Source organism: Mustela putorius, unplaced genomic scaffold (genome assembly GCF_011764305.1).
Source record: "Mustela putorius furo isolate JIRA1106 unplaced genomic scaffold, ASM1176430v1.1 tig00003987_pilon_pilon_pilon, whole genome shotgun sequence".
In the NCBI taxonomy this organism is placed as follows: Eukaryota; Metazoa; Chordata; class Mammalia; order Carnivora; family Mustelidae; genus Mustela; species Mustela putorius.
The window spans coordinates 3,219,761-4,303,294 of NW_025422126.1; the positions used below are offsets into that span (position 1 = coordinate 3,219,761).

Consider the following 1,083,534-nt stretch of genomic DNA (forward strand, 5'->3'; position numbering starts at 1 on the left):
TGTTTGTTTGGGCGCATACACTGAATTATGTATGACTTCTATAGAAATCATTGAGTCCCTGCTATATTCCAGGCTCTGCTAGAAGCTGGGACTAAATCTAGAACACGGTCCCTGCCCCCATAGACCTCACAGTCCAGTGGAGAAGCCAGACTCTGCAGACCCACCACGGACTCACTGGTTTCTTAAGATTGCTTGTCCAGTTTGCGTTCGTCTGAGTGACTGACTAGTCAGCCTCAGGGCACTGCTTTGGGGGAAGTCAGCTGCCCTAATACCTTAGTGGTTAATTTCGTCATCTCTCCCAGTCCTATGCTGATTCTTCTGTTACAGTAACCTCTGACTCAGCCTCCCCTTCAGAGCTCTTGCCTTCTTGTAAACCGGCAATCCATCAATTCCAACCCCCATTAAGCTCCATCACTCACCAGCCTCGTCAAGGACTAGCAGTCATCCACAATTCCACTCCTGGCCACACCCAACGTGTGAACTTTAACAAGTCCCTTTTTCTCCCAACCTAGACTCAGTTTACTCTTCAACCAGTCTCATAAACTGCAGTCTTCCTCCTATCCTGGACAGATGTGAGGATTTGATGAAATTACATGTTTAAGTGGTAAAGTACTGTGTATATTAACATTACTTTTCCAACCAGCTCTAGTTGTTATAAAGGTTTTCTTCTCTTTAAAAATATTTTATTTTTATTTGAGAGAGAGAGAGAGAGAGAGCACAAGCGGGAAGGAAGGAGAGAAGCAGACTCCCAGCTGAGCAGGGAGCCAGATGTGGTCCTCCATCCCATCATGACCTAAGCCCAAGGCAGACACTTAACCGACTGAGCCATCCAGGCGCCCATAAAGTTGTGTTTTGTTTTGTTTTTAAAAAATTTTTTTTTCATTCCTTTTCCTTCTTTCTTTCTTTTTTTTTTTTTAATTTGACAGAGAGAGAGACAGCCAGAGAGGGAACACAAGCGGGGGTGGGGGTGGGGGGGTGGGACAGGGAGAAGCAGGCCTCCTGCCAAGCAGGAAACCCCATGCTGGGCCCAAACCCAGGGTCTCGGGACCATGACCTGAGCCGAAGGCAGACGCTTAATGACTGAGCCACCCATGTGCCCTGCCCATAAAGTTTTTCATTAAAGAGTAAAATTTGCCGGGATGCCTGGGTGGCTCAGTCAGTTAAGCCGCTGCCCTCAGCTCAGGTCATGATCCCAGCATCCTGGGATCCTGAGATCAGGACATCTTAGCATCATCGGCAACAAGTGCGCGGAGGTCCGGGTTCGAACTCGTAATAAACGACCCTTGCTGTTTGGCTTTGACTCTGGACTCTGGTGGTCGTCTTTGGGGGTCTCAGAATTTGGGCACAACAGCAGCTTCCACTCTAATGGGAGAGATAAACAATAAAGAAGATAGATAAACAAAATGTATAGTTTTAAGACTGCAGTAGATACCAAGGAGAAAAAATAAATCTGAGAAGCGGGGAGGGAAGAGGTTTTATTTTACCTAGGAGGGGCAAGGAAAACCTTTCTAGGAATGTGATTTGAGTAAAGGTCTGAAGCAAAAGATTGGGTGGTGGGGCACTATTCTGATATTTAGGGAAGAGCATTTCAGAGAGGGAGCAAATGCAAAGGGTCTAGAATGGCTGGAGCTTAGTGTACTGTAGTGAGAGCAGGAGGTGAGGACAGAGAGGTAGCCGGAGCCAGACAGTACAGCCTTGCAAGTCATAATAATGACTTTAGCTCTTACTTCATGTTGAGAATCCTGTAAAGAGTTTTGAGGAGAGGATCCACACAATCTGATTTACATTTTAACATAGTTACTCTGACTGTTGGACAAAGAACAAATTCAGGAGGGGGAGTGGCAGAAGCAGGGAGACCAACTGGGAGCCTGTTACAATAATCCAGAGATGGGGGATAAGAAGTGGTTGAATTCTGGGGGTGCCAGGGTGGCTCAGTGGGTTAAGCCTTTGCCTTCAGCTCAGGTCATGATCTCAGGGTTCTGGGATTGAGCCCCGCATGGGGCTCTTGCTCAGCGGGGAGCCTGCCCATCTCTCTCTGCCTGCCTCTCTGCCTACTTGTGATCTCTCTCTCTGTCAAATAAATAAATAAAATCTTTTTTTTTAAAAAAAGAAGTGGTTGAATTCTGAATATATTTAAAGGGTAGGGACAAGAGAGCTTGCTGACAGATTGGATGCAGAGTATCAGAGGAAGAAAGGAGCCAACTTTTGGACTGAACAACTGGAAGACCAGTGTTGCCATTTCTTGAGATGGGAAAGACAAGGGAGATGTTGTTTTGTGGAGGGAACTATCTGGAGCTCATTTTTGGATGTGTGGAGTTTAAAATGTTCATTGGAGTACAGATGGTGAGAGGGCAGGAGGAGGAAGAGGCAGGGGGTCTGAGGTCAGGGGAGAGATCTAGACTAGAGATATCAATTTGGGAGTTATCAGCACATGGATGGCATTTAAAGCCATGAAACTAGATGAGATCATCAAAGGAGTGAGTGTAGATGGAAAATAGTTTCTTCAACACTGAGCATTTAAGGAAACTAGGAGAAGCAGCAAATGAGAAGGAACAAACGGGGAAGGCCAAAAATATAAGTAGAAAAGCAGGCAAGCTGGGTGATATCCTGTAAGCCAAGTAAAGCAGGGGTATCAGGAAGGAGGCCTACTCTACTACAGCCTCATTTGTCTCTATTTGTTTCCTTAGCCCACTAGGATTTCTTGAGGGCACATAATTGGGTGGTTTCTATGTCCCCAGGACTCAGTCTGATGTCTCCCTTCTCCTGGATCCCTTATCTGTTCTTCCTGTGACCTATTAGTCTCTCCTCCTGCTGCTTCTCCTTAAAGACTCCCTACCTCCAATACCCTTTGCCTCCCATGCTTCCTTTCCATTAGCTCTGGCCTAATGGAAATTTCCCTGTAACCCAGAGTTTGTTTCTTTTTTTTTTTTTTAAAGATTTATTTATTTATTTGACAGACAGAGATCACAAGTAGGCAGAGAGGCAGGCAGAGAGAGAGAGGAGGAAGCAGGCTCCCTGCTGAGCAGAGAGCCCGATGCGGGACTCGATCCCAGGACCCTGAGATCATGACCTGAGCCGAAGGCAGCGGCTTAACCCACTGAGCCACCTAGGTGCCCTAACCCAGAGTTTCTTAACAAGGTCTTCAGCCTGGTTCAACAAGCCATGGTGACTGGTTAGCTGCAGGGAGGGGAAAAAATGGGAGAAGTGGAAATTTTGTGTGATTCCCTATTTTTGGCTTGGGCAACTTAGTCAATGATGGTGACATTTGTTTTACATTCATTATCCATCATTTAATGTTGCTGAGTGTTTAACTTGCTTTCATTTCAAGGATATTAAAACTAGGACTGAGAGGTTAAGACATTTGCTTCGTATTCCTTCATTTATTCCACTGTTGGTCAACATTTACTGAGTGCCAAGCCAATGCCAGACACCATGCGAGGCCCTAGGGAAAGAAGCAAAAATAATCCCTGTCCTAGAGAAAAATATAGCCCAGTGAGGACTAAAACCAGCTATAGACAATTATAGGAGAGGGTAGTCAATGTTAAAATTGATGTATGTGGAGATGATCATGAGAGCACAGAGGAAGGAGAGATGAATGGGTTCTGGAGAAACTGAGTTTAGACTTTTGTTCCAGGGAAGGGAACATTTGAGAGGGCCTTGAGGGATGAGTAGGAGTTTACCTGAGGGACAGGTGAGAGAAGGCGATATACAAAGGCATTATACCTTCAAGGACATAGAGTTGAAAGATGATGATGATGTGTTTGGAGAATAGTGAAAATCCTTTCGGGCAGAAGTAGATATCTGGGGGGGCGCCTGGGTGGCTCAGTGGTTTAGGCCGCTGCCTTCGGCTCAGGTCACGATCTCAGGGTCCTGGGATCAAGTCCCATATCGGGCTCTCTGCTCAGCAGGGAGCCTGCTTCCCTCTCTCTCTCTCTGCCTGCCTCTCTCTCCATCTACTTGTCATCTCTCTCTGTCAAATAAATAAATAAAATCTTAAAAAAAAAAAGTTTTAAAAAATTAAAAAAAAAAAAGAAGTAGATATCTGGGGACAGAGAAAGAGAGATGAGAAAAAACATTAGGGGGACTCAGATGGGAAGGGCTTTGGTGACCCTGAGATGGAGTGGACACGGTGGGAGTTAGGCATCCTGGTCCTTACCTTAGCCCTACTGCTGACTTTCTCGGGACCAGGTAGATTTAACTCATCTCCCAGCTTCTGTTTTCTCTAATGTAACATTCCAAACATGTCTCCAGCTCTAATGGGAGTCCCTGGAAGATGCTCCTCAGACCTACCCCTTCTGTCCTCAGATACTACTTGCTCCTTCATTGTGTATTACACAAGTCAGCCCTGGGCCAAAAGCACGAGGTAGGATGGGAATTTCTCAACAGTCAGAAGTAAGTCCAGAGCCCATAGGCTGGAGAGGGAAATCCATGCCTCTCCATGCAGAGAATTCTCCAGGAACCAAGAAGGGCAAGAGCTGAGCAATGCTGAGTACATTCCTGCTTTGGAGTCTTTGGGCTTATGGTTCCCTCTGCTTGGAACACATCCCTCCATGCATGTAAACTGACTTTTCATTTCTTTTCTTTTTTGTAAGGTCGGTGCCTGACTTAAGCTTTGAATACCAAGGCATCCAATCCATAGCTGTCTCTAATAATCCAAGATCCACACCCTTTCCCCTCTACTGAGGCTCCTTTGTTTTGGGGATCTTTGGTGATTTTGATTACTGATCATTTGGGTCACTTGTCTGTTCTTTTCCCTCAGTTTACTTATTTAAGATTTTATTTATTTATTTGAGAGAGCAAGAGCAAGAGCACAAGCAGAGGAAGCAGCAGACGGAAAGGGTAAAGCAGGCTCCCCAAAGAGCAGGGAATTTGAAATCACAGGGCTCTATCCCAGGACTCCAGGATATGACCTGAACCAAAGGCAGGCACTTAACCAACTGAGCCACTCAGGTGCCCCTCTTCCTTCACTTTAAAACCTCGCTCTTTTTTTTTTTTAAAATATTTTATTTATTTAAGACAAAGTCAGAGAGAGGAGAGAGAGAGAGAGAGAGAGAGAAGGAACAGAAGGAGAGGGACAAGCAGACTCCGTACCAAGCATGAGCCTGACACAGGGCCCCATCTCAGCACCGCGAGATCATAAGCAGAGCTGAAATCATGTGTCAGATGTTCAACTAACTGGTCTACTCAGGTACCCCTAAATTCTCACTGATAAAGACTGAGCCCTCAAAACACCAGGCCCCACACCATGGATTTCAGTAAAAGCAGAACCCCAGGCCCCAATGCTTTCTCTACTGGTACCCTCTCTAGGTGGCCCCAGGCCTGCTGTATAATGTCCAGGTTCTGTAGGTAATAAACCTTTCCTTCAAAGTTTCCCAATTGTTACCACTGAAGGGCATCCAAAAAGAAGAACCACCAAAGCCAGTCTGACCTTGACATTGTTATTGATAGGCTGAGGCTGGCACAAAACAGTTGGCGTGGCTGGTAGCAGAGCATGATGTCTGTGCACTTTCCTGAGGGGAATGCCCTTATTCACCTGTAACTTGCTGACTAACCACTTCCCTCAGATGGGTAACCCTGTCTGAGAAAGAGTGATCACTTGTGGGGTCTCGCATATTGCTCTGTGCTTTTCAATATCGTTCTGTGCTGTGTGGCCTGTGATGTCCAACAGGCCACAGCTACCATAATAATCTGGTGATCTCCCCAGAGCACCATGATCAAGCCCATATGGCCTAATGAGATGATCAGACTACTAATTATAAAGGCCTTAATTGACCATTAAGGTGTGAAAGGATCATCCACCCCTCGTGGCCTAGGAGAGCTGAGGATGGTAGACTGGATCACAAGGGTGTTGTCACTGTCCAAGGAGAGGCTCTGGGCGAAAGACACAAGGAAAAGAGGACAGGAGACCTCCACCTGCCACCACTGAATCAGTGGGTGGTGCCTGGACTACATGTCCTAATCCCGAAGAGTGAAATAGCTTTGCTACCAGAAATCAATGGCACCTCCAGAGGGACCATACAACAGGCACCTGGAGTCTCTGTGATACCACTTCTGATAGCCACTGCTGTTGTTCCTCTCCCCATGACCTGATGGGATACTACCAATCCCTGGTGTGATGTTACTAAAAAAAAATTAATGGACAAATATACATGTCCTGAATATCTGGTGCCAGTGCCTCCCAAGAACCCTGAGGAGGTACACCAACTTCTTGATAAATGCAAAACCCCATGGCACTTCCTGGGTGTTAGTTGAAGCCATGCATACCAACACGCCAAGACTCTGGTATTATGCTCAGAGGGTTTAGGGCCTTTTCCTAAAGACACTGTTGTATATCATGCTAGTGGAGGGAAACCCCAATCCAGAAAGGTCTCTTGGGACACGCTGGAAAGGAAAACAGCCACCTAGCAAGAGGGTGTACAGTGATGTCATCTAAAATTTTTGGTAATAATATATAAGATGAAGGTAACAGGATAAAGACAAAAAGTAAAAACTGAGATCAAAAACTAAAATTTATGCAAGCCTTCCTTAGAAGTTTTATGCAGCCAAAGGAGAGAGGGGAGCTAACAGGCTATTGAGAGTTTTCTTGTTTGTTTGGAATGGGCTCTGAATTATGACTCACAGCTGCCAAAATGCATCAACCCACCAGTATCTCTAAAGACCATAAAACCCATAGCTTCCTTAAAGATCCATCCAGGCTATGTGTTTGTTTCCACCAAGATCCCACAGATCCTGAACCCCTCAACTTTCCCCTGAATGGGCAGAACTAAAAGCATGCTTCTAGAGGTATTCTGCCACCGAGGGGAAAGCTGACAGGGTTATTAAGACCTCCAGTGAGGAGGAAGAGGGAAATGGAAAGGCAAAGGTCCCTAGAGCCCCCGATATTCATACCAGGACCCTTCCTGTCCTCACTTGGATACTTCCTGCTTGGCTCCATGCCCATCCTTCCATCGCAGTGGTCACTGCTAAGCCTCACAGTGACTGGAAAACACTAAGATGAGGCCCATCTCCTGCTGCACAAAATCAGCATGATCCAATGAGTTTATAATTTTCATGACCATAATGACCCACATGACTTCCTCTTCATCTCCATTCCCGAAGAGGTTCCATTTGACCTTGAGTCCAGACAATTATTTTTACAGGGTGCTCCCCTAGTTATAGGTCAATGCTACTGTATTTTATGCGGACCATCAAACCATCCAAAAGGCACTAAAACTCCAAGGAGAAAACTTACATTTCTTTCTCTGTCCCTTGAAGATGTAAAATCTTACCATGTCTTTGAAATGTAAACACCCAAGGAAGTCATTTAAGTCTACTCATCAAGGACAAATCTTAAAATCTTAAAAAATCTTCACAAACGTTAGTAAAAACCTTTAGCCACTGGAGCAGGCAACCCATAACACATTCCATTTGCCAATTTGGATTCAATTGTTATTTATAAATCAGTTTTATATTAATGTACTTGATTCATGGCTAAAATTTTGGAACAGAAGCTATAGGGTCTTTGTTTGTATATCTCTGCATGTTTATAAGTGTCTATGGATATATGATATGTACATGTGGTCTTTTTTTTTCCTGTCACTCTACCAAGATGATATTGACAAAATTAGTAGGTAAAAGACCTCTATTTAATTGGCTTAAAAATGAGCACTTTTGAAGTAAGTATTCCTAAAACTCAGAAATAAAGAAACCACCCAAATGTTTTTTTAAGTTCATGTGATCTGGGATAATTTTGGTAAATAAAAGCTATTTTAAGTTTGGATTAATTAAAATTGGTATGTCTTTAGAGTTATCAACATTAAATATAATACAGACATAGAACTTGTATTCTACATTTATTAGTCAAATCATGTTATCTCTAATACACATTTGTCAGGAAGCAAAGTAGCTTAGGAGGATGACTGACTTTATCTAATGTCTTTATGACTTTATGAAGTTTTTTTGGGTAATCTAAAAATAGTTGTTGGGAGCAAGTGCTTTTGTTAGAGGTAAGTGGGAGAAGAGATTTTAGGTGAAGTTTTTGGCAATAATTATGTCTTGTAGCATGTCTACTTAAAAAGAATTTCACGGGGCACCTGGCTGGCTCAGTTGGTGGAACATGGGACTCCTGATCTTGGGATTGTGGGTTTGAACCCCACATTCGGTCTAGAGGTTACTTAAAAAAAGTAAAATCTTAAAAATAAAAAGTTTCACAAATATTTGGTAAATATCACCATTAGAATTTTGCTAACTTAAAAAAAAAAGAATTCTGCTAAGTTATGTTAAATGGTGGGAATTCACTGAATGTCTAGATTATTTCCAAATAAGATGAAATGCTAAAACACTAATTGTTAAACAAGTCTAAGTTTATCTACTTTTGACCTCTCATTACAGGGCACTCAAGATATTGGGTCTATTAGTAAAAACTTCTTGTGCCACATTGAAAAATTGTGCTATGGGGAAATGTATGTGACTAGAAACTATTAAATTCATTCATAAATCTACCCATCTAAAGAACGTTGCTGGGGCACCTCAGTGGCTCAGTGGGTTAAGGCCTCTGCCTTCGGCTCAGGTTTTGATCCCAGGGTCCTGGAATGGAGCCCCTCATCAGGCTCTCTGCTTAGCAGGGAGCCTGCTTACCCCCTCTTTCTGCCTGCTGCTCTACCTACTTGTGATCTCTGTCTGTCAAATAAATAAATAAAATCTTTAAGAAAAAAAAAAGAACGCTGCTGTAATAGTTCACAACTGCTTGTCTTTTAGTTTTCACTAGATATTAAGGTTTCTAAGAAACCTTATCTAAGAATATGATTCTAATTTAGATATGTAATTAAACTTACTAGAACTAATAAAGGAAAAGACTCTGTATGCAAAGAAAGTAGGATATGTTTTTGGCTAAGAGAAGGCTTGAGGTATGAAGATACATGTTTGTTAAGGAAAAAGAAAGTAAATTTTTCCTAACATTAAAAAAAATCCAAAACACCCTGATTATTTCATAATGGGAAAGAGGAAAATAAAGGACAAAAATCAAACTTCCCCAAATAAAATTCTAAATTAAAATTTTTAAATTTGGAAGTACCTTTGGGATTTTCTAAAGGGCACCTGGAACATCTCAGATTTTTTTTCTCTCTCTGTAAAAAAAAAGACATTCAGCGAATTGGGCTTATTTGATGTGTTAAAACAGGGGAAGCATTGCCAAGTAAAAAATAATGCTAAACCTCCTTTATGGATATCCTTGTATGTATATATTAGTAATATAAGGGCTATAGAAATTATATGAAATTCCTAAAAGTCCAATATGTAACTTTATCAGTCATAATTCCAGTTACCATCTTAAAATGTTGGGTATCACAGAAACAACCAAATTTCCTTGTCAATTTCATTAAATGGACCTCTCGTCAGCCTTTTTGTTTTGTTTTGTTTTTTAAAGATTTCATTTATTTATTTGATGGAGAGAGATCACAAGGAGGCAGAGAAGCCAGCAGAGAGAGAAGGGGGAAAGCAGGCTCCCTGCTGAGCAGAGAGCCCGACGAGGGACTCGATCCCAGGACCCTGAGATCATGACCTGAGCTGAAGACAGAGGCTTAACCCACTGAGCCACCCAGGCGCCCTCATCAGACTTTTAACTATGGACATTTTTCAGTCTTTTTTCATTTACCGGCCATTACTATTTTACTCTGATTATTTTGCAAAAGTAATTCCTCTTCAGGGAGATTCATAGAAAGGACTCTGACTAGTATAGGTGTCTGATAACTTTCAGATCCTATCACTGAACTGGGTAAGAATTTATAAACTCTTATGAAAAGCTGGATTCATAAAAGTCCTAATAAAAGATCAAGATCAAGAATTAATTACACAGGACTGAAAAAATGACAATGATTGTATTTTTTTTGTTCAAAATGTTGCTGGTTCTTTAATCTTTTGTTTTCCAGATCTGAATAAGTTTTTTCTCTTAAACTAGCCACGACAACAATTTGGTAAAGTAAATCTTCCTGAACAAAGATGAAACAGTTACTTTTTCTTCCTACCTGATCTCTCCAGAATTTGCTAAGTCTCTCTTATTTTCATGGCAATATAGTTATTTGCATAAGTTCAATAAGGATCTATCTTCCTTATAACTGGACACAGTTCGGAAAAATTGATTATCTTACCAAGGCTTTGTTGGAACGTCATATTTTAGAGAGATATACATAGGCTCAAATATGATACCAGATTTAAGGAACTACAGTTGACTTTATGCCAATAAAGCCCCTTGGAAAAGTCAGCCTAGCACCTTGCTTACAGGGTTTCAGCAGCCTTACGAGGTGCATAAGGAAGGTCATTTCTTGGCAGTCCCAGGAACCTCAGGATATTTTGGGGAACCTCAAGAGGAGAGGAACTCATCCAAATCTATAGGTATTGGAGAAATCTGGCTTGGCTTCTTAGCCTCCAGAGACTTCTAAAAGTTGTCTGAGATTCCTTACGAAAAGTTTCAGCAAAGCAAACATAAAAGAACCTATATGGTCAATCACTGTTCTTTCTGCATTTATGTAAGTCATCAGGCCAAATTTAATGCGATACTAGATTTATTATGCAGTCAAATCAGTCTCTTTGATTATTTCTGATAGAAACAGGTGACTGTAGAGAGAAAAAAAAATGTTTCAATGGAAAGCTATAGTATACCCTTGTAAATATCAGATTCTAGACCTGCTGTCTTTGAAGTTTTGTTTTCTACTTGTAGACTGGACTGGACACTGATTCTTATTTCTATCAGTATCTGGCCACAACTCTCCAATCTAATGTTTCCAATCCTTCTCCTACCCTGGTAACTTGGAATGACTGAGAACTAAAACTGCCTTCTTCCTAAAACCATGTAAGCTAAAGTGGGATGACTTGATATAAACTTCAGGGAAATCACTGTAGCTGCCATGTATGGGCAATGTCTAGGCCTGCTGCTGTGTGGTTCACTCAGAAAGATCACCAGCAACATTCAAACTGCAAACCAGGAAAACCTATCAGACTGCCACCGCTCCATGTGAAGATGCTTCAAGCCCAGCATTTAGAAATCTCAACTGGCTACCTTCAGAACTTAGAAACTGTGATGATGATCTGCTCTAATCATTAACATTGTTTTATTTTTCTTTGTTGCCCTGGAAATGTCTCTCATTAAATACCCAGTGCAAATACTTATACCACATTAGGCCTAACTTGGAGAACCAACCTTCATTACCACTTCCTAAAATAAGAATTCTTTTTTTTTTTTAAAGATTTTATTTATTTATTTGACACAGAGAGATCACAAGTAGGCAGAGAGGCAGGCAGAGAGAGAGAGAGAGGGAAGCAGGCTCCCCGCTGAGCAGAGAGCCCGATGCGGGACTTGATCCCAGGACCCTGAGCTGAAGGCAGAGGCTTAACCCACTGAGCCACCCAGGCGCCCCTAAAATAAGAATTGTTTCTTTTTTTTTTTAAGATTTTATTTATTTATTTGTTAGAGAGAGAGCGAGCAAGAGCGAGCACAGGCAGACCGAGTGGAAGGCAGAGTCAGAGGGAGAAGCAGGCTCCCCATGGAGCAAGGAGCCCGATGTGGGACTCGATCCCAGGACGCTGGGATCATGACCTGAGCCTAAGGCAGCTGCTTAACCAACTGAGCCACCCAGGCGTCCCTAAAATAAGAATTCTTGAACTGAATTGACTTATTCTCAATATTAAGAGACTAGTTTGATGAGATATGGAGAAATCCACCAACTCAGGAAGGGTTCAAAACTACTTATCCTGGGGCGCCTGGGTGGTTCAGTGGGTTAAGCCTCTGCCTTCGGCTCGGGTCATGGTCTCAGGATCCTGGGATCAAGCCCCGCATCAGGCTCTCTGCTCAGCGGGGAGCCTGCTTCCCCCCTCTCTATCTGCCTGCCTCTCTGCCTACTTGTGATCTCTCTTTCTCTGTCAAATAAATAAATTAAAAAAAAAAAAAAACTACTTATCCCAGATCACCCGAGGCATTAAAATATTCTGCAACATTACCCAAATCCTTGAGCAGGTTGCTAAGCCCCTGAGATCACTGACCTGTTTTCACGGCTGGACCTTTCAAGTTTGGGACAATGGCTATGGACTAGGTTTCAGACTATTGCCTATATAATTATTATAGCATTTGCTACTATAGTCCTATGGAGATGTGTGATTTCTGGGTTACAAGGGGCCCTACCCCTGACTTTTAGTTTATTGGCTACCCTGCCAGTTAATCTCCTCACCATTGGCTCTGATACCTAAGCACTGATGTAGGAATGACATTAGGGTTCGAAGCCCAGGTCCAAGAAAGAATTCTTTTTTTTTTTCCTCCGCTTGCTCCCCCAAGAAAGAATTCTTGAGATGTCTTGGTGCAAAAAGGTGATTTTATTCAAGCATGGGGACAGGACCCCTGGGCAGAAAGAGGTGCACTAGGGTCACGAGGAATGGCCCATTATATACTTTCAAGTTGGGAGGAGGTTAGGGAAAGTCTAATTCTCTAGGGAATTTTGGAAACAAAGTTTCCACGAACTTGAGAGGGCTAGCTACTGTTGGGAAAAGGTCATTTATTACCATCTAATAAAACCTTAGTCATGAGACCTTTCAGATGTATATCGGTGGGCCATATGCTTGGGGGATGAGTGCCAACGCGTATCTTGGGGGGTTTAGAGATGAAGGAAATTTCCAATGGAATTCTTATATGCTAAAATAGACTTACAGGATCCTGGCCAGGAGGGGGATTGGGCTAGGATTGCCTTTTGCCTTTAGCAAAGTGTTAACATTGAGGCAGTTGAGTCCTCAGAGGAATGTCACTCTGCCTGTTTCAAGGAATTGTCAAAGGGGTGTAGGTAGTAAGGAAATTAAATAATTTTTCTTCTGCCTTTGTTTCCCACATCAGGCATCACAAGGTAGATTAGAGTGCAAATCTTGACAGCGGTTGTTCTTTTCTGAAAAGCCTGACCTAAGCTTTGATTACGGAGACATCCACTTCAAGGACAGCCATCTCCAATAAACACACTGCAGCCACATGGGCTAGATAAAGAGCAAGGCCACATCCACCTCCAACTGAGGCTCTTTTGTTTTAGAGATCTTGGCTGATTTCCACTGACCATTTGGGTCACTTTTTTTTTCCCTCTTCTCACACTCTTATTCCCACTCTTTTTTTTTTTTTTTTAATTTTAAGTAGGCTTTATACCCAACATGGGGCTTGAACTCACAAGCCTGAGATTAAGAGTCACATGCTCTACTGACTGAGCCAGACAGGCACCCCTGCTCTTATGTTTTAAATTCACCAATAGGGATGCCGTGGTGGCTCAGTTGGCTCTTGTCCACTAAGGTCTACAAGGCAAGTCCCCCATCAGGCTCCTTGCTCAGCGGGGAGTCTGCTTCTCTCTCAGCCTGCCACTCCCCCTGCTTGTGCTTGCTCAATCTATCAAATAAATAAATAAAATCTTAAAAAAATAAAAATAAATTCACCAATAAAGAATAAGACTGTGGTCTCTCTCTCTCTCAAGTAAATAATAAAATCTTTTAAAATAAACAAACAAACAGATAAATAAAAGGGGTACCTGTGTGGCTCAGTCAGTTAAGCGGTTGCCTTTAGCTCAGGTCATGATCTCAGTGTCCTAGGATAGAGCCCTATGTCAGGCTCCCTGCTCAGCCGGAGTCTGCTTCTCCCACTCCCTCTGTTTCTGTCTTTCTTCATGCTCTCTTTCTCTCAAATAAAATCTTAAAATACACACATACATACATATAAGAGTGAGCCTGTGAAACCCTAGGCCCCCACTCTTGACCCCAATAAAAGCAGAACCCCAGGCCACTGTGCTCTCTCTCCCAGTGCCCTCGCTGTGTAATTCCCAGGTTCTGTAAGTCATAAATCTTTTTATTTTTTCAAAGCTCCCTGAAGGAGATTGCTGAAAGGTGTCTTACACTCATAATAAGAACCACAAGAACCAGGGCCAGTCCAAGCACAACATTGTTTATGGATAGGCTGAGACCAGTACAAAACACCCCTCCATATCCATAGGGATCCTTTCCTTACTTTACTGTGGCCTCTGCCCAAATATCACCTTGTAAACCTTTCCTATATCAAATAGACCCTCCTCAGGGAGCCTGGGTGGTTCAATCAGTTAAAGCATCTGCCTTCCGCTCAGGTCGTGATCCCTGGTTCCGAGGATGGAAGATCGAGCCCCATGTCAGGGTCCCTGCTGGGCAGGGAGTCTGCCTCTGTTTGTCCCTCTCCCTGTCTCTCTCTCTCTGCTCCTCCCCCAAACTTGTGCTCCTGCTCTCTCTCAAATAAATAAATAAATAAATAAATCTTTAAAAAAAAAAAAGCCCCATCACTTTTCGGCCTTTTGGCTAAGATCAAGTGTAAAACAACAACAACAACAACAACAACAGAAAACACAGCCCTTCTCTATTACCTTACCCTGCTTTAATTTCTCCAGAGGACTATCACCATATACCTCTCCATTTTTTTCCTCCCACCTCCCTGGAATGCCAGCTTCATGAGAGCAGGGACTTGGTCTAGTTCCCTGTTGTAGCCTTAGCACCTAGAACAGTCTAGCACATAGCAGGCACTCAGCGGGTCTCACATTGGTATACTGACCGAATCCCTCCTCCACCCTGCTGGTGCAAGCTGCCATCATCCCAGTCTGGGACTCCTGAAGTCTCCCAGACCCACCCACCCTGCCCACACCCAGTCCCTTCTGCACACAGGATCCAGGAGATCTTCCAAAACCGCCAATGGAATCAGGTCACTCCCTGGATTAAAACTCTTCAATGATCAAATAATTCGATTGTCCCCTGCAGGGACGAGGAATTCTGTGGAAATAGTTTATGAAATCTGTAGAATTAAGTGTTATGTGGCTATGTTAAGGTGATAAGCCAAGTCGTTTCTCAGAGCCTGAAAAGGGCTATAGCGACTGTCGTGTTAGGAGCAGTTAGCGCTGGCCACGTCCCCTGGCTTTGTGCTTTACTGGTGCAGACAAGATTGGATGTTAAAATCAGTGGATGACCGTGCAATGAGGAAAAGGGCATTGTGCCAAAGTATCTTCCCACAAAATACTGACTGCTCACAAAGGGAGACCTAGTATATGGTGAGAAACCACCTTACTCAATGATGGCCAGCAGTAAGACATTTGCACGGCACATACCCCGTGATGTGATAAGCTCTGAAAGGGTCATCACTCCTCTGATCTTCTGGCTCAGATACGCTTTGGTTATGTGAGATGTCAACATCTGGAGAGCATGGATGCAAAGAACATAGGAACTCTCTTCACTACTTTTGCAATTTTTCTGTTAAGTCAAAGGTTATGCCAAAATGCACAGTTAAAAAAAAATCCGACAGACGTAGTAGCTTACTGGCTATCTTATTAAGCTTCAAGACTGTTTGAGTCTGGAATTGGGGCAAGACCCTGCTGGACAATCCTTCTGCTTCACGGGGCAGTGACTACGGTCACTTAGTAATGTTCAGCCTATGTCAGGGATGCTCTTGAACATCCAAGATGGTTTTACTCACAGGCTTGGGTCTTCAGCAGGGGTTGCTGGAAGGCTGGCTTTAGCTAGGCCTCCTCTTCTCCGTGTAGTCCGTGGGCGTCTCAATGCCTCTCTAGCGGGACAGTTAGTCCTCTCACATGGTTGCTCATGGGTCTAAGAGACAATATTCCAAGAAATAGAAAGTAGAAGCTGCGGTCAGTTTTGGCTGCTGTAACAGAAGAGCATAGAGACAGAGTGTTTATTTTTTATTTATTTTTAGAAGATTTTTTTATTATTTGACAGAGAGAGACAGCGAGAGAGGGAACACAAGCAGGGGACGGGGGTGGGAGAGGGAGAAGCAGGCTTCCCACTGAGCAGGGACCCCAATGCTGGGCTTGATCCCAGGACCCTTGGATCATGACCCGAGCTGAAGGCAGATGTTTAACAACTGAGTCACTCAGGAACCCTAGTCAGAGTGTTTAAACAACAGAAGTTTATTCCTCACAGTTCTGAAGCCTGAAAGTCCAAAATCAGGGAGTTGGCATGGTGAGTTCTGGGGACGCCCCAGGTTGCAGACTGCCCATTCCTTGCTGTATTCTCACATGGTGGAGAGCAGAGAGGGGAAACAAGCTCTCTCATGACCCTTATAAGGCCACTAACCCCATCTAATCCTAATCACTTCTCAGAGGGCCCCACCTCCTCATATCATCACATGGTGGGGGACAGGAATGTTCAACATAGGAATGGTGGAGAGAGGCAAACATTCAGTTCATCATTGTCCCTTAAGGCCTGGAGCCAGAAACTGGCAAAGCATCGGTTTTACCATATTCTACTGGTCAGAGCAGTCACGGAGCCTGTCCACGTTCAAGTGGACGTGACACAGTGCTCACTTCTCAATAGTCCAAGATTTTGTTCCATTCTTTAACCCTCACATGGGAAAGTGCTCCCCCTACCCCCGCCTCCATTGCACAGGATGAGATTAATCATAACCCTTGGTTCTGGGCATGCTCTCAGCATTGCTTCAGGTGTGACTGCCTTTATAGAATTATTTGTGTCTTTGCTTAACTCTTCTCAAAAAAGCAATGAAAATCCTATGTTTTCCCTTTTTGCATCATTTATGATTTGTAGACCTGATTCATCACAAAGCTAGGAAGAACTTCTGATGAAAAATCTAAGCTTGTCTCTGGTTGGAATGGGGTAGCATGATCCTCTTATTTCTAAAATATTATATTTCCTTTTTTTGCATTATTTGGCAAAACACAGCAGAACTGGAAAAAAAAACTGTACTGTCTAAAGGGATTCTGGGGAGAAAAGCTCTGAAGGCTGGTCTCAAAAGTAAACATAGGATGTGGTTTCTTGGCTAAATTTCCTAGAGGTAAGGCAAGAAAATGAGACCATGTATTTGAAGATAGCAAGATAGAGGAAAAAGCAGCACTTTGCAGTTAAATCAGCTTGGGTTAAATCCTGACTCCTCCACTTTTTGCTGTTTGGGAATTCACCTAACTCCCAAGGCCTTGGTTTCCTCATCTGTATGTTGGGAATAATAATGTCAACATTGTAGTGACTTGTGAGAGTTACAAGACATGACAATGTAAGTAACACATCCATTATTCTAATTGGTATAGTGTGGTTCTCAATATATGACTAGTGTGATTATGTAATTAATGTTTACTAGGCTACAAAATACTTTCATATACACCTTCAAACTACTCCTAAAGAAGGCAAACAGATGCATGTCCCAAGTTTGGGAATGAAGATATTATGACCAGCAGCACAGTGGAGATCCCACGCTGGTTCAGTAGGAGGGCAGAGTGCTGTTGGCTGTGTGTGGTCTGGCGGTGATGGGGCCCTATGCAGGCAGACAGGCAAGATGGGGCAAGGTGAGCACCTCCTACCCAGACTCTGACCTTGTCCCCCTTAGCTGTACCTGCGGCAGGACCCTGGGCTGAGAACAGATAGAAACCACAGACCTTGCCCTCGGGAGAGGCATTCTACTAGTTGAGTAAGTGATGACAGGATTTGGAGGTTTTCCCAAAATCATAATGGGAAGCCATCAATATACATTATTAAAAAAAAACAAAAACAAAAACAGGAGCAATACCATCTATCTTCTTAGACTAAGAGCAACTTTACCGTCTGCAATAATGTCTGAAAAATACTGTACGGATCAAGCGCTTCTAACTTGAAAAAAATGAACTTTTCCTCCTTAACTTTTTTTTTTTTAAGATTTGCATTCATTTATTTGATAGAAAGAGACCACAAGTAGGCAGAGAGGCAGGCAGAGAGAGAGGGCGAAGCAGGCTCCCTGCTGAGCAGAGAGCCCGATGCGGGGCTCAATCCCAGGACCCTGGGAGCATGACCTGAGCTGAGGGCAGACGCTTAACCCACTGAGCCACCCAAGCGCCCCCTTAACTTTTTTTTTTAATATTTTATTTTTAAGTAATCTCTACACCCAAAGTGGGGGCTTGAGTTTACAGCGCCCCCATCAATATCAAGAGTTGCATGCTCCTTCCACTGAGCCAGCCGAAAAAGTTAACCCTTTCTTAACTTGGTTAAGATGGTTATGAAAGGGTTATAATGGTTATTGAAAATGGTTGATGAAAGTGTTTTTGCCATAGAAAGCATTTTAATTCACTTCAGACCATACAAGGCATAAAGTGACTGAAAGTTTAGGCCATCAGATGTGTGTAACTTGGCTTCATGAGGTTTTTGTTTGTTTTGTCAGAAGCATAAATATATAGTGAAACTAGCCCCTCAAAGGGAAAAGTGTAGAACTCTTTGCTATCACTTGTGCACAAAAATGGAATATACAGTTGACCTTGAACAATGCAAGGGTGAGTGGTGCTGACACTCTCCCCAGACTGCACAGTTGAAAATCTGCAGTCTCCCCCAAATCCTAACCACTAAGAGCCTGCTGTTGACTGGGAGCCTTACCAGTAACATAAACAGTAGATCAATACATATTTTGTATATTATGTGTATTGTATAATGAATTTTTAAAACTTTTATTTATTTATTTTAGTGAGAATTTAGAGACAGAGAGTGAGCAAGAGGAGGGGCAGGAGAGGGAGAGAAACAGACTCCCTGCTGAGCATGGAGCCAGTCTGGGGTGAGGGGAGTCGATCCTAGGACCCTGATATCATGACCTGAGCCAAAACCAATAAAATAAAGTAAGCTAGAGAAAAGAAAATGTTATTAAGAAAATACATTTACAGTATTGTACTACATTTATCAAAAAAAAATCTGTGTATATGTGGACTTATGAGGTTAAATCAGCTTGGGTTAAATCCTGACTCCTCCACTTTTTGCTGTTTGGGAATTCACCTAACTCCCAAGGCCTTGGTTTCCTCATCTGTATGTTGGGAATAATAATGTCAACATTGTAGTGACTTGTGAGAGTTATAAGACATGACAATGTAAGTAACACATCCATTATTCTAATTGGTATAGTGTGGTTCTCAATATATGACTAGTGTGATTATGTAATTAATGTTGTTCAAGGGTCAACTGTATACAACACAAAGGCACAGACTTTCTCTGGCAGTATACTTAAGGACCTAAGACTACCACTGGCGTGGTGTTCCTATTTCTGCAAATACTTCTATTGTAGCCATAACTAATATGTAGCATTATTTTATGAATATCCTTGTTATTGAAATTTACATAATGGTATCAAATCAGTTGCATCATTCTATATCTTATTTCTCCATTCAACATTTTGTATATTTATATTCAAATACATACAAACCTGTATGTTATATTTAAATAAGGTATACAGTCACGTGGTTCAAAAAATCAAAACAACATAAAAAGTATATAGAAGAAAGTCTTGGGACACCTGGCTGGTTCGGTTGGAAAAGCATGTGACTCTTGATCTTGGGGTCATGAATTCAAGACCCAAGTTGGGTACTGAGATTACTGGAAAAAAAAAAACAACTTAAAAAAAATTAAAATTAAAAAAATAGAAGAAAGTTGCATCCCTAATCTTGTATCCTCCCAGCAAGGGAGGCTATGTAAAAAAAATTTTGTACTTTCCAGAATTTTCTTTTCTTTTAAGATTTTATTTCTTTATTTTCGAGAGAGAGACTGCAATTATATACACAGGGAGCAAGCGGGGTGGGGTGGGGTGGGGGGTTGCGGTGGGGAGCAGAGGGAAAGAGAGAATCTCAAGCAGACTCCCTACTGAGTGCAGAGCCCAATGAGGGGTTCAAACTCACAACCTCCGAGATCATGACTTGAGCCAAAACCAAGAGTCAGATGCTTAACCAACTGAACCACCCAGGTGCCCCTCAGAATTTTCTTATGCGAAGACATACATTCGCCCTCCTCCTTGTTTACACACAAAAATTCTATGGACACGTTTCTGCACCCTTCCTCTTTCACTTAACAATATACTTGAATGTTTTTCCACATTTGTATACCAAGAGCTTTCTCATTCTTTTATACCAGGTTAAATCCCATTGGGTGAACCCTCATTTATTTAACTGGTCTCTCACTGAAAGACAATTGGAGTTGTTTCCTAGACAAAGCCTGTCCACCTTCCCCTGGTAGATTTATAAAAGGAGTGGGGTGGAGGAGGGAGACACTGTACTTCCCAGGGGGGCTGAGGGTGAGGCCAGGGCAGGTCTTGAGGGAAAGTGGGGAGGGAGGTGGGAGGAAAGGTGAAGTCTTACCCAGTTCTCCCGGGGTCTGGTTTTTCTGCTGGATTTTCCTCCTGCTGCTCCCACCACCCAATGTGCGCTCCCTCCTCCGAGTGCATCATGATGCGCCTTCCTGTCTTCCCATAGCTCTAGGCCTCACTCTGCCAGGGTAACTTCCCAAGACCCTTTTGTGTGTGTGGGGGGGGGGCGGGGTTGTTGAGGTGTGAGAAACTGGGGTCTGGCTCTCTGGGACTGCACCCTCACTGGCTCTCCACATTGTGCCCCCAATGGCACCTCCCGTGCACTCCCAAGGCACCCAGTCTAGGACCATGAGTGGTAACTGCAGGGCTCAGTGGCCTTCAGCTGGTCCCGGGTCAGGATCCCCCATCTTCCCTACACTGGGTTGGTGGGGGATGGGCTGAGGCTGGCAGGTTCTTCTTCTCTCACTCCCTCCCCTCATCAGCAGACCACATCCCATGGTTCCTGTTACGCAGATCTGAGAGGGCTTGCAGAACTGGCAGGGCCCTCAAACTATGGACGAAGTACCACTGGTGAAGTCTAGAAGGACACGTCCAGGGAGGGGTGGTGGCTCCCACCAAGGTCACAGAGCAACTTGGGATGGGGTGAATGGATCTTGCCTTCTGGCCCAGACCTCTACACTTGCCTTTGGCGTGGCTTGGGGGCCCTCATGGATAAGCGGGGTGAGGAGCGGGGAAGATCCGGGCTTGGTAGGGAGATGAGAAACCGTGCGGAGTGTCTCGTGGCTGCTGCCTCCCTCTCAGGCTGATTCCACCTCTGATCGTGGCTTTCTGGCAGGAATAGATGGATAGGGTCTGGCCCATGATACAGCTGCTGCTTCCAGCTTTGGTGGCTGCTGCGTGGGGTGCCCAGCCTAGAACTCCGTGGGCCAGGACAGACCTGCTCAACATCTGGATGCCAAGCACCATAAGACGAAGCCAGGCCCCGAAGACAAGCTGCATGGCCAGGTGAGAAGGGAGTGGAGTCATGGGTTGGAGAGAGAGGTGACCCTAGAAATGGAAGAAAGCAGAGAAGTGGAAGATCAGCTTTGGGGAGCAATGGAGTCAGGAGGGTGGCCGAGGGGATCCCCAGGGGGACACCAAATCTATAGCGGGTAGGTGGATAGTAGTCTCTACTTAGATGGGTGAGGAAATAGGAAACGAGGCCCACAGTGGGCACGGGTACAATGTGTGTGTGTGTGTGTGTGTGTGTGTGTGTGTGTGTGTGTGCACATCCATGCATACACATAGCGTGGGAACTGAGAGGCTAAACATGAGCAGGGGCTAGGACAGAGTTGGGCAGTGCCTTTTCCAGCCTTAAGTATGCCCCAGCCCATGGAGCTCAAGGACAGGGCTCAGGGGACACAGGTCCTTCAAGGTCACCATGCAGCTAATACAGAGCAACAGTTCAGGTCCTCCACCCCCACTAGGTCCTGAAGAGACAGTGACAAATCAGATAACGCTGGGAAGACTTCCCAGGACAGGTGCCATCAGCCTTGGCCTTGGGGAATGAGTAAGAGTTTTCCAGGAAGACAAAGCAGGAAAGGGCAGCCTGGCAGAGAACAACTTGTACCCGGGTGGGAAGGGGATGGCAGAGGCAGTGACGAGCTTAGTGTGACCAGAGCCAAGGATGCTGCTGTCCACAGAGAAGGGGAGAACAGGGGAGCCGCTGAAGGAGCTCGGAACCCAGGGGCTAGAAGTGAAGAGTGGGAAGCCCAGAGCCCTATGACTTCTGAGTCATCTCCCATTTTTCGTTTGCATCGTGCATGTGTGTGTGCGCGCGTGCATACACACACACACATACACACACGTCCGCTAAAATATACCTAATATAAAAGTTGTTATTTTAAGCATTTCTAAATGTCGGGTTCAATGGCCATTCATACTGTTGTCCCCACCACTATCCATCTCCAGAACTTTTTCTCTTCCAAAACTGAAAGACTATTTCATTTTCAGAACTTATAGAGTTCTAGATGGTGCTTCTAAGACCCCTCGGGAACACTTCCTCTTTGCCAAGAAACGACATGCAGACTTTTGAGGAGCCTTTTGATTGTAATTCTGAGGCACAGGGGTTTTATGGGGAGTGCTTCTCTGTGTCGAGCCCCTACTAGAGGCCAGCAAGTGCCTGTCAGTATAATCGCCCTCTCCCGGAGGCAGGAACTGCTGACACTGGTTGGCAGGCCAGGGACGAGGTGCACCAGGGTCCTGCAGAATCCCCAGGAGTTGGGGCATCTGAGGAGGGGTACGTGTGAACTCAGGGAGGCCTGGAAGCATGTTCGATGTTAGCTGTGCTGGGGGTGGGCTAGGCTGTTGGACTGGGGTAGGTTTGGTTCCACCCTCTTGGATTTTCCTTGTTTCTCCTGAGTGCCCAGACCTGTCCCATGTCCCTGTTGCTTGGCCCTGGGTGCTATAGTTCAGAGCAGAGATTTTAAGCGACTGGCTTGTAATCACTCAGCACTGGAGTCCCAGCTTGGAATTATTTCTACAGAGAAACCTTCACACTTCCACTGTCTTTCCTGCTTTGAATTACCTCTCTGGGATGGCCTCCCATATGGAGTCAGGTCCAAACCGGGATTCATGTGCAGGCCATTATACCCTCTGTCCCCCTCCACTTTCTGGACCTATCTGGAGTCCCCTAGCTTGGGGGTCCAGACCTTAGGAGAGCCAGATCAGTGCCCTTCCTCTCTGCTCTTACCACAGCTTGGGGCCGGGCTCTTCTCCTACCTGCCCTGAGTTAAAATCTTGATCCCACCATTTACCAGGGGTACAGCTTACGTAAACTCTGTAACGGTTGAATGAATGATGTTTTTACTAGAGTGCTGAGGGCAGAAAGTGCAAAACCCTCAGGGACTTTGCACTTGCTGTTTTCTGTGCCTACCATGTTCTGTGTCTTCCCCCTGCCCCTGACTAAAGCCATAAACTCCATAAAGGCATAGATTTTTTTTTTAAAGATTTTATTTATTGGACAGAGAGAAACACATCGAGAGAGGGAACACAAGCAGAAGGAATGGGAGAAGGAGAAGCAGGCCTCCCACCAAGCAGGTAGCCCGATGTGGGGCTTGAACCCAGGATCATAGGATCATGACTTGAGCCGAAGGCAGATGCTTAAAGACTGAGCCACCCAGGCATCCCAAGGCAGAGATTTTATCTGTTTTGTTCACAGCTGTATTCTCAGCCCCCAGCATGATGCGGGATTGATCAAAAGTACTTAGTTAATATTGGCTGGAGGCAAAATGAGTAATATAAATAACGCAAATCACGTGAAATAATTTAGAGGCATGAAAATAATTGCTCCCCCAGACAGTGGTTCCCAGGCCTCCCACATCCCCTGTTTTACTCTCTGTTAAAAAACTGTTACAACTGCCTTAACCCCAAGAGCCAACCATCGTGACGCCCTCCCCAGCAAGTGTTCCTCTGGATGCCCCACCTGGGGCAGACGGAGGAGACCGCTGTGGGGCGGGTGGGCACTTAGTCGGTGTCTTCCCCAAGCAGTGCACTCCCTGGAAGGAGGAGGCCTGCTGCTCAGGCAGCACCTTGGGCAGCCAGGAGCTGCACAAGGACACCTCCCTCCTGTACAACTTCACCTGGAAGCACTGCGGCAAGATGGAGCCCGCCTGCAAGCGCCATTTTATCCAGGACAACTGTCTCTATGAGTGCTCCCCCAACCTGGGGCCCTGGATCTGGGAGCTATCGGACCCTGCCTCTCCCCACCCCACCCCTGCAGCTGCCATCCAGCTCCATCAGGGCTGTGGCATGAGATGACCCATCCCATCTGCCTGTCCCATCCGCTGAGCTGAGCACTCAGTGAGCCCTCCCTCCTCACCTCCCACCAGGTGAACCAGAGCTGGCGCTTCCTGCACATGCCCCTGTGCAAAGAGGACTGCCAGCAATGGTGGGAGGACTGTCGCACCTCCTACACCTGCAAGAGCAACTGGCAGCGAGGCTGGGACTGGACCTCAGGTGAGGGGGGTGGCGGGTGGGGACAAAGGTGGGGTTTGAGGATCTGGGGTGGCCATAAACCAGCTTCGGGGCCAGGGGTTGAATGTCTGCGTCCACTCTCTCTGCGCCTATAGGAATTAACAAGTGTCCAGCTGGGACCACCTGCCGCACCTTTGAGATCTACTTTCCCACCCGTAGCCCTGTGTGAGGGCCTCTGGAGTCAGTCCTACCAGGCCAGCAACTACAGCTGAAGGAGTGGCCGCTGCATCCAGATGTGGTTCGACCCAGCCCAGGGCAACCCCAATGAGGAGGTGGCAAGGTTCTATGCCACGGCCATGAGTGCTGGGGCCCTGCCCTGAGGGGTGGAGCCTCTTTCTCAGCCTGAGCTCCTGGGCTGAGCCCCTGCCACTGCAGACACCTGCCCATCTCCCTTGTCCGCACCCAGCCTGGGTGACCTGGCCTTGGCCCAGCTCAGCACTCTCTGATGGGGGTACCTCACAATGCCCTAGTTATTGGTTCTTGATCCAAGATGAGTCATATGGGGTTCCTCTAATGGCCTATTTTCATAGATCCGTGTGTATCTTGTGTCTTGTACGTAATTTGGGGATGAGTGGGTTGGAGGGACAGCCTCACTGCTTTATCATTCCTCCTGAGAGGCCCAAGGAGGGACTGGGACTAGCTGGAAGTTTACCAGCAAGTAGGAGGTAGAAGCTGACCCCTTAGTCTGAAGCTCTTCTTCACCAGGCTTCCCTCCATGCATGTTCATCAGTCCCACACCACAAGGGGCTAAGGGGATGGGTGGAGAGAAGGTGAGCAGAGATGACAGATAAGTTCTAAGGCTCCTGGTGATAAGAAAGTCTCTTTCCCTTTCCTTCCCTTACTAGATGTGGACTAGGGTATAGATACTGGTGGTGGTAGTGGGTAAGGAGGCCCAGTGATGAACAATTATATTGCTTCCCTTTTTTAAAGGGATAATTGCTGGGCAGAGGGAGAGGGAGAGAAAGTCTCAAGCAGACTCCACACTGAGTACATAGCCTGATGTGGGGCTCAATCCCAGGACCCTGAGATCATGACCTCAGCAGAAAGCAAGAGTTGGATGCCCAAGCGACTGAGCCACCCAAGTGCCCCCGCAGTGGATAATCTTATGCATGGTAGAATGTTACACATGAATTCCAGAAAAGGTGTTTCTAGGTCAAGAAGTAGATGGAGTTATAATTTTGAGTTACAACTCTACAACTGTATCAGTGAGCCTCCCCTCCCCCAACTAGGGATAAGAGTGCCTGCTTCCCACCGCCTTGCCAACACAGGATGGAATCAAACTTCTGATTTCCTACCAAGCTGACTTTTGTTTTGTCAAACTGATAGATACAAAAAGACCATCTTGGTGTGGCTTTCATGCACCATGTGGCCTTTTTTTTTTTTTAAATACTTTATTTATTTATTTAACAGACAGAGATCACAAGTAGGCAGAGAGGCAGGCAGAAAGAGAGCGAGGGGGAAGCTCCTTGCTGAACAGAGAGCCCGATGTGGGGCTCGATCCCAAGAACCAGGGACCATGACCTGAGCCGCAGGCAGAGGCTTTAACCCACTAAGCCACCGAGGCGCCCCCATGCACCATGTGTCTTATCATGAGAACACAGTTTCTGAGATCTTCCTTATTGATCTACTGAGATTTGGCCCATTCTTTTCCACTGCAGGGCAATATCCCAGCCTATGTAGTATATGTCACATCTAACTCAGTCTCCTACTGATGCGTATTTGAAGGAGAGGGGTTCTTTGAGAACCTTGACATTTTTGAAAAGCACAGGCCAATTCCATTATAGAATATCCCTCATTTGGGGCTTATGGGTTTCTTCCTTATTAGATCAAGGTCATACATTTTTGGCATGTATAGCCCCAAGGCAACACTGGGTGCTTCTCAGTGCATCATAACAGAAGGCATATGGGGGTGAGCTCACTCACTCCCGAGGGTGAGATTGGGTCTGTCAGGTTTCCCCACTATTTCTTCCCCCTTTGTAATATGTAAGTATGATACAAGCAGATACTTGAGAACTGAAGATATCCTATTCGCCACCATACTGGCACCCACAAATTTTGCCATCTGATGGACATTTTTTAAAAAGTAAAATAAAAACCAAAAATGTCTTATGCAGCAACCCCTCGCCAACCCTTTAACCCATGGTATCTGTTGGAGTGACCAGACTTCCATGGCATAGAGAGCCTTGCCCCGCCCTGCCCCCCACCGACTGACTGAGACTGACCTAGAGCTCATTTCCATCCTTCTGTTTCACACCCCATAGGTGAGCTCCATTCACGCTTCTCACACACTTTTGTGCCAGCAATTCTCTTTCTGCGGTCCTTGAACGTTCCTTTGTTCTCTGTGGGCTAGCTCCTCGTAGTCACTTAGATTTCAACCTACAATTCCCCGCTAACAAGACTTTTGACCACCAACCAAACAAGGTCATCCAGGCACTTTCTTATCACATCGGTCTCCTGCCTTTGTACGGATACCTATCATCTGCTATGTTTATCATCTGCTCTTCCCCAACAAAACAGACACTCACGAGGAGTCTGTGGGAGCCCAGGGAGGTTAGAGAAGGCTTCCAGGGGAGTAATGTCTGTCAAACAGAAAATAGCAGGAGGACCAGCACTTGGCTCGGCAAGGACAAAGGCTTGGTAGGATGGAAGTGGAAGGAGAAGTTTCTAGGAGGCTGAAATAAAGGTTAAGAAGGCAAGGGCGGGAACTGAGGCCAGAGGAGAAACACTGTATTTGTGCAATCCTTAGGTTGATGCCCTGAGGGCCTCTCACAGAGCTTTCCTTTCTCCCTTCGTGGAAGAACCTGGTTTGGAATGGGACTCAGGTCTGAACTGTAGCCTCTCTTGGCTGCCTGGGAACTGCAGTTTCCACAGATGAGAAAACGCGGCTTGGGCTAGCAGCAGGCAGGACAAGCTCCAGTTTGACCCACCCCGACTCCACGCAGGCCAGGCCTCCACCTGCGCTGGCCAAACACCCTCCTGTTATCCTTGGTCACAGCACAGCCTACAGATTGGGGGCTACAGGATGCCCATAGCTCACCTGGCTGATAGCATAAACTTCTGGTCCAGGCTCAAAGGTGGCCACTTCGCCCTGTTCCTCCCCGCAGGTCACACAGCCCCGGCACTCTCATCCCAGATTCAGAGGAGGGTGACTCCCCACAGGGCAGGACTCCACGCCCATCTCCCCTCCCCTTAGCTGGTGACTTATGAAGCCCTCAGGGCCCAGGTCCTTCTCCTAGTGGAGAGGCCACAAAGCCCAGTTAATGATCAGTCCCTAGGTCAGGGGTGGAGGATGCCTGGTAGGGGCAAGTCCCGTCTAGATGAGTTCCCTCCTTCAGGCATTCCTAGATCTCTGGTCATTCTTCTCCAATCAGCAGAAGGTCGCCTGGTCTTATAAAGCCAGGAGAGAGGTCTGAAGGGTCCGAGGGCCCTTCACCTGCTGAGGTTTTCCAAGGCCTTAACCCTCCCTGCTCTTCACAGGATTCAGGTAAGGCTCGCTTTGAGGGAGAGGTAAAGCAGGGCTGGGGGGGTGGGGGTGAGGGTGGGAGTGGGGGTCTCCTGGGAGTCCATTTCATTACAGGCCCTTCAGGGCTCAGCTGCTTTCCCAGCAAGCCCATTCCCCTCCTGTCCCAAATGGCCTTCCCCATGGTACCGAGGCCCCATTTTCCTTAAACTTCTATTACTGTCCCTAGGCCGATGGCTGCCACATCTGTATCCAACCTGTACCCCTCCCCAGGGCTTTCGCCTCTATGACCACTTCTCCCTGGGTTGCACACAGGCACTGCAACACAATGGAGCTCGGCTTCTTGCCCAAATCTGCTCCTCTCCTTTTCCCTTTCCCCAGCAGTGGTGCCATCATGGCAAAAGGAAGACTTCGGTCCTTGGGTGGGGTGGCCGCAGTGGGAAGGGCCTACAGGAGACCTGACTCTCAGATGCTGGAGAAGGGACACCTGTGTGGTTGGGTACAGGGGCAAAGAGAGGGGGGCCGCAGCCTAGGAGCAACTGAGGCTCTGGGCTGCTTAATGTCTGATTTTGCTGCTGGCGACCCTGGGACTGATGAGGTTGGAGGAGTTGGCGGATCTCTACTTTGGGGACTAGGTAGCTCTTTACTCTCTACAGCTGGCTGGGAGCTTGGAAGCTTGCACTCCAGCCCTTGCCCTACAATTGGTTCTGTCCTGATTTTCTGGATCTCATTCTCATCTATATGAGAAGGACAGGGGTGAGAAGAGGACCAGATTATTTTAAAGGATCCCAGCATCTCAGGCTGCAAGGTTTTATCAGCCCTGAGTTTGGGGGAGAAAATGGGGTAAGTGGGACTTGGGGACTGGCCTTAGGCCTGCACTAAGAATCCACCCCCTCCCACCCACCCACCTCCCATGGAGGCCTGGCTAGTGCCTGATATAGGAAAGATGTTAGGGTTCAAAGCCAACGGCCAAGAACGAATTCTTGAGATGTCTTTGGTGCAAAAAGGTGATTTTATTCAAGCACGGGGATAGGACCTGTGGGCAGAAAGAGCTGCACCGGGGTCATGAGGAGTGGTCCACTATATACTTTCAAGTTGTGAGGGAGTTAGAGATAGCATAAGTCTCTAAGGAATTGGAGGCACGTTTTCCAGGAAGTTGAGGGAGCTCGCTCTTGTTGGGAAAAGGTCATTTATTATCACCTAATAAAACCTTAGTCGTGAGACCCTTCAGATGTATATGGGGGGGGGCATATGCTTGGGGGATGATTGTCAACATGTATCTTGGTCAGGGTTAGAGATAAAAGAAGTTTCTAAAGAATATTTATATGCTAAAGTAGACTTACAGGATCCTGGAGGGATGATGGAGGGGTGGGAGGTTAGGAATGCCTTTTGCCCTTAGCAAAGTATTAACATGGAGACAGTTGAATCCCTAGAGGAATGTCACTTTGCCTGTTTCAGGGACTTATCAATGGGGTGTAGGTAGTAAGGAAATTAAATAATTTTTCTTCTGCCTTTGTTTCCCACATCAGTGCCCACAATAATTAGCGTGCAATAATTAACTGGTGAGTGGCCTTCGCCCGATCCCAGGCCCCACTCCTGGGCCACATTCCCCGCTGCCTGCCCTAATGCCCGTCTCCTAGGCCACTAAACCTCGGCTGTGTTCCAGAGTAGGGCAAGGGGGACTGCAGAGCCGAGCAGAAGCCTGAGCAGGACCAGGAACCCTTCCTCTCCCAGGTACGCCACTCCCCACCCCTTCAGTAGAGGCAACACACCCCACAGAGCTCCCAGCAGGTGTTAAAGAATTTGCCAAAGAGGGAGGATCCATTTTTGCCTAAATCCCAGAGAATTCAAAGGTGGAGGCTGAGGGCCCAGAGCAGAGCAGGGGCCTGCCCAAGGTTAAAACGTAAGTTAGTGTCCACCCCTGAACTAGAACTGATGGGCTCCTGCCTCTTAGCACACTGCCCGTTCATAACGCGCTTCAAGTTTGGGGCCCTGGAGTGGGGTTGGGGGGTAATGTGTTCAGGGTGATGAGGGCGATGGTGGCTATTGGGGGACGAGGGGAGAGTTGTATCGAGGTCTGAAGCAGGGACTAGGAATGTGGGAAGTGGCTTCCAGAGTGATGGAGGCTGCATGGAGAAGAGAGCTCTGGCTCTAGAAAACCAACCAGAGCAAGCAGAACCGCTGACCGACCAGGTGGGGCCCGAGGAGCCCGGGGCAGGGCTTTCTGAGTCTCCGCCCCAGGCCCTTCTGGGAACCTGGGTGCAGGGAAGGTGCAGGGGACAAAGCTGAAGGAGCTCTGGACTCGAGAGGGGCCTGAATCAGACTTGGGTGGTCCCTGCTCCGTGAGGTGGGCACATCCCTCAACCTGGGCCAACAATTGCACAATCCATGCCCAGCGGACTGTCATTTAGTGGGGGTTTCTCCCCTACATTTAATCCTCAGAGGAGGACACTAAACCCAAGAAAATCTGAGTTCTTTTGCCCCACAATAAAGCAGGAGGTGGCGTGTTAGGGCTGAGATCGCCGACAGGCTGATCCTATGCTCTAAATTAGCTGCTAGACTGTATTTCTCCAAAGAGTCACCTGGTTCTCCAGAGAGTACAGATTTGTCCTGCACCCTTGCAGGTCAGTGAGTGATTGGGCCATGAGAAGAGTGATTGGGTCCTGGAACGAATGAATTAGCAGGGGAGAGAATGAACACTGGAATAAACAGAGTAGCAGAATCTTGGATGGTGGAAAGGTGAGGGGGGAGTTGGGGAGTGAGACAGGGGTTCATTTCCAGGTTCCATTTCCAGGTTCCAGCCTGGAGGCGGCCGGCTCAGGCCCCCTCCAGGAGGCCCAGGAAGAAGCCTAAGTTCTCCAGGACACGGGCACTGTGGAGACAAGGCACCTTTAAGCAGAGGGGCGCATATGCTTTTGGAAACTGTGGGAAATAAATGCCAAATTTTAGGAGAGCCCAGGTACCAGGTGCCTGGTGACTGGTGTTGCCTCCCAAGGTTCAGGTTCTGAGCTCAGAGGGCTGAGGTGCTGTGAGGGTGGAAGGGAGGCCAGCTCTGTGGCCAGGGGATGGGAACCTACCAAGGCCTGGAGGCTGTCCAGCTGTCTGCCCAAGCCGGCCCCCAGCCCTCCAGTGCCCTGTGACAATGACCCATGTCACAGGACCTCTGGGAGAAACCAGATCATGAGGCTGGGGGTTGGTTGTTTCTGTTTTTGTTTTTTAGAGAGGGAGAGAGGGAGGGAAGGGGCAGAGGGAGGGGAAGAAAGAGAATCCCAAGCAGGCTCCACTCCACAGAGCCCAACATGGGCCTCCATCTCATGTCCCTGAGATCACAACCTGAGCCGAAATCAGAGTCAGATGTTTAATGGACTGAGCCTCCCAGGAGCCCCTTTGTTTGTTTGTTTGTTTCTAAATATAGATCTGCAGCTTATCTGGAGTTCCAAATCTAAGATTATTGTCAAGGTTTGCAAAAAGTGATTTGGTGTCAAAATCTGACTTGAAAATCAATGTGAGGTTATTAGAGTTTTTATGTAACCCACCAGTGTAATGATTTTACTACGGAACGTGTGCTTGATTGTTGAGTGCATGTAAATCATATTACCTTTTACCAAATCCTAAATATTTTAAGTTCTGAAATATTTGCCTCCAAAGATTTCAAGCAAGGGACTGTGGACCTATGGCAATCTCTTGGCTGTTTCTGCATTTTGCCCAAACTCCATCTCTTAGTTTTATCACTTGACTCCTTCCACCTGGAGAAGTCAGTAACTTGTGTGACCCCAGCAAGGACTGTCCTGGGGTGGTGGCTGAGTCCATTCCTCCCTGAGGCTGGGAAGACTAAGGGGTAGGGGTGGGGCAGGATGGCTCCAGGTTTCATGGAGACTCCACCTACCTGGGGCTGTTTCCACGCACCGGGAGGCCCCACCTCTACCTTTCTTGGTGCCACTGACCACAGCTCTTCCTTCAGAGGCTGACATGGCCCGACGGGTGACAACACAGCTGCTGCTCCTTCTGGTGGGGGTGGCCGCAGTATGGGCGACCCGGTCCAGGACTGAGCTTCTCAATGTCTGTATGGACGCCAAGCACCACAAGGAAAAGCCAAGCCCGGAGGACGAGCTACATAAGCAGGTGGGCCGAGGGCCAGTCTGGCGTGGGGAGGAGCTGATTCAGGAAGAAGAAGGGGAGAATAGAGCTTCTGAGCGCTTCCATGGTAGAGGCAGGAAGACCACCTGAAAGGCCTTGAGAGTCTGTACTATGGTGGGCAATCATCTGTTTACCACATGCTCTGTGCCCCATGTTGTCTGTGTGATGCCAAGAGCTCAGTGTCTTGGCTGTTGCATTTCCATGTCGCACAAACCCGGATCCTCTAGAGAGGAGCCTGGGAAATAACCCTGGAGAGACTCAGCCCAGTGGCTGATGTTGATTTCAGATTTTGGACTGGAACTCACCCCTTTTAAGAGTCTTGAGAGGAAGAAGTACCCAGAGCACACAGTGGCTTCTTTCCTGCCAGCCCCAAGCAGCTCGAGAAAAGTGGATTTTTCATAGGCACGTGGCTGGGTGTGAGGTGTCTTGATTCATGCACCTAGCAAACATTTCCCCTGGGGCTCTTGACCTTTTTAGTGGACCTGAGGTCTCCTTTCTATGGCAATTGTTTTACCACAACCCCTTTCATATCCTGAACCTGTCTACATGTTAAGAAAAATGCATATGATGCCATAACTGTAAAGAAAACACAAAAAGGAAGCTGCTTGCAAAATGCATTCCAGTATGTCGGCATTCATTTTGACCTCATTAGGAGACAGTGACCACATTGCTTTGAATCACTAAGTCTACAGGTGAGCGATGGTGTAACTTGGATACTTGGAGCAGCCTTGACTTTAACTTCTTCAGCCTATATATTGTTTGTTTGTTTGTTTTTTAAGATTTTATTCATTTATTTGACAGAGAGAGAGAGATCACAAGTAGGCAGAGAGGCAGACAGAGAGAGAGAGGGAAGCAGGCCCCCCACTGAGCAGAGACCACGATGTGGGACTCAATCCCAGGACGCTGGGATCACAACCCGAGCTGAAGGCAAGGCCCAACCCACCGAGCCACCCAGGTGCCCTATTGTTTTTAAAGTGCACATTTTAGGGGTGTTTGGGTGGCTCAGTCGGTTGAGGCTCTGATTCTTGATTTCAGGTCAGGTCATGATGTTGGAGTCATGCGATCCAGCACGCCCCCCCAATGTCGGGCTCCCCTCTGAGTGGGATTCTCTCTCTCCTCCTCCCTCTGCCCCCTACCTGGCCTCCACACCCCCTTTCATGCATGTATGTGCGCATGTTCCCACTCTAAAAATAAATAAAGTGCATGTTTTAATATTTTGCTTTTATACTGAATTCTAAGCTATGGGTTTCCATTCATTCAGTGTTTTGAGTATTTCTGTAATTAGATCTGTTCTGAGGTTCCAATCTATTTGACTTGCTTCCTCACCTTCAGGTCTTTTGTGACCTTCTCTGTGAGGCATCTCTGACCCTTCTAGAAAAGTGCAATTCCCCATCCCTCTCTCCTGCTTAATCTCTTTCCAAAGCAGGTATCCTGTGAGAAGTGTTCATTGTCACGTCTCTGCTCTCTGGGTTCGAGGAAGTAGGAGCTCAATAAAGGTTTGAATTAGTGAATTTCGTAATGCCTGCACTGCTCCGGAAGAGGGCCCTCTCGTGGCAAGCATTGCCCTGGAAGGCTGACTGCTTTGGGGGATCAAAGACTAAAAGGGGTGAGGCTGCACGTGGGAATATTGTGGCTGTGCTGGGCATGGGAGTTAGTGCCTGTGTCTTCCCCACCCAGTGCAGCCCCTGGAAGAAGAATTCCTGTTGCTCCACCAACACCAGCCAGGAAGCCCATAAGGATATCTCCTACCTGTACAGATTCAACTGGAACCACTGCGGACAAATGACACCTGCCTGCAAGCGCCACTTCATCCAGGACACCTGCCTATATGAGTGCTCCCCTAACCTGGGGCCCTGGATCCAGGAGGTATGAATGTCCTCCCTGGACCCCCATATTTAAAGAGGGACTGAGCAGCTTAGAATCATGAACCTGAGCCCCTTTTCACTACCGACCTTTCCCAGGTGAACCAGAGCTGGCGCAAGGAGCGCATCCTTGACGTGCCCCTGTGCAAGGAGGACTGCCAGCAATGGTGGGAGGACTGTCGCACCTCCTACACCTGCAAAAGCAACTGGCACCAGGGCTGGGACTGGACCTCAGGTGAGGGTCTGGGGGCGGCAGGGAGGGAGAGATATAGGGGTGGTGGTGTCGGGGGTAGGGCTGGCATAGGAATGTTTGGGGCCATGGGCTTGGTGGAAGCGAAGCTAGTTCTGGGCCCAGTGGCTGAAGGTCTCCATCCCGTCTTCCCTACAGGCTATAACCGGTGCCCAGCAGGAGCTGCCTGCCTTCCCTTCCATTTCTACTTCCCCACACCTGCTGCTCTGTGCAGTGAAATCTGGACTCATTCCTACCAGGCCAGCAACTACAGCCGAGGGAGTGGCCGTTGCATCCAGATGTGGTTTGACCCAGCCCAGGGCAACCCCAATGAGGAGGTGGCGAGGTTCTATGCCATGGCCATGAGTGCTGGGGCCCTGTCCCGAGGGGTGGAGCCTCTTCTGCTCAGCCTGGCCCTGATGCTGCAGCTCGGGCTCCTGGGTTGAGCTTCTTTTACCCTCTGATACCTGCACAGCCCTGCCCGGTTGAGCCCCAAAGCTCCTAGCCATCCACCTCCTATTCCTTGGCCAGGGATGGGGCTTTGACTGACAGTTTGAATAAACCAGACACCCACCAGGTATTACGTGAATTATTTGGGTATGAGTGGGAATGTGACTTTTGCTTCCCAGTTCCCATTAATTGAAGCCAGTAAGACTTAGTCAGTTCCCAGTTCTGATGCGTACTAGAGCTTTTTAGATGTTGAACTGTTTTTGTAACCTAGGACATATTCATAGCTCTCAATTGCATTTTGTGTGTGTGTGTGTGCGCGTGTGTGTTAAGATTTTATTTATTTATTTATTTTATTTGGGGGGGGTGTAAGCTGGAGGGATAGGGAGAGAGAATTTGAAGCAGACTATGTGCCGAGCACAGGGCCTGAGGTTGGGTCTAATCTAAGGACCCTGAGATCATACCCTGAGCCAAACCCAAGAGTTGGATGCTTAACTGACTGAGCCACCCAGGTGCTCCTCAATTTCATTTTTTACTAAGCTTTAATCTAGAACCAGGCCCAGAAGTTTTGGCATTTGAATTGGACCCAAGCCTGCTGGATTGACTGTTCTGTCCAATGCTCAGCTCTCTGATAGAAGAGAGGGAACTGGTGGTGCCCAGACTGCTCAGGGTGGGTGGCTGGGCAGAGGTGAAGAGGGCCAGCAAGAGCCGTTTCTCACAGAACGGCTACCACCCACAAAGCACTATCTGCCAGGCACTGCCCTAAATGCTTTATATGTATCCCTATAGGGCACAGATCTTTTTTTTTTTTTTTTTTTTTAAGATTTTATTTGACAGAGAGAGATCACAAGTAGACAGAGAGGCAGGCAGAGAGAGAGAGAGGGAAGCAGGCTCCTCATTGAGCAAAGAGCCCGATGCGGGCCTCGATCCCAGGACCCTGAGATCATGACCTGAGCCGAAGGCAGCGGCTTAACCCACTGAGCCACCCAGGCGCCCAGGGCACAGATTCTATTGTCTGCATTGTACACATGTGGAAACAGCCACATAAGTTAAGAAACTTGGCTAAGACTGCCCCCTGCATAAAAGCTGGGATTCCATCACAGGCAATCTGGCTCTTGAGAGTGGGTGCCCTGTGGAGTGGGTAAATACACGTCTCTTGAAGGGATCATGGACCTCATGGTTGGCCAGAGAACCTGGACTTGAGCCGGTCTGGCAGAGTCAGGAGTAGAACCCAAACCTAGACTTTTAGAGCCCATTACAAACCAACAATCTAACAGATTTTTAGGCAGTGTTTTCACATTAAGTGTCATTTGTAGCAGTTATTAGAAGCTAGGTTATGTTACAGTAGCATACCAGATATTTCCAGGACAGCTAACGTTTCTTACACATGCTGTAGTGCTTACACCCGGCATGTCACTCAGGGACTGAGGCTGTGGGAGGCTCCATCTCGTTGCACACTTCTATGAGACAGGAATAGGAATGCTGGTAAATTCCATACGGGCTTTTAAAAGTTCCACCCAACACTAATCCTGATGGCCAAATCAAGTCATGACCACAACTAACTTCAAGGAGGCCAGGAAAATTGAACGCTAATAAGTTCTTGAAAGGAGAGGTCAATTAGAATGCTTGTCAGAAGACCTAATCACCACTACAAAGACCCTGTTACATTATTGTCAGTTTATATTTCTGGCATGGTTGTGGTTACAGATTTAATTTTTTAGGTAGATTCAGGTAAGAAAGGGAACCAGCCCTTTGAACCTCTGGAAAGAGGTGAAAAGTGGAGCAGTCCATTGGGCACCATCCCAGGTAGTCTTGCAAACAAGGCTGACTGATGTATATTACATGTTCTACAGAACTAGTGATACAATTTACAATTGTGACCTGCTTACAGATGTGTTACAGTTAATGATACTTAAAATTACTATCACCTTGGGCCTGGGTGGCTCAGTTGGTTGAGTGCTCAACTCTCGGTTTCTGCCGTGGTCATGAGAGTGAGCCTCATATCAGGCCCTGGCTCAGCCCAGCATCTGCTTGATATTTTCTCCCTCTCCCTCTGCCCCTGCCCCTGCCCCTCCTCTCTCGCTTTCAAATAAATAAATAAAATCTTGTCTTAAAAAAATTAGTATCAACTCAAGCCTAAGTAATACCTAATTAAAGACCTATTGTGTTGTTTCTGAACCGTTTATGAGAATACTAGCCTGAGTCCCACTTTCTGGAATTGGTCATCCTCAAATTCTGAGGAGTCATTAGCTTGCAGAATGTATTAATAATTTTCCATATTAATATCTCCTCAGCAGTAGTACTGGTATAAGGACAGACATAGAGATTAATGGATCAGAATTGAGTCCAGAAATAAGTCCCTATAGTTAGAGTTAATTGATTTTTTTGACAAAGGGGGCAAAGGCAATTCACTGGGGGAAAGAATAGTCTGTACAACCAATGTGCTGGGACAACTGATTATCCACATACAAAAAGATGAATTTAGACCTTCACCTCACAGAAAATTAAAGGATCATGGACCTCAATATAACAGCTAAAACAACAAAATTTCTAGAAGAAAACAGAATACCTTCCAGACCTTGTGTTAGGTAAAGATTTCTTAGATTATTCTGCCTGTTATACAGATGGACTCTGTTCTGTTGGACCAAAACCAGTCTATCACTGAGAAAAATGGGTAAGTTGGATGGCATCAAAATGCAAAACTTGTGCACTTCAAAATATACCATTAAGAAAATTCAGACATGGGCACCTGGGTGGCTCAGTGGGTTGGGCCTCTGCCTTCGGCTCGGGTCATGATCTCAGGGTCCTGGGATCGAGGCCTGCGTCGGGCTCTCTGCTTGGCAGGGAGCCTGCTTCCACTGCCCCCCACCTGCCTCTCTGCCTACTTATGATCTCTGTCTGTCAAATAAATAAACAAAATCTTTTAAAAAAATATTCAAACACAAGTTACAGACTGGAGGAATATCTGGAAAACATACCTGATCAAGGATTTGTATCCATAATATACAAAGAATGCTTACAACTCAATAAGTAAGAAAACAACTCAATCAAAGAGTGGGCAAAAGAAATGAACAGACATTTCATCAAAGAAGTTACACAAATGGCTAATAAGAATGTGAAAAGATGCTTAACACCGTTAGTCATTAGGAGAATGCAAATTAAAACCACAATAAGATAACCATTTCACACCCAGTAGAATGCCTTTAGTAAATAAGGTAGGCAATAACAAATGTTGGCGAGGCTGTTGGGAAATTGGAACCCTGATACACTGCTGACAGAAATGTAAAATGGTACCACCCTTTGGAAAACTGGCAGCTGCAAGAAAAAGCTAAATGTATAACTGCCTTACAACCCAGCAATCCCACTTCTAAGCATCTACTCAAGAGAAATGAAAATGTATATCCACATAGAGACTTGTATGTAAATGTTCACAGACGCAGTGTTCAGAACAGCTCAAGATCTGAAAACCCCTGTCAATCAACTGGGAAATGGAGAGACAAAATGTGTTGTATCCATACAGTGGAGTATTAGTCAGCAAGAAAAAGTAACAAACACTGAAATAAGCTAATGTTCTGGATGAGCCTTAAAAACACCATACTAAGTAAAAGTCTATTTTTATGAAAATTCCAGGAAAGGCAGATTTATATAGACAGAGTAGATTAGTGGTTGCCTGGGGCTGGCTTGGGGAACCAAGATTAATTATAATTAGGCATGAGGGGCATGGAAATGTTCTGAGCTCATTTATGGTGAGGTTGTACCACCTGGCAAGATATTTTTTATAAAGATTTTATTTAGTTATATGACAGATAGCACAAGCAGGGGGAGCAGGAGCGGGAGAAGCAGGCTCCCTGCTAAGCTGGGAGCCTAATGTGGGGCTTGATCCCAGGACCCAAGGACCATGACCTGAGCTGAAGGCAGACACAAATTGACTGAGCTACCCAGGTACCCTCACTTGGCAAAATATTTGTAAACTTTAAATGGGTAAATCTTATGATATGTAAAATGAATATGAATGAATACCTGTATGATGCTCTTCCTTGCAATGGTAGCACAAGGAGAATCTCATTGACTCTAAATTTCTGTGGAGTATGTTCATGAGGGGACATATTCTAAGGAATTCAGCATCTGGCTCCATAAAAATCTATTATCTGAACCAAACTCTCTCCCATCATAAATTCTGAGAGATTAGTTAGAACAATGTAGCAATCAAGGAGGGAGCATGTGCTTGGTGCAATATGGACAATACCAGATGTATTGTAGAGATGTTTAGGAGAGTGGCCCATTGGCCAAGGATTTTTTTTAGAGAGAGTGTTTATTCCAGTTGGCACAGTATGGTTTACTAAATTGAGGGTTAGAAACCAGAGCCAGGAGAAAGAAAAAGGGCTACATCATATGACTACTCAAAAAAAAGATCATGAAGCTCATTACCAAAAATACCCTCATAATAACCACAACCATGTCTCCATCAACTTCACTAACTCCTTTAAAATTATTCCTATTAACCTGTTTGTGGGTTAGCATCTCCCGCCATAGAAGTCTCCCATTTTAGGGCTGGAATGTTTCTGGAAATCTCAAGTCTCAGAGCTCTGATAGGTTGAATCACCCAAGGGTTAGTTATGGTGTTGATGTCTGACCCATGAGTCTGTTCTATCAATTATGTCAGGATTTTAGCAAAATAGGAGAGAATAGGAACTCCTTGTTGACCAGACCAAATGGTCTAGAAACCTATTAATGTCCAATATCAGAGTGAAAGAGAGAGTGTCACTGAGGTATAATGCAACACGGCACAGACCCGACAACTGGTGACTGCTACGTTTCATGAGGTCTCAGTTGATGTTTACTCTATTTACATACTTTATTTTTTTTAAAGATTTTATTTATTTATTTGACAGACAGAGATTACAAGCAGTCAGAGAGGCAGGCAGTGGGTGGGGGGAATCAGGTTCTCCACTGAGCAGAGAACCTGATATGGGGCTCGATCCCAGGACCCTGGGATTATGACCCGAGCTGAAAGCAGAGGCTTTAAGCCACTGAGCCACCCAGGTGCCCCAACATACTTTATTTTTTTTTAAAAAATATTTTACTTTGTTTATTTGAGACAGAAAGAGGAAGAGAGCATGAGCAGGGAGAGGGGCAGAGAGAGAAGCAGACACTCCGCTGAGCAGGCAGCCTGATGTGGGGCTCAATACTGGAACCCTGGGATCTTAACCTGAGCCAAAAGGCAGATGCTTAACTGACTGAGCCACCCAGGGGCCCCTGACGGTTACTTTAAAGAGGACATATTATTAGAACCTGGGGAAGGAGAGCTAGTCTTCCTAACCCACTTATTTTTGGTAATTCTATTTGTCATCTCTCAACATCTTGAGCTCTGGGTGATATGGACAGTGGATATATTTAGAAATCATGAAGGCCTTAGAGTCTATTTTGTAAGATGTGCACCAAAATTACTGTCAATAATAAAAAGTTATTTTTTTAAGATTTTTTTTTTTTTTTTTTAATAAAGAGGGCACAGGGTTTGGGGTAGAGCAAGAGGGAGACAGTCTCAAACAGACTCATGATAAGCACAGAGCCAGACTCGGGGGGCTCCATCTCAAGGACCCTGAGATCATGACCTGAGCCAAAATCAAGAGTCGACACTTAACCAACTGAGTCACCCAGGTGCCCCTAAAAAACTATTTTATACTAAGCCACAAAATTATCTTAGAAATATATTTGTTAACAGTGATCATGCAAGCCATGGCCTGTGAAGATGAGTATGCTTTTACCCATCTGGGAAGGTTTGTAACCGTGGAACTTTCAGTCACAATGAAAGTATGAAAGTCATCTAGAGGAACGCCTGGGTCTCAGTTAAGCATCTGCCGTCGGCTCAGGTCATGATCTTGGGGTCTTGGGATTGAGCCCTGCATGGGGCTCCCTGCTCAGTGGGAGCCTCTTTCTCCCTTTCCCTCTGCCCCTCACCCTATTCATGCTCTCTCCCTTTCTCTCTGAAAAATAAATAAATAAAATCATTTAAAAAAATCCTCTAGAAAGGATGAGCTCCTCTCTTTGCTTTGACATCTTTTTCTACATTATGGATGCCATGAACAGGGCATTCTTTCTAACACTGTTATGCTAACTTTTAAAAACATGGAGCATACCCACTATACCCAGTTATTTTTAGCATTGCTAGTCTATTTCTCCACTTATGAGAGCCATGCAGTGAGAGAGCAAGGTTTTTGTGTATTCTCACAGCTGTTTGGGAAGTGCCAAGATGATTTTGGTGTAAAAGATGCCTCAATAGGGTGCCTGGGTGGCTCAGTGGGTTAAGCCTCTGTCTTTGGCTCAGGTCATGATCTCAGGGTCCTGGGATCGAGTATCGCATTGGGCTCTCTGCTCAGCAGGAAGCCTGCTTCCTCCTCCTCTCTCTCTCTGCTTGCCTCTCTGCCTATTTGTGATCTCTCTGTCAAATAAATAAATAAAATCTTAAAAAAAAAAAAAAAGATGCCTCGATAGTTTTGTTACTCTGAATGTACGGCCTGATCTTGAGAGAAGGGAAACAGAAAAAAAATGTTGTCTGGAAATCACCTTAGGCTTGGTTATGTTATTAATAAGAAAACTATATTTTATAATAACTCTGTCATTAAAATTTTTAACTTCTCTAGAAGAGAAGAACCCTATTGTTTTATGTTATATCTTGACCCAAGAGGATGACATGAGCCAGCACAAAAGCCCAGATCAACAGGCTTACTAGGAAGTGAAAGTTCACATTCAGGTTATGTAAGGACCTAACATCTGCTATAAGGGGAAAACACCCAGGAAGCCAAAATAACTTTTATTTCTTCACGTTAAGGGTAGACTGTAGGCTCAAAGATCATTTTTCTTATGAGTGACCATAGTATTTAAAGCTTTGTACTTCTTAAAATAGAAGTCTGAAGAAGCACTTCTGGAATGGAGGAGGAAGGACATCTGAAAATCTGCTCCTCCATAAAAGCAATAGCACAGGCAAAAATGGTAAAACATCAACTGTTTAGAAGTCCGGGGCGCCTGGGTGGCTCAGTCGTTAAGCATCTGCCTTCCACTCAGTTCATGATCCCAGGATCCTGGGATCAAGCCCTGCATTGGGCTAACTACTCTTTGGGAAGCCTGCTTCTCCCTCTCGCACTCCCCCTGCTTGTGTTCCCTTTCTCACTGTGTTTGTCAAATAAATAAATAAAATCTTAAAATAAAACAAAACAAAAAAAGAAGTCCGGAAACCAAAGCTTTCAACACTCAAAGGAGAATTGGTTCAAGAAAAATGGTCAAATGCCAGGAGGAACAGTGAGTTTGGTGACGTTGGACCCACTTTTCCCCCCATCTTCCACTCAAAGCAGCAGCCTCACACCTACAGTAGCTTTGCAAACCCGGTGGCCTAGCGGCCACTAGAGGGGGCAGCATAGGTGTGTAACTCCCAAACAGCCCTCTCCCTAGAGAACTGTCCCTCTCTGGTCTGTCTGGAAGCTCCCCTTAAGGGTCCCATTCATAGAGCTAGTCTTTATTTGACCTGATTCAGAGCTCACATAGTGAGAAACTCTTATTTGTCTGAACACTTTGCAGCAAATTATTTGACATCCCAGCTGCCTGAGGCAGGAACACCAGCTGAGGCAAACGAGGCTGGCTTAACTACTTCAAAGGAAGAGGGGGAATGAACTGTCAACAGAAGACTATGAAAATCTCTGATGTTCCTTGGGGCTCTAGAAATCCACATGTGTTTACAGAACTGTGAGTACATTCAGTAAATACCTGAGAAGGTCCCAATCCCTCAACTCTGGTGAACTGGAGGTCTTGCTCAAGCAGGAAGTGAGGGTTAAGGCAGAGTAAACTGCCAGAATACTGAAGGCTTGCCTGAACCCTTGGCAAAAAGCAAGAGATCATGAAGCAAACTGGGCAGAAACTTTGGTGACCACATACGACAAAGAAAATAAGGCTCAACAGAATTAGTCCATGAAAGTCGATAAACAAATAAGCAGCAATAACAAGAAGCCATGGTTGGAGAGATCAGATTGCCAGAGTTGCCACATTAAATTATTTAAAATACCCAGTTTTGGGGGCACTTGGGTAGCTCAGTTGGTGGAGCATCCAGTTCTTGATTTCAGCTCAGGTCATGATCGGAGGGTCCTGGGACTGAGCCTCATACTGGGCTCCATGCTCAGCAGGGAGTCTGCTTAGGGATTCTCTCTCTCCCTTTCTCTCCACCCTTTCCCCCACTCATGCTCCCACTCTCTCTCTAAACAACAAAAATAAATAAATTTCTTTTTTAAAGATTTTATTTATTTATGAGAGAGAGAGGGGGTAGGGGGAGAAACAGAGGGAGAAGGACAAACAGACTCCATGCTGAGCATGGAGCCTGATGTAGGGCTTGACCTCAAGACCCTGAGATCATGAGCTGAGCCAAAATCAAGATTCAGACAGTTAACTAACTGAGCTACTCAGGTACCCCAACAATAAATCTTTAAAAAAATACCCAGTTTTGTGGGCACCTGGCTGTTCCAGTCAGTGGGGCATGCAACTCTTGATCTTGGGGTTGTGAGTTTGAACCCCACAATAGGTGTAGAGACTACTTAAAAATAAAATCTTTTTAAAAATAACCCAGTTTTGGGGGCGCCTGGGTGGCTCAGTGGGTTAAAGCCTCTGCCTTTGGCTCAGGTCATGATCCCAGGGTCCTGGGATCGAGCCCCGCATCGGGCTCTCTGCTAAGCGGGAAGCCTGCTTCCTCTCTCTCTCTCTCTGCCTACTTGTGATTTCTGTCTGTCAAATAAATAAATAAAATCTTTAAAAAAAAAAAATAAAAATAAAAATAACCCAGTTTGTCAACAAAAAAATATGAGACATGCAAAGAAACAGGAAAGTGTGAGCCATACACAGGGGGGAAATAGCAGTCAATAAATTAGCCCCTGAGCAAGCCCAGATGTTGAACTTATTAGACAAAGACTTTAAATCAGCTCTTATAAATAAGAAATAGGGGAAGCTGGCTGGCTCAGTCAGTAGAACATACAACTCTTGATCTTGGGGTCATCAAGAATGAGAGGAAACTATGTCTAAAGAATTCAAGGAAATATGAAAATGATGTCTCACCATATAAAGAATACCAATAAAGAAATAAAAATTATTTTCAAAATGATATAGAAATCAGGGGTGGAGGAGCACCTGGGTGGCTTAGTAGGTTAAGCATCTGACTCAGTTTCAGCTCAGGTCATGATTTCAGGGGCCTGGGATGTTGGGCTCTGCACTCAGTGGGGAGTCTGCTTGAGGATTCTTTCTCTCCTTCTCCCTCTGCCTCTCCCCCCAACTCTCTCTCTCTCTTTCAAATGAATAATATTTTTAAAAAAGAAATCAGGGATTGCACAGTACAATAAACTGAAATGAAAAATTTACGAGAACCTGCTCAACTTGATAAAGATTATTTACCAAGAAACCTAGAGCTAACATACTTAATGGTGAAAAACTCAAAGCTTTCCCACTAAGATCAGGTACAAGGCAAAGATGTCTCCTCTCACCACTTCTCAATATTGTACTGAAAGTTATAAGTAATGCATCAGGACAAGAAAAGGAAATAAAAGATACAGATTGGGAAGGAAGAAATAAAAGTGTCAAAAAAAAAACAAAAAAGAAAGAAAAGTGTCTTTGTTCATAGATGACATGTTAGTCTATAGAGAAAATCTGAAGAAATGACAAAAAAAAAAAAAAATTCCTGGCACTAGTAAGTGATTATAGCAAGGTTGAAGGATAAAAGGTAAATATATGGAAATCAACTGCCTTCCTACATACTAGCAATGAAAAAGTGGAATTTGAAATAAAAAATATAGAGCATTTATAATAGCATCCATAAAAATGAAATACTTATGTATAAGTCTAACAAACTAAAAAATGCTATGTATAACATCTATGTGAGGATAACTACAAAATTGATAAACAAAACCAAGGAACTAAATAAATAGAGAGATAGTCCATGTTTATGGATAGGAAGCCTCAATATAGTCAAGGTGTCAGGTTGTTCCAAATTTGACCTATAGACCCAATGCCATCCCAATCAAAACCCCAGAAAGTTATTTGGTAGATACTGACAAAATTGTTCTCAAGTTTACATGGAGAGGCAAAAGATCCAGAATAACCAACACAAAATTGAGTTAGATGAATGATAATACCTGATTTCTAGACTTACTACAAAGCTACAGTAATCAGGACAAAGTGGTATTGGCAAAAAGATAAACAAATTGGGGGGTTCTGGGTGGCTCAGTGGGTTAAGCCTCTGCCTTCGGCTCAGGCCATGATCTCTGGGTCCTGGGATTGAGCCCAACATTGGGCTCTGCTCAGTGGGGAGCCTACTCCCCCCCCGCCCCCGCCTGCCACTCTGCCTGCTTGTGATCTCTCTCTCTGTCAAATAAATTTAAAAAATCTTAAAAAAAAGAGAATAAACAAATTGATCAATGGAACAGAAAAGAGTTCACACATATTCTCACAAAACAATAGTCGACTAATATTTGGCAAAGGGGCAGTGGCAATAGGATGGAACAGAGTCTTTTCAACAAATGTAGTTGGAACAAGTGGCCATCACACACAAAATGATAAATCTACACACACTTCACACATTTTGTGAAGGCACAAAAAAGTAACTTAAAGTGGATCACAGACTTGAATAGATCACAGATGCAAAACTATAAAACTCCTAGAAGATAATGTAGAAGAAAATCTAGGTGATCTTGGGTTTGGTGATGACTTTTAAGATATAAAACCAAGCAAGATCCATGAAAGAAAGAACTGACAAGCTAGTCTTAATTAAAATTACACTTTTCAGCTCTGTAAAAGATATTACGAGAATGAAAAAACAAGCCACATACTGGGACAAAATATTTAAAAAGACATATCCATAAAGGACTGTTTTCTAAAATATAGAAAGAACTCCTAAAACTCAACAGTAAGAAAATAAACAAACTGATTTAAAAATAAGCCAAAGACCTTAATTAGCAGACACATCAGCAAAGAGGACATGAAGACGGCAAATGAACACATGCAAAGATGCTCTACATCATACATCATCAGGGTAATGCAAATTAAAACAGCAATGAGATACCACTCTGCACCTGTCAGAATGGCCAGAATCTGGAACACTGACAATAGCAAATGCTGGTGAGGGTGTGGAGCAGCAAGAACTCTCATTTATTGCTGGTGAAAATGCAGAATGATACAGCAATTTTGAAAGACAATTTGGTGGTTGCTTAACAAAACTGAACATATTCTCACCATACAATCTGATATTTCCCCAAAGGAGTTGAAAACTTATGTCCACATAAAAAATCTATACATGGGGGTGCACCCGGGTGGCTTAGTTGGTTAAAGCCTCTGCCTTCGGCTCAGGTCATGATCCCAGGGTCCTGGGATAGAGCCCCACATCAGGTTCTTTGCTCAGCAGGGAGCCTGCTTTCCCCTTTCTCTCTCTGCCTGCCTCTCTGCCACTTTGTGATCTCTGTCAAATAAATAAATAAAATCTTTTTAAAAAATCTATGAATGGGGGCACCTGGGTGGCTCCGTGGGTTAAAGCCTCTGCCTTCGGCTCAGGTCATGATCCCAGCGTTCTGGGATCGAGCCCCGCATCGGGCTCTCTGCTCTGCAGAAAGCCTGCTTCCTCCTCTCTCTGCCTGCCTCCCTGCCTGCTTGTGATATCTCTCTCTATCTCTGTCAAATAAATAAATAAATAAATCTTAAAAAAATAAAAATTTATAAATGGATATTTATAGCAGCTTTACTCATAATTGCCAAATGTTGAAGCAACCAAGATGTCCTTTAGTAAGTGAATGGATAAATGAGCTGTGGTACATTGAGACTATGGGATATTATTTAGCACTAAAAAGAAATGACCCATTAAACCATAAAAAGAGATGGAGGAATTTTTTTTTTTTAAGATTTTATTTATTGACTTGAGAGAGAGAGCGTGAGCTGGAGAGTGAGGGAGAGAGAATCTGAAGCAGACTCTGTGCTCTTGAAAGAATTAGTCCATGTCCAATGTCCCAAACATGAAATCAAGACCTGAGGCAAAACCAAGAATTGGCCACATAAGCGATTGAGCCACCCAGGTGCCCCAAGATATTGAGGAACCTTAAATGCATGTTATTAAGTGAAAAAAGCCAACGTGGGAAGACTAGATACTCATATGAGTTCGGGTATAGGAATTTCTGGAAAAGATAAAAACTATGGAGACATTATAAAGATAAGTGGCTCCTGGGGGCTGGGGAAAAGGAGGGATAGATATGCATAGCAGAGAGTATCTTTTTTTTTTAAAGATTTTTTAAAATTTTACTTTTTAAAGATTTTATTTACTTATTTGACAGATAGAGATCACAAGTAGTCAGAGAGGCAGACAGAGAGAGAGAGAGAGAGAGAGAGAGGAAGCAGGCTCCCTGGCGAGCAGAGAGCCCGATGCAGGGCTTGATCCCAGGACCCTGGGGCCATGACCCGAGTCGAAGGCAGAGGCTTTAACCCACTGAGCCACCAGATGCCCCCAAAGATTTTATTTTATTATTATTATTTTAAAAAATATTTTATTTATTTATTTGAGAGAGACACAGTGAGAGAGAGTATGAGCAAGGAGAAGGTCAGAGAGAGAAGCAGACTCCCCGTGGAGCTGGGAGCCCAATGTGGGACTCGATTCCGGGACTCCAGGATCATGACCTGAGCTGAAAGCAATCGCTTAACCAACTGAGCCAACCAGGCACCCAAGATTTTATTTTATTTTTTTTTTTTTAAATAATTTTGATGCTCAACATGGGTCTCAAACTTAAAACTGTGAGGTCAAGAGTCCCAAGCTCTACTAACTGAGTCAACCAGGTACCCCAGAGCAGGGAGTATTTTTAGGGTAGTGAAAATACTCTATATGACAATATCATGTGTCATACATTTGTCCAAACCCAAAGAATGTGCAACAAAGAGTGAACTATAATGTAAACTATGGACTTCAGGTGATTAAGATGTGTCAGCTTAGGTTTATCAACTGTAACAAATGTACTACTCTGGATTGGGGTGTTATAATGGAGGAAGCCATGCATGCTTGGGGGCAGGGCGTACATGGGAAATCCCTATACCTTCCCCCCAACTTTGCTGGGAACTATAAGCGGCTTTTTAAAGAAAAATATAAAGTCTGAGTTTGAACATATTTTACTAGAGGTGCTTAGCAGCAGACCTGAAGTGACAGAAGAAAGAATCTACAAACTTGAAAGTAGAAATTGTCCATTCTTAAGAACAAACAATAAACGGGCATCTGGCTGGCTCAGGTAGTGGAACATGAGACTTTTAATCTCAGGGTTGTGAGTTTGAGACCCACACTGGGTACAGAGATTACTTAAGAAAACAGCATCTTGGGGCGCCTGGGTGGCTCAGAGGGTTGAAGCCTCTGCCTTTGGCTGGGTCATGATCTCAGGGTCCTGGGATCAAGCCCCGCATCAGGCTCTCTGCTCAGCAGGGAGCCTGCTTCCCTCTCTCTCTCTGCCTGCCTCTCTGCCTGCTTGTGATCTCTGTCTGTCAAATAAATAAATAAAATCTAAAAAAAAAAAAAAAAGAAAGAAAGAAAATAGAATCTTAAAAAAAGAAAGAAAGAAAAAAGAACAAACTTAAAAAAGAAAAATGAAGGGAAACACAGGAACCTGTAAGAATACCTTTAAGTTTATGAAAATATTAATAATGAGCATCCTAGAAGGAGCAGAGAGAAGATAAAAGCATAAATAATATTTGGATAAATTGAGGCCAAAAACTTGATTTCAAGGACAAATTTCATACAAAAAATTAATCTACACATCTAAGTTTCAATGACCTCCAAGTAAGAGAAACTCAAAAGAATTCACACTTAGGGTGCCTTTGTAGTTCAGTTGTTTAAGCATCTGCCTCTGGCTCAGGTTCTGGGACTGAGTCCCACATCAGGTCCTCCCTCAGTAGGGAGTCTGCTTCTCCCTCTCCCTCTGCTGCTTCCCCTGCTTATGCTCTCTCTCTCATTCCCATTCTCTCAAATGAATAATGAATAAATAAAATCTTTTTAAAAATTCACACTTAAACACATTTGAGTCAACTATTGAAATATGAACAGAAATCTTGAAAGCAGTAATAGAAAAATAACTCATCATTTACAAAGGATCCTTAGTAAGATCAATTGTTAATGTCTCATTAGAAAAACTACGAAGTCCAGGGATGCCTGGGTGGTTCGGTTGGTTGGGCGTCTGCCTTTGGCTTGGGTCATGATCAAGTCCCAATGTAGGGCTACTTGCTTGGTGAGGAGCCTGCTTCTCCCGCTGCCTGCTGCTCCCCCCCACTGTCTGCTGCTCCCCCTACTTGCACTCTCTCTCTGGCAAATGGATAGATAAAATCTTTAAAAGAAGAGGAAGGAAGGAAGGAAGGAAGGAAGGAAGGAAGGAAGGAAGGAAGGAAGGGAGGGAGGATGGCTACGAAGTCCAAAAGGAATTCAGATGACATATTCTAAGTAATGAAAGGAAAAGACTGTCAACCCAGAATTTTGTAACCAAAAATCTATTCTTCAAATTGAAGGAGAAATTAAGACATATACCCAAATAAAGCAAAGCTGAGAGAATCTGTCACTAGCAAACTTTTCCTAAAAGAAATACTAAAGGTTGTCCTTCAGGTCGAAATGAAAGAACATCTTGAATCCACATGAAGAAATAAAGAGCACCAGTAAAAGTTACTACATAGAGAAATATAAAATATGGTATAAATGTTTTTTTTAAAAAATTTTTAAGATTATTTATTTATTTATTTGAGAGAGAGACAGTGAGAGAGATCATGAGTGAGGAGAACGTCAGAGAGAGAAGCAGACTCCCTGTGGAGCTGGGAGCCCGATGTGGGACTCGATCCCTGGGACTCCAAGATCATGACCTGAGCCGAAGGCAGTCGTCCAACCAACTGAGCCACCCAGGCGTCCCATGGTATAAATGTTTTTATGTTGTAATTCTTTTCTTATCCTATTTAATGGGAAAAGACAGCTTCATGAAATAGTAACTATAAAACAGTATTGATATGTTTATAATGTATAAAGATGAAATTTGCATGACAATAATACCAAAGTACAAAGAAGTAGGGGAAGGAATGTAGCTATATTGGAGTAAGGTTTGAACACTATTGAAACTCAGTATTAATCTGAAATAAATTATTAAAAATTATGATTTAATTATAACGGCAGAGCAACTATTTTTTAAAAGATTTTATTTGTGTATTTGACAGGCAGAGATCACAAGTAGGTAGAGAGGCAGGTAGAGAGAGAGAGGGGAAGTAGGCTCCCCGCTGAGTAGAGCACCCAATGCAGGGCTCAATCCCAGGACCCCAAAATGGTGACCAGAGATCACAAGTAGGTCCCCACTTAGCAGAAAGCCTGATGCAGGGCTCAATCCCCGGACCCTAAGATCATGACCTGAGCTGAAGGCAGAGGCTTAACTCATTGAGCCACCCAGGTGCCCCATGCCAGAGCAACTATTCAGAAAAAATTATAAAAATATAGTAAAGGAAACAACAAAGGAATTAAAATGGTACACTTGAAAATATATATTAGACACAAAAGAAGAAAGTGATGGAGAAATAGAGGAACTAAAAACCAAAAAATACATATTAGGGGCAGCTATGAGGCTCAGTCAGTGGAGCATGTGACTCTTGATCTAGGGGTTGTAAGTTCAAGTTTAACGTTGGGTATAGATTACTTAAAAATAAAATCTTTAAAAAAATATATAAAACAAATAAAATTGCAGCTGTAAAACTTACATCATTAGTAATTACATTATACATAAATGGACTGAATTCCCCAATAAAATACAGAGATTGGCAGATAAAAAATCATTGACCAACTATACACTCTCTACATGACTCAAAAAGGATAGAAAAATATATATCGTGCAAAAAATGAGTAAAGGCTAGCTGGAGTGACTATAATGATATCAGATGGGGTGTCTGGGTGCCTCAGTTGTTTAAGCGACTGCCTTCAGCTCAGGTCATAATCCTGGAGTCCCAGAATCAAGTTCCCCTTTGGGCTCCCTGCTCTCTCTCCCTCTCTCAAATAAATAATCTTAAACAAAAGTATATAATGTTCTCAAACAAAAAGAATTTAAGACAAAACTTGTTAAGAGGCAAAAATAGGCATTTTGTAATTATAAAAGGTTAATCCATCAGGAACACATAACAATTATAAACAAAAATGTACCTAATAACATAATCCCAAAATACAGGCAGTAAAAACTAACAGAGTAGGATAGATAAATACACAGTTCAAAAATAGTAGTTGAGAGGGCTACATGGCTGGCTCAGTCAGTAGAGCATACAACTCTCGATCTTGCAAAGGATCATGAGTTTGAGCCCCATGGACAGAGAGATTACTTAAAAAAACAAATAAACCAGCAGTTAGAAATTTCAATAAACCCTACCAATCATGAATAGAATAATTAGGCAGAAGATCAACAGGGAAGCGGACTTGGACAACACTAGCAACCCCATTAGATCTAGCAGAGATCTATAGAACATGCCAGCAAACAACAGAATATACATTCTTCTTTTCCTTTTTTTTTTAAAAGATTTTTTTAAAAAACTTATTTATTTGTTAGAGAGAGAGCAAGCACAGGCAGACAGAATGGTAGGCAGAGGCAGAGGGAGAAGCAGACTCCCTGCTGAGCAAGGAGCCCGATGTGGGACTTGATCCCATGACACTGGGGTCATAACTTGAGCCAAAGGCAGCCGCTTAACCAACTAAGCCACCCAGGCATCCCAAGAATATACATTCTTCTTAAGTGCATATGGGATATCCAATGTTAGGCCATAAAAAAGGCACCAATACATTTAAAAGAACTGAAATACAAAGTATATTTTCTGACCACAAGGGAATGAAATTAAAAATTAATAAAAGAAAGTATTAGAAAGTTCACAAATAATGTATAAATTAAACACACTCCTAAATAATGAATGAAATATTAGAAAGTTAGAAGAGATATTAGAAAATACAATGAATGAACTGAAAATGAAAATAGTAAAATTTATGGATGCAACTAAGCACTGTTTTGAAGGAAATTTAGAGCTATCAAGGGTTGTATCAAAAAGGAAGAAAGATTTTAAGTGAATAACCTACCTACTTCCTTAAAAAACAAAAAAGAGCAAAATAAAACCAAAATGAACAAAAGGGAATTAATAATTAGGAGGAAAACAAAAATAAATGGAATAGAGAAGGGCGCCTGGATGGCTCAGTTGGCTGAGCGTCTACCTTCGGCTCAGATCATGATCCAAGGGTCCTGGAATCAAGCCCCGGGTCAGGCTCCCTGCTCAGTGGGAAGCCTGCTTCTCCCTCTCCCCCTGCTTCTGTTCCCTCTGTCGCTCTCTTTCTGTCAGATAAATAAATTAAAAATCTTTTTTAAAAAAATATAAAAAATGGAATAGAGGATAGAAAAACAATAGAGAAAATCCATGAAACCAGAAGCCGGTTCTTTGGTTTTATTTATTTATTTAAAAATAGGCTCTACACCCAACATGGGGTTTGAACTCACGATCCCAAGATCAAGAGTTACATGTTCCACCGACTGAGCCAGCCCGGCACCCCCAAAAGTTAGTTCTTTGAGAAGATCAACAAAACTGATAAACTGTTATCTAGATTGATCAAGAAAAAAAGAGAGAAGAATCGAATTACTAATATCAGCAATAAAAGAGGAGACAACACTACTGCCCTTACATAAATAAAAGGCATTGTAAGAGAATAACCTGAACAATTGCATGCCAATTCATTAGATGTCATAAATGAAATGGCCAAATTCCTAGAAAGACAAAAACTGCCAAAGATGACTCAAGAAGTAAAAAATCTATACCTGTGGGACGCCTGGGTGGCTCAGTTGGTTAAGCAGCTGCCTTCGGCTCAGGTCATGATCCCAGCGTCCTGGGATCGAGTCCCACATCGGGCTCCTTGCTCCGCAGGGAGCCTGCTTCTCCCTCTGACTCTGCCTTCCACTTTGTCTGCCAAAGCTCAAAGACAAATTAATGAAAAAAAAAAAAAAAAAAAAATCTATACCTGTAACAAGCAAAAAGATTGAATTCATAATCTTGAAACTTCCCACAAACAAAAGTTCAAGCTCCCACTACCTCAGTGGTGCATTCTACCAACCGTTTAAAGAATAATTAATACCATTTTATCACAAACTCTCTCAAAAAAGAAGAGGAAACACTTTCAACCCATTTTATGAGATCAATAATCCTCTGATACAAAATACATACAAAGACATCACAGGAAAACTACAGACCAATATCCCTTATGGATAAAGAAGTAAATCTTCTCAACAAAATATTAGCAAACTGAATCCAGCCACATATAAAAAGGATTATACATCATGACCAAGTAGGATTAATCCTAGAGTGCAAGTTGGTTTAACATCCAAATATCGATTGATTAGAAATATCATAGTACTAATATAGAGGACAAAACCCACATGATTGCCTCAGCTGAAACATCATTTGATGAAATCGAAAATCCTTTTATCATTCAAAACCAAACCAAACCAAACATGGAACAAGCTAGGAATAAAAGTGAATTCCCACAACCTGATAAAGGTATGAAAAGCTCATAGATAACATCATAGTCAATGCCAAAAGTCTTTTCCATTAGTGCCAATAATAAGCAAGTATGTCCATGCTTATCATGTCTATTCAACTTTGTACAAAAGTTGTAGCTAGGGGGCGCTTGGCTGGGTGAGTCAGTGGAGCTAACAACTCTTGATCTCATGGTGCTGAGTTCAAACCCCACTTTGGGTACAGAGATTACTTTAAAAAAAGTTGCAGCTAAGACTATTAGTCCACAAAAAACGGGCCGCCTGGGTGGCTCAGTAGGTTGGGCCTCTGCCTTCCACTGGGGTCATGATCTCAGGGTCCTGGGACTGTACCCCACATGGGGCTCTCTGCTCAGAGGGGAGCCTGCTTCCGCCCCCACCACCTCTCTGCCTACTTGTGATCTCTGTCAAATAAATAAATAAAATCTTTTTTTAAAAAAATCAGTTGTTTTTCTATACACGAGCAGTGAGTAATAGAAAAATGAATTTAAGAATATAACTATTCACAATAGCATAAAATAGAACAAAAGACATAGAAGTGAATTTAACAAAATAAAAGACTTGTCTACTGAAAACTATATAGAACATTGTTGAAATAACTTTTTTTAAAGATTTTATTTATTTATTTGACAGAGAGAGAGACACAGCGAGAGAGGGAACACAAGCAGGGGGAGAGGCAGGCAGAGGGAGAAGCAGGCTTCCCACTGAGCAGGAAGCCTCATGTGGGCCTGGCTACCCCAGGACCCCAGGATCATGACCTGAGCCAAAGGCAGACGCTTAATGACTGAGCCACCCAGGCGCCCCTGTTGAAAGAAATTTAAGACCTAAATAAATGGAAAGATATCCCATGTTCATCACCAGGAGACTTAATACTGTTAAGAGGTTATTACTCCCAAAACTGATCTACAGATTCAACTCAATTCTTATCTAAATCCCTACTGGCGGGGCGCCTGGGTGGCTCGGTGGGTTGAAGCCTCTGCCTTCAGCTCAGGTCATGATCTCAGGGTCCTGCGATCCAGCCCCACATTGGGCTCTCTGCTCAGCAGGGAGCCTGCTTCCTCCTCTCTCTCCCTGCCTGCCTCTTTGCATACTTGTGATCTCTGTCTGTCAAATAAATAAATAAAAATCTTTAAACATTAAAATAAATAAATAAATAAATAAATCCCTACTGGCTTTTTTGGAGAAATCGACAATCTGATCCTAAAATCCATATGGACACGCAAGAGACCTATAACAGCCAAAACAATCATGAAAAAAATTTAGACAACTAACACTTTTTGGTTTCAAAACATACTACAAAGTGACAATGATCAAGACAGGGTGACAGTAGCATAAAGGTAGATATGTAGGTCAATGAAATAGAATTGAGAGTTCAGATTTTGACAAACTGAATTGTGCCAAGACAATTCAATGGGTGAAAGAATAGTCTTTACAATATACAGTGCTGGGATCCAACAGGATATTCACATGCAAAAAAATAAAGTTGGACCCTTGTTTTATACCTTATATAAAAATTAACTCACAATGGATCAAAGACCTAAATGTAGGAGCTGAAACTATAGAATTTCTTTAAAAAACAGGGGAAGAGTTTCATGTCATTGTATGAGGCAATGATTTCTTGGATATGACAGCCAAACCAAGGCAACAAAAGGAAAAAAATCAATAAACTGGACTGCATCAAAATGGAAACTGGGCACCCAAGGACAGTTAAGAGAGTGAAGAGGCAGCTTACAGAATGGGAGAAAAGATTTGCAACTTACACATCTGATAAGGGGTTAATCCAGAAAATAGAACTAGAGAGCTCCCACAAAATAGAAAGATGTGTAATACAATTAAAAAATGGGCAAACAACTTGGGTAGACATTTCTCCCAAGAAGGTGTACAAATGATCAACAAGCCTATGAACAGATACTCAACATCACTCATCATCAGGGAAATGCAAATCAAAACCACAATGAGATATCACCTCACACCCACTAGGATGGCTTTTATTAAGACACAAAAAGTCAACAGGAAATAACAAGTGTTGGTGGGGATGTGGAGAAATCGGAACCCTTGTATACTATTGGTGGGAATGTAAAGCTGTACAATTGTTACAGCAAATTTTATGGCAGTTCCTCAACAATGGAATTACCATGTAATCCCACTATCCCACATCTGAATATATACTCAAAAGAATTAAAAGCAGGGTCCTCGAAAGATAATTGTACACCAGCCATCACAATAGCTTTCTTTACAATAGCCAAGAGGTGGAAGCAACCCAGAACTGATCAGTGGGTGAATGGATAAACAAAATGTAGCAGATACAGACAAGGAAGTATTATTCAGTTATTAAAAAGAAATGAAATTCTGACACAGGGATGAACCTTGAGGACATTATGCAAAATGAAATAAGCCAGTGACAAGAAGACAAATACTGTGTGATTCCCACTTACATGAAATATCCAGGGTAGTCCATTCATAGAGACAGAAAGTTGAATGATGGTTGCCAGGGACTGGGGAGAGGAGGAAATGGGGTGTTGTTGCTTAATGAGAATGAGGTTTCAGTTTTACAAGATGCAAAGGGGTTCTGGAGATCAGTTGTACAATAAATACCCTTAACATTACTGAATCATACCCTTAAAAAGAATTAAGATGGTGAGTTTTATATAACAAATGTTTTTCCACAATTTTTTAAAAGGCTATAAAAATGCTTAATTATGTTTACAGAAATGCTAGGTGGTGAGCTATTATATTACATCACTTATCAGATCTGAGACAATTTTTCTCTGTTAAACTGGACTTCGGTACTTCAACCTCTAACTGTGTTTATCTCGTTACTCAAAAATTAACCCAATAGCTATCATTTAAGCCTACTCATGTTGTGCCAGGCTTTTTCATATGTAATTCTCAACAATCCTCTGGTGAGCAAATTAAGGCTCCAAAAGTCTCACTGATATTTCCCAAGGTTGTATGAGGGAGGGAGCTGTCCCTGGAACCCATGGCCTAACCCTAAAGCCTGGGTTCTTCCCTACTGTGCCTCATGTCCCTCAAGCTAGTTTCATCCTAACAACTATTTGGGGTACCTCAAAAATTCAGATCCCACTTAGAGATGAGCTTCTCTAAGTTTTGATGAATGTTGAGTGTGTGAATCCTATAGCGAATAAATTAACAAAGAGATTAATGAAAACAGGAGTGATACACTGCCAGGCTAACGAGCCTTGCATGGGTGGGGCCTAGAAAAGAGGGAAGGAATGAAGACTTGAGAGCGGAAAGGGGAAGTCACATTCCGAGGTGATCAGAGAGCTCTTAGAGTCAGTGTATCCTGGCTGAGGTCAGAGACCACTGTGGAAAGTCCAGGGGCCTGGAGCCATCCCCAGCCTGAAAAGAGGTCAGTCAAGACACAGCTGTGTGGACTCCCAGCAGCAAAGGAGACTCAGGCAAGATGGCCTAAGGAGGAAAGGAAGACATGGACACTGGGCGGTGGGGGGGTATGGGGGGTGGGGTGTAGTGTCTGAGTGGCTCAGAGGGTTAAGCATCTGCATTTGGCTCAGGTCATGATTCCAGGGTGAAGAGATGGAGTTCTGTGTTGTTTCATTTCCCTGCTCAGCCGGGAGCCTACTTCTCTCCCTCCCTCTGCCTCCCACATATCACCCTCCCCAACCCGCCCTGCCCGATCTTGCTCCTTTGCAGAGTTCTCCCTCTCCTGAATAAATAAAATCTTAAAAAGACAGACAGAAAGAAAGATCCCTTGGGCTCCTGTGGGGAAGGTGCCTTTAGAGGAAGAAATGGGAGGAGGGAAGACCTGACCCCAAGACAAGGGAAGTGAATTCCAGAAAAGTTTTTGGAAGGACCCTTGGCCAGGGCTTTGTGTGGATGTGAGAGGGTGAGAGAGAGGAAGCAGTCTCTGTTGTCAACCCAAAGGAACAGATCTTTAACAGTTGGGAGTGGGGGGGGGTGAGGGTCAGTCAGGAAAAGGGAAGTGGGGGGCACTTGTGCTGAGTGACTTCCAGGACTCTTAGCACTTGTCTAGTTGGCTGCTCCAACATGGGATACTTTTATTTTAATCAATTAACTAACTAACTAACTAATTAATTAATTAATTTTGGGGTGAGGAGGAGAGAGAGAGACGCGGGAGATGGGATATGTGGAAGAACAAAGGGAGAGGGTGAGAATTTGAAGCAGGCTCCATGAGATCATGACCTAAGCCGAAATCAAGAGTTAGATGCTTAACCAATTGAGTTACCTAGGTGTCCCCATGGGGTATTTTATATTGTCCCTCTGGTTCACGGATCTCTGCACTTGTTTTCTGAAGGGTAAGGTAGGAATGTGGTGCATTAGCCTAGAGATTGCCGAGGAGACCAGTGTTATTATGGAGTGGAGGAAGGAAATGGCTTTCAGAGAACAGGGAAGGGAAAAGTATGAGGAAGTAAAAATTAGAAACCCCCAATCTTTCCATATCTGTGTTATTTGACCAAATAGCACCCTGTGTGCTACCATCCGTGACTTCAGTGCTGATTGGGAGGACTTAGCAGAGCTGGGGCACTGCCTTTTACAGGCTAGTGGATTTCTGAGCTGGTGTGGGGACCCAGGTGATCCAGGGTATGCTGGAGAGCACGCGCTTGCTGGACATGGCTTGAGGGCACTCTGTGTCCCTGGCCCTTTTCAGGGGAGCAGGGCATGGGTCTGAACTATTTAATTACTTTTCCTAAGTAAAGTTGAGAGAAGAGTGGGCACAAAGACATCATCTCCAACTGAGGAAGACTCTCCCAGGGCTGATCCACTAATCCCAGATCCTCATTGAGCCCCAATCCTGGGATGAGGGAGCCCCTTTGCCAACCTTCTCTACTTCAGCTTCAGGGAGCCTCAGGACCCCAGGCTGAAGGAAGAGGGTCTGACCCCATCCTTCACTGTGGAGATAGGGAGACTGACATGGGGGACACGGGGGGCCTTATACGAGGGTCTCTCCCCTCGGGCATGGGCCTCCCTAACCAAAGCTATGTCTGCAGGGACAAAAAGACATGGTCTGGAGACCGATTCCACTTCTGCTGCTATTAGCCTGGACAGCGTCCATGTGCAGTGCCCGAGCCAGGACGGACCTGCTCAATGTCTGCATGGACGCCAAGCACCACAAGGCAAAGCCAGGCCCCGAGGACAAGCTGCACGGCCAGGTGAGGAGGAAGTGTGGCTCCAGTTGGGGAGGGGACTGGTTCTAACAGGGAAGACTAAGTCAGGGGGTGAGGAGAAAGTTCAACTGGCAGATGCCCCCACAACTTGGGTTATTGCTGTCTGGAAAGATGATGGTAAGGTGATGGTAAGATGTTGGGGGTGGCCTCCTCGGAGAATACCATGTCAGCAAGATACAATATAATCATTTGTCGAGCACTTACCCGGTGTCGTGTTGACTGCCCATGATTTCATACCCTCAGCGGTCCTTTGATGTAGGAGTTCATGTTCTTCCCCACATAACGCAAATGAGGAAAATGAGGCCCAGAGAAGCACAAGGACACACAGAGCACTCAGACATAAGCAGCCCTTGTGGTGGTGTAGGGACAGGTTTGGAGTGTGAGGGATTTTAGCGAGGATGGTTCTTCCTACCTTCCCTATATGCCAGTCTGTGGAGTGTCAAGGGTGGAGAAGATGGTGGTTGCTTCTGGCTGTGAAACAGGCAACAGGTGCTGTATGTTCACTCATTCTGTAGAAATGGATGCCATTCAGTTGTAACTCCACTGAGACTCCATGTCTCCTTTTTATAATAAAAACTCTTTATTTTTAAAATGATTTTATTTATTTATTTATCAGAGAGAGTAAGAGAGAGCACAAGCAGGGGGAGCGGCAGACAGAGGGAGAAGCAGGTCCCCTCACCGCTTAGCAGGGACCCTGGGATCATGACCTGAGCAAAGGCAGACACTTAACTGACTGAGCCACGCTGGCACCCCAGTAAATACTCTTTAGACTATTTTTCTATCCTGGAATAAAATTCAAAGCCAATAGAACCTATCTGTACATTTAAGTTAAAAAAATATCAACATGACTATCTGTACTACAAAGGAGAAGCCAAAGCCTCTGCCTTTGGCTTAGGTCATGATCTCAGGGTCCTGGGATTGAGCCCCTCACTGGGCTCTCTGTCAGCAGGGAGCCTGCTTCCCTTCCTCTCTCTCTGCCTACTTGTGTTCTCTGTCTGTCAAATAAATAAATAAAGTCTTAAACAACAACAACAACAACAACACAAAAACAAAGGAGAAGCACAAAGAAAGTAACTTAAAATAAAATAAAGTATATTTCAGCATGTCAATTCCCGGGCATGACTTCATCAGAAAATCACTGTCAAACAGCATATTTGCTTCTCATCACCAAATCACTATGAATGGGGCAGCTACAGATGAAGATCGATACAGGTGCCTTCTGCTGGCAACTTAAATGCTATAGGGTACTCTAAGCTGTGTTGACATTGATGACATAATTTTCTAAAACAGTGAATAACTCTGGTAAAACAAAGCACAGAGCATGGCCCTCCTTTTCACAATATTTGCAGTCCTGAAAAAGCTGGTCTACATTAAAAACTTGCTCGGATATGGTGTGTCCATATGTAAGATGGAGTTCGGTTTAGATTTAGGAAATCATAGAGAGGTCTTTTATTGACTTTTTTCAGCAAATATTTTTTTGGGGGGCTGCCACATTTCTGGCACCGGCCTCACCGCTGGGGACAGAGACCTCAACACTTGCTGAGAAGAAAGTTATTCAACACAAATTACTACATAGGTTGTGTCCTTCTTCCTTTGCTCAAAATGTCACCCTCCAAAAAAAAAAAAAAAAAAGTCATCCTCCGGTGAGACTTTTCACAATCACCTTATTTAAAATTTCAAGTTATCCCATTCCCTACTTTCGCAATCCCTGCTGTAATCTTCTCCATATAATTGATCAGATCCTGACACCATATTTTTCTCTTTTAGTTTCTTACTGTCTGTCCCCACTGATCAAGATGTAAGTTCCATGAACACATATTTCTGTCTGTTTTGTTCTCTATCATATTCTCAGCATCTAGAACAGTGACTGGAATAGAAATAGGTACTCAGTAATTATTTTTTAATGAATATTTCAAAGAACTTTCTATGAAGTGTGAAGGGCTGCATCAGTGATGGCTATTGTCCCCCAACATGGGGTTTCTCTCCGGCTCCCATGACCCCTGATCAACCCTATTGTGACTGAATCTCCCTCAGGATGAGCGTTTCGGAGGTCAAGGACAAAAGGGTCCTCACAGTAAACTTTTCTAAGACAACCTACCTGAGGCAGGAGATCAAGAACCAAATGGGGAGAGGCTGGAGGTGGCAGAAGATTGTGTCTGTGTGTGTGGGGGGGTGGGCAGCAGTTAGTCGTGTCTTCCCCACGCAGTGCACTCCCTGGAAGGAGAAGGCCTGCTGCTCAGTCAGCACCAGCCAGGAGCTGCACAAGGACACCTCCCTCCTGTACAACTTCACCTGGGAGCACTGTGGCAAGATGAAGCCCGACTGCAAGCGCCACTTTATCCAGGACAACTGTCTCTATGAGTGCTCCCCCAATCTGGGGCCCTGGATCCAGGAGGTATGGGACCCTGCCTCTCCCCACACCACCCCTGCAGCTGCCATCCAGCTCCATCAGGGCTGTGGCAGGAGATGTCCCATCCCCAGCTGAGCACTCAGTGAGCCCTTCCTCCTCACCTCCCACCAGGTGAACCAAAGCTGGCGCAAGGAGCGCTTCTTGCATGTGCCTCTGTGCAAAGAGGACTGCCAGCAATGGTGGGAGGACTGTCGCACCTCCTACACCTGCAAGAGCAACTGGCAGCGGGGCTGGAACTGGACCTCAGGTGAGGGGGGTTGGTGGGTGGGACAAAGGTGGGGTTTGAGGATCTGGGGTGGCCAGAAACCAGCTTCGGGCCCAGGCGTTGAATGTCTGCGTCCATCCTCTCTGCCTGCAGGAATTAACAAGTGTCCAGCCGGAACCACCTGCCGCACATTTGAGACCTACTTTCCCACACCCGCAGCCCTGTGTGAGGGCCTCTGGAGCAAGTCCTACCAGGCCAGCAACTACAGCCGAGGGAGTGGCCGCTGCATCCAGATGTGGTTCGACCCAGCCCAGGGCAACCCCAATGAGGAGGTGGCGAGGTTCTATGCCATGGCCATGAGTGCTGGGGCCCTGCCCCGAGTGGTGGAGCCTCTTCTGCTCAGCCTGGCCCTGATGCTGCAGTTTGGGCTCTTGGGCTGAGTCTAGCCCTACCCAGACATCATGTCTGCGTGTCCCGAGTTTCGATGACCAAGCTGGGCTCACAAATGGAGGAACCCTAAGTGTGCTTCCATCCATTATCCATCCTTCAGTCATCCCATTCCTGCTCCAGGTGGGCCTTGGGGTTTATTTGGCAGTCAGCTCAAATAAAAAGACTGACACATCCGTGTCAGATGAATTATTTTTGTTCGAGTGGGTAGATGACAGATTCCACAGTTTCTGGATTCCTTTATATCAGAGAAATGAGACTTGGGTATGAATCCCAGCTCTGCTACTGACTATGCCAAAGTGAAGCAGTTGCCTGTCTAGGCTAACGCTTAGTTTCCTCCTCAATAAAATGGGGATATCCGTCCTTTCCCTCTGGGTTGTGAAACACAAAAAAGCTGTTGCCCGGAGAGCACGTGACAGCATGTGAGCGCAGTGTCTCACTTCAGTAGCCCTCGGGACTCTTGTAGCCTCAAAGAAGAGCGGGGTCCAAGACTTTGTTACTTATATTAGTCCCCAAATATCCCCCCTTTCTCCCAGGCCCTGTCTGCCTGGCTCTGTGCTCAGCCCTGCAATGGGAAAGCTGGGGATGGGAGTCCATGGAAGGCTCTGGATTCCCAGTGGGGGGTGAAAAAAGTTCACCCATGATGTGGATTGAAGGGACAGAGTTGAGGCTTGGACCCTCGGAGGAGGAAGACAGAAGACCGTCTGGGAGGTTCCTGGAAGAGGAAATGCTCAAGAGCCTTCAATTGGTTTAGCTTGGATGGAAAAAGGTTGGAAACTCTCAGGGGCTTCCTAGGGGCAGGAACCTGGCCTCTCCTCTGGCAACTTTGTCCCCTCCAGGGATTGCCAAATAAGCCTATCCTGTCTTTGCCCAGCTCCCAGGAACTGGTCCTGAGTTGATCTCTAGGTCTCCCTCTTGCCCTTTTCCCCTGGCGAAGTTTTGTCTCTACACCCCCCTCACAGTTATCCTCAGAGAGGTGCAGGTCCGAGTCTGAGAACACCAGGCAGCCCCAGAACCCTGGAGTGAAGACTCCTAATCCAGGCCTCTCCCCTGCCCGTGGCAGGAGGGTGCGTGTGCCTTTCATGGCACTCACCTTCCCTCATATCTAGAGCTGAGTGACGGGGAAGTCGGGCCGTTTGTGCAGGATGGTTTACGGAGTTCCTGGATGGGTCTGGAGACACTGGGATGTACGGGGCTGTCTGTTAGCTACTATATTTACCTAGTCTGGAAGGCCCCCACAGACCCCATTCTGTGTCCCAGGCTTTGTCCCAGCTGGGTTAAGCCAACGCATATTTGAAATAGAGGAAGGAGCTTGTCGGGACTGACCAAAACACAGGTTAACTCGAGCAAAGTGAAAGTTCTCTCCCAGGTTAAAAGAGATCTGCTGACCGCGGCCCTGCAGCTGGCCGCGGCGGGAGTCGGGCTGGAAGCCTGCGCCTTTAAGGAGCCAAGGCGCGGAGGGGCGGGGCAGGAAGCGGACTCCCGGGAGACGCTGCCACCGGCCAGGTCTTTTTTGGGGGGAAGGGGCGGGCCAGACCCTCTGTGGGTCCGCCCCCTTTCCGGCGACCGGGTACCCCTCCCTCCCTGGGCGCCCGGGGGCGTCCGAGCTTACAGGCTCTGGGGAGCTCCCGGGTCGGCGTCCCGCCCACAAAGGCGCAAGTTTGTCGTCTTGGGCGGGGGCGGGTGCTAATAATACCCGTTCGTTCTGGCGCCGCGCTTTACAGTTTACACAGCTGTCACCTTCGATACTCCTTAATTAATAATAAAAATAGCCGCTGTTCTGGAGGTTTACTGGATGCCAGGCCCTGTGCCGAGAGCTTTACAAGCACGGTCCCATTAAGTCGGCCCCCTCATAACATTGCTCCCACTTTGCAGAGCGGGAAGACGAGGCGCGTAGGGGTGCCGTGACTTGCCCGAGGTCACTCGGCGGGTCAGCGGCCCCGGGATCAAGACGCGGGGTCGGTGAAGGCGAGGCGCGGGTGCTACCCTCGGCTCCGCGGAGAGCCGCGGGGGCGGAGCGGCGGGCGGGGCGGAAGGCGAGGGGGGGGTGCGGCGGCAGAGGATGGCCATCTTAAGTGGCCGCTGAGAGTCAAGGGCCGCTTCCCCCGGGAAGGGGGCATCGGAGCGGCCCAGGAGGTGGGGGTCTGCGCGCGGGCGGCTGCGGCTCTGGGGAGAAGTCAGGAGCCCAGGGGTTTGAGGGAACTTTCTTCTAGAAGGGCAGTGGCGGAGGGGGACGCCTGATCTCGGGCTGCTGAACCCCTTAAGGCCCGGGCCTGCGGGTATGGGGGATGGTGCCAGGGAACTTGGCCGGGAGGGGGGAAGGGCTCTTCCCCGGCTGCGAGGGGCTGCCAGGGACAGTGTGTGGGGATTCGGGGACACTGGACCTTGTCTGAGGGTTTGTGAGAAATCAGGTTTCTATGGAGGGGATTCCTCCCCGCGGGATTTGTCAGGGGCTGGACCCAGTGGAGTCTGGGGGTGCGGGTCTAAGAGGGGCCTGGGTTTCATGGGAGTTGAGAGTCTGGGCCGGCCGGATAATGAGGATAGGGAAGAGGTTCATCTTGGATACCTCGCGGGTTTTGAGACTCGAACCGACTCTGAGGCTGCAAGGGAGGTGAATGGAAAAGATCTGCGGTGGAATTAGACGTTTATGGGAATTGGGGATCATATCGTTGAGATTGTTGGAGGGAACTAACTCTCTGGACTGGGGTTCGGGGTCCCAAAATGTCTAGGAGAAGGCTGGGGGGAACTTGACCTTCGTTGTTGGTGGTGGGGCGGGTGACGATTGGATCTCCTAGAGGTGGTGATGGCGGGGCAGAATCATTGTGGGTTTGGGGGGTCCCGCGTCCGGCGCGAACGCGGGGCCCATCATCCCCACTGGGAAGAGAGTGGGGGTAGGGACGGTGGGGCCGTGGGCCGAGCAGAGGGGGAGGGGGCCGGCCGCCCGGCTCTGCGCGGCGCTCCTGCCCCTCCCCCGCCGCCGCTGAACAAACTTTTCTTTCTCTTCAAGTTGAGGCCGGCGCTGCAGGCGGCAGCGGCGGCGGCGGTGCGGCGAAAGAGGTGGCCTGCGCGGCGGAGCGCGGAGACTCCGACCCCCGGCCTGGTCCGGTCCGTGGATCGTCAGACTCTGGCCCCGGGCCCGGCCCCAGCCTCGGCCCCGAGCTTCCCGGGGCGGATGGCGCGGGGCGGTGGGCGCCGGCGGCGCTGAGCCCTGCGCGCGCTATGGCCTCGGCATGCGGGGCGCCAGGCCCGGGGGGTGCGGGGCCGGGGGGCGCGCTGGGCAGCCCGGCCCCCGCCTGGTACCACCGCGACCTGAGCCGCGCTGCCGCCGAGGAGCTGCTGGCCCGGGCAGGCCGCGATGGCAGCTTCCTGGTCCGAGACAGCGAGAGCGTGGCGGGAGCCTTCGCGCTCTGCGTCCTGTGAGTAGGGCTGGGGCTCCCGGCGGGAGGGGGCGCGGCCCCAGGTTCCTTGCCTGTGTGCGGAGGGCCTGGGACAGTGGGATGCCAGCGCCCCCAACAGTGGGGGCTTTGGCTTTAAGCCGGGGCTGAGGAAGGATGCAGGGGGCACTTCCTTCCTGCTGTGTGTCTGGGGACACTTTCTGGGGCGTGGAGGGCTGGGTATGTGGGGTCCCGCTAGCCAGGGTGGCTGTAATGGGGGAAAATCTGAGGAGTTCCTGGCAGACCCTCTCAGGCACCCTTCGGGCAGAAGGGGCGGGAGGGGTGAGGATGTGTGGATGTGCATTCCAGGGTTGTGTGTAGTTCTGTTTATACAGGGATTGGGTGTCTGAGTAGTAGTCATTAGAGGTTGCAGGGCCAGAAAAACCAATGGGTGTGTGAGGATGCCCAACAGCTTCCTTAGGGGTCCTTTCTATGCCCCCAAGCCTGAGGTTGGGACTGAGGAGTAGATGCCTGGGGCTGTGGAGGCAGAGTGGTGTTGAGAAGCAGAGGTGGGGGGGGGGGAGCGAAGCTATATAGGGCCATGCCATTATTTCATAAATCAATGAGCATGGGCATGTGCCCTGGTCCTGGGTATCCTGGCCACCTTGGCCCTGAGCTATGAGTGCTGGTTGTGGGGCTAGACTTGGCAGCTCTCTGACTGAGTCTGGTCCTGTGCCTGTACCCATCAGTGGTTCTGGGTGAGTTTGGTGGGATTGGAGTCCTCTCCCTGAGCTGTCTCCTGTCCCCCATTGTCTGATACTGTGTGGACTCCTGTGGGCCTTAGGCCCTGATTACATTCCCCCTGAGCCCTGTGAACCCTCCCAAATCCCTTATGCTTCTGTTCTCGTCACTTCTTTGTGGGTGTATTGGTCTAGGTCAGTAGTTCTCATTCGGGGTTGATTTTACCCATCAGGGACATTGGGCAGTGTTTGGAGACATTTTTGGTTGTCACACTGGGGTAGTGCTGCTGGCATCAAGTAGGTGAAAGCCAGTAGCGATGCTTCGCAGCATCTCACAGTGCATGGGACAGGCTTCACAGAACAATGCAGGCCAGAATGTGAGCACTGCTGGGGTCGAGAAGCTTGAAGAGGTATGGGTCCCCTGAGTCTCAGCTTGTGCCCCAAGTCTGACACCCAGGAGAGACTACCAAAGGACTATATCCTAGAGTCCCAGCCCCCTCAGGGCATACCCCCGATGGGGCGGGGGAGGCAGGTGCTGGGTCAGCTGTTGAGTAGGAGGGGGACAGCTGGGCCTGTGTCTGGGGAGGAACATTATTGTCCCAGGAGGGGAGAGTCCTGGCTCCACTGCCAGGGGAGGAGATGGGTGGAGTGAGGGTCTTTTTGTGTCGGGGGCTTCAGCTTTGCCAGCTGACTTTGGCTACTCCTTGAATCTCAAGAGCCCAGGGATGGGTGCAGGGCGGGCGGAGTCAGAATTGGGATAAAAACCTGGGGGAAGGTGATAAGAAACATACTTGCTTACCTGTGTACATACCCACACGTCCATGGGAGGCATTTCAGGACACACCCCTGCTCTCACAGGCACTGGCCTCTGCCAGTGGCTTTAAGTCCCAGCTCTGCCTTTTACTTACTCTGTGACAGTAGTCAAATTGCTTTTCCTCTCTGAGCCTATTTCCTCCTCTGGAGAGTGGGGAGGGCACGAATATCAGTATCAAAAGGGAGGATTAAGTGAGATCACATCTGTAGGGTGTCCTATAGGCATGGCTCAGTTAATGGGATGTTATTATTCTTATAAATACAGTCCATAAAGCAGTACCCACGCAGACACCTGCAGAAAACGGGGGGCCCATCAGCATCCACAAGAGCTCCGGGAGGGGACTTAGTTGAGTGGAGAGGATGGACTGTGGCCAAGGTGTAGGGTCCCTTCAAATGGGCATTTGGTCCTCTCTGGTGCCCAGCACACACATGGGCCCCAGGGGACACCCTTGAGCATGCTGACCTGATGTATGGCTGCAGACGGAGTCTTCCGTTCCCCACTGAGTGTGGCCCACGCTGCCCAGGCCTAGCAGCTGTCACCTGCTCAGCTGTTGCTGCCATCTGTCAGCACCCCTCTTGCCCCTCCTCAGTTTGGGGCTCTTAGAGTCCTGGGTCTCCCATAGGGGGCCCCCTTGGGGCACCCCAGTTTCCTGGCATCTGGGGCAGCGGGGAGAAAGCTGGAATATCTGCATACTTCCTAGCCAAAAGGCCCCCGCCACCCCCAGCTCCAGCAGAGCCAGACACCAGCGTAAACACAGACAGCAGGCACACACGTGTGTGAGCACATCTCCTGTGTGTGCAAACAGAGGTGAACCAGGCTTCTGAGGACTCGTACTCTGGCGGGGGGCCAGAGCTGGTACCACAGCCCAGAGGGGCTGTTTAGACAGCTGTGGAGGCCACAAAGGAGCTGCCTGTTGCTTCCCGGGCCCTGTGGTGGGTGTGGAGCCTATGTAGGTCTGGGTGGCGAAGTGGCTGGGGGTGGCGCGGAGAGGGGAGTGGAGGGGGGAGGCTGGTCATTCCTGCTCTTGTTGGCAGCATTAACAGGATAGACTTGGACAGGCCTCCTCATTAACCCTGTGCAGCCTGAGCAAAGGGTTTTAGGAAGACCAAGCTGAGGGAGCTGAGGGCTGAGCCCAGTACCCAGAGGAAGGCATGCCTTGGGGCTCAGACCCCACCCAGGGGGGGCGACAGATTCTGACCCTTGCTTTGCCATCAGGTATCAGAAGCACGTGCATACATATCGAATTCTACCTGATGGAGAAGACTTCCTGGCTGTGCAGGTAGGAGCCTGGACCCTGAGCCCGACCTTGATTCCCTCTTGTGACTTGGGATCAGCTGACTGAGCCTTCTCCCACTCTTGCTGGTTCTCAGACCTCGCAGGGTGTGCCCGTGCGCCGTTTCCAGACCCTGGGTGAGCTCATCGGCCTGTACGCCCAGCCCAATCAGGGCCTCGTGTGTGCCCTGCTGCTGCCTGTGGAACGGGAGCGAGAACCAGACCCACCTGACGACCGTGATGTTTCAGGTGCTGCCCGCTTTGCTGTGTGCAGATGCCTTCCCTGCCCCTTCCCTGGACACCACCTGCTATTTCCCCTCCTGTCTTCTCAACCTGTGTCCCCCGAAGTCCCCTGCTCCTAACCATGATGCCAGGGCCCTTTACCCCACTTTCCAGGGAAGTATCTGAGAGCCGCAGCATCCCCCCATACTTCCCTGAGGAAGGGAGGCCCACTGACTCCTGTCCACAGATGGCGAGGATGAGAAGCCCCCGCTGCCCCCGCGTTCTGGCTCCACCAGTATGTCTGCCTCTGTGGGGCCTGGCAGCCCACCAGCAGCTTCTGAGACTCCCACAACTGCAGCTGCTGAGAGGTAAGACCACAGCCTCCTACATGGAGCAGGACTCCCCTTTCTCCTCTGAGAGTGGTGTCCTCATCAAAGGGGGAGAGACCTGAGCCCCCACTCCACCCCTGGGGATCTTCAGCCCATCTCAGCCTGAGAGGCAGACACCCCGATCCATGGGGCTCGGATCACTACCAGCACCATCTCCTCTGGGGATCAGGCTGGAGTGCTGGGATGCAGTCAGCAGGTTCTTCACTGACTTCTTAACCCCTCCCTGAAGTGCTCCCAATGGGCTGAGCACTGTTTCGCACGAGTACCTGAAGGGTAGCTACGGACTGGACCTGGAGGCTGTGCGAGGCGGAGCCAGCAACCTGCCCCACCTTACCCGCACCCTTGCCACCTCCTGCCGGAGGCTGCACAGGTACCCCTCCCGCAACAAGCACACGGCCTTTCCTCTGACTTGTCCTCCCCTCCCCCCCGGTTGCACAAATGTCCTGACCTCTGATCTGTGGCCCTGAACAGGGATCCAGCTGTTGTTTCCTGACTTTTCCTCACCCGAACCCTTGTATCCTCGTGGTGGAGGCTGGAGCGACACACTCAGCCCCCTTTCCCCATACTTGGTTGGGGTGGCGACTTCTGACCAGTTGTCTCCCTTAGTGAGGTGGACAAGGTCCTGTCGGGCCTGGAGATCCTATCCAAGGTGTTTGACCAGCAGAGCTCTCCCATGGTGACCCGCCTTTTGCAGCAGCAGGTGGGAGTATGGGGAGGCCTGTGAGGAAGGGCTTCACATCTGGGTCTGGGCGGAGGACCTCTTGCTTGCTGGCCTCATGTACAAGCCTCATTCTTTCTCTGTGCAGAACCCGCCGCAGACTGGGGAGCAAGAACTCGAGAGCCTGGTGCTGAAGCTGTCAGTGTTAAAGGACTTCCTGTCAGGCATCCAGAAGAAGGTAGCCTGACTCCTGACCTCTGACCTGAACTACCAGTCCCTGACTGTGTGCACTGGCCTAACTGATCTCAGCCCTGAATCTGTGGTTTCGCCCTGATCCCGTCTGCTGTTTCCCTCATGGCCCCTGCTCTCTGCATGTCCCCTGACCTTGGCTGCCCTTCTCTGCTCCAGGCCCTGAAGGCCCTGCAGGACATGAGCTCCACGGCCCCACCAGCTCCACTGCAGCCATCCATACGTAAGGCCAAGACCATCCCTGTGCAGGCCTTTGAGGTACAGAGGGGTATTCGGGAGAGGTCTTGTGGGGCACAGGGCTGTTGGAGGTGAAGGGGGCATCCCCCCTCCAAGGTCTTTTCAGCAGCCCCCCACCTCATGACCTGCAGGTGAAGCTGGACGTGACCCTGGGCGACCTGACCAAGATTGGGAAGTCGCAGAAGTTCACGCTGAGCGTGGATGTGGAGGGCGGGCGGCTAGTGCTGCTGCGGAGACAGCGGGATTCGCAGGAGGACTGGACCACCTTCACACATGACCGCAGTGAGCCAGGGCCTGACCTGGGGTGGTGGGTGGGGCAGCCTCCCAGCCTCTGTGCCCGGGCCAGTGAGACCATCCTCCGTTCCCTAGTCCGCCAGCTCATTAAGTCCCAGCGCGTCCAGAACAAGCTGGGTGTCGTGTTTGAGAAGGAGAAGGATCGGACACAGCGCAAGGACTTCATCTTTGTCAGTGCCCGGGTGAGCAGCAAGCTGGGTGAGGCCCCAGGGGCTGCAGGGGTCACTGGGGGATGGGAAGAGAAGAGACATGTGATGTAGGTGGGTCACCCATCCTGGCAGGGGTGGTGGTGGGGGGCGTCTGACAGGGCAGAGAGCATCTTTGTTGAGAATGGGTGGCCTGAGGGTGGAGTCAAAGGTCCATTCAGTGAATGTGGATTGAGCACCTGTGATAGGCTTGAGTCCTGGGCCAGACAGGCATGACCCTCTTCTCGTGGGACCTGCCACCTACCAGGGACCTCTCCTCACTGGCTGTTGTCCCCCCAGAAGCGGGAGGCCTTCTGCCAGCTACTACAGCTCATGAAGAACAAACACTCCAAGCAAGATGAGCCTGACATGATCTCTGTCTTCATCGGCACCTGGAACATGGGTCAGGCCCGGGTTGGGGCTGGGGGTGGGGGAGAAGACCAGCCCCAGGGCAGAGGCCTGATCCCCCCCCACTCCCTGCCATCACCTCCAGGAAGCGTGCCACCTCCAAAGAATGTGACGTCTTGGTTCACATCGAAGGGTCTGGGGAAGACCCTGGATGAGGTCACAGTGACCATACCCCATGACATCTATGTCTTTGGGACCCAGGAAAACTCAGTGGGTGACCGCGAGTGGCTGGACCTGCTACGCGGGGGCCTCAAGGAGCTCACAGATCTGGATTACCGCCCGGTGAGGGGGGGTCATCTTGTCCAGTTCCCCCTTAGGCCCCCCCAGACCATCCTGCTTGACCTTATGGGCAACCCTGGGGAGCACTATTTGACTGGCTTTCCCTCTGGTCCCTGGACAAATCCTTTAGGAGATCTAACAAGTCCTTCGTGCTATGGGAACATAGCACTGTTTCTCTCTGGCCCCTCAGGGAAAAAGGATAACAGACCTTTCTGTCCTGTGACTAACAGTACAGTCTATAGTACAGGCAGGGGTGGTGGGGGAGTGTGGACAGTGCCCCCGTCTAGGACAGGGGTGACCCTGAACCCTTTACCCAGATTGCTATGCAGTCACTGTGGAACATCAAGGTAGCCGTTCTGGTCAAGCCAGAGCACGAGAACCGAATCAGCCACGTCAGTACGTCTAGCGTGAAGACTGGCATTGCCAACACCCTGGGTGAGTAGGGTGGGCAGGGTCTCTCTGTCCACACCTCCTACTATGATCTCCAGGGGCTGTGATCACACGTGCGGAGACTTGGGCTGTCCAGGTGGACTGCGTGTGCCCTGTGTGGCCCCCTGGGGATGGGGGTTGCATTGAGAGGCCTGCCTGCCTCATAGCCTGGGGGACAGGGGAAGTGGGAGTGGGAGGATCCTCCCACCACCCCTTTGAGGGGCAGAGGGGAGAGTTGGGAGCTTTCCAAAGGTGACGCAGGCCTTCCTCTCTTGCTTGCCCTGACAGGAAACAAGGGAGCTGTGGGAGTCTCCTTCATGTTCAATGGCACCTCATTTGGCTTTGTGAATTGCCACCTCACCTCGGGAAATGAGAAAACCGCCCGGTGAGGGGACACCTTTCCAAGTCTTTACCCTCACTCCCTATTCCTGAGCCTTCTACCCTCTCCCATATCCTAGTCCATTACCCTCCTACATCCCTGTCCCCAGAGACCACCTTCTCCCTTGTCCTGACTCGACTCCTCTACTTCGATCTTGTTCCCAGCTCTTTCCTCTGTCCCCAGGGACTCTGATCCAAACCCCATCCCTGATGCCAGAGACTTCTGACCCTGTTTCTGTCTCCTGACCCTGCCCCCACACCCCCATAGGCGGAACCAGAACTACCTGGACATCCTGCGGCTGCTCTCGCTGGGCGACCGGCAGCTCAGTGCCTTTGACATCTCTCTACGTTTCACTCACCTCTTCTGGTTTGGGGACCTCAACTACCGCCTGGACATGGATATCCAGGTGCGAACGGGGTTGCTGGGTGGCTGGGAGGGAAGCTGAGCTGGGGGCCAGTGGGGCTTCCACCTCTGGCTCTGGTTCGGGCTCAAGAGGGAGTATTCGCCTTTGTGTCTTCACCGCAGGAGATCCTGAACTACATCAGCAGGAGAGAGTTTGAGCCCCTGCTCAGGGTGGACCAGCTTAACTTGGAACGCGAGAAGCACAAGGTCTTCCTTCGATTCAGTGAGTGTGGGCCGATCAGGTCTCCAGGGCTGGGACCTTTATGATACCCCTGCGTCTGCAGGGCCCTGACCCCCACTTGTTCCCCGCCTTTCCTAGGTGAGGAAGAGATCTCCTTTCCACCCACCTACCGCTATGAGCGGGGCTCCCGGGACACGTATGCCTGGCACAAGCAGAAGCCAACTGGGGTGAGCGGAGGGAACGGGCAGCGGGGCCCTTGGGAGAGCCCTCTGGGCTGCAGTGAATCAAGAGTGCGTGTCTGGTCAAGGTCTGGGCAGTTACTACTCCAGCTTCAGTGGCCCCTCTAAGGCCTTGGGGGGTGGGTGATCCTGGGTGTTGTGAGGACCCTGGAAGGGAGGCGGGTACCAGGGCCTGGGGTGGTGGGAGTGCTGGGCCTTCCCAGCATTCAGCTCTGTGGCAGGGCTCATGAGAGGCAGCCCCGGCTGTTGGCCCTGACCGTGCTGACATCCCCTGCCCCAGGTCCGGACCAATGTGCCTTCGTGGTGTGACCGGATTCTCTGGAAGTCCTACCCTGAGACCCACATCATCTGCAATTCCTACGGTCAGAGTCTCCGGGGCAGGGTGATGGGCAGTCCTGGGTGGTCAGTCCTGATTCTGCCCTAGCTTTGGGATATGGTAGCAGAGAGTAAAGAGCTTGCCCCTGAGCTCCCATTCCTATCCCAGGTTGCACTGATGACATCGTCACCAGTGACCACTCCCCCGTGTTTGGGACATTTGAGGTTGGAGTTACCTCTCAGTTCATCTCCAAGAAAGGTGACTGTTCTGGATGTGCTTGGGGGGAAGGGGGGGACATGGGGTGGCTTGGGGATGTGCCGAGGTTTGACTGTATCTGTGTGTGCATGTTTGGGTGTTTACACGTATGTGCAAGACTTTCTGAATAAGTGCTGTGTGAGACTGTGTGTGTGCCTGGGGTACCGTGAAAGGTATGTGCTTATATATATATATATATCTGTGTGTATATATATATATATATATACATATATATGTATATATATATGTATATATATATATATATGTGTGTGTATATATCTGGGAATATAAGCACACACACATACTGGTATTTGGTTGGAGCCAAGTGTGTACCCCTGAGTGTGCCTGGTAGTGTGGGGGGTTGTTGGCCGGCAATCCCTGCAGGCATTCTGGTCCCCTAACCCCCTTGTTAGATGGTCTCTCATCCTTGGGTTGTCTGTTTGCCTGGTCCAGGGCCTGGACTTTGGGGTCTCTGCATTGGTTGCTTGGGATTGGGGAGGTCCCTCCTGGATGTCCCTCCTCCCCTGCCAGGGCCCCTGATTTCCTGTTCCAGGGCTCAGTGTCTGTCCTGTTCCTCCTGCCACCCTCTCAGCCCTCCTGACTCCCTGCCTCCCTTTGGTCCTCAGGGCTCTCAAAGACTTCGGACCAGGCCTACATTGAGTTTGAGAGCATCGAGGCCATTGTGAAGACAGCTAGCCGTACCAAGTTCTTCATTGAGTTCTACTCTACCTGCCTGGAGGGTCAGAGGCAGGCCCAGGGCCGGGTGTGGCCAGGAGGGATGGGGAGCCCAAGGTGCCCAGAGTGGTCAGCCCCCTGCATAGGGGGAAAGGAAGCTAGGTGGTGGCACTCAGTTGGGTATCCCCCACCCTCTCCCCAGAGTACAAGAAGAGCTTTGAGAATGATGCCCAGAGCAGTGACAACATCAACTTTCTCAAGGTGCAGTGGTCTTCGCGCCAGCTGCCCACGGTGAGGCTTTTGGCAGGGCCTGAGCCTACAAGTTGAGGGCATGGGGAGAGGTGGGCCGAGTGCATATGGTTCATGCGTGTGCAAGTGTGTGTGTGTGTGTGTGTGTGTGTGTGTGTGTGGTGGGGCTGGGCATGAGTAAGGGAGAAGGCCTTTGCTTTATTGGGGGGGGCGGGTGGGACCAAGTTGCAGGTTCATTCATCTATTCATAAATACTTTTTGAGCCTTTGCTAAATGTCAGATCCTCTCTTGGCCACTGAGGATGTAGAAAATGAATGACAATGCTGTTAATTGTTATGAGAGGCCCATGTGGGGCCATGTCTTCTATGTTAAGGATTTGGGATCTTAAGTGAGAGTAAGCATGGACCAGTCTGAGAGTAGGAGTGAGTGGTGTCAGGAAAAGGAGGGGGTGGTTGAGGCTTTGTTCCTCACCGGGCCTCTCTGCTCCCCAGCTCAAGCCAATTCTGGCTGATATTGAGTACCTGCAGGACCAGCACCTCCTGCTCACGGTCAAGTCCATGGATGGCTACGAATCCTATGGTGAGGGCAGGGAGGGGTGCCAAGGGACACAGAAAGCCAAGCAGAGCTCCAGAAAGGTTTGGCAATCTGCTGGTATGCCCCATCTTCCCTCCAGGGGAGTGTGTGGTGGCACTCAAGTCCATGATTGGCAGCACAGCCCAGCAGTTCCTGACCTTCCTGTCCCACCGCGGCGAGGAGACAGGCAACATCCGTGGTTCCATGAAGGTGCGGGTGCCCACAGAGCGCCTGGGCACCCGTGAGCGACTCTACGGTGGGGTCCCCATTGGGAGGGATATGGGGCATAAGATGGGGTGGGCACGTCTAGGAGGGGTGGACCAGGGGTGTGGGCAGGACTTGTTAGAACCCCTGGAATATCTGGAAGTTATGCAGCCATGGCTGGAGGTGGGCCTGCACTGAGAGTAGCTGGAAGCGGCCTACAGTCCAGGACCCCAGGTCCCCTCTGAGTCTTCTTTCTCTTCCTCCCCCAGAGTGGATCAGCATTGATAAGGATGAGGCAGGAGCAAAGAGCAAAGTCCCTTCTGTGTCTCGAGGCAGCCAGGATCCCAGGTGAGCTGGGACTGTGCTGGGTGTCCCTTGAAGGGGTGCCTGGGGCCTTTGGGTCAACCTCGAACTCATCTCACCCCTGTACACCCCTGGCAGGTCAGGGAACCGCAAGCCAGCCCCTTCAGAGGCCTCCTGCCCACTTTCCAAGTTATTTGAAGAACCAGAGAAACCCCCACCAACTGGGAGGCCCCCAGCCCCACCTCGAGCTGCCCCCCGGGAGGAGCCCTTGACCTCCAGGTGAGAGAAGGAACCTGTTACCCCCCACTTCATCTGTTGCTATGCTTGGCTCTCAGGGCCAGGCTGGGGACCATTTGTTGCCTGAGTGATCTGATGCCCCTACACTTACAGCCACTGTGGCCAGCCAGGCCTCCCTGAGGTGTGGCTCTCTGAGCCCATAGGAGCACAGTCATTCTTTAAAAAATAGAATTAGAAGGTGTTTTCTGCAACAGTTCCCTCCACATAAACAGATTTAGCTTGAACTTTCTGTTTGGCCTCAGCATGGGTTTTCCGTTGGTGCATTCTATGGAACACTGTCCTACAAGGTGCCCCACTGGAAATGCGTTTGTGGTCAAATGAGTTTGGGAAATTGTTCTGGCTGGATTCTTTTCTTAGACAGTCCCAGTGCACATTAGTATTCGCAAAAGCTCTGAGCATGTGGACAGGAAGGAAACCCTTTTTCAACTCTGTTGAATATAGTTTCCCAAACTTAATGGGCCAGGAAACTTCTTTTCCACACAGTAACTATTAATACCCTGGGGAACTAGCATTCTGTGGATCAAACTTGGGGAAAGTGAGGCTTACTTTCCAATTATATCCGAGTGTCGCTTGAACTTCAATAAAAGCTCCTAGCTGCGGTTCGGTGCTTTTTCACTCACCTTTACCTGTTACCAGTCACCTTGGTTTTATCTTCAGGCTTGAGTAAAACGAACCTGAATGCCTGGGTGAGACTCCTCCGTAGATTGGCCTTAGGTGCCTCCAGAGGCTTTCAAGATCTGGCCGGTCATGCATTAAAGTATTTATTGCCCTGCCTCCCACACCTGTTTTCCCTGATTTTAAACTCAGGTTTCACGAAGTCACGAAAGATCTGAGAATCTTAGCGAGTCAGGCAAGGAAGTTCAGGGATTATCTATTCAAAGATCGTGTCTCCTGGATTTTAGAGGTGAAGACACCAAGGGCCAGCACAGGAAAGTGATGTGTTCAAGGTCACACGCAGTTCTAAGAACCGGGGCCCCACAGTCCTGACTCCTAGTCCAGTTCTCTCTCCGCGGCACACATTGCCTTCACTTTGGTATCTGGGTCCTGACTTCATTATCCTGCTCCCAAACCCAGGTTGAAGGCAGAGGGGGCTCCAGAGCCGGAAGGGGTGGCAGCCCCCCCACCCAAGAACAGCTTCAATAACCCTGCCTACTACGTCCTTGAAGGGGTCCCCCACCAGCTGCTGCCCCCGGAGCCACCCTCGCCGGCCAGGGCCCCTGTCCCATCGGCCACCAAGAACAAAGTGGCCATCACAGTGCCTGCTCCACAGCTTGGGCGCCACCGGCACCCCCGTGTGGGAGAGGGGAGCTCATCAGATGAGGAGTCTGGAGGCACACTGCCCCCTCCAGACTTTCCACCCCCACCACTGCCAGACTCGGCCATCTTCCTGCCCCCCAGCCTGGATCCTCTGCCAGGGCCAGTGGTCCGGGGCCGCAGCGGGGGTGAGGCCCGTGGCCCACCACCTCCCAAGGCCCATCCAAGACCCCCACTGCCCCCAGGCCCCTCACCTACCAGCACTTTCCTGGGGGAGGTAGCCAGTGGGGACGATCGCTCCTGCTCCGTGCTGCAGATGGCCAAGACGCTGAGTGAGGTGGACTATGCTCCTGCTGGGCCTGGCCGCTCAGTGCTTCTGCCAGGCCCCCTGGAGCTGCAGCCGCCCCGGGGACTGCCCTCAGACTATGGCCGGCCTCTCAGCTTCCCTCCACCTCGCATCCGAGAGAGCATCCAGGAAGACCTGGCGGAGGAGGTGTGTGGACCAGGGGTGGCTGTCTGTGTGTACCTGAGGTTTGTGCTTGCCCATGGACAGTGGTGTCCTTTTACTTCACCATTCAGCACCATTCAGTGGTGTCCCTTTTGCCCTCAGCTGGGGGGGACACATAAATAAGCCCCAGTCCTTGGCTCTTCCCCTGAAGCATGTAGTAGAATGTGGTTGTCTGCGGGGCTTCTCTGCAGTGGGTACCCTCGGTATTCCCCCTGATACGTCCTATTCTCTCAGGCTCCATGCCCGCAGGGCGGGCGGGCCGGCGGACTGGGCGAGGCAGGCATGGGCGCCTGGCTGCGGGCCATCGGTTTGGAGCGCTATGAAGAGGGCCTGGTGCACAATGGCTGGGACGACCTGGAGTTTCTCAGGTGGGGGCGGGGCTGGAAGTGGATGGGGTGGGGCTGGCCCCGGGGCGGAGCTACGGACCCTCTAGAGCACTTCGCCCATCTCCCAGCTTCTCTTACCCCCACAGCGACATCACCGAGGAGGACCTGGAGGAGGCTGGGGTGCAGGACCCGGCTCACAAGCGCCTCCTTTTGGACACCCTGCAGCTCAGCAAGTGATAGCAGTGGCATTGCGAGCCTGCGAACTCGGCACCCCTACCCCTCCACTAAGGCCCAGCCACAGCCCTGAAGTTGAAAAGTTAGGAGGGGTGGGGCAGTACCTCTCTGCCTATTTATTGGGGATCTGCGTTCCCCACTGCCCAATCATTTGGAATGCCCTAATTAGGACATTCTGCCCTTCACCTGCCCCAGGTCTCCAGAGGTCAGTCACCCCGATTACCAAGGACTTGGGTTATTTGATTACCAAGGACTTGGGTTATTCGGGTGCTGACCTCCCTTTCTGGACTCCTTCTCCCAGTCCCAGGGGTGCCCGTTACAGTCCATTTTGGTATGCCTGGGCCCTCACTTTCACCACTGTTTCTGCTGCCCTCCACCTGGCCTGAACCACGGGGGGGGGAGGAGCTCAGCCAGAACCTCTCCCAACCCCCCCACCCCTCCCCTACCCCCCCATCCCTCGCTCTGGGGGTGTCTGTCCGGAAATGAAGGAATAGCCCAAGGACTGGGCTGGGGTTTATTTAAGCTTTTCTGTGTGGGTTTTGGGAGGGCGGGCACTTTAATATTATTGGGGCTGGTTGGGGGTGGGGAGAAGAATCTGGGCCATAAAGTGCTAGTTTGCTTAGTTCTCACTGTCTCCTGGTCTATACCACCTTGAGTTGTGGATGTGGGGCTACAGTGGGTTCCTTGCTGGTTGCAAGAGGGTGGGACTCCTGTACACAGCCTATCCCCATCCTGGGTACTCAGAAGGGTTGCCAGCATGATGTCTTCAATAAATTAAGTTTTATTTGGATTGAGCCAAACTCACCTCAATAAATTACAAGTTTTTCAAAGGAAAAGAACAACACAACCAAAAAAAGGGGGTGGGGGAGGAAACCCCTCTGTCCTGATGCCCGGCAGCCAGTCCCCCTGCTCTAAACAGGCCTACCTCTGCGCCAGACTGGTTGGGAATGGGAGGGGATGAATTGGCAATGGGACCCTTCTGGCAGCTTATTATCCCAACCACGATTAGTGCGGGTGGACCAGGGGGCTGGGGCAGCAGGCTGGTCGCTAAGGTGAGGAGTGACCCAGCCGGCTGCAGAGCCAGGGGAGGGAGCCAGGCTGTTACTCTACTTGAGGACCCTCAGTTTCCAGCACAGTTATTTGATCCCGTTTCCAAAGAAAGCCAAGCTGGAAGGGATAGGGGTGGGGGTGGGGGAATCCCAGTGAAAAGCACCCTATTCTGCTGGGTGGGGAAGGTGAGGAGGAGAGACCCTGACTTGGTCTCCAGAGCTGGGGAGGGCACACACCTAGGGGTCAGACACGGTAGGGGGTGGGGACAGCTGGGCACTTCCAGGCGGGCGCTCAAATGGGGAGGGACTCTGTCAGGTCCTGGAGGGGCAGGGGCTCTCTCCGGGGCAGGCCCGGAGCCTCCAGAGTCCGGAGGCTAGAAGAGATTGGTCTTCAGGGCTGGGCCAGGCTTCCGGTGGAAGGAGGACAGAACCCCGGAGAAGGGCCCGGGCCCGGGCTCGGTAGGCTGCCAGGCCTTAAGCAGCTCCGCTGCGCCTGCGCCCGGCCCCCCGCCCCCGCCGCCCGCCACGCCGGCCCACAATGGACCCTTGAGCGGCTGTGGCCCGGGGCCAGGGCCGGGCCCGGAGCCCAGGGCAGCAGGCAGCGGGCTGGGGCTCAGACGCGGGCTGGCCAGGCCGGGGGCGGGCGGCGGCGGCAGCGACGCGGTGCTGTCGGGCGTGGGGCTGCACGTGGACTCCTTGGAGTCGTCGTCCTCGGACGAACAGCGCGCCTCGCCCTTTTTGGCGCCCGCCGCGCCCGCCGCACCCTTGGCGCTGGCCGCACGCTCCTGTTTGCGGAACTTGGCCCGGCGGTTCTGGAACCAGACCTGCGGGCACAGGGGCCGGTCAGGCCGAGGCCGCAAGACGCGGGTGAACCCTCAGACCGCAAGGGGCCGGATCAGGATTATTACAGCGAGCGTCGGCCCCTCGGCCCTCCACCACTTGGTTCGTGGCCCCCCTCACCTCTCCGCTCATCTCTTCTCCTCCACCTGCCTCTTCCTCCAGGTCTTCCCCTTGGGATCTGCTCACCCGCGCACCCGCACCCTGCTGCTTCCAGTGTTCTTGGGTATCCTAGAGGGGACTCTGCCTTTGCTCCCTCATCACTCAAAGCCCTGCCCCCAATTCCTTCCTTCCAGGAGTTTGCACCAGGAGTGTCCCACAGCGGTGGAGAACGGGTTTTGGGCACGAGGGGAAATCTTTTGTTCAGGGTCTCCAGTAAAGGCGACCAGCTGAACATCTGTACTTGGATTTGTAAGACAGACAACAGAGTCCACCTGGGCGGGTCCTCCTGAGACCGGAGTCGGCCCAGAGCCCTGTGTTTCCTGATTCAGAGATTTCACAGCTGCAGAGCTGGGGAGGGGACATGGTAGCACTCACTGGCTTTCCCGGATTCGTCTGCCTCGCTTGGCACAGAGGCCGCCTGGGGTTCCCACTCTACTACCCACTCGGCCTCTTTCCACGCTTCCCAAGCCTTCCCCTACATGCCTGGCCCTACTAAGGAGACCCATGGGAAATCGTGGGGCTGAAGAACTCAGTTTTCCTCCAGGGTCTCCCGAGGACCTCAGGTCTACCAAGTCTTGGCCCCATCCCCTCCCACAGCTGTCCATCCTTTCCTGCCCAACCACCCCCAGACTGCACGCTGGCCCCTGGTCCCAGGTCTCCGCCTCCAGGCTGCACCTGCCTGTCACCTGAGCGAGGCCCCTTTGTCCAGTGGCCCCCAAGTGTCAGGCACTAGCCTCCCACCTTCCTCCACGCGCACACTCCCACACACACGCAAACACGCACCTGCACGCGAGCCTCAGTGAGGTCGATCTTGAGCGCCAGCTCCTCGCGCGTGTAAATGTCGGGGTAGTGAGTCTCTGCGAAGACGCGCTCCAGCTCCTTGAGCTGCGCGCTGGTGAACGTGGTGCGGATGCGCCGCTGCTTGCGCTTCTCGTGCAGGCCCGACGGCTCCGGGAAGAACTTGTAGGGCACTAGGGGTGTGTGCAGGAGGGGGTAGCAACGAGGGTGGGGGCGTGAGGGCCCGAGCTCAGCCCGCAGTGTCCTGCCCTGAGATCGCTCGCGGTCTCCCGCCCCTGAGCCGGCCCCTCGGCTTCCTCCCCTCAGTCCCCGCTTCCTCCCCTCAGCCCCTAATTGAGCATCTTCCCTATTGCTCAGTGGAGCCGGCAGGAGTGAAGGGGGACAGGGCGCAGGGAGACCTGGGGCCCAAGAGCAGCAGCAAGGGAATCCGGATGTGATCCTCAGGTCAAGACTCCTCCCCATGTTTCCTCACTCCCTCCAGTCCACCTGCTCCTCTGACTTCCCCTTTGGTGTGCTTCTACCTTGGTCAGTCTGCCCACTTGGTTTCAGGTCCTGGTCTGTCCACCCTAGCCTTGGTTGCCAGGTCTCATCAGCATCCCGAGTCTTCCCCTTAACCAGCTGTGGGCGGAGGCTGGGTGACTGAAACTCCCTGGCCTGGGCCCACTGTGAGCCCTGCCTCATACTTTCTGTCATGCAGGGACTTGGCCCCATCTACCCTGCCATCTCTCTCCTTCCAGGCCTCATTTCCTCCATTCTTCTGGAGAACTTCTTCCATTCATCCCATTCTTCTTCATGTGTCCTCTCCTCTTCCTTATCTTTCTCCATCCACATCTCTCTTCAGCTTTCTCCTTTCAGACCATTCTTTTCTTTGTGCCCGTTGAAAAGGGTCCTTATTTTTCCCCCACCCAGGTTCCTTCGCCTTCTCTTTGCCCTTCTTCTTCCTCCCAGGCACCTCTCTCTGTGATGCAACTCCCCCACAGCCAGCCCTACCACTCTCCCTCATTCTTGTCCCATCCGTGTTCTCTTTTACCCCATCCAAGTCACCCTGCCCCACAGACAGTGTTTCGGACAGTATCTCCTCATTCCTCTCACCAACCCCTGCTTAGGTCTCCATATTCTTCAGGAGCCCCCAGTATTCTTCATCTTTGTCCTACAGCCTTAGTTCTCTATCTCCCCCTAATCCTTGTCTCCAACACTCCATTCCTAGCCCCATCTTCCTCATGTCTGTTGCTCATCTTCTTTAGTCCCCATCTCCCATATTTCCTGTCCCCATCACCTAGTTCTTGTCTCCATCTCCCCAGCCCTGGGTCCCCATTTCTCCCAGGGCCCCCAGTCTTCCCATCTTTGCTCACACCTATCTCCCCATCTCAGAACTCCATCTCTGGGGGACCCATATCCTCATTTCCTCACCCTACCTCCCCAATCCCCATCCTCATCTGGCCAAGAGTACCCAATCTCCCCATCCTTGTTTCAGTTTTTGGCTCCATCTTGCTCGTTCTCATTTCTCTAAATCCAGGTCCTTATCTCACCATCCCTTCCCACCCCCTCAGGCCCCAATATTCTGTTTGGGTCCCAGTGGTCTTCCCAGGAAGGAAGGAGATAAGGAGATTGGGTGGGGCAGCCGGGACTTTAACCGGAGAGATGGGGATGGCTGAGAGGGTCCATGAGTTTGAGGGTTCAGACTGGGACTTGGATCGAGAGGCTTGGAGGTGTTGGGAGCTCATTCTGGGTTCTGCAGGACTCTAGCTGGGAGAGTCTCCAGGGGGAAAGGGAGAATGAAAGTGGCTTAGTGACCTGGACACTCTTTTCTTCCAGCAAGGGAGGGGTTTTCATTGGTGCAAGAGGGTCTGAGCACAGGCAGGATGGGTCCAAACCGGGCAGGAGGGGCTTGATGGTGCTGGGGCTCTAGGAAGGCTTCCATCTGGGCAGCTCAGCTGCTGCAGGAGCCCTTGCTGGGGGTCAGAAATGAAGTGGGGTGGGGATAAGGATGGGGATCTGATTGGACTGAGCCGGGGGCATCTTCCAGGGATATGGGATGGAGAGGTTTGGTGGTCAGTTTTTGCAGGTGGGGAGGGGAGGACCTGGTGAGTGGCCTGGGGCTGGGCCAGGGATCTATTTCCCTGACCCTAAAAGCACAAGAAGGGGAAGGATGAGAGGGTGGGGCTCAACTCTGCCTACAGGAAGCCCGTCTTACAGGGAGGCTGAGGATCCCGCGGGTGTTGGAGGGCAAGGATGGTGGCGGCTGTGGGGGAGAGTCGCAATCACTTGCCAAATAGGGTAGGGGCTGGGGTTTCCGCAGGATTTGGAGGGAGGATTGGGCCGGGTCTGGGCTCACCTGCCGAGTAAGGCGCGGGCTGGTGGTCCCGTAGAGCGCCGAGCGCGCAGTTGGAGGAGCCGAGCGCGGGGCAGGGCGGACCAGCCGCGGGAAAGGCGGGTCGCAGGGGGCTGTATTGGAAGCCGCCGGGCTGGCTGCAGGCGCCGAAGTCGCCGTAGGCGGACGCCTCCATGGCCGCCACGCACGAGTCGTACGAATTGAGGTAGGAGTAGTCCATCGGCCCGGGGGTCGGGGTCGGGGTCCGGGCCGGGCCGGGTCGGGTCGGGGTCGGGGTCCCCGGCCGGATGGGGGTCGGGATGAGGGTTCGAGCGCCTAGCGCCGAGGACCCGAGGCCGGCTCTGAGCGCCCGCGAGTCCGCCCGCCCCGTCGCGGCAGCACTTCACCCGGGTGCAAAGCAAGTGCAGCCCGGCCGGGCCCGCGCGCCTTTTAACGCTCAGGACCCCGCGGAGGGGGCGGGGCGGGCAAGCTCCGAGGGGCGGGGCCTGAGCGGCCCAGGCCCCACCCCCAGCTACCCCAGACCCCCACTCCAAAGGGTCCCCGCCACCCTCCTTGGGCTCCCGAGGTGCAGGGCGGGGCAGTGTTGGGCCCCTTGCCTAGAGTCCCCATCCCGCCCCAATCCCTACCAGACCTTCGCTCTGTACGCGCACAGTGCCAGGCTGGAGGGTCCCAACCCCTTCCCTCGGCCTCCCCACCTGCGGCCCCGCAGAAGGGAGGGGAGACAGGCCTGGCGGCGCTCCGGTGAAGAAGTTAATTCAATTCGTCCAGATAACCGAGTTATTCTGATCCAGCCCCTCGGTCCCGCCCCCAGCGAGGTCCCTTCCCGCCGGGGACCACGGAGGCGGTTCAGGAGGGGGATGGAGACATGGACAAGGAAGAGACGGAGCCTGGGATGGGGACGCGGATGAAGCGAGGACACAGGGAGAGAAAGGGACAGAAACAGTGGTGGAGAAAGAGACAAGAAAGATACAGGTACACAGATGAAGACAAGGATGAGACATGGAGGAGAGAGAGATTGGAGACAGGGGCAATGATCTCTACAGAGATGGAGACAAAGCTGAAGCGCGTGCAAGAGAAAAACAGGGATGGAGATGGGGACAAGGCAGAGACAGAGGAAACAAGGATAAGAAAGAGACAGAGCAGAGAATGGAGAAAGAGAGTGAGGCAGGCGTAGAGACCGAAAAGGCCCGGGGGTGAGACAGGGATCGAAACAAGGATTGAGATGGAGATCAGGAAAGAGGTGAGACAAAACAGGGCAGGGACAAGGAGACACATACACGGACACATACACATACACATACACATACACATACACAGACACAGGGCGGTCTCAGAGTGACAAGGACAGGGACAGACGGAGGAGGAACAGAGCTGAGAGAAAAAGCCTTTGGAGAGCTGAGCCCCACAGTGGGAGTGCCCAGGGGGCGGTAGGATTGTGGTGGAGACCAGGCCAGGCTGCTGAGGGGGAGGGTCTCTGCAGCCCAGATCCTTCTGTCCTGACTTGGCCACACAACACTGCCCACACCTTCAGGGCCCAGCCTGCCTCTCCCCTCCCCCAGTTCCCCAGCTTTGTCTCCCTGCCCACCATCCCCCAATGTGACCCTTTATTTGGTCCCCAGCACCCTTGGCACAGAGTGTGTGTATGTGATGAATGTCAGGATCAGAAGATCGGGAGGAACCAAGTGACCTCCACACTCTCTTTCAGCCTCACCACCCCAGCACCTCTCTTTTTCTTCACCAGGAAAACTACCTAGCCTCAATCTGGACCTGGCCACAGGTCTGCTGAGGCCTGACCCTCAGCAGATTCAGCCTCTGGCCTTCACATGGTGAGAAAACCAACACAGGATCCTTTCTAGAACAGAAAAGAGAAGTTTCTGCCCTTGCAGCTCACCTGAGGTGGATTGGACAGCTCTCCCATCCAGTCCCCAGCTTCCTCACCCAAATCTTGGTAGGTCCTACAGATGGGAGAGTGAAGACCCAGAAGCCAGGGGAGGGTGGCCCCTTACTACCAAAGCCTCTGCAGGATGAGAGAAGGTCTCTGGGAATACCCTTCCCCAATTCCCCACTATAGGGAACATGCCCACCCTCAGGTCATCCACTTCAAGGGCCACTAGCTCTTTTCTTCACACAGGGATCACCTATCCCCATCTTCTGTAACTACTCCATGCCAGGGGGGTTCTTTGAAGTGTTTTTTTCTCATTACTTTTTAGGTATAGACTTCTAAAACTGGCAGCAAAACTGCTTCAAAAATTCTCCCCACGGGTGTGTGAAGTGTACCTCTCGCCTTTGACACATTGTCTGCAGGGAGCCCAAAAAGGGATCTCAGAATCGAGAACTCGGAAGTGCTCTCCTCAGAACTGTTATGGCTCTCCATTGTCCTCAGGATCAAATCCCAGCCCTCATTCTGGTCACAATGTCCTCTTGTGCCAGTGCTCTGGCCTGCCTCCCCCTCCCCCTCACTGTGGCTTTCTTTGAAGCCCTCACACATTGATTGGTCTTGTAGTCCCGTCCTTTCTGGCTGGAATGTTCATTCCACTCCCCACCCCACTCCACTGCCCCCCTACCTCCCTCAAACCCCCAAACCTGGATGACTCTTGTTTACCCACCTGGTCTCAACATGGACTTTATTGCTTTCTGGAAGCCTTCCCTTATGCCCCTAGACTCTGTTGAGGGTCCCATAATAATAATACCTCCCTCTCTTCTGGTGACCCTGGTCACCGATATTTGCAAAAAAGTGCAAGGTTTCAGGACAGCCTTGTTACTTCCCAGCCCCACCACAGTGTCTAGTCCTTCCTTCTGCACACCACAGGTCTTCCCACATTTGCTTGTTGAGTTAATGAAAGCTAAGCCGGGTGCTGGGGAATACCTGCCCTTGTTTCTGGGGACGGAATCCTCATCCTCTCATTCCTACTCTCCACTCCCTGGAAAGGGATCATCCTCCCATCTTCATTCCCTCATTCCCCAGGGATAGGAAACTTCCTTCCTCTGAGCCAACCTTCTGGGTGGAAGAAAGTCCTCCTTCATCTAAGGAATTTGTTGGGGGCCTTATCCCTTCTCCAGTGATAAAACTGAAGGAAAGGAGCAAATGAAGCTTGTAGTCAGGGCCAAGCAGAGATATGAGGGGAGGCAAAGAGGCCTTGGTTCCAGCGGTCTCTGAGACCATGATCCATCCCTCTTATTTCTACGGTTTCGTCATTAAACCAAAAAATTCCCCTGTCTGTCTAAACTACTTTAAGTTTGGGCTTCTGACTCTTGCAACTAAAAGTTCTGACTAATATGTAATCTGTGAATGCTTGACACAGTTGCAGGTAGTCAAATTATGGTAGTGGTGATTAGAAATGTTGCTTTTACATGCATGTTACAGGGTTAGCAGGGCACCAACTGACCTTCCCATGGCTCAGGGTTGTGGAGCTGGAGGTTCCTTTCTCTGCAGGCGGCCATTTGCATCTGCTGATTGGCATAGAAACAGACACCGCCCAGAAAAATGCTTTGAACCTTGTCTACTACTGGGTTCAGGTCTTCCAGATGGTGGAAGTGGGGGGACTTTGGAAGGCACGCTGCAGTGTGTGTGTGTGTGTGTGTGTTTAGTGTGTGTGTGTATGAGAGAGAGATCAGGGCAGGAAAGAGGGCTCCCTGAGAACTCACCATAAAAGAAGAAGGAAACAGAGTGGGCTACACTTTGCAAGGACCTCACACTCAAGAGGCCAGTGGTTGAGACCTGATGTGGGGAGCTCATCCTAACTGAAACTCTCTCCCACAAATGCGTGCACTTCTGGGGGAACAAAAGATGCTCTAGCACAAAACACTGTCCAGCAATCTTGCTGTGACATGTCTGTGTTGAGCATGATGTCTTCACTTCCACAAGGGATGACAGATTCTGGATCCTGGTTGCTGGGTTTCAACTCTGCCACATACAGGCTTATGACTTAGAGTAAGTCGTTCAGCCTCTCTCTACCTCAGTTTTCTCACCTTAAACGGGTTTATTTTAATGATTAGATGAATTAAAGTACATAAGTGTTTGAGCAGTACCTGGCACATAGTAAGCATTAAATAAATGGTTTTTTATTATACCGCTTGTGCACCACCACCGTCACACCCACATACCCCCTTCTCCATCTCACCAGCTGACTGAGCCCTGGGTGACTCACAGACCCAGACCACACTCTGGTCAGGCTTCTCTGATTTGTTACACCTGATACCTGGATAAAGGCTCTGGACATAAACCCCTATCTTTGCACCACACCATCCACCTCTACCCTCAAGATTTCAGAGGCTATCAGGGCCTAGCAGAATTACCCAGCCTGACCTCTTAATTTTTGCAGAGGAAGAGGCTGAGGCCCAAGGAATGGTTCTGTAGAAAGAGTTAAACTAAAAACAGTGGAAGTGTGTCAAAGCGGGAGGATTCCCCCCCCCCCACCCCCGCCCCAGTCCCCCAGAGGGAGCAGCATACCAAAAGGAACCTGAGGAGGGTATTTTTCCTTCTGCTCTGACACTAACTTACTCTGAGCCTAGATGGTGGAATTGCCATGAGAATGGGTGAGGAAGGACCCATGTTTTAGAGAACTTTTTCTGCCTGTGGTCACTTGGAGAATGGTAGCCTGGGAATTCCAAGGTACTACCACCTTATTCCCACTTCTACAAGTACTCTCTGACCTTAGCCTCCCCTCCGAACTCTGAGTAAGGCTTACCTAGGCTCAGTAAGTGTCCTCATGCTAATTTATTAAGCCAGTGCTCTCCTTGTCAGCCCTTCTCTGGCATGGGGAAGTGGCAGGAGCAGTGGCTACTCCTTACCATGGAGACTCATCTTCTCACCCTCTGAAGCCATATCCTCATGTCATATATTACGTAACCATGACTGAATGCCAACTGTGATCACACATTCATGTCTAACTTCTTTATTTTTTTAAAAGATTTAATTTTTTAATTTATTTGTCAGAGAGAGAGAGAGAAAGAGCACAAGCAGGCAGAGTGGCAGACAGGGGCAGAGAGAGAAGCAGGTTCCCTGCTGAGCAAGGAGCCCAATGTGGGACTCGATCCCAGGACCCTGGGATCATGATCTGAGCCAAAGGCAGTGGCTTAACCGACTGAGCCACCCAGTCATCCCCATGTCTAACTTCTAATAAGGAAGGGACTTTATCTATCAGTAGAAAGTTAATGCATTGTCAGGTCCTGCTTGAGGACTTTTGAACTCCCCTCCACCCTATTTATCTACCAACTCCACAAGCATCCTTCTTCCAAATCCCTCTTCTTTCCTGCCATGTCTCTGTGCTCCAGAGAGAGTTAGAGGCAAACACATCAACTGTATATCCTCCCAACTTGTCTATCAGAACTAATCTCTTGTTCATCTCCCTGTTGTGGGGACAACTCTTTGGACCATTCTTTGCTTTTCTTCCCACCAGTACCTTGGGCTACCCAGTGTACTACCAATTTCTATTTTTGTTTTTAGCTTTTAGCATTAGTGCTTTTCAGGTACCCAAATGCTCAACCATCAAGGATCTCTGAAGAATGAAGGAGGGTCTTAATCCAGTTCTAGAAATATTTTTTGAGTGTCTGATCTATGGTAGAACTTCATGAGGCACTAGACACATGGTAATAAATTAATTCTAGATGCTTCCTTTAATAATCTCTTAGTCTGGGATGCCTTTGGCTCAAGCAATGATCCCAGGGTCCTGGGATTGAGTCCCACATCCGGCTCCTTGCTCAAGCGGGGAGCCTGCTTCTCCCTCTGCCAGCTCTGCCTGCTACTCCCCCCTGCTTGTGCTCTCTCTCTCTCTCTCTCATAAATATATAAATAAAATTTTTATAAAACAAAAACAAAGACAAAAGAATCTCCTACTCTGATGGGCACATGGATACTTGTCTATGCGGGAAGTAATCCCTGGAACGTTTCAGTTGTCTGGACAAGAGAATGACACTTAGATGGTGAGGTGAGTTGACTCTTCTTTTAAAAAGGGAAGAAGAAAGGGGCACCTGGATGGCTCAGTGGGTTAAGCCTCTGCCTTCAGCTCAGGTCATGATCTCAGGGTCCTGGGATCGAGCCCCTCGTCAGGCTATCTGCTCAGTAGGGAGCCTGCTTCCCCCCTCTCTCAGCCTGCTGCTCTGCCTACTTGTGATCTCTCTCTCTGTGTCAAATAAATAAATAAAATCTTTTTAAAAAGGAGGGTGGAGAAGGAAAAAAGGCTTGATCCAACCATGCCATACATTGGCAAACTTATCCAAGTTTTTGTGTGTGGGAAGGGACCTGCCTAAGGGCCGCCATAGTGGATATCTATGGTGTGGTCAGCCCAGCACAACTCTTCTCTTGGGAACTGTCTCCTCCATCCACATGGCTACCCAGGGAATCATTGCTCTTACATAATCCTACCCTCAGCCATAATTGGTTCAGATATAGGTACTTGTCCAAAGATGGGTCAACAAACATTTCCTCATCATTACTTCTTTTCTTCTTCTTTTTTTTTTTCTTTTTTTAAGATTTTACTTATTTAGGGCGCCTGGGTGGCTCAGTGGGTTAAAGCCTCTGCCTTTGGCTCAGGTCATGATCCCAGGGTGCTGGGATCGAGTCCCACATCAGGCTCTCTGCTCAGCAGGGAGCCTGCTTCCTCCTCTCTCTGCCAACTTCTCTGCCTTCTCGTGATCTCTGTCTGTCAAATAAATAAATAAAATCTAAAAAAAAAAAAAAGATTTACTTATTTATTTGACAAAGAGAGAGAATGGGAGAGGGAGAAGCAAGCCTCCACTGATCCCAGTGACCTGAGCCCAAGGCAGAAACTTAATGACTGAGCCATCCAGGTGTCCCTCATCATTACTTCCTAACTGGGAAATGAATCATTCTCTTTTGAATGATTAAAGCTATAAAGATAAATCTTAGGAAATGTTTGTAGCCCTTGGTCTGCAGTGAAGAAAGAATAAATAAAAAGCTGAAGCAAAAGAGTCTCATGTTAGAATTTAGGAGCCTAGTTCCAGTGATTCCTAAGACATCCTTACTCTTTTTGCAAATTAGTTGTTCAGTCCTTCAATGGATTTTTTTTTTTTATTCAATACATTCTTCTTTGTGTTTAATTTGGTTCAAATTGGATTTCTGCCACTTCCAAATAAAGATATTCAAATAAAAAATTGGTATAAGGTATGGAATGATGCAAAGAGCAGTTCTTAAAATATGGAACTGGCCCTGTTGATGTAGGATAGGAGGCAGTAAGGCTGTCTCAGTCCTGAGCCTGGAAATGATATGATCTTGTTAGGTGATAATAAAGTAGCTGGAAAAACTATTGCATGTGTCTCTTAGAACTTGATGTCAATTTTTTCCCTTGCCCTGTGATTGCAACATCATAGGGTTAAGTAGAAAAAGGTAAAATATTGGTGTGTACTGTCTACATTTTCCACCTCAGGAAGGTGCGTCAAGAGGGAACAGGTAGATGAGGGACAGCATGACAATTTGTAACTCTGGTAAAGAAACATCTGCCTGTGGCCAGCAATCGGAGGCTGCAGCAAGAGGATAATCATGTGCTTGGCAGGTTGTCTATAGTCAAGTTTTCTGCCACCCCTTAAAGTGAATGTATTGATTAGGAATCAGTGAATGTCTTGTAGCTCAAATGGAGATATTTGGGAAGATCCAGAGAAATTAGGAAAGTGTGATTCTCCTAGTCCTTCTTGGCACTCTTGGCACTCTGTCCTGACAGCAGGAAAGAGTTGAAATTCATTATTCTTTTTTTGGCATCTGGCATCTGAAACCACTTTCTAAGTTAGGGGAATTCCCATATAACAGATGCCAGACACTTGCTTTCTAAACTTCCCTTACAACCAAGATGCAGACATTTGACCTAGACTCAGCCAATCATGTACACTCATCACAGACTAAACTAAGGAATCTGTAGTAGTGAGGACTCATGGACCACAAGAATTCTCTACAGGGGCAAAATTTTGCAGCAAGATCTAGTTCTAGGACAGCAGGCCCCTACAGTGCTTGTTCTTGGCAGCAGTGAGGGTTCAGTGCCAACCACATCAGATATGCAAGGGGCAGAGGTGGCAAGGCTGTGTACATGGAGAAAACAAAGCAGCTTAACTTAGGGCAGTATTTCTAGTTCTGTGGCTCTATATTTGGTTTTCCAGTCATTCCAGTAATTCTCTGAGATATCTAATATCTTTTATAAATGTAATACCTAATAAATGTATTTTTTGTTTAAATAAGATGGAGTTAGTCTCTGTTGCTTGTAACTATGACTCTAATATAGAAATTGGTATTAGATTGGCTGAGAGTATCAGACTATCAGAACTGTTGGAATCCTCGAATAATTGTGCTGCCTGGTCGGGACCAAAGGCAGTAAAAAGTCGGAGACGGAGTATTATTGAATGGCAAAATAGTTCATCAACTTATTACCAGTGGGCACCTGGAATTAAGTAGCCATAAAAAGCATAGACTTGGGGGACTGTCAGGGATTGGTATAAAGGCAATGAGGAATTCAAGGATTGTGAGGAGTTGTGAGTTGTGGAAAGCTTAGAGAGAGAATGAAAGAGGGTAAAAATCAAACTCAACCTTTGCTACTGTGTGAGAGTTAGAGTTGGTTTAGGAGAGGGACATGCTAGCATGGGAATCATGATTAAAGGATTTGGAGATTTGGATGGCTAAGAGAAACCTAAGCTCTCTATAAGTTAGGGCTAGGTTGGGTGCGCATAAGGGAAAATCCAAAATAACAACAACGTAAGCAAAATAATTGATTATTTCTTCTTCACTTAAGGTAAGTAAGGAATCCAGTGCTTGTGTAGCTGCTCCACGGGCATTAAGGACTCTCATTCTTTCTTTTTTTTTTTTTTTTTTTAAATTTCCTAGAGTGTGGTTTCTAACTTAGGTTCTTATGTCCTAGATAGCTGCTGGAGATCCAGCCATCACATCCATGTTTTAGGCAGCAAGAATGAGGAAAAAGGAAAAGAAAAAGTACATCTCTCAGTGAGACATCTCCCTATAAGGAACCTTCTGGAAGTTCCATACAACACTTCCACTTACTTCTTTGCCTGAGCTTAGTCATTTAGTCACATCAAACTTAATGGGGGACTAGGAGGGCAATATTTTAACTGAACACATTAGTATTCCCCTGTCCCTAGTAGAGTCTTTGTTGCTGAGGAGAGAAGGCAGTTGTATTGTTATCTACTGCTACATAACAAACTACCCCCAAATTTATTAGCTTAAAACAACACACGTTTATTATCTCATAATATCTGTGGATCATGAATCTAGATGTGACTTACCTGAACATTCTGCTTCAGGGCTTCTCATAAGGTTGCAGTCAAGAGGTCAAATCTTCAGTCTCAAATGAAACCTTGACCAGGGAAAGATTGCTTCCAAGCTCACTCACATGGTTGTTACCAGGACTCAGTTCCTCCAAAACTGCTGGACTGAAGGGGTCAGTCCTTACCAGATGTTGGCCAGAGGTTGCCCTCTGTTCCTTGCCATATGGGCCTCTCCAAAAAGGAAAGCATATAAGAAGAGCTAGACAAAATGCCAGCAAGGGAGAAGTCAGTCTTTCATAAACTAACCTTGGAAATGGCATCACTTCACTTTTGCCGTATTCTATTCCTTAGAAGAAGTTATTAGGTCCTTCCCACACTCAAGGAGAGGGGATTATACAAGGACATGAGAATCAGAAGACAAGGATCACTGAGAGCCATGTCAGAAGCTATCTAAACAAGCAGGCAACTAACTAATGATCTCTGTCACAATCCCAACCTCCCAGTAAAAGTAGCCAGCTACTACAGGAATCCCTTCCTGTCTAATGGGATAACTTTTCTCTTGTTTGAAGACCATGTAAAGATGTCCCCCTGGGAATCATCTGGTAAGAGGAAACTAAGTTTCTTTATGCCCAATCACACTGACTTCACTATCTCCGTATGTACAACCAGAATCAGACCCCAACATGCTAATGGTCAAATAGGAAGTCAAATTCACAAGGCCTTCCCACTAAAAGAATTAAGAGATTTCTCAAATTATATCAATAAAATCTGGCAAATACATGTGGGAATGGATTTTGAGGGTGCTGGACCAGGGAGGAGGAAGATTTAATTTAATTTTTTAAGATTTAATTTAATTTAACTTAAAATTAGGCTGAATAGATCTATATGAGTGCACATACCAGAGAGCCTGGATCCCATGAGTTAGTTCTAACATCTGGGAACTTTTTTTTTTTAAAGATTTTATTTATTTGAGACACACAGAGAGCATGAGTCGGGTGAAGTGCAGAGGGAGAAGGAGAGGGAGAATCAAACTCCTCTCTGAGCAGAAAGCCCGATGCAGGGCTCAATCCCAGGACCTGGGATTATGACCTGAGCCAAAGGCAGATGCTTAACGGACAGAGCCACCCAAGTGTCCCATAACTGGGAGTTCTAATTTGCCCATTTTTTTTTAAAGATAAGCATTTTTTTCCTAGAGTTTATTATAACATCTTAGTATATTCACTTTACCTTTTGTCCACCCATTCTTCTATCCATCTCTCAATCTGTTTTATTTTTTCATAGATTCACAGTAAGTTGCAGACATCCATACACTTGGTTCCTAACACTTCCGTGTATCATTAAGTAGAGAAAAATATTATTTCTTAATTTTTCAGGTAAAAATTTCATATAGTGAAATGCATAAATCTTAATTGCATCCACCCACCATGCAATGAGTTTGACACACACATACACTTGTGTAACCCAACCCCTTATTACCACCCCAGAGAGTTTCTTCATGCCTCTTCCCAATCAATCCCAACTCCCACTCCCTCACGGGGAGTAATCACTCTTCTGATTCTTTTTCCACTATAGATTTATCTTGTCCGTTTTTAACTCCTTTGAGTATTTTTTGAAAGCCTTCTTTTGCTCTAAAGCAAAAATTTTTTGAGATTCACTTATGTTGTGTGTATCAAGAATTTATTACTTTTTTTTGTTGGTGAGTAGTTTTTCATTGAATGAATATACTTGTGTAGGCAGAATTCTAAGATGTCTCCCCAAATTCCTACCTCTTGGTGTACATGCCCTATGTAATTCCCAGTACTATAAATATGATGAGATAGCACTTCCATAGTTAGGTTATATCATATGACACTATTGACTATTAAAAAGGGGAATTATCTGGGTGGATCGGACCTAATGACATTGAACCCTTTATATTTGGATTGAGAGGTCAGAAAACAGTGAAGTCAGAGAGATTTGAAGCATCACTCAACAGGAGGAGGATTCTTCATAGCCAAATGGTGGGGCCACATGGCAAAGAATGTGGGTGACCTCTGGGAGCTGAGTGTGACTTCCAGCTGACAGCCAGTAAGAGGACAGGACCTCAGTCCTACAACTACAAGGAATTGAATTATGCTAGAAATCTGAATAAACTTGGGAGTGGAGTTTTCCTCAGAGCCTCAAAAATAAATAAAAAATAAATAAATAAATAAATAAATAAATGCAACCTGGCTGACATCCAGAGATCCTGAGCAGATGAGAACTGTGCCCTACTCTGAACTATGAGCTAACGAGTCAATTGTAAGCTACAAAATTGTGAGCTAATGAATGAATGGTGTTTTAAGCTGCTCAGTTTTGGGTTACTTGCCACACAGTAATGTAAAACTAATTTAATACAGTTTGTTTAGCCATTTCTCTTTTGATAGACATATGGACTATTTCTAGTTTTGTTCTAGTACAAATAGTGCTGCTATGAATATCCATGTGCAAATTTTTTTTTTTTTTTTTGTGGATATATGTTCTCATTTTTCTTTTTTTTTTCTTTTTTTTTTTTTTGTTCTCATTTTTCTTGAAATGGAATTGTTGGGTCATAGAGGAGATGTATATTCAGTTTTTTAAGACACTGCTAGAATTTTTCCTGAAGTTGTTGTGCCATTTTACACTCCCATTAATATGAATGTGAATTCCAGTTGCTCCACATTCTCTTTAATGTCAAATAGTCAGTCTTTTAAATTTTATCCACTCTTGTGGGTGTATAGTGGATCTAATTGCTTTTTACCAGCTGACTGACTGAAACCTGGATTCACTGATTAAGTTAAATGAAGAAGCCTTTGGTATAATGTAGCAGAAAGAATCCAAACACTTATGGAGATGGGCATGTTGGTTTATAAAACTTTCCTTCTAGGAAGGTGTGATTCATTCACAATCATCTTCATTCCTTGAGAGGGTCCAGATGACATTCTCTTCACTAAGCCATTGAGAAACATATTTATGAGAGAGTAATGACATCTTTCGAAAGTGTGTAGTAACTGGTTTCTGTAGGTCAGGGATGTTGGGGGAAGACACTGCAGATGGGACTAAAGAATGTGGGCATTTCATTAAGATCCTAACTGATTCATAAAACCAAGAATCCTCTGGAATGGGTGAACAGAAGGCCAACTTAAAGCAAGATAAAGAGTTATGGTCTCTCACCCAATTTCCAGGCCTGGGTTGGTTCCTTGAATGAAGTGAAGTTAGATACACTTAAGGAAGATGTATAAATATCTGTCTCTATATTCCTAATAGGCTTCCCCAATAGGACCTATAGTCATGTCCCGGGATAACTGTTGTGTTTGAATTGTGTCCTCCAAAAAGATATGTTGAAACCCTTTCCTTAGGTACCTGTGCAATAGGTGATCTTATTTGGAAATGGGCTCCTTGCAGATGTAACCAAGCTAAAATGAGGCCATATGGGATTAGTGTGTGTCCTAAACCAATGACTGATATCGTAATAAAAAGACATTTGGACCTAGAGACAAACACCAAGAACATCAAGTGAGGATGGAGGCAGAGGTTGGAGTGAAACTCTACAAGCCAGGAATGCCAAGGATTACTGGAAAGCACTAGAGGCTACGAGAGAGGCATGGAACAGATTCTCTCTCAGATCCTCCAGAAACAACCAACTTTGCCAACACCTTGACTTTGGACTTTTGTCTTCCAGAACCATGAGAGAATACATTTCTGTTGTTTTAAGTCACCCAGTCTTTGGTACTTGTTATGGCAGCCCTAGAAAACAAAGAGAATAACTGTGCCCTTGGGAATTGCTGACTCTGGCCTAATGCTAATTGCAGCTGTAGTTGGCACAGTGATCCACCACTCACAGTGGAGGCTTACGGAGTCAAGTGCAAAACTAACTTTTGAGGGGTGCCAGGGTGGCTCAGTGGGTTAAAGCCTCTGCCTTCAGCTCCAGTCGTGATCCCAGGGACCTGGGATTGAGACCAGCATTGGGCTCTCTGCTCAGCAGAGAGCCTGCTTCCCTTCCTCTCTCTGCCTACTTGTGATCTCTGTCTGTCAAGGATATAAATAAAAATCTAAAAAAAAAAAAACAAAAAAAAAAAAACAAAACCAAAAAACTAACTTTTGATTCTAATCTACCTCACTGCCAGTCCTGTTCTGAAGCCCATTTTTAAACCCATGATTTTTCTAGTTACATAGTATAAAGTTAGTCATATTCAGCAAGAGGAGGCAGAATAGGTCTCTCCAATCCATGGAATATGACTGTCATGGTTGAAAGGGCTAAGTGGAAGCCCTACAGCCTCCTTCCTATCAAAATTATAAACAAAAACCAATACAGCATTGTTGGGGGAAATGTAAGACGAGGGGACCCATCAAAGACCTCGAAATTCAGAGGTGGCGATTGGTATTATTTACCCTCTCAACTCACCTGTCCAGCGCACGCAGAAATCAGAAGGTGCTTGGAGAATGGCAGTGGATTATTGAAGGTTAAGACAGCTGAGGACTCCAATTGTTCTGTGTTCTGGATAGGGTTTCTTTACTAGAGCAAAACAACAGAGCTTCTGCCACATGGAGTAAAGTTATTAACTTGCAAATGTTTTTTTCTCAATTTCAATGAGCAAAGAAAACCAAAGGCAGTTTTGTTTAATCTGGCAAGGGCAGAAATATACCTTCATCGTTTTGCTTCATGACCATGTTAACTCTCGGCCTTTGTGCCACAATTTAGTCCACAGGGACTTTGATCATCTTAGCATCACATAAGGCATCACAAAACTCCACTCTAATTTTGACAGAATGCTTGTAAAACCTAAGTAGCCGGAAGTATCAGGTACTCCAGATGTCTTAGTGAGTTGGTGTTTTCAGTTTTATTTTTAAAATAAATTTATTTTTAAAATATTTTATTTATTTATTTTTGAGAGAGAGAGAGAGAGAGACAGCATGAGTAGGGTGGGGGCAGAGGGAGAAGCAGGCTCTCTGTTGAGCAGGGAGCCCAACCTGGGGGTCGATCTGGGGACTCAGGGATCATGACCTAAGCCTAAGGCAGACGCTTAATGACTGAGATACCCAGGCGCCCCATTAATTATTTTTTAGAAGATTTTATTTATTTGAGAGAGAGAGAGAGTGAGCAAGAGAGAAAACATGAGCAGGGGCAGAGGAATCTGCTGAGCAAGGAGTCCGACACTGGGCCAGGACCCTGGGATCATAACCTGGGTCAAAGGCAGATGCTTAACCAACTGAACCACCTAGATGCCCCAGTGTTCTTGGTTTTAGTCATTCTAGGACATGTGTAGTGGTATCCCATTGTTGTTTTAGTTTATAATTCCTCATTCACCACATGAAAAATATTTGTTTTTGTTAAGACACTGAGATTTTGAGGTTTTCCTTTATTACATAGAAAAAAACTGACTAAGTGCCTTCCACCTTCCTATGCAAATATGGACTGGTTGTTGCTCAGCAGAACTATTGCCCTGCGATGCTCCTTTGCGTACTTGTTAGACTACATACCCCATTTACTGACTTCTGTGACCTCCTTTTTCTTGGTTTAATGGAACATACATATCTCTAAGTAGCTTCCTGAGAATGGGGGCATAAAAGACACATTCTTGAGACCCCTCATATTGCCTGGGCCATCACATTTCATTAATAATTCAGCCAGGTATGGATTTCCAGGTTGAAAATAATTTTCTATCAGAATCTGAAAGTGTCTCACCATTGTCTTTCAGCTTCCTACATTGTTTTTGAGGGATGTAATTATAATTCCCTATTCTTTATATGTGGGTTATTTATTTTTCCTTTGGAAGCTTTTAGAATCTATGTTCTAAGAATTCTGGGATATTTCATGATGATATGCCTGGGCCACTAGGTATTTGTGGGCCCTTTCAGTCTGAAAACTCAAGTCCTTTAGTGATGGAAAAAATTTTTTAACAGGAAAATTTTTTTTAAATGCTATTTATCTGATAATATATTCTTTCATTTAATCTCTTCTTTCTTTTTGGAACTCCTAATTTTATTTGTCCCCTCACATTTTCCATATCTTTTTGTTCTAACTCTTTGAGATTTTCTTGTTTATCTTCCAATTATTTATGGATTAAAAAATTAGTTAACATATCTCAAAATTCTGAAAGTTATCTCTGTTCCATTATTTTTACTTTTAAAAAAAGAATCTTATTTCTGTTTCATGGTTATTTTCTCTTTTTTTTTTTTTTTTGATTTTTTTCTTCTTTAGATTTTTGGGTGAGTTTTCTTCTGTTGTTTTCTGTATTGTTTCTGCTTCCTTCTAGTTTTGTTCTTGATTATATTTTTGGCTTTTGTGCTCAAGCTTTCCTTACATGCCTGGTGACTCTTATTTCCTTTCATATTTAGGTGTGAGGTATTAAAAAGTTTGTTGGGGGCTCTCTCTCTGTGTCCAGAGCTTGTGAAATGTGGTTTCACTGCATAGTGATTGGGTTAAGGACTCAGGGTTTTTTGCTTTTTTTTTTTAAATGCAAAATGTTGCTTCTACAGTTCTTTTCTCCAGGGTCATTTAGTACCTCTAGAGACAAATTTTTCAAGGTTCTGCCCAAGAAGGAAATGTGCTTGGCTGCTATTGCTCTTGAAGCTACATGGCAGAAGCGGCTGGGGTGTGTTTTGGGCAAAGCTCTTATTCTTCAGTGTTACTGTTCATGGTGGTCCTGACCCTGAAGGCTCTCTGGTTGGCTTCTTTACATGCTAACACTTCAGTCTTCTGTATCTTCAGGAAAGGGGTAATTGGCTGACCGGGATGGAAGAGACCTAGAAGTCTTACTGCATTTTAAAAATAAGTTATATTTATAATTCTAAGCTTTTCTGGGCTTCTGTGGTAGGAACTTGATTCTTTTCTTCTCCTTCCTTCCTTCCTTCCTTCCTTTTTCTTTTCTTTTTTTTTTTTTTTTTTTTTTTTTTTTTTGCCATCCACTCTATGGCTATTGTGTGTTTAGTTTTCTTAGTTCTGCTATTCATTTTTCTCAGTTCTGGTTTCTCTATTCAGTTTTCATTTGTAATAGAGTACAGGCATGGATTAAGAGAAAGAAGTTTATAATTTCACTAACTTGAAATAAAAATACATGTATTAGGCCAGATGATTCAATAAAGTAAAAAATTGAAAGTAAAATATAAAAATGTCTTCCTCATTTCTTTCCCGAGTCCTCTCAAAACATTGTGAATGTTTTGATTTCTCCTAGAAATTAAAACAAAACAAAACAAAACAAGTGTGTGTGTGTGTGTGAAATTGTATATATACAAAGGGGATAAAACCAGATAATATATGGAGATTTTTTCCCATAATATTCCTGGAAATATTTCACTATTGGCACATGCAGATTCATTTTGTTCTTTATAATTTATTGTGACAGCCACACTGTTTTTTAAAAAAAATTTATTTATTTAAATTAAAAAAAATTTTTTTATAAACATATATTTTTATCCCCAGGGGTACAGGTCTATGAATCTCCAGGTTTACACACTTCACAGCATTCACCATAGCACATACCCTCCCCAATGTCTATAACTCCACCCCCCCTTCTCTAACCTCCCTCCCCCCAGCCACACTGGTTTTGAAACAATATTTCTAGAGCACTATGCAAACTATAAAGGATGTTTTGTAGAGTAAACAACTATTTCAGGGTAATTAATACTTGTCTATTAATTTATCAGGTATGTATAATTGTATTTTTTTTACATTTATTTACATAAGTAATCTTTACACATGCTCCTCTAAGCTGCCAGGAGCCCCTGTATACTTGTATTTTAATACATCAACCTTTCTTAAAGTGATCCCACCTGGTGACAACAGACTACTACATATATAGTTACAACGGTTTCAGGTGAAATGTTCAGAGAGGCAAAGAGCACAATTATTGGGAATCTTTTGGTTGCAAGAAACAGAAATTCCACCTGCATCTCCAGCTAAGGGGGAATCTCCAGCTAAAGGGAAAAAGAGAGAGTCTCAGGGATACTCTGTAGTCTTATAGGACCTAAAAACAGGTGGGCTTCATGGAAAACTGGGACCAGAGACCCAGACACCATCACAGCTATCTCTGATCCTTAGTTCTGCTCTTCTTTGCACTCTGTTTTTTAAGCAATTTCATTTCTTCAACTATCCTGGTCCTCAGAATAAATAACTTGTCAATGGACAGTTTCAGAGTTGTACATATTAGGTAATCTATTCTGGTTTTAAAATTTCTGGGGGAGAGAGGAATCTGATTGGTCCTGCTTGGGTCACATTAGGTTCCTACCTTAGGACAAGTAAAATGTATCCAGATGTACCCAGAGAGCAATGGATAGCAGTAAATGGACCAATATGACAACAACCTTGAAAAACATTTGGATGGTACAAAGGGTAGGGGAGAGCGTTGCTATCAGAAGGGAATGCTGAGTTGCCCAGGGGTCTGCCATTACTGAATCTTCTAATTCTTTGATGGAGACTTCCTGAAAGGGTAAAATTTTTTTTTCTTTTTTAAAAGATCTCACTTTTATGACAGAGAGAAAGACAGTGAGAGAAGGAACACAAGCAGGGGGAATGGGAAAGGGAGAGGGAGAAGCAGGCTTTCTACTGAGCAGAAGCCTGATGTTGGGCTTGATCCCAGGACCCTGGGATCGTAACCTGAGCCAAAGGCAGATGCTTAATGACTGAGCCACCAGGCACACCAAGATTTTTTTTAATGATTTATTTTGCGAGAGAGACAGAGAGCAAGTGTGTATGAGTAGGGGGAGGAGCAGAGGGAGAGAGAATCTCAAGCAGACTCCTCAATGAGCATGGAGCCTAACACATAGGGCTCAATCTTACAACCCCTGACTCCATGACTGGAGCTGAAATCAAGAGTCAGAGACTTTTTGTTTTGTTTTGTTTTATTTATTTGACAGAGAGAGGGAGAGAGAGAGAGACAGCGAGAGAGGGAACACAAGCAGGGAATGGGAAAGGGAGAGGGAGAAGCAGGCTTCCCACTGAGCAGGGAGCCTGATGGGGGGGGGGTTCGATCCTAGGACCCTGGGATCATGACCGAGCCAAAGGCAGATGCTTAATGACTGAGCCACCCAGGTGTGCCAAGAGTCGGATTCTTAACCAGCTGAGCCAGCCAGGTCCCCTGGATTTTAAAAAAGATTTTATTTATTTAGAGGAACTCTACACCTAACATAGGGCCACCAACTGAGCCAGCCAGTTGCCACTAGAAGGGGTGAGATTTCAGTGATGCCTTCGTTTGAAGAAAATCCAAGCCCTTGGTGAAGGTTCCAAAGATTTCCTAGGTCACAGAGAAGACTCTACCAAAAGATGTCTTTATCAGTTTGGAGCCCACCAACACACCCTTTTCTGGGCCTCCAAAACTCTGTGATCCTTTCAAGTAGAAAGCAGAAGGCATTATTGTTAAAACAAGGCTTGATTCAGAGTCTTCATTTTAACCATTTATGGAGATCTACACTTCTTTATGTAGATCAAAGTTTCTCTTTGATATCACATTTCATATTACTGAAAAACTTCCTTTAACATTTCTTATAATGCAGGTGTGATGGTAATAAATTCTTTCAGCTTTTATTTGTCTGAAAAAGTGTTTCACTTTCAATTTTGAAATATGTTCACTGGGTATGGAATGCTGAGTTGACAGTTTCTTCCTTCAGCACTTTAAAGATGTTACTCTTTAAAGATGCCTCACTCAAGTTACTGGCAACCACTGATGTTTTTTACCATCTCTATAGCTTTGCCTTTTCCAGATTGTCATATAGTTGGGATCATACAGTGTGTAGCCTTTTTGCACTGGCTTCTTTCATTAGTAACATGAATTTATGGTTTCTCCATGTCTTTTTGAGGCTTGATAACTCATTTCTTTTTAGCACTGAATTATATTCCATTATATAGATGTAGCATAGCTTGCTTATCCAATTGCCTACTAAAGAATATCTTCTGGCTTGCAGAGTTTCTGGTGAGAGGTGTGCTTTGTTCCTCCATATAATGTGTCTTTTTTCCTTGGCTGTTTTCAAGATCTTCTCTTTACTTTAGTTTTTGGAATTTTGAATATATGATGTGTCCAGGCACGTGTAGTGGTTGAAAAAAATGTATACAAATTCTTTGCTTTAAAAAGTGGAGTTTAATTCTCTTAAGTTTGAGATGGACTTAGAGACTTCCTGCTCTCCCAGGTATTTTATTATTTTTAAAAAGATTTATTTACTGAGGTACCTGAGTGGCTCAGTCAGTTAAACATCTGCCTTTGACTCAGGTCATGATCCTGGGATCCTGGGATTGAGCCCTCCATCAGACCCCCTGTTCAGTGGGGAGCCTGATTCATTCTCTCTCTCTCTCTCACTCTCTCCCCCTCCTTCTGCTGCTCTCCCTGCTGGTGCTCTCTAAATAAATAAACTCTTTTATTTTTTAAAAAAGATTTTATTTATTTATTTGACACAGAGAGAGAGATCACAAGTAGGCAGAGAGGCAGGCAGAGAGAGAGAGAGGAGGAAGCAGGCTCCCTGCTGAGCAGAGAGCCCGATGCGGGGCTCGATTCCAGGTCCCCGGGATCATGACCTGAGCCGAAGGCAGAGGCTTAACCCACTGAGCCACCCAGGCACCCCAAATAAACTCTTTTAAAAAATAAAAGATTTATTTATTTATTTGAGAGAGAGCAAGTGGGGGAAGGGCAGAGGGAGAGGGACTGAATTCCAAGGAGACTCCCCACTGAGTCTCAGTCTCACCAACCTGAGATCATGACCAGAGCTGAAATCAAGAGTCAGACGCTTAACTGACGGAGCCATTTCATGGGTTTTGACAAATGTCTAATGACATGCACTCAACATTATCTATTATACAAAATAGTTTCATTGTCTTAAAAACCTCTGTGCTCCACTTCTCTGCCCCACTCAAGTTACTGGCAACCACTGATGTTTTTTTTTACCATCTCTATAGCTTTGCCTTTTCCAGAATGTCATATAGTTGGGATCATACAGTATGTAGCCTTTTTGCACTGGCTTCTTTCACTAGTAACATGAATTTATGGTTTCTCCATGTCTTTTTGAGGCTTGATAACTCATTTCTTTTTAGCACTGAATTATATTCTATTATAAATGTAGCATAGCTTGTTTATCCAATTGCCTACTAAAGAATATCTTGGTTAGGGATGCCTGGATGGTGCAGTTGGTTAAGCCTCTTTTAGTTTTGGCTCAGATCATGATCTCAGGCTTGTGTGATTGAGCCATGTATTGGGTTCCATGCTCAGCATGGAGTCAGCCTGGATTTTCTCTCTCTCTGCCCACCCCACACACTGTGTGCACTCTCTCTCTCAAAAATAAAACAATCTTTAAAAAGGATATGTTTCTTTTTCAAGTTTTGGCAATTATAAATAAAGCTGCTATAAATTTTATGTGTAGGTTTTGTGTGGATTTAAGTTTTAGCACATGTGGATAAATACCCAAGAAGCATGACTGCAGGATCCCATGGTAAAAGTATGTTTAGTTTTGCAAGAAACAAAACTGTTCCAAAGTGGCTGTACCATTTTGCATTCTTACCAGCAATAAATGAGAGGTCCTTTTGCTCCACATCCTCACCAGTATTGGTGCTGTCAGTGTTATGGATTTCAGCTTTTCTAATGTGCATGTAGTGGTATCTCATTATTGTTTTAATATGCAATTCGTTAATGATGTATGATGTTGAACATCTTTTCACATTGCTTATTTGCCCTCCATGCCTTTTTTTAGAGAGGTGTCTGCTCAGATCTTTGCCCATTTTGTAATCTGGTTGTTCATTTTCTTACTGTTGAGTTCTAAGAGTTCTTTGTATGTTTTGGACACCAGTCTTTAATCAGATTATGTAATATGCAAATATTTTCTTCTAGTCTGTGGTTTGTCCTCTCATTCTCTTGACATTTAACTTTGATGTGTTTTTTAAAATGTTATTTTCTAAAGAATTTTTCTTTAAATTGAGGTATACTTTTTTGATATTAAAAAACTAAGGGGTACCTAGGTGACTGGGTTGAATGTCTGGTTCTTGATTTCTTTTCTTTTTAAAATATTTAATTTATTTATTTGACAGAGAGAGAAACATCACAAGTAGGCAGAGAGGCAGGCAGAGAGAGGGGGAAGCAAGCTCCCCGCTGAGCAGAAAGCCTGATGCAGGGCTTGATCCCAGGACCCTGAGATCACAACCTGGGCCAAAGGCAGAGGCCTCACCCACTGAGCCACCCAGGCACCCCTGATTCTTGATTTTGGCTCAGGTCATGATCTCACAGTTGTGACATCGAGCCCCACATTGGGCTCTATGCTCAGTGCAGAGTCTGCTTGAGTCTCATTCATTCTCCCCCTGCCCCTCCCCCTGCTAGTGTGTTCTCTCTCTCAAATAAATAAAATTTTAAAAAAGAAAAAATGTAAGATAACCTACGTCATAAAAATCCATCCTCTAAAGCATAAATCCACTGGTTTGGACAAAGTTGTGCAACCATCACTATTATGCAATTACAAAAAATTTTCATCATTCCAAAGAGAACACTATGATCAGTCATTCCCATTCCTCTCTCTCTCCTTGGCAACCACTAACCTGCTTTGTCTCTACAGATTTATCTATCTGACATTTTCATGTAAATGAAATCAGAATATGTATGTACAGAAATGTAATGGATTTTATTTATTTGACACAGAGAGAGACAGCAAGAGAGGGAACACAAGCAGGGGGAGTGGGAGAGGGAGAGCAGACTCCCCACTGAGTAGGGAGCCTGATGTGGGGACTTGATCCCAGGTCGCTGAGATCATGACCTAATCCAAAGGCAGACGCTTAATGACTGAACCACCCAGGCGCCCCTCCATAACATTTTCTTAAAAATATCTTTTAATAAAAAAAAAATACCTTTCAATAAAGAAAGAGAGAGAGAAAACATGGAACAGGGGAGGGCCAGAGAGACAAGCAGACTCCTCAATGAGCACAGGACTTTACCTGGGGCTCAACATGGGGCTCTACCCCAGGACCCCGAGATCATGACCTGAAGTCAGATGCTTATCCAACTGACACCCAGGCATCCTTGGATTCCATCACATTTAACACGTTTTCAAGGTTCATCTCCATGTTGTCACACAAATCAGTACTTCATTCTTCTTTCGCTGAATATTCCATTGTACAGATATACCATATCTTATCTATTCATCAGTTTGATGGTCATTTGGTTTCCACTTCTTTGCTTTTTAACATTCAAGTAACCAGTTTTTGTGTGGGTGTGTTTTATGTCTCTTAGGTATATATTTGGAATGTAATTGCTGGGACTATAGAAACTCTGTTTAATCTTTCGAGGGATTGTTAGGCTTACAAAGTGGTTGCATAATTTCCCATTCCCAATTCTTCACATCTTCATCAACACTTGTTACTGTCTATGTTTGATTATAGCCATTCTGGTGGATGTGCAATGGTATCTCATTGCAGTTTCGATTTGCATTTTTCCCCGATGGTTAAATGACGTTTTGCTTATTGCCCATTTGTACATCCTCTTCAGAGAAATGTCTATTCAGACCCTTTTCCCATTTTACAATTAGGTTATTTCTTATTGTTGAGTTGTAAAAGTTCTTTACTCTTGATACTAGACTGGCCAGAGAAGAATGAGCGTTTAGAAGGAAGTGCAGTTACTATTGATAATATTTAGCATGTGACCATGACATATGTGACTGAAGTGGGTGAGGGCAGAAAAAGACCATTAAATATAAGGAAAGCAGGGTGTTAGATAAGTCATTCATGGGAAGTTAAAGCCACCAAGAATCATTGGACTTGTTTTTCCATAGGTTCCTTTGTGAAAAGTTGGTTACGGGACTATCCTTACATAACAGTTTTGTTTGCTTCACTGGCCCAGGGCCAGTTTTTTGTCAGTTTTTCATTGTGACATCCCAGAAACATTTGGGTATTGTGAATTTGGACCACAATTGCCCAGACAGCAAATGTTATTACTTTCTGTCTAGGTGATTCTTTCTCCTTGTATCCCTGAGTTATGGTAGATTTTCTTTTATTTCTGTACTGATTACCAGATCAATGATGGTGTTTTTCTAGTTTTTATTTCACAAGGAAGTGGTCCTTTGAGACTCCTGTCTTTGTTGAAGCCCTAGCACTCTGCTATTAGGCCTCTATCTTGGTCCCAAGTCTGTACAAAAACTCCTTAACTTCCACTTCACACATCTTTGACTTTTGGGTTCCTATTCATTTCTGCACCCTGGGATCTCCCATTTTTAGTTTCAAGCCCAGTTGAAAAAGTTGAACTTTTTGTTGTTGTTACATATTATTTCCATGTTTGAGGTTGGGAAGGGGGTTTGCCTGGAACTACTCCATCTGTTACATATTGGTTAGAAGTCACCCCAAAACAAAGAATCTTTTGAAAACACAAATATGGTCATTTCATTCTCTTAGAATGGCATTCAGGGTACTATGAAAGCAGGAAACTTGCCTTTCTAGTTTCATTTTCCACCGCTTTCTTCTCTTCTCCACACCCAGACAGTCACAGACGACAACTCTTCTCTTTCCTTTCTCTTGTACTTAGGGTGTGTGTTGATGGGAGTGAAACTGACTTATCCTCTAGTTTGTATACTATTTAAGTAGTTACTGACAGTAATAGTAGCTTGTATCTCCTAAGAGCCTAGATCCAGAAAACAGTAACTCCATGTAGTTTTACCTCTGGATACTGTAGTGTGACATGAGTTTAGTTAACTTTAATAAATTAAAAATGCTGTTGAGTCTGGTTTAATTTTTAATAAATTAAAAATGCTGTTGAGTCTGGTTTGCTCTGAATTATATATTCAGTCATCCATTTCAAGAACTTGGTATGTCTTTCCATTTGCCAGATCTTATTTTATATTCTTCAATAGGATTTTCTTAAGTTTATTCTTAAGTATTTTATAATCTTGAATAGATTTTATATAATTTACTTTTAAACAGGTAACATACTAATATGGTTCAAAATTCAATTTAAAGGTATGAAAATGAATATAGTGAATCTTCCTTTTCCATTGCTATCCCCTTTATCTCCCCAATCCCTTTTTCAGAGGTATTTTTTTTGTATATATGAGCAAATACATATACTTATTTGTTGCAGCTGTGAATGAAATGCTTTTCCTTTGTTATTATTTTCTAGCTGACAGTTGTTAGAGTAGAAAAAAGCTATTCATTTTTATACATTTATTTTCTATTCACATGCTTACCAAATTTCCTTATTAATACTACTATGTTTTAGTATATTCTCTTGGATTTCTTAAATACACAGTCATATTTCATCAAAAAAGATACATTATTTTCCAGTATTTCTATCAATTATTTAGTTTTCTTGCCTCATGGCTTTCAGCTGAATTTTCAAAGCATGGTTGAATCCTGTCTTATTTCAGACTTTAATAAAAATAGCTTTAGTATTTACTATTAGGAATGTCTGCTACTGGGGTACCTGGGTGGCTCAGTCGGTTAAGCATCTGCCTGCCTTTGACTTAGGTCATGGTTCTAGGATCCTGGGATAGAGCCCCGCATGGGGCTTTCTACTCAGCAGGTAAAAAAGAAATGTTTGCTGTTATTTTTTTGATAAATAATCTTTTTTTTTACTTAGAGCTTTATTGTATTTTATTTTAAATAAAATATATTTTTTTAAAGCAACCTCTTTGCCCAGTCTGGGCTCAAACTCATGACCTTGAGATCAAGAGTTATATGCTCTACCCACTGAGGCAGCCAGGTACCCCTAGAGCTTTATTTTTATCAAATCATAATTACAACTGAAACAACTTATCCAATGCTTTTTTTTAAAAGCATATACTGATATAAAATGTTTTATTACCTTCAATTTAGAAAATTTTATTTTAAAGTATTTTTAGACTTAGACATAAGTTGCAAAAACAATATAAAGAATTCCTGTATACCCTTACTCAGATCTCCCAAATGTTGATACTTAACTTTTACCACTGTGAGTGTGTATGTATATATGTGTGTGTGTGTGTCTGTGGGTATATATATATGGGCCTATGCATCTGTGTGTATAAAGTTTCCAAGCTGTTAAGCATCTCCCTTCAGCTCAGGATCATGATCTCGGAGTCCTGGGATGGTCCTATACTGGGCTCCCTGCTCAGCGGGGAACCTGTTTCTCCCTCTCCCTGCTATTCCCCCTGCTTGTGCTTGCCAGTGCTCTCTCTGACAAATAAATAAATGAAATCTTAAAAAAAAGTTTCTAGATACATTTGCAAATTCCCTTTACCTTTAACCTCTAAATACTTCAATGTATATTTTATAAAAACAAGGACATTCTCTTAATCATATATTATCAAAATAAGAAAATTAGTATTAATCTTATAGACATTTAAATAATTTTCAAAAAAAATTTTTTTTAAAGTAAGCTCTACACCCAGTGAGGGTCTTCAACGTAAGATCAAGAGTCTTATGCTTGGGGCACCTGGGTGGCTCAGTCAGTAAGCATCTGCCTTCAGCTCAGGTCATGATCCTAGAGTTCTGGGATTGAGTCCTGTGTCGGGCTCCCTGCCCAGTGGGAGGTCTGCTTCTCTCTCTCCCATTCCCCTTGCTTGTGTTCCCTCTCTCCCTGTCTCTGTCAAATCAATCAGTCAATCAATCTTAAAAAAAAAAAGAAGTCATATGCTCTACCGACTGAGCCAGCCAGGTGCCCCTCTTCAATTTCTTGATGTAGTGTATTATATTAATAAATTTCCTGATACTGAGGCTTGTATCACTGAAATAAACCTAATGTGATCACAGTGTATAATTCAACTTTATTTTATTTGATATTTCTTATCTACAGTCATAGGTTAGATAGGCTAGGACTATCAGGTTTGAGTATTAATCTTATGCTGGCCTTTAAAACTCAACTGAACATCTTTCCATCTTATCCCAAGGTCTGAAGCAGCTTATACAGTAATTAAAAATTATAACTCATCTATTTGTTGGGCTGGATTTGACAGCTACAAGTAGTGTTCACCTTGTGACCATTCAGTGGAACTGTATACATGTGATCTGCACATTTTTCCATGTATATTTTAATAAAAGTAGTTTAAATAAAACAACATGATTTTTCAGGGGCACCGGGGTGGCTCGGTTGGTTAAGCCTCTTCCTTTGGCTCAGGTCATGATCCCAGGGTTCTGGGATCGAATCCTGCATCTGGCGCCCTGCTTTGTGCAGGGCCTGCTTCTCCCTCTCTGCCTGCCATTCCCCCTGCTTGTGCTTTCTCTGTCAAATAAATAAAATCTTTAGAATAAAAAAGAACATGATTTTTCAGAAGGATAAACGTTTAATCAGCTTTCCAATTTCTTCTTTGGTAATTAATTGGTATGTTTTAGGAGTCTGCTGGAAAATTACTATTTGCTGTTTCCAAATTTGTTGCCATAGAATTCTCCTGAAATTATTTAAAGAATTTCCATATCTATGTGATTTCTCATTCCTAATCTTGTACTTTTCCCCCTCTTTTCTACATATCAGGCTGAGGCTTATGGCTTAGGTGTGTTTTTTTCCCCTAAATCTTTTTGGTTTTTTTTTTGATGGGGGGGGGCGACAGGGGGAGAGGGGCAGAGAAGAATCTTAAGCAGGCTCCGTGCCCAGCATGGAGCCCAACATGGGGCTCAATCTCACAACACTGAGATCATGACCTGAGCCAAAATCAAGAGCTGGATGCTTAACCAACTGAACTACCCAGGTGCCCCTTCCCTAAATTTCTAAAACAATCACTACGCATCTCTGAGTTTTTCTTTTTGAATAACAAAGGTGTTATATTTTTCATTTTCAAGCCCTGTCTCATGCATTCCAGGATACTCAATACGGGTTCTGGGTCTTTGCCCTGTTTGCTCAAGGTCCAATGCTGGCAGATCCTACTGGCTGGCCACAAGAACATGACGAATGAATGCGTGCTCAGTGGATAAATGATACTGTCCTGTCCTGGGACTCACTGTGAAGATCTGCGCTTGCTGCAGGGCCCACCCAACCATCCGAATACCTGGAACATCTGTCATTGTGTCACATCCTGTGAGCAAGCCAGTGAGCTGGACAACTGAGTGTTTGCCCTCTGGGTGCTTACCGTGCTTTCTAGTAACAAAGACAGACAGGTAATGCAAGGGAGCTGAATTTTGCCCAGTATGTTATGGAGGCTAAAGCTAGGGGCCAACATCACTTAGGAGGTGTAGTTGAGAATCTGTAGAAGTAATACTTAAGTTCCTCAAAATCTGAGGGTTTTCCCTATCTCCTACTCTCCTCTCTGGAAGGTGGCCTTTGGGTTTTCTAATACAAAAGTTATCTGGTCTTGAGTTATATGCCGGGTGCTCCTAGCCACAGCTGACTGAACGAAAGACCGACAACCAGGCATAAGAACTTTATCTAATAGGAATGTTCCATATATGATGGTCACTGACTGATTGCATTAGAACCTTTAAGGAAAATCTGAACACCAAACAGAGTGAAAGGGGAAGAAAAGGAGATGGCAGCAGAAGAGAAAAAGAACAGTAAAGTATAACAACAGCAGTCACAAATCCTATGGTATTCGATTGGAACTGTAGGTATTAGTGCGAACTCATGATTTTTAATAACATACATACAGCTATAACAATTAATTCAGATGTGTGTGTTAACATGAATACACCTATTTCCTAGCTCTGTATGCCCAAAGGGCCTAGAAGTAATGACACTCCAGTAGTAATGAATACACCTAGTGTCCGTTCTTGAGGGCAAGGAATCATGAGCTATCTGGGAAAACAGCTGATGCAGGGCTGGAACAGGAAAAATATGAGTGAGCTTGGAACATCTTATGGTGCTAGAGAGAAAGAAGGGCTAAAAAATGATGGGGGCAATACCACAACAATACAGAAGCCAACCTGAAAGAATTCTCAATGGCTAAAACTGGGCCAGTATGAGCAACAAATAAACTACTGAAGTATGAGATTATAACCTACAGAATAAGACAAATATCCATTAGTTTATACTGATATAAATAAATTGTTGAAATAAATACATGGGAGAAAAGAGGGAGCTCTCGCCTATAGCAGAATACCAATTAATAAGTACAGATAAAATGAGTAAACAGAAAGTCAACATTAGGCCAACACAACATTAATTCTTGTAAGCAAAAAACACTGATGGATGCTAAAATTAGCAGGCAAAAGTTTAAGGATAAGTAAGGTTTTTACACAGCTTCAAAGTACCTCCTCACAAGATTCTTATTAATTTTAAAGGGGGGATTAGTTATTTTACAGTAGAGAAACCTGACCCACACCACCAGAGTCACGTGATCCAAGTTAATATCACTCCTTGCTAGAAGGCACTAGAAGGGCACATCATCACTTCTGGGGTAGCTCTGCCAAAACTGCAGACCCTCAATCTAATCATGTGAAAACAGAGGACAAACCCAAATTGAGGAGCATCCTATAAAATAACTGGTCTGGATATTTCAGAAGTGTCAAGGTCATGAAAGGCAAAGAAAGATAGAGGAACTACCAAGGGCTGAAGGAGACAAAGGAAACACGACAACAAAATATAACACGGGATCCTGGATTGGACCCTGGACCAGATAAAGGACACCAGTGGGAAAAATGGCAAAATCTGAATGTCTACCGATTAATTAGTACAGTGTCAATGTTAATGTCCTGCTTTTAATAATTATACTATAGTTTTGTAAGATGTTAGTATTAGGAGAAATGAGGTGAAGGATATATGAAAATGACTATTTTTGCAACTTTTCGTAAGTCTAAAATGATTTCAAAACAAGTAGGAGTGGTGGTAGTAGTAGTAGTAGTAAAAAGAACAGCAGTCACTGAGGTAGGGAGCAGCAGACAGCTCCTTGACATACTGGACGGTGATTGCTGGAGCATCTGCTGGAGCCCATGTCCTGACTTCTGACTGCCTCCTACCCACCACATGCTCATGGCATTCTTCCATCACCGAAGGGACTTTAATTCCTGTCTCTATTTTCTGCTTCCTGAAAGAGAGTAGCTAACACCAAGGGAGGGATCCAAAACCGTCCTGCAGGAGATGGGGCGGTCATCAATGATGGCTAGTATCGATGGTGCCCAAAGATGCACCAGGCCTCGCTGTGTCCTAAGCCAGGGTTGACACGTGCCTGGTTTATGGTATGCCCTTGGGGGATGGTGGGTGCGCAGACCCTCTGCTTAGTGACTAACATGCAGACTGCATGGGCGAGTGGTTTATTCCAGGCTAACTCAGCTGGGACAGCAGTATAGACAGAGCTGATGCAGACTCCTTGGCCACCTGGGCACAGCCTGATTTCATTATCACTCTTCCTACAGTTCCCCGATGTCTGTGTTGGTCTCCTGAAGGAGGCCCCATAGAGCTGAGCTTGCTTGGTCATTTGGTACTGTTGCCCAGTCCCGGAGCAAAGCAGGGTAGTGACCCACTCAGCCTTCCTCCTAGAGGTGCCTTACACTGGCTTGGTTCCAAAGCTGGAGAAACATGGTCTGGCCTGACACCAGAATGTGCAATGAGTAGGAACAGCTACCATAAGGCAGTGGAGTGGGGAAGAGTTCTATGGGTCCCTTCTCCTTGGAATTCTAGGGTATGGAAAGGAGGTAGCTACAGTCTACACTGCACAATCTCTGCCTGGGCCTCTGCACTCTTTTTCCACAATCTGTGCAGACATTCTGGGCACTCAGTTGCATGAAGGCCAGCAGAGGGTGGCAGGTCACAGCCTGGTACCTGTCTTTGCCCAGGCAGATCTGTTCTTAGCTGCCAAACTTCTGAGCTTTCTGTGATCATGATAAAGTTCCAGAGACTATAGGCCATGGGGATCATGCTGAAGGATAAAGATAAGGGGACTCCTCCTCCTCCCTGCCTTGAAGGGGGCGGGGAGGCAGTTCCTCTATTGGAGACCTGTTATCAAGTTTTTGGGCCCATAACAAAGGATCCAAGGGAGGGCAAAATCCCTATCTTTGACTTTGAGGTTGAGGAGGGGTCTACTAGGGATAAACAGGTATCAGGCTGGGTGGAGAGGAGGGTAAGATAGGTCAGTTGCCATGCCACAGCCGAGGGGCCTTTATTGGATGTTGAGGGCATGTAAAGGCAGGTAGGTAGAAGCTAGAGGTTGTGGCACACCTTCTCAGGGTGTAGTGGTGCCCGAATGTCCAGTTTGCGGGTCTTACTGTCCTTGTCAATGATCTCTAGCCGCAGCTTGGGTGGGCGCTTCTCAGCCTGGGGGGAGGGCAGCTCGGGGCTCTTGAGCAGCTGTTTGTCTGAGTCCTCCACAGTGATGCGCAGAGTGCAGCCGCCCGGCAGCAGGTCCTGCTCATAGGCAGCTGCCAGCTGGTTCACCACACGGCGTTCGACCTGCAGGTGATGGGCAAAGAGGTCAGCACTGCTAATGCCTGTGGCCTGTAGCCTAGACTCTTTCACTTACTACTACTAGGGCAAGTCAGAAACCTGAGCTTCAGCTTCCCCCTCTGCAAAGTGGAGCTAACAACACACAGCTTGCAGGACTAGGCTAAGAACTCAACAACGCCAGTTTCTGAAGTTCCCAACTTGTTCCTCATTCCTGGCTGGGGTTCACATGGCTTATCCTCCAGGACTCGGGGTTTTACTTGATCATCTTCTGGTTTGGGTTTTGAAGGGGCATCTGCTCTAGGTATGGGGCTATTCCAGGCTGAGAACCCAGGGTGGGAGGTATGGAGGTGCCTTACTTCTCTCAGGCTCCTGCGCTTACCTCATGCTTGATGGAGCGAGCACCATAGTGCACATTGTAGCCGTCAACCAACACATCTGCCACCTCACGGTCCCAGAGCAGCGTGATGTTGTGCCTTTGCTTGGCCTGAGATAGGTCAGATAAGAGCATGCCTGCTTGTGGCCCAGTGCTTTCCATCTCTCACCACTCTGGCCTGAGGCCTGGGACTGTGAGTGACTGTATCCCCCAGGGCCACTGGCCCATACCAACGTGCTCCATGCCCCTAGGGGGGTCGCTTCCAACCCAATGTTCCCTGATTTCCAAAGGGCAGATGACCCAACCCCACCCATGGGCAGTTCCTGCTCTTACTCTCTTGGCCCAGAAGTTCAGTTCCTTGTTGACAAGTTGGATGAGCTCCGAGTGGCAGAAGGGGAGGAAGTAGACAATCTCGTTGATTCTTCCAAGAAACTCATCCCTCCGAAAGTGAGCCTGCAGGGCCAGGTTAGGGGTAGGTGAGCTCTGTGACCCAGAAGGGGTAAAGGGAAATACTGGACCCTGGTGGGGAAGACTAAGGATGGCTAAGGGGATCTTCCCACTGGAGACTCTAGTAGGAAGGAGAAAGACCTCTTACTTTCAGGATAGGGCGTATCACATTCTCCTTGAAGTTCTTTGAGATGGTTATCTTGTCATTAATCTGGACATCCCCTGTGGAAAAAGAATCATAAACTGCCTACTCCCCAGATTTAGGGAGCTCTTGCTCCCATTTACAAAAACAGCTCTGGTCCTGCCCCTGATGGGTCTGTGTGATCCTGGTCAGGGTCTCAGGCTCTTTAGGCCTCAGCCTGGTCTCCACTTGAAAGAGAGGACTGGACTGGGCACTTCCTGAGGCCCCTCCAGTTCTATGTGCTACAAATACAAAGCAAGGGGTTCCTTAGTGTAGGAGTTGTGTGAGGGAGGGAAGGAGGGGGACAAGAGTCAGGACCAAGACTTGAGTTCTGACTTGGAAGAAGGGTTGGAAGGTTCATTTGCAAATAGAAAGGCGACAGATGTGGCCTCCTGGATGATCTCATCCTTGCCCCAGGAGATGTGCTGGTGGTCTGGGTACTTGCCCACCTGCCCAGACGGCTCAGGCTGTGTGCCATACCAAGGTTTTCCGCGATACGGTTACGGCTCATCTCCAAAGCTTCCTGTCTCAGCTGCAGTGCATGCTGTGCGATCTCGTCGCTGGCCACATTGGAGGTCATGATGAAGATGGCGTCCTTACAGTCAATGGTCTTCCCTTTTCCATCTGTCAGCCGGCCCTGGGAAAGAACAGTGACTGCACAGTCAGGAAGTGCTAAGCTTAGGCACCTCTTCCAGGAGGTCTCTTCAGAACCCCAAGCTGCTCACTCCTGCTGGTTCTCACTGTCCTGGGCTACAACCATTCCACCTGCTGATACTGTCTCCAATCAAGACTGAAGCTCTCTTTGTCATCCATCAGGTCCCCTGATTCATCTCTGGCACCCCAAAAGTTAGCTCGATTAAACATGCATCCATGCAATACACTTTTTTAGAGGCCTAATCTGGGCCGGGCTCTATACTGGGCACTGGGGCCTCACTGAACCTTTGACATGTTTCTTGTTAAAAAAAAGAAAAAAGACACTCAAGAAACCAGCAATGACAATTCAGTGAGTTAAGTATTATAAGGGGGAAGCCCAGTGAGTTAAGTAGTATAAGGAGTCATGTAGGAGCTCAGAGGAGGGTATTTTATGTGGCCATTGTGAAGACTAATATGGTCATGTTGGTGAAAAATCCTTGGTTAGCCAAGTTGTGCAAGTGCTCTGAACTGTTATTAGCCAGCAGACATGTAATATACTACCTATTTGTTGGTATTTGTTGTATTAAAATGAATGAGACGAATGAAACAGGTATAATCTCTACAACTTAAAGCCATCCTTTGGCCTGGCAGAGAGGGACAGAAAATAAGGCTCCTCCTTTAACCAATGTGGGATGAGGCCTTGGAATCTTTAGCTCTTTCTAGAAAGGACACAGATGAAAGAAACCATCTGTACTAGAGACAGATGCACTGAGGAAAGAGAAGAGACAGAATGACAGAAGTATAGCTATCTGGGGCCACAGAGTTCAAGGGCAAGAAGCTCCCACCAACTCAGCAAATAATGCTGTATCACTGTACCACAGTACTTTACAGTTATTTATGATGCAAGTAGCAGTCAGGGCCTCGGTGAGTGGAACCTCTGGGGGAATAACAGTGGACACCGGCAGGGCACTTCTTGCACCATAGGTGCTATGCTTTGTGTTCTCTGTACCCCACTGCACTCTCCCACCAAGCACAGGACCTGACAGGCCAGAGAACATGGCCCTGGCGACACGTCACTGACCCCAACCTGTCGGCTCTTGCCTGCCCTGGCCTCAGGTGGTAGGTAGTCCTCCAAGCATTTCCCTTTCCCTGGTGGTATGGACCTCACTCAGGCTCAGTCCTTGCTTCTAAAGCCAAAGCAGTGGCAGACCAGCCCTGGCCTTCAGAAGCAAAAAAGGAAGGATGTGCATTAACTCAGTACCTAATCCACGCTGGGCATGGTACCTGCTTTTTAGCCTTGCTTTACACTGGCCCTTGGCATAGGCTTCTTAGATTTATTTGTTCAATTTGAGAGAGAGTGCAAGTGGATGTTCTTGAGCTGTTGCCACTGGCTTCCCTGATCATGAGTAACAGAGCAACAGATCCACCAAGGGCAATTCTAGTTCTAGGGACCTGGTCACGGTATGTGTGTGTGCGTGTGTGTTTGTGTGTCTGTGTGATGTGTCCAAATGTATGCATAAGGCACTTGGCAGAGCTCATCCCCGAGGATGGAGTACACACACTGCTATACTGACCAGAACAGTAACCAGTGGCAATTTCATCCTAGGATCAAAGTCCTGCTTTTTTTTTTTTTTTTCCTAAACTGGGACGGGGATGGGTCTCAGGTGGGTCAGGGTAGCAGACATGGTGTATGAAGACCCAAAGGGTGATTTTCACAGTGTATGTGTCTCTTCCTCCTCCTCAGAGACTTTGGCAATAAGGACTGCCAAAGAGTCCTCTCTAAAAAGGGAGCTGTCACTGTCCCATCCCAGCAATGACTGGGTGTGAATGCTACCCCAGGGTTATAGGGGCTGTTTTCCCACTGTTTCTGTCCTTGAGGGAGGAGCAGAAGCAGGCTCTGCAGGGGCAGTGTCCTCCTGAGACTTCTGCCCTGCATGGCAGGCTCTGGGGTCATTAGTTCCACTTGGTGTTTTGCTGAAAGCATCAGGGCTCCTGACCAGACTTGGGAGAACTGAGCTGGGCGGGAATGAGGGGCTTCCTTCACGCCCCCAGACTGGAGCAGGAGCCCTTACAACTCCCAGCACTTGCCACTTATCCTAGTACAGCACGTATGAAGGTGGGGTGAAATGCTTTTTGCTATTAGTCTTCCCAACTCTTTCATGAACACCGAGGCAGAGACCATGTATTGTGTGTCCCATCCACTCTACACTGAACCACATTCCCTCTCTGACTTTCCTGATAGGTCACAGACTCTGTTATTAGCCCTCCCTTCTATGCATACCATATACCCCCTAGCTGAGAGAGCTCATCCTTTCCTGGGGCTTCTCTTACTCTACCTGTGCTGACATTCCTCAATCTCTGCTTCCAGTCCAGATCTGTCCTATGCTCTAGACTTCTCCAACTGATGACCAGCCTCTTGGGCACCTCCACCTGGTCGTCCCTCAAGTATCTCATTTTTAGCAATTTCAAACCTCAACTCCTCATCTTCCTCGCCTATCTGCTGCTTGTCCTCATGGGTTCCCTGCCTCAGCTGAAGGCAGCAGTAGCTGTCCAGCCACCCAGGCCAGAGTCCTGGAGTTGACCACCCCTGGCTCCTCTGTCTCCCCTCACATTCAATCCCTGAGTCCTGCACAGTCGGCCTTCTGGGAGTTCTGGCCAGCCCACTTCCCTGCTTCAGAGCAGGCATCCCCACATCTAGCCTGGATGCTTCACCAGCCTCCTCGCTGCTCCCCCTCTTCTTTCCGGTCCATTCTATCACAGTTACCAATAGGATCTTTATAAAGTGAGAATGTGTTCTTACTTAAAGCTTTTAAAGGCTCCTTTTTTTTTTTTTTTGTGATTCCTAGATTTTATTTAAAAATTATACTAAATATCCCAAACACAGGACTTCTAATCCTCGTCGTCCTCCTCCTCCTCGTCCTGGTTGATCTGGAAGTAGCATAGCTCGTAGCTCTCCTTGCTGTTGGCCAGCACATGCAGCCAGTCATGGAGGTTATTCTTCTTCAAGCACTTTTTGGTCAGATATTTCAAATACCTTTTGGAAAAAGGCACCTTGGAAGTTACAGTAATCTTGCTTTTGCTCCTTTCAATGGTTACCACCCCTCCACCGAGATTTCCAGCTTTTCCATTCACTTTGATTCTCTCCTGAAGAAACTTCTCAAAATTGGCTGCATCCATGATTCCATCTTCTACAGGGTGGGTGCAATCAAGGGTAAACTTCAGAACTTGCTTCTTTTTTTTGCCCCCCTTCGCCACCAGCTTTTTCACGGGCACCATGGTGGCTGCGGAGGCAGAAAGAGAGGTGGGCGGACTACCTTAAAGGCTCCTTTCAATCTAAAATCCACATTCCTTCGCCTGGGACCATAATTGGTCCCTGCCAACGTTACCCACTCACCTCTACTGTTCTGCTCTCACTTTCATTTTGCAGTCTAGTGGTGCTGAGCAGCTAGAGTTTCCTGGACAGACCAGGATGCCTCATGCCCCTGTGCTTCTGCTTAATAGGTGTCCGCTGTCAGCCCTTCTCCACTGTTCACCTAGAACCTCCTTAGTTATCCTGGAAGGTATGCTGAATTACTGTTGAATTAAGTTACTCAGCAGAGCATTTCCCTTGACTCTGTGGGCTCTGGGAGTGGCTGGAGTGAGTAAGACAAGATCCTTGTCCACAAGACGCCTATAAGCATAAATCTAAGTAATCTTGAATGGCAGCTTTGGTCAATGGAACCAAGGGCATAAACTTCAGAGATGGTAGTAGGCTGCCAGAGGCCACAGGAAGGAATTATTATCAACTCCCAGAAAGTAGTCAGTGGAGAAACAGCAGGGGAGGGGTACAGGGCTTACATATGGAGGTGGTAACAACCTGGAGGCAGCACTTGTTGCATCTCAGTCAGTAGCTGCCTCCCCTCTTCTGGGCCAAGAAGGCCATCAGAGGTAACTCTACAGAGATGTCAGAAGCTGCAGTGCCCATGCTCTCTGAGCTGGGCCCTCCCTTCCCGTGAAGGCTTCCCTGCAGATCTACCTCTCTCTTCTGACCCTGGCTGAATGGTAGTTATTACTGAAGCTGCAGGCTCTCAACTGGACTACCTGGGCTCCCATCCTGGACTCCCTCTTCCCAGCTGCATGCCCATAGGCCAATCACTTCTCTCACTTTACTTCAGTAATTACAGAGGCAATAATAATAACCACCTTCACAGGGATGGTGGGAGGACTAGATGAATTGATATAAGTAAATGTTTTAGAACAGTGTTTGGCACATAAAGTAAAAAATATCAACTATTATTATGTCTCCTTTCTAACCATCTACTATGCAGGGAGCTCCTAGAGACCAGGACTGGGCCTGGTCCATAGCTGTGTACTTGAATCCCATCAAGAGAATGGAACGAGGTGGGAGGTCTCAGAGCACAGGTATGAGTAACTGAATATGTAACCTTGGAAGCACCGGCCTCCATTCCTCAGCGGCTGGTCGGGGGACAGGGTAGACCTGGGGAGCTAGGAAGATAGCAGTAAAACTGGGGCAGGGACAAGGATGCTGGGCCAGGTTGGGAAGGTGATGGGCAGCTGTGAGTATATCTGGATCTGGGTCTTCCTGGCTTGGCACCTGGTGTGCTATTTGGTCCAGAAGTCCCTTCCTGCCTTTTGAGTACACTTGCAACATGGGAAGCAAAACACATTCCTGTTGTCCCCGGGCTATAGGGGGCTAAGTGGAAAGGCAGGCTGGACTCCCTCTGGACACGTGTTGGCTAATATAGAAGAGAAGCCTCATGCCCAGTTCCACAGGGCCCCTAAAGGAGGTCAACCCTTCCTCTGTTCGTAAGTCTCTCTTCTCTGCTTGAGGTTAAGGAGTGGTACAGAGAGGGAGAACTGAGACTCCAGAATCAAACGTATCTGTGGCCCAAACATGGTTCCTCTGCACAGTGGCTCCATGCCATAGGCATGACATTTATAACCTCTCTGAACCTTAGTTTCTTCTGTAAAAAGAGTTTCTACTCTGCCTGCTGCTATGATGGTTAGCAATAACATCTTTAGCCTAGTACACAGAATATGCTGAAAGAAAAGAGAGTTTTTCTCATTTAGAGCTCACCTTACCAGTAGGAGGCTGTCTAGTTTGTGACAAGCCTGAAAAGGGCTTGTGACAAGAAAAGGGCTCCATGAGCCAGGAAGTTCTTGGAGATTATCTTGGATTCAGCCTGTTTGTCACATGAGGCCCCTGATGCTTAGAGATGGAGAAGAGTTGAAACTAAAACTTCAGGTCTGTCCTGGCACTTCCACTCTGTGTCTCTCTAGAAGGCAGCCTGGGTAGCTACAGAATTTCAATTCTTGGGTAGTGCTGGTTTATCCTAAAGTGCCCAGCATGGGCCCTGGTCCAGAAAGGGGGCAAAGCCACATCTGCTAGGTGACTGAATGTACACATGTGGAAGTGGCAAATGAAGGAAGGGTCAGACAGGCCTCTGGGTCCTTGATTCTTATTGTTCATAGGTCCCCGAAGTGACCCCTACTCCATCCCAGCCCAAAGTGACTTTCACCTCGTCAAACAGCTGCAGCATGATGGTGAGCACATCTGGATGGGCCTTGTCCACCTCATCGAAGAGCACCACAGCATTGGGACACTGCTTCAGCTTCTTGGTCAGCTGGCCGCCCTCCTCGTGGCCAATGTAGCCTGGTGGGGACCCGATAAACTTGGCTACCTGGAGGAAGGAAGGAAACACACTGGAAAGGTCTTACTATACTTTTAGTTTCTGATGTGGACATGCACAGGAAAATGGCTTCATTCATTATTAACACTGCCTATCTCAATAAGGACAGTCAGACTTTCTTCTGGGGTAGTAGGAATCCTGCCACAATAAAAGAGTCTACAGATCTTCTCTAGGTTTCTTTTTCAGAGCAAGTCCTATGCAAAACAGATCGGTGACCCTCTTGCACATATATGCCCCCAAAGGATGAATCCCAATGCTGCTGGAGTTATCTCAGGTCCAAATGACAAGTCCCAACAAAATACCCACGCAGAGTGATGTTGATTCACAGGCCCTCCATACCATACTTCAGCGAGGACTCTCACTTACCTCATGCCGCTCTTGGAACTCAGACATGTCCAGCCTGATGAAGCCCTGTGTGGAAACAAGCAGGAGTCCATTTGGAGTCAGGAAGTTAGAGGGAGAGGGTTAAGGAGGAGAGCATCTCAAATATCCCCTAGGCTTTCAGTCCACACCAGTGCAAGATCTTCTATCCCATTCTATTTTTTTGGCTCCTTGCCTCCTTTTCTGTCCACTCCTCTCCCCCATGATTCCCTCATTCCCTACCTTAATAAACCCAAGTCATGTCCCGGCCTTTCTAAATCTGGCTCAGAATGTCTCTTTTTAGGCTTCTACTGGTCTTATTACCACATCAGCCATCCCATATTTCCTGAGGGCATTCTGTGTGTGCTAAAGCTACATCAGCGAACAAGTCTTGGTCTCCATCCTTGAGAAGAAGCCGTCAAGTGGGCAGGTAGACATGGGTAGAGTCAGCTACAGTCTGTGTGGGCCATGTGGAGAAGGAAGGGTGCAGCAAGTACCCAGCCAGCTCCATGGTGCCCTCAACGTTGCAGCTTTTGTGGGCACATGCCTCTTTGTTTTATATCACTTCTCTTTTGTGCTAAGAAATCTTTTAATTTATTTACATTTCTTCATTTCACTTAAAAGCTATACATAAGGCAGCTTGTAGCCCATCCCTCTCCACCACTGGGCCTAGGAGTGATCTGCTGGGAACTGGCCCTCTGGGGTGAGGTTCAACCACGATTAGCCCCAGGGAAAGGGTATGTGTATGTGTATGCGGTGGGAAGTTCGCGAGTTAATGCAGGCAGCGTTCACTCTTTTTCATGATGAATTTAGGGACTTATAGTTACACGTGCCCTGTCCCTCCACCCGAACCAGGGTTCCCCAGGCTCCTTTCCCACTGGCACACGTTTCCACCTCAGAAAGAGCACTCACTGAATACACTTCATCCAACAGCTGGGGATGACAGGGCACCAAGACCCTAGAGGGAGGTAGCTATCTACGTCTGATATCTAGGCCACATGCTGCTGGTCAGAACTGTAGTTTTTCTCGCATCCTGTCACTCTGTACCCGCAGTACAGGGCAGCAGAAGTGCTCTGGCAGGGACATGGCTTCCAGTCCTAGGTTGGCCACTGTCTCTGTGGCGCTGGGCATGCTGCCTCTTCTTTTGGAGCTGTAGTTCCTTTCTGTGGAACACAGGCTCCTGTTTCCTCTCCCTGCCTCACCAAGGGCCTGAGAGCACCTAATCCAAGAGATATATAAGGGTTTGGAGAACTATTAAGGCTACATGGAGGTGATCACTGCTCTTAGAGAACATGGGACATCAGCCAGCAAGCATTTCCAGAGGGTCCTAGGTAGCTTAGCCAAGGCTTGCGGAAGAAGGGGAGGATGGACATGAGGAAGCTCAAGTGCTTCCCAGAGGGAGCAATGCACTGAAAGCCATGAGATGGGTTCCTAATGGTAACAGTTGACAGTTCTGGATGCTTCTTTAAGTGCCTGGCAATGATCTAAACAAACTCAGGGCTCAGAACATGTACAAGTCTATGAGCTAAATATTATTATCATTTCTACCCTCCAGATGAGAAAACTGAGTCACAGATTAAAGTAACATGCCCAAGGTCAATCAGGTATGACAATTTAGCTCCAAGTCTGTGCTCTTAGCCACTAAACTCTACTGCCTCATATTTCCTGCTCTGTCAATCAGCGCTTGGCAGTCTTCATTTCTAAGTTCTGAGCTTTGTGTCTGGATGTCAAATGTCCCAGGATACCAGAAGTAAACACTCTAATGATCACTTAGGTCAAGTGTTGTGGGTTCTTGTCCTACTTCTACTGATTTGCTGAGTAACTCCAAACAAGTTTCCGGGTTGATTTGCTTGCCTGAATTATTTTTGGTTTCACATGGTCTTAGCTTAGGGTTATCTAGAAGTGAAGCAACAATTATGATAGTAATATCCAATATATACCAATCACTTACTATGTGCTAATGGTGTTTAGCTGTTTACATGGTCTCATTTAACCTTCATAATAATCCAATGAGATAGGCGCCATAACTGAACCCATTTTACAGATGAGAAAAAAGATGGGAACACAGATCCCAGCCAACTCCGGAACAGTTGAGAGTTGGTATTTGAAGCCAGGCAGGGGACTCAGACCTTTGTCACAGTGCCATGCTAACTGCCATCTTCCGGGCACTACTATCCTACCTCAGAAGGCCACAGAGCCCCTAAGCACTAGGGTGCTTTTGCAAGGATTTTTAACTAATAATGGAAGCTAACAAAATTGCTCAAATTTGGGACAAAGAGCAGAAGTTAATGAGAGAAAAAAATAAGCCAAAGATCTGAAAAAGAAATTATACAAATGTCCAAACAAGACCTTGTGAGGCAGCCAGGTCTAGAGGCATTCGTAACTTTTTAAAAATGAGGCCACTAAGGATCAGAAAGCCAGAACTTAAAACCAAGTCGAGTGTCCAGCTAGTGTACATGTCACTGAGCCGGCCCTACTGCCCAGGTCCTCTCCAGCTCCTGTGACATGGCCCTTCCTGTATATCTTTCCTTGGGTCCTGCTGTCATCAGGTACAGTCCAGGACTCTCAGGTTTTGAAGGCAGGTTTCATGCCTGCCTGTTACATGGCCAGAAAATGCCTGTGCTAAACACAGACTCTGAATGGAGTTGGTACAAGAGGGTTTTATAGAGGCACCACCTAGGATTTAAATATTAAATACACAGACGGTTATACTGGGTTTCCCATGCCTCACATCTCCCTATTTGACACAAGACTGACAAGTTTACAATCTAGCTGCCTACTACAACTAGGAACAATGGCACTGAAAGGAGAGTTGAGAGACTTGGATTCTGATTTTATCTCTTCCCCTTGCAACTGACACTGGACAGGCCCCTACATGCTATAGGGTCTGGGCCTTCCCATCTGAAAAGTGGCTCTAATTCAGCATCTATGTTATCTTCCTCATGGGGTTGAACAAGAGGTCGATGGGGTGGTACCGTGGAAAATATGAGGTGATGAATAAACATGAGATCAGGGCTCAGGCACTGATTAGTGTGCTAGAGCCTGAGCTCACTGTGACTCAGTATCTCGCTTTGGGGAGGGGTCAAGCAACCTGCCTAAGGCCAGTAGAAAGGAGAACTGGAGCCTGTGCTGAGGCATGGGCAGCTCCAGGGACACTCCTTGAGTGCCCAGCCCACCGCCTCTGAGGGATGATGGTATACTGTAGGACACTATCCCCATGCTTTCAGAAGTCCCTGCCCTGGTGTCAGTCGGCCCCTCGTTCAGATGCGCTGACTGAAAACGACCTGCATCATCAGTCTCTTAGCAAGCCCATCTCCTTTCTACACCAGCAAGTCAGCCGATGCTTCCCTTCTTCTTCCACTGTGTATGAAGACATATTAAGACAGCTTGGATAAGGAGATTATAATTTGTAATTAAATATTAACCTTTCTGACAGTATTAAAATTAAACCACTCAGAATTCTTCATCCCTAATCAGGTGGTTCCTGCCCGTAACTGTATCTTCCCTAATAGTCTTGCTAGTTTATGGCTCTTTCCAGAGTGCTAATTGTTTCAATCGCTGCCAACCTGATGAATTGTCTTAAAAATGCTATTTCAGTTGCAGCATGCTAATATGCTGTTCTTGCTTACTGCCTGTCAGGAAGGTCTGCTCTGGGCTTGGTTGAGGCAGAGCACAGCTACGGGCAGAGCCAGGGAGGCTTCGGAGCCTTTAGCCAGTTATTAGGCAGAAGGGGCTGGGGATGTTGCCATGGCTGCCAGGCCCTCAGGGAGGAGGCAAAGGGGCAGTGAGGCCGGAAGCAGGACGGAAGGTGGCTAGGACTCTGCTGTTAGTGCAATTTTGGCTGACAGTGGCCTGAGCAATTTCTCAATGCCTCAGCTGGGGAGGCCTTCCACAGAAATTAGGCAAGGGCATCTGGGGTCACAGGCAACCTCAGGTGGTAAGCAGGGGTACCTTAGCCTCCACACCAGAAGGCTGGGAGAAGAATGTCGGGCTTTAGTTGAAATGTTTCTGCAATCTCCAAGGATGGCTCTGACATCTCTCTCTGCAGGAAAACGTTTCCATTCAGCCGACAAAGTCAAACTAAGAAGGCCTTGAGGGCCCGAGTCTGAAAAAATATAGGGACAGTCTTCTCTTTCGGCGAGGTCCAAAGGCTCTGAAGTCATGGGGAAAAGGGTCTATGACCACCCCACAGCTTAGGGCTGTGGGAAATGTGGGAAATGTTTAAAAGTTCATATACAATGGAGAGAAGCAATATGGTTATCTTCTCATTCCAACTTGTTTTCTTCTATAGGCCCAAGACTCTCTCTAGCATGGCCTTGATGTACTAGAGAGTAATAATATCTTTCTAAACCTATTTCCCTCTCTAGCCCAAGTTCCTCAGAGCAGGGAGTATGTCCTAAATGCTGAGTTATCAGGATCTATACAATACCTGGCCAGAGCAGATGCCTGAAAATGCATTGATGAATCTCATTGGGTTCTCCTAAATGTCCTAGCAGTCAGGTAAGGCAAGGATTATTTTTACTGTTTCACAGATGAATAAACTGAGATACAAGGAGGTTGGATAACTTACCCAAATTCCTGGAACAACTGGTGGCCAAGTTGGGGTCAGACTGAGGCCTGCTTTCTGGGCCAGGGTCCATCTTTTTGATTCACTATTGCCAGATTCAGGGAGCTTAGAATTTTGGGGGCTAGCAGTAGTGGTGAGGTCTCCATGGCCTGCACATCAGGCCGACATCCCAGCCCTTACCTTTTTGGCATCTTTGTGCATGTATTTGGCTGTCTGCTTGGCCAGCTCTGTCTTTCCTAATAAGAAGGAAGGGAGAGGTGTTGGGTTAGGATTAAATGACTTGTCTTTTGGAATGAAAGAATATTAGAAATGGATGGACATTGGAAATAATGTTTTATGGATGGGCTCATGGAGGGTTGGTGACTCTCCCAGTCACTGGAGGGAGAATTAAAGGTGGAGTTGGAATCAGAATCAAAGTATATACTGCATCTTGATTTTTCTGTGGATAGAGATTGAGACTTTTTTTCTACAGCAGCATCCTAAGAATGGGGGGTGGACTTTTATAATCTAGAGCCAATTTGTCCTTTGAAGCCCAATGCAAACCTTGCCTCTGACACAGGAGCATTCTGATTCCTGGTCACTGTACTAAATCTCTTTAGACACTCACAGTCTTGCCATTCAGCCAGGACCCAGAGCTAAAGGCTGAACTGAGGCTGGGGGGCAGCGAGGGGTGGGGAGGATAAAGACTACTTCTTCTTGGCCTCATAGTCTTTCTTTGTAACATAAAGAAGAAATGACAATACCAAGTGGTGGCTCTGAAGGGCCTTTTGGTATGATGGCCAAATCTTCAGAACTCACTGCCTAGCAAAGGAAATCAAGTTCTACAGTATCATGGTGAGGTGGGGGAGTGCTAGGTCCTTGAAGATGCTAAGAGGGAAAGAAGAGACAACAAATGCATGAAAACTTGCCATCAGGACAATGATGGGAGGAGGTGGTACAGGTGGGGGGGCTCTGTGAGGGTGGAGAGTGAAGATGTGAGAATACCTCAGATAATCCAGCCCAACTGGCCAGAAAAATACCCAACCCATTTGACTAAAACCAATTTTGCAATGCACCCCACACTGTGTTGGCGACATCAAGGGTTTTCTTTAGCTTCCTAGAAGGTCATGCCCCAAGCTGTACTAAATAAGGTTGGTGTGCTGGGCAGTGGAGGTGGTTTAACTGTTCCCAAAGGGCAGTGTTGGGGATGCAGAGTGGCCGGACCAGAGCTATCAGACCCCAAAAGGCCAGGTGACTTAGGCCCTACACCACAGCTTCGAGTGAGAGGGACGTGATTCCAGCTGTTCCTAACCTAATGTGACAGATGATCCTCTTGCTGACTCTGTAATGTGGAAGTGGTATTTTCAGAGCTGGAGTTGTACAGAAGTGGACTGTGTGACTCTGGCCCATAGCAGCTAGGGTTCCCCCAGCTCTCCTCCCCCACTTTCCAATCTGCTCTCAGTTACCTATTCCAGATGATCCCAAAAAGAGGAAGACCAGAGGGTGTTCTTCGTCGTACCAGCCATTCTCCTTCCTCCGGATTGCTAGGGCCAAACACACAAGATTTGGGGGGGGGGGGGGGGGGGGAGGCAGATAAATCAATGACACAAAAGGCAGGATAATTATCACTAAGTATACAATATGTTTTACTGCTCTGCGCCCACTCAAAGTCCTCACTACCATTAGTGCTGCCTAATCTGATTAGCTGGCAAGGCCCCTAGAGACACCTAATCAGGTTAGCATGGATTTGGAAAGCTGCCCAGAGCAGATTTCGGATAAAGTTTTCCAGGATGAGCACTCAGCGTTGCCAGGGAAACTGAAAGGCGGGTGGACGGTGAATGGAGGGGTAGGGGGCTGGTGAAGGAGAATTCGAGAGGAACTTTAGCTCTTAGATGGCTGGTTACCCATCTACTCACCACTGATGAGAGACTGAGCCTGCCTCCTAGGCAAATGGAAGAGACAGAAGCCCATGACAGGCCCTGAGGGATCCGGGGTGTGAGCTCTGGACTCTTCCCCATTTGGGGAAACCAAGATCTAGTCTGCTGTTTAAGAGTATAGCCAAATGTACTTTCTGGAATCCAGTCAAGGGTAGTGTAGAGCTCAGGGCACAGACGGGTGAGCCACTTGGTTAGCACTGCCATTAACCATGGCCTCCAGTGAGGAGCAGTGGCTGGGGAGTGAGACAGACATGTACTAGGTTCCCTAAAGAGTTCAGCTCTGCTCGAGACAGAGCTGACCACTCCTCTTCAGGAGGAAGTATATAACCAAGGGCTGTGCATTCAAGGTGAGGAAATTAAGTGTCTAACGACAGAGTGGGAGAATCGGGCTCCAAGGCATCACTCAAGTGGAAAAGCAGGGGGAGGAAGGAGGCAGAACCACTAGAAGAAAAACCATTTATTGAACATGCTATCTGCTGCACACAACTGGAAAAACTGTCAACAGTTTTTAGTACCTGAGACCCACACAAACACCCTGAGAGCAAAAGTCTTATTTTCAATTCTATTCTACTAAACAGGAAACTGAGGCAAGAGATAAAGAGACTTGCCCCAGTCATACAACTAGTAGATTACTAGTTGAGAGTAGAGTCTCTTCTCTCTCTAAACATTTCTTCTTTTTGCTCATATAGGGTTGCTTTAAACATGAATGGGAACATGGCAATCAGAGGCAAGAAGGGGATAGAGCACTGTGTAATGTCAGGCTGGTCTGGTTCTCAAGTGTCAGGGGGAGATTAACAAAGGGATATATGCCAGAAGACAAGACCTGGAAAACAAGTCAACTGAGAAAGAGCTGATGGTCTTGGGGGAAAGTATTGGCCAGTCCTAAGGTACAAAGATCATAAATGCTATACTGTGTGCTATGATCTATATGGCTGGGTTCCAGAGAAGTAGCTGCGGAGGTCAGGAAAGGCTTTTTGGAAGAAGTGGGACTGATGAGGGATTGTGGAGGCTGGGAAGGATCTGGAGAGCCAAAAGTGGCCAGCATGACACAAATGGGGAGACAGGAATGAACATGAGTATTTGTGAGTGGGGTCAGATTATGGTCTCAAATACCTGCCTTTGTGGCCTTTCTTACCTCAAACTCATATGCTGCTACCTGAAGACCTTTCCAGTTCTGGCCTCAGCAGAAACAGATGGAAGTGCAACCTCTTGGGAGACATCCCCTGAGAATCCCGAGAGGGGCTTAAGAAAATACTCCCTTGGGCAAAGTTCCAGACCATCTTTACACTGGCTGACCTAGTCCTATGGAAGGCTTGGCTCTCAGAGGAACCCACCAGCTTCACAGGTACCTGAAGGCTGGGGATGATAAGGGGTACTCCAACCCTGGCTGAGATGGGAGTCCCCAATGCCCCTGAGAGAAACAAGAAACCTGTGCATGGCGTTTTTGGGGAGGCAGAGATATAAATGGCTAAGGCTAGACTTCTGTGGACACGATGTGTAGGTGTGTATTGGGGCAGGGGTGAGAGAGGGACATCTGAAAGGAGTCATATTCTTCCAAAAGTTGGGTAAACTAAGAATGTAGGTTGGCAAAGAAGCTGAGCATGAACTGGGTTCAGGCTTCATAGGGTATCTGGGGGAGGCAGAAGTGGCCAGGCATCACCCAGACAGGTGGCCTGGGGGAAGTGTATTTCCCCAGGTGTCAGGTACCTGAGGTTCTGATCCTGATCTCTCTTTCAAAAAAGCTTCCCAGCTACTGTGAGCTACACACTGCTGGGCTATGCAGTTCAAAAACACCACGGAGAAGGAGGAATTGGATTATGCCTGTGGCCATCTTTCCCCCTTCTTTTCTAATAATGCACCTGGGAGAGAGCCCTTTATAATGCCAGGCAGACTCCACTGCACAGCTGTCCCTGGCCAATTCTGCCAGACCCGGGGCACAAGTCTGGGGTGGGCTTGATCTGGCCCCCTGTGAAACAGGCGAAATGCCAACCATTAAACAATTACAACTCTGGATATTTCTAATAATATCTGAAGAGAAAAACGACCAAGCAGATGGAGTCCGACAGAATGAAAAATGGAAGCAGCTAGGAAGGACTGAGGAAGGCGGGCCCCCAGGGTGTGTGGCTGGCAGGGCGGCTGATGACCACGGCTGTGAGCCCTGAGGGTTCTGTCAGGCTGGGGCAGAGACTCTGAAGGGCTGCTGGAGACGTGGCCATAGGTGCTGATGTTCTCTCCGTGGACCAGCAAATGCAACAACTTCTTCTGCCAGTACTTTTCAGTCTATCAAAAACTTCCATAGACATAACTTCATTTGAGCCTCATTATGAATCTACAAAGCAGGCAGGGCAGAGAATTTTATCCCCCCCTTTTATTAAGTTTATTTTTTAGTAATCTCAACACCCAACGTGGGTCTTGAACTCATGATGCTGAGATCAAGACCTGTGTGCTCTTCGGATTGAGCCAGCCATGTGTTCCTTGATTCCCTTCTTATAGATGAGGAAATATGTGCAGAGAAGTTAGATAACCTGCTCACGGTTATACAGGTAAATAAATGAAGGCCCTGGGCTTTACCCACAGTTCTGGCTAACTCTCGAGCCTGAACTCATGCTTCAGGAGTTTCAAGAAAGGAGTCAGCCTTCCTGGCCACAGCACCTCCTCACAACTGAGCCTCAGCCAGAAAACTTGTCTTTCTGTAGCCTTCCAGTCTGGCTACAGATACATGGCCTCAGGAGCCCCTGTACTCCAACTGTCTCCTGACCACAGCTCTCTGGGTTTGAGATGGTATCAGGGTCTCCTGAGCAGGCAGCTCAGCCCCTTCCTTGGCCCGTCCCATCTCTGCAAGCTTGCACAGGCCTGGCTGCCCCTCCACAGACTGGGCCAGCACCAGTGCCTCCTTTCTATGTTCTTCCCCTTAGGAGAATGCCTTCTCCTGGCTGTGCCTACCACTACGGGACCACCTTCAAACTCACAGGCAGCGAACTTCTTGATTAACTCCATGACCCCACCTCTACTGCATTAACTCCCGGGGTCTGGGAGTTGAGCATCTACTCAGTAGGTTGAGCATCTGCCTTCGGCTTGGATCTTGATCTCAGGGTCCTGGGATGGAGCCCCATGTCGGATTCCCTGCTCAGTGGGGGTCTGTCCCTCCCCTTGGCTTTTGCTCTCTCTCTCTCTCAAATTGAATGAATAAAATCTTAAAACAAAAACAAAACCAAAACCTCCTGGGGTCTTTATTCTCTGGCCCATGTCACCTACAGGGTATTACAGTAGACAGGGTAGGAGTTACAGGATCAAATGTAGAGTCCTGGCTCTGCCACTTTCCAGCTGAGTGGCTTTGAATAAAATATGGACTCCTGTAGAGCCTTGGTTTCTTTAGTTTTAAAATAGGAATAGTCAGACACACACCAAGCCACACACATGTAGATGAAATGAGTCCAGGGTTATGAAGGCACTCTGCATAAGCAGGATAATCAGGAAAGTACAAACCACAGTAGTCCCAGTAGCAGTGGCAGCTGTAGTGGTATGGGACAGATATTTCTTTCATCCTCGTGCTAGTCCTGAGCAGTAGGTACTAGTTCCATTTTACATAGAAGACTAGGGCTCAGTGAGGGGCAGTGCAAGGGGTTTCATTCACCGGTGCCTTTGTGTTCTGGAGGGTGTGCCCAGGCATGCCCATAGGGTGTAATCTATGGCAGCAGGTGCTAGGAGCTCCATTTCCTGAGGAACCCTTGGGACTAGCCCAGAGGTGGTATAATGCTCGCTGATTGAATCAATTAATTGTTGGTTTTTCTGGGATCACAAGGAGGAAACAACAAATACTTCGATTTCCATTTTACAGAGAAGAAAAGGGAGGCCTGGATCTGAGTCTCTTAATGCTTCCAGTGGTCACTATGACCCATAGTGAAGAAGGCTTCCTCTCTCTTCTTAACCCCTCTCCAGGGAGCCTTCTCCTTCGGAGCCAGGTGCTGTGCTAATGTAAGGTCTGTGCCATTTAAGTGAGCGCTGCTGTGCAAACTGTGGCTTCCAAATGGGATGGGAGCCCCGGGAGAGGTGTGGGAAGAGCCATTCGTGTCCGACTGACATCCTTGCCAGGACGATGGGGGGGTACTGCCAGGCAGTGTGGGCATGATGGGACATTCCAGACAGAAAGACCCACCATATGCAAATCCAAAGCAAGAGGAGACACCTGCCTCTTCCTTCTCCCATCCCAGGCCGCTACCTCCATCCAGCTCCACGTTCTGAGGCTATCTGCGACGGCCAACTCCTCCTTCTTGAAAAGTTCTAGTGATCTAGTGTGAGAGGTGTTTTTTAACCTAACCTGGAACATGTCTGTACCATACTTGTGGCAGTTCAGGGGAACCAGTCCTTCAGAGGAATTCTTGTGGCTGAGTCACCTGAACATCTTTAGCAATCTCCTGTCTATAGCTTGTAGGTTCGGGGAACACAGCTCAAGAAGTGCTTGCTGGCAAAATGGGTACTGACTGGGGCCTTAGGTTGGGAGGATGAGAGAAGAGTTCTCTTCTTAGTCTCTAAGGATTAGTGTTTCTGAAGGCTTACTATTGCTACTGAGTGGTTAACATGATTAACATAAAAAACGCAAATAGCTTTTGCTGAACATCCCCACCCCAGGGGTGTGTGTGTGTGTGTGTGTGTGTGTGCACACTTCGTAGGAATCACTGGAAGGAAGAGTGCCACCCTTCCAGAAAGAGGCTGGGATGAGAATCTGTCGAAGAGAGGCTGAATGTCAAGATGGGCTCAGGCTTCATGCACTTGAGTTCAGCAATATTTACAGACCTGTGTGCCTAACCCCAGGGAAATGCTGAAAGAAGGTAGTTCCTGACCTTTGGAGAGAGACATTCAAAAAGATGTCCTGTGGTAGGTACAGTGATAAAAGGTGTCCACGGAAAGCCCCAAGAATGGGCCCTGTGTCCTGGAGGAGGGCTAAGAAAGGCTTTCTGGAAAAGGCCTGGGTCCTGAGTTTCTCGACAGGCCAGGGAAGGGCCAGGGTGGTCTGGACAACAAGAACATCTGAAGTGGTATGAGGTGGAATGGGACTGCATGCAGTTTTCAAAATTAATCACAACCACACCATGACTCAGGAATGGCCTGGACTTATTTCTCAGCTCAGAAATAGGACTCTAAGGGGGGTGGCCCAGAAAGGTGCAGGGCTTAGGCAATTACAGTTTTAGATGGTCAAAAAGGGAAGCAAAGCACAAGATAGCCCACTGTGTGCCACATGGCTGATGCTGAGATTCTGAATTCAGCCAGAGCTGGGTACGAAGATCAGTTGTGATGGCAGAGCTTCCTGAGGGAATTCATGGGCTTCAGAGTCAAGTGGGAGCAGGTGCAATGGGTGTTGGTGATAAGCCCCTGGTTAGAGGGAGCGTCAGGGAAGCTTCCAGGTGGGCAGCCTAACCCAGAGTAGGACTGGGGAATGGCCTATCCACAAGGGTCAAAGGTCAAGTAGTGTGTGAGCTGTTATTAACTATTTCAATACACTCGTGCTCCTAGTATGCTTGTGAGCTACTAGAGGACAGGCTTACAGCTAGCTGCTCCTCTTTCCTCAGAGCAAAGAGATGGACAAGAGGCCCAACCAAATTGCTCCAGCGAACTGCACTACACATCTACTTCAAGCAGAGTGTTGTGCCAGGAACTGGAAAAACAAAATGATTCGGTCATGGTCTCTGCTCTCGGGAGTCTACAATCTATTGCTCCTGGACTGAGTTAGGTTAAGTAAAAACCAGCCAGAGTGTGGGAGATGGGCAGGGCAGGGGTACAGTTGGGAAAGGACCAGAAAAATTGGAATTCCAAGCAGAGGGTGGCAGGGCAGCGTCAAACACAAGCAAATCAACACAGCATGTCCACTGTGGTAGCGGTCAGGTGTACACTCGCTCAGGGAAGGAAGATGGGGTGGCAGCAGCAGGAGTGGGCCTTGTATAATGGGCCATGGCACCAAGAGCCACTCAAAGATTTTGAACGGGGCAATCTTCATATTTTACAAAGCTCACTCCAGTTGGGGAGGAGGTGTGATTACAGGGGAAGGAAAGGAGATAGGGAGACCAGGGAGGAGGCCACTACATGGTTCAAATGGGAGATTCTGAGGTCCTGAGCAAGGGCAGTGGTATTAGGAAAGGAGGGGAGAGGCCAAATTTGAGACCCATTTAAGAAGCAGAATGCTAGGACCTAATATGTGATGGGCTATAAGGGGTGAGGGAGAGGGAAAAGCTAAGGAATTGTCCAAGTTTTTATTGAGGAGACCAGTGAATGCCAATGCCTTTACTGAGACAGAGGAGAGGTGGGCCCGTCAGAGAAGGGGGTGGAGTCTAGCCCTGCATGTGCTAATGAGACAGCTGGTTGCTTTTCTGAGGAGAATGGTGGGCACAGAGGCTCTGAGCTCCCAGGAGGTTGGCCCAATGGGCTAGGCATCCTCCCCCTACCATGACTAGGAGTAACTCTGGATTTTGAAAGGAGAGACTCACTTTCAGTGCCAAGGCTCTGGCCTGTGGTATGTAGGCTAGCCTTGCTTTGGCTCCAGTGACCCTAGAAGACCAGAGAGGCCATGGGGTCCTAAGTTAAGGGGTTGGTACTTTATCTCCTCCATTTGTAAGGCGGTAACTGCGCGCCAGCCTTGCTAGAAGCCCTGCAGCTGGGGATCACACTGATAAATTCACTGTATTACTTTGCACAAATCAATATCCCAGCACTTACCAGGGGTTGATGTGACCGAAATTGGTTTCAGCCAATTCGTGTGGGTAATAAATGGCCATTTATCAAATCAATTCATTCTGCGGCACTTCTCTGGCTGCCCATCCTCATGGTACCCCTGGGGTGCCAGACTCCACCCAGCCAGTCCCTAGCACATAGCTGATGCTGCCTAGAGGATCTATAGAGACCCGGCCTACCCCTGTGGATCCGCCTCTCTCTCCTGCACCTGCTTTAGTCTGGAGACGTTGGGCCACTGGCTGCTGCTTGCCCACCACAGATTCTGACCCAGAGAGTACCTCATGCTTCACCTGGTAAGGGAATATTACCTGATCACCATCAGTGTGATCACCAGCCACAGGCCTCTCAGTTGGTGGGCATACAGTTACTACCATACAAATGGAGGAGAGATGCCAACCGCACAGCTCAGGCCCCAATACCTGTTTGTCTTTTCTAGGGTCCCTGAGAGAGCAGGGTCAACCTACCTAATACAGGACAAGGCATAGGGCCTTCCTGATATGAGGCAGAGCTGGGGTAACAAAATGGAGCTCTGAATAGAGGGAAGCTCTCAGGGCAGACATTCCGACAGCTCCTCTGAGGTGGGCAGCTGGATCATTCACTCCTGCTCTGGGCCAACGACAAGGAGAGACAAGGTGGGTGGTACTTTAGAGGTCAGTGTAGGATCAGAGGAAGAGGCCAGCCTGGGGCTGGGACTACGGATCAGTCCTGGCGTGAAGGAAACAACTGTGGGCCTGATCTAAAGAACATGCCCAACCCTGGATGATAGACATCCTGAGGACAGAAACTAGAAAGAGCACGTGCTGTATTGTGAGACAGTCGTGTACTTGGTTCCCCAGCTCAAAGTTGAGGAAACTGATGCTCAGAAAGGACGAGTGAGTAGCCCGAGTTGCATGGCTGATAAATGGCAGGGCTGCTATCGGACCCAGTTTGGTCTAATGCTCTCCATTCAACATCCTCCTCTCCGCTCCCTCCAACTTCTGGGAGCTTTACATCTTATGGGCTTGAGGAGCCAGGGAGAGGCAGGAGGTCACAGACACAGCCTGCTGGTAAAGGACTGTGTAAGAAGCAGAGGGAAGACACTACGATAGCAGTGGCAGTGCTAGCCCCTGTGGACAGGAAACTCCAACAGGAGGTGCTTTCTGAGCTCTCTGCCCAGGTAATCTCTCTCCCATGAGCAACTCCTCTCTTCAACCCCCAAGGGCTCCCAGGGTCTCTTCTCCCTCCACCTCAGCCACAGCCTTGGCAAAGAAGTAGGGGGTTGCCACCTGCAAGGCAGAGGCTGAGAGTGGATGTATTCAGACACAAAAGGGTAGCCTGGTGTGGTTTGGGTAGTGTACTGGCACCTGTGTGTTCAGAAAAGCTTTCCTCAGCTCCTATGTGTGGCTGCAGACAGCCTTCTGACCTCTAGCTGGTGAGGCAGCTCTAGTCTGTGGGCTCCTTTTATCTGCTGCTGAGGTCAGGCCCCTGATGAAGGGTTCATGACCACTGCATGAATCTCAATGATGTTTGAGGAGGATGGAGATCAGGCTGGGCTTGCTGTGTCGCAGGGGTGGCTGCCTTCATTTTTCAATTACTACTCTAATTGGTGTCTTAGGGCTGAAATGCCGCTCCAGGATGTCCCAGAGGAACACCACAGTACAGCCTGATGTCTTCTTTTATCAGTGAGCTTCTATTAGGTGCTGTTTTTGGCAGTACCGGACCGCATCTGGTGGGACCAAATAACTTGGGAGAGAAGGGGTAAGCAACACAAATGGTACCAAGACACTGTAGGGCAGAGGTTTTTAAACTTAAGCTGAGCATCACAATTACCTGCAGGGCCTGTTATAACACAGACTACTGGGCCCTACCCCACAGTTTCTGATTCCACAGGTTTGGAGGAGACCTGAGATCTGTAATTCCAATGAGGTCCCAAAGGATACTGATGTTGCTGAGACCATTATTTGAGAAACAATGCCTTGGGGATATCTTGTTTAAGCTGGACACAGGTTACTCTGCCCTTGCCTCATGGGAGGTCACCTTCAGAAAGTCATGCACCTGAGTCACAGACTAGAGGTGAGGCCACCACCTTGAGCAGCACCCTAGTTTTATATTCTTTCTAATGGGGTCTGCATGGGCAGGAAGACAATTAGAGTAGGGGTTATACCAGAGAGCAATCTGGCTCCTAGTGTGGGGCATAAGAGCTTCTAGGGTTGAGAAGAAGACACTTAAGACTTGTTCAGGGTGGGGGGCGCCTGGGTGGCTCAGTGGGTTAAAGCCTCTGCCTTCGGCTCAGGTCATGATCCCCGGGTCCTGGGACCGAGTCCCGCATCAGGCTGTCCGCTCCGCGGAAAGCCTGCTTCCTCCTCTCTCTCTCTCTGCATCTCTCTCTCTCTCTGCCTACTTCTGATCTCTGTCTGTCAAATAAATAAATAACATCTTAAAAAAAAAAAAAAGACTTGTTCAGGGTGTTTTTCCTAAAATCAAGTCAGCTGCTGACAAACTATACTGAAGAGAGACAGAATTCCAGGCTGGGAGACAAAAGACAGAAGTTCTAGTTCTGGCTGAGTTGCAACATTACAAGTGATGGATAAGCTCCTGTTCTCTGGGTCTCAGTCTGCCCACCTGAAAAGTGGGTGTTGGGGACAGTGGACCAGATGAAGATCAGAGTTAGAGCACAAGAAAGCAGCCTTGAGCAATTATTATAAGTGCTCTATATCTCAGCCTCCTCCTCTGCAATGTGGGGATTTGGGGCACCTGGGTGGATCAGCTGGTCTGCCTTTGGCTCAGGTCATGATCTCAGAGTCTTGGGCTGGAGCCCCATGTTGGGCTCCCTGCTCAGTGGGGAGTCTGCTTCTCCCTCTCCCTCTGCCCCCAACTCGTGCTCTCTCTTCCAAATAAATAAGTAAATAAATAAATAACTTTAAAAAAAAGCGGGGGGGGGGGTTTAATGGTACCATGCGGTTGCTGTAAGGATTAAATGAAAATGTATGTGCCAAGCTTAACCCAATGCCTGGCACACAGGAAGTACAATGAATGTTAAGTTGTAACAGCCCCCTCCGCACGGTATGGTGACAGTATACACCTCACTGCAGACCACAAGCCACCCACCCTTTTGTGGTGCTGGCTGGCCCCCCTGCTACTCACCAGCACCCACTGTGGCGATGGCACTCTCCTGGCCAATGATGTGCTCCTTCAGCCGCTGCTCCAGGGGAAAGCGGCGCCGCTCCTCAGCCTCACGCTTCCGTTGCTTCTCCTGATACTGTGGGGAGAAAGGGAAGCAGACTCAGGGGTGCCGGGCCTGGCAGGATCATTTCATTCTACGCTATAACCCAGGGGCAAAGAACACAGGTCTGGGGCTCCAGGGGTCTGGATGCACACTCAGGCTCCTGGCCACTGGAGGCTGCCCCAGTCCTTCCCACTGTCCCCTTGTCCGAGTCCTCACCTCAGGTGGACATGGCTCAAGAGTCCTGGTTCACCCTGCTAATAAAATAAAGTACTGCAAGTAGATTAACCCTTGACTCTGGAGTCTGACAAAAGGCCTGGGTTTGAATCCCAGCTTTATCACTTACAAGATGTGCTAATTATTTGGAGCAAGTTACTGCCCCTCAGTTTTCTCATTTGTAAACTAGTGATTAAATATGATGATATGCACAATGAGCTGGCATGCAGTGTAAATGCTTAACGGAGGTTCTTTCCTTTCACTTACCCTCTTGAAAATCTTTTTGGTTTTTACTCTCTCTCTCTTTCTTTAAACATTAAATTCTATGCCCAATGTGGGGCTTGAACTCATGACCCCATGATCAAGAGTCACACACTCTGCTGACTAAGCCAGCCAGGTGCCCCCAAAATCTTTTTGCCTTTTAAACCAGAGCTATGAACACCCTCCACTTCAATGATATTGCATTTCAATTAAACACAATTAGTTGGCAATTGCCATGTGTCTGGCCCTGTTTATGCCATGATGGAAATGGTAGGTTGGGGAGGAGGAGGAGGACTGGGACCTAGGGGGCTCTAGCTGCTGCTGAGTGTCTGGTGTGTGTCTTGCCCTTGGCTTGTTGGTCCACTTTAGAAAAGGCAGAAGGAAGGAGGCCTGGGTGTGATCACACTGTAAGAAAAGAGAGGAGAGCTAGGTCTGCCCTCAGGGAGCTCTAAGTTGGACAGGGAGGTGAGGCGGGGCTCCTACACAAATACTTCTTAGGCAGGATCAGCCATTTTCCTCCAAAGTATGCATGCCTATTTCTAGCTTGTACCTATCACTAAAAAACAAACAAACAAACAAATAAAAACCTCCCACTATTGAAAACAAATTTGTTGGGGCGCCTAAGCGGCTCAGTCGGTTAAATGTTTGAGTCTTGACTTCAGCTCAGGTCTAATCTCAGAGTCCTGAGTTCAAGCCCCACACTGGACTCCATGTTAGTGTGGAGCTTGCTTAAAAACAAAAACCAAATTTGTTCCATGTTTGTGCATCTGTCCTCTAAGTTGATTATGAGTTGCCTGAGGGCAGGCACTGTCTTTTACTCACTGCTCAAGTCCTGGCACAGTAAAAGGCAGCTGGTGAGTGTCTGCAAAATAAATTTGGTTACAGGTAAGAAGAGGAGAGAATTAACAGCTAACCTGGGTGACAAAGGAGTCCAGAGAAGGGAAAGATACACACAGCCTAGAACACTGTGGGGAGGCTTCTGGGTGACTGGAGGCTTGAAGAAGTTGGACTACTGGGTTAGGCCGGAGATGCGGGACTGTCTCCAGGCAGGGTGCGTGAGTATGCAGGTCAGATCAGAAAGTGCTCATGGAACCAGGCAGATGGGGGAAGGAAGCAGGCCTTGGAGTGGGACAGAAAGATCTGGATCTTGAAGAGGCTCCTTTCCCCTAAGACCCCGTAACACTGACAGCTTTCTAGAAAGAGAGCTGCCAAGGTAAGGCCCTGTCACAAAAGTTGTGGCTGCAGATTGCTCTTGCAGGCAGAGTGGATGAAAAATACCTGCTGCTTGGGCAGTGTTTTCCTGTTACGGTAGTGACCTTGACAGAAGTTAAAAAAAATAAATAGCAAACAATCCAATTTTGGCTGTTGCTATCAGTCTGTAACTGAAAGCTCCCATCAGTCCTGGGTTTCATATGGAGCAATAATTCGGAGCCAATCCCAGTGGAGCGACGCTTGCCGGTTGGAATCCGGAGTGTCACTGCACAGCTCCCTCAGGCACCACATACATCACCTGGCTCTGAAGACTCCGCCATATATCTGCCTCCTCCTCCTCCCTGCCCACCCAGCCCCTCTCAGCACTTGGGTCCACTGGGCTGGGAGGCTCTGATGGAGAGGTGCACACACACACCGCCTGGTCCCGCACTGGCTAGCGGCCTGGCCGGCTTGGAGGCAGCTTGAAGAAATGGGAGCTGGCTGCTGAGGGCTTACTGGGTCTGCTTCCTTATCTGCCCTCAGTGACAGTCTCAGAGTCTTCCTGCCTCTGTGCCTTTGCTCATACTGCTCCCTCACCAAAGAAGTCTCCTCTGTTCCCACCAACCTCTGAGTGGCCTGGTGATCTCAACTTGAATACTGCATTGTTTAAATAGCTTGGCGTAAGGCTTCATGCCTGGCACCTCCAGAGTACATGTTTAACTGCCTGTTTGTCTCTCCCTAATCAGCCATGAGATCCTCGGTGACAACGGCCACGTCTTACTCAGCTCCATGGCTCTGTCACATAGCACAGGGCTTGGCTCCCAGAAGGCATCAGTGTGCGCTGCCAACTGAATGAGGTTAAGTCCCGGCTGTGGAACAGCTTGCTGAGCCAGGCGCTGCACTTCACGTACAGTGTCTCCTTCAGTCCTCACAGCTGTCCCTATCGGAAGCTTGGCTCCTCTTTTGGCTCACAGCGGGACACGCTGTATGGGAGAAATAGGCGGCTTTGCTCCGGAGAGATCGGAATTCAAACCTCACCTCTTCACTCACCGGCAAGCTGACCTTGGGGAAGTTAACCAGCCTCCCGGAATTTTTGCTTCCTCATGTCTAAAACGGAGACAGTAACTCACACCACCTTGCAGGGTCCTGGTGGAATACTGGTGAGGATCAGGTGAGATAATCTACACAAAGAACGTTGCAGAGACTCTGGCATAGAGCAAATGTACAGGCAGGAATGTTGGTGGAGGGACACAAGTGCAGAGCACAGTAACTGGCCCTGGGCAGACTTCTGGTAAATGTTACTTCTCTTTTCCTTCACTGCATGTTGGTAACTACCTAGCCCAGTGCTTTTCTAGGGGATGAGGTAGGGGCACTGGAATCCTTTTAACTATCTTATGCTGTGTGGGCTCCAGAAATGAAGAACTGCTCTGGCTCAAGTAGAATCTAGAAGCCTAGTCCACTTAGATGCCCCCATTGCCCCAGAAATGGCTCCTTCCTCAAGAAGCCTAAGTTTGAGGGTACCATCTCCATACAAACTGGGTTCTGGGGATACCTCAACTGCACAAAGCAGCTCATCTCTGCCTGTCAGTTTTCCTTACTGTGGTAGAGAATTCTGCCTCTGGGTGCTTTCCATGCATTCATCTGTAGGGCCTCTTAGAATATATCTTTTTCCTTTGTCACAGGCAAACACGACTTCTTGCCACTCTGTTGGTTTGGGTATAGATATTGTAGTCTCCGTAAGTCTTCTCCAGGGAAACATTTTTATCTTCTATAACTCTTCTGTGTCATGATTTTAGGTGGTTTTAATATTCTTGTTATTTTCTTGGCCAAGGAGAAATGGTCCTTGACTTCTATGGGGGTGGATATGGGGGAAAGGTTATACTGTGAACTGCCTGGTTTCTTCTGTTCTCTTTTTCCTTCTTTTCTTTTCTTTTTTAAGATTTTATTTATTTATTTGAGAGAGAGAGAGAAGTGTCATGAGCAGGGGGCAAGGGTGGAGGGAAAAGCAGACTCTCTTGTTGAGCAGGGAGCCCGATTCCAGACTTGATCCCAAGACCCTGGGATCATGACCTGAGCTCAAGGCAGACACTTAGCTGACTGAGTCACCCAGGTGCCCTCTTCTTTCTTTCTTTCTTTTTTTTTTTAATTTAAAGATTTATTTTCTTATTCTAGGTGGGGGTGGGGAGCCATGTGCAGGGAGAGGGGCGGAGGGAGAGGGGAAGCAGACTCCCTGCGGAGCATGGAGCATGAACCAGCCCCATCCTGAGGCCTCGAGATCCTGACCTGAACTGAAATCAAGAGTCGGAAGCCCAACAAACTACTCAGGCATCCCTAGCTTGTTTCTTAGGAGGTTTCTAGATGGTCCTGGGAAAGACCCAACCTGTGGCCTAAATCTAGGCACATCCTGATTCTTTCCAACCTGGAACCCTAAATATCTATTAAGAAAAACTTCTGAAAATGGATCAGACTTTTTGATTAAAAATGAATAGGATGCTGGAATCAAACCAGGTTAAAGTTTCCTGCTTTATGGTCTTTTCCTAGTGCTCAGCACAGAGTCTGTATTTTAAAAAAATGTGTTGAGGGGCACTTGGGTGGCTCAGTGGGTTAAGCCTCTGCCTTCAGCTCAGGTCATGATCTCAGGGTCCTGGGATTGAGCCCCACATCCAGCTCTCTGCTCAGCAGGGAGCCTGCTTCCCCCTTTCTCTCTGCCTGCCCCTCTGCCTACTTGTGGTCTCTGTCCATCAAATAAATAAATAAAAATCTTTATTAAAAAATGTGTTGAATGAACTGCTTCTTAAGGCATTAGCTAGGAGCCCAGGATTGTGAAAAATTAGTTTGTGAAAAACCAGCTAGTGGAAGAACCAAGGAAAGAAAAATACTTGGTGTATATATATTCTATGTGGGGGAGGAGAGAAAGATGGGAGAAGGCACTTGGTAAGGGTTCCATAAATGTAGGCTACTACTGTTCCTGGCTTTTTGAGGCTTTTTGAGGAAGCCTACAGAGACTAAGCAAGGCCCTATTTTGACAGGATTCCAAGGAGAAAAAGATAGGGCAGGTGACCCAACCTGTAGAAGCAGAGGGTACTGGGCTGAGAAGCACTAGGAAGAAGCCACCCAGGAGAACAGGAGTGGGGGAGTGATCATCTTAATAAAAGCCACATGCAATTAGCTTCAGAAGCCCTCACCTGGAGCCGGCAGCAACCAGCTCCCCATGCTGCATCTTGGCTGGATAATCGTGGCCACTGGTTTCCATCATTCTTGATTTAATATGGCACCCCTCCTGGCTGTGAGTGCATTTACAGGAAAGGGCTGGGAGGCTGGGGTGAAGCCTAGCTAGGCTCTCTCAGAGGTGGGTGGCTGGGATGAGTGGTTCTTTGGGGAGGGTTAGAGAGGGAAGGGGTATGTCAGGCAATCCTATTATTGAGTATTCCTCAGGGAACAGGTCTGACAATGAACCTGGCAGTGTGTTCACCAAAAGGGCAGCTGAGGCAGTGGTGGGAGTGGTGAGTAGGCAGAATGAGACCCTGGGTAGGAATGTAGTAGGAATGGAGGAGGGAAGAGAAGAAAGGCCAAGCTACAATTTGCCTCTCATGGAAGGTCAGGGCCACAGAGCCTACTGGCTGCTCTCAGATACACTCAGATATGCCACATCCTCCTGACTCTAACCTCAACTCACATCACCAGGCTTCTGTCATGCGCTGAAGCTAGAATGACAGAGAGGACTGGGTAGGGAGATCACCAAAGGGACAAGGGGCAATAGATGAGACTGGGATCAGGGGATGATGGGAAGAAACCCTGAGTGGGGGGGATGATGGTAAGAGCAGCCCAGGAGGTCCAATAAAGAAGCCTGTGGATGAGAGTGGCACCCAAGGGACTTGAAAATCTCCTGAACTAGCTCATAAAGCACACATCCCTGGAGAGGAAGTCAGGAACAGGGCAGGTGTCAGTTCTATCACACTTGGTGACTGTTATGTCGGCACCCCAGATTCCATTCTCCTCTCCTCTCTTGCAGCCCCATCCTCCTTGCTACCAGAGTGATGTTTTAATACGCAAATCAGATCATGTCACTATGCAAATAGCCAGGCTGATCCAAAGACTGGTGAGAGAAGGCTAAAAGGGGGCAAAGACTGGCTCAAGTAAGAAAATGAGTTGTGTTCTCAGTGGCATGGGATGTTTATAATCCTACAACTGGTGACATTAACTTTGAACACTTGGTTAAGGTGGTCTGTGCCAGGTTTCCCCCACTTTGTAATTAATAAGTATCCTGAGGGATGAAGAGCTGAGCCTATGTAAATAATCCCGTTACTCCTCAAACTCCCACTCACTAGTTTTAGCATCCACTGTGAAGTCTCACCTGATGGGGAGCAGCTGTTCTAATCCTCATGGCCCTAAGAAGTTCAGAGTATCTCCTCTGTACAGAGATGAGATAAATTAAAACACAGTTCCTCTAGTAGCAAGTAACAGAGACAGAATACTAACCCTTGCAATCTGGCTTCAGAACTTTGTACTTGCCACCTTGCAGGTAAGAAAAGACCTGTTCCCTGCCTCAGGGAGTTTAGGGTCTGTTTAGGGAGATCAGAGTTAAAACACAAATCTCTTATTCCTACTTTTAGCATGAGGCTACCTAATGATTTTACTAAAAATAAACACCAGAAATGCATAACCTGAATTTGATCATAAGGAAACATTAGACAAATCCAAATTGAGGGACACTTTACAAAATAACCTGCTTGTACTCATTAAATGTCAAGGTCATGAAAGACAAGAAAAAACTGAGGAACCATTCTAGATGAAAGGAGACTACTAAAGAGACATGAAACTAAATCCAACTTGGAACCCAGAATTCTCTTTTCTTGTAAAGATAATCATTGGGACAACTGGTGAAATGTGAATAACATCTACAAATTAGTTAATATCAATATTAATGTTCTGCTTCTGATGACTGTACCAAGGTTAGAAAATGTCCTTGTTTTTTTAGGAAACACAAATATTTAGGGGTAGAGGAGCATCATGTATATAACTTACTTTTAAATAGTTCAGAAAAAATTATGCATATCTCTATAATATTTATATACGTCATAAAACAAATGTGATAAATGTTAACAGGTAATATGGGTGAAGGGTTTACAGAATTCACTGCACTATTTGTGAAATTATGTAAAAATAAAATATATCAAGATAATGCTTCTCCTTGGGGGATGGGTAGTGACTGGAAGAAGTATAAGGTGGGTTTCTGAGTGAATGGTCTATTTCTTTTATATTTATTTATTTATTTATTTGACAGACAGAGATCACAAGTAGGCAGAGAGGCAGGTAGAGAGAGAGGAAGGGAAGCAGGCTCCCCGCTGAGCAGAGAGCCCGACTCAGGGCTCGATCCCAGGACCCCGGGATCATGATCTGGGCCGAAGGCAGAGGCTCAACCCACTGAGCCACCCAGGTGCCCCGAATGGTCTATTTCTTGATCAAATGTATTTAATTTGTGAAAATTCAGTGAGCTCTATACTTGTGATATGTACACCTTATAAGAGTACATTTCAACAAAAAGTTTTCAAAAAGTTAAAAACAAAAGAGAGAGCAAAAGCTTGTCTCCATAAAGCACCTAAGTCTGTGCCTGGCCCACAGTAAGCCTACAGTGAAGGTCAGATGGTATTGCCACCCCCGTAGCGCCAAGCACAGGGCTAGGTGCGCACCTGTTGGCAACTGAGACGTGGCAGGGAGCAGGCTGGGCAAAATGGGGAAGGGGCATCACTTCTCCCTAAGACAGGAGTAAGAGAACCCCCTTACCCTCCTGTGTACCTCACCCCTTCTCTCCTAGAGGGCTTTCCACAGCTCTGATGGGAGCACCCAGCCTTATAGCCCAGAATGCAGGCCCAGGGGAGCGCTGCATCCCCAGCTACCCCTGAAGCAAATGAAAAAAATGCAGATATAGGAAATGTGCTTGTGATTCTGTCACTGGGATATGCAAATAAAATATATATGATAGGCCTATCTGCCTAATATTCCTGCCAATTCATTCTCTGGGTGTGATTAAAATGAGCAATAAATTCCTCGTGAGTCTCGGTGGAATGAGGATCCGGGAGTGGAGATGCAGGCTGGTACCAGCACGTCCCCCTCAGCTGAATATTCATCATGGAATAACTCCCCATATTTTTGTTTTATCTGCCATCGTGTGCACAGAGATATATTTCTACCTCTCTCTTTCATCTCTTAGTTAAAACATGAAAATGGTCTAAGCTCTAAGTATTAAACTCTCCATGTAGTAAAATCCTTCAAACTGAGATCACAAGCTACCTTCTCTATGAAGCCTGCCCTGCTCATTCTGCCTGGATGTGATCCATGCTTTCTTGGATCACAAACTCTCTGCAGGCCCCTTCTAATGTACAAGTCAGTCTGTGGGTATCAGAGATAAGAGAGCCTGCCTCTCCCCCATACTCCTTTTCTAGACGGCCAGCTCAGAGGTCAGGGGCTAGGCTTCATCTACCTCTGAATCTTCTTAGGAGGCCCAAGGAAGGTTCTGCACAGAGAATGCTGAGAAACTGAGCAACCTGGCAGTAAGGAGAAAATCATTCAGGCCCCTTAAGGTGACAGAGATTCTTAGATAAGTGACACATTTTAAAAGGCAGAATGAAATTAAAAGTTAGGCTTATGGATAACTTGAAAATGGGAAAATTATAAAGAAATAATATATTTTAAAAAGATTTTATTTATTTATTTATTTGACAAGAGAGAGGTCACAAATACACAGAGAGGCAGCCAGAAAGAGAGGGGGAAGCAGGCTCCCCGCTGAGCAGAGAGCCCAATGCAGGGCTTGATCCCAGGTCCCTGGGACCTGAGCCAAAGGCAGAGGCTTAACCCACTGAACCATCCAGGCACCCCAAGAAATAGTATTAAGTTGAGCACCTGGCTGGATCAGTTGGAAGAATGTGCAACTCTTGATCTCAGAGTCATGAGTTCAAGCCCCCACACTGAGTGCAGAGATTACTAAAAAAAAAAAAGTAACTAAAAAGAAAGAAAGGAAGGAAGGAAGGAAGGAAGAAGGAAGGAAGGAAGGAAGGAAGAAAGAAAATTAAGTGGAAACCCTCTTCCCCCATGGAACTAGGATCATAATTCACTTTCAGGGTCAAGTAGGAAATACAAATGTCTGATAGGCCGGCACATAATATAATAGGGAGTTGAGCCGCCTATGCCTGGAGAATCTACATTCCCAAACCCTAAGGGGTCACATTTTTTATAAATTCTTGGTTTAGCAAAATAAAATATGGTTGCCATTTGAGACTCCTGTATATACAGTAGGCTGTATATATTAATCAGGTTAAAAAAAGAGGTCATTTATATATAGATAGATAAGGTCCAGAACAGGCAAATATAATGTCATAGAAGGAAATCCTCTCATTCATATCCAATAGCTTCCTGTAAGTCATCTGCTTTCTTTCTCTCAACTTCAGTTTTCCCATCTGTAAAATGGAGGCAGTAAGAGCTGCTTCAAGGATTGTTATAGGATTAGAAAAAATACAGGAGAGCACCTGGCACAGTACCTATTATTCACTATTATTCACTAAGGCACTAGCCTTGTACTAACATGACAAACATTAAGCCACTTCTAAGGCAGCCAAATTTAGTTAAGGGTCCCTTAGCAGCCCTAACCCCTCCACCTATGCCGGCACTAAGAGGCCTGCTCTGTGTCATACCACTGAACACACCACAGACTCTCTTGGCCAAGTCCAGGGACAACCCATGATGATGGAAAGAGCCTGAGAGGGATGACAGGACTGCAGTCCCTAAGGTTATCTGAAACATTTTCAGGGATTTCCTTAAGACACCTGAGGAAACTGACCTGGCCTCTAGGGCTGCTCCTTGGGATGGAAAATTTGAACAGAGAGGAAGAAGTGCTTGCTCTCTAGGAACTTTCACTCTTGCTGGTCCCAAGCACTCCTCAGGATGTGCTGTGAAAACCCATCTCCCTTCCTACCCTCCAACCCCTTCTCTGGAGGGAACTACTGCAAGACAGTTACTCAGGATTCCAGGGAGACAAACTGTATGTCTCATGCTGGTTGCCAAATATTTCCAGTTCTCCCCCTTCTGGGAACATGGGAGGGTTACTCTTCTTGGCCTCTTGTGATTGTGAGTGGAAGTAGAGGGTTGATTTCTAGACTAAGTATTTAACTATAGATGCAAGACCCTCCAGAGCATTCCTTTCCCTCTGGCCAGCGACATGCAACATCCCAGATTGTGGCTGTAATGCCAGTCTGGTCTCTGAGGGCCTCTGACAAACACAGGTCCCACCACTGACCCATCATGGACAGGCTGCATGAAGCCAAAAATAAATTTTCATTATTCTACACCACTAAAATTCTGGGTTGTTACAACATAATCTGGTTTATTCTGATGAATACACAGATAATTATATACTGAATGGAACCTTAGAAACCATTTTGTGCAATGTCTTCATTTCACAGAGGTAAACTGAGCTTCGGTGAAGGGAAATGCTAGTCCCACGTCACCAAGTCAGTGAGTGGCAGAGTTGGGATCACAACCGTCTGTCTCGGTCCAGTGACCTAAGTGCTCTTACTCAAGACACAGAGAATATTTGCTACCAGGTGGGACTTGTCACACTAAATCATCTCAAGGCACTTCAGCCACTGTGCCAAGAGACTCCACAATGATGGAAAGAACACATAACTGAGAGTCAGAAATCAAGTCTTCTGCTCTTTCATAAAGATGGCACTGAAAGTGAAGAAGGAAGCCCCTGTCCCTCCCAAAGACAAAACCAAAGCCAAAGCTGAAGCTTTCAAGTCCAAGAAAGCAGTGCTGAAAGGCATCCACAGTCACAAAGAAAAGAAGATCTGCATGTCACCTACATTCCCACCGCCCAAGACAATGGGTCTCTGAAGGCAGTCCAAATATCCTCCAAAGAGCACCCCCAGGAGAAACAAACTTGACCACTGTGCCATCATCAAGATCCCTCTGACTATCGAGTCAGCCATGAAGAAAACAGAAGACAACAGCACACTTGTGTTCACTGTGGATTGCAAGGCCACCAACCACCAGGTCAAATAGGCTGTGAAGAAGCTCTAAGACATGATGTGGCCAGGGTCAACACCCTGATCAGGCCCAACAGAGAAAAAAAGGCGTATGTTCAACTGGCTCCTGAGTATGATGCTTTGGATGTTGCCAACAAAACTGGGATCATCTAAACTGAGTCCAGCTGCTAAATCTAAAATTTTTCACCATAAAAAGAAAAAACAAACAAAGAAACTAAGGCTTTCAGTTCTAGTTCTACCACTGAACCTACTACACGACCTTGCATTCAAGTCTATTAGTTTCTGTTTTGACACCAATGCACTCTGGGACCAAAGGCAAGCTATGTCACATCCCCAGGAACCCTGTTTCCCCAAAAGTAAAATGAGTCCATTGATTTAGGCTTCAGGTATTTAAAACATGTGCCTCACAGAAGAACGTCCATAGAGGCTGCCCAGGAGAGAAGGGCTAGGCCAGGTAGGTGTGGCTCTGATCCACCTCTCCTTCAACCAGAACAGCTTTATTTTCCTCTGACTTATTTGCTTAGGCTTCGGTAAGATTTCCCACCACTGGACTTAATGATTTCTGAGGTCCCTGACAGCTCCGAGATTTGTGATTCTAGTTCTTGGATTCTGCCCAGTAGTTTCTGAGAGATAGCTTGGTGGCTGGAAGAGCAGAAGGCAACCGGCATTTAGGGAGTTCAAAAGTTTGGTTGAGAAGAGCAAATTATGATAGCAATTTTTTTGGCCCAGACTGTCCCAGGCTCTTTGAAGTATGTGTGGAGGGGAAGGGTCAGAGAATGGTTCTGGAAGGAGTGATGATGGGAAAGGATTGCTTGCTGAGGTTATAGAATATGTGAGGTGAGGTAATAGTACTTGGGCTAAAGATTTTGTCTAACTATCCCTGGCCCTATGAAAAGGAGCTAGAAGGCCCATTACCCCAAAAACTGAATCTGAAGCTTAGTCCTCAGAAGTCAGAAGTGGCTCAGGCCTCTGCCTGGTCATGACAGGGGCAGCTACTTATTCTTGATGAAACTGGGGGCTGGACTTGTATTTAAACAGACAATAATCCCTAAGGAGAAGTGGCTTGGTATGGAGCCAGACATAATTTAATGAGTGAAAGATTAAATGCAGTAGGGAGTGCCCAGAGGCCTTCTCCTTTTTTTGAGACTTACCTTCACCTCGGAAGTCCTCAGAAGCTTCATCACCTCTCCTTCTCGGGCATAATCCAAGGGTGTGTGTCCCATTTCATTCCTCTGCAGAGGGTTGGCTCCTGGCAGGAAGAGAAGTAGTCAAAGGCTCTATGAGTGATCATAGTGAGGCCTCAGCCTTCTCTCAGAGGTAACCTGGGCCCTGACTTCAGAGAAGGAATTTCCTTCGAAGTAGGGAGCAACAAACCCTAAGAGATTGTAGAATGGTGAGAAAAACATGTCAAGGTACTCTGAGAGGACAGTCCTTAGTTCTAACACTGAGGTCAGGGTATCAGGGTTCATAAACATATACGCACTCATGTGCAAAAACATTACCCATACTACCATGTATACAAAGATGTGTTATATGTACACATAGGTGTGTTGTACACAAATACACACACAGTTACCCTCCCAAATACACACAGCTGAACATGCTAATATACCAAACACATAGATTAATATATCCTACCACCAACGCATCAGTCATTAAAATACCCGTATGATTAAGGTCATTTGCATATAGATGAATATTCATTAATAAAATCATATAAAAGGGGTTCCTTCCTAAAGCAAAGAATATAAAAAAAAGTAAAACAGCCCCCTTTTTCCCTGCTCTCTGCTCCTCTCTCTCTCTCTCTCTCCTTTAATGCCCTTTTACCTTGGTATTTCCTGTCTACCAGAGTTAGTAGAGTCTTCTGGGAGGAGGCATCACTAGGAAGCTGGTTATGGCAGCCTCCAGGTTTGATGCCCTTGTCAGTGCCTAACTGTTGGTGAATGTGTGTGTGTAGGCAGGCGTTTCTTCCAATCATTAGTTGCTGTGATTTGAGGACAAAGAACTTGAAGTATGATAAAAAGAAGGGGCTTGCCCAGGCCATCTATCTACCTTCTTTCTCTTTTAAACGGGTAACTGACAAGCCTGTTTAAACTGGGACTACTTGGTGCAATGTCTTGGAAGATATGGAGGAAGGGCTCCCCTGACCTCCACATTGCTAGAATCTCCTTCCCAAGGCCAGGTCTGAACACCTCACTCTCCTCTTCAAAAAGTGTCCATACCATTCAGTTTGGCAAACCTTGAATGTGTGGGGCTTGAGACACAGAAGAATCAGATCTGGCCTGGCCCCCAAAGCACTTCTCTCAAACCACAGAAAGCTGTGCCTTGAAAAGAGCAGATGCTCAAGAACTATGTATTAAATAGAACATTTCCTTGATCTTCTTTCTTGCTAAGGAAGTACTATCTAGAAGTAAAGAAGGGTTAAGACTCCACCCCTGTCATAAGGATATAGTGAGCTGGTTGGGAGCACTGTACATGCAGGCAAATGCACATCAGCATACGGCCTGGCTCAAGGTAGGTATCTAGCTATGGTTTGCTGATGGACTACAAAACCCAGCATTTCTCAGTCCTACGCTGTGGAAACATCTGTTCCAGGATATAAAACTACTCCTACTGAAGCTCTCAACTTCTTAAAGGTCTATAAATTTTCAACAATTATAAGCATTTATTAAGCATTTACATGTGGCTGTCTGCCTGGACTACAGAGGAACAGGTGTGGGAGGAAGAGGGGGTGGGGCAGAGAGCAAGAAGTACGATCCAGGCCAAGGACACTTATCAATGAGAAAAATTAATACTTTTATACATAATCCTATTTTCTAACAGCAATTTGAAATATTTATGTTCTTTTTTATTGAGATATAATTCACACACCATAAAATTCAACCTTTTAAAGTATAAAATTCACTGGTTTTAAATATACTTACAGGGTTGTACAACCACTCTAGATATATACAACTGATTATACATAGATACCACTGATTCTAGATCATCTTCATAATCTTGACAAGGAAACCCCATAACCATTATCAGATACCTCTATTCCCCCTAAACCCAACAACCGTTAGTCTACTTTCTGTTTCTATAGATCTGTCTATACTTGACATTTCATATAAAAGGAAACATACAATATATGGCCTTTTCCGTCTGGCTTCTTTCAGTCAGCATGTTCTCAAGGTTCACTGATGTTGTAGTAGCTGTCATTCATGCTGCAACATGAAAGCAGGAATGCAGCATTCCTTTTCATGGATGTGTAAAGCTCCATTCTGTGGATAGGCCACATTTTGCTTAACCATGCATCAGTTGATGGACATTTGGGTTGTTTCTCCCTTAGGCTATTGTGAACAATGCTGCTCTGAATGTATGCGTACAAGTCTTTGAGTCTCTCTTGGCTATAAACCTAGTAGGAGTGGTGGTCACGGGGGCTACGGGTATTTGCTGAGCACAAACTATGTGCTGGACACTGAACTCTGCACTTCATGTACACCGTATCACTTAACCCTGGCAACCAGAGCTGAGAGAAGAAATTAAAATCCCCATGCCACAGACATGAGAACTGGGGCCCAGAAAATTGAACCAACTAGGCCAAGGTCACAAAGCTAATTATCTGCTTGGACCAGGAGTCCAACTCATTGCCAGGTGTTCTCAATTCCAATTCTCCACGCTCCCATGGGGCGGCTCTGACACAGCCCTGCTGAAATAACCTTCCCCGGCTTTTCACCACTTACAGGACCAAGTCGTACCTCCCTGTAAGGAGGGTGTCTGTGCTCTTCCTAATTAGTAGCCAAGTCCTTAGGGGCTCCATTGGAGCCTCCTTCTTTCAGTTCTACTGGTGGTGACTGGGGGCTTTGTATTTGAAGGGCTCTGGATGCAGGATGATGGGAGACTGGCAAAGCCAAGGAATAGTCTTCTCTTTTGTTATTTCCTGACCACTTTGAAGCAAGTGATATCTTGGCCATTTTCCTTTGATTTCTATAAAACTTTTTTTTTTTTTTTTTTTAGATTTTCCTCACACCCCTGTGGCTATCTCTTGTGCAGACTCCTCTTCCTGTCTTTACGATTAGACGCTACCTACAGTGTGCATGAAGGCACAATCCCAGCTTTCCAGAAGCTAATGGGGATGAGAGATGACTGAACAACCACAACTCAGGCTGAATGTCAGTGTGCGCTTAAGGAAAGATAGACAGTACTGGGTGGGGGGAGGGGCGGCGGAAAGGAATGGAGTACTAAGGTGCTTGTTCACCTAGTCTGGCCTTAACAGCCCAACCCAGCATCCCCCTGGTGCTCAACACTGAGGGGTCCACAAGGCTGAGGGCCACTGGCAGATGGCATCCTCCCCTCCCCCCAAGTTCCTAGGTCATGGCTAGGGCCAAAAGGGAGCTACAATTCAGCAGGGGAAAGGCCTCCATTTTAGGTAGCCTTGAGGGGAACTCAGTCACTAGATATGGGCTGGAGAAAAGAGGAATCTATAAGGAGAGACCTATAGAAGGGAAAGACAAGAGGAGCGAAGGGGAGAAGAGAAATGAAAGAGAAGGAGAGGGAGGCAAGGAAGGAAAAGTGGGAGAGGAAGACAGTGGGAGAAAGAACAGAGGATGAGATTAGCTGCGTCAAACAAGTGTTGTCAGTGATCTATATTTGCTTACAGAATGAAAAATGTGTGCCATAAACACTGGCCACTGAGTAATTTCTAGTAGGAGTCATGTCACTTCTCATAAATGATAGGATGGGGACAGGTAGGACATCTCTGCACCTGGGCCAGCGAGCACAGGGATGGCTTTTAAAACAGTATTGGGCCAATCTCTAGCTCAGGAGGCTCTCAGTCAATCCCCACCCAGCCACTCTGAAGGGGGAAGCCAGCCAGTTTCTCCAAGGTTCTGGAGCCTCAGGGCAGCACTTCTGCTCCCACTTTAGGAAGGCTGAAGTGGGGGCACCATGGAAAATGTCCATCTAATATTAGTCCCCCAGCCCCCCACACCCTTGCTCTGACTTGACTAATTGCTGTAATAATTGATAGAACCTGACTTTTACAACTGATCGATTTCACCTCCACGACCAACGGCCACAAACCATTATACTCCAATAAATAACCACACTGGGTGTCACCCGTCTGCCCTCTCCGGGGGCATCAGGATGGCCCGTGCCCTGGCCTGACCTCCCCTTGTCTCCTACCCAGGGCCCCTCCGGGCCAAGCAGCTGGTCTAGAGGGTCAGGCCTCTGGGAGTAAGTGAGAGGGCCGAATGGAGGTGGGGAGTGCTAATCGCAGGCCATCCGTCACCTCCCACTGGCTGTCTGGGGCTGGGGCCAACACCTGGAGCACCCCAGGCAGTATAGAGCAGGACCCCTCCTCTCCTCTCCCTGCGCCAGATTAGTGTGTCCCAGCTTATAATATTTGATAAATAGCAGAATGACTTCCTGGCAGCACTGCTGCGGCTGTGCCTGCCCGCTACAGCTGTGGAAGGTCACTCATTGGGGAAATATGTTTCTGTCAGTGGTATTGAAAAAAGTTTAGTGGAGTGACAGGCCTCAATTTTTCAAATTTTATTAACTCCATCCTCTTAACCATTTGTCTTGAATTCCTTCAGATTCTGGGGGATCTGTCAATAGGGCTTGGGTCAGCAAAGTAAGGTGTATATGTGGGGGGTGGTATGGGCTGGTCCTGGCTGGTACTAGTGCTGGCTTGGGTCTTATCATGTAAAGCAGTAGAAATGGTGTTGGTAGGACAGAAGTCTGGCCAACTGGGACCCAGGGAACCCCCTGCTCTTTTCTGGCATAGTGGCTGTCTTTGGTTTGACACAATCATAGATTTTCTGAGTAGAAAAACACCTTAATGGTGAGCTCTTCCAAGTCCCTAAGAAAAGATTCCCCTCCACTATATCAGAAACAGGTGGGCTCACCCTGGCTTGCCTGACTACGCCCAGAGCCTAGCCCCGAGCTCATGGTTCTAAGGGGTCCCCCACTAAACCGAGGACAGAACTCAGTTTCATATGAGCCCCAACTTCTCCCTCCAAACCCACTCCCACCTTAGTCTTCCAGCAAACACTTGGTCATATTTAAAGACCTGGTTCAGGCTTCTCCAAGAAACCTTCCTGGTTTCCCTCCCATCCCAGGTTTGGTATCACCATTTGTGTTCCCACGGGCCCTTCTGCTTCTACCTTACTGATCATTCTGCATGGAAACAGTATGTCACTGAGAGCTCTTTGAAGTCAGGGATCATGTCTGATCCACTGCTGTATCCTTGCTACGCAGCACAGGGCCTGGCACAGAACAAGTTTCACTAAGATTAACCAAATGAATGGATTTCTTTCCAGGGACTATCTTCTGAGATCACACAAAACATGGCTGCTCTTCCGGCCTCAGAAGAGCCCTCTGACAGCAAGTGTATGACTGTTACTGACTCCTGTAGGCCAAAGCTCCTAGTCTCTTTCCTGGTCCCAAGAAATCTCTCTGGAAAATTAGGTCAGGTCAGGCCCAACACCCTCTAGGCCCTGTGGGGGGAAGTGGGCAGGAAGAGGTAGGACAGACTGGCTCACCTGCCCTTCCTTGGGAAAGGGATGAAATTAGGGTGGGGGAGGGGGCTTGTTACTCCCTCTACCCCTGTCACTACTTGTTCTGGCCCTCTGCCTGCTTCTGTGAATATCAACGAAGATAATGTTAGTATAAGAAGGCTTTAAAAAAAAACACACAGTGTACAAATGTGTTAAGCTGTATTATTAATAACATTGACATGCTCATATACTCCCCACTGACACCGACCCCTGTGGTTCTATCAGCCATTTTGACCTTCTAGTGATCCAGGTCTACCACCCACGAGTTTCCCTGACTAACCCCATCCCCTGCATGTAGCTGGCTCCCAGCTCTCTAAAAAAGCAAGAAGCAGGGTGGTGGTGGTGGGGGGGGGGTGGGAGGAGGGTTGGCGGAGCTTGCATGGGTGGGGGCTACCACTTCCCTGCTGTGTGATCCAGGACACTTTCTTCACTTCTCTGGTGGTAACAACTGCTCCCTTGCCTACCTCTAGGGGTTTTGTTTGGACCAAGTAAAACAAAAAGCTTGAAAATGATTGGGGGGAAAAAGACGGTACAATGTTCTTTGTAATAATGTTTATATTCACTCTTCCTTCCATTTTTACTGCTAGCTCCTTTACCATCTTCATCTTGATTTTCACTATTTCAACAGTTTGTTTACCCCCAATTAGAGGTTTTTTTTGTTGAATATAAGGGAAAATTCCCCTATAATCAGAGATGTCAGTGTGGAAGGATCTGCTCTTTCTGGATGTGAGTTCCCCACCAAGGAAGCATTCCTAGAAAGACAGAATGACCATGTCAGAAAAACCACAAGTCTTCCCTGTCTCCACCCTGTTGTTTGAACCACTCTTCACACCTGGAACCCTGCTCCTTATTTCCCTGACTACCCCTTCTTCAAGGTCCCTCCCTATGGGTAGCCTCTACCACCCTCCAGCTCTCAGTGCTCTCTTGTCTGTCCATGGGATCCTGTTGTCTTTCCAACACCCTCCCTTTCCTGGGGGCCCATCCCCATTTAGTCCTCACAGTTAGTATGCCTTTAGCTCCTCAGGTCAGAGAGAGAAGAGATCTGTCCAGAATGCTGTCAGAATGAGTGGAACCAGGAAGAGCCCCAATTCCCTGACATCTTGTCCCGAGCTATTTCCATAAATCACACCAGTAAGCACTCTCAAGATATATACACACACATACCTGTGCACCTCTAGATCTGCCTCCCTTGTGACCAACAAGCTTTACCAGCACTCACTACATGCCATACCCTGTGCTGAATCCTTCCATGTATTTCATTCTTAACAATCTGAAGAAAGCAGAAGAGGTATTATTTTCCCCATTTTCCAGGCGATTTAATGGAGTCTGGCAGAAGAGCAAGATGAAAAGAGGTAAGCTAACATTTGTTGGGTATAAGGCCTTTGTACATAGTGTCTGAATTATTCATCATACAAAGACTCAGAGAAAACAGGCTCAGCGAGCTGAAATAATTTGCCCATGGTCACTCAGCAGACAAACAGTAGAGCTGGAATTTAAAGCACAGATTTATTACACTATTCTTTCTTTTGTACACAATTTTACATAATCAGTTTTTTTGTTGTTTTTTAAAGAAGCCAGGTCTGCTTTTCCACCACATAGTGCTATCTTCCAAAGACCTGACGACTCAAAAACAGGGGAAAAAAAATCATCTCTCTTTTTCCTTTCCAGTGTGCTGAGATGCTCCAAAACCAGGATACAGGAGATTTCTAGAGGTAGCTTTGAGATTGACAGCTTTGTAGGGTACGAGATGCCGTTTCCTTTTCCTTTCATTTGGGGCTTCCCCAACTGGGGACCAGGTGAATAGTGACCCACATTAACTGACATTCTAAAAGATTATCTGTAACTCCTAACTCTCCAACAGACACAGTCAGTTGAGACCCCTTGCCTGCAGAGAGGGGGATATCTAAAGTTCATGGAATAGAGAGCTACTGCCTCATGACTAGACCCAGCCATTCTATTAAAACCCACTGAAAACTGACACTAGGCCAAGTGCTGGGTACACAGTAGGGTCAGACCGGTTCTTGCCTTTGGACAGAACCCAGACTGATGGGAGACAGGAACGGAAACAGTGACAATGCAGTGTGGTGAGGGCAGACAAGGGGATGAGGATGACAACTCCCCTCCCCACATTACAAGAGAGCTACATACTATGTAGTTGGAGAGACAGGAAAGCACAGCACCAGCTGGGGAAGAGCAGAGGTGTTACACTGAGTCAGCACTAAGGAAAAAAACACTGGAGACATCTGGAAAAAGGAAGGTTGGAGCCTTCCAGTCTAGGGTTCTTTCCACCTGCCCACAGTCCTGGGTTCCACCCCCAGACTTTCAATTCCAAGTGACCAGGAGGACTAGACCACACAGAGGTGTCACTATTCTCTTCAGTGGTGGCCAACTCCCCTTTGCTAACCACCCAGAGTCCTCCTTTGAATCCCTAAAATACCTAACTGATCACATACTTTTTTTTTTTTTTAAAGATTTTATTTATTTATTTGACGGAGAGAGATCACAAGCAGGCAGAGTGGCAGGCAGAGAGAGAGGAGGAAGCAGGATCCCTGCCAAGCAGAGAGCCCGATGCGGGACTCGATCCCAGGACCCTGAGATCATGACCTGAGCAGAAGGCAGCAGCCTAACCCACTGAGCCACCCAGGTGCCCCGATCACATACTTTTTATACACACACGCCTCATCTCCAAAATCAGATGTATCACTAAAAGGATGCCCTGTGATTACCTAGAAAAGGAAATGGTGATGGTTACCAGGCAATGAGGATGGGGTCACAGAAACCCAAGTCATGCCAGACTAACCTCAGTTCCTTTCTTCATTGGGATTATCTGTGCTCAATAGATGTAGTCAGGGCAAATGTGGACTTCATCAGACATTTGATGGGGTATCTCAGGATAACCTGAAGACATGATGGAGAATTGTGGGCTGGGTGCCAGTACAGTATGGAAGGTTAGTAGTGACTGGTGGACTAACCAGACCCAAGGGGAATGATCACAGATGACCTGGAAGGAAGTTCTGAGTGGCAGCAAATAGGGCTGGTCCTGTTTAGTATGTTTATCCTTGACAAAAAATATCACAGGAAGGTCTGTTCATCAAACCTGTAGGCATCAGATTATGGTGAGAAGAGCCAGATACACCTGGTGGAAGGCTGACATTAAGAGCTGAAACAAATGATATGAAAAGTAATGGAAATAAATGGGAAGTCACGGGTTTTAGAAGAGAGGCAAAGTAGAGATGGTTTGAGAAGTGTGATCAAAATAGGAAAGGGTTGGGTGCCTGGCTGGCTCAACTGGAAGAGCACGTGACTCTTGATCTCTGGGTTGTGAGTTCAAGCCTTATGATGGGTGTAGAAATTACTAAAAAAATAAGTAAAATACTTTTTAAAAAGTAGAAAAAGTTTGGGAAGCCACATGAGAATAATGGGTTAAGGAACTGGAGGTGCAGGCTGGAGAAAAGATAGCTCAGAAGAATATGCCTGCATCTTCAGGTATTGGAAGGGCCAGCAGTGGAACAAGGATTAGATTCATTCTACATAAGCCCCGCAGTAAAGTTAAGGCCCTTGGAAGCAGATTCTGGTTGAATATAAGAAATTTCTAATCATTATCCAAAGATAGATTCTGGCAGCCTCAGGAACAAATGAGTTCCCCAGCACTAGAACGGTTCAAGCACTGAGTGGATGACTATAGTAGATCTATTAATTATGGAGTTTTTTTTTCCCCAAGACTAATTGTTAATTTATGTCTGTTCATTCAGAGATACTTTTTGAGAACCTTTTATGTGTCTGGAATCAAGCTGAGTGCTAGGAATTCAAAAGTGAATAAGAAAACACTGTCCCAGGGTACCTGGGTGGCTCAGTGGCTTAAGCCTCTGCCTTCAGCTCAGGTCATGATCTCAGGGGCCTGGGATTGAGCCCCACATCGGGCTCTCTCCTCTGCAGGGGGCCTGCTTCCCCCTCTCTCTTTGCCTGCCTCTTTGCCTCACTGGGACTACCCCCCACCATCAAATAAATAAATAAAATCTTCAAAAAAAAAAAAAAAAAAAAGAAAGAAAACACTGTCCCAGCTCTTAAAGAGTTCCTGGTCCTGCTGGGAGAAGATGGGTAAGTTTATTTCAAGAATATCTTGTGCCTCGATTACAGACCTCAGCACAGAGAAGGTTGGCTTCAGCTTAGATTAAACCAAAGAGATCCTGTAGAAATGCAAACACATATTTGATTATTAAAGGCCATACCTTAATCAAGCCAAATCACTTGCTTAAACCAACTACTGGCTGTGGGAACAGAAGTGTACACTGAAAACACAATTCATGAATTCCGTGCATGGTATTTTGCTCTTAGAGCCTGAGATCTGATCTTTGGCGGGGACTTGTTTATGTACCTACAGATTGTCTTACAAGTGGCTGTGATGTCAGGGTGAAGTGATTTAGCCAGCAGGGCTACCCAACTCTCCATTTCTTACCCACCCTATGGGGACTTCTTCAGCACAGACATAAACATGCTCCTGCCGTTACCTTATTGCACTCGTCACATGGGGAGGCTAGAAGCCTTGATTCAGGGATATGATTGGATTTTAAATCCCAGTCTCACAGGATTTTAATTACTGGTCTGGGGCAGCAGGGATAGGCGCTGGCTGCCTTTGGATGGAGGAGGTCGATACGCCACTCCACAACATATTGAGCCACAATGCCTGCAGACTCTATTGCTCTATTTAATCATCTTTTGCAAAATTTACAGTGGAACAGGAGGGATCAATACAGAATTTATCACATTCTCTTGTAAATATGAGCCAGGAAAGAGTTCCAGGCAGTTTGTTACTGAGTGGGAGGGAACATGTCTGTGTACAGCTGGGTATTAGGAGAGGAGACAAAATCCATACTTCTTGGCATAAGCTACAAATGCTCAGCCAGTCCCTCTTTAAGCCTGAAAGCAAGTTCAATGGGAAGAACATGGATTCATTCATTCATTCAACCAACCAACATTCCAGAGCACCTATTTTATGCCAGACCCTGTAGAGGCTCTGGGGATACAGACTGGTAATTCTGCTCATGATATCACAAGCAGAGATAGACCACAATGGCACAATGGCTGTGCTACTTGCTAGTGAGTGGTGGAACTTGGCCAAGTTATTTAACAGTGCCATTGTTTCTATACATGGAATATGTAGATAATAAGAGTATCAAATTCAGTTATTTTAATTATTAAGAGAGGGGAAAAAAAAGCCATAGTATAGAGTTTAGTACACAGTAAGGACTCAATAAATGATAGCTATTGCTATTTTTTTTTCTTTAAAGATTTTATTTATTTATTTGAGAGAGAGACAGGGAGAGAGAGCATGAGTGAGGAGAAGGGCAGAGAGAGAAGCAGACTCCCCGTGGAGCTGGGAGCCGGATGCAGGACTCGATCCCGCGACTCCAAGATCATGACCTGAGCCGAAGGCAGTTGTCCAACCAACTGAGCCACCCAGGCGTCCCTCTATTGCTATTTTTAGTACAATTACCATTATTAGGCATTCCTTCCTACAATGCATCTCACCAATGGTCTATTGCAGAGATCGCATACTGAACGCGAAGCTCCCCACCCCATCTCTTTAGCAGACAAAAGGGAGAGAAAATTCTAAGACAGTCATGCTTGATAAAAAGTGAGAGTGAAGTCATCAGACTTACAATACTTTCTTGTTTGGTGACCAATAATTGTTGCTTCCAGTCACCAAATAATGAATATGGGGGAGTCTGTGGAAGGTTGGGTTTAGATACACTGAATATGAGAGTCTACAGAATATTAAGCATCAGCAGAGGTATTGGAGACATGAAAATGCTTGGCCTATTGTAAGGCAAATATGTAGGCTAGTCTGGTTAGAAAAGAGGTAGTACAATAGCATGTAAATAAGTGTTCAAACATAATTCATATATAGAGTTAGGTAGGAAATAGGGTTTGCCTTATTCCTGCCAAGGATTTCTGTTCAATGCAACCTAAGGTAGGGGTTTTCTAGATGAGAGATGTTTCCGAATAGCATGCGGCATAAGCACTAGGAGTACAGGGATCCTCAGCTCATTTCCATTTGGGGCAAGTTTCCTGGAGTTGTGGACTCTTAGGAGACCAGCCCACTTCTCTCTCTCTCCCCACAATCCAGCACAGACTACCCTCAGAAGTGGCATCAGGTTCTGTGCCCAGAAAGCAGCTGGGAGCAACTGTCATGGAAGTGAATGACTCGGGATAAAGCAGAGTTCAAAGTGCACATAATAAGAGCCTGGGTCCCTGGGCTTCTGCATTCCCCCACCCCCGCCCACAAATGACAGCTGAGACCAAGGCAGCCAAGCCTGGGGTCTGGGCTGAATTTAGCAGTCAACAATTATACTGTTGACGTCTGGGGCAGAGCCACGTCTCTGCAGAAGGCAGCAGCTTTTGTTCATGCACTGAAAACACATAATCTTCAAACATGCTAATCGCATGTCTGCTTCTGTCTAACAACATTGAAGGGAGGCTGAGGAGAGGGCACACAATGCCCACACATCTGGCTAATTCAGTTATGAGGCCAATCAATCTTGATGGGTTGTCTATAAAACATCAACCACCCCAAAGGACTGACCTGACCAGATGTTTAAGCTTCTGCTGACCAATCCCAGCCTAATGTCCACAGCAGAGAAGAGGGTTTACCAAGAGATGGCTTACACTGCCACTTACATGTTTATTCCCAAAGCTAAGTAAAGCCTTCTGCTTGTATGAGAGCAATTGGTACATTAAAGTGGTGGTTGAGCCAGGCTTACTGCAATGAAGCCCAGGTGACCCATGAACAACACAGATTTGAGCTGTGCGGGTCACTTACACATGGATTTATTTTGAAAAATAGTACTATACATCTATTTTCTCCTCCTTATGATTTTTTTAAATGACACCTTTGCTCTAGCTTACATTATTACAAGAATATGGTATATAATACCTATAATATACAAAATGTATGTTAATCAACCATTTATATTATTGGTCAGACTTTTTTGATCTGCAGTAGGCTATTAATCATTGAATCTCGGGGGAGTCGAAAGTTACAAGCAGATTTTTGCCTGCATAGCGCCCCTAACCACTGCATTGTTCAAGAGCCAACTGTATACTAAAATATACAAACTTTCACTCTGACCTTCAGGAAAGCAGGAGGCCTTCTTTATAGGCAGCTTCGAGAACACTTGGAAAAACAGAAACCAATGAAATATTTTTGCTAACTAATTTTTGCTAACTATACTTCCTAGTAGGGAGAGAATCAGGAGTGTGGAGGTGGGCATCTTTATGATATTAAATGCTACAGGCTCCAGTCCTGGGTGCAGGAACCATTCATCTGCTGATGTCTGCTTTTCAACCCCCCCATCAAGGCTGAAGGAATTACTCATCTCCCTCATAAAATTGTGGCTTTAAAAAAAAAAAAAAAACAAAACAGAACCACTGCCAACAAAGACTCTCTCAGTTTATGCTCCTTCCTTTCTGGCCAACTCTGGTCACTAGGCAACAGTCACCAAAAATAAAAGTGGAAGGGCAGTGGGAAGATTAGGAGGAAGGAGAGGGCAGGGAATAGACTTGCAGGCTAGGAGGGCCATTTTTGATTCAGAGCTTCTAACTGGTGCTAATGATTCCATTCCCCTCAAAAGGATTTTTCTCTAATTAATTCTAAGGACTTTACCAAGTTTGTCTCAGTTGAGGCTGCATGACAAACCAGATGGATGGACTTGGAAAAAGAAACTTTTCAGAAAGAGAAACACATTTTTTTTTAAAAGATTTTATTTATTTATTTGACAGAGAGAGGTCACAAGTAGGCAGAGAGGCAGGCAGAGAGAGAGGAAGGGAAGCAGGCCCCCTGCTGAGCAGAGAGCCCGACGAGGGACTTGATCCCAGGACCCTGAGATCATGACCTGAGCCGAAGGCAGCGGCTTAACCCACTGAGCCACCCAGGTGCCCCGAGAATCACACATTTAAAGTGAGGTCTTGTGACAGACTGTGGCTAGAATAGTAGCTGGCACACAGTAGGAGCTTAATAAATATTTACTAACTGAGTAATTATGCTTCAGTTATGATGCAGCTGGGCTATGTTCCTTCAATTTCTATTTGTTAGGTGAGACCTCCTATAGCCCAGTCCCTGGAAATACTGCTAGATGAAAACAAAGAGATCAGGAGAGTATTTTCTCAGCCTGAACAAGCGGGGATGAAGCAGTGTTGGAAGGCAGAGGTATGGACCTCATTAGCATACCCAACAACTCTTTCTTCTTCCTCATGGCTACAGTAATCAGTGCTGCTGACCAATCCTTCCTCCTTTCGATTCTTTTCCACTTTGATTTTTATGATACCTAACACCCATGACTTTATCTCCTACGCAGGTTCCTGTTCATTCTTCTGTCTCAGGTTATGGGTAACATCCAAGGCTGAGTCCTCAGCTCATGATCCTTTCTCTGTATGTACTCTCCTTTAAGAAACTGTTCCAGTTGGGTGCCTGGGTGGCTCAGTGGGTTAAGCTGCTGCCTTCGGCTCAGGTCATGATCTCAGGGTCCTGGGATCGAGTCCTGCATCTGGGCCTCTCTGCTCAGCAGGGGGCCTGCTTCCCTTCCTCTCTCTCTGCCTGCCTCTCTGCCTACTTGTGATCTCTGTCAAATAAATAAATAAAATCTTAAAAAAAAAAAAAAGAAAGAAACTGTTCCAGTTGGCACAGTTTAAACTATTCCAGTGGTTTGCAATCCTGGCTGTGTATCAAAATTATATGCGAAGTATTAAAAACATATCAGTCCAAGGTAGGAGAAAATATTTGCAATATAGATCACAGATAAAAGGCTGCATCTTTAACATAGAAAGAAATTTCAAAAATTAAGAAAAAGACCAAAAGTCCTATAGAAAAACAGGCAAAAGACATGAAAAAGACAATTCACAGGAGATACGAAATGGCTCTTAACTTTAATCATAACAGGAGAATCAAACTAAAACTATGCTAAGACACTATGTCTCACCTACCAGACTGGCAAAAATCTTAAAGCTTGACAATACACTCGGTTGGGAGAGGTGAGAAAAACAGGCACTTTCATATAACATTGTTAGTGGGAATGCAAAAATGGTACAACTTCTGTGGAGGAGAAATTCACAATATCTAACTAAAGGAATATATATCTACCCCTTGACCCAGCAATACCACTTCTAGGACTTAACTATAAAGACACACCTCCAACAATCCCAAATATACGTGTAAGAGGTTATTCACTGTACCATTATTGGTAACTAAAAGAATACTGGAAAACTCAATGTCTAAGCATAGGAAATACAATACAAACACACAGGGGAATACTATGCAGCTATAAAAAAGAATAAGGAAGACCTCTGTGAACTGCTATCATGTGATTTCCAGGAAATATGGTTATGTTAAAAAACCAGACTGCAGAAGAGCATATATCGTGTGCTACCTCTTGTGTAGGAAAAAAGGGTATATTTAAAAATACATATAATTTACCTATACAAAGAAACATGGGGTCAGGGCTCACTGAGGGGAGCAGAAAAAGGGTAGAAAGGGATACAGGAGAGAGTTTTACTTTTCTGAATATATCTTTCTATATAGTTCAAACAACAAAATTAAAACAAAAACAGGTAAGAGAGAAAAGCCTGAAAACTACAAGTGAATTGAAAAATTAACCCAACCGTATTTCAAATGATTAAGACTCACAATGAAGGGGAAAAAATACCACCCAAGTAACATTTGACTCTATACTCTTAGCCTTGGATGGAGTAGGCATGAGAACTGTAAACAAACCCTGATCTGAACTTCATTTAGTAGGTCTGTTTTCTAGAGTGGAACAGGTGAGGCAAGGATGAAGCCTTCTTAGATGTATTATAGGAGTAAGAAAATGAGCAAATGTATCAGTGCTGTTTGGAGCCAGCATTCTCCCTACAAGAAGAAGGGGCATATAAAGAAGAAATGTGTGAAGACAAAGAAGAACCCAGTGGGGATGGACTGGAATGGGAGGTAGTGGTATTCAGGATTTCAAAAATATGTACATGCAATATGCATATGTGTATAAATATGTATATGCACATACGTGTATGCACATGTGTATATAACCATATATATTTCCTGGTCCTGTCAACAGAAAGGGTAATAAGCAAACATGGTACTCAGGTTTCAGCATATAATAAAATTGCTCATTAAAAAGTCTTAGGGTGGGGCACCTGGGTGGCTCAGTGGGTTAAGCCTCTGCCTTCCGCTTGGGTCATGGTCTCAGGGTCCTGGGATTGAGCCCCACATTGGGTTCTCTCCTCAGCGGGGAGCCTGTTTCCCCCCCCCCTCTCTCTCTGCCTGCTTGTGATCTCTCTCTCTGTGACAAATAAATAAATAAATAAATAAATGGGCGCCCGAGTGGCTCAGTGGGTTAAGCCGCTGCCTTCGGCTCAAGTCATGATCCCAGGGTCCTGGGATCAAGTCCCGCATCGGGCTCTCTGCTCAGCAGGGAGCCTGCTTCCTCCTCTCTCTCTCTCTCTCTGCCTGCCTCTCTGCCTTACTTGTGATCTCTCTCTGTCAAATAAATAAATAAAATCTTTAAAAAAAAAAAAAGTCTTAGGGCTCCTGAGAGAAATGGCTGATTCCAGGGCAGCAGCAAGGTGGACACAAGAGGGGAACATCTTTTTCTCCCAGGAAATACGGAAATGCTAAAAGAAAAAAAAAAGGGGGGGGTATGCCACACCGGTCAAATCTGAGACAGTTTTAGCATTTTAGCACAAAATAACAAAGAACAGTAATGAGTTACAGAACAATTAAAGCAATAGTAGCCATGAGCACATTTTCACAACAGATAAATAAATGTGGAAGAAAAGGACTCTTGTTTACTAAAGGATGACAGGTGCTGAGTGGTCAATGTGGAGTGAGTGCTGGAGTTGGGAAAGTTGTAAAATATTCATTTTGCAACCACTGTATAAAAGACTGGTTCAGGAAAGACTCATCAATGGGGAAAAAAAAAGAATCATCAATAGAAGCTAAGTCCAGAGGGAAATTTTGATGAGGAGCAGGATAGCTGCATAGTCTTAAACTGTCTCCCCACAGACTGCTTATTAATTTCAAGGGAAAAAGTAATAAAGAGGGACTCCTAGGTGCCTCAGTGGGTTAAATGTCTGCCTTCAGCTCAGGTCATGATCCTAGGGTCTTGGCACTGAGTCCCACATCGGGTTCCTTGCTCAGCGGGGAGACTGCTTCTCCCTCTGCCTGCCAGACCCCCTGCTTGTGCTTACATGTACACACCCTCCGCCTCTGACAAATAAATAAATAAAATCTTTTTAAAAAGAAGTCATAAAAATACAGTGGAGAAACCACTTGGGTTTGTGACGGGGTGGGAGTGAGACTGTTAACTGAAAACTTTTGAATTTTGTACTGTGTACTAGTATTAACTATTCAAAACAGGAAGAAAAATAAAACATAAAATATCTCTGAAAGTCTAGTAGGCAGAATAATGGCCTCCCCCATGATATCCACATTCTAATCCTTAGAGCCTGTGATTGTGCTAAATCACCTGGCAAAGGGGAATTAAGGTTGTAGATAGAATTAAGGTTGTTGGGCTGCCTGGGTGGCTCAGTGGGTTAAACCTTTGCCTTCAGCGCAGGTCATGATCTCAGGGTCCTGGAATCGAGTCCTGCATCGGGCTCTCTGCTAGGCGGGGAGCCTGCTTCCTCCTCCCCCTCCCCCTCCATCTCTCTCTCTACTTGTGATCTGTCAAATAAATAAAATCTTAAAAAAAAAAAAAAGAATAAAGGTTGTTAATCAGCTAACTCTGAGAAGGGAAGATTACCCTGGATTATTCAGGTGGGCACAATGTAATTGTAAGGGTCCTTAAAAGTGAAAAAGGGAGGCAGAAGACTCAATGTCAGAATGATAAAGGAGAAAGACCAACTGACCACTGCCAGTTTGAAGACATAAAGGGACTATGAGACAAGGAATGTGGGCGGGCTCTAGAAACTAGAGAAGGCAAGAAAAGAGATTCTCTCTGTGTCTCCAAAAAGTAATGTACTCCTGACACCTTGCTCTTAGTCCACTGAGATCCATTCTAGACTCATTTCCAGAATTTTAAGATAATAAACTTGAGTTGTTTTAAGCCACTAAGTTTTTGCTCATTTGTTCACAGCAGCAATAGGAAGGATATGTAAGAAAAGTTACAACGGTTGCTTCTGAGGAGGAGGACCAGGGACTCTGTAAGGGAGACTTCTTTTTCACTATATATATTCTGGTACCGCTTGAAATTTTTACCTTGTACATTTTTTAAAGTAAAAATCACTGTTGGGGCACCCGGGTGGTTCAGTCAGTTCAGTGTCTGACTCGGTTCCAGCTCGGGTCATGATCTCAGGGTGTAAGACTGAGCCCTGAGTCTGTCAGGTTCTGTGTTCAGCAGAAGTCTGCTTCCCCCTCTCCTTTTCCTCCGCTCCTCCCTCCACCCTCAAGCGCGCGTGCTTGCACTCTCTAAAATACATTTAAAAAAATAAAATTTTGAAAGTAAAAATCACTAGTCACTAAACAAACGTCAGTCACCTCAGAAGCACTATTAATTTCGAAGTGGAGTTTAAGTCCTCTGCTCATCCCCAAGGCTCTTCACACTCCCTACCCATAATCCAGCAGGGGGCCCGCTTCTTCCTTCTCTCTAACATGCAAATCTTATTTCTGTTACTGATGCACCTGAAAAGCTTTCCTCCTTCCCTCTACTTGTTTGAACTCTACCTGTCCTACGGGAATGGCCTCCAGTCCCCCTCCTCCACGAAGCTTCTACAACACCAACACTGATCTTTCCCTCCTCATTCATTACATGCTTTTTATTCTGCCCTTGGAGTAAGTTTATTTCAGAGTCCTGAACTGTCATGCACTGTTCTCAGTGAGCTTTGCTGATGAGCCTCTGCACCAAACTGGGGTACAGCCTGAAGGAAGGGCCTGCCTCTTTCTCTTTTTTATTTCCTGTAACGTCCAGTGCCCATTATAAATACATTTATTCAACAAATGTTTACTGAGTACCCTTCATGTGCTAAGGATACTGCAGGATGCTGGGAATATAAACACTGCAGATCCAGACCTTCTACCTTCAGGAAACACATTAATATAACAAAGGAGAGATCTAGTGATCAAATAACTGTATGACTACATGTTGTGGTAAGTTTAAGAAAGAAATTATTCAGGACGCTTTAAGAGCATAGGTTCAGAGGAACCTAGAAAAGGGATACTGGCGGTCAGCTGCAGGAAAATATTTAACAGTTGCTGAATTAAGTATTAGATTAATTCTTAGATTTGCAATTAGATAAATCAGAAGGCGTTCATTGAAAGTCACAAAATATGAAAACAGAAGGAAGCTTTGAGATTGAAAGCCAATGATCTAGTTTTAGATCATTAGAGGCTCAGTGAGGCGGAGGGTCTCCTCAAGGTTGCACAGCAAGGCTGAATTAGTGCCAGATAACCTAAACCTGACATAGCACTTCCAACCAAATAGCATTCATTACTTCAAAGGGAGTTTCTGAAGGATTCCTGAAGTGGCAAGCTCCTTCTGCCACATTTAAAAGAATTCATTTCTAAAACCATGTTTGGGAAGGAGTCTATGGTATAAGCCTATAGAGAGCATCTCTGCTGTGCTCCTTCTGTGACACTGCCAGGCCTCTGTGTAGAGGAAGAGAAAGCATGAATGCTAGAAGCACAACTCCTTTTGGGTAGGGAAACTTGGTCCTGGGCAAATCCCCAGTCTGACTCTAGGATGGGAACTTTGCTACTATTCTGCAGCCCTTGATCTTCAGATTGACATCCCTTCTTAAAGCTGCAGTGCTGCCCTTTTTCTGTGCACTCTGTCCACAAGCATATTCACTGAAGGAGCAAGACTGGGCCAGCAAAGGGCAGATGGCCTTGCTTCAGGAAATCTGAATTCTACTCAGCTCTGTTTCCAGGCCCAGTGCAGGTGGAGGAGAATACTGGACAGAGAACAGACCTGCCCCAGCTAAGGCTGACCTCTCCTTCACCCAGGGGAGACTTGGCCTCCAGCTGCCTCTGTTGGCGGTGATGAGGTCATGCCGGATACCAGCCAGGCTCATGCAAGGACTGCTTGGAGCCCATTACAGTCTTGATGAAATGAGGGTGCCTGGATGGCAGGCGGCTCTGAAGAGCTTGGGCTCTGGTGGCCAGGCACTGATCTGTAACTCAACCATGCAGTGACTCCTCTACATCCACAGGATCTGAGATACAGAAATATCTTTCCCTGGGGGTTAGCAAGGACAGTTCTTTACTCTGCACTGGGTGAGGGGCTGAATAGGCCAAGGACAGAGGAAGGACTCAGGGCCACTGAGGACCCCTGTTGACCTTTACTTACCATGTGGACTGAAATTATACCACCACAGAACCCCTCCATTCCCACATGTCCCTGACGGGAGTACTGGGTCCCTCTGGATGCTTCTCCATAGGACTTTCTCAAGTTAAGTGATGAACTGAGATCTACACTTCAGGTCTCAAAACATTTACTCAGGGAAGACTTCTCTTGCTTCAGACCAGATCAGGTCCCTGTTATGCTCTCATAGAACCCTCTATTCTTCCTTAATAATACTTATCTCAGTGACAATTAGCTAATAATTCTGTAATAATTTGCCTAATGTCTATATTCTGCCAGAGTCTAAGCTTCACAAGGATAGGGAGATGCCATAAATGTTGTTTAATAAAAGGAAATAAGTGAAAAGACGAGTTTCACAACAAAAACAAAATTTTACAGATAAGTTTTGAATAGTACTCTTTTTAAAATATTTTATTTACTTATTTGACAGAGAGAGACACAGTGAGAGAGGGAACACAGTAGAGGGAGTGGGAGAGGGAGAAGGAGGCCCCCCGAGAGCAGGGAGCCCAATGTGGGGCTTGATTCCAGGACCCTGGGATCATGACCTGAGCCGATGGCAGATGCGTAACAACTGAGCCACCCAGGCGCCCTTGAATAGTACTCTTTAAAAGAAAACTTTCATATACACAAGAGTAGCTCCTCTTAAACACCACCTTAGCTATGGGGCCTGTTGGGTCCTCCTGGCTTTCTGGCCTGCAACCACTCACGCACACAAGCCAATCATTTCTGGTTCTTTTTTTTTTTTTTTAAATTACAGAGAGAGAGAAAGAGAGCAGGAGCATTTGCGGGTAGGGGTGAGGTGGGCGATGGGGTGGGGGTGGGGGGGTAGAGCAGGGAGCCCAACGCAGGCTTGATCCCAGGACTCTGGGATCATGACCTGAGCTGAAGGCAGACGCTTAACCAACTAAGCCAGCCGGGCATCCCCACCCATTCCTGATTTTGAGTGGCATGGAGGATTTTCTATCTTTCTAAGAGCTCTATTGAGATATAACTTATATACTATAAAGCTCACCCATTAAAATATATATTTAATGTTTTTTAGTATATTTACAGAGTTGTACAACCATTATCATAATCTAATTTTAAAATATTTTTACCAGCTTTGTGTAGTGGCAGTATCGTAGCCAATGAGGTTTATCCAAGGTGCAATTATGGCTAATTGAAAATATTTTTACCAGGCCCCAAAGAAATCTTGTACCCATAAACAATCACTCCCCATCCCTCCCACAGACACTTATTGGCATGCAGAGTTTTTAGCTCCATATCCAAACAACATGAGGAACCTTCAGCTTCCAATGATCTGACATGATCTCTTCATCATACAGATGAAAAAAAGTGATGGCAGAGATGCCACAAGTCCTACAGAGGTGAGACGGTGGCAAGCTGGGTGCCTGCATCATAATGGCAGTGCTCTGATCTCTCTGCTACATAGTCTGACTGTGTGTCCCAAATGTTTTAGCCCAATGGACTTCAAGCTACTTGAGGGCAGAGGCTATATTCTGCTCATCTGTCTTCCCTTCTTGGCCAGGTGTACCATCAGGGCGGTGATATCTCAGGTGTGGTCCATATACTGGCACAGGTCTGTGAGCCCTGATACCAGTTCTTGATGAGGTAACTACAGTGGAATGTCTGGAAACTTTTATAGCAACTTAGGATAATTTTATATCTGTTGAACCTAATGACATATTCAAGCCTCTATTTTGTATGCCTTATTAAAATATAATTTTTCCAGTAATTTATTTTTATTGTTTTTTACAGAAGTATTGGTTCATGACAGATTGACAATTCAAACAACAACAAAAAGAAACAGATCTTTCATAGATTGTTTGAACAAAGTGCTGCCTTAAAGCAACCCATTCTCCATTCCTGTTCCCCTTTTCCCCCTCAGTTTCCTTATATCTCTTGCACTTGCTCTTCCCATGCTCACATCTGAAATGAAGGTTCTTTCAGTTGTGTCCTCGGGTATCTTTAGCTCTACAGCTCTCCATGGGCAACTCACAGACTTCCACCGCCCCCAAGAAATGAACAGCTCTGAAATTTTCATGCCCAACTTAGCAGTCTTTTCTTCTTGAGCCTCAGACCCATTTACCCAACTGTCTGCTACACACCTCTCCGAGAGTGTCCCCCAGGTTCCTTGATTGGTCAACAGCTATTTATTAATCACCTACCATAAGCCAGCTGTGAGTGTTTTTTTTATTTCCTAGGAGATATGAATATAGCAGCAAATTAAAGAGACATGGCTTACATTTTAGTGGGGAAGAGAGAGATGATGAACCAATAAACACGATCATTTGAGGGACTGATAAATGGCAGAAAGAAGGAAAAACGGGATAATATGAGAGAAAGTGACTGGGGGAACTATTTTACTAGAGTGCCCAGGGAAGGCCTCTCTGAGGAGGGGGACATGTGAGTTGAGACCTGAATTCCCAAGGGGGATATGATCCCAATAACTGGGAGAGGTAGGTACAGAGGCCCTGCCAAGGAAAGGAGTTCAGTGCATCTGAGGGGTAAGAGTAGGCCAGTATGTAACTGAAGAACTATGAACAAGGGTGGGAAGTGGCTAGAGATGAGGTCACATAGGCAGGCAGGGTCTGGGTTCTTTGGGGCCTTACAGGATCTGGTAAGGAGTTTGGATTTCATTTTGGTGTGGGTTGATACCAATGGAAGGTTTTAAGTAGAACAATGACAAGACTGATTGATTGACTGACTGATTAAGATTTATGTTTTAAAAAGATCTCCTTGGCTATAATTTGGAGGATGGACCTAGGAAGACAAAAATGGAAATGTGGGACTAGCCAAGAAGCTGTGCTGGTCATCACCTTGGGACTAGAGCTGCACTAATGGAAATGGGAAAGTAGGAATGGGTTCAAGATGTGCTTTAGAGTTACAACTGACAGGACTTACTGAAGGACTTGACAGGGAATGTAAGGAAAAAAGAGAATTCAAGGATGATGTCAAGATTTGGGGCCTGAAAACTATGTAGATGATGATATCATTTATTGATATGTGGAAGATCTGGCAGATGCCAATTTTGGAAGAAAAGCAGACGCATGCATATTTTGGCCAAGTTGACACTAAGATGGAGGGAAAAACAGGAGCTGGGGGAGTGGATTAAGTGAATAGCGATCATTTTTTTTTTTTTAAAGATTTTATTTATTTATTTGACAGAGAGAAATCACAAGTAGACGGAGAGGCAGGCAGAGAGAGAGGAAGGGAAGCAGGCTCTCTGCCGAGCAGAGAGCCCGATGCAGGACTCGATCCCAGGACCCTGAGATCATGACCTGAGCCGAAGGCAGCGGCTTAACCCACTGAGCCACCCAGGTGCCCCAATAGCGATCATTCTTTTTCAGGACTTTGCCATGAAGGGATGGACAGAAATGAGGTGGCAGTTGCATGGAGATATAAGGCTCAGAAAATTTTTAGTTAGCTTTCTTGTTTAAGATGGGTGATTGTAGAGCATATTTTTATGCTGACTGGAATCAGCCAGCAGAGAGGGTAACAAAGATAATGCAGGAGAGATCAGGGATAATAACTGGAAGGGCAAAGTCCTTGAGAAGCAGAGGAAACAGGAGCCTGAGCTTAAATGCAGGTTTGGTCTTAGGAACTGCAGAGGAAGGAGGGTGGCACTCAAGTACATATGGGGGTAGGCCAATGGAAGCAGTGGGAAGATGAGGTAGTTCCCTTCTGACTACAATATATTTTCTGTAGGAAGTGTGAGGTGGGGTCATTGGCTTGGTAGCTGGAGGAGAGGATAGGAGGTCTGAGGAAATTGAAGGTATAAAAAAGGCTCTAGAATAAGATGGTGACTGTACTCACAAGTACGATGGGGTGGATGACAGTGAGATTTATGGTTGTAAATGTGAAGTGAGTCCACTTAGCATGGTTGTGTGATTTTTTTTCTCCAGCAATATTCAGTTCTCCTGATATAGACATGAAGTAAAAAGAAACTGGGTTTAACCAGGGTTAGTCAGTGTTTCATCAGATGAGTGCAAAGAAGGGAAAAAGCAGCAAGGGAATCATCAGAACACTGGGCCATGGAATCTGAAAAGTGGGAGAGGAGAAAATGTTCAAAACAGTCATACCCCTGTACCTCTAATCCTGTATTTCCTATCTCTGCCCAAGTACATGCCTTCTACTCAGTCATCCAACCCGGAACCAGGACCTAATCCTGACTCCTCTCTCATGGTCTGATCCTATGGATTCTACTCCTGACTCTTTGTGGGATCAGTCTTCTCTCCCTTCCCACTTCAACAGCCTTGGCTTAGGCCTCACTTAGACAACTGCAAAGCTTTTAAATGAAATATTTTCCCTTTCTCCAACCATGCCCCTTCCTATCCATGTTTTTTTCCATTTTCTACCTTTGATTCAAGTATAACATATACAGAAAAGTACAAAGAATAAAGATGGGCATAGCTCAAAGAATTCTCATCAAGGTAGATACAGCTGCACAACCAGGATCTAGATAAATAAATAGACTACTACTCATCCCAGAAGCCTCTTGGTATCCTCTCCCAGTCACTACCTGCCCACTTGAGGGTAACCACTAAGCTGACTTCTTATAGCACTGGTTAGTTTTGTCTATTCTGAACTCTCTATGTAAATGGCAGTCATACAGTAAGTACTCTACATGTCTGGCTTGTGTCCAGAATGCTTGTGTCCAGAGATTCATTCGTGTCATTCATTCAATTGATTATTCCACTGTGTGAACATTCCATAATTTACCCATTCAATTACTGATAAACATTTTTGAAACTCCTAAACCATTTTTCACATTAACATAAATCCAATCTTTCCCTCCCCTAAATTTTAATCCTCTCCCCCTGCACAATAAAGTCCCATTTCCTGAGCAGGGCTTGGTAGAGGCCTCCATTATTGGCTCCTGCTTTCCATTCTTGCCTTCTGAGCCTTGCATCCATACTCTATAAACCCAGTTCTTCTGAACCACCCCACCTGCAATGTATTGAATGCATTGAAGTATGCTGCTTCATACTCCATGCCTCTGGAGATGCTGGTCCCTCTGCGTTTCTCCCTCATCCGCCTGGTAAACTTGTATTCATCCTGTAAGACTTAGTGCACACACCATCCCCTACACCATGCTTTCCCTGCTCTCCCCTGGGACTGCAAGTTCTTTTCTCTATGATCCCTCAGCACCTCCTATACATCTCCATTAATATACCTGATAGCAAGTCTTTGTTAAAATGTCTGATTTCCTCTCTGAACTATGAGTTCCTTAAGGGCAAAGACCATGTCTGGATCGTCTTTATTTCCCAGGTGCCTAGGGTAGGACCTATGACAGGAGAGGTACTCAGTAAGTGTTTGAAAAATGAATGAAAAGACTTGCCTAGGGGTTACATAGCATGCTAGCACTGGAAGGGGTCCATGGGATCAGCTACTCTAACTTACCTATTTTAGAGAAGAAAGGATTTGCCTACAGAAGAAAGGATTTGCCTAAAGGAGAAAGGATTTGCTGGTAGCAGGGCCAGAACAGCTGATCTTCAGCCCAGTGCTCATTCCCCTTCTTTGCACGGCTGGCAAGAATCAGAGGGTGAAGTTTCCAAAGGACAGCCAGAGGCAAAGCCAACTCCCTCAGCATCTGGCAGTACAGCCAGATGGACAGACAGTGCAGTGGAACAATGAAAGGAGCTTTAAGTTTCCAGCCCCCAAAACAAACTAACAGGCTGTTCAAGGGAAGATGTCAGCACTGGGAAGGCTTTTAGCCTTAGGCAGAGATGGTGGGGAATCTGACTCATTTGATGACGGCTGGTTAACACTGAGGACTCAGTCATGCCCTTGGGAGAGAAGGGCAAGGAAGAGCCAAGAAAGTAAGTAGAAGGAAAGTGGCTAAGGGAAGCCCTGGGGAAAGTGCTGTAGGTTTCACAAAGGCCAAGTGTTTTGGAGGTGATAAGCACTGAAAAGGCAGTGGTACTGTAACTACAAAGATAGGTGTAAAGAGGTGGCTTGTGTGTAGAGCTCTAAGACACCAGATACAATCTGACATGAAGATCGAGTGGGCCAGGAAACAAGGGTGCCACATCTCCCAATGGAAAATCTACAGTGGCCTTAGAGATTTACCAGTGCACCCCATCACATACTAAACTGTGTGCAGAGCACCGTGACAAAGGAGGCAGGGGCAAATCAGACACTGTCTTCACCCTCAATCTACCTCAGTCTAGTAGCAGGGACTGGACCCAAATCCCAGGGTCCAGGAGCAGGGAAGAGTTCAGAAGGGAAGTGGCACTGAAGATGTGGACTGACTGGCAGAAAAACCTGCATGAGTAAAGGCACCAAGGTAGGAACTCTGGGGCGACATTACTGTACAGCTGATTAGGGTAGCAGTGGGAAAAAAGTTAGGTGAGGGTCAGACTAGAATGTCTCCAAAATCAGGTTAAAAAGTTAGGATGAGTAGGATTCTTTTTATATTGTATATATATATGTGTGTGTGCATGTGTGTATGTATATATGTATGTATTTATTTTAGACTTTTATTTTAAGTAATCTATACACCCAACACGCGGCTCCAACCCCAAGATCAAGAGTCGCATGCTCTAGAGACTCAGCCAGCCAGGAGCCCCTATTTTTTTTTTTTTAAGATTTTATTTATTTATTTGACAGACAGAGATCACAAGTAGGCAGAGAGGCAGGCAGAGAGAGAGGAGGAAGCAGGCTCCCTGCTGAGCAGAGATCATGACCTAAGCCAAAGGCAGAGGCTTAACCCTCTGAGCCACCCCCGGCGCCCCGAGGAGCCCCTATTTTGTATTTATTTTTTTAACAAGTAAGCACTGACTGTTTTTGAAGTTATTAAGTATTATCCATAAAGTGCCTCCCCTGTAGAACATACACATGCCCTACTCCTGACATGACAGAGTAGGTGGCACACTTCCATTTCCAGATGAGGAAAGAGAACCTCAGAGCAGTCTGTAGTTGGTCCAAGACCACAGGCAGTGGCAGGGCTGGCATTCAGATCCTGACTCCATAGTTCATGCCCTTGACTTGCAGCTTTCCTCAACTGGGCTTCTCCTCTGAACCACACACAGGAAACTGAGTAACGATTTTTTCAGTTCTCCCAAGAATGGTGCATAACTTGTACCATTTTAGATGCCTGGGAGAGGAGTTATTCCATGTGTACAGTGGCTGCCTTACAGCATTAGGGCTCAATGCTCTGGAGGAACCCTGGTTGAGAAAGGCTGCCAAGATTGGAAGTATGTCTCAGGAAGATGGATCTAGCAGGGGATCACATCCCTGGGAGGAAACAGCTGCGAAAGCCCCTGAAGAGCCCTAGAAATACAGGTAGACAACTCTAGGGGCTTAAGGGAAGCAACTCCCCACCCTCCTGATTATTCCTCTTCCTCTTCCTAGTCATCCTCTCTCTCCTACCCTACCTCCCTCCAACCTTCTCTTGTACTTGGCAGTCAAGTGCTGAGGCAGAGCTTTTTAGTTCATTAGCCAACAACACAGGCAGAAGCAGCACAGTCACAGAATGAGAACCACAAAGGCGTCCACTTCTTTGTGGAGCTCAGGAGTAGAAAACTGGTCCTCATGAATTCAGAACTCAGAACCCAACCACATAAAACTGGCAAACTCCCATTATCCTTCCTTTTTTTTTTTTTTTAATTGTGTTATGTTAGTCACCATACAGGACATCAGTTTTTGATGTACTGTTCCACGATTCACTGTCTGCATATAACACCCAGTGCTCCATGCAATCCACGCCCTCCTTAATACCCATCACTGGGCTCACCCATTCTCCCATTCTCCCCCCCTTGTAAAACCCTCAGTTTTCTTCCCAGAGTCCATAGTCTCTCATGGTTCATCTCCCACTCCCTTTTCTCCCCCTTCATTTTTCCCTGCCTTCTTCTAAAGTCCTCCATGCTATTCTTTATGCCTCCCATTAACTCTTCCTAGTAAGGTTTAAGCACGCACATGCGCGCGCGCGCGCGCGCGCACACACACACACACACACACACACCCCTGCCCCCTAGCCTCAGGCTTTCTATAACTGACTCCACATCTTTACTCACTAGGATACTTCCTCCTTTATGTTCCCAGAGCCCCTGTCCAGTCCCCCACCAGAAACCCACCCACCTGTCACTGCCTGTTTCCATATCTATCTCCTCTACCAGTCTGAGAATCTCTCACGGTCAGGGTCAATTTGCCTGATCATCTTAGGATGCCCTGAAGTCTATGGGTTCAGAAATGACAACTACCTAGCCCACAGTGACAATGCAGAACTAAAGTAAACCCAGGTCTGTCAGACTCCCAAGCTTGTGTTCTTTCCACTATGTTACAGGACCTCCTAAAGATGAAGAAATGACCTGTGCTAAGCATTCAGCCTAACAATGCAAGAACTCAGAGGTGGTGCTATGAGACTGGACCAGAGCACCAAGAGAAGCTTCCTGAGAGAGGGATCTAGATGAGAAGAGAGGGAACACGATGGTTGTTTTAGGCAGGATGGAGAAGTTGTGGCTGAAAGAGAATGAAGAAGTCTTTAGGCAGGAGCACAGGTTTTACATAGGAGGAAATAGGAGACTTATACCTGTCAGGAGGAGAGCTTGACATCTTTACACAATCATGGTGCACTTACCACATATCTGGGCATATACAGGCATTATCACTACTCCCCATGTTACCCCTGTGATACTTCCAGGTGTTATCTGACAGATAAGAAACTGAGGCCTAGAAAGTTAAGGCAACATATCCAAGGCAAAACAGCTAGTAGGTGGGGGAGGTAGGATTTAAACCCAGGTTGGCCTGACTTTGAGGTCCTCAGTGTCCCTTCTATTACTCCACGCTGCCTCTGAAGGGATCGGAGAACTGCCCACGTTAATAGACTGATGCAGCTGCCTGGACCTCCTCCCAGCTCTCATACGGGGTAACTAAAGCCCTGTGGACACTCAGCAATTTCAAAGACAAGGGTTCTGTGTGGACCTCGTGAGCACAGGCTGCCCCTGTGCCTAGGCCTGCCTTGGATCTCCCAGAAAGTATCCCTCTAAAGTTGCTGCAGCAAAGCCAGTGGCAAATATAGGTTGAGAAAATTCATTGGGCAGGAAGGCAGCCCTTCTGCCTTCCCTGAAACCCTCGGGAGGAGGTCAGCTGAGGTCACAAGACCTTGGAAATGTGACTGGCAATAGCCCCTAGGACAAGAGAGCAGGATCTTGCCTCTCGGTTGGCTGGTCACACACACAGGCAGACCAAGAGAGGTCAAGGGGGGTGAGGGGGGATAGAAGTTGGCAGGCCTGCAGGCCCTGAGTGACGGCCACTTGTTCAGGTCGGGGAAAGGAGAAATAAGTGGGTTAATGGTTTTGGCCCTTGAGGCTGGGAGATTAAGGCAGGGGGTGTAAATAGATGCTGGGTAAAAAGGCAGGTGGGCGAACTGTAAAGTTGGGGGCTAAGGGCATCTGTTCCAAGCCAACAGGCAGGAACCATGCCCCTGGAATGGCTCAAAGGACCAGCCTTGGCCTGGGGGGGTGAGGGTGGGGGATGGTTCATAAAAGGCCTGCACATCTTCATTTCAAAGGTGTTCGATCTGGAAGGCTGGGTGAGGGTCTCTCTTTAGAGTGAATTCCCTGTTTGGGGGCTGACGGGAAGCAGGGAATGTAAACCACTGGACAATGGCTTCGAGTACTGACTGATTTTAAGGCTCAGCAGAAACAAGCCCTATGGTGAATGCTCCCATTCTTAGCTGCAAATATCTTGCCTGAAATCTTTCCAAAGGACAAAGTCAGCAGCACCTTGCTTGGAGACAAGTTTTCTAAGTCTCCATTTCTGAAAGCAGTGAGCTCTTGCTCTGAAAGCATCAGTCACCCCAGGCAATGTCACCACATCCATGAGAAGTCCTACACCTCACAGCATTCATGCCCCAGAGCCAGCCACACCCTGCTGCTCTGAGGCAGATCGCCTAGGCAGGGGGTATGGGCCAGGCCTAAATTTTAAGCCAGTGTGGCTGTGGCTGACAGAAGGTGGCGGGACTTGGGGATTACTGAGAAACCCCTCCAGCCTAATCACATGACAAGGACTAGAACATTATCTGGGAATGTTAGGCTGTGAAGGAAGGGCTCTGGGACTGAAAGAACTTTCTTTGAATACTGGATTTTGAAAAAGTGATTAGGTTGCAGAGGACAGTTGGCAGAAATGACAGAGAAGAAAATCACAGTGTATTTAAAAAAGATGTTTTAAGCAGTTAGAGAAGAATTAAAATGGAATGGACTCCTGGGGAAGAAACACGGTTCCCTCAGTCATTGCTAGGGTCCAAGGAAATGCCAGCCTGGCAGCTGTTGAAGGTTCCTGCCAGGAGGAGGGGGAGCATAATCAGGGTTACTCAGAGGACTTCTGAGGCCGCTTCTGGCTCCCAGGCTCTATGAAGAATGACCACCAACAAGGAGGCCCTTGGTATCCAGGCCCAAGAGAAAGTCCCTAGGCCCTCAAGAAGTGGCAGCAAGGGCATAAAGAGATAGTCATGTGCCATACTCAGAGGCCTGGGCCTTACACCTAGGTAAGATGCTTCTCTCCCTACCCCAAAGAGAGGCCAGAATGGGATAAGAGGAAGTGGGAGGGAAAGTGAGAGCTTGGGAAATATCTGACAGGTGGGAGGTAACTCTGTACCAGCCCAAACTGGGGGATGGCACATACTGTCCCTCCAATTAAACCAACACTCTCCAAAGGGAGGGTATTCAATCAATGAAAGATTTATTGAGTGCTTACTTTATGCCAAGTACTAAACTAGGTGCTAGGGACAAATCAGTGGCCTTTAGGGAGTGAGTCAAGTTAGGGAGAAGGCTACTGAACATATGAAAATAATTCCAGATTGTGACAAGAGTGATGATGGGAAAGAATAGCGTGCCATGATCCAGAGTAATGAAAGGGGGCTAATTTAGACTGTGGTTGGGGCATGGGATCAAGGAGAATGTCTTTGAGACCTGCACTGGTACAGAGTTGAAGGGCTTCCCTCCTTGTTCCACTAGCCCTGCTCTGGAGGTCACAGGGGAGAAAAGAGGATATTTCTGGAGAGAGGCACAATAAAAAAAACTCAGAGCATATGCAGACAGGCAGCATGGTGTGGTGTGTGACACACACACAGGCAAAGAACACATTCCAGCCACATGAAGGCAAATCACACATCTCAGAGCCACTCTCATGAGGTGGAGCCACCCTCTGGGCATTTCCCACTCTGCGAGGGGAACAGAGCTCTGCAGAAGCATGGATTTTCCAGAGTGGAGAGGTTGCCAAATACTCTTTCTCTGCCAACCTCCAACTGCATTCCCTCATGCACTCACCTCCATCAAGCAGCTCCTTGACAGTGCGGTAGTCATCAGCAAGGACAGCGTAGTGCAGGGCTGTGCAGCCCTTGAAGCTGGCACGGTTGTTTAGTCGGTTGTTGAAGTCATCCTCTCGGGTTACCAGGACTGGGGGGACAGCAACACAAACCCTCCCATTAGCAACAAATGCCAGGAGTCACCAATATCACCTTGGTGTTTTCTTTCCCTCCCTCAATCATCTACACGGCTTACTAAACATATAATGCACCTACTATGTGCTGGGCCATCGGTGAGGGGTGAGAGGAGGTACAACAAGGCCAGTTAGTTCACAAATGTTTACTGACATCTGTTATGTGTTAGGATTCATTTGGAGACACAGAAATGAATCAGATATGGTCCCTGAATCAATCTGATGAAGAAAGCGACAAAAATAGGTATATAAAGTGCTATCTGAGATAAATGCTATGTTAGAGTTATAACAGGGTGATACAGAAGGCAGAGGGGAGCTTAGCTCAGTTTGGGCATGAAGAGAGCATCCCAAAAGATAAGAGTCTTGAAGGGGCTAGGGATGTTATCCAGGTGAAGAAAGGAGGCTGGGGGTTCGCTAGGGGATGGTAAGCAGGTGAGAGAAAAAGGCGTTCCTAGCAGAACAGTAACATACCTCTCTATTTTAAAGATGTTTATAAACTAGTGAGCATTTAGTACTATTTTGTAAAGAACTTTTTTAATTTTTAAAAGTTATTACACATTTGAAATCACAAAATAGTACAAAGTAGAAAAGGTATCATCAGCTCAACAACTCAGGAAACTACATTTAATATTGTTATATGTCTCTCTCTCTCCTTAAACATATATACATACTAGCATGAATGTATATCCTACACACAATCCTACAAAGCACATATATATCTCTTATGCATACCTGTTCTTCAAAATTAGAGCTTACTATATTGCAATTTTGTATTTTTTTAACCTTTAATAATCTGCTGTGAACATTTTTTTTTTTTTTTGAAGGTAAGAACAACAAGCATTTCATCCCAGATGAAATCCTTGCAACTGTCCTCAGACAGTGGTGCTATAATTCTACTTACAGACAGGAACTAAGGGTTATAGAAGAGTTTTTGATTCAAGAGTGCAAAGCTAGTCAGTGGCAGAAATGCAGGTTTGTCTGACCCAAGAATATATGACTTTAGGCAATCTCTATACTATCTCCCTTTTACAGAGCCATTGGAGAGTGAGTTCAAGATGTAAGGAGGAGGCAATGAATGTAGCAAGTGTCTGCTGGTCCTCCCAGAGATTGGTTGATAAAAGAAAGACAGACACCAAATGGTTCGTAGAGAATAACTGTAGGTGAGATGATTTTCTAAAGGCTATATGAGACCTGAGCATGTTTATAGTATTAGGGAAAGATTCTAAAAGGAAGGGGATAAGTACAAAGAGAAAGACTTTCATTGATTGATGACCTCAAGGCTATGGAAGAAAAGAGGGGTTCAAAGGCACATGTAGTTGTACTTGCTCTTGAATCTCAGTTTTCTCAACTGAAAAAATATGGACAATAAGCCCACCACTTAAAAAGAGTTGTATTAAGGAGGGCATGTGATGTGATGAGCACTGGGTATTGTTATATGCAACTGACAAATTATTGAACACTATAGCTGAAACTAATGATGTACTCTATATGTTGGCTAATTGACTTTAAGTAAAAAAAATAGAGTTATATAGATTAAATGGGAAAAAAGAATAAGCATTTCATATGGTCAAAGAACCAAAACCCCCCAGTTCACTCTAGTGCTAATATTCATGACTCTCCAATTTAATACAGAAGAACCTAAAACTAGTTCCATCAATTTTATAGGACCCTCTGGGCTGGGTGACCACATATGTCCCAGTTTCACCCTGGATGGGTCTGGTTTATGCCTACTACACTGGACAGTCCCAGTTTGGACAATAAATTGGGTGGTTACCCTACCTCTGGGGCCCTGACTTAGAGATGAGAACCCATAGAACAATATTTATCCTGTATAGACAGGGTTTCTTTCTGCCTCATGTAGAAATTATTGAAATTACTGTCTTATATTCCCTCCTGAGCTGAGTTTGTTGAGGGCAAAATTTGGGTCCTATGTACCTGTACTCCCCTCCCACTAGCCCATGGCACAGAGTTTGAAAAGGCAGATTTCTCTTACCTCCCACTGGATAAAGGGTATAATTTAGTCAAGAGGTAACCTTGCCTAGGTAGTTAAAAGTTCCATACTATTTCTTTCTTTCTTTCTTTTAAAGATTTTATTTATTCGTTTTACAGAGAAAGAGCACAAGCAGGGGGAGCAACAGGGAGAGGGCGAGGGAGAAGCAGGCTCAGGCAGCCTGATGCGGGGCTCAATCCTAGGACCCTGGGACTGTGACCTGAGCCTAAAGCAGACACTTAACTGACTGAGGCACCCACGTGCCCCACACCATACCAGTTCTAAATCATTCTTTTCTAAGTGATAATGGAATGGAGTCTATGCATTTCCCTCCTGAGAAACTGGACTTCCTATTTACAAGTTTCCCCAAACAAGAAGACTATAACGTCTCTTCCTAATACTAACAGATGTCACCTAATGACCTTTTTCTACTCGATGCCTGGCACGGTCACTCCACACAATCTATTTAATTCTTCTAACCACCTGATACAGTAGGTATTATAATTCCCATTGTACAGATGAGGAAATAGAGGTACAGAGGTCACCTAGTGAGTGAGTGGTTGAGTGAGGATTAGAACCCAGATCTAATCCGAATGCTTTTTGTTTACATCATATCATGTTGTCACTCTACTTTTGCAAATGAGGGAATCAGAGCCCAGAGCCCAGATATTCTGGTCTCAGCCTTGGTTCCTACTCACTCTTCTCTGCTCAAATGAAGATACAACACACTCTTGGTGGAACTTGCCTTTATAGAGATTGGCCTGAGCTTTGTAGCTAGCCTCTGGATAAGCTAGCTTAGGTGGAAGCATTTCAAGTGTTTAGCCAAAATGAAGTTGGTGGAATGTGTAGCTGAAGAATAGACACTGCTGTAGTTTAGCCACACAAAGGTAGAACAGCTCTTCTCCACCATGCAGAGGCTCTCCAGACTGAACACCTCCTCCAAACCCTGAGTGTAATCTGACTTCTCCTGAGCAGGGAGAACAGGAAGAAGCTCTGAGTAGCTAACATACAAGCCCCATGTGCATCTGCATTTCAGCAGCACAAGGGCTCTTCAGGGCCTAACTCAGAGATTACTAACTCTTAGTCACAAACAGTCTTATCAAATCATGGTAAATGATCTTATTTCCAGCCCACTGCAGATTAGGAGAAACAAACAAGGCTGGGGAGGAGGCTTCAGAATCCAGCAAATTGATTATAATCAAGTCCTGGCTAGGCAGGAAGGGAAAAGAACAGCACCACAAAAAGCTGAAAGAGGAAGTCAAGAATACAGCACCCCAAAATCCCCTAAGGGCACCACTGAACTCCACATAGGACATTAACTGCTGGATATAATGATGCACCTGAGGAAAAGTGATAGTTGGCTCACGAAAGCAGGAAGGATATAATCCATTTTACAAAGAAAACACATCATTCATTCAACAAACAACATTTACTGAGCATCACTGCATAGTGATAGCTTCTGGAGACGTACTAATGAAGAAGACAGGGTTCTTGACTTTAAGAAGTTAACAGTCTAATGCAACAATCAGGAACAGACAAATTATAAGACTGTTTCGTAAACACAATGACAGAGCTGTACACTGGGTGCTTACCATAAAAAGCACATGAACTTAAGGAATACGGCTAGACTTATTCAGTTCAGGGACAAATGTCAGCAGAGTGCCAACGTCATAGCCCAGCTAATAAGGAATGTATCTGAAGAGGGTTCCTGCACACCTCTGAGGTCTCATCTCTCACTATTCCCTCCCTTCCTAATGTGCTTTCTTGCCTCTGAGGTTTTGCAAATACTATTCTACTACCTGGAACGTTTTCCCCTCTCCCATGCCTTTGGTTGACTAATTCCAATTCACTTTAGTCCCTTCCTGCAGTGATTCTCCCTCAGTCTGAGGCAGTTGTTCCTCCCAAGAGCTCCCCTAGCACCTTAGACATCTCCCAATTACGGTATTGACTCTATTCTGTTGTAATCATCTGTTTACTTGACTATGTTCCCTACCAGACCAAATGCTCACTGAGGGCAGAAAGTGTGACTGTCTTTAGAGTTGTATCCCCAGTGGCCAGTACGTGTCTAGACATAAATATGGGCTTCATAAATACTTGTTGAATTAGCTAATAAGATACATAACACATAAATAAGTTCCTAGGATTACCCGTTTTAGAGTGTGGCTGTTATATAAATGATCTCAGGAGCCAGAGCCTGGTGTTTGGATCCCAGTTCTGAATTTACTCACTGTAATCTTGGGTAAATCACCTAACCTCTCTATGCCAAGTTTCTTTATCGGTAAATGGAGATAACAGTAGCCTCTTATGGGATGTTGTAAGGATTAGACAAGACATTGTGAGTAAAGGGGCTCGGAACAGTGCCTGGCATACAATACCTCTCAGTAAATGTCAGCTATTACCCTTCCTATCTAGTCTTGTGCTTCCAAAAGTGCATTCTCTCTGTGAAAAGTGGCTGCATTTGGGGAATCCTTCATATACTTTTCTTTTTGAAAGGCACAGTGCTGAGTAAGAACCAGCTGTTTAATTTGGTGTTAGTCAGCAGCTTCCTGTTCGGCAGCCTCTTTCTACCTTGTCCTTGTTAAAAACCTGCAGTATTAGTGTTCCCCAGAACATTCTTTGGGACTGAGTAGTGCATTACAATCACCTGTAAAAGAGCATTTTGCTTTCCTTATTTATTTTAGATTAACCCTGTGATGTAGAAGTTATTGTCATGTTACAGATGAGAAAACTGAAGTTAAGAAAGGTACTGTAATCAGTTAGCATGGGAGCTACGACCTAGTCAAAGTCAGCTAGGCCCATTTGGTGCTCTTAGCAATAAGCTCATTTCCTCACATCACCCAGTTTGAGAAGCCTGTCCCATAAGATCTTGCTGAAGCCCCCAGATCATTCGAGGTCATATTATTCTCTATCCAAAAAAAGTAGCTAAAGGCGGAAAGGAGGTGTGGGGAGAGGTGCAGCACGCACCATCACCCACTCTCCCTGAGGAAAAGGAAATAAATCCATGGAAGCTAAAATGACTCACCCAAGACTGGTTCACCAGCTGTCCACCAAGGTGGTCTTTTGAGGCCCCGTGTTTACGGGTGATCCTCAGCCAGTGAACTGACCCCTTCCCAACTAAGCCATTTACCAGCCTGTCTCTAGCACAGGGTAAGATGAGCTCAGGTTCCTGTTTCTCCTCTAAGCCAGCTATTCACGTCTCTCCGCTCCTCTGACCACAGGGAGAAGGCCAACACATTGCACTGTCATCCTCCTGCTTCCACCTCTGCCTTTCGACGTTGCAAAGTCTATGCCTTGGGTGCTGTCGCAAACACATGTGCCCGATGTGCTCTTTGCAGGATTCCCTTGGACTCAGCAGGGCCAAGGAGTCAGCAGAGGTGAAAGTAGTCCCTGAAGCCTGTCACACAGCCCTGGCCACTTGCCAGCACTGCTGAAACTGCAAAAAAAAGCAACTGTCTTCCCCAGTGAGAAAGACTGATTTAAGGTAAAGGGGGTCTTACAGTCCTGAATCTAAGCTCTGCCACTAAGTTCTTCTATCTGTAAAATGGGTATGATAAGAAATAATTTGAGCAATACTAAATATTTAAATATTATGAGAATCAAATCTGATAATAGGGTTTTTTTTTTTTTTTTTTTTGATAAGAGGTATTTTTTAAACATCACCACATTGACTAATGCTGCTCTCTCTCTTGGGTTAAGCACTGGGGGCACGGACATGAATCAGACATGGCACTTTCCACATATGCAAAGTCTATTGGGGGAGACTTTGAAAAAAGGTATAGGAGTCAAGATGGGTGGTCTCTGGGTAACAAAAGCTTTATTACTGCTGCCTTATGCAGAAGAAAGACAACCCTAATTACGAGTGACACTCCCAGGAACTTGTGCTGTCTAATGTCACGGAGGGTCCAGCAGCGCCTTTTGCCTTTAAAGATGTGAGCATGTCCCCATGAGAGAGAACCTCTACAACTACTCTGACAAGGGCGAGAACAGCCCCTTCCATCTGTGCAACATCAGCGCGATTGTTTCCTCACCCTGTGACAACTTAGGACAGATACCATTCTCTCTGTTCAACAGATTAGAAGACAGAGGTAAAAAGGCTGGGTGGCCTGCCCAACCTGCACTGCTAATTGGTAGTGGAGAGAACCAGATCCAGAGGCTCCCTGGCTCATGCTTCTATGCTTCTCCATGCCCAGCTTCTATCAGTGCCTGTAGACTCAAGCCTCACATAAACCAGGGTTGGCTGACCTTGCTTGAAGCTCAGGATCTGGGTTAAATTTTTATAAAGAGTCTTAGGGAAGAAGCCTCTGGGCTCTGCTTCCTCCAGGCTATTCTGTATCTACTACCTCTTTAAATCCTCACTACCTGAGACAGCCCCCTCCTGCCAGCAGGGATGGAACCACCGCCACCTCAGCCTCTATGGGCGCTGTCAGCTCTGCCTCTTGTGTTTGTCTTTGGGCAGAGGATGGAGCGAGAGGGAGACGCCCTGTGAGGAGTCACATGAGACCAATCCCAGGGAAGACAAGGCCCTTCATTTCCTTCCACAGCCTGGAAACCCCTCTTTCTCTTTTCAAATCCTACCTGTTCTTTAAAGCCCTGTCCAAGGCTCCTCTTCCAGAAAGTCCTTTCCTCCCAGCTCTGCCCTGGATGCCTGCTGTGTTGATTATGTGTACCCATTTACCAGTTAATTCTTTACTAACAACATCTCTTATAATAGTTTCTTGCGTTAAAATTTCCCTCTGACTCCCCAATTACATCCTAGGCTCTTCGTGGATGACAGTAACTAGTTGATAACATTTTCTGTATGTATTTCATACAGTATCACGTATTTTACACAGCTTCAGCGATGAACATACGAGAGCCTTTACCCACCTGCCTGCTCATGAACATACCACAAGTGAGCAGCTCAGAACAGCAGGCGCTATGAGAGTCACACATTCACAGTCTGATGGCAGCAGAAACAGGGCACACACATTACCTCAAGATATAAACTGTCTTGAGGATGAGGGGGATCTTGCCAGGTAGAGAGGGGAAGAAGGACGTTCTAGGAAAGAAAGTGGTGTTTGCAAAGGCCAGGGGTAAAGACTGCACTACCTGTACATTCAAGAAACTGAGTCTCTCAGTGAACCTAGGATGCTGTGAGCAGAGAGGAGGTTGCCCATGGAGGCAGAGGGCCGACTCTCAGAGGGATTTGGATTCTATCCTGAAAGCTATGGGCACACAATAGTTTTTTGTTAAGGAATTAAGCAACATGGTGAACAGCAAAAACAACAGATCAGGAGATGAGAGACCTGGACTAAAAAATAACTCATTCAACTACCTTGGAATGCATTTCAAGCCCTCTGTGTCCCAGACTCCCTATTTTTCAAGTTGAAGAGTTTTTCTACACCAATGGTTCTCAAACTTTAGTGGGAACAAAATCACCTGGGTAACTTGTAAAAACTGTTGATTCTTGGGTCCCCATCTCAGCAATGTTCAGTAGGCAGTGCTTGGGAATGTACCAGAATGCACCAAACTGGATGGTCTCTGAGTGTCCTTCCTCTAATGTTCTTGTGCTAAAAACAAGAAAGATGCAAGGCTGATTAAACCATTCCACCTCTACCTGCCTTGTCTTGCTCCCGGGAAGCCAAGGATGTCTGGGCATCAGAACACTCTTCCCAAGCCTCATGTTTAGAAGCTTAGAGCAAAGCCCCCAGGACACTAAGCCTTGGGATGAGACCTCCAATATCTCACTTAAACATCCTTCTGCCCCACAGAATCCCCGTTGGAATTAGGTCCTTTTTCACCATACACTCAAGGTCTATCTCCTCATTCATCCACCAACCATTAATTAAGTACTTTCCATGGGCTGGGCCATGGCCTCAAGAGCTTGTAAATGCTTCAAATAATGCTGAAAAAAATCTATCTTTTATAAAATATCTCTGGCAGGAAAGAGTTCAGAATTTTGAGTTGGAGAGAACCAAATTCTAATCCTGATGACTCTGGAAAATTACTTCATCCCTCCAGGCCTCAAATTCATCATTGGTAAAATGGAAACATTAATATCTATGAACTGGTTTACTGTGAAAATCAAAGATGATGTGGTATAGTCAGGGGCACAGGAAATGGCCAGCCCCCTAGGAAATGGCCATTTTTCCAGTCCTGGAGCTGTAATACATCCATATTCCTCTGTTTGAGTTTCAGAGGCTTTTCCTACCTAGTCCTAGTTAATGTCTCCAAATAGACTTTCAACTCCTCTCTTCCTGCTGTCAAAACCCCCATAAGAGGACCCTGGTGATCCTACCATGAGTCCTCAGGAGGCAGCACTGCGATTTAGAAAGAAAAGAGTTTGGAGTCAATCAGACTGGGAAGCAAAAGTCGCTGTGCAACATTGATCAAAACACTTAACATCTCTGAGAATGTTTCCTCATCTGCAAATCTCACCTACCTCGCAAGACTCAATGGCAAACCCAATTAAAAAATAGACCAGGCTGGGGCACCTGGGTGGCTCAGTGGGTTAAAGCCGCTGCCTTCGGCTCAGGTCATGATCCCAGGGTCCTGGGATTGAGCCCTGCGTCGGACTCTCTGCTCGGCGGGGAGCCTGCTTCCTCTTCTCTCTCTCTCTCTCTGCCTGCCTCTCTGCCTACTTCTGATCTCTGACTGTCAAATAAATAAATAACATCTTTAAAAAAATATAGACCTGGGATTTGAGTAGATGGATGTACAAATGGCCAAAAGGCACATGAAAAGATGGTCAAAATCATTAGCCATCAGGGAAACACAAATTTAAACCATAGCATGAAACGACTTCATAACCACCACAATGGCCAAAGTAAAAAAGACAGGCAGTAGCAAGAGCTGGTTAAGGATGCAGAAAAACTGGACCCCTTACACATGGCTAGTGGGAATGTAAAATAATGGTGCAGCTTCTTTGGAAAACAGTCTAGCAGTTCCTCGAAAGGTTAATAGAGAGTTATCCTATGGCCAAACAATTCCACTGCTAGGTATAAAGTCAAGAAAACTGAAATCATTATATCCACACCAAAACTTGTACACAAACATTCACAGGAGTATTATTCATAATAGAATAGAACAGAAACAACTCAAATATCCCTCAACTGATGGAGATGTGAAATTTGGTAGATCCATTAATGAACTATTATTCAGCTATGAAAAAGGAATGAAGTACTAGTAGGTGTTACAACATGAATGAACCTTGAAAACATGCTAAGTGAAAGCAGTCAGTCCAAAAGATCATCTATTGTAACTCCATTTATATGAAATGCCCAAAATATGCAAATTTAAAGAAACAAAGGTCAGTGGCTGTCTAAAGTTAGGGGGAGTTGAGAGGAAATGGGGAATGGGGTTTCTTTAGGGACTGATAAAAATGTTCTAAAACTGATTGTGGTGATGGATGCACAACCCTTGTGAATATACTATAAACCAGTGACATACACTTTTTAAAAACAGATTTATTTATTTGAGAAAGAAAGCACACATGTGTGCATGCACACATGAGTATGAGTGGGGGGAGAGGGAGAGAGAGAATCAAGCAAACTCCCAGCGGAGCATGGAGCCGGACGCAGGGCTCGAACTCAGGATCCTGAGATTACAACCTGAGCCAAAATCAAGAGTCAGATACTCTGATTGAGTATCTGACTGAGCCACTGAGATACTCAGTGAGTATCTCAGCGATACTGAGTACTCTGACTGAGCCACCCAGCCCCAACTTACACACTTTAAATGACTGAACTATGTGAATTAAATCTCAACAAAGCTATTATATTAAAAAAATGTACATAAGGAGGTGAGCACACTGCCTGGCATGCAGTAGGTACTCAATAATGGTAAAACATTTATTATTGTGCCCTTTCCTCTTCCTGAGGCGACACTCACACTCTGGCCAGGATCTTCTCACACTAGCCTAGAAACTACGTCAGGCTCATTGCAGGGAGCCCATTTCATCCTCAGTGGAAGGTAATAGGGGTCTTGATGCCTAATATCCTAGGACTAAGAGTCTTTCTCCAATACTTGGATTAATAAGTATATAACTCTTAGAGAAGTAAGAAAATAATAGCCTCCATTTATTGAGCACTTACTATGTGCTAGGTTCTGTGCTGGGAACTTTACAACTGTTTTCCTCCCAAGAATCATACTAGGTTATTATTTTTATTGTTATTACTATTCCTACTTAATTAATGAAGAAACCATGACCTACAGAAGTATGTAGCTTGTTTCAGGACACTGATACTCAATGACCGAGCTGCTCGGTTTAACTCCAAGGACTGTACTCATTTCCTTATGTGATTACATGACTTCATTATTCCTTTTATCTACAAGTTACCTATTCTTTATAACTCAAGCAGTTTGATTTTCACTGATCTCCCTTTCCTCTATGCATTCAAGTAATATCTAGTTAACATCAAATTAGTTAACATTCTCTTAAGTCTTATGGGTTTGCAGATTGCCTCATGTGTATGTTCCTAAACATGGCAGGTGCTCAATAAATACTTCTTAGTGAGTAGATGGTAAGCTTGTCTCCCCAAGAAGAAGATGGGTTCCTGAAGGATAGATCCTGTGTCTTAGAAATCTTTTTATCCTTCCTACAAGAAAGGCACTCATGGCCATCTAGGCTGGCCTATGGAGGGAAGAAGACCCCACTTGCAGATGGTTCTCACAGACACCACGTTCTTTGCCCATGGACTGGAAAATTTCTCCTTAAGAACAGAACTCTGTTTATCTCTTTATTAGCTTCTAGTAGGAGCTCAGAAAAGGTATGAAGAATTAAAGGGAAGACTGGGTCAGCACTTACTCTACTGAAGTCACATAAAGGGCAGCCTTCCCCTAAGAACCCCAAACTCATCTTCTCTCATCCCCATGAAAGGGAAGGGGGAGAGTGGGAAGGTTGGAGCTTTAAGAAGACATGTTGTTGACCATGCCTGTGATGCTAGACAGTGTGGCATCCTTTCTGGCTCAGGACCCTCCCCCCACCCCTTTTTAAAAAATGTTTTATTTTAGGTAATCTCTACATCTAAAGTGAGGCTCAAACTACAACCCTGAGATTAAGAGCTGCATGCTCCACCAACTGAGCCAGGCAGGTGCCCCTTCATGGACCACAGACTCAGGTGGAGGTTTCCAAAGCCCACATGTCACCTTCACACCATCAAATTCAAAGAGTGGAACAACCTCTTAAGAAAGTGTTACTCTGCTATCTGCAGGCCCAGCAACACTGTTTGATTGTCCGCTTCTTCCCATCTCTTCTAACTCTCACAGCAGTAACATGTCATAGCTATTTAGAGCCCCTCTGAGGTGACCTATTGTTACTCTGAGCTTAACTTCCCCACTGCCCCTGTTGTGCCCCTGTCCCAACCAAAACATCCCATCTTTAAGCGCCAGGGATCCTCCAGGTAGGGCTGGCGACAAGAGGAGCCTGCCCTCTCTGCCTTTCAGCCAGTTATGCTTCCTGGTTGGCCAAACTCAGTCCCTCTGTGCTCCCCATCTCTACACCTGCTTGCCTCTCCTCTGTCTTTTCTTCAAAATGTTAAAAACTTGCAATAAAAAACAAATACAAAATGCTGTAATTAATAGCCAATTCCAAGCCAACCCAGCATCTCTACTAATAAACCTCAACACTTGCAAAAAGAACAATAAATTCTGCCTCTCTCTGTTCTGAGGTGGTCTCTTATATCCAGTCTGTGTGTGTGTATGTATGTGGGTAAGTGTGTCTACATATATATTTATTTTCCTTTATTTCCCATCCAGGGAGGGGCAGAATAATGAACTGCGTGCGTCAGGGAAGATGAATCTGAGATACTAGGGAGCAGTGCAGTAAAAAGATTAAAGTGTTATTATTGTTGTTTTTTTTTCCCCCATGGTCCATTGTGACAGCTCGACCGTCATCTGTAAAAAATGTCTCAGCGAGAGATAATCATCGGAAACTCAATAAAGCGTCAGGGGGAGCCTCAGCCCCCATCAATCACTGGGTGCCTGGAAAATTTCAGCCCTCTGTCTCCCTTCCTGCTATCCATATAAATGTCTCTAATATATTTTGTGTGGTGTGTGGGACCCATCCCTGATTTGGAACTTTTGATGAAAAAATATTTATACACAAAATATGTAAATCAGTTAAAAATCAAAGGACTAGTTCTTCACCACCCCATCCTACTTTTCTTTATTTTTATAAATGTATCAAATTTATTCTTTTTAATAAAACATGTCAACTAGTCTATCTCCTTCTCCTAGTCAAACATATATAAACATATATATATGGGCTTAGAAAGCTAAAAAGAGAGAAACAATTAACCTAACTGGCTGATACACTTCACCTTGAAGTTGGTTAACAGGCATGATGGATTGACAGTGTACTGTCCATCTTGGTGACTACAGCAGCTGGCACTGCTGAGAAATGAGACATAGAACCACTGGCCCTGGAGGTGCAACAAGGCTGTGACAATGATGAGGAAGACGCAGAGACATTAAAAGTAATAACTTGCCCCAACAACTTTTGGCTTGGCCGATTCCCAAGCCTTCTAAGACTCTGGACGAGCAGAGATCCTGGTACATACAGAGTGCCACGGTTGCTGGGTTCTGCATAAGAGCAGAGGATAGCTCTGCTGGCATTTGGCTACATCTCTCTGCCTCAGTTTCCTTGAGTGCCTGCATCACAGGGTGCTGTGGCACACCGTTATCAGTCCATGTTACCTGCTGCTGCACTGGTCTTATCATCGCCATTCTGTGACCACCTCTCCTGCTTCTCCACCCTGGAAAGGATCTGTTCCTGCAGTGCCCTCTTCTCTAGAACCTTCAAAGCCCCTCTCTGTCTAAAGGACAAAGTCCCAACATCTTGATCTGGCCCTAGTGCACGAACTCAGCATCTTTACTGTTCACTACTTCTCAAAATAAATCTGCTCTGTAGAAGCTTCATTTTAACAAGTTCACTTTGCAGCCTGACACACATTTCTCTGTTTCCCAGTGTTTGGGATATAACACACCCCTTTATGCCCAACTGTACCCACTTTCAGGCCCTCCATAAAACTTTTTATTCTGAGGCTCAGATACCATTTTATTTCCTTGACTGCTTCAACCAGAGATTCTCTTCTCTGAGCTCTTGATAGTCCTCTGTTATCTGTACCTCTGACTGAACACTTGTCAAGTACTGTCTTGGTCAAGTCTTCAATCTTTGTTATTACTATTAATGACTTTTCTTGCTAGTACCTTACACATTTCGTGATGGCTTATATTTTCTCAAGTGTTTTCATAAGTACTTTAATCTGATCTTTCTAATAAGCCAATGGTGGAGGAAATATTCTTCCCTACAGATGAGAAAAATCAAGTCTCAGAGAAATAAAGAGAAATGCCCAAAGTCACATGGTTCGGTGACAGCTAAGCCACTCCTCAGACTCTTAATAATGTTTGGCTCTCTAGAGACAACAGTTTGCTACCCCTGAAAAGCATTTGGAAGGCTATGTTGAAGAGTTTGGGTAAAGTTCTATGAGAGTACAGAAAACCAGAAATTTACATTAGTGGGATTCCTTCTGTGTTCTAGGTTTTAGGTTAGGGACAAATATGCTATCTCTAACTCTTCTGATAACCTTTATTTATTTATTTATTTGCTTATATTATTATGTTCAGTTAGTTCCAGGAAACAAACTGGTAACCTTTATTTTATAAATAAGGAGACAGGACCGCTGAAAGGTACAGAAAGTTGCTGCAGGTGTTATAGTTATTATGTGTCCTGTAATACCCATAGTACCGTGGCATAAGCACTCAGCCTCACTAGGAGTGAAATTAAAGTGGCAAAATAAGGTCTCTTCCAGGGAAAAGGCCCAGATGAGTTTTTAAAAAGCAGTTCAAGCCCAAAGCCAGAACTAACATCTGCGGTCTAGATCATGCTACTCAAACAATGGAGAGCTGTGAGAAATGCAAAATCTCAGTTCCCACCCCAGAGTCACTGAATCAGAATCTCTGGGGGTGGGACCCAGGACTCCGTGTTTTAACAAGCTCTCTAGGTGATTCTTATGTCATTGGGTGCATAATTACTTCCACTTAAATTTATGCTCTCTGAGGGCATACATTTTCTCTGCTCTCCCTAGGTAGGGCTGGGCACATGGTGGGTGCTGGGTGGTTAACTTCTACTAAAGAGATGAACCAGGATGAGACCACTCCCTGGCATGTCCTGGGGAAGGGGAGAAATATTAGAGAGCTGTTGCATTACCGCCAGTGGGGACTCCTAGCCATCTCCTGAACTCCAGGGCACTTGTCCACTGGTTTGTGATGCGCCAGCTTGCACCGTCCTGTCCCCCATCTGAAGACACAGAGATGGGGAGGTCAGCTACAGCAGGCCAGAACCTGCAGCCCATGGAGCTGTGGGCAGGGGACCACCCAGACTGTTGGGGTTGGCCTTGGGAGGTAGAGCCTGGCAAGTCAGACCCTCTAGCCCCAGAAGGGTCCTACGCCAACCCAGCTTCTACACGACTCATCTTTATTCAGCCACCATTTGAAGCTGAGAAGAGAAGCTGATTTATATCCTGTTCTGACCATTTTTCTGCCGTGTTTTATTGTTTTAATTGTACATATAAGAGGCGCTCAGAGTGCTCGCTTGCATTTCTGACAGCCTGAGACACCCAATGTTTATAACAGTTACTTACAAGCACCCTGCGGCATCTCTGGCTGGATGACTTGTTTACTGTTACCATTAATTTACTGTCTCCTCCACCTGAGGATTGGGACCCACCACCCATCTGCCAGCCACAAGTGGAACTCTCCTGGAGTGGGCATGGATGGGGATCAAGGCACTGAATGGAATGTGGTCAATATCAGGGAGTGAGTTGGTAGAGAAGCAGCAGTGATCTCCATGCTCCCCTTTCCACATATGTCCCCTCTATGTGCCTTTGCTCAAGCTGTGTTCCCTGCTTAGAACAGCTTTTCTTTTCCCACTTTCTTTCTGCTCTCCAAAGCTCAGCTCAAATCCCACTTATAAGTACATCACTTGTTCTGATGGTGAGCCTAGAGCTTCTAGACCTTAGAAATCGCACGGCTGATAGGGTCCTTTAGAAGCCATATTACCCAAAGACCCAGGGCAAGAATCCCCTGTACACAATCCCTGATGGGCAGACAGCCAACCTCTGTCAATGCCCCTGGAGTAATGAGTTGCTCAGTACCTCCAAGGCAGCTTTACACGGAGTCAAACCCACCTCTGTAGAGAAGTTCTTCATCAAATATCATCCTTCACATGATGCTTTACTTATCTCTAGTCATCCTAACAACCCTGTAAGATGGGTATTGTTATCCCTATGTTATAGAGGAGAAAACGGAAATTCTAAAACCTTAACTACTGGCTCAAGAACACATAGCTAGTAAGTTACAGAACTTAGGCAAAGAGAGCTTAGATAACTGCCTAGCACTAAAGCCTGACCTCTCTCCAGGACACCATCATACCTCTGAAGATGCCACTCTTAATGGCTGAAGAGAATGGACAGAACAGTCAGGCCAACCTGGTTTCTATGCAGGGCACTCTCGCATCACTTGCATTAGCAGACCTGCCCTCTGCCCAGAAACACCCACCTTGATGAGGGTGGGGAATATTGTAATATGCCTAGCAGAGCAGTCTTCTTGCTAAGGAGCAATGGCCATATATAAAATAGAAGGGTTTTGCTAGGAACGGGGCAACCAATGACAAAGTCTCAAAAAGGGGGTTGCAGAAGTTTCTTTCCTTTCTAGACTGTGCCTGTTCTAAGCAGGTAAAACAGAAAGAACCTCTCTGAAAGAAAACAAGGCAATTTCTCCAATGCTTTTGGCACTCCTGTTTGGATCCTCTTTCTTCTTCACACCTTAGATGCTGTACCCTGAGTGAGGAGATTGTCCCCTCACCTCTTACCTTCACTCTTTTCCTTGGACAATTTTAGTCACATCCACTGTAGTCACTACCAAGCAAACGCTGGTGACTCCTAGATCCCTATCTCCTGCCAGACTTCTCCTTTGAACTCCAGACCCACACATCCAACTGTTCACCCAAATCAGAAATCGGGATGTCACCATGGATGCCTCCTTTTCCATCAATTCCTACATTCAGCTAAGAATTCAACCTCTTAATATTTTTTTTAAACATCTACTTTCTCCGTTTCCAAATATCACTTTTAGGAATCCCCAGAAATTTTAAGTACATTTTGGGGGAGAGGAGCATAGCTTCTCATCCAATTCTCAAAGGAGGCCATCATCCCCTAAAGGTCAAAGAGCCACTGCTAATCTCTCTCCTCCAATTTCATCCCTCACCCCATCCAAATGATTCATTTAAATTGCAAATGTAAACCAAGCATCTCCTTTCTTAAAATCCTTCAAGGACCTTCGGAAAACAGTGTGAGCACCCTACAACTGTCCTACAATGTCCTTCTCACGCAGAACCCTGCTTCCCTCTCTAGTCTCGCTTCTTGCTATTCTCAACACTGAGGCAGATGAGTCCTTGCTGTCACCCACCCATCCCACGTCTCTTCATGTGTTGTCCCTTCTACCCAGAAGATCCATATCTCTTAGTCTGCCAGGCAATCTCCCACTCTTCCTTAAGACCCTATTCAAAGTCATTCACACTATGCCCCTTCCCAGACAGCAGTCTGCCCTCAGGTAGCGCTTATCATTGCCTATGCCAGTGCTATCTCCATTCATTGTACATCTACCTTTGCATTATCACTCTGTACTGTGATGCCTTGTTCATAGGTCTGTCTTCTCACTTAACTGGGAACACTGTTGAGGGCCTAGATCATGTATATTCATTTCTACATTCCCAGCATCTGGCAGTGTGCCTGACACTCAGTAAATGCATGCTGAATTATAAAGAAATAAAACTAATAAGCAATTACAACTGCAGAGCACTTTACAATTCACACATCATATGCTTTATCTCTTGATGTTCACAATACTGATAAGGTAGAAAAGGGATGTATTACTGGGGTTTAGAGGTCCTGGCAAGGTCACAAACAACAACTTACCACTTCCTTTCAGTACTTAGCACAGTACAAAGGGCCACAGAAATATCTACTAGAAATTTAGTAAATTTGATGGACTCTGCTGCAATAGTGAAGGACTGTCCAACTAAGCCTGTGACTTTCCTTTGAATTTGCCTAGACACACTCTGGGCAAAAGGCTAGCACTCTTGCTCTTTTCTACTCTCCTCACACATCCTATAAGTCAGGTAACCTCCTGTGAGAAAGTCTGTCCCATCTAAAGAATCACAAGGTTCTTTTGTTCCTGTCTACTTCACCAATGAGAATGACCCAGAAATAGATAGAGTAGGTAACAGATACAGGTTGAATGCATAAAAGAACGAGGTATCTTTAAATAAAAGAAAGAAAGGAAAAAAGGAAGAAAGAAAGGAAGATCGATCAATCGATCGATCTGGTTAAGAAGGAGCTAAAGGCTTAGTAAGGAGAGAAGAGATCCCTGGGATGATTCTAAAGAACGGTTACTTTTCAGGGCCTAGAGCATATGAAGTTGGGAGGGCACAGAAAATCCAAACTGATATGCCAGGTAAAATTAGATAAGCTGCCAGAAACTGTGGCAGGCAGTGCAGTCTGGAATTTAACAAAACAAAAACAAAAACAAAAAAACCCTTAGAACAACAACAAAAAGATGCAGAGCCAGGCATATCCTGCAAGCTAAAGAGTGAGTTCATCAATGATTCTGATAAAATTCTAGAATGTGGTTTTTTTTTTTAATGGTTCTTAAACACTTAGGTAATTACTGGGTATCAGTATGGGCTCGCTAAGGACAAGACAAGACCATGTCAGAATAACTTAGTGTCTTTGGGCGAAAGGGTTATTGGGCAAAAAAAATTACAACAAATGCTAAACACATTTTTATTTTAGCAAGAAATCTAAGAAAATCTCTTAAAATTCTGTGGACAACATGAGAAATGGAGGATAGAAAAAAGTGAAGTTTGGTGGACACAGTTGTGAATGTTGAGTAATGCTTCAAAATTGTCATGATTACATGCTCCAAGGCTCCATACTGAACTGAGTCCTTACAAACATTTAAACCAAAGACTACATCTGAAGGTCCTCAGTCTCATAAACCAAAGACTAACACATAAAGCGCATGATGGCAGGGATCTTGCCTGTCTAACTCACCAATGCCTAGAACAGTGTCTGCTAGGTAGGAATGTCATCAGTAAATATACGAATCCACAGAAAGCTTACTCACTAAATTCATAGATCATACAAAATAAGAAGAGATACTTAATATTTTTATCTTATTTCATAAGGAATATAATAGCCTTTTCCAATATTTTTGTTGTCTATCTACCTACCTATCTAGAATATAGGCTAGCTAGTTTAAGAGTTAAAATAAAGTTAAGAGGAGGTTGACAGAAAAGAAGGGGGAAAAAAGGATGGAAAGAAGGAAGAAAGAAAAAAGAAAATACCTACAACAGGGTCAGCAAATACAGCCTACGGGCCAAATCCAACCTGCTGCCTGTTTTTGCAAATTAAAAAGTTTTACTGGTCCATACCCACGTACATGTGTTGTGTGTCTATAGCTGCATCGGCACTACAGCGGCCAAGCTGAGCACTCACAATTCAGACCAGGTGGCTCACCAAGCTTAAAAGCCACTAAGCAGCTTTTTCCAGAAAAAGTTTGCTGACTACTGATCTAGAATGTTGAATATGAGCATCAATCTGGAGAGAACAAAGATATAAAACTTAGGTGCAGGGGTAGGAACTGGTGTGACAGCAAAGGTTGGCCTCCATGGCTTCACAGCCCTGGGATTCTATGAAATCAAAAATAGTGTCTGAGCCCTGCTGGGATCCTGAGAGCAGATGATAAGGCACTCAAATAATCCCTTCCCTTCCACCTGGCTCTGCCCCCTCAAAAAACACTCCCCTTTGCTTTTTTGTGAGAGCACCTAGACACAAGACCAAGCTGAGGACAGTAATGCTGGGTTGTTCGAGTGAGGAGAGAATAGCCAAGAGGTGTCTCCACACAGGGCAAGTTTCACTCATGAAATCTTCCTCTGAAACATAAAGTGAACATAATTCCTCCAGCTCAGTGGGGAATCCAAGGAAGCATAGGTCATGGCCTGCACGTGGAGCTGTCAGCTGAGGAGGAAAGGAAAGACATATGGGCAGATGAAAGCTCAAATAACCATATAAAAGGCCAAGATTTAGAGAACATTCAAAAGAGCAGCTGAGGGCAGGTTGCAATTATTGCCAAGGACAGTAAAGGCTTCGTGGAGGATCCAGATACAGAAGTGGAGCTTGACAGAAGGAGCAGTTTTAGAGAAGTAGAGAGGTAGGGGGAGGGCTACTCCACACTTCCCCCGAGCAGCAACGCTCTGACGCTCTTGACACCGCCTTCGTGCTGCTGATCTGAGAACCTCACTGGGGCAGCAATGACAGCTTTGCCCTGGGCTACCACAGCTACGTCAGTCTGGCAGCCTCACTGACCGCTCTGGGGACCAAGCGCACTGCTCGCCTCACCAAACCTCCCTTCAGTGTTCTGACCGTTAGGCAGTCGGCATGACTGTCTGCCCTCTGGGCATCACTGCCAACCCTAGAGCAGTACTTCTCAGCTACCCTATTGATGGAAACAGGGGTATCTCAGCTTCTGTGAGTGACACAGGATAATGGACAGGCAGAGGGGTCAGCATGAATCAGCAAAAGCTCAAAAGTAAAATAAATATTCATTGCTGTTTATAGCCAAAGCAACCTATCCTCTTCTACACCTCACTTCTGAAGAACTACTCCCCAGAAGAAGTAACAAAGACCGATTGCCTGAGTATGCTCCGACAGACACGTGACTGAACCCTGATACAGGTGCACACCGCCTCTTTCTTCTGAAGTCCAAACAACCCACATTAACACCCTCAGGAGTCACAGATGCCCACCCTATTTTATAAGCATAAACCTCAAGGCACAGAGAAGGTTCACTTTTTGTCCTGGGTCATAATGGTAAATCGAGGGGCCGGTCCCAGAGATAGGATTGCATTCTGCATACAGAAGGGGGAAAAAGCAGTATTCAGAGTGGTATTGAGGGACCTCTTAGGCAGAGGAAACCAGTGAGGCTGCTTTCTAGTTCTGGGACAGGGATGGGATAGGTTAAGTCTGCAGGAAGTAGAAGAGGAACAAAGCCACATTCCATGCAGTTGCCTTAATTATTTTATGGAAACCTGCTCCAATATCCACTCACCTGAGACTCTGTGGGGTGAAGTACTATCAGGAGAACACCAAGTGAAAGGTATCCCCCACTCCCTGCTCTGGTCATGAAGTCAGGCCTCTATCTTATTCCCTAAGACTCCAGAAGGGACATAAATCATAGAGCCAGAGGGGACTGTGAAGGGCATGTGTTCTAAGCTTTCTGCGTTATCCATGAGTTCCCAGAGGATGAGGGACTGGAGGCTCTCACTCTGAGCTGCTGGGAGAGCGGGCACAAGAGCAAGGCTGCCTAGAAGCCAAAGGGAAGAGAGTGCTCAAAACAGCAGGGAATTCTGTGCTTACCTTCCAAAGAATGGATTCCCTGCTCCTTGGCAGTCTTATAAACACTGCTGAAATCATCCCCAAGGTTTGGGTCAGCACCAGCAGCAAGCAGGATCTGCACCACACTGGAAGAAATCAGAAAGACAGAAAGTGTCAAAAGCTGGAAAGGCAAAGGAAGTCGAGACTCAGATTCTGAAGCATGTTTGGGGATTGGAGCTGCTTCTGCTCATGTGAGTGGTACAGGGGAAAGAAGGTAAACTCTGCCAGTGTAAAAGACAAGGAAAGCTCTGAAACTGACTAGCTGAGTGACTCTGATCAAGTTATCTAACACCTCTCTTAAGGCTAGGTTTCCACAACCACAAAATACAGAATTACTTATTCCGCAATTACTTATTAAATTCTTACAACAGTGTTGTAATCACTGTTCTACTGTGCAATGGTCTGCAACCTCATAGAACTTATGGTCTTCTGGGAATATCAAGAATAAGCATGAAATTATAGTAATGTGTGGTAAAGGCTATGATGGAGGAAGTACTGGGGCAGCTGGGTGGCTCGGTTGGTTAAGCATCTGCCTTCAGCTCAGGTCATGAACCCAGGGTCCTGGGATGAAGCCCCGCATCAGGCTCCCTGCTCAGTGGGGAGCCTGCTTTTCCCTCTCCCTGCCACTCCCCCGGCTTGAACACACATGCTCTGTCAAATAAATAAATAAATAACCCTAATCAAAAGAGAAGAAGAAAAACAACAACAACCATGTACAGTGGGAAACCAAGGGAGGAGATCAGGAAAGGCCTCCCGGAGGATGTGGTATTTAAGGATCCTAAGACTTGGAAGGATGCATAGCCAGATCTGGGTGGTGAAGTGGGAGGACTCAATGTATTCACAAATCCTAGAGGCAAAGGGGCACAGAGCTTCACCTGAAGAAAGTAGCACTGGAGCTGAGAGTGTAAGGGGAAGAACTGTTGGGAGAGAAGGTAGGCCACTGAAGGGCTTAAAGGGGAAGTGACTTGACAACATATGCTTTTCCTCCCCACTTCAAAATATACAGACTTAGAAAAATGCATACTACATTGCAATATTAAATTAAAGAATGAAAGTCTTCCTTATATCTACCTCCTCAATCTAAATTCCAAGAGTAACCACTATTTATAGTTTGGTGGATTTCCTGCCAAAGCTTTGCTATTCGAACAGTCACTCTAGTGGCTGTGAGAATGGATCAAAGGGAGTGGGACCAGAGGTAGAAGCCTCTACAGACTTGTTATAAGGTTAAATTAGGTAAATTTACAGAGCACTGAGCCTAGTGTGCTTGACCCAGGAAGGGCTACATATATATGTTCACTTCCCTCCTATTGTGGCATGTTTCTGCTAATGCTTTTTCTCCTTAAGGAGAAAAAAAAAAAAGCTCTGTTCACCATAAAAAATTCAGAAACTATAAATAATTAAAAAGAAAATGTTTTTAGAATATATAAACAACCTTCCAGTTTTTTCAATGTATGTGTATTTTTATTTACAAAAATAAGACCATAATAAATTCTCTCAAAACACAAACATACACACCTCCACTTTTTTTTTTTTTTTTTAATTTATTTGACAGAGAGATAGAGAGCACAAGTAAGCAGAGTGGCAGGCCTGGGGAGAGAGAGAAGCAGGCTCTCTGCTGAACCAAGGGAGCTCGATGTGGGGCTCGATCCCAGGACCCTGCAATGATAACCTGAGCCAAAGGCAGACGCTTAACCAACTGAGCCACCCAGGCACCCCACATTTCCACTTTTTAATAAAGATTTTATTTATGAGAAAGAGCACACAAATGCAAACATGTGAATGGGAAAAGGGGCAAAGGGTGAGGAAGAGGGAAAGTGAGAGAATCTTAAACAGACACCAAACTAAGCACAATGCAGGGCTGGATCTCACAACCCTGAGATCATGACCTGAGCCAAAACCGAGAGTCAGATGCTTAACTGAATGAACCACCCAGGAGCCCCAATATTTCAAGGTTTTAAGTATTTTGTCTACCACGCTGTTTTCAATAGCTGCACAGTGTTCTACTATTGTATACTTCATTTAACCAATCTCCTATTCTAAGACATTAGATTATTTTAAATATTTCAATAACACAGTCTGATTATTTCCTTTGGCTAAATTCCTAGGAGATGAAGTTCTGGATCAAAAGTGTAAGGTTTTTGTGTTTTGTTTTGTTTTTAAGCTTTCTAAATTTATTTGAAAGAGAGAGAATGAGCTAAGGGGAGGAGCAGAGGGAGAGGGAGAAGCAGACTCCTTGCTGAGCAGAGAGTTAGATGAGATCATGATCTGAGCCAAAGGCAGATGCTTAACCAACAGAGCCACCCAGGCACCCTAAAAGTGTAAGCCTTTTTAAGTGTTTTGATAAATATTGAACTGAATTTCACAAAGAGTGTACCAGTTTTTCTTTTTAACTAGCAAAGGAAGAAGGATGAGAGTAAATTGTGCTTTCCTTTCACCAAAATAGGGTATTTATTTTTCTTTATCACGTGTCAATCTGGTAAGCAGAAATGGAATCACACTACAAACTCCACTTGCACTTCTTGGATTACTAAGGAGATTGGACTTAAAAATATATATGTTTAGTAGTCAGTTGTGTTTCTTTTTCATGAATCATGATAGCTGACTATTTTCATAATGTCCTTTGACCATTTTTCTCTTAGCATGTTAATCTTTTGCTTACTGGCCTTCAGAACTGTTAATGCTTTTAGGGCACCTGGCTGGCTCAGTGGGTTAAAGCCTCTGCCTTCAGCTCAGGTCATGATCCCAGGGTCCTGGGATTGAGCCCCACATCGGGCTCTTTGCTCAGCGGGGAGCCTGCTTCCCTTCCTCTCTCTCTGCCTGCCTCTCTGCCTGCTTGTGATCTCTGTCAAATAAATAAATAAAATCTTTGAAAAAAAAAAAAAAGAACTGTTAATGCTTTTGAGAGTATAATGGTGAGCATTTCTAAAAATTACTCTATCATAACTATTAAAAAGTCAAATTGTAGGGATGCCTGGGTGGCTCAATTGGTTAAGCATCTGCCTTCGGCTCAGGTCATGATCCCAGGTTCCTGGGATCGAGTCCCATATCAGGCAACCTGCTTCCCTCTCTTCTTGCCTTTCCCTGTGCTTGTATTCTCTGTCTCTCTCTGACAAATAAATAAATAAAATCTTTAATTAAGTCAAATTATAGTTTTAGCTTATCTCTTTGTTAGTTTTTCAATATCTGTAAGCAGCAGTGTTCATAGTTTTCCCTGTGCCAATTGGCTTGAATTTCATTCAAATAGGCATAGAACCTGGTTCAATTATTTACTGCATGGATGGATGAATTTTTAAAATGATTTCTTAAACTTGGGCGCCTGGGTGGCTCAGTGGGTTAAGCGGCTGCCTTCGGCTCAGGTCATGATCTCGGGGTCCTGGGATCGAGTCCCGCATCGGGCTCTCTGCTCAGCAGGGAACCTGCTTCCTCCTCTCTCTCTGCCTGCCTCTCTGCCTACTTGTGATCTCTGTCTGTCAAATAAATAAAAAAAATTTAAAAAATGATTTCTTAAACTTATTAATGAGAGACAGAGAGAGAGAGAGAGAGGAAGAGGGAAAAGCAGGCTCCCCACTGAGTAGGGAGCCCAATGTGGGACTTGATCCCAGGACCCTCGGACCATGACCGAAGCTAAAAGCAGATGCTCAACCATCCGAGCCAGCCAGGTGCCCTGGATGGATGAATTTTAATAACTCCCATGTACACAGACACACAGTCCTCACAGGTAAGTCAGAAAACCAAAATCCACCTCCCAAGTAGCTGAGGTTCTCCTACAACTGATCTAACTCGGTCAGGCCAAGTCTCAGGTGTCTATCACCTTACCTAAAATGATCTTAAGAATTACCTTTCATTGGGAGGGAGACAAACCATAAGAGACTCTTAATTTCATGAAACAAACTGAGGGTTGCTGTGGGGTGAGGGGGGAGGGATAGGGTGGCTGGGTGATGGACATTGGGGAGGGTATGTGCTATAGTGAGTGCTGTGAAATGTGTAAGCCAGATGATTCACAGACCTGCAACCCTGGGGCAAATAATACATTATATGTTAATTAAAAAAAAAAAAAAAGAATTACCTTTCATAGGTAATCTATCCAGTATATCGATTACAATCCTAAGAAGAAATGAGAAGGCTCTCTAAGCAGTTAAAATCCATGTCTAAAATTCAGATATTGAATTTGCAGCAGAGTCTCTCAGGTTCTCACTTGGAGGTGTATTTGCTCTTTGTTTACACATAATTGGGATAAAACTGGCATTGGTCTTCCTTGTTTCCCCAGAAGATGAAAAGCCAAGAGGGTATAAAAAGACTCTTATAGACATGAAAACCAACACAGAAGGCAGTGAAAAAAAAATATCTGCTAGAGAGACAGTACGATATAGAGGTTAAGAACATTGGCTTTAAAATCTGGGACAATCTGAGGGATGCCTGGGTGGTTCATTTGGTTGGACGACTGCCTTCGGCTCAGGTCATGATCCCGGAGTCCCGGGATCGAGTACCGCATCGGGCTCCGAGCTCCATGGGGAGTCTGCTTCTCCCTTTGACCTTCTCCTCACTCATGCTCTCTCTCACTGTCTCTCTCTCAAATTAAAAAAAAAAAAATCTGGGACAATCTGAGCATCAATGTGAATGACAATAATGGATTATAACCCACTGAGTAAAAAAAGATTTCGTAATTCCATACTGAAAATAAGTATGTTAATGGGATGAAAAGAAAGTTCTTTCTTATTATAGAATGACAACTAATAAATGTAGAAGGTACAATGAAATTAGAACATCATTTTGCAATCTCATAGTTATCACAGATGATAAAAGCATCTGGCTCACATGGCTGTGTGAACACACATAAAGTGCTTAAAACACACCTGACATATAGTAAGTGCTCAACAAACACTGGTTATTATTTTTACTAAGTCCCTGACCTGTGGTTGGGCTGTGGGGAAGTCAGAGAAATGTGAACTGAGACATTTAAATTGGGAAGACAGCATATTTTATAACTAAACAGAGAGATCTGGGTTCAAATCAAAGCTCTATCATTCACTGTCTGTGATCCAGGACAAGTTACCATATCTCGGACGCCCATTCCCTTACCAGGAAAATGGAGATAATAACATCGCCCACCCACAGGTTATAAGTATGTAAAACTCAGTAGTACATGACACGTAGAAGGAGTCCACAAATATGAGCTCTCTTCCCTTTGTCCATATAATCTTTTTTTTTTTAAGATTTTATTTATTTATTTGACAGACAGAGATCACAAGTAGGCAGAGAAGCAGGCAGAGAGAGGGGAGGAAACAGGCTCCCTGCTGAGCAGAGAGTCCGATGCAGGGCTCCATCCCAGGACCCTGGGATCATGACCTGAGCCGAAGGCAGAGGCTTTAACCTACTGAGTCACCCAGGCGCCCCCCTTTGTCCATATAATCTTAATGATAACATGATTCTGGGTTGAAGCCGGCACCAGATGTATACCTGACCATGCCCCCCGCCTCCGCCCCAGGATTCAAGGTGGCATAGCCCTGGGTTAAGAAGGCAGCACTTCTTTCTATATTCTGCACAAGGTGTCTTGCTTTAAAATCCAAGAGAAAGGTTTGTCGACCTAAACTCAAAGGGACATAATTTGGTTAATCCTCAGCTGCTGTATCCAATCACCATTCAATCACAACTCCTCCCATGGCAGGCTGTCCCTCCAGGCAGCTAGTGTCACTAACTGTGCTACCTGGGCCTCTTCAGGTTCGTGAATATTGATTCCATCTGTCCAATTTGCAGGCTGCAAGACGTGTCCAAGCAACCAAGTATGCTACCCTTGGCCCTGGAGGGCAGATGGTGGTCTGACAGGATGGGGAGAAGACAGTGACTAGGCTCAGCCCTCAGACTGCTAACCCAATCAAACGGAATGGGCAATTCACTTCACAAACTTGGAGGCCAAAGAGGGTAAGCAACCAAGCTAGTGACTCATTCTGTAACCTCAGAGAAGATTCCCTTCATTTTTAATAAAACTCAAAGGCAGGAGCCCCACTGCGGGGGTATAGCTAGGACTAAAGGAACTGTGGCTGCTTAGTGGCCAAGAGTGGCACCAAACACCTTGCCAGATGGCTAGGAGGCTTTCTGTCCAACAGCCATTACTTACTTACAATGCATCTAATCCAGACCTCCAGGGGGATAAGGCCCTTCTTGGGGAAGCCAGCCCAGATCAGGCTAGAGGGCTACATGACTCTGGTTAGCTAACTTTGATGACCAACAGAAATACAGCGGGGCAAAAACAGGGTAGGAGGCTAGCCAGGTTAGAGAAAGCTAAGGCAAAGCTGGTAAGAACAGGCTTAGCAGTTGGCTATGTCCAGCAAGTGTCAAGAAGTTCAGAGTAAAACAGAACCAAGGGCCAGAGACCGGGCGGCACAGATATGAGGCAAAAGCCAGGTCAGATGTTAAGGACTAGAAGCTAAAGAACAGTAGGTTAACAAACCAAGTAGGTAGCCAGAAACCAAGGAATATACAGGTATCAGAAGTCAAGGAAAGGCAAAAGCAGAAACCAGGAGCAGCACTGAGACTTTGGAATGAAGTGATTTCTTTCTCTTTGATGCCTTTTACTGAAGCAGAAACAAATTCCCAGGTTCAGAACTGTATTTGGGAGAAGGTGACTTACATGGGGAGATGGTAAGTAGGTCTGTTGTCTGGCTAACATGGGGAGTACAAGGTCAGAAGTAAAAAGAGAATTTGATGGCACAAATGGAAGCAGATGTCGCTATTCGAGGTGACCTATCAAAGGACAACTGCAGGGGCGCCTGGGTGGCTCAGTGGGTTAAGCCGCTGCCTTCAGCTCAGGTCATGATCTCAGGGTTCTGGGATCGAGGCCCGAGTCGGGCTCTCTGCTCAGCAGGGAGCCTGTTTCCCTTCCTCTCTCTCTCTGCCTGCCTCTCTGCCTACTTGTGATCTCGTCTGTCAAATAAATAAATAAAATCTTTAAAAAAAAAAAAAAAAGGACAACTGCAGCCTCCCCTCTGTTCTGATGCTGGCATACTGGCTGTTGATCTTTAGTAAGTCTAGGTTTAGGTATTACTGCCTTAAACTTGGGTAGCTGGTACCATACAGGCTGTGGTGTATGGGCTAGGTCTTTATGGTCTTAACAACTGGATTAAAGGGGACAGAGTATATCACCCCATGAACTTTGTTTTTCTACAACAGGAAACATTTCTATTCAAAGGATTTATGCGGACTACTCAACAGGTTCCCTCTGGGCAAAGACTTAAGAATACCAGCAATTCTCTGAGCTAGCTCAGGATTTGATCTCTGATGGTCTGTGGAAAGAAAACCAATGCCATTATTAGCCTCAAAGACTAGAGATAATCTCCAGACTCTACTGCCCTAATTTGGAGATTCAGAGGCTATGTACAGCCCAAGAGAATGGGGGTTTGTCTTTTAATGACTTGTCTCTAGCAGCAGTACTTGCCTTCCCGACACCAGTCAGAATCTGTTCTGTTTCTATCTCTACCCAAGTGAGCTGACTCACTGAAGGTGAAGGATGTGAGAGTGAGCTCTGATCCTAGGCTGAGAACTGTTTTATTCTGTCTTGTTTCTACTACCTGTTAGTACAAGTATCTATTTTCTCAAGGGTACAGAGTGTGGCTAAGTACTAGGAAGACAGTAGTCTAATAAGAGCTAACATTTGTGTATACTTCCCCCATGCCACATGCTGTTTTAAACATTTCATATATACTAACACATTTAATCTTTGCAACAACCCAATGAGGCAGCTTAAGCATTAAGAAAACTGAGGCCCCGAGGAGTTAAGTAACTTGCCTAAGGTATCATTCAGCTGTAAAGTACTGAGGTGGGATTCAAGCCAGGGCAGTGTGGCTACAAAGTCTATGTCCTCATCCCTCAGCTATACTGCCCCTCACTTCCCTATACTGACTCCGAGGCAGCTAACAAACCATGGGAACCATACCTCAAGTCAGGTTTTAGCAGCATGGCTAGGATCAGAAAGCCCAACAGAGGAAGAAACTAACAAAAAAGATTACTATTAAGTATATGAAGAGATCTTCAAGCTCATCTGTTATTAGAAAAAAGCAAATTAAAACAATGAGATATCACTTTAAATTCCACAAATTGGCAAAAGTTAGAAAGCTGAAAAATGCCATGTGTTGGGAAAGGACACGGGATTCTGGGACCCTCTGACAGACTGGTACGGCCTCTAGAAGGCGATCTTGTAATACTTTATCAAATTAAAGTACCGTTACCCTAAGACCCCACACTTCTGAATATATACCTCCCACAGCAATTCTTTCGCAGATCCATAGGGGGCAACATGGGAGACGTTCATCCCAGCATTCTGTGACAGTGGGGAGTTGCAGACAATCAAGTGTCCCCCTCTGGGGACGAGTAAGTTAAACATGGTAGAGACACACTATGAAATACGATACAGCAGTTAGAATCAACAGACTGGATATACATGCAACAACACTGACATGATTTTTCAAAAAGGGCTGATTCCCTACCCTCTTCTATTAATCATAGCGAACTTGACCATTTGTTCCAAAAGTTTATTCCTTCGGGACGTCTTTCAACTGCAGAACTTCTAATTCCTATGATGATCTCAGGGATTATCTCTAGTGGATCTTGGGGACTGAAGGATTATAGACCCAGCAAAAACAATGAATTCTCTGAAGTACACCAAAGGCCATCAAATGTGCCACTCCTTCTGCTGGGAATGTTTCCTGCTGCTTCAACTGGTTAGTGCCCATCACTTTCAGGGCTCTTCAGGAACTAGGTCACCAACTTGACTGAGTCTTCTCTGACCCCCAGCCTGGGTCCATGTCTTTCCTATTTGTCTACCCACAATGCAGTACTTACCCCCATGGGTAAGTGACCCTCATCATGTTGTACCATGATTGCCTATTTACTTTTATTTGCCTTCTCTGCTAGACTATGAGGGAAGGGCCATGTCTTGACCTTCATTCCCAGGTCCTTGCCCAGTGCCTAAGCCAAAGTAGTCAGTAGATGCTTTCTGAATGAGTGCATGAATAAATGAAAGAAGAATAAATAAAATCATTATTTTATTTGGTGGGAAATGGTAGATGCAACTCTATCAGCCCTGCCTAAATAAACATCTCCCACCTGAGGATGCAAACTAGGTCACGGGCAGTTTAGCAGTGGAAAACCTTCACCTTCCTCTCCTGAGTACCAGGCCTTTCCTGCCTTCCAGCAGACTGTTCCTAGACAAAGCTGAGGAAATAAATTGGAGGGTGGTCCCAAAGTGGCAGCTCCTGAGACTCATGGAACTCCCTTTGGAGCCACAGCCCCCATGAGGCGCATTTTAATTTGCTGATCAGGTTGTAATTAGATTAGAGGTGGGAGCATATGTAGGAAAGTTGGCTCACACTGACCTTGATGAGCTCCTGCTTTCAGGACAGTGGGGCGTCACAATGCATGGGAGGACAGTTACATCGATCGATGCTAAGGCTTTCTGCTCTCAGTGGCCGGAGGGGTTTGGGGTTGCCACATTGTTTAAGAAAAAGCGAGGAAACCTGTGGTGTGGGCCGAGGCCTATGCTGGGCCAGGCACGTGTCAAAGACGGCTGGCGAGCAGCTGGAGCTGGTGAAGCAAGAAGGGCAGTGATCCCAGCTCCAGGTCGTCCCCACACAATGTTGAGCTTCAGGAGAAGCTCCTCCAACTCCTCCTCCCCTTTACCCCCCACATCCAAAGCACAGGGTCACTGTGATGAGTGTCACGGGTCCCAAGGAGAAGACAAAGAGGTGACCTATTCTCAATCCAGTGCACACCTCGATGAAGGGAAGAAGCAAAGAGGTCACAGTTCAGGAGGTCTGCTGGAAAGTCAAATGAGCTGTGGCTCATTCAGTCCACTGGCTGGTCTACGCACTGGTCAGGAAAGCAGGGTGGCCTGACCAAAGGCAGCGGCATGTGTTAAATCTAAAGGTCCTGTGGCATGGGAGCATGAACCCTGAGTGGAGAGGGTGGGGAGAACAGTTTTCTTTTTAAAGCCAGCTTCCTTAGGGAAAAAACTAAGATTTGGTAGGAGGCAAAGAATCTGTGTAGAAAATGTGCCACAATTTTCTCAAAAGAGGATAATAAACTTTTGTTTTCTTCCCTCAAAAGGTACAGCTGCACTTCACATTCACTGTTCCAGGTCCATATAACCACTTACAATGAGGTACTAGTCCCATTTTATAAATGAATAAACAGCAAGGTAACATGAGCTGCCCAATTATACACATGAATTAAATTAAGCATAGGAACCAAGATTAAAATCCAGGTCTGTGTGGGGCCAAAGCTGGTACACATTTCCCTAAACCACATTGGTTCTCACTCATCCAACCATCCATCAGTTAGTTTGTCTTACTATCCCGTAATTACTGAGCCTCTATTACACACCAGGGATAGTGACATTTTCAGATGGTAAGGTAAAGCAGGTCAGCATGCTTCTCCCTTTCCCTGCTGCTCTGCCTGTGCACATACGCTATCCCTTTCTGTCAAATAAATAAATAAATAAATAGGGAGTCTCCTTCAGATGGACAAGGGTCAAAATCAACGGTGGGCCCAGACAACGTGAGATCACATGTACTCGCTCTCGCTCTCTCACTCTCTCTCTCTGTCAAATAAGTAAGTAAATAAATAAATAAATGGATAGGGAGTCTCCTTCAGATGGACAAGGGTCAAAATCAACGGTGGGCCCAGGCAACATGAGATCATTTGGGTCAAGGCCCAAAGAAGACGTGGCACATTAAGGAGAGGGCCATGGAACCAAGATCCACCCATCACAGGGTTTCCCAGACAACCTGGATCTCACATTCTCAGCTTAGTACTAAATATAATTCCCTATCTTCCATGTCTTTCGATCTGTGCTCTAGAATACACGGTTGCTGAACCTATAGGCCAAAGTGGTCAAGCCCTGGTTGTTAGGGATTTCATTACAACATGGGCCTGGACTAGGTTCTCTCTAGGCAAATGCTCTATAAGAGCATGCTGGGGCTGGTATATTCCTTAGACTCTGGATGAAAATAACAAGAAAACAAAAAATATTAGTAACACCAGCAGATACCTATTAAGTACCTAACTACACACTAGGCATCCCACTGAACGGTTTTATATGCATTTTAATCTTTGCAATCTCCCTATGCTGAGGTAGGGGCTATTATTATTTGCATTCTGCAGATAAGGAACCAGAGCTAGTAAGAGGTATAGGAAGGTTTTTAAGTTAGGCAATCTCCTTCCAGAGCCCTTGTTCCTTACCACTACGTTACACACAGCTAGACTACATGCTCCCTCAAACAGGGACTGTGCCCTATCCATCTGTTCCTCATACATAAGGCCCACTATAGGCCAGTAAATATTTGTTGAATCAATTCACTTCTGGGGCCTTAACACTGTACTTGCTGATGTGCACACTGAGTTTTGGTCAGCTTCTGGGCTTTATTCACTACTACTGCTAAGTTGGGTCTTCCTCACCCTGGATTTTACAGTTGGCCTTTGGTTTTAGTTGTAGACTTAAACACTCAATCCCTATTAATGTTTTTCACCACAGATTTAAACATTGTTCGAGCCCACTGAGTTCTTTTTTCAGTATCTCTGATTCTTTCACCCAACATATTATCTCTGTCTTTAGGCCTCATTTTAAAAAATTTTTTTTTATTTATTTATTTGACAGAGAGAGATCACAAGTAGGCAGAGAGGCAGGCAGAGAGAGAGGGGGAAGCAAGCTCCCTGCAGAGCAGACAGCCCAATGTGGGGCTCAATCCCAGGACCCTGAGACCATGACCTGAGCCAAAAAGGCAGAGGCTTAACCCACTGAGCCACCCAGGTGCTCCTCTTTAAGCTTCATTTAATCTGCCAGTTGGGTTGGCATTTATCCATGGTCTCAATGGAATCAGTGACGTAATGACTGAATAGGACAGGGCCCCGTGGCTCACCACTGAGTTTGCTCTCTGGTCTCCAGTCATATATACACAACATATGAAACAGGCCATTCACCATCTGACTGAACTATTCTCCACATCATACTTTATTCATATGGGTATCATGAGAAACAAATACCCTGCTGAAACCCAGACACACCTACTATATTACCATATACTCCTGATCCACTAGCCTGCAGCCCTATTTAAATAAACAGTTCACATCTTTCCACCTCTTTCTTGGTCTATGGAGGCCTGCTAGGAATAGGACTCCTAAAACGACAAATACGTCTGGAAGGCTGTGGTCCACGGCCATTTTTGCTGGCTGTAAGTGAGGTCTCTGGAACCAGAGGGAGCACAAAGCTCTTCTTAAAATTGAAGCTGTTTATGCCCGAGGTGAAACTGAATTTTATTTAGGTAAGGGATGTGCTTAGGTGTACAAAGTAAAGAACAACACAGTAACTCCTGGTGACAAACTGAACAAAACCACAGTAATCTAGGGAAAAGTAACTAGTGTTGATGCCAGATTCTGAAGGAACCTGCTAAAGCCACTGGCCACAGAATCCATGTGATGCTATACCTCTCAAGGATTTATAAAGGTGTAGATTTGTTCTCTTATAAAAATAAATACATAATAAATAAGCAAGCAAGCAAGCAGCTCATGGCACAACATGGGTCTGATGTCTTTAAAAAGAGGTATGGGAGTGAACCAAATCACAGTCCCTAGAAGAGGAACATCCTTCCCCAAGTAGCTGAATTGGATGAGCAGTGGATGCTCCCCTGATCTCAATTGATACTCTCTGTGAAAGCACCAAACACAGAACCCCAGGATGAGATACAGTGTTGGAGAAAGGGAGTTACCCTGAGATCATATGTTAGGCAAATGAGCTGGCACTGCTTTCCAGGGAGCACTGTCTTGGGTTGCCTGAGGTCAAGGCATGCATCTGCCAAACTAGAATCGGTGCATGCTGGAATTGGAATATCATTACTACGAAACAGGATTATCTTGAGCAACGATTCCAAATGGGATTAGAAATGACTGTTACTCAGATATAATCGGCCACAGCAGCAGTGGGAGAAACATCAAGCCTGGCACACTTTTCTGGGGGCATGATGCTGGCATTCCGGGCACCTGGCCAGCACCCTCACCCACCCTTCCTTGCTGGGAAATACTGGGCACTGTCCAGCATTGGGCATGTGGCCACCTGGGACAAGAGCCAGTCCCACATCAAAGTGCCCTGCTCTGGGGTGTCATGTTCTAGGCCCAGCTTCTTAGATGAAAAGGAGTGTAAAAAGTCTCCAAATCCCTTCTGCTTCTGAGCCACCTAAAGGTGTTGGTGAGAGACAAGTAATACCCCACATTCGAAGACAGATTTACCTGCAGACTGTTAACAATTTCCTCTTGGAGTGACCCACAGTGATAATAATAATTAAGCATCACCACCACTACTACTATGCTATTAACTAAAGTACCCAAACCTTATCAAGTGCTTACTGTACGGCAGGCCATTATTCTAAACAATACAATATTTACATATTTAAACCTCAAAATAGTCTTTTAGGGTAGATTTGCTCATTAGGCCCATTTTATGGTTGAAGAAACAATCACAGATAAGTTAAAGAACCTGCCAAGGTACATAACTGGTAAGAGGAAGAAGAGGAATTGAATTCATGTAATCTGCTCTAGAACCTACAGATGTATCGATGCTAGACTACCACAGACTGAGAGGATCGTGGCCCATGTTGGATAAGGCCTTTCCGGCACACTCTCTCATCTCTAGACTGCCAGCTCCTCCAACTGGATCTGGCACATTCTTGCTTTCTCACCTTTGTGAACCAATGTTCACACCACTCCTTTGGTACTAATGATATTTCAGAAATGCTGTCCCTCTACCAATCAAAATCCTGTCCCATCTTTCAAGGTCCACCTCATGTGAAAGGCCTCCTTTCATTATTTCATCTCTACACGGCATGATCTCTGCCTGTCACTCGAGGTGATCTTCTCTGGGACACTGACCACGTTCTGTGTCATTCTATAGGTTAAAAAAAGGGGGGGGGGCTTGTGTTTATCCCTTTATTGCTGTCAGCTTTTTATTTTTTTTTAAGATTTCTTTTTTTTTTTTTTAAAGATTTTATTTATTTATTTGACAGAGAGAGATCACAAGTAGGCAGAGAGGCAGGAGAGAGAGAGAGGGAGGGAAGCAGGCTCCCTGCTGAGCAGAGAGCCCGATGTGGGACTCGATCTCAGGACCTGAGCCGAAGGCAGCGGCTTAACCCACTGAGCCACCCAGGTGCCCCATCTTTTTTTTTTTTTTTAGTTTAAGTAATCTCTACACCCAACGTGGGGCTCAAACTTGCAATCCCAAAGTCAAGAGTTATATGCCTTACCAATTGAACCAGCCAAGTACTCCCTATCAGCTTTTGAGACAAAGAGTGCTCTGTTTTTAGACTTCTCAAAAACCCAGCATATCTTGACACCAGTGGGTCATCAAGAAACCCTGACTGAGCTGATTTGACTCTGGTCCTGGTACCTCTTAGTCCATCCCATGGCCTTGTTCCCCACCCTTCCCTCTACAGGCAATATATCCAGTAGAAAGAATGAGAATTTGTGGTTCAAAGAGATCTGGCTTCAAATCCTCTCTCCCTCTTTCACTTATTAGACAACAATGGGCATATCTGAACTTCATTTTTCCTAGCTGTAAAACAGGGATAATGATCCTTCCCTATTAGGATTGCAGTGAGGATCAGAGCCAACACTGGAAGTGATGGACATGGGCCTGGCACACAGAAGCCCCCATTCACAACCATAGCTGTGATATCAATATAGTCAGAGAATTGGCCAGTGTAAAGCCCAGCCTCTTTGGGCCAAAGGAAGCACCCCTCTGCAACAAGCAGCCAGGTCAAGAACAAGCTGGGGACCCTAGGAAGTGGCTGTAGGCCTTTAAGTCAGGGTAGAGTTCTACGTGGTTAGGTCCCTTAAGGACCTGCACTGAAGCACGGGTGCAGGGGTGCTGTACCTGCTCTACCTCCAGCCAGCCAGCAAGGAATAAGGACCTTGCAGGGAAGCTGCCCCAGGCCCAGCTGCAAGAGCAGTATCACTAGAACACCTATGCAGCTGCTGGCCCACAAAGAAAGGCCTGCACAGCCTCTTCTACAGGACAGAAGTCTGGTTGAGGCTGCTGGTTTGTCAAACACAGGGTTTAATGCCCACCCACCCATCCCCTTAGTAAGCTGGAGGGAAAATAAGCAAATGCTAAAAATAAATGAGTGCTACGAGAGGAAATTAAATGGTTTTCAGCCAAGGATGGCGGCATTTTAAAATTAACAAAGCCCAGGTACCACATCCAGGAAGGCCTTGGCAAATGCGTGTTAGCCGCTCATTAGATCAGCTCCTCAGGGACCCCAGCCAAGCAGGGAAGGCTGTGCCGGGAAGCAGTCCTTCCGATGCTGATGAAATGCACTCCAGGAGAAAAGGCAGAGGAGGGAGGGAGACTCTTGTGGGGAATTTCAAACAGTTTTGCTGGAGCTCTGCCTCATGGTCTCACCTTCTCTGAGGCAGGGGCTTCCAAAGCAACCAGAAAACCCAAGTGGACTCAAATCCAAATCTGCCCCCACCACTCCACTCTTTCAGGATCTGTGGCTCCTGAAGCACCACAATGGCCACACTGTTTAGATGGTCTCCCTGCATGGCAATGCAGGGACAAGGAGTCGGAGGATGATGTGGGATGGGAGGCAACCTCTCAGTCCTATACTCTTTTTCCTTAATATTAAGGATCGTACGATATGCTATGAATTTATAAAAGCTCACTGTGTATCACTTGTAAGTGAATTTATCATTATTCGTCAGTAATTATGTCTCATGACATCACAAATCATGAGATCACAAATCTTTATTCTCTATCAACCTAGTATACAGTACTCTAATATGAAATACCATCAACCAGAGGAAGTCTAAACATTCCAGCTGACAATGAACCATACAAATTCATTCTGATACTACAAATGTGAATTTTTAGTATGCCGTGACAATTAATAATGAAAACGAGATACGGATGGATAGACTTTTAAAAAGTTTTTTTTTTAAGTCAATTTACTGAGGTATCATGTACTCATAGTAAAATTCATCCCTTTAAGATGTACAATTTGGGGACGCCTGGGTGGCTCAGTTGGTTAAGCAGCTGCCTTCGGCTCAGGTCATGATCCCAGCGTCCTGGGATCGAGTCCCACATCGAGCTCCTTGCTCCGCAGGGAGCCTGCTTCTCCCTCTGACTCTGCCTTCCACTGTGTCTGCCTGTGCTTGCTCTCGCTCGCTCTCTCTCTGACAAATAAATAAATCTTAAAAAAAAAAAAAAAAGATGTACAATTTGATGAGTTTTCATTGTATATCACCACCACAGTCAAGACTTTGAATATTTTCATCCCTCCAAAAGTTCTTCTGGGCCCTTCCTCCTACTTCTAAATCCTAGCAGCCACTAAGCTGATCTCTGTCCCTATAGTACTGCCTTTTCCAGACTGTGATATAAATGGAGTTATACCATAGGTAGTTTTTTGTGACTGGCTTTAGCTTAGCATAAGGCTTTTAAGCTAGGTGGCTCAGTCAGTTAAGCGTACAACTCTTGATTTCAGCTTACGTCATGATCTCAGGATTGTGAGATTGAGCCCTGTGTTGGGCTTTGCACTGAGCATGGAGCCTGCTTATGATTCTCTCTCTCTTCCCCTCTCCCAGTCACGTGCATGCACTCTCTCTTTAAAAAAAAAAAGATTCATCCCTTTTGCTGCATGTGTAAATGGTTTGGGTTTCTTTTTAAAGATTTTATATTTATGTAACAGAAAGAGAGAGCACAAGCAGGAGGAACAGCAGGCAGAGGGAGGGGAGAAGCAAGCTTCCCTGGAGCAGGGAGCCTGATGTGGGGCTTGATCCCAGGACCCTGAGATCATGACCTGAGTGAAGGCAGTCGCTTAACCAAGTGAGCCACCCAGACGCCTCTGAATAGTTTTAATTGCTGAGTAGTGGTCCACTGTATGGATGTATCACAATTTGTCCATTTACCAGCTGAGGGATATTTCCAGTATGCCTGGATGATTTCCTGGGTGATTTCCAGTTTTTGGTGATTATGAACAAAGCTACTATAAATGTCCGCATACAGGTCTTTTTTTTTTTTTTTTTAAGATTTTATTTATTTATTTGACAGAGAGAGAGCACACAAGTAGGCAGAGAAGCAGGCAGAGAGAGAGAGGAGGAAGCAGGCTCCCTGCTGAGCAGAGAGCCTGATGCGGGACTTGATCCCAGGACCCTGATATCATGACCTGAGCCGAAGACAGCGGCTTAACCCACTGAGCCACCCAGGCACCCCCAATACAGGTCTTTTTTGAAGATGTATGTTGTTATATCTCATGGACAAAGTTAATACAGGAGCTAGTATTGCTGGGTTGCGTGGTAAATATATGTTTTACCTTCGTAAGAAACTGCCAAAGTGTTTTCCAAAGTGGCCACAGCATAATGCATTCCTAATTAGCAACGATGGCAATTGTTCTGCAACCCTGCCAGCACTTGGTATTGTCAGATTTTCTAAATTTTAGCCATACTAAATGATTAATGCTGAGTTATCTTTTCACATGCTTATTTGCCATCCAGCTCTTCTCTGGTTAATGTCTGCTCAAACTTTTGCCCATTTTTTAAGAACTGGGTTGTCTTTTTACTATTGATTTATAAGAGTTCTTTATATCTTCCGGTAACATTCCTTTATCATATGTCTGTTTTGAGTTTCTTTTTTGAAGAATTAAAAATTATAAGGATCTAAATCATACCATTTTTCTGCCAAACCGCTATCCCCTGCATATACACACTGATGAAAGGAACAGGACAGACTTCAATCTTCAGATTACAAATACCTTAGTGCCACTGGATGGACAGTCAAGCAATAGCTGATACCTGTTAAAACTCACGAGGCTATTTTTACCTCCGCTATAAGCACCCAACCAGCATTAGACTTTAAGGAAAGCTACATCTGGAGAAATGGCTGTCTTATAAACAGCTTTTGGCCCCCCAGGCTCTGGGCTCCCAAAAGCCCTGTTCTGGTCCGCCAGGCTCCTGGAATGGTCAACAGTCGTCACACTCCATTGCTGGCCATTGTCCACTGGGAAAGGTAGGAGGATCCCAATCCATCCTTCAGTGAAAGAGCAAACAGAGGGGCCTGTGGCTGCTTGGACATCAAAGTTGAGCAAACAGGCCTGGCAGGCCCTGCCTCTCCGCCTACACATCCTGCAAATGCCATGTGAAGGAGCTTCCCTGAGGGGGTCATGACTTTCAGCTTGTCATAGCACACATCAAAGTTTGCACCACACACGAACTGGGTACATGGGTTCGAATCAAGTCGCCTAAGAGCGGATACTCAGCCATTGTGTCCAGTTTTAATCCTGTGTTTTCCCAAGTAATTAAGCCTTCTTGCTTATGAACTTGTGACTAAGTAAAGCATCACTGAGAGGTTGTAACATCAAAGTCCCTTCCACCGTCTGTCCGTGTTTGGTAAAATTGGATTTCTTTCCCTTCTTAAAGAAAACTAATTGAATTTAGCTGCAGGCTGGGTATATTTGCAAGAGCTGGTGAAGGCTATGCTAAGTCACAGTGATCATCCTGGGACCCGGTGGCTCAGCCTTTAGCTAGGCAGGGTCAAAGTGCAACACAGAACGAGGCCCCCAGACTCCAGCGAAACAAGTGCCTGTGGCATGAGGCTTACGGAGGCCTCACTATGGAAAAGGGGTCAGCCCCCAGCAACTGCCCCTGAAGTCACTACTACACCCAAGCTGTTACTTGGGCTGGAAAAAGGATCATCGTAGTAGAATGTTGGTAAATCTTTGGCAGAATGGCTACTGAAGACAATGGCCATCACATTACTCAAGTCCTTGATGTCGGCAGTCCAAGGAAGCTTTCTTTCTTTTTTTTTTTTTTTTTTTAGATTTTATTTATTTATATGACAGACAGAGATCACAAGCAGGCAGAGAGAGAGGAGAAAGCAGGCTTCCCTCGGAGCAGAGAGCCCGATGTGGGGCTTGATCCCAGGACCCAGGGATCATGACCTGAGCTGAAGGCAAAGGCTTTCACCCACTGAGCCACCCAGGCGCCCCCCAAGGAAGCTTCTTAAGGCAAAGGTTGTGCTGCTTATTATCTGAATCCCCTCAGAGCCTAGCACATCAGCACCAGACATAGTATAGTTTTAAAAAATGTTTGCTGGATACATAAAATGATAATACATAGGGGTGTCAGAACAGAGTTTTTTTCCCCTGAAGAACCAGATCCTCTGTATCCCTATTTTTGCCCTGCTCATTAGGAAACTTCAATCTAAAGTGAAAATTCCACTAATTACCTGACTTACAGTGAGTATAGCATGGTCCCATTTATGTGAAATCACACACACACACACACACTGCTTAATTTCTAGATAGAGGGAATTCAGTTGACTGCTACTTTCTTCTCTATATTATTTTTACAAAAATAATAAAGCTATTTTCAGAAAAGAAAATCTCTAGTTCAATCCTGATACAATTATCTTTCCTTTTACCAATATGATTTCTGATCCTGATCCAGTTTTAACTCTCCTGTGTACATTTATATTTGTATTTTAATTTGAGTCACTGCAAGCCCTTTTTGGAAATAAAAGGAGAGAATAAATTATAAATTAAGTTCCCATACATACTTTTAAAATTTTGTTCTACAGTACTGTATTTTTTAAAAAATTAAATAAAATAGTACTGTCTTTACTATTCAAAATTAAGTTAAAAAATACATATATAAATAACAGTTCACAAGATGTTTGTCTCCTTAAGGATAGAGATTATTGTGCTATATCCCTCAGGACATAGGCATGAAGCAGGCACTCACTAAAGGCAGTTGAGGGTGAAATGACTGGACCCTCTTAACACCTCTTCCTTGAGGCTGTGGGCTGACATCTAACAGAGGTGAAGGTTCTCTGCTTTCAGCCTTGAAGCAAGGGGTGCTGCACCCCTCTATCCCCCCTTCACCCAAGTCCAAATGAAATGGTGGCATTTCGGGCCTGGCCGATATGATTCCAGAAGGTCTTGGTAACTGATGAAATGAGGATCAGTACACTTCTAATAAGGAGAAACTTATTGGCAGACTGTACCGGTATGGACATGATCATCTTTTAAGACCATTCCCATGGCACCTTTACAATGAGGCCTACTCACCCTGACCAAGGTACTCCTGGCATTCCTTTTTATCAGGTTCTATTTTTCCTCTTTCTATAGCACTTCTTACCTTCTAATATGGTATATATTTTATTTATGTATTCTGCTATAATTTACTATCTGTTCTTACCTAGGCACCACCACTAGTATAGACATAAGGTCTATGAGGGTAGGCATCTTTGTCAAGAATAGTGCCTAGAAAACAGTAGGTCCCCCCAAAATATTGTGATATGAATAAATTAAACTAAAAGGTATGCCATTTTTAATAAAAATCACTGGAAGGAAGAGGAAGACACAAAATACATGTTTAAAACACCAATAATTGGGGCGCCTGGGTGGCTCAGTCAGCTGAGCAACTGCCTTAGGCTGGGGTCATGATCCTCGGGTCCTAAGATCGAGCCCCGCATCAGGTTCCCTGCCTGGTGGGAAGCCTGCTTCTCTCTCTCCCTCTGCTGCTCCCCCTGTTTGTGCTCTCTCTCAACCAAAAAATAAAATCTTAAAAAAAAAAAAACAACAAAAAAAAAACCACCAATAATTAGTCCTAAGAACCCAAACAAGTAAATACCAGCCAACACTCTCACTTTGCTCAACAAGCATCACTGAATTGCTAATGGAACTGGATAAAGACAGGGCAATCAGTTAAGGTAACAAGTCATTAGAATTAGAGAAAAGTGTCCCCAGAGCACATCTACCAGCAATCTGTGCACTGACTGACAATACTCTTTTTTAAGTATAGTGTTATTTCCTCATCTGTCTCAGTGGTGGAAATACTACACCTAGAAGGGCCGCACACTCCCCTCCCTTTTCTCTGCCACCTGCTTGCTATCTCTTGTGGATGGAGACCCCCCAAAGCTGGAAAAGAAAACTGGTGGGTGGGGTGAAGGTGGTGGTGGGTGGAGTATCAGTGGCAGAATAAACATATGCTTGTGTGTAGACAGGACTAATGTGGGCAAAAGAGAGTAACAACTCGACATTTGCAACAGGTGACACATATACTACCTCACTAGGCTCTCACAAAAATACAGCGGGAATCTACTCTGCTACCAGAGGCAGTCCCCTCACACCTTCTGCTCTGATAATATCCTGTCCACATGGCTCTGACATCATGGGTCATGCTAGACTCTGTGTCTCTACCTGCCTTTCCTTTCCACATTGGACCCTGAGTTCCCAAGGTCTCTGATTCTCCAGTGATTAGCACAGAGTCTGGCTCAGAGAGGATATTTACCAAATGCTTGTGAAAATAACTGATTTCAGGTGGAGAAAGAGGGGGCCCACAGAATTCTGAAATTCAACTAAGGGTCAGAACCAGGACGGATTCCAAGCCTCTCAACTGCAAAGCCTATTTATACCAAGTTTCCTTTCAAGTGCTTGAAGCTTATGAGGCAAATAAGGAAATGGAATGCTGAGAACAGGTTCAGGACAGAGAAACAGAGAAGAGAGTCCTATACAGCTAAGTCTCTCAGCCTGTCTAAGGCAGTGCTACCTCTATATTAAAAAGTCCCTGTTTCGTTGGTTTCGACATTTATGATCCTTCCAAAGGAGGCCAGCAGTGGCAGACAAAAGCCTTAATGATCAGCTTATAGGAAAAATTAAAACTGGGCACTTCAAACTATCAATTTCCATGGCTGCTACTCAAGTGCCCAGTCTGCTTTCTTTGAAAGCATTTCTTTTTTTTTTTTTTTAAAGATTTTATTTATTTATTTGCCAGAGACAGAGGGAGAGAGAGAGAGCGAGCGAGCACAGGCAGACAGAGAGGCAGGCAGAGGCAGAGGGAGAAGCAGGCTCCCCGCCGAGCAAGGAGCCCGATGTGGGACTCGATCCCAGGATCCTGGGATCATGACCTGAGCTGAAGGCAGCCGCTTAACCAACTGAGCCACCCAGGCGTCCCTCTTTGAAAGCATTTCTTTTTGCTCTTATGTAATCAACTCTTTGCATAACTACAGCTAAAAACTGGGAAGGAGAAGTAGGATCCTGGATCTGGCAGTGGGAGGCAGCAGTGAGGTAAAGTAAAACACAAATTTTGCTGGCAGCCAGACCAAATTCTAATTCTTGTCTGTGTGACCTCAGACATCATCTTACCTTACTGGGGTTCAGTTCTCTCAGCTGCAAAATGAGAATTCTGGCAAAAAATTGTGGCAGTTGTGAGAACTGGATATAACACTCTATACATAGGGGATTATTTCAATCTTTACAAAATAGCTTCTCAGTGGGAATGGGGAAGTGCACAGGAAAAGAGCAGGGTTTCTAATGGGAGGGAGGGGGTACCCTCTTCCCTAATTTCCATCAGAATCTCCAAAGAAATAGCCCAGTGGAGCCCTCACTGAGGACAGTGACTAGATTCCTCCACATGGACAGATGGTAGATAATGAAAACATAAACAGAACTCACATGTGTACCTTCAACCACTTAACACAGCCTTGCAAACATTTCATGGCTTCAATAATGCAAACGACTCACCTAAGGTCACAAAGCAAATGAAAGATAAAGCCAGGATCCAAGGCTATCTCTGCCTTTTCCCCATCTCCTATACTTTCATTACACCAGGTATAGACCTGACCTTCAGCTCAGTCCATCACCTTGACTCTGGGGAAGACAGCAAGGAGACAAGCAAGGGCAGGAAAGGGTTCTGGAATGTGGTCTGCAAGGATCAGGCTAAGGGAGCCCTGCGTGGAAGATTTCTCACCTGTCATTTCGGCTGATGGCTGCCACCATGAGTGCCGTCCAGCCGAGTCTGTGCCTTGCATTAACATCTGCACCTTCCGACAAGAGCCTAGAAAGAGACAGAGGAATATTTTTAGTAAATGGCTTATCGTGGTAGTAGGAGTGGAAGAAGTGAAATCATCAAAAAACAGGGAGGCTGGGTGAATCTGGAAATAGTCACAGTACTAAATACCCACCCCAGTTCCTCTGGCTTGAATGAGTCTGACCCCCTGCTGTTATCTTCTCAGCCTTCTGAGGAAATAATGTGCCTTCCCTACTTTAATACCCTGACACTCCCACAGTCCAGAATGTTCTTTCCCTGATTCTTTGCCCATTCAAATCCTACTAGCACGCTATGGGGTTCAATCCTGCTTAAGAACTCCCTCCTGTGAAGGCTTCCTTGGCACATCCAGTCCACAGATATCTTTTCCATCCTTAGAATTTCCCTATGTTCATGCCCAATGACACTGGTTATCTAGGTAGTTCCCAGTTTACAAAAGGATCACATCCTCAGGTTTCTCTGTATTGTGGCTGTTTGGAAACTGAAAATCTTGAACCCAAGGACAGATGGGAAGAGTATTAGAAATGCTGGATTAGGTTTCTAGGAAAGTTCACATGAGCCTATTTGATTCTCTAGGTCAGTGTCTAGCACATGGTAGGAATTCAAGCATTGTTCGATAAACTAACAAAAACAAGGCTTTAAATATATCACTAAAATCCTAAATTCTGGGTTCTGGGAACCAAGGGCCCTGCAATGTGGGGGTGGACATAGAGAAGGGGAATAAACAGAACCAACTCTTATTGAACATCTACTGTAAGCACGAAGTGCCTTCAGAACTTGACACACATGCTCTCATTTACTCTTCACACAAGCTTAAGGAATTGATGCTAACCTCTTTTCATGGATGAGGTGAAATGTCTCGCTGAAGGTCACAAAGCCAGCTAAGGGGCAATCAGTGATTGAAGTTCAGGCTGATAATGCCACTATAGCCAGAATTCCTGTCATCACTGCCCTTCCCCCAGACTCAGCCTTGCTCCATGGATCATGGAGGACAAGAGACTCAACTGACTTTAGCCAGTCATGGTATGTGGTTGGTCCTGTGCTAGATTCTGGGTGGGGGTGAAAAGACAGGGGGTCTGCCCTAGTGAGCAAATGATTTAGCTGAAGTCGGGAGGGATGAATGGGAGGAGACTAAGGATAGTAGGAAATCAAAGCCTGGAGTGTGTGGTTTCCCACCAGAAGTGCCACAGGAGGCCAGGAGAGTGTAAGACCAAAAGCCAAGAGCGATTCACCAACAAGGCAGGAATAGTGGAGGGTGTTTGGGGAACTGGGAGGCCACTGACTCTTCAGTGGGTTCCAAATGAAAGGCACCAGCAGAGAGTCCGGGGGTGGGGTTGAGTCCTAGCTGCATTCTTGTGTCACAATGTGCAGTAACTGCTCATCTGGACCAAGCCAAATAAAAGCTTGGTGCGGGTTGAAGCAGCAGGTGATGATGGCTTGGGAGGAAGAGCCAGAGCATGTAGGAGGGAACAGGCACTGTCAGAGTGCAGGGAGACTGGCCAGCAAGCCATAAGCATGCATGGGAGGGGCTCTGTGAATGGGGAAGCACAGGGTCCAGGTGCACACCCAGGGAACCTAACTCAGGCTCAGTGAGCAGGAAGTTCTCCCTGAGGAGGTCATGCCAGAGAGCTAGCCAGTCAAATGGGGTCAAGGGAGGGGTAGGAGTATATCAGGCAGAAGTAAAGCCTCTCGCCCAGAGAAGGCAGCATGACTGGGCCCAAAATGTGAGGGAGGGTTGTCCAGAGAGGAGGTCAGGAAACCCTCATCTCTCCCCTCTAATTTGGAGGATTCTTCTAGAGAAACTCCTAGGCTTCTTTGCCACACACAGGTATGCTTCTTTTTGCAGAAACAACTTTTTTTCTTTTTTTTAAGATTTTATTTATTTATTTGACAGAGACACAGTGAGAGATGGAACACATGTAGGGGGAGGGGGAGAGGGAGAAGCAGGCTTCCTGCTTGGCAGGAAGCCTGCGCATGGCTCGATCCCAGGACCCTGGGATCATGACCCAAGCCAAAGGCAGATGCTAAATGACTGAGCCACCCAGGCGCCCCCAGAAACAATTTTCTATGCACAAGAATATTAAAGTGACTAAGAGCCCTATGAGACAAAAACAAACAAACAAAAAAACCCACCTCTTTTTGTACAAAACCTCCTTAATTTACAAAACCTTCCCTGGTTTAGCAGGTGCTGTGCAAAGCACAGGGGTTGGAAAGCTTAGAGCCTGGACTTCTGATCCTGTGATTCTGATCAGATGGCCTCATTTCTCTCGTCCTCAGTCCGGGAGGCTAGAAAATCAGGACCAGCTAAGGCAAAACAAAGAGGTTTCTGAAGGAAAAGACACAAAGTGTGCCTTGAAGAACAAGAACAATTAAGAGGCAAGGGAGGAAGTGCATGCCGGTCCAGACAAAAGTAACAAGACAGAAGCAGGGAAGCAATGGGAAGGCAGATTCAGAGATACAAATGGATTCAGGCAGATCCATCCAGGTGTCAGCTCACAGCAAAGAAACAGGCAGCTGCCAAGTTTTGCAGGGCCTACAACAGGACCTCTAAAGCCAAGCTACCAAGGTGGTGGGCATAAACCTTTTTGAGCCACAGGCTTTAAGCTGATGACTCTCTCCAGAAAAGTTCAAAGGAACACACATACCCATAGAAGAATTTTTCCTTTTTTTTTTCTTCCTTCCTTCCTTCCTTCCTCCTTTCTTTTTACAATGTCCACAAGTTCACAGCTCTTCAAGAAATCAGTAACAGAGATCTTAGGTTAAAAACCCAGTCTAAAGGGTTGACAAATGCCTGGCATACATGCTACTCTCCTGCACTGAAGTCAGAATCATGACTCCCTCCTGGCAGCTCTGTCCTGTGGAGCCTTTGAAAAAGCCTCAGAATTCTACTCCTCAACACTCATTCGAATCAGCCATCATTAATCAACTAAAGCTGGCAACAGAGAGGAAACCTCTTCAGCGTTCCTTAGACTCTCACCACAGGCAGAGGGGTTGTCACTGAAGGTTTTGGGCAAAAGAAACTATAAAATTAACCTGATAGCTTAAGCAAGCTGAGTCTGAAAGGGAAGAGAGTAGAAAGCAGGGACAAGAAGACAGTTTGGGGGCTGCTGTAATAGGAGACCAAAGGAGATGAGCCAGAGAAGGGAAATGAGAAAGCAGGACACAGCCAGGAGAAACTCAGTGCAGTAAGAATCCCTCCTGTCTCCAGTGGGTCAGGGACCCATGTTCCCCTGCCTGGGTCCTGAGAGTTCTGGAAGCAGCTCTGCTCTGGAAGCAGGACAGAAGAAGGGGTGGAGATGTCCCTTGAGGGCCAAGTATAGTGTAATGAAAAGGATGAATAAAGGACTTTGGAATTAACTAGACCTGGATTCAAATTCTCATCCAGCTAGATAATCCTGAACAAATCAATTCTCTGAGTCTCAGTTTTCTTACCTATCGAACAGGGACACTAATCTCTACTTTGCTGGGATCCCAGCCCAGTACCTGGAGTATAGCCGGAGTTCAGTACAGGGTGACTTCTGCCTGCCAGCTTACCCTACTTCCCCTCTGCCTTGGACCAACATGTTCTAGTCTGAAGCTGGCAACAGCAGGTTGGCCTATACCCAGGGATTCTGAGACAGGGTTACACAGGATGACCTGGATAATTCAGCCAGCCTGGCTCCAGGCACTCCTCTATTCATTTATTCAACAAACATGTGTGCACACCTACTTTGTGCCCAGCTGCATGCTGGCTCCTGAGGAGGACACAAGACAGAGGTTCTTGCTTTCCAGAACCTGAACCAAGCAGGGTTTTTTCTTTTTATACACATATACACATATGCATTTCTGTTTATTACCTCTTTTCACATGAAATTGCATTTTAAGATAAACGCATACTGCTAGGTATACAATAATTCAATTTTTAGGAATTGCTATATAGTTCCCCATGACACATCCACCAGATTTTTCCCTCTCTGCTGATACCCACTCAGGAAGCCTCCATGTCCCAGCCACCAAATTGATGCTCAAAGAATGTCTTACATGTGCCCTCTTGGAAGGGTTTCTCTGGGGCATGCATTTGCAGTGGGATCCCTAGGTTTCAGTTACTTGGTTTGATGCCACTCTGCCAGGGTCTTCTCCGGGACAGCTGCTCCATCTACCTTCCCACCAGCAGGACAGGGATGTTCCTGTGTACTGCTCTCCCTACCAACACTGGGCAGTTAGTTGCCAGCTTCCTACTGACTGCAAGCCCCATAGGTCTAAAGGAATCTCACGTTATTGTCTTAGCTTGCATCTCTGATTAGCAATAATTTTGAGCTACTTGTTACATGCCCATTAGCACTTTGGGATTTTCCTTTTCCATACAATGCAGGATTTTCTTTTAACAGGAGGACTGCTGGGAAAAAGGGCTTCTCCAAACTTGCGATCCTGCCAATGACCAGAGCTAAAGGAGCACAGAGTAGGCAGGCGCCAGGGGCTCTAGTTAGGGCTGCCGTTGCCTCCTCTAACACTCTGGGAAAGGTATCTCATCCTGAGCTTCAGCCTCCCCATGGGTCCATGCGGGCTTCAAGAGGGGGCACAGAAACCTGAGGGAAGGGTACCACCAAACTGAAGCATCACTTCTGGGAGGCAAATCTCAGTGCTCTTCGGTGACACTGCAGGGTTTGAGCCCAGCCCAGCATCCTGACTGAGCATTGTTCTTTGCAGCCTCCTGGGCCTCCAGTGCAATGGAAAAAGCAATGACCCTGGAGTCCAAGGGCTGGGGGTCAGATTCTGGCTCTGTCGCTTACTAGCTGGGACATGGGGGATATTAATCTCTACTGTGCAAGGTGTTGTAAGGATTAAAAGTGACACCACATAGTAGCACTCCATAGAGTGGCGGCACTGGTCAAATCAAGGGAGGAGGGAGGAGCAGAACCAACACAACAAAGCACCACAAGCAAAGCCAACTACAACTTTGCCTCCTTCAGAGCTGGGTGGGGCCCCTCCCCCACCTCCCTTCCATAGAGAGCAGCCTTCAAAGTTAGCATTTCACACACACAGGTCTCCTCCATTTCATTTTGTTGCTTTGCAAGTGAATGCCCAGTGGGCAGTCATTTCAAAGTAGGGGCCAGCTGGGCTTGCGGGTGGCTGCCTGCTGAGAGTGGCTGAAAGGGCCTCTGAGGCCTGAGAAAGCCACCCCTGCTCTCCCCTGTGATTTTCACCAACAGACAAAATGCGGCAAGTGAATTAATCTCTTTTAAAAAGAGCAATGCTTGTGACAGAGCATGGTGTCTCCGAAAAGGTTAGGATTCCATCATCCCTGAGATGATGAGTGGAATGCTTAATGTGGGTTGCCACTCAGGGCAGAGCAGCCTGTGTCCGGGGGCTGGGCACAGCAGGCCTTTCTGGGCTCCCTGCAGACTTGTAGAAGACCCTTCCCTAATGAACTAGGTCTTCTGCCTGGCAGGGCAGTAGTGGGTGACACTCACTGGAGGTGGTCCAGGGCAGTGGACAAGGAGAAGGTCACACTAGCAGTCAGGAGTAAAAGCCCAGTTCTTACACAGATCTCAGGCAGTAGTGGGAGCTAGGGGAAGAAGCAGGATGGATGTGGTCCACATGCAGGCTCCGGCACTTACTGGGTGGGCAGGAATGGATGAATCAATGACCTAGCCTCTCTGAACTTCACTTGGTCCCTTCATCTCAGTAACAGCTCATGCTCTCTGAGCTTGTTTCCACATCTGTTAAAAATGGAGAGGACCCCAGCAGCCCTATCTATAGGTCACACGGGGGTACCATTAAGAAACAATGAGACAAAATATAGAAAAATACTAGCCATGCAATAAAGCACTGGACAAACAGAAGAGTCTGTGCTATTATTATTTCCAATTAGTACCTACCCCATTTTAAGGACGGAACAGTAAAGAAGGATATGTGTGAAAGGTGTACATAGAACTTGGACCATATGTGCTCAAAATTTGCTGTGGACTCATAAATAAACAGTCTCAAATCCCCAGGCAAGGGCAGTGGAAGAATAAGGGTACCCTAGCCCCAAACCTGAGATTTCCATAGGAGACTAAAACATCACGGTGGGCAGGTGGGGGGGTGGACGACAAAGCTGCTGTGATCAGGGATCCAGGAGGGTTCTGAAGGCTGGGGACCAAACACAAAACAATTAATGGAAAAGAGGATGAGAGGGTCAAACTTTCCCTTCCTGCTGTGAGTGCTTCTGCATTCTTTTACATTTTATTATTTATTTATTTGTAGCAATGAATATACTATTGCTTTTTTAAGCAAAACTTTCTTAGGAGGGAAAAAACCCTTCCCCTTTCTTTCTGGAAGAAACCTGTGCTAACCTGTATCAACACTTAGCAGTTTCCTTGTGTCCCCCACCCACCCAGTGAGTGTGGCCCTCCAGACTCCTCACTCCCTGCGCTAGCACCACCACCACATGTGGGCTGAATGAACACGTCCTTACACACTCACCAACACCTCAGTCTTATGTTGAAAGTTACCTGTTCTGTACTGGTGGGCCTGTCTTTTTCAAAGAACTTGGGCTCCTGTGTATATGTGGGAAAGTGTGGGTTAGCTTCTCAGGCTCAGGGCTGGGGACACTTAAGATGCAGGCCTGGAGCTGGAGGCCATGGATTCTAGTCACAGCTCTCTCGGTAACTAGCTGTATGACCCAGATCTGTCTCTCTGTGCCTCCCCTTTCTCTGTGGTAAAATAACAGAACAAATGATTTCTTAAGTCCCTCCCAGGCCTGAAATCTTGGGATTCTAAATACATATAACATCAAAATTTGAGAAGTGGATTCCTAACAGATACAGGCACTAGCAAGACTTCCAAAGAAAAGACAAGTTCCCTGGCTGCTGTCCCTGCTGTCTGTAGGAGGGAGAGTCCCAGTCAGGGATTATGGGCAGTTTTGAGTTATTCGGGCTAACCAGCTCTTCCACTCAGGGAGGGAGGTACCACTTGATTTTTCTTCTTCTTTCTTTATGACCAATCAATACAAAGCGGCCACTGAACTTCAATCGTGCATTGTTCCAACTGATTTCCGGATCCTTTGCATTAACTGGCTCTCAGCTGCAGCTGGGGAGGGGGCTGCAGGGTAGGGAGCCCTGGCCCACCTGCATCAGAGGCCTGGAAGCAGTGAGCCATGCAGACTCAATCATGATCACTATCTGGGCAACAGGGCTCTGGTTGGAGCCTCGCAGAAGGTCCTGTTTACAGTAATAACAGCACCAGGCCAGGCTGTCTGAGCAGAAGCAAGGCGCCTGGGGCTAGAATACACACACACACACACACACACACACACACACACACAGCCTCCATCTGCGCCTTATCTACCCAGTCAACCAGGGCTGAGAGGGGCAGGGCAAGGCAGGAAGGAGGCTGCTCTCAGCCCAGCTTGGGCCAGCAGACTTCAGGCAGGCTCCTAGTTATCTAACCCCACAAACACAAGGCGTCTCTAGCATCTTCTGCATTTGCTACTTGACCTAAGCATTCTCCTCAAAGGCCCCTCTTGGGACCCGTCTTCTAGGAAGCTCTCGAGATGCTCTTCTTACTAGGAAGATGGCCCACTCCAGCAATGCCATACCAGAACTGCTCCAAAGGGAAGCCGGTGAGCAGTGAGGGAGGAGAAAGACAGGCATTTATGCAGCCTGCAAGCTTCATAACTAGTTATTTCCTATCATATAGGTTTTAAATTCCTAGATATAAAGAATGATCTGCAAAGATCAATCAGTCCAATCCTTTCTTCTATATACATACAAACATGGAGGTTCACAAAGCATCAGCCTTCAACTATACTAATTTGGATATGAGCCTGTATCTGTCTCTTCCAGGCTGTGTGACTGTGGCAGGTTATGTTGACCTCTCTGAACCTCAGTCACCTAACCTTATGAGCCTACCAGACCTACCTAACAAGGGTGCTGAGCTTGACCAAAAGAAATAGCGTATGTCAAGCACTTATATTTTCCAAAAGTTAACTGTCATTACCACAAGTGATCTACTTATTCATAAGTACACAGCAGAGGAGCTCACTGAATATTGCTGGATTAAACAGAATGAAGTCCAATGCTGGGTGACCATTCTTCGTCCCATCTCTCATAGTTTCTAGCAGGAACTTGACACACATGAAAGTGCAGAGATTATTTTTTTAAACTTTATTTTAAAATGATGTCAAGCATACAGTGCAGTTATAAAAACAGCACAAAAAACCTCAGCCTCTGTCCTTCATTCAGATTCTTGTTACATTTGCCTCTGTGCTTAACCACTCCTTTTCTCTATTTTTTCCTGGACCATGTGAGAGTTAGTTTCAAACATTATGACCCTTTACTCCTAAATACTTCAGCAGATATTTCCTAGGATGAGGCTAATCTCTTACATAACCACTAACCCAACAATGATCAAATTTGGGACACTTAACATTGATAAAATATTTTTATCTAATATTCAAATTTTGCCAACTCCCCCAATAATATCCTTTATAGCAATTTTCCCTGTAAAACAGATATAAGCCAGGATCAATGTTAGAATCAGACACTGCATGTGTCTTCAGTTTCTTTTCACCTAGAATAGTTACTCAGGCTGTCTTTGATTTCCATAATTCTAACACTGCTGTAGAGTAAGGCTAGTTTGTTTGTAGAATGTCCTTCAGTTTGGATAACAATTTTTAGAGGAGCCCATCTCCTAGTATTCACCCATTCATTCCACAAACTTTTCATGAGACTGTAGTTATTATAGGATTCTGAGCAGGGTAAGTTCCAGTGTCCTTGCCTTCAAGGCATTCACTATTCAGCTCCACATCTGACGAACAGCTAAAATATAAGGGAGGACCCTGGAGAGGGTACCATGCAAATGTAGGTCAGAGCAACAGAACCACAGGGACAACTTTCTGGAGGCAGAGGCATGAGCTGGGCCAGAAAGGACAGGCAGAAACCCAATTCCCCTAAGGACCTCCTACGGTCCTCCTGAGGAAATCTCTGTTTCCCCAAGCAGTGTGTCCCGGGGCTGGGATGCAATAAAACATGAAAAGCAACAATACAATGCTAGAAAGGGGAGGGAGCGGGCCAGGGCACCCTTGTCTGGGTACCACTGCCCAGGGCTATATGCTCTGTCCCCAGCTGCCCTGGTGACAAGGAAAGCCCTGTCTAGGCAGCTGAAGTGTGGGGAAGGGCCATGGGCGCCACCTACTGGCACCGCAGCAGGACTCTAGGTGCTACGGAGGGCAGCTGGGCAGCTGGCTGGGTTTCCAGAAAGTTTGTCATGTGTGCTATGGCAGTGAGACACAGAAGTGGCTCAGACTTCCCAAACAGGGTTAGCACTTGAACCACCATTGCCAACGTCCAGAACCGCATGAGCTTTTCAGTTAAAGACGAACCGTGCAAAATACCTGGCCTCCTAGGGGCGCCTGGGTGGCTCAGTGGGTTAAAGCCTCTGCCTTCGGCTCAGGTCATGATCCCAGGGTCCTGGGATCGAGCCCTGCATCGGGCTCTCTGCTCAGCAGGGAGCCTGCTTCCTCCTCTCTCTCTCTCTCTGCCTGCCTCCCTGCCTACTTGTGATCTCTGTCAAATAAATAAATAAAATCTTAAAAAAAAAAAAAAAAACTGGCCTTCTAGACAAGTGGGGGCAAAGATCAGGTTCATTCCAGTAACAAAACTTAAGTAGCATTTTCTTCAAGCCAGGCTCTGCAATGGGCACTAAGGGTCCAGAGATCAAACAGACATGGACCTTGCCTACAAGGAGCTCCCAGTCTGAACTGGGGTTGGGGAAACAGGACAAGCCCACAAATAAGCGCTCTAAGTATCACGGTGCTCTGAGAGCTCTTTGTAAGGGCCAGTGAGCACACAGCATACTTGGCTCTGTCAGTGGTGGTGAGCTCTTGAATGGTGGAGTCAAAAGAACTCACACTTCTTGAGCGGCCTACTATGTACCGGGCACCTGACATTTATGATCTCATCTGATCTTGTGACTAGTTAAAAACTTGCTTAAGGTGACTGGCCAGGGGTACCTGGGTGGCTCAGCTGATTAAGCAACCACCTTTCGCTCAGGTCATGGTCCCGGAGTCCAGGGATAGTCCTGCATCAGGCTCCTTCCTGGCTCTGTGGGGAGTCTACTACTTCTGAACTCCTCCCCTCTCGTACTCTCTCTCTCTCTCTCAAATAAATAAGTAAAATTTTAAAAGAATAAAAAAAGGGAAAAGAAGGGGGGGGCGCCTGGGTGGCTCAGTGGGTTAAGCCTCTGCCTTCAGCTCAGGTCATGATCTCAGGGTCCTGGGATCAAGCCCCGCATCATCATCATCATCATCATCATCGGGCTCTCTGCTCAGCAGGGAGCCTGCTTCCCCCTCTCTCTCTGCCTGCCTCTCTGCCTACTTGTGATCTCTGTCTGTCAAATAAATAAAATTTTAAAATCTTAAAAAAAAAAAAAAGGTGACTGGCCAGTAAGTGGCAGCTTGGGACTGGAACCCATGCTCTCTCTGCTGAACCACAGTCTTCAGGGCACATATCCCATTTTTTTCACCCTTCTTTCCTACATTTAAGCTGGGGCCAGCACACCATAGGAATCTGATGGGACTAATCAATGACAAAAAATGATAAAGAAGGAAGAGGTTTAAGTAGAAAGGAAGGATCTGAGGGATGAAGATACTCTGATTAGTTCTGCTTTCTAGAACCTTCTCTCCTAGAAGAAATCCTCTTCTCTTAGACTCAATATGAGACAGGCCAATCCATCCCTCTTCTTCCTCATGGTAGTCTCTGCACTAGCTCCACAACTTTTATACTCAAACACCAATACGATACATTAAAGTGCTCTTGCCTTTAGGTTAAAACAAACTTGGTAAACAAAACCAATCAAAAGAAGCAGCACAGGAAGGCCTGGTTCTAAGCAGACTGGGCTGACTGCAAGCTTAACAGAATCTAGGAGTGCCATGCAGCTGCCAAAAAACCTAGTGCAAATTCAGGCCATATTAATAGAAGCGTAAAATCTGTAACAAAGGGGATGACTGCCCTGCTCCTCGCAACTGTGGTCATGCCACAATTCAGAAATGGCACCAAAATCTGGGGGCCATTTCATTAGGAAATCACTAGGATGGGGAGAAGACCTGAAAGCACAGTTTAGGGAACCAAGGCTTATTTAGCTTGGGGTTCTGTCTCCTAATATTTAAATGTCTGAAACAGGAAAAGGAAGCTACGTAGTCATAGAGGACAGAGCAGGGGCTAAAAGGGGCAGCTGCAGACGAAGCTAATGCATAATGAGAGCCCACTACATGTCAAGTGCAAGGCCAGCACTTTTACATATACCACTTCAGAAAGCACTATAAGATAAAATGTTTTTCTAATTACAAAGTGCCATTGCTTACATTACTCCAAATGTCCAGAAAGTCTTGTATCCAAATACGACCTATCTCTAGGCCCAGAATAAACACCACCTTGTCTATGAAGCCTTAACTTGTCTTACATACTAATTATAATTCTCTTACCAGATTGCAAGTTCTTGAAAGGCAAAGGTCATCATGATACATGTTTATGCTCCTCCTCAATGCCAAATAGGGCATAAAGCTTATAATGGACCTTAAGAATAAATGCCAAGAAAAAAAAGAATAAATAAATGCCAAAGAATATATACAAATGGCCAATAAGTACATGAAAAGATGCTCAGTGGATGGATCATTAGCCATCAGGGAAATGCAAATCAAAACTACAGTAGGATATCACTTCACACATACTAGGATAGCGATAATAAAAAAGACAGATAATAACAAGTATTGGCAAAGACTGGAGAAATCAGAATGCTCATTTATTGCTGGTAAGAATGTAAAATGGTACAGCCACTTCGGAAAAGAGTCTGGTAGCTCCTTAAAATGTTAAACATAGAGTTACCATATGACCCAGCAGTTCTACTCCTAGAAATCTTCCCAATAGATATGAAAACAAACATTCACATAAAAATTTATACATGAATGTTCAGAGCAAAACTACTCACATTAGTCAAAAAGTAAAAACATAAATGTCCATTAACTGATGAAAGGATAAATAAAATGTGATATATCTATACGTGGAATATTATTCAGCCATAAAAGGGAACGAAGTACTGATACATGCTACAACATGGATGAATCAAGAAAACGTAATGCTAAGTGAAAAAGGCCAGCCACAAAAGACCACACTGTCTGATTTCATTTATATGAAATGTCCAGATAGGCAAATCCATGGAGACAGAATGTAGATTAGTAGTTTCCAAGGTGGTGGGAAGGTAGAACAGGGATAGACTGCTAATGAAACTAGGGTCTTTTTTGGGGTGAGGGATTGATGAAAATGTTCTGGAATGAGATAGTGGTTATTGTCATATAATTTTGTAAATGTACCAAAAATGACTGTACTCTTTAAAGGGGTGAATTTTATGGTATATGAATTCTATCCCCAAAAAAAAAAAAAAAAGAAAGAAAGAAAAGAAAGAATGAATGAATGAATGGCTATTCAATCAGAGTCTGCTTATTCTTCAGGAGGCAGAGAGGGCTTCATACCTAGAGAAGTTCAACTGAGGGCTGGATGTTTCCCAGCAAAAACCTTTTTTGGGGGTGGGGAGGTGGGGGGTGGGGGAGTGGTAAGAAAAGCTAAACAGGGACCTGAATACTGAAGAGTAAGTGAGGCCAGAGACCAAAGTGCTTTGGAACCTGTCTACCCGTGCAGGGGCTGTAACTAAGTGTCACCTGCCCTGGAAAGGATCCTGGCCTGCCTGCTGGACTATGAACCCCTGGGAATTCAGAGGCCTCCCCCAATTGTTTGTGCTTTACACCCTGTCCCTGCTCACTATCCAACTGTAAAAGCTGGTCAAACACACAGACTTCATGGGAGGCCTTGGTGCTAACCCCCCCAAACAAAAGGGCATTGAGATGGAAGCCTCAGCTCAACCTCAGAGAGGATTCTTAGGCAGCCTTCCTGGGCCTCCCGTCCACATGAATGGAGGGCCCGGAGCCCAGCCAGCCTGCCCAGCTGCTGTACCCTCCTGCCGAGCAGCCTCTGGAGAATAAACAGGGTTTCATTCGACCCATCAATCAGCCAGCCGGACTCTATCTGTACTGTGTACCTTGGAGTGCCCCCAGCCAGCCTTATGTGGAGCCAGGGGGAGGTACCATCCACCTTGCTGTGACATGTGACAGCACAGCCTAGGTGAGGAGACATGGGCATGAGAGGCAAGGAGGCTAAAACCCTACAAGACACGGTATGGCGCAGACTTTAAGGCCATGGGAATGTGTTTTGAAAGCTCACCGCGGGCTAGAACAAGTAGTGAACTGCACTGAGAAAAGCACACGCTTTGGGTCTCAGCTTAAATCACAGCTCCACTATTTACTAGCCGTGAGGTAGTGAGTGCGAAATTTAAGCCTCAAGTTTTCTCATCTGGAAAATGGATATAACACCATCTGTTCTGCAGTACTGTAGCAAGAAAGGAAAACAATACATATACAGTATCTAGTACTCTGCCTCAGACAGAGTGGATATTTAATAAACGACAGCTATTATTACCAGTGAGGGAGAGCTTTCTAGAAGAGGAAGGGGTTGAGGTGGGCGGTAAAGCACAAATTAGAGATCCTAGAGAGAAGGACTGGTGGAGCTGAAAGTACCACAAAGGCTTCCACGTAGAAGGAGTAAGCTGCATGTCTGGGACAGTGAGAAACCATGTCTGAATGGAATGGGGTTCTCGGGATGGAGGGCAAGGCCAGACTTGCCTGGTGGGAGTGCAGGGCAGTGAGGGGCAGGGAGAAGGGTGTCGGTAAAGAGCAGAGGGAAGGACAGAAAGTTCTTCAGAAACCTTGTAGATTCCCAAAAAGGCAGACACAAGTGGTTCTCCATCTAGCTAAAAAACACTTCCTGAACAGGAAAAGGGACCCTGGAAGAGTGCTGAGGAAACTGTGACCACAGCAAGCCTCTCTCTGCCTCAGGCTCCTCATCTGTAGAATGAAGTGGTATGCCACTTCCAAGTGGACAACTTTGGAAATTACTCAAGCAATCCTCATTCCTGTTTCATCATCTGTGAAATGGGACTATTATTAGTTGCACAGTTGTGAGGATTTAGTGATTAGAGACTCACATAATACCTGCCTCAAAAAAGGTATTCAATAAACATCAGCTACTATCAATAATATTTAACAGTATTATTAAAGTATTATTTTGTAATATTTTATAGTACAAACCAATATATATATAAATTATATGCACAAAAATTATGCTATTAAAAAGTAATATCCCATAAAAAGTAAATAAAATTCTCAATATATGTTAAGTTCTTTTTAAAAAAAAAAAAAAGGGGTAAAACTAAGCATGCTAGCCTGTGTAGTTTTTTGCCCCACTTACTATTTATTTACCTTGGCTTTGTTAGTCTGGAAGGTTTCTGAATGCTCACACTAAAAGCTTAAGAAACACGTACAGCGTAACAACTGAATATTCAGAAAATTCTATCCATTACCTTATTTACTGGGCAGTGTAATTAACAACACTTAGTAACAAAACTTACTATATACAGAGCATTCAGTATGTGTAGGCATAGCACTAAGCAGCTTCTCTCATTTAATTTTCTCATTTACTAATTACAGTAAAGGTGTGAGGTAGGTCAATCATTATCTCACTTTGCAGAGGAAGACTCTAAGGCCAGAAGAGGTTAGGCACCTTTTCCAAGGCCACAGAGCTGACAAATGACACAGTTGGAATTCAACCCTTGTTTTCTCAGACTCACAGCTGGGAATCAAATCTTGCTTTCTCAGACTCCAAAGTCCTTACCACTGGGATTCCTTCCAGAGATACGAGAGCCTCTGACAGACCCACTGACTGAGTCAGAGGAGAGAACCACTTATTGCCGTAGGAGTCTGGACCTGGGACTTCTGATCAAAAGGAGGAAACGGAAGGAACTAGGAGTAAAAGAGCCTCAAAAATCAAGTGATAATAAAAAAAAAAAAAAAAAAAAGTGAGTTTTTCTGAGAAAGCTTTCAAACAGGGCAGGGACATAGCAGGAACTGTGAGGCAAGAGGCAAAAGTGAATATCGTAAGCCCAGCGACATATTTAGCTTGACTACTTTCAGTATTCTTGGATTTCTCTCCCTCAGTTTCAGGAAAATCCCTTGGGAAAAAATCCAAGTGGTTCTAGCCATGCTGATAGGATTTGTGTTATGGTCATAACTGACCTGGGATTTTCAAGAAGCAGCACTCGGGCCACAGCAATAATGCTGGGGAGACAGAGCCTGACAGCCCCTGCTGCAGGACCCTGGGGCACTGCAGTTTTGTGACCTACCCTGCCTCGGTGGCTGGATCAGTGCCAAAAAAGATCCTGGCACACACAGGCTGGTCACAGACTGGCTCCTTATGTTTCTCAGCCATCAGAAAGGTTGTCGATCACGTTAACCCAACTACCCCGCTGGCACCACCAATCGGTTACCATTGCTGTTAGAATGAAGGCAAAGCTTCTCACTATGTCCTCTAACGCTTACTCTAACAGCCCCCACTCCTCCGGCTGCAGGTCCCTGCCCTTTTTAGTCCTTCACACTTGTCATCACTTCTCCTTCCACTGGGTCTTTGTAAATGAAAGTTCCTTCTGCCAGGAAAGTTCTCCTGCCCTCCTTCACCTAGATTAACTCCTCACCTGAGTTCAAGCTTCCTCTGGGAAGCTTTCCTTCACCAGAAGAAATTCACTAGGGGCTCGAGGATTCTCTTTACCCTCCCTTGCTGCACCTGTCACAGCTGTAATTTTTTCTCTCTCTCTCTTTCTGTAATTTTATATTTGCACAATCAACATCTGAGTAGGCTTTAAGCTCTGTGTAAGTATTTTTGGCTTACCACCAATCCATCAGGGCCTAGCAAAGTGTCAGCACATAGCAGACACTATTTGTTGAACGAATAAAGGAGGTAATTCCATTTTTATATTATTTTTTTCAAAAGAAGGTCAGTTCTCTGTTTATAGGTTTATTATAACTGCAATTAACTATTAACATTTGCCTAACTCTTTACCATTTACAAAACACTTATGCGATATTCAATAAGTGCTTTTATTGTTCATTAAGTACTTGCTAACCAGCACATGAATGATGATGAACAACTGCAATGCTCTGCCATCTATATAACTCACGGTGAAGGGACCAAGGCCACACAGACAAGAAGCAGTAGGGCAACACTAAAGGCTCCATCCCAGGGTTGGGCTCCCTTTCAGGGACATCCCTCCTCCCTACATGCCACCCCCATAGGCCTTAGCTGTTCTCTGCTTCTGCACCTGGCCAACCACCTGACTCTGCTGGGCTTCTGTGCAGCTGACTATCTGCTTCCACAACTCACCTAACTATGAAGTTCAGAAAAAGCTGCCAATCTAGTCTTCCCCAACTACCTTCTATCACCAGGGAGCAAGTAAGCAGAGACCCAGTCACACACCTCTGCAGAACTGCTTACCTGGTGCTTCAGCATGTGATCTGGGCCTTTCCAAAGGGACTTGTTTTTCTCTGCAGAGCTAAACACTGGGAACTGTATTTCAAAGTGCTTAGTGGGGCCCCCATTAACATGATTTGGAGACTAACATTAATATGATTTGGAAACTAAGACTCAAAGAGGGAAGTTCTGTGACTTATTACGGGTCCCAGAGCCAGTCTGAAGTGGAACCCAGATCTGCTCATTCTAAAAATCTTGTATTCTTTCTGTAATATTCCACTGCCCTCTGACATCCCAGCATTCAATAAGTCCATGGGTGTTACACCCCAGCACTCAAAAACCAGTGTGATGATCTTAAGGAACTCTCATAAGCATCAAATTAGAAGTGTGATGCCAGTTAGGCCTTGACCTTTGGTCTAGAATAAAACTTGTTTCAATCAACTGTAAACCACAAGGACACTTAAATATTTACTGGTTAAGGGAGCTGGATGTTTGGTTGCTCTGATGCCATCATTAATATCTTCCCATCCAGCCCAAATGATACAACAATCAATAAACAGACAGCCTCTCTGAGGACCTGAGACAGCCAAATGTATTTACCAGCCAGGGTTTTTGTTAATTAGATAAAATCCCTGGATCAATGTGCAGAACATTTACCTATGCTGTAGCTGAGCACATTCTGGACACCTTAGTCCTGGCACAGGGACAGCAAGTGCCTCAAGCCCCAAGCTGGGGCATCCAGGGACAAGAACCAAACCAAGCAATCGATGTAAAGCTAGAACAAATGTGTTTAACTCTCAACAAAATCTAACTCTTTCTTCTTTCCTGAACTGTAAGCCAAATCAGACTTTTTTCCAAAGGCATCTAGTAAACAAGTCTGAGCTGGTATTAATTCCTTGATTTTCTAAAACCATGAAACCAGAAATCAAAATGAGATAACAAAACAATTGCCTGGATGGCTTAGTCAGTTAAACATCTGCCTTTGGCTCAGGTCATGATCCCAGGGTCTTGCCCCTCTGCAGGGAGCCTATTCCTTCCTCTTCCTCTGCTTGCCATTCCCCCTGCTTCTGTGCTAGTGTGCAGGTGCTCTCTCTCTCTCTCTAATAAATACATAAATAAATCTTTTTTAAAAATCTCCAAAGTGATCACTGAGATTTTCTTTTTTTTGAGAGGCAACATGGTATATACAGCGGGAAAAGTCAGAATAACGCACACATTCTACTGCCTAGTTGAAATCTTCACCTGAGTATCTCACTAGCATGTCAACTTTAGCATGTTTAAAACTGAGTTCCTAATCTTTTCCTACCAACCCAGTAACACTTTCATCTCAGTGAACACCATCTACAGAGCTGAAATTCATTCTTAATACCTTCTTCTCCCTAATCAGTGATATCCAATTCTATTCATTCATTCAACATTTATTAGTACATATGACATATCAGGCACTGATAGCGCTCTAACCACTACCCAGTCCTGTCTAGCTTACTTCCTCCATCTCTGCTGACATCTTAGTCCAAGTCATCACCTGCCATCAATCTCTTCTAGACTATTTCAGTCACTTTCAACCAGTCTTCCTGCATCCACCATGGCTCTCTATCCAATCTATTCCCCATGGAGCAACTAGGGAGATCTTTTATAATTACAGATCTACATCATGTCACCAGGTCTTTCTCTCGTTTGTGTGTGCACTCTCTCTCTTTCTCTCTCACACACACAAGTGTACAGGGTTAAAATTCTTTAGTGGTTGCCCAGTGATCTTAGTAAAAATAAAAATCCTCACCATGGCCTAAAACCCAGTGTGGTATGGTCCTTGCTTAACTCTCCAGCTTCAGTTTATGTCACTGAGCCCTTGCACTCTAGAGTCCAGTCAGATTGGCCTTTTCTCAATTCTTGATGTCTTCACATCTGTTCTTGACTTAGGACCTTCCACCCTACTGCTCCCTCCAACCGAATGTAATTCCGCATTTGTCTTCATCCTTCAGAGCTCACTTCAATCTCATGTACTCCAATGCTTTCCCTTACTGATATATACCCTCTCCTCCACTCCTCCTAGATCCAAGGTTAGATTCCCAAGTGCCTTGTCTTTCCCTTTTTAAACAAGTTTGAAGATATAATTAACATACCATGTAATCCACCCATTAAAAGTGTACAACTCTATCATTTTCAGTATATTCAGAGCTGTACAATCTCAACTACTAACCCAGAACAGTTTCATCATCCCCAAAAGAAATTCTGGACCCATTAGCAGTCAATCCCTATTTCCTCCCAACACCAACCTCTCCAGTCCTTAGCAATAACTAACTAATTTATTTTCTGTCCCTATGGATTTGTCCATTCTGGACACTATATGAATTGAATCATACAGTATATTAAAATCTTTTGTCTGACTTCCAGTTAGCGTAATGCTTTCAAGGTTCATTGACGTTGTAGGATACAGCAGTACTTCATTGTTTTGCACTGATGCATAATATTCTACTCTGTAGCTATGTCGTATTTTTATACCACTTATGGACTTTGGGGTTGTTTTCCTCTTTGGGGTATTATGAATAAAAATGCTATGAACATTAATGTTCATGACTTCATTTCTCTGGGTTATGTACCTAGGAGAAGACTTGCTGGGTCATAAAGTACCTCTATGTTTAACATACTGAGGAAATGCCAACCTTTTCCAAAGTAGTTCCACCATTTCACATACCCAGTGGCAATACGGGAGGGTTCCAATTTCTCCACATCCAACAGACACTTGCTATTATCTTTCTGGTTACAACTATCCTAATAAGTGTGAAGTGGTATCTCATTGTGGTTTTGATTAGCATTTCCCTAATGTCTAATGACGTTAAGCATCTTTATGTGTGGGTATTGAGTATCATGTGTGCTCATTTGAGTAGCTTTTTTAGAGAAATATCTATTCAGGTTCTTTGTTCATTTTTTTAAAAAGATTTTACTTATTTATTTAATAGAGAGAGAGAGCACACAAGCAGGGGGAAGAGCAGGCAGAGCAGGCAGAGAGAGAAGCAGGCTCCCCGCCAAGCGAGAAGCCCGATATGGGACTCAATCCCAGGACCCCAGGATCATGACCTGAGCTGAAGATAGCCACTTAACTGACTAAGCAACCCAAGCATCCTTTCTTTGTCCATTTTTAAATTCAGTTATCTTTATTGATGAGTCAAAGAGTTTTTCATATATTCTGGGTACAAATCTCTTATCAGAGATATGATTTGCAAATATATTCTCCTATTCTGTGGGAGTCTTTTTCACTTTCCTGAAGGTGTCCTTTGAACACAAAGTTTTCAATTTTGATGAAGTCCAATTTATTTACTTTTTTCTCTGTCTTCTTGTGCTTTTGATGCTATATCTAAGATGGCTTGGCCCTAACCCAAGGTCACAAAGATTTACGTGTTTTAAGAGTTTTATAGTTTTAGCTCTTACATTTAGGCCTATGATCCATTTTGAGATAATTTTGGTGTATGGGTGAGGTAGGGCTCTAACTGCATTTTTTTGTATGCGAATATCTGGTTGTCCCAGCAGCATTTGTTGAAAAGACAAACTGCACTTCATTTTTAAGTACAAAATTTTGTCTGTATAATTAGTCACTGGCTCCCAGTTAGACTGTTAAGTACCAAGAGGGCAGGGTCTGTGTTAATCTTTTCACCACTGCATTTCCAGCATTCAGCCCAATGCCTAGCTCCTAATAAGAACTCACAAACCTGTATTATCCCTGTTATTAAGAAATATTCTACAAATCTATGGGTTATAGGTATTATCTCCATGTTACCTAAGCTCATAGTAGTTAGGCAACATGTGCCTTGTTTTGTTGGGTCTCAATTTTGACTCATGTGCCCCATCCTCCCCTAGGAAGGGAATTAGTGAGCTCCTCCAGGACAGGAATTGCTTCTCCTTCCTAATGCTGTTGCCACCAACACAAATTTAGCTCAGGGCTAGGCACAGAAGACAGGCTGGAGAGATGATGACTGAGAGACAAATGGACAATGCCTTCCATGGCCAGGTCCCTCCTGCTCTCCAGTTCCTCCTGACCTCACAAACTGTGATCAAGCAACACCAAACAATATATAATTCCCCCTCCCCACCATACATCCTAGGCTGTCTCTTGCCTCCGTGCTACCACTCACGTGGCCCCGTTCGCCTGGAATACCTGCCCCTTCTATATCCGAAGCCCTATAGATATTTAAAGCCATTTCCTCTAGGATGCTTTCTCTGGTCTCACAGATTGGTTAGAGGCATCTTCTGGGCTCCTGTCTCACAGCACTGATCATGCTATGTTGCCACAGTCTCCCCCAGTCTCCTGCATTAAGGGCAAGAATCATGCCTGGTCAGGCATCCCCTGTGCCAAGCACAGGACCTGGCATATGCTCAGTAAATTTTGTCAAATGCTCAAATAATTCTGGAAAGGGCAGGCAGTCTGAGGTTCAAGACTGATATCACAGGCCTCCTTCATTAGACAATGTTCAGGCTGATGAACAACAGAGTTATGCACTCAGCAGAGAGGTCCAACTCCCTGCTGGGAGAAGGGAAATGGGTAGGGGTGTTATCTTTCACTCAAGTTTGTTCTGAAGGAAATGTGATATCCATTGGGAGAATAGGAGGCCTCACTTTTCCCAGCCCTGAGAGCTCCTCACATAGCTCAGCCCAAGCCTGGACAGATGTGTCTTCAGTCTGCCCTATGCCCTAGGTTTCGGGTGAGTGGTTCCTGCATCCAGAAGCCAGGCCTGGGTACGGGCTGAGCCCAGGAGTCAGGCCACCTGCTCATGATGCTGACAGGTGGGACAGGGGCCCAGGACAGGGCTTCCACTCCTGAGGAGTCAGAGCTAAACATACTAACAAGGTTTAAGTGCCTTGGAGGAGGAGGGAAATGGTTGCCACACAGGGAGAAAGGAGAAGAGAAAAAGGGAAGAGGAAGGCATCCAGCTTTCTTCTAATATAGCCAATGGAAGTATGGAAATAAGACTCCGGACTGCCTGCTTCAAGTTTACTGAAAAGTCAGTAAAAAAACAACTTTCCCCAAGTTCTGTCATGCTGGGGAACAGAGTATGAAATGTGGGGAAAGAGACCTGTCCCTGCCCTGGGGAGGCATACAATCCAGTGGTTTAAGGTGAAGTCTAGCTCACATCCTTCTTAATATCAAGAACAGAATGTGGCCAGTGGCAGATCTTTCCCTGCCCCTCTAGCCAGGCAGGCTCACACCACACACAGTCAGCAAGCACCACGTAAAACAGGTCAACGGTGCCCCCACATCAGGGTGATTGTCCAGAGCTGCTGGCTTAATCATCTCATAAGGTTGTCTGTAAGGAGTCCTGATTTGGGGAGCAGTGAACCTTGCTGCTTTTCCAGTTCATGGACTGAGTGCCTCCTCAGTCCTGATAGTCAACCCTAGTTCTCTCACCCAACCTCCAGCTTCTCTCCTGACAAGGATCATTCTCCTGTCGCAGACTGGCCTGGCCCTTTTCAGAGGACTTTCATACCCTCCCAGACCAGAAGAGAGATGAGGCAAAGGAAGGGGAGATCACCATGGGAGGAGTCCAAGAAGGCTTCATAAGGGCTGTAGCACTTGAGCTCAGTCTGGAAGGATTTAAGCAGAGGGTAATGAGCACAGAGTACAGAGGGGTGGTTTGTGTAGAGGGCTCATATCCAAGACCTAGGAACTTCAGATTCCAGAGTGTCCTTAAAAAGGAGGATGAAGGGGTGCCTGGGTGGCTCGGTGGGTTAAGCCGCTGCCTTCGGCTCAGGTCGTGATCTCAGGGTCCTGGGATCGAGTCCCGTATCGGGCTCTCTGCTCAGCAGGGAGCCTGCTTCCTCCTCTCTCTCTCTGCCTGCCTCTCTGCCTACTTGTGAGCTCTCTGTCAAATAAATGAATGAAATCTTTAAAAAAAAATAAAATTAAATTAAAAAAAAGAGGATGAAGCTCTTCCCCTTTAATCAGAACCACCTCAGGCTGCTGCCCTTCACTATCCAGAGCCTTCCTAAGGCTCTAGGGCTAAGGAAGATTGGGGGAGACACCAAGGCAGACACACAGAGCTCAAAGCCTCAGAGTGGGCAATGGGAAAAGAACGTAAAGGACAGATCTAAATTTTATTCCAAAAACTGATATCATAAACAATACTGATTATACACTTGATGACCTAACCATGCATAAACTATGTTTAAGTAGTTTTTAAAAATTGAGAATGGGACTCTATCCTGCTATATAGGAAGGTCTCTTGGGAGGAACTAAAGGCAGGATACACAGGAAGAACCTAAGAGCAGCATGAAGCGCCCATGCAGAGTCTAGGGCATAGAAAAGCTGAACAAAGACCGGCTGTAGAATTCAACAGAACTTTCTTCTAGCAAGGGTGGTCAGGCTCTCCCCACCTCCACCTCTAGACCTATCTCTGGTAGCAGGAAAAACTGTAATTGATAGGTTACAGGTCTGCTTACTTGAGACCAGAGCCTGGGTCACCCCCTATCTCCAGGGCCCTCCAGCAGAGGACTACGCATTCATTCATAAGCAGGAACTGTTTGGGGTGAGGAAAAGGGAGGAATGTCCTAATTCAGGCCTTTATCTTCTAGAATTTGTCTTATTGAAACAGGCTCTCCCCACTTGTTTATCCTTTACCCTTGTGAATGATCCTAATTAGGTCATTCCCCTGCTCAAAGACCTTCCATGTCTCCCCACTGCTTATAGGATAAGAATATGAGACTCCTTACCATGGACATTCCAAGCTTTGCACATTGGCTTCTCTCAAACCACTTGCCCTCTTGCCCCATACCCTGCAACGCTGCACAAGTACCACCTCAGCAGCACCAGCATGACTCTGGGCCCAGCAGCCAGCCAGCATCTCCCATTCCCTGCCTTTGCTCAGTTTGTTCCCAACTTTTTGCTTCAGAATTGGGGGGACTTAGGGGAGCACAGGAGGTAAGAAGAGTAGGGGTAAGATTGGTGTGCTAAAAGTTAGGCTTTGTGCCTTGCTCATCTCTGACTCCCTTACAAGGGGTGAAGGGAGACTGAGTCATCATGGCCAAAAGAGATGCCTCGACTAGAGGCAGGAGAAAAGCAGCTAGAGAGACTCAAGATATGCATGAAAGGCTCTTACAAATGCTATCCACACAGCAAGAAGGAATGTTCCGCATCACACGGATCAGATATTCAATCACTTTCTGCATTCTTTTGACAAGTGTTTAACTGCTATCAGAAAAACGTGTATTTCAAAGAGCTAAAATAATCAACATTCAAGGGCTTAATGGACTAGGGTAAACTCAGCCTCCCCTGGGTGACAGCAAAGTGATTCGTGGCATTGCTGCTTTACCAATACACTGTCTAAACTTTGCCAGAGGAAAGCAGCAGCCTGGCAATCCTCTACAGGAGGGCTGACCAATCACTGACAGGTGATTTGAGGGTCAGCAAAGGCCTGAGAGGAGGGGGCAGAGCCAGTTTTGCCCCCTCACGCCCTTGTACTGCAGCAGAAGGAAGCGCGGCTCAGCTGTTTCTGGGGAAATGAAGACGCCACGCACAGCTGGCAGTTATGAATGGCTCTTATAACAACAAGCTGACATCTGTGCTTGGTTTTTAAGATGCATCATTGCATGTTTATTAAACTATTGCTCCATCATATTTATTTGGCTACGAAACAACTCCCAGCCCATACTTCCAAAAGTAGTTTATTAAAAACTAAGCCTTGAACATTAATACTCAAAAGCACCCTTGAGAATCAATAATAATGCTGCAGATAAAATGAAAGGGAATCAAAGCAGTAAGTCTTAGTGGGGGTTGCAGATGACTTTCAACACTTTCTTGTATGTTCAGGCAGCTGGAGTGAGGAGGAGCAACAAGAGTGTGGCACTGGATACAGGGGTAGCCACCCCAAACACAGGACTTCCTGTCTAAAATGTGGACATGGTAGCAGAGAAAGGGGGCATCCTGTGACCACCTCGCTTTATACAAAGGGCCAAGAAAGGCCAAGATGAGGCCCAGTGCAGGCCACTAGTTTGACCAAGAATAAAACCTCTGCCCCTAACCAACAGCCCCACACTGATGCTCTGGGCTGGTTCTGGTCTGAGCATCTATCCTGGACACAGACTGCCCAGCCCTGGCACCAGGCTGAGCCCCAACCTGAGTCCTGTCCCCTGCCCAAGAACAAACCTCACATCTAATCTGCCAGTGGTCCTAAGGGGCCCAGCTAAGCCAGGCAGGCTGGAAGAACGCATTCAGCCCCCAAGCAGGAGCCCAGCATGTGCACCCCAGCCCTTCAGAAAGACCTTTCTAACCCCAGAAGACCCAGCAGAAAGGCTTCTTCCAGCTCCCCACCAAATCCCCAAACCTTTCCACGGGTGCCAACCTGTACCCCATCCAGCAACAAACAATAACACATTGGGCCAGTTCCACAAACATATAAGAACAAATAGGAAGATTCAGTAAAGAACCCACAGGATGATGGGACGTCTGGGTGACCTCTGCCTTCGGCTCAGGTCATGATCCCAGGGTCCTGGGATGGAGCCCCGCATCTGGCTCTCTGCTCAGCAGGGAGCCTGCTTCCCTCTCTCTCTGCCTGCCTCATTGCCTACTTGTGATCTCTGTCTGTCAAATATAAATAAAATCTTAAAAAAAAGAAAAAAAAAAAAAAAAAAGAACCCACAGGATGTGGAGGGGACTCTAAATCATGACCTGCTAAAAATAAGACAGGGGGAAGATCCAGCAATGTTTGGGGGCAAGAACAAAGGAGATACAGGGCTGACTCCCTACTTTAAAAAACCTAAGCCAAGAGAGTCCAAGTGATTGTGACTATAAGGAAGTTACAGGGTTCACTTCCCAGATGAGTGTGAGGATATTCTCCTAGGCAGGACTGAGGAAGGTGTTTGCCCAGTTGGCCCTCTTGTGGGAGACAGCAAGTCCTGGGGATCAACACTCACCTGCTGACTTCTTGGACATTGTTGGTACGAGCAGCTTCCATCAGAGCTGCATCTGAAAGGAAAGGGGACACTAGTCAGACCCCTGGCCAGGACCTACCCTCAGAGCTAGCTGCATGGAGGCCCCATTAAAACAATGGAAATGGAAGCACTTTGGAAACAAGGGCTTTGGGATGCCTGGGTGGTACAGTTAATAGACTCTTGGTTTTGGCTAGAGTCATGATTTCAGGATCCTGAGATCGGGCCCCACATTAGACTCCAGGCAGAGCACAGAATCTCCTTGGGTTTTTCTCAAGAAAGAAAGAAAGAAAAGGAAAAAACATGGCTTTAACAAGGGAAATGATGCCAAGATATATAAAGAGAAAGCTGATCATCCCCAACCTAGGCGGTAGCCACTGTAAACCCGTCTTCCACATCCATTAGAGCCCAAACCCGTAACTTTTTTTTTTTTTAAGATTTTACTTATCCATTTGAAAGAGAGATCACAAGTAGGCAGAGAGGCAGGTAGAGGGGGAGGGGGAAGCAAGCTCCCTACTGGGAAGAGAGCCTGATGCGGGCCTCAATCCCAGGACCCTCAGATTATGACCTGAGCCCAAGGCAGAGACCTCAACCCACTGAGCCACCCTGGTGCCCTCAAACCATAACTCTTATAGTGCAGGTGATCCAGGTAAAGTGCTAGCAGCTATGCATGGCCTATGCAACCTGATATGTGAACCCCTTCACTCTTCATTAGCTAGAAAGCTCGGACTAGTATGTTTCATGTGGCTGTCATTGTTATTAATCATCCCCCTACCTTGTCCCACTTTCTCCCCCAACTCTGATTTCTCAGGCTAGGTTTGAATCTCATGTCACAAGTCACTAACCCAGCACAGAGGAACAGGCAAGGGTGTGGGCTCTTCAGTTAAGAGCCTGACCAGGAGCCAAGAGGCCCAACTGTCTGACCCCGGCTCCAGGGACTGTGGCAGCCCCTTTCCTCTCAACTCCAGCTTCCATGACTATAAAGTAAATGCAATAATCCTTGTCCTGGCAAAACTCACAAGGATGCCAAGGAGGTGAAATGATGGTTGAAAAATTTCCCAACTCCTTGGTGCCAAGCTCAGCAAAGGGAGACCCAAAAGAGAGGGTTGCAATTCCTTAGATCAGAAAAGCAATGCTAAGCCTGGCCTCTCCCGAGCAGCCTGTAGGCTGTTGGCACCACCTTGTGGCCATAAGGAAAAACTGCATGACTCGAAAACTAGCAGAGGCAAGATTTTTTTCAGTCATGGAGCCCTATGTGCCTAGCAGGGTTCTGAACACCGGAGAGACTCATACCGAGCCCCGCCTCAGGGATTTCTCAGTCCAGCCAGAGACTCACCCAGCAAAACATGAGAGGAGGCATTGCAGTAAGGTAGAAAGAGCAGAATATGGAGACAGACCTGGGCTCCCACCCCAATTCCGCCACTGACTTGCTGTATGCCCAGGCCAACTCAACTAACCTCCTAAGCCTCACTTTCCTTATCTGCAGAGCAGGGATAAGAGAGCCATCTTGTCATGCATATGCAAAGCAGATCTGTGGTTCAAACATTAGTGTCTCCAACCCACATGCCAGCCTAGACTCCAGAGTCAGAGGTCTTTCCCGGTTATCTTCCCTCATGGCTCTCTAAGCACACATCCAGGGGATGCTCAGGCAGCCCTCGGTTGAAAGGGGAACAAAGTTTCCTCACAGATCACTGTATTTACTCCTCCCTCACTATGAAGAAAGAAGTGGCTTCTGCAAGGTCACAGAGGGAATGAGAAGGAGCTTGAGAATCAGGGCCTCCTGGCTCCTACAGGGTACAGTTTCTACCACACTGTATGGAGGGCCTGAGCTTTTAACTCCAAATCACGGTACAGCATAGCTAGCAAAATCTGAAGGGTTGGAAGTGAACATGGTTTTTCGTCATTACTTTAGAAAGTAGACAAAGTCCACACTGGAGCCCCCAGGAACCTCTAAGACAAGACCCTGGACACCTCCCCCAATACATCTAAGCATACTAGCATCAGGACATTCCCCGCTCATGAACTTGCCATGGCGCTTCGCTGCCTACAGGACAAATTCCAAACCCTTCAATAACCCTCCTGACATCCAGGCCCCACTCCATCTGCTCTCACCTCATTCCAAAGATCCCCTGTCCTCCAACGAGGCCAGCTACCCTTTGAGCCCCTGCAAACACCATGCTGACCTATGACTCCCATATCCATGAAGCCTTTGCATGCAATACAATCCAACTCAAGACACATTTATGGAGTACCTACTAAGTTCCAGATGCTATGGTGGGCAAACAATGTGAAAGTATTAGGGACAGGAACTTCTATCAACCTGAAAAAAAAGATAAGCTGCATTCCTTGCTCTCATGGAGCTCACAATGTCACTCTCCCTTTCATCTCCTGCCTCATCCTACAGAACTCAAGCTCAAATTCCCACCTTCCAGAGGTCTCCTATCTTCCAGGAATGCTTTCCTGACCCTGCTGGCCCTCCAATCACCCAACAAAACATTGTCAGACCACTCACCAGACCCACAGGCCTAACTGCCTGCACTGTCTCCTTAAATGACTTTGTGCTGTTAGGAGTTCCACACCTCCCAAAATTGGGCTCACAGAGGGTATTCAAAAAATGTCCAAAGTTATAGAATTATAGCATGTCTAAGTTAGAAGAGCCCTTAGAGTCTCTATTTTAACATCCTCATTTTGTAGATGAGGAAACAGGGCCAGTGAGGATGAGAAGCAAGAATCCAAAGTCACAATGGGACTTAGAGGTAGAACCAGAACAAGATCCCAGACGTCCTTACCCCCAGTTCAGGACCCTTCCTTTACAGCTGGCCATATCCTGCTCGATAAACTTAGTTTAAGACAGTCCCCACTTTTGCTCCCAAGTCTCAGAGCTTGGGATGCATGAGACCTATGAACACCATGCTTCCTGCCTTCCCCCCTGAGGAACTACTGAGAATCTGCGAGGTTGGACTCACATAAGCCAGAAGTCTGGCTGCCTGCTCTCTCAGTTCCTGCTCAACTCCCTTGCACCCAGGTGAGATGCCAACCTGGGTCAGCCAGCCCCCATGGTTGCTTTGGGTCTCTAAGGATCCAACTTCTTTGTTTTTCTTCTCCTGCCAACTGCATGGCTGGGTAAGATCACCTCACACCTGAGACCAGGGACAACAAAATCCCTAGGAGGCTGATGGGCAGACCCAGACTGCTGAATTCAAGACTCAAAATAACAGCACTGTAAGAGTACGGAGAAATCATTCTTTACTGTGTAAGGGCGGAACCTGAAAGCAGAGAGGAGCAAGGGGTGAGCAGTGGCAAAGGTGGCACTGAAACCAAGTCTGTACTCCTTTCTTGGGCCACCTTTCTCGGGAAAACTTTTCCTAAACTATTTAATAGTTGCCGTTAGAACACACAGCAGTTTCTTGGGAGACCACTTAAGAGAGGAATTCGAACAGGCAGAATATTAGTGCATAAAAGGCCCACACTCTAATTTTAGAATGTCTCAATGTTTCCATTGTACAGATGGACAAAATAATGCCCAAACGAGGGAGCTGATCTATGATAGGAAGTTATCCAACTCAGAGGCACTGAGTCCTCCAGTTCACCAGCCTGCCCCAGTAACCAGACGATGTCTGAGTCCCTACAGGCCTGAAGCTCTGCTGACCTCAATCTATAAGCAACTCCCGCCCTCCAAAGATACAGAGTCGGGTCACTCCTCCCGCCTCTGTCTTCCTCGAACCCAGACTGCCCCGATAATCACCCTTGTTAGACGGGTTCTTGCTGTAACAGTGAACCACAAGCGCGGTGGCCAGGGCCCATATGCTCAGTCCGGCCCTGCTGGGGACCCCGTTCCAGCTGTCCTGTCCCGGGAGTGTTTCTTCTGGGCTAGGAAGGCGTCCTGATGTTGCGGCTAGGAGGCACGAGGTCTCGGTGAGTCCTCCCTGGCGCCCCCAGGTGGCTGCCCCTTCATGGGGGAGGAAGGCTGGCGATGTTCCAGGGCGCCCCCCGACGGCTGCCCTCAACCATTGCGGCTGTCCGCGGCCCGCGGTGGTCACACTCGAGCTGGAGGCACTTCCATGACTCCGGAGCGAAGAGGACCTAAGCAGCTGGAGGAGGAGCCGCGGCGCCGGCGCTGTTTTCCTCAACACCAGGGACCCCAGCATCGTGACAGCTACTTCGATTACCCCCTGGTGCCGGCCCCCGTGCTGGCCGCGTCCAACATGGCTGCCGCGGCGCGTTCGAAGACGCCGCGAACGCGGTGGAATACCGCACTACTTCACGGGAGTGGTAGTCCATAGCCTTAGACTTTTCCGTAGCTGGAGAACAAATAAACTACATTTCCCAGAAAGCTGTGGAACTTGCGTCACAATGACCGCCGATTTAGAGGAGCCTAGTGCATGTTGGGAAGTGGAGTTTGACTGAGGGGGCGTGGTAAGAGGGGAAATGCCTGGGTAGAACGTAGAGATTAGAATTGAAGTTCGATTCCCAGAGCCTTCTGCCAAGTTTAGTCAAAATACACGACGCAGGCAGACGCCTGGGTGGCTCAGTTTGGTTACGCCACTCCCTTCAGCTGGGGTCGTGATCCTGGAGTCCCAGAATCCAGTCCGGAATTGGGCTCCCTGCTCAGCGGGGAGTCTGCCTCTCCCTTTGACCCACCCCTCTCTCGTGCCCTCTCTCTCAAATAAATAAAAATCATTTAAAAAAAATTTTTTTAATGCCACACAGGTTCTGACTACTGCAAGTTAAACAGAGATCTGCAGTAGAAAACTTTTATGAAATGTATGCTTATTTCTTTTAGCCTGTGTCTCTTTTTAGCCTGCGACAGCTTTTCAAAAAAAAGTCTAGGGGAACCAGTACACCTGTAATAACAATTCTCTTTATATTTTTACGTAGACTTCCTTTCGGTTGAAGAGCTAACTCCCAGTCTTGTTTTCTCACTTGTGTTATTTTCGAAGGGGTTTCACGTGGGTTGTCGCATCGTACCTCATGACAGCTGCATGGGGAAGCTGGGCAAGAAATGTTATTCCTGTCTACAGGAAAGGGAATTTCAGCTCAGAGGTGGAAAAAATTGCTAATCCATCAATAAAAAAAGCTCAGGTCTTCTAACTCGGAGCTCAGTTCCGGCACCCCCATTTCTTCCTCTCTTTTCCAGACAGCCCACAAGCAAAGGAAGAAGCTATTTTATGCCAGTCCCATCTGTTCTGCCCTTCCTTCTCTCCTCCAACTTCATGTCATCAGAGCCTTCTCTGACGATTTTATTTAAAATAGCAATTCTCTTTCCCACATGCTTCCTATCCTGCCTAATTTTTCTTCACAGCACTTACCACGTGATATACTGGAAATTAGTTGTTTATTGTCTCACTCCAATAGAACATGAGCCCCACAAAATAGGGACTTTGTTTTTTCTCTTACATTACTAGCACTCAGACCAATGTCTAGAACAAAAAGAGCTGCTAAATAAATATTTCTTTGGTAAAAGGATTACTCCTGCTTTATTATCGTGGGGAAATGAATATAAACTTTGGAGTGCAGGCAGACCTTGATTTCAATTTTGACTCTTGAATTTACTAGATGTATGACCTTGGACAAACCTCCTTATTCTTACCCTTTCTCATTGTTAATTTCCTCATTATTATCAAAAATAATACTACTTACCTTCAAGAGGATTGCTTGTATTAAATGAGGTAATATGGAGACCACCACCGTCCCTGGCTCACATTAGGTCTTCCAGAAATGGCAGCCAGCAGTGTTTTTCCTGCTCTAGGAGTGCATTGGATTCCCTACTCTAACCTTCTTTTTACGTTTTTATTTAAATTCCAGTTAGTTAACATACAATATAATATTAGTTTCAGGTGTACAATACAGTGATTCAGCACTTCATGCAACCCTAGCACTAGTCTCAGCAAGTGCCCTCCTTAATCCCCATCACCTGTCTCACCCATCCCCCACCCACCCATCTCCCCTCTGGGAACCATCTTTTGTTCTCTATAGTTAAGAGTCTGTTCTTGGTATGCCTCCCTCTCTCTTTTTTTTTGCCCTTTGTTCCTTTTTTTCTTAAATTCCACATACTAGTGAAATCATGGAAATCATATAGAAAAGATAGATTTTTTGACTCTACAAAAAAATAATTCTGATACTGAAATATATACAGTGAAAAATATACACAGTGAAAAAATGACAATATGGGAAAATATATATTCGCGCCACAGTGATGAAATGGCTAAGTAATATAGAAAACTCCTATATAATAAGCAAAAGGCCTACCACACAAGAGACAAATGGACAAGGGCAAGGCCTTTGCTAGCTTATACTGCGCCTTTGTGCAAAGTAAAGAATGGGTCTCCCTGAGGATGAATTAGAAAAAGAGGCCTGCACAGTGGGAGTGATTAGGTGTGCAGGGCGCTGCCAGATTCCACATTCTGCTTCCATGAACTACATATCCCAACTTAGCCTCAAACAAAGTGATGAAGTTCTTGAACCTAGGTGAGGTTCGGTGGGGTGAGGTCCAGAGCTGATGACCAAGAAAGAATTCTTGAGACATCTTTGGTGCAAAATGGTGGTTTATTAAAGCACGGGGACAGGACCCGTGGGCAGAAAGAGCTGCTGCTCGGGGGATGTGAGGAGTGGCTGGTTATATACATAGGAGTTGGGTAGGTAAGGACAAAGGGGTGTTCAGAAGGGCTATTGGGGTAAAGAAGATTGTCAGGATATTGAAGGCCTGGTTACTATCAAGCCAAGGTCGCTTTCCCTCTAATGAGGCACTAACATAAAGACAATTGGGAGTCTCCTGGTGGAATGTTACATTCCTGCTATCAAGCGTCCTCGTTAGTGAGATTTGGGTTTAGAAGAAATTTAACTTTGTATACTTTTCCTTCTACCTCAGCCTCCTTCAGTTTTTAATGGAGGGGAGGGCAACATTAGGGCTTGAGGAACCGAGTTATGTGCCTCTGGAAATTCGGCTATTGATAAGGTAACTTCTTTGTTGTAAATCTCAAGGACATTTGTAAACCAAGGAAGACTCCTGCCTTGCAGGATTGTGATCTCTGCAAGTTAACTATTTGTTTTTCTTTTAGGGCAGTCAGGGGTGCCTGAGGAATGTGACACATAGTACCGAGGGGAGTGGGTAGAGAGGGGGTGCAAGGTGCCAGCTTTCGCTTTGTCCTCAGCCAGCCTCCTGCGCCCTCATCAAAAGGACTTGACCAAAGAGCTTATGAGAAAAAAAATACAAGTTGTATTTAAACATATGAAAATATGCTCAACTACGTCCATGATAAGAAATGTACAATGGGGTGCCTGGGTGGCTTAGTGGGTTAAGCCTTTGCCTTCCTCTCAAGTCATGATTGCAGGGTCCTGGGATCAAACCCCTATCAGGCTTTCTGCTCAGCAGGGAGCCTGCTTCCCCCTCTCTCTCTGCCTGCCTCTCTGCCTACTTGTGATCTCTGTCAAAAAAATAAATAAGGGGCACCTGGGTGGCTCAGTGAGTTAAAGCCTCTGCCTTCAGCTCAGGTCATGATCCCAGGGTCCTGGGATCGAGTCCCACATCGGGTTCTCTGCTTGGCAGGGAGCCTGCTTCCTACTCTTTCTGCCTTCCTCTCTGCCTACTTCTGATCTGTCTCTGTCAAAAGAATAAATAAAATTAAAAAATAAATAAATAAAATCTTTTTTAAAAATGTACAAATGAAAGTTTTTTTTTTTTAATTTATTTGACAGATAGAGATCACAAGTAGGCAGAGAGGCAGACAGAGAGAGAGAAGGGGAAGCAGGCTCCCTGCTGAACAGAGAGCCTGATGCGGGGCTTGATCCCAGGACCCTGGGATCATGACCTGAGCCGAAGGCAGAGGCTTAACCCACTGAGCCACCAGGCGCCCCAAAATGTACAAATGAAAGCTTTATTGATCTGTATCTTACACCATAAACAAAAACAATCTCAAAATGGATTATAGATCTAAATGTAAATCCTAAACTCTAAAACTTCTAGAAGAAAACATGAAGAATATCTTTCTGAAATTCAGCGAGGCAAAGATTTCTTAGATACAATACCAGAGCCATGAGCCATTAAAAAAAAAAAAAAAGATAAAATCTGACTTTGTCAAATTAAGAACTTTGGCTCCTCAAAAGCCACTTTGTTAAGAAAATGAACAGAAGGGTGTCTGGGTGGCTCAGTCGGTTAAGTGGCTGACTCTGGATTTCAGCTCAGGTCATGGTCTCAGGGGCCCAGGATCTAGAGTCATCAGTCTCCATGTTCAGTGGGGATCTGCTTTAGGATTCTCTCTCCCTCTGCCCCTCCCTTTGCTTGTACTCTCTCTCTCCAAAATAAGTAAATCTTAAAAAGAGAGAAAGAATGAACAGAGAAACCACAAAGGGGAAAAAATATTTGCAAATTATACATTTAATAAAAGACTTGTATCAGAATATAAAAAGGATTCACAAAACTCAATACAGTAATAAGAACATGATTCGATTTTTTAAATGAGGGTCCGCCTGGGTAGCTCAGTCATTAAGCGTCTGCCTTTGGCTCGGGTCGTGATCCCAGGGTCTTGGGATCAGTCCTGAGTCAGGCTCCCTGCTTAATGGGGAGTCAGCTTCTCCCTCTTCCTTTGCAGCTCCCCCTGCTTGTGCACTTGCTCTGTCAAATAAATAAATAAATAAATAAATAAATAAAATCTTAGAAAGAAAGAAAGAAAAAAGACTGCATGCTGTATTATCCCATTTATATAAGATTCCAGAAAATAAAATCTAATTTATAGTAACACAAAGTAAACCAGTGGTTGTGTGGGGATGGGTGGGAAGGGAGGTATGGGGGGAGGCAATTACAAAAGGATACAAAGAAACCTTTGGGAATGATGGTTATGTTCATTATATTGGTTGTGGTGATGTTCACAAGGGCACAAAGGTCAAAATTGATCAAATTTATACTTTAAACCTGTACACTTTATTGCATGTCAATTTCACTTCAACAAAGTATTTTCAAAAACAGTAAGATAAGGGGTGCCTGCGTGGTTCAGTCAGTTAAGTGTCTGACTCTTGATTTTGGCTTAGGTCATGATCTCCGGGTGGTGGGATCGTGCTCCACACTCAGAGCACTGAGACTGCCTAAGGAGTCTCTCTCTACATCGCCCCCACCCCCAGCGCTCTCACTCATAGCCTCTCTAATAAGTAAATAAATAAAAATTACAAAATAAAGTAAAAACTATAACATAAGGGGTGCCTGGCTGGTTCAGTGAGTGGAGTGTGCAACTCTTGATCTCAGGGTTATGAGTTCGAGCCCCACGTTGGGTGTAGAAATTACTTAAAATTAAAAAATATACAACTATAAGATACGGTTCACCTATCAGATTGGCAAACATACATTTTAAAATATATTTTAAGCATATATATTAAGTATACCTGTATACCTAATTATATTAAATATATAACATCTGTGGCAAGTTTATGAAGAAAAAGACACGTTGTTGGTAGGAATGTAAATGGGTACAACCTCAACAAAGGGCTAGCTGCCTGACAATATCAAACATCGGAATTTTAAAATATAGATAGACTTGTCATGGGTAAAATGAGGAAAGTTTTGGGCTATTTGCAATAGCAAGAAGCAGGAGAAATACCCCCCAAACATTGCTCATTGGAAACAGGCTGAATATCCTTCAATAGGAACTGGATTAAATACATTAAGTTAAATCTAAACTATGGAATATTATTTTTTTAATGTAGTAAAGCCTGTCGCTTTTAATATGGAACACTCTGAGGTGTGTTAAATAGAAAAAAAAAATTAAGGCACTGAACAGTTATATACAGCCATTAGTGTTATTTAAAAACTTGATATATACATTTACGTGCTTAAATATATTTAAGATATCTATGGAAGGGTAATAAAAACAGTTGCCCTTAGGGTGGGCGAAATGGAGCTGGGGGATAAGGGAGAGCTAGAGAGGGAAGGAGAGCTTCCCTCCCATTGTACACGCTTTTGAATTTTGTACCATTTTTTTTGTACCATTGAATTTTTGTGCGTATACTGCCTAGTCAATTAAATCAACCAATCAACTAATTGCTCTTATTTCTATATCAATATTCACTTAAATTAACTTCGAGCATCAGCTAGTGGGAGTACATTTAGTTTGACTGCTGCGTTATTTCTCATGTGGAAACACTGACATCTTGTGGACTTTTAAGACAGTGCATGAAATGGCATTAAAATCAGGAAGAATTTTTATCCTTCCGCTCCCCTCCTGTACCTTCCTCCCGACAACGTATTTGTTGATGCCTACCCTGCGCATTTGTCCAAGCCGTTAAAGTGGACATAGTTTCAGTAATATAGAACCTCATTTATAGTACATCTGTGAAGTGCCAGACCCTGAAACCATAGTCCCAGTCCAAGGCTCGGAGGCTCAAACGGCAGGCAGTCCACTGACATCACAGCAGAGAGGTAAGTGCTGCAACTGAGACAACTCAGGTTTCCCTGGGAGACCACAGCAGGCTGAGAGGCCAGGGAAGGCTTCCTAAAGGCAGAGACATCTGAGCTAAGTTCTGCAGGAAGAGCCACAGTTGACAAGATAAAAGGGAATATAGTAGCTGGCTGGCGGGGCACTTGGAGAAAGGGTCACTGCAAAGGGAACACTCTGGAAATTCACAGAGACTGAAGCGTAGACTAGGAGAGTCTAAGAGGTGGACAAATAAGGCTTCATTTAATAGCCAGAGAGGTTAAAGCAACTCACTAGGTTCTCTCTCAGCAAGTACGTACTACACCAAGAATTTACACCCAGAACTAAATGACTCCACTTCTTTTCCTCTTTTCCACCATCAAGATTTTGCTCTGTGAGCCTTTCCTGAGCACCGTGCCTCCTGCTCTGCTCCTCCCTTCCCTCCTCCCTCCCTTGCTCAGTCCCTCCCTCTTTTCTGTCCCTCCCTTCCTTCTCCCCTTCCTTCCTTCCATAATGCTTATTTCTGCAGCCTGGCTACTAGAGAGGAGAAAGGAAGGCTTTGGGGATCATAAAGTGATCATTCAGGTCTCAGAAGAACTCTCCACTCTGGTTTTTGTTGATTTTGTTGATAAAGTTAATAGATGAGAAGGACTGGTCATCAGAGTCACTCTCTGTCTTCCTTGAGAGCTGGTGGAATGACCACCACCCTTTCTTCAAGCTCGAGGGGGCTCTGATCTTTCTGACTGACAAGCCTAATGCAAACCCCTTCTCATTTATCTGACATTATTCGATACATAACTTAACTGGAAAGTTGACAGAAGAACAGAATCTTCAAAAGACAAAGGAACAGATGACATTCTAGGGCACATATTTTTGGTAGTAAGGAAGGTGAACTCTGGCCACACATCTGCTTGGCTGCCCCTTGCCCCAATCTCCTATTTGTCCTGTTCCAATGGTGGACAAGCTCCTTTATCTTCTGTCACACAACGGCTTCTTTGGAAGCAGAAGCTGAAGATGGAGTTTGGGTACCAGGTGGTTTCTGTGATGTGAAAAACAAGACAACAGGCCCACCCAAAACAAAGTTGTTTATGCTAAGCCCACGTCACCAAACTGAGAGTTAACTTAATTACACTTTTGTCTTCCCCAGAAATAGAGTCTTAAGCCAGCCAATCCAGAAATCACCCGAGGAATTTGCCAGATGAACCCCTGCCATCCCCTATGGAAAGTAACCTCGCAATAACCAACCTATTTTCTTGCCTAGTGTCACTTCCTCGTTCCTGCTGCCTTCTGCCTCTAAAAGTCTCCCATTTTGTACAGTTTCTCGGGGCTCCTTTCGACATGCTAGATTGGATGCTGCCTGGCGCATGACTTGTTGAATAAAGCCAACAAAATCTTAAAAACTTAGTCTGAATTTTGCTATTTGCTGTTTCACAGGATCCACATTTGTAAAGATGGGGTGAGGGAGGTGGGAGGAAGGAACTGGGTTAGGCAGAGGAAGAAACTGAACTGCTCTCCAGACCTGCCCAAGTCTTGGCCAACCTGGAGTTACTCGGGAATATTGCCTGTCAGTATCTCGTGTGTGGCTGGAACGGCTCAGTCAGTCACGGGGAAGGGCTGCTTAGGCAGATCCTGAAAGAGGGGACTGCTACATCTGCCTCCTCGCTATGTTCTCTGCATCTGGGCAGCAAGTCCTTCCTTGAAGGGGGACCTGATATCTCCAAGACTACCAACACGCATAACATTATTCATTCACGTATGGATCATTCTGTGCACACCAGCTGCCTGCGGGAGGGCAGGAGGGGATAAGGGATAGAGCAGAAGTGAATCCTGTCCTGAGTTTAGTGGAGGAATTAGATACTTACGGAGCAGGATGGGAGATCCAGAGAGCAGTGAGAGTGTCTAGAAAAGCGCCACTGCCCTAGCTGGGGTGACCTCTGCTAGGGGTCCTACTCATTCGACCTTTCCAAGACGTCTACATCCTGCTCTCTCACCACACTGATGCCATTTGTGTCCTACTCTTCTGTTCCACTGAAATCGCTCTTTGTGAGAATACCTTCCCATCCGTCTCTCTCCCCGGCAGCCGTGTAGTCTTTGTATCTGAGTGTCGTGGTGGTTTTACTGGATTCTATTACCTCCCTGAGTCAGAAGGCATGATGTGGTTTCTCTCTCTTAAACTAGCTATAAAGAGCCAGAGGTGTAAGGGGGCAGATGGAGAGGGATTTGGGGGCAGGGAAGAAGGAATCTAGGTAAAAGAGGTCCTGGGGCCCTGAAGAACAAGTTGCATTTGGGAAGACAGGTTTTACAATAATACACTGCCTAGTTCTCCAGAGCTCCAAGACCCCTCTTACCTGCCTTCCCACTTCTCTGTTCCAAATTCTCCCTCCATCTGCCCTCTTACACCTCTGGCTCCTTACATCTGCTTGCAGCTAGTGGGATTGTAGCTAGTTTTGGTCGTACTTATATTTTAAATCTCTTACAGAGGATGCAGCCAGCTCCCATCTTTACCAGAATGGATTTAATGTGGAATACAAGGGGGTCTCAGTGGTGCAAGGAGTAACTGGATCAGAGCCCATGGCGTCCTGTGTCACATCACTTAGCTCAGCTCTGATGTTAGCCACTACTGTGACTGACAGTTCTTAGAGGTTGCAAATTCATCTAGTGCTGACAGCCTCCCCCCTCAAGCGGGAGTCTGTTTGCATCATGCCAGGATCCAGGGGCAAGTTAAGATTTACTTTTCAGATGGAGGACAGCCAGCAGAAAAGGGTGTAGTTTTATTTCAATCCGCTAAGGGTCTGCACCATGATTATCTTGTCGGGGTTTTGGCAGAAGGTCTCCCTTTTGGTATATTTCCCACACCACTGGGTCTGCCGGGTCTCAAGATCCAAGCAGCAGGGCAGCTTGAACCACTTCCCCCGGCTGCTGAGCCTATTCTGGCCCCAGGGCCCACTTGGAGCTGCCGATCTTGTGGATTACTTGGTAAATGGATTGGCGTAACACACTTCAATGTAGTACCTATGTTGCCTCCAAGATCCAAGCAGGTTTATCACCAAGCTCTGTGCTTCTCTAGTGAGGGTGGTCAAGTCAAGATGAAACAACCTGGGCGCCTGGGTGGCTCAGTGGGTTAAGCCTCTGCCTTTGGCTCAGGTCATGATCTCAGGGTCCTGGGATTGAGTCCCACATTGGGCTCTCTGCTCAGCAGGGGGGCCTGCTTCCCTTCCTCTCTCTCTGCCTGCCTCTCTGCCTACTTGTGATCTCTCTGTCAAATAAATAAAATCTAAAAAAAAAAAAAAAAAGATGAAACAACCTGCCTCTCGTTTAATAGCTGTATCTCAACATGCCCCAGGAAACTGGACCCCAGAAACTTCATCCATAGGTCAGGTCCCTGAAATTCCATAGAGTTGATCTCCTGTCCTCTGGAATGCCCATGTTCTACCAAAGTCTTTGGAGTGCTTACAACTTCCTGCTCAACAGCTCCTAGTAGCATAGTATCATCAATGTAATGGGCCAGAGTGATGATCTGTAGGTTATCAAGATGATCAAGGCCTCCTCTGGCTAGATTATTCCAGAAAGCTAGAGGTGGACATAGCCATGAGAAAAAATAGTGACATAATACAGCTGTCATGCCACATGGGGCCAGATTGCTTTGGGGCTGAAAAGAGCTCTCTGGATTTGCTTCAGTAAAGATACCACGTCCGGGTTGCAGCTGTAATTGGATTCACTAGCTGATTATGTTCGTAATAATCCACAGTCACTCTCCAGAACCCGTCTAGCTTTGGCATCTGCCAAAAGGACACATTAGATGGGGTTGGGATGGGATGGGAATAGCTACTCTGTATCTTTCAAGTCTGCTTGGTGGCAGTAATCCTTGCAATTTCCTGGGGAATGCATTACTAGAATGATGCCAGGAAGGAAGGTGATTTTGTCTCCTCAACAGCAGACTACATAGGTCTGGGCAACTACAAGGTGAAGCAGGATTGTCCCTGAACACCATTATTTCCAGTGACCCACTTGTAGAATTCACGTTTCCTTTTGCCTTATCTTAGGTCCTGACAAATTCCTATTGCTGTGCACACACGCATGTGTGTGTGTGTGCACGTGCTTCTACCAGGTAACTGGAAGCCGTGACCATGGTTTGCTCACTCGGGGCTCCTCATGCCAATAGACCAGCAGACAAAGAAAGACATTTCTATCACGGCAGGGGTCATCGACCTTGATTCACATGAATAGCATGGGTTGTCATTTCATAATGGATAAAGGAGAATGTCTGCAATCCAGGGGATTCACTGGGGCAAGTCTGGCTGTTTCTCTGCCTAGTGATTACTCTGAATGGGTAATTGCCACACAACTCCCTGGCAAGAGCAAGGTTACCGGGCAAGTAATCCAGACCAGCCAAAGTGCTGGCTGAGAGTGAGGAAAACCTAGAATAGTTGTTAGAGCAGGAGGAGGAGGAATATCAATTATGGCCCCGGGACCACAACTACAGCAAAGGGATTTAACTTGGTCTTACAGTCCCTTTTTAAAGAGATGCAACTGGCCCTCAGCTTGAAGAATTGGATTTACACTGTTCTCTTGGGGAAAAAGTGACAGCATCATTTTTCCTCAAACAAGCTCCAGATATAAACCGGTAAGAACAGACCTAAGTGGCATTACAGATGGGTGGTAAAAGATCCAGCTTATTTCACCCCAGAGGTGCTCAGCCTGACCTGCCCAGTGCTCTCCCCAGGATCTAAGCCACTTGCCATATTTTCTGACCATACTGGCCCCAGGGATGCCTGATTTCATTCCACTGGTCATAGCCCTGCCCACCATATCTCCCAGCTCTGCTTGCCTCAAGCTCCCCTTGGGGTTCAGGACCAGGGGTCAGCACGACTTCTGTCCCATCCACTGCCATGGGAGTCACAGCAGCTCCCACACTGACCCGACTGGACCCTTGGGTGCTCTGGCTTCCTCACTGACTTCCCAGAGGGGTCAAATACACAACCTGCAGATTGCAAGGAATTATTGTCCCATGGGGAGGATTTTGGCCCATGAGGGAAGGCACCCACAGATAAATGGCTTCCTTTTCCTCCCCCGATAGATTGTTTTTAGTTGCTGTGGTTCCATATGGCTTCTCTGGAAGGCTCCTGTAAGCAATCCTGTTTGGCATTCTTGTAAAGATGGACTACCTCAGTATAGCACCACCTTGTAGGTGTTCTCTTGACTTCTCTACCTGATACTCCTTTTTCCTCGCTCTTGCGTCTTTCCAAGAAAAGAATCAACACATGTTTTGCCTCAAACTGGCTCTGTGTTCTAGAAAATCTGGGTTAGGAAAGAGGTGTAGTCAGAGAATGGAATATCTAAAATTGAAATTGTGGTGAGACTGAAGTCCTTGTAAGGATAAGGTCTAGAATACAAGCATGGAAGAGAATGGCTTAGACAGAATGGAAGGCAAGTTCACGGAGAAGAGAATATTGAGGGAACTTGAGTCCAGGGCACTGGAATCATCATCAATGTGGATGTGGAAATCCTCAAGAATGGTGTTGGAGTGTTAGAGAGAATGATCCAGGGGCTAAAATCTTCTAAGCATGGGGAGGAAGGCAGAGATGCCCGCAGACAGAAGGGTTGTGGATAGTCTAGCTCTTCATATTGTGGCAGAAAGGGCATTTGGTATTGGCAATGAGGAACAGGGAGAACATGTAACTCACCTCCTGGCCCAGGGATATGAGGGCCAGAGGCCTGCAAGCAACTACCTTTAGAGGGGATTTCAAAGAAAGCAGGATCTTCAGACCAAAATTATGTTGCAGAGCAAAAAGATGAAGAGAACATTCATAAAAGAGGGCAAGGATGCATAATAGTCTGCTGCTGAATGAACTTGAGCTCCAAGGGCACAGTGAGAATTTTCAGGAGATGAGTTAGGGCAGCTGGGGTCAGGAAAGGTGATGCACAGGCCACTCAGGGATGGGACTGGGGGAATGAGGATGATTTGGAGGCTGCATGCCCAGGGAAAGGGGACTGGTGAGAGCCATCCTGATGAGCCCAAGGCAGAGAGTGCTAGAGAAGCTGGGAAAGAGGAAGGAGAACAGCTCCTGTGAACAGTATGCATCTCTGGCCCCTGCTGTAGGAAATGGGCAGCACCACAGGCATGGGGGATGGGTCCTGCTCTGAAAGCTAGAGTTCCTCCCCTGGGACTTCTGTGGGTGGGGAGGCCTCTAGGAGAACACAGTGTCCTCCCTCCCTGGCTGAATGGGCCTCCTAGCCCCTTGCCTGTCACAGTGAGCTAGGCACTGGCTGCAAGGGATCACAAGGGCTGACTGTGGGCCCACTGGTCTGTTTTCTGTCCTGTTCTGCATTCCGACAAGGGACTGATTCCCTTTGCTGGTGTTTGCTGGATGCCTGCCTATTCCTAAAACACCTTCCTATCCTTTTCACTCCTTCCCCTAGTTTACATAATTCTTTAATCTTTATCTTCTTATGAAAAAGAGTCTATTTTTATTTCTTGACATTTCTCTCATAACCTACCATTCTTTTCCTGTAACTGACTCCTTCTCTCACCTTAACTGACTTTGTACATTTTGAGGGTGCTTAGCCTGACAAGGCCAGCCCAAACTGTTCCTCATGTGCTCAGCAATGTACAAACTTCCCTCCTCCTTCCGGCCAACTCTTCGGAAGGACCTGGTGACCCGTAGGCAATAATCTGAATTTACAGACGGTGCATTAGAGTTCCCTTAACCTTGCTACTTCCTTTCTTCTAATACAGATTTCCTCTCTGCTCAACAAGGTCTCATCCAGTATTTCCCTACCTTTTACTTACACTTTTCCATCTTCCACAGCACTTCCCTCACCTTCTACAAAATCTGCCCCTCCCCCTACAAACACCCTCATCCACATATAGCTTTTTCCCCTGTTTACCTTGTGTCTTTTCAGGATTTCTTTCCTCCTCAAACCTACCCCTATCATTTATATTCCGGAGTCTGACCAAAATACCACCGCATGACTCGAATAGTTTGGGATGGTCAATACAAAATCTTAAATCAGTAATATTGTTAACGACTTGCCCATTATTACCACCTTTTAGTTCCTTTTTGTGAAAGCTTCCATTATTTAGGATTTTGGGGAGCTCAACGGTTCTTTTAATAGACTTACCAGCTCGGACTCACTGGGGTCAGTGTTTCCCTCCCTGGGGTTCATTCATGTAGTCACGTGCTCTTCTCACTGAACCTGCCAGGCGCCCCTCACAGCTCTGTTTTTAAGCTGGTCTGCCCAAGTTATCTCCAAACACATCCTTGTTTTCTTGAATAAATGAGAGGATGCCACAGGCTGTTTGAAATGCCTCCTACTTCAAGAGATGGAAACAGTTTCTTTCCCCAAATCTTAGCCTTTCTTCCAGGAGAAAAGTATTTGAATCAAAATCTAGCTAGTGCCCCTCATCAGCCAGAGGAAGGCTTCTTGATGCTGGAGTATTCTCAGGCCACTTTATTGCCACAGTAAGAGTCTCCTTTTCCTTTTGGCTTTCTACCCCTCTATTTTTTTAAGGAGTTTTGAGTATATCATGTCTCCAAGTTACCTTAACCAAAGTTCTTGTTACTTTTCTTTTCTTTCTTTTTTTTTTTTGAGAAATACAGAGTGAGCTGGGGGAGAGAGAGGGGAAAGAGAGAGGGAAAGAGGGAGAATCTCAAGCAGACTCCCACTGAGCGTGGATGCAAGGCTTGATCTCACCACCTTGAGATTGTGACATGAGCCGAAATCAAGAGTCAGATGCTTAACCAACTGAGCCATCCAAGTGCCCCCATTATTAGTTTTCTCTAAAGTGAGATATTATCAACTTCCCCCCTTCTTTCCAGCTGAAAATTTTTCCACTTCCCACCAACATTGATGTACAAAATTGTCAAAGCAACCACAGGAGTTAGTTACGGCTCTGTCCCACCTTTTTTCTGAGTCTCCACCCCACGGTCTCAACCCTCAGCTCAAGCATTCCTGAGCTCCAAAGTGTGCATGTCCCTACTACCAGACTCATAAGCATCATCGCATCCCATCATCCAATACCCCTTCCTACAGTAACTTTCCCCACCCAGAGAGGAAAGGTGCATGGAGACACAGACCCAAGGTTTCCCAAGGCTTCCCAAGGCTCCACTTCAACTTCTCTAGTTTATGCCTTCTGAGTCTTACAATTTAAATCTATTTACCTCCCCTGTATACTTTGCTTTTTCTTTGGTGTTTTTGGTCATTGGTAGTTTTAGAACTGATCTCCATTTCCTCATAGATCCTAGAATACATATCTATTACAAACCTTTCCAATCTTCCCAAGGTGCTTATAGCATCATTTTTGGTTCCTGTATTTATGGCATTTGTAACGTCAAATGCTAACTTATATCTTTATGTCTTGTTTCATCACCTATAGACCATATCTCTTGACCCCAACTCTTATAGAAATCATGCCTCTGTTCCTCATTTACCTTTGCTCCTACCTTCCATCTGTTTCTATCATCTGTACTTTCATTTTTGTATTTTTAAAAGTATTTATATTTTTGGAATGCCTGGGTGGCTCAGCTCGTTAATTATCTGCCTTTGGCACAGACCATGATCCAGGGTTCTGGGATCAAGTCCTGCATTGAGGACTTGCTCAGTGGGGAGCCTACTTCTCCCTCTGCCTCTGCCCCTCCCCCTGCTTCTGCGAGCGCTCTCTGACAAATAAATACATAAAATCTTTTAAAATAGTATTTATATTCTCTCCTGTTACCATAAAGCATTCTGTTCAAAGAGTTGAAAATCAATAAGCAAATGTATAAAATCCATATCAGGTAAGAATATTTCTGTTTTGTGCAGAAAGAAACTTGACCCAGATTCATTATGTAAAAAGTGAGTTTATGGACTCACTTAAAAGTCCCAGAATGGAGTTGGCTATGGGTGTGGCCTGGAGCAGGAACTCATAAAATATCATCAGATCATAAGTCCTTTCCATCTTTTGGCTCTGCTTCCCGCTGTGTGTCAGTTTCAACCTCAGAGAGGCTCTCTTTGTCCTGTGATTTTCATATGGCAGCCAGCAACTTCGAAGACTACATCAGTCCAGATTTACAACCAGCAGGAAAGTGAAAATCTTTGTCTCAACATTTCTAGCTACCATCCTAAATTTCCCTGTGGCTGGACATCTTAGGGAATGTGCTGCCTTTTTTTTTTTTAAGAACTTATTTATTTTAGAAAGAGAGAAAGCAAGCAGGAGAGTAGAGTGAGGGGCAGAGGGAGAAGCAGACTGCCCGCTGAGTAGGGAGCCCAATGTGGGACTCTATCCCAGGACTCTGGGATCATGACTTGAGCAGAAGGCAGATGTCTAACCAACTGAGCCACCCAGGTGCCCCTATGTACTGCCTTTTAACCAATATTGTCACTAGGGAGTGCTTAATATTATTTGGGTTTAGCCTGGCTTATATGGTCCCTTCTTAGACTTAAAGGCAGAGCCCTCCCCAGACCAAATGGCTGACTGGAGAAGGACCCTGAGCTAGTTAGAAGATAAACATCATGTAATTCTTTATTGATTTGTAGTTTTCCTTCCTCTCCTCCAGGCAACAACTTTCCTCAGCCCCAAAGTCTATATCACCCTTCCCCTCACAAATATAAACTCTTATAAACATAAGTCTGGGAGGGAGTTTCAGGCTGCCCAACCCCAAATTATAAGTAAGCTTTGCCAGAACAGCCAGCTCCCTGAGAACCTCTGAAGAAGGACCCTGAGGAGAGAATTATAGGATAGTTTTACCAGGGAAAGATTTTGAAGCAATTTTTTTTTTTTTTTAGAGAAGGAAGAAAATAGTTTTCTAGAAATAAACATGATTTTCATCACCTCCTTGAGTGTCTCCAGATTTTCAAGCACAGCAAATCTCTTGAATCCGTATTTTCTGTAGCTTCAGCTTCCTGGATCCCCTGTGCTCCTGCTCCAGCCTGTCACGGCTACAGGGCTCCCACCCTTGGGCTCCTTTCATGACCCTCCTGGCTTGAGTTGCAAGTCTGCCTCTTTGTGGGTTTACTGCCTGGCCTTATTTGAGTTTATCCTCAGGAACTTTCTCATTGGGAATATGTTGGGAGATCAAAGGTCCTTTTTTCTTATTTGTCTGAAAATGTTCCTAGCCTATCCTTACACTTGACAGAAAACTTGTCAGGATATAAAATTAAAAGACCAAAAATATTTTCCATCAGAACTTTAAAGGCACTATTCTGTTGTCTTCGAGTACCTAGGATTACAGGTGACCAGGCCCCGGTGAGCTTAATTTTCAAGTCTAATTTGGAAGTCACCTCTAATTTTCATCCATCTTTGAAATCTTTTAGAATCTTCCCTTTATTCATGGAGTTTTAAAATTTCACAGTGATTTATCAAAATGTGAGTCTTTTTTTCACTCATGTGCTTGGACTTTGGTGGATCCTTTTCATCTGGGGACTTGTGTCCTTCGGCTCAGGTCAATTCTCCTCTTAGCTCTTTCAAGATGCGTGTCCACCCTCTTTTATCCATTTGGACTTTCTATTACGTTAATGTTGTAAGTCTTTTTTCTCAAATTTCTGTCTTTATCTTACAATTCTTCGTTGACTTGCTTATCAACTATATATTTAATTCCCAAGCTCATTCTTGCTTCCTGGTTTCATAGCTGCTGCTGCTACTTGTTTTATTTTGGTTACTCTCTTTCACCTTGTAAACTTTCAAGTATCTGGTAATACTAATTTATTTTTTTAAGATATTATTTATTTATCTGACAGAGAGAGAGCACAAGCAGGGGGAGGAGCGGAGGGACAAGCAGGCTTCCCACTAAGCATGGAGCCTGATATGACAATCAGTCCCAGGACCTGGGGATCATGTCCTGAGCTGAAGGTAGATACTTAACCGACTGAGCCACCTGGGCACCCTGATACTAATTTATTTTTAGGAAAGAGCCACAAAGACCTGACTGGGACTCTGAATATGTGCTGGGCTTCTTTACTGGAGAGCTTGACTCCAGGCTGATCCACTCATCTGCTGGCCAGAGGGCAGAATTGGAAATACACGTTCTCAACAGCTGCTTGAGAGACTGACGCCTGCCTGCTGGGGTTTCTGGGTGAGGATAGGGTGAGAGAGAGTGTAAGAAGGGTACCATGTTCTATCTCTAGAACTTCAATTATATTTCCCATCTTTCACGGCCAAGTCTTCTTTCTTTCTGTGGCCATTCCTGGGTTTCCAGGTCTCCTGGTTCTCCTGGGGCCTGATTCTACCCAACTCTGCCTCCCACCTCTCTACCACAGTGCAGGCTGCCGTTTCCTGCACCTTGCATCACTAGGAACTACGGCTCCATCCACTTCCTTTCTCTTAGAAATACGTTGACATTTCTGTTACACTGATATCCCCCACCTCTTGTTTTTGCTTCGCTGTGCCTTTATATCTTTCTTCAGTCATATAATGGGTTTTCAGGTGGGTAAAGACAAACTTGTGTTTTCCCTCTTGAATCAGAAGTTAATAGATGATTGGGTAAGAGCACTAAAAGCAAAACAACAAACAACAATAAACAACAACAAAAGGAATCCAACATTCAGTACTGCCTATCTCCTTGGAAGGAAACTGCAGACATGCTCCCTTCAAGACAGAGAAAGCTCCCCCGCGGACAAGCTGTAATGGCTACTCTGGGCATGGCTCAGCTCTGTGGGTCTCCATCTTCCCTGTTGTGGGGAAAACCATAGGGAATGGTTGAGATGAAAGGATCTTCCTGATGGGATGGATGCGTCATCCATCACACTGGCCCGAGAACGTGACGGGGGTCTGATATCTTATGGGACCCTCTCTGTACCATTCCATGGCTACCCTTCCGTTCCACTCCCACCACTCCTCAACAGTCCAGCTGACTCTGCCTCTCACTGGGCTTTTCTCCCCCAAAGATTTCCCAGCGGAAGAGGTGAATGTGTCATTAATTACCTTTATTTTTCTTAAGATTTAGTTGTGACCTAATACTCATTTACCTCCATGATTTAATTTCACATAGGGACTTAAGTTTAATAAACTGTTACATACTTCTGACTGTATCATGTTGGACCTATACAAAATAGCTCTGGAGTCCTGATACATTCTGAGCCAAGATGTCCTTGTTATTTATATTCTGGACATTGCCTCTAGGTTAAGGAAGAGGAAAACTATCTGAAGATAAGATTCTCACATATAAGACAAAACTGGCTTCATCTTTTAAAATGCAAACCCTCAAGTTTGGATGACCACAAACATAACCTTATAAAATATTCTTACCCTCGCAAAGTGGATATTTGTCACAGAGAGTGCCGCCTATCTACCACATTACCTGTCACATTGTGGGTGCTTGATAGACGTTTGCTGGGTCAATGAGTATTGGGTCAGAACTGTTTAAGTACCTTTTGATTGGGTCATGATCCATTCTAGAGACCAGAACGGCACTCATTGCGTAGGTAGCATTAGCTACAGTAAGCTGTGGGGAGACAGGCACTAAAGAGGCTGAAGATTAAGGGAAACTTGTAGTTGAATGTTTGGAAAAGGGGAAGGAGCAATCATTAGCGTTTAACTACTTTTCAGTTCCAGCTGAAGCGGATTCTGGTTCTGAATTCATTTAAAAGGTACAGGATGTTTAGAGAACATTATTTTTAACAGTGGAAAACCAGAAACAGAATGAATGTCTGACACTAAAAGAACACAGTTATTGGATAGAATAATAATGTTGTCTTTTTAAAAATAGGCTCTATTTTTTAGAACAGTTTTAGATTTTCAGAAGAATCGAGAAGATAGTATAAGGAATTCCCACATACCCCACACCCAATTTCCCATATGATTGTGATCTTACAGCAGTGTAGTCTATTTGTTACAATTAGCAAATCGATATGGATACCTTACCATTAACCAAAGTCCATGATTTATTTAGATTTCCTTAGGCTTTTGCCTGATGTCCTCCTTCTGTTCCCAAATCCCATCCACAATACATCATGTTTAGTTGTCGTGTTTCTTTAGCCTTCCTTCGACTGTAACAGCAGCTATGATGTAGGCTTTTAAAATGATGAATTTACAAAAAAAAAAATGTGAATGCATTTACATAAGGGAATAGATACCAAAAAGAAACACAAGGAAACAAAAATACTGGGTTGAGGGATCAAGGTCATGGTTGAAATGTACATATTAATATTATTTTCTTTTTAAAATCAAGTTCTAGTTAACGTCGGTTCAATTATAAATTCTCAACTCCTCACCTTTACCTCTCCCCATCACATTTTTATAGTTTTTGACTCACAGGTAAATAGCCTACAGATGTCAGCTTCAGTCGGCTGATGGGGACACACGAACAGGTCCCCGAGTCTCCCTTGAGGTTAGGCTAGATGCCCTGAACTGTGAGCAGAATGACATTTCTTCTGAAATCTTCATCTCTTCCTCCCCCCATCACTTTGAGACTGAGATAAAGTAGGTATTTGAACCTCACGCTTAGGAAAGCTTCTCAGTTTCTGAGGCTAGATGTCTAATTCTTTAATACGTTGAAAGGACAGATTCCTTACTCTGGTTAGGGAATAAACACCATGTGGAGTTTTTTTTTCTCTATTTTTTCTTTTTTCTCTCCCCCAGGCACCTTCCTTTTCCTCTTTCTTCAGCAACAAAGCACTACTCCCTGCCATGTAGAACTAACTCATGCACCTCATATGTCCAGACTCTGCTTACACTCTGCTGGGAGACCGCCACGCAGAAGTGCAGAAAAGACGCAGAGTATTGAGAAGAGCGGAGCAGACTTTTTGGAACTTAAAGCGCTTTGAAACCATTTTGCAGAAGTGGAGGATCTTGGGGGGAACAGAGTGGTCAGAAACTCACCAGCTTCTTTCCTCTTCTTCCTGGGAACACAACTGGAGTCCACTGTCCGGCCTCCCACCCGGGTGGGCGTGGTCCCAGGCCTGAGTTCAAGCCGCAGAACTGGGGCAGAAGTGGTGTATGCCACCTCAAGGCCTGGCCTGTAAATATAAGGTCTTCTCAAGTGAGGAATGTTGGTGAAACAGAAATGATCATGTTCACCCAGCCAACCCTGTAGCTGCTCAGCATACATACCTGTCTTCTCAGACAGACAATCCCAAACGCCCCATGAACATAATCCACAGACCGCCTCAAAATCACTAGTCACATGCAGCTTCTGCCTCCAGATCTGAGGCCAGGATCTCTGGCTACAACCTGTATTGGGTCTGGATACTGTTTCTCACAATCCATCATCTCTGAGTGAAGTGATGAAGGCTCCCCGCTTCCACCCAGCGGTGTTGAAAATTTCAAGTCTGTCACTAGCAACACTTCATTTCTGTATTATCAGGCCTCTCGGGTGACAGAAATCCAAGGTGTTTGGCGAAGTGAGATGAACCTGAAGCCAAAAGAGAATTAACTTGGTCTCTGCAGGAAGTGGCATCTATAGCATTTAGATTCGGCATCTATGGGGCAGTGACAGTGGGCTGAGGTTGGAGGACGGGAGAAGGCTGATTCTGGAGAGAAATAGAGAGGCCTCGCACCTGCAGAATTTACACGGACAGCTTTCAAATCCTGCAAACTGCCCCCCTCCGCCCCCATCTGCCTACTCTTCCCTCTTGGGTTCTCTGAAACATGTTTGTATTTTTATAATAATTCATCCTCCCTTTCTGCCTCCCAATTCTTTTTTGGCTTAATTAATTTGGAATTGGTTTTCAGAGCTTGTCACTAAAGAATCCTCACGAACACGATGAAGCAATGTTTAGAAAAGTCAAAGGAAGGAGGCATCTGCTAATGATGGGTAGGTTTTATTTACTTCTTCCCCTCAAAAGAGTGGATTCCAAACCAAAACATTGTAAATTCTTTTTTTTTTTTAAGATTTTATTTATTTATTTATTTGACAGAGAGAGATCACAAGTAGGCAGAGAGGCAGGTAGAGAGAGAAGGAAGCAGGCTCCCTGCTGAGCAGAGAGCCCGATGCTGGACTCGATCCCAGGACCCTGAGATCATGACCTGAGCTGAAGGCAGCGGCTTAACCCACTGAGCCACCCAGGCACCCTGTAAATTCTTTTTTTTTAAGATTTTATTTATTTATTTGACATACAGAGAACACAAGTAGGGAGAGAGGCAGGCAGAGAGGGGTAAGCAGGCTCCCTGCCGAGCAGAGTCCAATATGGGACTCGATATCAGGACCCTGAGACCATGGCTGGAGCCGAAGGCAGAGGCTTAATCCTCTGAGCCACCCAGGCGCCCCCAAACATTGCAAATTCTTTAATGAGTCCCAGTTTTCTTTTCTATGAGGCTATGATAATCACCTTTTAGAAATTCCCCTGTGGAGATTTACGGGGGAGTAATATCTTTAATTAACTGAACGTTCATTAAGTTTAGAGATCCCTGCTAGAAAGAAAATCTTTGCTAACCCCTGAATCAGAGTTCTAGGTTTAAAATCCTCACCATCATTCACTCATAACCTCTTCATTCTTGCCTCAAAGGGCTGTGCTTTTGGAATATTACCTTGGTAGCAGATATAGAATGTCTATCGACAAGGTGACATCTGGACACTAAGAAACAAATGAGGAAGCAACCGCAATAGTGAAAGGGAAAAATTTCTCCCCAAATCATGGCATAGTAAGTAAAAGAGGGAATGGGTTCAGGAGATGCGCAGATGGAATTTAACAACTGAGTAGGTGTGAGATACAAAGGGAGGTCTGAGTCAATGAGAACGCAAGGCTCCATCTGCAGCATTTCCATTGTGTTCATTTAATTAAAATTGCATTCCATTACCTTTTACCCTTCATATTGGCAAAAATTAGAAAGCTAATTAATGCTAAATGGTGTTGGGGATAAAGGAATATAGGGACTCAGATATTCTGCCATTGGCAGAACAGGCTGGTGCAGTCTTTCTGGATCCCAATCTGGCAGTACTAAGCGAAACTAAGATGTGCCTATATCCAAGGGATGTTCTCACACATGTCAAAAGGGGAAATGTACAAGGGTGATCATTGCAAGCCTTTTCTTTAAGTAGTGAGTTGGGGGCAATCGACTAACCTGTCACTTGGTGGGTCGAATAGGTAAAATGTGGGGGAAGCACCCAATGGAGCATTCTGTGTCAACTAGAAGCAACAAACTAGCTTTATCTCAGCACCACAGCTAGATCTCAGAGCCACAGTACTTGATAAAAAAGAGTGAGTGAGGGGCGCCGGGTTGGTTAAGGGGGTTAAGCCTCTGCCTTCGGCTAAGGTCATGATCTCAGGGTCCTGGGATAGAGCCCTGCATCGGGCTCTCTGTTTAGCAGGGAACCTGCTTCCCTCTCTCTCTCTCTGCCTGCCTCTCTGCCTACTTGTGATCTCTCTATCTGTCAAATAAATAAATAAAACCGTTAAAAAAAAAAAAGTAAGTGAGCCAGCACCTGGCTGGCTCAGTCAGGGGAGCATACAACTCTTGATCTTGTGTTTGTGAGTTTGAGCCCCATGTTGGGTGTGAAGATCATTTAAAAGCAAAGTCTTAAAAAAAATAGTAAGCTATAGCCTTTTACATAAATTGGCTATTTACGTGAATTAAAAAATGTACCTAACATAATGCATTTTGTAAGAAACATAATAAATAAGAGGATACACATCACACGTATTAGAGTATTGCCTATTTTGAGAAAAGAATGGGAGGAATGAGAATAAAAGAATAAATCAGTAAATGAAAGAGAGAAGCTTCAAGCAGACCAGTAAGGACAGAGTGCCATGAACTAAGGAGCATTATGGACTCAACCCTCTGACGTGAGGTGAGAAGAGACTTCCACGAAGGAGGTAAATATCCCACAAATATCACTAACATTTGAGGAACTCCTCGAGCAGCACTCCTCCTTGGAAGGTATGCTTTGACCCAAAGAAGCACATGTGGAAGAAAGGCAGGCAGAGAAGCCTTGCATATCAAGATGTGGTTGACCACGTGAATGGCCATGAGCTCGGGTGAGGAGCACATTAACAGTTACTAGGTCGAGACAGAGAAGAAAGGCAGAAAGCATGGTGGGAACAGGACCCAAATTTCATGGCTGAATGAAGGGAATGGACAACGTGTTTCCAAAACGGGCATACTTGTTAGCAGAGCCAATTTACACTGAGAAGGACTGGGGGTGAAGGAGAAACAGCAACAAGCAAGATACGAGTAATCAAGGGGGGACCAAAAAGATGACCATCATATGCATGCTGAAAGTGAAAGTATGTATTTCCTCAGGATTATAAAGGGTCAACCTTCAAAAGGAATCAGGTCCCTGGCAGCTCTGAATTGGAGAATCTCTGGGATCTATGAATAAGAAGATGGAGTCTGGAGGAAACGACGTCCTCTTGCAGAAATGAGAATTTAGGGGAAGGGGAAGGGAAGAATTGAGGACAGGGGATGGAGGATGGTGATAGTGGGAGGGGGTGTGGGAGTTGAAGACCCAAAGTCTATACTTGGCAAGAAGTATTCCAAGGGAGGAAGTAGTATTCTTTTAAAAACTCTAAAATTTAACCATATCCCGTAATTTCCCTCCAAATCCTGAAGCAGCTCTGCTGGTTACCTGAACCTTAGATGGCCCCTTGTCAAATTGGTGGGACACAGATCCTCAGGACAGTGGTTAAGTATATTCTATTTCCCCACTTTTCTCTCATCCTCTAATTCAAGGTTCCCTGTGTCAACCACCTCTTTACTCCTTTAGTCAGATCTTTATTAGAAATGAAAACTGCAGTCAGGACATTACAATAAATGCTCTCAGCGAGGGGTAATTTATAGAGGAAAGTCATGGTTCTTGGACTTCCCATGTCTACTTAGGCTCTGATGGAACATTCTGATACACCTCTAATGATTAAGTTGTACTGAGTCCAGCATGACGGGTATGGATCTGAAACTGCACTTGAGACTTCAAGATGAGAAAATAATTGAGAACAGGAATCTACCTCACTCGTCTTTTTAAGTTCCTGAGCCTAGTCTGGCATTTAGCACATATAAAGTACCAAGGCAGGGACTGAAGTATCAGGGAGAATTGAGCCAGAATGCTTAACTGCCTCATGCCTAAGTCAGGATGCACCCTGCTTGGATTAGGGCTAAAAATACAAGTGACGTGAAGTTGGTTATGAAGAGGGGCTACAAAAACTCAAAACCAGGAAATTTTGCCAGTCTCAGAATGGGGACAATGGCCAACGATTACTAACTTCCCAATTGGTTATAGATACATATAAATAAGATGTTTACAGAAAATTACTTAGGATAGTGAAAAACCAGAAACAAGTTTGAAAGGTACTGGAATGTTCCAGAGAAATTAAAAAGAAAGCACTGACATTAAAATAGTTTGTGACAGAGTGAAGGGATTTTAGGTGAAATTTGACTTATTTTTATAATGTTGCAAATTGTCATTTTAAACTTTAAATTGTCATTTTAAAGTTTCTCTTAAAAAGTTTAAAAGAAAAGGAATTCATTGAACTTTTCACCTTGTACCTAGTCAGTGAACAGATACTAACTTGAAAAAAGCACATGGGAACCCACATTCAGGACTGCTACTCATTTACCCCATGCTTGGAACAGTGGGCAGAATATTTCCCTCTCAATTTTTCACCTCATCTCTCTTACATCATTTTGAAGAGAAATAAAATGGGTATTTGGCATATTGAGTTTAGACAGGGATCTCATTCCGTTGTCTTGGAAGTTAGGTGGAGAATATTTTGTAGGCCCCCAGGGAGAAGTATCTAGGGACAGTTGGAACATAGACAATACATCAATTTCAGTTTCTTGTTTTCCCCTGTCTTCTCCCAGTTGGTTCTGGACCACCTACATTCTCCTTTCTTTTAGTCACAAAACACACCAGTTAATGCAAATAGATGTTTGAGGAATTGCTGCCAAGTTCACACACTCAATATCTGATCAAGCTCCATCAGAAAGCTGTAGTGCATGTAAGTTCTGGATGGCTCTAGAGGAAAGGAGTGATCAAAGTAAACAGGACTGCCACTGTTCTGTTGTCCAGTTTGTGCACCACCTAAAAATGCCTGGTTGAGTATGTGAGCCAGCACAGTCCCTACTTCACCCCCCAAGCTGTGCACACTTACTTCTAGAAGCCACTTCAGATGGGGCGCCATTTTCTTCTTACAGAGATGTTATCCATGTTCCAAAACTCTGGCCCCCAAGGGCCATGTCTGCTCAGAGGAGGCACTCTGTCCACAGAGAAGGAGCTTTCTTCCATTCATTCAAGGCACATACTCTAAGGAGACATCTTGAGATTGGGTTAGGGCTACTCAGAGAAATCTTGGGAGGAAGGATTTCGAGACAATTCTGAAAGAAAAAAAGATGCCCTTTTTTTTTTTTTTTTTAAGAGAAAAACTGGCAGGGCCCAGACTTATTTCAAGCAGGAGGATATACTGCAGACACTCTCAGTGTCCTGCCTGCATCCTCCTCAGACTGCCTTCTCTGCATCCGATGCATTTCTGTACCTGAAGGCTGTCCCAGAACTCTGGAAAGCTGTCTTGTTCACCCAGACTCATTCTGGAAGGACTGGGGAATTAACACTCCCAGGATCAGCCAACATCCAATGACTGATGAGACTTGGTGTGAAATACCCCAAATTCCCTATTTCTGTAGTGAGGTAACCCTGAGGAATGCTTTGCACCCTTTTCCATAATTTTCCTGTGGCCCTGTGGCAACTGGCCCTTTTCTGGCGGCCTCCTTTCCCTGTGTCCCTTCCCTAACTGTCCTGCAGATGGCGCCTGTACCTCCCAAATAAACTACTTGCACTGAAATCTCCTCATCAGCTTCTGAGGGCCTCTCCGCTGAGGTAGTGACTGCCTTGCAGGTTGGAACAGACTGGTCTGGGGCTGAGAGTGGGTACCTGAGTGAGGCCGGAGGCCCTTTGCTTAAGGACTTAAGAGACCAGATTGAGACTTTACACTTGATTTAGGAGACCATTCACGTATTGGGAGAAATAGGAGTATTTTTCTTACAATTTATTATTTTCACATATGATGTGTTAATTCCTAGATTTCTATCAATCTTGCTTTTTCCAGTGAGTTCTGGCTATTCAAATCTTGCCTGAAGTCAAAGACTGCAGCCTTCCTATCTATTAGTTGTGTGTAAAAAGAAACTCTAGGGAGAAGTCTTATTATGGTATCAGACAGAAATGAAATTCAGAGCCATGAAGCCACTCTCAAGAGCCTGTTAGAGAAAGATGAAGGCTGAGGCTAGTCACAAGACTACAGGTTATAAGACTACCCATGAGAGGATTTTTATTTGTAGCCATCCTATTCAATATTTTATAGCCTTTTTAAGAAGTGACTTAAGGTTATCTGAAGTCTCTTTAAAAACATTGAGACTTCAAAAATTTAATATTATTTCCTATGGTAGGAAAACTCAAGTCTCAAAGTATTGCATAATAATTGGTTGTCATGGGAAACCACATGATTGTAACTGATGTCTGTAACTCCTAAAGGTATATAAATAACCTAAATCCCTTTGTTCTGCAGAAGAGTCTCAAAATTCCATATCTGACTCTTCTCACCTAAGCCCAGAAAAAAATTAATAAAGTCAGTGACTCTGGCAGATTCTGTCCTAAGACAATGCATTTGAGAAATTTAAATTAGAAAGTTGGCAAATCTATCACATCCTCTCTGCCTTGCAGGCTTAGAAACCTGGATTAATCTTTCTTAGAGGTATTTCCCCCCTGCCAGCCAAGTTTAGCAACCTGGTATCATCTTATGTGTGTGGACTCCTATCAACCAATCTCCTAGAGAATGCCACGCAAAACAAAACAAAACACACTAGCTTGTTAATTTACCCCAGAATTCTTTCTGCAGAGGGGACTAAAGAGTCACATTCTCTGCTTAGAGCATTTTTGCCCTGCAAGGCAATCTACTCAAGGAGTCAAATTATCATCAAAAGTTTGTTTGGGGGGGTGCCTGTGTGGCTCAGTTGGTTAAACGTCTGCCTTTGGCTTTGATCATGATTACAGGGTCCCCACACCGGGTTCCCTGCTCAGCAGGGAATATGCTTCTCCTTCTCCCTCTGCCTGCCCCTCCCCCTACTTGTGCTCTGTCAAGTAAATAAATAAAATCTTTTTTAAAAAGAAGTTTGTTTGGTGTGCATTGAATAAAAATTAAGGGAATTTGATCATTTAAGCGGTTGGCATCAGATTAAATTAGGATGATACTCTCATCTTGCTCTCAGGACCAGAATATTTCATGGATTATTTTGGTTCAGAGTCCTCTCTCCCATGGAGAGTGTTTGAATGGACACTATAGGGTTTGTCTTTGTGATTCTCTTTTCTGCTATATTCATGCCTAACCAATAAATTCCCTTCTGATGAACACTTTCTTTAGATATTTTAAATACATTGGCCCAGTCCCAAAAGGCATGGGTTCTTAGCTATGGGTTTATGAATAACTGGATATTTTTGAATACCTGAAAAGTGAAGGCATATTTTCTGTCTATGGACATTATCTCTAGAGAAGATTCATAGTTTTTACCAGATTTTCAAAGTGATGTTATCAAAACAGGTTAAGAACCAGAGACATGGGGCATGTGGGTGGCTTAGTTGGTTAACCGACTGCTTTGGCTCAAGTCATGATCCTAGAGTCCCAGCATCAAGTCCCACGTCGGGCTCCTTGCTTGGCAGGGAGTCTGCTTCTCCTGCTGACCATTCTCCACTCATGCTCGCTCTCGCTCTCTCTCTCTCTCAAATAAATAAATAAAATCTTAAAAAAAAAAAAAAGAAGAAGAAGAAGAACCAGAGACACAAAAAAGTGAAGCTCTGCTGGCCTGGGTACACGCTTCTTTTTTGTTTGTTTAAAGATTATTTATTTATTTGATAGAGAGAGACAGTGTGAGAGGGAACACAAGCATGGAGAGTGGGAGAGGGAGAAGCAGGCTTCCCACCAAGCAGGGAGCCCGAGGCAGGTCTCGATCCCAGGCAACTGGGACCATGACCTGAGCTGAAGGCAGATGCTTAATGACTGAGCCACCCAGGCACCCCTGGGTACACACTTCTGAGAATGATTTTCTATATTTCTACTCTGACTCATTATGTGCTGTTTTTAAAGTGTTAACTCTTCTGTGCCACTCTTATTTCTATATTTAAGGGAAAGAGAAGGTACCTCCATATAACCATGAAAGATTTGATAGAAAGAAATGGGAGGTTTTCTACAAGGAGGGATCAACATGAGCCAACAGTGTCCTGTCCAACAGGATTTTAGCTGGGTTTAAAAAAAAAAAATCTCAATTTACCCTCTGTTATTTTGAAAGTTCTAAAAGTGGTTAGCCTTATGTAGGTCAGAATAAGTAGGGATGGTTGCTTTAAATCTGGAAAAGCTGGAAAGCATGTATAGAATTGCACTGATTCTAAGTGCATCAGACCAAGGAAGTGAAATGTGAGTTTGAATAGGCATAAAGTTGCAGATTACAAATGTGGATGTAGGCTATAATATTCAATTTGAGTACCCACAAGTGGCTTTAACAGCTTGCTTGGTTCATTTATTGAAACCTGGATGCATTGGTGGCCTAGAGTCCATGAGGTTAAGGTGTCAAAGGCCTAAAAAGCACAGGGAGATGTGAATCTTGGAGTGTACCTAAGTGTGGAATCTCCTTGGCCACCCTCAATGGAAACCCTAGCAAGTTCCTGAGGCTGCTCCCTCACCACAGTATAAGCTATGCACAGATGATAGAAGCACCCTGAAAAACAATGCCAAAGGCAGTAGCAGGAGACACCACCTCATAACTGGAGTTGCTGATTTCCGTGGGAACAGAATTCTGGATTGGCAAAGGCCAGGTGGTGGTTCTTAACTTCAGGGTGAGGTTGGGGAAATTGCCACAATCGGCTGCAAGAACAGAAAGGCCCTTAGAGTGTTTTGTCTTTCGGAGACCTGTGATGGCTGGCCGCTAACGGATCAAGGGGTTCTCAGAAATGAACAGATGGGCCGTCCACTAAGGTGTGGTTTTAGCTGTGTATCTGGAAAACAGAAACCTGACTTAAGTTGTCAAGGTGGGAATATACTGTCTTATATCCAATTAGCAAACCAAGCCAGAACACAGGCCTAGAACCCCTCAGTTAAGGGGAAAGCTGGGTCCCTTTAAGGAAGGACCCAGCAATGTGGCTGTATTATAAACTTTCCTCCAAGCCTCCCTGAGAAAGACCTACATCCAATTATTAAAATGACTGCACTGGGAGGGAAAAACCTGTCCAGAGCTAGTAGATACTGTTTTAGTTAATGTTGCTCACTGGGAGGAAAAATACCACCCTGGTTAGATTGAGGGTGTGTGTGTGTACACACATATATGTACGTGTACATATGCCAAATACGTACATATGCCACATATGTACATATGTACACGTGTCACACATGTACGTGTACACACACAAACTAGAATAAGGTAGACATACTTGGTAATTGGTATGTCTCGGTAATTGGTAATTGGCTGAATCTCTCCATCGGTTACCTGAACCTTTCCTTTATTGTCTTATTCAATCCATCCCTATGGCCTCGTGACAGGGACGGACTGGACAGGAGATATGTAGATGGTCTTCCTGCAATGGGCATAGAGTATGAAGGCAATCATGTCCCACAAAAATGCCCAACAGGAGGCATGCACTATAGTTCAGTTACTCAGTAATAGTCAAGTGGACAAGATGACTGGTCATGCAGATGTCAGTTTGTCTCTTACCCCATCTGTCTCACTGACTGCCCAAGGGATAAGGTACAAAGTGGCATAGTGGTGAAGGAACAACATAAATTTTCCCCATCAGAGTTACTTTGATTACCACCACTGGTGAGTGTTAATAGCAGAAGCCAACAATGGTGTCCAATATAGCACCATTCCCTGAGAGACCAACCAGCCAACTGACATTACATTTATTTCATAGAAACCTTTCCTTCACTGAGGACTAAAAAGTGTCCTCATGGGAGCAGATATATTTCCAGATTTCTTTCCATGCTCCCAATGCTTTCACCAGAATCATCAAAGACCTACAAAGAATATTTTATGAAATACCACCATGATATCCCCATACAACATCATTTCTGACCAAGAAACTATTTTTATAGTGAAAGGTATGTGGCAGTGGGCTCATACCATGCAATTTATTGGTTTTGGATATACGCTATGACCCAGAAACAAATGGCCTTAAAGAAGAATGGAATGAACTTCCCAAAGGCTCAGTTATGGTGGCAATAGGAAGAGAGTACCCTTTCAAGTTGGGGAGCTATCCTCCAGGAGCAGCATATGTTTGAAACCAGCAATCGATATTTGATGTTGTTTCATCCACAACTGGGACACACATGTATAGGAAGAAACAGGGTGGAGGTAGGAATGATCCCTCTCATGAGTATATTTAATAATCCAGTTAAAGAATATCTGCTTCTTGTTCTCACAATCTTGGTGTTGGCAGGTTTATAAGTCTTAATTCCTAAGCAAGACGACAATTCCAACAAGGAATACAGTCATGGTCTCACACAATTAGAAGCTGAGACAGCTCAACTGACATTTTGGTCTCCTCATGACACTGAGCCAACAGGCAGACATGGGTTTTCTATTGTCTGGGATAGCTATTCCTAATTGTTAAGGGGTGAGTGAGTTACTGGGTGTTTCAGGACATCATAGTCTGAGGAAGTACCATGGAGAAATTCTAATTTTGAGTTATCTCTGATATACCAATTATTTTTTTTTAAAGATTTATTTGAGAGCAAGCAAGCATGAGTGGGAAGGGCACCGGGAGAGGTAGAGAGAATTTGAAGCAAACTCCATGCTGAGTGCAGAGCCCCAACACGGGGCTTGATCTCATGACCCAAGATCATGACCTGAGGCTAAACCAAGAGTTGGATGCTTAACTGTCTGCACCACCCAGGCGCCCCCCACCCCAATTATTTTATTTTAAATCAACCATCAGGGACCTGTGGTCTAACATGAAATGCACAGAGGTGGGAATTCCCTCGTAAACTTTGATCTGGGGAAAGCCTAGGAAAGGCCAATCTAGCCTGCAGATAAAAACAGAAAACTCAATCTTTTGAAGTCACATAGGAAAGATAGCAGAGGTGGAAAAGCCCAGTTTATGATCACTGACTGAAATGACATAGTCTTCTGACACAAAAGCAGTTCAGAAAGAGAGAGCAGGAACAACTCAAAGACCACAAAGAGGCCTGTCAGTCCTGGTCTGACAAGGCTCCTCCACCATTTCCAGGCTCTGTGGGGCTCCAGATTCATCCCAGATGTGTCCGGTCACAGTGGAGAATCTGACCACAGATTCAAAGATAGTAGTAAGATTGTGTTATTAAATACAAGTTCCACGTAAGGAAAAATGGAAAACATCAGAATGAAGCAGTTCCTTAACTTGCCTTGCTAGAGGTGTGTGGCTTCTATCATCTTTCAAGCAGAAAATAAAAGGTAAAGGATTTTCTTTAGATGCACTAAATCATGAGGCCAATTGCACTAAGCAAATGATCATACCCTTGAGAAATCTTCCATGGAACTTCCTCAAGACTGAAAGTGTCCAGGACTCAGGTGTAAATTCAAGCCTAAGTTCTGCATCCTGGGCTGGAAGTTGAGTCATTCGCACAAAAGTGCATTTAATGTTGACTCTTCATTCTCGCAGTCTTACACTTCTTTGTAGTCCTTGTTCAACTTGTTGCTAATATGAGTGTTAGCAACAGTTCGCCTTTTGATCCCAGCTTGGTGCTGAATAGTACAGGTAATGTTTTCCAGTCCTGGGCCCACATCCTCCAGACAACTACTGTCCCTTTATATTTTATGGGACAAGATGGCCCCCAGAGTGGAGGCATAGACTAGGGTCTGTCGAAGATTGTAGATCTTAAATAGGGAGAAGTTTTTATTTTATTCATTAAAAAAAATATTTTATATGTATTTATTTGACAGAGAGAGTATGAGAGAACACAAGCAGGGGAGCAGCAGAGGGAGAGGGAGAAGCCCCATGTGCAGTTGGATCCCAGGAGCTTGGGATCATGACCTGAGCCAAAGGCAGATGCTAAACGGACCGAGCCAGCCAAGTGCCCTGGGAAGAAGTTTTTAATGATAAAGCTAAATAAAAGCCATGCAATTTAATTCTCCATAGAGAAGTTAATATGGATTTGATGTACATGTTGCATCCATGAGCTCTATGGTAAGAATGCATGAAATTTCATGCTTAAGCAAGAAGTCCATGGTATGCGCTCTGTATGGACACAGTTGACAAGACGGTTAATGACTGGTATGTAGGCTATACTAAAGAAATGGACAAAAGTCCCTCCAGCTGTTACAAGAACTAGAAGCGAATGAAAATTTTTAAAACCAAAAGTAAGGGGCCTCTGGCTGCCTCAGTTGGTAGAACATGTGACTCTTGATCTCAGGGTTGGGAGTCCAAGCCCCATGTAGGGTATAGAGATTACTTAAAAATAAAATCTTAAAAAAATAATAAAATAAAATAAAACCAAAAGTAAAAGGGCAGAGGCGAAAATGAAAGACAAAAAAAAAACAAAAACACCCAAAACCAGAATAAGCAACACAGCATTCTCCCCAGAGCAGCCCTAGTGACCTACACTGGGCACATTGCAACAGAATTTAGCAGCTGTAAAATTCCATCAAAATTCACAGAACTTTCAGTTCAAAGCATTGCATTCATTATTATTTGACAGGAGTTCTTCAGCTTTTCAATCTAGGGGAAAATGTTCAGTTACGGAGGCTCTACCACTAAGTTTCAAGTTTAATTACAGTCGAAGAGGAAATCTGCACTTTGGGCAATTTACCTTACATCTTGTTCTCAACCAATAGCTACTCATCCACCTTATTTTAGTGGAGAGGACTTCTTCTTTGACATCAGAATCTTCTTAGGAATTTCTATTAAAGAATATATTTTTTTAATCCATATGAAGGTAAAGTGCTGGTTCCAGATTATGAGGTATTCTAAAAATGTCAACATTAAAAGAAGAAAAATAGGAATAATATTAAATCTTAACTTTGGGCAATTTTTCTAAAAAGACAATAATTTCAGGGGCACCTGCCTGGCTCAGTAAGAAGAGAGTGTGACTCTTGATCTCGGGGCTGGTAGTTCAAGCCCCATGTTGGGTACGGAGATTATTTAAAAATAAAAATCTTTAAAAATAAAAATAAAGGGGCACCTGGGTGGCCCAGTGGGTCAAGCCTCTGCCTTCGGCTCAGGTCATGATCTCAGGATCCTGGGATGGAGCCCCTCACTGGGCTCTCTGCTCAATGGGGAACCTGCTTCCCCTTCCCCCTCTGCCTGCCTCTCTGCCTGCTTGATAAATAAATAAATAAAATCTTTAAAAATAAATAAAAATAAAAATAACTAAGTAAATAAATAACAAATTCAGGGTGAGTCTGGGATGGTGTTCTAGGTGGGAGCTGTGAGACCATCACGAAAGAGAAAAGGGCAGTGCTGCTGCCAGAAACCACCAGGACAGAGAACCACAGGGCCTCCAACCAGTTGCTGAAGACTATGAGGTTCCCAAAAAGACAGGGTTGATATCCTGGAATAGAAAGCATCTCAGACAGTTTCTGGTCTAGCCAAGCTCCTCGCCCCCCACCTGTGCAGAAAGCTCAGAGATAGGCTGAGCACCAGGGAACACAAGTCATGGAAAATACCAGAATGTGTGGCCATGGAAAGAGTCGGGGGTGGGGGTACCAGGAGGTGTGGTTCCAGGCAGACTGGTGCAGCCGTGGCAGAAATCTTGGCCAATATCCAGGTGCCTGGACTGAGAGGGTGGCTGTGGTAATGAGGAAGGTCAGGGGACTGTTGTTCTCTGTTGTAGCAGGAAGAGAGTGAAAGCTGGTGGACTGAGGGGTCAGAAAGAAAGATGGTGGACCCTGAGATTTCCAGTGTGGAGAGTGTACAGATCCTGAGCAGGTTGGAGGGCATTTCCTAGAAGTCGCTGACTAGATTGAAGAGTAGGTGAATGGTGTTAGAGCTGACGAGATAAAAAATCTGAAAGGTTTCCCGTGAGTGGGCTGCCCAGCAGACCACGCGCACAGGATGATACCTGGAGTAACGAAGGTTAGAGGTGGTTAAACCAGAGGACACAAACCTCAGTGACGGCCAACCCATAATGGCTGGAAATAGCAATGCAGAGCAGAGAGAAGGGTTTCCCTCTCCAGCTCTGTAAGAGAAGTGCCACCAGAAGCAGCCTCCCTTCTACCGGACTCTTCCCAAGGTATCCTGGCTCTCAGGTTTCTATGCATTTCTACCCATTGTTCCTTCTGGCCTGAAGTCTCTGACTTCATGTCCTATTTCACCCACTCTAAGACACTATTCGTTCAATACAGTAATATCTTCCGAGACCTCCTCCCTCAAGTATCATCTCCAATGTTAAGGCTTCCTCAATACTTTCAGGCAAAATTAAACTTCATACCATGCTTCAGCCCCAGGTTTGGGGTCAGATGACCTCAGTGGTCAACCACTACCAGTTCTGTGATTTGGGGTGAGTTACCTGGGTAATGTCTGTCTCAAATGCCTCATTTGTAAAATGAGGATACAAATAATAAATAGGTCAGGAGTATTTCTGTGAGAATCAAAGGAGCGAAGTCCATAATTTGCTGCCTAAAGCATATAGACATTGCTCAATAAATACCCTCTTTTCCTCCCTGGAGAATTTTGAATGCATCTTTGGCCGTACAGCCACCATCTCATTGATAATCATTTGCTTATAGTCTGGTGATCTCTTTAATGACAGAGCCCTTGCCTCCCTGTTCCATCTGTTCAGGTCTGTTTTGACTCAAGGCTCTAGTGTGTGTTGCTGAAGTAAGGTTAATAAGGTGACAGGGTCCAGCCAGCAGTGGATCTGTGCTGAAGAGGGACTGAGTATCCAGCAAGTTTCAACCAAATCATGCTCTGAAAGAGTGCTAGAAACAAGAGAAATGTTTGGGGTTGAGATGGGATCACAGAGAGTGATTACCAGGAAACTCTGAGCTTTTACACAGAGGCATTTTGAATTTGGATCAAGCCTAATGAAAACCGGACAGGCAGGTAAACAATCCAGCAGAGGAAAGCTGCAGCCTGCCATCTTGGGTCCAGTGGTGGGTTTCCATTCTGAGTCAGGCAGGCTGAGAACCCCAAGAGAGGAAGCAAGATCCCACCAAGAGTCAGAACTCCAGTTAACATGGGTTACTGGAAAAGGAATATATATATTGCTGTGAAAGATGAACTTCCATGAGGTCCAGACCCAGAAACATATTCCTGGCGGGGAGGAAGACAAGCATGAAGGAATGCCCACAGTGGCCAAGGACCTGTAAGCCCCAGGTAGGAAAGGCCTTTCTTATCAAAGACCCTTAGCTTGGAGCATAGGAGCCTGGGAAGTGACGATGGGAGCGAGGATCCCATTAGACCTGAGAGCCCAGTCAACAACATAGGTGACCTTCATTTCAGAGAACGAAAGGAACTGTTCTCACAGTCTGGCATTCCTGAGGCTTCAGGAATCCCTGAAAGGCAAGAGGAGTCCTGTCAGCAAGGACGGGGAGACCTGAGTGCCTACTTTCTTGGTGTTTTGACCCTAGGGTGAAGGCTAAAAAGTTTGAGGGGCCCCTATCTTGAGAAACACCACAGAGAAACCTTTCCTTCTCCTCCTCCCACCTGCAGGAATGAAAGAAAGCCCCATCTTGCTAATGTCTAGCCTCCTTATCCTGCCGCTTCTCCCTGCTGAGCTAGAGAACCCTCCCCTGCCCTGCACCTGGCTCAGGCTTGGGGTTTGTAAAGAAGGGTGTTGGAGGGAGGTAAAGGGGTAGGGAGCTGACTGGCCAGTGGGCCAGCATCAGGAAAGGGAAGGGTGGTAACACAGGATTATTTCTGCGGCCTGCATTAATGCTCACATCCCCCCAAGTCATCTAACGCATCTCCCGGTTCTAACTGCAAAACTGACTGCAAAATTGTTTTCACGTTTACCACCTGAGATAAGTCCCTAGTCTCTTGACACTTCACTATGACTACAAAGCAGTATTTTTAGGTACTGTCAGCAGTAACAGTCTTAAAAATACAATTTAATTGTGATGAATGTTATCATCTAAAGAAATAAACCATTTATAATCACACCTTGCTTTTCTGCAGCCAGTGATTTCTATAGGTTGCATTATTTGCTCAAGAAACTCTCCGCAGGCATCAGATTTGATGCCTGCAATTTAGAAGTTCAGACGGTTCATGACTTGTACTTCCCAAAGATATCCCTGAAGCCCTGATTGATTGAGCCAAAATATTAGAGCGGTCTTAGATAAATCCCTCTCCCTACACTATCCTACCAGAAATCCAAGCAGTTACCCAGCCCTGTCCATTAACTTTAATAATAGCTCCCAAATCTAGTGCTTGCTTCTCACTCTGATTATTGCCGTGAAAATGGACTTGCACGTTCTGATGTGCAGACAGCCAGGATGCCGAGGCCCAGAGTCTGGTGCCTCCTTGTCAAGGGCGGGTTTGGCTAACTCTTCATTCACTCTTCATTCCCCACTTTCCATGCAGGAAGACTTTACACTGCCCTCTGTCTACCCACTAGCGAGACATACGACAAAGAAGTAAGTAAAACCATATGGTAAAATGGTAGAAAAATAGACAAAAAGATCATAGGAGAGAACAGAGTCAAGAAGAAGCCCCACAAAAGCATGGGCACTCTAAATATGGGAGGGGAGGCCACAAGTCAGGGAAAAGGATGACTCAGCAAATGGTGCTGGGACAACTGGCTTTGAAAACAAAAAACAGAAAACAAAAAACTGAATTTGATTCCTGCATAGCACCATATACAAAAACAATCTCAAATCTCAAATCACCCTTAGCCGCCTAAATGTGAAACATAAACCTCTAAGACTATTACAAAAAATATGGGAGAATATATTTATTTAAACCCACCGCAGGAAGTTCTTTCTTACCAAAAAAATAAAACAGGTCAAGAGTTTATTTCTTGCTCATACCTAATTCAGGCCACAACTGACGAGGGCACTGCTCCTCGTCACTCAGGGAAGCAGGATGCTAAGGCCCCATCACAGAACATGCTCTCAGGTGACTGTGACCATGACCATGGCAGGAAAAGGGAGCACACTAAGTGGCTGGCTGTGACCCTACCGCTCAGTCCTTCCGGTCGGGTTCACACAGCCAGTGAAGCCACACATCACATCTAACTTCAAAAGGGGCCTTATAAGGTGCCCAGAGAAGAAAATACTAATTGGGGAAATATTTCTTAAATAAGACCAACACACACACACACACACACACACACACACACAAGTAAATTGTAGTAATAACAATAAGGTACAAGGTACTGCTATGTTAATTAACTCTGTATATATTCTTGAAGCAAGCCCTTTGTTGACTATAATGTGTTGCAAATATTACCCATGCTGTGGCTTACTTTTCCATGCTCTTAATGGTATTTTTTAGAATAGAAAAAGAGGGGTGCCTGGGAGGGTCAGTTGGTTAAGTGTCTGCCTTTGGCTCATGATCCTAGGGTCCTGGGATAGAGCCCCACATCCTCCCTGCTCAGTGGGGAGTCTGCTTCTCCCTCTTCCTCGTCCTTCCCCACTACTTGTGTGCACATGCTCTCTTTCAAATAAAATCTTTAAAAAAAAAAAAGATAAAAAAGAAATCATTTTGATGTAGTTCAATTTATTCAGTCTTTTATGATTGATGTTTATTGTGTCTAGTTTAAGAAAATTTTCCCTACCCCAAGATCAAGAATTTTTCCAATGTTATTGTAGGGACCAAGGCCAGGCTGTCCCAAAATGTACCAATTTGGTACAGTGATTATTATTATTATTTAAGATTTATTTATTTTAGAGAGAGAGCACAAGGGGAGGGCCAAAGGGGGGCGGGGGAGAGAAGCTCAAGCAGATTGCACTGACTTTGGAGCCAAACATGGGGCTTGATCTCACCACCCTGAGATCATGACCTGAGCTGAATTCAAGAGTCAGATGCAGGGGCGCCTGGGTGGCTCAGTGGATTAAGCCGCTGCCTTCGGCTCAGGTCATGATCTCAGGGTCTTGGGATCGAGTCCCGCATTGGGCTCTCTGCTCAGCAGGGAGCCTGCTTCCCTCTCTCTCTGCCTGCCTCTCTGTCTACTTGTGATTTCTCTCTGTTAAATAAATAAAATCTTAAAAAAAAAAAAAAAAGAGTCAGATGCATAACTGACCCAGCCGCCCAGGTCCCCTGCATAGAGATTATTTTAAATAAAAGTTACTTAAGAAAGAGCAGATACAAAGACACTCCAACCCTCCTCTGTGTCCCTGAAAGCGGGAACTAATCTCCCATAGGAAAGGTACCTTCTCTGTACAAAATAAAAAGACATCCTTATCACCAGAGGAAGGAACTTGAAAGCCCAGACAGCTGTAGAAGCAAACCAAATGACTTTTTCTAATCGACAACTTCGGTCCAAATTCCACTTAGAACTTCTTATTAATTCATGCTTCCAAACATCTGTTTTCTTTATCTTGCCAATTCCTCACAAATTTATTGTGTCTTCATCTAAAAAGTATAAAAACTGCCTGCCTCATTTCTTTAGGTCTCAATTGTAAATAAAATGAATACTGGTTTTTCTTTGTCCTGTTAATGTCTCAGGTAAGTTTAATTCTTAGTCCAGCTGGAAGACCCTGAAAGAGAAGAATTTTTCCTTCCCTCCTTTATCTTCTAGGAGGCTTGTTATTTTGTCACATACAGATCAGCAACCCGCTTGAAATTGATTCTGGAGTAAGGCGGAAGGAGTCAGATTTCATCGTTTTCCCCATAGACATCCAAATTAGGTCAGGGTTGGAGTAGAAAAGGAGCCTGCTGCTGTGTTCACCTTAAAAATAAAGATGGCAGGGCACCTGGGTGGCTCAGTGGGGTAACCCTCTGTCTTCGGCTCAGGTCATGATCTCAGGGTCCTGGGATCGAGCCCCACATCAGGCTCTCTGCTTAGCAGGAAGCCTGCTTCCTCCTCTCTCTCTCTCTCTACCTACTTCTCTGCCTACTTGTGATTTCTGTCTGTCAAATAAATAAATAAAATCTTTAAAAATAAATAAATAAAGATGCCAGTTATGTGGCAAGCAAAAATGGGTTTATTCAGGACTAGCAGAGAACTGCAAGCAGGGATAAGCAAACTATGGCAAAACCATAGGAAAGTCTGCAGAACAAAGGAGAGGAACACTGTGTGAACCAGGCTAATGCCATCATGGACAACTCCGCCTCGGTGACCACACTGTGACTCAAGCCCTAAGTAAAGCACCCCCCCCAAACACACACATGTTTCTTTTCGTTTGTTTGTTTAATTCAGCCACACCCTTAAGCTCACTTTTAGGGCTTAAGGTCCTTGATCTGCTCTGGAGATATGCCTATGGCACAACTATTCTCAAACATTTCCTCCTGGGTGGTCTACTAGCACATACTTTCCAATCTCTAAAGCTGTAAAAGTGAGTATTACCGGAAATAGGGCTGCACAGATCTACACGTCTCGCCACCGGGCAAGACACACTTCTGTCCACGATAAGTCCCTTTAATAAACTATTTCCTGTTAAGCTGGACATGTAGGCCCTTTCCTTCAGCATTTTGACCTCAAAGGTCATTTTGGGTATACTATGACTATTATAAACCGAAATTCCATTGGTGAAAACTAGGAGTCTGAAGTCTGGTGGCTCTTCATTGGCTGAGTTGTGACCGTCTCTCATTGGCTGCATCGTAGTGGGGGAGGAGGAACACTTTCCTCCTCTTGCTGCAAGTTAAGTAAAGAATCCACAGTTGGGTCTGTAATTGACAAGGAGGGCTAGGGCTTTGGAGTTCCCTCTGGGCATCTCAATTTCCTTCTAAACTATTTTTCGTTTCAGGCAAGGAATTTCCTGGAAGCAGTCATACCCTCCCTGGATCCTGAGTGACAAGGCATTAGTCCCTGTGTTTAAGAGAAAAACAGAGGTCATAGCAAGAAAGCGTTAAATGGGTGGGGTCCATTACTTACAGTGAACACAGGATCTAAGACTGAAAGCCTCAGCGCCTGTCAGCCATCTGGGTACTTAGCACAGCTTGGTAAGGTCATCTCCAAAGAAGATCCAGTGACATCTTCCTTTGAGAAACCTTATATGATCTCAGTCAGCAGCTTTGCCATTACTGCGCAGAGGTCAGCTGGTATGTTGCACTTGGAATAGGCTACTTAGATGCACATCATTAGTGCTTTAAAATAATCGACCCAACATCGTCTGGCCCACAAATGCTCTGGCCTTGGGAGAGTAACCAGAAATTGTACAGGTCTCCCACCAATGATGGATTGTGTGCGAAGAGTCCTGGTTTTCACCTTGCAGTACATGCTCATAAGAGCTATGGAAAGGCCATGTGGCCACTAGAGTCCAGTTTCTGCTTAAACCCTGACCAGTTTTATCTATTTTAGAATCCCGTTTTGAAGTTTCATCACTTTCCCTGACTCCAGATACCGTGAGCCATAAAGGCATTCATGAATCAATAGGCTTTGCATCTATTTATAGGCAAGGGAAATCCAAGCTTAAAAATAAACCTTTAGAGGGGCCCCTGGGTGGCTCAGTGGATTAAGCATCCAACTTTTGATTTCAGCTCAGGTCATGATCTCAGGGTGGTGAGATGGGTTCAACCCCATGTTGGACTCTGCACTGGGTGTGGAGCCTGCTTAAGATTCTCTCTCCCCAGGGTGCCTGGGTGGCTCTGTGGGTTGGGCTTTGGCTCAGGCCTTGATCCCTGGCTCCTGGGATCAAGCCCCAAATCGGGCTTTCTGTTCAGTGGGGAGTCTGCTTCTCTCTCTCCCTCTGTCCTTCTCCCTGTTTGTATGTTCTCTTTCTCACTCTCTCAAATAAATAGATAAATTTAAAGAAAATTATCTTCCTCTCCCTGTGCCCCTGCCCTCCTCAAAAAAAAAAAAGAAAGAAAGAAAGAAAGAAAACCTTAGAACTCTTTCACCAACAGACATAATATCAATTCTTGTATTTGGGCTTGCTTTAAAAGTGCATAAATTTACTAAAATCTATACATGGCGTCAACACTGCACTTGAATGAAAGCAACTGGAATAAAATGTATTTTTAAATACATATATTTTTATATATATGAGGTTGAGTCATTCTTGTCTTGACAGATTTTCCCACACTGCAGTCTTAAAACACACATAGTTCTTCCAATACTATTGACAGATTCAGAAAACGGGTGCATCCCAAACATGCTAAGTGTTCCTGGAATCCCCTTTGTTTGTGGGTGCTACACCTTGGGTGATGTGTACAAAGTGAAAGAGAAAACACTTGGTGCTGCCAGTCAGCGGTTCAGGGAGCACTGCAGGTGGTCTGGGCAGAACGACGTCGTAGTCAGTCTCCACAGGTTACGACCATAGGACCTTAGAGCAAGGCAACGTCTGAAGGAGAAGCTGAAGATGTCAGTCGATTACAAATGAGAGCGAAAGTGCCTGAGAACAGGAATGGCTACAGTCTACTTTTTGCCACCAGAGGAACAGGATTTTATGATCTCTGGAGAAGGTAACAAAAGCAAGGTTCCTGTATGAGTGAGGGCCTGTTGGGTTTTTTCCACAGTTGCCAACAGTCACGAAGTCCTCAAAAGCATGGTGAGAACTGGTACAAATGCCAACAGACTCCTGAGAAGTGAGAGTACAGGTGCAGGGAGGTTACAAGAGCAGAAAAGAAAGAAGAAATTTTTCTCCCTTGTGTTGAGAGCTGACTGCATAATCCAAGACCATCTTTTCTCTCAGCAATCAGTCACTCTTCATGGAGGGTTTTATAACCATTAACTTTAATATGCCTTGATACGTATGCATCTCTATTACAGGGAACGCCTTTCCTGCACCACTTCACACTCTCCCAGCCTCGCTTACAGCTCCCTGCCCCATCGGCAGCCACCGGTTCCTTAGTTCCTCGCTGACTCCTGCTGTCACACCCCTCCTCAGGGGCGCACTGCCTCTCCCTTGCTGCTTTTTGGCTTCTCTGACGCAGACACACAAAATGCCTGGGAGAACCTACTTTGCGTTCATACCTGTGCAGCTCAGCAGTGTGGGCTGGTCGGAATTCCGTGGGGCAACTCTCAACCAGTGGAGCACTGCACTAAACCAGACGATAAAAATGTCTCCCTTCGTCCCCATAGCTACATGATTCTGAGACTCATTTCATAAAGCTCCTCAGAAGGCCCCAGCAGGGTGAAGGTCCAGTTGCCCACTCCATTATGCATCCTTATATTGGCTTTGCGCCTTTCCTTTCTACCCTCTAGGTCCCGCCCTTCTGTTCTAGGATCACTTCCTAAATAAGTCTCCTGAATGTGTAGGCAAGGCCAAAAAATCTTTTTCTTCTACCCTCTTAGGGTCAGTGTGTGAGGCATGTGAATTAAACCAAAAGCATTAAAGAAAAGACCAGAGTATACTTATTTATGCACGTAACACACACACAACACATACACACAGTGTGTTACTTAACCATGAGTAACTCAAACAGGTGGTTAGAATTTGGGGCTTATGTACCTAACTTAGTGTATGAAGAGGAAAAAGAGAAAAGGACACTTAAGGGAAAACAAATGACTTTTTGGAAAGATAAATCAGACTTCAGAGAATAGATGAGAGACACGATAGTCTCAGGACAATGTCTGTTTGGGCGCAGTGCCAATTTCTAGTCTCCGAGATTATACAGAGTTGTTCCCAAGACGGGATTTATGACAATTGAGTTCTTCTGGGAGGCTCTGCTTTTAGGCAGATAAGGGATTCCAGGAACTCAAATGCCTTCAGTTCAGAATAATTCCTAGGCGAAAGTGGTATGTTTTGGGGTGGTGTACCCTGATCCCCTACAAATGTAAATCCATCTCTCAAGTTAAACAGATAAGAACATATAATCATATTAAACAATATGCATAAGTGACAATATTTATTTTTTAATCATAACAAATATTATCAATCATATTACAAAGCAATGTTTATAATACATTAATTAATTTGTCTTCTTAATTTGAATATTTTAAAGACCAAATGTATTTATACATAGAAAATAATCCACAGGTTATAAATCCACCTGGGGATTATATAAACCACGTGCTTTATTTTCTCTGTCTCTGGATTTTAACTTCTTTACAAATCTCCAGATGAACAATGGTAACGTATTAATCTAGTTTGATATTTTATCACCTGTGATTCAAAATCATTTATAGGTTTTAGAAAATATGCTAAGTTAACATTAATCAATCTTGCGGATTATAAGGATTTGTAAGAGAAATACGGTAACAAAACATACACTTAAGTGGGGTGCCTGGGTGGCTCAGTGGTTGGGCCGCTGCCTTTGGCTCAGGTCATGATCTCAGGGTCCTGGGATCGAGCCCCACATTAGGCTCTCTGCTCAGCAGGGAGCCTGCTTCCTCCTCTCTTTCTGCCTGCCTCTGCCTGCTTGTGATCTCTCTCTGTCAAATAAGTAAATAAAATCTTTAAAAAATAAAAAAATTTTAAAAAACCATACACTTAAGTGAAAACTGTAGATTCACATAATTTTTGTCATATTGGGTAAATATTACGTAAGCTCCAGTAGTACAAGAAACAATTTATAAAATACCAGTTCTTTATTTTTTTTAAGTTTTATTTAAGTAATCCCTACACCTCAAAAGATCAAGAGTTGTACACTCCTCCACCTGAGCCAGCCAGCTGTCCCTAAAATACTAGTTCTTGAAAAGAATTAAATTTCACTGAATACTTGTGTTTACACTTACATATTCTTAAATATCAGTGTAAGTAATAATAATCAGGAAATTTGAACTTTCCACTTAATTCGGCTTTTGGGGGGAAAATTAAAAAATTAAGTTAAAAGTCTTACAGGACTACTACATTTGCATTTTCATTTCCTACAGTGGTAAAATCAAGAAGACCTATATCATCTTTTAGCTAAAATTCACAACATCATTTATTTTATCAAAGGGTTTACCTTGACTGAGAATATTAAAGGCACATACATTAGCATTTAATTTCCTTGCATTTATTTATTTTTTCCATTTTATACCTGTTTATTTGAGAGCTTTGCCTATAAAACTCCTCCTTGATAAAGGCACATTGTTGCAATAAACCTTGGAGACGAGTAAGACAACTCCATCTGATAAAGAATGTACACAGGCAAGATTAGATGGCCGTTGCTTTCTTCTTTTCTCTTTCCTCCCCCAATTCCAAATCACAAATAGCAGCTGATTTCAAAAGCCTCATCTGCTCCACCCAGCCCTGCTCTGGCCGTGAGGGTTTCTGTTACACTTGTTTAAGATTAATTCTGAAACTGAGAAGGTTTTTACAAAATGCACATTCATATCCAGAACACGTTCTTCCTCCTTAACACAAGGATTCTCAGGGACCCGCACAGATCAAGAGTCGGTGATTTAGGATTCTGGCGAAATTCTTGGTCAAACAAAACCAACATTCGGAAGACACTCCCCAAGGGTGAGGTTAAGAGTTGTGGGAATTGAATCAGTAGTTGGTCCACACCACTGAGCTGGGCAGGAAGGTCCTTCTGTCCTTGGAAGACATACCCCTGGCCTCTGCTGCAGGGAAAGCGGGACTAATTCAAACACCAGATACTGACTCAGCAGAAAGCAACATTTTCCTCTTAGAATTCAAATTGAGTTGTTTCAGATATTTCCTTAGAAAGTCATACAATGAGAAACATTCAGGAGATACACTAGCTAAGGTGTCCGTATGCAGGAGAAGGTGGAAGACTTCCCACCCACAGGGCCCCTTTGTGCACAGGTTAGAAAATGCTCAGGTGTTTGAATCGGGGAGGGAGGGCTCCAGCTGTCACCCAGGGGGCTACAGGGATTGATGCTTACTAGCACTGAATCGGCCACCAGGGGGTGTGGTGTGCACGTTAACCCAGGCGTTTCCCAGAGCCCAAAGCGTCACAAGTCTTTTGGGGTGGATCAGGAACTCTCAAGCAGGCCAGTAGCTTGTTTCCCTTGACTTGGGAAAGACGTGGGTCATCAACATAAAGTAAGAGGAAAAACACCCTTGAAGGGCCCAAAATTAAGACGCTGAAGAGCAGTGTTAGTGATGGCTGTACCCATCGTCATTGACTGGTAAGAGTCTCCAGACAATTGAATAAGGGACAAATTATTTTAGAAAAAGGGAACTCTGGAGAGAAAAAGGGGAGCTTGGGGGGGGGGGTTCCCAACTGTAGACTCCAAATGAAGACTAACCTGTTTGTCTTCGGGAAAATATAAGCTGGGTGGTAGTGCCCTGTGCAAGAACAGTGAAAGGAAGTCTCGTAATTCACAGACCTTGGAAGGAAGCACCTGGGCCGTGCTTGCACGCAGGCCACTTGGCAGAGAAGATCAAGGGCTTCCTTATATTTATTTTATAGAGTAACGGAATTCTCTGAACCTTGATTGGGAGTCTTAGTACTGAAGGGTTTCTTAAAATCTTTGCGAGTGCTAATTTTTGGCCTGGTGTGAATTTGCATATCATTGGGCCTGATCTGCATATTTATTTTGTAACTCAGCAGGGACCATGAAGCTATTAAACCAAAGTTAGATTTTCCCGTTTCACATCCAAAAACGTTTTTGAAGAAAGGGCTTAGATTTGAAAACAACAATAGTGTTTAAATCTGTATTTGTTTATCTTGTAGGTTATTTACACATATTTTGTTTCATCCTTCTAAGAATGTAAAATTTACCTTTTACCCAAAGGTTTTAATACTCAATTGAGTAGTTTCATTTTTTTTCCACTGGAAGTCATTTTTTTCTAAGTGAAAAAACTGTTAAAAGATTCATCCTTTTGAAGATAATTTCTTTAATCTATTTAAATGTATTAACATAAATTACAGAGTGCAATTTACAGCTCAAGTCTTCTTGTAAACACGGTGTTCTGCGATTTGGAAGGTTTTCTTTTATTTTTCTCCCAGCCTGGGGGGCTTTTCACAAAAGGCTAGCACATTTAAAGCATTGGAAGTATGGCTTGATTTCTTAATTTTTCCCCCTGGGAGACTCTAAATCCCTTTATCTGGGATTTATATAAGTGCTCACTGATCTCATGCAACCAACACAAATAAATTCAGAGGTTGAGAGACATTACGGAAGTATTTTCTGCAAAATATTTTCTACAGAGCAGGCCTAACTAATACAAAAGTCTTTTTGATATCAAACTCATTTCATGTCACCCGTAGTGTATCCAGACCAATCTCTCAGAAATCAGCACACTGAAATATCTATTGGGCTTCCAGACCCTTGGATCCCCCACTCCTGATCCTTATTAACTTCATACCAATTCAAACGCAATTCAGCTGGGCTTTAACATGGGGTAGAAAATCTCAAACAACCGAAGAAATTTTCAAATTATTAGGCAATCTAGGGACATCTGGGTGGCTCAGCCAGTTGAGCGTCAGACTATTCTTTTCAGCTGGGATGGTGATCTGGGGTCCTGACCTCTGGATGGTGGGACTGAGCCCTGCCTGGGGCTGCACTTTCAGTGAGGTGTCTACTAGAGATCCTCTCTCGCTGCCCCTTCCTTCCGAATGAATGAATGAATGAATGAATGAATGAATGAATGAATGAATGAAATGAATGAATCTTTTAAAAAATTATTAGGTAATGTAAAGATTAAGCAGTAACATTCCCTCCCCCCCCAGGAGAAGAAACCATACATACATTGATTAAAACCGTGGCCCTGAGTTTCCTGAACCATCATACACATATTTATCCTCTAGGGGGCGGTAGTTCCCTGTTTCTGGGGGAAAACAACCCTCTCTGGACCAGAGTTTTGCAGCTCTGAGCCTCTAGGGAAAATTCACTTAGCTAGGCCATAATTTGAACAGAAAGAAAACACTCCAGCTTCGAATCAGATAAAATTCTAACCCAGAAACTAGAAACATTCATTCCAGGAGACAGAAGCACAAGAGCTCTTCCATCTGCTCTGACTGCAGGCAGGCTCGTAAATAAGACTTTACCTATATTGTCTGGATTCATACCCATGAACATCTGGCAAAAGGCACAAGACAATAATCCACAACAACAGGAAACAGAAACTGCAGTTTTTCACTTCCCAGTGCTCTATAGATGTTCTTAGCCTGTCGCAACTTGATGTCCTTGTTAGAAACAGATCTCAGAGACAGGCAGGTACCCCCAACAAGACCCAAATGGATTGTCATTGCCTGGCTTCCCTCTGTAAACAGCCTGGGACAAAGACTTAACCTGGAAGGGCTACAGCCACGGTGCAGGTATGAGGAACCAGTAGGCTGACTAGTCATCCCTGTTTGTTGGGGACGGAGGGGGTCCGCAAGCTGTGATACTTTCAGAGCTAAAATTGGGGAAACAAGTTGGTCAGTACAGGAACAAGTTGGACATTACAGGAAGCTAGCTCCAGGGAAGGAGGGAAATCCAGTACAAGGCTGAGCTATACTGTACTGTCCTGGAAATCCAGTACAAGGCATTTGTTGGCTCTCATAGGACTGAACGGGTGCATCTCAGAATTAGGGAGCATTTATCCGTGGGTTCTCATCCCCTAGTAGACAAGCATGCCCCTTGGGGTGTTCACTTGTCCCGCATCCAGGGCTCACACGCATGAATGAATACTTGTGACTTACCACAGGCATTTCTCACTGTGGCTTCAGAGAAGCCGTGGGCAGAAAGTGAGAGAAACACGATGCAGCTGACGGCCATCAGCTGAGGTGTGGGGTCACGCCTCCACAGATCCGGTTGGGGCAGCCATGGCGGGGGTCAAAACTGGACTGACAGGGTGTGAGGTGGGGCAGGAAGTGACCACTCCATGAAAGTGAAAAAACTTCCCTTTGGTTGGCTCTTATTTGAGCTCCACCTGGAGTCGCAAGTCTCTGTTCTTAGCTTCGCATCAGTTTATCAATTTTAATGATATTTTTTAAAAAAAAACCTCTCAAATTATTTGTTTAAGTAAGTAATTCTGTCAGGTGTCTGGGTGGCTCAGTGGGTTAAAGCCTCTGCCTTCGGCTCAGGTCATGATCCCAGGGTCCTGGGATCGAGCTCCACATCGAACTCGCTGCTCGACAGGGAGTCTCCTTCCTCCTCTCTCTCTGCCTACTTGTGATCTCTGTCTGTCAAATAAGTAAATAAAAATCTTTGAAAAAAAAAAAAGTAATTCTAGGGGCACCTGGGTGGCTCAGTCAGTTGGGTGACCAACTCGACCAACTCTTGGTTTTGGCTCAGCTCATTGTCTTAGGGTCGTGGGATCCAGCCCTGTGTTGGAATCTGTCCTCAGCCAGCCTCCACTCCTCTCTCCCTCTCCCATCCCCTGTCCTGTGCACCTGTGTGAGCATGCGCACTCTCTCGAATAAATAAAATCTTTAAAATAAATAAGTACAGAGTGGTTTTATTTTCCCTCATGTATATTGAGGAAGGTGCCATGCCAAGGATCCTGTCTTAGCAAAAAAAAAAAAAAAAAAAAAAAAAAAAAGAGAGTGAGAGAGAGAGAGAGAAAGAAAATTCACAGGAATTTGTACCGCCCCAAAAAGCTGAGGGAATTCAAATGTCATCAATGGTCTAAAACATTATCAAGACAACTGTATTGAGAAGCTAGGGTTGGTGTATTGAATTAAGAATATGCAGACTCTGCCTCAAGGCACCCACAAGGTCAGGAGCACGGGGCTCCCTCAGTATCAATCTCCCACTTTGGGGAAATGAAACCCACATGGTCATTGTGCTCCAAGGTGCAGTTTCAATACACCCCACAAGGGACCGTCCTCTGTCCCAGGTCAGGAGGCAGGGGAGAGAGCAGAGTAGCAAGCACGTATTGCCTTTAAGGTGGCTGAGGCAGAGGTCACTTTTTGTGGGCTTACCTCTGCATGATTATTTTAGAAGGTGGTCTGGGAAAAGAAAAGCAGGAACTTACCGTGGGAATTCTAAACTTCAGTCCTTTTTTAAATGTCCAGACTTGGGGCACCTGGGTGGCTCAGTCGGTTAAGCGCCTGCCTTCTGCTCAGGTTATGATCCCAGGACTCAGGATAGAGCCCTGAATCCAGCTCCCTGCTTGGCAGGGGTCTGCTTCTCCCTCTCCCTCTGCCTGCTGCTCCCCGCTGCTTGTGTTTATTCTCTGGTTGTCTCAAATAAATAAATAAAATCTTAAAAATAAATAAATGTCCAGACCTGAGTGTGAATAAGGTTATCATACGCTAAAATACCTAGCCAACAACTCAGAAAAAACAAAAGTTGCTTTTTTCATCAACAAACAATCAAAATTACAGACTTTAGAGGTTAAGCCACACTATCACAAGACATAGCAACAATCTCTGAAGCCCAGATGTCTTGCAAAATTTTTTTGAAATCGTATTTGCAAGGATGAGTTATATATATATGTATGTATGTGTGTGTGTGTGTGTATAATTTTCATAGTTCTTTTAAATTCTTTATTATAGAAAATTCTCAGAATCTCCTTGTACTATCAACAGCCATCCGATTTTAGCTGTTCTTTTTCCATGTCCCTCTGTTAAGAACACATGAAGCGGCTAGCCACAGAAAAACTAATTATGTGATCCTAAACAAATAAAAGCACTATTTGTCTCGGGAAACATAAAGTCTAGAGATAGTCAGTCCAAGCTGTAAAATTAAACGGTGTCTTCAAAAAATTGAGCTCCTTCTATTGCTTTGGTCTTCCATCTTTAGAATGTGGTGGCAGGAGGACTGCTAAGCCTCCAGAAATCACATCCTTGTTGCAGGAAAGAAGAATGAGGAAGAGTGAAAAGGACCCAAGGATATGCCAACTGCCTCAGGGTTCCTTTAGAAACCTTTCCCAGAAGCTCCCAGAAGTTACTTATATAAGTAATTTTTACTTACATGCCTTTGGCTGGGATGGGTCACATGGTCTCTACTTGCTACGAGAGAGTGTGGGAGGTAAGCAATTTGAGCTGGGTACACAGCCACCCTGAATTAGATCAGGGTCCTGTTAGTCAGGAAGGAGAGGCTTCAGCCATTTTGCCAATGATTTTCTCTCTGCTTCCAATGCCTTCCCTTCCTTGACCACCCAGGTTATTCCTTTTTTATTTTTTTTAAACAAATATATACTTAATACTCTCGTCCTGCTAGTCCCATGGCCAGGTCCTGGGGTTCTGAAGAGAATTAAAATGTAGTGTTTGATCTCGAAAAGATCCTACTTTAATCTGTAGCAGGAAGCCAATACACAATATCTAAACTTAGCAAATGCAGAGTCACACAAACACATTATTTAAAGATACAGAAGCTACACCTCAAAGATAGAAAACCAGAAATTCTTCAAAGGGGTCGCCTCTAGAGACCAGACTGGGATGGAAAGGTGCAGAGCTGGAGATGGTTGATACCATTATAAGCTCTTGTGTATTGCTTGCCTTCTTTTTTTTTGAATTGCATGCCTACATAAATAATTCTGAAAAATAATACTGAAACAAATAATTCTGAAAAATAATACTGCAGTAAGCATCCTTGCACATAAAGAATGGTTGCCATTTTTGGTTATGTTTGCGTGGTGTATTCTTAGAATTTCTGAGTTAAAGGTCACAGATACAAATTTGTTTCCAGAAAGTATGCAGGGGTGCTGAAGAGTTTAAACAGAGTAATATATGTAAGCTACCAAGCACATAGCAGGCCCTCAGTACACATCAGTTAGGAACAAGTAAATCACCCAATGTTTTGTCTGGGTTCCAACTCCTTCCCAACAGCTGCCACAAAGAAGAAGTGCAGCTCTCCTGATGATCTTCCTCTGGGTCTTTTACTAATACAAATAGTGCTGCAGTGAGCAGTCTTGTGCCAACGTCAATTCAGGTTTTTGCCAGTGTATATTTGGGATAGTTTCCTAGAAATGGGTAAACGCATATGTCATTTTGCTAGATGTTGCCATGTTCCCCGTACAGAGGTCATACCATTTTGCACCCTCCCCAGGAATGTGTGAGTGCGCCTTTCTCTCGAAGCCTCCCAAGAGAAACTGTTGTCCAACTGTGGGATTTATATTCATCTGCTGGGTGAGAAATGATCTCTCAGTGTAGTTTGAATTTGCATATCTAACTGATGCTTGTCATTTCCCCCTGCTACTGCCCATCCTAAATTTCGTTCGACCTCCACTAGCCCTTCAGCTGGTCTAGCTGCTGGCCAAGGGAACGACCTAGACCTTTGTCCCTGAGGGCTCTGAGCCCTTGGTGGCCTTGGCTTATCAGACCATGGATGTTTCAGTCACCCACGCAGTGCTACTGCTGGGCACAGAAGCAACAAGAGGCACCCTAGGGAATGCCCTCAGCTCCAGACGTGCTCCTTTCTGTCCCACTCAGTGTCTGCAACGCTGCCTCTTTATGAAAATCAGAGGTGATTATACCCTGCCACCATGGCAAATCCTTTTGGCCTTCTGAACCATGGGCACGGAATCCGAAAGTGACCAGGCGGCGCTTGTAACTTCAGATTCAAGGGAAATTTCCAGGGTCCCTTGGTGGAAGAGCCCCTCCCTGGAAACCGGGACTTCTTTCCAGTGTAGCCTAAAGTTGTAAGAACACAAAGCCCAACGTCTGCAAGTAGGTCACCGGAAATGGTGGTAGGAGGGGCCACTCCTCCTTTTACCCTTTAGCTCCCCGTCCTCTGTATTCCCGCTAATCAGGACGGAGTACCGGAGTACCGGAGTACCGCATACCAGCCCTCAGTTCAATACAGGTTGCATAACCTTCCGAGACCGCCCCTGCAATCCTTCGAGGGGGCATCCCTAGGCTAGCGGCCTCACTCAGCCTTCCAGGTGACTCAGGGTGTCAGGGGACCAGTGAGTAGTGTGGGACTGTGCCCCTTGTTCCGTCTTTATCATAAAATATGGCCATTAGGCTAAGGCAGGGCAAGGCAGAGTGCTTTGTTGGGAAATCAGGGACACCGTAACTCTGAATTGGTGGCAGAGGCCCTGTAGGCCAGGAAGGAAAACCCACACCCCAGAGCTAGTTTAAGTTCCTATAAGAAAGAATTAACTCCCCTTCCAGGTAGAAGGACCATGGTATAACCCGCTTGCTTGAGGGCTAGGGATGGAGCAGTGCTGGAGAATATTGGTGGCAAGTTAGATAATCAGATAATCAAGAGGTGTAGCTAGATAGGCATTGGTGGGTGTGAGCCCCTGCTGCTAGGTCTCTGCACAGCCCCCATCCCCGCCCCCGTGACTCCCCCATTTATGGGTCCCAGCCCCAGCACTGGGCTGGTTAAGGATAGTGGCTGGTTGCCATGGACCAGAGGAATCATCCTGTCCACCGGGCTGTTATGTGCTTCCTCAGAGGTGGGTGCTTTCTAGTGAACATAGATTTGAGACACAAACATCTTCACATCCCTGCCTCCCCCACCCCGTAGGTCATCCATGTTCTTCTCCCGTGTCTTCTGATGACGCTTCTTCCTGGCTCCTGACCAGCCAGCCAGTGATTTACCACTGCTCAGAAGTATGTGTCTTCATCTTTGCCAAATCTTACCCCCATAACACTTATGGCTGAAAGCACTGCTTGGAGCTCTGCCCACTAGGAGAGTTTGCCTTCTATATTACCTTCTAGGGCCACCACTGCTTGGGGCTACAGTGTGGCAACAGTTCATTTTTGGCTCACGTCAACTTACAGGCGGGCCTCCCCCATATGTGGACCACGCCTGAGTGTTTCCTTTCTCCATGGTCTGGTCACAGAGAAGGCCCCATGGGGCCATGGGCTTGAGTGCAGGAGAGACAGCACTGCAACAGATTTCTGACATGGGGCTCTGAGCCACTTGCTCAATGACTCATTTGTGTCTTACAGACCTCCTCAGGCCTGAATGTACCCTTTCCATCAGTCAGTGGATTGCTACTATGCCTGTCTCCTTGCTCTATGACTGGATGGAATACTAGCTCATGATAGCTCCTGTCTGCTAATTATGTAGTGCACTTCTGAACGCACCATGTTCAGCCCCTACCAGGGGCCCGTAGTCCATCAGGAGCTGCTTCTCAAATATATACAGTTTTCTGATGCAGAAGGCACGGCCAACAAGAGGTTCTGCGCCATGGGGCTTACCAGATACCCAACCTGCATCCTATTTCCATGGACAGCTCCAATGCTATAGCCGATGGGCAGAGCTATTTGTACTGTGACCTTGTCCTAATACACAGCCCTGTCTTCCTCAGGGCCTCACTTGAAATTGTTAGATTTCCAACCATCTGATAAATGGATTGGGGTACTATCCTCAACATGGCGTCTACTGCCTTTAGATTCCAAAGGATCCATCAAACATGTATATCTCACTTGGCAATAAGGCACATAAGATGTAATAATTTGTTCTTTGCCTCAAAAGGGATGTCTCAGACCTAGACCCCCTAAATCCTTCACCTATGTAGCAGACTAATGAATCTTGTAGGTTTTTTCTCACACACCCTGGCACATATGTCTTATTTGGACATTCAGAGTAACCCCATATTCCTGTTTACCAGGTCCAATGAGCATGACCTCACCAATATGGTGGACCAGTGTAATGGTCTGCAGAAAGTCAAGGTAACCAAGGTCTTTGTGGCAGACCTTGTTTGACAGAGAAGGAAAGTTATAGTTTTGGAGGCAAGACTATAAATGAGTACTATTGCTCATTTATTTGTGAACAGCTTTTGGTTCTCTTTGCTAATGGGGATTGGAAAGAATACCCTGACAGAATTAACAGCAAGGGCCAGAGATCATGCTCATCTAGCCCAATAAAGATACTACATCCAGCATAAGAGCTGCATTCGAGGTTATCACTTGTGGTTATCACATGACCCAACATAAGCCAAATGGTTTTTGCAGACACTAATACAGGTAGATTAAATGGGAGCGGATACAATGGGAACCACCACCTTATATCTTTTTAGTCTTTAAGGGGGACAATATCTGAGCCCAAACAAACTGCCAACCTACAGATTCAGGGGCTTAATGTTCTAGTGTTAAGCTACTAAGTTTTGGGCATGGTTGTCATGTAGCCCCCAAGCAGAGTTAGATTCTCCTTTTCTTGTATCTTTCTATGCACAAGCCATAGCACACCTTATGGAGATGACGGCTCTATCTCTGCCAGCCCAGCACGTCCTCTCCACCTGACTGTGTGGCTCTGGAAGGCATGGACCATGCCTTTTATGTCTGTAGGCATCCGTGTTTATGTATACCCAAGAACGTAGAGTGTCTCCCCAGGAACAAATAAATCTAAACAGGGTCCTGCTTGGGCTGGGGAGATTTCAGAATGACCCGCTGGAGTGAATGACAAGGCTGACTACCTTTATTCTCTCTTCCTTCTCTAGCATCTACAGCAATAACTGTTGGTGGGCTCATGCAACACCCACTTGCAAATCACTTTTCCTTTTTCCCCTTAACTACAGAATCTGAAAAACCTAGCTGTTTTCTCAGGCTCTTTTATTGAGTGTGGCCAATAAAATGAAGCAGAAGCCTACTAGAGGCCTCTGGGAAAGCTTCTGCTTTTCTGAGCAAAAGGACACTTGGGCTAGCCTCCTCCCTTTCTCTCATCTTCCTGCCTGGAATTTAGATGTGAAGCCTAAAACTTCACCTTGTTCTGTGAGGCGACAAGCCAGCACGCTCAAGGGGGCCGAGCAGAAAGTCTGAGTCTGCTGGCATCTTGGGAGCACTGCCCCAGCCTGCCTCCAGTCTGCCTTCAGCCCTCTCCTGTGTGAGATAATTAAGTGACCTGATTGTTTAAGATGCTGCTTGTCAGGTGTTCTGTCACGGAGCGGAAAGCACTCCTAACTGAGACAGAATACACAGAGTGGCAGCACTAATGGCCAGAAGAGTGCCTGGGGTCAAGGTCATGCTGGAACCGGTTTTAAAAGTAAACCTACCAATTAACAAACACATGCGGTTGCTTTTTGTTTTTTGTTCTTTTCAGCTCTGGGTGCTGTGGAGGAGACTTACAAACAGAGATGTAGCCTCTGTTCTTGAAGGGTTCACAGTCAAGTAGGAGGATGTCCGATGAAATGCCACACTGGATAGCATGCAGTTAGGAGCTCAGAGGAGGGGAAGCCTGGTGAAGGGGAAGTGGCTCAGACAGGGAAGGCTTCCTGCAGGTGGAGGGGCTTGAACGGGGCCTCAGCTGAGGAATCGGATCTGCTGGCTCGTCAGTAGCCCATCCATGATCTCTGCCTCCGAGGTGAGGTAAAGGAGATGCCTGCTGGCAAGTCCCCAGCGCACTGTAGAGGCTCATTAAGTCTTAATGCCCTTCTGGTTTAGAAAGATGTTTCTCTCCCTCTCATGCATTTATTCAACATGTATTTATTGAGCCTTTGCTATGGATGGGGAAGTGCTCCAGGCACTGTGGATACAACGGTGGGCAGAACACACATGGACCCCCCTGACCTCATAGAGCTTCAGGTCCAATGAGGGACACAGATAGCAAACAAAAGAACAGTTTGGGACTGGAGGGACAGGAGTAAAAACTCAGGCCTGGGCTGCTTCTTACCTTCCTTTAGGCCTCCGCCTGCCCGGATGGGTGCTACATTGAGCATCCGGTTTCCATTGCCCAAGCCACTCATTAGACAGCCCTGCTTGCTGGAGTACGGAGAAAACTGGCCCAGAGCACACCTTCTGTGGGTGCTGTGTGTGGCCTCTGGGTCCAGGCCATCCCTGTGTCGCTGCAACCTGTAAGCCTGTCATTCCTCTCTGCCCACCCAGGCTCATGGCCCCGTCCTGCCACCCCCACCTCCCTTCCCGAGTCACACGTACAGTGCGTGCCACAGCTGGACTCCATACCCCTCAGTCTTCCTGCCGCTTGGTGCCCTGGCCCCAGCCCCAGCTGGCTAGCTCTGGCCACACCCCTCTGCTGGGAGGTGGGGGAGACCCCAATCCCTGATCCTGAAGAGCCCCTCACTTCCCCCCTCCCAGGAAGCCCTCCTCCTTGCCCAGAGACGAGTGATGACACAGCTGATCATCTCAAACTAGGATACTCTGAAGAGGGGAAAGGGGCACTACTATAATCATATCCAACCGCAAGCAAACCGGGGCTCCTACCTAGAGCCCCTCGCTGCGGTCCCATTCTTCAGATAGCCTCTTTTTTTTTTTTTTTTAAGATTTTATTTATTTATTTGACAGACAGAGAACACAAGTAGGCAGAGAAGCAGGCAGAGAGACAGGTGGGGAAGCAGGCTCCCTGCTGAGCAGAGACCACGCCACCCCATGCGGGGCTCCATCCTAGGATGCTGAGATCATGACCTGAGCTGAAGGCAAAGGTTTTAACCCACTGAGCCACCCAGGTGCCCCTCCAGATAGTCTCTGGGTCTGTTACCTCACCATTTCCCAAACTGTGTTCTGTGGAACACCTGGGGGACATCAATGAGGCTTCATGAAAACAAAAAGACAAAAAGAAATGAAAAACTCCACACTGAAATGATTTTGAGAAAACACTGAGTAAACCCAAGATAAACAGATTTCCTTCCTGAAGGACTTCCCAAAATTAATACGTGGCAGGAAGCGTACGGCACGTCATGTCCCCCAAACCCATTTGATGATGGAATCCTTGTGCAGAGAACACTCCATGGAAGAAATATACTTGGAGAAACACTATCCTAGGCAAATGTAGCGGTTTTCAGAACGTAAAGTTTCTCTCTGTTCTAGAGTTTAGTATTAAGATATCAACACCACGATGGAGATGGTTTTAGACCCAGCTCTGCCCCTTTCCAGCCAAGTGCCATTTTTCCTCAGTATGCTTTGGGCTGTAGGGGATAGATATTAGTGGTATTGTAGTTTGTTTCTGTCCTAGCAAGGACCCTGAGCTAAGTGCTTACAGGCCAGTCATGGTCCTCAAGGACCCAGGTGCTTTCCACTTTTCTACCCCACCATCTTCAGCTTGCTGCTTATCTCCTCTTGTGGTCATAGAATGGTCCCAGCATCTCCAAACACAGTAGAGAGAAACAAAGCCTTCCAGCAAAGAAGGGCATGTCCTCCCATATGTGGATCTTTACCATTTATTCTTAGCGAAGAAAAAGTTTTCCAGATGCCCCCCATCCCCACAGAAGTTGTCTCCTCAGGTCTCACTGGCCACTGGGGTGACCAGCCATCCTAGTCTGCCTGGAAATGACAGATATCCAGGCACTCCGCACTACCAGAACTAAAACAGGGACGTTTCTGGGCAACTTTGAAGTTCCTAACCGGGTAGGAATGGACCACATGACTGGTAAATCAATCTTTGGGTAGGGGAATGGAATTATCGTGATTAGTTTAGACTAATCAGGATTTATGCCCTGAGGCAAGAGAAGGGGCCAGCTTTCCTGAATATGGAATAATGAACACCCAAACCAATCCTGCTTTCGCACAGTGAGGAAGAGGGGAAATGCCATTGGGTAGGCAATCTGCACAGCTGCCTTATCTGTAACATGAGATACAGTGATCATTCTGTCCTCAGGAGGCTGGGGTAGAGATTAGATAAAATGACGTAGGACCACCCACACAGAAAGAACGAACAATAGCATCATTATATTAAGCACTTACTCTGCGCAAAGCACTGTGCTAAAGGCACTGGGTTGTGTTGTCCCTAGAACCACAGAACATTCTAGGGGACAGGAATGTAAGTCCCATTCTACAGATGTTCTTGAGGCACCCAGAGGTTAAGTTATTTGCCCAAGGTCACACAGCTAGGAAGCTGTAGAGCCAGGTTTCAAAATCAAGTCTGTCACATCCTGATGCCTACCTTCATCTCGCTAGCCTGCTGACTTGCAGAGTTGTGCATCGAATGCTAATTTCCTTCCCTTCCATCTCCAGCACTTGGCACAGGGCTCAGCATATAGCAAGCATTTATTCAATATTTTTTTTAATGAGTGGGTGGTAACAGCTGATATTCCTGCAACCATAGGATTTACAAAGAACTTTTCCTGAATTGAGGGTTTTCTCCTCCAAATCTGGTCCTCTTCCAGGGTGCCTTCTCCCAGCAAATGGCACAATATCTATCTAGTTGCACAAACCAAGAGACTAAGAGTCGTCACTAACTTCCTTTCTCCCTCCCAGACATCACCTCCAACCCATCGGTCAGGCTGTCTCTCCAATCCGTGCACCTCTCTCCATCCTCCATGACTTGGGCTCATGTTACTGTCACATGCTCACTTGAGCTGCTGCGGGAGCTCTCTACCTGCGCAGGAACCCAGCTGCTTCCCAAGCCTGTGCTGCTGCCAGAGTTTCTCGGTTTCTGACCCGGTCACCCACCTACTGCAAACCCTTGATATTCATTCTTTTTTGAATAAAGCTCAAACTCCTAACAGAGCCCGACTCTCTTGCCTTATCTTCCAAGCTCCCTCTCATAGTCCATAGTCTCCCAGCCACCCCCCTCCATTGACCTTCCTTAAGACCCTCCTTCTTGTGCTGCCTCCTGCCTTAGGATCTTCATTCCCTCTGCTCCTCTGCTGTTTCCTCTGCTCTTACTCACCTCAGGCCTTAGCCTGGGTTCCTCTCCTTCTGCTAAGACCCTCTGACCACCATGTCCAGGTCAAATCCACCTGTCAGAGACTCTTAAAGCATCTCCTTTTTCTTAATGGCCCTGTTGGCACAACTGCCATTTTACATTTGCTTGTGAGTCTGCCTTTTTTTTTAAATTTTATTATTTGACAGAGACACAGCAAGAGAGGGAGTACAAGCAAGGGGAGTGGGAGAGGGAGAAGCAGCATTCCCCCACTGAGCAGGGAGCCCGATGTGGGGCTCCATCCCATGCCATTGGGTAGGCAATCTGCACAGCTGCCTTATCTGTAAAATGAGATACAGTGATCATTCTGTCCTCAGGAGGCTGGGGTAGAGATTAGATAAAATGACGTAGGACCAGGCCTCACAGAAAGAACGAACAATAGCATGGTTATAATTAAGTATCCTGGGATCATGACCTGAGCCTGAAAGACCCTTCCCCCAAAGTGTCAATGAATTAACTGCTCTTTTGCTTTTCTGTAACTGCTTGGCTTTTAGGATATAATTAATTAACTGCTCTTTTGCTTTTCTGTAACCGCTTGGCTCCCTCAATACAATGATAGCTGGTAGTTTCATGCAGGCGCCCACGCTACAATAAAGAACCTCTTGCTGTTTGCATCCTGTGGCAGTGTTGAATTCTTGGGTAAGGGGATCCGCGGGTCTTTCAAGCCAAAGGCAGAGGCTTTAACCCACTGAGCCACCCAGGCGCCTCCTCCCCCTCCCTTTTTTTTTAAAGTAAATCCTCATACGGGGCCTGAACTCACAACTGGGAGATCAGGAGTTGCATGCTCTATGGACTAAGCCAGTCAGGCACCCCTGCCTGCAAGTCTATTAAATAATGTCTATCGTTCAATTAGCCTGAGTTTGGTGTCTGTTTTTATCTAAAGATTTATTTGTTTGTTTGTTTATTTAGAAAGCAAGCCAGCACAAGCGCAGGAAGGGGCAGAGGGAGCAGGAGAACCTCAAGTGGACTCCACCCTGAGCGCCGAGCCCCACACGGGTCTCAATCTCGGAGTCTGAAGAGTCGGTCATTTAACAGACAGCGCCATCCTGGCATGCCCGGCATCTGGTTCTGTTGCCTTTCCAATGACCACTTGGAGACAGCACATAGTATGTTTTCAATAAACGTGTGTTTCTCTAAGAACTAGTTGATGAATCAATTAATGTTGCACTAGGTAACCCTGAGCTCCGGGCAGGGCCCTGCCTTAGTGCTTCTGTTACCCGCCCCCCCCACCCCTAGCAGCTAGCGCAAGGCTGAGCTGGGCAAGTTTGTCAGGAACCACTCTGAGGGATGGTGACTACGTGGTTGACAGAGATGGGCGTGCTTGTCAGAAACAAGGGAGTGAGGAAAGCAGGACAGGAAAGGGGAATAGTCGAACACGGATTGGGTCTAAGACCCTAGTCTCCATCTGGTGGGAGAAGAAAATATGGAGCGTCGATCAACGACTACACTGAGGAATTGTTTCATCTCAGGGCAAGGAAGCCAGGCGTTTGTGTGTGCCTCCCAGATCGTCTTCAGTGACTGAACTGTCCTACCAAGCGGACTCAAGACACCAAAGTCTTCCGGTGTCAACTGTGTCCCCCTCCCTCCAATCCACCTGTGCCCTATGCCCTGAGGCACCGTTTCCTGGCCACACCCCCTGTGGTGGTCTCCTTGGGCTGAGATGATAAATCTCCACAAAATGAGTGGCTTCAAATGACAGAAATGTGTTGTCTCATAGTTCTGGAGCCTAGAAGTCCTAAATGAGTGCTGCCGGGCCATGCTATCTCTGAAGGACCTAGAGGGGGACCTTTCCTCGACTTCCTCACAGATTCCAGTAGTGGTGGCACTTCTTGGTGTCACTTGACTCATGCTGGCATCATCCCATCCCTGCCTCCATCATCAAATGACCTTTCTGTGTGTCTCTGTGTCCACATTTCCTTCTTATAATGACCTCAACTGAATCACATCTGCAAAGACCCTATTTCCAGAGAAGGTCACATTCATTGGAATCAGGGATTGGGACTTGAACATACCTTTTGGGGAGGGACACATTCAATACACTAACCCAGAATGATGCCATGGTGACCTCTTCCAAACTCTTTTGAACCTGCCCTTTCTGTCTCTAAGGCCAAAGCCCTCTTCCCAAGAGCTCTCTTCCCACCCCTTAGCCTTTGCCAAAGATGAAGTTACCTCCTCATTCCCTGTATTTCCTGTAATTCACACCACTGGCAGCTTTGACAAAGGACAAAGGCTTTCATGTCTCTTCTCATTTAATCCTTGCCACAACCTTGAGAAGGCTTATTATCCCCACTGTACAGGCGAGGACACTGAGACTCAGGGAAGGTTAAGTACTTACACAAAGTCACACAACAAGGAACGACAGGACAGGATCTGACCTGGTCTGCCACGTGGCAGATGCCATGCCCTTAAACACCTTGCCCAACCCATTCCCTCGGTGGGATACTCACCAGCTGCCGAGAGGGGCCACAGAAACCCATCTAGCAACTTAGAAGAGTGTCATGAAAAAACTGCTAAGAGAATAAGAAAGAACACAAAACTGGGGCTCTGTGTTTGGTCCCTAGGAGGACCCAGGAATAAGGAGTCACAGACCGTATTAAGAGATGAAAATAGATGCTTAGGGAAATTGGGGGGGATATTTCCTTAGGGAGGAATTTTCCATTTTAGAATTTATTTGATGAGGGTATAGTATAAATGCAATGACTATTCTCTGTCCTTTTACATGCCCCACTAATGGTGAATATCACTTTGCATCCTGGAGCCGGCCTGTGTTCTGGAAGCCAGTTGGTTTCGAATGATATTCAGCGCTGGTCATGCAAGCATGACTCCGCTGTGAACATGATTTCCTCCAAAGGGACGCCTGACTGCTCGTCACGCAAGCATGGTTTTACTGAGCAAACTATTTTCCTCAGTTGAATGAGCTAACTCTTGCACATCCACGATCATGACCAAGATACTCCTCAAGATATGCAGGCCAGCCCCAGATCCCACAATGGGTGCAGCCACTCGGATTGGATTTACAATGACACACATTTCATTTAAGCAGTCGGTGCATTTTTGCTGAGTGCTGCTCTGTTGTAGGCTCTGTGCTGGGTACTAAGGATCTAGAAATAAGCCAGACCGGGTCTCTCCCTTCAAGGAGCTCATGTTTTATTGGGGGAGTCAGGCAATTACAACCAATAGGATCTGGGCTTTTGAGAGGACTCTATCAGCCGAGGCTCCAAGCTGTACACAGCATAACCTACATAGGGTTAAGTAGAGGGAGAAGAGAATCAAGTTCAGTGCTACACAGCTAAAGGTCAGGGCCAGCCAAAATGCCCAACTGGTTTTCAAGGGGAAACATCACCACGCAGCCACCAGTCACTTGGCACCTATGTGAAGAGTTGCCATTTAGAAAGCCCTCCGTGGGTGTCTCATCACAACACTTTTCAGGGGAATCTATCTACCCACAGGCAGTCATCAATGTCCAGTATGAACTTCCACCTCCGGGTCTTGGCACGGAGATCTCCTTCTTCCTCTTTTCTTCTTCTTCTTCTCCTTCTCCTTCCCCTCCTCCTCCTCCTTTTTCCTTCTCATACATTAGGTGCCTAGTGCATACCATGGTAGAGGACCAAGCTGAGAATATACTAATCCTCAGGGCAGCTCTAGCCCTCATCCTGTGAGCCAACTGACTAGAAGAGGTGGGAGCACACACGGTACCGGTCAAGGGACAAGACGTCGGGGGCTGTGATGCCAGTGACAGCTGGGTGGCAGTGGGCTCCCTGCAGGTGGGAAGCCAGGGTGAAAGCGAGGAAGACCCAAAGGAGAGGAAGAGCAGGCCCAGGTATAGGTCTTCAGGCAGCTGCAGACCAAACAGCATCTGGGGCATTTGGGGGAAATGTACGTGGTCAAGACCAAGTTCAGAGGGTGGGTTGTATTCCAGGTAGCCACCACCGGAAGTGGTGAAGAACAATATGGTCAGTGGCCTCTGGCCACCACATGGGGAACTGGGTGGTGGAGTGGCGGCCTCTGTGGGGGTCAGGAAGACGACGTGGCCTTTCCCTTGTCTGGCTTCCCATGTCTCACCTCCTGACAGCCCAGCACGCCAATGCTATGTTGCTCAGAGACCTCTGGACACCTTCCTGGTAGAACCCAGGTCCTACATGAAACCCAAGCTGGTGTGGAATACGGGAAAGGTTTTCCAGCCTCTATACCACAGGAAGGCAATCTAGAAGGGATCAGGCAATTGGATGTTTGTATCTGGGATTCAGGAAAGATACATGAACAAGTGAGCTGGGCAGGGTCATGGGTTTTGCCTGGATGCAAAGATTGGTGAGGACAGTGACTCAGACCAGGTAAAAAGATTACTTCCACTTTGATTCGCCACTGAAATTCACCACTGAAACAGCAAATGAGCTGGCAGAGATAGAGGTACAGTGTGACGCACTGATGCCTCCCTAACTTGTCGTACAGGTGTGCTCGAAGCCTAATGGTCAAAGCCAAGAGGGAGAAATCCACCAGGGAGGGGGAGCCCTGGCTGCCCGCTGGCTACCCTTTATTTCACTGAGCTTGAACTCAACACTCAGGGATCTACTTACTGTCACACAGGGAATTCCAAAATCCTATTCTGATAAGGAGAAGTTCTAAACCATGAAATACTGAAGTGTTATGGATTAATTACAATGTAAGTGTTGATGAGAAGCAAACTTAAGCCAGAGAGACAGAGACAAAGTAGCTTTTCCTTCTCATCAGCCACGAGGCAGAGGGTAGAGAGCCTTTTTTCTAGGTAGAGATATCTGGTCAGGGACAGATCCTTGGTTATAGATCAGGAGCTAAGACAGAGACTGCCACTGGTGACCCTCTCCTCCCCTGAGGGGGTTGTGAGTGTGAGCCCCAAGGATAAGAATCTAGTGGTCAATTTAAATATAAAATAATTTCTCCCATATCAGCATTACTATTTTTCTCTTGTTATCACAGGATTTCAGCAAAATTTTGTAGAATACTTTCTTAGCATGCTTTGGGAATTAACAGAAATGTACTTATCCATAGCTGATGAAGACTGGATTGAGGGGAGGGAAAATCACCATGGATTCAAGATGCATTATGAATCTCAAACAGGAGAAATACAGAGAAAACCACACATAAGCACATTCTGATAAAACTGCTGAAAACCAAAAACAAAGAGAAAATCTTAGCAGCCAGAGAAAGAGATCCATTAGGGGACTTTCAAAGGAATAAGAACAAGACTGTTGGCTGACTTCTCATCAGAACCAATGACACTCAAAAGAGAATCGAATGTGATCTCCAAAGTTCTTGGAGGAAAGATTTCCCAACCTATACTTCAACAGTGGCAACAACATGCCTGGGTGGCTCAGTGGGTTGAAGCCTCTGCCTTTGGCTCAGGTCATGATCTCAGGGTCCTGGGAGCGAGCCCCGCATCGCATCAGGCTCTCTGCTCAGCAGGCAGCCTGCCTCCCTCAACTCTCTCTGTCTGCCTCTCTGCCTCCTTGTAATCTCTATCTGTCAAATAAATAAATAAAATCTTAAAAAAAAAAAAAAAAGAATGAAGGAGAAACAGATATTTGCAAACTAGTCCAACCCAGAAGGATTCAGCAGCAGCAGACCTGCACGAAAGGAAACACTAAAAGGGTGTTTTTAGGTAGGAAGGAATGGCTCTGGATGGAAGCCTGAAGATACAGGTCCACAGTAGAATAGAGAAATAGATATTCATACAACAGAGTATTCAAAATATACACATACACAAGAACACCCCTGGGAACATTGCTCCTAACAGCCAACATATTAATATCCAAAAGGCTGTCAACATTCATACTTGGAGTACTATTCTTCAATCAGAGTTAGTAAAACAGACTCATACTCCCATCCAAGGCAGAGTAATAAAGGCTAGATTTACCCGCCTCCTTGAAATAACAACATCATGGACAAAATATATGAAATAAAGGTTTTCAAAGGGCCAGGTACCAGACAAGGAATGGGATCATAAGAGAAAGGAAAATTGTGGTAACCTCTACAATTGCCTAAATTATAGCCTTGAGAGAGTCTCCAGGTCACAGTGCAGTAGGGAAGGGGATCCTCAGGGAAGCCTGGAAATTTCCCTGAGTTGAAAGGATGGACTTGGGAGTCTGAAGAGATCCAGTTGGCTAGCGTTTACAGGGCAGAGTACCAGAGATGAAAGAGCTGCACAGAGAGAGAATTCTGGAGATTTTCAGAGGGTCTTTCTGAAGGGTTCAGCTGAGTCGCGATCAGCGCATATGCCCTGGAGCCCTTACTTGCCTCTTTTGAGAGCTCTTTTGAGCTCTCTAGGCTCTTTTTGAGCCCCTACGGCATACTCAACTCTTGAGTAGGGACATGGAAAGCCTGAGCCAAGGCAGATCTTTTCCTGCCCTCGAGAGGCTCCTGGTCTGTGGGAGGAAAGCAAGCACATGCACCTGACCAGCACACATGGCCTGGAGAGTCTGAGCTGAGAGCCAGATGAATGTTCAGAGGCAGATGTGGAGAGAAAAGGGCACCTACTGCTCTAACCAGCCTCCCCCTTCCATGACCCCAGCACTAGGCAGATGCAGGAGCACTGGGATGTGGGAGGAACAAACCCCCTCACCAGGGCTGGGGCTGCAGAGGGACAAGGCTGACGTAAGGTCTGACGTTACTGACTCAGGGAAGCAAAGACTGCCCTCCCTGGAACAGGGGCAAGGACCTCTGGCCACGGAATGGCAGCTGGTACTCAGCTCTGCTCTGCCTCTGTATTTTGTATGATCTTGGAGGTCCCTGTCCTTCTGAGGCTCGATTTCCTCATCTGACCCTGGGGGATGCTCTATAAGCAATTTTTGCTCTGAGGGAGGTTGCTGCCAGCTGAGCTTCTGGGCCTCAGTTTCCCTTGTCACTAAAGGGGACAGTAATTCCCACCCGTCTTTGGAAGAGTCTCCCAATTAAGAGGTTGTTCTATTCCTTCAGCCACTGCCCGAAGGGGGTAAAGAAGCACCAGGACTTTGTGCAGACATGAGAGGATGGGCAGTGGTGGGCTTTCCAAGGCAACATAAGGAGAGGCAAGTGCTTTCCTCTAACCCAGCTTCTCACTTTAATCTTTCCCCAACTCATCCAGAATTGTTAGTTCCCAGAATTCCATGTTCCTTGCCCAGTTCTGTGGTTTCTGCAGGGATGACTGAGGAATGGAGAATGGCCGCCATCTTGGCAGGAAAGGCAATACCTCCCATTCTCAGACCTGACCCGCCAGTCTTCAAACGGCATGTGTGCTCTGCTTCCTGTACAGACCCATGCTAGTTAGCCCTCAGAGAACAATGTGGCCATGGCGTCTGTGTGCAGATTGCATTCACACACAACTCCTTAGAAGTAGAGTGGCTTCCTTCCCAGCACACCCTCCTGTCTCCTGATGGCCTCCAGAGGGGCCTCATCATCCCAGTTTGTGGACAGGAAACTGAGACCCCAAGGAAGAATACGAGGCTCATCCTTACCAGGAGAGAAAAGAAAGTCCTGGAGGGACTGGGTGTGTGGAGACAATTCTTGCTTTGTGTTTCAGGAGAGAGAACCCAGCAGTGCAAATTTCAGTCAGATAGAGGCCTCTCCTGACATTCTAAATCCTCCCCAAACAAGCCATGTGGCCTCCTCCTCCCCGCTCCTCTCATTCCCCTGTCAATCCACTTTCTCTTCTCTTCTCACACACCATCCGGAGTCTAGCTTGGATTCGTGGTTGCTCTGCAGCTGTGGAGCCCAGCTCCTGCTCAGAGCAGGCCTCTAACCCCTTCACCTCCCTGCTCGAGGCCCTTCCATGACACTGCAGCTGAGGCTAAGAAAATAGCATCTCCCTGCCATTCCCCTGCCCCTACCCTGTCCAGCCACCTCATAGCATCTGTGGTTGGCTTGCACTCCCCACCTCCAGCACCCCCCACTCATCTCAAGGAGGCAGCCCTGGGGGTCTGAGCAGTGAGAAAAGGCTGAGGCCCTGCACACAGACCATATACCTCCCCACCACCCAGCCTGCTGTCCTGGTGTATCTGCAGTGGCCTCACCTCCTGTCCCAATCCTCCCATCCAAACATCAAGACCCCTGAGCCCAGCCTTCTCCCGAGGATCCTGCATGTTTCAGCTAGCTCCCGTCCTGACTCTCCAGCTTCATCAGCACAGGACCAGGCCCCACAGTGCTGTTTCCTAGTTATTTTATGCCCAGGGGCGGGGTTCCACCCATGCCAGATCTCAAGGCTGGTCCTGTCTCCCCAGGGATCCTTCCGTAGAAGTCCACCCAGACACAAGGTCTCACTCGGGTAAGACAGGTGGACCTCAGTTCTGTTCAAAGAGAGGCTTAAGGGGCTACAGGCCCTCAGGAAACATTTCCCATTTTCTCTATGGAGTCTGCACAGTGTACGCTGTGTAGACTGTGTAAAGTCAGCTCATATGCCAGTAGAATGAGCGTGTGGGTCTGTGTGTCTGTCTGCGAGAGAAAGAGAGAGAGAGAACACGCATCTCTCTGTGTGAGTATGAGAGGAGAGTTTGTGAGTGGATGGGAGTGAGGTTGGCCGCTCCCCTCTCCCCACCGCCACCCGTCTTCGACCTGAGGAGGTGAGGCAAGGGTTGAGTGCCATCTAGTGGCCAGGAGCTGCACTACAGACCACCCACACCTTCACCTCTTCTCGGTCTCACCCCTCCGGCCTCTGCAACACAGAAGCAAAACTGATCCCAGATCCTTCTCTTGGGTTCCAACGCCACTTGCTCACCACCCCTACCTTCCACCACAGTCCTGCAGAGACAGCGACTCTAACCTACTGACTCTGACCTACTGAATCTCCTTTCCCTATCCCAGAGAAAGAGCCATTGGAGGGGAAGTCAGGCAGGTATGGCTCACATCTCAAGCTTGGCAGATTAGTTAACCTCCCTGAACCTCAAGCTGCTTGGCTGCAGAATGAGATAATGGTGTCTACTCCCCAGAATCATAGTAAGGTTTTATGTAAAATGAAACCATTAAGTTGGGAGGGCTGAGCAGCTACAAGAAGCCACGGGGCCCAGCCTAGTGTTCTCCGATCCGGCGAGAGCTGCCTGGTGAGAGCCCCGCACAGACTCCTCCTCCCAGCCGGCTTCCCGTTTCTCCTGACGCCCCTCCCCCAGCCGCCCCAAATAGCTGCCCCGCCCATCTTCCCTCGAGCTCACCTCCTGCGGAGGGCGCCACAGCCGGTCGTCATTGCGGGTGAGAGAGGCCCCAAGCCGCCACCCGGAGTGGTTCATGGGGCCGCGTGGACCCACCTTCCAGGACACCTCCCAGGCTTCCCTTGGCCCTCACCTCCACCCAGTTGGTCACCAGGTTCTGCCAATCCTACAGGTCTTAAATTCCTTCCTCCCTCCCAAGGCCAGCCCCGGCACCGAGAATCAGCTCTAGAGAGATCCCTACCTCATCTCCTTTTTCTGCTTCCCAGCAGGATCTTCCTAAAATGCAGGTCCAGGGGCACCTGGGTGGCTCAGTGGGTTAAAGTCTCTGCCTTCAGCTCAGGTCATGATCCTGGGGTCCTGGGATAGAGCCGCACATCTGGCTCTCTGCTTGGCCGGGAGCCTGCTTCCCTTCCTCTCTCTCTGCCTGTCTCTCTGCCTACTTGTGATCTCTGTCAAATAAATAAATAAAATCTTTTAAAAAAATAAAATGCAGGTCCAAGTCACTCCTCTACTGCAATCTTTCCCTGGCTTCCCCACTGCCCCTGAAGTAAAGCCAAACTTCCCAGCCTAGTATTCAAGGCCCTTACTGATCTTCCCTCTGTCTCTTCATTCCTTGTGTGCCTTCATATGAGCAGTCCTTCTACCAAAGCGCCTGTCCCCTTGTGCCCACAGGAAAACAGTACCTGCTCATCTTCCAGACCTCCCTGCCTTTCCTCAGGGTTGTGATCCTGCCCGGGGCCCCATGGTCAAGAGTCCCATAGGATTGTCATGTCCTGTGACCATATCTCCCTGGCCAGGCTGTTAGACCTTCCAGAGTAGTGACAAGGACAGTTAGCTCTGGGCCTCAGCAAAGGCATGAAGAAATATTTGTGAGCTGTTCGCTCAACTGGGTGGCGAGGAAGGATCTGTCAAAGCATGGGCCTCAAATGGGATTAGATGTCCTCAAGGGAGGGTTGAGCTGGGGACAGACGACAGATGCAGGGACGGGGAGCGAGATCCCTGCAGTGTGCACACAGGCTGTGCTTGGTAGAAGAGGGACACACATTCAGGGTTGGGGGAAGGGGAGGGGAATCACAGGCAGAGAAGCACCTGTGCCAACACACACTGATGCCGGGGTCAGCTGCACATTGTTAGAACAGCCAGACCCTCTGAGCAAGGGGCCTGCTGGGCACTGACCTGCCCCTAGCTGGGGGTCCACTGGTCAGCCTGGGTCCTGTGCTGAGAGAAGACAGGGACAGACTGGGAGAGCCCAAAGCGGGGGCTGGGCAGGGAAGGGGACTGGACCCAAGCTCCTAAGGGAAAGTGAGGTGCCCGGCAAACCATCCAGCCCAGAAGAGCAGGTACCAAACCATGAGAAATAGGCTCTGTGGTCCCAAAGGCTGGCACCCGGAGCACCGCCAGTGGTCACAGGATTGCCCTAACCATCTCCTCCCAGCCCTCCTTTCCTCCCTGTCCTAGGAAAGGAAATCCCAGCGTTGAGCACTGAACGTATCAAGCTTTACTGATCTGGATGAGATAAACAGGAGAGGAAATGGGGAGGAGAGGGGGTGTAGGCAAGAGAGGGCAGGGTGTAGACATTTTACCCATCTGAGCCTACTGCTGTTCCAGTGTGAGCTCTGCCTCTCTCCCTGCAGACGGAAACATGCTCACAAGCAGAAAAGCAGGGAAGCAAATCCACAGACACAACTTGGGCTGTATCTGGTGTAGAGTCAGACTCAGGGGCACTTTCTCGGCAGGACTTAGGGGTACACAGCTGGGGAAGGGCCCAGAGGGATTTCAGAGGTCTAGGCTCTGGCTGGGTGGGCACTCATGACCAGGAGGTCAGCAGACAGAGGGTTTAGGACAAGCTCTAGGCGGCCTGCTTCAGCCTAGTTCTTTCTTCCCAGGCAGCCAGCTTCAGCCCAATTCTTTCTTCCCAGCTCACAGTCTCTGCCAGCCAGCATGTCCCTCACTGCTCCACGCCCAGGCCTCCTCATCCACCGTCTGCCTCTAAGCCCCATGGTCTGGTAGAGGATTGGTCCAGGGGGTACCCAAACAGGTCTGTGACTCTCCTAGAAGAGGAGCTATGCACGAGTTGTGGGGGCTCCAGTAGCTGAGGAGTTCTAAAGAGCTTTAGCTGGCCCCAATTCTGTCTCCCCCATCCCCGTGCACAGTATCTGGAAATAGCCCCATGGGACAGGGTTGGTAGAAAGAAATAGATTTATTCTCATGTACAAAGCGGTCAGCCCACGGGACCATATACAACAGTTGCACAGAATCCTAGAAAAACGCATCTCTCTAAAGGCAACTCAGAATAGGTAAGGCAGGTGGCCCCCCTCCCCCCACCCCACAACACATACAGAATAACACAGAGAAGGGAGAAGCCAGCAGCCGGGCTGACCCAAGAGGCCCGGCCCTATGGGGGTCTCCCAAGCCCCAGGGCACGGGAAGATATGGCCTTGAAGAAGATAGGAGCCCTGCTAGGGCTGAGGCAGCCCTCTCTGGCTGCAGGGAGGGGGAAGGGACTTAGGCTAAGAGGGGGGACACTCAGGGGGCCCCTGAGGGACTCAGGGTCGGCTCTCTGCCCTAGGGTTGCAGGGACATTCCACGGCTTCTCCTGGGACTCCACAGAGCCAAGGGGACTTTGATCTAAAAGGGGTCTTAGAAAATGGATTGTCTCACTCTCCTGTCTCACCCACACAAGGGAAGTCACTTGCCCAGGGTCACACAGTCAGGAGGAAGCATTATTGACTCAACTGGCACCTGTCTTCCAGCCTCAGGCTCCTTCTTGCCCATCATTCCTATCCTGCTTTCTTCCTGAGCCCCCTCTGCCCAGAGTCCTGAGCTGGCCCTCTGGCAGCTTCTGTGTGGGGCCCGGGCAGCTCCCCAGTTCCCAATGCTCACCACAATTATAGTGGCGATCCTTAGGGTCACCTTCAGCCTCGTGGCTATTTCTAGCCATCCAGCAGAATTAATGACCGTTTCTAAGACCCACTCCCTGCTCACTGAGATGTCCCACCTCCTCCTTGCAGGAGAACCCTGAAAGCGGGAAGAGGGCCAGATCAGGTGAGGCAGGAATGGGGCCCAGAAGAAACCATCCAGGCTGCCTCAGAAGGACTTGCCAAGATGTGGTCAGGGTCGCAGAGCAGGTCCCACTGCTTCTCGGTCCCCCCGTGCTCTCAGAGGGCAAATGACAAAGTCTTGGTGAGGCTGGAAGTCTTGCTTCCATTATACAGACAAGAAAGCTGAGGCCCAGGAAGGTCAGTGCTTGCCCAGGGTCGCACGGTTAAGTCCTGGATTAGAACCTAGGACCTGTGGCTCTGGTCCCAGTACACCGGGGCCAAGCCAGCGCCGGGCTGTTAAGAGGAGGCCTGGGCATGGAAGGGTCCTGGGGCAGGGCTCATTCAGCATCAAGGCTGCAGCAGCCGTTGACGGGGGCCCTGGTGCCATCCAGGTCAGGCACCTCATACTCCTCGTCCAGGAAGTCCAGCGAGTTGTTGCTCGGGAGGCCGCGGATGGTGAACTTGTGAGACACTTTGGTCCAGTGCTCACGGTTAGAGGCCACGCGCTCGTACAGCTCTGCCGCCTTGGGGAACAGGTCCTGCAGCAGCCTGGGGGTGCAAGGGCGCAGGGGCAGGGCAGAAGTCAGACTGTGAGTAGCAAGGGCGATGCGGGCTATCCTGCAGGTGGAACTTGCACCTGAGTGTGAGGCCTGGGACAGGATGCTCAAGGAGAGCACGAAGTGAAGGCCTCATGTAAGGGCCAGAAAAGGATGGCTGAGCCCAGAGGCCGCCCAGTGCGTCAGCTGGAGCTCGGAAGCCCAGTCCCTGGGTCTGCCGCAGCCAGCCCCATCCCCTTGGCAGCCGCTCCCCGCCGCCCCCCTGCCCCGAACTCTCTCACTTGTAGATGGGCATTGCGATGTGCTCCATGAAGCTGATCTGCAGCTCAGGGATGTAGGCCTTCTCCCGGTCCATCATCTCCATCGGCCTGTTGCCCATGGCCTTCTCCTGTACGCAGCAAGTTGTCAGGCCCGGCCCCTTCTCCCTCAGTCAGGCACCAGGAAGAAACTTACCCAGCCCTTCCCAGTCCCAGGCCAGGAACCCTCCCCGCAACCTGGACACCCAGGGTTATGACCTACATACCAAGTCTCCCTGGGAGAAGAACTCTTTGTAGATCAGCTCCTGAAAGGCCAGCACTCTCATCACACTCTGTGCATGGGCTCTGTCTACGTGAGCTCCCCTACAGCTCATTCCCAAGACGGCAAACTGAGGCAGCCCTCAGCCCCCACCTCAGGCCCAATTTGTCAGGGGGACAGCCCCAGATGGGATCAAGTGGCTGCATTCCGGCTCCCCTTCCACCAGCCACTGACTTGCTGTGTGACACCCAGTGAGTCTGTGCCCCTCTCTGAATCTCCCCATCTGTCACCTTGAACTGATCTAGGTTTCTGTCTCCCCAAAACTGAGCCAGACTGAGCTTGGCCCAGAGAGGGTGTCTGGGCGGCAGGAGCCACACAGAACTGGGCAGGCAGTTTCTCAGGGAGGGGCAGCACTTACAGCAATCTTCCTGGTCGTCTTCCAGCCCTTGGTCTGGTCAGAGAGGTCACAGGAGGTCATAAGGAGGCAGAGGAGGAGGCTGTGGTGCTGCTTGTTGTTCCGGTCATAACCGACTGTTGGGGAGAGGATGGGGTCAAGGACCCAAGCCCCTCTGTCTAAGGGCAAGACCCCAGGGCCCACCCTCCATGTGTGGCTCAAGAAATCCAGCACCCTGGATGGGAGCCAAAGGGATGGGTGCTGGATCTGCCTGGGTCTGGTGGCTCGATGCTGGGCAGGGGGCCAGGGGGTGTCTAAACCCCTGGAGCTGCTCTGCAGCCACATCACCCTCTTGGTGGTCCTTCCCCAACCCCAAGGCCCGGGGTTAACAGCTGGCACCTTCAGCCATCTTCTGGAGGTCTTTGAAGATGCGAAGGTGATGGGCCAGGTCGGTGGCCAAGATGATGTCCCGCATCAGGTCCAGCATACGTTGATAGTCCTGGGCCGGGGCGGGGGGAGCGTCAAGGCCTCCTGCCAGACACCCCCACCCACTCTCTCGGCCCCTTCCCCTGACCCCGTTACCTTCCGGGAGAAGTGGTCGAAGATGTTGCAACCGTGGGTGTTGAGGATGGCGATGGCCTGAGCGAAGTGGTGTCTCTGGGGAGCGGGGAGAGGAAAGATGGGGCCCCAGTGGGGACTGGGGGCACTGTTCACCACTGACCCCAAGAGAGGTAGCAGGCCCGGTACAGCTCCAGCCCCCCAAGGTGAGCACAGCGGGCAGACCCAGGGAGTCTGGGGATCTGGTTCCCATTCTGGGCTCTGTTGCAGACCTCTATGTGACCCTGGGCAGGTCCCTGCAGGCCCTGAGCCTCAGGTCCCTCAGCTGTCACATGGAGGGACACAACCAGGCAAACTCTGAGAGCCTCTCAAACTGGAGTGATTCCGAAATGATCCCCCAGAGTCCTAGACACTAATTCATGCAGCAAACATTTGTTTGCTGACAAAGAAAGGCAGTGATGAGGAGAGGGCAAGGCCCCTGTCTCTCGATGCTGACGGGCTGTCACTTGGAGGAGCAGCAGGCTTAGCCCAGGGCACAGCGAGCAAAAGCAGGGCTGCCAGGAGGCCTCCCGGGAGGGAGTGAACCCCTTGTCTCCCAGGGGCATGCAAGCAGGGGCAGTCTCCAGAGGGGTGTTGTGGGGGGGGCATCATGGGGCAAGGTGACCTTGAAAATTTGACTTTTACTGTGTGCCAAGCCCTTGCCAAGGGCAGAGAATTCAGAGACGTCTCAGATTTTGTCCCTCCCCCAAGGAGCTTCCATCTGGGGGGTGGACAGACCCAATTCAAACAACAACCTAAGGCAAAACTGGGAGTGACGGGGGCAGAGTCATCCTAGGCCTGGTGGGGAGCGGGATGCACAGGGCATTCCCAGACACGCAAAGAGAAACATGCTAAATACAAGTCCTCCTGTGCAAACCTGGGCTCGGACAGAATCCAAAGGCTGACTCACACCCCCATCCACACCGGCACCTCTACACACCCATCCAGCCAAAGGAACCAGACATGCCCTGGGCGCGGGGGTGGTGACAGTCCGCAGGGCCTGTCTGGAGAGCAGGGCTTGGGAATAGGAGCAGCTGGGTCACAGTCTAACGATGTAAAGTCACCAGCCTTAAGAGGATGATGGGTACAGGGATATTAGGTAGAACGGTGGTACCTCCATGACAGAGCCCTCGGAGCTGTAGAGCGCAGCCAGCACAGATTTCTGGAAGAACCCCGGAAATCTCCATCACTCTTCACATCCAGATGTAAGTGCCTGCCACATTAGGCTAGGCATTGCCCTGTCCTCCCCGCCCCTTACGACTCTCTTATCTTAGAGCCTTGCAAAGTCTCAGGGAGCCTCCTCCCAGCTCTAAACCAGCTCCTGGTCTCAGCAGCTCCCACCTCCCCTCAGGATGCAGGGCTGAGACTCCCAGACACCCCCAGAGGGTGCCCCCTGTGGGGAGGGCAGAGTCTCACCGAGGCCACCTGGAAGGAGTTGTTTGTGCCTCTGTGGTCCAGGTCATGACACATGCAGGAAATAAACAAGGCGAAGATCTCGATGTCCCTGGTTGGGAGGCAGCAGGGAGAGGGAGATCAGCCCCCTCCCACACAGCCAGAGGAAGAATGGCTGCATGAGTTGACTGGGAGCCACCAGACAGGAGCTCGGGACGCCTGGGTCCCCTTCCTGGAAAGCAGCCCTGATTTGGAGTTTCATAGGCTCATTGTTCCAGGCGTATGTGACTGTGAGCAAGTCCCACCTGGAAAACAAGACTATGCAACCTTCGTCACGACACCCTTAGGAGGATCCCAGGAGGTGGTGCATGTTGGGGGCCTGCCACAATGGGAAGGGGACTCCAGCAGCTGCCAGACGTTGGTGGGGAGGAGAGGCTGGCGCAGCCACTCACTCGAGGTAGTTGGAGAGCTCCAGATTTTTGTAGAGCAGGTAGCAGAAGTGGGAGACAGAAAAGGCGTGCATCCAGTTGTGGTAGGGGGGATCCCGGTAGCCCTTCTTCACCATCAGACAGAACCTGGGAGGAGGAGAGAGAGCAGCAGAGGGGCCTCAGACTCTCCTCCTCCAGGAAGCCCTTCAGGGTCTGCCTTGCCCCCATTCCTTTCCGTTACTCATGGTCCCAGGGGCTGGGAATTGCCCCACTCCGACACACCAGGCCACTCCCAGTCATCCTCAGAGACCCCTTCCCAGAGTGCTGGGGCAATGGATATGATTGTAGAGGACAGAGTGGGGCAAAGCCCGGGTCTCCCCGCCCGTGGAGGGGACAGCTGGGGTGCGCACCGGGCCAGAGTCGGGCAGTCGATTTTGTAGTTGTTGATGAAATTCATGTCCTGCAGCATGCTCAGAATGGCCTGGAGAGAGCAAAAGGCAGGGACCAGAAGGACTGTGAGTTTTGAAATGACTCCCCTGCCTTGGGCCTTCTTGAAGCCTACCGAATTTTGGAATCTCAGAGCTTTAGATCTAAGCCAGAGAACCATTAAAACAATAACAACAACAAAAAAAAACCCCGAAAACCAAAAACCAAAGACCCAGAGAACGACGAAATGGTAGAGCCAAGCATTCCCAGAGCCATGAGCTTTCAGAAATGGGATCTAAGAATTCCTGTAACCAAGTTCACACAAAATCTTAGAAAATCAGGGAGGGCCTGCTAACCCTGAGACCACACGCCCTGGGCAGCCTTAGGCGGTCATCCAGTCCAGCCCCTGAGCCCTGGGAAGGCCCCGTGGTCCATGCTGGCAGACCACATGCCCACTCCATCTCCCGAGGGAGGCCCTCTAGTCTTTGGTGGTGATGGTCTTGCCAGGAAGCTCCTGTCCACGTCTAACTTAAATCCCTGGCTGACATCCTCCACCACTTACGGTCATATGGGGAAGGGCCAGCTCACCATGGAAGTGTCATCCTCGGGCAGAGAGCGAGGAGTGTAGGTGAAACTGGCAAAGTTGGAGTCAATGGCAGCCACAGGCTGGATTCCATCATGGAGGAGTTTGGTGTATTCATCATCAGAGACCTAGAGGGGACCAACCAGGGTGTTAGAGGATGGCCTCCACCTCCACCCAGTGTCCTCATCCTCAAAATCCCATAGTGGGGGGACCCCCCACCCAAAATGCACCCTCACTGGGCAAGAGATCCCCATTGTCCAGCCCACCCACTGTGCCTCCTTGCCCGTGAAAACCCCAATCTGTAACAGCCTATCCTCAGCAAAGACAGGGAACACCCCTTCACGATATCCTCCAAATAACGCCAGCCTTTCACAGACACTAACTTGAGGGTTCCTTCTTTCAGGGGGGAATGTCCCAGAGTCTAACCTCAGTCCTTCCAACCACAGCTTTGACCCTACCCACAAAGTCTGGGACCTTTTGATTTGGACATAGGTGAGAGGAAAATGACCACCACACACTTTGATCTAAAGCCTGGGACCATTTTTCTGAAACGAAGTCTGGGAATGAGACAGGCTATCAGCAGACTGTAGGGGACTATAGGACCACAGTACCTAGGGGAGCTGGTGGAGGGTCCTGAGTGAGCTTCCTAGCCTTCAGTGATTCTTAAGGTGGGAGTTCTCCCCAGATGTGGGGAACATCAGGCTAAACCAAGTTCCTCCCTGGGCCGGGTCTGCTGTCAGCCTTGGGGCTAAACCAGAACCTGCTTGAAAGAGGCTGCCTTGAAGGAAAGCAGGAGATCAGGAGGCCTCCCATTGTTCTGGGTCTATTCTTATCTTTAAGAGAGGGCAATCAGAAAACCCAGGCTGGTCCTGGGCCCCTGAGGAACTGGGAGGCAGGGAAGAAACAGATGGTTGCAGGAAACCCTGGGATCCTGAGAAGAAGGACAGAGACTCCGCATAGGCCTCACCTTCATGTGGTACATCATCATCTCGTTGGCTAGGTGGCTGCGATACTGGGCCTCATTCACTTTCTTGTATAGGAGGGACTGGGGGAGAGAGGGAAAGATGGGGCTCAAGCAAAGTGGCTATGAAATCTCAGAATGCCTAGGACAGGGACAAAGGGGTCAGACAGAACCCCCCTCCTGTCCCATGCTGACCCTAGTCCGAGCCTTCAAGCTCCAGCCCAGAGTAGGGAGCACCCTCTGACTCCCCCCCAAACCTTCCTCCCCTTGCTCCTCCTCCCCAGGTCTTCTTGGCATTTGATCTGGCACTTTGCATCCCCTCCTGAGCCTGCCCCAGTCTTCAGTCATGGAGTCTGAGTTCCAAAGCAGGGAAAGAGAAGCAAGGAAGTGGGAGAGCCTCAGGAACCTAGTGGTTGGCTTCCCTGAGCCAGAACTCCCAATTCTGGACAATGAGACCCAACGTTTCCCAAAAAGAAGCTAACCAGGGGCTTGGGTTGAGGTTGCTTTGGGAAGAGATGGGCCATAATGACAATTGGAGTCTTCCCTGATCCTAGAAGGCTAACAGGACAAGATAGTATATAATAATAGTATCCTGATTTTCAGATGGGAAACAGGTCAGAGGTGACCAGCAGGCACTGTAGGCTGTACAGTGCCCCAGAGCAGAACTCCGAGTTAGAGACCCGTGCTCTGGACAAAGTCAATGAGGAGAGGATAACAGAAGGTCCTGCACTGGCTCTAGGCCCTGTCCCCACTCACATGGGCTATGCTGATGCCACAGTAGATGGAGAAGGCTGTCGCCAAGTCCTCATCGAATTTGCTGAACCATGGTCCGTTAATCTTGTTCACCAGCTCGGCCACACCGATGACCTCTGGGGACCAGAGAGGGGCTAGCACCAGCCGGTGGGTGTGTCCGGTGGCGTCTGCCTTCCCAGGGTGTCCTCAAGGGACGTCCAGGCCTGGGTAACCGCAAGGCCTTTCTGCTCTGGGACTCTAGGGCGGTGGGGAAGGGTCCCCAACCTTCCGCTCGGCTCCGCCCCATTCTGCTCAGGCCCGCCCCGCCCCGCCCCGCCCCGCTCCGCTTCCCGGAGCCGCCGGGAGCTCGCACCCTGGTTCTCGTTCTTGATGGGGAAGCAGAGGATGTTGCGCGTGCGGAAGCCCGTGCTGTCGTCCACGCCGCGGTAGAAAAGCGGGTGCGCGTAAGCGTCTGGGATGTTCAGGATCTGGCCGGTGGTTGCCACGTGGCCCGCAATGCCCTGGTCAGCCGGGATGCGGATCTCGTAGCTCTGCCAGGGCGGTAACGGAGTAGGGAGGAAGTCAGCGGCCCGCCAGGGAGCGGACCGTGTACTGTCCCTTCTGCTCCCTCGCCGCCCTGTGGACTCCTGGCTCCCAGAACTACGGCCACACCCGCCCTCCGCGCGGCCGCGCCTCACCTCGTCATCCACCACACCCCCATCGAACACCTTGGCCACCAGCTCATTCTGGTCCAGCAGGAACACGGAGCAGCTGTGGGGAGATAGCCTCAGTCGACAGAGCCCTGACACCCCTCTCTGACCCCCCCCCCCCCCACACACACACACTTCTCACGACTTAGGGCAAAGCCCAGATTTCTGAAGCCTGGAAGGAGTGCTCCGTTATGAGACCCTCTGGAGGGCTGGCTGACTCCAGACATAAATTCATCCCAAGGACTTTTTTTCCTCCTTGTTGCGGCTACTGTGTGCCAGGCACTGTGTTAGGAGCTGGGGATCCGTGGCCAGCAAAGGGAGCCCCCCACCCCTCCACTGTCATTGGACGTTACTAGTAAGGGACATAAGCATGAAATAAAGGATCATACAAAACATGACAGGGTCCCACAAGGAGGCAGTTGTGGGGAGGGGAGAGGGAAAAGGAAAAAGGGGATGAGACCTGAGGACTGGGGCCTCTGCTGCCCCACCCTGAGGTAGATTCGCTTACATCTCAGCATTGCTGAGGTTTCTGGCCTCTGTGATGATCTCCTGGAGCAGGACAGAGACATCATCTGTGGGTGGGAGAAGCGTGGACGGCAGTGATGAGACCAGGCTAGAGTGCCAAGAACAAGCCTTCTCACCTTTCTTCCCCAAAACGCCCACCCCCACTCCCACCCCACAGCTGGGCAAGGAGGAGGACAGTTCACTCACCCAGGTGAGTGAAGAGGTTCTTTGCTACTTGGAGAAGAGCCTGGAATGGAGAGAATGAAGATAGTAGGGGTTGGCGTTGCAGAGGGGTCCCCCTCTCCAGCCCCTTGCCTCCAATGCTTCCTGAGTCTTCTCATTCCTCCTCTCTGGCTCTCTGGTCATGCTGAGGACTGGCAGAGTCTAATTATATCATCTGGCTACCAACTGAAGGAGTGGGAAGTACAGCCCCAGTGAAGGAGCACAGTAATCTGGAGTCTCGGGTTCTCCCTCACGTCGGGCTCCCGCTGCCCAGATGTTGCTGTAGTACCCAAGTTGAACACTAGAGGACGATCGCACACAGTGACTGCAGCCAGCGGCGGGCCAGCCGGAGGAACCACTGACCCATCTCCCTCTTAAAGAAGCCTCCAGGGCACTAGGTAGCTAACCTTCCTACCATCAGTCCAGAAAGACAGGGGCTTTTCCCTATGGGTGATGCTCTGGGGCTGAGAGCTGGGTGACTTCATCTCCAAGAGAGGCTCATAGTAGGTGACTCACCTGGCACTCACACTTGAGCTTTTGCTCCTTCTGGAAGGCCAGGGTGCTGGTGAGCACAGTGCTCGTGTAGTGGAAGCAGTGCTGGATCACACGCTCATCCTGGTCCGTGAACCTGGGGCAGGGGGCAGGGGTCACCAGAGAGGCAGTGGACAGCGGTCTTCCCTCCCTGTTTCTCCTTGCTTCCATTTCCCCAGGAAGTCCACTCAGAGACGCATCAGCTAAACATCACTCCCCTCTACCCGGGCTGCTCGCGGCATATGCAGCTGAGGCCAGCTTCCCCCTCAGACTGGGGGCTTTCTGAGGGGAAGGCTCTAATCTCCCTCAGACCAAAATGTGTTTTCCTCCTCAAACTATTGTTTCTTGAAGCCAGAGCTATGTCCCCTTCCACTGACTTCGGATTTATCCACACTGAGGTTGGGTCTCCCCTCTCAGACTACACAATTGCTTGGGCCAGAGCTGGGTATTCTCCTGCTCTTCCCCAGGGGCCACCAGCCTCAGAGAGGGGCATTGGTCCCACCCTGCCTTGTCCAGCTTCTGTCACTGTCCTACTCTTCCAACTCTGCAGGCTGTGATTTGGTGCTGCCATAAATTCTAACGTGGCTGCGAGGAGGAGCCCATCTCTCTCAGAGCTAGCTCCCATTTGGCAAGATGACCCGTGGTCCTCCTAAGGTCATTCAATCTGGCCACCGAGTGACAGGGAGTTCTGTGGGGCTGGATGGACCAAGCTAGGGAGGATCTGCACTGGAGACATGGGTTAGCCTCTCAAGTGGGGGCCTTAGGAATGAAGGGGAGAAGCATGCCTCTGAGATCTTGACCTCTCGGCCCCCAGATTTCCCTGCCTAGTCTTCTCCCCATTTTATGGCCAGTCTTGGTGCTCCTTTGCCAGGGTATCCCCCACTCCTGCTGGCTGCCTCATGCTTTGGGTCTAGATCCCTGTCCCCACCACCCTGTATCCTCTCCCCACCCTCCCTAGCACAGCATGTGAGTTCCCTCAGTCTGGTCCCGCTCACCTCTGTCCCCACATCTATGGGTGTCTCTCATACTAAGCCTTACTGAGATCCTCATCATTCTGAGAAAACCTCAGGCTCTTTCACACCTTCACGCTTTTCCCCACACTGTTCGCTCTGCCTAGAATACCTTTCCCACCCTCCTCCCTCTCTGCCCTGAAAATAAACTTCAAATCTTGAAGGCAGGGACCATGACTGTGTCACCCAGTGCAGAACTGGTGCCAGAGAGATAAATGGGAGGTGCCTGCTAAGTGCTTTAACTGTATTCTATGTCTGCCCTGGCCACCAGCCCTCTCATGCTCCCAGCTCAAGGGACTCTGGGGTCCCTGTTCTTTGGGCTCCAGGCAGGTTGTCTGCCATGCCTGCTCTGAGCGGAATCCCACCTTTCTCATACACTCATTCAGCACTCACTCCCTGAAATGTGTGGGACCCAGAGATGGCTACAGAGCTGTCAGCAAGCCCCATCTCATTTCCCTTCTGATGCCACCTCTCCTCCAGGTCTAAGGCCATCTCAGAGCCCAGTCCCCCAGCCAGCAGCCAGAGGTCACAGCCCCTGCTGAACCCCCTCTCTCTGTACTCCCCTCCCGAGGGACCTTTCTGAGGCCATCTGATCAGTTCAGGGCTGGACACAGTAGGTGCCCGATGTGTGCTTGCTGAACGATGTAAATTCTCCCACCAGTAGGACGCCAAGCACGGATGACACAGATCCCACACCCTCCCTGCCTCAGGGCGTTCTGCTTCAGCCCCATTTTCACTTCCCCAGGCCTAGCTGCCCTGCCTGCAGAGCTCTGTGTTGGCAGGTCCTGCTCCTTAGGCCTACAACTCCCAGATCTCTGCCTCACCCTTGCAGACACCATGCCCAGACTTTCTGACATCTCAGTCGTCCCAACATCCCCAGTGTCCACTTTCTGCAGGACCTACAGCCCAGTCTGCTTGCTGGAGCCCCAGGGGCCGAGTGTTTTGTCAGTATGTCCGCATCCTGGAATCAAGACTCACCCCCCACCCACCTGCTCATTCCTCCCTGTGAGACTCAGGCACAGTCTGAGAGAGCAGTGGACCACATGTGGCAGCGCTCACATACAGAGCCTGTGCCCAGGACAGACACAGCTCCCTGGTCACGGCACCGTTTCTCACTCAGCTAAACTCCATGCTCAGCCGACTCTTGCAGGCAGCTCCTACCAAGTAATGAGCTGGAGTAGGACATGAAATCTATTTACAATTCCACTTCTAGACCCCAAATCTGACCTCAGTTCTTGAGAATAGCTTCCTAAGCCTCTTTACCTGACTCTGCCCTTCCCACCACTGTTTTCTAGGATTCTTAGAGCTGCCCTGTCAGTGTCTCTACAGTCCTTCAGCTTATCCCAACCCCCCACCTCTTCCCTTTAGTCCCTGTCCACAGTGTCAGTGGCGCTCTCTGGGTCCCAGAGAGTTCACCCATCCCAGAGCTCACCACCCTCCATCAGGGCAGTTTCCAGCAGAAGTGCCAAAAGAGGGTGAAGGTAAGTGGGTGAAAGGCCAGTTCTCTCTAAGAGTAGATAATCCAAACTAGAGGAATTGGGCAAAAGAAGGGGAACTCACTTGGACCTCAACATGATGTTTTTTTTTAAGATTTTATTTATTTATTTGACAGAGAGAAAGAAAGAGAGAGAGAGAGAAAGAGCACAAACAAGCAGGGGGAGCACCAGGCAGAGGGAGAAGGAGAAACAGGTTCCCTGCTGAACAGGGAGCCCAATGTGGGGCTCGATCCCAGGGTTCTGGAATCATGACCTGAGCTGAAGGCAGATGCTTAATGGACTCAGTGACCCAGGCACCCCTCAACATGATTTTAAATAAGCCAAAATGGGTGACGGAGAGTCACCAATGACCTGTGTCTCAGCCAGAAGAAGCTGCAGCACATTCAGAATCCCCTAGGCTCCTGCACCAACAAACCATTTGGCCCACCACTGCTGGGACAGTGTCCCCTGCCTGGAGCCTTTCCCTCACCATGGCCCAAGCAAAGCCCTGCCCAGCCTCTCAGCTCCACCTCCTGATCCACGTCACCCAACCAAGACTCACGGGTCTCCTCCAAGCTTGTTGAAGGCGCAGGCCAAGGCCACCACCTGGTCAGTGGCCCGGCTGATGACAGGGACGCAGAGCATGGCCTGCAGCTCACAGCCCAACATGCTTTGCAGCTGTTGCACATCCTCCTGCAAAGGGGAAGGGTGTCAGGGTAGGGATGGAGGGAGGGAATGTGCTTTGTCCGGAGCCCACCACCACACCCTGCAACAGGCAGTTCTAAAGGGCTCCTGCAGAATGGGAAGGACTAAACACGGGGGTGGCTTGGAAGAAAGTCCCTGGGGCTTGTCTCCCCCGTTCACAAGCTGCCTTCTCCCAGAGACCCTGTCCCTTTGCCTCCTCCCCCAGTCCAGCCAGTCCATGGCTTACAGAGGCGAGATCTTTCAGCTGGATAGACTTCTTATCTTCCACCACGTGGCCCAGGCGCCCTGTCGTCAGCTGGGGAGTGAGAAGAGGCTGAGTCAGGGCCCTGCTCTCTCCAAGGTCAGGTGACCTCAGATTCAACCCCCCTCCCAAGTCTGGAAGTTCCAGCAACTTCTTCAGTAAATCCAAACGGTGGATAGAGTCAATACTGTGGAGCTGGGGTGGAAGGTGTGGTGGAGAGAAGTTCTGCTCTTGACCAGAATCCCCTTCGGATGACATTAGAGTCTTCCCTAATTAGAAGAGAGAAAAGCAAACTCCACAGAGAGTGGAACTCAACAGATTCTAAGAGAGCCAAATCCAGAAATATTCCAACAGAAGTGAACTGGTCCCAAGTAAGCTTTTCTATAGATTGTAAGAGATCTCTCCTAATGGATCCTGTTCATGACAGATTGTTATCTCTCATAACATTTCTAAATATATTTCAAGATCCAGATACTTCCAGCAGATTCCAAGAGATTCTAGCAGAGATCCCCGTCTCTGTGGCCAGCTCCCTGGGCCCCTCACTGGCCCTAACTCCTTCCACAGACTCCCAACACTGAGGAGGGACGGGGGACTCACCGGAAAGCTGGTTTCCTCCTGTAGCACTTTATCTCCAATGACCTGAGGGGCAAAGTGGAGGCACCAGTTAAAGGGTGGGCAAGGCTGTTCCCTTCGGAGACCCAGGTCCCCGGGTCTCTGACCCCCTCTCTAATCCACAGTGGACCTGGGCCCTCACCTTACAGGAAAGCTGGAGATTGTCCTCGGACACCAGCAGGAGGCAGCAGCGAGATGCCTGGGTTTCCTGCTGCAGCTGAGAGGCAGGGACCAAGGGAGCGGCTGACCGCGGATCTGGGGCCACCCCCACTTCCCACCCTCTCGCCTCTCCGAGGCTCCTCAGGTGGGAGGAAGGGAGGGCGGGGCGCCGGAATCTGATTGAGAAGGGCCCTAGGTCCCTGGAGGACCACCGGGGGCGGGGGAGAAGCACGTGCACTCACGTATTGGAGGACTTTGAGCTGCAGGGAAGAGGCGTCCAGGTCGTAGAGTTCCCCTGCAGTGGGGAGGCGCGGGGCAGAGGGAAGACTCATCGACTCCCCCAGGGGTGCTCCACCTGCCGGCCCGGCCTGTAGACCTCCCTTCCACTTGCCACTCCGGTCCCCCATCCCGGGCGCGCCCCACCCCATAGGCCCGTCCCTTCCAGGTTAGATCCTGTCGGGCCGCGGGGCCCCGCCGGGTCCTCACCGCACAGCTGTAGGATCTTCCGGTCCTGGTCGGTGTACGCGACGCCGCCCTTCTGGTCTGCCGCCGCCGCCGCCGCCGCCGCCGCCGCCGCCGCCGGGGGGTTCTGGACCGCTTCGGAGGCCGCGCCGAGCCCGCGCTGCTGCAAGGCCTGCACCCTTCGCAGGGCCACCAGGGTCTGGGACAAGCCGAGTGGTCAGCGAGTCACTCGCCCCACCTGTACGACGCTCGCCGCCTCCTGGAGACCTTTGCCTTTGCTCCGTCGTCCTGCGGTGCTCCTTGCCCCCCCCCCCCCCGTCCCAAACAATTCAGCCCTTAGCGCTCCACCCACCCGTAGGCTCCCAGTGCCCCAGGTGCATCCTTCAGTCCTTGAACAGCTAGGGACAGGGTTTGTCCCCCTGGCTGGCCCCCAGGCTCTTACTAGACAGGGCGGGGTCAGATTTCTCCGCTTCTCTGGCACTCAGGGAGTTGGAAGGCCTTGTTAAAGTCACAAACTCCTAAAGTCTCAGGATCATTAAGTACATAGTCCTTCCTAAGTATTGACAAGGTATCTGACTTGCCTTATCTCACTGTACAATAAGCAAGTCCGTGCTATCCTCATCCTCATTTTCAGATGTGAAACTGAGGCCCAGAAAGGTTAAGTGACTTGCTCAAGGTCACATGGCCCAAAGATGGTGGACAGGAACCCAGGTCTGTCCAGTTCCCCGGCCAGATCATCTTCCTACCAGTTGTGGTGAGGTCTTCAGCAGCCCCCATCTTACCCGGCCCTACCCCCACTCACATGCTTCTCTACCGCCTGCAGGCTCCACTCTTCACTGTCGCTCAGCTGGCCACAGTGCACCTGAAGGAATAAGAGAGGGGGACCACCTGTGACCTCCCCGAGGCTCCTATCCCATGCCCAGGACAAGTCACCATGCCCAGGACTGTCACTACCAACACATCCACCCCCCAATCTGTGGGCCTCAATGATAAGCCTATCCTTCTGACCAAGCAGATGACTCCAGGAAAATCCCCTCCTCCAGGAAGCCTTCTAGGGCTAATCCAAAGAAAGATCTCTGCCTTTTCAGACACGGTCCCATTAACAGCACAACCCAGGTGTCCAGTGAGGGAAAGGGGGGAGTGACCTTGGACCCCTTTCCATCTCCCAGCCCATGGAGCTCCTTAGGCTCTGATTATGGAATCAGTGGTATTAGCCTCAGCCCCCAACTCCATACTTTCCGAGTTGAGGCTTGAGCTGCCCTGGAGTCTGCAGTAAGGGAAGAGTTTCAACATTTATGATGCATCTGCCGAGCCTGAAGAACTTGGGAGGAAGGTTGGGAGAATGGTTGAAAGGAGTGATAAAGTGCTTGCTTTACACATGTGGGATTCTCACCAGCTTCCAACCTGCACATGAGCCAAGGCCCAGAAAGGTTGTATTGCCTTGCCCATGGTCACACAGCAGAAAGTGGCAGAGTCTGGGAGAGCCCCATTCACTCCCTCCCCTTGTCTGCCCATACCTTCCCCTCTCAGGATCCACTCTCAGCCCTTCCACCCCACCCCCCATCATCTATCATCCAACTTCCCCGTGTCAATCATGAGGAATACCCTTAGCGCATCTTCTATCCTTTGTGAACACTCTTCCCTGACCCCTGCATGGATGGGCACTTGGTAAGAAAATGGTGGGGGGGGGGCAGTCTGGGAGCCCACGGCAGGCCCTGCTAGCTAGGCTCCCCACCTGCATCACCAGCTTCCTGTGCCTACTCAGAGCTGCTTGCCACCTGCAGGGCTCCCCACAGTGACTGCACTGGGGTCCCTCCTTCATCCTCCCTCCCCACGCAGCAGCCCCCATCCGCCTCTGCTCTAGGTCCCCTGCCTGGAGCAGATGGAGAGGAGGAGCCCAACGGGTTCTCAGAAAGCTCACAGTCTGGCTGGGGTGGGATGGAGTGGGGGATGCAAATGGTGGGGTGCAGAACCTCAGACCTGAGGAAGTAGGAGAGGGCAGATGGTGTGGGTGGGAACCTCAGGGTTGTGGGGGCTCCGAGGGGAAGGGCATTAGGGGAGCTTCAAGAACTGGCACTGAAGTATGGGGAGGACAGGTGGAGCCTGAAGAGAGGGGACACTGTAGCCAGGGGTGTCCTGGCAGGACTGGCTAAGAGGTGGCATGGGGATGGGACGACCAGGGTGGGGGTAGGATCCACGGTGCCACAGGGGGAAGAGCCTTGAGTGCAAGGCGAAGGAATTGGACTTTAGCTTCACTGTACTGGGGATCCATGGCAGACTCTAGCATCTGTGGACCAGAGATGGTTGTTGAAGGTTAAGTTCTGGACAAAGTGCCACCATCTAGGACTCCCGCAGGACAGGGAGTTGAAAGAGGCTGGGAGCATGGTTGATCTGTGTATGGCTTACATAAACATGTCAGTATTTTACTGTTAGTAGATGGGGGAGGCTATCCTTTTTATTCCTTCCACCTGGACCCATCTCTCAGGAAAAGGGAAGATTGGGACCCCTCCAGGACTATGCGACAACCAGTTCCTGGGTTCTCAACACAGCCTAGAGCCAACACAGAGCTGGGAGACCGAAGGAGAGCTTCAGAAGGCTGGAGACCGGGACGTTCTCCTGTACCCCTTGGACTCCCCCCCACCCCCCAGTCCAGCGCAGCCTCCTGGGCTGCCTCAGCCCATCCCCACCCAGCCTATGCATGAGCCCACACACATTCTCCTGAAAAGCCTCAGCACCCACCCCTACGCTCACTTTCCCATGGAGATGCTCAGGCGTGTGGGCACACATGGAGTAGAGTCCCAGACTCAAAGGCATCCACACACCCACACCCACAGCATACACACCATCCATATGGGCACATTCAGACCCGTACACAGGACACCTGGGTTCACATAGCCAAGAGCCATGCACACACTCCTGCTCCCCCATAGGCAAACATACAATCACCAGCACTCATGCATGGCTTTTTGCTCACCCACAGGAACACACAATTGCAGCCTACTCTTACTAATCAGGGAGTGTGTCTGGGGCCCCGTGGGAACACTTAGTTGTGGGCACTGGGGCTGCAGAGAGGGTTGAAAGCCCAGCACAGCCCTCAAACCCCTCACCCTCACCAAGTTCAGTGTGGCTAAGCGCATGAACATGTCGTCCTCATGTAAGGAGCCGGTGTGGCTGCCAGAGCGGGATTCGGGAAGCATAGGCACAAATCATGCATCCGATGCCAGGGACCAAGGGCCACCCTCTCCTGGGACTTCTCATCCCAGAACTAAAGAACAGAGGTAAGGACTCTTTGCACACGAAGAATCTGCCGTTCAGGTACCTTGAGCTGCAGACGCCCAGCACTCAGCCAAACAGCCCCGCACCTGGCCGGCACAGTCCTCAGACAGCCCTCCACCCACAGTATCTCCATCAGGCACCAATATTCCTTGCAGGGCTCCCTGTTTCCTTGCCAGCATTTGCCAGCATTTGCAATTCTATCCCTGTTTGGTTCACTTGTTTGATGTCTGTCTCTCGACACCTCCAGGCTGTATGACCTGCGAAGCCAGGGGTCAGTCACTGCTCTGTTGGCAGCACCTAGCACACCATGCCTGGCAATGCCGAGAAATGGGTCTTTGACTGATAGATGGGCAGGAGGATGGATGGACAGATGGAAGGATGGATAAATGGATACCAAGAACAGAGAGTCTGAGAAAGGAGTGGGGCTTGTTGAGGATGGAACTGGTGAATCAGCTAGTGAATCTCTGCCCTGTGGCATCCTCTTTACCCTTCGGCCCTCTGCTGTCAGGATCTGGTTGTAGCTAGGATGTCAGGGGCAGCCTGTGCCGCCTCTGGAAGCATGTGAGATCCAGGGGGACACAGGGCCTAGCAGATGTGCATGCACTGGGGAGAGGGGTGTCCTGGGGAATTGCACTTCTATCTGAGGCACAGGCTTGGAGGAGAGGCAGACTGAATAATTTAAGTACTTTTCAAGAGCTCTTAAAGAAAAAAAAAAAAAAAAAAAAGAGCTGCCTGGGGCCTTTGAGGAAGTGGGAAGCTAGTTGTCGGGAACTTCTCCTGGCAACCAGAGCCCCAGGTGACATCTTGCTCAGCACCGTGCACCCCAAGCCTCAGCCTCACCAGGATCACTTTTCTCCCAACCACCCTTCTCCCCACCCTGCCTTGGCTCATGCTGTTTACTCCTAGAATATCCTTCCCCTTCTTCTCTGCCTGTCAACCTCCTACATATGCTCCAAAGCCCCACTCAATTGCTACCTCCACTATGAGACACCCCTTGGTGCTCCAGCCTCTGCCACCAGAACACCTGCCAGCAGCATTTATTTCATTTGGCCAGTGGTCACCTGAGGCTGTGCCTGCCTTCCCCCAGATGGAGCTTCTAGAAGGCCCAAATGGGTCTCACTCGGCTCTCTGCCCCAGCACCCAGCCTGGATGCCCAGAGCAGGTTTTCTAGGGTGTACTGAATGTGAGTAAGGCTGGCCGCCTCCCCTTCCGCAGCCCACAACACACATATACACACAGGCCTTTCTTCCCGCAGGTGAAGGCAGAAACCTGGACTCCAGGTCCAACCTGAGCCAAGCTGAGCTGTGGTCATGGCAGCCATCCTCCTGCCGGCAAGATGAACAAACTCCGAACGTCCTCCTCTTGCTGGAGTGGCTTCCCTTCTGACCCGGCCCTCACTAGACCGCCACAGGAAATCCTTCTCAGCAACCTGGCACCCCCAGACTCTTCTCCCTCAGAGGTGGGCCACCGAGTTACCCCCTCCCACCGCCCACCTCTGCACATTGCCCCCAGCCCTGGGCCTCTTCCAAGCCACCCGCTCTGGCACAGATTGGGACCAAAAGAGGGAGGGAAGCCGCGCTGAGAAAGAACTCTGTGCCAACAGCAGATCCGTCCCCTGCGGGAACAGAAGCTGGGGGTGGGGGAGCAGCTTGCGGGAGAAACCGAGGGGCCGACGGCTCCCTCAGTCAGGCAGATGGGGCGCCGAGGAGACCAAGCCAAGCACTCCTTCCTTCCTCTCCTCTTCCCCCTCTCCCCGCGGCCGGCCCCCACTCCCACTGCCCTCCCCCGCCAGCAGCTCCGGAAAGGTCAGGCGCCTCGGAAACCTTTAATTCCGTTTTAATGAGCTCGGGAGGAGTCCCATGGGCGCAAGATGACCCCCTCTTCATCTGTCCGCGCCCCCAGGTCTGAGCCTTATTGAGGTTGTGGCTGCCTCGGTGAAGCCGACCCGCCAATAATGGCCATTGGGGGGCGCCAACCCTCGGTTCCTAGGACAGGAGGATTTGATTTACGCGAGAAGAGCCTGAAAGAGTGGCTGAGGCAGCCCCACTAGGCTCAGCCAAGCTCGGCTGGTGGAGCAGAAAGCTGGTGAGCTCCGCCAGGGGGCAGCAGAGGGCAGGGGGAGCCTGGGCTCGGGTTCCCTGCCTGACTGCCCACCATCCCACTACCCCCGGCTCCTCCCCCACACACCCCCGCCCCGCCAAGCAGCGCATCCCCCCTTTGCCGTTGAAGCCCCTTCCCCTCCCTCACCCCCTCCAGGAAGCCCGCCCATCGTCGCCAGCATCAGCGATGGGGCTGGATGCTTTCCCAGGCAGCCCCTCCCAGTGGGCCCCCCTCATGCTCCTGAGCTCCAGCCACGGGAATCTGGCCGGCCTTCCCCCACTGGCTCTTTTTGTCGGCAACATGTCCTCCCTTCCTCAGTGTCTGTCAGGCCTTCTGTGGACACAGCCCCCTGCCCCTAACCCAGCAGGGAGGATGCCAAAGAGGAAGCAAGGTCAGGGTTGCACAGATAGCTCCAATCAGGCTGAGAAGTACAAGAGAGGCTCGTACATATCTCTGAATGTTGCTGACAGGGCCGATGATTTCGTCCTGCCCATTCAAGGTAAGGCGAAGAGCTGGGGTGTGGGAAAAACCCAGACTCCTCCCAGATCCCCATTTCCCCCACTGCAGTCCAGTTTGCTGCTCTGCACACACACACACACACACACACACACACACAGGGGCTCCATCCCCTGTTCCTCCCTTGTTCCTCTCTCCCCCAATCCCACCCCACACTGTTCTTACCAAGATGACAGCTGCCACAGCCCCAGCCTCCTTGTCCACCAGCGGCATGACCAGCACTGAGGGGGAGAGGGCAATGAGGTAGTCCTGCGGGGCCAGTGAGATACAGAGCCAAGCCCCAGGGAGGGAGACAAAGACACAGACAGAGAGGCTGGCACAGAGACACAGAGACACCCAGAGAGACAGGGGGTCCTGAGGCAGCAACAGAACAACCACAGCAATGTCCCCTGCATGGAAGGAAGCCCCCTCACTTCACAACTCTTCTGTGAGCCCCACCTCCCCAGCAACCCTGAGAGGGCAGGAAGCAGGTAAGGCTGAACACCCCTATTTTACAGATTGGGAAACTGAGGTCCAGAAAGGGGAAGTGACTTGCCCAAGATCACACAGCAAGTCAGGTCTCCTGACTCCCAGTCTTGTGCACTTTCCACATCGAGACAGAGGACAGAGACCTAGAGAGACTGAGACACGAGGCAGAGACACATGGCGGACAGGGGGCGTGGAGAAGAAGAGAAAGAAAAACAGACACAGTGACAGAGAGAGCATGACAACAACGCAGCCCATCTAGCAATAGACACAAGCGCATGATCACTGTGGCCACTGGCCACTGAGCCCTAGTATGTGGCAGGCCCTTAACGTCCGTTATCTCATTTGTTTCTCCTCAAAACACCCCCTCAAGGCAGGTTCTCTCATCCCCATTTTACATATCAGGAAACTGAGGCTCAGAGAGGTTAGTAGCACAACAGAGAGAGAATTAGATGGAGGAACTGCTGGAGGCACAGAGCAAGATAAAGAAGGAGACAGAGATGAAGACAGAGCTAGAAGACAGACGTGATCTGGGGAGCAGGGCCACAGTCCCTCCCTCCCTGCCCCTGCCCAGGTCCCAGACCTTACCTTGGGTGTCAGGAGCCAGTGGAGCCATCAGCCTGGCCAGCGGCTTCCCGGGCAGGTCTGTGGGGCCCAGTCCGCTGCACCCCAGCCGCTTCCGGGAGACCACAGCCTCTCTGAAAAGGACACCCTCCCCTCTCAGTCCCCGGATCAAAAAGGAGCAGACCCTGACCTGAGGACACACAGCCGGCTCAACCCTGCACATCTGCAAGGATCTAGACAATCTGAACTGCTGTAGGGTGGACACAAGGAGGACACAAATAAAAAGAGATGGGAACACTGACCCGCCACGTAGAGGGGCAGGCAGCCACAGTCTGGCCTCTGGTGCCCCTTGCTGGAACCCTGGGGCCCAGTGCAGGTCCCCCAGAGCAAGTCAAGCAAGGGCTCAGAGCTAGGCTACTGAGCTCTGGAATCCTGCTGTGGCTACTACTTGACCTTGGGCAAGGGATCTGCCTCTCTGAGCCTTCCAGGGAGAAAGAGTATGGAGTAGAGTAGAATCCTAACCATCTCTACCCTCAGAAAGCCCTTCTATACACCTGAAACTAGTGTAACACTGTGTGTCAATGATACTTCAATTAAAAGAAAAAAGAAAAAGAAAACATTCTAGAGCAACTTGTGGTGCTAAGCACAGGAGGACTCCAGCGATAGCTGTCATGACTAAATTTTATCCTACATTCCCCATGTGCCATGCACAATCCAAGCAACGCGTCTGGTTTAACTTGGAATTCCCAGAAATCCCATGAATTCAATATTATCATTTCCATTTTCAGGTGGAGGTTGAGAACATATCCAAGGTCCCGGGGCTAATAAGTGGTAGAGTTGGGATTTGAACCCAGGCATTTGGCACCAGAGCCCTAATGTGCTCAAACCTTCCTAAAGACCTGAGGGGGTTGAGCTTCCAACGGGATCGGCATGAATGAGCGTAGGTGTGATGGAGGGGTGGGGAGGGGAGTTAGTTTAGGAAGAATGAGCTTCTATCTGCCCTCGCCACACATACTAGCTTTCCCCTGGCCTCTAGCTCTTCCTGCTTAATTAAGTGCCTGATTTTTCACCAACTGTCCCTCCACGATGATTAAATGTCCTGGGTTCCTCATCTCTCATGCTGCCTCCACTTAATTGTGTTTGCAGGAACTGCCTGACCTGAAGAGAAGAGAAGCCTGGGGGGCTGGGACACCAGTGTGGCCATCCGGGGTCACTAGGGGGGGCCAAGCAAAAGCCAGATGAGGATAAGAGAGGCGGGGTGGCCTCCAAATCTCCCGATCAGATTGAGGCCTCTAGAGAAATCAAAGGCAAAGAAGTTGCACCTCTTGGTAAAGGTCATGTAGCATTCTGAGCTGGATCCATTCACTCCTGGCCTCTTGATTCAGAATCTACAAGAACCCAGTGGTGTCTCCTACCTTCTAGCCCTCATGCCCTACGACCATGAGGCTCCTGGAGAGCTAGTCTCCAGCTCTGCTCTATACAGCTGGGAATAGGGAATGGGAATCTAGGGTGACAGGAGAGCAATGTAGCCACATTTCCTGATGAATCAATTGCTGAAAACTGGGGCTTCCTGGAGGCAGGGGCTTGCCTCCATGACCCTCAAACAAACCCCCTCTTACTGAGCCCACCCAGCCACTTGGCCTCTTGCAGTCTGGTTATTGGGCAACCACAAGATGGCACTGGTCCTTATGTCGCTGGTCTGTAAACCAAGGGGCTTCATCCCCCTGGCCCCTCACTCCCCCTTTCCAACCTCCCAAACCCCTGCCCAGACCAGAAGCTGCCTTTGCTTGGTGCCTCCCCACCCCACCCCGGGAGCCTGACAAGAGTCTATCCTCTGCCTTTCTTCTGCACAAAACTCCCTCTTCTGTGCTCATGGCTTCCTGACTCCAGGTCCCACTCTCATGAGACCTCCGATACCCAACAGCCTCCTGGAAGCCTGTCCTGGATGTCCCTGATGTCGTCAAAGGCACCCAGTCCCAATCTGAACTTGTTCTCTCCACCACATAAGGAGGCACAACCACCCACCGGGTCCCCTGTAAGCTTGTCCACAAACTGTCCCAGCTACCTCCCTCTTCCTCACCTCCCCCATCCAATGAGTGAACCACCTTCCATGCATCTCACAACTGTCCTGCATGGCGTTAGTGTCAGAGAAGGCTTCCTGGAGGAGGCGATGCTGAGGTGGGTCCTAAAGAACATGCAGAGGTTTTCAAGGCAGACAGGAAGGGAGGTGCAGGCAGAGGGACCGGCATGTGTCGAGGCTCAGAGGAGGGAAAGAACGTTTGTCTGCTCGATGGCCCAACTGCAAGGAGTTTAGTGTGGCTGGACAGCAGGGAGCAAGGCTGGACAGGGTCCCGAGGAGCTGGGCATGATCCTGAGGGCAGTGGGAGCCCCAGGATGGACTTGAGTAAGGGAAGGTGAAGGTCATGTTTGCTTTCAGCCTGATCAGTTTAGCTGCTGGATAAAACTCTCACTGGACAGGGAGAATCTGAGAGACTGGAAATGTCCTGGCAGTGAGGGCATCTAGTCTCAGTGGCCCCTGGACAGCAGAGGAGAGGCGGGGCTGGGGCAGATCAACCTTGACTGAGCCCAGATCTCTCATGGAGCACTGGGGCCTCTGAGGAGCCTAAACCCAGAGGAGTCCCCTCACTTTGGCACCTTGCTCTGCAATCTGTCCTCCCCAGCCTGACGACGTCCCATAGTTCCAGGCAGGTCTGTGCTGGGCCATGCTCACCCCAGCCCACACCCATGCAAGCCCTTCCTGGAACTGCTGTCCCCCTAGAGGTTTTAAAGATACCCATGGACTAAAAGACGAAGGGAAATGCCCAGGCTGAGTCTCCTCAAACCAGATGGGGTTGAGGGCTTTGTCTATATTCACACCCCAGTGGTTCCTCCCTCACCTTAGGGCCCCCTCCCCCACCCTGCCCCCTCTCCCTTGCTGACTCCTCTGTCCTCCTACCCAGCTGCCAGGCTGAGGGTGAGGGGTGAGGGGACTCCACGCCCGGGGGCCAGCTGTCCAGGTTGAAGGCTAATGACTCAGGTCTGGTGCCTGGGTGGTCATGGCTGCCCCACTTACGATAAAGACAGATGGGCACAGAGTGGGGAGAGGAACGGGCGTGGACTTTATGACAGTTCCATCCCTTTAACAATTATTTGTTTAGTGGCAAGAGTAGAGAAAAAAGCTCTCTGTTGGGAGGGTCAATGGCCTGGAAAGAGCTGAGTGCCCAGGCCCCCTCCCACTCCACTGAGCCCCGTCTTTGGTGAGGCCCCATCCCCTTTACTGAGCACCCCACCCCAACCCCACCTTCCAGGGCCTCAACCTCACTCTGAATTTTCATCTCTCTTGGAGATAAATTATGATTCAGTCCAGGACCTGGACCCTTTCCTCTCCCTCTCCCAGAATGGGAGACTCCAGAGACAGGGACAGACTATTCCATGTGTCCCTTGACACAAATCAGAGGAACACAGATTCTGCAGTGAAAGAGGAACAGGTCAGCTCTGAGGAAGAAATTTCTCAAGACTGGGCCCTGGGACCCCCAAATGGTAGCAGAGGGAGACAAGCAGCTGGGCTCTTGTGGGCAGGGGTGTCCCCGTGGCAGCTGAAAAGCCCCAGACTTTGCTGCAACCAGCAGCGGATAATGAGAGGCTTGAAGATGGCAGGAGACACAATAAGAGGAGGAAGGCGGCAGGGCTGGGGACTGAAATAGGCTGGGAGATTGAAGGGGCACCAACATGAGGGCGACGAAGAGTTCCCGGAAGGCCCTTCTGCAGGCAGTCTTCCAGGAGGCCCTCCCCACAAACCCCTAGAATACAGAGCTGGACCAGCCCTCACACACTGCAGTGTTCCATCTTGCTCTCCCCCAGGAATCCCCAGAGGCCCAGAGCAATTATTGCCCTAGGGTGGTGGTGGTGGTGGGGTCTCAGCCACACCCTCCTGGATCCCAGGTCTCCCAGATGCCCAGCCCATGGTTTTTCTTGTGGAAAGACCCATCCCTGAGGGAGGCTACCACAGCCGGAACACCTTTTCTGGAAACTGGAGCTTCCTCAGGGATGGGGGCAATATGGAGCAGGCCTCCTAGAGCGCCTCCTGCTGGCCAGGAGAAATCAGGGAAGTGTGACTGGTTGAGATGGAGCCGCCCTGGGAAGGACTTCACTCAGGAGAAGAGGGCCTGTGTCTACGGCCATACCACCCTGAACGCGCCCGATCTCGTCTGATCTCGGAAGCTAAGCAGGGTCGGGCCTGGTTAGTACTTGGATAGGAGAAGAGGGCCTGAGGCAGCATGAGGGGTTAGGGAACCCAAACCACATTGTGGGGATGAAACTGGGGACCTGTGAGCCCACAGTGGAGGACAGTGGCACGAGGGGTCTCCCCATTCCCCCTGGATTATCTCCCCTGTTGTCCTCACACCACACTGAGCCTGTCCTCTTCCTCCCTGGGCCTTATCTGTCTTTATGACCCACCTCTATTCACACCTGCTGCTGTTTCCCAGCCCTGCCAGCCCTCCAGGGTTTCCTGGAGTGGTGCCCCCTCCACTGAGCACAGCCAGAGCCTCGGGTCCCACCTTTGGATGAAGCAGCTGTCCAGTCTCCCACTGGGGCCAGAATCACAGGGGTCACCACCGGAAGGACCCTGTACCCAGCCTCACCCATTTTATAGAAAAAGACTGAAGCCGGAAGGGAAGTAAAAATTTTCTCAAGGTCACCCTGATGAGTAAATTGGGGCTTGGGGTGGAGGGCAATCAGCAACCACTGAGCTCAGACTTGTGTCAGGCACTGGGAGGAGCACTGGGCATCCAGGATCTCATCTCTTCAAAAGACAGGTGCTACTGTTATCTCTTCTAGGGAGAAGAAAACAGGCTTAGAAGTGGACACAGGGAGTCAGGGACGGGGCCGGGCTAGACTCCAGGCCCATCTGGTGCTCTTCCCTCTTCCACATACCTAGCTAGGTCTTAGCCCTGACCTTGGAGGTGGACTCAGTGCCAGATGTGAGGTTGGGGGTGTGGCAAAGCAAAGATTTCAGGAGAGAAGACTGACGTAAACCTTCACCCCTAATCCTTGCTGACCTGAATGAGTTTTGAACTCTGGGTCACCTGGGATGCAGGCTGCCTCACTCCCCTGGCCCCTTGCTGGCCTCTTCCTGGGATTTCTGAGGCCAGTCTCCCAGCAGGCGCTCACCTCCCCATCTCCACTGAACTCTGGGCTAATTGCATTGTAATACTCACTTTCAACTGCCTTCCACCACCTCTCTCCCCCTCCACCATGCCCCCCTTATCTTTTCCAAAAGCTTTACAGAATCTGAAGGTAGTGGGCGGTGGTTGGGGGATCCTGAGGGGTGCAGAAGATCTGAGAGCTCTCCAAGATGCCTGGACCGCAGACCCCCCCACCCCACCCCTCCTCACAGCAGAAAGCCTCTGGGGAGCATTCTTGGGCTCAGAAGGGAGGGCCGACCAGCAGGATGCTCCCTTCCTGCCTTCTGGGCCCTTGGTCCTGCGTCCCTCTCCCAGGAAGGCCTTCCCCGGCCACTAGAAGGAACCCTGCTGGGTGGAGCAAGATCATATATAAAGCAGAGTTCTTAGTAGTAGGGCTGCTGGCTCCGAGAAGGAAAGGGGATATTACAAGCATTCTTCTTCCATAAGATTCCGAAGACCTGCCAGTCCTATCCTGCCATCTTATAGATGGGACAGTAGAAGTCAGAGAGTGGCATGGTGCAGTCATTGAGGGAAGGAGCTGTCAAGAGATGGTGAAGAGGAGAGGGTCACCGGCCACCCATCCCCTAGAGGAACAAAATGGGAGAATAGGATGTGAGAAGGCTCTGGCTTGTTGGAGAGGCCCCAGCCTCTCCGAGGGGGAAGGGCTGGAGAGAGAGGCCAGCGTCTTGGAATCCAGGGTCCCAAGTGCCAGGAGGGCCCTCAAGACCACCAGCATCCCCAGGACCAGGGTCTCCAGCAGCTCCAACAGCAATTCTTTCCATGACCTCCGTGAAAGGAGGTCTTGCCATGTGTCTTGCTGGCTTCAGCTACTACCTGAAAAAGCCATATTCCTGGAAGCCTTGGCCTGTTGGAAAAGCCCTCCCCATCAGGGAGTAGAGTGCTGCCTTCTAGTAACACCCCACTGGTGCCCACTCAGCCCTCAGCTTATGACCTCATGTTCCCTGGGCCCACAATGGCCCTGCGGTACTGAGAAGGCAGTGATCATGTCCTCTGCGGCCTGACCTCCTCTGGACCAGCACTCCTGCCTGTCAACACTGTCTCATCTGATGAGCTCCACTTCCCCTGACTGTCCCCTGAATGGACAGGAGCCAGGAGAATGTGTCCCAGGCCTGGCTCTATCGCATATCAGGTACATGGCCTGGGACACATCTTTGGAGGAAGATAAGGAAGCTGAATTCAATTTAGGCTCAGAAGTATCAGGGAACCATAGCACACCAGGCATCCCACCCGTGTTCCTAAGGTCAGGGATTCCAACATTCCATCCTGCCAAAAACAAAATCAGATGCTTAGCATTTCTAATAGATGCCTTTTAAGGGCTTCACTTGTGTTAAACTCATTTGATCCTTGCAACAACCCTACGATATAAGTAACTATCATTATTGGCAGTTACAAACAAGAACCCTGAGGCCCAGAGAGGTTGAGTACCTTGCCCTAGGTTATACAGCTAGTAAAAGGGAAGTGGGATTTGAACCCAAGCACTGGGACTCAGAAGCCACAGCCGGACACCTGTTTCTGATCTCCCTGCTTGCAGACACAGGGTTGATACCATGTGCTCCCACAGGTCCCAGCATTCTGGGATTTGGTGAGAACCTCCCAGGCAGGTCTCAGAGCCTGCTGAGGGTCTAATGATAAACTCTAGCCCTGACCTTCTGAGAAGCTGTAGCAATTCCAAGGAGCTCTCTAGGTTTCTAGAAGAAAAACTACCACTGGGTACTTTCCTGTGCTGTCCACTACCGCAACACAACACGAGAAAAGACATCGCTTCTCTCCTCTATGAGGAGTCAGTGACCCAGCCAAGGATCCCCAGCTGGCAGGGAAGCTGAGGTCAAGGGCAGATGGGGAAAGTCAGACCAGTTGACTTTGGCAGGTCCCCCAGGCCTGAGATCCTTGACTGTAGGAGAGGCAGCAGGTACAGAATGGCTCACCGGACTTTCCCCTCCTGGGGCAGCTCATGAGGGGGGTCTTCACACACCAGCCGGGACTCCCCATCCAGCAGGTAGGTGTAGACAGTCTCCTAGGACAGAAGGCACTCGTGAGATCCTACAGACAGCCCTCCTGGCTGCCCTGTCCCAGGGCTGATGCAGATCTGGGTGACAAGGTCACCGATCCTCTGGCAGTGGGCTCAGGCATCTGTTTGGTTTCACTCCCCAGGTGAGGTCTAACTTGAAGCCAGGGTGGAAGAGCTCCTGTAAGCACCCTTTCCTCCTGGAGGGGTTCTGGGCAGGCTGACCCTGACCCTGACCCATGACCCTGCTGGCTTTCCTTGTCTATCACCCCAAATCCAAAGTGCTGGGGCGAGAATCTAAAGGGCCAAAGGTGCAGACAAATCCCACCCACCCCCGACCCCGAGAGATTTCCCTGCTGTGACTCGTCTCAGCGAACCATAACAGAGTAGTCAACAGAGTGATCCATCCAGGGCTGCATGGCAGGAGGGGCTCAGAATGCCCTGGAAGCTTCCCCCACGACCTCAGACCTCAGAGACACAAACAATTCTACAAGAAACCACACACTGTTACTCAAGCCAGAAGGACTTCCTAGAAGAGGTGATCTTAAACTAACTGCTGGGAAAATTAGACACATGTGGGGAATGGGTGAGGCATAGAAGAATGGCTTCTGGGCCTGGGCCGAGTTGTAGATATGCGGTGTAAAGAGCACAGAGTATTTATAGAACTGGCAGTGGAGGTAGGGGGCACAGGAGGTGGCCTTGGGGTCAGCAGGGCCTAGAAACAGAGCTTCGGGGAGGCTGCTGTGAGCCCTGAGAGATAGGAGCAGGTGCGTCTTTTGGAATGATGGTTCCCTAGAGTGAGATCAAAGCTCTATTCGAAGCTTGTCAAGTCTTCAGCTTGTCAATGTGCCTTCCCCAAGGGCCCAGAACCGTCTTGGCCTCAGTTCCAGGCCATGTTTTAGCAGAAGCTGTTGCCCTCAGTGACCCATGGGTGAAAAGCCACATCCCTTCCAAGCAGGACTGGCTACCCGAGGGTTCCACACCCAACTCAGCACAGCCTCAGTGGGCGTCCCAAGGCCCTGCACTCTAGGTGCAGAGGGAGACACAGAGGCCAGGGCTGCCCAGCGGATGCCCTGGCCCAGCTAGGGGCCCCTGCATGCTGAGCTAAGTGTCTTGAGGGACACTGTTTTCTTGGGAGGGGAAGGGAGTTCTCTCCTCTCTGCTGATGCTATCAGGGAGGGCTTCTGGAGGAGGTAACACCGGAGCTGGGTGTTGAAGGCCACCGGCAGTAAGTGTGGCAGTAAGTGTAGAATCCAGTCGAAGCCACTGCCCTTTCGCCACTGTGAGAGTCCACAGTCTTGCCAGTCCTCTGGTCTTTGGCTGCCCTCACCCTCCCAGTCCCAGGAGTTGTTCCGGTCCTACTTCCAGAGAACCCGAGCCAGTTCATCGGTGGTGTGGGCTGGGGATGACAGGGCCCGGACGAGTGTGAGGGGCAGGCACTGGCCAGGCCTGGAGGCCCCCTGTCCTCCAGGAAAAGGGTCCGGGCAGGGAGCTCAGGGATGGAGAAATCAGTGCAAGGGAGGCCTCTTCTCATCTGTATCCTGCCTCCGTCTGCTCCTCGAGTCGTTGCAGCAGCCTGGGAGGGGCCTGAGGGATCGGGCCCAAAGAGGTTAGGAGACACCCCAGCCCCAGCATCCAGGGTCACACGGAGAGCCTGGCCCTGACAGAGAGAGAGGTGGCTACCCTGGGGGTGGGGAGGCAGGGAGGACAGATCCTCCTCGCTTCCGCTTCCGGATGTCCCTCTGCCTCCCACCCCCTCACTCCCAGCCCTCTGGGTTAAAATTAGCTGAGTTTATTGGAGAGAAGGAGGGAACCATCGCAGACACATCAGCACCATCTGCATTCAGGGCTGCCTGCCACAATGGGTGCTGATGAGAGGGCCAGGTGCGGTGGCTCTCCTCCGAGGGGGAGTATGGAGACCCCTCCCCCAGTGCTCCCCTTCCCCCACTCCGTGGGGAGCAGAGACGCCTTCACATCCCTCCCTTCTCTGGGAGAAGAGCAGGTCTCCAATCTCCCCGACTCCCTGGGGGCCCAGGCAGACCCTCTCCATCTCCCCACCCCCTCCATTCCCTGGGAGCAGAGCAGGTGCTCTCCTCTCCCCTCCCTTCTTAGGGGGCAGACACTCTCATCTCCTCACCCTTCCCTAAGGGCAGAGTGGACCCTTCCCATCAATCCTCCCCCAACTCCCTGGGGGCAAACCAGACCCTATAATTCTCAGGGGGCAGAGAAGATCTCCCATCTCCCCTCATCCCCTGTGGGCAGTTGAGACCTCTCATCTACCCCTCCCTGGGGCGGATCACATTTCCCATGTCCCCACCCCTCTAGCAGGGGTGGGGGAAGTGGGTGGGGGGAGGAGGGACGCCTCCAGGAGAGGGAGTGTCCTGAGACCCTTCCTGCAGTTAAACCACAGCTCCCCAAAGCCGGGGTCCCTTAGCTCATACAGGTCTCTTGGACGAGCTAAGGTAGACATGTCCTACTCTCCCAGGAACCTAATGGCCTGGACCACAGCTGACTTCTAAGCCCCCAGGTCTGGGGATACAATTAATCCAGTGCTGGGCATCTATGCTGGCACAACAACCAAGCACCCTGCCTGTGGAGACCTAACTAGTCACCTTCTCCTTACCTCTCCCAGGGCAGCCTCCATGGCCACAGAGGGGCCCACCCTTGCAGATGCTGACCTGCTAGCCTCCCCAGCCCCTCCTTTCCAGATGTTTCTCCATCCCAGGCCAGATGTTCCCTCAGTCCTATCCTTCTCTGGGAGGATTTATTTTGGGGCGCCAACACACCACCCACTTCCTACCAATTTCACGCTCAATAAAACTCACTCATTAGGCCTCCTCCCGGGCTCTGAACTTCTAGAAGGTTTGAGAAGCCAGAGCTGAGGAGAGAGAATGGGGATGCTTAGGTGCCAAGCCCCATTTGTCCCTGTCATGCTGTGTGACCTTGGGTGAGTCACCCCCTCTCCCCGGGCCTCTGGAGGTTCATTAATCAAGCAGATTCAGATATGGTGGACTTGCAAGGGTGGGGGTGGGGAGTGGTGGGGTGAGGGGTGTCACATTTTGGCAGAGGCTGCCCTTGGCTGGGTCTGGAGTAGGGAAGAAGAGATTCCAGGCTCTGGGGACCCAGTTGAGGTGTCTCCTCCTCCAAGAAGACTTCCATGCTCCTTTAGCAGTTTCAGACCTCCCCTCCTCATGAGGAACACAGTCCCCTCAGCAAGGCACTCTGGGCCAGACAACCAAGTGGGCCAGGTGACAATGGGCCTAAGCAGCTGTCCTCCATCTGCCCTCAATCTACAACCATCTTTGGTGTTGGGATAGGTCAGAGAGAAGTCTAAAGGTTTCTAGAGGTCATCTTGTCTAGCCTCCTATCTCTGGGCAGGATACTTCACCTCACACAGACTCATTCAACAAAGCTGTGCCTCTCACTCTAGCAACTCCTGTACTTGGCATCAAGGACGTTCTCCTGCACGCCTACCCTCAACTTCTTCTGCTACATATTCCAAAGCCCAGCTGACTCCACTGTGTTCTCGCTATTATCCCGGGGGAATCCTTTCCATTATTCAAGACACCATCTTCCCAATTAAGCTCTAAGTTCCTGTCTGCCCCTGACATTTCAGAATTCCTATGCAAGTTCATTCTCTGGTACTTAGCTTCAGACCTTCTCTTTCAGGACACCCTCTCGGAACACTTACTCAAAACCTTCACTTCCCTACGAGAGGCCCTGGGTACAGGGCCCCTGCTTCTTCCTTCCTTCTCAAACTTATGTCAGGTACAGCAAAGAGCTGGGCAAAGGTTTGGGGGCCAGGGGGAAAATGTGGGCCAAGGCACCTACCACTTTGGGGAGCACAGCCGAGAGGGCCTCCTTGACAGCCCGCCGGAAGCCCGCTATGTGGATGACGGAGCCCAGGCTCAGCAAAGCATCCTGCAAGAGAGGAAAGGGCAGTGAGGGCTTTTTCCAGGCAGGCCAGGGCAGCCCCAACGGCCCAGACCGCTAGGAGCACAAACTCCCCGCTTAAACCAGAGCCCAAGGCTCTCAGACACTTAAATCCCAGGATCTTAAAATCTCAGAATTCAACAAGCCTTAAGGTCCTAGTGCATCCAGGTCCACTCTTCTTAGTAACAGGGGGAAAGGGGCTCAGAGAAGGGTCAGGGGCTTAGCAAAGTATTCACAATACATTAAAAGTTCAAGTCTAGATTCACCCCCAGGCCTCTTGTCCTTTAGCCAAGGAAAATTCTAGCATAGTAAGGAAAGCATAACCTTCCATATTAAAACAAAGCAAAATAAGCAAACCAAAAACCCTCCAATATGAATCCTGGAGAGTAGCAACAGTCCAAGCGATGAGCCCACAGGTGGGAGAAACACAGTTGGGCCAGCCCCTGGCAGGATAGAGGAGGAAGAAGCCAGCCTTGACAGCCTCACAGCCTTCCCATCCCAGGAACAGTCCTGTCCTTGGAGAGCCGGAACAGAGACAAGAGAGGTCCATGCTTCTCACTCTATTAACTTGGCTGAGCCGCAGGGATCAAAAAGAAAGGTAATGGAACAGGGGATCCAGGGCCAAGGCAGGCTCATGACTCACACCATCCACTCACCCATGCCCTCCCCACTAGCCCTTGAAGTTCTTTTCTGTGGATGGCCAGGTCTGTGTTCAAAAAGCAAAATGATTAACCGTAGGAGGAAGGAGACATGGCTTGGCCCCCATTCATATAAAAATGTTACGAGGTTGAGGGTCTTAGTGAACCACAAGCTCGCATGAACACATAGTGTATATGTGGCTGGTAATAATTAAAATGCAGGAACTGCAGGCCATATTAATAAGGATCTGTTAACCCGAATAGGGAAGATGACCATTCCATCACTTCTGCAGGTGGATTAGATCATCTCCAGTGCACTTCTTCTCAAGTAAGGACAAGATGAGACTCATTCACAGGTTACCCATGTAAGGAGGGAACCAGAAACCAAGGCCTGCATGTGGCTGAGACTGGAGGACCTGGGGTGCCCAGCCTACTGCAGAGCAGAGCCATGGGTCTCCGTCTTTGACTCCAATCTCTCAGGCTCTCCTGAGCAGCAGGACAGGACTCTATGGCCCCAGGGACAGGCTGGAGACTCACAGGTCTAAAGGAGGCTGGCCTCAGCCCAGTGGGATGAAGGACATTTTCTAGGCAGAGTCACACCACATAGAAAGAGGCCACCAGGAAAGAGGGAGGAGGTGAGCTGCCTGTCCCTAAGGGTGGGCAAGAATTGACTCAGGGTCCATTTTTCAGAGGCCACTGAGAGGAGTCCTGTGCTGGAGTCCAGGAGAAGTCTGGGGTTCAGGCTTTAGCTACAGCATTCGGCCGTGTGTCTTCTTGGCTTCAGTCTTCCCCCTCATCTCTGTTGCCACCGAGTTCTGGATTCCCAGGAATGGGCAGCTGCAGTGGACTTTCTCCCCGAATGCTTACTTCCCACTGTTCTCCCCGCACCCCAGCCTCCCACCAGCAGCCCAGCAGCCCCAGCAGCCCCTCCTGCTGCTCAAGGATGAAGACACATTTTGGTCACGGAAATAGATCTCTGCCCTTGGACATCAGAAGCTGCTGGTTCCGAACATTAGAATCCCCCCCACTGGATTAATTGTCCTTTAACCCTTAGGCATTCCCAATCACACGTCACACGTGCTCAGCACCCTACGCCAGGCCACACAGCTACAGACCTTCACTTCTCCACAGAAGCCCCCAGCACACCCAAACCCATCCACCAGGCACACACAGAGGTTCACGCGGGGGCAGCCATTTCCTTCTGGCTTTGAGACACAGCAAGAAAGGGAACACAAGCAGGCAGAGTGGGAGAAAGAGAAGCAGGCCTCCCACTGAGCAGGGAGCCCGATGTAGGGCTTGATCCCAGGCCCCTGGGATCACGATCTGAGCCAAAGGCAGACGCTAAAAGACTGAGCCACCCAGGTGCCCCTCTGTGACTTTTCAGACTTAAGAGCAGGACGAAGGTGGGGACAGGGAGACAGCTGTGCAGACAACATACAGGTAGGCTACTGTGGCCTTTTGAAGTCAATTCTGCAGATTAAAAGAGGGGAGAAAGAACTCATGTCCCAAATAATCCCAAAATTAAGTCTGCCAACCCAGGGTCCTCAGGCTGCGGCTCCCAGGTCGGGGCCTCCTCAGAAGGTGGTGCTGGTTTCCACCTGTTCCTGCCTGGAGGCGGGGCTGGGGTGGGGGGAGACAAGCAGAGCCCTGGGGCTCTTGGCCTCTGGTGCAGTCTGATGTGTGTATGCTGTGGAAGTTGGAGAAGAGCAGCCAAGGTGATGGAGTGAGCTCTGGTGCAGGGCTGGGGGGTTGGGGAGGCTTGGGACAGCTTCGTCTCCTCATTTGACAGATGAGGAGACCGAGATTCAAAGAGAAGCAATGTCCCATTTATGGTCAGGCAACTAGTCAGGCAGAGCTGGTTCGCAGCCCAGGTCTCCGCCTCTCCAGCCCGGGTTGGTTCTGCCTCCAGCTCCGTGCCTGGCCCCCAGCTCCCTCCCCAGGGCCTTAGAGAGGAGAGTCTGTCCTTTGTTCCAATTGGTGGGCTCCTCTACCTGCCCTTTACTTGGATTGGGGGCTGCCCTGGCCTGTCCTTTACTGGAATTGGTGGGTGCCTGTCTGGCCTTTCTTCAGATTGGTCAGCTTTCTGTGACTTTTCAGACTAAGGGCAGGATAAAGGTGGGGACAGAGGGACAGGAAAGGAAATTTGAGGAGAGTCTAGGCTGTGGCAGAAAGGGGCTTCACAGCCTTGGCCAGAGCTAGCTAGAAGCAGACATGGCCGTTGAAGCCTGAGGCTCCCTGCCCGGCATCCTTCTGTCCATCTTCCTCCTGGCCTGGCCCTGCCCTGCCTGCCCCAGGAGTAGGGGTGTGGGGTGCAGGAACAGCCACTGGGAAGATCATTCTCATACCTGGCTCTCAGGGGCCTTCAAGCCCTGAATCTTACCCAGATCTCAAAGCAACTTCACCTCCACTGCATCAGCTCAGGAAAGGAAACGGCTCTGATCCCAAAGCCCAGGAAAATCGGTGGGAGCAGCTGAGAACGCGCATGCCTCTGTCCAACATACATGCCACACCCTCACACAAACGTGGCTGCACACAGATAGAAACACAACCCTATGTACAAGGCACACACGCAAATACTTAGACATGAGTGCACACGCGCACACACACACATGCGCGTGCACGCAGCGGCCCAGGCTCAGAGTGGGGTGAAGGAGGTCACATTTCCTGCCCTCTCAGTTTTTTTGGAACAAACCTCAGTATAAATATCAACATAACCACCAGGCAATTTCCCAGACCCCAGGGGAGAATGTGTGGTGTGTAGAAAAGAGCAGCAAGGGGCGCCTGGGTGGCTCAGTGGGTTAAAGCCTCTGCCTTCAGCTCAGGTCACAATCTCAGGGTCCTGGGATCGAGCCCCTCATCTGGTTCTCTGCTCAGCGAGGAGCCTGCTTCCCCCACCTCTCTCCCTGCCTCTCAGCCTACTTGTGATCTCTGTCTAATAAATAAATAAAATCTTAAAAAATATATATTAAAAAATAGAAATTAAATTAAAAGAAGAAAGAAAAGAGCGGCAATTTCCAGGACTGTCCCAGACTGATGACAGAAACTGTGACCTTAGCAGGCCCCTTTCCTCTTTTGGGTCTCAGTTTGCTCATTAGTAAAAATGGGTCCTTCCAGCTCTGCAACAGATAGTTGTAGAGTTTTGTGGTTGAATTCAGTGAGAATGGCTAGCTGGCTGGTGACTTCCTGCTTTCTCTGGCTCCTTACCCACAGCTCTGTAGTTGGAGAGAGGGCCAGGCAGCACTGAAGACTCTGCCTCTCCCTGCCCCTCAACACTGGGCTTTCACTCCAGGTACCAAGAAAGGGGAGTCTGTTAGGAGTCAGGGCTCCTCGGGGGCCAGTTCTGTAGCTAGATCAGCATTTCTGCACTTGTTGAGGTAGGAGGGGAGGGCCTTAGAACTAAGACCTTGGCCTGAGTTCTTCTGCTGTTTCCTGTGCAGGGACTAATGCAGGGACCATCTTGAAGGTCAGGGTCACTGTCACAAGCTGCACTCCTATCTTATCTTCATGAGTCTCTGTGTCTTTTCCCACCTCTTTAAACCCTCCTATTGCTCTCCCCACTGCCTGGACCTCGAGCCCAGCCCTCCCTTTCCGGAAGGAAGCCTCACCGTGCCTCTTGGTGGCCTAGAAGAAAGTAGTAACATCAAACCCAATGGTCAAGTTCCTCCCAAGACTCGAGCTGTATTACAGGGACTGGCCATACAGACTGAGTTATCCAGCTCTACTTGTGCTAGGTCTCCTGTGTGGCCCGGGGGTCTCTCTGTGGACCTTGGTATCCCCTTCTCTGAAGCATGGGCCTCCTTCAAGATCTTCAGGGTATTGGAGCCCCTCTCTGCCTCTTCCCTTCCCTCCGGGCTGTGTGTCTCTCTTAGACCCTGTCTCTTCCAACCTCTCTAAGTGGATCTCTCTTCTCTCCATGCCTCCCATCTCTGTCACAGGCTGCTCTCCTGTCGTCTCCACGAGTTTCAAAGTCATTTCCCACCCCAAATCCTCTCTCCTCTCACTGGCTTCTCTCCCATTTCTCTCCTGCACTCTCCAGCCCCCACCCACTCCTATCTCTCCTGTCCACTCCTCCCCCAAACCTCCAGGCAGTCCCCTTGAGAACTTGGGGAGAAGGCACCTGACCCAAGATGGATACCCACAGAATGGGGGAAACCCAGGAGGACAGCCATGTTGGGAGAAATTGGGGGTGCCAGGGCAGATGCCATCCACACTCTTTTGCTTCCCGTCCCCTGTTTTGGTAATCAATATATAGTCTCTTCCTGAAGAATGGAGGCCCTTCTAGGGCAAAGGAGGACTTATCCATTTCTGTGCCCAGAACTAACAGGCTGAGCTGTTGTGTCAGGGTGACTAACAGAACTCCCCTAAAAGAAGCCTCCTGAGGGCTCAGAGCATGGAAGCCCCCCTTTTAGTGGGGCCTCAGACCCTGGCCTGAACTCCCATACTCCAACCTTCCTCCCTCACAGCATGGCCCAGCCCTGTAGAGAGTCAAGCGTCAACAAAGAAGAACAAGAGGCAGGCCCTCCTCCCTCCCTTGCTCCCACCCATGCCTGTCACCTGCTCAAGGAGCGGGCTCTAAAAGACATTCATGCCTTAGATACTCTGAGAAGAGCTACCTGTGAGCTCTAGATCTTACACTCCCAGACCTCCCCCTCAACAAGGCTGAGCTGGACCAGCAGCAAGAGAATAGAGGTGTGGTGATCCCTGGGAGACTTGATCTGAAGGAACAGGCAGGATGGAGACCCAAGCCGCAGGTGCAGTAACGCAAACGTCAGAGCCTGGCTTGAGTGGGCTGTCCGGCTTGGGGGAAGTGTTCTCAAACACCTACCGTGCTCAGAGGTGGGGGTGGGGGGGGGCGTGGCGGGGCACCAGGGGCTCTCAACCATCTGTGCCCACCAGCGTCCCCTGGAGGGTTGGCTGCCATACAGTTTGCTAGCCTCACCCCCAAGTTTCTGGTACAGTACATCCGGGATGAGGCCAAGAATTGCCATTTCCAACAGGTTCAGAGCTGCTGCTCCTGTTGCTGGCCCAGGTCCCACACTCTGAGACCCAGGGGCAAACACCGCCTCCAATCCTCCTGCGAACTTGGGACCATTGTTTTGTTTTGCGTTACTGCTGAATAGTCGACATACACTATTACATTAGTTTCAGGTTACAACACTGCGATTCGGCAATTATATACCTTACAAAATGCTCATCTCGGTAAGTGTAGTTACCATCTGTCACCTTACTACCTTGGGACAATATTATGGGAGGTGCCTGCTTTGATCCTCCCGTTTGATAGGTGGGGAGAGGAAGGGGCGGGGCCTTGCTCAGGTGAGACCCGCCCAGTCCTCCCAGGGCAGCCTGAGGGGCTCCCGCCGCTTCCTCCTACTGAGAGGGACTCCTCGCGGAGGGTCCTGAAAGAGGGGAGAAGCGGGGCTGCTGGAAGGAGAGAGTGAAGTGGGACAGAGGGGTGACATGGACAAGGGCCCCTGGAGCTCAGGAGCCCAGTCCTCAAGGAAAGTCCTGCCCTTTGCGGTCCTCCTCCGCCCTGCGCCCCTCTGGTCTCCGTCCTCTCTCCTCCTGCTGTTATTTCCCCTCCCCCTCCCCCCACCTCTCCTCCTCCCTCCTCCCGCCTTTCGCAGACTCCGGCATCAGTTGTTACTCCAACAGGGCCGCATCTCCAGCCTCTGAGCCACACTGGAGACACGTGCACTGTAGAATACACCTGAGCCCAGTCCTGGCGCCCGCCCCCCGCCGCCCCGTGGGTGCCCCACTTCCCGGATGGGCTTGGCCCCGCATTGTGGGCTCTTCCCCTCCAGTATGGCTAACCAGATCCTCCCGGGCCCCTCACCCTTTCTAAGTCAGACTCAGCTTCTACTCCAGATCCTGCCTCCTCCAACATGCCCTCCAAATGTTCCAGGCCCTCCTGGATCCCTCAGGGGCTATGTTTGGGGATGGATGAAGGATGGGAGGGACAGATTTGGTGAGAGAAGGTAGGCTTGTGTGAACAGTTAGCTTTCTGGGCTCCTGACTCCCTGGAACGTCTCAATCCCTAGCACAGGGTCTGGGATCAGGAACAGAGAGGATAAAGGGACAGCCAGCGCTGGCAGAGGGAGGGAGGCAAGAGCTGAATGTGTGGAGGGCAAGACTGCCCTGGGAGGTGGACATCAGACCAAGGGGGCCAGGACAGGCTCCTGGCTTCCCCACCTTCAACTGCCTTATTCACAGGACAGGGTAAGTAGAGACCTCCATCCTCATGACCCACATTCTCCTGGATGCCACAGCCTTCTTCCAGAGCCCTTCACCAGCGCCCCCCTCATCACAGCTGTCCCAGTCATTCTGATCTCCTGGTGCCTCTCCATCCTCGACTCAGGGCACAGCGAGGTTGTCACAAGGAAGCAGATATAACTCGCTGAGAGTCAGGCATGCCATAAGACAGAAGGCTGGGAAGGAGGAAAGGGTGAGCTCCCTATCCCCAAGGATGTGATAAGAAGAATGGGGGCAATGAGGTAAGGCCTTGGTGAACTTGGCCTCCAGCTCTGGGTTCCTTGACCCTAAATGTCTTCAAACCTTCCTCAGCCTTGCCCCTCACATGGTCTTCATAATGGGTTCAGAGCTGGACAAAGCCCATCCAAGAGTCTCTGAAAGGCAGACGTAGTGGCCTGAGCAGAAGAGCATGGAGAGGTGTGACCCGTTGGGCTAATGTCAAGAAAAGTCTCTCTCAGGAAATAATGACCACAGGAATGGCTGGATACACGGACGAACAAACCGATGAACAAATGAATGAGTGACCAAATTCCCTTCTCTGGGTCTCCCTCCATGAACTTTCCCAGGCAGATCTGACCCTGACATTCACTGTCCTGTGCTCCCCCCAACCAGGGCATGGCATGCCAGATACATTGCCACTAGTTCCCATCTGGTTCTCCCATCAGACTGGGAGTTTTTAGAGGCCAGATGTTGTGTCCTGTTCCTCCCCAGTCCCCAGCTTCATCCAGCCCATCACAGGTGTCAGCAGGTATTTGCTGAGCTATAAAATAATCAGTTGGACTTCTTAGTGCCCAGAGCCTTTGGGCTGTGAGGGGTATATTCCATCACCAAGGAGATGGTTGGACCCCATAACCTCTGGAGGCTCCCAAGCCACAAAGACAGCTGAGAGCTCTCAACATTTCCCAGGTCTCTCACAGTGACTGTCTTAGAGAAGGAGCCTGAGGATTGAGGGTGCCTTCTGCTGAGAGCTTTTGGAAGACTTTCCAAGGCAACTTCATGGGCCAGAGGGTCCTTCAATGCTTTAGGATCATCTCCCAGAACAGAAGGGCCGGGGACAACATCTCAGGATGGAGGGGCTCTTCCCTGAGAGGAGCACTATCACTATCAGCTTCTTTCATGACTGACATCACCTCTTCCAGGCAGCCTTCCTGGATGGGTCATCTGTCTTCCTCCCAAACCTCCTGAGAATTCCTGCAGCACCAGTGTCTAGAGGGCTGTAGGTTTCAAGAAGCCTAATCCCCAGCTTGATGGGGGTAGCTTAAGGCCAGGAGAGGTAGGAAAGGACTTGCCCAGGGCCTCACCTGGAATCAGGAGGCCCATGGTCCAGCTCAGGGCCCTTCAAGACACACTAGGCTCCCTCCCTTCTGAGCACTGTTTATTTTTGGAGTCCCTCCCATTCCCTGTTTTGGCCAGGAGGGGCTGAGCCCCTCAGGTGTGGGGTGGGGCTGGGTGTCTTCCTCTAGGCCAGGGGCAAGTCTTCTCGTCTCTCTTTCTGTGCCAGACACCATGCCCAGAGTGGGAGGTGAATACTGGATGGTACCAGCCTGGCCTAGGGTTAGTGTGGGCCTCCAGAGGGCAGGGATGAAGGGTTGAGCTGGGGGGTGCTGATGGGGGTGGAGGGAGGGTGAGCCCGGTAGAGCACCCCACCACCACCCCGGCCCGGGACAAGTCAGAGAGCACAGAGCAGCTGCCACAGTCATTGAGGCCTGCCTTGGGGCTCTCCCTGACTCTGTCCTAAGCTCTTTCCCTGCCTTTCAGCCTCCCCAGGCTCTCTGTGTTTGTCCCTCTTACTGTCTGTCTGTTCTCTGGTATGTGTTTCTCCCACAGTCTCACTGCTGGTCCCATGACTGTATTTGGCTCAGTCTTCAGGGCCTGGCTCTTCCCAGCTGTTCCCCAGATCCCAAGGCCCGGGGGGGTAGGAAGAAGGGGGGCAGATGAGGGTATGAGAAAGAGACGGGGACAGAGACAAGTTCAGAGGCAACGGGATAGACACAAGACGAGGAGGGGACCCTGGGGACAGGGAGGCTGGGCTGGCCAGGCGTTATAAAGCCTCCCCAGCCACTGAGGGGGAGACCCTGAAGACAAAGTCAGAGATGGAGGGAAAACTAGGGTCAGCCCTTTCCTTCTGCACTGGCTCCTGGCCGCCCCCCTTCCTTCTCCCTGCCCCTGTAGGAATGTGTGAGCACTTTCACTGTTCCCAAAAATAGTCCTCCTTTATTGGGGGTTGGAGTGAGGAATCTTCTGGGCTGGGTTCATCTCAGGCATGCCCCTGCCTCTGGGCTCCCATCTACTCTGTGGGGTCTCTCTGAGCTACCCCAACCTTTACCTGCAGTGCTTTGTTAAAACTGTAATCCTTGGGCACCTGGCTGGCTCAGTGGGTTAAGCCGCTGCCTTCGGCTCAGGTCATGATCTCAGGGATGATCCCTGGGATCGAGTCCCGCATTGGGCTCTCTGCTTGGCAGGGAGCCTGCTTCCTCCTCTCTCTCTCTCTGCCTACTTGTGATCTCTGTCTGTCAAATAAATAAAAAAGTCTTAAAACAAAACAAAACTGTAATCCTTCTTTGAATAAGACTGCCATGGCTTCTGGGCACAGTAGGCTCTGAGCTCCCAGGCCTGTTGGGAGCTCTCTGTCAAGGGCTCAGCATCTCACAACAGGGCCACTGCCTATTCCTACTAGCTCTCATGTTCTAGCTTCTACCCAACTCTCCCAGCCTCACTGCCCCCACCCTTACCTTCCTCTACCTCCAGGCCTCTCCTCCCCCTCTTGTCCTTCTAGGTCCTGCCTGGTCTGCTCAGCTCCTCTGCCTGGCTCTGTCCTCTAGCACTCACTACTCTCATCCCCACAGCCCTGCCCTGCTCCCCTCAGCAGCTCAACAAGGGCTGGGCCCCAGCAGATCCAGGCTCTGAGGTAGAGGGCTTCTCCAGGGAAGGGGCGGTGGGTGAGAAACACGGCAGGCTCTGGGACCCTGTGCCGTGCCCTGAAGCCTGGACCCTACTGGTCCCCTCTATCTCCTGTATCCCGCTTTTGTTTCTCTTCTGCACCTTAAGCTTGGGATGTCTCTCTCTCAATTTCAGTCTCCATGGGGAGGCCAGTCTAGTCTCATCTTCTCTCTGCCTCCGTTTCTTGGATGGGGGAACCTGAGCCCCAGAGAGGGAAAGTGATGGGAGCCTACAAGCTTATGGAAAGCTGGCCACAAGCCACAGGTCTCAGTCACTGCAAAATCTTGCAAGGCCCCTGTCAGTGGGGCTTCAGAGGGAGCAGCCAGCCCTTTACACAACCCAACACCCCACCCGCCCTGCCCGGGGCGGGCAGTCTGGCAACCAAAGTTATTTGCCTTTGGAGGGCCCAGGAAGCCAGAGAACAAACATCCGGAGTCTCTGGAACTTCTACCCTCTCTCACATCCCAAGAATCCGGGAGCCACCAAGCGGGTACACCAGTGTGCGTGTGCACACACACACACACACACACTCACACACACACATACATACACAGTCCAGGGCCGGGTAACATGTGAGCCCCGAAGATCTCTTGGGACTGTGAATCTGAGCAAGTCCCTTGGAGCCCCAAAACCTGGGTAAGGAGATGATGAGTCTCACCCCCAGCTTTATATTAATTTTGTCTTGGAAATGAAAATCTCTTTTGTGTGACTTCTCTGATTGCAAAATTCTGGACGCACTCATCAGAACTGATACACTCATCAACATGGATCTTTTCGCTCACTTTATGGTCAGCTCCCACTTCGCTGGTGCCCTAAGCACGAGTGTGGCCTGCCCGTGAGCCGTCTGGAACGCGTGTCTCTGCAGGCTGCCAAGCGGACTACGGCAGACTACACCTGTGGGCCGCTAGAAGAATGTCTGGGTGAAAACCCACGGATCCATGATTCTGTGAGAGAGTGTGTGCGAGTGTGAATGTGTGAGTGTCCCTATGTCCACATCTGCACCTGAGTGATCTGCATGTGTAGGGGACCTGTACACCCACCTGTGTGTGCCCTGAGTGTGAGCTGCTTTTGTCTCTGAATGAGTGTATGGCTGAGAGCCTTGGTGTCTTACATGTGGGGAGTCTGATTCTCAGCCTCCAGTGCACCCTGCACCCCTCTTCAACCACCCGTGCCAGACCAGGGCTACATCCCTACCTTGCCACGTGTCCCCTATGTGGCAGTGGACAAATCTTTTAACCTTTCTGGGCTCTGTTTCACCATCTGTAAAACAGTGCCTTCTCCTGGAGCTGCTGGGAGGACTACCCTTGCACCATAAATGTCCTGCCCCAGAGGGCTCCCAGCTGGGGGCAGGGCCACTTCTGTGTGAGTTAGGAGAGGGGTGACTCCAGCTCTCTGGTCACTGCTGCCCTGAGGGACATAGACTGGTGGGGGAAGGCAGGCTGGATGTTGGCAGTGCCCTACTTCTGAGAGAGCCCCTGTGCTGGGTCTCAGGTGAGGTTAGAGGCTGTGGCCCAGCCAGTGAGCCCAAAAGAGCAGCCCCACTCCAGGTGTGCAGCATGGGACTAAAGGCTGTCTGACTCTAGACTGGGGTGGCCAGGTTCCAGATGAGGCTCCGAGGACACCCACCCCCTCCCCTTCCCCTGGGGCCCTGTTCCCTTGATCCACCCTCCTTCTCCAAAGCCCAAAAGAAGACCTTACAGAAGCCATGGGCAGGGTGGGCTCACTATGCTGGCATTTGGAAACGAGCTAGGCTGACCAGATGCTCAGAGACACGCCCCCCGCCCCCAGCCCAACTCCCATTATCAGAGAGGGAAACCGAGACATGGAGAGGGCCAGGGACCCTCCAAAACCTCTGTAGAGGCATTTTGTACTTTTTGTAGAGCTTTGTACTCTGTTGGCTGCTGAATGGAGTCCAAGGGAGTAGGCAGGGGTCCTGAGAGACAGGTACAGCTGCACCAGTGCCCTCAGCTGTGGGTGTGGACCTCCCAACCCAGCCCCACCCTCCCCACCTTGGCCAGATCTCCTACTGGTGTGATTAACCAGATTATAGGGTTTTTTCTTGAGCAAATTGCATTGGCCTAATTGAACGAGGCTGCGGGAGCCTGGGTGGGAGGCTGACAGGGGTGAGGATGGCGGGAGCTGGGGAGAGGGTGGGTTGGGAGCAAGTCGTGGGGGCAGACCAAGCAGGGGACAGAAGGAACAAGAGAGGGGGAGAGGAAGGCTGTGGGCACAGGAGGACAGGACATCACTCATTCAGCACACCCTTTCTGCACACCTGCAATGCTCCCGTCACACTAGCCACCTAGGCACTGGGAGGAGTGCTGCTCCCCTAGAGACTGCCGAGCCACTGCTCAGTGCCAGGTACCGCGTTCTTTTAAAAGCACTCTTTCGTGTCATCCCCCAACATCTACATTTTATTCTTAAGGGGATTGAGGCTCAAGACATGGAATGACTTTCTAGATGTCAGAACCAGACAGCACTGTCAGACACCACAGCCCTTGCTCTTAGCTGGTCCAGGCTCATTCTGCCAAGGTGTTACCATCCTGGGGGGTTCAAAGAGAGGAAGAGGCCTCACACCAACTCACACTTGGCCTGGACCCCACTTCCGTCCATGTCGGGCACTCCTCCTTATCTCTGCTCTGGTGGCCAGCAGCAGAGGCTGGGGCAGATCCCACATGGATCGCACACCCCCACACAGCCCATGGCACACCCACGGCCCCTCTCACTCCCAGTGTCCAGGTCTGTGTCACACTCATCACCCCTGGATGACACAGAGACAGGATCGCTGTCACTTTCGCATGGCATGACTCACATACTCAGTGACTCACAGCCATTTCGTGGTTTCCACAGTGTCATACATCACTGAGTGTCACGGGGCCACACACAGTGGTACTATCCCTGTGCCCTCACTCAGGGTGGCTCATCCCCAGTGCTCCACAATGTCACCCTCCTGTAGTGTCATGTGCACACTTCCAAGCTGGCTGTGAGTTGCACCATCACATTTCAGGATCACCCAGGACCTTCTGACATTGAAAAAAAATTCCATCTTTGGTGAAATGACATCGTGTCTGAGATTTGCTTTAAAATACAAAGCAACTGGGGCACCTGGGTGGCTCAGTGGGTTAAGCCTCTGCCTTCAGCTCAGGTCATGATCCCAGGGTCCTGGGATCGAGCCCCACATCGGGCTCTCTGCGCTGCAGGGAGCCTGCTTCCTCCTCTCTCTCTGCCTGCCTCTCTGCCTACTTGTGATCTCTGTCAGATAAATAAAGAAAAAATCTTTAAAAAAAAAAATACAAAGCAACTGAGAATAGATATCTGCAAATCATACATCTGATTAGGGGTTAGTATCCAGAATATATAAAGAAGTCCTACAACTCAACCACAAAATAAACAAACTGATTTAAAAATGGGCAAAGAACTCGAATAGGCATTTCTTTAAAGAAGATATACAAATTGGTCAACAAGCCCATGGAAAAATGCTCAACATCACGCATCATTAGGGAAATGCAAATCAAAGCACAATGAGATATCACCTTTCCCCAGTCTTCCATCCATTAGGATGGCCATGGAGGAAGGAAGGAAGGAGGAAGAAAGAAAGGAAGGAAGGAAGGAAGGAAGGAAGGAAGGAAGGAAGGAAGGAAAAGAGGGAGGGGGAAGAGGGAGGAAGGGAGAGAAAAGGAGAAAGAAGGACATGGTGGGGAAAGGGAAGGGAAGGGGAGAGGGAGAGAGGAAAGAAGTGTTGGCAAGGAGGTGGAGAAACCGGAACTCTGGTACGCTGTTGGTGGCCATGTAAAATGGCACAGCTGCTGTGGCAAACAGTATGGTGGGTCTTCAAAAATTAAAAATAGGGCGCCTGGGTGGCTCAATTGGTTAAATGTCTGACTCTTGGTTTCGGCTCAGATCATGATCTCAGGGTCATGAGATCGAGCCCCATACTGGCTCTATACTCAGTATGGGGTCTGCTTGGGATTCTCCCTCTTCTTCTGCCCCTCCCACTCATGTTCTCTTTCTCTCTCCCAAAATAAATAAATAAATATTTTTTAAAAATAAAATTACCTATGATCCAATAATTCCACTTCCGGGTATATATCTAAAAGAATCAAAAGCAGAATCTTGAAGAGATGCTTGTACCCCTACATTTACGGCAGAATTATTCACAATAGCCAAAAGGTGGAAGGAGCCCAATGTCCATCGATGGATGAATGGATAAACAACATGCGGTCTATAGAAACAATAGGATAGTACTGAGCCTCCAAAAGGAAGGAAATTCTGACACAGCTGCAGCACGGCCAGACCTGGAGGACATGCTGCTGAGTGAAATAAGGCAATCACAAAAAGACAAAAACTGTATGGTTCCAGATATCTGAGGTACCTAGTAGCCAAATTCCTAGACAGAAAGTGGAACAGTGGTTGCCAGGGGCTCGGGGCACAGGGAGCTGTTTGAAGGATATAAGTCTCAGTTTAGCAAAATAAAAAAGTTGTGGAGAATGTGAACGTATTTAACGTTACTGAACTATACACTTCAAAATGGTTAAGAGGGGAAATTTTAGGTTATGTATATTTTACCGCAACTAAAAACTAAAAAATAAAATACTTCAGGAAAGAAAAATGAAAAAAAAGAGTGGGGGGGGGGGGTTTGGGTAGGGTAGAGAGGGATAGATGAACTAAATGTGCCCAAATCTTGGTAACTATTAGATTTGGGTGATGGGTATATGGCAAGTTTTTACTCTCTCTACTGTTGTATGTATTTCAAATATTCTATAATTTAAAAATTTTACTCTCCTTTGACCTCACACCTCCTCCAGTGACCACGCCCCTTCTCCACATCCCTTGGGGCCAAAGGTCTCCAAAGTGTTGACTGTGCTCTGTCTTCACTCCCCACTGAGCACCCACCCAGGCCGGCTGGCTTCAGGCCCCACCCGGTCACTGATGTGGTTCCTGTTGGGCTAATGCTGGGCCCAGTCCAGCACGGTCTCCCCTGTCCACCTTCCCTGACGCGCAGCCACCTCCCTCCCTCTCAGCCCTCTCCTCTCCTGTGGCTCCACCCTTCAGTATCCCCTATCTCCCCTGTCACTCCTCCCCTATCTCTGGGCTGCTCCTCCTCACCTCCCAGGCCTCTAGATGATGGAGTCTGGGGACCTGCGGCTGGGGCTTGGTCCTCAGCCCTCACCCCTACTTTCACCGTGCTCTTGCCCTAGGTCATCCCAGCCATACTCGCCACTTCCCAAAGATATCCCCAGTTTGAGCTCTGCTACTGAAGGTGAAGGGACACCTTCACCTGGATGTCTGACATCTGTCCAAAAACAGATCTCTCCAATTCTGCCTCCTTGCCCTCTCTCAACCCCCTAACCCTGGCCCCCCCCCAGTCCTCACCCATCTCAGTAATGTCTCCACCGTCCATCACTTGGCCCTCAAGCCAGAAACCTGGAAGCCATCCTCTGCTTCTCCCTCTGGCTCATCGTCTCATTCATTAGCATGTTCTGTCATTTCAACCTCCCACATATCTCCAAAGTTCATCCATTTCTCTCAACTCTTCTGCTGTCCCCTGAGCCCCGGCACCACCATCTCCTGCCAGGGTGGCTGCCGTGGCCTCCAACTTGTCTGCCCACCTCTTCTGTGCCCCTCCAACTCGCCCACCCCCTGAACAACTCAGCAGCCAGAGCAATCTCCAAATCATGCATCAGACCATGTCACTTTCCTGCCTGGACCCACTGGGGGGTCTTCCTGGGACAGCATCATACACAGTGTCGTGTGATTATACTTCACATAATCATCAGCCATGACACACAGCATCACACGTCCAGCATCGGGCTCAGAGTGTCCTGCAGCCTCACGCACAGGGTTTCACACTTGGCATCACTCCATGTCACACCCTTGGCAACGCGCTCAGCGTTGCTGGATCCCATACGCTTGGGGCACACACTTGGTTTCACAACTCAGTGTCAGACGGATGAGCCCCAAGGACCACACCTGTTATCACACCATATCACCCATCTGTGTTTACATATTCGCTCCTCATGGTGACACACCCTCAGTGTCGCATACTTGGTATCATTCAGCATCACACAGTCCATGTCACACGGGATCACAGTGTCACGGACCTGATGGCACATCTCCGGTCTCATAGTCTCTGAGTGGCACCACACACTCAGTATCACTCGGTGTCACACACACGGTGTCATGCTCTGACTCACTCACTCCGCACATGGTATCCCATGACAGAGGTCGCACACTGGATAACACACAGCATCACATACTCGGTAGAACACCCACTGCCCCCCAGTCCATGTCTTGGTTCCCCCCCACCCCCGCCCCACTGGGCAGAATCACCAGAGCTGCTGCCCCATGTCAAGGCTGTTTCCTGTTGTTGTGCTCAGAGTCCTTAGCCTGCTTGTTCCTTCAAGGATTTCCTGTTGTCAGGGCCCCAATCAGGCCTGGCCCAGCCTGGGATACTGGCCCCAAAGCCCAAGAACCAGCCAGCGGGAAACCTGGGCCCTCTGGGTCCACCCCACCCCATTCTTGTAGGGCCCATGGAATTTTCCCTCACTCACTCAACCTGGATTCCCCATGGGCCTAGGCTTGTGGTGGTTCTACTAAAAGGTGGCCTCTGGGCCCTGTTTCACTCCCAGGGTGCCCAGGAAGGGGACACTTGGGCAGTCTGAAGAGGCTGTCCACCTCCCAACATTTTGGGAGAAGACCTTAACTGGTCTATGGGGCTCAGTCTGAAGCTGCTGGGAGGCCGAGAAGAAGGACAGAAGGTAGAAGGGGAGGACAAGGGGTTAAGGGGTTAGAGAATTAGGGAAGCTTTCCCAGAGGAAGCCAGCTGAGAGCTAGCAAATACGAGGGCAAAGAAGAAAAGGCAACCCGGGTGGGAGCCCCAGACAGGAGCAAATGTTTGCAGGTAGAAACTGGGAAGCAGCAGCACGCCTGGAGATAAAGACAAGAACATGGGAGACAGGTAGGTTGTGTTGTAGGATTAGGAGAAAACAGGTTTCTCTCCCACCCTTCCCCCTCCCCCCACTCCAGCCTTCAGATTTTGGCTCCAAGAGGAGCCTGGGGCACTCCCTTCCTGGCCCCGACTTCAGGCCACATAGACTGCCCCCCATGGGCGGCTGCCAAGCCCCCTCACCTCCTGCCCCAGGCCAGCCTGCAGGAAGGACACAGGGAGGCCAGCACACGCTCCCCACACGGCCTGAGATAAATATTTCCCAGGAAACGGAACTTGTTCTCTCAGTGTTTACAGCCAAGGACCAGGCCGGGCGGTGGGGGGGGGGGGGGGTTTGGGGGGAGGGGGGTCGGGCAGGGGGTGGGGGGTGGCCCCCCTGAGGAACCTTGTCCTAGGGCTCACAGCGTCAACCCCAACACTGCCTCGGATCCGCTAGGCACCTCTGAGCCAGTCTTTGCCTCTCTCTGAGCTTCCATTCTAAGCCCTCACAGGGGCTGGACCTCCCCCTGGTTTTGGTCTGCCCAATGCCAGGCCCAGTCTGAGCTTGGGTCTTTTCTGGGTGTGAGTCCCTGGTACTTGACACCTCCTCCTTTAGACTAGGCTTCTCCGATTGTAGGACCTATGTTCACCCATCTCCGTCTGGTCCTCGTTTGGTCAGGGGTGAGGACAGATGAACAGACCGACAGACAAAGAGATAGACTGGGAGGCAGCTGAGACCACCTTCCTGGCCCCAAATCCCTGCACAGCCCAAGCCCCCGCAGTCCAACAATTGGGCACAGCCGGATGGCAGGGACTCCAGACCCCGAGAGATGCCAGATGTTGTGGCCAGCTTGCCGGCAGCAGCTCCTCTGGGGCCATGGGACATCACTGAGGCCACTTAATCCTGATGTGCAGAATCCAGGAGGGGGCTGGCACCTCTGCCAGTTATGAGCACTCACTCAAGAATCTTAAACACAAGGGTGCCTGGGTGGCTCAGTGGGTTAAAGCCTCTGCCTTCGGCTCGGGTCATGATTCCAGGGTCGTGGGATCGAGCCCTGCATCGGGCTCTCTGCTCAGCAAGGAGTCTGCTTCCTCCTCTCTCTCTCTCTCTCTGCCTGCCTTTCTGCCTACTTGTGATCTCTGTCAAATAAAGTAAATAAAATATTTTTTAAAAAAAAGAATCTTAAACACAGGCCAGGAAGTGTTGCCTCCTGGAAAGCAGCCCTCCCAGCCTCATCCCCACACTGCATTTCCTGGGCTCCACAGATATGCTGGGCCTTCTCTCACGGAGACTTAGGGCATCCTGTCCACATGCCCTTGTACACCCTGCTCTTATCACTTGCAAAGACCTTCTTAGCCCCCATGGCAATCTTGCCTTATAGGACCATCCCAACTCCTGCCTGTCCTTATCCTCCCCATCACTATGCCACCACGCTGGACCCATTTATTCACCATGGGTGGCCTCGGCCTCACCCCAGACTGTGGGATCAAGTGGACCCGGGTCAGAGATCCAGGGGCTTCTCAGCACCAAGGCAACTTCCTGTAGCCTCCTCTGGGGCTGTCTTTGTTCCAGCTCCTCTCTCTGCTTGTTCCCAGTCCTGGGCTGGGCCTAGTTGTCCTCATGGGGTACTCACAGAAGCTGACCACATGAACCTCTCTGACTACCCAGCTGATTTCTGGTCTCAGTTTTTGGCCTTGACCCTCCCCATCCTTCAAATTTCCAAGGTCACCTCCTCCAGGAAGTCTCTAAGACTGCCCCCAATCCAGCAAGTGCCCCTTTCTTGGAACTCCTCCAACCTTCACACAGCCATTCTCATTTAAACAAGAAACTTCATTGAGCACCTACTATGAACCAAGCCTGTGCCAGCTCTCATGGGGCCCAGGAGAGACAAAGGAGACTCAGCCTTGGTTCCTATCCCCCATATGTTTATAACTATGTGACAAAGGATATATAGCCACACGGGCAACAAGTCACCCAACTGTAAGTTCAGGGAAGCTTGGGGGCTGTGAGTGCCCAGAAAAGAGCAGAGACTGATTTGACCTGAGTGGAGGAAGCAATCTGAGAGGACTCCACAGAGGAGGTGACATCTAATCTGAGGCTTAAGAAGGGAGTAGGTAGAGAAAGAAGGGAAGGGCGTTCCAGAGAAAGGCGTTGATGCAAGCAAAGGCAGGGAGGCCAGGAAGAATGGGTACCCTGGGGAGTAAGCACTGCCATATCTGGGAGCAATGGGCAGACGTGAGGGGGCCCAACAGGCAGGGCTGGCAATGCCAAGGCCTGTGGTCTCTCCTTATCCTGTGGGCAGCAAGCGAGGAGCCAGTGCTGGGCAGGACATTAGTGTGTTAAGTGTGGATACTTGTGCCATCGTCTGTGTCGCCTCTCCCTCAGCCCCTGCCCTAGCTAGTGCCTCCGAAAGCCAGCAGAGAGGGCATGGACCCAGAGTGCTCAGTTCACTACTCAAACTGCCTCCCCCTGACCCCCCAGAGAGCAACGGCCTTGGCCCTGAAGTAGGGTTCCAGGCTGAGCCTGAAGAGCCCTCCTCCCAGCTGGCCAGTGGGCACAGGGGCCAGGGAGCCATCCCAGGAGGGGTGCTGAGCAGATGCCTGCCCCAGGAATGGGCGCTGGCAGCCCTGCTCCCCCAGCTGTCACGCTGCCAGCACCAGGAGGACGCGCCATGCCTACAGAAGCTCCGCGAGCCCTTGCCCAGCCCCATGCTGCTGCACCCCAGTCAGCCCAGGCCTGGCTCCAAGGAGCTCACCCTTGCGGGAAGCAGGGAGGGGGACCAACTCCCTCCCTGGGCCAGGCGCCTCGCACATACTTTGTAACTTATCCCAACGGCTCTGCTGTGATTACGGCCAATAGCAGTGATTAGGTCCACTAATGCTGGATCTTCTTCTCCCCTTTGACAGGTGAAGAAACTGAGGCTCAGGCTGGTTAAGGAACTGGCCCAAGGTCGGACACCGAGAAAGTGGTAAAACTAGGACTTGAACTCATGCCCACCTGACCCCAGCCCCTGCTCTCTCTAGTTCTGCCCTTTCTGTATTGGGGAGCACTCAGCACTTTCTCCCAGCAGAGCTTATCCTCACAGCCTAAAACCTTCCCCCTCTGAGGGAGGAAGCAGGAGGTCCAGACAAAGGAAATGTGGAGAGAGAACAGAAGCAAAGGGATCAAATGGGCATGATCCCCGGAGGCTTCTTGATGGGACTTGGTGGGCAGAACCTGAGCTGGCAGGGACCTGGGCAAAGGGGCAGGGCCCAGAGGTATACACAAGGAGCTCAAGCCTGGCTCCTTCCCTTGGGGCCTAGTTCCCAGCACCAAGGAGGGTCTCCACTTCTCCAGAGCCCTCTCCCCTCATGGCTTGCTGGGAAGATGACAAATACAGGCTTTCCTGGCAGGTGGCCGTGGCTGCTGAGATGCTGCAGGCTCCCAGGAACACCATCTGTCCCGGCCGCGGGGGGGAGGCGGGGGGAGCCTCTGCCCCGTGGGGAATGCCATGACCATAAATAAATTAATAATGACTTTCTAGCGCCACCCGCTCCAACCCCCACCCCCGCCCCGCACCCAGCTCCCAGCTGCAGGGACATTCTCAGGACTTGGCCCCGTGTCCCGGCTGAACTCCTCATGCACCAGGCTCCGTGTGGACGCCTTCTTTCCCATCTCATTGGAGGGCAGCAAGAGAGCGAGGGCTGGGCACGAGACACGTGTGGGCTCCACACTCTGATCTGCCCTGTGTGCTCACTGTGTGACCCAACTGTGTCTCCGCTTCCCTGGCCATAAAAGGAGAATAATAGCAGTCCCTGCTTCCCAGGGAGGTTGTGAGGATTGAACAAGGAAGCGTGTCTAAAGCTTCTGGCCCAGAGGAGCCTCCTCTTTTCTCTCAGCCAGGCCAGGGCCCAAGAGTAGGCTCAGGCTGGTCCTGGTGGTTGGTCCAATTTGACACACAACCCTCCTCTGTGTCAGTCTTCCCAATCCCCAGCCCACCCTGTTGCGGCTGCTCAAGGCCTCTCTGAGCACTGCAGATGCCCATGAGGCACCCCAAAGTCATGGTCAGGGCTGCAGAAGGCATCCCTCATCTCAAAGGATGTGCACTCCCTGAGCCCTCACCAGGCACCCTTTGGAGGGCAGTGGGAGACTCAGGAATGCAAAAGGCACAGTCCCCAGGCTGAGGAGCTCACAGTTCAGAGAGGAGACCTGTAGCGAAGCCTAACAGAGAAACCAGGGTACTAATGACACAGACATCAGAATGTTCCATCTGACTGCCAGGGCAGGAGAGCTCGGAGGAGGGAGCAAGAGGGACAGGGAGGGCTTCCCGGAGGAGGGGAGGCTAGAGCTGAGCCCAGAAAGATATGGGAAGCTGAGGGAGAAGAGAGCGGCAGGAGTGGTTCTGGGGAGGCAGGATGGATGGGGGGGGGGCGGACTGTGGCCTGCTGGGGCTGCAGAGGGAGCAGGAAGGATGGGAAGCATGGATTTTTGAGTAGAAACGGGACAAGTTCAGGTTTGCGTGTTAGGAAGAGCTTTCTGGCAGCTGCATGGGGAGAGTGGGGTGACTGAAAGCAGCCAGCAGGTGAGCCATCCAGGGGGATTGGGACATGGGGCAGGGATGGAGAGGAGGAGAGGAATTCAGAAAACCCTTAGGGCAGAGAATCAATGAATTGTTGGGTGAGGGTGGGGAGGCCTAGAAAGGGGTTTGGAATAATTCTCTTCATCTCTCCTCAGTGGGAGAGAGCCCCAGGCAGGAATAGGGCAGGGAAGGTAATCTTGGTGCAGGGGGACCCTTGGCTGGAGGGGGCGGGGCTGGGATTCAGCTCCAGCCTCCCAGTCCTCCTAGGGGTGGGGACAATGCTCAGGCTGACCCCCAGCCTCTGCCCCGACCCCTCCAAGCCCACCCAGTTCTCCCTCTCCTGAGCTCTCACCTCCAGTCCGCTGGCAATACTCCCTGGGGGCACTGGCTCCTGGGCAAGGAGGTCCCGGCTGGCTGTAGAGACAAGAAGGCCAGGAGCTGAGGCCTGCCAGGCCTTCTCCCTTTCTCCCCAGCCTGCCCGAGGGCCCTCCCCCTGCCCGCTGCCACCACCAAGCCCTCAGCAGACCCAGGGGTTCCTGTTGCCCGCGGGGGGCCTCCTCTTCTCAGGGAGCCTTGCCTGATTTTGCCCTGCTTTCTCCCCCCACCCCCATATCACTCCCTACTTCAGGTGGGTACCTCTGACTGGTGTATTCTCTGCCTTTTACTCCGAGAACAGAGCTGAGCTCCTTCTTTCAGCGGGGGCCTCCTCAGGAGGGGAAACAACCACATTGTTACTCCTTCTGAGGCCCCCTCCATGTCCACTTCTCTCCAGGGAACTTCACCACCCCTCTGTAAGCCTCGGTTCCCCATCGGTAAAATGGGATTTGCAATGTCTAGTTCACACTCTCACTGGGTTGGGCTCCCTGCTAGGGCAGTGGTCATGATGACATGTGTGAGCCCCCAGCCCCTTCCTAGCACCCAGTCTTCTGGGCTCCCGCTGCCCTCACCCACAATCCGGGGGCCACAGTTCCTCAAAGGCTGGCTGCCACCCCAAGGAGCCGCTCGTTTATTCTCCACCTACGGCCCAGGTGGCATCGAGTAAGCCCAGCCTCTCCAAGGCACTGCCCAGGGGCTGGCTGCCCCTCCCCACCCCCACCCCATAAGTACACCCAGCCATCGGACAGGCACAGGCGGAGGGATATTCTGAGCCTGGCTTCGTTCCAGTCAGCTGCTGGCCGCCATGCCAGCCTGGCGCGGGTGCAGGGGCTGATTTGATTTGGCAGCTTTGGAAGCGTGTGGTGGGGACGGGGAGGGGGAGAGGGATGAGACACCCATCCCTGCGAGGAAATAAACAGCCTTGGGCACTCAGCGAACTGGGGGGAGGGCAGAGTCTGGCATGGGGGTGGGGGGAGGTTCTGCATTCCCTGCCTCGTAGCCCCCTCTTCTCACCCAGGCCCTGGACACCTGCCCATGACTGCTGGAATTTATGGCTCTCCTTGGGTCACCATAGGGGTCAGTCGCTGCACCTGGTGTGCGGAGGCTTGTGGTGTGGCTGTGGCAGGGTGTCTGGGTGTCCCCATGTCCTGGGGGCTCTCCCTATTCAGCCAGGGTCTATAGCCCAGCCTGAGTACCACCTAGGAAGCTTGGGTCTGTGTGTGGGGCTGTGGTCTAGATGTAGCCATCCCCCAGGGTGACTGTGGCCGCATGGCTGGGCTTTGATGGGGGGCTGATGGCAGCCCAGGGTGTGACCAGGTCACCCACGTGCCTGAGTCTACTGTAGGGCCTGGTATGCCTTGGTCCCGGCCTGTTCCTTCCCTCTGTGCGATGACCTTGCTCACCCAGCCATGTCCGGCTGAGGAAATGACGAGAGCCGAGCTAAATACCTAACCCCAAGCCCGTCCCTTTGTCCACAGGCCTCAGCCTTCCTTTCCACCCAGGTCTCCAGTGGTCCACCCACTGTGCTGCCCCGGGCCAGCCCCTCCTCCCCTGACAGGAGGCAGTGATTCTCCGAACATCTCTGGCCTCCCTACCACTCTCTGGAAAAGCCCCTGCCTGTGCTTTTGGCTCCCCATCACCAGCTTCCAGCATGGGAAGGTAGGCATTCACAGTTCCTCCATAATCCCACCCCTGCCTCAGTGTTTGCCACCCTCCTGCCCACCCCAGAGGCAGGCCAGTCCGGCTCACCAGCCCTGGAGTTCTGCAGCACTCATCACAAGGCTGCTGGGCTGCTGGGCTGCTGGGGACCTGGGCTCCACAGCCTCCACTTAGAGAACTGCTGAGTGCAGTCAGGACTCTGACCCTCTGACCTCTACACTGAGAGGTCAAGGCCATGGGGTCAGACCAGGACCCTTGTGGTCCCACAAGCCAGGGCTGTGCCCCAGACACCAGCTAGGAGGTTAGGGGAGGGTGGAGCCTGCTTTGGGGAAGAAATAATGTCTCATCTGTCACCGCCTCCCCATTGTCCCACTGTCCTCTGGGGACCTCAGGACTCTCCCCACCCCAGCCACAGGAAGCCGAGCCCCTCCTGGAGACAGAAGAAAGGGACACTGAAGGAAGGGCTTTAGGACTAGGAGGAGACTCACCCATGACTTGACTGTCACAGGAGAGAAACCTAGAATTACAGAACCCAGTTGTCACAAAGAGGCTAGTGAGAGGGAGACCGTCTGCAGAGAAGTCCTGGAGGGCTTCTGAGCGGAGGCATGTGGTGCTTCTCGAGAAGAGAACACCAGGTTCCAGGACAGCCTCCTAACTATGAGACACAGGTTTCCACCTGGTCTGTGTCCCAAGGGCAGGGTCTGCCCAAGGTAGGGGTCAGCTAGGCAGCTGGCACAGTGGCAGACAAGAGAGTAATCTGGGCCAAGAAGAGGGAGGACAGCTCAGGGCTGAAGAGAGAAGCTGCCAGCTGATCATAACCCTCAGGACGCATCGTAGCCGCCTGACACAGAGGCCAGACTGGGCCTAGCCACAGTCTGCTATGCCTGTGTGGCAGGACCTTCCCCTCTCTGAGCTACTTTCCTCATCTGGAGAATGAAAGCATGGGACCTGATGATCTCCTGGGGCTCATCCAAGCCTAACAATCTTTGGAAAGAGATTGACACATATAGCCAGCCAGAGGGGGAGACTTGCGGCGTGAGAGAGAGGCTGAGTGAAGGGACAGGAGAACCAGGAGGCTCCTTGTGGGTCGGGCAGCTGGGGACCCTATCCTCAGGCCAAGACAGGAGGTGGTGGACAATGGACACTTGGGGATAGCAGGGAGCCACTGTCATCACCTTACTTGCCTTCTGGCCTGTGGGAGGAGAAAGATGGAGGAGTGACAGATAAGGGCTCTGCCCCCTAACAGGTGTCCTGCCTCAGCTCCTGTTCCTGAGATGTTCCAGGGGAAAGGTGGAAGCTGCAGACAAGGGGGAGCACCCAGCATGGGGAGTCCGGAAGCTGGGTTTCAGACCCTGCTGTGCTGTGTGAGCTGGGCAAGCTCCTGACCTCCTCACCTGATCTGATCACCAGGCTGAGACTCAGGCAGCTGGTCCCGGGCTTCTGAGGAACCCAGCTGGAATGAGCTCTCCTAAGGCCAAAGATCCTTCTCTCCTGACTCCAGGGCTCCCCACCCTCACCAACCCTGGTGTAAGTGCCGAGGCACGTGCGTAACCCAAGCAAGCCGGTGGGCAAATGGCCTGGCTTCCTGCCAGGGTGGGCCCTGGGCCTGGCTCCCAGGGGAGCACCCACTAGTCATCCATTCTCCAGGCCCCCTGGCTTGGGACCTCCCTTCCTCAAGCCCTTCCCACAGCCACCTCCAGGGCAGAAGAAGGGTCCTCTCTCCAGAGTTGCCAGTGGGTCACTGGCCAGCACCCACCCGCCTCCTCTGGCTGCCCTGGCCTCTGCCCTAGTCGGAGGCCCTTTGTGCTCGGGGCCCTCACAAACAGGGGTTCGTGCATTTCCACGTCCGTGTCCAGGAAGTGTTCATGTCCTGTTTTCCCCCTCAGGCCGGGGCTGGCCAGGCAGGGGGGGTAGGCGGTGAGCAGGCCTCTTTCCTCTGCCGTCTGTGGACACTTCTGCCCAGAGACTTTAGGGGCTGGGAGGAAAGGGCACTCCTCTCCCTGCCATGGTCTGAAATAGCTGAAAAACGGAGGCAGGAGGATAAAGGAAATCACTCCTTCTTTTGCAAGCCTAGGGAGCTGCGGCTCTCACACGTGCACAGATGTGGCTTCTGTTGTGGTGGAAGAATCCCCCTGGTCCCGTCACCCGTCACCCATGCCCCGGCGGGAGAAGGTCTCCTTTCCCCAACACCGGGCTGGGCCCCTCCTCCCCTCCCCCACTCCCCAGGGGCGGGGCCCCCATCATCCCGAGCTCTCTCCATTGCTTCTCGTTATGTTTTTAATAACCTAACATCAACATTAACGAGGCAGGTGGCTGCAGCTCTTCCCAGCAGCCCCATTTAGAATCATTGAATCATCAAATCATCAAATCCTAGAATCCTGGATTCACAGAATGCCCGCCTATCCGGCTCCTGGAGTCTCAGCAACTTCAGTCCCAGAATGTCGGAATCACACAACCACGCTTCCACACAGCTCCGGCTGGGAGCTAAGCGTCGGGGAAGGCTAGAAACCCACAAAGTGCCAATGCCGGGTTCTTAGAGTCATGCATACCCAGAGCCAGAGCTCATGCATGCCGTGGTGGAAAAGGCCCCTACTTCCTCCTTTCCCAGGTGAGAAAATGCAGCCCAGAAAATGGTGCAAGATGAGCAGAGAGTGTGAGTCAAGCAATGCCCACCCCAAGACTGCAAATTAGGACCATAACATCCGGGGGTTCCCGAAACGGCGTCACATTTACAATAGAACCCCGTGTTCATGCTGGAGTGGTGCTGCTCTTTCATTTTTACTCCCTTCCCCTCGTGCCCCCTCCCAGCTCTCCCCAAGTCTCCCTGTGCCCCCACCCCACCCCACTGGGCACTGTAGCCGATACCCCATCTCCTGGCACCCTTCCCTCCTCCAGGGCCCCTCAATAAACACAACCACAGATGGGAGATTTTGAGGGCTAACTTCCTGGTGGGGGTGCGGACAGGAAAAGCGAAATGCCTGTCACCTGAAGCCACCAGAAAGAGGGCGGGCTCCCTGCAGGCGGGACCCTGAACTCAAGTCTGGAAGGTCCTGTAGCCGCTGTGGGGGTCACTCACACCTGAGGCAGCGGCTTCCAGGGAGTTGTGTCCAAAGTGGAGGGAAGCGACTGAGGCTTACAATTGATACTAGAATCATCAGTTAGGTTTAGCATTTTCATAAATTTACATTTTAACTCGTTTTGGAATGTACTCACACATTTTGGATTTGAATTTTATTAAATATTACGTTTCACAGATTGTTTTAATTTTTGAATTCCGAACACTCTGTGCTCAGGGCAGTTCCTGAGTCTCCACGCTGCAGGAGAGGGCACAGGAGCCCGGAGCAGGGTCCAGTTCTCCTCGTCTCTTCTTAGCCTCAAAGCTCCGGACCTGGGACACCCTTCCTGAGACCTTTCAGACCTTAGAGGGCCCTGACACAGGCCCAAGCATCTGCCCTCATGCCCTGTCTTCTCTCGAGATCTGTCCTAGACACCCAGGGCAGCGTTTCCTCTCTTTCTCTCTGTACCTCCACAGCCGAGTGGCTCCCTCTTCCACCCTTGAGGGTCTGTCTCCTCCCCTCGATCCTCTGCCTCTTCCTGCCCTGGCCTCATTGCTCTTCTCTGGACCATACTGTGCCAGCCTCACCACTTCGGTGTGCTCTCCACCCTGTGACCCAGAGGCTTTCCTAACAAGCAGATCTGAGCAGTCCCTCCCCTGCTTTCAACTCTCCCCACTAGTGCCCAGTTTCTTCTGGAAAAAAGTCCAGATCTCTTCACTTATAAGTCCTGCACAATTTGTCCCTGCTGACCTCACCAGTCTCGTCCCCAGCTACACACACACACACACACACACACACACACACACCCTACCCTGGGCCTCAGAGCCCAGGCAGTCCAGGATCCACAGAACTGTAGAACCATACTTCTCTCCCTCTGTCACCAGCAAGCTGTTACATTTGCCACTCTTTCTCTCTGTCCAGAACTTTCTCCTAGCTCATCCCTTAGCTCTCAGATTAGATGTGTTTCCTCCTGGAAGCTCCCCAGCTTGCCCTCCCTCCCACTCTGGGCTGAATCAGGGGTCACTGCTCTGTCCCATCATGGCCCCCCAGTCTCTCCAGCATTGCCGTCCCCACACTGCCTACCACATTGGTCTTTGGGCCCCCGCCTCCACCCCATTATCTGCCCACTGTCAGCCCTGGTACCTAGGTCCACCGAGGGGCCATAGGACAGATGCACTGTGGCTCAGACGTGGGCCTGTGTGTGACAGAGCCTTAAAGCCCACCTTGTGCTCATCTTTACCTCCTGCCTCTGTGGGGCATGTAGTAGATACTCATTGAATGTCCACCTATGAAGGCCTGGTAGTACACAGTGTGTGGCCTGGATAGGCAGGCTGGGATGCTCAGAGTAAGTCAGCGTCCCCAGGTTGGGCTGGGGACTTCCTGGAGGAGGCATCTGGGAGAATCCTCTAAGTGTCAGTCTTAAGATAACAATTGAGGACAGGTCACAGGAAGTCCCCAGCCCAGACACAGGACCAGCAGAGTGGGAATAAAGTCTGCAGGAGGGAGAATTGATGGTCATTGTCCAGGACAGGGTCACTGGCGGGCCTAGCAGTGCATTCAGAAAAGCCCTCCAGGAGAAGGACTGCTTCTGGCTGGTCTGGGGCAGGGAAAAAGGTAGAGCTGAATCAAGTTGGAGAAAGTGGTAAACCAGAGACATGGAATAGAAAGCTCTGTCTCTTCTTGTCCATGGACCCAGAAAAGAAAAAGCTGCGCGGGAGCTGGTCAGGAGGAGCAGGGAAAGCTGGGGCAGCGTGGAGATAACATGCGTGTTGACCCCAGGGGCAGGGTGGGTGTGGAGGGCGGAGGCTGGCCGGGAGCATGTCCCCAGCTGTGGCTGGGAAACGTTTCCTGTCTCCTGGCCAGGGGGGTCATTAATAATCGTTTACACGCCACAGGCAGCACGGAGGCCAGCCAGGGAGCAGCATGGTGCGGGGCTGGAGCCCAGCCCAGTGACCAGTGGAGCTGTGTTCTGGGAAATACAGAATTGCTGTGTCCTGTCACCTTACCGTGAAACCTGGGCACGTCCCCCAACCCCTCTGGTCTCTGGTAACACTGGTGAAAGGAGGGTCTAAAGAAGAGAGCTGTCTTGAGTCCCCTCCCTGCTCTAGGCCTCGGTTTCTCTAGATGGCAGATGGGCTGCCAGCCCGACAGGGGGTGATGACCATCTGATGATCGATGTGGCCATCTGGACTCTGTCGAGCCCAGCTCAGGACGTGCGGGATGGGCAGACCCGGCCCAGTCTCCGAAGAGCTTGTGTTCTGATTGGGAGCCTAATACCATGGGGTGCATGCCTGGAGCCTCCCAGAACCACGTGCTAACGTCAGGCTGGGGAAACGGACTGGAGGGTTGTGTGCCCAGGGCCTAGGGGGCTGACAGTGTGGCTGGGCTGGCAAGATGGGCTTTCTCCAGCATGGGAGGTGGGAGCCCCAGGAAACCTATTTGGGCCCTGCTGTGTCAAACTGGGCCTGCCTGGTGCGTAGCAGGTGCACAGTAAACGCTGTAGCCAAGCGAACAAATTCATCTGTTAAATGAGACCCCTGTGAAAGGAGCCTGAGATCTGGAAAGAGCCACCTAACAGATGATGGTGACAATGACAGTCATTTTGGCTGAACACAAGGTGGGTGGGAAGAGGTGATGTGAAAGCCTAAGAAGGCTGGAGGCCCAGGGATGACCCTCCAAAGCCAGATAGGACTGCTTGGGGAGGATCAACTGCCGTCAAGATCCTTTTTTTCCGGTTGACTCAGAATCTTCCTCAGCCCCAGGCCACACTTCTCTGCTTACTCAACACCCCCTTCCAGGCCCAGCTTAAGCCCACTCACAGCAGGAAACCTTTTGGAAGGTAATACTGAGGTGGTGCCCCAATCCCCTCCGCTGATGACTCTGGTAGTCTGGGCCTTCCAACTGTCAGGAGGCCTGGCCTTTCTTCTTCCCAAATACCTGTCAGCAGGCCGCTTGCTAAGTCTTCTCTATCGCTTTCTCTGGAGGATTTGACCTAGGTCCTCCTACTGACTGGCATCTCCCCTATCAAACTAGAGAGTCCCCAAAGTGTAACCAGACTTCCTTTTTCAGATAAGGGTCTCTGTGAAGACAGATGTGAGGTCAACAAGAGGAGATAGATTAAGGCCTTCCTGGTTGACTCCCAGCCCAGGGACACTCCCTGAGGGCCACACAGAGAAGAGAAAAGGACAGGTTGGCATGCAGAAGGGGGCTCCCGGAGGCTTGGCACCCCAGAGATGATGTGAGCCAGAAAGGGTCCTGGGCCACCCATCGGACGAAGACCTCACAGTTGGCTAATTCACCCAGTGCCATGCCCAGTCCAAGCTGCTTTTGAGCCAAGGAGGCACCCCTCGGGATACAACCCAGGCCCCACGGCTTGGGCCTGAACCCCTCCCCACTGTGGCACATTGTAAGGGGGTAGTAAACACAGTGAGCCTACAACACGTGCATCCTTTCTCCGCCCTCCTCCAAAGCCCAGCCCAAAACACAACACAGACCCAAACGAAAAGAACAAAGCTTCCCAGACCACGACATCACCCGCCGCCTGCCTGTCCAGCGCCTGCTCCACCGGAAACCCAAGACAAAGGCCTTGGTCAACGTGAAGAGGATGAAGGGCAAAGGGTAGAGGCTTGGGGTGGGCCATGACAGCACGTCACTGGGGATCTCTGGGGACCTCATTGGGAGGGAAGCAAGGACAGGATGGCAGCCAAGACCTCCCTGTACACACACATCATTCCACAAACATTTATGGGACACCTGCTGGATTCCACACAGCCCAAACATTACATACCTCATTCCTCACCTCCACACACCTTGAGCACACACTTGCCCCCTGACGCATACTCCACAGTTCTCAACACTGCCTACCCCTCCACGCATACACCACTAGCTCACCGACACCCTTCACACACCCCTCACCACACACCACACATAAACAACTCACAGAGAGAAAAGATCACATAATCCACATGTCACACTGAAAAGTCACACAGCTCACACACCCACACTTCACACCACACACTAAAGCTCCCACCACGCGCCTCACACACCCCACACTCACCTCCCCAACCACAGACACACACACACGCATCCAATTAAATTCAACACACACACTATCTAGACATGGAGACACACCCTGCATAGATGACGTGCACACCTAGTGTCACACATTTGTGGACACACGCAGACCTGTGACAGAGATAAGCCTGCCGGCACATCGCCTCCTGCTGCCCACGTGCACATGGGCACACAGACACACACAGACACACACACACACACACACACAGACACACACACACACTTAGCTGACCAGTCCCTAGCCTTAGACCCCTCGGTCCTAGCTGCTGCACCCTTCCCTATCCAGAGGGGGCACAGACGGCCATCACACAGACACATGACACTCAAACACCAGCCCCTGGGTCCAAATACATTTCCCAAGCAAGCCCAGGGTGTACCACAGTGACTCTGAGCCGCCTAGGCTGTGAACACACTCAAGCCCACACACGGCTCCCCCACCCCCACTCCCCTCCACCAAGATGCCCAACGAATCCCTCCATCAGGCCCCCACAGTGGCTTTTCCTGGCTACACACAACAGCCGAGAATATACGCAACCACCCACAAAACCCCCCCAAGCAGGCTGACCCTACAACTCCACCCCATGGAGACAGACACACCGCATACACACATGTTCCCTGGACACACAACACTCGTGCATACAGCTTCCACTCCACACTCACAACACAGCCCTCCTAGCAGCACATGACAGGCAATGCCATACACACCATCTTCACACACACCGGAAACCCCCATGAGTCCCCCCCCAAATTATCGCATTGGTGATGCCACACACAATACTTCATGACACATCACATATGATCACACACAAGGCACACCCAACACATGAAACGTGGCCCATCCTACACAAACACACATACACCCCAGACTCACCCAGTCCCGGAAACCTCCCACCACAGGTCACTGGCTCCAGATTGCAGTCTACTCTCCCATCGTTCCTCCATCCCAAGCCCCTAGCTGTCCCCAGTCAAGACCAGGACAGTGGGGGTGGGGGTTGTAAGTTATGACCCCAGGACTCCACACATAGTCCCCACCTACCTTAGATCCATGGGCACCGCCCAAGGGCTGTACTCTCCATGTTTAGTCCCTTCCACCAGCGCCCACACCATGCCATGCCTGACAACATGGGGCAAGCAGAGGTCCTGGGGACACTGCCCCATACTCTGAGTCTACCCATTCCCCACCCCAAAGCAGAAGCAGATATAAGGGGAAGGGATGATCACAGGGTGAGGCCCTAGAACAAAGATAGAGACCTAGAGAAATGGAGGGGATGGACAGACTGAGAGAGATGAATATGGGCAAAAGGGACCAAAAGAGAGAAATGGAGGGGTAGAGAGAGAGGATGCCCAGAAAGAGAAGGCAGAGGAGAAACCAGAGAGTAAAGTGGGACCACCACACTGGAGAGAAACAAGAGGAGAGGGTGAGACCCCTAAAAGACGAGAGGACCTCTTACAAAGGAGAGAGGAAGGGTAGGAAAGCAGGAACCAGGTGGAAGGGGGTCCTGCAGAGAAAGACAAGCAGTGATAGAAAGAGGTGTTTGGACCCTGGGGTAGAGTCCCAGGTGAGGACTGAAGACCAGATGTTTGAGTGGGAATCTGGGTGGGGGCACAGATGAGGCTGTGGAGTAGAGGTGCAGGGGCTTGGGGTGAGGCTCCAGCTCTGACAGAGATCTTGCTTGAGAGCTGGGGGTTCAGGTGTTCTGGGTGTACCTGGAGTCCGATATATATATATCGGAATTCAGGCATGCACACACATATATATATGTATATATATAAAGTGGGTGTTCAGGGTTTTGGGCAGGGTCATACATTTATCTGGAAGACGGGGGGTTCCAGGTTTGAACAGAGCTCTCCGTGGGGACTGGGGTCCTACTCTGGACTGGGAGTTCAGCGCTTGGAGTGGATTCCCAGATCTAAAAGGGGTTCAGAGTCTGGGGTGAGGTCTGGACTGTGAGCTGGAGATTCAAGGGCTCCGGGTATGGGCTGCAGTCCCGGCACAGGAGTGGAATTCAGAGCTAGGGGAGGGGGCCCCACTTTGAGGAGGGCTCTGGGGCAGAGTGGACTACGGAGCTGGTGCCCGCACGCCCCTTGGAAGACCCGGCCGAGCGCTCGCCCGACACCCCGTCCTCCTCGTGCCCAGCGCTGGGGGCCCCCCCTACCTGCAGGCTGTCGGCGCATGGCTGCGGCGGCGGCGGCGGCGGCGGCTGCTCGTCCGGCTTGAGGAAGACCTGCTGGCCCCGCCTGAGGAATTGGACAACAGCGATGAGGATGTGGTGCAGCACCAGGACCATGCTCGCAGCCGCCCGCCCGCCCGCCGGCCCGGCCGCTGCGCTCGGTCAGCGCGTCCGCGACAGCTCCGCCCGGTCCGCGGGAGGGTCCGCCCAGGCCCCGCCCAGGCCCGCCCACTCCCCGCCCCCCGACCGCGCGGCCCCGCCTACCCTCCCGCCGCCGCGCGCTGCACTCTCGGTTCGTCCAACCTGCGGACCCCCCCAGGGCCCCCCTCACCGCCTGGCTCTCACCTCCCTTTTCTCTCCGCTCTCAAGACTCTTCCAGCTTGTCCGCTATTAGGATCCCTACCAGGTAGCCAGCTCTCAGCTTCCGCTCGCTCCTCAGGCCTCTCGCCCCTCCTATCGCTACCTCGCCTCTCGGAGCCCCTCTCTAGTCCGATCACGTCCTCTCCCACCACTTAGAAAGTCCTGGGGCCCGGCCAGAGCCCCAAGTCAGAGACCAGCGCAGTAACAGGAGGGACGGAAGGCGGAGGGTAGAGAGGGAAGGGGCCGCTGACCCGATGCAGGGAGCCCCGGGCCGGTTCCTCTTCAAGTCGGGGAGAATTATAGAGGTCGCCCGGCGACGGACAGGCCTGGGGCAGTTGCCAACCTGTGAGGGGGGGACACGTGCGCACAGACACACGAGCGCACACACGGACAGGCGCACCATCTCAAGAGCGGGGTAGCGGCCCGGGACCCCCTGCACTGGGCAGGCAGGTCTGCGTAGGCGTCCCCGGAAGCCAGAGAGGGTGCGGGCCCCTGGGCCACACAGTAAACAGTTCGCCGGTGGGACCCGCGCGTCCGGAGCGCAGTTCTCCGCAGAGCGGCCTCTGTGCTCTGGCGCCTGCTGTAGCCGCGACACTTCTGCGCCCTCTGCTGTCCTACCGCGGCAGCGCGGCCGGGCCCTGTTTGCCGTCTGCCCTGGCGAGGAAGGTGGGGGGGCAAGCGGAGGGAGGAGGGGTCACCTGGGCCAGCTCCCTCTGGACCCACCCAATTCCTAGCCTCCACTTGCTGTGAAATCCGCTGGGGTGGTAGAACGTGTCTGGACTGGAGGGTGTGCTTTGGATCACACCTGGCCTTTGTCAGCGACTTGCAGCATGACCTTGGTCAGATTCCCTCCCCTTTCTGGGCCTCAGTTTTCCCATCTCTTTCACAAGACTGCCAGGATAATCAACCCCGATAAAGGTGGGAAGGCAGCCAGAGTCCCCTGACAGCCCTCGCTGTGATCTGACCTGAATCCTTCCCACTGCACTGCAGGCCCCTTCTCGGCAACATTCCCCCTTCCCCACTTGGAAGGTGACTCAGTGAGCCCCCAGCCTCCCCACCTTGTGGGGCTGATTCATCTGGGGCCTTTCTCCCTGAGGAGTGATTTCCTCCACGTTGAGTCACTGAGCCCAGTCCTGGACACAGTCCAGGCCCCTGACACAGGCTGGACCGAGCCCTTTCCATCTTATCAGCCCAGGGGGAGCCCCTCCAAGCTGGGATTTCTCCCACCTCTGTTTCTGAGGCCCAGCTCTGAACATGCTTCTTCCTCTGCTCAGACACCTTTAAAGATTCCCTACCACAAACACCAGAAAGCCCAAATCTTCAGTCTGACATAGCAGACCCTCTGTAATGTAGCCCTGACTTATCTTCTCAGCTTTGAACCTCTTGCCGCCATTCCTTAAACTTATACTTCCTCCTGTACTCAATGGGTGACTGACTCATCCTCTAGACCCTTGCCCATGCCACCCTACCCCTGATGCCCTCCAGATCTTGTCAGCCTGCTTACCATTCAGGGACCAGAGGCCCACATCCTCCAGGAGGCCTTCCCTTGATGCTACCTTAGTCCTCTGGGTCCCCCTTCTTGTGTCGTTCCTGGGAGCCATGTCTGGGAACGTGGGGAGGAGTACAAAGCTTTTCTGTCACTAAGTGATCCAGGCCAAGTCAATGTATTTTACTTTATCTTCAGATTGGGGCAATGTGGCCTACTTTTTAATACCCTAGAAATCGGCATGGGCTAAGGTGATGTAAAGGTTCTGGCCCAGATAAGGGCCTCCTTTCCTTTCTTGGCCTCAGTTTCCTGCTCTGGAAAGCGTGTGGGTGACCAATGTAAAGACTATGCAGAAGGACTGAGTCTGTGCCCAGAGTATGAAATGCTTGGCAAACCCTGAGCACCTGTTAGTCCTGGGCTTTAACAGCCTGGCTGGAACACAGGCGCCAAGAGGCTATCTGTTACAGCCACAGGACAGAGCTATTCATCAGGGGAAGCCATGTCAGACCCCGCAGTCAAGTGCCGACCCTGGCCCAGCACAGCCATTATCCCTTGGGCTCTCAGCTCTAAGCTGGACCTCCCAGCACTCACCTCCTAATAGGTTGTTTCTTAAATCTTCCTTGGCCATCTTATACTGCAGCTCAGTGGCTGGGGCCCCGGGTACTTGCTCTGTGTCTCCCTCAGTCAGATTCACTCTGCATCAATCCTTCAGACTCAAGCATTCCTCTGAGGGTTTGCATCCTAACTCTGCCACAGACTTGTGGGATTCTGAGCAGGCTACTGAACCTCTCTGGACCTCATTTTACCCATCTGTGAAATGTTAATACACTATATTTAATAAACAAACTTCCTTCTTTTGATGCTTGGCAGGATACAGAGGCTTTTTCGAAAACATCCCGCCATGTAATCCTTGAAAGTCTCCATCCAGCCCACTCCCAGGAGAGGCAGCCCAGGCTCCTCGAGATGGCAGAGTGACAGGCCATGCCTAAGCCCTCACTGCCAGGAATTGACTCTCCCTCCAAGGCTAGAACTCCTTCATTCCCCCCATGAATCCCTGTCTGCCAGCTCTTCATTCTGTGATTCTGTGTTGGGTTCTCACCCTGGCTCATGCCTGGGACTCCCCCACCTCAGGTACTTTTAAATGTTCCCAGGTGATTCTAATTTGCCGCCAGGTCTGAGAACAGAACCCCGGATGAGATACATACTGTTCCTGGCTGACCTCAGTCCCATGAAATCGAGGGATGAGCTGACCCCTATGGCCTGAGTGTTTATATCTGGAGCTGGGGGACTGTGTGTTCAAGGGGCTTGAACATTTATTTCCAATACTTACTATGAGCCTCCCGGTTCAGTGCCTCAGGAACAATATAAGGTCAGATCTGTTATTAGCCACATTTTACAGATAAGGACTCTGAGGCACAGAGAGACCAAGTAACTTGTCCACAGTCACACAGTTAGTAAGTAATGGAGCCAAAATTCAAACCCGGCCCATCTGGCTCCAATCTGTGCCCTAAATTCATGCTCCACATCTTGAAGAAAAGCATGTGAGAAAAACAGATTTTCCCACCTCTCCTTTTGCCCCCAACAATGCAGTGACTGAGGGTTCTATGCTCCCAGTCCCTGAACCCTCTGCGCGTCTCGGTCACAAGGAAGCCCGGCCCCAGAAATGCCTGCCCCAGCCCTTCTAGACCCTTCTTTTCATCGCCCCACCTTATGGGCCACTCTAACTGTCCCATGGCCCAGCTACTGAGTATTTTTAGGAAAAAGTGACTCAGCCCACAGCTTGTCAACCTGGGTACCAGGCCCCCCAGACCTCAGGCCCTGTCCAGAAACGAGGTCTTTGTTGTTCCTGATGATATTGACACCGCTGTGGGCCACCATGTTCACAAAACACTTTCTCAGCTGGGCCAGGAGAGTGGACTTTCCTGCTGGCCATCCCTCCAGCTGACCCCCAACAGACCCCCAATCTGCTCTCACCGCCCATGCCCACATGTCCTACTTCCACAAGCCTGTCTGGTGTCTGACATGCCTCCCTCCTGTGGCTGCTAACTGTGGTCAGACTCCTGGAAGCCCAGGTTCAGATCTGAAGGAAGCCTGCCCTGACATACTGGGGGACTTCAGGCAAGGTCTGGCTCTCAGATAGCTCAGAAAAGTGAGCTTGATTCTCACTGAGGGCTCAGGCAGCTTAGGTGGAGGGAGGCAGCATCCAGGTAGGCTTAATTGGGCACAGAGCAGCTTTCTTGGGCAGACAGGCCTGTCTGGGCATGCCGGACCCAAGGACCGTGAACAAGGACCAGATCCCCGTGTGGCAGGCTCCTCAGGAGACAGTGTGTATGACTCAGTTTTTCTGTGACTTGGGCGTGGAGCCGAGAGACTCTACCATCCTAGGGGCCCTGCAAAGGGACAATCCAAGAAGTGCCTGGAGGAGGTGACATCCCTGCAGGTTCTGTGTCCACCTATAGCCTGTCCTGCACGCTTCAGCCCTGGCGAGAGCATGGGTATAAGCCACCCTTAGGTACCTGTGTGTGTGTGCAGGTGTGTAAGGCCTAACACCCGAGCCTGTGAGCATGGTGTGGGTGAAGGCTGGAGAAAGTATGACTACAGGTTTGTCATTTTATTTTTTTGTAAGGATGTGCGATGCTTCCATGGTATAGCTGAGTGTGTGTGTGTGTCTATGGAACGTGCGTGTATGTATGTGTGTGCACACAGGTCTATGTGTGCAGGTGCAAGTGTGTACATACACACGTAGGCATATGTGGACAGTTGTAGGTGTGCACGAGTGTCCACATATCAAAAACATACATTTACGTGTGAATATGTGTGCAAGTGTGTGAGTATGCATATATTCAAATTCATACCTAACAAGAGGCACTGCCAAGGCCACCAGCTCAGGTTAGCTCTCTGTGTCCCTTGGCTATGGCCCCAGATGTAGGGATAGCCCTCACAGAGAAAGGATCCAGCCACAGGGAGGTGCTGGGAAAATACGGATTTTGGCTCTGGATGAAAAGGTCCTGCTCCCAGAGCCCTGGGAGCAGCTGAGTGGGGAAGAGCACAGGCTGAGCAAACTCAAGCCCAGGGGAATCTGGAGATGGGGAGGAGTCAGCCGAAGTCTCATCCATTTCCATGTTATTTGTATACACATTTGTCTGCAGCAGATGGCCAGGTCCATGACCCTAGAGAGTTAAGGGAACCAACAGGATTCTGGCCCAGACTAGCCCAGGGCCTATAGTTTCACATCTGGGCTGAGGTTCACGGGACTCAGGCCTTTGCACATGTTAGGACTTAGTATCTTCTCCTTATCATCTACAAACCCCAAGATCCTTCTACCACCACGCAAGGCCTCCCTGGGACACCATAATCACACACACACTCACCATCTTTCCACAGATACACACACACTCCTACCGCTCACACACACACACGCACTCTCCTATACCTACACACATGCTCACATGACTCCTACACACAGAGGCATAGGTGGGCATGTCTGCCTCAGGGCTTCCTTCAGGGACCACTATGCCTCCTTCCCAAGGCCCATACCCACTGGAGTCGTCTTTTCTGCAACCTCACCCACACTCCATGGCTCCCAGTTGCCTGCTGGACAAAGCTGGAGCCCTTCAAGGTCCACCAACCAGCACTCGCCATCTCCCTGTGCTTTGCCAGGTGTTCAGCCTTCCCACTGTGCTGTCCCCTCCAGGGAATGGGACTCTTTCTTTTTCATTCATCGCTGTGACCCCAGCACTTAGAACAAGGCTCAACCCAGAGGAACTGCTCAAAAAGAAATCTGTGACTTCGTAAATCAATGGTAGAATCCTCCTTCCAGCCTGGTCTGCTCCCTTACATAGGATTTGCCCAACTGTATCTGTTTCCCTGTGTGCCTCCCCAGTCAGACCTGTTGCCCCTCCATGAAGAGATGGGTCTGATTCAGTTCCACGTGTACATGTCCAGCTCAGGGCCGAGCACAGAGTAAGAATGCAGGGTGGATGTGGGGGCAGAGTCCAAGGTGTCGTGGCCCCCTCGACAGGCACAAGGATATCTGGAAGATTGGGCCATCTGGGCCAATCACACAAAGCCTACACATCCCAGGGAAGAGGCCTCCCCACAGTCTACCTTCATCAGAGCCCCTTTCTAAAGTCACCCTGACTGGTGATCTAGGCTTTGCTCGCACACTCCCAGGGACAGGGAGCTCACTTTCTTAGCAGCCAACTCCTTCCTCTGTGTGGTGGCTCTGCCTGGTGCTGACTCCTCCCACAGCACCATCCTGTTAAACCCTGATCATCCTGAGCCACGATTCCCATGGAAACCAGGAAGGAAGACTTGAGCGAAAGGAGAGGCAGATCCCAGCTTTCCCAGCAGCTCTCCCAATCTTTCCAGCTTTGGGAAGAGATGGGAAAAGGAGCTCTTGGTTCTCAGCCTACACCAGGGAAAGACAAATGGGTTTAAGGTGCTCAGATTCCCCTAACCTCAACTACCATCCTCCAGAGCCTGGGGTGGGGCGGAGACAGCTCAGTGCTAAGAAACTCCTCAGCAACCTCCACTGATCCCCACCCCCTCACTGAGCTCCAACCCTGAGTCCCGCCCCTCACCTTCATTGAACCCGGCCCCCTCCCCAGATCCCATCCCCTCACTGAACTCCCATCCTTCTCACTGAACCTGCACCCCTTTATTAAGCTCCACCCCCCTCACTGAGCCCCCTCCACTCATCCCCCACACCCCTACTCACACCAGTCTCCCTCACTGGAGCCTCCTTCCTTCCGGTCTTGGGGACCATGAAGAATGTTCTGACTTTAGCCCTAGGAGTGCCATGTGGAAACGTTTCCTCCTGAGCCCTGACTCAAAGGCTGGGTAGATAGAGGAGGGCAGGCTGGTCCCCGGCCAAGGGTGTCTGCCCAGACTCCCATCCAGCCCCGCCTGGACAGCTGCAGCCCACCAGCTTCCTCTGCCGGCTCTTCCTGGTCTGGCCCTGCTCCAAAGGGATCTCAGGCTGCCGTCGGTCACTGACCCCAGCAACCGCCCCAACACACACCAGGGTTGCTCAGAGCTAAGCCCATGAGAGATACCAAGGCACAAGAAAGTCTAAGCAACAGGGACTCAAGGCCCCGTGCTCTGAAAACTCCCTGCTGGTGGAGAAACAATCATAGAGAGAGGCCCCTGTCTGTGGCTTTGAGGTTCCAAGAATACCCAGAGCTTTGTGTTCTAAGAAAATCAAGCCTCTATTATAAGTCCCTTTATTTCAAGAGTCTGTGCTTCTTAGATTCTATGCATGCAAGAACCTGGAGTCCTGAGAGTACAGGAGTCCAGGACCCCGTTATTCTAACTGCCTGACAAGCCAGAACTCCGCTAGGGTCTCCACAACCCTCAGAGCCTGCTGGTCTGGAGGCTTTAGTCTCTGTGAATACCAGGTAAGAGAGAGGGGCCCCAACGAACCCCAGCACACTTGAGGTGCATTCCTCTGCCCTCTTGCTAATATGGCTGTCCATCGCCCTCCTCTCTGCTAATTAAATCTCAGGCAACTTTAAAGGAGAAGAAAAGAACTGCCATCAGGGACTACCTTCTAAGTGCCAGGCACACCTGGTTGGTTCTCTCATTTAATCCTTATGATATTATTAGCCTGACTTGACAGTTGATAAAACTGAGGTCCTGGGGCATGAGGTCATTTGTGTAAAGTCACAGAGCTAGAAATAGTAGAACAGTAATCCAAACTGGGCCCCGTGGCAGACCATGCCTCCTGGTAGCAGGCTGATTCGGGAGAAGAGCCCAGGGGGCCTCCTTCTGTCCTCCCTCCTTGGCCCAGGGTCCTGCTGGGGCAGCTTCTCTTGCCCCAGCCTCCCCAAGCACCAGTGGCAGAGACTGTGGCTCCCTCTTCTCTCTCCTCCCGGAGCTGGAGGCAGCCTAGAGCTGGCCACATTTCCCGTCCTGATTGATCGCAAGGCGCTCGATCCCGCAAAGACTCGAAAAGACTCTGTGCTGGGACCAGGAGATGTGGCGTTTTGTTTCTAAGCAGCCGTCGCTATGGAAGCCAGGTGCTGCCAGCCCAAGGCCTAGCAACAAGGCCCTGGCGCAGGGCCGGGCAGGAGGGCATTGTCGGGGGCTTCCAAGGCAGCCAGTGAGCAAGGGTGTGTGGGCTACTCCGTGCTCCAGGCTGGAGGGCTGGACCTGCTGCCCTCACTGGGCACGCGAAGGGGGGACAGAGGCAACGGGGCAGGACCTGGCAGGCTTTAAAGGACAGAAACCCAGAGATAAGAGCAGAGGGAGACTCGGGAGACAAAGGGAGTCCAGAGACAGCAAAAGGCAGAGACATTATCAGAAAGAGGAAGACAGGGGAAGGTGGTAGAAGACAAGAGCTGGTCAGAGTCGCGGAGACCACTTACTTAGACAATTGGCAAGGAAGGACTGACTCCCAGAAGGGCCCGCCTCCAGAGAGGGTGTGTCAGAGAGCAGGAGGAAGCCGCAGGGGATGACAGAGATGGATGGACGAGTGACAGGAGGAGATAAGCCTGAGGCAGGAGGCAATAGAGTTAAATAATAAAGGAAAGAGGACTCAGAATGGAGGGGCAGGCGGGGCGCAGAGACTCGGGAGGCACAGCAGAGGACTGCAGGGGCAGGCCTATGGCAGTAGGATGACAAGGGCACCAAAGTCACAGGTGTCCTGAGCCGGCCCCGCCTCCTGGGTCTGCCTGGAGGAGGTCACCAGCCTTGTACGACCAGCCCCTCACCCAACCTCTCCCCCAGAACACAGAATCATCTAGGCCCTCACAGAGAGGCTGGTCAGAGGTCGCATGTCTCTCTGACCCCCCCAGGGACAGGTCTTGCCCAAGGTCAGACAGTGAGGCACTCTCTGAAAGGGCAGGAAGGCAGGCGTCGGGAATCCCAGTCCAGGGCTCCTCCCACCCTCACCGGAGTCAGACCGCTCCCTGTGGTTTCCCATGAACATGTGGCCAGTATAGAGAGGCACGTGTGTCCCCCTACCGGAGTGAAGAAGATGACAGAAGCTAAGATGGGACCCCCTTTATTTCCCTCTTCCTCAACAACCCTATGTCAGGGCACTGGGGATCCTGTGTCAGGACACAAGGGGACCCAAGGATGGAGCAGACAGCATCTGGTGGAGAGATGGCCCACACCTGTCTCTCTCAGGGGTGTGACTAGGAAAGGCAGGCTCTGGGGAACCCCGAGTGGCCCGGCTCCTTGGGAACAGGGAAGCGGCAGGCACTTAACAGGCAACATCTCATTTGATCTTCACCGTAAGCTTATAGATGAGAAGACTGAGGACCCCCCAAAGGAGAGTGAATCACCCTAACTACCACCAGCCAGCAGGTGCCTGAATCAGAACCTGAACCCAGGTCTCTGGAGGCCAGTGCCAGTTAAAGTGACTGACGGGAAGCCTGTCTGCCGGGGGCCTGCTCAGGGGCCCTTCCCAGAAGGAGCAGGGGACGGTATCCAGCCCTGCTCTGGCCACCATTCCTCCCAGTGCCGGATGCCCTCCCCCCATGTCAGAATGGGGGCTAGGCTAGCCTCCTGTCAGGGGTCTGGTACTAATCCCCCCCTCCACCCCACAAAGGTAATTGTTCCAGTAATTGTTAACACTGTCAGCTGCACCTGACAGCCACTCTGGGAGCTCATGTGCCTCCAGAGGCCCCCCAACTCCCCATCAGTACCAGCCTTGCTCTCTCCACACTCCTGAGGGAGGATCAAGACGCCATCTAATTAAGCACCTACTATGTACCCCACGGTGGTGTGAAGCACTTTACACTCATTATCTCCTTAAATAGTCTCCTAGGGCTCTGAGGGTTTGCCCCCACCTCCTGCCACTCTCGACCCTGGCCCTTCTGCTTGCCCTCCCCACACCTCCCAGCACCTACCCCAGAAGCAGCTTCTGGAGCAGCAGAGCTCCAGAGCCGTGGGTGCACACAGGTGCCTGAGAACTGGCAGTTTGATCCTGAGCTGCAGGGCTGACTATGGGAGGGTGGGGGGGGGGGAACAGGGAGGCGTAGGACAACAGCAGGAAGGGGAGAGAAAGGGAGAAGGGAGAGCACATGGAGCTGGGGGCACAGGGCCAGCAGGCCACCGCTCACCAGCCACACTCCGCATACATGGGCCTGCCTGCCGGGCCTGGGCTGCAGCTGGATCATCATCGCCCGGACGCACCAAGCTCCCTTGAGCCCCAGTTCGTGGAAGGCGGAGCTGCAGGCATTATTGATTGGCTGCCTCCAAGCCTCCTCTTCCGGATGCCTGGAGGCTGCCTCCTCCATGCAGCCCTCCAGCTGATTGGTGTCACTGCCAGGGTGATTCTGGGGGCAGCCTGGGGGCGATGAGCAGAGACTCCTCATCTCTTCCTCAGCCCAGTGCTCTCCCTACTCCTCTGGAAGCTGGTCTGGGTAGATGAGTGGCACAAGGGCCAGCACGGAGGCTTGTGTTCTTACATGGATGTGTGTGCGTGCGTGCTTGTGTTTGTGTGCGCGTGTGTGCACACATTAAGTAAGTCAGTATAGCAAAGGAGTTGCTAATAATAAGATGTAAGCCATACAACTTAGGTTCAAATCCCAGCTCCTCCAGTTCCTGGCCATGTGCACCTGTGAAAGTCACTTAACCTCTCTGAACTTCAGTTTCCTTATCTCTATAGTGTGGTTAGCAGTAGTACCCAACTAACAGGATAAATGAGAATACACATGCAGAACTCTGGCACAGTGTTTGGCATACGGTATTTCTTGATACATGAAAGTTTTTTATTTTATTACTGTCACTGTGAGCATGTGTGCATGTATGCATGTGTAGGTATCCTTGGGAGGAGGGATTTCTGGTACTCCAGCAAAGGGGTGTAGGCTGCTTCCTAACCCTTGACTCGCCTAGAGTAGGGGCTGCAGCCGTACTCCCAGCCCAACCTCAGAGAAGGGGGAATAACTGCACTGCTCCTCTTTCCCTCCCCCGGCCTGCAAAAATACCCTACCTGTGCTGGGTAAAGCTGTAGGGGGGAGATGGATGGCTTGGCGGCCACCAGGCAGAACTGGTGATTAGAAGGCTAACAGCCCAGCATCCGGAAAGGAATGGGAGGGAGGCTGAGCTGTGGGACCATCCATCAAACCTGGCAGGCCCAGCAGTGCTGCATAGTGGGATGGAAGAGAGGCAAGGGGACAGCTGCGAGGTGGAGGAGTGTAGACAGGCCAAGGGCCAGGCAGCCAGACCCAGCTCAGCTCTGACCTATTCAGTAACCCTGAGTGAGTCACTGTTGCCCTGAAACTTCAGTGTTTTCATCAGGACAACGGGGCTAAATGTCTCTCTCTGCCCTGATAAGTTCCAGCTACAGCAGACCCAATATCAGACCCCCAGGCCAGGAAGAGCCTAGGGTGAGTGTGAGGGCCTCAGAGATGCCCTTACCTCCTGGGCGTGCCCCATGCAGACAAAGATCCCTGAGAGTGCAAATTAAAGAATGCAGCACAGTGCTTGGGCTGGAAGCCTGACGGCCCAAGTTTCTGACCCTAATCAATTTCTGACCGTGATCTCTTGCTGACCTCAGCCAAGCCTCTGGCTTCCCAGGTCCTTCCTTGGATGCTCTACCCAACTACCACCAATACACAAGAGGCAGGGAGGGCCATAGCACAGCTCTTGCCTATGCAAATTTCATTCAAACTAAGGGTGAAGTCATCCATGGGCCCTCCTCACCTTTTGGAGATAGTGGTTACCTGGAAAAGTCCTGGCCAGCAAGTCTGAGGCAAGAGGTCCTAGTTGAGTTCTACTGGGATCCTGGCAGAGCCCATAGCCTTGGTTGGCTTTAGTGACCTCAGCAAGCTTGAGCAAGTCACTTTCTCTCTCTGTGCTTCAGGTTTCCCATTTCCAGAATCAAACACTCAACAACAACAATTCTTCAGGGGCTCCTCTTTTCCTATAGGACACACTGCAAATTCCTCATTGTAACCACAGCCCCCGAGTCCTTCCCCAGGCTCTAGTCCTCCTCTGCTCCCTGCTACACCTCCTACAAGTAGGCTGCTCTGGATTTCTGTCAACTTCCCAGCCCTCTTTATGTTTCACTTCTGGACTCATGGTTCACCTCTTCACCCCTGATCCTCTGTCTCTCCATTGGAAAATCTCACTCAACAGGACCAGAAGTATCACTCCCTCTGCAAGGCTATTTGCATAGCCTCTGGCAGAGCTAAGGCAGCCCTCTTTGCAGAGCCAGCAGTGGCTCCCACACACCTTCTCTGAAGCCCAGGCCAGGATGTGTCAATGTCCCCATCTCACTCTGGGCTCTTAAGGGTGAGGGCTGGGCTGGGTCTGATTCCCAGAATAGGGGGAAGATGTGGGCAGCTCAGGGCCTTGCACAGGGATGAGGCTTAGAGAAAATGGAAGGAAAGAAAGGAGGAGGAAGGGAGGGAGGAATGAAAAGAGAAAGAAAGCAGGGAGGAAGAGAAAAAGCTCTCCCCAAGGTTCCTTTGGATCTAGCAATCTGAAAGAATGCTAGGCTACTCCAGATGGAGCCCCCATGCCCTGGTCCTTGCTCCATCTCCAGCTGCCTCCCCACTGCTTCCCCCTTTGGGCCCCAGTCCCCGTCAAACAAACCAATACAAAAGCCCAGAGCCAAAGAGGTCTCTGGCCTCTGCCACTGCACCCTGACTGAAGGCTAAGAACATGCCTGGTCGTCATAGTGATGGTGCAAAGCTGTCATCACTAATTCATCGCTGGAGCCCTAGGAGGCCAGCGAGGTGTGAAGAGAGCTAGTCAGAACTAATCAGAGCCACCACTAGGGGCAGGAGTCTTGGGGTTGTGGGCCAGGGAGAGGATCAGAGATTAAACTCCATCACCCCAATCCTGCTGTGTCCTTCCCTCAGCCTTCCAAAGTCCTGATAGGAAGGAGGAGCACAGACCTTCCCTCAGTCTGTCCAGTGCGCCTACTGTATGTCTACTCAGTCCAGTCTCAGAGCTGGGGTCAGCAAAGGCTAGAATAGGAAGCCCTGTACCTCAGAGCCTCTGAGCAGTTATCCAGGTCCTGCTGTCTCCAGTAAGGCGGGGGTGTCCTTCCTCAAGTCACAGGGGCTGAGAAGAGGTGGAAGGAAGCAGAAAGAAATGAGCCCATATGCTGTGCCCTTTCCAAGCAGGCAAATGTGCCAAGCATTCCTAAAAAGTAACTCATTCAATCCACCTAGAAAACCTATAGGGTCAAAATTATTACTTTGTTTTACAGATGCCTGAATATTCTCTCTGCCTTAATCTTCCCAGCCAATCCCATTCCTCTCCTCCAGGAAGCTTTTCAGAATGCTCCATCCCGCACTCATCCTCCCTCCCTGGAACTCCCTATGATCGTGAGTGAGGGTCCTGATCTCTCCAGTCTGACTGGACTTCGGCTCCTCCTTTTCTCACCTGTGGCTGTGCAGGGTGAACTAGGCGGGCCCTTCCATCCCAGCTGCACCGCAGGCGACCAGGAGATCACGCCCATTATTAGGAGGGCGGAGCTGTCCGTGGTTCTGACCTCTCCCAGGCCTGCCTCTAGAAGTCGCTTTTTTTCTGTCCTAAATCGTCTCTTCCTCAGTTTGGGGGAAAAAGGCCAGTCTCCACCTGCGAGACACCGCTGCCCTCCTCTCATTTAGGTCTATCATCCACAAACCTTGAAACAAGGAACCCATTTGGAGTAGAAGAATGAGAATAAAACTAATATGTATTCACTCAACAAGCATTTATTGGAACTACTCTGTGTGGCCCTGTGAATAGAGCTTGCGATAAAATAGTGAACAAAACAGACTTAATTCCTGCCTTTTTGGAGATTTTTGTCTTGTTAAGTCAGCACTGGACTTTGCTTAATGCACATTCACCCACGTGGTCCTTACAATGTGTGGGAAGGTGAATATTGTTATGCCTATTTGACAGTGAGGGAAACTGAAGCGTGGGGTAACAAAGGAACCTGCCCAAGGCCACGCAGCTAGGCAGGCGGGTCACAGACCTAGTCCCTGCCCTCAAAGAGTTCATAATCTAGTTTACCTGTCTCAGTTCTCCAACAAGCATCTCTGGCAAGTGTTCCTTGAGTCTGATCTGAATTCTTCCTGCCACTGCTCTGACTTGGCCTCTCTTTGTTGAGACCTCTGTGGGGTGGAGGATCAGCTTTCATCTTGCAGACACCTGGGGTGCTTCCATGAGCTCCCAGCCCTTTCTCCACCCCCACCTTGCACAGAGGCCTCCCCTTCCCCCCAGGAGGGAGTGAGGTGTGTGCTCTAAAAATACCTTAATCCCTCCCTGCTCTTGCTCTAATTAAGCTGAGTGAGTCACTACTTTAAGTAATTTATTGCTAGTTACATAATTGCTTTAATATTTGGTTCCAGAACTGGGGAACAAAAGTGCCCCCTTCTTTTCAGGTAGTTGCTAATTCTCAGAGGGGTTTATAGCCCCTGGAAGGGGGAGATAGGGAGAGATGTGGAGTCATCTTGGCCAGGTCCCTGCTCCAGTCCGGACCCACAAATAGTCATTCCCATCAGGGCCACAGGGCTCACCTGATCCAAGGAGGGACAGGTCTGTGAGAACACCAACTCTACTCCCTGTTACCCACTCTGTGGATTTCTGAGGCCACCACTTCCAACTGACCCCACTCTCAGACTCAGAGTGTACCCTTAGGAAACCGTGGCCTGTGCATCCTGTCCTCTCCCTGGCCTCATTACCTCTGCCGGGAGGTACAAAGGCCACAGGAACAAAGGCCCAGAAAGGGTGAGCATTTCCTTGGCATCACCCAGCATGTTAGAAGCAGCTCCAGTCTATATGTCCAGGTTTTCAGTTCCAGTAAAAACCCCGCACCTCTCACCGCCCTGTAAAAAGTCACACCCACCCCCAAGGGGGATTAACTGCAAAGGGCACAGGGAAGTTTGAAGCAATAATAGTCTTGTCTTGATTGGAATGGCAGTTATATGACTGTATATTACATTTACTAAAACTCATTGAATCATAAACCTTAATTTGGTGATTTTAATCATAAACCTTAAATTGGTGAAGTATATAAGTTATACTTCAATAAAATAGATGTAAAAATTTAAATTAAAAAAAAGAAGTTACACCCTTACTTTCTGATCCCCCCATAGGGTAATAGCTGTACAGAATCAGCGGCCATGCAGATACTGAGGAGGGGAAGTGCAAAGACCCGGCCATGGAGGGCACATAGTAGGTACTCACACACATGTTTGTTTCACTCAGTTCCAATTAGCAAGGACTCACTAGGCACCTCCCTGGGTGCACTTGCACATCCTTGATCTCATTAGCTCTCCCTCGGCTCTCACACAGCCCGGAGTGGGAGCCTAACTGCAGGCCAAGTACACCACACACTTGTCTCATTTAATCCTTGCAGCAGCCCTAATGAGATGGGCTCTATTAGTGTCCCCCTTTCACAGGTGAGGGAACAAAGGTGGCAGAACTTACACATGTCCTGCTGCCAAGAAGTAGAAGGGCTGAGATTTGAACCAGGAGACAGTTCCCAAGACTTATGCTCATAACTACTCTACTCTATGCCTCCCTTTACCAAACTAAGTGGCCTGGGTTAGGAGACTGTGTCTGGAGGCTGTGCCTCTGACCCTAGGAGTTGAATCATGAAGTTTTCCCCAGGCTTAGAAGTACAGGCAGGATACACCCAAGCAAAGAGGGCAGGTGAGCATGTGTGAGCTCAGAGAGGTGGCAAGAGGCAGGTCTGGCTTTGGGAAGGAGGGAACTGGATTGGGCAGCAAGCCTAGAAGAAACGCAAAAGAAATCAGGCAGAGTCGGGAAAAAAAAAATGAGGCAAAGAACATCTGGCTATGCCAGCCTGTGCATTAAATGCTTACTCAGGCCCCAAGCAGTCAGAGCTCCTCATTGTTATTCCTGACTCTGTCCCCCTCCATCCCAAATTTGTCTCTGCTTGGTTTCTCAGCCCTAATGGCCTACTCACAACCACAGCTGCCACCTCACCGGGCACAGGCAAAAGTTTCATCCCAAAACTTATCAAAGTCTGGCTGGAAAATAGTCAGTGATGCCTTGGAGCAGGGAGAGCTCCAAGGTTGGGGAGTATAGAAAGGATGCCAAGACATAAAGAACAATAGGAATTAACCCTGCGAAGGAAGGAGGCATCCAGGAAGAGTGTTCCAGGCAAAAGGAACAGCATCTGCAATAACCCAGAGGTGAGAATGCTTCACAGGTAAGGAACCAGAGGTAGCTTTGTCTGGCCACCTGATGGGCAGCCCGTATTTATGCCAAGTGTGAGTGTTTCTGTGTGCCGAATGCGTGTCTGTGTTGCATATGTGGATACCTGGGTTATGTGCACAGGTGTTGCACTTCATTCAATTAGTAGGTCAGTTTTTTAGATTTACCCTCTCTGTTTCTCAGTGTATATTGATGTCTGTGTTATGTGCGTGTTTGTGGTGGGTCTCTCTATGTCTTTGTACTAGGGTCTGCTTCTCTGTATGTGGGCTTCTGTTTCTGCTGAGTTTTTCTCTTGTTTATTTCTGTTTGTCTCTCCATGCCTGGAGCTGTATATCTGTGGCCTGGACTCTTGGTCCCTTAGCTCAGGGAGCTAGAGACCCAGGAGAAGCCAGGGGCAGGAGGGTGCTGGAGTTGGAGTCCAGCTGCACACAACAGCACCTAACAATTGTCAAGCACTTAGTTGGGGGGCGGGGGATGCCTGCACCAGAGATGCCAGTTAACACTGATAATGAGTCAGTGACCTGAGGCCCAGCGGAGGCTGAAAGTGGATCCCCACTGGCACGGAGGCACACGGATGAGCTGGCTGGGCCAAAGCCCATGACTGCCCCCCAGCACCAGGAGGGAACCATCTCACTGACTCATCTCCCAGGGAGGCCAAGGCCCAGGCTCTGGATAGCAAAAAGGGTTGAGATCAAACTCCAGGATGAAGGTCTTAAAAGGGAGGACCTTTATTAGACTTGGCAGTGGACAAGTCGTAAGTGTTATCAAGAGATGAGGTGGCAGGGACAGAGCTTTGCTCTTGGTGGCTACAGTCTGAGGGGGTGGCTTATGGGTGTCAGGGATGGGTACTCAAGTGTGGAAGCCACAGGTAGGATGAGGCAGGGAGGGGTGCTTCTGGAGGACAGTCTGGAGTTGCCACCCATCCCTACCTTGGAGGGCGGACACTGAAGAACTCGGGATATGCTTAAATGGGTGAGCTGGGGGATGGGGATTGTCAGTCCTCCTGTGACCTGTCTACACAGCTCACTTGTCCTCAGCCACCTCCAGTGCAGTCATTTTGCCTCTTACCTGCATCTCCATACCAGCCTCCTCCCTGGCCCCTTTCATTCACCCGTCACTTGGGGCTTTCAAAACCCAAAGCTAACCATGACCCTGATTCCACCCTCCTTGGCTTCCCTGGGTGAACTGGGCTTCCACAACTGGCCCTTCCCCTAGCCCAGCAGGCTGGGCCCTGCCACCATGACTTCCTGCTGTTGTGCTGGCTTTTTGCTTAGAATTACCTTCCTCTCCTCCTTCACATGTAAAACTCCCATTCATTTTTCAGGGCTAAGACCCAGCATCACCTCCTTGGGGAAGCCTCCTGATCAGCGGTCCCAGCGTGGACTTTCCTCCTTCCCTGGGCTCACCCCCTAATGTCCACTGCCTTCCTCTAACAAAGGGGAGGACAAGGGCTGTCCAGCCCATCTCCATGGCCAGGGTGCCAAGCACAGGGCAGGGGAGGCGATGGCAGCATTGAGGAGGGGTGGGATCCATGAGCATGTGGTTCTGTGGGGGCCAAGGACACCAAACCCTGTGAATGACATTCTTTAGCAGCCCCAGTGCTACTCAGGTAGGGGGCAGGGTGTTGGTGGCAGAAGAAGCTCCAGACTCCTAGCAGCCCACAAGGCACCTGTGAAGACACGCAGAAAGCACTCTGGTACCTGGATCCCACCAAGCTTCAGAGAACATGACAAAATCCATGTGCAGAAGCAGGGCCTGGCTTCTGTCTTCATCTGAGACTAACCAGCTGTGTGACCTTGGGCAAGTTGGCCCCCTCTCTGGACTTTGGGTTCCCACCAACCGTTTGTCCCTCCAGACCTCTATTCTTTATCTCCTTTGACAGGCTCTGGGGGGTATACCTTTATTCCGGCTCTGGCTCTCAGATCTACAGCACTCTCCTTGCCCCTTGGGCCTCATGGATGCTAGTCCAAAGTACCTCGACATTCCCTGTTTTCTCCCTTCATTCTGCTCCACCTCCACAATGGTTGCTTCATTAAAGTGCCTTCAATTAGACCACCTTAGTGTGTCATCTGATTCCCCTCTACAAAACAGTGCAAACTCCTTGAGGGATTATTGAGGTGATTAAACAAGGTAATTTGGAAAATAGAAAGGGCAATCTGTGATCATTATTTCTCTCCTAGCCCCCAAACTGCACCCCACTTGGAGTTTTAAGATAACTCTGAATTCTCTGCCAGGGGAAAGATGCGGTACCAGGCTGCCTGCTTCTCTGCTCTTCTACCCAATCCCTACTCAGCCCACAGCACCAGGAAGCCTCTGCCCCCACCCCAGAGCCCAGTTCTGAACCTCACATAGGCCTCTAACCTGAGAGTCCCCCCACAGCTCATCCCAAAGGAAGGTAGCTGCCTGTCTGCTCCCTCCCTGCCAGGGTTGCCAGAAAGGCCATTGCCTCCTACCCATCACATCTCCAGCTCCACTGGTGTCTTGAATCCAGCCCCCTGCCACTAACCTTAAAATTCCAAGAAGACAGTGTCTCTCCAGTTTCCCAGGGAAGGGGATCTTCCTGCTTCCAGTTTCCCACTGCCTAGGCCACCAGGAAAAGCACTGTGGGACTCAAACTTCCCCATGCTCACTGGGCCAAGCTATGTCCTCCTCTGGCCCCTCCATGGCAGCGATAGCTTAAAGGGATTTCAAAGAGTTTGTAAACCAACTTCTCTGCTAGGATAGGATTCTCATCTACAGTCTCCCTAACCAGGCTGCTCAGCCCCCCTGTTCACACCTCCATGCGCCAGGGACAGGAAGCTCATCCCTCCCCCTTAGGGCAGTCCCTTCCCCATGGGACTGCCCCTTCCCCCTCTCATTGAGCTAAGCTGTTTCCAGGACTCCCCTACTATCCCAACACTGATTCAGTACTAAGACACCAAGAAAGGATTATAGGGAAAGCCTTGAATGTTAGAACAGTAAAAACCTAAAAAAGCATCTGATGCAAAGATGAGGCCCCTCTCCGTGGTCCCACTCCCCTGCCAGACTCCTCTCTACAGAATCACCGTGCTCCAGGAATGACAGACTTCACAAGTGCCCAGGAGGAGTCTCACAGCAGGCAGAGGTTCTGGTACAAACTTCAAAGGCAGCATCTGAGGCCTCAGAGGAGCGGAAAGGCCCAGGTGCAGAAGGTGTCCTCATGCCACGGAACTGGATCCCTACTCTGAGCTCCCCAACTGCTCCAGAGGCTGGATGGACAAGAGGCCTTCTAGGCCAGACACACCCCTCTCTGGGCTGCAAGCCTTGCCATCGCATGCTGAATCGTGCTATGTGATGCTGAGTCAATCATTAGCCCTCTCTGGGTTTCAGAATTTGTATCTCTAGAAAAGGACTAGGCTGGGAGCCCCTGAAGCTCTGCTAGAGGGTGCCAGTACAGCCTGTCCACCATCTCCGTGTCATGACCCTGGACCTGAGCCTGAACACAAAGATGCTACGTTCCTTTAGGGCCTGTACTGACGAGGAGGGTGTCCCAGAGTCCTCCAAGGGAAGCCCAGCACTACATGTGACAGCCACCCCCCATCCCAAGTCCACATGTACCCTGTCTCTACCTTCAGGCAGATGGGACTCAGGAGAGAAAATTTTGAGTATCTACATCTTGGGCGAGGCTTTGCTGGGTTCACACACACACTCATACGTCTCTGCCTTTACGCTGAAACACAGACACACATATGCACAGAGACACACACCCACAGGCAGTTTTATTAGAACATGTGTGCATAACACTGTACACAGAGGAGCACACACTCACATACACATTACCATTTACCAATAACCAGGCAGGAAAATGGGCACTCACATATTCACACATATGAATATGTCCACATATTCCATGAATATGTCCACAGCCTTACACTCTCAGACCCATAAATACACATGCACAATGGGAAGCTCACATTCAGGTTCACACACACACAGAAACACAAACCAACCAGTCTTAGCCCTCATCTCAGGATCAAGCAAATCACAACCCAGTAGAAACCCAGACTCCAAATGCAATTGTCATCCTATATCCAATTCCAAATCTAAACTTGTCCCAGAACTGTGAGGAAGTAAAATTATCTTGTCCTCTGACTTATCCCCTTCCGTGTGTCTGTGCCTGCCATGTCGGATCTGGTGTCCCCTCAGCCCTCTTTCCTCCCTATGCCAGGTCAGCAGTGCCCTCTCACCCTGGGCCCAGTGGGAGTGGAGAACAATGGGCTACCCTTCCTCCACCTCTCATCTCTACTCCTTGTCCAGTCTGCCTCTCTCTGGCCCTTCAGACAGAAGAACCCAGGCTGCAACTGACTGTGCACAACAGCAACCCCTGCTGGAGACAGGTGGGCATTACAGCGAAGCTCTACGGTGTAGTTCTCACTCCCCAGGGTGGGGTGGAGGGTACAGTGTAGAGGAAGAAGGAAAAAGAGGAAGAGGAGAAGGAGGAAGAAACTGGGAAGAAGTGTGGCAGAGGAAGAGGAGCAAAGTGCTGGGAGCACCACAAGTGAACTTCAGAAGTCTCAGTTTGTGTTGTTTCTCCAGTCCTAACCATTCAGCCCAGGCAAGATCAATCTTCCCAAAGTCCAGCTCTAATCAATCCCTGCCCCTGCTCCAAACTCTTGAGAAGAGACTGGTGGGCCATTGTAAGCAGTCCAAATTCTCAGCCTGGAATTGGTTGTCTAGGGTCTGCCTAATCCACTTCTTAACCTCCTATCCCTAGGAGCTCAGGCTTTGCCTTCTGTCCCTTGAGTCAGGTCTTTGTTCCTCTGTTGAGATTTCTAATTGTGTCTTGCCTGTCCTTCAGTGCCTGACCTTTGCTATCTGGAACAATCCATGGAAAGAGCAGAAACTTTGGGAGTGGGCAGATATGTGCTCCTAGCCTGACTCCACCAGACACTGGCTGAATACCTTTGGGCAAGTTATTTCCCCTCTTGGATCCTCTGTTTCTTCATCCAGAAAACAGCAGTCTCTTGGGTTTGTGGTGAGGATTAAATGAGATCATAGATGTGAAAACAGTGCTCTGGAAGCTGTAAACTTCTGCGTGAAAGTGTGAAGAGTCCTAATTATGGCTTAATCCCTTTATCCCTACCCCCACCTGCATGGCCCAAAACACAGCAGACTGAGGGGTCCTGAGGGAGGGACTGACAATGCTCCACTTTTGGGCCCTGTGTCCCCCAGCTCCCTCCAGGGCCTGTCCCCAGCCCGCCTCAGCAGCTCAGTATGCATTTGGACGCCAGGCGGCTGGACTAAGTATACTTACTGCGAACTCATGCCAGACTACAACTCCCAGAATGACTCACAGCCTGCTATGGGTGTGGCCGCAGGCTTAACCCCTTCCTCATCGAGCCCTTTTCCCCATTGCCTCCTCTGGGGGTTAGACCCTGACCAGCCAGGGCAGCTGAGGGAGGTGGTCTCATGTCTCTGAAGGCCCTCGGCCCTCCCACGGAGCATCCACACTTCTCAGCATTCCCACCTCCATGGCTCCATTTCAGACATCCTTGTGTCTCCCACACGATGACAGCTTCTGGGCTCTTAGATCTGGTCTCTCCCCCTCCAAGCCCCCACTGAATCTTTCTAAGTGTGGGTGAGGGTGGGTGGTTTATAATGGCAACAGCTAACCTTTATGAGCACCTGCCGCATGCCTGCCGCGAAACTCCCCACTTCCAGATTCTTCACAGTCATTCAGCCAGGAAAGTACTAATATTCCCAGTCCACTATTCACACAGAGTTCAGAGAAGTTAAGTAACTTGCCCACACAGCTGCCGAGTAATGGTGCTGATATTTGACCCTCCACCTGTCCACCACCTTTTCTACTCTATTCTCCAAGCCTCCTCTGGCTTTGGAGCTGGGTAGCCATCGAAAAAGTGAGAACCCAGAAACCTCAGGGTCTGCATATTTCAGCAACCACACTGTTGGGACGTCCTCCCAGATGTCTGACTTAAATCCCTTCTGCTGCACCAAGCCCCAGCTGCCTCCTGTTTTTCAGGGAGGGCAGTGAGAAGGGTGACTTCAGGGAATTCGAGAAGTGGGTCACGTCACTGGGGACCTGGCCTTTCCCAGGGAGCGGGCAGCTGAACAATGGGAGATAAATGTGTTGAAAACATCCGTTACTAAATATATCGACTTCCAGAGAGGATGGGGGTGCTGACAGGGAGCCTGTGGCCCCTAACCTAGAGGCCACAACCTTGTGGCTCAGACAAGCTGGGGCATTCAGAGCAGCAGACAAGGGTGTTCAGGCTGTCCCAGGGGCCGTGGGCTGGGGGCCCAGAGGGTGGGAGTCAAGCATGGAACAGGGTGATGTCTCATCCTCCCAGACAAAGCTGCCAAGCCTAAGCTGGCTTATTTGCATATCACTTTGCATTCATTTGCATGCCACTTTCTGGAAGGGGCTCACTTTCAACTGCTGCCTCTCCCCCATTTTCAGCGGCTCTGCTCACTGAGCATTTCATTCTCAAGCAAGGAGGAGTCCCTCAGCAGGTCGCTGGGAGAGACCAAGAAGTTGCAAATTCCCAACGATGCCTACATGTTAAAGCTGCTGGGGGTACCCTGGCTATAGAAGAAAGTGCTTCCTATAGTCTAACCTCAATTCTCATTTCTCTCCTCCTTCATCTCTGCCCAGGCCCTCCCATACCCCTGCACTTCATGCTTAGGCAGCTCTGACCTCTTTCAGTGCTCACATAAGCAAAACCATGCTTGCTCTCCCCTCAAGACCTTTGCACGTGGCGTTTGCTCTTCCTGGAGCTGTCAATTCTGCCTGAAGAAGTGACTCTTCTCCTAAGGGCAGCCCCAACCACCCCTCCCCTGAAAGACCTTCCCTAGACACTGGCAGAGGTAGGGGGAACCATGGGCCTTCCTCCATGTGGCCATTGCTGTGTCCAGCGCCCTGCAGAGTTGCCCTGTTTGGATGGGCAGCATCCCAGGACACACCTGCTAAATGAATGAGTGAATCCTCACCTCCCTCCCCTGTCTCTCTCAGCCCCTGCCATCCCCCCTTTCCCTGGATGACTTCACTCACCTGCAGGAGGGACAGAGCTGGAGAGGGCCTCGGTCCCCTACTCCCCCTCCTGTTCCAGAAGACTTCACCCTCATGCCCACAGCCCACTCTCCCAAAGCCAGGAGGTTCCACACCCCTCTGTGCTGGTAGGAAGTTCTTTCTGTTGTCTATCCTCACTCCCTTTTTTATCTATGCCTACTTCTTTATCATTATTCTTGGAGAGGGGTCAGGGACTGCCCCATCTCAGTTTTACCATCTGTAGTGAGATAAAGGCTGCTTTTCTCTCCCTACTCTCTGCCCAGGATGTGTTCATACCACTCCTGAACCATTATGCTCCGGCCTGGACCTACTTGGGAGGAAGGATGGTGACCCAGGATGCAGAAGGGACACAAAGCCAAGCAGCCAGGTCCTGGGGAGGAGCCCAGGATAGATACAACCACTCCAAGAGAAGGGCTGCTCAGGAGGGAAGGGATGAGCATCCTGTCCCACGGGGTATGTAAGCAGGGCTGGGTAGATCTGTGGGCAAGTTGCAAAGAAGAGTAAACCAACTGCGAGAAGGCCCAGATGCTCTATACGTCCTTTCCTGCTGGGAGGCTGGACAGAGCCTAGATGCCCAGCCCTGTGCTGGGAAGCACAGGGAGAAGGCTCCTGCCTCAGAGAAGCTCCTTGGTGGGCTGGGTGAGGACCGCACACCCAGGGGGCATCACAGAGGAAAGCGGAGTCTGGGCTACAATCTTGATACTGTACTGTTGGGGAGACTGCAGGGTGGGTCATGGGGTCAGAGGGAGGAAGAACCAAGGAGGGCTTTCTAGGGGAGCCTTCCTATTCAAAAGCAACTTGGTCGAATGAAAAGAAGTCCAAGCCCCTTAGCCTGGCATCTGAGACTCTACCAAATCTGGCCCTCCCTGTCCTCTCTTCTTCTCCACTCCCTTCTTGCTCCCACCAACCCAAACTCTTTCTGTCCCTTGGTCACATAGCAAGTTCTCACACTGACCCACCTTTACATGCTGTTCCCTCTGCTCTTCCCCTCACGGGCCATTCCTATCCATCCTTCAACACACAGCTCAAGTGTCTCCCCCTCTGAAGCCCTGGCTTGGGGGGTTGGGCCCCACGGTTCCTGGGGCTCCCTCTGCACAGCACCGTTCACACCACAAGGCTGTAGGTTTCCAGTCTTGCTTCCCTCATCAGACCAGGAGTCCCTGAGAGCAGGGTCTGGGGCTGTGTCCATTCTGTGTCCCTAGTGACCAGCCCACTGGGCAGCAAGCAGGCATCGGACAGTTGCTGCTGAGGGAATAAATGAATGCGTAAACACAACAACACCAGAATGGGAGCATACCGAGTGGGTAGGTTGTATAGGCCCAAGCCTGGGGAGTGTAGGCCTGACTTGACAGCAGCCTGGCTCAGGGTGAGACTCCCAGGCCATTAAGACAGAAGGCGGGTACTGCTGGGAGCTCTGCCTCCCCTATTTGGCTAGATCCCAGCCAAGCCATCAGCAGTCCCTGGGGATGGGAGGCTAGAGTGGGAAGCAGCAAGAGTGGCAGGAGCTGCTTGGTGGGCAGGGGCAACTGAGGGGTGCAGGGAACATAAAGGCAATTAACTCTCACTGAGCTGAACCAGCTCAGGCAACCAACAGGTCCCCTGCAGAGCCTGAGGAAGGAGACCGAGGTTCGCGTCTGCTGAGGAGCTTCAGCCCTGGCCTTGCAGCCAGACGAGGTGGACAATTCCACAGCCTCAGTACCCCTGTCTGGGAAGAGGCAGCTCCATGATTTCCAACCCTTGGCACCCTGGCTAGAAACCCGCTGGGGATCTCTCCTGTTCCCTTGTTGGAGGGGCTTTTCCCTCCAATACCTGACCCTCTGAGGTCCTGGCACCACTCCTCCCACCTGAGCCCAAGCCCAAGCCCAAGCCTCCTTGACATTTCCCTTCCCACCTTCTTGCCCAGGCCCTCCAACTTCTCCCTTGGGAAAGACCCTGGTCACCTCCCCCTTGGTCCACCTGGTCCCAGACCCCCTAAATGCCCACACCTGCCTGGCCTCCACGCCCCTTCCCTCTCTTCCAGTTCCACTGTGACAGTGCCACTGAGGCAGCTTTCTCAACCCCAAACCTGATTCTGTCCCTCCACCATACGGAGCCTTCTCGGGCTCCCCAGGACCCTCAGGGTTAAGCCCAAGAGGTCTGGAGTTCCCAGTCCTACAGGATGAGGCTGCTGCCTCCCCATTTAGCCTCCTCACAGCTCCAGGCACATGGCCGTTCCCCCCCAGGGCCTTTGCTTATGGTGCTCCCACTCCACCCCCACCTGTTAGCTTGATCCTGATCTTTATGCTTAATTATTCTCAAGCTATTTTATGTCTAGGAAGCTTAGGAGGCCCCAGAGGGCAGAACCATTATTGCCTGTTTCTTTCCTGCCTCTCCCCGCAGGGTGTAGTATGAATTGTCCTGGGCTCACAGGGGTGGTCACACGTTCAGCCACCCCCGCCCTGCCTCAGTGGGCCACAGTGTCCCAGCTGTGTCTTCAACTGCCAGGGGAAGGCAACAGCCATCCACGCCCAGGGGGGATGAACACACACACACACACACACACACGGATACCAGCCACACAAGCATCAATATCCACTCACACATACCAGCATCACACTCACACACCCACACTCGAACACTCAGGTTAACAGACATCCACATCTATACACACACACACACAGCGCAATGCTAGTATTCACATGTGGACAAATAAGCACACACACATGAATGTACTGGAATCAAACAACGCACTTGGTATGGGGGTCACTCTGTTTGCACATCTTAACATGCCTGTGAACACACCAACTCACATACACACACCTGCGCCGACACGCAGCGCAACCTGCACCCACGCGTGCACAGATGAACTCGTACGGTCACACCGCATGGCTCATGCATCCGGACAGGTTGCTGCCCATCCCACCACCCAGGACTCCACAGGCCCCTCCACGCCCCAGTGTCCCCTTGTCCCTCACAGACGTATGCACACACATACCTTCACGTGTGGGCAGAGGCCTGCCCCCCTGAGGACTTGGGGAACGCATGTCACTTGTCACCCACCTTGGTAGCCCTCAGATGGTGGAGGGCCACCTCCCCAAAACCACCCCCCTACCTGCACTATTAACCACGCCCCCCCGCCCACCGCCAGCATGTGGAGAACCAAGAAGCTGGTGGCACGAGGCCTCATTCAACTAGTCCCATGGCTCTCTCCAGGATGGGTGTTTTGGGGGTAAAGTTGCCTAAACTGGTGGCTGTGAATCCCAATCCCATGAAAGGCAGTTGCCCCAGACCCTGTTCTGTGCCAGCGCCACTCTTATTCATATTCATGTTTGTTTTCTCCCTCCCTCATTCTCTCTCTCTCTCTCTCTCTCTCACACACACACACACACACACACACACACACACGTGGTCCTAGACATCTCATCCTTCTCCAGGGTTCTGAATCAGTTTAATCTCGGTACCCTCCCCCCCTCCCCCCGCCCCTGTCCCCGCCCCAGAGCTCCTTGGAACTCCCTGCAGACCTCCCCCACCCCCAGCCCCAGGAAGGATAATTCAGGTTCATTACTAACCCCTCCCCCCAGCCCCTTCTATGGGACCCCAGCCCCATTGCTCCCCAGGTTGATGCCAGACACCCCCCAGCCCTGTGCAGAGGCCCCCCAGGTTATAGTCCAGCAACCAGACTCCCAGGAGCAGGGTCGATCCCCGATCCTCCCACGTGGCTCAGCTCCACGCCAACCCCAGCTCTTCACAGGCACTCCCAGGACCCTTGTCCCTGGTGCGTCTTGCAGCCGCTCACCCAAACCCCAGCCCCTCGATAGTACTCACGGCTCAGCCGGTCGCGCTGCCGGGTACTGCTGGCTCCTGCAGAGGATGGAGTGGCCGCATGCCTGCCCCATCGCTCCTCATCGTCTGCCTCCCCAGCCAGACTAAGGTGGCACCTCGCCCTGTCCACCCTGCCCGGGGTGCCAGGCGGGGTGCCTGGCCCGGTAGGCACGGGGACCAAGAGCCGTAGCCTGTCCCCAACTCAGCCTGGACTTGATACCCCGACCTAGTGCTGCTGCTGCCCCAGTTGCTCCCACCTCTCCTGCTGCCACTGCCTCTGCCGCTAGGCTGGCTCTGGGAGGAGGTTGGAGCAGGTCTGATAATGCAGAAGGGGGAGGGAGGAGGGAGGAGGAAGAGAGAGGCCCAGACAGAGAGGCAGAGAGGGAGGGAGGGGTAGAGAGAGACTCTGGCTGGGAGAGGAAAAGAAAGATTCACACACAGAGGAACAGACAGAGACAGAGAGAAACAGACAGGAAGGAAATGCGTGAAGGAGAGAAGAGCAGGATCAGAGCCTCAAAGAGATCAAGACGGAAATATAAAGAGATCAGAGAGGCATAGGGAAAACACATACAGATGAACAAAGATAGAAAAGAAAAGAAAAAAAAAGTCAAGATGGGAGACAGTGAGCGAGAGAGAAGCAGAGAGAGGAGCTTAGAGAGGTTGGAGGATGAAGGATTTGCACTGTGCATGGACTAGAATGGGAGCTAGGGGTGAGGGGCAGAGGAGTGGGACCCAGACCCTGCACTACCCCATTCTGGAGGCCCTCAGGGTCAGGGGACACTTCTGAGCTCTCCTCAAGTATGGAAGGGCCCCGCTCCAGGCAAAACCAGCTCCTCTGGGCTCCCTTACTGAGTCTGCATCATAGTCCTGGGGCGTGTCCCCAGCATGGAGCTGGGTACACAGGGGGGTTCGGGGACTTTTGCTAAGGGCGTTTGGACTCAGAGCCTTGTCACAGAGTCCACTTTTGGTGGCTCTGCTTAGTCGGAACACTGTGGGACCTGATGCTGAAGTATGCACTTTTTTTTTTTTTAGACTTTAAGTAATCTCTATAGCCAATATGGGGTTTGAGCTCACCTCCACTAACTTCTTCATTCATTCACAAGCACTATCTAATGAAGTTGGCCAATGTTAGACAGGACTCAGACTGTTCCTTGCCTTGGTGAAGCACCAAGTCAAGGTGTATGTGTTGGGGGGGTGGTTATGTTGGGGGTGGTGTGACAGAAGCACAGTGTCTGTCATGCCCAAAGAGGACCCTAGACTCAGTCTAGGATTTGTGAACATCTCTGTAAGAGAGGATACCAGGTGGGTCTTTAAAGGACCCCAGGAGAAGGGGGTGTACTCACCAGTAACCTCACTTCTCTGACCAGAGGGGGCAATACTCCTGGCTCCACACACCAGGATCCAGGCTGCAAAGCCCATGAGACTGAGTGAAAACCCAGCCCCTGTTAATGGGCGCGGGGGGGAGGGCACACAACAGTGGTGGGATGGACAGGAATGACCCGGCTTGTGCATGAGGCCTGTCCAGGCTGACAGAAGGTGGCCTTCTCATGGCTGAGCAAGTGTCAGGAAAGAAAATGGGAGGGAGCTTTTGCTTCCCACTGTGGTCCCAAAAGGTAAAATTTCAGACCTCTGAAAGCTCTGGCCGAACTGTTTTCTCAGCCTGACCTGTACCTGGGACCTCGCTGCCCCATGCCTTCCAGCTGGGAAGGCATTTTTCAGCCCAAAAAGCCCAGGCCCTGGCCCATGACCAGACTCGGCCTCTCACAGTTCCCCTTCACGCCCCGAGGAGCCCGGCAGTCAGAAGCTGAGTCAGAGGGGTTCAAAGCAGGGCACAGGGGAAGCAGGTGCACAGAGGCCTCACCTACCACCCGGCCTCCTCTCTGCCCTCCCACTCTGGAAACCGCAATGGAGGCCTCATCTTCAGAAATTTCCTGGGAATATACTCAAGCAAGTCAGGGAGAAGGGAAGGTCTCCCCCCATCCCACTGCCACACCAGACTCCGCAGCTGCCCCAAAAGTAAGGAGCCTGCAGAAACGAAGCGCAAGAGCCAGAACTCCTGGGTCCTGGGGTACTCCCGGGTTAGAGGTAGGCAGGTGGAAGTTCAGATCCCTGCTCTGCCACGTGCCCTGGGCAACTTATTTAACCTCTCTGAACTTCTATTTAGTTTTCTCATCTGAAAGGAGATGTCACAATTTCCAAGCTCGAAGAACTGTGAGGCTTTGGAAATGTCTGCCAAGTTCCCAGGGGGAGAACCTTCTTCCTTCCCTCCCGTCGCCCTAAGAGGTTGAGTTGATGGGGCTCTGAGAGTAACGGCCTCAAATGCTGGGGCAGGGGCTGCGTGCCGGAATGGGGGAAGGCCTCTTAAAGGGGAGAGGGCCGGAGGTTTCCGGCCTGCTCTCAGCTCCTCTGGCTGCCTGCGGCCTGGGAGGCGGCCCCACAGGAACCCTAGGCCCGGAGCGCTCACGGCGAAGCCCCGCCCCGCCGCAGGCCCCGGCCGCTCTCCCGGGTGCTGATCCGGGCGTGCCGCGCTCACAGGCTCGGGCCGTCGTTGTGCCGCCAGTCGGCAGACCCCGGGTAAGGCTAGTTGGCGGAACCGGCGGGAGGTGAGAGGAAGCCGGGAGGGGGTGGCTGTCCCAAGCGACGGGAGGGTGCAGCCTCTGGGATCCAGCCTCCGCCCCGCGCCCACTGCCTCGCGAGGGCTCCAGGCTCCAGCTAACTCCTCATTGCCAAAGAACGCGGCTTCTTCCCAGCGCCCTCTCCCGCCTCCTTCCTGCTCGGCTGTTTCCCTCCCACCTTCCAGACGGCCCCTCCTCTGTCTCTCTCGCTGCCTCATCCTGTCTTTGCCCCCTCAACATGGGTTCTCCTCACAGGAGCACCAGACCCCCTCTCTCCTCTTTCTCCACCCTGGACTCAGGGAGTTTGGAGCCTTCCCCCAGTGCACCATCTCTGAGTGCTCCCGTGCAGGCCAGCCCTCTCCCCAGGGCTCCAAACCTCCAGTACAGATTGCCTCTTGGACATCTGTGGGAACATCCCAGAGACCCCTCACACTCAAATATTCAACAGCCAACGTATCTTTTGTCCCTAACAAAGGCATCAGCAAACTTCTACTCTGGAAGCCTCAAAGTCATTTTGCCCCTTTCTTCTCCTGCACTTCCTGTGTAAATCTGTCACCCTCCTCTCCCTCTGTAATCCTCTCTTCTGTCCACTGCTTCTATCCCTCCAGGCCCAGCTTACTTCCTCCTCCTCTGGTCTTTCTCCAGCCCCTCCAGAGCCCTCAACCCCACTATTCCACGCTACCCTGCCCCTGGTACTATCTAGCTCGTCATAGAACTCTTCCTTGAAAGCCTTGCATAGCTCCTCAGTGCCTTCAGGATAAAAGCCAAGCTCGTCAGCCTGGTATTTGAAGTCTCTTGTGTTCGCTGACCTCTCCGTTCTCCACACGGATGGGGTCTAGTCCCTAAGCGCGCATCAGTCCTTTTTTCCTCCTTGACTTGGTACCCTCTGGTTCCCAGGCTCACTTCTGCCTCTTCTTGCTTTTCTCTGCCCATCCCAAATCCTGGCCTATCCTTCTTGGATCAGTTCACACACTTCCTGCCCTCACCCACAGGGGACAGGGTAGACAGGAGGAATCACTGGGTTCTGGGCTGAGCAGCTGGATGACACTTCTCTCAAGGACAGGCCAAAGTCCTCTTCACCTCAGCCCCAATCCGTAGCCTTGGGGCAGCCTCACCAGGTCCGAGTGAGAAATGTTGTGGAAAGTAAGGAGCAAACACCGATGAGTGTGGAAGTGAGACAGTGCTTGAGAGCTCGGCACAGGACCACACCAGAGCAAGGTCTCAGAACAGGCTGTAGGTGGATGGTGAGGGGGCCCTGATTGCCCCACTCTGTGGGAACCACTGCCCCACCCACCCACCCAAGGGCAGACTGAGGCCATGGAGCATCCCTTGGCCTTCCTGGGGGGAAGGCTGGTAATTGGCAGAACATGGATTTCACGGAGGCTCAGCCTGAAAACTCCTGGGTGACTCCCTCTGGCTGAGAGCCAGGATGGGCCCGCATCTGAGTCTTGGCAACTGAAGCCCAGGGGTGAGCGGGGGGAGTGGGGAACTCGGCTCCATCTCACAGTGCTTCTCTGCCTCCCACTCAGCCAGGAGGATGCCACCTGTGGCTTCAAGGACAATGGCTGAAGAAGCACCAAGTCCTCGCCAGAGGCCTGGCATACTTCCCTGTGTTCCCATACGAAGCACAGACCCCATCACGCCTCAGGTGACAAGGCCCTTGTTGATAAAGGAATAAAAAGCCATGCCAGGCTCCAGAACAGCTCTAAGCTGGTATGGCTTCTTCAACACCTCGGTAAGGTGGCTCTGGGGCCCCAGAACTGAGGGTTGAGGCACTGTGGGTCTGCTTCAGGTCCAGGATCAGTCCGAGCTGTCGCATGAAAGAAGGGGTGACTTCACATGGGGGTAGTAAGCTTCCCTCTCCTGCTGGGCAGGGGAATGAAGTGGTGGAGCAGATGGCCAATTCAGGAAGGGGAGAGGCAGCCAAAATACAGCCCCTCAGCCCAGAACCCAGTAATGCTTCCTGTCTCCACTGCTCTGTGGATTTGGTGGGGGTGCTGAGCTGGCCCACTGAGGATGGAGAGATTTGGGATGGACAAAAAGAGAGGGAAGTCAGCCTGAGATGGGGCTAGACCAGATGCTTAGAAGGGCCTTCTGCCTAAGGTCAAGGTCATCTCCAGGAATATGGATCAGACAGCACAAGATGCCAGAGCCGGTGGAATCCAGCCCCTTATGGTGCAGCGGGGAAAACAGGCAAGAGGGCAGAAACATGCCCAGCTCACACAGTGAACAGAGGGCAGGCCAAGACCTAGGACCAGGGACTTGTGGCCACTGCCCCACTCCACTACCTCCTCCTCCTCACCTCTTCCGCTGGGGTACACAGCTAGGAAAGAAGGCTGTGGATATAGCTCCTGACCCCAGGGAGGTATCCCCAGGAACGTGGCATTTCAGCAGGATAGGTCTGAACAGACGTGGCTTCCGTGGCTTCATACTCTGGGGAAGGTTTCGCCCTTCCTGAGGTTCTGGCCCCAGCTTCCTCACCTCCACCACCCTCCAGTGAGGCAATTCTCCTTCCAGGAGGCCCTGAGCTACCCACTCAGCCCCAATCTACCTCTTCCCCCGTAACTCCCCGCACCTGAGCGGGGGCGGGAGGGGGTGTGACTCAGTGGGATAAAGGCAGCTGCTATATTTGAATGATTACATAAGCTAGGAGGGAGGCAAGGTCGGTAGACAAGCTGAGGCTGGCACCCGGGAAGCAGGGTCTCCACCCTCCATCACACAGTGCCCGCCTGGGCTTGGACAGGACTCCACGAGGACCTGGGAGGTGTGAGCTTGCATTGCTGGACTGTGAGGGATGTCCTCCCTACGGCTAACCACAGTAGAAAGGCTCTGTTCCCTCTCCACCTTCTTAGAAAAATAACCCTGTGGCTTCTAGAAACCTTATGGCCAAACTTAGACTAAGCCCCAGATCCTTTCCTTGAACTCTCTCCAGAAGGAAAGACAGAACGGAAAACATGGTTTGTCACTGACTCAGAAAAAGAGTGCTTGCTGGGAGGGGGGGCACCGGGCCTGAGGCTTTGCTCACCTGCACCTTATGGGAGGGACCTGTGTTCCTTCTCAGCCACGTCACTTACTAGTCACCTGACACTGTCAAGTCCGTGCCTTGGTTTCTTCACCTATAAAATGAGAATATCTTCCTCATGGGGTGGGTTTGTTGTAAGGATCAAATGAGAAAAGACAAGCAAAGCCTTAGCCCTGGTGGTGGGGGGGGAGCTTCACTGTGGCTTATCAGTATTACCATCTGCATCACTGTCATTGCCAACACTAAGGACTGGCTGGAGGCCTCCCAGATTGGAATGATGTCTGTGCCCCAGTGACCACTGACCCGGGTGGAAGGTGGGAACCCAGAGGAGAGAACTGATTCTGAGAGTCAGGAGCCAGACTTGCTGTGTTCCCCTAAGCAAGCCCCTGCCCTCTCTGGTCCTCAATTAGTAAATGAGCCCTCAATGAAAGACCCCCGAGGCCCTCAGCTCTGGAGCTCATGTTAGCGAGAGAATCCACCCTCCCCCCCAACTGGGGATTCGTGACTTGCGGCGCTGAAAGCTGCAGTGCTTCAGGGTGGGGGTATCCTGGGCTGGTATGAGCTAGGGGTGGGCGCCAGCACAAGGCCCATCTCCTCAGAGCTGCTTGGCAGCTCCTAGAAGGCCATGGGGGGCCCCTAGGAGGAGGAAGGCTGTGCCCACCCAAGCTGTGTTACCATGACGCTGGTCTCCATGGTGCCAGGCACACAGGCGGAGGGGCTGACGTGACAGGATCTGGAGGCTCAGGCCCTTGGGTCCCCTAGGCCTGTCCCTCTGTCCCCATAAGCCCCCATGAGGTCCCCAACCTAAGGCCCCCAGGAGGGAGGGCAGGGAGGAAACACAGTTTCTATCTCAGGGGGTCGAAAGAGTGCTAAGAGGACTCAGAATGACAGAGGCGCAGGGGGAGAGAGACAGGAGCAGAGAAGTGGCAGAGAGGGAAGCACTGAGGAGCTACAGAAACAGACGGAGGGAAAAGCGGGTGGTGGGGAAGACGTGGGAGGGGGAGGATGCTATCATCAGGGAGTGGGCTGTGTCTCCCAGGCTGACAAGCGGTGGGAGGGCTGTCCAGCCCATCTCTTTGGTCTCAGTGTCTTGAGGTGGTTGGTGGTGGGAGGACAGAGTGGAGGAGGAGGAGCAGGGTGGGGGCAATTTTCCTAGAGAGCTTTGTTGTGGGGGCGTTCAGACACGTGCCGTGTATGCGTGTGTGCGTGTGTGTGTGTTGGAAGTGCAGGCTGAGGTGTGCAGGCACGTGTGTACAGGGCATGAGTGCATGTGTGGCATGTGTGCGCCCGTGCCACTGTGTCTCCAGGGTGATAAATACAGCAGGAGGAGGTGGAACCAGGGAGAAGAAAGTGCGGAAATTTCCACAAGCTGAGAGTGGCGTGGGAGAGGGGACATGCCAGGACTGGACCAGCTCGGGCTGACTGGGGGACCCTGCCCTGGTAGCTCCTCCCTGGGCCAGGTCCTAGCTGGGGTCAAGTGACTGGACACAGGCACACATACACTTAAGTGCGCACAGTGCGGAAGAGCAATCCAGAAGAGCTTCCTGAAGGAAGTGTCTTATTGGAGGAGAGGTTGAGAGGTTCATGCCAGCTGTACTTACGTGTGTATGTGCGACAGACAGACATTCCCCAGCAATTAGGGCCTGATCACACGTTGGTCACAGAGCTAGCTAAAGAAACAGGAATGGTCTCTGGTGGGGGAAGACCCCAAGGAGCCCATTTGACTGGGATGTGGTTACATTTAAGAGGCAAGAAGGGCAAAACCCCAGCACCAGAGGCATGGGGGAGAGGCCCCCAGGGCACTAAGCCACACCCACAACGGGTTGCTCATTACAGGGTCACAACACCTTGCCCCCGCATCATGCTGTTCCATCTTCTTAAGACACCTTTCCCTCTTAAATCCACCTGTAGAAATCTGCTCGTCTTTGTAGCCTCACCTCCTCTGTGGAGTTTTTCTTGATCAATACCCCTCCTGGAAGGGCTCCCCCTCACCGGCATTTACTTATGTGCTCCCCCTCAGTGTCCAGTAAAGCTCTGTACACAGTAGGTGTTCAAGAAGGGCTTGTTGAAGTAAAAGATACGAGGCCTGGAGAAGACTCTGGATGCCAGGTCTCCCTAGACATATGCGGGAAGGGGATTACCAAGGGATAGTGCGAGTTACTTCACACATATTAGCTCATTTAATCCTCCCATTAGTAGGTACTATTAATACCTCCAAAGTAGACGTGAACAGTGAGGATCAGAGACCTCAGGAACTCAGCCAAGGTACCAGAGCTTATACATGGGAGCGTGGGCATCTGCCCAACGGGTGTCCAACACCCATGTTCTTCCCAGTGAGCTGTGTGCAGGGGGGAAGCCACCAGAGCACTGGGCCCGGTGAGAAAGGCTCCACTCCAGGCCTCCCTCCAATCCCTTGGATCTGGGGGAAGGAGGAGGCAGGGCCCATCTTCCCCTCCCCTGTCCTATGGATTTCTTGCAGAGCCTGGGGGTCTCCCGAGGCCCTCCAAGGCTGCAGAACACTTTGCAGGGTAGGCGGGTCGAGCAAGAAAGAGGTAGCAGAGAGAAAGAGTGAGACAGACAGACATCCCACCCCATCACCCAGCCCTTTCCCTCTTCCCTCCTCCCTCTCCATCCATAATGCTCTCCACCCAGACTGACTTGCCACAGCCTTCTCTCCCAGGGCTCACTGTGGTCAGGCCCAGACTTGGGTCACCGGGTCCATCTCTCCAAACACCTCACCCTGGCTTGCACCCCTTCCTACCACGTATACCGGCAAGGCTTCCAGTTTCCAGGGCCAGCTTGGGGGTACCTCCTCCTCCAGAAAGCCCCCTCTTCTCCAAGAGCTGCTTCCCACCCCTCAGTAGGTCTAGTTCTGGGATCTTGACACATCCCACCCCTCCCCCACAACCCTAACCTCAAATGTGAATATAAACCACTCAGGGTCCCAAGAGGCCCCATTTCTTGGAATCCCTGTGACCAAGACCAGCAGAGTCTCCTGCCCAAAACCACCCATCACGCTGTTGTCATTGCCATAATTCATTACAGTTGAGACCTGAGGCTCCTGTTGGGATGTTGTCCCTGATCCCAAAGGAAAGCACTTTAAGTTATCATTAACTCCTGACAGTTCAGATCCCCTTTCCCAGGGACGTATGGGGCCACTTATAAGAGGAGAGAGAAGAATTTAAATCAGGAGGGATACAGAAGAGGGAGACTCCCTCCCCCTGAAAGAGTGACTATAGAAACGAACCTCAGGTTTGATTCAGGAAAGCTATGTGACCTTGCACAAGTCACTTCCCTTTCTCTGAGCCTCCTCCAGGAGGAGACAGTGCAGAGAGCTACTCTCTCCTTCTGGCTCCTAGATTCTGGGAGTCCACAGCACTTGGTGTTGCCTTTCAGAACATCACTAGTCTTGGAGTCAAAGGCAGGGCCAGGTCCCACCCCACACTCCAACAGAACACCACCTGGGCCAGGACAGCCACACTGGGGTCTCCAGAACCTGCTCCCCGATCAGTAATGTTGAGCTATCCATGGCTGCCCCCTGGTGGCTCAACTGAGTCACTGCAGCCAGTCCCTGAGCCTGGGCAGCAAGGCTGGCAGCCTAGCATTGGGGCATTTCCAGTCTTACCCACCAGACTCTCTCTACTAGCTGGTCAATCCAAGGTGAGATCCAGGGAAGAATTCCAGCCCCTGAGCAGTTGGACGACAATCTTGTCCTAGCTGCAGGCCGAATGGTCGGACTTTCAATCTGTCAGCCTGGCCCGGAGCAGCCCACATAAGGGAGGATAAGAGTGGGACTCAAGGGGCTTAGCCCCAGCCTGTGAAACTGGCCAGGAGACCTATTCCAGTCTGACATCCACTTCCCCTCCTCAAGAGCCTGGAACACAGAACCTGGAGGAGCTTTCAGCTCCCCAACACCCCATTCCTACACTGGCCTTCCCCAGAGTGGGAACATATGAATCAGAGGTCCGGTGACCCATCTCCACCCCCTTTGTCCAGCCCCCACTGGCTGAGGCTAAGGTTGGGAGGTCAGCCTGTCTGCCTGCTGCGCCCCTGGAGAGAGGGCGGTAATGAGGCTCTAAGCAGAGGCAGGAATGTGGTGTCTGGCACCTTCCCAGGGAGTCCCAAATAGGTCTCTGAACAGCTCGTTATCTCCCCAACTTGCCAGGGCCTTGTCTTCCTGGAGGAGACAACCAGGGAGTGCTCAGTGAGGGCAGCCTCCAGGGGTAAGGCAGGGCCCATCTCTGGAGGGCCATGCATAGGGACCAAGGGACACCTGAGGCTCTTCTTCCTAATTTAATAAAGCTCCTGTGACTCTGTGACCTTGTGTCTCAGAAGGGCTGGTGGGGGGCTGCCCTGAGTCACTCACAGGCTACACCCAGGCCCCGGCCCAGACTCTAGACTGCAGCCAGGAAAGGGGCTTGCTCCAGCTGGGGTCTGTCCTGGCCAGGGTCAGGATAGGCCTTCCCAGCCCGGCTGCACAGGCATGCAATGGGGATGGCATGGAGCTGGGCTGGGGCTCTGCCTGGGGCAGGAGGGAGGGGCTAAGCAGCTCAGGGCCCCGGGGTCCCCCCAGCTTCAGGGCACTAGGCACTCACCTTTGGGCCTCCTGAACTCCTGGCCCCTCCTACACCAGAGCACCTGAAACCCCCAGCCAATCACAGGCCTCGGCAATATAGGATAAAATATACAGATATATTTATATTATCAAAAGGCCCCCAAAGTGGGGAAGGGGCACCAGGAAGCCTGGGCCCTACCAGTCAGGCTAGACTGGAGGGAGCTCCTAAAGTCCCCCAGGCCTGGCTCTAGGCTACAGAGAAACATACCCAAGAGCTCTCTCCCCATCCCAGCTGAGTGTTCCTTTAGAGCATCTGCCGCCATTTGCTGCTCTGGAGTCTGGGACAAGAGGGTGGGCACCCTTCCAGCGGGGCCCCAGAGCCTTGGGCCTCTGCAAGGATGGTGGTCCTCCAGATCTCCTGACTGATGCCCATCCCATCTTTCCAACCCCTCAAACTCAGGGTCGGTGACCCTGGTTAGGGAGCAGGCCAAGCCAGGGGCGCTGAGCACCTGGACAGAGCCCATGAGAGGTTCCTCCTCAGGCAGACCCTGCTGCCCTCTGCTTCCTGGCCAGGGAACCCCACGCTGCAGTCAGGATGCGGGGTGTGGGGGTGAGGCTTCCTTGTGCACTCCCCGCTGGCTCACACCGGGCACACAGGGCACGAGGGTGTCTGTACAGGAAGGCTTCGTGGCAGCAGAGTCCCAGAGGCAGGGGCTGGCTCTTGCGTGCTCAGACGTTGCGGAGGAGCTGTGGGAAGCCACAGAAGGCCAGATTCCATAAGCACGCTGGGAGGGCTCACAGGGCCGGTGGCCCCGCTTAAGCTTTTGCAGCTACTTGGGAATGCCAGCCTGGGAGTACTCAGGTCAGCTGGGTCCCCCAGGGCCATGCAAAGAGGGGGGTCCTGTGAACTATGCCAACTGAAAGAGCCTGTCAGGATGCGGAGGAGGACGGGGGGGGGGTGTGTGTGTGGCAATCAGGACAAGTAGAGAGGGGACTCAGGCGGAAGGCACACCCCAGCCAGGCCCCAGCCCTCTGCCCACAGGGACAGAAAGCCACTCACGGATAGGGGGTCCGCAGTGAAGGCGGCCACGCTCCGGCGCATCTCGTTCTCGCTGCCACGCAGGGGGATCAAGGACACGCTGCCCAACCGGACCTCAGGCGCTGCCCGGGACACACGGGAGGGCTCCGAGGGCCACACCAGGCCGTCGTGCTGGGGAGGTGAGAGGAGGGCACTCGGCTCCCGATCCACCCACCCTTCCCAGAAATGCCTCCAGTTCTGAGCTGAGGGGATACCCTCAGCTTTGATCCCAGTCAGTATGAGAAGCAGCAGTTAGAGGAGAATATGACTGTATCCCTGGCAAAACGCAGCCAGTGACGTTGCTCAATAACTCCCACCTCTGGGTACACAAACTGCTCCAAGAATACGGTACCCAGAAATCAGTTCTAAAGGAAACACATGTGTGCCTCCTTCCACTGGGAGCCAAAACTATGGAATCCACCTGTTTTCCCTTTAGGCTTGACTACCAGGAAGCTCAGGGCCCTGGTACAGTTCTGTCTCCCTTTTCCCCCAGACAACTCTGAGCTCTTGTTTAAAATCTATGGCTTGAGGGGCGCCTGGGTGGCTCAGTGGGTTAAGCCGCTGCCTTCGGCTCAGGTCATGATCCCAGCGTCCTGGGATCGAGTCCTGCATCGGGCTCTCTGCTCAGCGGGGAGCCTGCTTCCTCCTCTCTCTCTGCCTGCCTCTCCGTCTACTTGTGATTTCTGTCTGTAAATAAATAAAATCTTAAAAAAAAAAAAAATCTATGGCTTGAGTCCAACCCCCTCCCCCCACCCCATCCAACCCCTTCCTGGCCTGTTCCCACCTGGCCCAATGTGGCGACCACCTGACTCCCTCAGTCTGTCCTCCCCTGCAGGCCGAATCCAGAATGAGCCCTCTTAGACAAACCGGCAAACCACTTTCTCACTTCAAACTCTCCCTTCAAACTGCTGACGAGGTTGAATTCGGCTTCCTGGGAATGGCCTTCAAGGCTCTGAGATCTGGCTCCTGACTCCCTCCCTTTCCAGTGTCAGCTTCTGGCACTCCTGGCCTCTCTTTGCACCCTACCATGCAAGCTGTAGTTCTCTGGCCATGCCTTTCCATCAGCTGTTCCTCTGCCTGGAAACCACCCCCCCACCCACCGCCTTTGCTAGGTGAAGGCTCTGTCACCCTCCAGCTCAGCTCCCATGATGCCCCCTCCCTGCTGCCTTCCCCACCTACCCGCCACCTTCCCTAGCTAGCAGGCTCCCTGGGCTTTTTTCTCTGTCTGCACACACTGACCACACCAGGCTATTTAACAGGTCACTTCGAGGTCTGTTCCTTTGTACCTGTGGAGTGGCCGAGGAAAGGGGCTGCACCCTCGGTCTCTAGTACGCCTGGCTTGGGGATGGACCAGAGGGGCCTCTAGGAAGGGCTTACTGAGTGAATGAACAAACCAATGAGTTCAAAGCAACTCAAAATCTACTTGAAGCAATTGGTGGCCTCTAAAGCAAAGGAACAAACAGACCCATTCCCCAGAAGGATGCCTCCCAGGATCCCCTCCACCTGGTACCTGCACGAAGAGGAAGGTGGCAAACCACTCTCGGAGTTCCATCTGCGTCTCACAGCAGAGGTACCTGCGGGGTAGGGCACAGATCTGGACACTGCCAAGCGCCTGTCTCCCCGGCCAACGGCCTCCAGGCAGGGCACAGAAGTGGAGAGTGGGGGAACCCCACAAGAGGGGACACGTAAACATTTCTCCACAGCCTGGGGTCTGAGGCTAGGGCCCTCACTCACCACTGCTGCTTCTCATGCTTCTCCGTCTCATGCACCACCGTAAAGCCCCAGCTGCAGAGAAGGGCCAGATGGAGTCACGTGGCCGCCCACAGAGGCCTCCCAGCCCAGGTGCCCAGGACAGAACCCAGACGCCTGGGGCAGAGCCGGGGGTAGGCATTAGGGCCTTCTTACAAGCATGGCACATTCTGGCCACTGCCTCTTCCTCTCTGCCTGCACCCACCCCCACCCCACCCCCAGGCCTGCCCTAGTCCCTGAGAGATAACCAGGCACAGCTCCCAGATGAGAGGAGAAAGTCAGGAAACTAGGTCAGGTGACCGCAATTCATAACAATAATAGCGGCCAGGCATCACTTTCCATCTCAAAAACATATACTACCCTCTGAAACAGGTGTACCATCATTCTCTGCGTTCTACAGATGTGCAAAGTGAGGCCCAGAAAGGTCCCAGAGGTAGTCAGTGAGGATTTAAATCCAGGTCAGTGGTATGCAAACAAGAGCAAGCATCAGAGTCCCCAGACTGTCTTGTTACCATGGACTGGTGGCCCCACCCCCAGGACCCATGACTCAGTAGGTCTGGGCTGTTTGCATTTCCAGGTGATGTTGCTGCTGCTGGTCTGGGAGACCACACCCTCAAAACTACAGTACCAACCCCCGTCAAGTTCAAAGCCTCTGCTGTGCTGCACCCCTGACCATGGGTCCTGAGCTCTCACAAGCCCCAGCCCCAGCTCACCAGGTGGGTGGCCGCAGTTTCTTCTTCACTCCCAGGTAGACTTTGAGACTCCTGACAGGCCACTCCTTCTCAGGCCGGTGACTCTGGGGTGGGGGAAGGCAGAGGGAGGGCACTCAAGTCTGCTGGGGCAGGAACTGCTGTGACCTCCCCACTCCCTTTCCCCAGCCCCCTTTGCATCCCAGCACAGGGAACCTCCTCCAGGAAGCTTTCCGGACAAAGCCCTCCCTGTTCACCATCCAGCCCAACTGAGCCCCCCAGGCCACTCTCCCTGTAGCAGCATCAGACAGTCAACCCTCAGTCCCTGAGGTGGCTGTTCCAGCAGGACACAGAGCAGTGATCCCCAGAACTGACTCGCAGCACCGTCGCTGAACCAGACTGTGGAGGGAGAAGCCTGCACGTCATCCTCCGGCACCAAACTGAATGAGCGTGTAGGACCTGAGAGCCTTGGCTGGCTTATTCCTCACCCCTCTCCACCCCACGGAGGCTCCAGGGTTGACCGTGTGAACAGAAGATTTGTGGGGTCAGTAGCTACTAGCTCTTTGGTTCCACCAGGGGAAGGCTAAGGACTCACGCTGAAGCAGGACAGCTGTTTGGTAGACCAAAGGAAGAACTTTCCAGTGGTCTAGGTCAGGAAGCAAGAGACCGATGTACTGGGGAGGGTCAGTGGCTCACGGACAAGTTCGCCTCTGGCCCCCCTCTGCATATGGGTCTGGGCTTGGAAGGAGCAGGCTGGCTCTGAGGCAGAGGTACGGGGACAGTGACCCCCAAGGAAGAGGCAGATTTGGGGTCAAGCTAATGAGCCTTCCTCTTGCTTTGGGGGCCACCTGCTTGAAGCCCTGCCCCACCAGGCACCTTAGGCACCAGCCAGGCACCAGGGTGGATGGTAGGGAGGGGGACTCACTTACAACCAAAACTGGGGGGTCAAAGGCTGAGCCACCTCCACCCTGCTCCCACCATTGCTCCCGGCCACCCCCAGGCATGGCTCCTCTGCAGGAACAAAAAGAGGGGACCAGAGGATGGCTGGGGACTGGCAGACGCTGTGAGGCTGCATAAAGGATGAGCAGAGACCTGGGTGCTGTCTCAATAGGATATAGCTTAGGAGGACTTACTAGGCCCTATTGCCCTGCTTTCACCCTGATCCTCCCTGAGAACCAAGGCCCTGATGGGGGAACCCTATGTCTCCTACACACGGCACCCGACCTGACAATGGCCATGTGCCCAAGACGGCCTTGAGCAAACTGGGCTGCAGGCAGGAGAACATGGGGCAGCAGGATGGGAAATCAGGATGCAGACACTGGCCAAACACAGTGTGGGTAGACACAAGGAAGAAAACCTCCACGCAGGCAGGGAAAAAGAAGGAAGGCAGGGAAGAAGTCAGGCCCAGAGCACTGAAGCCATCAGACGGCAGGTTGTTAGAAGCCAGGTCACGGGGATGAAAAGACTTGAGACAGAGGTTGTGAAAGAAACGGGTCTGCGGGCAGGGAAAACAGCAGGCTCCAGGCAGGACAGGGGAAAGGATGTATGGAAAACTAGGTTGCAATATGGAAGGCAGCAGGCTGAGAGAATGGAAAGCAGGCTGAGGGCCTGGAAGAAGTTGAGCTGTGGGTGCCAGGGAAAGAGAACCAGAAGCAAGGGGTAGAGGGAGTTGACAGGGGAAGGAACAGGCTCATGGGTGTGACACCACTGGAACAGGGGTGGTTCCAGTCAGGGTGTGGGGAGAACTGTGGGAATCAAGGAATTCAAACCAGGCTGTGGCTCCCTGAGGATTCGAAAAAACTGTCCTCAGACTCTACCTCCTCAGGATCTTGTCTGTGCGGTGTATGTATGGCACGTGTGACAGGAGTGTGGCTGAGACAGGGAGGGAGAGGGGGACATCATTCAATGTGGGGCTTGGTTTCCAATCAAACAGCTCATGTTTCCAGCATCGCTGAGGTATGAGGTCACTAGAAGAGAATACCGTTTGCCCCTTGATGCTCAAAGAGCTCTGCAGAAACCAAGATTTTTCTAGAATGTGACTCTTCCCCAAATGCCTCCAGGTCTTTAACAACAGAAGATGCCTGGGCCGAGGCTTGGGTGTTTGCATATCCTGAACTGCCGGGTGTTGTCCCAATTTCAAATATTCTGTCTGTTGTTCCATAAACCAGCAAATACCAGAATTACCAGCACCTAGGTAGCCAAACCACACCCTCTTGGGATTCCTGTCAGGGCCCAGGGACTGGCTGCCATTGGGCGAGCACCACTTGGGCAAATCAGCCCAGCTACTGAGGCCTTGATTCCTGTACTTCAAGGACCAAAGCACTGAACTCTGATGCTAACAAATCTGGGTCTGAATCCCAGGCTACTATCTAGAGATTGCCTTAGGCAAGTCACTTGAAGCCTGTTTTCTCCCCTGTGAAATGGGGACAATATTCCTCCTTGCAGGACAACAGTGAGATTAGGTGCGGGGAGGGCTGGGCACCAAACCTCACTCAATAAACATTACTACTTTTTCCTTTTTCTAGTTCTCCTGCCTTTCCCCCTCCGCGCTAAGGGATCAGCAGCTGCTTTTCCAGGTGCCTCAGCCACCCTCCTCCCCTCTGCCCACAATGATGGTCTTGTTCTGCTCCAAGGGGCTCATATAAAGAGGGGGTCAGGGGAATAATATACCGGAACCAAGGGAGACTGAGTGGAGGGGTGAACAGACCCAGAAGTAAGTAATCATAGAGGGAGGCAAAGGAGAGGAGAGGAAGCATTCCCCACAAGGGTCTGTAGGAGCCCAGATTCATTAATAGAGGTGGAGCGTGCAGAGAGAGGGAGGTGACGGTCCCAGTCTGCCTGCTTTGCTCCCTCCATGGCAGCTAGGCCTGTCCAGTGTCCTCAGAAGAGGCGAGGGGCAGGAAGCGCTGGAGTCACTGCTAGGGCAGCGGTAGGAGCTCAGGCTAGAACCCTGGGCTTGGAAACACATTTCTGCTGCCCACCCCTGTGGAACAGCTATGCTCTGTGGCTCCTGAGGCATAGCTGGGACCCACAGGGTCATCACGGAAGGCAGGTTTTCAGCTGAACTTGAGTAAGGGGCTTCTCCCAGGTGGAACTATCCCCTACAGACAGGGGAGTCCCGAGATTCCCACAGAATGTGGGAGTGTGCACGTAAGGGCTGGCCCGCAGCCAGGGAGGATGAGCAGGGGCTCCTACCAAGGGAGGATTATACCACAAGCCTGTGGAGTCCCACCCCAGCACTTAAGAATCAGGGCAGTAGCACGGACATGCTGACAGCCTTGAAACTCTCTCCAGGGTTGGAAAGAGGAAGGGTCGGACCTCTAATTCAAACCTAGGGGCCCCCATTACTGGCCCCACAGATCCCACACAGAGTTCTCTGGAAAACTGTAAAGCATCACACTGATGGGCATTCTACCTTGGGGAAAGGACTCTGGGGCAGGGTTGGAGGTGAAGGGCAGGAGTCAGGGTGGGAGCCAGCGCTAACTGGTAGGGGGTTGGGGAACCATGCCTGGAAATGGCCAAGAGCTCTGGCTAGGTCCCCAGGCTCCCCCCAGGCTCACTTGGCCCCCAGGCGGTGTAAGGAAGCTGGCAGCTGGCTCATAGCTACTCACGGTCTCAGGGGCCCCGCTCCACGGCCTCTGGCTCTGTTTGATAGAGGATTAGTGTTATGGAAGAAGGAGGTCCAGGCCCAGAGCCAGGACAGTGTGTGTAGTGGTGCATGGTGGGCTGTGGCAGGGACGTACAGAAGATGTTGGGGGCAGGGTGTCGAGGTCTGGGAGGATACCTGGCACATGGACAGAGTGGGCATGGAGGAGGGACAGCCTGTGAAGTGGCGAGGACTGCAGAGGCCACAAGTGGGGGCTGTCACCATAGGGCACATCCTTGTGGGTGCCGTGACAAAGCCCAGGCTCAGGCAAGATGGCAGGAGCCCGATGGGATGGCATCCAGGTGCCACAGGGCACAGAAGACTGGACCCAAGAGTCTCTGGCTCTCCCCCACCACTAGCCGTCCTAGGGTCCCGCGATGGGGATGCTCCCGCTGGCAGACACCAGCAGATGTTTGTGAATGGGTGTGTGAGCACACCTGGGCGCCAGTGCTTGCTGTACGGCCAGACCCACTGGGGCCACTTACCCGGATCTCCTTGTAGAGCCGGAGGCAGCTGCTGTTGAGGATGAAGTACCGATCGTGGAAGCCCCCCGAGGGCAGGCCCAGGCCCAAGAGGCTCCGGTCCTCACGGAACTTCATCATGCCATGCTTGGTGTCACCCACGTGGCTGGCTGGGGGAAGACTGGAGTGGCCATGGGCTGCCCTGACCCCCAACCATGGACATGGACACCGAGGGGAGGGTCCCAGGATGAAGGAACCCACTCCAGCCTACCCCAGCTGACAATGAGCCCATGGGCCACTCTCTGCTTTAGCGGCTCTGCCCAGTACCACCAGCTCCCATCCAGGCTCCAGATGAAGGGGAGGCTCCTGCCTGCCCAGCGCTATGGGCACTGGCCCCCCAGAGGCACCACCACCTACCCAGGTAGAGCAGCATGGCTTCCATGGACTGATGCTTCTTCACCACCAGGTAGCTGTCTGTGCCCAGTCCATGCAAGATGGGCAACACCTTCTCCGCAAAGTGCAGGGGGCGCTCTGTGGGGAGGGCACACCCGCTGTTACTGTGTAACAGGCCTCACAGCGCTGAGGCCTGGTGCACACACGTAGCACCTACATGGCCACAGGCTCCGTCCACGCCCAACACCTACCAGCACCGCCACACCCCAGAGCTTGAGGCTCCACACATCTGGCTGCGACCAAAGCCGACCCAACCCACACATCCAAATCCAAGCCAGTGATCTTTCCTGTGTGTCCCCATCAAGGAAAACACCACCCGCCAAACCGCTCAAGCCAGAAACAAAGCCTCCCCATCTTCCCTCCATATGTTGAATCTCTTTGCTTCTGTCCATCACTATTGACACAGTGGCCCACGTAACCATTTGTCCTTGGACTAATACCGTGGCCTTCCATGTGGTCCATAGCATGAGTCTCCTTCCCCGCCCCCACCTCTCCTTACCCAACAAGGAACAACCTCTCCCTACCCAACAATAAGGAACAACCTCTCCAAACTCCCATCGCTAACCCTTTAGTGGCCTTGCATTGTGGTCAGGCCCAGTGACTGCCTCTGTGTCTATATCCCGCCCCACCCCGTGACACAAGCCCTTCACTGTCACCTCAAGCTCCTCGAAAGGGTAACGTCCATGACTACCACAGGGCCTTTGCCTGTGCCATTCCCACTGCCAGGAGGCACTTTTCTCTCCCTTTAGCATGTAACTCCTACTCTTCTTCACCTCCTAGCACAGGGACGTAAAGCCAGAGAGCCTGTTGTGAGCTCCAGCAGTGCTGTGGCCCTTTCCTGCAAAGCGGTCCTCATAGCCTCAGTTGAATGGTTGTCCCGGTAATCATGGCATTGCTGTCCATTCCAGACCACACTAACCCCTGTGAGGCGAGGGACTGTGTCTGGCCCCCCAACCTGGTGGGTGGCACTCAACAAATCACAGGAAAACAGATGAACAGATACACCCTCATCCACCACCCTTCGGGGCACCTGGGTGGCTCAGACCTTAAGTTTCTGCCTTTGGCTCAGGTTGTGATCCCAGGGTCCTGGGATTGAGCCCCGCATCGGGCTCCCAGCTCACCAGGAAGCCTGCTTCTCCCTCTCCCACTCCCCCTGCTTCTGTTCCCTCTCTTGCTGTCTCTTCGTCAAATAAATAAATGAAATGTTTAAAAACAAACCCTAAAATGCCCTTATCACCCCCTTCACCACCATGGCTCCCTCACACCGCCATCTCCAGCAGCCTCAAGGAATACCACCACATCCAACCCTGCCCCATCCCTCTTGCACTCATCACCACCTCCTACTCCCTTCATCACCAATGCCATTATCAAATTCAGCATCCCCACCCTTGCAAGCAACATCACTCTGACACCAAGAAAGCATGGTCATAGCTGACGCCACCTACCTCCTTCATGGTCCTTCCTATCAGCCACATCACAGCCATCCCCTCAATCCCTGCCAGCACACTATCACCTCCGTCACTGAGATGACAGTGTGACAGCAATACCCATCATCCAAAACCCTCTTGACCACCACTGTTGGACACTGAGGGCAGGGGAAGACAGACTGGGGCCACCGCCCAGACAGGTACAGGCCATGCCACACTCCGCGCCAATCCTGGGGGCCACCCACCTGCCTCCTCCCTCTCATTGACCTCGAAGCAGGTCCAGTAGTCTCTCTCCCTGATGCCCACGTTCCTGCGGTCCAGGATCTCCAGGGTGAGCTCCTCAGCCGTCATGGATGCCGGGATCTGCAGTGGCCGAGGAGAGAGAGGTCAGCCCACCCTGCCCCTGCCCCTGCTTTGCCACAGCTTTGTTGTGTGATCCAGGGGCTGAGCCCAGCCCTCCGGTCCTCTGGAGTCCTGGGATGCTGGGGGAGTGTCTCTGAGTGGGCCTGAGGAGCTGGGTGGGGACGAGGCAGTGAGACAGGCTCAGGCACCAGCCACATACAGGTTCCAAACTAGGGCTCCCCCTTGGGATGGAGGCTCTGGTCCCCTGGTCTCCTGAGGCTATGCCTGGCCCAGCCTGACTCTTTGGAACCCTTGGTGGCTAGGTCCCAAGCCCCCACCTTGACATGCTGTTCTGTGTCTGCCTTCTTCTCCTCCAGGTACACTGTGCAGATGAAGTCACCCGCATGCTGTGAGGAGACAGGGCTCAGCTAGAGGTCTGGGCAGTGGGTGCAGGCAGCTGTCCCGAGCCCCCACCCCCAGGCCCTATCTTTCACCTGGGTCCCACTGGCAGTGCCAGCCACACGCATCTTCACGATGGCAGTGATCTCCTCCCGCTGCTTCCTCAGTTCCTCCTCATCTACCTGGGGGTGGGGAGAGACACACAGAGACAGATGACCGCTGCCACCCGAGAGGCTCGTCCCCACCCTCCATTGCCCGCTAGCTGGAGACGCACACTGAATACCACCACATAGTGGCCTATGAGGTCTTCCACCACTCGGCCAGCCTTGTAGTCCTGCCCGTCAGTCTGGAAGAGCGTGGGCCCAAATACAATAGCCAAGTTGTGTGTGTTCATCTGGTTTGTGTCTGAGAAGCACTGGACGCTGGACAGGGGAAGACAGAAGGCTTGAGTGAGAAGTCCAGCCCAGAACTTCCCCACTTCCCCCTCCCAGTTCCAAGCAGGTCCGTGACCAGCTCCTGGAGTCAGGCCAGGGAAGGTCCTGGTCAGAGTGCCCTGCTAGTTAGGGAAATGGGTACGGTCTTCCTGGCCACGTCTTGGGTCCTGGGGAGGAACAGAGCTGGGAAGCTGGGATACCTAGCCAAGGTCCCCTGGGTCCTAGCTGAAACCTCCTCTATTCCTCCACCCTGCAGATCCTCCCCCCATCCCACCATCCTGTGCAGGAAGTTGGGAGATAAAGGGTCCAAGATCAGGGCACAACAAAAGTCAACATTCAGTTCCCAGACCTACGGGGTTCTGAGGAGAGAGCAGTCGGCCAGGTTGGGAGAAGAATCTTTTCCACCCCATCCCCCCACAGCCATATAATAGTAACATTCCTCACCAGTACAGGTGGCTGATAAGGGCCTTCACTGTGGCACGGTTGACTGGAGGCAGGCGTGCCAAGAGCTCTCGGTACCTAGAGATCTTCTCCTCCTCATCCTCAATCTCTGGGTGGGGAGAGAGAGATCAGGTCAAGAAGTCCCCATCTCCCCCCCACCCCCAGCCATCTCCCCTGTCCCAACCCTCTGGCTGTTCTGCCTCTAATCCTTGGGGACAGCATTTCCTGGTTCTGCTTAGAGTAACAATGAAAGGAGAAGCAAAGGAAGGGAGGGGAACTGGAGCTTGTCCCCTGGGGCATGCCTCATCCACGTGTCCAACCCCGTGGATGGTGAGTGGAAGGGAGGGAATCCTGGGACAGCAGTGGCCAAGCCAGCAGCACCAGCCCAAGTCTTAGGCTGGACAAGGGCTGCGGGGCCCACCTGAAGTGTCCAGCCAGGCCAGGCGCTGGGCGCGAGTGAAGAGCCCATCGGGCAGGTCTCGCAGGAAACGCTTGAGTGCTGAGGATACATCATCCACGTGCTGCTCACCCTCCTTGAGGCGCACAGACCTAGCGTCCTGCCGCAGGCTCTCCAGCAGCCGCTGGGTCTTTGACGTCTGCCCACACTTGCGGTAGATGCCCTCAGAAGTCAGGCCTGAAGAGAGGTGGGACTGAGCCAGGGGCGGAGCCTCACAGCTGCTGTAGGAGGCATCCTGGGAAGGTGGGGCTTGGCCTAGAGGGGGCAAATGGGAGGGACTCTCCCTGGGTGGGGCGGGGCCTGTGCCAAGAGGGCAGGGCTCACCACACTGCGTGATGTAGTCCACACAGCGGTACACAATCACAGGGATATCCGAGTCTCCGAGCTGCTGCTCTGACAGCGTGTCCCCGGAGCTGGCCGCTGCTTTCTGGATGGCCCCCAGCCAGCCTGTGAAGTCCAGCCGTCGCTCCCCCTGGATATACAGCGTCCTGGGTGGGGAGAGTCGGTCACTTGGGGGCTTACCCCTGCCCGACCCCTCCCAAGTCTCTCAGACTGCCACAGGCTTCTGAAAGAGAGCTCTGCCCCAGGAGTCCAGGGCTCACCTCCTTCGCTCCACCAGCACCAGCACCTGGTTCTCGCTGTCCCCTTGGACGGCTGTGGAGGGACCGGTCAAGGTGAGGCCCTGTTCATGGTCCCCAACCGACTCCCTCCAGAGGCTCTCTGGGTACACACATCCCTGGGACCCACCCCCCAATACACGGAGTTGCTGAGATATACCCCAAGGGCAGGAGAGGACATAGGAGGGCAGGCTGGCTCCTTCTGGCCAGGCCAGGGTAGAGTGCAGACTACCAGGAAGGGGCTGGGGGCCTGGGGGCCCAGGAGAGGGTGCCCTGGAATTTAGGGGCCCAGGGCTGGGTCCACGCACAAAGCTCCTGCAGTTTCCGAAGTTGTAGCGGCTCCTCACAGGGCCCCTCTGGGAAGACAGCTCGGAGCTCAGAGCCAGTGAGGGAGAACCAACCCTCCTGGGCCCGCTGTAGACTCAGGCCAGCTTTGTAGGGTAGGCGCCCAAGCCGTTCAAAATCCCGGGCCAGTAGATCTTCAGCTAGGGGAGGTATGAATGCCTGGTAGGGAGGCCAGGAGAAAGGGGAGGTAGCCGAGGAGGCTGCATCAGCCCATGGCACTGCATGTCTGGGACCCCCCAGCTCTCTGGCTTGTGGGCACGCACCCATTTCCCACCCAGCTGCCTCCTCTCTCTTCCTCAGGGCAGAACGCACCACTGTTCAGGACCTCGGGTATCAGACCCCACTTCGTACCCACTCCGATGTGTCCTCCCCGGACAACATTCCCAGACACCTTCAGGGATGCCCTCCTCTCCGCTGTTGCAGCTCTGATTACAGTATTGTCACTGTCTAGGCCCCATCTGTCTCTCCCACCAGCAAAGGAACCACTGAAGGGCCAGGACCAAGACTGGTTCAGCTGGGTCCCCAGGGCTCAGAGGGCTGACCATTAGAAGGGTCACAGAAGACTGATCAAGGAACAAGTAAGTAAGAGTCACAGGCCCTCATAGCACAGGGGGACCCCATGGGGTACCTGGCTCTGGTCCCCAGGGGTGAGCAGCCTCCTGCCTCCTTCCTCCAGAACAAGGAGCTCACTCCTTCTGGAGTCAGTACTGTCCATTCTAAGATGGCTCTGTTACTGATTATTAAACATGTACTGAGCACCTACAGAGTGCAAGGCCCACAAGACCTTCTTCCACAGGTCTCCTGACCTCTCTCCCTGCTAGGTAACTATAGATTGTCAGGCCCTTGGCCCAAGAAGCCTGCCTTATGTCTGCTCCCTGCATTCATGAGATAGGGGAGCTGGGGTACATGGAAACAGCCAGGAAGTCCTACCCTGGGCCATCAGACTCCCCACACCTGCCCACTAACACAGGCCCACCTTAGCAATGCACTTGACCCACTCACGAGCCAGCTCTGCACTCTCCAGCCCAAACAGGTACAGCCGCTCTCCCTCTGTGTACACCTCAAAGGTGTGCTCAAAGCTGTAGATACACAAACCAGGATTCAGGCCCAGCCAAGACCCACCCGTGATGCCCTGCCTCCACCCCCTGCCCACTGACTTTTCCTTGGCCCCCGAAGAAGTGGTGGGAAAGCCCTAGACTGGGGCCTCAGGAGACCCAGCTCCCAGGTTGCTGCTGCATGACCCTGGGAAGGTTCTGGCCCTCTCTCGGCCCATTTCTATTTCCTCAATCATGGGGGGAGGGGTGTTGGACCTTATGGCAATAACTGTGATTCTGTGATTCTGCCCCAGGGGTGCTCACCCGTGGGTGTCAGGAGGGGGTACTGCCAGGCACACAATCTCGCTGGCCCGAATCTCACCGTTGGGGGTCACTGCCCGCTCATTCTCATAGTAGCTCAAGACCCCGTCGCTAAGGACACACCAGCGTCGGCTGAACTCTGGAGAGAAGGTGGGCAGGGAGCCATGAGGGAGCCTCCCTCCTTCCCCTGAAAACCACCTCTGTATCCTCCCTGGGCCCCTACTCCCACCTGACCCATGTTCTCTTCATTCTAACTCACAAGTTTCCCCCAGTTCCATACTCCTGCCTGCAGCCTGCCACCCCAGCCCAGCTCACACCTCTCCCCTGGACTACTGCAGTAACTTCTTCACTGGTTCCTAGCCTCACTTCTCCTAAGATTCAAAAGCGAGGTAAAACCAGACTCCATCCTTCCTCTGCTCAACACCTTTCCATGCCCTCCTCTCCTTATCCTATACCGCTAAGGCTGGCATTCAAAGCCCTGCTGGGTCTGCCCCCACTTACCTCTCCAGTCACCTCTCTGACTACTCCTGGGCACCCCACATCCCCACTTTTGTTCACCTTGTTCCCTCCACCCACACCTTCCATTCCTCAAGTCCAGCCCGTATGCCGTAGGAAGCTTCCATAGCTACCCCGCGCTCTCACCCTCCCCTGCCAGTGGTACACGTTGCTCTACACTCTGTCTCCTCCTGTAATGGCTCTGAGGAAACTGACAAGAGCCCAGAAAGGAAAAGAAATGGGAATCTGGACCAGGGAAGGCAGGAGAAAGAACACAAGGTCAAAGCCATGCAAGCTCATAGAGTTCACAGCTTTGAGCTTCACATTGTCTCAGAGCTTCCTGGCACCCAGGGCAAAAAGGATGACTCAGGCAGTTACATAAATGACATTATCAGGCAAAGGGAGGTAGACTAGGGGCAGTGCCTGGGGGGCAGTGAGGTGTGGTGAACAGCACAGAGCGCCAACGAAATCTCTTTGGGTGCTAGTAAGCTTAACAGAGGGTGCTGAGGGATACAGAGAGCGATGATCTCAACAATCTTCTCAAAGCAGACACTGTCTCTTGTCCTGTCTGCAAGGATATGACCTCTGTCCTCTGACAGCAGGTGTCCCAGAGCCATCCCCCAGGCTGGGCCCCTCGAGGAGCACCAACCCTGCCTCCATTACCCTTCGTCCTGCAATGTCTGCCAAGTGCCCACCACACTAGGAGCTGTTCTCGGTGCTGGGGCTACAGTGCGGGCAAAGGAAGCTAATATTCCAATGGTGCACAGAGAAACACCAGACACATCTATAAACAGACAAATTAATGTTAGCTAAGTGCTGTGAAATTAGGGCAAAAGAAGGGTAAATAGGGCATGCTATTTTGGATAAAATGGTCATGGATGAAGTCTCTAAGGAGTAACATTTAAACAGAGACCGGACTGAAGTGAGGGACTGGTCACGCAGATATTCTGCAGAAAAGCCCATTAGGCGGGGGCAGAGCAAATGCAGAAGCCCTGGCGGAAGTGAATACATGTGGCTGAGAAAGAGCAAAGAGGCCAGTAATGCTGCAGCACAGTAAGTGAGGGGGGAGGGGTCACAGGTCATGGGGTGGGAGGGCTGACAGTGCAGGTCCTTGCGGGATGTAGGAAGGACTGAAGGTCGCACTGAGTGGGGGAGCAAATGGAAGGCAGAGATGATAAAGGGATGGGCTCTATGCTTAGCTCTGTCTGGCTCCAAATGCCAGCTGCCCAGCACCCAGCAGGTGCTCAATAATGGCTTTTTTAGCCTAAAGGAACTCTAGCAGTGACTTGCTCTGCAGTGCCAGGCCCTGCTCCTACCCCTACTGGCTCGCTTAGGAAGCATCTACTGTGTCCCAGAGATGACATCTCAGAAGCCCTCTTAGGATGACTCTGCCAGAGTACACTTGGTACCTTCATGGACCCACCAGCCCAGCCTGCCCTGGCTGCTCTGGCCCCGCCACCATGCCAGAATGCCCTGGCAGCAATGGGGTCTGGCCTGGCACCCACCTTCCCGGGCACGGCGGTCCTGCAGCAACTTGCCGGCCGAAGCGGTCTTGTAGAGAAAGCCACTGTGGCTCACAGTTGGCAAGACAACTGAGTAGTGCTTTTCCAGGGGCTTCACTGAATCCAGCCGAGGTACCTCTTTAGGAAAGGTTTTGGGGGCAGGGGGAGGAATGGCTGCTCATGCTCGCCATCCCAGGTATCCCCCTCACCCCCACCTGGGTTGAGCATCCAAGCTTACATTCAAGTCACCAGCCCCCTGTCACCCTCAGGCTCTCATTGCCACATCCTGGGCTCTGCCCAAGTCATCCTCCACCTCTCCCCACTTGTGCAAATTCCACAGCCCAGCTTCAGTACCTCCCCTGCCAGGAAGCCCTCCTGACTCCCCAACCTAGCCCACCCTGTTCTCTCTGCTGAGGCACAGAGTAAGCACACTAGAATGAGGGGTCTTAGGCAAACTCACTAACAATCCCCAGAAGGAGGTTTGTCCCACACAGTGCAAAGCCTAGGGAAGCAGCCCGGCTCCAGCCCTCCTCCCAGCAGTCCCAAAGCCCAAGCCAGCTGGGTGGTCTCCTGTGTCTCCCTGGCCACCTGGGCTTGCTCCAGCACAGCACACCCCACCCACCCGTGGCCTTGAGCCGAGCTCTGGCCGCCGAGCTCCACCCTCAGTCCTAGGATATGGCCCCAGAGGCCAGCCCTGAGCCATGACCAGCAGGGCTTATCCCCACCGTCCCCTCCTCACCCAGCTGGAGAGTGACAGCCAAATGGGACCCAACTCCAGCCTGTGACAGAGCCCCGCCCAGACAAAGCAGCAGACAAGGCTGCCATCATGGGTCACCCGCACACGGAGAAATGCAATCCCCACACAGCGACTCAGACACTCTGTGGCTGCACAAACCCCAAAGCCCTCAACGCCCCCAGGGATAAGGAAACCCAGATCCACAGTGGCTCAGAGATGCACAGACACTGGAGCACAGGTACCACCATGAAGGCCTGCACTGCAGGTCAGGGAGGGACCCACAAGTCCTGAACGAGAGACGTAGGGACAGACACAAAAAAACACACACAGGAAGGGGAAGCCAGACGCACCAATCAACACTGACATGGCAACCCAAACCACACACTGCTTGCCGGGGCCCCTCACAGAGCTGCACTCACGGCTCGAGTGCGTGTGTATTGGGGGCCTCACAGCACCCCCATCACAGGGCCAGGCCATGGCAGCAGGGAGGCACATCCCTCGAGGTAGACCGTCCCACTGGTCACTCACCCGTGGTCCGGTTGTTCCGAAGGAATTCCATCTGCAGTATCTGGCCGGCCTGCTCGGCAAGAGCCAGGGGCGTGGGAGCTTCAGGGTCCCCTGAGAAGCAGTTGACCCCGGCCCCACAACCCAGAAGAGCCTGGGTCTCAGCCAGGTCTGTGGTAGTGACTGCAGCACACAGAGCCTGGGAGGAGGGAGAAAGGGGGAGGGGAGGGTCAGCCTAAGCTGGAGTGGGGAGCCAGTGGGCATGGGGGAGCTGGGGGGAGGAGAAGAAGGTAGAAGAAGGAGTCACCCAAGTCTGGAAGCCCAGCCTCAGGTTCAAAGAGAAGAGCCAGGAAGGAGGACATAGAGAGAGGAGAGGGGGAGGATGAGAAGGGCCAAGGGCATAGGGGGGTGGGTAGGGGCCGCTCCGCAGAGGCTGGGGGTCCCGGTGGTGCAGGGCTCACCCCTACTAGCAGCCTCTGGGACCCAATCAGCTGCCAAGCCTGTTCTCTAGAGGATCTCACGCTCCTTCTGCCTTGTGGAAGGCCAGAGGGGGGTGCTTTGTAGCTCATTCCTCCCACATTTGAATTCCTCACTGCCTGCCCAGCCCTCCCGACCAATGGGAGTCCCTGCCCCTCCTAGCTGGCGGGCTAGACTGGGCTGGGCTGGGGGCTGGACGCCTGGGTTCCTGGGAGGTGGAGGCCTGGCTCCCACTGGGCGTCCAGCCGGCCTGAGCCTGCTTGGGTGGGGCCGCTTGGGGGGAGGGGGTGAAGGCCAATCAGAGGTCACAAGTGGCATCCCCCTGCCTCAGAGCCGGCTGCCTCCCACTCAGGCTGAGCCAGACCAGGACCCAGGGCTTGGCTCCCAGCCTGTCAGGGCCTGAGGCCCGTGTGGGGCCTCAGCTTGAGTGGGGTGTGGATGGGGGTGGGTCAGAGCAGCCAGCTGTTTTTCATGAGCCTGACAGGAAATAGCATCCCCATCAAGTTCACTCCTTTTGGCAGGATTCACAGGAGCAAGACGGTTCAGGAGACAGAGGAATCAGGAGGGGAGGGAGGCAGACAGATGCTGGGGATGTGGACTTGGCCCAGGGGTCAGGCCTGACTCCTCCTTGATATGCTACAATTCTCCCTTGGCTTAGGCAGGGCCCTTCCACCCTCTGGGCCTCAGTTTCCCCATATGCCAACTCATCATCACTGTGAGCTGATCAAAGAGATGAGCTGCGAAAGAGAGAGCAATAGAGGGGGGTAGAAAAAAAAGTGGGTGGTCTCCAGGGGTCCCAGAGGCCCAGTGCCCTGACCTTGTCCAGTTCCTCCTGGTTGCCGAAGAGCGGGTGGTAGCGGCGGTACTTGCCCTCACGGTATTTGGCCTCCAGGTGGTGCCGCCGGGCACCAGGGCTGCTGTTGGGCTGCAGAGCCTCACTGGGGGGCACGTTGGCTGCCCAGAAACGGTTCCCCGCACCATTGCCCAGCTGTAAGAAGAGCTGAGGATGGGGGCAAGAGGTCAGATGGGCAGTCCATGGCCCGGCCTGAGTGTCTGGTAAAATCTGAGGTTGTCAGGAGAGGGGCTGGGCGAGCCAGGCCACCCACCCACTTTCCCATCAGGGAAGGTGAGGAGCAGCCTGGCTGGTCAGTGGCTATGAGCTCCTCAGCTCAGTGACAGGACGAGAGGCAGACAGTCCAACAGCGGGATGCCCCAAGCCTGGTGCCTGGCTGGAGCCCTTGCTATTTCCCCAACCCGGTCCCACATCTGGAACTCCGCATTCCTGAGGCTATCACGGCCTGGGTGAGGGTGGGGGGCGGGGTAGCTAACCTGTCCGCCAATAGGGTAAGGATTGTGGAAACCTCTCCTGTCCTTGACATTCCTTTCTGGGCTCAGGGGAGGAGGGGCAGGCGCACCTGCTGGGGGCGCAGATGCAGGGGTCCAGTCATCAGGAGCCTAGTTTATTAATCCTTGCCCTCTGCTGATCATTTGTCCCACAGCCATTTCCTGGGCCCCCCATCCTGCTTCTGTGTCAGGTCCTGTGTGGGGCGCTGGGCCACAGAAGAGAATAAAGCAGAAACAGACCCTGCCACCACTGACTCACTCAGTGACTGTGGGCAAGCCATCTTCTCTCCCTGCACCTCAGTGTCCTCATCTATAAACTGGGGATTCAAAGCCTAACCCACAGGGGTTGATGTCACAGCCAAACCACACTGGGGCCTGCAGCTGGACGGGGCAACAGGGAGGCCCTGCATGGTCAGCCTCCTGCTGCAGGTTCTCCTCTGTAACAACTGCATGCCCCCAGGGCAAACCCCACGGAGACAGGAACATATGCACATTAAGTGTACCCCCAGACATCCGTACATGCATGCAGAAGAAGTAAAGAGTTCAGACTCTGCACGACAGTTTCTGCTCCATATGTCTTCCTCTTTTTTTTTTTTTCTAACTACCCCTTTAAAACTGTAAAAACATTCTTAGCTCATGGGCCAGTTTGCTGACTCTGCCAAAAATCGCCTTTTCCAAAATCCCCACCCACTAGATGATCCCAAAGCTCTCTGCTAGCTTCAGGGGGCCAAGGTCTATGAGGGGGGCAGGGTGGAGACCCAGGCAGCGGTGGAGTGGAGCAGATCCCAAGTGCAGGCGGCAAGCAAGGCCTCCCCACCTCGATGAGTGTTTCCGTCCACACCTTCCTGTCCATCTTCAGGCTCCGCACCTTGGAGACGCCAGCGCCCAAGCCTCGGTGCTCCCCTGCAGACAGAGGGCCCTCACCTTCACAAGAGCACTTACCTTCCTGACCTCCCTGCCTCCCCGTGAGCCCAGGCAGGAGCAGACAGTGGGGAGCAGCTTCCAGTGCTAGCCACGCACACCCCTGCTCCAGGCACCAGGGAGCTGAAGTCACGGGTGTCCTGCAGCAGTAACCTGCCCCCTCTACCCCCCTACAAGCAGGCCATTTTGCACAGCCCAACCACAGTAGTCTTTTTGATCTTTTTTTTTTTTTTTTTTTTTTAAAGTAAACTCTATGCCCAACATGGTGCTTGAACTCATGACCCCCAATCCTGACCCCCACTCTGAGATCAAGAGTCAGATACCAACTGAGTCAGCCAGGTGCCCCCAGTGTGATCACCTTAAAATGCAAATCCCGTTTTTCCAAATCCCTTCTTTAGACTCCTCAATGGCACCCCAGAATTAGATCTAAATTTCTCCTGCACTCTCATCTCAGAATTCTGCCCCCCCCAATTCCAATCCTGATCAGCCATACTCTCCTCCCTCTTCTAATCAGCTGACCTATTCCTGCCTCAGGGCCTTTGCACTGACAGTTCTTTCTTCCCCCATCTCCCCAGGACTGGCTCCCTCCTCACATTCAGGTCTCAGCTGATAGATCATCTCAGAGAGGGCTTCCTGACAAACACATTCTGTGCCTAGGACTTTATTACCTGATACTTCTATCGGTTCATATGTGTACTTTCTGCCTCTCCCCACTAGAATGTCAGCTGCCAGAGGGCAGGAACCTTGACTGTCTCCTTTAGGGTATAGCCTCTGTATGTGCTTAGAACAAAGTCTGGCACCAGTGAGCACTTAGGACATCTCTGTGGAATGAGAGGGCAGGGTGAGCTTTGGCTGAAGGGAATGTAGCCTTCCTCAGCTACAGGTCCCAGGAAGGAGCCCTGTCAGAGGGTGAGGCTGGGGCACTAGGAGTGCCAAGCACCATCTTGTTCTGGCTTCAGCCTCAACCCACCCCCTGCAGTCTCCTAGGGAGCACCTCACCCACACCAGTCACCCATACCCCTCCACGAGCGGAAACCTTTCTAAATCAAGTCATTTCTTTCCTGCATGCAGACCTCCTGGCCCCAGGCCTCCTGGATGTTTGCTCTCGCTCAGTGCCTTCCCCAGAACTATCCCCTGCCCCAGATCCCCATCTCAAGCTGCCCAAAGCTGCTCCCTGGGCATCAGCAGCTCCGCTGAGGGCCAAACCCCAACACCTCACAGTGTCCAGCACAGCACAGACCCTCAGTAACTGCCGGGCAGAGAGATGAATGCATCTTGGGCCCCAGCGTGTCTTCCTCACCCTACTCATCAGATCTGTCACAGGGACTCTGACACCACAGATCCTGTATGTCTCTTGAATCTTCTCCACTGCTTCCCCAGACCAGGCCTCGGCCTGCTCCTCTCTCTCATGGAGCCATCAACAGCCTCCCCACTGGTCTCCAGTCTCACCCCTCCAACTCAGGTCCCACCCGCCACCGGAGTCTGAGGCCCGGATCTGACCACAGCCCTCCCACCCCGGCCTCCCATCTCCTCCCATGGCCTCCCATTGCACGCAGATCCCTGCCAGCCCCTCCTGTCTCGTTCCCCTCCACTTCTCTGATGGGACGGGGGTGGGGAGGGGTGCTGGACCCCAACCGGCCTGGGCTCAGTTGGGCAAGACTCACTTGCCAGGCCATGCTATGCACCATTCCCCCTCCCCGTGCCTCAGTGTCCTACTCATGGCATATGCAGCTGAACCCCTGCATTGCACTCTCCGGACTACGGGCTAATCATGGTGGGAGAGGCCTGGTGCATAGACGCAGCTTCATGGACAAGGATCTGACTAGCGTCTTGGCTCCGGCCGCTCTAGCCAGATAGGCCCCCAGCCACACTGACACACCAGCCCTGTCATGCCTCAGCCTGGCACGCCAGCCCCACACACCTGCACAGCGTTTGCAGATGACGATGCAGAGGTTGATGGAGGCCCAGTCGGGCTGGGCAGCCCCACAGTCAGCGCAGAACCTGTTGGGGGCCACGGCCCAGATGCGCTCGGCCACCTCCGAGGTAGACAGGGCCTCAGCGATGGCTCCCTGCATGGCCTCCAGCCACTGTTCCTTCTCTAGCTCCGATTCAGCTGAGAAGCTGGGGACACAGGAGTGGGGGGTGGGGCTGGTGGGAGAGGGCTCTGAGAGATTGGGGGGCAGCGTGAAGAGGTGCAGCATGACGTGGAAGGAGCAAGGAGCTGAGCCCTCACAACTGGGAGAGGGAGGCACCCTGGGTCTGTGAGGAAGGTAGGTGTGGACAGAGGCAAAGGTACCATGAACCTAGGAGACATGGGGGTTGGGGGATCCCAGAGCAGGTGCTCCCCCTGCCCCAGGAAATAGAAAAGACTCCTGGGAAGAAATGATGCCTGCGCTAAGCCTTGACAGATGAGAAGGGCTTAGCCAGCAAAAGATGTGGAAAACCATTCCAGAGAGGGAGCAGCATGGCACACGGGGCATTCCGGGACCCAGGAACAAGACAGGCAAACTGGCAGAGAGGAGGCTGGGAGACATACAGGGACAAGCCTGGGCCAGGCAGAGGAGGTCAAAGTGCACCCAGAGGACAAGACAGAAGCAGTGGAGGGTTTCAGTGGGACAGGGGAAAGGGTAAAGAGACGTCTTCCTCTGGTTCTTTCCCTGCTGCCCCTATCCTACCTACGTGTGTATTCAAGATACGGCTACCCCTATAAGCCTCTACCATGGCCAAAAAAGGGGTCACTGCTAGAGATGTGACAGGCACTAACGTGGCCTGACCAGAGGTGCTGAAGACTGTGCTCATCCAAGAAGGCCTCACATGTGGAGTCTGCAGGCTGCTGAGCCTTAGCCAAGCACTCCGCCTGTCTTCGTGTTTACATCCGACGGTCTTTCCCCGCATATGTCAGGCTGGTGGAGGCCCTTGGTGCTGAACACCAAATCAGCCTAACTAAGGCTGATGACCACAAGACACTCGGTGAATAGGCGGGCCTCTCTAAAACCGACAGGCAAGGAAAACACTGGAAGGTGGCTGGTCCCTGTTGTGTGGTCATTAAGGAGGAGGCAAAGACTCTTGGGCCAACATGTCATCCAACATTACTTCAAAGGCAGAAATAAACAAATAAAAATTTGGCTTTCAACAAAAAGAAAAGAGAAGACCCCACTGGCAGTCACAGACAGGCAGCTGATACATGAGGCGGAGCCGGGCCAGAGTTCCCCTGGCCTGGAACAAAATGGGGAGGGACAGAGTGGAGGGGACAGACAGACGTGAGAGAGCCAGGGTCGTGAGGTAGGGGTGGTGACAGGCATGCACGGGGCTGAGTGGGAGAGGCAGGTGTCCCCATGGGTGGAGACAGTGGCCTGGGAGGTCCAGGGAGTCGAGGCGGAAGTCACAGAGGGACAGACATCCACAAAACTGTTGGACATGCAGGTCTGGAGATCAGGAGAAAGTCCCTGCAGAAGACAGAGAGCTAAGCTAAGGGCAAAGGACATGACAGCGGAGGTGGGATGGCGCTAGTGTTGACAGAGTGGTTACCACACACTGAGGCAGGTAACAGCTTTACAAAAACAGCTGCAGTCTTACTCCCAGAGGAAGAAACCAAGGCACAGAGAGGTCAAGTGATTTGTCCAGGTCACACAGTGACTCAGTGGTGGACCTGGGATGTTATGGACTGAACTGTGTCCCCCAGTGTGACTGCATCTGGAGACAGGACTGTTAGGGAAGTAATTAAGGTTAGATGATGTCATAGGAGTAGGGTTCGAATGTAACAAGACTGGTTTCTTTATAAAAAGAGGAAGGGACAGCAGATAGCTCACTCTCTCTACCTGCACACAGAGGAAAAGCCGTGTGAGGACACAGTGAGGAGGTGGCCATCTACAAGCCAGGAAGAGGGGCCTCACCGGAAACTAACCCTGATGGCTCCTTGACCTTGGACTTCCAGCCTCTAGAGCTGTGAGAAAATAAACTTCTGTTGTTGAAGTCCCACCCCCACCCCATCTGTGCTCCTCTGTCATGCACCGCAGCCAAGCTGACTGATACATACTATGTGACCTCAGGCATGGGCCAGCCCCTCAGGACCATCTGGGAGTGAGTGAGGGGAAGGGGGACGGTGATGGTCAGATGGGGGGTGCGGTAAAAGTGAGATTTCTTTAGAAGGGAGGGGGCAGAGCAGGTAAGTGAGTGGACAGAAAGGACCAGGAGGGTGGGCAAGGCTGGGAAGGGGAGAAACCCATTCTAGAAGGGGCAGGTTTCCACATAAGCAAGAAGATCCTTGCAGGGAGGGAGGATACAGGTAAATGAAAGGAGGCGGGCTTACCTGAAGATGCGGTAGGGGGTGGTGAGGTCGAAGCTGCGCCGGTCTGCTTCCTTCACGTTGCCTACACTCATGTCAATGAAGGTGATGCCAATGCCCAGGTGGTACTCCTGGCAGATGGGGGTGAGGGGTGAGGGCAAGGCCTGGGGGCACGGCCTAAGGCCCAGGGAGGGATAGAGACTAAAGGGAAGTAGTACCTTAGGGACTAGAAAGCACCTTGGAAGGAGATGAAGAGGGCTTAGGAATCTGGACATTGGTAAATGGACCCAGGCTCAGGGGCCATGCAGTAATAGGGAGCGGGAACAGAAGGCAGGACACGGATGGAAAGATAATCCTCAGGGACCAGGCAGGGGACAGGGTCAGAGCTAGAAGCAGGAAGGGTAGCCAGCACAGGGCTGAGCTTAGTCAGGGGAAGGAAGAAAGGGAAGGGGCAGGGCTGGGGGACTGGGTGAGCCAGAGGCAGGTCGGGGGGCCTGGGTGGGCAGGGGGCAGGGCCAGAGGACCAGGTAGGCAGGGGGCAGGGGACAGGTTTAACAAACTGGCTGACCCCTTCGTACCTCCAGATTCTTATATAGCTGCACTTTGTCCCCAACCACGGCCACATACAGTTTATTCTTGAAACCACGTAGTTCCAGGCTGCCAGCATGGTCAGGCAGCTCTGAGTCTCGAACACCCAAAGGGTAAGTGCTAGACAGCCGGGCCCGGGCACCCTGCTGGGCCACTGCCTGCTGCAGGGCCTGCATCCACTCCTTCCGCTCCGCTGAGGGCACAGGGGAAAGAGTGAAAGTGAGCTCAGTCTGGCAGGCAGCCACCTAAGGACTCCCCATTCCAGGTTCCTCAGGCAACACCTCTGCCGGCAAGCCCACCCAGATTGGCCCACCTATCTCTGACTATCTCTGAGTTTTCTGACTGGATGAGCTACACTGGAGAAGCCACTTCGCCTACCTGAGCCCATTCCCTCTAGTCCAAGAGTGCCCCCTGCTCTCCCCTACCTCGTAGAGGACTGACTCCTCTCTGGGTTTGATGTGGGGGGAGCAGAGGTGCCCTGGTTCTCCCCCACGCCCCCACTTAGCAGGCTAAACAGCCAGCGTTCTCCCTGCCCCGCTCCTCACCATCACTCTCCGCCCGGAAGGCGAAGGTCCGGTTGTTTGTGATCACTTCAAACTTCTGGTCCCCGATGGCAGCCACGCGGGAGATGCAGGCCACAGAGATAAAGCGCTTAGAGTAGGCGTCCTGGGGAGGAGACGGAAGCTGTCCTGTAGGGGGTGGGGCACCCGGAGGCCTAGCCCCTCCTGGGCTCCCTCAACCTCAGCCGAGAGCAGGCTAACTAGAACCCCATCTCCCACAGGTGGCCAGGGACAGCCCCTAGGCTGACCCTGACCACAGCCCACAGGAGTGAGCGGCCAGAAGACACAGCTCCAGGAGTCAGACTGGAACTCTGGTGAGGACTCGTCTTGGGGTGGGGTCCTCCACCTGCATCCAAGGTCAAGAGTCGGCCTAGGGCCAGGCTGGAGCAGGGGTCCCATCAAGGATCAGCAGGGGCCTCACCTTGTTACTGTCAAAGTACCGCAGGTGATCGGCGTCCAGTCTCACCCATCGCTTCTGATAGATGTAAGATCTGGAGAAGCACAGGCAGATTAAAGGAGAGGCTCTAAGATTACCCCAGTCCCCTATGGCAGCTACATACAAAGTCGGCACAATAGCCAGGCTCAAGGGAGGAAGGAACCCAAACAGTCAATGAGAAAATGGACTTTACCTACAGCAAAAATGACTAAAGTCAGTATCAAAGTAGGACTTCCCAATTTTAAGGATACTAAAACATAGGTCTTGTGGGGATGACCAACTGTTACAGTCTGCCTGGAGAGAGACCTCTTCAAATAACCTAGCCCCTCTGGTTTTCAGATCTGGCATACCAGTGTCCTAGAGCACTCCTGTCTTCACGCAGAGAACCAGCAGGACATAACAGGCATCACTCACCCCTGTGGTGGGTTCTTGTCCAGCCAGCCGGCCTTGATGACCGGTGTGATGGGGGCGGGGCCCACAGGATGCCCGTCCATGGGGTGTGGTGGGAGCTCAGGGATCAGGAGGCTGCTGGGCAGGGATGAGCTCAGGCTGCTGGTGTGCCATCCACCACTGGGGAAAGAGAGGGAATGAGGGAGCCTAGAACGGGGGATTCCCTGGGGGGAGGGGACAAAGAGGTGGAGGGGCCAGGCTGTGCTTGGGAACGGAGGGTGGCTGGGTGGAACAACCACTGAGGAAGAGTGGACACTTACTTGGGGATGCCCTCATAGGCATGGTCATCCTCATCTTCATCTCCTTGGTCGTCGTCCTCAGACAGTTCCTCCCCCTCGCTCAGCAGACTGGCCACACGCACAGCTCGTGGGATGTGGCTCACTGGGAGCTCCTCCTGGCACCGCCCACGCCAGACCCACTCAGCATCATGCTTCCCTTCGAGCCCCAGATCACACCCACCCAGGGAGGACCCCCAATTCACTCCATCAGGGACCCACACAACTCTGCACTTTCCCTGCTATTTCCACACCCTCTCCAGGGACCCAGCTAGACAGCATCAAAGACAGAAGATGAAGGGATAGTGAAAAATACTTAGGGATGGAGAGTTAAGACACCCATGGGGCCCAGGAACACAGAAAGTGAAAGAGATCAAGGGAGACTCTCCAAGGAAGAAGTGCTCAGTATCCTGGGGGAGAGAGGGGGCCACACACAACCGTCCAGACGTGGCTGGAGACTGGAACTGAGGCCACCAGCAAGTGCTCTCAGACCCCTGGCCCAGGGCTCAGGTGCTGTGCTCCATCCCCAAGCCCCTTGTGGCAAGACCACAAGGGGGAAGGAAGCTCTCCCTGGAAACTGATGGCACTTTCTCTCTCCAGTGGTCCCCAGGATCTGCAAGGCAGCTGGGCAGCCCACCCTCCCCTCTGACAGACAGCCCAAACCCTAATCACCACCTGCCCCACCTTCTTGGTCATCAGGCCGGCTGGGGCCCCTGGGCCCTCCTCTGGAACCTCATCGTAGTCAGAGTCATCTGAGGAGAGAGGGGTGGGGGCAGGGGGAGACTCAGAAGGAGGAGCCTAGCCTCCTGTCCTGGGCACATAAGCCACCCTTGGCTGGAAAGACACCCCCACTCCAGCCTGGCTTTCAAAAACAGGCACAGGGGACATGAAATGCTATTTACACTCTCAGGGCCTTGTAAGACAGTACTAGGGGGGTGGCCAAAGGAGAGGCCAGACTATCACAAGGAGGTCTGAATAGGTGGTAAATTTGCAGGTCAGAGTCCAGGGCTGTCTAAAGAGGATGAAAAAGAAACAAGAAAGAAGAATCAAGAGGGGCACCTGGGTGGCTCAGTGGGTTAAAGCCTGTGCTTTCAGCTCAGGTCATGATCCCAGGGTCCTGGGATCCAGCCCCACATCAGCAGGGAGCCTGCTTTCCTTCCTCTCTCTCTGCCTACTTGTGATCTCTGTCAAATAAATTTAAAAAAAAAAGAAAACTTTGTCTTTAAAAAAAAAAGAAGAAGAATCAAGAGAAATGGACAACCCAAGGAAAAGCAAACCATTGACAACCATGGAAAATATTCCTAGACTTTCAACCACAAGCCACTCAGAAAGTCTGCCACATACACTTAACAGTCAGTAGGTCCAGATAGGTGGGTGCTGGGGGCACCTGGGTGGCTCAGTGGGTTAAAGCCTCTGCCTTCGGCTCAGGTCATGATCCCAGGGTCCTGGGATGGAGCTCCGCATCAGGCTCTCTGCCAACAGGGAGCCTGCTTCCTCCTCTCTCTGCCTGCTTCTCTGCCTACTTGTGATCTCTGTCTATCAAATAAGTAAATAAAATCTTAAAAAAAAAAAAAAGATAGGTGGTTGCTGGCTCCACTGTGAGGGTAAAGAGAATGAGGCTCACCTGTCTGGGGCCACACTGTGTGAGTGGCAGAACCTGACAGAAAGTTCAATCCTTGCACCCTTGCTGATTCTTGAGGGGCCCTGATTCCAGGCTATGCACTGGGAGCCCCATGCCTGGCTATGGCACTCACCGAACTCTGGGGGCAGGCGAAGAGGCTTCGGGGGGATCTCAGGGGGACTGGGAGGTGGAGACGGGGGCTGTGGAGGCCCCCGGGGGAAGGTGGCCGGGGGCTCCTCAGGCTCTGGTTGGGGAGGGGATGACAGCGGTGGTGATAGTAGCTCCTCTTCTTTGGAGGGAGGGCTGGCAAGAGAACAAAAACCAGGCCCGGGGCTTAGCTCCAGGCGGCTCAGTCACCGGGCTGGCTCACTACACAGAGCCAGGACCCAAACCCCCTGAGCCTTGTCCCCCCACCACCCCTCTCACCTGAGCTACAGCGAAGCGCATTCATTCCACAGACTCAGACAGGAACCCCCCTCCCCTCACTCCAGGCCCCCAAACCTCCAAGCTCTTCAAGCTTAAAGGAAGCAGGCCCCTTCTTTGGCCATGAGCTGGCCCTCCACTGCTCTGGCAGGGTCACCTGTCCCCAGAGCTCTAGCTTTCAGCCGCATGTACCTATAGGGTCTCCAGTCTAGAAGAGGGATGCAAAGCAGAATGGGCTGGGGGTTGGTGTGCATCCCAGGCTGGGAAGTCAGGGAAGACTGGAAGAGGTGACACCTGACTGAGCTTTTAAGGATAAGAAGGCATTTGGTGGTGAGTGGATGGGTCAGGTTCAAAATGGGCATGCAGGCCAAGGACACAGACCAGAGCCTTAAAAACCAAGTCCTAAGGCCCTGAGCTGTGGGGCTCTGGCTCAAGACCACCTTCTCTCTTGTCCCAGACATGCATGTTCACCATGGTGCCCTCAGACACCTTAAACTCACCTGATCCCACCATGCCCCTCTATTTTTTTAAATTCCAGTACAATTACCATACAGCATTATAGTTTCAGGTATACAATACGATGATACACCAACTCTACACGTTTCTCAGTGCTCATCACAGTAAGTGTACCCCTTTTCTCCTTCACCTATACCCCCTACCACCCCCCAATGCTTATCCCCTCTGGCAACTACCACTTTGTTCTCCGTATGTAAGCCCTGGTTTTTTTGCTTCTTTTTTTTTGTTATTTGTTTTGTTTCTTAAATTCCACCTATGAGTGAAAGCGTATTTTATTCGTCTTTCTCTAACTTATTTCACTTAGCATCACAGTGTCTAGGTCCATCCACGTTGTTGTACATGGCATGATCTCATTCTTTTTTATGGCTGAGTAATATCCCATTGCAAACACACCACACACACACACACACACACAACACTACATCTTCTCTATTCATCTATTGAGGGACACATAGGTTGCTTCCATATGTTGGCTATTATAAACAATTCTACAATAAACAGGTCTGCATCTACTTTTTCTTTTTTTTTTTTTTTTGCATCTACTTTATTGAATTGGTGTTTTCATTTCCTTTGGGTAAATACTCAGCAGTGGAATTACTGGATTATATGGTAGTTCTTTATTATTTATTTATTTATTTATTTATTTATTTATTTATTTTTTTTTGAGGAGGCTCCCTTCTGTTTTCCACAGTGGCTGCACCAATTTGCATTCTCATCACCAGCGCATGAGGGTTCCTTCTTCTACACACCCTTGCTAACACTTTCTGCCCACCCCACTTCTCCTGCATACCAGCCCCTCATCTCTGCTATCACACCCTTCTCCAACTCCAGGGCCAGGTTCAGGGCCCCTTGGGCTCCCACAGCCACAATGCTCTGTGTATCTGTCTCTGCAGAGATCCACTGCTTCCTACAGGCTGAGTGTCTCCTGGCTTTGACATTGGATACGAGTTTGACCCTGCCTCAGTCCTCGATCCTGTGTGTCCAAGGGAAAGCACTCAGCATCTCTGAGCCTGTTTCCTCTTCTGTAGAGCAGGGACTATGTCAATGACCTGACAGGGTGTTTGGAGAATTAACCAAGACGAGGGATGCTGTGTGCCCACACAGCTGGAACAGGACACCTAAGCCCCAGAAGCCTGGCCCCACCCACTGTCTCAGCCGGCGTCTGGCAGGGGCCAAGGAGGAACATCAGAGTGGGTGAGCAACTTGTCTCACTGGTTATTTTCAGCCTGGTATTGCCCCAGCGTTCCTGGCAGTGATTAGCAAAGCATGTCTATCGCAAAAGCAAGCAAGGGCTGGGGGATGATCATGATGCCAGGCCTTTGTTCCTGCTGTTGTCTTCTCCAGGAACCCCTTCCTCTCGGGCTCTGACAAGAGAACATCCTCTTGTCCTTTAACTCCAAACTTAAGTTCTGCTTCCCTGCAAGTCTTTCCTGAGCCTTCTCTCACACTCCCACAGACCCTGCCCATCTTCCCCTCTATTACAAAGGGATTGATACCACCAATCACTGCGAATCACATGTATTAAAGTAGTTCCGTCCACTGTACCCAGCGTCCTGCCAGCAGCTGAGCCAGGACCTGAACCCTGACTCCACCAGAGAACCACACTCCTAGCACACATGCCTGTTTCCCTATCACCCTGTCCTCTAATCATCTCTTCTCTGTGTGTGCAGAAAGAATCCGACCTGCACTGATCTTTCTCACACTCCCCCAGAAACCCGCAGCAGCTGGTGTGTCAACCGTGCCCCTTGGCGACACCGCCTTGGACAAGAGTGGCCTGAGTGAGGCAGTGTACCTAGACCAGAAACTGCAGGTGGGCTCTCCACCTGGGGGAGAAGCTGGAGCTTTGGTCTTCCCTGAGGGGGCTGGCATGTCACTGGCCACATCCCATGCGGGAACCTGAAACCACACCTGTGGGGTCGTTAGAGGACATACTGGACACTTGAGTCAAGATGTTTAAGGGTGGCTCTCACACCTATCTGTCAGGAATGTCAGTTCCCTACCCCTGTGCGCTCTCCTGGGCAGCCACAGAGAATGGCTCCTGGATGGCTGTGTGAACAGGGGCACTGACTGCGACCGTGACCCCGCAGCAGAGGAAGAGTGGCCACGACCCTGATGGCCAGCCCTTCCCTCCCTAAGTGCTTCTGGGGGAATTTGATGCCAGGTGGGTCTATGGTACTCTTGAGAGCCTTTACGTTTAGCTGGACCTAAGAAGACCCCCAGGTGGGCACCTCACCATATGTCTCCCCTCCTTGACCCTGAGTCTCTCTAGGCCAGGGGCAGCCTCAGACTTGATTCTTTACCACCGCAGCCCAGCACAGGAAGTGGCCAAGTCAGCAACAAGGGCATGCTGAGTGGGCGGCTAAGCGGGCAGATGACCGAGTGGACAGATGACAGAAAAAATAAATGGCTGAATGGATGGGTGGGGGGGTGGAGAGAAGGGTAGGTGGATAGGTTGGCCATCATGGTTGAGAGAAAAGAGAATGAAAGGGGGAAGGAAGACCTAGAGACTAAGTAAGTACTCACAGGTCCAAGGGTGCGACCCCAGCTGGTCAGCTGCAATATCCGGAATTATCTATCACACATAGCCTCCCAGACCCCAAGCAGGAGGGGCCCCTGGGGCCTGGCCTGTGATCAGCTGGGAGCAGAAGTCCAGGCTTCAAGGCCAGTGCCAGTCAGACTGACCCAGAGGAGGTGGGGACAGGCTCCGCCCCTTCAATGCCGAGCAGCAGAGCATCCTCAGAGCTAAAGAAGCAACGGGCCCCCCATCACTGTCCTGACTGTCTGCCCATCTGAGGCCTATCTCCCTGGCCCGTGGGTTCCCTAAGGCAGGTGCCACACCTACCATCTTCCCTACTGCATGCCCAGAACTCAGGGATGAATAAATAAATGAAGACATAGATTAATTAATTCTTTTTAGTATTGTATATGTGTATATATTCCCAGTTGTCTTCCAAGCACTTTACGTGGCTTCATTCATTTACTTCTCACAAGGGCTCTATAAGGTATGGCTGACTGTTATCCCCACTGTATAGATGAGGAAACTGAGGCACAGAGACACAAAGTAATTTGTCCTGGATCCCACAGCTGGGATTTGTACCCTAGTACCACAACTGGCAAACTCCACCACAGGGTCAAATGAGGCCACGGTCAGGATCTGAGAGCTTCTCTGAGGCCTGCCTCCTTACACTGGCCACCCAGCTCAGGATGTGGGCAGCTCCCAAGTTGCCATCCAAGAGGGCACGCGACCACAGCTCTGATGGCTGTTGTGACCATGGCAAAAAGGGAAAGGGGAACAGTGCAAACAGCTCCTCCTCCAGCATGGTTTTTGCAGGCAAACGGTTATGTGCCAAGCAAGTGGAAGCAAGAGGAGGGGACCCCCCCCCCAATGGACCTCTAAGCCTCTATCTAGCCACTTCTTCCAGAAATCTTCCTGGCTGACCCCCGCCTGCCTACCACAGCGGACAGAGCCATGCTGAGTCAGGGCCAGGCCAGGAAAGGAGAAGTGGTATCCGGAAGGCACAGTATAGTGGGAAAACCCCAGAGGAAGGGAGTGCCTGAAGAGTGCTCCCACCCCAGTTGGGATCCTGGCCACTCAGTGCCGGCAACCCTAAGGGCCACCTCAGCTCCAATCTGTACCTGAGGCCCAGCTGGGCCATTTCCCATTGACCTCTGCCACATTAGGCCAGAAGACTGGCCACAACCCTGAGCCACAAACATGAGCACGTGCACAGTGGCCTCCCCTCCAAACCTTGCCTACATCGCTTGCTTCGGCATCACCACCCTCTCCCTACCATCTCAGCCCATGGAAAGCCCACATGTACCTAAGAACACAGCTCAATGAGCCTGACCTCAGCGGGCCTCCACCTGCCCACCTCTGCCCCTGCTGGCTCCCCTGTTCTTTCAGACCCTTTCTCTTTTGTCCAAGTGACATGCAGACACATCTGCTACCCCCATTATGCCTGAAGCCAACCTGGGCCACTCCTGGACAGGGGCAGAGGCTGATTTGCCTTGGCATGTGACTGCAGCCTGAGAAGGTTCATTTTACTGAACTGCGGCAAATACACACAGCCAACCTTCAAGGTGAGGGCTTGGGGATATGTGAGGGTCCCAAGTCAGAATGGGGAAGAATAGAGTGACCATACAATTAACTGTATATATGTATATTTTTTAAAGATTTTATTTATTTATTTGGCAGAGAGAGATCACAAGTAGGCAGAGAGAGAGAGAGGAGGAAGCAGGCTCCCTGCTGAGCAGAGAGCCCAACGCGGGGCTCGATCCCAGGACCCTGGGATCATGACCCAAGCCGAAGACAGCAGCTCAACCCACTGAGCCACCCAGGCGCCCCAGTATTTTTTTAAAAAATTGCATAAACCACAATAGCTGACAGTCTATACTGTCAGTAACTATGTCACAGCAACAGGTAAAACAGGGCCTGTCCTGGTGAAATGAGACGTGTGGTCAGTCTCGCTAAGAGACCAAGCTTTGGAACCTGGCAGAGCTGGCTCAACCCACTCAAATCCCAGCTTGACTCTAGTCAGTCTTTGACCTTACAAAGCAAACTGCTTTACTTCTGAGCCTCAGTTTCCTGTCTGATCTACTTCCAGGCTTACTGACAATTCAGCAAGGAAAGCCATCCCCACAGTTCATCAGGACAAGTTTTCCACTCTGGCTGCGATGGAGGAGGCTGAGCCAAGAACCTGCTTCACAGCCTCCTCCCCCATGGCGGTCCCCGGCTCTCCCTTCCGAGCTTTTTGTCTATTATCAACCTCTGGCCAAAGGAGCCAGGCTTCACCATAAGGACAGATGGGCCAACAGAGCAGGGTAGTCTGAATACCTCGGGCTGGCCTTGAACTCATCCATTCCTTATATTCCAGCCATGCCTGCCTGAGCTGTACCCCATAAACGTGTATTACCAGGCATCTGCGTATGTGGCTCCCCCCATCTGTCCCTTCCCTGTCCACACTGTACATCCTTCCCCTTCATTTTGTGCCTCCTCTCAGGCTTTAGGCTGTGCTGGGACCTCCTTGGGGCTCCTCCAGTCTCCACACTTGTGATCATTCAGGATAGTTGTGTCTGTCAATGTTTGCTTCACTGCACTGACCTTGGAGGACCAAGGACCCAGGGCCACACCCTATCTTGGATTCAGGACTGTCCCCGGAAAGTGTCACACAGGACTTGGTGGGGACAGGCTCCGCCCCTTCAAGGGGGAGGGATCCAGCCGAATCTCAATCCCTAGGCTCTCACCAGCGGGGCCAAGAGGCAGGATGAGGCCCACTGATCTGACCACCTCTGTCTCTTACCCTGACCTCCCCTTCCCATGGAGGCAAACCTTCCTAGCTGTCCACTTCCTCATTTATGCTCTGGCTACACAGGGCTCAGGCCTCACTCCTGTGCTTCTTGCTTCCTCCGCGGCTGCTCCGTCTTTCCTTCTCCATCATGAGAACCAAAGGTCAACCCCTCCAGCACTCTCCTGCTTCTGTTCTGTTCGTTGTGCCCAGGTCACAACATGGAAAGCCCTTCCTGGGCTTCCTCTTGCTTATAGGTACTCAGCCCTTGCGTATGCTGTGATTCCCCCCAAGCCTATCTCTTGCCAGGCCATGACAACGCCCAACACAGATGGGGGACTTGGACAGTGCATGTTGTGACTGAATGGCCAGCACCCCACTCACATCCCGATCACTGGAGAAGGGCAGTGGTTACCCTCCACAGAGCAACGCCCCATTAACCTGGCATCCACCCTCACAACCAAGGCTCGCTCAGCTCTTAGCACTTCTCCCTGGAATGACAGCTACCACTTACTAAGCGTCAACTATGTGCTAAGCATTCTTCCTGGAGTCCTTTTCATTTAATCCTTACAATGATCTAGATCTAGATCATCCGCTCCATTGTGCTCAGGACATGCCTCTAGGAACTCAACTGCTCCTTCTGCTGAGCTCACACAGCCTGTTGGGCTCTTCATGGCAGGTGTGCCCCCAGGCCTACACTGAGCTTTCCACAGGCAAGCTGTCCTGTTGTGGACAGGAGGAGGCAGAGGCCCAGCTCGCCCATGGCTCTTCATGCTTCCTGGCTCTGGCCCTGTGCTGATGCCTGAGGATTCTGGGGCAAAGAAGGTCATCCCTAAGGGAGCCCGAGACCATTTGGACCCTGTCCCCCGCATCTTGAGTACCCAGCTCAAGGCTGTTCTGGCAGGAGGAGAAAGTACAGGTAGGTGTCTGCTGTGCCCTGTGGAAAGATGACGCAAGGGCACAGGGCAGGATGGGATGCACAGGCAGGAGCTAGTGAGAGGTATCTCTATGTCCCCAGGGACCCAAGCACAGGGTTGTTGAGCTCATGAGGGGTCCACAGCAACTGCGGGGAGGGATGGCGAGCCCAGCCTCCCAACATCATAGGGACCCACCCCTCTATTGGCCCTGGGGAAATCGGGGAGGAACCAAACCAACTAAGTGCCAGCCCTCGGTAGGTCTCCCTATTACCCTGGACTCAGTGCGAGGGCAAACGGGTTCAGGTAAGAGCTGCTTAGAGCCACAACACCTTTGTACTGGATAGCGAGAAAAGCCAGGATGAGATCAGCACTGGGTTCCTGAAGGGCAGACACCCACAGAGGCCAGAGAGACAGTCCCTCAGGCACCATGGGCTTCCAGCGGGCCCAGGAGACAGATCTATGGGAAGATGTAGGCCTGAAAAGCCCAGGGTTGAGGGACGGAAAAAAGAAGGGGAAAAAAGGAAAGGACAAGAGAAAAACAAGATGTGGAGAAAGTGAAAGAGGAGAGAAAATTCTGAGAACAAAAAATGGAGGGGCAGAGGGAGTACCACAGAAAACCCTGCCCAGAGGGGACAGAAAGACCCTCAGAAAGGAGCCTCCCTCCCCATACTCTGCTGATAGCCCAGCCCAAAGCTGCCCCTTGCTCACCCTCAGATGTCCACCAGGTCCTGGGCCAGAGGACTCGCACAGCTCCGCTCGACAGCGCTATGTGCCTGACCAGGCAGCCTGTCTGAGCAGGGCTGGTCTGGCAGACAGCCAGGCCTCTGTTCCCCGGGTGTGTCGGAGGCTGTGTCGGGGTCCAGGTACCGCTCTGTGTGGCTGTGATCACTTGTCTGAGTGCGTGTTTCTGTGTAAAAGTGATTCTGTCCAAGAGTGAGTGTGAGAGAGTGTGTGTGTGTGTGTGTGTGTGTGTACATCCAGCTCTTGCTCCCCTTGGTTTCCTGCTCTCCACCTCCCCCACCCCCTGCCGCCCTGGCCAATAAACACACTTCCTGAAAACACTGAGAAAGAGAAAAGTCACCCAGAATCCCCTGGGGCAGACACTTCCTCCCCGCCCCCGGCCTGCCCCCACACTCCCCAAGTTGGAATGGGACAAGCCACCACACTGCTGTCTAGCAGGGCCTGCAGAGTAGATCCTCAGGAAGCCCTAGCTTTGGCTGGCCCCTCTCCACCCCACAGGAGGCCCTAAGAGGCTGGGAAAGAGGCTCTTTGAAGGGAGCAAGTTCTGCCCCAGCAACAAGTGATAAGCCTTCAGGAAGACCAGGGATTGGCTGGGCTGCAGGGCAGGCAGGAGCACAGGTGGGAGGCTGTGCAGTGTGATCCCAGCTGGTAGCTGCCCACTCTGGGCAAATACTCCCTCTTTGGAGGTATCTCTAGGCATCTGGGGAGGTATCAGAGGAGGAAACTGAGGCCTAGCACCACCTGATAGGGGCTCTGTGGAGGGACCCTGGAACTCTGGATCTGAGAAGACCCCTCTACCATTCAGGGAAACAGACTCAGAGGATTCACATCTGTGGTACCTGGAGCTGAGTAGACTGGGCCCCAGGCCAGGAGGCAGGGTCTGAACACTGGCTTCTACTCTGCTGGGCTGTGTGACTCTGGGCAAGTTTCTCCTTATCTCTGGACTCATCAACAAGTTTCCTATCCCAGGCTTTTAATAATGGTGGGGGATACAGAGTCTTGGAGGGGTAAAGTAGGGTCCTTCCAGGCCAGCCAGCACGTGAGCCTTGTTGTGAGAGTCCTGACCCAGTTGGGGCAGGGAGGTGGCAAGCCTGTCCCTGCTCATTGGCTGCCTGCCTCCTTGAAGGCCTCTGCAGCCTTCCTGAGATGTCTAGGGTGATACAGGTCGCTTGGTGGGAAGGGATATGGGGTGGTGAGCTTGGGGCGCTTAACCCTATTGTCTAATGTCCAGCGTGGGCTGAGGGCACTCTTGGTACTGAGTCCACGTGGGTGGCAACCGTGCCAGCACTGGGCAGCACTGAGACTCGGTCAGTCTTAATCTATTCATGCACACAACAAATAATTCCAGAGGGCGCGTTAGGCACCCGGCACAGTTGCCGGTGTTGGTGATACAGCAGTAAACAGAACCCACCAGAATCCAGGCCCTCATGGAGTCGACACTAGTGGGTTGGGCAGCATGTGGATACACACTGGCTCATGCCCAGGAGGGTACAAATAACACATGTGCCAATTCACTACCCACAGCACATGCACGCACAAACAGAATCACGCCATTGGAGGTCCCAGCACGCCAGCACACATGGGCCCGTGGAGGTGTGCACACGGGCCCTGAGGAATTCAAATACGCACACACCACCGCGAGCAAGTAAGCAGTGAAACCGCTTAAGTCCCCACTCCTGCGGACATACGGGGACCACATACGGCCTCCCTGAAAACTGGGGCAGAAGTGTAAATACACAGACATACTACTACCTTCACAGCTTATACAAACACACACACCTAGGGGTGCCCACTTACATGCTGGCTAGGCATGCCCTCCCATGTCCAGCCAGTACACACATGCACACACAGCAGATAACCCCAGATCTCGCTGGGGAGGCTGGTGATGGGCTTGAGGCTGGCAGAAGTACTCACTCGGTGACCTCGTGAACTGGCATAAGAGGTCCTAAGATTCAGAGAGTGAGACTCCTGTCACTCAAGGGTGCAAGCAAGGACCCAAAGGCCACATCAGGAAGAAGGGACTTCTACAAAGGGGACAGGAGCAGGCCAGGTTGAATCGCCTTCTGCCGTGCCCCATGGTGCCTGTGGTCCAGAGGAAGGGGCTGTGAGGGAGAGCGGTCAGGCTCCAGCCCAGCCTCCAGCTGTTACACACACATGAAGCTCCATCTGCAGTGAGTTTTTCTGCCACTGGGCTTTGAAGATTTTGTATGCCCTGGAAGGCAGGGTGCTAAGACCTGGAGATGTCCACCGTTCCAAATGTCAAAGACCCCAGGACAAGGAAGCCAGCCTTGGCAGCTCACCTCCCATCACACTCTGTCTGAAGAAACAGCCCAAATTGTAAAGGATAATTATCGACAAATTCTCTCACCATGGAATGAAATTTGGGTCCTCTAGCTATAACGGGCCAGACTCCTGAGCATGGAGGCCTGGCCTGCCCCACAGGTCAGCTAAGTGACTAAGTTCAGAATGAAACTCTGAAGAGTGGGGGCTGGTACTCTGGGGCATAGACAGGACGCTTGCTCTACTGAACAAGTCTCCTGTCCGCAGACGTTGGTACCAGGAGGGCCATGGAGGGCTAAGGAGGATACCCAGTAGAGAAACAGGCCCAGAGGGGCCGCTGGCCATCAGTCACACAGCTAGCTGGGCCTGCCCCAGGTATTCTGCCTCCGATACAGGAATCCAGGTCTCCATTCCCTCAATGGGAGGTTTGCCTCCTGAGCTTCTAATGGACAGGGTCCTGTCTCCTGTCCTTGTTCACCTATTCCTATCCCTAGAGACAGATGGACAGACACAGACTCACAAAGACACACACACACACACATACAAACCTATGCTCTCTCTCTCTCTCAGCCCCCTCCATGATGATGGAATGAAAGGAAACAGAAATGGAGAGGGATGCCAAGGTGGCTCAATTGTTAAGCTTCTGCCTCCTGCTCAGGTCGTGATCCCGGGGTCCTGAGATCAAGCCCCAGGTCAGGCCCTCTGCTGGGGATAGGGGGAGCCTGCTTTTCCCTTTCCCTCCGCCCCTCCCCCACCCCACTCGTGCCCCCATTCTTACCCACCTCATGCTCTCTCAAGCACGCTTTCTCTCTCAAATAAATAAAATCTTTAAAAATAAAATTAAAAAAGAAAAAAACGGTTCATGCATGTATAAGAATGGCCACTAGAGGGCATAAAGGCTCCAGAAAACTCCAATCTACATTGTGCGCCAAGCTCCTAGGGGTATACCTAGTACCATTCCTAGTTGTGTAAACCCAGGAAAGCCAAAAACCCTTTTCGTGCTTCCAGCAATCAAACCTCAAAACACCACAGCCCTGGCTTGGCCTTCAAGGCCCCCTTACTATCAGAGCCCTCTTCTGGGTGGGAAAAACCTCCCGGACCCTCCCATAGGAGCTCCCCGAGCACGCACTCGACATGGATCCAGTTAGTGCTCCTCTCCATTTTCTGAGCCTCGGTTTCCCTACTTGAAAACAGGACACAAATCCCCCAGAAGATGTGAGCAGGAATCAAACAAGATTGTGTAAATGAAGCACCCAGCACAGTGCCCAAGAGTAGGGAAAGGGAGATCTCCCTATACCCATCCCTTCCTCCTCCAAGAAGCCTTCCCAGATTAGGCTGACCTGGGTCCAAGTACTGCAGTCATCTCCATTACACACGTGAACACATATCCAGCACCAGCTGGGGATGCTCCCTCCCAGATGGGCATCCCAGCAAATGGCAAGAAGGGAAGGCATATGTGAAGGAGGTTAAAATAGGCCATCCACAGAAGTAGGAGGGAACTCAAGGAAACGGAGGAGTATGGGGACCAGGAAAGGGGAAAACAATTCTGATGAGGAGGGAGAATGTGTAGGCTGCAGCCTGAGAGGTGTCCCTAGGATCTGGGGACATGTGGCTGGAGCAGTGAAGAGGGGGAAGACAGGAGCACAAGCACCAGGCCCAGGGCAATTCCTGCCCCCAGCCCCCGGGGCGGCAAGCTCATCATCCTAGACTGTTTCCTCCACATGCTACCTACTGACTTGGAATGTACTCCCATCTCCCAGCATCTCATACTGACCAGGCCCTAAACAGAACTCCAGCCTTCCTCTCTGGGTACACTTCTCTCCCTGGATCCCCCGATTAGGAATGGCACCACTCTCCACCCAAGATGGAATCATGGATTCTATGTAGCAACCTGTGCCATCTCTGCTTATGTCTAGGCCATGCCCAAGGTTCACCCATTCCAGGGCCAACCTCTCACTCCAATCTGCCTACTTCTCTCCAACCTTATTAGCACAGCCCAAGTGGGGGCCTCTCCTGAGAGCCTGGGACCTGTCACTTGTCACCCAGCCTCCTCCTCCACCAGCCTCACCAGCCCCTAGCATCTTATTAGTATTCAGCTTTTATCGGATCGTTCTGCTTGAAACCTTCCTGGCTTCCCACCTGGCCTTCACAGAATGTCCCACCAGGGCCAGCCGCAAGCCTCACCCCCACTCACCCAGCAGTTTAGCTCCAGTCTGCTCAGAGTGCACCCGCTGACCGTGCCTCCCACCTCCGAGCTTTACACAGGCCGTTCCCTCCACTGAGGGAGCCTTCCTTCCCCAGGGCCGAAGGCCACAAATGCCCCCTCCGCTTTCTAGGATCCTTGACCAAGGCGCCTCCCACCACAGATGGCACCCACTCACCTCACTAGCAGGCGTGGGGGCCCCGTGCGGGGGGGCACGGGTGGAACACTTAACTCTGCCAAGTGGCGCTTGGCAGGCAGCGGGGGCAGCGCAGGGTCTGGGACTGCTGCAAGTGGGGCGGAGAAGCAGGCAGGTGGCAGGCAGCTCCTCCGGGGTGGGATGGGGGGGGCAGTGGGCAACCCCTCTTCCTCTCCAGCCTTGGGCTCTGGCTCCACGGGCGCTGGCGCGGCAGGAGGGGCGGCGGGCGCAGGCGGTGAGCGGAAGACGTGCCGCTTCATGGGCACAGGCCGTGGGCTGGGGCGGGGTGCAGGGGTGGGGGGTGTGTGGGTGCGCAGCAGGCCTGCCAGGATGCGGCGGCGGTGACCAGGGAGCAGCATGCCCATGTCCAGCAGGCGGGCATCACTGAGGCCTTGGCAGTCCGTGGCCCACACCAGTCCGTGCTGCTCGAAGAGCCCGGCGTACTGCTCTAGGTGCAGCGCCCTCAGCCACTCAGTCACAGACAGCGCTACATCCCGGGCCTCCGCCATGGTTCCTGCTAGCAGAGGCCAGCCAGCGGGGCCCTGTCCAGACCTGCAACAGAAAGACAGGCACAGGTGAGAGGCAAAGCTGCCCAGCCCTAGTTTCCCAGCCCTAGTTTTCTGATTAGCAACCCTCTGTGGCTCTCCCACGCCATGGGGTCAAGCTCTGTCCTTAAGCTTTCTCCCTGGTGCCCCCTGTGCCGGCAAGGCCAGATACTGCCAGGTCCCTGAACACACAGCCTTTTCTCTCTGCCTGAAACCTGCCACCCCCACTCCTGCAGCCTCCTAGCATCCAGCTCACATCTCCTGCAGGAAGCCCTCCAGGACCTCCAGAGTTGGTACCACCCCTAAGCCCTATCTACAGCCAGGGCCACTGCTGCAAGGCTGGCCAATGGCTGTGTCTACTGCCCTCTGCAGGACCTGGGCAAGGGCCCAGTTCCTTCTGAAGCACCAGTTCCCAGCTGATGGCCAGGCCCAGGGGCTTAGCAAGTATGGGTGGGGTTGCTAGTCTCCCTGCAGGCCCCATGTAGGGATTGAGCTTCATCCCCTCTCCATGCCCCTGGAGGAAGCAGAATGCTCCAGGAATTAAGTGAAGCCAGCATCACCCAGCCTCTGGGGTCCTGGCCCTGTGAATGAATCACCCCTCTCACCACCAAAGGGGTTAATGTATAGGAAAGGCCATCCCCTCATTTGTTTATTGGAGAGAGCCTGCCCTGGGCGATAGGGACTCAGGCCCCACGCCTGCACTCCAGAACTCCTGGCCTGGCAAGAGGCAAGAGACAGATGACACAGAGAGAAGGATATTAGTAAATCAAAACAGCAATTCACCAGATCATCTCTACACATATCAAAGAAGCAAATGACAAAGCACAACGTCCAGTGTACTTAACAAAAATCTTACTAAAATAGAAATATATCGATACTTCCTTAAACTAAAAATCAGCACCTTGCTTCATGGGAAAACACTGGAAAAAATTTCCGTTAAAGTCAGGCATGAAACAAGGATATCCATTTCATGAGTGATTATTATTAATCATGGGATTAAAAATTTAAGAATATAGCAAGTGAGCTGGATTCAAAGCTAACAGAACAGAATGAATATTTATAGGCAATAACCAGGTAGGAACCAGGAGGAAGAGCCTCCTTTACAACAGCATTATAAAACCTAAAACACTAAGAAGAAACATAAAAAGAATTGTGCGAGATGTGAGATCTGTAGGAAGAGGCAAAAAGAAGAGACCTAGACAAATGGAAAGACATGGTATGCTCCTGGGTAGAAAGCACCATGAAGATAGTAATTCTCAGTTAATTTATAAATATGCACAATTCTATTAAATACATACAAAGTTCTGGAAAAGGGGGGAGGGCACCTAGACAACCAAATCTGAAAATTCATGCGGAAAAGTAAACAAGCAGAAAGAGCCAGGAAAATTCTAGAAGCAGGGTGTGGGGGGTAAGAAGGGTAAAGGGTGGGAACCAGCCTCACCACATATTAAAACATATAAAGCCATAGTAATTAAAATAGTACATGTTACCAGCATCTGGAACAGATGAATCAAACAAAACAGAAAGTTCAAAAATAGATCTAAATACATAAAATCATTTAGTGTCCAATAAAAGTAACATCTTCAAACTAGTGGAGAAAAGATGCATTATTAAATTGTTGGGACAGCTGCAGAACAATCTGGAAACAAAGTTAGTCTCCCTACCTCACACCTTACACCAGAATAAATCACAGGCAGATCAAAGATTTCATTATAAAAAAATAAAACCATGAAAGGATTTAAAATATTTTCTCAGAGAGGCAAAAGCCTTTTGGAAATGATGCAAACCCAGTTAGGTAAAGAGTAAAATATTCCACTATATAAAAAACAAACATTCCTGCATAATAAAAATGCACCATAAACAAAGTCAAGAGATAAACAACAAGTCAGAGGACATATGCCTCCCATATCCCAGACACAGAACCGACCAATTTTCCTAAAAACTGAAGAGCACCTAGAAATAAGAAATAGGTGGAGGAAAATGAAAATGTAACTGGTTCTCAAGCATGTGAAAACTAACTTAACCTCCTCACACCACGAGGTGACCCGAGGAGGTGACCCGGTGAGGCATTCCCCTACCAGCTAGTGGGAGGTACCTCTGGGAAGGGCAATTAAAGCCACAATAGCTATCTATGAAAACCCCAAGCCCTTTCACCCTTTGATCCAGCCACCCCCTAGGCACTTACTTATCTTACAGTCTTCCAAGGTGACTGGCACCAGTGATGTGTACAATAACAAAAGATTGGAAATAACCAAGATACCCACCAAACAGGGAACGGTTAACTAAATTATGGTGTAGTCATACAGTAAAATACTTAGCAGCCTTAAAAAAATGAAGAAACTCGGGGCGCTTGGGTAGCTCAGTGGGTTAAGTGTCTGAGGCCTGGTCTCGGCTCAGGTCATGATCTCAGAGTCTTGAGATGGAGCCCTGTGTCGGGTTCTGTACTGGGTGTGGAGTCCTGCTTGAGATTCTCTCCCCCCCTCCCTCTGCCCCTCCTCCACCCCCCTCTTGTAAAAAGAAAAATAAAAGGTATCAGAATACCTTTATCGTTTCATAATATACACAAATATCAAATCATTATGTTGTATACCTAAAAATACAATGCTTTATATCCATCATATCTGTTTTAAAAAAAACTTAATTGGAAAAACAAAAAATATCTTTCTTTTGTAAAAATTTCCAAAACCACATGCACACAGTGTCTAGGCCCCTCCCCAGGCCTTGGAGGCTCCATCAGCTTTCTTGGAAACCCACCTCTGGTGGGAGGGAGACTTTTCACTCTACATCTTTATCAATGACCTACATTTTGAACTACATGAGTTCTTCAAAAAGGCTGCTGTCCCCAAAAGGAAGACACAAAGAGAAATACGCTGGATGTTCTAGGATAAACCAGCTCTCCACATTATGAAGACATCAGTTCTTCCCAGGTTAAGCTATAACCAGCACAAAACACAATCCCTCCAAAATTACCATTAGGCAGATTCCAAAGCTCATATAAAATGATAGTAAGGATTTGTTAGGTGGAAAAATAATATGCAAAGTAGTGTTTTGTTATGTAAACATCTAGGTTAAATAAAAAATGTACATATATGTCCATCTGTATATACATATACATAAGAATGACCCCAGATGGGTATACAAGAAACTGCCTGCCTTGTGGGAAAAGAACCAGCCTGCCTTGGGGGAGAAGAGCCAGCGGATGTGAGGACAAGGAAGGAGGGTTACCTCTCACTGTATGTTTCCTTACCTCCAACTTTTCTACCACCTTCCAAAAAATAAGTACAATTTAAAAGAGAATGTGATCTACAATGCCCACCCACCTGCTGGTCCCTGCCCTACCCACCCCTTCAAAGCCCTTCTGGGAGGCTCTCTAACCTCACCCTCTTCCTGCCTCTCTGCCTATTTTCAAAATGAAAACTGGGAGCTCTGGCCTCCATGAAACCTCTTGCACATCAAAGTTGGGGCTTAGCCAAACACACCCAACCCAGCTCCCCAGCCCCTGCCTCCTAACTCACCCGCTCGGCTGCCCAGGACACTGGGGATCCTTCCAGGAGCAGCAGCTACTCTGAATGGCTCCTCATCTTGGTCCACGGTGGAATCTGTAAGGAAGGAACAGGGGTGGAGGGGGGAGAAAGTCCATGAACCAATTTGAGCTGCTGGATGCCGGGAGGAGGAGGAAGGAAGAAGGAAAGGAAGAGGAAGAAAGAGGGGAAGGAAAAAGGGAAGTTAGAAGAGAGGGAAGGAAGCAAGAGATGGGTAGATGGTAGGGGAAGAAGGAAGGGATCAGGGAGTCTAATGGAAGCGGGGGGTGGGGGGGCATGAAGGTTAAGCCAGAGGAAGGCCTTCTCGTGGGAGGGAAGAGGCGGACAGGTAATGGCTGCACAGATGGCGAAGAGGAGTCAGGACCTCCCATGATCTGGCCTCCCTGGACCGGTGTGTGGTCCCCAGGCTGGGCGGTGCAGAGGCAGGCTGCAGTGGGAATGGCTGGGCCTGCCTGCGCCACCCGCAGGGAGGACTGGCGGGGGGGGGGGGGGGGGGGGGGGGGGGGGGGGGGGGGGGGGGGGGGGGGGGGGGGGGGGGGGATCGCCAGATGCAGTTCCCACTACAAAGCTGAACCTGTCAGTGAGAGGTGGGGAGCAGGGGTGGGGGGCGGGGAAACATGACACTCTCAGCAGGGGCTAGAAGCCTCGGGGTAGGGTGAGGGCAGAGGGGGCAACTGAGGCACGGGTGTGAGACCCCAGAGGCCCAGCTCCTAAACATGCATGGGGGACCAAAGGAGACTATTACCAGGCAGGAGGAAAAGGAACTGGCCATTCCCGAGAGCAGGCCCCCAGCAAGCTCAGGTGGCCTGGGCTCCGCTGTGTGAGGAGGGTGGGGAGTCGACGGGCACCATGGGCCACAGCACATTTCCTGCCACAGGGTGGGGTCAGGGTGCACCTGTGACCATCTGAATGTACTAGCTAAGTATTTATCTAAGTAGACTCTACAGCTACTTAGGATGGGGCTCAAGTAGATATATGTTTCAAAAGTATTTTTTTGAAGATTTTAGTAATTTATCTGAGAGAGAGAGAGAGAAAGAGCGCATAAGCAGGTGGAAGGGCAGAGGGAGAGGGAGAAGCAGACTCCCTGCTGAGCAGGTAGCCCAACCCGGGGCTCCATCCCAGGACCACAGAATCATGATCTGAGCTGAAGGCAGACGCTTAACGACTGAACCACCCAGGTGCCCCTTCAAAGCATTTTAAAAATAAACTTCAGGTAATTAGTACCTCAGAAAGAATTGGCAAAGAATGGCAGTGCTACTCAAAGGACATTTTTTTTTTTTTAAATAAAAGACAACCTAAATAGTCATTATACACCAGGTATCTAAGCAGTTTTTATTAACTTCCTGAATCCTCACAGCAACCCTATGAGGTACACAGCTCACAGTAGAAGATGAAGAAACTGAGGCACAGAGAAGTTAAATAATTTGCCCAAAGTTACACAGCTAGGAAGGGGCAGCTTGAATATAGTCTTAGATCTGCTCTAATACAGTAACCAGCGGTAGCCCCACAAGGCCACGAGCCCTGAAGACATCACCACATAAAGAGGTGTGCTGTATAATGTACACACTGGAATTTGAAGATTTAGTACAAAAACCAAGAAGACAAAACATCTCTATTGTTTCTATTTATTATATGATGAAAGTATACTATTTAGGATATTTAGATTAAATACATTAAAATTAATTTCAAAAAATTTTAAATTGCTCTTGTGGCTCACAATGCATTTCTCCTGGATAGTCTAACTCTGGATTCTTTTTTTTTTTAAGATTTATTTATTTATTTGAGAGAGAGAGCGAGCACAAGCAGGAGAGACAGGGGGAGAGGGAGAGAATCTCGAGTAGACTTGGTGCCGAAACCAAGAGTCAGACCCTCACCAGATGATGCCACCAGATGCTCCCAACTCTGCATTCTTGGCCACTCTGCTTCCTGCCTCTCAAAAGTGATCATGAACACCAAGAGAGCGCCTGTTCCACCTTGGGTCCCATTCTAAAGACTCAACGTGAATGACTGGGTCCCCAACCATGCTACTGGAATGACCAGAGTTGGGAAACAGGAAACCACTTCCAACCCTGAGAATGGGTCAGACTCCTCCGGGGCCTCCCTCAAGTTCCTATTCCTGCACTAAAGACTTCAGACCGAGGTCAGACGCAGGGACCCACCCTGACACCCCTCTAGGACACCTCATTCAAGATACTAGAAGCACAAACCTGACCTCAGAGACCTGGACTGGCTCTCCAGGAAGCTCAGGCCTGAGGGGGTCAGACACCATCCAGCCAATGAAAATAGCCCAAAGGGCCCTCACCAGGCTGAGGGTCAGGGAAGGCATCCTGGAGGAGGAAGCTCCTTGAAAAAAGAAGTTTGGAGCAGTGCCCAGCTGGGCCCTACTGGAGTCTGAGGCCAAGAAGGAATTGGCAATAGTAAACCTCTTTATTTAAAATTTTGGTATCTTACCTTAGATTTTTCTCAATTATTTTGATTTTTAAAAAATACAGCTTAAAAAATATTATCTTGAATACTGAACTTTTTGCCCATCCCCACCCCTTACACTTGGTGCCCAGGGCAAGTGGCACACTAACTGTACCCTAATCCTGGCCCTGGTTTGGAGGTGTATGCCCTCCAGCTACTGTGACACATCTCTGAGTCTCCACTCCCAGGAGAGCAGGGACCTGACAGAGGGGAGTGTCGTCCTAATGTGACAGCAAGGCCACAAAATGGGGGGTTCCCCTCCTCCTCTACCCCAAGGGCCCAGCTCAAGCCTCAACACCCCACCACCCCACTCTGCCCCGCTTCTCCTGTCTCCCTCCAGCTCCCCTCTGCTGTGCCAATTAAGATCCCACTCCAGCTCAAAACCGCTAAGTCCAGCCCCTAGTCATTGTCATTCGACCTGCTCCAGCAGCAGCGACATTTACAAATGAAGAAACAACACCCACAGAGAGGAAGTTACTTGACGTAACCCAAGCCCTAACCCAAGCCCCAGCCAGGCTGGGCTGGCCCAAGACTCCCTCCATGTTGCTTTTTGCACCAGGCAGCAGCTGAGCATAGGGGACCCCTGAAAATGTCTGCTGACAATGAGTAAATGAGCCACAGCCCCCCACCTTCAGGTGCTGACTCCAGACTGCCTTCTCCAGCAAGTCTTCCCTCACCAACCACCTTGGGCTCCTAAACCTGGGAAGCTGAGCCCTGCAGTTGGGCGCTGTTCCTGATCTGCCTCTAGTTGTTCCATTCATGGAGGTCCACCTCCACCTAACCCCCACCTGGCCTGGGGTATCCTGAGGGTCTGCACCCCTTCTGTTTCCCTTTGTTCTCCACAATGGAGTCCAGGGCCTGGCTGGCCCAGGGGCACTCAGTCCAGAGGTAGTCATCCAGAATCATTAATCCTTGCCAGTCGGTCCTTCTTTTGGTCTGACCTGAGTCTCTCTTGCTGGCGGCCAACCTTTCACCTTCTGTCCTCTGACGACCATTTTGACCCCCATCACAGTTTAAATCTCACTGCCCCTTCTCTGTTCCAGCCCAGAATCCCTTGCGCCATACCTACCCGTCCAGCAGGAAGGCAGCCCAAGGGGCAGGCACACTCCTACTTCCTCCATTTCCTAAGTGCCTACTGCATGCCCAGCCCTTGCCAAATTTCCACCCTTATCTCACTTATCCTCATAACAACCCCCAGGCCTGAGATCCTTGCCCCATTTCAGGGAAGCTGTGTGGGGTGGAAATTTGCCCAGGTCAGGTCACTTGCTGGAGTCAACAGGGCCTTCCGAGAACGTGACCTCCTCTGTCTAGTCCAGTTGGAGAGGCTTTCAGAGGGACTCCTGGGCTGGGCTTTGAAGAAGTAGGAGGTTGCGTTTCCAGCCCAAGGGAACCGAGTGTGCAAGGCTGAGGGATAGGAAAGGACCTGGCAGTTCCAGAGACAGGGTGATTTCAGTGGGCAGGGACGGGGGAGGTGAGAGGATGGTAGTGACACCCCGACAGGTCTGGGGACTCCCACAGGGTTGGGAGCCTCCTTTGCATTCTGATATGCATGGTGAGTCAGGCCTGAGTCAGGGCAGCCTTGAACGTCCCAACTCCTTCCACATTGGGCTCTGAGGTCCCCTCAGCCCAGACCCTGCCCCCGCCCCCCCTTCCCAGGATGGCATCTTCAGGCCGCCTCTGCATAGAGCTACACTCTGGGTTCAAAGGAAGGCCCAGTGATGGGGGGAAAAGAGGCAGAGAAAGGCAGGCCCAGGCTCCACACTCCCTCTGTCCTCCCCAGCACACCCTCCCCTCCCCCTTCCCCTGCTGCCCCAGGCAGGCCAGTCAGGGACCCTAGCATCCAGACCTCAGGAAACCCCTCAGAACGTCCCACACAGGAACCAAGAACAGTACTCATGCAGCCTCCACCAGGTCTACAAACCACAACCTAGCCTTACCACAACTTACACCTCACACAGCCCTGAGGGACACACCTTGCACACCACTCGGCAGCCGCACAGCTGATCTGCCTCTCCACTGCGCACACACCCTTCAGCCCCCACACTCCCTACCAACCACCCGACTACATACAACTGCCCTTCTGCCCCGCGATGCCCGGTGTCCCCCAACCGCTCCCTTCTGCCCAGTCACCAGGTGATACCTGTGGGCAGGGCCACATCGCATCCGCCACCCTCCTGGGCGTTCTTGGGACTCCGCTAACCAGGCCGCTAATCAGGCCAGGGGCTTTGGAGACACTTCCCTCAGATATGAGGAACTAGGTGGGGGCGGGGTTCCCGGCGCAGAGGGTGCAGAAGTGGCCCCCGCCTGCGGCCGCAGCTATTTCCCTCCCTCCCGGCGAGGCAAGGCAGCAGGTGCGGCCCTCAGCCAGGCAGCTCACTGATCCCTGGGCCAAGAAGCCCACTTCCTATCTCTCTGGGATGGAGGGCCACTGCATACTGCACCCAAAGAGTTATACTGAAGTCCCCTGCCTCGCCGCCACTCCGAATCTCTGCCTGTCACTTGCCCAGGCACCAGGCTTCTACCCTATCCCATCCATGGTGTGAGCCGCGTCTGGGGTCCTCTGGGGTCTCAAGAGTGACTGAGGCAGATGAGGAGCAACACTGAGGACAGTGAGGACTGGGTCGGGGCCCCAGCATCTGGGTGCATGAAGAGTGGCCTCACCGGTGAGTCCCTGGGGCTCCAGGTCAGAGCCCATTCCATCCCAGGAGGCAAAGCAAGTCTGGGCTCCAGTCCTGGCTCTGTCAATTCTGGCCTTAAGTGCTGGGCGAGTCTTGTCACATTATGAACCTCAGTTTCCCCCTCCATAAAGCAGAGCTGTCATCCAGATGACTATGACACGTCACCATATATGTACCAGAGACCACACTCATTCGTCATCCACTCCCTCCTCTGCCTGCAAAGACAGACACTTCCTGTTCCTAAGGCCCAAGGATTTGGCCAGTCCTGACCAGCGGAGCCCTTCGTGCTGGCCCTGTTGCCAGGCTCTAGTCTGGACCCTGCAGCACCCTGGAGCTCTCCGTTACCCTAGCTCCCAGTGACTCTCACACCCTGCCTCCAGCCACATCCCCATGCAGGGCTCTAGAGATACCCCACTGCCCCCTGGACTTCTGTCTGGGTGGCCCCGTGCACTGCACATGCCCACCCCACCATGTACTCTCCAGGGAAAGCAAGGCTACCCTTCAACCTAGGTGTGGCCCTTGAGCAAATTAGAAAAAAAATGCCTCTTCCTTCAGGAGCCCCACAGCATGACCTGCAGCTCAGCAAAGAGGACAGGCTAGGTTTCAGTACCCCTCTCCCAGCTCTCACCTCACCCCTCCCAACCAGATACCCTGGTACAGGGCACAACAGGCACATTGCACACAGTGGACCTGGTGAGAGGCAGGCCATTTAAACAGCCTCCTCGGGGCAGCTGGTTCAGCATCACCCCTAAAAATATAAAACCAGTTTTATTCGTGCCTGTGGTGCATTAAAGACTAGGGGACAGCAGACATCGCTGAGCTCAATTTCAGGCCTAGCCTTAACTCCCACCCCAATCTTGAAAGACTATCACTTTTAAAACCCTCATGTCTGTACTGTTTAAAGTTTTCATAGTCATGTATCGCTTTTATAATTAGAAGGCAAAAAAGATAAAAGTATCTTAAGTCTGTTAGAATTGAGTGCTGTGAAGTGTGTAAACCTGGCGATTCACAGACCTGTACCCCTGGGGATAAAAATATATGTTTATATAAAAAATAAAAAATTTAAAAATTAAAAAAAAAAAAAGAATTGAGTTTGTTCCCAACTTATTCTTCAAAACCATTATTAAAAAGCACCTTCATGAGTTTAAATGTAACATGAGTAGATGACTAAGAAAACAATTACAAATGAAGCTGATTTCCTGGGCCATCTGGACTGGAGAATGAAAAACTGAGACCCCCGGGGCACCTGGGTGGCTCAGTGGGTTAAAGCCTCTGCCTTCAGCTCAGGTCTGATCCCAGAGTCCTGGGATCAAGTCCCGCATCTGGCTCTCTGCTCAGTGGGGAGCCTGCTTCCTCCTCTCTCTCTGCCTGCCTCTCTGCCTGCTTGTGATCTCTGTCAAATAAATAAACAAAATATTAAAAAAAAAAAAAAAGAAAGAAAGAAAAACTGAGACCCCCAAACTCACTTCCTCCCTCCATCATGACCTTATCCTCCAGAAAGTCAGAAAGTCTAAGACACCACCTAGCAGATAAGGTCCCCCTTACCAGGACGTGAGGGCCAGTGGCAGAGTGCAGCCCAAGGGCTTTCAAATGGGAAATGGACTGAGGGCCATTAGTAAACATGAGACTTCAGAGTCCCGTGGTTTGTCCTCTAGACAGCACCTGACCCCATCCTAGCCCTGACCGTCAAGGAGCCCCCTCATGCCCAAGCCCCACCCCGGAGAGGGTCAGCTGGGAAGGAAGGTATGGAATCAAGTGTGATTATCTGGAGTGCCTCACTTGCAAATTAACGAAACTGAAAGTTAAATGATTTGGGGTTTAGGCCTTGTCAAAAAGTCTGTGACATTCGAATCCCCCTTGGCGGACCATGTACTCTCACCCCCAAACAGATCGGTCAGGACCATTCTGAGCCACTCCCTCCCATTTCCCCTAGGCCTCCTCATTACCTTGTTTTGACACATACCTCCCTCTCCATCCCCACTGCGTCCATCCACCTCAGGCCTCTCCTGCAGGCCGGGATCTCTGGGCCCTCCTCCCTGCTTCTAGCCCTTGCACCCCGTTCAGCCAACACACCCCTGCAGCCTACCCTGTAACCCGCCCCCACCCCCCAAGGCAGAGCTCCTCACCTAACCCGGACTCCACAGCCCTGACCCACACCCACCTTCCCCATGCCCCAGCCCTTCACTGTTCAGACGTAGCACGTGACACCTGGGACACTCCCAGCAGGAGCACAGAGGGCTCTGTCTGGTTCCCTGACCTCAGGCATAGATCGTCCCCTCCTCAGCTGGGGGCTGCCCAGGCAGGGCTGGGCCAGAGGTGCCACAGGGTGACTCCAGCAAGATCCTCCTCTGTGTCCACTGCTCCCTATGGCAGGAAGTGGTGGGGACAGCGGGGGCCTCTTAACACTATAAATGAGGCAGAAACAGAAAGAAACAGGGCTGACCACATGGTGGGTGGGAGTATATGGGGCTGGCAATGGGCTCCCAGGCAGCTGGAGCAGACAGAACCAGTCACATGGTGGGACCCTCAGAAGGGTTGAGGGCTAGTTTTGGCCCTGGTCTGGGAGAGGGACAGAAAGCCACCTGACTCCATCCTCTCTGAGCTGCCCCCAAACCTGATGCGCCTACCTACCTGGGAGAAGAGACTTTGCTCCCCTGCACCCTAGAACTAGCAGCCTAGGAGGGCAGGGACCGGAGCCTCCCTCTCCCTCGGTGGCCACTGGAATGGAGAAGCCCAAAGATAAGCAGACCGCTTGCTGCTAACACCCAAAAGGGGGAAGCTACCTGTGTTGATGGGGTAGAGGTGATTAGACTGGCAGGGTGGGCGCTGGCAAAGAGACAGAGACCAGGTACCAGCCACACAGGCTCTGGCCTCCAGTGTGATATGTGACCTCAGCCTTCCCAACTACAGAGTCGGACAGAAGATGGGAAGACTCCATGACTCAGCCTCCCCTCTCCAACTCCCGGAGAACATTCTCACCCACTTCCCCAGCCTGGCCATCCCTGCCTAAAACAACAAAGGTGGTGATTATGGAAGGCTCTCCATCTGCCAGGCACTGTGCTAAACACAGTGTGGGGACTGCTTTATACCACCCTCGTGACAATCTAGAAAGTGAGTGGTTTTAGCCCACCTTATGGATGAGAAAGAAACTAAGCCTCAGAAAGGTTAAGTACCCTGCCTAAAATAACACAGGAGCCAGCATCTGAGCCAGCATCTGGGTCCCTCTTTCTATTCCATCTCCTCAGAGGGGACAGCGCAGAGACAGGCAGAGAGCAGGGAGGACAAAAGGGGTCGGGTGGGCAAGAGAGAGGGAGCATGAGCACAGGCTGAGAAGGGCCTTGAAGGCCAATGCTAAGACATCTGCCCTTACTGTCCAGACAGAAGGCACTTCCAGGATGGATTACAGGGTGGGGGGCTGGCAGGTGCACAGGGGTGCCGGCTGCTAGGAGACTGGGAATTCATAAAATTTCTGAGTCTCTGTTTCATCATCTGCACAATAGGGATTATGAGAGTTTTACCATGCAGACTTGTGAGAAATAAATGCATACCTTCAAAACACAGCCCAAATCTGACCAGCTCTCACTCCCCAGTGACTTTCTACCTCCCTCAGTAAACACCACAGCCACACAGGTCTAGCAGGCTGTGTGTAGTCCATCCCCACTGCCTCTGTCTCCTCGCTGTTATTCCACCCACTCTGTGTGCGCTAACCTCAGAGCTGGGCCCTGGAGGTCCTCTGCCTGGAATGCTCGTCCAGACATCCCATGACTCACTCCCATGCTCTTCCCAGCACTTTCTCAAATGCAAGGCCTTCCTTCCCTGAATGCTCTGCCTAAAAATGTGCCCCCTGAGTCCCTGACCCTGTGTCATCTTTCAGCTTTATCACTGGGGGGTTACAGACCTGGATGCCTGCACCACTGTTGGGGCACTGGACTACTGCGTTACACATTTATTTGTTCATTGTCCGTCTCCTTAACCAGAGGACAGGGGTGCTGTCTCTTTCACAGCCCTATCCCCAGTGGCTAGAAGTGTCCGGTCCCTGGAGGGATGGAGGAATGGACGTCCACAAAGGCCTGGCTCACCTCAGTCAGGAGCCTGGGACAAGGGCCTGCGACCTGGGTAAGGAGAGGGATGGTTGGACAAGGTGGGTGTCAAGGTTCACAGTGGAGTTCTAGGAGTCAAAGATTCAACTCTGAGGTTCCTTGGCCCCCTCTGCGGTTGGGCTTCCCCCTTCTCTCCACCTGAAGCTGCCCCAGCCACTTCCTGCTGTGCTGGCCTGATAAACATTGCTCAGGGAGCCCTCACCCGTAGAGAGGAAGTGCTGACTCTCAGACAATACCCCCCAACACTGCTGCCCACTGGGCAACTGTTCCCCAGAGCAGGTCAGAACCTCCTCGGACTTCCAGGAGTCTCTGAGGCTGGCCCCGCCCCCTCTGCCCTGACTACCCCTTCCATGACTTTCTGTGTCATCTGGTGGGGTTCAAAGGGCCTCCACCCCCTGGCTCCTGCCACTTACTCCTCTCCCATCTCATTCCCTCCACTCGCACTGCCTGACACTTGACCTCCAGGTCTTTGCTTATACCATTCCTTCTGCCTACAACATCACTCTACCTTGCTCTTCAAGGCAGAGCTTCAAGTTCACTTGAAGTTCAAGTGTCAACTTCAAGAGTCACCTACTCCAGGAAGCAGTCTCTGACTCCCATGGCCACAGCCCTCATCATGCAGGGATGTCATTATCTGTGACTGTCTCACCACAGACTTGGCTGGGTGCTCCTTGAAAGCAGAACAAGAGTCTGATTCCCCTGCATCCAGCCTGAGGCCGGCAGGCAGGCAGTGAATATCTGCTGAATGAATGAATATCTCCTAGTTTTGTACTTGGAAATTAGTTCCCAGGCAAGTAAGGACTTGCCTGAGGTCATACTGCAATCAGTGGCCAGACTGTGGCTCAAACCTGGCCTCCAGCCTCCTTGATCAGCCACCTCCCGTTTCCCTAGTGCCCACCAGGTATAGCAGTAGTCTCCTGCCTGCCAGACTGCAGGCCTGCCTTCCTCCCGCACTCCACACCCACCAACCACCCACTCCTCAGGCACGGGGGACCACCTTACCCAGTCCTCCCCTCCTTCAGAGAGGAAAGTGAACCCCAAAGAAGTGCAAGAAACTAAACTAACCAGGGCCCCAGGACAAGTTAGGGCCAGGCCCCAGGTGCACCAGACTGGACCCCCTTCCACTAGCCTGTTCCTTGGAAGAAGTGAGAGGGTCCGGTCCCTCGGGGAACCTCAGAGATACCGCAGCAATGCCCTAACTCTACCGAGCTAGGCAGGCCCCTCGCTGAGAAATGTGGGTTCTGGGTTTTCGGGTCACTGGCGGTAGAGGCAAATGAGTGTCCTGGTTCATGTCCCGAAACAGAAACTGGAACAGAACTGCGAACAGCTAGATGCTCCCTGGGCTCAGCATGCCCATCTTCAGAGCTGAGGAGATAGAAGGGGGAGGAAGAGCCCCAGTCTGAGGGGAGAGGTAGGCCTTTAGCTGAGGCTCTGGCACCCAAAGCTGTCCTACTGTCATCTGACAAAGCCTCATCCCCAGCCCTGCTCTCCGGGGTCCCTTTTCCCCCACCAGATTACGGTTGGCTTTGGGAACAAACTCTGACATTTCGGCTGCAGATCCCCAGTGGGCTGCCTGGGGATCCACTCAGATGAATAAAAGCCTTCTCCAGCTCGCACATCTAGGAAGGCAATGCCCAGCACCTCCTGTCCCAGTCCACCAGGATGCTGAACGCTGACCACACCTGCACAAAGGCGCAATCACCAGGTCCTCTGAGGATGCGTCTGGGTCCCATGGCACACATAGGCACCTGCCTGGTGCCTACCCAGAGGCATGCGTGGCAGGAAGGAGATGGGAAGCACAACCCAGGAAGGAACACACCAGCCAGGAATTCTCCAAGGAGGAAGGCACTTCTCTCAGAGGAGGGAACAGGCCTCCTTCCCACAAGGTGGCTCCCGTTTTCATGACCATGCCCTGTGAGGGCAACTGCTATGCCCACAGGCTCAGAGGGGGCACTGGCAGGACCAGGTGCAGGTGACAGCACTCCAAAATATTCAAAGGCCCTGAGCCGAGGCCCAGCCTCCCTGCCCCCCAAGGAGGGGCAGTTCCTCCCTGAGGGATCCCAGGCTTAGGTCTCCATCCACCAGTCTGTCTCAGCCCTTGAGCTTGGCTCTGACCCTCCAGGACGGGTCCTGGGCCTGCTGAACTACATTCCATGTTGGCCCTGGGAGGACCTGGCTCGTCCATCAGCATGACCCAGACCTTGCTCTCGGACCCAACCAGCCATCAGCCCTCCCTGGACCCTCCCTCAACCCCATCTTGGTACCCAGCAGGACAACCCCACTGCCAGAAAATGAAGAGGTTGCCTGGCTTCTGCCTGTTCCCACCCCATTCCCCACCAAGATGGCTATCTCTTCTGCTACCGCCTAGTCTCCCTTCCAGGGTCTGGTTCTCAGATTTTCTTTTTCTTTCTTTCTTCCTAAGATTTTATTTATTTATTTGACAGAGAGAGACACAGTGAGAAAGGGAACACAAACAGGGGGAGTGGGAGAGGGAGAAGCAGGCTTCCTGCTGAGCAGGGAGCCCAATGCAGGGCTCGATCCCAGGACCCTGGGATCATGACCTGAGCTGAAGGCAGATGCTTAACAACTGAGCCAGCCAGGCGCCACATGGTTCTCAGATTTCTTGAAAGGCGAGAGCTGGGTGCTCTTGCTGGGGCTGGTGGGTTTGGAGAGCACAGAGAGCCTGGAGGCCGGTTGTGCCACTGAACCCCAGAAGTAACCCTGAGAAGCTCCGGGCCTTGTCTGTCTGGCACCAGCCAGCCAAAGTGGGGCACAGGACTCAGTCTCACTCAGAGGCCACCCAGTGCAATTCAAAGTTTTCCAGGCTCTTGGAACCCAGAATTTTGGAAATTCAGAAGCCAGGAAACACCAGCACACAAAACCCTGGAATCCTTGAATCCCCAGTGCCTAGGATCTCTGACTCAGAATCCTCCAATCCTAGCTGCTCTGTGTGGGGAGAGGGTGGATGGGAAGAGAGAGGAATGGAGAAGGCCCCCTACCCCACTTTACCTGCTCTGTTTGATTCGTTCCTGTCCTGATCTGTCCATACCTAGGGACTGGTGTGGAAGCTGTTGCTTCCTGGTCCCTTTGTGAAGATCAGGGGGAGCTGAGTTCAGGGTCCTGGCCTGGCATTATGGTGGAAAGGAGGGGAGGGGAGAAGAGAAGGCCAGGAGCAAGGCAGTGCCCTCTGGGGCAGTAGGGAAGGAAGCAAAGGAGACCCAGGCATTTGGGGTAGCAAGATGAAGTGGGCAGCTCCCCCATCCTGGGGGCTCTCCCACTCCACTACTGGCCCAGCCAGAAGGAAGTAGGGCCAGGCCAGACTTCCCCATGTGCAACTTCTAGTTCTTTCCCCTGGGAATGGAGACAGAGGAGTGGCCATGAGAGGTCCCAGTGCTCCTCTCTCTCCCCCTTGCCCTCACAACAATGAAGATAATAAGGAGGAGGAAGATTTTGCCACATTCCTCCCTGCTGTGATCAGGGGACGGTGGCCTCTCTGATGCCTGAGTCCTCCTCTGCACCCCTCTGGCACTAAGCACACTCTTAACCACAGCTGGTCCCTGCTTCTTGGCCTCATGGCTCTGATACCATGTTCCCCAGGTTTGTTCATTCGGTCACTGACATCTGGGTGTTCCACATCCCAGGCACCAAAACAGACCTAGGTTTGGTCATGGAGAAAGACCTGGGCCCTGTGACAAGGCAGGTAGGCCGCATCTAAGGGAAGTCAGGGTTTCAGAGGCCCAGGATGCCCTGACCGGGCCACAGGCAGGGAGGTGGCATGCAGGCCTCAGAACTTCTGCCCGGGTGTCCCTTCCAGCTCTCCCTTTCCTGGGCTGAGAGACCACAAGCAAGTACCTTAGCTTCCACTGACCTCAACCTCCTCATCAGCAAAACAGGGGCTGGGAGAGCCGTCATATTCAATAAAGCCCAGAGCGGACAGGACAAAAAAGGGCAGCAAACAGACCTCCAGAGGTGCTTATCTGAGGGCCGGAACCCTGGGGGGCTCAGAACTTGATAGTTGGCCCCGTCTACAAGTAGGATGCCTGGACAGGCCTGCCATCCCCACAGTGGGCTGCCAGCAATGTCACATGACCATGTGGCCCTCCACGCCCTGCCCGCCACCCAGACCAGCAGTTCCCAGAGTAGAGCAGGGTTTGGATCTCCTCCGCCCACGGTGTCTCCCAGCGCTCAGAGTTCTCACCATGGAGGGGGAGACATTCAGACTCCCGGCTTGTCCCTGTAATGGGTGATTATAGGCAAAACCTCACCACCCTGGGCCTGTCTCCTCATCTGTAAAATGGGAATGGTACCTACCCCAAGAGACTTGCTGAGGATTAAATCAGTCAAAAAAAAAAAAAAAATGCTTCCACAGTGCCTGGCACAGAGTAAGCTTCCAAAAAACACTAACTACTGCCACTATTATTACTACCATTCAATAATAATGCTGTTACTGAACTGGTCACTTAAGCACACATTCCCTCCCAGCCACTCAGATTGCCCTAACAGTCTAGAGCAGATGTCCTGAGTACAGGACAGATCTTTTCCCTTCTCAGCTATGTTCCAAAGGCTGAGACAGAGGAAAAACCTCCACAGGAAGGTCACATCAAAGACCAACCAGGCACTGTTCCCCCAGCCCCTGGTCATCCCTGACACCTGAGGTCATTGGCCTCCTTAGGCTGTCCTCCCCAGGGCCCTCATCAAAATGTACAGGTCTGGGGGCCTGATAGGGGCAGGGGTGAGGGGACAAGATGTCCTCTCTGATCAGGGCTGGGGGGCCTGGTGTTGAGTTAGAGGCAGGGCCTGAGCTCCATGGGCAATGCACTTACATGGGACCTCTGAGGGCCCCTCGTGCCTTCCCGCTGTTCAGATCCTTGGAGCAGCCCCATTAGCACAAAACCCCTTCCTAAAATATGAAACACCCCTCTGTGCAGGGCTACAAAGGGGGCCAAGGCCAGCCAGACTAAGACCAGAGGAGGGGGTAAGAGGGCCCACCCAAGGGACTGGTTTCTACTCCTTAGGAAAGGAGGGGTCTGTTCAGCTGGCCTGAAGGCCGCCTTGGCCACCACCCAAGGGAAAGCCCCTCACTGAGCAGATCCCAGACTGCTGGGAGATCAAGCTGTAAGGTCAAGCTGGGGGAGGGGAAATCAGGCCAAAGCAGGCAAAGGAAACTCCTGCCTGACCCTGCCTCTACCACTCAGTGGCTATCTGGGGAGGATGAAAGTGGTTAGCATACATAATAGTGCCTTCAGTGCTATGTGCCCCTTTACTGACATCTTTCTCACAGATATGACTCCTCAGCTTTCTGAAGCTGCTTCCCCCGCCCCATATTACTGGGCAGTGATCCCCGTCTCATGGAATGGTATGAAGTTAAATCAAGTGTAAAATCAGGCACACGACAGGTCCTCAAATCAAACAGAGCTCCCTCCCTTTCCCTCTTCTTTCCCCAAGAGGGCCCAGACTAGGGGTCGGATCTGTCCTGATCCTCACCCACCAGGGCTCACTGTCTGATCCTAGTCTGATCTCTGGTCCTTGGCCTCAGTATCCCCATCTATGAGAAAAAGCTTCTGGGCCAAGTGGTATCTGAGTGTCCATGACCCTATCTACTCCAGTCTCCTTCCCACCTCCATTCCCTCCTTTCTTCTCCATTTCCAACTCATGTCCTACTGCATCCCTCCTCCTACAACAGAACCTTTGGGAGCCTAAAGTTGGGTAGAGGAGACAGCTGGTGAGCAGTGGGTATGAGCCCTCAAGCAACCCAAGGCCCACCCCAGGCTCCCAAGGGTTAAGATCCAGAGTGAAGGGCGGGAGGGAGGGGTGCACGGCAGGGTCAGCGCTGGACAGGCGGGCCTAGAGCCCAGGGCCTGCCTCCCCTTCCCCCACCCTGGGAACAGAGGCTACTTGTTTGGGCATCAGCTGGCTGGCTTTGAGCTTGGCTAAAGGAAGAGTGGGGTGGAGAGGGGAGAGAGCCCCAGAGAATAGAGGGGACTCCCTTCTCTTTAGCTGATGCCCTAGTCTTAGTACTAGGCTAGTCCACCACCAGCCCCTAGGACTCTCAGAAGCCCCTTACCGCTCTGAACTGACCCTTTCGCTCCAGTTTGTCTCTTTCCTTCGTTCAAACTAATTTCAGGGAACAAGATTTACTCTCAGGCCCAATTCTTGCCCCAGCAGTCTCTCTGTAGAACACGAGACCAGGGCTTATCGCCCCATCCTGCAGATGGGGAAATGGGGGCTCTAAGAAGTTTGGGGACTTGCAGAGCCACATAATGTTTGATTGCTGTGCAGGGACTACCCCAAGCCCCAATCATCCCCAGGGCTCTGCAGGCCCTTCCCCACAGAGCTCCAAGGAGACCCTTCCCAAGCTGTGACACTATGAAGGATTGAAAGGCGAGGAAGGAAGAGGCAATAAGCAACCTACCTGTGAAGTCCCAAAGAACATAGATTTTTGGATGGGGAGAAAATTCTGGAGAGGGAGGGTGGGGAAAACAAACAACCTGCACAAAGGACTGAGGTTTCAGGTACAGAAAAGCATGACTGGAGCCTGAGAGGTGGTGCAGGTGAGGCTGGGCTGATGAAGCCTGGGGGCAGTGTGGGCCCCAGGTGGCCTCTGCCCACTTCTACCTCACCAGTTGTCAGGACTGTGCCTGGAACGACCCCCTTGTGCCCAACTCCTGGGAGGAAGTGGTGAATGAGGAGGCAAGGTCCCCCAGGCAGGGTCTAGGCAATCCCCAACCAGCCATGGGACACAGGGGGACGAGTTCTTGCTGCACCCTGCCCCAGCTACCCCTTTCAGCCATACCCATCTCCTTTCCATTCCTCAAATATACCACGAAAGTTCCTGCCTTTGCACAAACTGTGCTGTCCTCTGGGGGGTCCTTATCCTTGTTAATTGCCACTTCACTGCCAAGGCCCATTCCAGTCATCTCCTCCTCCCTGGGCCTCCAAAAGTCCCAGTCCCTGATTCTATCTCCGTACCTGTCTGCACTTGTCTTCCAGATTCTGCTGGGATCATTCTACCCTATAATGAGCTTGCTGGGAGGTCTCCCACTAACCCGGGCACTCTCCGCTCTCCAAAGACAGATATCCTGGGTGCCTCAGTTTGGACCTTGGTGCTCAGTACACAGTCAAATCCTGAGTACCTCCACAAATCTGTACCACCCTGCAGCAACTTCCCCCCCGACCCCCGCCCCTTCCCTGCAACGAAGCCTGGGGATCAAGGAAAGCTCCCAGGACTAGAGCTTTGGATGAGGGAAATGCATATGCCAGACCGTACTGCGATCGCTCCTGATCAGAGTTCCCCAACACCAAAAATCACACTTGGAGATCCTGGACCAAACACCCACCTCATTCCCCCTAGGCTGCACTCCAAGCTGGCTCTCTCCAACGCCAATAACCCACTCCCGGCTTGACCCCATTCAGTGAACACACACCTCCTCTTTCCAGCAACTGGGCCAGGTAGGAGCTCTTGGGAGGCCATGCTCCCATTTACTGATGGTGAATTGAGGCACAGAGACCGGAAGTCGTCTGCCCAAGGTCCTTAGAGCCCCAAGTCCAGGGCATAGGGTCATAGGAAAGTGCCAAGCCGTAAGGGTCGCGGCGGTCAAGGAGGTGGGAGCCTTCATTTCACAGATGAGAACAGCAAAGCGCCAGAGGGCGGACTGGCTTGGGTTCCTGGGAACATTCAAGCTAAAGGACTAATAGCTGGAAGCCCCCTGACCCGCCGGTTCGCCCTCCTCCCGACCGACTCTGGCCCGACCGCGCATCCTCAGGTGGCGACCCTCATCCCCATCACCACACAGGAGCGCAGACCACTGCCCCGGGAGAAACGCCCGCGGAAGTAGGCGCGGGGCGCACAACTGGCGCGCGGCCTCGGCGTTCCCTTCTGCGAAATGGGGAAACTCCGGTCAACACCTGGTGAAGGGGCGGCGGACGGGGAAGTCCCAGCAGCCGCACTTACTTGTTCTGAGCGAAGACTCCACGCGGGAACCCGGGGAGTCAGGGTCCCGGCGCCACCACTGACTCACGCCGTCGTAGTGAACTCGCGGCCGCAGGCCGGCGCGCCCACCGCGCTGGGTGCTTCCGCCTGCCCCACGTGACGCCCGGGGGTGGAGAGGGGAGGGCCGGGAAGGGGCAGGGATCCGCCCCCTGCTCCTCCCCGCCTAGTCGCTGTCTTTGAGCCCGCCGGCCAGGCCTAGCGGACAGGTCTGTCGGTGCGTCTCCCCCGCCCTTCTCGTTGCTTGCCTGTCTGTCTCTGTCTCTTGAAGTTAAGATCTACCTCCAACCTTCCCGCACGCTGAGTCTCCATCTCTTCCTGAGTCTTGCCACCCTTCTCCTGGTGACTCTACCCCCGGGATGGGGCCGGGGAATGAGCCACACAACATTCCCAGACCCCTTCCCCCCCCCCCCGCCCTGTCCCAGCGTCCCAGACCCCCAGGATGGAAAGAGGCGGTTGGAGGCGGGACGACCTAGGTCCCTAACCTTCTCCTCCTGGATGTCCTTCGCCGACCGACTCTGGCCCGACCTCGCATCCTCAGGTGGTGACCCTCATCCCCATCACCACACAGGAGCGCAGACCACCGCCCCGGGAGAAACGCCCGCGGAAGTAGGCGCGGGGCGCACAACCGGCGCGCGGCCTCGGCGTTCCCTTCTGCGAAATGGGGAAATATCCTCTCTGAGGATATCCCATTTCCCTCTCGGGGACCACATCCCCCAGGGGCAGCGTGGTGGGGGAAGAGCCCTACACAGTCAAAGGGCTGAGGGATCCCTTGGCAGGAGGCTGCATAGAGCCTGAGGTCCTGGCACCAAGACACCTTCAGTGGCTGAGATTGATAAGATGTCTGCCCATCCTGCCAGCACATACACAGATAAGGGCCCTGGGTTTGGGAGGAATTCCTGGGTCCTGTGTTCCTGTCACTTCTGAGGCCAGCCAAGTCAAGAGACCCTAATTTCTCTGTGCTTCTATTTCTCCAAATGCCCAGTGGATATATTTGAAAGAATAGCTCTCACCAGGATGGGGCGCGGGGGTTGGCTCTGAGATTAGGAGTCATTAATCTGAGCACCTACTACATGCCAAGCCCAGTGCTGGGCAATTTATGCCTTTTATCTGAATCCTCATACCTCTCCCTGAAGGCAAAAATCATCCCCCCACCCAGGTTAGGGATTAGAAATATGAAGCTCCAAGAAGTTCCAGGTCTTGTCCAGAGTTACAAAGCCAGTATTGGGCAATCCTGGGATGGGAACCCAAGTGTTGGAGAGTTGTAGAATCTCCTGCCTACCCTGCATGGGACATCCACCTCACCCTTCTAAAAGAGAGTCAACTCCAAATGGGCTGTATCTTTCCAGGAGGGGAGGACAGGGCCAAACCTTGGAGAGAACTTCCCAGCCCCAAATTCATATGGGGTGCAAAAACACTAGGGAGGGCTAGAGCACAGAGCTCTCACCTCCCAACCTGATAGCAGGGGTGTCCCTTAGGTGGCAGAGGGTACCTGGAGGTCACTGAGAACAGGTGAGATTCAGGCACCTCTCTAGGTCTCAAAGCCTGGACTGGAAAGCAGCCAGGTGGAACACAAGACCAGGGGACAGGCATCTGACCACTTGCAGAGGACTGCGAGCCCTACCTTTTCTGTTAACATAGGCCTGAGGTCTTCAAAGTGACATAGGGAAGTCTCGACTCACAGGACCTGGTCCCTCCACTGCATTGAAGTCTGATGACCCTCATCTCAACCCCCAACCTTCCTCCTCCAGAACATGTTGCCCCCAATCTTCATTCTGAGGCCCACAGCCATGTGGTCTGAGACCCAGGAACCTCGCCGCCTTCCTTCTGTGATGACTGGAGAGTGTCAGACCTCCTAATTCCACAGCTTGTACCAGTGGGGCCTTAGGATAAAGGTCACATGGAAGAGCCTCACCCTCTGACCCTGGGTCAGACCTACTTCTCTCAGAGCCCTGAAAAGTAGCCAAAGAGCCTAAAGCGAACAGGCAACAAGGACAGGCCAGCGGATGAGTGAACTGATGAACAGATACAAAAGAGAACACACTATGAAACACACTATGAAACAACCTCACGTACACCCCCAGCCGCACTTGGGGAAATGAGGGGTTGCCCGAAAGCATAAAGGCCAGATGATCACAAAATGAGTTCTAGAACAAGGGGATTAAGGGGCTGCGGCGGTCGGTGGTCGTGCCCCGGGGTGGTGGGAAGCAGGCACAGCGACGAATCAGTTGAGGCTGTGGGATCGTTTATTGGGGCTGTGTCCAGCCAGGCCACAGCGCCAGCCTGGGCCGGAGCCCAGCGTCCCTAGGAGGCGCGGGGGTGGGGGAGGGGAGAAAGCGCGGGAGGATCCGCCACCCCGGCCCCACTCCATCTTGTCTTGGTCCCTGCGGTGGTGCCGCGCTCAGGTAAGCGAGGTGTCGTCATCGCTGCCCTCGCCGCCTGCGCCCCCCAAGCGCTCCTCCCGGCTCTCTGTCACAGCGCTCTCATCGATGTTCTCCAGCGAGTCCGCGTGCTGCACGGAGAGCTCCGACAGCGCCAGGCTCGGCAACGGGCTCTGCTCTGGGTGTAGCCACGGCTTGAAGTGCGGCTGATGCTTCTGCTTCCACTCCGGGTACTTGACGCATGCCTTGTACATCTTCTTCATGGCCTGTGGGGCCGCCGCACAGCAGAATCAGGGGTGGACGCGAAGCGGGACTGCGTCTTCTCCAAGTCCCGGCCTGCGCCCTCCAGCGGCTCAGTCCCCAGCTCCCGGTATCCTGACTCTGGCCCATTTCATGACTCCGCTCCTCAGCCCTGACTCCGCCCCCTGACTCCCAGTCCCCATCCTTGACCCACCCCCTCATCCGAACCCTTTCCCCCAACTTCGGTACCCCAAAGTGCCAAGGCCACTCACCTTGGGAGCCAGGAACTGAGAAGATTTATTCACTACCCACTTGGGTAAGGAGCCTATGAGAGCAGGGAAGGGTAATGAGGAGAGAAGGAAAGCAGCCACCTAAGGGACCCAGCCCGCACCAAACGTATATACTACCCCACTCCTTCCAGCCTGGGGCTTCCACAGAGGGTACCCTCTTCTCCCTGGGAGTGGGGGGAGGCTGTGAGTCAAGTCCTGTAAGACTGCATCATTCTCACTTTCTCTTTCCACCTCAGCCCAAGGTCTCTAGGATCAATTCTGTTGTGTCCCCCCAAACCCACCCCATTTACCCCTCCCATCCCTCTGCTGTGCCCCAGAGGACTGCATGGAAGAAAACCACGGGGTACTAGGTGACCATAGGCTACAAGTAGGTTGAAATCATGACCCACCAAGCTCCCACCCACCAGCTCCCCTCCACTGACATCCCTTCTCATACCCAACCTGTGAACGGCCTTGATGCTCAGCCCTTCATCTACCTGTCCTTCCAGGTCCCCTGCCCCAGGAAGTCTAGCTGCTACACAGGCCCCTTGGCTGAGCACCCCACCTTGGCCCGACCTGGAATCCACAACCCAGTTGTCTGCCCTTTCTCATTCCCAAGTGTCTACTCTGCCTAACACCCATCACAGTCAGTAAGGAGCAAGAGGGCCCTGGGCCTGGCTCACTGGACCCTCAGTGGGGCGTGGGCACACCCAGGCAAAGATGTTCAGGGCTTACCCATCCTCTAGCCAGTCACCCGTTCGCGCACTCACTCCACATCCACTCTGTGACACCTACTCTGGGCCAGTCCCAGGGGCCCAAAAAACAGCTCACTGTCTGGGGCCCAACAGTGTGCCAAGGGCTCTGCTGGAGGGGAATGGGCCCACCAAGCAGAGAGCCAGTGGTGACCTGGGTATCACAAAGGCGGTGACATCTGAACCAGCCCCATGGGCATGAGGGAGGGAGGAGAGGTGTGAGGCTGAGGGAAACCATTGCCTACACAGGGAGGTGGGACCATGTAAGGTACGAGGAGGGACTGTGAAAGCTGGGGAGGGGGCTTAGACTTTACTCTGAGAGCAATGGAAAGCCAGAGAAGAATTCTAATCAGAAGAGAGTCATGTAGAAATATGCGTTTTGGAGAAATCCCTCAGTAGCTGTAAAGACAGACAAGGTGGCTGAGTACAGAGAGAAAGGACAGATTCAGGAGCTATTTAGGAGGTAGAATCAATAAGAATGGGTGGCCAGATTTGGGAGCCAAGCAGAGGGCACTCCAGTCAACCCCCAGATTCTTGGCATGGGTGACTGGGGGTTGGAGGCTTAGGATAAGCCATAACCTAGAAGGAGAGAGAGTTCAGCATGGGACACAGTGAATCTCAGGTCCTGGAAGACATCTGGAGGGATGAATCCAGGAAGCCAATGGCGGCAGGGTCTGGATACTAGCAGAGACGCATGTCAGCTGACTGCAGAGCCTGGGGAACAGCTGAGCCCTCCTGAGGGAAAGAGTACTGAGACATGGAAAACTCAGGTTGCTGGGATGGGCAGAGGTAGGAGCCAGCAAGACAGACAGGGTGAGAGCAACTAGTGAGCAGGAAACAAGTCAGAGCCAGGGCGCAGGAGTCCAGGAAAAGAGCTCCAGGCCTCGTCGGGAGCAGTACCTACCACCTTGGCCTTTGTTTTTCAAACCATTATCAAGTCTCAAACTTTGGTTCAAATGATATTCTGGATGGAGAGTCCCCCAAATATAAAATAGCTCCAGACAGAGGCCCTTTTTGAACCCTAGTAGGTCAGGTCACATCCCCTGTGATATTGGAAAGGATCCCCTGATGGGCTGCTGGGGCCAAGCCCTCACCTTTGGGGTCCACCTGGGCCAGGTAGGTGATGACGCAGCTCTTGGGCCCCGTGCTCTGGATGAGGTAGCCCGTCTGGATGGACACAGCTCGGACCAAGTCTTTCCGAGGCGGGTATTTCTGGGGATGGAAGGCAAAGGGAGGTGAGACTCAGGGTTGGGGCAAAAGAAGTGTCTTTGTGAGTATGTGTACACACACACACACACGCACACACAGGTAGCTAGTTCAAAACCCCTGGCATATACTGCAGGCCAGGTCTGATGCAGGGGTGAGGAGAAAGGGAGGACTCAGACTAGGTCACCCCTGCCTCTCTTAAGCTCCCCCTGCTCTCCCCAGGAAGGCCCCCAGTCTGCGGTCAGGGGTCATGAGCACATAGGTGGGCAAGCACACACACTCCTCTTTGCCCAGGCCAGAGCAAGGTGGCCCAGCCTCAGAGAGGGTCAGAGAAGCCCTGCCTCTCACCCCTTGCACCCCATTTCCCAGCCAGCCCATCTCACTTGCCCACAGGGATGGCCTACATCACCCTCTTCTCAACTGTCTGAGAGCTGAGCAGGGAGACCAGAGCCAATATTCTCACTATGTAGGAAGGAAACTGAGGGTTGGCGGCCTCTTCCTGGGCCAGTCCTGCTGGCCTGGCCATACACGGCCCCTTCCCCTGCGCCCCCAGAAGGGAAGGCAGGTAGACTCACGGGGTGTTTGACTGAGTAGTTCATAATGATGTAGTCAGTGCCCATGGGGAGCCAGGAGCGGAGGGTGATGACATCACGGTTCTTCAGGGGCTTTGGACACCTCCCTGTGGAGTGCAAGGGACAGTTCAGCCAGGCCACCGGCCTGCCTACCTACAAGGGAGGGCACAGCTGAGGCCAGGCACAGAGATGCCTCATCACCAGCCAGTTCTCCCTGAGCCGAACGGGTACCCCAACCCCTGCCAGAACACAGTCCCAGAGCTAAGACTAGGAGAGAGGAAAGGGCAGAGCCCTCTCCTCTGGTCTCGGGGACCACTCACTGCCTTCCGCGGCTCTTCCCTTGCTGGCCTGGCTGTTTGTGTGATCGTGAGTATATGGGAGAACGATGTTACCATGGGTACGTGTGTCTGACGATGTATGACTGGGAGCATGCGGCACGTGGCCGTGGGCTGCAGCGTGACTGTGTACACATGTGTGGAATATGTATCCATGAACATGTGTGTGTGTGCCTGTGTATGCCAGGGAGGGCGACCCTCCATCTCAGCACTCGGGTGGCAGAGCTGCCTGGCCGCAGGAGTGAGAGCAGGGTGGGCTGCGCTCCCTCCTGGGAGAAAGAGGCTGGGCTGGAGGCCTGGATCGGGGCAGAGAGCTGGGATCGTGCTTGTGGCTGCTCACAAGAGTAATAGCCCACGTCAGCATTGACTGTCAGGCGGGCGATGTCGAAGGTCTCAATGACGTTGCTGTCCCACTTCTTTCGATACTCAATGTCGTGGAGCACGTCATAGAGCGTCTCGGCTGGCACGTCTCGGCATTCCATCCGGCACTGCGGACACACACAGGGGTGTCAGGGCCACACAAGGTTCCACGCCCCAGCCAGGAGACCCAAGGGGGGACAGGCAAGAAGGGGAGAAGATGGACAGAGAAGAACAGCAGCTCTGAGGCCAGCATGGGCTGACCTCTTGCTGAGAGCCCTGTCCAGCCCTCCCAGCAGCCGCCTGGGCCAGAAGACAGACAGCCCCTGGATCCAGAGACCATCTCCCGTCTCAGCCCTCAGTAAACCTCCCCTTCCGTCCCAGTCTCCTTCTCCAGGAAGACTTCTTGAATGACCAGGCCAGACCTTCTGGACTCCCAGATACTAAATCTCTCTCTCTGTGCGGTCCCAACCCTTGAACATCATGGCTGAGGCTTACAGCTGACTCAGCGCAGAATGTGGAATAGGTACATGTTAAATGAATTGAAAGCATAAATAAATGCCTAAATGGATGGTTTCTTTCATCCGTGATACTCACTACCGTATCATTTGTATGCTTTTTTTTTTTTTTTTACCCAACAAACATCTCTGGATTTTTAAAAAAGATTTATTTCTTCAAGAGAAAGAACACAAGTAGGCAGAGTGGCAGATAGAGAGAGAGGGAGAAGCAGACTCCCTGCTGAGCAGAGAGCCCAATGCAGGACTCAATCCTAGGACCCTGGGATCATGACCAGAGCCGAAGGCAAATGCTTAAAGACTGAGCCACCCAGGCACCCCATGGATTATTTTTCTTAAGATTGTATTTATTTATTTGAGGGAGAGAGAGTGAATGAGTGTGGGGTGCCGGGGAGGAGAAGAGGGGGAGAAAGAGGGGGACAAGCAGACTTCGCATGGAGCACAGAGCCAGACATGGGGTGTAGTGCAATCCCAGGACCCTGAGATCCCAACCTGAGCCAAAACCAAGAGTCAGATGCTTAACTTACTAAGCCACCCAGGTACACCAAACATCTTTGGATTTCTTACAGTTTTTAGCCTTGTTCTCAAAGAGCTTTCCATCTAGGGGAGAAAAGAACCAAGGATACTTTTTTTATTTAACCCTCAAAACAACTGTCAGACAAGAAATCCAAGGAGGAACTTGAGGCTGAGAAAGGTTAAGTAACTTGCCTGAGGTCACCCAGCTGGTAAGCAGCAGAGCTGGGATTTAACCCAGATCATATGTCTGTAAAAACAGAACTATGTTAAGTTTGCACTCAGCAAGATGAAACTTAGTTCATGTCCTTGTTCTGTGATTTTTCTTCACCTCAAAGCCCCAAACACCAGGATCAAGTTCCCCTCAGCAACTGGATGAGTTTTCTTGTATAGTCTAAAAGTTCTCCCAGAACTGGGCATTCAGATGGTGCCAAGGGAGCCACACATCTTACTAAAAAGGGGATCTAAGCAAACATATGAGGGCGAGTCATACTGCCTTTCCTCTAACCTTGTGTTAGGCCTTGGCACACTAATAGTGAGGAAAGGTCACAGGAAGGGCACATCACCACCTACCGGGTATTCTAGGCATCAGTGAACTCATCAAGCCTGGGATATACTTCACTTTACAGAAAATACGGAGGACAGAGAACCAGCTAAATTTCACAAGAATACAACTGAAGGAAGACGGGAGGCACTCTCCAAGGCCACTGATGCAGTCGCTTCTACAGGTCAACGTCATAATGAAGGGTCTGGGCTAAACTGACAGGACCCAAGAACCAGATAGAAGGTGTGGTCCTGGATTGCATGCTGACCTGGATGAAACAGCTCTAAGGGCTATATCTGAGATGACTGGAGAAATGTGGATATCTTCTGAGTATTAGGTGCACTGAAAATTTACCGAAACAAAGTGGTCGAATGCTGCCTGAGGAAAAGCAGGTTACAAAATGGAATGCGCAGTATAAGCTCATTGTGGAGGAAATCTATGCACAGAAAACCCCCGGGAAGAATAATCACTAAAGTGTTAACAGCAGCAATCTTAAGATGACGAGAATATGATGGTTTTCTTTTTGCTGTATTTCTTGTTTTCTAAAATGTATAGTACTGCTCCTACAATAATGACAAGATTTAAGTAGAAAGGTCGCCCAGAGGTACTGAGGGGTGCACTCACCAGATGCCAGGTACTACCCTCCCCCCAGACCCCTGCTTCTCCTCTTCACCCCCTTCTTCCTCTAGCCACCAACAGAGGAGAGAGTCTCCCTTTTCCCCCTCCAGGCACTATCCTAAGTGCTTTACACACATTACCACATTTTGTTCTCACAGAAAGGCTCTGAGGTATTAGCCCCATTTTAGAATTAGAACAGCCCTCGGAGTTCCCGTTCCAACCTGGGTCTGGCAGAATGGCTCCTGCAAAGAAGTGTGGTGAGAAGAGGAAGGGCCATTCTGCCATGAACGATGCAGTGACCAGAGAATATGCCACTGACATTCACGAATGCATCTGTGGAGTGGGTTGCAAGAGGCGTGCCCCTCAGGCACACAGAGAGATCGAGAAATTTGCCACGAAAGAGATGGGGACTCCAGATGTGCGCAGTGACACCAGGCTCAGCAAAGCTGTCTGGGCCAAGGGAATAAGGATTGCTCCATACTGTACTCGTGCGCAGTTGTCCAGAAAACATAACAAGGGTAAAGTTTCATCAAGTAAGCTTCATCGGCTGGTTACTCAGGTGCCTTTCAAAAGTCTACGGACAGTTCATATTGATGAGGACTAACTGCTGACTTTCAAAGAAAGGTCTAAAACGCAAAAGGGAGGAAGGGAGGGAGGGAGGGTGGAGGAAGGAAGGAAGGAAGAACCCCCCCCCCCGAAAAAAGAAAGCTCAAGGACAGACTCCAGCCTGCAAAGATTCACGGTGTGACTCTGAACAAGTCACCCTCCCTCTCTGCTTTTCAGCTGGATGAAAGGGTATGACTCCAGATCCAATCAGTTCACTAACAGGCCCCAATTCCAGCCCTGTGCAGAGCACAGAAGAATCAGAGTTGACTCAGGCCTGTGCTCCAGAGGCTTTCAGTTGAGGGAGGAGACTAACTTGACAATGGAAGGGTAGTCCAAACCACCTGATAAGGGCACAGAGGAGGAGGTCAGCTCTGCATGGTGAAGGGAGGCATCGGGCTGCACAGAGAAACTGTCTAGAAGGCAGGTGTCTGCTGCGGACCCTGGAAGAGAGAGCAGCCAGGAAACAGGCACAGAGGCAGACGAGAGAGAGGTGTGTAGGCAAGCCAAGTGTCTGCTCCAGTCCCTCTGGTGTGTTGTAGCCTAATGGTCAAAAGGTCCTGGTTCCAGGTCTAAGAGAAATGTGTGATTCTGGGGCTGGGTCAGCAAGTAAGGACAGCAAGTAAGGACAGAGTGATAGGGACCTTGCCCTGCAGATACAGGAGCCAGCATGAAGGGCTCCCACTGGTTCAGGAAGCGACTTGTCAGGGTTTGCCCAAGGCTTTGCCAGTTTTAGCAATGAAAATCCCACATTCTGGGAAACCCCTCAGTCCCAGACAAACTAGGACAGTTGGCCACCTACCACAGGCTAAAGCTGGAACAACCCATGTATTAAAATAGTGACAACAGATTGTATTCCACAGAACAAAATAGGAAACCAAAGGAAATATAGGTATGAATAAATAAAATTAATGTCTATGGGGCGCCTGGGTGGCTCAGTGGGTTAAGCCACTGCCTTCGGCTCAGGTCATGATCTCAGGGTCCTGGGATCAAGTCCTGTGTCGGGCTCTCTGCTCAGCGGGGAGCCTGCTTCCCTCTCTCTCTCTCTCTCTCTCTGCCTGCCTGTCTACTTGTGATCTCTCTCCGTCAAATAAATAAATAAAATCTTTAAAAGTAAAAAAAAAAAAAATTAATGTCTGATGAGGTATAGGGTATTTACACAGCTTCAAAGTAACTTCCCATCAAATACTTATAAATTACAAAGGGAAAAATGAGTAACTTCACTGTAGAGAAGCAGGGCAGACACCTCCTGAACCAACTGATCCCAGCGAACTTATTAGTAAGGAGACAAATTGGCACTGGCTGTCGCCTGACGGGACATGACGAAGAGAATACAGGCAAAACTTATGTGACGTTTCTGCCAAAAATGCATAAACACAATCGAATCATTAGGAAAATCAGACAAACCCCAAATAAAGGACTTTTACAAAAGTCCCCCCTGCTGAGCATCAGGGTCTGGACAGGCAGGAAGGACTAGGGAACTCTACCAGACTGAAGGCGACTTCAGATGGACTGACTTATGGACGCAGGAGTGAATGCTGTGGGGGCAGTGAGGGAACAAAGCAAGGGGAGGGCTGGGACGGAGAGAAAGGTGGTGGAGAAGATGGCAGAGGTCAGACCAGTGATGACAGCTGTGGGCTGACCTCTACCCAGTAGTCCCGTGGAGGTCTGGATGCTGCAGTGGCCTGTCAATGCACACGCATGCTTTACCCCAAATTATGAGTGGGCATCACTCCCACACTGCCAGGTAGGAGCCCAACACCCAGGAGCCGCAGCAGCCAGAATCACAGGGCAGTGAAGGCAGTCAAGCAGGGATCCAGAACCGGCTCTTCCTGTCCTCTCAGCTCTCAAGGAGCACTCCAGGGAGCCTCTGGGGAAACAGGACTTTTCTAACCAAAGCCAGCCTGCAAAGCTGACTTGGCTCTGCAGGTCCTAAGAGGTGTTCTCTGGGCCCTGAGTGTGTGTGGAGGGGCCATGACAACAGGATTCTGCTCTTAGCTTAGAACCCTACCTAGGACCGCCTCCTCCCCCTGGCCAGGCTCAGCGTCCCCAGGGCCTGGGTACACACTGAAAGGGGACCCACACTGCCCAGACGCTGCCCATTTTCCCTAGGGCCTGGGGCTCCTGTGGTTTCCTGAGACAGCAAGCGGTAGTCTGATAGTCCAGGTATGCACAGCCCTGAGGCAGACCCCACAGGTAAGTATAAACTCTGCATTTCATCGTTTAAATAAAGAGGGAGGGATAAACAAACAAATAAATCAAAGGGGAGGGATGCCTGCGTGGCTCAGTCAGTTAAGTGCCCGAATCTTGACCTCAGCTCAGGTCTTGATTTCGGGGTTATGAGTTCAAGCCTCTCGTTGGCTTCCATGATGGGCACAGAGCCTACTTAAAATACATACATACATACATAAACAGGGAAACGTCAAAGGTTTCCCAGGCTGGTAGCAGGCTCCTGGGCAGGCCAGCAGCGGTGCCCTGCTGGCAGAGCAGTAAGTCTGGCGGGAGTGGGGGCACTGTTGGTCAAGAAGCAGGCAGGCTGTCTGGCTGGTCCAGGAACGGAGTGGAGAGTGACCATCGGTGTTCTTACCCTGCCTGGCTCCTGGCCGTGCTCTTTCCACAGCCCCGTGGAGGCAGCGCAGCTGAGCCAAGAGGGGTAAATTACACTCGACATTGCTCCTGCCCACGGTGGCAGCCACCACATGTGCGAGCTGTAATTCTAAGAGGCTTCAGGAGCGATGGTGCGGGTAGGGATTAGTCACTGGAGAGCACGCCGGGGGGCAGGCCTGTAACGGGGACCCACAGCCACTGAACCATGGGCAAGTCAGTCACTTGGGCTGGCCCTCTGGGAGCTCCCCCAGCAAACCAGAACTGAAGGGGGGCTGCTTTGGCTACTCAGTGAGGGTGCCACTAGCTGCAGAACCCTCCGAGATTGGGTACAGCAGGGAAGCTGACTTGTAGTTGAAAAAACTGAGGCCCAGAGGGAGCAGGTAACACCAGGAAACTACAGACAGCGTCCCCCCTTCCCTTCTCGCTAGCCCCAGGAGGCAGAAAACAGAGTGCTCAGAACCCCAGGACTACCACACCCATAGAGCCATGGTCAGCAGGGACTGGCCAAGGAAGGTCCTCAGGGAAGACTCCAGCAGGTTTTGAGTCTGGCACTCCATCTTCTAATTCCACTTCCTCCTCTGGGCACAAACTTCCAAGTCTTAGTTTCTTCACATGAAAAATGAGGGTAGTAATAGTACCTATCTCATGGGGCTGTTGGGATCAAATTAAATGAGATAATGGGGTGAAATGCCGGTACACAGTAAATACACAAACACAGAGGCTGCTCTGGCTTTAGCAGGCTTCCGTGAGCAGCTGTTTACCCTTCCACAGACAGGTCCCGTTGGCACGTGCGGCCTCAAATTTTGTGCCCTGCGTGCTCCTCTTGCCTCTCCCTGGCCATGCCCGTCTGTCCATTCATCCATTCACCATTCTCTGGAGTCCACTGTGTGCCAGGCTTGCAAGTGGGCAGTAGGGCTTCCGGAGTGAACCAGGAGCCCCAACAAGTGGGTGGCACAAGGGACAAGGACACAAAATCCCATTAGAGGATGAGTTGGGCTTGGGGGAGAGGAGCACAGTGACTGTGGGAGTAGAGGGCAATAAAGCTAAAAGGGAAAGGAATGGAAATGCCTCTAGGGGGGAGAGACCAGTTTCAGCAGAAGGACTGCTAGGCACCAAGCTGTGTCTCATTCTGCCCCTCCCTCTCTCCCAACTCTTGCCCTGTGCTTCTCTGGAGGCCTTCCCAGGGCTCAGCTTCCTAGAGAAGAAAGAATCTCCATGGGAGGGAGGGAAGTGGTAGGGAGAGGGGTTGCAGTTTCTCCCAAGACCCAGGGAGATAGCTGACCCCAGACAGGGGAAAAGAAGTCAGGTCACCTCCATGGGGCTGCCATAGGGCCTTGAGGGCCAAAGGTCAGGGCCGTAACATGCAAACTGTCGGGGAGGTGGATCCAAGTTTGGCCTTTATCCTCAGACCTCACACAGCAGGTCTCCCATATCCTTGCCTGTGGGATATGTGGGGCACACATATTATCCCAAAGTCCTAGCTATGGACCCGGGCGATGAGCTCTTCTCCACCACTCTTCAGTGACCACTGGGGAACGTGCGGCCCAGAGAAGGTAGGGGGTCTGTGTGGGCTCTTACCATCCCACAGGCTGTGTTGACTGCTCAGCACGCTGCATTTTAGTAGACAGTGTTGTAAAAGGAATAACTGTTATGCAAATCATCCATTCCTAACAGAACCATATTCAAATTAAAGGGAAGTGTTCCTGCCTGTGGGTGGGTCACTCAGTATCAAATCACTCATAGCCCTGAACCATAGCCACAACCTCAATAACCATTATCATATATTAAGGGCTCAAAATCACTACCTAATTCATCATCACAAAGGAGACAACAGCTCCTGGCCCATGGACCCCACAGGAACTGACATTTAAGTCAAAGTGCCTCTGCCAGTTGTGAAGGTCACCAAGCTGTGACCTCTACACTAACACTGTCTCTGAGCCTCCCAGCCCCACAGTGCGTATCATCATCCCCATCTTACAGATGCAAAAACTGAGGCCCAGAGAGTTATAAGGATTGACCTCAAGGCTAACAGTGGTGAAGCAGGGAACCAGCACCTGCTTGTGCCTGACCCCAAAGTGTCAAGACTTTCTGCTACCTTCCTCAGAGGGAAGGACTGGCCCAGCCCAAACACCACACAGGAGCTGGAGACTTAACTAACTGATGGTTATTATGCAGAACTCACTGGATTCAGATGGCTTGTTGCCCAGGAAGGCAAGGCCCATATATTCTTCCTTGGAACAAAATTCTTCACTGCATCCTTGGACCTCACTCGGCTCAAACACAGAGCCCTTCCAAAACTTAGCCCTGGAGCTCTGTACCTGGAAGACCCCTGGGGAGGTTCCGGCCATCGAGATGCCCAGCCAGACCCAGCCAGGCCCCATGGCTCACAGCTGACTCAGCAGATCCTTTCTGGCCTTGGCTTGGGCAAAGGACTTCAGCTCTGAGTCCCCGTTATCTTCATCTGTCAAACAGAGATAATCCTCCCTCAGAGAGGAGCTGCGAGGATTAAAGGAGTCTTGTACATAAAGCCCGGGCAGCAGGTGCCCTTCCTCCAGCCCCAAGCCCCGGCAGTTTCCCCGACTTCTCAGGCCCTGCCAACAGGAGCACCTTCTTGTTAATCCCCAAAGGGCAGGACATGCAGGGCCAGGAAACAAAGTTTAAAAACACAAAAATGCCCTAGATCCCTCCACAGGGTGGACGAACAGAGAGTGGGGTGGGTGGGCCTCTTCCACCAGGGAAGGGCCCTACACAAATGCACCAGCTCCCCCCTCACGGCCAGGCAGCACAGACTCCATGTCAGCCCGGGTGCTGAGAAATGCAGACTGGCCTGGGGCACATGGCCTATGAGAGGCTCCCCTTCAGCAGCCCCTCGACCCTCTCTACTCTGGGTCCCCTCCCAGGACCCCCACTGTCTGTCCCAAAGGCCCCAAGAGGCCCGCATCAAGCTGAGCTGATGGAGAACTTGCCCTTGCCTCTAGGTTTCTGGGGCTCCCAGAATGGAGACTTCTAAGCCCTTCCTCTAAGGCCCCCTACCAAATCTCAAGAAGAGACTCAGAGAAAGTGGGCAGTGGGTGTGGGAAGAGAGAGGTCTGATCAGTCCTGCTTTCCCAGGGCTTTCCTTCCCAGGCTCCTTCCCTATTTTGTTAGGGGAAGGGCTCTGCTCAAGTCTGAACTTCAGCCTGGCTGCAGCCCTCCTAGTCCTTAAATCCTTCAGGTTGGCCTGGGGCCCTCCTTCCTGTCTCCTCCACCCCACAGGCCTCCCTCCATCAACACACACTGCAGTGCACTGACTTGCCCCGGCGCTATGGCCCCTTGTTCATCTTGGCCTCCCCTGTATCTGGCATGGTTTAGTCAAGAACTGTTTCTGAATGGAAGGGATGAACAGATGAAACAACGAGAGGTTGTGCCCGTGTAGGCTTCCTCTGACTTTCAGAGTGCAGCTCTGAGCCATGGCCGGTGGTCCTTAGTGCTTCTGTGGAATCAGAAGGAAAAGTTGTTGTGAAAACCTCCTGGATTCTGGTAGAATTCTCTATGGCACTTGAGGCTGATGATTCCTTCTGCTATTACCCTTGCATGAAATGCAGTGTGTGGGGTGGGGGTGGGAAGTCAGAGACAGGCTTCAGGGAAGACTCCTTCTGGGACTTGCTGAAAGATCTTTCATAGTTCCGATAAAATAAATTTAAATTGTACCGAGGTCCCAATTTACATTTAAGAAAATAACAAAAATATAGAAAATACCCACAGCTTGTGAGGATGTGGTAAAATTGTTATAATCGTTAGTGACAGCAAAAATTGACTCCACTATTCTGAAAACCAATTTGGCAAATATTTTTAAAATCATAAAAATGTCTTTCAGGGGCACCTGAGTTGCTCAGTCGGTTAAGTGTCTTGCCTTTGGCTCAAGTCATGATCCCGGGCAGCTTGCTTCTCCCTCTCCCTCTGCCTGCCGTGCCCCCTGCTTGTGCTCTCTCCCTCTCAATCTCTCTGTCAAATAAATAAATGAAATCTTTAAGAAAAGAAAAGGAAAAAAAAGAAAAATGTCTTTCAACTCAGTTCCTGGAATCCCAGGACCAGAAATTTATACTCAGGAAAAAACATACCAAAAAGCTGTTACAATATTAATGCCTATATTATTGCATTTATCATTAGCAAAATATATGGAGAGCGACCTGGAACAGCATCCACAGCTGGGCCGGTTTGGGTTAAGACACATCACCAATGACGACTGCCCAGCTACTAAGAACTGGGGGCTCCCCAGGGCGAGGTTGGCTCTGAATCCTTGGAACCTAGACTAGGACAGGCAGGGAGCAGCTGAGGGAAAGGTTCGGGAATTAGTAATTCTGTAGCAATATAAGAAACTTTTACTGATGTAATGTTAAATGAACGAAAGAAGATACAAATCTGTACCTGTGCCAAGGGCTAAACCATGTATAAATTGTCTACACCATCGAATGAGAGTTGGGAGAGAACAAAGAAATGTTTTACACAGGAATTGAGGCTTTGGGTGATTTTTCATTTTTGGATTCTTGGTATAACAGTTTATACAAGGCATTGAAACTATAATTGTCCCCCCTATGTTGAGAGTGTTGTCCAGAATCCAGAGGTCCTCATTCCCTGGACCTGGAAGTCTGGGCGGAGCTGAGCTGGGGCCTGAGGCTGCCCAGGCTGAAGCCGAGTCAGCCTGGAAATGCTCCCTATCACCTGCTCATGCTGGGAGTGGAAGGGCGGGGCGGGGCGGGGCGGGGGGGGGGGGGTCTGTGTCCTCAGGCTGCACCAGGCAATGAGAGCCACGGGCTGTGGGGCAGGCCAAGAGGGAAGCCAGTCCGCAGCTACAAGGCTGAGCATTCAGTGGAGTCCTACAGGATAAAGCGAAGAACAGAAGGCACTCAGATGAAAACGAGGGGGAGGAGCTCTGGGCAGAGGTGCCAGTGTGAGTCTGAGCCTGGCAAAGACCTGGACTGGCTGGAGGAAGGGGAGGAGGGGAGGGCTCAAGCAGTTCCATCAGGTAACCTGAGCGAACAAGGAAGGAGGCGGGAGAAAACAGAGCCGTCCCTTGAGAACCTCAGACTGTTCATTCATTCATCCGTTCAGCAAATGTTAACAACGTGCCAGGCTCTGTGCTAAGAGCTTTACAAATTAATTTAATTCCATCCTCTCAATTACCTGGGAGGAGGGAGATTATGCCCATTTGTAAATGGTGGCCCAAAACAGTGAAGGGAAGGAACCCACCCAGACCCCAGTATGAGCCCCAGTTGCCTCCTGAGTCTGCTCCGGCAGACCGCATGGGGCCCTGTGCTGCTCTCAGTCCAGGGCTGAGACGCTTACACCGGCTCTGCCTCCTTGCTCCAGCACCCCCACCCTGTCCCAGTCTCCAGCACCCTCCATGGACCCCAGCACACCCCTCAGGCTCTAGACCAGCAGGCCCCAGCTCTGCAGCAGCAAGCGGCATCGGGTGTGAACATCACACAAGTTGACCTCCTGGCCTGGAACTCCTTCCGCCGTGCTCCAGCCCTGGGGGAGGTAGGAAAGGTGGACAGAGGTGGAGTTGAGGGCAGGAGAGCTGGGAGAGGCGGACAGTGGGTGGGCCTGGAGGAGAGGGAAAGAAAAGGGGTGACTCGAGAAACAAGACAAGGGCCAGGGCTAACACACAGACACAAAGACAAAGACATATTGGAGAAGCACCTTCTAGGGCTTCAGGGACTACCAGAGGCCTGATGCCCCAAAGCACTCTCTCTAGTAAGCTCCAGACTTCATCTTCCATGGCCTCCTGGGCATCACACCCGAGCATGCACTCACCCTGTCCAGTGCTGCCATATTATCTACCCCAATGCCCACTGCCCTCCCCTCTCCTCTGGCACCTGGAACCCCGGCACAGTTCTGGACTCATTCCTCACTCCAATCGGAGTTCCACTCAGCCACCACCTTCCAACACCTCCTGCTCACCAATCCGAGGCAGGCATCCCCATCCTCCCTTGAACCACTGCAGCCGCATCCTTGTCCCTGGTTTCCTGGCTCTCAGGCCAGTGCTTGCCCTGCCCAAGGGAACTTTCTAAAAGCCAGAACTGAGGGTGGCATAGGCTTCAAAGTCCCTGCTGTCTCTCTCTGCCTTCGGGCCCAGATCCCAACTCCAAAATGTCCTCCTCCTCTCTGGCTCCGCCTCCGCTCCTTCTCACTCTGTCTGTACTCCTGCCTCTGGGAGCCCTTGGCACTGAGGGATTCGTGGAGAACTGCTCAGTTTGCAGCCTGGCTTCTGCCAGGCTCCCAAGGCCCTGCCCAGACAGCCCCCGCCACCACCATGCTGTCTGACTTGGGGTCCCCACCAGAGTTCTCTTGGAGGGCTGTCCCTGTCACCATCAGTCTCCCCGCTAGGCCTCAGGGGTAGGGCTTGGGTCTGACCCATCTTCAGGTCTCCAGCACCTGCACACTGGCTGAGGTGGGGCAGAGTGGGTAGGAGGCATGAGAAGAGGTTTGTTGACTGAAAAACAGGGACAGAAAAAAAACATGGACAGAAAGGGACAAGTAGAGACATAAAGGAAGAGGTGGTAACCCTCGGACATGGGGACAGGAAACACACCCCAAGAGGAGACTCTGAGAGCCAGAGGTAGGCCCAAGGACCAGGCCAGGAGGCTAGATGGAGGCAGGGAGGGCAGAGCTGTGGTAGAGCCAACCCTGAGCCCCAGGCCAGAGCTGCCAGGAGACAGCTGAGGAGACATAATTGGATCAGAGACAACTCTGCTGCAGTGAGGGGGCGTGACTCACACACACAGTAACGCCAGACACAGAAACACACAGTCCCACACTCAGAGGCACATACACACAGCCTCAGACACCGGCACGGGCGCGCGTATGCACTTGTGTACACACACACACACACACACACACAATACAATTTACTGACCCTCGTCAGAGCTGGCACGGGGGCACCTGGGAGGAGGTTCATATCACACACACAATCGCCCGCAATCCAGCTCCCCACACAAAAGATGCACATGGAGAAGGCCAGACAAGCCCTATCACATCACCCTGTCCTCATGACACACAACCACCATCTGGCATCTTATTTAATTATCGGTTTGCTTCTGTTTTCTCTGGTCTCCGCCTCAGAATGTAAGCCCATAACAGCAGGGTCTGAGCTGTATGATTTACCACTAAATTCCTAGATATAACACAATACTTGGCATACAGTATATGCTCAATAAAAATGTGTTGAATGAATGAATGTGGAAGACACACCTGGGAACTCCATCCACTCTGGTTGTCAGGCCTCTGCCTTAAGACATCACTTCTGGGACACCTGGGTGCCTCAGGCAGTTAAGCATCTGTCTTGGGCTCAGGTCATGATCTCAGGGTCCTGGGATAGAGCCCCATGTTGGACTCCCTGCTCAGCGGGGAATCTGTTTCTCCCTCCCCACTGCTGCTCACCCTTCTTGGGCTCTCTCACACTCCCTCTGTCAAATAGATAAAATCTTTAAAAAAAAAAAAGGGGGGGGGCACCTGGGTGGCTCAGTGGGTTAAGCCTCTGCCTTCGGCTCAGGTCATGATCTCAGGGTCCTGGGATCCAGCCCCACATGGGGCTCTCTGCTCAGCGGGGAGCCTGCTTCCCCTTCTCTCTCTGCCTGCTGCTCTGCCTACCTGTGATCTCTCTCTCTCCGTCAAATAAATAAATAAAATCTTAAAAAAAAAAAAAAGACTTATCACTTCTTTGGTCCAGAATCAGGTCACAAGCAATCTGGGGAACCAAAGATTGGGATGGGGTGTCCAGGAGATGGTAGAGGGGATCTCAAGAAACCAAGGACAGGTGCAAGTTGTGGCATGAAACCCAAAGGACATGATTTCAGTGGCCCAGGACCACAGTATTCATCCCACTTCCTGTGTGTATGTGTGCGCATGCGTGTATGTGTGTGCACATGTGCTGCGGGGTAGGGTGGGGCAGTGAACATGTGCAGGCATTGCTCATCTGCCCCAGGACATGACTCTAGAGACAACAGAGGTGGCAAGTCTTCTAGGACCCCAGGCTGAGAGGCAGAGGGGCAAATGGTAGGCTAAAGCCCCAGGGAGGAGCTCCAGGTGCTATGTCACCTGCCCCAGGCTCTCTCATGACAGGTGAGAGGAGCTTGGATTTGGCATGGGACCCACCACTAAGTCCTAGGCCTGCCACGTTCCTTCACTGTCTATGTTTCTAAAGGTCCAGGGGCACCAGAGCACTGAGGCCAGCCCCAGCATACCAGAGGGGATAAAGTGAGGCACCAAGAGGAATAGCCTGACACCTGGTCTGAACAGCCATTTTTCTGCCTGTTGATGGAGCAGTTTCTTCCACCCAGTCAGGAGCAAAGGTAAAGGGTCGGGGCTGGAATGAGGTTTCTAGCCTGTCTATCATGACGGCAACCTGGTTGCCCAGCGTGTGGCTGCTGGTCCCTCAGGAACAGGCTGGAGTGGCCCAACCGAAGGTCCCAACTCATGGAAAACTGCCAGGCTTCTGGAGTCGTGGCGCCCATGGCCCTGGCTCCAGGTGGCCCCGCCAGGCGTGGAGACGCAGGAGAAGAAAGAAAACCCATCTGTCTCCAGGACTCCCTCCTTTCTCTCATCTCCTGAAACTTTAAAGACTCTCGGCTGGAAACTGAGCTGGGGCTCGTTAAAGTTTAAAAGCCAGAGCCTGGGGAGCTGGGCGTAGATGTACAGAGCCAGCCTGTGGGCTGAGGGCTCTTCTGGCCCCAGGGGGACACTGACTAGAGGAACCCACCTTCACCCCACTCACACTCACGAGGTTCTTGCCCCCAAGGCAGGCATCAGGGGGCTATACAACCACACCCTCTCACAGCCCAGCCTGCACAGCCCAGCCTGCACATTGCAAAGGGTCATGCTAAAACCGCCAGCTTCCATCCATCCTAGCTCCTCCATCTCGCTGGATGCAGTCGCCAGCCCTGGAGGCATTCCCCACAGCCCCTGCTTTAGCATAGACCGTGGCATCTCTGTCCAGACAAATACAGATTCCTCCTCTTCCTCCTACCTGCCTTCTTGAAAACCGTCCCCTGGCATCCTGACACCCAGGACCTGCAGGACCCACATCATAGGGCCTTGGTCCAGCTCTCTACTCACCTCTAACCCCCTGCATCCCCAGCTCTATCCTAAGCCCCCTGCCAGCCTCCTGATACACTGCTCTAGGTCCCACCTCCAGGCCTCCTGCAGCGGCTCCCCTGTCCGGAATGCTCCCAGGGCTATCAAACATGTACATCTCAATTCTCCACCCAATTCCAGATGTATCACCTGAGCATTCCAGAAAGACTTCCCCAGGCCCCAAGGCTGGTTCAGGGCCCCCCTCCAGATCTCCACAGCTCCTGTGACAAGTGTCCATCCATGCACAAGGGAGCTCCTTGAGAGCCAGGCATGGGCTGGAGTCTCCTCTCTGTCCCTTACCTCTCATACAGGGCCAGAGAGGCTATCAGTGAGTGTTCGCTGACGGAGTGAATGGATGAGATGCCCTCAGAGAGGCCCCACTATCCACATCTGTGGAATGAGGAAGTTAAAGCCAAGGTGGCAGCAGCAGCATGCTCAAGGCCATGTGGTTGGGCCTCCGGACCATGTGCTTTCTCCTCTACAGCCTCAGCCTTGCCCAGGGACCTCCTCCAGAAAGACCTCCCTCAAGTTTCCAGCCCCCTCTCACCTTTCCCTTCCCTGAGCTCCCTCACCGGAAGGTCCTGACCCTGACTGTCTGGAGGCATGCTCTCTGGGAGCCTGTTTGGTGAAGTAAACAGGCCTCAGCTCTGAGCCACTGCCCCCAGTTGCCTCCATGCCAAGTCAGAGGTAGAGTCAGCTGGGACAGTCTTCAGGACTGAACCCTGGATCCAGGCACCCCATCTAGAGAGCTCTCTGATGGCACAGAGTGGCAAGGCCTTAGCTCACCTTCCTTACTCTGTGCCCAGTAGTACAGACCCCTCTAGCATGGTCTAAGGCCCAAACAACCTCTACAAACCACCTGCCCAGCAGCTTCCTGTAGAGATGGGGAAACTGAGCCCCAGATGCACAGAGTTCCAGCCTGAATCTGAACTCACTGAATCCAAGGCCCTAAAACCAGATTTGCTCACACTCTTGCCTCCACAGAGAACACTGACTTGGAAAAGTGAAGTGACCTTCAAGGTCCCACTGAGGACTGGGCTCTTGGTCAGCTGGGTCCCCTCCAGGGTGTCCTCCCAAAACAACACTGCACAGGAAGACCCAGGAAGGAGAGAAGGGTATGTTGGGACCCATGGGGTTCTAAACACAAAAGGGCCCAATGGTGTTTATAAGCAAGCCCAAGGGAACAGAGAGATCTCAGCTTCGGAGACCCAAGGGCCTGCATTCTGATCCTGCCTCAGCCAACTCTAGCTGTTTGGCCTCGCACAAGTGAATTCCTGCTCTGAGCCTCAGTTTCCACATCCGTTCAATGGTATTACCACAAGACAGCTGTGAAGACTCAGTGGGAAGCCATAAAGAAAACATCTGTCCGTGCCCCCACATTCCCCATGACCCTGGGGAGTCTGTTAAGAGTGGTAAAACTGTTAAGAGTGAGAAGGGCCAAAAATAAAAAAATAAATAAATAAATAAATAAATAAATAAAATAAAAATAAGAAGAGTGAGAAGGGGATCCTTGGGGATCCATCAAATAATCCCACATTTCACAGGGGAGCTACTGAGGCACTTAAGAGGGAACAGACTTGAAAGTTTAAAACCTGGGGTAGGAGTGATATGGGAGCGGGGGGTACAGAGAGGTCAAAAAGGGAGGGGCTGTGGAGCTCTCCCCAGAGCAGAAGGGGAGGAGCCTTTGGAAAGGAAGTCAGAGAAGACAGGTCCCCACTGCCCAGCTTCCTGTAGCAAGAGGAACCTCAGGTTCTCAGGCACACTTTCCCAGGAGACATCCCACCGCTGCTGCAGCCAGCAAAGTCCCTCAAGGCCCCCCGATCACTGGGCCCACTCCTGCCTCTGTGGTCCACCTGTGGACATCTGCCCATGCAGTAGGCAGGGGTCACCTGCCATTGTCATTCCTCTCTTCACCGGGTTCTGGAAACTTCTGAGGACAGGCCCAGGTCTCCTCCACATCTCACAAGGCTGGCCAAGCACAAGGCTAGGCCGGCTGCAGCAGCAGAGAGCCTGAGCACAGGAGCAGCAAGGGCACAGCTTGGCAGGCCACATCGCCGCCTGCTCACTGTCCCCTCACTCCTTTCTCCCCTGGCCCCAGCACAGGTGTTCTTAGAGCCGGCACAAAAGGACAAACAGCCCAGAAAAGGGCAGGGACCCACCTATGGTCATACACTGAGGACACCACCACCAGGACCGGACCTGAGCTGATCCTGTTTAAATGACCAGCAGACCCCTGAGTTTTGCATTCCTCATACACACAGATACCGGCCTGGGCATCAAGAGACCTAGGTCTGGGTTCCAGTTTGCCTTCTGCCTTAGACCCAGGATCCGTGTTCAGCATCTGCCTGTGGGACAAGGCCTGCCCTCTCGGGGGGTGGTGTCTGCCTCCTCACCAGGGCCCAAGGCACAGTGCAACCCCCAGGCCAGGCCAGGTTGGAGGCCAGGAGGGAGGGCAAAGGTGGAGGTGGCCTCCAACAGCCCCTTCCCTTTGTCTTGGCTCTGAATGCTGGTCCCAAAGCCACAGTGGCTCTCAGGGACCTCTGGATACAGGAACAGGGAGAAGATAAGTCTAGAGGAAGAGACACAAGAGGAGATCAATCAGGTAGACAGATAGGCAGGACCCCCGCCCCCCACTCTGGGATCACGAGAACAAGGCATGTCCAGGCTTTCCCAGCTCAGGGGGATGGCTCCCAACAGGCTGCGGCAGGATGGCGTAAGGGGCCAAAGATCAACAAACAGCTGTGGGTGTGGCCCAGCCCCCAGAGTGACCCTATCAGCCCTGGGACTCTGGCTGCAGACCTGCTATGTGACCTTGGCAGGCCACCTCCCCTTTCGGGGCCTCCAGCTTTCTCATTTATCAAACAGGAATGGGATTATGAAAACACCGCAGTACTTCAAAGAGTTATTGACGGGGTCAAATGCTGTAATGTTGACTAACAGAGTGAGCCAATCAGACAGGGCCAGGTGCTCTGGAGCCAGGCTGGCATGGGTCCTACTTCCACCTCAGCCGCTCTGGGACCTAAAGCAAGTGACTCTTGGCCTCAGTTTCTTTGTAGGATGGAGATAAGCCTGCCCAGGACTGGCCAGAGGGTAAATTCAAAGGTGGAGAGAGACAGTCCCTGCCTGGCTCAGGGCAGGAGCTCCTGTCAGAAATGGGATTCACTGCGTGGAAACTGGGACTCCTAAAATCCTGAGGATGGGGAGCTCAGAGACCTCTGCCCATCTACCAGAGCTCCACTGGTCTATGCTGAGGGGATCAGGAGTGGGGGCTGGCCCCGTGGGATACCCATAGCCAACGCCCCAGCCTCCATCCTAGGCCCCAGCTCTGCTCACCTCCTGTCCCCAACTCTATCTCCATTGTGGGGAGCAGAACAGAGAGAGCCAGGCTGGGTTCCAAGCCTGGCCCTTCTAAGACTTAGCTGTGTGACCCTGGGCTGGCCCCTGTCCTCTTCACAGGCCTCAGTGTTCTCACTTGCGCCCCAGTGAGGAGGGAGTATGAAACAGGGACGGCAAAGGGCCTTCTGGCCCCCTCCAAACTCTGCTCAGTCTGAGAGGGAGGGAAGATCCATGTCCTGCCTGGGTACCACAACACCCAGTTTTTCCAAGTCCCCTTCTCTCCCAAAGAAGGCCACCTGACAAGTCTGATCTGACCACAAGGGGTCTCTTGTGGGAGTCTGGCCCCAAGACCCACCAGCTCCAGTTCAGTACTGGGCTGGGTTTATTCATTAACCAAACCAGATGGAGGAAGCAACTCGGCCCTATTGACACAGAGGGTGGGAGTATACTGGACTTAGTTCAGACCTTCTGCTTCTGGGGAGCCTTAAGCCTTCCCCAGGTCACATTCTGGAAAAGAACCTTCTTCTCACAACAACCTTGCTCACCTTTCATTCAGTTTGTTCCTTCCTTCTTTCCGTCCTTCTTTCAACCAACATCCCTGCTCTATCTAGGGACACAAAGAGAGACAGGATCTGTCCCTGTCCTCAGAGAGCAGCAAGCTGGAACACATCAACTGCCCTTTGCTCCCCTGCTCCTCAGCATCAGATATAGATCAGATCCCCAGGAACCCCTAGCCCAAGGGCCCTCAGGCCTGGGCAGAGTCCCAGATGGAGAGACACACACACACACACAGACACTCAGAGAGAAAGAGATAGTCAGATAGCTGGGATCCAAACAGAGAGTCACGGTGGGGGGGTTGGAGTGGCAGGGAAGCAGAAAGGCATGGGGTCAGAGAGGGAAGGTCAGATATCTCCAACCCTGGAATGAAGTCAAGATGCCACAGTTAAGTCTGAGAGTAGGTCCTGGGCAGAAGTTCCCTCTGAATACCCTGCCCTTCCCTCCCCCCCCCCCCCGCCCCAAAAGAAATGCACTCCTCTGCACTGAGGAGGAGGGCAGCAGAAAGCAGAGAGCAAGGGAAAGGCAAGGGAGGCGAAGGGCACAACCTATCGCCAAGAGCCCATTGAAAGGAGACCTGTCCCCCCTCGAAATGTGGCATAACAGTAATGCCTGATAGGTTGGAGGCAGCCACTGAGGCCTCTAGACTACAGTCTTCACCAGCCTCTGCCCCATCTCATCCTGCAGGGGAGGTGGGCTCATGGGGTCCCAAACCTCAAGCCTGTTCTGTATGGAGGAAAGTCACAGGAATGTGTGGAGTGGGGTTGTAGGCTCTGAGGGAGCCGATGTACCAGCATCTGCCTTGCACCTGCTGGCCTCCCTCGGCCCCCTCCTCCGAGAGCCTAGCCCTGTGTAAAGCACGGACATCCAAACCCTGACCTCAGGATCTGCCAACTAGGATCCTGAGTCCCTGCAGAAGACTCTGGGTGCAGCAGGGGAAAGAAGAGGGACGACCAACACATCAGGCGGGAAGGAAATCAGGTCCCTGGCACCCAGAGCTGCAGAGTGGAGACAGAACCAGGAATTAGGGAGAAAAGGGTTCAGTCTTCCCACCTGGGATAACTCAAGTTGGGGACCCGATGAAGTCTTGCCAGGGCAGAGTGGTCCCAGAGGGAGACCACTCCCCTAGACAGGCCTGGCAGCAGCCCACCTCCCCAGGAGCAGGCAAATGCATGAAGAAGACTGGGCTCTGGCTGAGTGAAGCCAGAGTGAGTCACACCCCCCTCTTCCGGCCTCAGTTGGCCTCTGTGTAACGAGCCCTTGCCCAGCAAACTGTGCCTCCTCCTGGCGGGAGACTCCTTCTGAGGCTAGGTGCACAACCAGGTGTCTGTGGCCCTGCGGGGGAGCAGAAGACTCCCTGTCTGAGGTGGCTGGGCGCCCTGGAGGCTGCACGTGGGGCAGGGCAAGCCTACCTTGATCTTGTGCAGTGTCCGATCCATCTCCACAGCCTGCACCCACACAGACACGCCGGCCTTGCTGTAGGTCAGATTCCAGCCCTCCTCGGCCTCACACTCCGACCGGAAGCTGCGGAAGTCCTGGTCGTCGGGCACCTGGACGCTATCGCGGCCCAGGACTGGCCGAGGCCCTTGGGGCTCTGTTGAGGCAGCGGACTTCTCCATGGGGAGGCCCAGGGCCCTGATCCTAGTCCAGCTCTCCTGGGTCCTCCGCGGAGGCTCCGACAACGTCGACGCGGCTGCAGATGCTGACGCCACCTTCCTGGGACCTGCAGGACCGGTTTGAGGTCGGGAGTCAGTGCGCTGGGGGCGCGGGTGGGGCTGTCCGGGGTCCTGGGCGGATGGAGAGTTCCAGACCAGCAGGAACTGGCCCCCTAGTGAGCGCGGACCAGCACCGGGCAGTCACGGGGCCACCCCCAGGAGAAACCCCAGACCTCCCTGGGGTCGGAGTGGGGGCTGCGTATCGGGTGCTGGGGGTTCCGCGAGACCTCTTCGGGAACCCAGGGGAGGCCAGGACCCGAGGTGACGGACGGTCCGGCGGGCGCTCCGCGCAGCGCCGGCCGGACCCGCTCAACTAACTCGGCAGCGGCGCCAGCGCGGGCTGCGCCCGGGGCGGGTGGTGGGGGCGGGGTAGGGCGCCCGCCCAGCGGAACGCTCACCTGTGCCCGCTGCTCCGCCGGGGCCCGCCGGGGCTGGGGGTGCGAGCGCCTCCGCCGCCGCCGCCGCTGCCCGGGCGACCGGGGCCGCGCGGGGGCTCCGGGGGGAGGAGCAGTGGGTCCCGCCGCCCGGCCCCGCCCCGCCCCGTGCCCCCCCCAGCCCCGCGCGCCCCCTCCTTTCCTCCCTCCCTCCGGGCTCGGCTCGGGGGCTCCCGGGCTCCGCTCCCCGGGGCTTGGTATTTTCCAGGCTGCGGAGGTACAGCTGACGGAGCTCGGAGCCCCGCCCCGCCCCGCCCCGCAGGGTCCTAGCGCCCGCCCCCGCCCGCCCCGGGAAGGGACAAGGCCTGGAGGGAACTAGTCCTCAACCCGGATTTGGGCACGGGGCAGGAAGGGGCCAAGTCAGGATGGACTCTGGGAGGAGGGGTCCTGAGGTGCTTGAAGAGCGATTCTGGAAGTTAATTGGGAGCCCATTCTCCACCCCCCTCCCATACGCACAGTTATACACCCCTGCAACAACCTACTTACACACAGGCACGCTGTCCCCAGACATCCCAGAGACACCCACACACGACACTCCAGAGACCCAAACATGGGCGCACACCCCCGCCACAGTCAAAAGCAACTCGAGATGCCGAAGCTTACATCCCCCACCAACGACGAGGCACACCAAGCCTACACACTTCTAACTCAGTTCCCAGTGAGGTTCGCAAACCCAGAAGGAAGTTGATCGAACCTACTAGCCTCCAGGTTCCCAGACTGACCAGACTTGGGTAACATCTCTGAGTCTTACTCCAAAGTGAGAGCTTTAACCAGGGCCCCTCCAGCCCAGGACTCTGGCCATCGTCCACCACCACCCGTCCTAAGCACCCAGTCACCTGCCCGCACACCTCTCAAGAGCATCCCCTATTCCTCCCCAGGCAGAGCTGGCCAGAGCTCCAAAGCCAAGGCGGAGGGGGGTTACCTCCACCAGTACTCCTCCAGCCCTCCCTTCCAGCCAGGGAGGCTGCCATCTGCCCCCCTGGGTCCTAGTGCCAGCCCTGCCTCCAGCCACTCTGTGAACTGAGGCCAATAGTTCAACTTCTCCCAAGCCAGGCCAGAATGAGCATGGCAGATGGCCCAAGGCTGAGCATTCACTCACACAAGTGACTGGCCCTTCACCACCAACGGGCAGGGAGGGCCCATGGGAGTTCACCTGGATGGGCAGCTTACTTGCCCAGGGTCACAGAGCAAGTACATAGTCATCCTATTCAGTACCCAGATCTCAGCCTCCTCCCACCCCAGAGTTCCTTTCCCTGCTCTGGTGCCTCCATCCTCTCTGGGCCCTAGTTTCCTGTCCGTAGAATGAAGGAATCAGAATGTATAACCTCTTATCCTCACCATCCTAGAGTGCTGGGATGGAATAGCTTTTCCTAAAGGTGCTAGAGAAAGATGAGTTGTCACAGTGGGTTCACAGATAGAGGTGTTTCTTCCTACAGAGTTTAGGGCTCTAAGCCCTTTGTGAATCAGGCCTGATTTTACAAGCGCAGGAGAGTGAGCAGGGAGCTGTGATGGCAGGTGACCTCAAGGGGTATTCTGCAAAGTAAATCCTGTAAAAGGAGTTGCAGGTCCCCATGAGGTGTGATCACCTTCAATCTCCAGTATGTGGGGGTAATAGTCAGATAATCAGCCCACCCTTTCTAACCCAAATTCTTTAAATATGTGGGCGTGGGCAGCAGGGGGATGGCTCGAAGCTCAGGAAACCAAGCCTATGCTGTGTACCTCCTCTCTATCTACCCCAACTCTAGACAGGTCACTGTCCCTCCCCTGGCCTCAGTGGTTTTATCTGACATCACAGTCAAGCGGCTGGGAGACTCAAAGAAGGAATCCACAGAGCCTACTTTGTGAGCTGTCGCTTCTGGGATCTAAGGAAAAGAGATGGGAACAGTGGCTTGGTGGGTCCTGCATTCTTAGGGCCCCAGCAACATCTCAGCAGACAGCAAGTACCAGAGCAATAAACCTTTCATGCCCATCACCCAGTCTGGGGTAAAAGAGGTATGGTGGGGTGACAGCAGTAAGGGGCAGACTGATGGAGAGCTGCCAGTCTAAGAGAGACCATAAACTCAGGGAGGTACAGATGGCAGAAACCATTGATTAACCAAGAATGAATCTTCCTGGTCTTGAGTCAGAAGAAATAAGTGGCCTGGTACCCCTGCTTCGATGGCCATGCCTTGGGCTCAACCCTGGGTTCTGGATTCAGGCCAAGCTAGCTAGCCAGTGGATGGACACAATCACTCCCCATTCTACTCATCATTCATTTGTCCTTGCAAGCCCCCCAGGCCCCCCAAATTTAGGTATCTATAGCTCAGGGGGTTATCACAGCCTCTGAAACATGACTGACAAACACCCCTGAGCAAGACTGTCTGCTCAAGGACAGAAGAGTGAGCCCAGGCAGGTTGGGACAAGGACCTTGGAGAGGAGTCTGGAGAGGAGTTCTAGAACTTGGCCACCCCTGCTTCCCATAGCCTGGCAGTGCAAAGGGCCTGTGGACCTGAGTTCAAATCCAAGCTACACTGTTTCCTAACTGTGTGACCGAGGGCAGGTGACAATTCCCCTCTAAGCCTGTTTCTTCTTCTAAAATAAAAATACTTACTCTCTGAGAATTATTGAAATGAAAAGAGTTGTACGTGTGGCAGTTTCACCCCCAAATAGTCAGAAATATAACTGGGAGGGGAGGTAGAGAGAATATACCGTCCAAAAATGATATGTTTCCAACCAAAAGTGTTAAGGTAACATCTCATTACAATGGTTGTTAAAATTCTCATGAAAGATTAAACAGTGAAAAGGTTGGCAAGGCATGCCCCCTGCTCGGCCCCTTGCAGCCCCCTACTCCAATCATAGGGCCCTTCCACCGGAGGTAGGTCCAGGTATTTCTTTGGGCCCCCAAAGCACGGCCCAGGTCTGGCTCCTGAGTCCCAGAATGGGGCATCACAGAGTCGGAATCAGAGTGGGTGTGGAAGGCAGGAGCTTATATGAGAAGGAGAAGGTGCTTAGCAAACCTCATCATGGGTATGTGAGGAATCATTACCTAGGGCACTGGGCAAGTGCTGGGCCTTCCACATACCCCTCACAGAGAGAGCAGAACCGGAGATCCTCAGGCTAATGCTACCTGCACTGTACAGATGGGGAAACAAAGGCCCAGCTAGCACGGACAAAATAGAGGTAAGAACCTAGGTCTCCCAGCTCCTAACCCAAGGCTCCACCCCTGCTCCCCATTAGATGCCACCGCTTTCACTCCCTTGTAGCTGGGGATTTGGGTACAGTCACCAGCCTTTCTCTGTCTTAAGATTCAGCCTCTGCCCAGAGCCCCCACCCTCCCCAGTGTCCTGGACAATGAGGACCACCAAGTCTTGACTTGCTCCTGGGTGTTCCCTCCTACTCACCATCTAGTCAGACAGACGGATGGCTGCCCCGATCTCCCCTCTGGGAGATTAGGAGAAGGGCCCCCCCTGGCCCCTTCTCCCCCCCACCCCCTCCTCAGTGGTAACCCAGCCTGCCAGTTTGGGTGGAGGAATTCCCAGGTTGCCCATAGCAACGAGGCAATGTCCTGGGGGCACTGTTCTAGAAGATCAGGCAGTGACCTGTGTGATGTCACCAGGAAGCAACAGAGTTGAGAAGTAGTTCCAGAGGCCCCTCTGGAAGGGCCCAGGACAGAGCACTCTGAGGCCCCCAGGGCTGGCTTGGCCTTGAGAGGCATGTGCCCTTTACAGTCTGATGGCAGGTGGCCATAGCTCTGCAGCCCAGTCCCATGTGGAGCCGGATCTAAGTGTTTGCCCAGGGTGGGTCCCTACCCTTGCTGGGCCTTGCTGAGCAAACAGCCCAAACCCTGCCCTGAGGGGGCAGCTAGAGCCTGAGGGAGTCCCAGAGAGCCCACAGTTACCCACATCCTGTCCTCTCTTGGTGATGCTGTCATAGCCACAGACCTTTACACTGGTGTCCTGTCACAGTCCCACACAGCCACATGCCCCCTCAGTCTCCTGCATGGCCAGCCCCACCCAGCTATATGGGCCTGGGCACACCAGGTCACCCAGTGCACCCACGGAGTGTTGCCAGATAAAACACAGGACACCGAGTAAAATTTGATTTCCAGGTTGGCAAAGAATCCTTTTTCGTATAAGTAAGCTCCCAATACTGGCTACATCTGGCAACCTGTCACCCACAGCACAAATCCTCGGAGCTCTGCCCGCTGGCAAGTCAGTCCTCTCCAGACCTCAATCCCCAGACAGCACCCAGGAGTCGCAGCTGTTACGTGTGCACACCTGTGTGCGTACACACACACACACACACACACACACACACAGCCACTCTGTGAGGAGGTGCTGGGCCAGAGTAAGAACATTCATACTCATGTTGTCTGACTTTTACAGCAACTTGAGGTGGAAGGTCAGGCAGGGACCATTAGCCCCATTGCACAGATGAGGAAAATAAGGCCCAGCAAGAAACAGAACCCACCCTTGGTGTCCCTGTGGTGGTCCCCTGGGTGTGGGGCAGGAGGGATGTGGGGGAAGCTTTGTGGGCCAGGCTGTGTCCTTGGGCAGGTCCCAGTTCCCCAAGCAGGCCTGACAGAGGAGCCTCGCCCTCAGGAAGAGCAATAGCCCCTCCCACCAGCCAAAGGGTGATCTGAAGTGCTCCCTAGAGGCCCTCTCATCCCAGGGGGTGGAAACTTGCCTGAGTCAGGGTGCTGTGGGCCCAGCTTTGAGATTAAAAAATAAGAAACCGAAAGAAGGAAATTGTGTGGGCTGCCAGAAAAGGGGCACTCGTGCCCATGCTCGGTTTCTTGCCTGGGTAGAAGAGCCAGACAATTTTGTCCTTCCTGAAGACATGCAAGGACACCTCTACCTGCACTGTTAGTGGCCTGAGCACAGCCTTAGGGAGGGCCAAAGGTCAGGCAGATGGATCAGGAGCCTCTGACAGGAAATTCCAGGGCATTTGGAAGGCTGCATCGACCCAGCAATCAAACTGGATTCCTGGAGCGGCAGAGCCAGATTGACAACATCAGCAGGGGAGACCCAGGAGGGCAAGGCCATCCAGGTCTGGGGCCCTCCCATGGAGGGGGTCCTCATGGTTCTGCTTCAGACTCTACCTACCTGAGCACCTTTCTAGGCCTGTTATTTTGTCAAGCAGTGGCATTCAAGATTCCCCCACCAGGCTGAGGCTGGCAGGGGGCTCTGTACATTGTGAGGTCCTGCATGGTGTGGGGATCTTGCTAGGCTCCTCCCTCCCCCAAACCTGGGGGTAACCTGGGCAGCAAGACCCTGCAGGCCCAGAGCACAGCTCCCAGAGCTCCAGGACACAGGGACTGGAGGGTGTGGAAGGAGGATGGGAACAAAGGCCGGGCAGATGCCGTGACATACACCTGCTCAGCCCTCGGGCCTGATGGCTAAGCGCTGGAGCTGGGGAGCCGGGAAGCCAGGCTGTCTGGCTTAGAACCTTTTACTGTGTGATGGAGAACAAGAACAAGTTACTGAAGCTCTCTGTGTCTCAGTTCTTCCAGTGCCTGGCAAGCATTGAGTGTTCAATAAAGGCCAGCGCTCCTGAGCCCCCTTCCCCTGAGGTCTGACATTTGTCCCCAAGGATGGCCTCTCTCCTGCATCTTTGTTCCCTGACCTGGAGGTAGGACCTTTCTCTTCTGATGTGAAGAAAAGAAGCCACCTGGATTCATCTGGAGCCAGGAGGTAGAGAATCAAGCAGAGGTGAGCCCTAGGACATTCTGTCCCCCTTCCTCATTCCCCTTTCCCAAACAGATGCCAAAGGCCTGGATGGGTATCCTTCTGGAGGCCTTCACTCAGGAGGACATTAGCTCCGTGTCCCCACAGATGCCCCCCCTCCCCCGCCACCAGCGTCCAACAGCTGGATACATGGGGAGCGTGGCCGTGACCAGCCAGTGGGCAGGACAGAACTGAGATGTCCACGTGCCAGGGCTGGTTCCCAGGACCGGAGGAAGGGCTGGTGTGGGGAAGGCACACTAGGGACTCTGAGGATGGGGCTAAAGGCTCTGCCCCGGCTCAGTGTTCATTCTGGGGTCCAAATCCATATGTGGTCCAGGCCCGGGACAGTCTCAGCTTTCACGAGGCACGTGTTAGAGACCTCGGGGTTGGTCTGTCAGGAATATGTAGGTGACAGGGCGCCTGGGTGGCTCAGTGGGTTAAAGTCTCTGCCTTTGGCTCAGGTCATGATCTCAGGGTCCTGGGATTGAGCCCCCCCCCCCATCGAATACGGCTCTCTGCTCAGCAGGGTGCCCGCTTCCTCCTCTCTCTCTCTCTCTCTCTCTCTCTGCCTGCCTCTCTGCCTACTTGTGATCTCTGTCTGTCAAATAAATAAATAAAATCTTTAAAAAAAAAAAAAAGGAATATGTAGGTGAGGATCTGCCGAACGAGGAGGCATGAATCGCCCACATGGGGTTGGCTGGTAGCTCTCTCGGGATCTGAGCTCACACTCTGGGAAAGTGAAAACCCTAGGTCCTTTTGATTGAAGGCGCAGTTTCAGTACACTCACACAAAGGAAGTCAAGTCAGGGGATGAATTACTTTCAGATCCCAGAACAGGCTCAACGAGCCAGGGGAAGGGCAGTCCTCCAGCCGGCTCCTCAGCCAGCAGGGGACAGAGAGCAGGGCCACAAGCCCCTATTCCTTCTAAGGAGATGAGGGTGGAGGTCACTAGATTTTCACAGGCTCAGCTCTGAGTGGTCATTTGAAGTGACCAGGAAGAGCTGAGCAGGAATTTGTGGTGGGAACCCGAAGCTCAGGTCCTCATCTAAATGTCCAGACTCTGGGTGTGAGCAGGGTTGTGAATACTTGTAAAATGCCTAAGCGGCAACTCAAAATGTCTGTTTTCTCATTACAAGGCAAGGCTGCACGGGCAGCTTCCCCCAGCCCCTGCCCCGTGCTCTGAGGCTCTGGTGCCCCCACTTAGCGGGCATCTCCACGGTGCTCTCCCCTGGGGGAGGTTGCCTCCTTCAGCACCTTCTAAATTTAGGGCTGGGCTCTGTGACTCATTCCTGAATCTGCTTTGCTCCCCTCCTCCAGGAGTGTGCTCCCACGGTATTTTTATCCTCTGCTGCCTCAGACCCATTAGTAAGGCCCTGGAATCCTGCAGCAGCCACCACACCAGGAAGAGCTTCCCCAGGGCACCTGTCCCAGGTCAGCTCTGGGCCGGTCTCTGACCAGGTCCTCTACTCCGCCTCTTCTTACCTCTCCAAGCACCCACTTCGCCCCTGCCTCTCCCCCACCAGGGCCCCCCCAGGTGGCAGCATCAGGGATGATCCAAGCAGGGCTGAGGGGGCGCTGGGAGGGAGCGATGGAGCTATGCTCTGCCCTCTCCAAATTGATTGCCAGGCAGAGAGCCCTGACCTAATGTCAGGAGACCAGAATTTCGGTCCAGACTCACTCCTACCTCACTGTGGAGCTCTTGGTGAGTTCTTGGTCTCTCTGGGTTTTTCTCTCCTCCTCTGTAAACAGGGGGTTAGAAGGAGACCTCCATTATGGAGGCTTGGACCAGGGTTGAAATTACCACTGGGCCAGACCTCTACCGTCTAACAGGGTGAGCTGGGGGTAGGGTACCTGATGCCAGGCCCACCTGGGCCCCTCCCGGCCCTCCAGTCCTTGCTTTGATGGGGGTGAGGGGGCAGGTCAAGTTCCTGCTATTAGCATTTTTAGACTTCTGCCTTGCAGGGAGGAAAGATTGTGCATGACACCAAGCCCTGATGGGGTTAAAGACCCCAGTCAGTTCTGAGTCTGACTGCCCAGGGCTGTAACACGCGGCTTTGAGCAAGCATCACCTTCATTCTGGACCTCAAGTTGTAAGGAAGGGAATCGTGTTGCACATGGAGGTGTAAACACTCTTTGAGGCACTTGTTCACGGCCAGGTCTCCAGGGCTAGAAGAGGAAATGGGGATGTGGGTCCCCATCACCCCCCACCGCCTCCTGACTTCCAGAAATACAGGGTCCCAGGGCATGGAGGGAAAGTATCTGGGAGCTCAGGAGACCTGGGGCTGCAGCATCTCTCCCCCTGCCTGGCTCTAGTAGAACCCGGCTTCAATCCATGTTCATGAGTAACGACAGTGGCTAATGTTTACTGAGTGTGAACCCCATGCCTTGTGCTGTTCTTGGTGTTTAGCAGCTCCTAACTCAATTAATTCATAGTCACACCCCAGATAGGTCTTACTACTGCCACTTTACAGATGACTTGAGGCTCAGAGAGGTTATGACTCACCCAGGGTAACAGCATTAAGTCACAAACAGGGCTGATTAAAAGCCAGGTCCAATGGCAATCCTGGCTCCTATTTGCTACCCCAAGGTAGCTGCTCTCAGAGTATACATCAGACACTCGATAAATGTTTGATGAAGATGTTTGATCACTGCCATGTAATGGAAAGATCCCTATCCTAAATTGGTTCTACCCCAACTCCTTGTGTGTCCTTAATGGAGTCCTTTCCTCTGTAGCCTGTATTCCCTGCTGAAAACAGGTAAGTGTTAAAGGCCCAGAGAACTAGATACTTGGAACTGAGAAGAATCTTAGATTTCCAGTTATACAAACATTTGCCTTACATGACTTGCCTGAGAAGTCTCCATCTACAACCAGAACTCAGGGTCCCCCAGAATTCCCCCACCACCTATCCCCAGAACCTCTAAGGACAAGCCTTCCAGAGAGAACCAGCTGGGTACCGCTCAGTTCCACCACTACAAGGGACAGAGAAAAGTTCACTTCTCTGGTGGGCAGCTGCCTGATCCTGGGGGGTGGGATGCTGTGCCTGTGGTACCACTTGGCTGCTTCACCTAGCCAGGAGAATGGCTCCTACAGCCTCAGTAAAATGAGCATCTCTTCCTCTCCTCATCATCAGCCCTTTCTATATACTACCTCCAGCTGTCACTGGCCACAAATGGCCACCTGAGTGCCCATTTCCTCCCAGGCTCTGAAACAATGCCCCACGTCCTCCCACTCCTTCCCATTCAGGGTCTATTCCCTTAGCACTACCCCCTCTTCTGTCACACCTGGGCTCCTTCCCTTGCCTGGACCATGGTCCTGAGAAGCAGAGTCTGTACGGCTCCAGCAACACTGTTCTTTCCCAGCAATCTCCAGATCCTCCTTAGCTTCCTGCCTCAGGTAGCCATCTCAAGAGAGTAGGGCCCTCCTTCATTAGGGCCAAGTTGGGTAGGAGAAGGATTGGGAATAGGGACTTCCCCCAGGCTCTCAGAGTAAAGTCTATCTCTGAGCCTGTATCCAACAAAGACACTGATCTTTGGGGTGCAGGGAAGGGCCATCCGCTCAGTGGCGGTAGGGCTGGGCTTCAGCCCTTTCTCACAGACTACTGATACATGCAGCAAGCTCCTGCCCCTTTTGGGTGTCTCAGTTTTGCAATTTGTAAAATGAGGAAATGGGCCCCTCAATCTGCAACCACTGACTATAATATTTTGCCTTTATAGACTGCTTGGGAATTTAGTTTCACGCCTGGATCTCATTGAATCCTCCCAACAACCTCTTTCCATTTACAAACTACAGCAAATGAGAGGCAGAGCCTAGGCTAGGGCCTGTGAATCCTGAACCGTCTCTGGTCCTTCACACTGTATTATGCTAGGACTCTGGCTGTGTGACTTTCTCTGACCCGTTGTCCCATTTGTAAAAAACCTGCTGTGAAATAATAAGGATATATGATGGAAAACTAACATTACACCAAAAACGAAACAAACCCAAACCCCAAAACCTATCATCCTGCTATGAAGATCAAATTAAGACAGGCAATGAAGGGGTCTGTGTTTTACAAACCATAAGAAAAAGGACAACAGAAAGAACCCAAGACTTCAACCATACTATTTATTTTACTGTTATCTTCGCTAAGGCGCCCCCAAGTGTTGATCCCGAGAAGCTTCGTTAGCGCAGGCGCTCTTCGGTGTTTACTGAGGCTGCGAGGTCCCGCCTTTGCGCGTGCGCTTGCCGCCAGGGGCCTCCCAATGGCCCTCAGGCTGCTCCGCGTTGGACGCTGCCTCCCAGTCCCTTGGTGCTCGTGGCGGCTCAGCCACTACGGCGCCCTGGCGACCCCATCGGCTCCATCTTGGCTGAGCAACGTCGCAGCCGCAGAGCGGCGGCGATCTGAAGGAGCGGCAGGAAGAGACGTTGCACAGCTGATATCCTTTCTTCCCTGGGGACTCCAGCATCTCAGCCCCGCTCCACTAAACCCTGGGTGTCCATCCAGTTACCCGCTCATGGCTGACCGGACAGGACCGCAGTGATCCACGCACTGCCTTATGGGAGCCTTAGTTCAAGCCTAGCACCTTTCCGGAGTTGGAACGCTTTAAAAACTACATTTCCCAGAAGCCGAAGAAGACGAGACGTTGAAGCCCGCCGGGGCACGTTGGGAGATGGGAGTTTGGGGACCATAGTGAGTTTGCCGGGGCCGGGAAAGGCAGTGAAGCCGCGGAGCCCAGCGCTCTGAGCCGGGGCTTGTGGGCTGGAGGCATGCAGGAGTCACGCAGTAGCTGTTACAGGAAAATAGTGCTGTTAGGGCTGAGTTTTAGAAAGAACACCGCTCGCTAATGTTTGCACCTCACCCGCATCACTCCTTGAAGACTGCCCTCACAGGGATCACCCTCGCTGGGACTCCCATTTCTCTTCCTGCTGTTCAGTGAACCTTTTGTGGTGATGGAAATGTTTTGTATCTGCACTAATATGGTAGCCTCTAGTTTGTGGCCACCGAACGCTTGACATTTGGCTAAGTGCCATGGAAGAATAAAAATTTTAATTTAATTTAAAAAATATTTTAAGTTTAATATAATTAATCACTTCTTTAAAAAAGAACGATTTTATTTTTAGGGGAGCCTGGGTGGCTCAGTGGGTTGAGCCTCGGACTCTCGATTTTTGGTTCAGGTCATGATCTCAAGGTGGTGAGATAGGCGCCCACCCCCCATCTCAGCAGGAGTCTGCTTGAGAGTCTCTTCCTCTTCCCCTGATCCTCCCCCACCCTTTAAAATAAATAAATCTTTAAAACATTCTGTTTTTAAGTAATTTCTACACTGAAGGTAAGGCTCAACTCACAAGCCAGAGATCGAGTCACATGTTCTACCAACTGAGCCAGCCAGGCTCCCCTATTTTTTTTTTGTTGTTGTTGTTAAGTAATCTCTGTATCTAAGGTGGAGCTCAAATTCATGGCCAGATCAAGAGTTGGATGCACCACAGACTGAGCCAGCCAGGCATCCCTGTAATTATCACTTTATTATTTTTTTAGTTTTATTTTTAAAAAAAGATTTTACTTGACAGAGAGAGAGAAAGAGAGAGAGTGCATGCTCACACAAGCAGGGGAAGAGGCAGGCAGAGAGAGAGGGAGAAGGAAGTTCCCCATAGAACAGGGCACCTGATGGGGCTGGATCTCAGGACCCTGGGATCATGACCTCAGCTGAAGGCAGACGCTTAACTGATCCACCCAGGCGCCCCTGTAATTATCACTTCAAATTAAAATCTAAATCACCTGGGACGCCTGGGTGGCTCAGTTGGTTAAGCAGCTGCCTTCGGCTCAGGTCATGATCCCAGCGTCCTGGGATCGAGTCCCACATCGGGCTCCTTGCTCCGCAGGGAGCCTGCTTCTCCCTCTGACTCTGCCTTCCACTCTGTCTGCCTGTGCTCGCTCTCACTCTCTCTCTTACAAATAAATAAATAAAATCTTAAAAAAAAAAAATCTAAATCACCTAGTTGCTAGTGTACTGGAGAGTAGCACAATAAACTAGACCTCCTTAGTAGCATTCAACACCAGTAATCACCCTCATGCTTTGTCAGACTTACACTTTGGTTTTCTTCCTGCCTACTCACTCTTCTGTCTTTACAGATTCCTCTTCCATTTTTTTGTCTCTTGAAAACCTAAACATTAGTTCGGACTGTAAAAATCTGCCCTGCTATTTATCAGGCTGGAATAACAGACACGGATGAGCCAGCTGCAAAGTTAACAGGATATACTATTTTCCCTAGGACATACAGCAGCTATAAAATATCATAACAACCCCCTCCTTTGAGTAACTACCTCTTTCTTACTCACTGAGCAGCTTAATTTTCTAAAATCATAGACTATCAAAAACTTTGCTGCTTAAAATTATATAAGAGAGAAACTTTTGTCTGGAGTATCTAACTCTCTAAATGGACAAGATTTACAGCCCAGATACAGAGATTCAGATAAGGGACTTCTCAATATCACATCTTTTTAAACTTGCTTGTTTAAACTTGCTTGTTTCTAAGATAACAGGCCCCTGGTTCCACCTAGCAGTGGATGTTGGCTCCTTTGCACATAGCTCTCTTTGATGGCTCTGAGCCATCAAAATATTGCTTCATTTAAGTTTCACCTAATGCTCCTCTCTCTCAAATCCTGTGATGACTCTTTTGTGTTTGGTGGGACACCCCATTGTCTTGGTGTATTGTCTTGGCTTCATTGGACTATGGATTTGTCCCTGATGCCGGTCTTTGGCTGACTGGGCTTTGGCTGACTGGTCTTCTGGTTTCTGTAACAAGCCCTCTCTTCACCTTGCATACTCTTTGGATGACCTCATTCACTTCCACCCAAAAGCTGATGACCCCACCCCAGCCCCAGCCCACCACCAATCTCCAGCTTAGGCCTTTCTCCTGCTTCTGGGACATCTTCTGGTTGTTGTTGTGGTTTGTTTGTTTTTGTTTTGTTTTGTTTTGTTTTGTTTTGTTGAAACCACTCCTCGCTGCTGTGTTCAAGTAAGAACTAGGTGTTGAATATCTCTGACTGTTAGATGGGTGGGGACCCTCCTCACCTGGGTCAGGTATCTCTTTACCCACTAACCTCAAAACTGCTTCACACTGAATGAGCTGCATTTCACAGAGGTCGACATCCTAAAACCTTTTAAAGTTGGGAGGAATGGAGGGAGGGGCAGGCAGAAACTGGGCCCGAATTACTCTGTCCCTTGTCCCTCATCCTTCAACGAAGGGTGGGGCCTCAATGAGGAGGCTTCAGAGGAGATCCCAACTGTCTTCGCAACTGTCCCCTCCTTCTCCTCTACCTTATGGTCCCCTCCCCATGAAGCCTTTCCAGTTGGTGTCTCCACCCTTTCCAGTACCCAGTCCCTTTGGTGCCTTGGGAATTTCACAGCCACCTGCCTTCCTGGAGCCTGACGGCCTTCGATTTGTGCCAGCTCGCTGAGGGGCAAGATGGGGCCTGCCTGCTGCCGGGAAGGAAGGGGAGTACCGTGGAAGCTTCTGTAGGGCTGTGCCTGGATTTTTCCTTGACCACATCTGAAATCAAACATACTTAACATCTTGAGGCACTTCCTTGTGAAGGACCCTCTGGCCACTTCCTCCCACTCCACTTCTGCTATATTTCATCTACCAAAGAAGTTTGTATTCCTCTCATTCACATAACTTTCACCTGACTTTGCAGAATAAAGTGGTCACTTTCTCCTTTCCTGCCCATTTCAAAGCACTGTGCACACTAGCTCACACTGAATGATGCCCAAATTACAACCCTGGAAGTATGATCACTTTTGAACCTGGTCCCTCAACTTTTGCTAGACTACAGAAGGGACAGCATCACTCTCCAAAGGATCGCTGCATGGTCCTACCACGGTATTTTTTTTTTTTAAGGTTTTATTTATTTATTTGACAGAGAGAAATCACAAGTAGACGGAAAGGCAGGCAGAGAGAGAGAGGGAGGAGGAAGCAGGCTCCCCGCTGAGCAGAGAGCCTGATGCGGGACTCGATCCCAGGACCCTGAGATCATGACCTGAGCCGCTGCCTTCAGCTTAACCCACTCAGTGGCTTAACCCACTGAGCCACCCAGGCGCCCTATTTTTTTTTTTTTAAAGATTTTATTTATTTATTTGACAGAGATCACAAGGAGGCAGAGAGGCAGGCAGAGAGAGAAAGAAAAAGGCTCCCTGCTGAGCAGAGAGCCGGATGTGGGGCTTGATCCCAGGACCCTGGGATCATGACCTGAGCCAGAGGCTCTAACCCACTGAGCCACCCAGGTGCCCCTTACCACAGTATTTTGAAGTAGCCCTCTAATACTTCATTTCAGGGGTGACTGAGTGGCTCAGTTGGTTATGTGTTTGCCTTTGTTTCAGGTCGAGATCCCATGGTCCTGGGATCAAGCCCTGCATCGGGGTCTCGGCTCAGTGGGGAGCCTCCTTCTCCCTCTGCCAGCCTGCAACCCCCTGCTTGTGTTCTCTCTCTGTCTCAAATAAATAAAAACTTAAAAACAAAAAAACAGCCCTAACTTTAAGCAAAATCCTTTAGCTGTACTTTTAAGGTTTTTAAGAATACATGTATAGGGGGCACCTGGGTGGCTCAGTGGGTTGGGCCTCTGCCTTCGGCTCAGGTCGTGGTCTTGGGGTCCTGGGGTAGAGCCCCGCATTGTGCTCTCTGCTCAGAAGGGAGCCTGCCTCCCCCTCTTTCTCTGCCTGCCTCTCTGTCTACTTATGATCTCTCTCTCTATCAAATAAATAAATAAAATCTTTAAAAAAAGAATATGTGTATTGTCACCAGCTTAAAAAACAAATAAAAATCCAAACAGCATACTTGTAGAATGTAATACTCAAACTCTTAGTGCTTCCTTATGGTTTCTAGCAGGATTTATTGTTACTATTATTGGGGTTTTTTGGAAATGGTTGGGAGGGTCTTTTATTTTTGCTTTGAAATAAAGAAGTGAAGTTTTTTTTTTTTTAAAGATTTTATTTATTTTTTTGACAGAGATCACAAGTAGGCAGAGAAGAAGGCAAAGAGAGAGGAAGGGAAGCAGGCTCCCTGCTGAGCAGAGAGCCCAATTTGGGGCTCGATCCCAGGACCCTGGGATCATGACCCGAGCCAAAGGCAGAGGCTTTAACCCACTGAGCCATCCAGGCACCCCAAGAAGTGAAGTTTTTAAATAATAAAAAAAAAGAAAGCCCAAATCACTACACGTTTGGTGAGTGTAGCTTCAGTTCATGTCATCCCAAATTCTGTCTTCCCTGTGAAGCAATAAACAGTGTGTGTATGTGGTGTGTAGGAAAGGTCGGGGGCCCCAGAACCCCATTAGCTATAGATGAACTCACTCCGTTCAAACCCTAAGTGTCTGGACCATTCACATACACTGCAGTGCAGCTGCTGGGTCCAAGGGGGTGCATGTGTGTTATACGGCCCAGGTGCTCTCCCAAGAGGTTAGACCTATCTACACTCCCACCAGAGGAATTCCATTTCCTTTACCAACTCTGAGTATTAACTTCTTTTTTAAAAAAGATTTATTCATTTGAGGAAGAGAGAGTGAGTCAGGGGAGGAGCAGAGGGAGAGAATTTTCAAGAAGATTCCCAGATGAGCACGGGCTTGATTTCATGACCCTGAGATCATGACCTGAGCCAAAACCAAGAGGGTGTGATACTTAACCAATCGAGCCACCAGGTGCCCCAAGTTTTAGTTCTTTATATATTCTGGATACCAAACCCTTATCAGATATGTATTTGCAAATATTCTTTCAGATGTCTTCTCATTTTCTTGATAGTCTCCTTTGATGCACAAAAGTTATTAATTGTGATGAAGGCCAATCTATGTTTTCCTTTGTTGTCTGTGCTTTTGATATCATAACCATAAAATCATAGTCATGAAGATTTCTCTCAATGCTTCTTCAAAGAGTTTTGTAGTTTTAGTTCCTAGGCTTAGGTCTTTGATCCACTTTGAATTAACTTTTGTACATGGTGTGAGGTAAGGGTCCAACTTTATTCTTTTGCATATGGAAATTCAGTTGCTCCGACACCTTTTGTACAAGAAACAATTCTTTCTCCACTGAATGAACTTGGCATCCTTGTCAAAAATCAATTGGCCAGGGCACCTGGGTGGCTCAGATTGTTAAGCTCAGGTCATGACCTCCAGGTTTGAGCCCCATGTCAGGCTCCCAGCTTAGCAGGGAATCTGCTTCTCCTTCTCCTTTTGCTTCTCCCCCTGCTTGTGCTCTCTGTCTTTGTCTCACTCTCTCAAATGAATAAATAAAACCTTTAAAAAAATTCATGGGGTGAATTGAAATTGGCCATGGGGTGTCTGGGTGGCTCAGTCATTTAAGAGTCTGCCTTCAGCTCAGGTCATGATCCCAGAGTCCTGGGATTGAGCCCCATGTCGGGCTCCCTGCTTAGCCTGGAGCCTGCTTCTCCTTCTGCCCCTTTCCCTGGCTCATGCGCGCTCTCTCTCTCAAATAAATAAAAAAAATTTTTTTTAAATCAATTGGCCATAGGTATATGGGTTTATTTCTGGATCTCAACTCTAATCGAGTGGTCAATATGTCTATCCTTTGCCAATTCCACACTGTTTTAACTATTGTAGCTTTGTAGTACATTTTGAAGTGTGAAGTCCTCCAACTCTGTCCTTTGTCAAGATTGCTTTGAATATTCAGGACGTCTTATGATTCTATACAAATTTGAGGACTGGCATTTTCTCTTCTGCAAGAAAGTCTCTTAGAATTTTGATAGGGTATGATGTCTTTCTTTTTTAAAATATTTTATTTATTTATTTGTCAGAAAGAGAGAAATGGAGAGCAAGCACAAGCAAGGGGAGTGGCAGGCAGAGGGAGAAGGAGGCTCCACCCAAGCAAGGAGCCCAACATGGTACTTGATCTCAGGACCCTGCAATCACAACGTGAGCCAAAGTTATATGCTTAACCAACTGAGCTACCCAGGCATCCCAGGGCATGTGTCTTTTATTCAGAAATTTTACATTTTGATATGTTTAAAATATCTACCTTTTTTTGTGATAATTTTTAGGTTTTGGTGTTGTTTAGGAAAGTCTTCCCTATCCCAATGTTATAGATAAATTACCCTGATTGTTTCTAATATATTTATCATTTGTATATGTATAAGTCATAATGTAGTATCTATTTGGAATTTATTCTTTTTGCATATGGTGTGAAATAAGGAATCTCACTATGCATTTTTCTCTAACTGGATAAATAATTGTCCTTAGTAAATTATTGACTAGACCCCTCTTTCTACTTATTTGAAATTCCACCTTCATCACATATTAAATCCCTACAGGGGAGGATCTATTTTTGGTCTCTATTCTGTTATTAATCTTGCCTATTTCCGAACCAACAGCACACCATTTTCATTATAATAGCTTTTCCTATTCTTAAAATATTTTTTCTCAGGTATTCTCTTTTGAGATGAGTGTCAGAGACAACTTGTCAAGTTCTGTAAAAAAGGTATGCAATTGGGATTTCAGTTGGAAAATAATGAATTCATTATTTGTGTAAATTATATTTTTATTTTTAGTCTTCCCAACATGAAATATTTTGTGTATTTTCTTTCTTTTCTGTCTTTCAGTTAATTTAATTGGTTACATTAAGATACATTAAGTACACAACTGATAAAAACATTCAAATTAGGGGTACTGGGGTGGCTCAGTGGGTTAAAGCCTCTGCCTTCGGCTCGGGTCATGATCCCAGGGTCCTGGGATCGAGCCCCGCATCGGGCTCTCTGCTTAGCAGGAAGCCTGATTCCTCCTTTCTGCCTGCCTCTCTGCCTACTTGTGATCTCTCTCTCACAAATAAATAAATAAAATCTTAAAAAAAACCCATTCAAATTAAATTTTGTTGTTCACTTGAAGCTTGTAAATTTTTTTTAAAGATTTATTTTTATTTGAGAGAGAGAGAGCAGGGGCAGAAGGAGAGGAACAGGGGAAGCAGACTCCCCTTTGAGTGTGGCACCCATGAGGCTCAATACAATTGCCCTGAGATCAGAACCCTGAGATCATGACCCTGAGATCATGACCAAGCCAAAACCATGAGTTGGGCACTTAACTGACTGAGCCACCCAAGTGCCCCTGCAGTTTGTAAAAGGATCATGAGCACTACTAAGAAATAGATGTATTAAATAATAGAGAAACAAAATACCATAGAACAGCCTGTTCCCTCCTGACCGGTATGATGGTGTTAGGCAAAAAGTCTCACGCTTGTACTATTTAAATTTTTGGCTGTGTGCATGTGATTTATTATTTTCTATTAGATATAGCTACCATTTTGGTTTTTTTTTAATTATTGTTTTATAAAGATTTTATTTATTTATTTGTCAGAAAGAGAGAGAGAGAGAACACAAGCAGGGGAGTGACAGGGAGAAACAGGCTCCCTGAAGAGCAAGGAGCCTGATGCAGAACTCAATCCCAGAACCCAGGGATCATGACCCGAGTCGAAACCAGATGCTTCACCGACTGAGCTACCCAGATGTTCCCTACTGTTTTTTTAAGTGGGCTCCATGTCTAGCATGAAGCCCAATACAGGGCTTTTACTCACTAACCTGAGATCAAGATTGGAACTGAGATCAAGAGTCAAACGCTTAACTGACTGAGCCATCAGGCACCCAATATAGCCACAATTTTGAATTCACAACTTCTAAGCATTGGGCCATTAAAATTGGTTTTGTATAGTTTTGATGCCACAGCAACAGCAATAAATATTTATGGATCACCTTCTCAGTTGGTGCCAGGTCCTGTTCTAGGGCTGAAGACAGTGCCAGGATCAAAGCTGACTTGGTCCTGGCTCTCCTGAATCTTCCAGACAGGCTGGAAAGATAGATCAAAAACAACTGAACAAGCACAGAAAAATGATCCTCTCTGGGAGTGATAAGTGCTCTGAAAGGAAGAACAATTAGATGATGTTGTAGACATTGATTGGAATAAAGCCTATTTCAGAGTGGATGAACAGGGGAAAAAAGGGGCTGTGTCAGCTCTTAAAAGATCTGAAGGAAGAGCACCAGTAATAGAGAATATCCCAGGCAAAGGTGCCAACGTGGAATGAGTGAGGCAGTTATTCAGTGTTGTGAATAAGGCTTTGTTCACAGGGTAGAAAGAGATAAGGTCAGAGATGTGAGTGGGACCTTGTAGGCCATGACAAAGGATCTGAGATTTGTTTTGAATATGCTGGATGGAATATGCTGGAAAACCTTTTAGAGGGTTTTAAAGAAGAGTGCCATGAGCTGATTTAGGTTTTTAAACAGTCACTCTGGCTGCTGGGAGATCCCTAATCCAGGTGTAAGTTATAAACCACAGTTGACCCCTGAACAACATGGGGGTTAAGTGCACCGACCCTTGCACAGCAAAAAAGCCACTTATGATTTTTCACTCTCCTAAAACTTAATAATTAATAGTATACTGTTGACCAATAACACAAACAGTTGATTAACACATATTTTGTATATTGTATGTATTATATACTGTATTCTAATAATAGAGTAAGAGAAAAGAACATGTTATTAAGAAAATCATGAGGAAAAGAAAATATATTTACAGTGATATGGGGCCATGAGCAGATGGTCAAGAATTTTTGAGATGTTTTTGGTGTAAAAAGGTACTTTTATGATAGCATAGGAACAGGACCTATGGGCAGAAAGAGCTGCACTTGTGTTTGTAGGGAGTGACTGATTAAACACTTTTTAGTTAGTGGAGGTTAGAGCAAAAGTGTAAGGAATTTGGAAGCAAGGCCTTCAGGGGCTTGGGTGGCTAGCTGTTGCTAAGATACAGTTAGTTACCCCCGTCTAGCAAACATTAGTCTTGACACCCTTCAGTTGTATACTAGTGGGCCATATGCTTGGAAGGTAATTGCTAACATATATCTTTGGGGGGAGGGTGTTTATGGCTGTCAGAGGGAAGTAACACTAACAAGAGCAAAGCTATGGTGGCAAAACATTAAAGAAAGTCCTTGAAGGGAGCTGTAGGATTGTTTCAATCTGTGTCTCAGGAATTCTGCCTGGAGACTCCGAGGTCTCAGTAGCCAAGTCACCACAAAGCCTGGCCTTTCTTCTTCTTTCATCATACAGTACCGTATTTATTGAAAAAAATCCATAGAGAAGTGGATCTGTGCAGTTGAAACCCATGTTGTTCAAGAGCCAACTACATATTCTAAACCACATTAGGTCTCCAAATTATGATTTAGTCACTTTTTACATATATTGTCATCAAATCACGTTTTTCTTCCATAATGATGAATGAAACAGCATGTTAAATGTGAAAAATGGGAATGTGTTGTCCTATGCATGTTATCTAAGATTTTAATCAATCTTTATAACATAATCTCTTATATTCTAAAGATAGAAGATAAGTGTTTTTAGTCAAAATCAATCACTTCTTTATCATATTATTGAAAAACGACAAATGATTTCAAATTTCCTAGGAGTATTTTGTGAGTCAAAAGAGGGTTAGGAACCCCTCACCCCAAAACAAGTCCTCACTTGAGAGAAATACCACCTCTGTTTCTCACCGCCAAGCAGAGCCCTGTTAACACATTCTTCAATGCACACAGACTTATGAGGGTGTCTCCAGGCACCTGAGAGTCAGTCAGTCCTAAAAGGAATTCTTCACTGTCACCAACGGGCTCTGGGTCTCCATGGTCACGGAGTCTCCTGGGCATGCCTTCTGGAAACTGTTACCACCTACACTCCCTCCTTCAACAGACAGGCTAGGCTTGGAATGTGGCTCAAGTCAGAAAGGCCTTCACTTAGTGAAGGGGCAGGAAAGTTTTCCCAGAGGAGGTGGCCCATGAGTAGGAGTCGGGAGGACTAGAGGAGAAGGTGTTCCAAAGGCGCTTGTGCAAGGGAAATGTGGGGGACGGAGCTCAGTTCATGGTGGTTTCAAAGCATAGCAGGGGTACATTATTCTGAGATGTCACTGCATTTACTGCCTCCCAACTCCTGCCACCCATCCCACCATGCAACATCTCAAAAGACCCGTCACTTCCAGGGCCTGTGCGGCTCCCCTAAATAGCGATTTCTCTCCGTTTCCGTAGACAGGTCTGCAGTCACTCGCCGAGAGCAGGGTGAGGCTGGGTCTGGTGAATCCCTCCTTTCATTCTTCACACCCGGCGTGTCCGCACAGCTCTGGACAGGGGCCTTGCTGGACACGGTTTTATCGCAGTTCCCTGCAACCCATGGTTCACCGTCAAGTGTACCCGCAGGAGCTGCTGCTACTCCCCCAGAGGCCGCCCCACGAGAGCGAACGGTTGAGCCCGGAGACGGGACACCGGGCTGCCGGCCAGGTTAGCCACCCGCTCCTGTGCAACCTCCGGCCAGCTGCTTCTCCCTTCTGGGCCAGGGATTGCCAGGTGGAATCAGCTGCACGCCTTCACTCTCGGAGACCTCTATTTTCTGCGAAGAACTGAGCGCCTAAACCGTGCTCTGCACAGGAGCTCTTCTGCTTCCTGCCCTTCCACGAGTTTCTATCCCCTGGGAGTTTTTATACCATCAGACCTCTGCACTTGCTCTTCCCGCCGCCTGGAATCCTTTCCTCTCTCCTCCCGGCCAGCACCGACCTATGGCAGCCCTCCCGTTCCAACTCAAACGCCGTCACGTCCGAAAGCGGCGCCTCTTCCCCTCAGCCCCTTCCTTCTCCGCGCTTCAGCTCGCCGTCACGCTGTGCAGGCCTCGTGTCTGCGTCGCCTCCCCTCGCGGATCCGGAACGCCTCCAGGGCAGGGTCCGCGCGTGAGGGCTCTCTAGTTCCCTAGCTCAGGGCGCGCCCCGGCCGGAGGGTCCGTCGGCGACGTCGGTCACTTCCGGACGCGGTCTCGGCGCCGAGGGGTTAAGGGCACCGACCGGGCGGCCGGCCGAGAGCGCGCGCATGGGCGTGGGGGAAGCTGCCCCGGAGGCCGCGACCTCCGCCCCGGGTCACGGCGGCGGACGTAGGTGAGAACTTCTGGTGCGGCCCTGGGGCGGCTTTCCCAGCACATCTGCGCGGCTTTCTCCACACCCCCACCCCTACCCCCACCGCAACCCCCATCCCACCCCCACCTCCACCCCCGGCGGACGCTCTTAGCGCGATCTGAGGAGTCCCCGCCGCGGCCGCCCGCCGACGTCACGGAGTCCCCCAGAGGCCCCGCCCCGGTCGCGCCTCCTTCCTTGGGAGAGGCGCGCGGTGCGGGCGGGACAGCGGCGATGGCGGGGTCCGGGCCCCTCGGCGTGCCGAACGCCCGCTGGAAACGCCACATAGTGCGGCAGCTTCGGCAGCGGGACCGCGCGCAGAAGGCCCTCTTCCTGGAGCTGGTGCCGGCCTGTGAGTGCGCCGCGGGGGCCGTGCAAGACGGCAGTGGAGGGAACGGGGATCCGGGCGCGGGGACAGGGGATTGTCCGGCTCCTCGGGCTGAGAGCCGCGTGCAGAACAGCCTTCTCGCCTTCGGATCCGTGGGCCTGGAGGTCGCTCTGTCTGTTAAACGCCCCACCTCTGACTAGCCTCCGTTCCTGCCCTTTCCAGGCCGGACTGCTTAGAGCCCCTTCCAGGACCCAGCTCCCCCCGGTGCTCCTGCCCTCCTAACCCCTCAGGGCCCGCCTCTCCTGGACTGGGTCTCCAGGGTACGGGTTTGTTAGCTAGTGTTGTTTTTTAAAGGGTCTCTTATGCTCCCCCCTCCCGGGGCAGTTCCCAAGGTACAACTTAGTCGATCCACTTGGTCCCTGTCACCCAATGAAAGAACTCCGAGAGCAGCTACTTCTAAACTCTGAATCTCTATGGAGAAAGCTCAGAGTCTCAGGCTTCGCCACTGCTAAGTGATCCTGGCTCAGGTTTTTGGAGCATCTCTGTGCTTGGGCAACCCCAGCCTGAGGGAGAAACAGGGGGCTCCAGGCTGCTGGCTGAGACCAAGAAGTCATACTTAGGTGTTTCTGTGGGGTGGGGGGCTGGTCAGGAGTGGGTACGGCAGTTCAAGCCAGGGTGAACAGGTGCATCTGTGTAAGTGCCCCTGGTCATTCGAGGTTGTATGTCCAGGGTCATGGTTGGGGGGATTACAGCCACTATACCACCAGCTCCAACACTGGTCCTAATTTTGGCTGCTGCTTAACTATCTCCCCCCTTATCCCCTAAACTGAATTTGCAGCTCTTGTCCTGGGCCATTTCCCTGCAACCCTCTAGGCTGCTGGTCCTCTCCCTCAGGGATGTGAGGCCAGCCTCCTGCCTCCAGGTAGCCTCACTTATTCACTGCTCTGATGGACAATGGAACCATCCAAGTTGAGGGAGAAGTTACCCCTGTTCCCCAAGAGCTGCAGTCCGTGAGACTGTAGAGACCCAGAGGGCTGAGATCAGACATAATGAAGCTCCAGTTTTCTATGTGGTCTAGGGTGGGTTGTAAGCTTCAGATTTTTCGCCCATAAATTGGGCAAAATGGCATCTTCTTTAGATTTGCTGGGGGAGGGGGCAGTGCAGTGCCCTGAGGGCTGGGGTGGGGTTTTGTGCGAGAACTAGGCCAGTGACCCCAGCTGAGGTGACAGGCAGGACACTGAGTGAAGGAAAGGAGCTGAGGAGCTAGGCCTGGGCTTACCACACACTGCCCCCACCTACGGAACTGGTGAGAAAAGAGGAAGTGAGTGTGGTGGGGGTGGACGGAGATATTCCAGGGTCTGTAGCAAAAAACTACCAAATTCAAGGAGGTCTGCTGAATAGTTGCTCAAGGACTTTCTCTTCTGGCCTGGGGGAACCTTACCCCAACCCTGGGGAAGACAGGATTGTTTTTCAGAGTAGAAAGAGCCCCTGGAGGGGAAGTAATTTGCCAAAGGCCAGAGGCAGGTGGAGCTGGGTTTATTTCATCACTCTCTGGGGCAAAGACTTGCTGTGGGACAAGGCTGAATCAGTCTCTGGCCCCTTCCTTCCCTCAGGATCCAAAGGGGTCGGTGAGGCCAGCCATCTCCTTCCCCTGCAGTGGTTGTCTTTCTTTAGTCTTCCCCTGGGAGGACCTGTGGGCTGGTACTGGGAGGAGGCTGTGCCAGGACTGCAGGTCTTGGGAGAGCCCACAGACACCTTCAGACAGAGGCCAGAGTCCAGCCTGCCAGCAGCCATGCCATTCTGCATCCCTGGGCTCCTCCTACAGCCCTCCCAGCCAGAGAGGTAGGCCTGGAGTCTGCTGGAAATTGTTTTTCTCTGCCCCAGGCTCACCCTCCCCTACCCCTAGATAACCGTCTCCTAGAGAAGGCTGAGTTGCTGGCCTGGATCTCAGAGAAGCTGCAGCCAGAGCCAAATGATGTCACTCCCACTACCCTGCAGGGCCCCTGGTGAGTGTGAGTGTTCCTGGGTACAATGGGCTGCCTATGCCTGGACCCTGCCCCCACTATGCTGGGTTCATTTTCTCCAGGGCATCTCACTGGTCCGTAGCTGCTACCCAGGGGAGGGAGGAGGTGGGCTTTTGAACCTTCCTCCACACCAGCTGCTTAGACAGTCCTTTCTCCACCACATTTCTCAGTCCATCTCTGTATTTGTCTCATCTCTTCCCTTCCCACCCCACACTCCTGTCTTTTCCCCTCCTCTTTTTTTGTCTCCCTGACCCTTACCTGATACCTCAAGGAAAGGTCTTGCTATATACTCCAAAGGGGGAGTGAAGATGAGAACCAGGAGTGGGTTGGGCCTCACAGCTGGGAGGGGCTTCTTCTTCTTTTCTTTTTTTAAAATAAAGATTAATCAGTTTGACACAGAGAGCTCACTCGCTTGCACACACACACAAGCAAGGGGAGTGACATGCAAAGGGAGAGGGAGAAGCTGGGTTCCGTGGAGCAGCAACAGGCAGCGTGATGTGGGGCTGGGTCCCAGGACCCTGGGATTATGACCTGAGCCGAAGGCAGACGCTCAACTGACTGAGCCACCCAGGTGCCCCTGGCAGGTGCTTCTGAAAGAGGGTCCTAGCTAGGGAACCCAAGGCCTGTGGGGAAATCCCAGAGCAAAGGAGTCATGGGCAGTTCCAGTTTCGGGAGACTTGCTCTTTTCTCTACTGGCTTTCTGGCTTCCACCTTCCTTAGGAGAAAGTTCATGGTTTTGGTTTCAGGCTTTTCGTGTTCATCCTGTGGGTGAACGGAGGGAAATGAACACCATTCTCTTATTGGTTGGCAGGGAGGAGGACTCAGGGCCTGACTCAGATGAAATCCCATCACCAACCACTCTGAGGGTGAAGTGGCAAGAGGAGGAGGAGGGGCTCCGGCGGGTCTGTGGTGAGGTAGGCTGGGCAGAGGTCTGAGAGAGAATGGCCTGGGGCCAGGATCCAGGACTCTGGGGGCAAGGGGACGTGGTCCAAGTGGTCCAGCAAGTGAGAGACATTCCCCAAGCTCAGTGCCACAGTGCTCTCCAGCTTGGTTCTGGCAACACAGGCAGAGTTGGTCTCCAGCAGCAGCTAGAGGATGTGAGGTGAGAGCTCAGAGAAGAGTAGGAGGTGCACAAGGCCAGATGACGTCTATTCCCCCTTCCAGATGGTCCTGGCAGCTCTGTTCGCATCCTGCTCCCCCAAACCCGGGGCCTGGCTCTGGTTGATGCACCGTGCACATGGGCAGACTAGATGAGCAGGCTGGCCCCCCACCACGGCAGGGGGTGCTGCTTCCACCCAACACTGCTGCCCCCACCCTGTGGGGTGTTTTGGCTTTAGTTTTGCCACATTGTCCTGGTTTTCTTCTCTTTTCTGTAGCGGTTGCTTCTGCACTTCCTTCTCTGGCTCCTTTCTCCCTCCCTTTCAATGCGGGTGTTCCCTGGAGCTTGGGTGGCTTCACAGACTCCTGTCACCTCAAAGACTGCTGCCTCCAAGACCCGTTTCTGGCCCAGCCTTCTCTCCTGAGCACCACACTCTTTGGTCAGCAAAAAGTAAGATTCACCATCTCCCCCACAGTACGTGGCCAGCTGCACATGGAGAGGGGATGCCTGTAAGTGCTGGGCTAAGCCTTGTTTCAGCTACTCCTCTGCAACTCTAGAGCAGGAATTGGAGGCTTAGAGAAGTGGAGCCAGGATTTGTACTCCCTCCCACACAAACCCGCCTTCAGTGATCTCCATTCATTCTTTCAACAAAGATTTATTGGCAGTTGTCATATCCAAGGCACAGGATAAGAACAAGACCTGGCCCCAGGTTGCTTCCAGTCCAGTGGAGGATACTGATAGGCCATAAACACGTGTCTGGTGACAGCATGCCACGTTACTTGCCCACAACTGTGGGAGTGGGTCTCGAACCCAGTGAGAGCCTCTCCCTCAGAGGCCCTGCTGTAGTTGCAGCCTGACATTTGAGGCACTTTCTGGGCTGTGTGATCCTCAAGGCCTGGGATGCCTTTGGTTTGCTTCCGCTTAACTCTGGGGTTTGTCTCCACAGTCCATACTAGTGAATATTTGTAGACTAAATGATGGACGAGGTAGACCCTCCACCCCAACTGGTAGTCACTGGCTGGAAACTGAGGGGGCACCTCTGGTCCCTCCTGGCCCTTCATCCTGAGCTAGTAGTCATCAGATCATGGATCCTGCCTCCAAACCCATCAACTCTGTTGGCATGGCCCAAGTTACCCTCATCTCTTCCTGGATGATGCCTCCCTTGGCACTCCCATCCATTCTCCATACAGCACTCACAGCGAGAAAGAGATACGTGTATGTATGTACGTATGTATACACACACACACATATTTTTTAAGTAGCCTCCATGCCCAGTGTGGGGCTTGAACTCACAACCCTGAGATTTAGCATCCCATGCTCTACCAACTGAGCCAGGCAGTTACCCCCAGAGTGATATATTTTATTAACAAAAAGATCACACTTAGACAATACGGACATACAAGGTTGTGAACATTTCAAGAGAACAGAAGCCCATGGAGTAAAGAAGTGGAAACCCCCCCCCCCCACTGTCTCTCCCATTGTCAGCTTCGTATATAACTTCCAGAGCCCTTTAGCCTTCCCAGTGGAGTTCTCCAGCCTCCTTCCCCTCTCCCTGTCTCTGAACTCATACTCCCCTTTGTCGGGGACACTTCAACGAACCCCCTTAGCACTTCCTCCCTGGCCCAATGGCTCCCAGTCAGTTCCCATTGGATGTGCAGGGAATGGGGAGTGGCTTTTTCTTTAATTCTTAGTACTGTTTCGGATATTGCAACAAGCATATATCGTTATCATTAACTTACTTGGTGGGGGAGAGTTATAGATCATGGGAAGTTGTAAAGATGGCTGCTTCTTATGTAACTATAGTACACAAAATCAGGAAACTGATATTGGTATGAGATGTACGTGTATTTCTTTGTCATGGTGTCCCCTATGTAGATGTGTGTGACCAGCAATATACAGCACGATTTCATCACTACAAAGATCTCCCTCTTGCTACCCTTTTTGGCCGCAGCTCACTCCTCTCCCCCAACCATCCCTAACCCTGCAACCAATCACTCATCTGTTTTCCATCTCTATTATTTGGATTTTGAAAAACCTCCCCCCAAATACTGTGTTACAAAAAGCAATGAAAGGAAATGACAGGCCAGGAAGCAGAAGTGGAGGTCAGATTGCTCCGTGGTGAAAGGAATTACAAACATTATGGATTGGGCCAGCTAGCAAGGTAGGCAGGTGTGGGAGCACTCACACAGGGAGGTATGTCAGTGTAGGGGAGCAGCCCTGGCCTTGCTCCTCAATCCGTCCCTCACCAGGCCCACGTGAGAAGAACATAGGAACAAGATAGCAACCAGAGTCCCAGCCTTGGTTATTTCCTCATGTTCCTCTTGTCACACTGGTAGGAACTTCTTCGCCTGAAGTCTGTCTCAGTTCTAAAAAGTGGGACTCGACCTTCCTATCTGTGGCTTTCCCAGCTGTTGGTTGAAGGACAGCTGAATGAGGCAGGGGCATAGATGAGCTGACCTTCACCCCCACTCTCCGGCTGGGGGCAGCTCCAGTATTCAGTCTGGTCTCCATGCTCCCACAGCCCATTCTTGTTATTGCCCCGTGTCTCTGCTTAAGGCTCCTGGTTGCTCTCTAGAATCTGTGCTTGGGTAGGCCAGGGTTAGAGCTTGGGGAACAGAGCCCACATCCCTTGAACTTTTCCTGTGGACCTGTCCTGTACTTGGAGCATCATGTTAGGTGGCCTGCCACTTGGCTGTGTAACTTTGTCAAGACACATAACCTCTCTGTGCCAGTGTTCTCGTCTGTAAAATGGAGAAAATGGCAGTACCTATCTCCTGCTGTTGTTATGGTGATTGAAAGAGTTAGTATGTGTGTAGTACTCAGAACAGGGGCATGACACACATGTGCTCTGTAAACATTTGCTATTATCTGAAATATTACTCCTCCTAATAGTTCTACATTCCCGGAGAAGGGAAAGTACTATCATTCCCACTTTACAGGTGAGGAAACAGCAGGTCAGAGAGGTTAAATGACTACCCTGGAGTCACAGAGAAAATAAGTGGCACTGCCAGTACCGAAATTTAGCTGTTAGACTCCAGAGCCTAAGGTCCTTTCACTGTTGCACAAAAACAACAGTGCGTTCCCCTGCACGATCCTAAAGCTGTCTGAGCCTCTACTTCCGGTTCTGTAAGACCGCGGGTGGCTGGAGTAGCAGACTGTTCCAGTGGTGTCCGGCCGGCAAGGCGCGGTGGGAGCCCCATCGAGGCGCTCCCGTCCACCTCCCGCCCCCCTCCCGCCCCCGACCGCTCCTAGATGGCCTACCAGGTAGTGGAGAAGAGCGCTGCCCTGGGCGCCCTGGAGTCGACGCTGGAGGAGCGGCAAAGCAGGTAGGCGCGGGCCAGCGCGAGGGGGGATCGCGCCCATCTCTGGGTGGCTCGGGCCGTCTCTTCCGGGGAAGAGGGGACGGGGTGCTCCTGAGTGTCTGCAGCACGGCCCGAGAACTTTCCCTACGTAGTTGGTTGGAGGCTTGGCTTAGTCACCTGCCTGGCTGCATGAGAGGGACAGTGTGTCCCATCTCTGAGACGGGCGCCACCACGCGGTGACACAGGGTCCCCCCTCCTGCAGGCTGGCAGCTCTGGAGGCGCACGTGGCGGAGCTGCAGGAGGCGAGGGCGCGGCACGCGCGGCAAGTGGACGCACAGCGGGAGCTGAACGCAGCGCAGCGGGCAGCCTACGAGGCGCTGCGCGCGCACGCCAGGCTCCAGGAGGCGGCCCTGCGCAGGCTGGAGGAGGAGGCGCGGGACCTGCTCGAACGGCTCGTGCAGCGCAAGGCGCGCGCCGCCGCGGAGCGCAACCTTCGCCTTGAGCGCCTCGAGAAGTGAGCGCGCTTGGCCCCGACCCTCGGAGGCGCGGCGCTGTGGGGGGTGGGCACGGTCCGCGCGGCACCTCTGCTTGCCGCGTCGGGCCGGGGTAGGGCTATCTGGATGCTTCTCACCTCCAGGGCCAAGCAGGCTCAGGTGTCCTTGGAGCTGAAGAAGGCTGCCAAGCGGACAGTTAGCATCAGCGAGTAAGAGTGGGGATGCGCCGGGTCCTGCTCGCTCAGCCTCGGCCCCGCTGCTCTAAGGGACCCTTTTTCTCAGGGCTCTGCCTGCAATTCTGCCCCACCCACAACCTGGTCCTCACGGAGCCCCCATGTAGACTGAGTCTACAGGACACATGCGGACTCTTGTGTTCTGGCCGTAGGAAACAGCAGGCCTGCCCATCGCACGTGCGCCCACACCAACCTCTCTTCACCGTGTTGTGTGCTGGAGGCAGGGGTGCTGGTCCCTTGACTTTCCTGAGTTTCACTCCCTCTCCCAGGAGCCCACACAGTGTAAGCCAGGGGATCAGAGAGGAGGCTGAGACTCTGGCCCCGACTGCTGAGCCCCTATCCCTGAAGAGTGAGGCTGGTGACAAGTGGAAGAGACCCTTCAGGTGAGGACTGTCCCAGGGCTCTGAGCTGGGCCCCACTCTGGAGTCTTCCTCCAAGGCCTTGGGCTGAGCTCTTGGGTTGAGAGGAGTTTGGGGAGAAGCTGTAGTACAGCTCAGGCCACCCAGGATGGGTCTGATCTCCAGTGCCTGGAGCTTGGGGTCATTGCCACCTTAGGGACCCCCATGCCTCTTTCCTTCTCAGGACCAGAGCTCTGGGGGTGGGGCATCACTCTGGTGAATGGGTGTCACCAGCAGGGAACTGTGGGCAAGGCCTAGGACTCAGCTGTCACAGGCATATGTGTGTTGGCAAAGGTGTGCAACTCACAGGGACATGAGGGCACACGTGTGTACAACCTTGGGGGAGCATATCAGAGTGCGAGTGAACATGTGAGCATGTATAGATGTGAGCTCTCATGGGCTTCGAAGCCCAGGGATTGGGGTTTCCATCCCTGAGGGCCTCTCCCCTCAGTCTCCCCCATTCGTCTCCATTTGTCTGTCATTGAAGCTGCCCTCCCCACACCCTCGCTCCCTTCACCAACTCGAAGCCTTCTTTTTCAGCCCTTCCTTGCAGGTCACTGGTGTCTGGGCCTGGGGGCAGTGAAAGAACTCTGGGGAGGGCATGGGATGCTGGTCCCCAAAGTCCTGGAAGCCCTGGTGGGCCAAGTCATCCCAGGACACATCTTCTGGACATTTTTGAGGTCATTCAGTGGGCCTAGGTTTTACCTCCCTCCATCCTCCAGCCTTGTGCTATCCCAGCGCGAGGACACCTCACCCTTTCCCCAATATGCCCCAGCTCAGCCTCCCCAGAACTTTTGTCAGGGGGCAGTTCTTACCATCATGGTGGAAACTTCAGGAGACTTTATTGCTAAATCCCTCCCTGCCTCCGCCTTCCTGGGACTGCTGGTGGGTCATCCCGCTCTCCTGCTCGTGGAGGAGCTGAGTTCTTGTCCCAGGCTCAACGGCCTATGAGCCTCAGGGTCCCCAGCAGGGTGTAGGGATGAATGGCTGTTGCCCAAACACTCCCTGGCCAGTCCCTTAGCAAGTCTCTCTTAACTCCACCCCAGATCTGCCTCTGCCACCTCCCTGACACTCTCCCGCTGTGTGGATGTGGTGAAGGAGCTTCTGGAGTAAGTGTATGTGTGCACCCACAGGTGTGTGAAGGGTGTGGGCCTCTCGGAGGCCCGTGGCAGGCTTCTGGAGTCCAGGCTTGGTCTGTGTGTGTCCCGATCTGTCCGTGCATGTGTTCGCCCAGCTGTCTGTGTGAATCTCTGCTGCCTCTCCCAGACCTCATTTCCCTCATTTCCAGGCCCTTCCTGGCTGTCCTCCACACTTTGTCCCTCAGCCGTGGTCCTCCCGGGGAACCAGGCTCTCCAGCCCAAGCCTGGATAGGAACTACCACTCAGTTGGGAAATAGGCTGAGATGCGTCAGGACTTGCTCAGGGTCCCAGAGCCAAGTGGCAGCAAGGCTCGGACTGAAACCGCAGCCCAGGGGTTGCCCCACATCCACCAACTTCTCCTTGCCTCTGTGCCTTTCCTGTCTTCACCGGGACCCCTGGGGTCAGAGGCTGGGTTGGGAGCAAGCTGGCTGCCCCCCCCTCCCCAGGCCATGTTCTGCCACCTGTCTTGTCTGCTTTCCATTGTTGCTGCCTCGGGAGTGTGAGACTCCCATGTCAGAAGGCCTTGCCAGATGCCTTCCTCACACCTGCCCCCCCCGCCCAGTTTCAAGAAGAGGAGAGGCCACTCGGTTGGGGGAGCTCCTGAGCAGCGATATCAGAGCATCCCTGTGTGTGTGGCTGCCCGACCTCCTACCCAAGTGCAGGATGTGCTGGTAAGGGAGGGGCTGCACCACATGCCCGAGGCTCCTGTGTGGGGAGTGTAGGCCCCAGGGGTGCTCCACAGAAGCCAGGGAGACAAGGCTGGCTCCTCAGCTAGAGCGCACGTTTCCTTTCCCAGCCAGTGGCAGAACCCTCTCAGCATTTAGTAACCGGGGATGGGCTGGAGGGGGAGGGAGGTCAGGAGGCCAGGCAGGGAACTATGGGAAAGCCGCAGGGGTGTGTGTGAGAGAGAGCCTGTGAGTGTGTGCAGAGAGGTGTGTGTGGTGGGGACCAGAGGCACCAGCCTCTTTTTTCCCCATAGGATGCCCACCTCTCCGAGGTCAATGCTGTTTGTTTTGGTCCCAGCAGCAGCCTCCTGGCCACCGGAGGGGCTGACCGCCTCATCCAGCTCTGGAATGTTGTGGGAGGTGAGGGTTTCTCCTCTATGGGCCAACCTCGTGCTTTCTCTCCAGAGCCCACCCTCAGCTTGCTGCTTGGTGGTCGAAAGTCTTAGATCTGTTTGTGTTTCCTCACATGTAACATTTCTGTGGGCGGTGGCCAGATGACCCCTTGGCAAGAGTTCTGGTCTGAGCCTCCTAGCTGCTGGGATCCAGGTCTGCGGGATGGGGAGGGCCCGGCTCAGATGGTTTCTGTTAGGGGAAATGGGGGTCCCTTCTCATTAGATTCTGCAGGGATAGGCCCTTGAGAAACAGGTCCCTGGGGTCCAGCAGGTGACTTCCTCTTTGGTATCACTTGAGCTCTCAGAACTCAGGAGATGAGTGTCAATGGTCTACCCTGTGCTTGTAGAGGCGGATGTGGTGGGGAGTCAAAATCATTTCCTAGAGGCTTCCTAGAGAAAGGTCTGGTGCTGGCTTGCTGTGTGACCTGGGGACAGTCCCTTCTCTCTGGTCCTCTGCAGCTCTGTGAGGTGATCAGCTGCCCCCAGAGCCCCCAGTGGCAGTTTGGGAAGGCACAGTCTCCAGCCCAGGCCCCCAAGAATTCTTTCCTCTAACTTGGGAGAGACTAATCTTCCCAGTTTCTCCTCTTCATGTGGTTAGTGATTTCATTTCACCTGTCCTTTTCCGGTACCCCCAGGTCGTCTGGAGGCCAACCAAACCCTTGAAGGAGCTGGTGGCAGCATCACCAGTGTGGACTTCGACCCTTCGGTGAGGGGACTTAGCCTCAGTGACATGGTGTGCCTGTTGTGTGGGCTCCCCAACCCGCTCTCCATGATCTGGGAAGCTCTAAGGCAGCCCCTGCCCCAGCTCTCTGGCCTGAGGGATGTTGCTTCTGTCCAAGTCCAGGTTAAGGGCCTTCGCCTTCCCCTTCCATCTTTCCAGGGCTCACAGGTATTAGCAGCTACTTACAATCAGGCCGCCCAGATCTGGAAGGTGGGGGAGGTACAGTCCAAGGTAAGGCCTGACTGAGGAGGCAGCCCTGGGGGTCAGAGGTCATGCCTTGGGTCTTGGCAATGTCCTTGATCCATATGTGGGATGGGGGTGGGCAGGAGACACTGTCTGGACACACAGACAAGGTGACGGCTGCCAAATTCAAGCTAACGAGGCATCAGGCGGTGACTGGAAGCCGAGACCGGACGGTGAAGGAGTGGGACCTCGGTCGTGCCTACTGTGAGGCCCAGCCCCTACCTCCCCTTCCCTACCTGCTGGCACCCCCAAACTGGTTCAAGGATACCTCAGTCTGTGCTCTGGAATGGCTCTAAACTTCACAGGCATTTGGGATGAAACCTCCCATGGCCTCTCCTCTCCTCCCCAATAATGCTTTCTGCCTGGTTTCTTGGTGACCTCAGGATTTGGGCGGGGAAACGGGACCTGGCTTCTAGTGTGGGGAGGACAGGTACTCCTCTGGGGCTTTTGGACCTCAGCTTCTTTGGATGTCCTGTGGGATGGCTTCCAACAACCTTTTTCTGAGGCTAGGGCTCTGCTCCTTGGTCCCCAGGCTCCAGGACCATCAATGTCCTTTCCTACTGTAATGATGTGGTATGTGGGGACCATGTCATCATTAGTGGCCACTATGACCAGAAGATCCGGTTCTGGGACAGCAGGTGACAAGCATGGGCTGTGCGTGGTTGAGGCATGGGGGCAGGCTTCCTGTGTTCTCTTTCCTTTCTTTGGCCATGCAGCCACAGAGGCACCTCAGGGAAGTGCTAAGTGTGGCCCCTTGAAGGCTCTGCTGCCTCTGGGGACCTATGGCACCTTTTTAGTGACTCTTGGTGCAGCTGCTGGACTTGGCCTGGGCTTCATCAACCAAAATGGAGGAGCCCCCTTTTCTACGTAGTTACTACCTTTTAATCAAAGGAAACAAAGTTCTAGTTGTTCTTTCACTTTAGAGCCCAGCACTGGGTTTGGGTGATTTATAAAAGCCAGTGTTGGAGCCAGTGCCAAGCCTGTCTCTAGGTCCTCCTTCCGGGTGTGCGGTGACTGCTGTTGGAAACCCTCTGCTCTCTCTCACACACTGAAAGGCAGCTCTCATTGTTTTCTCTCCAGCACTTATTTTAGTGACCCCAGGGTTTCGAGGCCCCAGCTTCCACTCAGAGGCTGGCTAAGTTCCTCTGGGAGGGGCTGGCCACAGTGGGAGAAGGGAGATTAGCCAGCTGCAGACCTGGTCCTAGTGATCTGAGACCCGGGGGCACCGCCTGACTTTGTTAACCTGTCAGGAGTGGCCTCGGTGGGCTGTTCCTCATCCCTACCTGTTTCCAATCCTCAGGGTCCCCTGCTGCACCCAGGTCATCCCTGTGCAGGGCCGGGTCACCTCCCTGAACCTCAGCTATGACCAGCTGCATCTGCTCAGCTGTTCCCGAGATGACACGCTCAAGGTTATTGACCTTCGTGTCAGCAATATCCGCCAGGTGTTCAGGTACCTGCCCCGGGCTCCCTGACACTGTGGCTTTGGCTGGGGCAGCTGGGTTTCTCATCCTTTGTTAAGGGCCCTTCTGGACCTGTCAGTGGGGGACCCATCCTGGAGGCCCTTCCGGACCAGGGCCTGTCGAGGTGTCCCAAGCTCTTGATGGAGGGAGGAAGCTCTTGAAGCTCCTGAGGGCAGGGACCAGCGGCCATGTTCATTCTGACCCTGATTCTCTGTGTCCTCAGGGCTGATGGCTTCAGGTGCGGTTCTGATTGGACCAAAGCTGTGTTCAGGTGTGTCTGTGAGAGCGTGGGCCTGTCCCTAAGTGTGCCCCACCTGACCGCGTAGGTCCGTGTCTGCGTGGACACGTCTGTGTCTGCATGTGTGTGTCCTCACTTCTGGTCATCCCTTGCTTGCTCTGCTGTGGCCACTGCAGCCCGGACAGAAGCTATGCGCTGGCAGGTTCCTGGGATGGAGCCCTTTACATCTGGAATGTAGACACCGGCAAGCTGGAGGGTAGTCTGCGGGGACCCCACTGGTGAGCACAGCCCCCACCCCCCACCTCAGCCACAGGGCCATTGCCCTCCCCTCCCCCCTGATCCCCGGCCCCAGGGCTGCTCAGCAAGTTCCGAGTTATGACATGCTTGGGACCCTGGAGTCCCCAGCCCTTGTTTCCACATCCTCCCCCACCCCTGAGCCCTTCTTAGTTCTCAAGGTTCTTTCCTGTGTGCACAGCTCTGTGAGCCCATTTTATAGGAGAGGCAGCAGGCTCAGAGAGAGCCTCAAAATTCCTGGTTCCCATAATGAGGGGCAGAACCCAGGCTGCAGATCCGGCTTCTGATGCCTCCCTGAAGCCTGTCCCTTCCTGTCCTCAGCACTGCTATCAACGCTGTGGCCTGGTGTGCCTCGGGGAGCCATGTGGTGAGCGTGGACCAGGCCAGGAAGGTCGTGCTCTGGCGCTAGTGTCATGACTCTTCCTGCCCGGGCTGAAGCTTGAGTCTGAAGCCCAAACCCAGAGGACAGCTTCCCACTGCTCACAGGACTCCAGAGCAAGTGGGGCTGGGGGTTGGGGGGCGGTGACCTTGGGGCATTTAATGGGGAATAAGGCCTGGCAGGACCTGGCCTGTCTGTTAAAAAAAAAAAGTTTGTGTGTGTGTGTGTGGGGGGGGAATTATAGTATTTTTTGTTTGTTTTGAATCTCTGATTTCTTACTTTCTTTGACATAAGTGAAAAAAAATTGCATCTAAACTGGTGTCTGCTTGCCTCTTTGCAGCATTCAGGTAGCAGAAGCCTTTGGGCTGGTGGCTCAAGGACACCTGGGCTTGGCCCCCTTCCTCCTGCTGCAGAGCTGGGGCAGAGCCAGTCTGGCCTCACTGCTGTTCACGTCTGAGGAGACAGCATGAAGAAAGGCTCACAGGCAGCAAAGGGCAGTGGCTCTTGGAGCCATGGGAATTTCACCCTTGGGCCAAGCTGGTCCAGAGACCAAGCCAACACCTTGGGCCCTCCTACTTCAGGCACCCGGAGCAGGCTGAGGCTGTGGAGGGGGTGGTTGGGAGCTCCAAGGAAGGAGCACGAGAAACAGCCCGGAGGGGCTCTGGTGGAAAGGGTCCTAACAAATCAGAGAGTGATGTCAAGTACTTAGTACACCAGGCCTGTCTTTAGATGGGGGCACATTCTCGCTCCAGAGGTAGAGCCCAGAAAGTGGGGGGAATGGTCTGTACAGGTCTGAGTGTTGGGGAAGACAGCTGTGGGCTGGGCCTGGGTTAGGACTTCACTTATGGGGGTACCACAAGCCTCTGGAGTATAAGGCAGACCCAGCAGGGCAGAGCCTGGGTGCCCGTCTGTCAGCCTCGGGCTTGGAGGAGTCATCAGTAGGACAGCCACTGCCAGTTACTGAAGGGACTTCTGTCCCCGAGTGCTAGGACCTTACTGTGGAGTGCTGCTCATCTGAGATTCAAAGGCTTTACTCTGCAATTCTCAGTGTCCTACTTTATGACCTTCCAAAGTCTCCTGGGGGTCATTGCCCTTTCCAGGGTTTGGAAGCCATTCCCAGGATGAGCAGTAGGCCTCTGAGAGCTTGAACTCCACAGCCAGGCTGTCTGTGTCAGAGTCACAGCCCACTGTTCAGTAGCTGGGTGATTTTAAGCCAGTTCCTTAACACCTTTGTGCCTTAGTTTCCTTCTCTGTGAAAGGGGGAAATAGTAGTACTCGCCTCAGAGGGTGCCTAGGTGGCGCAGTCCAAGTGTCTGCCTCTTTGTTTCCACTCAGGTTGTGATCTTGGGGTTGTGAGATGAAGCCCTGCAGCAGACTCTGTGCTCAGCAGTCAGCTTGATTCATTCTCCCTCCCTCTCTGCCCCTTCCCCCTTCCTATTCACACACTGTTTCTCTCTCTCAAAAAAAAAAAAAAGAAAAAAAAAGTACTCACCTCAGAACATACTGTATGGACTCCAGGTATTAGCATCTGTAAAGCTCTTAGCACAGGCCAAAAAGGAGTGTTGATTAAATACCCAGTCTACACTCTGCTGACTCTCCGGTCACTGCTCTTGCCCCAGCTGTCCCCTGGGCTCTAGGTGACATACCTACCTGCCTCCCAGACATCATCTCCCCTGACAGAAGTCTCTTCCCCTCCTGCCCCACATACCCCGGCACCAGGGGCTGGAGTGTCTAACTTTAACCTAGCTGCAACGCAGGCCCCCCTCTAGTCTTGCTGTGTCTCCAGCCAGGCCCCTTGTCGTGGCCAGAGTGACTTTCCAGGGTATCCTGGTCACAGATACAACCCTTTCAAGCTCCCAGGCTGCCTGCAGAGAAGCTGCTTGGCATTAAATCCAAACCCTTTAGGAGTGAGCCTGCTGACCTCAGCTGCATTTTCATTTCCTTGCTACTCTGAATGTGCTTTGCACATTGATTTTTCTCTCTGCCCAGAATGTTCTTCCCTCCCAGCCCCCAATTCAAATGTGTCCTTTGGGATAATCTCACTGAGAGCCTTTCCTCACTTACCAGGCTGGCCAGGGGCCTCCTCTCTCCTTATGTTCCTCTTTGTGTCTCCTTCCCTCCATTTTCAGTCAGGGAGCTCTTAGAAGAGGCCAGGATGGGAACAGAGTAATTCCTGGGATTAGGCCGGGCCAGAGAGAGCCTTGGGAAATGTCTATTAAATGGCTAACTCAGCAAGTCTAACAGCTGCAGATGCTAGGAGTCCAGTATTTTCCAGCCTCAGCCCCTGAGGCCCACCCCCTTGTCCTGGCTCCCACTGGCCACCAGGAGTCACCAGCTGCTTAGTGTCTGCTGAGCCATTCTCCAGTCTCCTGGGATTCATGGCTGGAAAAGCCAGTCCTTCCAATAGCCACCAGTACTGCATGCTTATATGTCAGGCACAGTGCTCTACTTTTCAGGCAGTGTCTTACTTGTTTCTCGCAAGCTCCTTGGGAGGTAGTTTCTTTCTTTCATAGGTGATAAAATTGACACTCAGATGAAGTATTGTGAGATCACACAGCTGGCGCAGCTAGATCATGACTTTTTTTTTTAAACAACAAAATAACATTTTGAGAATCTGGGATCCCTGTTATGCAGGGCACCCTCCCCCACCCTCTGTACCCAAGCTGTGTGTGCCCTGCTGCCACCATTACGGGGGGATTCTAGCCTTGTGTCTAACCCTAAAGCCCTCCCTGTGTCCTCTTTTTTTTCCCATTCTGGGCTCTGGTCACCTAGGCCTGATTATGGAGGGTCAGGGTCCCTTGAAGTGTGGGGCATGCAGGGCCACAAGAGTGAGCTGAATTTGAATCCCAGGAGGCTGTTACTGTCTACACCACTTGGGGCAGGGACCTCATGGAGGTGAAGACAGCTGTGAAGGGCTTAGGTAATCTAGAAAAAGGTGTTCTGAAATGATGGACTCAGCTCTGGGGGCCCCAGCCCCTCTGCTTCCTGTAAGTGTTCCCTTCTTCATGGGCCAGTCTGACAGCACACCCTTGGGGCACAGTTGCTTCTCCTCAGGGAGCACATGCACAGCTCAGCTTGCTTGGAAGGAATGCTTCCTGGAGGAGCAAGTCTGGAAGGGCCAGTGAAAGGCCAAGGCATTCCAGGGAAGGGGTGGGTATGGAGGAGGAGGGGCTGGCAAGGAATGAGCAGGAGGAGCTCAGAGGAGAGGCAGCTGGGAAGGCTGCCCCTCCACCTAGCCTTTGAAGTTGGTAGCAGAGAGGGTGAGGAGAGTCCTGGGGCTAAAAGCCTCTGTAGGCCTTCAGTATCCTCTGCCTTATAGGTCTGCATTCCTTCCAGGTTTTCAGTCCTCAGGTACTCGGGCTGCCTGCCTGAGTTGGGTCTCTAATGACAAAACTGAAATGGCCTTTCCCTTGCTGTGCACATGGGCTGAGGCCAAGAGAGGGGCCAGGGTCCTGTGCAGGGTCACACAGCAGAGGTGGGATAAAAACCCAGGACTCCCTCTTTTCTGAAAACTGCCCTCAGGTTCTGAGAGAGGGGCTGGCCTGGTCTGTCCCAGGCTCTGCTCCCAGTGGTCTTTTACCAAGAGACCTTGGGCAAGTCAGTGTCTTCCGGGGTCGGGGAGGAGGATTTTCCTCACCCGTGACACTTGCCGTCCCAGAGCTCTGGGCCTCACCAGAGGTGACACAGCTCTTCTCTGGGCCTGGTCTGCCGGCAGGAGTACTGCCTTCTCTGTCTGCCCCGGCTAATCAGGCTTGAGTGAGCCTAAGACTTGACAGGGAGAAACAACCAGAAGCCCTCATTCTGGGCTCCTCCTGCCCCTTGGTCATGTCGCTGGAAGACACACCTTAGCTGGAGTCTACTATTCCTGAGTCTTCCCCACCAGATGTGAGACCCTTGGTGATGGGGATGAGATCTGAGTCATTTAGGTCTCCAGTGCCCAGAACAAGACCTGGGCAGTTTGAATTTGATATCCAGTAGGGATTGAATAGAGGTGGTCACGGCCTTCAAGAAGTTCTCTGGAAGAATCCTTGTGGCACCAGGTTTGGACCCACCTGTGGAGAGTCAGCATACTACATCTGTGTACGGGGTGTTTTCTTCCTCTGAACACACATCTACTGCTCAAACATATTTCCATCTTCTCTGCACATTATTTCAGTTAATCCTGGATTTTAGGACATTTGTATTGTCTTCTCATTCCCACTTTACAGATGAGACAAGCAAGGCCCAGAAAGACGAAGGGGTGAGCCAGGCCTTGGCTGATCAGGGTGGCCAGGGGCTTGAATACAGGACTTCTGACTGGGCTCCTCCCCTACCCCTCACAGGAGCAAGGGGGTGATGAGAACAAGAAAGCCGCTTAGGTGTTTAGCACGCAGTGCGGAAAGCGTGTGAACCCTAGTTTCATTTCTGTTGTTTCAGGAGAACACTCCAGGAAAACATTCCCAGACCAGAGCTCTCAGAAACAGACATGGCAGAAGTACTTGTTTTTTTGGCCAGTGGGACCAGGGGAAAATGATCCAGGAACAAGATGCTCTTTGGCATTCACAGGGTTCTTGGCAGATCAACAGTGACAGAACAGTCTAGGAGGAAACTTAACACTGCTTGCATCAAGTTGTAGGATTTCAAGACAAATTACAATTCTCTTTTTCTAAACTAAGATTTCTGTAAGTTCATTGTGTTTTTGTTGTGAAAAGCTTCTTTGGAATGAACAAAATAAATGCAAAGATTCAGAACAGCTAGATTTTGTTGGGAAGCCGCTCAAGTTAGGCAGTAGCCCCCTAACCGACAGCTGTGGCTGGTCTTGGGCAGGGAGTGAACACAATTGCCTGAGATGTGATAATCCAGAGGATGGTTTGCTTTCTCTGGGGTGGAGTGGGGGGGGCGGTGGTGGTGGAGGCTGGAGAGTCCAATGGCTTGAATTTCAACTTCTGACCATCCTGAGAAGTCTGTGTGTTAGTCTGTGATCTTTCTGTGTGGTGTTTTCATTGTGTCTAGGAACTGAGCTGATCTAGCTTAACAGAAGAGCTGGATAAGCCCTTGGAAATCATCTCATTCGACTCCGTTCAAAGCTGGGGATGCAGAAACCCAGAGGGGAAGGTTGTCCCCATCAAGTGGTGGCAGGGGTAAAGCCAGATGACATCCTCCTACTTGCCTCTCTGGCTGGCTTGTGGGTCGGGAGAGGGTCAAAGGTCAGAGAGGAAAGGGATCCAGGCAATGTGCTGTGAATTTGGCTTCACTGTTTGACAGTTTATTCTTTTGAAGGAGGCCAAAATTTAGCTGGGGTGGGACAGTTAGTTTAACTCTGTCCCCTGGTCAAGACTAAGCCTCTGATGCCAACAGCAGTCTCAAATGTGGTATTCAATGTACACCCTCCCATATTTCTGTGGAACATTCCTTCCCTTGACAGCCCTGTGTGACTATGAGGCTGGAAGAGAGCAAGGACCCGAGCAGTGAAGGGAAGGTCATGGAAGGTGGGGACATGTGGCAGTGAGGAATGTTGGTGGTGACCACCTGGTGCCACAGCCTCCATGCATCCTTCCTGGATCCACAGTATTACCCTCAGGTTTCCACCAGGACATGGAGCCTCGGTTCCCACAGCCATCAAGTGGGAGTCAGGATTTAACTCGACCTTCTGACTCCAAAGTCCATGCTGCCATCTCTCATGCTGCTGGTGGGAGTGTCAACAGATACCATTATTTTGGAGGCCAATTTGGCAAAATCAACAAAATCAAATGCTCATATAGCTTTCTAACTCTCAAATTACATATTTAGGAATTTACCCAATATTTTTACTGGAACAAATTTATAAAGAATGATGTACCAAGATGTTGTTTTCCACTTGCTAATGGCAAATGGATGGAGACAATCTAAACATCCATCACTATAGCAGGCTTAAATTATGATACATCCAAACCATGGAACAGAAGAGAGCCTTCAAACAGAATGAGGGAAATCTAATTATATAATCCCATGTATATAGGAAGGCAATGTGTATGTGTATAAGTTTTATGCACAGAAAATATCTGGAAGAATGCATATTGTACATACCCAGCTCTGCGAAGAAGAGAACCGTGGGGTCCTTCCCTAAACAGACTGAGCCCTGGCCCTCAAATGTGGCTGTGGCAGCCAGAGGGACTCGGCCGTTGACTGGGAATTTATTTCCTCTTTATCTGTTTTATAGTTTAAAAAAGGAAGGCCTAGGAATGTCTTTATAAAAAGCATTGTCTGTTTGGAAAGGTCTATTTACTCAAATTTTTTTTATATGGAAAACTTAGAAAACTGAATTTCTTTTTTTTTTTTATTATTCAACATTTTATACATAATAAATACAAACTTTTTACAGCCACTGTAAAGAAAGCACATCTGCACAGAGGCACTCCCTCCGAGCCTGGCCCTGTGCACTGTGATGCTGGATTATATGTCCTGGAGGGAGGGGTTCTGTTTAAAAAGGAGGCATATTTTTACAACTTTTGTTTTTTTTTTTTTTTAAATAAAATTAGCAGCTCTTCCAAAAAATATTTTAAAATATAACAAAAGATTTCAAATGACTCTCTGAGAATGTGGAAAATCCAGATTCAAGGACAATTTGGCTAGCTAAAGAGAGAAGACAAGACTGGGTAGCGAGAACTGCCTGATTTAAGCACTTGGAGGATTGTTTAAAGTGCTTTGAAGATTTTTAACATGACAGAGAACTTTAAAATCTTAAAAAAGCCACCCTTTTCATTTCTTTTTTAAACTTAAGAATAAGTTTGATAAACACAAAAAGACCTCAAATAGATCAACAGGTTAAGAAATGCAAAAAACAAAATAAAAACCCCAAATCACAGAGAAGACTCGTCACTGGGTACTGTCACTGAAGTGATCAAACGACTAACTGAAGATTTCTCCAGCTATAACCTGACTTTTGGTCAAAAATCCCATGGGGACATTTGGCAAGCATTTCAAGTTTTTAAAGATTCTTAGGAGGGATGGAGTTTTCAAAGCATAATACAACTTTTAGACTGAATCCTGCAAATTTGATTTCTTAAGAAAAAAAAAAAGCAACTGCAAAAACTCCCTCGTCGCTGGGTTCAGCTCTCCCTATCTTCCACAGGGGGTGGAGTGCCCACAGAGACCTTCCCTGGGCCACTTGCCACTGCGAGCTCGCCAGCCTGTGGAGAACGCTTCCTCGGCTCTCCTGGTGATAGGGAGAACTTGTCAGTCTGCACTTGTGTGCCATCCTTTAGTTCTTCTGCACGGGCAGCTGGTTTCCTCCATGAGCCACAGGTGGTTCTTCCTCCCAAGGAAATGTCGAGTCAGGGGGAGCTGGGAAGCTGTACTTTCTGTGGGGTTTGGCTGCTGGTAGGGAGCAGCCGCAGGCTGGCCGGCTGGGCTTGGGCTTGGGAATAAAACAGCACGAGGGGCCTCCCCAGTAGAGAAGCTCAACAAGGGAAGCATGTGTCCCCAATTTATCTAGAGGTTCAGACTCAAAAGATATTGATCAGAAGAATATATGCTGCAAAAATTAAGATGAAAAAATACCCAAATACAAAAAGAACATTAAATCAGCTCATTTCAGATCCGGAAGCTCCATTTCTGCTTCAGCCGCAGCCTCCTTTCTATTAGTCTATGTGATGGATCAGAATCGGCTATGAGTGCAGCCCCTCCATATTAGCTCCACTAACACTAAATGAATGGCGTAAATATTAATACAAAGGACACTGTTACTGTTTTAAATCTGTTAGCTGTGGAAGAGATGTGCATTAATGCAACTGGCGATAAACTCAGGGCAGTCCACTTTTTTTCCAATAAGGTTTCACTTTCTCAGTCTGGGGACTAACTGTGGGGAGGAGCCAGCCTCTCCTGAAATCCCTCTTTCTAGTTCCTTATGTAGCCAACATGATCTGATTAAACTCAATCAGACAAGCAAAAGCCACTTGAAGAAAGATGAGGATCTTTGCCACATCCTTGTGGCCACAGTAATATACTGTACGAGTGCCCATGATCAGTTTCTCTGTGACCGTGCCCCGAATGAGGCCTGGTCTCCAGTCTCATATAAAAATGGACCACTGATAGGCCTGAGGGCTGTCCCCCTCTGCTTCTAGGGCCCACTAGACTTTGTGCTATGGTAGGAGAGATGACATAGAAAATGACAACAAAAAAAGGCACAAAATATTCAAAACGTGGGAGGAGTGCACCAGGCTACCCAGTCCCATGCTCCTCCTTGTTTTTGCTCTGTTCAAGAGTCATCATCATGCAAAGGTGCCTAAAGAACAAGAATGGCCAAACGCCAAGCCTGGCCTTGATTGTAGCAGTAATGGCTGGGTAAACCCATCATCACACCAGTGTGATTTCTACATCCTCAATCTTCTCTGCTGGCCTTCGGTGGTTCTGTGTAGGTGGAGGGGGAGCTGCCCGGACCTGAGCAGGAAACAAATACATGGATTGTCAGTCAGCTTCCTGATTCAGTGCCTGAAGCATCCACATCCCAACAGGTCAGTTTATCCACAGTCCTGGCCACCCCAGGGGTCTCAAATGCTCTGACCATGAAAGCATGTGCTTCCAAAGTAATTCTCACTATTTTTCACACCAAGGAGTTGCTGTGCTGTTGAAATGGGGAACCCACAAATCAGGTTCTTGCCTCGGCTGAAAGCTTCCTGGGCCTAGGAGTCACCATAGCCCTAAAAGCCTCATCCAAAGCAAAGGCCTGGAAGTGGAACCCAGAGAGAGCAATGCTTGGAGAACTGAACATCTTTCAGCCTGTCTTGGAAGGAGAGCTGCACAAGATAAGACTAGAGAGGTGGCCTGGGGTGAAGTCATGAGGCCTCATAAAGCCAAGTTAAGAAATTTGAGCTTTACTCTGTGGGCAAAAAAGGAGGCTTTGGTGGGTTTTAAACAGCAGTAGCAAAGGTATGAAAGGATGACTGGGATACTAGTTTGGAGAAGAGGGGGCTGGTGGGCAAGAGTATAGGTAAGAAGACAATTAAGGAGGCTCTTGTAGTCAAGTGAGAGTTAATGTTAGCCTGACCTAGCCATTGGTGGAGGTGGAGAGAAAAAAAGACTGGACAGTTGTCTCCAAGGTAAATGTGGCAGGATTTGGTGATGACTATTTGTGGGAGGCAGGGCCAGGGAGCTTATCAGGAGTGATGCCAGAGCAGTGGTAGAAAGGAGGTTCCACTTACTAAGACAGACAATATGAGAGAAGGAGCACGTCTGGGAGGGAGGACAACTAATCCATTGTTGCTGAGTTTGGGGCTCTGGTATGTATACACTGAGATATCCACAAGGCCGAAGCTCAGGGAAGAGACTGGATTGACAGTTGTAGGTCTGGAAGTTGTCAGTAAATGCATGGTTATCAAAGCTGTGGGAATAGATGAGTTGGCACAGGGAGAGCGAGTTTAATGACTTCAGGACAAGCAGCCCATGGAAGAACCCCAAGGAGCATCAGCAGAGATGGGCTGAAGCAGAGAAACATATACAGTTCAGTGAAAAAGAAAGGGCCAGAGAGCAGAAAGCAAATGAGGAAAGGGCTGTGGAACAAACTGGCCCACTTCTCCCCACTCCCACCCATACCCAGCAGTCTATGCGGTCATCTTCTCTTGCTTGGACCACTGCTCCAGCCTCCTAATGGCTCCACATGTCTTGTTCTGCCACCTTTCATTCACTCTCACTTAGTTGCCATAGCAATGTTTCAGAAATGCAAAACCAGTCACTTCACTGTCCTGCTTACAACTTTGCAATGGCTTCCTATTACACTTAGGATAAAGAGCCAAAGTCTTTAACAAGGCACTCAATACATGTCTGAATGAACGAAGCCAAAGGAAGTGAGTGGTTCAAGGAATGGTGTCAAATGCTGATAAGCAGTTCAAGGAAAATAAATGCACTGGGTACGTGTGGGAAAGTTATGACCCTGGAGCCATTTCACAGGGAGGTTGGGGGAAGGAGTCGATGGCACGGAGTGAAGGGTGAGTAGAGGTGATTATTTGTAAGAGTAGATTCTCCTTGAGAATAGAAGCTCTTAAACATCAAAAAGCATGAAGTATATCTCATTTCATCTCTGTTCCTCAAAAGAGGCCAAATATAAGCCTGGAAAATAGGTTCTCAATAAATGCTCGCTAAGAAAAAGTGTTCTTGTTTTACAGTAAGACCACTCTGATGCTCACAGAGCTTGTAGTTAAATACACTTCCATGGCTATCTCACCAGGGCTCAGTGAGAAAAGTGCCAGTGTAGACTAGACCTTCTAAGATGTGCCGATTTTTATAGCCTTCATTTTTTTTTTTTGAAGATTTATTTATTGGAGAGAGAGAGAGAAAAAGAGCATTCGCATTCACAAGTTGGGGGAGGAACAGAATCCTCAAGCAGACTCCCTACTGAGTGAGAAGTCCAAGGACACGGGGCTCAATCCCTTGACCCATGAGATCAAGACCTGAGCCAACGTGAAAAGGTCTAAGCTTAACCAACCGAGCCCCCCACAGGGACCCCTTATAGCCTTCATTTTTAAGAGCTCTTTTTACTGTCCCCAACCCACCTGACCCTTGCATGGGGGAATGAGCATAGCACAGGGGCCACAGGGGGACATTAGTTTTTAGCTTTCAACTTAGAAAAACTGTGCATTCTGTAACCCTGCCAGATAAGAGACTTACAGGTCGCAGTTTGCCATATGAGGTCTCAGGAGTATGCCTTGATGCCTGTGAAAATCCCGGCGATTCGGCAAGGAAGCTGTTTTCTAAGGGAAGGAACATTTTATTTGTGTTGTTGAGCAATAAGAATGCTAATGCAGATTTGTCTGCTCTTCAGGTGAACATGTGGATTTCTGAATGAAAATGAATTTAGATCCATGCCAGGAGAACCCTTACCATTTGCTGAGGGAGAGCGTGGGAAGTACTGGGAGCTCCTCTTATCTGGGCTGGGGTAAGGGCTGCTGGGAGGCTGGTCATACAGCGGCAGTGGAGGCAGGGAGCCCGGCGGCTTGGGGGAAGGAGAGATCTGCCACAAAGGAAAGAGAAACTACGAAGTGCTCACACCTCAGGAAGGAGAGGCCAGCTGGCTTCTCTGACTAACTCAAACATAGTACTTTTCTCTGCAGCTCAGATAGAACTATATACAATTTTTGTCGGCCTCATTAGAAGCACGTGAGCTTAGGATAATAACCCCAAACCTGATTTTGTGATGCATTTAACTTTTTCCTCAGAGATCTCATTACACTACTGATTACAGTTTATCGTAAACAGTCATCAGGTCAAACCATTCTCTAGAGTTCTACTGAAAATCTACTAACTTGGTCAACTCAATAAGTCAGGTGAAGAACAAAGAAAGGGGACAAGTTCTATTTTTTTGTGAAAATAAAATAACTGGCTGTCTCTGACTTCCTCACGTTTTGTAAACATTGGACTAAATAAGTGGTCACAATGTCACACAAACAAGGTGGAGAGACATGTCCCTTCTGGTCGTGGATCTGCCAGGCCTGCAGTGACCCACCCGATTTAGGGGTTTCCTGTGAAGTCAAGTTTTGCTATGATGAGCTGAGCACAGAGCCACATCAGTGTAAGGGGGCTCCGGCAGGCTCATCCGTCCTCTAAAAAGGACTGGCAGGCAGGCTCTGCCCGCGATGGAAAGAGTAGTATTTTCACTCCCTAAACTAACTACAGAGACAATACATCTCTCTCTGATTTCTGTCTTTCTACCAAACCATTCTTTTGTATGTCACTTACAATTTATCCTTTCGGTTAACTGATTCAGAGCACAGAAAGTGGACAAATGGAGGTGTTATACAGCCATTACCCAGGAACCATGCTGGTAAGTCTCTGCTTTTCCAAACTCAGTTTTCAGAAACCTCCAGAGGGCTGGAGTGGGAAGGTGGGGCTGAGACTGTAGCCCCAGTCCGCTTGGGTCAACCACCGCCTGGGGCAATTTTCTTTAAACATCTTTAAATTCAGTTTTCTCTCCTCTCACCTACCTGAATCTCTCTCATCCGCGGAGTGTCACCATTTTCTGAGGCTGAAAGTTCCTCCACTAGCACCGATGGGAAAACTCCAATCCGCCCACTGAATTCCCCTTCCCAGAAGCCATCGTCATCCTGGTTTTCTTTGTTCAAGATTCGGATGATTGCTCCCTCAGGAAAGGATAATTCATCATCTGTCTGGCCCTCATAGTCATAAAGTGCTTTCACGAAACAGACTAGGTAGCAAGAGGGAGAAAAATGCATAAGGACGTGGACAGCCGGGTTCCTTCTGCAACCACCCCTATGCTCACATGACAACTAAAAGACCATCATACAGGGTGACAGTACAGTGGTCATTTTTTTACTCACTGAAGATCAACTTCAGGGTTTTACTGTAGAGGATAAATGTGACCAAATAACAGAAAACAGAACAGGGATAAAGTTTTGCTTTTTAACCCACTGAAGGCTGACTCCAGGGCAATACTGCTTAGGCCAAACGTGACCAAATAAAGAGTGCCTTGTTTCAGTCTTTACCACTGGCATCTCCGTTGAGGCTGCCTGAAACGAGCTCGGCCTCCGTGGAATTGCTGGATGTGTGTGACCGACTGTCCAAGGCAGCCAAGGACTGCAGCATGCTCAGTAGACTGTTCGAGGTGGGAAACTGTAGGTACTTTTCTGGCACATAACCCACTTGGCCAACTTTATTTCGAGCCTGAGTAAAAGACATGTGACAAAATAGGTTTGCACACACAATCTGGACAGGGCAAAACAGGAACCAAAACAAACTCCTAAAAATGTCATGAGAAGGGGCGATATGAGCAAAGGAATATACCTTTACCCAGTCTTCCATATCTCCATCTTCAATCACTTCTAACACCTCATGTTCCTCAATGGTCAACTCATCTGGTTGAGAAGCCTGCAATGTAGGATGGTCATGGACAAAATTAAAAAGGTTAGATAAAGAGCAGATGTGTGCTGGTCATAACAAAAACTGGGGATCAAAATACTGAAATGATTTTGAAAAACATACTGAACATAAAAATTTAAGGGTTGTAAAACTATCACAATGAGGTGAAGTTTTGCTTTAAAAAAACAAAATAAAGCCACAACAAAAACTGGAGAAACGGAATCCTCAAGAGGCCATCAGGTGCTGTGAACACAGCACTCTGCTGGAAGCAGGGGACCCGGGCTCCGGCTCCAGCTTACGTATCCAGTGGTTAGGTTATTCAACTTCTTGATGCCTCCATTTCTTCAAAATGACAATCCTGCCATTCTGGGGAGGATGGGAGGGTCAGTGTGGGATGAATAAGCTGAGAACCGTGAGGATCTGGGAAGCACAGGCAGGGCAGCAAGCACGGCATCAGAAGTGCACAGAATGCTGCGTGGAGGTGCAGACTGTGAAAATGCAAACAGCTATGTACATGGACCGGATGACAGCTTGAGCAGTGCCGAGACCTGATCTGGAATCACTGTCTGATAAACCATGGCCAAGAGAAGAAGGCTGGGAAGGAAATGACTGAGACTGGTCACAATCTGGATTTCCTATGCTCTAGCTTAACTGTGGAGACTGGGCTGGTCCACTGAGATGCTTCTGTACGAGCTGCTAATTGGGATAGTTTCATTATCTCTGACCGCAGGAATCCACCAGTACCGGCCACCCCAGTACTGTTCCTGAGACTGCAGCATCAGAGCAGACACTCAGGGGCTCTGCAGAGGGGCTGGAGAGAAAAAGTGTGGCTGTGCTTCCTAAAGAGACTTGCTGTCACATGTAACAGGGAGAGACCTGCTGGCATCTTCTGGCTCTCTGGTGAACAGGCTTAAAAGCATTCCCCAAGTCCCAAGATTAGTTACAACTATAGAACCAAACTATAAGACCACATAGTTTTTCAAATATCACAATCTCCAAGTGTATATTATCTTCAAGTTACACAAGCAAAAATAAGGCAAGATAATGGGTCACTTTATTGACTCATTTCCCATTTCATGTGCGTTATAATATTTCATCAAACCCAAATCCTCCAGGACCAGAATTACCTGATTTTGAAACTGAGGGGAAAAAAAGCTCATTGATTCATGACCGCTTTTCCAACGGAATTTCTTTGCTAAGCTGAAACTACACTATACTTTGACTACACCAGCAAAAGGCAACAGTGTAACAGACATTTTCCCTAATTCCGTGGCAAGACTTAAAAAAGTTATCGATACAACGGAACTTCTGTGTGTGTGTATCCTTCAAAGCAGGAAGGATGAGAATACCTTTAAATAAACTGTTGCCCTTGTAAAAACGTCGTGGAGGGCCATGCAAGTTGTTCAGTGCTATTATATAATATCAGCGGATGCTAGGTTGATCACATCATCCCCAAACAGTGACTAAGTCTTCCACTTGACAAGGTCAAGTCCTCTGCAAGGATCTCAAGATTCTACAGAACTTGGTCACTGTGGGCTCTCAATGCTTTGGACCCACACACCATTCCCTGTTCTCTGGAACACACGTTATTCCTTGCCTTTATGCTTTTCCAAGGCTGTTTCTTCTTTCCAGCAGGCCCCACTCCCTCTTTCCCATCTGGTGAATAGATTTAGATGATTGCGGATTCAAGTCCAGCTTCAGTCTGTTTCCAAGGGCAAGTGACCATAAGACTTCTCTGAGCCTAAGTTTTCTTTTTTATTCCTATTAGAATGTATACTCTGTGAAGGCAGAGATTTTTCATCTGTATTCATCTGTGCCATATCCCCAAGCAAAGAAAAGAGCACAGGATGTAACATGGAAGGTGCTCAAATAATTTGTTGAATGAATGTGTTGGTTGATAGTACCTCCCATATTGCGTCACTGAAGAGCTTAGAATAACATACATACGGTACCAGGCACACAATACCTCACAGATGGTAACTATTACTATTACTCATGATTTGAGACCCAGCTATTATGTTTTTCTAGACCACCCACAATGAATTGGTGGTTTCTTCCTCCTTTTGTTGTGTACCTAACTACCATGAACTACCATGGCACTCTGCTTAGTTGTTTGCCCTTATAGGGTTACTGCAGGGAATGTGATTTTTTTCATGTATCCCAACTAAAGAGAGCAAGTGGTCAGGAAATGCTTATTAAAGAAATGCACACTCTCACACTGCTTCTGAAATCCTAATCCCTGTGAAAACCACAACTCTAGAAGCAGCCCCGTGCTCCATTCCCACCACTCTCTCTCTAAATCTCCCATCGTCTTTTAAAACAATGTACTTTTTCCTGATTAAAATAATACATCTTCCTTATAGAAAAGCTAGAAATATGTATAATTGAAATCTTAAGGTACATGTAACCTGGCATCTTATTCTTTTGGCAAAACACATTTCTTTTTGCATTAAAAAAACCTCGTATTTATGTAATTTTTAGTTATCTTCATAATATTTTATGCTATATTATATGAATGGTTAACTTATTTAGCTATTCCTTTATTAGCTAGCCAACTCTGAGCTATTATAAAATGGTTCTATGATGAAGGAACATTTTGTATCCAAAACCTGTTTTCTATATTGTGGATCATTTCCTTAAGATATGTGCTAGTAGGGCCAGAGGTTACGAGCATTTTTAAGGCTTCTGAATCTAATCCTAGATAAAACTTTTCTTTGTTTGCACCAGATTAATCCAGGCCTCCTTTCCAGGTCTAGACTATTGGAACCATCACTAGACTTACAGTTCATTTCTCTCTAATCTGTCCTGTATAGTATCTAATACCCTGGCCCAGGTTACCTTCTTAAAAGCCAATCTGATTTTAGGACATCCAAAGGTTCCTACCAGTCAGGATAAAAACCATACTTCAGTCTGGTCTATAAGGCCCTTTACTATCTGACAGTAAACATCTTTATTTCCAGCTGATGCCCCCCCATTATTGAATGCGACATTTCCCGAGGACCCCGGACGCCCATCAAACTAGGTCCCTGTATCCGCTGTTCTTTTTGCTTAGAAAGGCTCTTTCCCTTCTCACTTTATTTAGTAAGATCTTACTCATGGCCTAATTGAAGTGCCATCTTATCTATGAAATTTCTCCTATAACAGGGAAAATTTGCAATTTTAACCTCTACTATAAATTTTATTTTTTGCACATTTTAATTAATTAATTTATTTTAATAAACATATAATGCATTTTTATCCCCAAGGGTACAGGTCTGTGAATCGCCATACAATAAATATTTTAATACATACTCTATTTTTCAGCTTAATGTTTACTTAATGTTTCTCAGCTTAATGTTTACCTCCAGACTATCCATTCTAGGGGAGGGAGGCAGAAATTTTGTCACAATAATTCCTGCATCCCTGAAACTTGGGGCACTAAATGTTTGTTCAGTGATTAACTAGTTAAATAGATTTTTATAGTCTGCTTTATGATAGGGACATGCCTGGCATATGCCGATAGAAGGAATGTTGGATGGATGTGAGCTATTTATAGTCATTCAGACTCTTGGGTTCCTCTCCATTTAAGGACCTTAAATTTTAATTCTGGAACTTCAAAGTAAATATAACGTTGGGAGGTGAGCTGGGAAAACATTCCCAACCCTAGTATTATTGTACTCTATAACATCTTTCCAACGATCTCAGAAGATGTCTTGCAATTTTCAAAAGATTATCAAAATGGTTTACTTTGGAAAAAAACCCCAACCCTTTTAGAAAAGAGGTAAGTGTTCGTGATTTAAGTATATAATGAAAGGATGTCGAACTAAAAGGTCTGATGTTGAAGAGTATATACTGCCATGTTTTGGCCTTTCAGGGACAGTGGGCAGTGGGAGTGAGACTGTCTCCCAGATGCTTCCTCTACTGTTATTCCTTAAGCCCTGGGTGTCCATCAGCATGGGAACTAGAGGACAATTCATTTGTTTATGCCTTCCTTACATCATTCATTTATTTGTCCCACAATTATTTACTGAGGACCTGCTGTGTGCTAGGTACCATCCTGCTTGCTGAAGACACATGACAGGGTATATAGATATAGACAAAGTTTCTGATTTATGGCCCTTTAGTGGGGAGTCAGAACAAAGAAATATGAAAACAAGTAAGATTAAGCTTGACTGGTGATAAGTGCTATATAGTAAATAAAAGAGGGAAAAGGGCAATGGGAAGAGAGTAGTAAATGAGAAGTTGGCTTGTATTTAAGTTCTCAGGGGAGACCTGAGGAGACACTATTTGAGCTAAGCCTCAATGAAGAACAGTATGCAGCCAACCAAAATTTGGGGAAAGATGGTTCTAGGTAGACGGAGCAGCAAGTGCAGAGTTGTCAAGTTAGGAAGAAGCACAGTGCCATAGTGTAAGTGTGGTGAGTGGTCTGGTTAGGGGAATGGTCTGGCTGGTCTGGCATGAAGCTAGGAGACTGTCAGGGATCAGATCAATTTGAACATTATAGACTCTAGGAAGAGTTTGTTTTTCTATGTGTGACAGAAAACTTACAAAATGTTTTCAGGCAAGGGAATAAAATAATCTCCTTTATGTGTTAAAGATAATTCTGGTTGCAAAGTGGACAATGGACTGTTGGGAGGGAGGTAAGTATGTAGAAGGGATGCTAATTATGGTTTTTTTTTTTTTTAATACAGTAACTGAAGTAATGGCCTAAACCAAGATGGTGAAAAGTTAATGGATTCAGTATAAGTTTTAGAGGTAGAGTCAACAAGGCTGGCTGATGGACTGGACGAGGGGAGGGAAACTCAATTTATTTATTATTTATTTATTTATTTTTTAAAGATTTTATTTATTTATTTGACAGAAATCACAAGTAGACAGAGGCAGTAGACAGAGAGGCAGGCAGAGAGAGAGAGGGAAGCAGGCTCCCCGCTGAGCAGAGAGCCCGATGCGGGACTCGATCCCAGGACCCTGAGATCATGACCTGAGCCGAAGGCAGCGGCTTAACCCACTGAGCCACCCAGGCGCCCTCAATTTATTTTTTATGAGTAAAAAAGTTTATGTGAAAGTAGAACAGGGGTGAGAGAGGTGAAGAACTATCACACTACCTGAGGGCTGCTGAGGGGTGGGAGGGAAGGGATGGGGGCTGGGTGATGGACACTGGGGAGGGTATGTGCTACGGAGAGTGCTGTGAATTGTGTAAGACTGATGATTCACATTACATTATACATTATATGTATGTTAAATAATACATTATATGTTAAAAAAAAGAACTATTACACCAAATCAAGTCTTGAAATTCTGGCATCTATTTATCTAGGTCCCTGCTTACCATGGAAACAAGAGGTGGTTAGTAAAGTTTAACAAAACTGTTCTGTAAATCAATTTTCTTTTAGTATCAGTTTGGAGAGTCATCCTAATGGAGGGTCTTGTGCCAAAGCAGGCAACGCGATAATAAGGGTAAGATTACCTTAGTGAAAATTTACTAGATGTCAGGCACAGTACTAAGTACTTTGCTGTATAAGTGTTATCTCACTTAATCTTCAAACTAGCCCTATTATCCCCATAAGGTAGGAAAACTGAGACTCACAGAGACCCAGGGACTAGTATGGTCATATAGCTTGTAAGTGGCAGAGACGGATTTTAATCCTGGCAGGCTGATGTCAGAGCCTAGACTGTTCATCATTATGTTATATTATCTGTAATGTTAACTGAACACCAATTTTATAGTAAGCACAGTACAAGAGGCTGGGCAGACTTAGTCACATGTGTCTTCAGAGTTGCCACAATTTAATACGAGCAATAGGTTAGAGAAATACACACCTTGTAGGAATAAACAACTTTGCAGGTGAGTGGATAATTTCTTAAGGTGCCAGAAGGGCTGGAACTGCTGTCATCAAAAACATCCATATTGTCTTCAAACTCTTCTCCTTCCTCTCTTTCAGGATCTGCATTAAGCTAGAGAAAATTAGATGTCAATGGCTAGCTTCCTTACTTCAAAAAAATGGTTGAAAGCAGAAAAAAACACTTAAAACCTGATTATTTCAAAATATAATTTACTTATTCAACTATACACAGAAAAAAGTATCTATTCTCACTTGCATTTCTCTTGTTATGAAAAGACAAGATTTTTTTTTTTTCAAGATTTTGAGAGAGCGAGCGAGCAGGGTCGGGGTGGGGAGCAGTGGCAGAGGGAGAGAGAGAATCTTAAGCAGGTTAGACCCATCACGGAGTCTAACACGGGGCTTGATCTCACAACCCTGAGATCATGACCTGAGCTGAAACCAAGAGTTGGAAGCTTAACCGGCTGAGTCACCCAGGCGCCCCTAAAGTTTTCTTTCATTTCTTTTTCCATTGAGGCACTTTATTTGCATGAATATATTACAACCCTAGAAAGAGGATCCCAGGATTTTCCCTCTTGTGTTTCTGTCTTGCTTCTTCATGGTTCATGATGGCAGCTGAGGTTGTCAGTACAATGAAACCAAACTGGCAGGTTGGAAGCAGGTTCTTCGGCCATTTTTCTAGATCTTTCAGTTGTACATCAAATCTGGGGCTGATCACTCCACACTTATTTAACCGCCCATGAGGTTCACAATAGTTTTTCCCGCTCTGTGATTATCAGTGATTTCAAATTCACCAATGTAACCAGGCTTCACCATCACAGTGAGAAACTGGATGATGACTTTGGAATGTGGCCCACTAAGAACCTGACATTTTGCCTCTTTTCAGCATTATTACTGCTCTTGAGAGCATGTGCCAGGACATTCCTGCGCACAATTATGGCAGCATGGAAAGTTGCCAGAAAGCAGATTTTATTTTCAACATGCAATGTGGGGCTCAAACTCACAACCCCGATATAAAGAGTTGCATAAAAAAAAACAGAGTAAAATGTCTTTCAAATATATAAGAAATGTTTATCAATGTCCTTTTTCTTTTCACTGTTAAATACTAATAAAGGCCTCTTACCATTTTAAACTGATCACATGGGGAAATGTTCATGCTACCAAGAAGTTGGAGAAACAGGCTCTCCTCTATTGTTGGTAGAAATAAAAAACTGATACGTCCTTAAAAAAAATCAGCCTACTGAAATTAAAAACTACCATACCACCTGATCTAGCAACTTCACTTTTGTGAATCTCTTATGGAGAAGTAAAAGCAACAGGAGGTAAGACTGTAGATCTTATTCAACTTACAATGGGGTTATGGACAAATAAACCCATCATAAGTCAAAAAATATCCTGAGTTGAAAAGGCATTCCATACACTTAACCTACTAAACATCATAGCTTAGCCTAGCCTACCTTAAATGTGCTCAGAACACTTACATTAGCCTACAGTTGGGCAAAACCACCTAATACAAAGACTATTTTGTAAAAATAAAGTGCTGAGCATCTCATGTAATTTACAGATGGTCCCCAACTTACAATGGTTTGACTTACAATTTTGTGATAGTGTGAAAGCAATACACATTCAGTAGAAAACATACTTGAAATTTTGATCTCTTTCCAGGCTAGCGATATGTGGTACAATATTCTCTTGTGATGCTGGGAAACATGGCCACATGTTTCCAGCCACAAGGCCATGAGGGTAAACAAGGGACCTTTGCAACCGTTCTGTACCCATATGATGATTCCATTGTTCACGTCCAGCACATATTCAATAACTGTTTGTAAAAATGTATTTACCTAGAGTACTATTCTTGATGTTGAAGTACAAATAGTATTTATGTGAACATCAATATCTGATGGGGGGGCAGAATAAGAAAAACAAAGACTGGAGAATAGAGATGGATGACTTGTTTTTTATGTAACTCTAAACTATCCGAACTATTAGAATAAGCATGTCTTACTTTTTTTTTTTAAATTTTATTTATTCATTTGACAGAGAGAGAGAGATCACAAATAGGCAGAGAGGCAGGCAGAGAGAGAGGAAGAAGCAGGCTCCCCGCTGTGCAGAGAGCCTGATGTGGGGCTTGATCTCACGACCTTGGGATCATGACCTGAGCGGAAGGCAGAGGCTTAACCAGCTGAGCCACCCAGGCGCCCAGCATGTCTTACTTTTTAAACTAAAAATCCAACAGGAAACAAAACAGGCAAAGTTCCTTTGTCTCTAGGTACACATAAGCATTTACTTAGCTACTTTTCCCCATGTGCAAACATGCAAAGGCATGCATTAAAGATATAAGGACTGGATATTCGGAATTAGGTCTCACAATAGAATAACTGAAATATCAAATCCCTACAATTAGCTGAACACTGTGTGAGGCTCGTAAACATGAAACAAAGGACACACTTTGTTTTGCATGAGCTCATACTCGAGAGTGGAGAAACTACCACCACCAAACGCTGAGTGTGCAGGGGGGCCTTTGGAGAAGGTCAGGGAAGACTTGCTGGCTTTCAGCGAGTTGCAAGGTAGAGGCTGCCTATATTGTTCAATTATACTTTCTAACGAATTAAAGTGATTTCTCTTGAGTAATTATTAACATTTAAAACTGACTCTATTCTTAACTGCTAGTTCCCTAATACAATTCCATAGAGCTTTCTAAAAGAATAAATGGCACCTATTTCCTGTCAAATCTATTGCCTACATTTCAGAGCCCTTGTAATATTCTCATTTATAACTATTCTTGGAATTTCTTCACAGTTGAGTGAGATAATCATCTGCATCTCATCTTATAAATAACTCACCTAGGGCGCCTGGGTGGCTCAGTGGGTTAAAGCCTCTGCCTTCGGCTCAGGTCATGATCCCAGGGTCCTGGGATCGAGCCCCGAATTGGGCTCTCTGCTCAGTGGGGGGGGGCCTGCTCCCCCCTCTCTCTCTCTGCCTGCCTCTCTGCCTACTTGTGATCTCTGTCTGTCAAATAAATAAATAAAATCATAAATCACTGATCTATGGTCAATCTGGTCAATGACGAAGACTCAAATCTTGACCTTTCAAATCATTTCAGGCTATGATACCATCATTTTCCAAAAGGGCATTGTGTCATATAAAAGAGGAGGATCGGGCACCTGGATGACTCAGCTGGTTGGGCGACTGCCTTTGGCTCAGGTCATGATCCCGGAGTGCTGGGATTGAGCCCTGCATCAGGCTCCCAGCTCCTTGGGGAGTCTGATTCTCCCTCTGACCTTTTCTTCTCTCATGCTCTCTCTCACTGTTTTTTTCTCAAATAAATAAATAAAATCTTTAAATAAAAAATATGAAGATCACATGCTAGAAACTGCCATAAAATATAAACATATTTACATATACTTAGAAAACACTGCTTTCATATTCTAGTAAAGGTTACCGACATTTAAAAAAGATAACAAAAACAAAAACCCCGTAACTGGGCACTGCAACAAAACAACACAAAACACCATACATCTATAAAAACTAAAATTAAAGCCAATGTGGACAGAACATGTTTCCAAAAATATATAAGGAATGTTAATATGCACTGTGCTGTGGCACTGGGAATCAATCCAAAACATTTTCTCTTGGCAACACTGATACTAAACATTCCTTTCTTTCCCCCTTTCTTCTGAGTTCATTGTTTGATTCTCATGGAAGGGAATGAAAAGTTGCAGTGACAGCAACAGGGGTCAGGGCCATGTGCTTTTTCATCACTCCAGTAGCTTTCCAAAGTATGTCACTGATGAATAACTTCTGCTTTTTCCCTCTTTCACCCTCTGTAACTTCACCGTTACAATGTTTTCTTGACCCAGCATTTCTAAAATCACATTCTTCCTCTGTTTCTTAACAATAGTTCTCTTAGCCCTTTTCCTTCCTGTCACCTGACAGAACTTCAATTTAAACTATTCTTTCTAGTTGTACTAATGTTTTTCCTTTCTTAGATGTTGTAAAATGCTTACGCTCTCTGCAAGCGCAGATAAGAAAAAGCTTTCTGGGGGCACCTGGGTGGCTCAGTGGGTTAAGTCTCTGCCTTCCGCTCAGGTCATGGTCTCAGGGTCCTTGGATCGAGCCCCGCATCGGGCTCTCTGCTTAGCAGGGAGCCTGCTTCCTCTTCTCTCCTCTCTCTCTGCCTGCCCCTCTGCCTACTTGTGATCTCTGTCTGTCAAATAAATAAATAAAATCTTAAAAAAAAAGAAAAAGAAAAAGAAAAAGCTTTCAGAGTTGCTATTAGTAGCCTTCTGTTTGGACTCAGCAAAATAACCTCTGAAGGGTTTCATCAACTTTATGGAACTATAATGAGGCTAGAAAGCAATACTGGGTCCTTGGCTCTGACAGACTTGAGTCTGAATGCTGACTATACCATTTACTGTTGTGACCTCAGGCAAATTATTTAACTTCTCAACTTCAATTACCTTATCTCATAATGAAGAAAAGTACTCCTTCATAGGGTTATCATAACGATTAAATGAGGTAACATATTTAAACCCATAACACATGCTGGATATATAGAATGTACTTAATAAATAATTCTTCTTCTTTTTTTTTTTTTGATGAGGAAAGAAGAAATTACATAAAGAATCTGGTGATATTCAATATAGAGGAAGGCAGCTCCTTATAACTGACTAGAAGAACCTCTGAACTTCATTTGGACAGAGAAGTGATCACATTGAACATCATTCCAAATACAACACAAGGAGGCTATAAAGGGTGATGTTGAAAATATCAGCAACATAGATTTCTGCTTCCAGATAAGATGCAGTATCAAGGACCAGATGTAAACTCCTTTCAGAAACAACTAAAGAACTGCTCAAAATATATGAACCCTGGACCTCATGCACTGAAGGACAAGGATCCCTGGGGGATGCGAAATAATTTCAACTTAGGAAACAACTATTTAAATCCAAATGAATTGGAATAAAGGTTAAAAAACAGAGCAGGAATCAATACAACAGAGAACAGAAAAACAACAGTGAAAGAAAAAACTTAATGAAGTTAAAAGCTGTTTCTTTATGGAGATCCATCAAATGGATAAACCTCTAGCAGAATGAGCAGGAAAAAAGTAAAGACACAAATAGAAAGAATGAGAAGTGATGCCACACTACAGATTCTTTAGATAACCAAATATTAAAGGAATATTATAAACATTTTATTTTAATAAAGTTGGCCAACTTAGAATGGACAGACTCCTAGAAAGACACAAATGACCAAAGTCCACTCAAGAATATGCTGAATAACCCTATATCTACTAAAGAAATTGAGTTTTTTGTTAAAAACAAAAAAGAAACAAAAAAACTTCCACAAAGAAAACTAGGCCCAGAAAACTACTCTGATGAATTACAGCAAATATTTAAGGAAGAAAAAAATACTACACGATTTTACATTAAGCTTCCAGAAAATAGAAGGGGAAGGAATACTTTTCAAATCATTGTAAGACAAACATTACAAGAGAAAGAAAAGAAAATTATAGACTAGTATCTGCCATGAATAGAAATACAAAAATGCTTATGGAAATTTTGACAAATCAATTCCTCTAAATACATAAAGGGTAATATATCATGATTCAAGTGGAGTTTATTAGTAATCCAAAGTTGGTTTAATAGCTGAAAAATTATCAATGCAATCTGTCATATAAGCAAATTGAAGAGAAAAATCATTCGACAAGATCCAACATTCATTGCTATCAGCAAACTGAATAGGAATAGAGGAAACTCCTCAACATGGTAAAGGGCATCTAAAAAAACCCTACTGTTAACATCACGCTTAATGATGAAAGACTGAATGCTTTCTCCCTAAGTGCAGAAACAAGGCAAGGACATCTGTCAGCTCTCACCGCTTTGATTCAGCATTGTACTAGAGGTTCTAGTTGTTACAGTAGGGGAAAAAAGGAAGCAGTAAAAATGTCTTAATATGTAGGTAATATGATTACACAGAAAATCTACAAAAAAGCTATGATAACTAATAAATGAATTCAGTAGAGTTGCAGGATACAAGATCAATATGCAAAAAATCACATTTTCATGTGTTAGCAATGATCAATTGGAAATTAAAAGAAAAAACCATTTACAATAGCACCCAAACCTATAAAATAATTAAGTCTGAAAAAGAGAAGTGCAAGACCTATATACTGAAATTTACAAAATACTGCTGAGCAAAATTAAAGACCAAGTAAGTGTAGAGGTATTATGTTAATGGATAAATAATGAAGACTCAACATTGTTAAAATATCAACTGTCTTCAAACTAACCCACAGATTCATCACAATCCTATTTTTAAAAAATCCTGGTAGGTAGAAAACTGATTTTAAATTTATATGGAAATGCAAAGGACCCTGATTATTCAAAACAGCTTAGAGAAAGAATAAAGTTAGAAGTTAACTAAACTGGATTTAAAAGTGAAAAATAAAAAAGGGAGAGAGAAAAAAGTTGAAGGATTTATACTACCTAACTTAAAGGCTAATTATGAAGTTACTTTAATCAAAAGAGTATAGTATTGGCGTCAAGCTATATATAGATCAATGGAACAGAGGAAAAAGTCTGAAAATAAACCCACACATACATGGTTGATTTTTGACAAATATGTGAAGGTAATTCAGTGGAGAAGTGGAGAAAGCACAGTCTTTTCAAAAACAATGAAAAGGAACTTGTACTCATTCTTCTTACCATATATAAAGATACTAGATCATAGATTTAAATGTATAACCTGAAACTATAAAAATTCTAGGAGAAAATACAGGAGAAAACCTTTATGACCTAGGGTTTGGCAAAGATTTGTCAAAGAAATCATAACTTTTAGTCAAAGCTGCCACACCACACCATGGTGTGCATGGTCTGTAAGAGAAAAAAAACAGTAAGTTGGACTTCACCAAAATTAAAAATGTATGCTCTTTGAAAGATACTGTTCAAATGAAAAGATAAGCCATAGACTTGGTTTGGGAGAAAATTATGTTAATCATGTATCTGATAAAGGGTTTGTAAATAGAATATAAAAAGAACTCTCAAAACTTAGTAAAAAGAAAACAAACAACCCAATAAAATATGGGCAAAAGAGCTGAACAGACACTTCACCAAAAAAGATCTAGAGATAGCAAATAAGCAAATGAGAAGATATTCAACATTATCAGTGAAATGCAAATTAAAACTACAAGGCTACACTACTGCACACCCATCAGAATGTCTAAAATGAAAAAGACTGACCATATTAAGTGTGGGCGAGAACACCTACCTATGGGAATGTAAAATGGTACAGCTACTTTGGAAAACAGTTTGGCAGTTTCTTAAAATATTAAACATATAGCCACTGTCTGGGCGGCTCAAAACATGAGTTCATAGCAATTTTACTTGTAATAGTCTCCCTGAAACCTAAATGTCCATCACCGGGTGAACTGATAAACTGATATACTCATACAATGGAACACTACTCAGCAATAAAAAAAATGCAATGAATTATTGATACACACAACAAGATGCACGATCCTCAAAATAATCATGCTAAGTGAAAGAAGACAGATTAAAAAAAGGTACATATTGTATGATTCTGTTGATATAAAATTCTAGGAAATGTAAGCTAATCCATAATGAGAGCAGATCAGTAGTTGATTGAAGGGCTGGAAGTAGGTGAGGAAATATGATTACACAGAAAATCTACACAAAAGCTATGATAACTAATAAATGAATTTTAGGAAACTTCTGAAGGTGGTGGTTATATTCATTATCTTAACTGTGGCAAGGTTTCACTGGTGTGTACATATGTCAAAATGTATCAATTGTACACTTTAAATATGTACAACCTCAGCAAAATTGTTAAAAAATATCAGTAAAGTTAGGGAGTTTTATTTATTATTATTTTTTTAAATTTTTATTTAAAAAAATTTTTTTTTAGATTTTATTTATTTATTTGACAGAGAGAGATCACAAGTAGGCAGAGAGGCAGGCAGAGAGAGAGAGGAGGAAGCAGGCTCCCTGCCGAGCAGAGAGCCCGATGCGGGACTCGATCCCAGGACCCTGAGATCATGACCTGAGCCGAAGGCAGCGGCTTAACCCACTGAGCCACCCAGGCGCCCCAAGTTTTATTTATTTTTTATTTAAAAAAATATATTTTTTATTCGTCAGAGAGAGAGAGAGAGCAAGCACAAGCAGGAAGAACAGCAGGCAGAGGGAGAAGCAGGATCCCTTCTGAGCAGAGAGCCTGATGCCGGACTGTATCCTAGGGCCCTGGGATCATGACCTGAGCTGAAGACAAATGCTTAACTGAATGAGCCACCCAGATGTCCCAAAGCTTGGGGATTTTAATGACAATGGGTCACACAGTATTTGAAGATGCTCCAAGACCATTAATTATACCTGTGAACTCCCTCCTTTCATTAGTATTTTAAACTTAGTTGGTAAAATTAAACTACTTATCTTGAGGTTTGGATTAATATTTTTGAACATGTACTATGTATAGGGATTTATGTTAGGCACTTTTCTTATTATGGCTATGCAGAAAGTCAAAGAATTTCTCTTAGAAGTGAAATTCTCCACAGCTTCTCAATGCCCATCGTTTGGTCCTGGCTGTCAGTGAGATTGGTTCTCTCAATCTGTGGCTACAAACTCAGCAGACACTATACTCGGTTTGGTATCTCCCAGCACCTAGCAAAGGTTCTCATGGCAGTGCAGGTTCAATATATGCTTGCTGAATTGAATTAAATTGATCCTACTGAAAATATGAAATGTCAATTTCACTAGTAGTGTGGGCTATTTGGGTTATAGAGTTTAATTCAATAAAAAGACCAGTGCCCATTTGGAAAAACTGTAAACACATAAGTTACTGAAGATTTTTGCAGGTGTATTCTATTATTTTCTACAGTTTATATTTATTTTACTACAAAAATTCATTGTTTCCTTTCTTTGGGATTAGTGCAAGCCCAAAACAGATTTTCATATGTCAAAAACAAAGCCCATTATATTGCAAGGACTATTATGCATTAATGAGGCAGATGGAAACTAAACCACTATCCTGATGGTTAAAAATATTTAATTTCCTTGCCTTTCAAACACATTATTCAGCATGGTCTTCCCAATAATGGAAGCCAGAATTTATTTCTATGCAACTCTGAAAAATGCTCACACTCTTAGGGAGGGTGCAAAACAGAGCGGATGTCAGGATGTTTGTGTATAATAGTTGGGGGAAATGGCTGGAGACAAGGAAGTTGTGTAAACACTATCAGATATAGTTTGAGAACCTAGGGGAAAATAATCGAAAGAACAGAAACCAATCTTACACAAAGAGCTATAAATCTCTGACCTAATTATTTTTTACTTTTAAGTAATCTCTATATCCAATGTGAGGCTTGAACTTACAACCCCAAGATCAAGAGTCGCACACTCCACTGACCGAGTCAGCCAGGTACGCCTGACCTATTAATTCTACTTCTAAGAATCTATATTACAGAAAAAAATCTCCTGTATGGAAAAAAGAAATATACACACAAATATTTTTAGAGTATTATTTATTTAGAATATCTTGAAGAAATCTAAATATTAAACCTATAAGAGAATAGTTAAGTGAATTATGGTATGCTTTCTTGATCAAATACTATGAAGACATTAAAAGAAAGATTATGGAGATCATCCAGCAAATTGGAATGCTAGATGGAAAAATACACAAATTAACTTTATTATGAAATATGTTTAAGAAAAAAAAAAAGGATGGTAGGGGTGTCTGGGTGGCTCAGTTGGTTAAGTATCTGCCTTCACCTCACGTCATTATCTCGGGGTCCTGGGATCAGCCCTTTTCGGGCTCCTTGTTCAGTGGAGAGCCTGCTTTTCCTGCTCCCTCAGCTCCCTGCCACCAGCCCTGTTGCTTTCTATCTCTCTCAAATAAGTGAAAAATAAAATCTTAAAAAAAGAAGAAGAGTAGAAAGAGGATGGAATCACATCAAGTTGTTAACAGTAGCGTTAGTAAGAATGTAAGAATGGAGTTTTTGGTCATCTTCTTCTCTACTGAACTTTCTAACTTTTTTGTAACCTAGTTATAAAACTGTTTCTATTCTAAAATTCATATAATTTCAAAATTAGGTTGTAAACTGGGTATGGTCTTTTAGTAAGAGAAGAAAGGAAAATAAGAGTAGGGAGGAATGGGGTAAAGGCTGACTGGGCTACTAGTAGTAGCAATCTAACCACAGGCTGCTATGTATGAGCTCTAGTTAACCATCAGTTGAATAGCTCTATTAGCAGACTGCTCTCCTTTTAAAAAACATTGCCATATACTGTGGTTCTTTTTCTCTTTTTCTTCTGAATCCTGTATTCTGTACTAGAGCAAAATACAGAAGGCAAAGAGTTAATACCCAAGGAAGTTTAGTTTCTTCCTTGTTCTATAAGGTAAATAGACTGTATGTTTTAAAAACATTTATCTTCTAATAAGGCCCTTTACACTGTTAATGTCTAACACTAGAATTAAACACATTTTCCAGATGGAAGAGAACTCTAAACTTGATGACTAATGCTTTTGTTGGCATCTTATAATGGAAGAAATAATTTGGTCCCCAGATGTGTATTTCTGCTTCATGCTCCTAGCCAGCTAGCTGCCAATGTGAAGAGATACAAATCCCTCTAAATTATTTCAGTGTTGTCATTTAAAAGCAGGTTAAATAAATATTGGGACTTTATTTAGCAAATCTGTACCTACGTCTGATCTCTCCTTCATTTATATAGTAGCCTCTCCTCCTTATCCATGGGGAATAGGTTCTGAGACCCCCTATGGATGTTTGAAACGAGAGATAGTACCAAACTCTATAGACTATGTTTTTTCCTACACCACATACTTATGCTACAGTTTAATTTATAAATCAGGCCTAGTAAGAGATAAATAGCAACTAATAATAAATTATAACAATTACAACAATATACTGTAATAAATGTTATGTGAATGTGGGCCTCTCTCTCAGAATATCTTATTGTACTATATTCACCCTTCTTGTGATGATGTGTGATGATAAAATGCCTACGTGATGAGATAAAGCGAGGTGAATGAGGCAGGTATTGTAATGGAGTGTGAAGCCACTACCGACCTTCTGACAAAGTCAGAAGGAGGATCATCTGCTTCCAGATAGTTGCTTCCATGGTTGACCACAGTAACTGAAACCAGGAGAAGTGACACCATCAATGAGAGGGGCACTAATGTATTATTAATAGAATTTCCACAAAATATAACCTTCAGCGGAAAGCAGGATGACACAGGCTCTGTAAAACTGACTAGAGGGAAGAAAAGAGGGGGAAGGGATTGCAAAATGCTCCCTTCGCAGAGGATATGATGTTCCTACATGAGCTGATATCTTTGGACAGTTCTCAACACTTACTATCAGAATGTACGACTCATTGACAGACTGTACTAGGCATATCTCTTTCATTTCCTTCCTTCACACTCAGAATCCCTTCTTTATCTCCTGCTGAAATTCTTCAAGGACTATCTCAACTCACATTTCCTTCATGGGGCAAACATCTTTCCTATTTTTTCTATCTGGTACGGAGCTTTTTTGACAGCATTTCACAAAATCATAAAATTTTGGAATTGGAGGGGATCTTAGAATCATTTAACATGATTTTCTCTCGAAACCCAGAGAGAAGTGGCTCTTTTCCCAAGGTGTTGATGAGTTAGGAGCAAGCAATTTCAAGTTTGGCACAGAGTAGCCCAGTCATACACTGCCGTGTATCACTAAGGTCTATAAAGGTCTATCTGCCCTACCAGCTACGCTCTTTGCGGAGAGAGACCAAGTTTAGTTCATTTTCAATATACCCAGGAAGTAGGCAAGAACTGAGGGGATAAATGCCTGCTCAGCTGAGTTAGTCAGAAAAGGTACTAGTCTAAGGGAAATCACGTGTTTGGTTGGTTTCCAACAGTGCCACTGAAGACGCCGTAAGAAAGTTTGTGTCTGGAATTTGCTATCATCTTAAGTTCTGTACAAAAAAATAACCTGAAGCAGAGGGGAATTGTGTTAGAAGGGATATTCCATGTTGTGGAGCAACTTTGTCATATTGAAAACAGGGCAAGTTCTTCTAACCCCAAAGTCAAGTGGGTGATGTGTGCCTACTTTCCTTAGCTGGATTACCATTAATAGTAAAACAAAAATAAGCTTTTAATAGACTGTTTTTCCTTAAAATGCACACCCATACACAGTCTTCTTTAAATGTGCAAGTGTATTCCCATTAGAAAATCAGAATGTTATGTAAAAAAATTGACAAAACTTTCAGGAATATTCTTAAACTTTAGCCAGTTTCTCTAGCAAGGATCCCTTTTATCTGAAGGGCATAAGCACTGAAGAAGCACTATGGATATAGTCAGAAGTTCAGAGAGTAAAAGTTTTAGCTTTTAATTTGCCACTACTCCATCTATTCGTCCATCTGACCTTTCATTTCTTCCTTCAGCAGATATTTACTGAGTACCTACTATGTGCCAGGCTCTTTGCTGTGCACAGCAGTGAATCAGGCAGACATGGAAATTACATTCCAGGGAGGAAGACAGACAAAGAAGACAAATAAAGAAGGCAAGGACAGACTGTAATAAATGCCATAAGGAAATAAACAGGATGAGAGAGAGAGAGTAATGAGGGGGAGGCAGCAGCAGGAACTACTTTGGCTGACTAGCTAGAAATCATATATCCACCTATGTAGTAACATGGAAATCACGGAACTTTTCTGGCACTCAGATCTCCAACATGAAAAACTGAGGTTGAACTGGATGACATCAGAGTAGAAACAGCCCTGGACTTGAAGCAGGAAAACACCAGCTTGAGCTGTGGCCTTCTTTGTCACACCATCCCTGCCCTGTGTCTCGGACGATGATACAGTGAGCAGAGCGTGAAAGCCCTTGCAAATCAAACAGATTAAATAAGCCACAGACCAGAAGTGTTCCCTTCCCTTCTTTGAGACTGTTTATGACTCTCTGCATCTTAGTTTTCATTTGTACCTAGAGAAGATCTCTGAGCACTTCAGAAACTCTAGATTAAAATTTTTACTCTGCTACTTCTGGACAAGAAGCATCTCTCTTCATGAATGGGATAAGGAGTTTGGTAAAGTGGTACGGGTAAACCAACAAGAGATAATATGTTCTTCACTGCACGGTAAAAAAAAAAAAAAAAAAAAAAAAAAAAAAAAAAGCATGACTTTTTTCCTCTTGCTGTACCAAGTTTAACTCAGTGATAGGGTAAGGCAAAGACACCAAACTGCTAGCAAGACCACTATTTTTTCTTTTAAATTTTGGCTATTTTCAGGTTTGGTTACACAGTCAGAGAATGGCATCCTTCAACTGTCACAGCCATCACAGCCAAGAAGAGAAACCCTACCGAGTGTAAAGTGCCGTTGTTTGTCACTGCAGGAAGGCGAGCCCATCGTTCATTTTCCAGTTCTTCCATTACTTGATTCATTGCACTCTTCAGCCACGTGTCCACAGAAACACCGATCTGCTTTAGCAGGTCCAGCCGGGCTTCAGCTTTCAACTTAATTATCTAAGAAAACCAAGAAAGTGGTCAGAAATCCAGGCATTTTTTCCTCCCTCAAATCAATGTGTGTGTTTTTTAAAAGTTGTTTCTGATTTACTGATTAGAATGATCTTGATATTTACTAGCAATGCTACCTTGGGATAAATGTTAACTTTTCACTTGGAGAGAAGGGAGGAAACCTGGAACAGAAATGAGGGTAAATGGCACACCTTCATTTTGACAAGCTACATCAACAGAACTTATGTCCGGGAGGATACACCATAAAGTCTGCATTCTTTTCCTTTTAATAAGGCTACACCTCAGACATCCTAAAATCCAGCATGTTCCACAGCCTTCTAACCCATCTCCTAGACTTACAAGTTTTCAAATGATCTCATCATGTCACTCCCCTGGTTAAAAACTTCAGTGACTCCTGACTGAACTACTGGGTAAAGATCTGAATTAAATTACGGTGTAGTTGTCAGAAACAGTAAGAGATAGAAAACAAAAAGTTCCTAGTCTCCAAATTCAAGGAACTGAAAGACTGCTTGTTCTCTGACTCGTGTTCCAAGTCATAAGCAAGTAACCACAGAACCAGTTTGAACCTGTCTGGATCCAGCAGCCGAGCCTGGAAGCCAGGCAGGGACAGCCTCACACCAGCCACCACCAGTAGTCAGGTTCCCACTCCTGCTTCCCACAGCCCACCCATCTCTAGATAGCACAGCTGCAAGTGAACCAATCCGTAAATTTTGAAAATCTGCCAATCCCTGAAATCCACACTTCTCAAAACCCTAGATATTAGTTGTTTCTTCAGAGAGACTGTATTTTTAAGTATCATTCTCTCTTGCTTAGCAAGTAGTAAATTCAGCTTCATTGTTCTACATAATAGAGAGATGGTCTCTTCCTTCAACATTTGAAGATTCCAGTGAGAAGATTTGGCTTGTTTGATAAATTTCAACCTTCACTTCATGGCCTTTCTATGGGACTTTTGGACCAACGAGTGTGTTCACTGAACCCTGCTGGTGTGCAATTCTGACCACTCTCTGGATTCTCAGCTGCAGAAGCTGGTATCAAATTGATCTGAGCTCTTCTATTAGCACCTGGTTGGCTCCCTTGGTAGAGTATGTGACTCTTAATCTCAGAGTTGAGTTCAAGCCCATGTTAGATGTGGAGCGTAGGAAAAAAAAAAGTGACCTAAGCTCTGACTTGTTTCACTTGAGCTCTCATTGCTGAATTTATTTTGTATTCCTAAGATTTTTAAGCATACAGATTTTTAAAAATTGAGATAAAATTGGGGCACCTGGGTGGTTTAGTTGGTTAAGCATCTGACTTTGGGTTTTAGTTCTGGTCATGATCTCAGGGTTGTGAGACTGAGCTCCACATTAGGCTTTGCACTCAGTGGGGTCTGCTTGAAACTCCCTCCCACTCCTTCTGTCCCTCCCCCTACTCTCTCTCTAAATACTTTAAAAAATGAGATAAAATTCATGTTACATAAACTGCCATCTTAATAATTTTAAAGTGTACAATTCAGTGGTTTTGAATATCATACAGATCCTTATATAAAGTAATTCAAGTTTTTAGCTTGGAGGTATGCAATTTGGTAAACAGCCTTGCAAAAATATATTTATTCTTGGGGCACCTGGGTGGCTCAGTGGGTTAAAGCCTCTGCCTTCGGCTCAGGTCATGATCCCAGGACCCTGGGATTGAGCCCCGCATAGGGCTCTCTGCTCCGTGGAGAGCCTACTTCCTCCTCTCTCTGCCTGCCTGCCTACTTGTCATCTCTGTCAAATAAATAAAATCTCAAAGAAAAATAAAAAAAAAATATATATTTATTCTTCTAATAATTATTTTGGCAATAGCTTTACTGAGCTAAAGCTTACATATACTATAAAATTCACCCATTTACAGTGTACAGTTCAGGGACACCTGGGTGGGTTAGTCGGTTAAGCGTCTAACCTTGGCTCAGGTCATGACCTAGGGTCCTGGGATCGAGTTCCACATCAGGCTCCCTGCTTGGCGGGGAGCGTGCTTCTCCCTCTGCCTGCCTCAGTGCCTGCTTGAGCTCTCTCTCTCTTGCTGACAAATAAATAAAATCTTAAAAAATAAAATAAAGTGTACATTTCAATGACTAAGGGTATATTCACAGGTATGTGCCACTATCACCACAATCAATTTTAAAACATTTTAATTATCTCCACAAGAAACCCCATAGGGTGCCTGGGTGGCTCAGTGGGTTGAGCCGCTGCCTTCGGCTCGGGTCATGATCTCAGGGTCCTGGGATCGAGGCCTGCATCAGGCTCTCTGCTCAGCGGGGAGCCTGCTTCCTCCTCTCTCTCTGCCTGCCTCTCTGCCTGCTTGTGATCTCTTTCTGTCAAATAAATAAATAAAATCTTAAAAAAAAAAAAAAAGAAACCCCATAATCCTTTAACCATTGCTCCCTTATCCCTTTTCCAGTTACTATTCTACTTTCTCTCTCTACAGATTTGCCTATTCTGAACATTTAATATAAATAGAACCATATAATATGTGGCCTTTTGTGTCTGGCTTCTTTCACTCAGCATTGTGTTTTCATGTTGTAGCATGTATGGTGTAGTGTGTGTATTTCATTCCTTTTTATGGCCAAATAACATCCTGATTCTAGCAGAATCAAATTACCAACAACTTTAGCTATTTGTCAGCTGATAGACACTTGGATTATTTCAATTTTTTTGCCTAATATGAATAATGTGTCTTTAAACATTAGTGTATAAGTTTTTGTGTAAACATGCTTTTATTTCTCTGTATGTGTGCATATACTTCAGACTGAAATTGCTTGGTCATAAAATCATGCAATGTTTAGCCACTTGGGAAAATGCCAGATTGTTTTCCAAAGCAGCTGCCTCATTTGACAATCCCACCAGCAGGGTAAGAGGGTTAGCGTTTCTCCACATCCTGAAAGATACTTGTTAATGTCTGCCTTTTCGATTATAGTCATCCTAATGGGTGTGAAATAGTTTCTCATTGTAGTATTGATTTGTATTTCCTTGATGACTAATTATGTGAAGCATCTTTTCATGGACTTATTAGTCATCTGTCTATCTTCTCAGAGAAATGTCTGTCTATTCAGATACTTTGCTCATTTTTAAAATGGGTTGTCTTTTTAATGTTCTTTTTATTTTGTCTTTGTCTTTATTCTAAGAGTTTTTCTGTATTCTAAATAAAAGTCTCTCATCAGACACATGATTTACAGATATTTTTTCCCATCCTGTGGGTTGTCTTTCATTTTTTTAAAGACTTTTTATTTATTTGACAGAGAGAGAGAGTAAGCGCGTGCATACAAGGAGGGGGAGCTGCTGAGAGAGAGGGAGAAGCAGGCTCCCCACTGAGCATGAAGCTCGACATGGGGCTCAATCCCAGGACCCCAGGATCATGACCTGAGCCGAAAGCAGATGCTTAACCAGCTGAGCCTCCCAGGTGCCCCTGTCTTTCACTTTTCTTGTTAAATTTTATCTTTTATTTTTATGTCTACTCGATCTTTTTTTTTTTTTTTTTACTTTTAAAAAAAATTAACATAAAATGTAGTCTTTGTTTCAGGGGGACAGGTCTGTGATTCTCCAGTCTTGCACAATTCACAGCGCTCACCATAGAACATACTCACCCTTCCCAATGTCTGTCATCCAGCCACCCTCACTTTCTTGATTGTATCTTTTGAAGAAGAAAGTTTTTAATTTTGATAAAATCCAATTTATCTATTTTTTTCTTTTGTTGCTTGGGCTTTTGGTTTCATATCTAAGAAATTAATCGAAGGTCACAAAGATTTGCTCCTATGGTTTCTTGTGAGTGCTTTATAGCTTCTGCTGTTATATTTAGGTGTTTGATCATTTCAAGTTTATTTTTGTATATGGTATGAGGTAGGGGCCCAACTCCATTCTTCTGCAAGTAAATATCCAGTTGTCTTTGCACCATTCTAGTATGCATTTTAAACAAATACAGGCAATAAAATGTTCTAGGAAAGAAGAGTGAACCAACAAACTCCTTCTTGGAAATAATAAATAAATCTAAGTCATTTAACTGCAGAAGCAGAGATACACAACAAAAAAGGAGAAAGAGCGAGAGCAAGAGTGAGAGGGAGGGAGAGATATATCAATGTATTCTGTTTTTTCAATACCAAGTAATTTCATTTTCATAAGACGTATTTTTGTCAGTACTTTAGCAAACGGCTGATGAGCATGGCATTTGCAAAAGTTAGATTTTTAGATTATAGCTCCAGAATAATCATAGCTATCTTTCCTCCAGAGTTCCAACTGTTTATATTTTATCAACTATTTAAAAGAAGAATTTTCCAGGGTTTTCAAATGAATTTTGATGATTTACCAGTTGATTAAAATTTGCAGAGCACAAGTCTCTGTAACTTGATTGCATCCCAGATACTACTTGACCAAATCATTTTAGAATCTGTGAAGAGATAGAGCTTTTTAAAATGATGTTTTAAAAGCCAGTTCTTTTAAAATACATAATCTTGGGGTAATAGGAAATGAATGAAAATAAATAAATGAATAAAATGATAGTATTTGCCACTCTAAATTACCTTTGGTGTCTTAAAAAATACCACTCCAAACAACTTTTATCACATGTACTAGGAACTATATGATTATTTCATTTAATCCACACAACAATTCTAGGGATGGATATCATAAACTCCATTTTACAGATGAGAAAAATGATTTAACAAGGTCCTAACAATTTTGGTAAAATGTTACTGCCAAGGAATCATGCCTCTTGCTATCCATGTTGTTCCCTCCCACATTGATTCTTGGCTTACTCATGTGATCTTTGATGGACCATATGCAAATTTGATTCTAGCAGAGATCTGATTAAGTGCAATTAAGACTGATTTCTGGGAATGTGTCTCCACCATCTACGGAAGCCTAGTTTAGCATATTTGAGGATGAAAGACCATTTGGAAAAAAGGCTCAGCACTCTAGCAGACCCTCTGGATGAATGTAGCTCCTTGAGTAATCTCAGGAAAAACCTGCAAAACAAATGCACAGTCAACACCCAGAATGGTGAGAGACAGTAAGTCGTTTTTGCCATAAAGCTGGGTCTGGAGGGGTGTGTGTGTGTGTGTGTGTGTGTGTGGTGTGTTTTAAGGCAGCCACAGATTATTGTGTCTAAATAATTTAATTTCCAAATATCTGGAGATTTTTCAGGTATCTATTATTGATTTTTAATTTAATTCTGATGGGTCCGAGAACATACTCTGAGTGACAGCAATACTTTTAAACTAACTGACACTGGTTTATGGTCTAGCTGGTCTTGCTGAACGTTCTGTGTGTACTTTAAAAGAATAAGTACTCTATCCTTATGGGGTGTCCTATATATGCCAATTAGGTAAAGTTAGTTGACAGGGTTGTTCAAGTCTTGATCCTTGCTGATTTTCTAGCCCCTCGTTCTAATTACTGAAAGGAATGTTGACATCTCTGATTACCATTGTAGATATATCTATTTCTTCTTTCAGTTCTGTCAGTTTTTTGCTTCAGTATTTAGTTGCTCCATTATTAGCTACAACACATTCAGAATTGTTGTGTCTTCTTGATGGAAAAGATCATGACGACCTTACTTTTAATCATTATAAATTATCCCTTTTATTTTTTTTTATTTCTTTATTTTAAAGATTCTATTTGTTTATTTGACAGAGAGAGACAGAGAGGTCACAAGTAGGCAGAGAGGCAGGCAGAGAGAGAGAGGGAGAAGCAGGCTCCCCGCCAAGGAGAGAGCCCGATGTGGGGCTCGATCCCAGGACCCTGGGATCATGACCTAGGCCGAAGGCAGGGGCTTAACCCACTGAGCCACCCACCGCCCCAAATTATCCCTTTTAATATTTCTTGTCCTGTAGTCTATGTTGTCTGATATTATAGCCACACCAATATTTTAATGGTTAATGTTACTCCCTGTGGTGAGCAAAAGCTAAAATTCTGGCTCAGTTATTTTGCCTTCCAACTACTATTTCCTGTCAAGCTTCTGGGAGTTTCTGTTCCACAAATGTATCCAGGTTTGGCTGAGAATTTGCAAGTTATTTACATATATGAAACTTGAGAGCTCCTCAACATTCATCCTCAAGCAATAAGATCAAGGCTCTGTGCTTGAATTCTAGTCATGTAGCCCCTTGTCACAAAGAGCTGCTTACTATACATATCTCCAAATATAGTCCCATTCTTTTAAGGGACTTTCTAGTTTTTACATGGCTTGGATATCTTCCAATTCTATTAAGTATTTTTGCCCCAGGTTAATGACTGTTATTTAAAGGAGGATTAGTCTAATATGAGCTAGTTTCTTATTACCAGAAGCAGAAATCTTGTGGAGTCAGTCTACATTCAAAACAAACTGCAAAGAAATCTTAAATTTTGCTCAACTTTACCATTAATATTTCCATTGTAATTCTGAAACTTCAGTATATTGCAGGATAAAACAAAATATTGTTACAAAATTTCGACCATAAGCAAAAAAAGACAAATAGAAAATCGAAGAAATTCAACAAAATCCTCCTAATTTTAAATCTTAATTGGAAATAACAACATGAACTCATGATTAAAAAAAAAACAACAATAAATTTCTAGCTCCGAAAACAAAGAAAGGGCCAAGACATCAATGACACTCATTACAATAAGCACCTTCACATCCTAGACCTGGGTGTCTAACTACAATCCTCTATTAACAGAAATCAGAGCTCAGTGGAGAATCATACTTAATTCTAAGTATGATCAGGGAGAATACAAGGTGAGTCTATGATAGCAAGCCTGTGTGAGAAAGCAGGAAACTGTTCAAAGACTGATGGGAATAACATCAAAAGGACATGGAAGGCTAAATGGACTCTCACTGGCTGAATTCAGACACTATGGGGCGTCAAAGAGGCCATCTATAATGGAAAACAGATGAAATTAATAAAAATCTATAACAAATTGAGAATATATAAGGTGGGACTGACCCTATGAGGAGAAGTAAAGGATAATGACGTGAGGAAAAAATATCTACCACAGAGCTGTGAACTGAAAAATTCCCAGGGCTGAAAGATATTACAGTTCTATCCAGCCAGACTGAGAAATCTTATTGGGTACTTATGGCATATCAAGAAACTACAAGAAAGGAAATGCACTGGCAATAGGGCTAAATTTGCCCTACCGGAATGGCTATTCTAAACCAACCCCAACAAAACTTAAAAATCAAACTCCAGAGGATTAACCTGATCTGGAGCTGACATGACTGTCAGAACAAAACTCAATAGCCTTTAAAAAAGAAAGGAGAATTCAGATTCAATAATGAAACACAATTTCTACTAGGTATTTGAAAAACAGAAAAACATGAGCCATAACTAAAGGAAAAAAATTAATCAATAAGAAAGAGATAAATAACAGATGATGGAAAGAGCAGACAAGGACTTAAAGTCATTATTATAAATACACTTAAGGATTTAAAGGAAAACATGAAGGTAAACAGGCATGAACTGGGAATATAAAGAGAATATAAAGAACCAAACAGAACTTATAGAGCTGAAACTGTAATATCTGAAATAAACATTCACAGGATGGCCTTAACAGTAGATTACATACTACAGAAGAAATGATCAGTGGCCTTGAGTATATTCTAGCTCATCAAACTGAACTTAAGACAAAAAGTAAGGCTGGATGAAAATGTGAGGGGTGATCTTTGCATGTGATGTGTAGGATGATATCAAGTAATCTAATATTCATGAAGTTGAAGCTGAACTAACCTGTATGATAGAAAGCAGGTCAGTTCTTGCCTGGTCACAAGAGAACTTTGGGGGGATGACAGAAATATTTGGCACTTTGATTGTGGTGGTGAATATTAAGGGAGATGCATTTGTCCAAGCTCACCAAACCCTTCACTTGAAATGGTTTCATTTTATTGTTTGTATATTATACCTTGATATAGGTGATTTTTAAAATTCCATAAAATCATAATGAGTAAAGTAAGTAAGAGTGAAAAATACCCATTTGCCACTACTGGAGATGACTAGTACTTGCTAGCTGCAAGTACTAAAAAGGAACTTTAAAAGGTGGAAGACCTGGTAGCATCACCTATTAGGTAACTACTACTAGCATCATTAATAGAGTTGATTAACTTGATAAAAACATCCGTGTGATGAAAAACAGCATCATCTATAAAGTATTCTTGCCTAAAGCACTCATTCAAATCAGGCCTCGAGATTTTTATTTTATTTTTTAAAACATTTTATTTGTTTATGTGAGAGAGAGAGAGACAGTGAGAGAAAGTATGAACGAGGAGAAAGTCAGAGGGAGAAGCAGACTCCCCGTGGAGCTGGGAGCCCAATGTGGGACTCGATCCTGAGACTCCAGGATCATGACCTGAGCTGAAAGCAGTCGCCCAACCAACTGAGCCACCAGGTGCCCCATGGCCTTGAGATTAAAAAAACAAACAAACAAACAAACAACTCATTATGTTATGTTAGTCACCACACAGTACATCATCAGTTTTTGATGTAGTGTTCCATGACTCATTGTTTGCATAGAGCACCTAGTCAGGCCTCTAGCTTTAACTTCTATTATATAGAACAGAAACAAACATACAAAGCCAATATTGCATAATATCAATGGTTGAATTTAGCATATGAGAAATATGTATTTACTCTTCATCTTTTATATGTTGTTGAAAATTTTCACAATAAAAATGAAAGAAAGTGATTAGTCAAAAGGTCTGCTGACATATTATGTTACATGAGCACAGTGAAAACCTGCAATAACAGGACCAGAGGTGACGTAAATCTGAATATAACACAACTGGAAATTCTGTCTTTATAGTAGGCTCATCCTTAGCATTTCCTTAATCTTGAGGTGGATGAGGCTTCACATTTTATGCAACTGAAATTTTTAGGTTTCTCCTAGCGCATGCTGGTAAGGGTATTGATTGTCATTTTTTGAGTCACTGAGGTACAAGGATGACATAATTCTGAATTCCCAACAGAACCTTATAGGATGACAATTTAAAAGAAAATGTGTTTATATAGATAATAAGTGATATTTCTTGGTTTTGTTAATTCACTTTGTTATTGTACTTTGGATTTCAAATGCACATTCAATTCAGATTTTAAAAATATAGTTAATATCTTGGGACACCTGGGTGGCTCAGTCGGTTAAGCCGTTGCCTTCAGCTGCGGTCATGGTCCAAGGGTCCTGGGATCGAGTCCCACATTGGGCTTCTTGCTCGGAGGGGAGCCCGCCTCTCTCTCCCTCTGCCTGCAACTCTGCCTGCTTGTGCTCTCTCTCTCTCTCACTCTTTCTGACGAATAAATAAATAAATAAATAAATAATAAAAATATAGTTAATATCTTTTTTTAAAAGATTTTATTTATTTATTTGACAGAGATCACAAGTAAGCAGAGAGGCAGGCAGAGCGAGAGGAGGAAGCAGGCTCCCCACTGAGCAGAAAGCCCGATATGGAGCTCAATCCCAGGACCCTGAGCTGAAGAAGGAGGCTTAACCCACTGAGCCACCCAGGTGCCCCAATATAGTTAACATCTTTTTTTTTAAAAGATTTTATTTATTTATTTGACAGAGAGAGAGATCACAAATAGGCAGAGAGACAGACAGAGAGAGAGATGAGGAGAAGCAGGCTCCCTGCTGATCAGAGAGCCCCATGCGGGACTGACCTGAGTCGAAGTTAGAGGCTTAACCCACTGAGCCACCCAGGCGCCCCTATAGTTAACATCTTAAAGAAAGAATCATATTGTCTATAGTTCCTTCAGGAGGCCTCACCCCAAATGTGAGTTACTAAAAATTTCTGGGTATCTTTGACCTCTTACATTAAATTTCTCCTCTTTGTGTCTCCTCACTGTCAAAAAAAAGAGAACTGCCCTCAATCCAAATAAAAGGAAAAATCTAAACATGCAAAAAATAATGGTGTTCTGGAACAACATAAGTCATGTACAGCTTCCAAAAAGATGGTATTTAAAATTCTTGGTCTCTTGGCAAGCTACGTTTAAAATAGGAATGCTAAGTCAGATGAAGACTGTGTGTGTCTGTGTGACAAAAGGCATTTCAAAAAATTCAAATACCTAAATATCAGGTTAAGAAGACTGTTATTAAAGTTTAACTTAAGCAGCTATTACTTTGTTTCAATTCTTGAATTTGTCAGCGGATGCAAACAGTACCACATCTAATACAAAGATCTTTGTAACTATCATAGAGATCATAACAATAGAACAAAGGTGTGTTTATCACTGTGTGTACAGTATATGCTCATCAGTATCTAGCACATGGCAGGTATTCATTAAGTATCTGTTAAGTTAATCAATTAGCAAATCTATGACACATTAACCAGCCAATAATTAATTAATCACTATATAAACCTTATTCTTTGGAAAAGCACAGACCATTTATATTTTGATTTCTTATGTTTGGAAAAAGTTTATTACAGAGTGCCATGAAGGCTTTTATTCTAATTGGCAACACTGAATGGAAACACAATATAGAAAAGACTGGATCACATAGATTAGCCAACAAGGAAGAGTAACAGTCATGTTGGTTGGAGTTATAAACCAAACATGAAGGATATAATGGAATTTTAACCAGCTTTTTCCCTTTTGATTAGGTATTTATAATAAAGTAAATAACTACTAAATGGAAAGAGAAAATCCAATGCAAGTGATGTACAGGCAAAGGGAAGAAAGGAGGAATCTATACAACCTACTAATGTCGATTCTTCTGAAGGTTCTTGTGGTCAAGTCTATCCAAAAACCTCATTATGACCGTCTGGTAAGTACTACCCCAATACTACACTCACATATTTGCCATCTAATTTTAGCTGGGTATTCTTTATATCTGATATGTGAAAATCGAATGAGACATCATTTTAAGACCATAGTAGGATTAACTATATTTCATAGATATTTGAAGCTGAGATAATAGATCCAGCATCATGGTTTTTAGCATATTCCGTATTTTTGGTAAGAAAATTATCTCTGAGAATGTAGACTCAAATACTGGTATTAGGAAAAATGAGACAATCTGTTGTGGAAATCTCACTTCATATTTTTAGCTTTAAGCTAACAAACACAGGGCTGTTTAGCACACTCACAGAAATAACAGGTCATTGAGCCTAAATGCAGACTTGTGTGACCAATACCTACTACTGCTACTCCTGGGGGTTTGGTGGAGGGACGGTACCAGACAGTAACACCATGGAGGGAGTTTGGAAATAGAAAATACAAGACAGAACACACCCTTCAGAAAACTTCTGAGACTTGTCCTGTTCCACCAGGGCTCCAAAACTGGCTTCACTCAGAGTATGGAGAAACAAACAGCAGGAGAAACTCATACACAGGCCAGTGTCTCTCAGACCAGGCGAAGGCCTGCCAGCAGTACTTGGCTGGTACCCTAGGGTAGTGGCTTAGCCTGACCGAGTTCAGAGTGGAAAACGACTATTTATTGTACACCCTGCCCTCTTCACTGTAGAGGCAGTGGATCATGTGTCAGGGACAAAGGCAAGTTAGGTTTACTGGGGTTTCTCTATACCAGGCAGATGGCAAGCCTTCCTGGTTCAGATCACTTCCGTGGGGTTGTGCCAAAAACAAGCTCACATTCCCTCTGTTTGCCTAAGCTGCCTCTCCCCTCACCCTCCCCTTCCCCCTCAACCAACCAAGGAAACACTTCCTCAAAACCTCTAGAATCCTGAGGGGATATATGAAAATCACTAGTTTAGATTAACCCTCAACCAATCTCTTGTAGAGAGACGCTGGCGGTATCTTGTACACTTACAGTGCCACACTGTGTCCCAGGGGAACTTCTCTCATTGGGCAAATGACTCTTAGAGAGTATTTCCCAATGCCAGGCTCAAGTCTTCCTCCTTCTTCCTTTGGTTCAAATTATGCCTCTTGACATTACATGGCATAAATCTTGTGCTATCCCTGCTTCTCTAATTAAATACTGCTCATCTGTCAACACCCATCTCAAATTCTACCTCTTCTGTGTTACCTGCCCTGACAACTTCTCCCACAGTGGTCTCTGTGTCCTCCGGGTTCCTTAAGTATTAAGAGTACTTGTGTGGACCACGCCTTGGCATTTATGTTTTACAGTCTCAGCTATCTTTGGCACTCTTTATGCCTTCCTAACAGGAAAATATTCTCCTTGAGGTCTGGATAGTCTGTCTTTCTAAGATGTCTACTTTCTAACATCCCTTCAACATGTTGCACTGGGTAGGTAACGATACACAAGCGTGCACAGGTCATCCATGAACTGGTCCTAACCACAATAATTTTTGCTTACTTCCTATCATTATTTCTTCAAAAAACCTCCACTCTAAACAAATCAAACTGCCTAATTGTATCCTATGTCTTCTGCCTTTGCAAATAATATCTTTCTTTCCATCTCAACCTCTCTGCCACCAGGTCAGGGAATATTACTCTAGGGTACATGAACTTCTGGACACTGTACACAAAAATGTGTGGGTTTTTTTTGTGTGTGTGTGTTGGGGGGGGAGAGAAGGTTTCACACTTTCATACACCATCCTCAATAGGGTTCCATGACCCCTCACCAAAAGATGAAAATCTATTGTTAGGTTTTTTGCCTTAAGCAGATACTTAACCAAGTCTCTCTTTTTAAAAGATCAGATTTTGCCTCTGAACCATAATGAGAGGGGCAAAAACCAATTTTGCCCCTCCCATTATTGGGGAGGACTTTTCAAGGCTCTAAATATATATATATATATCAATTTTATGCCATTAATTTTACTGATTTATTATGTTCCTTGTGAAAACTTTAAAATTAGTATCTTTATCGTGGTATAATTCTTCTGTTAATTTTTCTTGATTATAAACTCTCCAGATAACAGGTTCAGTGTCTTTTTGTTACACGCACTGTCTTGCAGGAAGCAGATATCAAAAATAAAACTCCGGACACAGATAAAGTTGCTGAGTCATCTTCAAATTAAGCAGTGGATAGCAGCTGAATTCTACACGTATACACCACAGCTGTGATATTGTTGGAGCTGGGGAAAATGCCCCAGTGAGCTGCCACCTCACCTCTGCTTTACGAATATTTTCTCTGGCTTCATCTATTTTCTGTTCCAGCTCTGCTCGGCTTTGTTCTGACACTGCAACTCCATGACATTCCAGATCATCTAAAACCTATTAAAGAAAACAGGAAAATAATGACTTTTTTCTTTTTGTCTTTTTTTGCTTAAGTGATTACAGTATTCAGGTAATTTAAAAGGCTTCAGTGACAAGTGGTCACAATTCCTCTTTTAATGTTTAATTTTTTCACTTATTTTTTAATTAAAAAAAAAACCTTTGCGATATAATTATACAAAGTTGCAAAAGTAGTACAGAAAGTTCCCCCACCCCTTCACCCAAGGCAACAATTTATAGAACAGTACTATAATATAAAAACCAGGAAACTGACATTGGCACAATCTACAAACCTTACTTGGATTGCATGTTTTGATATGCATACTTCAATTTCTTAATTTCTAAAAATTAAATGAATACAGGGCTGCCTGGGTGGCCCCATTGGGCTCAGACCCTGCTCTAGCATCCTGGGAACCAACCCGCATTGGGACTCTGTTCAGTGGGGAGCCTGCTTCTCCCTCTCCTTCTGCCCCTCCCCTGTTCCTGCTCTCTCTAATACATAAATAAAAATCTTCTAAAAAAATTATATGCAGGGACACCTGGGTGGCTCGGTGGGTTCATCCTCTGCCTTCAGCTCGGGTCGTGGTCCCAGGGTCCTGGGATCGAGCCCCGCATCAGGCTCTCTGCTTAGCAGGGAGCCTGCTTCCTTCTCTCTCTGCCTGTCTCTCTGCCTACTTGTGATCTCTCTCTGTCAAATAAATAAATAAAATAAAATTTAAAAAAAATTATATGCATACAAAGTTCTGTTGTAAAACAACAACTAATAAAAAATGGCAGAAAGTCTCATATTTGCACATCCCACTATATGCCCCCACCCCAGATAATTACTGTCCCATCAATTTACATGTATTTTTTGAACTATTTCTTATATATCTGATCCTAGAACTGTTAATATGTAAAATATAACTTAGATATATTAGAGTTATGGAATTTAAGATAGAGAGATTAGTAGCTCAATCTAATCATTATGACCCCTTATAAGCAGAGAACTTCCTCTGGCTGGAATCAGATGAGAGACCAGCCAAAAAGGAAGTCAGGGAGTTGATTCCAAGCATGGGAAGGATTCAGTGCATCATTGCTGGCTCTGATATGTAGAAGCCCATGTGCAAGGATCAGAGAGAGTAGCCTCCAGGAGCTAAGGGTAGCTCCCAGATGACAGGAAAGAGTATGGACCTAGGTCCTACAGTTATTAGGAACTAGATTCTCATAACAACCTGAATGAACTTATAAGTGGGTTCTACACTAGAGGCCAGCCTAGCTAGCTAAAACAATGTCATTTTGGCCTTGTTAGAGCCTGAGCAGTAAAATCAGGCAAGCCCATCCAGATGTCTGACCTACAGAACTGTGAGATAAAATATTTGCACTGTTTTAAGCTACTAAATTCATGGTAATTTGTTATGGCACATATAGAAAATGGACACAACCATCAAATACAATGTTTCCTCTAAGTTTCAGGAAGACATCCTTGTTAGGATGAAAAATTCTTTATCTTGCTGGCTATGACTTTTGTTTTACTTTTTAATCACTAAGAGATAACTTTATCATTTGATTTTTTGGTAATTATAAAAGTAATCATAGAATTTTTCGTATTTATTTGGTAAATGCAATTTATTATGCTGATAAATTTTCTAGTGTTGAATCATCATGGCACTCTAATTAGTCATGTGCTTAAAATATAACTAGATTCATTTTTATTACAATTTATTTAGCATTTTTATAAGTTATATCTTTGTTAGAAATCAATAGACTATGTACTTCTAGACTCTTTTTTGTTCCATTTATCTGTAAGTCCATTCTTTTTTTTTTTTTTAAAGAGGATTTCTCTTTCTTTTTATTAAAAAAATTTTTTTTTTTTAAAAATTTGATAGACAGGGATCACAAGCAGGCAGAGAGGCAGGCAGAGAGAGGAAGGGAAGCAGGCTCCCCGCTGAGCAGAGAGCCCGACTCGGGGCTCAATTCCAGGACCCTGGGATCATGACCCGAGCCGAAGGCAGAGACTTAACCCACTGATTCACCCAGCGCCCCTATGGTAGAGCATTTTAACAAAAAAAAAGTCTCTTTTGTGTTTAACATTTTGAAGTATAAAGCTGCAGTAACTCATCTAATTACAATTTATTGGATATATGGTAGACAGAGAACTTGTCTCTAGTTCACAAATTCTTTGAGATAAACTGTGTTAGAGAAACTGCACTCAAGAAGCCTCATCTCTCTATGAATCTCATTTACATGACCAGATTCTGAAATTTATACTGCAGTCTGACACCAGGTTTGGAGAGATTTGGGGTAAAGAGGCGAGTTTTATTATGCATGCAAGAGGGATGTAAACTGTTATAACCAGAAGGTAGACTGGAAGACTGGGTTGTTTTTTTTTTTTTAGATTTTATTTATTTGACAGAGATCACAAGTAGGCAGAGAGGCAGGCAGAGAGAGAGGAGGAAGCAGGCTCCCTGCTGAGCAGAGAGCCCGATGTGGGGCTTGATCCCAGGACCCTGGGATGAAGGCAGAGGCTCAACCCACTGAGCCACCCAGGTGCCCCAAGACTGTTTTTGAAAAAAAAAAAAAATTACTACAGTATTTCCCATTCCACATATTCTTCTAGAACCTTGCTATTTCCCTACCAAGAAGTGGAGTTTATGTTCTCTCTCCCTGAACCTCAACACAAGGCCTTTGTGACTGCTAGTTAACAAAAAAATGACACAGTAATAAATATCATGTTATTTCTGAGACTAGACCAGAAAAGATAACATAGCTCCTACTTGGCTCATTCTTGGGACTCAAACCTTTGGGGCCCTGTGCCACCATGTAACGGCTAAGCTGAAGTCACTGTGCTGGAGAGACCATAGAGAGACCAAGATGCATGAGGAGCTCCAGCTGTTCTAGTTCCCAGCTATCAAGTCCTCCTGTTCCAAGCACCAGATATTTCAGTGGGGAGGCCTGTGAGGTGACTTGAGCACCAGTCTTTATCTGACTGTAACCACATGGGAGACTCCCCAGTGACAAGTGGCAAGCTAAGTCCATCCAATCTCCAGAGTGCTAAGAGACAATTAAAAATGCTCTTTTTTGTGGCATGAAGTTTGAGGTGTTTTGTTTTACAGCATTAGATTAGTGGAACATTGAACTCAGGATCCCTGTGAGACAGTAAAAAGAAGTCAAAGCAGGCAAGAGAATATATGTATACACAGAAAAAAGGTCTAATGTTGGAGATATTAATTTATGATTTGTGGTAAGTGAAACCATGGCATTGGTTAAGAGTGCCTATAATAAGAAGAAAGAATAAGAAGAGAGCCTAATACAGAACTCTAAGAAATTTAAATATTTAAATATGAAGTGAAGAAAAAACCTACCAAAGAATATAAGAATGGCTAGAGAGGCAGAAGGAAAACCAGGACAATGTTAAGTCATGGGTAACTAGAGAAGAGGGCGTTTCAACACAAAGGGAGTTGTCGATTATGATGAAACTGCCAACAGGTTTTGAGAAATAAAAGTATCTATTTTGGATTTAGCAACACACACCACTGGTTATTTTGGCAAGTGAAGTCTGTATGAAGTGTGAGGGAAGGGAAAGTAGGAAAAGTCCAAATATTATGGGCTAAAAAATAAGTGAGGTTAGGAAACCTAGACATGAATAATTCTTTTAATAAGCTGGATGTGAAGGTAAAGAAAAAGTTATAAATAAATGGAAATTATAAAAAGCTTACTATACCTTGTGCTTAGAGTTTAGCCTTGAATATACATTTTTTTGGTGTTTAATTTTAGTTTTTAAATTTTTAATTTAATTTTATTTAGCTCTTCTGGATCTTGAACTCACGATCCTGTGATTAAGGGTTGCATGCTCTACTGACTGAGCCAGCCAGGTGCCCCTTTTAAAGATACACTTTCATGGACTCTACAGTTAAGTCTTCAAAAATTTTATCTTGGTCATTAAAAGCTTAATTCAACACAGGCATGTCTCTTCTACTACCTGAAAGATGGTAATACACTATCACTAGCTTTTCTTAGAAAATTTTATGGCAAAATAAATTACTGTGTTGCTGCTTGAAAGGCTTAAGGAATTTCCAAGCTAACTAGATAGCTGAGAGCATACTGCTGAGTGGCTGAAATTACAGAAAAAACATAAAGATATTTTTCACATTAATAAAACTCAACTCCTTAAATTGGTTTGACATTAGCTAAATGTCGCCTAAGACTCTATTATACTTACCCGCTGTTGGTGAACAATGTTTTTGTGCTCACGTGCCACACGTGTGGCCCATTTTCGAGCCTCCTTGTTTAGACTGTGCTCCTCTGTGGTCCCAGTTTCTGATTCTAATTGTCGGCTCTACAACATAAGAGAGAACAGAGACAACACATCATTATGCCTATTGAAATCACTACTGTTTGTAGGTGGACCAGAGAGCCTTCACTTAATCAGCCCTCAAAACAAGCCCTGCTCCACTGTGGGAAGCAATGTCTCAAATCAGAACATTAGCAGGACGGTATGAAACCATAAATGAACACCGGATTTTTCAGTTTGCACTGTTTAGTATTGGAGCTTCACCTCTAATACTGTGGACTGATCCATTTTGGGTGTGAAAAAAGCTAGCTAAACAAAGAAAAAAAAAAGTATTTATGCCGACTTACCATGACACTAAAATGGTTACATAGGTAAAATGAAAACAACTCAAATGTTTTAATGGGATTTAAAAAAAGAATCAATGGATAAAAGTGAAGAGAACAAAACAATACAATAACAGTAACACAACCTCTTTGTCCACAAAAATACTGGATTTATTTCTTTTTTAAAAGATTTTATTTATTTATTCGACAGAGAGAGAGAGATCACAAGTAGGCAGAGAGGCAGGCAGATAGAGAGGGGGAAGCAGTCTCCCTGCTGAGCAGAGAGTCCAATGTGGGGCTCAATCCCTGAGATCATGACCTGAGCTGAAGGCAGAGGCTTTAACCCACTCAGCCACCCAGGCACCCAAGATACTAGGTTTAAATTATTAAATTAGTTTCAGGTCCATCACCAATTCACCCAAAACCCTCAAACTAGGTTTTGCCCTTCCTCTGGACTTTAATATCATACGAGAGGGGTGCTTCATTAAATGATCAGTAAGTGTTTCTTCTAGCCCTAAAATACTACTATTCTGTTTCACAAAGAACAAACTGCAAAATTTAAATTAGCAGTATTAATAGTTAGCCCCTACTATACAAAGTATCATGAAAAGTGCTTCACATAGCTTCTATAACAACCTCATGAGGTCATTCATACAGCCATCTTATAGAAAAGGAAACTGAGGCTCAGATGTTAAAATGTCTAGTGTCTATCAGATATTACATGTTACAACATGTAATATTTATACAGGTCTGATTTCAGAATTAGAGCTCTTAACCACTAAACTATTTTAATTTTTTCTAAACTCTTAAGAACCCATGGAAAAAGACATCAAATAATTGGGAAAACAAACAATCTCTTAAATACGAATTAATCCAAGAGGATTTTAATACAAAAAAGAAGCAAAATTTTACAGTGGGAAGATCTTGGAAAACTGACTTTTGCAAGGCCACACAGCTCAAAATTGGAAGAGTAAGTAGAATTTGGCTGTATTAAAAAATATTTCTGCTGGGGGGATTATAAGCAAGGTTCAAAAACTTTCACTCTATGCAGACATTTCAACTAAAGCTAGATTACACAATGATAAATGCACTGAAACAGAGCAAAAGAATCAAAATCAAAATCTAACCAATTTCACAACTGATTCATTCTTTGGGCTATTAGAAATCTGGGACCCATCTTTATTATTGTATTTTGCTTTGTAAGAGGATCTAGGCATTTACATTTTAATCCATTCTCAGAAGTCAAGGTTTATAATGTTAAATCTACATTAACCAGAGGAATCTAATGTATAAATGGAATGCAAGAAATGTGTATTCTGAAGAGCCCAGGCATAGGTTTTTAAGTCAGACTTAGTTTTCATTCTATGTCCTTTATTATCTTTATGATCTTGGACATGTTTTTAATCTGAGTCTTAAGTCACATTTGAAAATTGGTGAAAATGCCAATCTCATAGGGATTGTTAAGAAAAAAGTAGCTCATATTATAAACATTCTCTTACACTAACTATATAATTAAGTATCCAATAAGTGGTAATTGTTAATGCTGAACACCCAGTTGAAAATAACTTGAAACAAAATATTGTTAATATTAGTAAAAAATTCCACATAATTCCTAGGTTTTTGCTAGCCCAAAGAATGAATTAGAAACAAGACTGAAATATTGAAAGATCAAGGCAGATCTCAAACAGAATGAACTTATATGGAACAGAATCGAGGAGAAAGAAGACAACTGATGGAGAAATTATATTTTTATCACGGAGCAACATTTAAGGAATAGGTAAGTGTGTTAAATGTGTACTGGCTACAGACAGGTCACAGCCCTAGTTGCTCACACATAATCTCTACCTTTCCACTGAGTATTTCCTGAGCTTTCTCTTTGGGTTTACTATTCCTCAGATGGGAGTGTCCAATGATTAGGACAGACAACAAATGCCACTGATTGGGAGATGATTCTGTGATTCAAATTCAAATTAAATTTTTTTTCGTGAATTCTAAAATCAAGCCATGGAAAGAAATGTGGAAGCTACCTATAACTCAGGGTCTAGACAAATGAGAATTTCATACAAGGCAAACACAACCCAGATGTTAAACAACACACAGAGGAATGTTCTAATGCCACCTCTACCATCCAAGATTGCTGTAAATCAAGATCTAGTGTAGACCAGATGGTGATGTTAGCAGCGGCTGATTCTAGCAAAGGAACTGCTAGTGACTGCTTCTTTTTGAAATGTTAGCTAATTTGATCCCTAGTTCAAACTCTTAACATTTTTCCTTTACTTCTTAAAAATGCATTTGAAACATAAGAGAATAATAACATATATAAGCTATTAAGCACAACATTTTAAAGCACATTGCTATCTGCCTAAAGCAAAATATGAGAATTTAAAAATTATGTATCAAAAAGCACTACAGCCTAGCTCTGAAAAAGTTCACTTATTGAACTTGATTATTTTAAAAAGAGACATATGTAATAATACCACAAGTCTCAGAAAAATGGTGGCACAAAAATAATTCAAGTAAATTAACTGAAGAGAAATGATATAAGCACTTTTCTAGCAGCTTTTTTAAAAATTTATTTGACATAGAGAGAGAGAGATTACAAGCAGGCAGAGCATCAGGCAGAGACAGAGGGGGAAGTAGGCTCCCCGCTGCACAGAGAGCCTGATGCGGGGCTGGATCCCAGGATCCTGAGATCATGACCTGAGCTGAAGGCAGAGGCTTAACGCACTGAGCCACACAGGCGCTCCTCCTATCATCTTTTAAGTACAGGACTGGTAATTTTTCATTTGTCATTTGTCAGCTTGGGTATATGACAAGTTAGGCCAACTAAATGTGATTCTTGAGATCTTTGGAAATATCAGATTTTAGAAATCATACACATTTTACTAAAAAAAAAATTATAAAAGCAGATGGGTCTTTTTCCGTTCCCTCTGAGTAAAATAACTTCCTTATTGTTTTTTGTATTGTCCTTCAAATCTCAGGTCACACGTATAGGGGGAGGGGCAGAGGGAGAGAATCTTCAAGTAGACTCCTCCAATTCAAGTAGAGCACAAAGCCCAACACTGCTGAATCCTACAACCCAAGAGCTCATCATGACTTGAGCTAAAACCAAGCCAGACGACTGAGTGAGCCACCCAAGCGCCTCAGCGGTTACCTTTAAACAGTGGCAGTTTAGGTGAAAACTTTCTACAACATTCTTTTTTTATAATTAGAAAACTATACAGCTATGTTAATTTTTCTAAAAGGGTATTATTTATTGCATATTTAAGCTCTGTGCTAACTGCTTTACAAACATTATTTAGCTCTCAAAATAATCCTAACAATGATTCTCAATTTATAGGTATGGAATTCTAGGCTTAGAAAGGGTATGTGTCTTTTTTTAAAGCCAGTATATGGTGAATGTAGAGCTTGTATTGAGTTCTCTTTGACTTCAGATTCCTTGCTACCTTAAAACTGTATTGTCTCACTAATTGTTCTATATAGTTAATACCAATATTGATAAAATAAAGGCAGTAATATTGAAGAAGATATTGTTAAAATACAAATTTCCTTTGAATGAAGCTTTGGCTAGGCCATTTACTTAGAGGTAAGACAGCTTTTGCTTTCACTTCATTTTTAGAAAAACAAAAGCCATGTTTCATATGAGTTTAAAAAGGCCTTCAGAGCCTTAGCAATGTTAAATTTTTTGAAAGTTCCCAATTTTTTACAGAATATAAATACTAGTCTTTTCAAATTTATAAAGTTATTAAATAAATTTAAAGAACTACATGACAGAAATTAACATTCTACTATTATAGATATATCAGTTTTTAAGTTATCTTAACTATTTGTCCTTAAGATATGATTTCAGTTCACTTTAGGATTAACATAAGGGCATAGAAGGTTAAGACAGGCATCTGAGCATATGCTCAGAGGGCAAATTGAGTAGGGATATAAAGATGATTTCATACAAGAAACACTGTCATATGGACGCCTGGGTGGCTCAGTTGGTTGGACGACTGCCTTCGGCTCAGGTCATGATCCTGGATTCCTGGGATCGAGTCCCGCATCAGGCTCCCAGCTCCATGGAGAGTCTGCTTCTCTCTCTGACCTTCTCCTCGCTCATGCTCTCTCTCACTGTCTCTCTCTCAAATAAATAAATAAAATATTAAAAAAAAAAAAAAAGAAACACTGTCATAATTTTCCAAGTCTGTTACCAAAATATAACCATTTGAAAGAGAGAAAAAGAGATGGTCATACATAATGAATGAAAACTAGCATTTACATAGCAAAATACTAGCGTTTCAACCTAATTTCAAAAGATAATGTTAGGGTTGTCAAGCCAATGTCATATGCCAAGAACAATTCAGTTATTAACCCTCATTCAAGGGATTTGTACTAGTATTTTTCAGCTTATTGGTATATATTTATTGTGTTAAATATTTAATCCACTTTAGTTTTTATGAAATTTAATAATATATTGTTAATTATTTCAAGAAAATTATTTTTACCTGTTTTACTCTTCAAGTAAAAAGCATCTGGATCTGCATAGGTTATTATATTTCTAGTACTCATGTTTAGACAGGCTCATGGTCCTATAATTTTGAAATTCACAATGCTCTGAAAATCACAGGTGTTTTAGGTAAGTTTGGAGCCACAGCTCAGGTGTGGCAAAATGTGACTTGAACCAAAGAGACGTTATTTATAGTTTTTATTTATTTCACTTGGTATAACTACTCAAATGTTTTACTGTAAAAATACTATGCTTGATCATGAGGTCCTTCCCCTTGTTTAGGGTATTATACAATATATGGTATATGGATCACCCTTCTAAAACCTAAAAAAGTCTGTTATTTTGTTTTTTTAAATGTTTTATTTTTAAGTAATCTCTACACCAAACATGGGGCTTAAAATCACAACCCCAAGATCAAGAGTCCCATGCTCTACCAACCGCGCCAGTCAGGTGCCCCTAAAAATCCAGGATATCTATGTTATTTTATTTATTCATTTTCAAGATTTTATTTTTAAAAAATATGGAACACTTCATGAATCTGCATGTCATCCTTGCACAGGGGTCATGCTAAACTTCTCTGTATTGTTCCAATTTTAGTATATATGGTGCTGAAGCAAGTACTGAAAAATTTTAAGTTTTGAAACACATCTGACCTGAAGGTTTTTGTTGGGAGACTGTGAACCTCTAAGTCACATATTTTAAATATATCATACAACTTGGAAAGGAGTGGAGCAGTGCTCTTCATGAATCATAACTTATTCTGACTATACTCGGAGAGTAGCAGGAGATCACAACTGGGTTGAGTGTGCGTAGTCCCTCCGGGAAACAAACGGGAGCTATTAGATACCAAAGGTAAATTTAAGAGAAAAACCTGTCCTTCAGTCATGCCATGAAAATAAGACAAAACAACAACAACAACAACAACAACAAAAGCGCTGTTTCTGACACTCTCTAGGTATATCTAGAGCCCGACTGGTTGGAACAGCCACAAGAGGAGTACGCCTTTACTCTGGCAGCTCTCACAGAGATTCTGCTTTAAGAGCTATAATCACAAGCTAAATAAAAAAGTGAACTCCCAGGCTCTTTTGTGTCAGTACCTTACCAAGCCATCTGTGGGAAGCTCTAGATACCTATTGATGGTTAGAGAATGCATCAAATCCAGAGAAAGCACAAAGACTCATTATATAGATGGTAGGTTTTCTATGAAAAGCAAGTAAGTCCTTTTTGAAAGACTGAAGAACTTAGGACAACCCCTCTGAACACTTGACTGCCAGCACTGCTGTTTCTGGAGAGCAACACTTTAGTCTATAATCAGAGCCTTTCATTTTTGGATACTGTGGTCGGTATATGTATAGAAGGATGGTACCTACTTACTCACAAGGAGGATTTTCCACAAATTCTCTATCACGGTGCTTTCACGTTCATATGCCAATGCTATAGGCAATACAAGACTTCCATCAGCAGATAAAGCCACTCACTAACAATGAGAATTTTGAAGTAGTTTCCCTGTATAGTATACAGGTCCCATATAGTTTTTACAGACAAGGTTAACTTTTGGTAAATATTTTTTTCTTAGTTTTATTGAAAAATAATTGACATATATCACTATATAAGTTTAAGGCATATAGCATGTTAGTTTGATTTACATGTATTGTACGTATTTTTAATAAATGCATAAAATGCCCTGCTTAGCAAAAATTTAATGTGCAAAAGTCCTAAATTACAGCAAGTGGCCATTTTACTTAATATTTAGTCTTTTTTATTTTTATTTTTTAATTTTATTTATTTGACAGAGAGATCACAAGTAGTCAGAGAGGCAGGCAGAGAGAGAGAGAGAGAGAGAGAGAAGCAGGCTCCCTGCTGAGCAGAGAGCCCGATGCAGGGCTCAATCCCAGGACCATAGGATCATGACCTGAGCCGAAGGCAGAGGCTTTAACCCACTGAGCCACCCAGGCGCCCCTAGTCTTTAGATTGTAGAAATAAATATCACAACTAGTGGCTAAAATAACAGGAAAAGATCATACATCAGAAATTTGTCAGCTATTTTTTTTAAAGACTTTATTTATTTGAGACAGAGAGAGAGGGTGCATGCACACAAGTGGGAGGAGCTGCAGAGGGAGAGGGAAGCAGGCTCCCCACTGAGCAGGAAGACTCATGCGGGGCTTGATACCAGAACCCTGAGATCATGACCTAAGCCAAAGTCAGCCACTTAACTGGGACCCCTGTCAGCTATTTTTTATATTTGTGATACTATGATAAAAATGTCAGCTTAGGGTATCTGTGAAGATCTTGTTATTTGCAGTTCAGGAAAGGTAAAAAGGAAAAAGTCTTCACATCCCCACCAGGAAATATGGGGGGAAAGTTTCCATAAGTTTTTCCTGCCTTAAATGCAAACATGTGTGTTTCCTGTATTCTTCTCCATCCAGGTTAAATAGGATAGGAGATCCTTTTCATTGGACATGAGGAAATGTCCTTAAGGGCACACATCACTAGTTCTGGTAATGGAAGGGACAAACACTGAGGGGTATGTAGGGCAGAGGTGCCGAAAATTGTAAGAGGGGTGGGAACGGACACTAATTGTTAGCTACTGGCTGCTGTTTATTTCACACAGATTGCTTTTTAGGCTTACAAACTGTTAAGAAATATGTTGATGAGATCCACACTGTTGAATGAAAAATAACAGAAGTCCCAAGGAACTTTCAGTCAACTCAATAAGAGAGTTAAGTGGGGGGTACCATGAATATAAAAGTGTTACAGACTTCATAATCTTTATAATGTCTCCTATATTTGATATTTTTCTGTTTCCTATAGCAATTAGGGGCAATACCTAAAAAAAATCAAGTATGCTTGTTTTGTGGAAAGATAGGGGAAAAAAAGACAGTCAACATTTATTCTGTATCTACTATGTGCCAGGGCCTGAGTCAAATGCTTAAGTAGCTCATTTAATTTTCAAATAGATTAATAAAGTCTTCAACATTTACATAGAAGGATGAATCAGAGAGGTTAAATATATATAAACATATAAATAAAATAAACACCGCCAGCAAATGGCACAGACAGGATCTGACTCCAAAGCTCATGATTTCTCATTGTATGACACCTGGATTAATTTCTAAAACAAGTATGACCCATGTGACAGCTGAATGACTCTCCAAAAGTGGGATCCTAGTATATATATGTACTTGTCATATAGAAAATCCTAGTATATATATGTATCTTAGTATATATATGTACTTGTATATATATGTATTTGTCATATAGAAAATCCTCTTTTGGGGGGTTAGGGAAATTTTAGGGTACATCTCATATTCTTAAGAGTAATCCTGCATTTAAAACTCCTTTCAGCATAAACAATGAATTCTGTTACACTGAAAAGAAAAAAAAAAGCATTTCACAAAATAAGATACAAAATGGCCAATAAATATATATGTATACTCAAAACTAATAATCATAAAAATATTAATTAAATGAAATATAGTATGCAAAATTAAAAAAAAAACAAATTCTTTCAGCAAAGAAAGGTGAACATTACTCTTTTCAACTTTCTGGTATCATCTGAAAAATGGTATTTGAGGATATAAAGAAAGGACACTGTAGAAATCAATAACTATATGGAAATAAAGGCAAGAAAATCAGTGTTAACCATGAGACAGCTACTAAGTTACTCATTAGATGAAACTTGCCACTGATCATTGTCACTTGTAATGATTTATAGTTAACACTAAGATCCCCAATCTAATTCTATGGCTATACAAAATAGAAATAATTGCATAGTTATAAAGCCATTTTGGCCAGTTTCTTCTGGTATATCGCTCTAAAGCATGAATCAAAATAGTCATATATTGAAATAAAATGATAACAAATTTTGATTTATCAGCAAGTAAAGATAAGTCAAAAAACAAAAAGGGTACAATCATTTCAAGCCTTAGTTAACTTTGACAGTAGTATTGTGACTGTATGCTCTTATCTGGTTTTCAACTTCTGCAGGAAAAATATTACCATTTGAAATGGGTTATATTAAAAAAGGCTTCAGCTTCCCCTTGATAAAGGCAAGATTAGCTCTACAATTCTTTCCAACATGCCTCTCCAGGAAAACAAAGGTGCTTCAGACTAGATGAAAAATGAGAAGTTCAATCCTTTCACTATAAATAGGGAAGGGAATGCTTAATTTATACAGGAAAATGGAAAGCCCCAGTTTACACAATCAGTGGCCCATTACACACCCCAACACATTTTTAATCCCAATACCAGGTTCCACCCTTCATTAACATGCAAACCCACACATCCCATCTCCCCCACCCTTGACCCACACCCCCATATACCTCAGCTATGGTCATTCTCAGAGCACTGACAGGGGAGAGCTCAATATCCACCAGTTGGGCAGCTTTTAAACTCTGCCCAGTAAAGATTGCACAAGGACAGAAAACAGCATAGTTAGAACTTTAAGGCAAACAGGGACATGCAGCTAAGAACATTTAGCACAGTGTCTAGAAACAGAATAGAATTTAGGATTGTAGCTGGGCCTTGAACAAGTGAAATGAGAGTCTACTGTTATTCTGATTTTTCTGAGGAAAATGGGCAAAGATAAAATAATCTTGAATTAGTTGCAATTTTAAGTCAAGCTTGGTGAACCTGTCCACACTCTGTATCTTCTAATGCTCTGCTTCATTCCTCTTAGATGAAGAAGTCAAGTTATAGGATGTCACTGAATCATTAAGAAAAAGCTGACTGACTGAAAAAGGCACTAACATAAAGGGTAAGGATTATAATCTAAATGCTGATTTCCTATATTTCTCTATATAGCTATGAACAGGGCTCCTTAAAATGTAAGAAAAGTAATAAAGATAACTCTAGTAAAGGTCTATTAAACTGATACCATGAAACTGTGATATCATAAATTCCCTTAGTTCTGATTCCATGTTTACTAAAAGACCTTACGAATATAATTTGACTTCCCTCTTGGCTTGCCCACATTGAAAGAATGTGCTAGGTATGCCAACCTGTGCTTTCTTAACTTGCAGAAGTTGATTTTTTTTTTTAATGTTATCAAATTAGCATTTTGGTTCTGTTGTTTTTAATTCAAATAATGGCAAACATTTTTCATAAACTGAAGGATAAAATGCACGATTAATATCTGCTTTTTAAAATATTGCCAATTTGAGCATTTATGTTAATGCTCTGACATTCTAGGAAATCTGAAAGGAATGAAAAAGGGTCTGTAATTTTTTATAAAGCCAACCAAAATATGTGCAGGCACACATTCACTGTTCTGTTTATTGATTCTATTCTGGTTAAAATTTAACCACTGGTTTCTTTGGAAGGGTGTCCATGTGAAGAATTTCATGGATAGAAAGTATAATTTATATTTGAATTGAAAAAAAATTTTAATGAATATTTTTTCTTCTTCTCTCTGTTCAGTTTGCAAGTTTTTAGTTACATGTCTTAGAACTTAACCTCGTTTAAGTTGCTAACATAAAGATACTGAGTTTTAGTCACATTTTAGAAAGGAGAAATGGCTGTTTCTCTGCATACTTACAATTTTGTTATGAAATTAAGGAGACACACTCAGCTTTTTCTGTCTAGTTCAAGGATAATAGTTATCTGAGCACAAACATAGCTTAAAAACAAATGGAATGAAAATCTGGAATTCTCTTACAGTATCGCTGTCACAGGGCTGGAACTGGAAAGGCTGGGGTTTGTGAAATACAGCATTCTCTTGTAAAAACAGCTGAAGATTATAGTCCCGTACCACCTAAAGAGAAAATAAAGTATCTTTAAGTCTTTAATAAGGTTCTGATGTCGAGTAATTATATTTTAAAGTTTAAGATTTATTCTGCTGCTTTCCAAAAATGAGAAATCATCCAACACTATGTGATCAAAAGAAAATGGTAAGTACACATATTTTTTTCATTTTAGATAACAGTTGTTACTTATGTGTCCTATTTTCTCAATAGTCTAAATATGGAAAGTACTAGTTTAGAAACTAGCCCAGAATGTAGGACTAGATAATAGGCAATATTTTAAGACAGCAAAAAGATAGCAATTATGCAAAAAGTTGTTCTTTTTAATGAGAGCAGTGGGATGAAAACAGGGAAGCACATTAGTCCCTTAGGTCTCTCCCAGCTATGAAGTTTTGTAGACCTCTTAAAGTCTGCTATATGGAGACTGTTACCTACTAGGAAACTTCCAGATAACCCCATCCATAGCATAAAATAGTATTAAAACAATTTTTTAAAAGTAGGCACCAGGCTCAAAGTGGGGGTTGAACTCACGACCCCGAGATCAAAAGCCACATGCTCTACTAACTGTGCCAGCAGACACTCCACAAAATAGTATTTTTATAGTACTTCTTGACATCATTTCTAGGAAATCACATTTTTTAAAGATTTTTTTTTCAGTTTAAACTAATCCCTATTCCCAACTGTGGCTGGAACCTACAACCCCAAGATTAAGCAGTTGTGCACTCCACAGAGCCAGCCAGTTACCCCAAGAAGGTTACATTCTAACTACCATCTTAAAGCATACCAAGGAATTCAAATAGAAGGGGAACTCCAATACACAGAAGGTAGCAAAACAAATAGTACAGAAAGACAGCCATCTGAAGAGACTTCCCTGCACTATATACTGGGAAAGAGTGGAAATCAGCAACATTTGATTGTGCAGAAACCCATTTTCCATTTTGCTACAGGGCTTACCCTTCACTTATTTTCCATTAGCACCTCTGCAGAGGATGGGCAAAAGAAGAAAAGTTTAAAGTAGCTCCTTAGTAGCTCTGTACCTATTCCTTAGTAGCTCTGTACCTATTCCTTAGTAGCTCTGTACCTATTCCTTAGTAGTTCTGGGAAAAAGAGTTTATTGAAGAGATAGAGAAAGGAGGGGTTAGATTTTACATTTTATTTATCAGCACAAACCCAGTTCCCTACTGCCCATTCAATAACCATTTACGGTGGCGCCTGGGTGGCTCAGTGGGTTAAAGCCTCTGCCTTCGGCTCAGGTCATGATCCCAGGGTCCTGGGATCGAGCCCCGCATTGGGCTCTCTGCTCGGCAGGGAGCCTGCTTTCTCCTCTCTCTCTGCCTGCCTCTCGGCCTACTTGTGATCTCTGTCTGTCAAATAAATAAATAAAATCTTTAAAAAAAAAATAACCATTTACTGAGAGGGCTTACCAAGCCCAGTGTTAAATGCAGAGGTGAGGGTAATATACGGATGAATAAAGATGAAACAAGGTTAGCATCTTCAAGGAATTTATAATCTGGAAAGTGGGAGAACCAGACAGTACACAATTAAATACACTGTGGAAGTATGTAGAGGGTACTAGGAGAAACAAAAGAGGGTGAGGAGAGCTTGGCAGAATTCTGTCAGGCAAGGCTGGCTGAATAAACATATTCTCAAAGGGAAGTGCTTTTTACTTTCCCTGGATTCCAGTTTTAAGCTGTGAAAACTCTTGATACACCCCTGAGAGCCTCATTAATCACCATGCAGAAAAAGCTAAGAGGATCACGCCTTTAGTTATAACCTTTTTAGATTTTTAACTTCATTATAACATATATAAAAGTAGAGACAACAAACCCACCTGCCTCTTCCACCCCCAACTATACTGAAGCAAGTCTCAGACATATCTTTTCATCCATAAATAATTCAGTATGATATCTAAAAGGACTGTTTTAAAAACCCTACCCATATTAAAATTCACAACAAATGCTTATAAAACAACCAGTAAGTGTTCAAGTTTCCCTGATTATTTGATATTTTTAAGTTTTTCGGATCAGAATCAAAATAAGGCACCCACAGTGCAGGTGGATGATGTTGCTTAGGTTTCTTTTCATATAGAGGCTCCTTCCTTCTTCCACCTCTTTTTTTCTCTTTCAGTTTGCTGAAGAAAACCGTGTTTTTGTCCTGTAGCATTTCCCACAGTCTGAATTTTGTTGACTGCATCCTTGTAGTTTTCTGTTTTCTGTATGTCCTATAAGTTGATGCTTGATTGCATTCAGTGTTTTTTGTTTTTCTTGCAAGGTGATGTTTACTTCCATGATGAGGAGGCTTGCCTCTGATTTACCCCTTTTTAAATGATATTAACCACTAGAGTGGGCTGAATAGTGGCCCCTAAAAATGTATGTCCATGTTCTAAGCCCTGGAACCTGTGAATGTTACCTCATTTGCAAAGGACCTTTGCAGATGTAACCAGATTAAAGATTCTGAAATCATCCCAGATTCCCTTGATGGGCCCTAAATCCAATGATAAGAATCTGTATAAAAGACACACAGAAGATAACACAGAAGAAAAGCCAGTGTGACCGTGGTAGCAGAGATCAGAGTAATGTGGCCACAAGTGAAAGAATGCCTATAGCCACCAGAAGCTGGGAGAGCCAAGGACTGATTCTCCCCTAAAACGGTTTGAGGGCATGTAGCTGTGCCCATCCTTTGATTTTGACTTCAGGGCTTCCGAACTCAGAGGGAATAAATTTCTGTTGTTTTAAGCCGACTAGTCTATGGTAATTTGTATAATAGCCCTATGAAACCAATATAACAGGTCTCAATATAACAGTTCTATGGTGATAAATGCCTAAATCTGCTGGAGGATGCAAGAACTAGAGATTTTTTTCCTCCTTTTTCTTATTATTCTAAACAAGGAATTCAATCATTTCCTTTTCATTTATTAGCTGGAATAATTTATGACAGGAACTTTGCAAGTTGACTATTTAATTACCTAGAGGTATAGTTGTATAAGGAAGGCAAAATAAACAGTTAATTCTTTCCTTTTATTATCTAGTTTCCCAACTGAGTTGTTTCCCTAGAAACCTCCAAAGAATACTTAATTATAACTTTAATAAATTATTATTATGAAGACATGGCTTCAAAAATATTCAATGTGTTTTAGTTCACTGCAGTTACCAACAGTGATGCTAAAATTACCTCATCTTTGGCCCGTAAGATCGCATCCTGAGTCCTTTAGACATGACCTAGTAGTTTCTAATAATTTTGCTGGTTTCTTTGGTTTCTATTAGGACAAATCATTTAAGGTTGATCTATTTCATGCCCCAGACTTGCAGAATCGCACCTATTTTCCCTAAAAGCCTTGTCTCTTTCCCCCATCCCTAAATGAGAAGAGAAAGTATTTAGAAAACAAAATCTGGACACTAGAGGCACTAGGTTAGTCACTGGCCTTTTTCTCAGACTTTATTTTGAAAGGAAGTCACAAGGAGGTCCTATGTACCTCCCAATGCTGGCATCTTGCATAACTATAGCAAATATGAGAATCAGGAAATCAACTTTGGTACAAAGGATAGAGCTTATTTAGATTTCACCATTTGTATTAACTGATTTGGGTGTGTGTGTAGAGGTCTATGCAATTTTATCACATGTGTAGCTTCTTGTAACCAACACCAGGATCAGATGGTTAACTGAACCACCCCCCAGACTCCCTTATGCTGCTCCATTGTAGCTATATCCATTCTTCTCATCCCTGATTTCTGGCAACCACGAACCTGTTGTCCAGCTCTTTAACATGTTATTTCACAAATATTATATGATGGACTCAGGCAGCACAGCTTTAAAAAAAAATTATTTATTTATTAGAGAGAGAGTGTGCAAGCAGGGAGAGAGCCAGAGGGAGAGAGGGGATCTCAAGCAGACTCCTTGCTGAGCACAGAGCTCAGCAAGGGCTTGATCTCATGACCCTGAGATCATGATCTGAACCAAAATCACGAGTCAGAGGCTTAACTGACTGAACCATCCAGGCACCTGGGCACCTGTCTTTTTAAGATTGCCTTTTTATGGGGCACTTGGGTGGCTCAGTGGGTTAAAGCCTGTACCTTTGGCTCAGGCCATGATCCCGGGGTCCTGGGATCAAACCCTGCATCGGGCTCTCTGCTCAGCAGGGAGCCTGCTTCCTCCTCTCTCTCTGCCTATCTCTGTCTGTGAAATAAATAAATAAAATCTTTTTAAAAGACAAACCATAAGTGACTCTTAATCTCACAAAACAAACTGAGGGTTGCCGGGGGGAGGGGGTTTGGGAGAAGGGGGTGGGATTATGGACATTGGGGAGGGTATGTGATTTGGTGAGTGCTGTGAAGTGTGTAAACCTGGTGATTCACAGACCTGTACCCCTGGGGATAAAAATATATGTTTATAAAAATAAAAAAATAAAAAAAAAAAAAAAATTGCCTTTTTAAACTCAGCATGATTTCCTTGAAGTTCACTGCAACTGTTGCATGTATGAACAGTTTGTTCCTTTTTATTGCTGAATAGTATCCCACAGCATGGACATACCAAGTTCGTTTGATCCTTCATTCACTGAAGGTCATTTAAACAATTTCTAGTTTTTTGGCTATTATGAATAAAACTACTATGAACATTTGTGTGCAAGTGTCTGTGTGAAAACAAACTTTCATTTTCCCTGGGATATACATCCAATCTCTCTTTAAAGGTGTTACTGAGGTATAACCAACATACTACAAACTGCATATTTAAAGTAAAACTTGTAAGTTTTAACACAGCTGTATACCTGTGAAAACATAATCACACCAAGATAATAAATATATTTCTCACTATCAAAGGGTTCCTTACCTTCCTTATAATTCTTCCTTCCATTCTCTTCCTGCCCCCCTCTGTCATTCCTCATGACAACTGAGATAAAGCTTTAATACTTGTTATAGATGTATCTTTCAGCACCTAGCACAGTGACTTTGCCTAAAGTAGCATTTAATAAACAGATGTTTAAGAACACTGGTCTATCCAGTGTTCCAGTGCTGAGATTAAGTAAAAATAATATCCATATTGGGTGCCTGGGTGGCTCAGCCAGTTAAGCATCTGCCTTTGGCTCAGGTCATGACCCCAAGGTCCTGGGATTGAACCCTGAGGTGGGCTCCCTGCTTGGCTGGGAGTCTGCTTGCTCCTCTCCCTCTGCCCTGCTCAGGCTTTCTGTCTCTCTCCTTCTCTCTCTCAAGTAAATAAACTCTTAAAAAAAAAAAAAAAAAGGAATACCCACATTGCCAATGCCTTCCTTGTGTCATGCCTCTTTAGATATTTTTTTCCCTAATTACCCTTTCATTACTTCTAATACCACAAATATACTGTATATATGTATGTACTATGGCCCACTATAATATTTTACCCCTCCCTAAACATCTGGAAGCAATTTTTACTCCCTTAGGGCAATATCACCTCCTTTGAGAATGCATACTCTAGCATAAACCACCTTACTGAGTTTTACCATTCACTCTCTTTTTCCTTTCAAATATTATTACTACATATGAAATATCTCAAAATATTATTTTCTTGGGTATTTTTGATCTCTAAATGGCATCTTAGTGTTTGTATTCTTTTGTAACTTGCTTTTTTGTCAGCATCATATTTGTGAGTCTCATGCATTTTAATGCATGTACCTAGAGAGAGCTTTCAATTTTACTGTTGTGTGGTAATCCATTATTCAGCCTACTGTGGACAGCTGGATTCTAGCTTTTCCCAATCTTATAGAAGTTGTTATGAACATTTTTCCAAAAGTGGCCTGATACACATGTACAAGAGTTTCTCTAGGATAATTTCTTAGGAGTGGCACTGCTGGGCCATAAGCTGCATGCATCTTTAGATGAACGAGATAATGCCAAATGTTTACAACTGGATACAACACTCCGTACTCCCCAGGGCAGTCTATGATTTTGTTAGTCCATATTCTCAGCAATACTCATTCCTGTCTATATTTTTGTCAATCTTATAGGTATAAAATAGAATCCCATGGTGGTTTTAATTTCTATTTCTTTAATTAATAATGAAGATTAGCATCTCTATTAGTTTCCTAGAGCTGCCAGAACAAAGTATCACAGACTGGTTGGCTTAAACAGCAGATTTATTTCCTCCCGATTCTGGAAACTAGAAATCCAGAACCAAGATTAAGGAGTCAGCAAAACTGGTTTCTTCTGAGGATCTCTTTTTTTGATTTGTAGACGGCCATCTTTTTCTAGTGTCTTCACACAGTCTTCCGTTTGTGTCCTAATCTCCTCATATAAGGACACCAGTCACCTTGGATTGGAGCCCACTCATACGACTTCATTTTAACTTAATAACCTCTTTAAAGGTCCTATCTCCAAACAATCTGAAGTAATAGGGATTAGGACTTCAACACATGAATTTTAGGGGGATTACAATTCAGTCTGTAACAGCATTTTTTATATGGAACAGCTATTAATATATTTTATTCTGTGGAATGTATGTAGTATGATATATCTGCAGCTCACTCCTTTTTATAGACAAATAATATTCCATTGTATGGATATACAAAATTTTATATATCTAATCATCAGCTTATGGACATTTAAGTTTCAACTTATTGGTTATTATGAATAATGCTGTTTTCAACACCTATATATGATTTTTTGTTTTAATACCTGTTTTCAATTCTCTTGAAAGTGCTGAGTCATATGGTAACTCTAAGTTTCACTTTTGAGAAACTGTTTTCCACAGTGGCTGCACCATTTTATATTCCTATCAACAATGCTTGAGGATTATAATTTCTCCATATCCTTGCTAACGCTTGTTTGTTATTTTCTCTGTGTTTTTTTTTTTTAATTATTAAAGCTACCCCAGTGGGTAAAAAATGATATATCACTGTGGTTTTGATTTCCATTTCTCTAATGACTAATTATGTTAAACATCTTTTTATGTGCTTATTGGCCATTTGTGTGTGTGTGTGTGTGTGTGTGTGTGTGTATTTTTTAAAAAAGATTATTTGAGGGAGAGTGAGCAAGCAAGCAGGGGGAAGGGCAGAGCAAGAGGGAGAGAATCACAAGCAGACTCCCCACTTCATGTGAAGCCAAAGACAGGGCTCAGTCTCATGATCTGTAAGATCATGCATGACCTGAGCTGAAACCAAAAGCTGGATGCCCCTGTAGATCTTCTTTAGACAAATGTCTATTCAGGTCCTTTGCTCATTTTTAAGTTGGGTCATTTGTCTTTTTGTTGAGTTGTAACAGTTCTTTATATTTTCTAGATTTTAAAACCTTATTAGACAAATGATTGTAAATATTTTTAAATAATAAACAGTAAATAGTAATTATTATAAATAATTTTTCCCTCCCATGGGCTGTCCATTCCATATTCTTTTTTTTTTAATTTTTTTAAAGATTTTATTGATTTATTTGTCAGAGACAGAGGGAGAGAGAGCGAGTGAGCACAGGCAGACAGAGAGGCAGGCAGAGGCAGAGGGAGAAGCAGGCTCCCCGCCAAGCAAGGATCCCGACGCGGGACTCGATCCCAGGACCCCGGGACCATGACCCGAGCCGAAGGCAGCTGCCTAACCAACTGAGCCACCCAGGCGTCCCCCATATTCTTGATAATGTTCTTTGATACACAAAAGTTTTTACTTTGAAGAAGTCCACTTATCTCTTTTTTCCTTTGGTTGCTTGTGTTTTAATATTAAAACTAAAAACTTATTCCCAAATCTAAGGTCATAAAGATTATTACCTCTATGCTTTCTTCTATAGTTTTAGGTCATTGATTCATTTTAAGTTAATTTTTTTCCTTTCTTTAAGATTTTAATTAATTGTTTGACACAGAGAGAGAGAGAGTGCAAGCGAGTGCACAAGCAGGGGGAGTGGCAGAGAGAGAGGGAGAAGCAGAGCAGGGAACTTGAGGCGGGGCTCCATCCCAGGACCCTGGGATCATGACCTGAGCCTAAGGCAGATGTTTAACTGATTGAGCCACCCAGGTACCCTTTGAGTTAATTTTTGTATTTGGAATGAGGCAGGGGGTCAGCTTCACTCTTTGCATGTGGTTATCCTGTTGTCTCAGCACCTTTTGTTGAAAAGACTTTCTTCACTAAATGGCCTTGGAAACCTTGTTGAACATCAACTGGCCAACAGATGTTTGGGCTTATTTTGGGTTCTTGATTCTATTTCATTGGTCTCTATGTCTATCCTTTTGCCACACTATTTTGATTAATTTTGCAGTAAGCTTTGAAACTGGGAAGTGGGAGACCTTCAACTTTGTTTTGTTTTCAATGTTGTTTTTGGCTATTGAGGGTCCCTTAGAGTTCTACATGAGTCTCAGGGCTGGCTTTTCCATTCCTGCAAAAAAAAGGCTATTGAAAATTTGATAGGGAACGACTGAATGTGTAGAATGCTTTAGGGAATAATGCAATATTAGTAATATGAAATCTTTCAATTCATAAATATTTATTATTTCCATTTATTTAGGTCCTTTTTCATTTCTTTCAGCAATGTTTTATAGTTTCTCAATGTACAAGTCTTTCAATCCCTTATTTAAATTTATTTGTGGTATTTTATTCTTCAGATACTATCACAGTTGGAATTGTTTTCTTAATTTTCTTTTGGTTTATTCATTGATGGGAGTATAGAAACACAACTGATTTTTGTGTTTTGATCTTATACCTGTAACTTTTGCTGAATTCATTTATCAGCTCTAGTACTTTTTTTGTCATTTCTATAGTATTTTCTATTTATGTCATCTGCAAATACAGATAATTTTACTTCTTCCCTTTTAATTTGGAGGTCTTTTTTTTTTTTTTTAAGATTTTACTCATTTATTTGAGAGAGAGGGAGTGCATGCTCAAGCAAGCACAAGCAGAGGAAAGAAGAGGGGCAGAGGGAGGAGAAACAGACTCCCTGCTGGGCATGGAGCCAGACGCAGGGCTCAATCCCAGACCTCACTATCATGACCTGAGCTAGTTAGATGATCAACCAACAAGCCAACTAGGTGCCCCATTTTTTTTTTCCTTGACTAACTGATCTGACTAGGACTTCCAGTACAGTGGGGAAAATGGGCATCTCTGTCTTGTTTCTTATCTCAGGAGGAAAAGCTTTCGCATTTTTACCACTGAGCCCGATATTAACCACAGGGTTTTCATAAATCCCTTCTATCTGTTAAGGAAGTTCCCTTCTATTCCTAATTTGTGTTTTTATCATAAAAGAATGTTTAATTTTGTCAAATGTTTTTCTGTGTCTTTTTTTTCCCACTTTGTTTTTTGAGAGGATCATGTAGTTTTCCCCTTCGTTTTATTACACTTACTTTTTTCTTAGCCTTCAAAGTGTTAAGAATGGCAATAATAGACAATTTAATTTCCAAAGAAATATAGAAAAACACTTCCATTTTCTGAATTGTTTAAAGAGCTATGTTACTAATTAGTAGGAGTTTTCTTATGCAGATAGAAAGCAAGCACACATGAATGAACTATAAAGACCAGCAGAACTATCTTGGAGTTACTATCCTAGAGAAAATATTTATGTCAACATCTACTTCAGTTACATATACAAAGCATTTCATAAAATATTAAGGAGAAAAGCAAGCTTCATAAATAATTAAAATTAAAAAAAGCTCCTAGGGCCAGGTGTTTCCCTTCAGGGGATGAAAGATATAGAGAACACTGTAACAGCTACAGTGTGTCAATATGGATTACCCCCAAAGTATTTTTGAAAATACATACAGTTACAATTTAGATATGGTGGGGGAAGGGGGAATAAACTCCTTCCCCAAGAAGACAAAGTAATAATGGTAGAGGTTAAAACCTAGAGTTTCAAACTTCTCTCTGAATTATCAGATCACTGTGTTTCTTTTAGCAGTATAGAATAGCGTAACAAATTCTTTGTAACAGAAAAGCACATGGAATAAAATGGAGTTATGAGCCCTTCTGGTATTTGGAACAAAAGGGCTCATCTCCCCTAGTTACATCATTCTTACTTGCAATCTAAACAGAAGAGTATCTCATTTATTCCTTATCCCCTGGGAACAAAATGTTCATACAAGTGACTGAAGAGGAAAATGAAAGCTTATCTCTTTATGTGTCCAAATCAGTTTATACATTTTAAATTCATTTTCTGTGTAAATAATACAAGTTAGAGAGATAACATAGTATAGTAGCAGAGCAAAGAAAAATGCAACATGTGAGTGTGCAACCTCAGGCAGTCACATAAGTGTCCTGAGTCCATTTTCTGCGCTATATAATGGGCATCAGAGTACCAACCTCAAAGGATGTACTAAAAACTCCTAGAAAATTAAGTGCCGTGTAAAATATTAGTTATTTTTTAAGACTATACACTTACCAGCTTTACAAACTATATCCAATCTAACTCATTCTCAGAAAAAGAGATCTCAGACAGTTTTGTCAGAGGGCAATCTCTCTGATAAAATTAGAATGTAATAAAATAAAAAAAATTCTAATAAAATTAGAAATGAAAAATGTTACCCCACTACATACTCCCACTGAATGAAAACTGGGAAAACTCATTTCTTAAATAATTCATGGGTTAATAAGGGGGAAAAACATGTAGAAACAACAAACAGCCCTAAATAGTTTTAAATTACCTGAAAACAAGAAAGACTATAACAGGATCTAATACAAAACATGCCTGAAAAAAATAAGCACATAAGCTGCAATAAAGTAGAAGGAAATGATAAATAAAAAGGCAGAAATTAAGGAAATAAACAACATGGAGAAACAGAACAAAAGCTGACTCTTAAAAGAGATTAACAAAATAGACTGGTAAATCTGATCAACATGAGAGAAAGTACAAACTATTAGAAATGAAAAAGGAGACAACTGTAGAGGCGCACAAGTTTATACACAAATATACACCATCAAATTTGATAAATAAAATGGACGATTGTCGAGGAAAGAATAAGTTACTAAAAAGTGCTAAAAAAAGGAAAGGAAACTTTGAATGGACTAATGAATATAAAACATTTGGTCACTAGTCAAAAACCAACCACTCCATAAATGGAACAAAGCCAAGATGTTTTTATAGACTCTTTCCTCTAACATTATCTTATGGAAAATGTCAAATATACATAACATTAAAAGAAAAAGAACTGTATGGAAACACCTATATACCCACTACCTAGATTCTTCAATTGACAATTTTCTTTACTCTCTCTCTTTTCTTTAAAGACTTTATTTACTTATTTGAGAGAGAGAGAGAGAGCCTGCTCGCACACACAAGCAGGGGGAACAGCAGAAGGCGGGGCAGAGGGTGAGGGAGAAGCAAAGCAGACTCCCTGCTGAACAGGGAGCCCAGTGTGGTACTTGATCCCAGGAGTCTGGGACCAACACCTGAGCTGAAGGCAGACACTTAACTTTGAGTTGCACCAGTACCCCTAAGTAACATTTTTTTTACATTTCCTTTCACATAACTATCCATCTTTCTGCCCATCCTTCTTTCCATGCATCAATCCCTTTATGTCTTGTATTAGGTTCTGGAGAGTAAAAATAAAGGAAAATAGAAGTATGACAGGATTTCAAAGCACCAGACCAGTGATCTTTATATTTCCATATTAACTTTATATTTTGAATTTTTAAAAAAACAGAATTAGAGCTATGGTACACTGAAAACAAGAATATATACATAATGACGTGTTTAAGAAGAAGAGTCGATGACTCTTCTTAAGAAACACTGATTCTTTTCTAAACAATATCTTAAGGTATTAGCCAGTTCCTGCTTCCCCTGCCAAAAAAGAGGACCGAACTGGATCTTCAAAAATAGTCATTATAAGATGAATGTATTTTTACAAATGCATGCATTCAGTCAGGAGATATTTGCTATGCATTTATCGGAATAAAAATAACATTATTAATCACAAGAACAATTTATTTTCAAAAGGATAGTTTTTCTGTTGCAAAAAATTTTAATCTATCAGATCCTAAGGGATTCAAACAATTTTGTTTGTTTTCTCTGCACACAGTGTGAACATGCCAGCAAACCTGCTAGATCTCAACACTTTTGAATAAAAAGATTACTATCAGAGTATGACAGTATATAAAAGGTAAGGTTAATTAAAAAAAAAAGATTATTCACTTCTTTAATGATTATAAAATGCTACTTTTCCCTTTGTGCCCTTTTATTATTCACTTCTTTAATGATTATAAAATATTACTTTTCCTTTTGTGCCCTTTTATTATTCTTTGAATTGAGACATGATCTTGTTGTCCCCGCATGAGTTGAGTGCATCCACAAATTATTTTGAGTGGAAGGTAAAACTCTTTAAATCATTTCTTCTCAAAAGCAACATACATGGCAGCAGACTCATGTCCTGATCTAACTTGCATCATTACCTTCCTTTTTTCCACGTTGTGCCAACTCATCAAGGAGAAGAGAACACCTTCCAACTTTGTTAGAAGGAATACTGTTTCCAAGAAATTTGCCCTTTAAAAGCATTCTTTTAATGTACTGGTACCTTCATTTTATTTATATATGAAACATTTTAGATTCTAAAATGGATAATACCACATATTACATTAAAGGTACCTTACCTTGCTGGAGGTTTCTAATAAAAACTGGAATGTGTTCTGCACAGCTTGGCATGTTTCTAGCTCAGTTCGACTGAAGGCTATTAAATAATCCTTCAGGTGATCATATACATTTCCATCAAGAGCCTGTAAAACAGTAAACAAAAGCCAAAAAATTATGACAAAGCTCTGATATGTAATACCTAGTGTTCACAAGATAAATTCAGTTTAAAATCCATTAATAATGAGTGGACAAAAGATAAAGATTATTATGAATGTGAACATGTAAACAGTAAACAATCACCTGGAAGAATGTTGAATCGTTCTAATGAATAGGAACTAAAAAAGAGAAAATTCAATATTGGTAAGGCTGTGGGAACAGAACAAGACTTGGAGACAAAGTGGCTAGGTTCTGATCTTCAGCTGTCTGTTTATAAACTTTGTCAACAACTGTTGTCACTTTATAATACAGTACATGTGGGAATTGAATGAAACAATGGATGTGAAAGGATCCAGGCATAGTGCCTGAAACAGAGTAGACAATGCAAACATTAATCTCCTCCATTTCTTAAGATTTCATTTATTTATTTGACAGAGAGGAAGCAAGAGAGTGCAAGCAGGGGGAGTGGCTGAGTGAGAGAGAGAAGCAGGGAGCCTGACATGGGGTTCCATCCCAGGACTGCAGGATCATGACCCGAGCTGAAGGGAGATACCTAACCTACTGAGCCACCCAGGCGCCCCTAATTTCCTCCATTGTTGGTAGGATTATAAATTAGTATATTCTTACTGTAGAGCAGTCATAGAAAAAAAAAACAATAGAAATCGTTTTTAAAAAGTGAATTGCAGGTAGTTTTGGGGAAGAAATACCAATGAAATGTCTCTGAGGAGTTTTAAATACTCTTTAAGCATTTAGAGTAGGACTCACTGAAATTAAAAAAAAAAAACAAAAAACAAAGAAAACCCACCATCATGTATAATGACTAAAATATACATGGCAACAAAAACTCTGTTAACTATAGTTACAAAAGCATAAATAAATAATTTAATGTTAAAAAAAGTAGAACCAGTAGCATACATATTAGCAACAACTATGGGCAAAATCTATCTATCTATCATCATCATAATCACCATCATCATCTAAAAAGGTTCTGGACTCTTGCCGATCAATGGAGGTCTTCTTAAAAATCAAGGTAAAATTTGTACAATATAAAATCCACCATCTCAGCTATTTTAAAGTATACTATTCCTTTGCTTTTAGTACATCCACAATATTGTACAACTATCACTACTACCTAATTCCAGCACATCTGCACTGACCCAAAAGAAATCTCCCAATATCCATTGGGTGGTGACTGCCATGTCCCCCCATACCCCCACCTATGGCAACCACTAATCTTTCTATTTCTATGGATTCACCTATTCTAGACATTTAATATAAATAGAATCATAGAACATATGTCATTTTGTGCTTGCCTCTGTCATGTAGTATAATGTTTCCAAAGTTCATCATTGTATTAATAGTTCATTTCTTTTATGGCCAAATAATATTCCATTGTATGGATAAACCACATTCTGTTTGCTCCATTCATAGGCTTATGGTCATTTGGGTTGTTTTCACTTTTCGGCCATTATGGATAATGGTGCTATGAACCTTTATGTAGAAGTTTTTATTTGAACATCTGTTTCCAATTTTCTGGGGTATATGCCTACTTGTGGAATTGCTGGGTCCTATGGTAATTCCATGTCTAACTATTTGAGGAACTGCCAAACTTTTTTACAGTAGCTGCACCATTTTACATCCCCATTAGCAATGTATGAAGGTTCTAATTTCTCTAAATCTTCTCCAACACTTTTAATTTTCTGTTTCTTTTTAAAAAATTATTCAAGCCATCTTAGCAGTATCTCATTGTGGTTTTGACTTGCGTTTATCTAATGACTAATAATGTTAAGTATCTTTTCATGTGCTTATTGGCCATATCTTTATTGTCCTTGGAGAAATGTCTATTCAAGTCTTTCACTCATTTCTAATTGGGTTGTTTGTCTTTTTGTTGTGGAATTTTAATTGTACTTCATATATTTGGATACATATATTTTATGAGATGTATGACTTCCAAATATGTTCTATCCAAATATGTTCTATTTTGTGGGCTTTTTCACTTTCTCGATACTGTCCTTTGATGCACAAAAGTTCTTATTCTTATGAAGCCTAATTTAGCTATTTTTCTTTTGTTGCTTGTATTTTGGTATCACATCTAAGAATCCTCAATGGAGGTTTTATAGTAGATAAATTCTTTGTACATCTTATGTTTGGCTATTCTATTAAACTTTTACTCTAAAAACAGATTTTTAAAAAGATTTATTTATTAGAGAGAGAGTGCAAGCGTGCATCCATGCGAGTGGGGGAAGGGTCAGAGGGAGAGAATATCCAAACAGACTACTTGGGCATGGGGCCCTATGCGGGGCTTGATCCCACGACCCTGAGATTTTTGTGACCTGAGCCGAAACCTAAAGTTGGATGCTTAACTGACTGAGCCACCCAGGCGCCCCTATAAAACTAATTTTTTAAAAGATTATTTGAGAGACAGAGAGAATGAGAGAGCATGAGAAGGGACCGGTCAGAGGGAGAAACAGACTTCACACCAAGCAGGGAGCCTGATGTGGGACTCGATCCCAGGACTCCAGGATCATGACCTGAGCCAAAGGCAGTTGCTTAACCAACTGAGCCACTCAGGTACCCTATAAAAATGATTTTTTAAAAATACTCACATTCTATCCCCAAAGCAGAGTAATAGAGCTGCATGTTCTATAGCGCTTACACCACCAGATGGCACCATCAAGCACTTTAAATATAGGCTGTATAAATTCCTTAAAATTCCTTTCCATGAAGTTATGTAACAACCCCAGTGAGACTGCTGGTGTTGTCTGAATAAGAATTCCTAACTTAGGACATGCTTTTCATGAACTTGCTAAAAAAGAAATATATAAATTCTTCTAATATGGTTTTGTCTTAGAAATGCTCTTGGTAGGTGGTCTTAACTTCATATTTGCAGGAAACAAATGAGGCATTTTATTTAAACACAGCAAATAGGAAAAAAAACAAAAACAAAAACCCCACACAGCAAATGGCAATACAGGCATCATGAGCTCCTAGCCTCCGAATTTCTGATTCAGTAGGCTGGGATGGGGGTGGGGGACTGAGAATTTTTATTTTCTAACAACTGCTGTTAGTCTGGGGACCATACTGTGAGAATCGCTGGACTAAATAGTTACTTCAGCTGATTAGGTTGAGCATTTATGTAGACTTAGATCCTGGTGAGCCTGGAGGAGGAAGAGTGGCTAGAGCAGAGAAGTCTACCATCCTGAATAGGGTCAACAGCCCCAACACAGCAGGAGGGCAGATCAGCAGCTGTCTCTTCAACAGAATCATGCCAACATCAGAATTAGAGGCAGCATGCTGTAGCATGGGGAAGAACCTGAGTTCAGAAGTAAGTTGGATGGGGCACCTGGGTGGCTCAGTGGGTTAATCCTCTGCCTTCAGCTCGGGTCATGATCTCGGAGTCCTGGGATCGAGCCCCACATCGGGCTCTCTACACAGCAGGGAGCCTGCCTCCCTCTCTCTCTCTCTGCCTACTTGTGATCTTTCTCTCTGTGACATAAAGAAAAAAAAAAAAGAAGTTGGATGTGGGTTAGAAGGCCAGCACTGCTACTTCATTCCTCATTTGGATGGTTTTCTCATTTGTAATTAGAGTAAGTGGGAATACTATATACTCCATAAGGCACATTGTGAAGGTTAAACAAAGGAAGTGGCACAATATTAATCTCCTTTCTTGCCTTCCTTCAAACTCTTCAGTGGATTGGTCATATATTAGTAACTCTTAAAGCTAGGTAATGTGTACATTGGAGTTATTATGTAACTCTTCATTGCAGTATACATTGGCTATTTTCCATAAAAAAAATAAAGATTAAATATCAGATGTGGAAAAAAAGTGATGCCATAATTTTATTTTTTTAAAATTTTTTATTTTTTATAAACATATATTTTTATCCCCAGGGGTACAGGTCTGTGAATCGCCAGGTTTACACACTTCACAGCAGCCATAATTTTATTTTCAATGGCTCCCACTGTATGTTTTGAAAAGTCAAAATTCTTAACTGTTATCTATGGCCCTTTACAATCTAGTCCCAAACTACCTCTGTAAGCACCATCTCTCATCACTGTTGTCTGCATTGTACTCTACATCCCAACCACACTGAGCCATTTTAGAAAATGATATTTACTTTCATGTTTCCAATTAAGTTATTCTCTTGGCTTAGAAGATTCTCATCCCACCCCCCAACTTCTCTTCATTCAAATAGTGATAATGATGGCTGACACAGGCATCTAACATTTACTAATGACATTTGACCTACAGTAGGTGATCCCTGAGACGGAAGCTGAGTCCAAAATAGCCTATTCTTTACCTCCAAATGGCTATTCTTCCTACCAAATAAAGAAAGTCTATCTACAGTAGAAGAGATTTACACTAACTCACAAGGAAAAGCAGTGATGAGAAATTTGGCAGAGAGAAGCTGGGAATAGGGGGCAGACGGGAGGGACAGGGAGCGTCCTTGGATTGGGTAGTTTCTGAGTAAGCACCCCTTTGCCCCTTCTATGATTGGCTACGGGAGCCAACAAATTCTCACTTTGGTCAAGCTACTTTGAGTTGTCTCTGTTATTTGCAATTAAGAGACTCCTCATTAAAGGGCAATGAATAATAACTGTAGCTTGTATTGGCCATACTATCTAAATTATTTCTTTTGAAAGTCGTAAGAAAAACTTTGATTCATCTAGGCAATTAACTACAAGTAATAACTAAATAGCTTGTCCTATATTCCTAGTTCTCTTCAATTAAACAAAAATAGAAGTTTGAAGTAGATAATTTTTATTACCGAATCAGAAATACATTCCAAAAGGAACATGTATTTCTTTTTTTTTTAGATTTTATTTATGTATTTGAGAAAGAGTGCAACACAAGCATGAGCAGGGGCAAAAGAGAGGGAAAGGGAGAAGCAGACTTCCTGCCGGGCTAACGCAGGGCTCCCTCCCAGGATCCTGAGATCATGCCCTGAGCCAAAGTCAGAGGCTTAACATGGACTGAACCACCCAAGTGCCCAGCTATACATGTATTTCTTGAAAACTCAAAGTTAAGAACTACTCAAAGCTTTCAATAAATGGCAAATGTGTCACAACGAGGGTATGCATGGTGAAGATGCATCCGAACCCTGTCTAACATTTAATGAGCAAGGCACAAGAATGTTCTAAGTACACTTGTTTGGGTCATTTCAAATAAGCACACGTGCACAATCTTCGATTAATACAGAGAGTCGTATGAAGAGTCACAAATTTTGTAATGGTAATTACAATGATAAAGTAGAATTCACGTATTTCCTCAGAAATGGCAGGAGAGGCATTCTTTGGGGTTTATACAAATATGAATTAATCTGGCAGAATGAGCTCCTTAGTCGTCTCCACTATGCAAAAATTTGGTAGGTTACCCAACCAAATATGTATTTTAAATCTAGTCAAAGTTCAAAAAAACTATTTGATACAAATTGCTAAGGGAAGAAGTCTGTAATGTCTCACTTGAGAAACCACAGGCCTTTGATCAGCAACATGTTTTAATGGTCTAGCAGTTTTTTAACTTAAAAACCTGAATTTGAATGCCTTTAAGCAGCCATGTTCCTTTCTGTTACCAAAAGACATGTTCCTTATACATTATTATCCCTCTCCTCTTTACTCATTTGACTGATTTGATCTCTAAAATCAGTCATATTAGTAGATACAATTCAAAATAGTAAATAAATAAATAAATAGTTGGGATATCTTGAAAGAAAAAATCAGAAATTTAAAATACAAGGATGTTCTGCTGAACTTTATTTAAAAAAAAATTTTTTTTTTTTTTTTTTAAACAAGGAAGTATAAATTTCCTGGAACCTGAAGAGGAAAATTATGCTGAATTAGGAGTTAGGAGAAAGAAAATGTGTCATTTTTCTAAGCATTTCATGCAATGTTCCCTTACAGTGAGAACTTTAAACAGTGGCCTCCTTATTTAGATCCAGGAAGGGCACAGATTCTCTAGTCATACAGTTATGTTGAAATCTCCTGAATTTCCTTAATGCAGCCTAGAAAAGCAAATTCTTCTAAGAGCAATGGGCATTCTGAAATAGTCTCTGATAATAGTCAAGGATATAAATACCAAGAAGATGATAAATATAAACTCTCCTAAAATTAAATCATGGAATTTTATAGTCCTCTTTTGCTGATGGAAGAGAACAATGACTGCCGCCTGCATTTGTTTATATTTCTGAGAAGACCCCAGTGACACATAACCAGAATCAGAGCAAGTAGATTTTTATAAATTTAGAGAGATTGAAGAAGTCATGGGAATGAAAGGTGCAGCACAGGGAATATAGTCAATGATCTTATAATAATGTTGCATGATGACATATAGCAGCTACACTTGTGGTGAGTGTGGCAGTTGGCTGATCACTATGTTGTACACCTGGAAACAATGAAACACTGTGTGTCAACTATACTTCAATAAAAAAATTTTTTAAAAATTAAAAAAGACAAAAACAAGTGCTGGGTTGCATCTGTATCCTTGTAAATATTTTAACGCATGGATGAATACGACAATTGATGTAAAGCAAAGTAATACTCAGGTGTAAAACTGAGTAAAGTAAAACTAGAAACAGATCACCCAGGTTGTTTTGTTTAAAAGCCCTGAGTTATTTCAGGTTCTGTGAAAGAGGAAACAAATAAGAAAGCTCCCGTCTGTGAATTAACGAAACTCCAGGAAAGGAAAAATTCAGTACTGCTTTTCTCTAATATTTGTGTTGTCCTGTTGAGTTATTTACTAGCATGCATAACTGGTGGTATGTGCTAAAACCATCTCGATATTTAGGTTGCAATGTGAAAGCAGCATGGTCGAACAGAAAGCTTTGAGCCATATACACTTGCATTCAAATTCAGCTTTACCGCTTACTAAAAATACTACTGCAGGAAAACACCGAGCTTTAAATTCCCGAGCTTTATTTTTTTTTTAAAGGTTTTTATTTATTTGACAGATCACAAGTAGGCAGAGAGGCAGGCAGAGAGAGAGAGAGAGAGGAGGAGGCAGGCTCCCTGCTGAGCAGAGAGCCCGATGCGGGGCTCGATCCCAGGACCCTGGGATCATGACCTGAGCTGAAGGCAGAGGCTTTAACCACTGAGCCACCCAGGCACCCCAATTCCTGAGCTTTAAATTCCTGACCTGGAGTCAAAAGAATATAGTGCCTGTAAGACATGGATATTAAAATAATAAAGCTTAACCATTTCTATGTTCTACCCAAGATTTTCATTTATTTCCTTCATAGGACCTATCGTAGGGATTTTTGTGATGAACTTGGTTTTCAGTTTTGATTCTATTAAATAAACAGTATAACCTCTCTGGACCTCAGTTTCCCCATTTCAAAAATAGAGATGATAACAGTATCTCCTCATGAGATCTGTAAAATAGGCATTTTCAAGCATAACATTCTAATTCCCTTGACATTTCTTTTATTATGTATTTTTTGGAGTTATTTCATAGTGGCTACTTGGAAACTACAATTAACATCTTAATTTAAAGCAAACTGGATTAATGTAAACTTAATTCCAACAGCATACAAACGCTGGTCCTACAAAGCTCTATTCTCTCCCTCCTCTGTGCCATTACTGTCCTACAAGTATATCTTCACATGTTATAAGTCCATTGACAACATTTTATGATTACTCCTTTATGTGTTATCTTTTTTTTAAATGACTTTATTCTTTTTTTTTTTATTAAATATTTTATTTATTGATTTGACAGACAGAGATCACAAGTAGGCAGAGAAGCAGGCAGAGAGAGAGGAGGAAGCAGGATCCCTGCTGAGCAGAGAGCCCGATGCAGGGCTTGATCCCAGGACCCTGGGATGATGACCTGAGTCGAAGGCAGAAGCTTTAACCCACTGAGCCACCCAGGCGCCCCTATGTGTTATCTTTTAAATCAGACTTTAAATATACAATTTCTTTCTCGGACTGGCTAATCTCAACTGTCTGACCTTAAATTCATGGATTTTTCCTTCTGCAGCTCACCTTTGCTGCTGAACCCTTCTAGTGTATTTTTATTTCAGTTATTGTACTTTTTTTAAAATTTTTTATTTTTTATAAACATATATTTTTATCCCCAGGGGTACAGGTCTGTGAATTACCAGGTTTACACACTTCACAGCACTCACCATAGCACATACCCTCCCCAATGTCCATAATCCCACCCCGTTCTCCCAAACCCCCTCCCCCCAGCAACCCTCAGTTTGTTTTGTGAGATTAAGAGTCACTTATGGTTTGTCTCAGTTATTGTACTTTTTAACACCAGAATTTCTATTTGGTTTCTTGTTATAATTTATCTTTTTTGATATTCTCTCTTTGTTGGGACATTATTCTCATAATTTCCTTTAGTTCTTCAGCTTTATGGTTTCCTTTTGCTCTTTATACATATTAAAGAGTTGATTTAAAATCTTTTTCTAGAAAGTCCAATGTATGTGCTTCTTTGGGGTCAGTTTCTATTGACTCCTTTTAGTCCTCTGTAAGGGCTATACTTTCCTGTTTCTTTGCACATTTCATAATTTTTAAAGAACTGGACATTCAACGTAATGTAATATGGCAATTCTGGAAATCCCCAGGATTTACTGTTGCTGCGGTTTATTTTTAAAGATTTTATTTGTTTGAGAAAGAGACAGAGAAAGAGAGCAAATACAAGTGGGGGGACAGGCAGAGGGACAAGCAGACTCCCTGTGAGTATGGAGTCTAACACAGGGCTCAATCCCAGGACCTGGAGATCATCATGGGAGCTGAAATCAAGAGTTGGACACTTAACTGACTGAACCACCAGGTGCTCCTGCTGTCTGTTTAGTGGCCATGTTTCTATCTCAGTGTTTCAGGGAATCCAGAATTTTGCAAAAAGCTTCATAGACTCCACAAATACTTAATTTGGAAGTTTTAATATACATCATTTTGACCATTTTTTAATATACATGAACAGATATTTAAGTCCATCAGCCATCCATTATTTTCCATGTTACTCTACTGTTAACCATTAATCTTCATTTCTAACAAACGCACTAAAATCAACAATCAAGTAAAATGTGATAAAGGTGAGTGACATACCCGGGCAAACTTAAAGCAGCATATGACAAGAGATTCCAGTCAAGATCTACTGTCTTGAATATACTGCTTTAGGGAATCTCTTGCCCCTGTTCTTATCCCAGTAGCCCCAAATCTCTTTTGTTCCTCACATATACTATAGACAAAACTACAGTAAGTTTTCCTTAAAGTGAAAGCAGAGGATTTAATCACACAATCCTCACAGTTCACAGATTCTTTGTGAATAGAATCTTTGTTTTCATTTTAATAAATAATTTTTAAATGATATAATTTAATCCAGTAACATGACTGATTACCTTTAACTAGGGAATTGCCATGGGGTTTCTGTGCTTATGCTTATGATCAATATGTCAAGCAGTTTTACTCCAATGGTCCTAGGTTAATGACAACAGATCTTAAAATGACTTTGAACTTAAAATGTAAATGATATAGTTGCAACACGTGGAGGTCAAATGACATCAGTGAATGCTTTACTAACAAAGCAAAAAAGGGTGATGTGAGAAAAAGAGTCATTATAGGCATATGGTAGAACAGGCACTGCGAATTCCAAACAACTTGGAAGATAGTATCATAATTTATGTTTCAAGGGGCAATTTAGGTTCTACTAATCTTTATCAGTTATCACATTTAATTATTTTGTCAGTTTGAGTTTTATTGATTTATAGATTTGCATTTAAATGGTAACTGTTCTGGTTTTATATTTATGCAAAAACTGTAAGCATAAGTTTTTAGCTAGAAGCAAGAACTGGAGGGTCAAAAGGCCTGATGGAGGAAATCAAAAGACTTCTGGAAGAAAATACTACAGAAGTTCAGCTCTTTAGGTATATAAACCAGAAAAATATAGATATCAGAGACTATATATGACTTCTACAAACGTAAGAACTTTTGGCATCCCAATTTAGATCTAGAATTTCCTCATGTTGATCTTTTGGCTATGTTATTTTAAGTGGCATTTTTTGTGTGTACTTATGATATGAAAGTATTGAAATGCCAAAAAGTATTTAGCATGAAGAACATAAAGCTTTAGTTTTAGTTCAGGAGGCAATATCCCTGATGCAGGCTATACAAACACTCTTCACTTCAAAATTTGGGGAGAGTTAATACATATTTTTTGGATATATGGGACCATTAATGGAAAGGAAACAGTGTGATGGCCTTAGATGTTTCCATTGCTCCCCTCAAAACACACTTGGTGACTATAGCAAACACAGTCTGATCTTTACAGCCCCAAGACAGCCTCTGACTGGAGAATCTTAGATATATGGTATACTCACATGAGACAGCTAAATTTCTTTGCACCTGACTTTTCTATGCAATGTGGAATATTATGACAAAAAGGAACCTGTGATAAGCATAATAAGTGATCATTCAACAGTTCAATTCAATAAAATATTTATTGAGAACCTACTGTGTGCCAAGAATTATGCCAAGGGTTGAGTCTGTTCATATGTGGTGTATTTGAACACATAATCATGAAGAACGTGGCCAAGTGTTAGGGACGAGCATGTAATTGGTAATTTTAATTATACAAGGTGCTTCTTAGAAGAGAGCCATCTTGACAGGTAGAGAGGTTTAAGGAAGATTTTCTGGAGGAAATGATGCCTGAATGTATTTGAAAGTCCTTAAGAATTACATTTGTCACAATTTTTATTAAGAGAACAGTTCAGTTCTTAACTATTAAAACCAATACTTATCAAAGTTTGCCAAAGACTAATTTATTATTTTGATTATGTGTTTTCCTAATTAAACAATTCAGGTTTTAAAATGATCTTTGAGTTACACTAAAAGCAGATTTAAGATTCCAAATATTTTCTAAAAATGAAAGGGTAAGAGCCACACAAATTAGATCTTTACATGTACTGAAAGTGGCCTTTGAGCTAAACAGGCAAAGCAGGATATGTTCAAATTTTAATACAGTAGCAAAATTGTACTTTTGGGGGCATGCAGTTATTCAGAACATCAAAGCTTTCAAGTACAGAGTCTATGAAGAAAGAATTTGGCTTTTCTTTTTATAAACACTCACATGTCCATACTGAATTCAATTCCAGCAAGAACCGCTGCTGTGCTCAGCAGTATTTGCATCACAGAAAAAACATTAGCTGAGGACATTCAGGAAGGAAGGAAGGAAGGTCAAGAAAGACAGGATTCATTTCTTAGCAGCAATGACAAAAATTTCCTTTCTTAAAAAGTAACAACTAAACATATTTCTCCCCATTTAGTAAGATTGTAGTTATAACAGATTGTGCCTCAAACACTTTCTAAGTAATGGATTTAAGATTATAAGAGAAAAATTAAGTTTCTACTTCTTTATTCCAAAGTTTAATATTTACAATTATAACTTAATTTTCTTTTAAAAAAATGACTTATTTTAGAGAGAGCATGCATACACATGAGTGAAGGAGGGGGAAAGGGGAAAGGAGAGGGAGGAAATCTCAGGCAGACTACCTGCTGAGTGTGGAGCCTGATGACATGGGGCTCAATCTCATGACCTTAAGATCATGACCTGAGCCCAAACCAGGAGTCACCCACCTAACTGACGGAGTCACCCAGGAACCCCAAACTTGAATTTTCTTTAAAGAGTCGTGGAGGTTTATTCAGATTTTAAAAGCTGCCTATTTGGTGAAAACATTCCAGATTCTCTGTTAGATTTTGGTCTTTTAGAGAAAACTCCCTGGTTTACAGGAAATCTACGAGAATGGTGGGTGACTCTTTCTGTAAACAAGCAGTAAAGTCCCAAGGCGCTTCTTCGACATCTGTGGATTGCTCAGACTGTCTCCTCTGGCAAGAGCTCCCAGTGTTTTGTGTGACAGTGCTACGTATAAAGTGCAAACAAAGCCAAATTGAAAAGGCATTTATAGCCTAACACAGCTGATTCTTGGCTCTAATTTTACAGAAGCAGGACAAATAAATTTTAGCCCTAAGTGGGAATCAGTTTTTCCATCATCCTTACTCTTTTAAACTTCTCTTTACCAACATTCTAAGATCTGAAGATCTCACAACAGTATTTAAGCAAAATGAAACTTTGTGATGTGTATGCATTCTATCACAAAAGCACCACATTTCTGATACTGAAAGGCCTTTTATAAAGCATGTTAGTATTTCAGTTTATATGAACAAATCTGTAATAGTGTTAGCATGATGTGTGGCAAGTAATAAATAGTTAATAAATGAGGTTAGTTTTATATTTTTATTCTCCTTCAAGGGAACAGAGGCCTTGGGGATCTTGTTCTCTATTGTTTCTCCAGGAAATGGCACATAGAAAACACCTAGTAAATATGTTAAATTATAAATGAACGAATGCTCTGAAATAAAAATGTCTCCTACCAGTACTGTATCTCTCATGTCTAAAATAGCACCTAATAGGATATAAGTATATAATAAATTACACTGGATGTCAGTTTGCTTGGTATAAAATATAAGCTCCAACACTGTTAATTTATCATTACTATCTTCAGCATTCACTATCTCGTTCCTTTAATGAGCTATCCTTTTTCTTCAGTTTGTAATTGGTCAGAAGAGTGGTTTAAATAGTATAAAATTTAAATGTTCAACTTACTAGCAAGAAAAAATGAAACTATTTAATTAAGAATATTATAGATTCATCCAAATTGTTGCTTATACAGTTATGTTTAATTATCTATAAAATACAGTTTTGATAAGGGTACAAGGAAATAGGTACTTTCATCCACTGTTTTTAGGAATATAAAAATGATACAATCTTTCTGGAAGGTAATCAGTCTATATGCAAAGAATTAACAAATTTTTGTTTTTGATCAGGGAATTAAGTTATGAGAAGGTATCTTAAGGAAGTTATCAAAGAGGTGTACAAAATGTGTATAAAAGAATCCTTACTACAGATTTATGAAAGCAGACAAAACAGGACAGGAAAATTTATGGCATATTAATAAAATATTATGTGGTCATTAAAACTACATCTTTGAGTATTATTTAATTATTTATTTAGATTTATTTATTTATTTATTTGAGAGAGAGAACAAGAGCAGGGCAAGTGGCAGAGGGAGAGAGGAAGGGGAGGCAGGAAGCCAACTCCCCATTTAAAGTTGGGAGCCTGAGGGCGACCCTTCTGATCACAGACTCCAAGATTATGACCTGAGCTGAAAGCAAGAGTTGGGTGCTTAACTGACTGAGGTACCCAGGTGACCCTTAAGTAATATTTAAAGACAGGAATAGTTGGGGTGCCTGGTGGCTCAGTGAGTGAAGTCTCTGCCTTCAGCTCAGGTCATGATCCCAGGGTCCTGGGATCAAGCTCACAGGCTCCCTGCTCAGTGGGGAGCCTGTTTCTTCTTCACCCTTTCCCCCTACTTGTGCTCTTTCTCTCCCTCTCTCTTTCTCAAAAATTAAAAAATCTTAAAAAAAAAAAAAAAAAAAGAAGGTCTGCCAGCTTTTAATGTAACTTTGAACACTTTGTCAGTAGGAATCCAAAAAACACTATAAACTTACTTAAACCTCATGGCTAAAAAATACAAAGTTACAGATAAAGTTTATAAATTCCTGATAGATTTTTGGTTACATTTTTAATAAATCAATCACTAAAATATCTGTTACTTGGATTTCACCAAAAGTATTTTTAAAAGGTATACATGTAGAAAATTAATAGAAATATTTCACTTCCAAAATTATGTTTAATCATAAGTCACTAAGTTAAAGCATATGAGCTATAATATATAATTTAGGTAGGGCCTTATTTTATAAATGCACAATGGGAATACCCAAGTAAGGCAATTAGTAGGTTATGTAAGTATGACTATAATCTTCTAACAGTGACAACTGTTTCTCATTGTGCCATTCTTTGTGCTTACTCCCCCATTAAACAACAGAGTTTTATATTCTTTTGATTTCCATGGCATCTCCTTCAGTCCTGTAATCCTTCTGTTTCTTTAAATATCATTTCCCTTACCAGGATTCTTGATTATTACTAACATTTCTCACTAGTATTACTGAACAAGCCTTTTTGTTCTCTCTGCCTCCATTTTGTCCACTCCAGACTTACCTCCTTGAATCAGTATTTTTTTCAGCATACTACAAGGGCAGTACTTTTAACCAAAAAACAGTGGCAGAGGGGATGAAAGTAAAGAGATAAATTCTAGATATCTCAGGGTTTGATAACTAGGATACAGAAGGAATATAAGAAAAAAGATGTGGGGGCCCCAGTCAGTTAAGCACTGTCTCTGGCTCAGGTCATGATCTCAGGGTCTGGGATGGAGCTCCGACTTCACTCAGCAAAGAGTCTACTTCTCTCTCTCCCTTTGCCCTTCCCCTCGCCTGTGCTCTCCCCCTCTCTCAAATAAATGAATAAAATCTTAAAAAAAAAAAAAAAGAAAGAAATGATGACACCTGGTGTCTGGTCAAAGGAATTGATAAACAGTGATATTATTACTGAGATGAAGAATAACTTAAGCACCTGAATATCTGGGTCTGGAAATCAAAAGAAGAGTTTGGGCTGGAAATGAAGACTGCAAACATTTATCTAATAAAACTGAATGCCTACTATGTGCAAGATATAGAATACATAGTAGATGTGGGTCATATGGTAATGAACAAACTAATGTTCTTTATAGTCTTGTTTTTTGAGAATCACTTATTTAAAGATGGGAGCTGAAATAACTAGGAATAATTATGACTAAAGAGTGCTTTCAGGGAAAAATAAGAGTGCCAAGGAAAGAATATTGATGAGACAACACAAGCTGAGCTCAGTTACCAGTTCTACTAAAAGCAGCCAGAAATGGAAGAAACCAGTAGAAGTATGGTTCTACCAAACCCAAGAAAAGGGGAGTGGCCTTTATGTGGTCATTAAAACAAACATCAAACACTGCTGGGACATAAAGAATAATAAAGACTAAGGCAACAAAGGAGTTATTACTGACCTTGGTAAGAACAATTTTAATTTCATAGTGGCAGTGGAAGCTAGACTGTAACAGCCTTAGTAGTGAGTGGCAAGTGAGATCACAGATAATTTCAAAAAGTCGTTCTGTGTGTGTGTGTGTGTGTGTGTTCAAAACTCCAAGGACAATAAGCTCAGATGGAGGGGTGTATAACTGGAAGTTTAAGAAAGAGTTCATCCCTAGCTTACAGAAAAAGGATTCAGCAAAAAAGAGACAATCTCCAATCTCATTTTAGGGATATAACCTTGGTACCAAACTAGAAAAAGGAATTAAAGATTAATTTTACTTATATACATGTATAATGTGGCAATAGGCATTTTTTTTTTTAAAGATTTATTTATTTGAATGAGAGAAAATCAGAGACAGAGCACAAGTCAAGGAGGATTGTAGCAGGAGAAGCAGATTCCCTACGGAGCAGGGAGCCAGATGCAGAGCTCCTTCCCAGGACCCTGGGCTCATGACCTGAGCCACAGGCACATGCTTAACTGACTGAGCAACCTAGGTGCCCTGTCAATGGTTATCATTAAAGTACAACATGATTAAGTAGGATTCATTCCCCAAATTAAAGGAACCTAAACACTAGAAAATATACTGATGTATTCCACCACACTTTTTAAAAAGAATTTATTTATTTGTGAGACAGAGAAATAGTGACAGAGATGGCAAGACAGAGCATGAGCAGGGAGAAGAGGGAGAGAAGACTCCCTGCTGAGCAGGGAGCCCAAAGTGGGGCTCAATCCTAGGACCCCTGGGATCATGACCTGAGGCGAAAGCAGACTGGCTGGCTTAACTGACTGTGCCACCCAGGCGCTCCTGCATTTCACTATATATATATATTTTAATTTGAGAGAGAGACACAGCAAGAGGGCATGAGAGGGGAGGACAGAGGGAGAGGCAGACTCCCCATGGAGCTGGGAGCCCGATGTGGTACTTGATCCCAGGACTCCGGGATCATGACGCGAGCCGAAGGCAGTCGCTTAACCAATTGAGCCACCCAGGCGCCCCTGTATTTCACCATATTAAAAAAAAAAAAATCATATGCTCGTCCTCAAAATGTAAAAAAACCCAAAACCTAAAAACCAGCAGCAACAATAAAATTTAACTTCAATTACTGATTATAAAATTTTTTCAGAAATTAGTAGTAAAATATAACTTTCTAATCCTGATATAGGGTAATCCCCTAAACCAAATATACTTTCAAGAATTTCCACCTTCTCCATTAAATCAGGCATCTTTATATTAGAGACTGAATAAATATAGTATGTAGGAAAAAAGAAATGATCTATAAAAACTAATAAGTTATTATTATCATCTGATGACTATATAACACAGAAAAATTGAAAATAATCTATAAAACTATTAGAACCAGATCAAGTCAAAAAAGGCTGGATTTTAAAATCAATCTACTGGAATAGGATTTCTAGTACAGCTGAGTGAACAGGCTGACAAATCTCCCAAAACACTATAAAACTAATTGTCAAAATCATCCATTATAGGCTCTAGAAATCAATCAAAAGCAAACAATGAGTTAAAAAAACTGCTAACCTGTGGGTAAGAATCAATCTGTGGCATTCTTGCCTGAAGCTATTCTTTCTTTCTCTTCATTCAATTCAGTTACCAGTTCTACTAAGATAGGCTGGCAGTGAAAACCAGTGGTTCAGTGCCAGAGACCGTAACTTGATCTAGAACGGAAGGCAAAAAACTCCTGTCCCGAGGTATTACTACCAGAAGTAGTGATCCTGGTAGGATCTCAGACAGGAAAGCCCCCAGGTCTGCTAGCTTGAGGCTGTTGTCCCAGCTAGGATAACGATCTGACTAGCACAGTAGCCAGAAATTCAACAGAAAGATCCTATTTTGTATGGAACCAGAAGAGACCCAGAATTCCTAAGGAAATGTTGAAAAAGAAAAACAAAACTGGGGCCATCACATTGCCTGATGTCAAGCATTACTACAAAGCTGTGATCACCAAGACAGCATGGGACTGGCACAAAAACAGATGCACAGACCAGTGGAACAGAGTGGAGAGCTCATATATGGACCCTCAACTCTATGGTCAAATAATCTTCAACGAGGCAGGAAAAAAGACAGTCTCTTCAATAAATGGTGCTGGAAAAATTGAACAGCTATGTGTAGAAGAATGAAACTCGACCATTCTCTTACACCATATACAAAGATAAACTTGAAATGGATAAAAGACCTCAACACGAGGCAGGAATCTTGGCATTGGCCATCTGTGGCATTGGCCACAGCAACTTCTTCCAAGCCATGTCTCCAAAGGCAAAGGAAACAAAAGCAAAAATGAAATTTTGGGACTTCATCAAAATCAAAAGTTTCTGCACAGCAAAGGAAACAGTCAACAAAACAAAGAGGCAACCCACGGAATGGGAGAAGATATTCGCAAATGACACTACAGACAAAGGACTGATATCCAAGATCTATAAAGAACTCTTCAACTCAACACACACAAAACAGATAATCACGTCAAAAAATGGACAGAAGACAAGAACAGACACTTCTCCAAAGACGACATGCAAATGGCTAACAGACACATGAAAAAATGTTCATCATCAACGGCCATCAGGGAGATTCAAATCAAAACCACATTGAGATACCACCTGACACCAGTTAGAATGGCCAAAATCAACAAGACAGTAAACAATATGTGTTGGAGAGGATGTGGAGAAAGGGGAACCCTCCTACATTGCTGGTAGGAATGCAAGTTGTTGCAGCCACTTTGGAAAACAGTGTGGAGATTCCTTAAGAAACTATAAATAGAGCTTCCCTATGACCCTGCAATTGCACTACTGGTAAATACCCCAAGATACAGATGTAATAAAAAAAAGGGCCATCTGTACCCCAACATTCAAGGCAGCAATGGTCACAGTCGCCAAACTATGGAAAGAACCTAGATAGCCTTCAATGGACGAATGGATAAAAAAGATATGGTCGATATATACAGTGGAGTATTATGCCTCCATCAGAAAGGATGAATACCCAACTTTTTATCAGCATGGATGGAACTGGAAGAGATTATGCTGAGTGAAAGAAGTCAAGCAGAGAGAGTCAAGTATCATATGGTTTCACTTACTTGTGGAGCATAAGGAATAACATGGAGTATATGGGGAGCTGGAGAGGAGAAGTGAGCTGGGGGAAACTGGAGAGGGAGACAAACATGAGAGACTGGGGACTCTACAAAACAAAGTGAGGTCTTTGGAGGGGAGAAGGGTGGGCAGGGTTGGGTGAGACTGGTGGTGGGTATTATGGAGGACACGTATTACATGGAATGCTGGTGTGGTGCATAAACAATGAATTCTGGAACACTGAAAAGAAGTAAAATAAAATAAAATGAAAAAGAAAAAAAAAAGAGCTATAAACTCTCCACATACCCCTCTAAATGACAGGGAGCCTCTATGGACACGTAAGATAAGACCTCAGAAGGCACAAGGAAAAATAAAAGGTAAGATTGCCTGAACTCTGAATATTCTCCCCAACCAGCAAAGGGTAAAAAAAGCCTTACTAGTCTGAATATTGGCACAACTTCTGACCAATCACAGACTGATTGCCAAGTTATGAAGACAGACAGGAATTTAAGCTTAAAAATAAAAATAAGAATAAAATAAGGAACTGAACAGAAATACTGTGCCTGCATATTGTAAAACAGATTCTACAGAACTGGTCTGGGCAAGCAATGAAACAAGAAACCATCTACCTCAGCAAAAACGGAAACAAAAACAGCCCTTGGGGAGAAGGGGAGAATCCAGATCTTCTACAATACGTTATCTCAAATGTCCAGTTTTCAACAAAAATTACGAGATATGCAAAGAAACATGAATATGTTACCTAAACTCAGAGAGAAAAGCAGTCAATAAAAATTGCCTGAGTGGGCCAATATGTTAGATTTAGCAAACACAGACTTAAGGTACATTTTATTAATATGTGTAAAGAAGATTATGTTCAAAGATTTAAAAGGAAAATATAACAACTCAACAAGTAAGGAATCTCAATAGACAAATAGAAATAATAAAGATAAAACCCTATAATAAGGCAAGAAAAAGAAATTAAAGACATTTAGATTGCAATGTAAGAACTAAAACTATCTTTATTCACAGATGATTGATCTCATATATGTAAGAAAATTTTAGGGAATCCACACATATATACACATAAAAGAGCCTATTAATAAACTGCAGAATACATGATCAACATAAAAAAGTTGTATTTTTATATATTACGCAAAGCAACAAGAATGAAGATCAAGAAATAGAATAAAAATAGAATAAAAAAATTTACAAAGAAATAAATTTAGTAAAAGAATTGCCAAGATTTATGCACTGAAAACTACAAATGATGCCAAGAGAAATTAAAGAAGACCTAAATGAATTGAGAGACAGTCCATGTTCATGGAATGGAAGATAGTGTGAAGATGGTTAATTCTCTCCAAATTGACCTGGGGATTCAATACAATTCCAAAAAAAAGCTCACTTGGCCATTTTTTTTTTTTAACAGAGGTTTACATGATAGTTCTAAACTTTACTTGGAAATGCAAGAGACCCAAAATAGCCAAAACAATTTTGAAAAATAAAACTGAAGGACGTACAACATCTAATTTCAAAAGTCACTGCAAAACTATAGCAATCAAAGTGGTAGAATCATGAGGTAAAGACAGGCATACTAGTCAATGGAATATAATTGAGAGTTTAAAAATAAACTCTTGGGGTGCCTGGGTGGCTTAGTTGTTAAGCTTCTGCCTTTGGCTCACGACATGATCCTGGGGTCCTGAGATTGAGGCCCACATTGGGCTCCCTGCTCAGTGGGAAGCCTGTGCCCTCCCTCACCCTCTCCCTGCTTGTGATCCCTCTTTCACTGTCTTTCTCTCTGTCAAATAAATGAAATCTTAAAAAAAAAAAACAAACTCTTATATTTATGTTGATTTTTGACAATGGAGACAAGGAAATTCAGTAGGAAGGAACAGGACTAAACTATAAAACTTCTAGAAGAAAACACAGAAGAAAAATTTTATGATGTAATGAAAGGTAAGTCTTCTTAGCTATGACACAAAAAGCATAATCCCCCAAATATATAAAAAAAAGATCATATTACATCAAAATTTAAAATTTTTTAATTTTATAATTTTTTAAGATTTATTTTTATATATAAAAATAGAGAGAGAGAGAGGAGGGGAGGGGTGGGGGAGAGAGAGACGGAGTCTCAAGCCGACTCCATGCTGAGTGCAGCCCAACTCAGGGGTCAATCTCACAACCCAGAGATCAGGACCTGAGCTGAAAGCAAGTTGAACACTTAACCGACTACATCACTGAGTTGCCCCATAAAACTTCTTCACTTTAAAAAACACCATTATAAAAATGAAAAGCTACAGACTAGGAGAGAATATTTCAAATCATGTATCCCGTAAAGAACTTTGTCCAGAATATATAAACTCTTACAATTCAATAACAACTATTATTAACTCAACCTAACTTAACAAATAGTCAAAAGATCTAAAGAGACTTTGCCAAAAAAGATATATGAATGACCAGTAAGTACATGTAGGGAACTTCAACATCATTAGTCATTAGGAGAATGTAAATTAAAACTACAATGAGATACCACTGCATAAATGGCCATTATTAAAAGGACAAATAGCAAGTGTTGGTAAGCTTATGGTAAAACCGAAACCCTCATATGTCGTTGATAAGAATATAAAATGAAAACAGCCAATTTGAAAATAGTTTGTCAGTTTCTCAAAAAGTTAAATGTAAAATTACTATATGACCCAGCAATTCCACTTCTTGGTATTTATGCACAAGAAATAAAAACATTTGTCCATGCAAAGACTTATACATGAACATTCACAACAAAATTATTCATACTACCCAAAACCCAGAAAAAATTCAAATGTCTATCAACTGGTGAACTGATGAAAATGTGATAGGATGTGGAGAAAGGGGAACCCTTTTGCACAATTGGTGGATATGCAAACTGGTGCAGTCACCCTGGAGAACAGTATGAATGTTCCTCAAAAAGTTAAAAATGAAGCTACCCTATAACACAGCAATTGCATTAGTAGGTATTTGCCCAAAGGATACAAAAACAGTGATTCGAAGGGGCTTATGCACCCCACTGTTTATAGCAGCACTCTCAACAGTCAAATTATGGAAAGGGCCCAAATGTCCACTGACTGGTGAATAAACAAAGATGTGGTGTGTACACACAAACACAATGGAATATTATTCAGCCATCAAAAAGAATGAAAGCTTACCACTTGCAATGACATGAATGGAACTAGAGTGTATTATGCTAAGTGAAACAGTCAGAGAAGGACAAATACATGATTTCATTCATATGTGGAATTTAAGAAAGAAAACAGATGAACACAGGGGAAGGGATGGAAAAACAAGATAAAAATAGGGGGGCAAACCATAGGAGACTCTTACCTATAAGAAACAAACAGGATTGTTGGAGGGAGGTTGGTTGGGGGATACACTCAATGGGTTGTAGATATTAAGGAGGGCACTTATTGGGAAGAGCCCTTGGGTGTTATAAGTAAGTGATGAATCACTAAATTCTACTCCCAGAAACCAATACTACACTTTATGTTAAGTAACTTGATTTTAAATTTTAAAAACCCCACAAAAATGTGGTATCTCCACAATGTAGTATTACTCAGAAGTAAAAAGGAATGAACTACTGATACATAATATAATGTGGATGAATTTCACAAATATCATGCTAAGTGAAAGGAGTCAGACTCAAAATATCATGTATTATGATTCCATTTACATAAAATTTTCAGAAAAGGCAAATCTATAGAGACAGAAAGCAGACTGGTGGTTGTCTGGGGCTGAGAGTGGGAGCAGGCATTAGCTGTAAACAAGTATATGGGAACTTTCAGGGATGAGGAACATTTTCTAAAACTAAATTGTGGTGATGGTTACATAACTATATATTTTCTGAAAATGAATTGTGTATTTATAATGGGTGAATTTTATGGTATAAAAAGTATCTTAATAAAGCTGTATTTTATTTATTTTTTTTTTTGAGAGAGAGAGAGTGCATGCACAAGTGGGAAGAGCGGCAGAGGGAGAGAGAATCTCAAACAGACCCCATGCTGAGCACGAAGCTCTACATGGGACTCAGTCTCACAACTGTGAAATCATGACCTGAGCCAAAATCAAGAGTCAGACGCTTAACCAACTGAGCTACCCAGGCGCCCCAATAAAGCTGTATTTTTTTAAAAAAAGGTCAGTATACAACATCAGTAGTATTCGTATGCATTGAGAATGTGTAAAGAATGTAAAGAAAAAATAACTCAAAAGGGAAAAAAAATCCTATAAAATAGGAAAAAGTATTCTGCATCTTTAGAAAAAATAAACATTATTATAAACATTAACTGGAGGATGTAAGAAAAAAACTAAATACATTGAGATGAAAATTATGTTCATACACACGAGAAGACTTGATATTAAAATATATCCAAGTAATCTATAAATTCAATTTTATACCAACCAAGATATACATATGATAACAGGCTGAGTCTGAAGAGTGAAGGATCCCTATGAACCAATACAATTTTAAAGAAGGGACTAGGTGATTTTAGACAGGGATATACAAGAGACCAATGAAACATTACAAAACCCAGAAACAGATCTGCATGTATATGGGAACTGGCTTATAATGGAGCTCAGTCTAAATGAGACTGTTCAATAAATGGTACTTGGAAAAGTGCTTATCTAAAATAAAAAAAATGGAATCTTTACCTTAAACTATAGTATATACAAGTAAATTACAAAAAGATTAAAAACTTAAATTTATAAAACAAAATTTTAGAATGTTTAAAGGAAAACAAAGATTAATATCTAGGTGGGGGAACAAAAAATGCAAATAATAAAAGAATTATAATTTAACTTTTTTTTTTAAAGATTTTATTTGTTTATTTGACAGACAGAGATCACAAGTAGACAGAGAGGCAGGCAGAGAGAGAGAGAGGGAAGCAGGCTCCCTGCTGAGCAGAGAGCCGGATGTGGGACTCGATCCCAGGACCCTGGGATCATGACCTGAGCCGAAGGCAGCAGCTTAACCCACTGAGCCACCCAGGCGCCCAAGAATGATAATTTTTGAGTACATAAAAATTCAAAACTTCTGTCAATTAAAGGCAATATAAATAAAAAAGCATATTTGTAGCATATAACAAAGAATTAGTATCCAGAAAATAATTCCTATAAATCAATAAGAAAAACTCAATAGAAAAATGGGTAAAGGATATGAATAGGCAATTCACAACAAAAGAAACAGAAATGATGAAAAGGACTCAACTTCACTAGTGATTAGGGAAATGCAAATAGAAAATACCATTTAATACTTATCAACTGGCAAAAACTAAAATGCCTGCTAATATTACGTACTGACGTGGATGTGGGAAAATGGGAACACTTATATACTGCTAGACAGAGTATACTTGGTAGGTCCTTCGCAAAGCTAGAAGATGTACATACTCAATGACTCAGTAATTTCAGTTCCAGGTATAGGTGTATCTGTGTATGAAAATATCACAGGAGCATTTTTCAAAATAATAAAATATTAGAAACAACGGAAATGTCTCTCAAAAGCAAAATAAGTAAAGCAATTGCAGTTTATAAAATGGCATACAACAGAGAAGTTAAAATGTATGAATCAGTTGTAGAACATGATCAAGTTCACAAATATGTTTGTTAAAAGTATTAAGTTGCAGAAAAGGCAAAGACAATGCCACTGTACATAATTTAAAAGCACACCACAGTATTATATATTGTTTATGAATATTCATGTAGATTTTAAAAGAAGTGTTGTAAACCTCTGGTAAGAAAGGAAAGATACTATCTTCAGAACAGTAGTTGTCTTTAGTGTGGAAGGCAATGAGAAAAGGAAAGGAACAGCTGAGAGGTATAATAAGATTTAAACTTTATCTGTATCTTGATTTCTTTAAAAAATCTATGTGAATCTAATAAAATGTTATAATATAACTATTTGCTAATTTTAAGTAATTGATATGTGGGTATTTATAATATTTTTGTATTTTTCTACATATTTGAATTTTTTAATGTTGAAGAAATAAGGAATTTGTTTACTACTGAATGCCCGATGAAAAGGTTTGAGAAGGCCAGCATTAGAGAGAGACTGTTGAATTAGTACAAGGCAGCACAGAACAGTAATGGTATATTAGGGTATGGGAGCAACATAAATGCCCAGGAAGGCTCAAATCTTGGGTAGGGACTTGCAATTCATCAGGAAATAAATTTAGTTTATGGCTAATTTAGAGGCCTTTAAAATTTTTTTCTGCTTCTTGGTTTTCCTTAATTTCACTAATCATTAAGTTTCCTACTTTTGATTATGCGAAGGCAGTTGAGGTGAAATTCACACACCTTTGTTAGTTATTAATAATTTTAATGAAAAGGAAGGAAACTGAAGAGGATTATTGATGAAGTTTATAGATGAACCACAGAATATGTTAATTAATTCTCCTTTTTCATTTACAATAATAATTGGTTTTGACTTGTAATTCTGGGCAGCTGTTTTCTGGTCAGCTTTACTCCCATCATTTAAAATATACACTGATAACACCCATTTACAAAATCTGAAGATACTCTGGCATGCACATCAATGAAAAAAAGTTAAGTGCTGTAGAATACTATTATAAATATGCTTAGCTTTATACCGTTAAAAACATATAAATAATATAAATTACATTATAATATGTAATATAGAAATACAACATCTATAATACCAAACATAATAAAATTTAAAAATATTAGTAATATACAGTTAAGTTCAAACCAAGCAAGCAGAAGTAGCTACAGTGAGTCTAAGTCAATAGCCGAATCACTCCTGCGCAGTGGATTGTTCATATGTGACAAAAATGTCAGGTTATTCAAGAGACAGCACCAGAAACGAACATGGATTTTGAATGTATGCTGTGTACTCAGAGTGTTGAAACAGTTCCCTCAGTTGAAACAGAGGGAATAGTTTTATGGTGTTGGAGGAATATATAGAAGAAATTTTTGTATAAAAATCACAGGTATATATACCATATCTTCTTTATCCATTCATCTGTTGATGGACATCTAGGTTCTTTCCATAGTTTGGCTAATATACACAATGGAATACTATGCAGCTGTCAAAAGAAATGAAATCTTGCCATTTGTGACGACGTGGATGGAACTAGAGCATATCATGCTTAGCGAAATAAGTCAAGCAGAGAAAGACAACTATCATATGATCTCCCTGATATGAGGAAGTGGAGATGCAACATCGGGGGTTAAGGGGGTAGGAGAAGAATCAATGAAACAAGATGGGATTGGGAGGGAGACAAACCATAAGTGACTCTTAATCTCACAAAACAAACTGAGGGTTGCTGGGGGGAGGGGGGTTGGGAGAAGGCAGGTGGGGTTATGGACATTGGGGAGGGTATGTGCTATGGTGAGTGAAGTGTGTAAATCTGGCGATTCACAGACCTGTACCCCTGGGGATAAAAATATATTTTATGTTTATAAAAAATAAAAAGTTTAAAAAAAGAAAAAAAATCACAGGTAATCTCACTAGAGATAATCATTTCTAAGTACTTTGATGATTATCTAAATATGTGAACATCTATTTATAAAATATTTAAATTTTATTTATAAAATAGACTTAAAAACAAATTTAGGACTATATTAAATATATTATTTATGATCTACTTTAATGTTAATACAGTGTTAACATTTTCCATGACATTAAATAATTTTCTTTTCTTTTCTTTTTTTTAAAGATTTTATTTATTTATTTGACAGAGAGAGATCACAAGTAGGCAGAGAGGCAGGCAGAGAGAGAGAGGAGGAAGCAGGCTCTCTGCTCAGGAGAGACTCGATCCCAGGACCCTGAGATCATGACCTGAGCCGAAGGCAGCGGCCTAACTCACTGAGCCACCCAGGTGCCCCCATTAAATAATTTTCTACAACATAATTTAAAAATGAATATGTGAATCATTTGGATATACCATAAATTATTGACAGTTTATTATAAAATATTTAAATTACTTCAAATTATTGAATGTTTTATTTTTAAACATTTCAGTTGCTTTTAACTTTTTAAAATCTTTTGTACTCACCATACATGTAGACAAATATTTTCATAGATATCTATTTATATACATACAATAAATTCCTAGGATATGAGGGCTAAGGCTAAAGAAGGAAAATTCTAAGAGTTTTGTAGTTTTAGCTCTTACATTTAGGGCTTTGATTCATTTTTATACTCTTTTGTATGTGGATATTCAGTTGTCCCAGCACCATTTGTTGAAAAGACTGTTCTTTCCTTCATGGAATGGTCTTGATAACCCTTGTCAAAACTCAAATGACTGTAGATGTACTGTCACTAGTCTTTCATATTTCTCTTTTTTTCCAGTCCCTTTGAAATATAACTGCCACATATATAACACTGTGTAAGTTTAAGATGTACAATTTGCTGGTTTGACACATTTATATGCTGTAAAATAATCACCACTCTAACATTAGCTAACACTTCCATCCCATCACATAATTACCATTTTAAAAAAATATTTATTTATTTGACAGAGAGACAGACAGTGAGAGAGGGAACACAAGCAAGGGGAGTTGGAGAGGGAGAAGCAGGCTTCCCAAAGGAGCAGGGAGCCTGATGTGAGGCTCAATTCCAGGACTCTGGAATCATGACCTAAGCTGAAGGCAGATGCTTAAAGACTGAGCCACCCAGGCACCCCACCGTTCTTTTTTGTGGTGAGAACATTTAGGATCTATTCTCTTAGCAACTTTCAAGTATGTAATACAGTATTATGAGCTATAATCACCAAATTGTATGTTAGATCCTCAGAACTTAAAACTGGAAGTTTGTATCTTTTTTTATTTTTATTTTTATTTTTTTAAAATTTTTTATTTTTTATAAACATATATTTTTATCCCCAGGGGTACAGGTCTGTGAATCGCCAGATTTACACACTTCACAGCACTCACCAAAGCACATACCCTCCCCAATGTCCATAATCCCACCCCCTTCTCCCACCCACCCCCTCCCCCCAGCAACCCTCAGTTTGTTTTGTGAGATTAAGAGTCACTTATGGTTTGTCTCCCTCCCAATCCCATCTTGTTTCATTTATTCTTCTCCTACCTCTTTAAACCCCCATGTTGCATCTCCACTTCCTCATATCAGGGAGATCATATGATAGTTGTCTTTCTCTGCTTGACTTATTTCGCTAAGCATGATATGCTCTCATTCCATCCACGTTGTCGCAAATGGCAAGATGAACACTTATCTCTTGTCTTTTTTGATCGTAGCCATACTTTTGGGTGTGGAGTGATATCTCATAGTGATTTTGATTTGCATTTCCCAATTAATCATGTCTAGCACCTTCTCATGTATCTGTTGGCCATTTGTAACTCTTCTTTGGAAAAAAGTCTATTTAGTTGATCTGGCCATTTTTAAATTGGGTTGTTTGTATTCTTGCTATTGAATTATAAGAGTTCTTTATACATTTTGGCTACTAATCCCTTATCAGATATATGATTTGGAAATGTTTTCTACCATCCCATTAGTTGTCTCTCATTCTGAGTGTTTCTTTTGCTGTGTAGAAGTTCAGTTTGATATAGTCCCACTTACTTTGCTTTTTTTTTTTTTTTTTTTTTTAAAGATTTTATTTATTTACCTGACAGAGAGAAATCACAAGTAGGCAGAGAGGCAGGCAGAGAGAGAGAGAGGAGGAAGCAGGCTCCCTGCTGGCAGAGAGCCCGATGCGGGACTCGATCCCAGGACCCTGAGATCATGACCTGAGCCGAAGGCAGCGGCTTAACCACTGAGCCACCCAGGCGCCCCTTACTTTGCTTTTTTGTTGGTTGTGATTTTGTTATCATATCCAAAAAATCACGACATCAAAACTAATGATATATTGTATGGTGAGTAACATAATATAGTAATAATAAAAAAAATCAGTCCCAAGACCAATGTGAAGGAGCTTTTCTCCTGTGTCTTCTTACAGGGTTTTCTGGTTTCATGCCTTAAGACTTTAATCCATTTTGATATAATTTTTTTTAAAGATTTTATTTATTTATTTGACAGAGAGAAATCACAAGTAGTTGGAGAGGCAGGCAGAGAGAGAGAGAGAGGAGGAAGCAGGCTCCCTGCTGAGCAGAGAGCCCCATGCGGGACTCGATCCCAGGACCCTGAGATCATGACCTGAGCCAAAGGCAGCGGCTTAACCCACTGAGCCACCCAGGCGCCCGCATTTTGATATAATTTTTGTGAGTGGTACAAGACAGGAGTCTAATTTCACTCTTTTACAAATGGTTACCCAATTTTCCCAACACTGTTTATTGAAGAGACTACCCTTTCCTCACTGAGTATTTTTGGCTCCCCTGTCAAATATTAATTGACATATATACAAGGATATATTTTTCTTTTTTCTTTTTTTTTAAGATTTTATTTATTTATTTGACAGACAGAAATCACAAGTAGGCAGAGAGGCAGGCAGAGAGAGAGAGAGAGGAGAAAGCAGTCTCCCTGCTGAGCAGAGAGCCCGATGCAGGGCTCAATCTCAGGACCCTGGAATTATGACCTGAGCTGAAGGCAGAGGCTTTAACCCACTGAGCCACCCACGCACCTCTATTTTTCTTTTTTAAACTGAATTTGTACCTTCTCCTTGTTTCTTTAAGGATGTGTCTATTTTTCTTATTGAGTTATTTCTTACTGAGTTTAACTCCCACATTGTCATCGGCCTTATCAGCTATTTAGAGGCAGCACAGACAGGGGTTGTGGTAGAAACTGCTGTCCACCAAAATCTGTTCTCCTTTCCTTCCTGGGGACATGGTGGGACTGCACTTTCTAGTTTCCTCTACTGTTAGGACTGGCCATGTGGCTAAGCTCTTTCTAATACAGTATGAGCAGAAGCAATATATGCCACTTTTAGGGCTAGATTTTTTAATGATTTTATTTATTTATTACAGCAAGAGAGAGAGAGAGAGCGCAAGCAAGAGCTTAAGCAGGGTGAGCATCAGAGGGAAAGGGAGAAGTGGGCTCCCCACTGAGTAAGAACTCCATTCCAGAACCCTGGGACCATGACCTGAGAGGAAGGCAGACACTTAATCAGCTGAAGCACCCAGGTGCCCCAGGGCTAGATTTTAAGAGAATGGTATGACTTCTCGTGCTCTCTTTCCTCCATCCGCTCCATAGAATTCAAATGAGTCAATAACCCAGGTGTGGCCAAGCTGGTGATGAGAGAAATTGGCTGAGTCACCTTGTTGCTCAGGTCCTTAAATAATTTTATGAGGTAGAACCTACCTATTTACCCTGAACTACTGCATGAGAAATAATTAACATCTATCTTATTTGAGCTTTTACATTTTGAGTCTATTTTAGTTGTTTAGCCTTTGTCCTAATTAATACAGACTAAATACCTTGTAGGAGGATACTGATGTAGCAAAAAATTAATATAGATGGCATCTGCTAAGCAGCAGAGCAGCAAGCAGTAAGAAAGCAAATGCTGCAAATTGAGAAGCTGGTAATACTGGTTATACTGTTGCAAAACATCAGGTGATACCATTGCCTGCATGACATGGAAAGTAGATGTAGGTTGTAGATCATAGAGTTCTAGGGCAGTGTTTCCTAATCTTAGCACTTTGACTTTAGTAAAGCACCTACTACATATTGTATTACACATTTAAAAAACCTGGAATTGTCAAATCTACCACCATATTCCCATGAAGTGTCTACCTTTGCTAGAATACTTAAAATCTCCTCCTCACACTTAGGTCAAATAAATATTCACCCATGTTTTTGTCTATTACATTTCTCTTTCATTAATCTATACTTTGGCCTGGTATGATGTAGGGTCAGAAGTTTTCTTTTTCTAGAGAACTTCAAGATCATTACCTTTATAATCTATGATTTTTCCCACCAATTTTAAGTCCACTTTTTCAGAGTCTGTTTACACATCCTTAATATCTAACTAAAATCAATAGTGCTTGCTAGGAAATGAGGTTGGAGTTCAGTATACCAGATAAAGTTCTTATCCCATAAAGCTTAGGGTACATTCTTGTTGACAAGAGTAGTATAAAAGGACATACTCATTCTTTTACTTAAAAGACAATTTTCTGAATTCACATGTTGCTGGCACTACCAAAAGGCATACTTTAAAGCATTTTTATTTTTGGAAAAAACCAAAAATATCCCTACATCTCCATGATATGTCTGCACATGTCTTACCAAATTAAGATAAACTTACAAAGGAAGAGTACCCATGAGTTAAATGCTTGGAAACTCCCTTTGTACTTTCATCTAGATTGGTTTTGCTTGGTCACTCAGGTGAAGTTAACTCTCTCTTCTCTATTTCTATGCCAGAAAGATAAAGGGGAGATACTAAATCTAATATTAGCCTTCAGCAATTTTGGAGTGAAAACAATCCCATATGCTTTCTGTTTACTTATATTCACTAACTTTAACTATTTTGATAGGAAAATTTAGTTAAGATCCATAAGAACTTATTAATATAGATAAAACATTAAGTTTTATTGATTAGTGGAAGGTCAGGGAAGGTGAGAAGAGAAATGAGTACTCAAAGAACCTCTACTATGTGCCAACCACTTACATGTATTTACAACTCTTTTTTATTTTTTTAAGATTTTATTTATTCATTTGATAGAGATCACAAGAAGGCAGAGAGGCAGGCAGAGAGAGAGGGGGAAGCAGGCTCCCTGCTGAGCAGAGAGCCCAATGCAGGGCTTGATCCCAGGACCCTGAGATCATGACTCAAGCTGAAGGCAGAGGCCTTAACCCACTGAGCCACCCAGGCACCCCTGTATTTACAACTCTTGCAAGGATACTGTTAGAGATAATTCCATAGATGAAGAAACAAAATCTCACAGGTTAAGAAATATAAGGCAATGAAACCTAGCCCTAAAGGAAGGCTTTCTTGATGGAATTACCTGCTTTTTCTTAAGGTGAACAGTTCATACTCTCTAGAGCCCCAGGCATTGCTGAAGCAACTAGAACTACTCCACTACTTCAGATATGTTTCAGCTTTCAAATATTTTGTACTAGAAGTGGAAAGAATAGAAGAAGAAACTTACCAAGTTACTATACTCTGATAGAAAATGAAATATGTACTATATATTAAGAAAAGTAAGAGATGCCAGAAAACATGAGATGCCTAACACTCTCGGTGCAGAAAGTAAGCTTACAATTAGGGAATAAGGACAGTCTTTGAGAAATGGCCTTGAGAGGGTCTGCCAAACTAAGGCAGCAAGGTAAAATCTGGATCTTAGAAATGTACAGCTGGTGATGAGCATAGATAGCTTTTATCAATTCCATTAACAAGTTCTTTTTCAAAATATCTCTAATCTCTTAATTCTGCTTTCTGAACCCTTTAACATACATTCTGGAAGTGAACTGTCTCTCTTAAAGTCAGGTCATTTCTCATTTGACACCAATTCTCTTCATAAAACAGGTTAAACATCTAATTTATAGCTATAAAAACAGATATTATTAATATATCAACAAAACTGATTTTACCCAAATGAATGTATTAAACATGAGGGCACAAATATTTATCATGAGTCTATCTGTCAGACATTATTCTAGGTGGCAGGGACACTGTGTTCAAGAAAAATTAGACCGCGGGGCGCCTGGGTGGCTCAGTGGGTTGAGCCGCTGCCTTCGGTTCGGGTCATGATCTCAGGGTCCTGGGATCAAGCCCCACGTCGGGCTTTCTGCTCTGCCCGCCTCTCTGCCTACTTGTGATCTCTCACTGTCAAATAAATAAATAAAATATTTTAAAAAAAGAATAAATTAAAAAAAAGAAAAATTAGACCAAAGAAAGAAAGAAAGAAAAATTAGACCCAAATCTCTGCTCTTAAATATTATGTCTGGTCATAACAAATACAATAAACATATAAGCATAAATAAAGTCACAGAGAATGAAGAAAAGGATGCTATCTTACATTGGGTAGGCAGGGAAAGCTTTACTGATAAAGTCACATTTAAACAGAGAACTGAATGAAGTGAGGGAGTAGTATGTGTGGATGTCTAAGGGAAGAGCTTTCTGAGGAAACAGAAAGGGCAAAGGCCCTGAAGTACGAGTATGATCCTTGTGGAATCTAAAAAGGCCAGTACAGCTGAATTACAGTGAGGGAAAGAGGGATAGAGGGCATCAAACCTTGGTAAGAATTCTGGCTTTTAAACTGAATGAGAAGAGAAACTACCAGTAGGTTTTTTTTTTTTTTTTTTTAAAGATTTATTTATTTATTTGACAGAGAGAAATCACAAGTAGATGGAGAGGCAGGCAGAGAGAGAGAGAGAGAGGGAAGCAGGCTCCCTGCCAAGCAGAGAGCCCGATGCGGGACTGGATCCCAGGACCCTGAGATCATGACCTGAGCCGAAGGCAGCGGCTTAATCCACTGAGCCACCCAGGCGCCCCTACCAGTAGGTTTTGGGCAATGATGACATAATCTGATTTAGGTTTTAGAAAGATCATATTGGCTATTGCTAAAGAATAGACATCAGAGGGAAAGGTGGAAAGAAGCAGAGAGCCAACGACAAGAATCCTAAAATACATGCAAGAAATAATACTGGTAGCTTGATTTAGAATAGCTGCAGTAGAGGTGAGGTGAACTGGTTCTATTTGAAGGTCGAGCTGAAAGAATTTACTACTTGGATGGATTTGGGGTTTGGAGAGAGGTAAGAAGGATGACACTGAAAGGGGCACCTGGGTGGCTCAGTTGGTTAAGCAACTGCCTTTGGCTCAGGTCATGATCCTGGAGTTCCGGGATCGAGTCCCACATTGGGCTCCCTGCTCGGTGGGGAGTCTGTTTCTCCCTCTGACTTCTCCCCTCTCATGCTCTGCCTCTCATTCTCTCCCTCTCTCTCAAATAAATAAATAAATCTTAAAAAGAACGACACTGATGCTTCTGGCATGGGCACCTGTAAGAATACAGTTGAGACTCTTGAGATTGGGTAGCTTCCCAATAGTAGAAGTTTGGGAGGGGAAAATCAAAGGCTGAGTAAGCAGGTGACCAGAATGGTCAGGAGATGAGTAATACACAAGAAGACTGAGCATAAGTAAATAAAGTGAGGATAAGGGGAGCGAAGTTTCTCATTGTCAAAGAATGCATTTACATAAAATATAGAAGAGAGGGAGGCTAGAAAGACTGTTTACACAAACATAATACACACACACATATTGATAGAGAAATAAATACAGCTGTTCATGTGTGTGTATAAGCATATATATCCTAGTTCTGTTCACTGAGAGGGGTTAGAAGCAATAAGTACACCAAGTACCCAGAGCATCCTTTCTTCCATTTCAGTAATTTTGCACTAAAATGAAATAGGGGAGATGGAGGAAACAGCTAATTCCAGAATCAGGGTAAGGAAAGTAAATGATAAACTGGAATCTTTCACCAGAAAGGAAATGCTCAGTGAATGAGGGGGGACATATGTGAAGGACAGGTGTCAGTTCAAAGGAACTTCTACTGGTTAAGTATGGAGCTATCTAAGCCTAATAAGAAACAATAAGCTCAACAAATTTCAATCCACTGAATAAAACAGAAATCCATAACCACGATAATATGAACTATATCTAGTCATATGCTCTTCCTATAACCCAGCCCTATCTCTTGCTACACTCCCACTGCACACTATAAAGATACTTAACTACTTATCTCTGTAGTCCAAAATTATTATCTCTATATTTGAAGTGTTCTCAATTTGCCTGTCTGCCAGGAAAACTGAATTTGATTCAATTCTATAAATATTACTGAGTACTCTTCTATGAAGTAAAACACAGTAGTAAGCCACTCAAGTTTCTCCTTTCAAGACCTACCATTCTACCAAGTGAGGCAGAGTAAGTGCTAGTTCAAAAGCTACTTCCATGAAGCTTTTCCTTACTTTCCTCCTGTTTCCTCCTGGTCTCACAACATGTGTAGACACTGCCATTATAGCACTTCTTATTGCAAAATAATTGTTTACTTGTCTTCTTAAATCTGCATTGCAAGTTCCATGTGAACAGAGACTGTTTTTCATTTTTGTATCCCTAGTACTTAGCACTGTAAATATATTCATGCATTAATACATTCAACAACTATATATGCTGGGTACCATGCTATGCTCCATGGATACAATTACAAGTAAAAAACAGGTTCAACCTTGCTTTCATGAAATTTAAAGTATACTAGAGTTGGGAGAGGGAGGCAGAGAGACAGTACACTCAAGTATACAGTTATAAATTAAGAGGAATATTATGAAGGAAAGAAGGCTAATGCTATGAGAACATAAAACAAGGGACTCTGGTATAGTTTGGGGAAGGCATCCCTGAAGAAACAAATTTGAACCAGGATGTTTGAAAGTTAAGCAAGTAAATGGAGAGAATGAGGAAAGGGGTGGCTGTAGACCAAAGCATGAACAAGTACAAAACCCCTGGAGGAGAGCTTGGTATTAGAGAAGAACTGAAAGACAGTCACTCACTGAAGTGCAGAGTGATGGGGGAGAGATACAAAATGAAGCAAAAAGTAGAAATAACTCAAATGTCCATAACTGATGAATGGATAAACAAAATGTGGCATATCCATACGATGGAGTATTACTTAGGCATAAAAAGGAATGAAGGGTTGATACATGCTATTACATGGATGAACCTCGAAAACAGGCTAACTGAAAGAAGCCACACACCATACATACTCCGTGATTCCATTTATGAAATGTCTAGAAGAAGAAAAACCATAGATAGAGAGCAGATTAATGGTTATCAGGAGGTGGTGGGAAAACAAGGAATGACTGCTAATGGGGTACAGGGTTTCGTTTCAGGGTTATGAAAATTTTCTAAAATTAGATCATGGTGGTAGTTGTAAAACCTTATAAATACACTAAAGAAAAAACACTGAAATGTATACTGTAAATACACAAACAATGAATCATGGAACACTACATCAAAAACTAGTGATGTGCTGTGTTAAAAAAAAAAAAGGAAATGTAACAGATTTCTGTACACTGATTTTGTATCTCGCAACATTTATCAGTTCTAGTAGTTTTCTGGTGGAGACTTTAGTTTTCTACATATAACACCATGTCATCTGCAAATAGTGGAAGTTTTACTTCCTCCTTACCAATTTAGATGCCTTTTTCTCTTTAAGATTTTATTTATTCATCCGAGAGAGAGAGAGAGAGCAAGCAGAGGAAGAGGGAGAAGCAGACTCTCTGCTGAGCAGGGAGGCCGACATGGGGCCCCAGGACCCTAAGATCATGACGCTTAACCATCTGAGCCACCCAGGCGCCCCTCGGATGCCTTTTATTTCTTTTTCTTGTCTGCTTGCTGTGGCTAGGACTAGTACTATGGACATCCAGTACTATGTTGAATAAAAGTGGTGAGAGAAATTATGGAGTGCACTTGTTGTGATGAGCACTGGGTGGTTCTATGGAAGTACTGAATCACTATATTGTATACTAAAGTAAGATTATACTGTATGTTAACTAGAATTTAAATAAAAATTTTTTAGAAGTAAAAAAAATAAATAAAATGGTGAACTTTATGTTATGTAAATTATATCTGAATTTTAAAAGATAAAGTTAGCAGAGAATATACACCCTTTAAATTATCCTGAGGTTTTCCATTTTATCCTCAGAGTAATAAGGGTAGAGTGCAGATGCTCTAAAAATTACTTTTTGAACAAATAAAAAGACTTCTTAATATGTGACCCAATAGTCTGTTAATAGATCTCTGTCATTTTATTTGAAACTGTTATATTCTGCTTCCTAGAAAATATCTTTAGGTGGACCTGAAACTTTTATTGAGTTACTCCTTTCCAGAGAGTCATCTGATCAATGTGCTATCTTATTTGTAGCTATGTCTTGATGGGTCATTCACTGAAAGATAATACTTGAGGATAACCAGGGACCAAATAACAAGTTGGATTAGGATAACTGTGGCACACGTGTCTCAGTGGGGACCCTTGAATGGAAGCTCTTCTTGCCAAATAATATTTTATCTCTAACTATATTAATGAAAGAGAAATCTTAGTTTCCTAAATAAAGTTTTATTTGCATTTCCAAAATGACAGTGCTGAGATGGAATTCTAGAAAGCCCCACAAACATTCTTGGCAGTATTAAAGGCCATGAACCACTCCATGAGCATAAGGCCCGCTTACGGAAGTCAAGATGCTTCTGACCAATCATGTCCATTCCAGTGATCTGGCTGTGCTTCTGTGTACCTGAGCTTCATTCTCTGACCAGCACTTCTCCTTGGTGCTTCTTTTTTTTTTTTTTTTTAAGATTTATTTATTTATTTGATGGGGGGGCGGGGCAGAGAGGCAGGCAGACAGAGAAGGGGAAGCAGGTTCCCTCTTGAGCAGAGAGCCCAACGCGGGGCTTGATCCCAGGACTCAGACCATGACCCGAGCCGAAGGCAGTGACTTAACCCACTGAGCCAGCCAGACGCCCCTCTCCTTGGTGCTTTAACGGTTTTATAATAGTAATGTTAAAAGATGTGCCACAAATTGACATATAACAAAACAAAGAACAAGACCACTAGTCATCCTTTCAAAAATTATTGGGTAATAACATTAAAGTCTCATGTAAGGATTCATCTTACATGAAAAACATGGTTTTTATTATACACACACACACATATATGCATATATATATACACTATTACCTTTTAAACAGATTTGCTTTGAAAGAGCACACCTGGTATTATCACTTAGCCTCATAATCACTTGTTAAGGCTAAGTGAATACTTGAACTCTCCAGTGCAGAATATTAAATTCAATGGTAATAATCTACTTATTTCCTTTAAAAACTTTATGAATAGAGAATAAGGTACATCCCAACACTTATTATTTTCATCTACAGACCTATTCCTTCTGGGATACTAGAATAATTTTATTTAATTTGGCTTAGAGGTATTTACATTTAGAATAAAAATAAGATTAATGAACTGTGCAGAAAAGATGAGTGGCATTTAGGTTTACTAATTGAACTGCCACTTAATTTTAAGAGTTTGACAGAAACAGAGAGAAAGACAGAAATGTATAAAGACCAATCTTCTCCTTAATTTTTTAAGGGTAGAGTTTTTTTTGTTTTTTTTTGTTTTTTTGTTTTTTTTTTTTTTCAGTTTGTGGGGGCAGAGAGAGAGGGAGAAAATCCCAAGCAGGTTCCATGTCCAGAATGAAGACCCCACCGCAGGGCTCAATCTCATGACCCTGAGATCACATCTTGTGTCAAAATTAAGAGTTGGATGCTTAACTGACTGAACCACCCAGGTACCCCTTGAAGGTAAATTTTTTTTTTAATTTTTTTTTAAGATTTTATTTATTTATTTGACAGAGAGAGATCACAAGTAGGCAGAGAGGCAGGCAGAGAGAGAGGAGGAAGCAGGCTCCCTGCTGAGCAGAGAGCCCGATGTGGGACTCGATCCCAGGACCCCGAGATCATGACCTGAGCCGAAGGCAGCGACTTAACCCACTGAGCCACCCAGGCGCCCTGAAGGTAAATTTTTTAATCAAAAACCTTTTTTGCCATCTTTGTCTGTGCCTTGTACAAGCTGGAAATTTGGGAAAAACTCTTTTTCTTTAAGACATTGCAAAATGTTAGTCGCACTGCTGATAAAAAACATTACAAGTTTTTTTAAAAAACTGAATCTTAGGGGCAGCCAGGTGACTCAGTTGGTTGAGCATCCAACTCTTGGTTTCATCTCAGGCCATGATCTCATGGTTGTGGAACTGAGTCCCAGGTTGGGTGCCGCACCGGGTGTGGGGTCTGCTTTAGATTTTCCCTCTTCCTCTGCCCCGCTCTCCACTCCCCCTACCACACTCTCTAAATAAGTAAAATCTTTAAAAAATTACAAAACTCTAAATCTTAGAATCAAGGAAATATGGTTGTGTTGATTAATAAGAAAACAATTAGAATGACCTAACATTCATGTAAGTCAGAAATTGTAAAGCCATTTTGAAAATGGAGCTTGGTAAACTCCATAACATGTTATTTGTGATAAAGAAATACAATTCTTAGGTTTAAATTCTTTACTGAACAAAATTTAAAACCTACACATTGGTCATACCAGATAATCACCAAATACACACAAGTGAGACCTGACCTTCACCATGGGAATAGGGCACTACTCTCAGAAAAACACCTGTCTCTGGCCAGGGAATAATTTAAGCCACAGCTAAGCACCTCAGTGATAGAACAGAATCTCTATTATATTTTATGACATCATTATATCAGTCTGAGAATCTAATCAAAGGCCACCAGATACCAGTAAAATGAATACTATTTGCCTTTTCAAAATGGTTGGAAAAAGAGAGAGGGAGAGGTCTTGGTAAGTGATTTATAAACAAAGAAAACTTGCTAAGGCCAGAAATGGCTAAGAAAGTTAAAGATTCTGAATGTTCATGTATCACTTCTTTTCTTAACCCCAAAGCTAATGCCATCAATGTCCACTACTTCGAATTTTTAATAACAACAATAAATATATCACAGAATCTAGGAAAATTACTGGATGCCTAACAGTTCACAATTCCAATGAGTAAAAACAATTCAATATTTCTAATATAGGAAAATGGGACTTACATGCAAAAAATAAAAATAATTAAATTCAATGGAAAAATATACTTCACAGAAAACTGCATAAAAAAGCTAAGATAATAAATACTCAAATATCCACATTCTAACCTATTTAAAAGAAAAAGAGCTACTTTAATGGCATTTGAGAATTCTTTCTTCAAAGTTAAATATTTTAAAGCTTCATTAAAAACTCTACTGTGAAGGGCACCTGGGTGGCTTGGTTGGTCAAGATCTGACTCTTGATTTTAGCTCAGGTCATGATCTCAGGTCCTCAGTTTGCTTGTCCCTCTCCCTCTGCTCCTCCCTGCCACTTGTGCTCTTTCTTTTGCTCTCTCTCAAATAAATAAAAATCTTAAAAATATGACCAACAACAACTCTATTGCTAGTAGCCTTAGTAAATATTTTCGTGCCTCTCCCCAGGACCAATGGAACCAGTGGTTTCCGCTATACATCACTTTCATAAGTGCTCATACAAGTCCATCCCTGTGAAATCTCATCTTCAGCCACCATAGCTTACTGACATCCTACTCACCATATAAGGGCTATCTAAGATGTTAATTCTCCAATGGAGAAAGGTCCTCCATGACAAAAGACCACAGTAATCTCTTTATTTATTCAACACCAATTTTGAGTGGTAGGTATAAAACAAGGAACAAAACAAGGTATCTGCTGTCAGGAATCTTACATTCATGGGAGATTTGATGGTCTGAAGCTATTTGTACCACTTATATTCATAGAAACACTCAACTGGAAGCTATTCATGCATATGTAGGATTGTCTTGAGGATTAAATGAGATAATATGAATGTAAACCCTCTAAGAAATAAAAGCTACATAGATAACAGCTATTACTATTACATGCTCTTAAACTGTGGTGGGTTTTTTGTTTGTTTGTTTGTTTTTTGACTGAACTAAGTGGCTTTATCGGGGAGAGGCAGGATTACAACAGACTTGAGTTGGCACTGGGGCTCTTTCCTTGTGAAGGTGGGCACGACACTGACAAAGTGCTGGTTGTACTGCATCCACCACCTGGCTTGGCCTGTCTTCTCCTTTTTCTGTTTGGCTACCTTGGGAGTCTGCTCCCTTACTTTCCTAGAAAAAACCAGGGAACCAGGAATTTTGTCTCCAGGGTGGTCAGAGCCTCCACTCCACACTGACCTACAGCTGCCTCGTCCTCTAGGGTGTGCCTGCCAGGAGCACGACTTGATTTTCTCGAGTGATGCCCTCTAGCAAGGCTACATGAGCCTTGATCTGGATGAGCATCTCCTGGCTGGACACCTTGAGGATGTGCAGCTCCTGGGCAAGGACAAAGCTACATGTCCACTACTGAACCACGGGTACCACAGCTGCTCCCGTGAAGATGGAGTTGAGAAAGAGGAAGAAGCAAGGGCGTGCACATCATCACCACCTGCTGTGTGCCATGTCACTGCAATTGTCACATCCAATTGTAGCTGGATGTCTTCTTACATAGATGTCTTAGTTCTACTTCTAATTTGTAAAGTCCCTGACAGCAAAGATTCACAAAGTGCTCAGTTGACTTTGTTGGTAAAGAGGCATTTAAAATTAATTGCAATGGACGATAGATAATAAAAGTGCAGCCTTAAAAATGAGTGGAATTCTGGGGATCCTGGGTGGCTCAGTGGGTTAAAGCCTCTGCCCTCGGCTCAGGTCATGATCCCAGGGTCCTGGGATCGAGCCCCGCATCAGGCTCTCTGCTCAGCAGGGAGCCTGCTTCCCTTCCTCTCTTCCTCCCCCTCTCTCTCTGCCTGCCTCTCTGCCTACTTGTGATCTCTCTCTCTCTCTGTCAAATAAATAAATAAAATCTTTTAAAAAATGAGTGGAATTCTGACACGTGATATAATATAGATGAATCTTGAAGACATTACACTAAGTGGAATAAAGCAGACATAAAAGGACAAATACTGTATGACTCCACTTATATGAGATAATTAACATTAGTCAGATTCATATATAGGAAGTAGAATAGTGGTTTTCAGGGGTCAGAAGGACAAAGGAATGGGGAGTTACCATTTAGCAGGCATGGAGTTTCAGTTTGGGAAGATGAAAAAGTTCTGGAGATGGATGGTGGTGATAGCTGCATAATACTGTATATGTACCTAATGCCAATGACCTGTATATATAGAAATGGTTAGGTCCATATCAAACTTCTGCAGAAGACAGCCAAGTAGGAGGATCCTCAGCTCACCATCCCGCAGATAAAACTAGGTAAGATCCTACATCAGTGTAAACAATCCAGAAAACAACATGAAGACTAGCAGAACTCTCTACAGCTAAATGTAAGGGACACATCAAAGAGGGTAGGGAGAGTGGAGACACACAGTTGGGAGCTAAACAGATCCATGGAGCTATCCATGGGAGGGATGCTGCGGGCTGGAGAGGGTACAGAGACAAACCCTCACACCAAACACCCCAGGCACAGGGCACTCGAGTGGGGAAGAGAAATCCCCATAATATCTTTGGCTTAAATTAACACCTGGAACTTTAAAAAAAAATCAGTGGGCTCAGCTCTGGGAAGGCCTGAGGGCAAGAAAATACTGAATCCCCACCTCTAAAGAAATAGCACGAAGCCCTGAGGTAAGCATAGAAACAGCAATTTGAGAAATATCTGGGGGTACATGGGAACGGTTATTTACTAATCTGAGCATGCACTGGAGGGGCAGCGATTGTTGAAATATCTCTACAAGAATGAAAGAGCTAGTGGATGCCATGTGCCTCCCCTAGCCTAGATGCACGGACACCTGCAGAACCATTTCAGTGCCAACATTCTCCACCTAGCTTGCTACCAGAATGCTTTCCCCCTCGCTTCTGTAGATCTGCCCCCTCAAACCAGGCCGGTCTTGGCAAGAGTTCTGGATAGCTGCAGCTCCCTCACAGACCTGTGCAAACTTTGCTAACACCTCTCCCCTATATTCCCTTGCAAACCTGCCTCCTTCCAGTACACTTTAGGTTGAATCCCATTCAACGTGTTGCTGCAAGCCTGGCAATGACCAAGTAGTGCCGACAAGGACTAGTACCAGTCCAAAGTGACTGCTGTTCCAGTGATGGTAGAAGAAAACCACATACACTAGTCAGGCTGTGGCCCCAACAGTGGGCTGGGGCAGCTATCTGTCTGACTGCAGACCCCACCCACCAACAAAAGCCTCTCAGGAAATAGTACAGGGAAAGTGCCCTGCACTTCAGTGCTATTTATCTCTAGCAAATGGCTGGTCCAACTCAACTGAAGCCCAAAATGACCCAAGACTGGCCCACTACACAGAGACCAAATCCTGCCCACTACAGGCAAAGAGAGCCATTGCAGATGACTTGACTGAAGGTAAAAGCAGTTTAGCTACAAGGGTATGGCATATGCAATATACACAGATACCCCTAAAGTACCAGGTGCTGGTGAACAGGTGACCTTGTATTACAGGGTACTACTGGATCTCTTCTTTATAAGGCCACTACTTTCAACAGCAGGAGATGTAGCTAACTTTCCTAACACAAAGAAACAGATACAGAGAGTTAGACAAATTAAGAAGATGAAGAAGTATGTCCAAAATGGAAGAATAGGACAGAATCATAAGGAGAGACCTAAACAAAATGGAGATAAGTAATATGACTGATAGATAATTTACAGTAATGATCATAAAGACACTCACTTGATTTGAAAAAGAGTGGAGGACCTCAGTGAAATCCTTAGCAAAGAGAAAAAGCATAAAAAAGAATCAGTCAGAAATCAAGAACTCATAACTGAAATTTAAAATACACTAAATAGAATAAATAGTAGACAAGAGGAAGTAGAAGAATGGATCATGGAATTGGAGGAGGAGTAAGTGATGGAAAGCAATCAAACTGAACAAGGACACCATCAAGCATAATAACAATCACATTATTGGGATCCCAGAAGGAGAAGAGAGAAAAAAAGAAAGAGAAAATTTATTTGAAGAAATAATAGCTGAAAACTTCCCAAATCAGGGGAAGGAAGCAGAAATCCAGATCCAAGAGACAAAGAGAGGCTCCAACAAAATCAACCAAAGAAGGTCCACACCAAAACACATAGTTATAAAAGCAGCAAAAAGTAGTGATAAGAGAATTTGAAAAGCAGCAAGAGCAAACAAGACAGTTACATATCAGGGAAATCCCACAAGGCTATGAGCTGATTTTTTAGCAGGAACTCTGTAGGCCAGAAGAGTGGCATGATATAGTTAAAGTGATAAAAGAAAAAAATCTGCAGCCAAGAACACTCTATCTAGCAAGGCTATCATTCAGAATAAAAGGAGAGATAAAGAGTTTCCCAGACAAAAGTTAAAAGGAATTCATAACCAGTAAACCAGCCCTACAAGATATGTTAAAAGGGACTCTGAGTGCAAAGCAAACAACATAAGTTAAAGGAGGAAAAGTAGGAAGGAGGAAAGCAATAAAATTAAGTGTATCTATAAAGATCAGGGGATTCACATATCTAAAATGTAAAGGCCATGTGTCTACTGGCCATCTGTATGTCTTCTTTGGAAAAATATCTATTCATATCCTCTGCTTATTTTTTAACTGGATTATTTGTTTCTGGGTGTTATCAGATATATCATTTGCAAATATCTTCTCCCATTCTGTAGGCTGACTTTTAGTCTTGTTGATTGTTTCCTTTGCTGTGCAGAAGCTTCTTATTCTGATGAAGTTCCCAATAGTTTACTTTTGCTTTTGTTTCCTTTGCCTCAGGAGACATACCTAGTAAGAAGCTGCTATAGCCAATGTCAAAGAGGTTACAGCCTGTGTTTCCTCTAGGATTTTAATGGTTTCCTGTTCACATTTAAGTCTTTAATCCATTTTGAATTTATTTTTGTGTATGGTGTAAGAAAGTGGTCCAATTTCGTTCTTTTGCATGTTGCTATTCAGTCAGTCAGAGGAAGACAAATAACATATAATCTCACTCATATGTGGAATTTTAAGAAACAAAACAAAAGAACACAGGGAGAGAAAAGAGAGAGGTACCAAGAAACAGACTCCTAATTATAGAGAATAAACTGATGGTTATGAGAGGGGAAGAAGGTGGGGGGATAGGTTAAATAGGTGATGGGGATTAAGGAGTGCACTGGTTGTGACAGTTGGTGGATATTGTATGGAAGTGTTGAATCACTAATTCTACATCTGAAACTAATATTACACTGTTTATTAACTAACTGGAATTTAAATAAAAACTTGAAGAAGAAGAAAAGAGTTCACACTTAAAGGACCATTAACTTAATATATTGACTACTCTATGCAGAAGTTTTTATATACAAACTTAATGATAACTACAAATCAAAAACCACTAATAGACACACAAAAAATAGACAGGAATCCAATTATACCACTACATAAAGCCAGCAAACTGTGAGAAAAGAGAACAAGAGACGAAAGGGACAAACAAGAACTACAAAACAAACATAAAACAAATAACAAAATGGCATTAAGTACACACTTACCAATAATTACTTTGAAAGTAAAGAGGCTAAACGCTCCAATCAAAAGACATAGGGTGATGAAATGGATTAAAAAACAAGACCGAACAATATGCTGTCTACAAGAGACTCGTTTCAGACCTAAAGACACATGCAAATTGAAAGTGAGGGGATGGAAAAGCATTTATCATGCAAATGGAAGGAAAAAGAAAGCCAGAGTAGCAATACTTCTACTGGACAAAATAGACTTTTTAAAAAAATATTTTATTTATTTATTTTGACAGGCAGAGATCATAAGTAGGCAAAGAGACAGGCAGATAGAGACGGGGAAGCAGGATCCCTGCTGAGCAGAGAGCCAAATGCGGGGCTCGATCCCAGGACCCTGAGATCATGACCTGAGCAGAAAGCAGAGGCTTTAACCAACTGACCCACCCAGGTGCCCCCCAAAATAGGCTTTAAAACAAAGACTGTAAAAATAGAAAAAGAAGGACACTATATATTCATAAGCAGAATAACCCAACAAGAAGATATAACAATTGTAAATATTTATGCGCCTAATGTGGGAACACTCAAATATATAAAGCAGTTAATAACAAATATAAAGGAAGTAAATGATAGTAATACAGTAACCGTAGGGGACTTTAACACCCCACTTACATCAATGGATAGACCATCCAAACAGAAAATCAGTAAGGAAAAAGTGGCTCTGAATGACACATTGGACTAGATGGTTCTAACAGATATACACAGAACATTCCATCTAAAACAGCAGAATATACATTCAAGTGCACATGGCACACTCTCCAGAACGGATCACATTTTAGTGCACAAAATAAGTCTCAAGAAATTCAAAGAGATTAAAAAGTCTTATCATTCATCTTTTCTGGCCACAACACTATGAAATGAGAAGTCCACAAGAAAAAAATCTGGAAAGAACAAGAATACATGGATGTTAAATAATATGCTGTTAAACGATGAATGGGTCAATCAAGAAATCAAAGAGGAAATAAAAAAATACACAGAGAAAAATGAAAATGAAAGCACAATGGTCCAAACCTTTGGGATGCAGTAATGGCTATTCTATGAGGGAAGTTTATAGCAACACAGGCCTATCCCAAGAAGCAAAAAAAAAAAATCTCAAATAAACAACCCAATTTTACACATAAAAGAGCTAAAAAAGAACAAAACCCATAACCGGTAGAAGGAAGAAAATAATACAGAAGAGAGCAGAAATAAACAAAATAGAAGTAAAAAAGAAGAAAAGAGATCAATGAAACCAGGAGCTGGTTCTTTGAAAAGATCAAAAAAATTGATAACCTTTAGCTAGACTCATCAAAAAAAAAAAAAAAAAGAGAGAGAGAGAGAGGAGACTCAAATAAACAAAATGAGAAATGAAACATGAGAAATAACAACCAACACCACAGAAATACAAAGGAGTACATAAGAATATTATGAAAACTTATATGCCAACATATTGGACAACCTAGAAGAAATGGGTAAGTTCCTAAAAACATATAACCTCCCAAAATGGAATCAGGAAGAAATAGAAAACTTGAACAGACTGATTACCATCAACAAAATTAAATCAGGAATCAAAAAAACTCCCAAGGAACAAAACTCCAGGAACAAACAGCTTCACAGGTGAATTCTGCCAAACATTTAAGACAAGTTAATACCTATTCTTCTCAAAATAGTCCAAAAAATAGAAGATGAAGAAAAGCTTTCAAATTCAGTCTAGGAGACCAACATCACCCTGATACTAAGACCAGATAAAGACACCACAAAAAAAGAGAACTACAGGTCAATATCTATGAAGAACATAGATGCAAAAATCCTCAACAAAATATTAGCAAACCAAATCCAAAAATACATTTAAAAAAAATCATTACCATGATCAGGTGAGATTTATTCCTGAGGGGCAAAGGTGGTTCAACATTCACAAATCAATCAACATGATACATCAACAAGAAAAAGAATAAAAACCATATGATCATTTCAACAGATGCAGAAAAAGCATCTGACAAAGTAGAATTTCCATTTGTAATAAAAACTGCCAACAAAGTAGGTTTAGAGGGAACAAACCTCTAATATAGTAAGGGTCAAATATGAAAAACCCACAGCTAATATCATACTCAATGATGAAAAACTGAAACCTTTTCCCCGAAGATCAGAAATAAGACAAGGATGTCTCTTCTCACCACTTTTATTCAACTAAGTACTGGAAGTCCTAGCCAGAGCAATCAAACAAGAAAAAGGAATAAAAGGCATCCAAATTGGTAAGGAAGAAGTAAAACTTTCACTATTTGTAGATGACATGATACTATATATAAAATACCCTAAAGACTCCACCATAAGACTACTAGACTGATAAATGAATTCAGTAAGGTCACAAGATACAAAATCAAAATACAGAAAACCACTGCATTTCTATACACTAATAATGAAGAAGCAGAAAGAGAAAATTAAGAAAATAATCCCATTTACAACTGCACCAAACATCATAAAATACCTAGGAATAAACTTAACCACAGATGTAAAAAGACCTATACTTTAGAAACTATAAAAGAACAATGAAAGAAACTGAAGATGACACAAACAAATGGAAAGATATTATATGCTATGGATTGGAAGAACAAACATTGTTAAAATGTCCATACCATTAATCTACAGATTGATTGTCCATACTGAGCAATCTACAGATCTAATGCAATCCCTGTCACGGGGCACCTGGGTGGCTCAGTCAGTTAAGCGTCTGACTTTGGCTCAGATCACGATCTCAAGGTCCTGGCACTGAGCCCCATGTAGTGCTTTTGCTCAGTGGGGAGTATCCTTCTCCCTTTCTTTCTGCCCCTCCCCCTGCTCATGTTCTCTCTCTCTCTCAAGTAAATAAAATCTTAAAAATAATCCCTATCAAAATACTAATAGCATTTTTCACAGAACTAGAACAAACAATCCTAAAATTTTTATGGAAACACAAAAGGTCACAATAGCCCAAGTAGTCTTGAAAAAGAACAAAAGTGGAAGTATTACAATCTCAGATTTGAATATACACTTCAAAGGTGTAGTAACCAAAACAATATGGCATTGGCACAAAAAGCGACACATAGATCAATGGAACAAAATGGAAAATCTAGAAATAAACCCATGATTAATTAATCAATTAATCTTTGACAAAGGAGGCAAGAATATGCAGTGGGTAAAAGTTTCTTTAACAAATGGCACAGGGAAAAATGGACAGCCCCTTGCAAAAGAATGAAATTGGACCACTTTCTTACACCATACACAAAAATAACCTCAAAATGCATTAAAGACCTAAATGTGAGGCAAAAAACCATAAAAATCCTAGAAGAGAACAGGTGGTAACCTCTCTGATATTAGTAGCAGCAACATTTTTCTAGATATGTCTCCTGAAGCATGGAAACAAAAGCAAAAATAAACTACACAGAGTACATCAAATTAAAAAGCTTTTGAACAGCAAAGAAACAGTCAAAAAAACTAAAAGAAAACCTGCTGAACAGGAGGAGATATTTGCAAATGACCTGACAAAGGGTCAGCATCCAGAATATATAAAGAACTTACACAACATAAAAAACCCAAATAATCCAATTTAAAAATGGGCAAAGACATGAAGAGACATTTTTCCAAAGAATACATAGAGATGTCCAACAGACACATGAAAAGATGCTCAGTATCACTGATCATCAGGGAAATGCAAATCAAAACCACAATGAGGTATCACTTCATACCTGTCAGAATGGCTAACATCAAAAACATAAGAAACAACAAGTATTGGTGAGGATGTGGAGGAAAAATAACCCTCATTTACTGAAGGTTGGAATGCAAACCGGTGTAGCCACTGTAGAAAACAGCGTGAAGGTTCTTCAAAAAATTAAAAACAAAATTACCATATGATTCATTAATTCCACTACTGGGTATTTATCCAAAGAATACAAAAACACTAATTTGAAGAGATACATGCACCCCTATGTTTACTGCAGCATTACTTACAATAGTCGAATTATGGAAGCAGCCACGCATCCACTGATTGATGTGGTAAACATACACAATGGAATATACTCAGCCACAAAAAGAATGATATATTGCCATTTGCAACAACATGGATAATGTGAAGTGAAGTAAGTCAGAGAAAGACAAATACCATACAATTTCATTCATATGGGGCATTTAAGAAACAAAACAAAGAAAAAAAGAGACTAACCAAAAAACAAACTTTTAACTATAGAGAACAAACTGATGGTTACCAGAGAGGAGATAAAGAAAATTAAGAGTGCACTTATCATGATGAACACTGACTAATGTATAGAATTGTTGAATCATTATATTGTACACCTGAAACTAATATAACACGATATGCTAATGAAACTGGAATTGAAAAGAAAAAAAAAGGAAATGGTTAAAATGGAGAATTTAGGGGCGCCTGGGTTGCTCAGTGGGTTAAAGTCTCTGCCTTCGGCTCAGGTCATGATCCCAGAGTCCTGAGATAGAGCCTTGAGTCCAGCTCTCTGCTCAGCTGGGAGCCTACTTCCTCCTCTCTCTCTCTCTGCTTGCCTCTCTGCCCACTTGTGATCTCTATCTGTCAAATAAAGAAATAAAATCTTAAAAAAAAATAAAAAAATAAAATGGAGAATTTAATGTTTTGTGTATTTTACCAAAATAATTCTTCAAAAGTTGGTTTTTTACTTTCCCCAAAAGATCTCAGAAAAAGACAAGGATATCAACTCAAACCACTTCTATTCACCACTGTACTAAGGATCCTAGTCAATAGAATAAGGCAAGAAATAAAAAGATTTCTAGATTAGAAATACAGAAATGGGTGTGCCTGGGTGGCTCAGGTGGATAAGCATTTGCCCATGGCTCAGGTCATGGTCCCAGGGTGTTGAGATGGAGCCCTGCATTGGGCTCTCTGCTCAGCGGGGAGTCTGCTTTTCCCTCTCCCTCTGTCCCTTCCTTGCCTGTGTGCGTGCATTCTCTCTCTCTCTCTCGCAATAAATAAAATCTTTAAGAAAAAAGACAGAAATAAACCATGACATGATCATGGTTATTTAAAACTGTAAAGAATCCACAAAAAAAGCTACTAGAATAAGTGAATTGAGGAAGACTGCAGGATAAAAGGTCATGTAGCAGATTGCATTTGCCAAAATACAGTCAGAGCAATATTTCTGGTGCCACCTCTTCTTCCATAACTTTGCCATACTGCACTAAGAAGCAGAATCTATCCCAACAACCCTCTTGATCTTGGGTTGAACCTTGTAACTGCTTTGACGAACGGAATGCAGAAAAGAAATTCTATGACCTTTGAGACTATTTCATAAAAGGCAATATTGCCTGGCCAGCCTCCTTCCCCTCCTCACATAATTTGTCTTTGGAACCCAACACGGAGAAGAAGCCCAGGCAACACAGAGAAGCCATGTGCAGAAACTCCAGCTGACAGCCCCCCAGAGTCTCAGCCAACATGGAACACCAAGCACTAAACATGGGAGAAAGCACACTCTCAGAAGAATTCAGCTGCTAGCCTTTAAGCTGCTCTAGCTGATGTGGAATGGTACAGAGATAAGTTATCCTCACTGAGCTCTGTCCAAAGTATAGATTCAAGGGAAAAATAAATACCTGTGTTGTTTAAAGCCACTAAGCTTTTCAGTAATCTGTTATGCAGAGTAACATAGTAACTGCCATAAGTCAATATATGAAAATCAACTGTATTTCTATACATTAATAAAAAGAATTGACAGATGAAATGAAAACATAATGGTTATAAGTAACATTGACATACTTAGTAATAAATTTAACAAAATAAATACAGGACTACGGAGGGAAGCAGAATTATAAAACTATCCCAACAACACTTGTCATTACATAATCTGAGGGTGGAAAAAATTAATGAACAATGCAATATTATTCCTATGATAATGTTATGTTATATGGCAATAGAGAGATTATCTGGTAGACCTAATTTCATCACAGGAGCCCTTTAAAAGCCCCAAATTTTCTCTGGTTAGTAGCAAAAGAGAAAGTCAGAGATTGAAAACATGAACAAGAGTTTACGCGCTGGTTGGGAGATAAAGGGAGTCATGTGGAATGGCCCTGAAAGCAACCCGAGTGACTTTCAGCCTATAGCCATCAAGCAAAAAAGGACTTAAGTCAACAACCTGAATGACCCTGGGAATAGAGTCTCTCAAGAGACTCCAGAGAAGAACTCAGTCCAGGCAAAATCAAAATCAAGGTTCTGCCTTTGTAAGATCCTAAGCAGAGGACCCAGCTCAGCCCACCTGGGTTTTTAAACTAAAAAACTATGAAATAGTAGATGGAGATAATTTGAAGTCTCTAAGTTTGGGCTGATTTACTACATAGTGATATAAACTAAATATAACTGCAAAGGAACAAGAGAGAAGTTTTGGGGACAGAAATATTCTATATATTATGATTAAGACAGCAATTACATGGATATATATATGTGTGTCAACACTCAACCAACACTATACTTAAAATATATGCATTTTATTTTATATTAATTATAACTTAATAAAGTTGACTCTAAAGAGCCAATTTAAGTTTTCTCCTTTTGCCTCTTGTCACCTTATACACTACTCCCATAAGTAGTTTTATGTATTCTCTGCTTTAGAACTCCTCATTTATTGTTGATTCTCCAGCCCAGGATAAGTCCTTAAAGTTTTGTTGTTGTTGTTCCAAAGATTTTATTTATTTATTTATTTGACAGACAGAGATCACAGGTAGGCAGAGAGGCAGGCAAAGAGAGAGGAGAAGTAGGCTTCCTGCCGAGCAGAGAGCCCAATGTGGGACTCGACCCCAGGACCCTGAGATCATGACCTGAGCTGAAGGCAGAGGCTTAACCCACTGAGCCACCCAGGCACCCCCCAGGATAAGTCCTTAAGCCAGAATATTCAGAATATTCAGTTGTCACTAGAGGATGTGAGCAGTAGATTATCATGATCTGATTTACATTTTTTAAAAGATTTTATTCATTTATTTGAGAGGGAGAGAGAGAGAGAGAGAATGAGAGAGAACATGAGAGGAGAGAGGTCAGCAGAAGCAGACTCCCTGCTGAGCAGGGAGCTGAATATGGAACTTGATCGCGGGACTCCAGGATCATGACCTGAGCTGAAGGCAGATGCTTAACCAACTGAGCCACTCAGGCACCCATGATTTACATTTTTAAAACATTACTTTGAAAACGTCTAGCAAGGAAATCACCTAGGTAAAGCTTAGAATTCTATAAAAAATTTACTAGTTGGAAAATCCTATCTTAGAACAGTTTCCAAATTTTATTTCAAGAAGCCCTGGTATTCAGTGTAATATCTCACAAACCCAAAGTAAGTAGAAGGCGACATACACAGGTAGAGGGAATGGAGAAAACATACAAAGGGGAAACAGCCTCACAAGTTTTAACCAAACGGTCTCCTTTCATCTGCTTTGTATATAAGGATTCCATGCAGGAGTCTGTAGCAGTTGTTCAAATGCTAAAAATATTTTTAAATTACCGCTTTATAATTTTGGGCAATTTTTGCTTTAAAAAATGGGCAAGAAGCATTCTGATTTTCTCCTTCTGTGTCACAGGAAGCCAAGTATAACATAACCAATAAAGCAAGGGAAAGATCTACCACCTCATAGGTCTTAAGCCCTTTGCTCCGGAGAATTATAGCCTTATTGCTGGCTCAGTGACTATGGATCATGTCTAATTCACCTCTGAATCCCCAAATGCCTATCACCAGTACACACTGAAATATGTGCTGAGTTTAACATGACATGCAAACAATGTTAAAATATATAATAAAAGGAGCTGTAACACAATCTGACACTCTTCGGTAAAGTGGCTGGAACACACCACTCCTAGGTATATTTGTTTAAGGACTTCTTGCAGAAGAACACCAGGAGATATATACAAGAACATTTAATAGCAGCACTGTTTCATTTATAAGTAAAACAAAACCAACAAAAAGTTCAGTTGAGAACATCAATAAGTAATTTATAAAACATACATAATGAAATACTATATAGCAAAATGATAATGAATAAATAAGGTAAAAAATTGGTATTAATCCACAAATAAAGTATTTAGTGGGCAAAAAGCAAGACACAGAGTATGATACACTATATATCGTCAGAAAAGCGGTTACAACATGGTGGATGAGAGAGATGTATTTTAGGATGAGTCACATAGGAGGCTTCCATTTTACTAGTTACTGTTTCATTTCTAAAGTTGAGTGGTGAGTTAATGGGTATTTATCAACCTTTGAATGTACTTAATTTGAAAATTTCATATTCAGTTTCAAGTCCTATACCAAGGATCGGCAACTAAGGCCTGTGAGTCAAATCCAGCTCAACACCCATTTTTGTAAATAAAGTTTTACTGGAACCCAACCATTCATTTGTTTACATGTTGTCAATGACAAGGTCAGGGCTGAATGGTTGTGAGAGAGAAACCTAAAATATTTACTATTAGGCACTTTACAGAAAATGTTTGCCAACCCCTATTTTATTTCCAAGTATAGAGTGCAAACGAAGGAGCAATTAATTCTGAAATAACATATATAATCATGGTCATAGTTACTGAGAAAAATGATCAGCAGATCTGATGATAGCCAGAGAAAGAAGGATGGAAGGAAAATAAGTAAAAACTAAATAGCCTTTAGAGCATTGCCGTCCAACAGAACTTTCCATGATGACGGAAATATGCTATATCTACTATGCAGTATGTGACCACTAGCCACATGAAGCTCTGGAGCACTTGAAATGTGGGTATTATGAGTACAGAACAGAATTTAAGATTTTACTTATTTTTAATTATTTAAAACAGTCGCATGTACCTAAGGACTACCATACTGCACGGTGCAGCTTTAGCGCTCTGGAGGACAGATTGATAGCAGTTGTCATCTGAAACGGGGCACTTACTCAAGGGAACAAAGAGCTGCCTCCAGTTTAGAAAATTGCAGCCACTGATGGAAAGGCAAACCATGGATAATAGTAAGGGTAAGGTTAACAAATAGAATTGGGATTGATAGAATATTCATAAAAATTGGGCCAAATGATTACTCTAAGAAAGAGGACATAAAGAAAGAGGATGCAAAGTAATAGAAGCAGAGATGTGGAGCTTCCATGATAATTTATAAAGTGAACAAACACTGGGTGAAAGAGAAGTACAACAGCTAGAGAATTATTCGGCAGGGAAACCAAAAGAGTCTTGACTTTAAAAAAAAAAAAAAAAGGAGTTCCATAATCCCACATGTGAATTAGGAAAACTCTCAGAATAATTAGAGGTTAACTGGAAAAGCCATATGAGTAAGGGACTTGGTTACCAATAATGACTTTCTCCTCACTTAACCAAAACAAGTATCTGCAAAAGATATGCCATATTATATTTTCTAGATTTATTTCACATAGAAAGATGATGTTTAATTTTATCACTTTGCCCAATTATCATCTTGTCCTAGTATTATTAAACTTTCCAAATTCTCATTAGCTGGACATTCCTTCCCTTTTCTACTTTGATGCACTGTGTTTCATCCTTCCCTATCCAAACTACTAAGAATATACTACAAGCTTATAAAATATTAGTTTACGATATTTTTGAAATTTATGATACAAAAATATGCTACAAAAAAAGGAATTTTGAGAAACAAACTACCTTACTTCCCAGCAGCCAGAAGAGAAGGCTGTCAGCTTTTCCCCATTGAGAGTGATATTTGCTGTGGGTTTCTCATAGATAGATTTTATGAAGTTGAGGAATGTTCCCTCTATCCCTATACTTTGAAGCGTTTTAATCAGGAATGGATGCTGTATCTTGTCAAATGTTTTTTCTGCATCAATTGAGAGGACCGTGTGGTTCTTCTCTCTTCTCTTATTGATTTGTTCTATTACACTGATTTGTGAATGTTGAACCACCCTTGTATCCCATAGATAAATCCTACCTGGTCATGGTGGATAATCTTTTTAATGTACTGTTGGATCCTCTTAGCTAGGATCTTGTTGAGAATCTTGGCATCCATATTCATCAGTGATATTGGTCTGAAATTTTCCATTTTGGTGGAGTCTTTGCCTGGTTTGGGAATCAGAGTAATGCTGGCTTCATAAAAAGAGACTGGAAGTTTTCCTTCTGTTTCTACTTCTTGAAACAGCTTCAGGAAAATAGATATTATTTCTCTGAATGTCTGGTAGAATTCTCCAGGGAATCCATCAGGTCCTGGGCTCTTGTTTTTGGAGGTTTTTGGTCACTGCTTCAATCTCATTACTAGATATTGGTCTACTCAGGTTGTCAATTTCTTCCGGATTCAGTTTTAGAAGTTTATAGGTTTCCAGTAATGCATTCATTTCACCTAGGTTGCTTAACTTACTGGGATGTAACTGTTGATAGTAATTTCTGATGATTTTTTTCTATTTCCTTGGTGTTAGTCATGATCTTTCCCTTTTCTTTTTTTTTTTTTTTAAGATTTTATTTTTTTATTTGACAGAGAGAGAGATCACAAATAGGCAGAGAGACAGACAGAGAGAGAGATGAGGAGAAGCAGGCTCCCTGCTGAGCAGAGAGCCCTATGCGGGACTCGATCCCAGGCCCCTGGGATCATGACCTGAGCCGAAGGTAGAAGCTTAACCCACTGAGCCACCCAGGCGCCCCGATCTTTCCCTTTTCACTCATAATTTTATTAATTTGGGTCCTCTCTCTTTTCTTTTGGATTAGTTTGGCCAGTGGTTTATTGATCTTATTGATTCTTTCCAAAAACCAGCTTCTAGTTTCATTGATGTGTTCTACTGTATCTCTAGTTTCTATTTTATTGATCTCTGCTCTAATCTTGATTATTTCCTTCTCGTTTGTGGGGTTGGCTTAATTTTTGATTTTCCAGTTCTTTAAGGTATAAAGAGAGCTGGTGTATTCTGGATTTTTCAATTTTTTTGAGTGAGGCTTGGATGGCTATGTATTTCCCCCTTAGGACTGCCTTTGTTGTATTCCATAGGTTTTGGACCAAACTGTCTTCATTCTCATTGGTTTCCATGAATTGTTTAAGCTCTTCTTTGATTTCTTGGTTGATCCAAACATTCTTAAGCAGGGTGGTATTAAAATTCCAAGTGTTTGAATTCCTTACAAACTTTTTCTTGTAGTTGAGTTCCAGTTTCAAAGCATTGTGGTCTAAGAATATGCAGGGAATAATCTCACTCTCACTGATTTGTGACCCAGTATGTGGTCTACTCTGGAGAAAGTTCCATGTGCACTTGAGAAGAATGAGTATTCTGTTGTTTTAGGGTGGAATATTCTGTATATATCTATGAGGTCCATCTGATCCAATGTGTCATTCAATGCTCTTGTTTCTTTATTGATTTTCTGCTTGGATGATCTATTACTGAGAATGGCATGTTAAGATCCCCTACTATTAATGTATTCATATCAATATGACCCTTTATCTTGATTAACAGTTGTCTTATGTAGTTGGCTGCGCCCGTATTGGGGGCATAAATATTTGCCCCATATCAAGTTTTACTACAAAGCTGTGATCACCAAGACAGCATGGGACTGATAGACCAGTGGAACAGAGCAGAGAGCCCAGATATGGACCCTCAACTCTATGGTCAAATAATCTTCAACAAAGCAGGAAAAAATACACAGTGGGAAAAAGACAAAGTCTCTTCAATAAAAGGTGTTGGGATAATTGAACAGCTATGTGTAGAAGAATGAAACTCGACCATTCTCTTATACCATACACAAAGATAAACTTGAAATGGATAATAGACCTCAACATGAAGCAGGAATCCTTCAGAATCCTAGAGGAGGACATAGGCAGTAACCTCTTCAACATCAGCCGCAGCAACTTTTTTTTTTAATTTTTTTAAAAAGATTTTATTTATTTATTTGACAGAGAGAGATCACAAGTAGGCAGAGAGGCAGGCAGAGAGAAAGGAAGGGAAGCAGGCCCCCTGCTGAGCAGAGAGCCCGATGCGGGACTCGATCCCAGGACCCTGAGATCATGACCTGAGCCGAAGGCAGTGGCTTAACCCACTGAGCCACCCAGGCGCCCCAGCAGCAACTTTTTTCAAGCCATGTCTCCAAAGGCAAAGGAAACAAAAGCAAAAATGAAATTTTGGGACTTCATCAAAATCAAAAGCTTCTGCACAGCAAAGGAAACAAACAACAAAACAAAGAGGCAACCCACAGAATGGGAGAAGATATTAGCAAATGACACTATAGACAAAGGGCTGATATCCAAGATCTATCAAGAACTCCACAAACTCAACACACACAAAACAGATAATCACGTCAAAAAATGGGGGAAGACATGAACCAACACTTCTCCAAAGAACACATGCAAATGGCTAACAGACACATGAAAAAATGTTCATCATCAGTAGCTATCAGGGAGACTCAATCAAAACCATATTGAGATACCACCTGACACCAGTTAGAATGGCCAAAATCAACAAGACAGTAAACAATATGTGTTGGAGAGGATGTGGAGAAAGGGGAAACCTCTTACATTGTTGGTGGGAATGCAAGTTGTTGCAGCCACTTTGGAAAACAGTGTGGAGATTCCTTAAGAAACTATAAATAGAGCTTCCCTATGACCCTGCAATTGCACCACTGGGTATTTATCCCAAATACAGATGTAGTGAAAAGAAGGGCCATCTGTACCCCAATGTTCATAGCAGCAGTGGCCACAGTTGCCAAACTTTGGAAAGAGCCAAGATGTCCTTCCTTCAACAGATGAATGGATAAAGAAGATATGGTCCATATATACAATGGAGTATTATGCCTCCATGAGAAAGGATGAATACCCAACTTTTTTATCAACATAGTCGGGACTGGAAGAGATTATGCTGAGTTAAAAAAGTCAAGCAGAGAGAGTAAAGTATCATATGGTTTCACTTACTTGTGAAGCATAAGGAAAAACACGGAGGACATGGGCAGATGGAGAGGGGAAATCGGAGGGGGAGACAAACATGAGAGACTGTGGACTCTGGGAAACAAACCAAGGGTTTTGGAGGGGAGGAGGGTGGAAGGTTGGATGAGCCTGGTGGTGGGTCTTATGGAGGGCATGTACTGCATGGAGCACTGGATGTGGTGCATAAACAATGAATTTTGGAACACTGAAAAAAAAATAAAACTTTTTAAAAAATTAAAGAAAATAAAAAGATAAACACACAAAAAATAAAATAATGTATAAAGCTAAAAAAAAAAAAGAAGATTGGAATGCAATGTAGGAAACAGTGCGGTATCTAGTAAAGAACACAGGCTCTGAAGTCACAGAGACTTTAAGTCCTGAATATATACACATTCACTGAACCTCACTGACGGCTCTGCTATATGATTTGCAGAACAGGGATAATGATATTTAGCTCGAAAGATGTTAAGAAAACTAAACGAAAGAAGGTATTTAAAGTACCTAGACAGCACCTGGCCATGCTGGACACCAAACAGTTACTTCGCTCTCACTCTCCAGCATTTTTTTTTCTTCTACACTTTTAACCTAAGAATACAATGTCCAAGATATGTAAGAAAATAGAATAGTTGTTTTGATCCTGAAAAGGCTTTATCCAAAACCAAGGTGAAAGGATCATCTTTAGACAGGAGAAACAACTCTGTTGTTGAGGTTCCTTGGAGGAATCTTGAACACACATGAAGGCAGGTAATGGGAAAATAATGGAGTTCCCTTTTAGTGGCTTGTATTCTCCGTAAATTAGGAAGAAAGACCACTTGCTAAGTGTGAAAGAGAAGAGGTAAATTCGAGGTTTGAGATGGGAAAAAGTTGAAAGAAATGTTAAAAATATTAGGGTGTCAACCAAGGAAATGACCAAATGGACCCAAATGCTCAGGGTCCACTTGAGACTGATTCCACATTAATTTATGAACATAAATGTGTTCTTTTTAAAGACTGTTTTCAGTAGTACTTGGCTACTTGGATTCAGGTACAAAGAAAGAGGTTATCTGGGTTCATCCTGGGTTGGAATTTCATTTCATTCCATTTATAGGCTAGAATGGTATTTAAATAATGGACTATGAATTCTAACTAAGATAAAGAAAAAAATGATAAAGGATAATATGCCTAAAATGATTAGGATAATGCCAGAGTAATACTGAGCAATCAAAGGAAAAAAAGGAATAGTTGTTAATATTACTAATTATGGTCTTCCACCAATAAGTAATTTCATTATTTTTTAAGATTTTATTTATTTATTTGACAGACAGAACTCACAAGTAGGCAGAGAGGCAGGCAGAGAGAGAGAGTAAGAAGCAAGCTCCCTATTGAGCAGAGAGCCCGATGCGGGGCTTCATTGTTCTAATTTGTAATCATTTCTATATATTTTTCTTTCTTCCACCGGACTGAGCTCTTTGAAGATAAAGAGTGTCTTTCTCATCTCTGCTTCTTCCCAAAGTGTAGTCCAGTATCTACCACATTGTAAGTGACTATTAAATGTTTATGATTAAACCCAAGAATCAAACCTCCTGCCTCAAAAGTATCCATAGAATTTGTTTAAAAAGATCCTAGCTAGGGCATCATAACCTTAACAACAATTCAGAAAACAAGACTTTTCTAAGAAAGGTACTAAGAGCCACTGTCAATTCAATGATAGAAACTCACTCAGCAGCTGACAATATGACTGATGACAGTTTTCAAATACTGCAGACTACAGCGTTAACATGAGGAAGAAAATGAATTCACACATACACAACATGAAAACTGAGAATATATCTGTCTATGAGAATATATCTATTTTTAAGGGACAAAAGAGGACTCCAGCCTCTATTTTTATCATTCCAGTACCTTACAATGTCGATTGAAATGAGTAATCTGAAGCATAACCTAACCAATGCCGATCAAATATCTGCATTAGGACTTCAAAGCAAGTTCAAAGATATATAATCTGAGAGCTGGCCAGGCCCATTAACTTCCTCTTTGTATTGGGCAGAAGATACACCCCCCCAAAATAATACTGTACCTTTCCCAGTTTATCAAAGGCCACAGGGTTTTTTTAGCCTGAGGATTCAATTTAAAAAACATAAAGATTTTATTCTTGCTGCTGCTTAACCAGTATGTTCATTTTAAAGTATTCAAAGGGGAAATATATAGTTAACAGCTTTAAAAGTGGGCAGTATACAGGGAATCACAACTTTAAATGTAAACTGTACTGAGTATCTTCTTTAATAAATGGGTTCTCTAAGACTGAGTAGACATATATATTTCCCTAGAGAAAGCATGGTAAAATGGGAGGTTAAGTCTCCAGTTGCTTCTTGTAAATCTGAAGGGCTATGTACACCTAATAAGATACTAAAATGCCTAAACCTCTAGGTCTAACATTTTATTGGGAAATGTAAACAGAGCTCTCATCTGGGATGTCAAAACAATCCCTTGTCTCTCTTACCACCCATGTTCTAACCAGTGGAATTCAAAACAGGACAGAAGCTAGGAAAAGGGGAATTCAGGCAATGAACAGAAAGGGAAGAAAACATTTTGCAACTGGATACTTCTTAGCCCAGTTTGACTCTATGACTCCCATTTTTCCCTGAAGGTATCAGGAAATGTCCTGTCTACTTTCAAGGAAAGAACTTACAGTTTCTAGACAGAGTTTATCTCTTTCCCAGAGGCCCTGTAGAAGAAAAGATCACCCACTCCTGTTGCATCCCCTTTCTCAAAGATTCTGATCTATAAAGCAAGCAATTCAATTAATGTGTTTCAATAGTCATTAAAAACAATATTTGAAAAGCATGGGTTGAAAATATAAGAGAAAAACAGAATAATCAAATGTTTGGGTCCTTAAGAAGACAGGAGAAAATGAGATACACTCTATGCAGTGACAGGTGAAATCTGGAAGAAGTTTAAAAAAGATTTTCTTCTCTGCCCCTTTTCTTTTACTTCATTGGAAGTGAAAGAAACAAATACATGTATAAACAGGGAAAGACAAAATTGAGTTTGAGTACACAATAAAGTATAATACAATCTATCTACATTTCAGAGCGCTACCTAGGGTAGAGACATCTTCATATAATTACCAGACATTTTCTCTTCTTCTCATGGGTACCTCAAAATTATAAAACATCAACATACAAGTTTACCTATTAATTAAAAGTAAAATTATAAAATTTTAAAAATCTAAGCCTTAAAAAAATCTTATTCTGGATCTTATATATTAATAACCAGTATACAGTAAATATCTGCCACTACTAGCGATTGCAGTTAGTCTTTTTTATTGTGATTTGGCTTTAAATACTTTCTTATATTAAAAATTAATTCAGAATTACCTGAAAGAGAGAGTACCCAAACAATATCAAGTATAGTTCAAAGAACTGCCAAGAAACCTGGCTGCTATTCTACAGACTCAATGCTATCTACCGAATAGTCAACTCACGAGTTGTTTTGTCTCTAATGAAACAAATGAGCACAGATATTAAGGCTGTATTACCTTCATAATGTTAACTAAATCTGTTTGATAGTAGCGATCCTGGTGTGCATTTGCTGCTGCTAGTGTAAGAAGATAATCATTCCTTGCATGGGTAGCTTTAGAGTTACATTCAGATCGCCGGGCTTTTAACTGAAACATAGTGAAAGAGAAAAAAAATCAATACAAACTGATATTGCGCTGTAAGATAAATGAGGATACCATTCTTAGCTGGCAATTAATGGCAATTAATGGCTCTCCAACAAGAGTAAAGGTAACCATGTGGAGAAATATTTATTTGCATATAAAAATATTCAACACTATTGAGGAATTAAATAATGATTACAACTGTTACACATGGTGAGAGTGTTTCCTTTTTTTTTTTTTTTAAGATTTTATTGATTTATTTGACAGAGAAAGAGAACACAAGCAAGCAGAACAGCAGAGGGGGAGGAAGAAGCAGGCTCCCCACTGAGCAGGGAGCCTGATGCAGGGCTCGAGCCCAGGATCCTGGGATCATGACATGAGCCGAAGGCAGTCGCTGAGCCACCCAGACACCCTAAGAGTGTTTTCACATGTTATTTACACTTAACATACTTCCAAAGCTTTTCAAAAAGTATTTTGCTCATTTTATTCAGATGGGAAAATAAAGGTTCCCAAATTAAGTACCTACTTCTCAAAAACATGGGTAAATCTGCTATGAGTTAGAAAATCTTTTTTTAAAAAAATCAGCATTCCAGGTACCTGGGTGGCTCAGTTGGTTTAAGTGTCTACCTTCGGCTTGGGTCATGATGGCAGGGTCCTGGGATCGAGTCCCACATTAGGCTCCCTGCTTCTCGGGAGTCTGCTTCCTCCTCTGCCTCTCCCCCTCTGTTTGTGTTCTCTTTCTCTCACTCTCTCTCTCTCAAATAAATAAATAAAATCTTTCAAAAATAAAAATTTAAAAAATCAGCATTCCTCATGTGCCAAAAGAATAGTATGCTGGCTGGGATCCTGACAGCCAAAGGCGGGTCACTAAACTTACTTATCAGGTATTCGACAGCTTGACCGGTCCCACAGGAAAATCTCACTTGGATCTGGCTCAGAGCATCTGCTCAAGGCTGTAAATCTGAATGAAATAAATTTTGTAGATTTTCTAAAGCCCGAGGACTAAGTCTCTTGGACTAAGAGTTCTAGATAACAGGCTACCTAAGCAGGTAAGGTATAGAACCTATCTCTAAAACAATCTTGAGAAGCAAGCAGTGCCCAAAGTGCTGACACCTAGGCAGAAAACTCCCATGAACTGGGAAGGAAACTTATTCCCCGAGTTAATGACTTTAAAATGCTTCTAAATTAGGTGGAAACAACTGACTTCAACCCTCAAAAAACCCAGTTCTTTTTCAGTAAACTAAGGTTTTTCAATTGTGAAATAGTTTTTAAAAACTCACCTTTACACTTGCTTTTTGTAAACTGATTCTTGATTGAAAAAGACTAAGTTTAGATCTATAATAAAACAGAAAATACAGTATGTTTAATAAAATTATCAAATTACATATGACATCTTTAGTATTATAATTCCAAAATTTTAAAACAGTGATGCTTTTCCACAATGCTATTCCAAAAGAGAACTAAAAAAATAGAAAGCCAGGAGTAATGATTATTTTCCCATACTACAGGAAGAGTATTGCAGTGCAACAAGAAAATTGGGATATTTAATTAAGATATCCTGAATGACAAGAATACAATTTGACAAATACAATATATCAGTATCTCCTAATAAACAAGAGTCATCAAACTATAGGTGATTCCCAGTGTCATACAATTACACACACTTAAATTCACACTTAGTTTAGAAACTCAGGGATAAACAATCTGGGGAGGCAAATATTAGCAGGCTTTCAGGGTCATGTGCAATAGGCTGTGACAACACCTGCAATGCAACCTACAGTAGGATATTCCCAAGGTCTTCAAAGTCCTTAATTCCATTATTTCTCCCACGAAAAGTCCTTCTTGTCTGGCTCCCAGCCTGTGTGCTCCTTCCACTCTTACTATAGTATTTGCAACACAGTGAGAAAGTCCTTGGGCTCTGCCCTATATGATTTTATTTTATTTAATCTTCTCCCATTCTGATGTCCTTATTTTCCTCAATTCCTTTCAGTTTGGGAAGGAAACATAATTAACAATCAGTAGTAAAAATACGTTGGTTTTACCCAAACAGCTAGAGATAAACAGAAGGAGAAAGTCAACAGACAAACAGTAAGGAATAACAACACTCTCACAAGCGACCAGTGATTTTTGAAGCTGCAATGTTTGTCTTGACAGCAGTGTCATGGTGATTGCCATGGGAGAACTCAGTGCATGTGCTGGAAGCTATGCCATAATACCAAGGAAAGTTGCAGACCCCATGGGAATGGAAGGTGGAGCAAGCCAGTCTCTGCAGAGCAAATGTTTGGAGGAGAGCAAACACAGCCTATCACCTTTCTAACAAAAGAGAAACATTCAGGAATGCACACATGTGAATCCTAACTACTTCTCCACTGTTTAAAAAAAACAGCGTCCAAGATACTCCTATTATTTTCTGCCTTGCCATATTCATATTTCCTGGGGTTCTGTCTGCTTTTATTAATCAGATTCCTATTTGTTTTGACTAGAAAAAGCCACACACTTCAAAATTTGAAAGAGCCTGTTCAAGATTAAAAAAGACTGGGGTATTCTCAATTCTTTTTCTTGCAGTCATTATCCAAATGATCTGAGTTGCACCTAGATTTTCCAATATAAGGTTCTAAAAGTTTCTGCTTTCTGTTTCATTTGCTAATCCTCATATAAAATCTTCTGTGGTACTTAAGAAGATATTAGTAATAGATAAAGTAATACAGTTTCAATGCTCAAAGATTCTGATCTACAACAAATAAGATACAAATAAATATTGAATTGTATTGCACACTCCCCACCTACTTCCAAATGTTAATGCTCCTTAGGGTCCCAACCTCAATTTCTCATTTTATATATGATTTCATCCCTGTAACTATCATCTGATAGGCAACTAACCCCAAAGCGAGATCTTCAGGCCCAGATTCTCACCTGAGAGTTAGATACATGACTCCCTGCCAAATTTATTCACTTCAGTGTCCCGCAGGCTCTTCAGAACCTACATACCTACATATCCAAAATGGAACCCATCCTTCCTTTCAAATGGCATCCCTCTTCCTTTTTATTCTCTCTCTCTCTCTCTCTTTTTTTAAGATTTTATTTATTTATTTGGCAGACAGAGATCACAAGTAGGCAGAGAAGCAGGCAGAGAGAGAGGAGGAAGCAGGTTCCCTGCCAAGCAGAGAGCCCAATGTGGGGCTTGATCCCAGGACCCTGGGATCATGACCTGAGCGGAAGGCAGAGGCTTTAACCCACTGAGCCACCCAGGCGCCCCTTTATTCTCTCTCTTAATGTGCACAGCTCACCATCTATCAAAAGTACACACAGTCCCATCCTTATTTCTCCTTCCTGAGCTTCCTTCTCATCTCCTTCAAGACTCTATCACTTCTTCTATAAAGGTTTCCTTTCTCATTAGGCAAAATTAATTTATTTTTTATGCTTACAAAGCAGTGTTTTCATACAACTACAGTGAACATATTATTAGTTACTACGTAAGTGACTGTAGGTACTTAATTTGAGTCTACTGTGAATAAACAAATCATAAAGTTACTTTAAAACACAACTGCCTTTAATTATAGGCTTTAAATTTCTTAAGGATGCAAAGCTTATCTTACTCATCTCTGTACTCAAAATACCCAAAATAATTATTCGATAAACATTTAGAGAGCCAATGAAGATAAAGAGGTATTTCTTACTCTGTAGTTGAATGAATTTTCCAGGAAAGTTACACACTGAAATAAAATGTCTCATTTGATGTAACTGCTTTGAATTTGGGCCATATTAGAAGGCTGTGTTTTGCAATGAGCATCTGTGAATTAGATCCTGTCAAATCCATACTTCTTAGGAACTGCTTTGGAATTGTCCTCATTTTTGCTCTGTGGACCTTGGCTAAAGTAGGTATTTATATATGCTCTAACAGATCTCTCAACTCTCTGTTCTAGAATCCCTGAAAGTTTAAAAAAAACAAATTCCCCAAAACCACCATGACAGGAAATTCCTATAAGGAGATCATCTAATCTAAAATCTTCAGATCTTATTGGAAAGATGGGTACACTGACTCTACCAAAGTATGGGAAATATCTGCATGCTCAGAAAAATAATAAAGACAATAAACTAAAATAGCAAAATATTAAATATGTTTTCCAGTAATGTTAAATACTTTAGGAATATTTGTCAACCGGTCCTTGGTACTGAATTAACTTTGGAGGAAACCCTAAATTTTCACAAGATGCTTATGAGATTGCTTAACTTCCTATAGATAAAAACATATTAGAAAGAATTCCCCCCCTCCACTGGTCTGTACAAATGTTCATCACCTTTCTGATTTCATGCCTAGGAGTTAAGAGTCAGCTTTCTTAATAGACCTCTTTAGAGTCCCATTCAATGGCACAGGTTTATTTTTTCTCAAAAACTTTATCTTTCCTCAGCTTGTGATAGCAAAAGTCTGTACTGCTCACTTTATATACACTTTTATTATCAATTGCCAGTTCCTTCTTTTCCTAATTATTCTCAAAATAAAGGGCTTATGATTCACATATACTAAAAGTAAAATTCACACATTTGTTAAAGCATACATTTAAAAAGTATATATATTAGAATTTCACACAAGAGAGAAACTGTGTCTGGGGCAGGATTTCTATACTGAGGTCAGTGCTCTTTATTTATTTGAGATGTCCAAGGTGCCTTCAATGGCATGCTGAGAATCAGGGATTTCCAACAACAACTCATTTATAGTCTAACATGAAATAAATGAGGATCCTAAACCCGGATATTCTGACACCATAGCAACTTCAACCAGCTTTGCTAAGCGTTCAATACAATGTTCATTTGTCCTTTTTCCTTCTCAAAATTCAATTTTTTTTTTTTTTTTTTTAATTTTTTTATTTTTATAAACATATATTTTTATCCCCAGGGGTACAGGTCTGTGAATCACCAGGTTTACACACTTCACAGCACTCACCAAATCACATACCCTCCCCAATGTCCATAATCCCCCCCCCTTCTCCCAAACCCCCTCCCCCCGGCAACCCTCAGTTTGTTTTGTGAGATTAAGAGTCACTTATGGTTTGTCTCCCTCCCAATCCCATCTTGTTTCATTTATTCTTCTACCCACTTAAGCCTCCATGTTGCATCACCACTTCCTCATATCAGGGAGATCATATGATAGTTGTCTTTCTCTGCTTGACTTATTTCGCTAAGCATGATACGCTCTAGTTCCATCCATGTTGTTGCAAATGGCAAGATTTCATTTCTTTTGATGGCTGCATAGTATTCCATTGTGTATATATACCACATCTTCTTGATCCATTCATCTGTTGATGGACATCTAGGTTCTTTCCATAGTTTGGCTATTGTGGACATTGCTGCTATAAACATTCGGGTGCATGTGTCCCTTTGGATCACTACATTTGTATCTTTAGGGTAAATACCCAATAGTGCAATTGCTGGGTCATAGGGCAGTTCTATTTTCAACATTTTGAGGAACCTCCATGCTGTTTTCCAGAGTGGCTGGACCAGCTTGCATTCCCACCAACAGTGGAGGAGGGTTCCCCTTTCTCCGCATCCTCGCCAGCATCTGTCATTTCCTGACTTGTTGATTTTAGCCATTCTGACTGGTGTGAGGTGATATCTCATTGTGGTTTTGATTTGTATTTCCCTGATGCCGAGTGATATGGAGCACTTTTTCATGTGTCTGTTGGCCATCTGGATGTCTTCTTTGCAGAAATGTCTGTTCATGTCTTCTGCCCATTTCTTGATTGGATTATTTGTTCTTTGGGTGTTGAGTTTGCTAAGTTCTTTATAGATTCTGGACACTAGTCCTTTATCTGATATGTCGTTTGCAAATATCTTCTCCCATTCTGTCAGTTGTCTTTTGATTTTGTTAACTGTTTCCTTTGCTGTGCAAAAGCTTTTGATCTTGATGAAATCCCAGTAGTTCATTTTTTTCCCTTGCTTCCCTTGCCTTTTGCGTTGTTCCTAGGAGGATGTTGCTGCGGCAGAGGTCGAAGAGGTTGCTGCCCGTGTTCTCAAGGATTTTGATGGATTCCTTTCGTACATTGAGGTCCTTCATCCATTTTGAGTCTATTTTTGTGTGTGGTGTAAGGAAATGGTCCAATTTCATTTTTCTGCATGTGGCTGTCCAATTTTCCCAGCACCATTTATTGAAAAGGCTGTCTTTTTTCCATTGGACATTCTTTCCTGCTTTGTCGAAGATTAGTTGACCATAGATTTGAGGGTCTATTTCTGGGCTCTCTATTCTGTTCCATTGATCTATGTGTCTGTTTTTGTGCCAGTACCATGCTGTCTTGATGATGACAGCTTTGTAATAGAGCTTGAAGTCCGGAATTGTGATGCCACCAACGTTGGCTTTCTTTTTCAATATCCCTTTGGCTATTCGAGGTCTTTTCTGGTTCCATATAAATTTTAGAATTATTTGTTCCATTTCTTGAAAAAGATGGATGGTACTTTGATAGGAATTGCATTAAATGCGTAGATTGCTTTAGGTAGCATAGACATTTTCACAATATTTATTCTTCCAATCCAGGAGCATGGAACATTTTTCCATTTCTTTGTGTCTTCCTCAATTTCTTTCATGAGTACTTTATAGTTTTCTGAGTATAGATTCTGTGTCTCTTTGGTTAGGTTTATTCCTAGGTATCTTATGGTTTTGGATGCAATTGTAAATGGGATTGACTCCTTAATATCTCTTTCTTCTGTCTTGCTGTTGGTGTAGAGAAATGCAACTGATTTCTGTGCATTGATTTTATATCCTGACACTTTACTGAATTCCTGTATAAGTTCTAGCAGTTTTGGAGTGCATTCTTTTGGGTTTTCCACATATAGTATCATATCATCTGCGAAGAGTGATAATTTGACTTCTTCTTTGCCGATTTGGATGCCTTTAATTTCCTTTTGTTGTCTGATTGCTGAGGCTAGGACCTCTAGTACAATGTTGAATAGCAGTGGTGATAATGGACATCCCTGCCGTGTTCCTGACCTTAGCGGAAAAGCTTTCAGTTTTTCTCCATTGAGAATGATATTTGCGGTGGGTTTTTCATAGATGGCTTTGATGATATTGAGGTATGTGCCCTCTATCCCTACACTTTGAAGAGTTTTGATCAGGAAGGGATGTTGTACTTTGTCAAATGCTTTTTCAGCATCTATTGAGAGTATCATATGGTTCTTGTTCTTTCTTTTATTGATGTGTTGTATCACATTGACTGATTTGCGGATGTTGAACCAACCTTGCAGCCCTGGAATAAATCCCACTTGGTCGTGGTGAATAATCTTTTTAATGTACTGTTGAATCCTATTGGCTAGTATTTTGTTGAGTATTTTCGCATCTGTGTTCATCAAGGATATCGGTCTATAGCTCTCTTTTTTGGTGGGATCCTTGTCTGGTTTGGGGATCAAGGTGATGCTGGCCTCATAAAATGAGTTTGGAAGTTTTCCTTCCATTTCTATTTTTTGGAACAGTTTCAGGAGAATAGGAATTAGTTCTCTTCTCTTTTAAATGTTTGGTAGAATTCCCCCGGAAAGCCGTCTGGCCCTGGGCTTTTGTTTGTTTGGAGATTTTTAATGACTGTTTCAATCTCCTTACTGGTTATGGGTCTGTTCAGGCTTTCTATTTCTTCCTGGTTCAGTTGTGGTAGTTTATATGTTTCTAGGAATGCATCCATTTCTTCCAGATTGTCAAATTTATTGCCGTAGAGTTGCTCATAGTATGTTCTTATAATAGTTTGTATTTCTTTGGTGTTAGTTGTGATCTCTCCTCTTTCATTCATGATTTTATTTATTTGGGTCCTTTCTCTTTTCTTTTTTTTGATAAGTCGGGCCAGGGGTTTATCAATTTTATTAATTCTTTCAAAGAACCAGCTCCTAGTTTCGTTGATTTGTTCTATTGTTTTTTTGGTTTCTATTTCATTGATTTCTGCTCTGATCTTTATGATTTCTCTTCTCCTGCTGGGCTTAGGGTTTCTTTCTTGTTCTTTCTCCAGCTCCTTTAGGTGTAGGGTTAGGTTGTGTACCTGAGACCTTTCTTGTTTCTTGAGAAAGGCTTGTACCGCTATATATTTTCCTCTCAGGACTGCCTTTGTTGTGTCCCACAGATTTTGAACCGTTGTGTTTTCATTATCATTTGTTTCCATGATTTTTTTCAATTCTTCTTTAATTTCCCGGTTGACCCATTCATTCTTTAGAAGGATACTGTTTAGTCTCCATGTATTTGGGTTCTTTCCAAACTTCCTTTTGTGGTTGAGTTCTAGCTTTAGAGCATTGTGGTCTGAAAATATGCAGGGAATGATCCCAATCTTTTGATACCGGTTGAGTCCTGATTTAGGACCGAGGATGTGATCTATTCTGGAGAATGTTCCATGTGCACTAGAGAAGAATGTGTATTCTGTTGCTTTGGGATGAAATATTCTGAATATATCTGTGATGTCCATCTGGTCCAGTGTGTCATTTAAGGCCTTTATATCCTTGCTGATCTTTTGCTTGGATGACCTGTCCATTTCAGTGAGGGGAGTGTTAAAGTCCCCTACTATTATTGTATTATTGTTGATGTGTTTCTTTGATTTTGTTATTAATTGGTTTATATAGTTGGCTGCTCCCACATTGGGGGCATAGATATTTAAAATTGTTAAATCTTCTTGTTGGACAGACCCTTTGAGTATGATATAGTGTCCTTCCTCATCTCTTATTATAGTCTTTGGCTTAAAATCTAATTGATCTGATATAAGGATTGCCACTCCTGCTTTCTTCTGATGTCCATTAGCAGGGTAAATTCTTTTCCACCCCCTCACTTTAAATCTGGAGGTGTCTTCGGGCTTAAAATGTGTTTCTTGGAGGCAACATATAGATGGGTTTTGTTTTTTTTATCCATTCTGATACCCTGTGTCTTTTGACAGGGGCATTTAGCCCATTCACATTCAGGGTAACTATTGAGAGATATGAATTTAGTGCCATTGTATTGCCTGTAAGGTGACTGTTACTGTATATGGTCTCTGTTCCTTTCTGATCTACCACTTGTAGGCTCTCTCTTTGCTTAGAGGACCCCTTTCAAGATTTCCTGTAGAGCTGGTTTTGGTATTTGCAAATTCTTTCAGTTGTTGTTTGTCCTGGAAGCTTTTAATCTCTCCTTCTATTTTCAATGATAGCCTAGCTGGATATAGTATTCTTGGCTCCATGTTTTTCTCGTTTAGTGCTCTGAAAATATCATGCCAGCTCTTTCTGGCCTGCCAGGTCTCTGTGGATAAGTCAGCTGCCAATCTAATATTTTTACCATTGTATGTTACAGACTTCTTTTCCCGGGCTGCTTTCAGGATTTTCTCTTTGTCATTGAGACTTGTAAATTTTACTATTAGGTGACGAGGTGTGGGCCTATTCTTATTGATTTTGAGGGGCATTCTCTGAACCTCCTGAATTTTGATGCTCGTTCCCTTTGCCATATTGGGGAAATTCTCCCCAATAATTCTCTCCAGTATACCTTCTGCTCCCCTCTCACTTTTCTTCTTCTTCTGGAATCCCAATTATTCTAATGTTGTTTCGTCTTATGGTGTCACTTATCTCTCGAATTCTCCCCTCGTGGTCCAGTAGCTGTTTGTCCCTCTTTTGATCAGCTTCTTTATTCTCTGTCATTTGGTCTTCTATATCACTAATTCTGTCTTCTGCCTCATTTATCCTAGCAGTGAGAGCCTCCATTTTTGATTGCACCTCATTAATAGCTTTTTTGATTTCACCTTGGTTAGATTTTAGTTCTTTTATTTCTCCAGAAAGGGCTTTTATATCTCTCGAGAGGGTTTCTCTAATATCTTCCATGCCTTTTTCGAGCCCGGCTAGAACCTTGAGAATTGTCATTCTGAACTCTAGATCTGACATATTACCGATGTCTGTATTGATTAGGTCCCTAGCCTTCGGTACTGCCTCTTGTTCTTTTTTTTGTGTTGAATTTTTCCGTCTTGTCATTTTGTCCAGATAAGAGTAAATGAAGGGGCAAGTAAAATACTAAAAGGGTGGCAACAACCCCAGGAAAATATGCTTTAACCAAATTAGAAGAGATCCAAAATCGTGAGTGGGGAGAAAGGGGATAAAAAGAGGTTCAAAAAGGAAAGAGAGAAAAAAAAAAAAAAAAAAAAAAAAAAAAAAAAAAAAGAAAAAAAAAAAAGAAAAGAAAAGAATTTTAAAAAAAGAAAACACCTAAGAAAAATGTAAAAAAATATATATATATATATATATTAGATAAACTAGTAAAAAAATCGTTAAAAAAGAAAAAGGTAACAGTTAAAAAAAAAATAAAATTTTACCCGAAGGCGAGAAAAAAAAAAAAAAAATGAAAAAGAAAAAATTAAATTAACTGCAAGACTAAAAAAAAATCACAGGAAAAAAGCCATGAGTTCCGTGCTTGGCTTTCTCCTCCTCTGGAATTCTGCTGCTCTCCTTGGTATTGAAACCGCACTCCTTGGTAGGTGAACTTGGTCTCGGCTGGATTTCTTGTTGTTCTTCTGGGGGGAGGGGCCTGTTGTAGTGATTCTCAAGTGTCTTTGCCCCAGGCGGAATTACACCGCCCTTTACCCGGGGCCGGGGTGAGTAATCCGCTCGGGTTTGCTTTCAGGAGCTTTTGTTCCCTGAGCGCTTTCCGTAGAGTTCCAGAGGACGGGAATACAAATGGCGGCCTCCTGGTCTCCGGCCCGGAGGAGCCGAGAGCCCAGGGCCCCACTCCTCAGTGCGCCCTCAGAGAACAGCGCCCAGTTACTCCCGTCTGCCTGACCTCCGGCCGCGCTCCGAGCTCACCGAGCCTGCGACCGGTTCAAGGTAACACGGAGCTGCGAGATTACTGTCGGCTCTGTCTCTGTAGCCGGCTTTCCCGTTCCAATACCCGCAAGCTCTGCGACACTCAGACACCCCCGATCCTTCTGTGACCCTGCGGGACCTGAGGCCACGCTGACCCCGCGTGGGCTTCGCCCCGGTTTAGCCTCTGGAGCGATGTCCCTCAGCGGAACAGACTTTTAAAAGTCCTGATTTTGTGCGCGGTTGCTCCGCCGCTTGCCGGGAGCCGGCCCCTCCCCCCGGGGTCTATCTTCCCGTCGCTTTGGATTCACTTCTCCGCTGGTCCTACCTTTCAGAAAGTGGCTGATTTTCTGTTTCCAGAATTGCTGTTCTTCTTCTCTTCGATCTGCCGATGGATTTTCAGGTGTTTGCAATCTTTAGATAAGCTATCTAGCTGATCTCCGGCTAGCTGAAGCAGTCTCAGCTTGCTACTTCTCCGCCATCTTGACTCCTCCCCCTCATAAAAATCTTTTTAAAAAAAGAATGTGTAACTTCCGATCGCAGGCGGCGGCAGCGGGGACCATTCCCACCAGGTCCGGGTGAAAGCCTCTCAAAATTCAATTTTTAACATGAAAACTAACTGATCGAATATTCTCATTTTGCTATACTAATTTAAATGAGATCATCCAATATAAAAGAAAAAATTGAAAGTATGCAACATTTATAGGTCAGATTAAACCAACATAACCTAAGAATGAGACTATGCCCTATATTAACAGAAAACAAAGTATTGGCAAAAATAACATTTATTTGCATAATTACTTTTTGAGAAATGCTAAAGCACATACTTTGCTTCGATGTCAGCTTTCTCTCGTACTGCATGAGCCATCTGTTCAGTCTCAAAGTACTTCTTTTTGCCTTTAGCTAAATCTTTCACTGTCTCTTGTAATTCAGTTTGGATCTTTGTCAACTGGTCCACACACTGTAAAATACAAAGTGCAATTATGATGATATTAGTTTTCAGGCTTACCAAAAATGAATTTGTCCTAAGGACTATGCACTATGCCCTCAGGATAGAAACCCAGGAGAAAAATCAGCACTTTTAGTCTCCTTCAAACTGCAAATTAAAATCCAGTGAACAGCTGGTACTCCCATCTCAAGAAATGTATTGAACAGTGTCCCAGTTTGCTTAACAACTCTTAATAACCTCAGTGCTGCTGAAGATGACGTTTAAGGTAAGGCAGGAGAAGAGCAACAATGAAAATGCTTTTATTGTTGGAGATACCATGACACTAAAGGCAAAAGAACAAAGCAATCCTATATTACTTCATAATCTTTGGGTGGGGATCATGCTGATCTTCTCTATAACATGCCAATTTTAGTATATGTGCTGCCAAAGTCTTAATGTGCTACAAAATATTAATAAAATCTTTACATGTTTGGGGAACTGATGGTGCAAAGGATACTGAAGAATTCTGCTCTGGGAAAGGAGGAGTATAATCTGACAAGTCTAGCATAAATCCAAGATGGAGAGAAGCAAGAAACCTGGGTACCATGTAACAATTACTACTCAAAATTACTACCAACTTAGTTCTTTGAATACATATACACATCTGGGAATGGAAACAGACATGATTAACTCAAATAAATGTTTGATTAATAAATTCTTATAACACATTGGGGCCAAAGTAACATTGCTTTGGGACTCTTCTGGATATCTAAAGGGGAAACACTTCCCAGTTTGCAACAGACCACCGCAAAGGTGAGGCCAACTCAGGGAAGCCTCAACTGAAACACTTCTGAGCCTGAAACAGAGTCTGGTGGAGACTGACAGGAACTCAGCAAAGCAGGAAGAGACACTGGTGAGGAACTATATTGACAGGATGAACAGCACGGAGTAGAGCAAAGACACTGGAGCAGAAAGGATGAAGTGCAAATAAACTTACACATGTGACATACAGGCTAGAGTTTCCCAAAAATTGTTAGGTGGTAAGAAAAGGACTACTTTACAGTAAGCAAAAAACCTGGAGGATTCCCTAAGGCGTATTTACTTAGCACTTAACAAGTGCCAAGCTATAAATAAAGGGTTAAAAAAAGCCTCACCTCTTTCTTCTCTGCTTGAAAACTGAACACTTACTTAACTTTCTAGGTCTGTGTTTCAACAGAAACCTGATAAAGACACAATGTGGCAACACCACTTATGAACATTAATAGGTAAACTGCCTCAATGTGGAAGAAAGTACAAATGCAAGATAAATATCTGATGGAAAAGTCCTGAGTTTGGGCTTCTGTGAGTATGATAATGCCTGTATATGGACAAGTCTTTTGCAGAGACTTTGGAAGCTCTGGTGTAATAAATAAACAAATAAAGTTGTAATAAAAGCTTTTAGTCTCTTTAGGGTCAGTGGCTATCCCTGTACATGTGAATCTCATTCTCTTACCCCAGACCTTTCACCTGAGGAACCAAACAGAATAACTGGTTGGCTATGCAGACTGAGGCATACACTGGTGGAAGAACTAATTATACTAGTGCCGGATGCCGTCCTGCTTGTTAATTGTGTTTGCTATTCAAATGTCCTTCTAACTAAACCTCATGCCAAGTATGGCCTAGGATAATCATGACAGTCTCAGTGTTCTGCTACTTTTAAGAAGACTCCCTATGGGCGCGCACACAGGCAAAATGTGTAAGTATAGTACTTTATAAATTTTATCACATTTACTCCTCCAAACAACTCTGATAAAAGTATTCATATTAGTACCATTTTAAGATGAGGAAATACAGGGCGCCTGGGTGGCTCAGTAAGTTCAGTGTCTGACTCTTAATTTTAGCTTGGGTTGTGATCTTGGGGTCATGGGATTGAGCCCTGCATCAGGCTCCACTGTCAGCACAGAGTCTGCTTGGGATTCTCTCTCTCACCTTAAGTCCCATACCCAGCTTGTGCATGCACCTGCACTCTTGCGCTCTCTCTCAAATAAATAAATAAAATATTTTTTTTAAAGAATGAAGAAATAAACTTACAAAGGTTAAATAATTTATCCCAAGTCATACAGTAAAGAGTGATATCTTTTACCATGTAAACCACTATAGTACGTGCCCCAGTTTTGTGACAACCATGTTTTTAAAGTCCTTATGTAGAGAAAACTTACCTTAAAATAGTAAGCTTTTAAAAATTGACATGTAACTCACATAGCAGAAAATTTTAAAGTATACAATTCAGTAGTTTTCAGTATATTCTTAAGATTGTACAACTATTACCACTACTTAACTCCAGAATACTATCATCACCACCCCCAAAAAAAGAAAGAAACCCATACCAATTAGCAGTCACTCTCCATTTTCCCCTACTCCTAGTCCCTAGAAACCACTACTTTTTGTCTCAATGAATTTCTTGCATTTCATATCAGTGGAATTAAATAATATCTGGCCGTATATGTCCCAAGACTTTCACTTAGTATAATGTGTTCAGGGTTTATCTATCTTATATCATGTATTAATTCATTTCTTTTTGTGGCTGAATAAGATTTTGCTGTGTAGATATACTAAAATAATAATCTTTTATCTTGCAGAAAAATCTTCCTTTGTCTTTAGTTTTAATAGTCCTTATCATAAACAAACCACTTATTTAAAAAATAATACCATGAAGGGTATCTGGCTGCCTCAGTCAGTAGAGCATGTGGCTCTTGAGCACAGAGATTACTTTTTTAAAATTTTATTTTATTTTTTCAGTGTTCCAGGATTCCTTGTTTATGCACCACACCCAGTGCTCCATGCAATACGTACCCCACTTAATACTTAAAAGAATAAAAATAAAAAATATTATGCATCCATCAGAAAGGAGGACACAACTTTTGTATCAACATGGATGGGTCTGGAGGAGATTATGCTGAGTGAAATAAATCAAGCAGAGAGAGTCAATTGTCATATGAGGTCACTTGTGGAGCATAAGGAATAACACGGAAGACATTAGGAGAAGGAAAGGAAAAGTGAATTGGGGGAAATTGGAGGGGGAGATGAAGCATGAGAGACTGTGAGCTCTGAGAAAACAAATTGAGGGTTTTGGAGGGGAGGGAGGGTGGGGGGTTGGGTGAGCCTGGTGGTGGGTATTAAGCAGGGCACATACTGCATAGAGCATTGGGTGTGGTGCATAAGCAATGAATCTTGGAACGCTGAAAAAATAAAATTAAAGGAGAAGTTAAATTTTAGAACCAAAAAAATAAAAATAAAAAATATTTAAAAATAATACCATGACAACCTGACACTCCCACAGAAAACTGAAACATCCCAGTAATGCTGTGTTTGTGGGTATGGAGAGCTTAGAAAGTGTTCCATGGCTTCAATGAGATATTAAGAACCAAAAACTGGGGCACGGTCTGAAAAATGCAACTATGTTTAATGGGAAAGTGAGATGGAAATTTGTTTTGTTTTGTTTTGTTTTAATTTTATTTAAATTCAATTAGTTAACATATATTAGTTTCAGAGATGGATTATTTAAAAGAGGAGTCAGATGTAAGATTTCTATAACCAAAGTGTTCACCTAAAATGAGTGTGGCCTCAGAAAAACTGAACAGTGAAGAGAAACTCAAGAATTCAATGGCGATTTACCTGCACTGAAAGGGTCTGATAATGAGTGTTTTGAGAGGAAACTAAGCACAGAAGGTCAAAACTTTTCCTGGGGATGCAAACCATGTGGCTAGGATCGCAGTATATTCATACAAAGTGAATGCCATAGGCACATGTGTGCACAGATCCACACATAGCCACTCAACTGCTTATATCCCTACCCTTTGAAGAATAAGATGTCTTTCTTAGTACTGGGTAACCAAACATCTTAGGGAATTACTTAATTCATTTTCATCTATAAAATACTATTAATTAAATTATTTTTTGCACATGTGACAATGTCAAGGTGGATTTTATGATAGTTCAGATCTTTAAAAAGATTTCTCAAAAATCTCATCAGAACATTTAGGGTGATTCTTTTCCTTTTTTCTTTCTCTTTATATAAGTTTCTAAAATACTATTCGTCAAATAATATTAGATAGCCTATGTGTGCAACGAAGAAATCTCTTGTGATCCATTCTTCCCTACCCTTCAGTACATCCATGACCACGTTTTCCCAAACGAACTGCTTCAAGTCGGAGTATCTGGATTTTTGTCAAAGAAAAGTAGTCTTCACATAGCAAAATACAGACATACCTCATTTTATTGTACTTTGCTTTATTGTGTTTTACAGATACTGCATTTATTTATTATTTTTTATTTTTTATAAATTGAAGGTTCAAGACTTCAGTGAAAGAAGTAACTGCAGATGTGGTGGAAATAGCAAAAGAAGTAGAATTAGAAGTGGGGCCTAAAGATATGCCTAAATTGCTGCAACCTCATAATAAAACTTGAATGGATGGGGGATCGCTTCTTATGCATGAACAAAGAAAGTGGTTTCTTGAGACAGACTCTACTCCTGGTGAAGACTGTTAAAATGACAACAAAGAATTTAGAATATTAAGTATATTTAGTTGATAAAACAGTGGCAGGGTCTGAGAGGACTGACTCCAATTTTGAAAGAAGTTCTGTGGGTAAAATACTATCAAATAGTATCACATGTTACATCACATATTACATCACATAATACAGAGAAATCATCTGTGAAAGGAAGAGTCAATGGATTCAGCAAACTTCATTGTTGTCTTATTTTAAGAAACTGCCACAGCCATCCCAGCCTTCAGCAACCACGACCCTGCTCAATAAGCAGCCATCAACGTCAAGGCAAGATCCTCTATCAGCAATAAAACTATGACTCATGAAAACTCAGATAATGGTTAGCATTTTTTAAGCAATGAACTATATTTAAATTAAGGCATGCACATTTTTTTAGACATAGCTATTGTACACTAAATAGTCTATAGTACAGTGTGAACTAACTGTTATTTATACTGGGAAGCTAAAAAATTCATTTGACTCAGTTTATTCCAATATTTGATTTATTGTAGTGGTCTAGAACCAAACCCACAGTATTTTTGAGGTATGCCTGAACCAAAAACATCTATTAAATAAAAGTCATCAGTGCTGTGAAGTGTGTAAACCCGGTGATTCACAGACCTGTACCTAAAAAGATTACCTAGGATTTCCTTTCCAATTTTAAGATAAATTTCTTCTGCAGGAATACAGTTTTCTGGGGTAGACTAAGTTATATACTTAAAAAGAAGCTTAACAATGCTTAAGAAAAGACTTGGTGCACTCCAGTTATTTATAGCAGCTATGTCCATAATAGCTGAACTATGGAAAGAGCCCAGGTGTCCACTGACAGATTAATGGATAAAGAAGATGTGGTCCAGAGACACACAATGGAATATTATGCAGCCATCAAAAATGAAGTATTGGGATGCCTGGGTGGCTCAGTTGGTTAGGCTGCTGCCTTCAGCTGGGGTCATGATCCCAGCGTTATAGGATCGAGTCCCACATCAGGTTCCTTGCTCAGCAGGGAGCCTGCTTCTCCCTCTGCCTCTGCCTGCTATTCTGTCTGCCTGTGCTAGCTCTCTCTCTCTCTCTCTGACAAATAAATAAATAAATAAATAAATAAATAAAATCTTTAAAAAAAATGAAGTTTTGCCATTTGCAATGATGTGGATGGAACTATAGGGTATTACACTAAGTAAAGTAAGTCAATCAGAGAAAGACAATTATCATATGATCTCACTGATATGTGGAATTTGAGAAACAAGGCAGAAGATTATAGGGGAAAGGAGGGATAAATGAAAGAAGCCAAAACCAGAGAGAGAAACAAACCATAAAGACTCTTAATCTCAGGAAACAAATTGAGGGTTGCTGGAGGGGAACTGGGTAGGAGGCATAGTGGGTTGAGCGATGGACATCAGGAAGGGTATGTGTTGTGGGGAGCAATTTGTATTGTATAAGACTGATGAATCACAGACCTGTACCCTTGAAACACATAATACATTATATATTTAAAAAAAAAAAAAGACTTGGTGTGGTATAAGCCCAGCTCTTTCCCAAGAGTTATAAACACTGACCACTGATAAACACAGAAATTAATGTACAAGTTTACACTAAGGCTAAGGGATCATATGAAATGATGACAAACTTGGATATTAGAATTCCAGTGAAGAAATTAAAAATAGATCCCTGAGCATGACACAGATCATGTATAGATAGATATATCTGCCAGTAATTTAAAGACGGGAATAAAAGTAAAAGTAACTTTAGCCAATACATTAAAGTCGTACAAACCAGTAGGTTCTATGAACAGTAGTTGTGTCCTGGAAACTCATCCAAAGATAATAACTTCAAAGAAAAAAAGTTAAATTTTTATTGTAGACTTAGTGGTCATGTCCAAAAACAGAGGTATGATTTTAAAAAGCAGAATAAATTAAAAATTCATTCAGAAATAAAAAATAATAGAGGTGCCTAGGTAGCTCAGTTGGGTAACCATCCAACTCTCAATCTCAGCTCAGGTCTTGATCTCAGGGTTTTGAGTTCCTGGTCCGTACTGGGCTCTAAGCTGGGACTGGAGCCTACTTAAAATAATAATAAAAATTACAACAACAACATAAAGGTTGTACAGAAACATGAACAATTAATTAGGAAATGGAAGAGAATAACGAATACAGGATATCATAAAAAATGATCAATGTATTAATTACAACTATTACAAAAACTAAGAAGATAAAAGAAGTAAAGGAATTAAGTAGCCTACTAAGGTAAAGAGGTTGTATGTATTTTCTTTTTTTTTTTTTTTAAGATTTTATTTATTTATTTGACAGACAGAGATGACAAGCAGGCAGAGAGGCAGGCAGAGAGAGAGAGGAGGAAGCAGGCTCCCCGCTAAGCAGAGAGCCCAATGCGGGGCTCAATCCCAGGACCGTGGGATCATGACCTGAGCCGAAGGCAGCGGCTTAACCCACTGAGCCATCCAGGTGCCCCGGTTGTATGTATTTTCTATTTAAACTTAAAGTTCAGGCATTTTTAAAAATTACATCGGATGTGGAATTAGGAAGTAGTGTATTCAAGTTCCTGCTCTGTTATTTGCTACTGTCTCCTTAATATTTTTTAGCCTTGGTTTTGTCATTTGTAAAATAGTAATATTTACATACCTAACAAGTACATATGAAAAACAAATGAGACTATAATGGATATAGTAATAGTTTACAAACTCTAAAGTGTTATCTAATGTAAATCCCAACTATTTCAAAGGAATGTGAACTCTAGTATACATGAGAAAAATATGAACTGAAGTGTTATTAATTATGAGACTGATAGATGTTAACTGGACTTATTGTGATCTTTTGCATATATACAAATATTGAATCACTACATTATACACCTTAAATTAATACAATGTTATGTTAATTATACCTCAATTTAAAAAATGACAAATGCCTTAGACTATAGTGGCTCATTTTGTTCTATAAGCAGATGTTAGCACACAGAAAATGATTTAGAAAAAGCCATGATAAAATTCTCATTATAATCTACACAATGGTCAGATGCTTTATAATTATAATATGCCTGGATTTACCCCCAGTATTAGAAAACTGTCAAAATAGAGAAAGTTTTTTTTTTAAAAAAGATTTTATTTATTTATTTGACAGAGAGAGAGAGATCACAAATAGGCAGAGAGACAGACAGAGAGAGAGATGAGGAGAAGCAGGCTCCCTGCTGAGCAGAGAGCCCCATGCGGGACTTGATCCCAGGCCCCTGGGATCATGACCTGAGCCGAAGGTAGAGGCTTAACCCACTGAGCCACCCAGGCGCCCCAAAATAGAGAAAGTTTTTAAAAGAACATGAATATCAAAATGTTATAGAGGGAAAACTTTAAGTCAAACTTGGTTGTGATAATGACAGAACAAGTTGTTTCAGACTACCTTCCTCTAGGATGTAAAACTTGGACACTGTTTAAAACTACCAGCACTAAGGAACAATGATACACACTGGACTTACGGGAACTGTAATGTCTGGAAGAAGGGAAGCACAGCTAGGTTAGCTCTATATTTAAGGTGACTTTTCTCCTAAGGTTATTTGTTGAATCAGGTTACAAAGAAACAGGCATTCTTACTAGACTGGCAAATCAGAGGTTGAAGTTTAAGGATGATGAAAGAGTAGAAACTTGAGAGGCTAAGATCTGGAAAGAAGGGTGCTACAGAGAAAAGCAAGCCCAAAGATCTGTATGCAATTTCCCCCAAGTCATCGGTTCAGTTGACTTCTAAATGGCCATGTATGGGTGTTAACGCCAAGAAATCCAGTAAAAAACAGTAGCTAAAAGGCTAATGAGCTGAGCAGTTAGCAGAGGATCAGAGCAGCGATACGATGCTGAGAAGACAAAGGTTGGCACGTCTTGTCAAAGTAGAAGGGTTTTGGTAGGCACCCCACACTTTCTCACAGTTAAAATCCTGGCAATAAGAACAAAGGTGAAATAGACCAGCCCCATGAAAAGCTAAACCAGACCCTCACAGGATCAAGGTGATCTGACAGTATTCTATCTGCCTGCCAGAAAACTTAACTCTTTGGAAATAAAAAATGTCTTCCAGAGTCTCTATAATTTTTTTTTAAGATTTTATTTATTTATTTGACAGAGATCACAAGTAGGCAGAGAAGCAGCAGAGAGAGAGGAAGGAAGCAAGCTCCTGGCTGAGCAGAGAGCCCAATGCTGGGCTCGATCCCAGGACCCTGGAATCATGACCTGAGCCGAAGACAGAGGCTTTAACCCACTGAGCAACCCAGGCACACTTGAGTCTCTACAATTTTTATCCAAAATGTCCACCACTGTGAGGCATACTAAAACAGCTGACCCCAATAACCCAAAACCAAGAAAAACAGTAAACCATAAAAAAAAAAAAAAAAAAAGGCCTACAGTGATTCAGACAGTGGAATCATGAAACAGAGATTAGGAATAGTATATTCAAGAGGGTAAAAGAAAAACATGTGGAGGTGCACCAGAAACAGAGAATCTTTTTTTCTTAAATATTTATTTATTTATTTTTGAGAGAGAGAGAGAGATTGAGAGGGAGAGAGTGTGTGAGAACATTACTGGGGGGGAGGGGCAAAGAGAGAAACAGCCTCCCTGTTGATCAGGGAGCCCAATGTGGGGGCTTGATCCCAGGACCCTGGGATCATGACCTGAGCTAAAGGCAGACATTTAACCAATTGAACCACCCAGGTGCCCCACAGAATCTATTTTTAAAAACTCAATTAAAAATTCTATAACTGAAAAATACACTAAGATTCCAAAGATATTTTAAAAGCAGATTAGAAACACCAAAATAGAGTATTAATTAACTGAGAGGTATTGGCAGAAAATATTCAGACTCAAGAGCAGAAAGAAATGAGGAAACAACCAAAGTGTTGATCAATGCAAGAATGTATATAAAATGTAGCATGTACACATAATGGAATATTATTTGATCTTAAAAAAGAATGAAATGCTACCACATACAACACAGATGACCCTGTAAGACATTACACTAAATGAAATAAGCCAGTCACAAAGGGAAAAATATTGCATGATGCCACTTACATAAAGTATCAAACTCATGTAAGCAAAGAGTAAGTTGTGGTCAGCAGGGGCTGGAGGAAGAGAAAGAGAGAACTGCTAACCTACCAAAATTTCAGATATACAGAATGAGTAAGTTCAAGATTAGCTGTATAACATTGTGGCTATAGATAACACTACTGTATCACACACTTAAAAACCTGTTAAGAGAGTAGATCTCATGTCAACTGCTTTTATCACACTAAAGTTGAGGAAAAAAAGAGGAAATAAAAAATATAAGATTGATTCAAAAGAAGGCAAAAAAATGGCGGAAATTTAGAGAAATAAAAGAGAAAGAACTGATGGTCTATTTATCCTATGGAGTTAATCTGTGGTAAACCTTGGGAGGTACAATTGGAAAAATCAACTGTAGCAGTTACTTATCTCTACTTGCTTTGTCTCTGTTTCCCTTGTTTTCCTTTGGAAACCCATCTCAATTTTCTTTTGGAAAATCATCTTACCAGCTTTTTAGTATATATCGTTTGCAATGAGGACTTAACCCCTGACTTGGGGGAAAGCCTGTGACCCAAGATAGGCCAATCAGCCTCAATTTGGGTAGTTTTATTGGAACTTTTAGGAAAATGGAAAATGTACGATTGCCTGCTGTAAGACTCATAAATCTTGCATTTTGGGGGCCACCATGTTAAGAGTTGCTAAAGAATGAAGCATTTGCTAAAGAATGAAGCACACTTAATGGATGAGAAGAAAGACTGAATTCTAATACCATCATTTGAGCACCTGGATCCACCCCTGGCATTTTCAGTTATACAAGCTAATACATTATTTTCTTGGCTTAAAGCTAGTTGGAAGTAGGGCTGTCATCTGTAATCTCAGATTTCTAATGGGTATGACCAATATGTACTTAACGTCTAGATGGAACACAGCACCATTTTTCTCAGATATAATATAAAACAAATTAATTCACAGATAAGAAAACTTGTCAAACCCCACCAAACATCATTTGCCCCAGAATGCTAGTTAAATTCAGGGCAGACACTATTCTACCAATGTAAGAGAAAAGCGTAAGGGTAAACTTTTTCAAAATATTTTTTTTTAAGATTTTTATTTATTGGGACGCCTGGGTGGCTCAGTTGGTTAAGCAGCTGCCTTTGGCTTGGGTCATGATCCCAGGGTCCTAGGATTGAGTCCCACATCAGGCTCCTTGCTCGGCAGGGAGCCTGCTTCTCCCTCTGCCTCTGCCTGCCTCTTTGTCTGCCTGTGCTCGCTCTCTTTCCCTCTGTCTCTGGCAAATAAATAAATAAAATCTTTTTTTAAAAAAAGATTTTTATTTATTTATTTGACAGATCACAAGTAGGAAGAGAGGCAGGTGGGGGTGGGGGGGGGAAGTAGGCTCCCTGCTGAGCAGAGAGCCCGATGTGGGGCTTGATCCCAGAACACTGAGATCATGACCTGAGCCAAAGGCAGAGGCTTAACCCACTGAGTCACCCAGGTGCCCCCAAAATATTCTTATATTAATAAAATTAGAACTTTCCAGTAATTCAGTTAAATTTGGTGACTGCACTAGCTATATGACACATAGTATTTCCTCCCAGTTAGTAATTATGCTAGCATTAATTCTCTGCCTCTACCTTCTACCCTCTCTCTGCATACAGGGATAGATATTTACATACCTAGACATATAGTATATTTTCTTCCAACTCAAAAGCACTGTTTGGTCAGTGGTCATGTAGTTTATGTACCATGTTTGTTTAGAAAGAGGTAATTTTGAGCAAAGGTAAAACAAAGGCATTCTTATGCAAATGTTAAGACCAAGTGATATTACACAAACGCTTGAAAGAGATGAAAATTTTATATATATACAATATACATTTAACATACTGATTTTATGCTGCTAAAGTCATCTTAGACAAATAAGCAAAATTAGTTTTTTTACAATTCTGAAAATCCAAATAACAATTAGAATTTTAAAACTGATGGCTTCTAAAATACTATTTCCGTAAATGGTTACTTTAATATTTTCTAAAGTATTTAAAGGTCCCATAAAAAAATTAATTACTTATTAGGCATCATGATAATCTGTTTCTGTAACTCCATTTCCACAAGAGGACACAATTCAATCAACTATTTTTAATAGCAAGCTTTTCATAAAAATCACATTTAATAAATAGTGACTTTTTTCTTTGAATTTTTAACTTCTGTATAAACAAAGAAATATATCTATTTGAAAACTTTACTTCTTTGTAACCTATATAATTAAACTTTAGAGCACAACACTTTTGGTAATAAATTTTCTATATTTGGTCAAAATGTGTCAACTTCTTTTAAATTAGCATACAAAATGGCTCAAGTGAAAACTAAGACAAAGTAGGATTAATAACATTGTAACTACTTTAACATACACCAAACAATACCAATATTGTGAAACTAAGTAAATCTATTTACTTAGGGTGAAAAGTGGTATTTAAAAGAAGCATTTACTGAGCTTTCAGAATGTTGATCCAAATTACATTCACTTTTGCCAGTTAATAAAATACAGTAGTTAGAAAGAATATGATGAAATCAACAAAATCCTAGTAACATGTTGAAATAAAAAATATTTGTGACCATATAGAAAAGCTCAAGGTGTTAAAGTACAATTTAATATAATCTTGCAGATCACAAATGGAGCACTGAGATATTAATAATGCATATAAGAAAAGAATAGAAACAATACCCTTTTTAGTTGCTGTTCTTTTAAGCTTCTCACTGTCCTTGCAGGCTCAGAAATGAAGTTTTTATAGTTTTCACATATATTGATCCGAGACTGGGCTACCTGCATTGTTCCCTCAAGAAAAGACTTCCAAACAGGATACATGCTCCTAAATTCAAAGAGGGACAGAAAAGTATTAGGCAGGGAAAAAGAAAAAAAAGTTGGCTAACCTTATGCTCACTGGCTAGCACTGTGAAACAGAATGGATGATTTCTTTATATCTGAAAGTGTATTTATACTGCTTTATAGGCAGGAATATTTTTAACATATACAGGTAGAAATGCTACATATACTTTATTCCTCAAGGGCTCTGCAATGGGCTATCTTGATTCATCAGCTATTCTTGATACTGCATTAAAGTGAAACAAGGATTACAATCCCAGACAAAGCTGACACTATTAAAATTAGTGAATAATTCAGACTGTCCAGCCAGTTCACTGTCTCAGGGTCATCACCCTGAATATCAAGTTTCATTATTTCATTTAGATATTTTCCTGGGGTGCCTGGGTGGCACAGTCAGTTAAGTGTCCAACTCTTGGTTTTGGTTCAGGTCGTGATCTCAGAGTCATGGGATCAAGTCTTGAGTTAGGCTCTGCACTCAGCACAGAGTCTGCTTGAGAGTCTCTCTCCCTCTCCCTTTGCCCAGCCCCTGCCCCGCACTCTCTCAAAAGTAAATAAATAAAATCTTAACAAACTTTTCTAAAAGACGCTTTTGTAATTTTAGAGATGGGTAACTGAGGCTCAGAAAGATGTGGAGAATCACTGTAGATCAAAGAAGAGTGTGGTGTGTGGTCGTACTGAGATATAGATGAAGGCTAGGTACCTTTAAAGTACATTCTCTTTCAACCACAACATATTACTTTCTTCCATAAACTGACGGGGTGGAAAAAAATCATTAACAATGTCTTATGTGCTTGAGAAGCCTATGGTATCATTGCTCTACATCTGTTTCTGTGTTTTAATAATGCTTAGCCAGCATCACATTGTGGCTTGGAATCATTCCAAGCAAGTCCCATCACCTTTGCTTGATAAATGTGCTGAGCAATCTCTCTATAAAGTCAAAGAATTATGCATCCTTTGCTTTTTGTTGCCAATATCTTTTCAAAGCTTCTCTTCTACTTTGCTAAATACCATAGTCTGGTCTATATGCACCTAGACTAGTTAAACATATTTCGTAACTTATCATAAGAATGGATGGTATTTTGTTTTAAAAAATGAAATACTGGTAAAAAAAAATGAAATACTGGTAGATTATAACATTAATCTCTTGAGATTTTCTTCTTGTGCCACGTGGATTTTCTACTATAGACTGCTATAGAAGATATCTTGTGTTACATAAGTGCTACTGGCAGTAGGTCAATGGATGAAATGGATGACAGTGTAAAAATAAGAAAAAAAAAATTGCCTGAGTCCCCATCCTATTTAGAACTAAGAAAAACCCTTGTAACTATATTTTTCAACCAAGGAAATGATTAGTTTATGTAATGAACTGGTTCTTGTAATACACCAAATGAATCAGTTTAGATGGAAATATTCATTTATTTAAGCGACGTATATCACATTCTTTTTGGAAAAAAGATTCAGTGTGTTGTGCCAGCATAAAAGCAAAATCAATCTGAGATGACGGACGTTAACTAAACCTACTGTGGTAACCATTTCACAATATATGTAAATCAAATTATCACACTGTACACCTTAAACTTATAGAGTAATGTATATCCTTTTTTTTTTTTTCAATAAAACTGGGGGGGGGGGGAAGAACAGCAAAATAAATGTTTTCAATGGCCTTACTGCATGACAACTGATGGAACCTAGGATGTAAACTCACCACACACCCTCCTAAGCAGTCCAAATAACGGATTTTCTAAGAAAATGCAAAAAGTTCAGTTCTATGCTTTGTAACTATTAATTTATGCTTAAAATATATTTTAAAATCATAATGAAAATGAGAAAGAACCAGTTTGAATTGTGATAGGAAGGAAGGAGGGTAAGAAGGACAGAAAGAAGGAAAGATCCCTTCATCTAGGCTCTCCCCTTAGGTAGCACCCTCTTCCCATTACTCCTTTGCCTAGTTGACTGCTGTTCATCCTTCAAAACTCAGGTTAATTATAACTTCCTTAGAGAAGTCTTTCATGATCACCATGAACCCAACCCACAGGCTCAATAAAGTCCTTCTCTGTTATTCATTTACATGGCTCTGGCATTTTTCAATTATACATATTTTTATGTAATTATTAGTTAATGTCTGTCCTTTTCACCATAGTGAAAATTTCCTGAAAGTATGGGTACATGTCTTTCTCACTACCATATATCTAGGGCCTAAACACACGACCTAACATTTAGAAAGGTTATAGTAAGTATGTGTTGCATGAAAAAATAAATGCATATAAAAGTATAAGGATCAGGGGCGCCTGGGTGGCTCAGTGGGTTAAGCCTCTGCATTCGGCTCAGGTCATGATCTCAGGGTCCTGGGACTGAGCCCCACATTGGGCTCTCTGCTCGGCAGGGAGTCTGCTTCCTCCTCTCTATTTCTGCCTGACTCTCTGCATACTTGTGGTCTCTGTCAAATAAATAAATAAAATCTTAAAAAAAAAAAAAGGTATGAGGATCATGCAGTAAAAAGAAAAATCCTTTCCTTACAGAGTTTAAAAAGAAAACTTCAGGGATTAGCAGATCTATAGCAAGCAAACATATCCCCAGTAATGACATACCTTAAAAGGAACAGAATTCAGTTACCAGTTAATCAGAAGACCTGGGCTCAAGTTCTAGTTCAACCAATATAATCATATGTAGGATACTTCACTATACTTTCATTTCCTCTACTGGGAAATGAAGAAAATAACAAAAATACCAGCACCACATACCTCACAGGGCTATTTTGACAATAAATGCAAATGATGTGAAAACCCTTTGCACAGATTCTTTTAAATGCATAAATAGTAACAAAAGCAGAATTATAATAGAAATATAAGTGCTTCTTAACATAATAGTGATAGCTGCAATGGTAGTGTTTTTCATTCTAAGTAAAGAAAAATAATAATGGGTATAGAGTGATTTATAAATCTTTTTAAACTTCATTAGGCTTCATATATGATTTTGAAGCACAAGGTAATAAGCATATATGGTATTTTGCTGTTCTGCTCAGGTCAGGCAAAATGAGGTTCAAAATTATGAAATATGAAAAATTTTAAGAATCTATCATATGCTAGACACTATGCCATGTGTCTTTGCATTTATATTATTTAATCCTCATGTCAACTTTGTAAAATAGGCATTATCCTCATTTTTCAGAGGAGAAAAGTAGGACTTGGAGAGGTTGTAGAATTTTCCTAAGGCTATTCACCAGGAAATAGCTTATGGTCATAACCTAGACTTTGCCATTACCAGTAACCACATCCTCTCCTGTAATCCCAAATTAACCATCTAATCCCTGACCAACACTTTGTTTTCACTCATTCCCTTTAGGATTCTACTCCAACAATATTCAAGCTCTATCAGAACCCACATCCATTCAATTCTACTCCCCTTCCCCACTGTCTCTTACCCCCCTTATAATTTCCCTTCTGAGCTCCTTATCCAGCCTAAGTTTCATGATCCACCATTACAGTGACTCCCTACGTATATACCCTTATGACCCTGGCCCTTCTCTTTTCATCATTCTAATGTACAAATTTCAACCTTGGTTAAATCAAAAATTCTGCTTATACCAAACTCTGTGCAGCAGAACACTACTGAAGAAAACTATAATCATGTGGCCTTGGTCTCAATTTAAATTGATGTCTAATAAAATTCTAGTAACCGCTTAGTGCTACCCAGCAATTCTACTATATTCCCCTAAATCCTCTTACTCTCTCAGTCTTCTACACAATTACTTCCTACCTTTTCCTCTCATCTCAAATCTCTAACATGACTATACTTTCAGCTGATAATGAAGCTACCAGAAGACAATGCCCATATGGTCCCACCAGAGCTACCAATCTTCCTACTTCTGCGCCCATGCATTCTGTCATCTCTCCTTTTACTTGGCTAAGCTACCTGTGCTCTGAAGGCAGCCCTTCACATTTAGGCTACATTCTATAACTCACCCAAGAATAGCAATCCAGGAATTGTGCTCTCTCCTACAACATCTACTTTCCCGCTCCACTGGAAGGATCTCTAAATATGCTATATGTCTCCATTCTAAAAAAATAAAAAAACCAAAAACCCTCCATCAACCTTCCATCTCTCTCCAGCTACTATTCCATTCCAATGCCTGCTCCCTTTCACAGCAAAACTCCTAGAAAACACTATCTGAAATTACTATTTTAATTCCTCTGCTCCTGGCCCCTCTCTCTCTCTTATTTTTTTATTTTTGAGAGAGAGAATGTGTGTGTGTGCACAGGGGCAGGAGGAGGGGTGGGGGTAGAATGGTGGGTTGGCCAGATTGGGGGGGTGGAGAGAGAGAGAGAAAGAATCTTAAACAGGCTCCATGCCTAATACCAAGCCCATGAGGGGCTTGATCTCATAACCCTGAGATCAGGGCCTGAGCTGAAATCAAGAGTTGGACATTTAACCAAATGAGCCACCCAGGAGCCCCACTCCTGGTTTCTCTGGATTTAATTTAAATAAGGCCATAGCCTGTAGGTCATAAAATATCTCCTTATGCCTAACCCAATAGTCAGTTGAAGCTTTGGTCCTATTATTCAATTTATCAGCAGAACTGACCTAGATTATCCTTGAAATGCTTTCTTTCCTCAGCTTCGAAGACGTCACTCTTTCTTGGTCTACTCCTATCTCACTAGTCATTCTTTAGTCTCGTTTGCTGATTCCTCTTTATCTCATTGTACTGTAAATGCTAGAGTGTCCCTGAAGTTAGTCCCCAGGCCCCGCTTCTCTAACAACACACGTGCTTTAGATATGCTCATTAAGGTTCATGGCTTTAAATAATGTCAATATACTAACTGGTCCTGAATTTTTATTTCCATCCCAAACATCTTTACTAACCTCCAATTGCCTATTGAACATATCAAACTTGGACATTTAGTAGGCATTTTAAAACTATAATGCCCAAAACCAATTTTCCAATCTCCCTAAAATTTGTTGTCAATTGATTCCATCTCGTTGATAGCTATTCAAACCTTCTAGATGCGTAAGCCAGAAGCCCTGAAGTCATCCTTAATTTTTCCTTTTTCTCTCACATCCCACATCCTGTTCAGTAGACTTTAAAAATATAATGGAATCTGGGTACTGTCTGCAGAAGTCGGGAGATTGGTAACCATATTGGGACCATATGGGCATTGTCTTCTGGTTTGGGAAACAGTATCTTGTGCTTGGATTATGGAAACAGCCTCCTAAACAACCTCTCTGCTTTTGCTCCTGTTTCCCTAAAGTCTATGCTTTACACAATATAGCCAATACAGGGGTGCCGGGGTGGCTCAGTGGGTTAAAGCCTCTGCCTTCGGCTCAGGTCATGATCCCAGGGTCCTGGGATCGAGCCCTGCATCAAGCTCTCTGCTCAGTGGGGAGCCTGCTTCCCCCTCTCTCTCTGCCTGCCTTTCTGCCTACTTGTGATCTCTAAGAAATAAATAAAATCTTAAAAAAAAAATACAACCAATGCAATGCCACCACTTCCCATGACACTGTGTTCTCCTTACTATGCTCACTTTCCTTATCACCGATACATAATGTTTAATTTTTCATATGTTTATTGTCTTGTCTCCTCTCACTAGAATGTAGGCTCCATACAGCAGAAACTTTATTTTATTTACTCTTGCATCTTCCGCACCTAGAAAAGGGTCTGGCAGAGTAGGCATTCAATACATAGTTAGTGGTGGAAAGAGAGGTGGGAATGACACGGCCTAGATGTGAACCAGGACTCCCAAACTTCTACTCTGCTGCTCACTTAAGATTGTTCTTGGTCCCAGCAATAATGCTAACAAAAAAGAAGGGTCTCTTCACTCTAATAAAGGTACCAAGCTTTGTGTATCTTAAGTCCATTGTGTATACGTCTAACATGATTTTTGCCTCAACCTCAATATCTCCTGTGCTATTATTTTCTTATCTTTTTTTTATGAAGATGACTTACCTTTTGTTATTGTTGTTTTTTTTTTAAGATTTTATTTATTTATTTGACAAAGAGATCACAAGTTGGCAGAGAGGCAGGCGTGGTGGGGAGGGTAAGCAGGCTCCCTGCTGAGCAGGTGGCCCGATGTGGGGCTTGATCCCAGGACCCTGAGATCATGACCAGAGCCGAAGGCAGAGGCTTAACCCACTGAGCCACCCAGGCACCCCAAGATGACTCACCTTTTAAATTAAAATGGTACTTTATAATTTCATACGCTAACTGAAAAACAAAGGACATTTGCCATAATAATTAAGTTGCAACTAGTAAAATTAAAAAAATGTTCATCCATATACCACCTAAAATCATTCTGGTATGACTCCCATATAGATGTCACAGTGGAAAACAGAGAACACTTTACTAGGAAGAATCGTAATTAAGAAACGAACCAAACAAATCACTTTGACTGTGGTGGTAGTCACACAAATCTACAAATGTGATAAAACCCCACAGAATTTAATATGCACACACCCAAATGAGTGCACACACCCAAATGAGTGAATTCTGAATTAGATTGGTGGATTCTATCAATGTAAGTTTCCTGGTTGCAACACTGTATTACAATTACGTAAGATATCACCACTGGGAGAACTAGGTGAAGAGTGTAAGAGGGCTCTCGGTATTAGTTTTTATAATTGCATATGAATCTACAACTATTTCAAAATAAAAAATTTAAAAAAATTTAACAAAACCATACATTTTCCCAAGGCTTGAAAATGTAAAACTATACATCAGGAAGATTCTAGAAAATGTGGTATATAAGCTCAAAATTTAAGATTAATTTAAGCAGTAACTGATAACAAGGAGAAAATATAATGTCTAATAAGTAAGTGTTCATGTAGTCCTGTTCTTGCTAATGAGAACGGAGAATATCCTAAGTGTAGGTAACAGGATGGCAGGGAGGATGACTGATCTCAGTCTAGTCAAGGTATGGTAAGAACTGCAATACAACCACAGCTTGAGGTGTCCAAAGGTTAGGGAACTGAGGATAAGAAAAGGAGAAATGGCCACAGATGAGGAGAGAAAGGTAATTTGGGGTCATCTTTCTTTATGGCTTTGAATACTATTTAAAAATATTTTGGGGAAGGTACTTAGGTGGCTCAGTCAGTTAAGTGTCCAACTCTTGATTTCAGCTCAGGTCATGATCTCAGGGTCATGAGACTGAGAGCAAGCACAGCGTGGAGCCTGCTTAAGATTCTCTCTCTCCCTTTCCCTCTACCCTCCCCACCCCGACTTATGCTCTCTAACAAAATTTAATAAGTAAACAAACAAAGAAGCAAACTTAAATTTCATCCATTGGCAAGAAGAAACACAGGTGATTTTCAAGCAGGAGAGTGACAATAGGCCCATTTTCCAAAGACACAGGGTAGTTGGTGGCATTGTAGTTAAGGAAATTATGAAAGGGAGAGATAATAGGCGGAGAAGCTGCCGTTTGTTTAACATTCCTAAGACTGGATGAGATCTAGAAAAAAGGCAAACTTGGAGGCAGTTGACTTTTTGGTACCCAAGCTGAAAAGTTAATAAAAACATACAATCATTACTAGTTTATAGGCAATATTTAAAGACAGGAATTAAGACAGATAAGATTACTTTGAACAGTTACTAGAGAGCTGAGGGAACTTTGAGAAACACTTATATAAGAAAGGACTTGCTATGGTCTAAATGTCTGTATTCTCCCAAAATTCATCATCTGTGAAAACCTTCACAGATAATATGGTATCAGGAGGTGAGGCTTTAGGGAGGTGATTAGGTCATACAGCAGATTAGTGCCCTTTTAAAAAGAGACCCCATAGAGTTCCCAAACCCCTTTCACCATTTAAGAACATGCTAGAAACTGGGAATCCTGTAACTCAGAAGAGAGACTTCCCCAGAACCCATGCTGGCATCCTGGTCTTGGACTTGCAGCTTCCAGAACAATGAGAAATAAATTTGTTACTTATAAGCCATCCAGTCTGTGGTATTCTGTTGTAACAGCTTGAACAGACTAAGACAGCTGAAAACCTGCCCTAAAACACTTAAAAAAAAAAAGAAAAAGTTCAAGAGAAAGTAAGGTCACAGTTGTCTAGTTTTAAGGCAAATGGGGTTGATTTAATGTCATTAAACAGCTCATGTTTCATCAAACTGACAAGTATTTTAAAAGATTAATCACATGCTCTTTTGGTAAAAAATAAAAATTCTAATCCAGTAAAAGAAATGTAAAATACATTGATAGAGAGTTTGTGAATAATAATAATTTTTGTAAATTATTGTAAATACATTGATAGAGAGTTAATAATTTACAATGTCGACCTTTTAAATGCATAAACCCTTGAACCCAGTATTTCCCACTTTAAGAATTTATCAAAAAAAAAAAAAGAATTTTACCCCATAGATATACTTTCATAGTGCACAAAGATATAAATACATGCAGTATAAATACATGAGTTATCTACTGCAGCATTATTTGTAATAGTAATAAACTGAATAACTACCAATCAAAAAATGTTTACAGTCTAAACATACTATAACACTAGCACAAACATTTAAAAGAACCAGGGATCTGAACGTATGAAAGGATGTCTAAACAGACTTCCTAAGTGTGTGTGTATGGGAGGAGTAGGTGGGGGGAATATAGAAACCTATGTATACAAAAATTCCATTCTGTTAAGAAGAACAAAACTGTTTATGTTCACATATGTGTCACACAGGAGAGATGGAAGAAAAGACCATATGCTTTTACCAGCACTTACCCTAAGGGAACAGCAGTGTGAATGAGAGGCCTGGGAAAGAGAATGAGAGGCCTGGGAAAGAGGATGAGGCTGTATTCTGTGGCACATGTATTAGTTTGATAAGAATTTTTAAAATACAAATACAAATATAAATACAAAAAAAGTTAAGAGAAGTTTAAAATGACTAGAACTAAAATAAACTCCTAATAAACAAAAAAATTGGCAATTGCCATTCTTACCCTTGATCCTGATTGTTCTATTACCTTTTTCCACAAGGCCACCATCATCCTCTCAGCTACCTAAATTTAAAAACCTAGGGGTCTGGGACACCTAGGTGGCTCAGCTGGTTAAGCGGCTCCCTTCAGCTCCCGTCGTGATCCCAGTGTCCTGGGATCGAGTCCCGCATCGAGCTCCTTGCTCAGTGGGGAGCCTGCTTCTCTCTCTGCCTCTGCCTGCCGCTCTGCCTGCTTGAGTTCTCTCTCCAACAAATGGATAAATAAATAAAACCTTTAAAACAACAACAACAACAAACAAACAAACAAACAAACCAAAAAACCCTAGGGGTCGCTGGGGGTGGGGGACTCAGTCATCAAAAAAAAAGAAATCTTACCATTTGAGATGACATGGAAGGAACTAGAGGGTATTATGCTAAGCAAAATATGTCAATAAGAGAAAGCCAATTATATGATTTCACTTATGTGTGGAATTTAAGAAATAAAACAGGATCACAGGAGAAGGGCAGGAAAAATAAGGTAAACAAAATAACCAGGGAGACAAATCATAGGAGACTCTTAACTACAGGAAACAAACTGAAGGTTGCTGAGGGGAGGTTGGGGGGGACAGGGTAACGGTTGATAGGCATTAAGGAGGGCACATGATGTAATGAGCACTGCGTGTTACATGAAGCTGATGAATCACTGAACTCTACTTCCGAAACTAATAATATACTGTACATTAATTAACTGAATTTAAATAAAATTAAATTAAAATTAAAAATGACAACAACAACAAAAACCAAACCTCAGGTCATTCTATAGTCCTTTCTCTCCCTCCCTCTACTTCATTCTTCATTCAGTAAATATTTACCAAGCGCATTCCATGTTCCAAGAACTATTTTACATACTGAGAAAACTACATTCTAGTCTGATAGTTATAGAAAACTGTTTATACTTGTCTCAGAACAAATTTGACACAAAAAACAAAATTGTGCCAAATTAACTCTAAGTCCTCTAACTTCCATTTCCTAAATAGGACTGAAATCTGCACCACAACCTAATTTCTACTGCTAATTTTCATTGTTCGAATAAGAGATGATGAGAAATTAAATTCCTACAATTTTATCCTTTCCAAATGCTTCACTTCTCTCTCTCTTTTTTAAAGATTTTATTTATTTGACAGACAAAGATCACAAGTAGGCACAGAGGCAGGTGGTGGGGGGCTGGGAGAAGCAGGTTCCCCACTGAGCAGAGAGCCCAGTATGGGGCTAGGCTCAATCCCAGGACCTTGAGATCATGACCTGAGCCAAAGGCAGAGGCTTAACCCACTGAACTACCCAGGCGCCCCTCTTCACATCTCTGTAATCTACCTTCATACTATGAAAAGTGAAGCTAAACATGTTTTCCTCTTGTGGAAATTTTTCAGTGCTTCCATTATCTTTTGAATAAGAAAAGAAACTCTGATATGCGAAGTCCTTCGCGATGCCTATGTATCCTCTAGGTCCACCTCTCCTGTCACCCTCCAACCCCTATACATCATACCAGCCAGGCAAACTCCTAGGTTATCTTAGATCCATATTTTCTCAGGCATCCATGACTTTAAGGCGTTACTTCTCCCAGAATTCCTTTAGCCAAACCCTAGCAAACTCCTATACATTCTTTAAGACTCAGAAGCCTTTAAGCCTTTCCTCTACAGTCCTAATGCACCGCTCCACTCCTAACCCAATACCACAACTATTTATAGTAGCTATCTCCTATAAGTTCCATAAAGACAGGCACACACCTCACAGGCTCTCTGCTCCTAAAATGTACTTAACAGCTAGCATGTAGTAGATATTTCACATCCATCTCATGAATAAAGAATGAATCAATGACTGTTAAACAGCAGTGTGACCTTCAGTAATAAGGTGTATAACTCAAGACTTAGTTTCCTAATGTATAAAAGGACGATGACTATAAATATATGTACCCCACAGGGTTGTTTTGATAATCACAAGATAACTTGAAATTCCTAACATGATGTCTGGTATTTAGTAAATATTTACTAAAAGTTGGCTTAACATACTTTTAGAAATAAGGCTGTATAAGCTATTGAGGGAGCAGAGCCTTTCTATCCTTACTTCTTTGGTAACCTTAATCCTGAATTTCAAACAAACTTAGAATATAGCCTAACTAAAAACTAGAGTCCTTCTTTATTCTCAAGCTAGCAATCTTCTTCCTTGGTCTGGCTTTCTTTGTGCTAGCAATATTGAACTATTTAACATTCTTTCTCTCATTCAGGGTTTTTGCTCTACTTGTCTCTTTTGGTTACAATTTTAACTCTTCCCTCTTTCCCTTTTATCTTAATTTCCAAGATACTGCAAAGTCCACAAGAAAATCTCTAGTTTTGTTTAGTTTCCTGTTTTGCTCTATTAGTCTATATTGCAATTATACAAATCTATTCCTTAAAGCGCATCATGCTGCCTTCCACGTGTTCAGTCAGTCCTGATAACTGTGAGGAACTATTGTAGTTTCTTCTTCATCTTTCAGTTATATAACTTTGTTAAGAATTTACCTGATGATGTCAGTCTTTGCTGACAATCCAGCAACATGATTTCATATTCAGATTCCAAGCCATACACTTGAATACTGAATTCTTAATTATCCTGGTTTCTCTCTGCTTTTGTATCATGGGCATTAATATTAACTGCAAGCTCTGAAATCTTGTCTTTGAGTTCTGGTTCTCTTAATACTAAGGACAGTCTTGAGGATAAAAGCTAATAAACACTTTCAAATTAACTTAAAAAAAAAAAGACATCAAATCCTAAACAAAATTATAAATATTTTAGACATATCTGAGGTCATTGAGGACACAATTTATATTCCACTGTCATCTACCTTCTTTAAAATTTGTATGTAGAATATTGACTAGCCAATTTCTGGATACCCTGTTCTGTGTGTATGTTTATGTGTGTAAAAATTAGAATCTCTTTTCCCTAGGCTCACAAAGTTCCAACTCTCCAAATTTAGAATTTCAGAACTAAAAAACAGGACAGAATGCTAAAATTTTGTTTTTCATTATTGTTGCATTAATGTGTTTAGTCTGTAGGTCACTGAAGAAACAATTTGCGTTCCGTTGTCAACTACCTTCTTTAAATTCCATATGTGGTTATTAATCAATTAAACAAAACACAACTTGGCTTAATACATAAGAAAACTATTTTATACATATTATTTACATATGTTATAGAACATTAACATTTTCTGATAATTTTGAAATTCTGTCTAAAAACATAGCAAAGAAAAGCAATTGTTTAAAACACTGAAGTCTATATTATCTGTAAGTGACATGGCTCTGCATGAAACCATTTTTGGAGAAAATGAGCAAGATCTATTTAATAGGTTACCTGTAATCATTCCGATCATCAGCTTTTATTCCAGGCCAATCTCTCTTCAGATACTGACTAGCCAACTTCTGGATACCCTGTTAAAATACATATATACACATATTTTATAAAATAAGTACTTTGCCATAAAAGAAGCGCTTTTCCTTAAAATACATTACCTGGCAAATCTCATCTTTTCAATTGTAAATTTAATTCAGAAGGACCAATGATAAATGGTAGAACATTGAAACCTGGCTCAATATTGTCACAGTCCTCTCTTGTCTCCATTTTTGGAAAGGGTGAGTATAGGGCTGAAAAACCTGAAACTTAGTTTATATGCTTTTCACTTCACAAAACTACCTGACTGCCATAAAAACAAACTACTTCTGGAATATCACAGGGAACACATCTGTCCACCTCCTCAGAGCTCTGATTACACAGCTTAACATCTCAATTTCCCATCATTCTTCTGCTGTGGCGTGTACCACATTTCTAAATCCAAACTCTCATATATCATGAAAGGTAACAATGCTTTCAGTTTGGGGCAGATACACGTTTACATGTAAAATTAATGAACATACCTTGGTGCTAGCTATTCCATATTAGTCATTTTAATTCAAGACAGGTTTTAAGGATTTTTTTTCTTTTTAAATAATACCATGGCACAAATCACTTCAAATAAAGAAATCAGTTTTACAAAGAAATTCTACAAAGAAACATATACTTGTTATCCATACAAAATGAATGTGCAAAAAACAATATTTATCTACAATAAGTACACTAGATATCAGGATTTGGACAGAAAAGACTCTTGTATTGGTAAATGAGGTTAAACTTCTCACTCTGAACATAGAATGTACTACTTTTAGATGGAAACATATGCGGTACCCTAATACCCTAACAGAGTCCAATGTACTGGATTAGAAATCATATACTTTATGGGGCGCCTGCGTGGCTCAGTGGTTTGGGCTGCTGCCTTCGGCTCGGGTCATGATCTCAGGGTCCTGGGATCGAGCCCTGCATCGGGCTCTCTGCTCAGCAGGGAGCCTGCTTCCTCCTCTCTCTCTGCCTGACCCTGCCTACTTGTGATCTCTGTCAAATAAATAAATAAAATCTTTAAAAAAAAATCATATACTTTAGAACCCTCATCTCTACATGCAACTTCAAACTGAATAAATAAAATGCTGAAATGAAGAACAGTCACATTAACAGACTGCCTACTTTAAGCAGAGACTGCCCAAGTAAAATCAATGCTGCACTCTCCACATGGCACCCTTCTACTAAGGTCTACTGCCAACAACTGGCATTAAATCCATTGTTGAATCAAAACCACTTTTTTTGTTTTTTGTTTTTTTTATTTAATTTTTTCAGTGTTCCAAGATTCGTTGTTTATGCCCCACACCCAGTGCTCCATGCAGTACGTGCCCTCCTTAATACCCACCACCAGGCTCACCCATCTCCCCCACTGCCCTCCCCTCCAAAATCCTGTTTGTTTCTCAGAATCCACAGTTTCTCATGGTTCATCTCCCCCTCCAATTTCCACCAATTCACTTTTCCTTTCCTTCTCCTAATGTCCTCAATGTTATTCCTTAAGCTCCACAAGTAAATGAAACCATATGATAACTGATTTTCTCTGCTTGACTTACTTCACTCAGCATAATCTCCTCCAGACCCATCCATGTTGATACAAAAGTTGGGTATTCATCCTTAATGATGGAGAATTAAAACCATTGTTGAATGCTTCTATTTATCATTATTTCAATGAACCCAAAGGGTAGCAGGAACTATAGAGAAGCTCCTTTGGATCTCTAGTTCCTCCCGAACTTGACAATAGTTTGGTTTCACTATTGCAAGGCACTGTGTATTCTGAGGACTCACATACAACTGCATATGCACAATAGTTCCAATTACACACCTTGTACTTTGGGAAGCCCTATCACAAAGATTTCCCTGAAAATGTACAGCACTTTATCATCTTTGTACATTCTTCATACTGCTGTTTGTGTGAAATATCTTCCCATATTGCCCATTCCTACCTGCTGAACTCTCACCACCCTGCCTTTAAGCTGATTTTTAAATTTCTTAACACAAAATATTCAAAACCATATATAGGAAAATGTGAAAAAAATTATTTCCTAAAAAATTTCATCAAAATAGAATAGTTTATTCTTGTTTCTGCATTTATTAGCAGGAATCATTTTTTAAAGAGCTACTTTTCCTGAATTATTTGATTATCCTGAGGTACAGTTCTTAAAAGAAAGGCAAGATAAATATTTGGTTGTCCAGTTTTGCCCAAAGGTGAACAATAGACTTTTACAGTAACATTATGAACTCATATATTTTAAATAATGGGTGTGTTTCAATTTATTGCAGTCACTATTCTTTCGATTCTGTGGTAAGGCGTCCCTCCCAGTTGGCTACCACATAATGATCCCAACAGACCTTGATAGTTTCTGTTTTCTTCTACAGTTTCTATTCCAAATATGCAATAAGCCAAGTTTTCTGGCTCTGATTCCTTTCAGAGAGAAACAAGATTTAGTGATCACAACTAGGCACCACCTTATCCTTCTGGTCTTTATGTCTTTCTAAAAGAGGCTTTTTCTAATCATTGTATACAAAGTAGCTCACCTCCACCCAGTTACTCTTTCATACTACCCCAACTTATTCACAATCCTTATTATGTTGTTACTGTCTGGTTTAAATATATTTCGTGCGTTTACGGATTATAAACTTCATCAAGTAGGCATCTTATCCTTTTTTTTTTAAATCACAATGTCTCCAGGCTATAGCAAAGAAGCTAGCATTTTGTTCATTTTGTTGATCCTAATAATGTTCAGTGACTGCACAAATAAATGCCACATACATTATTCTATTTCAAATGTATAATACCCACTCCTTTTGTGTTTTTGCCATTCTGAGTTAGAAATCTCTAAATCAAAATTTCTCTGGTTCCTCACGCCTCAGGAGAGAAAAAAAAAGTACTACATGTCTAAGATTATGACCACGTGGTTTTAATATAATAAATGGGTTCCTTTGTAAAATTACAGTCAGATTTGAGCATTTCCACTATTGGAAGAAAACATATGTGTGGATACTCCAAAGCAATGAAAACCAAAAGTACCAGAAATTTGTTTCATACCTACAAGGTACTGCATATTAATTATTGTGCAGGTTCAAATAAATGAAAGGAACTCATAATATGTGGAGAGGAATAATTAGTATATAACATAAAATGGGAGGCAACACATTGTCACTACCAAATAAGTGGCAATATGTGATGTAATTCCCAGGTGAGGAAAAGATCACCTGATCTTTTCTTAACAAATTACATCTAAATGATACGATAGCTGACTTATTCAGTTTAATGACTGCTAAAGTGGTTGTAGAACATTTCATACAGATCATGGGGTATATAATATAAACCTCAGAATATGAATAGGACTAAGAAGGCAGAATGACGCCACTCAACATTTATATAAAACAAATGAACTTGACAAGCATTTCAACACACTTATTTCTCTTAACTCTGTTAGGCCTTGTTATAACCACAGAGAAATTGGACATTTAAGAGGCTACATAATTTACTTAAGATCATATAACTAGTTAGGTTTGAAAGAGAATCCCTATCATTCTAAATCTTTGCTCAAAAAACATCATTTTAGAGTGGATTTTATCTAATTCTTTAAAAAATTTCTGAAATTACTTTACCCTTTTTTGTGCATTGTAAGTTACAACAGCAATTTCTAGAGCCCTGAACCACAAAGTTGAACTGTATTAAACTGAATGAGCCCTTCAGAGATGAGATGAGGAATTCATGAAATAGATAAACAGTGAGATCTTTAGATGAAAGACTTTATTCAAGTTAGTTCACAGAGGCAGGAATCATGACTTCTGTGTGCTCCATGCAGCTGTTCAAGAGCTATTCTGTATGGACGCTCAAGAAATACTCCAAGGCCATTATAGGAAAGGTCTTAAGTAACATTTCATGTCTCTGAAAGCATCCTATACTTAAATTAACTGGTTTCCCTTTTATGTTATATTTAAAGCTATGCCTTATGAATAAAAAGTATGTATATACAGAAAATAAAATCTATCCTAATTAAGTGGCTAAGGAAAATCTACAGCTAGAAATTTTCTGGAAAGTTTTTTTTTTAATCACCTCCCCCCCACGCTATGCCACAACATTACTCCCTAACACTGGTGCACTAGACATAAAATCCTTACTTATATTCATCTGAGCATCACTGACGGATCACGTAGATTTAATTTCCAATATAGTTTACTCTGCAGGGGTTTCCATAAAAATGTACTATCAATATACTCTTTGGAACATCCAATAACATCCCATTCCAACTTTTTAAAAAGCTATCAGTGTCTGATCTAAGACTTGCTTTGTTTTACCTCTCAATAACACTTGCTATATTGCTCTAACAAGTGAAGCAACACAAAGAAAGCCACTGTTCAGTAGACACTGGGAAATAAACTGATGGCTTAACCTTTTGCCCATTTACCACAGCAAGCTGAGCAAGAGTGTGCTCCACGGCTCACACAGATTATTCCGTACCTGTCCTTAACATATAGAGAAATGTGCCGTACCTTAACATATAGAGAAAATAATATTTAAATTTTACTAAGGGTTTGCCATTAAGTGGCTCTTCAAAATTACAGGGCACATGTTATTTTTTTAAAAGATTTTTATTTATTCATTTGAGAAAGAGAGTGCATGAATGGGAGGAGGGGTAGAGGGAGAGGGAGAAGCAGACTCCACACTGCCGACACCCCTTAATCCCCCACCAAAACAGGCTGTCCTCCGTGGGGCTGGATCTCAGGACCCCGAAGTCAGACTTTAATAACCAACTGAGCCACCCAGGTGCCCCACACACCATGTTATTTATATACTATAAACCTTTTTGTTGTGAAATTCCCAAGATTATGGAAATGACTTTTAAAAATTAACAAGTCCATTGCACAAGCTGGACAGTTCTCAAACGGACATAAATTACATAATAATTGTCTTTACTATTCTTAAATCACTTTACTAGTAATGGAGAACGTGACTTTTACCCTTAAGGAAAGTTTTGAAATATTTTTCATTGTTTTCTATGGTATATAACTGCAGTTAGCATTAAATTAATCAGTATATTATTTTAAAGTACATAATAAACATTAAATATTAACCTCATGTAATATATTAAACATTAAATACATATTTCTAGCTTTTTCCTTTTATCAAAAATGAAGATTAATTTTGTTTAAATTAATTACATAACAGAAAACAAGATCTGGGGCGCCTGGGTGGCTCAGTGGGTTAAGCCTCTGCCTTCGGCTCAGGTCATGATCTCAGGGTCCTGGGATCGAGCCATGCATTGGGCTCTCTGCTCCACAGGGAACCTGCTTCCTCTTCTCTCTCTGCCTGCCTCTCTATTTGTGATCTCTCTCTGTGTCAAATAAATAAATAAAATATTAAAAAAGAAAAAGAAAAAATCGAGATCTTTTTTTAAAGACTATATTTATTTATCTAACACAGAGAGAGAGTACGTGCAGAGGAGAAGGGCAGAGTGAGAGGGAGAAGCAGAATACACACTGAACAGGAAGCCCAATGCAGGGCTCGACCCTAGGACCTGGGATCATGACCTGAGCTGAAGGCAGATGCTTAACCAACTGAGCCACCCAGGTGCCCCAAGAAAAAATAAGATCTAATGATTTTAAATGACTTACCATATCTCATTTGAGAACCAAACAATTAAAAAAAAAGCCCATGAAATTTAACATTCATTCATGATTGAAAACTCTCTAGAAACTAGAAGCAGAAGGACCATTCTTTAACCTAAATAGGTGTACATGAAAAACCTACAGCTAACATACTTCTAATGGAGAGTGAATGTTTTCCTCTTAAGACTGGGAAGAAGGCAAGAATGTCCTCTCTCACCAGTCCTTTCAAAGAATGTTCTACCTAGAACAGTAAAGAAAAAAAGAAAAGGCATACAGACAGGAAAAAAATAAAATCATTTTTATTCACAGATGATGTGACTATGTGTATAGAAAACTATAAAGACGAATCTATCAAAACAAACACAAAAAGCCCCTTCTGGAACCAATAATTGAGTTTATCAAGGCTGTAAGTGACAAGGACAACATAGAGAACGAGACTGTTTTCCCACATACCTGTAACGAACATTTAAAGTTTGAAATTTAAAAAAAATTTGTATGGTAACATTGGGTAAAACATGACGTGCTTAGGTATAAATCTAACAAAATGTGTGCAGGAACTGTATATGGAAAATTCCAAAATACTGATGAAAGAAATCAAAGAAAATCTAAATTAATGTACAGATAGATGATGTTAATGGGCTGGAAAACTTCATATTGTTAAGATGTCAATTGTTCCCAAGATGATCTATACAAATGAAATCCAAGTGAAAATTCCAGAGAGCTTTTTCGTAGATATAAACGGCCTGACTTTAAAATATATATGGAAAAATAAAGATACTAGAGTCACCAAAACTGAGAAGTAAGTTCTGAGAAGTAAAGTAAAGTAAATTCTGAGAAGTAAGAACAAAGTCAGAAGACCCCTATCACCTGCATTCAAAGCTACTCAAGTATAATGTTACAGTAATTAGGACAGCGTGGTACTGGCCAAAGAATAGACACATAGATTAACGGAACAGAAAAGAACCCAGAAATAGACCTACACAAATAAACGGATTTTTCCCAAAGGTACAAAGAAAATTAGACGGAGAAAGAACCATATCAACAAATGGTGCTGAACAACTAGATAACCATGTGCAAAAACCTGAACATTAGCATGTACCTCACAACTTATAAAAAATTAACTCAAATGGTTCACAGACCTAAATATAAAGTACAAAACTATAAAACATATAGAACACAAAGAAAATCTCTTTGATCTTTGGCAAAGTGTTTTAACATATAACACCTAGAGCAAGATATATTAAAGAAAAAAATGATAAACTGGATTTCATCAGAAGTCTTTAAATGACACTGTTAAGAGAATAATAAAAGAGCTGCAGGCTAAAAAAAAAAATCTGCAAATCATATATCTGGTAAATGACTTGTATCCAGAAGATGTAAAGAACATAAAGTATCTCTTGTCATTATGGAAATGCAGATTAAAACTACAAGATATACTACATACCTATTAGAATAGCTAAAATTTTTAAAACTACAGTATCAAATGTTAGTAAGGATGCAGAATAACAGATACTCCTTCACTGCTGATAAGAATGCAAAATGGCACATCCTCTTTGAAAGACAGTTTGGAAATTTCTTAAAAGGGTAAACACAGACTTCCCATCTGACTCCTAGATATTTCGCCAACCAATAAGAAAATGCATGTTCAGGGCGCCTGGTGGCCCAGTGGGTTAAAGTCTCTGCCTTCGGCTCAGGTCATGATCCCAGGGTCCTGAGATTGAGCCCCATATCTGGCTCTCTGCTTGGTGGGGAGCCTGCTTCCTCCTCTCTCTGCCTGCCTCTCTGCCTACTCATTATCTCTGTCTGTCAAATAAATAAGTAATATCTTAAAAAAAAATGCATGTTCACGTAAAATCCTGCACTTAAATGTTTCTAGCAGCTTTATTCATGAAAGTGGAAGCAACAAAGATGTCCTTCAATAGATGAATGGTTAAACAAACTATGGTACAGCTTACTATGCAATACCATTCAGTAATAAAGACTATTCATTCATACAATTACACAAACTATTAATTTAGATAAATCCTAAATGCATATTTTACTAGTGTGTAACTCTTTGATTTGGCTTTTAAAAGAAGCTTCTTTCAAAAAAAAAAAAATAAAGCTTAAGGAAAAAAAAAGCTTCTTTTAAAAGCCAAATCAAGGAGTTACACATTAGCAAAATTTTTAATTTTTTAAAAATTTAATACACACACACACACACACATACATATATATGTGTTAGTCTCTGTTCCTGCCTCCTGACACCAAGCTCATAAAACTCGGAATTTCTGGAGTGATAACAGTGTCTTTTGTTACAGTCAGGTGACTCTAGGTGGCCTCCTGGATGGGGGCTGGTTACCAGAAAAACCAAGCCATGTTCTTGGAATTTTCTGGCTCAGTTCCCATTCCCCAGAGAGGAGAAAGGGGCTGGAAATGGAGTAAATAATCAATAATGCCTATGCGATAAAGCCTCCATAAAAATTCCAACAATACAGGGTTTGGAAAGCTTCTGGTATGAAGGTACTAGGAAACTGATGTACCCAGAGAGGGCAAAGAAGCCCCACACTCCACTCCTTCCTATACTTCGTCCTATGCATGTCTTCCAGCTTGCAGTTTCTGAGTTCTATTCCCACTCAGAAGACTATTATTGCAAGACAGGATTCTGGGAAGATGGTGGAATACAAAGCAGCAGAAATCTATCTTCCAACCCAGACAACAGACTCAATGGCATAATCTGTCTCATATAACTATTCTGGAACTCTGAAGTCTTTTCTTTTTTTTTAATTAAATTTAATTTCATTTGCATTCTATTAATTAACATACAGTGTATTATTAGTTTCAGAGGTAGGGTTCAGTAATTCATCAGTTGTATATAACACCCAGTGCTTATTACATCATGTGTCCTTAATGCCCATCACCCAGCTACCCCATCCCCCACCTCCTTCCCTCCAGCAGCCCTCAGTTTGTTTCCTATGGTTAGAGTCTCTTTTGGTTTGTCCCCCTCTCTGATTTCATCTTGTGTTATTTTTCCCTCCCTTTCTCTACGCTCTTGTTTTGTTTCTTAAATTCCACAAGTGAGATCATATTAACTGGCTTTCTCTGATTAAATTATTTTGCTTAGCACAATACCCTCTAGTTCCATCCACATTGTTGCAAATGGCAAGATTACTTTTTTTTTGATGGCTGCATAATACCCCATTTTATATATAAACCACATCTTCTTTATCCATTCATCTGTCAATGGACATCTGGCCTCTTTCCATAGTCTGGCTATTGTGGACATTGCTGCTATAAACACTGGGGTGCAGGTGCCCCTTCAGACTACTACATTATTATCTTTGGGGTAAATACCCAGTAGGGCAATTGTTGGGTCATAGGGTAGCTCTATTCTCTATTTTGAGGAACCCCACCCCGTATTGTTTTTCAGAGTGGTTGCACTAGTTTGCATTCCCACCACCCTTTCTCTACACTCTCACCAACATCTGTCTTTTCCTGATTTGTTAATTTTAGCTATTCTGATGGGTGTGAGGTGGTATCTCACTGTAGTTTTGATTTGTATCTCCCTGATGCCGAGTGACATGGAGCATTTTTTCATGTGTCTATTGGACATTTGTATGTCTAGAACTAAGAAGTCTTTTCAAGGGTTACAACTTCCAGGGGATAGCTTGGACATTAAATGAAATAAATTTCAGCCAATTTCTGCACGTAGCTCAGTGGGCAGGCAGCCATATACTTATTCCTGAAATAGGCAGCAGAAGATAAGTGGACAAAAAGGGCCCTGTCCTCTAAATGCCAGGGATCTGTACTCTCATTACTGATTGCTGCTTCTGACCATGGAGGTGGAGACACAGAGGCACTGACACAGAGGTGGGCAGCCATTGTTGCATACCTATCCCCTACTGAAGAAAAGTCAGAGCCTAAGAAACTTAGGACACCATTCAAGTGTACCAACATAAATACTGTGGGGTCCTAGAAGAAGAAAAGAGAGAAAAAGGGACAGAGAGATTATATGAAGAAACAATGGCCAAAAGCTTCCCAGATTTGACAAAAGACATGAATACAAACAGTCAAGAAACTCAAATTCCAAATAGGATGAAACAAATTCCAAATAGGATGAACTCAGAGACCCACACTGAGACACATTATAATCAAATTGCCAAAAGCTAAAAGCAAAGAGAGAATCTCAAAAGCAGCAAGAAGCAAATCACTACATACAAAAGAATCTTCAATAAGATTTTCAACAGCTTTCTCAAGGGAAATTTGGAAGGGCAGAAGATAAGGAATTCATATTTTCAAAGTGTTAAACAGGGAAAAAAAACCTGTCAACCAAGACAATTATATCCAGTAAAGCTGTCTTTTTAAAAGTGAGGAAGAAATCGACACATGACCAGGTAAACAAAAGCTGAGGTAGATGTGACCATTAGACCTACTCTGCAAGTAAACTCTGTTCAAAGATTCCTGCAGGGTGAGAGGAAAAGGACACTAGACAATAGCTTGAAGCTATAAGAAGAAATAAAGATCTCACTAAAGGTAAGTTTATGGGCAATTATAAAAGCTAGTATTAGCGTAACAGTGCTTTATAAATCTTTTTGTTTTCTATAGACTTTCTATAGACTAATATCTTTTAAAAAAAATTACTAGTCTTGGAAAAAATAAAAATAAAGAATTACTAGTCTTGGAAAACATAGGTGGCTCAGACACTTAAGCTTCTGCCTTCAGCTCAGGTCATGATGCTGGGGTCCCTGGATCAAGCTGTGTGTTGGGTTCCCTGCTCAGTGGGGAGCCTGCTTTTCTCTCTTCCTCAGCTTGTGCTCTCTATTACTTTCTCTCACAGGATCTCTCAAATTTAAAAAACCTTTAAAAAATAAAAATCTTAAAAAACAAAAAACGGTTAGTCTTTAAAAGCTAGTATTACTATAATTTTGATTTTACATAATTTAAGAGACTAACACATTCAAAAATTTTTTGGTTTATGTTTTTAGACACAATGTAAAAAGATATAATTTTACGATACCAATAAATGAAAAAAGTGGGGACAGAGCTGTAAAGGAGCAATGTTTTTGTAAGTTTCTGAAGTTAAGCTGGCATAAATTCAAATTAGAGTGTTATAACTTTAGAATGTTCAATGTAACCACAGAAGTAAGTACCTACTTATCAGTAATTACTTTAAATGTAGGCAGATTAAACTCTTCAATCAGAAGGCAGAGATGTGGGGTGAGGGAGGGTGCCTGGGTGGCTCAGTTGGTTAAGTGTCCACCTCTTGATTTCAGCTCAGGTCATGATCTCAGGGTCATGAGATCAAGCCCTGAATAGGGCTCCACACTGGGCATGGAGCCTGCTTGAGATTTTCTCTCTCCCTCTGCTCTCCCCTGTGCTTGAGGAAGCACTCTATCTCTCTCAAAAAAAAAAAAAAAATCCTCCAATGTCTTTCTTCCACTCAATTTAGAATAAAAGCATCATTACTATCATAGCACTTAAAGTCATAAAAACACACTTAAAAAGATGTTTCCTTGGAAAGCTACAGATCTAATAACAATAGAATTTATCACCTTAAGTAATTTACTGTGTTTAAACAAAACTCATAATGTTGCCTTTAGTATCTATAAGAGATATAAAAGTCATATACCTGAAGTATACTTAGTTCTCCACTGAATGCTGTTGTCATGACAATTTCATAAAAGAAAGTATATGCATAAACCCTGTTTGACTTAAACAGAGTGGAAATATTAAATGTCCAGTTCATATAATGCTATTGCCAATAAAAGCAGATAACTTGCAAGTATGCTTAATAAAAGGTATCTTCCCTTTAAAAGGCACAAGCCCAAATCTACCCAATGTTAAATATTAAATGCCAGTTATTTAATCATTTTCATGTTCACTTCAACCATTTTCTTCCCTCCAGTCTTGTTTTTTCTATAGAGTTCCTCTATTTATTTCCAAAGCAATTTATATACAAACTTTAATCAAAAGAAAATCCTATAGACTAAAAGGCACTAACTTAGCTTACCTCTAATATTTCAAGTTTTTATTTCACTTACCATTTTTTTAAAGATTTTGTTTATTTGACAGAGAGATCACAAATAGGCAGAGAGGCAGGCAGAGGCAGAGGGGGAAGGAGGCTCCCTGCTGAGCAGAGAAGCCCCATGTGGGGCTTGATCCCAGGACCCTGAGACCATGACCTGAGGCAAAGGCAGAGGCTTAACCCACTGAGCCACCCAGGAGCCCCTCACTTACCATTTTCGGTAGACTGCTTAACTAAGAAATGATGGCTATACTTTTATGAATGTTTTTTCTTTCCCCCTCATTTTGTAAATTTTTCTTTCCAAATTTCTGAAAGCTATTAGTAAAAAAGTAATATTTTTCACTGTATATTACAGTCATCTTCCAATAAAGATTAATATATGTTGGCAAAAAACAAATTTGAAGGAGTTTATTTTGTAATATTTAAAACATTATCAATTGGAAAATAATAAATTATAGCTTATAGATTTTTAGAGCAAAATATACGTAATTTTAGTTTACTGACATCATTAGAGTCACTAAACATTGTTAAGCTTTAAGTTTTTCAATTTTTATGAAAGCTTATTTTAAGGCTTGGATTAGCAGATACCTATTTGTATGCCTATCTGACATGAAGGTTTTTACTGGGCTGGGGAACAAATTGGTTGCTATTGTTTTAAAACAATAAGAAAAGTGTTCTATTAGTCAACACAATTGAACAGCCTACTTTGATCTCAAAGACAGCTGTAAAAGCAGTTCCTCCTTCAGACCAGAAACTGGAACATATCAAACCAGCAAGCAAATAATAACTTTATGTACTTGACCCTTAGTGATCTCAAATTAGAGGGGGAAAATCTAGAAGAAATAGCCCAAATGTGACTGAACATAAATGCTAGTAAAAGCTATTCTTCATTTGCCTTGTGAGATGGAGAACACATAACTATCAGGACTAATATTTGAGTGCTTACTGTATGCCAGATGCTTCACATTTATTAACTAACATTTAAAACCACTGCCTTATGCAGTAGACACAACAGAAATCTTTTTTTTTTTAAGATTATTTATTTATTTATTTGACAGAGAGAGAGATGACAAGCAGGCAGAGAGGCAGGCAGAGAGAGGGGAGGAAGCAGGTTCCCTGCTGAGCAGAGAGCCCGATGTGGGGCTCGATCCCAGGACCCTGGGATCATGACCTGAGCCGAAGGCAGCGGCTTAACTCACTGAGCCACCCAGGCGCCCTGACACAACAGAAATCTTAAAAGCCTAAGTAATTTTTATAAAATTACCCAACTAGCTAAGCCTGGGATCAAATGCAGGTCTTATTTCAAAACTTAAAACACTTTCTGACTATTCAGTCCATTCTGCTATAAACATACACTATACATTTTGGATAAGGGTTGTCTAAAAGTTCTTTAAAAACAGGGCTATAAAAACTAACACAGGTCAGTCTTTGCTCAGTAAATAACTGCTGAACTGAATCATTTCCGATTTTGGTGAACAATTATATATATACATTTTTAAATTAACAAAGTTTATTTTTTAGAGCACTTTTAGATTACTGAGAAACTGAACAGAAAGTAAAAGGTTCCCAAATACTCCAATTGCACAGATAACCCTAATATTAACATCTTGCATTAGTGAGATATATTTATTACAAGTGATGAAAAAAACACTGACACATTAAAATTCATAGTTTACATTAGGATTCACAATTTGTGTTGCACAGTTTTATAGGTTTTGCCAAATCCACAATGTCACATACCCACCACTGCATTCTCATAATAAACACTGAATCACCCTTGTGCTCTACCTATTCATCTCCCCATCATTCCCCTCCCTCCCAACCCCTGGCAAACAGTAATCATTCTGCTGTCTCTATAGTTTTACCTTTTCAAGAATGTCATATATTTGGAATCATACAGTACTACAGACCCTTTATGGTTGGCTTTGTTTACCTGACAATATTCATGTAAGGTTCTAACTCTTTCAGTGGCTTAATGGTTCAGTTTCTTTTACCAGTGAATAATATTCCATTTTCTGGATACACCACTGTTCATTAATCCACTCACCTATTGAAGGACATCTTGATTGCTTCCAGGTTTGACCAATTATGAACAAGTTTTGAACACATTTGGTCAAATACCAAGGTGTCCAATTGCTTCACTGTATGATAGACTATATTTAACTTCCCAAAGTGGCTGCATTGTTTTGCATTTCTATGAGGATGAAATTTCAAAGCTCCTGTTGCTATACATCCTAGCCAACCTTGGGTGTTGTCAGTGTTTGGATTTTAGTCATTCAAAAAGTATGTGTAGTGGTATCTCATTGGCAATTCCCTAATGACAAATGATGCTTAGCATCTTTCATATGCTTATTTGCTATCTGCCTATCTTGTGGAGGTGTCTGTGTAGGTCTTTTGCCTACCTTTTTTTTTTTTTTTAAAGGTTTTATCTATATATTTGACAGAGAGAGATCACAAGTAGGCAGAGAGGCAGGCAGAGAGAGAGAGAGGAGGAAGCAGGCTCCCTGCTGAGCAGAGAGCCCGATGCAGGACTCGATCCCAGGACCCTGAGATCATGACCTGAGCCGAAGGCAGTGGCTTAACCCACTGAGCCACCCAGGCGCCCCTTGCCTTCCTTTTAATTGGATCATTTGTTTACTTATTATTGAGTTTTCAGATTTCTCTGTATAATCTGGATTCAAATCATATACATGTTTTGCAAATATTGTCTCCCAGGCCTTGGTTTATCATTTCATTTTCTTAACAGTGCCTTTCATAGAGAAGGTCTTAATTTAACATCTATTATTTTTAACATCAAGTTATCATTAACTAAAGTTAAGGTCTTTAGGCTTTAGGAATCAGATCAATGAAAAAAATCTAAACTTTGAAGGTTAATTCTAATAACGGATTAAGTATGAAATTATGCCTAGGTGTGTTTTACTCTAATACAGCGAACTGACAGTGAAAATTACATAAAGTCTAAATTTTGCCAATAAACATAGACCTCTGACTAAACTCTTCAAAAATGAGAAATTTTTATGCAAATCATTGTTTGGTAATTTAGCTGTTTTAAAAGTTTCAGTCACTACAGTGTTTCCTTAAAATATGGATAATGTATGACATCCTATTCTACATAAATAATTTCTTATTCTTAATGCAAAGAAAGTTTTTTACAAATTCAATCCAATAAACCTTTGTCCAAAGTAACATGTTGTCTTGTTTTGGAATGTTCTTTATCAAGAAAAGGGTATATTACAGTTATATATGAAGTACTATGGGATAACAGCAAAAAGTGCTAAACAGATCTGAGAGAAAACACAAGGACAACTAGGATAAGTTTCAAAGTAAAAATGATCATTTCAGCTGGGCTTTGAAGGAATAAGTATAAAGGATTTCCCAGTGACCAAAGAGAGAGGAAAGGATATGCATGTACAAATATGTCAAGCATAAAAGAAGGAAGGAACAGGGACTCAGATAATGCTACATTCAAATCCTGGTCCCATTACTTTCTGGTAGTCGATGCTTAACAAGTTATATCTCTTCTCTAATGGTTATTTTCCTTATTTTTTTTTAAAGATTTCATTTCTTTATTTGATAGAGAGAGAGCGAGAGAGAGAGAGAGCGATCACAAATAGGCAGAGAGGCAGGCAGAGGAAGAGGGGTAAGCAGGCTACCTACCGAGCAGAAAGCCCGATGTGGGGCTCAGTCCCAGAACCCTGAGATCATGACCGGAGCTGAAGGCAGAGGCTTAACCCACTTAACCCAGTCACCCCTATTTTCCTTATCTTTTTAAAATAGAAGTAAATTCATACCTTATAGGACATGTAAAATTTAGGTAAAGTTACCTTTTTTAAAAGATTTTATTTATTTATTTGACACAGAGATGGAAAGCACAAGCAGGGGGAGTGGCGTACAGAGGGAGAGAGAGAAGCAAGCAGAGGGAGAAGAGAGAAGCAGGCTCTCTGCAAAGCAGGAAGCTGGATACGGGACTCGATCCCAGGACTGTGTGTGCCACCCAAGCACCCCTGGTATAGTTACTTTTAATAAGCATTCAATAAATATTAAATTACCCATTACATTTAAAGGAGAGAGACATAATTCGATCTTTATTTCAGAATGATCACCATGGTGCTAATGTGGAAGATTCATTATAAAGGGAAAGAGATGAGAGTGATCTAATTAGGAAGCTATTCTATTTGGTCTCAGCAGTAGAAAGAGAAAAGAACTAACTAGTAATAGGTGCTCCAAAACAGAAGTGACAACCTGGAACTAATCAAATATGGGAAGGGGGAAGAAACTGTAATCAAGATTGACTAAGTACATTTACGAATTTCTTGCTTAATGTTGATCATACATTAAAAATCTAAAAGCTACTTGGCTACTATCAAAATAACAAAACAAAGCAGAAAATAAGTGTTTGTTTGCAAGGATGTAGAGAAATTAGAACTCTTGTGCACTGTTAGTGAAAATGTAAAATGGTATAGCCACTACGGAAAACAGAGATTCCTTAAGAAATTAAACAAAGAGGGGGTGCCTGGGCAGCTCAGTCTGTCAAGCACGCAACACTCAATGTCAGCTCAGGTCATGATCTCGGGGTTGTGAGATCAAGCCCCGCATCAGGCTCTCCACTCAGCAGGAGTCTGTTGGAGATTCTCTCTCTCCCTCTGCCCCTCACCACACACACTCATTTGCACTCTCTCTCTCTTAAAATAAATCAATCTTTTTAAAAAAGAAATTAAACACAGAATTACCATACAATCCAGCAATCCTAATTCTGTGTATATACTCAAAAGCATTGAAGGCAGGGCTCAAATAGATATTTAGATACTTATATTCGTAGCAGCATTATTTACAATAGCCAAAAGGTGTAAGCAATGTAAATGTCCATCAAAGGATAAACAAAATGCAGCACACAGATACAATGGAATATTCTTCAGCCTTAAAATGGAAGGAAATTCTGCCACATGCTACTACTTGAATAAACCTTGAGGACACTGTGATAAGTGAAATAACCCAGTCACCAAAAGACATATCTTGTACGATTCCACTAGCATGAGACCAAATTCATACTGAAAGAAAGTGTAATGATGGATTCCAAGGGCTGGTAAGAAGGGGGAATGGGTACTTGTTTCATGGTGCTTATTCACAAGATATAAAAGTTCTGGAGATTGATTGTGCAACAATGTGAATATACTTAACACTACTACACTGTACATTTTAAAACAGTTGAGATGGTAAGTTTTCTGTTACATGTATTTTAACACAATTAAAAGTAATTGTAAAAAATTTTTTAATCTAGTAATACTGCACACAAACTAAGGAAAGTCTGAGATTTTCTTCCTATAAAGAATCAGTTTAGTTTTTCACCCAATTTCATGTATGGCACTCACTAAAATCTCTCACAACGTAGTTGTCTCCTCCAATCAAGGACAGCAACACATAATTTAACACAACAACACACACACACACACACACACACACACACATTAGGCGGTCGTTTTGGTAGCTTGGTTTTAGGATTTATAATGTCATGGGTGTGTGTGTGATCACAGTGAATATCTTGGCAAAAGACAAGATATTTGTTGGACCATTTGCACTTTTGCAAAGTACTGCAACAGATTCTAAGGGTAGGTATAAGAAAAGGTCCTGTCCTGTCCTCTAAGAGCTGATTCAATAGAGATTACTGTCAGTGAAACAAGTAACACTTGTAAATACAACTTACTAAACTCAATTTAGCATACATAAATATATCCAAACAAGTGAATGTATGGTTTTTACACCAAACAGGAAAAGCAAAAGGAAGGGTTATACATGTCTCCAGAGCCCTAAACATAAAGTAACATTCAAGAATGTCACAGTTTCCTGGCTTTATAAAGTCTCTTACACATCTCTCAATTAAAAGTAACATGAAGCAGGACAACTGGAAGATGTTATTAAGTGTTAAGGTACTAGTGTTCTACTTTGTCCTAGCAGGGGGGAAAAACATTTCTGAAAAATAATCATGGCCTAATCTTATTTATGTCTCTTTCATAAAGTGTTCCATTGGCTAAGCATCATCCTGATGACCTTAACCTTTTAAAGTCAGTGGTAAATCCTTTAATCTATTTAGAAATCTTACCAGAGATATAAATCAATCCACATAATGAAGAAAGAAAAAAAAATAGTATTAACATTCATATGAGGTGTTACTTTTACAAAGTATTTTTATCTCTATGTTATTTGATCTTTACTAAAACTGAATGTAGTATATATTTTATTAGAGTCTGACCAATAACGGATTTCACAAAAAAGTTAAATGACTTAGACACCTAGGAAGCAATACTGCATACACCCAGAACTCCTACCCATGTCTTCTAAGACTAGCCCTCACTTAATTCTATTTTGCACAATTTTAGGAACTTATGTAGCATAGGTAACCAGCACATATCAGGCAAGAGCTGGCACAACAGCATTTTCTGCAAAAGAAAGCATATTCATTATTTAGCAGGCACTGTGTTAGATGCTAGGGAGATAAGAGCAAACATTACAGATAAAACCAATGCCCTTGTGGTGCTAATATTCTGCAAGGGATGAATTAAATGAGTTAATATTCATCAAGAAGAAACTGGTTAATTAAATTACGGTAATCAATAAATACCCTGCACTGTTATGCAATTATTAAAAATGTTCTGGGGCACCTGGGTGGCTCAGTCATTAAGTCCCTGCCTTCGGCTCAGGTCATGATCCCAGGGTCCTGGGATCAAGCCCCACATCAAGCTGCCTGTTCAGTGGGAAGCCTGCTTCTCCATCTCCCACTCCCCCTGCTTGTGTTTCCTTTCTCACTGTGTGTGTTTCTCTGTCAAATAAATAAATAAAATCTTTTTTAAAAAGGTTAAAGACTCTGCCTTCAGCTCATGTCATGATCTCAGAGTCTGGGATCAAGCCCTGCATCCGGCTCTCTGCTCAGTGGGGAGCCTGCTCCCCCTCCCCCGCCCCTCTGCCTGCCTCTCTACCTACTTGTGATCTCTGTCAAATAAATAAAATAAAATCTTTTTTTAAAAAAAAGTTCTATATGGATGATCTCAAATACTTAGTGAAAGTTTAATGAAAATGCAAGTGGCAGAGAACTATGAATAATGTCATCCTATTTTTGTTGAAAAAACAATATATGTAAACACATATGGTCTAGAATACAATATGAAGTTGGAAATGGGATTGAAAAGTATCAGCTTTTAGCTTCCATTCCTTGTACCACTGAATTGTTCAGTATTTTTAGAGCAAATGTTTGTTACTTTTATAACTGGAAAAAAAAATAAAATAAAATAAAGAAGGAAAAACTCAAGAAATCACCCTTTGGTACAGGTGTTTCAAGAGGAAACTGGGAACACAAAGCAGAGAGATCATACTTATGAAACTTTAAGTCTAAAAAGAGCTTGTAAAGAGAAGTGGTAGTCAAACAGAAACATAGCACTTTCAAGGAAGTAGAACCTCAGTATGGAAGTATGGAAGTAGGGATAGTATAGAGACTTCAAAAGAGAGAATGGCTTTAAGGCAAGACTGAATAAAGCAGTAAGCAATGGCCAAGTTACACAGGAAGTTAGAAGTCTGTACTATAGGAAGCCACCATTTTAAGCAGAGGTGACATGATCAGATTTAAAACAAAGATGACAGACACAGGAGGTAAAGCCTTGAGAGATGTTTAGGAGGCAGGTTTTAGTGGAAACAATTCTAAAATTATGAAACAATATTGGTGTTAAAGAAATTTATCATGTTACCATTACACATATATATGATGGAAATTTAAGAGATCGTTTTGATATTAGCAAAAAATGTTTTTTTTTAAAGAGTTGTTTTCCTTAACTACATTTACAGATATGTTAAAGCTGAATTTTTTTAAAAAGCTTTTTAAGACAAGTGCTTATAACTATTTCAAAACATGAAGCTAGAAACTCTCAAGTAGGCTGTCTAATTCAACTGTGGTAACATGCAAAGATGTAAACATTACTACTTCCCACAGAAGCAATTTCTAGCTGTCAAAAAGTACAACATAAATTACTCACCAGAAACTGTTACTAATGTTAAAATCAGTTACCAGAGGCTGAGCTTGTAATAATAAAATAAAGATCAAAGTTCCACTCTCCTGAAAATATCTCAAGTGAGGAACCACATCAATAAAACATAATATCCCAGTTCTCCACAAATTTAACTACTCAGTAGGAAAAAAAAGTATCAGCTCTTTTGATATTACATACACTCACATTGCTCAAATTCAAGAAAACTTACTAGAAAAAAAGCAACTCTTTTCTTTTTAAAAATTTTACTTTTAAGTAATTGCTACACCCAACATGGGGCTTGAACTTACAACCTAAAGATGAAGAGTCACATGCTCCACCGACTAAGCTAGCCAGGTGCACCCAAAACAACTTTTTTTTTTAAAAGTCTATTTGGTAATAATATTTAAATTGTCTCTTGAATTTCCAATATTTCTATGTGCAATGGTTACATGATAAATAAAACTTCCTGAAACAACATTACTGAATGATTCTTTATCATACACATTGTTCATCATATTTAACCTCACAGCCATACCAGTAAAACATGCTAGTTTTTAATTGGAAGGTGAAACCTACCAAACCTTGTAGTTTGGTGACTTCTCTGAGGGTACTCAGACTAAGACATGGCAAAGACAGTACTCAAGAACTTCTTATAGGCTATTTCACTTATTAAGTATCAGGTAAGCTGTGACAGAGAACTTCTAGATAGCAAAAGAGAATAAATTATAAAAGAATTAAAAATCAAAACAACAAAAGTAGTCAATATGTAAATCAGTAACTTCACTGAAAATCCTCTGGGTACAAAGTGCCATCACAACTGTTAAAGCAAATTAAATAGGTCACTCTACCTAAACAGACATTTTCCCAAAGACATATAGACAACAAATGCAAGAAAAGCTGCTTAGCATCCCTAATCATCTGGAAAATGAAAATCAAAACACATACACAATGAGATATCACCTTATACTTGTCAGAATGGCTAAAAAAAAAAAGACAAGAAATAGCAAGTGTTGGCAAGGATGTTGTGAAATGTTGGTGGGAATGTAAATGGTACAGTCACTCCAGAAAAGTGTGGCAGTTCCTCAAAAAATTAAAAATAGAAATACCATATGATCCAATAATTCCACCACTGGGTATTTACCCAAAGAAAACAAAACATTAACTTGAAAAGATATATGTACCCCTATTTTTACTGCAGCATTATTTAAAATAGCCAAGGTATAGAAGCAGCCTAAGGGTCCATCAATAGATGAATGAAGATGTGGTGTGTATATATCCAATGGTATATTATGCAGCCAGAAGAAAGGATTATATATATATATATATATATATATATATATTTTTTTTTTTTTTGGGCCATTTGTGGCAACAGGAGTGGACCTAGAGGGTATTATACTAAGTGAAATCAAGTTAGACAGAGAAAGACAAATATCATATGATTCCATTTATATGTTTCATCTAAAACACAAATGAGGGGCACCTGGGTGGCTCAGTGGGTTAAGCCTCTGCCTTCAGCTCAGGTCATGATCTCAGGGTCCTGGGATCGAGCCCCACATCAAGCTCTCTGCTCAGCAGGGAGCCTGCTTGTCCCTCCCACCTGGCCTGCCTGCCTCTCTGCCTACTTGTGATCTCTCCTTTCTGTCAAATAAATAAAATCTTAAAAAAAAAATACAAATGAACAAACAAAAAGAATCAAACCCATAGGGGCGCCTGGGTGGCTCAGTGGGTTAAGCGGCTGCCTTCAGCTCAGGTCATGATCTCAGGGTCCTGGGATCGAGTCCCTGCTGAGCAGAGAGCCCGCTTCCCTCTCTCTCTCTCTCTGCCTGCCTCTCCATCTACTTGTGATTTCTCTCTGCCAAATAAATAAAGAAAATCTTAAAAAAAAAAAAAAAAGAATCAAACCCATAAATAGAACAAACTGCTGGTTCCCAGAGAGGATGTGGATTGGGGGATGGGCAAAAAAGGTGAAGGGGAGTGGGAGATACACACTTATAGAATGACTAAGACACAGGAATGAAATACACAGCATAGGAAACATAGTCAATGGTATATGTAATAGTATTGTAAAGAGACGATAACTACACTCATGGGGAGCATAGCATAATGCACAGAATTGTTCAATCACTACATTGTACACCTGAAACTAATATAACATTGTGTGTCGACTATACTAAAAAAAAAAAGACTACAAATATTTTAAAATATTGGGTTGACATTTTTGGTATTTGGTATATTAATTTCTCTGGAATTTTTTTTAAGATCATATAGACCAAAATTTAAAATTCAGCTACTATGTAATTAATATTTACCTTTAATATCTAATATTGGTTCATGATCATTTCACTGAGGAAACTGAAAAATCGTAATTGAGTGTATTACATAGCTTAGGGCTACATAAGTAGATTTTTCATATAGAACCGTTTCTCTCTCCAGTTAAAATAAACAAACAAACAAAACCCAAAACTGAACATATGCCAAAGAAAAGTGACAGCCAGCCAGTCAGTCACTCCACAGACCAGACAGGGTACTACAGAGTAAGTGTGACCTGTATAATTAGAGACTCTAGAAGTGGGGCTAAGATATTGATAGTTTAACATAACAAACATCACAGTTGATTCTGATGTGCAACCAGTACTGAGTCAGTACACTGGTTAAGAGCACAGACATACAAGCTTGGGTTTAACTCATGGACCTTCCTTGGCAAGTTACTTGTCTTTATTTTGCATTTCCTTATCTCAAAAATAAAGGTAGTAATGGTACCTACTTCAAAGTGATGTTGACATAATTAAATGAGTCAGTGCTTATAAAGCACTGGGCCCAATGCCCAACATACGTTAAGTGCTCAATGCTACATTCATTCAGCAAATATTTACTGATCATTTATTATATACCTGCCAGATGCTATTTTACATACTGAACACTGTTGAAATGTTCACTTATCTTATTAATGTTGTTGTTAAAATGAGAATGGTAAAATATTTAAACAAACTTTTTACTTTTAGGTGAAGAAACTAAAGACTAAGAGTAGATCAGGCTGGCCAGTACTTAAAGGGAGCCAGTAGCAGAAATGGGATCAAAACAAGGAACTTCTTATATCCAGGCTTCTTTTATTTTCCTCTTTCTTCTTCTTTTTCTTTTCTTTTCTTTCTTTTTTTTTTTTTGAATGCACCTTTTAAAAAGAATTCTGTATTTAAATTAAATTTAGTTAACATACACTGTATTATTAGTTTCAGGGATAGATTTTAGTGATTCATCAGTTGCATATAACACCCAGTGCTCATTACAGGAAGTGGCTTTTTAGTAGAGCTATTGGGCAAGTTTAAAAAGGTAGAAAGTAACACAATCCAAATCATAATGTATTAGAGCAAAGATAATAATTTTGAAATGTGTTCAAGGAAGGACACAATAAAGAAAGCATAGAAACATAAAAAGCGACAACAAGCAAGCAGGCTTCATCGTCATTATTCTAGTACAATATTACACAGTGTTACACATGGTCTTTGGAGTCAAGCAAATCTACCAAATCCCCAATCTACCTAAATCTATCTAATTTACAAATTACGACACTTTGTAAAATGAATATAATGATTAGACCCATGATGATTAGGAATCTAATGATTAGATGAATGTTTGACATATAGGAAATACATGATAAATGGTAATCATGATTTCTACCACACATGAAGTCTTCCTCCAGGCATATTGTGTTCATTCACAATTATTTTTCACCTTTACATTTTGGATACCAGCCTTCCACTGCTAAAGAATGTCCCCTTCTCTACATCCACTCAATATTCCTGCTTTCTCTAGATATGCCAATCCCATTTCTCATGTCTTTCTACAAACTTAGGGCCCTTAATGATCATGTCATATATGTGACAGTTAATCATACAAATCACAAAGAGCCCTACTAAGAGTATGTATTTTGTAACTTTTTATGTGTATCTTACTTTGTCAGTTAGATATTCAGTTTTTGAATATGTAAGTCCTAATTTCCTTGTAACTCTACAAAAGCTAACAAACTTGATATTCATAGAGCATAGTAGATGACTTTAGGAAAAGAAGAGGACAATTCTCTAGGATATTCAGAATATATACTTTTTTATCCAAATCCCTAACCAACTCTACATTGAAGAGTAGGAAAATATGTTATTTTTATATTAAACAGCCATGCCAAAAAGGGGGATTATTGTAACAAAAAGATTCATCAAGTTGAGCTTTTCCACATACAAGTCTTCTGGTAGATGTAAAAATAGTTTTCCAGCTGAAATATTAAATACAATACCATCTTTCACTAAGAAATTTTGAGGACTGATTCTAAAAGGGAACTTAAATTTATCTACTTGAATTCAGATGAAGAATACCGGGAACTTATTCAAAATTTCTCACTAAGTAACAGGGCCAATAATCCAATATAAATAATTATATGACTCTCATTTCAATGTTCTTTTTCTAGAACACTGTTTTCTAGAACATTGTTTTGTTTTGGCTTGGCTTCTCTAAAGACCCTGCCCTAGTGTTTACAACCTTCTATCAAATGGTATCAACTTAGCTTATCTTCCTGTTTCTTTCCAGTATCATGTAAATCTCCACAGTAATTCCAGAAACTGCTTATTTTTATCTACAACCACTTTCAAGTGTAATAATACCCCCTACTACAAATCCTATCTTTTCCTCAAAGACTAGCTCATTTGATTTAGCTTAGTTCATTAAATAAGACCAAATATTCAACTATTATTCAACCTTATTTTTTTTAAGTATATGTATGTATGTCATCTCCATACCCAACATGGGGCTCGAACTCATAACCCCAACACCAAGAGTCACCTACTAGGCCAACAAAGCCAGTCAGGTGCTCCTATTATATCTTATTTTGAAATGAAACCATTTTGCTGCTCAAGAACTGAGATTCACAGTACATGAAGAAATTAATACTTTGCTTTTTAAAAATGCACAATTTTGGGCCACCTGGGTGGCTCAGTCAGTTAAGTGGCTGCCTCCATCTCAGGTGATGATCAAGGCTGATCTCAGGGTCCTGGGATCAAACCTCACATCTGGTTCTCTGCTCACTGGGGAGCCAGCTTCCCCTTCCCCCTGTGTCCCTCCTCCCCTCACCCATTCTCTCTCTCTCTCCCTCTCAAATAAATAAAATCTTTTAAAAATCTAGAATTTCACTCTTTCCATGATAAAATGTTATTTTAGGGTAAGATTTTTGAAAAAAAGAAAAACGAGCTCTAGGAAGAAGCAATCTGTTTAACCTGGTGATCTTCAGATTCCTCATGAATAGGTTTTACCTTCTTAACAGAGCTTAACTATCTACAGAGTAAGGGCTATGCCTGTGTGCCAAACCTGTGCTATATCTATGAAATAAGTGTTAATCATTCAATAAATACTTAATTTAGAAAAGATTCACCCCAGGCCATATTAATACTGGGTACTAGAAAGAATAGAGATGATTCTCATATGGTCTCAGCTTTCAAAAAAGCTCAGTGGGTATAAATCTTCAATAGAAAAATACATAAAAAGAATATAGAAGTTTGATAAGAGGTATGTTAAAAGGAAGGTTTTCTTTGTTAATTTACAAATGGAAGAAAAACTTACAGGCTGAAAGAAGAACCCAGTGGAGAAAAGAGGTAGTGAAAATCAGGAGGAAATGCTTTAAAAAAAGGAAGGTGGGGATGCCTGGGTGGCTCAGTCATTAAGCTTCTGCCTTTGGCTCAGGTCATAACCCAGGATCCTGGGATGGAGTCCCACATCAGGCTCCCTGTTCAGCAGGAAAGTCGGCTTCTTCCTCTCCCTCTGCCCCTGCTTGTATTCCCTTTCTCACTATATCTCTCTCTGTCAAATAAATAAATTAAATCTTTTTTTAAAAATCAGGAGAAAATGGATAAGAGTTATAAAAGTAAGGCTGACATAACTGGAAATAGTTAGGGTTATGATTATACAGATAAAAGTTTGGTTAGAAAGATAAACCCCTTTCAAACAAGGAAGAGAAAATAATGAGTTTCTAGATAAATTGTAAAGGAGGAAGGGTACAAAACTGAGATAATTTACTTTTTTAATTGGAAATGTACTAATACAGTTTGAAAATGTACTAATACAGTTTAGAATAGGGATCCCCAAACTTTTTAAAATATATAACACATCAGTTTAAAAAAAATTGAGAACATGCCCCTAAAATATGTATATTTAGTTATAAATCATACTGAAATATTTTGCATTTATATATTATATAGATTATAAAACATTACAAAAACACAACTTTAAAAGAATGACATAAATGAGCAATAATTAATTTTTCTAATGTTCTTCCAATGTGATTGGTTCATAGACATCAATGACTATTTTCAAGACATAGACATCAATGACTATTTTCAAGACAGAAGTTTAGGGTAAAGTTCCTCATTATGAAAGTGGTAATATATCCATTATTAAATGGTCTTCTATGTAATTATAAGTTATTTTTGGCTTACTTTCTTCAGGTCTGTTTGAGCTTTCATAGTTTTCACCTTATTATTAAGCTGATGAACACCTTTAAGAGAAATGTCATCTCTGCTCTTATCTAATGTTCGCATTATTAAAATTATCTTCAATGAGTTCTCATGTTTTCCCCAGTGTTATTTTAAAGCTATTTATCCAGCCTGTTAGATAGCTTAATTTAAATTAGAAAACATCATCCGTAAATCCATTTAATCAGGCGAAAACTGTTATAGCAACACATGAAGACAAACAGTGAGTGTGCTATAAAAAACCCTCAATATGTATGCAATCATCTTGTACACCCCCAAAAGCATAAACAACCTACTCTAGACATTACTGTTTTAGATCACGGGCTTTGTTCTCAGGTGTGATATGTATTATATATGTAGATTTAGGCAAATTACTTGATCTCAGCTTCAGTCTCATCATCTGTAAATAAAGGTAATACTTCAGGGGATGAATGCATAAGTAAACTGTAGCACATCCAGACAATGGAGTATTATTCAGCACTAATAGAAATGAATTATCAAGTCATGAAAAGACAGAGAAAACCTGAATGCATATTACTGTATGAAAGAAGCCAATCTGAAAGGCTACATACTAATTTCAACTATATGACATTCTAGAAAAAGCAAAACTATGGAGACAGTAAAAAGATCAGTGGTTTTGGGGGGGGAAACAAGTGGAGCACATAAGATTTTTAGGGCAGTAGAACCGTTCTGTATGATACTATAATGCTGGATACATGTCATTATACATTTACCAAAACATCAAAAGTTAACCCTAATGTAAACTATGGACTTTGGGGGATAATGATGTGTTAATTGTAGGTTTATGGGCTGTAACAAATGTACCACACTGGTGGGGAATGCTGTTAGTGGGAGAGGTCATGCATGGAGGAGGGGGGTCAGAGGGTATATGGGAACTCTGTACTTACTGCTCAAAATACTATGAACCTAAAACTGCTAAAAATTAAGGTCTATTAAAAATAATTGAGGCACCTGGGTAGCTCAGTGGGTTAAAGCCTCTGCCTTCGGCTCAGGTCATGATCCCAGGGTCCTGAGATTGAGCCCCACATTGGGCTCTCTGCTTGGCGGGGAGCCTGCTTCCTCCTCTCTCTCTCTCTGCCTGCCTCTCTGCCTACTTGTGATTTCTGTCTGTCAAATAAATAAAATCTAATAATAATAATAATATTTACCTCATAAGATAGATTATTGAATTACTCAAATGAAATGGCATATATGAAGTACTTGATGTATATACTCCAGGTAATTGATAATGTCTCCAGTAGTATTCAATCTTCCATTCAATGATATTTAATTGGAACTCAGTGATTACTATCACAACTATGCAGATTTCAGCCAAAAATAACTGTGGCAAGTAAACTTTTTAATGTTTATTAATTCACTGACCACTTATTTGATACTAAGACTTTTCTTGTATGATTATTGGGTCTATCAATGACAACTTAATTCTAACATGAAAATTCAATTCAGTTGGTCATTATGTACAAGAAATATCAACACTATGTCACATGAAATTTTCAAAAAAACTGGGATATTTCCCATCACAGACTGATTATAGATGATTAATAAAATTAGTAGCACAGCAATGTGCTCATTGTTAGGACAAAAATATCCTATACGGGTTAATTATCAAGGAAAATGAATGAAGTAGGATCAATTAGTATTTCAAGACCTTCTCCCTTTGAGGACCAAAATGTTTAATTAATTATTCCACATAAATGGAATGGACTCCTAGAAAACATTAGACAACACTTAATTTATAATTTATAGAAGGATGAATACAAATCATTATGAAGTTTCTTTTTAAATTCTCACAATCCTAATTAATATTCATGAGGATAATTTCACAAAAGCAGTTAAAAACTATGCCAGAGAGGGAGCAGAAATATATAGTTGTGCCAGTGGAAGAGGCAAGAAATTTCTCTTTCAAAATTGAAGATTTAAGCTCAACACAAACATTTCCTAAATAATAGTTTCATAATATTTTAATCAAATTATTCATTACTCAGAAATAACACTATGGAGAAACAGATAATAATGCTACACAAAGGCTGAGTTCATTTGTTCTGGACAGGTGGCCAGTCTGCAGCTCTGTGTCAGCAGCCCAAACCCACCCACAATAGCCCTAAAGACGATTATGCAAATGCCAGCCAACCCAGCTATTTTCCCAGGAACAGGAGAAGGGCTCCTAGTAGAAGCTATAATTGTTTTGCAGTCATGTGGAAAAACAAGCAGTTTTTTCTTGCTGGAGGCAGAGTGTTTTCATTAAGGGCACTACTACAATATGTGTGAGATATACAAACACACACACACACACACACATGCCATGAAAAGACACAGAGGGATCCTAAATGCATATTACTAAGTGAAAAAAGCTGATCTAAAAAGGCTACATGCTCTATGTGTGATATGAGAGAGCTGTGGGGTATGTGTCTGAGGTGCACATATCGCTCAAACACCAGACACAGCCTATTCCATCTCTTCCCCAAGCTCCCCCTTGCTAACCAGCTCTGCCTGGGTTATCAATACCAAGTCTCTTCTGTTGCTTACACCTTCCCTTGCCAATAAAAAATACAGTTACATTTACAGAAATGTATTAACTTTTGACCACTGCATCTCATAAGCAGGAGATAAATATTCTCTGGCAAGCCTCAGATAAGAACAATTTCTATTGGAGCCAGGGTGGCTCAGTTGGTTAAGCAACTTCCTTCAGCCCAGGTCATGATCCTGGAATCCTGGGATAGAGTCCCACGCTGGGCTCCCTGTTCAGCAGGGAATCTGCTTCTCCCTCTGACCCTCTCCCCTGTCATGCTCTCTCTCTCACTCTCTCTCTCAGGTAAATAAAATTTTTTTAAAAAGAGAGAACCGGGGCACCTGGGTGACTCAGTGGGTTAAGCCTCTGCCTTCGGCTCAGGTCATGATCTCAGGGTCCTGGGATGGAGCATCAGGCTCCCTGCTGAGCAGCTTACCCCCTCTCTCTGCCTGCCTCTCTGCCTTCTTGTGATCTCTCTCTCTCAGTCAAATAAATAAATACAAAAGGTATTTAAAAAAAAAAAAAGGTGGGGGGAGAGAGAGAAAACCATTCCTACTCCATATATATAGCATGTTTTTTCATCCAGGGGCAAAATGAAACAGACTGAAGACAGAAACCCATCAGATTTGAAGTATAACATGGACAAGGGAACATTGTTCTCTAACCTTTACTAATTAATGCTGTTATCAAAGTTTTTTAGGTTTTGTTTTTGATTCTATGTCATCAAGTTCCTTAGTCTCTAAATGGCAGTTTTCAAGTTATTTGCTCTAACACCTGATTTTACAATTCTTTCTAGAATTCGAGTCTGTTTCAATATTATTGCTGTTAGATTTTTTCTTCTATATGATTTAAAAATAGTATTTTTTCCTTTTTCTCACCTCTCTTGACCTACTCACTCCTCAAATTCCTTCCTTTGTAAGATAAGATGTACATTATCTACTTTATTTAGTAAAAAGCATAAGATATTACTACTTTCTCTACTTACATGGAACTTGACAGTGTTCAGAACTCATGTTAGACCATAAAATATGACCAAGTCCCTCTGCCCTAAATTCGTTTAAGGAAGACTTTTCCTCAAATGCTTAGAAAAAGAGATTATGATATTCTTCACAAATGTCAAATATGTTATTTTAGAATAAGATATTACAAATTTTTAAATGTTTAGTAAAGAATACATGTATTGTTAAAATTAAACCAACCAAAAGTAGACAATAACACTCTTTAACCTCAATAGTGTTACTTACCTAAGATTTCCTTAATATAAACTCCACTGTCCATAAAACAAAATAACATTAAAAACTTTTTTCTTTTTTTCTTTTTTTTTAGTAGGCTCTCTGCCCAAGTGGGGCTTGAACTCAAGACTCTGAGATTAAGAGTCACATGTTCTACTGTTGAGCCAGCCAGACGCCCCTCAAAATCCTTTGTTAAAATGATTTAGCTTCAGCTTTGAAATGATTGTTTCTTCTAATAAATCCTCAAAAAGCACTTTGCTTATGTCTCTTGAAGTACTTACTTAAACACATTCAATCTCTCAAGCACTCATTCCTTGGTCCTAATTCAAATAGATTAGTAGGTCACAGTCTCTACCCACAAGGAACTAACACTAGCTAGTGAGACAAAGATCGGAATTTAAAAAAAAATGTTTTTAATATATTCTGATATAAGTACAGAGTACACAAACACACAAGTTGAGTATGGTACACTGTATTTACTGAAGATTCCCTACCACTTCACCAGGATGGCTAAATTGAGGGGGGGGGGTAATTCTAAGTGTTAAGAGAATATGAAGAAACTAGAACCCTCACATGGTTGTTGATGAAAATGTAAAATGGTGCAGCCTCTAGAAACAGTTTGGCAGCTCCTGAAAATGCTAAACGTACAGTTATCTAATCCCACTCTTAATTGTACACTTGAGAAAATAACATATCCACTTAAACACTTGTATGTGAATGTTCATAGCAGCATTATTCATAATAGTGCCAAAGTGAAAACAAACCATATGTCCTCCAATGATGAATGGATAAGTAAAATGTGATCTAACCATAGGTACATCCATTCAATGAAATATTTAATAATAAAAAGGACTAAAGTACTGATACATGTTATAATATGGATGAACCTTGAAAACAGTATGCTATGTAAAAGAAGCCAGAAGACCACATACAACATGATCTCACTTATATGAAATGTCTGGATTAGACAAATCCATAGAGACAGAAAGTAAACTGGTGGCTGCCCAGGGATGGGGAAATTGATGGGAAAATATGAGGTGACTGCTAATTAGTATAGGATTCCTTTCTTTTTTAAAAATGTGTATTACTGAAGTACAGTTGACATACAATGTTATATTAGCTTCAGGTATATAGCATAAGTACAGGATTTCTCTTTGGTGTGATAAAAATGTTATAAAATCGATTGTGGTAATGGTTTCAATACCTCTGTGAATATACCAAACCCACTGAGGTGCATACTTTAAAGGGGTAAATTATATGGTATGTGACTTATATCTCATTAAACTGGTATCTGTTTTTTTATGTCATGTTAGTCACCATACATCATTACTTTTTGATGTAGTGTTCTATCACCTTTTTACTAAATATAAATACAAGCATAAATATAAATATATTACTGAGGACCTATATCTACTCTATTCTGTCAGACTCTGGTTTAAAGGGCAGTGTTTTTCTGTTTCTGACAATGGCATCACAGAGTAAAGTAGGAGTCTAACAAATACGCTTCAAATGAATGATTACCCTTTCAGATGTCAATAACAATACAATAGATTAGGTCAGAAACATAAAAATTCAAACTCATAGGCTAGTTAGAGGTACAACATTAAATAAACCAAGAGGCTAAGCAGCAACCAGGCTTAGGCAGATGTCTACACAAAGGAAAACAATATAGTTTCCCTCTCCAATTTGCACAAAGATTGGCTAATGACTAATAGTTAAATTTTAAAAAACTAAAAATATCAAGATTTGGCAAAGATATGGGACAACTGGAACTCCCATATGCTACTGGTGCTAGTGTAAACTGGACATCTCACAAATACAATGTTGACCAAGAGAAGTCAGACCAAAGAGTATTTGCTTTAAGATTCCATTTAGATTAATTCAAAATCAGGCAAAACAAACATAACTGTTAGAAGTTAATCACTGATTTTTTGGGGTGTGGTTTGTGACAGAATAGGCCAAAGGAGGCTTCTGAATGCTAAACTGTTCTAGTTCTTCATCTGGGTTGAAGGGGTTGACAAAGGGTATGTCAACTTCATACTAAAAATTATACCTGTGCCTGTATTATATATATATAAGTATATATGTAATATATATATATTTCAATAAAGAATAATGCTAAAAAAAAATAAACACACCTCTAAATAAACCATTGGTCCAAGGAGAAATCACAATGGAAGTCAGAAAATATCTTCAACTGAACAACTAAACACAACATAATAAGAATTATGGAATGTCACTGTAATATTTAGAGAAAAAATATACCCTTATATTTATAAAAAAGAAAAATCTAAAAATCAATTTAAGCCTTCCTTCCTCCTCTAAGAAGTTAGAAAAAGAAAGCTGACTAAACCCTAAGAAAACAGAAGGAAATAAAAGATAAAATCATAAATGAATCAACATAAATATAACATACAAAGGAAAAGATCAACAAAAGTTAATTCCCTGAAGAGACAAATAAAAATGACAAACCTCTGGTGAGACTAGACTGTTCAAGAAAATGAAAAATGAAGCATAAATAATCAACATTGGAATGAAAAAGAAGAAATTACTAAAGAAGCTGCATAATACAAAAGAAAAATACGAAGTTATTATGGGCACCTATGCCAATAAATTTGAATATCAAACAAAACAAACAATTACTAGGAAAAAACACTGTATTACCAAAATTTATATGAGAAAAAAATAGACACCCGTTAAATTTTGTACATTATGTACATTAAAGAAAATAAAAAGTAATTTTAAATCTTCCAACAAAGAAAAGCTAGATCCCAGGAAGATTCACCAAAAAGAACTTCCTAAGAATGGAAAAAGAAATAGGGCCAATCTCAGAAAAATTCCCCAAGAAGGCAAAATTCTTCAACTAATTATATGAAGCCCTGATATCAAAATTCAAGAAGAAAAAGTATGAGAAGGAAAATTACAGTCCAATTTCACCTGTGAAAATACATTAGCAAATTGAATCCAACAATATAGAAAAGCCAAAACATGCAATGGGCTCTAATGGATAAAGTAGACAACATACAAGGAAGATGGGCACTGCAAAGAGAGTTTGAAATCCTAAGAAACAAAAAGATGCTAGAGATTAGAAGAAAATAAACCTAACAGAAATGAAGGATGCTTTGATGGGCTTACTATTAGACTGGACATGGCTAAGAAAAGAAATCTCTGAGCTTTAGGATATATCATTAGTAACTCTGAATACTGAAAAGCAAAGAGAATAAAGATGAAAGAAAAAAAAAAAAAAGACTCTCCAAAGACGGTAGGACAACTATAAAAAGTATAAGATATGCGTACTAGGAATACCACAAGGACAATAAAGTGAGAAAAGAAGAAATACTTGAAACAATAATAACTGAGAATTTCCCCCAAATGAATGTCAGAACCAAATCACAGATCCAAAAGATTCAGAGAACACCAGATAAATTAGGAAAAAACCTACACCTATGCAGAGCATTTTCCAACTGTAGAAAATCAAAGAAAAAGGAAAAAATCTTCAAAGAAACCAGAAGGGGGAAAAAAAAACACCTAACCTATAGAGGAACAAAGATAAGAGTTACAACCAACTTCTCTTTAAAAAAAAAAAAAAAAAAAGAATTTATTTGACAGAGAGAAAGAGAGAGGCATAGGGGGTGGGGGGAGTGGGCAGACAGAGACAGAGGAAGAGAGAATCTCAAGCAGACTTCCTACTGAGGGTGCAGCCTAACCCAGGGCTCCATCCCAGTACCCTAAGATCATGACTTGAGCCAAAATCAAGAGCTGGACACTTAACCAACTGAGCCACCCTTGGCGCAGGCACCTCTGCATATGTAATTTCAAATTTATTAACTATTTATCAAAAGATTTCATTTATTTATTTGACAGAGAAAGAGAAAAAGAGAGCATGAGCAGGTGAACAGCAGGCAGAGGGAGAGGGACTGGAGAAAGAGAAGCAGAATCCCCCCTGAGCAGAGAGCCCGATGCGGGACTCAAATCCAGGACCTGGGATCATGACCTGAGCCGAAGGCAGATGCTTAACAACTGAGCTACCCAGGTGCCCCTCAAATTTAGTAACTTCTATTACTTCATGTAGTATATCCAAAATTTCAGCATGTAACCGATATTTTTAAAATAGGAGATATTGGGGTGCCTGGGTGGCTCAGTGGGTTAAGCTTCTGCCTTTGGCTCAGGTCATAATCCCAGAGTCCTGGGATGGAGCCCCGAGTCCGGCTCTCTGCTCAGCAGGGAGCCTGCTTCCTCCTCTCTCTCTCTCTCTCTGCCTGCCTCTCTGCCTAATTGTGATCTCTGTCAAATAAATAAATAAAATCTTTAAGAAATAAATAAAATAAAATAAAATAGGAGACATTTTCCATTCTTTCATACTAAGCTTTCAAAAACTTTCTATTTTACACTTATAGCACATCTGTTGGTATAGGCATTTTTTAAAAACTTATAGACATGGTTTATTACTATACTTATTTGCGATAAAGTTTCTTATACACATGCATACATTTTCATAATTTATATAACTTGAATTTAAACATACAATAGTTATTTTTCTCAGTAAATTCAGATTTATATAATTATTAAACAACATCGGTGATTGTTTTTTTGCTGCTATGAATATAGAAATTCACTGCAGTAAAAATTCTTATGTCTTGGCTATTTATTTCATTTTTTCCACTTTTAAATTTATAAATTCTTTTTTTTTTTAAGATTTTATTTATTTATTTGACAGAGATCACAATTAGGCAGAGAGGCAGGCAGAGAGAGAGAGGAGGAAGCAGGCTCCCTGCTGAGCAGAGAGCCCGATATGGGACTTGATCCCAGGACCCTGATACCATGACCCGAGCCGAAGATAGCGGCTCAACCCACTGAGCCACCCGGGCGCCCCCCACTTTTAAATTTAAATTCAATTTATCAACATATAATGTGTTATTGGTTTCAGAGGTAGAGGTCAGTGATTAAGTGATATTAAATCAGTCTTAAATAACATCCAGTGCTCATTATATCATGTGTTCTCTTTAATGCCCATCGTCTGGTTACCCATCCCCCTACTTTCCTCCCCTCCAGCAACCCTCTGTTTCCTATGATTAGGAGTCTCTTATGGTTTGTCTCCCTCTCTGATTTTGTCTTGTTTTATTTTTTTCTCTCTTCCCCTATGATCCTCTGCTTTGTTTCTTAAATTCCACATATAAGTGAGATCATTTCATAATTGTCTTTATCTGACTGACTTATTTCCTTAACATAATACCTTCTAGTTCTATCCACATCACTGCAAATGGGAAAATTTCATTTTTTTAAATGTCTGAGTAGTACTCCAACAACCAAACTCTCTTCAGAAACCACACAAGCATATTTCACATTCATGTTTTAGATTTTACTATCTAATTTTATAATGTGCTAAATTACCCTTCAACAGTGAAGGAGAAATAAAGACTTTATCAAACAAACAAAAGGGGAGGAAATTTGTTACCAGAAGACCTCAGGTGCAAAAAATGTCATAAATAGTTTTTTAGAGAGAGGGAAAACTTGAATCTACATAAAGAATGACCATCAAGCAGGATTAAGTGAAGGTAAAATAAAGTTGTTTACTTTTCTTATTATTAATTGATCTAACAGGTAACAGTTTGTTCAAAATAGTAATAGCAATAATGTATTATTCTATTATGTATACTTATGTATACAGCTTATGTATATACAGTTGATCCTTAACACAGATTTAAACTGCACAGGTCTACTTATAAGTGGATTTTTTAAAATAAATACACTACAGTACTGTAAATTTATTTCACCTTCCTTATGATTTTCTTAGTAACATTTTCTTTTTCTTTTTAAGATTTTATTCATTTATTTGAGAGAGAGAGAGAGAGCATGAGAGGAGAGAGGTCAGTGGGAGAAGCAGACTGCCTGCCGAGCAGGGAGCCTGATGTGGGACTCGATCCCAGGACTCCAGGATCATGACCTGAGCTGAAGGCAGTCGCTTAACCAACTGAGCCACCCAGGCACCCCTTAGTAACATTTTCCATTCTCTAGCTTTATTATTAAGAATACAGTACATAATGTACAAAATAAGTATTCATCAACTCTTTATATTATTGGTTTGGGGGGAGCCAAAAATTATATCCAGATTTTTTACTGCATACCCCTAAACCCCATGTTGGTCAAAGGTCAAATGTATATATAATGCATATAAATTATATATGCTTATGTATAGATGATATAAATGACAGCAATGGTACAAGGGATGGAAAGGAGGAATTAGGATTATTTTATTATTATAAGATACTCACACTACCCAAGAAGTGATATGGTGTTATTTGAAAGTAGATTTGGATTACATAAAGCAGGCTCTAGGGCAACCACTAAAAATAGTTAAATATATACATATGACACATACGTATCTAACAGATAAATCTAATAGATAGATAACATTCTAAGAAAGGAGCAAAATTAGAATCATATAAAATGCTCAGCTAAAACCACAAAAGGCAAAAAGAAAATGGAAGACAAAATAGGAACAAAGAACAATAGCAAGAAATAGAAAATAGTAACCAATGTGGTAGATAGAAGTTCAATTACATCAATAAGCATTTTTTTTTTGCAACAATGGTTTAAATGTACCAATGAAAAGACACATACTATCAGAATGGTCAATAAAAAAGATTAAAAAAGGGGGTGCCTGGGTGGTTCAGTTGGTTAAGCATCTGCCTCTGGCTTAGCTCATGATCCCAGGGTCCTGAGATTGAGTCCCTCATTGGGCTCCCTGCTCAGTGGGAAGCCTGCTTCTCCCTCTCCCACTCCTCCTGCTTGTGTTCCCTCTCTCGCTGTGTCTCTCTCTGACAAATAAATAAATAAAATCTTTAAAAAAAAAAAAAAGACCTAAATATATGCTGTCTATAAGAAACCCATTTTCCCAAAAAAAAAAAAAAAAAGAAACCTATTTTCCATATAAAGACACTCATAGGTTAAAACAGTAAATGGATGGAGATTAACATACCATGCTAACACTAATCAAAAGAAAGCAGTAATATCTATATTATTATAATATATATGTATATATATATAATAGTAATAGCTATATTAATTTCAGACAGAGCAGACTTCATAGCAAGAAACGTTTCCATGAATAAGAAAGGGTATTATATATAATGGTAAGAGTCAATTCTTCAATTCAACATAACAATTCTTTATTTATTTATCAGAGAGAGAGAGATGGGGAGAGAGCGAGCACAGGCAGACAGAATGGCAGGCAGAGGCAGAGGGAGAAGCAGGCTCCCCGCCGAGCAAGGAGCCCGATGCGGGACTCGCGCTGGGATCATGACCTGAGCCGAAGGCAGCTGCTTAACCAACTGAGCCACCCAGGCGTCCCTCAACATAACAATTCTTAATGTGTATCAAACTACATGAAGTGAAAACTAGTAGCACTTCAAGGAGCAACAGATGAATCCACTATCATGCTTGGAGACTTCAACAACCTCTATCTGAAACAGATGGATCCCAACAGGCAGAAAATCAGTAAGGACATAGTAGAACTCAAGAACACTAAAGTCAATGGGATATAACAAACATCCATAAACTACTTCATCCAAGAACAGCAGACTATACCTTCTCATGTTCACTTGGAACATGCACAAAGACAGACCACATTGTGGGCCATAGAACACAACAGATTTTATTTACTGTTTGAGAGATAGCGAGTGAGCACAGGCAGGGGAGAGGCAGACAGAGAAGCAAGCTCCCCCACTGAGCAGGGAGCCCAATGTGGGGCTTGATCCAAGGACTCTGGGATCATGACCTGAGCCAAAGGCAGACGCTTAACTGACTGAGCCACACAAGTGCCCCAAACACAACAGATTTAAAAGAAAATATATATATAATATCTGTTCTCAGACCACAGTGAAATTGAACTAGGTATCAATAACTGCAAGATCACTGAAAAATCCCAAATTTGTGGAGATTAAAAAACACATTCCTAAATAACTTGTGAGTCAAAGAAACCTCCAAAGAAATTTTTAAATATGTTAAACTAAATGAAAATGAAAACACAACTTTTCAAAATTTGTTTGATGCAGCAAAAGCAATGCCTAGAGGGAAATCTGTAGCACTAAATGTACATATTAGAAGATCTAAAATCAGTAATCTAAGCTTTACTTTAGGAAACTAGAAAAAAAAAAGAATAAATTCAATCCAAAGTAAGCAGAAGGAAAGAAATAAAAAGAATTAGAGGGAAAAAAAAAATCAATGACACTGAAAACGGAAAATCATTAGAGAATATCAGTGAAACAAAAGGTGGTTCTTTGAAAAGATCAATAAAATTGATAAGCTCTAGCCAGGATAATTAAGAAAAAGAAAAAAGAGAGAAAAGAAACAATACTAATATCAGAAATCAAAGAGGAGATATCACTACAGATCATATGGATATAAAAAGGATAATAAAGGAATACTATGAATAACTCAATGACCATATATTTGATAACCTAGACAGAATGGAGTAATTCTTTCAAAGACACAATTTGCCATAAACTCACACAAGAAGAAACATAACCAGAATAGATCTATATATAAATATAGCTATGCCTATAATATGTGTGTTATCAACAACATACATTATGTTTTGTTTACTGATCTATTCTGACATTCCCTTTTGCTTATCAAAGTGAGGATGTGAACAGTGTCTTTTAATTGATGCATTTAAACCCTGATGTTCAAGTGATTAAAGACAGTGAATCAATAATTAATAATCTTCCAAAACAGAAAGCACCAGATCCAAATATCACTGGTGAGTTTTACCAAGAACTTAGGGAAAAATTACACTAATTCTCTACAACCTCTTTCAGAAGATAGAGGGAATATTTCCTAACTCAATCTATGAAGCTGGCATTACCTTAAATCCAAAACTAGACAAAGACACTATAAGAAAACTATAGACCAAAAAAATCATGAGCATAGATGCAAAAATCCTTAAAAAAGTATTGGCAAATTGAACCCAACAATGTATAAAATACATCATAACCTAGTGGGATTTATCTCAGGTAGGCAAGACTGGTTCAACAGTTAAAAATCAATTAATGCAATCCATCATATCAAATGGCCAAAAAGAAAAATGACACAATCATATCAATAGGTACAAAAAAGAATCTGACAAGACCCAACACCCTTTTATAATAAAAAAATTCTCAGTAAATTAGGAATAGTGGGATACTTCCTCAACATCATAAAGAATATCTACAAAAACCTTACAGCTACATCGCACTCAATGGTAAGAGACTCAAAGATTTCCTGCTAAGATCAGTGACAAGGCAAGGATGTCCCCTCTCCCCACTCCTTTTCAACATCATACTGGAAGTACTAGCTAACACAGTATGACAAAGAAAAGAAATACAAGGTATACAGATGGGGGGAAAAACTCTTCCTGTTTGCAGATGGCATGATTGTCTCTATAGAAAACACAAAAGAATCAACAACCAAAAACCCTCATGGAATTAATAAACATTTACAGTAAGTTTGCAGGATACAAGCTTAATATAAAAAAGTCATTTTCTGGAGTGCCTGGCTGGCTCTATTGGTGGAGCATGTCACTTCTGATCTCAGAGTCATGGGTTCAAGCCCATGCTGGGTGTAGAGATGACTTAAAAATAAAATCTTAAAAAAAAAAAAGGCATTTCCTTTTCTATGCATCAATGAAAATGTGGAATTTGAGATTAAAATCACAATGCCATTTACACTAGCACTCAGAAAAATGAAATACTTACATATAAGTCTAACAAAATATATACAAGCTCTATATGAGGTAAACTACAAAACTCTGATAAACGAAAATCAAAGAACTAAATAAACATAGAGATATTCCATATTCATGGATAGGAAAACTCAATATTGTCAGGATGTTAGTCCTTGCCAATTTGATCTGTAGATTCAATACAACCCTGATCAAAATCCCAGCAAGTTATTCTGTGGATATCAATGAACTGATTCTAAAATTTATATAAAGGGGCAAAAGACCAAATAGCCAACACAGTATTGAAAGAGGAGAACAAAGTTGGGAAACTGACACCATTTCACTTCAAGATTTAGTATTAAGCTACACCAATCAAGACAGTGTAGTACTGGTGAAAGCACAGACAGATCAATAGAAAAGAAGAAAGCCCAGAAATAGAGCCACATAAATAGTCATCTGATCTTTGATGAAAGAGCAAAGGCAACATAATGGAGCAAAGAAATTCTCTTTAACAAATGGTACTGGAACAACTAGACATCAATATGTAAAAAAAAAAAAACCCCGATTCTAGACATAGACCTTAACACCATTCACAAAAATTAACTCAAAACAGATTACATACCAGGACATCCAGGTGGCTCCGTTGGTTAAGTGTCTGTCTTCAGCTCAGGTCATGATCCCAGAGTCCTGGGATCAAGCCCCAAGTTGGGCTCCCTGCTCAGCAAGGGGTCTGCTTCTCCTTCTCCCTCTGCCCCTCCCCCTGCTCTATTTCTCTCTCTCTCTTTCTCTCATTCTCTCAAATAAATAAAATCTTTTTAAAAAATGGATCATATACCGACATACCATTTTGTAAAATACAAAACTATAAAATTCCTTGAAGATAACACAGGGAAAATCTAGATGACCTTGAGTATGGTCATCACCATATGTTTTTTAGATACTACATGAAATCCATGAAAGAAATAATTGGCAAGCTGGACTTCATTAGAATTAAAAACTTAAGCTCTGTGGAAGATATTTGCAAAAGACACATCTGATAAAGAAGTGTTTTCTAAAATATCCCAAGAACTCTTAAAACTCAACAATAAGGAAACAACCCAATTAACAATGAGTCAAACACCTTAGCAGACATGTCACCAAAGAAGATTAACATACAACAAAGAAGCATATGAAAAGATGCTCCAGGGGCGCCTGGGTGGCTCAGTGGGTTAAAGCCTCTGCCTTCAGCTCAGGTCATGATCTCAGGGTCCTGGGATCGAGTCCCGCATCAGGCTCTCTGCTTGGCAGAGAGCCTGCTTCCTCCTCTCTCTGCCTTCCTCTCTGCCTACTTCTGATCTGTCTCTGTCAAAGGAATTAAAAAAAAAAAAAAAGATGCTCCACATGACATGTCATAAGAGAAATAGCAAAATAAAACAAGATAACACTACATGCCTTTAAGAATGGCCAAACTGTGGATCACTGACAATACCAAGTGCTGACGAGGATATGGAGCAAGAAGAATTTTCATACATTGCTGCTAGAAATGCAAAAAGGTATCGCTACCTTGAATATGCTCTTACCATATGATCCAGTAGTTACACTCCTTGGTTTTTACCCAAGGGAGTTGAAAACGTATGGTCACACAGAAATCTACACAATAATGTTTATAGCAGATTTATTCATAACTTCTAAAACTCAGAAGCAACCAAGACTTCAGTGGGCAAATGGATACGGTGGTATATCCAGACAATAAAGGGTTATTCAGTGTTAAAAAGTAATAAACTATCAAGCCATGAAAAGACATGTATAAAGCTTAAATATGTATCACTAAGTGAAAAGAGCCAATATGAAATACTGTATGACTCGATTTTTTGACACTTGGAAAAGGCAAAACGAAGGATAGTTTAAAAAAAAAAATCAATGATTGCCAGAGTTGGGGGCAATGGAATGTAGACAGAGAACAGAGGATTTTTAGTACAATGAAACTACTCTGCATATTATAATGATGGATATATGCACCTGCATATTTGTCCAAACTCATTGAATGTACAACACCAAGAGTGAACCCTAATGTAAATTATGGACTTTGGGTGATTTTGATTTGTCCGTGTAGGTTCATCAATTGGAATACACACATCACTCTGGTGGGGGATACTGGCAATGGGGGAGGCTACACTTACGTGGGAGTAGGTGGTATATATGAAATCTCTGTATCTTTATCTTAACTTTGCTGTGAACCTAAAACTGCTCTCGAAGATACTGTCTAAAATAAAATAAAGCACCGCTCAAACTATTCTTAATATTTTAGAAAGAAATAAAACATTCAATTCTCATAGTTCCAATGTTTTAAATTAAGTATACTAAATATTATTTTTACTAGTATAGTACAATAGTTTTACTAGTACAGAAAATAGTTTCACTATTTTCTATTTCCTTATACCTTTACAGATGACAGTAAAATTTTTGACAAAAAATGTTTTAAAGTCACAGAACAATTGTAATTTTTCCATTAAGATCACTTTGCAGTTTCAGCTTGCACCATCATTTGACACAATCCTGCATGTGAATGAAGGAAAGTGAGGACTGTTGGTATAAGGATTGGAGAAAGAAACAAAACTGCTATCATTCTCAAATAACATGATTATTTACACAGAGGGAAAATTTAAAAATAAACAATTAGAATTTAAAGTGTTCAGCAGAATGCTAACACAAAAATCAAAATTCAAAACTCTATACATGATCAAAAGGTAAAAAATTAGTTTCTTGAAAGATGTCAACTTTAATAAAGGTCCACAATTCCAAAATGTAAAATCATCTGAAAACAAAGTTTATCTATAACTTCTTCAGTGGCAAAACAAGCCCCGAACTGAGATGATGTTATTTAAAATTTAAATGTGCCAGAAAATATGGGGATATAATATATGGTTATACAAATTAAGTATGTAGGATTAAGTTTAGCACAAGTGTTAGAACCCTCTATTGAGAAAATTATAAAACTTTTATTGGAAGACATTAAAGAATACCTTTGATATGGACAGATATGCCAAGGTAATTGATTGCATATCTCATTTTGTAAGTTGTCAATTCCTTCCCAACTGATTTATAAATAAATATAATCTCATTTGGTCTTTTTGTAAATCCCAACTGATCTTTTGGCAAAACTTGACAAGCGATTCTAAAATTTGTATGAAAGTACAAAGGGCTAAGAATAGTAAAAAACAAGAGACGAACAACATGAAAAAACCTGCTATACCAGATATAAAAATTTATTGGAAAGCTGTACGAATTAAAACAGTATATTTGTATAAGGAAGAAAGAACAGTAAAAGAGAAGAAAGAACCCAGAAACTGATGCACAGATATATGGACAATATATAATAAAAGTGACTCTGTAAAGACTATCTTTATTTCAAACTACTTCTTCAAGGACATCTGTATATCAAACAGCATTGAAGGACAGAAATCGATCTCTCCGTATGGGTGAAATAGGTTATGGGGACTAAGGAGGGCACTTGCTGTGATGGGCACTGGGTGTTGTATCGAAGTGTTGAATCAGTATACTGTACTCCTGAAACTAGTTATCACACCATACATTAACTACCTGGAATTTAAATGAAAACTTTAAAAAAAAGTTTCCAGAGTGCTGGAAATTTTCTGTTTCTTTACTTACAAGTTAAATGGGCATTTGCTTCATAGTTAGATATTTAGTGTACATTTCTATTCCTTGCATTTTTATTTACTGCTATTGTTTTTCACAATTTAAAAATATCTAATTTTAAATGATTAGACCATCACATCATTAGAACTTGGAGTATATAAATTTATATAACATGATAAATGGAAAGAATCTTATTTCCTAATTTTGCTACTTTCCCAATTTCTTTATTCCATTGGTTTATACACAACAGGTACTCAGTAAAAGCATAATTAACCAGGAGAGAGGAGGGCTCAGAAGATAACTAGCATAACAGTACCAAATCCCACGATCACATGAATCATTTAAAAGGATCTAATAACACTAGAGAAATTTAACAATGGAGGCTAGTACTATAAACCTTTAAAAATGTATAACAGACTAATATTTAATATTTATATTTTACTTCTTTGCATCATCTATTAAATCACTAACAGGCACTATTCAGTAATGAATGCATATATTACTGGTTTTTATAAGCAAGTATTCATCACTCTAGCCACTTTTCTGGGAAACCCACCAAGTAATACATAATTTAAGTTTTCTGTTAAATTTTTCCTTCCTATCTTGGTTACCAGATCTACCATAACCATTTGTGTAATTGAAGGAACTAATCAGTTAAATTACATACTACTTTTATTTTTTTTTATTATTTTTTAAAGATTTTATTTATTTATTTGACAGAGAGAAATCACAAGTAGATGGAGAGGCAAGCAGAGAGAGAGAGAGGGAAGCAGCAGAGAGCCCAATGCGGGACTCGATCCCAGGACTCTGAGATCATGACCTGAGCCGAAGGCAGCGGCTTAACCCACTGAGCCACCCAGGCGCCCTACTTATATTATTCTCTTAAAACACTGACCCAAGGTACACACTATAGATAAATATTTTCAGATTTAAAAAAATTATTTCTGTATTTTTAAAACACACATTATGTCAGACTACTAGCTTTACTGGTATCCATGTTCTCTTCTTCTTCAAGGCATACACATTGATGATATTTTCCCAGCCTCCTCTTAAATCAGATGTGACCATTTGACTGAGTTCTGGTAAGGAGAGGTAATGTGTGCCACATTCAGGTCTGGCCCATCAAGATCTCCTATGTGCAATCCTATTCTTCCTTCCTCTTCTACTAGCTAGATGCAAAGACCCAGCAGAGGACTTGACCCTGAAGAATTTCAGAGCCTCAAGATTAATGGACCCTGGATCACTAATTAAATGATCACATTGAGGCCATTTACCAAATCCCTGCAATAAAGTGTTACAATAATAAGAAATCATTTTATTTGACTTGCTAAAGCCTCAGAGATTTTCAGGTTGTCAATTAAAGTAATTAATCATCCTGATGAACACAGAATATTTACCAGTGAGACTCTATATGTGTTATTCATTTTGTTCCCAAATGTTACTACTGATAACATTCAGGGCCTGCCACTATCCTCCTTTACGTCAACCTTGTGTGATTTAGACAGACCATTTTAGTAGATAAATTAGGAAAAGGCGCCCCCTCTGGGAGGACACAACTCCATGGGAAACGGCTTGGCAAGGAAACTGTGTGAAGGAAAGGGGTCTCTTTCTGCAAGGATCTGGGACAAGGTTTCCTTCCGTTGGGCAAGGTAAACCAGGACTGGATTTCAAGTTTCCATTTTAGCTATAGCTCAGCAGAGGCACAAACCATACAATCATTCTCAAAGGCCCCAGGTATACTTCTCTACCATTCTTTTTCCTACCACAGCAAATGGTGCTCCTATGATCCTTCACATATCAGCTACATTTCAGTAAAACGGGCACATACAAATTTGTCTGCATATAGGCAAGGTAATTTTTTAGGTAAAAAACTATAAAATATAATTCTTAAAAGATTTAAGATAAAATTCATATTTAAATTTAGGTGGTCAAAATTATTCGTTCAACCTAATAAATTTCAAAAAGACTGGTTTTCAAAATTAAAAAGTAATTACTGAATTTCTTCTCCTATTACATTAAATCCACTGTAAGCAAAGTACATACATAATTTTCACTGTTATTAATTTAAGTTCCAGTTTTTCTGACATTTTCTAAAATTAAGGGTAGGGGAACTACTATAGAGGACAGTGGAAGGAATCCCAGCCAGGCCGATATTTAAGCTACAGCACTACTGGCTACAGAAAATCAGTTAAACAATTAGTGCTGGAACAAAGAAAAGAACAGAACAGAACAGAGAAGAAACGGAAAGGAAAGGAAAGGAAAGAAATGAAATGAAATAAATAAGAAGTACAAAAATGCAAAGCAGCCCCCAAAGAATTCTTTCCTTCTAATACGTTGCACAGCCTCAGAGACCAAATAAATTGTGAGCATTTGAGCTTCAGTTGAAAAAAAAAAAAAATCAGTTAACTCCTTAGGAGCTCAGGTTGCTCATCTGATATCTCCAATGCACACCCTGTTAAAAAATTTCTTCAAAATCTGACCCATAGAAACTCAACCAAAGAGAGATAACTGGTGTGAAAATTATAATGAGCTTACGAAAGGCCTAGCACAGTGACTGGGATCCAGCAGATACTAAATAAATATCACCTCATTCTTAAGCTCAACTGTAAAATTCTATGACTATTGCCTCTATTCTTACTGTTGAATTCATTAGCTGAAAAAAAAAAAAAGAAACTTTAAAAAATATTTCTAAAGGCACTTCCAAATCTTAATTCCAAGATTCTACCAACCTACAATGAAAAATTCAAACTTTTGTCTTTTAGAGATTAAGCACATATATTAGAATACATATTAAAATTGGGCAAATAGCAGACAAATACTGTATTTAAAATAATATACATATTATATAAGAAAATAATGTGTTAATTTTCTCGTATGTTAAATAAAAATATTCTGAAACAAAAGATGGGAAGAAAAGTAAAAAGACCTCTTGCCTGAATTCCTGTAAGAACTTTCAAAAAGCCCCGATGAATTAATTTTAAAAGGAAAAACAACCAATAAAAAAAAGTATGTGAAAGCCAATAAAGCAAAAAGGCACTGCAATATCTACTAACATGGGAATGCACATAAATACCAGTACTGAAAGAAACAAAACTTATAAATTAAATACTATTTTTGGTACAGCTTGTCAAAAAAATTAATGACTGGCAGCACTCATTCCTGTAAGGGTGAGATGCACCAGATTCTCTTTTAAATCATTAGTAGAAATATAAATTGCTGTACCATTTAAAATTTTTCACCTATTAGGAAAAAAATTTCTAATTAAAATTCTCTACCAGTTTCTCATTGTTTTACCTACTGGGATCTGTTAAATTTTTTTTTTATTAGAGTGAGAGAGTGTGCATGCAAGTTGAGGGGGGAGGGACAGAGGAAGAGGAAGAGAGACCTAAAGTAGGCTCCACACCCAGTACAGAGCTCCATCTCACAATCCTGAGATCATGACCTGAGCCAAAATCAAGAGCTAGATGCTTAACTTACCAAATCACCCAGGAGCCCCTATTTAATAAAATTTTTAATGCATATATGTTTTGCTGGAGGGATGCCATTTTTCAAAATTATTAAGATAAAAGCACAAAAGTGTAACAAGATAAACATGGATGTTCACTGCAGTATTGCTTTCAACTTAAATGAACAGGATGTGGATCAATCAGTGTGGATGTTAAACAACATCTGTAACATGAGCTATGATGTTGCCCAAAATTTTGAGATCTTTAAGTATTCACCTGGAGAAAGTATCAATGATAAATATACTATTAATATGAAGGACATGAAATAGAAGAAATTTAAGTATGAGCCTAGTTCCCTACAGAGGATAAAAAACTACATTTTAAATAAGCATACATAACAGGAAAAGATGCATGCAAAATGTAAGAGAATGAATTCAAAAAGAAATAAGACAATTTTTACTTAATGTACCTCTGTATTATTTAAATTATTAAAACCACAATTACTTTTTAAATTAAAAAAAAAAAAAAAAGACTGGGGTGCCTGGTGGCTCAGTCAGTTAAACATCTAACTTCAGCTTGGGTCATGATTTTAGAGTCCTAGGATCGAGCCCTGTGTTAGGCTCCCTGATTGGGTGGGGGAGTGTCTGCTTGTCCCTCTCCCTCTGCCCAACCCGCAAGCTCAAGTTCTCTCTCTCAATTTAAAAAAAAAAAGTCTTAAAAAAATAAATTAGTAAAAAATAAACTTAAAAAAGATTCTTATGAAATACTCAAGTTGTCTCGTATGTGCCTAAAATAATAAAAAAGTTGTCAGTTTCATTATATTTATTGTTTGTTACCCAAGGTTCTAAGAATATAATTATCTCTAATACTAAGTGGCATGATATACACTTGAATTTATATTCAGAATAAATTAACTAAAGAGGAGACAGAGCACAGGCAATTTTCTTATACTCTGTCTTGGATTTGTATCTTTAGATAGAAGAAAAAAATATTTAAAAATGTCAACCACTGAGGTACCTATTCACTTCCAATGATGTTGTAAGAAGTCCTAAAATAAAGTATTAAGCCATGATGTAACATAAAACACTTCTATAAAACTGCACTTGTATAAAACTGTCCCACAATTTCTAGTGGTAAATATTTATGTTCCTTCCTCCACAAATAGAAATGGAACCTTCTTTTCTTTTCACCTGACATCAATGTGATACCAAGTATTTCCTAGAACTGTGATTACCAAAATGCCATGAAATGTACTGAATTCTTCTACAATGTACAAACTACTGAATTTCGAGGGCGAAATTCACTCAGTATTTGTTAGAAGACTATATATACAAATGACACTAAACCAATAACCTTGTCATCTCATTCAATTTATCAACAATTGTGAGTTGAGGAATAAATGGTATATATAATTTATTTACAGTAACTGTGTTAACAAACAGTACAGCCACAATTAGAACTCTGGCTATCTTATTCAATCTTTACATAGTATATATAACCTATGAAAATATGAGCTATTTTCAAGACTTTAGGAAGAGAACAAAATCATAGAAGATGAGGAGGAAAGGGAAAATAGAATAGAAAGAAATACAAAAACAGGACAATGGTAGCAAGTCAAACCGCAAGAAAAATTTACCCAAAGCATATGAGGCATAGCTAGAGCAGCAGGATATATCTGTGTATATGCTGCTTAGTTGGTGTAGTTCATTTCCTCAGAAAGGAATTTTAATTTCCTCAGAGAGGATCTCTCAGTTCATTCCACGCCAGGTACCTCAGCACCTATGAGACCCAAAATTTACCTCTGATCTCCCTTTACCCAGGGTTCACGATGGTCTAGTGTTGGTCTAAGGGAAATAGGCATTTCAGAGATGACTCCCCACAAACAGAATGGCTTGGTTAACTCTGTATGGGTACAGAATCAATGCTATGTAACAAACATCGTTAAAAATGCCAGTGGCGGGGCGCCTGGGTGGCTCAGTGGATTAAAGCCTCTGCCTTTGGCTCAGGTCATGATCCTGTGGTCCTGGGACTGAGCCCCGCGTTGGGCTCTCTGCTCAGTGGGGAGCCTGCTTCTTCCTCTTTCTCTGCCTGCCTCTCTGCCTACTTGTGATCTGTCTATCAAATAAATAAATAAATCTTTAAAAAAATAAAAATAAAAATGCCAGCGGCTTAAATATTAAATGCTAATTCCTTATTCATTAATGCATGTTGGCTAGAGCTACTCCAGCTTCAGGCTGTGGGTCAAAGTTCAATTCTTCTTCACGTTATCTTTCATTCTGGGACTCAGTCTGCAGGGGCAGTAGTTACCTGGGGCAAACACTTCTAGTAAATGGCAGAAGTACAGGAGAGCTAGAAGAATTGTACAAGTCCTCTTAAAATGTTATCTTCCAAAATGACCTACTGTCACTTCTATCTCCATTCTTTGGCCCAAGTAAGCCATACAGCTAAGTCCAAAGTCAGGGATATATGTTGCACCCCAAGGGAAAGGGTGCAGAAGGATTATTTCTGAGCAATAATTCAGTGTACAATAAACTCGAAGAGAAAGTGCCAGAAAAAAATTGATCACCACTGAGCAATTCACTACTATCAAATTCTCACATGATAAAGAGCTAAGATGAACAGAAAACATGTGAATGACAGAATCAAGATGCAAAAACTTCTCAATATACAGGCACAATGGGCTAAACTCAATACAAAAGACTCTCATAGGAGTAAAAATCCCGTTATAGCTCAGTGTAGGATGGAGAAGATCTGATTTAATAGCAAAGTATGTAAGACTTACTGGTTTTGAGTTTAAGCTCGGTAAGAGCCACTAAAATTATATAGATCCCTAACAGGACAATGTAACTTTGTCCATGTCAACAGTAACCAATATACATCAGGTTTATTAAATTCAGTTTTGATCTTAGTATCAATGTCTGGGGAATAATGACAACAAAAAAACCCAAAAAGAAAAGTAAAAGGTTTAAAACTGAGTTGCATAGGTCATTCAAATGTGAACTGAATAAACTACAGAAATTTAGGGCTGGAAATGCGGAATTGGGATGTGGACCTGAAGAAAGAGAAAGAAAAACCATAAAAGCTGTTTCCAGATTCCTTAAAAACCATCATATACCCAAGAAGTTTACTTAGAAGGGAATATTTTTGCTCAATATAAATAGGAACTTTCCTACTAGAAGATGAATGCCTAAGAGACAGGGAAATTACTATCACTAAATTCAGAAAGAGGCTGCAAGGTCTCTGTACCAGAGTTTGGCAATTTTTTTTTCTCTAAAGAGCCAAAGCGTATATATTGTTGGCTTTGCAGCTGTACAATCCCTGTGTCAACTACTCAACTCTGTCAGTGTGGCAAGAAAGCAGCTACAGATAACATGTAAACAAGTGAACATGATGGCCCAATAGAATTTTACTTACAAAAACAGGTGTCAAGTCAGATGGCTACAGTTTGCCAACCCCCTCTCTATATTAAAAAGAAAGAAAGAAGGTAAAGAGGGTTGGAATATATACAACCTTTACATCACTTCCAGCTCCAAGGCTCAAAAAAAAGTCATTAAGGCAATTCAATAATATACAGAAATAGATAGGGGAAAGGTCATTTTTTATACTTTGATATACCCATGTATATATCTGTATATTTATAATCACATAAAGAAAGGAATTTGCTATAAAGGGAAGATACACATTCTCTGAATGAGGTTTGAGTGGGAAATGAAGTAAAAGAATTTCAAAACAAGTAAGACTGAAGAGTTCATACTAATTTTACTTGTAAGTATAATTGAAAGTGAAATGCTAAAACCACAATGTGTTATTTGAAGAGATGCGCTGGCTATGAAACAATAAAACCATCAAAGTCTAAGTGACACTTATATAGAAAATATAAAGAATTAAGTTCAAAGTAAAAATAATTTCAAAGTGTGTACTGAATTACAAAGCCAAGAGAAGCAAATGTTCCTTCTTTCACATATAAACTTAGTACTTTCTAGGCTTCTTATATAGTAGCTCTTCAAGAAACTAAAACTAACACAGAAAGAGATAGAGAGAGAGGGAGGGAGAAAGACAAACACACACACACACACACACACACACACACACACACACATTAGGAGAAAACTCCATCAAAAATATTTGCTTAGAGGGACGCCTGGGTGACTCAGTTGGTTAAGCAGCTGCCTTCAGGTCAGGTCATGATCCCAGCGTCCTGGGATAGAGTCCCACATCGGGCTCCTTGCTCTGCAGGGAGCCTGCTTCTCCCTCTGTCTCTGCCTGCCTCTCTGTCTGCCTGTGCTCACTCGCTCTCCCTCTCTCTCTCTGACAAATAAAATCTTAAAAAAAAAAAAAATTTTTGCTTAGAAATACCCAATGAATCTGCAACAAAAAAACAATTTCTAATGATACCACACAAGGTTCCATGCATTCAAGAACTGACTAATGATATGTAAAAATAATTCACAGAACACACAAACCTAGCCATGTTTTTTAATAACTGCAAAAATAACATGGCAATTCCTTTAGTATACTGTGTGATTTGAACAGGATGGTATTATGAAATATTTTATTCAGTTTCACTATCAAACATAACTAACTCAGAACTATTTAAATCAATAAAGGATTATGTAGTTAACAAATGTGATTTGGAGTTTAAATTTTGTATGAGCATATATTCTGATGATATAACTATAATGACAGGAAAATACTCTGGACAGTTATCCAGAATGTAAATCAATACACTGCTTCCATCATCAAGAAACTCTTGATATGATTTAAAAAAAAAAAAATCACCTGTCTAAACAGTATGCTTAGTAATAGAGTATAACTGTGGATTATTTAAAGGCTAATGTAATTAAATTAGAGAATTCTCTCACTAAGTGATAAATCGGAAACTGATCATATATAACAGTTACTACATGCTAAGCTTTGACGGTTATCAAAGAGAAAATGTTCTGTCAAAAATGAACAATGAAATGAATTCTCAGTGTTTCTGCAAGATTAAAAAAAAAAAAAAAAAAAGGTTTGATCCCAATGCTTTAAATGTGAACTGGATAGCCAGACATGTTTGTCCTATATCTTTGGCATTTTTTTAATTACTTCATACTTCCATGTAAGGAAGGCACATGAATGTTTCTCAGTGGCAATAAGATCAAAGCGAAAAGTAGTATGAAAGATCATCATTCAAAAAATTGCTAGAACTGATACAGGAATTCAGTGAAGTCAAGGAATAAAAAATCAACATACAGAAATCTGTTACAATTCTATACACCAACAATGAAGCAGCAGCAGGAGAAATCAAGGAATTGACCCCATTTACAATTGCCCCTGAAACCATAAGATACCTAGGAATAAACCTAATGAAACAGGTAAAAGACTTGTACTCTGGATACTATAAAATGCATATGAAAGAAATTAAAGAGGACAGAAAGAAATGGAGAAACATTCCACGCTCATATATTGGAAGAACAAAATTTGTTCAAATGTGTTTACTACCCAAAGCAATCTACACATTTAATGCAACCCCTATCAAAATAACAGCATTTTTCACAGAACTAGAACAAACAATCCTAAAATTTGTATGGACCCGGAAAAGACCCCGATTAGCCAAAGCAATCTCAAAATAGAAAAGCTAAGGTGGAGGCATCACAGTTCCAGACTTCAAATTATATTACAAAGCTGTAGTGAACAAGACAGTATGGTACTGGCTCAAAAACAGACACATAGATCAATGAAACAGAACAGAAAACCCAGAGATGAACCCACAACTCTATGGTCAACTAATCTTTGACAAAGCAGGAAAGAATATCCAATGGAAAAAAGTCTTTTCAACAAATGATGTTGGGGAAACTGTACAGTGACATGCAGAAGAATGAAACTGGACCACTTTCTTATACCATACTCAAAAATAAATCCAAAATGGACGAAAGGCCTCAATGTGAGACAGGAATCCATGAAAATCCTAGAGGAGAACACAGGCAGCAACCTCTTTGACAACAGCTGTAGCAGCTTCATACTATATAAAAGTCCTCTGGGGCAAGGGAAACCAAAGCAAATATTGGGATTTCGTCAAAGCAAATATTGGGATTTCCTTCTTGCACAGTGAAGGAAACAACGAACAAAACAACCTTCAGAATGGGAGAAGATATATGCAAAAGACATAACTGATAAAGGGTTCATATCCAAACTTTATAAAGAACATATCAAACTCAACACCCAGAAAACAAATAACCCAATTGAAAAGTGGGCAGAAGACAAGAGTTGACATTGTTTCAAAGAAGACATACAGATGGCTATCAGACACATGAGAAGATGCTCAACACCACTTATCATCAGGGAAATACAAATTAAAATGGCTACAATTAACAACACAAGAAACAAAAGATGTTGGCAAGGATGCAGAGAAAAGGGAACCCTCTTACACTGTTGATAGGAAGGCAAACTGGTGCAGCCACTCTGGAAAACAGTACAGAGGTTCCTCAAAAACTTAAAAATAGAACTACCTTAAGACCCAACAAATGCACTACTAAGAATTTAACCAAAGGCTACAAAAATACTGATTCAAAAGGATATCTGCACCTGCATGTTTTAGCAACATTTATTAACAATAGCCAAATTACAGAAAAAGATCAAATGTCCATTGACTGATGAATGGATAAAGAGGATGTGGTATATATACACAATGGAATATTACTCAGCCACGAAAAAGAACGAAAATCTACCATTTGCAACACGTGGATGGAGCTAGAGAGTATTATGCTAAGTGAAATAAGTCAGAAAAGACAAATACCATATAATTTCACTCATATGTGGAATTTAAGAAACAAAACTGATGAACATCGGAGGAAAGAAGAAAGAGAGAAAGAGGCAAACCATAAAACAGACTCTTCAATACAGAGAACAAACTGAGGGCTGCTGGAGGAGTGATGGGTGAGAGATGGATTAAATGGGTAATGGGTATTAAGGAGGGCACTTGTGATTAGCACTGGATGTTTTAAGTGATGAATCACTAAATTCTACTCCTGAAACTAATATTACACTATTTGTTAACTAACAAATTTAAACAGAAACTTAAAACTGCAAAGATCCAAGTTTCAACAGATACTTAAGACATGTTCCATAATTTAACAATAATTTTCAATGAAATAGGTATGATCAGATACTGTACATTTATTTAAGGATTTTCACTTCATACATTATATGCATACAAATTTCCTATCTTTTTCCCATCCAAAGAAAATCTAAATATAAGAAATCTATGAATCTAGAATCCATTTCTTTGAGAGATAATTTAAATTTAACTATAACTCAATAGGATAAACTGCTGGAACAGACTACCAAAGCAAAGATAAAAAACAAATTCTGAAAGTAAAAAATCACTTCATCTTGGGGAAAAGTTAGAAATGTATATCCTGAGTTTGTTGAAATTTCTTAAGTCTCTTCTCCAGTTCAGTTCTCATCAACATTCTTCTGAGAGTCTGGTTTCTCTACACTGAATATTGTTAAAACAAAACCTAAGAACAGTTGATATATATATACATTACCTTTTGTGAGTCGCACTGCTGTCAACCCAACCTAGTTTAGATAAATTAACAGCAAGCAGCAAATTTGTCACATTAAAATTTTTACTGATGTATACAGCATTTGTTTAGTGTGCATACAGGCATTTAATAAATGGGGAGTTGCAATTTCACTCAACATGTCTAGTTAATATTGTAGAATGACAAAAAAGCTATGACTATAATAGCAACTCTATATTAATAGGCTACATGAAACTTTCAGGTAACAACATTTACAGTTTTTCTAATTCTTTTCTTTTGCCTTATGTATGACTACTCTATCAAAATGTATTTTATTATCTACTTAATTAAAATTTTTTAAGCTTCTATCATATGTCCTTTTCAATATCATTTTCCAGTAGTTTTAATTATGCTTTACAGAAGTGTCCATCAATGAATTACTAGGAAGAAAAAAAAAGTCCTCACAACAGATAGTTTAAGAAGCACATTTCTAGTGCACAGGCTGCCAAATTACAGCCTGCAGTCTATTTCTCTAAAGTTTGCCTGTAACAAAAGCACATCTACTTGTTTACCAGTTGTCTATGGCTACTTTCACTCAGCAAAGTTGAGTAATTTTGGCAAAGATCATATGACCCTCAAAGCCTAAAATATTTCTATCTGGTTCTATGCAAAACGTGTTTGGTAACCCTTGCTCTAGATGGCTGAGCAAAACACTGAGAAAGCCTATTTTCCTCTCTCATTCAGTAGGCAAAGACACTATTAGAGCTCAGGACTCCACAGATGATTAAAAACACTCCTAACTGCAGAGCTCTAAAAGAATTGAAATTTAGATACTATTTAGGTACTATCATTGAGAGGGAATAAAGGGCACATAAGCCCATCAACATGGCCTCTGTCTCCTGGTATACTAAAATTCTCATTTGTGTGTCTAATTCTGATTTAAAAAAAGAATCACAATCCAGGCCATCTGGGTGACTCAGTCAGTTAAGCATCTGCCTTCTGTTCAGGTCATGATCACAGGGTCCTGGGATCAAGTCTGGTATCAGGATTCCTGCTCAATGGGGAGATCCTCCTTCTCTCCCTCTGCTTGCCGCTCCCCCTGCTTATACTCGCATTCTCTCTCTCTCTCACTCACTCTCTGGCAAATAAATAAGTAAAATTAAAAAAAAAAAAAAAGAATCACAATCTGATTCAGATGGGAAAAGCAGCACTAAATCTGGAAGACCCTAAAGAATCTTCAAACCAGACACATAATGAGGGTTCCAACTAAAGGAGCATGTGTGCATGTGTGTGTATGTGTATCATATGTACACATATAAGGAGCAAGAGAAAACGGACCTTCTCCTGCTGTAATTTTTATCTAATTGCACTCCCAACACAATCAAAAAACAGTATCCTACGCAGATTTCAAGAAACAATGAAAATAGTAGAAAAGATCATTTTAGTTTGATGTGCTTTAAATTTTATCTGGAATCTAATCTTAAAATGATGTTACATTTATAATGGTTATCTAACTCAATGCCCATGGTTCAAGTATTTTAAAAGAATAAAATTATTTTTATGAAAACCTATGCCAGATTAGGTCATTATATTTTTTTTATGGGCTAGAAATGCAAAGTCTATAAAATGGAAGGATATCTTCTTATTTTAATACCTCACTATTACACTCAAATAGCTCAAATAGTTTCCTATGATGAATTTTTTTCTATCATGATTTTTTGAATTCCATTATATTATACATTATATAATATATAGTATACATCAAATAATGAATACAAATTCTAGAAAGTTGCTGAAAATTATACATTAGGATTAGTTTAAAAACTCAACTTTAGAATATTAGTGCTGGGCGCCTGGGTGGCTCAGTGGGTTAAAGCCTCTGCCTTCGGCTCAGGTCATGATCCCAGGGTCCTGGGATCAAGGCCCGCATCGGGCTCTCTGCTCAGCAGGGAGCCTGCTTTGCCCTCTCTCTCTGCCTACTCTGCCAAATAAATAAACAAAATCTTAAAAAAAAAAAAAAAAAAAAACAATATTAGTGCTAAGAATGTTTTGAGCATAATATCAAAGAGTCAATATATCAATAAATATTGGGTTTTCCCTTTCAAATAGATCAAAAGCCACAAGGAATGACATACCATTCTCAGCTTTAAACAGTTTATAATCTAGTTGAGGTCCTCTCCAAAATTTAAAAGCAAGAAACGCTTCCAATGGTTAATGGTATGAAAGAATTTGTCTGTCTTCAAAACCCTTATTAGCAGGGTGCCTTGGTGGCTCAGATGGCTGGGTGTCTGCCTTTCAGCTCAGAGTCCTGGGATCAAGCCCTGCATCAGGCTCCCTGCTCAGCAGAGAGCCTGCTTTGCCCTCTCCCTCTGCTGCTTGCCCTGCTGTGCTCTCACTCTCTGTCAAATAAACAAATAAAATCTAGAAACAAGACAAAACAAAAAGCCCTCATCAGCAATCATATCCTAAAATATTGCAAATTACAAGAAAATGCTACAATTATATAAGCCATAATATACTTTTTAAAACTGGCTAAGATGACTTTCTAGTATCTTTTTTTTAAGAGTTCAAACCTCCAAAAAAAGTAAATCTAATTTTGAGCATTGACCATCAGAAGTCTTTTTTTTTAAATTAACATATAATGTATTATTTGCCCCAGGGGTACGGGTCTGTGAATCATAAGGCTTCCATATTTCACAGCCCTCACCACAGCACATACTCTCCTCCAGTGTCCATTACCCAGCCACCCTACCCCTACCCGCCACCCCCCCAGCAACCCTCAGTTTGTTTCATGAGATTAAGAGTCTCTTATGGTTTGTCCTGCTCCTGATCCCATCTTGTTTCATTTTTTCCCTCCCTACCCCCCACAACCTCCACCCTCTCAAATTCCTCATATCAAAGAGATATGTGGATTCAGTCCAAAATTTAAATAAAGAATATAAATAAAGAAGAAAAAGACTAAAACATCAACTCAATGAAAAAGAGAAAATGAACCTTTCAAAAACAAAGCGTATCTGAGGTATTTCAATGGAAATGTCCTTATGTCTGCAATTTACTTTGAAATGTACCAAAAATAAAATGAATTCATGAATGGCAGAATGATCAATAAATGGATATGTGATAAAGCGAGTATACCAAAATATTAACGGTAGAATGTAAGTGGTATATGAGTGTTAACTGTCATATTTTTTCAACTTTGCTCAATGTTTGAAAATATTCATAATAAAAGGGAATGAAATAAAGCATATTAACATTTTAACATCCTTTCAGCATGACATCAGTTGAAGAATTTAGTGAGTACAATATACTTGTCTCCAAAAAAAGAATTTGGAATGCTCTCAATTTTATTCACAAGAACAGATTAACTGATTTGAATTACCAACACAAAGATACAAAGAACCAGTTAACAGCACACAAAGAATAATGGAAAATTAAATAGAAGGATGGGGAGGGGTCTCATTAATTGTTCACTAACCATTTTTAAGGAGTAGGGGGAAACATTTTAAAAACCAAAGAAGATACTTAGATAACTAAACTGGCATGAAGGCTTTTAGAATCCTCACAATTCCAGAACGGTTCCAAACCTAAAAGTCAACAATGTCTACAACATCTTTGGTAGCAAAGAAGCAGCTGCTCTCTCTCTGAATCTTACACCACAGAGTAAAAATCTGTGCTAGAACACTCATTTCCCCTGCTCTTGTTTTCAGGATAGTTCTAATTTCTAATCCACTGTACTACTGGATTTTTAGTCTACACACACACACACAATCTTGTTCATCTTAGATAATTCAGATATTTATTCTGCTATGAAGTGTTTATCCATAAGAAAGCATACTCTAATTTAAAAAAAATTAAGCAAACAGTAACGCTACATTATTATCATTATCATTATCATTATTCTATTTCACAGATTGGCAAATGGATCCAAAGTCCCACAGCAAGTAAATGGAAGAGCTGGGATTCAAACCATATTCTTAACCATCAGACTATACTCTCCATTTAGAAAATTCCTATCCTCCAGAAACCCACTTTTAGTAAATACTCAAGATTTCTAACTCATGAAGATCTAAAGATTTTGAAAATGGACCTTAGGTTTTTAAGAACTGAGCCAAAGGGCAATGGGGGCCTCTGTGTTTAAGAATTGGCATATTTTATTCCAACAGTAACTGATAGTGAATGTCTTAAACACAGAAGTCTTCCCTGATCGTTCATTACTAGTATGGACTGCTTCTCTACTTATAATCTTGCTGCATATAATTGTGATTTGGAAACTACTTCATTCCGCCTTATGCTATACTAACTCATTTACACATTTTTTTATCCTACCTGATCATGAACCATTTGAGGCTAAAAATCAAGTTTTATCTCTGCATCTACCCTGAAAAACTGACTTAAGAAACCATTTGGTTCATATTACAATAATTCAACATTTAAGTCACCAAAAAAAAAATTGAATAGCTGCTCACTAAAATAAGTTAATAACATTAATAACAGTTCATTAGAATATTCCTTTGAATCAGTGATGCTTGGTCTACATTAATCCATAGAGAATAAGAGTATAATTCTGCTAAATGATACATGTTTTTAAAGCTAGAGAAAGGCAAATGTCATGAAATGGACATAAGGATTTAATCCTACTACAAAAAGTGTTACCAACTTTTTGCAAACTGTTTAAGTGTAAACCTCATTAAAGAATTAATTTCTGAGAACATAAGGGAATTAATTTATACTACATGACTACATAAGCGACTTCTGGTTTTCAACTACCAGTCAAAAAACATGCTTAGATTTCCTTCTAGCAAGACCACTTTCTTGGTTTAGGAATATCAACTGGAGAGACATCTGGGTGGCTCAGGTGGTTAAGCATCTGCTTTCAGTGCAGGTTGTGATCTAAGAGTCCTGGGATTGAGTCCCACACCTGGCTCCTTGTGCAGAGGGGAGCCTGCTTCCCCCTCTGCCTGCTGCTCCCCCTACTTATGCACAGGTGCTCTCTCTCAATCTGACAAATAAACAAATAAATTCTTTAAAGAAAATACCATTTTGATTCCTGCCCAGAATTGTAATTTCCAACACAATAGACATGAAAAGAGCATTCTTGTGTCTTGCTTCAAATGTTATTTTAGCACTTACGATGTCCCAGATATTGTACTAAGTGTTAGAAATAAATCATGAGGGAAATATCCTGTATTCAAGGACTTCACCGATGAAGAAGGTGTGGGTGCTATCATGGAATGTTTCCTGGATAGTACTATGGTTTGCTCTTTTAAAATAAAAGCATTAGGGGGGCACCTGGGTGGCACAGGCAGTTAAGTGCTTTCAGCTCAGGTCATGACCTCAGGGTCCAGGGACTGAGCCTTGATCAGGCTCCCTGCTCAGCAGGAAGCCTGCTTCTCCCTCTTCCTCTGCCTCCTTATTTGCTCTCTCTCAAATAAATAAATAAAATCTTTAAAAAATTTTCACTCTGTCAAGTTGCAGGGAGTGCATCAGAGACAGGCAGTCATATTACAGAACTGATTCTCAGTACCAAAAAACAAGAGATGGATGGAATTGTTGACTGTAAACAACATTAACATATATATTAAGAGGAAAGATCAAAAGTGTCTTCATATATAAATCGTAAATTCAAACTCTCCCAAACTTATGATCTAAAATACAGAAGCTTCTCTCATGTAGGTAACGCTATGAAGCAGTATTCTAATAAGGACCATTAAATATTCATTAAGGATAATGATTCTCTTAGGAAAACCCAGGTGGGCCAGCTTTATTTCTTTCTATTTCTTCATAAGAATAAGACTTATTCAAAGACAGTGAATGCAATTTAACACAGCAATTTTAGGTGAGCCTAGTGGTAGGTATTAAGGAAGACTGAGGGGTTTGAAGTGGCAGGGGTGGGGGGTGGGAGGTCGGGGGTACCAGGTGGTGGGTATTATAGAGGGCACTTATTGCATGGAGCACTGGGTGTGGTGAAAAAATAATGATACTGTTATGCTGAAAATAAATAAATGAAAAAAAAATTTAAAAAAAAAGAAAAAAGGAAGGCATATATTCCACAGAGCACTGGGTGTGCTGCATAAACAATCAATCTTGGAACACTGAAAAAGTAAAATTTTTCAAAAAAAGTAAAAAAAAAAAATTCTATAATCAAGTATCCAATGCTGTATTTTTTCCTTTAAATGACCACAAATGAATAAAAATAAAAATATTTTATTTTGCAGAGACTGTTTCTCTTCTTTCAGATTATATAATATCCTAGAATACATATCCCTCTTTATAGTTCTAAAGCTAAAACTATGTGTATCATCAAATAAATTACCTATATACACCATTTCCCCCACATTTAAAAAAACTCTTCATTTACACATTTGCAAATAGTTTTTATTTTCTTTCCCCAGCCCAATTAAAATGGTACTTCTCATCACCATAAAAAACATTTATATCTAAAGAAGAAATAACCTAATTTTTATTAATGATATCCTCACCTCCTAACAGTGCCTGCCACGTGCCACCTGAATTCCACTGCTAATAAACACTTAGATAAGAGGCTGGATGGAGAAGCTTCACCCTTATGCTTTTGACCCCCACAATATTTCAATATTCATTCTGAAACATTGTAAATTCCCCCAAAACACCTATAATCAAACATAATCAGAAAATCACCATATTCAGGATTGTCATCTCCTCCCACTAAAGATAGATAACAGGTTTGATTTCATCTATGACCAGTTTCATAAAAGGGATAGATGATACCCTACCAATTAACACTAGTCTTTATCAGCAATCACTCCATCTTATGGGCTCTCTTAAATAAAAATATTGCGTCTCTAATAGCTTCTGAGGGTTGCCAACAAACCTCTGGTTTATAGATTCTGACCATTTGTCTGAATGGTCTATTTAAAGCTACTAATAAACAAAAATGAATATTCTAATCATTTTGGTTCTCTAAACATAATTCTAAAGTTCCTGGAACTTCCCTTAGAAATTTCTGGTGCTTCCTGGTTTCAGCTATTCAGCAATTCCAGTGGAACAGAATGACACAATTATGATTTTAGATTCTGGCCTCTGGTTGAAAATGAGATATGCAAACAAACACTAAAGTCATATAAAACTCAGAGCTTTTGGAAAAGGTTGGCACATTTAAGGAGCCATCATTTTTTTATTTTTCTAGATTATACAAAAGTAAATTGTAAGTTAAAGAAGAAAATCTACAAATTCCAGCTACTGCCACCAAGAGAAACTGACCTCTATACGTGTACAGAGTCAGTGATAGAGGAAAGAAAACACACTTTTTTTTTTAACAGTCAGATACTAACATTCATACTGTATGAGGGTTGCCCTTTCTGAGCCGTGGTATCTTTAATTGTAGAAATAAGAGCCAGTATCTTATTGGTGTAAGAATTTAAATGCAACAACGATGTCTAGCATATATTTAGTGCTCCCAAAGCTTAGAGCTTTCATTATAATTTAGGAGGGAGAAGACCCATCTTTACTTTTCTTTTTAATCTTTTTTTTTTTTTTTTTTTTTTGACAGAGACAGATCACAAGTAGGTCGAGTGGCAGGTAGAGGGAAAGGGAGAAGCAGGTTCCCTGCTGAGCAGAAAGCCCAATGCTGGACTCGATCCCAGGACCCTGGGATCATAGCCTGAGCCAAAGGCAGCCACTTAATGACTGAGACACCCAGGTAACCAAGATCTACCTTTTCAATCACATTTATACATAGCCACATCAAGGGGCCTAAATTTATATTCGAATAGGAAAATTATGCTTAGATACTAGTTTCCCAAAGCTGCTATAACAAAGTACTACAAACTTAGTGGCTTAAAACAACCAAAATTCATTCTTTCACAGTTCTAGTGGCTAGAAGTCTAAAATTAAATGTCAGCAGGGCTGGTTCCGTTTCAGAGAAACTGAAGGAGAATTTCCGAGGCTCTAAAGGAGAATACATCCTATGTGTCTCTACTAGCTTCTGAGGGTTGCCAACAAACCTCTGGTTTGTAGATTCTTCACTCCTATCTCTGCGTCCATCTTCACGTGGCAGTCTCCTTTCTACCTCTTTGTACAAATGACTCTCTTCTTATACAGACATCAATCACTGAATTAGTGACTGATCTTCTAATCCACTATGATCACATACAAACTTGATTGTATTTGACATGAATTTGGGGGCAGAGGAGATATTCAACTCAGTAGAGTTACAAAACCTTACTTTAAGAGAACAAGGGAATAAAAAGTCACCAACTTAACTGGGTGATGGACATTAAGGAGGGCACATGATGTAATGAACACTGGATATTATATAAGACTGATGAATCATGGGACGCCTGGGTGGCTCAGTCGGTTAAGCCACTGCCTTCAACTCAGGTCATGATCCCTGGGATCAAGTCCTATGTCAGGCTCCCTGCTCAGCAAGGGAGCCCGCTACTCTCTCGTCCTCTGCCTGCTTGTGCTCCCTCTCTCTCTGACAAATAAATAAAACAAAATCTTAAAAAAAAAAAAAAAAGACTGATGAATCACAAGACCTGTACCTCTGAAACCAGTAATACATTGTATGCTAATTAATTGAACTTAAATTTCAAAAATGTGTTAAAAAACAAAAACAAGTATGCTTGAGCTGTTTTTCACTTCATGAATTATAGATTTTTTTTTTTACCACATTTTGCAAGAATGTGGAGAACTATATGGGTATCATATGAATTGGAAGAAAAGCTGTATTACTCTATAATAATAACACGAGATAATTATACCATAACCTTCTCTACAAATAGGTTCTTTTTATTTTTTTTAAGATTGTATTTATTTATTTGACAGAGAGAGAGAGAGAGAGATCACAAGTAGGCAGAGAGGCAGACAGAGAGAAAGGGGGAAGCGGGGAAGCAGGCTCCCTGGTGAGCAGAGAGTCCAATGCGGGGCTCAATCCCAGGACCCTGAGATCATGACCTGAGCCAAAGGCAGAGGCTTTAACCCACTGAGCCACCCAGGTGCCCCAGTAGGTTCTTTTTACAGATCAGTAGTTTGCAGAAACTTCCCAAAGCTTGGGGAAATTTAATAATTTAAAGTGTTAATTTCACTTAAAATTTAATTTAAAAATTTAATAATTACTACAGAGTAATTGCTTTAGATGCTGTGATACTGTGAATGAAGAAAAATCTTAGAGAAGATAAATATTTTGGTTCTTAAGAAAAAGTCACCAAGGGGCGCCTGGGTGGCTCAGTGGGTTAAAGCCTCTGCCTTCAGCTCGGGTATAGAGCCCCACATCGGGCTCTCTGTTCGGCAGGAAGCCTGCTTTCTCCTCTCTCTCTGTTTGCCTCTCTGCCTACTTGTGATCTCTGTCTTTCAAATAAATAAATAAATAAAAAGAAAAAGTCACCAACTTAAAGCTTTTAAAAACTGTTAGAAGCTCTTTGAAGCAAAGATTTTATTTATCTCCGTGTATACTTTGTAAACTTTTTCTTGATGAGACTGGTGCTTACCAAATCCAACAAGGTATCATGAGAGGAAAAAAAGTGGAATCTACAGAAGAATATTATTATTATCTGGCCTGATATCACAATGTTTCTACTCCTGTGATAAAACTATAATTAACAATGATTAACCAAGTAACTTCAGGGGTAAGGTATTAGATGACCAGATCACACAGCTTTAAAGTAGTAAAACTGAGGTGAATATACTCCATGTGAATAAACAAATAAATCCACATGGACATATAAAGAAAATATTCATACTATCTGTATTTAATTTTATCAAAAAATAAAGAAGCTAAATTACACTAACATTTAAGCATAGGTGTGCTTTTGGAGCATCCCACCCATACTCCTGACTTGGACAGTCTACCAAATGAACACATGCCATGTACAGCACACAAGGTATTCTGGGGAAGAAAGGGTGTTATACCACTTAGAGAGGTTTAGTAACATCCTGGTTTATGTATTCACTTTCAGAGTACTTGAATACACTGTCAGTTACAGGTACCTGGCTAAGTCCATTTGTGGATTTCATATTTTAATTGACTGGCCCTCACAAAAATAGATAACTAGCTTTTTTTTTTTTTAAAGATTTTTTTAAATTTATTTGACAGATCACAAGTAGGCAGAGAGGCAGGCAGAGAGAGAGGAGGAAGCAGGCTCCCCACTAAGCAGAGAGCCCGATGCAGGGCTCGATCCCAGGATCCTGAGATCATGACCTGAGCCGAAGGCAGAGGCTTTAACCCACTGAGCAACCCAGGCACCCCAGATAACTAGCTTTAAAAGGTTCCAGTTAAGAAAGAGACTGGGGCACCTGGGTGGCTCAGTGGATTAAGCCTCTCTGCCTTCGGCTCAGGTCATGATCTCCGGGTCCTGGGATCGAGTCCCGCATCAGGCTCTCTGCTCAGCAGGAAGCCTGCTTCCTCCTCTCTCTCTCTCTCTGCCTACTTGTGATCTCTCTCTCTGTGTCAAATAAATAAATAAAATTAAAAAAAAAAAAAAGAAAGAAAGAGACTGAACGAAATACTAATGATTCACATACATGCAAATGACACTTTCTACCAATCCAAAGAGTTCTTTATCAAGAACAATATAACGTAGATACAATGACTATCCAATAAAATATCACAAGAAATTACACCACTAGAATTTTATGCCTCGAGATATAAGCTAATGATAGCAGAAAGCCATCAAAAAATATTAACAATACATTTTATATTTTTAAATTTTTAACAATATATTTTAAATACTTTAATCTTTAAATTTTATGCATATTTTATAATGTATACAATATATTACTACAGAGCACATGTATATAATTTAAAAGTAAAAAATAAACACACACATATATAATTTATAAAAAATAAAAATAAACATACACATATATAACTTAGATTTTTTTATAGATGTAATATACAATCAAAATATGTTTGAAAACTACTACTTAGACACTAGAATAGAGAAAGACAATATCCTTTTGGAACACTTACCTCCAACAGGGCAATTATTATGTGATAACATGATTCAACTTATATGAAATATATAGAAGCGAATTCATAGAGACAAAAAGTAGATCAGACAACATTAGGAGTAGGAATGAGGAGTTACTGCTTAATGGACACAGAATTTCTGTCTGCGGTGATAAAAATGTTCTGGAAATACTGATGACAGTTTCACAACACTGCAAATGTACTTAATGACAGTAACTTATACACTTATTTTTTTTTACTTGTACACTTTAAAAAGGTAAATTTTATGTTATATATATCTTACCAAAAAATACATATTTTACCAAAATTTTATGTTATATATGTTATATAAATTTTATGTTATATATATTTAAAAACCTGATCACAAGTCCCCCCAAAAGAACACTGAACTCATTCCCTCAATTCAAATTCAATGTTTATTAAATAATCTATTGACCCATGAGTTTGTTTCCTGAATGCCTTAAAAGCTAATTAACAACAACAACAACAACAAAAAAGCCAATTAACCTAGATAAGGCTCCTTTTTTTAAAAAATTTTTTATTCATTTATTAGACAGAGAGCACAAGTAGGTAGAGAGGCAGGCAGAGAGAGAGGGAAAGCAGGCTCCCTGCTGAGCAGAGAGCCCGATGTGGGGTTCAATCCCAGGACCCTGAGATCATGACCTGAGCCGAAGGCAGAGGCTTTAACCCACTGAGCCACCCAGGCGCCCCCTAGATAAGGCTCTTATTGTGAACAGATTAATTAACAGGTTGTTAGTTTTATTGGGAGATATCTTCTAGATAAAGCAATAAAATCAATTTTCTAAACTTAATAGCCAAGGTATAAACACCTTGTAAAACTCTGCCTAAAGTAAACAAATGGTCCCCAACTTTAAAATCTCTTAGATGGGGGGCACCTGTGTGGCTCAGTTAAGTGGCTGCCTTCAGCTCAGGTCATGATCCCAGGGTCCTGGAATTGAGTCCCACATCTGGCTCCTTGCTCAGCAGGGAGCCTGCTTCTCCCCCTGCCTGCAGCTCCCCATACTTGTGCCCTCTCTAACAAATAAATAATTAAAAATTTTTATAAAAATTTTAAAAATCAAATAAATAAAATCTCTTAGGTGGAAACAAATTACTATTTGGTTTATACCAGTTATGTCTATCTACTAGGGAATATAGGCATCAGTGCAGAATATTGTTTACCTTCAATAAATGTAATCTTTTAAATAATTATTTTTTGTTTTCCCATATCCTAAAAATCATCCATGTTCACAGCAAAAAACTACTTCTTTGGTACATCTGTGTCTTCAACTTTGCAAAAATGAATCATTCTGAACACTTCGAATGGGGCAAATTTCAACTAAAGATTACTATCATTTTCAAAACCCGAAACTGTGTTTCTTCATTCATTCATTCATTCCTTAAATAAACATACCAGAGACTCTGCAAAATGGGTGAAGAGGAGGGGTATAACAGGACAAAAAGTGACAGACAGAAGCAAAAAGTTACTAGTAGAGCCCACTGAAGGGCTGTCAAATCCAGACTGAGCAGCAACACAGGAGGTAATAAAATCGGACCGGCTGACACCTGATCTGCAGATTGAAGGACATACTGAAACTATCTAGAGACAGGCAGCAGGAGCCTTGTCGTTTTTGTTTTTAATGAAGGATAAAATACTGTCTTTGTGACTGGCAAAGTACCTAGGACACAATATATGGGTTCTAGGCACAGACACTGAGACCACAAGTAGAATGAAGACCAAGTGGTTCCTTTCCAAAGAGAAAGATGAAACATCCCACCAGCATTTCCTTATTGTGGGAATCGTGGAGGTTCCAAGTTACCTCCCTGCTTCTGCCTTCACACCACTATATTACAGAGGATATGCAAAACTATATTATAGAGAATATGTGTAGGTAGGTAAGTAGGGAGAAAGGAAAAGACACCTATATAACTAAATATTCACCTCTTCTACATGGCCATCATGACTATTCCAGTTTACCTGGTTTCACTTTTAACTTCAGTCACTACAAGATATCTAAGATGCCCAGTATATCTATCATCAACAAAACTTATTTTCAAAGGGTTTTGTATACCTCTTAATCTAAACCAAGCTCAGCCTTTGACCCTTTAAATCAGAGGTTCCCAAATAATGTATTGCACACCCAGGAATATACCTGGAATGCGTATTCCTCAGCCCTTGAGAAAGCTAAGAGAAGCCTGAGGCACTGGGGCACTCAAGACTGCCAATGCTGCATTGGAAGTTCTGTAACTTTTTTCTAATGTCATAAAATTAGTCAGGCTTATGCCATGATAATTTGGCATTAAGATCTTTGATCATCAGGTATAAATATAGCATATTACTTATAACAATATTCAGACAAAAATGGACAGTCGCAGATGTAACATGCTCAGTATAACATTAATATTACTGGATGTCATCATGATTTTCCCATCAATTACCTAAAAATCAAACTAACTAGATTTCTGATTTTTAATATTACCACTACAACACCTGATAAAGTTATATACATAACTTACATATATAAGGATGTCCACTCAGCAGTTTTATCCAACATAGTGCTCGAAGTACTAGCAAAAGTAATCAGACAAACAAAAGAAATGAAAAGCATCCAAATCAAAAGAGAAGTAAAATGATCTCAGTTTAGAGATGATATGATCCTAAATGCAGAAAATCCTAAAAATGCCCCCCCCAAAAAACCTGACAGAATAAACAAATTCAATAAAGTTGCAGGATACAAAAAATCAAAATACCAGAAGAAACCCAGTTGTGTTTCTTTATACCAACAATGATCTATATAAAAGAAAATAATCACATTTATAATAGCATATATATATGAATAAATTTAACCAAGAAGGTGAAAGATCTGTCCAGTGAAAACTGGAAAACACTGATGAAAGAAATTAAAGATACAAATTAATGGATAGATATTACACATTCATAGATTAGAAGAATTAATACTGTTAAAATGTCCATACTACCCAAAGTGATTTTCAGATTCAATACAACTTCTATCAAAGTTCCAATAGCTTTTTTCACAAAAATAGAAAAAAAAATCTAAAATTTACAATGAAACACAAAAGATCCCCAAAAGCCAAAGCAATCTTCAGAAAGAACAAAGCTGGCGGCATCATGCTCCCTGACTTTAAACTATATTACAAAGTTATAGTAATCGAAACAGGGTAATACTACCTAAGAAAAAGATACACAGACCAATGGAAGAGCATAGAGAGCCCAGAAATAAACTCACACACAGATAGTCAAGTAACTTTTGACAAAGGTGCCAAGAACACACAATGTGAAAAGGACAGTCTCTTCAATAAATGGGGTTAGGAAAACTAAATATCCACACAGAAAAGAACGAAATTGGACCCTTATTTTACACTATACATATAAATCAACTCAAACTGAAGACATAAATACAAGACCTGAAACCATAAAACTCCCAGAAGAAAATATAGGGGAGAAGCTCCCTGAGACTGGCCTTCGCAATGATTTTTCAAATAAGACACAAAAGCTCAAGCAACTAAAGCAAAAATAAACAAGTGGGGAAAAAAAGCTTCTTCACAGTAAAGAAAACAATCAACAAAATGAAGAGGCAACCTACAGATTGGGAGAAAATATTTGTAAACCACAGATGTGACAAAGGGTTAATGTCCAAAATATACAAGGAACTCGTACAACTCGATAACAAAATATCAACCAACCTGATTAAAAATATGAATGAGGGACCTTAATAGACATTTTTTTCCATAGAAACGGTACATGAAAAGCTGCTCAACATCACTAATCATCATGGAAATACACATCAAAACCATAATGAGATATCACCGCATGCCTCTTAAGATGGCTATTATTTAAAAGATACAAGAAAACAGTGTTGGTGAGGATGAAAGAGAAAGAAACATTCATAAACTAATGGTAGGAGCGTATATTGGTACAGTCATTACAGAAGACAGTATGCAGATTCCTCAAAAATTTAAAACCAAAGGGTCATATAATCCAACAATCCAAGGAAATGAAATCAGTACTTTCAAGGATACCTACCGTCTCATGTTCACTGCAGCATCACTGACAATAGCCAAGGTATGGAAACAACCTGAGGATCCGTTGATGGATTAATGTATAAAGAAACTGTGGTACGGTACACAGTTGACCCTTAAACAACGTGGGTTTGAACTTCTATGTGGATTTTTTCCTATAAATATGTACAGTTCTATAAACATATTACAGTTTTCTTAATAACATTTTAATACAATATATGTTAATCAACTATTTATATCATTAGTAAGGTTTCCAGTCAAAAGGAGACAATTAGTAATTGAGTTTAGGGAGTCAAAAGTTACGTGAAGATTTCTGACTGTGCAGGGATGGAAGCCCCTAAACCCCTCACTGATCCAGGCTCATCTGTCTATAATATATATTAGTCATTCTTAAAAAAGAAGAGGATCTTGCTATTTGCAACAACATGGATGAACCTAGAAGATATCATACTAAGGAAAATAAGCCAGATGCAGAAAGAAAAATAATTCATAACCTGACTTATATGTAAAATCTAGAAACATGTAATTATATGGAAGAGAGAACAGAATGGAGGTTACAGGAGTAAAAAGGTGTAAGAAATGGACAGATGGGGGCGCCTGGGTGGCTCAGGGGGTTAAAGCCTCTGCCTTCGGCTTAGGTCGTGATCTCAGGGTCCTGGGATCGAGCCCCACATCGGGCTCTCTGCTCGGTGGGGAGCCTGCTTCCTCCTCTCTCTCTGTCTGCCTCTCTGCCTACTTGTGATCTCTGTCAAATAAATAAATAAAATCTTAAAAAAAAAAAAGAAATGGACACATGTTGGTCAAAGGATACAAAGTTGCAGCTATGTAGGATGAGTAAGTCTAAAGATCTAACACAGACCATGACTCTAATTAATGACACTGTACTGTGTATTGTTGCTAAAAACACCACAAGAAAGAAAGAAAGAGAGGGAGGGAGGGAGGAAGGGAGGAAGAAAGGAAGAGGGAAGGAAGGAAGGAGGAAGGAAGGAGGGAGGGAGGGAGGAAGAATGTAGGCAGGGAGAGAGAAAAGAAAAGAGAAGAAGAAGGGGCGCCTGGGTGGCTCAGTGGGTTAAAGCCTCTGCCTTCCGCTAGGGTCATGGAATTGAGCCCTGCACTGGTCTCTCTGCTCAGCAGGGAGCCTGCTTCTCTTCCTCTCTCTCCCTGCCTGCCTCTCTGCCTATTTGTGATCTCTGTCTGTCAAATAAATAAATAAAATCTTTTAAAAAATTTAAAAAAAAAGAGAGAGAGAGAGAGAGGAAGGAAGGAAGGAAAGAAGGAAGGGAGGGGGAAGGAAGGAAACGATTTGAGGACATGGATATGTTAATTAGTTTCACTCAAATAATTTCACTATGTATATCAAAGCATCATGTTTCACACCTTAATACACACAATTTCATTTTTCAGAATAATAAACCCCATAACAGAAAAGAATATTTTATACTACAAATTTATTTCCTTCTTTTTGAAAATTAATTTCTATAGTCCTCTTCTAAAATTAAAAAGTTACAGGGCAACTGAGTGGCTCAGTTGGTTAAGCGTCTGCCTTTGGCTCAGGTCATGATGCCAGGGTCCAGGCATCGAGTCCCACATCAGGCTCCCTGCTCAGTAGGGAGCCTGCTTCTCCCTTTACCCCCCCCCCCCGCTCATATGCTCTCTCTCACTCTCTCTCTCTCACATGAACAAATAAAACCTTAAAAAAAAAAAGTTACAGGGGAGGCTACAGAATACATTCTGTCAGAGAACAGCAAGCTATCAACTCTGTACTTCGATGGGTTCATGAACTACATACCACTGCCAGATACTACCATCCCTAAAAATGAGGCATGCCCACCACTACTTACTCCCGTTCTGCCTTTTACTGGTTGATACAGGTCAACCAATACTTCTCCTCTCCTTTGAGTAAAACAAGAGAAGCAAAACTAACTTTTAGTCTATGAAAATTAAAGTATTATGCATCCTATAAAATGGAGTCCTAAGAAACAAATTACAAATTTTATTAAAATTTTCCTCTGAGTTTTTTTAGCTACCAACACTTTCACAATTCTGGAACTCTTGATTAGCATTGATTCTTTTTCCAAGACAATGAAAACCTACAGTTAAAGAAATGACATCAGGTTTACCATATCCTCAAGTAATCCTTGTTAACATAAAGAAATGTTTTAATAAACTAGCCACTTGTACCAAAACTTTGTTTATATCCACAGAAATCCTACCCTAACATCAGCAGCACTTCATTTACACAGTTATCAGTACATGTTTAGGTATTCTTATTTTGACACAGCAAATTATATTTTATCCTATTATCCTCACAATCTTTACTAAAGGGTTCATTTTATAAACTAAGAGTATACACCCTCTTCAAAGATGACCACTAAAAGCCTAGCCCTAACTCCACAGGATAAAAGAGTTTTGGTTTTTTATGTTCCCTCTCAGGGGCAGTGAAGGAATACATTCTAGTCAATTTCCCAGGAGAAATGATCAGCAATATGCCATACAACACCAGAGCCAAAGGGAGCCACAAGGATTATCTAAGACTCTGAGTGAAGATCATAAAATAAATTCATGCTTTCATGTATTGTCTACCCATCCCACTCAAAACATACATAAATGAGATTTTAAAAAAAATAAAAAGAGAAAACAAATAAGACAAGAATAGACATGAAATGAAGTAACTATCTCCCTATAGACCAGAAAAACGAACCCATGATCAGAGTTAAAGTCAGAAACACACTAGACTCTAGGTTAAAAAGAAGGAAACAGGAAGAGGATTCTGGGAAGATGATAGAGCTGAAAGTCCCAGGAACCTGTCTTCCCATCTCTAGGATAACTGTTATCCCAGAATCTGTCTGCTATAACTATTTTGGAACTTTGGAGACTGTAGAATGATTGCAACTTCCAGAGGAAGACTTAGTAGAGTAAACTGTGGTTAATTTCAGTCAATTTCAGCTCTTAGCAGATTAGCAGTTAATTCATTCTCCAGACACAGGACAGGCAGCTGTGAATAAGTTCCTGGAGCATCTTGCACAGGGCTTGTGGAAACCAAGGTGGGCAAAAGGACACTGGCCTCCAAATACGGGAAATATCTGTTATGATTGTTATTGCTGCTTCTGATCACAGAGGTGCAAAGAGGCAGGCAACCATTTTGCTGTACCTCCCCCAACTGTTGCAAGCCCCTCTAACTCTAGCTGAAATGACTTCTGGGAAATTTAAGGAACTAGCACCCTTTTCCTCAGCTTCATTTTTTTGCTTTTTTACCTTTCTACCATGACTAGAACATGCATCTATCGGAAAAATAAGAAAGTGATCGTGCATGCACAGGGAAAGGCTCAGGAAAACAAACAAACAAACGAACGAACTGGATAAGACCTTAAGTTTAAACCCTGAGGCTGATCCCTCAGCACAGAGAGTGCCTACAACAATCAAAAAATGAAAACAATATCAAAAACCCATCAAACCCTGGGTAAGGGGGAGAATTTGAGGTCCAGAGTTAACACATTATTAGCCTAAAATGTCTCATGTTCAACAAAAAAATGACAGGGCATACAAAGAAAGTATGGCTCATTCAAAGGAATAACTAAAGCAACAGAAGCTATCCCTAAAAAAGCACTTATAGCACATAAACTAGACAAAGACAACTCTCTTAAACTCTTAAAGATGCTCAAAGAACTAAAGGAAAATGTGGAGAATTTAAGAAAGCAATGTGTAAACAAAATGTTATTGAGGAAAGGACACTAGAAGCAGTCTGAAGAAATAAAGAGCTCACTAAAGGTAAATAAAGAGCTCACTAAAGATATTTATGTGGGCAATTACAAAAGACAATATTATTGTAACGATTGGTAACTATACTTTTTGTTACCTCCATGATTTAAAAAGACTTATACATTTAAAGAAAAAAACTATCAGCGTAATATGAAGTGTTAGTGTAACTTTTGTTTGTAACTCCAACTCTTGTTTTCTACATAATTTAAGAGACTAATACATTTTTTTAAATTACCAATTTATATTTTTGGGTACACAATGTATAAAGATGTCATTTTGGGATATCAACAAGTCAAAAGTGGGGGAATGGAGACTTAAAAGAGCAGTTTTTTCTGCTGCTAAAGTTAAGCTGGTATAAATTCAAATAAGTGTTGTAACTTTAGGATGCCAAATGTAATCTCCTAGGTAAGCACAAACACAATAGCTACAGAATATACAAGAAAGGAATTTAAACATTTCACTACAAAAAAAAAAAATGAACTGAAGAGAAGACAGCAATGCAGGAAATAAGGGAGGAAAAAGCTATATAAGGCACATAGAAAACAAAGAGCCCAATGACAGAAATAAGTCCCTCCTTATCAGTAATTAGTGAATGGATTAAACATGCCAATAAAAAAAACAGAGATTGGCAGAATCGGTAAAAAATACATGATCCAACTATATGATGTCTACGCAAGACTTACTTGGAATCCAAAGACATAAATAGGCTGAAAGTCAAAAGATGAAAGATGATATCCCATGCATGGAGCAACCAAAAGAGAGTAGAGGTTGCCACACTAATATCACACAAAATACACTTCAAATCAAGAAAGGTCATGAGGGGGCACCTGGGTGGCTCAGTGGGTTAAAGGCTCTGCCTTCGGCTCAGTTCATGATCCCAGGGTCGGGGGATCTAGCCCCACATCGGGCTCTCTGCTCCTCAGGGAGCCTGCTTCCTCCTCTCTCTCTGCCTGCCTCTCTGCCCACTTGTGATCTCTGTCTGTCAAATAAATAAATAAAATCTAAAAAAAAAAAAAAAGGTCATGAAACAAAGAGGACATCACACATTAGTAAAAGTTTCAACAGTGAGAATATAGAGTAATTATAAATGTTTATGTACCTTATGACAGACCATCAAAATATATGAAGCAATAACTGACAGAATTGAAGGGAAAACAAGACACTTCTACAATAATAAAGACCTCAGTAACCCACTCACAATAGTAAACAAAACAACCAGATAATATATAAGGAAATATATATTTATGAAGGCTTAAACAACAAAACTAACAAGATCTAACAGACATAAACCTAACAGTATGCCCAACAATAACAGAATACACATTATTCTCAAGTGCACACTGGATATTTTCCAAGATAAACCATACATTAGGGTCATAAATTAAGTCTCAATAGATTTTAAAAGATAGATATCATACAGAGTATCTTCTCTGTCAACAACAGGAAAAGTTAGAAATCAATAAAGAAGGAAAAGTGGAAAATCATGTAAGTAAAACAACACACTTTAAAACAACCCTAGCTCAAAGAAGAAATCACAAGGGAAACCAGAAACTACCTAGAGATCAATGAAAATGAAAACACAACATCCCAAACATTAGAGGACAGAGCAAAAGCAGTGCCAAAGAGAAAATTCATAGCTATAAATGCTTGTATTAAAAAAAAACAAGAAAGATCTCAAATCAACAACCTAACTTCAGAACATAAGAAACTTGAAAAAGAAGAACAAACTAAACCCAAAGGTAGCAGAGGAAAGGAAATAAATATTAGAGCAGAGAGATATGTGAAATAGAGAACAGAAAAATAGAGGACATCAATGAAACTAAACGTTAGTTCTTCAAAAAGATCAACAAAATTGACAAACCTTAAACTAGATGGACTAAAGAAAAAAGAGAGAAAACTCTAATTACCAAAATCATAAGTATAACTGCGGATTCTACAGAAATAAAAAGAATTTTATGAGTGCTATGAACAACTGTTTGTCAACCAATTAGATAACCTAAATGAAATGGACAAATTCCTAGAAATATAAAACCTGCCAAGACTAAATCACGAATAGAAAATCTGAACAGAAGTATAACTAGTAAGAAAACTGAATCAGGAAGAGGAAGGAAGGAAGAAAAGAGAAAGGAAGGGAGGGAGGAAGAAAAAGCAAAATCCTGGACTTGATGGCTTCACTGGTGAATTTTACCAAGCCTTTAACAAAGAACTAATACCAATCCTTCCCAAACTTTTCCAAAAACATGAAGGGGAGGGAACACTTCCTAAGCCATTCTCTGAGGCCCAATACCCTGATACCAAAGCCAGACAAAGACAGAAACCTAAAGACCAACATCCTTTATGAAACCAATGCAAAAGCCTCAGAAAAATAGTAGCAAACAGAATTTTGTTTTTAAAACATTTAAAGCCAAGGTCACCTGGGTGGCTCAGTCAGTCAGGGTCATGAGATCAAGCCCTGTAGCTCTGCTCTGGGTATGGAGCCTGCTTAGGATTCTCCCTCTCCTTCTCCCTCTGTCCCTTCACAATCCCCCTTCTCCCTCTCTCTGAAAAATAAATAAAATAAAATAAAACATTAAAAATCAAGCTGTATGAAATTTGAGAAAAAAATCAGTCTGCTCTTCTCCCCAAATGTATTTCTTACCCATAGTTGCAAGCTAAGAAACTAAAAAAAAAAAAAAATAATAATAAAAATAAAATAAAAATTTAAAAATAAGAATCACCATAAACACAGAAAATAACCCTCAATCTTCTCTCAGGGTAGTTATCCTCATTGTTCTACAGGAAGAGCTTGGCAGAATGAAAAGTTCCAAGTATGTAGTCTGCCATTTCAAAGAACCTTGCCAATGCTTCTATAATAGCAATGGCCAGAAAGCTAACTGCACACGGCTAAATTAAGTTACATTTTAAACCTCTATGCTGGTGAAATTTACCAAAAAAGAACCCCATCACATACACTAACTTCTTGGGTAGTATCCCAACTCCTCTTCATTAGTTTGTTTCTTAAAACAGTAAAAATAGCAAAAAGTTTAGGGGCAACAGTGTGTCACAACAGGCTATTTGACAGGGTGTCCATATTTGCTCCATGTTTGTCCTCAAGCAAGGAGCCGCCCTTAAAGTCCACAATCTTTTCCTGCTCTTTCTCTCTAACCACAGTAACCTTTTGTATCCTTCTTTCACTAGCAGCATTCTGCCAAAGACTACAGGAAGTAAATTAATACACAGAACTTGCCCTTAGCAATTTCAGTTTTTGAGTACTGCAAATAATTTTACCAACACCTCAAGTGGTTTAGCTAACTGCAGTCAAAAGCCAGATTTGATTTTACCCTAATATTTAAGGTTGTTTAGTGACTCTTACATGGCTTCTGTGTTTTCAGAGATTTATTTATTCTGTTTGTATAAATAGATATGTAACACATCTGTTATTTCTGGAGAATTACAAAGTGAATTTCAGAAACCATGCTTAAAAATAAAACATTAATACTCTTGTAGGAAATTGAAAGTAACAAGCATCTTGAAAAAGTGAAGGGCTCAAATCCCTTCAAGTATAATTAGGTTATGCAATATTATTTTTTTTCTTCCAACATTCCCCTAAAACTATTTTACAAATCTACTTTTCATGTGCTTTAGGTACTGTTCTTCAGATTGCTATCATATGATCAATCCATTTGAACTATTTTCCTTTATGATACTTCTCTATTGGGATGGCTCCTCTGTACCCTCTCTAAATTTCACAAATAATACTCAACTTTTTTGGCCAATCAATCCTTTGCATAGAGGATGACAACATTACACTATTAATAATAATTCTATAAAGATCATCTCAGTGTCTTTGAAGGAAAAGAAGTTAATATATTTAATTGGAAGATAACACAACCATAGAGTGTAAGCCCTCTAACTGCTAGAACTTTTCCTTCTCTTTTGGGCAGTGCCATAATACCTAGAAGAGCGCTCAATAAATATATCTCAACACATGGAAACTGGTATATCTCAAAATAAACTTCTAACTTAAAAACAGTATTTTATTAAATAATTAAATGTAGTAATCAATCCTTCTAGAGCACAAATTTTCACTCATCTTATGGTCTAACTAAGGAAACACCAACATTCACAAAACTGAGCTCCCAACAGAGGTGAATCACCAGGCTAAAATATTAAAAAGGAACCAAAACACAACCACCATATTTTTAAAAGCTGTTTTAACACTACAAAACTGATAGAGGAGATTAAGTGTTCATATAAATTACAATTCCATTTCTAATGTATTTAGATACTCTTGGCTACTTAGATGATGTACCAATGACAAATAATAGCAAAAGATATAGAACTTCCCAAAAGGAAGTTTATAATAGTGTCATTACCAAACATGACTATTAGACAGTTGGTACAAAGATGTTTCACATTCTTTCAATTTAACAACTTGCAGACTCTCTAAAGGAAATTCCCACCATAAGACCAAATGCTCTAATTTTCAGCTGATTTTTAAATGTGCTGAAATGTAACAGTTAAGAATATATATTGGCTTTTATAATAGTGCTTGATCTCAAATGTTTAAGTTAAAATTAAATTCTCAGATTTTGCTCTTTCTCCAGTTCTGCTTTGTCAAAATTCTAACATAATAAAATTTAACACTTTTTTAGAGCACCAGCAATGCATGATATAGCAAAAAAATACAGACATAGTTTGAGACAATTAGATAAATGATTTTTAAAATTTACTATCACTATTATAGATTCAATCAGGCCTGAAAATTGGCAATATCAGTGATGTTGTATTCTAATCCATCCAAGTCATCAGAACAAACGATAAAATCTTATTAGGCCCAACATCAACTACATAGTATTTCTGCTCATATTTAATAGAAATCTAATCATGAAGGGAAAAAATGAAAAATTCCAAATACAAAATGCATTCTACAATACAAATGACCAGACCTATCAAAAAAAATCCATGCCAGGAAAAACAAAAAAGGTGGAGGAAACATTCTAAATAAAATCAAGAGACATTATCCACCAAATGCAATGTGCAAACCTTAATTGGATCTTGGGAAAACAACTTATAGAGATTTCAGGAATAAATGAGGAAATATGAATGTAAACTACATATTAGATATTACAGAATCGTTACTCATTATCTTGGGTGTGATAATGACATTATAATTATTTGGGGAAATGTTCTTTTTCTTAGAAGATGCAAAGTGAAGTATGTAGAAGAGAAGTATGATGATTGCAGCTTACTTTCAAACAGAATAGCTTAGAAAAAAATGTATATCGACATAATATTAATATAGCAAAATGTTAATAACTGGTTAAGACAGAGGCAATTAATAGTATTCCTTTTGTTTAAGTACTATACTTCAGTGTATTATTCTTCCAACGTATCTGAAGATTTGCAATTTTTCCAAATAAAGAATTAAAGGAAAAAATGTCAGTAGGTCAGTAAGTTTCTTCATATTTTTTTAAAGACTTTATTTATTTGAGACAGAGAGAACGCACACATGCACACGCAAACAAGTGGAGGGAAGACAGTGGGAGAAGCAGCAAACTCCCCACCCAGCCAGGAACCAGACAATTCCAAGATCCTGAGATCAGGACCCAAGCTAAAGTCAGAGGCTTAACTGGCGAACTTCCCAGGTACCCCTCTCCACATTTCAATTCAATTCATTAAAAAATTCCAAACTCTAAAGTTGGTTAACACAATGAAAATTTCATTTCTTATAGCTAAAAGTAATAACTTAAATGATTCTTGTTATGGATACATTTTAGATAACTTGGATTATAAAGCAAATTTCGATAAAGCTGATCCTACTGCATGGGTTTCTATTATTAAATCTGAATTACTGTTGCATTTTTTAAGGCTTAAAAAAATTTTTAAAGACTTTGATTAGTTTTTCAAAAAATTCTGGCATAATAAAAACAGTTATGTAGTTATTCTAATGAAACAGAAGATGTTCTCACAGTGGGAGGATTTTTATAATGCTTCCCCAAAGGCAAGAAAATCCTCCCACTACTTTACCTCATACTATTTCCCAGACACATAAGACTATACAAAGGTCCACAAATTTAATTAATCACTCTCTTTCTACTAGGGAAATCCATTATCTAACAAAGCTAGGTTCCAACAATTTACAGAAATAAGTAAAACTAAGACACTGAATACAACAAAGACCATCATATACAGGTACACATACATTGAAAAACAATTTCATATTCATTAGTGTATCTGACAAGCCTGAAAAGAAGAGAGGGGAGAATGGTCATCATTCTCCTCTCAAAAATGATGTAAAAATGAAGGTCAGAGAAGTCAAGTAATTTTCTTATTATCATCAGTTCGATGTATTTCAGACAGAACATTCCTGCCTTTGAATTAGTGTCGCATTTCTTGTCCATAAAATGAAAAATATGTAATCAGTGGCTATAGTAATAAATACAAATAAAGCAATTAGATATCTACTCCCATATACCCCCAAAATACCAAAAGACTACAGTCCAATATGAATATATCATATATAAGTAATATTAGGAATATTTTATTTTGCAACATATTCCTCAGTCTGTGAAAGAAAAAGAGCCATTAGGAATATTCTTTCTTAATGTCCCCTCCCACATTACAACTTTCTTTAAAGAATGAAACCTCTACATAACCTGGAAAAAAAAAAAGAGCATAGCTAATCAATTCTATTAAGATACATATTTTTTAAAACATTTTAAAATCTCTGAAATCAGGGCATAGCTAACCATTGACAACATCTCACAACGGCAGTTGTGAGATCAGCATGTAAGAGAAGCTAATGGTTGTTCTGTTCCCTTGAGAAGACAACTGCAACTCATATATTTCTAACAACAAACATGTAAAAATCCCAAGTGTTGTCTAAAAACCTTCCCTGACATTGTCTGCTAAGATCAAGACACTTCTGGTATGAAAACCTAGAGAATGGTATCAGGAAAGGGGAAAAATTCCTGGAGACAATGCTGGAATATTCTGTTAAGAAATGCTATGCTACGGGTGCCTGGGTGGCTCAGCGGGTTAAGCCTCCGCCTTCGGCCCAGTTCATGATCTTAGGGTCCTGGGATCGTGTCCCACCATCAGGCTCTCTGCCCAGCAGGGAGCCTGCTTCCTCCTCTCTCTCTCTGCCTGCCTCTTTCCCCACTTGTGATCTCTGTCTGTCAAATAAATAAATAAAATCTTAAAAACAAAAAAAAAAGAAAGAAACGCTACACTACTAATATACTAAGATGTACAGAGGTAATCTAGTATGGAAAAGTAAGCAGCAATAATCGCACCTCGGATAAACCTCATTGGCTACGATACTGCCACTGCGCAAAGCTGGAAAATAAATAAATTAATGGCTCTGGATCTAAAAGTTATTCAGAACAGTCAGACTTTAAGTAGGAAGACATTTTAGAAATACCTTTATCAATTTATTATACTTATATTTCCCCTTTAAGGTATGGCCAAGAAATAGATATTTTAAAATATCACTTCTAATTAATGCTGAAAGAGTTCTTTCAAAAACTGTAAGCAGATGATAAAGAGAGCACAGTGTCACACAGAGTTTAACTTGCAATTTTTTTAAAGATTTTATTTCTTTCTTTGACAGACAAAGATCACAAGCAGGCAGAGAGGCAGGCAGCCAGGGATGGGGGAGGGGGGAGCAGACTCCCTGCTGAGCAGAGGGGCTGGATCCCAGGACCCTGGGATCATGACCTGAGCTAAAGGCAGAGGCTTAACCCACTGAGCCACCCAGGCGCCCCTTAACTGGAATTTTTTGTTGTTAGAACAAAAATACCAAATTTTTCCTAAAAACTAGGCCCCAAAATATGTATAACTATATCATCTAATAGTAGCAATAACACAAAATAGACACTTTCATATACTGCCACTAGAAACATAAATAACTTTTTTTTTTTAAGATTTTATTTATTTGACAGAGAGAGATCACAAGTAGGCAGAGAGGTAAAGAGAGAGGGAGGAGGAAGCAGTCTCCCTGCTGAGCAGAAAGCCCGATGCAGGACTCGATCCCAGGACCCCAAGGTCATGACCTGAGCCAAAGGCAGAGGCTTAACCCACTGAGCCACTCAGGCATCCCCAAAAATAACTTATTTATTTTTTTTACAGTATATTCATTAAGACTACTAATGCCTTAAAATTATACATAACTTCTGACCCAGCAATTTCACTTATAAGAACTGGTGGAAGGAAATAATCAGAGATGAATGTAAAGCAGTTCAACCTAAAAAATAATTTAAATAGTCCAACTGTCCTCTCTGACCACATTCCATCACCAATGAGGGTAGGTCCTGAGATAGCAAATGCAAATAATAAGTCTGACGTCATCTAGCAAAATCCACAGCTAGAATGTCAGTCTTTGAGGGGTATCTCTACTACCGATAAAAAGTAAAAATACTGGTGAGGGAGTTAAAAAAGAGTGTAGAGATAGCTTTGTCTATATCATCAAGAAATAAATTGAAAAAAAAAATTTTTAAAGATTTTATTTATTTATTTGACAGAGAGAAATCACAAGTAGATGGAGAGGCAGGCAGAGAGAGAGAGAGAGGGAAGCAGGCTCCCTGCTGAGCAGAGAGCCCGATGCGGGACACGATCCCAGGACCCTGAGATCATGACCCGAGCCGAAGGCAGCGGCTTAACCCACTGAGCCACCCAGGCGCCCCAATAAATTGAAAAATTAATTGGAAAAATATTGAAGAGTAAGAAGAACTGAGAAAAATCACCTAAGAAGTAAATATGAAAAGAAAAAAAAAGAACAATCAGCACACTGACTCTCCAAATGACTTCTCCCAAGCAGAGAGACACTGGAACACTTTAATGTCTGAATATTATTATTCTGTGAAATTTTAAAATATACATTAGGTATCTTACACAGTTTATACATTATTATATAGAATTGTATAAACAAAACCAGGTATAATTTACTTAAAAGACATTTAAAGAAGTTTTTCAAGAATAAATTAGACTGCTCTGTAAAATGCAATTCCACTATACTATATACCTATGTATACAGAAAAATACATATGTCAACACACAAATAACACAAATATATGCTATGAATACACAAACACACACAAAAACATATGTATATGCACTTAACAGAACAAGAGACAGAAGTCTAAATATATCATTTAGAGTTAGAAAAATAACAAAGGCGCCAAAATAGTGCTGAATTACAATGGAAAGAGTAGGCCAAAAGGAATGGCTTAGGAAACTAATTTCTTATTTATTATACAAAATAATCTAGCAATAATGTCTAGAATTGATAAATCATGAATCAGTTATAAGCACATTATTTAAAGATATGGAAATGATCACCAGGAGAACCAAAATAGTCATCTACTTTTAATCTTTTCTGAGGATGGTGATTGTGATTGAGACAAAGGACTGCTAATTTTCAATTTAATGTACTGTCTTTTATTTTTAATAATCAGCCTGTCTTATTTATTTGATTATTAAAACTTTAAATCGTGTTCCAGACAAATATACAAAAATTTTCATTTCATATAAATTTTAAGGGCAGATCACATACTTTGGTCTCAGTAGAAACATCTATTAAAGGCACAATAACTGCCCTATTTTACAGGTCTGTTGAGAGGATTACACCAGATAATGCATATAAAATAAACAGAAGAACATTAAAGAAATTGTATGAAAAAAAAATCAGCAAAATGCCTAGTACAAGGATTCAATAAATTTTGGCTATCATTACTAGTACTTATTAAATTTTCATAGAATAAGGTTCAACACTAATTATTAAAACTGACACTAATTCAGGGATGCCTGGGTGGCTCAGTGGGTTAAGCCTCTGCCTTTGGCTCAGGTCATGATCCCAGGGTCCTGGGATCAAGCCCCGCATCCGGCTCTCTGCTGAGCAAGGAGCCTGCTTCCCTTCCTCTCTCTCTGCCTGCCTCTCTGCCTGCTTGTGATCTCTGTCTGTCAAATAAATAAATAAAATCTTTAAAAAAAAAAAAAACTGACACTAATTAATTATGTAAAGTACCTGATTTACAAGCACTCAATAACTAATGGCCGAATTAATGAGTCTATCTTTCAAGAAATAATCACCTATACCTAATCTTCTAAGATTACCAAATAAAATACAGTTACCTTGTTAACTACAGTGAAATCAGAATAAAACTAAAATCAAAACCTGACATTTATAATTTGGGGAGTGGAAAGACATCAATTTTAGAATTCTGTTCCACATAGAAAGTAACTGCTTACAAGGGCCAAAATTTCCAAATCATGTCAAACTGTTTTTATACAAGGAAAGGTAGTTATTAATTCTTTACAAATCTACAAAATGATATACCAACATAATTTTTTCTTGGCACATTTAGTTACCTGGGAGCAAATAAAATTCTAATTAAAATAAAAGAAGGAGGAGCTCCTGGGTGGCTCAGTGGGCTAAAGTCTCTGCCTTCTCATGATCCCAAAGTCCTGGGATCGAGCCCCACATCGGGCTCTCTGCTCAGCAGAAGCCTGCTTCCTCTCTCTCCTCTCTGCCTGCCTCTCTGCCTACTTGTGATCTCTGTCTGTCAAATAAATAAATAAAATCTTTTTAAAAAAGAAAAGAAAAGAAGGAAATGCTTAAATTTCCCTAGAAATAGCACTATGCCATCCACAGAAAGTACATCATTCTCTATCAACAGGGACCTAAACAGAAATAAATGCCTAACTGGATAAAATAAAATTAACCTTCCATAAGACTGTAAAGAATAGGATACATCAGAGAATGAATATACAGATGACCCCTGTACAATGTGGGAATTAGGAGTGCCAACCCCCAATGTAGTCAGCAATCTACATACAACTTTGATTCACAAAAATGTAACTACTAAAACCCTACTGTTGACCAGAAGACTTACTGATAACATAAGTAGCCAATAACACACATTTTGTATATATATTATATACAGTATTTTTACAAAAAAATAACCTAAAAAATGTTAGTAACAAAACTGAGGAAGAAGAAATACATTCACAAAATGGTACATAAATTTATTGGGGGGAAAAAATCCCATGTATAGGCAGAACCAGGCAATTCAAATCCATTTTGTTCAAGGGTCAAGTATATATACTCATAAAATGTATGCATTATTACTTACACTTGCAAATACTTAAAAATTCTATAATTATTATCTCCAAAGGCTCATAACCTTCATAAGGAGGCACTTAACTCCTTGTCTAGAGATTCAAATGAAGTAAAAAGGAGGATCAAAGTGAGATAACCAGAATTTTTTTTAAAAAAGGATGCAGGGATAACAAAGTTTCTCTCCAACAACCACATCTGCCTTTAAGCCAAAGAAGAGGTATACCTAGAATGGTCACCTCAATTTCCAAGCTTACCTGTGCATACTCTCTTTCAATGGCAGCTTTCTTCTGACTGAATGTCCTAAAAACACAAATAAAAATTCATTAACAGAAGTATATCAAAAATTTTATGTAAATTTATCAACCCACCCTCAGATACTACCTGATCAACTGTTGTATTTCAGGGAAAATACAACATATTATTCATTTATGTTCCTAGGAGTACTGCTGACAAAAACTCTGGAGTCAGAAAATCAAATCAAACATTCAAATACTGCCTCTACCATGTACTAGTTGTATGACCTTGGTCAAGTCACTTGACTGGTCTGTGCCTCAGAATGGGGATAGTAACAGTATCCACATCACAGGGATAGTGTAAAATTTACTTAATTAAAATACATTAAGTGCTCAAACCGTGTCTAACACACAGTAAAAGCTATATATGTACTTTTATGACAAGGACTAATGCATAGTAGGCACTAAAAATGTTTACTGAACTTAACCAGCGTAGAGGGAACTACAGAAAACAAAGTAAAAATTGAATTTGGGGGGCACCACAAATTTGGAGGGCTGCCTCAGTTGGTAAAGCATGTAACTCTTGATCTCAGGGTTTTAAGTTCAAGCCCCATGCTGGGTACAGATAACTTAAAAAATAAAATCTTAAAAAAAATAATAAATCAGGGGTGCCTGAGTGGCACAGTCAGTTACACGCCTGATTATTCGTTTTGGCTAAAGTGGTAATCTCAGGGTCATGATATAAAGCCCCTCCATTGGACTCCATGCTCAGTGCACAGTCTTCTTAAGACTGTCTCTCATTCTGCCCTTCCCCACCATGTGTTCTCTTTCTCTCGCTCCCTCGCTCTCTCTAAAATAAATGAAACTTTTCAAAAAGAAGAAAATCAAGTTTTGATCAGCTTAGCAACATGAAGAACAGTCAAATCAATTCCTTCATTCTAGTCCTTTGTAGCAAGAGTTACAAAACAAAGTACAAGGACACTAAATGTGGTATAATGGATGTACCTTTTCCATACATGTATTATATTTGACAGATTCTATTTTAACACTTTTCACATTTTAACATTTATGATACTGGGATTCACCTTTTAGTAATGATTAGCAGTATTTTCTTTTACTTCAATAGTACATGAAATAACAGTACACCTTATAAACCATAGGCAAGGTAGTCAGTGAAATATGTTAATACTGACAATTTACCTTGAATAGTTTGAGCTTAAGACTTTTCTGTTAGAGGCCAGATATCTGTATTCTTAAAAGCACTTCACCAAGGCAAAAATATCAGAGTAAAAAGTGAAAAATATAAAGAAAAGGATGGGATTTGCAGGGAAAAAAGACAATTTAAGCCAAAACTTCCACTTTAACAGTTATTTAAATTTATCAACATGACTATTCATTTCTTATATAAGAAAAACAACTATTTAAGATCTTACTACATTTGTTTTTAGTGAATAACTGTTACATAGCCTTAAAAAGGAAGGAAATACTGACATATATGCTATAACAAGGATGAACCTTAACGACATTACACTTAATGAAGTCAGTCACAAAAAGGCAAATACTCTAGGATTCCATTTATATGAGGAGTAGTCAAAATCATATACAGGGGCACCTGGGTGGTTCAGTGGGTTATAGCCTCTGTGTTCAGCTCAGATCGTGATCCCAGGGTCCTGGGATCGAGCCCCGCATTGGGCTCTCTACTCAATGGGGAGCCTCCTTCCCCCTCTCTCTCCACCTGCCTCTCTGCCTACTTGTGATCTCTGTCTGTCAAATAAATAAATAAGATCTAAAGAAAAAAAAATCATATAGACAGAAAGAATGGAAGTTTCGAGGGGCTGGAAGGAGAGCATCAGAGGAGTCATTACTTAACCAGTATAGTTTCAGTTTTACAAGTTGAGGAGTTCTGAAGATGGATGATGGTGAAAGTTGGAGAACAATATGAAGTACTTAATACCACTAAACTGTACACTTAAAAATGGCTAAGATAGTACATTTTATGCCATACATATTTTACTATAGTAAAAAGGTGGAAAAAAAATATAGCATAGCTTTTCCTTAAGGGGTACTGTACTTTTTAAAGCATTTAACACAGTCCTTTAAAATATAGTAAGTCAGATGCCTGGGTGACTCAGTTAAGCGACTGCCTTCAGCTCAGGTCAAGTCCCACATTAGGCTCCCTGCTCAGCAGGGAGTCTGCTTCTCCTTCTGACCCTTTCCCCTCTCATGCTCTCTCTCACTCTCTCAAGCAAATAAATAAAATATTTTTAATAAATAAATAAATATAATACAGTGTGTCTACTGTTCTTAAAGCATACAAACTATATATTATATACACATATATAAATACACTGTATGCATTTATATACTGTTTTATATAACACACACATCAAAATAGTCATTAAGTTTTCTCTGGGTAGTGGGATTACAGGCTTTCAACTTCCTTCTTTTGCTTTTGCTTCCACTGTTTTCTGATGTTTTAGTAAGAATATCTATCATGTTTGAAAAAATGTCCTCATTTTTATTTATTTATTTTTATTTTTAAATAAACATATAATGTATTTTTATCCCCAGGGGTACAGGTCTGTGAATCGCCAGGTTTACACACTTCACAACACTCACCATAGCACATACCCTCCCCAATGTCCATAACCCCACCCCCCTCTCCCCAACCTCCCTCCCCCCAGCAACCCTCAGTTTGTTTTGTGAGATTAAGAGTCACTTATGGTTTGTCTCCCTCCCAATCCTATCTTGTTTCATTTATTCTTTTCCTACCCACTTAACCCCGCATGTTGCATCTCCACTTCCTCATATCAGGGAGATCATATGATAGTTGTCTTTCTCCGATTGAAATGTTCTCATTTTTAAATAAATGCACACATATAAACACATGCATACACCTTTATGTACTCATGTTGTTTTACTAAAATTGTACCAGAAATCATTATGACTAGTACTACCAAATATGCGATCTTCCCACCTACCATAAATACCCAAGCAAAAATGAACCAGCTTGGGGCACCTGGGTGGCTCAGTGGGTCAAAGCCTCTGCCTTTGGCTCAGGTCATGATCCCAGGGTCCTGGGACTGAGCCCCACATCAGGCTCTCTGCTCAGCAGGGAGCCTGCTTCCTGCCCCCTCTCTCTGCCTGCTTCTCTGCCTACTTGTGATCTCTGTCTGTCAAAAAAATAAATAAAATCTTTAAAAAAATAAAATAAAATAAAATGAACTAGCTTATACTTTCCCCATTAAAAAATCTGAAAACTTACCCATATTTGGAAGGAGGCAGAATTTTTTAATATTTTACAAAACATGAAAGCAAATATTTAAGCTCTTAGTAGTACTTATTTAGTGTTTAGTGTTTATTTATTTAGCTTGAAAGCTTATATGTAAATCATTCTGAAATAAGGATATTCAAGTGAAGTCACCAAGAAAATAGGAACTCTTACTCTGAACATGCATATCAACTAATTTTAAACCTCTCAGTGGAATTTTTAGTTGTTATGACACAATTACATGTCTACTAAGTAATTTTCTGTTCTAGCGAAAGAAAACAAACCCAAGTTGACAACTATTCAAAATCAACACCATTAATATTAGAAATCTATTTATTATAATTCACAGTCAAGAGAGCAGAACAACAAAAAAAACTTCTCATAATCTCCTTATAAGATGAAAAAGCATTTGTTAAAATTCAACATCAGTTTCTCATAAACGTCTTTAGAAATATAATGGATGCTATAATTAAACAGATGGACAAGAACAAGTGATGGCAAGGACATGGAGAAATGAAGCTGGCAGGAATGTAAAAAGATGCAGCTGCTTCAGAAAATCATAGTCTGGGAGTTCTTCAAAAGGTTAAACAAAGAGTTACCATATGACGCAGCAGTTCTATTCCTAGGTATATACCCAAGAAAACTTAAAACATATGTTTATACAAAAACTTGTAAATGAATGTTCATAGCAGCATTATTTATGATTGCCAAAAAGTGGAAACATCCCAAATGTCCATCAACTGAAGATCAGATAAACAAGATGTGGTATATTCATATGATGGAATATTATTCAAAAAAGGAATGAAATATTGATACATGATGCCATATGAATGAACTTGGAAAGTACTATGCTAAGAAGTCCCATAAAAGGCCACATATTATATCATTCCATTCATACAGAATGTCCCAGAATAGGCAAGCCTACAGAGACAGAAAGTAGATCAGTGGTTGCTAAGGGTTGGAGAGTTAAGTTGGCCATTATTTAAAAAATATTTTTCTTTTAACTAGATAGGTTGATTATAAAGTTCTTAAAGAAAAATGAACATTTAAGAATACTTATAAACATTTTGAAAAAGAATAATATTTTTAAAAAGACCTACTCTCACCAGATAATAAAAATTAATTTAAAAAGTGACAATACTTGGGCTCCTGGGTGGCTCAGTCACTTAGGCCTCTGCTTTGGATCAGGTCATGATCTCAGGGTCCTGGGATCGAGGCCCACATCGGGTTCTCTGCTCAATGGGAAGTCTGCTTCCCTCTCTCTCTGCCTGCTCTCTGCCTACATGCGATTTCTCTCTCTGTCAAATAGATAAATAAAATCTTAAAAAGAAAAAAGTGACAATACTTAAGACAGCTTGGTAACGGAACATGAGTAAACAGAGAGACAATGAAACATAAGTCAGAAATATACCTAAAAGAGAGCTCCCCTACAACCCAGCAATTGCACTACTAGGTATTTATCCAATGGATAAAAACACAGTGACCCAAAGGGGCACCTGTACCCCAATGTTTATAGCAGCAATGTCTATAATAGCTAATATATGGAAAGCCCACAAATGTCCATCGACAGATGAATGGATAAAGATGGGTATGGGGGGGGCACCTGGGTGGCTCAGTGGGTTAAGCCGCTGCCTTCGGCTCAGGTCATGATCTCAGGGTCCTGGGATCGAGTCCCACATCGGGCTCTCTGCTCAGCGGGGGGCCTGCTTCCTCCTCTCTCTCTCTGCCTGCCTCTCTGCCTACTTGTGATCTCTCTCTGTCAAATAAGTAAATAAATAAAAATCTTTAAAAAAAAAAAAAAAGATGGGTATGGGGGTGTATGGGTGTATGGGTGTGTGTGTGTGTGTGTAAAATGGAATATTACTCTGCCATCAAAAAATTGAATCTTGCCATTTTAAAAAATTTTTTATTTTTTAATTAATTAATTAATTTTTGAATTTTTTAAAATAAACATGTGTTTTTATCCCCAGGGGTACAGGTCTGTGAATCGCCAGGTTTACACACTTCACAGCACTCACCAAAGCACTAAATCTTGCCATTTGCAACGAAAGAACTAAAGAGTATTATGCTAAGTGAAATAAGTCACAGAAAGACAAATATCATATAATTTCACTCATATGTGGAATTTAAGAAACAGAACAGATGAACAAAGGGGAAGAGAAGGAAAAATAAAATAAGATGAAAACAGAGAGGAAGGCAAACTATTAGAGACTCTTAACTATAGGCAAAAAAAAAGAGAGTTGCTGGAGGGGAGGTGGGGGGATGGGATCTTTTCCTCTTTGAATCAAAATATTTTCTTTTCCAGTTATTAAATTTTTGTGTTTGGCAGTATCTTTTCCTCCCTCCTTCCCTCCTTCTCTCTCCCTTTCCTTTCCTTTTTCCTTTTCTTTTCTCCCTTCTTTTCTTTTTTCCTTTCTTTCTCTCTCTTTCTCTCTCTCACTTTCTTTCTTTCTTTCTTCCTTTCTTTACAGCACCAGAAACAAATTCTTTACTCTGGACATTCCAGTCTAAAGTGAGTCAATGCAAGAAACTAGGTGCTTACAAAATTATTTGAAGATGCAGAGGAGCAAGAGATAGGGATCCACAGGTGGGCTTAACTGGTTACCAGCATAGCTGGGACCCAGAGATCAGGGAGTGCTGGCTGATCTCACTGCTATGACTGAGGTCTGGCCTTTGCCCTGGGCTTCTGGGTAGTAATCTCTAAACCTCTGGAATGTTACGACTGATAACAGTGTTTTTATTTACCTGGGGACTTCAGTCCATGGCAAATAGCCTATACTAACAATGTGATTTATTGAGAGTGGTGTGGAGAAGAGGGGGGGCGGGGGCACATGGTATGAACTCAACCTCTGAAAGAGCTGGAAACTAAAGTTAGCCCATGGGCAGTCAATCACATCCAAGTAACCAAACATACCTCTTCTCCTTGGTTGATTTTAAATTACGTCCCTTCACTATTAAAAAACCACAACCTTCAGTAAACTTTCAGTGAGCTGTGTGAGTCCTTCTATAAATTATCAATTCTAAGGGTGGTCCGGGGGACCCCTGATCTTGCAAGTCATTTCAGAAGTGAGGGTAATCCTAGAGACCTCCAAACTTGCAGTTGCTGTCAAAAGTGCGAGTTGTCGGGACGCCTGGGTGGCTCAATGGGTTAAAGCCTCTGCCTTCAGCTCAGGTCATGATCCCAGGGTCCTGGGATTGAGCCCCACATCAGGCTCTCTGCTCAGCAGGGAGCCTGCTTCCTCCTCTCTCTCTCTCTCTCTCTCTGCCTGCCTCTCTGCCTACTTGTGATCTCTGCCTGTCAAATAAATAAATAAAATCTTTAAATTTAAAAAAAAAAAAAAAGTACGTGTTTTCTTGGGAACTCCCTAACTCCGTAATTCATTGCCAGGATCAGAAAAAAACCTAAAAATGTTCAAATTATTATTATTATTTTTTAAGAGTTTACTTACTTGATAGAGAATGCGCCCCAGCAGGGGGAGAGGTAGAGGGAGAGGGAGAACTAGGCTCCCCACTGAGCAGGGATCCCAACATGGGGCTTGATCCCAGGACTCTGAGATCACAACCTGAGCTGAAGGCAGAGGCTTAACCAACTGAACCACCAAGACGCCCCCAAAATGTTCAAATTATTAATGGTGATAATGGAAATAGGATATCAACAACCATACTGATGAATGTTAAAAATAAAGATAAATGCATGCACTAAATGGCTAAAATTTAAAACACTGGTAACTATAAATATCAGTGAGCTTACAGAAAAATGAAACTTTGTTATTGGTGGGAATATAAAATAATACAATGCTTTGGGGAAAATATGGTATTTCTTATATAATTAAGCACATATCTATCCTGACATAGCAATTTAGAAGTAGGCATTTACCAAGAGAAATGAAAACATAAGTACCTAAAAACACTTCATGAAAATATTTATAGCACCTTTATTCATGAACAGACAAAAACAGGAAACAGTCCAGGTATTCATCAGTGGGATAATAGATCAACAAATAGATCAACATATATAATAGATCAATATATATCCAAAATACCTAAAGAACTTCTAAAACTCAACACCCAAAAAACAAATAATCCAATTAAAAAATGGGCAGATGCCACAAATAGACAACCTTTCAAAGCAACATACAGATGGCCAATAGAGACACACGAAAAGATGCTCAACATCACTCATCATCAGGGAAATACAAATCAAAACTACAATGAGAGATCACCTCACACCCATCAAAAGAGCTAAAATCAACAACACAAGAAACAACAGGTATTGACAAGGATGTGGAGAAAGGAGAACCCTCCTGCACTGTTGGTAGGAATGCTGGTATGGCTACTCTAGAAAACAATATGGAGGTTCCTTAAAAAGTCAAAAATAGAACAACCCTATGATCCAGCAACAGCACTACTAAGTATTTGATCCAAATAACACAAAAGTACTAATTCAAAGGGATACATGTACCCCAATGTTTGTAGCAGCATTATCTACAATACTCAGACTGTGGAAGCAGCCAAGTGCCCATGAACTGATGATGGATAAAGATGTGGTATGTATGTGTATATAGATAGAGAGATAGATACAGGTAGAGATAATGGAAGATTACTCAGCCAAAGAAAAGAAAGAAAGAATAAAAGCTTGCCAATTTCCAATGACATGGATGGAGCAAGAAGTATTATGCTAAGTGAAATAAATTAACCAGAGGAAGACAAATACCATAGGACTTCACTCACAGGTGGAATTTAAGAAACAAAAACAAATGAGCAAAGGTAAGAGAGAGGAAGATAGAGGGAGGGAGGGAGGGGTAAACCAAGAAACAGACTCTTTAACTATAGAGACCAAATTGATGGTTACCAGAGGGGAGATGGGTAGGGGGATAGGTTAAATAGGTGATGGGGATTAAGGAATGCACTTGTAATAAACACCACGTGTTGTATGTAAGTGCTGAATCACTAATTGTACACTTGAAACTAATATTACACTACATGTTAACTAACTGGAATTTAAATAAAAAATTTTTAAAGTGATATATTCTTGTGAAATGGGTAAGCCTCATGATTCACAGATGTGTACCCCTTGGGCAAATAATACATTATATTAATAAAAATACATATTAATAAAAATAATTTTTAAAAAAATAATACCAAAACAAAAGTGATATATTCTTTTTTTTTTAAGATTTTATTTATTTATTTGACAGAGAGAAATCACAAGTAGGCAGAGAGGCAGGCAGAGAGAGAGAGAGGGAAGCAGGCTCCCTGCTGAGCAGAGAGCCCGATGCGTGACTCAATCACAGGACCCTGAGATCATGACCTGAGCCAAAGGCAGCGGCTTAACCCACTGAGCCACCCAGGCGCCCCAAAAAAGTGATATATTCTTAAAATGGAATAAAACTCAGCAATAAAAGCAAATAAGACTATAAGATGACTACCACATTTTTATTATTCTAAGTTAATTTACCCTGTTATTTTACAAATAACACTGTATAAATACAACTAGTATTAGGATATAGAAAGAATTTTTTAGCATGGACAGCAAAGTGGTATAAGGGAACTAGTATACTTGTATTACCAGCATGTCGACAACTCTTTCATCAAAACCCCTTTATGGAGCACCTGGGTGACTTGGTCGGTTAAGTGTCTGCCTTTGGCTCAGGTCATGATCCCAGGGTTCTGGGACTGAGTCCCACATCAGGCTCTCTGCTCAGCAGGGAGCCTGCTTCTCCCTCTCCCTCTGCCCCTCTCCCCTGCTTGTGTGATACACTCAAAAAAAAATTTTTTTATACAAAACAAGTAGAATAAAGAACTGAAACTATACAAGTCTTGCAGAGAGGAAATTATTTGGCTCCTAATAAAAATATTTGCCAATTGCCAACAACATTCACCAAGTATCTTCTGAATTTCAGGTATTCTGCTAAACAGGCACAAGAAATATAAACGAATGACATGGACTCTGCTCTCATGGGATTCATTCATTAGTACAGATATAAATGGATGATGCCAAGATTCAAAATGCTATTGTCATAAAATAAAAGGTAGAAAGTGTTCTTATTTCTTATTAATTAGGCAACCTTGGGTAAGTTAATTTTCCTGCCTGTGCTTCAGTTTCCTATAAAAAGAACACCTACCTCATAGGATTATTATGAGGATGAAATGTACATATTTGTAAAGCACTTAGAACAGACTTGGTACATACTAAATGCTAGAGTCTTTATTAAATAAGTGCAAATACATTCCACATTTATTATAATTATGAAATTTAATCCTATTTAAAATATTTTGACTAAATGAATATGTGAAGCACTAACAAAAAAATATACTTTACGTGACTCTGGTGTTGATGACAGAGCAAAGTGAGAATCTCCTTACTCCTCTAAGAAATTACCCAAAAGCAAAAAAAAATAAAAAAAAAGCAAACATGATCTCCAATAAATCTAGGAAACATATGAAAATATAAGTGAAAGGCCAAAAGAGAGACAAAACTGGAGAAAGAGGGTGAACATAAGGCATGAGGCTCCAAAACTGAAGGGGGCTGTGCAGACATCTCTTCAAGTGTACTTCCTGAGGTATAAAATGGAAACCACATTTGCAACAAAAAAAGGGGGGACATGAGCTAGGGGAAGGAACTTTGCTCCTCACAGTCTAAAGTAGTAGAGGAAACAGTACTAAATAAGGAATCACACAAACAAGCTACACTAGCAGAAATTAGGCTGCTGGTATGGCAAAAAGGTAGTGAAACAACCTACACTATGAATAGTCCTAAAGCAGCAAATCTTCTCTAGCCGAGGAGAATGAAATAAGTTCATACATATAAGCCTGGTTATAAGGAAAATTCCTATAAATTTGGAAGACAGTAGCTACCCTGAGACACCTACTTCCAATATCCTTTAAAAAGTAGTACAGGAAGAACTCTCCTCATTCAAAAAATAATAATAATAATAATAACCCCAAAAGAGGCAGGAATAGAAAATATAAATACAAAATTTAAAGGAAAACAGGAGCCAAAGGACATTCATGAAAAAAACGCTGCCATGGAGCAGATTAAAAAAAATATAACCAAATATTTCAAATGAATTTGTAAAACTTAATAATGCAAAAAATGAATGAAACAAATACCACTTACATATCAAATTATAATGTTTAAGTACCAAGAGAATAGCAGTCTCGTTGACTCCTCAAAAACCTTAACTATTCATAGCCTATTGCTGACAGGAAGGCTTATCAATAACAGCCAATTAACACATATTTTGTATGTTATACATATTGCATACCATTTTCTTACAATAATCTAAGCTGGATAAAAGAAAATGTTAATGGCTGCATAGTATTCCATTGTGTATATATACCACATCTTCTTGATCCATTCATCTGTTGATGGACATCTAGGTTCTTTCCATAGTTTGGCTATTGTGGACATTGCTGCTATAAACATTCGGGTGCATGTCATCAAAAGAAATGAAATCTTGCCATTTGCAACAACATGGATGGAACTAGAGCGTATCATGCTTAGCGAAATAAGTCAAGCAGAGAAAGACAACTATCATATGATCTCCCTGATATGAGGAAGTGGTGATGCAACATGGAGGCTTAAGTGGGTAGAAGAATAAATGAAACAAGATGGGATTGGGAGGGAGACAAACCATAAGTGACTCTTAATCTCACAACAAACTGAGGGTTGCCGGGGGGAGGGGGTTTGGGAGAAGGGGGTGGGATTATGGACATTGGGTTAGGGTATGTGATTTGGTGAGTGCTGTGAAGTGTGTAAACCTGGTGATTCACAGACCTGTACCCCTGGGGATAAAAATATATGTTTATAAAAAGAAAATGTTAAGAAAATCATAAAGAAAATAAATTTATGGGCGCCTGGGTGGCTCAGTGGGTTAAGCCTCTGCCTTCGGCTCAGGTCATGATCTCAGGGTCCTGGGATCAAGCCCCGCATCGGGCTCTCTGCTGAGCAAGGAGCCTGCTTCCCTTCCTCTCTCTCTGCCTGCCTCTCTGTCTACTTGTGATCTCTGTTAAATAAACAAATAAAATCTTTAAAAAAAAAAAAAAAAGAAAAAATAAATTTATAGTACTGGATTATATTTATCCAAAAAATAATTGGACCCACATGGTTCAAACACATGTTGTCCAAAGGTCAACTGTATCTTTCTGTGGATTTTTGTATGTGCCCTTTATCATATTAAGGAAGTTTCCCTTTATTCCTAGTTTCCTGAGTGGGGGTTTTTAATTATTTATTTATTTAAATTTTTTTGATTAGTTGACACTTAATGCTACATGTGTTTATATATGTTACAATGTTTCAGGTATACAACACAGTGATTTCACCTTCTCTATAAGTAACACCAGGACCATCACAAGTGTAGGTACCATCTATTACCACAAAATGCTATTATAATATCATTGTATTTTCTATGCTATGCCTTTAGTTTACTGAGCAATTTTTTTCACAAAAAGGTGTTAAATTTTGTCAAATGCTTTCTTTGCCTCTATTGAGATGATTATGTGGTTTTTCTCCTTTGTCCTATTCATATGGTGCATTTCACTCACTGATTTTCTTATGTTGAACTTCCGCATTCCTGGGATGAATCTCACTTCATAGTATGATATAATTCTATAAATGTGTTGTCAGATTTGGTTTGTCAGTGTTTTGTCGAGAATCTTTGCATCAGTGTTCATAAGGGATATTGATCTTTGGTTTTCTTGTGTTGTCTTTGTCTGACTCTCATATCAGAGTAATGAGGACTTCATAGAATACGAGTGTTCCCTCCTCTCCTATTATTTGGAAGTGTTTGAGAAGGATTGGTATTAACTCTTTAACAGTTTGTTAAAAACCCACCCATGAAAAGCTGTGTTGTCAAGAACTTTTTGTTGGAAGGCTTTTGATTACTGATGAAATTTCTTTACTTTGAAAGGTCTGTTGAGAATTCTATTTTTTTTCTTGAATAAGTTTTGGTAATTTGTATTTTTCTAGGAATTTGTCCTTCCTAAGTTACCCAATTTGTTGGCATACAATTACTCATAGTTCTCTCTCTCTTTTTTTTTTTTTTTTTTAAGATTTTATTTATTTGACAGAAATCACAAGTAGATGGAGAGGCAGGCAGAGAGAGAGAGAGGGAAGCAGGCTCCCTGCTGAGCAGAGAGCCCGATGCGGGACTCGATCCCAGGACCCTGAGATCATGACCTGAGATGAAGGCAGCGGCTTAACCCACTGAGCCACCCAGGCGCCCTCATAGTTCTCTTTTACAATATTTTTATTTCAATGGTGTATGGAGAGTAATGTCCCTTTTTAAAAAATATTTTATTTATTTGACAGAGAGACAGAGCAAGAGAGGGAACACAAGCAGGGGGAGTGGGAGAGAGAAGCAGGCTTCTGGCCAAGCAGGGAGCCTGATGATGGCTCTATCCCAGGACACGGGGATTATGACCTGAGCCAAAGGCAGATGCTTATTAACCCACTGAGCTATCCAGGACCCATAATGTCCCTAGTTTCATTTCTGATTTTAGTTATTTGCATCTTCTCTCCTTTTCTTAGACTAGTTAAAGGTTTCTTAGACTAATTAAAGGTTTGTCTCTTAAGAATCAACTTTGGTTTCATTAATTCTCTACTGTCTTCCTATTCTCTATTTCATCTCTGATTTAGTCTTTATTGTTTTCCTCCTCCTGCTAGCTTTGGATTTGGTTTGCTCTTTTTCTAGTTTCTTGGGTATAAATTTAGATTGATTTGAGATCTTTATTTTTAATGTAGGTGTTTAGAGCTATCAATTTCCCAGAGTACTGTCACTGCATACACCAAGTTTCAGTATACTGTGTTTTGTTTTCATTCCTGCTAAAGTATTTTCAAATTTTCCCAGGGATTTCTTTGACCTACTAGTTAAGAATATGTTGTTAAATTTCCATATATTTGCAAATTTTTCAGTTTTCCTTCGTTGATCTCTGTAGCTTCATTCCATTGGGTCAGAGAAGATAGTTTCTATGATTGCGATCTTTTACTAATAATTGTTCGTGGCCCAACTATGGTCTATTCTGGAGAATATTTCATGTGTACTTGAAAAGAATGTGTATCTTGCTTTGTTGGGTGGAGTGTTCTGTACTATGTTTGGTTTATATTATTTTTCAATGAAATGGAATTGATGATCCAGAAACAAACCCAAATATTTGTAACCAACTGATTTTCAACAAGTACACCAAGTCCATTCAAAGGAGAAAGAGTAGTCTTTTCAACAAATGGTGCTAGGAAAGTGAATTTCCATATACAAAAGAATGAAGTTGGACCCCTATCCCATTTCAAATATAAAACTTAACTCAAAATAGATTGAAAACTAAATTTAATAGATGAAACTATAAAATTCTTTTTTTGAACTATAAAATTCTTTTTTTTTTAAGATTTTTATTTATTTATTTGACAGAGATCACAAGTAGGCATAGAGGCAGGCAGAGAGAGAGGAAGAGAAGCAGGATTCCCTGCTGAGCAGAGAGGCCAATGTGGGGCTTAATCCCAGGACCCTGGGATATTGACCTGAGCTGAAAGCAGAGCTTTAACCCACTGAGCCACCCAGGTGCCCCAAACTACAAAATTCTTAAAAGCAAGCACAGAATTAAGACTTCAAGATCTCCAATTTGGCAACAGATTTTCAAAAGAGAGGAGGGGGAGGGGCAGAGAGAGGGGGAAGGAGAAACTCCTCAAGCAGACTCCCCACTGAGCATGGAGCCCAAAGTGGGACTCAAACCCAGCACCCTGAAATCATGACCCGAGCTGAAGCCAAAAGCTAGACACTCAACTGACTGAGCCACCCAGGCATCCCTTGGCAACAGTTTCTTAAATGGAACACCAAAAGCATATCAACAAAAGATAAAAAGTAACTAAAATAAACTTTATCAAAATTAAAGATGTTTAGGGTGCCTGGGTAGCTCAGATGATTAAGTGTCTGCCTTCAGCTCAGGTCATAATCTCCAGGTTCTAGGATTGAGCCCCACATCAGGCTCCTAGCAGAGCGGGGAGTCTGCTCTTCCCTCTCCTTCTGCCTCTCCCTCTGCTTGTGCTCTCTCTTTTTCTCAAATAAATGAATAACATCTTTAAAAACATTTTTTTTTTTTTAAATTAGCTCTTGCTTCCCTTGCCTTTGGCGATGTTTCTAGGAAGAAGTTGCTATGGCTGAGGTCAAAGAGGTTGCCGCCTATGTTTTCAAGGATTTTGGTGGGTTCCTCAAAAAGTTTAAAACAGAGCTACCCTATGACCCAGCAACTGCACTTACTAGGTATTTAACCAAAGGATACAAACATAGTGATTCAAAGAGGCACATGCACCCCAATGTTTACAGCAGCAATGTCCATAAGAGCCAAAATATAGAAAGTCCCTAAATGTCCATCAACAGATGCTGGATAAAGATGTGAGATATATAGATACAGATATAGATAATGGAATATTAATCAACCATCAAAAAAAAAGAAATCTTGCCATTTGCAAAGATGTGGATGGAACCGGAGAGTATTATACAAAGCAAAATAAGTCAGTCAGAGAAAGACAAATAACTACGATTTTATTCATATGTGGAATTTAAGAAATAAAACAGATGAACATAGGGGAAGGGAAGGAAGTTAAAGTAAGATGAAAAGAGAGAGGGAAGCAAACCATTAGAGACTCTTAACTGCAGGATACAAACTGAGGGTTCCTGAAGGGGTAGGATGGGTTAATTAGGTGATGGGCATTAGGAGAGCACATGAAGTAATGAGCACAGGATGTTACATGCAACTGATTAATCACTAAATTCTACCTCTGAAACTAATGATACAGTATATGTTAACTAAATTGAATTTAAATAAAAAATGTTTTAAAATAGTTCATCTGTCAAAAGCAAAAGCTCCAGGCCTACATGGCTTCACTGTTAATATAGAATTAACAGTTTGATAGCAAACATTTAAGAAATAACAGCATCATATATAAACTCGTCTAGAAAGTAGAAAAGAAAGAGAACACTTCCCAACTCATTTTATGAGGCCAGTATTACCCGTACAGGAAAATGTAAAAAGACAGCATCGAAAAACAACAAAAATTCTACAGTTAATATCCCTTATACATATATATGCAAAAGCTCTTAACTATATATTAGCAAATCAAATCCATTTTATATTTCCATATTAAAAGGATAATATGACATTAATAATGACAGAAAGACCATATCGGGTTTATCTGAGGAATGCAAGCATGGTCCCAGAACCAAAAATTCATCAGTTTAACTCAACACAAAATAAAGGAGAAAAGCTACATGATCATTTCCATAGATGCAGAAAAAACATTTAACAAAATCCAACATCAGGAAATTAACGAAGGAGGTAAAAGATGTAAATACTGAAAATTCTAAGACATTTATGAAAGAAACTGAAGATGACACAAATGGAAAAAATATCTTGTGTTCATGGATCAGAAGAATTAATATTGTTAAAATATCCATACTAACCAGAGCCTTTAGATTTGATGCAATACCAAATTTCCAAAGGCATTTTTCACAAAAATGAAAAAAAAAAAAAAAAAAACTAAAATTACACTGAAGAGCCAAAGCAACTCTGAGAAAGAAAAACAGAGCTGGAGGTATCACACTTACTGATTTCAAACTACATTACAAAGCTAAAGTACAAAGCTTTACAAAGCTAAAGTAGTCAAAACAGTAGGGTACTGGCATCAAAGAAAGACATACAGACCAGTGAATCAAAAGAGCCCAAAAATAAACCCATGCATATATGGTCAACTACTATTTGACAAGGGAGCCAAGAATACTTAATAGGAAGGAGAGTATCTTCAACAAATGGTGCTAAGAAAACCAAGTATTTACATATAAAAGAATGAAGTTGGACCCCTATTTTACACCACTCATAAAAATTAACTTGGAATAGATTAAAGACTAAAATGTAGATTTGAAGCCATATAACTCCTAGAAGAAAACATACAGTAAAAAAGCTTGACACTGATCTTGGCAATAATTTTCTGGATATGAAACAAATGCACAAGCAAAAAAAGCAAAAACAAACAAGTGGACTAAATCAAACTAAAAAACTACATGGCAAAAGAAATAATCAACAAAATGAAGAGAAAACCTATAAATTCAGATAAATATTTGCAAGCCAAATATTTGATAAGGTGTTAATATCCAAAATTCGTAAGGAACTAATATAACTAAATAGCAAATAATAATAATAATAATAATAATAACCGAACTAAAAATCAGAAGAGAACCTGAAAAGGCAGTTTTCTAAAGAAGACATACAGATGGCCAACAGGTATGTGAAAAGATGCTCAGCATCACTAGTCATCAAGGAAATGTAAATCAAAACCACAATGAGATTCCACTTCACATCTGTTAGAATGGCTATTACCAAAAAGAGAAGAAATAAGTGTTGGCTAATGTGGAGAAAAGGTAAACCCCTTGTGAATTTTGATGGGAGTTTAAACTGGTATAGCCATTATGGGATAGAGTATGGAAGTAACTCAAAAAACTATAAAAGAAGTCAAACAATTCAATTTTAAAATATGGGGAAAAGACATGAACTGACATTTCACAAAAGAAACCATCTAAATGGTCAGCAATAATGAAAAGATGTTTTAAAATCACTAGTCAGGGGCACCTGGGTGGCTCAGTGGGTTAAGCCTCTGCCTTTGGCTCTGGTCATGATCTCAGGGTCCTGGGATCAAGCCCCACATTGGGCTCTCTGCTCAGCAGGGAGCCTGCTTCCCCCTCTCTGCCTGCCTCTCTGCCTGCTTGTGATCTCTGTCTCTCTGTCAAATAAATGAATAAAATCTTTAAAAAAAAATAAAATAAAATCACTAATCATTAAGGAAATGCAAATTAAAATAAGATACCATCAAATACCCACTAGAATTACTGAAGTTAAGAAAGCTAACAATATCAAGTGTTTATGAGGATATGGCAAAACTGGAATGCTCATACACTACTGATGGGAATATCAAATGGTATAGCTACTTTGAAAACATTTTCATTATTTCTTATAAAGTTAACACACATTTATTAAAGAACGCATCAATGGCACTATTAGGTATTTACTAAAGAGAAATGAAAACATGTCCAGGCGAAAACCTATAAGCAAATATCACAGCAGCCAAGAATGTAAACAATTTGTACCAGACGAAAATTGGAAACAATGAAATGCCTCTCCACTGGTGAAGGATAAATAAACTGTAGCATACCCTTACTATGGAAAACTCCTTAGCAATAAAAACGGAATGAAACATCAGTATATGCAACAACATGTATGAATCTCAAGAACACTGCACTAAAAACAAATGACACTGAATAAAAGATATCAAACACAAAAGTACCTATTCTGTGATTCCATTTATATGAAATTCTAGGAAAGACACAACTATAATGACAGAAAGTAGATATGTAGCTGTTTGAGGCTTGGACATTAAAGGCCACAAGGAAACATTTTAGGATGATGGAAATGTTCAATATCCGGAGTGTAGTGGTTATAATTCGATTACACGCGATTACTAAAATGTACCAAGCCAATATGCACTTTAAAGTGGATGATTTTTACTGTATATAAATTATACCTCAATAAAGTTGAAAATAAATAAAACATGATAAAAGTAGTAAATAAAGAAATAACAACTACCATCCTTTTAAGTAACACTAATTCAAAATCTGCAGAAGACTGACATTATAAAATACTGGTTTATGGGGCACCTGAGCAGCTCCATTACTTGGCCTCTGCCTTCGGCTCAGGTTGTGATCCCAGAATCCTGGGATGGAGCTCTGCGTCCGGGCTCCCTGCTCAGTGAGGAGCCTGCTTCTCCCTCTCCTAATCCCCCTGCTTGTGCCCTCTCTCTCTTTCTCCCTCTAAGAAATAAAAGCTTTAAAAAATTTTTTGGTTTATCATTTCTGAAAACTTAATGTGCTTCCATTTTTATAAGATTTGATTAGAGCTAGTTTGGGTATCATCTCTTCCAAAATCATTGCCTGAATCTCTATGCTGGACCAAATACCTGTCTGTTACAGTCCCAAAGCACGTATCTGTCTCATTGCTAACTACATTATAGTGAAAATACCCGTGTATCATGCTAAGTGAAATAAGGCACAGAAAGACAAATATCATATGATTTTGCTCATATGTAGAATTTAAGAAATGAAACAAATGAGCAAAAAGAGAGAGAGAGAGACAAAGACAAACCAAGAAACAGACTCTTAACTATAGAGAACAATCTGATGGTTACCAGGGGGAAGTGGGTAGGGAGATGCTGAAACAGGTGATGGGGATTAAGGAGTACACTTATCATGGTAAGCACTGGGTAGTGTATCGAATTGCTGAATCTATATTACACTACACCATATAGTATATGTTATATATATAATAATATATGGCATATACTACTCGATACTATATACTATTACACTATACTGTACACCTGAACTAATGTAACACTGTATGTTAACTTTACTGGAATTAAAATAAAATTGAAAATATATGTACAGAAAAAAAAAAGAAAGTATCTGCATTTCTGTCTCTGTCTTACGTAGCTTTGTATCCCCAAGCATTAAGTTTGATGCTTAGAAGAGAGATGCTCAATTAAATTGAAATGAATCTATATAAAACCTACACACATAAAATATAGATACATATACTTTTCAAGAAAATAAGAAATGCCAGAAAGGAAATGGGGCAGGTTAATAACAGTGTTCTTTATATCATTTTAAAATAATATGCAAGTTTATTTTAGGTATTCATAAATCTAATTTAACAAGCCACATTAACTGGACATTCTGTTCCTCTGAGAATTCCAAGAATCACGGAAATCCTCCTCCAGAGGCTTATAAAAGCCTTTAAATTTTTAAAAACCACTCCTGTATCTTTTATTTTTGCAGTATCTCAAACAAGGTGCCTAATATCCCAGTTAACCACCACCAGTGCAAATGAAAAGGCAGAAACATCAAGAAATGTTTTCTGGGGGAGCCTGAGTGGCTCAGTGGGTTAAAGCCTCTGCCTTCGGCTCAGGTCATGATCTCAGGGTCCTGGGATCAAGCCTGGCATCAAGGCTCTCTGCTCAGCAGGGAGCCTGCTTCCTCCTCTCCCTCTCTCTGCCTGCCTCTCTGCCTACTTTATCTCTGTCAGTCAAATAAATAAATAAAATCTTTGAAAGAAAAAAAAAAGAAATGTTTTCTGTTATTAAACTCTTTACACAGCTCCAGAGGACCCAACTATGCACAGAGCTTATCATAAACAAGCTGGCTCAGTCCATGACTGTTGATCTCAAGGTTTTGAGTTCGAGCCCCATGGTGGGTCTAGAGATTACTTAAAAATAAAAAAGATATAAAATAATAAATAAAAATAAATGCAGGCTATAATACAGGCGTTGGTAGCTGCACTACAGTTCCAGTCTAGGTCACTTGGCTAGCCATTTGGCATCAGTGAGAAACACTGCACATTTTATATACAATTAAATAACACACAAGGTATTACTATTTCCCTCTACTTCTAATCAGAAAAGACAGTACATAATTACTAATGTAAAGCAAGAGAGCTGGAATACTACATGGTGAAATTCTAAATTATAGAGTATAGTTTCATTACATTTCAATAGAATACATTTATTTAAAAGCAGGTCAGCAATGTACTGAGTCACCAAGACTGACATGCAGTAACAATAATCCTCATTAGTAAATAAAGCATTTCAAAATTTTCAAAGTCCTTTCCCATTTTATTCTATCTGTGTGAAGAAACCAGAAAAGGTTATTTCCATTCCATAAATGGGGAAAGTTACAGATCAGAGCAACTAAAAAACACACAAAATTGCTAATAAGTTGCTCTGGTTAGGTAGGGGAAGGAACTGGGAAATGAACCTATAACCAATTTTATCTAGGACTTTTTCCATGATAAATAATGTGTTGTAAAATCGGTGATAAAAATGAAGCCAAAAAAGGTTGCCTGGGTGATTCAGTCACTTAAGGTCTGCCTTCGGCTCAGGTCATGATCGCAAGGTCCTGGGATCAAGCCCCGTATCAGGTTCCCTGCTCCATGGTGCGTCTGCTTTTCTTTCTCCTTCTGCCTCTCCCTCCTTCCACTCATGCTCTCTCTCTCTTGCTCTCCGTGCTCTGTGTCTCAAATATATAAATAAAATCTTTTCAAAAAATGAAGCCAAAGATAAAGAGAATAATGTCAATGAAACAAATAATCAATTTTACATTATCTCCATACTTTATTGCTTCCCTTCCACTGTCTATAGTACACCCAGTGTATAAGACATCACCACCCCCTCACTAATCTAACTTTCCTAGGGAAGACCTCAGAAACAAAAATACACTAGGGAAGTGGAAAGAGAACAGGCTAAAAGGCAGAAGTCCTGAATTTTTCTAATCCTGGCTTTGGATAAGTACCTTCATCTCTTCGAGCAACAATTTTTACATCTATATACTCACATATATCCTACTAGGTTGTTCTGAAGATTAAGTGAAATAAACAGATATAAAACCACTTTGGAAAGATCTCAATAAATGTTTACTATTAGGCTACAAATATGTAATGGAAAATTCATAATAGGTGTCTCACATAATTGTACTAATAAATCCAAACTATTCTACTTATTTATAACTTTTTCACAATCACATAATTACTTTAAAAAAGCTTGTTCAATGAATAGCCTATTGCAGAATTAACAATAATTTTTAAATCTGTTAAGTCTGAATGAAGAAAATGCACTACATTACAGGACTCTAATAAATCTGGTAAGGAATCTGGTAAAACAAGTACCGGTAAAGTCAGCCAGTAAAAGTAAAGCCTCAATCTTCACAGGACTCTCTAAAAACTAGTCTTTGCCTCCAAAGATTTCTGTAATTACTTAGAAATCATAAAACCAGAGAACTGAGATAAACTCTGGAAATCATGTAGAGAACATCTCTGATACACAGAAAAAGTAACTGAGGCCAAAAAGAAAGAATTTTACAGAATTTTGAAATTTTCCTTACAGGACTGCTGGTGGTGGTAAGGGGAAAGGAAGGCATCAAAAATAAAATGAAGCAAGAATTTCTTCCAGTTAGGCTCTTAACTCCCCACTCCCCTTGTTAAAGAATCCTTAAGTACAATGACCAAAGTAGCTATAGGAAGTTAAAGAATTTCTGCAGAATTATAAAACTGGTGGCTAGAATACTACAATTCCAATCATAACATTGCCTAAGAATTTAACATTTTGACAGAGATAGAAGAATCACATCCTACAGGACTACTAAACATATTTATTTATAAATAAATACTGTACAAAATTTAAAAATTACCATTGGATATCCAGAACCCTGAACTCCTTACAGCCTAGTTCATATCTCTATTACTATTTACAGGAAAATCTGTATTCTTTTTTTTTTTTTTAAGATTTTATTTATTTATTTGACAGAGAGAAATCACAAGTAGATGGAGAGGCAGGCAGAGAGAGAGAGAGGGAAGCAGGCTCCCTGCTGAGCAGAGAGCCTGATGCGGGCCTCGATCCCAGGACCCTGAGATCATGACCTGAGCCGAAGGCAGCGGCTTAACCCACTGAGCCACCCAGGCGCCCGAAAATCTGTATTCTTTAAAGTGCTTATAGGGACACCTGGGTGGCTCCGGTTGGTTAAGTGTCTGCCTTCAGCTCAGGTCATGATCCTAGGATCCTGGGAATAAGCCCCGCATTGGGCTCCCTGCTCCCTCCCTCAAAGGGGAGTCTGCTTCTCTCTGTGCCTCTGCCATTCCCCCGGCTTGTGCTCACCCTCTCTCTCTCTCTCTCTCTAATAAATAAAATCTTTTTTTAAAAAGTGCTTTGTTGGGCGCTTGGGTGACTCAGTTGGTTAAGCCTTCGGCTCAGGTCGTGATCCCAGAGTCCTGAGATGGAGTCCTGCATCAGGATCCCAGCTCTGTGGGGAGTTTGATTCTCCCTCTGACCTTCTCCCCTCTCTCGCTCACTCTTTCTCTCTCTCAAATAAATAAATAAAATCTTTTTTTTTTAGTGTTTGTAATATTTCTCTTAAATTAAAACTTTTTATATTCAAATACACATCTGATTTAAGTCAAAGAAGTTCACTATCGTAAGTATTTGTTTTACAAATGTTATGTAAAACTGATAAAGCAAAAATGAAAACAGAGTGACGCTTACTCCTCTGGTATCTCCAAATACTACTTTTTAAAATAAAGTAAGAAAGCAACATACATTTAACAGTGATCATCTCTGAATGGCAGGACTACAGAATGATTTTAACTTTCTATGAACATATTTTAAGATAAAAGCACAACTAAAAATATAAACAAACAAATGTTAAACTCATATCTTATTTGCTTCAGATGTATTTCAGAGAAATGTAACTGCACAATACACTAAGGTCCACTGGTGCTACTGCTGTATCTCCCCTCTCTTATCAGAGGCAACCAATACCATGTCCTTCTTACTCAAGTTTTTATACTCTAAATATATAGCTTTCTATCAACAGTACACAGTATTTTGTCATTCTGCAACTTGGTTTTTCCAGTAACATTAAGACTGTGAGATCTAGGGTGCCTGGGTGGCTCAGTGGGTTAAGCCGCTGCCTTCAGCTCAGGTCATGATCTCAGGGTCCTGGGATCAAGTCCCGCATTGGGCTTTCTGCTCAGCAGGGAGCCTGCTTCCTCCTCTCTCTCCCTCTGCCTGCCTATTTGCCTACTTGTGCTCTCTCTCTGTCAAATAAATAAATAAAATCTTTAAAAAAAAAAAAAAAAGACTGCGAGATCTACCCAAGAGATGTATTTCTTTCAATTGCTATTTCATATTTCATATTTATACCACTATTCATTTATCCATCTATCCCCTAAAAAAGCACATTAAGTTTTTACCAAGTTTTTGCAATAACAACTTGCTTAGTCTTTTTATATAAAATATATATAATAAAATGCACAAATTTTATATATGCATTATGTGAGTTTTGACAAGCATATACATCTGTTTAATCCAAATGCCTATCAAGATATTGAATGACAGCACCATCCCAGAAAGTTCCCTGATACCCTTTCTTGGTCAATTCCCTCCCCTAACCGGCAGAAGAAACCACTCCATTGATTTCTTTTCTACCATACATTAGTTCTGCCTATTTTAATACACATTATAAATAAAATCATATAGTATATACTCTTTTTTATGTGGTTTCTTTTACTCAGAATGTTTCCCTCATCCACATTGTCATGTGTCATGTGTATCCATAATTCAGTTATACTGAATAGTGTACGTAAAGGTTTCATCTTTTATTTGGGGGTCAGTGTTTATCTTTTTATTACTAATTTACATTTTCACTACATTGTCATCAGAGAATATAATAAAGATGACTAATACTTCTACTGTGCCCTGACCATGTGGTAAGACACTGATCTGAACTCTAATCCTCACAATGACTCTGAGGAGCATGCTATTATCACTTGCATTTTACAGATGAGAAATCTAAAGCACAGGTATCAGATGACCATCTAGGTCACAGAGGTAGGGCAGAACCAGAATCTCGCTCCTGTGCCTTCTCTTAATCACGTATTTACTGCACAAAAGGTATCGTATTATTTCTATGGAATCTGTTGAGACTTCCTCTATAAATAGTTATGCAATCCAGTTTTGTAACTGAAAAGAATGTTTAGTCTCTATAGTAGATATAGAATTCTATATGTATATAAGTAAGCTTATTCATTATGGAATTCAGATCCTGTATATATTTTAAATTTTTATTTCTTGATATGAAAATCTCCAACTATAATTACAAATTTATCAATTTTGTCCTTACAATTTTATAATCTGTACTCTTTATGTTACCAGGTGAATAAATCTTCATGCTTATGTGACTTTCCAGGTAGATTATTGTATTTATCTTTAACTATCTTTATCCCTATTAGTAATTAGACTTAAATTCTCTCCAATCAAATAATAGAGTATCATTTTTCTTTCTAAAAGCATTTTCTAGGAGAAACTGGGTGGCTCAGTCGCTTAAGTGTCCACCTCTTGATCTCAGCTCAGGTCTTGATCTCAGGGTTGTGAGTTCAAGCCCCACTTTGGGCTCCACACTGGGCACAGAGCCTACTTAAAAAAATTTTTTTCCTAGAATATTTTACTGTTCTATTTTCAATTTTCAGTATCATTAGGTTTTTTACATACGTCTTATAAGTATATACCAAGCTAGACATTAAATTTTGGGGTTAAAAAAGAGAAAAATTAAAAAACAAGCTGGGGGAGTAGTATTTGAAATAAACAGAAATAAACATCCTAAAATATAAGAAACTCTCAACATTCAAATAGAAAATTCAACTAAGGACATGCTATCGGCTGAATGTTTGTGTCCTTCCAAAATTCATACATTGGAATCTTAAATGTCCAATGTGATGGTATTAGTAGGTGGGGGGCTTTTGGAAGGTGCTAAAGTCATGAATGAGAGTAGAACACTTAAAAGTGAAATTAGTGTCCATATAAAAAAGGATCCAGGGAAATCCTTAACCCCTTCAGCCATGTGAGAACACAGCAAGAAGGTACCAGCGATGACCAGGAAAAGGGCCCTCAACAGAGAACACAACCATGCTGGCACCAACTTGATCTTGGGACTTCTCAGCCTCCAGAACTATGAGCAAGAAATTTCTATTGTTTATAGCTACCCAGCCCATCGAAATTTGCTATAGCAGCCCAAATGGACAGATAACTAACAAAATACATAAAATAATGTAAAATATCAACCATGAAAAAAATCCAACCTTGCTAATTGCCAAAGATATCCAGATTCAAACAATAAGACTGTTTTGCCTATTAGAATGCCCAATATTAGAATATTAGAATAATGATATCACATGCTGTGGCCACATCTGAAAATAAGCAGCTACATAGGGCAGGGTATGCAATATGGCAGCAGGTATGAACAACCATTTTTTTTTTTTTAAGATTTTATTTATTTGAGAGAGAGAGAGTGAGAGCGCGTGAGCACAAGAGCACGGGCAGAGGGAGAGGGGGAAGACTCCACTGCTGAGCAGGGAGCCTGATGCAGGGCTCAGTATCGGTAACCTGGGATCATGACTTGAGCCAAAGACAGCCGCTTAACGGGCTGAGCCACTCAGGCATCCATAAGCCATTTAAACAGTATATAATGTTTGATCCATCAACTCTACTAGAAATCTACCCTAAAAAGATAGTTACATAACTATACAAAGATGTGAGTAAGAACATCAACCACTATGCTACACTAAAAATCAGGAACTACAGTGCAGTATAAGCTCCTTAGGTGAACAAAGGAAAATAAAACTTGAATTTAACAACTATGAAGTCTATGTTTTAAAATTTATTAAAAACTAATTTGGTGAACAAAACCTTATTCAGTAACAAACACTCCTTCAGCATCTATGTACCAGGCTATGAAATACACAAAGATAAAAAATAGTCTTGCTCTCAAAAACTGCACAGTCTGGAAGGAAAGATGTACATACACACAGAGGATTAAAATTCTGGAAACAAATACTGAACAATGGATTAGTTTAGCATGGGGGAAGTTAAAGAAAAAAAAAACCTCTGTAAATAATAGTTATTATAATTTTAACAGTGGTCCTCAAACTTCAACATACATAAGAATCACCTAAAAGGACTTGTTGAATCACAGATTGGTAGGTCCCACTCACAGAATTTGTGATTCAGTAGGCTTGGGATAAAGCCTAAGAAATTGCACTTCCAACAAATTCCTAGTTGGTACTGCTACTACTAGTCCAGAAAACAGTTTGAGAATCAAAGAATTATAAAACTACTCATCCTTCCTTACCCCACCAAATACAAACAAATAAGAAATAAGTAAATCAACTTACATATATGTGTGTGTGTGTGTGTGTACACAGTTCTTTAAATTACATACACATAAAAGAAGGGGGAAAAACACCTAATAACAAGCCAAACCACCACCCTCTTAGTCATCCAATACAACTGCATTAAAAGTAATATAAACTTGAAAAATTATTTCACTGACATTTTCAACCCACAAAGAATCCACTCTCAATTACTCAAGGTTGATTATCCAGTCAATAATTTTATACATCTTGGAAATCCACTTCTCCTGCAGTATCTGTTAGCCAAGGAAATATTTTATGTGATGCCTCAGTTCGGGGGGAGAAAAAAAATTTGAAATGCATATCAAATAAGAGTGGTAACTCCTACCCTAGAACAGCAGTTCTCATCCTTACTTACAAATGAGAATACCAGCTACATTTTTAAAGATGCATATGTGCAGGCCTCTCCCCAAATCTACCAACTCTAAATCTTAAGAGTAGGACCTAAGCATCTGTAATGTTATAAAGTGCCCAGGTGACTGTTCCTTATTCAATGCATTCTTGGCACCGTCCTTTCATTTAAGCTAGGTTTAATTCTGGGAATTCAAAATATTTCAAAGAAGACAATGTTATCACATTGTGATGACAATATTCAGGAATCTGAAAAAGCTCTATGATCTTCCTCATAACCATTCTTCCCCCTCATGCCCCACTTTCCAACATCACAGAGGTTGGGGAACATCTCCCCTCACACTGATCAAATGTGGTCTAAATAGAGCTGTTTTTTTCTCTAGTTACATGTGCTGACCAACTGACTTATTTTAATTGGGCATCTTTGAACTTTTTGCCTTTCAACTCTTGATACTATAAAGAGAAATAATGTCCTCAAACTGAATTACCTGAGAAGAGATAATTTTATCAAAAAAGAAATTAAAGTCAAGTTTGTCATGAATAGGACTTAAGATGAAGAGAGTCACAAGACATCTTCCAAAGCTTTTTATCATAACATCCTTTAAGTAGTATTTAGGTCAACTCAGTAAATATTGCATGATGATAGAAAATGGCTATCCTCTCATTTTTCAAAAGTACTGATACCATGGCATGTACACGCACTCACACACACACACACACACACACACACAAAGACCTGGGGAAGAAGAGGTTAAAACCCTCAACTAACACTGTATTTTCAAGTAAAAATATTACTTTCCATTAAGATTAGTCAATACTCATCAAGTTGCCAAAATCTTATCAGGAGATCTGTAATTAAGTACACCTCTGAAAACCATGACTTTATATGTTTTCATCTCTGATATATCACATTTAAGACCCATTTTAAGATGCCAAGTTTTCTTTGCCAGGAAATGTTGGAGACATTTATTAGTCAGATAATCTTTTATTAAAGTAGAACACACGTTCCTTTGAGATCCTAGCAGAAAATATATCAAAACATTTTAATCAAACGAAAATTGTTGCTATTTCTATAGAATGCATATAGTTAACAAATAATTTTTTAACACATTATCTATCTTCCAACATTTTACTCCAAGAGACATCTTTTTCCTTATCCTTGAATTACATTGTACATTTAAAAGATACATCATAAAACTTTCACAGCCTCCTGCCTGGCAGAGTTACACAAAAATAAACACCGAGGGCTTTTTTCTTGCTTTCTCCTTCCTTAAAATGTTACTGATACATAATCTACAGGAGATTTGAAGACTTAATTTTAATACATGTGTACTAATATATCAACACTAAACCTAGATCAATGACAAAAGATACCACATTAACAAAACATGCATTGTCAAAGCCATTTTTAAAATTTTAACAAATTACTATAATTTGTTACTATTATTCTTTTATATTTTTTATAAACTATAGAACTCTGAAAATATGATATGTTCCTGAAAGTAAATTTAGGATTATTATGTCTCTGGAGAAGAATACCTGTCCTCCTCTGTGTAGCTATACAAAATACTAGCCAATGTAATTGGCTAAAAGCAATTTATTTTCTAGGTAGAAGCATTTCAATAACTTTTGTAACTTACTGGTTTCAAATACATAAAGAAAAAATTTTTTATTAAAGTGAGTTTACTAATATAAAGCATTTTCATTCACCCAAAATAAGCTGATTCTATGCTTTTTGTGGAGTATACTTTATTTTAGGTACTGCTAAAAGTTAAAAATAAACATAAATTAGATGGCCAGGAAAAAAAACCTTGCTGGATAGCAAGACTTCAGCTACTCTAACACTTTGTATCACTCACTCAATCACTACAAAACTGCCTGATCTTAACTTACAGCAAAAAAAGACAGACAAGGCATTTTTGACTATGGAAGTATTTTGAAATATAACCTAAACTCCAAATATAAATATCAGAAGAGCCAAGAGATTCCCTAGAAGTTCAGTGTTTCACACAATCCTTCAACAAGCCTGTATCTGAAAAAACATGTAACTCCAGACCATGAATCTTCTTCCACTCCCAAACTAATCAGCCAGACTAAAAGCAGTGCATGTCACTGGACCTTACACCTCTTCTTTGGTATCTATTCTAAGTAGTAGATCTTGAAACAAGATACCACATTCCATCCACAATGTCTGGACATGGTAGGCACTGAAAATAGTGTGCCACCAAATATTTAAAATAATCCCAAGTGAAAGACGTCTGTTTTCTACTTTCAAGAAAACTGAGTCAAGCTATAAAACCAGGGAAATGATGGTCCTATGTTCCACAGGATTCCTCCCAAGATCTAATAAAGGCTGAAAAAATATGCTTGGAAATACTAGGGAAATTTCCCTTGATTTCAACTGCTATTATTAAATTCCTTTAGAGACAGTTTTCAATGAGAGAAAGAACTTAAATTTTAAAGTCAGGCATACATCCAGGTTCAAACCCAGTTCTTCTATTTCTTAGTTCTGATCCTCGGCAAGTCACTTAACCACTCCATGCCTCACTCTCATCTATAAAATGGGAATAATAATAATAATAATTACAGAATGCATAGCTGCTGGGAGGCTTTTAGATATAATTAATGCTCAGCAACAAGTGTTGACAAGGATGTGGAGAAATCAGAACCCTCAGATTGCTAGTCAGAATGTAAAATGGTATAGTCCCTTTGGAAAACAGTCTGGCAGTTCCTTGAAAAAACAGAGAGTTAATGTATTACTCAGCAGTTCCACTCCTAGGCATAGAGTCAAGAGAAATGAAACACATGTACATGAAAAAACCTGTACATGAATGTTCATAAAAGTGTTACTTGTAATAGCCACAGTGGAACAACTCAAATGTCTATCAACTGATGAATGGATTAATAAAATGTGGCATATCCAAACAATGGAATATTATTTACCAATAAAAAGGAATGAAGTACTGATAGATGTTACAACATTGATGAACCTTGAAAACATTACACTAAGTAAAAGACGTCAGTTGCAAAAGACCATATATTGTATGATTCCATTTATATAAAATGTCCAAAACAAGTAAATCTATGGAAAGCAGATTAGTGATTGCCTAGAGCTGGGCAAATGGGGGTAAGATGGAGGGTAATGGCTAAGGAATATGAGGTTTCTTTTTATGGTAATGAAAATGTCCTGAAATGGATTGTGGCAATGGATATACAATTTTGATTATACTAAAAGACACTGAATTATACACTTTACATGAGTGAATTACATGGTTTAAGAATGGTATCTTAATAAAGCTGTTAAAAAATTCCTGTGGTACAGAATACACTTAAATATTGAATATCCAAACTCACACATCTAAAAGCAGAGGATAAATTAGGAGTATATAGATATTACATATGTGTAAATACATAATGTTACTTATATATTTAAAGACAGGCTCCATATCACTCGGCATCAGGGAAATACAAATCAAAACCACAATGAGATATCACCTCACACCAGTCAGAATGGCTAAAATCAACAAGTCAGGAAATGACAGATGCTGGCGAGGATGCAGAGAAAGGGGAACCCTCCTACACTGTTGGTGGGAATGCAAGCTGGTGCAGCCACTCTGGAAAACAGCATGGAGGTTCCTCAAAATGTTGAAAATAGAACTGCCCTATGACCCAGCAATTGCACTATTGGGTATTTACCCTAAAGATACAAACATAGTGATCCAAAGGGGCACGTGCACCCGAATGTTTATAGCAGCAATGTCCACAATAGCCAAACTATGGAAAGAACCTAGATGTCCATCAACAGATGAATGGATCAAGAAGATGTGGTATATATACACAATGGAATACTATGCAGCCATCAAAAGAAATGAAATCTTGCCATTTGCGACAACATGGATGGAACTAGAGCATATCATGCTTAGCGAAATAAGTCAAGCAGAGAAAGACAACTATCATATGATCTCCCTGATATGAGGAAGTGGTGATGCAACATGGGGGCTTAAGTGTGTACGAGAAGAATAAATGAAACAAGATGGGATTGGGAGGGAGACAAACCATAAGTGACTCTTAATCTCACAAAACAAACTGAGGGTTGCTGGGGGGAGGGGGTTTGGGAAAAGGGGGTGGGATTATGGACATTGGGGAGGGTATGTGCTTTGGTGAGTACTGTGAAGTGTGTAAACCTGGTGATTCACAGACTTGTACCCCTGGGGATAAAAATATATGTTTATAAAAAATAAAAAAAAAACCCAAAGGAAGAAATGTAACCATTACAGAAATCATTTTCTTTAAAATAAATAAATAAATAAATAAATAAATAAAATAAAAAAGAGAAAAAAAAAAAAAAAAAAAATAAAGACAGTTAAATATCTTCCTCCAATACATCCAAGAAATGGACTTTTTCTAGCCATGATGAATTAAACTGATACCAGACCAGCCCTCCTTGGGTAACATCTATGAAACTAGACAAAATCTATGACTCTACTATTTTCAGGAGTGAAACCACCGGCAGTACTGGCATACCACATCTGCCCCAGCTTTCTGCCTGGGACACTTTCCCAAATGTATCACGGGGAAGTGAAGCCTAGGCCAAGCATGAAGGTCTTATGAATGAAAAAATCAGAGTTCTGGGCTAGCAGAGTGGCTAGAGTTTATATGACAGGATACTGGAGAGCAGGCAACAATGCAGAAAGGGTGGCCCCAGAAATCTGCATGGGGTCTCCTTAGGCACTGTTGGCTGAGAGTACCAGGCTACACATAAGCAGGGTGAGACTCCATGAGACCTAGAACAATCACTGCTGTAGGCCTGAGAGCTGAACATATACCAGAAGCTGCACACTACTAGGAGACATCAGAATTCCAGTTCAGCCAGAGTGGAGACATTTCTGCACACCCTGGGCACTCAGGCTTTCAGTGGAAATGCCAAAATTCAACACTCTTTAAAAAAGACAACATAACTAAGATTTCCCATAGTGTGCCATCCACAAAGTCCAAATAATCAAAACTTACTAGGTATGAAGATAAGCAGGAAAGTGTGACCCATAATCAGGAGGGAGGGCTGGAAGCAGCCAATAGAAACAGATCACAAGAAGACTCCAATGTTGGAAACAACAGCCAAGAGCTTTAAAATAGCAACTATAAATATGTTCAAGCACTTAAAGGTAAAGTATCAAAAATGAAAATTACACTGTATAGGCTTAGAAACAGATTGAAAATTATAGAAGAGGGGTACCTGACTGGCTCAGTCAGTACAGCATGTGACTCTTGATCTAGGGGTTGTGAGTTCGAGCCTCACACTTGATACAGAGATTACACAAAAATAAAATTCTTTAAAAAAAAAAAAATTAGGGGCGCCTGGGTGGCTCAGTGGGTTAAAGCCTCTGCCTTCAGCTCAGGTCATGATCCCAGGGTCCTGGGATCGAGTCCCACATCGGGCTCTCTGCTCGGCAGGGAGCCTGCTTCTCCATCTCTCTCTGCCTGCCTCTCTCCCTGCTTGTGATCTCTGTCAAATAAATAAATAAAATCTTAAAAAAAAAAATTACAGGGGCACTTGAGTGGCTCAGTCAGTTAGGCATCCAACTCTTGATTTTAGCTTAGGTCACTGTCTCTGGGTCCTGGGATTGAGCCCCACATTGCCTCTGTGCTCGGTGGGGAATCTCCTTGACGATTCTCTCTCACTTTCCCTCTTTCCCTCTGCCCCTCCCCCTGCTCATGTTCTCCCTCTCTCTAATAAATAAATAAATGTTTTTAAAAAAAAATTTTTTTAATTACAGAAGGGCCAATGAGCCAGAAAACAAATCAACAGAAACTATCCACTCTGAAGAACACAGATTATTATCAAACAGTATAACATATGCAAATCCTTGGAACCCAAAAAGGAAAGAAGAGAAATGGAGCAAAAAAAAAATATTTGAAGAAATAAATAATGGTCCAAAATTTCTCAGGTTTGTTGAAAAACATCACGTATGGATCCCAAAAGTTCAGTGAACCACCAGCATGATAATTACAGAAATACCACATTAGTCACATCACACTTTCCAGAATTCAATATCCTGCAAAAATTACCTTCCAAAAATTAGTGTCAATTTTCAGAGAAGTAAAAGCTAAGAGAATTGTCACCAAAACTCACTAGAATCGCTGAAGAAGTTCTTCAGCCCAAAAGGAAATGATACCATCCTTTCTGATGGAGGCATAATACTCCACGGTATATATGGACCATATCTTCTTTATCCATTCTTCCATTGAAGGGCATCTTGGTTCTTTCCACAGTTTGGCGACTGGGGCCATTGCTGCTATGAACATCGGGGTACAGATGGCCCTTCTTTGCACTACACCTATATCTTTGGGGTAAATACCCAGTGGTGCAATTGCAGATTCATAGGATAGCTCTATTTTTAATTTCTTAAGGAACCTCCATACTGTTTTCCAAAGTGGCTGTGCCAACCTGCATTCCCACCAACCTGCATATCCTCTCCAACACTTGCTGTTTACAAGTTTGGCTCATTGATTTTGGCTATTCTAACTAGTGTAAGGTGGTATCTCAATGTGGTTTTGATTTGAATCTCCCTCATGGCTAATGATGATGAATATTTTTTCATATGTCTGTTATCCATTTGTATGTCTTCTTTGGAGAATCCCATAACATTATTTTAAAATTTCTAAAATTAAGAAACCTACTGGGTACTTAATGAAAGCAAGGAAAAAAGTGTTCTCTATCATGCAACAAACATTTGCTTATAAAACTCAAAATCAGGGGGCGCCTGGGTGGCTCAGTGGGTTAAAGCCTCTGCCTTTGGCTCAGGTCATGATCCCAGGGTCCTGGGATCGGGCCCCGCATCGGGCTCTCTGCTCAGCAGGGAGCCTGCTTCCTCCTCTCCCTCTGCCTGCTTCTCTGCCTACCTGTGATCTCTATCTGTCAAATAAAGAAATAAAATCTTAAAAAAAAAAAAACAACTCAAAATCAGTGTATTAGTATATAACACATTGTAATTAGAATATTTGTATTATATCTTGTACAGCACTACAGGCAAGCTAATATTAGTGAAGAAGAATTAATAATGTATATTGCACATTAAATATATCCAATTGAAATATTAAAACAAAAACACTTTATATAAATAAAACTACTGCAAAAATTTTTTTTAAATTTTAGAAAAAAAGGAAATGATGCCAGACAGAAACTCAAAACTATGTTACTGGTCTGGGGAAAGAAAGAAAAGTTAAAATTGGTAAGTAAATATAAAAGACTTTTTTCTATGTCTTAATCTCTTCAAAAGATAATCAAAAGATTAAAGCAAAACTAATCTCATATTATGAAGTTTATAAAGTATGCAGCACAAAGTCTGGGATGAAGTAATTAGAATTGGACTTCTTGCAAGTGCCTTAGGTAGAAAGGTTTAATATATCTAAGTATACAGTGATAAATTAAAGATGCATGGTGTAACACCTAGAACAACCACTTGAAAAACAGAAAGAGGTACAGCTAAAAATGCAAGAGAAGAAAAGGCAGCATTAAAAAATATTCAACTTGCTCAATACAGCTAAGGAAACTATTACATAAAATACCTCTACAGCAAAACAGAAAACAATTCCCCCATGAAAGAAGTTGGCTTATAATGCAAAATACATTTTACCACAGAAACATTTCAAAATAGGACTATATTTAAAAATTTTTATTTAAAATATTTGAAAATATGACTATAATGTAAAGCCTTTGGATAAAGTGAGCTAAAATAAAACTTGAGGCTGGAGAGAAATCTAACCACTTAATATGTGTACTTGTTTCAGAATAAAAAAAAAATCCACAACGCAGAAAGAAACACAGTAGTACACAGAGCCTGTTTCCCCAACTCTGAACTATAATCAGCTGAAGATCTGTCATTCTAAGAAAAGAAGTTTATAAATCAAGTATTCTTAAATTTGTACATACTAGAAATAAACTGCAAAGTCTGTTAATATAAAAATACATAAAAAAACTTCACTAAAAATTAATTAAAAGCCAAATTTTTAGCAATTCTGAATCACCTAATTTTAGTCTTCAGAGTAGGTAAAATTAACGTGACTCAAAATTCAAAACATAAAAAAATGTTATGTAATAAAAAGTCTCTGCCTCTTGCCCCCATTCTCCAACCACCAAAGAGGGAAAAACAAGTACCACTAAAATATAATCAAGAAGTATAACTCTCCCAGTTGTTTCCTGTGGAATCACAGACATGGTAAAACTTTTCCTAACACCAGAAATAACATTTTCTTTTTGAACTGGGATTATGTCAAATTTCACAAAACAGAAAACATCTGGATGACAAGAGATGTGAATGCAAAAAAGTAAATAAATAAATAAAATAAAACGGAATTTTAAAATAAAGCATACCAAGGAATACTGTGAAGACAAAATAAGATGAAATAAAACTATCAGCTAAGGTTCTTCTATTCAGTCCTGACCAACACATGACAGGAAATCTGCAGCAATGGAACAAAAGACGAGGTTACAAGTTTCTGTGCCTAGTTCCCAAATTAGTCACTGAAGAATGGACAGCACAAACCATACTTAGAAACTAACTCCTGCTTATGCATCACATCATTCCTGAAGGCTGACACCAATAAAACAGAATGGGATTTGTGAAATTCAAATGAACATTCAAAAAATTTACAAAGAAAAACATAAACTTACCACCACAGGCTTCCTCAAGTACTTTATATTTTCAAGACTGAACTGCCAATCCTCAATTATTAAGGGGCAAATTATTCAGCCAGGAGTAATTCTAGCTCTTATTTCTCCTTCACTACTTATTAATGCTTTCACCTGAGAAGTAAAAGAAGTTCAGCAAAACCACAACTGCCTGGAGGGTCCTTGGGCCACCATTTCTCTAAATTATCAGAAAACCGTAAATGGTTAGATTTTTAACCACTCCTGTGTTGCTAAGAGGAGAATATTAAGAGGCCACTGGCCTATTGGGCCATTACCTACGGCAAATATAAAAACCTACTCCTGACCTATGCCTCTGAATTCAAAAGAAATTAGTAGGAGGGCATACAAGTGTTTTCTAAGGAATTCCTTATTCCAGCTTTATCTTTCACAATTAAACCCCAACACATTTTTTACACTTTTATGGGAAACACTAGAAGTAACTTAGAAATTGGTCCCTATGGCAAAAAGGGCAAAACAGTAATGTGGAAAAAGCCATATCACTGCCACCAAAAACTTATTTCTTGCTGGCAAAGACCACCTCTCCAAGAATATAATCATATTCCCAGCCTCCTTTGCAACTAGGCACGCAGAGGCAGATGAACCAAACTCAGCCAATAAGATATAAAGTCAAGTCTATTCAGATAATTTCTGGTAGAAATTATCTTCTCAGAGGAAAGAGGAGAAGAAGAGAGGGAAAGTTCGCATTAAAGATAAACTGCCCTTCCCTCCTCTTCCTCCACTAACACTATTGTATAAGATCATCATGCTTGGAATTGCAGAAGTCATACAGCAATAATGAGAAGAATCATAACCAACACACAGAAAAATAGACGGTACCAAGGACTACTGAACTTAGTGAAGGAAATTCTTAATATTACTTGAATAATTTATCTTTAAGGCTCATTGCATTTTTAACTCACCAGGTAACTCTTTAGGGGATAAGTCAGTCACAGACCATAATTCTGAATTGGTATTCTGAATTACTTAACATAATCACAATCCACGAAAGACAATTATCATATGATCTCTCTGATATGAGGAAGTTGAGATGCAATGTTGGGGGTTTGAGGGGTAGGAAAAGAATAAATGAAACAAGATGGGATCGGGAGGGAGACAAACCATAAAAGACTCTTAATCTCATAAAACAAACTGAGAGTTGGTAGGGGGGAGCAGTTATAGACATTGAGGAAGGTATGTGCTATGGTGAGTGCTGTGAAGTGTGTAAACCTGGCTATTCACAGACCTGTACCCCTGGGGCTAATAGATTATATGTTAATAAAAAAATTAAAATGTATAAAAAAATAATAATCACAATCCACATGCATTCACTGAGCATCTATTATGTCACTATACAAAAGAGCTTTTATATGCATTACTTTGTTTCAATTACCAAAATAATCCCATAAGATATTATAATTATTACCATTTTACAAATAAGAGAATGAGGCTCAGAGAAGTTTAAGTGACTTGTGGTGATTTAAGGTCAAAGTCACACAGTTAATAAGAGATTAAGACTAGGATCCATACCCCAGTTGCATGCCTCTTAAGCTAGCGCTCTGTTCAAGTCTATAAATCTATAAATCATTAAACAACTTCTTCTGCAGTGGTTTGCAATAGCCATTCCAACCAAATCTTCATATTTTAGGAGCACATAAGGATCTATGAACAATGGCTTATGAGTTCATAAACCATTAAAGAGCAATAGGAAAAGGTATTGTTAAAACCCTTACTCTTGGGACGCCTGGGTGGCTCAGTTGGTTAAGCAGCTGCCTTCGGCTCAGGTCATGATCCCAGCGTCCTGGGATCGAGTCCCACATCAGGCTCCTTGCTCGGCGGGGAGCCTGCTTCTCCCTCTGCCTCTGCCTGCCATTCTGTCTGCCTGTGCTCGCTCTCTCCCCTCTCTCTCTCTGATAAATAAATAAAATTTAAAAAAAAAAAAAAAAAAAAAGCTCTGCTGATAACTTTAAAAAAAAACCCTTACTCTTTCAAGTAGGCATTGGTCTGTGATAAAAAGTTTTAGTAAACAGATTCTTTCAAACTGTATTTCCCTATTTCCTCCTCTGCCTAGTTTGTACCTCCTACTCTTAGTATCCCTGCTCCAGAACTGATCATAATGTAGAAGTATATATTTAAAATGTAAATTCATTTAGTCAGTTAAAATTCCATGTTGTCCTTTCATTTTAAAATCAGGTAATCTTTTTTTTTCCTTTCATTCAAAGAAATGTTAAATGCAGTCCTATTTGATCTTTTTCCATGCAGTCCTATTTTTAAAAAGTTCTCCCCTCATGATTATATCATTTTAAGTTCTCATCTGAAAGAATACTGGGGCACCTGGGTGACTCAGTCAGCTAAGCATCCAACTCTTGATTTTGGTTCAGATCATGATCTCAGGGTTGTGAGATCAAGCCCTGAATCAGGCTCCATGCCCAGCTTAAGATTTTCCCTCTCCCGGAAACATATGAGACTCTTTATCATAGGAAACAAACTGAGGGTTGCTGGAGGGGAGGCGGGTAGGGGGATGTGGGTACTGGGTGAGGGCATGTAATGTAATGAGCACTGGGTATTATGTAAGACTGATTAATCACTGAATTCTACCTCTGTAACTTAAAAAAAAAAGTTCTCTTTCTCCCTCTCCCCCTCCCTCCTTCTAAAAAATAAATTTTAAAATTTTTTTTAAAAAGGAAGAACACTGAATTGAGAAGCAATTTACAATTTTAAAAGACCCAGGTCCAGTATCTGATTAGCTATTTCCAGTTTTCATCATATCAAAAACACTAATTCCAAGACACATTATATTCCACTAAGAAAAAATGCTGCCAACTAAATTGATACAAAACCCTACCACTTACAATTTTTATTTACACTTATTGAAAGAGTGCTTTTAAACTTATTTAGTCAGATTTTTTAGGATATATTACTCTTGTGCATAATTTTAAAAAGATAAACTGATGCATAAACTGGTCACAATCAGGAGTCAAGCTCTTCTGAACCACTGTTCTGAATCAATCATTGATACCTGTATTTTTCCACACAATATCATCCTCTGCACCATCAAAAGCCCAGCTGACCCAACATTTGTATTCCAACCATTAACTCTGGGATTTTCTTTCAAGTTTGCCAATAGGTATTCAAGTTCTATGCGTGAAGAGACACTGACAACTACATCAAAGCCAAAACCAACTCTGGATGTATCTGGATTTCAGAAGAATGTAAAAACAAAAACAAAAAAACTGTGCTTCTTAGAATTAATGAAACATAAAAACCTCCACTGTTACCTTGAATAAGACAACATCCCTCTTCCTAGGCTCTAATTTCCACTAACAATAGCAGCTACCAATGCTGAAGATCTACCATGCTCAGCATTTCATGTATCTCATTTAACTTTTACAAAAAAAGCAAAAAAGGTAGGTACCAACCTTATTTTACATATATGAAATATGAGGCTCACAGAACCTTAGTAACTTGTCCAAGATTACCCTACTAATAAGCGGCAGAGTTGGGTTTCAATCTCTGGTCTACCTTCAAAGTCCTTATCCTTTCTACTGCTTCAGTAACTCAAAATTTAATGCGTGTCTGAATCACTTCAGGTGATTCTTACAGAGTGGGAAAAATTTAGCAAATACTGTATATATTTGCAAATCAAATAACTTACATATATATACATATACATATACATATAGAACTCTTATAATGCAATAAGACAAATAACCCAATTTAAAAATGGGCAAAAGATCTGAACAGACATTTCTCCAAAGAAGATATACAAATGGCTAATAAACACATGACAAAATGCTCAATATCACAGACTATTAGAGAAATGCAAATAAAAGCCACAACAATACCACTTCACACCCTTTAGGATGGCTAAAACCAAAAGACAGACAATAATAAGCATCAGCAATGATGTAGAAAAACTGGAACCTTCATAACATGACTGCTAGTGGGAATATAAAATGGTGGAGCCACTTTGGAAATCAGTTTGAAAGTTCCTCAAAAAGTTAAACAGAGTTACCATATTACCCAGCAATTCCACTACCAGATTCATACTCAAGATAAATGAAAACGTAAGTCCACACAAAAATTTGTACATGAATGTTCAAGGGAACATTATTCATAACAGCCAAAAAATTATCAACTGATAAGCAGGTTATTAAATGTGGTGGTACATCCATCCAACAAAGTATTATTCAGCAATAAAGAGGAATGAAGTACTGATGCTGTAACACGGATGAACCTTGAAAATATTATGCTAAGTAAAACCAGTCACAGAAGACCACACACTGTATTATTTCATTTTTACAGAGTCCATTTCTATAGAAAAGGAAAGTAATTGCTTAAGGCTAGAGAAAATTATGGAAGTGATTGCTAATCAGTACAGAGTTTCTTTTTGGGGAAGCAAAATGTTCTCAGGTTTAAGTGTTGATAGTCATACAATCCCATGAATATATTAAAAACTTTAAATAGGTTAATTGCATGGTATATGAATTATATATCAATACAATATAACTTTTTTAAAAAACAGTCTAGACCAGATTACTTCTAAGGTTCCCTTCTAGACATAACAGTCTCTGAGACAATGAAAAAATTCTCAGAGCATCCATAAATAGTCAAGAATCCAATCCCCGGTGAGTCCCACAAACTTACAGTTTATAGAAGGTAACATATAGTACAGTAATTCCTCACTTGAGGTCACTAGACCTCCAGGTTTCTACAAAGAAAAGACAGGTGCTTTTTAAGCTTGTTTCCATTTTTCAGAACATCTGTGAGAAACCATACACTCAGCCTTCTCTGAGGTAAAGTTTCAAGTATCTTTGCCTTTGTCTGGACTCATGTCAGTAGTTTTAAAATACTGATTCAAAGCTGATTGACAGCCTGATGTATGAAAAATTAAAAGAAAGAAAAATTATTAGTTAAAATGTACTATTTGATAGGCAAAATGTTTCAAGAAATGGGACTTATGATGATTTCCTTGATTAAAAGCTTGGATAATACAGAGAGATAGGATAATGCACTAGACTAGAAATTAGAGAAATAGCATTTTTTTCTCAGTATGATTCACTTCATCTCACTGTGCCTCAGTTTCCATTTTCATTGACAAACATGACAGTGTTCAACTGACTCTAAAATTCTATGGTTTTTCCAAATTATATAATGACCTAAAAATGTCTGCTAAGAAGGTAGTTCTTTATACTCAAGATCCCTGCAAAGAACTTTCTTTATTGACTCTACTTAGTACATCATAAGAATAAACAATATGAAATATATAATATTAATAAATAATATATAAGCTGTAGTATTTAGAAATTTACACATGGTTTTAGAAAGCAAAGAGAGAAAAAATAATAATAAAAAACTAAAAAGAAAGTAAAGTTTCCTTGTCTATTGCTGACAACAAAAGTCAACAGGAAACACTTCAGTATAAAATCTCCCTAAAGCATGGAATGTCCCTGATTAACAACAAATGAGTTATCTTTCATTCTCATATTTTACTCCCAACACACCAGCTTCCAAATACATCTCTGGAAAAAATGAACTGAAGCAGGGGAGGAGAGCAAAGGAAAAATACTGTATCATAACTGGTTTCCTCCCTTCAAAATTCCAGAAGATGAGAAGGGGGGAAGGAAGTGGAAACCAGCCATAACCCAGCATGAAATTGTCTATTTACAGCTTAATACACTACATCTCCTATTACATCTCCTACTTACAGCTTAATAATTATTGTGGTCTTTTAATTTTTCGCTCTTTTTAAAGTAATAAAAAATTTTTCTCTGCCTACTAGTAATTTCTTTATATTAAGAAAAGCTATTTGCACTTTTTTTGAGTGAATTCACACTAACTTAAATTGAGCATAATACTGGTTGAGGCATCGGTGAGAAAGACTACTATTTGTGGGGAGGAAGGGGATGGGACTCTCAAATAAAGAAAAGCAAAGGCACCTGGCTGGTTCAGTCCGTAGAGCACGCAACTCTTGATTTCCAGGTTTTGATTCAAGTACCACACTGCGGGTATAAAGTACTTTAAAAAAAGGTGGGGGGGGTGGGGACAACAAGCAAGATCTTTTACAAGATAATACATATAAAAACTTCAAGTTCAGAAATTGCTAATGAATTTTTTTTTAAGATTTTATTTATTTATTTGATAGATAGGGATCACATGTAGGCACAGAGGCGGGCAGATAGAGAGAGAAGAAGAAGCAGGCTCCCACTGAGCAGAGAGCCCGATATGGGGTTCAATCCCAGGACCCTGGGATCATGACCTGAGCTGAAGGCAGAGCCTTCAACCCACTGAGCCACCCAGGAGGCCCTTGCTAATGAATTTTTAAATGTCATTCTACTTGCTAGGACAGACCAGAAAAGCCAAACTACCCCCTTTCTCAAGCAACTAAAGTTATTATGAATAACAAGTGTATGCAATTTTCAACTTCCAATTCAATATTATCATTGAAAAAAAAAATCAGAAACATAAATTCACCTATTAGGAGGTAATACGGTATTCTGATCACAACTATATAGGAGTGAAGGAATTCACTGAAATAACTTAATATAGGGGCACCTGAATGGGTCAATGGGTTACAGCCTCTGCCTTCCACTCTGGTCATGGTCCTGGTGTCCTGGGATCAAGCCCCACATCGGGCTCTCTGCTCGGCCAGGAACCTGCTTCCTCCCCTCTCTCTCTGCCTGCCTCTCTGCCTACTTGTGATCTCTGTCTGTCAAAGAAATAAATAAAATCTTAAAAAAAAAAAAAAAGAATTTAATATAAAAGAAGAACGTATATCATTTGAATAAAGAATCTACTAATTCTTGGAACACCAACAATCTATGTATTTATATATTATATGTAAATATATATACTCAACATCAAATAGTACAGTATGTTTTCAAGTGCCCACATGAATCAAAGTATAACACAAGCCCAAAAGACAATACGCTAGCACAAACAGAACAATAAAACACTTCACCTAAAAACAAGTAAGGTACACTTAAATATAACCAGTTACATTCACTAAACAATTTTGCCAGCCTAAACAAAGGGTACAGACACAAAACTGAATTAAGACTTACCCCCTGACTTCAAGGAATTCACCTGAGGGGCGAAGCCAAAAGCGTGTGCAAAATCAAAATCCTCTGAGATCACAGAGATCAACAAACTTGCAAACTTAGTGGCAACCAGAATTTGCCAAGTGAAAAAGTGGGAGGAAGGGTATTAACGGGCAAAGAGAATGGTGTATTTAAAGGAATGAATGTACAGAGCACAATTAGATAACCAGAAGTCCTGAGTGGCCAAGGCAAGGCGAATAAGAAGGAAGGATGAATAAGCATGAAATGGCAGTTATTACAACAGGAAAGGAAGCTTGTGGCTAGGTTACAGAGCGTTATATATACTACAACAAGGTGTGTAGTCTTTATCTAGGAGGACACAGAGAACACAGGACATAATAAACAATGTTTTTAGAAAGCTAACTGGTGGGGCGCCTGGGTGGCTCCATCGGTTAAGCGTCTGCCTTCAGCTCAGGTAATGATCTCAGGGTCCTGAGATTGAGCCCATGTCAGACTCCCTGCTAAGCAGGTAGTCTGCTTATCCCTCTCCCTCTGCTACTTCCCCCTGCTCCTGCATGTGCACACTCTCTCTCAAATAAATAAAATCTTAAAAAAAGAAAATGAAAGGAAAGAAAGCTAACTGGTGACAATGTGGAAGACAGACTTTAAAAAAGAGATTGAGGGGTAGAAGATATGAGAACACTACTGCAATAGTTGGGATATTCTTGCAATAAGGCAAGTGAAATGTGATGGGATCAGCAATACTACAAACAAATAAATAACAGGAGCAGAACAACCTATATCAATTTAGCAGTGATCATGTGTCCCCATACCTGACCATAAGCTCTGGTACTAAGGTATAGGCATAGGCAGTAAGGGAAAAAAAGAAAAGAATGTAAACAATAAGTCTTTAGAAGATATAATCACAGGGTTTAATGACCACTGACCTTCCATACCCAGAGAAGCCTAACTTGCTAATTTGGCCTTACAAAACTGCTTCCAAAAATTTATTACTTTCTTCATCTAGAGAGTGCTACTACAGTACCGTATTTCACTTAATAGATGTTTAAAACTTGATTTTTTTTTTTTTTAAGATTTTATTTATTTATCTGACAGGGGTCACAAGTAGGCAGAGAGGCAGGCAGACGTGGCGGGGGTGCGGGGAGAAGCAGGCTCCCCCCTGAGCAGAGAGCTAGATGCGGGGCTTGATCCCAGAACCCTGAGGTCATGACCTGAGCCAAAGGGAGAGGCTTAACCCACTGAGCCACCCAGGTGCCCCTAAAACTTATTTTTTTTTTAAGATTTTATTTTTATTTATTTAACAGAGATCACAAGCAGACAGAGAGGCAGGCAGAGAGAGAGAGAAGGGGAAGCACACTCCCTGCTGAGCAGAGACCCCAATGCGGGGCTCGATCTCGGGACCCTGGGATCATGACCAAAGCTGAAGGCAGAGGCTTAACCCACTGAGCCACCCAGGTGCCCCTAAAACTTAATTTTTAACCTTACAAAGAGCTTCAGGTATTTTGCACAGGAATTATTTAAGTCTAAAAATTCCCCTGTGGCCACATGAAAAACAAAAGGAAACTAATGCAGAATTAAAATAGAATACTTCCCAGTGAGAAAACAATGATCTTAGTATATTCAAGTTTGGATAAGCCTACATTTATATGCCCTAGTTAGAAACCCTGAACAGACAGGAGAAATAGTTATAAGTAGTACCTAAATTAAATATGGGGCAGGAAAAATGGAGCTCTTTAAACTAAAATGTTTGGGCTCCAAACAATTCAACTATCCAAACACAAAATTTTATTATAACAACACACAGATCATATTATTCATGAAGTCAACATGAGGTCATGCACCACAGGAGAAATAGGCAACAGATAAAGCTTATAGACCCAATGCCAATTTGATAAATGTGTTACTAAAGGGAAATAAGAATTGTAGCCACTCTGTTTCAACATGCAACTTATCTTCTATCCTTTATAAAAATATATTTGTTGAGCTGTCAATTTGTATTACAGGATTGTTAAAACAGTGGTGTTTCTTTCAGTAAAATGAGTCATGCTTCCCTCTATAAAGATACTGATTTTCACAATGCTGGCAAGATGGCTTATTTATTTAGAATTGTCTTAATTACGAATACAGGTAACTTTAATGACAAAATATGATAAACATATTTCCCACTAAATTTAATGTTCAAAGACAGAATTGTATTTGTCATGTTCTGACAAATAGTGTCAGCATACAATAGTCTGAGGTTGACAGGCTCACCCCCAGATATTAACTATTAACCAGAGGTGTCAGTTTAAAAATCTCTGTGAAATCATTAAGGTCAGTAAATGTTACAATTCAGTGGAAAGATTATTTAAATAAGAATTTTTACTTTAATAATTATAATTTAATATTTTTTTTAAAGATTTTATTTTATTTATTTGACAGAGAGAAATCACAAGTAGATGGAGAGGCAGGCAGAGAGAGAGAGAGAGAGAGGGAAGCAGGCTCTCTGCTGAGCAGAGAGCCCGATGCGGGACTCGATCCCAGGACTCTGAGATCATGACCTGAGCCGAAGGCAGCGGCTTAACCCACTGAGCCACCCAGGCGCCCCTATAATTTAATAATTTTTAAGAGCCTTGTTTTTTCATGATAGTATGTGTAGATTATAGGTTCCACCACTAAAGGAAAAAAAAAAGTTTGTATTGCATTAGTTCCAGTTATAATTCCTAGCTGAGTCAAAGCTCTAACAGCATTAAAGCAGGAAATCCAAAAGGAAATTCCATCATCAGTTCCTGGGGCTTGGTAACTCAATGGTTCTTTGAAACAAAGATATAAAAGTTCTTATACTATTTATTATAACCTTACCTCATATCTTCAAGTAAATCACATTCTGCTTGATGTTTGGCTTGAAGTTTTGTCATCTGCTCAACTTGAGTGTTTTTCAGTTCTTGTGTAACTTTCACCTAAAATATACCATATATTATGAAGGCCTTAACTGCAATTTTAAAAACAAAGTCATTACTTAAGCAAAATACTTAATTGTTGTCAGAATATATACCTCTTGCTCATTTCTCCCCTACAGAATATATACCTCTTGCTCGTTTCTACCGTAAAGGCCATAAATCCATTACTAGTTACCTAATTTTGTTTCCTGAGGACACAATGAGAAATCTAGCCAAATATCCTGAAAGAGGGTAAATGAAAGTAAAAGAGTATAAAAATTACAGATTAAAGAAATGCAAAATAAACACCAGTCATTCCTTTTCATGCACAAGCTTAATACATATGTAGTAGTCTTCTCAGAGGTTTTTTTTTTAATTTCTTCCAAAAAAGATTCAAAGACCTCAACCACCAGGAGAGGTGAGCTGAGTATAGATGGCAGACGTGAGTATAGGAATGTCTAATATATAATGGCCAAAATTTACACAATCATGAAATTATATGCATAAATTGACTACATAAATCATCCCATAATGGCTGCAAGAAAGCACAGTCTCGGGATGCCAGCTCGCTGACAGCGCATCAAATCACAATCTCTTTCTCACAAAGGAGAAAGCAAAAGTGACCTTCCAGCATATGCAGTGCTTTTAAGCCACCCCAGCAAGCCGGTCCCCGTGGCGGCTCCACTTCAAACAGAACAGCAAATGCAAGCTGTCCAGTGCCTCGCCAGCCAGGCCCGGACCCCAGGGTTCCAGGTTTCAGTGGGCCTGGAATCCCTGCCGCCGCCGCGGAGAGGGGCTAAGCGGGAGGGGTGGAGGTACATGTGTGAAAGAAAAAAGAGTCACTTAACTGGAGAAACACGGATTAAGAAAGAGAAAAAGAAGAAGCAGACGCGAGCGAGTTAGGCATTCAGCAAATGTTTGCCCACGAGGGGAGGACAGAACAGCATTCTCCACCCAATGCCCAGGGTAGACACTCAGTAACCATCTGCAGAATTAAAAAGACAAGGACACAGCCTCAGCCCTTGAGAACGCTGGGGAAGAGGGCAGCGAAACAGTTCTCGAAGGGCGCAGCGGGGGGAGCCGCTGACACGCCGAGAGCACCCGTCACTCCCACCCCAAGCCCAGATCGCGGTGCACACGCCACGCACCGCCCGGCTCTCGCTCTCCGGGGACAGCACCAGCCTCCTGGCCCCCTAGCTGGAGGGGCGGGGCAGGACTAGGGGTGTGGGGGGAAGGCTTAATTTCTTGTTTTCCCCTGGGGTGGGGGGCGGTGACTAGTCTAACTTCTTTTCGGCCGCCCCGTGGGAAAGGCAGGCCGAACCTTACCGCTAGGCTGGAAACAAATTCCCTGAAAATGATCAAATGGGCAAGGGTGGCGACAAGCAGCCGGAGGGCTCAAACCTGGCGCAGACTAAACAATCACACAAGCACAGGCTCAGAAGCTGCAGGGGCTCCCCGCCTCCCCTCGGTGCAGCCCCGAGAATGCACTTTGCAGCGAGCAGCACTGCCATGCGCGCGCACACATACAAATGCACACCCGAAACTCCTGTGAAATGTATGGGGGTCTCCCGTGCGATGGAAGGAAGCAGCCCCTTCGTCGGAAAGACACCTCATCCGCGTGGCCCCCGACTGAAGCCAGCGGCAACTCGGTGACAAGCCCGAGACGACGGCGGTCACGGCCCCTTGCGGAAAGGGGGAGGGGGCGCCCCAGCAGCGTCCCTTGTACACATCCCTCCCAAACCGCAAAAGCCCCCCAACTGCACCCTCACCTTCCTCGGCGGCGGCTGCATGATGCTTAAGGGACATCAATCCTCCCCCCGACGGCGGCGTCAGCTCGGACGAGGAGATGGGGGGCCGTGAGGAGGGGAGGCCCGGCAAGCGTGTGTATGTGTGTGTGCGTGTGCAAGGAGAGCCTGAGAACGAGGACTCGCCCGGCAGGGAGCAAGGCAAGGCCGGCAGGCGGCTGGAGGACTCAGGTCGGACCGCGAGTGTGAAGAGAAGGAGGAGGAGCGCCGGGAAGGCCTGGGGCTCCGGCGGCCCGGGGGGTGTGTGAGGGAAGGAGGCGGAGACCGCGAGGAGGCGGGAGCCCAGGAGCTGGGGCGCAGGGTCTCCGAGCTCGCCGAAAGGCTTTCGAGCAGCAGCGTTGTCCCGTTCCCCGCCCGCCCGCGCCGCAGCTCCTCGCAGACGCGGCCTCCCGCCCCCACTCAAGCAGCCCAGCCCTCGCTGGGCCCAACGCCCCCGCCCGGCCCGGGAAGGTGGAAGGCGGTGCCGCGCTCTCGGCTTCGGCTCCTCCACTCGGGCCGCGGGAATTTCCGGCCCCACCGTGTGGCGCAGCGCCCCGCTCCGGCAGCAGAGGGGACAACACAGTCCAAAGCGGGGTTCCAGGGGCTGGGCCACGCTGGAGGGAGGGAGCGTGGCCGCGGCGCGGGGCTTCGGATCTCGGCGTGGGGGAACTAACGGATCGATCGGCGAATAGGAGGGGTAGAAACGCTAGAGGAGCGCGAAAATCCCCCCGTTGTCTCCGAGAGTGGCACGTTCCAAACGCCTCCAGTCCTCCCTCCCCCACACCCAGAGCCAGACGGGGGCTTCACGCGCGCCTTCCCGCCAGGCGACCGGGCGCGCGCCTCCGATCGGGGCCGCGCACGTGGGCGGTAGAGGGCTCTGCGCCGACGCACGCGCACAAGCCGCCCCCGCCTCCTGCCGGCTTTTGGGCTGCAGTGCTTTTGTGTGTGTCTGTGTGTTGGGGTGAGGGGACGACATTCAGAGTGAAGTTTTTACTGTACGCGAAGGGTAGCATGCTTGTGACAGCAGGAGAGTTCCACTTCTTTCCGGTCTTCCAATACCTTCTCTGGCGAGCGAATGCGCTGGCCAGATAGCCAAGCGTGAGGGGGCGAGCATCGACAAGTTCTTCCTCAGCGGGCCACAGGTGCCCACTGCTGCGGTGCCGGGCAGGGGGAATATCTCGTGGCCTCGCAGAGAAGAAAACGGCTCTCTGCTACAGGGCATTCTCGTCAAAGAGCTCGGATTCTGTGCTGGAGGGGAACCGTGAGGTCCTTAAGATCAGAATCCCCAATTCACAGATGGAGAGGCTAGTGCCCATAGGAGATATTTTTCACACAGCAAGACTAGACTCTGCGTCACGAAGGGTTCTGTGGGTCATAAAACAAAACAAAACAAAACAAAAAACATGTGCAGATGATAACCATGAAGAAAAGTAGAGGAGGCAGCAAGGGCAACAGAGGAAGCTCTTGTCTGGGAGTCAGGACTTCTGGGTGTCAGTCCACTCTGTGCCTCTGACTGAGATCTGCCTTCCTCTGTCACTGGGGCTGTTCATCCGGGCAGCCCCCTCCACCTACGTTCCCGCCCTGTTCAGACAGGGGTTTCAGCCTCCCTTGGGGGTCCTTAGAAAAACGAAAATACCTCTTCCAGAGCTACGTGGATGTGCGGAGGGTGAGCTAGATCGCCTCACGGTTTTATCAGAAGCTGGGGTCCCAGACAACTGTTCTCAGAAGCGTAGTCAGGCAAAAGAAGAAAGTCACTGAGGTCTGGAGAGATCCAAGTATACTGGCTGAGGCCACAAGTGGCCAGAAATTGGGAAGATGGGACTCGAATCCAGGTTGTTCACCTCAGATTACTTAGATTCTTGTACAGGAAGGTGATAGAATCAGAGTTATGCATGAGTCAAGTTGTAGGAACTAGGAGATCAGGCTTTTTTTTTTTTTTTTTTTTTCTAGTTTCCTTCAGGCTATTCAAAAGTCAGCCCTTCACCAGAGCCCACAGTCACTATCAGGGAAGGCCTGGGGCAATGGAGCCAGGTGGGCAGAGGCATAGCTCCCTGACAGCTGTGGGACCCCAGACCTGAAGCCCAAGGTAGCCAGACGGGGCTCCAGTCTCACTTTCAGCACCAGTCCATGGTGAGGCCTTGAGCTGATCAGTTTGACGCTTCCAGTGTTTATTTTCTAACTTGTAAATTGGGGACATAATACCAGCCCTGCAGGCTTGTTGTATTAAATGGAATTTCTTCTAACACAAGGCCTGGTACATAGTCAGTGCTCAATGAATGTGTATAGATTCATCATTCATTCAAAAAATATTTGCTAAGATCCTGCTTTGTGCCAAGCCTTGTGGCAGACACTGGGGATACAAAAGTTAGCAAGACAATCCGCCTCAGCCTTCAGCAAGGCTGAGTTCCAGACCAGCCATTCCGTGAGTGACACTGGGTTCGTCGGGGAGGGGTAACAGTGCTTGTCCAGATGCAGTGTTATGCCACAGAAGGTGCTCAACAAAGATTTGCTGGATCTTAGTCCTGGTGCAACTAGTCTGGCTCAGAGATTAGCTTCCCATCACTTCTCTTTTCCTAGAGTGGAGGATTAGGTATAAAATTGCTAGATGTGGGGAGATTTGGGATCCAGCCTCTCTATTGATAAGCTGGGACTTCTCTGGGTCTTGGTCCCCAACTATGGAATAAAGTAAGTGAATGAGCCTGGAACTTAGTAGGCTCTTCAATGATGAAGTACAACCCTGGGTCTCGATTTTGTGGGTTTAGGAGGGCATCTTCCACCTGATTTGCCCTTATTCTAAAAGCAGGAATGGCATAAACTTTATGGGATGACTTCCTTTGGGGATAGGATTAAAAAGCTAAGGGGCAACATAAAATGACCTGCTAACTGCTTTTTCAGAAATATGTTTGTTGGTTTGTTGTAAATGTGTTTAACATTGACTAAGTGCCTTTCCCAAACTCTAAACTTCCATATTACTTCTCTGAGCTAATCTTCACTATAATCCTGAGAAACCGTTATTTTATTCATTTTACATATGAGGAACTGGAGGCTCAGTGAAAGATAAGTAACTTGCCCTGAAGTGATGGATTTGGGACCAGAATCCAGTTCTCCTATTTGCCTCTTGCTCAAAGGAATTGAGAGAGTTCACCCAGAAAAAAAGCAGACTCAAGGGGTGCCTGGGTGGCTCAGTGGGTTAAACCTCTGCCTTCGGCTCAGGTCATGATCTCAGGGTCCTGGGATCGAGTCCCGAGTTGGGTTTTCTGCTCATCAGGGAGCCTGCTTCTCTCTCTCTCTCTCTCTCTCTCTCTGCCTGCTGCTCTGCCTACTTGTGATCTCTTTCTCTGTCAAATAAATAAATAAAATCTTTTTTAAAAGGTAGGAACACCTGGGTGGCTCAGTGGGTTAAAGCCTCTGCCTTCGGCTCAGGTCATGATCTCAGGATCCTGGGATCGAGCCCCGCATCAGGCTCTCTGCTCGGCGGTGAGCCTGCTTCCTCCTCTCTCCCTCTCTGCCTGCCTCTCTGCCTACTTGTGATCTCTGTCTGGCTCTGTCAAATAAATAAATAAAATCTTAAAAAAAAAAAAAGCAGACTCAGGAGGATACAATCCCTATATTCCAAACTCTATAGGAAGGGGGAAAGGGATTTCTATGATTTATGTAAGCCTGCCTTAAAACATACTCCTTTGAACCAGGCTGGGAACTTCCAGAGCCTTGCTCCTGTAGTGCAGATAAGCACTGTGTTACCAGACATAAAATCTCTTGAAATTCTTTGTGGTAATGCCCAGAGCTGTCCTTTGGCCACATAGCAGCATGCATTATGGCCCCAGAGACAGACTGGGGATAGGTCTCAGTTGCATCAAAGGAAGAAGGTTTTCCAGGCAGATCTGCCCCTAGAGGAGGTGAGCTCCCCGATCCCTGGGGCAGTGCAAGTAGCTGTTGGCTCCTTTCCACCAAGGAGGCCACAGATGCGATTCTTACCCCTGGAAGGAATATAACAGCTATCATTTATTTTGCCTCTTCTATGTGTCAGGTATTGAAGCAGGCATGTTATTTACATTATTTCTAAGCTTTACAACTTCGCATGATACATAACACCCCATTTCATGGATTTCACAGACTGAGGATCAGAAGCTAAATGACCAGCCCAAGGTCATACAGCTAGGACAGGAGAGCCAGGCCTGGCCCCTGGCCCCTGGCTCCTCCTGGTCTGAAGCTATGCTCTTTCCTCCAGGGTGCATTCTGCTATACAACCTTCCAGAAGGAAAGTGATTCTAAATTTAAGTGATTAAAAGCTGGCCTAGAACAGGCATATGAGTAGGCATTGGAAGATGAACTATTCCAGTATTCCACAGGGCTCCCAGGAGAAACTCTGGGGATTTGAAGTGTACAGCAGCCCTTGAGCATGACTAGAATGTGAACAGCATCCCACCACTGTTCAGAGTGGCCACCTGGTACAGACTGGCACTCCATCCAAGAGAAGGTGGCCACCATCCCATATGCCCATACTGTACCAGGTCGCCTCTCACCATCGCTGTTGCTAGGGTTCACAGCCCTCTCTAATCTCTAATTCCCTTGCCTGCTCTGTCATTATCCCCCACTCACATTGGCTCAGACTGCTCAGGAATACCTGTTAGCTCACCCAGAGGCTAGCTATTCCCTGTTGGAGCCCCAGTGAGACTACCAGGCTGTACTGCTGCCAATAATGCAGTCTGTGGACCTCACTCCCATTCACCTCCCTACTACCCTAGTCACCTTTCTCCCTGTACTTCCACTCACCACCCCCCTCCTCAGACACAGAATAGCTTTTGCTCCTTGGGGAGCTAATCTCCTCAACACAGTCCTCTAAGAAACCTGGTATGGGAGCAGCTCTCAAGACAGAGCATCACAGGGACGCCTGGGTGGCTCAGTTGGTTAAGCAGCTGCCTTTGGCTCAGGTCATGATCCCAGCGTCCTGGGATCGAGTCCCACATTGGGCTCCTTGCTCAGTGGGGAGCCTGCTTCTCCCTCTGACTCTGCCTTCCACTGTGTCTGCCTGTGCTCGCTCTTGCTCGCTCTCTCTCTGACAAATAAATAAAATCTAAAAAAAAAAAAAAAAAAAAAAAAAGACAGAGCATCACAGCCCACTCAAATGAAGCTTCAAGGTTAGTGACCAGCAGAAGAGCGCAGCAGCTCTCTCTAGAACACGAAGTGAGTTTGTGGCAGAACTAGACCTTGGATTCTATCAACAAGTCCCCCTTTCTGGGCTCAGTCATGGGCAGGTTTCTGGGATAAGACCCAGGCCCTGCACTCCAGGAACTCCCAATCTCAACACATGGACTAAAGGTAGTAGCCGTGAGTCCCAAACATGCAGGGTCAGGAGAGTCATAGGGACCCAGATTCCACCAGGTGGTAGCAGGGGCGTAAGGCCAGAGGTAGGTTCCTAAGAGGCAGGCACTCGGACAGGGAATTATCTGGGCAGCTGGTGCCAGGGAGTGTTAGAGCTTGGGTGGGGGTGAGGGACAGCCAGTCCCAGGGCTATAGTAGGAGCTGACCGTCACATGGGTTTGATATCACGAAGGAGGAAACCAAGGTCTTTGCCAGGCACTTGCTGAATGTGACCTTTTTGGCACAGCTACGTAATCTATAAAGAACTGAGGAGCTACGTAAGCTAGTGACTGCCCATCCTGGGACAGACACATCAGGGAAGGTTGAATGACTGTCTATGTGGGACACCAACAAGGGCCTTCCCATTGCGAGCTGCATGGTGATCACAACTCTGGGAAACTTGGACTGATAGGTAAAATAGTCAGGTTTGGGAGGAGGAGGATTGACATCACAGGGACTTCGGGTCAGGTAAACCTGGGTTAGGTGTTTGGTTCCTCTTCCGCCTGGCTTTGGGTTCCTGACCAAGTTCTGAAATCTCTTTTCAGCTGAGTTCCCTTGTCCTTAAAAGGCAAATGATGACTTTTTGCAGGGTTGTGGTGGGAATTAAATGGGAATGTTTGGGTAAAATGCCTGCAACCGTGCTGGCCCACCAATGTGAGCTTCCTTTGTATATGCATGTGTTTTCCTTCAGTTTCCCTTCATTTTGTTTTCATTTTATTTGTAAATGTAAAAAACAAAACACAAAAAGAGGAATTCCCATGGGAGGGTGTTGAGCTCAACTCTAGTCCCAGTTTTACCCCTGACTCATCGCAAAGACCCGGGAAGTCCCAGACCTCCTTCCACCTTCGTTTCCTCATCTGGAACACAGGGACTTCCACCAGGGAGTTTCTTCAGGGCCCAACCTGAAGGCTTGAGATGCTACCCCTTTGAGAGTCCCTTCTGTGTTGAGGACCCCCCCAGGCTGAGCGTAGGAAAGGAGTGGAGATGGGGGTCAGGCAGTGACCAGGGGAAGGAGATGGGAGTTGTAGGGGAGGGACAGCAGCACGAGGAGGCAATAGCTCTTCAACCCCATTGCCCTGGCCAATGAAACGGGCAGGCCCCACTCAGCTTGGGAAGCCTGCCACCTATTTTCCCACAGCCTGCCCAGTTAATGCCAAAACAAAACACACTTGTGTGCTCCCTGCTGGAGGGCAGTGAGCCAAAATGAGTGTCCTGGAGGCCTGGCAGATGCCCTGGCATCCTGCCTCTCCTCCCTGGGCACCCACCCTTCCCCTGTCTGCAACATATCCACACACCCGTGGCCTGTGGCCTGTGGCCTGTGGCCTGTGGGAACTGAGCTCCGCCCTCAGCCAAAACTGGCCCAGGCTGCAGAGAGGAGCTTCCCCAGGACCTGTCCTCCCTCGTCTCATTTTCAGGGCTCCTAAGTGGACATGCCAACACCTAAACCTGCCTGTCTTTCCAGTCCAGCTTTGGCCCTGAGATGTGATCTAATTCTAACCATGCTGCTGTGGGCAGAGGACGTGGCATCAGAAGCTGGGAGCTGCTGTCAGTCGCTACGGGAGGGAATTCCCTGGCTCAGGAAAGCTCTTCCAGAGGAAGGGAGCAGGTGGTGCGTCTCCCCGAAGAGACAGACACCGCCAACGCTATAGGCAGTGCCAGTCCTGGGGTAAGAATCATCACATCCACCACCCCCGCCTTCTCTCTGATGCTTGTCTACACTGGGTACAGTAATAATAATAGCTTATACTTTATAATAGCTACTATGTATCAGCATTCACATAAATTATTTAACTCTCACAACAACTTTGAAGTAGGTACTATTATTAGCCCCATTTTACCCTAAGGTCATATAGCTAATAAGTGGCAACCTGAGATTTCTACCCAGTTAATCATGTCCATGGTCTCCGCTGTTAACTGCTATGCCAATCAGTCATCAGAAGATGGTAGCCCTCCTAAAACCCAAGTCCAAACTCAGAATGGGGCAAAATGTTTGCACTAGTATCCTACAATCCTAACATTTACCCAGACTCACCTGAAGCTGGGGAATCACCTAGGGCTGCTTGTTTAAAACACAGGGCCTCCTCTGAGGATTCAGTAGGTTTGACATGGGAAGAGAAGCAGTGCCTGGCATGTGAAAATTGCCCCCCAAAAAGAGGGAGGTGTTATTAGATGAATGAATGCTCTGCCTTCTCTGAGTCTCCGTTCATCTTTAAAATGGGGTTTCAGTTCCCCACCCTGGCCCGTGTCTAAACGCTGCTGAGTGTTGAGCCTGTGTATCTGTACCAGCTTTGCTTGGGTCTGAGGAGTTGTTTACAAGCACACCCACTAGCTCCTAATAATAGCTGTAATAACAATAGCTAACATTTCTCACATGCTTATGAGGTACCAGGCACAGCTCTGATGGCTTTGACTGTATTAACCCATTGATTCTCACAATACCCCACTATCTTGACTTTAAGGGTGGATAAACTGAGGCTCAGAGAGGATGAATAACTTGCCCATCATCACACAATTAGTAAGAAGCAGGACTTGAACCCAGGTGTCCCTACTCCAGTGTCCAGAGGCTAACTATTCTATCATAGTTTCTGGACTCCCCCAGCCCGCACAGTAGAGCAAATAGTTACTGCACCTGTCATGTTCAGGAAGGGAGGAATGGAAAATTCAACTAACAGAGACAAGATTTAGAATCCCCTCACTATTGTTTGAGTCTGAATAAGAAATTCCAAAGCGTGGAATCAAGGTTTTATAGTCATTCCACATGGGTAAGGCTGGCTCTGTCTGAACCAGGGGACCCCAGGAGGCTGCTCTGGAAGTGGGCCTTGAGGCATGGGAGGTAGATATTCCCAGGAGAGCAAACATCACAGGCTGAATGGACTGAGCCATGCCTGGGGACAGTCTGAGTATCCCAAAAAATGAGCCTACAAAGGTGGACTGCAGTCTTTGGTGTCCTGCTTGGGTATTTGCTCTAAATTTTGAAAAGATGTCTTCCTTTATGATGTTTATCACGTTCTGTAATAGGCATGTGTATTGCTCATCTCATCTATCCTATCAATGCTTCTTCCATCCCCACAGATCTCTGGAGGAGATCTTCTTTGTCACTGAATCCCCAGCACCTAGGACAAGGCACACTGGATGGCTGGATTTGAAAGCCTGAAGTCCCAAAAGTTTACAGCCATGGAACATTAAGTGTGGGCAGCCAGGTCAGTAGAAGCCTCAGGACAGCCACCTAAGGAAGGGTGTGCCTGAGGGCCACATGGGCCTGTCTTCTGTTCATATTCAGCCCTCTGACCTCACACACTGCACTGGGCCTGTGACCTTGCTGCTACTCCTCCCAGGTGGAGGTTTGTGAGTGTGTTGACCATGAACGACAGGATGGGCAGGTCTGAAAGACAAATAAGGGTCTTGGACTGGGTCACACTAACTCCATTGCCTTTCTTCCCTGCTTGTTGGGCACTCAGCTTGGGGGCATGGTTAAGAGCTCAGTCAAGTTTTAAGTCAGACTGACCCCTTTGAATCTTGGCTCTGCTACTTTCTAGCTATGTGGCCTTAACAGCACCATCTGGTGACTGCACACACCTCCCCAACATCATCTCACATAGGTCCTGTGGCCCTGGGCCCTGCTCTCAACCTCTTTGGGCCTCAGTCACTATGGAAGTTGGAATGGTTACCCTTGAGATCCCCATGGCTCTATCATTCTCCAGTTCTGTAAAAATCAAGACCAAATGGTGCTTTCTAAATGGTAACAAAATGAACGTAAAGGTGAAGCTTGCGGCAGCCAGAGAAACCTTCTCCAGCCCAACAATAATCGCAAAGAAATGACTGGATCAAGACCACAGTCACCATCCAGATATTGCATCTGGGCGACAATTTTTCAAGCATATCTAGAGATAGTTAATCTCTATTTTCACTAACCTCCCCTCACCCAGACCCTTGGCCCTACACTGTACCCTAGCAGGCTGGGAAGGTTGGGCCACATCACCAGGCCCTCTTGCCACCCGGCTTCCACTTGGGTTTGGACAATGAGAAGCAACAGGACACCTGAGAATGAGAGAAGAGGGAGATTGAGGGATTTCTCCCTCTGCTCCTGCCCTGCTTTGGTGCCTTCCCTACTCCCTTCTTGATCCCATTCCTGCCAGGCAGCCCTACTTCTCACTGGGCTCCAGTGACATGATTCCTGTCCCACTTTAAGTCCTGGTCCCTGGGTGGGTGCTCTGCCATCCTCCTGTTTGTTCCCTTCTCCTGCCCATGTTTCAGTATAGCCGATCCTTCAGTAACCTCCTCTTTGTTCCCTTCTCCTGCCCATGTCTCAGTATAGCCGATCCTTCAGTAAGTCTCTTCACTTGAAGCTGAGGGGTGAAATGCTTCCCTCAGGCCTGCTGATTAATATAAGGACCCTCCAGCTGAATCTGCCCATTTGGTTCAATTAGTTCAGCACATTTCCCAGAACAAAGAACAACCATCCTAGCCCATAAACAGCCCTCCCATGTACCCGCTCTAGGGAAGACAGAGCAACCTGGCTTCTTTGGGGGCCCCAGAGTCTGATTCTGACTTCCTGTCACTCCTAAAGAACACCTGTGGGCAGAGTCTGATGAGACAAAGGCACCTGCATCAAGGTAGCATTGACTGGCACGGAGAACCAAGATCACTGAATTAAACACGCCTCAAGACAGAGCATGGTTGCACCCCAGCTTCGGCAAGGTGGGTGTTGGGGCTGTGGGAAGCCAGGAACCTGCAGGCTTCCTAGAAGGCTGGGCAGGGCCTAGTCGGGAACTACAGGGTGCCAGAAAGGCAAGGAAAAGAGGGAGGAAAAGTTTAGCTAGGGAGGCAGTCGAACAAAGACTTGGCAGGAGGAAGTGGGCTTCCTGAGGGCAGGAGTGAGGGGCAGGGACTTGGTGGGGTACACAGTGGTCTGTGGCAGACTGTCCCTTGGCTTCCCTCAGAACATAGCCTCTCACCCTACCCTAGCCAGGATCAGGGCTCCTACTTTACCTCACAAGGAATCCCACCTTCCCCCAGGTTGGGCTGCCTGTCTGCCCAGCAGTTTCACTTCCCTTGTTAATGGCACCTGCCCAGACCACAGCCATAATAGAGCCCAGGTTTCAGTTCTCATTTCCTCCATACCTCTGCAGGCTCCTAAAAAGTTTCAATTTCTCAACAGGGGTTGGGCCTGACACTGACATAGTTACCGTCAGTGTTTTGTCACCGTCTCTCCCCCAACCCAGCTTCTCTGCCCTCCTAGCAACAAGAGCATGGCCTCTGATACGCTGTTTGACCGTGCACGCCTCTGCTCCAGACCCTTCTATAACTCCCCCTGTCCTACAAATTAAGCCCCATAATCTTAACATGACATTCCAGCCCCTCACCACAGGATTCCTGCCAGCCTACCTGACCTCCTTAACTTCACCATTTTAGACATGCTTTGTTCCCAACACAACATATATATACACATTTTTCCAGAACTCATCAAATTCTTTTAGCAACTTCATATTTCTGAATATGCTGTTCCCTCTGCTTTCAACCTTTCTGCCTTTTCTCTGCCTGATAAACTCAAATTTACTCTCCAAGCTGCTGCCACCCTCCCTAACCCTCCCCCAACCCCGCTCAAAAACTCTGCTTCCTCCTGCCATCAGATCAAAATTAATGCTCCTGTTCTGGACAGCCTTGTTCAGATCTTGATGACAACGTTAAGCTCCGACTGACTAGACTTCTATTTAGTCATGTTTTTTTTCTGAACTCCCCTTCCTTTCAAGTCTGGCTCAGCTGGACTGCTTTTTTGCTATGGGACCTTGTGCAAGTCACTTAACCTTCTCTAGAGTTCTCCCAAGCCCCCAGGCTGGGTTAGGTGCTCTCTGTTGAGAGTTTTTCAGTATCCGTATGTATGTTGATAATCATGATTCTGTAACTATCCCCCACCAGACTGAGTCCCTTGCTGACAAGGTAACAGGCCAGATTTCCTTCCAGCCAAATTGTCTCTTTATTCCTAATGCCCACCATCCCAGAAATACTTAGGGCACAGGCAAATTTAATCTCAAATCCATGTTTGCCACTAGGGAAACTGAACCCAAAGAGGCACAGAGATTTGCAAGGACGTGAACCAGCTTCAGGGCTTTTTCCTCTGCCCTCCCCCAAGTCCCTTGGCCAGCCTACTCTCCAGGGACCTCCCCTGGCCTGTGGCAAAACTCTGGACCAGAGAACGGGCTTGCAGGAGGCCTCACCTGTTGCTGTCACATGGGCTTTCAAGGGAGAAGCTGCCAGATGCTCAGTTTTACTTCCCTCCTGGCTGCAGAGCATTGAGAGCAACTGTCAGACCTCAGACACTTCCGCTGTACCACAGCCAGGCTTCCTTTTCACCCCTTCTGTAGGCAGCAAGCACACCAAGGCCACTGCCTCCATGCCAATTCCTGGGGAGTTCTGTTTCTCCTTAGGGCACACAGACAGCTTTGTGGCGGACTTCCCCTAATGACAGTCTCTACCCTTGGGAGTTTGTGGCAGAAAAGCCTCATTCCCCCAAACTCCAAAAGACTGGAGCCAGGACCTTAATGAAACCTCCTATGACCTGCATAGTTAGGGAGCAAAAGGCCTCACATGAGGAAACTTCTGCAGAATCATAAACTCTCAGAACCCTTGATAGAAGCTGTTTGTTTATACAGATAGGGAGACTGAGGCCCCAAAAGGGATTTTCCCAGAGCAGAAAGCTAATGATCTAAATGCCAGGAGCATCTATTTGACCCTGAGCTAAATGATCCCCATCTGTGTTGCTCTTAAGTGCTTTGGCCGGTGTAACATTGCTTTGTTTTTCTCTCTCCCTTCTACTGGCCCTTCAGGTGCTTCTCTCCCAGTGCCTGCCTGTAACGGCAGCTTCTCACCCCTCAACAAGGCCGCCATTAATTAACCATTAAATTGCTTACAACAAGATCATCAAAGGCGTAACTCTAATGTGTAAAATATGAGTAGATGGGCTCAGACCAAGTGCCTGAGAAACATCTCTGGGAGACCCAGGGGTCTTTTATACTTAAAGTCTGGTTTCTGTGGCCTTTCCTCAACAGAGAGAGAAGCCCAGGGACAAAGACGGGGCTTGGGAATATATTTTCACTGCTCTTTATCAGTCCTTCTCCCTAGCTCACACTTAATCCCATGTGCTTGGAGGGTGCTTTCAGAAGGAGGACAATAGCTTGTCCCTCTGCTTCTCTCATTTTGGTAACTTATATCATCCCGAAGCCTAGGAGGGGCACAAACGATCAGGCAGTTCAACCTGAAGTCCAACTCAAAAATCATTTCTCCAGCTATTTTTCTTTCTCCATGATCTTTACTGGGCTCCAGGGTTTGCTATATAAGGATTCAACAGGGTCTCATCTTGAGGGAACTCACCACCGGAGGCTGGAGACAGACACGTAAAGAGTAGGTCATGTGCCCCGGAGAGACAGTGACCAGGTTTCTCCAGGAAGGAGAAGCTTTCCTAGGATCTTGAAGGATGAACTCACCAGAGAAGGAAGGGAAGGGCTCCAAGGAGCTCTCTCTGTTCCTACCACCAGAGCCTGCCACTGAGCAGACCCGAGTCACCCGAGCTATTCTGGGAGGTCAGGGAAGACTTTCTGTGGAAAGAGATTTATGACCCAAAATCTGAGTTAGGGAATCTCCTTTGACCCTCCTGACCTTTCTCTAAGGTAGGTCTTATTTTCTCCAGTGTAAAAGGTGATAAAAACGAGGCCCTGAAAATGTCAATGTCTCACCCAAGACCACATGGTTAGTAGGTGGCAGGGGAGGGGGAGTTGTGGGGTATGTTCACCCCTGGACACCTGGCAGCAGAGTCAGAGGGTGGCTCTGCTGGAAAGGCTGGGCCTAGGAGAATAGGACTAGGGGAGGGACATTCAGAGACATGGAGGGAGGAGCAGAAGCTGAAAGCCCGGAGCTGGGTGGAAGAAGCAGGACATGCCATCTTCCCCACACACAGTGGAGCAGGGGAGAGGATAGGAATTCCCAACAGGCCATCAGGTCATGGCTTCAGAACAGCAGAACTGGTTCAGTCCTTGGACCTGATCTCATTTGGCCACCATGAAACTGAGGACCAACCAAGGCAGTTGATGAGGACACACGGTATCACAGTGGCTGGCCCTGGAGAACCCCAACTCTGTCCCTCGGCCCAAGTCTCCATGCATGGCCCTGGCTGCATCATTAATCCAATCTACATCGATTTATGTATGCTCTGGATTAGACACTCTTATAGAGACCATAGAGATGACAGGCTCCTCCCCACCACTGCTGTCGGGGGCCTGCAGGAGTTTAACTGGAGTGGGGAAGTCAGCTGCGGTTTACAGACTGCAGGCAGCATATGAGAAGAGGGCTGACAGCAGGCATAAAGAGAGTGCTGGGGAGTGAGGTGGAGAGGACATTCGTGTCCTAGTGTCCCAGGAAAGTCCTTGGACCTCAGTTCTCCCGTCTGTTCCAAGAAGAGACTGCCGTCAACAGTGCCTGAGATCTCTCCATTCAGGCAGTCAGGCCTCTCCCGGTGCCTGCCTTGCAGGGGCTGGGAGGTAGACTGGGTGGTGGGAGCAGAGGAAGTGGCTTGAGCTGCTTGACCCATTACCAGCAGAGAAATCACAGACTCAGCTCTCAGACATCTGGGAGGTGTTGGGCAGCCAGAGTATTTTTAGAAGGCCAGAGGCAGACATGCCCGGAATCCTGGACGTTGCTGAGCCAAAGAAGCTGGGAGGCCAGTAGAGGGTGAACCAAGAAAGGTGGCCTCTGTGCTGGTTCTTACTTCATCAAGGTCCACTGGCCTTCCTTGTCCCTGGAGGCCAGTGCTCAGGCCTACTGTTCAAGCTCTGGTGTCCCTGACTTGTCATTGATCACTGATCTACTTCCTGATGGGCAGTCAGGTGCAGGACAGTTACAGAGCCTCAGGGGAAGGATGTCTGTCTGTGTCATTAAGTCTACTTCAATTCCTTCAGCTAGTCCTTTGAGTGCTGTCTCTGGTCCAGGTGAGCTGCTGGGCCCAAAGCATATGGAAAGAAAACCTGGAAGCTCTGTGCCCAGATTCCTTGGCGGGGCGGGGGTGGGAGAGAACAGGGCGCAGATAGTAATAACAGCATGAGATCACTTTGGCAGAGGGGGACACATGGGCCTGGGGGAGCTTGGAGGAGGCCTGTGGGTCTCCCAGGGCTGCCACAGGGACCAGATGATTATCTATGGACAAAAATGTAACCTGCAAGCTAGGGGGCAAGCTCTGGGTTGTAACTAAAGGATGATTATCAGTCTTTTCTAGAGCCATACATTTCCTCTTGCATTATTTCTGGAAAATGATGTCTCAGAATTAGAGTAAGTAGTAGATGCTCTTTTCAGATCTGGACCCATCAACTCCCAGAAAATCTGTCCTGTTTACAGGGGCAGCTCTAACAGATGGATGCTCCTGCCCCCTCTCCCCTATCCCATCCCCATCAGTCCCTCATGGCAAGTCCACTCTATTGTATTATAGATGAAGATCCAAGGCCCAGAAAGGGGCATGTCCAAATCAGGATCCCTCAGGAAGGCCTTAGGAAGGACTCTGACCTCTGTCTGGAACCTGCAGATTTCCACATGGTCAAAACCACGGGAAAGACACTCCCAAGCCCTGTCACAGGGCCAAGGGCCAAGGTGTGGGGTGACAGAGGACAAGAGTCCAGCCCCACAGTGTGCCCCGTCACAGTGTGCCCCTCCACGACTTAGACCTAGCCTGTTCCCACCCCCTCCGTAAGACCATCTGTCCTTCCAGCCCAGCAGTTCCTTAAACCAGGCTCCTCAGTTTCTTGAGGGTTTCCAGCCTTAGTCGCGAGTGGCTACAAATATTCCACCTAAACTTTTAAATGCAGTGCCCTCACTTTCATGATAATCTAAACAAATTAATATGGGAATATTCTAGCTTAGTGGCAATGCAGAGCATCTAATAAAAGAAGCAGCTGTAAGTGTCACGGCTGGTGTCTGGCTTTTCGCATTTAATTTCAGTGCAGTGTGTCAAGCTAACCTATCAAGTTGGAGACTCCCTACTCTACAAAAATGCTTTTTTTTTTTTTTAAAGATTTTATTTATTTATCCACAAGAGACAGAGAGAGAGAGGGGGCAGAACTGGATCCCAGGACCCTGGGATCATGACCTGAGCCAAAGGCAGACACTTAACTCACTGAGAACACCCAGGTGCCCCTAAAGTACTTATTTCTTTCCTGCAAGATCCTGGACAGAGAAAGAACGCTCTCAGTTAGGGTCAGAAGTCCTGGGTTCTAATTTTGTCTCTTTATCCAGCTCACCGAACAGCCTTGGAAACTCCTTACCTGGGTCAAGGTGTGGGTCTAGGTTTCTTCACTTGTAAAATGGTTAATTGGGTTAGATGATCTATGTGACCTCATCTGGCTCTCCAGAGACAAGATTCCAAATTGTGATGAGCTGCCTTCTTATCTCCACCCGTCCCCCAGCCCGTACTCCCCACCCAACCACATACCATACCCTGCCCAGTGCAGCCCTGGGCTGATAGGAAGAGACACAGGCCCAGAAGTGGAGCCTCCAGGAAGGCAGGTTATCAGGCAAAAATAAAGGATGCCACCCAAGGGGGTTTGGAGGTCATTAGGAAGAAGACTACCAGGCCAAAGAGAGCTCTGAAAACCAGTCATACTGTCAGCTAAGACACAACCTAAAAGCCTGGAGGCTCCTCCCAGAGTGGTGGGATCCACATCCTCAGCTCCTACAAGGTCATGGAGCATAGCCCTCACTAGGGTGGGATTCTCCTTGAGGCTTCCCAACAGGCCATATTCCATCCTACCCCACCCATCCCTCCATTGAGGGACCTGAGCCACCCTCTGGTCTACCCACCCCCTTAACTGGCTCACCCTGGGGCCTCAAGGCACAGGGGCCCCCAGGCAATGCTGGACTTACTTTCTCTGACCGGACCACCTTTCTCTATCTCCTACCCCTTGGACCTGCCCAAGTCCCATAGATTGCCTAGATTTCAAATTAGGAGTCCGCTCTGTCAGGAAGCCCTCCCAGACCCTCACCCCAGGCAGGGTCAGGCTCTTCATTCCTTACCTCATGCTCTGTATTAACCTCTGTCCCTGTTGCTGATCCACTGTAAATATTTTCTGTCCATCTTTCCTTCCAGACTCTCTTCTTCCTGTACTAATTCAGACATCATGGAGATGACATTCTCTTATAGCTAAGAGCTTTTTCATTGAACAGAACTTTTTCGGAAATCAGCTCTAATACTGGGCTCTGCTCCGTGAAGAGCTGTGTTACAGGTTAACTCTGGCCCTCAGGCCTTTTTCATCAGATTAGTTCTGGTATAAACTTGCTGTTTGTCCCCCCCCCAGGGCTGGGAGTGGGGATCTATTAAATCTCTCTGCCTTGCTGGGGAAAGGCCTGAAGCTCTGTCCCTTGGCAAGAAAATTTTAGGCCTCTTAGAACAGCTGAAGTAGGAGGATGTGAATGTAGGCTCCCTGACCTGGATCCCAGGTAGGCATGCCCTCTAAACCAGTGTTGACCAGAGACTTGGCAGGCTCTTGAAATTTGAGGACTAGGTGAATGAATCGGGCACCATGCAGTCCTGAGCCATGGATTTATTTTGTCTTGTCACTGTTTACCTGAGGGGTGTCCTGGAGACACAAGCTAGAGAAGTGGGTGGAGCACTGTCAGATGGGAGGGTAGGGGAGGCCACGGGAGGAAATACAGGTAGGGAAATGCTTTGGGGTAGGTGGACCATCTCCACCAGACATGGGTGGGAGTGGCTGTCTCTTCACCTAGCCGTGGGACCATCCTAGCCTTCAGTAGCTTGATCCCCATCCAGGTCCGGCTGAAGAGGCTTTAGAGCCCAGAGGTCATAAGTCGTTATTTCCCAGAGTAATGGGAAGCACTTCTGTTCTCAGCACCCCAGCCCAAGGGAAAGAGCACTGAGCAGTGATTCAGTCAAGTGTATGAATTTGGGCAGATCCTGCCTCCTCAGTGAGCTTCAGTTTTCACATCTATACAATAAAAAATGGACTCTGTAACCCCTAGAAGCCCTCCAGTTAAGATAGTATATAGGCAGGATGAAGCGGAAGGAATTGTCCCTTTGTGCAGGGTGCTAGCTTGGTGCTCCCACATGCCTCATCCCATCTCATCTCCTAGCCACAGAGTAAGGAAAGAGTAACTGCGCCCAAGTACAGCTAATGGAACCGAGGGCACAGGCTGCTCTGACTCCTTCCAAAAATCACACCTTTGGGCAAGGAGGGCCTTTGAATTGAAGTGAGGCTACCAAATTTTTGCTCTAGGCAAAAAAGAGTAGCTTGGATATGGTTTGTTTTTGGTAAAATACAGAACAAAAATGTACCACTTTAACCATTGTCAGGTGTACAGTTTGGTGGCATTAAGTACATTCGTGATGTTGTACAACAATCAAAACTATGTATTTCCAGAAATTTTCCATTATCCCAAATGGAAACTCAGTACCCAACAAACTAACAATAACTCCCCAATTTCCCTCCCCTCCCAGTCCCTGGTACCTTGTTATTCTACTTTCTGTCTCCATGAATTTGCCTATTCTTGTACTTCATGTGAGTGGAATCATCCTATATTTGCCCCTTTTTATCTGGTTTATTTCACTTAGCATAATGTCATCAAGGTTCATCCATGTTGTAGCAAGTGTCAGAAGTTCATTCCTTTTTAAGGCTGAATAGTATTCCATTGTATGGCTAGATCACAATTTGTTTATCCATTCATCTGTCGATAGACACTTGAGTTGTTTCCATCTTTTGGCTTTTATGAATATTGCTTCTATGAACATGGGTGCACAAATATCTGTTTGAGGGGTGCCTGGGTAGCTGTTGGTTGAGTGTCTGCCTTCAGCTCAAATCATGATCCCAGGGTCCTGGAATTGAGTCCCATGTGGGACTCCCTGCTCAATGGGGAGCCTGCTTCTCCCTCTCTTCCCCTTTTGTGCTCTCTCTTGCTATCTCTGTCTCTCTCTCTCAAATAAATAAGTAAAATCTTAAAAAAAAAAAAAAACAAGTAAGAGTCTCCGCTTTCAATACTTTTGGGTATGTACCTAGAAATTAAAATTGCTGGCCCTTATGATAATTCTATGTTTAACTCTTTGAGAAGAGTTAAAACCACCAAACTGTTTTTCACAGTGGCTGTACCACTCCTGCCAGCAATGCTTGAGGGCTCCAGCTTCTCCCGGGGAGGCAAGCTAGAGATACTTGTTATTTTCCTTTTTATTATTTTATTATTTTATAGAATAATAGCCCCCCTGATGAATCTGGTGGTATCTCACTATGGTTGGCCTGGATTTTTTTTTTTTTTTTTTAACAATTTTAACTTGTAGAGCCCTTTTGTCCGAGGAGAAGTTACCCAAACACCACGTGAGGTCTGGTAGAGGAGCTGGCGGTAGTTAACTGGCAGTGAAAGGGGCTGGTGAGACCTGTGTGTGTGAAGGGTGCTCATGGGTGAGCATGAGTTTTTTCTTTTTTCTCAGTCCTTCCTTTCCTGCCCTGCCCCACCCAAAAGTCCTTAAGGTCTTTATGAGGAACCTGGGGGCACAGTAAAATGTCCCTGACTCATAGTTATTGAGGTCACTTCCCTCCTGGGGTGCTAACTGGAGAGGGCCAAGTGTAACAGGGGCAGGAAGCGTCTCCTTTTTTGTCCTTGGGCCAAGGAGCTGTTCTGGCTGTCACTTGAGGTGATCAGATGAGCCCCTGGCAGAACAAGACAGGACCCTGTGTGGTCTGACAAAGACTGCCTCTCCCAAGATCCAACGGGGACACAGAGCCCGGGGGGAAAGGAACTTCCAGGGTACAGATGGAAGCAGGCCCAGCCTCTGCCCTTGAGAGGTTCAAAGTTGGCCAATTCTCTCTACAGATAAGCACCCCCAATAAGCGTCATTGGTCAGTGAGAAAGAATGGTTGGGTCCCCAAGGGGAACTCCGTGGTGTGGGAAAGAAGTCTCGTACTGGTAACGAGACTCAACTTTGCTGGGGAAGACCTAGAAGCCCCTTTGAACTTTCCCCGTCCCACCACCCGCCCCCCCGGGGAAAATTGCCTGAGCTCAGGAATGTGAATGAGAGCTGGGGCTTTAGAGCCCTGCGTTCATGGCTGCTTGGGCTGCGAGCATTGAGGTGGAGCAAGGCTGGTGCTTAGCAGGAACCTGGGTTGAACTGAGCTAGCCCGGAGGGTTTTGAGCAGTCCTATGAAGCAGGACCAAAGGCCTCCAGAGGGGCTGATCGCACTTCCTCTTGATAAGATCTTGAGAGAACTCAAGTAACTAATGGGGGAAAAAATGTGAGCATAATTTGTGCCCTAAGCTGGGGGAGTAACCAGACCAGTCACATGTAGTTCTCAAATTCTTGGCTTCACCAGCTCCCAAAAGTGGGGTCGGGTGAGGGGCACGAGAAAAGTATATTATCCCTTTATGAACTCAGCTCAAGACAACCCTGGGAAACAGGAGGGAAAGTCTCTGAGCCTCCTTCTGTACTTTGGTTCCCGGCAAGTCTTTCTCGGTTGCCCTCCAAGAGTTCCCTGGCTGTTCCCCATACTCATCCTTCCACCAGGTCCTCTGCCTAGGTCTGTATCCCAGCATAGTACTCAAGTGCTCAGATTAGTACCGTTCACACCCTCTATCAAAATGTACCCATCCTGTGTCCCAATCCCTCTGAATCTGACAGGGACACTGAACTCAGCTGACAGACAAAATCGACCTGAGAAGCTGATGGTGATAGCAATTGGTTAGTCCACCCCACAGAACTTCCTATACAGCCCTTTCCTGATTCCAGTCTCATTTTACACCAGGGATCATACTCCAAAACACAGCAATCTGAATAATGGATTGCTTCCAGGTGTGACCTTCAGTTGCCCTTCTCTGGCCAACATGCTAAATTCATACCTCCCATGAGTCCTGAAGCAGGTTATGCCAGTCACCGTGGGCATGTGCCTGGCGATCAAATTTGCCTAAGATGAAATCCTGATTATGAAAAGGGCTCTTTGGCCTTCAATATTTTCCACCCTAAGCATACAAATGGAAACATTTCTTCTTGACTTCACTTAGAAGGAAAAGAAAGACAAGCAGGATAAAGTGCAAGATAAGAGAATAGAGTAGGAATCAAGGAACTGAATCCCACCAGCCATCAAACCTTCATTCAACCAGCCTGCTCAGCCACACTTTCTATTTGCTAATTCATTTCAACCAACGAATCTTCATTCAGCTAATCAAAGAATGAACAAGTCTTCACGCAAGCATATATCTTTTATTTATTGGAGTAGTCAATTTCATTCACTCATTCATTCATTCAATCATTCAATCACTTTCTTTAACAAATCAACCATCATCCAACCAAAAAAGTAGTAAGTAGTCATTCGGTCTTCATTTACTCAACTGTGTATTCCAAATATCAAAACTCAGGACTGAAAGAAACCTCAAAGTCCACCCAGTTCAGCCAATTCAATCTTGTAGGAATCCTTTCCATTGCAATCTTGCCAGGTACCCACCCAGGCTCTATTGAATACCTTTAGTAACAGAACGCTCACTATCTTCAAAGGCTGCCTGGACTGTCTCGAGCTCCCTTGTAATATTTATATCTGTTTCTGTGCTGCTTTTCAAGCCACCCAGAACAACTCAGCTCCTGTCACTGCTAGGACAGTGCATCACATTCCAGGTATGATGTGACAAGCTCTGAGGTAAGGGGACAATCACCTCCGGTTCTGAACAGACTAAGTCCCAGAGTCTTTCTTTCTTTCTTTCTTTCTTTCTTTTTTTTTTTTTTTGAGATTTTATTTATTTAATTGACAGAGAGAGAGACAGCGAGAGAGGGAACACAGCAGGGGGAGTGGGAGAGGGAGAAACAGGCCTCACGCAGAGCTGAGCTTGATCCCAGGACCCTGAGATCACAACACCCCACCCCCCAACCAAACATACAGATGCTTAAGGACTGAGACACTGAGGCATCACCCCCTCACCGCCCGCCGTAGTGTTTCTCATGCCTGCTATTTTGCTGAAAGGGTCTCACCTCACCACCTCCACTATAGCTGAGAACCCCAAATAGTGGCAACAGCGATTCTGTGGGCCAGCCAGTCCTCCTCTGACATCTGCAGAGAGAGCTAAACCATGGGAAGCAGGAGATGAGGCAGAAAGAAAGAAAGAAGGAGGTAGGTAGATTCTGAAGGACATAGGTAGATTTTTTTTTTTAAGATTTTATTTATTCATTTGACAGACAGAGATCACAAGTAGGCAGAGAGGCAGGCCGAGAGAAAGGAAGGAAAGCAGGCTCCCCGCTGAGCAGAGAGCCCTATACGAGGCTCGATCCCAGGACCCTGAGATCACGACCTGAGCTGAAGGCAAAGGCTTTAACCCACTGAGCCACCCAGGCACCCTGGTAGGTAGATTCTTGAGTCAGTACAGGTTGCAAGAAAGCAGAGGCTGAAGGAAGGAAATATCCATTCATTCAGTTAGTTTCTGGGAGCAAGCGGCAGAAACAAACTGACCAAATTCAGCAGAAAAATAATTTCTTACAAGGGACTGTGGGTAACTTGCAGAAGCTGGTTTCCAGCTATAGGGTGATTTAGTGGTGAGGTATATATTTGATTCTAAAGAATTACAGCATACGGCAGGAAAAGATGTATTTGTTTCAGAAAACTTAAAACTTGGGGTGCCTGCGTGGCTCAGAATATGCTTCCCTATTGGAAAGAGCTTACTTTCCCATACTTAGGGTGCCTGCGTGGCTCAGTGGGTTAAAGCCTCTGCCTTCGGCTCAGGTCATGATTCCAGGGTCCTGGGATCGAGCCCCGCATTGAGCCCCACATCGCATTGTGCTCTCTGCTCAGCAGGAAACCTGCTTCCTCTTCTCTCTCTCCCTGCCTCCCTGCCTACTCTCTCTCTCTCTCTGTCAAATAAATAAAATCTTAAAAAAAAAAAAAAAAAGAAAGAAAGAAAGAAAGAAAAAAGTTAAAACTTCCCTTCCTCTGAACCTTCCAAGAAGATACATCCAGGCAGCTGGAGGGTTCTTGGTTTGCTGAGAACACGTTCTTGTTCGGAATGATGCTGTTTTTTCCTATACAAGATGACAGCCTCACATTGTGTGTAAGGAAGAGAAGCCCAAAGCTAACTGCGCCACAGAGAAGGAGAGGGGGGTAGGAGAGGTGGGTATAGAGGAGAACCTGGAGAAGAGAGAGGCCTGGGGTCACTTGAAGGGACCAAGAACTGCTGGGGACTATTTGAGCAAAACCCGACTCTTGTCTCTAGATCGAAATCTTTACTACAATGTCCATTTCTCACTAAAGCCTGTGGTGAAGTTTGACTCTGGGGTAATTCAGTGCTGAGGCTTGCTCCTTGGGAAAGGGTGTGAGTGGAGGTCGTGGGCAATCACACCTGCACTGCATTTTGAGACCCTGCCCAGGGTTTTTGATGGTAAATTCAATTCTCAGCTGAATTTGGGTTTCAACTTTTACCCTAAATAAAGAGCCAGACATATTCCATTGTATCTAGAGTTAACAATACTGTATTATGCGCTTTAATTTTTGGAAGAAGTTAAAGCTCCAGTTAAATGTTCTTGCCTCTATAGAAAATAGAAAGCCAAACATGCCCCCCCCCAATCACTGCCCAAGTGCCAGTGTAGGCTAATCCAGCCAAGGCAGAAATGGTCTTGGAATATTATCTCAACTCCAGAGGGTATCTGTGGTTGTAAAGTCAGCATTCTGGCATGAGCAAGAATGGATTTTTCAGAAAGTATATTAATCAGGATCCTTTGTTTGTAAATCATGGAAATTCATCTCTAATGTGTTAAGCAAGTCAAACAAACAAAACCCAAAAAACATAAAAGGGAGGGTGGAATTATTGGCTCACTTGAATGTGAAATCCAAGAATAGGGCTGACTTCAGGAATAGCTAGATCTAGTCACAAAAGTCAAGTCATCAGAAATTTGTCTCCATCTCGCTACTTTGCCTTTCTCTGTGTTGGCTTCTTTCTCAGAATATGCTCCCCATCTAGTGGAAAGATGACCCCCAAAAGCTCCATCCTGACATCTTCAGCCCTATTGGAAAGAGCTTACTTTCCCATTCGTTCTGAGGAAATGACCATAACTGACTCTCAAGGGAGACTGATTGGATTACTTCCCCGGCCCTGGAGTTGGGAGGGTAGGGTCAGCCACACAGGAACTCTTGGAGCTGAGAGTGCAGGCAGGAAAGTCTCCCAAAGGAAATGAAGGTGCTGATAGCAGAAATAGAAATGGCAAAACAGCCATCAGTGAAAAACTGAGATATACACCCTATGAAGTGAGTTCAGGAGACTGATGTTAGAAGCAAAAAACAAAAAAAAAAAACAAAACAAAACAACACTAAACTTCCTTGTATGACCCCCGGCTGGAAATTGATGTTTAATCCAGCCATGAAGGACGCGTGATTTATTAGGAAACTTCAGTGTCTCCAGGAAGGGGCGAGGTGGACTGGGGCAGATACCCTTGGCTGATTCAGGCCCTCACTCCCTCCCCTTTTAGCCTTCGCTTCAGAGACAGGATTTCCTGGAGCTGGAGCTGCTGCTGTGGACCTGGCTCTCAGACAAGCAGAAACCTCTGGTCAAGGACACATGCTACCAGAAAGAGAGATGTTTGCAGACAGTGCCGCCCTGGGGACAAGAGAGGAGGATATTGGCTGTGGGCAGAGCTGCCCTCTGAAATGGTACAGGGTGGTGGTGGGGGACAGAGAGAGAAGTGGCAAAAATTAAGAGGCTTTAAGATCTGGCAGTAGAAATCAAATTCCAAGCCACAAATCAACGCCTCCATTTCTAGGTAGGAATGATCAATGCCACTTACTGGGATCTACAGTGAAAGGGGGAAGGTGCCAGGATTCATATAGTTTAGAGACAGCAAGAAAGAGACGGGTGCTCCCCATGTGTGTTAAGACTGATGAGACCCGTGTTATGAGCCATGGGACAAGAGGGGACAAGATGTGCTTGACAGGGGCACCGGGGTGGCTCAGTGGGTTAAAGCCTCTGCCTTCGGCTCTGGTCATGATCCCAAGGTCCTAGGATCGAGCCCCACATCGGGCTGTCTGCTCAGCAGGGAGCCTGCTTCCTTCTCTTTCTCACTGCCTGCCTCTCAGCCTACTTGTGATCTCTATCTGTCAAATAAATAAATAAAATCTTGAAAAAAAAAAAAAAAAGATGTGCTGGACAGCAGCTCAGAGAATGTGGCCCTGCCAGGACAGCTGCAAGCTTTCCTTATAGGAAAAGTAGAATTCCCTGGATTTCCTAGGCAGAATAGCTTTTATTCTCTACCTCTCTCTACCTGCTCTCTGGCCGTGGAAGCTGACCTGTGTAGACTTAGTCAACAGGAGTCCTGTACTTCTGGCTTCAGGTTGGGTTTGGCCAGCAGAGAGTCCCAGCTGGAGACACAAAGTTGGAAGCAGAGGTCAAGGTATTTCTTCCCTTGGCTCCCTTCTTATGGCAGAGACTTGGGCTGGCTCTGCTCTCAACTAAAGGTCACTGCTCTTCTTAAGGAGGCCTACTCCATAGGACTCTCATTCTACCTTCTTGTCACTGCTCCCCTCCTCCCCTTGGTCATTCAGGCCTAGAGGGGATGACAGTTTTACATTCTTGCACTTGAGGCTCCCATGCACTTTGTAAATAGTCCCTATATAAAGAAAACCTCCTTCCATTTTCAGTCGAGTGGGCCATCTGTTTGTTGTCAGGACCTGAATGATACTGTCCCTGAAATTCTCCCTTTTAACAAAGCAGGAGGAGGAAGAGGGGGGCAGTGAAGGGACAGTCCTCAGAGAACAAGAAAGCAGCAGAGTTTTGGCCGAGGAGCCCCTGGGGAGGCAGAAAGGAGGTAGATATGCTCAGCCTCCTGCTTCTGAACGCAGGCAGAAGTCCTGGGCATCCCCCCCTCTCCGCCCCCCCCCCCCCCCCGCCGCCAGCTAGGGAGAGGGGGATGGGCAGTTGTTGGCACTGAACAGGTCCCTGTAGCCGCTGGTCACACTGAAAGGCAGACTAAGGAATTTCAAGGACTCCTACGAGTTTCAAACACTCACCATGACCAAGAAGGCCAAGGTGCTTCCGAGGGAGCTCACTAAATGCATCGTTTTTCCCCTTTCCAAGAGATGAGGCACTGGGAGCTGGGGTAAGCAGGGGACTTCCTCGTGCTGTGGCTAGGCTAAATGAGAGTTGAAGGGGTGGGCATGGGGCTTGTCTCTGAGGGCAGAGGAAGTGAGAGAGAGAGGATCCAGGCTGAAAATTCCACCAACTCTCCAGGCCCCTTTTGATGCTACTGCTTCCACATTTCAGCCAAGAGTGGCTCCAAATCTTCCTTGTTTCTCTTCCCCATCAAAGCTCAGTATGTGTGTGCAGGAGGCCTGGGGGAGGGAGAGAGGCTCCCTTGAAGAGACCGGGGGCGGGGGGGGGGTTCCGGCATGAGAGGAGAGGAACTTCTGCCCCTGGACGCTCACTGAGCTAGAACCCCACAGGCTCATCCTGGGACTACTGCTGGAATAAACTATGGTGAGAAAGCAGGGACAACCTGGGCCATGCTCCCCTGAGAGTGGGGGCCTTTGTGAACATAGACAGTGAACCAGAGTGTTCTGAAGATTGAAGGTTCATCAGAGGGCCTATGTGAGCAAGCTTGTCAGGTCCAGGATGTGGTGGGCCTGGGAGGAAAAAATAGGTCTACCCTGCCCAGTTCCTCATAGTCCCTGTGGCTCCATAAGACAGAGCACAAGAGTTAGAGGAGGGTCAGGAACCAGGGAGCTAGATAGCAGCCACTGGGCCAAGCAATGGGGCCCTGACTTGAAGGAGGAGCTGGGGACAGACAGTCAATAAAGAAGACAGGTCACCCTGATCAGCAGAACTCCTTGGCAATGAGGGGGCCATAGAGCTGAACAGCACTGAAGAAACTACGCATATCTCTTCTGGGGAGACCACTACATCATAGAAGCCACCAAGGGCAGAAATTCCCAGAATAAGCTCAGGAAACCCTTTTCACTGCGGGGCAAAGTTAGGGTGACAGGAGTCTCAAGAAGCTTCCTCCCCACCCTTAGGAGTGGTCCATCCCCTCACCAAACCCCCACAGTCACAATTCAGATCTGGGTGGGATAGGATAGATAGCAGATTAAAGTTTTATTTTTTTATTTTTAAAGATTTTATTTATTTATTTGACAGAGAGAAATCACAAGTAGATGGAGAGGCAGGCAGAGAGAGAGAGAGAGGGAAGCAGGCTCCCTGCTGAGCAGAGAGCCAGATGAGGGACTCTATCCCAGGACCCTGAGCTGAAGGCAGAGGCTTAAACCCACTGAGCTACCCAGGCGCCCAACAGGTTAAAGTTTTAAATTGGGCTGGTCTGAGTTTTAATACCCAAATGAGACCAGAAAGTTGTAAAAATTCTACCTTTGTTATTAAAAAAAGAGTCATGGGAGTGACTAGGTTTGCTTCACATGTCTGTCCTAACAGATTAAAATTCCTCCATGACCGGTTGCCATCACAACATGGCCACTGGCCATTGCACCGACCTGAGCCAAAGAGATGGCCTGTGAACCGGAATGCCTGCAAAAGGCCTGAGATTCATCCCGACCAGGCCATCCTGGGTGACGAGGCCACTCCTAAACCAATCACTGTGGCCGAGAGACTGCGTTTGCTGATTATAGTCAAGCTTAGATCATCTTTGCACCCCGGGAGCTGGCTTCCCTGGAACCTCAGCGTTCCCCAAGAGGATGTGGGTGTTACAGGGAAGAGGGAAGGGAGGATGAATTTGGGGAAGTGTTGCATTACAGATTTTCCCCATTCACTCCTCCGAGAGCCTTGAGTTTCTGCCCTAGGAAGGGTGTGGAAATAAAACTTAAAATTCCAGGTGTTTTATAATTCCCAGAATAAGAGCCGGTGGCACGCTTGAAGACAATGCCAACAGGTACATGGGAGGGGCAGAGCAGAATTCAATACCCCTGCAGGAAGGAAAAGGGGGCGCGAGCAGGCATGCAGGGAGTCCAGGCACCTGCCTGCCCAGTGGACACCACGAGGGAGGGGGAGCAGGACCCGGCTGTTGCAGGGAGAAAAGTCATGTCCGAGGGGGAGTTTTCTGAAGTCAGACTGTGAAAGAGAAAGTGAAAGAAGCCACAAAAAGAGCCCCCTCCTTTATTGCCTGAAGGAAACCAGTTAAAAAGTCGATTTTCCTGTTATGGATCAGAGTGGGGAGACAAGATGACCAAATGCAATGTGGTACCCTGGATGGGATTCTGGAACAAAAGAGGACATTACTGGAAAAACTGGGAAAATCCAGTGAAAGTCTGCAGTGTAGTTAACAGTAACTACCAATGTCAGTTTCTGAGTTGGGGTAAAGGTACCATAGAAAGGTAAGATATGAACAAGGGGGAAGCGGGGGGAAGAGGGGGGAAATGGACCCCTCTGCACTATCTCTGTGCATTTTCTATAAATATAAAATGACTCCTGGGGCACCTGGGTGGCTCAGTCATTAAGTGTCTGCCTTTGGCTCAGATCATGATCTCAGGGTCCTGGGATCGAGCCTCACATTGGGCTCCCTGCTCAGCAGGAAAGTCTGCTTCTCCCTCTCCCACTCCCCTTGCTTGTAGTCCCTCTCTTGCTGTCCCTCTCTGTCAAATAAATAAATAAAATCTTCAAAAAATAAAAAAAAGACTCCAAAATAAAATTTGTTTTTATATAAAAATTATTTTTTAATAAAGTCAGTTTCTCATGCTATAGATTCACTTTTATTATGTGGTAAAAGCCCCACATTGGGGATTTTACATACAAATGAACACACGTCTGTCTTTAGGTCATCAAGGCATCCCTGGTACAGCTGTGGAAAGAGCCAAAGACCAGCCATACCCCTCTAAGATCCCGTGAACTGGCCTCATGTGGAGGAGGTGGAGCCCGTGAGGCACTCAGCACGGCCGAGCCCGTAACTAGTTCCCAGGGGAGGTAAGTAGTCTTAGCCCTTCCCATACCTGGATAAGTTGGAATGTGCCTGCCTTCTCCTCGTGACCTCCCACGGCCCCCGTCTTAGAGGTGGGGTGAGTTGTTCAGCCGCTTAATCGAGTCTTTCCATGGGGCTGAGAACCCCAGCCCTGAGTTCTTTGTATCTTTGGTCCGAGCAGGCTATACCTCACCTCCTGCCACGTGTCTGGACAGCCTGAGATGACTCTGTGCTGGACTCTGACCCGATTAATGTTATTGAATCCTTACATCGGTCTGGGAGGATAGGGATCACTGTCCCCATTTTACAGAGGGGGAAACTGAGGCTTGGAGAGGCTGCTGTCTGCTCTCAGAACAGCCTCCTGAGACAGATAAGACAAACAGGGCCAATAACTCTGGGTAAGCAGAAAAAAATGGGGGGGGGTGTTGCTGGAGAACTTGGAGAGGAAGCTCACTTTTGCTTCCCTTAGTCAGAGGACTTTCAAGCCAGGAAGGTTTTCAGGGAGAAGAGGATGAAGAGAGCATCCAAGAGGTAGAAACAGTGAGAGGCTGGGCACTGAGATGGGATCCCCTGAAGTCTAGCAGTTCTCAGGCAGTCTTTCTGCCTGGGCTAAAGCCCAGGATCCAAGCAGACAGTGGGTTGGGACTATAAGCAGAGGGATTGGTGGGACACCAATGTCCATTGGTGGGACATGTAAAAACATCCCTGTCTCTGGGCTGGATCCTGCCTGAGGCTAACATTCACATTCCCTCATCTGTAGCTAAGGACCTCTTTGTTTCTGTTGGAAGGAGATCTCTGCTAGGGCATTTATGGGTCACTGCTGGGAGGACCCAAAATAGGGCATAGATGGGAGAAACAATTTAGTATCTATTTTGTGCAAAGCCCTAAAATGGGGATCAAAGGGACTCAGTCGCCTTGTCCTAGGAACACTTTGAGGATCAAAGGGACTCAGTCGCCTTGTCCTAGGAACACTTGGGCTGGGGAGCATACTGACTGCCACAAACAGGTGATGAGCTAGTCCATGAGAAACAGGGCCCAGGACTGTGGGTGCTCAGAGAAAGCGCCCAGCTTCTGGGGGTGGAGGTTCTCCCTGGCCAGACTGGGCCAACCTGGTAGCTGGGTAACCAACAGAATCAGCAGTCCTAGTAGGAAGGAGAACCCCCCTCTGCCTCTCCAGGAGGAGAATCAGATCCAGGAAGAAGTGGGGCCCCTCCGGAGGCCCAGCAGGGTAAACCAGGCCTCCCCATGTGAACAATCACCTTCCCACAGCGGGGTGGGATCTGGGCATGGCCCCATGAACAGGGTCTGTTGAACAGGGGCTTGGCTTCCAGAAGGTGTGATGGCGTCTCACTGTTCTACATGACCTCTATAGCTCATACAGTAGGTGTGATGCTCTGAACTTACCATTTGCTAGCTGTCTGGCACCAGACCAACCCAGAGACCTATTCTCCCCTCTCCTACTAAGGTACATGGGGCCAGGACCTCTCTCAAGTGCTCTGGCCACTTCTCCGAGGGTGTGCACAGTGCTGAAGTCCCCTGGGCCTAGAACCCAACTCAAAACTTGCATTTTGCTGCAGAGCCTCTGAGAAAGGGTTGCATCTATGATGGTGAGAATACAGGCAGTGTGCTCTCACCATCACAGATGCAACCCCGATCCAACTCATAAGTGTTGTCCATTACTTGGGGATCTTTCTCCATGCCAACATTCTTTCTACTGTTGCTAGATGAGTAGGAAGGAGCCAAGACGATTCCCTCTTGGAGGAAACTCCATGATTTCAGGGAAAAAGAACCTAGAGAGACCGGAAGTGTATGGGACGCTGAGCACGAAAAAGGGAACAGCAGCAGGGGTCTCCTTTGCTCTTGGGGTCTTAGATGAGATGTGGAAAGAAAGATCATGAGGCTGGACATAGGTGGATCCTGCCACAAACAACATGGACCTGAGATGATTGCTATAGGTGGGGAGACAGAGGGGGCCCCCATGGACAGGGGGCCTGCATGGGCCTATCTCTGACTCTGTCAGGATCTCAGGATCACAGGATCCTGGATCATCAGAGACGAAGGAGCTACAGAGCCCCTTGCATCCGATCCATGACATTGAAGGGAAGACCAAAGTCCAGAGGGAACGATGGCATGGCTTAGATCATCTAGTGTGTCAAAGTGAGGTCCAGCCTCAAACCAGGGTCCTGCCTCCCAGATCAGAGCATCTCCTTTCCCTGCTCAAGCAAGTCCAACCCAGCAGGCAATGTTCTCTCTGGGACTGGGGAAAGGGCCTCTGGGGAGACTGGTGTCTCCATCTTATTTCTCAGATAATGAAGTGTCAGAGATGGGCAGGGACTTGCCTGAGGTCAGGCAGCCAGAGAGCAGCAAAACCTGAGTCTCCTTAGACTCAGGTGTCCTGACCCCCAGCCCAAGGGTTCTCATTGCGCAGTGTCTCCCAAGGAGAGGAGAAAGGAGCTCACATTCACTGAACATGTGTTATGTATCAGGTCCCTCACACATATTCTTTCCAATCCCTGAAACCTGGGAGACAGATATTTGTCCATGTTTAACAAATCAGAGAGCAGGGGTTCAGAAAGGTGAAGCAACTTGCCCAAAGCCACACAGCTGGTGGTTGGCCCCACAGAACTGAAGCCTAAGTCTACTACTTCAAAGCCCGTGCTCTCATTCATAATCAGGCTAAGTTGGGTTTGGGACTCAGGGCTGACAATGCAAGGAAGTGGTTGGGGAAGCCGGGGCAAACTCCAGGCACTGCCCAGGCTCCCAGGCTGCCGGGTTGTACCAGTGATAAAGATCAACAGAAATGACCTTGGGACAGCAGGATCTTGCCTCCCGCTGACAGGTTTTTTTTTTTTGGTTTTTTTTTTAAGGGTGTATCGATCCACACCCTGCAACAAAACCACACAAAACAAACAGCTGATGGCATAGTTTCTGGTGTTACTAAGATACTCATTACCACGTGGCTTAGGGCCAGGACACCTCTGACTTCAGAAGCTTGGACTTCTAGAAGCTCTAACATGGAAGGGCCTCCCAAGCTGTCAATCTACCCCAAGTAGGGGTAGACTTCCCAACTAGGCCCATCCAACCCTGTTCCAACCTCACTGACTATCTCTAGAAGCTGCCCATTTTGCCTTTCTCACTCTGAGCTGAGACCTGCATTCTGGGACATCCCCATAGTCTCCTCTGGGGACCCAGAGTTAGCTGTTCTATGGCCCTGAGTGACCCTATTAAGCTAGGAGGACAGTGACTCCATATTCCCTGCTTTGGGTCTGAAACTACCTGGCCAGGGGCATCAGGGCTGAAGTCATTCCTGAGAAATGGGCACAAACCTAAAGAGAAGAGCTGATTATTTTCCTCCCACTTTTTAGGCTTTACACCTCTGCTGATACAGCCAGACATTAAACCCACCTTTGTGGTGATCATATCCCACTGTGTTCTTATCATCTCAGATCCCAAGCCTTTTAAAATTGGTCCAAGAATAGGATCTTGCATTTCCTTTCTAATCTCCATCTTGTAAATATTAGCAATTCATAGTGATATGGTGCTTTACAGTTTCCATAAAGTCCCCTTGGGGGCGTCATCCCCTTCCATGCTTCAGACAGTTAACTGGACCCCAGAAAGATGACTGATGTGAAGTGTCCCTTGGGGAGGCTGGTCCCAGCAGGAGTTCCAGCAACAGCTGCTGGGATGACCGTGAGCATTAAGTGGTCAGGATCCCGTGCTCTGAGGAGCCCAGAGCAGGGAAAACCATATGCAGCTGTAAGGATATCCAAAAAGGCTTTCTTGAGGGATGGCTCAGAGGCAGCCCAGAGCCTGGGGCAGGGCTCCAGGAACAAGTGTGATCGGAAGACTGCAGGATGAGGAGAGAATGAGGAGACCTCCTGGTTTGGGTGGAGTCCTTCCCAAGGCAGAGGATGGGCCAGATGTTCTGGAAAGTTCCCAGCCAGTGTTTAGGTTCCCTCAAATAAGTTATACCAATCTTCCTTCCCTCTCATTGGCTGAGGAGCAAACAAAAGCTCAGCCAGAACTAGAGCTAAGGTGTCCTAGATGGCTCCCTAGCCAGGGATCTTCATCAACCCTGAACCAGGCCGGCCCAACAGTCAGTCCGGCACTCCCTTAGTTGGCTTGAGGAGGAGAAAATTTTCCCCTGCCCTCTTGGGTGCCCGACTCGTTGGGAAGACAGGCTTTTGCATTTTGAGTGAGGTCATTTAGGCAAACGGGTTCCAGGAAGGCTGATGGTGGAAATTGGGCACGGGTGACAAGCCTGTAGACATCACTCTGGAGGTGGACCAACATCCCAACTCATGCTCCCGTTTCTGGGCCTAGGAGGGGTTGTTTGGGAGCTGGGTCTGACTGGATCAGAGAGGACCCACCCCAGTCCAGGGGCCAGGCCTATGGGTGGGTCCTAGCTAAACTTGCTCACAAGGGTCCATTGTGGTTGCATGGGCAGGCCCTGGGCTCCGCCAGCTCTTCTGGCTCTCAGAAAATGCTTCCCGTCTGGCAGCTCCTGGAGCGGTCTGTCCTTGGCCAAGGCACCAGCCCCACACCCGGCCTCTCTAACCCGGTGGGGATCCTGGACTCTTGCAGCTTCAGAGCTCTGGGGTCCAGCCCCCACTTCACAGCCAGAGTCCCTGAGGCTCAGGGTAGTGGGCACAGGTCAGAGCAGCACACGAGGACCAGAATCAGGATCAGAACCTAGCCCTCTAGGGTACCTGCCTGGCTCAGTTGGAAAAGCATGTAAATCTTGACCTCAGAGTCATGAGTTCAAGTTCTACATGGGGTGTAGAGATTAGTTAAAAAAAAAAAAAAAAAGGAACCAGCACTCTGGCCATTTTTTCAGTTCTTGCTACCCACAAGATGCAGTAGCATTTGGACTCAGAGAAGGGAAGGGGCTGTCCCGTCATACAGCCAACTGTGGCAGAGTCTGGGTGAAATGACTGGTTCCTAGGTGGCTGCTGGGCCACCCAAGACCGCTGGGGAGATCTGGTACTTCTTGGTCTGCTGTGTGGCCTTGAGAGGTTGGCTGTTCCTCTGTGTCTGGAGGTTAGGGGGATTTCAACTGGCAATCTAGCCCTGACGTCCTGGGTTTTCAAATCAGGTATGGATGCACGGGGATGAGATGAGGAAAAGAAGCTCTGGAATTTGGGGGTTTGCTCTGGGGGGGACTGAGGGCCCCCAGCCCTTGCCTGGGCTAACAGCGCCACCTGGAGCCTAATCGGTCGGGGGCGTCCCACTGAGGCTGGCAGGCTGAGCCTTCCTTCAGTGAAGGCCCTCGGTGCCGCCCAGTGGTAGGTGCTGGGATAAAGAAGGGACTCGGGTCCCTGATGCAATGGCAATAGCAGACAGTCCAGGATGAGGAGGGGCTCTGAGCACCACAGAGCTGTGGAGGAGAGGAATTACCATCATGGCGATTCTCACTGACTATCCTCTGGGCCAGTCCTGGGCCAGACCCTGGGGACCCTCAAGAAGTTGACTGTGGTCTAATGGAGATGGAGGGAAGTAGAGGTGGGAGCCCAGGGCCAGACACATGGAGCTGGGTCTTGGAGAATAGTAGTAATTTACCTTCTGTACTGAGGGCATTGCAGGCTCAGGGAAGAGCCTAGGGCCAAGGCAAGGAGAGAGTTCATGTGTGTAAGCTTGAGGGCAACAGCTGAGAAGAGAGGAAGTGCCAGAATATGAGGTCAGAAAGGTCACAGCCCTGGGTACCTGTGGCCAACACAGCTTCCTCACAATTCCCCCCGCCCACCTCCTGCTTTGATCCCCAATGCTAGCGGGAATAGAGCCCCTGCCTCAGAGTCTAACCCCATCTCCTCTAAGTCAAGCTACCCAGCTGAGATCCTGATTTCCGGCATTCCCGTCCTCCCCAAGCCAGGAGCTGGGTCAGACTGTCCATAGGCTGTCCACAGGCTGACACCATCCTGTGATCCCTCTGGCCTCCAGGGAACCCAGGCATAGCTCTTGGACCAAGGGAAGATTCTCCAAATAGTTACTGAACTCTGGTCTCAAGTTCAAGTTCCTCAACCTGGGCACAATAACAGTGCCTACCCCATGGAGATGTGGTGAGGATTAAAGGAGAAAATGTGCATAAAGCCACATTACTAACATGGGTTGATGCTGGCTAAGGAGGCTTCTTCCCACTTCCCCTCCCTCTGGGCACATCCCTTCCAGAAGGGAGAGCTCTGGGATCCAGATCATTCCCCCGACTCCCCGCCACCACTACCCTCCCCAAGGCCTCAGGTCTTCTACTTTCCTGAGTCCAGAGAGGCTCTACTGTGCACTGCACAGGGAGATTTGTTTATTATGTTTTTCTACATTTTTTTAAAGAAAATGTAGACTACAAAGGAAAAAAGAAATGTATAAACAAACATCCATATGCTCCTCTGGATTCAATAATTAATGATTTGCCTTATTCACCTTATCGCTTTCTCTCTTTTATAAAAAATATTTTATTTATTTATTTGACAGAGAGAGAGAGATCACAAGTAGGCAGAGAGGCAGGCAGAGAGTTGGGGGCGGGGAGCAGGATCTCCGCTGAGCAGAGAGCCCGATATGGGGCTCAATCCCAAGACCCTGGGAGGAAGGCAGAGGCTTAACCCACTGAGCCACCCAGACGCCCCAGGATTTCTCTTTTTTAAAAAAACCTGATCCGGGGCACCTGGGTGGCACAGTCAGTTAAGCATCCAGTTCTAGGTTTTTGTTCAGGCTGTGATCTCTGGGTCATGAGATGCAGCCCCAAGTCAGACTCCATGCTCAGTGGAGAGTCAGTTTGGGATTTTCTCTCTCTTTCTCCCGCTGCCCTTCCCCACCCTCTAAAATAAATAAATAAATCTTTAAAAAGTGATTTTTAAAAATCTGAACCATTTGGGGGCACCTGGCTGGCTAAGTTGGTCAAGCATATGACTCTTAATTCAGGATCATGAGTTTAAGCCCCCCATTGGGCCTGGAGCCTACTTTAAAAAAAAAAAAATCTGAGTCGTTTGAAAATAAGTTGCAGATACCGTAACACTAGATGACACTTAAGACCTGAGCACGCAGTTCCTAAGAACAGTGGCCTACATAATCATCCTCACAATTCTGAGAAAAGGATGAATCATTCCATACTGTCATCTAATGTCCAGCCCATATTCGTATTTCTCCCAATTTTCCCCAACTGTATTTTATACCTGCTTTTGGGGAGGAATGGGGAGAGATCCAGGATCTAATCAATGTTCACTCATTGTATTTGATTGTTGGTCTCTTCATTCTCTGGAAAATACTTCTTTTCTCCCCCAAATAGGAAAAGTTACAAAAGAAAATAATCTGTAATCTGAGCACCTTGAGCTACCCACTGTTGGCATTTGGGCATTTTTTTTCCCTTTTAATTAAATGATTCCTGGGGCACCTAGGTGGCTCAGTCAGTTAAGTGCCTCCCTTTGGCTCAGTCGTGAACCCAGAACCCTGGGATTAAACCTCACATTGGGCTCCCCGCTCGGCGGGGAGCCTGCTTCTCCCTCTCCCTCTGCCTGCCGCTCCCCCTACTTATGCTCTCTCTTTCTGTCAAATGAACAAATAAAATCTTTAAAAAAATTTTTAAAGATTCCTAATATATATGGCATTTTAAAAATGACATCTCCATTGAGATATAATTCATATATTATTTAATTCACTCATTTAGACTATACAATCCAATGGTTTTTAGAATTTTCACAGACATACACAACCCATCGCAATCCATTTTAGAATATTTCTATCACCTCAAAAGAAAAAAATCCTGCACCTTTTAGCTATCACCCTGTAGCCCTGAGCAACCACAAATCTACTTTCTATTTCTTTTTTAATTTTTTAAATTTATTTTTATTTTATTATTATTATTTTTAAAGATTTATTTATTTATTTATTTGCCAGAGAGAGAGAGAGCACAGGCCGGCAGAGTGGCAGCAGAAGCAGAGGGAGAAGCAGTCTCCCCACCAAGCAAGGAGCCTGATGTGGGACTTGATCCCAGGATGCTGGGATCATGACCTGAGCCAAAGGCAGCCGCTTAACCAACTGAGCCACCCAGGCCTCCCTACTTTCTATTTCTATAGATCTACCTATTATGAACATTTTATATAAATGGAATATAAGGGCACCTGGCTGGCTGAGTCAGAAAAGCATGAGACTCTTGATCTCATCGTCATGAGTTCAAGCCCCATGCTGGGTGTAGAGATTACTTATATAAATTTTTTTTAAAGATTTTATTTATTTATTTATTTGATAGAGAGAAATCACAAGTAGATGGAGAGGCAGACAGAGAGAGAGAGGGGAAGCAGGCTCCCTGCTGAGCAGAGAGCCCAATGCGGGACTCAACCCCAGGACCCTGAGATCATGACCTGAGCCGAAGGCAGCGGCTTAACCCACTGAGTCACCCAGGTGCCCCATATATAAATGTTTTTTAATCTTGAAAAAATGCAATTATGTAGTATGTGGTCTTTTGTGCCTTTTTCCATGTAGCATAATATTTTCAAGGTTCATCTGTGTTGTAGCATGTTTCAATACTTCTTTCCTTTTTATGGCCAAAATGATGCTGCATTGTATGGGTCTACCACATTTTGTTTATCCATCCATTAGTTGATGGACATTTGGGTTGCTTCTATCTTTTAGATATTATGAATATGTTGCCATGAACATCTGTGTTCAAGTTTTTGCATGAATATACGTTTTAGTTTCTCCTGGTAGAAATCTAGGAGAGGAATTGCTAAATCACATGATAACTTTGTTTAACTGTGAGGAACTGCTAAGCTGTTTTGCAAAATAAGTGTAACATTTCACATTCCAACCAACAATCTGTTAGGATTCTGATTTCTTTTTTCTTTTTTTTTAAGATTCTATTTATTTATTTGACAGAGAAAGAGCAAGAGAGCACAAGCAGAGGGAGCGGCAGAGGGAGAAGCAGGCTCCCCACAGGGCAGAAAGCCTGATACAGGACTCAATCCCAGGACCCTGGGATCATGAGCTGTACTGAAGGCAGCCGCACAACCAACTGAGCCATGCCGGTGCCCCAGGATTCTGATTTCTATACATCCTCCCCATATCCTCCCCAATATATGTTAGTTTCTGACTTTTTTCCTTCCAAATTGGAATTTAAATTCTAGTTAGTTAATATGTAGGGTAATATTGGTTTCAGGAATAGAATTCATTGATTCATCACTTACAGACACCCAGTGCTCATCACGACCAGTGCCTTCCTTAATACCCATCACATATCTAGCCCATTCCCCATCTAGCCCATCCCCCACTCACTTCCCTCCATCAACTCTATTTGTGCTCTATTGTTAAGTCTCTTATGGGTTTTTCCCTCTCCCATCCTTTTTGTTGTTGTTGTTCCCCTTCCCATATATTCATATGTTTTATTTCTTAAATTCCACATATAAGTGAAATCACATGGTATTTGTATTTCTCTGACTGACTGACTTCACTTAGCATAATACACTCCAACTTCATCCATGTCACTACAAATAGTAAGATTTCATTCTTTTTGATGGCTGGGTAATATTCCATTATATATATATTCATGCTTACTGCATCTACTTTATCCATTCACAATGGACATCTGGGCTTTTTCCATAGTTTGGCTATTGTTGATAATGCTGCTATAAACATACCCCTTCAAATCTGTATTTTTGTATCCTTTGGATAAATACATAATAATTCAACTGCTGGATCCTAGGGCAGTTCTATTTTTAACTTTTTGAGGAGCCTCCATGCTTTTTTCCAGAGTGGCTGCACCAGTTTGCATTCCCACCAATGTAATGTAAGAGGGTTCCTCTTTCTCCACATCCTCGCCAACATCTGTTGTTTACTGTGTTGTTAATTTTCACCATCTGACATGTGTGAGGTAGTATCTCATCATAGTTTTGATTTCTATTTCCCTGATATCCAGTGAGGTCTATCGTCTGTTAGCCATCTGGATGTCTGACTTTTTTATTATGACCATCCTTGTGGTTAAGACGTATCTCATTGTGGTTTTGATTTTCATCTCCTTCATGTTTAATGATATCAAGAATCTTTTTCTTGGGGGGACGCCTGGGTGGCTCAGTTGGTTGGACGACTGCCTTTGGCTCAGGTCATGAACCTGGAGTCCCGGGATCGAGTCCTGCATTGGGCTCCCAGCATGGGGAGTCTGCTTCTCTCTCTGACCTTCTCCTCACTCATGCTCTCTCTCTCAAATAAATAAAATCTAAAAAAAAAAAAAAAAGAATCTTTTCTTGGGGGATGTCTGGGTGCCTTAGTAGGTTAAGCATCTGCCTTTGCCATCTCCCAGGGTCCTAAGATCAAATCCCACATCAGGGCTCAGCGGAGTCTGCCTTTCCCTCTGCCTGCTGCTCCCCCTGCTTGTGCTCTCTCTCTCTCTTTGACGAATAAATAAAATCTTGGGGGGTAAAAAGAGAATCTTTTCTTGCATTTGTTGTTTATTTATCTATTCATTGATTTTTCCATCCTCTCTGGGGAAATGTTTAGTTAAATCCTTTGCCCATTTTTTAAAAATTTGGGTTACTTATTTGTTTTTTCAGGCAAGAAAACCTTTTATTTTAAACCACAGATAGTCATCAGATGGCCACAACTACCCATTTTATTAAAATCACAATTCAAATATGTACAATAGAAATACCACAGTATTCACGAGACTCAGTTTTTAGAGCAAGTGCATGGAATGTTGCATGAATTTTGCACATAGCTTCCAATATCAAATTGAGATTTATTTTACTTGAGGATGATAGAAATTTCCAAAAGGCATGATTATGAAAAGACAAAATGTCCATCCCTATATATCTTTGTAAGCCAACTAGTGGTATCCTTAAAATTAACATTTACAAAATCCTTAGTAAAACTAGTTTGTTTTTCTTTTTGACAGACAGAACACAAGTAGGCAGAGAGGTCGGCAGAGGGTGAGGGAGAAACAAGGCTCTCCGCTGAGCAGGAAACCCAATGTGGGGCTCGATCCCAGGACCCTGGGATCATGACCTGAGCCGAAGGCAGCTGCTTAACCGACTGAGACACCCAGGCATCCCATAAAACTAGTTTTTTTAAAGTGGGATATAATCCAACTTCCATGTTTCACAATTCATTCTACCTTGTGATCTACAGGTTGTTTTATGTGCACCTTCTGCTTTCGTTTCCCCATTTCCTCTGGAAATGGTGCAGGACCTTCCTTTCCAGCCTCACACCTTCCCTCTTTCCTTTAAGTACCTTTGTCAGTCTTCGTTCCAGGTTCTTTGTGCGCAGATATTCTTCCTGGTTTAGGTTTAGGTTTTGGTGGAGTGGGTTTTGCAGACAACCTGGCAGACAGTCTGGTGGTCTCCTATTTCGTTGCTTTGGATCCATCCTCGCCCTCTGTATTCTCTGGAGGCTTTGATCAGGGCATGAAGCCTATGTTTGTTACAGCAGCAGCTGAACAGTAAAGCAATGGGCTTGATCAGCGGATACCGCTGCTCGCGCAAAGGGTATAGCAGAGCCTGGCTTCTTAGACCTGCACCTCCTGGGTTGTTCTGGGTTTGTTATCTTTTTTACCATTATTGAATTGTAATCTTTATATGTATACATACATATATTCTGGATCTAAGCCCTGATCTCATATATGATTTGCAACTATTTCCCCCTCTTCTGGGGGTTGTCTTTCCATGTTCTTGATGATATTCCTTGAAGCACTAATGTGTTTCATTTTGATGAAGTTCAATTTGTATATTCTTGTTGTTGTCAGTGTGCTTTTGGTGTCCTATCTAAGAATCTGTTGCCAGATCCAAGGTCCTAAGATTTATTCCTGTGTTTTCTTCTAAAGGTTTATGCTTTTAGCTCTGATGTTTCAGTGTTTAATCTATTTTGAATTAACTTTTGTTACATGGTATAAAGGAAGCATTCAGCTGCCCTCTTTTGTATATGTGCTGCCGAAGCGAGCACATCAGCTGCCCTCTTTTGGATGAGACAACAACTGTCCCAGCAGCACGGCGCTGAGAGGATGAGGAATGCTGGCCACCTTCCTGTCTCAGGAAGATAACAGAGCCTGCTGCAGGGAGCTGGAAGGGAAAGGAACCTGGTATTCTTAGTTTCAACAGCATATGACAGAGTTTGCATCAGGTTGAGGCGGTGGGGCAGGGAGAGAGTGAATCATGGCTCAAATGCTACAAAGTCACTGTTCTTACCAAAACTTAGTAGATTTTCCTGAATGAACATTCCTTCATTTGCTGTATGCTCCTAGGATGATTTCTACAGAATATATACATAACATTTCTAACAGTTATGGTTGTTCCACTGGGAAGAGGGTCTGTAGGGCTCCATGTACCACCATGCAGAAGTTGGCCACCAGCTCTTTACTTTTTATTGCCAAGTAGTATCCATTGTTTGTACGTGCCATACTTCATTTATCCATTTACCTGTTGATGAACATTGGGTTTTTTCTCATTTGAGATATTACAAATAAAGTTGCTGTGAATATTTGCATAAAAGTCTTAGTTTGGACATAGGCTTTCATTTCTCTTGAGTTAAGGCCTGGAAGTAGAATGGCTGGGTTATATGGTAGGTTTTCCCAAGTGGTTGTACCGTATTACCTTCCTGCCAACAGTGTCTCAGAGTTCTAGTTGCTCCATATCTTCATCAACACTCAGTATGATCACTGTAAAAAAATTTTAGCCATTCTAACAGATGTTAGTGGCATCTCATTGTAATGACTAATGATTGATGTGTTTGAGCTATCTTGGATCTGTGTTCATGAGATTGGTCTGTAGTTTTCTTTTCTTGTGATGTCTTTGTCTGGTTTTGGCATTAGGGTGATGTTAGCCTCCTAGAATGAGTTAGGAAGTATTCTCTCTGCTTCTATCCTCTGAAAGACATTGTAAAATATTGGTATAATTCTTTCCTTAAATGTTGGGTAGAATTCACCAGTGAACACATCTGGGCCTGGTGTTTTGTGTTTAGGAAGATTATTATCGATTCAATTTCTTGAATAGATATAATCTAATTCAAGTTGTCCATTTCTTCTTGTGTCTTTCTGCAGATGGTGTCTTTGAAGGAATTGGTCCATTTCATCTAGGTTATCCAATTTGTGGGCAGAGTTGTTCAAGATATTCCTTTAGTATTCTCTTGATGTCCTTAGAATCTATAGTGAATTCTTCCCTTTCATTTCTTTTTTTTTTTTTTTTTTAAGATTTTATTTATTTGGGGGAGCCTGGGTGGCTCAGTGGGTTAAAGCCTCTGCCTTCAGCTCAGGTCATGATCCCAGGGTGCTGGGATAGAGCTCCGGGGCCCGGGCTCTCTGCTCAGCAGGGAGCCTGCTTCCTCCTCTCCCTCTCTCTGCCTGCCTCTCTGCCTCTTTGTCTAAATCAAGGTCACAAAGATTTTGTTTCTCTGCTTGGTGCTCCTTCCAAGTTTTGGGTTGCCTTGTATGTATTATTTTATATTTTGCCCTTTTCCCCCAAAACCTTTCTTAAAAATTTCAAGTATATGGAAAAGTTAAAGGAGTAGGACCATGAATGCCCACATACTCTTTGCTGACAGTGCATCCATTGTTAATAATTTGCCACATTTGCTTTATTTCCTTCCAGAAACATTTGACAATAAGTTGCAGAATTTTGTAACACCAAAGTCTAAGCAAGCTGTCCTGGAAATGTGCTTTAAAAAGCAGCAACAGTAACATGTTTCACTGACTATAGTGACAAAGGTAGCACATACCCAGTGTGGAGGGCTGGGAAGAAATAGAGGAGTAAAAGAAGAAAACCGCCCTCTGGCTTTATTCCAATTCCAAGATCACAGGGGGCCACTTGCCTGAGAGGTCAGTGGTGAGGATGGACAGGGCTCAGGTGCAAATCCCTGATTCCCACTGTAGCACCCTCTTCCTGGGGCCACTACCTGCTGAAGAGCTCTCAGCTGGGAGGTCAGGATTTCCCAATGGGACCCTGAGCTGGCTCTGCCCTCTTTGGGCTTGTCTACGGTGCTTAGCCTCCCTCCCAGAAGGCTATTTGTGTCTTTACTAGGGTAACTCCTCTATTGTGAAAGTGCTGTGTGCCCCTCCCTCCAACACCCTACCCCAGACTGGCCTCAGGATCCCTGTTGCTTTTGCCTGGAACATTCCCCTCCCCCACTCCAACCATCACATCCTATTCTTAGAATCACCTTGTCTCTCCCTCTTTACTTGCAGCCAATCATTCATTCACCTGTTATGGGCCAGGCTTGTGCTGGAGGCTACTCCAGACCCTTATCTCACTCCATGCTCACAATTACCCTTAAGGGAGGTTATCATGGCCATTTCAGACTAGGAAACTCACCCTTAGCACACTGGGCAAGGTCAGTCACCCCAAGTTAGGGCAAAGCCAAGCATGTGCAGGCCACTATCTCTGCCTGTCAAGACATCAGAGCCCTTGTCTGCAACCTCAGTGCCCTACGTGCAGAGAGGTCAGGTCTATGCTGACATATCTGAGATCTGTACCCTATCCCCCTGTGTCTGTGAATCTAAATCTGCTTCTTGCTTTAGAGTCCAGACAGCTTCAGGGTTGCCTCCTCCACGAAGCTCTCCCTGATTCTCACTGAGAATGATCTTCCTTTTTTGGACACTCTCACACTCTAGAATCAGTGGCCTGATTCTTCTGTCTCTCCCATCCTCACTCAGATCCTCCTTCCAACTGTACAAGAGCCTATACGCTGGGCATGTAATCAGCTTCATTCAATACATTTTAAATTTTATTTTAATTTGTTTGCATTATCTCTTTCTAATATTTATTGATTTTCTCTTTTTAAAAATTTATTTATTTATTTGTTTATTTGTTTATTTATTTATTTCAGAGAGAGAACATGAGCAGTGGGGAAAGAGAGAAGCAGGCTCCTCCTGAGCAGGGAACCTGATGTGGGGCTCAATCCCAGGGGCCTGGGATCATGACATGAGCCAAAAGCAGTCACTTAACCAACTGAGCCACCCAGGTGCCCCTTATTGATTTTCTTTTACCTTCTTGTATAATATTATATTTTCTCTTATTAATACATGTTCACGGGGTGCTTTCAGATCAGGTCATGACCTCCGGGTCCTGGGATTGTCAGGATCAGGCTCCCTGCTCAGTAGGGAGTCTGTTTCTCTCCCTCTGTCCCCCACCACTCATATGTGTGCTCTCTCTCAAATAAATAAAAATCTTTTTAAAAATGCTCACATTATCAAAAATTTAAGAAAGAAGAAAATCATTCCAAATTTTCCATAGATTACCATATTAATATTTTCATAGATTATTTTTTGGTCTGATTTCTGTGGTTACATATATTTTAGGAGTTAAGACCACACTGTATAAACAGTTCCAAAGTCTGCTTTAAAAAAAAAAAACAAACAGGGACACCTGGGTGGCTCAGTGGTTTGAGCATGTCTTCGGCTCGCGTCATGATCTCAGGGTCTTGGGATCAAGCTCCACATTGGGCTTTCTGCTCAGTGGAAGCCTGCTTCCCCCTTTCTCTCCTCCTGCCTCTCTGCCTACTTCTGATTCTCTCTGTCAAATAAATAAATAAAGTCTTAAAAAAATCCTTTTAAGAATAAATAAATAAATAAATAGATAGATAGATAACAACAGCAGCAAAAACTGAGGGATGCATGGGTGGCTCAGTCATAGGTGGCTGCCTTTGGCTCAGGTCATGATCCCAGCCTTCTGGGATTGAGTCCCACATAGGGTTCCTTGCTCAGTGGGGAACCTGCTTCTTCCTCTGCCTGCTCTGCTTGTTGCTCCTCTCTCCCCCTGCCTGTGTTCCCTCTTTCGCTCTCTCTGTCAAATAAATTAAAACATTTAATTAAAAAATTGACATTAAACCAAGGACATTTTCCATGTCACTAAAAGTTACCTGGGTCATACCCATTAAGATGGTTAGAATATAAAAAAGATAATAAAAGAGGGAGTGAGGATGTGGAACAATTTGAGCCCTCATATGCTGCCAGTGAGAATGCAAAATGGTGCAGTCCCTTTGGAAAAAGCTTGATTGTTCCTCAAATAGCTAAGCATTGAGTTAGCAGATGATCCAACAACTTCACTCATAGGTATATATTCAAGAGAAATGAAAACATGTATCTGTACAAAAATTGTACATGAGGGGCACCTGGGTGGAGCAGTCGATTAAGCATCTGACTCTTGGTTTTGGCTCCAGTCATGATCTCAGGATGGTGAGACTGAGCCCCGCATGGGGTACCACACTCAGGAATCTGCTTAAGACTTTTCTCCCTCGGCTATGCCACCAAATAAATAAATAAATATTTAGAAGCAAAAAATTGTACATGAATGTTAATGTCATTTTTCATAATAGCTGAAAAATGGAAACAACTCAAGTATCCCCCAACTAATGTGAGTAGATAAATACAATATGGTATATCCATACAATGGAATATTTTTTAGCCATAAAAAAGAATGGAGTGACGGGGCACCTAGCTGACTCAGTCGAAGGAGCTTGCAACTCTTGATCTCAGGGTCATGAGTTTGAGCCCCATGTTGGGTGGAGAGATTACTTAAATTAATAAAACTTAAAAAAAAGTTTTAAAATGAATGAAATACTGATACATGCTAAAACATGGATAAATCTTGAAAACATTCTGTGATGTGAGAAAGTCAGACACAGAAGACCACATATTATATGATTCCATTTCCATTAAATGTCCAGGAAAGGCAAATTCATAGAAACAGAAAGTGTTACCTGTGGGCTGGTTTGGGGGAGGGGAGGTTTGGGAGCAAATGAGCAGTGACTGCTAATAGGTATGGGGATTTGTTATGGAGTAATGAAAATGTTCTGAAATTGATTGTGGTGACGGTTGCCAAACTTTGTGAATATACTAAAAATCATTGAACTGTACAGTTTAAGTGGGCACATTTTATGTTATGTGATCTATATCAATAAGTCTGTTATTTTTTATTTTATTTTTAAAATTTATTTTAAAATAATCTCTATACCCAGTGTGGGGCTCAAACTCATGACCCTGAGATCAACGGTTGCATGCTCTACCGACTGAGCCAGCCAGGCGCCCCTCAATAAATCTGTTATAATTAAAAACAAAAGAACTCCATGGCAGCATTTTTAATGTGTTTAGATGTTATTCCTTTGTACAGCTGCATCATAATTTATTTAGATTCCTATTGTTGGAACTTTATGTTTTCTATTAATTCCTTTGTTTCACAACATTTCAAACACAAAAATGAATTGAATAGTATAATGAACCCCTGTACCCATCACCCACTTCAACAATTGTCACACAAGTGCTGTTTTTACAGACATGGATTTATGAACATTCTTGTGCATAAATCTTTGTTCAGCGTCCACACTGTTTCCTTCCATTTATACTGAATTCAATTCGGTCCTCACCACTCCCTCACAATACCCTACCAGCATACCCATGGGATTTGACGAGTCAGACACCGCCCGACTCCGAGGGGCTCCCAGTCTGATAAAGGAGGCAGATACTTGATTGAAGTGACCGGTAGGGGCAGGGGCTGTGTTACTGGAGGGGGCTCTCAGCCTAATACCCAGGAGGAGCCCTTCCACACACCACGGTCCTTCCTACTAAGGGGCCAATTTCCCAAACCTCTGCAGGCCCTGTCTTTCTTCCCTTTTGCCACACAGGGGCGCCAGAGTCTTTCACAACCTCTGAAATCGTCCATCAGCATCGTGGGTGGGTGGCTCGGGCGAGTGAGCTCTGTGCGCCTTCTCCTGGTGACCCTGGCCTGGTCATGGCCATCTCTTGGTCTTAGGATTTTCACACAGGAAACAAAGGAGGTGAATTCAATGAGCCATCTGGACCCAGCTTTAGCCAACTCTCATAAGCAATGTGTCCTTGGGGTCCGTTCCCCAGCACCTGCTTCTGGGTGGTCCAGGGGATCCTTGTGCGAGCCACTCCACTCTGGGTCCCAGGAGAGACTAATGCCTACCAGGGCAACTTCCCGCTTTTTAGAGGCCCACAGTAGGCCACAGATTTGCTGAGACACTCCAGGTCCTGAAGCAACATTAGGGCCGTGGGTGGTGGAAGGAAAAATGAGTCACCAGGGACTTCTAAAGTCCCTCTGGCCCAGCCCAGAGGATATGCGGGCCTCAGGGGGAGGGAATGGTCTGTGGAGGACCGTAATGTGCCTGGCATAGCTGAGGGCTGAGTCAAGGGACAAGGTGTTTGTTTTCCTAAGAGGGCTTCTCCAAAGTTGGAGTGTCTCCAGCCCTGTAGCCCCTCCTGCCTCAGGCAACAAAGGGGACCCTGGGCCAGGCTCTGAACTCTGACTGGATGTCTGGATCTCCCCGGGGAACTCTCCCAGCTGGGATCCCAACATACCCCTCCTGGCCTTGCCTCTCCTTGTCCTTGTCCTTCCCCCAGTGCCCCATCATAATCCAGTGAGTGGTGGCCAGAAGCCACTCCCCAAATGGCCAGGCATCCCAGTCACCAGGGGGAGGAAGGGCCCGCTCACGAGCACCCACTGTGTGTGTGAGCCTTTCCCTGTGCCTGTCACTTTGTATCTGTTATCACATTTCTTTCTCACAGCAGCAGCCTCATAAGACAACCATTCCACACTCACTTCACAGAGGAGGAAGTCAAAGTCAGCCCAGCAGCACGAGGCTCACTCAAGACCAGGCTGGTCTGACTCACGCCTGTGTCTCTTTCCTTCTCCCCACCTGCTTTCTGCACCCGCTCTGAACTGCTGTGCACAACACCTATCTCACCAACTGCTCCTTCACTCCCGCACACACCCCTGCCCAATCAGGGGCTCCCATGCTCCCTAAATCCCATACACCAAGTGGGGGTGGGGGTGCACTGATAGACCACGTGAGCCAGACTACTGAGATATTGGTAGGGATACCTGTGAAACAGAAGGCAAGGAGCCTGGCCTTGGGGTCTGGCTGCAAAGTAAAATTTCATGATCCAAGTGTGGTCTGCAGACCAAGCTGGGACCTTTCTCATAACCCACTTCAGAGTTTCTAAATCAGAATCTGCAATTTAACAAGATCCTTGGAATATCGGGGCAGAGAGGAGGGAAGTGAGCAATTATCCCTGAGCGAGAGGGGGCTGGCTTTGGGTCTGACCCTGGTGTCTCCAACCTTTGCCCCATCAGCAGGCTGAAACCTCCCTCCTCTCCTGTCTTTGGCAGTTGGTGCTACTGTGGGAGGTTATCCAACTCAGCCTCGGGAAGGTAGGTTGGATCCCTCCACCCTGTTTGAAAAGAGTATAAATAGCCAGGTCCGTCCCTGGTCCTTCCCAGGGCTCTGCCAGGCTGGGGGCTGGGAAGCGCATCAGGTCCCCAGCAACTGGCAGAGAATGGCTGCTCTTCAGTCCCTCTCCTGAAATGTGCCCACACTTGTTTATGACTCTCCCACCCAGCATCATGGTGGGGTCAAAGCCAAAACTCTGGCTGACCTCTCCCTCCTTGAGTAAGGTAAGGGCTAGGTCCCTTGGGGCTGTTGGAGCCTGAGGCCTGGGCCAGTGCCCCTCCCTATCCCTGCTGTGGCTAATTTTAGGGCTGTCTTGACAGCTGCCTCAGCTCAACCTGGGTCAGTTCTCTGCTCAGCATTAGGGTCATTTGGGGTCAGATGGGGAGTGGGCCAGGCCAGCCCCAGCTTTGACTACAACACATAAAATTAGACTCCTGACCCCTGGGCCACCATCCCCGTGGCCTGGAGAGCTCCCCTCAGTACTTACCAGCAGGGTGGGACAGGAGCTAGTCCTACTCTCAGTCTAACAACCCTTCCTAGGCAAACCAAGTCCTGAAGCCACAGAGATCAGAGAACTCAGGACTTGAAGACCCTCTAGCTCAGTACCTTGCCTGCAGAAGGGAAAGGGCAAGGGGCTAAGGCCTGGACCAGAGTCACACTGCAAGTGAGAGCAAAGCTTGGGGCTGAAGCCCCAAGGCCGGGTGTAGGTATAGATGGGTCCAGCATTTGAAGTAGCCCATGAAAGTCAATCCTGGGCCTTGGTACCTCCCTTCCTGGAAGATGAAGAGAGGGGACCCCTCTGATGCCAACCCAACACATACTTCTTAAGCCCCCTTGCCATGCCCAGCTCTCTAGGATTCAGGAATCAATGGCACCTGGAACAGTTAGTAGAGGAAGAATTTTAGCCCCTTCTCTCTCACCAACATTCTGGTCCTTTGTTTCCTCCCTGTTGACATGGTATATGTTTATACATATTCACAGACTGATTGGGACAGAGGGTGATGAATGGAGGATGGAAAGAGCACTGGGAACTCAGGAGGGTGAGGTGCCCACTGGGCTGCCAGCTAGCTGGGGACACAGGCTCCTTCCCATGGGGAACCAGAACCTGAGTAGCTCTCATAGTCTTCACCCCCATTGTCTCCATCCACATCATCTCTCACCCAGTGATGTTGCAAGAGGAAAGGGAAACAAGTCTTGAAGCTGACCTGGGCAGGAGGGAAAGGAAATGCAAGCCGGGGTCACAGAAGGAAGCTGTGGTTCTCTCTTCCTCTACCCGCAGCCTTGGATCCTTCTGTTCCCTCTGTTCCTGCTTCCTCTCATGCCCTTGTCCTGTCATTCATTCCAACCACCCTCCCACCTCCCTAACTCTCCTGTCTCTTCCTGAGATCTCTCACCCTGGAGCCCTCTGCCCCGACCCTCAGGGTTCCCTGGTTGGGAGTATGGATGATTGCGTGTTCGTATGGGACTCTGTTGCACAGGGCTGGCACTCAACAAATATTTAATGGCCCACCTCCAATCCTTTCTGAAACAAGGCTGTGTGCACATGAATAAATAGCTAAACGTTGACTGACTCTAAAAACACACACATGCACCCTGAGAAAAGCCTTGTTTATCCATCCTCCCTGGATAACAAGTTGATTCCCACCGTGGACTCTCCAGATGATTGAAGGTGGAGGATTCTCTGGGTTAGGAAGGAGGGAGCCCTTTCAGGTGGAAGGGATGTCTTGAGCCAAAGCTGGGAGCTCAATGCTCAGTAGTCTGCAGAAGAGCAGTGTGAGAGGAGCTGGTGAGACTGGCAAATCATGAACAGCCCAGAATGCCAGGCCAAAGAGCAGACTTTCTCCTGAGGGCAGTGGGGAGTCATGGGAGGGTTTTGAGTGGGAGAATGACGAGGTTGGATTTGCTACCACTGGTATTTCCTCTCTGGCTCCTGCATGGAGTGTGGATTTTTTTTTTTTTTTACAATTTTATTTATTTATAGGGACGCCTGGGTGGCTCAGTTGGTTAGGCAGCTGCCTTTTGCTCAGGTCATGATCCCAGAGTCCTGGGATCGAGTCCCATATCAGGCTCCTTGCTCAGCCAGGAACCCGTTTCTCTCTCTCCTTCTGCCTGCTGCTCCCCCTGCTTGTGCACTCTCTCTCTCTCTGTCAAATAATTTTTTTTAAAAAGATTTTATTTATTTACTTGATAGAGAGCGAGAGATCACATGTAGACAGAGAGGCAGGCGGCGGCGGGGGTGGCGGGGGGAAGCAGGCTCCCTGCTGAGCAGAGAGCCCCATGTGGGCCTTGATTCCAGGACCCTGAGATCATGACCTGAGCCAAAGGCAGTGCCCAACCAACTGAGCACCCAGGCACCCCTGGAGTGTGGATTGAAGGCAGAGGGAGGGGAGCTGAGAAACCCTTGGCTTTCTGAGACAAGTGAGAGAAGATGGAATAAGAACATAGGTGAGGCTGAAGAAGTTGAGAAGGGGACGATACCAGGGGATATCACAGAGGGATGGCCAAGACCAAGTGACGGATCAGATGAGGGCAAGGAGGGAGGGAGATCAGGCTCTGTGATTCCAGGCCTAGGTGATCAGCTGGCTAGAAGTGCCCTTGCTGTGGTTGAGAGCTGAACAAGTCTGGGGAAAGATGCAAAGATCGGCTTTGGACACACCAGAGAGATGGTCTGACTAGAAATGGGAATATCTAGACTGGTCAGAGGGCTTGGGCAAAGCAATCTGAGTAACAACCTCTGAATGACTTGGAAGTGTCCCACGTTGCCCCAGGGTAGTCCTAGGAACCCCAACCACCTACAGTGTCTATGACCCACAGGACTTGGACTTGGGCCGCCGTGAAGGATGAGGACGGGATTGGCAAAAGTTCTGACAGAATGGAGGGGAGAGTGTGGGACACCCCTAGAGGGAGGGTAGGAGTGACTGATGCAGGGTCTGGGATGGAGAAGAAGTAGAAAGAGGCCAAAGGTGGGATGAGCTGGCGAGCCTTATAGACCAGCCAGCCTGAAACTATCCTTGTAGAGACAGGCAGAAAGAGGCCTGGTGAGGGCTGGGAATGGGCCAGGTAACACAGTGAGGCAGACGGGCTGGCTGGCAGCTCCTGGCCCCATCCTGTCCCCTGGGCCACCCTGTGTGGAAGCGGTCCTCTAGGTGGGACTCTGGGATTGAGCTTCCTGGCCATGTCCCGCTGTTGTAGGCTTGTCTGGTCTAGCAGGGTGTGTGGGGGCAGACAGGTGATACCCCGAAACCTACTGTCAACATCTCAGCGCTGTGCTACTACTGTCTCATTCCCAGACTGAGGCTGGGCCGAGAGAGACGGGAGCTACATTCTGGGACCTGGAGACTCACAGCCCCACACAGAGCCGTGCTCCTGTCAGTACCTGTGTGTTGGGGGATGCGGCAACTACGCCATCATGGAGCATGTCCCACACAAGGCGAGAGGGGAGAGGGGCAACAAATGCTTATCTAGCCTCTACTTAGTGCCAGGCACTGTCCTAGGATCTTGAGACACTGAGCACAATTTATGTTTTAACTAGAGACTGACAAAAACCAAATGAATACATGATATAATGTCAAGAAGGACAAAGAGTTGAAGAAACACAGAACAGGGTTGGGGGGTGGGCAGTTTTAGCAGGGAGCATGGAGTACTCATTTGAGAGAAAAAAGCTGATTGTGGACCGGACTGGCTGGGTAACTTTGGTTAAGACCCTGCCCCCACACCCCACTGCACTGGGAATTGAGCTGAGTCATCTCTGAGGGCCCTTTTGGCTGGCTGTTAGAAGGGCCTGAGTTGGATGGCTAGACGTGAGCCTTCTGGTAGACCAGCCTCTCCCACAAAGTGGCCCCACCCACCCATTCCTGCACCGAATAAGACCCCTTCTCCGGGCCAACTTCACTCATCTGGGCAAGGAGCCCAGTAGGAGCTGAGGAGCCCAGGGGATTGGCATTGTTCCTGATCTGTTCTGACAGGTGGAGGTGACTCACCTGGGGGTGTCAGGATCCGGGAAACTGCCTGGGGGGTAGGCATGGGGGTGGGGGCAGAGCAGGAAATGAAGACTCCTGCCTTGCCTTACCTGGAAAGGGCCTGGCCTCTGGGGTCCTTCTGCTCTCCTGTAGGCCCAGGTTGCTGCCAAGGGGGTGTGAGGGGCCCAAGGTCTTACCAGGGCCTGTCCTCTCTGGGCCTCGGTCTCCTCGTCCACATATAGGGGAAGGATGGAGCGAAATAACCTTCCACGTTCCTTCTAGCTCCAAATTCCTGTTTTGTTGAGTGTGTTGCAAGAGGCCAAGAACCTCTCTGATGGTTTCCCGGAGCCTCCTTGTAGGGGTGAGTGGCAGATTCTGCACTTGATCTTAGCCAAAAGGCCGAGAAGCGATGAATGGCAGATTCTGAAATAGGGAGTGGGCAAAGGTTTGCCAGGTTTGGCAACTAAAAATTTGAATTTCAGAAAAGCAAGGAATACTTTTTTTTAGCATAAGCGTCACTCAAATATTATTTGTGCTGAAGAATTATTTGTTGTGTTTCTGATATGCAAATTTCAGGGGGTGTCTTGTATTTTATCTGGCAGTTCCAGGTAGAAAAGGTGGTTGGAGCCAGGACTTAACTGCAGGAGGGTCCTAGCCTCTCAGATGACCAGAGTTTTGGCCCCTTAACTAGCTGCTCCCTGAGTCCCTTATCCATGGACTTCCAGGATACTTTGCTGGACAGTAGTGGGTGAGGACGGGAGAACCAGTTGTTGGGGAAACTAAGAGCTGTGGAGAGAGGCTCAGGGCCCCAGGAGGCGGCACCTGAACTCCTCGTGCCCTGTGCACCAGCTCACCTCACTGCCCCACCCCCCAACAAGGCAGGCGGGTCTCTCCACGGGCTCCTGCACCTCCAGACTCCTGCCTTCCTCCACACCCTTGCTCTATGCCTGCCCCCCTTCAGGCCTATACACACTCTACCCACTGCAGGAACCCCCTCCTGTCGGTTTGTTCCTTAGTCTCAGGAATGACTCCTCAGAGTCCTGCAGGACAGACCCGGCCCCTGCCCCCGTGCGGCACACAGTCCAAGCGGGGAGACAGACACACCAGCCACCTCAGATGGGAGAGATAATTGCCCTTTCATGGGACCTGGTGAGGCTTTGTGCAGGTGGGGCCCACGTTCTGCTTCATGGAGGCCCTACCCCGGAGCAGGCTTCCATCAGTATTAGTGGAAGAAATACAAGTTCTGAGGGAGGAGAGAAAAGGGAGGGCCTCTGGGAACCTTCCCCGACACTGTTGGAAGAAGGGCTTCCGGGTGGAGAGAAGAGCACAGCGAGGGCCTGGTGTGAGCGGTGAAGGCCGTGAAGGCGCAGGCGCAGGTGCGGCTGGCGTGGAGGGAGGACGAGGAGGGCCAGCGGGGATGGGAGGTCCCCATGCCGGTAGGCGAGCCAGGAAAGTCCTGCTAGTGCACAGGACAAGTGACCTGGGGACGCCTGACACTCCGTGCCATTGATCAGACAGTGGCTCATCCTTCCACGTTCTGCATTTCCAAAGGGCAGGGACGGGGCCTTCCTCTTCTGTGTCCTCCAGGACTGGGCCCAGAAGCCAGCATGGGAGATAGGTTGCTAGAAAGCCGAGGACTGGCCTAGAGGACCAGTCACCCAGCCCCATTCTCTCCCCTTGGACACTGGATGGTGCTGGGACAATTTTAGTCAGTGATCACAGTTCTCTCCCCTTGGGCACTGGTTGGTGCTGGGAAGATTTTAGTCAGTGATCACAGTCACTCAACAGTATCAGGAAGGTGGCTGGCTTTCAGAACCTTACACGAAGGCCCCTATGGCTTTTAGTATCTGTTTGCTCCCCGGGACACTTCACCACCAGGGTCCAGGACAGCGACTGGTGAAGTCTTACTACTTGTCGCCAAGCCCACAACCGGATGAATGAGCCAGGCTCCCTACAGACACCATCTCCTGTACCCTGAGGCTCAGGGAGTTGAGGTGCCGGGAGTTTGGGAGTTTAGGATAAGCGGAGATTTTTTTTTTTTTAATTTTTTTTTTTAAGATTTTATTTATTTACTTGACAGAGAGAGAGAGAGAGATCACAAGCAGGCAGAGAGGCAGGCAGAGACAGAGAGAGGGGGAAGCAGGCTCCCTGCCGAGCAGAGAGCCCGATGCAGGGCTCAGTTCCGGGACCCTGGGATCATGACCTAAGCCGAAGGCAGAGTAAGCGGGGATTTTAACCTGGCTTGTCCAATACGGAAGCTCAGACTCCTGTGACACGAAGCTGCCCTTATTTTTAAAGTCCTTTCCGAGGTGGTACTTTATTTTGGTGGTTAATCCCTTTTTTTTTTTTAAGATTTTATTTATTTGACAGAGAGAGAGAAATCACAAGTAGGCAGAGAGGCAGGCAGAGAGAGAAAGAGGGGAGGAAGCAAGCTTTCTGCGGAGCAGAAAGCCCGATGCGGGGCTTGATCCCAGGACCCTGGGATCATGACCTGAACCGAAGGCAGAGACTTTAACCCACTGAGCCACCCAGGCACCCCGGTTTATCCCATTTTTTATCTTTGCTATTTCTGCCGCAGATGCGGACAATGCTGTTGCTTGTCTGTGGACTTCTGCAGTGTCTTTTGCCCAGAAGCAGTAAACTATGGGAGGGTGGAAGAAAGCAGGAAGGGATGAGCTCCTCCTGGGGTTTATTTGCCCTTTCCCCGGGGTACCGCACCCTTCCTCCAGCCTGCAGCCCTGCCCTCCCCTGAGTCATGCGGCTCCCTGGCACTCTTGGGACAGCTGGGTCCTGTGCACGCACACAGCACTCCTCCCTGGCCACATGGGCTCCCACGTCCTCCCACCCATTACCCGACAAGTGCTTCACACACACACCCCACACTGCCCTAAGTGTTCAGGGGCCTCCATCCAGGCTTACTGTTGGGCAAGATTCTTTGTGAGTTTGCTGTGTGCCAAGTCTCCCCTGCTAGACCATGGAGGCCTTGAGGACAGAGGCCTTTCATTCCCCCATCTGCGTGCTCAATAAGCAGCTACTATGTGCCAGGCACAGTGTTGGGCACCAGGGTAAAACGGGGGACTGATATGCCCTGAGACTCCATGGCTGCCCCTGGGTGTACAGCCTGGGCCTCCTTACAGTCCTTCCACTAAAGGGCCCGTGTTCCGCATACCAGGGTTCCTCCAGGGGCTCAGACCATACCAACCCACATCTTGGATCTCCTGGACTTCCCTTGCTTCTCCAGGTGTGTGACCGGCAGCACAAGTTCTCACTGGGGTGGAAAAGGGACAGTGTTCACAGTGATTCATCTGATGACGACCTGGAGAATATAGAGTACTATTGGATACAGACATGCACAAAAACTTGAGAGCCATTCTGCAATGGTCTCCTCTCCACTTAACCTCCCCAGCGACCCACAGTCAAGTTTGTCTATGGGTTCATCCTTTAGTATTCCTTTGGTATTCCTTCCTTTGTACCCACTGGCTCCAGGATCCAGCCAGCCCTCTTTCTGTTCTGGCTTCTGTCTCATTAAGGGCCTTTGGCATTCGTGGCAGGTGTGAATTCCCTGGAAACTCTGGGCTACTCATCTGCTTTATCCAAGAACCTCGACAGGAGTCTGAGAACTTGTATACCAGGTGCTGTGTTAAGCCTATTATATGAATAATCTCATCTCATTCTCTAATAATTCTGTAGGACAGATATTATCATTATCCTCAGTTTACAGTTGTGCAAACTGGGCTCATAGGGTTTAAGGAAATTAATAAGTGATGGAATCAGGATTTAAATCTAGGGCTATGTATTCCAAACCATTCCTCCTTTTTATTTTTTTTTAAAGATTTTATTTATTTATTTAACAGAGAGAGAGAGAGAGAGATCACAAGTAGGCAGAGAGGCAGGCGGGGTGCGGGGCGGGGGGTTGTGGAGGGAAGCAGGCTCCCTGCTGAGCAGAGAGCCTGATGCGGGACTCAATCCCAGGACCCTGAGATTATGACCCGAGCTGAAGGCAGAAGCTTTAAACCACTGAACCGCCCAGGCACCCCCCGCCAAACCATTCTCTACCTCCTAGCCCTGCACGCGTAGTTAAGAAACGCCTTGGTCTAAGGCCTCTGTGATATCTTCATGTACCAATGGAGGAATGTTTGCTCAATAGAAAAGAAGATGATGCCTGGTTAATGGGCAGGAGTATTTGTGAATATTATGCTGGATTAAGATATTGGCCTACTGTTGACTTAGAACATAACCATTAGCCCTAAGACCACACCTCATGGGAAAACAGTGAGATGTCTCATCTAAAGTTCTTCCTGGTGTAAGTCCCCTGGAGAAGGTGTGTCCAGGGCCTGGGAAGAAGGACTTCTGTACGGTCCTAGGCTATTGAAGAAATATCATGGCTCTCTTAGTTCGTATTTTTAAAGGTACTAGTGTCTACAAACATGCTGCCAAGTCAGGAAGAGGCAGTCAGGGACTTGGAAAGCAGGGTCACAATTAGGCAAGAACTTAGCTCTCTCTCTGGGGTCAGTTAGCACCTGGAGAACAAGTGACACCTGCTACAATTGTTCAGTAGTGACACCTGCAGACCGGGGAGTATTTCACGCTCTACTCCCTTCATTTCCCCCTTGTCATCTCTGTTCCAGTCCTTGAAAGGATTTTAACCCCCACCTGGTTTCCTCTATTGTAAGATACAGATCTTCCTCGGTTTACAATGGGCTTATGTCCCAAGAAATCCACCATAAATTGAAAATAGCATTAAGTCAAAAATGCATGAATATACCTAAGCTATTGAGCATCACAGCTTAGTCTCTCTTCAATAGCCTACGACCCTACAAAATCACCTAACCGAAGGCTATCCTATTTTATAACAAATTGTTGACTATCTCGTGGAATTTACTGAATACTCTACTGAACGTGACAAGCAGAATGCTTGTATAGTACAGAGCAGTTATAAGCATATTGGTTGTTTACCCCCAAGATAGCCCGGCTGTCCGGGAGCTGCGCCGTCTGCCAGCGCCCAGCATCACCAGAGAGCCAGGAAAAGATCAAACCCCAAAACCTGAAGTACAATTTACTACTGAATGCATATCACTTTTTGCCATCCTCCAGTCGAAAAATCTTAAATGGAACCATCATAAGTTGGGGACAGTCTGTATTCATGACAAGGAATGAACGGACCTGGATTCATTATTATTAACTAAAGTAAGTCCATATTTTCTTAGAATTTCCTTAGCTCTTACCTAATGTCCTTTTCATGTCCAGAATACCACATCACGGTGCCTCTTTGCTTCTGCCCCCTTTCTGGTCTGCGACTTAGCTTGTTTTTGATGATCTTAACAGTTTTGCGGAGTACTGGCCAGATATCTTGTAGACTTCTGATTTGAGTTTTTCTTTCTTTTGGGGGGTGGGTAAAGTTTATTTATTTGTGTTAGGAATGTCTATACCCAATGTCGGCTCAAACTTACAACCTGAGTTGATGCTCTCAAGAGTGGCATGCTCTTCCCACTGAGTCAGCGGGGCGCTGCTCCGTTTGAGTGTTTCTGACGATCTTCTCATGGTTAAACTGGAGTTACAAGTTCTTGGGAGAAAGATCATGTGGGTAGAGTGCCAGTCTCATCACATCAGGTCAAGATTACCAGGATGACTTAGCACCATGGTTGTTAACCTTGATGACGTGGCTATGGTTAGGGTTCTATCTATCAGGTTTCTCTGCTGCAAAGTTTCTCAAAGGCCTTCTGTGTCAGCCAATCCTGATCACTAAGGTGGGAGGGGCAACACCCTGGAAATTCTGCATGGTGGTGATAATAAGAACCAGTTGGAGAATCTGCAGTGCGAAAGGTGAATTTCAGAGGGTCCCTCCCCTCCTTCAGCTTCAAAGGCTTTGGGTTTTACCAGCTCTAGCAGGGGGCAGGTCTCATTCATCTCTATGTTCCCATACTTGGTGCAAGGCTCTCTGCTGAATGCATTGGGTATCTTCTTCTTTTGTGGATGCATATTTTGAAATTTGAGCTGTAATTCACTTAACATAAAAGTAACCATTTTAAAGCATACAGTTCAATGGCTTTTACAGTGTTGTGCAACCAAACCCTCTATCTCATTCTGAAATGTTGTCATCACCCCCATTCCCCTCTCTCCTCAGCCCCTGCCTCTCTTTTGGTTATTTTGTACAAATGAATCATGGAACATATGACCTTCTGTGTCTGGTTCCTTTCACGTAGAATAACGTTTTGAAGATTCATCTGCATTGGAGCATGTATCAGAACTTCATTCCTTTTTATGGCTGGGTAATATTCCTTTGTAGGGCTAGACCACATTCTGTTTATCCATTCATCCATTGGTGGACATCTGAAGTGTTTCTACCCTTTAGCTATTGTGAAAAGGGCTGCTAGGAGCAATCATGTGTAAATATTTGTTTTTAGTACCTGTTTTTCAATTCATTTGGGTGTATACCTATGCATGACTAGATTTGTAAAAAAGGTAATACTTCTTCACAGGTTTTTAGGATGATAAGCAAACTCATACAGAGACTCTGGTTAAGGACCAGGGCCTGTGAGGTGGAGATTTCTGTCTTGGGCCTGGTTCAGGTTATCAACTTATCAATAAGTTGCATAAACACAGCACACATGTATCAAACTCACCCCCAACAAGGAGCCAAGAGGGAGAGCTAAAATTCACAATGCATTCACAATGCAAAGCCTACATTAGGTTTCTTCAAAGGATCATCCAAGCACAGAATGTGGGAGATTAGTGATGCAAAAGAGGGCTCCAAAGGCCCCTGGGTGGCTCCGTTGGTTAAATGTCTGACTCCTGATTTCAGCTCAGGTCATGAACTCAGAGTTGTGAGATTGAGCCCCGAGTCAGACTCTGCTCGGGGCGTGGAGCCTGCTTAAGATTTTTTTCTCTCGCTCTGCCCATCTCCCCCACCCCAACTCGCTCTCTCTCTCTCTCGTTCTCTGTCTTTTTCCCTCTAAAAAAAGAAAACAGGAGCTCAGAGTTTGAGCTGACCAGAAGCTCAAAGGAGCCAAGGCATGGGCTGCACTAACAGGGGCAAAGGGTCTAGAACTCAGAAGACTGCCCTACTCCACTCCACAGTCTGCTGGACCCACTGGGGCTCTGAAGCCATTCTGACGTGCTCAGGTATGCTCTAGATCAGAAGAAAGTGACCAGATTACAGAGACCCGGGAACCAGGTCATGCAGAGTGGCCAGAGGACTCAAGTATAGGCAGGATAGCTGGAACAGGGTCTTTGTGGCCTGGGGTCTGCAGGGCTGGCTGTCAAGGAGGAAGGCTTCTTTCAAACCAGCTAGTGAGCTCCCTTCCTTTTAGGGTTGGGTGTGTAGAATGAGCAGGGGACAGATTGAGAAGGACATCAGGTGAGTTCAGGCGATTGCCCTGGGGTTTTTCAGTTCTAAGAGAGGAACAGAGAGAATGTATCTTTTTTTTTTTTTTCTTTTGTTGAGAGAATGTATCTTGAGGCCTTGGGTTTTGTCTCCTCCTTCTCTTTTCTCTCTTCCTTCCCTTCTCCCTCTCTTCCCCTCCTCCTCCTCCCTCCCCCTTTTCCTTCAGGCTGGTACCCCCAGCCATTCTATCCTGGGGAGAAGCAGCTAAATCCCAACACAAATTAAGGGCTTTGTTCAAATGAGGGGCTGAAATCAACAGGGCAGGATTTAACCGGTTAGGTGATAAAAACCCAGAAAAAAGCTTCTGTTGTTATGGTGACTGAAGAAAAAAAAAAAAAATACCAGAGGTTACAATTATGGATACATTATGATGAGGTTAAAATGCAATAAAAATTCTGGTATAAAACACACCAAAAATTTTTTTTATTATTGATCTGTAGCTGACATACACTGTTAACACAGTGATTTGATAATTCTACACATTATGCAATGTTCACCGTAGTGTACTCACCACCCAGCACCCTGTAATGTTATTGTGATATTATCAACTATATTCCCCACGTAGTACTTTTTCAGCCCCAAAACACACCAAAATCTTAACATCCGTTATCTGGATCAGGACTGTCAGAATTGTTTATTTTGTGTTTTCCACTTTTCTGTACTTTTCGTATGCTCTGTAATGATTTCTATAGTTAGGGAAAAAAAAACACAATTTAATGCTTGAGAATGAATTTAACTGGGGTAGATGTGGGTGGAATGGCGCCCACAGTTCTCACCTGGCCTTTTCCTGCTCTGCCCTGCGCTGGCTGGGCGACCCTTCACCTCCCTGTCCCCACTCTTGGTGGCTCTCCTGGTCCCGTGGGATCACCTCCACAGGGCCCCTTTCCCAAGCAGGCACGTGGGAAACCATGGTTGCATACTGCCCCAAGAGACTCTACAAGCCTTCAGCTTACTGCTTGGTGGCTTGTGTCTTGTCCTTCTTGGCCTTGATGGGGCTCCACTGATGGTTTGGTTACTGCACGTGACGACACTTTAACTGTGGTCTTGGAAGAAAGACCGCCTGCTCACTTCCTCCTCTCTCAAGGATGGAAGAGTACTGCGAGTGACAGGTGCAGAGACCCTCACCCCCACCTTGGCTCTGGCAGGCTGTTCTGGACCCTGAGGGCTTGGGGGAATCCTGTTGAAGTCACATAAGGCAGGTCTCAGGTCTCAGGTCCCAGGTTGGGATGTTCCTACAGCTAAGGGCATTGTGACCAGAGCCTGCACTGGACAGTGGGACTCCTTAATAGGAGAGTTGGAAGACATGAGAGCAGAAGGCCTTTCTATCTCTTCACATTCCAAGGTTCTACACTTCCAAGACTCTGAAATATTTAGGGGGGAGGGGGGTGTGGCCAGGCAGTGGTTGGTGCCTTCTATCCAGGGTTAAAACTACGGGTACCACTGGCACATGCCAAGAATGGCACTGGAGTTGGTATGGCTGTTGGTAGGACTTCTCCTGAAGGTGAGAGAGACCAGCCCCTGGAGGTCAAGGTACAGTTGTCTCTAAACTAAATTGACAAACATTTTCTATCATGTGCTAGGGAGAAGGGTTATCTGGGCTGAGTGCTGGGGACACAGATGGGGATCACCCAGTTCCTGTCCTTGGATGGAGGCCAACAGACCCAGAGCTGGGGGCTCAATGTTAAGGCAGAATGGCACACAGAGGATGCAGAGGAAGGACACTTACCTCTGGGGACATGTACTGAGGGCTGGTGCTTTTCTCCCTTCAGTTCCAGGAAGGCCTCCAAAAACCTGTGGGACCCATGCTGGTGACCTCAGAATGACCAGGATTATGCTGAGTTGGCCTAGGGCCTAAGCCTCAAATACACTTCATCCTGGCAGCCCAGCTCTGGTCCCTGGACATTAAGAGAGAGTCATGGCTGTCTCATGCAGCCCATTGGGCAAATGAGGAGAGTCTAGTGGTTTACGGGCATTGAGTAATTGCTGGGCTTCCTGAAACTTCGTTTCTTTCACTCCCCACCTTCCTCTTTCAGGGCCAAGCTGGGGGCTGGGGAGTAGCCACAGGCCCACATTCGTGTATTTTTTCATTCAGCCATCAGCTGCTCACCACCTCCCTGCTCCTGCCTGTCTCAGGCTTGTAGGACTCAGTGGATATCCATGGGGCTCTGCCCTTCTGGGTTCCCCAGCTCAGCTAACAGCATCTATCCCTGCAGCGATGGCAGAAATCTGGGCATCAGCCTGGACTCCTCCCTCATACCCCTTCACATCCTCCTTCTGTTTCCCTGTAGTGCCCTGTACTTCTCCTGTCACATTATTTATCATCTTGAAAAAGCTCCCAGAGTCCATCTTCTTTCCCTTCTAGACTCAGTGAAGGCAGTGACTGTGTTTATCTTGTTTCCTGCCATATTCCTGGCACCTGGCACAGTGCCTGGCACTTAACAGATATTCATTAAACAGTGTTGAATGAATCAGTAAATCCCTTTTTTTTTTTAAAGACTTTATTTATTCATTTGACAGACAGAGATCACAAGTAGGCAGAGAGGCAGGCAGAGAGGGAGGAGGGGAAGCAGGCTCCCCGCTAAGCAGAGAGCCCTACGCAAGGCTCGATGCCAAGACCCTGAGATCAGGACCTGAGCAGAAGGCAGAGGCTTTAACCCACTGAGCCACCCAGGCGCCCCTCAGTAAATCCCTTTAATCCAATTTCCTTCATATTCCTTGGATCCATATTCTCCTCTCCCCCAGCCACAGCCTTTTCCCAGATCTCATCCTTCACCAAACTACTAAACAGCCTGCTCATTGCCCTCTCTACCTCATCACCTCTCCCATCTAATTTACTTGCCACACTATACAGCCAGAGTGCTCATTATAAATTGCCCATCTGCTCTACTCAGAACCCTTCCTGGCTCCCCATTCCTCACAGGAACAAGACCACATTTCTGGGATGAAAAAGGGATAGCAGATGTCACCGATCAGCCTTTTCTCTACTCCCTGTGAAAATGATCAGGAAGATAAGCAAAAATACAAAACTTGCAGTGATTACTATACACATTAAAGATAAGAGAAGATCACAAGGCAAAGTACAAAGGAGAAATTACATTAACTAGATGACAAATGGGGACAGATTGAGAAACACATTCTTGGGTGACAACATCACCTGCTCCTCCCTCTGAAACACAACAGTCTGTGTCACATGGTGTCATTGACTGACCATGTCCCTCTCCTTTCTTTACTGCAAGCTCCTTAAAGACAAGGGCCATATCTAATTTATCCTGGTGTCTCTGGCACCTAGCTCAGCAGTTGGCCCATAGTAGGCACTCAGTAAATATTTGTTGAATGAATGAATCAGAGGATTAATGAATTAGTGAATGAAGAACCAATGGCTTCCAAAGTCAATAAAACAAACCAACCCTCACTGTGTATTCTTTTTTTTTTTTTTTAAGTGGGGGAGGAGGGGCAGAGGGAGAGGGAGAGAAAGAATCTTAAGTAGGCTCCATGCGCAGCACAGAACCTGATGTGGGGCTCGATCTCATGACCCTGAGATTACGAGCTGAGCCAAAATTAAGAGTGTGATGCTTAACTGACTGGGCCTCCCAGGCGCCCCAACCCACTGTCTCCTCTTCTGTCAGGGACCCACTGACCAGATGGACTTTTGGTCATACTTCATCAACACAGGATATGTTCTAAGCCAGTCATAGTGGTTGAGGACCCAGATTCTGGGACCAGAAAACCTAGTTAGAGTCCTGACTCCACCAGTTATCAACTGTGTGAGCTTAGGCAAGTAATATAACCTCTCTGTGTCTCACCTTTATCATCTATAAAATGAGTATAGTAACAGTACCAGTCTTAGAGGGTTGTTGTCACAACTAAATTTACGTCTGTGTGTAAATTTAATGTATATCTATATATATTCAGCATATATATGCACACATACCTACATGTAAATTTACATGTATCCTATAAACTATCCTGAATATGCTGTATCTACTAGATATATTGTATATTTTCTATATATAAATATCTATATAATGCTATATACATATGCATTTGGCATTGCTGCTTAAATGCCAGTGAATATTAATGATGAGGCAATGACATATCCTTAATCCACCCCATCAGCTTTTCTCTTCCTGTGTCTACACTGTCTGCCTAATAGTGATACTGAGACTTCAATCGTTATGATGCAATGCCACATAAAGTTGAGAAGGTGAGGAGGTGGTCCCTGGCCTAGTCAAGAGAGTGAACAAAAGCAATCAGTAAGGAACCTATGAAAAGATCCTACACACAAGGAGGCAGAAAATTGTTCTGAAGATTCACACGAAGAGCTTATTATCTCTGAAATGATTTTCTATAAGAAACAGAATAAAACTCTGAAAGTCATCAGTTTGGTAGTCTCGAAACAAACACCCACCCCAGGAGGCTTTGATATAGTGGTTATTTGCTGGGTGCCTCCCAAGTGGGCAAAGGATATGAATAGGCAGTTCATCGAAATGGCAAAGCAAATGGCTCTCAAGAAGGAAAAGATGCTTCTCTCACTCCTAAGAGAAATGCAAACCAAAATTATAACAAGACATGAGTTTTCACCTATCAAATTGGGGGAAATCTAAGACTTTGTTTTTGTACCCCGCCCCCAAGATTTTATTTATTTATTTATGTATCTGTTTATTTATTTATATTTTAAAAAAGGAGGGAGTGAGAGCATGCATGACTGTGACCAAGGAGAGGAGCTGGGGGAGAGAAGCAGGGGCAGGAACAGAGGGAGAGGGAAAGGCAGCCTCTACACTGAGCCTGGAGCCCAACTTGGGGCTGGATCCCAGGACCCTGAGATCTTGACCTGAGCTGATACCAAGAGTCAGACACCCAATCATCCAATCGACTGAGCCACCCAGGCGCCCCCAAGTCCAAGACTTTAATATTGCAGGATTGTGAGGCCCTGTGAAATCCTTTTTAAATCCTTATGGGGATTTTACTTCAAAGAAGTCATGCCTCTCTCACTCTCAGCTATTTAGCTGAATATTTCAGTTATTTAACCGAGATTTCCTCTTCTCCAGCTCTGGGGATGGCCCTGGTTAGCTGAAGCTTGCTAAAGTTCTCATCATCAAGAAAAGATCGTCAAATAGTATTGGGTGACCTTGGGCAAGCTTCTTGGTACTGTGTGCTTTGTTTCCTCATCTGTAAAACGCAGACAATAGCACAGACGTGGAAAACAGCCAGGACAGTGGCTAGCACATGCTCAATAAGACATTTATTGGTAATCAGATACATATGAATTTCAGTATCTGTGCTTGACTAAGCTAAAGGTTGATACAATTAACAAATTAGAGTTCTATTTTCTAAAGCATTATTGAAGATAAAAACAAGAAAAGCCTAGAAAGGGGTGCCTGGGGGACTCAGTGGGTTAAGCCTCTGCTCCACAGGGAGCCTGCTTCCCCTCTCTCTCTCTCTGCCTGCCTCTCTGCCTACTTGTGATCTCTCTCTCTCTGTCAAATTAATAAATAAAAATCTGAAAAAAAAAAAAAGCCTAGAAGGTATAGCAAAACAATAAGGAAGCACAAAAATAAAGAAATAATATGAGACTACATTATTTATGAAATAGATATAAATAAATTAAGCTATGCTTTTGAAGTCACATTTTCTCACATGCTCATATTTTTTTAAAAGATTTTATTTATTTGACAGAGAGAGCAGAGCAGGGGGAGCAGCAGAGGGAGAGGGAGAAGCAGGGAGCCTGACATGGGGCTCGATCTCAGGATCCTGGGATCATGACTGAGCTGAAGGCAGCCACTTACCCAACTGAGCCACCCAGGCACCCCTTTTTTTAAGTTTTAAAATTTATTTTTGAGTAATGTCTACACCCAACATGGGGCTTGAACTCACGACCCTGAGATCAAGACCCAAGCTGAGATCAAGAGTTAGATGCTTAACTGACTGAGCCATACAGGCACCCCAGGATTTATTATTTTTAAAGTAATCTCTGCACCCAATGTGGGTCTTGAAACTACAACTCCGAGATCAAGAGTTGCACACTCCAACGACTGAGCCAACCAGGTGCCCCAGAAACTTTCTATAGATTATTGACCAATAGAGCATCAAAACAGATAAAATACAAAAGGACAGATTGATGTAAACAAACAAAAAAGGAGTAAGAGAGATATCATCATCAGCCTAATAGGATATATAGGCTAAAAATAAGTATGGATATACTTTATTTGAAAATATATGTGTGTGCATATAGTACAACTAGACTAATAAAACATCAAAAGATGGATCCTATAAAAAGAGAACACATATCTCCTTTTTAAAAATCCACAGAATGCATAAAATGAAATTCCAAAAAATAAAATATACGCAAACTCCACACTTCATTAAATCAACTGATGGGGTTTTGGAATATAGGTGAGGTTGGGTGGGGTGAGGTCTGGAGCCGACCACCAAGAAAGAATTCTTAAGAAGTCTTTGGTGCAAAATGGTGGTTTATTAAGGCACAAGTGGACAGGACCCCTGGGCAGAAAGGGCTGGTCGGGGGAGGAGAGGGAATGAGGGTGGCCTTGGTGCTTGGGGCTTGAGGAGTGGTGATTATACTCCAGAGTTGGGGAAGTAAGAAAAGGGAAGTTTCAAAAAAACTTTGATATACTAAAGAGCACGGACACACACCTACAAGATACCAGAGGTCTGGCCATTGTCAAGCTAAGGCTGTTTTCCCCTCTAGCAAGGTATTAACATTAAGATAGTTGGGAGATCTTTTTGGAAGAATGTCACACAGGTCCCACCTGAGAGTGGGGGTGGGAGGGTTGCAGAGGGTCCTTACACTTTGCCTTCAATGTCCCCCATACATGGGCAAATAAAACTAGAAATTCATAACAGAAGTTTAAATAATTACAAGAAACACTAACAAAACCTAAATAGTCCCCTGAAAAGACTTATGATTGAAGTCAAAGAAAAATTTAAAATACCATTATTTTTAAAATAGTGAAAAAGAAAACTTTACATTTAAAAACACAAGTAATGGAGCCAAAGCAGAGGTCAGTGGGAAATCATAGCCTTCAATGCTTATGCTATTTAGAAAGAATGACAATATCCAAAATAAGTATTTGTTTTAATTAAATTATAGAAAAAGAACAGAAAAACTACCCCAATGGAAAAGCTACTCCTTATTAAGAGAAAGAAAATAATAAAGACAGAAATGAATTACTTAATAAACTACTATAAACTAAGAAATAAATTCAAGTGCACTTTAAAAATATAGGACCCGCACTGATTGGTACTTGCCGTCATGTATCAGCCACTTGACAGTCTCTACTCCCTCAGTCTTGGACACTTGATTCCTGTGATTCTGAACTATGGACCCCTTGCTATCTGAACTCAGGAACCAAACAGATTGATTCCGCTAAAATCTTTTAGAGAGGTCTGGTATCCCTGGTTCCCTGAGCTCTTGTTCCTTGCCCACTATTGCCATCAGCTAGCGATGTCCATCTGCCCTTCAAGGCCCAGCTCAAAGGCCCCCTCTTCCAGGTAGGATTTGTGGGGTTAAACTATGGCTCAGGCCAGAGAGGGATAAGCAAGGGGATGGGTAAATCCTCCATTCTTGGCAGAGTGAAGGTTAAGTCCCATTGTGGGGGGTGAGGAAAGCTGCCTAGTTGAGGGTGCATTTGAGCTGGTTCATGAGGAAGAAAGGGATCAGCCAGCAAATGTCAGGGAAAAAACACTCCAGGAAGAAGAAAAGCATGAACAAATGCAGGTGTGTGTGTGCGTGTGTGTGTGTGTGTGTGTGAAAGCACCAAGTGCTTTGAAGAAATCTGGGACTTCCCACATGACTGGGATGTGGAGGGCTAATGGGGAGTAGGGACTGTGGAGTTTGAAAAGGTCATTGGGACAGGTCACAAAGGGCTCTGAATGATACACCGAGGAGGTTATGCTTCAATCTCCTGTGGGTGATGGAAATTAGCCAGCAGTTTCTGAGCAAGACTGTGAAGTTGGGACTGTCAGATGTCTAGCTGCCCGAGCCCCACCCTCATTGAGGTGGGGGAAAATGTGGTAGTGGGTAGATGAGGGGGGACTCTAAGCTGGCAAGCTGTCCAGGAGGAGCCAGGGAGAGGTAGGGTGTGCGGTTCTAGCCCTGGAGGCAGGGGCTGGGGGGAAGGGCTCAGCCCTGTATGTTTCTCCTCCTCCATCCATTGTGTGCCACCGCCACCCCCCATCACAACCAGGGAGGGTCTGGGGAGACAGCTCCTGGCACCTCCCTCAGTCACTGTGGGGCTTTTCCACCCACCCCTTTGGCCCAGCCCACACAGGGGCCTCTGTGGTCAGGCCTTTGTGTCTGCACAGTGGCCCTCTTTGTCCTGGGCGGCCCCCACCACCACCTCCCTCCTGCCCTTCTCTTTCCCTCTCTCTCCTGTGTCACAGAAAGCACCAGTTTTGCAGAAAGATAGAGAGGGCTCTAATCTTGGCTTCTGCCATTGAACCTCTATATGACCTTGAGCAAGTTGTCTTCTTTCTCTGAGCCTTACTTTTGATTCCCTGAAAAGACACTGTGTGAGGAATCAAACTCCTGGCAAGAATGGTCTGCTCCCCAGTGCTGAGACCTAAGCCACAAATGATGGCCATGGGGACCCCTGCCCAACGTCCATGCTCTTCTCTGAACCTCCGACTTATACCTCCAGCCTCATCCTGTCTACTGCCTGGTCAGGTGGCTGTCATTCTCCCACTTGACAAACAAGGACACCAAGGCCTGAGGACAGAGCTGACTTCAAGAGTTTGTGACCTGGATGGTTACATAGGGCCCCGTGCTTTGAAGGACCCTGCACTGATTTACCGCTTTGCTGTCCCATCTTGAAATTCTTACCTAGTTTTTGTACAAGGGCATCTACTTTTTTCCTGGGTCCCACAAATTATGTAGCTGGTCCTACTTGCTGGGAGACTATGGGGAGGCTTGCCCAGGTCTGGACCAGGCTTCCTGCCTCCTGGGCTGCCTCCCCTGGGTGCCTGCATCCTGGCATGCCAAGAGCCAGAGCTTCTAGTTTGCATTTGGCGTCATGGATCTGAGCCCTGCCTGGGAAACCTGAGGAGCAAGGTTCCCAGCCCGCTGGCTGGTGAGGGAGGGAGGGAGGGAGGGAGGAAGGCAGGGGGAGAGAGAGAGGAGGGTCGGGCCCTACGTAACCAGAGCCACCGTGTGGGTACCAAACCCACAGCTCAACCATCACGGCAGCAATTCAGCAGGACCTTCCTTCCCTGGTAGTTACAGGGTCGGGGGACCCACCTCAGACTCACTGTGACTTTGGACATTCACTTCCCCTTTCTGAGCCTCAGTTTCCCTGTTTGTAAAATAGTCATGATAACATCTACCTCACAGGGCTCTGGGGAAGATTAAAGGAGAATCTTGAACATGAGGACCAGCACAAAGGTGATCACTACATCAAATGCCTACTCCCTCATATAACAAATATTCACGAAGGGTGACCAGTGACAGGGACAGTGCTAGGTGTTGGTCATTTAACCATGAACAGGAAGACCCTGCTCTGCCTTCAAAGAGACGCCCAACTGGTGGGGGGAGATGACAGAGTGGTAACCAGTGTGACAAAGGGAGGTACCAGGAGGGCCTGGCTGGCAGGGTGCAGAGGCGGGCTTTCTCCAGAAGGTGGTGGAGCCACAGACGGCTGGGAGGGGCGACAGATGCCCCACCTGGGCCTGGGAAAGAGGGCTTGGAAGAAGTATCCCCGCTGTGCAAGGCCGGGGGCCTTCATTCCCAGCACTGATTCTCAGAGCAGAAAGTTTTCTCAGGGGAGACAAGAGAACTAGACGGAAGATGAGAAGGCATCAGAACGCCAAGAGCCTCCTCAGGGTCGGAGAGACAGGAAGACTCCTAATGCACGGGGAGAAGTGCTCTCGGGCTCACCCTTCCCCATCCTGACCTGCTGCTGCTAATGGAACCCCGCAACCGTCTCCCTCCCTTGGCTCCATTAACCCTCCTCTTGGGGACCATTACATGCCTGGGTCTTCACCACCAGTCTGCTGGGCTGCTTGGTTCTAGGGAGGCTCCGTGGAGGCCCCTCCAACCTTCCAGAAAGGGCCTTGTGTGGGGCTTGTTGTGGGACTCATTGAGCCTCAATTTCCTGGCTCGGTCAAAGGGTCTAAAATCTTTCAGCCACAGAAACTTCCATATTTTCTCGACAAATGATTGCCAGGAAATGTAAATAAGTACAAAGATAAAAATAAAGGCACTTAGGTGGCAGTGGATGGGGTGGGTGGGGGGTGGTCCTAAGCCAAACCAAGCAGAGGGAGGACTCAGCTGAAGGATCTGGAACCCGCTGGACTTGATCTCTCAAGCCCAGTGATGAGAGTGTGAGGGGAACATGTTAAGAGACCCAGATTTCCAGCCCCTCCTTAGAGGGGATACTAACCCCTCAAACAGGGGCAGCTCAGGAGGATGGGCAAAACCCTAAAAAAAAAAAAAAAACACAAAAACCCTTCAGGCCATTTTGCAGAAGAAGAAAGTGAAGCTCAGAGTCACAGGAGAGCTGAGGCAAGATCCCAAGGGTGTAGGGTTCAAGGACATGTCCCTTTCCTCTGTTTCTCAGGCCTCCCTAAGTCATTTGTGGGAGCTCCGCCTCTGGGTGTCTGAGGAATGCAGTTTCTTTCTTTCTTTTTTTTTTTTTTTAAGATTTTATTTATTTATTAGACAGAGATCACAAGTAGGCAGAGAGGCAGGCAGAGAGAGAGAGAGAGTGGAGGAAGCAGGCTCCCTGCCGAGCAGAGAGTCCGATGCGGGGCTCGATCCCAGGACCCTGAGATCATGACCTGAGCCGAAGGCAGAGGATTTAACCCACTGAGCCACCCAGGTGCCCCAGGAATGCAGTTTCTTTGTCAAGTGAGGGAGTTGGACTAGAGCGGGAGCAGGACTCTGGGCTGCCCACTCTGGAGACTGAGGCAGAGCTCTGGGTCCTCTTCCTGGTATCAAAGGAATTTTTTCTCTTGAGCTTAGTAGTAGTAGAGGCCTGAAGGCTTGGGAGAGAGAGGTAGAGGGTGTTGACTGGAGCCTCCAGTGACCAGGGAACTTCCCCACATTGGGACCCCAAGGCCTGGGCTCCGTAAGTGGGAGGCATAGGATTCCCAGCCCCTAGAAGCTGCATGGACCAACTTGGACAATAGGTGGAGGAAGCTGGACAAGAGGCCTTTGTGTCTTCCAGGCGGAGGTCCCCAGGGGACTGAAGAGGCGGCTTCGCTACACAGGGCTGTGTGTCCGCTCTGCTCCCGCTCCTGGCAAGACTGCAGCCAGTATCCTTCTTGGGCCCATTCAGGGCCCCTCCTGGGGCCAGCAGCCAGGCCTCGATCAGCTGATGTGGAGCCCAGAAGGACCCAGGGAGGCCCTGGGCAAGCTCCTTGGCCACAGAAAGAGGCCTCCTCCACTCTGCACTTTTCCGACACCCACTACCCAAAGCTTCAAATGGATGAACGTTGTGATTGCCTCTGTCACAAGAAAAGAAGCCTGGGGAGGGACTGGAACTAGGGGTCAAGATCTCCCTGAGTTCAGTGCTAAAGCCATACTCCTGACACCTAGACCAGAATCAGAGAAGGGGGCACTCACTCATTCATTCATCCATTCAATGTTAGACAAATATTAAGCCACTCCTGGGAACATTGGCTCCAGCTGTAAGCCTTCCTCCTCCTTGCGCTCATAGTCTAGAAAAGGCACAGGCATAGGGTCCCTGACCAAAGAAGGCCATCAGAGTGGGGTTGAAAGCAGAGAAGGGAATGCTGTGTGGAGTCTAAGAAGGCAGCTCAAAGGAAGCAGCTCAAGAGGAGAGATGAAAAAGCCAGATGTTCAGGAAATTTCTAGTGTCTATCAGGCCCAGTAAAGGGAGCATAGGTGAGACTCTCCCAGTAGCCCCTTCCTCTCTGGAACTGGAGAGACGAAGGACCCTGAACGTATGTCCTCTCTAGACAATGGGGACACCCTCCCCGCCCTCCACAAGCAAGGGAGGCGGGTTCTCAGCGTGATGCTGGGAGCAGGTACCTGGCAGGAGAGGACGCGGGTTCGCTGAAAGGTCTCCTGGTGGGCAGCGGGACTAAGCCACCCAGGTGCCCGAAAAACTTCGCAAATTTCATGTCTCTGAACACCTGCCCACATCTTGCGTGAGGAAGGCGGGGGGTCCTCCGTCCCGCCGGGCGCTAGGTCGGTCGCCACAGACCCCTGCCCGCTGCACGCTTATCGGCCCGGTGTCCCCGCGCGGGTGGCGCGGTGGTGTGGGTCCTGGCGGGAGGGGCGGTGCCAGGGTCTGTCCAGAGTCCGCCCCGCCCCGGCTTGAGCGGGCCTGGGCAGGGAGCTGGGCGGGGCGGGCGGGGCTCTAGGCACGTGGGGCCCGGTGGCGGCGGCGGGACGCCAGCGCGGGCACCGGAGCTGCGGCCGGGGCGCGGCGGGCTGCCGAGCGCCCCCGCGGAACTCCCGGCCGGGCAGCCTGGAGGAATCGGAGGCGGGGAGAGGCCGGCAGGCGCGCCCGGGACGCGGCTGCTGCGCCCCCGGGCGCTGCGCTTGGCGGTCCGAGGGGCGCTGGGCTCCGCGCGGTGCTAGGGCTCCGGTGGGGCCGCAGTCGGACTCTGTCTCCACCCGCGCGTGCACCTCCGGGAGTATGATCCGAATCCCCGGCGAGAGTGTATCGGCGTCTTTGGGAACGTCTGAGTATCCGCGGGTGAGTGCGTGCGCCCCGGCGGGTCGAGTAGCTGAACCTGTGGGACTTGTTTGTGTGTGTGCTCTGGTGTGAGAGCCCCGAGGCGCGGGCGACACCCCCGAGCCCCTGGAGGCCCGTTGCGCCCCCTCAACCCGGGGGCCACTGTGGGCGCTGGTCCCGCTGGGGCCTTGTAAAACTGAGGGTGGCGGTGGGAATGGGGGCTGGGGCAGTGGCCTGGAAGGGCAGTTAAGCCGCTCTCAGGGGACTTCTAATCCGGAAGGGTCAGATTGAAGAAAGGCAGTGCCCTAGCTCCTCTCCCCAATTGTCGGTGGCAGGTTGCCACCCGCCCCCCTTTCCCCAGGAGCCAGACCCAAGGGCCAGGCCCAGCTGTGGATTAAAACTGCCAGTTAGGGATCCGTGGGGGTCGTGGCCACTGTTCCTTTATGCATGGCATCCTCGGCTACCCTGGGCTGGTTTGTTTGGGGCGCTAGGCTGGAAAAATGGGGAGCTTTTGAGGGCTAGGGTGAGGCCCTGGTGAAGTCTCAGTTATCTGTGTGGGGGAGTGGTTGGGAAGAAGATACTTGAAGCAGACAGTTGCCCACAAAAGCTCTCTGGAGATTCAGACCTATATTCCAGTCCTGCTTGGCCGCCCTGTGACCTTCTCTGAGCCTCAGTGGCCTCATCTGTGAAAGGGAATTAATAATACTATGGAACTTGAGGGCCATTGAGTTGCTGGTGTGTGGGTCATGTTGAGGTAATGGTGTCATCCTGGGTAGGCTCACTGCTTGGGGATCTGAGTGGGGTCAGTCCCTGGAGGGAACTTCCTGAAACCCTTATCTCCACTATTCTCTTTTCTGGGCTAACAAGACCCAGCCTGAACCCCTTAAGCTGGGACTCAAGGCCTCCACGAACTGCTCCTTGTCAACCTCTCCAGCCCCTTCTCCTGCCTGACCCATCATGCTCTAGTGATTGCATGTAGCACTGCCTGAAATGCCCTCCTAGCTTCATCTTCCTAGGTTGGAGAATTACCCAGCCTTGGGGCCCAGCTCAGATGTCCCCTCACTGGGGAAGCTTTCTTTCCTTGATCCCACAGTTGGGTTGGAGCCTTTTTTGACTATTGCCAGTCCCAATGCTGACCGCCCTGGTTCCACCTTGGGCTGTTATGGTCTCTGGCTCCTCCTTCCCTCTCCAGAGGTCTGAGGCCCCCTGGAGGGCATTTCTTTTCTGCCAGCACCCTGAACAGGGCTGAGCTGAACTGCCAGAGCAGTCTCCACCTCTGTCCCCTGCCCCTGTCCCCATCCCCTGCCCCGCTGCCTGCAGCTTTCCCAGTGAAGGCATGCCTGCAGTGGAGCTCTGGGTCATCACAAAGAAGAGGCAACTAGAATCCATTCATGGAGGTAGGTGGCGTGGGTTGTCAGAACAGTGTGTTCGGGGACACTACAGGACCCAGAGTGTGCAAGCTGAAAACTTTAATTTCATCTTGAAGGCCATAGGGAGCCATAAAAGGTTTGTGGACAGGGAAGATTCATGGTCAAAGCAGGATTTCAGAGAGATCTTTCCAGCTGCTGGGTGAAGAATGGATTGAGTAGTGCTATACAAGGAGGTCAGATAGAAACATCAGAACCACCCAGGCATTATTTATGCTCTGAGCCCTTGACGCCTGAGCCAAACACTTCCCTCAGGCCTTAGATGCTTCTGCTGAGGAGTTTGGGGATATTTAGGACTCTCCCTCCCCCAGTGGGACCTGCAACTGATCCCATCCCAGCTCTTCCCACAGCTTGCTGGCTGACCTTGGGGTAGTTCCTGCCCTTCCAACCTTTTAAAGGGGGCCAGCACGGGTAAGGTCCTGTCAAGAGCATGTGCTCGGGGAGACCACGAAGATCACAGTGGGCAAACCTCATAAATGGTTGGCGGGCTTGGGCTGCAGAGTGAGGGTACGACTCCTCCCTTCCTCTGCTCTGCTTCTCCGGGATGCACAGGGCTCTGAGGCTCCTGGAGCCTCTAAGGACCAGTTAAAAGAATACAAGAAATCACCAAGGTGTCACGGGTGAGTGCTTTGATTTGGCTTCTTTCCTGGCTGTGGCCCTTAGGCCATGGTGCCCCTGAAGGTGTCAGTTTTGCCATCTGTAAATCAGATGCGATGATTCTTGCCTCCTCAAATGCAAGGTTGCTAAGACGGTTCTTCAGACAGTGGTCAGGAAAGGGTGTTGTAAGTGGTGGTGGACAGTGCACAGGGAGAAGTGTGATACTCAGAGACTTAAATGCATTTTGAAGTTACTAGAACGTGGGTACAGTAACAAGGGGTTGTGCTAGTTATCAGAATTTTTAAATTTTTTATTATTTTTTTAAGATTTTATTTGTTTATTTGACAGAGAGAGATCACAAGTAGGCAGAGAGGCAGGCAGAGAGAGAGGAGGAAGCAGGCTCCCTGCCGAGCAGAGAGCCCGATGCAGGGCTCGATCCCAGGACCCTGAGACCATGACCCAAGCTGAAGGCGGAGGCTTTAACCCACTGAGCCACCCAGGCACCCCATTATCAGAATTTTAACTACTGCCTTCCTCCCCCTGTGCCCCCCTCTGCAGAAACAGCTTACTAGGAAATATTTATAAAAGTTCCTCGTTTTACCCTCTACAACCCTATGAGGGAGAAATTATACCCCCATTTTGCAGATGAGCAAAGAGAGATTCAGAGTTTCCTCCCCAAGATCACAGAGCCAAGGTGAAGCTAGGGCTTCTGGCTCCCTGACCCAACTTACTTCTCCCCGTTCAAGACAAAAGCTTCTGGAGCTTCTGGAGCAAGAAGGCCTGCTCCTCTGGGTTTCAGTCTGAAGGAAGTTTGAATCTTGCCCTGAACACATGACTTGAGGTCTTGCTTGTGGCCTCATGGACCATGCCACTCACAGGACCAGGGAAGCCCAGCTGATCCAGTGAGAAAAGATGGAGGCTCTCCTGGTGAAATCCTCTCCCTGAACTGTCTTCTGTGGGCCCGGCTGCTGTACTCTTTTGTCCGCACCTACCTCTTGGCTGCCTTTGGGTCCTCAGTCCTGGCCTTTTCCAGCCATCAGGTCCTGGTGGGGCGAGGCTGGCCATGAGGCCTTCCCTGAGATCTGCTAACTCCCAAGATTAGCTGCAGGAAGAGGCCAGACTGCTGTCTCTCCATCCGCATCACGCAGCACAGGCTGGGCACAGAGCAGGCGCCGAGGACTGCTTGGGAGATGAAGGGCCATATGGAAGTGAGCGTACGGAGGGGAGACGAGGGCCTTGCTCCATGGAGAGCTACAGTGGGCGCTTGAGCAGAGGACTTCCTCTACTCCCCTCTTATGGCATCTCCTAGACCTGAGTATTTCCTGTCTGGGGTGAGTAGCTAGAGTCCCTGATGGGAGGGTGGGCAGCGTGGGCCCTCCTGAGTTGCTGCTTCCTCTACCGTGACACCCTGGCATTGTGTTGACAGTGACAGGGATACTGCTTGGGCCCTGGAGCATGGGAGGAGGACCTCTTTCAAGCTTCTTGGGGCCCACATGACCCTCTATACTTCCCCTCCCTTGGGGGAGGGCTCCTGGTGTTGCTCTGGCTTCCTAGGGAGTGCCCAGTTTCCCCAGCCCCAGCTGTGGGAGCAAGAGTCTTGCTCTGGCTGTGCTGTGGGCTGCCAAGGATGCTCCCCATCTCTCAGAGAATCCAGGGCCAAGAGACCTGCATCTCTCACTAGATTGTTAGATGTGTAGGCCCCTCCTACTCCTCTCCTCTCAAGGTGTCCTTCCCTACTTAAGCCCTACCATGGCTCTCCACTGTCCTCAGGATCGAGGCCCAGCTCCTCAACCTGGTATTCAAGACTTTTCATGTGAGTCCCTCGGGCCCACGCACATGCTGTGCCGTCCACCCCAACATTCTGGCCTCACACGACCTCCTGGCTGCGCTAGCACACCCCTGAGTCTATGCACAGGCTCTTCCTTTGGCCTTCAGTGCCCTCCTCCTTTTGTTGTCCACCTGTCAAACTTGTCTTCTATTGTGTCCCAGCTCAAATGACCCCCTCCTCTGGGCAGCCCCCACAGGCTGATTAGCTCCATGGCTCTTGGGCTTCCCTTGCTTATGGTTTAGTCACCCAAGTGGACTTAGTCCACTTCTGTGTCTTTCTCCCCGTCCAGACTGGAGCTCCTCACCAAGTCTGATCTGAGTCTAGGTCTGCACATGGGGACACTGGCAAGTGTTTGCTGAGACTCTGTGGCTCCAGGGACAGTGATCTGTGATTACATTGCTCTGAGAGCCTAGCCTCAGAGTCTGAGGCTGATAGCCTTCTGCTATCAGAAGCACTGAGTAACAGACTTGAAGAAACACTTAGAGCCAGAGACTCTTGGAACTGGACTGTCAGAACCAGTGAAAGAATTATGAAAGCACCGAGAGTGAGACAGTCCCAGAATCACAGGCTTACTTGTACCCTGCTCTGTACTTGTGTCCTTTTTTTCAACGTTGGCTTTTCCAGTTCTCCCTTTTCCTCCCAAGCTGGATTCTTCCTGCTTCTCTCCAGACCTGATGACAGCCCCTTCCCAGAGCCTTCCCTGCCTACCTGGACTGTGACTTCTGCCCCTCTGAGTGGTTGGTTACCCAGGAGGGGTCCCTGCTGAGAAGGGTTCCTGTGTCTCTTTGCTAGATAGACACAGCCCCCACCCACATCAGGACAGAGCATGATTTGCTACCTGCATGGAACACCACTGACTCCCTTGTCTTATTCATTCCCCCTGGAGCCATCTGGTAGAGTGGGGATTCTCCTCACCTGATCAATGAAGAACTAGAGGCTCAGGGAGGGGAATTGACTTGACCAAGATTGCACAGCATGGGTGGTTCTTTTTTTTTTTTTTTAATTTTATTTATTTTAAGATTTTATTTATTTATTTGACAGACAGAGATTACAAGTAGGCAGAGAGGCAGTCAGAGAGAAGAGAAAGCAGGCTCCCTGCTGAGTAGAGAGCCCAATGCGGGGCTCAATCCCAGGACCCTGGGATCATGACCTGAGCTGAAGGCAGAGGCTTTAAACCAATGAGCCACGCAGACGCCTCAGCATGGGTGGTTCTAAACTGGAGCCTGAACCCAGGGTTCTTTCCTCTTGACCCTGGCTGAAGGCATCTGAAGGCATCCAGGGTGGAGTCCAGGGTGTGGTTCTGGACAGGCTCAGGTTCAGCAGTGTGTCTCTAGAGCACTGGGCTGGGCCAGGCCATTTGGAGTCAGAGGAAGGACAGGTAGTTTGGAGCCCTGCTCAGGGCTGGGGCAGAGGGTGCTCAGCCCACACTGAATATAATTAGAACACCAGACCTTGAGGACGGCCCTTCCTCTTAAGGATTCTCAGTCTCCTGATCTGGAACATGGGAGGCCAGCCTGGTTGGTCTGACACCCACACTCAGATATTCTCTCAGTGTGTGGTTCCCATGGCCAGAATTCTAGGGGCTTCCAAGAAGGAGCGAGCCCTCCAAAAGGGGCTTCAAACCCCAGGGTCTTCTGGGGGAGGCTGCACAGGCTTCGCACTGCAACAGCACCTGCAGATAACATCTGAGCTCACCCGCCCAGCCATTTCCCCAGACCAGCCCCAGTGCTTGTGGTGCAGGGAGCACACCAAGCAAAGCTGGGAGCTTGTTGGCCCTCCACCATGTGGAGGACACTTGGGAAGGGGTGCAGAATAACTTCCAAGATCCTTCATGTCCTCCTGGCCAGCCTTGCCTTCTCAGAGTCCCTCAAGCCACAGGGATGACTGTCAGTTCCGGAGAAACACTGTGTGATCTCTTGCTCTGACTTTTGCTCATTCTGCTCCTCTTCTCTTTCCACCCACCTGACTGCTCTCCATCTTCTGAAATGCAGGTCAGATGTCCCCTCCTCTAGAAAGCCTTCCATGACCACCCCACCCCCACTTCCCATTAGAAGCCCTCTTGGCCGCTTCAGCCCTAGTGCCTCTGCTTCCTTCCGCCCTGATCACCCTGGGTTGTCAGTTAGTGTTTCTGGGTCTCCTGCCACCCTCCATCCACTTTCCACCTCGACAGTGAGCTCCTTGAGATCACAGAAGGGTCTGACCCACCTTGGATTCCCCAAGTGTCCAGCATGGGGACAGGCATAGATATGGCAATCTTTGTAAAGGGTGAGTGAATTGAGGAGTATATGGGGTCTACTTCCTGCCAAGGTGGGGGGGTCCCCTGGACTGCCCTCCCTTCTGAGGATGGCCTTCAGGTGGGAAACTTGATCTATAGCCAGTGTGGCTGTGACCTTGCTACTCTGCCCTGATTTCTCTGGGTTTCCTGCTTGTCTTGTCTTCCTGGGATGTTCCCATCCTCCCTGCCTTCCCCACCTGCTGAAATTGTATCTTTTTAAATTATTTCATAAGATGAGTCTAAATCATCTCCTTTAACTATCTCAACAACCTTATGCCATGGGTGCTCTTTTTAGATTGTAAGATTGGGACTCTGGTCATGGAGCTGACACTTGTCAGGTACCCTAGCTGGGAATGGCAGAACTGGGATTTCCCACCTGCCCATTGTCCTCCCCTGCCCCTCGGTGGTGGTCTGGGCCCAGGTCCTCTGTTTGCCCTCATAGCACCTCACACCCAGCAGGGGTAGGGTGCAGGGGTTTCCAGAATGGTCATGTCACACTCCCCTGCCAGGCTGGACAGGGCCAGCCAGGTAGGCAGGTGAGAGGGTAGTCCATTCATTCTGCAGCTGCCCTAGTGGAGAAGCAGGAATGTTGTTCAACCACCCTGGAAATTCCGTAGCCGGCCTGGAAACTGCCTCAGCCCCTCCTTGTGGCTTTGAGTTAAGTAGCCTGGGACTCCAAGGAGAAGTCCAGGTGGGATAGAGGTGGAGGCAGGTAGAAGGGGGCAGTTAGTCTGCCCCTCACTCACTGGTGACTTCAGATGAGATCGTGGGCTACCCTTTCTGGCCTTGGTTTGTTGTTGGTGGTGGTGTTTGGAATTGTGAAATGGGTACGGTAACCATCAGAGGTGTTTCACTCTGAGGAAATACCAGGAAGAGTAGTAGTTCTAGTACCTGGAGTTCTAGAACACTAAGGTGTTCCCTCTGGCAGACAACTGACCAGATAGGCAGAGTCATGGGGCTCAAAGAGGGCTGGTCGGGGAGCTTCCTGGAGCAGAGGATCTGGGCTGTGGAGGATAAGAGGTAGTGATCAGGGGCACAGTTCCTAAAGTCAGGTCAAGGCTGCAGTTGGCTAGCTTTGTTACCCTGGAGAGGTTAGTTAGCCTCTCTGAGCTTCTCCGGATTAAATGAGAGGCAGTCTACCTAATACGGATTGGTTACAGAGAAAACACTCCACTCTTATTATGACATAAATGTTAGAAGATAAGGGACGGCCTTCTTGAGCAAAGATAGGACCGTGGGACTGTTGTGCTTGGGATGGGAAGATGAGGCTGAAGGCAGAGAGACAGAGTTGTCCAGCCGGGTGACCTGGGTCGGCTCAGCCAGAGAGCCTTGAATGCCAGTCTCAGGAGCTCGGTCATTAGCCTGAGGGCAATAGGGGAGCCATGGAAGGGTTTTAGTTCAACAGTATAGGGTCAGATTTGCGTTTTTGGAAGAGCCAGTGACTGCGGTGTGAAAGAGGGACTGTAGGGGTCCCACTGTAGGGTGAGGGCGAGGATGCCATCAAGCGTGTGGGCTGATGCAGTGGTCTGGAGAAGAAACACAAGCCTGAGGCCGTGGGCTGGGCAAGAGGGGCCTGTCTGAGCTGTTGCACTGGTGGAACTGACAGGGCCTGGTGAGTGGGGGTGACACGCGGGTGGGAAGGAGCTACAGTGTGGAGGATATATTAGAGTTTTACAGCGTGGAAGGACAGGTGGGAGAGATCCTTCTCTGAAATGGGAGGAAAGGCTTCAAGAAAGTGCTCTGCTCCACCTTGTCTGTTAAGTGAAGGCATCTCCTGAGGAGATGAGTGGTGTGGGAGGAGTAGGGGGAAAGGTGAAGCTCTTTCCTTGGTCACTGGACTCCTCAGCGGGTTGGCAGATCACTAGGACGTTTCTCCGCACCACCCCTCCTGCCCTGTTCCTGCAGCCGGCTGTCTCCTCTCTTCTTCCCACATCGGCGCCACCCGCCCCCCCCTTGCACTTTGCTTCCAGCCTGGAGACCTGGCTTTAGCTTTCTCAGACCAGCACCCCCTGCCTCCCATTGTAGGGAAATGGAGCAGATGGAAGAATGAAGGAGATGTCCTTCTCTCCTCTGATGAGCCTGAGGTTCTGGCGGATGCTGGGACTTGCACATCCAGAGGGGTCCCTCCCCCAGGGAACCAGCCACCCCCTCAATGAAACCTTGTGCCTGTTGTGTGTGAGGGCCTCGCAGACAAGACAAGAGATAAGAACCAGGGCCAGAATCCAGGAGGCCTGTGCTCCAGTCTTGGCTCTGTCCCTGGAGTATGGTGAGATCTGCTGTCAGAGCCTCAGTTTCCTCCTCTGTCAAATAGGAGTTTGATGCAGGTAATTTCTTTTTCTTTTTTTTTTTTTTTAAGATTTTATTTATTTATTTGACAGAGAGAGAGATCACAAGTAGGCAGAGAGACAGGCAGAGAGAGGGAGAGGGGGAAGCAGGCGCGGGGCTCGATCCCATGACCCAGTGATCATGAACTGAGCTGAAGGCAGAGGCTTAACCCACTGAGCCCCCAGGCGCTCCTGGTGCAGGTGATTTCTAAAGGCTCTTCCAGGCCCTGTCTAGGACACCGTGTGTGTGCATGCATGTGCGCACGCATGCATGTGTGTGCTCGTGCTGTGCAGACATCTGAATGTGACTGTGTAAGTCTCTGGGTATCTGGCTATGTCCATGTGTGTTCATGTGTATTTATAATACCTATGGAGGAATGATTACAGGTGGGACAGGGAGGAGGAGGATTCCAGAAGAGGCCTAGCTTGAACAAATCTGTGTTGGCATGAGTACTGTCGAGTGTATACCAGGCAACTGTAGGGACTGAAGCACAGACCAGGATGGAAAGGGGGGGGGCATTGGAGACGATGCTCAGCCCTGCAGGTTGTGAAAGAAAGACTTTCCCCAGCAGAGCCACACTCCTGTGAAAGGGGCTGCCGGGGGAGTGAGGCTGGGAGCAACCATCTCTGCACCACATGAGCCAAGGGTAGAAGGCTAGGGCTGTGGGTGGGCAGCGGGCACTCCTACTGGGACAAGTACACCAGAGCCTGCCTCTTCTGGACTGACGTTAGAGCATCAGAAGTGGGCCTGGGAGGGCTCTGCCCAGGTGACTTCCTGCAACCAGCAAACCAAGAGCACCTGCTGTCTCCAGTTCCACAGAGCCCACAGCATGGCTGCTCTGAGAAATGCTAGAAGCTGGGTGTAGTCCAGGCCTTGGGACCTGTTTTTCCTGTTTCCCAAAGAATCCCCTGTGTCCTGGTCCAGGCTTGTGCATTCATGAGTGAGGAACCTGAGCAGGCACTGAGCATCCTGATGGAGAGCAAGTGCTGGTCAGGTATGGGCGTGCTGGGAGGTTGGGAGGGCCTCCCTGGCTGGGAGGCCCGTGCAGCTTCACTCGTGTGCATGTATATGCTGAGCAGGGTTCAGTTGAGAGGGATCCCTACCCTGCTCCCTCATCCCAAACTGTGATGAGTTCAGGTTTCAGAGCCAGAGAGCCCTGGTATCAAGCCCATTTTCTCCCATTCCTAGCAGTGTGACCTTGAATGAGTAGCTCAACCTCTGTGGCAGCATCTGCTGAGGAGTAAGGGGTGGGGTGGGGGGTGAAATGAAGATGTTGCATGGAAGCTGTTCAGCCCAGGCTTGGCCCCTACAAAATGAGGGGTTGTGGGTAAGGGGGACCAGGACCAGGAACTCCTGATCCAGGCTGACCCCATGACCTGAACCAGGGATGAGCAAGATGAAAGAATGTGTTTGGCTCAGACAGCTGACGCACCTCCAGAATGCCTGAGTCCAATTCCCCTCCCCCTGGCATTTCCCTGGCCTGGCTGGAGAATGGTAGGCCTCCTGAAATTGAGAGGCAGTCCAGGTGCCTGCCTAGGGCAGGAGGAGGACTAGGCCTCAGGTGGTCTGGTCCCCAGGAGGCCAGCAAGGGTAGGCAGCTGAGAAATCTGTGTCAGGGCCACTCTGGGAGGCCCTCAGAGGGATAAGGGAAAGAAGAGCCACTGTCATAAGGCTCAGCCTCCCCTGGACCCCTGTATCCTTTTGTGCTTGCTTCATTAATTCATTCACTCGTTCTCTCATTCGTGTCATACCTGCTCTGGATCAGGCCTCTTCCTGGGTGATTGGGACAGAGAAAAGAATCAGATGGATGCAGCCTTCTAGGAGCACCTGGAATGTGTTGGGGTAGAGGGTGGAAAGACAGATTGCCAACAGGGTGTAAGGAACGTCGGGGGTGGTGGAGGGTCAGAGCTTCAGAGATGAGATGACATTTGAGAAGAGCCTGGAGGGGTGAGCAGGATGGGGTACAGTGCAAGTGGGTTCTGGGAGGGCTTTCCAGGCAGAAAGAACAGCTTAAGCAAAGGTAGGGAAGCCTGGCAGGGCACTTACAAGGCAGGACCAGCCAGAACTGGGCACAGAGGGGCTGGCAAGTGGTGTTGGACAAAGTTAGGTGGGAACTGGGGGTGAGACCCCGAGGGCATTGGGGGTAAGGAGAGGCAGAGTGGAGGGCCAAGGGAGAGGACTGGGGATTTGGCTATCTTTATAAGCAGGAGCTGGGGGGCCAGCCAGTGGAGGGACAGGGCAGGCAGGTTCATTCTGGATGGAGGCCATGGCAATGGAGTCCCCAGCTGGCCTGAGTGGGTGGAGGCCCGGATGTCTTAAAACAGGTGGAAAGGGCAGTTTCCTTGGTTCAGGAGAGACTTAGGGAAGTCCCCACCCATCTCACTAGCATCAGAAATTCCACCTTTAGGGATTAGCCAGAAAACTTTTGTGTAGAGATACTGTAGTTTGGGGGGGGGGGGCGTGGGGGAAAGGGCCCTGACCCAGAGGAGAGACCGGCCAGACCTCAGCATGGTCATATCTGACAAGGAGTGCCTCTCTCCCCATACCTGCTCCTCCTCCCCACCCCTGAGCCAGGCATCCCACCAGCCTCCCTCTCCTAACCCTCCCCTCCCCAAACTCCCTCTGGGCTAGTTTCTCCCCTCTCAGCGTCCCCAGGCCTGCCCCCAGCCTGGGCCTTAACGTCACTCCCCTAGCCAACTACACCCCGCTGTTGCACAGCCTTCGGTGAAGACCTGTCTCTCCTCCTCTGGTGACCTGAGAGGGCTTCCCGAAGATTCAGGAGAAGGCCACTGTACCAGAGCGAGGAGCAGAGTTCTCTCCTGAGAATAGGCAGGAGCCACAGAGGGTTTCAAGCAAAGGAATGATTTTGTCTTTACAAAGACTCCTCTGGATTGGGGGGAACTGAGGCTAGAGAGGCAGGGAGGGTGAAGGCGGCATGGGCAGTGTGGAGCAGGGGTGGGATACAGGAAATGCTTTGATGCCAGGTCCTGAGTCCTGGCTCTAGGCCAGAGGGGTCCCAGCAGGCCAGCCCTAACTAGAGTTCCCCCTGGCGGGGGTGCTGCCCCTACTCAGTTGGCATCACGTAACCCCCCTGTCTCCTCACCCTGGGTCAGCCCTGCCTCCTCGAGGAGGAACCTGCATCTCTGAGAGGTACACACTCCCTTCTTCCTGTTTGCACATTTGCTGACAACAGGAGACACATAAGATTCTGGGGTTGGGGATATGGGGCATGGGCAGAGAAGGGAAACTGAGGGAACTATGCATCTTTCAGCCCCCTAATCTCAACCTCAGGGAGCCTGAACTATTATTTCTAGGCTGGGCAGTAAGCTAAGAGGCCTAAGAGAGTGAGTGTTACCGGCCCTACAGAATCCTCAAGTCCCAGCCTCTCAGGACCTCAGGTTCCAAAAGGAAGGGAATTGTACAGTCCCAGACTCCTAGGATAGGGAGAATTCACATGTCATCTCCTCTCTCTGTCCTCCCAGACACACCCACACACAGGACACAAGCTTTTCCGCAGACTCTGCTAGAAGAGCCTTTTACCCCCCAAACAGGGAGTTCACTACCTCCTTCCTGTGACCCCTTCCATTGTGGGGTGGACCTGGATAGGAAATGCAGGCATCCCTAGCTATGTGACCTAGGACAAATTATTTTAATGACCTGTATCTTAGACTTTCATATTTTTTTATAGGAAGAAACTATCTATGGTTTTTATTTTTTTAGGATTTTATGTATTAGAGAGAGAGTTCATAAGCAGTGGGGAGGGTTAGAGAGAGAAGCAGACTTCCTGGTGAGCAGGGAGCCGCTTGATGTGGGGCTTGATCCCAGGACCTAGGATCATGACCTGAGCCAAAGGCAGAGGCTTAACTGACTGAGCCACCCAGAAGCCCCTAAAGGAAAGAACTTTCTAATGCTTCCAGGAAAGTAGGGACTACCTACTGGCCAGAAACGCTTCAGCAGGCAGTGGACGCTGGGTGTGGGCCAAGCAGCCATCCTTAGAGACCCTTTTCTGTGAATTTGAGATGACACTGCGGTGGGACCCCCTCATCTCCTCAGATTCTAGAGCTCAGGGTCCTCGATCTAGAACTCTGTGCTCCTGAGGTTCTAGAGCAGGGTGGCCAAACTTTTTTTAAGGCCAGGTGGTAGTTTTTTAGGCTTTCAGAAACATACAGTCTTTGTTACAACCGTTCAACTCTTCATAAATAGATGGGTATGACTGTGTTCCAATCAAGTTTTTGTTTTGTTTTGTTTTCAGAAACAGACTGGTAAGCTGCCTCTGGCCCTCCGGATGTAGTTTGCCTATCCTTGTCCTAAAGTTTTAGAGGTATGTGTCCCTGATACTCATGGAGCTCACACATTCTCGAAGTTCTTGGGTCCCACGGTTCTGGGCCCTCTGGGTCAGGGAGAGAGCCAGGTCAAATGGTTACAAAGGCCTGGAACCTGGTTGGGCAGATCTGAACCAAGGGGCTCTGTGGGTGCACGTGGTCCTTCATGGCCCCCATCGGGTGGGTGTGTCAGGGCTCTCCCCCCCCCAGCCCCGGTCATGACCCTGACAGCTCTTCTCTTTCCCCGCCCCCACCCCCGGCATCCCCCTCCCTCTCAGGGCGATGGCCACAGGCCTGGGCCGCTGGAACAGCACTGCCAATGACTCCTGGGAAGGAGACGAGCTGGGCTACAAGTGCCGTTTCAATGAGGACTTCAAGTATGTGCTGCTGCCCGTGTCCTATGGCGTGGTGTGCGTGCTGGGGCTGTGTCTGAACGCCGCGGCGCTCTACATCTTCCTGTGCCGCCTCAAGACGTGGAACGCATCCACCACGTACATGTTCCACCTGGCCGTGTGCGATGCGCTCTACGCCGCATCCCTACCACTGCTGGTCTACTACTACGCGCGCGGCGACCACTGGCCCTTCAGCACGGTGCTGTGCAAGCTCGTGCGCTTCCTCTTCTACACCAACCTGTACTGCAGCATCCTCTTCCTCACGTGCATCAGCCTGCACCGCTGCCTGGGGGTCCTGCGGCCGCTGCGCTCGCTGCGCTGGGGCCGCGCGCGCTACGCCCGCCGGGTGGCGGCCGCCGTGTGGGTGCTGGTGCTGGTCTGCCAGTCCCCCGTGCTCTACTTCGTCACCACCAGCGCACGTGGTGACCGCATCACCTGCCACGACACGTCCGCGCCCGAGCTCTTCGGACAGTTCGTGGCCTACAGCTCCGTGATGCTGGGGCTGCTCTTCGCCGTGCCCTTTGCCACCATCCTGGTGTGCTACGTGCTCATGGCTCGGCGGCTGCTGAAGCCAGCCTATGGGACATCGGGAGGCCTGCCTCGGGCCAAGCGCAAGTCGGTGCGCACCATCGCGGTGGTGCTGGCGGTCTTCGCGCTCTGCTTCCTGCCCTTCCACGTCACGCGCACTCTCTACTACTCCTTCCGCTCACTGGACCTCAGCTGCCACACCCTCAATGCAGTCAACATGGCCTACAAGATCACGCGACCGCTTGCCAGTGCCAACAGCTGCCTGGACCCTGTGCTCTACTTCCTGGCCGGGCAGAGGCTCGTGCGCTTTGCCCGAGATGCCAAGCCGCCCACCGACCCCACTCCGGTGGCCCCAGCTCGCCGCAGAGTGGGCCTGCGCAGGTCGGACAGGACTGACATCAAGAGGATCAGAGACGTATCGACCAGCAGTGAGGACTCTAGGCGGACAGAGTCGACACCAGCTGGTGGTGAGAACACTAAGGACATCCGGCTGTAGGACCTGAGCCCCTCAGGCCTGTGCAAGTTCATATGGGGGCTGGGGCTGTAGGGGCTAGGACTTCTGCAGATGCGATATTCTCCCTAGATGGGGCCCCATTAGTGACTCATGCCTGATGGTCAAGGGAGCTGTGACCTCAGTGCTCTGTCATTTGGCAGGGGCTCAGAATGCTGTCTGTGGCCCAGAGATCTCAACAGTCCCTAGGATGCCTGTCACAATTTGTGTGTGTGAGTTGGGGAATAGAGCTTCAAGAAAGGCAAGGGTAAGACCCCTGGCCTGGCTCCCACACAGATAGCTGGCGGTGCCTGCCAGGTCAGATCAAGGCTTGATCAAAGCCTGATGAAGTCAAATGGAGAACCGGGCCCAGAGGGGAAAGCGACTTACCAAGGTCTCACAGTCTTGGCCTGAGCCACCTAGGAGGGACAGGGTTACAGGCTGACCAAAGGACCCTGGTAAGGTGCCAGGACTGAGCCAGAGCTTCCTGCAGAGGGGTCTAGGGCAGGTCTGGATGGTTCTTTCCTCTGAGGAGGAGCCCCATCCTGAGTGATGAACGAAACGTCAGGGAACTGATGTCAGAAACCCAGCTGGAGGCTCCCCTGGGCTGGGAGCCAGTTTGAGGCTGTAACTTGTACTGATGTGGTTGTTACCTACTGCGTTGTGCCCTGTTGTGTGGTTTGAGGATGACGATACAGCCTAAGAAGCTCTCACCAGCCACATTGGGGTCTTTTCTCCAGCCTGTACTCCTCTGCCACCTGCCCTCCCATTAGCTGCCTCAGCAGACAGGAGTCAGGTGGGGTCCTGTCCTTGGGATCCCCCCACTTTAGGGCTCAATGGCTATGACCAGTCATGTGCTGCTAAATGCTAAACCATCTAACTGATTCTCCAGGGGGGGGAGGGGAACCCCTTATTTGTAGCTTTGCCAACAGCATTGGTGCAGATACTCCTGCCTTGGCCAGTTTCAGACTACTAATGTGACATCAACCTCCTTTCACAGTTCCTGAGAATGTAACATTTGGCTCTTGCAAGCAGAGCCAAGAGGCTCCAGCACACCATAGATAACACTGCGTGGTTGGGGCTGTGGACCACTGGGTCAGAGAGGCTGCCTGGCCTCTCTGACCCAGTGGGGGACACACCTGGGCTGTAGCTTCTGAGAAAAGCAGTTTATCAGAGAACATCCAGATGCAGGGTGCATCTTGGGCAAAGACATGGGGACAAGAAAGCAGGGTATGCAGGAACTGGAAGCAGGCCAGGCAGCCAGGGCCTAGGCTCACGGCAGGAATGAGGCTGGGGTTGGATCACGAGGATAGCAAGACAGGGCTCCCTCCTTGCCTTTCCCTGAGGTTTCTTTCGCACAGGCGCTAAGTATGGGAGAGATTCATTTCTCTTCCTGTCCATTCCTCTGTCTCTTGGGAAAATCCAGCTATGTGGCATAATAGTTTGTGCTTAGCCTGGGTCAGGGCTTAGGGTGAGGGAGATCTTTCTCACCTGTGACAGATTCTGGGTCCACCCGGAACTACTGTGGAGATTTGTAGAACTCAGATGAACAGGGCCCAGCTCAGCTTTAGGAAAGGGGTAGGGCAAAGCTGACAGGACTCACTCTTAATCTCAAATGTAAAGACTCACTCCCTCCCTCGGGGACACCCCCTGCCCTATCAGCCCATTCTGCCTGAGAGAAGATTCTTTTCTCACCCAAATTCTGCCTCCCTCTTATGACTTCTTCACCCTTCCCACTCTACTTTGTCAGAACAGTGCACCCTCTCCTCAAGAGTTTGAGTCTAGCTCCACAGCTCCCTGATGCAGCAGGGACCCATCAAAAGCCAGGATCCAGAAAAATTATTCTGGATTGCAATGGTAGTGATGTGCTCAAAGTAGTGTGAAATGCTCACCTCCCACATTCTAGGTCCTATACTTCTGTTAATGTGACCGGAGACCCTGTGAGCTTTTTTGTGACTATTTTTTGCAGACTGTCCTTGAGCCTTTCCTGCAGGCCCAAGCCTGTCTCTTTCCTACCAGCTGCTGCTCAGGCTGAACCCCATCCTAGTTATAGGAATCCCATACCCAGGTAAGATTACACCTAAGAGTGTAAATGCTGGGCTCTGATTCCCTTGGTCCTGCTTAGACCCAGAGGCAAGAGGTTGTACACCATGATTCTGGGGGCTCCTGAGTGTTCATCTGTGGTTGGGGGTAGGCCCAAGTACCCTTAGTCCCCATTCTTTCATGTTCTGCCATCTACTCCTCAAGTGGCTGTCCTGGAGACCCTGAGAACCCAGGGCCCTACAGCACATGGAGCCAACACTATGACCTAGCCCCAGGAGGTCTTCCTTGAACCAGCACATTCTCAGCGCAAAGGACCTGGGAAAGGAGGGCCTTACTCACCATCTAATCCAGTGTCAGACACTGTGTTTGGGGGGGGAGTGCAGAGAGACTCTAAGGGAACGAGGATCAGGCCCAGGGTTCCACCCCTGGACCCCAATAAGACTGTCTGACCCCTCGATGTGGACGTCTGTCCTTGCTGCTCAGTGCCTAGACCATCCACCTAGTGGGTGAGGTTCTGACCCCTGCCTTGTGCTATTTTCAGCTGGAGTGAGAGCAGGATTTTCCACTCCCAGCCCCTGACTATTGTCCAGTAGTGACGTGGGGGGACCTGCCTGCTCTCAAAATATCTCCTCTTACTCACTGGGCCTCCCTGCTCCCTCCCAACTACCCCACCTCCTTGCCCTGACATCACTTCCTGGGGCTGTTGACTCTTGAAGGCCACTGTGAAAGGGCATAGTCACCTGATGGGGACCCTGGGGATTATCCAGCCCAGCAGTAGACTTGAGAGGGGTGGGGCCTGCCCCAAGGTCACTCAGCCGGTCAGCATGGAGCCTGGATGTGTGCCAGCAGCTCAGGCTATCGCTGCTGCTCTGCTCCCCTTAGTTCAGGTCCATGCCTTAGTGGGATTCCTGTCATCACCCCTGCTGCCCTAGCACCTTCCCCTCCCCCCACCACATGGAGCTGGAGGGTGGAGCTGTGGCACTGAAGCTCTGAGGCCTGGGTCATAGAAGAGAAGGAGAGCAGTGGGCAGGGAGGTAAAGATCTGCTGTCCTCCCTGCAGTGGCTAGTCTCGGTGAGCTTGGTGCATCCAGGACAGGGGCCCTGGCATGTGAGGGATCTCTGCCCCAGGCGGGGGTTGGGCAGGTATCCCAGGGCTCAAGAGGAAGGTCAGGCCCCCAGAGCTACTCCTCTGTCACCACCCTGTCACAGCAGACTTGAGCTCTTCTGTTCTGAGTCAAGCTCATGAGGAAGGATACTCCTGTATTAACTCACGTCCCAGGCACCTCTCATCGCTCTAATTTATTCTTCCCCATGACTGTGTGAAATAGACATTATCATCCCCATTTAGCGGAAGAGGAGACAGGCCATGAGATGTGAGGACTTGCTCCAGGTTATACAGGCAGCCAGGGGTGAGTCAGGATGGAATCCGGGTCCATCAGATAGATTAGTTCCCTTTCCGGCATCCCAGGCTGCTTGCAGTCCCTGCTGGGCAGGAGGGTGTGTAATCAGCTCTCCCTGGGATTCGAGCTGGAAGGGGCATTGTAGTGGGGGTGGGGAGCCTTTACCACTGCTGCCCGAGTGGGGTCTCTGCGTCTTGCAGCTGTGGCGCCTCCGGCAAGTTACTGAATCTTGCTGGGCCTCCGTTTTCTCATCTCTGAAAGAACATCCTCCCTCCCACACTGGGCATTGGATTGATAACGCATGAAACACTTCAAACAGTCCCAGGCACTGGGTAAGCATTTCCACGGCTGGCACAGTGCCAAGGTGAGGCCAGGCCAAGCGGCTGGACCCTGTCCTCGTGGAGTTGACATAACAGTGTAGAACCACGCTAGGATGCATTATGGGAGGAGAGGAATGTCCAGCCAGTGAGCCACAGTGGGCCTCCCGTGACCAACGCTTCCCAGGATGGAGCAGGAGGAAAGCAGGTCTACCCTGGGGTAAGGTGTGGGAACTCCCTCTGTCCTGCTTGGCACTAGGTGGCCCTCAGGTCCATGGGCCTGTGTGTGTGTGTAGAATCTTGTTGCCAGGCTGTGAGAGGGCAGCATGCAGAGGCAAGAGGGGGAGGAGGAGGGAGGGCATTGATACCAAATTCTGGAGCCAGCCCCTGTGGTTCGGAGTGCTCCCACTCGCCATGGCAACGGGCTTAGTCATTTCTCCCTACGTGATGGTTGCCATTATGGGGTGCTGTAACAACTACTTCGTTCAACCAAGACCCCGGAGACGCAGACCAGCTGGGAGCTGGGCCAGAGCAAGCAACAGATGGGCAACTTTGCTGTGTGGCCAGAGGCTAGCTGCCTACCCTCTCTGGGCCACTCTCTGGAGATTGGATCCCTTGCCTCCCAAGTCCCAGTTCTCCTGCCTCAGGGCATCAGCCACCTTGCTCTTCAGCAAAGGCACAACTAACAGTTGCTCCCCCAGGCATTCTCCCAACCCCCTGGGCTCTCAGTTCTGAGGGCTAGAGTTGGCAGCAATTCTCCCCTGGCATCAAGTGACAGGAAAAGCGACTCCATGGGCACCCCTTGGGAACTTGGAGCAGAGCTGGTCCACTGTTTAATGGCCCTGCCCCTTGCAGATGGAGGGTGGGAGAGGTGTTTGCCTTGCCAAGTGCTATGTGCAAGCGGGTGGGGGGGAGATGAACTCCCGAAGCCGCCCTCTCCTCCTCTCCCTTGTGCACCAGATGTCTTGGGGAATCCCTTCTCTCTGGGCCTCAGTTTCCCCATCTGCCATGAGGCTTGGCTCTGCCCAGCTGCTCTTCCTCCAGTACAGGCTTCCTGAGCTTACCTCCGTCTTGGCTCTCGTTCAGCCAGGTGTCCAGTCTCAGCCCTGTCCCAGCAGGAACAATGGATGGGGCTGGGCCAGTCAATCATGGCCCCAGACTCAGTCCCCAAGGGCTCACCCTGGACTATTTTCAGCTGTTGGAGATGGAGTCAGAAAAGGGTTTTCCACTCCCAGCACAATGGCTGCCCTGGACCATTGCCCAGCAGTGACCAGGAGATCTGCCTGCCCAAAAATAGCTTCCCTGCCCCTACTCCCTGGGTGTCCCCACCTCGACGTGGCTTCCCTGTTAGCTCCCAAAGGCTGTTGTGAAGCAGCGCATGAGTCCCCTGGAAGGCAGGACTGGTTGGAATCCGTTTTCCCTCCTGGCAGGGACCCCGGGGATGGTTTGGCTGCTTAGAGGGACAAGAGGCCCAAAGAGAGCTGTGCCTTGCCTAAGGCCACACAGCAGTCAGCGTGGAGACTAGATGCTGCCCTCATCAGCACCGGGCTGTGCCTTCTGAGAGCTCATCTTGGAGGAGGGCAGGTGGGCTTGCTGGAAAGAGGCCTGGGGGAGGTGGGTGGAAGGGGATGGATCTTGGGAACCTGGAGCACCTGATTCAATCCTCTTTTTCTCTTTTTACCAAATGTGGCTTTAGCTGGCACTGAATCCGGGCTTACCAAGCTGTGGCTCTGGGGAAAGGAGGAGTTGGGGGACCCAGGGAAGTCAAGGTAGGAGAAGTAGTGTTCTGTCCCAGCTTGGCTATCACCAGCTCTGTGAGCACAAATTCGATTTCTTTGTCTGCGAAATGGAACTGTTAATACTTCTTTTTCCAGTTTGCTGAACAGTGAGAATGCAGGCAGGCACAAACACTGCTCTTTTATTTTCCTATCAGTCCTGCCTACCCAATGTCTAATTTCCCTTTCCCATCCATAAACTGTTTATATGGTAAACTCCAAATAGTTGAGTCACTTGCAACAAAGTTCACTCCAGCTGAAGGTTCCAATCCCTACTTAATTTAATGCCCACCCCTCCTCTTCCCCAATGCTGGGGGGAGTCTTCTCCCCACTCCTTTGGGTCCCTCTCTCCTCTGGGTGTTGGGCAAGGTGGGGAAGAGGAAGGGGACCACTGTGTCTTCCCCAGGACAGCCACAGCCCTTTCTTGCTGTCCTTGCTTCTCTGGCTATGACCACATGTCCATCAGTGCCTCTCTGCGTGGAGCCCTCCAAAAGCCAGCCCACACCTTTGTAAAGAATCTCTTCGTTCACCCAGTCTGAGTGTGCCCCACCTTCCTTGCTGAGACCCTTGGCTCCTATGCCCCAGTCTCCTGAGTGACTTTTCTAGATCTCCCCTCTCCTGGCTTGGTTGACAGCTCACAACAGCAGGGATGTTTTCAAGGTCACTGAGCCCAGTGTTCAACCTGTGGAATCAGCATGGAGGGTGGTATAGAGCTGGGGTAATAAACTCAGAGCAAGTGTCTGACCCCAATTGTTTTCGTGTTTCTGTCGAAAGTAGGGTATTTTACCCACTATGTATCTACAGATTTATGTCCTGGAGCCAAATTCCAAATCAGCAGCCACATGAAAAGTCCCACCTCATTGTGGGATTAAACTGTTAGACCAGCCTTTGTGACCAAAGCAACTGCAAAATGCGGAGGAGGAAATTCAAAGCCTACTGCATGGTCACCACGCAGCCTGTGCTAATGCGTGTATGTGTGCATGCGTGTGTGTGTGTTTATGCCTGTGTTGAGTTGTCACATCTGTGTTCTAGTCTAGGGAGAGTGCTGGGGGGAAGGGCAGCCCCCACAGACACCAAGTAGCAGAAGGGCTTCGGGTGGGTGGCCACCCTGGAGAAAGCAGAGGGAAGAGGGTCTGCCAGGAGGTCAAACTATTGGAAGGAGATGGGCTTGGAGGTGGCAGGAGGAGATGGGGAGTCTGGAGAGGACCCGGTGTGTGTGTGCTTCATGGCCCTATTAAGGTCTCTATTAATTTACCACTAAATCCCCAGCTGCCAGCTCTAGGGACCCCTTTCTGCTCCCCTCATTCCCCACTCTTCCTCCTTTTCCCCAGCTCCCATCCCTCCACACTCCCCATTTTCCTCCTCTTTTTGGCTCCCTGTAACAAAGAGAAGCAAACAGGCCACTTCAGAGCATCAGACCTATCCTTTCTTGAGCGCTGGCTTTCCTCCTCCATGGCCTGTGCTTGGGCCACTGTAGGTCCCCAGTTCGTGGATGCTGCCCTGCTGCCCCCTGGTGGCCAAAGTGGCTGCAGCTGCAGGCCCCGGGGCTGCGGTCCAGACCTTCCCCTGTGGAGTGATGAGAGGAAAAGGATCCTGCTGGCAGCCAAGTTGTTGGAGAGTGTGAGGCGAGGGTGGGACTGAGAATTGAAATAGGGAACACAGTTTGCAAAACATACACTGACTTGAAAAACAGGTAATAATACTTGATCAAGCCGTGCTGTCCATCTCAGACTATCTAAGTGCACACGTCATGTACCTGGACTCACAGATTCCAAGAGATGACTACAGACAAGCGGATCTAATTGTAACACTCCTGGAGGACTCCTGTATTCTCAATGTAGGAGTTACAGCAACTCCCTGCTTCTCAAATTCTGACCAATCTCTGACAAAGATCATCCTTGGACTAACTCCAACCCCCCATGATCCTATAAGCACCCTTCTGACCCCCCACTTTGGAGACACCCCAGAGATTCCCCCACTGTGAAATCTTTGCTCCATCAAATAAGAGGCCCAGATTTGTTGGCTGCAGGTGTGTTCGTGGTGGAGCTGCCGGCACTGTCAAGAGATTCCTGCAGAAGGAGGGAGAGCAGCTGACAGTTCAGCTCTCTATTCCAGCCTACCCCCCATGCCCTAGGGGCTCTCAGGGACTGCCCCATGACCCATCGCAGTACACTCTGGCACCAGGACAAAGTGCAACACTGGGTGTTTTCTTTCTTCAGAGGAAGCACACCGTGTCCAGATGTTGGCTTTGTCAAGACAAGACTGAGGGGCAGACCCCACTGCTCCATTCTCCCAGCATTGCCCCCGACAGCCTCCCCAGTCTGAGGTTTCAAAGATGCTCCATTGACCCTCTCTGGTTCTTCCAGGAGCAGGGGCAGGGGTGTCCCTGAGGATGGTGCCATGATGTCCTCTGGCCATGTGTTTCCCTTTGACCTCCTGCTTACCTTCAGGGCCCCAGATGGGGTTCCCCACCTTCACAGGCTGTCAGGAAGGCACCCAAGCTCTGGTTTGGAGAACACAGCTGAGTGTTTGGGAGAGGGGTGAGAGGCCCTCCTAAGGGGCTTTCTCAGGCCTCTGCCCCCAGCCCTGCCCCATTCCAGTGCCTTCACCCCCACCAGAGCCCTTGACTTCTGGATGCCTCTAGAAGTCCTTGCCTCCTCACAGGGTAGCCTCTAAGACTCGACTCGCACCTCCTGGGAGGTGCGACCAAGCTCAGCTGGTCCTCCTAGCCCCGTCAGAAGTCAGGGTCCAGCCACTGCAAAAGTGTTGTATGTAATTTGGATCCCACCAGCACATCAGTGCGTAAAATGCATCTGACTCTCAGGCATGTGGAAGGGGGGAGTGGGAAGCACAAAGGGGAGCCAGCCCTCCAAGCCCCACCCTCACATCTTCGCTCTACACCTGCAGCCCTCACCCACAAGCTTTTCCTCCACCTGAATCCAGGTGCCTTCATTCACGACACTTAGAAAGCGCAGAAACCTTGGGCTGTTCCCATTTAAATCTTGGCTCTGCCACTAATTAATCAGATGATTAATGGGCATTTCAGTTTCCTCATAAAATTTACATTTTGTTGGTACTGTCTCTTTCTACTAGGGTGAAAGTTCCCAGAGGACAGGGGTCTTTGTCTATGTTGGTCACTAATTTATCCGCAGTGCCCAGAAAAATTACCTGGCAGATGGTAGGTGCACAAAAATTACTTGTTGAATGAATGAATGAATGAATGAACACTGAGCGATTCATAGTGAGGAAAAATGAGATAACCTCTATAAACTGTTTCGTAGAATATCTAGTACCAGTGAATACTCATTAGACATTAATGCCTTTCCTTTGCAAAACAGGTCAGATTAATTATTTCATGTAAGTTTCACAATGGCTCTTTGAGGCAAAAACATTATCGATTCATTCATCCACTTGTTCAACAAATATTTACACAGAGCCTATTCCTATATTCCAAGTATTGTTGTAGATAGTTAGAAACCATTAGTGATTAAAAGAACAAAGAGCCTTCCCTTGTGGAGTTCACATTCTGGGGGGGATGAGAGAGACAAAAAGCACCAGTCTTAATTAAATGTAAATTCCATGGTATGCTAGAAGGTGAACAGCGGAGCGGAAAGGGGGATTGGGAGGGTGGGCAGGTAGAGGGTAAGGGGCGGGGGTGGGATTTTAAAGAGAATGGTCAGGTGAAGCCTCAGGCGGTGCCCAAAAGAGGGCATTTGAGCAGACTTGTAGGAGGAGTGGGAGTTAACAAAGGGGCTCCCACTGCCTGAGTAAGGAGGCAGTGACTGGGGTGCAGGCAGGAGTAGTGGAGTCCAGAGATGGGGGAATCTCGTAGGACATGGAATGAGGCAGAAAATCATGACAATCCAGCTTGCATTTTAGAAGGATCTGGCTAGGGGCACCAGGGTGGCTCAATCAGTTAAGCAGCTGACTCTTGATTTTGGCTCAGGTAATGATCTCAGTGTTGTGGGATGGAGCCCCATATTGGGCTCCAACACTCAACATGGAGCCTACTTGAGATTCTCCCTGTCCCTCTGCCCCATCCCTACTCCCACTTGCTCCCTCTTTCTCTCTCTAAAAAAAATTTTTAAAAAAGAAGAAGGGCACCTGGGTGGCTCAGTGGGTTGAAGCCTCTGCCTTTGGCTCAGGTCGTGATCTCAGGGTCCTGGGATCAAGCCCCACATTGGGCTCTCTGCTCAGCAGGGAGGCTGCTTCCTCCCTCTCTCTCTGCCTGCCTCTCTGCCTACTTGTGATCTCTGTCTGTCAAATACATAAATAAAAATATTTTAAAAAGTAAAAGAAGAAAAAGAAGGATCTGGCTGCCGTGTTGTGCATAAACCAGAGTGGGGTAAGAATCAAGCAGCAAGAGTAGGAAGGAGCTAATGCAGGAAGCTGGAAGAGAGATCTGGGATTGGGACCAGGTGGTAGCAATGGAGGTGGTGAGAAATGGACCAATGCCAGATGTATTTGGAAGGAACAACCAGTAGGATTCCTAATAGTTTTTCCTGCAAGGTTTGGCTGCCAATGAAACTGCAGTCCAGAGGAGGTCTGGTGGGCTGGGACACACCCACAGGTCCCTGAGTGGGTAGAGAATGGGGCTCGGGATAGCAGGAAAGTCCTCAGGCATGGGGCAGTGTCTGGGGGAGGAACGGGCAGGGTGGGAGGAAGGGTTCTTCTGTTGCAGGAGGTCACAGACCAGCCCAGGGCAGCAGGGCATTGATTTGATCAATGGCTTTTTCCTCTTCCTGTGAATTCCCCAATGATGGCCTTTTAATTGGGTCCCTTTGTTCCAAGACGATAAGCTGAGCAGATGCCAGGGTATTTGCCTATTATTAAATAGATTAGAAAATGGCCCCATGTTTTGGGTTCTGGAAAATTCAGAACAGATGCATGGCTTCTCTGAGAAGTAATCACAGGCTTCTGGTTGAGGACAGAGCCCACGCCAGGCATCTTGTTTTTGTCCTTGTCCCTGCATGGCTTACCGGCTAAGGGTCTCCTCCTCCTCCAAGACTCCCTTCAAAATCCCTCCTTAGGAAGCCTTGCTGATCACCCTCCCTGCCCCTGGCCTCACCTCCCTGGGCAGAGAACTCTCACAGGTAGGATGAAAAATCCCTCAACCAAGAGCCTACCTCCAACAGAGGACATGGTCTAAGTGGGGGTTTTTAGGGAAGAAGGACACCCAAAAAGCATTTATATCACAAAAGTAAGTAAAAAACACTTTTCCGTTTCCCCCAATTCCTCCCCACAGAGCAGCTGGACTCCGAAGAAGGAGTGAGGGGTGGTACAGGCTGGGAGGGGAGGAGAGACGTTAAGTGTCAAATTCATATCATGTGTGAGGAAAGGAGAGCCCTCTTGCACTGTTGGTGCAGCCACTCTGGAAGACAGTATGGAGGTTCCTCAAAAAGTTAAAAATAGCACTACCCTACGATCCAGCAATCACACTGCTGGATGTTTACCCAAAGCATACAACACTAATTCAAAGGGGTACGTGCATCCTGATGTTTACAGCAGCATTATTATCTACAATAGCCAAATTATGGAAAGAGCCCCAATATCCATCAGCTGATGAGTGGATAAAGATGTAGTATATACATACAATGGAATATCACTCAACCGTAAAAAGAAATGAAATCTTGCTATTTGCAACAACATGGATGGAGCTAGAGGGTATCATGTTAAATAAGTCAGTCCGAGAAAGATAAATGGCATAAGATTTCACTCATCTGTGGAATTTAAGAAGCAAAACAAATGAGCCAAGGGGGTAAAAAAGGAAGAGAGACAGACCAAACAGACTGTTAACTCTAGAGAACAAACTGATGGTTCCCAGAAGAGGGGAACGGGTGAAACAGGTGATGGGGATTAAGGAGGGCACTTGTCATGATGAGCACCAGGTGTGGAAGTGCTGAACCACTATACAACTGAAACTCATAGTACATTGTAACTAACTGGAATTTGAATAAAAACTTTAAAAAATTAAGTGTGCAATTTGCCATTTAAAAAATTCATGTCGTGGGCAAGAGATGGAAACGTACACTTGCCTGAAGGAAAAGAAAACCATTTCTTACCAGTAACTCATTCAGAGTGCTAAAAACAAAAATGAAAAAAAAAAAAAAACACTGGTTCCTTCCATGTTAGACATTGTCCACTGATTTGTCGTGTGAACGATGAAGATATAGTTTTCTTCCCTCATCCTCCCACTGCAGTTTCTGGGCAAAACAATATTCAGTGCTTAACATTTTTATGACCTTGCAAGTATTGTTTGCAGTAACATAGCATTCTATGATTACATTTTCTTTCTTGCAGAACTTTTTTTGTTTTTCCTAGAATTAATAATTGTCTCACTGTATACCCTTAAGAGGGACATATGCTAAGGACAAAGACAATTACAAGGAAACCTTAAAGAAGTATTTATAATCATATCATAAGTGGCCATTGAGCACTAGAAATATGGTCCATCTGAATTGAGTTGTGCTGCAGGTATAAAATACACAATGGGTTACAAAGACTTGGGTCCAAAAAAAAGTTGGTAAAAGACTAATTTTTTATATTGGCTGCATATTGAAATGGTTACATTTTGGATATAATGACTTAAATAAAATATATTACTAAAATAATTTCATTTTTGATTACTTTTCTAATGCGGCTCCTTGCATATTTGAAATTATACTATAGCTCGCATTGTGTTTCTGTCTAAATCTAGGCAGTGATTGTCAATGGCTGCCGACGGATGGAGCGGTCTCCTAGGACCTGGACTCACTGACCAATAGAACATCACAAAAAAGAGAACTAGATGTGGTGCAAAAAGAAGTACACACCACTACCTGTGAATTTTTTTAAGATTTTTATTTATTTATTTAGGTGCATGCACATGTGAGAATGAGAGCAAGTGGAGAAAGGGGCAGAGGGAGAAGGAGACCCCTCGATGAGCAGGGAGCCCGATGCGGGGCTCGATCCCAAGACCCTGGGATCACAACCCAAGCCATCCTGAGATCATGACCCGAACCATAGGGTACACTTAACGACTGAGTCAAGATTCTGCATTTTTTTTTTAGATTTTATTTATTTATTTGTCAGAGAGAGAGTGCACAAGGAGGCAGAGAGGCAGGCAGAGAGAGAGAGGAGGAAGCAGGCTCCCTGCTGAGCAGAGAACCCGATGTGGGACTCGATCCCAGGACCCTGAGATCATGACCTGAGCTGAAGGCAGTGGCTTAACCCACTGAGCCACTCGGGCGTCCCTTACCTATGAATATTTGACAAAAAAAATGGAACCTGAGTCATATCAGATGTCTGAATTTAATTACCACTTTTCAGGAGATGCAGGGTACATACAAATGTGTTAAATGACCATGTGGACAATTGGCTAGATTCACAATCTGAACACTTTTACAGGATAAATGACCCAGTTTCCTCAGAAATATAGGGATGAAAATGGTGGAGGAGTAGACACAGACATGGAAGTCAAAGCCAGTGTCTCTTCTCTCCTCACAACTACAAAGTAGAAGGCCCCAATTTCCTAAATGTTCAGAAGCCATTTATCCTGAAGGGAAACGGGGAGGAAATCTGAAAGAGCACAAAGGCTGGACAACATTTGGGTTTTCTCCCCTGTTATAAGCTGCACTGTGTTTCCCCCTCAAATTCATATGGGAAAGTCCTGACACCCTGTACCTCAGAATGTGAGGTTGGGAAGACATGGAGAAAACAGCCATCTACAGGCCGAGGTAAGCCAAGATCTATCTCTCACAGCCCCCAGAAGGAACTGATCCTGCCATCATTGTGACTTTGGACTTCTGGCCTCTAAAACTGTGAGAAAAAAAAAAACAAAACACATTTCTGTTGTTTAAGCCCCCAGGCTGGAGACCTTGTTATGGCAGCCCCAGCAGACGAATCCATTCCACTCAGTGGGGCAGGTGCTCATGAGAATCTTCCCGTCTGTTATACAGGGGTGAGGGGGGGTGGGGAGGGTGGAGAGCTGGTTTTCTTTGCCCATATCTCCCCAGAAGGGAACACCTGATGGAAACTATTTTCCAGGGCCTGAGTTTCGCCTTTCTGTGTTGACAAGTTGTCACCATGGTGAAAGCCCTGGCCCAAAGCACTCTATTCAGCCAAAATTCTCCTGTTTACCCCCCCCCCACTTCAACCAGGGCTTCATGGACTTCTGTATTCACCCCCAAAATGTTGATGATTTTTGTAGCAAAGAACATCACCTCTTCTACCAGTTGCGCGACTCAGCTGATTTTCCTACTCTTTATTGTCATTTCCAAATACCATGCGGTGACCTTAATGGCCTATAATTGCTCTGTGGCTGTCTGTAATCCATCATTGTTATAAGGCCAGCTGATCTTATCAGGTGTGTACGTGTGTACATGTGGCGGGGGGAGGGAGGTATGGGATTTGTTGGAGCCACTGCGCATAGGGCATATGCTTAGGCCAAACTTATGTAATAGAAATGGCACCAACCATTACCTAGATGATACCTTGCACCAGATGATACAGCTTGCACCAGCGCCTGTGTAAATGAGATCGTTTTCACTATGGTGAGCACTGATATCCAGTGCCCGTCTTCGCTGCTTTTGTTTTCACTCAATCTGTTCAAGGCAAATCAAAACCCTTCGGCTCTCACACCAGTGCCCCTTCTCTCTTCTTTGAATGAGCAACATTTGTGGGTCTTACACACTCTTCTCCAGGGTCTATGAATCAGGGTCTACGAACTTGTGTAATTTCTATTCCAATGCGGGCCCATGCTGAAGCCCCTCTGAAAAGCCAAGGGGAAAAATGGAAAATCCTGGCTAAAATCCAGGAAAGGAGTGATAATATAAGGGAATCTAAATTTTTAGTTCATTGGTATTTTCTCATGGTGGGCTTTTGTTCCTAAGTTCATTCTACATATGGAGAAATGTTTGGTTATTTTCTTAAAATAGAGTCTTCATCACTTCCGTCATAGGTAATCTTGGCTTGTTCTTTGCGTTCTCATCTACACACCGTGTAGACAGGTTTGACTAAGTGTGGCTGCTTATACATTAGACACTTTTCCCTTCTCTTTGGCACCCCTTTGTCTCCTGCTCTTTCCCCTATTCTGCACATATACAATGAGTCCATAATGACCTGGAGAAAAGTTGAACACTGCAACTGGCTTACCTAAACCCAGAAGTGCCAAATATACTGGAAAGGGCTATCTTTCTTGTCAGTTCTGTTACTGGAAGAGGCAGCAGGATTCCAAAGAAATGCTTCTCTTTCAACCTGTGTAAACAGCTCAGAGTGGACCCAAACCGTCTTGATCTTGGTTTATTATTCCTAGTCACCCTTGCTTTGTTATTCCGGCCTTTCTTGTCTGCTTGTAAGAGTGGTGACATCTAGGAGCTTCTGCCAGCCATATCTTCAAGAGGTCACAGGTGGAGGTTATTTCCACATAAAACCATGCTCCCTGGTGAGTAAGGACCTTTGGGACCCGCCTCCACAAAAGAGAAGGAAGTCAGGACTTTTTCCTTTGAGATGTGAATCACATCCCCTTATTCTCAAACTTTGGAGACAAAAAATAAACTGTAAGGAACAATTACGTTGCTTCTTATCTGATAATTTTCTTGTTTTTAAGGCTTATTTGAGGGCACCTGGGTGGCTCAGTCGTTAAGCATCTGCCCTCGGCTCAGGTCATGATCCCAGGATCCTGGGATGGAGCCCCGCATTGGGCTCCCTGCTCAGCGGGAGGCCTGCTTCTCCCTCTCCCACTCCCCCTGCTGTGTTCCTTCTCTCGCTATGTCTCGCTCTGTCAAGTAAATAAACAAAATTAAAAAAAAAAAAAGACTTATTTGAGAGAGAGAGAATGCATGCGTGCAGGGGAGAGGGGCAGAGATGGGGCATCTGGATGCCTCATTCACTTAAGCATCTGCCTTTGGCTCAGGTCATGATCTCTGGGTCCTGGAATTGAGCTCCACATCAGGCTCCCTGCTCAGTGGGGAGTCTGCTTCTCCCTCTCCCTCTGCCACTCCTCATGCTCTCTTTCTCTTGCTCTCACTCTGTCTCTCTATCTCAAATAAAGAAAATTCATGAAAAAAAATTTTTTTTTAATTTTTTAAAGGAAGGGGCAGAGGGAGAGAATCTTCAAGCAGCCTCCCCAGTGAGTACAGAGCCCAGCACAGGGCTCCATCTCACAACCCATGAGATAATGACCTGAGCAGAAAGCAAGAGTTGGGCCCTCAGCCCTACTGAGCCACCCAGGCACCTCGATTTCTTATCTGATTTTCACTGCAGGACAGCAATACTCTGTTAGTATTTTCTGATCTGCAAGTTGCCAGAAAACAAAGTGAGCATCATGTATGTCAATACATACATTTAACATTACATGATAAAGAGAATATATGACCATGCCACCATTTTGACACCATTAATGCCCCAAACAGCCTTAATCCAGGGTGATTAAAGGACTAGTTACATATCCAAGAACTCAGGGTGGAGGGTGGTTGGTGGTATGAAAGTTGCACAATATTATCTAAAATGGCATCAAATATTCTAAAAAAAAATTAGCTCTTGTGGCGAGTTTTGTCATTTAAAACCTCTGAACGTAAATTTGGGTAAACAGGGATGCTTGGCTGGCTCAGCTGGAAGAGCATGGACTCTTGATCAGGGTTGTGAGTTTGAGCCCCATGCTGGGTGTAGAGATTACTTAAATAACCCTTAAAAATAATTGTAGGGGCACTTGGGCGGCTCAGTCAGTTAAGCATCTGCCTTCAGCTCAGGCTGTGATCCCAGGGCTCTGGGATCAAGCCCCGGGTCAGGCTCCCTGCACAGCAGGGAGTCTGTTTCTTCCTCTGCCTTCCCCCTGTTCATACTCTCTCTCTTTCTCTCAAATAAATAAAAAAAATCCTTTAAAAAATCATATAAATAATTCATCTGCTTCTTAATTTTACAGTGAGGTTCAGCATGGAAAAATCAGCTGAACATCAACAATAACAAACTGTCAGCCTACAAGTTTAGGTATGTGGGTCCACTTAACTTTGTCTCACTGATAAAACCACAATCATTGGGGCACCTGGGTGGCTCAGTGGGTTAAAGCCTCTGCCTTCGGCTCAGGTCATGATCCCAGCATCCTGGGATCAAGCCCTACATAGGGCTCTCTGCTCAGCGGGGAGCCTGCTTCCTTCTCTTTCTCTGCCTGCCTCTCTGCCTACTTGTGATCTCTGTCAAATAGATAAATAAATCTTAAAAAAAAAAAAAAGAAAACCACAGTCATCATTAGGACAAAAGTGGTTTCCTATACCTCCTTCATTTCCTCAGTGCTTGCTTCTCCCTTTCTTTCTTTCTTTTTTTTTTTTAAAGATTTTATTTATTTATTTGACAGAGAGAGATCACAAGTAGACAGAGAGGCAGGCAGAGAGAGAGGAAGAAGCAGGCTCTCCACAGAGCAGAGAGCCCGATGCGGGACTCGATCCCCGGACCCTGAGATCATGACCTGAGCCGAAGGCAGCGGCTTAACCCACTGAGCCACCCAGGTGCCCTGCTTCTCCCTTTCTTAATTTATATAGCAAGAAATATCAAATTGAATATCAATTTGAAATATCAAGAAGTATCAGTTGAATTGGAATGTCTTGTTCTATTACTTAAATAAAGCACTCCAATAGTTAAAGAGAGGATTTGATTATTTACTCCAGGTTAGGCACAGTGCTAGGAGTTTTACTTACATTGCTTCAAACCACACAGGAGGACAGAATTATTATCCCCCTTTTTATGAGGGACTGGCTCTCTGAGAGGTAAAGGTGAAGGTTTTGTTCTGCCTTTTCTGTTGTTCCTGTTAGCAGGACCCCCGGCTCCAGTTCCTTTCCTTAGAGATTGGGTGACCTTGGACAAAACCATGGGTCTCTCCCTTTCTTCCTCTGAAAAACTGGGAGTAATCATGTGTTCTATATAAGGCCTAAGAAGATTAATGTGTGCATTTATGCAAACTAATTAGAGTATGGTAAATCCCTGGGACACCTGGGTGGCTGAGTTGGTTAAGGGTCTGCCTTTGGCTCAGGTCCTGATCCCAGGGTCCAGGGATCAACCATGATTTATCTAACCAGTTCCCTGTGAATAGATATTTAGGTCATTTTCAGGCTTTGGATATCGATTTGTTGATTTCTTCAGGACGTGAAATGAATGCAAATATCAATTTTTTCTTCGTGGTGACGTTTAAATTATGAAACCAAATAATCATGTCTGGCCGTATCTCAGATTCAACAAGTCTGATTTAAGAGGGACAGGAATCTGTTGGCACCAAGTGAAAGATTTGCCTCCTGATCTCAAGGTTCAACTCTCAGGTTATTTGACTCCTGCCTCCATGTGTTGATTTTGTCACCCCTGTGCCCCCCGGCAGCATCAGTGTTATGGAACTCAGTGAGGCCTTCGGGGCAGCTGAGCCACAGAACTCTCTGGAATGTCACCTCTTTTGTCAAAGGTATTATATTCCTTTTATTTATTATTATTACTTTTTTAAGATTTAATTTTTAAGTAACCTCCACACCCAGCGTGGGGTTCGAACTTACAACCCTGAGACTGAAAGGGCACCTCTGTCCCTTTCAGAGCATGTTAACGTCTGAATCAGGAGCAGCTTTGATGGGCATGAAGCTGGTGGGAAGGAGCTGAGCTGAAAGGAGAAACACCAAAGTCTCACCTCTGAAGTCCTGAGTTCTAGTTCTGAGCAATACTTCCTAGATGTGTTAACCTAACACAAGTCATATAGGTAGTCCCTCTGAGCCTCAGTTTCCTCAACTGTAAAATGGGAATGATCAGAGTGACTACTCAGACTCCACTTACAAATGAAGCATGATGATGAATGTAAAACATCTGGCACAATACTGGCTCAGGGCACACATGAAATAAATAGTAGCATGCTTTATTAGTAGAGCTTGGCAGGATAAATAAGACCCACAGAGAAGATAAGGGAAGGAATAACATTCCAAGAGGCGGAGAAGCATGTATAAATAGCAGAATTTACAAAGTATGAACCCTCCGAGCCAGCTGTGGGAGGGAGGCAGGGCAGGGACTTCTAACCCAATTTTGCATCGTTGGGTAGACCGAGACCCAGAAAAGGGCAATGATTCACTCGCATCCACGATCGCCCTACACGGGGAGGCAAGAGAGGGATCCAGAGACCCGAGGAAGAGCTGCAATGGCAGAGATTCCTGGGTCACTCATGGGCAGCTGGAATAGTGTGGGGATGGGAAACGGGGTTCCGTAGGCTGGCCGTGGCTTCCAAACTGACAAAGTAAATAGGAGAAACAAATGGCTCCCGGACCTCAGGAAAGGGGTTGGGGAGTCCTGGGGCCATGGCTAGGGCTGAAAGAGCGGTGCTGGCCTCAAGAGGAAGCTGCAGGCACATCAAGTCTGGGGGCTGACTGGTGCAGGGTCGTCTCGGGAGTCACTGGAAATGCCAGACCTAGCTCCTCCAGCTCCAGGTCTCACTGGACGCCTGCCAGCTGCCAGCTTTTGAGGTCATGGGCCAAGGCTAAGAGGGGGAGAAGAAGGGAGAGGAAAAGGAGGATGTAAGTTTGCTGCCAGGCGCGGTTTAATGAAAGGTCCTTAACCTCTCCTGGGGCCAGCAGGGAATGGTGCCTGGCTCCTGGGCCAGCTCTGAGCCTGCAGCCATCATCTGCCTTCTCCCAAGCCTGTCTTCCTTTGGCCTCAGTGACACCACATTGGTCTCCTACTCAACTCACTGCTCCTGCTGCTCCTCCTCAGTCTCATCCCTGGATGTCTCCTCTGCCTTCCTGTAATCGATGGCTCTATCCTAAACGTTCTTTTCTGTTCTTCTCTCTCCCCTTCAGCAACCTCACCCACCCTCTGGCCTAGAGAACATACGTTTTAGGCCCCAAATCGGTGTCTGCCATCCACTGCTAACCTTGGGTGACAGGACTTGATTTTATTAAAGAGTCACCAAGTTTCTCTGCCTTGATAGGGGGCAGGGGTCAAATCACTTAGCTAAGCTAATCAGAAGAGGCATTTCCAGCAATTGGAGCAGTCTCCACTGAAATTGGGCAAGGCTTTCATACTCAGGAGGCCCTAGGGACGGTGGGTGGACCAGACAAGAGAGGCTGATGCCTGAGGGAAGGATGCTGGGGAACAGTCAGGGCCACCAAGCCTGCCCCCAGTCCCCCAACTCTGACACGGATTTCCCTCCTCTGCCCACCTTGAGAACCAGGGCTCAACCTATTGGGAGTAAATGGGACTCCTCTCACCCAGCCCATGAGCCTCAGTACCCACTATTCCTCACACCCCTGCCGCTTCTCATTGAAGGCGCCTGGGACTCTACCCAGGGGCTTTCTCTGGTTGTTTGGAGCACACTTGGCCACAAGTGCCAGACAGTTTGGAGACCAGCCTTTAACCAATGACAGCTGGAGTTGGTAGGTAAATTTGCTCCAGAGTCCCTCCCTCCGGTGGGACCTCTCTGAGGCCTGTTCTGTGCTGCCTCCTAGTGGTTCCCAATGAGATTGACCCCCATTGATGACCTGCTCACTCACCACCCTGAATTCGTTTCCTTCTCTTTGTCATACTTCCCCAGACCCTACTCACGCTTCCCAGGATCACCTCAGAAATTAAGTACTTGCACTTAAATCCTCAACTCAGGATCAGTTCCAGGGGAACCCAAACCAAGATAATCCCCATTCTCCCTCATATTCATATCCAATCTGCCCAGGCCCTGCTGATTCTACCTCCTAAAAGCCCCACAACTTACCATCTTCTTTTTCTTCTTTTAAGATTTTGTTTATTTGAGAGAAAGAGAGTGAGAGAGAGCAGGAGAGGGGAGAGGGTCAGAGGGAGAAGCTGAATCCCATCCGAGCAGGGAACCTGATGTGGGACTCGATCCTGGGACTCCAGGATCATGACCTGAGCCGAAGGCAACAGAGCCACCCAGGCACCCCAACCCATCTTCTAATCAGCTCCTCACTTATCATCCCTCTTCCATCGCCACTGCCTGGATGACTGGTCCAGCTTTCCCACTGGTCCCCTGCCTCCTCTTCTGCCCGGTACAGCAGCCAGGACAAGCAATCATTCTAAAACAGCTTTCTGATTATATCCCTTCCCCGCTTAAGCCCTTCTATGGCTCCCATCACCGTCAGGATAAACCAAGATTCCCAGCATGGCATTCGAGTCCCTGCAAGACTTGGTCCCCGCCCCTTCTTCAGCCTTGTCCTGTCTACTCCTCCTCGCTACAGTAGGACTGCGATTCGCAAGGTCCTCAGAATTCACAATATTCTCATCCCCATCTGCATGCTGCCACCTCCCCGGATTTTACCCAGACAATTCAAGTTGTTCTCGAACACTCAGCCTAGGACACATTTGCACTCTACCACCCCCTGTACCCCTGCCTCAGTGCAAGTCTCCATGTCCCAATGCCCACCATGTCCTGCTTTATCCTCTCGCCACACTGAACACTTCTTGAAGGCATTAGCCGCAAACAATTCATCTTTGGATCCATGGTCCTGCACATGCCTGGGAACATAGCAAGGGTCAGAGAATAAATACATGATAAGGATAACTCTAAATCCTCAAAAAAATAAAATCTATATTCATTCCCTCATTTAGATAGTTACAAAGCCCAGTGCCAAGTGTGGGGGATCATGGGGCTGGTGAACACCAGACATGGTCCTGCCCTTAGAGACTTCTCTGCTGGGAGGGGAGAGACGTGGAGAGAGACAACATTAGGCAGAAATGATTGGGTATATCAGAGGCCAACACTGGAGCCTGGCAGCTGAGAGGAGCATTGGGCCCTGACTGGTGGGGAGGAAGGCAGAGAAAGCTACTGACAAGAGGTGCCTCCTCTCCATGGGGCCCTGCTCACCCTCCGTCTTGGCAGACTGTGCAGGGAGTCAGGAAAGAAACAAAGCCCATCAGTGTGTCCCTTATAATTTCACCTCCTCCTTCCTCTCCAAGGTGACCTCTACCCTGTTGGTCATTCCCACTCATATCTTCATGCACTTTTACATGACTTTGACATTATCTCACATGTTTTTAAACTTGGTGGTCACGGTATCATTCCATGTGCTCCCTCCTGTGTATGTTTCTCAGTCATGTGAGAGATAGCTTTGTTGCTATGTGTTTCTCTGGTTCCCTAAGTTTCTCTGCTGTAGAGAACTCCATTATACGACTCTACAACCATCCCTTATTATCAGGACATAGTCCATTCCTAACAGCAAATTCATGAGTAGTGAAAGCTCACAGTACAGAATTTTAGCTGGGAAAAACAATAGGTTCCCAGCTCACCTAAAAACTTCAACTGATTTCCCGCCAATAGCACTGAAATTCTTTAAAGGTATTAATTAATAATCAGCAAAGACTTCGGCCCAGTATAAAGCCGTGCTGTCCAGTACAGTATCTGCTAGCCCCACAAGGCTACTTAAATTTAAACGTAAATTAATTGAGAGATACAAATTCAGGTTCTCTGTTGCACTAGACACATCTCAAGAGCTCAATAGCCACATGGGACTAGAGATTACCCAGTGAATGGCAGATATGGGACGTTTCCCTCATTGAGGAAAGTTCTAAAACATTTAAAAACTGATTACTCCATTATCTAACACTGAATGAGCTTTTTTTCCTGTTTTCTCGTGCACAGAACAGTTCTTGTGTGTGAAGAAGGAGGACGTGGGCCTGGCCAAGCCTCTCAATGAGTTTTATGACTTCCACATTTTCTTCCAATGTATGGGCTTCTCTAAGCCGCTTGGGTTACCTGCTTTCTTGTCAGGCTTTCCAACTTCCTTAGAAGACACTTTCACTTAATGAAAGGAAGATGGTGACAATTACGGATCAAATGAGTTTAAGGGACATAAGCATGGGGCACGATCCTGTCCTCTTGGGAGAACAGCTGAGTTTAGGACCACCATCCCCTCCACACCTGCTTACCCAGACTCACCCTGGTGAGCACATGGAGCTCCATTATGTCAGGTTTTCCACAAGTAAAATTTTTGCGAGCCATTATAACAAACACCGGGAGAGTGAGAGTTCAGACAGCAAGGGATACCTGAATAAAAATGTATCTTTCCATTCTCCTGTTAATGGACATTTAGATTGCTTCCAGTGTTTTACTTTAGACACAATGCTGTGATGTACATTTGAAGCATCCGCGGTTTCTCTTGCTTATGCATGTTGAGTGGCACGGCTCAGTCTTAGACCCCCATGCACCTGCAACTTGGAGATATTGACAAACTGCCCTTGGACTTGGTTGTGTGCATTCTAGCCTTACCAGCAGTGCGTACAAGTTCCTGTTTCCATGCTCTCGGCAAAGCTGATATTCTCAAGCTCTTCAATTTTTGCTAATTTGATGTGTGTGAAATGGCATTTTACCGTTTTTTTTTTTTAAAGATTTTATTTATTTATTTGACAGAGAGAAATCACAAGTAGACGGAGAGGCAGGCAGAGAGAGAGACAGGGAAGCAGGCTCCCTGCTGAGCAGAGAGCCCGATGCGGGACTCGATCCCAGGACCCTAAAATCATGACCTGAGCCGAAGGCAGCGGCTTAACCCACTGAGCCACCCAGGCGCCCATTTACCGCAGTTTTAATTAAAATTTCCCTAGGTGATAATGAGGTTGAACACATTTTCCTATATGCATGGACCGTACTCGCTTCCTTTTCTTTAAAATGCCTGTTTATGTGTTTTGCTCAGTTTTCTATTAGGCGGTTTGGCTTCTACTGATTGATACTTAGACGTTATTCATATGTGCTGAATCGTAACCCTTGTCTGTTACATGTATTGCAATTATCTTCTCTCAGCCTGTGGTCTGTCTTTTCACTCCTGTGTGTATGTGTGTGTGGTGTCTGTGTGTGTGTGTGTTTGTGTGTGTGTATGTCTATGATTAACTGAACTTTAAAAATTTTATTTGACTGGAGTTCACCAATTTTTTCCTGCATAATCTTTTTCTCTTTTGTTGTTTTTCTTTAAGAAATCCTTCCCTAGTCCTGGCCCACAGCAAGAATTCAGTAAATGTTTGCTGAATACAAGCTACAAAGGGAGCTGAAAGGAGGAGCTATCTTCTGAGTGTCACAGATATTGGGGTGAGGTGATGGGGCTGATGAATCACAGAGATGAGGACATGAGGGAGAGTAACGCAGAGAAGAGGATGCTTTGGTCATCAAAGGACATCAAAGATGTCCAAGAAACAATGGGTCTGGGATGCAGGAGATAGGCTGGGCTGGAGGGGGAGACTGGGTGTCTGGCACACAGAGGTAATTGAAGGAGCCTTCCCCAAGGGACAATGTGCAGAGTGAGCAGAGAAGAGGCAGGGACAGAGCCCTGGGAGGATCTGGGAAGCAGGAGGAGAAGCAGGAAGGGTATTGTGGGGGCCACCCTGGGAGTTCTTGACAGTGTCCATGGAGTGACACTCCTTTGGAGACACGGGTTCCTAGGTTCTTGGAGGGGCTGTGTTGGGAGTGCTGTAGGGACTGAAGTAAATGGGAAAGGACTGCAGTGGTGGTGAAGGGAAGGGAGGGGGCAGTGCCTGGAGAGCCTGGCCCCAAAGCAGGGCTAGGGGAGATGCTGGAGCAGGTTCAGACTGGCAGGAAAGGAGACCAGGAGAGAGTGGGCTGCCTGAGGGTACGGGGGACCCGATTGCACAAGCAGAACAGCTCTGGACACTGGCTGGGGCCTTCACTGCGGATGACAGAAGAGCCACTTCTTGGATAGAAGGCTGTTGAGTTGAAAGGTTGGGGGCAGAAACCTGAGTGAGCCCCTTCTAGAAAGCCTGACCTCAGTCCTAGTGTCTATCTGATGCAAGAAAGGGCCAGTGGACATTTGTGAGTGAATTTTCTTGGTGAGTCCAGTAGAGAGTGGGGTCAGCAGCTAGGATGAAGATATCGGTAAGTTAGGGTTTGTGAGGAGGGGGGATTTGGAAGTGCCACTGTGAAGTCAGAGGAGAGAGCCTCCCTAGCTGAGGGTTTCTAGGGGCCCAAGTCCCTTGAGTCACAGACAAACACCTTCTCCCTGCAAAGGGATGAACCAGACAAGGCTTTGCCTCAAGATCTATCCAGACAGAGAGAGCCCCCGACACTAGACATCCTTGGATCTGTCCTCAGAGCTCTATCCCCTACTCCCTACAGAAGCCTGCCACCATCATCTATTTCCAGACTATGGAAAGCCAGCCTGCAGCCTATGGAAAGCCGACTATAGGCAATGTCCTAGCTGGGCTCCTGCTGCCACCTTCTGCCTCTCATCCATTCCTCATTCTCCATCCAGCACCTGGAGAAATCTACGAAAGTGAAATCGGATTATGTCACTCTGCTGCTCCAAACACTTCTGTGACTCCCACGGCCCTGCAGACAAGGGCCAGATTCCTGACCATTGCCACAAGATCTGTCTGGGATGGCCACTGCTGCTCTTGTAACCCATCTCCCACCATGCCTCCCAGCTCGTGGGGCACCCCCAAGTCTGGTTGCACTTCATTTCCTGGAACCAGAGAAGCCCTTTCCTGCCTCAAGCCCTCTGCGTGGTTTCGATTCCCTTCCCCTCACTGTCAACTGGCTGAGGCCAGCCACTCACTTTGGTCTCAGCTTAAATGGTACTTCCTCTGGGACGTCTTCCCAAATTTCTTGATTTACTGGATGTCTCCCCTGCCCCGCATTATAATCTCTCATACAGCCCTTCACTTTTCCTTTTTAGCACTCATCACAATGTATAATCATGTATTAATTTGTGTGACTAATGTCTGTGTTCCCCACTGCTTGTAAACTCCATGGAGCCAGAGCTCTCTGAACTGTCTTTGTGCATTTCCAGTGCCTACCACAGAGCCTGACACATACTAGGAACTCAGTTGTTGAATAAAAGCTGCAGTGGTCACCGAGCCACTGGGTCTGGCTTATCTGAGGGCCATGGGTCAGAGAGGTTTCAGGGATGAGGGAAGTGGAAGCCAGAGTCCAGTAGGAGATCTTAGGAGATAAAAGAAGCAAGGCACAGGGAGTGACAGTCAGGAGGAATGTTGACATTGATTAAGCACCACCTATGTGCCAAGTTCTGTCCGGTCACACTATCCTGACACTCACCATCCCCAGCATCACTCCAACTCCCATGTTTTTTTTTTTTTTTTTTTTAAGATTTTATTTACTTATTTGTCAGAGAGAGAGCGAGAGCGAGCACAGGCAGACAGAGTGGAAGGCAGAGTCAGAGGGAGAAGCAGGCTCCCTGCGGAGCAAGGAGCCCGATGTGGGACTCTATCCCAGGATGCTGGGATCATGACCTGAGCCAAAGGCAGCTGCTTAACCAACTGAGCCACCCAGGTGTCCCTCCAACTCCCATCTTTAGTGTGATGCTCCACCAGCTCCACAACCTAGGGTAAGATAATCTTCCCATACCTCAATTTCTTAATCCGTAAAATGGATCTGTAACACCAGGCTCCTGGGATTGTTATGATGATCAGGGAGCAGCCTCTGGTGTGGAAAGTGCCACCAACCCGGGCTGTAGGGGTACTTGGGCTCTAGAGCCAGACTGCCTAGTTTCAAATCTCAGGTCTGCCACTTACCAGCTGCATAATATTGGGCAAGTCACTTCATCTGTTTGTGCTTCCGTTTCTCCACCTGTAAAATGGGATTTAAAAAGTCCCTGGAATTGCCATGGGGATTAAATGAGGTAACGGATTAAAATACCTAACATAGTCGGTGTCTGGCACATAACAGGTACTCAAGAAATAATTATTATTCCTTCCTCTCTGCCACCAGCTCAGAACTGCAGAATGTCAGAGCCCCAAAGACCCGAGGAATCACCACTTCCCATTGCCCCCAGTACAAAGAGGGAAACTGAGACCAGGGAACCTTAAGGATGCTGGAACCTGGACTAGAGTCCAGGGGATCACGATTCCCAACCCAGAGCGCCGCCCCCGACGCCTGTGGCCTCTTCCAGACTCTTCTCCGCACCCCCTGCTCTCCCCAAGGGGCGGGCAACCCAGCCGGGTCCAGCTTGGGCGGGACTCCAACGTGGCTGCGCGCCAGCCCGGCCACGCCCCCGCCCCAGTCCTGGTGCTCGGGCTCGGGCTGCGAGGCACTCGGGAGGCGAGAGACGCTGGGCTGGGAGTGGGGACCAACTCCTGCGGCCGCTTGATTTGCGGGTTCGCCTCCTAACGACAGAGACGGAGGCGTGCGAGTTCGCCTCTCAGCGCCGAGGCGAGCGCTGTTCCCCGCCTGGAGCCGGCTGGTGCTGCGGGGCACAGGTAAGGGCGTGCGGGTCGGGGGAATCCAGGGACAGGAGGTGCCGGCAAGCGCGGGTCCGGAGTATGCCTGCCCGCCCCAGCTCCAGGCTCGAAGCCCTGCCGGGGTGGGGTTCCTAGGGGTGTGTGTGTGTGGTGTTGACAGTGTGTAAGACATGAGTATGGAGTATGGGAAATGTGTGTGCCGGGTTGTATGCATTAGTGTGTGTGTGTGTGTGTGTGTGTGTGTGTGTGTGTGGCGTGTGACCAGTGGATTGTGGGGTGTGACCACACGCAGGAAGTGTGTGCATTACCTCCCAAAGCTCCAGGTGACTGTGCGGGAGGAACCTCGGGGTTCCATGTGTGCCCCCAGAAGTGTGCACACTGTGGCAGGCGCCGCGACACAGTGGTGCATACATATGCGTGTTGTGCCGGTTTTGAGATGTGTATTCTGTGTGTGGCACCTGTGCTGCCCTGTGTGGTGTGCTGAGCCGGGTGGTGGAAGGTGAGAAGCATTTGTGTAGCCGTTACCCCGGGAAGAACATTTTTCGTGGCCCCAGGGTGGTTCTTACTTTTCCACGCAGCACCCCGAAAGGCTCTGGAGAATGAAAGCTCACCCCGGATCTGGGTGGAGGAAGTGCAAACAGTCCCACACTCACATTCACACACACAGCTTCTCTGAAGTCTCCTAATCTTTAGCATTCATGTGGATTTTGCATTCTTCTCTGTAAGATTTCCGCATTGGTTTTAATGTAAAATATTGTTTGGGTAAGTTAGCATCCCATGAGTTGACTCAAGGCTTGGCAGGGTTTGTCCTGGGGTGGGAGCCCTCTGGCACCTGTAGAGTAGGAGTCCCCTGCCTGTCCTCCAGACTGGGATGGCAGGACTTAACACAAGGTATGGGTGGTGTGTGTTGTGCTATGTGTGCCTGTGTGCATTATGGGAAGCTGGAGTTGTGGATGGGGCCATCTACAACTTAAGGAAGGGGCCCCAGTGATGTGGGGGGTGTACCCCACATGAGGGGACTGTACTGGGGTCTGTTGGTTATTTCTAGTTCAGCAGCAGGGGAGCAGAATCAATGAGATTCTCTCTTTTTCTCCACCGGCTGGGCAGAAAGAGGCTGCAGGACCACTGGGGACTACGGGGAAGGAGGTCCCTATGGCAGGTTACCACCTGGGACTGTTGAGGTGGTTGTGTTATCCAGGCTTGGTTAAATCCCAGCTCTGGTACGCTCTACATGTGGGACTTTGGTTAAAACCTGTCTGTGCCTTAGTTTCTTCCTTTGTAAGATGGAGACATTAATATAGTTGCCTCAAAGGGTCATTGTAAGGATATAAAACTCTAGCACAAACTCCAGCCCATAAAGTCCCTTAACTGTTGGTGATAAGACTAACTGCTGGTGATAAAACTATGATGGGTGTGATGGAGCCCCTACATGAGGGGTTCCCTGCCTGCCCCAGGAACCCCGATACCCACAGGAACGACAATTTCTCATGAGATGGGCAGTTGGGAATCTGAGAGCCTTCCATCCAAGCACATCTAGGGAATCCATTCCTGTCCCTGGTCTCCATCACTCTGGTACTCTATGTGACTCTGTGCTGCTGGGAAGATGCAGTCTGAAAAGGGAGGATGCCAAGTTTCTGGCAAGGCTGGAATGGAGTGTGGGAGGGAGGCTGGGGTGAAGTGCGAGGGTAGCCGTCTGACAGAGGACTCTCTCCTGACAAACACTAGAGGAACAAAAAAATGCTGGTGCATGTGTGCCCACGCACACGTGTGTGTGTGTGTGTGTGTGTGTGTGTGTGTGTGTGTGTGTTTGGGGACTGCCAGGGGCAAGGGTGCCCTTTGTCTAGAATAAGGAAAGTCAAGAAGGGCAAGATCAAGGATGTTTGGTCCCTGGCCCAAGGTAAGCCCTGGGATCTGGAGGGAGGAGGTGAGGTCAGAGTTAGAGCAGGTGGGACTGAGCTCCAGGCTGAGGTGACCCAGGAGACCCCTCAAGCTGGGCCTTCTTTAGGGGAGGGGAATGTTTGCGTTGGTGGAGCAAGAGCTGTTGTTCCTGATGACTTCATTGGGGCAGTTTAGAGAAGGTGCCTGGAGGCCTCGGAGGAGGAGGGGACATAAAAGGCAGTGTTGGGAGCTGTGGAAACATATTTAGGGAGGGCACCTAAATATATCCACTGTGGTGGCGGCGTGCTGTGATGGCCTGGCAGTGAGGCTCGGGACAGGACAGAGGCAGACCAGTGTCCCCACTGTCCCCACGCAGAGAGTGCTTTGGCCCCAGAGACCCTCTGTGCTGCTCCAGGAGGCCTGGAAGACAGAACTTTGCTGGGTTTCGGGAGACCTGGCCCATCCGTGACTGGCTGGGTGACAAGGCCAGCTCTCTCTTTTCAGCTGGCAGATTTCCTTTTAATCCACAATCCAGCTGTAATTGTCAGTGATTCTACAGCCTTAGCCCTAAGAATCTATAATCTCAACTCACACATTCTTGAAGTCTATAACCTAAGCTCTGACTTTCTGTGCTCCAGCTGTAACATTCCCTGATTCCAGCTTAAAGTGTTCAAGGATTCTGACCCTGGCTCTGGAAGCCTGAAACACTTTCAAGCTTATAAACTGCCAGAGAAAATATGCTAGTGGTCACTTCTGCAGGATTATCTGAGAAGCTCCAGGAACTATCTGTCCACAGCCAAACGCAGCCATTGGAGCTCTTCCTGTCGTGGTAAGGGAAGGGGTGAGGGGAGGTCCCTGGTAAAATTGCCACGTGTTTCCTGGGATGGGTGACAGTGAACCTGCCCCAACAGGGCAGTGGAGGTACTTGGAACTCATGGCTTTCAAGGGAGGGTGGCCGCGGAGAAGGAGTGGTTTGGATCCAGGGTTGGTCATCGTTCCCCTCAGGATCACTGAGTTCCTGAAGGGGACACAAAGAGGACAAAGGGAGAGAAAAAGAAATGGGGCTGAGGAGACCCCAAAGGCAAACCTCACTGTGTCGGGGACTCTCTAAGTACCTTAGGTTATTGAAAAAACTCTTGTGGGGTTCGCAAGAATGGCACCATTAACGCACAGCCGTGTTGGAGGTCAGCGCGGGCTGGGGAGTGGAGGGTGGACGGCCAGGCCCCTTGTCAGCCTGGACAAGTCACTTTCCCTCTCCAGAACCCCCTTTGCTTGGCTGATAAACTGTCACACAGGACTAAAACGCCCTGACCTCTTGCTCCTGCTCCTGAGGACAGCAGTCTTGTTGTGGGATACCTGGACCAGACTGTAGATATTAGTCGAACAGGTGAGGAGAGCCTGAAGAAATGAACGATCAGGTGAAGAGTTAGGAAAATAGAGCACGAGACACCGCAACTGTGACCTCTTGCCCCTCCTCTCTGCTCCGCCTCAGTCTCAGCCACATGTGAGAAATTGGTCTCAGAACTGAAAGAACTGGGGAGGCTTGTCCTCTGGAAGAATGCAGGATTGGCTGAGAGTTTATGAGATTGGGGAGGGTGGGGGGGACAGGCTTCCTGGGTGTCACCTCTTAACCTGTAGCCTTTCCACCCAGCCCGGCCCTGAGCCCGGACCGCAGGCCTGCTAATGCACAGTGCTGGCCCTGAGTTTTTTCCCACGACCGCCCCCAAGCGGGGAAGGAAGGAGCTGTAGCTTGGGGGGCAGTGGTTCTGGAGTCTGGGGTGGTGAGCAGGAGCCTCCCAGAGGTTGGGGAAGAGCAGACGCCAGAGTCCTGAGCCTCCAGGCTGTGTGAAGCGTGGTGAGGAAGGGAGTGGCATTACCATGAATGAAGAGGGAACAGGTAGCTTAACATTCACTGGTGCTTACTGTGTGAGGTGCTGTGTCCAGTCCTTATCTGTGTGCTCTCAGTCCTCTAGCACCCCCGCAGGAGCCAAAGGCTTGGGTGTATTCTGGGCTTTTCCCTCCATTTGGTGATCAAGCCCCACTGAACTTTCATCCCGAATACCTCTCCAGTGGTCCACTTATCTCCTTCCCTATGACTCTGGCTCAGCTCAGGAACCCTCAGAGCCTCTCTCCTGCTAGCCCCGTTCCTCCCTCCCTTTTTATTTTGGCTGCCAGGGAGCTCAGTCACCATCTTAGTCCAGATTTCTCTACCGTTTATTTCTGCTCTGCCTCTAATAGGATCATATGGCCTTTGTGGCTATTGTCTGCACTGCCTCCAGCCCTTTGAGGACAGAGTTGTACATTCTTTTTTTTTTTTTTTTTAAGATTTTATTTATTTACTTGACGGAGAGTGAGGGATCACAAGTAGGCAGAGAGGCAGGCAGAGAGGGCGGGGGAAGCAGGCTCCCCGTCAAGCAGAGAGCACAACGCGGGGCTCGATCCCAGGACCCTGAGATCATGACCTGAGCCAAAGGCAGAGGCTTAACCCACTGAGCCACACAGGTGCCCCCAGAGCTGTAAATTCTAAAAATATCATAAGTAAAATCTGATTATTTCCTAGGCTCTTAGGAGAAGGTTCACTGTCTCCTTAAGTTTTTCACTTTTTTTATGGCCTATCCACCACACTGACTCCTACCCAGATACGGAGACATTGGTGCTGAATAGGGCAGTGTACTGGTCCAAAGCATTGTGTTCAAATCCTGACTTTGCTACTAATAGTTCTACCAGTCTTTAGTAAGTTACCCAACTGCTCAGTGCCTCTTTTCCCCATCTGTAATACGGGAATAGTAATGGTACTTCCCCTTTAGGGCTGTATGAGGGTTGAATAAGATGTTATAAGCACTGTGTGTTTGCCCATATAGTTGTTACCCAAATGGGCCTTTGCCATCCTAGAAAGGGCAGCGGGAAGAAGAACTGGGTCTCTATGAAATGTTCTATATCAATGTTTCTCAAATGTCACTGTATGCCTGGCTTCCTTGGGGATCTGATTTTTGTAGGTGAAGGCAGGGCCTCAGGGTGCGTTTCTAACATGTTCTTAGACGATGTCAGTGCTCCTCAGTGAAGTTCCCACTTCAGTCCGTGTGGTGAGGATCAGATCGGGCTATGGCTGGAATCCAGGAGGAGAACCAGAGTGCGGTGGAGGCACCTGGGACTGGACCCCACCCACACCATCCCGGAAGCTCTGTGGAAACTGGATTCTGAGCCAAGTCTGAGACAGGCTGAGAAGCTTCACCACTAGGACACTGATACTCGGAAAAGCTTGATAAATACAGAATGAGTGAATGAATCACAAATCTCGTGCAGCGAGGGCTCTGGGGGAGGCTGGGCCCTCTCTGACTAGCAATGGCCCTGTGCCCCACCCCCACAACTCTCTTTCCCACATTCTGCCCCTGCGGCTCCCAAATCCAGAGTGACTGATTAGTCCAAGGCCTCCCCTTGAGCCAGAAACACACAGGATTAGGCAGATGGAGGACCACACTCCCAAAAGGACTTTGACCTGCTCTCTCTGAGCACTCTGGGCAGGGCTTTGCCGGGTGGCCGGAGAGGATGGGCCAGAAAAACCACTTGGTGTCCTTGGGAAACCCTCAGCCTCTCTGGGCAGAAGCCAAGGACTCAGCTCTTCCCTGTGCACCCCTCTCTGTTCTGAAAGGTCTTGGAATGAAACGGGCTGTGGAGCCAAGTGGTCACCCTGTGTATCCTGGGCTGCATGAGAATGCACACTTATGCGGCTGCCTGTGTGCCTAGGGGTGGCAGCTGCCGGGGCCCCTGCGTGTATGTGTGGGCCCATGTGGGTGGTGCGGAGCTTTGTCAGGGTCTGGGTGTGCTGGGTGTGCACCAGCGAGGGACAGCCCCTGCCAGCACGAGTTCCTTCCTCTTCCACCACTTCTCGGATGTGCCTCTGACCCTCCCGATGATATGTAACAGCAGACCCCAGATGCGAGACAGAACGGGGTGCCCAGGTTGCAGAAAAGGAAAGCTGAGGTGCAACAGGAGGGCCTAGCCTCACCCTGTCTGAGGAGACCACCAGGCATGCTGCCTGCAAGCCTCAGGGAGGGTCCAGGCCCTTGGGGACCCCAGAGGAACCAGGTCTAGCCCTGAGCCTGGGGCCAGGTGGTCTCCTGTTTCAGGCAGAGAACTCAGGACTGTGTTTCCCTCCTGGATCCGGGGAGCAGCAAGGCGCCAGTGAGCCGCAGCCTTGGGTGTCTGGGTGTCTGGGACGTGCAGGACACTGTTGCTGCTTACTGGTGGCTCATCACGGGCCTTCTCAGTGGTCCAGTCTGCTCTGGGCCAAGAGAGCTTTATTGGACAGCTGGAGAAACCCAGGTTCTGGAAGAGGGGAGACTTACCCCATGGAGTGGCTAGAGCTGTCCTATGAGCCCAGCTCAGAGTGAGGAAGGGGAGACCCTGAGACCCAGTTGGCAGCGGCTGCCTGTGGGGTGGGGAGGGAATGGGACTCTGAAGTTCGTGTTCAGCAATCATCCAACAAGGACATGGGGCATAAAATGTAAAGTGCTTGGCTATTGTCGGAGACTGAGGGGCTCCTGCCAGTGCTGGAGGTCAGGAGGGTGACTGGGGGGGTGGTCAGTGCCCACGTGCTGCAGAGGGTCTGAGGACCCCCGCGAGGCAGGGTTTTGACCTGGGGCACACACCCATGGTGAGGAGACTACGCCCATGGCTGAGCTGGGAGCGCCTGAGCCTGAGTTAAGCCTCTAAGCCTTCCTCCTCCTCTTGCGTAACTGCTTTTGTTCCCAGAGAAAATCGAGAGCCTACAGGGACCAGGAACCCCACAAATCTCCTGGGAAAACAAGGCTTGTGAACCAGAGGTTGACAGGAGTGGGCACATGTGTGCATCACACGCAGAGACACAGACACAGGCTGCCATGCATGTGAACACAGACATTCCAGGGCCACTCCCATGGGCACACATGTGTGCCCTAGACACACGGGTGCAATTCTAAGCACGTGTACCCCTGTGAATACCTGTACAGTTTCTGGGTCAAACCCACACATGGCTGACACCCCCCTCCCTTGTAGACCACATGTACCCAACATTCATCTAGTTTCATTATCTCCCAGCCCCGGGACCTGAGACAGAGGAGGTTGACCCTTATACCTACCTCAATCCTCCACCCTCTCCTCCTGGAATTGCCTTTCCCAGATCTCCTGGCCTTGTTCCTCTCCATGTCTCCTTCCTCATCTTCTTAAAGAGGAGAGGCTTTTCCTGTTGGCTGTTGGCCGTCAGACTGGGAACAGAGGTGCTTTTGTGTTTTTTGAATTTATACTCAGATCCCATTAAGCATCAAGGGCCTGCTCTGGGGGCTACGTCAGGGACCCACAAGCATGAGGAGGCTGTTTTTCAGACAAGCAGGGGTGTTAAGGATATAATATCCCCTCTCACATGGATAGCACTGAGAAGTTTGCAAACTGCCCTCTTGCCAGTGGCTTGCTCCTTCTTTATGACAGAAAGAGATACAGGTGTCTGCATCTCCTGTCAGATGGATGAAGAAACCAAGGCCCACAAAGAGATGGGACGTGCCTGAAGTCAGACAGCGGGGTGAGGCAGAGTTAACCAAAACCCTAGTCACCTGAGCTTGAGCTGGGGAGAAGTGGTCACAGCCCCCCGGGGCATAGAGAAGGACATTTTGGCCTGTCCGCGGTGGGAGGATGGGGCAGCCTGCGACTACCAGGTAGGCCCAACGGAGGAGCACCTCACAGTCATTTGCCAGGAGCTGGCTGAGGGCACCGACAGCCCCCCTAGGCCAGTGCTCTGCCGTGAGGCTCAGCCCTGAGTCTCCCCTTGTGGACATGCCAGGGGAGAAGGCAGGAGCAGGAGCAAGGACACCTTTGCCCCGTTGTGGGATCCAGGCCAGTCCCTACCTGTGCCTATCTGGGTCTGCTCTCTCAACAATGGGACACTGGAGTTGACTGGAAAATGTGGAACCTTCAGAAGGCTTCTCCATGGCCATGAGAGGAAGGCAGGCTCAGGATGCTCCATGCCAGAGCCCTGATGGTCCTGAGCTAAGGCCTGTGAGCCAGAGCCTGGGCCCGCTTCTGAGAACCCCTGAGGCAGGGCCTGGCACAGAATGGGGACTCAGGGCTTGGGGTCTCCTCTGGGTTGGGTGGCCGGGGAGGATGGTGATGGCACCTGTCCAGCGTGGCTGAGATTGCAAGCCCCTGGCGCTTTGCCCTCCTTACCCTTCCTGATGTCGCTCTCCAGCGCGCTACCTGACCTGCTCTGTAGTTACTAAACTCATTAACTAAAATAGACTGGTCTCCCTGATAGAATGTCAGTGGTGTGAGGGTGGGGCTTAGTTTTGTGTTCTCAGATGCCTTGGACATTACCTGGACAGAGTAGGTACCCAATAAGTATTTGTAAAAACAAAACAAGACACAAAAAAAAAAAAAAAAGAAGAAGAAGAAGGAGGAGGAGGAGGGGAACCAGTCTTCTGGAGGGGGAGGGGCTGTCCCAGGCCACCACTGGCTCTGGGCAGAGCCACCCTGTCTGCCCTCTCGTCAAGCCCAAGCTCGAAGGTGGGTTATAGCTGTCAAGAGAATGGTGGGTCAGGCTCAGCCATTTTTTTCTCCGAGGCACCTTCAATCCAAGGAGTCATCTTAAGCCCTTAGGAGGAGCGGGTGGCATCTGGAGTCAGAGCTGTAGATGACAGAGCTGTTAACTCAGGGTCTCAGCCTCTCTTAATGGATCTTCCAGACACTGTTAAAAAAAAAAAAAAAAAAACAGGTCATTTGCTCTCAATGGCAACAAGAAGCAGGGCCAGGACTCTCTCCAGACCTTGCTGAGAAAGGCCAGGAGAGGGCTGAGGGGTAGGGCAGAAAGGAGGAGGAGTGCCTCCCTGTGCCGTCGTGAAAGGCAATCTCAGACTCTTGTCCCAACAGCCCTCAGACTAAATGGGCGAGCACACTCAGGGAAGCACACCCAGACGATGGGGGGCCCCGCTCACAACTGGGTAGTGGCTGAATGAACTTGACTGGTTCTTGGGATTTGAGCCCCAGCCCTGCCTCTTGCCATCTTTGTGCTGCGGTAAGTTACTTCCCCTCCTTGATTTCTTGGTTTCTTGCTACCTCCTTGGACTTCTGTGAAACATGCATGTGACAGTTTGTGGCGCAGGAACTGGCTAGCTCTAGGGGTTGTTCTTGGAGTCAGAATTTGCTCCAGTGCTTCGTGGACCAACATGGAACTTACTAACTGCTGGGTAAGTGATCTGGGTTAATGACCCTGAGCTCCCACCTCCTCTCAACGCTTCACCCACAGTCCCCCTTGCAGCCACTGTGGCTGATCACAGGCTGGAGTGGGGGGTGGGAGAAGACGCGGGGGTCTTCCTCCCTTCCTGATCCTGGTTGCACCTGGAGCCTGCAGGCCGCATAGGACAGAGGAGATGAAGATTCCGTACTGGGGGCGGGGGGTGGGGGGGGCGCTCCGTGGAGGGGTAGAATAGTAAAGATAGAATTGGGAGCGATGTTCCTCTGGTTTTGAGTTTCGAGTGGCACAGGACATGTTCCCTCTTAAGGCCTCAATTCTCATTCTATAAAATGGGGATAACAATGACGCCCCCTGAGGATTGAAAAATGTTAGGTATTGTATGCTGGTGAGGGTCGCCCAGGGAGGAGGCTAGGTTCTCAGAGCCCTATGGGAGCCTACGGTGGGAGGGGCTTAGAAGGATTAGGTGACCCGATGGGGGTCCACAGAAAAGGCGATTGGGAAACTCTTGCCTCTGCCATCCCAGCTAAATCAAAGGACAGGCTAGAGCCGACCGCGTGTGACCGGTGGGGAAAGTGAGTTCTTGAGGCGCAGTGCGACTTGCTGAGGGAGAGTGAAGTAGGGTGAGTAAGTAAATCTGGGGTAGGAGGCTGCGTTCAAACCTTCCTGAGGTTTCTGGTGCCGTCTAGCTCCTGCTAACACCTCCGGGTTTGGGGGACGGGGGACACTGAGGCAGCACAGCCCTGGGATGGGCCCTGGGTGTGTCCTGAAGACGTCTGGGATTCACATATCATGTTTGCTCTGGAACGCGTCCCAGGCCAATTCAGGGACAACCTCTCACCCCTCCGTATGGAATGAGATGATAGATGAAAAGGCTCTTTGCAGACTACAAAGTTCGTGCCTCTGAGGGGGCATGAGCCTGTGTGTGCAAGCCCTTGGGGGTGTACGCACAAGCGAGAACATGCAGCTTGTGAGTGTGTGCGCACATGTGTGCAATGTGTGTATGTGGACATGTTCGCCTGGCCTGGCGGGGTGGGGTGACCCCACGCTGCCCAACTCTCCCTGTTTAGCTAGGGCTTTTCTCCTCTACACTTCTTACAATCTGTGTGTGTGTGTATGTGTGTGTGTGTGTTTCCTCACTGCTTCCTAGTTTACCAGAAAGGGAGCAGGCCATGGTCCAGAAACCTAGCAATTGTCTCTGAGCCTGCTGACTCTTCTTCCCTCCCGCCCGCCATCGCCTCATCCTGTGACTGTCCCTAGAGGCCTGACTGCCTGTGGCTCCCAGCCTGGCGTGGTCTGCAGGGCTGGCGCCTTGCCTGGCTCCTCTGTGTGGCTCACCTGCCACCCACATTTCCTTCTAAGACTCTGGGCTGGCTGCTGTCATGCCATTCTCCCATCCAGCCCCCTCCAGAGGGGCTCTTACAGTTCCCATCTTACACGTAGGAAATGAAGCCTGAGTGAGGGGAAGTGGCTTTCCCAGGGTTACCCAGCCAACTAGTGGCATTTCTGGAGTTTTTTAACCGTGATCTGACTCCAGAGACTTTATTCTTAACTGTTGTGACTCACCTAGTGGGCATGTGCTGGCTGGTTGACCAGATGAATAAATGAAGGAGAGAACAAATGAATGAATCAGTCAGGCAGTACTGAGCTGAAAGAGCAGGCGAAGTGAGGATAGCAATGGCTGCTGTTTATTGAGCACCTACTAGGTGCCAAGTGCTCCAAAGTCCTGAGACTGAACCAATGAATACAGCCAAGCTTGTTGTTCTCCCATTTTGCAGTTGAGAAAGCTGAGGTTCAGAGAATTTAAAGCATGGGACCTGGGATTCGAATTTGTCCTCCCCAGGGGAGGGATGAGTTGGCAGAGTCTGGCCACTGGTGCTCTCTGTAGCAGAGGCCAGACAAGACTCTCAGGCAGCTGTGTCTACAGAGTTCTCCCCAGTGGCACTCCACCCTAGCTCTCTGGTCCCAGGCCCATTTCCCCATTTGTCTTTGAAATGGGTTCCTATTTTAGTCTGGGGTGGGTACTGGTGGCCCAGCTTAGACTCCTCCTCTCTGACTGTCGGCATGTCTGGTAAGGGCCAGAACCCCAGCCTGGACAAATGGAGGTGGCCTCCTATTCCCCCTGCCCCAGGACTGGCCTTGTCACTAGCAACTGCCATGGGAGGGCAGGCCTGGCCAGGGTGCAGCTGTGGGTCTGTGGAGATGGCCTAGGCTAGGTCTGTGGTCTCCGTGCCCAGCACTGCGCTGGATGCCAGGGACCCAGGAGTGAGTAGGTGCAACTTTCCACTTAGTGAACTTGGGACGAGTGCTGAGCCCTAGGTGGCTTGCATCTCTAGTAGTGCGGGCAGATCCTGGTACCCTGACTTCCAGCGCAGTACTTGTTTGGGGGTAGGGGTGGCTGGGACTGAGCAAGGGCTGTTCTGTGGCCCCAGGAGTGAGCTGACCTGCGGTGTCTAGGAGACAGATCTCAGCCCAAAGGGATGACATTGTCTCGTCTGAGCCTGGGGTTTGAGAACCAGCCATTCAGGTCAGCAAAGTTCTTCTGAGTACCTCCGATTAAGGGGCAGAGACAGGGGGAGCTCTTTGCATAGGGAAAAGAAATCAGATATTGAAATCAGAGCTGAGTTTGAATCTAGGCACCAGTATTTGCTGGCTGTGTGATCTCAGACAAGTTACCTAACTTCTTAGAATTTCAGTTTCCCCACCTGTAAAATGGGATGCTAGAGCATACCTGAAAACTCACAGAGTGGTAAATAAGACTGTGCACATAGCATTACTGTAGGTTCCTACAAAGTGTTAATTCATTTCCCACCTCACCCTGGAGAGCCCTTCATCTGAGGGAGGAGACTCTCCTCTAGGCAGCAGCTGGTCTGATGGTTAAAGCAGGAGACAAAACTTATAAAGATGTTAGGAGGAACCCTATAGATTCACCAACATTCGACATCATGGGGCACAGTCTCATTTCTCATGTCTCAAAGGGGAAATAGAGACTGGAAGAGGCTGATGTGTGAGACATCCTGAAATGTCTCTATTGTAAAAAGTTGCTAGAATAAAGCAGATACTAAGTTAAAATCCATCCTGGGTTTCCTGACCCTCCTAGAAACCTCCCTGTCAGACTCCCAGGCTTAGAGAAATTCACTGAGGACTTACTTTGTGCCAGGCCTAAACCACAGCTGTATCACAGATGTACTTTATGGTAACAGCAACAACCATGAAAGGCAAATACTATGTTTAATAAATAGGTAACCCAAAGCTCAGAGGGATGTGTAACTCATTCAAGTCATACAGCTAATAGTAGCAGACGAAGGTATCCCAGGGAAGACTAACCCTGAAACCCTTGACTCTCCTACTCCATGGGGCACTAGTTCCATTAAAAATGTCAAACCTCAGATAAGAAATACATAAAATAAAATGTTAAAATGGGAATGACAACATGAAAAAGCAGTAATTAAGACAATAGAAGTCAAAATCACAATATAATACCACTTTACCCCCATTATAGTGACTTTAATGAAAAAAACAGAGAGTAGCAAGTGTCGGAGAGGAAGCGGGGAAATTGAAGCTCCCATACATTGCTGCTGGGAGTGTGAAATGGCACAGCCATTTTGGAAAACAGTTTGGCAATTTCTCAAAAACTTAAATATAGAGTTACTATAGAACCCAGCAATTCCTCTCTTGGGTATATATCCAAGAAAGCTGGAAGCATGTATCCATGCAAAAACTTCCTACAGTGTTCATCGCTGTGTTATCCATAATAAACAAAAAGTGGAGACAACCCAAATGTTCATCAACCAATGTGAGTCCCCTTTACATGAAGTATCCAGAATGGGCAAATCTATAAATACCAAAAGTCAGTAAGTAACTTCCTCAGGATGTAAGGAGAGAGGAATAAGAAGTGCTAACGGGTACAAGATTTCTTTTGTGGTAAGGGCAATGGTCTGAAATGAGATAGTGGGGATGGTTACACAAACTTGAGAATATACTAAAAGCCACCGAATTGTACATTTTGAAAGTGTGTATTTTATGGTAGGTGGATTACGTGTTGATTTTTCAGAAAACAGAAGCAGGAACATACAAGGGGCACAGAAGGTTGAGACTAATGTGGACGCTAGGGCAGAAGCACAGAGAAATTCGACTGTGAGCTTCCTGGCATCTGGAGCAAAAAGGGAGAAGCATCCTCCCGGAGAAGGAAAGGGCCAGCTCCGAAGGAAGGCCAACTCTCCCACAGTTTCACTCTAAGGCGAGTGTCCTCCAAGCCTGAGTCGGCTGACTATCATAATAAATTGCCAAAAACACGAATTCCCTCCATCTCCCACCAGCAATTCTGAAACAAGGATCATCAAGAACTTTGAAGGGCCATCCAAGCTGCCAGGTTAGCCTATTGCACAGCATCTGTCAGAAGACCTGACTCCTGGTTGCAGACGGAGAACTTTGTTCCTCAGCAACAGAAGCAGGGAGAATGTCGGTATTACCACTGGCTTGGCAAGCCCCAGTTCCCACAAGGGCAGTAGAACACAAGGCCGAGTAATGCCTGCACACACAGTGGGCTGCGTTTTGGTAAAAGAGCCTGGACCTGAGGCAACTGGAATCTTTTACAATGGGCAGTCAGCCTGCCTGATCTTTGCCCCAAGGAAGGCATCACCAACTGTGCAGGGTTTTCCCCTCCTGATGTCAGCCAGTTCTGACACCAGCTCTGAGGGGGTAGCCTGGACCTCACAGGGGAAGGGTTCAGTCCCACAGGACAAGACTATCCCCCAACTCAGATGCCAGTCACCAGTCCTGGACCTCGCATGCTTCTGACGGACTAGCAGTATCTCAGGAGTTCCTACAACCCCCTTCTCAGGTTTGACAATTTGCTAAAATGGCTCACAGAACTCAGGAAAGCACTTTATTGAACTACTACCAGATTATTATTGGTTTTTTAAAGATTTTATTTGTTTGAGCGAGCGAGCACAAGCAGGGGGAGGGGCAGAGGGAGAGGGAGAAGCAGACTCCCCGCTGAGCAGGGAGCCTGATGTGGGGCTTGATCCTATGACCCTGGGATCATGACCTGCTCCTTGAAGGCAGATGCTTAACCGACTGGTTAACCCAGGCGCCCCCTACCAGATTGTTTAAAGGATATAACTCAGGAACAGCCAAATGGAAGAGGTACATAGGGTGAAGTATGAGGGAAGGGACACAATCTTCCCAGCTCTTGATGTGTTCACCAATCTGGAAGCTCTCCAAACCCTGCCATTTTGGTTTTTTTTAAGAAGGCACCATTACATAGACATGATTGCTTAAATCACTGGCCATTGGCAACTGACCCAATCTCCAGCCCCTTTCCTTTCCCTGGAGATTAGGGAGCAGGGCTGAAAGTTCTAAGTTTCTCATCAAGATTTGTTCTTTCTGGCAACCACCCCCATCCTGAAATCATTCAGAGGCCAGCCAAGAGTCAACTCGTTAGAACAAAAGATGCTCCTATCATGCAGGAAATTCCAAGGAATTTAGGAGCTCTGTGTCAGGAATCGGGGACAAAGACAAAAATATACATACACATACATATATGTGTGTGTGTGTGTGTGTATACACACGTATGTGTGTGTATATATGCATGTATGTATATACATATATATAAAGATTTATTCATTCTAGAGAGAAAGCACGCACGAGTGGGGGTAGGGGGAGAGGGGGAGAGAGAATCTCAAGAAGACCCACACACACACACTGAGCACAGAGCCCGATGCAGGGCTTCATCTCATGACCAACCCTGAGATCATGAGGGCCGAAATCAAGAGTTGGCTATTTTAACCAACTGAGCCACCCAGACGCCCCCCCCACCCAAATATGTTTCTTACGGCACACCTAAGAGTTACCATTTTAACCTTTTTTAAACGCACAGTTCAGTGGCATTAAGTACATAGTTGTGTAATCAAAATCACCATCCATCTCTAGGACTTTTTTGTCATCCCAAACTGAAACACTGTGCCCACTAAATAATAACACCCCACTTCTCTCTCCCACAGTCCCAGGTAACCAGTGTTCTCCTTTCCATCTCTATGAATTTGAATGTTTTAGATACCTCACATAGGTGGACTCATACAGTATTTGTCCTTTGTATCTTGTTCGGGTCCCTCAGCATTGTGTTTTCAAGGTTCATCCATGTTAGAGCATCTGTCAGAATTCCCTTCGTTTTGAACGCTGGCTAGTGTTCTCTTGTAGGGATTGACCGCTGTTTATCCATTCTTCTGCTGATGGACAGTTAGGTTCTTTCTACTTTTTGGCTACTGTGAATAATGCTGCTGTGAACATTGGTGTATTCATATCTGTTTGAGTCTGTTTACAAATAAGTTTCAATTATTTTTACCTAGAGGTGAAACTGTTGGATCTCTAAGGCAATCCTATGGGCTGTTTTTTGTTGGTTTTTAAGGAACCGCCATACTGTTTCTCAGAGCAGCTGCGCCATTTTGCATTCCCACCAGCAATGCACAAGGGTTCCAGCATCTCCGCGTCCTTCCCAGAACTTGCTGTTTCCTGGTCTTTTGTTTTGTTTTAAATAGCCATCCTAATAATGAGTGTGAGGTGGTTTCTCATTTTGGGTTTGACTTGAGTCTCCCTAATGATGAGCAGCAGCTTTTTGTGTGCTTATTGGCCATCTGTGTGTCTTCCTAGGAGAAATATCTATTCAAGTCTTTTGCCATTTTTTGAATTGGGTTGTTTCGCTTTTTTGTTGTTGAGTTGTGGGAGTTCTTTGTGTGGTTTAGATATTCATCTTTTTTCCAGGTACATGATTTGTAAATCTCTCCCATTCTGCACAAAAGTTTTAAATCTTGATGAAACCCAATTTATCTGTTTTTTTTTTTTCTTCTGTGGCCTGTACTTTTGGTGTCCTAGGGGTCAGGGCTGCTTTGATTTCAAGTGACAAATGGAACTGCTTTAGGCAAGAAAGGTATTATACGTTAAAGTAAAGAAAAAGTCAAAGGTAGACCTGGATGAGGCCTGACTAAATCTAGCAGTGAAAACGATGGCATCAGCACTCTTTTTGTATCCTCCCTCCTGACTTTCTCCTTGTTTCCTACATTGGCCTGCAACTTCTTTCTAGAAGCACCAGGCTTCCATGACCCTCACAACTAATAATCCTAGAGGAAAAGGGATTTTGGTTCCCCCAAAATTCTTAGAGCAAACTCTGATTGCTTTCCCCTAAACCAATCACCAGTAACAGGTCTGTATGGAGGTTCTAACTGGTCAGCTCGGGGTCGGATACCCACTTCAAATGAACAAGATCACCATGCAGTGGGGGAGGGAGCTTCCCATAGCAAGAGATGCTTGACAGGCAAACATTCCTCCCCCAAAGAGGTCTGGGAAAGGGCATCCCTCACCTCAGACTTCCCATGGGGAGCCTTGGGAGAAGTAGAAGGAATCCTTTTAGTTGCTCCCAGATGACTTCCTTCCCTAGGGGAAGTCCCGTGACTAGTGGGAGTGTGAGCTCCGGTCAGGCTGGGTTCCAGGCAGGTTGGGCAGAGATTGGAGGGGCTGGATTTCCCTGGCACCTGAGAACCTCCCTACTCCAGCCCTAGTGTATTGTGGGAGCTTAGGACATGTGCCTCTGGAGCCAGACTGTATGGGCTCCTAGCCCAGTAGCCATTCTTTCTAACTGTGCTACCTTGGGTAAGTCAGCTAACGTACCTGTGCCTTGGTTTCTCCACTTGAGGGATTAAACGGAGATAATACCTGTCTTATCTCACAGGGCCATCATGAGGATTGCATGGAGTGTGGTATATCTGGCATACAGTAAGGGTCCAATAACTGAATCATTAGTAGGATTCATTGGGGACTCTTTTCCAGCTGCATTTGCCAGTACACTGGCAGCTCCAGCTGGGCTCAGCATCCTTCAACATGCCCCATCTAGCCTCAGCCTTTGCTGTTCCCTCTGCCTGAAATGCCTTTGCCTCCATGTGCACTTGGCCATTCCATTACTGCCTCCTCCACGGAGCCTTCCCTGCATGCAGAACCATCCCCTCCCCTTGCCTGGGCTTCAGCAGGAGTCTGGAGCATGGATGCCTACCTCAGGTAATGGGTCTTCAGGATCCCTGTCTGCACTGAGCGCCTGAGGGCAGGACATGGATCTCCTCTGTCACTGAGCCCACGGCGGGGGTTGGCCAGCGGCAGATGTGAGGAGCAGGCAATCCGGGGGCCAGCGGAAAGAGTTCTGAGTGAGGAGCAAACGTCCCAGGAACTGAAAGTAGCTCTGGGCCCCGCAGGTTGCATGTGAGGGACAGGCATGAGTGCTAAGAACAGAGATGTCAGCAGGGCCCTGCTTGGCCTTTATCTCCAGGCCCTGGGGAACCATAAAATGCTTAGGCAGGGGAGCGATGAGGTCAGATTTTTGCTGAGCAAAGATCCCTCCAGCTGCAAAAAGAAGACAAGCTGGCTGGGGAGATGGAAGACAGCACTGGGTGGATGTGGTCTAGGCTGAGGCAGGGACCACAGGATGAGATGAGCAGACAGTCTGATGGATGTTAGCTTTTTTTTTTTTTTAAGATTTTATTTATTTCTTTGACAGACAGAGATCACAAGTAGGCAGAGAGGCAGACAGAGAGAGAGGAGGAAGCAGGCTCCCTGCTGAGCAGAGAGCCTGATGCAGGGCTCAATCCCAGGACCCTGGGATCATGACCTGAGCCAAAGGCAGAGGCTTTAACCCACTGAGCCACCCAGGCGCCCCTGGATGTTAGTCTTGGTGATTGATTTTAAGTGGAAAGTGGCAATGGGCACGTCCTGCCCCCCGACCCCCCACCACTGTGGATGAGGCTGGATGCAGACGGGCACCAGAGCTGACCACCTCCAACAGTCAGTAACCATATCCCGCATGCAGTCCCACATGCTCCCCACAGCCCGTCCCCTTCCCGGGGTGGGGTCCAGGTCAAGCACAAGCCTGGACACTGAGGAAGCTTGGTCACATCTCTAAGCTCCAGGGACCAGAGCCAGGTCTCTTCACCCACCCCACCCTGGGAGAGCTGGTAGGGCTGGGGACAGGGGCCGGGCCTGGCTGAGCTGTGCTGGTGAGATCATCTGACTCCCTTGGGCAGGGTGGGACCTGGACTGGACAGAAAAGGGCCCAGCTCCAGCCCACAGTTCCCTGGAGCAGATGGCACATGGTTTCTTCCTGTTTTGTCCTCTCAGCTGTGCCTGGCAGAAACACAGGCTGGTATGGAAGGGGGGTGCCCCCAGGAAACAGTGCTGGCCACAAGGGCAGGGCCAGGACCACATGCTTGTGCTGTAAGAGCTCCACCCCTCCCCAGCTGAGTCTCCTCAAGAATCATGAATCCAGCTGTCCCCTGGCAGGGCCAGGACTAGGACCCAGGAATTCTATCTCCCACACCTGACACCCATCTCAAGGCCCAGAGAGCTGTGTTTCTCACAGGTGCCGAATGCCTCTCTTCTCTGGGCCTCAGTTTCCTCAGCTACAGAATGGGCGTAAATGGAAGGGAGAACTCAGGAAGCTCTATGGGCTTCCCTCCCTAGATGGAGAGGAGAGGGCCTACGTGGGCCTGGCAGTTGGAGCAGGTTATCCTTCTAGACTCCTTATCTACCCAGGAGAGGAGAGTCAGATTGGAACAGCAGCCTCGAGAACAGGGTACAGGGGCAGAAGGCCCCCCATGGTCTCACTTCAGGGTCGCAGGCCATCCTCTGAGCTGCTCTGGGCCTTGGATTCCTGACTGTGAACTGAGGACTGGACCAGGGCATCTCGGAGAACCTGCCCTCTTCCAACCTATCTTTTTAGCCCTCTGGCTATCAGGGCTTGTGCAGGGGTGTGTAGAAGAGGGCTGTGAGCCTGGCTTTTAAGGCCCCTGATTTGGCCCAGGACCCAGGACCCCACTTGGTCCTTGTCCTACTGTCTCTGACCATGACTCTCTCCTTAACCAATCACACCCTCCATCCAGCAGCACGGAAGACCGCCTTAGCTCAAATTTGATCATACCTCTACCCTGCTTTATACACTGTCGAGGGCTCCTTGATGGGCACCCACAATACAGGGGCCAAATTTATAGCCTGGCATTCAAGGCCTGTTGGGACCTGGCTCTGATGCTCTCTCAGCCTCACCTCCTGCAAACACAGACACCTGCAGTTACCCTGTGCCCTCATACCTCCAGCAGGCCTCTCTGCCAGGAACACCCTCCCCTTTCCCGTCCACCTGCCGCCAAAGAATCGCCTCTTCCAAGGATCCTTCCTTGATACCCCTGGCAGGGATGGGGCCCTTCTCTGTCTTCCTGTGACAGAGGCAAACCCCTTCATCTGTCTTTTCCATCAGCTGGGGCTCCTCCAGGACAGGGACCAGAGCCCAGTGAAGTCCCTATGCATTGTAAGGCTTCCTGCCAATACATGTCAAAAGTGTGAATGAATGAATGAATGGGTAAATCAGAAAAGGCAGCGAGGCCATCTCTCAGCTGGGCTGTGATGAAATTATGAGTGGTAATAGAAGCTTCATGGAGGGAATATCTACTTGTTCCAGATACTGGCTGGGTGTTTCAGATCCATTACGTAATTTGGGCCCCAACCGTGTCAGAAGGTGGATATGATTATCTCTGTTTTATACTTAGGGATCTGGGGCTCAGAGAGGCAAAAGCACCACTCACGAGCTGTGGAGCCAGGACAGGATCCACGCCCAAGAGGTGCCAGCAGAGGGAACAGCTATGTGTGGCCGAGGGGTTGCGGGTGCCAGGGATGGGCGGTTAGATCTATGTGACCTTGGGTGGTGGGGGGTAGGTTAGGAGGAGTGTAGGGGACCACGTGGAAGAAACCCTATTAACGGGGTTTGAAGAACTCTGGGTTTTCCGGGGAGCTCTGAGCAGAGACCTGTTCTGGGATGAAACCTCCTATTTCCCATGACCCGGGTGACACTGGGGGTAGCATGCTCCCCACCCTCACCTGTTGCATGATCAACAGCCCCTACTGTTTGTGATGTTCTCTCAAGCCCATATCATGAGCCATGGCAGGGTGTCAGGCCCCTCTTCTGCTCCCTCCAGAATCCCCAGCTGTCACCTATACAGACGTTCTAGAGGTGCCGCTGATCAGCCTGGGGCCCCGTCCAAATTCCCAGAAGAGCCCAGGCCCATTCCTGGAAGCCACAAAGACAGCTCCCCTCCCCCAGCCCTACCTCATCCTCACGGCACCAAACGCGAGCGACCTCACAGTGGCCTGTTTTTTCCCCAAGGCCTGTTATATCAAGATCACCTCTGAGATTTCCTCGGGATGGAGCTCAGAGGTCACTGGTTCCCACGGTCCCAACTCACCAGCCTCACCCAGAAGGATAGGGTGCCCACCCCTCTTCCCTGAGCTGGCCCCAAGGCTCCCTGCGTACGGCACCCTGGGCAGGTTATAAGGGGATGAGAAATGAGGGCAGGGAGGAAGGATGGGAGGCAGAGGACTCCTGGACCAGCTGGACTGGGAGGGAAGAAGCACAGCTGAAGGCGGGAGAGGATGAGGGAGTGTGGGCTTAGGGGAAGGACTGAGGGCTGGGCCAGGGGTGGAGCGGCGCTGCAGGAGGCCGCCTGGGGCCCAGGAGGAATGAGAGACCAGGAACGGATTCAAGTTTATTTAGGTGACCAGGAAGTCGAAGGAGGCCCTTCTGAAGGGGCACTCTGAGCTCTGAAGGAGGAGTTGAAGGCTGTTGGGGTTGAGGGTAGGGCTGACAAGAAAAACTGGGCAAAGGCTCTTAGAAGAGACAGGAAAGGGCCCATTCGAGAACAGGCAGACATTTGGGGACTCAGCCAAGTGGGGTGGTGACCCGGTTGGTGGGGCATCAGGGCCAGTGAGAGGCGGCCCCCTGGGTGGCCTTGAAGTCTCTATCAGCACCCGAGCTCCAGTAAACGTACTGTAAATACACTGTAGTTTGCGATACAAGCATAACGTCATGCCTAGTCCCCTCTGCCCCCATCACATTTCTGCCCCTCGGTCCTCTCTTGTAGACATTCTTGAGTCACCCCTAGAAATTCCCCATCTATCCATCCATCCATCCATCCTTCCCATAAATATTTACTGACTACCTGCTCATGTGAGGTGCCACCCTAAGCACTGGAGATGCAGGAGTGAGTAAAACAAACGACCCTGGCCTGGTAGAGTTAAGGTCCTGGTGGGAGGAAACAGACAGTAAGCAAACCAATAAATAGAATCATATGTTAAAAGATGACAAATGCTATGGAGAAAAATATATCGGAGAAGGGGAATAGGAAGTGTCCTCAGGCACACGCAGAACGCAGCCACACACTCTGTGGCAGGAACCGCCTGTGTCATGGCTGACCTCCCACATTCAAAGCCAGGTAGTTGCCCTGCTTTGATTTCCTCCTTCCAGGTCAGCCCTCAGATGCCTACAAAGCATGTCTTCTCCCACGCTAGGCTGGCCACAAATGGAACCCCAGTCCTACGTGCCTGACATTTGCAGGCAAGGATTAGGGGTTTGGTGGAAAGCAATCCAGCCGATTGGAAAACCACCAGCTGATTGGTGGCCTTGGCAAGATACTAAGCTTGGGTGGGGGGTTGCTCAGTTTTATCCTCCCAAAATGGTAAGAGGAGACCATGTACCCCTTACAAGCGTCAAGCAAAGGGTTTTGTCTTCAGATTTGGAAATGGGCATGGCTCCCTGGCCTCATGTCTGGTTTATGAGCTCCACCACAAGGTTTCCTGGGCATGGACAAGGAAGAGCACTGGATTTGACCTGTTGGAATGAAGACCAGCTGATGAATAGTCATGGGACATTCTCTTCAGGGGATCCTGGGACCTGGGGACTTGGGGAGAGCCGAAGCAGGCCAGACAGGAAGGGAAGCAGTGGCTAGGGGCAGATCTCAGGGCGTTGTGTGAAGAAGCACATCTCCCAGAGAGCTTTCTTATGGTGGAATGCAGCAGCCTGGGAGAGATGGAGTGAGTCCCCTGTGATGGGCAGCATGCAACTAAAGAACAGACAAGTTCTGTCAAAGAGGCTTCAGGAGCCTCCTTCTCTGAGAGCCTAGGGAGAGCTCAGGGTCAGATTCTCTTAAGGCATCTCTGGCCCCTAGAGTCCAGAACACAGAGCCCTGTCATCGACCCCTAGGCTCTGCAACCCCAGTTGGGTCTCCTCTTGCTGCCAGGTGGACTAGATGCTGGGGGTGGTCAGAGCAGGACCAAGGCGAAGGAGCTGCCTTTCATGGGAGGTGAGAGGTTATTTGAGACTTCTTGCCTAGGAGAGCTTTGGACAAAGTTGCCTACCTTTGGGACCTCAGGGTCTGTGTCAGAAATGGGCAGGATCATAACCCACAATGAACATTCAGGCAGTGGTGGCGGTCTGCCTTTCCTGAGAGCTGGAGTCTGGGGGACCCAGGTAGGCGCAGAGGGGCTGCTCCCGCAGCCCGTAACCTTCATTCCCCTGACAAGTCTTCCCTGTCGTCAACCAAGACAAAGATTTTTTTTTTTTTAATAGAGCCCGGCAGCACCAAGGACAGAGCCCTGTGGCTCATCTTTACAGACTAGGCTCACTCAGTCAACATTTCCCAGTGCCACTTGGGAGCTGGAGCTCCAGGGACCCCAAAGTCAAAGCAGACTTTGTCCCCAGTTCCTAACAAAGTTAGAGAAGGGAGGGAGTCTGGCTGCCATTGACTCTCAGGCTGGTCTTCTTTTCTGCCCTGACTCTTGGCCCCCATTCCTGTGTCCTGTCTTAGGCCACTGTGTTCCTGAGGGGCAGGGAAGGCTGGTAGATTTACCATGCACCTTGGGCAAGTTCCTAATCTCTCTTGCCTCAGTTTTCACACAGGGGAATGTTGTCTCTCTTCCGGAGCATAGGCAATATCAACATTTAGGTCTGTGTCCCGTCCTGGCTTGCCACAACTCACATTATCACCCTTAGGCAAGTCACCAGACTTCTCTAAACCTGTTTCTTCATCTTCAAATGGGGATAAGACCCTCCACCATGCAGGATTGTTGTAAAAGCAAATGAGATCTTGCAGCACAAGCCCTGAGCTCGATGGCCAGGAAATGACACAGCTACAGTGAAGTAGTTCAGGAAAGGGAGCCTTGGGGAGGTGCAGTGACCTTCTCAGGGTCCCATAGTAGGTGGGTGATGAATCCAGGACTGAAAGCTGGATTTCCAGCTTTCCAGGCTCCTGCCCAGGAGCTACTAAGACACAGTGGTTGCTCTACGGGCTGCTGGAGGAGGGGCTCTCCTCATGGGAAATGAATTGGGGGCCTCCCTGACAGCCCCCTTAGGGATCAAGCTTGACCTGAGAGTCCCTCAGTCCCCACCTGCCCCTCTGCTGGTGGCCTCCAGGTACACAGCCAGTTCCAGCCTCCCCTGAAGGCCTCCAGGGATGAGCCTGTGAACATGTGATGTGGAAAGAGGAGAGGAGACACGTGGAGGGTGCAGGTGCGGGTCTATAGACAGGACTCCTGATTTTAAGTGACAGAATCCTAGGCCAGATGGACTGCAGCAAAAAGGGAATTTTTCAGTTCATGCCATCAGAAAGTCCAGTGGAAGGTAAAGCTTCAGGCGTAAGTGGAACCAGGCACTCAGTGGTATGCTCAGGACACTGTATATTCTCATTTCTCCACTCTGCCATCCTTTGGCTTTATTTTGCACAGCTTCCTTCCTGGTGGTAATATCACCATTGCATAGGACAGTAGCTGGCATATAGTTCACGTGGCTCTAGAAGCTCCAGGATCACTTCCTACCAGCTTTGCAAACCAGCGGAAACCCTGCCTCCTCCCCAGTGTTCCAGCAAAATGTCCAAAATTGACTATGAGGCACATAGCGAAGCTCACCCATCCACCCCTGAGCTGTTCAGGGCCTGAGGACATACTCTTCTCTCACAGGCAGGCCTAGGTCACGGGTCTGCGACCACAGATCGTCAAGACTTGACAGGAAGGAGGGGATCCCCAAATGAAAAATAGGAGGCGAGCCATCATCATGAGAGGGGTCTGGACTTGGCTGGAAGGAACTGTAAAGGAGAACTTACTTCCTGCAGGACAAGCCAGATAGCTGGAGATGGACCATGTCTTCCCCAGAGGTTATCTGGTTATCTGGTTATCTGGAAGGATGGGTGGGTACTGAGGTCACCAAAAGAGACTGTCAGCCAACCACAGTCCTTGCCGGTAAACAGTAGGTTCTTACTTGAAGGGGAATCCAAGTAGCATACCTCTACAGGGGCATTAAAAACCAAAACCAAAATCCAAAAAACCTGAGCAGGGTCCAGGCAAGGCACAGAAACCCTCTCACACTAGCTTCAGGGAAGAGGGGGGGATTGGAAGGTTCTGGAATCTTCCAGAGCCCTGGGTGGGAAGGGCCGCAGCCCATGGGCATGGATTTGGAAAGCTGGCACCATGGACCCCACCATCCCTGGGACACTCAGGCCCCTGTCCTCTCTCCCACGGTTCCCCAGCCCCGAGGCTGCCCCATGCCTTCTCAGTCCTGTGCCCACCTGGGCCACCATGGTCACTGACCTCTTCAGTCCCTTTCCTAAGAGAGAACCTCTTGCTAACTGGACCACACCCCAGCTTCGTCGTCTATAAAGCTTAGGTGGAAACTGAAGAGAAAGTGAGATGCGGCGTTTTGGACAGTGACGGCGTGAAGTCAGTGCTGAATAAAAGCATCTGTCCGGATTGTGGTGGAGATTCCATGAGCCCGGCTGATGGGCCTGGCGTGGAGCAGGGGGTCCAGAGATGCTAGCTCCCTCTGTGCTCAGCCTGTAGGGGCCAGAACGAAATTAAAGGAAGCAGCCTCAACTCCCAAATTCCCCGAAGCTACAGCTTCCCCTTCCTTGCGCTCAAAATGGCTGTTTCAGTTCTAGCTTTAATTCCTGTTGAGTAGGAGGTAAGAAGGGGAAGTCGAAAAAGAGAAGAGAGATCAAGTTTTCTGCCTGCTCTGTGCTCGTCTCCTACCAGATTTGCCACTTTCACAGCCAGCCTGGTACCCCAGGGTGGCGGGGGGGACCCAAATTCCTCCAGGAGTGGTGGGCGCGACCCCTGCCCACAGTCCTCTCAGCATCCCGAGGCACTGGCATCCAGAACCTGGACTCAGGCTGGCTTGAGGCGGGGTCCTGTCCCAGGCTGGATGCTTCTGGGTCGAGGTGGGGTTGGTGACTATAGCAGCAGGCGTAGTGGCCCTGGAAGGCAGGCACCGTGACCTGTTTGCCATGTGAAGTCTCCAGCTCAGAGAGAGTAGGTGGCTCTCCCCAGGTCATTCAGTAAGTCGGTGATGGATAGCAGTCGTTCTGCCTTGTAAGGGGAAGGAAGCTGAGTCTTGACCCCTGTCATCCTGTGCCCTTGCTGCTAAGCTCACAAGCCAGAGGCCAAGCAGGGGGGTTTCCAGGCCATACTTCCCAGCAGGCAGGCAGGCCAAGTTTAGCAGACCTCTTCCCACATCCAACCGGGTCTGGGCTGGTTCCTGGCTGGCTGGCAGACAGTGACTCAGGCTTCCAGCTCCTGTCTCTGGCCTCCTCATCCCTTCCAGATAGGAGGGCTTTGGAGCAGGGACGGGGAGGGAGCTACAGAGTCATCCAAAGGGGATCCTGAGACCATAGGAGCCAAGCAGCCCCAGGAGCTTCAACCCTTGCCAGTTCTCCCTGACATCTGTCCTGAATTGCTTCTGCTATGGGCACAAACCAATCCCACGTGTTGCCTTAATTGAAAAAAGGAAACTGGCCGGGTTGTCCCTTCTCAGCAGTGAGGGACTTCAGTGTTTCTGCCAAGGGCATACCTGGAACAAAGCTGGGTGGCAGATGCCTGGTGTTGGGGCAACACTCTGAGAGCCTCTACCTCAGACAAACAGGGCTCAACACTGCCCCTGTCCCCCTGCCAGTGTTCCCAGTGGCTCCTGTGAGCCACATGGACCAGGTAAGGCTCTGAGAACAGGGCTTGAACCGATGCGGGAATAATAAAGAGCAGAAAGGCTGGGGAGTGGGTCAGGAGGAACTGAGGCTGGGAGCCCAGGCCTGAGGTAACTCAGGGCCAGCCCCAGAGGGGAGGCCTTGGCCTTGTGTAGACCTGCTGCTCAGCCCTGACCCCGGGGCAGCTGGCAAAAGGCTTGAGCCTGGCCATCCCAGGCAGTCTGCTGGCATCATCTCATGGCCGGAGGCCCTTGGTGCAGGAAAGACAATCCTCTGGGAATTTCCCAGCCCGAACTTCAAAGCATGGACTTCAGGGAAACCTTGGATAAGGGGTCTGTATTGAAATGTCCCCTATCTGGGACACCTTGGGGGAACTCACTGAACTTTCCTGAGTCTTACTTCCTTCATCTGTAGGACGGAGAGAACACTGTCCCCCACCACCTGCCCGCACTGCAGATAAACCATCCCACAGAGGGTAGGCTGTTAAGAAAGGACAAGCGGGTGGTGGTGGGGTGCGCCTGGGTGGCTCAGTGGGTTAAAGCCTCTGCCTTCAGCTCAGATCATGATCCCAGGGTCCTGGGATCGAGCCCCGCATTGGGCTCTCTGCTCAGCGGGGCACCTACTTCCTCCTCTCTCTGCCTGCTTCTCTACCTACTCGTGATCTCTGTCAAATAAATACATAAATAAATAAGAAAGAAAGGACACAAGGTCCAGAGGACCCGGAAGTAAATGTGGACTGCTGTGCATGGAGGGAGTCCAACGTGGGGGCCTTTAAGCGGGACACGGAATGCATTCATTCCATTAACAAGAGTGTGTGGAGTCTGTGTCATGTGCTGGGACACTTCCCCTGTGTGGTTCCTTTTATGTCTTACCACAGCCTAGATGGCAGATACCACTAGTCATTCTCGTTGAAAATGAGATATGAGAACTACAGGAAGGATAAGCAGGGATTATTTGGAGAAGGTGGGGGAAAAGCATCCCAGGCAGAGGAAACAGCATGCATGTTCATCTGGGGGCCAGAAAGCCTGGTAGGGAAGGGTTGAAACTGGACTCGGGAGCCCTCGAAGGCCTGGGAGCATGGCCAGCCCCCTCATCACATGACACATCCCATGCTATGTTGTTGTTCATTTCTCACATGAGGTCGGCTCCTTCTCCACCTGAGAACATCATGCCCTCTTCACTCTTCATTCGTCCAAGTTTTCCTGGCCCTTTAAGGCCCAGCCACAGATGTGCCTTCTGCAGGATCCATTCTGGATCACTCTGTCCTAGGGGTACCCATAACCCCCATGATCTGAGCTCTCCCGTCTGGGCCCCACCCAGATAGCAAGAACTCAGACTCCAGCCCCGCCCTGAGACTGACACCTCCAGGAAGCCCGCAGAACTGCTCCCATTCTTGGGACAGACAACTACGATAGGGGTGACCCCTGGAGATTGTCCTGGGAACCCAGCGAAGAACTGGTTGCTGGGCTGAAGGCCAGGTGTCCTTGCCCTCAGGGGCTCCAGCACCGCTAAAATCAGAACAGGAGACCCACACTTGGATCTGATCCTTGCATAGACTGAATAAACAGCAGGTGCTCAATCCTTACACAGCTGACCAAGTGTTTACTGGCAGTCCAAATCTGAATTTTCTCAGTTTGACCCAGGCTTTTGTCCCCGACTCGGTTCCCTAATCCCCTTGCTGGTAAAGGGGGTTTGGGTGGGAGGTCAGTGCTTACACCTTCCAGGGTAGAAAGGGTCCTCCGTCACTCTGGCCTCTCATCCTCACAACATGCTGGTGGCCGGTATGACCGCATTCCACTAAGGCTCAGAGAGGAGAAGGGGCTTCTGAATAGGGACCAAAGCACAACAAGAACCTGAGTCTCAGATGCCCAGGGACGTATTCCTTCCCTGCCCTATGCTATCCCCCCTTCCCTAGCTGCCTTAGCTGCTCCCAACCAAAGCCTCCTTCCTCCAGGTCACCCCTCTCAAATGCTGCCTCTACTACCGGAGCTGGCCCCCTCAGGACAATGAGAAGCCACCTCACTTCCCCTGGCCATCCTAACAGCTGTGAGTCTTGGTTTGGGAGTGAGGAGGGGTTGGAAGAGGGCTTGGCACCGGCAAGGAGACTCTCACTCAGGTGAGTTTTCTGGACGTATCTATCCCCACAACACACACCCACCCCTCCCAGGGGCTCCAGACCTGCCATGTGGAAGGAGACAGTGAGTGTTAAGTGGAAGTATATAGGAGGATTGGAGGGTATACAGTAGGAGTTCAATAAATGGTTTTGGAGAAAAGGAAGAGAGGGAAGGAGGAAGGGAGAAGGTGAGCAAATAAGTGACTGCCTAAGTGGATTGCCAGGTGGAGGGATGGCATCACATGTTCGTGAATGAGCTATTGAATGAATGGAGAAAGGAAGGATGGTTGGGGAGTGAGTGACTGGAAGGTGACTCCGGGTGTTACAGCTAAAGGGGGAGCCAAAAGCTCTTTTATCACCAACGTGCCCATTTGACAGATGAGAAGACTGACAGAGGGCTGAGGAGAAAGGAAGCTGCTGGGTCTGTGGGGTTAGCCTTTGACCAGCAGCCTCTGGTTCTCTTCCCACCTCTCTTTCTACCCCCACATCACCTTCTTTCCTCTGCTGGGGTGGGAAGGGTTCCAGGAAGGAGACCTTTTCTCCGCCTCCTTGCTCCTCTAGGCCCGGTTTCCGCCAGGCCTCAGTGTTAGGGGTAGCAGGGAGGGGGTGGCCCCCGCAGGGGCTATTTCAGTCAGAGACAGCCCTGCCAGGAAACAGAGGAAGCCGCCGGCCCCAGAACAGGAGAGTGGAGAGCCTCACATCTGGCTTTCCCTGTGCCAATGCATTAAAGGCCACCAAGGTGCTTCAGGGACAGGAGGCCGCATGTGAGTGTTGGTGCGTCCTGGCACCGGGGGCCAGTATGAGGCGGGCATGGGAGCTGGACCCAAGGAACTGTGACTTTGGGCAGGCAGGCTGGGCTGCACTGACCTAAAGGAGGTCCACAGTGTTGGGGGGTGGGGGCAGAAAAAGTGACTCCACCTAGCCGGAGGCCCAGAAAGGAGGAAGCAAGATCAGATCTGGAGCTGGATGGACGGACACTTAGTGTTTTGATAGGCATGGGATGAATGGCACTTCGTGTGGAGGGAGCTGCCAAGATGCGGAGGCCTGAGGGGAAGTCTGGATCTCTGGCTTTGAATGGTCTTGTGGCAGGGGTGCTGTCTCAGGGACAGTACGGCAGAACAGGAGGGGACAGAGGGGCACAACCAGGGGGGCCTTGGATGAGGCTGGAGGGCTCGGCAGCAAGCTGCGACGTCAGGAGTTTGAGCTTTTCCTCAAAGGGTAGAGGGATGCAATGAAGGATGTCATCTATCAGAGCAACTTGCTAGAAAGCCCCTGACCGTAGTCAGAGTGGCCAGAGCCCAGGAGGACATTGGGGCCTGAGATGGCCCAGGGCTCAGGGCTCAAGAATGAGTGACAGCCGTGAGAGATCGAGGAGCCCGTGTTAGCCGCTGCTGGGAGGCAGGGGCCAAGGGAGCCCTCCCTCAGAACCATCCATCCCCTGCCCCGCCTAGGGCAGCCTCTGACTCCTTCCAAGAGGTCTAGTCTTACCAGGGAGTGGAGCGCGGAAAATATCTGGAGCCTGGGTGCCTGGTTGGCTCAGTGGGTTAAAGCCTCTGCCTTCGGCTTGGGTCATGATTCCAAGGTCCTGGGATTGAGACCCACATGGGGCTCTCTGCTCGGCGGGGAGCCTGCTTCCTCCTCTCTCTCTCTGCCTGCCTCTCTGCCTACTTGTGATCCATGTCTGCCAAATAAATAAATAAAATCTTTAAAAAAAATATCTGGAGCCTCCCATCACCTGAGGCAGAGGTCTCTTTCCTGGGGTGGCATCTGAGGACAACAGGCCTCCCAAAAATGTTCAGAGGCACAGCGCTGCTCCTTCTACTAGCTTCTTCCTTCTTACCATGACCGTCAGCCCTAGTAGGCAACTCTCCTCTCAAGGCCTGCCTCTTCTCCGCACCCCCAGACCTGAGGACACCCCTCCCCACCCAGGGATCTCCTCCTCAACCCCCTGGGTCATGTTCCACCCTTTCTCCTCCTCTGAAAATTCTCTTCCGTCCTATGGCTCACATGGGTCCCCCTCTTCAGACTAGCAGATGTGTATGTATAATTTTTATATCTCTACCTACATCTGCATATGTATACTGTACCTACATGTGCCCTGCAGGTAATAAGTGTTCATTTAAATGCCTGACAGGTGAAAACAGAAGAATGAATGCATAAATGAAAGAAAGGCACAGACAAATGAATGAGGTGATGAGGAAATGAACTTTCTCTGCCTGTACTAATCTTGGCTTCTTGGTTACAATGGGGGGCTGGCCATGCTTCTTCCTCTATAACCACCTCCCACCTCCTAACTGGCTAGCTGGGCACCCAGCATTCCTAGGACCTGGGCTGAAACCCCACAAAGGGTTTTCCATAATTTAAGGTTATATGGCCGGACTATAAACTAGAGACTCGTTGAACCTCATTTTGCAGTTTCCCAGAATCTGGGGAAAATATTTTCATCAAAATCAAATTGAAAGTTGAAAGAAATCAGTTTGGGTAGTTAGGTTTTGCTCTAACATAACTTTGAAAAATATCATAACTTGACTTAGCAGGGTGTATTCACATTAAGAATAGCCAACACCTGCCCTGTGCCAGGCACTGATCTTTATATCAAGCTTAGAAAGCAGGTACTATATGAGCCCATTTTATAAATAGGGAAACCAAGGCATGGAAGTCCAATAATGAGCCTTAAGGCCCCACAGATCACATGTAGCAGAGCTGGGATTTGAACATGGGTTCTGGACCAGAACCCATGTACGTGGCCTCAACCTTCTATCCTGTTCTGTGTGCATTTGCAGGATTTCATATTTTTTCCTTCGCTTGAGTTTTTCCCATCTATTAATAGGGAGGGGGATGATCTGACCCACTATCTCAAAGGGTTTTGTCTTACAGGTCCATTGGATTTAAGTTGTGAATTCTTGTTGGACACCAGGAAATGTGGACATGCAGGTTGGGAGGTAGGTATCAAGAAGTCAGACCTACCTCACCAGGGAACCCCCTTAAGGCACCTGTGCTTCTGACTCCCCCAAAACCTAGCCTGAGGGAAGAATGGAGGGATGAGGTGTAGGATACAGCAGCACAGCATAGCGTTTATTAAGCACCTATTATATACTAGGCCTATGATATGTTTTACTGATAAGAACAGAGATTTAGAAAAGTCAAGTTTGACATGTCTTGGGTTGAACAGCATAGAAGTAGGGGAGCCAGGATTTGAATGAGGTTTGCCTAGCTCTGACATTTGGTTTATAGCCTCTACATTCCATGACCCTGGGCTACACTAAGTTGCAGCCTCTCAGTCAGGATGGCAGGCTATGGTTCTGGCTCTGCTTCTAACTCACGGAGTAAGACTGAGCCACCACAGCCTCTGGCTGTGCCGTATTTTCCTCTCTATAAAAAGCAAGCAGGAAGGGCACTTGGCTGCCTGTGTCGCACAACTCTTGGTCTTCAGGTTGTGAGTTCAAGCCCCACCTGGGGTATAGAGATTACTTAAAAATTAAAGTCTTAGAAAAACAAAACAAAACTCAACTCAACTCAACTAAAAAAACAAAACCCTGAAAAACAAACAAACACCGAAGCAGATTTGGCTGGTACCCAGCCATTTGCCTTCAGGAACGCTGTTCTCACTGTAGCCACCAGAGGGTGCTGTGACCCAGTGGCTCGGCCAGACAGGCATTTGTAGCCTGAAGTCAAGTGGAAGGAGGCTTAGGGGACTCCTGAATCACTTTCTTCCTCCATTTTACAGATAAGAAGACTGCAGCCAAAAGAAGAACCATGGCTTTGGAAGGTGGAGTCCAGGCTGAGGAGGTGGGCACTGTCCTTTGTCAGCTCACAGTGTATGGACGTTCTGTTCCTGTTGATTAATTCAGAATTACCAGGGCCTTCTCTGCCCTGGACCCCAGACCACGCTCTCAGACACAGAGGAGCATCAGACCTGGCACTTCTCTTCAGGAAGTTCCAGTCAGTGCTGGAGAGACAGACAGGCAGGCTCACCATGACCATAATCTCCAAACTCCAAAAAGCCCAGGGAAGCCCTGTAAAACTTAGTTTGATTTAGTACCTCTAATCTCATATCATTCTGAAAGATGGGTATATCTTTCCCCCATTTTTCAGATAGGAAAATTGAGACTCAGATAAGGTATATCACTAGCCCAAGGTCACATAGCTAGTAGGTGCACAGGTGGGACACAAACTAAAGTCTGTCTGGGGTACCTGGATGGCTTAGCCAGCAGAGCATGCATCTCTTGATCTTGGGGTCATGAGTTTGAGCCCCATGTTGGGTGTAGCGATTACTTAAATAAATAAAACTTAAAAAATATATATTTAAAACAAACAAACAAAACCAAACTAAAGTCTGTCAATCTCTACTTCCAGAGGAGACATTTGACTAGGGTTTTGAAGGATGAATAGAAGTTCACCAGGAAGGTTGGTGGGAAATGAATATTGTAGAAAGTGAACCAGATTTTTCCCAAGCGTGAGCTTTATTGTATTCTAGGTTTCCTTAAAGTGAGGACTATGTGGGGCCTCCATGGGGTGGTGAGTATTAGAGATGGTTCAAGTGGAGATAAGGGCCCAGAGAGGGACAGGGGCCTACCAGATGGTCAGTGAGTATGGTTACTGACAGGTTGTGTGTTGCTTCCCCAGCCTCTCTGGATGTAGGAAGCGCAGTCGGGCAGCCATGGAGTGGGACAATGGTACAGGCCAGGCCCTGGGCTCCCCGCCCACCACCTGTGTCTACCAAGAGAACTTCAAGAGACTGCTCCTGCCACCCGTGTACTCAGTGGTGCTGGCGGCTGGCCTGCCCCTGAACACCTGTGTCATTGCCCAGATCTGCACCTCCCGCCGGGCCCTGACCCGCACAGCCGTGTACACCCTGAACTTGGCCCTGGCTGACCTGCTCTATGCCTGCTCCCTGCCCCTGCTCATCTACAACTACGCCCAGGGGGACCACTGGCCCTTTGGCGACCTCGCCTGTCGCCTGGTCCGCTTCCTCTTTTATGCCAACCTCCATGGCAGCATACTCTTCCTCACCTGCATCAGTTTCCAGCGCTACCTGGGCATCTGCTACCCGCTGGCCCCCTGGCACAAGCGTGGGGGCCGCCGCGCAGCCTGGCTGGTGTGCGGGGCCGTGTGGCTGGCCGTGACAACCCAGTGCCTGCCCACAGCCCTCTTCGCCGCCACCGGCATCCAGCGTAACCGCACCGTCTGCTACGACTTGAGCCCACCAGCCCTGGCCGCCCGCTATATGCCCTATGGCATGGCCCTCACCGTCATCGGCTTCCTGCTGCCCTTCATCGCCCTGCTGGCCTGCTACTGCTGCCTGGCCCGCCGTCTGTGCCGCCAGGACGGCCCAGTGGGGCCAGTGGCCCGGGAACGGCGCGGCAAGGCGGCCCGCATGGCCCTGGTGGTGGCAACTGTCTTTGCCATTAGCTTCCTGCCCTTCCACATCACCAAGACCGCCTACCTGGCAGTGCGCTCCACAGCCGGTGTCGCCTGCCCCGTCCTGGAGGCCTTTGCTGCTGCCTACAAGGGCACGCGGCCTTTTGCCAGCGCCAACAGCGTGCTGGACCCCATCCTCTTCTACTTCACTCAGAAGAAGTTCCGCCGGCGGCCACATGAGCTGCTCCAGAAACTCACAGCCACGTGGCAGCGACAGGGTCACTGAGTCTGCTGGGGCAGGACACCTGGGGCCTGGGCACCAGAAGCCCTTCCAACCCCAAACCAGGCAGAGAATTAGAGCTTAGCTCAGCTGGGCAGGGAGTGAGGTCCCGCACAGACTACAGAATCTCACCGATGACTATTCCTTGAGCCCATGCTCTGGACCTGTGGGCACAGAAAGACAGGCTTGAACCTGGCCTTCCAGAAGGTGCCAGTCAGCCCCCCGGGGAGTCAGGGAAGCTGCCAGAAGCTGTTTGCAAAAATACGGCATGGCATGTACTGTAATTGAGGAGTGTGCTGGATGCTTTGGAGTCAGCAGTATAGGGACTGAGGGAAGATGGGAGGAGGAGGTGAGAAGTTCTGGAAAGGAGTGTTCTAGCTGGACTTTGATGGCTTGAGTATGAGCTCTCTGGAGATGTGTGATGGTCCCTTCATTCAGCACACCTTTACCTACACCTTCTCCTTGGGCCTGGGTTGATTCGGGGGCACCGGGAGAACCAGTCCTAGCCCTGCCCCATATAGGCTCCCAACTACCGGGCTTACAAACACTTGACAACAATGATGTCAAGGCTGGGACAGATAAATAGAGAATGCCCATGATCCAGTCCAAGGAGTCAGGAAAGATCTCTTGGGACGGGGTGGGGGGGGGCATCTGAACCAGATGTTGAAGGCTGAGTAGGAGGTCAGCCAATAGAAGTGGGAGCATGTTCCCACAGCTCTAGGCTAGACTCTGTTCTGGGGTACAGGGGTAGAGAGAGCTGGGTGGGGGGCAGGCATATGGCCTCCTGTGTGTGAAAGCTGGGAAAATGAGAGCTGTCCCTTGACCACCCTCCAGATAAGGGCAAGCATGGCCTCGAATGTTTCAGCCTGTGGGGACTCGGCAGAGGAAGGAATCGGAGCACGTCTTCAGAGAGGTGGAGCTTGAGCTGGGGAGGAATCCAAAATGCAGATGATGGAAGGCACTGTGTGTCTATAAAACCCCAGAGGTGTAGATGTGCTGAATCTGGCCCTGAACAGTGAGTTTCAGTTAAGCCAGGAGGGGGCAGTGTGGACAGAACCAGAGCACTGAATGCCAGGAAGAGCCCCAGACTCTACCTCTTCTCCACCTATCTCTTCAAATATGCCTCTTTCAGCCTCGGGGGAGCCTGGGTGCTTGAGAACCCCTCCACCAGGCCTCCCAAGTGAGAGGAAATACCCCTTCAACAGTGCTTCATTCTAGAAGAAGTCAACAGCTTGAAGAAGTGCGGGGCCACCAGGAGGCTGCAACGTGGAGGTGCAAAGGTCCTGTGGCCAGGAGCCTGCCAACCAACCAGTCTCAAGATAGCCTGTTCCATGTGTTCTGCTCCTGCCCTCCCAACTCCATCATTCTGGCCTGTGGGTGCCTGAGAGCCGCTGGAGGCCCTCTCATGGAGGCATCTCAAACACACCTGAGCCTTCGAAAGTTTTGGAAAGGCATCTTCACTGAAGATCTCTGAGGGATTCCACCACATAAGAATTCTTTAACTGCTCTTCCCACCCATGCCTCCTTTTAGCCCCACCCATAGAGCTCCTTATTTTCTCTGCTCTCTTTCCTCTCTATCTCCACCACCCTGCCCACCCCATCCCCCTCCCAGAGCTCAGCTTTCCTCCTGTAGAACAATCTAGCCTGCCCTTGGCTGCTGGTATACCATTCAGACCCTGTACACAAACCAGCCGTGACCAAGAGCCTCCCTTCTCAGAAAGTGGAGGGGTGAGGGCAGGGCAGAGGGACAGGGCAGGGAAGGGAAGGACTACATAACTTAGTATTTTTCTTTTAGCCCTGTCTCACCTCCAGGGCTGTTGGAGAGCCAGAATCACATAAAGGGTAGGGATTCCAGAGCCAGGTCCCCTTGGTGTTTATCTTGGCCTGACTACTCAGCAGCTGTCTTACTCTATGCGAGTTCTTTAGCCTCCTTGTGCCTTAACTTCCCCAGCTGTAAAATGGAAATAGTAACGATACCTATCTTGTAAAACGGTTGTGAAAATTAATATGTGCAAAGCACTTAGAATAATGTCCGGAACAGAGTAAGTGTGCAATGCCTGGTACTATTATAATGAACTTGCCTATTGTACACACAAGTTCCTTCAGCATCTCTCTCTAGGAACTGGCCTGGGAGGTTTCTAAACAAGGGGCTAAGAGCAGAGGATTTCTCCTTGCCTTCACCTGCGAGGCAGCTGGTCTTTTTTTTTTTTTTTTAAGATTTTATTTATTTATTTGACAGAGAGAGATCACAGTAGACAGAGAGTCAGGCAGAGAGAGAGAGAGGGAAGCAGGCTCCCTGCTGAGCAGAGAGCCCGATGCGGGACTCGATCCCAGGACCCTGAGATCATGACCTGAGCCAAAGGCAGTGGCTTAATCCACTGAGCCACCCAGCCCTGCAGCTGGTCTTTTAAGAGAAAAACTCAGCACACTTTTGTCAGAACAAGGGCCATAATCCATGAGCCCCATCTGTTCCTGCAAGAAGGAAAAGTAATTTATTACATGCCAGTACAAGGAATTCCAGGTGCCATTCCGGGGAGCCTGAAATGCCCCCTTCCTTTTCCCTCCTTTTGTCCCCACACCCCTACTCTCTTCACTTTAACCCAGAGCACACTCCGTGATGGGGGATCACACTGGAGAGGTCTGCTTGCTGGGGGTGGAGGGGACAGAGACAGGGTATGAGGATAGAGCATGGTGAGAGGTCTGGGGAGCACCTGGGTTCACAGGGGTCCAGGGTGATTCTCATGGCTTGGGGAAGACTTCCTGGGGGGTAGAGTGGTGCCACTGGGGCTTGAAGGATGGCTGTAATTAGACTGAAGACGAGAGGGCCAGGTTGTTCCTGGTGCAGGGAACAGCACAGCCTAAGGCATGGAGGCTTTTGGAGGATGGTTAGGAAGGGTTGTGGCATGAGACTGGGCGTAACAGCTGTCATGGCTGGAGAGTCAAAGGCTTGGTGCCAGCCCAGGGAAGTCACAACAATAACAGCAGTGGCTATTTGCTGGGCTCTGCAAGTTCTAGGCACTGTGCAGTGTGCTGTATACACATTTTCTCATTTAATCCTTACATTACCGCCAATTACAGAAACTGAGGCCCAGTTGTGGGAATCAACATGTCAAGGTCACACAGCCTTTTTCTAAACCAGATACTAGGATCCCCCCCTCCAGCTCTTCCACACTCCCTCCCTTCCCTTTCCTTTCTTCACTTGCCTTCCAAGTGTCCACCTGCCTCAGTCAGTCCTAGTAACGGGACTGCCTAGGAAGTTCTGACAGAGACAGCTAAGTGCCAACCGCAACTTTCTTTTAATTGGGCACCTGTCCTCCTAGGATGAAAACTTCATTTCCCATCCTTACCTGTAGCTAAGTATGACCAGGTACCTTAATCCTGGGCAATTGGAGATAAGCAAAGTACCTTAAGGCAATTTAATATGGGGAGGGGGTGAATGTCTGTAAAAGAGTGGTAGTATCTGTCTGTCCTTTGCCTCCCGTCCCTTCTCACTGCTTACAAAGGGGACATCACAACTGGAGCACCATCTTAGACCATGAGAAACAGCTTGGGTTTCTGACCATCCTGGTTTGGGACCACCTAAACCGGGACTTTTGCACAAGAGAAAAATAAATGTCTGATCTTTTCTAAGCCACTAGCTTTCTGGGCTGTTGTTACCCACAGCCAGATGAATCCCTTTATTCGGGTTCTATCCTGAGATGAGTACCTAGGGCGAGGCCAGGCCGTGTCCTGGACTGGGGTGGGGGCCAGGGTCTAGCCTGGTGACAAGCTAGGAGTCAACAGGATCTGGGGATACCCAAGAAGGCTTAGAGAAGTTGCTGCAAAACTTGGGGAGTGGTGGTGCTGCGTTTGGCTGGGGGCTTAAGGGGTGGTTGGGTTTCCTGAGGGAGAGACTAAGAAGGAAGGGCCTGGAGAACCCTGGGAATTCCATTAAGGGGCTGAGGAGGATGGGGAGCCAGAAAGACGGCCTGGGGTTTTCAGAGTGGTGGTGGAAGGGGAGGTGGGTGAGGGGAGGAAGTGGAGGTGATGGGTGGGGAAGAAAAGAGAGAAGTTTCCCAGGGAGACCCCGTCCAGGGAAGGCAATTCTATGACAGGAGACCTGTGAGTGTTGGCTGTTGTGGGTTGAGGACGGGGCAGGGCCAAAGATGAAGGAGAGAGAGAGTCAGGAACCAGGGTCTGTCCTTTTGGAAAAGCCCAGGGGCACTGGATCTGTCCTAGCAACAGAAGCAGCTTTCCCCTCCCTCCCTCATTCATTTGTTCCACACACATTCTCTCTGTTCCTCCAAGATGGCAATGGGAACACAGAGGCAGCTCAGACCCAGACCCTACCCTCAGAAAGAATCTGGGGGTGAGGGTGGGGGTACAGACAAGGAAGCAGTTCGGCCACTAGAGAACATTTATTGAACATTGAACACCTACCATGTGCCAGGCATCATGCTGAACAGTGGGTCCCTGCCCCTCAGGGAGTTCCTAGTCTGATAGAGGAGACCGGCAGTAATGAAATAAACAGAAACCTGGATCATTACAGCTAAGGGAAGAGAGCTCAGAAGAACATAGAGGGGTAGGGGGCGGGGCACCTGGGTGGCTCAATTGGTCCCTGCCTTTGGCTCTGGTAGTGATGTCAGAAGCCCCACCTCCGGCTCTGCAGGGAGCCTGCTTCTCCCTCCACCTGCCTCTCCCCCTGGCTTATGAGCATGCTCTCCCCGCCTCTCTCTCAAGTAAGTAAATAAAATCTTTAAAAAGAAAAGAAATCTCGGCCTTCGGCTCAGGTCATGATCTCAGGGTTCTGGGATCGAGCCCTGCATCAGGCTCTCTGCTCAGCAGGGAGCCTGCTTCCCCCTCTCTCTGCCAACTTGTGACCTTTCTCTCTAATAAATAAATCTTTAAAAAAATAAAAAGAGAAGAAATCTCAAAAAAAATTATACACAGCAAGATGTCCTTTTGATAAAGACAACTGAAATGAAAATATATACTTTGAAGAAATACACAGATGCAACAAATCTGTACAAAAAGGAAAGCAAAGGCATGCTGAAGGCATGAATTCCCAGGGTCCTCCAGGCCCTTCCTTCTTACACAGGAGGTAATGGTTATCCTGGGTGGTACCGCAGCAGAATGGGTTAGGGAAACTACGTAATGAGATGTAGGACACTGTCAAAGTCCTAGCTGTTCTGTTTTGTGGTGGGAGCCAATTAAATAAGCAGTGAGAATGAGTCATGAATAAAAGGTTATAAGTAATCCAATTCTGGGCATTTGAGGTCTAATTATACAGGAGGGACAATCTCAGGTCATTTCTAATTGACTTGGGAACAGAGTCAGGAGCCTGATTCCCCCTAAGACAGTTTCTTCCTGGAGCTCATTGCTTCTTGGGGTCTTCTCCTCATTTTTTTTTCCCTCTTATGTACTCAAGGCCCATCACTGGCCATGACTAGGACTACCACAACCTTACTATCTTGATTTCTCCAAGAGATTTACAGCCCTGATCTTGCTGGGTCACCATGACTTACTGGGTAGATGGATTAACGTTTTCATTCCCCTTTCATAGGTGAGGAGCCCGAAAGTGACCTGCTGAGAGTCCCAGGCATGTCTGTTAGAGTGCCTGCATTGGGCCCAGCTCTAGATTCCCAATGTAAAGCTTTTTTCGGCGAGATAAATACAACACCAGGCAAAGTGGGTGCAAGGCAAGATTTATTAAAAACACTCTCCAGCGAAGTTTCAGGGCTCAGGAGAAGGGGAGCCAGGAAAGTTGCGCCGGGAGGAGGTGGGCACCCTCGGGTGAGGTTCCACAACTCTGGAAAGCAGAGTGGCTGAAGTCGGCCCAAGGCAGGGAGGAGGGGGCTTTTAAGGGGTCTTAGGGAAAGCTCAGGGGTCTTTTGGCAAGTTTCCCTTATTTGGATATCTCGCCTGCTCATCGGGATCCCATTGGTCCACAGGAACCCGGGGCGGGGGTCTCAGATTCCTGCTTGGGCCTTTGTTCTCCTGTCCGAGCTCAGGTCTTGTGGCGGGAACTTTCGCCATCTTTAGTAGCCCTTCACACCCAACACAGTGCCCCCCTCTCCACCTTGGGGCCTGGTGTTTCCAGCCACCTCCTAGATGAGTCTTTGAAGGGCTAAACACAATCAGGGTCTCTGTATACCTAGAAGATGATTTTCTCTCATCCTGAATCAGAAGGGGCTAAAGCTGAGAGGACTCAAGAGGTGCTGGGAGCAGCCAAGCCACTCTCTGGGTGAGTGTTCCATTGGGTGGAGGCCCAGCTCAGATCCTTAAACACTCTCCTTCCCCAACAAGGGAAATTCCTGATTCAAAGGCCCCAGTCAGCCCACCTCTAGGCCAAGCTGCAGGATGCTGAGGTGGCCTGAGTCTCTGCTCCTATCCATCAGTTCGCCCATCTGTGATATGGGAATAAAAACCTCTATTCCAGAAGTGATATGAAGACAAAATATGACAGGATGTGCAAGAGTTTGGAAAATACAAATTTGAGATGCTAGGGACCATTGTCATTAGAGGAAAGCAGTGACTCCTAGAATGAGGCCCCCCCCCATACCAAAATTTCCCCCAAAGAGTAGAAACACACTCCAGAGCAAACAAAAGCCTGACTTCAAATACAGTCAGTGAGGTACCCTTGGGGAAATCTAGACCCACTCCTCACTTTCCAGATGAGACAGCTGAGGCCCAGAGAAGTGTACGGATACGCCCCAAGGCCACACAGCTAGGCCAAGGTAGAGAGGCACTAGGCCAGGCAGGGCTCTCCTTCTTGCCATCAATTCCTTGAGAGATGTCCTTTTGAGGCAGAGCTGAGACGAAGTTGAGGTAAGGGACTTAACAGGAGGCTGGTCGCCACTCCAAGAAGAAGTTTTCTCCCTATAAGGATTTGCCACAACCCAAGGGAAGCAGTAGGCAGGGTGCCAGATTCCAGCTGAGTTTTCCTTTTCTCATGCAGTAGTCAACCCCTCAGTGTCTACTGTCCTGCCCTATACCCATCCCTGCCCTTCTCATCTGGACCAGGGCCTCCTGCTCCCAGGGCCTGTCAGCCTAGTCAGGCCCAGACACTGTCCTCTTGAGCTGAGGGGAGTGTGAGTCAGACCAGGCTATCCTCTGTTCCCAGGGAAGGTGAGGAAGAAGAGGCTGCTGGGGGCTCAAGGAGAGAGAAACCCTTTCTTCATCAGGAATCTGGGACCAATGAAGACTAGAGGGGAGCATAGTGTTCGAAGCCCCAAAAAGCTGAATTTGAGTCATTGAAGGTGCTGCCATTTTCTGACTTTGACAGTGGTCAAAGTTACATCTCCTTCATGACCCACAAAGAAGAGGCAATATTATCCACCTACAGGGTGGTTCTAGGATTAAATAAAATGAATGAAATAATATTACCCATACATCCAAGGCACTCCATAAATTCTCATTGGTTCATTCAGATGTCAAGGAGGTGCCTTCCATTTAAGTTGGGACCCTGAGGATGAATGGGACCTCCCAGAGGCAGGTGGGGGTGGGGAAGGCCCCAGTACCCGGGACAATGTAAGACTTGCCAGACTAGGGCAGAGGTGGAAGGAGAGCTCAAGGTCAGATCAGACTGAAGCCACAGAGGCCACCCACTCCTAGTAGGAGCCTGGAGGGCCCCAGGTAGGCGTGTCGGTTTGGCAGTGGCAAATCAAGGGCGTTTCATTTGTAGCTCCTGTTGTGTGTGTGGCGAAGGGACTAGATTTGGGAAAAGCCTCTTGCAGGGATTAGTTAAGAGCTGAAAGGAAGGAAAGGAAATGAAGACTTCCCAACACTCCCATTTTGGGGGGATGGGAACTGCTTTACCTGTCCAGGACTCCACAGGGTAGGAGAATCCGGCCGGTAGAGGGCGTAAGAGCCGCGTTCCACGGAGCTCAGGAGGCGGGGCGGGGGGCTCAGGGCGGAGCATCGAGGAGGGGGACCTCGGAGCTGGCGGGGGCAGGTGGGGGGCGTGACTACAATGGGGAGCTGGAAACGTGAGGGCGGGTGGGGGCGTGGCCACAAAGGGTGGAGCACCTGGGGCGACGTGGGAGGGTCCGAGCCGGACGCGACGCCGAGGTAAGAGGGGCGGGGCCTTTGGGGCAGCGGGCAGCTGGACCTGGTCTCTGCGACCGTAGCATTCCCGGCGGAGGGCCGGGTGGGGGGCGTGGCCTGGGCGGGGTGGAGGGGTGGGGCAGGGAGCCGCAGGCGCCCAGGTCCGCCCGCGGCGCTCCCTACTCCCCCTGGCGGCGAGTCCCGCCCCTTTCCTGCGGGGAGAGTGTTTCTGGGTGTACCTGAAAGTCTGTGTATACCAGTTTATGGGTCGAAGGTTCCATGTCTGAGTTCCTTTGGCCGAAGGTGTTACGGTGCAGAAGCGTCTGAACCGCAGTCGGTGTGCATCCCCGGCTTATGTCGGCGCAGCTGACCACTCTAAGAGGTTTCGTGCGTTGGAGCAAGTCCTTGGAGGAGCAGTTTGGCGATGGGTTCCAGAAGGGATCCTCTGAGGGTCGCTTCGGTCTACATGTGCTCAAGCAGTCTTGTTTCTCCTTCGACTCCTCCCCGATTCCCTCCCCACCCCCCCAAATCCCGATTCCCAGTCTTGCGCGCGCCCGGAGCCCACCCCCTCTTTTGGGCGCCAGGCCCCGCCTCCCGCCCCCTTTCCTCAACCACAAAGTTTATTTGCAACAAAAGGGAGCGCGGAGCGAGCAGCCAAGAGGGAGGGAGCGGGAGCTGGAGCGGGAGCGCGAGGGGAGGCAGGCAGGCCGGCTGGCGGGCACGGAGCCGTGGAACAGAGCACTGGGATCCTGCCCGGACCGGGCCGGGCCGCGATGCTCCGAATCGCACCGGCAGAAGAGGGGGCCGGTCCCGGAGGTCGGCGCTGAGGCAGGAGGGACCACGCTGGATGGAGCCGATGCCGCCCGCGGCCTCAGAAACTTGAGCGGCGGCAGATAAACCTCTGCTTGAGTCTCTGCGCCCTCTCCCAGCAAACCCCCTCACACTGCTGCTGCAGAACCCAGGCCTTCGGACCCCGGCTGCTGCGCTCCTTTGGGGCGAGGGCGCGGGGGGGGGGGTTGGCCGCGGCTCCCCGAGGCCAGCCCCCCCAGAGTGAGTGCTGCCACCATGGCGGACGGGGCGCCCCGGTCCCCGCTCTATCGCAGCGTCTCGTTCAAGCTGCTGGAACGCTGGAGCGGCGGGCCCGGGCCGAGGGAGGAGGCCACGGACACCCCCGGGCTGCGGCGCCGCGCCTCGTGCCGGCCCGCCGCATCCGTCCCGGGCCAGCCCTCCCGGCGCGTGTCCAAACTGGCGTCGGGGCCCCCGGCCGCCCCCGCGCAGCCGCGCCAGCTCCGCAGCCTCTCGCCGTCGGTGCGCCAGCTCTCTCGGCGCTTCGACGCGCCGCGTCTGGACCACGACCACGCGGGGACCCGAGACGGGGGCGTCTCCCCCGGGGCCGCAGAAGAAGCGGCGGAGGGCGCGGCGCGCGGGGCCTGGCCCAGCGTCACCGAGATGCGCAAGCTCTTCGGCGGCCCTGGCTCCAGGCGGCCCAGTGCGGACTCCGAGGCCTCGAGTACGCCCAGCCCCGACGGTGCGGTGTGGGAGCCCCCGGCCCGCGAACCCCGGCAACCACCGACGCCACCTCCTCGGACGTGCTTCCCCCTGGCGGGCCTGCGTTCTGCGCGGCCGCTGCCCGGCCCAGGGACCGAGGGGAGGAGGCGGCGGCAGCAGCAGCAACAGGAGCGGGCGCAGCGTCCGGCGGATGGTTTACATTCTTGGCATAGCTTCTCCCAACCGCAGGCCGGGGCCCGGGCCTCCTGCTCCTCCTCCATCGCCTCCTCCTATCCTGTCAGCCGCGGCCGGGCTGCCAGCTCCAGCGAGGAGGAAGAGGAGGTCCCGCCGCCTCCCGGGGAGCAGAGTCCGGCCTACCACGGAGGCCACTCCTCGGGCAGTGACGAGGACCAAGACGGTGAGGGCGGCCACAGTTGGGGTGGGAGGCCGGGACCCAGGCCTGGAAGCTCCCTCTTGGACAAGGACTGTAGGCCGGACAGTTATGGGTTAAACCTGGGCAGCATGGATTCAGCTGGGGGAGCCAGGAGTCCCGAGGCCCCCCAATCTCCAAGAGCTTGTAGTGAGGAAGGAGCCCGAGAGTGGGGTACTGGCTTGCCTCCCTGTGGACCAGGTCCCCAGGAGGGACTCCGGCCGGTGTCTGACACTGTGGGGGGGACCTTCCGCGTGGCCAAAGTGAACTTCCCTGCATACCTAGCCAGCCCAGCAGGGTCCCGTGGTAGCAGCCGTTATTCCAGCACGGAGACCCTCAAGGATGAGGACCCATGGGCTAATCGGGGTTCTGGGGGCTGGGGCATGTACCGCTCCCCTAGCTTCGGAGCTGGAGAGGGGCTCCTAAGGCCTCAGCCTCGGAGCCGCACCAAGGGACCTGTGGGCACCACCAGGGCATTGAGAGATGGAGGACTGGAGCTGGACAAGAGCCGGCAGCGAAAGTCCCTGTCAAATCCAGATATTGCCTCAGAGACCCTGACGCTGCTCAGTTTCCTTCGCTCAGACCTTTCCGAACTGAGGGTCCGAAAGCCCGGTGGGCGCCCCAATGACCTCGGCAGTGGCCCTTTAGACGGCAGAGACTCACCATCAGCAGGTGGCCCCGGGGCACAGCTTGGACCCACACCTGCTCCAGCCCCAGCATCACCTGGCATCCGCCCCACACTCAAAGACTTGACTGCCACCCTGCGGAGGGCAAAGTCTTTTACCTGCTCTGAGAAGCCTGTGGCCCGCCGCCCATCGCGCACCAGTACCCTGAAGCCCAGCTCCTCTGAGCTTCTGCTGGCAGGCCCAAGTACTGAGGAGGACCCACTGCCCTTGGTGGTCCAGGATCAGTATGTACAAGAGGCCCGTCAGGTTTTTGAGAAGATCCAGCGAATGGGTGCCCAGCAGGATGACGGAAGTGATGTCCCTTCTGGAAGCCTTGACTGGGTAGGAGACATGACCCAGGGGCAGCGGTCCCAGGAGGAGCTTTCTGGTCCCGAGTCTAGTCTGACAGACGAGGGCATTGGGGCGGACCCTGAGCCTCTTGTTTCAGCCTTCTGTAGCCTGGGTACCACAGGGGTATGGCGACCCCTTTCCTCATCCTCAGCCCAGACCAACCACTATGGCCCTGGGGCTGAAGATGGTCTGGGAGGGTGGGCCCTGGTGTCCCCTGATACCCCTCCCACATCAGGTGCCCTCCGACGGAGACGCAAAGTCCCTCCTTCAGGGCCTGGTGGGACTGACCTGAGCAATGGGGAGGCCGGCGAGGCCTACCGGTCTCTGAGTGACCCAATTCCACAGCGCCACCGGGCTGCCACCTCCGAGGAGCCCTCTGGGTTCTCTGTGGATAGCAACCTTTTGGGTTCGCTAAGCCCCAAGACAGGGCTTCCAGCAGCCCCAGCTGTGGACGAGGGTCTGACCAGTGGCCACAGTGACTGGTCTGTGGGCAGTGAAGAGAGCAAGGGTTATGAGGAGGTAATTCAGAATATTGTTCAGGGGCCTGGTGCCTTGGGGCGAGTGGTGGATGACAGGGTTGCTGGCAAAGGCCCCAAGAAGAAATCTCTGAGTGACCCCAGCCGCCGTGGGGAGCTGACCGGGCCTGGACTTGAGGGCCCCGGAGGGGAGCCCATCCGAGAAGTTGAGCCCATGCTGCCTCCATCTAGCAGTGAGCCCATTCTTGCAGAGCGGCGGGCAGAACCAGAAGAGCCCAGTCCTGCCAGGGGCCGGGCACAGTCTGAGAGGGCCCTACCCAAGACCCCACCTGCCTCCTCCACTGCCCACCGTGACTTCCATCTTGACCCTAAACTGGCTGATGTTCTGTCCCCACGGCTTATCCGGCGGGGTTCCAAGAAGCGCCCAGCCCGGAGCAGTCATCAGGAACTACAGAGAGAGGAAGGCAACGAGAACCAGACTAGCAGCCTGTCTCGGGCCCGGCCATCCTCCAAACACATTCGCCACGCAAGTGTGCCTGCCACCTTCACACCTATCATGGTGCCTGAGCCTCCGACTTCTGCCGGCCCCCCTGTAGCTGTGCCAGAGCCCGTGGGCTTTCCTGCTAGAGCCCACACCGCACTGCAGGCGCCGTCACTTGAGGATGTCACTAAGCAGTATATGCTGACCCTCCACACTGGCGAGGTTCCTGCCCCAGGACCTGTGGATATGCCCTGCTTGACCCCTGCTGCAGTGCCTTCTGCTGAGGCCAAGCCCCCTGAGGCAGCCCGGGCCCCAGATGAACCTGCCCCAGCCAGCAAGTGCTGCAGCAAGCCACAGGTGGTGAGTCCTTTGTGGGGGGCTCTGGAGGGAGAGGCAACGAAGGCCACGGGAGCTGACTTCCTCAGGAGCCTTTTGAGTGTGCTCATTGGGTCGGCGCCCTGGTCTGAGGGCGCTTCCCTGGTCCTGGGAGTACTCAGGTAGTTTTAAGGGTGTTAATGACACAGGGCTCCTGTCTACTCAGGCCCCGAAGTCTTCTGCCAGGGCTGATGAAGAAGGTTCTTGCCTGCTTCGCAGTGTTCTGGGTGATAATTACAAAGGGTTCTAATCTAGGCCTTTAGCTGTTTCTCAGGGACTGCTTTTACAGATTCTATCTGGTTCTTTTTTATAAATACACAAGGACGTGTGAGTCTTTCTTGAGTCATACTGTGCTATCGGCCAGACCCTTTGTAGGATATTAGGGCTTGGAGCCCACAGCTGAGACAGGTTTGTACTTCCTATTGTGGCTCTCCTTTGGCAGATTGAAATGTGGGATTGTCCCCGAGCCTGGGAGAATTGGAGAGAGGGACAGCTGTTACTTTACGGAGGAGCAGAAAAGACTCTACAAAGGACTCTGGTGGCCCCGGCCTTTCTCTGTACCTCTACTTCTGCATCTGGGAAAGAAGGGGCCTGTGGGCAGGGTCCCTAAGCCTTCGTCCAGCTGTTGCTGCCCAGATTAGGGAGTTCACAGGTTGGACTTGAGGCGTCCTTGGTACCTGAGGTCTGCCGGTGCCTCTTCTGATTAAAGCAAGGACTTGCACGGGAGAGCAGGGACCAAGAAGAAGCTGCTCAAGCCTAGCGGACAGAGGCTTGGAGAAAGTTGGGGAGGGTCTCCAGCTCCCACAGGAGGGTTGCCTCTGCACTGGCCCCCCATCCTCCAACTTCGGTCTCTCCCTGCCCACCACCCCCTTCCTAGTGACTCTGAAATGTTTCCCCCTTCCTCTGCCAGACCCCAAGTTCTTGGGGACTCCATCTTTCTGAGGCCCCCACTTCTGCCTTCAGATGTCCCTGGAGTGTTGGCTGTGGGTTCAGATAGGTTCTGGGCTCCGCGATGGCCCAGCACCTGTCCTGGAAGCTCGGTTTTAGGTTTTGGGTTCTGGGTCTAGTGTGGGGATGGTTCAAGTTATTTCATCCACGGCCTGCATGCCCACTGTTTTCCCTGCCCGTGCGAAGGGCCTGGAAACCCTAAAGCCTGGACTGATTTGGTCACTCCCAGTTCCCAGCACTCTCACAGCCCCTCTGAACTCTTTCTTTGTGTCTCTTTCTTTTTCTCTGTTTCCCCCTCATCCTGGCTCTGGTGTCTCTCACGGAGGCCACAGAGAGAGCCAGCAGGCAGGGAGTGGGGAAAGGGGAAATTTTGGACCAGTCTTCCTCGAGAGAACCTGGTGGGACAGCTGCGATGCCCGAACTCCAGTGCCTGTTGTCAGTGGAACACGGGTGGGGGAGGGCAAAAGAAAGAGCAGCTCCTGCCAGGGCCCCTTCCCCAGCTGTCTCTCCCATAGCATTATCTCCTCGGGGGGGCCTTGAAGCTAAATTAGGGAAGAAGGCAGGAATGAACCAGGGACCCAGGGAAACTATGGGAAGGGGTTGCTCCTAAGAAGAAGCATTGAGACCCAGAGAGGAGATGGGAGGTTTTGCAGAATTGGCTTTTGGTCTGCCTCCCTTCATGTCGTCCACCTGTCCCCCAACTTTAGGGAGAAGCTTAGCCCCCTCCACCCCCGGAGGGCTATGAGGTGGGGCATACGGGCCCCATAATACCAACTTCTCCCTGTCCTCAACAGAGCTGCTCTCCAGCCTCCAAACCTTAGCCCTGTCTAGTTCTCCCATCTTTCTAGGCCTAGCTTGATGTTCCCTCTTGCCTCGGAGAGGAGAGAACTAGTAAGTCTATATTTGGAAGAGCAGGGTTTGAGCCATGGCTCCAGATCTCTGTGTGGCCTAGGATCCATCACATCCCTGCTCCATTCCTCACTTTCCCCTTCTGTAAAATGGGGATAATGGTTTCTGTCTGGCAGGCTCTTGTCAGGTGAGTGGGCGGTATGACCACTCCCTCCCTAGGAACAGGAGAGAGGGGGTGGAAAAACAGGCTCCACTGCCCCCGCTGCTTCTCAGTGACTAGTTGTGGCCTTTCCTCCCTGCCCCCTCCTGGTTTCTGAGCACTAGGCTGGGCACTCTGAGCCTCAGTATTACCAGGTGGACTTGAACTGGCTCAAAAGAGAATCACTATCCCCTAATTCCCCAAACCCCTCATAAAACTGGAAGTTCTCCTGTCTGCTAGCCCAAATCCCTTCTGCTGCCCCCTTCCTTCTGCCTCCAGGAAGATGGGGAGCAGCTCTTCACCCCCTCCGTATGGCCTCCATGGAAGAGACAATGTTCCCTTGTTTCGGGCCTGGGGCTCCAGTCACGCTCCCTGGGCTGTGGGTGGAGATGGTGTGGTGTGAGCTCCAGAATAAGAAGGGAAGAGAAGAGGCTTTCACACTTTGCTGATGAAGCAGAAACCAGGCTGAACCCAGCCAGGGGCAAACAAGAGAGCCCCAGGAGTGGGGGAGGGCAGAGGTGGCCTCTGACCCAACCCTAGGCTCTGGGGAGTCCCTCAAACTCAGGTCTCTCCCAACCCAGAATCTGCATTTGCCCTCTGCATGGCATGTCCTCATTGTGAGCAGGTGGCCTGGGCACCCAGGCCCGGCTCAACCTCTGACTCACTCTGAGACCCGGGCAGAGTCACCTTGGGCTTCGATTTTCCTATCTGCGCAGTGGGATGTTAGACAGCCTGGTCTTTGAAGCTCTGAGAGAGAACAGCCGGCAGAATGGTCAAGGGAAACAGGAAGCGTTGGAGTGTTGTTGGAAGAGAAAGGCAACTCTGTGCAACAGCTGTGAGAACCTAGGAGCCCAGGGAATGAGGACTAGCTCGTGGTCATTTTATTCTCTGAACACCTGCTTGCGTTTCTGCTGGGACCAAGCAGAGCTGTTGGAGCCTCCATGCCCTGCTCCTGCCACACACCTTGTCATTGCCACTTAGAACCACAGTAGCCTGGGTGATAGACTCTTCCTTCCAGGGCTTCCCCTACCCTGGTCCTAGAGTACAGAGTCTTATAGCCTAGTCTTCTGCCCCCAGGTGCTGATACCCCTTGACAGATGTAGCCCAGAACAGGAAATGGCCTGTGTCTCAGAATCACAGATGGATCGACTCTCAGAATTTTAGCATACTGCAATAGCAGTAACAGTGGCTAACATTTATTAAGTACTTACTGTATGCCAGATACTCTGAACGTTTCATTCTTAGAATGGCAAGCTGGTAGATTCCCGCTGAGTCCTAGAATGTCAGTATCTTAGACGTGAAGGAACCCAGGTGATCCCTGTTTCTTGGTGGAATTGGCCTGCCATCTAAGTAATGGGGACAGGGTCGGGGAAAGTCAGGGGGTGTCCTTTGCATACCCCTAATGGCCTGAACATCTTCCTGGTGGTTATTTAATTCACTGGGATCTGGGGGTGTGTTGGAAAGGACTTTAAGACTCAGAAAGGAGGATGCTGGGTCTAAGGTCACACAATAAGGCAAGGCATGCCAGGCCCAAGCACCAACCCCCTGTCCTGGCAGATACGCCCTCCACCCCCAGCTTGCCTAGCCAGCTCCCTGCCTTGCTGAGGAAGGCCTGGGTTGCAGCTCTTCATCACCTTTCTTCTCTCTGTGTCCCCTTAGCAGGGAACCCATGGGGGTGGGGGTTCTCTCCTCTCCCTCCTTGGCTCTTTGCTGTGATTTTTCCATGGAAACTGGTTCTGGGAGGGGAGACAGTCAGGACATTTGGAGTTCTGAGCTGTACCAAATATCTATAATTAAAAATCTTGTCACCCAGTAGGAGGGTGGGATGGGGAGGACAGGCAGAGGGCTGTCCCTCTTATTCCCTGCTCCCCTACTCCTTCCTAAGGGGCCCCGGACTACTGGAGGGAGTACAGTCCAGAAATGGGTTGCCCGCCCCCACAAACATGGAAGACTTGGGGGATGGGCCAGAGTTGAGTCTGACATTTATCCCCCACATTTCTGAATCCAGCTGGGTTTGGGGATGATCTGGGCTGTTGCTAATCCTGTCCCCAGCACCCTCCCAGAGTAGGGACTTGCCCCTCCTGCTTCCTGCCCCTCCCCCCCTCCCCACATCTGTGATCTCAGGCTACATATGGTGCCTAGCAGCAGATGGAGGCACCCCCAGCCCTGGGGAACCAGACACTCGGAGAGTTCAGAATCTAGAAGCAGCCAAAGGGGACTCTAGAATGGTGAGGAATCGACCTAAGGGCTGGCAGGGGAGACTTCCTGGAGGAGGTTATGCCTGGAGCCTGGCCTTGAAAAAACTAAGAGTTTTCAAGGCCAGGTGGGTGACCCTTGATAGAGCAATGCATTCATCCATTTAACAGATACTGAGTTCCCAGATAGTGCCAGGCACTCTCCCAGGTCCTGGGGATACAGTAACCAGCAAAACAAAGGCCTGGCCTCATGGAGCTTCCAGGCTAATGAGGAAGCCTGTGTGTCAATGGATACATTATGTGTCGGAGAGATGGGGCTAGGGAGAAAGAAAGCAGGTTAAGGGAGTAGAGACTGACAGGGAGGGAGTATTAGCTTAGATCAAGAGGTCTGGGAAAGCCTGTCTCAAAAAGTGAGATCTGAGCAGAGACCTGGAAAAAGTGAGAGAGCAAGCAAGGTAGCTGTTTCTGAGAGGGAACATTCTGGGCAGAGAACAGCAAGTGCAAAAGTCCTGAGGTAGAAGTGTTGGAGAAATTACCCCCAGGACTGTGTGGTTGGAGCAAAGCAGAAATGAGGTCAGAGAGGTAAAGGGAGGGTGGGAGTAGATCAGGCTGGAGGTAGATGTCATAGGCCAATAAGAGGACTCCAGCATTACTGGAAGTGAGATGGGGTAGGCACTTCGGGAAGGTTCTGAGCAGAGCAGTGACCTGATCGGAGTTAGGCTTTCATAGGTCTGCTCTGGCTGCAGGCGCCTAGGGTGGAAGCAGGGAGGCTGGTAAGGAGGTCCCTGGATAATCTGGGTTAAGAGCTGCTGGTGGCTTCAGCTAGAGTGAGGTGGGGGAATAGTGGGTTTCTGCTGCAGCCCATAGGATTTTGTGAGGGCCTGGACCCCAGCATTCAAGGTGAACACAGAGCTACTGAGGCTCTCATAGCTGGGCAGTATGCGAGGGATTGATTAGGGTGGGGAGGGGGGAGTTGATCAAGCCCTCAGAGTGTCATGGGGTGGTAGACTACACTGACTGCCCCCCTGCAGAAACACACTGGCTGGGCTCCAAGAGCAGGAGGGTGGAACCACCATAGGGCCCTCGTGAGGATAGCAACAGTGCCATGTCCTATTGGTGTCTCTTCTAGAGCCACAATGACACCCATCAGCTCCAACTTGCGTATCTCCTGGGACAGGGAGCTCCCGCCACCCTAAGGTAACTCTGTCCCTCCCATCTGGTCTCCTAGGCAGGTGGGCATTGCCCTGGACCCAGTATATGGATGAAGAAGCAGGTCCAGAGTAGACAGAGGTTTACCTAATTCCCTATGGCTCAAGTATGGGATTTCGCCCCAGGTATCCTGACACCCAGGCCATACATTGGCCCCACAGAGTTCCCACTGAGCAGAGTTGGCTAGAATGGCGGAGTAGGGTGGGGGAAGGGGGAGCCCATGTTTCCCAGAAAGGCTTGAAGCCCTGCCGTGCTTGTTGGGAAATGTGCCCAGGCAGCCTGGCGCCTCGCTGGCAGGCCCTAAAACAGGGGCTCTGGGTCCCCTGGGAAGCAGGAGCCTATTGGAGCCAATGCCCCCGCCTTGGGAGTTGAGGCTCTCCTCCCACTTCCAGCTCAAGCCTCTGGGGCATTCCAGGGGTGGACCCAGGCAGAGGACAGCTGCCAGGCTGCCAGACCCTGGGCAGTGAGTGAGCCCCAGCTGATGACATGCAGGGGCCTGGGGCCCCAGCCAGGATATCTGAGCTCCCAGCGGGGTGTCCACAACCACCCCCTCCAGTAGCCAGGGTCACCAGGGATGACTTGGTGGAGCACATGGAGGTCTGCACTAGGGGTCAGGAGATGGGGTCCAGCCTTAGCCTCTCCAGTTTCCTGCGTGTGGCTTTAAGCAAGTCGCTTCCCCTCAGAGCCACAAATTCCTCCATGCTCTTGGACCCCAGGATGGAAACTCTCCCCCTATCCCAGGGCTGGTGGGAGATGCTCTAGCTTCCCTGAGCAGGTCTCAATTTGTAGACTGAAGAGCTGGAATTAAGTGGCTGAGGAGACTGAGGCTGAGTGGGGCTGGGCCTCACTAGGTTTGGCCCCCGAGGCCTTGCCCTTGCCACTGGTGGCTGCTCTGGCCTCCACCACACACACATGTGAGGCCTCTCCCCATACAGGTGGCAGGCTGTGGGGCTCAGGCTGGGGCCTAGCCGGGATTTTTAAAACTCTGTCCTGGGCCTGGGGCTGTCACGTGGCTCTGAGACACTCCGGAAGAGACCGGGAGAGCCTGAGGGGGAGGCTAGTCAGCACCTGAGGTCAGAGGGACTGTAGTGGATTCCAGTCCGGGATGGTGAATGGGTGGTGTATTTGCTTCCCATTGCTGCTGTGGCAAATTACTACACATTTAGGACTTAAAACAATACAAATACTGTCTTACGGTTCTGGAGGTCAGAAGAAAAGGGTTTCAATGTGCTAAGAGTTAAGGTGTTAGTAGGGCTGGGTTTCTTCTGGAAGCTTTAGGGGAAAACCTGTTTCCTTGCTTTTGGCAGCTTATGGTGTCTGTGGGCACTTCTTGCATTGTGACCCCTTCCTCTTCTTCAAAGCCAGCAGCATGGCACCTTCAAATCTTTTTCTCACCCTGTACGTCCTGCCGCCCTCTTGTCAGGCCCCGGTGATCACTTTAGACCCACACGGATCATCCAGGATAATTTCTTCCTCTCCAGATCCGTACTCTGCAAAGTCCCTTTTGCCACGTAAGGTAACATATTCATGGTTCCAGGGATTAGGACATGGACATCCTTGGGAGCCATTATTCTGCCTACCACAGGTCGGAGAGGGGCCAGGCTGTCAGTCCCTGAGATCCAGAGTTCCCAGGAGGTGCTGGGCACGATGCGGAGCTTATGAGCACAGGCCTACTGCATCTGTCCCACACTAGGTTCTTCCCAGGGTCATTTGTCATCTGTCATTCGTTCATTCTGCGGTCAGTTGTTGAGTCCCTTAGGGGGCAGTGGGGACACACAGGGAAAGCTTGGACACCATCCCTGCCTGACAATGCTTTTCAACAAGGGTCCTTGTCCCCTGAGGTGGGTGGGATCCACTGGGTGACTGAGCCCTGGCCTGATGAGAAAGGGACAAAAGTGTCTGTAGGTCTTACGGGTGGGCTTGGCTTTTAGGGGCAGCTGGCCCTGAGCTTGCTGACCAAAAACTGGGATGAAGCAGCTTCCAGGAGGCGCCGTTGGCAGGGCCGTTCAGAGCCAGGGCAAAGAGGGAAGGTGAGGGTCTAGGAAGGGAGTGGGAATCCCATCTCCGTGGAGCTGCCCTAGGTGGAGCTCGGGCAGATGGGGAGGAGCCGCATACTGGGGATTGGTGACCCTGGTGCCGTGGGACCAGAGGACCTGTCAGGCCACTTCATGCCCTGAGAGACCGAAGCACTTCCTGTGGAGGGCAGGAGCGTGACCCGGATCCTTTCTTCCCCGAGGCTGCTTTGGGACCAGGGCAAGCATATAGAGACTCCTCAGCACTGTCGCCTCGATCCACAGGGATTATTGTTCAGATTAACTGGAATCCTGCTAAGAGGGCTTAGCACATAGTGAGTGCTCAAGGAGCGTTAGTTCCTCCCTTCATGACTGAGAGGCAAGGCGCTAAGATTCTAAGATTCTAATAGACACTGACTCCAGCATGCTCAGGTTCCCGGCATCCCTCTCCAGCTTAAAGCAGATGACAGAGCTCTGGGCAGGCGGGCAGGTGGGGTACTGACTAGGTAGGTTTGGTGGCCCAGCAGCCCCGGCCTTTGGAGATGGGAGGTGGGCAGAGGAGAGGGCTGGGTATTTGGGTGGAATCAAGTACCCAGTGTCCTTGCTCTTCTCTCTAGCTCCCCCTCTGGCTTTGTTGCCACCAGCCCCAACCTGGGAGGCTAAGCAGAGCCCTCTCTGGTCAAAGCCCTAGACCCACTGGAACCAGCCTCCGAAACAGGGCTCAGTGGCTTCTCCTAGCCAGGGAGTCTGAGGATCCATCCATGTGCCTGGTGGGCTTCAGAACAATGAAGGTTAACATCTCAGAGTAGACTCTGGCTCCCTCACTGCATGAAAACACAAGTCATTTCATCTTAGTGCAGAGCCTCAGTGTCCCACGCTGTCAGCCCAGGACCCCGGGTTTAGAAGCTCTCAGAACAGTGACTACTTTAAGAGCATGTGCTTTCGAGATTGCTAGTTCAGAGTGTAGAATCTGGTATCTTGCGCTTTCAGGATGAAGGATTCGTTTTTTTCCAGGAGTCCATACCTCTTAGCTTGATTTTGTTCATGCATTTGAGATGTTCTGAGATTCTGGGGCCAAGGAGAGGGGGGGCAGGTCCTGGGCCAGTGGGGTTGTGGGGGGGGCAGGCAGACTGTGTTGGAGGGAGCCAGCGCCAGGTTGGTGTCTGTTTCCTGTTTATTGGTTCCCAGAGGGTGAGCAGGCCCTGCCCCAGAGCAGCAAGGAGCTGGAGGGAGGGAGGCGGGGTGTCCTGGCTGCCAGCCAGCCAGCCAGCCCCACAGTTCAGCCTCCTGGGACTGCTGAGACCCCTCCCCCTGAGCCCCCTTAGACAAACATCCAGTCCTTTCCCAGGACAGGGCACTGGAGGTCAAGGAGCAGATGTGGAAGGGAAGGCTGGAAGGACAGGAAGGGACCCTTCCCCCCAAAAAATCCTACTGACTCCATCTTTCTTGGCTGCCTGTGTCACTGAAGTCTCACTTCTGGTTTCTCACTGTCCCCTTCTGCCTTCTGTCTCCCTGGGAGGGGCGGGGTGTGGTGTGATGGTAAGATAGCCAACTTCGTGGGAGGCCAGGAGGCAGGAGGAGGAAGAAGAGGGATAGGGCCCTTGGTCCCAAGAAGTCCACCTGGAAAGATCTTTAGAAACCAGCTGTGTCAGGATGCCTGGGTGGCTCAGGCGATTAAGTGTCTGCCTTTGGCTCAGGTCATGATCCCGGGGTCCTGGGATCCGGACGCACATCTCGCACATTGAGCTCCTTACTCAGCAGGGAGCCTGCTTCTCCCTCTGCCTGCTATTCCTGCTGCTTGTGCTGTCCCTGTCTCTCATCCCAAAGAAAGAAAGAAAGAAGGAAGGAAGGAGGGAAGGAAGGAAGGAAGGAAAACCTTAAAGAAAGAAAACCTTAAAGAAAGAAAGAAAGAGAGAGAAACCAGCTGTCAGCTATGTCTTCTAACCATCCCTCAACCCAGCATTATTCAGAGGGTAAACTGATGGCCAGCAAGGGCAGGGGTCTTCCCTAAGGCCGAGACATAGTGGACCAGGCACCTCACTGCTGTTCCAGCCTCACACTTGGATTGCTGCATGTAAGGGGCCACTGGGAATTCTCGAGACGGGATGGCATGGGTCACTCGGCATTTTAGGGAGTCGGGCTGAACCAGGCAGGAAAAAGAAGCCTCCATATGTGTCTGCAGAGAGGTCCCCGTTTGACCGGAGCACCCAGGGAGAGGTTGTGTGAGCGGGCGCCAGGCTGAAGGCTGGAAGTGCCAAGTTAAATGGGCCGGGCTTTGTCCTGTGGGCAGTGGGGAGCCATGGAAGGTTAGAAGCCAAGGAGGAGCATTGCCAGATGGACACATTAAAAAACATCCTCTGGTTGTGGACTGGAGAAAGCAAGAGATGAGAAGCCCGAGCTAAGGGGTACAGGTGATGCAGGGATGGAATAAAAAGGACTTACTAGGGAGATCATTTGGAGGTAAAAACTGACAACTTAAATTTAGGCTCAGGGGCCCTACCAGAAAGCAGCATGAGGGGAGCGGGGCTGCCTCCCTTGTTGCAGTTCGAGAATAGGGCAGTGGGACAGAATGCATGGTCACCTAAGTCATCCCCCTGCCTCACGGTTGAATGTTTCTCTGCGTTTCCAGAAGGGGAAGGGAGCTCTGAACCAGCTCAGGTCCATGTCTCTGTGCCTCATTTGCTTCCTGTCTAACTTCAGTACCTCCTGTTCCAGCAGAAGTGCCTGCTTCTCAGTGGGGTCACCAGAGAAGAGCAGAGCTCCAGGCTACACCCCCAGTCCCACTACCTCTGGGACTGGCCTGGGTGGGGAGCTTGGGTGGAGGGGTGGGCAGGAGCAGGCCTGTGCTGCTTTGCTAGCTATGACCCAAGACCAGTCACTCAGTCTCAGTCTCCCTTCTGTGAAGTGGGAATCCCAGATGTGGCAGAGTCCAGGAAAGCTCTGGACTGTGCAGGCTCTTAGGAGCTGGGGGTGGAGTTACTGGTGGGTAGACAGGAAGGCCACCTTGCTAGCAGTGCTCACGTGGGTCCTGTAGTCAGAGACAAAGTATCCGTATGATATATGTACCACCAACCCCAAGACCAGTGCTGTTCTCTCGCCCTGCAGTCCTGGAAGCCTTCCTGGAGGAGAGTAGGCTGTAGAGAGAGGAGTAACTCAGATTTGGGGCCTGATCTGAGGCCGTTTCCTCATCAGATGCCTAAGTAATCTTCTAGCTCCTCGCTGCACCCTGGTCCTCCTCTCCCTTCCTCCTGGACCAGAGCTTTCAGGCTTCTCCCCAAGGCCAGCGGGGGCGGTGCCTGGGGCGGGTGAGGAATTTCCGAGGGAACAGCTAAATTCAGCCCTGGCTAAAAATAGTCCTCGGCCTGGCCCCAAGGCTAGAGGGGGAAGAGGAGGAGGAGGAGGAGCAGGAGGGCAGGGCAGGCCCTTATCCTGCCTGCCCCACCCCTTCACCTGGACCCAGGGCCTGGGCTGCAAGCTGCCTCCTCCCTCCTCACTCACACCAGGCCTTTCCCTCACTGGGGCTTTCTTCTCTCCTCCCTCCTTTGTTCCTCTCCCTGCCCTCCTCCCCCAGCCTCGCCCCTACTGGCTGTCTCTTGTCCCTGTATCTCCCCGCCTCTGACAGAGCCAGACAGAGGCTGGTGGCCAGGACCAGGACTTCAGAAGAGGGCCTTGTGTAGGGAGGTGCCCCCTTGGTATCCTAGCCTGCGTGTCAGGTATCACCTCCCCTCCACCAGCAGCTGATTGCAACCCCTCTCTTCTGGGGCAGGAGTATAGTGGACGACAGACCTCAAAGGTTCGGAGATGTGGAGATGTGGGTGGGGCCCCCGGTTCACCCCGTGGCCTGGTACATGGTTCTGGTCAGGCGGCCCCACCCTTGCCAAACCCTGCTGTTCCTGGCACACAGGGCATCAAAACACATGTATTAAACAAATAATGTGGAGGGAGTGGGGAAGGCAGGAGGAGGAGAGCTGGGGCTGGCCCTTGGGGGAATTCCCAGGCTGCTCAGAGCTCTTCCCACCACCCATGTCCAGCCCTGTATGGGCTCTGCCCTGGAGATGGCAGGCCTGAGCACCCAGGCAGGTGAGAGCTGGCAGATGGGCAAAGGTACTGTCCCAAGCCAGTACCAAGTAGGGGTGGAGGTGTGGTGGGAACTGGACGCTGAGGCCCAGGGAAGGTGAGATTCCTAGCTCAGATTGCAGAGCTCAGGAGAGAGCTGGTGGGATTAGAACCCAGGCTGGCCTCACTCCAAGGCTGCTGGTCTAACGTGGCAGAGAGATTCAGAAGGAAGTGGACCAAAGTCTAGGGGTATCTGGCCCATAGTACTTGACTGAATATGGTGCAACTTGGGTGGGGGTGGGTCACAAGTAGTGGCAGCAAAGCGTGTCAAGCTCTCCCCATGTGCCGGGCGCTGGTCTGAGCGCTTCCACGCATCCACTCATTTAATCTCAACAGCCGCCGTGGGGAGATACTGTCATCCCTGTTTCTAGATGAGGAGCCTTGGACAAAGCATGATAAAGTAGTTCGCCAGGGTTAGGGAAGCTAACTGAGCGGGAGATTGGAGTCTGGTTCCAGGATCTCTGAATGTCCCCGAGGCTCCTGGCTTTCAGACCGCCTGGGTGGGGCCGGTGCCATCACCAAGGTGGGTATGAGGGAGGAGAGGGGATTCCGCTTTGGACATGGGAAATCCACTCTTTTTGCAGTCCGCAGTCCTAGCCCCGAGGAGAAACATAGAGTGGAGGCTCGGTAAATACTAGCTGAATGGCTCCTTGAATATAAGGGGCCCTTGGGCTGCAAGAGGAGGTGATGGACAGGCAGAAGGAGTGAGCATCTCCCCCAACCATTGGCCCAGGGACCTTTCTCCTGATGCTAGAGTGCAGCTGAGGTGGGTGTCAGGCTCCTTGCTTGTGGAGAAAGCTTTGGGTTAGAAAGGTGCTGAGATGAACCATAGGCGAGGGAAGGAGGGGTGGGTAGGGGCAGGCCAGGCAGTGCTGGCGCGGTCCTGCCGGCAGTATCTGGAAAGCAGATCTCTTGGGCCATGGCCGGCGTGACTCAAATGGAGACAAAAAAACCTTCCATATTTGGACAAAGAGCCCAGAGAGGCCGCCTCCCCCCACCCCCGGTCTCCCTCTGGGCCCCTAGCCCTGAGCCCTATCCCACTGAGTTTAACTCTTGGGCCTCAGGCAGCACTGTGGCCTCCTCCCCTCAGTCATCAGGCCACCTTCCATGTGGCCAAGCCTGGGCCATGGGTGCTGGAGAAGAAACAGCCAGCTCTGGGCCCTGAGCCTGGGGTGGAAATGCGGAGAGGAGTCCTGGCAGAGCACTCAGGTGTATACACCTACACAGACAATGCACATGCCATGGGGTAAGTTGACTATGGTGTGAACCCAGCATGGCAAAGCCTGAGGTCCGCAACATGCAGGCAGGTACACACGCACGCACACACACATACACACTCATACACATTTCTTTTCAATCCCCAGTCGTCCGTATTCACAAAGACGTCTATGCAGATATCAGAAGTGAGGGCCCAGCCTGGGAATCTCTCACACCTTTCCCAAAGCAAGTGTTGATGACTGCAGACTTAGAGTAGATGGGGACAGCCAGAGGTCAACTTAACAAGCAGTGTAAACAGTCATCATCCATCTGGGGACATGCAGACAGAGTCGTCTGTCCCTGCACTGAAACCCTGAGTACCCAGCGTGTGGGGGCTAGGTTGTGTGGTGGGTGCCGGAACCACGTGTCCGGGAGGGGGCCTCAGCCCATGTTCTGCCTGGAGCAGGACCTCATTCCCAGGGGGAGAACCCAGATGCTCGCTGTCACTGGCGGGGTATCTGAGCTGACTCCACAGCTGCTCCGAGCTTTTCTAATGAGCCCTGGGTAATTAACTCTGGAATCAGCCTGGGTAATGGGTTTGGAGAGCCCAGGGTAACCTTTAAAATTCAGCTCCACTGTCACCCACTGGTACCTATATTTGTAGGGTTAGCATGTGGGCTACAGGACAGACAGACAGAGGTTCCTGCCCCAAGAAGAGGTGGGAGCCCCATCTGAGAACTGAGGATCCGAAGGAGGCCGAAGTGGCTGAGGGGGAGGGAGGCTAATGTGGCTGGAGCCTTGAAGAACCAGCAGGACTTACTGGTGAAAATGGGGCCAGGCCTTTCTGTCAGGGAGAACCAGGAAGGCAGAAGCCTGTGATGGAAAAGCCCTGGTTTGTCTGGGGTGCCATGAAAGCCCACTGGTTCTGGAGAAAGTCAGGTGGGTTCTGGGGAGTCTAAAAGGCCAGCCCTGAAAGTCTGGAGTTCACCCTGGGGCAGGAATTTCCAAACTCTTACAGATAGCGTGGTGGCGCCTGGGTGGCTCAGTAGGTTAAGCATCGGCCTGCAGCTCGGTTCATGATCCCAGGGTCCTGGTATCGAGCCCGAGTCAGGCTCCCTGCTCTGCCGGGAGCCTGCTGCTTCCTCTGCCCCTCCCTCTGCTCGTGCTCTCTCTCTTTCTGACAATTAAATAAATAAAATCTTTTTTTTTAAATAGTGGAACCCTACCTTCTAGAGGAATCTCGATGAACTATAAAACAGGTCAGCTTAGAACCTTGTTGATATAAGTGGAGGTGGGGGCATATCTGCCCTCTTGATCTTATCTCCCCCGTGTGCTTCCATGGAGCCCCCTGGGACTCAGGCAGAGAATCCCTGTTTGGGGCAGAAGGGCCCTGGTGGGGGCAGGGACGTGGGTTGAGAGCAGGACAAGCGTCTCCCTTCAGCTTCTCTGCAGGCTCAGAAGTTCCACCCAGCCAGATTCCCTGGGCAGGGACAAACCCTGGTGGGGACATGTCTCCAGAAGGAGCCAGGATGATGGAGCACCCTACCTTGGGACTCCAATGAGCAGGCGATGTCCCCTACCAGGGGTCTGCAGAGCTGGGCTGGGCCCTGCTTGATTAGGAAAACGACCTTTCAGAGTGGTAGAGAGGCCCTGATTGCTGACTGCTGTTTCCGGGAAGGCACAGGCCCTTTGAGGAGGCAGGGGGATAGCAGCTAGCTGTGCCTCCAGCGTAGGCATGCTGCCTGGCCCAGCTCCATCCCTGGCTGAGGACAGGGGGAGGAATCTGGCTCAACTGAGATGAATCGAGAAGGCTCCCCCAGAGCTCAGAGTCACTGGAAGTGTAAACAGCTATTGTCAGGAGAAGGCCCGAGCTAGGCACCTGTCAAGTCTGAGACCCTTTGCAACCCAGACTTTGCCCACCTCGGGCACCAGCCTACCTGGCCTGCCACCTAGCTTAGGCTCCCACTTCCTTGGCCATCAAAAACATGGGTGGAGGCAGAAATGCCCGATATAAAGACGGGGGTGGACACACCTTGCAGAGACCAGCATCTGCTGAGGCCTGGTATATAGGAGTGTGATGGGCTGGAGGAATCACTGTGGCCGGAGCATCATGCAGCCAGATGGGACATGTGTGGGGAAGTGGGGAAATTTGACCTGATGCTAGTGTGTCAGCAAGAGCCGGGGCACCCAGAGTGTCAGGGGCAGCCTGAGCGCTCACCTCTGATCCTACGTCCAGCTGTGTTGGTGTAATGGCTAGAATAGATTGGAGCCAGATGGCTCAGGTTCAACTCCTGCTCTTCCTCTTAGCTGTGTGACCTGGAGCAAATATTTAATCCCTCGGTGGCTCAATTCATGCACCTGTAAAATGGGGATGATGGTGATGGCAATGACAGCAGCTATTATAGGGTTTCCTTAAAAATTAAAGGTGATAATGCCTGCGGTGGTTGGGCTAGAACACTGACCACAGGGGACCAGTGGGAAATCGTAAAGTTGGAAGAGGAGGGTAATGACCTGGCCTGGCTGAGGAGGGGTCCCAGGGATGAGAAGAAGTGTATGGGGTCACCAGGAACAGCTTAGAGTCATCTCTGAGGTAGAAGGATAGGCTGAGTTCTCCAAGGGAGGCTCAAACATCCCCCCCCCCTCCCAGGCAGCTGTCATAGGATGAGAGCTTTGCCATAGGAAGGGGCTTTGGAGAGGTGGGGTGGGATTCCGAGGGCTTGAGGACCTACTGAATTCTCACGGGCAGAGATTCCCAGCCTGCTATGACTTTGCCCATGACTGACCTCACTTTACAGTCAGTATCTGTGGCCCAGAGACAGGCAGGATTGCCAGTGTTGCCCAGCAAATTCCAGCCCCGCGTCCTTCATCCAGGCTGGGGACTCATCTCCAAGCTTTGGCTCTGAGGTCAAAGCCCAGCTCTGAGGTTGCCTGACTTGAGGAGGCGTGGCAGCTATGAAGGAGGAATTTGACAGTTCTCTGCAGAAGGGGTTAGGAACTTCCTCTCTGGCTGCAGGGCAGGGAGCCAGGGAAAGTGTCCTGGACGAGAGCACAGATGACACTGGCATTGCGCAAGAGAAGACCGAGTGGGAAGCTGAAGGGAGAAAGCAAAGACAAAGGCTCCAAACTCAGGGTCCCAGAACAAACCCTCCTTCTTCCAGTGAAATCTGGTTTTCATTCACCAGGAGCCCCTTCGGGACTTGGTCCTTTGCATAGGCTGGGAACACAGGGCAGTGCCCAGGGGTGATTGGGGGCCTAGGTGGAGATGCCTGGAGGCAGGGGGAGCACAGAAAGTCAGTGTGCATAAGGGACAGTTCCTGGGGAAGAGACTGAAGCTAAGCTTTTGAGGGGTGAGAGGGAAGATTAAGAGAGTCGCAAAGGCTGAAATGGAAATTCAATGTATGTATTAAGATTTTGAATATGTGGGGCACCTGGGTGGCTCAGTGGGTTAAAGCCTCTGCCTTCGGCTCAGGTCATGGTCCCAGGGTCCTGGGATCGAGCCTCACATAGGGCTCTCTGCTCAGCAGGGAACCTGCTTCCTCCTCTCTGTCTGCCTCTCCTCCTACTTGTGATCTCTGTCTGTTAAATAAATAAAATCTTTAAAAAAAAAAAAAAGATTTTGAATATGTAACATACTCATGTAGTTACGAAAAATAAAAAGGGGGGCAGTGCACCTGGGTGGCTCAGTCGATTGAACATCGACTCTTGATTTCAGCTCAGGTGATGATCTCAGGGTCGGGGGATTGAACCCAGAGTCGGGCTCCATACTCAGTGGGGAGTCTGCTTGAGATTCTCTTCCCCTCCCCTCCCCCCGGCTCTCATGTGCACACTCTTTCTAAAACAAATGGATAAGATCTTAAAAAACAAACAAACAAACAAACAAAAAATCAAAAAGGGGAAAAGCCTTCCCACCAGCTACCTAGTACCCACCTTGCCCCACCCAGGATACCCGGTTATTAGTTCTTATGAATCCTATATGCAAAGGCCAGCAAATGCACTGTCTTCCCTCCACTTTCCACACAGACAGACACCGCTGTCTGCTTAGTGAGATCTCGGCCCAGATCTTCCCTTCTCAGTGCATTAAGAGCTTGGGTATTCTTTCTCGCACTGTAGGGTGTCCCATCACGCTGACTACCGGATCTGTACTGAAGCCCACATTAAAGGATGTTTAGGTTATTTTCAGTCTTTTGCCATTACCAGCAGTGCTGTCGTGAACAAGCTTGTCCGTAGGTTATTTTGTATGGGGGCTGGTGTATGTTTAGAGTAATGTCTTAGGAGTCAGATTGCTGGGACGAAAGGTATATGTGATTCTGATTTGATGTTTCATGGAGGGACCGCCGGCGTAAGGAGACTGTGTCCCCACAGCATCACCGAGTTGGACCTGTGCTATTTTCCTGGTCTGAGAGGTGAAATGGCATCTCAGTGTATTTTAATCTGCATTTATCTTACAACGGGCAAGGCTGAGCGTCTTTCCACCTGTCCAGGAGACATTTGGATTCTCTTTTCAATGAGCCATTTCCCCTTTGCCCATTTTTTCTATTGGATTGTTGGCTTTTTGTTTTCATCAATTCCTACGAAGCTTTATAATATTAAGGAGTTTATTATCGTCTGGGTTATGAGTTGTAGATACTTTTTTCCAGATTTGTCACTCGAGTTTTGACTTTGTTTATGGCATATTTTTGCCCTGCAGAAGGTTTTGTTTTTGTTTGGTCTGATTTATCAAGCTCTTATTTTATGGCTTCTGTATTTGGAGTTGCAGTTAGAAAGCCCTTTCCCACTCCAAGGTTAAAAGGCACTTTCCCCATGTTTTCCTCTGGTGTTTTATGTTTTCTTGTTATGTTTTACATTTAAATCTTTGACCCATTCGGAATTTATTCTGGTGTGTAGTGGGGGTTATGACTCCCACTCCATTTTTTCCCAGAACTAGAGTATCTTTTTGGGGTGGGTATGAAGGCCAGAGGCTGTAGCTGTTGAAGGTCAATGGCAGAGTGGTAGGAAGGGCTTGGGGCAACACCCGTATATTGGGATAGGCAGGTGGAGATTGGGCCAAGGCTGGGGGCATTGCCTGCCCACATACATCTTTGCTGTGTGACATTGGACAAGTCCCAGCCCTTCTCTGGGCCTAAAGTATATACCTAGAGTGTCGCTGAAGGGGTCCCGGGTATCACCGTGAACCCAGGGCTGACTGTGAGGGTGGTGGTGGCCGGCATGCTGGCCAGCAAGTGGGGGCCATCCTGAGGGCAGGGACAGAGAGGCCGGCCATGGGTCCAGCACCCATTCAGTTGGGCTGAAGTGGAGGGGATTGGGGGATTGGCAGCAGAATTCACTGTGTTCTTGGAGTGGGCCAGTGGGAAGGCAGAGAGGGGTGGGCACCCATTTAAAAATACCCACTGCCGCCTGGCACTGCAGGCAGGGGTTGGGGGCAGGCCCTCTGCCAGCCCTCTGGGTCCAGAAATGCTGACGGTTGCTGGAGCAGGCACACTGTCAGTTGTCTGACTGTGGACCCAGGCCAACCCAGCCATAGCTCTTCCTGGAGGTCCTTATCCCCCCTCCATGAAGCAGGCATCCTTGTCCTCTCCAGGAGGAGAAATAGGGACAGACCACTCTCCCAGGGGCTAGTCCCAGTACTGTCCTGGACTTGCTCTGTGACCTGGGGCCAGTCCCTGTCCATTGGGGTCACTGTCCAGCAAAAGGGGCTACTGGACTTGCCTCGCATGTTTTTGCCATCCCTGGCCCTCACCCAGATTCCAGTTTGGATTAAAGCTGTGTAGGGGGAGGGCTTGAGGTCCTTGCCTCTTCCCCCTTTACAGATAGGGAAACTGAGGCGACAGAGGGGACCCTGACCTCTGCCCTGCCTTTGCTCTTCTTGGCTTTCTTGGGCCTCTGGACCTTCCTCCCTGCCCCCACAGGGCCTTTACCAACTCCCCACCCCCACTCCTGGGCCCCAGTGGTCAAATTCCAGGGCTGCCATTGCCGTGGCAACAGCCAGCTCACAGAGCCCCTCCTCTCAGGGATTCTCTACCAGGCTTTTGTCCAGGGAGGAGGCAGAAAGGGCCTCCCACCCCTAGGGGACTAGAGGGGTTGGGGATAGGGAGATCAGACCCAGCTGGTTTCTCATTTGTTTTCCAAGGGAGAAAATGGAAAAGGCACAGAGTGCTGCCAGCAAATGCTACTGTTATCCCAGACACAGTAGGAGGGACAGAGATGGTCACCGGGGCTGGGACAAGAGAGCCACCCAGAAAGGGTCTTCGAAACTTAAGCTGGAGAATTGCCCCATGAAAGGATTTGGAATGGGAGATGGAAGATCCTTCCTAAGGTCACCACTATCCAATGCTAAGGCTGCCTCAGGACCGAGGGGCCCATCCCATCTTGGGCTTTCTTCCAAGTAGACATGCCCCATCGTGGAAGGAGTTGCCATGGTACCCTTGGAGGGGGTGAACTCCTTGGCCCTGGGGTTATGCAAACAAGGATTGCCAGGGGAAGCCTACAGTGGGAGAGGGATGTTGCCCTCAACCTCTCAGATGACCTGCCTCCTTTTCTTTTAAGAGCTACCTATTTAGGGCGCCTGGGTGGCTCAGTGGGTTAAGCCGCTGCTTTCGGCTCAGGTCATGATCTCAGGGTCCTGGATCGAGTCCCGCATCGGGCTCTCTGCTCAGCGGAGAGCCTGCTTCCCTCTCTCTCTCTCTGCCTGCCTCTCCATCTACTTGTGATTTCTCTCTGTCAAATAAATAAATAAAATCTTTAAAAAAAAAAAAGAGCTACCTAGTTATTTTTTTAGAGGGAGAGAGCAAAAGAGAATGTGTGCGCACATAGGGGTGTGGGGGTGTGGGCAGAGAGTGAGGGAGAGAGAATCCCAAACAGGCTCCTAGCAGAGCAGGGAGCCAGGCCCGGGGCTTGATCCCATGACCCTGAGATCATGACCTAAGCCAAAACCCGGAGTCGGACACCAACCAACTGCGCCACTCGGGCACCCTCGAGATCACCTGCCTTCTAAGGTTCTCTGGTTATTCATAACATGCCAGTGTTTATGGAGGGCTCTGTTCCAGGCATAATGCTAAGTAAGCCCTTTATATCCTGTATCGTATAGATGAAACTGGCACTGATATGGGCCTCCTGGAGGTTGGGGCGGCCATCTGTGCCATGTGGTCTCTGGCTTTGCCCTCCTTCTTCCAGGGCTCCCACCCACTGTTAACTTCCAGGTGTGTGGCGTGTTTGCTTCCAGGCTTTTCTCCTTGCATATATGCACATATATATGCAGGTGTATATTGTATGTATGTATGCATACATCTTTCTCATGATGTGGTGATGGTGCAGTATGTAGACTTCTTGCTTCTTGCAGTTAATATCACACTGAACACTTCCCCCATGGCCCTTTAAAGAGCTCCCTAAGTGCACGACTCCCGCAGCCCTGCGGTCAGTTCCCACTGTTGTGGAGAAGGCAGTGTGAGCGTTCTCGTCCCCCTCTGCTGCTGCCTGGGCTGGAAGGCAGCCCCTCTCCTGCACAGTGGAACAGATGTGGACAGACATTTTGACCCTGGGGGCCCCCGTGGGCACAGACCCTGTCACTATGAGACCTTGAGTCCAGTCCTTAGCTTCTCTGGGCCCATCTCCTTTCGTGTAAAGCAGGGTAATAAAAGGGCCCACCTAGGAGGTCTGCCTTCAGGTTAAAGTAACTTTGGGTAAGCAGCACTCAGGAACTGCTTGTGAGAGATGAACTCCCGTTTGTCTGCCATTGCTCTCTTCCCGACCTCGGGCACTGCAGGTAACCGACAGAGGGCAGGATTTGGGCCCCAACCTCACTGCCTTTATCTTGAAAACCTGAGCAAGTTATGACTCCTCACTGAGCCTTGGTTCCCCCCCTGAGATGCTCCAATGCGATTAGGCCCTACCAGCGTTCTGTAAACAGCGAAGTGCTAGGTGGGGCCACTTACTACTATCAGGGTCAGGAGAACATGGTTGCAACCGCAGAGGCTGAAGGTGCTCTGAGGAGGAGGGGAGTCGCCAGATCCTGGGGTATTAAGACAGCTTCCCGGAAGTGGTAGTCCTGGTCTTGGGGCTTTGGGACAGTGGAGCCTCGGCCTGTCTCTGGCTGACTTTCAGCTCTGAATCCTGTTGCGTGTGCGTGTGCACACCCACGTGCATGCATGCACACACAGGTGACTGTGGCGGCTCAGACACTAGGACTGGTCACTAATTGTCGATCCTGAGCAGCAAGGCTTGGAAGTTGAGGCTGCTTCTGGTCGGCCCAAGGTAGGGGCCACTTCTACCAATGTGACCCAGACCCAGTGACAGCCCTCCGGAGGCTGGGGTAGAGGGATTGGTGGGCAAGTCTTGTTTGTTTGTTCCCTGTCCCGGGCAGCTCGACCACCCTCAGCTTAGCTGGTATGATGGGAGGGTCTTCTCTGAGCTAGTCTAGGTTGAGCCAGGGCACCCAGGGCTTACTTTAGAGCCAGAGAGACTTACTGATGGGTTGAACTTGCTCCTCTCCTGGGGTGTCCCCTGGATCTTGGACTAGGGTAGGGGTAGGGAAGATGGGGGAGTAGGTTGGGCCCCTTTGGACCAGATTTAGTGCAAAAGTCCCAAGGGCCCAGTTCTAGCCTCAGCTGACTGCCTACTGCCCTGGGGGTCTTAAGACACTCTCCTCTCTGAGCCTCCATGCCTATCCATAAACTGAGAAGGAATGGACCTTTCTCTGGCTCCCTCCTTTATAAGGAAAGCTGGAACGCGGGCATTCTAAGCTTGCGGTGCACGTTCATAACACTGAAACTTACTTTCATTCATTCACTTATTCACGAATATGTACTGGGTACTTACTCTGGGCCAGACTGTTCTGGGCACGGATACTGAAATCTGCGAGCTCCAAAGGAGAGGGATTACCCCTCCTTGTTTTAGCAGCATCCACACCTAGAACAGGTCAGATTCGTAGGTTGGTAGGAGCTGATGACACCTCAAACTTCCCTCAGCCTTTGGTGGTTTGAATATAATTTCTGGCACCATTGTAAGTGGGGAAGATTGCCTCTGTCTGCTCTGCTTTGAGAGCCCCCAGGATCATATCTGCAGCTCAGACAGGCCCTGCTCCCTCCTCCCTGCCTCTCAGCTCCCTGGGGCTCTGGCCTGAGGCTGGCCTGGCCTTTCCCAGGGTGCCTGGCCCACAGCCCAGTGAGTCATCTTCCGCTCTAGAGCCAGGACACCCCATCCCACACCCCGAAGGCACACACAAATGGAGCCCCACCCCCTCCCTTCCCCCAGCTTGTGCCTGGGTCCGAGAGAGGGAGGGAGCAGGAGGGTCTGGAAACAGACACTGGATAACTTCCTTTCCCACGATCCCTCACCCCAGCTTCCCTGCAAGCTGGAGAACTGGGTGGAGGCAAGGGAAGGGAGCCCTCCTTCGCAGAGCATCTACTGGGCAGCAGGTGTTCACCCTCATTTTCCAAGTGGGGAAACTGAGGTCAAAGGGAAGGGATGTTTGCAACAGCTAGAAGGTGGCAGTGCTAGGGCCAGACTATCTGGCCCAAATCCCTGTGGTGGTCTCTGCTGAGCAAGGTTTAGACATCCTGAATGAGACAGTTTCTGGAGTTGGGAGGGGAGGGCTCTGGGAGGTGACCTCATGACCTCATACATAGGTTCTGAGCTAGGACTGGGACCATGGGCCAGACCACTATTGTGGGCACAAGTGTGCACAGGGTTGGGTGGGTGTATTTCCTGGGAGCTACGGCTGCCAGATTTAATAAATCCTACTCTAAAGCTTCATTCAATTCCCAGTGGTGTCCTTGCCCCCAACCCCTGGCCTCCAAGAGTGGGTCAGCCTGGTCCCTCAGACTCAGATGTGGGACCTAGAAGATCTGGGCTTCAGTTTCTCTGCCTGAAAAGTACAGATGACAAACCGAGCCCCTTGGGCCCTGGAGATGAGGCAATTCAGAGCATATTAGTTGGTCTGGAGGTGTTTTTCACATCCTTTGGGGTCTCTCCATCCACCTACCTCCCTCACCCCCCACCTCTCGCTTCCGCCCATTATCCTTGATGTTAAGAAACTCTTCTTTTCCAAGCTGGAAGGTCCAGCTGTATCTTCTCGAAATTAAGTGGGTATGGGAGAGGGCAGAGAAGAAAAAAACCCCGAATGAAAAAAGACCAGTTAAATTTAAACCACATGCACCGCAGCTCCTGCCATGCAGGCCTCTGCTGCCATCTGGGGTTGTCTGCTGGAAGTGCAGTTCTGGAGGCCCAGCTCTCTCACTGAAGCCTGATGCCTGAAATCTAGGAGGATGGGCAGGCTGTCCACTGGCTGTCTCAGGCGTGGCCTCACTTACACACCTCCTTCAAGGAACATGGTGAGGAATCAGAGTCCACCTGAACCCTCCTTCCTTCCCCAGGAGGAAAGGATCCCAGAGTGTGGAGTGACACTGCTAAGTTACGGAGCAAGTCAGTCATTTGACACACATGTATTGTGCACCTAGTGTGGGTCAGGGGCACAGCTGTGAACACAGAGAGTCCTGGTCTCTGCCCTTTGGATCCTACTGGGGAAAGGGGTGCCGTGGACACAGACCTTCCTCTTGTTTCCATCTCTCCTATTATTGCCAGTCATCCAAGGAAGAGAATACAGACCGTCACCATCTATTTCAAGGTGTCATGCATTTGGCTTGATTCATTTATGTGCTCTGTGACCTTGAGGAAGTCACTTGCCTCTCTGTTAGGCTGATTATTTGGGGCCAGATCCCTGCTTTGCCAAGTCCCAATTTTGCCACATCCAACTTCTTGACCTCAGGCACGTTGCTTCAGTTCTTGAAGCCTTTGTTCAGTCATTTGTGAAATGGAGGTAATAGTTAAACGTAACTTAGAGGATTGGTGTGAGGATTAAATGAGATAATACATGAGAAGCAGCACCTCACTGGACATGAGCTGGTAGTAAAAGTCAGACCCCACCAAGGGTGTGGGGAGTGCACTTCCCTCCTGGAGGTCCAGGAGGGGGTCAGGAGTGCAGTGGGGGGAGGCGTTTCTTCTGGGTTGAGTAGTGGCCAGCATGGTTCATCAGCTAGAAATCGGGCCTGAGCCCCCAGCACAAGGAGTGAGAGCTGCCACCTCGAATTTCCGTCAGCCAGCAGGGTCAGTTTCTAGAAGGTGATCTTCTAGTGCTGCCGGGATGAGGGCTTCCAGCTAGACTCCTCTAGGCCAATAGATGAAATCTAGGTCTGTGCAGAAATCATCCCCTTGCTTCCCTTCTCCCTTCAGAACATTAAGGACCCTGGGTTCTTAGCCCAGTTCTGCCGCTTCCTGGCTTCACCTGGCTTTGTTACTCCTTTGAGCCTCAGTTTCCCCAGCTAGGTAGTTCCCACTCAGTCTTAGTGACTGGGCTGGAATCCCCTTGGAGGCTTCCTTGCTCAGAGACCTGGCAGTGCATGAGGGCATCTGGGTGGGACCTTATCTGGGCGGTCAGCTCCTACACACAGCCTCTGCCTATGGCCTGGGCTTCCACCCAGCGCGGCAGCCTGGTTCCGGGAACAAGGGACCCGAGACAGCAAGGTGGAAGGACGTGCATGGCATTTTTATGGCCAAGCTTTGGATATCACTTGGTATTGCTTTTTGCTGTCTTCTGCTCACCGAGGCAGTCACAGAGGTCACCTGGTTACAAGGGGGAGGGGACCCAGGCCTCACCAGGCTACGGAATAGTGTCAGTAGCACGCTAAAAGAAGAGTAGGCAGCACGGAGAATACTGGGGTAGCTGTCTTCAGGAAGTACCAGATGCCACACCTCCCCAGGTGGCTCTGCGGATAAGATGCGACAGTGGTGTTAAGTACTAGGCTCGTCCCCGGCACATGGTGAATGCTCAGGAAACAACAGCTATGGCTGCTTTTGATTATCATGGAAGTGGCCTTCGCTGTTCACCTCTGCCACGGAACCACACGGACCGTCTCCCCGCGATGGGCTGTGTGGTCACGTGGTGACGGACCGCTGGCAGGTATACACAGACACGTGGACAAGTCCACACAGATGGGACACACGTCATGTCACTCACAGGCCCACCTAAGCAGAGCAGCGGCCTTCCCGTGGCAGGAAGGACCTGAGGCCCCTTTGGCCCTCGATCTCTCCTTCCCATTCTCCAGAATTCTGGGACCCAGCCTGAGCAGCAGTCTCAGGGGAGCCCTGTGGTTTGGACACTGCCTGGGAACTCTGTGAGGCCTTGGGAGGCTCCTCCTTCTGGAAGAGAAGGTCTACAGGGGACAGGCCATGACCTGGGAAGGCAGGACAAAGGGACAGATGATGGGAAGAAGCAGGAAGGGGTCTCAGACAAGAGCAAATGGAGAGACTGAGACCCCAGGAAGGGAAGTGGCTTGTTGAAGGTCACATCGCCACCAAGTGGTAGAACCAGGATGTGAGCCCAAGTGGTGGCCTCAGAGCCTGCTCTCCATTTCTGTGCCAAGTAGTCCCTCTCTTGGAACTCTGGTCTCAGTGATGAACCTGAAGCCCCAGGAGCGCAGCACCATCAGGGAAATGACTAGCCCATCAGGTCGGGGACACCCAGCACTAGTCCACACCGGTGGAGATCAGTGGGGTCAGGAACATGAAACGGTCCATCTGGGTCATTAGCCAGGGCTTGGTTTCCAGGGAAGAGGATTCTCCCTGATCCCAGCATGGCCTGTTGATGCATTTTGTCTTCCACCAAAACCACCCTGGGTCAGGAGAACCTTTTTACATCATTATCTCAGTACCAGTGAGGCCAGAGAAAGGCAGTTCAGGCAACTAGTGCACTGGGGAGGCAGGGGGGAGGCCAGGCTGAGCGCATGAGGCTGGAGGGGTGGTGGAGAAGAGCTGTCCTCTCAGAGGAGGGGGTGGGTTGCGGAATATGGACCCTGCAGGCCTGCTACCTCAGCATCACCTTTTATCGCTTAGGTGACTGCACTGAGGCTCAGTTTCTTTGTTTGTAAAATAGAGGAGAAGCAATAACGGAGCCCTTGATGTAGTGTTGCTGTGGGGATTAAAGGAGCCAGAGCTTGGAAAACAACGGTGGGGGGGTGACACCCGAAAAGTATTCCAACAACATTAGTGATGGTGAGGATTCTAAGATTATGGTGCTCCCGATCTGTGTGGGCAGCTCTGGGGTCCAGACCCTCTGTGGCAGATACTTAGATAGAGCTGTGCAGATAGGAAAGTCTGGAGACCCTTCCCCACCCCACAGGAGCCTAAGGAGACCCACTGCCCCGGAATCTGAATTGCCTTTGTCATTTCTTTTTCACTTCCTCTCTTCCCGTTTAGACTGTGGTGCCCAGGAGGGCACGGATCGCTTTTCTTCCCTGTAAATCTGCAGCATAGTGCTTGGTACCTGGGAGGTACTCAGTAAATATTTGTTGAAATAATCAACAAATGAATAAAATAAAAACTCCATGAATTACTCATCCGTGGAACCATGTGTTTGCGCTTCCACTCATGTGTTCATTTGTAACATACATCGTTCTGCTCACCCGTCCATTCCTGCATTCACCTATCATCCTACCATCCTTTCACTCGGTCAGCCCGTACTCATCACCCATCCGTCTGTCCATCCATACATCCTATCTCATCCCCGGCTGCCAGCTGGTCCAGCACTAGCTGCAGGACCAAGTGGGCCCAAGTGGGCAAGAAGTCTTGGAGGAGGTCTTGGTGGGGCTCATAGTGGGAGGTGTGTCCAGAGGCAGGAAAACAAGGTATCAGGCTTCTTTGAGAGATGGGGAAGTGTCAGCTGACTGACTGGAGGGAGGGAGAGTTAGGTGTTCCCCAGGACCAGCAGAAGGGTGGTTCCACCCAACTGGGGTGCCCAGCCTGCTTCTCCTACAGGGCGCAGTGGTGTGGCAGAGCAGAGCCCTTTGTCCCTCCCTGCCTCTCATCTCCCCTGGCCTAAGGAGGACGGGAGCTGCTTGGTGGGAGGAGGGTGGTGTATGTGTCACAGTTGGGTGTGGGGTACGGAGAGGAGAGGAGGGCCCTTACCAGCCACGTCGTACGCTTGTAAAAACAATTCCGAGCCAGACCCACTCCAAGCAACTGTAGATACCCAAAAGGAAAAGAGACGTCAGCGCCTAAAAGGAGGGTTCAGTTCAGCCAAACAACAAAAGAACCAGACCTGCACGGGGTGCTCTGGGCATACGTGGTGTCCCCAACACGCATCCGGGCTGACCTCACCCTGAGGGGCTCCGATGCCTTGCTGTTGTGGGAATGATCCTTGGACACCCCAATTCAGCAGCTGTGTGCTCCTGTTCCTTCTCTCAGCTTCCTTTCATTCCCCCACCCCACCAGCTCCCCTGTTGCCATGACAACAGGCTTGGATGTAATTAGCCATCTTTAATGAAGCAGCAGCAGCAAGCAGGGCCTCCGCGCCAAGCCCTGCCCCCTTCTCTAGGGCTGCAGCCTCCCGTGAACTCTGCTATCTGGGCACCCACGCGCCTCTGGATTTCTTGACCTCAGGAGGTTGTTCAAACCCCACCTCCTCCAGGATGGCCTCCCTGAATACCCCCTAACTATCCCCTACCCCAGGCACAGGTGACTCCCTCTGCTGAGTCATGTATATTGTCTGGCAGCTCCTGGATGCCAACCAGAGTGGTTCATCTGTGCAGGGCCTGGTCCTGCTAAAGTGAGTGAGGGCATAGACATACTTATACTAATAAGTCCAAGCTATGCACAGCCCCCCAGCTGCTCAGGGGAGATGAGGCCCCAGGTCACATAGCTGGAGACAGGGTCAGATGGGGGAGGAGGTGCTGAGAGAAAACTAAAGGTGAGTTAAGTAGCCACCGTGATCAAGCAATGGGCTAGAGATGGGACGCTCGAATCATGGCCCTCCTGCTAGTGTGGGATTATCTTTGAGACCTGGCTATTTAGATTTCCCCAGGGGTTGTGTCCATCCTCTGTGCTTAAATCATCACTCCATCGTCAACTGGTCTGGTGGTTCCAAACCCTCCCCCAACATGCCCAGCCCCCAGGGAAGTCCATAATCCAGCCCATAGAGATGGTAAGAGGCAGCTGCACTCATTGGATTTCTTGGTTCAATCTAGAGGTAGAGGAGAGCTGGGGGCCCTCCTGGGGGACCCTTGTTCTGCCTCCCAGGGGTAGGAGGGGCTCGGCCAGGACCTGTGCCCTAGGATGGGATGTGGCCAGGCAGGCTCTAGGCCTTGAAGGCTCTGTGCTGCCAGTGGACGGATTGCGCCCCCCCGCCCCCGCCCTGCCAGAGTTTCAGGTCTATAAAGAGGGGTGTGTGTGTGTGTGTGTGTGTGTGTTTCAGTGTGGGGGGGTTGAGAATGTGCATTTCCATCACATTCCCTCGGGGTCCACAGAGCCTGCCCTTTGAGAACCAGTGTCATAGAGGGACCAGCAAGGGTGTCAGTGCAGAGGACACACTCACACTTCCGTTCATTCTTTCACTCAACAAGCTCGCACAGCTCGCACAGGCGTTACCCTGGGCCAGGCCCTCTCAGAACACAGGGGAGGGGGCAGCACACACTTAGCTAGCCTCTCTCAGGAGTCAGGCTCTGCCCCCTCGTGCAGCCTCACTTCCCTGGGAGCCACCTCACTGCCAGGTAGGGTCATGCCTCTTTTCTCTGGCTGCTCTCTCTTGGAATTCCCTGTGCCTGTTTTCATTGTTGACTACTTTGGGATTGTCTGTTGGGAAGTTAAAATTCAAGTGTTGGACATTTTGGATCCTCTGAGGAAGCCAGTGCTGTTGGGCCCATGTCCTGCCCTCTCAGGAGAGGAGAAGGAAGAATTCCCTTCTATGGGGAATGTGGGGCTGTGGGGTGTTGATTCACCTGATTCAGGGCTGAACAGGGGAAGGTGGCAGGAGGCTGCAAGGGCCAGCAAGGGGTTGATCCTGTGCCTTGGGGCTGCCAGGGAAGATTCCTGAGCAGGAAATTACAGGGTTTGCCTCCCTGTGATGACTGTTCAGTGTGTGTGTGGGGGTAAGAGTTATTGAAGTTTTGTATATTAGCCAACATATATGTGCAGAGTGCTGTGGTTTACAAAGGGCCATAGACCCTGCCCTTAGGGGACCTACAGTGTCCCTGGAGGAGATGGCCATCAACCTAGCAATTGTTCAAATGTGTAATTACAAACTATGGTATTTGGTTAAGAAAAACAGAGAATCTTTGAGAGTGCAGAGCAGGTGCATCTGGCCTGATCTGAGGATCAGGGAGGGCTTCCTGGGGGAGGTGACAATCACACTAAGATTCATCTTAAAGGAAAAGCAAAAGCACTGCTAGGAGAGAGCCTGGTCTGTTTCTAAGAGTTAAAACAGAAGTGGTTGGAGCATATCAATCAAGGCGGAGAAAGGGAATGAGTGGACTAGCTTGGGTGATGGGTCAGAAGGTGTCCACTGTGCCAGAAACCCAGCAGAAAGCAGGTTTGAGGGAGGGCATCAGGAGTTCGGTGAGTGTCGGAGCCCTCAGTACACTGAAGAAGCATAAAGTTAGCCAGCGCAGAGACACAGCAGAGGGACCCCCAGTGAGCTGCAGAGTCCCCTGGTGGGTGGTGGAGGCTGGTACAAAAACAAAGCTCATACTGCCCCTACTCCTGATTAAATGGGTCTGGGATGTGTTCTGGCATCGCCTGCAATTTGAGGACCAGGTCCTGTTGATCATGCTTGGATACATTCTGGAGCATCATCTGGTGATGGTGGTAGGGACTGTAAATGCCTGAGCCCCCGCCCATGCTGGGGGCGTGGGTGGAGAGAACTAGGGCTGGAATCCACTAGGACTGTCTCAAGTATAGACACAAGTCAACTGGGTGGGGTGGGAGTATGCATGACTCAGGGTGGGCCCTTTCTGCTATCAGGCCCTAATGCTCTGCACCCCCCCTCCCAAGGGAGGACAGTGTCAGTTTCCAGGGATGTACATGTATGCTCATCCCTAAATATGTGTGCCTGTTTGTGCCTGGTTCTAGTTGTGTGAACCGGAAGCATGTGCCACCGTGTAGCACTGGGTCGGGTTCATGTGTGTCCGGGCTCAGGTCTGTATGGGACTCTGTTGATTGTGCACTTGGCCCCCATCCACACTCGTATACAAACCAAGGCCGGAGGACAGGTTTCCATGTATATGGGCCTGTTCAGTGTAGGTCCGTGCATGCCCGGTTGGGTACAGGCGTGGACAAAAGGCCCATGTCTCCCAGTGTACTGGCCTTTGTCGACTGGTGTGCGCCAACTTCTGTCCTCTGAGGGGGATGGGTCCGCAAGGGGAGGCTGAGGCGTGCGGGAGCGGCGGGGACGAGGTCCTACCGCCCTCAGCGTGTTGGGGGAGACCCGGCTGCGCGGAAAGGGGGCGGGCGGAGCGGGGAGGGGGGGCACGCGGGGCGGGGACTCCCCTCCGCTCCTCTCCGCTCCCCTCCCCCCGCGCCAGCGGTGCCGAGCGCGCCAGGCTCGCCCAGCGCACTCGCGAAGCGGAGGAGGCAACAGCGCCGCCGCCCGGGCCGACGCGATCAGATCGGCGCTGGAACTGACACCGCGAAGGCCGGGCTGAGCCCCTGGAGGGAGCGACGGTGGGAGAGAGGGGGCCCGCCGTCCCCCGCCGCCCCGGCACCCCCGCCCTGGCGGCGGCCCGGCCGCATGCTTCAGATGGTGAAGACCTTGGCCCAGTTCACCATTGCGCTGGAAGACATGCGCGATCTGGGCTCGGCCACCGCCTCCGGGGAGCCCGCCGGGAGCAGTGGTGCTGACGCTGAGGAGCCTGGGGAGGCCCAGGTACAGGGAGGGGGAGACACAGTCAGGGCCCTGGGCCAAGACCTAGAACCCAGCGCAAACGGGCCTGGGGGAGGCATGGGTAGATGCCAGGGCACAGGACCGGGAACTTGGATCAGGCACAACAGCTGCCCGGCCGTAGGACTGGGGGCTCAGAGACTAGTGATGGGGGCAGGGATGGTGCGTCTGGCAGGGTGTTGAGGTTTGGTGGTACCAGAATGTAAGCTTGGGATGGCAGAAGGGCTGGCAACCTCAACTGGGGTGTGGGCCTGTATCCTGAGACCCTGTATCCTGAGACCCAGCCTTGGCAAGGCCTAGTGGTACCTAGTGCGTGATATGTGTCAGGGTGTAGGCAGAGACCGGCTCCGGAGGTATCCTGGGTTCACAGGCTCCGGAAGGAGAGGTTTCATCAGCAGTCTCCAGGTGTATGTGTGTGTGCGGGGGATGGGGCATTGGGAGTAGCTGATCATGCTCCTGCCTTGCCATTCTCTCCCTGCCATTGGACCTGCTGGGCCTGGAAGCTGTCATGCTGTGGTGGCAATGGTGGTGTCCCCATTTCTGGCTCCGTGCTCTTCTCCTCTGGGGGAAGAGGAGGGAGAGGCTTCCAGGGGCTGTGTCTGTGCCTTTGTGTGTGTCTCTGGGCCCTGTCTCTCATTGTCCTGCTCTCCTCGGCTCCCGCTGGGCCTCTGGTTCTGTCTTCCTCCCCATGCTGTGCTGTGTGTGATGTGTTTCTCCCCACCACCTGACATCTCTGGGCTGAAGGCCCTGGTTCTCAGCTAGGTGACTTGGCCACATTTCCTTTTGGTCTCTTCGCAGAGTGTCTGGCCTTTATGGCTTCTCCTGTGTACATGTGTCTCTGTCTTCATGCTGTGTGCAGGGTCTGAAGCTTTGGGTCATGATGTCCCAATCACACTGGTAGGAGAGGCCCCCCTCTGTCTTCCTGCTGTATCCCTCCAGCCCCCCTCCCTCTCCCACTTCTTCACCCCCTGTAGTAAAGGTCTGAGGATGGGGCTGTTGAGGGGTGACAGGCTCTGGGGGGGAGGCTAGGCCCCTGGGGGAGGCTAAGCCTACAGGGCTGTCCCGCCCAGAACAGGTGGGCCTGCTGATCTGCTTGACAGCTGCATTGCTCCGCTCCTGCCTCCCCACCCCCACGTGCACTCACACCCGTGTCTGGGCACGTGCAGAAGGGCACTCCATGCAGTGACAGGGAGCTGGCCTTAATTTCCATGCCTCTACCTGACAGCTGAGTGACAGCGCACTGTGCTTTCAAGCAGGAGGAGGCTGGGAAAGGCGGGTGTTGCAGCGTCAGCCTCCCTGCGTGAGTTACCCCAGCCCTCTGTGCTGGCAGGGCCAGCCCCAGCCCTGCCTCCCTCAGGAGGCCTCCCTGCCTGCCCATGACCCTCAGCCCTGGGCCTAGCAGGGCTGGGCTCAGGGAGTGGAAGGAGGAGGGAGGCTGTGCCCCTCAGGGCCAAGCCTGGCCCGGTTCTTCTCTCAGGGAGCTCCATGTGGGGCAGGGAGATGGATATAGAAGAGCCATTTTGCTGAGGCAGAGTAACAACACTGAAGACCCGGCATGAATGGAGGGAGCTGGTTGGCCCTCAGGGACTCCGTACTGTAGACCATCACATGCTTAGGATGGAGGCCTTAGCTCCTGGGCCTCCTTTTCCCCATCCTTAAAATGGGAAGAAGAACATCGTCTATCTCACAGGGTAGTCAGGAGGATGAAATAATGATATGCTCAGAGCTGGTGTGGAGTAGGGCTCAGTTAACCTGTTTTTACTGAGAGAATGGATATCCAGCCTTGTCTGAGAGTGGGTGAACCCTGCCCCAACCTGGCTGTGTGACCTCTGGCACTGATGTCACCTTTCTGAGTCACCTTTTCTTCATCTGTGGCAGGAGGCCACAGTCTCCACTCTCAGGAATGGTGTGAAGCCCAGCCTGGTAGGGTCTCACCCCGTAGCACTGAGCCTGAAGGAGGGGTTTTTGGAGTTGGCAGCTGGGGCGGGGGGTGGCCTGGAGGCATCTTCCTTTGCCAAGGTAAGAGGTTATTGGTTGTTTTGAGTCCTTTTTAGGAGCCCATTGGGTAACCTCGAAGTGAACAGGAGATCACCATTTCTGCCAGCAGCCATAGGGAGGTGGTGGAGGAGTAAGGGGCACACCCTGGAAGGGGGGGCATTTGAGATGTGGGGGGAGGGTGCCCCCTGCATGGGGAGCGTGTGAGCAAGTTCTGGCAGAGTGGAGGCCCATGGTGCTTTGGGGTAATAGCCAGCAGCCCTGGATGGTGGGAAAGCAGGCTTCGAAGGCCAGGCAGAGGAAGAGGGTGGGCTCTTTCGGTCATTGTGCCTGCGGGGGGTGGGGTCTGAGGGGAACAAGGCATGCTCACCCTCTGCCTTCTGTCTCCCAAGGACATGCGGAAGCACGTGACCATGACCCTGCTGGACACGGAGCAGTCGTACGTGGAGTCTCTGCGCACCTTGATGCAGGTGAGGCTCGAGGCTATTAACCAGGCCCCTGAGAGTGGCCGTTCTGAATCTAGGAGGCTGTCACACACATGGGAAAAAAGTCATTTTTATGGACAGGATGGAGGCTGGAGACGAGAGAGGAATGACCCTGGGATACATCATCCCTCTGTGGAGAAACCCCCCTCCCCCATCGTGTGACTACCCCAGAGGAGGAAGCCCCTGCCAGGGTCGGGGAGAACATGGAGGGGACTTAATTAGTCCAGACAAGCCACCCCACGGCAGGTGCTCCCTCCTTTTACTGTCCTGCCACCTCCCCCTGGCAGCCCTGGGCCTGAGCTTAGATCTGTGCCCCTGCCCACGGTAGCCCCATCCATTTTATTCATTGACTGGGAAAATGATCATTGAATGGAATAAAATGCTGGGTACCTGCTGTGTGCCAGGCCCCAGCCCAGGAATAGGAAGCATAAGGATGAGTAAGAGAGGCAAGCCGCTGCCACAGGATCTCATCGTCCCATTGGGCACAGAGTTGAGTATATGTTCATTCTCAAAGCATTGAGGGGCCACCTGTGAGGTGAGGGGATCAGGGAATTTTCCCTGGAGGTCATGCTGGCTTCCTCCCTACCTGTCTTGGCAATAGGAACAGCACGTGCAAGGTCAGGTAAAGAGAGGCCAGCATAGAGCACAAAGGGTTGACCGTCTGTGGATGCAGGGGGCCACATGGTAGAGGCTTTGACTACCAGGAAGAAGGTTTGGACCCTACCAGGGGCCCTGGAGAGTCAGCGAAGGGCTTTGAGCCAGGGGTGGATGTCGTCTCATTCATGCTTTACATAGTCTCTCTGACTGCTGGGAAGGTGGATAGTCAGCCACTGAGGGTGGGTGAGGGAGGAGAGGCCAGGACCAGAGCAGAAGCCACAGGGAAGGAGCATCGGGACAGACACTCAGGAAGTGGACTGATCAGGCCAGGCCTGGTAGCTGGTCGGCTATGGGATGAGGCCTGGACTTCTGGTCTGGGTGATGGAAGCACTGTAGGAGCCCCACACATGAAAGCTGGGGTGAGATGGCCAGATCAGGTTCTGACTGGGGAGAGCCCCTAGCTCAGGGTGCACATGTAGGCCTGGGGCCCAGGACTAAGAACATGGATCCCAGCTGAGGGGACCTGGCCTTGGTAAATTCACTCAAGCCATCTAGGCAGACTGAGAGCAAAGAACAGAAGGTAGAGCCCTGGAAACATCCAGAGTGTACATTCATTTACTCCGCAGATCCACAATGAGCATCTTCTGGGTGCGGACCGTGTTCTTGGTGAGGGTTCAGCAGAGAGCATGAGTGATGAGGTCCTGTCTCCTAGAGCTCATGGTCTCCGGCAGACACGGACAGTAACCAGCCAGGCAAGCCGCACCTGAGGACAGATGCAGGTTCACAAGTGTGCCGAGGGTGTATCCGTGACAACTGAGTATTGTCCAGCCAGAGAAGGGAGGAAATTCTGACATGTGCCACAACATAGGTGAACCTCAAAGACACGAGGCTAAACCAAAGTGAGCCAGTCACAAGAGGACAGATACTGTATGACTGCACTTCTGTGGGTCACCTAGGATGACCAAGTTCATAGAAACAGAAAAGTCCAATGGTGCTTGCCAGGGCCTGGGGGAGGGGAAGTGGAAGATCGTGTTTAATGGGTATGGAGTTGTGGTTTGGGAAGATGGGAAAGTTCCAGAGGGTTTTGGGGATGATGGTTCCACAGCAGCGTGAAGGTTTTTAATGTGAGTGTACTAACTGTACTTAAAAATGATTGAAATCGGGGTGCCTGGGTGGCTCAGTGGGTTAAAGCCTCTGCCTTTGGCTCAGGTCATGATCTCAGGGTCCTGGGATCGAGCCCCGCATCAGGCTCTCTGCTCAGCGGGGAGCCTGCTTCCCTTCCTCTCTCTCTACCTGCCTCTCTGCCTACTTGTGATCTCTGTCAAATAAAAAAATCTTAAAAAAAAAAGATTGAAATCGGCAAGTTTTATGGTGTTTATATCATTGCTTTTATTTTTTTATTTTATTTTTAAAAAGATTTTTATCTAGTTATTTGAGAGACAGAGACATAGTGACAGAGATAGTGAGAGAGAGCAAAAGTAGGGAGGAGAGAGAGAAGCAGGCTTCCCACTGAGCAGGGAGCCCAATGCAGGGCTCGATCCCAGGACTCTGGGATCATGACCGGAGCCGAAGGCAGAGGCTTTAACCCACTGAGCCACCCAGGCGACCCTGGTCTAGGAATTCTAGGAGGGAGGCTGCCTGCCTGCCCCTTCACCATCACGTTGCTTTTTTATATTAAAAATAAGCACACAGTGGCTCTCCCTTTCCCCCTGCTTGGGTTCCCTCTCCCGCTGTGTCTCTCTTTGTCAAATAAATAAATAAAATCCTTTTTAAAAAATAAAGAAAAAATAAGCGCATGGAAAGAGATCATAGAACGGGGCCTGCCCTGGTGTCACAAGCCAGGGAGGGCTTCTCTGAGGTTGGGGTGTTCAGCGGAGACCTGAATGATAGGCAAGCATTAAGCAGTGGGAGAGCCTGGAGGGCACCCTTCTGGCAGCTGGGACAGCGGGAACAAAGGCTGGAGGCTGGAGGAAACCTCGAGCAGTTAGCCCTGGAGAGGTGGCCAGGGTGGCTGCTGTGCAAGGCGCTGGGACACAACTAGAATGCCATCTTTTAGGGATGCCCTTGGCCGCTAGGCGGTGGTAGTCATGCAGGGGTAGTCATGTGGGGTCCTTTGGAGTCTCCTGGGTGGGAGTTGAAGGCATTGGGGTCAGGCAGTCCAAGGTTTGAGTCACTCGCTTCCCTGCTGTGTGATGCTAGTCTAGTCACCTTGCTTCTCTGAGCCTCGGTGCTTTTGTGTGCAGAATGTGACTATCACACCCGGTCCTGGTGCTAAGGTGCAGAGGTAACGAAGCTGTTCTTGCCTTGTTCACACTTGGGAGGCTGGCGTGACCTGGGCAGGGCTCTCTGCCTTTCACTCTCCTGGCCAGTTCAGGGCTGCACATGTGGAGGCTTGCAGGACCTGCCAAGAGGAGAGCTAAGGATAGTTCTCAGGAGGCGGGACTGAGAGTATAAGCAGGAGAGTGTCAGCCGAATGGACTCCACGGCCCTAGTGTTCCCTCACAGTGACCACTGCCACCCACATTGATTGGTATCATCCCTGCAAGCCAGGAGTTTCTTTTTTTTTCCTTTCTTTAAATTGAGGTATAATTAACATATGGTGTTACATTAGTGTCATGTGTAGGCCAGGCTTGGTATTTTTTTAAAGAAATACGGAGGTTAACAGAGGTGATGGGATTTGAACCCACATCCTGAACCTTGGCTCAGACTGACCTAGGAATTTTTTTTTTTTAAGATTTTATTTATTTATTTGACGGACAGAGATCACAGTAGGAGGAGAGAGGGGGAAGCAGACTCCCTGCTAAGCAGAGAGCCGGATGTGGGGGTGGGGGTGGGGGGCTCGATCCCAGGACACTGGGATCATGACCCTAGCGGAAGGCAGAGGTTTTAACCCACTGAGCCACCCAGGTGCCCCTGGCCTAGGAATTCTAGGAGGGAAGCTGCCTGCCTGCCCCTTCACCATCACCCGCTGGCCTTTTAAGAATCCCCAACCGGGCAAGAGGATTCTGTTGAGCTTGACTTTCTCGAGGCTGTTATATCAAGCCAGTTTTTTAAATGTTTGGTATAAAGTTTGCCAGAACATTGCATTACTTTTTCAAACATCCTCATTTCTTGGGCTTGTAGTTAGAGTTTCGGCCAGTAGAGGGCGACCGCTGCGTGAGAACGCGTACTGCGAAGCAAGGCTCTTCATTCTCAGGAATCCGGGTTGAACGCAGATGGGAGGTGAAAAAGAGGAGTGGTTTTTGTTTTTTTTTTTTAAAGATTATTTATTTATTTATTTGACAGAGAGAGATCACATGTAGGCAGAGAGGCAGGCAGACTGAGAGAGAGAGAGAGGAGGAAGCAGGCTCCCTGCTGAGCAGAGAGCCCGATACGGGACTCGATTCCATGACCCTGAGATCATGACCTGAGCTGAAGGCAGCGGCTTAACCCACTGAGCCACCCACGCGCCCAAAAAAGAGGAGTTTTAATCAGACTTGACCGTAGCCCTGAAAACCATGAAAACAGTGCTCAGATGGTGGCACGAAAGGCCTCCCAGGCCCCTCCTTGCTTTATTTCCCCCACAGCAGTTCTCAACTTTTAACTTTCCACATGTAACTGATTTGACGATAAACATCTCTGAACTCCAGGTTCATCCTGTAATTGATGGCATATGATCACTTAATTGGCAGCAATTTTTTCTTTTCTTTTTTTTTTTTTAATATTTTACTTATTAGACAGAGATCACAGGTAGGCAGAGCGGCAGGCAGAGAGAGGAGGAAGCAGGCTCCTCCTTGCTGAGCAGAGAGCCCAATGCGGGACTAGGTCCCAGGACCCTGAGATCATGACCTGAGCTGAAGGCAGAGGCTTTAACCCACTGAGCCACCCAGGCACCCCACAGCAATTTTTTTTCTTAAAGATTTAATGAAATGTGGTTTATTTTTGTTTCTTCCTTATATCTGTATGTTCCATCACACTAGACTGTAAGCTCCACTGGGCAGGGAGTTTGGTCTTCCTTGCTCACTGCTGAACTGTGCCTGTGCACGGTGACTGCTCAGTGAAGTGTCTGCTGAGTTAGCGCATGTGGGTCTCCCAGGAGCCCAGTCTACTTGCTTTCCTCACTCCACGCTCTGTGGGTTCATGCATCCAACAAACTTTTACTGAGCCCACTCACCCCCGTCTTGTGCCAGGCCCTGGGCCGCACAGTGAGAGGTGTGGGGATAGGTCTTCCTCTCTCCGCTAGAGCTCTGAGTCTAATGAGGGAGATCCGGAGGCATGGCCATTGAGTCATAGGCTCAGGTGATTTCGTATGCCCCCCATGCCAGTGGGTTGGGATGCCATCCCTCTGAGGGTACCCAGACTGACCTGTAGGGGACCCCCAGGGCTATATGCAGCCGCTGAAGCAGCCAGAGAACTCCTTGCTCTGTGACCCATCGCTGGTGGATGAGATCTTCGACCAGATCCCCGAGCTCCTGGAGCACCACGAACAGTTCCTTGAGCAGGTGCGGCACTGTGTGCAGACCTGGCACGCCCAGCAGAAGGTGGGAGACCTGCTCGTCCAGTCGGTGAGTGGCCCTGCTGCCCACTGCTACAGCCCCCACGAGCCTGGGCCCCTCCTGGAAGGGGATGACTGCTGCCATGGACCCCCCTCTCCCACTCCACCTGGACACTGACTCTGATACCAGGTCCAACCCCAGAACCTGGGCACTGACTCCAGCCCTGTGGTTGACCTGAACCTGGACACCCCAAAACCTCAGAGCTTGGCTAGACTCTGCCACAGACCCCAGCCCCAACCAGTTCCTGACCCTGATCCTGGACCCAGCTCTAGTGGCTCGCACTAACTTTGACCCTAGTCCTGACCTCGAGCTGGTCCTGACACTGACCCAGACCTCGGTGGTTGCTGGTACTGACCTCAGCCCTTACGTTGACTAGCTCTTTTCTCCATCCAGCATTTTAATTAGATAGCTAACTACTTGGCACTTAAGTGCTAGCCATTATTCTAAATACATTACATAAATCCACAAGGCTAGGAGAAAGGTGCAATTATTCCCCCAAGTTTAAAGTGGATGACTCTGCAGCATAGAGAGTAAGTAACCTGATCAAGGTCACAGTGAGTGGTAAAGGGTTCAGGCTCCAAGAGCTGCGGGTCCAATGCCCACACTGCCCCAGCCTGTGCCCCCCCCCTTCATCATGAGCATGCCCCCACCTGTGAGCTCTTCAGGATCCCACCATAGTGAATGAGACCGTAGAAAAGGTATTGGCTTCAAAACTCAAAAAAAGCTGTAAAAGCAAAGCTAATAAACATTTAATTAAATGTCTGTAAAAACATAACACACCATTTTCTTTAGTTGTTAAATATAGTATTGTTTATACGAGCTTAATTGCATTTGAACAAACTTGTTACATTTTGTTTTTTGGCCAGAATTCCCAGGAATGCACCGTGATGACTGATAAATCATAGCCAAACACAAACTAAACTGCTTACTCAGAGCCGAATGATTTCAAAAGCACAATTGTAAAATGCCTTTCAAAAATTGTACTAGCAAACAAACAAAAACAAACTTACAGACTTACCTGTTGTTGTGAGATGTGGATGTTCTTTCATGTGTTTGTGATGATGTGGGTGGGCCTTGGGCCTAAGAAGGTCTTAGAAGCTGCCTGCTGACCCGGAATGGATGTGACAAGAACTCTGAAGGGACCCCCGTTGGGTGCTGACACCTCCAGGCCATTGCCACCCTCGCTGTCACCGGGCTCATCCCCTGTCTGGACTTGGATGCTGACCATGGTCTGACGAGCAGAAGCCCTGGTCCCAGGGAAGGGTCAGCAGAGCAAGCTTGGGCCCAGGGTGGGCTGGGGCGTAAGGGCTGTCTTCTTCTCCGAGCCTCTGCTCTGTAGCACACCCCGGGCCTGGGGAGGGGGACAGTCAGTGCCTTAGAGACACAGGAGCTTGTGGGCCCAGAGGGGCCAGAAGCAAATACCACCATAGGGCCCTTAATCCATCCGTGGTTCAGCTGATACAGGAACCAGGGTGTCCCACCACCTAGCCAGCGCTTCTGCCCAAGAACTTTAACATTTAGCCCAGCTATCAGCTGGCCATCAGTGCTAGCCACCAGCTTTGTGCCCCCACTGGAAAGGATGGACATTCCTATTGCCTTCCAGAAGAGAGACTTGTCGCCAGGGGGCTATCAAGGGAGGCCAGAGGCCAAGTGTGATTCCAGAAAGAGTTCTAGTCAGGGCAGGGAGGGCTTCCTGGAGGAGGCACGGTTGGAGCTTAGCCCTGAGATTGGATGATGGTGAGATTTGGATATAGTAAGGGCATCTGGTGGAGAGAATTACATGGGCAAAGGCCAAGAGGCTGGAATGAGTCAGTGTCTCTCAGAGGACAGTGAGGAGGGGGAACTCCTGGCTGGACTTAATGAGGCTGGAGAGCAAGGGATGGAAATGCCCAGTTGGAAATGGGAGAGCCGGGTCTACAGGACACATCTAGGCATATGTATTTCCATGTACACACAGACCTAAGTAAGATACATGTTTGCACACACACATGCTCACAGGGTCACACATACAAGGTGTATGTGTATACACAACACAGGAGCACATACCCCATCCCTTAGAGACCACATCATGTCCAGTTGGAGGGAAAGGATGTTGGTTTGTGCATCACTGGAAACCAGGACCGGGTGAGGTGAAGTAAGGGACACCTTGAAGGTCCCCAACCTACCTCTTCACCCACAGTTCTCCAAGGACGTCCTGGTCAACATCTATTCTGCCTACATTGACAACTTTCTCAACGCAAAGGATGCCGTGCGTGTGGCTAAGGAGGCGAGGCCTGCCTTTCTCAAGTTCTTGGAGGTACTGGGGGCCAGCTAAGGGGGATGGACATGACTCCTACCTTGGGCCAGCTTTGGGAGGGGGCAAGAGCTCCCAGACTGGCACCATAGCCTTAGGCTAGGGTTCAGCTTTTGCCCTTGGGCTGGGCTGGAGGCACTGGCTGCGGACCTGTCCTCAGTCATTCCCTTCTTTGCATGACATCCTCACACGGGTGCCCATCCACTTTGTCTCTGGTTTTAGCAAAGCATGCGTGAGAACAAGGAGAAGCAGGCGCTGTCTGACCTCATGATCAAGCCTGTGCAGCGGATCCCACGCTATGAGCTTCTGGTGAAGGTGGGCGTGGGAGGCACGTGAGGCTGTGGAGGGCTGGAAGGCCCCTTGATTGAGCCTGATGTCAGTGTCCCCAGGGGTCGGGTAGGAAGAGAAGTCCTCTCTGGAGTCTCCCTGTAGTCTCTCCTGCTCCAGCCATCAATATGGGGCTGCCGGGCCTGAAAGGGACAGCTGATAAGCAGGGGTCTTATCCCCATCTCCACCCCAGGACCTCCTGAAACACACACCCGAGGACCACCCAGACCACCCACTCCTGCTGGATGCTCAGCGGAACATCAAGCAGGTGGCTGAACGCATCAACAAGGGTGTGCGGAGCGCAGAGGAGGCAGAGCGACACGCCCGTGTGCTGCAGGAAATTGAGGCTCACATTGAGGGCATGGAGGACGTGAGTGCCACCCGCCACCCAAGTCTTCGTTTACACCTGTGGTCCCCTGCAGTCACCGTCCCGTCCACCTCCACAGCGTGTCTGCCAGCATCCCCACCCATCTCTGTCCATAGCCACAACCGTGTTGTCTGTCTCTGGCCACAGATCCCGCGGCCTGAGCACACAGCATCAGGAGGACAGAGGGGATGCTGCTTCTACTGTCCTGGCCCGTGGAGGGGGGCCAGGGGTTCCTGGGGTCTGGGGAGGAGATGGGTTTAATAATTGGCCTTCAAGGTTTTGGCTCTCCTGCCCCACAGCTCCAAGCCCCTCTGCGGCGATTCCTAAGGCAGGAGATGGTCATTGAAGTGGTAAGAAGTTTCCCGTTGTCTACCCACCTGTTCCCATCTCCCTATTTTGTTCATACTTCTGCTCATACCTGCTGCCCTTGGGCCTCCCTGCTCTTCCCCACAACAGGAGTCCTGGGTCGAGTCCCAGCTCTGCCTCTGGGCATCTGGGGCAGAGCCCTCACCCCTCTCTGGGCCTGGCTGTCCCCTTGGGCACGGTGGGCAGGAGGGTGGGCCTCTGGGCCTGAGTCCTGCCTCGGACCCCACAGAAGGCCGTCGGTGGCAAGAAGGACCGGTCTCTCTTCCTGTTCACGGACCTCATCATCTGCACGACCCTAAAGCGGAAATCGGGTTCCTTGCGGCGCAGCTCCATGAGCCTGTGAGTGGCTGGGGCGGGGTTGGGCTGGGGCAGCGGGGAAGCAGCTGTCCTTCCCTGCCCCCACTGCGCCAGCCGGGCCAGAGCTCCCCCTTGGCTCCCCACAGGTACACGGCAGCCAGCGTCATCGACACGGCCAGCAAGTACAAGCTGCTGTGGAAGCTGCCGCTGGAGGACGCGGACATCGTCAAAGGTGGGGCTGGCCCAGGCCTGCCTGGGGGTTCTGGGTGTCCGGGCCCTCCTCTCAGAAGCCCTCCTGGAGGGCTTGCCCTGTGGCCAGGCTGGCTGCCTGGATCTGTCTGCTTTTCTGTTGCGGGGGCCTCACTTTCCTAGCCAATATTGGGGGAGGGTGGCCTGCAGGATCGGTGTGCCCAACACAGAGCCACACCAGGACCTGTGCACACAGACCACCTTCTGACGGGGCAGGGACCTCGCCTAGGGGTGGTGCGGGGGCACAGACACACCTGCCACCAGCCACTGACCAAGGCACCAGCATCCTATTAGATGACGATGCACTGCTCTGGTCCAGCAGTTTAGCTCATCGGGAGCAGAGACTCCCTTAAGTCAGTGCAAGCAGAAGGCTGGTTGGAAAGATCTATGTTGTTTGGGGCTGAGGTGGTTTCAGAGAATTGCTCCTCCTGCCTGTTCTCACTGCTTTCTCTGCTTCCTCCTTCCTTCCACCTCCTGTGCTCCCTCATGGCCTGCTCCACATCGTGGCCTTTCTCCCTAGCTGCTCCAGGATCCGAAGTTTACCTTTCTGAGGGGGCGGGTTGGTCTGGGATGGTGGTGTGGGTGCCTCTGGGCTGGCAGGCAGTTCGGGTTCAGACTCTGTCCCTAGGCTTAGCTGTGGTGGCCCCCGGGGCAAACCCAGGCCGGCCTCACGTGGGCCGCTATGGAGGAATACAAGCTGATGGTTGGTCCGGTTTGTCTCTTCTCACTGGAACACAGGCCAGTTGATAAAGTGACTACCTTTAGGTCAGGTGTCTGCTCCTGGCCCCATCGAGTGTGGTCAGAGTGGGGCAAGGTCCTACAGAAGAAACCAGGGCTGCCCAGGCAGTGAGCGTGTTGGGGGTGGGGTGGGAGGAATGGCATCCTTTAGAAGGAGTAGGAGAAAACCCAAGCCTTAGCTTTCCTGGTACATTCCACTGCTGTCTACTCTGCCCATTGGTGGGTTCCTGGTCTAGGGTGGACACCCCTGACCAGACAGTGTTGGGTGTGGGGATGCTGAGCTGGCCTGTGGGTCCAGCTGCTTGGCTGTGGTCAGGTATGGGGTAGGACTAGAGAAATCCAGAGCATCAGCTCATTTTCCCCTCCTGTCAGGGAACGGAGTCCCTTGGTCAGCGATTTGACTGCCTGAGACTCTGGCTGCCAGGCCGACTCCCTTGTGGGAGCTGCACCCCTGCAGCTTCTGGTGTCAGCGGGAGGCTGCCGAAGCTACAGGGCTGTCCGCCGCCTATTCCGTGTGCTCCTCCGTGGGGCTCTCCAAGGGACCAGCACCCTGGGCCAGGTGGCTCTGAATTAGGCCCAGTCCCTGTTGCCAGGCCTGGTGTTTCTCTGCGAGCCACCTGGCTATCACTCTGATCCTTGGGTCTTGGGGTTGACCAGCTCTCAGCTTGTCAGGCCATTCCCCATGCTCGACTGCAGACTGTGAGGAAAGGGGAGACTGTCTGTCCAAGCCTGACCTTGTCTGCTTCTGTATCTGTCGATGGCCTTCCTCTGTCTCTACCAGGGGCATCCCAAGCCACTAATCGGGAGAACATCCAGAAGGCTATCAGCCGCCTGGATGAGGACCTGACCACCCTGGGCCAGATGAGCAAACTCTCGGAGAGCCTTGGTTTCCCCCACCAGGTCTGTGCTCTCTGCCTGAGGCAGGGGGAGTGGGGTAATGGGGGTTCCCAGACCCTATCTGAGGGAGAGAGAACAGCCTCTTCATTGCCTGAGGAAGAGGTCACTCAGCTCTGTCACTTATTGGAAGGGTAAAGTACAGCCTTATGGCAGCTGAGGGAAGAGATGTGTTCCAGGCCTGAGGGTGGAGACACAGCTCTGTCCCCAGCTGAGGGAGGAGAGAGGGCCCATCATGTCTTGGTGGGGGGGTCAGGTCCCCACTTAGTTCTCAGGGCAGGAACAGACTGTGGGGAGATGTCAGGGCCTAAGGCTGGGCCCTCCACCCGGCAGAGCCTGGACGAAGCACTGCGGGACCTCTCAGCTGCCATGCACCGGGACCTGTCAGAGAAGCAGGCGCTGTGCTACGCGCTTTCCTTCCCCCCTACGAAGCTGGAGCTGTGCAGCACGAGGCCCGAGGGCACGGACTCCTTCATCTTTGAGTTCCCTCACCCTGACGCCCGCCTTGGCTTTGAGCAGGCCTTTGATGAGGCCAAGAGGAAACTGGGTAAGCCAGGCCCATGCTGGTGTCCTCTTTCCAGCACTTCCAGGCAGTGGGCGGCACCATGCCGCGGTGTGGGAGATCAGGAACCAGAAATCCCAAGACCCCTGTGTCCTGTGCTTCAGTCCCTGCTCAGGGGGAGGGTGGCCTGAGACTCCCGAGGAGAAACGGGACTTGCTCTCCCGGGCCGGTGGGGGGGATTCAGTGGATGGAAAGGGTGAACTTAGGACGGGGCACTGCTGTGGAGAGGAGGCAGGACCCTCCTCCCTGCGCGTCCTCCGTACACTCTGAGCAGGCCTGGAGCAGGGAAAGCTGTTAGAGTCTGTGGCTTAGAGGATCTTTGAGACTTCTGGGTCTGCCTCCCACACTGTACAGGTGGGAAAATTGAGGCTGGGGACAAGCAGGGCATAACCCACAGCCCCCTCGCTTTCCTCTGAGAGACCCTGATGAGCAGGGTGGGAAGGGAAATGGTCGAGGGCAAGGTGGAAGCTGAGCAGTATTTGTCCATTTCCACTACAGCCTCCAGCAAAAGCTGTCTAGACCCCGAGTTCCTGAAGGCCATCCCTATCATGAAGACCCGCAGTGGCATGCAGGTGCGTGGGGGGCCCCGGCCCCGCGGGTACACATGGTTTTGTTGGGGGTCCACAAGGTGCCTGTCTCGAACATGACAGCCGCCCCGTGTCTGTGAGTTTACTACTCTGCACACACATGTGGCTACTATGTGGGTCGTGTACATATGGGTGTGGCCACACACATCTGTGTGTGCACGTGAGCGAAGGCTGTCCGATGGGCATGAGGTGTCTAAGTCACGTGCCTAAGTCTGACTACATCTGGACAGTGGTTACCACTTTTCACACTTGTTACCTCATACATTTGGGATCGTATTTAGGGTTTCCACGTGTGTGGCTGTCTGTACACGTATGTATGTGAAGGGACGAGACTGACATCATGCGGGCATATGTGCCTCTGGCCCACAGAGTGGCCCATGCGCTGTGCATGTGTGTGTGTGTGTGTGTGTGCGTGTGTACACGTGTGTATGGGGGGGTGTCCTGGGAGTTCATGCCCCCCCCCGCACTGTAGGCCCACCTCCCTCCGTTCCGCCAGCCAGCTGGAGAGCGGGGCGGGGGGAGCTGGCAGCCCTTCCCACATTCACCTTCCCCTGTCTGTTGGTGCCGTCTACAGTTCTCGTGTGCAGCCCCGACCCAGAGCAGCTGCCCTGAGCCCATGCCTGAGGTGTGGGTGTGCAACAGCGATGGCTATGTGGGTCAGGTGTGCCTGCTGAGCCTGCGCGCTGAGCCTGACGTGGAGGCCTGCATCGCTGTCTGCTCCGCCCGCATCCTCTGCATCGGTGCCGTGCCTGGTCTTCAGCGCCGCGGCCACAGGTGAGGCCGGCGACAGTGGGACAGCCGGACACATCCGGCTCCCATCCCCTCCGCAGCTGTGGGCGAGGCTGGTGGATGGGGCGGGGCCTTGGGGGCTGGCATCCAAGCAGTGGGACAGAGCCCCAGCTCCTGGAAGCTTCCATCCCCACTCCTATATTTCACAGGGAGCGGCCTGCCTCACTGAGGAATCCCCCAGAGATGGCCCTGGAGACCCCTGGTCCAGAACTGGACGTCGAGGCTGTGGATGAAGAAGCAGCAACGCTGGCAGAGCCGGGGCCCCAGCCCTGCCTCCATATCTCCATCGCAGGCTCGGGGCTGGAGATGGCCCCAGGCCCTGCCGAAGGAGACCCCCGCCCGGAATTGGTGCCCTTTGACAGCGACTCCGATGATGAGTCTTCACCCAGCCCCTCGGGAACCCTGCAGAGCCAAGCCAGCCGGTCCACCATCTCCTCTAGCTTTGGCAGTAAGTGCCTGGCTTGGGGCTGTCAGGCAGGGTGGACTGCCCTGAGGAGGGGGCACCCAGCAGGTACTGATGGGTGAGGAGGGACCAGTGTCAGCAAAGGCATGGCATCGAGTCTCAGGATGTTAGCACACAGAGCAGGGCGAGCCGGTAAGGTGGGGGAAGGGGAACTGGGACAGCAAGGACCCAGACGGCAGCGGGCCAGTCAGGCCAGACCCCGAAGACCCCAGAACGCCCTGTCAAGTAGGGGAGATGGAGTAGGGGCTGGAGTGGTTGATCCGCCTGTCCACAGCATGATGGTGGATTGGCGTGTGTAGCCAGCAGAATAACTAGGCCTGAGAGCGGCAGATGCCTCGGGGAAGTGGGGAACAGGTGGGAGGCCCTCAGGAGGGACTTGGCCGGGAGGGAGGCATAGAGGGGAGATGTGGGCCTGGAAAGGTGACAGGTCTTGGGCCCAGCAGAGGGGAATGGAGGTAGACACCTTTGTCTCCCTCAGATGAGGAGACTCCGAGCTCCAAGGAGGCCACGGCAGAGACGACCAGCTCAGAGGAGGAGCAGGACCCTGGCTTCTTGCCCCTGTCGGGTTCCTTCGGGCCTGGCGGTCCCTGCAGCACCAGCCCCATGGATGGGAGAGCCCTTCGCCGCTCTAGCCGTGGCTCCTTCACCCGGGGCAGCCTTGAGGACCTGCTGAACGTTGACCCTGAGGCCTACCAGAGCTCTGTGTGGCTGGGCACTGAGGATGGCTGGTAGGGGCAGGATAGGAGCCAGGGACACAGAACCCCGAGCTCTGTGCTTGGGAAACCACGTGGTATCCTGAAACAGAAGCGGGAGGGCTTAGGGTCCAACCTCAGAAGTACGACCCGCTGGGGCTCCTGCGGGGTCTGAAGCCTACAGGGAGGCTTTGGGATCTCAGTACCTTGGCCCCTGGCAGGGGGGAGGTGGTGGTGGGACCGAGGTGGAGGGCGAACTGCAGGGGGCAAGCCTTGGTCACAGGTGCATGCTCCAATTCACAGCGTCCACGTGTACCAGTCCTCTGACAGCATCCGTGACCGCAGGAACAGCATGAAGCTCCAGCACGCGGCCTCTGTGACCTGCATATTGTAAGGCACTTGGCCAGTCCTCTTGGTCCAGACCCTCCTACCCATGCAGGCCTCCTTCTGTTCACCCAGCTCTCCCTGTTCTACTGGCCCCTTCTTTCTGTGGAGGCTTGCCCTAGGCCAGCTGGGCCTCTCCTACAGTGTGTGACGGTGGGCGAGTTACTACCCCTTTCTGGCCTTGGGCTCCCTACCTGGAGCATCAGTCTCTTGGGCATCGTAGCCATTCTGTCTGGGAGTCCCTTGGCCCCAGGGGACCTCCTCTGGCCTCCTGAAACCCCTGACTCCTTCCCCTTTGCCCTGCCCAGGTATCTGAATAACCAGGTGTTTGTTTCTCTGGCCAATGGAGAACTTGTGGTCTACCAACGAGAAGCAGGTGAGTGCCCTCCATACCGCGCCCTGCCAGCGTGACTGGTGCAGGCTCTCTCCCTGAGGCCCATGAGTGAGTCTGGAGACGTGGCTCTGGGCCCCTCTCAGGCCCTCTCTGGGCCTCGGTGTCCTCATGTACAAATGCGGAGTTTAGCATCTATAATAACTTTTGTGGGGGTGAGGCTCCAGGGCAATACTAGACTGAATTTGCTGTTTTCTTTATCCTGCTCCCACTCCAGGCCATTTCTGGGACCCCCAGAACTTCAAGTCAGTGACCCTGGGTTCTCAGGGGAGTCCCATCACCAAGATGGTGTCCGTGGGTGGGCGGCTGTGGTGTGGCTGCCAGAACCGGATCCTTGTCCTGAGCCCTGACACACTGCAGCTGGAGGTACCGGTGGGCGTGGGGATAGAATAGGTGATTTGGGGTAAGCTTGGCCCATGAGAGAGGGAGCTGAGACCATGGGGGCCATAAAGCATCCATCTGTCCAGAGAGAGGCCCGTGATTGATCGGAAAACCCTCTGAGCTCTAATATCCTCTGATCACAGAATCACTGAGCTGCAGGGGAAAAGCCAGCTCCATTTTTAATTTCTGAGGCTTAATGGGGGGCTTCACTGAAACCAGGCTTTGACAGGTTGGTCATCTAGACCAAGGAGCGAGGCCACCTCTGCCGTCAGCCAGGGGGCTTTCTGGAGAAGTCTGGTGTGAGCTGTAGGGGTGAGGCAGGTACTGGTGGAGCATGAGGCAGGGAGGGGCCGGGGAGGGCAGGCCTGCCAGTCGCCCACATGCTCTCTCTCCCTCCCCTCCCACCGCTCCGGCCAGCACACGTTCCACGTGGGCCAGGATTCCAGCCGCAGCGTGGCCTGCATGGTGGATTCCAGCCTGGGGGTATGGGTGACGTTGAAAGGCAGTGCCCACGTGTGTCTCTACCACCCGGACACCTTTGAGCAGCTGGCAGAGGTAGACGTCACACCCCCTGTGCACAGGATGCTGGCAGGTACTGACCTCCATCCACCCCTGCCCCTGCCCCTTCCCCTTCCCCTTGGAGCCCTTCTGCCCCCATATCGAGGAGGCTGAGCCGGGGGCCAGGAGGCAGCCCTAGCTCCAGTCCATCTCGCCCCCTAGGCTCGGACGCCATCATCCGGCAGCACAAGGCCGCCTGCCTGAGGATCACGGCGCTGCTGGTGTGCGAGGAGCTGCTGTGGGTGGGCACCAGCGCCGGAGTCGTGCTCACCATGCCCACCTCATCCAGTGCCGTCAGCTGCCCGCGAGCACCCCTCAGCCCCACCGGCCTAGGCCAGGGGCACACTGGCCACGTCCGCTTCTTGGCTGCCGTCCAGCTGCCAGATGGCTTCAGCCTGCTCTGCCCAACCCCGCCACCTCCCCCAGACACGGGTGGGTTTGTGCCCCCTCCTCTGGCCCAGAGGGTCCGGATTCTGTTTAAGATCCACCCCCTTTTCCATCAGAAGAGGTTTTTAAGAGGGAAGAAGAGTGCAGTACGGGCTGGAAGTGGCACAGAGAGCAGGAAGTAGGCTCTAAAGTCCCCAAAATAAAACCTTCCCGGATGTGGGCTGTGTGCACACCTCGGTCCAGAATTGTCACCGGAGATAGGGAGTGAACTGTAAGAACTGTCACCTAAGAATCAGACCATGGCACAGTAAGGGATGCAGACAGCAGGCAAACAGAGAAGGCCAGAAATGAGGGCCAGGGCAGGGCGTCAGGAAGTCCCGGGCAGAGTGGGAAATGGAGCAGAAGCAACTAGAACACAGAATGGCAGGCGGGACAGACATGGACTGGGAGGGTTAGCAAGGGAAGCGTGTTAGGAGATGGCATCCGTCAAGGAGCGCCACAGTGAGCCAAGGCTTGCTTTGATCGGGCAGGAAACCGTATTCCCATGAGGAGGTGCTTGTGGGAACCGAGAAGCAGGGAAGCTTTGGGCGGGAGAAGACCTCAGCATCCCAGCTGGGAAAGTAGGAAGCGGTTTAAGGAAGACAGTACATGTGTAATGGGGGAGGGGTTGCCGAGAGCTTATGTCACTCTGACTTGGACGCACAGATAAGAGGTAAGAAGTTGTGTGACTGCCAGGAAGTGGGTATTTCTTTCCAAAGATGTTCTTGGCTAACAGGAAGTAGGATTCCCCCACAGAAAGTATGCCTGTTTTTCTTCCTGTCTTCTAGGGTGAGGCAGGCCCTTAGGGGACAGCACAGCCACCAGTCCCACTCCAGCTAACAGACTGTCTCTCTCTCCATCCTCCAGGCCCTGAGAAGCTGCCATCCCTGGAGCACCGGGACTCCCCTCGGCACCGAGGACCTGCCTCGGCCAGACCTAAAATGCTCGTTATCAGTGGTGGGGATGGCTATGAGGACTTCCGACTCAGCAGTGGGGGTGGTGGCAGCAGCGAGACAGTGGGCCGAGACGACAGCACAAATCACCTCCTCCTGTGGAGGGTGTGACCCTGTCCACCGTGGCCCAGGACTTGCCTGCCCAGCTGCCCTCGGCCTGCTTGCCTCTTCCTAGCCCACACTTGCTAGCGGTCTCTGACCGGGAACGTCCCACCAGGGGCACACCTGTGCCTGCGCAGGCTCCCTTTCAGCCCTGAGGAAGTATTCCTGATGGAACTCCTGCTGGCCAGCAGGCCAAGGCCTTTGCCAACCCTCCAGCTGCTTCGGTGCCCCCAGTCATGACAGGGGTGGGGCAGGGGGGCATGTGGGCTGCCCAGGACCGCTGTCCCTGGAGCTTCTACCAAAGACACGGCCGGGCCTGGACCCCCTGGGGCTAGGGAGGGCCATGTGCAATATTTGGAGGGTTTTCTGGGGGCAGTGGGAGGGCTAGGGACAGAAGCCTTTCCCATGTACAGTATTTATGTTCCTTTCTAGATGCGTACCTTCCCAAGCACTTATTTATGCAATGACCTGGGCAGGGGTGATTTGAGGAAGTCACAGAAGGGGAAAGACCCTATTCCTGTTCTGGGGGCCACCCTGGGGCCCTAAGCGAGCCTTCCTGGAAGGACCAATCCCCCTCATTACATACTTGCGCACACATGTGCATAGACACATGGGTGTGTGCACGTGCGTGCGCGCGCACACACACACACACACACACACACACACACTGCATGTTCAGGGCACTAGAATATTGCCTCTTAACATACACTTTCCATGGCCTTGTCATGATTGGGCTGCCCTCCAGTATCCAGAGCCAAGGACCAAGCACCCTCAGTCATCCAGAACAAGGTGATGGCTGCAGGGGGCAGTGACTCCCGTGTGGGGGCCTCCCCAGGCTTTGGCATTTCCTAACTTGTTGGCAGTGCCTTTAGTCGTTTCCAGATTTGTTAACACTGATGGGGACTTGGACAGGGCTCTTTCCTGGCCTGAGCAGGGAAGAGGAAAGGGCCCTTGTTCTCCTCCAAGCTGCCCCCGCAGCTCCTGTGTCTCATGCACTGGCACATATGGTCACCTTGGCAGGGTGAGCCTGGGAGCCCCCCTCACTCGGACCATTGAGACCCTCTTTTCACACCCTTCCTGCCAGGGCAGCCCCTCCAGGAAGAATACCCAAAGCCCAGGGGCTGGATATGGCCTCTTCAACTGGGAACCACTTACAGGCAGCCTCTTCCCTGCCCCCTGGATGGCCGGAGCCAGTCTGACCCCCAGCCCCCTTGCTTCTTCAGCTGCAGCTCCAAAGGTCTGGTTTCAGATGGGGTTTGTTTGGTTCTGTTTTTGTTTGGGGTGCGTGGGTCATTGTGGTCTTAGAGTTATGTTTCTCTTGCTACCAAACAGTCATGTATTAACTTTCCTTGGATGATGAATTTTAAAGAGTCAATAAATAGAAACACCAAATGACCACTCCCCATTGGTGGCACGGGGGCCTCCAGCCACCAGCCTCAGGGCTCCCCAGCAGACGGGCCTCCCAACACCACTCACTTGAGCAGAAGGGAGGGCTCAGAGACCAAGAAGGTGCTGGGAAGGCAAGGCCACAGGCAGGTCGCTGTCCCTGTCTGGGCTGTTTCTCTCTCTCGTCAGGAAAACAAGGTCTCATGCCCATTCACAGCTTTGTAACCAGGGCGACATGTTAGAATGCCTTACAGATTACATGTGTGAATATAAAGTATGATCCATAATTATATGTCCATATAAGTATACATTCCCAGGCTCCCCACAGCTTTTCAGTTGCTGGGCCTGGGATGGGGCTTGGGAGACCGAAGCTGACAGCATGTGACCAGAAGACCAGACTGCTCCGGCAGGAAACGGTGTTCTGCAGCAAAGCCTTGTGTGAGGCTGGGGAATCTGACAGAAGCCAAAGTGACTTAACGCTTTAGAGCAAAGGGTGGAATCCAAGTCTGTCTGATTTCTGGTCCAAAGTGTGGTAGGTCATTAAATCAGATGGAAGAACACAAAGGCCAACCCATGGGGCCGGCCAGTCCTGGAGGGCAGATCCCCTCCCCACGGGGTACCCCTGCAGAGCTCAAGATGGCGACCACTTGTAAAGGGCAGAGGCAGGGCCCCGCTCTGCTGAACACCTTGGAACGTTTTTCAACCTAAGTGATCAGTTGCTGAAGAGGGAGTGTAGTTTCATGCTTCGCAAACTGAAATACACACACCTCGGGTCTGCTGGGCCGTCAAGGTCCATCTCCGCAGCATCACTTCACCTGGAATATCTGGGGAGGAGGGGATAATATTATTATTATTATTTTTTAAGAATTTATTTATTTGACAGACAGAGATCACAAGTAAGCAGAGAGGCAGGCAGAGAGAGAGGAGGAAGCAGGCTTCCTGCTGAGCAGAGAGCCCGATGCGCGGCTTGATCCCAGGACTCTGAGATCATGACCTGAGCCGAAGGTGGAGGCTTAACCCACTGAGCCACCCAGGCGCCCCAGGGGATGATATTAAACACACATATTCCAGAATGGAAGGCAATGGTCATGTGGAATTCATGGTGAAAAACAGAACACAGAAAGCTTTGAACGGAAAGCTTTGCCATTAACTAGCTATGTGACCTTGGAGGAGTTCCATCCCCTGTAAGCCTTCATTTCTTCCTCTATAAAATGGGGCCTATGATCATTTCCCCCCACGAAGAAGAGATTTGTTGTGCCCTGAAATAAAAGGGGGGAGCTAACTAGTGGGACCACTAATTCAGTAGTTTCCAGCACAGTAGCCCGGATATGGGAGCTCCCTCAGGACACCTGGCTCCTCCACCTTGAGACTCTGCTCCCTCCCTTGCTGCCACATGACTGTTGTTCTCACTGCTCACAGTGGCTTCTGTGGCCTCCCGGCCTCTATGCCTTCAACATAGGGGCCCTGGCCAGACTTTAGTTTCGGTGCTGGGCACCCAAGGGCGGGTCCCCGACATTCTCCCAGCTCAAGTGCCTCAGCAGGATTGGGCCTGGCCCAGCCAACTGTTACTTAGGAGGTCACATCCTGGGGCCCTGGTCAGCCTCTGGATGGGTGGTTAGCCCTGAGCCAGTCAGCAGTGGGCAGGGAGGTCTTGGGATGAACAGTCATCAGGCTGCTGGCCGTGGAGAGAGTTCTGGAAGAATCTGGTCCTCTAAATCAGTAGTTCTCGATCTTGACTGCACATTAGAATCACCTGAGGGGCCCAGCCCACACCCCAGACCAATTAAATCAGAATCTGGATGGTGGACCCAGGTGCCACTGTTTTTCAAGGGATCTGTGTTGAAGTATAATGTTTGTACAGAGAAGTACACAAACTTGTGTTTGTTAGCATGTGACTTGATGAATTTTTGTGAAGTGAACACCTCCAGATCAAAAAAACGATGATTTCGTCACCCTGAAAGCTCTTCGTATCCCCCCTCTGACTCTGTCCCCCCACACTAACCACTACCCTGGCTTATGACCCCACGTTTTAATTTTGCCAGCCCGAACTTGAAACCAGGGTATGACCAGGGCTGGCCAGGGTATGACCAGGGTCAGAGGAAGTGGGGCTTAGGTTCTGTATGGAAACGGAACAGCCTGAGCCAAGGCAGTCAGGGGAGGGGAGGGCCCAGAGGGAGGAGTCTGCAGGGCAGGCCCAGCTGGAGCAGAGGAAATGGTAGGGGAAGCCAGAGTGTGAGCCACTTATTTTGTTCCTTGCTCCATTCCCAGGCTGCCTGATACACAGTAGAGGCTCAATAAATACTTGTGGAATTCAATCTGGAGGATCCAGTTGGGGTCCCCCTTTAGGTCTTAAATGTCACAGGACAATAACTCCAGCTCCCAATTATTGTTTGCTCCAACTCAGGAGCATGGACCATCTCGCCAAATCCTCATGGCATTAGTACCATTATTCTCTTTTCAGATGAGGAAACTGAGGCTCAGGGAGGTAAAATGCCTTCCTCAAGGTCACCAGTCTGCTAAGTGGTGCAGCCTGGATTCACGTATGGTCTGTCTGCTTGGGGCTCTATGGCTCAAGGGAGAGAGGAGGGGCAGCCACGCAGAGTGGCTGGAGGACAGGAGGATGGAGTCTGAGCAGCCACATCCAGTCACTCAGGAGATGTCTGACTCGTATTCTGTAGACCAGCCCAGAGCAGGGTGTCCTGACCTCAGAGGATGGGAGACAACCATCTCTTCTTCAAAGGGGTTCTCCAAGTGATCCTTGGGCTGGGGACAGAGGGTAGGATTTAGCTAGCTGACATCCACCTCATGGGGAAGATGAGGCACAGAGAGGGTTAGGGACTTAACCTCAGGTCACACAGCAAGGCAACACTGAGGCTGGGGAGCTGGGGTGAGGTGGGTTAGCGGGCAGCCCAGGCAGGAAGATTTCCTGTGGTCAGAACAGTCAGAGAAAGACCCTTAGAACCCAGGAAGCACAGGACTGGATTAGCTGGTCTCCAGGGGCCCCATTGTACACCTCAAACTGGGGTTAGTAGTAGTCTGCAGGTCTAGAAGTCTTGGTGTAAGCCATGGCAAGTCTGGCTAAGGCCCTGGCTTAGACCTTCTGGGGAGGAGATGGGGTACCCAGACATCCAAACTCACGCCTCAGCCCTAGCCTCTCCTCACTGTGTGACCCTAGGCAAGTGTCTGCTGTCCCTGGAACCAATGACCTATGTGAGCCCTTCACATCTTTTGCATGCCTGCCAAACACCAATTCTCCCTTCTGTCCTCGCAGACTTTAAGCCACAGGCGAGGTTGCAGGAAGCAGCAAGGGAAATTGCTATTTTGGGCCCATTATGGCCAATGAGGAGCCGTCCCTGGCAAAGGCAAGTGAACAGGCCTCCTAAGCTGGATCAGGAAGAAATTGCAGGGCTGAAGTGAGAAGGGGGACATTGAGCAGAGTCCACATGCCAGACTGCAGGGAGGACACTGAGCAAGAACTGAAGACACAGGAGGAGAGGGAGCAGATAAGGGTTCTGAACCCAGTGTCCTGGAAGAAGCTGGTGTCCCCGACATGGGGTCTCAATAGATCCTCACTACACCCTGGGCTGGTGAGCTTGCACTCAGAGAGGTAAAGTCACTTACTTAAGCCACACAGGCCACACAGCCTGGCAATGGCAAAACTGGGACTTGACCCCTATCTCTGTGACCCCCAGAACCCCAACCCCAGTGAGATTCCAGACCCAGCTCAGGGTCTGGACCTAAATTTGGCCTGAGCCTAGCTCTCGGGCCCAGCAGCCTCAGCTCAGTTCCTGTCCTGCCCCAAGTCTGAGGCCCACCCTGGCCTCCTAGCCACAGTTCCTCCTTAGACCAAAGCCCACCCCTCTCCTTGGCTCCCTCACACAGGGGGGCAACCGACATTTAGAGGGGTAGGACTTGGCCAGTTAAAGGTTAGTCAAGTGCAAAATATTGAAAAAAAAATTTTTTTAAGATCTTTTACTTTTAAGTAATATCTGTACCCAATGAGGAGTTCAAACTTACAACCCGGAGATAAACCGTCCTATTATTCTCCACTGACTGAGCCAGCCAGGAGCCCTTAGAGAGCATTCCTCCTGCTTTGTACTTCCTTGTTAAAATTCCATTGCGGCCAGCAGAGGGCGCCACGATTCCTGGTCCACACCCGCAGAGACTGACATCTTGTTCAGATCCCTTGTCAACAACAGTACTGCATGGCTCAGATCCTGTGGGACAGGGTCCCCACTGCAGGCAGGGCCTCTGTGGAGCATGGAGCCCACATCCCTGACTCTGGAGCACCATCACAGCTCATACTGGCTTACTGGGGCCTGTGTGGGGCCGCCTAGGGTGAGGTGCAGGCTTTCTCTGGGCTCAGCTCCTCAGCTGTACTATGACAAGTTCACATGAGATGGTCTCTGAGGTCCTTAAGGGTAGGGATTGTAATGCTAAGATTTCGCGGGCTCATCTGGGATGCCAGGAGTTTTAAAAGCCTGTGATTGTAAGAGTCCTTTGTTCTCCAGCCTGTGGCTCTCCAAGATCCCCAAGAAGTCAATTTAAATCTTCTGTGGCTTCCACAACTCCTTCCCTGCCTCCTCACTAGATGCTCCCAGATTCTTTGGCAGGGTCCCATCTATAGCTCATTGTGGCTCAGGAGTCAGAGCTCTCAGTAAATAACAATTAGGCTCCCTCATAACCTGAGGACTCGGAGAGAGGGGAGGCGTGTGATCTGTGGCTCCAGGAGCTACGACTCTACAGAGCTGCAGCCTGAGAGCCCCAAAGTGCCAACCAGAGCCCCCAGAGCCACAAGAGGGACCACATCAGCCCCACCATCCCTGCTCTGTTCTCTTGGCTCTGGGGCTACTGCCCGCCCTTTCCACTTGTGCAGGTGGGGCAGATTGCCTCGTCCCACAGACAACTAGAACAACCTTTAGGTAACAAGTCTGGTCCCCGGACTTTCAGGTGGGGAAACTGAATCTGGGGAGGGATTTGACCAAAGCCTCACAGAGAGCTGGCAATAGGGCAAACCCTCTGTAGGATGTCTGATTGACGGCCAGTGCTCTTGACCGAAAAGCATTTCCCTCTTTGGCCTATTAAATGGCACATGACATGCCACCATTTGAACTGTGGAACTTGGAACTGGGGTATAGAAAGTCCCCTTATAAAGAAAACATTTGCAGGAACAGAGAAGTTCTCTTGGGTGCTCTCTCCCCCTCACCAGGTCCCCTCTGGCTCCTCTCTGGGCTCCCCCTTCATGCCCTATGGGCTTGGATTCGGGATAGTCCCCCCCTGGAACCACCTGTGCTCTAGCCCTAGGGGGCGGTCTCCATTGAGATATGAGGGAGAGGGGGCTGTGATGCTGCCATCAGTCACCTGGAGCTCTTCCTGCTCTTTTCCTACAACCTGGGCAGGACCCAGGGAAACAAAAACTGTTCTCCTGCCCCCCCTCCCTCTGCGGGTGTCCATTTCTCTTCCTGGAATCTCCTGGCCCCTGGGGACCTGACTTACCCCACCCCCTCACCCCACAGCTCAGATTCTATGACTCAATTTGTTTAGAATTCTCCACCTCTCCCCACCATCTATCCCCAACAGACTTATTTACCTTCCTCTACCTCTGTCATGGTCTATGATTATCCTGATCCCAGAGAGGCCTCTGTGCCCCTCCCCCTCCGCATGAGGCCCTCCCTGCTGTCCTGGGAGGACCACTGGAGTTTCCCTCAATAGTAATGAGTAGGGGGAAAGTGGCTGCTGAGCTGCTGCCTCCAGATCACACAACTCCAGGGGGCACAATTCACAGAGTTGGGAATACAATATGCTTAGTGTCTTGGGGTCCCTAGTCACTGCCTTGCTGGGCACCCTGATGGCTGGCAATGGGAATTGGCAAGGTGGGACCGCTGATGGTAAGAGAGGGAGAGCAAGCAGTGTGTCATCTGTCCTGCTGGAAGGAGGGACTCACTATCCTATCAGACAGGGTTGGAGTGGTGGGGGCGTGGAGACGGGAAAGGCGTCTGGAGAAGGATTTGGGCTGGCCCTGAGGAATGCGCAGGAGACGGCCATATGGACCTCCATTACATATACACTTTTCACCTGGACGTTTCTCACCAATTAGGCGGGAGCTCCCAGGGGCGGGCCTGAGCCTCGTCAACAAAGCAAGGTTGTTCTCCCCAACTGCCAATTTCTTTCTTTCTTTTTAAGAGTTTATTTATTTATTTGACAGATCACAAGTAGGCAGAGAGGCAGGCAGAGAAAGAGGAGAAGCAGGCTCCCTACTGAGCACAGAGCCCGGTGGGGCTCGATGCGGGGCTCGATCCCAGAACGCTGGGATCATGACATGAGCCGAAGGCAGAGGCTTTAACCTACTGAGCCACCCAGACGCCCCATCAGCTGCCAATTTCTATGAGGAAAGCAAGACCCAGGAAGGGGCAGCGGTGGTCCTGCTTGGACTGGCAATGGTGACGGGACCCGGAGTAGCACCCAAGTCTTCAGTCTATCTTGCATAGCGCAACCCTTTCTTTCTCGGTTTGGAGCCCAGCTGTTCCAAGAGGCCTCTTCTTGCGCAGCCCCCTGCAGTTCCCTGGGGGCGCGAGAGATGGCGCCACAGAGCAGCGCGGCTTGGCGGGAGACCTGGAGGCCCTCCGCCGCTGCCAGGGGTGGGGGCCCGGGGGCGCGAGCCGGTGCTCTGACGTCGGGGGCGGGGCTGGCGGCCGTGACGCGCGAGGGCGGGACTGCGCACTTCCCCGGCCCAGCCGGCGATTCATTCAAAAGGCGCGCAGCCTGCGCGGTGGCTCATGCACTCGCCGAACCCGGCCCGGGGCTGCGCTTCTACCTTGGATCCCTGCGGGAGCTGCTGCGGGGTGGCCAGGTAAGGAGGGCGCGCGGGGCCTCAGCCTGGGGTGTGCTTCTCGCCGCCGGGGCTGGAGGGGTGAGGACCCGAGTGGCGCCCCCTGCCTCCCCGCGTCTCTGAGGAAGTTGGCCGGCGCGGCGGATGCCGCAGCCCCAGCCCTGCGCCCCCGCGTCCTGTCCCGGCGTCTTCCGCGCACCGGTCCCCACCCGTCTCTCAGACCCCTGCCCCGGGACCTGCGCGTCCTCGGGCCGCGACTCCAGGCCCGGCCATGAGCGGTTGGCGAACCCGCCTCGGGACTTGCAATTTGGGGAATCGGCGGGCTGCGGAGACGCCCCCGGCCCGGGGAAACTTGGACCGAGACCAGGAACCGGTGCGGGACGGGACGGCTGCGGCGCCGGGTGGACGGAGGGGGGCCTCTGAACGGTGTCAGCCCGTGACTGTGGGTGACACGGCGGGTGAGGCGGCCCAGCCCGGGAGAACGTGTGGCCGGGACGCTGAGCGGTGACGCCGGGGCCAAGCCAGACACACAGAGGGGCTCTGTGTGTCTCTGACAGGCGGGGTGAGTGCGTGTGATTGTATGAGAGAGACCCCAGGTCCCTGCGGGTGACCGTGACTCCAGCTTGCTGTGAGACCCAGGTCACAGAGTCTGTGTGTGGCCTGGGACATGGCCAAGGCAGGGCCAGAGCGACTCCCTAATGCGAGTGAGTGTGAAACAGAGGGAGAGAAACCCCCAGTGACTGTGAAAACCAGCCCCCAAATCACTGGCGCGGTAGCGTGCTTGTTGGGTCAAGTATTGTCAGTGTCCGTGTGTATTTGTATGTGTGTGTGTCCATCGGTGTGTCCCGGCCTGGGAATGAGTAAGAGGCTGAAAGAGGAGGGACCTCAAGCACCCGCCAGTAGATAAAGGGAGGGAGAGGAGGAGAGGCCAGGGGTCTCTCCAGAACTGTCCCCAAGAAGGCATTTCTCAGCATCTCAGTTTAGTCAGTGGGGAGGACCCTGAGTGACTTGCCCTGGCAGCGGGAGAGGACATTGAGGCTGGGTGGCATCTAGTGAGGTGACTGACGCTTCTGGCAGCAACTGAACGGCCCTGAGGTAGTCTCAGGCTCCACCTCCCAAACACTCACACACTGAGGTCCCAGATGCCTGGCAAATCTTTGTCCCCAGTAACCTGTATTCTCAGTGGGCCCATCTTCGTTTCAGACCCTGCCCTCACTGGGCCTCAGTCTCCCCTTCTGCACACTGAGGTGTTGGGCTGTGAATGGACTGTGAATCATCACTTTGGGATCCTCTATTGTTTTTGGGTCAACTGCTTCTGTTCTCCCCTCCCTCCTGTCGTCCAGGCAGAAAGACTGCAGTGGAGGGTGGGGGCAGGCTGGCTGCTGGGGACACAGTGGCCTAGGGGCTGCTGGTGAGAGGGATGGAAGTACAGTTCCTCAGACCAAGGCCAGGATTCTGATCCATAGACACTGACTTCTCTGTCCCCCCGTCTCCTTCAGTTCCCTTTGTGTGAGGAGAGGGGGCATGGACTTGTTCTCCACCAGGGGTCTCTGATTTGGAGAGCTGGCATAGGACCCCTTCACCATCTGAGCTAGACCCTCTGAGGCTCCCACCGCCACAAGATGGTCTGTTGGGTTCATGCAGGGTGAAATGGAAATTGGGCTCTCTAGACCAGGTGGGGTGAGGGGATACCTGCTAAAGGATCTGGAAGTTCTGTCCTCCTCTGAAAATGTTGCTTGCATTCTGTGTTGGGGCGATGAAAGAGGGACAGTGCCAGGTGCTATGCTGAACACTTTATGATGTACTCTTGCTGAATCCTCACAGTTGTTCTGAGATGTGACTGTTTTTCAGAGAGGGAAACTGAGGTTCAGAGAAGCAAAGTGACTTGCCCAAGGTCATGCAGAGTCAGGAGAGTGCCAGGATTGGAATTTCGGTTTTCTGTCCCCGAAACCCTGTGAGATGCTTGGAGAGGGCCATCCACCTTTTTCGTATCTATCTGTTCATGGCTTATCTAGGCTTCTTCTCTTGAACCTGGGCCTACAAGCATGGCCTCCCAGAGTGTGCCTTTGTGAGTTCTGAGTGTGGTGTGTATTTGCAAACACGTCTGAAACACTGTGGCTGGGTAGGTTATGTGGTGTTCCTGTTCCTCCTCCTCTTCCCTTCCCACAGATCTCACCCCTAGCCAGAGGTCACCAGAGAGGCCCATTTCCTATCTTCTAGAGCCTGCATCCCCATAGCTACAGAGTGTCAGGAGTCAACCGCACAGCCCAGGCTCCCAGGGGCGGGAGGGGAATGGCAAGAAGAGCTGAGAGCCCCAACTGATCTTCGCAATACTGGAGAGGCTTTATTCCCCTCTTCAGAGTTGCTCTAGAGACACAAATCTGCCCACATGCTGTAGTGGGGGGCCGGCTGGGGTGACCTTGAGCTTCTGCCCTTCTCTCTCAGTCCTTCAGTCTCCCTGTTCTTCCCAGAGGCCCCTGCTAGTTCTGACTGCTGCTGCCACTTGGCCAAGAGCGAGAGCTGGGGGGTCAGGGTGTCCCTCGGTCCTCTCTGGAATGACTGGAGCTGTGCTTCTTGGGGCTGATCAGAATAGCTATCTTGGTCTCCTGGGGCGAGCCTGAGTTATTTCCATCCCCAGCAAACAGGGAAATAGCTCAGGGCCTGGGGAGGGGTTGGGAGAGAGGAAGGTTTAGCCTCCTCTTGGGGTCCTAGCCCTGATGGAGGCCCTCCCAGCCCTATCCTGTACCTTGCCAAAGCTAGACCTTTCTGGGAACTTGGGCCTCCCAGGATGACACTGGGCCAGCCTGGGTTTCTACACACGGCCCCAGTTGGGACTCATCTGATAGCGGCCAGAGGGAAGTTCCTATGTCTGGCCAAGGAGGGGAGACTGTTACGGGCAGTCAGCACTCTGCCGCCACACATAGGGTCAGCCTCACTTTACAGTGAGAGGGAGCGAGCAAGCGAGACTGAGTTTTGAGAAGTGCTGAGACTTACCCAAGGGCCCCAGAACCCTCTGGCTCTCACCCTGCAGACAGGGACCCTACCTACCTTCTGTGTGCCACATGTCCCCCGGTAGGCTGGATGTGGCCCAAGACTGGAAGCTGGCCCAAGACACACCTTCATGAAATCACAGCTCCCTCTTCTGTTCCCCTCCAGCCTTGCTGTCCTGCCCCAGACGCCGGGGCCGGCCTCTCTGCCTCCATTTCCAAACTCAGCCTTTGCTTTTGCTCTCTCCTCTTTCTAGAACCCTCCTGGCCATTCCTCACCCAGGAAGCCCTCCCAGCCCAATGGTAGTTCTTCTTTGTTGTGGCCCACCTGCCAGGTGTCCCCCCCCCCCCCACTTTCGGGAACCGGTGTGGGGTGCTTATGGGCACTGCATACCCAGCTGGGTAGGGCGGCTTCAGCCGGAAGCCTGGCCTCCCTCTCTGCCGTATCTGTGCTGGCCGGCCTCTGCCTGAGGAAGGGCAGCCCCCAAGGGCCTACTGTGTGCTGGGATGCACAGGGAGAATTGCAACCAGGGTCTCTGATGCTCCTACATGTGTTCTGGGGGCTTGGAGGAAAAGATTCCTGGTCCTCCTTTTCGTAGGGACAAAGCTCCCCTTCTGGGCCAGGAGGTTGCCTGCTGTGTGCCAGGCCCTGGGCTCAGGTCTCTGTGGTAATGACCCAGGATCCCCTTCCTTCCCAAGCTGCTCCGTAGGGACGCCGAGACTCCAGGCAGAGGGAAGCAGACCTAGTTTGAGCCACATAGCCATGACGCTGGAGTCTGGCACTCAGGATCTTCAAGATCTTGCTTTGCCCTGTCTCTAAGAGGAGGCAAGTGTTGTCTGACAATTGTGGCATCAGTTTCCACAGAGGGATTGTGCTGCCTACCTGCCTTGGGAGGAGGAAGGGGTGGGGCTGGCTGGATAAGGCCAGACTCCTTCTGCAAGGGGCTGGCCCTTTGGCCAGGTGGCAAGGAGGGGTTTTGCCTGAGCCAGCCAGCAAGGTCCATCTGGCCCCACCCCAATTCGGGATTGGGGGTGAGTGGGACAAGTTCTCTGGCAGAGCTCAGCACCTGTTGTTTGCTGAGGCCCTGGGTGCCTGGGCCTGGTCCTGGGCCAATGGCTGGCGTGGCAAGGAGGACAGGAAGGAGCCAGTGCGGCATCCCTGCCATGTGCCCGACCCTGGAATTAGGATCCCGGAGGCTCGCACATCTTTAGCCTCATGTCCTGAGGGTCAGCGGTCTCCTCCAGGTACAGGCAGGGAAAGGAGGGCCCAGAGAGGGGAAGGGACTTGCAAGACCCTAGTGTCACTGGGATCCTAACCCCAGACTGTCTGCCTGGAAGGCCAAAACTCTTCCCTGGGCCACCCTGGGAAAGATGAGAGCTCTATAAATAACCGGCCCATGTGGCTGTGAGCGTGTGCCCTGGCTACTTGGCACAGAGAGAGGGATGGAGGGGCCTCTGCAGCCAGTTAGAAGCAGGGTCTGACTGTGGGTGGAGAGAGAAGGAGGGCTTCTAGAAGGAGGGACCTAAGCCTGGGTCTGCAGATTGTGGTCTCTGTGAGAAGGAGCAGTGAGCCGAGGGAGGGGCCTGGCCCTGCTGTGTGCCCAGCTTCCCGTGTGCACTTGCCTGCCTGCCTGCCTTCCTTTCTGCCTTCCCTCCTTCCTCCAGGGAGCTCACAGGTGGCTGAAAGGGCCAGGAGAGGGGAGGGTCCACTCAGACAGGGAGGCTGGGAAGGCTTCCTGCAGGTGGTGGCACCTGGGCTGAAGCCCGATTGTAAGAAGAGCCACTGGTCTACTGTGAACTCTGGTTCTTCCAGTCAAGAGATCAGCTGATCTAGTACAACTCTCCACATTACAGGGGAAGAAACCGAGGCTTAGGGATGTGGGCCGGCCCTGGGGCTGGGGAGACCGTCCAGGGCTGGTGCGGGTCCCTGCAGGAAGTCCAGGGTGCTGAACAGTTGGGTGTTGGGTGGGAGCAAAGCCTGCAGGAGCTGTAGGAAGGCCAGGCCTGGCGTGCTGGGGACAAGGGCTGCCTGCTGCCTGCCCCCACTCCTGGGTGGTAAACCTCGTCTCCTTTGAGACCAAGTTATTATAGGGTGCTCCTTAGCCTCTCTGAGCCTCAGTTTCCTCATTTGTGAAACCTGGGACCCTCTCGTTGAGGCTTGGAATGGGAATGAGGCATGCAGTGAGGAGGTTCCGGGGGCCCCAGAGTGCCCCGGTGACGGCTGTATGGTTTAGTGCCCCCCTCCCCTGGCCCCAGACTCTGCTCAGGGAAGGGGCAGGCTTTGCCTCTGTACCGCACCAGACTGGGAGGAGCTGGGTCAGCCCAGTCTGGCCACCTCAGCCTCAAGGGCCAATTAGCTCCCTCAGCCCTACTTACCCCCTCAACTCCCTGCACCTCTGCTGGTAGAGCTGTGGGGCAGCCTGGAGGTCTGAGGGCCAGAACCATGCTATCCCCTGTTGCAGGACTGGGGGTCCACACGCATGGGCTCCTTACCCAAGGGTTGTGGCCTGGGAGATTATGTCTGCCCAAGGCCGGGGTGGGAATGCAGCTGCCCTTCTCCCCAGCAGCCCTGAGCCAGCCTCCGCCCTGCGCCCGCCCCTTCCCACCCATTCCTGGGCTTCTTGCTTCTCACAGGGGCCGGTGCCTTTCTGTGAAGGAGCTGGCGTGGACTAGGGTAGTGTGCAGACAAGGCTGGCTAGAGGGAAGCCCCAGAGGCCCCAGAGAGCCCTGGAACGGGAGGGGGCAGCACCTCCTCCCCTTGGGACTGCCTGGGTGCTTGGGGTGCTCGGCGGTAGCCTCTCCTCGAGCTGCTTCCCTGTGCCACTAGCTCCTGAGCCTCTGCCATGGAGTCGACGAACTGGGGCTTAGGCCAGGCTTCAGGGTTGGGGGCGTCAGGGATGAGGGGGGAAGCAGAGTCAGCCAGACCTGGGCTCTGCCCCTGTGTCACCACTCCCTGGGTGTGTGACCCATACAAGTGCTTGCCCGTGGCCTCAGTTTACCTGGGGGTGAAACAGGGCTGCTCACCTCTTCTGTGAGGAGTACAGCAACACAGACCAACCCCAAGGGAATGAGAGTCTGAGAGCGGAGGATGGCTGAGAGGCCAGTGGAGCTGCCCGCGCCGCCGCCCACTGTGGCCACTGCCCTACTTCAGCCCCAGTTGCCAGGGAACCACGGGGTTGCTTGCTAACCTGGATTTCTTTATTGATGGGCGGCCTTTGTCTTTCTGTCTCGGCCACTGCCAAGGAAGGCCTGTGCCCAGATGTTTCCAGGCAACTCTAGCCTCTGGAGGCTGCAGGGAGGTCCACAGGCCCTAGAGCCCCCGGCCAGAAACAGAAGTAGCTGCCTCCCACCCCCTGCTCCGCATGGGACCTGCGTCCCACCTCTGTCTCCCCAGACCTGCCTCCTTGGCAGGCCACCCAGGGAGCCTTCTGAGAGGCAAATTGTCCTGTACCTCTCCCCACCCCCCAACCCTCCAAGACTCCCATAGGCCCTGAAGGCCGTGCTGGCTTCTCAGCTCCCATGTGAGTCTTGGTGTGACCTGGGCTCTGACCCCCTTCCTTTCCAGACCTCTCTCCCTTTTTACACTCTCCTTCCTCCCACATCCTCACCATGGCTAACCCAGCACCTCCTGTGTACCAGGCTCTGGGCCCAACACTATGTAAATGGAGAAGAAGCTTTTATGCCTCATACCTGCCTGTCAGGTGTGCCCTGTTCCCCGCTCCATAGCTTACACATGGGGAAACTGAGGTATGGTGAGTGCTCACTGAGGGATGACTCTGTGCCAGGCCCTGCGCTGAGTATTAAGGTAAATTCTCTTGGCCTCACAACAGCCCTCTGTCTTGGTGGGAGACGGGGTGTCCACAGCCCCGGAGCCCGTGAAGAGCAGAACAAGGCAGACTGATTTCCCCCCATATTAGCTCAGGTGTTCAGATCCAGTTTCAAACTCTCCTGCCCAACTCCAGCCTCTGGGCCTTCCTGGCCTTGGCAGAAGCTGTACATTCTCCTGATCCTTGTTCTCCAGCCACCCCCCAGGTCTACCCACTCGCCAGGGCCAGGGTCGGGCCGTGTGCTGAGCACTGGCCATGGAGGTTGTTGCGGAAGAGGCTGGGTGAACGGGACAGTTACACACAGGATGAGGAATGCATAAGGGGGGCTTCCAGGAGGAAGTGGCTGTGAGTTAAGCGCTGAAGGAGGAGTAGGTGTTGGCCAGGTGATGGGAAGGTTTTCTGGGTGGAGGAAACAGCAAGTACCAGTGGCTCTGTGAGAGAGGCAAGTGTAGGGGAGTGCAAGAAGCTCAGAATGGCTAGGAGGGGGCAGGGCCTGATCCCAGGGTTAAGATACCAAGGCTGCACTTGGGGCTGAACTGAGGCCAGGGGCCAAGGGCAAGGGGTGGTGGGCGATGTTTGGGATACCGCAGAGCTTCTCTAGGAGGCCAGGGTGACTTGGAGAGGAGGGCCCCAGGCTGGACAGTGACCGAGTGACCCCACCAAGCCAGCTCTGGAAAAGGGGAAGCAGCCCCAGGGCTGGGTGGTGTCCCAGCTTCCTCTTTCTCTGAGGCCTCCAGGTTGCACCTCCTGGGGCTCCACAGCCCTGGTCGGGGCTTCGCTAGCTGGTTTTCTTCCAGGGAATTTCTGGGTCTGATTGTTTGGGCATTTTGGGAGGTGCGGTGGGCTGCCTGTGAGGAAGCCTGTGCCCCCCGCTACCCCCAAGCCTGTTCTGTGGCGGCCTTCTGCTCCAGACACTGCTGGGGGGAGGGCGCGGTTTGCGGTGAAGGAGAGAGACACCAGGCCAGCCGGTGCTGCGTCAGGGTGGGGAGTGGGGGCGCAGCACAAATGAGCAAACATACTTAATTACAAACCTGGGCCTGAGGGGCAGAGGGAAAGGGAGCGATGGGGGAGGAAATCACAAGACCCACGTTGGGCTCCTCACCTCATGTAAACCTCATTGCAGCCCTGCCCTGGGATTAAACGTCCCCATCTTGCAGATGAGCATACTGAGACCCAGCAAGCTGAAGCAGGGGCTCAGGTCCCACAGGGCATTGGTGGCAGTGGGGACAGGCCCAGGCTGGGAGACTTCAGGAGGAGTGGCCTCTGGGCTTACTTCCTCCTCTGCCCTGGGGCCTTTCGGGTTGGTTCTCTGCAGGGAGCACTGGGCCCCCAGTGGAACTGGGAGAGGAGGTTCCCTGCTGTGGGCGTGGGTCTCCCCACCTGCCTGTGACAGTCTTCTTCCTGGAGCCCCTCTGGAGGCTTTAGAAGGTCACTGACTGCCTGGCCTTAGGACTAGGCAGAGGGGGAGGGATGGAGACTTCACAGAGTCTCCAATGGCCCACCCAGCCAAGGGGCTTTGATCTGAACTTGCTTTTCAGTCAAGATTCCAAGAGTCTAGGCTTAGATGCTAGAGTCCTTGCTAGGAAGGAGGTGCAGGGGGAGGCCAGAGCAGCAGATGTGTGCACAGAGGGGGTTCTGGGTGGCTGGCATGGGCTGCCTGACTGGACAGGTCCATCCGGGGTCTCAGTCTGGCCGAGGGGGGGGTGGCGGCTGTCAGCAGAGAGACTGGCAGCCAGACTGGAGTAAGTACTAGTTTGGGATAATTAGAAGGCACGTAATTAGAAGGCGTCAGGGCGCTAGGCGGCAAGTGTCTGTGAATGTACCTGAGTGGGCCCCTGCTGGCTTGGAGTCTGGGCCTTTGGACCCCCATTTTCCTCCTGGAGGTCTCGAGATCGCAGCTCCCCATTTGCCTGGAGGTAAGCAGCTACACAGCCCCTCTATGTGGGCTTGGGACACCCAGTGGGTGCCAGTCGGGGCCAGAGGTGGCACTGGGGCCCTCTCTGGAGCTGTCGTGCCTCTTTTCAGCCTTGCCCCAGCCCCTGTGGGGTCAACCTGGGGCTCGTGGTCGAGTCTGTGGGTTAGAAGAGAGATCTTCATGCAGGGAAGGGCTTGAGTGGGAGATGGGCCTGGGCAGGGGAAGGGCCACTTTGGGCCAGAAACTGGCAAGGAAGATTCTTGACCAAGTTAGAAGAGGGAACAGGTTTGGGGGATGGGTCTGGGTATGCCACCTGTTGGGAGCTGACCATCAGTGTGTGGCCTTAATGCTGTGGCCTGACCTTCTCCTGTCCCAGGTTTTCCCCTGAGCTGGCCTTGGGTCCAGAGCTGCTGCCAGGGACCTGGAGAGTCCCAGGGACGTCAGGCCTGCAGCCCCTCCCCCTCCTCTGTGGTGTAATTCAAACCCTCGCTGCCACCGAGGTCCTGTAGGGGATCAGTTTCCTCTGGCTCCTTTTGCAGGTGGGAAGGCTGGGCCATCTGTAGGCCCCAGGGGCTCGAGTGGGGCCCGGGGCTGACTGCAGGCGGGGCTTCTCCAGTTGGGCTCGGCACCAGGCAGCACAGGGCTCCAGGTGGGGTCCCCTCACCCTGCTGGGGGCTCTAACTGGGGGTTTGGCCGCCCCTTAGGGGTCAGAAGCTGTGTGGCCTGTGGTGGACGCCTGACAAATCCAGCTTCCTTCCTTCCCCCTCCTGAGTCTGAAGGCAGGCCTCCTGGAAGTATGTGACCGGGACTCCCTTCCCCTTGTTCTGGGGCAGCTCCTTTTGTTGTCTAAGCTGAATCTCCCCTCCTACTCTTCCAACCTGTCTATGGCTAGGGGCTTCTCTCCAGAGGACACCATACCCTGAGCGTGGGTGCTCAACCTTAGGCCTGTGGCATCTACGCCTTCACCCTGCCTGTTTGTTGGCACTGCCCGCCATCTGGCAGGGGGCCATTCCCTGTTTATCTGTTGGCCATTGGCCAATAGGGATGTGAGCTCCCTGAGGACAGGGACAGTGTCTGTCTTCTACTATCTGTTGTGATAAGGGCAGTGCCTGGCACACAGTAGTACAGTAGTAGGTGACCAAGAGGGGACAGAAGGCTGAACCCTGGCTGCTAGGATAGGAGAAGTTCTGCTGCTGCCCCAGAGATGCCATCAGACCCCTCCCAGCATCCTTCCACATCGTTTGGCGGAGAAGACCGCTGGGTGGGGAGTGGGACACGTAGGGAGAACAGGACTGTGATGGGGTGGGGTCGGGAGACATGCAGGGCTTTGGGCTCAGCTTAGGGGAAAGAGAAGTCTTGAGACATTTCTAGAAAACAAGGCCTTTGTTTTGGGTCTTTGATGGCTGAGGGAAAGGGATTTCCTTGGAGCAGAAACTTGGAGCAAAAGTGAAGGCAGAAAAGCAGGAAAGGCTAGGGCCTACGAGGAGGTCCAAGGGGTGGGACCCTGGGAGCTGGAGGTGGAGGTAGAGAGTCTGGGTGTGAGGGGATGGCAGACCCTCTCAGCCCCCACCCCAGGACTGCTGCTGCAGGCCCCCTGCCCAAGTCCCAGTGTACCCGGCTATTTATGGAAAGGGAGGGAAGCCCTTCCTCCTCCGGGAAGCCCCCCAAACCTGGCAGAGCCCTCTGTCCCTACTCTGCTGCCTTGGGAGGCTAACCCCAGCCAGCACACCCCCACCTCTACTCAGGTTTGTGGGGGCAAAGAGTGTAGTGATTCTAGGCTAAACGCCCCCAGCATTGCCTGCTCCACAACACCTTGCAAATTCCCATCTAGTCCTGTCGTGGAAGCAGTGCTGGGAGGAGAGACAGCGGCTGGCAGCTGCCTGCCTATTCCCTCCTCCTGCTGAACCTCACCTCCTTCTTTCCCAGGCTGGCGACTCCCAGGGCCTGAGGATGAAGCCAAGCCCGCCACATTGGCCCCTGTCCTGCCTTTTTGTGGTGAGTTGGAGATGCGATGTTGCTATGAAGCCCTGTACCCCAGCTGTCCATGTGTGCTCAGGGACCCCATGCCAGGAGCTGTGCTAGGGTTGGCTACACAGCTCTTTGTAGAATTGCAGTCTGACCCTAGGAAACCCATCCTGATCTACACAGCTCTTGGCACAGGAGGCCTCCCAGCACTCAGCAGGTGCTGGGAGCCAGATCTGGGGCCTGAGGAGGACTCCAGAGCCTCCTGCGTGATATTCCCTCTGCCCTTCAGGGCAGTTGCCTGCACTCTGTGCCTGTTACCCCAATCAGGGGCCAAATTGGAAGACAGGGTTTCAGGGAGGATCTCCCTGCAGCAGGAGAGATTCTGGGCAAGTGTTCATGCTTAGAATGGGGAACAGAGGGAGCCCTCAGTGGAATGTGCTGGAAGATGCAAATTGAGTTTCCTTCCTTGGGATGTAGCCCACCCTGTGTGGGTGCAGGAGTGTGAACTGGGTGGCTTTGTGTGGAGCGGTCACAGAGGATGTGGTCCCAAAGACTCTCTTGAGGGCCCAGAATAGGAAGCGCCAGCCGCAGACCTGGCCCCAGGGGTGATGGACAGGGCTGGTTACCAACATGGCCAGCTGCGGTGCTAGGGCCACAGCCTCAGGAAGGGGGGTGGTTGAGAGATGAATTCAGAAGCCCTTCCTCTTTACCGTCCTGACTAGCTGGAATGGGTGTGACTCAGGGACCTGAGGGCTTGAGATCCTGACGTGGCTCTGTCTGGGGTTTCCCTGCACTTTCCAGAAGCAGATATGGTTTTCTCTGTACCTAGGCCAAGGTGACCTAGCAGGTATGGGACGGGCAGGTTTTATGTGCAGCCTGATGGATGGAGGTTGAAGAGTGTCCCTGAAACCTGGGGGCTGGCCCCGAGTGGTCATGGTCCCCACCCCTGGGGCATTAGGAAGTGGGTGGTGGACAGATGGCCCCAGGGATGCCATATTCCGGCACATTCTGCTCGCTCAGTGTGTCCTCCCTGCCATTCTTCCAGCTGCTTCCTTGGCCTCTGGCCACTCCAGTATCAACGACCTCTTGGCAGTGCCCACCTGGGAAGGAGCCCCACCTGGTGAGTTTGCCCTGCCCACCTGACCTGTCCTGGGAAAACTGTTGAGGACCAGGTGCAGGTTCTCCAGACCTGGCTTCCCAGGAACCTGAGGCCTGGCTCCTGGCTTTGTTCTCACCCTTTCTCTCCCACAGGACCCGGGGCAGGGCACATTATGCAGATCCTGTCCCCCCGGCACTTTCTCTGCTTTGTGGGGCCCTGGCCCGTGCCAGCCCCATTCCCGCTGCAGTCCTCGGGGGAGGCTGGAGGCCCAGGCAGGCACAGCGACTCAAGACACTCTATGTGGAGACTGCCAGCCTGGGTGAGCCATGGGGTCGGGCTCGAGGGCTCATGGCTAGCTGACCAGGACTTTGGGTCCTGGGGTCCCAGCCTCACCCACCTGGAGCAGGCCTCAGTCTTCCTATCTGTGAAATGGGATGGGCCAGGACTAGTGAGTGTGCTTGGCAGGAGCCTCTCTTAAGGATAGTTTTTGGGCCTCAATGATGTGTTCTCTCCCTGCAGGTGGGTTGCCACTTTGGGGGTCCCCCATGTTCCCTGTCAGCCATGCTCCTGGATGCCTCTGGGTACTCGTGGCTGCTCTGGTGAGTGACAGATGGGGCCCTCGACCCTGAGCCCAGGGAAGGGAATATGGCCAGAGTGTGTCCAGCAAGATGGGATCAGTTGTCCCACTGGCAGTGTGTCTGCTCACTTTGTTTCCGCGTGGTAGAGACCATCTAGCAGGTGGCAGCCACAGCTCAGGGGGAGGGGGCTGCTGAGGGGTAATGTCCTTCCTGTCTCCTGTCCTCATCCCCTCAGACACGTGCACATGAGTGTGAGCACACACACCTCTCACCTGTCATCAGGAGCTTTCTGAGGCAACTATCTCATGGACGCAGTCAGGGAGACGCAGGAGCCGGGATCTGTGTGCACTGGCATATGCTCACGTGCTGTCTGTTCGTCCCAGAATGAGGGGGATGGGCCACAGGGCTCTGGGTCTGGCTGTCTTGAGGTCTGATGAGGCCTTGCTCAGGCTGATTAATAAGAAGGCCAGAAACATGTGGAGGGGGGAGTTGTCCTTTGCTTCCCGAGCATGGTGGAGAGTGGGTGGTAGGCAGCTCTGAACATTGTAGTGCCCCCTCCACACCACCCCCCGCAACTTTAACTCAGGCCCTGGGCCTCTCTGCCTCCCTCTTTCCTCCATGCTTCCATCCTCTGGCGCTCAGAGCGGGGACGGCGGGCCCGACGTGGCGTGGAGGTAGCAGCAGGGGACACCAGCGCTGGGGATACGCGGCAGCCTGGGAATAGCACCCGGGCAGGTGGCCCTGAGGAGACGGCTGCCCAGTATGCAGTTATTGCCATCGTGCCTGTCTTCTGCCTCATGGGGTTGCTGGGCATCCTGGTGTGTAACCTGCTCAAGCGGAAGGGCTACCACTGCACCGCCCACAAGGAGGTTGGGCCTGGCCCTGGAGGTGGAGGCAGCGGTGAGGCCTGGCCTGGGGTCTGGGTGGGGAGGCCAAAGGGCATGGAGGAGCCCAGCCCAGCTGGGGGGCTTCACAAGGAATCCCTTGGCCTAGACGGACTGACAGGGAGGGGCCTGCAGAGGGCTAGCCAGGAGGGCTTCCTGGAGGTGCAGCATGTGGGCTTGAGAGGTGACTCTTCAGAGTGACGCAGTGGAAGGAGAGGTGAAGTGGCCTGAGGTGGTGACAGGGGCAGAGCAGAGGTCAAGTGGCTTCAGTGGGATCCTCACCCTGGGTGAGGTCCTGCCCAGCTGTGGGGTCTGGACACCTTGGGGGCTGCAGTTCAAGGGTTGGTCCACCTTCTGGGAACTCAGGCTGACCTCTGACCTCAGCATTGGCAGGGCAGTTGTCCTTGGCAGCAGCACGCTGCTCCCCCACCCCCAACGAGGGGCTCAGGTTTCATCTCCAGGCTGTGGTTTGAGTTAGGAGTCCTGGAACCAGAGGGAGAGATGTGTTCCTCCCAGGGCCCCAGGCCCCTTCCCACCACAGCCCCCCCACCCCAAATTGCCTGAAGGCCAGTAGGGCAAGGGTCCCCAGTGCGCATACATGGCCCAAAGAGCCTTGTGGCCAAGTCAAGATTGAAACGGTGCTTCCGGGGCCTGTGCCCCAGGCTGCCTGGGGTTGGCCAGAGTCCTTCCTACCTCCTGCCACTGCAGTCTAGAGGGGGCAGGAAGATGGCAGCTCAGGCCATTTTGCCCAGGACTGCACTTGTTTTCCTAGCCTAGGTCTCCCTTTAACTGCTGGATCTTGCCTGAGTGCAAGATCTAGGAGCTGTTGGCTGCTGGCCTAGGATTGGTCACGTGGCTCACTCTCATGCTCTTGAGGTTTGGGCCTTTACGGCCCCCATTTAGTTATGTGGACACAGTGGTGTGCAGGGAAGTGTGATAAGCCTGGAACAGCAGAATTTGCCAGAGAGCTGTCCGGGCGTCTGGGCAGAAAGGTAGCCCACAGCTCCCTGAAGCTGTGGAGGAGAGACAGCAGGCCCCAGAAAAGACTGCTCCCCCACCCTCACTCCATAGGGAGCCATGATAAGGAGGCCCGAAGGGCAAGCAGTGCAGAAACACCCATGCGCAGCACAACTCGTAGGGAGGCCTGGGGTGCCCTCTGCTGCCACATCTTGGTGTAGCCGTCCAGCCCCCGAGGCCCACCCCAACGAACCGCCCCCCCCCCCCCCCCCCCCCGCCCCACTTCCCCAGGATCACAGTTGTGGCTTTTTTCTGCAGGGATCAACCCCGCCTACAGGGCTGAAGATGCCAACGAGGACACCATCGGGGTCCTGGTACGCCTGATCACAGAGAAGAAAGGTAAGGGGAGGGTCTGGGCCTGTGGCCAAGCCCTGGAGAAGACAGTCTCTCAGAGCCTGAAGCAGCCATAGGGGTCAGAGCATCCCCCAACCTCCACCTGCTCTGCCCCTCCCGCCAGGACACCTGGGGTCAGCTGGCACTCCCTGATCAGCATGGCTGAGGGTGCTGCCCCTTTTCTTCTTGTTCTTGCCTGATAAGGGCTGGAGGGGGTGGGGAGGGTAGACCCTAGCTGGGCGGGGGCTGGGGGGCACAGAGGGCACAGGGAGCTGGGTTCTGACTGCCGCTGCCCACAGAGAATGCGGCGGCCCTGGAGGAGCTGCTGAAGGAGTACCACAGCAAACAGCTGGTACAGACTGGCCACGGGCCTGTGCCCAGGTGAGTGGGCAGGGGCCCCATGCCCACACTTGGTTGGCTTGCTTCTGGGGGGATTCACCACTCGGATGTGTTCACGTTACCCTGTTGGTGACCCCTGGCATGGGCCTGCCCTAGTGACCGCTCCCACTTGTGCCTTTTGCAGGCTGCCACTAGGCACCCCCAGTTTGCCACACATCTGCCCGCATCGCCACCACCTCCACACCGTGCAGGGCTTGGCCTCACTCTCTGGCCCCTGCTGCTCCCGGTGCAGCCAGAAGAAGTGGCCCGAGGTGCTGCTGTCCCCTGAGGCCGCAGCTGCCGCTACCCCCACTCCCAGACTCCTGCCCAACCCTGCCAGGGCTCCAAAGTCAGGGGCCAAGGCAGGACGCCAGGGCGAGATCACCATCTTGTCTGTGGGCAGGTGAGATGGGCACTGACGCAGGAGCGTCAGGGAGAGACGTTATACTCAGGGCCCCATCTCCCCAACCTTATCTGAGCCCTGAACATCCTGTTCAGTGATGCTCCCTCTCTGGCCTCAATATGCTTCTAAGCAGAAGGGGTGTGGGGCGGTCAGGGAGAAGTCAGGTCTTCCCAGATCTGCTGTATCTCACTCGAGTCTTTGGGACCCAGGGCAGGGTCCTGGCCTCCATCACACCTTGGGGCCCTCAGGCCAAAGGACTGTTTATCTACAACCTAGGGTTGGGGGGTAGTTGGGGGCTCATCTGTGGGTGGGAGGATATAGGAAGAGCTCAGGCTCTGATCCATGAACTTGGTGTGGGACCCTAGCAGGTGCTGCCCTTTCTATACCCAAGGTTCTCCCTTTAAAGGGAGGGGGTGTCATTATACCACCACTCCTTGCAGGTTCCGAGTGGCCCGAATTCCAGAGCAACGGTCAAGTTCAGCAGCCCCTGAGGTGAAGACTATCACGGAGGCTGGGCCCTCGGCGAGTGACCTCCCTGATTCCCCACAACCTGGCCTCCCCACTGAGCAGCGGGCACTGCTGGGAAGTGGTGGAAGCCATACAAAGTGGCTGAAGCCCCCGGCAGAGAACAAGGCTGAGGTGAGGGCCTAAGGGGGCAAGTATGTTGGCACCTGGACCAACCTGGATTTGCAGATGGGAGCTCTGGGCAGGGGCCAGTTTCCTGGAGCCCAGAAGCCCCCTAACTCAGCTCTGAGTCCTCACTTCTGTCTCCCAGGAAAACCGCTATGTGGTCCGGCTAAGTGAGAGCACTCTGGTTATCTGATGGCCTGCCTCAGCTGAAGACACAGCAGCCCTGCCCTGGGAGGTTCTGGAGGCCTCCCGGAGGAGGTAGAGCTGCAACTGGGCCTGTGAGGATCAAGAAGCAATGGTCCAGCAGACAGAACAGCAAAGGCCAAGGCTTGGAGGTGGGAGTGTCCACCCCCGTGTAGAGGCAGGCCAGCTGGCGGGTGCTGTGTGCAGGAGCAGGTTGAGGGCACCTCCCCTGCCCCTGTGCCCTGCCCTGGCCAGAACCTAGGACCCTGCAGGACCCTCTGTACCACCAGGTGGCTAGCCTTGGCTGTGGGAAGGGGTCCTCAGCCTGGCACCCTTGGCCCCACACCTTGGTAATCTACTGCCCCGCCTCCGTCCAGGGCCCTAGTGAGGACCTCTCCCTCCTCTTCCGGTGGGCGTCACATAGGGAAGAGGTACCAAAAGCCGTGGGCTGGAGACTTGAGCTCCCTGGTTCTAACTGTGGGCAAGTCCCTGGCCATCACCTGGTTATAGTTCTTCTGACCATGAAGTGGGGAGAGAGAGGTGTCCTGGGACGCAGGGCTTCTCTGGTTCCTTGCAGGTTCTGGCCTGGGTGGTGTGCGGGGAGAGCTTGACTCCTTGCCACCCCTTCCATTAGTAGCTTTATCTGTGGCCCCATTTTTGCAGCTTCCAGGGCCTGTGCCTTCAGGCCCCCATGGGGCTGCCCATCCCTGGCTCTGCCTACAGAAGGGGCTTAATGCATGTATCTGCCCCCCTCCCTGCTGTTTTTATTGAAATTGGAACCACAGTCTTGACCTGGGCAAGGCTGTGATACAGGGTGCCAGCCTGCATAGTCACCCCAAGATCTCAGGAGTGTTCAGGGAGGGGGGGTGTGCGGGGCTGGAGAGGCCCCTCTGGCCTCAAGTCGTTTCTGTGTCTCTGTGGTGTTGGTGTCTATCCCCCAGCTGGGCAGTGCAGGCGACTGCCCAGCCCGGCTCCATGTCCACTGTAGCCCAGTGACCTGGTTATTTATATGGGGCCGTGCAGGCATGGGCCCCACTGCCATCCCCATTTCTCTTATTTATTGAAAATTTGCTGTTGTCCTGTCCTTGTCTACATTCCCATCCATTTATTGGATAATAAAAGGTGGGAAAGTGGTGTCATGAGGAGCTTCTTTCCCTGTGCCTCTTCCCAGGTCGTCCGTCTTCACCAAATACTGCTGTGTCAGGTATGGCGTGGGGGACAGGCCATCCCCCCCACCTTGCAGGGCTGGCTCTGTGGTGGGTGGGCATGGGACAGCAGGGGATGTGGGGAGGCCCCTCACCTCACTGGTTCTCACTGAAGCCCCTAGAAGCACTGCTGTCCAGTGGAAATACAGTCCATATCACGTAATTTAAAATTTCCTAATAGCCATATATTTTTAAAGTATCAATAATGTATTTCAGCTAGTACAGCTAAAATATTTTCACTTCAATATAAAGTCAGCATAAAAATTATGAATAGTCATTTTTTGCTTTGAAATCTGGTGTTTTATAGTTAAAGCACATCTTAATATGAACTAACCACATGTGGCTAGTGGCTCCTGTCTGGGACAGCATAGCTCTAGAGGATAAGGAGCCTGGAGGATGGATGGGTAAGACAGACATGGCAGGAGCTGAATAATGTGGGGAGGGGGATCATGGTCCCCAGAGAGGGAATAACAATGTGCAGAGGCCCAAGGACACTGTGATGAAATGGAGAAGTTGGAAGTCAAAGGTGACAGGTGTGGAGACGAGTGAGGGTGGGCAACAGAAGGCAGCCCCACAAGCTCCTAGAAGCCCTTGGGCCAGGGATACCAAGACATTTAGGAAAGGGAAATGCAGGGAATGTACCAGGAATGGACCGGGAGAGGGCTCGGGACAGACCCTTCGGCTGTTCCGGGGCACTGCCAAGAGGTGGGAAGGAGACCAAGGGAGAAGTATCCTGCAAGGGAGGAAAGGAGAGGGAGGGGCAAGGTGGGTCACAAGGCCAAGGGCCACCACTGGGTCAGCCCCCAGTTAATGCACATGGGGACATGGTGAGAGCAGGACCAGGTCTGAGTGGATTGAGCTCCCTGCGGAAGCCAGACTGTGCCAGGTAAAGCAGGTGGAGACCTAGGCTCCAGGGAGAGGTTTTTAGTTAATTCTGGGTTCTCTGGGCATTTGGTATATTTTTTAAAGATAGGAGGAGACACATTCAAATGCTAATGGGAGAGTCCCAAAGAGAGGCTGAAGAACCAGCTACTAATGTTTGAGGGAGCTGGGGGAGGTATGGAAAGGGACAGCCCATGGGAGTCATCTTGCTGCAGATGGCTGTCAGG

General features: G+C 46.8%; 17 protein-coding genes, 2 long non-coding RNA genes, 1 other non-coding gene and 4 pseudogenes across 66 annotated transcripts; 13 read left to right on the forward strand and 11 right to left on the reverse strand.

Moving 5' to 3' along the window:
* The first annotated feature begins 20,909 nt into the window (after positions 1-20,909).
* On the forward strand, positions 20,910-24,352 carry FOLR3 (folate receptor gamma). Its single transcript, XM_004768220.2, is given in 6 exon segments — positions 20,910-20,997; positions 21,000-21,055; positions 23,579-23,766; positions 23,913-24,046; positions 24,160-24,214; positions 24,216-24,352. Coding segments are annotated over 6 exon segments (582 nt in total). The 3' UTR covers positions 24,277-24,352.
* Positions 24,353-27,329: 2,977 nt separating this feature from the next.
* Positions 27,330-34,330, forward strand: LOC101687385 (folate receptor alpha). 5 transcript variants are annotated; one of them, XM_013064361.2, is made up of 8 exons: positions 27,330-27,548; positions 28,181-28,367; positions 29,054-29,086; positions 29,191-29,258; positions 31,486-31,646; positions 33,339-33,527; positions 33,623-33,758; positions 33,912-34,330. In XM_013064361.2, exons 5-8 carry the CDS (start codon positions 31,494-31,496, stop codon positions 34,196-34,198), a joined length of 765 nt encoding a protein of 254 aa, XP_012919815.1. In that variant the 5' UTR covers positions 27,330-27,548; positions 28,181-28,367; positions 29,054-29,086; positions 29,191-29,258; positions 31,486-31,493; the 3' UTR covers positions 34,199-34,330. The 5 variants fall into 5 exon arrangements, with proteins under 5 accessions (XP_012919815.1, XP_012919814.1, XP_012919812.1 ...); XM_013064360.2 differs by lacking the exon at positions 28,181-28,367; XM_013064358.2 differs by lacking the exons at positions 28,181-28,367; positions 29,054-29,086.
* A 21,695-nt stretch (positions 34,331-56,025) lies between these two features.
* LOC101688243 (folate receptor beta) lies at positions 56,026-61,192 on the forward strand. 3 transcript variants are annotated; one of them, XM_004768141.3, is made up of 5 exons: positions 56,026-56,141; positions 57,760-57,921; positions 60,143-60,331; positions 60,458-60,593; positions 60,705-61,192. In XM_004768141.3, the coding sequence occupies exons 2-5, from the start codon at positions 57,772-57,774 to the stop codon at positions 60,989-60,991; spliced, it is 762 nt and encodes a 253-aa protein (XP_004768198.2). In that variant the 5' UTR covers positions 56,026-56,141; positions 57,760-57,771; the 3' UTR covers positions 60,992-61,192. The 3 variants fall into 3 exon arrangements, with proteins under 3 accessions (XP_004768198.2, XP_004768199.2, XP_012919816.2); XM_004768142.3 differs by having other exon boundaries at positions 56,033-56,190; XM_013064362.2 differs by lacking the exon at positions 56,026-56,141 and adding an exon at positions 57,243-57,352.
* A 1,839-nt stretch (positions 61,193-63,031) lies between these two features.
* INPPL1 (inositol polyphosphate phosphatase like 1) lies at positions 63,032-77,737 on the forward strand. Of its 4 annotated transcripts, none has more exons than XM_045071321.1 (29): positions 63,032-63,134; positions 64,006-64,414; positions 67,142-67,205; positions 67,297-67,447; positions 67,668-67,788; positions 68,039-68,179; positions 68,416-68,509; positions 68,616-68,705; positions 68,876-68,974; positions 69,085-69,235; positions 69,323-69,429; positions 69,733-69,835; positions 69,926-70,122; positions 70,437-70,554; positions 70,837-70,933; positions 71,195-71,333; positions 71,453-71,552; positions 71,649-71,737; positions 72,030-72,111; positions 72,234-72,323; positions 72,947-73,060; positions 73,198-73,286; positions 73,736-73,823; positions 73,918-74,073; positions 74,291-74,369; positions 74,463-74,603; positions 75,696-76,406; positions 76,618-76,751; positions 76,856-77,737. In XM_045071321.1, exons 2-29 carry the CDS (start codon positions 64,218-64,220, stop codon positions 77,014-77,016), a joined length of 3,903 nt encoding a protein of 1,300 aa, XP_044927256.1. In that variant the 5' UTR covers positions 63,032-63,134; positions 64,006-64,217; the 3' UTR covers positions 77,017-77,737. The 4 variants fall into 4 exon arrangements, with proteins under 4 accessions (XP_044927256.1, XP_004768191.2, XP_012919811.2 ...); XM_004768134.3 differs by having other exon boundaries at positions 75,696-76,368; XM_013064357.2 differs by lacking the exons at positions 76,618-76,751; positions 76,856-77,737 and having other exon boundaries at positions 73,918-74,027; positions 75,696-75,831.
* PHOX2A (paired like homeobox 2A) lies at positions 77,707-82,505 on the reverse strand. Its single transcript, XM_004768128.3, has 3 exons — positions 82,125-82,505; positions 79,775-79,962; positions 77,707-78,816 (listed from the first exon to the last, which is right to left on the reverse strand). The coding sequence occupies exons 1-3, from the start codon at positions 82,339-82,341 to the stop codon at positions 78,367-78,369; spliced, it is 855 nt and encodes a 284-aa protein (XP_004768185.1). The 5' UTR covers positions 82,342-82,505; the 3' UTR covers positions 77,707-78,366.
* Positions 82,506-109,806: 27,301 nt separating this feature from the next.
* Positions 109,807-252,556, reverse strand: CLPB (caseinolytic mitochondrial matrix peptidase chaperone subunit B). 5 transcript variants are annotated; one of them, XM_004768123.3, is made up of 17 exons: positions 252,055-252,556; positions 248,295-248,346; positions 222,949-223,035; positions 200,149-200,252; positions 193,881-193,970; positions 179,532-179,660; positions 148,526-148,623; positions 136,587-136,701; positions 126,270-126,347; positions 125,005-125,060; positions 120,264-120,308; positions 119,727-119,888; positions 114,055-114,211; positions 113,542-113,615; positions 113,280-113,399; positions 112,953-113,057; positions 109,807-112,579 (listed from the first exon to the last, which is right to left on the reverse strand). In XM_004768123.3, the coding sequence occupies exons 1-17, from the start codon at positions 252,455-252,457 to the stop codon at positions 112,331-112,333; spliced, it is 2,124 nt and encodes a 707-aa protein (XP_004768180.1). In that variant the 5' UTR covers positions 252,458-252,556; the 3' UTR covers positions 109,807-112,330. The 5 variants fall into 5 exon arrangements, with proteins under 5 accessions (XP_004768180.1, XP_004768184.1, XP_004768181.1 ...); XM_004768127.3 differs by lacking the exon at positions 252,055-252,556 and adding an exon at positions 234,470-234,560 and having other exon boundaries at positions 248,295-248,319; XM_004768124.3 differs by lacking the exon at positions 193,881-193,970 and having other exon boundaries at positions 252,055-252,555.
* Positions 117,028-118,132, reverse strand: LOC123389600 (60S ribosomal protein L22-like). Its single transcript, XM_045071533.1, has one exon. It carries the CDS (start codon positions 117,481-117,483, stop codon positions 117,097-117,099), a length of 387 nt encoding a protein of 128 aa, XP_044927468.1. The 5' UTR covers positions 117,484-118,132; the 3' UTR covers positions 117,028-117,096.
* Positions 147,052-147,527, forward strand: LOC123389599 (annotated as a pseudogene).
* On the forward strand, positions 169,360-169,538 carry LOC123389606 (annotated as a pseudogene).
* A 70,463-nt stretch (positions 252,557-323,019) lies between the features above and the next one.
* On the reverse strand, positions 323,020-414,255 carry PDE2A (phosphodiesterase 2A). Of its 3 annotated transcripts, XM_045071435.1 has the most exons (32): positions 413,875-414,254; positions 387,032-387,113; positions 376,064-376,125; positions 354,299-354,388; positions 350,388-350,476; positions 343,280-343,389; positions 342,392-342,447; positions 337,137-337,196; positions 336,359-336,533; positions 336,115-336,167; positions 335,856-335,930; positions 335,699-335,740; positions 335,087-335,155; positions 334,718-334,848; positions 331,656-331,767; positions 331,125-331,164; positions 330,922-330,985; positions 330,402-330,474; positions 330,077-330,254; positions 329,728-329,840; positions 328,978-329,055; positions 328,016-328,138; positions 327,412-327,482; positions 327,026-327,148; positions 326,598-326,685; positions 326,296-326,343; positions 325,167-325,241; positions 324,984-325,083; positions 324,609-324,721; positions 324,198-324,236; positions 323,956-324,062; positions 323,020-323,666 (listed from the first exon to the last, which is right to left on the reverse strand). In XM_045071435.1, the coding sequence occupies exons 2-32, from the start codon at positions 387,048-387,050 to the stop codon at positions 323,456-323,458; spliced, it is 2,787 nt and encodes a 928-aa protein (XP_044927370.1). In that variant the 5' UTR covers positions 387,051-387,113; positions 413,875-414,254; the 3' UTR covers positions 323,020-323,455. The 3 variants fall into 3 exon arrangements, with proteins under 3 accessions (XP_044927370.1, XP_044927369.1, XP_044927371.1); XM_045071434.1 differs by lacking the exon at positions 376,064-376,125 and having other exon boundaries at positions 413,875-414,255; XM_045071436.1 differs by lacking the exon at positions 413,875-414,254 and having other exon boundaries at positions 387,032-387,184.
* A 9,926-nt stretch (positions 414,256-424,181) lies between these two features.
* Positions 424,182-486,135, reverse strand: ARAP1 (ArfGAP with RhoGAP domain, ankyrin repeat and PH domain 1). Of its 11 annotated transcripts, none has more exons than XM_045071428.1 (35): positions 485,994-486,135; positions 468,772-468,855; positions 464,694-465,263; positions 452,284-452,453; positions 451,214-451,281; positions 450,515-450,648; positions 450,219-450,374; positions 449,790-449,859; positions 449,354-449,474; positions 448,799-449,001; positions 448,245-448,351; positions 445,857-446,056; positions 443,832-443,917; positions 442,488-442,670; positions 441,218-441,392; positions 439,957-440,091; positions 437,960-438,095; positions 437,578-437,680; positions 436,565-436,760; positions 436,242-436,293; positions 435,964-436,127; positions 435,604-435,816; positions 435,186-435,291; positions 434,582-434,729; positions 434,403-434,489; positions 434,247-434,315; positions 433,812-433,929; positions 432,104-432,217; positions 431,711-431,856; positions 431,140-431,223; positions 427,604-427,686; positions 426,876-426,926; positions 426,652-426,715; positions 425,124-425,273; positions 424,182-424,810 (listed from the first exon to the last, which is right to left on the reverse strand). In XM_045071428.1, the coding sequence occupies exons 3-35, from the start codon at positions 465,218-465,220 to the stop codon at positions 424,793-424,795; spliced, it is 4,437 nt and encodes a 1,478-aa protein (XP_044927363.1). In that variant the 5' UTR covers positions 465,221-465,263; positions 468,772-468,855; positions 485,994-486,135; the 3' UTR covers positions 424,182-424,792. The 11 variants fall into 11 exon arrangements, 6 of the variants coding, with proteins under 6 accessions (XP_044927363.1, XP_004768176.1, XP_044927364.1 ...); XM_004768119.3 differs by having other exon boundaries at positions 431,191-431,223; positions 485,994-486,134; XM_045071429.1 differs by lacking the exon at positions 485,994-486,135 and adding an exon at positions 473,405-473,509.
* A 2,122-nt stretch (positions 486,136-488,257) lies between these two features.
* Positions 488,258-512,165, reverse strand: STARD10 (StAR related lipid transfer domain containing 10). Its single transcript, XM_004768117.3, has 6 exons — positions 511,959-512,165; positions 492,125-492,272; positions 491,453-491,556; positions 490,766-490,883; positions 488,923-488,975; positions 488,258-488,676 (listed from the first exon to the last, which is right to left on the reverse strand). Exons 1-6 carry the CDS (start codon positions 512,163-512,165, stop codon positions 488,431-488,433), a joined length of 876 nt encoding a protein of 291 aa, XP_004768174.1. The 3' UTR covers positions 488,258-488,430.
* LOC123389576 (60S ribosomal protein L31-like) lies at positions 494,567-494,935 on the forward strand. The gene has a single exon (XM_045071401.1). It carries the CDS (start codon positions 494,567-494,569, stop codon positions 494,933-494,935), a length of 369 nt encoding a protein of 122 aa, XP_044927336.1.
* A 1,384-nt stretch (positions 512,166-513,549) lies between the features above and the next one.
* On the forward strand, positions 513,550-523,440 carry LOC123389578. Its single transcript, XR_006604203.1, has 2 exons — positions 513,550-518,385; positions 522,114-523,440. It is a non-coding gene; the product is annotated as an uncharacterized LOC123389578 (long non-coding RNA).
* Positions 522,488-533,093, reverse strand: LOC123389577. The gene is made up of 2 exons (XR_006604202.1): positions 531,109-533,093; positions 522,488-523,163 (listed from the first exon to the last, which is right to left on the reverse strand). It is a non-coding gene; the product is annotated as an uncharacterized LOC123389577 (long non-coding RNA).
* Positions 533,094-534,039: 946 nt separating this feature from the next.
* ATG16L2 (autophagy related 16 like 2) lies at positions 534,040-552,529 on the forward strand. 13 transcript variants are annotated; one of them, XR_006604200.1, is made up of 18 exons: positions 534,432-534,680; positions 536,563-536,662; positions 537,492-537,594; positions 541,032-541,105; positions 541,344-541,595; positions 541,719-541,784; positions 541,961-542,191; positions 543,253-543,315; positions 543,908-544,016; positions 544,325-544,430; positions 545,098-545,414; positions 545,510-545,630; positions 545,959-546,064; positions 546,727-546,876; positions 547,110-547,157; positions 547,301-547,402; positions 547,740-547,913; positions 548,138-552,529. XR_006604200.1 is itself a non-coding variant. In XM_045071392.1 (18 exons), the coding sequence occupies exons 1-18, from the start codon at positions 534,563-534,565 to the stop codon at positions 547,825-547,827; spliced, it is 1,980 nt and encodes a 659-aa protein (XP_044927327.1). In that variant the 5' UTR covers positions 534,432-534,562; the 3' UTR covers positions 547,828-548,061. The 13 variants fall into 13 exon arrangements, 11 of the variants coding, with proteins under 11 accessions (XP_044927327.1, XP_004768172.1, XP_044927325.1 ...); XM_045071392.1 differs by lacking the exon at positions 548,138-552,529 and having other exon boundaries at positions 545,098-545,168; positions 545,343-545,414; positions 547,740-548,061; XM_004768115.3 differs by lacking the exon at positions 548,138-552,529 and having other exon boundaries at positions 542,078-542,191; positions 545,098-545,168; positions 545,343-545,414; positions 547,740-548,061.
* A 1,542-nt stretch (positions 552,530-554,071) lies between these two features.
* Positions 554,072-849,471, reverse strand: FCHSD2 (FCH and double SH3 domains 2). Of its 4 annotated transcripts, none has more exons than XM_045071387.1 (21): positions 848,713-849,471; positions 846,867-846,964; positions 801,848-801,893; positions 717,480-717,556; positions 705,035-705,179; positions 692,665-692,798; positions 682,351-682,405; positions 680,948-681,076; positions 620,424-620,546; positions 607,825-607,920; positions 606,491-606,562; positions 597,282-597,398; positions 592,976-593,080; positions 579,808-579,969; positions 566,422-566,556; positions 560,548-560,631; positions 560,250-560,427; positions 559,731-559,951; positions 558,631-558,760; positions 558,418-558,500; positions 554,073-556,194 (listed from the first exon to the last, which is right to left on the reverse strand). In XM_045071387.1, exons 1-21 carry the CDS (start codon positions 848,731-848,733, stop codon positions 556,111-556,113), a joined length of 2,295 nt encoding a protein of 764 aa, XP_044927322.1. In that variant the 5' UTR covers positions 848,734-849,471; the 3' UTR covers positions 554,073-556,110. The 4 variants fall into 4 exon arrangements, with proteins under 4 accessions (XP_044927324.1, XP_044927322.1, XP_044927323.1 ...); XM_045071388.1 differs by lacking the exon at positions 848,713-849,471 and adding an exon at positions 847,060-847,083; XM_004768108.3 differs by lacking the exon at positions 606,491-606,562 and having other exon boundaries at positions 554,075-556,194; positions 848,713-849,459.
* LOC123389607 lies at positions 602,683-602,785 on the reverse strand. Its single transcript, XR_006604230.1, has one exon. It is a non-coding gene; the product is annotated as a U6 spliceosomal RNA (small nuclear RNA).
* LOC123389605 lies at positions 797,701-797,814 on the reverse strand (annotated as a pseudogene).
* A 38,481-nt stretch (positions 849,472-887,952) lies between the features above and the next one.
* LOC101686522 lies at positions 887,953-888,359 on the reverse strand (annotated as a pseudogene).
* A 31,447-nt stretch (positions 888,360-919,806) lies between these two features.
* P2RY2 (purinergic receptor P2Y2) lies at positions 919,807-940,593 on the forward strand. Of its 2 annotated transcripts, XM_045071400.1 has the most exons (4): positions 919,807-920,151; positions 928,283-928,581; positions 932,835-932,903; positions 933,183-940,593. In XM_045071400.1, the coding sequence occupies exon 4, from the start codon at positions 933,187-933,189 to the stop codon at positions 934,318-934,320; it is 1,134 nt and encodes a 377-aa protein (XP_044927335.1). In that variant the 5' UTR covers positions 919,807-920,151; positions 928,283-928,581; positions 932,835-932,903; positions 933,183-933,186; the 3' UTR covers positions 934,321-940,593. The 2 variants fall into 2 exon arrangements, with proteins under 2 accessions (XP_044927335.1, XP_004768162.1); XM_004768105.3 differs by lacking the exon at positions 928,283-928,581.
* A 20,206-nt stretch (positions 940,594-960,799) lies between these two features.
* P2RY6 (pyrimidinergic receptor P2Y6) lies at positions 960,800-999,414 on the forward strand. 5 transcript variants are annotated; one of them, XM_004768101.3, is made up of 5 exons: positions 960,800-961,005; positions 988,862-988,953; positions 991,898-991,962; positions 992,748-992,809; positions 993,647-999,414. In XM_004768101.3, the coding sequence occupies exons 2-5, from the start codon at positions 988,914-988,916 to the stop codon at positions 994,665-994,667; spliced, it is 1,188 nt and encodes a 395-aa protein (XP_004768158.1). In that variant the 5' UTR covers positions 960,800-961,005; positions 988,862-988,913; the 3' UTR covers positions 994,668-999,414. The 5 variants fall into 5 exon arrangements, with proteins under 5 accessions (XP_004768158.1, XP_004768160.1, XP_004768159.1 ...); XM_004768102.3 differs by lacking the exon at positions 960,800-961,005 and adding an exon at positions 969,299-970,076; XM_004768103.3 differs by lacking the exon at positions 988,862-988,953 and having other exon boundaries at positions 960,897-961,005.
* A 4,337-nt stretch (positions 999,415-1,003,751) lies between these two features.
* On the forward strand, positions 1,003,752-1,058,198 carry ARHGEF17 (Rho guanine nucleotide exchange factor 17). 2 transcript variants are annotated; one of them, XM_004768218.3, is made up of 21 exons: positions 1,003,752-1,006,937; positions 1,039,763-1,039,840; positions 1,044,814-1,044,996; positions 1,047,167-1,047,283; positions 1,047,503-1,047,595; positions 1,047,801-1,047,977; positions 1,048,274-1,048,324; positions 1,048,570-1,048,679; positions 1,048,784-1,048,869; positions 1,050,406-1,050,524; positions 1,050,852-1,051,065; positions 1,051,579-1,051,652; positions 1,052,242-1,052,441; positions 1,052,606-1,052,904; positions 1,053,398-1,053,647; positions 1,053,915-1,054,001; positions 1,054,304-1,054,371; positions 1,054,604-1,054,752; positions 1,055,185-1,055,359; positions 1,055,488-1,055,757; positions 1,056,619-1,058,198. In XM_004768218.3, the coding sequence occupies exons 1-21, from the start codon at positions 1,003,752-1,003,754 to the stop codon at positions 1,056,813-1,056,815; spliced, it is 6,183 nt and encodes a 2,060-aa protein (XP_004768275.2). In that variant the 3' UTR covers positions 1,056,816-1,058,198. The 2 variants fall into 2 exon arrangements, with proteins under 2 accessions (XP_004768275.2, XP_044927451.1); XM_045071516.1 differs by lacking the exons at positions 1,055,185-1,055,359; positions 1,055,488-1,055,757; positions 1,056,619-1,058,198 and adding an exon at positions 1,054,997-1,055,136.
* A 6,683-nt stretch (positions 1,058,199-1,064,881) lies between these two features.
* On the forward strand, positions 1,064,882-1,082,354 carry RELT (RELT TNF receptor). The gene is made up of 11 exons (XM_045071462.1): positions 1,064,882-1,065,042; positions 1,075,677-1,075,745; positions 1,076,761-1,076,835; positions 1,076,967-1,077,133; positions 1,077,334-1,077,413; positions 1,078,035-1,078,292; positions 1,079,552-1,079,632; positions 1,079,926-1,080,007; positions 1,080,150-1,080,407; positions 1,080,848-1,081,046; positions 1,081,183-1,082,354. Exons 2-11 carry the CDS (start codon positions 1,075,701-1,075,703, stop codon positions 1,081,228-1,081,230), a joined length of 1,293 nt encoding a protein of 430 aa, XP_044927397.1. The 5' UTR covers positions 1,064,882-1,065,042; positions 1,075,677-1,075,700; the 3' UTR covers positions 1,081,231-1,082,354.
* The last annotated feature ends 1,180 nt before the right edge of the window (positions 1,082,355-1,083,534 follow it).

Bases quoted from the DNA above. Each gene is read 5' to 3' on its own strand.
- FCHSD2 (XM_045071387.1), bottom strand. From the start codon at position 848,733: ATGCAGCCGCCGCCGAGGAAG. The intron at 717,557-801,847 runs GTAAGCTTGGAA...GTATTTTAACAG, and splicing joins TTGAAAGAGAGTATGCACAG to GGTATCCAGAAGTTGGCTAG. The intron at 692,799-705,034 runs GTATTGTTTCTA...TGTATTTTACAG, and splicing joins AAGAACAGCAACTAAAAAGG to TGTGTGGACCAGTTGACAAA.
- ARAP1 (XM_045071428.1), bottom strand. From the start codon at position 465,220: ATGGCGGAGGCCCGGGATGTAGCGCTGTCTGTGACTGAGTGGCTGAGG. The intron at 442,671-443,831 runs GTGGGGAGGCCT...CCCCATCCTCAG, and splicing joins GGACGGAAACACTCATCGAG to CTCTTCTTACAGCTGGGCAA. The intron at 435,292-435,603 runs GTGGGCCCCGCA...CTCCCCACCCAG, and splicing joins GGCCTGGCTGGACACTTCAG to AGATTGAGGATGAGGAGGAG.
- LOC101688243 (XM_004768141.3), top strand. From the start codon at position 57,772: ATGGTCTGGAGACCGATTCCACTTCTGCTGCTATTAGCCTGGACAGCG. The intron at 60,332-60,457 runs GTATGGGACCCT...ACCTCCCACCAG, and splicing joins TGGGGCCCTGGATCCAGGAG to GTGAACCAAAGCTGGCGCAA. The intron at 60,594-60,704 runs GTGAGGGGGGTT...CTCTGCCTGCAG, and splicing joins GGGCTGGAACTGGACCTCAG to GAATTAACAAGTGTCCAGCC.
- ATG16L2 (XM_045071390.1), top strand. From the start codon at position 534,563: ATGGCGGGGTCCGGGCCCCTCGGCGTGCCGAACGCCCGCTGGAAACGC. The intron at 537,595-541,031 runs GTAGGCTGGGCA...GACCGCTCCTAG, and splicing joins TCCGGCGGGTCTGTGGTGAG to ATGGCCTACCAGGTAGTGGA. The intron at 544,017-544,324 runs GTAAGGGAGGGG...TTTTCCCCATAG, and splicing joins CCCAAGTGCAGGATGTGCTG to GATGCCCACCTCTCCGAGGT.
- CLPB (XM_004768123.3), bottom strand. From the start codon at position 252,457: ATGCTGGGGTCCCTGGTGTTGAGGAAAACAGCGCCGGCGCCGCGGCTC. The intron at 179,661-193,880 runs GTAATGCAACAG...CTGTCCCCCCAG, and splicing joins GCTAGGAGTCCCCACTGGCG to TCCTGGTAACCCGAGAGGAT. The intron at 119,889-120,263 runs GTAAGTGAGAGT...TCCTTCCTCCAG, and splicing joins AGTTCCAAGAGCGGCATGAG to GTAGCCAAGTTTATCGGGTC.
- PDE2A (XM_045071434.1), bottom strand. From the start codon at position 413,945: ATGGGGCAGGCATGCGGCCACTCCATCCTCTGCAGGAGCCAGCAGTAC. The intron at 336,534-337,136 runs GTGAGTGGGGGT...GGCTTGTCCCAG, and splicing joins TGCAGGCGGTAGAGAAGCAT to ACCCTGGTGGCCCTGCGAAG. The intron at 330,255-330,401 runs GTGAGGCGCGGC...CCGCCCTGGCAG, and splicing joins GGGGTGTGGTGGATGACGAG to AGCTACGAGATCCGCATCCC.
- RELT (XM_045071462.1), top strand. From the start codon at position 1,075,701: ATGAAGCCAAGCCCGCCACATTGGCCCCTGTCCTGCCTTTTTGTG. The intron at 1,079,633-1,079,925 runs GTAAGGGGAGGG...CGCTGCCCACAG, and splicing joins CCTGATCACAGAGAAGAAAG to AGAATGCGGCGGCCCTGGAG. The intron at 1,081,047-1,081,182 runs GTGAGGGCCTAA...TCTGTCTCCCAG, and splicing joins CGGCAGAGAACAAGGCTGAG to GAAAACCGCTATGTGGTCCG.
- ARHGEF17 (XM_004768218.3), top strand. From the start codon at position 1,003,752: ATGGCGGACGGGGCGCCCCGGTCCCCGCTCTATCGCAGCGTCTCGTTC. The intron at 1,047,978-1,048,273 runs GTGAGTGCCACC...CCTGCCCCACAG, and splicing joins ACATTGAGGGCATGGAGGAC to CTCCAAGCCCCTCTGCGGCG. The intron at 1,055,360-1,055,487 runs GTACTGACCTCC...CTCGCCCCCTAG, and splicing joins TGTGCACAGGATGCTGGCAG to GCTCGGACGCCATCATCCGG.
- P2RY2 (XM_045071400.1), top strand. From the start codon at position 933,187: ATGGCCACAGGCCTGGGCCGCTGGAACAGCACTGCCAATGACTCCTGG.
- LOC101687385 (XM_013064361.2), top strand. From the start codon at position 31,494: ATGGCCCGACGGGTGACAACACAGCTGCTGCTCCTTCTGGTGGGGGTG. The intron at 33,528-33,622 runs GTATGAATGTCC...GACCTTTCCCAG, and splicing joins TGGGGCCCTGGATCCAGGAG to GTGAACCAGAGCTGGCGCAA. The intron at 33,759-33,911 runs GTGAGGGTCTGG...TCTTCCCTACAG, and splicing joins GGGCTGGGACTGGACCTCAG to GCTATAACCGGTGCCCAGCA.
- STARD10 (XM_004768117.3), bottom strand. From the start codon at position 512,165: ATGGAGAAGTCCGCTGCCTCAACAGAGCCCCAAGGGCCTCGGCCAGTC. The intron at 492,273-511,958 runs GTAGGCTTGCCC...GTGTGTCCGCAG, and splicing joins GGACACTGCACAAGATCAAG to TGCCGGATGGAATGCCGAGA. The intron at 491,557-492,124 runs GTGAGCAGCCAC...TGCACTCCACAG, and splicing joins TGACGTGGGCTATTACTCTT to GGAGGTGTCCAAAGCCCCTG.
- LOC123389600 (XM_045071533.1), bottom strand. From the start codon at position 117,483: ATGGTGCCCGTGAAAAAGCTGGTGGCGAAGGGGGGCAAAAAAAAGAAG.
- LOC123389576 (XM_045071401.1), top strand. From the start codon at position 494,567: ATGGCTCCTGCAAAGAAGTGTGGTGAGAAGAGGAAGGGCCATTCTGCC.
- P2RY6 (XM_004768101.3), top strand. From the start codon at position 988,914: ATGAGAAGCCACCTCACTTCCCCTGGCCATCCTAACAGCT. The intron at 991,963-992,747 runs GTAGGTATCAAG...TCCATTTTACAG, and splicing joins GTGGACATGCAGGTTGGGAG to ATAAGAAGACTGCAGCCAAA. The intron at 992,810-993,646 runs GTGGGCACTGTC...TTGCTTCCCCAG, and splicing joins GTGGAGTCCAGGCTGAGGAG to CCTCTCTGGATGTAGGAAGC.
- INPPL1 (XM_045071321.1), top strand. From the start codon at position 64,218: ATGGCCTCGGCATGCGGGGCGCCAGGCCCGGGGGGTGCGGGGCCGGGG. The intron at 68,180-68,415 runs GTACCCCTCCCG...TGTCTCCCTTAG, and splicing joins TCCTGCCGGAGGCTGCACAG to TGAGGTGGACAAGGTCCTGT. The intron at 68,706-68,875 runs GTAGCCTGACTC...TCTCTGCTCCAG, and splicing joins TGTCAGGCATCCAGAAGAAG to GCCCTGAAGGCCCTGCAGGA.
- PHOX2A (XM_004768128.3), bottom strand. From the start codon at position 82,341: ATGGACTACTCCTACCTCAATTCGTACGACTCGTGCGTGGCGGCCATG. The intron at 79,963-82,124 runs GTGAGCCCAGAC...ACACACCCCTAG, and splicing joins GCCCGCGCCTTACTCGGCAG to TGCCCTACAAGTTCTTCCCG. The intron at 78,817-79,774 runs GTGCGTGTTTGC...CTGTGCCCGCAG, and splicing joins TCACTGAGGCTCGCGTGCAG to GTCTGGTTCCAGAACCGCCG.